Source organism: Capra hircus, chromosome 2, assembly GCF_001704415.2.
Source record: "Capra hircus breed San Clemente chromosome 2, ASM170441v1, whole genome shotgun sequence".
NCBI lineage: Eukaryota > Metazoa > Chordata > Mammalia > Artiodactyla > Bovidae > Capra > Capra hircus.
Window position 1 is genome coordinate 118,558,062 of NC_030809.1, and position 1,153,433 is coordinate 119,711,494.

Below are 1,153,433 nucleotides of genomic sequence, written 5' to 3' on the forward strand. Positions count from 1 at the left end.
CCCAGGGATCAAACCTGTTGTCTCCTGTGGTTCCTGCATCACAGGCAGATTCTTTATTGCTGAGCCACTGGGGAAGCCCGAGTTGTAGCCTATATTGTACCAATTAAAAATGATGGTTCTTTCTCTATTTGCAGGCCAATGTTAATTTATGATTTACAAAGAACTTGTCTTTTCAAACATACTGAAGTCACTTCCTTCACAGGTATTCTAGTGAACTATGATCCTATGAAGAAAAATCACATTAGGGCATTGTTGGTTTTCATTCATAACTATGTCTATGGGTATTTGGATACACACATAGAAAGCAGGAGCAAAGTTACAAATGAAAAGCAACAATATTTACTGTGTGTTGAAAGCATAATCTTCACTTGAAATACTCAAACCACAAATATTTCCAAATGTGCCTTACTTCACTCTTGCTGTAGGCAGGACAGATTAAGGCACATAAAATTAACTCATTTGACAGTAAGTAGGGGAGTTGATGGTAGAATTAGAGAGTCTCTTTACTTACAATCCAGTTCCTTTCTGGCAAAGTCTTAATAAAAAATAAAAAATTCTGTGAAATTCAGTATGAGAAATAGATATTGGGTACAGCTATCTCAATTACCTAAGTATCTAAAACTATCAAATGACTTCCTGATGAGTAGATTCTCTCAGTCAGTTCTAACTTTAGGAAATCTGAAACAAACATACTTCAGACTACAAGAGGAATTATTACTAACCCTTACAATAGACATCCAGGGGAACTGAGCAACTATTATTGTTCAGTTGCTACGGCATGTCTGATTCTTTGTGACCCCACAGACTGCAGCATGCCAGGCTTCCCTGTCCTTCATTATCTCCCAGAGTTTGCTCAAACTCATGTTCATTGAGTTAGTGATGCCATCCAACCATCTCATCCTCTGTCACGTTCTCCTCCTGCCCTCAATCTTTCCCAGCATCAGGGGCTTTTCCAGAGTAACTATTATGCCATGAGCAAAATGCCGGGAATAGGAGGAGTCAGGCCCACAAGTTTCCTTCCCTCAAAAGAGCTCCTAGTGTAGCAGGTACAGATATAAACAACTGTGGCATGTGGTTAGCACCGTCATGAAGACTGAAATGAAGAATCACAGACGTTCATACTCATAGAAGTTAAACCCTAAAAGACTAAGGATTAACAAATAAAGAAAAAGCCTTTCTGGATGTTCTCAGAAGCAGTGGCAGCATAAAAGGGAGCAGCTGAATGTAGCCCCCAGATTTCCTGGCATGTCCATTAAAAAGGACTGTATCTCAAACCAAAATTACTCTGAGAAAAGGGAAAAAAATATGATAAATAACTTCACCCAAGTTGAAAATGTCAAGCAGGTAGCTGGAAGTACAGGTTGAGAAGTCCGGACCAGATACATAACACAGGACACTGGGATAAATAAGATACCCTAAGGACAGGATACATCCAGAATCATTCTGAAGACAGAATCTGAGAGAGCACATTTTAGTAGATGCATTTTAAGTAACAGTTATGTGACTAGACTGAGTTACAACAGAAGGTAACAGCGTCAAGGGAGGAAACACCGTAGGAGAGGCTGCTCCATGGTAGGAATGCTGCAGAGGCAGAGGAGGAGAGAGGAATGCAAACTGGAAAAAAAAATCATTCAATTCAGTAACTGGAGCCCACTGCAAACCACTACACTGCAGAGTTCTGTAAAGCCAGACTGCAAAGTGCTGAGCAGGGAGTGCTGAGGATGCAGGGGCAATGCATATGGGTTTCTGCAAGAAGTCTGGCAGTGAAGAAGGCTGGAAAAACCAGCAGGCTCAGAAGGAGCTTTTTCCACTGGAAGATACATGGACATTTCAGTAGACAATGGAAAGAAAAGAGCATGCTTTGCATAATTTTGTATTGATCACAGACTATAAAATTGCTTTTAATCTTTCTTAAAAACATTTTCTGAAACAAAGAACACAAAATTATATGTATTTTACCATTTAAACTTAATATAAACTTAAAACCATTAACATTTTATATATTTAATTTCTAAAAGATGTGTACAATTTTTGTTATTATTCTACACCAGAATCTTGCATCTAGTCTACCATGACAAATTAAATGTTATTAACAATTGGTATTTTAGTTCCTGAAAGATTACTCTGAGATAAAGGATGACATTTAAGTAACTATGTGTATGCCTTTCCCAGCCCTCCTCTCCCAAAGACAAAATATTTTCAGAACAGTTAGTAATTTAGATAACATTTTTCAAGTTGAAGAAGAGAAAAATGAGAGTGTTCCACTAAGATCTAAACTTTTCTTCACAATAATTTTTTTGATAAAACATGCTTATTTATTATATATACATGCTTACATATGAATTTCCTGGCTAAAATACATGCAACCAACATGAAAAAACAAATATTAAACCATCCTCATAAGCCTAAGAATGCCCTTTTAATTAAGGCACTCATGTTTGGAAACAGGATATAACCACCAAATTAAATAAGGTGTTTAAAAGAAGCCTTTTATTAAGCACAAACAACTTTTAATACATTATCAATACAAATAGGAAAATGTCTTTTAATGAATATGATATATCAAAAATCTGAAGGTTTTTCTTCATACTGACACAATAAAAATAATCAAATTTGAAGGAGAATTACAAAGCAAAATTTTGAGGACACCACTGTCTACTAGTAACAGTTGAGCTATAGCCTAAATTTACTACATCACCTGGGGAGGAAGGGCAACCATTTTTTATAGAGAGAATTTCTAAACTCTTATTAGCACCATTCAAAGCTTATTATCAGTTGTTCATCTACAAACTGACAGGTCAGGTAAAGCTTTAAAGCAGGTTTTCAGTGCAATGTTTACAGTTCCTTCTTTTAAGATACTTGGAGTCTATGATCTCAAAGCATGTTAAACAATTCTGCCTTGGTAATTACAAGGTGTTAACATGTGGAGAGAAATGTGTAATGGAAAGAAATGAGGCTTATCCTGGCTGTGAAATGCATCTTAACGTATTGTAGCTAACGCTGGAGTATGCTGACGACATGCGGTATTACGAACAGCAGGTCTCTGGGAAGAAGGCAGCTATTAGCTCTCTGTAGTCATCATTTCTGGATGTCTCAGCTGCTGCCTTTTGAGACTAACTAGTTTCATCCTGTCTCTGATGTGTTCTGCAGTAGATGCCATGTCACTTGGGCTCCCAAAATATTGTTCAGTTCTAAAAATCAAAACAGAAAAAGCTCCATCAGATTAATACAAACCCATTGACTGTGCAGTGAATGAAAAAGGAAGCAAAAATTACCATAAAGATTACCTACGTGGTATGCCGTTAGTTCATTTGCAGACCATACTGTTTATCTTTGAGTAGCAATTCGGTAGGAGAAACATTTTTTAAAATGGCATAAAACATTTTTTAAAATGGAAAGATATATATTAATGGTATAAATATCCTATCACGTATACTTATGATAATCTCATTAAACCAAACAATGCAACAAATAAACAAACAGTGCAACAGCAACAACGTTCTGCTTTCAGCTTGGCAGCCACAGATACACAAATATAAAGTCTGTATGAGTACTTCAGTGCCAAGGACTACGGTCATCAGATGTTTAATACAGCTGGCAAGTAAAATATCCGTTCAATGGTAAGCCATCATTTGGGACATTAATAGGCAAAATCATTTAATTTTATCCTATTTGCAAAGACACAGTATTCCGAGTCATAGAATCTTTTAGAGCTCAAAGAGTTGCTGGAAATAATCTGGGTTAGCTCTTTGTCTTTTCAGATCGGAAAGCTAAGACCTAGAAAAACAAATGACTGAACTACAATCACACAGTGGAAAAAACAGAATCTGAAAGTGGGTCTTCAAGCAGGGAATCCAGAGAGACCACCTTATTCCTTTTATTGGTCTAGGAGAATGGTACAAAAGATAAACGTGACTAAGCTCACTGTCAAATTTTACACAGTATAAGCAAATTACCACATAAAAGGGAATGGAATAATAACTGCAAATATTAAAGTTGTGAAATCTGAATATACAGCACTAACTGACTCTTCCATTCTAAAAATGAAAATGACCCATGAACTATTTGTAGAACGTGGGAGAAGCAGCCCATGCAAAAGTACCAGGGGGAGATGCTCCTGGGAGGACTTGAGTAGAATGAGACTGACTTTGTGACAACTGGCTGTGAAACACAGAAATGAGGTTTTGGTGGAGTGATGTCCTGCAATGGACCAACCAGAAGCACCCTACTAACACTGTTACCAGCTGGATTTAGAAAACTTTTAGATTTTTTTCTCTTTTACACACTGGAGATATACATGACTTTAAAAGCTACTTCTGATTATTGAGGTTTAGGTATGACTAGAGATTATCTATGTATAGATGATGAATAACATTATATCTTCTCAATATCAATTCCAAATAAACCTTTGAAGTTCATGACACATTAGCTGTGGCACTTATCATGTGTGAGATAATCATTTTAAGTAGTTTATATACATTTAGCTCATTTAACTCCCTCACACATAACCCAAGGAGGTATGGAAAATACATTCCTATTTTTAGATGAGGGAATGAGGCACAGGAAAGGTTAAGTGGCTTGCCCAAGATGTCACAGCTAGTAAGTGGTGGAGCTGAGATTTAAACCCAACAAATCTGGTTCCAGAGTCCACAATCACACCTACTACACTATATTACAGTGTTGGCATTTTTGTTTAGTTGCTCAGTTGTGTCTGACTCTTTGTGACCCCATGGACTAGCCCACCAGGCTCCTCTGTCCATGGGATTTCCCAGGCAAGAATACTGAAGTGGGTTGCCACTTCCTTCTCCAGGGGATCTTCCCGACCCAGGGACTGAACACATGTCTCTTGCCCTGGCAGGCGGATTCTTTGCCACTGAACTACCAGGAAAGCCCTATATTACAATGTAAGGATAATTATATTCAGTGGTTTGGTTTCTCTATTGTTTGAGTTAAATATCCTCTGAATTACCACCAAACTGTTTTCACTGAGAAGATCTAGCTCCCTAGGGATAAAGCTACTATGATTCTTAATTCCTATTTTTATCATCAACTATGTGAAATGGAAAGGAATGTGGAAATCATGACCCCATCATTTTACAAATGAAGAAATTAGGACTCTACATAGCACAGTGGAAATGAGAATGGATTTGGTGCAAGACAGACCTGAAACTATGTTCTAATTTCACTTAGAAGCTGTGATATCCTGACAACTTACTTAATCTTTCTGAGCTTCAGTTTCTTCATCTGTAAATCACAATAACTGTATTGGCCTAGCACTGTTTGGTCAAAAGCCTATAGGTGAAATGTTTAGCTTTGCGCTGGGTATATAAGGTACATATTTTGAGCACACTAAACAGTCCCCTCCCCATCCATTCCCTGAATGAAGTTCAAAGTTACCTGACTCCTTATCATCACAGTCAAGGCTAGAACCCAGTATGTCAACCTAGTCAATGATCTTTCTTCTACAATAAGCTATCGAGGGCAATACATTTGATAGCAGCAAGTACCAACTGCTGCCACTGTTAAAAACCCAGTAGGAATTTCTTTTCATTTTAAACTAATTTGTTCCAGATACTGAAGATGTGAACCAAAGCTAATTTACTAGGACTTTTTAGAAACAGATTTTCTTCTCTTGATATTACTTTAAGACCTTACTGATAAAAGCACAAATTGTAAGAACATGCAGCATACCCATCAGGATAAACTACAGGAACAGTGAGTCTATCTAAAAGTGATTTCCCGACTGCTTCAACTTCATCAAACTGCTCCTCATCATTAATAGCTTCAGGCTCTTCTGGACAGTCTTGTAAAATCTGCAACAAATAAAAGTGCAACATCAATCAAGAGACACAGAAAGGCAACCAAGTTCATTAAAATTTAGTAGATTGAAGGTGTTTCTATTCTGTTCTTAGAATCTTCATGTATGTTATAGAAGACTGATTACTGACAAAGCGGACTCAAGAAATTCAAATAAAATCAAACACATAAGCCACACTAATAATATTATAATTGGAATAAGAAGAGTTCTATAATGATTTCCAAAAAAACCCACTGGACTATTATTTGGAATTAAACTGAAACTGTGCTTAAGAAGTAGTATTCTTTCATACATTAATTAACTATTTGTTGAATACTCACTTTATGTAGTGGCTTGGGATGTGAATGAGAAACGGATTTTGACCTCAAAGAGCTTACAAACTTCACAAATGAAAAAAATATATATAAATACATAACAACATATACTCAGAGTACAAACACATAACAATGTGATTCCCTAGCTAGAAACTTTACAGTTATTTTTAAAACAGATCTGCTGACTTGAGTTACATGATATAAACTAAAAAACAAAATATAAATAGATATGGTTTTAATTCAAATTTGGAATTTCTACAGTCCTTGATATTATTTTTTCCTTAATTATCACTATTTAAATTTAAATGGTACAAAAGAAAGAAAAAATTGCTGTGATTTGTAATAGTTAAGGCTGTAAGTACAGACCCACATAGTAGGCACTAGGTACATATGGTTAGTGAGCTCTTGAAGTGTGTCTAGCCTCAAATGCAAATGTGCTATCAGTCTAAGATACACTTTAGATTTAAAACAATACTACTAATTTTAAAAATTTACCTCCAAGAAAAAAATCTGCAAAATTTGAGACAGAATAAAAATAATTTATTTTTGCAACTTTGTCTGCATACTTTTCTGAATCCAATTATGTTTATTTTGGCATTACTCATAAAGGATATTTTCATATAATAAAATTCCAGATTTAATTTAAATATTTTCCTAATCACTATAATTTGCTATGCAGTTTGCTTATAGTTGTGGCTTGCTGGTATGAAATAGAACCCACCCAAGAGAAAAATAACATCTAATAACAAAAGGTTTTACGTAAGTTGACATAATAAAATAACCTTAAGCAGAGTTTATTATAAGCATGATAAAAGCCATGTACCAGAAAAAAATAGGAATATTAATATTCTATGAAAAAATTCTCAATCATATTCATTCTTGGGCTTCCCTGGTGGCTCAGTTGGTAAACAGTCCACTTGCAATGCAGGAGACCCAGGTTCGATCCCTGGGTTGGGAAGATTCCCTAGAGAAAGCATTGGCTACCCACTCTGGTATTCTTGCCTGGATAATTCCATGGACAGAGGAGCCTGGCAGGCTACAGTCCATGGGGTTGCAAAGACTTGGACACAACCGAGCAACTAATATATATTCATTCTTCCATAACTTCTTAAAGAGATCTAGATTTTTAAATGTCTTTGCAGATACATTTTAAGAGTAGTATCCTAAAAAATTATCAGTGGTGTTAAGAGATTGGGCCAGTGGTCACTTTGGGAAGGCCAGCAGAAGCATTGTGATTAAAAGAGGATGGAGAACAACCTCTGGGGTGCTGGTAACATTCTCTTATTTGAATAGTGCGCTGATTACACAGGCATCCTCACTCTGAAAATTCAGTGAGTAGAACATTTGAGCTGCACATTTTTCTATGTTAGTAGTATAGTTCAATAAAAAGTTTTCACTGAAACAATCAATACATAAATAAGTCAAGCCATTTGGATACTTTCATTCATCAACAGTCAGCCCATCTTACAATAAAAAAACGACCTGTTGAGTCTAGTAACTGGCTCAGTAAGAGTTAATGTGGACATTTCCCAACAGATGTACTGCATAACACAAACAGAAACTGCTTAATTCCTGAGGCTCCTGGCAGTATCTCTTCTGTCCTACAGACCAAGGCTATCTTAGGTTTCTCATATCTTAACTTGCATTGAATATCCCCTACATATAAACTTTCATCGTTAAGAAATCAAAACAAAGTTAACTACTTAGTAAGGCTCCTCTTTGGAATGGAAATATAAGACTTGGATGCTATCAATTTTCACTGTGCAGTTGAGAAAAAGGTTCTATTGAAAATTTGCCCAAATAAAATATCGCATATTAACTTTTAGTTTCTGGGATTAATGAATTCATTAAATAATAAATTCTAGAATGATTCTTTAAAGATAACACATGAAAAAAAAAGGTTTCATTTTTATCCTTACTCTTGTAATTTTACCTGGAGAGTCTCAAAAGATTATAAAAATCACAAGGAGACCTTTTGAAAAATTTATGACAACTGGTAGTGTTTGTGAAGCAAAGCTTCCTTTCTTGGCATAATGGCACAGTGGGAGTCATGACACCTGAAAGGACGGACAGTGCATTCTGGGCATCAGGTCTGGTGGGGAGAGACACGGTGCTGAGCAGAGACTGCTGCATGGCTTCAATTCCTCTAACCACCGTACTCCAACCCTGGTACAGCTTACCAAGAATCTGATTTGATCTTTCTAAGACGTTATACCTAAACAAACTTTGAACAATGGAATGCATATAAATTCCTAAAGAACAGAATAATCATAAAATTACAAGGTAAACACATTGTAAACATACATAACGAACACGACTGAAACTACATTTTTTAAGAAAGCGAACCTTTTCGGCATTTGAGTGAAAGGCAATAGCCATCTCCAGCCTATGCACCCTCTCTTCAGATGCGATCGTAAACTGTTTCCACACTCTGTTCAGCCGGGGAAGCGTATCCCCAGATGATCGAGAGGTGCAGCGCAAAGACTGGCACAGCACCACCGTGGCCTGCAGCAACTGTCTTCCGTAGTCGTAAGTGCTCTGAAGGAGAGAGAGTGGACACAAAGTTACAACAACAGAACCCTAAAGAGAGGGGCAGGAAAGTGAACAGAAGGACTGCAGCTGCAAGCAAGCAATACTACTAGAAGTCAGTGATGAATGAGCCCACTGGCACTCACTACTGCAGGTCGGCGGCCTGCAGAAGTAATTAAGCGGAAGCAATACTTCCAGTTAATTTTTATTACGTTTATTTCTTGTTAGGCTTTCCTCTCTTACTCTGCTTTCCTCTCAGTCTGCTCAATTTCACCAGCCCAAAAAATAAAAAGAAAAAAAAAAAGAAAGAAATCAATTAAAAAAAATCTGCTCACCCATTAATTAAAACAAATGGGTGGAAAGGGGCACTTAATATTCCACATAGGAAACCACACTGTTAACAACATGAACTCAGTAATTAGGGAAAATAAATTAAGATACTATTCACATGAAAAAAAAATCATGCTGTTATAACACTGGCACTGTTGAGATGCAGAAACTAGGGTTTCCAATTTACTGATATTAACTTATACTTCATAGTAACTTTTACAAATGAACGATTACTGCCTTAAAATTACCATAATATATTAATATATCACAAATCAGAGGGAGCTGCATAACCTGTATTCAGGAAAACTTACACCCTCTCAGATTTATACAGGCTAGTTTTGATTCACCAGCTGACATTTCTTAGTTCTATCTCTCTGGATTAATACAACTAACCTTCTTGGACTTGGAGGGCTAAGTTACATTACAAGCATGTAGAAAACTATTTTAACACTGAGCTTGTAGAAAAGGAAGATAACCAGTTCTGCACCTGTGCAACATCAACAAATTTTCTATGCTTCTCCAGCAGAACTTTCGTTTCCTGAGCGTCATCCCCCAATCTGGTGTGTGTCTTAAGAAGAGCATCCAGAAGTTCACTGAGCCATTCTACTGCCTGAATGAAAATAAGTCACAGTCAACCTGGAGTCATAACTTTTTACCGTGTATATCAAAATACCATATTAATAAAAAGAAAGATTACTATCATGTGATTAACCTATTTGTTATAACCATAATAGCTTATTTCAGTGCCAAGCTACATGAGTTAATGATCTCTCCTCTTCCTTAAAATTTTTAAAATCTAAAGACAAGACCTATTAAAGACAAGTACTGGTTTAAAATTAACATCACATGATTTATATTAATAAAATCCATGTGTTTATGTAATATAGATCTTACTGGAATTGCATTACAGACTTAATGTTACAACTGAAAATTCTAAGTTTCTTCTATGTTAAGTTGTAACTATGTTTTTTGATATTGACTATGCAAAATAGCAAACTGTTTATCTAGCTACAAAACCCTCTTGTGGGTTAAAAGGCAATAAACTATACCAGCCTTCATCCTGGGATATAACTGACAACCAAATCATAATAATAAATAATTCCAATTTCTAGCTCAATAGAGCATTTCATTGAAAAGTAAGTCAAACGAGACCAGTAAGATTACTGGAAATATAAAACTTTATTACTTCAACAGGATAAATGAGAATCTGATTTAATGAATTTACTTAGGACCATGAAAAGAACACTTCTGTTTACAGTTAGGTGAAATCAATTTTCTAAGTAAAGAGAAGTACATAATATGCTTGACTGATCTTTACCTGGGCAGCATCTTCTTCACATTTAAACAACTGTACCATCTGAAGCATCTTTAATCTTCGCACATCTACCATGTCTTCACATCTAATAAACCCAAACACGAATTTAGGGAAACATTTCAGTCTTGTGGATAACTAGTATAACACCACCAATCTGCACAACATATTTTACAGTGTATTAAAATACTTAGTCTTACACTATGGAGACTGTAACTATTCTGTATTGGTTTGCAAGAATTTTAAGGATATCTGTATCTGCGTTCCATTAAAACCTCAAAATACCTGAAAGATACTGAATCACAAACCCTCTTGACTATCATATGGATTGTACAAAATATTGAAGCAAAGCACAAACACACGAGTACACTAAATTAGCATTAAACAAATTTTGAAGACAAAAAACATAAAGTTTCTAAAATACTAGTTTAGAGAATGATACCCCAAGGAAATAAAAAAAATTAAAACTTTTCATTATATTACATTACCAGAGTAATATCTAATTTTGAATTTAAAAAAAACAATAACTTCCATCTATGCTTCTAAGAAAGAAAAAAAAATTCTGTTGATCTCTGGATAGAAAGAAACACAATTCAGAGTATTTTTAGATTTTAATGGGGTCTCCCTGGATAACATACAGATTAGAATTTTAAGCTGACTTGATCAATTAAGCTCTGATCCATCCCCTTCGTGTCCATGCAATTCCGTGTACTTCAGATGGGAAGGAGAGAATCTCATGGCAGTACTGAATACCACTAACAAGCCACCCAGGAGACACTGGGCTCCACTAGAGCTGATATTCTTAAGGAAGCTTGATAACGATAGCTAAGTCATTGCCACAGGCTACTTTTTTCTTTTTTCCACAAGAATGCCATCAACACAATCTATAACATATTTTTAAAGGGCAATTTGGTTAAATAATCCTACAAGGAACTGAAGAGAAGTGATTATATATATTTTTAAAATCGGAAGCGAAAAGACAAGGTAAGACACATCAATGATGAATATCATATTTAACATATATTTTCAGGTGCTGGACAGTGTGCTTGAAAATACAAGACATGGTTTCTACTTATTAAGATGGTCCCACTTGGGAAGATGGACTTTTAAAAAAACAGTGTGATAAATACTGATGTGGAGCTATACGAGAATAGGGAGGAATAAGTAAAAACTTGCCTAAGAAATCTAAAAAGGCTTCCAAGGATAAGTACCCCAGAGTCTTGAATAATAAGTAGGAATACACTAGGCAGAAAATGAGGGAAGAAGTATTCTAAGTACTTTGGATGCTTGAAACCGCATGATACATTCAGGAAAGTGAAAATAAGTGTGTGGTTTTGTAGGAAAGTTAAAGGAGGTAAGATTGTACAGGACTGGATTATGAAGGGTCTCCTACACTGTTCCAAGGAGACTGAACTTCATCTGAGGAAACTGGAAGTAACTGAGAGGGGTTCCCACAAGAAGTTGGGTAGCTGGATGAGCGATTTACAAAGACGGCGCTCACATACAACAGACTGCAGGGGAGCAAGGAGGGAAGCAGGCAGAGCTAAGACCATGAAAAAAGGGTTCAGAGGCAGCAGAACTCGGGCATCCGAGAAGGCTGTAAGAGACGAGAAAGAGAACGATTTGGGTAAACCCTTTGGATAAATCCCAAGTTTGGTAGCTGATGGTATTTTTAACTGGGACAGGAAGCTAAAGGAGAAGAGCCAGTTTTGGAGGACAATGATTCCAATCCATACAAGGGAGTTTTAAGTATCGACTGGGGCACCCGGGTGGATGTGCTCAGTAGGTAAGAGGAATTACAGGTCCCAAGTATAGGGGAGGGATCTGGGTCACAGCCATAACTACCCAATCATGGTCATACTGAAGAAAGTCATTAAAGCAGTGAGACTGTCTGGGGAGACGACAATGAGTGAGAAGAGGATTTGGCCTCAAAACAAACCCTGAAAGCAGTGAAATTAGCTAGAGGAAGAGAAATCAGTGGAGAAAACCAAGAAGAAACAGAGTGCCCAGGAGAATCATAAAAGTGTTTTTAAAGTATATAAAGTTGTCAGGGAGTTTCAAACAGAAAAAAAAAAAAAGTCAGTTGTCCCTAATGCTATTCAGAGTGGTCAAGCAATGTCAGAACCAGAAGTATTCCCTGGATTTTGAGCAAGAGGAAGGGTTTATTGACATGTGGCAATTACGGTCACTGATGACATCAGTAAGAGCAAGTTCAGTGAAGTGGTGAGGGGAGAGGTCAGACAAAGAAGGGCTGAAAAGTAAACTTGAGACAGTGAGGAAGTATGAACGCAGATTAGATCTTCAATGACAGCTGTCAAGGAGGAGAGCTCAAGGGAGAGAAAGAACGGTTTGAAGAGGAGGTGGTAATTTCATGCAAAGATGAGCACCAGAAAGGACAGAAATGATATGGACCTAACACAAGCAGAGGTATTAAGAAGAGGTGGCAAGAATACACAAAAGAACGATACAAAAAAGATCTTTATGACCCAGACAAACACAATGGTGTGATCACTCATCTAGAGCCATACATCCTGGAGTGCGAAGTCAAACGGGCCTTAGCAAGCATCACTATGAACAAAGCTAGCAGAAGTGATGGAATTCCAGCTGAACTAGTCCAATTCCTAAAAGATGATGCTATGAAAGTGCTGCACTCAATATGCCAGCAAATTTGGAAAACTCAGCAGTGGCCACAGGATTGGACGCAATCAGTTTTCATTCAAATCCCAAAGAAGGGCAATGCCAAAGAATGTCCAAACCACCACACAACTGCACTCATTTCACATGCAAGCAAGGTCATGCTCAAAACCCTCCAAGCAAAGCTTCAACAGTACATGAACCAAGAACTTTCAGATGTACAAGCTGGATTTAGAAAAGGCAGAGGAACCAGATATCAAACTGCCAACACCCACTGGATCATAGAAAAAGCAACCAAAAAAACGCTACTTCTGCTTCATTGACTATGCTAAATCCTTTACTGTGCACATCACAACAAACTGTGGAAAATTCTTAAAGTGAATACCAGACTACCTTACCTGTCTCCTGAGAAACCTGTATGCAGGCCAAGAAGCAACAGTTAGAACCAGACACAGAACAACAGACTGGTTTAAAATTGGAAAAGGAGTGCATCAAGGCTGCATACTGTCACCCTGATTATTTAACTTATATACAGAGTACATCATGCAAAATATCAGGCTGGATGAAGCATAAGCTGGAATCAAGACTGCCGGGATAAATATTTATAACCTCAAATACACAGATGGCACCACTCTTGTGGCAGAAAGCAAAAAGAAACTAAAGAGCCCCATGATGAAGGTAAAAAAGGAGAGTGAAAAAGCTGGCTTAAAACTCAACATTCAAAAAATGAAGGTCATGGCATCTGGTCCCATCACTTCATGGCAAAAAGATGGGGAAACAGTGGAAACAGTGACAGACTTTATTTTCTTGGGCTCCAAAATCACTCCAGACGGTGACTGTAGCCATGAAATTAAAAGACAGTTGCTCCTCAGAAGAAAAGCTATGACAAACCTAGACATTATATTAAAAAGCAGAGACATGACTTTGCCCACAAAGGTCGGTCTAGTCAAAGCTATGGTGTTTCCAGTAGTCATGTATGAATGCGAGAGTTGGACCATAAAGAAAGCTGAGCGCCGAACAAGTGATGCTGTTGGAGGAGACTCTTCAGAGTCCCTTGGACAAAGCAAGAAGATCAAACCAGTCAATCTTAAAAGGAAATCAACCATGAATGTTCATAGGAATGACTGATGTTGAAGCTGAAACTCCAATACTTTGGCCACCTGACTGACTCTAAGAGCCAACTCACTGGAAAAGGCCCTGATGCTGGGAAAGATACAAGGAGAAGGGGATGACAGAGGTAGAGATGGCTGGACGGCATCACCAGTTCAATGGGCATGAGTTTGAGCAAGCTCTGGGAGATGGTGAAGGACAGGGAAGCCTGGCGTGCTGTAGTCCACGGGATCGCAGAGCTGGACACGACTGGGGACTGAACAATAACAAAGCATTTGAATGAAAGGCAGGGATTAAAGAGCGGGAACTGACTTAGTGAGGAGACATGGGAATACACAGTTTTGATAAGAGCAGAGCTTTTTCATCCTTCTGATGAAAATAATGAAATGGATAAAGTTTACAGCTATGAGGATAGAAGGAATTTCTATCTAATGACTGTTTTGTCTGTGATGCAGAGGGAAGTTTCTGTGAGGTTTTGTTGATGCCCTTGAAATTTCTAAGTGTACAAAAATTTCATCCAACCATGGTAGCCTGTATGTACTAGCATATATTAATTTAATCCTTTATTTTGGAATATTCTGCAACTGCTATTGCAAGTTTTCAAAGAACCCTTTACATTTCTAGTTCTACCATATAACAAATGAAGCTAAACATTACCTTACCCAGAATTTACTGTCTAATCCTTCTACAGCAAATATGAGAAAAATGGATGAGCGACAATTTGTGTGAGGTTTAGATGAAGAAACAGATCAACGTATGATAAATTTAATAGCAACTCTAAACTAAATGCAAATGGAAACGCCAGATTCTCCAGAGTCTTAAAATACAGACAAGTCACAGGCTATACTGGGGATAAAGAATGTGATGCGCTTGAATGGAAATGAAATTTTTATCACTGAGTAAAAAGGCGAAAGGTACGCATCACATGAATGGTCATTATTTGTTAGTACAATTATACACAATAACCATTACATTTACCAAAAACTTACTACATGCCTACTATGTAAAAGGTAAGAATTTCTACTTCGTATGGAAAATAAATCAATTTTCATTTTAATAAATATTATGTTGTCTCAGCAAAAATTAACATGAACAGTCAAACTTTGCCTTTGTTTTCTAAGCTGCATGTCTTCCATCACTCCTTGTATGTGGTCCACATTTTCCTTATTCTCAATGGTTACATCCTTTCCATAGGCCCAGGATGCCTGATTGGAGATCTGGTCCAGAAGACCTTGACCTTTTTCACGCAAACCTTGCAATCCTACATCTAAAACAAAAGTTACCAGATTTAATCTCTTAAACAAGAGAAGCTTTCCCTCCCTTAATTAAATCCTCTCAGCAGATACTGTACTTGAATTGCTAGGATAACAGCTTTGTACATTAAACTACTTTGGTCTGGAGCCCTTTGGATATTTCAATCAATAAAACCCATTTAAACGTGGCTCAAATGGGAGCTCCCTCTCATTCAAATTCTCTCTAAAGAGAATTTCTAAAAGGTGAACTTCCGTAGATAACTAATTACTTTTCAAAATTGCAAGTAGAAAGGGTGAGAATTCCTGTCTTGATGAGTAAGATTTTCAATTCTTTCCTTTCTGTTTTTACATAGTTCAGTTTTTAGGAGAACATAAGAGAAGGCAAATGCTTTGTTCAAAAAATATATCAGAGCCACAAGACATTGAAACAGTCAAGCACTGTGTTCTCACTGAAAAGGACACTGAACATTTTGAATATAGGTGCTGTCAGCTTATACTCAACAAGAAGCAACACTTAGGATGTATTTATAAGACTTTAAATGAGGTATGTATATTGGAATTCCTTTACCATTTTTAAAGGAAAAACACTGCTCAAGAAAACTTGTGACATTTTTGAAATAAATTTCATTTGGCAAATTAGATACTAAACATGTAATTATATCATCCATTAAAATAACAAAGACTATAAGCAAGTTAAATGGCAATACAAGCATGATTTTTCAAACCCATTCCCTCAAGTCCTTTTCAAAATTAATTAAATTGGTTCTACCACATGCCACCATTTTCCACTAAATCGCTGCCTTAAGTTTCTGCTTCCTCTACTCCATTTCCCTTCGCCCAATGTCCCACTCGGTACACACACCCTCCACCCCCCATCTTCACAGCCACTATTCACTTCTCCCAGTCATGACCTGGGAAACCTCTCTATATTTTCCACCTGTAGTAAAAGTCTGGGCTATGGTGTCAAGTAAGGGTACTAGCTTAATAAAACTGAACCATCCTCTCCTTGGAGAATATGTAACCTTGGCAATATTCCCTGTTTGGAGAGACAAATGCACAGAACCAAACCGACTATTCTTTTCACAAGGTTAGGATATAGCAACAACAAAGATCATTGCATAAAACACAGTGTGGGGCATACAGGGTTTACCACAGAACACTCCACAGCTAAATACAGCCATGCATGCACTACAGGTAACCGTTGCTAGGGTATGCAAGACACAGCGCTTGTAGATTCAGCTGGGCAAACCAGAGAGGCCGAAGGCCTTATGCCGGAAGGTGACGGACCACCAACGAAAGGTAGTAACTGTGGCATAAATTACACCCTTTAAGGGGATTAAAATCTTTTATACTAATTTTTCCTGTGTTCCCTGTAAATGATTATAATTAGATCAGTATAAGTTGACTTGTCTAACCATGGTAATGATATTTTTAAAAAAGAACCCTTATGTTTCAGCATTTTTAAAATCTGCTTACCAACACTTTTCAGCTTCTCTTCAAGCAGTTTTAAAGTTTGCTGAATCGATGCTCCATCAGCTGGTGCTACATCTACGCACAACATCCCTAATAAGCCATCCAACTGCTGAGACAACTAAAGCAGAGGGACACCAAAGAGATAACCCTGATATAATCAGCATCTACAGTGTTTAATGATTAATGAGGTTTATAGCTAATGAAGTTACCACGATTATACTTGAAAAAACTCTGCTGTTAAAAGACAAGGACACATAATTAGAATTCACGTTATCTGAAAGACAGAACACACAGATGCATGCACCAGGAAGACAGTAAGTCCAGGTCAGCAGAATGCAGAGAAGTGTTGAAACTTTCATTTCAATCTATGTTATAACACATGAACATCAAAAAACTATCCAAATGAAATCTATCAATTACATTGGGACACTCTATTTAGACAAAAAAAAAAGTTTAGTTGCATGCAGAATAATGTAACATAAAATAAAATAAAAAAAAAATCAAAAGTCTATCTTGTTTCCCCCACCAGTAAATTTTACTGTTCCAGAAAAATAATTAAGAGACATGCAAACCTGAAAAAATGATGTGCAGATAAGTACTCAGATAATCTGAAGCAAAGAAAAGCAATCAGAGTAGTCACTTACATCTTGGGCAACACCATGAAATTCAAGAGCTGCTTGTAGCAGATTCTGCCTAAATTCCAGCTGACTGGCCTGTCGATAACAAACATCACTAAGTTGTTGCTGGAGCGACTTCAGTTCCACAAGATCTTCCTCGTCCCCAGCATTTAAGAGTGCTGCAATTTGCTGATTAAGTTCCACGTAAACTGCAAACCATTCCTGTAATAGAGACGTTGCAAAGTAAATTAAGGATCAAATCAGCTCCTGAAGAATACACTACATTTTCCAGTATCTCCAGATATACTAAGTAACATGTATGAGTTTTTTTAAATCAAAATAATTCGAGGACAAAAAGTCCCAGCATTCAAATGCTTTCACTGAGATCCCTGGAATAACTCCTGCCAACAGCAAAATCTGTCTCCTCATGGCTGGCCTCTCAATGCTTCCCTCTCTCTCCTGTTCTCTGTGAAACCCATCATGCTCAGGGAGAGCAGTGAGCCCTGCTGACTGCTGACTGCTGCTGCTGTGTCCGCAGGTGGCCGACCACAAGCCTGGAGGTGAGGGAGATGGCTGCCTCACTGCTCACTCCTATTTCCAAACCGTTTCTTCCATCCTCTCAAAAACCACACCTCCTGCGAAGTGCATGTTGTCGGACTCCATTCTGCCAACCTTTCCTGCTGCGCGCCCTCATCTCAGTCGGCAGACTTCTCAGCCTTCCTGTCAGCGTCAGCCTTCTTCCTGACTTTCACCGTGCAAACATCCGACCAACACTGCACTCTTAGTTCCCTGACGCCCTCCCTCACTTCCACCTATCCTGCCCTCAGCTACACCTCAGCTACCTACTCCAGCAAACACAAAATCTGTTATTAATATCATGTACTATGTACAGCCCCCTCTCTGACCACCAGTTACTGACTCTCCCATTCACACCCTTTAGTATGCCGGCTCCTGCAGCCCCATGCGGCTCACCCATCCACTGACCTCAGCATGTTCTCAGCTCATGAGTCTAGCACTCAAGAGCCTCCTGTCCTCACTTCTGCACTGTGTCAGGGGCTATAACCACTCCCAGGGCACAGCCTATGCTCATGCCATACTCTGCTTCCTCTATCAGATTCACCTGTCAGAAATGAAGGCCACATGCAAGAAAACCTTTGGATAAAATTCAGCATCCATTCATGAGAAAGTTTCCAGAAACTCTACTAAACTCTATAATGGTCTGCATGGGAAAATAAACTTAAAAAGAGTAGATATATGTATATGTATAACTGATTCAATTTGTTGTACAGCAGAAACTAACACATTGTAAATCAAGTACAATAAAAATATTTTTAAAGACCTACTTTTGAAACAAGCCAAAAAAAAAAACCCTCAACAAATTACTAGCAAGCCAAATCCAATACTTTAAGCAGATCGTACACTGTTATCAAGTGGCATTTATCCCAGGGGTGCAAGGATTTTTCAGTATCCACAAATCAATCAGCACGATTCATCACATCAACAAATTAAAAAATAAAAACTGTATGATCACCTCAATTAATGCATAAAATTCTTCTGACCAAAGTTCAATATCCATTTATGATTAAAAAAAAAAATAACTCTCTAGGAACTAGGCATACAGGGGACAAACCTCAACATAATAAAGACCACAAAGGAAAAACCCAGAGCTAACATCATATTCAATGGCGAAAAGCTGAAAGCACTTCCTCTAAGATCAAGAACAAGACAAGGATGCTCATTCTCACTGCTCTTATTCAGCAAAGTTTTGGAAGTCCTAGCCATAGCAATCAGAGAAGAAAAAAAAAAAAAAAAAGAATCCAGATTGGAAAAGAAGTAGTAAAAGTGTCACATTTTGCAGATGACATGATACTCTACAAAAAATATCCTAAAGACACCACCAGAAAACCACTAGAGCTCATCACCAAATTTGGTAAAGTTGAAAGATATGAAACTGTTTGCACTTGGGTATAGGTCAAGGCTGAAGATACTAATTTGCAAAGTATTAGCCAACAGATGTTATTTAAAGCCATGGGACTAGATGAAATTATCCAAACACAAAGAGTATTAGTTCAGAAGAAAAGAGCCTTTGGAAAGCTGAACCCTGGGTCACTCCTAAATTCAGAGGGCAATGAGAGGAAAGAGATTGAGCAGAAGAGGCCAAAAAGGAGCTGTGTGTTTCAGGAAAGAAGTAGAAAAGGAGGGAGAAGTGGTCACCTTTACTAAAATTTACTGAGAGGTCCAATAGGATAAGGACTGAAATTCTGAGAGAGTGGGAAGGACGTAAATCCTGATCAGAGTTAGTTAAAAAAAGAATGGGAATTGAGAAGATAAAGTATGGCCAAAGGGAAGATTTTTTAAAATGTTAATTTATATTAATTTATATATTATTTATTATATTAATTTATATTAAAATGCACATATCTTGAGCATATATTTTGTTTTCAATGTAAAATACAGTATTTGTACACTGACAGAAATACTCCAGCTGCTAACAGAGAAGATCATTGCAAAAGCGAAGCCTTGCACAAGCAACACAGTCTGTAGACTGCAGTGGAGTGGTTCAGACATAGTTCCTTCATTATTTTGTAGGGAAGGCAAAGCAACAAAGATTTATCAATAAATAAATCAATAATGCCAAGGTCGAGAAAACCTGCTCCATATGGCTGTCGCTTGTATCTGTGGGGGACTAGTGCAGGGGTTCCAAAATCTATGGATGCTCAAGCCTCATTCTTGGCTCTCCATATCTGAGAATGTGGCACCCGTGGATACAGAGAAATAACTATATATATCCATATATATAAACACAAATATAAATAAATATATACACACACATAAACATATGTAAATATTTATCACACATATACTTTATTCAAAATGCTCCTTCCTAGGAAATAAGGGAACATAAAATTCCTGCAACCTTAGATGAACAGGCTACATTCAGTTCAGTTATGGTCATTCTCTGGTCTATCTCTCAAAAACATTTAACTGCATAGAAAATGATTATTTCATAGCCCTTCCACCCCCAAACAAATATATACATGAAACAAAAACAAACCACCACCAAGATATGGGATTTGGAATAAGACAGTAGGTAAGAATCGATCTTGGGGGTTCAAATACTAGAAGAGAGGTAATCATCAGGATGAAAAGCTAAAATTAGGTTTAAGATTGGAATGAAATACTTTAAAATTATTTTAAATCATTATTATCATACACTCATTTCCTACACTTCAATATTTTTCAGTTGTGCTTACCTAGTATTCAAAAAATCAAGAAAACCTGTTATTGACAGTCCTTGATAAAGAACTACATATTCAGTTCAGTCGCTCAGTCATGTCCGACTCTTTGCAACACTATGTTGCACCACCAAGGCCTCACTGTCATCCATCACCAACTCCCGGAGTTCACCCAAACTCATGTCCATTGAGTCGGTGATGCCATCCAGCCATCTCATCCTCTGTTGTCCCCTTCTCCTCCTGCCCCCAATCCCTCCCACCATCAGAGTCTTTTTCAATGAGTCAACTCTTTGCATGACATGGCCAAAGTATCGGAGTATCAGCTTTAGCATCATTCCTTCCAATGAACATGCAGGAGTGATCTCCTTTAAAATGGACTGGTTGGATCTCCTTGCAGTCCAAAGAACTCTCAAGAGTCTTCTCCAATAACACAGTTCAAAAGCATCAATTCTTCAGTGCTCAGCTTTCATCACAGTCCAACTCTCACATCCATACATGACCACAGGAAAAACCATAGCCTTGACTAGATGGACCCTGTCAGCAAAGTAATGTCTTTGCTTTTGAATATACTATCTAGGTTGGTCATAACTTTCCTTCGAAGGAGTAAGAGTCTTTTAATTTCATGGCTGCAATCACCATCTGCAGTGATTCTGAAGCCCTAAAAAATAAAGTCTGACACTGTTTCCACTGTTTCCCCATCTATTTCCCATGAAGTGATGGGACCAGATAACATGATCTTAGTTTTCTGAATGCTGAGCTTTAAGCCAACTTTTTCACTCTCCTCTTTCACTTTCATCAAGAGGCTTTTGAGTTTCTCTTCACTTTCTGCCATAAGGGTGGTGTCATCTGCATATTTGAGGTTACTGATAGTTCTCCCGTCAATCTTGATTCCAGCTTGTGTTTCTTCCAGTCCAGCATTTCTCATGATGTACTCTGCACAGAAGTTAAACAAGCAGGGTGACAATATATAGCCTTGACATACTCCTTTTCCTATTTGGAACCAGTCTGTTGCTCCATGTCCAGTTCTAACTGCTGCTTTCTGACCTGCAGGTTTCTCAAGAGGAAGGTCAGGTGATCCGGTATTCTCATCTCTTTCAGAATTTTCCATAGTTTCTTGTGATCCACACAGTCAAAGGCTTTGGCATAGTCAATAAAGCAGAAGATGTTTTTCTGGAACTCTCTTGCTTTTCCCATGATCCAGCGGATGTTGGCAACTTGATCTCTGGTTCCTCTGCCTTTCCAAAACTAGCTTGAACATCTGGAAGTTCCAGTTCACAGACTGTTGAAGCCTGATTTGGAGAATTTTGAGCATTACTTTGCTAGCGTGTGAGATGAGTGCAATTGTGCGGTAGTTTGAGAATTCTTTGGCCTTGCCTTTCTTTGAGATTGGAATGAAAACTGACCTTTTCCAGTCCTGTGGCCACTGCTGACTTTTCCAAATTTGCTGGCATATTGAGTGCAGCACTTTCACAGCATCATCTTTCAGGATTTGAAAGAGCTCAACTGGAATTCCAATCACCTCCACTAGCTTTGTTCATAGTGATGCTTTCTAAGGCCCACCTGACTTCACATTCCAGATGTCTGGCTTAGGTGAGTGATCACACCATCGTGATTATCTTGGTCGTGAAGATCTTTTTTGTACAATTCTTCTGTGTATTGTTGCCACCTCTTCTTAATATCTTCTGCTTCTGTTAGGTCCAGACCATTTCTGTCCTTTATCAAGCCCATCTTTGCATGAAATGTTCCCTTAGTATCTCTAATTTTCTTGAAGAGATCTCTAGTCTTTCCCATTCTGTTCTCTTCCTCTATTTCTTTGCATTGATCGTTGAGGAAGGCTTTCTTATCTCTTCTTGCTATTCTTTGGAACTCTGCATTCAGACGCTTCTATCTTTCCTTTTTTCCTTTGCTTTTTACTTCTCTTCTTTTCACAGCTATTTGTAAGGCCTCCCAGACAGCCATTTTGCTTTTTTGCATTTCTTTTCCATGGGGATGGTCTTGATCCCGGTCTCCTGTACAATGTCACAAACCTCCGTCCATAGTTTATCAGGCACTCTGTCTATCAGATCTAGTTCCTTAAATCTATTTCTCACTTTTACTGTATAACCATAGGAATTTGATTTAGGTCATACCTGAATGGTTTAGTGGTTTTCCCTACTTTCTTCAATTTAAGTCTGCATTTGGCAATAAGGAGTTCATGATCTGAGCCACAGTCAGCTCCCAGTCTTGCTTTTGCTGATTGTATAGAGCGCCTCCATCTTTGGCAGCAAAGAATATAATCAATCTGATTTCAGTGTTGACCATCTGGTGATGTCCATGTGTAGAGTCTTCTCTTGTGTTGTTGGAAGAGGGTGTTTGCTATGACCAGTGCGTTCTCTTCGCAAAACTCTATTAGCCTTTGCCCTCCTTCATTCTGTATTCCAAGGCCAAATTTGCCTGTTACTCCAGGTGTTTCTTGACTTCGTACTTTTGCATTCCAGTCCCCTATAATGAAAAGGACATCTTTTTTGGGTGTTAGTTCTAAAGGTCTTGTAGGTCTTCATAAAACCGTTCAACTTCAGCTTCTTCAGTGTTACTGGTTGGGGCATAGACTTGGATTACTGTGATATTGAATGGTTTGCCTTGGAGACGAACAGAGATCATTCTGTTATTTTTGAGATTGCATCTAAGTACTGCATTTTGGACTCTTTTGTTGACCATGATGGCTACTCCATGTCTTCTAAGGGATTCCTGCCCATAGTAGTAGATATAATGGTCATCTGAGTGTAACTCAGCCATTCCAGTCCATTTTAGTCGCTGATCCTAGAATGTCGATGTTCACTCTTGCCATCTCCTGTTTGACCACTTTCAATTTGCCTTGATTCATGGACCTAACATTCCAGGTTCCTATGGATATTGCTCTTTACAGCACTGGATCTTGCTTCTATCACCAGTCACATTCACAGCTGGGTATTGTTTTTTCTTTGGCTTCATCCCTTCATTCTTTCTGGAGTTATGTCTCCGCTGATCACCCGTAGCAATACTGGGCACCTACTGACCTGGGGAGTTCATCTTTCAGTGTCCTAACTTTTTGCCTTTTCATACTGTTCATGGGGTTCTCAAGGTAAAAATACTGAAGTGGTTTGCCATTCCCTTCTCCACTGGACCACTTTCTGTCATATTAGTAGGATTTTACTACTAATATTAGTAGTTATTTAATATTTACTACTAATAAGATTGAACTACATATTAGCAGGATTTTGATTTTCCATATATTAGTACTGAAAATTCTTATTGATTTGGGATTGTTTTAGTTTATTTCTGAATTATGTTTTTATAAAGAATCTAAAATTTAGTATTTAACAGATTGCTTGAACCCAAACTGGCGTATTAAAAGTTTCTCCAATTTTTACCCATATTAAGCAATCAATATACTAGAAATCTGTCAGTTTCAGAAGACCTGAACAATTCCAATATAAGCTTTAATGTGCTGACTTTTATTTACCAAGAGAAAAGAAAATTTTTAATATTAGAACGTCTTAAACGTCATAAGCTAATGTGTGCATCTTGCATCAACCAACCTGTTCTCAAGGTGACAATGCAGTGCCACCTATTGGTTAAAACACTGCAATTCAAGTTTTGCTCTTTATCTAAGGATTTTTTTTCCTTAGTATTTTCAATCTCTGGTTGGTTGACTCCTCAGAAGCATGTGGAACCTGTGAATACGGAAGGGCCCACAGTATATATATTGTCTTTGCAATGTTCCTAATTAGCACATGAAAGCGATGTAAAAATGAAATTCTATAATTGAAAAATCTAAATATTTGCAGATGAAACCACCCTTACGGCAGAAAGTGAAGAAGAACTGAAGTGAAAGCGAAAGACAAGAGGGAAAAAGTTGGCCTAAAGCTCAACATTCAGAAAACAAAGATCCTGACATCTGGTCCCATCACTTCATGGCATATAGATGGGGAAGTGGTGGAAACTTGGCTGACTTTATTTTTGGGGGCTCCAACATCACTGCAGACGGTGACTGCAGCCATGAAATTAAAAGACGCTTACTCCTTGGAAGGAAAGTTATGACCAACCTAGATAGCATATTCAAAAGCAGAGACTTTGCCAACAAAGGTCCGTCTAGTCAAGGCTATGGTTTTTCCAGTAGTCATGTATGGATGTGAGTTGTGGACTGTAAAGAAATCTGAGCACCAAAGAATTGATGCTTTTGAACTGTGGTGTTGGAGAAGACTCTTGAGAGTCCCTTGGACTGCAAGGAGATCCAACCAGTCCATCCTAAAGGAGATCAGTCCTGGGTGTTCAATGGAGGACTGATGTTGAAGCTGAAACTCCAATACTTTGGCTACCTGATGCAAAGAGTTGACTCATTTGCAAAGACCCTGATGCTGGGAAAGATTGAGGACAGGAGGAGAAGGGGATGACAGAGGATGAGATGGTTGGATGGCATCACTGACTCAACTCCAGGAGTTGGTGATGGACAGGGAGGCCCAGTGTGCTGCGGTTCATGGGGTTGCAAACAGTTGGACACGACTGTGCAACTGAACTGAATGGAACTATTTTATGCATTTCATAGGTTCCAACATGATTTTTTTCCTTTTATGCTGAAGAAAAAATGTTCAATGATTTGTATTTAACTTACAGCTCCTATTCCTGAGATAATACTTTTAAAATTCAAGACTACAGATAAAGGTTTTATTTATGTTCTATCACTCTTTCTTCTGTTACTATAGTTTTTACAATTTCACATGAACTGTGTTTCTAAACTGAAAACCAAAACCAAACATCTAATGAATAGGAATAGAGTGGTCAAGTGCTATCAATGTACTTGATAACCATACTGTACTTTATGACCACAAACCAAAGCATATAGCAACCTGTCACTCAGGACCACACAGGCTATAAATCATCATTGACGACAACGCTGCAACTTGCAGAGGAAAGAGCATCTCACACTGTGCTGGCTCTCGATCTCTTCATGCTTCTGCTGTAGGGCTTGGGAAGCCCGGATGGAGTCTCCAATTCCCCACTGGGCTCTCAGCTGCTCTGATCCAGGCCCTTCAAGCCAATTCACAACCTATGAATGGAAGTTGAGATGAAATTTTAAAATGATCAAAAACTTTTCAAGCTTTCATTCTAACTGGTTTATCCCTCCCAAAGTTTCTCAAGTAATTTTAATTCAAATTCTTTACATTGTTTTATTGAAAATTGTATTTTATTGCATATAGTAAATGTTTCTTTTGGAACTGTAAAGCTATAATGGGACAACTTTCCCAAACTTAAATTTGATAAAATATACACTAGAGCATCTTAGGCTTTCAGCTACCTGATTATCTGCCAGGTTAAAAAAATCTGGGATGCTCCCATAAGATAGGATTAAAAACTAACTTATGATGGTAAGAAAATCAGAGAACTACAGGATTTAAAATTGGAAGGGCCATCAATAATGACATTTGTGAAATTTTAAGATTAAGTGACTTGTTCAAGGTACTAGAACTCATTATTTAGTAACTAAGAGTCACATGTCTTCTTGACTCATCATCTAGTTCTTTCCAAAGTACTAAAAAAACAGAATGAACTGATAAAAAGTAAAATATTTTTCTCACTTTGAAAATTAAAAACAGTAGAATTATACTACTGCAATACACTCTAGGGGTCTGAAAGACCATCTAAAGTCCCATGGGCACCAAGTCTACTCAGAAAGATGTAGGGAGGGGACCACAGTTTGCCAAAAGAGCAGCGTTGGGTGTTTCTCTTTTGCTAAGTCCTTGAAACAGTCCATCAGTTCAGGAGACGAGCTCCATATGGGATAGATATGGGAGACACTCTATTAAAACCTCACACCACACAAGTGTCATGCCCATTATAAAAGTCACTGAGATCAAAGATGTGCAAAGTTATGCCTTCCATCAAGCTATTAACAGATCTTCCAATCCAGATCCAGAATAATTTTTATTACAAGCGATGTTGCTGACATAATAACACAGCTGACATTGTAATTTTCATCAAGTTTTCAAGAGAATAGAGGTAGACAGTTAAGATCAAAATCTCATGCAGAAGAAGATGATCAAATTTGCATGCAGAAGAAAACTGGGTTTTGCTTACTCTACCCACAAACATATATACTCTAAAACTACACAGACACAGTGAAGTAATTCTAACAGAAAAAAATAGTACCCAGCTCTACCAAGCTAAATTATTACTTAGTAAGCTAAATTCAAAACAGAAATTCAACAAGATATATGGTTATGTCCTAAATCTTAACTTAGCATAGCTCCGCAGAAATGAATACGGATATCTCTGCAAAGAGTCAAACATGCTTAAGAGCTAAGCAGGCACGCACACACGCACGCACATACACACACACACAGCAAAGTAATACTAGAGACTCAGTGAGACAGGCTTATCTTAGCACAGACCTATAGTGCATTCCATAGCTACTACCAGGTTAATATGTATTTATTTTAAAATCTAAGAATTTATGTAGTTTTAATAATTATATAAAAGCACTGCATCATACCTGCCTCCTGAGAAACCTGTATGCAGGTCAAGAAGCAACAGTCAGACCAGACATGGAACAACGGACTGGTTCAAAATTGGGAAAGGAGTAACGTCAAGGCTGTATATTGTCACCCTACTTATTTAACTTATATGCAGAGTACATCATGTGAAATGCCAAGCTAGATGAAGCTCAAGTTGAAATCAAGACCAGTAACCTCAGATATGCAGATGACACCACCCTTGCGGCAGAACATGAAGAGGAACTAAAGCGACCCTTGATGAAGGTGAAAGAGGAGAGTGAAAAAGCTGGCTTACAACTCAACATTCACCAAACAAAGATCATGGCATCCGGTCCCATCACTTCATGGGAAAGAGATAGAGAAAAATGGAAAACAGTGACAGATTTTATTTTCTTGGGACTCCAAAATCACTGAGGATGGTGACTGAAGCCATGAAATTAAAAGACACTTGCTCCTTGCAAGAAAAGCTGCGGCAAATCTAGACAGGGTATTAAAAGGCAGAGACATCATTTTGCCCAATAGGTCCATGCAGTTAAAGCTATGCTTTTTCCAGTAGTCAGATGCATATGTGAGAGTTGGACCATAAAGAAGGCTGAGTGCCGAAGAAGTGACGCTTCTGAACTGTGGTCCTAGAGAAGACTCTTGAGAGTCCCCTGGACAGCATGGAGATCAAACCAGTCAATCCTAAAGGAACTCAGTCCTGAATATTCATTGGAAGGACTGATGCTGAAGCTCCAATACTCTGACCACCTGATGTGAAGAGCTGATTCATTGGAAAAGCCCCTGACACTGGGAAAGACTGAAGGCAGGAAAAGAGGATGAGATGGTTGGATGGCATCACCGACTCAATGGACATGAGTTTAAACAAACTCCAGGATATAGTGAAAGACAGGGAAACCTGGCGTGCTGCAGTCCATGGGATTGCACAGAGTCAGACACAACTGAGCGACTGAACAGTAACGACAACCTCAACCTGACGAATAATCATGTGTATTTCCTTTCATTAATTTTTCACATGCATTTCATTTTCATGTGTTACTCCAGATTTAAGTGCTGTAGTTGATTCTCATAGAATACAAGTAATTTCTCTCTTGGGTTCTTCACTTTCATGTGGCTATAGTTGTTATAATTTTCAGTGTCTCTAAACCTCTTTCTTAAGGAGGCCAACCTCCTTGCCTGCCTCACCCTCTTGCTCTCTCATTTGTCCAACCAAACCATCCAATCAACCAACAAACAGTAAGAGCTAAGCAGGTAATGTCCTACATCAAATAACTATTACACCTGTTTTCACAGCTCCAGTTCTCTGTTGAGCATCTAAGTAATTTAAACATGAATATTATATAGCAGATATACAACAGAATTTTTCTCCAATCCTCTATTGTTTTCTTAGAAAATGTTTTCAATGACATCCTGGGTCCAATGATCTTATAATGTTAATGGCTAATATATATTATAAAATTATTTTCTAAAACACTTCTGTATGAAACATTCAAGTCATGAAAGTTTAATTGAAAATAAACCTTCACAACATATATATACTATTGCTTTAATTTGTTTATAATTTTTATTTTCTGAGATTCTTAGTGCAATTTATTGAGAAACATCTACACAGGAGCTCTGGGAGAAATAGTATCTAACAACCAAAATATTTTTTGCCATTTCGAAAAAACTCTTGCAATGGGGTTCTTGCCCTCAGTCTACTTCAACTTTATTGGAAGAGATGAGATGGGCAAATAGTCAAGCAAAATAATGTAGCAATGATTACATTTAATTTGAAATCATTTATGTTTATTACAAAACTGGGTTAGAGATTGTAACTAAGAAAAAAACTAGTTAAGAGCATAAAAATGTTGGTAAGTTCCTAGGTGTATGATACTAAGTTGACTAAAATTAGGGGAAAGTTTTCTGGAAGCAAAGTAGATGTGATTTACTTTTTGATTTTATATTTTTCTAACATAGATTGGTTTAAAAAAAAAAGAGTAAGATTTACTGTTTGTTAACAACCAGAGGGGAAAAGCAGAACAACATACTAAATAAAAATCTTTTCACGTGGACTGAATACTCATCTTTGTTGAAATCTCTCTCCCAGTGTGGTTCTGAGTAGCATTCGGGATGCAATGTGGCTAGCTGGCATGTCTTACGATGTCATACGATGCCATGGAGAGTGGGCCCTTGCCTATGCGTCACCATTCCCTCCTTTAACCGAGCCCACCCTGTACATTCAGTGCTCTAGGGTGCCATGCTCTCTCACTGCTGCTGCTGCTGCTAAGTCACTTCAGTTGTGTCCGACTCTGTGCAAACCCACAGACTCCGCCGTCCCTGGGATTCTCCAGGCAAGAACACTGGAGTGGGTTGCCATTTCCTTCTCCAATGCATGAAAGTGAAAAGTGAAAGTGAAGTCACTCAGTCGTGTCCGACTCTTTGCGATCCCATGGACTGCAGCCCACCAGGCTCCTCCGTCCTTGGGATTTTCCAGGCAAGAGCACTGGAGTGGGGTGCCACTGCCTTCTCCAATGCTCTGTCACTAGTCTTGCTTTAATATGGGCTGTCCTGCTGCCTGAAATCTTTGAGCCCCTTCTCTTCCTGACCTCTTTTTCATCTTTCAAGATTCACCTCATGCTGATGATTTTGGTCTTACATTTTCTACTGAATGGTTTATTTTTCTTTTGATCTATTTTTTTAAATGAGTTGTTTTTCATTTCCAAGGGCCTGGATGCTTCTGATTTGTCTGAACTTGCACTGTTAATTTCTGGATGTCAAACAACTCCAAATAAAAACAACATTCTTGTGATTACTCTTGTTATTTCTTTTTAATTTTGAAACTTCCTACATAATAAGAATATTTTAAAAGCATTATTATAAATTACACATTTTAAAGTTATAATTTGGAGCAATATTCTCAAGCCAAAATCCCTGAGTCATTTTTTTGCTCCTTTTTTTTCTCTTACATCCTGCGTATCTTGATACCCTTAGAATCCTGTTGTTTTGACTTTCAAAATAAAACTGCATCTAAGCCTGCTTCAGGCCTTACTGATATCCCTGTGGTAACCTCCCAGCCAGGCTTTCTGTTTCTGGTTTTGAACTCTACATAGCTGACTACTGCTTTTAAAATACTTCCACCAAGTTCAAAACAGAAACCTGTTCAGGTGTGTTTCTAAATATCAGAATAAATAAGTTGTGAATGCCATTCTTTCGGGATTTATCTTTTGGTGCCTATCCCCTTTTTTGTCCTAGTATCTTAAATATTAATATATTCATAGCTTCCACCTTTTCTACAAGGTTTTAGTACCAGAGAGCAAAAACTCAAAAACAAAAGAGGTTTGAGTATTATTTTTGACTCACTGGAATAACTCACTGCCATGATTTTCTTTGTTAAATTCATGCTTTCAGAGTCCTAAATTCATCTGCAAACCCCTGGCAGTAGATGCTCTTTAGAATACAATGTTCCTCAACATCTCCACTTTCTCTGCTTCAGTCTTTTGTATGAGCTGGTTTTGAAGGGGCAGGGGACTAGGTTCCTGTTTGTGTCTACCAGCCTATGCAAAGTATCACTCTTTCATGAGAGACAGATAAGCAGTTTGGCCTGGAGAAAGCACTGAACATGACTCTGAAATCTGAAGTCTGGCTCTGCCCCTAAGAAGTAAAAGGCTCTGGGCCATCACATTTAAGATGTGTCAACGCTACCTACTGTACAGGACTCTTGTCCCGATTACAGTCGTTATACATAAGATACTTGAGCACAGAGGGTGGTATGAATAGTGTTAGTCTCTGTGCTTTTCTCACTTGTTCTGAAGGAAGAAGTTCCTTCTGTTTATCACTCTTCATAAACATTGTCTCACATCTACATTTTTACAATAAAATCCATGTATTTCTTAAGCAAATCCCTGAACTGTTTTATTCTATGCTTTTATTTTTTTTCCCCATTTATTTAGGTCTTCTTTATTTTTTCGTGGTTTTTTTTTTTTTTTTTTTTTTTTTTTTTACTTTACAATACTGTATTGGTTTTGCCATACACTGACATGAATCCACCACAGGCGTACATGAGTTCCCAACCCTGAACCCCGCCTCCCACCACCCTCCCCATATCATCTCTCTGGGTCATCCCAGAGCACCAGCCCCAAGCAACATGTATCCTGTATCGAACCTAGACTAGACTAGCGATTCGTTTCTTACATGATAGTATACATGTTTCAATGCCAGTCTCCCAAATCATCCAACCCTCTCCCTCTCCCACAGAGTCCAAAAGTCTGTGCTTTACATCTGTGTCTCTTTTGCTGTCTCGCATACAGGGTTATCATTTATTCTATGCTTTTAAAAACTGGAGAGAAGAAGAGAAAGTTTTGGGCTTCCTTGGTGGTTCAGTGGTTAAAAATCTGCCTTGCAATGCAAGGGACACCAGTCCGATCTCTGGTCCGGGAAGCCCTCACATGCCGCAAAGCAACTAAGCCTGAGCGCCACAACTACTAACTCCACACTCTAGAGCCTGTGAGCTCACATGCTGCGACTGCTGAAGCATCTGCACCCAGACCTTGCCTGCAACAAGAGCAGCCACTGCAATGAGCAGCCACTGCAATGAGCAGCTTGCACTTGGCAAGCTCCCTGCAACTAGAGGAAGACCGACTGCAGCAATGAAGCCTCTCCTTAACACCCTCCCCCTACATAAGTAAATCTAAAAAAAAAGAGTAAGTTTGAAGTAAGAGCATTTAAGTAAGTTTTAAGTAAGTGCATGTAAGCACTTTGAAATAAGTTTCCATTTGCTTGAGGGGACTCATCTGCTTCTCATTTATTACGATGTATTATGAATATAAAAGCTATATAATAGCATTTGTGTATTTTAAACAAGTGATCAATTATTTCACTGAAAATATCTAAATTCTAAAAATAAGGATGGAATGAAAATAACTCAAAAATTTTAACTAATGTTAAAATGTACATTATTTTTAAAAACCTAAGACAATATTATTTAAACATTTAAACTTTAAAACTCTAGAAAACATGTAAACTCTAGAAACAAAATAAGCAGGTTAAAATAAATCATGATAACTGGGGAAAAACAACTTATCAGCAGAGACTTTCAAAGGGCCATAAATTTAAAAATAAACTTTAAGTAGAGCAAAGACATCTCTTTGGCATGCACACACACACAAACTCAGTTACACAGTCACAGGTACATATAGTTTTAGTGTATGCTGAAAGTAATTTCCCTTAGAATGCACCATCAGTAACAAGCACACCATAAATGTTTGACTATTTCTAATAAAAATGATGCAAACGGAGGTTGATGTCCCAGTACCCAAGTGTATTTAAATGTATTAATGATGGTGGTTTCCCAAAATGGGTTTATGAAACATAACTTCAATCAGGACCTAGTGCTCAGTTGATATGAATATTAAAGCAAACACAGTTTCATGGACAATCCTTATCAATGCGACCTCTCAAATGGTTACGTTTATATGCAGAGTATAACCTTGGAGATGTGCTCTTAAAATCCACCACGATAAGTGTCTGAAGAGGCCAAAAATGCATGTGACTATTTAACACTTATTCCCAACCAGGCTGACTTCCAAAAACTACATGAGAGAATTTCTGGACGTATGTGAGGTCAAACCAGGCAGAAGAGCGTATCAAGTAAATGTGAAGCATCAGTTCAGTTCAGTTCAGTTGCTCAGTCATGTCCGACTCTTTGCGACCCAATGAATCACAGCACGCCAGGCCTCCCTGTCCATCACCATCTCCCGAAGTTCACTCAGACTCACGCCCATCGAGTCCGTGATGCCATCCAGCCATCTCATCCTGAGTCGTCCCCTTCTCCTCCTGCCCCCAATCCCTCCCAGCATCAGAGTTTTTTCCAATGAGTCAACTCTTCGCATGAGGTGGCCAAAGTACTGGAGTTTCAGCTTTAGCATCATTCCTTCCAAAGAAATCCCAGGGTTAATCTCCTTCAGAATGGACTGGTTGGATCTCCTTGCAGTCCAAGGGACTCTCAAGAGTCTTCTCCAACACCACAGTTCAAAAGCATCAATTCTTCAGCGCTCAGCCTTCTTCACAGTCCAACTCTCACATCCATACATGACCACAGGAAAAACCATAGCCTTGACTAGAAGGACCTTAGTCAGCAAAGTAATGTCTCTGCTTTTGAATATACTATCTAGGTTGGTCATAACTTTCCTTCGAAGGAGTAAGAGTCTTTTCATTTCATGGCTGCAATCACCATCTGCAGTGATTTTGGAGCCCTAAAAAATAAAGTCTGACACTGTTTCCACTGTTTCCCCATCTATTTGCCATGAAGTGATGGGACCGGATGCCATGATCTTCGTTTTCTGAGATTTAAGCCAACTTTGTCTCTCTCCTCTTTCCCTTTCATCAAGAGGCTTCTTAGTTCCTCTTCACTTTCTGCCATAAGGGTGGTGTCATCTGCATATCTGAGGTTACTGATAGTTCTCCCGGCAATCTTGATTCCAGCTTGTGTTTCTTCCAGTCCAGCATTTCTCATGATGTACTCTGCATAGAAGTTAAATAAGCAGGGTGACAATATACAGCCTTGACATACTCCTTTTCCTATTTGGAACCAGTCTGTTGTTCCAGGTCCAGTTCTAACTGTTGCTTCCTGACCTGCATACAGGTTTCTCAAGAGGCAGGTCAAATGGTCTGGTATTCCCATCTCTGGAAGAATTTTCCACAGTTTCTTGTGATCCACACAGTCAAAGGCTTTGGCTTAGTCAATAGAGCAGAAATAGATGTTTTTCTGGAACTCTCTTGCTTTTTCCATGATCCAGCGGATGTTGGCAATTTGATCTCTGGTTCCTCTGCCTTTTCTAAAACCAGCTTGAACATCTGGAAGTTCACGGTTCACATATTGCTGAAGCCTGGCTTGGAGAATTTTGAGCATTACTTTACTAGCATGTGAGATGAGTGCAATTGTGCGGTAGTTTGAGCATTCTTTGGCATTGCCTTTCTTTGGGATTGGAATGAAAACTGACCTTTTCCAGTCCTGTGGCCACTGCTGAGTTTTCCAAATTTGCTGGCATATTGAGTGCAGCACTTTCACAGCATCATCTTTCAAGATTTGAAACAGCTCAACTGGAATTCCATCACCTCCACTAGCTTTGTTCATAGTGATGCTTTCTAAGGCCCACCTGACTTCACTTTCCAAGATGTCTGGCTCTAGATTAGTGATCACATCATCATGATTATCGGGGTCGTGAAGATCTGTTTTGCACAGTTCTTCCATGAATTCTTGCCACCTCTTCTTAATATCTTCTGCTTCTGTTAGGTCCATACCATTTCTATCCTTTATCGAGCCCATCTTTGACGTTGATGGTCAGGAACGGCGGTGGTAAGGAGATACCCCTCGTCCAAGGTAAGGAGCAGTGGCTGTGCTTTGCTGGAGCAGCCGTTAAGAGATACCCCCACGTCCAAGGTAAGAGAAACCCAAGTAAGATGGTAGGTGTTGCAAGAGGGCATCACAGGTCAGACACACTGAAACCATACTCACAGAAAACTAGTCAATCTAATCACACTAGGACCACAGTCTTGTCTAACCCAATGAAACCAAGCCATGCCTGCGAGGCAACACAAGACGGGCGGGTCATGGTGGAAAGGTCTGACAGAGGGTGGTCCACTGGAGAAGGGAATGGCAAGCCACTTCAGTATTCTTGCCTTGAGAACCCCATGAACAGTATGAAAAGGCAAAATGATAGGATACCAAAAGAGAAACTCCCCAGGTCATTAGGTGTCCAATATGCTACTGGAGATCAGTGGAAAAATAACTCCAGAAAGAATGAAGGGATGGAGCCAAAGCAAAAACAATACCCAGCTGTGGATGTGACTGGTGATAAAAGCAAGATCCAATGCTGTAAAGAGCAATACTGCATAGGAACCTGGAATGTCAGGTCCATGAATCAAGGCAAATTGAAAGTGGTCAAACAAGAGATGGCAAGGGTGAATGTCGACATTCTAGGAATCAGCGAACTAAAATGGACTGGAATGGGTGAATTTAACTCAGATGACCATTATATCTACTACTGCGGGCAGGAATCCCTCAGATGAAATGGAGTAGCCATTATAGGCAACAAAAGAGTCCCAAATGCAGTACTTGTGTGCAGTCTCAAAAACGACAGAATGATCTCTGTTCGTCTCCAAGGCAAACCATTCAATATCACAGTTATCCAAGTCTATGCCCTGACCAGTAACGCTGAAGAGGCTGAAGTTGAATGGTTCTATGAAGACCTACAAGACCTTTTAGAACTAACACCCAAAAAAGATGTCCTTTTCATTACAGGGGACTGGAATGCAAAAGTAGGAAGTCAAGAAACACCTGGAGTAACAGGCAAATTTGGTCTTGGAATGTGGAATGAAGCAGGGCAAAGACTAATAGAGTTTTGCCAAGAAAATGCACTGGTCATAGCAAACACCCTCTTCCAACAACACAAGAGAAGACTCTACACATGGACATCACCAGATGGTCAACACCAAAATCAGATTGATTATATTCTCTGCAGCCAAAGATGGAGAAGCTCTATACAGTCAACAAAAACAAGACCAGGAGCTGACTGTGGCTCAGATCATGAACTCCTTATTACCAAATTCAGACTTAAACTGAAGAAAGTAGGGAAAACTGCTAGACCATTCAGGTATGACCTAAATCAAATCCCTTATGATTATACAGTGGAAGTGAGAAATAGACTTAAGGGCCTAGATCTGATAGAGTGCCTGATGAACTATGGAACGAGGTTCGTGACACTGTACAGGAGACAGGGATCAAGACCATCCCCATGGAAAAGTAATGCAAAAAAGCAAAATGGCTGTCTGGGGAGGCCTTACAAATAGCTGTGAAAAGAAGAAAGGCGAAAAGCAAAGGAGAAAAGGAAAGATATAAGCATCTCAATGCAGAGTTCCAAAGAATACCCAGAAGAGATAAGAAAGCCTTCTTCAGCGATCAATGCAAAGAAATAGAGGAAAACAACAGAATGGGAAAGACTAGAGATCTCTTCAAGAAAATTAGAGATACCAAGGGAACATTTCATGCAAAGATGGGCTCGATAAAGGACAGAAACGGTGTGAAGCATCAGGCCAGAAGAAAGAATGTGGAGAACTGGGATCACAGCCTCCAGCTGCATACTTATGCACCTGAGAGTGTATCCGATTTGCATCTGTGGTTCCTTTCTACAAAGGAAGAAAATCACACAGATGATTCTAGAAATATTTGCAATGCTAGTCAAAATTGCTGCCGTAATTAATAGCCAGAATAACAATAGCTTATTTCAGTGATGTGGTATCACCTCCTATCCAGAAGCATGTGAAATCTCATTTTAAAATGCAGTGGCAGCAACACAGAGTACTTCTGCATTCCATATGAAGTCTAACGCTACCAATCTCAACTGTGGAGAATAAGCGACGGATAACTGCAATGGATACTACTTATCATATAGTTCATCTATTAGAGCTGCTGGTTTCTTTTCATTATGTCCTGTTTTCAGTGATAAGTCACTAAAAAAAGAAAACAGGAAAATGTCAACTTTCATTAATTCTACATCAGCAGAGGTAGTCAACTCTATGATTATTTTTACATAAACAAGAAATTTCATCTCCCCAAATTGGCAAGGTTAAAGATGATAGTTTATTCTGTGTGTGCTGACATGATATGTTACTAAATAGCTCAACTTAAGTAATCATTTTGGCAAGAAAAATAGATCTTTCCCTGAAATGTGACCTGTGAAAAACAAAGTGTAGAAAACATCACATGATGAATATTAATTTTCTAATTTACCTGTAATGCTCATAAAGAAAATGGAATTGAAATGAGGTTGTTTTTAACAACAATCTCATTGCCATCATCACCATCATTTTAAGAATCCTCATCTCTTTTCTCTAGTTTCTTTACTCTTTATCCATTTGAGCTGGTCCATCATTTCAAAAATGCACTAACACCTTTGCTCCTGATCCCACAGAGCAAAGCATAAATGCTGGAGGAATCCCATCACCCACATTCTCTGGTGCCTGCATGTTAACAGCCAGCCATGTATTCATAGGAACAGGCCAGAAAGTTTCCACCATAAAGTTAAGGCCAACACTACCTAAAAACACATCTATACAACCATGGTAATTTCACTCTTACAATCTCCAAGAAAAAAAAATTCTGAATCATTTCCACTCCATTTAAACCTCTAATCATCTTTAACCACTGTCCTTTCCAACCCTGCTCTGTCTCCAAACCTCTACCAGAAAGCAGATCACATTTGTCTCTTACCTTACAAAACACACCTCATCACTCAGGAACTCAGTCATCTTCTTAATGCCTGACATACACAGAGGCAACTCTGAATTCATCCCACCCACTTCCCTCCTGTTAAAATGGAGTTCTCTCTCTTCCATTCTAAAGCTAATCCCTTCAGTTCTGCTTTGGAGTCCATTCACTTCCACCTTGTCACAAACTTGATAGTATTAATTATTCTTTTTCTCTTGCACATTCAACCCCTCCCTCCAAACAGAAACATTCCTCCTCCAAACTAAGCCTCTTAGTTTTCCATATTACAAAAACAGACAAACAAACCAACCACACTTGATTCCAGTTGGGGGCTGAACTGTGCCCTCAAGCCCCCCACCGCCACCAATACGTTAACGTCCTAAGCCCCAGTACTTCAGGATGTAACGAATATTCATTTGAAGGCAGGGTTCTTTAAAGAGGCAGTTAAATTAAAATGAGGTTATTAAAGTGGGCCTTAATCTGACTGGTGTTCTTAAAAGGAGACAAAGTTCAAACAGAGACAGGTATAGAGGGAAGATGATGAGAGGAAACAGGGAGAAGGCCAAGGAGAGAGGCCTGGCACAGATCATCCCCTCATGGTCCTCAGGTAGAATCAGCCCTGCCAACTCCCTGATCTTGCTTGGGCTTTTAGCCTCTAGAGCAAAGAGAAAACAACTTTCTCAAGTCCGCTAGTCTGCAGTACAGCACACCTAGCAAATTAACACACTCCCACTTCTAGTCACTGCTCTATTTCCCATCTTTCCTGCAGAGAGAACATTCTCAACGAGTTCTCTACACTCCACCACATTCCACTCGCATCCCTGAGTTCACTCCGACGTGCTCCTGGCCCTGCCACTGCCGGCCCTGCCATGAGCAGCAACCTGGATCTTAGGGATTCTTGGTGGATGCGTTAAGTCTTCCTCTTATCCCACCTTTCAGCAGCATTTGAGAGGGTTCCCAGCTCCTTCCCTGACATGTTTTCTTCTTTGGGCTTTCACGATACACAGCTCTTTATACTTTTCTTCTTCATCTCTGACCAATCCTTCACTGCCTTCTCTTCAGGAAAATGCTCCTCTATCTTGTCATTAAATGCTGGAGTTTCTCAAAGCTCAGTTAAAAAGCCCTCCTCTCATCTACTCTCAGCTCCTTTCCTGGGCAACTCTCACCCCATGAAGGTTTTAATTAAAATTCATACACAGATGACACACAAGCCCAGATTTCTCATTTCTGGACCTGTTTGGGACTACCTTTATGTATCTTTTCTTAGGTGTCTCCAAGTCTCCTGAAATGTCTCAGTTCAGCTCAGTTCAGTTTCTCGGTCACGTGTCCGACTCTTTGCGACCCCATGAATTGCTGCACACCAGGCCTCCCTGTCCATCACTAACTCCCGGAGTTCACCCAAACTCACATCCATCAAGTTGGTGATGCTATCCAGCAGTCTCATCTTCTGTCATCCCCTTCTCCTCCTGCCCCCAATCCCTCCCAGCGTCAGAGTCTTTTCCAATGAGTCAACTCTTCGCATGAGGCGGCCAAAGTACTGGAGTTTCAGCTTTAGCATCAGTCCTTCCAAAGAACACCCAGGGCCTATCTCCTTTAGGATGGACTGGTTGGATCTTCTTGCAGTCCAAGGGACTCTCAAGAGTCTTCTCCAACACCACAGTTCAAAAGCATCAATTCTTTGGCGCTCAGCCTTCTTCATGTCTAAAATCAAACTCATGATTTTCCACCCCTTTTCCCTCTGCACATAAACCCAAGCCCTGTCCAATGTTCCTTAACTAGAGAACACCACCATCCATTAAGTCTTGCAAGTCAGAAATGCTTCATCTCTGATACTGTCTTCTTTCTCAACCTTCCTCCCTTCAGTGTCCTTGGGACTTGGCATGGTTGCAATTTTACAACTATTGCTGTAATTATGTAACCATGTTCCAAAAAGTGGGACCTTGTTTGTTTTTACTCACCATTATATTCCACTGGGCACAATGTCACACTACTGTATAATAGACACTCATTTTCTTTTAATAGGTGAGAAAATGCTATTATTAATAAAAACTCATTATGTGCCAAGCACTGAACATTTATTAAATTAAATGTTCTTAATCTCTGTTAACAGCCCTATTAAGCAGGTATTATTATTACTGTTGCTGTTTTCCTTAGTTTACTGAGGAGGAAGCGAGGGCGCTGAGAAGTACATGTCCTTCCCAAGATCAAACAACCTGGATGTGGTAGAAGGCAGACCCAGGTGACCAGGGCACTTTATACCACTATGCTATTCCATCTTTATGGTTTTCAAAGCTGCTCTCAAGCTACTTAGCTAAAGTTTACCTGAGTTTAATAAAAGCTATCTTTAATTTATGAATATGTCACATAGAAAAAGTTATATATAATTAACACATGCTTAGAAATCTTCAGTTTGTATGTAGTTATCGTGAGATAAAGCCTAAATCGTTTTGCCTGGAATTCAAGATCGTCCATGATCCAATGCCGTCCTTCCTCTCAAGCCTTCTTCCCCGTGATTCCCTAACACTCTAGTCAGGGGTTAGAAAACTGCTGCCTGCAGGACAATTCTAGCCGGCCACTTCTTTTCACTTTTTAATAATCTACTTTTACTTTCTATTTACTTTTTACCTTGGCCGCACCCATGACATGCAGGATCTTAGACCTCCGACCAGGGATCAACCCGGTGCCCTGGGCACTAGAAGCACAGAGTCTTAACCACTGGACTGTCAAGCAAGTCCCCACTTGTTTTATAAATAAAGTTTTACTGGAGCACAGCCAAACACACTTGTTTACATAATGAATATGCATTATAACAGCAGTTAAACAGCCATAGCTGCAAGAAAACTGTATGAACCAAACAGCCTAAACATTTACTATTTGGCCCTTCACAGAACAAGTTTTCCAACAGGTGAACGAGAATTCTAGACTAGAATCTAATTCACTGGGAATAAATACAATGGCTACCATTTGCTGAGTGCTGGGTTCTTTCAACAAAACCTTTCAAAAGAGGTCCTGTTATCCCTGTTTTATATGTGAAAGACAGAAGGAAGAGAAAGAAAGAGAGGAAGAGGAAAAAGAAAGAAGGAAGTGAAACAGGTTTAGGTCGTAAAAATGTGACCAGGATCACACAGCAAATACATGGAGGAACAGGGGTTCAGCTCAAGCTCACGGACCATGCTTCATGATTACGGGCCGAACACTTCCTGGGACCTACGGCTGCCTTTTTCTTCAGCAGATTCTGGGATTTAATGCTGTTATTATTTACTAATGCAATCCTTTCTCCTCCACAGGATGCCAATTCTCCTTTAAAACCTAAAGTAGAGGTTACCCATTCTCGGGGATAAGCTCACGCATTGCCTTTCCCACTAAGTCTTACCAGATCTCCTGCTGCCAGAGGGATGATCCACCTATGAACACCCACAGCACTGCGGTCATTGCCTCGGGACACCCAACACTCTCTCCGCTCTTAAGCTTAGTATAGCAAAACCCAAATTCATGTCCTTCAGAAAAACCACAGGCGTTTTATATAGTAAATACTTAACAAATACTTATCTAATGAATGAATCTATATTAAAAACACTGGGACACTTCTAATCTGGATTTGCAAAGTGAAAAATGTAAGATTCACTTCTTAATAATTCAGCAGATGAAAATCCAAAACGTAGCCTAAATATAGAAATATCTTCCTAAGTACTGATTTTTAGTGTTTTTAGCCTACCTACAAAAATCAATTTTAAAAAGAAATAAAACTAAGTATTAAATATATTTCATGTTTTCTATCAGTACCATACAGTAACGAAATAATATTACAGTTAACATATCACATGTCATCATTTCAGTAGGATAGAAAATCTCTTCATAACGTCCAAATTAACAGCAACAACAAAAAAAAACGTTATTGGAAATTTAAAATAAATTCATGGTGAACAATAAAATGTTATTTATTACAAGACTACAAAGACCACAACAGAGGTTCCCAATAACTAGTTATTTTTGAAGCTCATTCCGATACAGTAAGCTGAGAGCTCAACATCATCACTGTAGAAATAATTTAAATGTCAATACTAATTGACCACATGGTCAATGTCAGACTGATTATATGCTTTGCAGCCAAAGATGGAGAAGCTCTATACAGTCAGCAAAAACAAGACCAGGAGCTGACAGTGCACAGATCATGAATTCCTTATTGCCAAATTCAGACTTAAATTGAAGAAACTAGGGAAAACCACTACACCATTCAGTGGTCTAAACCAAACCCCGAAGTGACAGATAGATTCAAGGGATTAGATGTGATAGACAGAGTGCCTGAAGAACTATGGACGGAGGTTCATGACACTGTACAGGAGGCAGGGATCAAGACCATCCCCAAGGAAAAGAAATGCCAAAAGGGAAAATGGTTGTCTGAGGAGGCCTTACAAATAGCTGTGAACAGAAGCAAAGTGAAAGGCAAAGGAGAAAAGGAAAGACATACCCATTTGAATGCAGAGTTCCAAAGAATAACAAGGAAAAAGAAAGCCTTCCTCAGCAATCAAGGCAAAGAAATAGAGGAAAACAATAGAATGGGAAAGTCTAGAGATCTCTTCAAGAAAATTAGAGACACCAAGGGAACATTTCATGCAAAGATGGGCTCATTAAAGGACAGAAATGGTATGGACCTAACAGAAACAGAAGATATTAAGAAGAGGTGGCACGAATACACCAAAGAAAATACACAAAAAAGATCTTCATGACCCAGATAATCACAATGGTGTGATCAGCAAGCCAGAGTCAGACATTCTGGAATGCGAAGTCAATTAGGCCTTAGGAAGCATCACTATGAACAAAGCTAGTGGAGGTGATGGAGTTCCAGTTGAGCTGTTTCAAATCCTAAAAGATGATGTGGTGAAAGTGCTGAACTCTATATGCCAGCAAATGTGGAAAACTCAGCAGTGGCCACAGGACTGGAAAAGGTCAGTGTTCATTCCAATCCCAAAAAAAGGCAATGCCAAAGAATGCTCAAACTACTGCACAATTGCAGTCATGGGAAATAGATGGGGAAACAGTGGAAACAGTGTCAGACTTTATTTTTTGGGCTCCAAAATCACTGCAGATGGTGATTGCAGCCATGAAATTAAAAGACACTTACTCCTTGGAAGAAAAGTTATGACCAACTTAGCATATTCAAAAGCAGACACATCACTGTGCCAACTAAGGTCCGTCTAGTCAAGGCTATGGTTTTTCCTGTGGTCATGTATGGATGTGAGAGTTGGACTGTGAAGAAGGCTGAGCACCAAAGAATTGATGCTTTTGAACTATGGTGTTGGAGAAGACTCTTGAGAGTCCCTTGGACTGCAAGGAGATCCAACCAGTCCATTCTGAAGGAGATCAGCCCTGGGTGTTCTTTGGAAGGAATGATGCTAAAGCTGAAACTCCAGTACTTTGGCCACCTCATGCGAAGAGTTGACTCATTGGAAAAAACTCTGATGCTGGGAGGGATTGGGGGCAGGAGGAGAAGGGGACGACCGAGGATGAGATGGCTGGATGGCATCACGGACTCGATAGATGTGAGTCTGAGTGAATTCCGGGAGATGGTGATGAACAGGGAGGCCTGGGGTGCTATGATTCATGGGGTTGCAAAGAGTCGGACACAACTGAGCAACTGAACTGAACAAATGCTAGCAAAGTAATGCTCAAAATTCTCCAAGCCAGGCTTCAACAGTATGGAACCATGAAATTCCAGATGTTCAAGCTGGAATTGGAAAAGGAAGAGGAACCAGAGAACAAATTGTCAACATCTGTTGGGTCATCGAAAAAGCAAGAGAGTTCTAGAAAAACATCTACTTCTGGTTTATTGACTATGCCAAAACCTTTGACTTGTGTGGATCACAACAAACTATGGAAAATTCTTGAGATGGTAAAAGCAGACCATCTGAAATGCCTCTTGAGAAATCTGTATGCAGGTCAAGAAGCAACAGTTAGAACTGGACATGGAACAACAGACTAGTTCCAAATAGGGAAAAGAGTACGTCAAGGCTGTATATTGTCACCCTGCTTATTTAACTTATATGCAGAGTACATGATGAGAAATGCTGGGCTGGAAGAAGCACAAGCTGGAATCAAGATTAATGGGAGAAATATCAATAACCTGAGATATGCAGATGACCCGACCCTTATGGCAGAAAGTGAAGAACTAAAGAGCCTCTTGATAAAAGTGAAAGAGGAGAGTGAAAAAGTTTTTATTTTTTGGAAAACCCCATCACTGCAGATGGTGACTGCAGCTATGAAATTAAAAGACACTTGCTGCTTGGAAGAAAAGCTATGACCAATATAGATAGCATATTAAAGAGCAGAGACATTACTTTGCCAACAAAGGTCCGTCTAGTCAAAGCTATGGTTTTTCCAGTAGTCATGTATGGACGTGAGTGCTGAAGAATTGATGCTTTTGAACTGTGGTATTGGAGAAGACTCTTGAGAGTCCCTTGGACTGCAAGGAGATCCAACCAGTCCATCCTAAAGGAGATCAGTCCTGGGTGTTCACTGGAAGGACTGATGCTGAAGCTGAAACTCCAATACTTCCTGATGCGAAGAACTGACTCATTGGAATAGATCCTGATGCTAACTAAGAAAGATTGAAGGCAAGAGGAGAAGGGGACGACGGAAGATGAGATGGCTGGTTGGACATGAGTTTGAGTGAACGGGAGTTGGCGATGGACAGGGAGGCCTGCAGTGCTGCAGGCCATGGGGTCGCAAAGAGTTAGACACAGTGACTAATTCAGTTCAGTGACTGAACTGAATTAAACTGAACTAATTGTAAAAATAGTTTGAATGTCTGGTTTGACATATCTAAAGCTCTCTATATACTGTAAATAAGGCTTAGTATAAAATCAGGTACAGAGTAGGAATTACAAAAAAAAATTAGATTTTAAAAAGAATTTAATATATTCAAAACAGACACCTACCTGCATCACCTTCTGCTGAATCTCTTCTAACTGTGTACGCTTACTTCGTTGCCTACAAACTTCCTGGTAGCGGGTATATTGCTCTCGCAGTGAATCTAATAATTTCATAACCTGTGGCTGTGCAAGCAGTTCATCATCCATAGGAGACCATGAGACCCCTCCATCTGAGCCATTAAATCGACGCTGCTGTAATTCGGATAACAATTCATGCCCTTTACAAATGAAAGATACTTACAATTAATATCCATAAAGAAATCCAAATCTTATTTCTCAATCTTCTCAACTTTAGTCCCTTAGTTTTAGAACATACCTGCCTATGCCTACCTAACAGGTCTTAAGTACTAAAAAGCAATTTTTCAGTTTATATAGAAATAAACAGGAAAGCTGCATGCATACATACACATATGGATGCACACTGTTTATCTGTACACTATGTTCTGTATCATAACTGTATCACATACAGACAGTCCTTGACTTAGTGATGGTCTGACTTACAATTTTATGACTTTACAATGTTGCATTCAGTTGAATCCATATTTCAAAATTGAATTTTTTCTTTTTCTGGGCTGGCAACATGCAGTATAACACTTCTGTGATGCTGGGCAGCAGCAGTGAGACACAGCTTGCAGTCGGCTACACAACCATGAGGTACAACCATTCTGTAATCGCACAGCTATTCTGTTTCTCACTTTCAGTACATTATTCAGTAAATTATATGAGATACTAAACACTGTATTATAAAACAGGCTTTGCTTTAGATGATGCCACCCCACTGTAGGGTAATGTAAGTATTTTGAACATGTTTAAGGTAGGCTAGACTAAGCTATGAGGCTTGGTACTTTAGGTGTATTAAATGCATTTCAACATGATATTTTCAACTTATTATGGGTTTATCAGGATGAAACCATGCTGTAACTCGGGGAAGACCAGTGTCATAAATACATACATACCATATACGTCATACTACATAGTAAGCATATAGTATACATATGGCATATATATTTTCTAGATCTAACTATCTTTCTATCACATTCTTGTTATTATTGGATTCACTGCTCAGGATACTGTGCCATCCAACACTCTTTCCCTTCAGAGCACAATTACAATCTGGGACTTCCTGTCTGATGGTACCAATTAGCATGTTTGTCTGATGGTACTAAACAATACTAAGCAATATGTTGTAGGATTTCAGTATTAATTCATACCCTTAAACCATAGCACCTTAGAGAAATGTTGGTGTGTAACAAATGAATGATTAAAGGGATAAAGTCTTCACTACTGGTACAAAATAATATTCAAATAATCTCTATATAAATCTCTACAACATATTAACTGTTGTGAATCACGGGGGGCTATACTAGTATAAAAATTACATTCAGTGTTCTTTGATTACAGCAACCTCGTAGAGAAAAATAACTCATGCAAAAGAAATTAAAATTATAGAATGTGCAACATCTAAAGCTCTATGTATAATATTAACAATTTTAAAAGTGAATAAACTGTACATTCTAGGATAATACAACTATAATTATTATTAAGGAGTCAAAAATACAGACGTTTAAATTCTTTCCTCTTCAATTTTATTAAAGTGTCCTAAATTTAAATGGCTTTAAATAATATAAACATTTTTTCTTATGATTTAGAGGTATTTCCAATTTCTGAAAAACATCCAAGATTGTTTTAAATGTCTCCATTTTATATTTTCTATCTTTGATTTATGAGCCAATAACAAACAAAAAGGATTCAGTGACATATAAAAATAATTCTAAAATACAAATGTAACAAGTTTCTTAATTCAATGGCTTTAGCAACTTTAAAAATGTTAAATATAAACATCATATTAGATGTTTTTAATCTAAAGCAATATTTTTACTGACAGTCTATTTTACTGTCTAAACATGCAGTTACTCAGATTACAATTATTTCTTTGTTCTTTCAGGAAGTAAGACCCAAATCATACTGAAAAACTCAAGAAAACTGAATCTATACAATAAAGATATTCAGAATTTATTTCTTTACTCTTCATCATAATTTATAATTGGAAAAACATGTGTTAAAGACTTACACAAAGTCTTTCTATATATTTATATATATATATATACACACACATATATATACACACACATGCATTCTTTACATATATATACCCATAAAAGTCATTAAGTTCAGAATACATATTATTTTTTCTATTTTGATGACTGCTACCTTTAATCTTTTCCTTGTGGATATCAATTCCATTACAGAAGCAGCACTATATAATGGTTTCAAAGAGCACAGTTAGAGACCAAACTGCCTCAGCTCGAGTACCAAATTCAGCACTGTCAGTTCTGTAATCTGCGTAAGTTACTAATCCTATTGCCTCAGTTTCCCCACCTTAACACTGGGATGACAAGAGTACCTACTTCACTGGGCTGTAGTGAAGGATAAATGAGTTAGCGCACTTAAAGTGCTTAAAACATTACCTGCTAGAGGACTAGAATTATGCCCTATTACTAGAAAAATACATTATAAATAAAATTAAGGTATTTTCATTGGAAAAAATTCCAATGCATTCCAGAATGTGTGGAACTACTATTTGGGCTGGAATATACCCATCACGCAGCTCTGTGCAAGCGAACGCACACCGTGCACAAGGCCATTGCTGGTGCTACATGTTTTCACACAGACGACTGTACAGCACAAGCGGCTCTGGATCTATACCTTGTCTTTAGTGTTATGGTGACAGAACTCAATAATCATTTCATCTTGAGCAAGATTCTTAATATCTGTAAGCCCTGGCTTCCTCAAATACAAATGGAGAAGATAATACTTATTTTTTCTAGGAGTTGTTATGGGAATGAAATATAAAAATGTACACAAATACAATGTTAGCAACATAATCCATATTCAGTAATCCTCATAGCAACCCAATGAAACAGAAGTTTTTATCTTCAAGTCACAGACAAATAAATTCAAATATTTCAAGATAATTGATCATTATTAATAATTTTTAATATTATAGAGTATATTAATATACTTTTAAACCAAAGAGTAGTTTGAAAAATTTCTTGAGTTTCTACAACATAGTATGTACTCAATTCATGTTTGTCTTATTGATTAATATATGGCTGATTAAATGGATTATGATTATCAGTAATGAATACATTGTCTCATCTTACCTGTCTGAAGAACAGTTTCAGGATCAACTGATGGAAGAAAGTTTAAATCCACAGACCTGGCAAGCACCAAAAGAGTAATTTTTTAAAACTACATGTATTTCTATTTATTAATATATAACTTAAGGAAATCCTTTATATATACTTACCAAAACAGGGACATGTAAGTATGAAAATGTGAAGTATATTGGCCTACCAGGCTAATTTCTCTTAAACATCAGGAAGCCCACTAGAGATTAATTAAACAGTAGCAGCCAAAGAAACATCTATGTGATAAATAATAAAATACAATACTTGGAAACTACAATTTATTGCTATTAACTACAGTATTATTTCAAGTATATCAGAGGAATCCATCTTGCTATTTTCCACTGGATACACGCTTTAAACTGAAATTTGTCACTATACAGCAACCCAGGAACATTAACACTAAAAACATGCATGTAGCCATCCTCCAATCAAAAGTTTCTTAGCTACAGCAATCCTTGAGAGTTGCAAATAGCCTCTGATAATCGTATGTGTGTCCCCTAGCACATGTGCTCTCTTCCCTGTACTAATCACATTTTATTTGCAGCTGAACTATGGCCTTCATTTTCTTAAACATATACAGTAAGTGGAGATGATAAAGGAAAGATACATGACAAAGCAAAGCCTGGGGCCTAGCTACTCTAACAGGTCTAGCTCTGTACCTTTCACTTTTGTCAGCTGATCTAGGGCTTCCCCTCTTGTATAGCCCAGGTGCTTCCTAAGGACTGAAATAAGGGATGAAAATTTCCAAGAGGGATTTTGTTGTATGGAGTTTAAAAGAGACTATGTAATAACACTTTAGTTCCTTGGGAAGAGATTGGCAAATACAAGATTTCACCGGACACTTCCTGCAGTCACAAGCCATGGTTTCCTAGTGTTTCCCAAAACACTGAACGAGATTACAATTAGGTAGGAAAAAAAACCAGGGTTCCAGTGGCATGTAAGTACAGGAAATTTTAAGAAAGCAATTAAACAGGTTTCTTTACTGCAACACTTTCTCAGAACCGATGTGTGCATGCTAGGTTGCTTCAGCTGTGTCCTACTCTTTGTGACTGCCAGGCTCCTCTGTCCATGGAATTTTTCAAGCAAGGGTACTGGAGTAGGTTGCCATTCCCTTCTCCAGAGGATCTTTCCCACCCAGGGATCGAAACCACATCTCCTTTACTGGTTCTTCACCACTAGCACTACCTGGGAAGCCTGTATTCTGTCAATATTCACGGTGATTCTACCAGTGCCCTCTTAGGATGTCTTACCTAAAGAACATGTTTCCGAGAAACACCAGACTAACTGTTAGACTATTCAGAAATAAAGAGGTTTGGCAAATTTTTGTCAAGTAACTTGCATGATATTTTCGATTACACAGCGCGCGCATGTGTGTGATATCTATACGCATACTCGCATGTTTACATATACGTAAAATTTTTACACTTACATTTTTATATGGTCTCTAAGGTAGGAATGTTACTAAATGTTAGTTCCAACTTTAGACTTAATCTTCAAACCACTTGTTTTACTTTGTTTTAAATCAAGATTTGGCATTAAACTATGACCTTTTGATAGCTGTCCTACCTTATCTCACTTAATCAGTCTGGACTATTTTGGATTAACAGAGTAACAATGCATTTTGTCAAAGTTTCATTGTATTTATAAGGTCAGATTCAAAAGAGACAGACAAGGTAAGTGTTGATCCTTTCAAATTTCCTAATGAAAAATTACTGTCTAGTGACTACTTTATTACTGAGGATTAATTTGCTTCCTACAGTGCTTTTCACCTGGGGAAAGGAAACTGGTCTGCAAATTGTTAAGGCTGAAAAGTTCAATGGAAATCTCTTAAAATGATACATCTAGGTAGTTACATTTAGATAATACAAATGAACAATTACTTCATCCAGTGTCATAAAACACTATAAATTCCCCAAGCTGAACTCATGAATATCACATATTTTACAAGGACACAGGAGTTCTACAAGATAGACATTTAAGTGCTAATGTATTTAAATAAGGTTATAATGATTTTATTTCAAGCTGCAAGCTTTTCTGTACTCTTTACAAGCAAAGTAAAACTCTAAAAAGGACGGTAAGTCTTTCAGTTTGAAAATATTTCTTGTAAATTATTATACACAGGGTCAGAAAAAAGTAAGTATATTCAACAAAAAACTCTTTTGTAAAGAAACCTGGATTCAAATCAATAAATTTTACATGTAATCAAATTCTCAAGAATTAAAAAATAAATTTAACACAACTTTTGTATGCTAAGTTTGATGGAGACGTGCTTACCTTAGTTCTCTTGGCTTGCATTAACAGAGGTTAACAGAGGTTATCTTTTAACAGATAACTTATAGCTTTGTGAAAATAAAGTAATTGCATGAATAGATTCAAGAATTTGATCTGACAGAGTGACTGAAGAACTATGCATGGAGGTTTGTAACACTATACAGAAGGTGGTGACCGAAACCTTCCCCCAAAACACAAATACAAGAAGGCAAAGTGGTTGTCTGCAGAGACCTTACAGATAGCTGAGAAAAGAAGAGAGGTGAAAGGCAGAGGAGAAAGGGAAAGCTATACCAAACTGAATGCAGAGTTCCAGAGAATAGCAAGGAGAGATAAGAAATCCTTAGTGAACAATGCAAAGAAAGAGAGGAAAACTGTAGAATAAGAAAGACTAGAGTTCTCTTTTAAAAAACTGGAAATATCAAAGGAGCATTTCATGCAAAGATGGGCATAATAAAGGACAGAAATCATATGCACCTAACAGAAGCAAAAGAGTTTAAGAAGAAGTGGCAAGAATACAGAGAACTATACTAAAAAGGTCTAAATGACCCAGGTAGCCATGATAGTGTGATCACTCATCTAGAACCAGACATCCTGGAGTGTGAAGTCAAGTGGGCCTTAAGAGGAATCACTACAAACAAAGCTAACAGAGGTGATGGAATTCTAACTGGGCTATTTCAAATCCTAAAAGATTATACAGTTACAGTGCTGCACTCAATATGTCAGAAAATTTGTAAAAAATCAGCAGTGGCTACAGGACTAGAAAAGGTCAGCTTTCATTTCAATCCCAAAGAAAGGCAATGCCAAAGAATGTTCAAACTACCGTATAATTGAGCTCATTTCACATGCTAGCAAGGTAATGCTCAAAATCTTTCAAGCTAAGCTTCAACGGTACATGAACCAAGAACTTCCAGATGTACAAGCTGGATTTTAAAAAGGCAGAGGAATCAGAGATCAAATTGCCAACATCTACTGGCTCCCTGGTGGCTCAGATGGTAAAGCATCTGTCTACAGTGCAGGAGACCCGGGTTCAAGCCCTGGGTTGGGAAGATCCCCTGGAGAAGGAAGTGGCAATCCACCCCAGTACTATTGCCTAGAAAATCCCATGGACAGAGGAGCCTGGTAGGCCCCAGTCTATGGGGTCGCCAAGAGTCGGACACGACTGAGCGACTTCACTTTCACTGGCTCCCTGGTTCCCTGGTGGCTCAGACGGTAAAGCGTCTGCCTGCAATGCGGGAGACCCAGGTTCGATTCCTGGGTCGGGAAGATCCCCTGGAGAAGGAAAGGGCAACCTACTCCCGTACTCTTGCCTAGAAAATTCCATGGATGGAAGGAGCCTGGTGGGCTACAGTCCATGGGGTTGCAAAGAGTCAGAAATGACTGAGTGACTTCACTTTCACTGGATCACAGAAAAAGCAAGTAATTCCAGAAAAAACACTTACTTTTGTTTTCTTGACTATGGCAAAGCTTTGACTATGTGGATCACAACAAACTGGAAAATTCTTAAAGAGATGGGAATACCAGACCACCTTACCTGTCTCCTGAGAAACCTGTATGCAGGACAAGAAGCAACAGTTACAACTGGACATGGAACAATGGACTGGTTCAAAGCTGAGAAAGGAGTATGTCAAGGCTGTATACTGTCACCCTGCTTATTTAACTTATGTGCAGAATACATCATATGAAATGCAGACTGGATTAAGCACAAGTTGGAATTAAGACTGCCAGGAGAAATACCAATAACCTCAGATATACAGATGATACCACTCTAATGGCGGAAAGTGAACAGGAACTAAAGAGCCTCTTGATGAGGGTGAAAGACCAAAGTGAAAAGACTCGTGTAAAATCCAACATTCAAAAAATTAAGATCATGGCATCCAGTTCCATCACTTCATGGCAAACAGGTGAGTGAAAAGTGGAAACAAGTGACAGATTTTATATTCTTGGGCTCCAAAATCACTGCAGATGGTGACTGCAGCCATGAAATTAAAACATGTTAGCTCCTTGGAAGAGAAGCTATAATAAATCTAGACAGGGTATTAAAAAGCTGAGACATCACTTTGCCAACAAAGGCCCGTACAATCAGAGCCATGCTTTTCCCAGTAGCCAGGTACAGATTTAAAAGCTGGACCATAATGAAGGCTGAGCACCGAAGAATTGATGCTTTTGAATAGTGGTGCTGAAGAAGACTCGTGAGAGTCCCTTGGACAGCAAAGAGATCAAACCAGTCAATCCTAAAGGAAATCAACCTTGAATATTCATTGGAAGGACTGATGTTGAAGCTCCAATACTTTGGCCACCTGATGCAAAGGGCTGACTCACTAGAAAAGACCCTGATGCTGGGAAAGATTGAGGGCAGGAGAAGGGGCAACAGAGGATGGGACTGTTAGATGGCATCACCAACTCAATGGACATGCATCTGAGCAAACTCCCAGAGATCCTGAAGGAAAGGAAAGCCTGGTGCGGTGCAGTTCATGGGGTCAGAGAGTCAGACAAGACTCAGTGACTAAAAAACAAACAAACAAATAAAAACAACAGCTTACTGACTGAACAACAAGAAGCCACTTACCTTTCTTTCTCTTGCTGATTTCCTTTATCACTTCCATTGTTAATCAATGCAAGTTCATCTAATAATGATGTAGATTCCTTTGTAAACTTCTCAAAAACCTACAGTATAAGATTTTATTAACATATTAAGAATAACCTTAGAAGTTCATATGAACACAAAGATTTCCAACAAAGAGCAACATAATTAGCCAGGCGGGATTCTGGTTCCAGCTCTGGATATCAGAGTTCACAAGTCAATCACTACAGCCCAGCAATGTAAAAGACAAAAACCACCTGCTTTTTACAACTGAGAAACAACACTGCTTTCTAAAACAGTGAATAGTTTTAATGGATAAGGAATTTTTATAATTTAAATACATTAAGAAATTATTTTACTTCTCAATCAGATCAGTTTATATTTATTCCTGTTTCCTTAAGAAACATCTGCACCAACAATCATTTTCACTATATGAACATTATTTAGACCAGTTCTAAGCCTCTAATTTCAGTTAAAAGAATATTTCTTTATGTTATTCTATTAATCATTCTGACTATATGTAATAGTTTAAAAGTTTTATATACAAGCATGTAGCAGAAGAATAAATTAGTTATAATCTTAACATGATTTATTAAAATATTTCTAAAAAGGGATTTGGGCAAGTCTGTTTATAACAAAATAGACACTTATTTGTCTAATATCATTATTCAAAATACGGTGAAAAAAGAACTGGTTATCCATTCTGAAATATCCATTAACTCATTGTTCTCCAAAACATTAGCATATAGTCTAAACTACGTTAACTTAAATCTGTTCTTTTAGTCCCCAGCTGTTCAATTAAACAATAATGCATTCGTGTACAGAATAGCAGATTTCCAAAGTCTGTCCTGAGAAAGAAGATATATTTTCAGAAATAAAAACTTTAACCTTGCTTTTCAACTCAAATTGACGTCTAAATATTTCTCTGAAAATGGTGCATCAACTAGATTATCTCTCATAAAATTATGCTATTATTCAACTCAAAAGATTTACAACTTTAATACTGCTACTAATGACACCAGTAATAGTTAGCACGTGTGAGTCTGTCTCCAGAGTACCTGCTTTCAAGCATAATGCTATCACGTACATGTTATATTTCTTTGGTTTTGTACAATGAAAAACAATCTACATTTTAGTGGATTAAAATGAAATAGCTATCAAAATATGTCTTATTTATATGTAATAACATGTTATCTCATTGTAATATACCAACCAGCCTCTTATTTAACCAATCCATGTGGTCATAGGTGAGACTCCCACCAAAATCTTCTGTTAACTGGCATGGTTCTATATAACGAGTCAATTTATTGGCAGATACTAAAATAACCTATAAAGGTAAAAAAAAAAAAGAAAGAAATAAAAACCACTTAATGAACCACTATTAATGTCAAGAAAAGTGATGCGGTGTTAATATCCAATACTGTTTCCAACATAATTAAATATTATATAAATATTTAATAATATAACAGCATTTAAAAGCAATTCAATAAACTATCAATATCTTTTAAGAAAAGAGCTACCATAATCCATTTCTAAAATCTCATTTTAAAAAAAGAGACTAGCAGCTCAGTTTAAATCTTTTCAAAATCTTATCAATGTGAGTAATTTCTTGGTATAAAAGTCAGTCCCTTTAGCTGTTGTTGTTCAGTCACCAAGCCGTGTCTGACTCTGTGTGACCCCAAGAACTACATCACACCACGTTTCCCTGCCCTCCACTGTCTCCCGGAGCTTGCTCAAACTCATGTCCATCGAGTTGGTGATGCCATCCAACCAGCTCATCCTCTGTCGCCCCTTCTCCTCCTGCCCTCAGTCTTCCCTTATTTGGCACAATATTCAAACAGTGAAAACATATCTCCTGAGAAACTGGTATCATGTAGCCCTTATAACTTAACATTTTAATGATATGTTATTCATTTTTTCAACATTCACTGTTTTGTGCCTGACTCTCTGCGACCCCATGGACTGTAGCCCGCCAGGCTCCTCCGCCCACAGCATTTTCGAGGCAAGAATACTGGAGTGGGTTGCCATTTCCTTCTCCATAGTGGATGCTACATTTATTTATTAGAAGTATTATTTATTAGAAGTGACATGTTCCAGAGCTGGGAATATAAGGATGAATAAGATGCTTCTACAAAGTAAATGAGCTTTTTTTTTTTAATTTATTTTTTTATTGAAGGAAAATTGCTTTATAGAATTTTGTTGCTTTCTGTCAAACCTCAACACGAATCAGCCATAGGTTATTACTTCTATAATATTCCAGAGAGTTTTGCACGTTTTTATAAAAAGAAGTATATTACAAGTTTTCCAGTTTGTTTCTAAAACCTTTACTGAAAATACTCTAAATCTAAATGTTTTCTCTTTGGTCATGGTAGCACAGAGGGCCAAAAGCTTTACCAGGATACCCCAAATGATTTCAAATCCCTTTCCTAGGTTAAACATTATTATACGATAACTGGAAGGATACTAAGCCAGGAGCCAATTATTCCAGGTTTCTGTCCTAGCTCTGCCACAAGTTCACTGACTTGCAGAAGACAACCTATAGGAATTCACTCCAGGCTTATCCATGTGCCAAAGAAGGCAGCTGCGTTAAATTATCTATGATGTCTTTTAAGCTCTAAGAGGTCATAATTCTAATGAGTTGTCATCCTATACATTTAATTTGGGTCATTTTTTCTAATAAATAACCTATCTTGCGCAGTGAAGACAGCAGTTGTCATCTTCTATCCACTCTGGTTCATCTCACTATATACACCTAAATACATTAAGTTCATTTGCAGTTGTAGTTCCTAAATACCTTAAAGTTCATTAGCAACAGATTTCAAGTTTAGTAAGCCAAAGGGAGGGACTTCCTTGGTGGCTGAGTGGTAAAGAATCTGCCTGCTGATGCAGGAGATGCGGGTTTGACCCCTGGGTCAGGAAGATTCCCTGAAGAAGGAAATAGCAACCCACTTCAATATTCTTGCCTGGGAAATCCTCCTGAGAGGAGCGTAGTGGGCTATATAGTCCATGGCGTCTCAAAGAGTAGGACACAACTTAGCAATTATCAACAACAAAAGCCAAAGGGAAAATTCACAGTTATTTTCTGCGAATTTATAAGTTCTGAATATTTCTTTTTTTTCCTAAAAATCAATTTAAATGTAATGAGTACAGATTCACTTTCTTCCATGATGCAAAATATATTTGAGAATATGCTGCTGCTGCTGCTGCTGCTGCTGCCAAGTCGCTTCAGTCGTGTCCAACTCTGTGCGACCCCACAGACGGCAGCCCACCAGGCTCCCCCATCCCTGTGATTCTCCAGGCAAGAACACTGGAGTGGGTTGCCATTTCCTTCTCCATGAGAATATACTACCTCTTACTAAATATAATTTTTTAAATAATTGGCTAAGATTACTGCTATTATAATATTTTTATTTATGCAAAACAAATGTAAACAAAAGAACACGATAATTATGGAAATTTGCATAAAACAAATTTTCTCCATCACTACAAAAAAGTTTATAGTATTCATATTCTTTTAAAATTCACTGCTGGCTGTTCAAAGTGAAAACAGTCAATCTGCTATATAGATATACCAAATTGTATCAACAGCAAAGGCATCTCAAAGCGAAACAAAGTCAAGAAAAAAAACAAAGGTTTAAACAGTCAGGTGATCTGACTCAAAACCACCATCACTTCAAATTAACAGTTTAGAGAACTATCTACCGTGGTGAAATATCTCCATTTCCGCTGCAATAATCTCATTTTTATTGAGATGGCGAGAGTGAGGAGACAGTGCAGAGGAGGCTGGCAAAAAAGCCACAACTGTTTTTATTTTATTGCATAACATATGTTTCAAAGAGCATGAGGGAAACAACATTTTAGGAGAAGTCTGCAACAGTAGGAAAGAATCTTATTGTATGAAAATGGTTGTATCTAAGAATCTTCTTTTCAAGTGAGTCAGGAGTGTCATCCTAAGAAGAAAGGAGAAGCCTTCCTCTCAGCACACAGTTGGTGTTGTTTTCAACTGCCTTTGGAAAATGACACCACTTGCCAGAATGCAACACATAAACTATACAGACAACTGCTTCCAAGAGGACAAATCACCTTTAAACAGACAGCAAACTGAACTCTAAGTGACAGCAACCATCACAGAAGAATGTGACTTCACAAACACAGTAACTTCAAATACACAAGCAAAAATATGATGGTACATTTTTCAGGGCTGAGCATGGGGAAGTGAGGCTTAAGGTCTGAGGTGAAATTAGAATGCTAATTCTAACCCTAACCCTAATTTTAAAAAAGGAAATTATTTAGAGAAAGATCTCTGGACCTTAGTAAATTACAGAAACAGATTAGAAAGTAAATAATCTATATATTAAAAAAAAAAAAAACAACCTAACACATTTCCAAATCAATGTGGTAAAACAAATTTGGATTCCCATGCTAGGTTACTTTCTCTAAGACCATTCATTGCAGCTTCTTACATTTCAAAAATTTATACTAGGAAAATTTCCTATATTCCCTTTCCTTAACAGTTCTTAAAGCAATCACTAATACACCAAACCTGCACACAAGTTAAAATATAAAACAGTGCAAATCAGGGATTCATTTTATCTTATGGGAGATGTTTTATTACCTGGCAAAGAGGAAAATAAAAATAATTAAATAAAAATTTAGTCCTCCAAAGCAATGATCACCAAAATTAAAAAGAAAATTAGAAAATAAGAGTTCAAAACATATTGAGGTCACATGCATTATGTGTGACCCCCTTTTTACCCTAAGATTCAAAATATGAAAACACATAAATAATGACACAACTGCTGAAAATTCTAATACAAAGTACAGAAGACACAAAAAGACAGACTTTCCTAGCAGCTCAGATAGTAAAGAATACACTTGCAATGCAGGAGACGTGGGTTCAGTCTCTGAGTTAGGAAGGAGAATGGAAGGCTACCCACTCCAGTATTCCTGCCTGGATAATCCCATGGACACAGGAGCCTGGCAGGTTTATAGCCCATGGGGTCACAAGAAAGTCAGACACGACTGAGTGATTAACACACAGAAAGATACAAGTGCATAACAGTATTAAAACATTCATTTAGACATACTATTATCAGTTCTTTATTATCTATAAAGTTTATAATCTATTATCTTATTATCTATTAAGTTCTTTATATTATCTATAAAACTTTCATATCTATTGACATTTTCATCTACTCTAAAATGGTTAATTAATAAAAAGTCCCATTTTGCTAGCTCAAAAGCAAATCTTCTTAAAAATCAAACAATGTCTACTTGTGGAGAAGATGGAACCATGAATTTAACATTTCATTTTTCAAAAAATACTTAATACCACTCTTAGAGGAATGGAACATCTCAGAAAATAACCCACTGTATCACTCTAAAGCAGCACTTCCCAGTTACAAAAACCTTGTATCATTATACAGCAATTTTATTGCTTTGTCCAGAATATAATATAGAAATAATATGCAATGAGTTTAAATTTTAAAAAGAAATTCACTAAACTATTACTATTATAAAATACTGCATCAAAGTGAACTTCATAATACTATCTTAACATATACCAAAGTAAAAAGACCAATTTTGACTTATCTACAAATGGAATTCATAATCTTTAATTTTAAAATAGTTATGTAAGACAGAATGAATCGTAAATCATCTTTAAAATTATCTATTTTCATGTTGGATAAAATCACACATAAATTAGGATGAAAAGTGGTATTATGCCAGCACAAACAGAGGGGGGAAATTATTTTTATAACCTGATCTTTGAAATTTTACTTTTATACTAAAAAAAAAATTTAGCTGGTTTACTTTTATACTTTTTTATATTTCCTTTTAAGCAATTATATGAGTACAGGTTTGTCGAAGCTGGTAGACAACTCTTTGTGTAGAAGGTCTTTCAGTCCCCATAATGAAGATCCAAATTTGCTCTAATCACATTATATACTATCCTCTTTTACCATAATTTTTAGAGTACTAAAGACATTATGATAAATAATAATTTTGGTGAAATGAGTACAATTTATTCATCAGGATAATTGCTCTGAGTTAAATTTTTAGGATTATTACCATTCTTATGCTCCTTATTAAGTTGTTATATAACAACTAGCAGTGAATTTTACAGTTTCTGTTATTGACAAGTGTTTCTTTTAAGTAAAACCACCGTATCATTTATAATTTCCAGCTTAGTAATAAATCTTAAATGACTGATAGATTTCCAAATGATTGATAGATTTCCACCTAACTAGTCAATTGATAATATTAGAAAGATTTTAAACTCAGTTAAGCTTAAGTTAACTCAAAATAGCTCAATTTTGAGCATAAGACCTGGAACCTTAAAACTCCTAGAAGAAAATACAGGCTGTAAACTCCCTGACAGAGGTCTTGGCACTGATTTTTTTAAATCTGACACCAAAAGTAAAAGCAATAAAAATAAATAAGCAGGACTGCATCATACTAAAAAGCTTCTGCACAGCAAAAGGAACCATCAACAAAATGAAACGGCAAACAAACTCAATGGAAGACAGTACTTGGAAATCATATATCTGGTAAGGAGCCAATATCCAAAAACGTATAAAGAACTCAGAACTCAACAGCAAAAAACAGACATCCAATTCAAAAACGGGCAGACAGCAAACACGTGCAAATGTGTCCAACATCACTAATTAGTAGAGAGATGCAAACCAGAGCAGTGAGGGATCGCCTCACACCAGTCAGAATGGCCATCATCAGAAACCCTACAAGCAATAAATGCAGGAGAGGAGGTGGAGAAAAGGGACCCCCTCCTACACTGTTGGTGGGAATGTAACTGATATAGCCATTATGGACAACAGTACGGAGATTCCTTAAAAAATGAGGAATAAATCTGCCATATGACCCAGCAACTGCACTAGTGGGCGTATACTCTGAGAAAGCCGTAAACAAAGAAGAGACATGTATTCCCATGTTCACAGCTGCACTGTTTACAGCAGCCAGGACATGGAAGCAACCTAGATGTTCATCAGCTGATGAATGGATAAAGAAGATCTGGTACGTATATACAGTGAAATATTACTCAACCATAGAAAGAACGAATCTGAGTCAATTCTAGTGAGGCGGATGAACCTAGAGCCTGTTATCATAGTGAAGTAGGTCAGAAAGAGAAAAACAAATATACTATACTAACATATATATACCACCTAGAAAAATGATATTCCTGAACCTATTTTCAAGGAAGGAAAGGCGATGCACAGGCAGAGAATGGACTTGTGGACACAGCAGGGGAGGAAGAGAGTGGGACAAATGGAGAAAGTGGCATCAATATACACAGACTATTGGGTGTAAGGTGGACAGCGAGTGAGAAGCTGCTGTGTAGCACAGGGAGCCCAGTCTGAAGCTCTGTGATGACTTGGAGGGAGGGAAGGTGGGAGAGAAGGAGAGGAAATGGAAAGAATGTATGTTTAATTATGGCTGATTTGCATTACTGTATGGCAAAAACCAACCCAACATGAAATTTTTTTAAATCTAAATAAAAACAGCATGGAAGTTTCTCCAAAACCTCTTTACCTTCTGGCTAAGTCAGAAGGAGAAAGATAAATAGCATCTCATATGGGGAATCTAAGTTGGCAAACAAAAACAAGCTCATAAATACAGAGAACTACTAGGTGGGGTGGGGTGTGAAGAAATGTGTTAAGGGGATCAAAAGGTATAAAGAAAACAAAAGCTAATGTATTACTGGGAAAGGTGTACATCAAAGCTGTATATTGTCACTCTGCTTATTTAACACATACGCAGGGTACATCATGCGAAATTCTGGGCTGGATGAAGCTCAAGCTGGAATCAAGATGGCCAGAAGAAATATCAATAACCTCACATATACAGATGACATCATCCTAATGGTAGAAAGCAAAGAAGAACTACAGAGTCTTTGATGAAGGTGAAAGAGAAGAGTGAAAAAGCTGGCTTAGAACTCAACATTCTAAAACCTAAGTTCATGGCATCTAGTCCCATCATTTCAAGGCAAATAAATGGGGAGAAAAATACAAACAGTGACAGACTTTATTTTCTTGGGCTTTAAAATCACTGTGGATGGTGACTGCAGCCATGAAATTAAAAGATGATTGCTCCTTGGAAAAAAAGCTGTGACAAACCTAGACAGGCATTACAAAGCAGAGACATCACTTTGCCAACAAAGGTCCGTATGGTTTTCCAGTAGTCAGGTACAGATGTGAGAGTTGGCCATAGAGAAGGCTGAGTGCCGCAGAATTGATGCTTTCAAACTATGGTGCTGAAGAAGACTCTAGAGAGTCTTGGACAGCAAAAGAGATCAAGCCCGTCATCCTAAAGGAAATTAACCCTGAATATTCACTGGAAGGATGGATGTTAAAGCTGAAGCTCCAATACTCTGGCCCCTTGATGCAAAGAGCTGACTCATTTGAAAAGACCCTGTTGCTGGGAGAGACTGAGGGCAGGAGAAGAAGGGGGTGACAGAGGATGAGATGGTTGGATGGCATCACAAACTCAATGGACATGAGTTTGAACAAACTCAGGGAGATAGCGAAGGACAGGGAAGCCTGGCATGATGCCATTCATGGGGTTGCAAAGAGTCATATACAACTGAGCAACTGGACAGCAGCAACACTTTAAATGAAAAAGAAATTGCTTATATTTTTGAAAAGGGGAAATTTTAAAAAGTGAATTCTTCCTTTAAGCATTTAATAATTTGGAAAATAATATGGGAAAACATTGAAAAAAAAAACCCCACTAGTCTTGGTTAGGAATACAAAGCTTAAAGAGAGATTGATACTAACTCAATGGACATGGGTTTGGGTAGACTCCGGCAGTTCGTGATGGACAGGGGAGGCCTGGCATGCTGCGGTTCATGGGGTTGCAGAGAGTCGGACACGGCTGAGTGACTGAACTAAACTGAACTGATGTCACTAATGTTCAAATTCAAATTTTACAAAATATAATTCTATTAAAAATATACTTCACATATCAGAAACACTATCTAAATCTTAGGGAATGGGCAAAAGATATTCTTGGGCGTTCGTTCACGCAGAGCTAGACTTGTGACTTTAACCGACTTTCTCTTTCAATAGGTACTAATCTCGGTAGGAACAAGGGGTAAATCTTAGATTTTGTTCAAGAGAAATGCAAATGATGTATCATCGGTGGATTTTTAAAAATTTTATTTATGCTAAAATAATTTTATTTATGTGTGCAAGATCTAAAATGAAAATGTGTCTCTGTATGCTTAGTACAATTCATGCGGATACTATATGTTATACACATACTATTTCAATAGCATAAATTTATGTTCAGTAGGGTAACAGAATCTTAAAGTTTAGAATTTATGGATTAGGACATTAGCTAATATTGTGTCTACTTTGGCAATCTTATCTGTCTATGAAAGCCCTAAATTCCTCAAGTGCTCTTTGAACCACACCTCACAGTTACCGATGACTTCATTAGGTAATGAGTTGCAGGATGTGTCTCACTTACGGTTATTTTATAGTCACACGGGTGTCCTGACTTTAGCCTTATGAAAATCACTCTTTAGCATATGCTTTATCTTACCTATTCAGGGATGTGGTGGGGATCATATCCTGATTTTTAACATCCCCTGGAGGAGGAAATGGCAACCCACTACAGTATTCTTACCAAGACAATCCCCATGAACAGAGCAGCCTGGAGGGCTACAGTCTATGGGATTGCAAAGAGGCAGGCATTACTGAGCGGTTGAGTAAGCACAACCAATGTTAATTATCCTCAAATATTCATCGCCATGAATATCTTAGTATGTACAGATATAATTAAAATCTTAAAGAAAAGGGTTATTGGTTATATTTAAAGTAGTTATCACTTTAATAAGCAGAAATTTAAACTTTAGATATATCTCCAGGGAAATCTGACACCTGGTAACAAGTGCAAAGTGAACCAGAGTAAAATGGAAGAACTATAAGATGGAGGGAAAAATACTACCTACGAGAGTTTTTCAAACTTTTGCCAAGTCCTTTCAAAGGAAATAAAAACATAACATTTTTAAAATAGTAATGTCCTACATAAATATTTTTTCCTTTATTTTACATATGTTAGAGAGAGGTTAAGACAAGACAAATGAAACAACTAAACCACAATATTTTGCTAACTAGTACATACCACTGTTCAACAAGTTTGAGGAAAAAGGTATTTATCATATAGTTTTTAATCAAAGATTTATGAAGGTTTACTGGAATCTAATTTACAGAAAGACCCAAAACTTATTTCTCCTTTACTCCCACTCTTCCATCTATAACTAAAATACTTATCCTTCCCTAATAAAAAATTCTCAAAGAATCTAACACTGAAACTTTCACTCTGTAGGCACTCAGATGCTGTTACTTTTTAAATTTGATTCATGCTAAAAATGTGTGTGCAAGATCTAAAATCAAAGTGTGTCTCTGAGTGTTTAATACAGATTCACGTGTATGTTATCTGTTATACTATTTCAATGTGTGTATTTGGTTGTATCTGTTGGCTGGGGAATATTTTTCTCACTGAAGAAAATAATTTTCTGCAAAAACTAGAAAGAAGTCAGAAGTGATGGTACCACAGGTATTCTTGACAGAAACATGAAGGAAGTCTGGTCCGGGATCCTAACACTGGTATGGCCTCAAAAAGAAAAAAGGATCAGATGACGTAATAGAAGAAATAAGACAAGAAGACAACTTAGAACTGTGGTTAACATTACTGGTGGTTAACATTACTGCTCTTACTGGTTAACATTACCAGTAAAATTTAAAAAAAAATTTTTACCTTCATGAATGACAATAAAGAATGAGAAAATAAGATCCTTTTGATTATTAGTTTCTCAATTTAAGATTAATGCCAGCACTACTTCAATTCTACCTTGTCATTAGACTATATAGATACTATCAACTAACCAGCAAAAGGTACCAAAGCACCAGGTATAATGCTACTGAAGGTCAGAAAGCCCTGGAATATCTGAGTTGCTAACAAGGAAAATGAACAGGTAGGTATCTATTTCAGAGACAGGAAGAATATGTAAAGAAATATTTAGATGACCAATGAGATGTCCTGAGATGAGGAATATTCAATGGCTGATGAAAAACACTAGGAAATTGGACAAGAGGAAGGTCATCCAGAGGGGGGAAAAAAAAATAGAAAGGATAATAGGCAGGAAAATATGAAATCACGGTAACAAGCCGTCATTAAAACGACAACTGGATATTTATTTGATGAATACTGTGGACAGCTGGTAATAAATTTTTGTGATGAATAATTCAATAAGGTAAAACATAAACTTTTGCTTATAGGAATATCAGTACTCATAACAGTTATTCTTTTAAAAATATTTAGAATATATACAAAAACATAAGCTCAATTATGACAACTCAAATGATCCAAAATAACATCAAGGAAAGTAACTGTTAATCAAACAAACATCTATAATGATATGTAGTTCTAAGTATCATTTAATGACTGGTTTTGAATTGCCCCTTAGAGCAGATTATGTTTGGTGGTATATTAGCCAGCATTTGAAATTACTCTCATCTCATTAAGACATCAGGCTTTTAAATAAGTGTCTAGTGCTTATTTACTTATCTAGCTAGAAAAATAGCTGGATCTCTTCAATATGTGAAAGAAATATACTGATACAATAAGCTGTAAAACCATAGTTTTAAAACTAAGTTAAAACTAAACTATCTACGATATCAGTTCAAGGCAGATAGGAATTCTCTGTCTTCCATTTTACCCTCTAAGATGCAAGGTATTTAGCCATTACAAATTCATATAGCATGAAACCCAACTAGGCATACCATTTCTGAGCAGATGCCTCACTTAAGCAGGATGTGACAAGCTCCTCACGAAAGGGATCTCTGCTCTTACTTGGTGTTCACAGTGTTAGCGTCTAAACTACTGGCCTCTGTCCACTCTGCATTCCATCAGAGCAACACTGCCTGCATGGCCCTGGCATATAAGGCAGCCCTCCCCGCCTGGATGAAATACTCGCTCACCAGGGCTCCACGCAGGCCTCTTGCGTCCAGCGTTTACTGCCTTCCCTCAGTCCGCTTCTGACTCTCCTCCATGGGACGCAGTTTTCCATCTGGCAATTAGGCTAACACCTTTCCTATCCAACAGCCAGGGCTGCCTTCCCTTGCACTGCTGGCGAACAGCTTCTAGTAAGTCTACATCACGGTCAAATCAGCCCACGACAGAAGTTTGCCAGATGACACTGGCAAACAAAACATCTGTCTTCTGCTTAGGATATGTAGAAAGATGGAAAGAACATTGCTCCAATCCTTACAAGAACAACAAAGTAATGCAAATTAGTCTGAAACATGAAATTTTTTTAACACATCACAGAGTTAAGTCCACAGGAAAACCAGTAAAGACCCTCCTTCAAGGACAAATGGAGCTGGAACACTTGCTTACCTGGGGAAAATACCAGGTATGATACAAGTCAGATTAAGAATCCAGCCAAATTTTCCAATGAATTGCTAAAGGCCAAATGTGGTTTGTTATAAAGGTACTGAACCTGTTGGAAACAAAGATACAAGAAGAATTCAAAAGTACCTGCAGATTCTTCTCCACAGACCTCTCAGAGACTCATGAGAAAGATTGTGGATAGGGAGGTAAGAAATCACAAAAAAGACCTAGGGTAAGGGGACAGCAACCACCAAGGGAAAGGCAGGAAGCTGAAGCACAGCCCAGATTCCTCAACTCTGTCATCCCTAAGGGACAAGAACTTTCAGGCGCTGAGGGAAGCCAGTGAGACAGGATGACCTGTGCTGTTTTGTTTTTTAATCACTCGATTGTGTCAGATTCTCTGCAACCCCACAGACAATAGCCCGCCAGGCTCCTCTGTCCATGGGATTTCCCAGGCAAGAATACCGGAGTGGATTGCCATTTCCTTCTTCAGGGGACCTTTCTGATCCAGGGATCAAACCCACCTCTCCTTCTTGGCAGGTGGATTCTTTAGCACTGAACCACCTGGGAAGCCCTTTGAACGCAAAACCCCACTGCAGCTGGAGGAAGGGGAAAGAAAGGCCCTCTATCCTAGTAGAGGCAGGGATATATTATGAACCCAGACTGCTAGTCTTCCTAAAGCTGGGAAAGCGGGTCCTAGACCCTCTAGACCCTGGGTCCCAAAGCATTCCTAGGACCGAAGCTGAATCAGAACAAGAAAAAAATGAACCACTGACAAACACTGAGTAACAAGTAACAGTAGTCTAGTGCTGAGCGGCGTGCAAAGAGAAACCTTTTCTGAGACACACAGGCACAAAAGAAAGATCTACAGCTGAGGGTGAAACAAACACCCACTCTGGAGGAGTCTGAAGCCTGTCATGCCCCGAGGAAAAGGAGAGCAACAGCCAGAGCCAGTTCAACTCCTGTCTAGACTAAATCAAGCCCGTCCCTGTCCCACCAAGAGCCCAGCAAAAACAAGAGGGGCTCCCGTACAGGCACAAATACAGTTTATCTCAGTCTTTACTGTCCTAACAAGATGTCCAACATGCAACATACAAAAAGCAAGAGTGGAAACAACATACTGCCAAGACCAAAAACCAAACAATATAACTGGAGTAAGAGAGACCCAGATACTGAAACTACTGGCTAAGGAACTAAGATAACTATTATTTATGCCTGAAGTTCTCATGGAAGATCTGGAAGACAACAGGCAAAACACACAAGGATTACAGCAAAGAGACAGAAACCATCAGAAAGAATCCAGAAGAAATGCTACAAACCAAAAACATGATAAAAAGAGATAAAGTCCATCTACAAATGGCTCATCAACAGACTCAACACAGCTAAGGAAGCAGGCAGTGAACTTGAAAACAGATCAACAGGAAAATATCCAAACTGAAACACAAAAAGAAAAAAATAAAATAGAACACCAACCTAGAACGGTGAGAAAATTTCACATCGTCTAACATACATGCAATAGGAGGTCTAGAAAGAGTAGAAAAATAAAATGAGGTGAAGGAAATATTTGAAAAGAAAATGTCTTAAGAATTTTCCAAAACTGATGACAGAAGTCAAATCAGAGGTCCAAGAAGTGAAGCAAACAACTAATAAAATTAACACCAAATAAAACTGCTAAAAATTAAAAATGAAGCAAAAATTTTAAAGGTGGCTAAGGAGATTTAAAAAAGATATATAACCTATAGAAGACCAAAGATACAAGTGAAAGCAGAGTTCTCAGACACCAAGGAGGTGAGAAGGCAATGATACAGATATGATTTAGAAGGTGTGATACAGTTAACATGCTAAAAGAAAAAAAAGTCAAATAATGGGAAAAAAAAAAAAAACGATACCAACTGAAAATAATTTTCAGACCTGAAACAGAAACATTTTTTTCAGGCAAACAAAATCTAAGAAAATTCAAAGCCAACAGACCTGCAATGCTAGATATGTTTAAAGGAAGTTCTTTAGGCAGAAGGACTATACCAGCCAAAAAGCTGAAATGAGTAATACTGGAAATATCATAAGTGAAGACATATGAAATTAATTTTTATTTTAATTTCTATACAGATATTACAGCAAAAATAGTAGCAGTATATTCTGTGCTTCCAGTATAGTGAAAGTAAAATGCATGAAAACAATGGAGGAAAGTATTAGAGACATACTGTACTAAGGGGTACCAGTGTTAAATGGTGTATTATTTGAAGATAAGACTCCATTAATTAAAGATGTATATGATAAACCCAGGGCAACCACTGGAAAAATTAAGAGATATAAATTACCAGTCAATAATGAAGACAGTCATAAGGGATTTGATTTAGGTCATACCTGAATGGTCTAGTGGCTTTCCCTACTTTCTTCAATTTAAATCTGAATTTGGCAATAAGGAGCTCATGATCTGAGCCACAGTCAGCTCCCAGTCTTGTTTTTGCTGACTGTATAGAGCTTCTTCATCTTTGGCCGCAAAGAATATAATCAATCTGATTTCTGTGTTGACCATCTTGTGATGTCCATGTGTAGAGTCTTCTCTTGTGTTGTTGGAAGAGGGTGTTTGCTATGACCAGTGCGTTCTCTTGGCAAAATTCTATTAGCCTTTGCCCTGCATCTATTTCTGCCTTATTGACTATGCCAAAGCCTTTGACTGTGTGGACCACAATAAACCGTGGAAATTCTGAAAGAGATGGGAATACCAGACCACCTGACCTGCCTCTTGAGAAACCTATATGCAGGTCAGGAAGCAACAGTTAGAACTGGACATGGAACAACAGACTGGTTCCAAATAGGAAAAGGAGTACGTCAAGGCTGTGTATTGTCACCTGGCTTATTTAACTTCTATGCAGAGTACATCATGGGAAATCCTGGGCTGGAAGAAGCACAAGCTGGAATCAAGATTGCCAGGAGAAATATCAGTAACCTCAGATATGCAGATAGCACCACCCTTATGGCAGAAAGTGAAGAGGAACTAAAAAGCCTCTTGATGAAAAGTGAAAGAGGAGAGTGAAAAAGTTGGCTTAAAGCTCAACATTCAGAAAACAAAGATCATGTTATCTGGTTCCATCACTTCATGGGAAATAGATTGGGAAACAGTGGAAACAGTGTCAGACTTTATTTTGGGGGGCTCCAAAATCACTGCAGATGGTGACTGCAGCCATGAAATTAAAAGACGCTTACTCCTTGGAAGGAAAGTTATGACCAACCTAGGTAGCATATTCAAAAGCAGAGATATTACTTTGCCAGCAAAGGTCCGTCTAGTCAAAGCTATGGTTTTTCCTGTGGTCATGTATGGATGTTGGACTGTGTAGAAGGCTGAGCGCCAGAGAATTGATGCTTTTGAATTGTGGTATTGGAGAAGACTCTTGAGAGTCCCTAGGACTGCAAGGAGATCCAACCAGTCCATTCTAAAGACAGTCCTGGGTGTTCTTTGGAAGGAATGATGCTAAAGCTGAAACTCCAGTACTTTGGCCACCTCATGCGAAGAGTTGACTCATTGGAAAAGACTCATGCTGGGAGGGATTGGGGACAGGAGGAGAAGGGGATGACTGAGGATGAGATGGCTGGATGGCATCACTGACGTGATGGACGTGAGTCTGAGTGAACTCTGGGAGATGGTGATGGACAGAGAGGCCTGGCATGCTGCGTGCGATTCATGGGGTAACAGAGAGTCGGACACGACTGAGTGACTGAACTGAACTGAACTAAATGAAGATAAAATGCAATTATAAAAATAATTCAAAAGCAGGCAGAAAAAGAAAAACTACATAAAATCTAGCAAGATAGAAGATTTTAATCCAAACATACTAACGATTAATTAAATATAATTGGTCTTACAAATCACTAAAAAGACAGAGACTGTCAGATTGGATATGAAAATAAGACCCAACTATACTAAATCTATTAAAAAAAAAAAACCCACTGTAAATGTAAAAGAAGCTGGGACAGCTACAGTAGTATCAGACAACATGTACCTCAGAACCAGATGTATCATCATGGATTAAAAAAAGGACATTTAATAATGAAATCTTAAGTAAGAACTGAGTAAGAACTCTAAAATACATTAAGCAAAAACCAATAGAAATGACAGGACAAAAAAACACACAATTATAGCTGAAAGAGCATAATATTCCTCTTTCAGTAACTGGTAGAATAAGCAGACAGAACACTACAAAGCCCATGAACACCACCATGAACAACCTTGATGGCTGCAGATCACGCCACCCCCGAAGCAGAATACACACGCGCAGTACATGGAGAATACACGCGCGTGAGGAAGTCAGCAAGTAGAGCATCTACTGGCTCAAAAACCAAATCTTAACAAACATAAAATAACTGAAGTCATTAAATATATACTGTCAGACAATAATTCACACAAGTATTAACTCAAAATAGATCACCGATCTAAATATAAAACCTAAAATTACACAACATCTAAAACAAAACATGAAATCTTCGTGACCTTGGCTGAGGCAAAGACATCTCAGCTATGACACCAAAAGCCTGATTCATAAAAGAAAAAATTTAAAATCCAGATTTCATCAGAATTAAAAATCTTCTCTAAAAACGCTGTTGAGAATGAGAAGGCAAACAACAAATTGAGATGCAGGTTTTGCATATGGCATATCTGACAAAGGACTTCTATCCAAAACACATGCATAATTCTCAAAAACCTTAATTACTTTTTAAAAAATGAGTAGAGTTGAACAGACATCATGAAAGAAAGTATATGGATGGCTAACGAATACTTGAAAATATACTAACATCATTAACCACTGGGGAAACACAAAGTAAAACAATACTGATAAACATCTACACACCTACTAGGGTAACTATAATTTTGAAACAAAATCTGATAATACTAAGTGCCGCCAAGATGCAACTGGAACTTCACACAATTTATGGGAATGCAAGGTGATACAGCCACCTTGAAACTGTTGGTTTGGAAGTTTCTTACAAAGTAAATAAACATACACTTACCATACGACCCAATAATCCCACTCCTAGATATTTTATCTCTTAAAAAAAATTTCACGCAAAATCTATACACGAATATTTACAGTGACTACTTGTAATTACCAAAACCTGAAAACAATCCCAAATGTCCTTCAATCAGGGAATGAATAAACAGACTGTGGTCCATCTAAATAGTGGATTACTACCTGCCAATAAGAAAGGAACCACCAGAACACCCAACAACACAGATGAATCCCAAATGCAAATATGTATATGAAAGAAGTAAACGTAAAATGCTACATACTTTCTCATTTTACTTATATGGGATTCTGAAAAAGGCAAAAAACACACAACATAAAACAGATCGGTGGTTGTCAGGCCTAAAGATGGAAGAAGGAGCTGACTAAAGAACATGATAGAATTTTTGGAGTGACGTAATATTCCCTGGATTTCTTCACTGTGGTGATTACAGACCAGTCTGCGTTTATCAGAACTCTCAGAACTGTACACTAAAATAGATGAATATTATACTTAACTTCAAAGTGCAGGAAAAATGTTACACATTTTTAAGATATTTCATGCAAAAAATACATTGATTTTTCATTGCCCAACTCTTGGAAACATTCCAAGGCTCTAGGTTTTACAGGGCTGGGTTAGGCGCTGGCACCCTTCAGTGCTTCCACACTCTAGCTAACGTAAAGGTTAACATCTATGGACTCTCCAACTAGGAAGCTGGGATTAATAGGCTGTGGAAGGAAATGTGAGAGAATTGTTTAAATTTGCATTCTACCTTGAGACTTCTTTCTGACCCACAATAATAATATGTAAGCCTCCCCTCAATGTCCACAGGAGACTGGTTCTAGGACACTCCACTGACACCAAAATCCACGGTGCTCAAGTCCCTTACACAAAATGGCAAAGTACAATGAATGGCCCTCTCTATCTGTGCACGTTAAACCTGCAAATACGGAGGGTTAACATGTACTTATTGAAAAACTCCACTTGTAAACAGACCTGTGCAGTTCAAACCCATGTTGTTCAAAGGTCAACTGAAGTTTCACACAAGAAAAGTAAGAGGGAGAGCATACTGTAAACAGGGAAGGATGAATAACTTTTTATATATCAAAACCAAACCAGATACTAAGAAATAATTATGACATCATACCAAATAGACTCTGACTTTAATTTCTAAATGTCTAGGATTTCCTGCTGCTGCTGCTAAGTCGCGTCAGTCGTGTCCAACTCTGCGACCCCACAGATGGCAGCCCACCAGGCTCCCCTGTCCCTGGGATTCTCCAGGCAAGAACACTGGAGTGGGGTTGCCATTTCCTTCTCCAATGCATGAAAGTGAAAAGTGAAAGTGAAGTCGCTCAGTCGTGTCCGACTCTTAGCGACCCCATGGACTGCAGCCCACCAGGCTCCTCCGTCCATGGGATTTTCCAGGCAAGAGCACTGGAGTGGGGTACCACTGCCTTCTCCCTAGGATTCCTAGTATTAGCTAAATGCCTTCTTGGTAATGTTATATATATATATATATATTTTTTTTTTTTGCCATGTTGCACAGCCCATGGTATCTCAGTTCCCCAACCAGGGATCAAAAAGCACAAAGTCTTAACCACTGGAACAACAGGAAAGTCCCCAAAAATGTTTTTAATGGAAAGGTTCTACTTATTCAAAAGAATTCACAAAGATTAATAAAAATGAAAACAAGAAAGCATCTGTGGCCTTGACAAAGAGTAATTCATTCAACAAGAATGCTGACTAAATATTAATCATTACTTAGGCTGAGCATTGTGTAAGCACTGCATAGTATCCAATGCTGAACAAACAGAATAATACCAGCAAAATGCTGTTTTTAAAGATACAGCACACTTCTGCTTTTTCATAGAGTATATTTACCTCAAAGCCAAGTCTATCCTTTTCTTTCCAAAAACAAAAATGTGTTACTTTCTTATCCCAGAATTCATCTGGCTTCACTACACAAACAAGGGACACTTCAGCTGGAACAACATTCTATAAAATACAAAAAAAAAAAGAAAAAATTATACATGTAAAGTTAGTAATTTACTGAAGTTGTAAATTATTAGGTATTCATGATTGAGCAGAGTAAGAGACCTCTGGAAAATAATTGAAGTGATAAAACACAAGAAACGCTGCAAACTGCAAAACATACAAGGCAATAAAGAAATATTTGAAAGACAAGCTGATTCAGAAAATAATGTTTAAAGACAGCACATGTGAATTATTTTTGTGTTTTACTGAATCTCTAATAGGAATATATTTAAACTGCAAGATAATTTTTAGTTCAGAAATTATTAAATTTGGCTTTTCTATGATATGAAAAAAATTTTGTCTAACACAATCATCTTTGAGAATTTCTCCCAATAATGTAAATCAATTTTCTAACAAAATAAGCTTCTTATTCCATTATATAAAGAAGCCAAGATTCTACATGATTATTAACTTGAAGAAGACGACAAAGCTAAACCTCCACAAATACAATTTCACATTTGCTAGATACGGTTATTCACATCATCACCTAAAGAATGGAAATTAACATTTACTGAGCTAATATATATTCCATATGTATCTTATCAGTAAGTCCCATAGAGTCTATTTTTAAAATATATCTTAATTAAACCTACCCGTTTCTACCACCTACATTGCTGATATCGCCAAATAAGTCAGCTTTTTGAAACCCTCTTAGCAGGCCTCCCAGTTTTGCATTTTTTCATACTCAGAATAAAAAACCCCTAGCAAAGCCAGGAAGCCTGCCCAGCTCAAGGCCCCATGACCTCAGACCTCATCACACGCCTCTCCCCTCTTAGCTCACTCCTCTACCACAGCCACGCTGGCCTTCTTGCTGCGCCTGGAAAGTGACAGGTCTGTTCCCAGCTCAAGACTACGCCCTTGATGTTTCCTCTGCCTGGAATGTTCTTTGCCCTATACCTAGGAGCACTTTCTCAGTTTATTTAGGATTCTACTCAAATAGTCCCTCCTCTTTAGAGAGACTTTCTCTGACCATCCTATGTAAAGCAGCAACATTTGACTCAGACCCCTTTCATCAATTTACTTTTCTAAATAGCATTTATCAGTATATGATGTTACATTACTTAGTAATGTAACTAACTGCTTATAGCCTGACTCCTCAGACAGAACCTAGGCTTCCCAATGGCAGGTACCTCATCTATCACGGCATTCCTGTATCTCCAGGGCCTATGACAGTGCCTGGCACACAGAAGATACTCCATGAATCTCTGCTGCATAAATGAATGCACATGAACAAGTGGATCTCATCCTTCCAAGTCTACAGAAGCATAAACTGAGCTTGAGAGAACTAAAGTAACTTGTCTAAAGGAACAGAGTTTGAAGGAACAGTACTAGAACAAAAACCATGTCGGTCTGACTTTCAAGTTTTACCATAACATTCCAAACATTCTAGACCAGGGGTCAGTAAATTCTTTCTCTAGGTCCAGATAAAAAATATTTTAGGTTTTAAAGCCTATACAGTCTCTGTTGCAACTATTTTTATTCTGTCCACATAGTGTGAAAGCCGCCATGAACAATATGTAAACAAAACTCTGTTTACAAACTCTAGGGGTCAACCACTGTTCTAGACCATAAACAGCACTACTGAATAATAATAATGCTATATGATAATAAGTATTATTATTATTGATCAGGGGAAAATAGAAAGCCTTTCAATTTAAATATCCCACTGGACATGTCACAAATCTAGTGCCCCCTGCAATGACTGGGTTATGAATAAAGTTAAAAAAGAAAACTCAGTGCTATCAAAACTTTATCAGAAGGGGTGGGAAATTTAGAGTAGAATGAGGTTTATTTACATAATGATTATGGGAATCAAATATTCAAAATCACTGAGTATTAAAGCTGTTAGGAACAAAAGAAAACAAGCCAGTCATGTATAGGCAGAGCTAGCACTTAAACTCTGGGCTCCCAAACAGCTGGTTCCAGCACCTTCTGAAATAAAAGCTACATAACTAACTCTGTATGCAGAAACTATTTGAGGAGGAGTGAACAACACGCCATTGCAATTTCTGAAAATATAACTATTAACAAAATCCAAAAGTTGTTAAAACACCTATCAGAATAGAAATCAAACACACACACACACACAAAAAAAACAAGAGGGGATTTAATCATCCATTGATTGTTCTTCAAAACTGCCACTGATCCCGAACAGCTCACTGGTGACACAGTTGAATGGAAGAACACAAGGCTGTAATTAACGGGTTTCTAACAATTTGTACAAAGAAGAGTTTATCTTCAGGGTTTAGAATATAAAGGCGCTGGGAATATATTTAACAGAAAGAGTTATTAATGGGACACCAATCTGTGTTCCCTTAAAAACTGATCCACTGGAGCCAAAGGAGGGAGTCTAATGATGAAGGTTTAGGCCAACCAATCAAGAATAAGGTACTGGGCAGAAAATTTGGGAACCATCTCAGATACATCCCATTGCTAAACATACACTTTTAAAGGGGCTTAGGCTGTTCCAGGTTCCAACTGTGATTTTCTCCCATGTTCACCACAAGAACATAGGTTGTTATTTAAAATCCTTGAAGACTTTTGAGGATAACAGCACTTGTTTCCCAAGCTTGTGAGGATGAAATTAAATGAGATCATTTATGTAACAAGCTTAGAACATAGCACCCGAACCATACTAAGCATTAAAACTAAAATGATGGTACCCATTCCTTGGGATTCTTTTTCTGATTATCTTAAACAAAAAATAACCCATTAATCATTCTCCCTCGTTGTCATTTAAAATTTTAAATTATATGCCTTTCCACAGAACCCTAAAGTACCTACTAATCATTTTCCAGGTCATTTGAAATTCTTGATCTTTCTTTCAATATCACTGATACTTAATCGAATGTTCACCTTCCCCAAACTAGCCTGCCATCAGCTCCTTTTACTGTATTCACTTAATTTTTGAGCTATCATTAAATCAGCCAGGAACGCCCTTTCCACTTTCTTTATTTTAGATTCAATGATCTCTTTAACTCACTTAACCTTAACTTTCTACACAAGCCCTTCTAAGGAAACCCAGGTACATGAGGGCAATCTGTCCCCTTTCACTCACTCAGTTGCTGTATTTTTCTCAATATCCTCAATACTCTCATAATAAATCAGCAAGTATCTACTAGGTACCTACTACATGCAAGGGAATACAGAAACATTCTGTGAGGAACACAAGGAAATATAAGCAAAAGACTATGACCCACCCAGACCAGGGATTCTGTAGCCATAGCTGTTTATGAAATGCTTGTCTGTGAGCTGCTAAAGTCCCCAAGGACACAGCTAAAGTTGAGTACATTTCTTCTAGATTAGAAACAGATATGACTATCACAAATCCGGATAATTTTTGGAGGAAAGAGGGAAACAGAAGGGAGAAACCTATCAGAATTCTCAGCTTAGACTTACCCAGTCCTATTCCCTCCTGGAGGTGGGATGATGCAAATACTACAGCGTGCCAGAGTGCCAGGATGAGTCTGGTAACCTCTGCCCTCACATTTTGAGACTCACTGGCTTTAATGCTTAAATTACTTAAACATGACATGTTATTTTTGGTAATTTACATACCTTTAGAATAGGGCCGAAATTTATTTTACTACTCAAGCAAAACCTATAAAGATCAAATCTGAACAATTCAACACTCATCTGTGCATTTCAGAACTCGGTCACTGCTTAGAAGCCTGGGCACAGTCCAATAAATGAAATGCATTTGCCACTATCATCTAATCTGTTGCTGTAAAATAAAACCGCTTCCTGATAGCCAAAAATAAAATTACCTGTAGCATTAAGACTACTGTTTTCACCACATTCCACTGGGATTTTCTGCCATCCACAATCACGGTAAATCCTCTAGCCTTACACTTCTCACTGAAACAAAACAAAATTACAGAGTATATTAAAATAAGCTTCCTATTTTATTCTTCAAAACCCTAAATAAAGCTTACAGCTGAATCATATATGGCACAGCATTAATGTCACTTGATTTGGTTTGCACTATCAACCGAATTCTTCAGGATGTCCTTTCAGTTTTCTCAAGCAATTTACTTTTCTCACTTCAGGAAACATCGACAATTTATATGCTAATTTGGTGAGAAAATTACTCTAAAAGCATGTAAATTCAACATCTTAATATGAGAAAAAAATTAAACCAACATTCAAATAGCCTCACTGGCCCCTCAACCTCCTCATCTGTAAAATGGGATCACAGTGATAGGTAACTCATGACTGCCAAGTGTGGATGTACTTCTTATCTCTCCTTCCTGCCAAGAGTATAAGGTTGTGAAGTGATATTTCAAAATCAGGTGGAAAACAAAGTAAGCTATTATTAAACCTTTAAAAAACAGAAACATTACTTTGCCGACAAAGGTCCGTCTAGTCAAAGCTATGCTTTTTCCAGGAGTCATGTGTGGATGTGAGAGTTGGACCATAAGGAAAGCTGAGTGCCAAAGAATTGATGCTTTTAAACTGGTTTTGGAGAAGACTCTTGAGAGTCCCTCGGACTGCAAGGAGCTACAACCAGTCAATCCTAAAGGAAATCAACACCGAATATTCATTGAAAGGACTGATGCTAAAGCTCCAATACTTTGGCCACCTGATGAGAAGAACTGACTCACTGGAAAAGACCTGATGCTGAGAAAGATTGAGGAGGAGAAGGGGCTGACAGAGGACGAGATGACTGGATGGCATCACCGACTCAATGGACGCAAGTTTGAGCAAGCTCCAGGAATTGCTGAAGGACAAGGAAGCCTGGCGTGCTGCAGTCCATGGAGCTGCAAAGAGTCGGACACGACTGAGCTACTGAACTGAACTGATTATTAAACCATTGGAAATGAGGTTCTTGTGTCTTTGGGAGAAACTTAAAGAGGTGAAAATTTGGTGTATATAATAATTCAAGGCTCGAATACACCATATCGGACCCACCTCTGTTCTCACTTTTGCCTCTTAGTCACTGACCAGAAAATCCTGAGTGGTGGAAAATATGTTATTGCTTATATATCATATTCAATTATTCAAGTACCAACTAAACACCTCCCAGAAGCCTGCCCTAATAAAATGCAACAACTACATGGAAAAACTCTATCATAAGTGGAAAACTACATAGCTTTATTATTATTACTATTTGTATTACTATAAAATCAACTTAATGCAAGGATCTCAACTGCCCTCCCTCTAATATAGTGGAAGAAACTGCAGATGTGCCTAGCAGAGCAAGGATTTGGTAGTAAAAATTCTCCCCAAAGTTATTCCAATTGCCTACATTATAGGAAAGGTTAATAGGAGACCTCTCCTGAGATTGAAATCCAACAGTCTATGGAATTTTACTAATTCTCCTTACTTTCTCCAAGCACTCATACTAACCTCTAGAGGATTACTGGAGAAGTGACATCCAATTCTACTGAGAAACAGTAAGGCAACAAGAATGAGGACAATATTGCTAAAGACCTGGAAGAATAGGTGCTTCAGTAAGTGGGGACAGAAGCTGAGCTTTAAAGAGAAGAGAGAGGCACCTCAAGAGGTGAGGCAAATGGAAGCACATGTCCATACAGAACACTTGCCCTCAGATGTTCCCACAGTACAATTCATAAGAGCCAAAATCCGAAACAACTCAAATCTTCAAAAACTGATGAATGCAATGGTAAACCATTCAACAGAGTATTATTCAAATCATAAAAAGAAATGAAGTGCTGATATGTACTACAACATGGATAAACCTTGAAAACATGCTAAGTGAAAAGAAAGCCAGGTCAAAAGTCCATGTACTCGATGATTCCATTTATATGAAATTTCCAGAATAGGTAAATCCATAGAGACAGAAAGCAGATTAGTGGGTACCAAGGGCTGGGAGGAGGGGAGAACAGGATGAGGAGTGACTGCCAATGGGTACAGCTTTTCTTCTGGGGTTGATGGCTATGTTCTAGTATTAGAGTGATGGTTATGCAATCTTGTGAAAATACCGAAAACCACTGAAATAAACACTTTAAAAAAGTGATGGGTATGTGACTTGGATTTTGCATTATAAAATAAAAGACCCACTAACGACTCTTGAAGGGTAGGGGTAAGGGAATAGAATGATCACTTTCATATTGGCAACATAAAGACTTGCTGGGGAACCAACTCTGATTATCTAACTGCTAGGTGTGGGACCAGGCAGGAAGAAAGACCGCTGTGACTGAGGGGGGATGCAAGCGTTAGAAGGACCAGCCTAACAGAGTAACTGTCAGCAAGGGGTCACCAGAGGAGTGGCAGGGACTCTACCAGTGCAGAATGGAAGTTTGCAAGAAGGGGAGCTATGACACATGGCGGTTCCCAGTGAAGCACCTTCCCTGGGTGGGACTGGAGCCAAGAAAAATGTGTCATCCCCACAATTTGGCACTTTCTTGTCACTGGTATCTGTATCTCTGAGGCACAGGTTGCACAATCAATTTGTTGAACAAGCAAGTTTTATACAAACACATTTATATTTCAAAGCACAATAAATTAATCTGTATACTAAGACAAAGAAAGTAATGAAGCTTGCAAATACCATCTGTAGGAACTTAAGGGCATAAAATACTCTAAATTTATCTTTTAGAGTACTTAAAAACAGCCTTAATCATAATTTTCTCACATTTTACTAAGATAGATAAAGAAAATAGACACAGTGCTAAGATACTTCATATTTGAAAACTGCAAGACCAACTGATACTACAAACTACTTGAAAGGAATTCTTTTTTTTTAATTTCAGTCCTACAAGTGGACTCACAGTTTAAACTGTGTTTAATGAGAATATACTTAGATTTAGAAGCACATCATGTCCCTTACAAATGGTGTATTGGAGTAGCTGAAGTGCTGTATTAGTAAACTCCTATACTACTATTAACATGTTCATAGTTTTAAGACCAATATACCAAAAAATATATATATATATCCATTAAGACCCTACCTTGTTGTTCATACTCCATTAGAGCCTTTCAAGGGTCTGGTGGCTGAATTAAAACAGCTTTTAAAAAAGAAGTGGCTCCTAAACTAGTTCATTCACTTTGGCAAGAAAGAGACGATCAGTGGATTTTCTGGGTTCAGTATTCTGTAGCTCTTTACTAATTTCTTTGATTACAACTAAAGGCTCCATTTTTTCCCACTCAAAGAGCTCTCCTTATACTTCCACCATGGCACGAATTTCATTTATGCTTTTCTTACAATTGCTTGTTTATAATTCATCTTCATTAGATAGCATGCTTCCAGAAAGCAAGGATATTATTGTCCTACTGGCATCTGGGAAGCTTCCAGCTCAATGCTTTAAATACAGAAGGCCCCTAAAAATGTCAGAAGCCACACATCACACCACTCCTTGGTCAGAACATAACAGTGGCTTTCTTTCTCATCAGGCCCTCTAAGGTCTGACTCCAGCCCCTCTGGAGGTTCCCCCCGCACTCTATCCCTCTCTCAAACTGCTCCACCCACACTACCCTCCTTACTGACCCCACAACACACTGAGCCAGTACTGCCTCGGCGTCTTTCTTTCCACTTGCTGCTCCTTCTGTCTAAAATAGTCTTTCTTAAATGCTCTTTCATCAGCTATCTATACAGCCTGGCCTTCACTTCGCTCATCTCTGGTAAAATGTTATCTTATCATTTTGTACAGTGTTGCCACACACTCCTTCCCACTCCATCCCTCCCTCAACTCCTTCCGTGCTCTGCTCTACAGTACTTATGGACAGCCAATGTACTGTGTATAATACTCATTTCATCATTAGCATATAAGGCCCATGAACGCTAGGACTCGGCCTTTGTTCACCCACTACCTCAGCATCTAGAAAGATGAGGAACTCATTACAGGATCCCATGTATTTACTGAGTGACTGAAGACTTATGAGCTTAATTTCTGTGTGACTCTTGACAAGTCATTCATTAAACCCTTGTATGATGAAGCTTTTTTCTGTAATACAAATGAGTTTTTCTACAATTAGGAAGAATAGACCTGAAACTCAATTTCAAAAAAAAACACACAAAACTTGAGAGAAATAGAAAGGTAACTTTTATAAATGGTGACTCTACAGAATTAGATTAATCTGGGCAATTACTTGGCAGCACTTTCTATAAAGAGGATTTAAGCATGGGTAGTGTTAGTCTAGATGATAGAAGATGTTGGTCTAGATTACTGTTAAGGTACCTTCCAATCTTGACATTCCATGATTCTGTAACTGGATGACCAACAATTTCCCTGAGACCTAGAAAAATGCTATGATTTTAAATGTACCTTGAATACATGGTTGAAAGAAAAAGTTAAAACGAAAACGATCTGAAAGATTTACATTATGTTCCACTAGGTTCACCAGTTATCTTTCTATGTCAACCCTGAGTTGTAACAGATGCAGGTTAAATGTAAATGATTATTAGAGTTGTCAATCGCAATGGCATTGTGATTGTAACAGAGGTGAGCACAACAGTGACTAGAAACACAGGCTTTAGTTAGGCTACCAGGTCCAAATCCTAACATGCCCCAGGTTCTTAATCAAGATACTTAAATTCCACACACTTTCTAAGCCTCCGTTCCCTTATATGTAAGACAGGGCCAGCCAAGGATAACAGTGATCGTCTACTAGGGCTGTTATGAGAATTAAATGACTTACCGTTACCTATTTTTTCTTTAAGTACAGAATATTCTTTTCACATATGCATCCCAATCATCCATAAGTAAACTAATGCACTTTATCATCCATAAGTAAATTCTCAGGTCCATTTCAAATTTAGTGCTCTCAAAGGAAAGCAGGACGAGCCTAGACAGTGTTGTTTCCATCAAAATGGCTTCTACTGAGCTGCAACTTCTACATGTTTGATTTTTCCAACAAAACTGAGAATGCTCAGTCAGCCTGAGTACACAGAGCTCTGAAGAAAGTGAAGCAGTCAGATAAGAGCAGAAACCCACATCCACTGGCTATGGATCACTAAGTATGAGGTACTGCACAGGGCTATGAAAAAATACATAAGACAGTTTCTCCCATTAAGAAGCTTAAGATCATTTAGAAAGATGAGAAGGTCGGGAGCAGGTATTTTAATTAGTGTCCAATCTCTTACCTTTTTAATATTACAAGGGAAGCAACATACGTCTTTGAAATTTTTTAAAATATAAGACAAATAAATGGAAAATTTCAAGAATTATCACTAAACACATTCTGACTGAATGCCTAAAGAGTCAGAAACAGCAAGGGCTGTAAGTCTGAAGAAATGCTGGCAGATTCTGGGAAATACCTATATAAGCAGCTAAGGAAAATTAACATAAAAGGAAACAGAGCAAGAGGAATATAAGCAAAGGAACCTCATCAATTTGGGAAAATTTCTTAATTTCTCTGCCCTCAATTTTTTCATGCACGAAATAGAGATAATATCATTATTTTGAAGACTGAGTTAATGCAAGTGCTATAAAAGTGTCTTGCATGATAAGTAAGCACTCAAGAAATAGGAACTGAAAGAGCCGGTTAAACCACACAAAGTCTCAGCAAAGCAGTTGAGAAGACTGTAAGACCCTCATCGAGAGTGCAGACATAGTCTTTTTGTCTTCAAAGCATGGTGAACAATGTCTGCACTTTGTATCAACAAAATAAACAGACTATTGCATTAAAGTTCACTGTGTGAAAGAGGAGGTCTATAAAACTGAGGATGACAGAACTGTTGTTTTGGCGAAATTAATTTTGTTCTTATGTACAAATCGGGGAGAGATTGGAGATAGAGAAATTAGCCTGGATACTGCTGTACTAGCCCAGCCTGACAACTAAGCCATTCCTCGACGTGAACTTAAGCATAAGGGAACAGAAAAAAAAACAAATTTAAAAATTCATGGCAAAGAAAGGAAATACTAACTTAGCTCTCACATTTTAAAATGGGACAATATAAGTTTTCAATAGTCATTGAACGAATGAAATTAATCTTAAAAAAGCACTCATCAACAGCATAAAGCATGTCCAGAGCACTTAACTATAGTAGGTCAACACAATTATACTTCATTTGCCAGAAGTGCTTTTGCTAAGGAGGAAAGGAAGGCACTGGCTCAAACTTTCTTAGAAGCATGCCCCATAAAAAACAGAAATAGAGAAGAGCCATCCAAGGCACCCTCGCAGACTATACTGAGCTTTCTAAAGTCTAAGACAAACCAATGACCAATCAGTGTTGCATACATATTCAAATCATCCTCTAAGTGCTCTGTAAGGGGCCGCTGCAGCAGAAGTGGAGTCTGAGAAGGCAGGGGTGAGCAGAAAAGCCTGTGGGCCTGACTTCTAACTCTTTCATAAATTTAGATTCTCTGTAAGGTCTTCTTTGAATAAAAATGCCCAAAGATATTTTTTCATTCTGAATGCATAGAATATGTAGCCCATAGAATTCTGGCAATTATGAAACTACCTATATGGGATTCAAATTAAAATTTCACTATTCTAAATAAGAACTACACAGCTGTTATAGCTTCTTTCATGATGTATTTTGGGTAGTTTCCATGACTTCATTCTGGTTGGTTCCTTCAGTATCCGTATAAGAAACACCTAAGGTATCCAAATCATTTTTATTGGCATTGTGGACATGGGGATAAAGAAGACATAACTTTATAATCTAATAACTAACTGATTAAACAGTGAACTCTATGACATCAAGCAGAAGTGAATAGGAAAAACTGTTTAAAAGGGCTCTTCACAAAGATAACAATAACAAAAAAAATGGCTGAGAAACACTGATGTAATGTTTTGTCACACGTTTCTAAAACATGTGCACGCGTGCTCAGTGGCTTTGTCACGTCTGACTCTTTGTGACCCCATGGACTGTAGCCCTCCAGGCTCCTCTGCCTATGGAATTTCCTAGGCAAAAATACTGGGGTGGGTTGCCATTTTCTTCTCCAGGAGATCTTTCCCAGCCAGGGATTGAACCTAGGTCTCCTGTATTACAGGTGGATTGTTTATCACTAAGTCACCTGGGAAACCCTTTTAAAAAGCAGGCAGTCTCAATATCTATTATCATACTTTGTGTAATAGTACTGACACAAATTTCATTTTATACTTTGAAGGTAAACATGCTTCTGATGTAACATTTTGAAATATAAAAAGAAATAAAATAAAGCTAATCTCAGTATTTACTTTTACAAATTAATTTATATGTCTTATCTTTACCTCTGTAAGGGAATCTTGAATTTGATTATGCTTTCTGAATCATGGATGCAATTTCTGACCATGTTGTTTATTTTTAAAACGTACAGCAATTGCTGGAAAAACAAGTGAAAAACTCCATTTACCTTTCCTAAAACTCAGCACTCAGGTTGGTCCAACGGTTTCAGTCTAGATTATTTTTCATTAAAAATCTTTTCTAGAAAATGGGGCAGTAAGGGTTAGCCTTGAACTTCGCGCAGACCTGGCCATAAACTTATATTCAGATCATGACTATGCTCAGTCGCTAGGTTGTGTTCAACTCTTTGCAAGCCTGTGGACTGAAGCCTGACAGGCTCCTCTACCCATGGAATTTCCCAGGCAAGAACACTGGAGTAGGCTGCCATGACCTCCTCAGGGCACCTTCCCAGCCCAGGGATCAATCCACATCTCCTGTGTCTCCTACCCCGGCAGGTGGATTCTTTATCACTGTGCCACCTGGGAAGTCAGTGATTAACCTGAACCTCTCCTTTCTTCTCAGCCCCTCTGATCAAGAGTCTGGAACAAAAACACAAGCTTAGGGCCAAACTGTGTGTGACAAAGAATCAGGAGATGTTCTCATTTTCAGCAGTGCTGGGTTACCCATTTGAAACAGGTAGGTATCACACCCTGCCCCTGGTCATTAAAATAAGCATAAAATATGGATAAGAAGGGCTTCCCTTGTGGCTCAGCTGGTAAAGAATCTACCTGCAATGCAGGAAACCTGGGTTCAATCCCTGGCTTGGGAAGATCCTCTGGAGAAGGGAAAGGCTACCCACTTTAGTATTCTGGCCTGGAGAATTCCATGGACTGTATAGTCCATGGGGTCACAAGGAGTTGGACACAACTGAGCGACTTTAACTTTCAAGATAAGAAACTGAATAGTTCCTTTCCATTTTTAAATAACTTTTAGTAATATTCAAAATGCTAACATTTTCACTGCAAAGACAGACTCCTTTTGGACATCTCGTATAAAGAAGAGGCCACATTAGCTAGTTACATTGCTGAAGCTGTCCAGAGACATCAGCAACTAAAAGGAGCTAAACTTTAACAGCAGGGGCTTGGAGAAACAAGCAAGTCACACACATAAAAATGCAGATATAAGGCAGTTCTATTTCCAGTTTTCTAAGGAATCTCCACACTGTTCTCCATAGTGGCTGTACTAATTTGCATTCCCACCAACAGTGTAAGAACTGCCTTGCTGCTGTTGCTGCTGCTGCTAAGTTGCTTCAGTCGTGTCCGACTCTGTGCGACCCCATAGATGGCAGCCCACCAGGCTCCCCTGTCCCTGGGATTCTCCAGGCAAGAACACTGGAGTGGGTTGCCATTTCCTTCTCCAATGCATGAAAGTGAAAAGTGAAAGTGAAGTCGCTCAGTCGTGCCCAACTTCGCGACCCCATGGACTGCAGCCCACCAGGCTTCTCCATCCATGGGATTTTCCAGGCAAGCGTACTAGAGTGGGTTGCCATTGCATGACCCAGTAATCCCACTGGTGGGTGCACACACCGAGGAAACCAGAATTGAAAGAGACACGTGTACCCCAATGTTCATCACAGCACTGTTTATAACAGCCAGGACATGGAAGCAACCTAGATGTCCATCAGCAGGTGAGTGGATAAGAAAGCTGTGGTACATATATACAATGGAGTGTTACTCAGCCATTAAAAAGAATATATTTGAATCAGTTCTAATGAGGTGGATTAAACTGGAGCCGATTATACAGAGTGAAGTAAGCTAGAAAGAAAAACACCAATACAGTATACTAATGCATATATATGGAATTTAGAGAGACAGTAACGATAACCCTGTATGTGAGACAGCAAAAGAGACACAGATGTATAGAACAGTCTTTTGGACTCTGTTGGAGAGGGAGAGGGAGAATGGCATTGAAACATGGATAATATCATATAAGAAACGAATCGCCAGTCTAAGTTCAATGCAGGATACAGGATGCCGGGGGCTGGTGCACTGTGATGACCCAAAGGGATGGTATGGGGAGAGAGGTGGGAGGGGGGTTCAGGATTGGGAACACGTGTACACCTGTGGCAGATTCATGCTGATGTATGGCAAAACCAATACAGTATTGTAAAGTAAAAAATAAATAAATAAAATAAAAATCAAATCAAAATTGGAAAAAAATATAAACCTATAAATAAAGTTATACATATACTTATAAAAATATAAATATAAAATATTTAAAAGTGCAGATATACTAAAAAAAGGAAAACCCTTCTAGACTGAGGCTGAGCCTGATCTGATAGGGTAAACTTAAAAACAGTTCTGGGACGGATAAACACATAGATACGTGATAAAGTCTCACAACACTGGGTGCAGGCTTCTAAGTGATGGGCGTAATGATGTTTACTGCACAGTTCCTTCAACTTTTCTGAATATTTGAAACTTCTCATAACACAATTTAAAAGTAGTTTTGAATAGTAGGCATTCTGAAGGAGAAAAACCACTTTTTAGGATTACACCTAATAAATTACTCTTCAGGCTTGCAAAGAAGACCTCAAAAACACGTGAGCTCACTAATGAAATAGCAAGTACTGATTAAAGTTGTCAACTATGTTTTTAAAAGCCAAAGTTACAGGAGGTTGGTCCAGAAAAGCAGAAGGCTAAAAATTCAGAGCCATTTGCAAATATTTGAGAAGGTCAAAATTTAGCAGAACAGTTATCAAAAATAAAGTATCCAGATCTCTATTTTGTCTTGCTAAATTAAATTCTTTCACCTTATTTCAACTGTATTTTCTCTATTAGCTGGCAGGTAGGTATGTGTTATGTATGTAGAAACTGATTCATAATTTACACTGCAACAGTATTATACATGGGCTTCCCAGGCAGAGCTAGTGGTAAAGAACCCATCTGCCAATTCAAGAGACTAAGACACACGGGTTTGATCCCTGGGTCAGAAAGATGCCGTGGAGGAGGGCAGGGCAACCCACTCCAATATTCTTGCCTGGAGAACCACATGGACAGAGAAGCATGGCAGGTTACAATCTATAGGGTCACAAAGAGTTGGACACAACTAAAGGGCCTCAGCATGCACAGTATTATACGTATTGTTGTTTAGTTGCAAAGTCATGTCTGACTCTATGTGACCCCATAAATGGTAGGCTGCCAGGCTCCTCTGTCTATGGGATTTCCCAGGCAAGAATACTGGACTGGGTTACTATTTCCTTTTCCAGGGGATCTTCTCGACCCAGGGATCAAACCTGGGTGTCTTGCACTGGCAGGTGGATTCTTGACCGCTGAGCCACCATACCTATACAACAATGAAAGAGAGAAAGAGAACATTTAAATAGTGTAGGCTATTTTGCCCTCTACTGTACTTCTTGTTTGCACACCCAGAGTGAACAGACAGGAGACATGAGTGAAACCCCTCATCCCTTAGCCTCAGTTACCCAGTGCCTCATATAGTATGAGCATCCTGGGAGGCTGAGTGTGATCCTAGTATATACCAGCATGCACTTTTTTATCACAGACCCAACCACAAGACAACTGTGTCTTCTGGAACTTAGTCTTCATGACATGTTCTAATGCTGGAAGAAAACCTAGCATGCTCACAAAATAATAGTTCATCTAAGTCTCTAATTCTTCCTTAGGCATTTTTCAAGGGTGATTTTGACTATCAGTCATTTTTGCATTACATTCTATACTTTGGAACCTCACCTCAGGTAAGATCCAACTACACTGTATTCTATTCATTTGAAGTATGAAGATCTCTGGCTTGCTGTCAGGAACTGCGGATTCTAACCCCAGCTCTACTGCTAATTGACTGTGTAATCCTGGGCAAGTAACTAACTTCTGAGTCTCAACTCCCTCAACTAGAAAATAAGGCAGTTGGTTCAGATGGTCTCTAATTCCCTCAGCACTTTTAACCACCTATGAAACCATGAATTCTTTTTGATAATTTGCCAGTTATATGTTTAACCAGTGTTGTTTACCTAAAAAGCAGTTCACAATCTAATAAAGAATAATACAAATTAGCAGTCAGCAGCTCAGAGAATTAGCAAGGTTATTTAGTACTAATCCATTGTGAGGTCTGATAACTTTCCTTTCCAGAAAGCAAAAACAAAAAAATTGAAAATTTTTACCTGGAGACCTCTGTTCCCCTAATATTGAAAAAAACATTCAGCAATAGAATTATTACATTATAGACCAATATTGGAAGCAGATGGGATTAAAGTCAGCTGTTCCAAAACACAATTTTAACCTTGTATTCTGCAACGTGGTTTAAAATTAAATAATTTATTATGTCAATAATTCAAGTACAGGAAAAAGATATAAAAAATTGTCTGCTTTGACTAAAGTGTTTAAAATGCATCTGAAGCTTACCAGCATTATTTAAGAGATAACTTTGTTCCTTTTACCACCTCTACATTCTACAAACACACATAAAAATTCTGCCCTCATTACTGCAATGATTTGCAACTCTGACTGCATATAAGAATTGTCTGGGAAACTTAAAAGAATTTTTTTTCTGATAAGCAGGATTCCCAGGAACAACTGGATCAGACTCTCTGGAGGTGGATGCTCAGGCATAAAAATTTTGAAAAAAATCTCCAGATGAGTCTAATGTGCAGTCCGACTTCAGCCCCCAAATATCACATGTGGGAAGGGAAGCTGGGGAGGGGTTTGTCTGTTGCTGTTGTAGTGATGGGTAGGTTCGAGCATATACAAAGGGTTAAGGTTGGTCTTCACCCAAGAAATACAAAAATTAAAAATCCAACCTGTTTGGATTAAAATATAAACATTCTCACATTTTAAAAAATGTTTTAACTTCAAACAGCCTTCATCCAATATATTAAAAACACAGATATATTTATATCTATATAGTTATATCTAAAGAAAGTGAAAGTGAAGTTGCTCAATCGTGTCTGACCCTTTGCAACCCCATGTCCATGGGATTCTCCAGGTAAGAATACTGGAGTGGGCTGCCATTTCCTTCTCCAGAGGATCTTCCTGATGCAGGGATCAAACCCAGGTCTCCCAGCACTGCAGGCAGACGCTTTACTGTCTGAGCCACCAGAGGCTCAGTTATGTCTAAATGGCTTCCTAAATACAAGATTCAAGTTTTCTCAGCTTACATGGTATACAGACAGATGCTCAATCTCTGTATTCCTTAAAAGGTGACAGCACATACATTTTAGAAATCTGTTATCATTCAGTGTCCCAGGAATATAAAATGTCTTTATTTCATCTGCTATGGCATTATATATTATTGATTCTCGTGTTCTGACTATAATTTCACTGATAATAAAAGCAAATAAGACAACAAACTATAGCTTAACAATGGCAGGAATCGCTAGTAAGTAAATGAAAACATACTGAAATTTAAGAAAAGACACCTTTAGAGTCACCTTGGAATGCTGAGCAGGTAGTCTAAGGTGACACTCAGCTCATCCATATTTGTCTGTTCTAGGCATAATGGAATTGTCAGAATGAGGCCACTTCGTCTGTCCTTTCCTCCTATTAAAGAAAAAAATGTGTAAATTTAACATGTAAGAGATACTGAAGCACTAAATGAATAATATATACTTGAGTCCAAAGTTGCAGAAACAATTTCAAGGTTAAGACATAAGTAAAAAACAATATAATGGCTGTTTATTTTATATATTATAAATGTTTATAGTAGTGCAGTAAAATTGTACAAAATTTAGAAAAAAATAGGAGGAAAAAAATTCACCCATGAACTCTTCACTTAAACATAGCAATTACCATTTCGTTTAATTTCTTCCATTCAACCTGCTCCTGATTGTAATCAATTCATCAAACACCTATTGTGTGCCCAGCACAGTAAGCATTTACAAGTAAAACAAAATAAATTTCTAATCAATCTAGGAAGAAAAACTTTAAGTCACAAGAAATAATAGTATGAAATATGACAGGTTGCTAGGCTGTGCTGTACAACATATAAAATATTATAAATAAGGATTTAGAAACTGGAGAACATAAGAGCCATAATATATGTATAATGGTTTATAGAAAAGTTAAAAACTTAAGAAAAATGGATAGAATTTAGAGCCAAAAGAGCATTCTGTGACAAGGAATGATCTGAGGTAACTCACAAAGGTCATATAGGATTCTCTGTTCAGGAGGCAATAAAGGGAAAGCGCTGTCCAGCTAAGAAGAGTGTATGGGCCCTCATATAGAAGCCTGAAAGCCAGGAAGTGGAATGTATGTGTATTTCATAGACGTTCAAGTCCTCATTGATTTTCCATAAACATGAAAATATTACTAGTACTTTATATACACATAGCTTCTTTCAAAGCTTCCCACATGACTGGTTTTCACACTGAAGTCCATTTTTTAACCCAACCGACATTTACGGCAATTTTAGAAATGTAAAAGCCCGTAAATACTAAAGGAAACAATTTTATATGACCTCTTTCACTAAAAACTGAACAAAGTGAAATGAAAAAAGAAAAAAAGATTCCTATGAATAAAATGTAGTGTTAGTCGCTCAGACATGTCTGACTCTTTGCGACCCGGTGGACTGTAGTCTGCCAGGCTCCCCTGACCATGGAATTCTCCAGCAAGAATACTGGAGTGGGCTGCCATTTCCTTCTCCATCCTATGAATAACATGGATACAATTTACCAAGTACAAACCATAAATGATCCTTTATCAGGTTAAACATAAATAATTACTGATATTCAAGCACTTTGTTTAATCTCAATAAATGGCAATTTCAAATGGTTAACTTAATAATCAATAGTGCCTTACTGCAAATGTTTTTTGTTTAGAATACAAGTTTTTTTCTTTTCTTTTTTTTTTTAAAGAACTGCACCCATAGTTTTCAAACTGTATTCCCTGAAGGACTTGGTTGGTTTGAAAAGTTTTTGTCTGTTATTCAAAAAGCTTGAATATTACTGACTGAAATAATTAACAGTCAGTAGAGAAAGTCAAGAGGGATTGGATTCAGAAAAGTTTCATCTGCTCCTCAAAAACCGCAAAGCTTTCTTCCTGCATTAAACCAAATCTGCAACAAGGTTCATATCTGAAGCGTAGCACTCTGAACCACTGTGAAATTGCCTGCAGACGACAGGTCTAACATTTAGCACTAGGTTTAACCTTATGCCCTTAGCTTTCAGTAAGGGACAATAAAATAATCACCAGCGTGAATGCAAAAGAAGGCAGATGCCAAGAAGGAACATCCTTTCAAGCTGGGTACGGTGAACAAGGTCAAAGGCTGCAGAGACAAGTGTAATAAGAATGCAAAAACATCACTGATAAAGATTTCTTTTTTGCAACAGTATGGGCAAATAAGAGGTTTGTTTTTTTTTAATTTAAGTATAGTTGATATACAGTGTTTTAGACACACAGCCAAGTGATTTAGTTATACACATATATATCTCTTCTCTTTCAGATTATTTTCTCTTATAGGTTATTTTAAAATATTGAATATAGTTCACTGGACTACACATTAGGAGTTTGTTTTTATGTATTTCATATATAGTAGTGTGTATCTTTTAATTCCAAATTTCAAACTATCCCTTCCCTTTCTCTTTTGGTTGGTAACTGCAAATTTGTTTTTTACACCTGTGAGTCTATTTTTTACGTCTGTGGGTCTATTTTCATACACTGATGGGAGAAAAGAAATAACAATTGAAACAATATTCTTGAAGGGCAATCTGACGAGATGTAACACAAATTTGAATGTAAATTCTCTTTAACACTTCCACTTGGAGGAATTTATACTGCTGAACTTGCACAAAACTCACAAACTGTTAACAATGCTTCCTACAACACCATTCATATCATTAAAAAAAATAGAGAAAACATCTAAGTGTCAATTGATAAGGAAGGAAGTTTATTTTTTAAAAAAAGAAACACATATTAGAGAAGCAATATTACTAATGAAATTCAATATCTTTGTCCTTTATAACATACACTAAAAAAGCATGCCAATCACAGAGATATATACATTGTACATTGTATACATCTAGTGCTAATATACATTGAAAAAGGACATGATAGTCTCAATATCAAGACAATTCTGATAGAACCTAAAGAGAATAAGAGAAAAAAACAAAACAATTTAACTAATTTTCAACAGGGGGGCCACAGTACCTATTCTACAGCATGTGCAAACTTACTCAGTGATCCAAAATTCTATAAAGTTGCTACACCCAGTGTTACCACTGCTTTCACACTAGTAAAACATCTCAAAGCTTCTCTTTGTCTCTTCCTTGTTGATGCAGCCTTTGGGTTAATAACTGAAGGTAAATTCAAGCCTGTATAAACCAAGTTCAAGTAGTAAAAAGAGAAAATCATGTAACACATTTCATAACTCTTCTTCTTAGAAAGATGGAAGACAAAAGCTACAACAGGGGATATGACAAAAATGAATTATTCTGTATTTCAGAAATAGTACGTTAGATGCTGGCGAGTCAATTATTCTCAGCCTGTAATCATTATTTCATTTTTCATATGAGAAGTGAGCCATCATGATATCTACCTTATGGAGGTCATTTTAATCAAATTACAGAACAGAATAAAAATTGGCCTGCCAAGCACCAAAAGTGACAGAGTTGGCTTGCACTGCTATCCATTCTGAGTAAAAGGTATCTCAGAAATACCTTTAAAACAGAACCTTCCTAGAAAAAGGAAATGGATTTCTGCATTATCAAAGAAAAAAAGATTAAGCAAGTTTGTACATCAAACACTTCCAATTTCAAGAAGAAACATACCTGAAAGAAAAGCTAGTTTTTTCTTCAGAATGGGTAATATTACTGAGGCCTCCATTTTACTCCAGTAAACTTCCTCCAGTAAATTTTCCTCTCTGAAAACACAGAAAGTTAAGTGTCAACTGCATAGCAATAATTACTCTATGAAATATATACAGGCATACATTTTTATTATGCTTCACTTTATTGTATTTTTTTTTTTTACAAATCGAAGGCTTGTGGTAACCCTGTATTAAGCAAGTCTATTGATGCCATTTTTCCATAAGCATTTGCTTATTCCCTGATTGCTGTGTCACATTTTCGCAATTCCCGCAACTTTTCAAAGTTTCTCACTATTACTAAGTATTCTCACCATTATTATTATTTCTCACTATTACTAATTTATAATGATGGTCTGTGATCAGTGATCTTTGATGTTATCGCTGCAAAAAGATTAAATTCGCTGAAGGCTCAGATGATGGTTAGCCATTTTCAGCAATAAAATATTTTTAATTAAGATACACACCTTGTTTTTCTGGACATGTTACTGCACACTTAACAGACTATAATATTGTGTAAGTATAACTTTTATAAGTACTGGAAAACCAAAACATTACTTATTCAGCAAATACTTGCTATAAACCTATTCCATTTCAAGCTCTGTGCTTTCAGCTAAAGCTAAAATCTCAAGTTACAGCCTTGCCCTGAAAAAAAATGTAGTCTTTTGAAAAGAAATCCGAGATTATTTGGAGGAAGAAATGTAATCTTAACACTTGTCAGATAATGACTATTTAAGCATGACTACCTAAAAGAAGCATATTATTTTACAGCTTTTGCATATACAACTAAAAAAAAAAAATCACTACTGTTGGCACCCGTCTACAAAAGAAAACACATTGTCAAAGTAACATGATAGGTTCTCTTTAAGTTTTATCCTTGAATATTTGCTTGCGATTTGGTCATTCATTTTTGTTCTACATCAGCCCAGGCTAACATACAAACAGTAGGAAGAATGAGGGAAAGGTTCATGTTTTACATTTTTAACCTAAAATAGTAGCACTTCATGTTTCTAGATCAGTATCTTGATCTGATGAGGCTTTTCTTCAGCTCTACAAGAACCAGACAGCTCAGGCTCTTGTCTAAGCTCCTTTCTCTTGTGACCAGCTTGTCAAAGATCAGATGTGAACGCTGGATAATGATGATTATGAATGCTAACATTCAGCAAGGGATTATTACAAGGCATACACTGATTTACCTGTATTAACTTGGTTACTGCTCACAACATTTCCATAAGGTAAGTACTATTATTAATCCCATTTTACAGAAAAGTAAACTGGAGTTGAGAGAAGTTAAATGTGGCCCAACATCTCAAACCTAGTAAGTGGAGACGTTAGGACTCACACCCTGGGAATCTGGTTCCAGTAACACTGTTCTTATATCACATCATCACCTTACCAATAAAACAGGCCTGAAAATATCCAGTGACGTTTGGCCAAGTGAACAAGATGGAGTCTAGCTTTTGTATCATCAGTGCAAATGTCAATGGAGTGAAAGCCCACTACTAAGACGTACTAAAAATTATTTAAAAAAGAATTTTGAACTCACAGACACCCTGAAACCTAGAAAAAAGAGAACTGCTGATCGAGGCCGTCAGTGGGATGCCCTCACAAAGGAATTTCAAACATGAGGGAGTAATGAAGATACAGGAGCAACTTAGTCATAGAAGCATCAACAGAACTGGCTTCCTCACCACACTTCTCCTATGGTATAAGCACAGACAACTTCTCAGCTGCCTTTGGGTCATTCCTACTTTTCTGAGCCTCATAAATTCTGTGAGCTATTCTCCTAATAAATCCATTTCTGCTTAAGTTCCCAGAGCAGACTTCTCTTTTAGTCAGTGGAGAAACTTGACCGGTACAGGAAGCAAAACTGCAGTTTAGAGTTTGGTAGGTCATATATACAATCACTCAATGCCACTGATTGCTCTTTGTGGGTCCCCCCCCCAACCGGCTGTTATCTATTCTAAATGAACACTGACGTTTTAAGCCTTGTCACAATAAAGCCCAACAAATCAGGGCCTCCCTGGCGGCTCAGTGGTAAAGAATCTGCCTGTCAATGCAGGGGACACGGGTTCAGTCCGCGGTCCAGGAAGATCCCACATGCCGTGGGGCAACCAAGCCCATGTACCACAGCGCAGGAGCCAGCACTCTAGAGCCCACGAGCCACAACTACTGAGCCCACATGCCCAAAGCCCATTTACTGCAACAAGAGAAACCACGGCACTGGGAAGCCTGCCTGCAACAACTAGAGAATTGGCCCCTCTCACCCCAACTAGAGAAACCCCACATGCAGCAACGAAGACCCAGCACAGCCATAAAAAAATTTAAAAATCTTAAAAATAACAATTAATCAGTACCTAAGAAAATAGAAGATCAGGAATTCTTAAGGCATAAGAAATAATAGCTGAAGGTGACCCTTTGAGTAAATCTGTGTTATGTGAGCTTTGCAAGTCAGGTTATCAATTTTATGCCAACAAGTGCCAAATTCTTCACCACTGTGTTCTCCACATACTTAAAGCACAAAAGGGAGTTCAATTTCTGGTATAGATTTATCTTGGAAAACTGTAATATCCAGAAGCAAGAGTACATTTCATCACTCTCCTGAGACATAGATGCAGCATCTAAACTTTCCATGACTTCACAAAACCATCTCAGCATGACAAAATACTGATTTTCGTTTAATCCAATAGCCCTTTTCTTTAAATAACATCTTGAAAGTGATGAAAAAGTAATCTAAAGTAATGAGAAATGTAGGTTTTGGATGTGTGGGCCAAGATCAAACTGATGAATAAAATGTGAAGCAGTCAACGAGATGAAAGCTGTAATGTTTACTTTTTATATCTTCCTCCCTTCTAGAGTCTCCCTTCCATCAATCTCTTTCATTGTTATCATAAAAGAGGTGGGTAATGAAAAGTCATGATTTCTGTACTACTAGTTCCAATTAAATTTAATTTTACAGAAGTCATTTAAGATTTTTCAAGTCCTTAGCACAGTCATCAGAAACAAACAAAAAAAGCAAATCTGCCTATCTGTAGTTATCTTATATGTAATTTATAAAATAGTTAACATATTGGGTTGGCCAAAAAGATTCTTCAGGTTATTCCGCAAGACATCTTCACAGCTAATACAACACAAAACAAAATAAAGAGAAAATCCTGCAAAATATCACTGTCCACTGCTATCACCACAATAAGTGTTAAATATGGGGTATCTGCTCATACTTTTCTCCAGTGGGTAGATCCAGATCACTGATTTTTCACTAGAAACTTACTGAACCTAAACATATCTGAGTGAAATATTTCTTGAACAAGGAGACAGGCATATACCTGATATGAGTTAATGGAAAGTGGCAAGGAAAGTAAGTTTTTTTAAAAAACTTGCCAAATGAAGCAAGCTAAAAAAAACTAGCAGAAAATTCAACAAGTCACAAAGTGCTTAACACAAACATGTCATATTTCATATATGGTCTTTAAAACAATCTGGATAAATTAAGTCACAATTTATTATTCATAAAAGAAGCAGAAAGCCAGGTCATAGCAGGTGAGATGCCTTGGAGAGTGGTGAATATATAGGAAAATGTGCAACCATGACTGCATATTGCCACCAACCAAAAGCAAGAAACTTCGAAGTAAATTCTCATTCCTGGGTGCAAAATAAATCCTATCTGAAAATAGCCCGTCTACAGTTAGAGATGATGAATTCTGAGAAATTCTGAAAAATATAAAGAGACTAGGTTTCAATGGAAACTTGTATCTGTCTTCTAGTTTGAACATCTTTCTCAAGATCTTGAAGAGGTAAAAAAAGGAAAGCTGGGGCAACTAAGTAGTTAAAGTGATATTTTGCCTCCCCAAAGGAAAGACTTGTCCTATTTATTTTCGTATTTATTTATTCATTCATTCATTCATTTAACAAATCTACAATAAGCATCTACTAGATTGAAACAAGGCAAGATGCTCTGGATGTCCTTGGCATTCACAATATATTTCATTGATGAAAGGATAAACCAGTGAACAAATGAACAAACACGTGAGAAACAGCAAAGTGAAACACACAGCCTAGGAGTCCCAACATCATCACAACTACCTGACCAGCAGCGCCCCGTGGTGTGCTCCCAGGTCACGTGAGCTGATCTTCCTTCAGAGCAGCTCCTTCCAGCTTCTACTGGGACAGTTTCCCAGGGATCCAGCAGCTCCATAATCACCAGATGCTAGAGAAAGGCAGGTCTATGGTGATGGTAAGGGGGACCTCGATGGGTTCTAGCAATGGGCAGCCGTTAGAGGGCAGCAGAGGATGTGTTAAGCAGCAGGAAAAGAGAATTTCGGGCCTTTTAATCAAGAGTGGGCAAATTACACTTCTTAAGAGACTGTAATTGATGATATGAATGGGTGCACTGGAACTCCTCTTTCACTGAGTATAAATCAACCAGTTTATTTGGAAAATTTAGTTATTCTTCGAAGAGCATTTTTAACAACCAGTGAAAACCCATTAGGATAGCCGAAGGCTAACTAAATCATCTCTAATGAGTCTACATCACGCAGACACATAATGGCAATGAACAGAGCCAGAATGCACGCTCGCTCCCTTAGCTTTCTATTTCCGAAGAAATACTACAGTTGTCCTTGAATTCAGATTACAAATACTTTCAACTATTGTTACAAAGCAAGAGCAACCTTAGATAAAAACAAATAAGCACATGCAGAGGTACTAAGTATTAATAACCTAGCTGGGCACATCACCTACATATCCATAGGTAAAATTAGGCAGAAATAAACATTACTCAACTTTACAAAAATATATCAATAAAGCAGATCAACAGTTAAAAACGTGTCATTTTTGTCACTGTAGGTGCCAATGTATGATTATTAATCTGGGTTTACAATAACATTGACAATTCTGAAAGAAAACCAAGCTTTTGGGATAGACTTCAAATGAAAATGATAAAATGCTTAACTTTCACAACAATACAGATCTATCCAAAACAGTAATTCTTCTAAATAAAATGGAAACCTGAAGTATCCTCGTTTGACACCATTTTTACAGATGGGTCAAGACCTAGTTTATTCCGTGAGGGAGGGAGAAAAGAAGAAAGGGATGAAGCAAACAGAGAAAGTTCCAAGTTTTCTATGAAAACATAACCTACTTTGAAAGACAGGAAAATTCTACAGTAAAGGTCCAATGCATGAAAAGTCCTACACTGTATTTACATGTCAAAAGATTTAAAGCTAATATTAATGATAGCCTGCCACTTCAAAACCCTTCTCAAAAACAATACAAGCAGTACCCTACATCATCCTTGCTGCCCCTTCTCCTCAGGAGCCAGACACGAGGGAACTCAGTTCTTTATGGACCTCCTCACCTCTTGAGCTAGTCTACCAAGTCCTTAGCAACTGCAAACCTGCATTTTTTGAAGGTTCAGCTTCAGAAGGTCCTTTATTGTATGACTTTTTCAAATTTTTGGCTTTTCCTATCTGTGTTAATTTATAAGTAAATCCTTCCTCGCCAAAACTGGAATACCGCAAAAGGAATACCGCTTTAGAGAAGTGAATGAGGCTGATGGAATTCCAGTAAAGACATTTCTGGCATCCCCAGCTCTAGAGTACCCCATGGCTAGAGAGTCTTTACCTGATACGAGAGCTCTCTGAAGTGGACTCTCTTCATGCACAGCTTTTGCATCTGAGTATCACACTGAGCTCCAAGAAGCCTGGACCACTTCCTTCCCCAGGGCAACAGATGTGTCCACTGAGGTCACTTGCTGCGGAATAGGTCTGTCTCATTCATCAGGGGAAGCACGTGATAACAAACTCATGAGTGTATTTCTAGCTCCCATCCTCTCTTTATCTCAAAATTTCTCTGGGTCATCATTAAATCTGTGCTCTATTGACCTTTATCCCAGAAAGAAGTGTTCCTACTCTATACTCTGCAAAGACATACATACCTTTCATTGAGATAATCTCAGGCTTTTAAATCTAACTCAGACATATAATCGTCTAACAGACTGAACAAAAGTATCATTAGGTTCCTAATTTTTGTTTATATGATGAAAATATTTGGTACATCAAACAGCACACTGGAAAAAAAGTTAAAAAGGTATAATAGTACAAAACAAAAGTTTAAAAAACAAGTTAACTAAAGATATGGAAAACTGTTCACAAAATGGAAATTATTATGGCATTACCCAAGTAGAAAGAAGCCAGTGGAACACGTGAAAGTTGTTTTCCATCAGACAAAAAGTCCATTAAAAACACACACACACAACAATGTATGTTACAATGTATTTTGGGGCCAAAAACCCAAAAACAATACTGATCATACTGCAAATCCCTTATCTTGTTCAGTAACTAAACAGTCACATCACAGTTGTACAGGCAGCCAAGGAATATAAGACATATGGAAAGCTATGTGCAACACGAGTATCTCTTTGCCCTCAGAAGGCCTGCTAGCAATACTAGGAATCTTTCCCAAGCAAAGTCCTCCCCAACTGAACACCTTTCTGCCCTGGGACTCTGTCCCGGGGAGGTGGGGAGGTGTTCTCCCAGAAAGGTGGTTTGGTGCAGCGTTAAGCATCATGGCCTAGGGCAAGGGTGTGACTAGGACGCAGCCACTTACTAGCTAGGTGGTTTGGACAGTTCCTTAACTTTTCTTTTATGGGCATAGTCACTGAATCTAACTCATCAGACCCAGGATTAGGTGAACTAATACATGTGCAGGGTTCAGTACACTCTACAATGGCAAGCACTCAACGGCATCTATTATTAGCAGCTCAGTTTTCCTTCCTCCACCAGCTACTATTTAGCTTTCCACCACTGATTCTCCACAGAGGCCACAGCCAAAGCATTCCCACTGAGGCCTTCTTGGTACAACACACTAAAACGGGAACAAACATACTACAAGTAGCTTAACAAATCTTGGCATTCATTTCAAGTTTCCAGAATATAATTTCCCCCCTCGAAACAACATAATTATATGCATTGCGGGTAGATTCTTTACTGCCTGAGCCACCAGGGAAGCCAGAATTACATTAATATCCCCATTTTTTCTGATGAGGAGACTGAGGCACAGAGAAATTAAGTAATTTGTCCAAGGTCAGACAAAAGCTAATAGATTCAGAACCAGTGATTAGAACCATAGAGGGCATCTACTTCAACTTTTTCACGTTACTGATAAGGAAACTGTCTTAGTACATGCGGGCTGTTATAATAGAAATATCATAGAAATTTATTTTTCACAGTTTCATTCAGGCTGCTAAAACAAAAATACCATAAAGGGGTGCTTATAAATAAATTTATCTCCCATGGTTCTGGAGTCTGAGAAGTCCAAGATCAAGGCACAGACAGATGCAGTGTCTGATGAGGGCCTCTTCCTGGTTCTTGCGGGGCCATCCTCTACATCCTTACTTGGTAGGAGGGCAAGGGAGCTCCCTGGGGTTTCTCTTAGAGTGTACTAATAACCTTCTAAAAAGTAAAGTGAAGTGAAGCCGCTCAGTCGTGTCCGACTCTTAGCGACCCCATGGACTGCAGCCCAGCAGGCTCCTCCGTCCATGGGATTTTCCAGGCCTACCCAAATACTATCACACTGGCAATTAGGTTTCAACATATGAATTTTGGGAAGGATAAAAAGATTCAATCTAGAGCAGAAACTGAGATCTATAAACACAGATTCACTGTTCTAACATTGAGTAATAACACTGAACGCTGAGACTCCTAAAACCCTGCACAGGGCTTCTCTCCACTATACTGTCACATAATAAAATCAAAATTAAAAATACATGAATTAACAGAGAACCATTATTTCTACATATGTGAATAATTTCTTAAAATAAATGTCCCCACAAAAACTTACTCACAAATGTTCACAGCAGTATTATTCATAACACTAAAGACATGAAAACAACTCAAATGTCCATCAATTCTGAATGAATAAACAAAATAAGGTACATCCATACAATAGAACATTACTCAGCAATTAAAAAAGGATTGAAATATAGATACATGATACAACATGGATGAACCATAGAACATTATGCTAAAAAAAATTATGCTAAGTGAAAGAAGCCAGACACAAAAGGTCACAAATTGTATGATTCCATTTAAATGAAATATCCAAAACAGGCAAATCCATAGAAACAAAGCAAATTAATGGTTGCCTAGATCTGGGTTAGGTATGGGGAATGACTGGCAATGGGCACAAGGATTCTTTCTTGGGGTGATGGAAATGTGAAATCAAATTGCAGCGATGATTCTCTAACTCTATTAACATATTATTGATCAGAGATGTATTACTATATCTTTTGTTACCCAAATGTTATTGACCACAGACATTTCAATATTCACTTTCATAACAAATCACCAGCCACAGGCATTAGTTTCTGCAAAAAGCCTCTAGTCAAAAAATGTGTTAAAGAATCACTGAATTGCAACCTTAGAATGGGTGAATTTTATGACCATAAATTTTACTTTAATAAAGCTATCAAAAAATAATTAAAAAACCAGAATTGAACATTTTGTAAATCAGGAAAATCTGAATGAAAATGATGTGCACTTCAAGTATTAAAAATTAAAACTAAAAATATGTAAGCAATTTGTTCCAGAAAGTCTATAAACTGAACTGTTTATGCTGAACAATTTATCCCCAACTTTTACTACAATTAGAATACCCTCGGAGAAGGCAATGGCACCCCACTCCAGTACTCTTGCCTGGAAAATCCCATGGACGGAGGAGCCTGGTGGGCTGCAGTCCATGAGATCGCTAAGAGTCAGGCATGACTCAGAGACTGCAGTTTCGCTTTTCACTTTCATACATTGGAAAAGGAAATGGCAACCCACTCCAGTGTTCTTGCCTGGAGAATCCCAGGGACGGGGGAGCCTGGTGGGCTGCCATCTATGGGGTCGCACAGAGTCAGACACGACTGAAGCGACTTAGCAGCAGCAGCAGAATACCCTGCTATGAAAGAACTTCAGCTACAAAGACAAATTTCTTTCAACATTGTACCTTCTGGATGGTGTAAAATAAGAAAAGATTAAATGGATTAAATAGAGGGGAGAAAGGAGAGTGTAAGCAATAATACTGATACCACTTTTACTTTACAGTTGCCCAAACTATCACTTTAAGGAAACTGGCACTACAGAAGGGCATTTAGATCTGCTTTTTATTTTTAAGCTATGGGGAGAGTTATAAATAATGGGCTCTTGGACTTCCCTGGTGGCACAGTGGATAAGAATCCACCTGCCAGTGCAGGGAACATAAGTTCAGTCCCTGGTCCGGGAAGATCCCTCACACGATGAAGCAACTAAGTCCCTGTGTCGCGACTCCTGAGCCTGTGCTCTCCAGCCCACAAGCCACAGATACTGAGCCACACGATGCAAGTGCTGAAGCCCGTGTGCCTAAAGCCTGCGCTCTGCAGCACGAGAGGCCGCAGCAATGAGAAGCCTGAGCACTGCAGTGAAGAGGGGCGCCTGTCCGCTGCGACTGCAGAAAACAATGAAGATACAGTGTAACCGAAATAAATACATGAACACAATTTTAAAAATAAAGAATGGTCTCTTAGGGTATCTCAAAGCTTTCATACAAATATACATAAAGACATCCAAGACTAGACATCCAAGACTAGAGTAAAGATTAAACACTTATTCCTTTCAACAGCATCATATGTCCTAAAACAAATCATCTGCTTTTGAGAAAAGTGTAAAATATGCCTCTGAATTAAAACAACACTAAGACTTTTCAGCATCCCATAAAAATCAGAGGCTTAGAGGATCACTGAATGCAAATCACCTTAAAACATCACCTACACTTGAAAGGTGGAATGTGAAATTAGTTATCTGTGTATTTCCTTATGCATGCTCTGTCGTGTCCAGCTCTCTGCAACCCCATGGACTGCAGTCTGCCAGGTTCCTCTGTCCATGGGACTCTACAGGCACAAATACTGGAGTGGGTTGCCACTTACTACTCCAGGGATCTTCCCAACCCAGGGACTGATCCCATAACTCCTGCGTCTCCCTCACTGGCAGGCAGATTCTTTACCACTGAGCCACCTGGGGAGCCTAGGTATATAAGGTCCATTTCCTTATATCTCCAAATAAAATGACTAGTATTACTGAAAATGTTCTATGTGTAATAATAAAACAATATTCTAGTCACTTCACCTTCACTGCCTCATTTGAAACTCAGAACTCTGAGGCCAGAATTACTGTTATTTCCATTTAACAGCTAAGGAAACTGAGGCTCAGTGAGATGAAGAGAGCTTAACCAGCCCAAGCTCATGCAGTTAACAAACAGCAAAACTGGCATCTAAACCTAATGCTGAATCCAAGGCCTAAGTGCCATTACGTCTCATGCTCTTGTTTAACACAGTGACCTATATTATGATGTGAATAAGGAGGGTCTTCAACATTTCTCAAATAGAACTGCTCATTTTTTTTAGATGTAATGACAGTAAATTTATGTTTATTAAAAACAGTGCCTTATCTTTTATTGATGACACTTTAACATTCACAAACACAATATGACTGGGATCTGCATCAATGATGGGGAGGGGGATATGCATGGAGTAGGACTGATCACATTGACAACTATTGGCAGTCAACAGATGACGGGTAAACAGTGGTTCATTTTACTACTCTCTCTGCTCTTACATCTTTGAAAATGTCCAAGATACAATTAAGAAAACTAAGTCATTAAACATATCAATACTGTAAAAGAGGAAGCCACAATCCTTAACAACCTTTTTTGACATTTAGCAATATTTTCCTTATTTCAAAGTCAAGAGACAGGAAACAGGCTACCCATAATTTAAAAAAATTTTCACATATTGACCATCATATCCTAAAATTCTTTATGTAGAAAGATCTAAGTATTTGGTCTCCAACTAAGACTGCTGAGGAGGAAGAGACCAATTCTGACACAAGCAATAACCGAAGATAAAGAAGGTAGGCAGGCAGAATGCCTCCTTTCACCAGGGTTGGCAGTGCAGACTTACTTCCTATCCCTATACGTGTCTCACTTTGTGACTGGAGGCATTTTTTTCAGAAGTCTCCCTCTCACTGTATCATACTCTTTTATAAGTAATTAAATTATTAAGAAAAGCAAAATTTATGTCCACAATAGGCATTCACTGTGATGGATGAACAGAATGGCTGGTCAGAAGACAGGAAGAGCTCTTTGGTGGAGACTCAATTAAGTACCATATTGTTTGACTCAGAAAAGAATGAGAGTCCAAAGGTTTTGTGTATAACATATTAACACATAAGAGCATGTTTCAAATTTAATAACAATTTGTTCTGCCTATACAGTCAATAGAGCCAAAAAACTTACTTCTGAAATCTAAAGTAGGTGTTAGCTCGGCCATTTGAATGTGTCTACTTGTTTGCCCAGGACAAAGCCTGGCACATGACCAACGCACAATAAATAACCGTTGAATAAACTCCCTTCTTACAATCCTGCCAGCTTTCTCATTTAGGTGTCACTGGGCAGAATAATTAGGAAGGAGAAGCAGCAGCAAGGGAAAAACAAGCTTAATAATTTTACCTGACAAAGCACTATGAATAGAGCATGCATTTACTCTGTAGAGAATATTAAATTACCTAGTTCAGGGATCCTTACTGAAACATCTTGGGGCCTGGCCCATCGGGATCATGAATGAAGAGAGGCATTTTATAAAGCCTTCTTTATGCTGAGCCAACTCTTAATTTTGGCTTTTAGAAATGGCTTGTTTAACTTTACCACATTTATAGTCCAAGTGAGTTTTCATTATCTATTTTCAACACTTGGGAAAAATCACTATTTAACATGAACACTTTTTCATTCTCAGAAGTTGCATCTCCACTTTAATCACAGCATTCATCATCAGCCCCTCCTCCACCTCACTTTCTCCCTTTAACATCTATAAAATACTTCCCAGTTCCTAGTTCTTTCTTGCTATATTTAAATGGCTCCTGACTTGGCACCCACATCTCACCTGGCAGATCATCTGATCTGTAGAATCCACAAAACAACCACAGAAGAAACTTCAGACTCCTCTGGATAGCCAAAGAAGAAGCTTTTGACAGTAAGTATCTCTGATAATTGAAACAATATCATGTCTGCCATCAACTAATACTATATTCTGGAAGGGAGATGATGGCAACAGCAATTAGAAAGAATACTATTTTTCTGTTGGGACACACAACATACAAAATTAATTTTTTTAAGTGAGAAGGCATATCAATTATTCACTTTACAGAAAAAAGATGTAAGTTTAAAAGGGCTTTCTTAAACTGGCCGCTGCTTCTAGTACAAAGTTAGGCAGGAGGCAATAAAGCAGCCACTTCCCATTTTTAATGACTTCTGCACTGTGTGTGTGGAAGCCCTGAAAACAAGCAGAGGCAGCAGGGTATCATGAGCAAGAACCAGAGTCAGACTGAGCTGGGGTCAAATCCTAACTCTGCTCCTTATTAGCTGCGTGACCTTAAGCAGGTGGTTTCACCACTCACTCTGGCTTCATACCTCAAGAAGGCCCAGCTGCCATTCTGTATAGGGCGAAATCCCAGAATTCTTTCAATAAATCCCTTTTTAGCTTACATTCATTACAATGGCTTCAATCCTTACAATTACAGGGACTAACACTAAGACAATCACCCTCCTGAACTCCCTCCTAAGAGCCTCCCCACTCCCAGGAATCTCCCTTGATACCCATCAACCGAACACCAAGGCAAACTGAGGGATGCACAATCCTTTCCCCTACAAGAGGGAATACAGACAGAGAAAAAAAGTGCACTTTGCGACAGTAACAGAGGGAGTATTCTTAAATTAGTATTCTCATAAGTCCCTGAGACAATCAGCCTTGCTCACAGAAATGCAGAACCATGAGCAATCGTCATTTATATAAAACTAATACAAAATTAAATCAGAACAATTATGCTGATGAAAAATACCTCTCCAAATCAAAAACAAAGCAAAAAATGTTAATAAACATTCCAGGCTCAACTCTATCTCCTTAAACACCAATTTGATATACAACAACAACAAAAACCACTTTGGATCACAAATTTAAAGCTCAAAAACAGAATGAACAAAAGCTAACAGAAATGAAAAAAGGTGAAGAAGATAAAATTCTATCAAAATTGAAGGTCAAATCACAAGATGCTCAAGAATAAATACAAATAAAACCTATAAAAGGCATTGAAGAAAATAGTAAAAGAAGAGGACGAAAATGACACGATGAAGCAAAAAATAGAAAGCTTTTGAAATGAAAGACAAAGATATAATTATGTGTAACTAGAGTACCAACAGAAGAAAAAACATTAGAATATTTAAGACTATAATCCAAATGAAAGTGTCTCAGAAACAAAAGGCCCAATTATATATATTAAAAGAATCCAGTAGGTAGAAGACTGACCTGCTATAGGGAACTCCAAGACATCAATCACAATGAAACTATTCAGACTGTAAAAATAAAAGGGAAAATAAAACCAGGAATTTCAAACAAAAGGATCAAATGACTTGTAAGTGCAAGAAAATTAAGAATGGGATCAGATTTCTCAAAAAAAATGACATGAAGAACAAGGCCACATTTGTAAGTAAGTAAACAGTGTGAACCAAGCTGTCCTTCCAGTATCAAGGCTACCGAAAAACAACTTTAAATATGTAAAAACTCAGGGAAATTGTGTTCACAAGCTCTTCTTTAAAAATATACTAAAAATTGAGATAGATCTAACCAGTAGGTGAGTGGGAAACTTCAGCCAAAGACTGATAGTGAGGATTTAACAAAGTTAACTGTAAACCTAAGTGCAAAAACAAATCTGCAGTTAGGTTTGAAGGCAAAGTAGGTATAATTCAACTAAAAACAAGGGAGAAGAGAAAAAAAAGAAAAGCACAGAATAAACTCATTGATTATTGAAACAGCATATAAGATAAGGATCAAAGCACACCATTAAAAACTAAAATAAAGGACAGTAGAAAGTTAAACATGAGAACAAGGAAGAGGGTGGTTTTTACAAGGCGTAAGCACACAAGTCGCTTCTATAACAAAAACAAAAAATCCAAATGTCTGAAGACATGTTTAAAATGGAAATGCAAGTAAAGCACATCACAAAGAAATAAAGAAAATACAACAAGGCCTGTGAAACGCGCTCGGTGGTATACGAGTCTTTGTGACCCCATGCCAGGCTCAACGCATACAGGAGCACATAACATGCAGTGACAAAACTGAGATCGAATTCCACAACCATTAACAGAAAATAATTTTTTAATACAGCTCATAAAAAGGAACTAATGCTGTACGCAAGAGATAACCTAAGAAAGGTGGGGCAAAATAACGGTGGAGGATGAAAAGGTACAAACTACTAGGTATAAAATAAGCTACGAGGATATACTGTATAGCATGGAGACTATACCATTATTTTTGAACAACCATAAATGGAATGTAATCTTTAAAAATTGTGAATCACTGTTCTACATTTTAAATTTACATAATATTGTACATCAAGTATACCTCAATTAAAAAAAAAAAAAGATAACCTAAAACAAAGTAAATCAAAAAGACTAAAAATTAAAGAGACAGGCCATGGCATATTAAAAAAAATAGAGTAAGAAAGAGAAAAAAAAGCAAAAGTAGTGATCCTGATACTGAAGATTTCAAGTCGAAAAAGCAGCTGAAACATGGCAAAAAGAAACGTCTAATGTTAGCAGCCATATTATACAATTAAAATATAAAATTAAGAATGCTTATGCATCAAATGCCACAGTAACTACCTTCAAAGGCAAAAGGTACAACTACAAGCAATAAAACTCAGAAAAATAACTTGAGTAATATGTAAAACTAACACTCCTGAATTTAGCTGAGAATGCAAACAACTGACATAAAAAGATAAATCTTCTATATTACACTTTGTTGTTGTTGTTTAGTTGCTAAGTCATTTCTGACTCTCTGCAACTCCATGGACTGTAGCCCTGCAGGCTCCTCTGTCCCTGGGATTTCCCAAGCCAAGAATACTGGAGTGGGTTACCATTTCCTTCTCCAGGGGGTCTTCCCAACGCAGGGATGGAACCCGTGTCTCCTGCATTGGCAGGCAGATTCTTTACCAGTGAGCCACCAGGAAAGCCCATCAACCTTTATACCTTGGTAGTAAACTCATCCTCAGGTGGATCTGAATAATGACCAAAAGCACAGGGCGAGGGAATCATATACTCTTCTCAAAGAATGCGGAAGAAATGATGCAAAGGCAGACCACAAGTCTGATAAAATCAAACATTACCAACAGAATCGAAAAACAAAAGGGGCCTTCCACTCCAAAAATGTTTAGTTGTCTACTCTTAAAACCTTTGAGTGACACAGGAAAGTACAAACCAAAATTACAATTTTCTAAAAAATGACACATTTAATTCACTGAAAAGAGGAAAACCTATTACATTTAAAATAAACACTCACAATAATAAAAATAAATTCCTCATTTGATAAGAACAATAAACCAAAGCAAAACAGAAGGATGGAAATGGGTAATTTCTAAATAAATCAAAACCTTAGACTTCTTCAAATTAAGGACACAGACAAAAGGAAGAAAGGAGAAAACATAAACATACCAAATAACTGGGATGATACATTTTCAACACGTTTTGCAAGATTATTCATTTCAGTATTACTTGTTATTAGAAAATACAGTTAGAAATAACATGAATTTCCACAGTGTAAGAACTGAGTAAACAGTTGGTAAAGCCATACAACAGTCACACTCTAAAAATGAATGGAGATCTCCATGAAATAATACAGTCTAAGTGGAAAAAACAAAGTGCAAAAGAATAACTGCAGTGTGCTACTTTTTGTATAGAGAGAAAAGAAGAATATATACACGTACATGCTCATCTTGTGCAAAGACAAATTTAGACTAACTGCCTGTGGGAAGGAAGGGAGAATGAGTAGAAACGGTGGGGGACTGGAAAAGGAGCAGAAGAGAATGGAGGGAAAACTGACACTCCTCTTTCTGTATAGTTCTCAGTGGGTATAAGCTCTAAATCTGCATACTCAAATAACAAAATTAATCACAATGACAGAAAAGAAAAAAAAAAAACAACCCTAAAAGAGAAACTGAACAAAAAGAGATGTCTCTAATGGCATTTGAATTGACAAACATCACAGTACAGAGGAAAGGGGGCGGGGGGAGGTGGGGGGGAACTAATCCAAGTAACTTTAAACACTCTCAGCTTATAAAGAAAACAAATAAAAAACCTAAATGAACACTGAATTCCAATAAATGCTTTTTCACTGTGTTAAAGAGAAGCAGTTCTGGGGATTTCTCTGGTGGTCCAGTCATTAGGGATCTGCCTTGCAGTGCAAAGGATGTGGTCCATTCCCTGGTCAGAGAACTACCACAAGCCTCTGAGCAACTAGGGAGTCCACGGGCCGCAACAAAAAACCCCGCAAGTGGCAAGGAAGACCCTGTGTGCTGCAACTGAGACGCAACAACTCACCCTAATCTTAAACCTCACACAGCCAAATGAATATTAAAAAAAAAAAAAAAAAAAAAGATCAACAATTCTGAATTGCTCAATGTGTATTCCAGGATGGAACAAATAAGTAAGTAAATTGTGGGTAACAGGACCTAGAATTTTCACTGTCAAAGAGGGGAGTTACAAATATGGAAACTAGGGAGGGAGATTACAATGAAGCCCATAATGATGGCTGGAAAAAAGCAGTATGTACTCAGAGTGTTCACTTAATATAGGGGATGTGTATGTGTGTCCCCTAGCTCTGCCCACTGAGAAGGCTCAGACAGTTGACTTTATGTGTCAACTGGCCCAGAGTGGCCAGATGTTTGATGAAACATTATTTTGTTTCTGCAAGGATGTTTTTAGATGTGATTAACATTTCAATCAATAGTGTAAAGCAGACTGCCCTTCATATTGCCCTTCATATCACCAGTGGGCCTCATGCAACCAGCTGAAGGCCTGAACAGAACAAAGAGACGGACTCTCTCCTAACATGAAAGAATTCTCCAATTAGCCTGCCTTTGGACTTAAGCTGCAATATCATCTCTTCTTGCCTAATGGCTTTGGAACATTAGTTCAGTGGACCAGCAAACATCAGTTCTCCCTGGGTCTCTCAGCCTGCCAGCTCACCCTACAGATTAGATTTGCCAATTTAATCACATGAACCAATTCCTGGTGATAAATCTCCTTATACCTCTTTCCTATGAGTTCTGTTCCTCTGGAAGATCCTAACAGGAGCCTAAAATCTATGACCTCTCAGTAGCAATGAGCACAAATGTCTAGATCATGATTTCTATTTACTACTGCTACTATAAAGAATCAAGCCTCCTTGAAAAATGGCAAATTCCAGGGCAGGAATCTGTACAGAGTACAAAAGAACCCTGAAACATCTTGATTTATGAGTACACATCAAAGGACACAGAACGATTCAGGTAAAAAATATTATCATCTGTTAAAATTATTAGATAAGATTTTATGAGACACAGGGTATTTACAGAGTCTCAAAGTATCTCCCCAAAGGATGCCTATTAATTACAAAGAAAAAAACTGATTTTTTAGTGGAAGAACCTGGAGGACATCACACCAGGTGATAAAAAATTACACTACCAGGAATGAAACAATAGTATGGACCTTCAGATACTGTTCGCTGATACACTTGTGTAGCACATGCTCAATTGCTCAGTCGTGTTCGACTCTTTGCAAACCCATGGACTGTGTAGCCCACCAGGCTCCTCTGTATATGGACTTTTCCAGGCAAGAATACTCCAGCGGGTTGCCATTTCCTACTCCAGGGGATCTTCTCAACTGGAGGTCAAATCTGCATCTCCTGCATTAGCAGGCGAATTCTTTACCACCGAGCCATCTGCGAAGCCCTCACTTGTGTAGCGTTCCAGTCAAAAATGCACAGCCTAAATCTAATCAGGAGGAGACACCAGACACATCCAAATGGCGGAATATTTTTACAAAATAATTAATCTGTATTCTTCAAAAATTTATTACCAAGAAATAAAGACCAAGGAAGTGTTCTAGATTAAAAGGAGATTAGAGATATGGCAATTAAAAGCAACAAATGATCCTAGACTGAACCATTTACCCAGAAAACAAGCTTTTTTCTCTTTTAATCAAAAGGACATTATACCAGTGTCAATTTCCCAATTTTGATGATGGTACTGTGATTACATAAGAAAATATCCTTGTTTTTTGTAAAGTGTAAATTGAAGGATTTAGGGGCAAAGGGCCATAAAGTTAGCAAATTGCTCTCAAATGGTTCAGGGAAAAAAGACCAACTATTTATTGCTTTATGAAAAGCAACTGTGGCAAAAAGTTAACACTTGGGGAATCTATGGTGAAGAAAGAGTACATGGCAATTCTTTGAATTATTTTTGCAACTTTTCTCCAAGTTTGAAAATAAATAAATATTTTTATTTGGGTAAAAATACAGTAGTATTTGATAATAATGCCTTTTTACATTATTCCCCAACCATATGTGTGCACCCACACACACATATTAAAGCCAAAGCCAAAAACCTGAGAGGTTTTTCTCTTCTTATAACCTCTATCCAAATGGCCACATAATCTGCTGAATCCATCTCTTCTTTTCAACAGCACTATTGATTGAATTATCATATAACCTCTAAATGATTCCCTGATCTCTGCACTCTCCACTTTCACAAACTTGTGAAATAAACCACCTCACTGCTGCTGCTGCTGCTGCTAAGTCGCGTCAGGCGTGTCCGACTCCGTGCGACCCCATAGACAGCAGCCCACCAGGCTCCGCCGTCCCAGGGATTCTCCCGACAAGAGTACTTGAGTGGGTTGCCATTGCCTTCTCCAATACATGAAAGTGAAAAGTGAAAGTGAAGTTGCTCAGTCGTGTCTGACTCAGCGACCCCATGGACTGCAGCCTACCAGGCTCCTCCGTCCATGGGATTTTCCAGGCGAGAGTACTGGAGTGGGGTGCCATTGCCTTCTCTGTCTCACTGCTACTGCTAAGTCACTTCAGTTGTGTCTGACTCTGTGCGACTCCATAGACAGCAGCCCACCAGGCTCCCCCGCCCATGGGATTCTCCAGGCAAGAACACTGGAGTGGGGTATCACTGCCTTCTCTGTCTCTCTACTTTAAAATCTTAAATGGTCTCCATGGCAACCCTTCTACATAGACTTAAGTTTTCTCCAGATCATGCCCTTGCCTCTCTATTTTGTGCCCTTCTCACCTGGAAGAAAGCAAATGCAGTTCTTTGAACCTGCAATGCACTTGCACTGTTTGTGCTTTGGTATCTATGCTGAAATATCCTTTTCTATCCAATCAAAGAAATTTCTATTTATTCTGTAAATCTTATCTTAGCTTCCCTTCCCTGTGAAACCTTCCCTGACACAATACACAGTGTGAAGATGTAACCACTCTCTGGTTCCTTAGTGCTAATATTTAATCTTATACTATAATATCTCTATTACTAATAGCTCCACTAAGAATTCACTTTATTGGGCTCCAGAATCACTGCGGAAGGTGACTGAAGCCATGAAATTCAAAGACATTTGCTTGCTCCTTGGAAGGAAAACTATGACAAATCTAGACAGCATATTAAAAAGCAGAGACATCACTTTGCTGACAAACGTGCATACAGTCAAAACTATGATTTTCCCAGTAGTCATGTATGGATGTAAGAGTTGGACCACAAAGAAAGCTGAGCACCAAAGACTTGATGCTTTCGAACTGTGGTGCTGGAGAAGACTCTTGAGAGTCCCTTGGACTGCAAGATCAAACCGGTCAATTCTAAAGGAGATCAACTCTGAATATTCATCAGAAGGACTGATGCTGAAGCTGCAGTTTTAATCTCTGGCCACCTGAAGCTAAGAGCTGACTCACTGGAAAAGATCCTGATGCTGGGAAAGACTGAAGGCAAAAGGAGAAGGTGGCAGCAGAGGATGGGATGGTTAGATAGAATCACCAACTCAATGGACATGAATTTGAGCAAACTGAGGACAGAGCAGCCTGGTGTGCTGAAGTCTGTGGGGTCTGCAAAACACTGCACACTACTTATGACTGAACAACAACACATCTCTATTACACTTATCACACAGTATAACTCCCATTCTGGGGATTCCCTGACAGAAGGACCAAGTCATATTTATTTCCTGAACTACTTAGACTAGACTAGGTCCTCAAGAGTAGGAAATGTTAAGAAAGTCTCTATCTACATGTTGAAAAGTAAAAGCTAAAAAAAAATGAAAATGAAATTTTAAGACTAATATACCTTTCACAGGGAGATGACATATGCTTTTGCTTGTTATATAACTTAGAACAAGCCCTAGACTTAACTTTTTTTTTTATTCCTAGACTTAACTTTTATGCAGTTATCTCTAGAAAACAAATAATCTGACACAATTTTCCAATTTTTTATTTTCTGTAGTTTGATTATAAAGAACACACTGTTGTTCACAGCCTTTTAAGTTATGAACTGTGACTAAAATAAAGTTATAGATATGAAACAGTACAAAACCAAAAATAGTTTCCCTTTATAATACTTATGTACAAGAAACATCGTTTTGGACAAAGTGCTTTAAATGCAGTAGTTTTTATTTAAACTGAATTCTATAAAAAATCTAATCACTGCTTAATCTTACTTTTCCTGATATGAAACTAAGCCAATTACGTAATTTTCTATCAGAAAGTTTAAAGGAAAATATTACAGAAGATTGGTTCATTCGTCCTTCTTTCCAATATAAACATTACAGGGATAAATAACTTTCTTAAGAAATGGATCCTTAATCATATAATAATACATGTGAAAGCATCCATGAAGAAAACACTATCATGTACAAATATGCAAAATCATGACTGTTACTGATGTCTTCAATACCTCACCCTCCTGGTTTTCCTAACAGCTTTCTAATGATCACTTTGTCTTAGACTGTCTTGGAGACCTAGCATGGGACCAATTCCTGTTTGCCTTGCCGTTCCGACATGTTTCTATCATAGCCTGCATTTCCAAATATAAAATTTAACATCTACTAAAAGTACATATTCCAGAATGTCAGGGACTGAGGCGGTTTAACTTTCTATTATGCAACCACCCCTTTCCTACAAGTACCAAGTACAGCATCCAGAGCACAAAGGAACTCAGTAAATGGAAGACAAATGGCTGAGTTAGTCTGGAAGGATAGCAAGTGCTGGTAACCAGACATGTATGCCAAAAATGGAAACGGGCTATAGGGAATCAATCCTCACTCTTCCCCAGGGTTTGGGAGTACAAAGATGTCCCCCAGGCCTGCTCACCAGACAAAAGTGCCCACGGGAGTTGGCATCTTTATTTCCTACCAGAAAGAACCAAGACACAACCATGGTAAATAGATTTTGAAATGAATCTATATGTATAATGATATTAACAAGCCTCTAGAAAACTGTTGGCATAATGATAAAAACTAGTATCTTCTCTTGATTTTCCCTTAGATATCCTAGAATCCTTCATTATTTTCCTTCAAAATTCTTAGACTCCATTAAAATATACATTAAGTAAGACATTACATTTACAGAATAAACTACATTTAGAAAAACAGACCTGACAAGCAGTAATCTGAAAATGAATCAATAACTTTGTCACCATCATTCATTAAAATGTAAAGTATCAGTTCTTTTGCAGCAGTCCCCTCAGCCACACCAGTTCCTATATGAAACTGCAACCTTATTACTCAATAAATTACTAACTGTACGAGAAAAGTCAGTGTTATTTTATAATTCTTTCTATATTCTTCTTATAGAGGTCATACATAATAAGCCAAACTGAGTATGTGTCCTTAAAATAAAGAATGAACTAGACCGCCTAATTTCTTCTTCCTCAGAGAAAAGGCTTTGTTGTCACAAGTTAATTGAATTCCTGTCTTTGATCCTATTTTTTCCCTCTGTATTTTCTATTAACTGACCTCTTTTTTTTTTCCTTCGAGTTGCTTTTCTTTTCCTTAGTTGTAACCGCTTTTATTATTGAAATTAAAAGCCCTGTTAACCATTTTAGTCAAGCAAACTAACTACCTAAATGTCAAATGTCTACATCAATTTTAACACAGGACATTCAAGAGTGCTATGCTTCCCAATCACTACCAATGTCTGATTTGTCAGTTTTAGTACAAATTCCTTGTTTACAATCAGGCTAAGATACTATATTCTTTCTATGTATCTTAGTTTGACCCCCCTCCCTTAAAAAAAAAAAAACTCAAAGTCAGATTAATACTATTAATTTAACTTTGGAAGGAATGATGCTAAAGCTAAAACTCCAGTACTTTGGCCACCTCATGTGAAGAGTTGACTCATTAGAAAAGACTCTGATGCTGGGAGGGATTGGGGACAGGAGGAGAAGGGGACAACAGAGGATGAGATGGCTGGATGGCATCACTGACTCGATGGACATGAGTCTGAGTGAACTCCGGGAGATGGTGATGGACAGGGAGGCCTGGCGTGTTGCGATTCATGGGGTCGCAAAGACTCGGACACGATGGAGCGACTGAACTGAACTGAACTGAACTAGTTTAAATGGACTGTATAACAGGATGCTACATTATGTCACTGTTCTAAAAACAATCCTTTGTTTAAAAAAAAAAGTGAATTAAATCTTCAAAAACATCTTAGACCTAGTAATTCTAAGCGACTTAAGGAAATATTTTCACAAAGTGTCATCTGCTCTTTGTAAACTAGATCCTATTTCATGTAATGTTTTATCCTGTACTCACATGCATGAGTCATCTGCAGGATGTACAACAAGCTTTTTGAAACTCTGCTAAGGTAAAACCACTGAAAGACAAAGTTCAAAGCTATGTAACTGAAAAGATCCCAGGACAAAACCTGAACAGTGACTGAAATCACTGATGCCCACTTATATTTTTGATAATCTAATTCTAGACCAGACCAGTGGTTCTCAACACAGCTATGTATTAGGACCACTATGGGACCTTTTAAAAAATATCCACTCCAAGCTAACTGAATCAGAATCTCTAGATTTTGGTCCTAGGAAAAAGGTTTCAAACCTCCGCAGCTGACCATAATATGCAGCTAAGATTCAAAACCATTGGCCAGGTCTTTATAATTATTAACACAGACTAAAATACTAAAGTATCATTTAGCACTAATAATATTGTATTTTAAAAGAAACATCATTCAAAATACCAACATTTAAGTCCACTATTCAACAGAGTAAGTCTCTCACAATCATTTGCTGGTGATGCAGATATTTTAACAATTAAAATTATAACTTACTTTACTTTAGAAGGAATACATAATTAGTATAACAAAGAACATATAATGTTTTATAATCATTCCAGCTTCAAATCCTCTGAAAGAACTGATGATGCAGTCAACCACTAGCAAAGTTCGCAAGTTACAAAGTAGCCATGAGATGAAAGATTGGGGCATTTCAGGCCGACGAACAAACTAATGAAGACCGTGGTATAAGCCATTGCTGGTGGCTCAGATGGTAAAGAATCTGCCTGCAATGTCGGAGACTGGGGTTTGATCCCTGGGTCAGGAAGATCCCCTGGAAAAGGGAATGGCTACTCACTCCAGTATTCTTGCCTGGAAAATTCCATGGACAGAGGAGCCTGGCTACAGTCCAAGGGGTCACTAAGTGTCGAGACAGGACTGAGTGACTAACACTTTCACTTTCCTGGCATAAAGACAGTAGGTACAGAATCTGTTTATAACAGAGGGGAGAATTCAATATGATGTGTGCTGGAGACAAACAGGAGTGGTTGGAAATGGAAAGAAAAGCTATGATTGTTTATGGACTGGAGAGGTCTCTGACCAACTAAAAAACTTAGATATTCATCTAAAAGGCAATGGAGTCACTGGAAGTTTTTAAAAAGAAACGACAGGATGTTTCACTTCCAAGAAGATGGAATAAAGTACTTTCCCCTATTCTTCTAGGGCAACTGAAAGCCCTAAGACATTACAAACATTACACATAAAACTAATATTAGAAATCTGTAAAAGGCAGAGAGAAGAAGGAAGACTGCCTAGGAACCTCAAGACCTGAGGAACAAGTCATATGGGGAGACCCCTGAGTTTTCTCTATGCCTCATGTATCTCAGACTCACACTGAAAATCCGACAATTTAGAAACATCAACAGGCAGAGACGAAAAGAAACCCAAAAAAAGCTTGTTCTCTTTAGCCAAAAGACCAGGTAGGGACAGTCTAGTAAGACAAGAAATTTTTAGGCAGTAACAGTACCACTCAGCTAACCACTGTGCAAAAACCCATGACCCCATCCCCACTCATGCCCGCGAAGGCTGAATGGGAAGCCTAGGCTCCCACCCTCACCAGGCTGTGATGAGGCACATTCAGCACTAGCGCCATGGAAGGTCAAGGAGGGATTCAAGACCATCACCTCATGATGAGCCCCCGTATTCCAGTACTCCCATCCTTGCTGGGTCAGTGGAGGCCACGTGGAAAGCTGCCAGAATCATCTGACAAAGACCTTAAAGCAGCCATGGTGAAAAGGCTTCAACGAGCAACTATGCACAAAAGTAATGGAAAAACAGAAAGCCTCGGAAAAAGAAACAGAAGAGCTCAGCAAAGAAATAGAAGACATAAAGAACCGACCAGAAATTTTAGAACAGAAAAATACAATAACTGAATAAAAAAGCTAAGTATATGGACTCAAAGCAGAATGGTGGGGACAGAAGGAAGACTCAATAAACTAGGAGAGAGTGGAAATGACCCAATCTTAACAACAGAAATAAAACAGAATGTACAATAAATGAAGGGATCCTCAGGGATATGTGGGACTACAACAAAAGATATTTGTGTCACTGGAATCCCAGAAGTGAAGGAAAAAAGGGACAAGAGGTGACTGAAATAGTACTGGGTTGCCCAAAAAGTATGTTCACGTTTTTCCATAAAATATGGAAGTACTTTTACATTAAGTACTTTTTTTTTTTTAACATTAAGTACTTTTTCCAAAAGTATGTTTGGGTTTTTCCATAATCTTATGGAAATTTATGGAAATCTTATGGAAGATTGGAAATCTCATGGTAAGGTATGGAAAAACCCAAACAAAATTTTCGCCTAACCAATCTTTGAAGAAATATGGCAAGAGACAGAAACCTACAGGTTCAAGAAGCTGAGTGAACCCTAAGGTGGATAAACCTGAAGAAATGTACACCAAGTCACAAGTCCTTCAGTCATGAGGAAGAAATCAAGACCTTTTGATATGAAAAAACTAAGCCAATTCATCCCCCACAAATGAACCCTAAAATAACAACTACAGTAAGTTCTCTGAAGAGAAGAAACTAATAAAAGAAGGAAGGTCCAAATATTAGGAAAGGGAAAACAGTAAGCAAAAATATGGTAGTGGATTTCCCTGGCAGTCCAGTTGTTAAGACTCTATGCTTCCACTGCACGGGGCAAAGGTTTGACCCCTTGTCAGTGAGATCCCACATGCCATGCAGCAGGGCAAAAAGAAAAAATAACACACACACACACACACACACACACACATATGTATATGTGGGTAGATACAACAGGCTTTCCTTGTCCTCTTGAGTTTCCTAAATGATGCTTGATAGTTGAAAGAAAAGTTATAACTGTCTGATGTTGTTCTAAATGAACATACAGGAAACACTTTAAGACAATTATATAATAAAAGGGAGGGTGTACAGGGATACAAAGGAATTTAAGGTTTTAATACTTCACTGGTAAAATGATAACAGCAGAATGTAATAAGTTATGCATATATAATACCTACAAAAAACACCAAACATTCAATATATGAAGAGATAAATCCAAAACACAACAGATAAATCAAAATGCAATTCTAAAATATGGCCAAGTTAACCCGCTGAAAGCGAATAAAAGAGAGAAAGGAAAAATACGGAGATAAAGAGAAAACAAAAAATAAAATGGCATATGCTGGTCATAACTTTTCTTCCAAAGAGTAAGTGTCTTTTAATTTCATGGCTGCAGTCACCATCTGCAGTGATTTTGGAGCCCAAACAAATCTAAAGCTACATAAAATATAAAAGCCTAAATATATTAAGACATATTAGCAAAGTGAATAAAAAACATGATCCAACTATATAATGTCTACAAGGAACTATGTATGTCTATAGGAAACTCACTTCAAATATAACTATAAAGGCAGACTGAAAGTAAAAGGACTGAAAAAGATAAATCATATAAACATTAATCAAAGGAAAACAGAAATTGCTGTATTAGCATCAGATAAAGTAGACTTTGGAGCAAAGAAAATGACCAGAGAAGGACAAGCATGTTACTGAATGACAAAAGAGTCAATCCATCAAGAGGACACAGTAATCCTAAATGTACCAACTGCAGAATTAAAAAATATGTGGAGCAAAAACTGGAAGAACTGAAAAGACAGAGAACTCTACCATCTTAGTTGGAGACCAACATCCGTCTCTCAACGACTGGCAGAACTAGAGGGAAATCAGCAAGGCTACAGAACTCAGCAGCACTATCAGCCGACAGGACTCGGTGACATGTACAGAACATGCCATCAGACAATAACAGAATTCATAGTTCTTTCCAAAACCGCATGGAACGTGTACCAAGATAAACCATATTACTGTAGATCCTGGGCCACAGAATACATCCCAACAAATTAAAAAGTAACCGAAATCACACAAAGTATTAGGTTGGTGCAAAAGTAACTGCAATTTGGCATTGCTGAATTTTGCTGTTTGATTCAAATACATTCTTAAATAGATGTGGTTATGTCATACATCATTTTAATGTGCATTTCTCGCTTTATTTTTTTTGCTAATGATTTACTACTTGATGTCTATTTTGTATTTATTTTAGGCTAGGGAAATGATGCTAACAAAAAGCAAATTCCAGGAATTTTCTTATTCAAGTTCAAAATTGGCTGTAAGCAGCAGAGACAACTTACAGCATCAGTAACACCTTTGGTCCAGGAATTGCTAAAGAACATATAGTGCAGTGTTGGTTCAAGAAGTTTTGCAAAGACGACGAGAGCCTTAAAGGTAAGGAGCACAGAGGTCAGCCTTAGGAAGTTGACAACAACCCAGAGGATCATCAAAGCTGGTCCTCTTCCAACTACATGAGAAGTTGCCAAAGAACTCAACATTGACCATTCTACAGACATTCAGCATGTGAAGCAGACTAGAAAAGTGAAAAGGCTTGAAAAGTGGGTGCCCAATGAGCTGACTGCAAATCAAAAAATCGTTTTGAAGAGTTGTCTTCTCTTATTTTATGCAATAACGAACTATTTCTCGATCAGATTGTGACCTGAGATTTTATACAACAATTGGGGACAACAAGCTTGGTGGCTAGACCAAGAAGCTCCAAAGCACTTCCCGAAGCCTAACTTGCACCAAAAAGAGATCACGGTTACTGTTTGGTGGTCTGGTGCCACTCTGATCCACTACAGCTTTCTGAATCCCAGCGAAACCACAACATCTGAGGAGTATGCTCAGCAAATCAATGAGACGCACCCAAAACTGCAACACCTGCTGCCAATATTGGTGAAGAGAACGGACCCAATTCTTCTCAACAAGAACTTCTGACAGCACATCACACAACCAATGTTTCAAAAGTTGAATAAATTTAGCTAGGAAGTTTTGCATCATTCACCATATTAACCTGACCTCTAGCCAATTGACTACCACTTCTTGAAGCATCTCAACAACTTCTGCAGGGAAAAATGCTTCCACAGCCAGCAGGAGGCAGAAAATACTTTCCAAGAGTTCGTGGAATCCTGAAGCACAGATTTTTACGCTACAAGAATAAACAAACTTATTTCTCATTGGCAACAATGTGTTGATTATAATGGCTCCTACTTTGATTAATAAAGATGCATTTGCACCTAATTAAAAGGATTTAAAATTCACAGGTGGAAACTGCAATTACTTTTTTGACAACCTAATATCTTCTCTGACCAAAACAGACATCAAACTAGAAATAACAGATAAAAGGAAAACTCTTGACTACTTGGAAACTACACAACACATTTCTAAATAACTCATGGGGTTAATAGGAAGTCTCAAGGGGAGAAAAAAATACACTGAACTAAATGAAAACAAAAATACAATGTATCAAAAATGCTGAACATCACTAAAGAAGTGAAGGGAAAATTATTAAATGCATACATTAGAAGAGGAAAAATCTCAGATCAACAATCTAAGCTTCCATTATCTCAAAAGAAGAGCAAAAAACTTTAAAAAATAGTAAAAATGAGCAAAAACAGAAAAATTACAAATTACCTGTGTCAGGAGTGAATCAGGGATATCACTATAGACTGTACAGAGCAAAAAGAATAAGGGAATACCATGAACACATCACAGAATCATACCAATTGTTGTAAGAAACACAACTGGCAAATTTCAATACTGATACATGATAAAACTCTTTAAAAACTATGAAAAGAGTAAAACACACTCAATTTGATAAAGAGCTTATACAAAAAACTTACAGCTAACATACTTATGGAGAAAGACTAAGTAAGTTCTTCCCTAAGATAAAGAAGAAGGCAAGTATGACTATTCTCACCAATCTTATTCAATATTGCACTGAAAGCTCTAATCAGTCCAAGACAAGAAAAAGAAAGATAAAGCATACAGATCAAAAAGGAAAAAAGATTGCCCCTCTCTGCAGATGATATCTATGTAGGAAATTCCAAGGAATCTACTGAAAATTCCTAGAACTAATAAATGAGTCCAGCAAGGTTGTGGGGTATAAGATTAACACACAAAAACCAACTATATTCTATATACTAGCAGGAACATGGAACACTGAAGAACACCACCATTTATAATCACCCCAAAATGGAACAGTGTATAGTACAAAAGTCGCTCAGTCATGTCTGACTCAGCAACCCCATGGACTGTAGCCTACCAGGCTCCTCCGTTCATGGGATTCTCCAGGCAAGAGTACTGGAGTGGGGTGCCACTGCCTTCTCTGAACAAAGATATCAATTCTCCCCAAATTGATACTGTGCCTGTGCATGCTCAGTCATGTCCAACTCTTTGTGACCTCATGATCTATAGCCTGCCAGGCTCCTCTGTCCATGGAACGTGCCAGACAAGAATACTGGAGTGGCTTCCATTCCCTTCTCCAGGGGATCTTCCCGACCCAGGGATGAAGCCAGCCTCTTTGTGTCTCCTGCATCGGCAGGTGGGTTCTTTACCAGTTCAGCCATGGGGGAAGCCAACTGATACTGGGCTTCATGCACTTTCCAAAAAAATCCTTCCCATTAAGACTCTTTGTAGATAGAGATTATTCTAACATTTATATAGAAAGGCAGACGAACTAGAATAGCTAAAATAATCTTAGAAAGAATAAAACAAAAGGAATCAATCGACCAGATTTCGAGACATTATACACCTATAGCAGCCAAAGATGGAGAAGCTCTATACAGTCAGCAAAAACAAGACCGGGAGCTGACTGTGGCTCAGATCACGAACTCCTTATTGCCAAATTCAGACTTAAATTGAAGAAAGTAGGGAAAACCACTAGGCCATTCAGGTATGACCGAAATCAAATCCCTTATGATTATACAGTGGAAGTGAGAAATAGATTTAAGGGCCTAGATCTGTTAGATAGAGTGCCTGATGAACTATGGACTCAGGTTCGTGACATTGTACAGGAGACAGGGATCAAGACCATCCCCATGGAAAAGAAATGCAAAAGAGCAAAATGGCTGTCTGGGGAGGCCTTACAAATAGCTGTGAAAAGAAGAGAAGTGAAAAGCCAAGGAGAAAAGGAAAGATATAAGCATCTGAATGCAGAGATCCAAAGAATACCAAGAAGAGATCAGAAAGCCGTCCTCAACGATCAATGCAAAGATATAGAGGAAAAGAACAAAATGGGAAAGCCTAGAGATCTCTGCAAGAAAATTAGAGATACCAAGGGAACATTTCATGCAAAGATGGACTTGATAAAGGACAAAAATGGTATGGACCTAAACAGAAGCGGAAGATATTAAGAAGAGGTGGCAAGAATACACAGAAGAACTGTACAAAAAAGATCTTCACGATCCAGATAATCACGATGGTGTGATCACTCACCTAGAGCCAGACATCCTGGAATGTGAAGTCAAGTGGGCCTCAGAAAGCATCACTACGAACAACACTAGTGGAGGTGATGAAATTCCAGTTGAGCTATTTCATACCCTGAAAGACGATGCTGTGAAAGTGCTGATCTCAATATGGCAGCAAATTTGGAAAACTCAGCAGTGGCCACAGGACTGGGAAAGGTCAGTTTTCGTTCCAATCTCAAAGAAAGGCAATGCCAAAGAATGCTCAAACTACCACACAATTGCACTCATCTCATATGCTAGTAAAGTAATGCTCAAAATTCTCCGAGCCAGGCTTCAGCAATACATGAACGGTGAACTTCCAGATGTTCAAGCTGGTTTTAGAAAAGGCAGAGGAACCAGAGATCAAATTGCCAACATCTGCTGGATCATGGAAAAAGAAAGTTCCAGAAAAACATCTATTTCTGCTTTATCGACTAAGCCAAAGCCTTTGACTGTGTGGATCACAATAAACTGTGGAAAATTCTGAAAGAGATGGGAATAACAGACCACCTGACCTGCCTCTTGAGAAATCTGTATGCAGGTCAGGTAGCAACAGTTAGAACTGGACATGGAACAACAGACTTGTTCCAAATAGGAAAAGGAGTACGTCAAGGATGTCTATTGTCACCCTGCTTATTTAACTTCTATGCAGAGTACATCATGAGAAACGCTGAGCTGGAGGAAGCACAGGCTGGAATCAAGATTGCTGGGAGAAATATCAATAACCTCAGATATGCAGATGGCACCACCCTTATGGCAAAGTGAAGAGGAACTAAAAAGCCTCTTGGTGAAAGTGAAAGAGGAGAGCGAAAAAGTTGGCTTAAAGCTCAACACTCAGAAAACAAAGATCATGGCATCTGGTCCCATCATTTCATGGCAAACAGTGGAAACAGTGGCAGACTTTATTTTGGGGGGTTCCAAAATCACTGCCGATGGTGACTGCAGCCATGAAATTAAAAGACGCTTACTCCTTGGAAGGAAAGTTATGACCAACCTAGATAGCATATTCAAAAGCAGAGACATTACTTTGCCAACAAACGTCCATCTAGTCAAGGTTATGGTTTTTCCAGTGGTCATGTATGGATGTGAGAGTTGGACTGTGAAGAAAGCTGAGCTCCAAAGAACTGATGCTTTTTATGGTGATTTTTATTTTTTATTTTTTATTTTTATTTTTTTAATTTTAAAATCTTTAATTCTTACATGCGTTCCCAAACATGAACCCCACTCCCACCTCCCTCCCCATAACATCTCTCTAGGTCATCCCCATGCACCAGCCCCAAGCATGCTGTATCCTGCGTTGGACATAGACTGGCGATTCGATTCTTACATGATAGTATACATGTTACAATGCCGTTCTCCCAAATCATCCCACCCTCTCCCTCTCCCTCTGAGTCCAAAAGTCCGTTATACACATCTGTGTCTTTTTTGCTGTCTTGGATACAGGGTCGTCATTGCCATCTTTCTAAATTCCATATATATGTGTTAGTATACTGTATTGGTGTTTTTCTTTCTGGCTTATTTCACTCTGTATAATCAGCTGCAGTTTCATCCATCTCATTAGAACTGATTCAAATGAATTCTTTTTAATGGCTGAGTAATACTCCATTGTGTATATGTACCACAGCTTTCTTATCCATTCATCTGCTGATGGACATCTAGGTTGTTTCCATGTCCTGGCTATTATAAACAGTGCTGCAATGAACATTGGGGTACATGTGTCTCTTTCAATTCTGGTTTCCTCGGTGTGTATGCCCAGCAGTGGGATTGCTGGGTCATAAGGTAGTTCTATTTGCAATTTTTTAAGGAATCTCCACACTGTTCTCCATAGTGGCTGTACTAGTTTGCATTCCCACCAACAGTGCAGGAGGGTTCCCTTTTCTCCACACCCTCTCCAGCATTTATTGCTTGCAGATTTTTGGATCGCAGCCATTCTGACTGGTGTGAAGTGGTACCTCATTGGGGTTTTGATTTGCATTTCTCTAATAATGAGTGATGTTGAGCATCTTTTCATGTGTTTGTTAGCCATCCGTATGTCTCCTTTGGAGAAATGTCTATTTAGTTCTTTGGCCCATTTTTTGATTGGGTCGTTTATTTTTCTGGAATTCAGCTGCATAAGTTGCTTGTATATTTTTGAGATTAGTTATTTGTCAGTTGCTTCATTTGCTATTATTTTCTCCCATTCAGAAGGCTGTCTTTTCACCTTGCTTATATTTTCCTTTGTCGTGCAGAAGCTTTTAATTTTAATTAGATCCCATTTGTTTATTTTTGCTTTTAGTTCCAGAATTCTGGGAGGTGGATCATAGAGGATCCTGCTGTGATTTATGTCAGAGAGTGTTTTGCCTATATTCTCCTCTAGGAGTTTTATAGTTTCTGGTCTTACATTTAGATCTTTAATCCATTTTGAGTTTATTTTTGTGTGCGGTGTTAGAAAGTGATCTAGTTTCATTCTTTTACAAGTGGTTGACCAGTTTTCCCAGCAACACTTGTTAAAGAGATTGTCTTTTCTCCATTGTATATTCTTGCCTCCTTTGTCAAAGATAAGGTGTCCATATGTGTGTGGATTTATCTCTGGGCTTTCTATTTTGTTCCATTGATCTACAAGTCTGTCTTTGTGCCAGTACCATACTGTTTTGATGACTGTGGCTTTGTAGTAGAGCCTGAAGTCAGGCAAGTTGATTCCTCCAGTTCCATTCTTATTTCTCAAGATTGCTTTGGCAATTCGAGGTTTTTTGTATTTCCATACAAATCTTGAAATTATTTGTTCTAGCTCTGTGAAAAATATGGCTGGTAGCTTGATAGGGATTGCATTGAATTTGTAAATTGCTTTGGGTAGTATACTCATTTTCACTATATTGATTCTTCCGATCCATGAACATGGTATATTTCTCCATCTATTAGTGTCCTCTTTGATTTCTTTCATCAGTGTTTTATAGTTTTCTATATATAGGTCTTTAGTTTCTTTAGGTAGATATATTCCTAAGTATTTTATTCTTTTCATTGCAATGGTGAATGGAATTGTTTCCTTAATTTCTTTTTCTACTTTCTCATTATTCGTGTATAGGAATGCAAGGGATTTCTGTGTGTCGAGGGTGCCCACTTTCACCACTACTATTCAACATAGTTCTGGAAGTTTTGGCCACAGCAATCAGAGCAGAAAAAGAAATAAAAGGAATCCAAATTGGAAAAGAAGAAGTAAAACTTCCACTGTTTGCAGATGACATGATCCTCTACATAGAAAACCCTAAAGACTCCACCAGAAAATTACTAGAGCTAATCAATGAATATAGTAAAGTTGCAGGATAAAATCAACACACAGAACTGATGCTTTTGAAATGTGGTGCTGGAGAAGACTCTTGAGAGTCCCTTGGACTGCAAGGAGATCCAACCAATCCATTCTAAAGGAGATCAGTCCTAGGTGTTCATTGGAAGGACTGATGCTAAAGCTGTAACTTCAATACTTTGGCCACATCATGCGAAGAGTTGACTCATTGGAAAAGACTCTGATGCTGGGAGGGATTGGGGGCAGGAGGAGAAGGGGACAACAGAGGATGAGATGGCTGGATGGCATCACCGACATGAGTTTGAGTGAACTCCAGGAGTTGGTGATGGACAGGGAGGCCTGGCGTGCTGAGATTCATGGGGTTGCAAACAGCTGGACATGACTGAGCGACTGAACTAAACTGAACTGTTAGCAGCCATTCTGTGATCTTGGCAGAGGGATAAACACATAGCTCAATGAACAGAACAGAGAACCTAGAAATATAATACAAATATGCTCAATTGTTTGTTGACAAAGGTTCAAAAATAATTCAATGAAGACTGCCTTTCCCACAAATGTTGCTGGAACAACTGGGTATGCACAGTTAAAAGTAACAAACCTTGATTACATCTTATACAAAAATCAACAAAAATGGATCATGGACTTATATAAGTAGAAAACTGTAAAACTTTTCTCTTCAAAAAGTTTTCTAAAACTGAATCAATTTTCAAGATCTAGAGGTAGGCTAGATTTGATGCCAAAACCACATATCTGACAAAGGATTTGTATATGAAATATATGAAAGAATGCTTGAAATTCAACAGTAAAATGACAATAACACAGACAATTCAAACGGAAAATGAACAGAAAACATGAACATACATTTCCCAAAAAGAACCTACAGATAATGAGTAAGTACATGTAAAATTTTTCAGTATTGTGGGCCATTAGGAAAACGCAAATTAAAACCACTATGCAGCATCACTGTAGAACAATTAAAATTCAAAAAGCAAATGCTGACCAGGATGCAAAAAAGGAAAAGAACTAGACCACTCACTGAATTAGTCTGCTAGGGCCATAACAGTTTGGAGGCTGGAAGTCCAAAACCAAAATTTCTCTTTCTTATACGGACATCAGTCAAACTGGACTAGGGCCTCCTCTGCTGCTGCTGCTGCTAAGTCTCTCCAGTCGTGTCCGACTCTGTGTGACCCCATAGACGGCAGCCCACCAGGTCCCGCCGTCCCTGGGATTCTCCAGGCAAGAACACTGGAGTGGGTTGCCATTTCCTTCTCCAATGCGTGAAAGTAAAAGGTGAAAGTGAAGTCGCTCAGTCGCAACCCCATGGACTGCAGCCCACACAGGCTCCTCCATCCATGGATTTTCCAGGCAAGAGTACTGGAGTGGGGTGCCATTGCCTTCTCCAGGGCCTCCTCTAGAGAATCAGCTCTTTAAAGGTGTACCTCCAAATACAGTCACCTTGTGTTGTGTTTGGGAGTTAAGCTTTCAACCTATGAATTGAGGGGGCGACAAAATTCAGCCTGTAACGCTCACGCCTTCTACTGGCAATGTAAAATAGCACTACCACTCTGGAAAACATTCTGGAAATTTATTTTAAAAAGTAAACAAGCAACCCAGCAATTATATTTTTCTCAGAAAAACGAAGACTTGTGTTCACACACACACAAAAAACTATCCACAGATGTTTATAGCAGCTTTAGTCAGAGCAACCTATAACTAGGAACAACCTAGATGTCCTTCAACGGGCGAATGTTTAAACAAACTGTGGCACATCCATACAATGGAATACTACTCAGCAATTAAAAGCAAACTATTTAAATATGGAATAATGCAAATGATTACCCACAAAATTTAATGGAAAAATTTTTGAATGTTGAATGAAAAAAAAAAAGTCAATCCCAAAAGGTTACATATTGGTAGATTCCATTTATACAACACTCTTGAAATGATAAAATTACAGAAATGGAGACTGGATTAATGGTTGCCGGGTGTTAAGGAGAAAGGGGGTAGGTGGGATGGAAGTAGTAGGTATGACTACAAAAGGGAACTCTTTATGTCTTGCTACAGATGGGTAAGAAACAACACTGAAACTTTTTCCACTTTCTAATATCTGAATGATGTGCTCCAAAATAAATTAGACAACAATCAAATGGGTTGGATGGGGAGATACTAGTTACCATATGTGGAATGATTAAGGAGTGCCAGGCTCTGTGCTAATTCAGACTTAGGCTGGCTCCAACACTGTGCTTGACTTCATCAAGCTACACTCAACTGTTATATGTCACCCAAAGATAACAACTGTCCAGCATGATCCAGGACAAAAGATGTAAATTATAAAATTACCTCTCCTACCAGCACTCTTATTTTCTATCTGATCTCAGTCAAGTATTAATGAGAAAAGCAATAATCATCTGCTTAAATGTTTCACACTTAAGGTATAAGTAACTGATAGATTTAAGTATCATCACAATGTACAAAACAAGGTTAACTCAAATGAGATTTTAACAAAAATTGTATGTTTAAGACAGAATTAAACTGTAGACCAAGTGTTGTCATCTGTTTAATTCAGATGCCCTAAAGCATCACTCCCCATCCTAATCATGGCGTTTTCAGGTATTCTGGAGGTTAACTGGATACAAATTCTAGGTCGTAGTAATAGTTTCCATCTTACTACAACTCACGATGCCTGTCTGTTGGGTGCTTGGCCTAGAAGGAGAAAATATTTCTAACAGCTTTTCTTGTCTTTGAGTAAAGATAATCCAGGACCAGTGAAACTTGGAAAAATCCACATCTGTCTTCACAGCTGCCTCTAAGTGTTCCTTTCTCCTGCCTTCCAACTTCTCTACATTCCCGAGTATCCTTCCTTCCAGAGGCCACCTCTTCCAGCTGCCCCAACATGGTGAAGGCCTTCAGCAAGCACTGAGCTCAGCCTTTCAAGAGCCTTGTTTGCAGCTTAAGGCAGTCAGGAGGAATGCTCACCTTTCGGTTGACCTGGGCTGACTGAGGGCTGGAGAGCTTTGTTTTTATTTTGCAGAGGCCACTAGGAAGACTGCTCGAGTTTTCCTGACTGATATCATGGTATCAAGGCTGATACCATGCCTGGGAGAACCGGGTCAAAAGAGTTAACAGGTCACTTGAGCTCTCCTTCGCCCTGTTCACTCTATTAACCTTAATTATTCAGAGTCCAAGAATCTCAAATTCCAAGGATTCAGATTCCATTTTCAAGGTGTCCACTACTTCCTTCTCCTGGTTTAATATCCCTTCTTTCTTTCAGAACAGTGGTCATTTTCTCCTGCCCGCAACCTCCCAGCAATCTGCTCTCACCCCAGAGTTCTAGCAGCATAAGAGGTAAAGAAATTATTAATCTGGAGTGGGTAGGCTGAGTTGATGGACTCCAAAACAGGAAACTCAAACTAAGGAAAACAGCTAAGGACCATCACGGCACTACCATCCCCTATCCAGCTCACATAAGGGCTTCTCCGGTGGCTCAGACAGTAAAGAATCCGTCTGCAACGCAGGAGACCTGGGTTCGATCCCTGGGTTGGGAAGATACCCTGGAGGAGGGCATGGCAACCCAATCCAGGGTTCTTGCCTGGTCAATCCCATGGACAGAGGAGCCTGGCAGGCTACACCCCATGGGGTTGCAAAGTCGGACACAACTGAGCAACTAAGCATCACACAGCACATCCAGCTCATGTGAAGTAAGATTTAACACTTCTGTTTTTAACACTGCAGTTGTGGGGGAAGGGGAAGCATTTTAATAGCAACAACAAGAGTACACAATACATGATATTACGGAAAAACTACCAACAAGCAATGACTACATACTGGAGAATAGACTGAGAAAGAAAAGCCTCTAAAACATGATGCTAATTACAATTTTATGCGTGACCTGCTTTTAATTTCTGCCTGATCATTATACAATAAGCATCCATATCACAAAACAATGTGTCAGATTAACTTTCAATTTTATTTTAATGCAACTATAGTCTTTCCTTCCAACCTCCACCCTTGCACCTTCATTCATCACTGGCTACAAATGTAAGATGGTGATTCCTTCCACAACAATTATCAAGACACCATGCTGTCACACCAGAAGAGAGGCCAGCAGTTTGGTATTCCACTTCACAGACTGTCCACCTTTCAACAGCAGTACTTCCTCTAGTCTCTCCCAGGGCCAAACTACTCCTTTTCTAGTTACTATAATTATTTCCTCCAAACAACTTTTGTCACTTCCTAGTCGATGGAGCACAAGTTGTTTCACAACAAAAAGATGGTCAAATGAATTCATAATATGTGATATACATGGACTGGCAAAGATCAAATAATCTGGTAAAAGGGAGATCGAAACAGATGTTTTCATATATTCTGGGTGAATGTGCAGAATGCTACAACCTCTATGGAGAGAAATTTGGCAATATCTATCAAAACTGCAAATACAAGTCCTCATTTCTAGGGATTTATCTTATAGTATACTTGCCTATCCCACCACTGCATTGAAATAACAAGTTACTCGTTGCAGTATTATTATAAGGACAAAAAAAATTAATAATGATGATAGCAAAAATTTATCTAGCACTTAGCACAGCACCAAACACTGTTCCAAGCACTTAATACATATGCTCTTTAATCTTCGGAACAATCCTGAGGCAGGTGCTATTAACATTCACACTGTACAGGTGGAAAAACTAAGAAGCCAAATAAAAGCAGCCCAAGACCACATAGCTAGTGTGAGCCAAGGCCTGAACCTAGGCAGTGTAGCTCCAGAGCCTGTTCTCTTAACTATTACAATATACTAAATCATCTAAATACTGGGCTGGGCAAAAAGTTTGTTTTCACTGTCCCATAAGATGCTATGGGAAAACCCAAACAAACTTTTTGGCCAACCTAAAACATCAACAAGGAGAATAGCTGACTATAGGACACATCCATTTGTTAGGTAGTTAGGAAAAAGAGTAGGAAAAAGGAGTCCAAAATGGTGGTGGCTAAAAGACAAAGGGAAAAGCCCAGAAAAGGGAACAAAGGAAAAATCCGTGGATCTGAGTGAGAACCTCAGGTGAAACAAACACAACCCCTTCCTGGCTAGCCCTAATTTGCACAGGACAGGCTCAGGGGGAAGGAGACAAAACGTTAAACAAGAGGGAGCCAAGATGAGTTGGGGCCTCTCCTTTGGGGTCGGCCTGCCCTCACACCTCAAGGGTATACTATCCTTTGTTTACTGAATAAAACTCTGAGCTCTAACATTGCTGTTAACACTGGTCCACCGTTTCAAATCTTTGTTGCAGTGAGACAGTGCCGAGGAAATTACACACTCTCTCAACACATCTAAAGGAATATTACATTTTTTTAAAAATGTTCCTTTAATTCCCCCTCCCACTTTGAGGGTAGGCTAAGCTTAGTAATTCACCTATAATGGAAAGGGAAAAACAGCAATTTTACAATGCAGAAATCTGGCAAACACTACGATATACAAAGGATCTAAGTTAAACACCACCAGCGATGTCTTGTAAATATCATGTAGTACTCCCTCACGGAGATATGAGTAAGACAGCTCAACTCTGCAGTATTTCAAAAGTCCGTAGCCCCATGCTACTGAGGAAAGCATCAGACAAACCCATGCTGAGAGACAGTCTATAGACCAGTACTCCCAAAAACTGTCAAGGTCATAAGAAGCCTTCAAAACCTGTGAGAGGAGACCAAGGAGAGATGACAACTAAATGCAATTATAGTATTCTGGATGGGCTCACGGAACAGAACGCAAAAACTGGTGATATCTAATAAACTCTGTTAACAGTAACCAACCGTCAGTTTCTTAGTTTTGACTGTGTACCACAGTAAGATGACAACATTAAAGGGAAATGAAACTGGGTGAGGTGTACATGGAAACTTTTTTGCAATTTTTCTGTAAGTCTAAAATTATGCCAAAGTAAAAAGTTTATTTAAAACAGAAAAGGAACAAAAGACTTCCCAGGCAGTCTAAGACTGCACTTCCACAGCAGGGGGCACAAATTCCACCCCTGGGCAGGCAACTAAGATCCCACATACCACGCCGAGTAGTGGGGCCAAAACAATAAATATAAAAAATTTTTTAAAAGAAGGAAGAAAGCTCTTTGTGCACTGCTATTTAAAAAACCCTCTAAGAAGTGAAAGATTAAGGTAAAGAATAGAGTGTCTGGTATGGAAGAAGCAGTATATGCATAGGTATAGAAATATCATTTGTGTGAAACATTTGGGAAAGCTCATATACATACAAAAACTATTTCTGGAAGGATACATAAAAATCTAATAACAATGGTTGACTTTGTAGAGAGAACTCAGTAGCTGAGGAACAGAAATAAGACTTTTTCCTGTGTTCTCTTACACTTTTTAAATTTTGAAACGAGTGAATTACCTACTCAATTAACTTTTTTTTCCAATTAACTTTTAAATTTATAAGTATGACATGGACCTGAACTCAGGCAAAGCCCTGGAAATAACATAGGGCAATAATTAGAATTTTAGAAGATTTAAACGAACCTAATCTCACCCATCTACCAGTTAAAGCTTCCCACATCCCCATCCTCGCTCTTCCCACCAGCCTCGTTTCTCCTTTACGCAGTGCAAACATTGTATTCTAACCAAACCAACCCCAACAAGTCAGCTTCCTCCCCAGTTTCGCGCGTCCCTCCTAGCAAAACTGACTATAAACTTCACACCCACCCAGCACCCGGTACACTTTGTAACACGGCACTCGGGCCCCCACTACTCCTGCTCCGCCCACGGCAGTGCTCCGCGGCCACAGCAGCCTTTCCCACTGAATTCACACTGCCTCCAACTACCTCTTTGTAAATTTTTGGTTATAAGATCATGAACGTACTTTATATTCTAAGTATTTAAAATTTTTGGTTGCATTTGTAAATGCTTTTTGTTTGTTCGGGGCTTCTTCACTTATTTTATACTGTAGTAGAGTTGATTAACAATGTTAGGTTAGTTTCAGGTGTACAGCAAAGTGATTCAGTTATACTTGTATCTATTATTTTTTCCAAATTATTTTCCCATTTAGGTTGTTACGTAATATTTCAGCAGTTTCCCATGCTATACAGTACGTATAGTTGGTTATCCATTTTTAAACAGAGCAATCTGAACATGTCAATCCCAAACTCCCTATCTTTCTCTCCCCCACCTCACAACCATTAAGTTGGTTCTCTAATTATTGTGCGCTTAGTTGCTCAGTCGTGTCCAACTCTAGCCTGCCAGACTCTTCTGCCTATGGAATTTCCCAGGCAAGAATACTGGAGTGGGGGTACCATATCCTACTCCAGGGGATCTTCTGGACTCAGGAAATAAGCCTGCACCTCTTGCGTCTCCTGCATTGACAGACGGATTCTTTAGCACTGCGCCACCTAGGAATCCCCAAATCTAATTATTAAAGAAATGCAAATCAGAACTACAAGGAGTTATCATCTCACACCTTCAGGATGGCCATCATCAAAAATCTGCAAACAATAAATGCTGGAGAGTGTGTAGAGATAAGGCAACCCTCCTACACTGTTGGTGGGAATGCAAATTGGTACACCCACTATGGAGAACAGTATGGAGGTTCCTTAAAAAAAAACAAAAACAACTAAAAATAGAGCTACCATATAGTTCTGCAATCCCTAGGCATATATCCAAAGGAAAAACATCGTCTGAAAGGATACACACACCCCAGTGTTCACGCAGCACTGTTTACAGTAACCCTGGAGAAGGAAATGGCACCCCACTCCAGTATTCTTGCCTGGAAAATCCCATGGATGGAGGAGCATGGTGGGCTATATAGTCCATGAGGTCGCAAAGAGTCGGACACGACTGAGCGACTTCACTCTTCACTTAACAGTAATCAGGACATGGAATGGACCTAAACGACCATCAACGGATGACTGGATAAAGAATATGTGGTACACGTATACAATGGGCTATTACTCAGCCATTAAAAACAATGAAATAATGCCATCTGCAGCAACACTGATGGACCTAGAGATTGTTATACTGAGCGAAGTCAGAGAAAGAGAAATGTCGCTGATGTGGGGAATCTAAAAAGAAATGATACAAATGCACTATTTACAAGACAGAAACAGACTCCAGCTATTGATACTTCTTAATGCAGGGCTCCAGGCAGCCATCATTACCAATCTCAGCAGGCCCGGAAACAAAACCTATTTGTCATATTGATTTGGTTGCCTTGATAAGTTCCTCCATGAATTTCACATGTATTTATTTACATTTACTCCTACTTTGTTCTGAAAGGATTAATGAAACTTATAGGAATACATGAACTACAAAAAATTAACAGATATAAAATAATAGAAAAGAATAAGGAAAACACCAAAAATGATGCCAAGAAAAAAGTTGAAAAAATATACAGCATAAAATCTGTAACGTTGCTCTGGGGTAGGCTACAAATCTGGTCTGGCTTTCTAACAGCCATCACCTAAGGGAAAATCCAGTTCACAGTTCAGGAGATAAACAAAAAAGTACTCAGAAGGGGAACTATTCTTGGTACTAAGATCAAACAGTAATTTTTACAAAGCAAAGAGAACACTATACAGAGAAAGAACAAGATACACAACTCAGTTTTCAAGGGTTGGGATGTTTCTTACAGGATCCATTAGGAGAATCTATGTCTCACCAAAGTTCACTGCAGCAAAACTGATTTTACAAGGAGCAGATACAAGCTTTAAGAACTCTGTGTCCTTTTGCTTGGTTTCCTCCTTCATTGCCTCCCTGATGAAATATAAACTCTTTGAAGACAAGAACCATGTTCGGTAACTCTTACACAACGTATTCTGCAAAACAGCAAGCATTCAGTAACAGTGAGATTTACCAAGAGCATTTCAAGCCTACTCTGAAAAATTCTCTAATCTAAACATAGGAATTCCCACTCCTACCAAACAGAATAAAAATGATATCTGAAGCCTCAAGAGATAATCTCTAAAACCTTCTATACTATTACTGAATCACAACTTATTTGTGATGTTCCAACAGCATTTTTTGTTTTGCATATCCCTGGCACAAGGCTTACAGAAATGCCAAATCAATATCACTGAATCTATCAAATAAAATGGCAACTCCTATAAAAGGAAAGACATTACTATCTTTCAAGAATATAATCAATAGCTCTTTACAAACCAGCTGAGAAAGGCAGGTTCATATTTTAAATGACTCTGCAAGTCCTCTAGCAGACAATGAATTATAATGCAGATTCTCTCTACTTCTTTTCAAGAACCTGTAGTTTCTGTAAATGCCAAACTGTCAGGGAACTTTCCCAATTCTTCCTTACATGCATACATACATAAATACAGACACACACACCACTATCAAACACCGAAATTAAGCTTATCTTTTCCTTTACAACTACTCCCTACCCCCTCTTCTTTACCTGGTCAAATTGGAAATGAATGAAGCCTAATAAATTATTTAGGTAAAGCGATTATGAGCAACACAGTATTATAAAACTTAAATTACTATTCTTAGGCAGAGGCATTAGGACACATTAACAATTCTGTTTGTATTTTATTAATGGAAATCATTAATAAATAAGTAGTTTCATCCTACACTGGCCTAGCTTTTTAATACATGTAGTATTTCAGTTTGCAGAAAGTTCCTCATTTGGTATTCCCTGTATGCAGGGGAACACCCTACCACCCCAGGAGGAAATAGCTGTAATGAGTGAAAGAACGTGGACAGGACTGGGGGTAGGAGTTGGGAGTCTACCAAGTGGACCTCAGAAAGTCTAATTCCTGTGCCTTTGTTTCTTCACCTATAAAACTTGAGAAATAACAATAATCTCTATAAGATTATTAGGAGGATTAAATATGATTTGTAATCTATTTAGTAAACTGTAAGCCCTTGTGGCTCAGAGGATAAAGAATCTGCCTGCAGTGCGGGAGACCTAGGTTTGATCCCTGGGTTGGGAAGATCCCCTGGAGAAGGGAAAGGCTACCCACTCCAGTATTCTGGCCTGGAGAATTCCATGGACTATACAGTCCATGGGGTTGCAAAGAGTTGGACACGACTGAGCGACTTTCACTTTAGTAAACTGTATGTAAAGCAGATCCTCAGTAAGTGTCAGTTTCCTTGCTCTTTTCTTATAGGTAAGGAAACAGAAGCTTAGCAGGTGCCTTGTCCAAGGTCAATGCCTAGTCACTGTGATATACAGGCTAAATTTAGGGACCGAGGCTCTAATTTAGGGACTAAGGTTCTTGCCACTACTTCAAGCAGTCTTAAAATAGCAGAACCCAACACTTCATGTTCATCACTGTTGGGCACTCATTACATGCAAAGAAAAAACTAACCAGTTGTACATCTATTAGACGCCAAGCACTATCTTAACCTCTTTCCTCCTGACTACCCTGCAAAGTAGGTACATTCATTCAGTTTTACTGAGAGAAATTAATTTATCAAAGTCACATGTGATAATACAAAATTGACCCACGTCTATTTAGCCTACTACTATCTCCTACTACCTTGCCTCAAAAGCATACAAGTGTTTAGAAATAACTGTCTACCAAAAGTAAATTCTAAATGGCCTGGAAATTTTTATAGATCCTTCCAATGTATTAGTAGAAACTGTCTCTAACACCACCATCTACTCTCCTTAAATTTATCTGTATTAGGCTAAAACAATTTATAATGGCCACAGTGACAAATGTACCTTTGTATAGCATGCTATAGGTTAGTAGTATAGATTTTTTCATTCTTATTGGATCCAACCACTGAAATTTCTCACGTATTAGCTCACATTTCATTTAATACTTCTAAGATTTCTGTGATATAGGGATTATCACCATTTTACAGATAAAGAAACAAGCTTTAAAAAGGTAAGTAACTTGCTTAGGCTGTACAATGACTAACAGCAGGACTCTACCTTGGATCTTCCTAAGAGAAAAGCACCCATACCTGCATGCAATGACCCACGTAATCACTGGCGCTTGCCTTTGTCAATTTACTCATCAGAGCTGGGGGGAAAGGGTCGGTTGGGGAGAAGGACTTTAACCAAAAAGGGAACAGAAAATAAGGGTCAAAACCTGATAAAACAATAAAAACAGAAAAATATCACAGAAAGGTTGTCCTAGAGTTCTCTTCCCTCCCTGCAAGATTGTTAGGTGACTGTCAATAAACGTTTATAGGGCAAATATTCCAGAGCATAGAGGAATAAAAAAGTTTCCCAATTCATGCTCAGAGACTAGCTTAATCTTGATACCAAATAAGTCAAGAAAAGCAAACACAAAGTGAAACATAAATATTATGTTTATCTTTTGGGATCACATATGCAAATGTCTTTAATAGGTTGAGTGAAAAACAAATATGTGTAGTATGAACTCTTTTGTATAAGAAAAACCACTGAATATACATGTATGTACTAAGTATGGCTGGGTATGTAAATGTCTATTTGCATATACATATACTCATCTCACACGCTAGTAAAGAAATGCTCAAAATTCTCCAAGCCAGGCTTCAGCAATACATGAACTGTGAACTTCCAAATATTCAAGCTCGTTTTAGAAAAGGTAGAGGAACCAGAGATCAAATTGCCAACATCTGCTGGATCATGGAAAAAGCAAGAGAGTTCCAGAAAAATATCTATTTCTGCTTCATTGACTAAGCCTTTGACTGTGTGGATCACAATAAACTGTGGAAAATTCTGAAAGAGATGGGAATAACAGACCACCTGACCTGCCTCTTGAGAAACCTATATGCAGGTCAGGAAGCAACAGTTAAAACTGGACATGGAACAACAGACTGGTTCCAAATAGGAAAAGGAGTACGTCAAGGCTGTACATTGTCACCCTGCTTATTTAACTTCTACGCAGAATACATCATGAGAAACGCTGGACTGGAAGAAACACAAGCTGGAATAAAGACTGCCGGGAGAAATATCAATAACCTCAGATATGCAGATGACACCATCCTTATGACAGAAAGTGAAGAGGAACTAAAAAGCCTCTTGGTGAAAGTGAAAGAGGAGAGTGAAAAAGTTGGCTTAAAGCCCAACATTCAGGAAACAAAGAACAAGGCATCTGGTCCCATCACTCCATGGGAAATAGATGGGGAAACAGTGGCAGACTTTATTTTGAGGGGCTCCAAAATCACTGCACATGGTGATTGCAGCCATGAAATTAAAAGACGCTTACTCCTTGGACGAAAAGTTATGACCAACCTAGACAGCATATTCAAAGGGAGAGACATTACGTTGCTAACAAAGGTCCATCTAGTCAAGGCTATGGTTTTTCCAGTAGTCATGTATGGATGTGAGAGTTGGACTGTGAAGAAGCCTGAGCGCCAAAGAATTGATGCTTTTCAACTGTGGTGTTGGAGAAGCCTCTTGAGAGTCCCTTGGACTGCAAGGAGATCCAACCAGTCCATTCTGAAGGAGATCAGTCCTGGGTGTTCTTTGGAAGGAATGATGCTAAAGCTGAAACTCCAATACTTTGGCCACGTCATGCGAAGAGTTGACTCATTCTGATGCTGGGAGAGATTGGAGGCAGGCGGAGAAAGGGACAACAGAGGATGAGATGGCTGGATGGCATCACCGACTCGATGGACAAGAGTTTGGGTGAACTCCGGGAGTTGGTGATGGACAAAGAGGCCTGGCGTGCTGCGCTTCATGGGGTCACAGAGTCAGACACGACTGAGCGACTGAACTGAACTGATACACATAAATGCAAACATGTACATTTGGAAATATAAACCCCAAACTGCTAACAAAGTGACCTGTGACAGGAGTAGTCTTGAGGGTGAAGGAAGGGATGTGGACAAATAGTGAAGTGACATTTTTGCCTTTTATTCTACATGTGCTTAGTTGCTCAGTCAGGTCCGACTCTTTGTGATCGCATGGACTGACTATAGCCCACCAGGCTCCTCTGTCCATGAGGATTCTCCAGGCAAGATTACTGGAGCAGGTTGTCATGCCCGCCTCCAGGGGATCTTCCCCAGCCAGGAATTGAACCCAGGTCTCCCACACTGCAGGTGGATTCTTTACCATCTGAGCCACCAGGAAAAGCTTTTACTCTATACTCCTGTATATTATTTTAATTTTTTATAATTAACATGTATCATATTTGACAATTAATATATACAAATGAAAAGCAGGACCTGATAGCCATTTGACGTTATCTCCTCTAGCTATCACAGTCAAAATTAATTACTTTATTCACTCATTGGGCATTCATTTATCTAACACACACTCAAAGTATAACCCTATGTGTGGGCACCGAGCATTTGTGCCAGCCTCCAGATACCTGCAGCCAATTTTTTTAAAGCCAGCATTGAACATTTAGTTTCTTCCATCAGATAGTGCTGTTTTAAGTCAAGTTTTAATTATCATTTACTATTTTTCAGGTCATATGCAAGGGATAAGAAATTCTTTATCTAGAATTTGTACTGCCTTTATTCTAAAAATGACTTTTATTAGATTTTTTTTTTTTTTGGAGGGGCAAGTGGAAAAAATGTATTTGTATTCATTCATCCAACAAAGGTTAGAGTCCTTCTTACATGTCTGGGCACAATGGTGGACAATGGATATGAACGACAAATAAATAACATATGGCCTCTACCTGCTCTCTAGGGAGATGAGAATTTCAGAGTAAGTAACACATAACAACCAAAATACACACCTCAGTAATCCTACACTGTAAAGTGAATCTGGCAAACTGCCCTGTCCAAAAATAAAAATTAATTTCAGTGTAACCTAGAAATAACTTAATGTTTATGAAAACTGTGAAATTATTCAATTACTCTCTGGTTAAAGGGTATAAATTAGTGGGAAAATAGAAATAGAGAACATGGAAGCTCCAGGGGAACAGAAAGTGCAATGTCTCAGTGAACAAGTTTTAGGTTTAGCATTGCCACTAAGAAGCTGTTTTTAGGTTTGTTTCCCCAAAGAAAATATGGAAATGATATCTACCTTATTAGGATAAGAGAAATCAAAGAATTTATTTGAAAAAGCATAACAAAATTGGAGAACATGAGGCAGTGTGGACACGACACCTGCTTTTTGTTGTTTGGTTTCATTGATTTATTTATTTTACCCCTACTCTTGTCGATGATTAACCAAGCAAAGCTGCAAACACAATTTAACTTCTGTATGCCTCATAAAGTGGAAAGAATGCAGGAAGCAGAGTCAGAAGATCTGAATTTACATTCAGACCTTGACTCTTATTAACTCCATAAGATTAAAAAATGAACAAATTATTTAACCTCTTTAAACCTCAGTGTCCTAGCAGCAAAACAGGAGTAAACCTATTTAACCGGGTTATTTCAAAGACTAAATGAGAAAAATACATGTAAAAACATAAACTGAAAAATTATAAATCAAACTTTTTTCCCAAAGATATATAAATGGCCAATAAGAATTTAAAGACGCTCAACATCATTAGCCATTACCGAAATGCAAACAAAAACCGTAAGATACCACCTCACACATACTGGAATAGCTATCATCAAAAAGACACCCTTAATAAGGCTGGAGAAAGTGTAACTCTCATACTTTAATGATGGGAATGTAAAATGCAGTCACTACAGAAAATAATTTGGCAGTTCCTCAGAGTTACCTTAGGACTAGGCAACTCCACATCTAAATATATACTCAAGATCACTGAAAACATAAGGCCACACAAAAACCTGTAAATGAACAGCCATAGCCGCATTACTCATAACAGCCAAAAAGCAGAAACCTAAAGTTTCATCAACTGATGAACAGATAAACAAAACGTGGCATATCCATACAGTGGAATATTACTGAGCCATAAAAAGGAAGTTATCTTAATACATGCATAATATGCATGAAATCTGGAAACACTACACTTAGTGAAAGACACAAAAGGCCACATATTATGTGATTCCATTTATAGGAAATGTCCTAAATCAGCAAATCCACAGAGACAGAAAGTAGACTGGTGCCTGCCAAGTGTCAATGAGGGAGAATGGCAGCGGCAGTTAATGGTATGAGGGCCTCCTTTTAGGATGTGGAAAATACTCCTTGAATTAGTGATGATGTTTGCAGTACCTTATGAATAAACTAAAACCACTGAATTGTACATGTTAAAAGAGTGAATTCTACAGTATATGAGTTATATTTTAATAAAACTATTGTAGAAATTTAAGTTTCTCCTACTTTTTAATGGTAAAGACATTACTTTTTTTCAGGAGGTTATTCCTGTTGCTTGTAACAGCTATGAAAGCTCTTTGAAGTTAGATGTTACACAGATGAGTGCTATTTTTAGTAAAGTGAAACTACTAATTATGTCAGAAAAACTTTCTACAGATTAATTTGATATTAGTTTATTTCTTCAAAAGAAAATCCTTATTAGTATCATTTGTTTTCAGGGAGTAGAGAGAGTGTCAAGGAATCTTTAGAGAGTTCATTTTAAAAACTAGGTCAAAATCCAGTATTTTGTTTTTAAATTAGTGGACTTTTAGTTTTCAGATATACCCATGAATCAACTAAAACCCAAGTAGATGGAACTTCGAAAGCTTGATCTACCTGTTTCCATGTTCTGCATTTTGCAGTCGTATTTCTATGTCCATCACCAGGTCCTTCCAACTATTATACACAGAAATCAAAACGCTTGGTAAATTCTTTAAATGCAGCCAGTTCATTCCCTAATACTAGGGAATTTACGGAGTAGTCCCAATTTTTAAGGTTAAATTTAGTCTAGCTTGTTTGAATAAACATACAACAAAATGATTTCCTGGAATTTGGAATATAAAAACAATCTATAGAGCTGGGTAATGCTTTCTAAGTCCTTTGGGTATTTTTCATGATTGGGTATTTTTTCATGTATTTGGTCACGGGGTAAAGACAAGTCGCTAACTTTCGGCCTCACAAAGTATTATGTATAAAAGCTTCCTGGTTCTAGAACAAAGAAGTATTTTATTGCTCAAAGCAAAAGGAAGATATTTTCCTTCCATTTAGTATTGTTATACTAAAATAGCCTACCAATGAGCATACCAATGAAACCAGCTAGGTAACAGCCCGACCCAAGGTATGTAAACAAAGATAAATTGTTCTTTACTTTGCATTCTTTTTTGGGGGGTAAAAAAATAAAAAGTTTCTCACAACTAAGAAAATAAGGTTCATCAAGCCAAAGTAAACCACACAGGTTAATATTCCCCAATATGGGGGTATTTTTGAGCGGTGATCTTAATTTGAGGGTTTGCCAACCAATGCTAGCATACACGGTGGGTTTACTTGGCACAGACAAAACGTGAAGAGACGGAAGACCTGTCAAACACTCAACAGCATTTCCAACTTCTCAGGTGATGTCTGTTTAAGAAAGATGTCAAAGCACCAAGAGGAGAACCACGGGGGCGTAGCAGCAGCTGCCATGTCCAAATGGTGCATCGCGGGGTGAAATGCCACAGAAACCCTCAAGAGCCTGCCAGACTGCGGTTCCTTTCCAATACATGTCTACCCCGCATATAAAAATAAATACACATCCAGATATCCCTGCCAACCCGCTCTCCCGTCCCTTTGTGACTCCTGCAAAGGCTGGAGGGATGTTACCGGCCCGCATACCCGGGGTAAGCCAAGCCCCCACGCCTCAAGGGAGCCGTCCAGAAGGCTCCTGCAGTCCGGGGGTCTCTGGCCGGCGTCCCCCACCCGCCGGCCAGGGCCGGTCACCGGCCACACAAAGGAGCCAGCCGCGGGCGCTGGACGCGGGGACTCGCCCCGGAGCCGGCCGCCACATCTGGTCCCCGCACGCCGGGCGGACCGGACCCGCCGGAAAATAATGATCACCGCCCGTACCTGTTGCACGTTTCGGGTCCCTTTCACCCAGAAATGAACAAGGGCGCCCGGGAGGGGAGACGCGGGCCGCCCAGGCTCGGAGGGCCGCGGCCGCACCCGGCTGGCGGCGCGGAGGCAGGGGCTGCCCGCGGGACTCCCACCTCGGGCGCTTTGTCTGCGGTGGCGGCGGGGGCTGCGGCGGGAGCCAGGGGCGGGGGCCCCCCTCCCGCAGTCGCGCGGCCGCGCGGGGGTTAGCGAGCTGGGCCCGCCGCCGCCTCCTCCCGCCCACGCTCCCCGCCTGGCCCCGGGGCCTGCGCGGTCGTCCCGCCCGGGCAGCCCGGGCCGCGCGGCGGCCACACTCACCTGGCTGGCGCTGGGGGCCGGCGGCTCCGGGGCGGTGGGAAGGACGCGGGGACGCGAGTGAGGCGCGGGCGCAGGCGGAGGGCGAGGCGGGAGGAAGGCGGGCTGGGGGCGGAGCGGGCCCGGGCGGCGGTGGCTCCGGTCGCCCGTGGCAAACTGCGTCCCGGCCCCTCTGTGCGTCAGGCCAGGGGCTGCGGCGCGGGCGGCCTGGCGAGACCTCCCGGAACCCTCGGCCCGACCCGAGTCCGCGCTGCCCAGCGCGCGCCCGGGGAGCGGCGGCGCGGCGACCCCGCCCGGCACGGGAAGGGGGCGGGGCTGGGAGTCCCGCTGGGGCTGGGGCTGGGGGGTTGGGGGCTGGGCGAGGCGGGGGCCTCCGAAGCCACCAGGCCCACCCGGGGATCCTTAGCAGGCGCGGAGCTCCCGCCTCCCAAGCCCACAGGCACCGTGGGGTGGTGGAAGGACGACTGGGCCTAGAGTCGGGAAGCCTGGGCTTAAGGAAAGACACCCCCACGACCACTTGACGCCTCGCAAGTCATTTGTTGTCTCTGCCCTCATACGGAAATATGTATATGGTATCCAAGATTTTCAAAATTCTGACACTGTCATCCTAGGTTGGTTGGGATTCCTTTAGTTCCAAGTACCCACTGCCAGGAGACGACTCTCCCACACAGAGGTGTGTGATGGAGCTGAAGGATAAGGCAGTTGGAAGGGAATGGCTTGCAGAGGGAAAGGGCTGGATTCAGGACATTTGTTTTCCTTTGGGCAGCTTTCCTTTGGGCAGTCCAGAATTTATCCACAAATGGCCCTCTGACAATGGCTACTTGCCCATCCTCACTACCCCTAGTTATTTTTCTCCAAATGTAATGACTTCAGAGTCCTTGTTCTTCCAGTTTTCTTGCGCAAATTGTTTTTATGTCATTTCCTGAATTCAGTTCAAAAGAGTCATCAGCTAATACAAGCTCAGGGCAGCCATGTGGTCCCAATCTCAGGCCTTACTTATTACTCACTGTGCCACTCACTTCAGTATCACCTAATTCCCCTGAAAAAAAAAAAAAAAAAAGTACCATTTCAACAACTAGGCAACTAAATCTCTCTACTAAAGTTCTCTGATTGAAAGTCCCAAGGATTAATATTTCCTCTTACTTCTGTGACTGATAATCTGTCTGTGACTTTAGCCTCTTTGCAACCCTTTAGGTCAAGCCTTGTCAACTGTTTCTGCTTCTGTTCCTAAGGACTACTAGGAATGCTTCAAAAACAGTAAACTTCCCGCTTTAAAGTCTTTCAAAGGCTTGTCACGTGGATAATCAGGCTCAAGCAATTACTGTGATATCCAAGGTCATTTATGATCTGATCCCCAGACCTTTTCCAACTCCAGCTTTAATTCCCACCACATCTCACGTTCAGGCTGTTTTTGTGCCTTTGTATGCTTTCCTCCATCTGAAATTCATCCCTCATTTAACCAGTGAACGTCTACTGTCCTTCAAGATAATAAAGATAATGCACCTTTTCCTCTTGGAATCTTCTCTGACATCCTGTCCTTTTTCCACAACCACATCCTCACCCGACACACTTACACTGAATTACTCTTTCCTTTCTGCTTTCATGCAAATTTTGATCTATTTTCTACAATAATCCTTAGCGCTTTCATTTTTCCTATTGCTTTGATTGGTGGTCTTTTCTTACTAGACTGGGAATTCCTTAAAAGGGTAGAGATTTTTGTCTAGTTCTTTTTTGGCTCTTGGACAGAGCATAATACTCAGCAGTAGGAAAGTTCTCTTTAAATATTTATTCAAGTACTGATGCTACTATTCATTTCAATAAATACATGTTGAGCATCTACTCAACAAGCGGGAAATACAGTGCAATCTGCAGTCCCTGCCTTCCTTACTTAACCTTCCACAGTATTCTTTCCTTTACCATATGGCATTCTCTGATTATCATTTTAAACCCTCTCCTACTACCACTCGCATTCTTTGCTTGTTTTAATAAAGCAGGATCATGCCAAACAATCTATTATAGTAAGTCACCAAACATCCCTGCCCTTCCTTTTTCCATACCCACTAGTTCCACAACAGTGAGGACCCAGTTCTTACATAAAGGACAACTATTGCAACAGGAAACACATTAGGCTATAAATGCTGGTGTTTGGGTGCTGTATTTTCCAATGACAACAGATTGAACATAGCTCAATCACTTAAATCCACTAGGCCTCACCTCTGGAGTTCCTTTGGCTCTATTCATTTTTAGTATTTTGTTAATAAGGTAAACATATCCTTCTTTATATATTTATAAAGTGAAGGGACAGCCAGATCCTTCCAAAGCAGCTGTCCAGCATATGCTTGAACTCTGAATGATAGGGAACCACTCCTATCTCACAATAGTGTTCATCTTTGAACAGCCCTGCTAGTCCCTGCTTTGAACTGAAATGTGTCTCCCTGTAAACTTGGTAGGTAACAATGGTATTAGTAGAAAATGCCACTGGATTTAAACTCCATAGTAGTGTGGTCAGGTCCTAGTTCTATAACTTCCATCTGTTAGGTAGGTAGAATAGGGAAAAGGAGTCTAAAATGGTGGTGGCTAAAAGACAAGGAAGGGAAAAGCCCGCAAAAATAGAACAAAAGGTCCGAGGACCAGAGTGAAGACTTCAGGTAGAAAAAACAGCATTCCTGGCTAAGCACAATTTGCACAGGGCAGGCCCAGGTGGAAGAAAACATATAAAAGGAGGAGCCCGAGCGCGCTCTCTCCCTTCCTCTCCCGCGTGCTTGCGCTCTTTCTCTCTCTCTCCCTCTCTCTCTCCCCCTCTCCCACGCGCTCCTCCACTCTCTTCCCTTCAAATCTTTGGGTTGGCATGCCCTCACGCTTCGAGGATGGATTCTCCTGCTATCTTCTAAATAAAATAGAGCTGTAACACTGATTTGCCTAAGAGCTATAACACGGTTTGTCCAAGAGCCAAGAACTGTGACGCGCTGAGGGCTTTAATGTCCATTGCTCCAAATCTTTGTCGTGACGAGACAAAGAACCGAAGAACATACACTCACGTGACACAATTATATGACCTTGGACCAGCACAAAACAGCTCCAAGTATTAGTTTGCTTGACTTTAAAAGAGGAAAATAATAACATGTTAGATCATTAGCATTAATAGGAATACAACTGAATTAAAACATCCAGTGAACGTAAATGTAGTACTTAGATGTACTGAGAACAGAAGTGTCCAAGCCCCCTTCCATACATAGCCTTTTATACCGCCTAAGTCAGCAAACAGGGCGTGTGCCTTCTCACACAGCCTTGACACACATGCCCTATGCATCTCCCCCACACACTCACCTCTAAACATACTCTAGTGCCTCTTAAAAGGTGGCATCTAGAATTGAGTCCAGCCTTCCAGGGATAAAGAGAAAAGAGAGAAATACAACTTTATACATTCTTATGATGATGTTTTAAAATTCAGCTTGATATCACATTTATATTTTTCTACCAACCTGCACTATTCATAAATGTCATGTTCTTTTTTGCCAACTAAAAACAAAAACTCAAACCTTTCCTAGGACCTTAACACATACATACCTATTTAAGCATATTCCTCCAAACTGAATTTGTGCAAGTTGTTTTTGGAGACTGAGTGTGCACTTTTGCATGTATTCATCTTAAATATCACTTTGGAACTTATGTATCAGGATCCCCTGCCAAACAGAGAATAATGTGAAATAAGAATAACATTTGAAAGGCATTCAGGAGTGGAGGGGCAGGGAGAATCCCCAAAGCACTTTAAGCAACTTCTTCCTAAATTCCTAAGTTCTCCCCTACAACTTAATTATAAATTATATAACTTCTCCCCTAAAATTATATAACGTCTCACATTCATTTTGCTTCATTATAACCTAGTATTTTATGTACAAATGTTTCCCAAACATCATTCTCTGGAACTTCTGAAGAACGCACTGAGATAAGGTAGACCTACACTGAAGCTCAGCTGAGTCAGGTAATTTGCTGAACACTCACTGCCCCAAAATAGGCTTCTCAGAGAAACTGCTCCACCCACAGGCCCTGTTGAAGGGATGGCCCCAGGCAGTACTCTTTCCTGCCCTGTAATCCCTGAATCACTGTGGATTACCCCTGGGAGGGTACCTGACCTGTAAACAGTCAATGCACACTCATTCGAAATGACCTGGGAAAAAACTCAATCCAAAAAACCAGCCCAATCAGACAATCAACTGGGGAAGCTGGATCCAAAAAGAGGCACAGAGGGTGGCCACCTGTGAGACGGGCACTGACACATCTCCAGTGAGCAGAAGCTAACATTAGCCAAATGACTACACAGAAAACATCCATTTGCACATCCATTCACTCATTTGCACAATGAATACTTATCAAGAGTTTCCTATTTTAGGTGCTGGGAATACTGTATGTAGGGAGAAAATACACAAAAATTTTGCAAGGATCATGCATCTTGGTGGATGGGACAAGCAATTAAAAAAAATTAACATACCAAACAGTATTAGAAGGTGGTAAATGTTGGATAAACATTATGCTGGGGAGACAACTAGAAAGTGCCAGAGGCTGGGGGGCAACTTTCTATCACAGGAATAGAGAAAGTCTCAGTAGAAGGTTATTTTGGAGCTAAGGCTTGAAGGAAGTGCGGCGCTGAGCCCTTAGTAAAGAAGCTGGAGGAGTCAACAGGTAGTGTGCTAATCAGAAAGCAGACACCAAGTACAGGGCAAAACTAGGCAAGCTGGAGAGCAGGGCATTCAAAATCTTCTTCTTGTTCTGTCACTAAGTCATGTTTGACTCTTTGCGACCCCATGGACTTCAGCAGGCCAGGCTTCCCTGTCCTTCAGTAACTCCCAGAGTTTGCTCAAACGCATGTCCATTGAGTTAGTGATGCCTTCCAACCATCTTATCGTCAGTTGCCCCCTCCTCCTCCTGCTCCCAGTCTTTCTCAGCATCATGGTCTTTTCCATTGAGTCCGCTCTTTGTATCAAGTGGTCAAAGTATTGGGGCTTCAGTATCAGACCTTACCATGAATATCAAGGTTGATTTCCTTTAGGATAGACTGCTGTCCATGGAACTGTCAAGAGTCTTCTCCAGCACCACAATCCAAAGCATTAATTCTTTGTTAGTCAGCTTTCTTTATGGTCCAACTCACGTACATGACCACTGGAAAAACCATAGCTTTGACTATATGGACCTTTGTGGGCAAAGTGATGTCTCTGCTTTTTAATGCACTGTCTAGGTTTGCCATAGACACTGTCTAGGTTTGCCTTTCTTTCCGAGGAGCAAGAGTATTAATTTCATGGCTACAGTCATCATCCACAGTGATCTGGACCCCAAGAAAATACAATCTGTCATGGTTTCCACTTTTTCTCCATCTATTTGCCATGAAGTGATGGGACTGGATGCCATGATCTTAGTTTTTTGAGTGTTGAGTTTTAAACCAGCTTTTTCACTCTCCTCTTTCACCTTCATCAAGAAGCTCTTTAGTTCCTCTTCACTTTCTGCCATTACAGTGGTATCATCTGCATTTTGAGATTGTTGATATTTCTCCCAGCAATCTTGATTCCAGCTTCCAGCTTCATCTAGCCTGGCATTTCACATAATGTACTCTACATAGAAGTTAATAGGTAGGGTGACAATATGCAGTCTTGACAAACTCCTTTCCCAATTTTGAATCAGTCCATTGTTCCATGTCCAATTCTAACTGTTCCTTCTTGACCCACATACAATTTTCTGAGGAGACAGGTAAAGTGGTCTGGTATTCCCATCTCTAAGAATTTTCCACAGTTTGTTGTGATACCCACAGTCAAAGGCTTTAGTGTAGTCAATGAAGCAGACGTTTTTCTGCAATTCCTTTGCTTTTTCTGTGTTGGCAATTTGATCTCTGATTCCTCTGACATTTCTAAATCCAGCTTGTACATCTGGAAGTTCTTGGTTCACATTCTGTTGAAGCCTAACTTGAAGGATTTTGAGTATTACCTTGCTAGCATGTGAGATGAGTGCAACTGTATAGTAGTTTGAACATTCTTTGGAGACGCCTTTCTTTGGGACTGGAATGAAAACTGATGTTTTTCCAGTCCTGTGGCCAACACTGAGTTAGTAATGCTTCCTAAGACCCACTTGACTTCACATTCCGGGATGTCTGGTTCTAAGTGAGTGATCACACCACTGTGGTTATCCAGGTCATTAAGACCTTTCTTGTACAGTTCTTCCGTGTATTCTTGCTACCTCGTATTAATATCTTCTGCTTTTATTAGGTCCTTTCCATTTCTGTCCTTTATTAGGCCCATCCTTGCATGAAACGTTCCCTTAATATTGTCAGTTTTCTTAAGGAGATCTCTAGTTTTTCCTGTTCTATTGTTTTCCTCTACTTCTTTGCACTGTTCACTTAGGAAGGCCTTCTTATCTCTCCTTGCTGTTGTCTGGAATGATGCATTCAATTGGCTATATCTTTCCTTTTCTCCTTTACTTCTCTTCCTTTCTCAGCTATTTCTAGCTGGGTCTTTTTAAAAACAAAACATTCCCAGCACATTCCCAGGTGTATTGGACCAGATCTTGGCAGAGGGGGCCTCTAAATCTGTATTTTTAAATCAGTCCTCAGGTGATTGGGATGTTCCAGCAGGATGAGAACTCTGCTCTTAAAATATACAAAATTCCTACTGATACACTGGCTTCTGAATCTCCTTCACATTCTGTGTTCCGTAAAGCTCAACTCAGTCTGCACCCCTCTCCTCCTAAGAGGCTTTGTTGTTGAACTTTCCTGTTATTCCTAGGAAGGAAAGCTAATATCATGGCTGAGATTTCAGTTTTTCTGATTAACATGTGTATTCTTCACAAACCCAACCGACAAGAACCAAACCCTATTCCCTGAGGTCACATGTTTGAGTTTCCATATCTTGCAAGTAGAATTGCCTAACAAACCACAGTCACAAAGCTGTGATATGGTGCCAAAGCTGCAGCACTGAGCAACCCTTTGGGAGTATTTAGCATTTCAAAATCAATATTAGAAAAATTATCAAGGTATTGTATTTTTAAATCTAAAGGAATATAACATTTATTTTTAATAATGTACATTTAATACATTAGTGAATTTTTAGGAAAGATCTTTAATAATTTTCTTTTAAAATTACTGCCAAGTCAAGTCGAGTCAGTTGTGTCCGACTCTGTGCGACCGCACAGACGGCAGCCCACCAGGCTCCCCCATCCCTGGGATTCTCCAGGCAAGAACACTGGAGTGGGTTGCCATTTCCTTCTCCAATGCATGAAAGTGAAAAGTGAAAGTGAAGTCGCTCAGTCATGTCCGACTCTTAAAATTACTACGAGTACTTATTTCATGAGTTTTTGACAGTTTAATTCCAAGCGCAAGACTTCTGTCTTTTATTGAGGAAGTTAAAAAGATAACGGTTTTTGAAAAATGTACTTTCATGTTTCTGAAATTATAAAAATAACACTTTAAAGAGTGGAGTTGTTTTTGTTGTTGTTTGTTTGTTTTGGTTTGTAGCTTTGTTGTGCCTCCTATTCATCCATGATCTAGGCCAATGTATTTCGAGTCCTTTAGACAACAGAACTTTTTCCAAGGTCAGCATAGTTTGTATTCATTTGTATCAGGTAGGATTTTTTTTCCCCCAAAGACACTTTCATACAATGTTTTTAGTAAACAGGCCAAAGGAAAGAGTAAAAAATAATGTTTTATTTTTTATGAAATCAGCAGGTTTTTTCTTTCTAATAGGACTGATTCTTCTTCTAGTGAGATCTTAGGATTTTAAAGCTGGAAGACAACCCCACCGCACCCCCACCCCATCTGTCCCAGCATCCTCATTTTCCCATGACCTGGACAAATTAAGCAACATACCTAATACTAGACTTAGCTAACGAAACATCTAGAGTCCAGGCCTCTGGGCTGCTGCTGCTGCTAAGTCACATCAGTTGTGTCTGACTCTGTGCGACCCCATAGACGGCAGCCCACCAGGCTCCCCCGTCCCTGGGATTCTCCAGGCAAGAACATTGGAGTGGGTTGCCATTTCCTTCTCCAATGCATGAAAGTGAAAAGTGAAAGTGAAGTCGCTCAGTCATGTCTGACTCAGCGACCCCATGGACTGCAGCCTACCAGGCTCCTCCGTCCCTGGGATTTTCCAGGCAAGAGTACTGGAGTGGGGTGCCATTGCCTTCTCCTACTAGCTGCTATAAGCTAAAAGTGGATGAAGATTTGCAGTACCATCTGTATGTGTGTAAATAGATGTGGTGCATAATTTAGGCATGATACAAGTTTATTTCTTGAATATCAATAGTGCTTTAAAAGTATTCTGAGTAATAGAAAATGAAATAAAATTTCAGACTAAGGAAAAGTCCCTAATTTTAGCAATCAATTTACTATCAATCCTAATTAATATAAACTTTGTAATAGAGATTAACAAAGGAGGTCAGGTTAAAGGCCAATTGTTTTAAATGCTTCTGGCAATATACAATACATTCCATAATAGAGTACAGTAAACTGGCTATGAAATTTTTATAGTTCTGTCCAATAAATTTTCTTCCAATCAGTACCATTAAATGTCAGTACAGTATACGCTCCAATAGCTGTCAGAACTCTTTGGTTGCAGGTATCAGAGCCAACCTGAACTGGACTGGGCTGGAGGCATGATGGATTTTCTGGATGTAGCTTAAGGGCACGGACAGAAGAACAGCATTTCTGAGGACTTCTGAGCCAGAACCAGAAACCAAATCAAAGTCAACATCTTTCTCAGAGCCCCTTCTCCCAATCCAGTTTCTTTCTGGCCTGTCTTCAGTCTGTAGAGCTTCAAACTAGTTTGTTTTAGGTTATAAGGAGAAGAGCTACTGTTTGCACTGAGTGGGTATCCTTCATCTGATAGATTGTTCATGTAGAATAACATCAGGGGAGTGAAAATTTGGGGTCATATGAATGGTCAAACACTGAACGGTAGAACAACCTCCTAGAGGGTGGAGGGCTGGGTATCATCACAGGCAGCTCCCATCATGGGAGGAAGTCTCCTTCAAAAAAGGTGAGGCATGGCCAGTAAAAGAGGAGAATGGGGAACCGGACTGACAAAAAAGAATAGTCACTGCAGTATGTGTGCCTCTCTAAACCTCAGACTAAAAGGGCAGTTTTTGTGAAATATCTTATTACGCACCCAAATACTAAAATTATGTTAATCACAGTATATTAAAAACATACATTCAAGTACCTTATTTTCTGGTTTGTTGACGCACCTTTAAAACCCTACCCTGCAATAATTCTTCAGTTTATTCATGATTCAGTTCAGTTCAGTTGCTCAGTCATGTCTGACTCTGCAACCCACCCCATGGACTGCAGCATGCCAGGTTTCCCTGTCCATCACCAACTCCCGGAGCTTGCTCAAACTCATGTCCATCAAGTCAGTGATGCCATCCAACCATCTCATCCTCTGCTGTGGCCTTCGCCTCCTGCCTTCAATCTTTCCCAGCATCAGGGTCTTTTTCAATGAATCAGTTCTTCACATGGCCAAAGTATTAGCCAGGTGGCCAAAGTATTGGCGCTTCAGCATTAGTCCTTCCAATGAATTCAGGACTGATTTCCTGTAGGATTGACTAATTTAATCCAAGGGACTCTCAAGAGTCTTCTCTAGCACCACAGTTCCAAACCATCAATTCTTCAGCGCTCAGCTTTCTTTATGGTCCAGCTCTCACAACCATACATGACTACTGGAAAAACCATAGCTTTGGCTAGATGGACCTTTGTTGGCAAAGTAATGTCTCTGCTTTTGAATATGCTGTCTAGGTTGGTCATAGCTTTTCTTTCAAGGAGTAAGCGTCTTTTAATTTCATGGCTGTAGTCACCATCTGCAGTGATTGTGGAGCCCAAGAAAAGAAAGTCTGTCACTGTTTCCCTTGTTTCCCCATCTATTTGCCATGAAGTGATGGGACCGGATGCCATGATCTTAGTGTTTTGAATGTTTAGGATTCATGATTATTCATGATTAGGATAGAAAAATACAATTTTGCTTGATCAGAATATTTTTACTTATTATGAGCATTATAAGGTCTAAAAAAATTACATCTAAAAATATTTTATTCAAAGCTGAAGAGGTAAAAGCACTTGATTGTCAAGTTTAATCTGCATAGTGAAAGAATCAGATCTCATTTAGATGACATTATTATTTAAGTTATGGAGAAAGTTCTCTAGTTTCTGTTACATGGTATTTCAGTATGGGGCTAGGTCCTACTATTAGTAAGACAGAAAAGAATGTTAAAAACAAGCTGGGTCCAAGTCATAAGATTTACTTTTGTTTTTCAGTGTGTTTCAGTCATCAGCCTGACTACAAGCGTCAACGTTTACCTCAGCAATCAAGTAATGTGTTTTGCTCTGGACTCTCAAACTCTGAGGCCAGAGACCAGAGTGTTCCCTCCTAGCTTCAGTTCTTCCATGATCAGAAAAGGCTCTCTTGCCTGTGTGTTTGCTTCTTGTGTATGTGTGTGTTTAAATTCTGTGTTCTTGAACAAAATAGGGACAAACCACATTTAAAAATAATCTCCAGCCATTGTCCAGGATCCTTCCACTCTGTCACTGTCCAGTTGGTCTGGAGAGGTGGAGAAACTCGGCTGTGACTGTAGCAGCTGAATGGCAGCTTGGGAGAAGGCCCATTGCATAAAGTTGGAGGAGGCACTAACAATACTAAAGCAAAGGATTGATTTGCTTGTGGGATAAAGTGGGAAATGGAAAGAATTGCCTTTTGTAGCAATCCAACTTTTCCTCTCCTTCTGGCTCTCCTTCTGAATAAAACATTATCATATAACAAAGGGCCTTTAAACAATTTCTTTCTTTTTTTTTTTTAATTGGCAAGTTGACAAATACAGATTGTGTCATCCTGGGTTACAGCCACTTCTTAGGGTGTGGAGTTACTTGATTCCCGCACTGTGGATCAGTGCTCAAAACATGTTACGCAATCTAGGTTCGTGCCTCACTAATATTATCTTAGATTCAGAAGAACAGAATAAAAGGCATGTTTCCCTTTGGGGACTTGAAGAAAGGAAGTCACACAATTCTAGTTGACCACTGTATTCTGAAACCTTAACTTTTATATATAAAAATGTGCAAATAAGCAAATAAATCTGATTACTGTAAGATACTGCTAAAATATCTTATCAGTATCTTATCACTGTTCTTAAGATGAAAACAATTACAGTTTACACTTTTTCAATTAAAGTGTGGCAGCAAATCTGGCACAAGAGCTGTTGCTGGCACTCAGCTTACCCTTCTGGGAAACAACCCTAGGTATCTGATCTGTATTGAAATTATGCTAAGATGCTTCTGTGGTCATTTTAATGTCCCACGAGCAACTTTCAAGCATTTTAGGTGGAAAAAAAGGTGGGCATGAACAGAAACAAGGGAAAAGACATTCAATGATGTTTTTTCAGGCAACCAAATCTGTAGTGCCAACCCCAGGGAAGGACAGGGAAGCCTGGTTTGCTGTAGCCCATGGAGTCACAAAAATTCAGACGAGACTTAGCGACTGAACAACAGCAACAACCCTGCTTTAGAGTCCTGGGGACAAGGTTGAAGACATTATAAGTTTGTGCTCAGTCCATGGGAAGACACAACCTAACCAAACACTCAATGCAATACAACACACGCTAGAGTTATCATTAAATTCTACGCAAACGTTATATGGATCCAGAAAAGAGCCACTGCCAAGGTGTCTAGTGATACTTTAGGAGGCTTTGACACCTGAACTAAGTCTAGAAGAAAGAGTGGGCAGTGTCTAGGCTGGAAACAGAAGAAAAAAGCAGAAGAAACAACAAATTCAGTGACTCATGCTCAGTCGTGTCTGATTCTTTGCAACCCTCAGTTCAGTTCAGTTCAGTTCAGTCGCTCAGTCGTGTCCGACTCTTTGCGACCCCATGAATCGCAGCACGCCAGGCCTTCCTGTCCATCACCAACTCCTGGAGTTCACTCAGACTCATGTCCATCAAGTCGGTGATGCCATCCAGCCGTCTCATCCTCTGTCGTCCCCTTCTCCTCCTGCCCCCAATCCCTCCCAGCATCAGAGTCTTTTCCAATGAGTCAACTCGTCACATGAGGTGGCCAAAGTACTGGAGTTTCAGCTTTAGCATCATTCCTTCCAAAGAACACCCAGGACTGATCTCCTTCAGAATGGACTGGTTGGATCTCCTTGCAGTCCAAGGGACTCTTGCATCTTCTCCAACACCACAGTTCAAAAGCATCAATTCTTCGGTGCTCAGCCTTCTTCACAGACCAACTCTCACATCCATACATGACCGCTGGAAAAACCATAGCCTTGACTAGACGGACCTTTGTTGGCAACGTAATGTCTCTGCTTTTGAATATGCTATCTACGTTGGTCATAACTTTCTTTCCAAGGAGTAAGCGTCTTTTAATTTCATGGCTGCAATCACCATCTGCAGTGATTTTGGAGCCCCCAAAAATAAAGTCTGCCACTGTTTCCACTGTTTCCCCATCTATTTCTCATGAAGTGATGGGACCAGATGCCATCTTTGTTTTCTGCATGTTGAGCTTTAAGCCAACTTTTTCACTCTCCACTTTCACTTTCACCAACAGGCTTTTGAGTTCCTCTTCACTTTCTGCCATAAGGGTGGTGTCATAGGGTTGCAAAAGCTGACTGTAACCTGCCAGCTCCTTTGTCCATGAGATTTCCCAGGCAAGAATACTGGAGTGGGCTGCTGTTTCCTTCTCCAAAAGATCTTCTGGATGCAGAGATCAAACCTGTGTCTCCTGCATTGCAGGTGGATTCTTTACTACTGAGCCACTGAGGAAGCCCCATGCTGCTGCTGCTGCTGCTACTGCTCCTAAGTCTCTTCAGTCACGTCCGACTCTGTGCGACCCCATAGACGGCAGCCCACCAGGCTCCCCCGTCCCTGGGATTCTCCAGGCGAGAGTACTGGAGTGGGGTGCCATTGCCTCCTCTGAGGAAGCCCCATATACAGTGGCTAAGAAGCACTAAAGAGCATGCTACTTGAAGAATTCTGAGTATTCTTACTGTGGCTACATGAGCAGCGAGAGGGTCAATTAAGGGAGGATGGAAGTGAGAAACAACTGTGGGACAAGGGTGGAAAATTTAACAACTGCACAGGCCAGGCAAGTAATGAAAATGATAGAAGCTGAGCAGGTCTAGGTGCAAATGTATTCACTGTGAGTGAATGGCTCACTGCAGAATGAAAACCTCTAAAAATACGGCACCAAATTAGACTTACCTCCCCAAATATGACAGATTGCATCTTTCCCCATACCTTTGCCAAGAATGGGTATTTATGGTACTATTTTTCATTCATTCAACAAATATTTATTGAGTGCCTCCTATTGTGAGGGATGGTATTTTTAGAAACTAAGGATACTGCAGTGAATAAAGCAAAATTTTTATCCTCATTGAACTGATACACTAGTTGAAGGGCAGACAGACAAAATAAAGTAAAATGTGTAGCTGCTAGATGAATGCTATGGAGAAAAATAAAGGCAGGACGACAAATAGGGGATGGGAGATATGTTGGATTTTAGATAGATAACCAGGAAGGTGTGTTACCAAGGAGGCAGCCATGAAAGAAAGACTGGAAAAGTTGAAAGAGGGCAGAATTCTGCAGGAGAAGTGTTTCAAGCAGCAGAAACAACAAACAAAACACCTGCCAGAGCAGAGAGGGAAGGGAATAATGTGAGAGGGAGAGAGATTGTGCTGGGTCTTTTAGGGAATTGATTGCGGTTCTTCCTCTAAGCAAACTGCAAAAGCTTCAGAGTTTTGAGCAGAGGAGTGATAGGTGGGGTTTGTACTTTTAAAGACTCATTCTGGCTGCTGAGTGTAGAGTGCCTTGAAGGGAAGGATATAGACCCAGAGACCAGCTGAGAGAGGAGAACTACTAGGTTGGTCAAAAATTTCCTTTGGGGGAGCAGGGAGGAGAGGAAAGGAAAGATATAATGTATCAAGCTAGAAGGTATTCCTTTACTGGGGAGTTTTTTGTTGTTGTTGTGTGTTATTAAAAAGTTGATTTTTCCGGCTTCCCTGGTGGCCCAGTGGTTAAGAATCTACCTGCAATGCCAGGGACATGGCTTCCATCCCTGGTCTGGGAAGATCCCACATGCTATGGGGCAATTAAGTCTGTGTGCCACAACTACTGAAGCCTGCACCTAGAGTCCTGGAGAAGGCGATGGCACCCCACTCCAGTACTCTCACCTGGAAAGTCCCATGGGTGGAGGAGCCTGGTAGGCTGCAGTCCATGGGGTTGCTAACAGTTGGACACAACTGAGCGACTTGACTTTCACTTTTCACTTTCATGCATTGGAGAAGGAAATGGCAACCCAATCCAGTGTTCTTGCCTGGAGAATCTCAGGGACAGGGGAGCCTGGAGGGCTGCCGTCTATGGGGTCGCACAGAGTTGGACATGACTGAAGTGACTTAGCAGCAGCAGCAGCAGCAGCAGCAGCAGCACGTAGAGTCCACGCTCTGCAACAAGAGAATCACCGCAATGAGAAGCCTGCACACAGCAACCAAAAGTAGCCCCTGCTCACTGAAACTGCAGAAATCCCACAGCAACAAAGATCCAGCACAGCCAAAAATAAATACAAATAAATAAATCTTAAAAAAGAAAAAAAAAAAGAAGAGTTCCTTTGGGTTTTTTGGTAATATCTGATGGAAAAACCCAAGCGAACTTTTTTGGCCTACCCGATACTCAGGACTGATGTGACTGTGGCTTGTCACAGTGTGGGGAAAGCAGGTGAGGTGGTAAGTAGTGATTAGATTCTGGTTATAAGATAAAAGCAGGGCACCAGGATTCCACACCAGATTAGATGTAGGGGTTTAGGAAGAAAGGAATCCAGTGATAACTCTTGGGTTTGGGGCCTGAGCAACTAGAACAGTAATACTCTATATTTACTATGTGGAAATTGTAGGGAGGAGCACTTTGGCTTGAGGGGGATGGAAAGGGAGGAGTGCTTAATAATTTGGTTTTGAAAATGTTAACTTTGAGATACATATCAGATAATAAGCATAAATTTAGAGTAAAGCAGCTGGAAATATGAGTTGAGAGGTCTGGACTAGAAACATACATTTGGAATATGTTGGTATATCAGTGTAAAGGTAATGTCACAACTATGAGACTTGGTGAGATTAATGAGAACAAATGTAGAGAAGAGATCTAAAGCCTCCGCTATCCATTCTGGAGCATCCAACATTTAGAGACTGGGAAGATGAGCCAGAATCAACAAAGGAAACTTAACTACCACGAGGCTGTAAAAAAAAAAAAAAAAATATATATATATATATATGTATCAGGAGCATGTATTATTATGGAAATCAAGTAAAGAAATATTTTTAAAAGAGGAGAATGACCAACTCAATCTAATACTACTAATAGGGTGAGTGTATTAGCTGGGGTTTTCAGAGAATGAGAACTCATAGGTAGGATAGATGTATGTATTGTGTTTGTTTTTTTAAAAAATTGGCTTAAACAATTACAGAGTTTGGCATGTCCACAATTTGCAGAGGGAACTGGTAACTTAGAGGCCCAAGCAGCCTTGATGCTGCAGTTCAAGTCCCAGGACCTTCTGCTATGGAATCCCTCTTGTTGGGGGAAATGTCTGTCTTTTGTTCTGGTCAGGGGTTCAGCTGAATGGATGAAGCCCACCCACATTATGGAGGGCAATCTGCTTTACTCAACGTCCACCAATTTAAGTGTAAACCTTTTCCCAATACACTTTCACCAAAACATCCAAATAAATGTCTGACCAAATATCTGGGTACCATGACCCAGAGAAGGCGACACGTAAAATTGTCACTGCAACAAAGATGAGGCTGAGAAATGGCAGGTGTAATTAGCAATAACCAGGCTATTGGCAACCCAAGGAAGAGCAGGTTTGATAGAATGATGGGAGAAAGCTTGATTGGAAGGAGTCTACAAGAAAATAGGAGGGGGAATGCCATGTACTTCTGGGTTCATTGGACATGGGGGAAAGAAAACACAGCAGTGTTAAGCCACCAAGGCAGACTGACCTGGTGCCGGTTGCCAGCACCCAGAGAAGCAATTTAGGGACAAGACAGGGACCTAAAGGAGATCAGCTCTCTCCTGAAGCTGGAGACCTGAAAAGAAGTCCCAGTGGTCCCAGGTGAGTGGTACATGTGGTTTCACACAGAAGAGGGGTTTTGGAGAAACACATCTTTTGTTTAAAACTTTGAGAATCCCACAAATTAATATCAACTAAATCAATCAGTATAAGAAATATATAAGCAAAAAATGCATGAGAGAATCAGAAGCAGCAAACATCTGATCTAGTCTCCCAAAAGTTTCAAATATTCATGTTACCAAACAAACAAAAATTTACTATAACATGTTGAAAAATTAAAAAATGATAAATAAGGTGAGTAAGTAATAAGAAGCTTCACGTCTAAAACCAGAAACATTTTGGGGAAAAAAAAACAGACAAAACTTTACGAAATAGAAATAGAACTCTACTCAATGCTCTGTAATAACCTATGTGGGAAAAGAATCTAAAAAATAGTACATGTCTACATACAACTGAGTCACTTTGCTCTGCAGCAGAAACTAACACAACATTATAGTTCAGCTATATGCCAATAAAATTTTTTTAAAATACAACCGTTAAAAAAATCTCAGTTGATTAGTTAAAACACATATTATGCACAGTGGAACAAAAATATTGGTAAATTTAAAGGACAGATCTGAAGAAATTTTACAGAAGATGAGCAGATGGAGGAGAAGGCAATGGCACCCCACTCCAGTACTCTTGCCTGGAAAATCCTATGAACGAAGGAGCCTGGTAGGCTGCAGTCCATGGGGTCGCTGAGTTGGATACGACTGAGCGAATTCCCTTTTACTTTTCACTTTCATGCATTGGAGAAGGAAATGGCAACCCACTCCAGTGTTCTTGCCTGAAGAATCCCAGAGACGGGGGAGCCTGGTGGGCTGCCATCTATGGGGTCGCACAGAGTCGGACACGACTGAAGCGACTTAGCAGAGCAGATGGAAAATATAAAAGGTTAACAGATATAGAAATAGTCATATGATATTGCTAGGAAGAAAGGAAGAAAAAGCCTGTTTGTGCCACATACCTAGCACCAAGTAGGCAAGAAGGTACATAAAACCCGCAGAGTTCATAATCACTGACTCTGAACCTGACTGGTACCATCAAATGTTAAACTGATCTGATTAGTATTTCTTCCTTTGGGGGAGGCTGGGCAAAGGGTTGGGAAAATGACAGAGCCAACAAAAGTTCCTCATCCTAGTTACCAATAATAAATGTAATGCATAAACTATGGAGTCACTCATTATACTCATATTTTAATATCAGACTAATCTTGCCATGCGACAGAACTTTCATTTGGGTGTAGTTTCTTCTTTGCCTGCAAACATGCTTAAGTTTCTATTTATTTATAAAAAACAAAATTCAAATAATTCTTTTAAGTTATTATCTTTCTTTCCCCTTCCATTCAATAATAAATTTCTTGGGAAAAAATGAAATCATCTAGACTTGAAATGATTATTTGTTCTCTATTCATTCACTACTTGCTGCCTCCCAGCTAATCAACTGAAACAGTTCTTTCAGAGTTAACAATGACTGCTTATCATAGTCAACGAATTTTCTTCCTCTTTTCCCTCTATGTAGTATTTGATAACTCATTCCCTTCTTTTTAAAAAATCTACAAATATTTATTAAAATTTTGCTAGTCTCTAAACTAGGTCCTGAAAATAAAAAGAGAATTCTCTGACATCAAGTGGTTTACAGTTTACTTATCAGAGAAGACATGTGCACAACAAAATGAAATAAAACACTGATGAGGGAGTGATCACTTCTCTCTGGTGGGGCTGGGGGAGGGGTTAGGGGAAGGAGAAGGGGAATCAGGGAAGACTTTCCACTTGAGTTTTTGAAAGACAGTGTGTATTGATTAGGTGAATGTGTGCAGACTCAGGCATCATTCAAAGCAGAGTAAACACATGAGCATTAAACATCCAAGTGAGTCGAGTTTATTCTTGATTTATGCAAACAGGACAGTTTGCATGGGACAGAAGACACAAGTTGACCATTAAGGCCAAAATGAAAAGCAATACAAAATCACAGAAGACTTTAAACTTTCCAAGGAGTCTGGACTATTACCAGCATTCAACAAAGTGCTGAAGGGATTCTCCTCCTTCTTTTTTCTTCTTTTTACTATGTGTATAATTTAGAAATAACACCCTAGCAGGAAGAAGGAGTCTTAACTGGAAGGCTCTAAAACTGGAGAAAGGAGACATTGAGAACATTGACCCACTGATGAACATGGAGATTAACTTCCGTTTGCCATCAGATATAATGTTGTAAAATAACATTAGTGTTATATCACTCTGATTATTTCCTTGGTAGAAATTCCTGGAAGTAGAAATTGCAGTATCAAATTTGTTAACAATTACAAAGTTGCTTGATACATATTGACAAACCGCTTTCCAAATAACTGTCTCAGTAGATGTTTCCATTAGCACCAAGAATTGCATTAAATTTAAGAAAAATTTTCTAAGTGTATAGTCAAACATTTCCTCTATGTTTAATTTGCATTTCCAGAATTACAAGTTAATACATTTACTGGAAATTTGTATTTTCTTATTTTGGGAATTATCCATTCATGTTCTTTGATCATTTTTTCCATTAGAATGTTGTTTTTTCTTGATTTATGTTAAGTATACTGATCTTTTCTAATACGCCATCCTTTTTTGCATATATTAATATACAAAGTATTATAGCTATTTTATAGCCAAATATATAGATCTTTTCCTTTTTAAACACTTTTCTTTCATTGTCTGTGACACTGTTTTATTGTTTTCTATTTCTTAGTCCATTTTGCTATAGTGTCTAGCTGATACATCTCCCTCCTTCAAATAGATATTTGTCACGGCCTTTTGCTTTCTTATGTTAATGTCGTTACACTCAGAGATCTAACCTATTTCAAATCTTTTACTGGTTTTAAATATTGACCCTCTTAATCTAAATTTTTTTTTCCTGAGTAATGTTCAGTTCAGTTCAGTCGCTCAGTCGTGTCCGACCCTTTGTGACCCCATGAATCACAGCACGCCAGGCCTCCCGGTCCATCAACAACTCCTGAAGTTCACTCAGACTCACGTCCATCGAGTCGGTGATGCCATCCAGCCATCTCATCCTCTGTCGTCCCCTTCTCCTCCTGCCCCCAATCCCTCCCAGCATCAGAGTCTTTTCCAATGAGTCAACCCTTCGCATGAGGTGGCCAAAGTACTGGAGTTTCAGCTTTAGCATCATTCCTTCCAAAGAACACCCAGGGCTGATCTCCTTCAGAATGGACTGGTGGATCTCCTTACAGTCCAAGGGACTCTCAAGAGTCTTCTCCAGCACTGCAATTCAAAAGCATCAATTCTTCGGTGCTCAGCTTTCTTCACAGTCCAACTCTCACATCCATACATGACCACAGGAAAAACCATAGCCTTGACTAGACAGACCTTAGTCGGCAAAGTAATGTCTCTGCTTTTGAATATGCTATCTACGTTGGTCATAACTTTTCTTCCAAGGAGTAAATGTCTTTTAATCTCATGGCTGCAATCACCATCTGCAGTGATTTTGGAGCCCCCAAAAATAAAGTCTGACACTGTTTCCACTGTTTCTCCATCTATTTCCCATGGAGTGGTGGGACCGGATGCCATGATCTTTGTTTTCTGAATATTGAGCTTTAAGCCAACTTTTTCACTCTCCTCTTTCATCCTCATCAAGAGGCTCTTTAGCTTCTCTTTGCTTTCTGCCATAAGGGTGGTATCATCTGCATCTCTGAGGTTATTGATATTTCTCCCAGCAATCTAGATTCCAGCTTGGGGTTCATCCAGCCTGGCATTTTGCATGATGTACTCTGCATATAAGTTAAATAAACAGGGTGACAATATATAGCTTTGATTTTCCCAATTTTGAACCAGTCCATTGTTCCATGTCCAGTTCTAACAGTTGCTTCAAGATCTGCATACAGATTTCTCAGGAGACAGGTAAGGTGGTCTGGGATTTCTATCTCCTTTTTAATTTTCCAGTTTATTGTGATCCATACAGTCAAAGGCTTTAGTGTATTTAATGAAGCCAAAGTAGAGGATTTTCTGGAATTCCCTCGCTTTGTCTATGAAGAGTAAGAGTATGTGCATTTGTTATTTTGACTGACTCCTGTGAAATTGCCTTTTATTGAGGTTATTCCAATTACAACCTCTCCAGCAATGCCTGGTAATTCTATTATTATTATTATTATTATTATTTTTGCCAGTCTGATAAGTGAAATGTAGCTTCTAATGTAGTATATAACCGGGTAAGGATTGGTATCTTTTCTATACATTTAAGAGTAATTTGTATTTCCTTCTTAATAAACTACTTTTTCATTCCTTTTCCCCCCTTACTCCTATTTTGTATGAATAGTTGGCCCTTTTTCCTAAGAATTATAGGAATTTGCTTCTAATACATGTTGTATATATTCTCAAATTTTAGTTTGTGCTAGCAATGTTGTGTTTTGTTTCCTATAAAATTTCTGATTATTATGGAAACAAATTCACCAATCATTGCTTTATGGCTTCTGTGTTTTATGTTATACTCGTAAAACCCTTCCCATGCTGATATTTAAAGCAAAATTTGCCAAGTTTTACATTTGTACCTTTATGGGTTTATTTTTACGTCTAGATCTTTGATCTATTTGGAACTCATTTACATGCAAAGTGTAAGGTAGGAATCCAAGTTTTATTTTTTCCCAACTGCTATCCACTCATTGCAAAACCATTTGTTGAATAATTTTACTTTCCTCCTTAATTTGAAATGCTGTTTTTTAAAAATAACTTCCTTGCATTTTTTGGTCTATTTCTGGATATTCTATTGTGTTTTACTGATGAACATGCTCCAACCTAGTTTAATTATTGTACTTTAAACAGAGAGTACTTTTATGTAATAGGGAATCTACTCTCATTTTCCTTGTTTTCTGAAAATTTCCTCTTTATTCTTGCTTATGTATTTTTACATATAAACTTTAGAATCAGCTTGTCTAGTTCTAAAATTTAAGCATTCTTATTGTTATACAGATTGGGATCAGGTTTAATTTACAGATTAATTTAGGAAGATTTAACACTTTTATCATGCTGATTATTTCCATCAAGAACATAGAATGTTTTTGATTTAAAGTCTTCTTTTGTGTCTTTCAGTAGTGTTTTTCATGTAAATGGTACACAGGTATCTTAAAGTTTATCCTTACATATTTCATCTTTTCACTGTTATTATAACATCTATTGTTACTATGAAAATGACTTTCAAATTGATACGTTTACCTTCATATCTTTTAAAAACACCACACATACATGGCCAGTTGTTTTTTAGACTGTTTTCACCTGAAGGTTCTCCTATTATTTCAAACTCAGTTCAGTTCAGTTCAGTCGCTCAGTTGTGTCTGACTCTTTGCGACCCCACGAATCGCAGCACGCCAGGCCTCCCTGTCCATCACCAACTCCCGGAGTTCACTCAGACTCACGTCCATCGAGTCAGTGATGCCATCCACCCATCTCATCCTCTGTTGTCCCCTTCTCCTCCTGCCCCCAATCCCTCCCAGCATCAGAGTCTTTTCCAATGAGTCAACTTTTCGCATGAGGTGGCCAAAGTACTGGAGTTTCAGCTTTAGCATCATTCCTTCCAAAGAACACCCAGGGCTGATCTCCTTCAGAGTGGACTGGTTAGATCTCCTTGCAGTCCGAGGGACTCTCAAGAGTCTTATCCAACACCACAGTTCAAAAGCATCAATTATTTGGCACTCAGCCTTCTTCACAGCCCAACTCTCACATCCATACGTGACCACAGGAAAAACCATAGCCTTGACTAGGCAGACCTTTTTGGTAAAGGAATGTCTCTGCTTTTGAATATGCTATCTAGGTTGGTCATAACTTTTCTTCCAAGGAGTAAGCGTCTTTTAATTTCAGCAAGTGTCAAATTTGGTTCATCACTCTTCAGCAGCCAAATGTAGTCTGTGTTCTTCACTTCTGCATCAGAGCCTAATACAGGGACACATACCTGGCATATAGTAGGTTTATATACAGCTTCTGAGTGGACACACTTGCGTATGTGCTTCCTCTCTTTATCTTTCCCTACTTCTCTTTCTCTTTGTCATACAGACACACACATACTGAAAGCCAGCTACATAATTTGTGGGGCCTAGTGCAAAATGAAAAGGAAGAGCTCTTTGTTGGAAAGCGGGAAAAAAGTACTATTGAAGTTGCTAAAGTATAACCCTAACCCTTGCTCTCTCTTTTAATTTGTATGTTTTTGTTTGACATGTAACATCATCCAACAGAAAGAAAAATCAAAACTTTTAATAATTGCTGTGCATTTTACCATTCATCTTTATTTTGTGCAATGTCAGTTTCAAACAGAAATAGAGCATTTAACGTATGCAGAATCACAAAAATGACACAATTTGCACATTCTGTTCTTAAGAGGACAGTGGAAATACTGCATAAAACTAACTCAACTGTTTTTATTTCACTTCTTGGTACTCATGCATCTACCCCCACTGTATACTTTGGGCATACTGATATGTAAGGAAGGAGTACAAAGGAAAGCAACTATGGATTACCCTATCTTCACCTTTCCTTCTACATCATCATTTTCAGCTGAGATAGTTGGTTAATAAGGCAAGTAATGAGAATAAGAATGGTTTTCAAGTCATGCTCACATCTATGAATACGTGTACCCAGTTCTGAGACAGATAGCAGGCATACGTGCTAAGTCGCTTCAGTCGTTACCTGACTCTTTGAGACCCTATGGACTGTAGCCCACCAGCCTCCTCGGTCCATGGGACTCTCCAGGCAAGAATACTGGAGTGGGGAGTCATGTTCTCCTCCAGGGGATCTTCCTGACCCAGGGATAGAACCTCCATCTCTTAGGGTTCTCTCTTAGAGACAGACAGAGTAGGAATCAGCCCTAATAAATTGATAAGGTAGCCAAGGCTCTGAAGGATTAAGGGATATACTAGAGGCTGTAGATCTGTTTAGTGAGCCCCAGAATTCGCAGTTGGGTCCCCACCACCATCTACTTTTTAAATTCAGTTCATGTGGAAGAGGGGATTCCCTGGTCACTCAGTGTAAAGAGTCTGCCTACCAATGCAGGAGACACAAGTTCAATCCCTCATCCAGGAGGCTCCCACTTGCTGCAGAGCAACTAAGCCCCAGAGCCATAACTGATGAAACTCATGCACCATAAAGCTCCCGCTCTGCAACAAGAAGCCCCATAGTGAGAAGCCCATGCAGCGCAAGAAAGTGGTCCTCGCTTGTCCAAACTAGAGGAAAGCCCGCACAGCAATGACAATGCAGCACAGTCAGAAACAAATAAATAAATGCAAATTTTTTTTTTAATTCATGTGAAAGATTCATTCAAAACCTGCTTGATTTTTTTAGAACCTCGTTGTATTACAGGACCTCTCCCCTCTAAGGTCTGTCACACCTGAAGCAGTTTTAGAGTCAGGAATAAATTCAGATCCACTTTCAAAGAACTGTACTTTTCACAGCTTTATAAATGTTTTATCAAGCAAAACATCCTTTTTTTTTTCATTTCTGAATCTGAATAGCTAAGACTGTACACACAGACCATAAACACAATTAACCATAGTCCATCTCTAAAAAATTTTAATCATATAGAAAATTCACACATCCTCAGGAAAAATTCATATGTCAGGGAGACTTTTACACTGAACAAGTTTTTTAAATACCACATTTGAACTGTGGGACAAAGGGCCTCTTCAAACACAAGATGAAGAATGGAGCTACCACCTACTTAATATTTTCCTAGTCATTGTTTTCCTGAATTTGGAGCCTATTGTTGGCCTAGAAACTCTACAGTGAAGCCTGAAATATGAAAATGCTGGACATAATAAATACACCTAATACGTGTCCTGGGTAGCTGGACACTTAAGTGGCTGTGTGTGACTAGAAAGGAGGTCATTGTTTTCCCATCTGCTATTTCCTCGTCTCCCCAACCACTACCTACTACTTCTGGCTCCACAGGAAATTAAGGTCCTGAGGTACGCTGGAGTAAGCCATTTATTATTCAACAGTTTCAATAAAATGGATCAGAGAGAGTAGAATCAAATCCTTGAGGGCAAAGATTTCCCTTCTGCTTGTTTCACTTTGGTGTACCTACTTTATTTAAAACAACCACCACAGTCCCAATAACACAATGGAATTCAACGTATGATGTAACTCATCTAGAAATATATGGGTTCTCTGCATCAACTGAGGAGTTGGTCCTCCCACTGCTCACATGTCGAAACAAAGGGGGAAATGCCAACCATTCAGCAAATCTACAATTTCCAGTTGGGTTATAGCCCAGTTCTCTCACCCTCTGCAATAACCACAACAAAATTCAGAAGAATAATCTGAAATAGGCAACTAAGAAAGTTCTGTAGTCTTTTACGACTAATGAGAGAGAGAGAAGAGAAACCATTTCTGGTTTCAGTTTCTTTCAAAAGCCTTCAGAGGTTTTACTTGTCTCTCAAAATCACTTTCAAGTCCTGTCTTAGCTTGGGTTTGTTCGACACAGATTCTACAATGGAGACGCAGCTGGAAAGCTTACTGAGGAGTGCTCTCAGGAAACCCACCTGTAAGGAACTGAAAAGAAAAGTGAAATTGTTAGTCGTGTCCGACTCTTTGTGACCCCACGGACTGTAGCCATGGGACTGTAGCCACCAGACTCCTCTGTCCATGGGATTCCTCAGGCAAGAATACCGGAGGGGTAGCCATTTTCCTCTCCAGGGCATCTTCCTGACTCAGGGATCGAACACACATCTACTGCACTGTAGACAGATTCTTCAGCATCTGAGGCACCAGCGTAAGGAACTGAGGTGGAGGGAAAAGCTGAATTGCAGTAGGTTACAGATGAGGTCTCGATCAATTTTAGGGGGAGGTCCAGGCTGAGTTGAGCCAGGTTGAGGACAGGGGGCCAGGCCATTGTAGTCCCATCTTAGCCAGTCATTAGTCACGGGCTGCTTCCTCAAAGAAACACCAACTTGGAGGAGGCAAGTCTCTACAGCTGACGGCAAGACCCCTGGAAAGAACATGGGCAAGCTTATCAGCAGCACCTGGGGTTGAGCGCATCAAGGCTGAGGAGTGGGTTCAGGCTGCATGGCATCCACGGCCAGGCCCTGAATGACGAGATCCCTTCCCACGACAGGACTTATCTCCTCTCTAGCCACACTGGCCTCCTTGCTAGTCGCTGAAACCGCCAGACATGCTCTCCTCTCAGAACCTCTGTCTTCTTCCTCTACTTGAAACACACCTCAGGCGGTCTGTCGTCTGGTTTGCCTATGCTGGGACGGCCCTGGTTTTAGCAACAGGATGCATCCTGGGAAACCATTAGTCCCAGACAAGTCAGGATGGTAGGTCAGCTGCACCTCCTCCAGAAGCCCACATGTCTCACTCATCTTTTCTAAACATCCTACTTATAATTGCACCCTTTAAATCTCACATACATATTCCCAGCTCCCCTTTCCTACTTTTATTATTTTCTGCACCACCTAATACCTTCTAATAAATCATCTATTTCTTTCATTTAGCTTAGGAAAATAAACTTGAGCACAATTCTGTGCCAATTTTGGCACATAATAGACATTTCAAAAGTGTGCACTGAATGGGTGAAATAAGTGTTTCTAATATTTTGTAGAAAACAGTTCCTGGCTTGTACCAACTGCATGCCATCCTTTAATGATTAGTTAAGATTTTCAAATGGTAATCATTTATCATTGTTAATTACTTGGCAATTAGGCTGGTGAAAGGTCAAATTGATCACAGAATCATTTCTTCAGTAAATGAATAGAGAAGGGATTTAAAATTAAATCATTCTACTTTTGGTGGTTGATGGTAATAACATGCTATTTTTAAATTATGTGAAATAATTTAACAGACTACTTATTTAGAATTTGCAACTTGAAAAAAATAGACTGGAAAAAAATAGGGCAGTCTAACTGACTGACAGCTTTGCCCACTGTGAAGTTAACACATGGTAGCAGCCATTTCTTTAACACATCTTTATAAACAAGTGTTTAAACAGGCACACAGCATAGCTATGAGACTGAAATTCCAACAGCTGTAAAGTCAAAGCTTCAGATTTTGCAGTGAGCCATAGGTTTCTTCAAAGAGAAGGGCAAAGGAAAATTAACAGTACCTTTTGGAGAGATAAATATCTATTTGTACTTGAAAGAAGAAATTTTAGAAAATATAACAGATACTCAAACACACATTTCCATTTCCATAAAATGTAATAAATGTTTTGACTTCTATTCCTAAGAACTTAGCCCAAATTATAATTCCCTCTGCTTCACAAAAAAATGAAATATGATAAGAAATATGAACTGGTTTCACACAGTATTTTAAATGAGCTCTTTTTTTTTTACTTTTGGTTTTAGTAAAGAATTAAGATCCCTCCAAATTAGTTTATCAGCCTAGACATAATTATTATTCTCAATCTGTGAAGAATTTTCAAAACCAAATATGTAGAAAATTCCCTTGTAATTTTATTTCTGAAACATTTTAAGACCACATAATAAATGAGATCTAACTGAACACACTATATCACGATAGGAATTATTTATGCATTTAGTTTCCCATGATTTATACATGTATTCACATACGATATTATAGATTTAAAGTATATTCTGTATCTTTGATCTGTTTACAGTACTGTTTACCTAAGTACTTTACTTGAAAAACCTATGGTTATAACACATGGCCTGAATCAGGCTCATTTTGCTAATCAAACTTTTGTTTCCTAATGATGAAAAGGTAGTAAGTTCACATAATGTTTATTGTATATTTGTTGCAACTGTACTAAAGACTACAGTATTTTACCCTATCCTTCATTAATAAGCTTTGCTGGTGGTGTTCAGTCGCTGCCGTGTCCAGCTGTTTGCAACCCCACGGACTGCAGCACGCTAGGCTCCTCTGTCCTTCACTATCTCCGGGAGTTTGTTCAAATTCACGTCCACTGGGTCAACGATGTTATCTAACCATCTCATTCTCTGCATTCTTTTAAAGTTTTAAACTCCAATACGGATTAAAGGAATATACAAATAATTTTTAAAATATTAAATGAAATTGCATAAGTACTGTCATGGATTGAGTTGTGTCTTCATAAGAAGAGGCAGTTTTGACACACAGAAGGCAACGACAGACGCTTGAGTCAGAGGAAATGCCACGTGAGGATGCAGCAAGACAGTCACTTGCAAGCCGAAGAGCAAAGCCCGGAAGTCAGCCTGGCCAACCTCTTGATCTTAAGACTTCCAGCCTCCAGAACTGAGAGAAAATAAATTTCTCTTGTTTAACTGTATAGTCTCTGGTGCTTTGTAATGGCTGTCCTAGCAAATTAATACATTATACTTTTAAAGTGTGGTAGTTGGTAACCCTGATTGTAACAGCTACGTCCCTTTTCATTTAGTTCCTGACTAAATGCAATTTGAAGTTAGTGTTTGTTTGCTTGTTTGTGGACCCTGGCATGAGGGCTGGATGAGTTTTGTTTGCCCATCTCCTTCACCAAACCTCCCTCTTCCCTCCTTTTCATCTTGCCCTTTGTTTCACATCAGTGCTTCCCCTTCAGTGCCTTAAAAATGGCCCACATGCTGCAACCAGATGTCTGGATTATGAAAAGGGGAAATGTCAAGTTTTATTTTACATGGAATGTAGAGACAAGCTGAAAGGTAAGGGGAAATAGATAGTACGAGAGCTTAAATGAACTGGGATGGCATTCTGCACCATCTTATACACAAATTTCTTGATATTGAATAGAATAGACATTTAATTAAAAGACCTTTTTAATAACCACTTAATGATTTTACATTTTACTATCTTTATAAGCATTTCTGTCTCTTATTTCCTTCTCTTTGAAGAAGGCAATGCAGTTTTTCCTTTCATACCTCATTTTTTTCTATGAATCTTTCTAAACACATTTCTGACCATTTCTGCCCCATTGGCAGCCATGCAAATAGAAGACACTCAATGCGTGCTTGATAAATGAATATGCAAATATCAAAACGCATCCTGACATTCTCCACCATCCGTTCTGCTGTACTTCTGCTCTGAGCCTCATCATCTCTCTTCTGGCTCATGGCAGAGTCTTTCAGCTGGTCACCCTTCTCCTCTTATTCCTGATGGTACGTTTTCAACATAGCAGCCGGTGACTTGGAATATAAAGTAAACAGACATAGAGAATAGGCTTATGGATATGGAGAGAGGGGAGGAGAGGGTGAGATGTATGGAGAGAGTAACATGGAAACTTACATTACCATGTGTAAAATAGATAGCCAACGGGAATTTGCTGTATGGCTCAGGAAACTCAAACAGGGGCTCTGTATCAACCTAGAGGGGTGGAATGGGGAGGGAGACGGGAGGGAGGTTCAAAAGGGAGGGGATATATGTATACCTATGGCTGATTCATGTTGAGGTTTGACAGAAAACAACAAAATTCTGTAAAGCAATTATCCTTCAATTTAAAACTAAATTAATTTTAAAAATAAAGTAAATGTGTCACTATCTCACTGAAAGTGCGGTCACGATTTTCCATTTCACTCAGAGTAACACGCAACGGTCTTAAAATGGTGTGCAACGCCCCACGCAAACTGCCTTTCCCTCAACCCTCACCCATTCCACTCCATGCTTGTCCCTGCTGTTCCTCGAGGACCTCTTGTAAATCCCTACTTTAGAGCCTGTGAACTAGCTGTTTCCTTTGTGGAATATCCCTCCTGTGGACTGAGTCTGTGTCTCTCTCAAATCCATGTGTTAAGTTCTAAGCCCCTGTGCACGCCTGCATGCTAAGCCGCTTCAGTCATGTCTGACTCGGTGCGACCCTCTGGACTGTAGCCCAAGGGATTCTCCAGGCAAGAATACTGGGGTGGGTTTCCATGCCCTCCTCCAGGGGATCTTCCCAACCCAGGGGTTGGACCCGCCTCTCTTAGGTCTCCTGCATTGGCAAGTGGGTTCTTTACTACTAGTGCCACCTGGGAAGCCTCCTAGCCCCCTAAAGTACCTCAAAATGTGACTGGAGATAGGACCTTTCAAGATGTGATTAAGCTAAAATGAGGCAAATAAGGTGGACTCTAATCCACCAAAGAGAGGACATTTGGACGCAGGCATGCGGTTTGAAGGCCATGTGGGAGCGTGGGGGGAACACGGCCATCTATAAGCCGAGATGAGAGGCCCAGAAAAAACAACTCTTCAGACACTTTGATCTTGGACTTCTAAACTCCTGAATTGTGAGAAAGTAAATTTCTGTAGTTTAAGTGGCTTAGTCTGTGGTACTTTGTTATGGCACTGCTAGCAACCTATATAATCCCCAAGGGTCACTTTCTCATGGTTTTTTTTTTTTTTAATGTTACCATTTCAATAAGACATACTCTGATTACTTAATTTTTTTGAAAAAGCTACATAGAGCTTAGTTTTTGGTATCTTAAAAATTGAATAAAGTGGATATTTGATATTATTTAGTTTCAGGTATACTCCATAATGATTCGACATTTGCATACAATCATTATGAAATGGAGTTTCCTAGTGGCTCAGTGGTAAAGAATCTGCCTGCCAATGCAGGAGCCACAGGAGACCCAGGTTTGATCCCTGAGTCAGGAAGACCCCCTGGAGAAGGAAATGGCAACCCACTCCAGTATTCTTGCCTGGGAAATTCCATGGACAGAGGAGCCTGGTGGGCTACAGTCCATGCGATCGCAGAGTCAGAGACGACTGAAGTGACTGAGAATGTACATACACATTATGAAGCGATCACTGTAGCAAGTTTAGACCATACACATTACTTATGCTTATATTACATCCCCATGAGTTATTTATTATGCAACTGGAAGTTTGTACAACTTAATCTCCTTGACCTACTTTGCCCACTCTCCAATTCCCCTCTCTTCTGGCAACTACCTATTTGTTCTCTGTATCTATGAGTCTATTTTCATTTTGGTTTATGTTTTGTTTTTAGATTCCACTGATAAGTGAGATCATACAATATTCGTCTTTCTCTATCTGACTTATTTTCCTTAACCTAATACCCTCTAGATCCATCGGTATTGTCCCAAACAGCAAATTTTATTTTTTTTATAGCTGAGTAATATTCCTCTGTGTGTGTGTGTGTGTGTGTGTGTGTGCACGCGCAAGCGTGCTGCACATCTTCTCTATCCATTCACCTATGGATGGACACTTGGGTTGGCTATTGTAATAATGCTGCAGATATGTGCTAAAGGGCAAATATCGTTTAGTGTTAGTGTTTTTGGTGCTTTGGGGGGTAAATACCCAGAAGTGAAATTGCTAGATCATATGGCAGTTCTATTTTTAATCTTTCAGGGACCCTCCACACTGTTTTCCGTATAGTGGATGCAACAACTTACAACCCCACCAATACTGCATGAAGCTTTCCTTTCCTCCACATCCTTTCAACATATATCTCCTGTCTTTTTGATGATAGTCATCCTGATAAGTGTGAGGCAGTATCTTACTGTGGTCTTAATTTGCATTTCCTTGATGATTAGTGATGCTGAGCAACTTTTCATGGCTGCTTGCTGTTTGTGTCTTCTTCAGAAAAATATTCAGTTCCTCTGCCCATTTTTTAATCACAATGATCTTACTTGAAATTACAACTTTCCTTTGTTCCCTGTCCATTCTCAATCTTCCAATCGCCACTCATAATCCCCTATACATTTCATTTTATTTTACTTTAATAATATTAATCACCTTCCAACACACTCTAAAATTACTCATTTACTGTGTTTATTTTTTATTTACTATCTCTCCCTGATAGAATTTAAGCTCCATAACAACACGGGTATTTGGAGGGTTTTTTTGTTGTTGTTATTCTCTGATTTATCCTCTGTGCCAAACATCTGGAATATATTTGATTCATAATAGCTAGTCAATGGCTAGCAAAATGGCTGTCTGGAGAGGCCTTACAAATAGTTGTGAAAAGAAGAGAAGCGAAAAGCAAAGGAGAAAAGGAAAGATATAGGCATCTGAATGCAGAGTTCCACAGAATAGCAAGAAGAGATAAGAAAGCCTTCTTCAGCGATCAATGCAAAGAAATAGAGGAAAACAACAGAATGGAAAAGACTAGAGATCTCTTCAAGAAAATTAGAGATACCAAGGGAACATTTCATGCAAAGATGGGCTCAATAAAGGACAGAAATGGTATGGATCTAACAGAAGCAGAAGATATTAAGAAGAGGTGGCAAGAATACACAGAAGAACTGTACAAAAAAGATCTTCAAGACCCAGATACTCATGATGGTGTGATCACTCACCTAGAGCCAGACATCCTGGAATGTGAAGTCAAGTGGGCCTTAGAAAGCATCACTACGAACAAGCTAGTGGAGGTGATGGCATTCCAGGTGAGCTCTTTCAAATCCTGGAAGATGATGCTGTGAAAGTGCTGCACTTAATATGCCAGCAAATTTGGAAAACTCAGCAGCGGCCACAGGACTGGAAAAGGTCACTTTTCATTCCAATCCCAAAGAAAAGCAATGCCAAAGAATGCTCAAACTACCACACAATTGCACTCATCTCACACGCTAGTAAAGTAATGCTCAAAATTCTCCAAGCCCCAGGCTTCAACAATACATGAACTGTGAACTTCCTGATGTTCAAGCTGGTTTTAGAAAAGGCAGAGGAACCAGAGATCAAATTGCCAACATCCGCTGGATCGTGGAAAAAGCAAGAGAGTTCCAGAAAAACATCTATTTCTGCTTTGTTGACTATGCCAAAGCCTTTGACTGTGTGGATCACAAGAAACTGTGGAAAATTCTAAAAGAGATGGGAATACCAGACCACCTGACCTGCCTCTTGAGAAATCTGTATGCAGGTCAGGAAGCAACAGTTAGAACTGGACATGGAACAACAGACTTGTTCCAAATAGGAAAAGGAGTACGTCAAGGCTGTATATTGTCACCCTGCTTATTTAACTTATATGCAGAGCACATCATGAGAAACGCTGGACTGGAAGAAACACAAGCTGGAATCAAGATTGCTGGGAGAAATATCAATAACCTCAGATATGCAGATGACACCACCCTTATGGCAGAAAGTGAAGAGGAACTAAAAAGCCTCTTGATGAAAGTGAAAGAGGAGAGTGAACAAGTTGGCTTAAAGCTCAACATTCAGAAAACAAAGATCATGGCATCCGGTCCCATCACTTCATGGGGAATAGATGCGGAAACAGTGGAAACAGTGTCAGACTTTATTTTTGGGGGCTCCAAAGTCACTGCAGATGGTGAATGCAGCCATGAAATTAAGAGACGCTTACTCCTTGGAAGAAAAGTTATGACCAGTTCAAAAGCAGAGACATTACTTTGCCACCTGAAGTCCGTCTAGTCAAGGCTATGGTTTTTCCTGTGGTCATGTATGGATGTGAGAGACGGTGAAGAAGGCTGAGAGCCAAAGAATTGATGCTTTTGAACTGTGGTGTTGGAGAAGACTCTTGAGAGTCCCTTGGACTGCAAGGAGATCCAACCAGTCCATTCTGAAGGAGATCAGCCCTGGGATATCTTTGGAAGGAATGATGCTAAAGCTGAAACTCCAGTACTTTGGCCACCTCATGCGAAGAGCTGACTCATTGGAAAAGACTCTGATGCTGGGAGGGATTGGGGGCAGGAGGAAAAGGGGACGACAGAGGATGAGATGGCTGGATGGCATCACTGACTTGATGGACGTGAGTCTGAGTGAACTCCGGGAGTTGGTGATGGACAGGGAGGCCTGGCATGCAGCGATTCATGGGGTCGCAAAGAGTCGGACACGACTGAGCGACTGAACTGAACTGAGCTAGTCAATAAATATTTGTTGAATATTGAGTGACTAAATGAAACAGGATTTTTGCCTCTCATTGATAGCTGACAGTATATTTTTTAAATAAACAATGTATGTTCTAAAATTTTATGTTTGAAAATGTATCTCCTATCCCATGAGACTATCTGTATTGTTTAGTCCAGAAATTGGAAAAAAATTCAAAAGTTTATTCTAGCATTTTATCAAGTACTTATAAAATATCATGGATTATCTTATTTCCATAAAACCCAATGAGATATATACTATTTAAATTTCATTTTACCCATTAGAAAACAGAATGACAGAGAAATTAAATAACTTGTTCAAGGATCTTGTTCTAGAAATGATGAATAGAATGTGAACCCAGGCAATCTGAGCCCACAGCCTGTTCTCATAACTGCTATCTTATACAGTCTTTTAGATGAATATTGATTTTCAAGCCACTGTGTTACAGCCCCATAAGCAACTGGCCTCTCAACTTTTTTAAGATCCCCAAAGTTGCAATAGGATGTATATCTATATATACATTGTTTATTTAAATAATAAACAATAGATTCTGATTTTAATGGGAGTATAATTAATGCCTTATTTGAAAATTTCTTTCATTTAGTCTCCAGTTTCCCCCTTAAGTGGACTTTCTTATTCTTTATTGCTTAAATTCCCTCACAAACGTGATCATGTCTAAAAGCTTTAATACATTCTTTAATGTTTCCATTTTATATTTTGGCGTCTAGTTACAGCTAAAGAAACAAAACAAGCCTTCTTATCAGAAAAGAATTTTCACATGATTAACTTTTAGGTTTATAGTATTCAACAAAGAAGGTAAAAATATCAATCATCTGATCAGGTAATGTCACAATCCAGTGAAATATATTATCCTGAGATTATGACCCTTGGCTAACTTTGATCTCCAAGTTCACAGGATTTAGCCTACATACTTCGTGCTCTGCACTCAGACCACAGTTCAGGTAACAGGAGTATCAAGTGAAGAGCGCTGTTTTGAGTTATCCCGGCTTACCTGTGATGTGGGTAATTAACCAAAAGGAAGACTAGTCCAGAAGCTCATCAGTTCTCTATAAAAATGAGCTCTTTTCCTAAATGCCAGTGTTTGTCTCTTACATATTTGAAAAGAATGAACCAGTAAGAATCCACCTGTCAATGCAGGGGACACAGGTCCAATCCCTGGTCTGGAAAGATGCGATATGCTGTGGGGCAACTAAGCCTGTGTGCCACATCTGGAAAGAAACTCATGACCCTCAGGGAGGATCCCGTGTGCTGCAGCTAGGTCCCGACAGCCAAATGGATAAATAAATAAGAGAATGAATCAGTGCCCCCTTAGCATCTTGGAGTTTCATTTTAGCTGGACCATTAATGATGTGCACCAATCATTCCATGAGACCACTCCCTCATTCATTCCCCACATTTATCTGTAACTCTTCCCTAGTCTAGTTAAATCCTCTCAAGTACAATACCCCCTCTTTGTTTCAGAAAATAAACTTGCTTCTATTCTATAGAGGAAAAAAAATACAATTTTCAGGGGGAAAAATTCCTCAATTTCCTGTCCTCTCAAGTCAGCTTTATGTGTGACCCTACCACTTCGAATCTTTCCCTATTTCCCAGCCAACTCCAGAATTGAACCTTTCCCCTGCACTTCCTAAATCTCTGTTCCTAAAGCTCAGTTCCAGAGCTTTTAGTTTATACATCCACAGACCTTTCAGCTCTCATCCTATATCACCGTCGTCTCTTGGAACATTCTTAGGTCTCCTCGGTTGGTGCCTTCTTCTTTTCCTGCCCTCCATATTCTGTATCTTGAACTTACTCTTTTTTTGGTGCATGTTCTCTGGAAAGAATCTCATCCATTTAATAACCTTAAGCACAGTATCTATACTATATGCTTAGGGTTTCCAGATTAATATCTCTAGGCCAAACCTCTCCTCTGCATCCAACACACATATATCCCATTGTCAACTTGCCACACTCTTAAATGTCTTACTTAACATGTCCAAACATTTTCTCCTAATCCTGCTTGTCTCCTGTTTCTGTAACTCAGATCAGGGCCATTCTACTTAGATGTTTAAGCCAGCACTGTCAGTTATCTTCAAGTCCCCCTTCTCTGGGTCCACGCCCACATCATCTAGTCCAATAACAATCCTGGGATATTATCTCCAAAACAAGTTGCACACCAATCCACTCTCCGTTTGCACTTTCGTCTCCTAGTTCCAGGCCACATTCATTCTCTTGAGAGGAGAGGCTCCCTTTCTATTCTTACTTGCATGTCATATTTCAGGCTCTCATCACTTTTTCCTTGGACCACTGCCATAGCCTCTTGCCTTCTTTCTCTCTAATCCTTTCTCTTCATTGCTGCCAGCTGGATCTTTTTAACATGTGAGATCCAGATCATTAGCATTGGATACAAGGCCTTCCATGATCCGGTGTTTCTCTGTGTGTCCAAACTTATTTCCCTGCTACACTCCTGTCAGCAGACACACTGGACACTTTCCCTGCTTTAGCTGTACTGCTCTCAGCACAGCCATCCATTATTTATCCACCTTACACCTATCTGCCCCCAGAGAGATTCAGTTAAGGTGTCGTCCCTTCTAGAAAATCTCTCTTTACTTCTCACAATTCAAGAAATGTGGTCCTTAAGTTTTTATCTAGCTTCTGTCATGGCGCTTATCATAAAATGTTCTATCTCTCACACTAGATTGAGCAATCTGAGAGCAGAAATGCCAACTGTGTATGGCTGGAACAGAGTGTGTGCTCACTGAATGTTTACTGAATAAATTTACAGATGAGCAATGTACTTCTGAATAAATTAGAGAAGTACAGAAACCTGCACACAAAATAAAAAGGCAACAGAACTATTAACTCTGGAGAGAGCTGTGGAATAAAGGACTGAGTAAAGAAAGCATTCTTGATGAAAGTGAAAGAGGAGAGTGAAAAAGCTAGTGTAAAACTTAACATTCAAAAAACTAAGATCATGGCATCTGGTCCCATCACTTCATGGCCAACAGGTGAGGAAATAATGGGAACAGTGACAGATTTTATTTTCTTGAGCTCCAAAATCACTGCAGATGGTGACTGCAGCCATGAAATTGAAAGATGCTTGCTCCTTGGAAGAAAAGCTATGACCAACATAGACAGCATATTAAAAAGCAGAGACATTACTTTGCCAACAAAGGTCTGTATAGTCAACGTTTTGCTTTTTCTAGTAGTCATGTGCAGGTGTGAGAGTTGGACCATAAAGAAAGCTGAGCACTGAAGAATTGATGGTTTTGAACTGTGGTGTTGGAGAAGACTCTTGAGAGTCCCTTGGACTGCAAGGATATCTGACCAGTCAATCCCAAAGGAAATTAGTCCTGAATATTCACTGGAAGGACTGATGCTGAAGCTGAAACTGCAATACTTTGGCCACCTTATTCAAGAACTGATTCCTTGGAAAAAATCCTGATGCTGGGAAAGACTGAAGGCAGGAGAAGGGGATGATAGAGGATGAGATGGTGGGAAGGCATCACTGACTCAGTGGACATGAGTTTGAGCAAGCTCTAGGAGTTGGTGATGGACAGGGAAGCCTGGTGTTCTGCAGTCCATGGGGTCGCAAAAAGTCAGACATGACTGAGAGACTGAACTGACCTGAACTGAAAGGAAGAATTTAAATTTTTCTCTTCATGTATTTTAATTAAAACAAACAAACAAACAAACAAAAAAACCCAAAGAGAACATGAAATGAGTGCAATCAAAACCAAGCTCTCATCCCACACTAGAGTTCAAACTAACTGAATAATCCTGGACAAACCACTTTACTGATCTGGGCCTCAATTTCCTCATCTGTAAAATTAGACAATTGGCTAAATGAGGTGTTATTTTAAGATCTCTCTGAGGTTTAAAATTCAATTTTACAAATGGAAAGAATGAACTACTTTATAATGGAAACCTGAGTTCCCTTCTTCTGTTTTAATTTTTATATGCTCTTTGGATATTATAAATTTATTCCACAATTTCCTAGAATCAGGGTCCTCAAATTTCTGTCTGCAAGGTATCAAAGTTTTCTTTTGTTCTCTTGGCACGCTTGATGTTTTTGGGGAAAATGTCTGAATGACTACATGTTTCTTTTTAGATTCATTCTCCAAACCAGTGTTCCAGGAGATTGAAATAGGTCACCTCAGTAGAGATCAAGTTTGAGAAATTGTTGCCTCCTAAAACCCTTTTTGAGGTGCACAATCTATCATGGTTTATTGAAGGCTCAGAGGAGTCCTGCAATATAGCTATGTGCTTAGCAATATAAATAGGCACTTAGGGCTTCCCTGCTGGCTCAAACGGTAAAGCGTCTGCCTGCAATGCAGGAGACTCAGGTTTGATCCCTGGGTTGGGAAGATCCCCTGGAGAAGGAAATGGCAACCCACTCCAGTACTCTTGCCTGGAAAATCCCATTGCCAGAGGAGGCTGGTAGATTACAGTCCATGGGGTCGCAAAGAGTCGGACATGACTGAGCAGCTTCACTTTCTTTCACTTTAGCGTTTCTCTAGATACGTTAGCATGAAACACTTTTTTCATGTCACATGTGCTCATATCCTGTGGCAATTTGTTCTGATGGAACCAACTTGGGAAACTGACTTAGAGCAACCTTTCTACTGCTTTTTTTTTTTTTTTCCCCATAAAGTTCCTGTGACTTTATAATATAAGCACAGGACTAAGCATATACGATATGCATAAATATATTGACATTAAGTATATTAAACAGCTTGACTTAAGCTACAACTATTTCATGGCTCAAAGAATGCCCTTGATGATTCCTTTCCAATCTGATTGTTATCCCCACATAATCCATTTTTCTGTTTGGATCTGCCTCAATGTAAAAGTTAATTTCTATGGAATTTCTTAAAGTTAGCTACACAACACTTCTTAAGTCTTCCATTTTACTTTCTTGCTACTGATTAGAGTGGCTGTAACTTTACAACATTTTAAAACATTTTTATAGATGTATAGTTATGGAACATTTCCAAGCTAATCTAGTTGGCACTTAAGCTTTTCTAAAAAATACATGATCTTAGAAATTGCTTGAATTTCTTGCCTTATCACACTTGAACCATATCTTATTGGTAGTTAAAGCACTTAAAGTATGGAATATATTCTTTCCATATCTCTTTGCACATAACAGATGCTATTCTGAGAAGTCCACTGAACTCTGAGTATGGTATATCATCCTGATGTCAGCAGTACAGACTGAAAATCTTTTAAAACGTCTCTCTCATGTTTTATTATTCAAACAACAGCTTTTCACTTCTTTTCTAAGCAGATCTACTAATGCTTCATCAACTTAAGATCAGATTCGAGTCCCCAAGTAGAAAAATTGCAAAACATCAATTACTTGTTCTACTTTATAGGGATTTATTTTTAAAGCAGGCGGAGAACAGCTTTTTGATGGTCTGTGCTGCTGGACCTCACATGCTCAGCGTGACTGCAGACAGCTGCAACCAAAGTTAGCAAGAGGCTCACAGGCTCTGACCTGACTGCAGAACGCCATCAATAATCTGCAGCAAACACTGCAGGCTGCAGCCAAAGGAGTTGACAGCTGTCTCCTCAGGAGCATTTCAGAAAATTTTCAGACAGCCTGATTGTAACCTCTTTTTAAAAATCCTCTGGTTTCAAATTTTTGGAGACAGTAGTTGAATGTGATTAATCTGAATAATGAATGTCATAATAGTTCTATTTAGAACTCAACTGAAACAATACATTTGAAGGAGCTGAGAAATAAATACTGTTTCAAAGCAAGGTATCACTATTACTAGTATTTTTTTTGAATAACAGACTCAGCTCTAAAAAGAATATCATGGTTATAAGACACATGGGTAAAAATAGACTGACCCAAGTGAAAAAAGAAAGTCATAAGTATTTTAACATATTATTTGTAGTTAGGTTGCTTTATAGGTATGATAATTAACATAGAGCATTGGCCCAAGGATATATAGATTAACAGAACAGAATAAATAAAACAGAAATGAATGAAATGAGAATTTAATATCAGATACCAGCAGCATAGACTTCCCTGGTGGCTCAGACGGTAAAGTGTCTTGCTTACAATGCAGGTGACCTGGATTCGATTCCTGGGTCGGGAATATCCTCTGGAGAAGGAAGTGGCAACCCACTTCAGTACTCTTGCCTGGAAAATCCCATGGACAGAGGAGCATGGTGGGCTACAGTCCACGGGGTCGCAAAGAGTCGGACACGACTGAGCGACTTCACTTCACTTCGCCAGCAGCAGCACAAATCTAAATGGGATGGGAAATAAATTAAATAATTCGTATCATGGTCACTGGATAGCCACAAAATTAATTATCCTCATCTTGTTCTATATAGTAGTGTTTCTAGTATGGATGACTGAATTAAAACTAGGGAGTTTTAAGAGCTAAATATATAAATTAATTAATGGCAACTTAAACATTTAATAAGGGGGAATTGCTTACATAAACTGTGGCACATTTATGAGATGAAATTATAAACAGTCATCAAAAATTATGATTACTATCTTAATCTGTTCAGGCTGCTATAACAAAATACTATAGATTGAATGGTTTATAAACTTCAGAAATTTATTTCTCACAATTCCAGACGCTGCCAAGGTCAATGATGGAAGTGGTGAAGGCACTCTCTGGGGTCCCTTTTATAATGGCACTAATCCCATTCATGAGAATTGCTTGTGACCTAATCACATCCCCAAAGCCCCACCTTTTAATGCATCACACTGGGGTTAGGATTTCAGCATGAGTTGTGGGGGACACAGCCATTCAGTCTGTAGCAGTTACAAACAATATTGGCATTAAAAATGTATGATACATTGTTAAGTGAAAAGGGTGGATTATAGCAAAATCTATGCAAGTACATTACTTAAGTACAAATGTATGTGAAGAAACTTCTAAATACCATGGGTTAAAGTAAGTAGAAGCCGATTTTTCTGTTAAATGAAAGTCTATTTGCCTGTCTAAGGCTGGTACGGCACAATATATAATATTTTAGTATATAATACATGAGACTACACAGATATTACTGCTGTTGTTCCTCTACGCATGGACTCAACTTCAAAGCTGAAGGTGGAAATATCTCTATCTCAGGCAGTAGGATGAAGGTGGAAATGTCTCTATCTCAGGCAGTAGGATGAAGAAAGAGATGAAGGGGAAAAAAGCAAAGGGCACTCATGCTGTCTCTGAGGCATGATTCCCAGAAGTTATCACATGACCCTTCCTCCTGCTTAGATCCCTCCGTCCTGAACTCTCCGTCAAATGACCCCTCCTCACTGCAAGGAAAGGTGGGAAGTGTTGTTTCTAATCTAGATGGCTATATGTGCAGCCAAAAGTCAGGGGCTCAATCACCATAGAAGAAAGAAAAGAGACTTTGGAGGACAACAAAAAGTCTACATTTTAACACCATCTTATAAAAATGTAAAAAAGCAGAGTGAAAAGAATGGAAGGAAATGAACCAATAGAAGACAGTATGTCACTGACAAAAACAAGACACTCAGTTCGTACTTTTGCTCTTTTTGTTTGTTGACTTTGAAGTTCCTTCCTTGGTTGTGCTGCCAAGAGGAGTTCCTCTTTCCTGCATCCTTCTCTTCACATTGTGCTTACCTGCTCTAGTCCCTGCCTTCTGGGTTTCCCTCCCCAGACACTCAAATCCTGTGTGCCTTCTCCTCTCTTTTATTTGGCACAGAAGTTAAGCTCTGCCTTGGGATTGGCCTTCAGTATGTGTACAGGAGCTGAACAACAGAAAGAGCTAGACGGAAAGGGAATTCACAAGGGAATTCATGTAACTGTCTTCACAAGGCAATGGTTTTTGTTATTTCAGTCCACAGACAGTATTTTCCCTAAAAGGAAGCTATGGCAAGTCACAGGGATGGCATGACACCCATTACTCACTGTGCCCAGTTTACCTACAAACTCTGTTTGAGGAAACTGTCCTATTGCTCACCTGGAGCTGAGGCAGCAGTTTACAGGTCTTGGACCCCATTTCTTCCAAGTCGCAACCAGTTGGACCAGAGATAAGCATCTGATCTAAGAAAAGCCTGGAGATAACAGTGCAGCCCAAAGAGGTGATAATCAATGTGAGCTGGGCCAGTTGGAAAACACTGTGAAGGCAAGCAGAAAGCCCTAAGTCAGGAAGCTATGAGGTCCAATAAGGATGCATCAATAGAAAGAGGAAGGTTGGCTGCTTTCATATTCCCTTCTGGAAATTCCTACCCAGCCTTTCTGAGGAAATCTGTATTTTTCTTAATGCTGAATCCCAAGAAAAGTCACCTGAGAAACGGAGAAAACAGGGACAGGCACTACAGTTGTGCTGCGAGAATTAAAGCAGAGAAATCAACCTGGAAACATCACCGGATCCGTACAAGCCACTGAGGTCACAGTGGACAAAAGGAACAGGAAATGCCTACATGAGGAAACAAAGGTTTAGGTTAGCATTAGGATAGGACAGGAACACACAGCAGTAGCCAGGTTACAATCCAGCCAGTCACTTCTGCTTGCTGCTGGGGCTATGCTGTAAGTTATTTCTGTGACCCCATTTCTTGTTCATGATGAGTTATTATTGCAAATAGAAAGAAATTAAGAAGTTTACGTGTATAGTACAGTTAATAAAAATTCTGTGAATAGCGTTCCAAAAAACAAGTTTTGGAAGCAAAATGAGTCCTAAAATTGGCAATTTTCATGCATAATCCAATGAAGTGTTATGAACTTTGCTAGGAAATCTGAATGCTAAGTTATTTAAATGTGCTGTTGTGCTCAGTCGCTCAGTCATATCCAACTCTTGCGACCCTTTGGACTGTAGTCCACCAGGCTCCTCTGTCCATCGGATTTTCCAGGCAAGAATACTGGAGTGGGTTGCATTTCCTCCTCCAGGGGATCTTCCTGACCCAGGGATCAAAACTGAATCTCCCATGTCTCCTGCATTATAGGCAGATTCTTTTACCACTGAGCCATCAGGAAGCCTCAAATTATTTGCTCATTGGTGTTGGAATATTTACCATAAGCTACAGGGGCTTCCCTGGTAGCTCAGTTGGTAAATAATTCACCTGCAATCCTGGAGACCCCAGTTTGATATCTGGGTTGGGAAGATCCGCTGGAGAAAGGATAGGTTACCTACTCCAGTATTCTTAGGCTACCCTGGTGGCTCAGCTGGTAAAGAATCCACCTGCAAAGTGGGAGACCTGTGTTCAGTCACTGGATTGGGAAGATCCCCTGGAGAAGGGAAAGGCTACCCACTCCAGTATTCTGGCCTGGAGAATTCCATGGATTGTACAGTCCATGAGGTCTCAAAGAGTCAGACACGACTAAGCAAATTTCACAGATCTTTGCAAATTCTATAATAGAAAAATACAGCGAGAAAAAGATGCATATGTTGTGGAATACTAGTATGAAATTAGAAAAATATCTAAGATCTGAATTATCAAAAGCAATATTGATTTCAACAGCAAAGCCAAAACCAAGGCAAGAAGATATAATATTATCACCATTAAACAAATTTTATGAAACAGAAGTACCCAATTTGAAGAAACTTTTGAACACACTTTTAGCAATTTGACAATAGCAATGTAAAATAAATGAAAGATTTCTACATTGAGCAAGCAATTAATTCTAGGTGCATTTTGAAGTTTTAAGAATAATCATTTCAAATATTAGATATTTATATTGTTCTATATTAATTTTCAAAATTACTTTGACATTTATTTTGCTTTTGCTTTCTTTTAGTGTCTTTTTATTATATAATCAGGTAGAGATTATTTTAACATGCTTAATATATTTACATATTTATATATATATTGATATTTTATATACTTACATATTATATATTTGCCTGTTAGCAAATATTTATGTTATTTATTTATATCAAATATTTATATATATTTATTATTTATTTTAATTCATTTTATTTATCATTATATATTATTTATTATATATATTTATTTATATTTATATATTTATATCAAATATTTACATGTTATTTAATTATATATTAGTATATTTGCTGTTTATTAGCATATTAGTTACTGTGGGTGTTCTGGTTAGCCAAGCCTCTCTTGTCTCCTTGAGGCCCTCCTGTGATGCCACTCTTATTTCTTCAGTGCGAGTCCTGTTCTCTTTATTGCCATATGTTACTTTACTGTAAATTATTGGAGGTAATCTGAATATGTCTGAAGATCAGAAAAGGTCAGTTTTCATTTCAATCCCAGAGAAGGGCGGTGTAAAAAATGTTCAAACTGCCGGACAGGTGCTCTCATTTCCCATGCTAGTGAGGTTATGCTTAAAATCCTTCAAGCTAGGTTTCAGCAGTATGTATTCCAAGAACTTCCAGATGTACAGGCTGGGTTTAGAAAAGGCAGAGGAACCAGAGACAAAATTGCCAACATTTGTTGGATTATACAGAAAGCAAGGGAGTTCCAGAAAAATGTCTACTTCTGCTTCACTGACTACAAGAAAGCCTTTGACTGTGTGGATCACAGCAATCTGTGGAGAATTCTTAAAGAGACAGGAATACCAGACCACATTACCTGTCTCCTGAGAAAGCTGCATGCAGGTCAAAAAGCAACAGTTTGAACCTTACATGGAATAATGGACTGGCTCCAAATTGGGAAAGGAGTACATCAAGGATATACATTGTCACCCTGCTTATTTAAAGTGTATGAGGAGTACATCATGCAAAATACCAGGCTGGATGAATCACAAGCCGGAATCAAGATTGCCAGGAGAAACATCGACAACTTCAGATGTGCAGATGGCACCACTGTAATGGCAGACGGCAAAAGGAAACTAAAGAGCCTCTTGATGAGGGTGAAAGAGAAGAGTGAAAAGGCTGGCTTAAAACTCGACATTCAAAAAACTAAGTTCATGGCATCTGGCCCCATCACTTCATGGCATATAAGAGGGGGAAAGAGTTGAAACAGTGACAGATTTTATTTTTCTTGGGCTCCAAAATCACTGCACATGGTGACTGCAGCCATGAAATTAAAAGATGTTTGCTCCTTGGATGGAAAGCTATGACAAACCTAGGCTGCATATTAAAAAGCAGAGATATCACTTGTTTGACAAAGGTCTGTATAGTCAAAGGTATGGTTTTTTTTGCCAGTAGTCATGTACGGATGTGAGAATTGGGCCATAAAGAAAGCTAAGTGCCAAAGAACTGATGCTTTTGAACTGTGCTGGAGAAGACTCCTGAGAGTCCCTTGGACTGCAAGGAGATCAAACCCGTCAATCCTAAAGGAAATCAACCCTGAATATTCATTGGAAGGACTGATGCTGAAGCTGAAGCTCCAATCCTTTGGCCACCTGATGCAAAGAGCTGGCTCATTGGAAAAGACCCTGATGCAGGGAAAGACTGAAGGCAAAAGGAGAAGAGGTGGCAGAGGATGAGATAGTTAGATAGCCTCATTGGCTCAACGGACATGAACTTGAGCCAACTCCAGGAGATAGTAGAGGACAGGGAAGCCCGGCATGACACAGTCTGTTGGGTGGCAAAGAGTCAGACACCACTTAGCCACTGAACAAAAGACCAGAACACGCACAAGACATCTAGAATTAAACGATCAGTTCGGGTGTGATTGACGAAATATTAACATTTATTTTCAAGTAAGTATAGTCAATGAACAAGAAGTGACCTTATTTCCCCTCCTGATTCACTAACCTTCCTTGCATTAAAATACATATAATTCTAAACTCTGTTATCTCAGAATACTGCTCTAACTCAGAAGCCCAAGTATGGCTGCAGCCTAATGTCAGTCTCATTAAATAGGCTAAGGAATCACACCAGTTATCCAGGTAGCACTGTCAAATCCCTCTACACTTAGCAGAATACAAAATTATTTCTTTAGTCTGTAGTCGTCAAAAAGAATGCCCACACTTCCAAAATAGAACCAAACAATGAAAAACTGTGTAGATGAATGAAATTCAGGAGGCATTTAATAACAACTAAACATGTTTCCTCTACTATGACTCACTAATTGGGTTTCTGATTGTATTATCATTTCTCTCTCCATATTTTGGAGTTATTTATTTACTGATTTTTTTCTGTCCTTTGCTTGAGTTACAGCTAAAAGAAATTTGTATCATAAATTAAAGTGTTCCAAAATGAAAATGATGTATAGATTCAATCCACATCTATTTATAAACTATTTTTATTTTATTAAAAGGTGAATTAACTTCATTTTAAATCACCTACTATCTCAACATGTATCTTTTCTCTTTAGAATATTAGATTTTCTACATCTACATAATTTAAACATATTTCAATGTCAGACAACTTTGTTATATTTTATATTTTATTTTAATCAAACATGAACACTTTTTCATTGTTGGACTATTTATCATTGGGATGCAAATCATCTCATATATTATATATAAGGTTTCAGCAAACATTTTTGGTAAAGGGTCAGCTGGTAAATATTTTAGGTTTTACGAGTCATACAGTTTCTGTCAAAATTATTCGTTTCTACTTTTGTGGCAAGAAAGCAGCCTTGGAAACATTATATAAACAAGGACTATGGCTCTATGCCAATAAAATATTTTTATGGACAATTAAATTTAAATTTCATATAATTTTTATGTGTGACAAAATATTACTCTTCTGTCAAAGTTTCTCAAGCATTAAAAAGAGTATGGACACATTTGTGAGCCATACAGAAACAAATGATGGGCTGGATTTGACCGGTGGGCCATGGTTTTGACAACTCATGTATTAATACTATGATATACATACATACTCTAAATATTTTCAACATAATGTTCCTATTCATTTCTATTGGAAAAGAATGAACTTTACAGTGTTAGCAGACAGAAATCTCATTTCATAGGTAAGCTTTTGACAGTTTTTAATTCACCTATTTATAGTTCCAACACCATGTATCAGGATGATAGAGAGAAAATAACTATCTTTCATTTGAGTCAAAGTGGTTTATGTTAATCATATATAGAAACAAAATTGGATTAATAATGCTTCTATCTCAACCTCAAAGGAGAACTGGAAGAAGTAATTAGTGATTTTCCATCAAAGAAGTACAATTTCTACACAAATGCGGAATTTAATAAGGCACATGGACCTAGCTTTAATCAAACCCAATTGGGAATGTCTAGATTCCCACAAAGGAGACTGCAGGGTGATTGCTGACTTCACTGGAGAATACATGCTTGTATCTCTTTGTTCAGCACGCTCAGTGAGTGCATTTAAAATATAATTTGGTTTGCACACAGCTTTCCCACAATTTATCACATAAAATAAAGAACTGTAAGATGATACAAAAGCATCTATAAAATTTTCATCCACCCACTCTCGACCATGCACTCTGAAAAGCACAAGTTGAAACTAAAAGAATATTATCATCTGGTTCTTACTTGAAAACCATCAGTGGAACCCTAAAAGGCCTCTAGCTATCACCTTACAAAGATATTTCTCCAAGTGCCTGAGAAGCCATTGGTGTACCCGAAGCAGAGCTGACCTTTCACCAGCATAGGGGTTAGGGGAGCAGACTCTCTGCCCACTCGGAAATCCAAGTGCAATTTATAGTCTGCCCTCCTTATCTGTAGGTTCAATCAACTGTGAATTATATAATAGTACCTACTAATGGTAAATGTAGTACCTACTAATGGAAAAAAGAACCCTCATATAAGTGGACCCATGCAGTCCAAACTGTTGTTGTTCAAGGCTCAATTGTAGGTTGAATTTTCAAATTTAGAAAATTTCAAAATGTCAGAAAACAACCTTTTTAGTCATTACTCTGGAGTCTGTCTTCTTGACCAGCCTTTCCTCTCTTCTGTACTCTGCTTTAGCCATTGTTTAACTCAAAAACCTCTTGAGCATGGTTTGAACTACAAACCAGGGGCTGAACTCCAAACCGTGGATGATTTAGTTGCTCCCTCTACCTTTGGGAACTTAAGGTTTGCAGCAGCCTCTAGACACCACATGCGGGTGCTTGCTAAGAACCAGCACCCACCAACTCTTCTCAGTGGTGGCACCCACCAAACTAGCACCCACCAACTAGCACCCACCTACTCTTCTCAGTGGTGGAAAAAATCTTGGCTCCTCTTTTATGATTTTACCATGAATTGTAAAGTGGAAACTCCTATACATATTAAGTGTGAGCATAAAGTGACTAGTCTGAATTGGGGCTGGGCTCCACAGGTTCCTATGTGGTAAAGGAGCCGTTAGGTGTGACTTGGTGGTTTTGGAGTCAAACTCTGCCACAAATCTTGAGTTTCACTCTAGTGGAAAAATCTCAAACATCATAAATTTCCTTGCATGCTTCCAGTTAGGCATTTTGTATTTGCTTTGTTGAGTCTAATTATTTCAGCTCTCTTCGTTTCTGGCTTAGCTATGACTAGGATGATGCCAATAAAATCTGATCTAGTCTCCAGTGGGATATTAATTTCCTTTCTAAAGGAAAATTAGATTTTAAAATGCCAGATTTCCATAGTTTTCCACAGAACACTTTATCGGACACTGAAGCTTACCTTTATTAAAATCCTTACTGGCAAATAATTTTACAGATGTGCAATGTGTCACAGGAAAATAAAGTAACTTTCCTAAAAGTTGTCAGGGAAACATAGGTTCCTTGAATTTGAATATTTTGCTTATTCCTTTGAGTTTTTCCCCATTTAGATTTTAAAAATCACTTTAAATTATTGTTAAGTTAAATAGATTTTCCTTAAGGCTGAGTCTAATCTCTCTGGACATTACAGAACATTTCAAAAACACTGTTAGAAATTTTTTTCCTCTTTAAAGTTTTATACTAAATTTTCATCTTTTACCTCAAAGAATATTCTCTTAAGTACAGTTTCCTCAATTGGAATTTGACTATTTTTCTCTTATCTTCTATTCAAAATTATATTTCAGATGGTTTTGGAAATGTTCACCATTACATCAACTATTCAACAGGAGTCACTTTTCATTTTTCAGATGAAATCAGTTCTACAGCATGAGCTTCAGAAACAGACTTAAAAGTCAGTTCTTGTACTCAAAGCTTAGATCACTGAACTAAATAGTTCTGCAAAGAATATAGCAAATGATGTACATAGTAAAACAGTTTCCTTAAATACTTCTGATGTTTCTCTAATGCCTGTAAAAAAGACAAAGTTCTCAATTTTTAATTCACAAATTAGGACTAGTATTAATATTCAAATATATCTTCAGATTCAAAAAATGATTAGATATTAAGCCACGTACTAGATCAAGGATAAGAGAAGGTGATACACAGATACCTAACTTTACAAAACAGGGAAGAGAGGAAACTGTTGTTATGTAGAGCTAACCAAAGAAAGGTGGAGATGAACAACATGACCTAAAATATCACTGTTAATCTAAAGACTAAACCAGCGAAAGGCAGCCAGGAACCAGATTTGTGAGCCCTAATGCAGTGTGTGTTTTTCTAAGTAGCAAACTGCACAGCAACGATTCAATGCATTCTTTCCATCAGGAAACAAGGGTTTCTTGGACATCTACCCTGAGTGAGGCACTGGAAGTTCAGAGTCACATGCTGCCCTTCATGGACTCAGGACTGAACAAGAGCTCCTAATCTGTAAGAACAAGGCATCTCCTACCGTTTGTAATGAAAGACCTCTTATTGCCCAATTCAAAGTTTCGAAAGATTTCTTAACTACATTAACAAAAAACTATCAAGTGTTCATAGCAGTTGCTTTGGGTGTGGTAGAAAATGACCGCTTTCCAGTCTCAGTGGTTAAGGGTAAGATGCTTTACAGCACTCAGATGTGCCAGTTACTGCACCTGGGACTATAATACTGCTTAGATGTATTTAGATGTAAATTCAGATGTAAATTCAAGGAGGAGAAATGTATGTCTTACCTGACAATAAAAACATTGGTTATTATTTCTGGATCCATCACTGAAGCATTCTACTTGGGCTCTTGGTGCTTCAGTTTCCTCATCTCTACACAAAACAATTGGATTAAACATTTAAAATCTCTCTCTAGAATTTAATTCAAGAATTTTAAAATGGGAAGAAGTTGGTTTATTCACCTGCCTGCTATGAACTGAATAACAACAAGTTCTAGGGTGAAAATAATCAAGGAACTATGATAAGCAGAAAGAAAGGAAATGACATAGAAGCCAGACAGAAGACATAAATAGCAATTCACAGCAACTTGGCTGAACAATGCTTGAGTTGAGTTTGTAGGACATGCATTTTAACCAAACAAAACCAAACTAAACTCTTGACTATATAATTCCTTCCTGCCTAATGTTTCATCTAGTCCTGTCAGTTCTACCTCCAAAATATAGCCCAAATTCATTGATGTCCCTTCATTTCCACTGTGACCATACTATTAATGTTCAAGCAACCTCATCTTTCACATGGGATAAGGAATAACCCAACTGGTCTTCCTGCTTCTATACTTATCAACCCAAGTAATTGTTTTTTTCATTGAAAAGTTCAAATTTTTATTAGTTTCTTGAACTGTGGGTCATACTCAACATATTTTAATTCCTCCATGTCTTATTGGCAAGAAACAAGTTATTAATATATCAACTTAAAAATTTATTTTGAAATACTTTTTTATTTACAGATGAGTTGCAAAAAGAGTAGACAGAGTTCCTCTACACTCTTCACTCAGCATTTCCTAATGTCAGCATCTTATACATAACCCTAATACATTTATCAAAACTGAGAAATTAACCTTGATGCAAGACTATTTTACTAAACTACAGACTCAGATTTCACCGGTTTCTATTCCAGGTTCCTATCCAGAATATCACCTTGTATTTAGTCATCACATCACCTCAGTCTCCTCAAATCTCTGACATATATCTGAGAAATATTTTCACAATCTTGTCTTATTTTTAATGACTTTGACACTTTTGAAGAATGCTAGTCAGGCGTTGGATCATTGAAAAACCGAGAGAGTTCCAGAAAAACATCTACTTCTTCTTTATTGACTATGCCAAAGCCTTTGACTTGTGTGGATCACAACAGACTGTGGAAAATTCTAAAGAAATGGGAATACCAGACCCTCTGACCTGCCTCCTGAGAAATCTGTATGCAGGTCAAGAGGCAACAGTTAGTACTGGACATGGAACAACAGACTGGTTCCAAATAGGAAAAAGAGTACATCAAGGCTGTATATTGTCACCTGATTATTTAACTTATATGCAGAGTACATCATGAGAAACGCTGGACTGGATAAAGCACAAGCGGAATCAAGATTGCCTTAGAAAGCATCACTACGAAAGAAACTAGTGGAGGTGATGGAATTCCAGTTGAGCTATTTCAAATCCTGAAAGATGATTCTGTGAAAGTGCTGATCTCAATATGCCAGCAAATTTGAATATTCAGCAATGGCCACCGGACTCGAAAAGGTCAGTTTTCATTCCAATCCCAAAGAAAGGCAATGCCAAAGAATGCTCAAACTACCGCACAATTGCACTCATCTCACATGCTAGTAAAGTAATGCTCAAAATTCTCTAAGCCAGACTTCAGCAATACGTGAACTGTGAACTTCCAGATGTTCAAGCTGGTTTTAGAAAAGGCAGAGGAACCAGAGATCAAATTGCCAACATCTGCTGGATCGTGGAAAAAGCAAGAGAGTTCCAGAAAAACATCTATTTCTGCTTTATTGACTATGCCAAAGCCTTTGACTGTGTGCATCACAAGAAACTGTGGAAAATTCTGAAATAGATGGGACTATCAGACCACCTGACCTGCCTCCTGAGAAAGCTATATGCAGGTCAGGAAGCAACAGTTAGAACTGGACATGGAAAAACAGACTGGTTCCAAATAGGAAAAGGACGTCAAGGCTGTATATTGTCACCCTGCTTATTTAACTTATATGCAGAGTACATCATGAGAAACGCTGGACTGGAAGAATCACAAGCTGGAATCAAGTTTGCTGGGAGAAATATCAATAACTTCAGATATGCAGATGACACCACCCTTATGGCAGAAAGCAAAGAGGAACTAAAAAGCCTCTTGATGAAAGTGAAGGTAGAGAGTGAAAAAGTTGGCTTAAAGCTCAACATTCAGAAAACGAAGATCATGGCATCTGGTCCCATCACTTCATGGCAAATAGATGGGGAAACAGTGGAAACAGTGTCAGGCTTTATTTTTGGGCACTCCAAAATCACTGCAGATGGTGACTGCAGCCATGAAATTAAAAGAAGCTTACTCCTTGGAAAAAAAGTTATGACCAACCTAGAACGCATATTAACAAGCATTGCTATGTCAACAAAATCTGTCTAGTCAAAGCTATGGTTTTTCTAGTAGTCATATATGGATGTGAGAGTTGGACCATAAAGAAAACTGAGCACCGAAGAATTGATGCTTTTGCACTGTTGTTTTGGAGAAGACTCTTGAAGCAAGGAGATCCAACCAGTCCATCCTAAAGGAGATCAGTCCTGAATATTCATTGGAAGGACTGATGCTGAAGCTGAAACTCCAATACTTTGGCCACCTGATGTGAAGAACTGACTCATTTGAAAAGACCCTGATGCTGGGAAAGATTGAAGGCAGGAAGAGAAGGGGACAACAGACAATAAGATGTTTGGATGGCATAACCAACTCAATGGACATGAGTTTGAGTAAATTCCGTGAGTGGGTGATGGACAGGGAGGCCTGGTGTGCTGCACTCCATGGGGTTGCAAACAGTCAGATACGACTGAGCAACGGAACTGAGTCAGCTGTTTGGTGAAATGTCCCATGCCCCTCAATTTGAATGTTTCATATTTCTCATGATTAGACTGGAGGTATATGAATTTGGAGGAAGGATATCACAGAAGTGAGGCACACTTGGTCTTCTTATTCTCCAAATATACTAAGCTCAGTTCTACTCAGGGCTTATGTACTAGCTGCTTGCTCAGCCTAGAGTGTTTATTCCCTCAAGTACTTGTATGGCTGACCCTTGTCATTGGTATAACTGCTCAAATGTCATTGCCTGTATAGTTTACCCCTTATTTCTCTCAGATTACCTTCCATTCACCTTGCAATTAACAACAGGGGTTTAAACTGTGAGTTCTCACTTACACAGAGGTTTTTTTCGATAGTAAATAGAACAGTACCACACAATCCCTGGTTGGTTGAATCTGCAGATGCAGAGGAACCCAGGATACAAAGAACTATGGATCCAGAGGGCCAACTATAAGTTATACACAGATTTTCAACTGTGTGGAGGGTCAGCACTTCTAACCCACAGGTTGTTCAAGGGTCAGCTGTATTTTCTTTTTCTTTTCCTTTCATCTTACCTGTTACTATTTTCAATTACATATATTTAACTTGTTAATTGTTGATTTCTCCTTCTAGAATGTAACTCAACAACTTGTTCATTATTATAATCCATATTTTAAACAGTGTTTGGCACATATTGATAATTAATAGTTGTTAAGTAAATAAATGAATATCACAAAGACTCATAGATCTCAGACTTTAGAGTTTTAAGAGACTTTAATCATTTCTGCTTTTGCATATTATAAATGGGTTAAGTTCCAGAAAGGTCTTTTAAGCTAGTCAGTCACATAGCTAGTTAGTGGCAGAGTCAGTGATACAATCTAGGTTATTTGCCTTATAGTTTAAAGTATACTCCGTACTTCTTTGATATTTTTGAATCGAATTTTAGTTCTGACTCTGGCTGTTACTGGTTTCCAATCCATTTTATTTTTAGTATTTTTTATTTAATTTGGCTGCGCGGGTTTTGTTGCTGCAGGAACGGAGCTTCTCTTTCGTTGGTGGACGGGCTTCTCTCATTGCCCTGCTTTCTCTTGCTGCCGACCTGGGCGCTCGGGCACACGGGCTTCAGGAGCTCTAGTTTCTGGGCTCTAGAGCACAGGCTCTGCAGTTACGGAGCATGGGCTTAGTGGCTCTGCGGCGCGCGGGATCTTCCCGGACTAGGGACTGAGCCCGTGTCTGCTACACTGGCAGGCAGCTTCTTTGCCACGGGGCCATCAGGGAAGCCCCTTCAATCCGTTTCTTGAAGTCAGTGTGTTATAAGTAAGGATGAATTCATTCTAATCTTTCCCTGTTGTTGTGTGTTTCGAGCTGTTAGAGAAGCTAGTATAGCAACATAATTGGTGCCACTGCCATTTGTCTCCAGCCTTACCTGGAGGGTTTCAAAGCTCTCTAAAATATTTCTGTTTATTCCTGCTTGTCTCTTTTTTTCCATCTGCATTGCAGCTGTCCCAAACTCTCATAATTCACCCCAAGAATATTTATTAAATGACTTTACCTTCAATTTCTCATGAAAATGGAAGCATTGCAATAAATCATTTCTCAGCTTCCCACAATTCTAACTGTAAGTGTCTCTCTTTTCTTTGGTACTTCCTTTCTTTATAGCCTCAATTGGAGCCTGTTATACATTACGTTTTCTATTAAAAAGACGTTTTTATAGGGTGAGTCCCTTTCTCCTTCTTGGAACTCTTTTTGCCTTAAGTTCCCTTTCTCCATTACCTACTGCTTTTTTTCTTAACCTCTCAGACCACTTTTCAGACTCTTTCTCTGAGCTAATCTACCAATGAAAACGTTTCACTCTGAGATGACGATGTGGCCATTTCCCAATGTTTAACATACATACACCCTCTCTCTCTTCCATCTTACTCACTCTACATCTTTGCATAATACTTATAGGTATGGTCCATACCTCCTGCAGGGATGTGATGGTGATCCAGCTATATTTTCAGCTCTCATATTTCTATCTGAACTTCGTATTTAGATTTCCAACCACATAGTTACAGGACAGGTCTGCTTATCACATGGTAATTAGCCACTCAAAGCACTATTTTGACCACATCTTGCTGAAATTTGCCTGGAAATACATCTTCTACTTAAATAAAAGCTACAGGATATATTATACAATATAAAGAATATAGTCAACATATACTACAAAACTATACATGAAGTATAACCTTTAAAAATTGTGAATCACTATGTTGTACACTTGAAACTTATATAATATTATAAATCAACCATACCCCAATAAAAATAAGAAAGAAAGAAAGGAAGGAAACAAGGAAGAAAGGAGGAGAGAAGGGAAGAAAAGAATCGGCAACAATTCCAGTAGGATCTGCTGGACTTTGCCAAATTTAATACAACTAGTTGGAACTTTGATAAAATTGATGTAGAGGAAAAGAACACATATAAAACTCCAAATTAAGTGCTGGAAATATTTGTCCTTTTCCCACCACAATTTGTTATGAGTGAAAATTGACATGGTTTGCGTAATTGCTAAATGAACTCTGAAGAAGTTTCCATCTCTGACCTGAGCAAATGAACACATTATAAGAACATCAGAGGGACAGTGATTCAACTGATTTCAAAATGTTCTAAGAATGCATGAATCAAGTATATACCAAAGATAGAAAGACCTAAGACTGCATGTTTACCTTGTATTCTGATTCCATGTTTTCACTTACAAAATTCTTAGATTAAAATTTTGCCCATTCCTTTCAAAGTGTAAAACAAACCACCAGACTGGAATTTCTACTGGAAATTCCATGAAGGAATCCTCTTTGTCCTAGTGAATGAATATTACTTTGTAATTCAGGAGAAAATATATTAAGGCAGGAGACACTGGATCAGGTAGAGAAGGAATACTAAAACAATTTAGTTAAGAAGACAGTACTTAGAAACATTAAAGAAAAGGAAGGGGATAGATTAATGTCTAGTATAGACTGGCAAACAGATTTATGCTGAGATTGCTTTAGCAGCAGATGTCTGTTTTGCGGCATTGAATTCCAAGTTTAAAAACAGGCTGAACAGGAAGGATCAATGAGTGATGCTTGCTTTGGGTGTGGAGTTGAGGATTGATACACCCACCCAGGTATTTACCAACCAGAGTTTAAGGACATCATCATGCTGAAAGGGAGTGTGGCACTTGTGATGTAAACATGATTCCTGAAAATGGAAGGAAAAATTACAACCCCCACAAAATGGGTAAAACATTGATTAGATAAAAGACAATGTCTGCCATGGGAAGAGATAATTCATAGCCCTTGAAGGAAATTCTGCATCTTAGTAATGGCTGGAATTTGTGAACATTGATACTGTCGAAATAGCGTGATATAAGAGGTAAATTATCAAATAAGGAACAGAGAATCTAGGTATCAAAACAAGGAAAATGCACATTCCTATCATCCAGAGATGCATGACCTAAACATCACTGATTCGTTCCACCAAACCTAACATTCAAAACTATGAGTGAAATATAAGCCCAAACTTTAAACAAATATTTGATGTTCAGTCTTAGATTGTCTTTATTTTAATGCTGATTCAAAGTAGAGCTTTTCTCCCAACTTGTCAATCAGCCCATCTCTCTACTTTTCTCTTTCAGTTTAATTAGGTTTATTTTATATACAACTCTGAGATGAAATGTAATAGAAAACAAAGAAAAGACAAAGGAGATTAAATGACTAATCACCTATTTAAATTAAAGGCTTATCTCCTATCTCTTTCCTTCTAGTAGGCTGGCACCTTTGCAAAACAATAATGCCACAATTAAGCTATTCTGTTTGTTTCACTGCTGGCTAAGTAGAAGCATCTAGGAAATAGATGTCTCCTACCACATTTTATGTGGCTTAATTTATGCATTTGAACTGGCCATTTTCTTAAAATGGGGAAAAGAAAATGTCTATTTTCTTAAAAAGTTTAATGTGCCATCTTTGATAAATAAAATTTCAACTCTTTTCTAGAACTCAGACATAATCTGTTCTTTTCATTACATGAAACTTTTTAAAAAGTCAATTTACTAAAGAGTCAAGCTTAGTAAAATTAACTCTGTGCTCAACCTTTCTCTACATCATTGATTTGTGCCTTCTCTCTTCTTTAAGGAAGAAGGTAGAAATCCAACTTTTGAGAAGGCAGGTTTGCTTCAGAAAGGGCAGGGTCTTTGCCTCTTGAAGCAAATCCTCAAGGGACAAGTGAAAACACAGCTCTGAGGTGATACTGCTTATGGAAGAAATGGAAAGGTCTTCCCAAATTACTTGATTAGTTCTCATAATACCAGCATGCTGTGATTAACCATTTGGGGAAAAGAAGTGTATTAACAAATGTGATTAAATAAATATTTATTGAACACCCACTTCAGTATGTGCAAGATACCATAGAGAAATACCTGGATAAATAAAAGAAAGACTTTGTTTTCAAAGAAGTCATGGCTAGGGGGAGACTTAACCATTCACATAGATTTATCTATCTCTATCAAAAATTTGATAAGGATAAACAAAATATACCCAGAGACATAAGGTCAGAGAATTATCTTCCTTAAGGTGATTTTTTTTTGCGTGTGGTAGAGGTGGGTGTTCTTGCCTGGAGAATCCCAGGGATGGAGGAGCCTGGTGGGCTGCCGTCTATGGGGTCACACAGAGTCAGACATGGCTAAAGCGACTTAGCAGCAGCAGCAGCAGCAGAGGTGGGTGTTGACTCCAGATTTACTCATTGTAAAGGCACCTCTTCACAACTTAAAAAATACTCATTAGGCATGCATGTATTGGAAAGAACCCCATTAAATGGTAGCAGGGAGATGGGAGCTGGGGTGTGGGGAAGGGAAACAATGAAATTAGATGGCACTGTTATGTGATTTACTTGGAACAATAATTAGGGGAAAACAATTCCAGTTTGTAAGCAAGAGAATGGTAGTACACTATACACGTGTGTACATTTACTATGTGTGCTAAGTGGCTTCAGTAGTGTCTGACTCTTTGCGACCCTATGGACAGCAGCCCGCCAGGCTCTTCTGTCCATGGGATTCTGCAGGCAAGAACACTGGAGTGGGTTGCCATGTCCTAGTCCAGGGATATATACATGTGTATATACATATATATATGTGTATATATATACACGCATATATATATATATTTGGCTTTCCTGGTGGCTCAGACAGAAAAGAATCTGTGTGCAATGTGGGAGACCTGGGTTCTTTCCCTGAGTTGGAAAGATCCCCTGGAAGAGGGCATGGCAATCCACTCCAGTACTCTTGCCTGGAGAATCCCAATGGACAGAGGAGCCTGGCGGGCTACAGTCCGTGGGGTCGCAAAGAGTCAGACACAACTGAGTGATTAAGTACACACATATGTGTAGTATTTTCTTGGTTCTAATGTGCACGTTTTTCCAGTTTAATATTTCTGAATGCAAGATTCATCTTCCAGTTATCATCTATACTTAAGCTGTTATTAAGTTGATGTTACTTCTCATAATCAACAACATCGTCAATTAAGAAACCTTGGTTCTGCTACCCACTAAGCGTATGATCTGGGCTCTCTGAGTTTCATCTCAGCTTCCTCATGTACACCATGGGAGTGATAGTATCTCATAGAGTTTATGGAGATTTACCAGATAATGTATATCAATCACTGAGCAGTGCCTGGCACACAATAGGCCCACAGCTGAAGTCAGAGTTATTGTTGTTTTTATTATTGCTGATGTATATCAATTCACAGACTGAGCATCATTCATGGTGAAGCATCTACAAAATAACTTCACTTTCTGTCAGAATGTAATCATTGTGGACAAAACATGACCATACTCTAGCCACAAACCTACTTCTGGAAAGAAAGGGATTATGATAGGGGTTGTAAAGAGGAGGCAAATTAGAGAGGGAGGGTTGCCAAGTGCTGAAAGCCTTCTTTCGGAATGTGACCTCTAAAAGAGGAACTCTTTCTCTGAAAGCACACAGATGCATCATAAGAACATGTCAATTTTCTATTCTGTGGAAGGATGAGCAAATTGTGGCTTCTCATCACTGAATTCAATAGTGAGAATAATAGGATGACAGTTATCCGATGACAATGGCAGCCAGGAATGGGAAAAAAGTTTCAGAAGAAAAGCAATTATATTCTGACCACAAGAAGGAAGCCGGAAGAATGATGAAAGTAGAGGGCCACATACAAAATCGCCACGGTTGCCTAGTAACAGAGTAACATTTTGTTGTTCTTGTTAGAAAATGGCAAAATAGAATAGCAAGAATAGGATGTGACACTGATCTCAGGAGGGCTAAAATGCATGACTATTATCAATACGTTTATAATTACATCAATATAAAATGGTGCTTTGTGGCACACACTTCAGGGGATTGGTTGCATGAACAGGTGTGTGCAAATGTGTGTTAAAATTTTACAGGCACGTCTATAGGAAGGAGTGAAAGTGAAAGTTGTTCAGTCATGTCCAACTCTTTGCAACCCCATGGACTATACAGTCCATAGAATTCTCCAGGCTAGAATACTGGAGTGGGTTGCCATGCCTTCCTCCAGGGGATCTTCCCAACCCAGGGACTGAACCCAGATCTCCCATATTGCAGGGAGATTCTTTACCAGCTGAGCCACAAGGAAGCCCATAGGAAGGAGGAGCAACTCAAATATAAAGAATTCAAATAGAATGGGGGAAAAAAAAATCTTAGGTACCACCCCCAGATGGAATGTGTAAGACAACAAATTAGAACTTGAGACATTCTATATAAACCAGATGTGAGCTGGCTAAATATAAGAATTTTGCCAGTAGTATTTGCATTTTAGAAGGCAACTCTTAGAAGTTGCCTTCATTTTCTGAAAAGAAAATTAATTCTTCTAAGCTGTGAGGTATGCTGCTGCTAAGTCGCTTCAGTCGTGTCTGACACTGTGCGACCCCATAGATGGCAGCCCATCAGGCTCCCCCGTCCCTGGGATTCTCCAGGCAAGAACACTGGAGTGGGTTGCCATTACCTTCCCCAGTGCATGAAAGTGAAAAGTGAAAGTGAAGTTGCTCAGTCGTGTCTGACTCTTAGGGACCCCCTGGACTGCAGCCTACCAGGCTCCTTGTCCATGGGATTTTCCAGGCAAGAGTACTGGAGTGGGGTGCCATTGCCTTCTCTGAAGCTGCGAGGCATATGGGTAGTGATTTTAGCACCTGCAAGGCAGGAATTTTTGAGGTAGAGAATCTGTGCAACAGCTGAGATGAGTTTACAGCCCAGTCTATTCTGTCAAAGGTCAGGGTGTCAGGCGAAAAACTAACTTCTTTCAGAAAAGGCTGCTGCTGCTGCTGCTGCTAAGTCGCTTCAGTCATGTCTGACTCTGTGCGACCCCATGGACAGCAGCCCACCAGGCTCCTCTGTCCACAGGATTTTCTAGGCAAGAATACTGGAGTGGGTTGCCGTTTCCTTCTCCATCAGAAAAGGCTAATACAGTTTAAAGCGGCAGCTACAGAATAGCATGTGTTATCTGTCAATCTGAACCAGCATGATGATTATTCAAATCAATCAATTAAAAACAAACTCACATACATAATGCGTTTGCCACCCAACTTTGTCCTGTTTTTCTGGCTGAGTTCATAATCAAGGGAGTTAACATTCTTTAAAATGCAAAAACTCATGTCTTTGGAGACTTGCTAAATAGACAATAAATTTCTACCAGGTGTAGTTCACAAGAAGACTTTAGAAGGAGAGCATTGGCCAGACAGATTTCAGTGTAAGTCAAAAGGAGATCTTTCACGAAAGTGAAATATTCTCCATCTCCCCCTGTTAGTGAGTCCAGGGTCTCCTGGGTCTTAAAAACTTCACCTTTACTATTCTTTAGTTTTCTTCACTGTGCTAAAGCAAATACAAACCAAATCCTCTCACTGACTTCTAGAAGGGCTCCAGCCACATACGTATGCTCTTTCGTGAGCAGCAATAGACAGCTGCTCTATAGTTCCCATGTAGATCTCTAAGCACACTGAGTCTCTACATCTGGAAAATATTGCTTGCTGCTTGAAGCATCACTCCAGCTGTGCACTGCTGGTAGGCTTCCTGCTGCTCTGACTTTTGCTGTTTCATTGGGAGAGCCCCATGTGTGGGTGCAAGGATGCCCAGAGGGAGTCCTGGAAAATCCTTTGCAGCTCCCAGCTGGGCTTTCTTTTCAGGCTGCACAGCTGGTATATGTGGGCAGTGTGCCGTAGCTTCTGTCTGTGGGGATGAGAAGCCAGCGCCCCGTGCTGTCCCAAGACTGTCAAACTCTTCAGTACCCACCTGCCATCTTCATGAGAATTCTTGAGTTTACTGATTCTTAAATGCTTTCAAATTGCTCATTAACACTTAGCTCTTAGGTTTCACTTAGGTTTCACCTAAGTGAAACACTTAGGTTTCACAAAAAAAAAAAAAAAAAAAAAAAAAAACCACAAAAAAACTATAGCTTAAATGGGTATTATTTAACTCCAAGAAAATGGAATTGTTAAATTTAACATGATTTTACTATATACCAGCTATGGAAAGAGAATTAAAACTAAATTTTCTTGACTAGTCACTGAAATTTGAGTGGACCTGAAATTCATTCTTTGGAGGGAATGATGCTGAAGCTGAAACTCCTGTACTTTGGCCACCTCATGAGAAGAGTTGACTCATTGGAAAAGATTCTGACGCTGGGAGGGATTGGGGGCAGGAGGAGAAGGGGACGACAGAGGATGAGATGGCTGGATGGCACCACTGACTTGATGGACGTGAGTCTGAGTGAACTCCGGGAGTTGGTGATGGACAGGGATGCCTGGTGTGCTGTGATTCATTGGGTCGCAAAGAGTGGGACACGACTGAGCGACTGAAATGAACTGAACTGAACTGAAAATTCATTCCTGAAACTCTTCCAGAAGGCAAAGTTCAGGAAGCTTGTTAGATCTTATAAAGAATACCAAAGTTGTCTTCCAAACATCCTCCCTGGCTCCCTTAATACTATTCTGCCTCAGTAGGCTTGACTCCTGTGTTTCCCTGTTGGCTCAGATGGTAAAGAATCTGCCTACAATGCAAAAGACCAGGTTCAATCCCTGGGTCAGGAAGATCCCCTGGAAAAGAGGATGGCTACCCACTCCAGTATTCCTGCCTGGAGAATTCCATGGACAGAGGAGTCTGGCGGGCTACAGTCCATGGAGTTGCAAAGAGTCAGATACAGTTGAGCAACTTTCTTTTTCAGGCTTGACTCCATTTCCAGGTACAGGGCTTAGACCTGATATAGCTAAAACAATTGGAGTGATCCTGTTCCCTTGACACCTTTATTAGCTCAGGTAACACTCTTATGGCAGAAAGTGAAGAGGAACTAAAAAGCCTCTAGTTGAAAGTGAAAGAGGAAAGTGAAAACGTTGGCTTAAAGCTCAACATTCAGAAAACAAAGATCATGGCATCCGGTCCCATCACTTCATGGGAAATAGATGGGGAAACAGTAGAAACAGCATCAGACTTTATTTTTTCGGGCTCCAAAATCACTGCAGATGGTGAATGCAGCCATGAAATTAAAATACGCTTACTCCTTGGAAGAAAAGTTATGACCAACCTAGATAGCATATTCAAAAGCAGAGACATTACTTTGCCGACTAAGGTCCATCTAGTCAAGGCTATGGTTTTTCCAGTGGTCATGTATGGATGTGAGAGACTGTGAAGAAGGCTGAGTGCCAAAGAATTGATGCTTTTGAACTGTGGTGTTGGAGAAGACTCTTGAGAGTCCCTTGGACTGCAAGGAGATCCAACCAGTCCATTCTGAGATCAGCCCTGGGATTTCTTTGGAAGGAATGATGCTAAAGCTGAAACTCCAGTACTTTGGCCACCTCGATGGACGTGAGTCTGAGTGAACTCTGGGAGATGGTGATGGACAGGGAGGCGTGCTGCAATTCATGGAGTTGCAAAGAGTTGGACACGACTGAGCGACTGAACTGAACCGAACTGAACTCAGGCCTAGGTGATCAGCACATGACCCTTGTCTTGTTAAGTGCCTGGGGAAGCCTGCCTATTCCCTTACCTTGGGTGTGAATGAGGAGTAGCAGCTGAGACTGACAGCCAACCTGAGGGAAGGCAGGAACTTGAAGAACCATCTCTCGAAGGTTCCTATACCCTGAAGCTTGCCTCAACCCCCACACAATCTCTGGATGAAGATTTAGCCTTTTGAGCCCCGAATTCCCATTTACTGTTTAATTCAGTTTGGCTTGAGGTTTTTTGCTGTCTCCATCCAAAAGCATTTCAGCTGACACAATTTTGGGTGCAATCTGAGTGCACACCAACTTCTCCTACCTTCTGGAATCATTCTTTCCTTTAATACCGTAATCTGGCCCTCACCCCAGGAGAATGCTAGCAGCGCCGTGCGGTTTCCGAATGCTCTGAGGATGGCTAGGAAATAGTTCTCTGTGGGGTGTTCTCTTGTCACTGTGTCTCTCATGGCTGGGGCCCCTCTCATTAGCTAAGTTTTCTCTTTCCCTCTTCAGTTTCACGATGACAACTCTGTTTCTAGGACAATTACAACCCCAGCCAGGAAGTTCCAAATTAGTTACTATAACAATCTTTACATTTGTGGAAGACAGACTTTTATTTAATTACAGAGAGAATTACTGTCTCTCCGTAATACCTCATTACCTGAATATGCCCACGACCTCAAAATTACCACATTAGCACCAAGTTTGGGGCCTTATCTTGCATAACCAGATATCCATTAAAATATTTCTCTAAAGAAATGGACAATTTTCCCCAAAGAAGTTGCACTCACCCTCATTAATATAGAATACACTTCATTTTTTTATGCTATTACATACATTAAAATTATGCAAAAAATAGTGATTATGGCAGAACATTTTCTAATGCCTAAAACTGCTCAGCTATTTTATATTAAAATGAATAAAATTTGCAAAAACTAATAGAGGGTATGACCTATGTCTTGTTAACTAACTTACAGAACAGTGCAATGAAATGCAGAAATTTAATAAATATTACTTAATGTTTAGATATAAAATGAGCAAAACAACTTATTTTACTGTGATGGTCTTTTGAATGTAATTTAGTAGGTACAATTATTTCTGTACTTTCTATTACATTATTTTTTCATTAAGAAAGGCTTTTGTTAAATCTCCCTACTCACCAAAATGCCTTTATCCAATTTTATTTTTGCATTTCATCAGCTAAGTCCTAGACAAGTAAACATCATTGAGGACGTATTTGAGTCTGGAAGATAGCCTTATGATTAATATTATGCTTTAATTAAGTTACATTGACATTCATAATAGATTTTTATCTGGCTAACAAAAACTAATATTTTCTTGGATAAAGAGCAATGCAAATTACAGATAGACAGTGATCAACTACTTGTGTTTGATTTTAGCACTTCAGATAAAATGGATCATATTCTATGGGGAAATTATAGAACTAATTATGAAGAGTAATGATGCTCTGAAAAAATACAGATTTTCAGCAGGAGCTAATTATAACAGTTACTGATAGGTCTCAAAAATTTAATATCCAAAACTTTTCATGGGTGGGTTGGAATTTTATATTGCAGTTTTCTCTTTAAGAGCCACCATGATTGAGCAGCTTCCAAAATAACTCAGTGTGCAAAGTAACAACATAAATTGATAGGATAAGACATCAGTGCGGCTCATGATGAAGACTGTTCCAATAGGTCCACTTCTGAGCATCAACAAAACTCAAGTCAACGCAGCCCCAATAATGCAAAGCATCTTTCTTTCTCTACAGCCACCAATTAAACACAGGTAGTATGAACAAGTAGAATCACAGCAGAGCCTGGGCTTTCCGGGCTCATTGCACTGTGCTATCAAGTATCTCCACATTCCCTATACCCTCCACTACACATAAATGTATCTGTTCATTGAACTTTCGTGAGTATATTTTTATACATACCACTTCACCTTAATCGATTTGATACAGACATAGCTTGATATTCTTTTTGTTCCTCAAACATGCTGAACACGATATTCTTGCCTTGGGAATTTTTTGTAGCTGATCTCTGCTAGAAGACTCTTCCAGCAAGGCTTGCTCTGCTAACTCCCGTTCGAGTCTTGGAGCAAATGTCACATTCTCAGAATCTTTGCCGGTTGGTTCATTCTAAGTCTGCACATGTTCCACGTGCACAGTCGCATCACCCAGCTTTTCCTTCTTCTGTAGCTAACAGAATTAATCTTTGCTTCTTTGGCTGTTGTCTCTCTCCTCTTTCACATGCTAGATGTCAGTTTCCCCAGAGCAGAGACTTTGTCTTTTTTGTTCTATATCCCTAGCATTTAGCAGGGACTCAAAAATATTTGTTGAATGAATGAGTGGATGAATGCAAAAATGAAATGAAAGAAATATCACAGGGTTGCAGCTTTAGAAAGGAGGAAGGGGTATCTCATTACTTAGGCTTTAATAGTAGGGAGAGTTTTATGCACTGGTTTTATGGTTGGGGTTATGAAAACCTCTTTCTTGAGTTGCTGACCAGTTACTCTGTAAAGTTTCAAGGATGGAGCTTGGGAGATTCACCTCAGCCCAGGAATATCCCCATCAATTAGACTTCTCTTTCCTCTCAATATATTCCAGCACCAGACCTAATGGAGAAACCATTCAACTGTAAATTGATTTGTAGTGGGTGAATGATTGGAAAACACGCAAAGCCTACAGAGGCAAGAGGCCTTATATTTTGGACTTTTTGAAGCATTCTACTGCTTTTTCAATATCCTGCACTTGTACCTATTAAAAGGGAAAATACTGAAAGTATTCTTTTAGTATTTTACTAAAAGCTCTACCCCCCAAAGTATACAAGTCATTTTTAATATTTTTCTGGAATAACCTATTGATTTTTAGGCAAGGAAACACAAGTAGGTTTTATTCTTTTACTTCAATTTCCCTAAGGCCTAGACGGTCTGAAACCTATAACATGATCAGACTGTGAACCCTTTCTTTCAAACTCTACTTGTCTCAACCTGTACGTGGCTTGCATACCCACGGTCTTATATTAGAAGGAGCAGATATCAGAATATGGAGGAAAGCCCTGGGAAAGCTCACCCAAATGTGCCAGAAACCTCTGAACAGATATGTATTCATGTGGGAACATTTACTTCCTGTCTTGTTGCAAAAAGATTTAAAGCAGTTGATACTATAAGACACAAATAAACCCTCATCTTCCATCAAACTGACAAAATAAAGGATGGCAGGAACACAGAAACACTGTTAGGAAATAGGATTTCTCTGTGTCTGAATGGTTTATTCATTTATCCATCCATTTGTTGAGCATCTGTTCTTTAAAGAAATGTTATAAGTATTGGAAATGCAGTTTTTCACCCAAATGCTACTGTGAGAGGAGGAACTGAGACTCGAACATAAGTAATCTGACAACATCATAGTAGACTCCGTGGCAAATGTATTTCTTTAAAATTATAACCAGGTCAGCCCTGTTCCACAGCAGGAAGAGTAGCCAAAAGAGACCCAAAACTCTGAGCCCAAAGTCAGTACTTTTCCAACTCTAATGTGCATAAAGAAGGCTGAGCGCCAAAAAATCCATGCTTTTGAACTGTGGCGTTGGAGAAGACTCTTGAGAGTCCCTTGAACTGCAAGGAGATCAAACAAGGCAATTTTAAAGGAAATCAACCCTGAATATTCTTTGGAAGGACTGATGTCGAAGCTGAAGCTCCAATACGTTGGCCACTTGATGTGAAGAGCTGACTCATTGGAAAAGACTCTGATGCTGGGAAAGACTGAAGGCAGAAGAGGGGGATGACAGAGGAAGAGATGGTTGAATGGCATCATCAATTCGATGGACACGAATTTGAACAAGCTCCAGGAGTTGGTGACGGACAGGGAAGTCTGGCATGCTGCAGCCCATGGGGTTGCAGAGTTGGGCACAACAGAGCAACTGAACTGAACTGAATGTGCGTAAGAATTAAGTAGGAATCTCCTTAGAATGCATATCTGATTCAGTAGCCCAGGGATGAGGCCAGAGACACTATCTTTCCAATAAGCTCTCAGGTGATGTTTATGCTGCTGGTCTGTGGACCACACTTTTGAGGAACAAGGGCTTGGGTAAGGAAGACACACTGACCAAACTGGCTTTACAGCCACTGATCCACTGCCCTCTTGTGGCTCCTGAAGTAATTACCCTGTGTGCTAGCAATTTCTTTAGTCTTAAATTTAAATTATTCTTGCAATTGTTCTCTAGTTACTCCAGGTAAGTGCCTTTCAAGCTTTAGTTTTCTCAAAACACTTTCATATTTTTTCCTTATTCATATACCACTACATATTGCCTCATAATTTTTAACATCCATGCATAACCCTTTCTCAAAACTACTCTTTGGCTTGACTTTGTTTTCCTTAACTAGATTTGCTTTCAAAGGAAATTTCATATTATTTCCTAATTATCATCATCTCAAATGGAAAGACCAATTTTTAAAAAATCAATTAGTTCATTTTTGGCTGTGCTGGGTCTCCATTGCTGCACAGGATTTTCTTTAGTTTTTGAAAGCAGGGGTTACTCTCTAGTTTCAGTGAATGGGCTTTTCATTGCAGAGGCTTCTCTTGTTGCAGAGCATAGGCTTTAGGACTTCAGCAATTGCAGCACGTGGGCTCAGTAGTTGCGACTCCCAGACTCGAGAGCACAAGTTCAATAGTTGTGGTGCATGGGTTTAGTTGCTTCATGGCATGGGGGATCTTAAACGAACCCCAGATCAGGAATGAACCCCTGTCTCCTGAATTGGCAGGTGGTTTCTTTACCCCTGAGCCACCAGGGAAGCCCCAGGACCAATACTGTTTATCACAAATACAAAGTAACTGAAAAGCTATTTGAAAGGAAGACAAAACAATGTTTAAAAGCCCAGGTGATGTCCTTCAAAGCTCTAAGCCTGTCTTTGTTAAAGGGAGATTTACACCTGTTAGAAAGAGTTGCAGACTCAGAGCATTAAACCGGCTTTTGCTCTGATAGTATCAGCAGGATTCAGTTATCTGTAATTCAATGTTATTTAAGGCGGTAAATGTGTACCACCTAAATCATCTTGTGGGGAACCAGCTATAGATAATGTGTTAAGGGTATTGTTTTTCTTCTGTGTGTCTGTGTCATCTGTCCTTGAGAAGTATATTTAGAGATCTTAATCAGTGTCACAACAGAATTGATCTAAAGCAAAAATGTCTTAAAGGGCTTACTCTTACCACTCCTTTCTGCATAACCAATGGCATGGAGGCATTTTGGGCTCTGAAATCAAACAGACAGTTTATTTCTGTGAAAATTCACCATCTCTTTTCTGGATATTACTAGAGTTTCCACCTGTACTCATAAATAAGCTTGTTCTCTCAATCATTGAGATTTACAGTATAAAACTTTGGGGAGGGTAGTGGACAAATTCTACTTCCCTTCAGATGATGAATCAAATCAATCCTGAAAATTCACCTCCCTTTCCCAGTGAATGGTTCTGCAAGGAAAGATTAGCTGATTGACGGCTGTAGAACCATAGTGAGATAGCCTTTCTTTCCTCACAGATATAAATGAAATGTGATTACTTCTGGGTACTATAGGCAACCAGAGGCCTTTTCACCAGGGAGGGTAACAAACCTTAGGGTGAAGCAGATTCTGTCCATCATGGGGCAGAAAGATTCTAGCTCCTTAATGACACTGTCAACTGTTGAATCAGCCACCCCTCAAGCCCGCCCTGACCATCCTCCTATGTGAGGTAATTGATTTCCTTCCTGTTTAACTCAGCATAAATTTAGTTTCCAGAACATGTAATCAATAGCATGCTGACACAAGGAGGTTATAAAGGAATATGAACCATAGATTTTTTTTGGTGGGGGAACTAGAACACATATAAAGAATTTTAATACTGGAGAATTTTGGTGTAAGTAAAGGATGGTATGGCCATATTCTGATACTTATTAAGCAACTAGTATGAGCCAGACATGGCCCATGTTTTAAATATATTATCTCATTTAATGGTTTTAACATTAGGGAGGCATTGTCATCCATATTTAAGACCTGAGGAAATTAAAGCCTGGACAGCTGTGTACCATTACCAGTTATACAGTGAATGATTAAAGAATACAGCTCCAAACTTCACACCTTTTCCATAGAATGACTGCAGGTAGGAAGTTAGATAGAAATCAGCGTAGCAGATTAGCCAGCCAAACAGTGGAAATAGAGTGGCTTTGAGTTCAACCAGGCCAGACATCCGTTTCTACTGTCTCATAATTTTAGACAAATTACCTAACTTTTATGAGACTCAGTTTTCTGATTGGAAATATGGGATAATTATACCTACCTCATATGTTTCTAACCAGGATGGGTAAGATAATATATTTATAATGAGACCATGCTACTCAAATGGTAGCTGTGTGATGATTTGGATACGGGAAGGGTTTGAAAAGGAGGCTGTGGAAATATCACACACATTACTGTATGGGAGCCACTCTGAGTTTGGGTAGAGCTAATAATCATTTTTAAACTGTTTTTATTTTGCGATACTTTTGAATCACAAGAAGTTGCCACTAGTCTCCATTTTAAAAGCTTATAGTGTTAGAATCTTCCTGTATATCCTGCCCACTTCATTCTTTATCTTAAAAAGTTTAATTCAGTAGCCTTTGAGAAATACAAAATAAAAAGTTCAAAAAAAGACTGATTTGGAAGCAGTGGATATTTGAAGATCAACAGTCAAATCCAGGTGTCCAAAAACTCAGAACTCCCACACACTCATTCTGTCAGTACCCTCCTCTTACAGTAGGAGCAGAGGTCATCTTCCCATTGAACTGGTGAAAAACTGAAAGGAAGGGGCCAGAAAGAAACGCTAAGAACTCAAGAGAACTCTCTGCAATCCCAGCCCAGGGCTGATGCACTGCCCTCCTGCTGCAGAATAAAGGAATTTTCCACTCATACCTTTTTCATTTATGAAAGATGATCTTCCACAGACTATGTGAAAAGGACTTTGTACCTTTCACCCTGAACGGACTTCTTGCCCACTTTTTGAATTTGCTCACTCTTAAAAGTACCCTTTTAAGTCCTGGGAAACGATTCTGTTTTCTCAGTTGACTACTGCTGCCCACAGAATGTCTCTTCCTCCCTTCAGTGACTCAGCACTTTAGAGGGAAAAATTGTTCTGGAGAGAATGTTAAGACAGGCCACACTGCTGTTTACAGGAAAGAAAGAGATCAAGTGCTGCCTCCAGGGGAAGGTGAAACACCTTACTTAAAGACTGAGTGGAAAAAAACAACAGATGGTGGAAGTCCTGCAAGGACAAGGTGGTGGGGAAAGCAACTGCAGAAGCTCTGTCACATGTGAGCAGGTAAATTTATTGGTACCGGGAGCAAGAGGGCTCTGCTCAAGTGATCAGACTGTTGTTGTGGGGAAGGCAGAGCCTGCACGCCTTTGTTCTCATTTGGGGCTTTGTGTTCACTTTTCTGAAGTTGAAAGTTTGTAAGTTCAGGAGCTTGTGAAACAACTGGATGGAATGTAGAATTTGAGCTTGTAAAATTACAGAGAAGCAAGTCACTCCTAGCTGCCTTTCTGATTTGTCTGCTTGAGATCAAAGCAGTTGGCCTGTTTCCTGAGAAAACAGTTCATGTTAGGGTGTTCCCAGTGTTACAGTGGATCTTGTCAGAGCAGTACATGAACCCGGGACTTGAACTCTGTCATTTTTCTTTAAAACAAATAGCAGTGGGGAAAATCTTCCATTTGTCTTGTCATCATCATGTCACCAACTCTTGAATCTCTGTAAATTGTTCTAGAAAAACAGATCAAGGAAGAACACTCTCATGCTCATTGTGTTGATTTGAAATCATAGCCATAAGTTCCCAACACAAATTTGCTTTTATTCATGTATCTATCCATTTATTTCTTCTCTCCTCTTCCTCATATGCTTTGAAGGAGCACATTAAAATGAAAAAAAAAAAAAAAGAAAAAGAGAAAGTCAATGACAGAAGGAAATCAGAGATCGGTTCAACAAACAGATCTGGACATTTGCTGGAGGACCACCAGGTATCTGGCCCAGGGCTTTACAGCAGCTAAGACAGAGGGTTATTTGTGGTCTGTAATTTTTAAGCTGATGATACAAATTGTAGTGTCCATAAGATTAAAACAAATCTATTGCTTAGAAAGATCATGATGACTTTTGACTTGGGAAAAATTCCCTTTTATAGTCTAATGATATGGTGAACAACTGTTTCAACAGTTCTTCTACATTTAATGCAATAGGGCTCTTACTTATAAGATTCTTCACTGCCAAGCTCATGGTTTTGGGGCTAAACTCAGCTCAGCAAACGTAATTTTGTGAGGAGCTCGGCAAGGTGGTTGTAGGATACAGATGTAAGGATCAATGATAAAATGTGAAGTCCCAGAGAAATAGACAATATGGGCATCTGGGAGTTTTATCTGAATATATAATGTATATTCAGATATAATAATACACATGAATATAATATATAAACACATTTAGAGCAATCAAGCTCTCTGTTTGGGACAGCAGAGTTCAAGGTTATCCTCTGTGCAGAGATGCTCGAGTATAGATAATCTATGAGGACAATGAAGGACACATCTATCAGTGTCAGCTCAGCTGGTGGTAGAATTGACATTTTCTTATGAAAATTAAGGAGTCTAATCCAGACAGAGGTCTGGATAAGAGGCCACATACCTCTGGGTAGAGGTGGACATCACCGTCTCAGACAAAACAGAAACAGACTCCTTTTTCTTGAACGCTAGAAATTAGCAGAAGCGAATTTCAGACATTTTTATGCTTCACTATACCTTAATTTTTGGAATTTAAGGTAATATATGGCCACTTGCACAGGGTTGGGAAGATCCCCCAGAGAAGGGAGCGGCTACCCACTCCAGTTTCTGGTATGGAGAATTCCATGGACTGTATAGTCCATGGGGTTGCAAAGAGTCAGACATGACTGAGCTCACTTTCCTGATGATGGCCACTTCCAAAATTTGGAAGATACAGAGAAGCATAAAGAAAAAACTAAAATCACCTTTCATCTAGTTTCTAGAGATAATCAACATTGGCATTCTATTATCTATTTTTCTTAAGTACAAAATTGAGATTTTACTGTGCAGCACTTTTTCATTTAATATTACATTTTAACATTTTCTCATACCATTACATATTCATAAAACTATTATTTTGTTTTATTATTACCTGATATTTCATCGCATGGGTAAACCATAATTTATTCAGTCATCCTACTACTTGGAGCGTTTAATTTTTTTCCCAGACATTGTGGTCAGGAGATTACACCTTACTTGACTTTTACAGAGATACAGTTTCTGCAGTTGCACTGCTTGGGTTCAAGTCTCAGTTCAACCACTGTGTGACCTTGGGATAGTAACTTAATCTCTCTGATTCTGTTTAACCATCTGTATATAGGGCTAATTTTAGTGCCTATCTCCCAGAATTTCTGTGACAGATGATGTCTGTAAAAGAGCTACCACATAGGAAGAGTTCAGCAAATGCTAGTTATTATCATGATCATCTTCCAGAGGAGTCTACCAAGAGTTGTGACATCAAAAATCTAAGTTCAGGTTGCAATGTAACTAATGGAACTACAAATTAAATTGGTTGATCTATTCTGAAAATAGATCACGTAAAGGATTCAAATGTTTCAGGAATATAAAGAGCTGAGGGTTGAGGGCCATGGACGTCCAATGGATCAGCAACAACTGACAAATATCCTTGGGAGACTCCACTTTACTGAGTCTATCCTATTCGTAGTCATTCTTCTTAACTACCAAGTAAGAGAGTCATGATTCAGGTTAAATCATCCATGGATTTACAGAACTGCAGAATCTAAAGGGGTGTTCATTAATTGTGGAAAGAGCAAGCAAAGAACTACTGAAAACGCGCTAACTCAGAGTTGAGTTCTCGCATCTTTAAAGATGGTTCGAAGTTTCTGATAGGAGTTAGGCCCTCAGCCTCTAGTGTTCTTGCTTTAATTCCCAGTCTCAAAGCTCACGGACTCTGGGACAATGACAGACCTAGAAGCTGCTCCTGCGGATCAGATTCCTGACTTCACTTGCAGCCGTTGTCCGCAGGCTAGTGTCTAGGCTCTCCCTGGTCTGGGCAAGAATTCAGCATGGAGCAGTAGTCGTGGAAGCATTCTGCCTGAAACAGTGGCCAGCAGTCTCCAGAAGCAGACTGAAAAACTGAAGTACTTGCAGAAAGCACAGGAAACTGGAAGCAGGACAGCACTTGAGAGCATGTTTGTCTCAGCGGCTTTTGGTGTGTTGTCAGATGTTGTGGAAATTTCCAGTTTGAGCAGTTTTAATGTTTTCTAGCCTCTTTAGTTGAAATATAGTTTCCTCCTTTTTTAAACATCAAAGGATGAGGTCACCAGCCTTCTAAGCCATTTAAGATCAAGGCTGAGAAGTAAGTTTTCAGTAATGTTTCACCCAGAGTTTGATATAAATGGATGGCAGCAAATTGTAGTTCTTCCTGAGAAATGTTTGCTTTTGTATTTGGCTTCCAAACTGCCATGAATTCTGATGTATGCAAACATGGAGGCTGTTGGAGAATCATATTACTTCTAAAACAAACTTCTTCTTGGTTTAGTATAAGCCAAATACACAGATATCATCTCCTAGCCTTTGAAATGATATTTATATACACATCATGGTTTATCTCAAATGAAAAAAAAATTAGTAGATGGGCAATTTAAATTTCCTCACCAGAAGACTTAAATGCAGAGGAATCTACTCGAATTTTAGTTTCACGTCTGTGACAGAAACACACACAGAAGGCTATATAAACAAATGGGCATGAGTAATTCCATGCCATAAATATTTTATTCTCACATTTATATTTCTCTCTCCATCACATATACTTGTGGTATATGGCTGAAATATGTTCAGATGCATGGACACGACTTAGCAACTGAATAGCAACAAATGCATCTGTACAAACCCTTCTAGCAGGTGCTTGATCTGAGTAGTGAAAATAGCTTGCTGAGTTAGTTTAGTTTTTTTTTTTTTTTGGTAAGGTATCAAAAAAAACTAATTAAAATAATTAGTTTGAACACAAAAAGATTCAGACTTTGATTACTGAAAAATCAGTCACTGCATTCTTAATATATTTAAGGAAAAGAATAAGTTAGCTATTGCCTCTTGCTTGAAAATCAACTTTACAATGTCTTTCCCCTAGTAATTTGTATCATCCTATGATGATGTATCATCCTAAATAGTATTTTCTAATAATATTAATAAAGAACTGACCTACTTCCTCTTTTTAACCAAGAGATAAAAGGTAACTGACTTTCCAATTACTGAGTACTGCTCTTGCTATCAGCTTGTCTTGTTTCATAAATATGTAGAAAGAATTTACATTCTAAATCTAGGGGGAAGAACAGGTAGAATTAAAATTCCCTGGCTTTCTTATCAGGATGAGCAGGAAAGTATGCCTACTACTATAACCGGCTCCTTGGCATTATAGCGCCAGAGGAAATATGTGGATGTTTTCAATTAAAACCTAACAAAAAATAAATTGCAGCATAAATGACAGAGAAAATCAAATACCAGTTTTATTAGAAGGATCCTATTACGGAGATCCATCAAAACTAGGAACTTCTGGCAACTTATGGTTCTAGGGAGACAGGAAGTATGTCTATTGTCACTCAGAAAATATTTCACAGCCATATAAAATTAATTTGACAAGTACAGATAATGCAATTAGACATCTCAGTTCTTTGGGTTGCTAGTGAAACAAGCTGTACCGATCAGTTTTATCACACTGGGGTTCATACCTTCGTTCTGTGCACTGTGAGCTCCCCAAGGGCAAGAGGCAGATTTCTGAAGTTCCAGAGGAAAGAGATATATCCTTTTTTTGTGCAAATTTAAGAACAGGACAGAAAGCCTGGAAGTACACCCACACACTCACCATCAATTAATCTATGACGAAGGAGGTGGAAAAAAAAGTCTCTGGTTCAGATGGTAAAGAATCTGCCTGCAATGAACAAGACCTGGGTTTGATACCTGGGTCAGGAAGACCTTTGGAGAAGGGAATGGCTACCCACTCCAGTATTCTTGCCTGGAGAATTCCATGGACAGAGGAGCCTGGCAGGCAATACAGTCCATAGGGTCAAAAAGAGTCAGATGTGACTGAGCGACTAACACTAACTTTGAATAAGTGGTGCTGGAAAAGCTGGATAACCACATGTAAGAGAATGAAATCTGAACATTCTCTGACACCATACACAAAAATAAACTCAAAATGGATTAAAGGCCTAAATGTAAGACCTGATACTATAAAGCCATTAGAGAAAAACATGGGCAGCATCCTCTTTGACATTAATTGCAGCGATATTTTTTGAATCCGCCTCCTAGAGTAATGAAAATAAAAGCAAAAATAAACAAATGGGACCTAATTAAGCTTAGAAGCTTTTACAGGGCAAAGGAAATCATAAACAAAACAAAAGTATAACCCACAGAATGGGAAAAAATATCTGCAAATGAGGCAATTGACAAGGGATTAATCTCTAATATACACAAACAGCTCATGCCGCTCAATATCAAAAAAGCAAACAACTCAATCAACAAATGGATACAAGAGCTAAATAAACATTTCTCCAGAGAAGACATATAGATGGCCAAAAATCACATGAAAAGATGCCTAAGACCTTAATCAATGACTGAGTTGAAAGGTGAACCCTTAAAGTGATTGGCCAAGATGTGATACACAGAGAATAGGGAAGAACTGCTCTGTGTGAGACAAGGAGAGGAGTTCTTTTTTCATTTAAACATTGGCAGAGGGAAGTGTGGAGAAGAAATAATCAGGGGGAAATACAGGGGTGGGGGAGGAGAAAGGAGACTGTGAGAATGTACGAGGAGGAGTTAAGAGAATCCACAGTGCTGAGGTATCAAGAAGCACAGAGACCAGGGTCTCTCTTGGGGGCTTCATGTCATCTGTAGGCAGTAGTGATGCCACCTCTTCCATGACCCCCAGTGGTGTAGTAAAGATTGTTAGATCCACAGAATGCTTGGTGTGAATCAGCTTTCCTTGTGAGAATGGGTCCTGGGGCTGAGTGTCAAAGCCATGTTGAGGCTGGGTAGAGGGAGTCCAGTGGCAAGCCACTCCAGCATTCTTGCCTAGAAAATCTCATGGACGGAGGAGCCTGGTGGGCTGCAGTCCATGGGGTTGTGAAGAGTCAGACACGACTGAACGACTCTACTCTCACTTTTCACTTTCATGCATTGGAGAAGGACATGGCAACCCACTCCAGTGTTCTTGCCCGGAGAATCCCAGGGACGGGGGAGCCTGGTGGGCTGCCGTCTATGGGGTCGCACAGAATCAGACATGACTGAAGCGACTTAGCCGCAGCAGCAGAGGGAGTCCACACTAGACGGAGCCATGAGTTGTAAGTCCCCTCTTTCCTGCCTTATCCCCTTGAATTCACAGAACTCTTGGGAAAGTTTTGAAATCTACTGGACTTGACATCGAAGCTGGGTGTTGAACCATCTTTAAAGGTCAGAAAGACCCAAGATAATATCTGGATTAAAATTATTCTAATCCAAACCATGATGGTGGGACCTCTCCCCAAGCTTCTCAATGATAAAGAAGAATCCCCTGCAAAGACTGTTTCTCACATGTTTCTAATGGTTTTCAGTACCTGACATCTGCTAAGGAACATGTCCCCTTCCCTTCTGGTTCTCTCTTCCTGTTAAACTGCCCCTCTTTGCTCTGGAGATGAAACTCACCATCTTTGCTCCACAGGACATGGGAGTTCTTTGGCAGTTACCACTGTCCACTAGCATGGACACAGCCTCTCCAGTAAGTTTTCTTCAGCCTGCTGACCTTACAGAAGGACAGGGACAAACGGAAGGGAAGTCCGATATGAAAAATAAATTGCTGCTACAGCTCATGTCCAGCCTACTTTGGGTCCTCTATGGGTTGAACCACCTTCCTAAGTGAAGTGAAGTGAAGTGAAGTTGCTCAGCTGTGTCTGACTCTTTGTGATCCCATGGACTGTAGCCTACCAGGCTTCTCTGTCCATGGGATTTTCCAGGCAAGAGTACCGGAGTGGGTTGCCATTTCCTTCTCCAGGGGATCTTCCCGACCCAGGGATCGAACCCAGGTCTCCCACATTGCAGGCAGATGCTTTACCCTCTGAGGCACCAGAGAAGAAACCTTCCTAACTTGTCATTAGATTGTCTCCATATGAAAGAGCACAGGGCAGGGCTCCTAGTGTGACAATTCTCAAGCCCAGAGAAAGGGGGAAAATCTTTTCCTTATTTCAGTCTAATTAATTTTTGCTCACTATGTCCCCATTTTCTGTCCCTGGATGAATCAAGCTCTTCCTACTATGATTGACAGCAGAGAATATTCATTGCTTACAGGAAACCCAACTCATAGGTACAAAAGTGAGATCCGACTCTGTATTTCCAAGAAGACAACCACAAAGGTGATTTTTCTATCATATAGGTTAGATAGATGTACCCTTGGTTAACTGGGTGTAACATTATTTTTATAAAACAAATATATAAAACAACTATAATGCAATTTCTGCTTCCATTTCTTAATTTCACTTCACAATGCATTTTGTACATCATTCCAAGTATCAACACTCTATGCAGTCAGAAATCCATGTGTAACTTATATTTGGCCCTCCATATCCAAGTTTCCTCCATATTGTCATTCACACCCACTGACCGCAGATTTAACCAACCACAGATCATGCAGTACTGCAGTACTGACTGAAAAAAATTCATGTATGAATGGACCCAGGCAATTCAAATCTGTGTTGTTCAGGGTCAAACTGTAATATATTTTATTTATCCATTCACAGATGGACACTTGGATTGTCTTTACCTTTGGCAATTGAGAATAATGCTTGAACATGGACGTACAAGTATCTGAATCCCTGCTTTCATGTTTTTTTGGGTATATGCCCAGAAGTGGAATTGCTAGATCTTGTGAAGCTACTATGTTATATTAAGTTACTATGTTTATTTATATATTTATCTTTAGGACGGCATGCCGTACTTTCTTCCACAGTGGTATTTGGGTCATTTTTAATAATATAAAGACAGCTTTATACATATATCTCTGAATATTCATGTGAAGTATTTCTGTAGAATAAAGTCCTAAAATTGTAGAAGTGAAATAACTGAGTTAGAAACACAAATATTGCCAACTTTATCCCCCAAAATATTAATTTACATTCCTACCTACAGTGCTGAAATTCACTACTTTAAATTCTGTATTACCAACTCTTTTCATCTTTTCCAAGTTGATCAGATGAGATTTTTAAGCTTATTTAGATTTGTGTTTCTGTATTCATTAGTGAGGTGGTACAAGATTTTTCACTGTTTTCTGTTCATTTATATTTGTTCATCTGTGGTTTTCTGATTTACATACTTTGCCAATTTTTCTATTGGGTTTTCTTTCTCTTACTGACAAAAGAGAGCTCTCTGTAAATTAGAAAATTAGCACTTTGTCTTCACACACATGAATGTTTCTCCAGTTTTGGACTTCTGACCATAATTATGAAATATTTTTATGAACAATTCCAACATTTAAAATATATGCAGTCGTCTATTTACAGATATTTTTCTTTATGGTCTCTGGTTTCACATGCTCATAAATGCCTTCCTAACTCCAAGACTTACTAAAATACTAATTCTTATTTATTTCTTGTATTTTGTCTTTCAAAATTAACTCATAGATCTAACAGGAATATATTTTGATGTGAAGAGAAAAGGAGGAAGATTTTGTAGTTTTTCTCCAAATAGTTGTTTTAATCCTTCTTTGTTCACCAATTCAAAATGTCAGTATTAGCATTTACTAAAATATCACTGTTTGTTTTCCTATCCCACTGATACACGTCTCTTTTAGAAGGCTCATAACATGCTGTTTTTTATTACAGCTTCATATCATATTCAAACACATTAAATCTAGTCCTTCCCTCTAGTATCCTTATTTTAATTTTGCTCTTCTTGGCTATTTTCATTTGCATATTCTTTCAGATAAACTTTAGAAACATACATAAATACTTTGGTCAAAATATACTTTGATCGAAGTATATTAACCTTCTACTGGGGTTGTCAATGAATATGTGAATTAATCTAGGAAAATTGATATCTCAAAATACTGAGTCTTTTTTATCCGGAAACAAGACATTTTTGCCTGTTTATTAAAGTCATTTTAATTTATGGTTATCTCTTGATCACTCTCAGTTGCAGACAACCCTTAATTTCAAGTTTTTGTTGAGAACCACCTGTTCTGCTTGATTGTCTCCTTTATGTTTCTTAACTGTCTTTATTCCGATCATCTATATACAAACTGTAACTGATTAGGACTTTGAAAGCAAGAAGTTTAGAAGAAAATACCTAATTAAATTTTTACCTGAGAAGAATGTAGCCAGAGACATAGCAACAATCTTGGCAGATGTTCTTTCAAAATGTGTATTTCTCCTCAATTTAAAAAATGTTCTCTTGTCCTTCTTGGGGTGGAGAAGGCAGACTGAAAAAGGAAGGAGTCAAAAATTCCTATTTCCTGTAGAATCAGAAGTTCCATGGATGGCTACCTTATTTTATTTCAAATGTTGTGAATTCTTAGAAAATGAGATGTACTCATGACTAAGTATGAGTAAAGAAGGACTCTAAACCAAAATATAATGACATTTTGGGATATGTAGAAGCCTATGTATACTTCCTCCAGTGGTGTGAATAACCGCTTACTGACAGTATTCCAAATTGAAGAGAAGAATAAGACATATTTTTAAAATTGGAATAAAATTGGAGTATATGAAATGTGAGGAAAATGGATCAATCTATAAACCTGTTTTTGATGTATTTATAAACACTAAGTGTAATGCAAATGATTTACATTTTTTGTATTTTGATGAAGGAGCCTGGTGGGCTGCTGTCTATGGGGTTGCACAGAACCGGACACGACTGAAGTGACTTAGCAACAGCAGCAGCATAGACTGATAAATGTCTTTTATACTGTACAATTTACAGTATAAAGTCAAAGAATGATATACATATATTTTAAAGTAAATGTATAGTAAGTTTATAGGAAAAGGCCAAAGAATGTAATAAAAATATTTTTAAGAATGTCACAATCACCACTAGAGGGTATAATAAGCAACCTTTCTTCCACACAGAGAGGCAGAAGACTATTACCAAGAAATAAAAGGCAATTTAGAATCTCAGTACTGGAAGCAAGCTCCATAGGTCATTTGAAAGAGAAATGGCTTTTAGAAATGTTCATCAGATTTGACATCTAACCAAGGGCAAAAGGTATCAAGTGATTTTCAAGGGCAGTGTTTATCTTAGGTAAAAGTGAAGTCAGTTTATCAAGGCATACAGAACTATTTCTAAGGTAATTAAACAGGAAAAAAAAAAGGCCTTTTATATTTACATGTAACTGAGCATCCATCTTACTTGGCAAGCCTGTTGATTAAAGCTTCTTCTAGAATGATATTACCTTGAAAAAATACTCTATGAGGACTTAGAAAACAAAACAATTACACAGACTTTCAGAACCTCAGCAAGATCCACGTTGTCAATAAAAGAAAGGAGAGGCAGCATTTTCAAACTAGCTAGTGATGACTGGCATGAGCCAGATGCAGAGCATGAATCCCTTACTTCAGATAGTTCACCAGGCTAGTAGAGCCTGTGTTGTGAAAGATAATCACATTCCTCCTTGGAACTCCAAGTGCAGTTTTTTAAGTTGGACCATCTCATCCAGTAAACCACCTAATCTGCTGTAATGGGTCTTTGAAAAAACAATCTCTTCTTTAATATAAGATTTCCCTATCTCCCATTGTAAACATGTCCCCAACCTTAAATTTTTTACAAATTTATTTTTACTTGGAGAATAATTCTTTTACAATATTGTGTTGGCTTCTTGCATACAACAACGAGAATCAGCCGTAATACATATATTTCCTCTCTCTTGAACCTCCCCCCACCCCTCACCACAGCCCACTCCATCAGGCTGTTACAAACTTCCCACTAGCTATCTACTTTGCTGTTGTTTAGTTGCTGAGTCATGTCCAACTCTTTGCAACCCTGTGGACTGCAGCGTGCCAGGCTTCTTTGCCCTTCAATATCTCCTGGGGTTTGCTCAAATTCATGTCCATTGAATCGGTGATGCCATCCAACCATCTTATCCTCTGTTGTCCCCTTCTCCTCATGCCCTCAATCATTCTAAGCAACAGGGTCTTTTCTAATGAGTCAGCTTTTCCCATCAGGTGGCCAAAGTTTTGGAGCTTCAGCATCAGTCATTCCAATAAGTATTCAGGACTGATTTCCTTTAGGACTGACTGTTTTGATTTCCTTGCAGTCCAAGGGACTCTCAAGTCTTTTACAGTAACACAATTCAAAATCATCCGTTCCTCAGTGCTTAGCCTTCTTTACGGTCCAACTCTCACATCTATACATGACTACTAGAAAAACCATAGCTTTGACTACATGGACCTTTGTCAGTAAAGTGATGTCTTTGCTTTTCAATGTGTTGTCTAGGTTTGTCATAGTTTTCTTTTCAAGGAGCAACCATCTTTTAATTTCATGGCTGCAGTCACCGCAGTGGTGATTTTGGAAACCAAGTAACTAAAATCTCTGTTTCTACTTTTTCCCCTTCTGCTTTTCCATGACATGATGTCATGGACCAGATGCCATGATCTTAGTTTTTCAAATGCTGAGTTTTAAACCAGCTTTTTCACTCTCCTCTTTCACCCTCATCAAGAGGCTCTTTAGTTTCTCTTTGCTTTCTGCCACTAGAGTGGTATCATCTGCATATCTGAGGTTGTTGGTATTTTTCCTGGCAATCTTGATTCCAGCCTGTAATTCATCCAGTCTGGCCTTTCATATGATGTACTCTGCATATAAGTTAAATCAACAGGGTGACAATATACAGCCTTGTCTTACTCCTTTCCCAATTTTGAACCAGTCTTCTGTTCCATGTCTGGTTCTGTTGCTTTTTGACCAGCATACAGGTTTCTCAGTTCAGTTCAGTTCAGTCACTCATTCGTGTCCTACTCTTTGTGACCCCATGGACTGCAGCATGCCAGACTTCCCTGTCTATCACCAACTCCCGGAGCTTACTCAAACTCATGTACACTGAGTTGGTGATGCCATCCAGCCGTCTCACCCTCTATTGTCCCTTTCTCCTCCTGCGCTCAATCTTTCCCAGCATCAGGGTCTTTTCCAGTGAGTCAGTTCTTCACATCAGGTGGCCAAAGTATTGGAGTTTCAGCTTCAGCACCAGTTCTTCCAATGAATGTTCAGGACTAACTTCCTTTAGGATGGACTGGTTGGATTTCCTTGCAGTCCAAGGGACTGTCAAGAGTCTTCTCCATCACCACAGTTCAAAAGCATCAATTCTTTGGCGCTCAGCTTTAGGAGACATGTAAGATGGTGTGGTATTCCCATCACTTTAACAATGTTCCACAGTTTGTTATGATCTACACAGTCAAAAGCTTTTGCTTACTTTACATATGCATGTATAAGTTTCAATGCTACTCTCTCCCAACTTTCAAATTTTGAATGCTATCCTGTGTTCCAGAATAATTGCCCTTCTTAAAAGAAATACACCAATAGGAGAAAGTAAGGCAAGTAAAGCTCATTATAAGGAAGAAAATGTAAGCCTTCTTTTAAACTATTTTTCTAAGCATAATGTTGCTTAGCAGGTAGCACATCACAATGTAAAATGGACCTTAACAATAATCTTTTGACCTAAGCATGTAGATATTTTTATTCACGGCTTCTGACACAATGAAATGGAGACTTTGGATGATGAAAGCCTTACCCAAAGACTCTCAAAAGAGGATGGAACTGGGAGAATAGAACCAGGACTGCTTCTTAATCAGGTCCTATGCCACCATACTCTGGCCCCCACGCATCTATAAGGGTTCAGTGTCAGAAATTCCCTTAATGGCACATTTCAGTCTGAAGGATATTCAGACTTAATATGAGAAGGATATTCTATTTGGCTGAGAATGTTCCTGTGGTTTGTGTTCAGAGTGTTCGGTAACTAACCATTTTGATTTCTTGGTCATTTTAGTTTCCCAGATCCATTTCATCATTTGAGTATGACACACCAGGCATATCACTGAAGGATTATTATATTTCTTTAGAAGTTGAAGTCCCTTACCTTCATTATAACATTACCCTGTCTTATCATTTACCTGGAAACCATTCTCAAAATGTTTAGTTGTTGAGTGTATGTTTAAGTCTTTTTAATATCTGCTAAAACTTTAGAACAGTTTATAGTGTTTGTTTATATTATTACTCAAAAATTTAGATGCACATGTATTCGATGCAGAGAAATATTGTATTTTTATATTTTAATATCTTCAATAGCAATGACACTAGTGAAATTCAGAAAAAAATGCAGCAATGCTTTCTATACATGAACCATTTCAACATAATATGCAGACAGACTTCTTTCCTAACATATTTAGTTTACATCCAAATCTGAATTTAATATGGCCACTGGATCACTTTTGAACAGATTTTCAAGATGTTTATAATTTCACAGGAACTTGATATGAACTTGATGAAAGTTTGAAATTTCAATCATCTCTTTGATTTTTGTCATATCTACATGCCATCTGTACTATTATTTACTATATACATGTATATACATATATTCACTAAGATCTGATTCTAATTATTTTTCTAATATATTAAAATAAATGTGTAATTTTATAAACTATTTCTTCATAATATATTTAAAATAATCTTGGATAACATATTTAATCAACATACTGTATTTTGTGAGTCACTTGTCTAGTTGAAAAAGTTTTGAACTAAGAAATAGAGACATAGATTACATGTAAACATGAACATTTTTTAACTTGGATCATTGAACAAGCCAATGGACCTCCCTGAATCTGAACCTCACAAAGTCATGAGGACTAAAGAACTAATGATGTAGAGATCTTTGCACATGCAATTGTACTTAAATGTTAGTTTCCATTCCTTAAAGGGAGTTCAACTGATTAAAGACAATATTTGCTCAAGTTAAAACAGTGTGATTTGAGTTCAAACACCTTCTTCTCTGTGTAATTCTTATCCACAAGAAAAGCAACAAAATGTGGATATGTACCCCAATGTTCATTGCAGCACTGTTTATAATAGCCAGGACATGGAAACAACCTAGATGTCCATCAGCAGATGAATGGATAAGAAAGCTGTGGTACATATACACAATGGAGTGTTACTCAGCCATTAAAAAGAATACATTTGAATCAGTTCTAATGAGATGGATGAAACTGGAGCTGATTATACAGAGTGAAGTAAGCCAGAAAGAAAAACACCAATACAGTATACTGACACATATATACGGAATTTAGAAAGATGGTAATGATGACCCTGTATGCAAGACAGCAAAAGAGACACAGATGTATAGAACGGACTTTTGGACTCTGAGGGAGAGGGAGAGGGTGGGATGATTTGGGAGAATGGCATTGAAACATGTATGCTATTGTGTAAGAAACGAAGCGCCAGTCTATGTTCAATACAAGATACAGGATGCTTGGGGCTGGTGCACGGGAATGATCCAGAGAGATGATATGGGGTGGGAGGTGGGAGGGGGATTCAGGATTGGGAGCTCGTATACACCCGTGGCGGATTCATGTCAATGTATGGCAAAACCAATACAGTATTGTAAAGTAAAATAAAGTAAAAATAAAATTAAAAAAAAAAAAAAAGGCCCAGGAGATAGGTCAGAGAGGCCAGGCTATTCATGAAACAGAATAAAGTGGCAGATTCCCACTGTAAATAGTTTGTAACACAATTATTCATCATATTCTATAAGGGACCCTAGTTTTCTTTTCCAGGTTGTAAGAACAGAGGCCCAATAAATAGCTCACATCAAAGGAACAAAAGGGGAATGGGGCTCTCAGAGGTCTCATGGAATATAAGAACACCTACCTGCGTTCAGCTGGGCCTCACGTCAACTAGTGCTAGAAAAGCAACCTAAGTCTTCCAGAGGCTTTGCGGCCTCTTCTCTGTCTCCATCTCATGTCTGCTCTCTTGGGGCTTTTTCTCATTGCAGTTTCCTCTGCTCACTCATTTTTCTCATGACCCCAAATTGGCAGTATGTAAAATCAAGCTTATGTATATCCATGAAGCCAGAGATTTTTGGCTAACCAATGGATCAACACTTCTGGGAATCCACTTCAGTTTGGGAGGGAAGAGAAATCTACTTCGTTTATTCAGTCATGAATATATAAATTCCTTTCACTACGTACCCCTGCTGCCTAAAGAATTAATAACGTCTTGCTAGGAGTCATGGGGTGTGATGAAAGACCTATAGGGGAGCATGACTTTTAAGATTGGTGTTTTTATATGATACCTCACATGTCTGGAAAAATATCCTGTCAGTATATCATACTTTACTCTTTTTATGATGTTACCCCAGGTTGTTTTGGATAAGTTAAATCAAGAATCCTTTCCTGGGTCAGGACACATTCCTACTTTAAAAGGAAAAAAAATGTTTTCCAGAGGAACCATATTTGTGAATCAGATTTCTCTGTCTAGAGAAACACACCCCCGGCCAAACTCTTCTAAAGGGAACTGAGGAAATAGTATTAAAACCCACCATGATGGCTCCTGGCTTTGCCAAATGTTACAATTATATATTTTATTTCTTAAGCAAAGAGTCAGTAGTTGTTTCCCTCTGCCAAATGTTGATGTTCCATCATGTAAACGTAGCTAATAACACACAATACTGTTACCAAACCGAGGTCTGGCTGCCTGTTGCTCGAAAATCAATATCTGAGAGGCAAGCGCTAGTGAAAACGGAAAACACTGCTCTTAATCATAAAGGCTGCTGCTGCTGCTGCTAAGTTGCTTCAGTCGTGTCCGACTCTGTGCGACCCCATAGACGGCAGCCCACTAGGCTCCTCTGTCTCTGGGATTCTCCAGGCAAGAATACTAGAGTGGGTTGCCATTTCCTTCTCCAATGCATGAAAGTGAAAAGTCAAAGTGAAGTTGCTCAGTCATGTCCGACTCTTCGTGACCCCATGGACTACAGCCCACCAGGATCTTCCATCCATAGGATTTTCCAGGCAAGAGTACTGGAGTGGGGTGCCATTGCGTTCTCCAATCATAAAGGCAGAAATCATAAAGGCAGCAGTCTGGAAAGAAGGTGTTTCAGAGAAGGAGGAACTCTGTGTTCCTCAAAATGAACTCCAGATAATCTGTTCAGTCATGAAAGTTTGTAAAGAGAAAAGAGAAGCAATCTCAGTTAATCGTTGCAATGAGGGGTCAGAGTCCCTGCCATCCTTTACCGCATGCAAGCTTGTCAGTCTCTTATGATGTTTCTTTAGCTGCCATCTTCACACAATTTGTGAGGTAACTGAAGGGGAAGCTAGGGAAGAGATCCGATTATCTGTTCACTACTTATTCTTCATTTCCACCTCTTTGAACAATGAAAAGTCAGGCAAGGTATTGTATGACCGAAAGATTTGGAAGATGTACTTGGGTCTTGCCTGGAAAATCCCATGGACAGAGGAGCCTGGTAGGCTGCAGTCCATGGGATCGCGAAGAACAAAGGACTGAGTGACTTCACTTTCACTTTTCACTTTCATGCACTGGAGAAGGAAACGGCAACCCACTCCAGTGTTCTTGCCTGGAGAATCCCGGGACGGGGGAGCCTGGTGGGCTGCCGTCTATGGGGTCGCACAGAGTCGGACACGACTGAAGCGACTTAGCAGCAGCAGCAGCAGCTTGGGTCAGAGATGGGTGAAACATGGGGATGCCTGTAACGAAGCTGAAGGTTAGTTACAATACAGCATTGCTAAAGTCACAAAACAAATGGTTCTCCTGCAGAGAACTCTTTCCCATTAAGAGCTCTTTCCTGCTAAATGCTGCTTACAAGGGGCTTCCCAGGTGGTGCTAGTGGTGAAGAATCTGCAAGAGACCTAAGAGACTCAGGTTTGATCCTGGGTTGAGAAGACCCCTTGGAGTAGGAAATGGGAATCCACTCCTCCAGCATTCTTGCCTGGAAAATCCCATGGACAGAGCAGTCTGTCAGGCTACAGTCCATGGGGTTGCAAACACGACTGAGCTCGCGCACACATACTGGTTACAAATCCCCACTTGTCAGCACCATTCCATTACTATGGGGCTACGGACAAAGATTCATCTTCCATAATTTCTTCATGCTGACATATGGCGCCATACTCTTAGACTGGAAGATGCTGTGATATGGGTCTGTAGGATCTCTTTGCTGGCAGTTTTAGTTGCCCGTTTACATACACAGGCAGAACAACTTAGAGTTATTTTGATGCTCAACAAAGACAGAAATTATTATGGGCAGTAGTGTTAATCTCATTCTGTAAAACCCAGTTCTTGGAACTGTTCTAGCCTGTAGATTCAGTAACGCTCAAGATGGAGCAGCTGATGTCATGGCTGCAGGCTGGTCATCATGCAGTTATTTTTCTCCCTCTGGTGGCAGTTATAATATCTGTAAAACAACTCAGGAATGTACATCAGACAGTGAGTCTGTGACTCTATTATCCTAATTATTAATTGCTTGAGTCTACTCTTTTGTGACTCAGGAGGCCTGGGAAACTTCAGCTTTTCTACAAACAAGAGGCAGGGGACACAAAGGGCCTTTGTACAAGGTGGGGGTTGAGGGGGTGGGAGCAGTGCGCTGCAGGGTTCTAATACCATTAGTTAAAGAAGCAAATATTCATTTTTTTCAGTATTATTTTATATATACTGAGTAAATTCAATGGAAAATAAGTAACTTTCTTATGCAACTTTTTGCTGGACTTTTGACATTAAGATATGGGTCTTAAACTCCAGCATGCCTAAGAGTCAACTTAAAGATATCTATCTCCTGAGACAGCACAAAAGAAACTTTTAATAAAGTCTTGCACCCAGATTTTATGGGTGCAAGTGGTCTGCAAACCACACTTTGAGAAACATTTTTGAAGAATCGTGATGAACTCCTTGGCGCATGATCTGGTTTCTGCTTCCTGCAGAGATCATCACACCATGTACTTTGTATTTGGGACACTCATGTACTAGTTTTATTTGTATAAGTCCCACTTACCTACTTTGAAATCATTATATAACAACTGATTTATCAAAAACAGGGTTTCTTGGTGCCTAGGGAGAGATCCTGGATCCTACTAGTTAAGCATAACCAGGCCAACTTCGTGCAGTTGGTTTCTGGTGATGGTTTTGTGTTAGTCCACAACCCTTTATCATATACCACTTCAGTGATATTCCATGCTTTCAGAATATGCTGTGAAGAAAGACGCTTTGTTCCACTTTGAAACAGGTATTTTGCCAAGGGAAATGTGTCTTTTGAAATCAAATACACTTTCTTGGGTGTTAGAATACATCATTGCAGCAAATGATTATAAAAATGTGATGATAGTCTTTGGGCCTATTTAAAAATGTCATACCATATGATTTTTGAATCATAAAAATGTACTAGTGATACCACTTCAAATTGAATATTGTAGGACTAAAGTCCTTAAGATATTCCGAAGTCCACAGGGGTTTTTTTGTGTCTCTAAAGGGAAAATGTGAGAAAATTGAAGGCATGTGATAGGATAAGAGATTTTAGGTTGTTTATCATAAAGATCCCCTGGGTTCTAAATGGAATTTTAAAAATGATTGTTCCAACCTGAAAAAGAATTTAACAACAACAAAGGCAAACTTATTTTCCAGAGTTAAACCTGTGCTTTTACATCTAATGCTACCTACATGCTGATTGCAATGCTCCTTTATTCTTCACCCTTACATTTAATGCTGGTTTGGGGTCCTTAAAAAGATTTAAAGCTTTTTAATGCAATGCTTTAAATCTCTTCTTAGCCATATCCAAAATTGTTTTCATGCTTTTTATTTCTCTATACCATGAAGAAAGTTCGATTCTGAATTTCTTTTCCTTGATTTTCTCCTTGGAGATATATATTGTCAGCCATACTTTTCCCAAACAAAATTTCAGAAGCCTGTAATGACTTTAGATATGATTTAAGTCCTAATTGTTCCATATATTATTAAAGGATATCACAATTTATTTTCCAAAACTAATTAATTTGTACACCAACTATGCTTTTTCATGGTGTCCCTGCTATGAAGTCTGTTACTCTCCAGCATCCAGTCTCAAATATTTCTACTTAGCCATAGTTTCATCCCGGAGCTCTTCTCTTTTAAAAATTCTCTCCTGTGACTGAATTTTAAATTCTTTGCTGACTTTGGTGTTCCTTGTCCTGTTTTCAAGTATCTAGTCCTACAATTATCCTATGGTAATGTGATTGTTGACCAGTCGATCTCCAAGTTAGATAGTAGCTCGGAGAAGGCAGTGAACTTACTCTGACATCCCCAGTGCTGAAGGCATTGCCTATTGCATATAAAATGCCAAATAAATACATGAAAAAAATGTATCTTAATGAATCAGACTCAAACCCACCCGTTCCAATAGACATAAACGTTTAAACTTTTATTTTGGACAAGAAACATTTCTCTTCAAAGGTCAGTTCAGTTCTGTAGCTCAGTCAAGTCTGACTCTTTGCGACCGCATGAATTGCAGCACGCCAGGCCTCCCTGTCCATCACCATCTCCTGGAGTTCACTCAGACTCACGTCCATCGAGTCCGTGTAAGAAGTTAAATTTGCTTGAGAAGCGTGTTGCCAACCACTTTTTCAACTGTAATCGCCTGTGGTATCTTAGAACACAGTTCTTGAGCTCTGGGACTATTGACAATTTGGGCTCAAAAATTCTGTTACAGGGGACTGGTTCTGTGCATTTAAGATGTTTAGTACCATCCCTAGCCTCTACCCACTAGAAGCCAATAGCACCCCTAAGCCCAGTTGTGACAAACCTATCTCTAGACATGGCCAAATGTCCTCTGGAGGGCAAAATTTCCCTTAGTTGAGATGTACCACCCTAGAATGATGAGTTTACCAACTTCAGAGACTTCAAATATTATTGGAAATGTAACCCTATAATCCTATTAATGTTGAAAAATATTCATTTTTAAGTTTTAACTGCCCCTTTAAACTTCCAACTCACAATGTAAACAATGGTTCCTTAGCTTGTATACCTGGTGTATGGGCTGGTATAGAGAAGAAAATGGCAACCCACTCCAGTATTCTTGTCTGGAGAATCCCATGGACAGAAGAGCCCGGCAAGCCCTAATCCATGGGGTTGCAAAGAGTCAGACACAACTGAGCAACTAACACTTCATGGGCTGGTATGGCTGGACATCTATCTCTACATGAGGCCAGTTTGTGCTTCCTTACAGCATGAGAATCTTGGTGTAGCCAGACTTTTTACATTTTCCCCAGAGCAGGTATTTCAAGAGACCTGAACAGAAGCTGTAACACTTATTATGACCTAGTCTTAGAAGTACTGCAATGTCACTTTTGTGGCATTTTTCTTTTTTTATATATTTTTAAAACTTATTTTGTATTGGGGTATAGCCAATTCACAATGTTGTAAAATTTCAAGTGAATAGCAAAGCGACTCAGCCATACATACACAATTATTTATTTATTTGGCTGTGTCAGGTCTTAGGTGAAGCATTTGGGATCTAGTTCCCTGACCTGGGATTAAACTTCATCCCCCTGCTTTGGGAGTCCAGAGTCTTAGCCACTGGAAACCAGGGAGACCCCTGTTGCATTTTTCTATAAAAGAATTCAGTAAGTTCAGCTCAGATTCAAGGGGGAGGGTAGAAAAAAAAGAATAGACACTACTTCTCTTGAGAGCAGTGAATACATATACAGGGAGGGAAGAAATTGATGGCAGCCATCTTAGAAACAAGTTTACAAACTCTACCCAGGTTAAAGCAAAATGCTCTCTCTTCCTTTTCCATCCTTCCAGGATAGGTTTTTCTACTCTTCATAGGTTTGTGGCAATTTGATTTTGTGAAAAGACAAATGTTCCATTTGGATTCCTAGGATATTCCTCCACTTTGGACAACGGTTCATTCTTTTCCCTCTGCCTTTTGATGACACATAAAATTTGGGGTCCTACTGTAAAGACATCTCACTTAGGGAAGCCATGCTAAATTCATTTTAAAAGTTTTGGTTTAGTTCTCCTGAGGTATCTTTCAGGAAATAATGTTTGTCATCCTGGGGAACATGGTAAGCCGATAGAAATTTTCCTCTGGAAGAATTCAATCATGATTTTTGGCTTGTCATAAACATTGTCAATAAACAGGCATGGGTCCTGGGAGTGGTTTGATGGGGAGAAGGCATGGAAGGAGTCAGGTTTAGGTATAAATTCCAACTGTACCACTGTGGGGCCTCGTGTGAATTCTTTCGCTTCTTTGACCCTGATTTTAATTCTCTGGAAAGTGAATGAAATGTGCCTATCTTGAAGGTTTGTTTTTTAGTCAAGTACTGATTATTGGTCCACAGTCTGCTATGGGTTCCATGTTTTTATACATCTTTGTACATCTGGGATAGTAAGACAATGTTTATCTCCTGGGTGAAGGTCAGACAGGTTCCCTGTCCATTATAAAGGATTCAGGTTTCCTAAGCTTGGAAGTGCAGTCAACTACATTGCTGGAGTGAGGTGGCCATTCCTGTCACACCGTGGGCATTCAGGCTTGAGGTGTTTCTGCAAACACTGACATTTTGGTTAATGCTATTGCTGTGATTAATAAAGCCCTTTTCTTCTAACCTAGGAGTCTGTGAGGCAGGGAGGGTGTCAGGCTTGGTGCTTCTCTTGCTCCCTCTACTTCTTCCTACTGTCTTCAGTACTTCTGATGAGCCAGGCCTAGAATGGGTTTGTTTCCTCTGTCTTCCTCTCCTTGTGTTGATGGCAACTCCATTATACAAAACACCATGACTAGGATTATCAATCCCGGCTTTCTAAAGGAGATAAAGCAGTGTAGAGACTGTGCTAAAAAACACTTGCTGAATTTTGGTGTCAAAAACTGAATAGTAACACTATTTTTTCCTCTTTCCATTTCTGTTTTAACAATTCTAAATCTCCCCTAGGCGGATTTTTGGCAGAATGGAAGCAAGATTAGGACAAGAAAATGCAAAACAGAAAATCTCATGAATATTTTTTGTAAGTTCCCATTATTACTAGCTCTCAAGAATTGCAATGGAGTGAATCCCACTTCCTAGTAACAGAGTCATTCAGTACATCGTGGTTAAATTTGGTAGCACCCCATATACTTTTTTTTTTGGCAGTTGGCTATTTCAAATCTTACATTTCTACCCTTTAAAAAATCTCAGTGTCTTCCATGCCATATAAAGGAACTCAACTTGTAGAAATGTATTGAGCATTACAAAGGCATTCCACATAGGTGCTCTCTCCTGCTATATCTGAGAGCTGGAAGATAAATCTTACCTAAATTCTCAATGCCATGGTAAGTTTCCTTAAGCACAGCTTAGACTGGTTGAAAAGCAGTTGAAAGAGAAAGGAAACTCTCTGGCAAAGTGATAAAGTACATTTTATTTCTATTTTCGGAAAGGTATCACCTCAGATTTTCACCAGGATGAAGTTAGATTCATTCTCCCCATTTAATGTGTATCATTCAAGCTAGAAGTCACATCACCGGGGACTGAAATGTTTTTTATGGTTTCCACACTGCATCCTTTTCCTAGACCTAAAGCAAATCAATTCATTTTTTCACAAGGTGAAAATAAGGGAGGTCAGTCAGTATGTCTACCAATAACATTGAATCACCTTCTCCCTTTTTCTCTCAGGTGCTTACTGAAAGTCATTTGAGTAGTTATTATTGTTCTCAATTTATCTCAGTTCAAAATATTGATCATTTACTAGCCAATTAGCATGGGTCTGAGCATGGTGTAGAATATTAAATAAATACCTGGAGCTTATAACCTTGTTGTGTCAACTTGACACTTGAATGGAACACAATACAAATTAACAATTGTGGTGAAATATATAGTAAACCAAAAGAATGAAATATATATATATATATCTGGAGGAGGAAAATGGCAACTTACTTCAGTATTCTTGCCCAGATAATCCCGTGGACAGAGGAGCCAGGAGGGCTATAGTTTATGGAGTCGCAAAGAGACACACGACAGCACAAGCGCACATATGTATGTATATACACACACAAATGCTTCTATACAAATATTCATAGCAGCTTTACTTGCAGTAGCCCTAAGGCTAAAACAACTTATACTGGTTTCCTGTTGCTATGTAACAGAGGACCCATAATTTTAGTGACTTCAAACAACAAACATTCACTGTCTCACAGTTTCTGTGGATCAGGAATTTGGGAGCAGCTTCACCAGGTAGTTCTGGTTCTGGGTCACCCATGAGGTTGCAGTCAAAGTGTCAAGGGGATTACAGTCATCTGAAGTCTGGGCTGAAACTGGATTAGCTTCCAACATGGCTTACTTATGGCTGTTGTCAGGAGACTGCAGTTTCTTATTCCATAGGTTTCTCTATAGGGCTGCTTGAGTTGCTTCACAGCATGGCAGCTGGCTTCCCCCAGAGCAGGTGATCCAAGAGAGAGGAAGGTGGAAGTCCAAAATTCTTATAAAATCCAGTTTCAAAAGCTATAGGCCATCACTTCTGCTTTGTTCTATTAAATAGAAACGAGTCACTAAATTCAGTTCACGTTGGAAAGGAGAGTGAAATTAGGCTCTATGTCCTGAAGATAGCAGTGTCAAAGAATTTGTGGACATATTTTAAAACCATCACACAACCTGTGTCCATCAAGAGAATCTATAAGTTGTGTGTATATCACACAATGAAATACTGCACGGCAATAAAAATAAGTGGTTTTGATACATGCAACATGGGTAAATGTCAAAGAAGTAAGACACGAAAGAAGACATACTGTAGGATTTCATTTACATAAAATTCTGAAAGCTGCACTGAATTCTAAAAGTTGCTATATATAGAGAAGGTAAATCAGTGGTTGCCTGGGGACTGGGTTTGGGGGGATGGAGTGATGAAGTGGGGGAGGAAGGGATTTCAAAGGAACCAAAGAAACTTTTGGAGGAAAAGGGTATACTCATATTATTTGTGGTGACAATTTTACAGATGTATAAATATCTCTAAAGACATCAAATTGTAGATTTTAAAGTTGTGCAATTTATTGTATGCCAATTAAACCTTAATAAAGCTGAAAAAAATCTATTGTAAAGATAAGAAAAAATCTTCATTCATATGCCAGTTATATTTTCCATTACTTTTCAGTTCTGACTCTTTAGTAACCAAATATAATAAATAAGTCTAGAACTTTTATCTACTGTAAGATAGTTCTTAGCAAGGAAGGAAATTTTTAACTTCTTTTAACATACAGTAATACTTTTGGGACTCTGGGTTCTTATTTGGCTAATCAACACACTTCAGGTTATTTTCATTTAAAAAATACTCCTTGAAGAATTTTTATAAAGCCAACAGTAAATATTTTGCTTTGTGCGTTTGTCCAAAATCAAACTAATTTCTTCCTCCAAAAATATGCTCCTTTAGCTCAGTTTATTAAATCACCATTTACCCAACACCATGACCTAGAAGTATCTGCTTCTCCTTCATTGAAATCCTCCCCAACCCATTTCTCACAATTTGTTTATTCACTCAAGTAACGTTCATTGAGGAACTACCACATGCCAGATATTGTACTAGTATACAGTGGCGGGTAGTTACACCTGACTCCTTGCCTTATGCATCCTCCATATTTTAGTGGAGGATACAGTCTCTGAGTCTGGTCGTTCTATACTGGACACGTATCTTGTGTCCCTTATGTCTTCCATTCTCATTGCTACTGATTCAGTTTACGCAGTCATCATTTCTTGCTCAAACTGATGTTCTAATTGGTCTCTGTCCTTTTCTTTCCTCAGACTAGTTTGTTCTCCATATGGCTGCCAAAATCTCCCTTTTGAAACTCAGATCTGATTATGGTATTCTCTGACTCAAGTAATTTTTGATGGATCCATAGTACCAGCTGCATAAGTCCAGGTTTCTTCATGACTTGACTGCTGCCATCTGACAACCTCAATTTCACCAACTCAGTTCATTCTAGCATACTGCAGTACTCAAAGTTCCCTATCATGTTGTGTGTGCCCACATCTGCCTGCACATTTTGCTTCTGCTTGGAAATGACCTTTGACCTCTCTTTTACCAAGTAAATTCCTCTGCATCCTTCAAGACACTGTTCACATTAACCACTTTTCTCAAGAACATCCATTTGCAAGCAGAATTTATCAGTCTCTTAAACTCCCACATCTGTATATTCTTAGCACCTATTGAGGCATAGTGTAAGTTAGTAATGAGAAAGAAAAAAGCAGCCTTATCCCCCAGCAGGCCATGGTGTTTTCCTGCTGAACATAACTTTTGCACAGAAAACCAAGATCATTTGAGGTTATTTTGTGGCGAATCCACTTAATGGGTTGAAACAAAAACAAGAACCCTCCATAAGCACATCTAAGCACAAACAAAAACACCACCACCATGTTAACCACAAAAATGGCCACATCTCTCTCTTGCCCAGCTACTGTGACTTGCTGCTGCTTCTTAACTAATGATAGGTTTAACCTCATTCCATTCCTCTCTGCTCTTAAAGAGTATTAAGATAACCAACCATAGAATTGGTCCCTATTTTGGCAGCATGCAATCCAGAACAATCACCTGATTCCTTGAGCCTTCCACAATGAACATGGCCAACATCCTATATCGAGTCTCCCTAACGTCCTCTAAGACTCCCCTTTGTTACACATGGTATGAGGTTGAGATCTCCCTTGCTGCAGTAAATAATACACCCCATTTTGTTTAAATGTAGGTATATTCCTGGTAGTGTTTTGCATGTAGATTTGTGATTATGAAATGAAGTAGCATATAAAAATCTTTCTTGGCACATAAAATTTTAGCTCAAAAAGTATAGTTGTAAATGTAAAGATCATTTACATATTTGATCTTTATTCTAGACTCTAAAGACTTAAAAGATCTGAGACTTTTATCTATGTCTTTCTAGGCATCCTTGTACAAAGTATAGTACCTATCTAGATACTAAGTGGAGAAGGCAATGGCATCGACTCCAGTACTCTTGCCTGGAAAATCTCATGGATGGAGGAGCCTGGTGGGCTGCAGTCCATGGGGTCGTGAAGAGTCGGACATGACTGAGCGACTTCACTTCACTTTCACTTTCATGCATTGGAGAAGGAAATGGCAACCCACTCCAGTGTTCTTGCCTGGAGAATCCCAGGGACGGGGGATCCTGGTGGGCTGCCGTCTATGGGGTTGCACAGAGTCGGACACGACTGAAGCGATTTAGCAGCAGCAGCAGCAGATACTAAGTACATGTTTATAGGCTAAACAAATGAATGTGTATCTTATGGTTGAAGGCATATATTTTAACAAACAGAAGAAGCTGCTTTAATAAAACATACTATTTCTCATCAAAGTACACTGCTAGTCTGCTACTGACTGAGTTTGCTTTTACATGTGAAGGCGCTCCTGTGGTTTTGATGTTATTGCCTTTGGTTAGTTCCCACCATCAGAAGACCTGATGTCTTCGTTTTGAAGTGATGATGGCTTGTGTTCTACCTCCAGAGTTCCTCATGATCCTTACTATTCCCAGCATGCACAGCTACACAGCCCACTAGGTGTGAGGATGCTGTTATTCCAACTGTACATTACCAGAAATAAGTCACAGTAGGAAAGCAGATTATACTTTAAACTATGGGGAAAGAGAAACTATGAAAAACTAGAAAGAAAATTGATTTCTAACTACAGTTAGCCCTCATACTTGTTTTGACTTCATGGATGATTCAAGGTACAGTTTAGTTGTCCTCTCTCTCCAGGATATATTTCTATCTATAGATTTCTAGAACTCTCTCAACCTTAATCTTACAGGTCTCTCTATTTTGTGCTTTAGTAACATATTTTTCAAAATGGAATAAAAAGTACTAGTTCTCTTCAAGGTATTTACCTCATTTTTGTCCCATATAGCAGAGTGTTTAAGAACTCAGGTTTTTGCATCAGAAAGATACAGATTGGAATCCAGGGTCACCAGCTTCCTGAATATGTGAACTCATGTCACTTACCCTTTCTCAACCTTAATTTTCTCATCTATAAAATAGAGATATCAATAGTAAGTAACATGCAGTATTGTGGTGATTATGAAATGAGATAGCATATAAACATCTTTCTGGGCACATAAAATTTTGGCTCAAAAAGTATAGCTGTAAGTATACAGCTTATGACTAAGTAATAATGAGTAAGTAACTCGTTATTTTTCATTAGCAGAGTTTGCATTTATAAATCCAAGGCAGAAGTTGGATACTTAACACCATGCAAAGTTAAATTATATAGTACACTATTCTTTTACATATTATTGATATGTAATATATTATGAATATTAAATAACAAACTAAAATAGAGCAGTTTATATTTCAGGGTTTAGTCAAACACATTAATCAGTAAAAAAGAAAACAACCACAAAACTGACCTGTGTATATATCTTGCCTGAAATAAACTTATAAATTTAGAAAAATAAAATAAGCTCTTTATAATACCTATCACAACGGGAATTTTAGTGATTGAACTGGATGACTTTTAAGGCTCCCTGTTGTCAGAGAGAAAACAGTAAATTTGATAAACAGCAGGACAGACTAAACCAAGTAGGAAAAAAAGCAGAAACTAGACTGGCCTTTGGGAAGGATAAGCATTATTATCATATCTAGCTGCAAATGACAAAAGGAAGTTCAATCAAGCTGGAGGTGTTGGTGAGAATGATGATAGGTAATTGGTTGGTCTAAGTAGGCAGATAGTAGCTAAGAAATCAAGAGAGTTGGAACACAGCAAAGCAACTGGGTGAAATATGTAAATAAGATATATTATGTTGTCGGGGGGAAGAAATTTTCCTCTACTTTTCTAGGTTCTTATAGATGGATGAAGAATTAAATTGACCTGAGACAGATTAACAGGGAAAAAACAGGTTTAATAATATGTATACATGGGAAGGACCCAGGAAAACGGAGAAACTTGCCCTTGCCAACATGGCCAAAGGCCTCACCTTAAAGACCATCTTCAGCTAAAGACAAAAAACGCTGGGGTAGTGGTTTACGACTTTAAAGGTGAGGAAGGTAATTCACATGCAGGTGGAAGAGCGAATGTTTGGTAAACAAATGTTCACCATGCCATGTAGAGACAATGGGACACAGAGTGGACCTTGCCAAGTTTTTCTCGCAACCACATCTAGTACGTATCTTTCATAGCTCTCTCTGATGATAGCCCTATTCCTAGAAGAGACTCCTTAAATTCTTTCAGGCAGTTAAGGGGGAGGTAACAAGAAAAACTTCCTGAGTCTTCTGTTTTTAAAAACAATCAGTCTAAATGAATCCTCATGCCAGAGAGAAACACTGTGAGGTGGCAAAGTTTGCTCCCCTACACTATTATTAGTAGCTAATATTAATGAGTTATTTTTAGATGGGAAGGGTTGCTTTGAGCTACATTTATTAGCTCACTTAATCATTAAAACACTCAATACAGTGGATACTACTAGTGGGCACATTATAAGGAAATGGAGTTAATGTGGATAATGATGGAAGCTGATTCCATATAAAGGTATTATTTGTCACATTACTTTGGATTGCAGTTTCTTTCAGGTATGTTTAATCTCTGACGCTGTACTGTTTATATCCAAAAGATCAGTTTGGCTCATTGTAATATCTTTCATGTTTTTCCTTAACATATTTATGTTTTCTCTACATTTGTGACAGCATATTAAAAAGCAGAGACATTACTTTGTCAACAAAGGTCCATCTAGTCAAGGCTATGGTTTTTCCAGCCATGGAACAACCATATAGATGGTTGTGAGGTTGTGAGAGTTGGACTATAAAGAAAGCTGAGCGCCAAAGAATTGATGCTTTTGAACTGTGGCATTGGAGTCCCTTAGACTGCAAGGAGATCCAACCAGTCCATATGGACTGGACATTCATTGGTAGGACTGATGTTGAAGCTGAAACTCCAATACTTTGCCACCTGATGTGAAGAGCTGATTCATTTGAAAAGACCCTGATGCTGGGAAAGATTGAGGGCAGGAGGAAAAGGGAATGACAGAGGATAAGATGGTTAGATGGCATCACTAACTCAATGGACACAGGTTTGGGTGGACTCCGGGAGCCGGTGATGGACAGGGAGTCTGGAGTGCTGCAGCTCATGGGGTCGCAAAGAGTCGGAGACAACTGAGCGACTGAACTGAACTACATTTGTGAACAAATGGAATATAGCTGTGATGTGCTCTGCTTAGTCAACAGTTGTGTCTGACTCTCTGTGATCCTTTGGACTGTAGCCCACAAGGCTCCTCTGTCCGTGGGATTTTCCAGGCAAGAATACTGGTGTGGCAATACTGGCCATTCCCTTCTCCAGGGTGTCTTCCCAACCCAGGAACTGAACCTGTGTCTCTTGTCTCCTGCATTGCAGATGGATTCTTTACCCACTGAGCCATCAGGGAAGCTCAGAGATGTGATAGTCATTTTCATGTTCATGTTTACTAATTCTATCAACTGTGACATTTCTGTTTCCATCATATTTCTTGATTTTCTATTTATTAAAGGTCCTATTCCTGTTTCTCTGAATAAAATTTTACTTTGCTGGATGCTGAATATTCATATATATAGTTAAAAATATTCTTGATTTTCCTGGGTCAGATAAATTTTTAATAGATGAACTTTGTAACAGTGTCATCTTCAGAAGCTTGCTTTAAACTCTATTCAGTTCAGTTCAGTTGCTCAGTCGTGTCCGACTCTTTGCGACCCCATGAATCGCAGCACGCCAGGCCTCCCTGTCCATCACCAACTCCCAGAGTTCACTCAGACTCACATCCATCGAGTCAGTGATGCCATCCAGCCATCTCATCCTCAGTTGTCCCCTTCTCCTCCTGCCCCCAATCCCTCCCAGCATCAAACTTTTTCCAATGAGTCAACTCTTCACATGAGGTGGCCAAAGTACTGGAGTTTCAGCTTTAGCATCATTCCTTCCAAAGAAATCCCAGGGCTGATCTCCTTCAGAATGGACTGGTTGGATCTCCTTGCAGTCCAAGGGACTCTCAAGAGTCTTATCCAACACCACAGTTCAAAAACATCAATTCATCAGCACTCAGCTTTCTTCACAGTCCAACTCTCACATCCATACATGACCACTGGAAAAACCATAGCCTTGACTAGACGGACCTTTGTTGGCAAAGTAATGTCTCTGCTTTTGAATATGCTCTCTAGGTTGGTCATAACTTTTCTTCCAAGGAGTAAGCGTCTTTTAATTTCATGGCTGCAGTCACCATCTGCAGTGATTTTGGAGCCCCCCAAATTAAAGTCTGACACTGTTTCCATTGTTTCCCCATCTATTTCCCATGAAGTTCTGGGACCAGATGCCATGATCTTCATTTTCTGATTGTTCAGCTTTAAGTCAACTTTTTCACTCTCCACATTCACTTTCATCAAGAGGCTTTTTAGTTCCTCTTCACTTTCTGCCATAAGGGTGGTGTCATCTGCATATCTGAGGTTATTGATATTTCTCCCAGCAATCTTGATTCCAGCTAGTGCTTCTTCCAGCCCAGCGTTTCTCATGATGTACTCTGCATAGAAGTTAAATAAGCAGGGTGACAATATACAGCCTTGACGTCCTCCTTTTCCTATTTGGAACAAGTCTATTGTTCTATGCCCAGTTCTAACTGTTGCTTCCTGACCTGCATATAGGTTTCTCAAGAGGCAGGTCAGGTATTCCCATCTCTTGAAGAATTTTGCACAGTTTCCTGTGATCCACACAGTCAAAGGCTTTGGCATAGTCAATAAAGCAGAAATAGATGTTTTTCTGGAACTCTCTTGCTTTTTCCATGATCCAGCAGATGTTGGCAATTTGATCTCTGGTTCCTCTGCCTTTTCTAAAACCAGCTTGAACATCTGCAAGTTCACGGTTCACATATTGCTGAAGCCTGGCTTGGAGAATTTTGAGCATTACTTTACTAGCATGTGAGATGAGTGCAATTGTGCGGTAGTTTGAGCATTCTTTGGCATTGGCTTTCTTTGGGATTGGAATGAAAACTGACCTTTTCCAGTCCTGTGGCCACTGCTGAGTTTTCCAAATTTGCTGGCATATTGAGTGCAGCACTTTCACAGCATCATCTTCCAGGATTTGAAAGAGCTCAGCTGGAATGCCATCACCTCCACTAGCTTTGTTCATAGTGATGCTTTCTAAGGCCCACTTGACTTCACATTCCAGGATGTCTGGCTCTAGGTGAGTGATCACACCATCGTGATTATCTGGGTCATGAAGATCTTTTTTGTACAGTTCTTCTGTGTATTCTTGCCACCCCTTCTTAATATCTTCTGATTCTGTTAGGTCCAGACCATTTCTGTCCTTTATCGAGCCCATCTTTGCATGAAATATTCCCTTGGTATCTCTAATTTTCTTGAACAGATCTCTAGTCTTTCCCATTCTGTTGTTTTCCTCTATTTCTTTGCATTGGTCACTGAGGAAGGCTTTCTTTTCTCTTCTTGCTCTTCTCTGGAACTCTGCATTCAGATGCTTATATCTTTCCTTTTCTCCTTTGCTTTTCACTTCTCTTCTTTTCACAGCTATTTGTAAGGCCTCCCCAGACAGCCATTTTGCTTTTTTGCATTTCTTTTCCATGGGGATGGTCTTGATCCCTGTCTCCTGTACAGTGTCATGAACCTCTGTCCATAGTTCATCAGGCACTCTATCAGATCTAGGCCCTTAAATCTATTTACTTCCACTGTATAATCATAAGGGATTTGACTGAGGTCATACCTGAATGGTCTAGTGGTTTTCCCCACTTTCTTCAATTTGTCTGAATTTGGCAATAAGGAGTTCATGATCTGAGCCACAGTCAGCTCCTGGGCTTGTTTTTGTTGACTGTATAGAGCTTCTCCATCTTTGGCTGCAAAGAATATAATCAATCTGATTTCTCTGTTGACCATCTCGTAATGTCCATGTGTAGAGTCTTCTCTTGTGTTGTTGGGAGAGGGTGTTTGCTATGACCAGTGCATTTTCTTGGCAAAACTCTATTAGTCTTCACCTTGCTTCATTCCGCATTCCAAGGCCAAATTTGCCTGTTACTCCAGGTGTTTCTTGACTTCCTACTTTTGCATTCCAGTTCCCTACAATGAAAAGGACATCTTTTTTGGGTGTTAGTTCTGAAAGGTGTTGTAGGTCTTCATAGAACCTTTCAACTTCAGCTTCTTCAGTATTACTGGTTGGGGCATAGACTTGGATTACAGTGATATTGAATGGTTTGCCTTGGAAATGAACAGAGATCATTCTGTCGTTTTTGAGACTGCATCCAAGTACTGCATTTCGGACTCTTCTGTTGACCATGATGGCTACTCCATTTCTTTTAAGGGATTCCTGCCTGCAGTAGTAGACATAATGGTCATCTGAGTTAAATTCACCCATTCCAGTCCATTTTAGTTCGCTGATTCCTAGAATGTCGACAGTCACTCTTGCCATCTCCTGTTTGACCACTTCCAATTTGCCTTGATTCATGGACCTGACGTTCCAGGTTCCTATGCAATATTGCTCTTTACAGCATCTGACCTTGCTTCTATCACCAGTCACATCAACAACTGGGTATTGCTTTTGCTTTGGCTCTATCCCTTCATTCCTTCTGGAGTTATTTCTCCACTGATCTCCAATAGCATATTGGGCACCTACTGACCTAGGGAGTTCCTCTTTCAGTATCCTATCATTTTGCCCTTTCATACTGTTCATGGGGTTCTCAATGCAAGAATACTGAAGCAGTTTGCCATTCCCATCTCCAGTGGACCACATTCTGTCAGAAGGTTAAACTCTATTAGGTAGAAACAAATTAGCATTTAATTTAGGGCTAATTTTCTCCCACTAGTGGGTCAGTGTTTTTTTTGAGTATTATGTCTGATGCCCCATGCATTTTGCCATTTGTCTACTCTGACTGGAGGAGACACCAACTATTCTTGGTGCAAGGTCCTATGACTGGGTCTACTTGCTCCCTTCAGGTATTTTTTTTTTTTCAGGACATTAGGGAATTTCCTCATATACATGCAATGATCAGGACTCAGGTGAAGTTTTTATATGGGGGGGAGCTCTTTTTAAATTGCAGTTCTCTTAATATCCAATGCTCTGCCAAAACTCTAGCTTCCTTGGCCTCTGTGAACCCTGTTTTGTGTTTCTTACTCAGGAGAATGCTGGGTTCTTCTCCCTCTCCACAGTGCACCCTGGAAACTCTCTCTAGGCAGTATGCCACAGCAGTCTTTCATTTTACTTTGTTGAGTTTTTTTTCTTTTGGAATTACTATCCTGTGTTGCCTGGTGTTCAATGTATGAAAAGTATTGCTTCTTTTCTTTTTGTTCTTATTTTTCAGTTATATGAGGCAAGAGGACAATTCTAGTCTATGGTATATCATTGTGGCCAGAAGCAGAAGTCCCAGGTATCTTTTTCACAAAGGTCCCAAAAGCTACAGGCTGGGTAAGCACATGATTTATATCCCTAAACAAAATGCACACAAGTTTAATCAACTGTTTCACGACCACATATCATTCCACCTGGACTCAGTCAACTCCTCAATTTAAGGCCTATTGCCTGCCACATTCCATTTTCATGTACAAATTTATGTATTAGCCATGGCTGTTTCAGTGAAAGTAAAAGAGATTTCACTCAAACCATAGAAGGAAAAAATTCTTATAGGTTATTTAGCTAAAAGTCCACAGAACAGGAATAACTTTAGGCATGATAAGATAGGAAATTTCAATGATATTATAAAGGTTCTATATTTTTAGTTCTTGGAAATTTTCTCTCAAATGACTCTCAAAGGCAGGCAGAATGTCTGTTAGCATTAGAAAACTTATATCCTAGCTGTTAACTACTTCACAACACATATCTTATGAGTTTAAAACTTCTCAAAGAAAGACAATATCTTTTTTTCGGTAGCACTTTTATTAATAGAAAAGCCTTCATGTTGGGTTAGATTAACCAATCTTGGGTCACTTAATCATTTTTGATCCAATCACTTTTTCCTGGGGCAAGAGTATTTTCATTGGCCAGGACAAGTCATGTAGCCTCTGGTTATCATATAAAATGGGTTATCCATAGGATAGTAGGTTCTATTTTCAGAAGAAAGAGATGAGAACATGTGTAAGACAAGGATGCCGATGAGTTGGGGGATAAAACAGGAGTTTCATTTTGGGAATGATGTAGAAACCCAATACTACATCTAATACACAACATAGAGATTTGCCTCAAGGTGAATGTATCAACTGAACTATTGAATTAAAGCCTAAATCTCTTGGTAAAGATGGAGAAACTCTAGACAGTCAACAAAAACAAGAGCAGGAGCTGACTGTGGCTCAGATCATGAACTCCTTATTGCCAAATTCAGACTTAAATTGAAGAAAATAGGGAAAACCACTAGACCATTCAGGTATGACCTAAATTAAATCCCTTATGATTATACAGTGGAAGTAAGAAATAGATTTAAGGGCCTAGATCTGATAGATAGAGTGCCTGATGAACTATTGAATGAGGTTCATGACATTGTACAGGAGACAGGGATCAAGACCATCCCCATGGAAAAGAAATGCAAAAAAGCAAAATGGCTGTCTGGGGAGGACTTACAAATAGCTGTGAAATGAAGAGAGGCAAAAAACAAAGGGGAAAAGGAAAGATATAAGCATCTGAATGCAGAGTTCCAGAGAAGAGCAAGAAGAGAAAAGAAAGCCTTCCTCAGTGATCAATGCAAAGAAATAGAGGAAAACACAGAAAGGGAAAGACTAGAGATCTGTTCAAGAAAATTAGAGATACCAAGGGAACATTTCACACAAACATGGGCTCGGTAAAGGACAGAAATGGTCTGGACCTAACAGAATCAGAAGATATTAAGAAGGGGTGGCAAGAATACACAGAAGAACTGTACAAAAAAGATCTTCATGACCCAGATAATCACGATGGTGTGATCACTCACCTAGAGCCAGACATCCTGGAATGTGAAGTCAAGTGGGCCTTAGAAAGCATCAATACGAACAAAGCTAGTGGAGGTGATGGCATTCCAGCTGAGCTCTTTCAAATCCTGGAAGATGATGCTGTGAAAGTGCTGCACTCAATATGCCAGCAAATTTGGAAAACTCAGCAGTGGCCACAGGACTGGAAAAGGTCAGTTTTCATTCCAATCGCAAAGAAAGCCAATGCCAAAGAATGCTCAAACTACCGCACAATTGCACTCATCTCACATGCTAGTAAAGTAATGCTCAAAATTCTCCAAGCCAGCCTTCAGCAATATGTGAACGGTGAACTTGCAGATGTTCAAGCTGGTTTTAGAAAAGGCAGAGGAACCAGAGATCAAATTGCCAACATCTGCTGGATCATGGAAAAACCAAGAGAGTTCCAGGAAAACATCTATTTCTGCTTTATTGACTACGCCAAAGCCTTTGACTGTGTGGATCACAAGAAACTGGAAAATTCTTCAAGAGATGGGAATACCAGACCACCTAATCTGCCTCTTGAGAAACCTATATGCAGGTCAAGAAGCAACAGTTAGGACTGGACATGGAACGATAGACTGGTTTCAAATAGGAAAAGGAGTACGTCAAGGCTGTATATTGTCACCCTGCTTATTTAACTTCTATGCAGAATACATCATGAGAAACGCTGGGCTGGAAGAAGCACTAGCTGGAATCAAGATTGCTGGGAGAAATATCAATCACCTCAGATATGCTGATGACACCACCCTTATGGCAGAAAGTGAAGAGGAACTAAAAAGCCTCTTGATGAAAGTGAAAGAGGAGAGTGAAAAAGTTGGCTTAAAGCTCAACATTCAGAAAATGAAGATCATGGCATCTGGTCCCAGAACTTCATGGGAAATAGACGGGGAAACAGTGGAAACAGTGTCAGACTTTATTTTGGGGGGCTCCAAAATCACTGCCGATGGTGATTGCAGCCATGAAATTAAAAGACACTTACTCCTTGGAAGAAAAGTTATGACCAACCTAGACAGCATATTCAAAAGCAGAGACATTACTTTTCCAACAAAGGTCCATCTAGTCAAGGCTATGGTTTTTCCAGTGGTCATGCATGGATGTGAGAGTTGGACTGTGAAGAAGGCTGAGCGCCGAAGAATTGATGTTTTTGAACTGTGGTGTTGGAGAAGACTCTTGAGAGTCCCTTGGACTGCAAGGAGATCCAACCAGTCCGTTCTGAAGGAGATCAGCCCTGGGATTTCTTTGGAAGGAATGACGCTAAAGCTGAAGCTCCAGTACTTTGGCCACCTCATGTGAAGAGTTGACTCATTGGAAAAGACTCTGATGCTGGGAGGGATTGGGGGCAGCAGAAGGGGACGACCGAGGATGAGATGGCTGGATGGCATCACTGACTTGATGGATGTGAGTCTGAGTGAACTCTGGGAGTTGGTGATGGACAGGGAGGCCTGGCGTGCTACGATTCACAGGGTCACAAAGAGTTGGATACGACTGAGTGACTGAACTGAACTGAACTCTTGGAATAATAGATAGGTCAAAGAATCTTGGGTGTGGTGAAGTCTACTAATTGAAGTCAGGAAATCTCATGTATGAAAAGAAGATATTATCAGAGCAGGAATAGCATATTTTCACTTTTAATACTGAGACTCTACAATTCTGTTACAACAAAATACAGAATACTACTTTCATTAGCAAACTATGGCATACAAATTCTCATAGGTGAAATGTTATTACTGATTTTCAAATGAGAGAAAGACATCACTCTCGTCTTGCAATATGAGTTGATTTACATCAAATAAATAGGTTATTAAAAATAATTTTCAATATTAAAATGAGTTAGAAATCTCACTCTTAGGAATGGGGTTAATAATTGTATTCCTTATTATTCGACAGAACTTTCTGATCAAATATAGCAATTTCTTTAAAAACTCTAAGAAATTAGTAGTGAATGCCTGATGTATTGAGTAAAAGGATTCTGAGGTTGCATTTGGACTAGGCTGGAAAGAATGACTCTTCCACCATGACTTTTTGTTGTAGTACTAGCTTTTTTGAGTATTAACATGACATGTTCTGAATTGAATTTCTCTGGTAGCTCACTGCTAAAGAATCTGCCTGTAATGCAGGAGACACAGGAAACACAGCTTTGATCCCTGGGTCGGGAAGATCCTCTGGAGGAGGGCATGACAAGTCATTCCAATAATCTTGCCTGGAGAATCCCCTATACAGAGGAGCCTGAGGAACTATGGTCCATAGGGTGGCAAAGAGCTGGACACAATTGAAGCGACTGAGCACATGTGTACACATGTTCTGAGTCAAGAAATAGTAACTATATTTGGCTCTGGTTTCAGTTGGTTTTCTTGGCCTTGGGTAAATCATACAGTCATCTACGTTGCTATTTCTACAAAGGAAAATGGCTTATAACACTCCCACATCCCACAGATATCAACTAAAGATTAAATAATATGTTGTTTAGGGATATATATGTATATTATAAAACTAGTTTTTTAATCAAGGGAAAAATTAAATTTGAGATAGTAATCATCAGTAGGGAAAGGATGAGTCAGGATAATAACAGAGGGGGGATCTCATAGTTATTATAGATGCAAAAATATTAATAACCATATAGTTCTTAAACTGGGTGGAGGACACATGAGTATTTCCTTTCTTCATAAATTATAACATATAAATAATACAATTACACATACCTTTTGATTGAATCAAGTATTGAATAAAAACAAAATAATAATGAAATAAATTTGGAAAAAGCACTCCAGCACTTTGAATAAAGGACACTCACAAGAGAAACACAATTCCATTCAATTTCCAAATCCTATATATTTGAACTCTAAACAAGACTCTTTTCCAGTTTAATATCTACTAAAGAGGTTGCACAAGGTATCATTCCAGATGGCTGGCATAAGCTGACTCTGACTTTCTTGTGGACACAGTTTATTTAAAACACAAAATGTACATATGTCTATATCTTCAAGTAAAGGGATATGAAAGCCAGAGAAAACATAGGATTTCTATACTTACTGTTTCTGCTTACTGTTCCGTTCTAACTTCTTAGACTGAATTCCCTACCACTCCACTGAGTAACTCATATCAAGATCACAATTTCCATCTTGCCAAGTTCAATGGTTGTTTCTCTGAGTTCATGGTATTTGATCTCTCAGTGGCTCTTGCCACAGATGAATACCACTTCTTTCTGGAAATACTTTGTTCTTGGAGTTTTTCTTCCACCTTAATTGTTGCTATTTCTGAATGTCTTTTGCTGGCCCAGCTTCTTCTCTTGATTTCTTTTTGTGTGTGTTTTTAAATATAAATTTATTTAATTGGAGGCTAATTACTTTACAATATTGTATTGGTTTTGCCATACATCAACATGAATCCACCATGGGTGTACATGTGTTCCCCATCCTGAACCCCCTCCCGCCTCCCTCCCTATACCATCCTTCTGCGTCATCCCAGTGCACCAGCCCCAAGCATCCTGTATCCTGCATTGAACCTGGATTGGTGATTTGTTTCATATATGATATTATACATGTTTCAATGACATTCTCCCAAATCATCCCATCCTCTCGCTCTCCCACAGAATCCAAAACACTGTTCTATACATCTGTGTCTCTTTTGCTGTCTTGCATACAGGGTTATCATTACCATCTTTCTAAATTCCATATATATGCATTAGTATACTGTATTGGTGTTTTTCTTTCTTGCTTACTTCCCTCTGTATAATAGGCTTCAGTTTCATCCACCTCATTAGAACTGATTCAATTGTATTCTTTTTAATGGCTGATTAATACTTCATTGTGTATATGTACCATTCATCTGCTGATGGGCATCTAGGTTGCTTCCATGTCCTGGCTATTATAAACAGTGCTGCAATGAACACTGGGCTACACATGTCTCTTTCAATTCTGGTTTCCTTGGTGTGTATGCCCAGAAGTGGGATTGCTGGGTCATATGGCAGTTCTATTTCCAGTTTTTTAAGGAATCTCCACACTGTTCTCCAAAGTGGTTGTACTAGTTTGCATTCCCACCAACAGTGTAAGAGGGTTCCCTTTTCTCCACACCCTCTCCAGCATTTATTACTTTTAGACTTTTGGATAGCAGCCATTCTGACTGGCATGAAATGGTACCTCATTGTGGTTTTGATTTGCATTTCTTTGATAATGAGTGATGTTGAGCATCTTTTCATGTGTTTGTTAGCCATCTGTATGTCTTCTTTGGAGAAATGTCTGTTTAGTTCTTTGGCCCATTTTTTGATTGGGTCATTTATTTTTCTGGAATGAGCTGCAGGAGTTGCTTGTATATTTTTGAGATTAGTTCTTTGTCAGTTGCTTCATTTGGTATTATTTTCTCCCATTCTGAAGGCTATCTTTTCACCTTGTTATAGTTTCCTTTGTCGTTCAGAAGCTTTTAATTTTACTTACGTCCCATTTGTTTATTTTTGCTTTTATTTCCAATATTCTGGGAGGTGGGTCATAGAGGATCCTGCTGTGAAAGAAGAAGTAAAACTCTCACTGTTTGCAGATGACATAATCCTATACATAGAAAACCCTAAAGACTCCACCAGAAAATTACTAGAGCTAATCAGTGAATATAGTAAAGTTGCAGGATATAAAAATCAACACACAGAAATCCCTTGCATTCCTATACACTAACAATGAGTAAACAGAAAGAGAAATTAAGGAAACAATTCCATTCACCATTGTAACGAAAAGAATAAAATACTTAGGAATATATCTACCTAAAGAAACTAAAGAAAGATTTAACTTTAAATCTCTAATGCTAAGTGATGGGTCTGGCTTTCTGGAGAAAGACTATAAAGTAATTAGGCTGATTTTAAGGACCCAAGCAAACCAACCTCTAGAAGTGATAGTTTCGGATGACTACCCTTCCTACGTAAACAAACACTTCATTGGAAAAAAAAAAATATATATATATATATATGAAAGTATATATTAGAAAATATCTATTTGGAATGATCAATTCACGGGCTGCTAAACTTATATCTTCCCTTGACCAAAAGTATAACCCAGTTTCATCATCTAAATTATATTACTTGCCTCAGAATGATACCTGCTTGTGTTTCTCAAAATGAATCTACTTGAGAAGGTAAAGAGACTATTTTAAAGAGTTAGTTAAAGGATAAGAAAACAATTTCAAAAGCAGACATTTTTAACTTTGATAGCCTTGCATACAGTGAACTTTCTGAAGTCATTGCCTTGAGAATTGTTTTTGGATGTATAAACTTGTTTGTGTTTCAGACATGTAGGGTTTTGGAATTAGATCTGGATTTGAACATTAGTTTAGTTGTTTAACAACTAAATAATCTTGAGCAAGTTGTCAAACCTTTTGGAACTTTGGTTTCCTTTTCTGTAAAATCGGGATAATAATGTTTACCTCTTAGAATCTTTGGTGGTAAATTGTCTTACAAAGTAAGTATCCAGGGAGGTTATTTAGGGGAAGTCATATTTTAATCACTGATGCTAGCAGATAACAGAGAAGGTAATGGCACCCCACTCCAGTACTCTTGCCCGGAAAATCCCATGGATGGAGGAGCCTGTAGGCTGCAGTCCATGGGGTCGTGAAGAGTCGGGCATGACTAAGCAACCTCACTTTCACTTTTCACTTTCATGCACTGGAGAAGGAAATGGCAACCACTCCAGTGTTCTTGCCTGGAGAATCCCAGGGACAGGGGAGCCTGTTGGGCTGTCGTCTATGGGGTTGCACAGAGTCAGACACGACTGAAGTGACCTAGCAGCAAAGAAACTAAAGACCTATATATAGAAAACTATAAAACACTGGTGAAAGAAATCAAAGAGGACACTAATAGATGGAGAAATATACCATGTTCATGGATTGGAAGAATCAATATAGTGAAAATGAGTATACTACCCAAAGCAATCTATAGATTCAATGCAATCCCTATCAAGCTACCAATGGTATTTTTCACAGAGTTAGAACAAATAATTTCACAATTTGTATGGAAATACAAAAAACTTCAAATAGCCAAAGCAGTCTTGAGAAAGAAGGATGGAACTGGAGGAATCAACCTGCCTGAGTTCAGGCTCTACTTCAAAGCCACAATCATCATGGTACTGGCACAAAGACAGAAATATAGATCAATGGAACAAAACAGAAAGCCCAGAGATAAATTCACACACCTATGGACACCTTATCTTTGACAAAGGAGGCAAGAATATACAATGGAGAAAAGACAATCTCTTTAACAAGTGGTGTTGGGAAAATTGGTCAACCACTTGTAAAAGAATGAAACTAGAACACTTTCTAACACCATACACAAAAATAAACTCAAAATGAATTAAAGATCTAAACCTAAGACTAGAAACTATAAAACTCCTAGAGGAGAACATAGGCAAAACACTCTCCTCTTGATTTCTAAAAGTGGAGTGACTTAAGCCTTATCCTCAGTTCTCTTCTTTTTACATAGTTTTTCAGTAGGCAATCTCCAAATGTGCTGGTTATCCTAAATCTCTCTCTCTCTAACTGGGGTCTCTCTCATCAGCTCCAAACTTGTGTATCCAACTACTAAACTGATATACTCATTTGGGCATTGGGCAACCTCTAAAAGGATGCTCATCCACCAGATTTTCCCCACTCAGAAAATGCTACCTCCATCATGCCGGTATGTCAGGCCACAAACATTTCTGAATCCTGGTTTTCTTTCATGTCTCACAACCCATCTTTTACCATGTACTATAAGCTATATCTGTAAAATATATTCTAAACATGATCACTTCTCATCTATTCCAATGATACAATTGTGGTCTAGGCTTCCATCATATCTCACTTGGACCCTGCCAGTCCCACACAGCAGCCAGAGTTGACTTTTAAAAGACTAAATCTGATTATACCACATTTTTCTTCTGGCTTCCTGTTGGAATGACAGTAATTTTCAAGTGCCTTGCCATGGCCAAAGAGGCCTCCTTGCTAGCTCTTAGACCTCATCTCATACCACTCTTCCTCTCTTCCCCTGCCACCTACCACACTGGCTTTTTCTATACCCCACAAATGCACATGGCTCTATCCCCTCCTGGGGTTTCTGCATTTGCTCTTCTCTTTGTTTGGAATATCTCCCTTATCTCTAACCCATTCCACACTGTCACATGGTTTTTCCTTTGGTATTTCAAGTCTAAACTCAAATGCCAACTCTTCAGAGGGAACTTCCCTGGGGAGTCAGCCAAAGAAGAACTTCCTCTCGTCCCTACCACCAGTCACTTTCTGTCTCACTGCACTATTTCATCTTCTTCATGGCACTTAACACTATCTACAGTGATCTTATTTGTTTCCCTATGTGAGTATTTTCTGCATATCTCCTCATTATTATGTCAACTACATGAAGAGAAAGAATCTGACAGCCTGTTTTCTTTTGCCTTATTCCCAGGACTTTGAGTAGGGCCCAGCATATGCTAGGTGATCAATAAATACTTATTGATTTGATTATTGGTTGTTGAATGAATACATGAGTAAATAGCTTCAAGTCACATAGGCCTTGACTGTCACCCAGACCCAGATTATATTATGTATTATATAATTTGATAAAATAAGTCTCAGAGTATGATTATTTTAAATAAACACTGACTGAAAGTGAAAGTTGCTCAGCTGTATCTGACTTTTTGCGACCCCATAGACTATACAGTCCATGGAATTTTCCAGGCCAGAATACTGGAGTGAGTAGCCTTTCCTTTCTCCAAGGGATCTTCCCAACCCAGGGATCGAACCCAGTTTTCCGCACTGCGGGTGGATTCTTTACCAGCTGAGCCACCAAGGAAGCCCTGAGTACATGCATAATTTTTATTTCATGTAGAACAGGTAGGTTTCACCAGAAATTTACCATTCTTTGTCCTTCACTTTTCCATGCTATTTAATCTTCACTTTGTTGAGATTTCCTACAAGATATTTAGTGAAGTGAAAGTCACTCAGTCATGTCTGACTATTTGTGACTGCATGGACTGTAGCCTGCCAGGCTCCTCTGTCCATGGGGATTTTCCAGGCAAGAATACTGGAGTGGGCTGCCATGCCCTCTTCCAGGAGCTCTTCCCAACCCAGGGATCGAACCCAGGTCTCTCGCATTGCAGGCGGATTCTTTACCGTCTGAGCCACCAGGGAAGCTCAAGAATATTGGAGTGGGTAGCCTATCCCTTCTCCAGGGGATCTTCCTGACCCAGGGATCAAACCAGAGTCTCCTGCATTGCGGGTGGATTCTTTACCAGCTGAGCTACCAAGGAAGCCTCAACCAAAAGAAGGAATTCTGCTTCCAGCCAGATTTATTCTCTGTTTGAAACAACTAAAAAAAAGGGGGTGGGGTGGGGTGGGGTGGGGGTGGGGGGAATAAAGGAAGAAAAAACAAATCAAAGAAAAATAGACAATCAATATATAAAAAACAGGTTTCAGTTTTCAAGATGTTAGAGATGAGGCATTGAAACTCAGTGATCCCTGAGACAGAAAATAAAAGTTGTCCAGCCCTTTGACCACCCAGTTTCTGTCCTGAGAATTCTAGGCTAGGGCACAGAGAGGCAGAATCTGGTAGATTCCCTGAGTAATGCCAGATTACTCCTTAGAAATATTTTGGTTTATCTGTATAACAACTGGGTTATGCTGAAGATTTAATGGGAATAATCTACTGATTAGATAAAGTGTGTCTTTTTTTTTTTTTTAAATAAGAAGATCCCTTTTTCTGACCTTGGGCAGAGAGGATGAGTACATGGAAGGGTAGGAATGATTTACCCATGAGGAATGTAAAGTGTACCCCATCACTAACACTAGTTAAGCAGGGGTTTATACTTTTAAACTTCGGACTCTTCCTGAGAGCTGCTGGGTAGGAACAGTTAGAAAGAGCCAAACAGTTGAAGGTAAAAAGATAACAAGTTTCAGTCTCATAACCTTTTTGGCTAAATCTTTTTGGTCTGGTTTTTCTACCCAAGGCAACTGGATATTTTTGCAGAGGCTTTGGAGGAGCCTTGCAAGGGGCCAGGGTAATGGAAAGGAATCAGCAATTTTGTGTTTTCCCAGAGATATAATGTATCATAGATGGACTTGCTCTCCCCAGGAGGGTAGCATCATGGCAGGAATTTGCCAAGCTAATATACTTTTGCCATGTAATTCTCAGATTTAAATACATCACCTCTCTTCAGACCCTCCAAGGAAACCTAAAAGATTTACAGCTTTTTCTGTCTGAGGGATTTGGAGTATTTTCTGACCTAAATTCCTGGTCTATGGGAGATTACTTTGACAATTTCTTAAATTTAGGATTTGTGAGTCTAAAAACCCATAAGACTTCAAGGAGCTAACAAATTCTCAGGGCCTCGTAACTGCGGGGTACCAAGTGCTTTGCTAACAGAGTCAGCAGCTGTACAAATCTTATATTACAATCCTGTCATAGAAACTCAGTAAAAGACCAGAGGAAATTAAGTGAGACATAGAGAGATTACACTGATGGAATCAACAGAAGTATCTTTGAAAGTGAAAGTGAAGTCGCTCAGTGTCTGACTCTTTGCCACCCCATAGACTGTAGCTTACCAGGTTCCTCTGTCCATGGGATTTTCCAGGCAACAGTACTGGAGTGGCTTGCCATTTCCTTCTCCAGGCGATCTTCCCAACCCAGGGCTCGAACCCAGGTCTCCCGCATGTAGACAGACACTTTACTGTCTGAGCCACTGCTTAGCCATAAACCAAAGGAGTCCAACAACATGGCTCATCTTCAGAGCACTAGTAAACAAATGAAGCTCAGGTTAGCAAGATAGGTATCAAAAGATCTGGGCATTATTTTGCTTTAAAACCTTGTTATTTTAAAAATATTTACTGAGAAAGTCAAAATCAATAATATATACAGTTGGTGGAAAAGTAAAAAAGTACCATTAAACTTAAAATGAAAACTAAGACCCTGACCAACATTCATTATTTGCTACTCAAATACAATCTTTTGACTTTTTAAGCTGTTTCTTCTATTCTTAAGTTCATATTTCTATATGACACACTTATGCTACTGTTTCTTCGAGTCATTAATTTTAGGCATCCTGTTGTGACAGATGTTATACTACCTTCCTCCTACCCATCTTCTCTTACAAGCTACTATTTTAAATTAAATCAATATTTAGTGTAAAATCATTATAACCTTATAAATACCATTTACTGTAGAGCTAAAACATATGCTGTGATTCACTTTCCCATTTTGCAGCAATTTTATACCCTGTCAAATTTTTTCACTTGTAGCACTTGCTACCTATGTATCTGCCCCAAACCAAAATGCTCCATTGTAAAAACTAAGCTATTGAATAGTTTTTTCCAGAAGACACCTGATTGAAGTCTCTGTTCTCTCACTCCAGTATGTGCTGCAGGGTCAGTTACCTGGGAGTCCTCTTTGATGCTTTATTGATTGTTTCCATTTCCCTGCATATTTCATATATTTTTCTTTTTCATTTTGTCCCCCAACCTCTTTTTTGTTGGCTGGATGTCGTTCTTCAGTGACTCATTTTTGAGAGAGAGCATGGAAGGTAAAATGCCTTGTCCTCTGTATATCTGAATTTGTCTTTATTCTTATTCTGATCTTTGAATGATAATTTGAGACTGAAAATTATTTTGCTTCATCACTGAAGGTGTTGCTCCATTGTCTTTTAATTTAGGATGCTGTTTATTGAGAAGCCAAGGCCACTCTCAGCCCCAGTCTTTTATATGTGACTCAAAGTTTGTACATTGAAAACTTTTACTATCTTCTCTATTCCTGGTGCATTGTTGTGAGTCATTTTCCATTTAATGTGCCATGCATTTGGTGACCTCTTTAAAATGAAGACTCATATCCTTTCATTGCAGGAAATGTTCTTATATTGTTTCTTAGAGTATTTCTTTCACAATTTCCTCTGGTCTCTCAGGAATTCATCTCAGTTGGATATAGGCATTTTTAGCTTGAACCACTATATTTACTTTTTTTTGGACATTTTTATTTATAATATAAATTTATTTATTTTAATTGGAGGTTAATTACTTGATGGGGAACACTTATATACCTGCGGCAGATTCATGTTGATGTATGGCAAAAGCAATACAATATTTACTTCTTTTTAAAATGTTTTCAATGTTTTTGCTTCTTTAAGGTTCTGAAAGTTTTCAATTACTTTATCTTTCTTGTCCTTAAATTTTGATAATAATATCTATAATTTCCAGTATTTTTGTCTTTGTTCTTATGATTCTTTGTTGTTTTATGTGCATCTTGATTTATTTTTGGAAGATTCTAATTACAGGGTTTTTTTTTTGTTATTGTTCTCTGCACACTGTTTTCTTTATACAATTTTAACAAATGTTTTAAATTTTTTTTTTTTTTACTTTGGAGATGTCTTAACCATCTTTCAGTTTACATTTCTATTTAAGAGTGAAGCATTACAAAATCTGACTAAAAGATTCTAAAATTGTGGGCATTATCTTTTGGCAGGTTTTTATCAAACAATCCAATCAAAAATGGGCCAAACACCTAAACAGACATGGATCCAAAGAAGGCATATAGAAGAACAAAAGCACATGAAAAGATACTCAGCATCACTAATTACTAGAGAAATGCAAGCCAAAACTACAATGATGGTTGCCACACACCAGTGAGAATGGCCATCATCAAAAATTGTACAAGCAGTAAATGCTAGAGAGGGTGTGGAGAAAAGTGAACCCTCTTATGCGGTTGATGGTAATGTAAATTGGTACAATCATAGTAGAGAATATCATGGAGTTTCCTTACAAAACTAAAAATAGAACTACCTTATGATCCAGCAGTCCTACTCTCGGGCATATATTCAGAGAAAACTATAATTCAAAAATATACATGTACCCCAATGTTTATTGCAGCATTATTTACAATAGCCAAGACATGGATGCAACTTAAACATCCATTGACAGAGGAATGGGTAAGGAAGATGTGATACATATATACAATGGAATATTACCCAGCCATAAGAAGAATGACATAATGTCATTTTCAGCACCATGCCTGGACCTAGAGATATTATACTAAGTGAAATAAGTCATATGGAGAAAGACAAATATCATGTGATTGGTGGAATCTAAAGAAAATTATATGAATGAACAAAACAGAAAAAGACTGACAGACTAAGGAAACAAATTTATGTTTACCAAAGGGGAAAAGTGAGGAGGAGGGGTAATTTAGGAATTTGGGTTAACACAGACACACTACTATATATAAAACAGATAATTACCAAGGACCTACCATATAGAATAGTGAACTCCATTCAGTACTATGTATTAACCTACAAGGGAAAAGACTGAAAAAGAATGGGTGTGTGTGTGTGTGTGTGTGTGTGTGGATATATATATATGTATATATACACACACATATATATATATAACTGAGTTACTTTGCTGTACACTTGAACTAACACAGCACCGTAAATCAACTATGCATGGGTGCCTGCTTAGTCACTCAGTCGTTCCAACTCTCCGTGACCCCATGGACTATAGTCCACCAGGCTTCTCTGTCCATGGGATTCTCCAGGCAACGACACTGGACTGGGTTGCCATGCCTTCCTCCCAAGGATCTTCCCAACCCAGGGATCGAAACAGCATCTCCTGTGGCTGCTGCATTGGCAGTTGGATTCTTTTCACCCCTGAGTCACCTTGGAAGCCCTACTTCAATACAAAATAAAAATTAAACAACAGCAAAAAAGAAAGTATTGATAAAGTAGTAGAAAGAAGAAAGCAATGGCAAAAAGTAGAAATGCTGGGCCAATGGAACTTTTATGCTGAAGGAAAATGAATTTTGAGTAGAGAATAAAGATAGATCCATTCTTTCTTGGACTTGTGTCTAGGCCATATTTTGAATGTAGACAATGCTTTGATTCAGGTTAATTTCTTTTATAAGATGCTTCTCTTACCTGTTAAGAGATGAATAGTGAGGGGAATTTTTATTTGCTGGTCTATCCAAGGGGCATACACAAGAATGATGGCTACCCAGGGAATTGAGATCTAAACCACACTTTATTTGTAATAGAGAAAGGAAATATATTCTTTGAAAGAAAAGGGTGAATATTTTCAGTGCTCTGGAAATAGAGTTCTAATTAATTTATAGATTTAAAAGGCCACTCTGACTTAGCCTCATAATTTGAGCAATAAAACTCTTCTAATGGCTTTACAACAGATTTATAAAATAAAAGAGCAAATTTAATCAAGCCACAGCGTTTGGCCAATACAAACGTTTCTGTCGTCAGCAACTTACTCTATCAGTTGAGAGATTTAGCCATGAATTTGGGTGGCTACATGCCTTATATTCCATGAACATGCTTGCTAGATCTTTATAAATGCATTCTCTATAGTAAGTTGAAAGGCATACACTTAGTAATCAGCTGAAGTTTAAAAAATTATTTTTCTATAATATTAAATAATTCATTTGAAATCCCATATATATACATATATATATATAAATTATTTAAAAAAGAAACTCTAAGGGGACTTCCCTGGTGGTCCAGTGGTTAAGACTCTATACTCCAGTGCAGGGGTTTGATCCCTGGTCATTTTACATGCCACAGTGAAGATCCCACATGCAGCAATGAAGATCCCACATGCCACAGCTAAGACCTGGGGCAGCAGAACAATAAATTGACTTAAAAAGTTTTTAAAAAAATCTCCAGAATATTATATTTAAAGGAGTTAATGTTTCACCATTTATAATCATGTCAATTGACTAGAGGAAGCATACAGAAGTGTCCATTTATTAGATACTTTATGTATTTGTGGTTTTTACCAGAAAACTGACAAAGGCAGACAAGGTTATTGATTTATAATTTACATTTAAAATTATAGAGCACAAATATGTTTCATTTATGTCCTATAGTTGTTCTATAGTGTTTCCTTGAGTAAATAGATGCAGACTATGCAAGGGGGCTCTACTGTGAGGGAGAGGTATTAAGTAACCGCTCCAGCCCATCCAGGTCCACTGGAGCTGACCTAATCCATATGTACCTGACATTTATCCCATAAGCAAAAGTTGGTTATATGATTATTAAAGGGTCATGGACTTCTCTGAGAATCTAATGGACATCACAGACAGTCCATCTAGTATAATACACATATGCATATACACACATCAGGTCAGTTCAGTTGCTCAGTCATGTCTGACTCTTTGCAACCCCATGGACTGCAGCATGCCAGGCTACCCTGTCCATCACCAACTCCCGAAGCTTGCTCAAACTCATGTCCATTGAGTCAGTGATGCCATCATATATACACACATGGCATATATAATTTCTGAAATTCAGCTATGAGGCCCAGAATTTTTGGATTAGACTAAATTTTTTCATGTACAGAACCCAAAAATAGATATTTCCTTTAGAATATGTGTTGAAATGAACATGTAAAATAGACCAAAGAGGACACATAGATTAAGATACCTGTTTTATTTGGGAAGTCACTTATATAAAAATTGAAATAATTTTATTCACAAGAGAATTCCCTTTAATAAAAAGAGCTAGAAAGGAGGGGTGGGGGAAGCCACATTTATTTGGTGGTTGTGACATTTTCCACCACTGAGTCAAGGGAAAATTGGAGGGAGCAGAGCTGACCAAGTACCCCTCCTACCCTAGACAGTTCCAGCCTGGAGAAGTAGAAGACTTAGAGGATGGTGACTTAGAGGCTGTGTGGAGATTTAGGGGTTGGGGGCTCGAGAGTAGGAGAGATTATTTGGGGAAAGTCTGCAGCCCATGTGGAAACTACTGAGAGGGAAGCAAAGGAGAGAGAGAATTGGTGTTTACTGTGCATAAAGGATGCACTACGTGTAAATTTTATATAACTTTGAAAATTGTTTTCAATGTTTAAAATGTAAGGATTCTAAGGATTCCTTGGTGGTTCAGCAGTAAAGAATCACTTGCCAATGCAGGAGACACAGGAGACATGGGTTAGGTCCCCGGGTCAGGGAGATCCCCTGGAGAGTCCAATATTCTTGCCTGGAAAATCCCATGAACGGGGGAGCTTGGTGGGCTACAGTCCATGGGGTCACAGAGAGTCAGACAAGACTGAGCGACTGAACAACAAAGGCTCTATAGCTTAGCACAGCTACTCCTATGGAAAGTCTTGTGAACATACACAGAAAATGTTTAGAACAACATTGTCGATAGCAGCAAAAAAGTGGAAAGATAAACATCCATCAATATCAGTGAGCATAAATCAAATTGTGATGGTCATAGAAAGGAACACTACATACCAGTAAAAATTAATAAAATTTAACTATATATATATATAAACATGACACAATCTGAAAACAAAGAATTGAGCAAATAAAGCAACTTAATATACATATACACATATATTAAGTTTAAAATTCACACAACTGTCATTAGGGATACTTAAGTATGTAGTAAAGGAAAAAACAATGGGGAAACAATGGAAACAGTGAGAGACTTTATTTTTTGGGGCTCCAAAATCACTTCAGATTCTGACTTCTGCCATGAAATTAAAAGACACTTTCTCCTTGGAAGAAAAGCTATGACCAATCTAGACAGGATATTAAAAAGCAGAGACACTACTTTGCCAACAACTGTCCATCTAGTCAAAGCTATTGTTTTTCCAGCAGTCATGTATGGATGTGAGAGTTGGACTATAAAGAAAGCCAAAAGCCAAAGAATTGACGGTTTTGAACTGTGGTGTTGGAGAAGACTCTTGAGATCCCCTTGGACTGCAAGGAGATCCAACCAGTTCATCCCAAAGGAAATCAGTCCTGAGAGTTCATTGGAAGGATTGATGTGGAAGCTGAAACTCCAATACTTTGGCCACCTGATGTGAAGAACTGACTCATTGGAAAAGATCCCGATGCTAGGAAAGATTGAGGGCATGAGGAGAAGGGGACAATAGAGGATGAGATGGTTGGATGGCCTCACCGACTTGATGGACATGAGTTTGAGTAAACTCCGGGAGTTGGTGATGGACAGGGAAGCCTGGCGTGCTGTAGTCCATGAGGTCGCAAAGAGTTGTACGCAACTGAGTGACTGAACTTAATTTAAACGAAAAAAGAAAAGAATGTGAACAGTCAGCATAAATTCATGAAAGGGGTTACTTCTGGGAGGGAGGAAGGGTATTCCATCAGTGATAAGTGCTCAGGTAGCTTCAGCTTTATTAGTAGTTTTTTCTTAAGATGAGGAGTGGGTACATTTGGGTTTGTTGTATCAGTCTCTGTTCCTTTATGTATTCATTACTTATTTTATAAGGAAAACTAAAGATAAACTAGCAGCACCATAAGATTGAATGAGAATTAAAAAGGAAAAAAAGAAAAAACAAGGAATTCTTTGGTGATACTTTTAACAACTTTGTGAACTAAGTCAGCATAGACAAGTCACCATAATAAAACTCACAAAAAGGTACATTTTAAGAATCAAGCTCAACAAAAAGAAAAGGAAGTCTTCAGGGGCAAGACATGAAGGAAAAAAAATAAAATTTAAAGCAGTGAGCAAAGGCTGAAGTGAAACTGGAGCTGTCAGCTGGGCTTCTAGTAACCTGTTGGAACACAAGCGGCCTCAGTTCTGAGCACATACAGCAAATGCAACTGACACTACTGGGTAAAGTTTGGATCTTGGATAAACAGATCCACTTGTTAAAAGAAGATCAAACTGCTGCCCACTGATTGAGGTGAAATAGTAAAGATGTTTCTATTTGTCCAGTACCTCAAGTGGAAAAGAAAAGGGATACATGAGAAATTATAATTCTAAGCTTGTACCACATCCAGACATGGAATATAAATTTATAATACTTCATGGTTCAGGAACTCACAAACAGAAATGCCATAAAATTGTACCTAGGATCTTTGAAACCCATTGTATTTCAGGAAAAACACATACAAAACTATTTTGTAAGATAATTTTATGACAAAAGAAACTCCAAAATAACAATAAAAATTTCTCTGGAAATTAATTCACAATAAGAAATGCACATCACACAGAAAATAAGCTGAATAAACATCAACAAATGAGAACTGCAGACAACATAGAACAATCTAAAAAGTTAAAATAGAATTATTCAAATTGTATAAAGAGATTTAAAAAAAAGGAATTGGAACTATCATGAATAAGGATATCATGAAAAAGAGAAGAGGTTGTAATTTAAAAAAAAGAACCAATTAGGACATCTAGAAATTAAAAATATAGCCATGTAAATGGAAAACTCAAAACATGGAATAAAATATCAGGTTAGACACAAGTGAAGTGATAATGGTAATCTGGAGATGAAACATAAGGAAAATTTTCAAATAGAAGCAGAAAGGGGGAAAAACATCAAATGGAAAGTAAGGTAAGTAGAGAATAGAATAAAGTACAACTATATTAAATTTTGGGCTTCTCTTGTGGCTCAGCTGGTAAAGAATCCGCCTGCAATGTGGGAGACCTGGGTTCGATCCCTGGGTTGGGAAGATCCCCTGGAGAAGGGAAAGGCTACCCACTCCAGTATTCTGGTCTGGAGAATTCCATGGACTGTAAAGTCCATGGGGTTGCAAAGAGTCGGACATGACTGAGCAACTTTCACTTCACTTTCATATTGAATATTAAAAATTATTCTGAAGTGATAAAAAACATGACATCCCAAGATTAAATATACCCAGGTTGTGAGCAGAATAGAACAAATTCATTTAAGCACATCTTGAAACTATAGAACACAAAGAGAAAATTCACCTGAGAGAAAACAGATCATTCATAAAGAGATAAAAAGCTGACAGCAGGTCCTCATCAGCAATAAGAAATGATAGAAGGTGAAACAATACTTTCAAAGTTCTGAGGAGAACCGTCAGCCTAGAATTCCACACTCAGCTAAACTACCATTCAAGAGAAATAAATACATAGAAAATGTATTTCAAGAGAAAGAAATTAAACTCAAAAAGGAGTGGAATGAAGAAGCAATGGTTAGCAAATACAGTAGTAATTCTAAAACATCTTCAACTAGAAATCAACAATAAAAAGAATAATTTAGACTAAAATACTAGATAACAACAAAATGGAGGGGCAGTTATCAGTGTGACAGTATTTCTTTTCTTTGCAAGAAAGAAATTTTGAGAGCAAGAAGAAACAAACAAACAAAAAGAAACACCAAAAAACAAAAAACATGAGTAACAGAAAAAATAAGACGGCAGAAGTAAATTCAAATGTATCTGTTGATGCAACAACTGTATAGCATAACCTTTAAGAAGCTAGAGCTCTTTATTTAGTTTTAAAATGTATGTTCTTATGAGAGACATATCTGAGGCAAAATAAAACAGGGAAGTTGAAAGTAACCGGATGGAAAAAAATACACCAAATAAATTCAGAAGGAAAGGACACTAGTGATATCAGTATCACACTCTGTTGTCGTCCAGTTGCTAAATCATGGCCGACTCTGTGCCACCCCATGGACTGCAGCACGTCAGGCTTCCCTGTCCTTCACTGTCTCCCAGAGTTTACCCAGACTCGTGTCCATTGAGTCAGTGATGCCATCCAACCAGCTCATCCTCTGTCGTCCCCTTCTCCTCCTGCCGTCAATCTTTCCCAGCATCAGGGTCTTTTCCAATAACTCAGCTCTTTACATCAGGTGGCCAAAGGATTGGAGTTTCAGCACCAGTCCTTGCAGTGACTATTCAGGGTTGATTTTCTTTAGCATTGCCTGGTTTGATCTCCTTGCAGTGCAAGGAACTCCAAAGACTCCAAGAGTCTTCTCCAGCACCACAGTTCAAAAGTATCAATTCTTCGGTGCTCAGTCTTCTTTATGGTCCAACTGTCACATCCGTACACGACTACTGGAAAAACCATAGCTTTGACTAGATGGACCTTTATTGGCAAAGTGATGTCCCTGCTTTTTGATTTACTGTCTAGGTTTGTCATAGCTTTTCTTCCAAGGAGCAAGTGTCTTTTAATTCCATATCTGCAGTCACTGTCCACAGTGATTTTGGAGCCTAAGAAAATAAAATCTGCCACCCATTCACTTTTTTCCCATCTCTTTGCTGTGAAGTACTGGGGTCACACTAAATAAACCAAGACCAAAACATTTTCTTAGGGCCAATAGGGTTACTGGTTTTTTAAAAAATAATTTTATCTATGCATTTGGTTGTACAATATGATTTTTAAAGGTATAAAATGTGATGATTTAATATGCATATACAATGTGAAGTGATTACCATGAATTAGCACACTTATCACCTCACAGAGTGTCATTTTGTATGTGTGTTTTCATGTTTGGGAGCGCATGTAAGAATTAAAGATTTTAAAATTAAAAAAATAAAAAACTAAAAACAAACAAAAAAAGATTCGTAAAGAAAGTTACTCTTTTAAAATAAAAGGAACATTTTCCCAAGAAGTTATAAGATACCTACGAAGACTGTGTGGACCTAGGAATGCCACTGCACTTTGGTATACTTTTCACAGATTTAATGATTTAGTATGCTAACTATTACTTGAATGGGCTCCTTGATTTATTTGTACTACATTTTAAAAGCTCTCATCTGAGATTTTGGACTTAGGCTGCCCTTTGGATTAAAATCATTACCGAATCCCAAACCAAGAATAAAATTTCACTGTGTCTATCTTAATTACCTTTCACATTCAAGTCTTTAATTCATTTTAATGGATTTTTGTGTGCACTGTGAGGCAGAGATAAAATTTTTTTTATCTTAAAGTGGATATCCAGTCATCCCAGTACCACTTACTGAATGGTTTATTCTTTCCCCAGTCATCTGCAGGACTGACTCTGTCACATCGCTTTCAAATATATGTTAGAGGTCTCTTTCTGGGCTCTTCTCTGTTACATTGTCAATCTGCCAATCATTCTTTGGCTTCCTAACAAATTTTGAAATGGCAAGTCTTCTATCACCTCCCTTTCTCCTCCTTTCCTTAGAACATCTAGGTGATCCCCGGCTTTTGGCTTATCCTAGAAATTTTAATATTTGAAAATTTTCTAGAAAAATCCTTAGGGAAATTTGATAGTAATTCATGGAATCTATACATTAGTTAGATATTGTTGGGACTCTAGGATTTGAGTTTTCCTATCTACTATCTTCTTTACTTAATGTTCTTTAATGATTTTTAATAAAGTTTTATAATTTTCTCCATAAAGTTTTAAACATACTTTATTAATTACTAGGTACTTAATTGTTTAAAGGTCTAATATGTTTGAAAGACTAATTGCTACAAAAATTAGTCTCTTCTAAAAATGCATGCTTTCTATAATTTTGGTTTTGTTGGCATGCAGAAAAACAATTGATTCTATATCCAGTCATTTTGCTATATTCTCATTAATTTGAATGATTTAAGAACTTCTTATATTTTAATATCATCTGTGAATAAATAGGTTTCTTCTTTTGCAGTCCTTATCTTTTAATTTTTATTTTTACCTTTACTTGCTAACTGGGATAAACAAAATACATGTGGGCTAGGATAGGGTATGCCAATGTACAAGAACAGAAGTACCACGTTGAATGTAAGTAGCTATAGTTGTCTTTTTCCCAGTGCTGATTTTTCAAGTAAAATTTCTAAAATTTCTCTATTAAGAATGACATTATTGTAGTTTTGGGTAGATACCCTGTATCAGATAGGGGAGAACAATTTTTTAAATAAGAATTTTCTAGTATCTGGTTTATTCTAGTGGTGTAGAGGGTGGGTTTTAGTCAAAACACTTGGATATTCATTTTATTACCCAAACACCACCATCTAGTTCTTAAGGGAGTCATTCCTGTAAGGGTTAAGGAGGTCAGCGACTGAACTGCTCTTGTAATTTGAAGTCTCTGACCAGTCTCACTGCTGAGGACTGGATCCTCTAGACCCTCAGTGGTTGCTGTTGTCCCCAGTAATTGCTGCTCAGAAATTTTTGCAAGTAGCTTGCCAGGGACTAGAGAATTGGACTTTCTGTGGGCAATAGAAACATCAATAAAAAACATGGTGGTGGAAAACCCTGATGATTAAGATATATTGACAGCTAAGTGAGAGTCTAAACTGCCCAATTTACAGCAAAATACTTTACTGCTCTAGAGAGAGTATATATGTTAGGGTGGTCATTTACTGGGATTCGTATATCAAATGAATATCCAAGCTCAGAGAAATACTCCACCTAGGTGTTAGCAAGGAGAAACTGTTACATCGTCATCCACCAGGGGGCAATAGTGTGATGTTTGGAGTTCTGAAGTTTCTGAATGCCTATGAGGGAAACTGGAATTGGGATCCAAGCAACAGTGGCACTCTGGAGCACAAATAAGGCTGGTTTTCCTTCCCTCCACTTGACATGACAAGAAAGCCTGGCGTGCTGAAGTGCATGGGGTCGCAAAGAGTCGAACACGATGAGCGACTGAAAAACAACACTTGACATGGGGCTCCCAGAAAATAGTGTCAGCCTTCATCAGGCTGACAGCGGGGCAAGATGGGTCACTGGGGGATTGTAAATTTCCTCACCGCTCCTTACCAGGCATCTTTCAAACCCTCCTAAGGGTGGAACTGATTCATTAATCACTCAGGCTGCCCGGAACTTTGGAGATGGGAATACAGTCCCACGCTGGTTTTAACTGTGAAGAGACACATGACCTACAAGTGTTAGCTGTTCAGTCGTGTCCTACTCTTTGTAACCCCATGAACTGCAGCCCGCCAGGCTCCTCTGTCCATGGGGTTCTCCAGGCAAGAATACTGGACTGGGTAGCCATTCCCTTCTCTAGGGGATCTTCCTGACCCAGGGATTGAACCTGGGTCTGCCACATTGCAGGCAGATTCTCCACAGTCTGAGCCACCAGAGAAGCACAACAACTATAAGGAAACCACCAAATAACTTTCTAGACAGGGCTTGTAGGGTGCCAGGACTGCTTCCTGAAGTTCCTTTTCTCCCAGATCCAAAGTTTGTGAGTTGGTGGGGTGTACTGGAGAATCCTAAAAGAATTCAAGAAACCTGAGGAAGAAAAAAAGAGAGGAACACAAACATATAGGTTGAACGTCCCTTTCTGAAAAGAACCGCAATTTAACTGGGACACAGTATTTAATTCACCAGATGTTAGTTTTAGACTGAGAGTTCTGAAGGTGGTTTCTCTATTAGTCCCTGCACTAGGTGTGAGGCAGGACACACCTGCAGGTGGGATGGAGCACCCCAAAGGGCAGAAACAGAAGCATCCCAAGTATTTTATCTTTCAAGTGTACTATGAGTATGAGATCAAAGGGTCTGTTCATATTCTTCTTAGAATAATCCTAAAATGTAAATGTGAAGTCATTTAACAAACTCATTCTTTAAAACATGTCAATTACTTTACCATTTTGACATTAATTTTGTGTTATAATGTCTACTCCAGTATTCTGGCCTGGAGAATTCCATGGACTGTATAGTCCATGGGGTCGCAAAGAGTGGGACACAACTGAGTGACTTTCACTGTCGCTTGGTTATAAATATTCCTTCCATCATTTTCAGTTCCTCAGTAACAAGTTGAAACTAGATGATTGTGGAAGGATAAAAAACAGTGGATTAGTACATAAAGAAAGAAAAAAGGTTAGTGCAACATGAAAATCTAGATCCTGTTGTTCATAAAGGAGGAAAAAAGTGTTGTAAGAAAGTACTGATAGAAAAGCTTTCCCTTTTAAAAAGTATTTTATTACTTATTTGACATAATAGGGATAATTATTCTAAAAATAGAAATTTTTATTAGCATGAATTTTATCATTCATCATTATATTATACAGTGCCAATTTTTATGTTTTAAACTTATATGTGGAATCATCAATATTTTATAGTTCATACTTACATATGTATTTTGTTCTTTCCTGAACAACTGAAATCACAAACTGCTTTATTTATTTCTTATTACCCACACATTATACCAATACTCACTGTCTTTCGTTCACTAATTAGTAAGGAAGAATTGAAAGGAAAAGGGACTCTGGGTTGTCTTAGACTTTCTTTTCTTGTCTGTTGTAGCTTTTAGTTAAGTGGCATGAATAAGAAAGAATGTAATAGGTCTTAAAAAAATATATATATATATATATATATATTTGTGTCTCCTAGAATCCCATTACTTTCTTTCTCTGAACCAAGTTCTGGTTCAAATGAAAAACATGAACTCTTGGGGCTGTCAAGGTACCCACTTATTCAGTCTTGGATGTATGAAGATAAAACAAGCATACAGTTCTGGTGGACTTAGGATGCATGGGAGTTGAGTGAGACCCAAAGTCAGTGCATGTTAAATCTGTTGTGAAAGGTTAATAAGTTATTAATACTATATGGAAATGTTTGGCAAAGTTCTGTGGACCCATTTGCATCTGTCTCCTTTGCTCCAGTATCTCTTTGAACTTCACTCGCAAAGTGCAAGTTCAAAGATAAAATTGCTAAAAATTCAGAGCTTTCCAGCAAGTGCAGGGCACTTCTGAGAGTGGGGCTTTGTGTAACTGCATTTGTTGCATGTCTGTGAACTGGCCCTGGAAGCTACAGATCCAGGCCCTATGTCGTCCTTTCCTTATCTGATGCCTATAGACTCCATCCTGGCTGTTACTACGTATGCATGCCAAGTCATTTCAGTTGAGTCTAACTATTTGCAACTCTATGGACTGTAGCCCTCCAGGCTCCTCTATCCATGAAATTCTCCAGGCAAGAATACTGGAGTGGGTTGCCATTTCCTGCTCCAGGGCCTCTTCCCAGGTTTCAAACCCACGTCTCTTTGTCTCCTGCATTGGCAGGTGGTTCTTTACCAGTAGTTGCACCACCTGGGAAGTTCCTATGTATATGGGCTACTAAAAGTTAAGCTGCTTTCAGACCTGGCTCTTGGCATTGGTGTCCTTAGGGTGAGCACAGATGACGAAAGCCAGTAGACCAGATTCTGCCTGGAATTTGGGGGATGCTCCACTTAGGGGTGTCTTGCTTCACTCAGCCCAGAAAAAGGTCTGAAACATCGAAGAGGTCTTGTAGATGACCCATTGTCCCCTGTGCACAACTGATGTCCTCCACTTATCAGGAACTGCCTGCCAATGAGACAGAGCTGAACTTTTCTGGAATATCATACAAGTCTTACCAAAGATTTGGAACTTTCATGACCTTGACTATCATTTTTATGACGACTTCTAATTTTGTATCTCAAGCCCAGGGACTTTCTGTTTGAAGTTCAAACCCACAATTCTAACCACATACGTGACTCTCCATTGGCATGCTTCACTGACACCTCAGACTCAAAATATCCACCTCAGTTTATTGTGTGTGCGTGTGCGTGTTCAGTCACCAAGTCGTGTCTGACTCTCTGTGACCCCATGGACTGTAGCCCGCCAGGCTTCTCTGTCCATGGGATTTCCCAGGCAAGAATATTGGAGTGGTTGTCATTTCCTTCTCCTGAACCAGGGGGGGATCTTTCTGAACCAGGGATCCAACCCACATCTCCTGCACTGGTAGGCAGATTCTTTACCACTGAGCCACTAGGGAAGCCCAATTTATTGCACTATTCCCCAAATGTCCTCCTGCTCCTTCTTCAGAAATTCCCATTTTGGTAGCAGCTACACGTAAATCCCAAGCTATGGTGGAGGTAATGAAAACAATGGTGACCTCCCTCAAAAGATCCCATGCATGTCCTGCTACAGACCATGCCCCCAACCCTGCAGCAGGCCACCACTGACCCACACCCTCACCAGAGACTCCCGGACACCCACAGGCAAGTCTCCTGTGGGGTCACTGTCCTTGGTCCTAGTGCACAAGGTTCTGTTGTGCCCTCCAAGAGTCTATTTCCCAGGCCTATGTAAGTTCTGGCAGCTCTATGGTGGGGTTAATGGTGACCTCCTCCAAGAGGACTTATGCCATACCCACACTCAGAGCCCCTGTCCCTGCGGCAGACCACTGCTGACCCGTACCAGATGGAGAAACAGTGGAAACAGTGGCTGACTTTATTTTTTTTGGCTCCAAAATCACTGCAGATGGTGACTGAAGCCATGAAATTAAAAGATGCATACTCCTTGGAAGGAAAGTTATGACCAACACAGACAGCATATTAAAAAGCAGCCAACAGTCTAGTCAAGGCTATGGTTTTTCCAGTGGTCATGTATGGATGTGAGAGTTGGACTATAAAGAAAGCTGAGCACTGAAGAATTGATACTTTTGAACTGTGGTGTTGCAGAAGACTGCTGATAGTCCCTTGGACTGCAAGGAGATCCAACCAGTCCATCCTAAAGGCGATCAGTTCTGAATGTTCACTGGAAGGACTGACGCTGAAGCTGAAACTCCAATACTTAGGCCACCTGATGTGAAGAGCTAACTCATTTGAAAAGATCCTGATGCTAGGAAAGATTGAGGGCAGGAGGAGAAGGGGACGACAGAGGATGAGATGGCTGGATGGCGTTACTGACTCAAGGGACAGGAGTTTGAGTAAACTCTGGGAGTTGGTGATGGTCAGGGAAGCCTGGCATGCTGCAGTCCATGGGGTCACAAAGAGTCAGACACAACTGAGCAACTGAACACAATCCCAGTATCCCCTCTGTCTTTACAACTCTCATATTCAGTTGGTCACCAAGTATATTGTAACCAGCTTAAAAACTTTTTAATTGAAGGATAATTGCTTTACAAAATTTTGTTTTTTGTCAAACCTCAACATGAATCATCCATAAATATATATCCCCTCCCTTTTGAACCTCCCTCCCATTTCCCTCCCCATTCCACCCTTCTAGGTTGATACAAAGCCCCTGTTTGAGTTTCCTGAGCCATATAACAAGTTGCTGTTGGCTATTTTAAATATGATAATATAAGTTTCCATGTTACTCTTTCCATACATCTCACTGTCTCCTCCCCTCTCCCCAGGTCCATAAGTCTATTCTTTATGTCTTTTTCTCCATTGCTGCCCTGTAAATAAATTTTTTAGTACCATTTTTCTAAACTCCATATATACGCATTAGAATATGATATTTACCTTTCTCTTTCTGACTTACTTCACTCTGTATAATAGGTTCTAGGTTCACCCACCTCATTAGAACCGACTTGAATGAGTTCCTTTTTATGGCCGAGTAATATTCCATTATGTATATGTACCACGAGTTCTTTATCCATTCATCTGTTGATGGTCATCTAGGTTGCTTCTACGTTCTAGCTATTGTAAATAGGGCTGCAATGGACAATTTTGGTGAGACCAGCTTTTAATCGTCTCTTGCATCCAGGATCTGCTCTCCATTTTCAATGCCGTAGCATAATTCAGTTCTTCCTTAGCTTTCTCCCTGCCTCCAGACTCATCCCTTCCCAAATATCCCCTAGACTGCCAGACAAATTTATCTTAGAACAATATAAAATTTATGATTCAGTTCAAACATTGAAGAATTCTAAAGTAGTTTATAGTATGACCTATATACCCATCAAGCTTTGCTAAATCTTGACTTGTCAAATTTGCTATTTTTTAAAAAGAAATAAAGCTTTGCAAATACGGTAGTAGTCACTTGTGTACTTCCGTCTACCCTAGTCCTGTCCATTCCACCCGCTCCCCCCACCCCCGCCAATGATCACTACATTTGGTGCTTATCCTTTCTGTTTCGCTTTTCATATGTTTATTGTAAATGGATTTTATCTATAACACATTATTGTTGTTCAGTTGCTCAGTCGTGTCCACAGTCCATGTGGCCCCATGGACTACAGCATGCCAGGCTTCCCTGACCTTCACTATCTCTTGGAGCTTGCTCAAACTTATGTCCGTGGAGTCGATGACCCTAGCCAACCATCTCATCCTGTCACCTCCTTCTCCTGATGCCCTCATTCTTTCCAAGAATCAAGGTCTTTTCCAATGAGTCGACTCTTTGCATCAAGTGGCCAAAACATAAGTTTAAAAAATTATTCATAGATGTTATCATACTGTTCATATTCAACTTTCATATTTCATTGACTACTGTATTTTTAATTTAATCATGTCAAAGCTTCCCTTTCAGTCATTTATTTCAGCATTTCAATTTCAATTTTTGTCACTTAGCATTTCATTATCTGAATGTACCAAAATTTGGTTATCCAGAATTTATGGTCATATTCAGGTTTTCACTTTTACTAGTGATATGACAAGTCTTATATTCTGACCCATATTTTCTTGTGCAAATTTAAGAATTTTTCTAAAGCATAGTCCTAAAAATGGAACTGAATGTTTCACTTTACCCCATGTTGCCAAATTGCTCTCTAAAGTAATTGCACTGCAAAGTAATTGCACTGATACACATTTTTCCCTAGCACTTTTCACTCCTTTCCTCAACATTTCTGTTTATAAGCAGAACTGTCGAGTTACATTTCTTTTTGTCAAAGTGTACATTACTGTCATTTTAATTATTTTCTCTGATTATTAAGAAATATCTTTTCTTACACTGATGGATCATTCAAGTGTTATTTTCTCTAAACTACCTGTTCGGTGGCATTGCTTTTTTTAAACTTATTGGTTTGTAGAAATTTATAAGGTTTTTTGGTTAGGTGTATGCAGCGCAAGTATCTGTCTTTTCATTTTGTTTGAGGCTTTGAGTTACTCCACATCCTTGTCAATATTTGATATTGTCAGTCTTTTCAATTTTAGCCATTCTAAGGACTGCAATCAAGTGGGTTTTATATTTACTTTGTCTTATTCAGAACTTGCTGGGATTTTTCAATCTGAAGACAAACTTTTCATCAATTCTGCAAATTCTGTCCTTAGTTCTTCAAATATTGTTTCTTTCCTATCTCCCACAGCTTTCCTTCGGAACCCTTCTTAGATGCATGTTGACATTTTTCATCCTATTCCACAAGTATAAATGTTTTTTCACATTTTCAAATTCTTTATATCTCTATACTATGTTCTAGGAAATGCCCCGAAATCTATCTTCTAGTTAACTAGTTTTTCATTCATCTAATTTGTTATGTAACTTATCCATTCAGTTTTCTCTTATTTTCACTCCTTTTCTTCTGTTTTCTGTATTCAAAAAGTCTATCCTTCTAGGGGTGTCTATTTTTAAGTCTCTACCTATCCTTTCATTTGTTTGCTGAATCTCACTCAGGGTCTGTTACTCTGTTTATAAATTTGGATCGTGATCTATACCACAAAACCTTAACTACAAGAATTCTATACAACTTGGTTTATTTACTTTTCCTTTTATAGAGGTTTTATAACTTTTAATGCCAGATTCCTCAGGATATTACTGGGTAGGGACCACTTTTTTTTCAAACTCCTTTTCTGGGTGTCTGAACTTTACAGAGAATATGTGTTTAACCCCAAATTCATATTAGGGCTGGGCTGAAGTTAAAAACTCTTGGGAGAGATTTCATTCCTTAGAGATACTGGGAAGAGACAATAAACCCATTTTGCCATCCTCTTGGATGGGTATCTTCCAGTCTATCCTGAGAGTGAAGCCCTTCAGGAATCACAGCTTTCTGTGGGATCTCACCTGCAACGCCCTACCTTGATGAAACTCAAACATTATCTCCTATGTTCATGTTGTTGTCAGATCCAAGCTCCATGTTGCTGGGACTAATTATTCCTTTCCCCTATGGCACTAGAATCATTACAGTACTTTTCAGTACCTTCCTTATTTTTGGCCTCTAGGGTTTCAATACTTTGTAGAGAGCTCAGATCATTATTTAATAGATGTTTCTTATATATTACTATGTATTTCTAGGTATTTATAGTAATTAAGAGAGTTTTAAAAATGTTATTGTGGCACACAGCCTCCAAATACAGCAGGCTACAATCCCTCCCATTCTTGTATGCTCATGCTGCCTCTTACATCAAGAAGCTGAGTTTATTTTCCCTCTCTTGAATCTTACCAGTAGGATGTTGTAGGAAGAATATTCTGGGACTTCTGAGCCAAGGTCTTAAGTGTTCTGGCAACTTTTACTTTCTTTTTCTTGGAGTCCGGCCACCATGTCACAAGGACATCCAGGCTAGACTAATGAATGACTAGTGACCACAGTCAGAGAAGCCCTGGGGAAGGAGAGCGCATCTCTGGATGTTCCAACTCTGGCCCAGTTTCCAGCTAAATGCAGGTACATTAGTAACCCTAACTGACATCATGTGAAGCAGAACAAAACAGCTAAGCCATGCCAAATTCTTGACTCACAGGATCGTGAAAAATAAATTCTTGCTTTAAGCCATTAAATTTTAAGGTCATTTGTTCCACAACAATGGATAATGAGACAGAGCTACTTACCAGAAAATATGAAGGGTCATTCTAACATTTAAATCTAACATATTATGTTTTGATGCATTTCATACCCATAGTATAGTGGAAAAGACAGACATGAGCACATGTAATTTAAATATGAGTCAATAAATACTATAATAAAAGCATACACAATAATACTATGAGGCTCACCTAAGCCAGCCCTGGCAGAGGGGGAAAAGGGGTCATTTATATATAGAGTTATTAACAATCTCATGTTAGACTAATTTTCCTGTTCTTTTTGGACAAATTACTATGTTGCATCATTTTTGAATGTCTATAGCCTATTATAGTTTTGGTCACATAGTTGGCATATAATTGGTGAGTGAACTAAATGTGGTGTAATTTGGAAAAGCATGTAAATCACATTGTTCCTAATCTCAATTTACTAAGGGTATACAATTGATACAGCATTAAAAGAAATTTTCCATGACTCAGAGCCTGACCAGCCATAACTGAATAGTGACATGGTGTGATGTCAAGTGTCTTATGAAATTAAACCCCTTGCACTCATTCTCATCCTCTGGCTGGAGGCTCAGATTACAATATAAGTATGCTATTCCTTTAGCTAAATTCTTTCAGGCTAGCTGAAATCTACCCCTCTATTGCCAGGGGGAGAGTGTCACTCACATTAAGCTATGGTGAGTGATTTTCCCCTACTATGAATGGGTTTTATATCTTTCCAGAGAGGTTCTTTGAATGGAAAAAAAGAGGCAAAGGAAATTTTAGGATCTAAAGGGAACTACTAAAATGATCACTGCCCACTTACCATTAAGCTGAGGAAATGGTCTGGTCCTCTTTTTAAAAATAAAACAGAAAAATAATAGAAAGGCAATGTATATTCTCACACTGTGTATATACCCACACATTTGTCCAAACAAAGGACAGAATACTCATTTCTCCTAGATGTTAAAATCTACTATTTTGTTAAAAAGTACTCCCTGTACTCTTTCATAGTTCTTGGTAGGCTAATTTTTCAAAAAATTATTTTAAATGAATGTTTTAAAGAAATTGTGATAAAATATATAACATAAAATTCACCATTTTAAGTGTACAGTTTGGTGGCATTAAGCGCATTCACGTTACTGTGCAACCATCAACACTGTTCATTTCCAGAACATTTTTCATCTTGCAGAACTGAGACTCTGCACCATTTATATAATGATTCCTGGTTTTTCCTCTCCTAGTCCCTTCCAACCACCATTCCAATTTCTGTCCCTGAAATTTACTACTCTAAATACCTTATGAGTAGCATCATACAGTATTTGTCATTTTATGACATATGACAGGTCTGAAAAAGCAGGAAGTCAAGAGACACCTGGAGTTAACAGGCCAAGTTTGGCCTTGGAGTAAAAAATAAAGCAGGGCAAAGGCGAACAGAGTTGTGCCAAGAGAATGCAAGGGTCATAGCAAACATTCTCTTCCAATAACACAAGAGATGACTCTACACATGGACATCACCAGATGGTCAATACTGAAATCAGTATGATTATATATTTTTTGCAGCTGAAGATGGAGAAGCTCTATAGAGTCAGCAAAAACAAGACCGGGAGATGACTGGCTCAGATCATGAACTCGTTATTGCTAAATTCAGACTTAAACTGAAGAAAGTAGGTAAATCCACCAGACAATTAGTTCAGTTCAGTTAGTCGTGTAGTCCGACTCTTTGGGACCCCATGAACTGCAGCACACCAGGCCTCCCTGTCCATCATCTACTCCCAGAGTTTACCCAAACTCATGTCCATTGAGTTGGTGATGTCATCCAACTATCTCATCCTCTGTCGTCCCCTTCTCCTCCTGCTCTCAATCTTTCCCAGCATCAGGGTCTTTTCCAATGAGTCAGCTCTTCGCATCAGGTGGTCAAAGTATTGGAGTTTCAGCTTCAACATCAGTCCTTCCCATGAACACCCGGACTGATCTCCTTTATGATGGACTGGTTAGGTCTCCTTGCAGTCCAAGGGACTCTCAAGAGTCTTCTCCAACACCACAGTTCAAAAGCTTCAATTCTTTGGCACTCAGCTTTCTTTATAGTCCAACTCTCACATCCATACATGACCACTGGAAAACCCATAGCCTTGACTAGATGGACCTTTGTTGGCAAAGTAATGTCTCTGCTTTTTAATATGCAGTGTAGGTTGGTCATAACTTTGCTTTCAAGGAGTAAGCGTCTTTTAATTTCATGGCTGCAATCACCATCTGCAGTGATTTTGGAGCCCTCCAAAATAAAGTCAGCCACAGTTTCCACTGTTTCCCCATCTATTTGTCATGAAGTGATGGGACCAGATGCCATAATCTTAGTTTTCTGGATGTTGAGCTTTAAGCCAACTTTTTCACTCTCCTCTTTCACTTTCATCAAGAGGCTCTTTAGTTCCTCTTCACTTTCTGCCATAAGGGTGGGGTCATCTGCATATCTGAGGTTACTGATATTTCTCCTGGCAATCCTGATTCCAGCTTGTGCTTCATCCAGCCCAGCGTTTCTCAAGATGTACTCTGCATAGAAGTTAAATAAATAGGGTGACAATATACAGCCTTGACATACTCCTTTTCCTATTTGGAACCAGTCTGTTGTTCCATGTCCAGTTCTAACTGTTGCTTTCTGATCTGCATATAGGTTTCTCAAGAGGTAGGTCAGGTGGTCTGGTATTCCCATCTCTTTCAGAATTTTCCACAGTTTATTGTGATCCACCCAGTCAAATGCTTTGGCATAGTCAATAAAGCAGAAATAGATATTTTTTTGAAACTCTCTTGGTTTTTCCATGATCCAGCAGATGTTGGCAATTTGATCTGTGGTTCCTCTGCCTTTTCTAAAACCAGCTTGAACATCTGGAAGTTCATGGTTCACGTATTGCTGAAGTCTGCTTTGGAGAATTTTGAGCATTACTTTACTAGTGTGTGAGAGCATTACTTTACTACTGTGCAATTGTGCGGTAGTTTGAGTATTCTTTGGCAATGCCTTTCTTTGGGATTGGAATGAAAACTGACCTTTACCAGTTCTGTGGCCACTGCTGAGTTTTCCAAATTCACTGGCATATTGAGTGCAGCACTTTCACAGCATCATCTTTCAGGATTTGAAATAGCACAGCTGGAATTCCATCACCTCCACTAGCTTTGTTCGTAGTGATGCTTCCTAAGGCCCACTTGACTTCAGGTATGAACCTATTCAGGTATGACCTAAATCAAATCCCTTACAATTATACACTGGAAGTGACAAACAGATTCAAGGGATTAAATCTAATAGACAGAGTGCCTGAAGAACTATGGACAGAGCTTCATGACATTATACAGGAGGCAGTGATCAAGACCATCCCCAAGATAAAGAAATGCAAAAAAGGCAAAATGGTTGTCTGAGGGTGCTAAGTCACTTCAGTCGTGTCCGACTCTGTGCGACCCCATAGACGGTAGCCCACCAGGTTCCCCCGTCCCTGGGATTCTCCAGGCAAGAACACTGGAGTGGGTTGCCATTTCCTTCTCCAATGCATGAAAGTGAAAAGTGAAAGTGAAGTCGCTCAGTCGTGTCCTGCTCTAGACAACCTCATGGACTGCAGCCTACCAGGCTCCTCCGCCCATGGGATTTCCCAGGCAGGAGTACTGGAGTGGGGTGCCATTGCCTTCTCCGGGTTGTCTGAGAAGGCTTTGCAAATAGCTGAGAAAAGAAGAGAAACTAAAGGCAAAGGAGAAAAGAAAAGATGTATCCATCTGAAAGCAGAATTCCAAAGAACAGCAAGGAGACTTAAGAAAGCCTTCCTCAGTGATCAATGCAAGGAAATAGAGGAAAACAATAGAATGGGAAAGACTAGAGATCTCTTCAAGAAACTTAGTGATACCAAGGGAACATTTCATGCAGAGATGGGCATAATAAAGGACAGAAAACATATGGATCTAACAGAAGCAGAAGATACTAAGAAGAGGTGACAAGAATACACAGAAAAGAAGAAAGAAAAAGTTAAGTCACTCAGTCGTGTCCAACTCTTTGCGACCCCACAGACTTTAGCCTGCCAGGCTCCTCAGTCCATGGAATTTTCCAGGCAAGGATACTGGAGTGGGTTGCCATTTCTTTCTCCAGGGGATCTTCCCAACCCAGGGATCGAACCCAGGTCTCCCACACTGCAAGCTGACTCTTTACCATCAGGGAATACACAGAAGAACTATACAAAAAAAGATCATGAGCCAGATAACCAAGATGGTGTGATCACTCACCTAGAGCCAGACAACCTGGAATGTGAAGTCAAGTGGGCCTAAGGAAGCATCACTACGAACAAAGCTAGTGGAGGTGATGAAATTCCAGTTAAGCTATTGCAAATCCTAAAAGATGATACTGTGAAAGTGCTGCACTCAATATGCCAGTGAATTTGGAAAACTCAGCAGTGACCACAGGACTGGAAAAGGTCAGTTTTCATTCCAATCCCAAAGAAAGGCAATGCCAAAGAATGTTCAAACTACCGCACAATGGCACTCATTTCACACGCTAGCAAAGTAATGCTCAAAATTCTCCAAGCCAGGCTTCAACAATCTGTGAACCAAGAACATCAAGATGTGCAAGCTGGATTTAGAAAAGGCAGAGGAACCAGAGATCAAATTTCCAACATCCATGGATCATAGAAAAAGCAAGAGAATTCCAGAAAAATATCTTCTTCTACTTTATTAACTACACCAGATTCCCTGACTGTGTGGATCATAACCAACTGTGGAAAATTCTTGAAGAGATGAGAATACCAGACCATCTTACCTGCCTCCTGAGAAATCTGTATGCCGGTCAAAAAAAAACAGAACCAGACATGCAACAACAGACTAGTTCCAAATTGAGAAAGGAGTACGTTAAGGCTGTATAGTGTCAATCTGCTTTTTTAACTTATATGCAGAGTACATCACACAAAATGCCCAGCTGGATGAAGCACAAGCTGGAATCAAGATTGCTGGGAGAAATATCAGTAGCCTCAGATACACAGGTGACACCACCCTTAAGGTAGAAAGTGAAGAAGAACTAAAGAGCCTCTTGATGAAAGTGAAAAGGGAGAATGAAAAAGCTGGCTTAAAATTCAACATTCAAAAAATGAAGGTCATGTCATCCGGTCCTATCACTTCATCACAAATAGATGGGCAAACAGAAACAGTGACAGACTTTATTTTGGGGGGCTCCAAAATCACTGCAGATGGTGATTGCAGCCATGAAATTAAAAGACGCCTGATACTTGGAAGAAAAGCTATGACCAATCTAGACAGCATATTAAAAAGCAGAGACATTACTTTGCCAACAAAGGTCCGTTAGTCAAAGCCGTTGTTTTTCCAGTAGTCATGTATGGATGTGAGTTGGACTATAAAGAAAGCTGAGTGCTGAAGAATTGGTACTTTTGAACTGTGGAGTTGGAGAAGACTCTTGAGAGTCCCTTGGACAGCAAGGAGATCCAACCAGTCCATCCTAAAGTAAGTTAGTCCTGAATATCCATTGGAAGGACTGATGCTGAAGCTGAAACTTCAATACTTTGGCCACCTGATGCAAAGAGCTAACTCACTGGAAAAGATTGTGATGCTGGGAAAGATTGAAGGCAGGAGGAGAAGGGGACAACAAAGGATGAGATGGCTGGATGGTATCACCAACTTAATGGACATGATTTTGAACAAGCTCCAGGATTTGGTGATGGACAGGGAAGCCTGGCGTGCTGCAGTCCATGGGGTCACAAAGAGTCAGACACGACTGTGACTGAACTGAATGACTGGTTTGTTTCACACTTTGCATGTCTCTAAGTTTCTCCATGCTGTAGCATGTGTCAGAATTGCCTATATTTTGGGGGAGAGAACAAGATGGTGAAGGAGCAGGTGGATGTGGAGTCCATCTTTCTCCATGGATACGTCAGGAATACACCTTCAGACAAAGAAGTGCATGCAGAACACCAGCTGAGAGCAGACAGGAGTACCTGACCAGTAGAAAAGAATATATAGAATCACTCAAAACTTGTAGGATGAAGGAACTAGGGGGAAAAACAGGAGTGTTAGGACTGGACCTGCCCTTGGAGGGTGGGGGAACTGAATCAGGGGGTACGATCCCCACATCAGGGCAGTTGTCTGAGTCAGAGGAGAAACATTTAAGGCTGCGAGTGAAACAGCTGATCTGTGGCAGTCTAAATGTAATGAGAATCAGGCAGTCCTTGCCACAGCCATACATACCTGGGACAGGAGTGCTGGTCCCCTGGAAGGCACAGTGTCTGGGAGCTGGGGTTTAGGGATAGTGGAGCAATCCCAGAGCGAGGGCTGCTGTTCACTGCAGAGAGAGGGGTCGAGGGGATGTTGGGAGGAGATTCTGGGGGGAAATGCCTGTGGAGGAACGCCAGGCAGCCATGGAAGCAAGGCAATACTGCTGAGTCATGCACAGGGGTGGAAGCATCACCATAGCCTCTCTCCCCACGTCAGCATAGACAGCTGAACAATAGAGAGGCTGGCCCATCAAATGCCTGACGCACTGAACTACAGAGTAGGACCCCACCCAGGGTTCTCCTTTAAGTGACCGACACACTGAACTACAGAATAGGGTCCCACCCAGGGTGCCCCTTTAAATGTCTGATGTGCCGATCTACACAGTAGGACCCCAGCCAGGGGGCCCCTCTGTGTGCCTGATGCACTGAACAATAGAGAAGGACCCCAGGCAAGAGAACCCTCTAAGTGCCTGAATGGGTGGGGCTAAAGAGAAAGACTGGCCCAAGAGGCCTTCTGCTTGCCAGGCACAAGAGGCTGGAAAAGACTCTGATAGGGCCATAATTCCTGCAGTGGAGGCAGTCCATGTCCCTGCACACTTGGTGCCGCCAGGGTCCCCACATGCCAAGCAGCTGTGCTACCTTCATGCTCAAATTTCACTGGGGCAGAGCTGCCACAGCAAAAAATGTGTTGTGTCTATGTGTGCAGGGTCACTTTGGTCGTGTCCAACTCTCTGCGACCCTGTAGACTGTGGCCTGCCAGGCTTCTCTGTTGGGGAAGGGGTTCTCCAGGCAGATATTGGAGCATATTGGCCAATACTGGTTGCCATACCCTTATAGAGCACTATACTTCCTGCTTCCCCAGCTGCCAACTCCCCTGAGTACCTGGTGCTGTCAGAACCCCTGTGACCCAAGCAGCTGCACCACCTCCACACCTGGCCCTCACACAGGCAAATCCAAGTCCTCCAGGGCAGCCTCAGGGGCAAACCCCAGTGGATGACCCATATGTAGAGATGGAAATAAAACCACAATTGAAACCCAGGGGCAGTGTGGCTAAGGAATAAGACCCAAAACCTTTCCACCAGCTGTATAAGTTGCAGATTAGATCCACAAAATCAACTAGGCAGACTCTGTGTCTGTGGAATATATAAAAAGGTCATTGAGAACTCTCACAAAAGAAAATGCACTAGTTCTGATAGCTGCGGACATTGGGGGCAAGAACATACACGAGTAGGACCAGATTAGAATCTGAGCTGCCTCCACAGCAGGTCCAGAGATCAGCATATTGGAGGGCATCCTAGAGAAGTGAGGTGGACTGTGACTCCCAGCAAGGGAAAGGACTCTGACAGCAGTGACTCCAGAAAAACATTTACTATTCCTATTTTTTGACTTGTCCTGTAGAATCTTTTGGATTTTTCTTTTCTTTCTCCCTTTCCCCTCCTCTAGTTGTTGATTTTATTGGCACTATGAAATCCAATTAAGCTTTTGAGCTTTTTTTTTTCCCTCAGTCACATTTTTTATTTTTATTATAAACCTATCTCTACATTGGGCTTTGGCAATTATGTGGAGTTTTCCTTTCTTTCTCTCTTTTAATTTTTAAAACCTATTATTTTTTTCTAGATTTATTCCTTTGTTTGCTTTTCATTTTGTTCTTTCCCCTTGCAGTTAATCTTTAATGTATATAAATCTTCTGTATCTACCTCAAATATTTGACTTTGCATACCTATTTGTTCTTTCTTGTCTTTCTCTCCTTTCCTCTCAACATACTTGTTAGTTTTATTTTCATTGCTTTATTTCCCAATTGACACTTTGCTTTAGTTTTGTTTTCCAGTTTGTGCTTTAGTTTTGTTCTGGTAGATATTAATTTTCGGTTTCCTTTGTTTGCCAGGTCAATCCATTGTACTTTATTTTTGTTGGACTGTTTTGATTTTGCTTATGGGTGTATATGTATACGTGTATATTCCATTATTTTAATTATTTGCCTGATGTTGCAACTGCCACTTGTCTGGGATTCATCTTTGGTTTCTCATTTTTGGATATTTGTTTAAATCTCACTTAATGCCATAACAAACCACTTGTGGAATCTTTGTTCCTGACCAGAGATCAAGCCCCAAGGCTTTGGAGTGGAAGCACTGACTCCAAGACCCTAGACTACCAGAGAACTAACCCTAGGGAGTATCAAATAGTAAGAACTCACACAAACAAAACCATCTGAATATAAGACCAAGCCACATCCAACTACCAGTAGCACCCTGGTGCAACCAGAAAACAAAAATACAAACTCATCATCAGCAGGCAGGTTTACCACCTCATTCAGCCTTGCCCATCAGAGGAAAAACAAACAAACAAAAACTCAGCACAAATCTCACCCTATATGATGCTTAAACAGAACACTTGACCAACCTTAGGAGGACAGAAACCAGAAAGAAGAAATAGTTCAACCTGCTTCACAGAAAGAATTCAATCTTTCCTTGAAGGCTGGAAAAATGAGAACTCAAACACAATAAGTTAAAAAAAATAATGAAAAGGCAGAGAAATACTACACAAATGAAGGAACAAACTAGAAACACAGAAGTCCAAATAAATGAAGAGGAAATATACAAACTACCTGAAAAAGAGTTCAGAATAATGATAGTAAAGATGATTAAAAAAAAAAAAAACCTTGAAAACATAATGGAGAAAATGTAAGAATCAACTTAAAAAGACCTAAAAAAATTAAAGAATAAACATACAGAGACAGACAACACAATTACTGAAGTTAAAAATACTCTAGAAGGAATCAATAGCAGAATATCTGAAGCAGAGGAATGAATCAGTGAACTGGAAGATAAAATTGTGGAAATAACTTCTGAAGAACAAAATAAAGTAAAAAGAATGAAAAGAACTCAGGACAGTCTCAGAGACCTCTGGGACGATATCAAATGTACCAACATTCAAATTATAGGGGTCCCAAAAGAAGAGAAAAAGAAAGGGTATGAAAAAAATTTTGAAGATATTGTATGTGAAAATTTCTCCAACATGGAAAAGGAAATAGTCAATCAAGTGCAAGAAGCACAAAGAGTCCCATACAAAATGCGAGACACATACCAATCAAATTGACAAAGACTAAACAGAAAGAATATTAAAAGCAGCAAGGGAGAAGCAACAAGTAACATACAAGGGAAAACCCATATGCTTAACAGCTGATCTTTCAGCAGATACTCTGCAGGCCAGAAGGGAATGGCAGGATATATTTAAAGTACTGAAAAGGAAAAATCTACAACCAAGATTACTGTACCTGGCAGGGATCTCATTCAAAATTGATAGAGAAATAAAAAGCTTTTCAGACAAGCAAAACTTAAGAGAATTCAGTACTACTAAATCAGCTTTACAACAAATGTTAAAAGGACTTATATAGTCAAGAAATACAACAGAAAAAAAAAAAAGATCTACAAAGTCAACCCCAAACAGTTACGAAAATGGCAATAGGAACATATATATCAATAATTACTTTAAATGTAAATAGATTGAATGCTCCAACCAAAAGACAGAGACTGGCTGAATGGATACAAAAACAAGACCCATATATATGCTGTCTACAAGAAACCCACTTCAGACCTCAAGACACATATAGACTGAAAGTGAGAGGATCGAAAAACATATTCCATGCAAATGGGAAGCAAAAGAAAGCTGGAGTAGCAATCCTCATATCAGACAAAAGAGACCTTAAAATAAAGAAAATGACAAGAGATAAGGAAGGACACTACATAATGATCAAGGGATCAATCCAAGAGGAAGACATAACAATTGTAATATCTATGCACCCAACATAGGAGCACCTCAATACATAAGACAAACACTAACATACATGAAAGGAGAAATTGACAGTAACACAATAATAGTAGGAAACTTTAACACCCCACTCACACCAATGGACAGATCATCAAAACAGAAAATTAATAAGGAAACACAAGTCTTAAGTGATACATTAGATGAGGTGGATCTCATTGATATCTTCAAGAAATTTCATCCAAATGCAGAAGAGTACACTTTCTTCTCAAGTGCACATGCAACATTCTCCAGGAGAGACCCCATTTGGGGTCACAAATCAAACCTCAGTAAATTTAAGAAAACTGAAATTGTATCAAGCATCTTCTTTAACCACAATGCTATGAGATGAGATATCAATTGAAGGGAAAAAACTGTAAGAAACACAAACACATGGAGATTAAATAACACATTTCTAAATAACCAACAGGTTCCTGAAGAAATCAAAAAATTTCTAGAAACAAATGACAATCAAAACCTATGGGATGCAGAAAAAGCAATTCTAAGAGGGAAGTTTATAGCAATACAATCCTACCTCATGAAACAAGAAAAACATCGAATAGACAACCTAACTTTACACCTAAAACAGCTGGAAAAAGGACAAAAAAACCCCAAAATTAGTAGAAGGAAAGAAATCATAATGATCCAAGCAGAAATAACTGAAAAAGAAAGAAACAATAGTAAACATTAATAAAACTAAAAGCTGGTTCTTTGAGAAGATAAACAAAGTTGACAAACCTTTAGCCAGACTCATCAAGAAAAAAAGAAAGAAGAATCAAATCAACAAAATTAGAAATGAAAAAGGAGATGTTACAACAGTCATGCAGAAATACAAAGGGTTGTATGAGATTATTATGAACAACTATATGGCAATAAAATAGATAACCTGGAAGAAATGGCCAGATTCTTAGAAAAGTTCAATCTTCCAAGACTGAAACAGGAATAAATAGAAATTATGACCAACCCAATTACAAGCACTGAATGTAAAGCTATGATAAAAAATCTCCCAAAAAACAAAAGCCTGGGACCAGACGGCTTCACAGGAGAATTCTATCAAACATTTAAAGAAGAGCTAATGTCTATCCTTCTAAAACACTTTCAAAAAATTTCAGAGGAAGGAACAATCCAAACTCATTCTACGAGGCCACCATCACCCTGATACCAAAACCAGACAAAGACAACACACAAAAAGAAAACTACAGGTCAATATCACTGATGAATATAGATGCACAAATCCTCAACAAAATTTTAGCAAACGTAATTCAGCAACACATCAAAAAGCTCATACACCATGATCAAGTTGGGTTTATTCCAGGGATGCAAGGATTCTTCAGTATATGCACATCAATCAATGTGATACTCCATATTAACAAATTGATAGATAAAAACCATATGATAATCTTATTAGATGCAGAAAAAGACTTTGACAAAATTCAGCACCCATTTATGATGAAAACACTTCAAAAAATGGGCATATAAGGAATCTACCTCAACATAGTAAAGGCCAGGTATGATAAGCCTACAGCAAACATTATTCTCAATGGTGAAAAACTGAAAGCATTCCCTCTAAGATCAGGAGCAAGACAAGGGTGTCCATTTTCACCACTATTATGCAACATAGTTCTGGAAATCCTAGCTATAGCAATCAGAGAAGAAAAAGAAATAAAAGGAATCCAGACCAGAAAAGAACTAAAGCTGTCACTGTTTGCAGACAACATGATACTTTACATATAAAACCCTAAAGATAGTATCAAAAAATTACTAGAGCTAATTAGCAAATTTAGCAAAGCTGCAGGATACAAAATCAATACACAGAAATCACTTGCATTTCTATATACTAACAATGAAAAATCAGAAAGAGAAATTAAGGAATTAATCCAATTCACCATTGCAACAAAAAGAATTAGATATCTAGGAATAAACCTACCCACGGAGACAAAAGAACTGTACACAGAAAACTGTAAGACACTAATGAAAGAATTGATGCTTTTGAACTGTGGTGTTGAAGACTCTTGAGAGTCCTTTGGACTGCAAGGAGATCCAACCAGTCCATCCTAAAGGAAATCAGTCCTGGGTGTTCTTTGGAAGGACTGATGTTGAAGCTGAAATTCCAATACTTTGGCCACCTGATGCGAAGAGCTGACTCATTTGAAATGACCCTGATGCTGGGAAAGACTGAAGGCAAGAGGAGAAGAGGATGAGATAGTTGGATGGCATCACCGACCGACTGAATGGACATGAGTTTGAGAAAACTCTGGGAGTCAGTGATGGACAGGGAGGCCTGGAGTGCTGTGGTCCATGGGGTCACAAAGAGTTGGACATGATTGAGCAACTGAACTGAATTGAATCAAAGAAATCAAAGACAACATAAACAGATGGAGAGATATTCCATGTTCCTGGGTAGGAAGAATCAATATTGTAAAAATGACTATACTACCAAAGGCAATCTACAGATTCAATGTGATCCCTATCAAATTACCAACGGCATTTTTCACAGAACTAGATAAAAAATTTAACAATTCATATGGAAACACAGAAGACTCCGAATAGCTAAAGGAGTCTTGAGAAAGAAGAATGGAGCTGGAGGAATCAACCTTCCCGACTTCAGATTATACTACAAAGCTACAGTCATTAAGACCAGATGTTACTGGCACAAAAACAGAAATATAGACCAATGGAACAAGATAGAAAGCCCAGAAATAAACCCATGCACCTTATTTTTGACAAACGAGGCAAGAACATACAATGGGGCAAAGACAGCCTCTTCAATAAATGGTGCTGTGAAAACTGGACAGTTATATGTAAAAGAATGAAATTAGAACACTTACTAACACCAAACACAAAGATAAACTCAAAATGGATTAAAGACCTAAATGGAAGACCAGAAACTATAAAACTTAGAGGAAAACATAGGCAGAACACTTGATGACATAAATCAAAGCAAGATCCACTATGACCCATCTCCTAGAGTAACGGAAATAAAAACAAAAGTAAACAAGTGGGACCTGATTAAACTTAAGAGTTTATGCACAGCAAAGGAAAGTATAAGCAAGGTGAAATGACAACCCTCAGAACGGGAGAAAATAACAGCAAGTGAAACAACTGACAAAGCATTAATTTCCAAAATATATAAGCAGCTCATACAACTCAATACCAGAGAACCAAACAACTTAATCAAAAAGTGGGAAAAAAAGACCTAACCAGACATTTCTCCAAAGAAGACATACAGATGGCTAACAAACACATGAAAATATGCTCAACATTGCTCATTATTAGAGAAATGCAAATTAAAACTACAATGAGATATCACCCCACACCGGTCAGAACAGGCATCATCGAAAAGTCTACAAACAATAAATGCTGGAGAGGGTGTGGAGAAAAGGGAACATTCTAGCATTGTTGGTGGGAATGTAAATTGATACAGTCTTTATGGAAGACGGTATGGAGATTCTTTGAAAAACTAGAAATAAAACCACAACATGACCCAGGAATCCCACTCCTAGGCATATACCCTGAGAAAACCAAAACTGAAAGACACGTGTATCCCATTGTTCATTGCAGCCCTATTTACCATAGCTAGAACATAGAAGCAACCTAGATGACCAACAATGGATGAATGGATAAAGAACTTGTGGTATGTGTACATAATGGAATATTACTCAGCCATAAAAGGGAACTCATTCAATTCAGTTCTAATGAGGTGGATGAACCTAGAATATACAGAGTGAAGTAAGTGAGAAAGATAAATATTGTATTCTAACACATATATACGGAATCTAGAAAAATGGTACTGAAGAATTTATTTACAGGGCAACAATGGAGAAACAGACATAGAGAATAGACTTATGGACATGGGGTGAGGGGAGGAGAGGGTGAGATGTATAGAAAGAGTAACATGGAAACCTATATTACCATATGTAAAATAGATAGCCAACGAGAATTTGCTGTATGGCTCAGGAAACTCAAAAAGGGCTCTATATCAAACTAGAGGGCTGGGATGGGGAGGGAGATGGGAGGGAGGTTCAAAAGGAAGGGGTTATATGTATACCTATGGCTGATTCATGTTGAGGATTATATTATATACTACACTTACTGATTTACTCATTGATGGACACTTGGGTTGTTTCAACCTTTTGGCTATTGTTAATAATGCTGCTATATAAGCATGGGTGTACAGATATTTTTTCAAGTTCCTGCTTTCAGTTCTTTGGGTATATACCCAGAAGTATAATTGCTGGATCACATGATAATGCTATATGCAATTGTTTGAAGAAAAACCATTTTACATAGTGGCTGCACCCTTTTACATTCTTACCAGCAATGCACCAGGGTTCCAATTTCTCCATATCCTTACCAACGCTAGTTATTCTGTATTTTTTTTTTTTAATATAGTAGCCTGGAAAATGCCATGGACGGAGGAGCCTGGCGGGCTGTAGTCCATGGGGTTACTGGGGGTTGGACACGACTGAGCGATTTCACTTTCATGCATTGGAGAAGGAAATGGCAACCCACTCCAGTGTTCTAGACTGGAGAATCCCAGGGATGGGGGAGCCTGGTGGGCTGCCATCTGTGGGGTCGCACAGACTCAGACACGACTGAAGTGACTTAGCAGCAGCAGCAGCCATCCTAAAGGGCTTCCCTGGTAGCTCAGCTGGTAAAGAATCTGCCTGCAACGCAGGAGACCCCAGTTCAATTCCTGGGTCAGCAAGATCCCTGGAGAAGGGGTAGACTACCCAATTCAGAATTCTTGGGCTTCCCTGGTGGATCAGATGGTAAAGAATCCGCCTGCAATGTGGGAGACCTGGGTTACATCCCAAGGTTGAGAAGATCCCCTGGAGGAGGGTATGGCAGCCCACTCCCATATTCCTGCCTGGATAATTTCATGGACAGAGGAGCCTGGTGGGCTACAGTCCACAGAGTTGCAAAGACTTGGACATGCCTGAGTGACTAAGTATGCATACATGCCATCCTAGAAATCTGAAGTGTTAACTTGTGATTCTGATTTGCATTTCCCTGGTAGTTGGTTTTTATGATCTTATTTCTAATATTTATCATTATTCTTTTAAAGGAGTAAGACATCTCAAGACAGAGAAAGTTAATGAGCATAGGAAGATAATGCCTCTATATGAGAAAAGCAAAATGGATATTGGTGTCTGATGGCGAACACTTGACACACACACACATATATATATATCTAACACAAGTAAGAGCGAGGCTCTGAGTGTCCCTTTAGGGCCCTTCAGAAATTAAAGATCCTTGCATGAAGAGGTATGCTACTGGCGGCCTCCAGGGAACACCAGAAGGCTGTGTGTTTGCTTGGCTCAGGCCCTGGTCTGCAATCCTTAGCAGTGGGTTCAGGAATAGTAGGCTATCTGGGTTCTGCTTTTGGTCCCATTGATTCTCATTACTACATTAAATTCTAAGCTGGGGAATTTGAGTTAAAAAACAGTTTCAGAGAATCCTGTTAATTCTGCTAGGATGTTTGGGGGCAGCAACCAAAATTATAACTCTCATATTATGTGAACACAGTTTAACCCTCAAGAAAATGACGTGAAAAACTGAGGACTCTTGGATCACGTCAAAGTTACTTGATTTTTCACCACAGGGCCATAGGAGAAGAAATATTTAATATGTGCTAGGCATTGGGTGGAGAAGGCAATGGCAACCCACTCCAGTACTCTTGCCTGGAAAATCTCATGGATGAAGGAGCCTGGTAGACTGCAGTCCATGGAGTCGCTATGAGTCGGGTACGACTGAGCGTCTTCACTTTCATGCACTGGAGAAGGAAATAGCAACCCACTCCAGTGTTCTTGCCTGGAGAATCCCAGAGATGGGGGAGCCTCGTGGGCTGCCATCCATGGGGTCACGCAGAGTCAGACACGACTGAAGTGACTTAGCAGCAGCAGCAGGCATTGGGTTAGATTCTTTTCACATAGTAGCTTATAAATTGTATATTACTGTATTTTACAAGCAAACAAACAAAAACCAAAAAACAGGTTAGTGATTTGCCAAGGTCACATGCTTAATAAGTGCTAGAAACTAGAACTAAAATCCAGGTGTATTCTAAACCATGCTACCTCTGGAAATATCTATTACACACTGGGCATAATATGGTTATTTTTATATTTCCTTTAGTGACTAAAAGTAGGTTATCTTTGCAATTCACAGATTAGGTTTGGTATCCTTGGAAGTATTATGGAATTTTGGAAAGTGAAAGTAAAAGTGTTAGTTGCTCAGTCGTGTCTGACTCTTTGAGACCCCATGGACTTTAGCCCACCAGGCTCATTTGTCCATGGGATTTTCTAGGCAAGAATACTAGAGTGACTAGCCACTCCTTTCTCTAAAGGACCATCACAACCCAGGGACTGAACTCAGGTCTCCTGTATTGCAGGCAGTTTCTTTATTGTCTGAGCCACCAGGGAAACCCATGGAATTCTGAAATACTCTAAAAATGGCTCAGTTGAGAAAAGATGCTGATTCTAGCTTGATGCTTATTAAAAAGTGAACAGCTGTGAATAGATATTCTATGATTTACTTACAAATGGTTGAGCTTATCCAAGTCACAGAAAAGACTTGGCATGGCCTTGTTTATCAGAGTCAGATTCCAGAAAGTGTAAACCCCAGAAAAATTAGGTTTTTTATCTTTCAAACTCTTCGGACAGTGAATTGCATATAAAGAGGTAATGCAAGCCAAGAGGTGATTATACCACTGTTTCTGAGTTTCTGTTCTAACACCATTTTGTTTACCTCACTCCTGTTGACCAAAAAACCATTTAAAATATACTAAAAATATAAAACCTGCCCTATAATAACACTCAATTGCCTGCCATGTGATAGCAATGCTCAGGGGTACCTTTTATCTAAGGACTTCACAGGGCTTTATAGACTCATCAACTCACAACCCATCTGTTTTACTTCATTTTATAGCAGAGAAACAGAGGCATCATGGAAATCACACAATATGTTGTACAGCAGCTTAAAAAGGAATTCTTCAGATTCTGCGTCTTTGGCCTGTTCATTCCTGACTTAATAAGAATTCCCCAGAGATGGAGAGCAAGAAACATCATAGCTAGTATTATTGAGAGTTTATTAAGTTCTCAACTCTGTACTAAATGCTTTGTATGTATCAGTTTGAATGTAAGTTTCACCTTACAAATTCTATGAGGTGGAAGCTGTTATCAGGGAGAACAACTGAGGACCAGAGAGGTTGTTATTGCCGTCAATTTATAGTAAATGATGGAAACAGGATTTAAACCAGCCAGAGCCCATGTGCTAGGTCCTTGCATGACATTGCCTCTCAACATAAGAGAAGGTCTTGTGTTTTAAACATATTAAAGCTTAGTGGTTTCAGAGAAAGCAGCCATTTTGCTCTGAAACATACAAAGGTGTGTATCAGTGTATTAATTGATATTCTGCAGAGAAACAGAACCAACAGGATGTGCATGACTATAAATCTATAAATATTAATAAAAATTTTTAAAAATATATAAAGAGATTGGTTTTAAGGAAATTGGCTTACATGATTGTGGAGGCTTTCGGTTTTTGGTAAGTCCCATATCTTTAATCTGGCAGGCTGGAGACCAGGAAGAAGCTGCAATCTGAGTCCAAAGGCAGTGTTTTGGCAGAATTCCTTCTTGGTGAGGGAGGTCAGTCTTTGATCTACTAAGGCCTTCAACTCACCAGACGAGGTTGACCTACTTTAGGGAGCGTAATCTGCTTTAACAAAATCCACCAATTTAAATGTTGCTGTTGTCCAAAAAACACATTCACTGAAACATCCAGAGGGTTTGATCAAGTATCTGGGTACCGTGATCTAGCCAAGTCAACATGCAAGACTAATCATGACAACCAGACAGTATCAGGGAAGTTTTTCTGGTGACTAATAAGCCATTATCTGATCCTCTAGTCAGAAGGGGACAGAGATTTCAGTTTCTGTATAAATCAGTACCTAGAACCTGCTTTTATAACGTCATGGGCTGTGTGAGATACAGGGCAGGTGCCAGGACACACTGTCTGCTATTGGCTTTGCTATCTTGAGTGCACTGGGGATCTGACCCTGAAGTCAGGGTCCACCCTCCCTCACCTCCTCTTCTGTCATAGCTCTGGGTTACTGAAGACCTTCATTGTGGACTATCTTCATCATCAGAATCATGTATTGATACCCTTCTTCATCTGAACTCCCCTCTGAAACTCACCTGGGTTTGGTTTCCTGATCTCCATAGTTGGTTCTCTACTTTTCAAGGTAACTAACGCAACACATCTTGAAATTCTAAATGCAATTCCTAACTTCCAAGGAAGCAAAGCTAAACTGTTAGCTCTTTTAAATTTAGGTCTTCTATTTTAAGTCCCTCTGGAGATCATACTGGGTACTTATAGGTTGCTCAGCAAATTGACGGCAAACTTTTTTAGCTTCTCTCTCTGTTTCCACCTTTGTAACATTGTGATAATACTACCATGTTCTTCAAGCTTATTGGGAGATACACATGAGAACATTTATATTAAAATGCCTTGAAAAGTAAACTTACAGTGTGTGTGAGATATTTGTAACTTCCAGAAGCAGTTCTTTTCTTATAGCTCCAAAGAGTGACTTATACCTTGTTCATCAAAACAGCCACAATAGGTATTTCAGACCATGCAGAAGGAAACACTGACTCTGGCAAGAGGATGAGTTGGTTAGAGGTTATAGGTAGTTAGTTATTTTCAGGTAGGACTCTTAGTACCTCTTAAATGTCACTTTACAAGTGCTCAGCAATTTCATTTTCACGGAAAAGTGACTTTGTTCTATGTATATGCTGATCTATTGGCTGGATTCTATTTATGAGCAAAATAAACTACTTAAGATATTATGGACATTTGAGTGGTATACATGGGACAAAAGAACAGTTGCAAATGATATCACAGTATCAGCTTCAAATTATCTCTCAGCCCTTAAAGATGCAATTAAGTTGGCTATTACAAACTCAAATTTGTTAGCCATATTAAATAATTACACAAATGATAAAATAGAGCCCTCAAGAGATGGATAATAAAACAGTAAAGAAATAAAATGAAAAATTAAAAGGAGGCACTTACCTAGTTATGGATTAAATTTAAAACTAAATACAATTAACACTATATTCATTGAGCAGTTATGCTATACCAAACAAATATGGTTTTAAGCTTATTATATGGGACAAGTCATTAATCATCATAGCAATCATATGAAGAATTATCATTTCCATTTTACAGATGAGGAAAGATGCGCAGAGAGGTTACTACTTTGCCCTAGGTCACACAGCTGGTAAAAGGTACAGCCAAAAGTTGAACCCAAGCAGGCAGTCTGATTCCAGAGCCTGTGTTCTTATTGAGCAGGCTAGATTAAATGAAAGTGATTATCAAAGATCTGTACAAAGTGACTATCAAAGATCCATATAAAATTCAAAGTATTATAGTCATGACTATGGTTAGAAGTTTCATTTAAGACAATCTATCAGAGCCCCTCCTCTTGCATCTGAGGGAACAGGACTGGTTAACTACTCTGTTCAAGTTCACAGGTGAACTCAAGCAGAAGCTAAATTTGCTCTATTTCAGACATCAATACTGTCAGCACCCTGCATCACCCTCCCCCCATTATATTGAGAGTGTGGATTCTAGTAATTGGGTTGCAATTCTGGCTTTTGCCAATGCTATCTTAAGACAGTTCAGTGCACTGAAAGGAAAAACAAATGATGGCAAACTGGAGAAGAGAGTTAAATACATTAAAATAGTAGCAAAAAGACAATAACATCTTAATTACTGAGACTCTTTTAGGGGCAGATTTATTAAGATTCAGCAAGTCCCCATGACTTCCTAACACTTGAATGAATATCTGCATATTAAGTGATTGCTTCTCCAACGTTCCCCACTTACTCACCTATGTGTTCAGTCCCACACAGCATTCTGGAGTTGAAAACATTCATCTATCTCACCACAGATCTCCTTCCTGAGAGTTGTGTTCAAAGATGTCTTCTTCAAAGACTGCCTTCAATACTTATTTTAATCATTTTGACAGTATTAAATATGCAAGTGCTAAAAACAAATTAGTTCAATAAAGTGGAGTTTTGAAAGCTTCCCTTTACTCCAGAAATGTTCCTGTCTTTTAGACTCACATTTTCCAGTAACAAACCCCAAATAATAATTTAAGGAATGTAATTATTAGGTATAACTTGATGGTTCCCAGCCTCACCAGCCTGTGGGAACAAATGAGATCACTGAAGTGTTTATACCCACTTTTCACTGGTGTGGTGCTTGAGTCCCAGCTCCTAAGGCTTTTGGCACCAGAAAAACCTATTAACAATATTCAAGGAATAAAGATAAAGTCTACCTTTTTTTCCTTTATGCTTAGTCTAGTTTCACTTGCTCCTAGGGTGCTGCGTGCAGAGGTCATGCACACAGCACCACTTCAGACCAGAGTTCTTAGTGGGAAATGATTGTGCCTGACACTTCAGCTTAGTGGACCATGTGGAGAAGGGCTGCACCAATTCAAGATGGCGGTGGCATACTGTGTGTATTCAGCTTAGGGGTTCCCTGGGGATGGCCGAGTTTCTCTGCATCTGGATCTGTAGCTGTGATCTAATAGTTAGGCCTCTATATGAAAAGTTGAAAGGAAAGATGATGATCCTTTTGAATAGAATTCAAAATGCAGAGGAGTCTTTTAAGAATTGAAAAAGCAATTACTTCAGGTCCCTGCCCTGGCTTTTCCAGATTTAACTAAACCCTTTGACCTTTATATTTAAGAGAGAAGGGTAATCGCCCTTGAGGTATTAGCTCAAAAACTGGGGCTGCTTACTTGAGTGCTGCTTATTTCTTTAAACACTTAGGTCAAACTGCTAAAGGATGGCCTCCTTGCCTATGACAAGTAGCTGCTACTATAGCCCTGATAAAAGAGGCTGAAAAGTTAACACCTGGTTAGCCAGTCACTATATGGATTCCCCACCAGGTTCAGGCTTTAATGAGTTCTAAGGGAGCAGGATGGCTATTTTCCATAAGGTTGACTCAAGTTCAGGTTATGCCTTTAGACAACCTAGAGGCTACTATAAACACCTGTCACAAGATAAATCTTGTCACCCCACTGCCCACAGAAATGGGGGCCCCAAGAGTGTGATTGTATAGAAACCACTGACGTGATTTATTCCAATTGCCCCAGCCTAAGAAATGAGCCTCTCCTAAATGCTGAAGAGGAATGATTCACAGATGGGACCAATTTTGTGAGAGCTAAAAAGGCTGGCAGGATATACAGTCACCTCCCAGGCCCAAGTCACTGAAGCATGCAACCTAATCCCAGGGACTTCTGTTCAAAAGGCCAAGCTTATAGCCCTCAACCAAGCCTTGTCGCTGATTGCAGGGAAGATCCTAAATGTTTATAAAGACTCCTGGTATGCCATTCTACATATACACAGGGCTATTTGAAAGGACAGAGGTATGCTTACTGTGAAAATAAACACATGAAACATGGCTTGAGCATATTGAAGTTCTTAGAAGCAGCACAGCTTCCCAAAAAGGTGGCAGTGATTAATTGTAGGGATCACCAAAAGGGGGATGGCAGAGTTAATAAAGGGAAACAAGGCAGAAGCAACTGCCAAAAAGGACAGCCCTAGAATGACTAACCTGGCAACTACCCCTCATACCTTGAAGGCTAGATCCATCCAGTTGTTCAAAGTCCCCAAAGGGGCTTCAGTAGAGATCTAGGAGGCCACATGTACTAGTTAGTGAACATGAGCCATGCTTCTTTCCCCAAACTGTGGCTTATCAAGCCATCAGGAAAACTCATCAAGGAGCTCACTAAGGGAGTGAAGCCCTACATAATTGGTTAGTTGATGTCATGGTAACTCCTGGCATGAAAAGTATCATCAGTCAGAGAACTGAGACAGTTCCCATCTACACAATGAATAACCCTAACACCAGGCCCCCAGAAGCCCCCAGAAGCCCCCAGATAAGGCCCAACAGTACCAGAGGGACATATATCGGGGAAGATAGGCTGATTTCATTGTCACGCCTGGATCATCAGGCAGCTTCAGGTAGAAAGATGCTGCCCTTGCATATGTTTCAGGTTGAAAACATTGGGAGGGAGGCTCAAGAGAGAGGGGACATATGTATACCTATGGCTCATCCATGTTGATATACGGCAGAAACCAACACAATATTGTAATTATCCTTCAATTAAAAATAAATTAAGAAAAAACTATAAAAGCTAAAAGTGTAGGGGGTAACGCAGAAGCATTAGGCCTCTAAAAATCACATAAAATACTGCCTTGCTCAATGTGGGAATGCAGGTAATAATTTGCATAGTTTTGATTTCTAAAAAAAATATCAAAAGTTAAGTGTATATGAACTTATGTATGGTAGACTCATGCCACAAGCAGAAAACCAATAAAAGTGTGACCAGGGATATTTAAGGATGGAACTTAACTGATTATTGGATCTATCACTTTCAACCTGAAACAGGAAAGGACCATTAGAAGAACAGTATTTAAGAGGAACCTCAAAAACTGAAAATAAAGCACTAAATACCACTCTCCTAACAGGCAATCCGAATATAAACCCAGCCACGGCAGTGAGCCTCAGCATCAGGGCACACTTTTGCTTATTAGGCAAAAGACCTAGATACCTTCATTTTTAGGAAAAATTTGCAGGTCTTTAAAGCCACTCAACAATTGTTGCATACCCTGGTGTCAATCCTACCTGATAGGCAACGTTTCCCTTACAAACTGGACAGTAAAACTTGCAACCTGCAATGGAAAACCATGTCTGAGTTCCAAATTGTAAATAGACTGATGTCAAAACTGGCCCCAGTTATGACACTTAGACAGTCCAAAAGAGAAAAACACAGCTAAGTAGGATATCTAGATGTCCCAGTAAGACCCCAGATATACCTATGTAGTTAGAATGCCAGGGTACCAGTCCTTCAAGAACTCAAGTTAATGGCACAGGGTTGGTGGGTTTATAAGGTGGGTTCTTAGGTAAGCACCCAAACTAAACAGGAGGCTGGGCATCCCAGTGCTTGGACAATATCAAGGAAAGGAGCTATATCACCACTGGAACAGTGGGGCCAGATCCGAGGCTGATTCAAGTTTACAATCAGACCATTAACAAAAAGGGGAAGCCACAATGTTCCAAAGGGGCAGCAGTACTACTACTTTCAGGAAACATTGTACTCATAGGCATGCCAGTGACCCTGGCCCAGGAAAACAAATAAAACACTTGTCACCATAAAAAGGTAACAGCCCCCATGGAGACAATGGCCAATTAGTCTTGATTTTAATCCGTTATAAAAATCTGTTGACTCACTGTTCAGAATTGTCATGGAAAACAAAATTGCCCTAGATTAGCTGACCAGATAAGGGTCTATACATTAGCCAATACGAAGTGCTGTTTGTACTTCAATGAAACTGGCCAGTCTTGCTGTATCTCACTGTTGGCAGAACCCAGGATAGGCAAGGCAAGAGTGTGGAAGTTGGAAGAAGATGCAAGGAAACATAGAAACTGCAGATACTCTTTATTCACAGCAGCAAGGCAGACATGCCTTACTCTCTAATGGCTGACGAAGAAACAACACTTAAGCAACTGGACTCAAGGCGACTTGCCTAAACTTGATTACAAGAGCTTTTCAGGTGGTGCTTATATAGGTTATGCGCAGTGCTACAAATGATCTCAGCTGTTACATAATCATTATTTACAAAACATGGGTCAAGAGCTGAGCGGATAGGGACCCAGAGAGCCTGACCACTGCCATCTTGGCTAATTTGCTCTTTCCTTACATGGCCTAATTAAGTAAAGTGCAAGCCACTTGTCTAACAGAAATCCAGCAGCCTAATCTGGCTGGATAAATCTAGGGCAAAACAGGCCCTCCCTAACATCACTTTGTTTCTACTCTTCTGGACCCCTTAATGACCATTATTCTCTTGCTAATATTTGGGCCATGCATGCTAAATGGTCTCCAAAAGCTTAGAATCCATAAAACTCCAAATGGTGGTTGCTCAGGGATGTGAACATTTAGGGCTGAGGCCTGATGACAATCAAACACATCTAATGGAAGCTGGGGAGAAGTTCTGCTCCTCTACCGGGGGTTATTCCCCCCAAATCAGCAAGGAGTAGTTACTTAAGAAGGACCTGTGCCCCTCAGAGCCCCTCAAAACTCAGGAGCAAGACAAGATAACCAGTAAAGCAGCATTAACAATTCCCAGGGAACAAAAATAGAATCTGGATAATAAAGTAAGAGTCCAAGCTTTTTTCCCTTTGTGCTTGATTTAGTTTCAGTTGCTCACGAGGTGCTGCATGCAGAGGCCTTGCCCTAAGAACTTTGAGCTAAAGTTCCCAGTGTGAAAAACACACCCACTATACCTCAATTCACGATGTCGGTGGCGGGCCCTCTGCCGAGACCTGGACTCAACTGCACAGCTGTGCCTGTCCTTTGAGAACTCTGCTAGCCCCGCGAGAACTCCACTAGCCCCGCGAGAACTCTGCTAGCCCCGCGAGAACTCTGCTAGCCCCGCGAGAACTCTGCTAGCTCTGCGAAAACTCTTCCCACTGGCTGCCCAGATCCCGATAAAGCAGCACTATCCGTGTCTTGTCAGAAAAACCTGTGCTCGTACCTTTCGATTCTTTGATTAATGAGTAAATCTGTCCTTTGGTTCTGAACCAAATTGTATCTCGTTCTATTGATGAAAGTGACACTGACGGGGAGGACCCTTTTTAGGCGTGAACTCGGGAGGGCCAATAACCCTTTGGTAGGCACTCTCATGGGTGGCACTTCTGTGGCATCTATGCTCTGCTGGGCACAGAGTCCAGTGCTTGTGGCTGTCCTTTAAGTGCCTAGGGTGGAGTGGGTGAAACACTTTCCCCTTGGAATGAGATACAGACACAGGAAGTCAAAGCAGGGTCACTTGGTGGCCAGCATGTTACAGAATTGAGGATGGTTAGCCTCCTCTGCCCAAGAGGAGCCCTGCATCCGGTGTATAGGGTGTTGGGTGCAGTGCCATTCTTGGTCAATTCTCAAGAAGTAGGAATTTTAAGGAATGCCTCCCTGAATCCATGAAATCATAGATAGGTTTTCAGGACTCTGAGAATGCCTCTGGAATGTTGTAAGAAATTGAGTGTTGTAGGGGCAAATGGAAATTTTTCTATGGAGAGGGTCTAGTACTTTCAGCAGATCCTCAAAGGGGTCCAGAGCTGAAAGACTGTCTCCCTCGTCCAAACTTTGTTATGAGGTTATATTCCTTACCCCATTGCTCTGTCCTCTTTCCCAGAAGACTTTTTTCTTTTCCTTTATTTTTTTTAATTGAAGGATAATTGCTTTACAGGATTTTGTGGGGTTTTTGTCATACATCAACAAGAATCAGCCATAGGTACACCAATGTCCCCTCCCTTCTGAACCTTCCTCCCATCTCCCTCCCCATCTCACCCTTCTAGATTGTCGTAGAGCCTCCCAGGGAACTCTTTAGGCCCCTCCACTTGAGGCAGGCTTCAGGGAGAGAAGTCTGTTTGCTCTGCTCTGCAAATAGACTTTTCTCACGCCTCACCCCCTGCAAAACTCTCTAAGCATGCTCAAATATGAGATATGACTATGTTCAAGACTATGGTTCTGAAAGACATCCTTGCTACATGAGTTTAATTAAATTTAGAAAAGGTAAGTTTGCACATCTTATTGCCAGTCCTCCTGCATTTGTAGTAGAGGTTGTATTAACATTTTAAAACAGCCTTGGGGGTGAAAAAACCTCTTAGAGAGAGTGACAACTTATTCTGGGGAAATAGTAGGAGTGGTAACGGAGAGTGTTGATTTAATTAATTTTACTGCCTATCTGCATTGTTCAGGAAGAGGTAAAATAACCAAATAAAATGGCAACAATTCATTTTCATGATCCCTGCAGTTCAGGGGGAACTTACTAAACTGCAGAAGCTGCTGTGGAAGGCACAATTCAAAGAATACAAATGAGATGGGGAGGTCCCAGCATTCAGAGGCAATTTGAGTCTCCTAAAACTGAGCTCAAGTGGGATTGTGGGCACTGGCTTAAAGCAAGGGTATGGCCCTCACCTAGGAGAGGGTACTCTCAGGTTAAGCATGGTGGCGGGAGGGGACCAGGTAGCCAGTAGGGTATTTGGGAGGAGGTTTTATCTCCAGGGGAGCCTCATGCTTCTTTAACTTGTGTTGATTCATACTTTATTCCATACTTTTCCTTTTTTTTTTCTTTTTGCTCCAAAATGGTTCAATTAATTAACAAGTGGCCTGTATATCTTTCCTAGAACATTCCATTTTCTTCTAAGCGTCTTTGGGGATAGCAGGAAGCTGCTCCGCTTTCTTCTTCCTTTGCATCAGTTTGTTGTCATGGTTCCCCTCTGCTCCCCAGAGAAGGAAACGGAAAAACTGCGCTGCACTGGGCACACGATGGGTCAAAGTTTCCCACATGCACTTGTGAATGGAGCTGAGCACGTCTGCAGTCACTCCAGACGGCTCCCTTTCTTGACAGAACTGTCCTGAAGATGGGGCTGTGCGGACTGGGCAGGCTTCCCAGCCTTGGAGCCCTTGCAGCTGAAGCAGCATTTGCTCCTCAGACTTCACATCTGGCCCCCCTAAATGCCAGATTGCTCCTGTCCTTAAGGGTTCTGACTCATTCTAAACTATCAAGTTCCCACATTGCCTAAAAGCTTGACTCCACTCGCTCTGTTTGCTTGTAACAAGCAGCATTTTACCTACTTTCTGAGATGCTGAGAATGGGTAAGCAGGCCATGAGAATCAAACTCCAAGTGCGGAGGGCTGTGGGCCACTACTTCAGGCCTCAGAAAGTCAGTCCCAGAGCTGCAGCTCCACCCAGCTGGTCACACCCACTGATCTTATTGTGCAAACCCGGTTCACCTCCTCCACACTCACAGATGGCAGGGCTTAGCTTCCAGGTGTGCAACAATGAAAACATGAGCAGGAGGCCTTCCATTACCTGCTGGTTTCTCTCTTCAATGGCTAATTGTGACAGAGCTATGCAATGGGAAATTTGGTGAACACGATTGCTTTTCTGCCTGTAATGGAAGTTTTCCAGCTTTGCTCTGTTAAGTGTTGTAAAAGATGCAGAAAAGGGAGCTACGCTTTTCTTCTCTGAGATGTTCATGGTTGGAACACATGCTAGTATTCATCAATGGCAGCCCTAAATAAAGCCACACCGCTAACAAAGTGGCTAGCAAAGTGGGCAAAGTTCAAAAGGAGGAAAGAGAAATTAGGGAGCGCCTCCCTTCTTTTCTCTCTGTCATGGAATATGATTCTGGTTCTGTTGCCGTCTTCAGCTGTAGCAGGAGCATTTGATTCTGTGAGGATTGCCCTCTGGCTCAGTTTATAGATTCTGATCATAATGGCATATGAGATCTCAGAGGGGAAATTAGATGACAGTACACAGAAGAGCCTGGTGGGCTGCCCTTTATGGGGTCGCACAGAGTCAAATGCTCAAATGCTCCGTAGGTCCATACCTAAGTGGGTTAGATGATGGTTTGACTGAGAAAAAAAAAATACATCACTTAACCAAATATTCTTCCGTTCCCCACTTAGAAAGCTGGTTTTTTTTTGTTTGTTTGTTGTTCCTCAGACTTACAAAATACATTTGCCTTCAGTAGTGATCAGGACACTAAATTCCTCTCACAGTCATAGGTGTGGTCCCTCTTTAGCTTTAAATAATTAGTAATCAATTAATGTATCTAATAATAACAAGTAATTAATAATACTGTAGCTACATCTGGCTTCTCATTCAGGTCACCTAGAGAGTTTGTTTTCCTGTCAATGCCCAGGGCTCATCACCTACATTTTGCTTCAGTTGATGTAATATTGAGGTCATGGCTTTGCTATTTTTTGAAAGCTCCTCAGGTGATCCTCGGAGAAGGCAATGGCACCCCACTCCATCACTCTTGCCTGGAAAATCCCATGGATGGAGGAGCCTGGAAGGCTGCAGTCCATGGGGTCACTGAATGCTGGACACGACTGAGTGACTTCGCTTTCACTTTTCACTTTGATGCATTGGAGAAGGAAATGGCAACCCACTCCAGTGTTCTTGCCTGGAGAATCCCAGGGACAGGGGAGCCTGGTGGGGTGCCATCTATGGGGTCGCACAGAGTCGGACACGACTGAAGCGACTTAGCAGCAGCAGTAGGTGATCCTTAGCCTGATTCATTTCAGTATTATCAGAAACAAAACAAATCAAGTTAAAACAAATAGACACACGTGAAAAGGAATCTACTGCCCAATTTTTACTTTCTTTGAAGGTCTTAATAAGCTCCTTTAGGGCCCAGTGAGAGTCCCTTTATTTTAGTATTCTTAGCACTAGTGTCTGGCACCTCATAGCTTGTAGAATGAAGATGATTATTTATTCCTATTGTGCAATAGTGGTTTATATGTTTCAGAAGTCATTTCTTGACAACCTCAACTCATAAACACTATGGAACATCTGAAAGTAAAAAAAAAAAGAAAAATGAAAAAAATGCCACAGTTGAGCAGCTAAAACATATATCAAAAAACTAAAAATGGTTCTAATACACTTTATTCCTGGGAGCATCCTTCAGGCTGCTCGGTGAGCTCTGTTCTTATTTTACACACGGTTCTACTGGTCTTGCTTCTCTGGTTTTTCATTCACAGAAACTTAGAGTGACTAGGGAAAATGACACATCACAAAAGTAAACAATGGAATTCAGAGAATGTGATAGTTGGGGGACTATTTAGGATGAAGGCAAATAGCTTTACATATCCAGCAGCCCGTCATTCATGTATTTATTGGGATTCATGGGTACAAGGAACCATGCTGGATGTATGGGGATGACAAAGGTGAGCCCTTTCATTGAGTAGGAGTGAGTGAGTACCTTGGCTGCAGCTTCATTATTCTTGCTCTCGAGTTGCTTAAAACACAGTAGTGTCAAGTTGCCGCTGCTTAGTTTTCACATAACATTTTTTGCTGTCCAGAGCATTTCATAATTTTTTATTACTGAGGCCCTAGTTCAGGTCATCCTGTGGCTGCATAACTGTCTCTCTGGTCTACATAGCCTTCTCTAACCCGTACTTTATATTTCTACCAAAAAGCTCTCTCTAAATGCAAATCTGATCATATGACTCCCAGTTAAAATCCTGTAATGATACCACAGGCCACACGACTTCACTCAGACTTCTGCATGAGGTTCTTCATGACTGATCCACAACTGTTTCCCAGCTGACTACTACCCTATTTTTAGTATTAGTAATAGTATTATTATTACCATGTTTCCCATGTTCAGGTTCTATGACCTGCTCACGATTCCCTCCATACACTGTATTTCCTATTTCTGTGCCTTTGCTCACACCCTTCCTTCTTTTCAGAAAGCTTTTTCTTTCCCCCACTTTAACTATCCTGTTCTCCAGAAAGTCTTCCTTGACATCTACTCACTGTGCATATGTGCCACCCCCACCCACTGGGCTCACTGTCTTTCATTTGCTTTTATCATACACTGAAATAAGGTTCACGAGTGTTGTCTTCAAAACGAACTCCTCCCTTTACCGTCCCCTGGCTTCCCAGCATTTTAAGTAACCTGAAGTCAGGAACTGTTCTTTTAATTTCACTGTCTTTCCAGAGTCTTACATCAACAATAAATGACTGCTACAGGAGAGTAAACTGAAAGCTCTTTCCCATCCATTTTCCCATTTTTATTACTCGGCTATCATGTCTCAGCAGGAACTTCTGTAAGTAGTTCACAAGCCCTGCATTGCTACAAATGGTTCCCAGGATTTAGATGAGAAGTCTAAAGCTCTGAAAGTAGTGAGCAATCTTAGAGGCTGTCTGGGATGAATGTGTGAGTTACTTCATCTCTGGAGCTTTGTTTCCTCATCTGTTTCCTGGGTGTGTGCAGTGCTTATCATGCCAACAATATATTAGCTAAAAATTTATTATTTATTGTTTTTATCAGATCTTCACAATATATTTTGATATTTGCAGGGCAAGTAGTATCATCCTCATTGTATAGATGAAGTTATTGAGTCTCACAGTTGCTTAAGATAAAGTGCCAGTAAGGGTAGGCTCTGGGGACTGGAATTTGGAGATTCTGATTTTTGTTCATTTTTCTTTCCATAACTATATGACATCTTCTGCATATGTGCCACAAATGATGGCTTTAATGATGAGCTTGAATCATCAAGGAAATATTACAGACAATATATCATGTTTAAGAAGGCAGGACAATAGATTATAACTTTTAGAAAAGGTTCTCAGTGCACTAGCCCCAAGCATCCAGTATCATGCGTTGAACCTGGACTGGTGATTCATTTCATATGTGATATTATACATGTTTCAATGCCATTCTCCCAAATCATCCCACCCTCTCCCTCTCCCACAGAGTCCAAAAGACTGTTCTATACATCTGTGTCTCTTTTGCTGTCTCGCATACAGGGTTATCGTTACCATCTTTCTAAATTCCATATATATGTGTTAGTATACTGTATTGGTGCTTTTCTTTCTGGCTTACTTCACTCTGTATAATACATTCTAGTTTCATCCACCTCATTAGAACTGATTCAAATGTATTCTTTTTAATGGCTAAGTAATACTCCATTGTGTATATGTACCACAGCTTTCTTATCCATTCATCTGCTGATGGACATTTAGGTTGCTTCCATGTCCTGGCTATTATAAACAGTGCTGCAATGAACATTGGGGTACACGTGTCTCTTTCAATTCTGGTTTCTTCCATGTGTATGCTCAGCAGTGGGATTGCTGGGTCACAGGGGAGTTCTATTTCCAGTTTTTTAAGGAATCTCCACACTGTTCTCCATAGTGGCTGTACTAGTTTGCATTCCCACCAACAGTGTAAGAGGGTTCCCTTTTCTCCACACCCTCTCCAGCATTTATTGCTTGTAGACTTTTGGATAGCAGCCATTCTGACTGGCGTGAGATGGTACCTCATTGTGGTTTTGATTTGCATTTCTCTGATAATGAGTAATGTTGAGCATCTTTTCATGTGTTTGTTAGCCATCTGTATGTCTTCTTTGGAGAAATGTCTATTTAGTTCTTTGGCCCATTTTTTGATTGGGTCATTTATTTTTCTGGAATTGAGCTGCATAAGTTGCTTGTATATTTTTGAGATTAGTTGTTTGTCAGTTGCTTCATTTGGTATTATTTTCTCCCATTCTGAAGGCTGTCTTTTCACCTTGCTTATAGTTTCCTTTGTTGTGCAGAAGCTTTTAAGTTTAATTAGGTCCCATTTGTTTATTTTTGCTTTTATTTCCAATATTCTGGGAGGTGGGTCACAGAGGATCCTGCTGTGATTTGTGTCAGAGAGTGTTTTGCCTATGTTCTCTTCTAGGAGTTTTATAGTTTCTGGTCTTACATTTAGATCTTTAATCCATTTTGAGTTTATTTTTGTGTATGGTGTTAGAAAATGTTCTAGTTTCATTCTTTTACAAGTGGTTGACCAGTTTTCCCAGCAACACTTGTTAAAGAGATTGTCTTTTCTCCATTGTATATTCTTGCCTCCTTTGTCAAAGATAAGGTGTCCATATGTGTGTGGATTTATCTCTGGGCTTTCTATTTTGTTCCATTGATCTATATTACTGTCTTTGTGCCAGTACCATGATGATTGTGGCTTTGTAGTAGAGCCTGAAGTCAGGCAGGTTGATTCCTCCAGTTCCATTCTTCTTTCTCAAGATTGCGTTGGCTATTCGAGGTTTTTTGTATTTCCATACAAATTGTGAAATTATTTGTTCTAGCTCTGTGAAAAATACCATTGGTAGCTTGATAGGGATTGCATTGAATCTATAGATTGCTTTGGGTAGTATACTCATTTTCACTATATTGATTCTTCTGATCCATGAACATGGTATATTTCTCCATCTATTAGTGTCCTCTTTGATTTCTTTCACCAGTGTTTTATAGTTTTCTATATATAGGTCTTTAGTTTCTTTAGGTAGATATATTCCTAAGTATTTTATTCTTTTTGTTGCAATGGTGAATGGAATTGTTTCCTTAATTTCTCTTTCTGTTTTCTCATTGTTAGTATATAGGAATGCAAGGGATTTCTGTGTGTTGATTTTATATCCTGCAACTTTACTGTATTCATTAATTAGCTCTAATAATTTTCTGGTGGAGTCTTTAGGGTTTTCTATGTAGAGGATCATGTCATCTGCACACAGTGAGAGTTCTACTTCTTCTTTTCCAATTTGGATTCCTTTTATTTCTTTTTCTGCTCTGATTGCTGTGGTGCAAATGAATCACCAGTTCAGGTTCAATGCATGATACTGGATGCTTGGGGCTGGTGCACTGAGACGACCTAGAGGATGGTATGGGGAGGGAGGAGGGAAGGGGGTTCAGGATGGGGAACATGTGCATACCTGTGGCAGATACATGTTGATGTATGGCAAAACCAATACAATATGGTAAAGTAATTAACCTCCAATTAAAATAAATAAATTTATATTAAAAATCACTTAAAATTTAGTGAAAATAAGTTTGCAATTTTCTTGCAAAATGTGGTCTATAAAAGATGTTATAGGAAAGAGAATATAAGCCTGATCATGAAGTACTTTAGACTGAAAGAAATTTGAACTTTTGGGTGGGCAATGGGTATCATGCAGGTTTTGACTCAGTATTTAAAGTCTGTGTTATTTGTTGTGTTTTTCTCCTAAATTAATAAAGTGTGAGACTGAAAAAAAAAAAGGTTATATGCAAAAGTTCAAATAAAACCAAGAAAATGTGGTTCTGAAGGGACTAAGATTTGCATATGTGAAAAATAAACTTATTTGGACATCATATCCCCTGGTTTATAAGTCAAGCATTATATTAGCTAAATTTTAATATCGAGGGATAGAGTTTCCTTGAGATGTATCCTAGAGTATTCCCCTATGTTTGCTTAAAGCTATGCTTTTCCTAGTCCGTGACAATAATGGGTAAAATTTAGAGATATTGCTTTAAAAGCCACCTTAAAATATCCTCTTACTTTTCTAGAATTGCTACTGAAGAACTAGGAACAATCTTCCATAAACACCTAAAACCTCTTTTCTTTTATTTCTTTTCTTAAATCAGAAGTAACTTGGTTCCTTTATTTGTCTTGAATCACTAGGTCCTCTTCCATATTACAGATGACTTCTGTTTTGTTTTGCTTTTGTGTTTGCAAGGAGAAAGACAAGTGAATTGATTCCTAGGGCATTTAAAATACTTGTTTCACTAAAAGTATTTGATTGTTTGAAGATGGATCTCTTGGAGTCTTAATCTGAAGTCTGGTCTGAAAAGAAGTGGAAGTGTTAGTCACTCAGTCATGTTCAACTCTTTGTAACCCTATGGGCTGTAGCCCACCAGACTCCTCTGGTCCATGGGATTCTCCAGACAATACTGGAGTGGGTAGCCATTTCCTTCTCTAGGGTATCTACCCAACCTAAGGATCAAATCCAGGTCTCCTGTATTGCAGACAGATTCTTTACCATCCGAGCCACAAGGGAAGCCACAGGTCTGGTCTACTTGGTGTAATCTTTGGAAATATTTATTGCTTTAATCTGGCTCAGATGATAAAGAATCACCTGTGATGCAGGAGACCCAGGTTCAAACTCTGGGTTGGGAAGATCCCCTGGAGAAGGAAATAGCAACCCACTCCAGTATTCCTTCCATGGACAGAGGAGGCTGGCGAGCTGAAGTCCAAGGAGTTGCAAAGAGTTGGACAAGACCGAGTGACTAACACTCAATTTTCTGGACTTGATATGCAACACTGCCTAGAACCATGAGTCATATACATATCCTGAGGCCAATAATGCTTTTTTCAGTGTTATGAACCTGTCTGTCTTCTATCTTCTCCATGTTACTCTGGGGAGGGGGGTGGCAGGAGTGCGTACCTGTTAAGATGTAGATTACTGGGCATCACTCCTGCCCTCTGGAATAATAATCTCTAGAGAGAGGGGTGTGGTGCCCAGGAATATGCATTTTAACAAACTTTCCAGGTGATTCTTCTAATATTACCCTTTGAGGATCCATGATCCAGGTTGTCCTTTGCACCTCAGTGAAGACTCAGCAGTCAGTTCAAATTTTTCTCCTACAGACAAAGCAAAATGGCCATGAAATTAAAAGACACTTGCTTTTTGGAAGAAAGGTTTGACAAACCTAGACAGTGTATTAAAAAGTGGAGACATCACTTTGCCGGCAAAGGTCCGTCTAGTCAAAGCTATGGTCTTTCCAGTAGTCATGTACAGATGTGACAGTTGGACCATAAAGCTTAGTACTAAAGAATTGATGCTTTTGAATTTTGGTGTTGGCAAAGACTCTTGAGAGTCCCTTGGACTGCAAGGAGATCAAACAAGTCAATCCTAAAGGAAGTCAACCCTGAATAGTCATTGGAAGAACTGATGCTGAAGCTCCAATACTTTGGTCACCTGATGCAAAGAGCTGACCCACTGGAAAAGACCCTGATGCTGGGAAAGATTGAAGGCAGGAGGAGAAGGGGATGACAAAGAATGAGATGGTTGGATGACATCACCGACTCAATGGACATGGGTGTGAGCAACAGCCGGGAGATGGTGAAGGACAGGGAAGCCTGGCGTTCACGGGGTTGCAAAGAGTCGGACACGACTGAGTGATTGAACAACAAAAGCAAAACAACCACCCTATTACAAAAGCATTGCTTTCTGGCTTGAGACCAGTGCTACTTTCCTACTTTTGCTTGGTGTTCTGTCTTCAAGCCAATTTCAGTGCTTAACTGCTCAATATATTGATTTAAAATGGGCTCAGCCATGTTGTGAATTGTGAGTGAGAATTAAAGCCAGCCTTTTGTTTTAAAGAAGGTGTGAACTTGACTGCGAGCTATCTGTAATGACAATGCACCTCAGGAGAGCCTCCTATTACCTGGAGCTACACAGAGAAGCCTACTGATCTTTATTTTAGAAAGACAGAAATCAAAGTGCAATGTGTTCCTTCACTACATGGTCTTCCTATTTATCATGCAAGCTTTGATTTTAACGTTTAGTCCCATATGTGCCATGAGTTTATAGGCAGTGGAAAGTGAAATGGTTTTGGCATCCAAATAATGAATTATCTTAAGGGAAGTATCTGCATGGGATTCCCACTGCCTGACAGGAAGGAGAGTTTGTGTTTTACATTATCCTTTTATCATTTGAAACTTCTGGGTTTTGTAGGTTAAATGCTGTCAGCTGCTCTTCAAAGAAATTTTGCTAGCTCTTCGCTCTTAGTTCTTACATAGTTTGCACATTTCATGCATTTGATTCTTCCCCTCTGCCTAAATTATAGAGGATGAAACATCAGATGATATGCGTAAAATGGCTGTCATCTCAGAGAAGGAAAAAGGGGACTGCCTTTTTTCAGTTGGTGGCCTATTGATTAGATTATGTATTTTATTATAAAAATGCACTTCCAGTCAACAGTGAAAGGTGAATTCATTTTGATCTTATAATAATGTCATGGAGTTGTATGAATCTAGGCATTGGTTATGCAATTGCCATAGAATTGGTGTTTAGTAATAAAAGACAGAATTGGTTGAACAACAGAACTTAGAACATGAGATAGATGAAAAGAATCTATATGAGAGGCATTGAGAATCATAGATCTGAAGAGGCTATTTACGTTATTTAAATTATTGAGTGTTTCCTTTTTTAAAGTAATCTTATTACAATTTCTCAGTATGTCAGCAAAATCGTCTTTCTCAAGGCAGAAAAGAAATCTGAAGTAACGGTAAAACTCCTTTTTTGGTTTTTATCATTATTTTTATTTGACATTTATTATGCATTTATTCTCCAATTATAATTTCTTGGGGTCTTTTAAAATTGTCCCTCTGTCATTATATAGTGGAGGTCATCTATTTTGGTTGTAACAGGGTAACTAACTATATTGACATGATCCTGAAATAGCAACATGTTTTCCTTGTAAAAAAATGCAAAAATTTACCAAAAATTATGAATAAAATATAAATTCACATGAAAATCTACAACTCAGGGGTAACATCTATCAGTCTGGATAACTCTTGTATCAGACATTTCTCCAAGTATATATACAAATGAACAGATAGTTTTAAACTTTAATGCAGATGTGACCAAACTCAACATGTTGTTCTAACCTTTTATTTCCCCCATTAGGACACATATCATCAACATCTTTTCATAATTACAGAATTATGTCATTATGCGGTTTCCTACTCTGTAAGTTCTATAATTTATTTACTCATCTCTATAAATGAACTTTTTTCCACTATTTTGAAACATACTTCCAGTCTCATAGCATCACTCTCTATATATCAGGTAGCTGAAAAAAGAATTTCAATGCTATTAAGAACTCTGCATCAGATTTATATGTAAGCCTTAACCAACAGTTACAGTAACATTAAGCACTATGACACATGCTATCTCTTCAGCTACTTTTAATAGTCTTCTATTTTCAGCCTTGATAAATAAGGTTGTAAATTTGTGTTGAACCAGACTTAAACTATCATTATCCCATTATTTTTCATCTGAGTGAAATTATTGAGGCAGATATTTTGAGGAGATGAAGAAGGTTGGTATCTTTCAGAGCTCAAAGTGATTTTGGAATGTAAAGAGTTTCCTTGGAGTTTCACTGAAGTTTGTAACTTACCCATGTTCCTGAACTATGAAACTATGAATATCTGGGCTAAGGAATAGTTTCTCTTGATAAACAAACAATTAAGAAACACTGTAGACACAAATCTTCTTAAATTTACAGAGTTAATGTCCTAAAATAAAGCCTTGGACATGGAATTCCTGGGCCCAAGATTATGGATAATTGACATAATGATACATATAATTCCAGAAAAATCAAAGCAATTTTCATTAATACAAACAGTGCATGAATGTGTCTGTTTCCCCACTCTCACTGACATGAGGTTTAGAGAATTTATAATTTGTCAATATGCCAGATCAAAAAAATGTTGATTTAATTTGTATTTTTTAATGATGATAAACATCTCTTCATATTTAATAAGCATTGGTATATATTTTGCCTTTTCTGGGTTGCCTTGTTGCCTGTTTTGCTATTGAACTTCTTATCTTTCTTCTCTGAAAGAGTTTCCTCACTTCATTTTATGACTTCTCTGTATAATAAATATATGAAATTATATGTCACATTTATTATAAATATTTTCTTAATTTGTCTTGCATGTTTAAATCTTCCTTATAGGGTCTTTTAATTTTCTATATCAGAAAGAAGCTTATTTTTGTAACAGTAGTAATTTTTTAATAACTCAAAGAAGATTTTTATTTTCTACAACTTGAAATTCTGTTTTTGTTATACAGAATACAAGATTTATAAACTTCAAGCAACTCTGTGATATATAAACACTTTGCATTTATTTTGGCTCTATTATTTTAGTACTATTTCTATTTGCATTATACTCTTGTAAATAAAAGCATCAACTTACAATGAATGGATTTGCTATTCTCCATTACAGACGTATTTTCCTGAGTCTAGGTTAACACTAAAATCTCAAAAATTGGCTAATCTGAGAAAATCTTAATTACAATTTAGAAATTTAAAATAAAAAATTAATTTCATTTATCTACTTACTATGAAACCTTGTTTAGCAAACTGTAATTTACAGAAACATTTTTCCATGTTTAATTTTATTTGCTTCTCAGAATTACCCTATCAGTTGGGTATCATTATGTCTGTTTTATATATGTGAAATACTGAGGTGTTGGGAAATTACATAAGATCATTTTCTGACATAAGGCCATAGAACTAACGAGTGTATGAAATGACCAGAGCTTCAGTTCAGGTCTTTTGAGTGCAGAATATGTATTCTTTTTAATTCTCCTCTAGTCTAACTTTATTTTTCTACTATAATAAAAATGAAAAACAGGTGCTTAATGACAAACTTGTCCAATCATCTGTAGATAAATGACTTCTTTAAAATGAATAATGTGACATAAAGATATTTTCATTGCATCCACAGAAGGGATTGATCTGACAACCTGAGGTTTGATATAGTCTGAGCATTTAGTGAAGAGTAGAGGAACACATTATATTGTCATTGTGGCTTTAGAAATTTTAGCCAAAGAAATCAGGGCAGTTCCCGACAGTCCCTTTTCATAGTTGCTGAAAACCTGCATATCCCTGATGAATTCTCCTGGGGAGATAATTACCTGGAGGAAGGAAGGAGGCAAAGATGAGCATCCCCTGTGGACTTTTCTCTTGCAATACTCATTTTCTCCTCAACCCACCAAGGTATCAGAAACTGGCATTTTCTCAGAGAGGTCATGTCACCTGTAATACTAATTGAGGGCCGACAGATTAACAAAACAAATATCTGGTAGAAAGAAAACTATCAGCAGAGACCAGAATCCACACAGCAGACCTAGAGAGGTGAAATAAAGCTCTTCTGCCTGTTACCTGAGGATGCTTGTGCTTATCAAGGGTGCATATCTTTATGTGAGTGTTTTTAGTTGTTGTTTGTTTTGGGGGCCACGCCATGTGCCATGTAGGATCCTAGTTCTCCAACCAGGGATCGAATCCATGTCCCTGCTTTGGAAGCTCAGAAAGTCTCAACTACTGGACGACCAGGAAGTCCCAAATGTGTATGGCTTGATGCTGACTTATCTATCAAGGAGTTCCTGCTCATCTTCCCCCTCTTGCCATGACCCCTGTCTCTGATGGCAGCTCAGGCAGTGGGCCCCCATTCCTCAAAACACTCCCAAACTCATTCTCCTCAGTTAATCTCTTTAGACTCCCAAAAGGAGACAGTACAACAGGATTTTTACCTGATGTTCTATCAGTTCTTTCTCCTTTTTTTTTTCCCCACAACGAGAATCCCTTGGTTCTCTGTCTCAGCTACATTAACTGTAGTGTAATTTGCCTTAAAGCACTTTCTGAGAGAAAAATTTGCACAACCACAACCGTTTCTGCTCCAGAAAATAGGAATTCTCTTAGGGCAGAGAAGGAACAACTCAAGGGTGATAATATTTTGTGCATAATATAAAAGGATTTTTTTTTTTGCTTTCATAATACTTTAATTTTGTTAAACAGGTATCAAAACAGCTTTAAGTTAGAGGCATCTGCAGCTACATATTTCCCTGACCTGGTCCTATCAATGTCAATCTATCACTGACATTTACTTATCGCAAATTCCTTCCTCTATTTGTGACTGCGTTTCAGTGTGCCTTTAAAAATCTCACCATTTAGCTTTTAACACCCAGGAGGTCACTTCTCTCCTGAACAATTACGGTACTTGAGAAGAAGAGGAATACTCCTGAGACAAGTGTTGCCAGATTTAGCAAATAAAAATACAAGCTGTCCACTTAAATATGAATTTCAGATAGACAACAAATATTGTTTGGTATACATATGTTCCAGGTACTTATTTATGGAACATACTCATCTATGTGTAATGTTATAATAAAAATAAAAATGTTATGCTAAAAATTATTCATTACCTATCTGAAAATTTAATGAGGTATTTTTATATTTTATCTGGCAATCCTATGTGAGACCAGTTTTTAGATTCTATAGAGACCAGAGGTGGACTATGTCAGCGTAAGCAGCACATTTTTTAACTTTCTGAATAAGTAATGGCATAGGAAGGGGTACTAGTTCAAATTAATATACCCCTCAGGATTGATCCATTCTGCCACCTCAGAATCAGGGTGGATGATAAGATATATCTGCTTGATAGTGTTTTATAAATCATTGCTTGAAGCTATTCTTGGCTTCTTTTGCATTTTAATTATTATTCTTTCATACTTCCTCCCTGAGGTGATTTTTAAAAACTTAGACTCTATAATAATCAGTAAATTCCTAGGTCTATTTGTATGTAGATATTTAAAATTTTTTGAGGATTGGTAAAATTTAATGAGATTTAGAATGATACAAGAGAAATGAAATGTAATTGTCAATGGTGTCTATTAAAAAAAAGCTTCTCTAGAGTTGAACTAAAACACAGTTCCTTCAAAAAATGTCTGAAGGTCCAACAAAGGTTCAATAACTACCAGTGGTGAGAATTCGAAAGAGTCATATTGAAAATCCCCCTCAAATTCTGAGGGCTTCCCTTGTGGCTCAGCGGGTAAAGAATCTGCCTGCAATGTGGGAGACCTGGGTTCGATCCCTGGGTTGGATAGATTGCCTGGAGAAGGGAAAGGCTACCCACTCCAGTATTCTGAACTAGAGAATTCCAGGGACTGTATAGTCCATGTGATAGTAAAGAGTCCGACACGACTGAGCAACTTTCACTTTCACTTTCAAATTCTGACTATAAAACTGAAATCTTAATAGACACTAACACTGACCTGAATATTGAGGTCAACAATTTTCAAACAGTTGGAGTAACTCTTTGATAGAGGAAGTCTGTTGCCACATTTCACAGCTGCACAGACATCCACTGGCCTTAATATTTTAGAAATGAGAATTTAGCTCCTACTTCAACCCCTATTTTGAAGGGGTTGTGAAAAAAACTGACATAGTCTGGACTTAAGATGGAGGAAAACAGATTCTATAATAGCCACAAGGAGGCATTAGTGGTAAAGAATCCGTCAATGCAGAAGGCACATGAGATGTGGTTTCAATCCCTGGGTTGGGAAGACCCCTTGGTAGGAAGTGGCAACCCACTCCAGTATTCTTGCCTGGAAAATTTCATGGACAGAGGAGCCTGGTGGGTTACAGTCCATGGGGCCACAGAGAGTCGGACATGACTGAGCACAATAGCTATAAAGCTACTACCAGTTCAGTTCAGTCGCTCAGTTGTGTCCGACTCTTTGTGACTCCATAAACCTCAGCAGCCAGGCCTCCCTGTCCATCACCAACTCCCGGAGTTTACCCAAACTCATGTCCATTGAGTTGGTGATGCCATCTAACCATTGCATCCTCTGTCGTTCCCTTCTCCTGCCTTCAATCTTTCCCAACATCAGGGTCTTTTCAAATGAGTCAGCTCTTCGCATCAGGTGGCCAAATTATTGGAGTTTCAGCTTCAACATCAGTCCTTCCAATGAACATCCAGGACTGATCTCCTTTAGAATGGACTGGTTGGATCACCATGCTACTACCACTTCCCTCAAAATTCTATAACAGAATAGTAGATTAAAGATGGCCAAAAATTCTTTTCTCAAAGTGAATAATCTCCTTCCCTTTGAATCTAGATTGATCTCAGGGACTTGCTTGATCAATAGAATGCAGCATAAGTGACATGCTGGGAGTTTTGAGACAATTTTATAGGAAGCCTTTTGACTTCCACCTAAAACTTCTTCAAATGCTCTCTCTGGGAGCCCTGAATTACTAGATAACTACCTGAGACCACTTAGCTGGGAAGACCACCCAAAGGCCCTTGAACTGTTCCAGTAGAGTCTAGCTTCCCAGTCCCTCCATCTAGGCAGGCATACGAGCAAAGCTATTTTGGCATCCATACCAGCCCATCTACCAGCCAAATACTACTCAGGGATCTTTTATGGAGGACTCAGGAACAGAACAGCCCAGCTGAGCCTTGATAGAATTACTGACCCCCGAGATTGTGATGTGATAAAATGGTTTTATCTTAAGCCACTATGTATTAGAGCAGCTCATTAAGCAGATAACCAGAAAAAAACAAGGATGTATTGCTCTTTACACTTAAAAACAGAATGAAGTGGAAGAAAAGAAGGGTTGGCTGATTAGAGAAGGTCAAAGGAGAGAGTGGAATCAGTTTCTCCAAGAGGAGATCATTACTGTGTTGGACTTGAATAAAAGATGAGTTCGGGATTTAGAAGACTCAGGTAATGTTTAAAAACTATGTCAAAATTTTTGGCAGACTGCTACTGTGATTTTGGGTCACACTTACAACTCTGGTCCAACTTCTTAGAGATTCAGAGGGAAAACAGCAGTAAAGTCTCACTTCATGCAGATGCTGTGAACAGTAATGAATAAACATGACAAATAAATATGCTGAAAATAAGAAGTGAAAATGCTAAAGACGTTAGAAGCAATCTTTACACCTACTGAAAATCCTTCATCAGATGAGTTCAAATTGGAGGTGTCTCAGGAGAAGATAACTTTGAAAATACAAACAGATTTTATTTTTTGTACTTTTATTGAAAAGGTACATTTAAAAAAATACACAGACATTTTACCATTTACAGATTGCAGATACAGATGCTCTAAAAGAGTTCATTTTATTTTGCTGTCTTATACCTCTTGCCCCTGATATCACAAACATTCCAGTCTTGTTGATATCAGCTTAGAAACGGGGGCATGGAAGCATGACCTGCAACAGATTCAGTGAACAGAAACACAGATTGTTCAATTATAAATTTTTTTTTATCTTCTGTACATTATTGCATTGGGGAGCCACAAAATTATGTAGCATCATTACAAATGAAAACAGGTTAAAAATGAAGATAATGACATAGAAATACATAGATTCATTGTCTTCTTGCAGAGTGCACGAGAGGTGCAAAAATGTGCAATTTAGGAAGCTCTTTTTCTGTTTGTATACATTTGCTTAGCAACTCAAAACTGGTGAGGAAGCTCCAAAATAAGTTAAACAAAAATAGCAGACAGGTAGTAATCAGAGCTATGTTATATGGCTTTCTATTTTGTTTAAATATCACCAAATAAAATGTAAAACAAAGAAAATACATTATTTTATCTTTTGTTCTCTCAAAGAGAAAATTCAAAGCTACTTTGCTTCCTAACATTTACACAGCAACTAAAAGTGTTAATTCAGACAAGAAATACAGATCTAGTACTACACAGGATACACAGCACTTGGGTCTAAAACAGTACACGATCCCTGTCAACAAGAGTACACCAGAAAGAAAACGCGGTGATCCGTTGGTAAGATGGTATCCACAAGCAAGCACTTGTGTTCATCTATTTTTGTTCCACACTAAAATGTGCCCAGTTGGATTCCAGGATTATTTACAGACGTGTGAGGAAGACCCTAGTTTTTCAAGTCTGTCAGGAAAATATTCCATATTGTTTCTAAGCCAGATCACACCCATGGAAAAATTGTCAGAGAATGATATATATGCACATATATATTTTTTTCTGACAAACACATTTGCAAGAAACTCAGTATTTCAGATACACAAATTGAATGGGTTCGGGCAGGGGGAGGAAAGAGGGAGACAAAGCTTGTGCTGCTCAGATTCCGGAATTACAGGAGCGCCCCCCGAAAAACACTCTTGAATCTCAGTGGCTTTCTCTTTGGAGTCAGGGCTCAGGGTGGTATGCTGCATTCTGCAGCTGGGTGCGGCACCGCAACTCAAAATGCTCCAATTGCTGAATCCCTTTTTGGCTTTCCTGCTCTACTTCCCTATTGCCTCGACCGTCTGGGGGCTTGCGGAACATCAGTACGGGGCGAAGAGGATGGAGGCGGGGGTCGCGCGGATGGGGCCGTGGCCCGGCCTCAGCAGAGCGGGAGGGATGGCTGCAGCCTGGAAGAGCGAGGCCGACGGCCGGGGAGGCAGAGACAGCGCAGAGGACACGGCCGCCGCCGCCGCCAGGGGCGAGGACAGGAAGGCCGGGGCCAGAGGCTTCATCATATCCTTCTGGAATGCAAGTTTTGCCTAGGAGAGGGAGAAAACCAGGAGTGGGGTGGGGAGAGAGTTTTGAATGATGGCAGCACTGATATATTTTCGTAAGTAAAAGCCAACATTCAGAAGTCAAAATTTAAAAATCTTGACCCGTCTAGATTATTTTCACAAAGCTGGTTTCAGTCTCTTGGCATATCTTAACTATAATTTGTTTCCATTTCAACTCTTGTCTGGTGGTCCTTGCCCCTGGGCACTAGGTTGGGGGAAAGCCTCTATGAATAGATACTGAAGCTATTTTATGCTGCTGCTCACAAGGAAAAACCAAACATGCCCAGAAGGTTTCTGTGTAGATTGTGGAGGCGCTCCATTCAAAATTCTGGCTTGTCTTAACCCACAATGAGGCTTTTAAGAGAATGTGCCTTACCCTTCACCTCACATTAAAAAAGCTGCACTGGGTTAGGTAACTGGAGTTCGGGACACTGGGGACCCATGAGGAGTCAAGAAGATACAGTTAGTTTATACCTCTCTGGCCACTTAAAAACTATTCCCTGAAAATCTGCAGCTAACTCAGAGTTGTCATTGGTAATGATTGTAAGTGGGCTAGAAACTATCTATTTAAAAGGAATCCCAGGTGGAATCTTCCTGTGAAGTAAGAAATCAATCCTTAATCCCTCTCTTTTGCAATCAGGAGGAGCTTTGCAAGCTGGATTTGCTTAATGCTCGTAACACCTGCTTGCAGCATCCATGGAGCTTTGGAAAAGCTGGGGGTAATGTCAGTATCACCTCCAGCTGGCCAATCCCAGCTTTCAGCCTCAGACAGAACACCACATTGGGCTAAGCCCCGGGGAGATTAGGAAATCCTTCCATCTGGGTATTTATATGACATCTATTGGTGGAACCCATTGATATTTTTGCAAAGAAACTGAAAATAGCACATATTGAGAGCAGGTAAGAGGCTGACTCTCAACATGCCTGCTAGACAGGGAAAGAGAGAGGAATATACACAACCCATGTGCTTTCTGGAAAAAGAGAAAAACATCCCAGAAAGGAGGAGGATATTAAATAGATGCACTTTGTTTTTGGAAAGCAGTCCCTTTCCCCAAGTGTAACGTGCTCCAAGATTCCTCAGGCATCACTGCCCTTCTTCCCAAGACTTGACTTTTCTGTATATGCTAAAGAAGGGAATCTTCAGAAAATGTCCTGTGAACAGTAAGGTAATGGCCCTTAAAGAGGTTCAGTTTCTTTCTTCTAAGCAATCTATCTTCAAGGTGTCCTAAGAAGGGACTGAATTCCTTCTAAATTTCCTCTCTATGAGGGCTATTTAAAGTCAAAACTCTTTCAGGACTAATTAGTGCTTAGACCCTCCTTGCCCACAGTCTCTGCCCCAGCCAGCAAGGCTGCCCCACAAGACAGGTGAGCAGGCAAGGTGAACTTACTGCTAAAATGCTTGGGCTCCGCTGCAGTTTGTTGTAAGGGCTGTATTTCGGCTTTAATGGCTTCCCAGCAACTCGATCCTTATGCCTTCGGCTAGAAATGTGCTGAAAAAAGTTTGATGCATTAGCTGAATCGGTGAGTTTTATGCTATGTAAAATGTATTTCCTAGACAGAAAAATATGTCTGGTTCCTGAAAATAGGACATGCTGAGATCAGGTGAAGAGCTGGTTTCTCCATTCCCAGTTCCAGGTCCCTGGTTCTGTGGTGGTGCGGGTAAGATCACCACACTCTCTGAATTAAGATTTGCTCCCCATTATATTGTAATGCCTCTCTCCCCTTCCTTTCTCTATGGCACTCCTTGAACTTTGCCTGGTTTTACCACTGTGACTAGGGGTTTCCCAGGTGGCACTAGTGGTAAAGAATACGCCTGCCAAAGTAGGAGATGTAAGAGACACAGGTTTGATCCCTGGGTTGGGAAGATCCCCTGGAGGAGGGCATGGCAACCCATTCCAGTGTTCTTGCCTGGAGAATCCCATGGACAGAGGAGCCTGAGGGGCTACAGTCCATGGGGCACAGAGTCGGATGGGACTAAACAGGCATGCGTGCACCACAGTGACTGATGGATCTGTCTCCCTAAGCAGATTTTGGGTCCTTGGAAGACAGACTGAAGCTCTACTATCTTAGAAGTCCCTGTTCAGCTGTAAGCTCCAAGTGACCACGGTGCTCCTTGGTCTCTAACACCAAGCCTGGAATCTGATATGTAGTAATAGTAAGTGAAAAGTAAAAGCATTAGTTGCTCAGTCGTGTCCGACTCTTTGTGATCCCATGGACTGGAATGGGTTGCCATGCCCTCCTCCAGGGGATCTTTCCAACAGAGAGATCAAACTCGAGTCTCCCTCATTGCAGGCAGATTCTTTACCATCTGAGTCACCAGGGAAGCCTGTAGTAATAGTAGGTGCACAGATATTTAGTACTAACTTTTTCTTTCACATAGCACTTGCATGTTGTATATCGTAGGCATCCTATAAGGTCAGGAAATTTAACTATGAGCACAGTGAGAACCATTAACGTAGACTAGGGATACGGTCAAAAGGATACCCAAGCAACAGTGACTACTAATTCAGGGTACATTACCTGTTTGAGCTGAATTTCTGAATTAACGTGAACATCACAGATTTCACAATGAAATGTCTTGTTTTGTAGTCCTGACCCCTTACTGCCATTCTGCATCTTTAATCTTGATCCAGGTCTTGGATAGGACTTAATTGGACCAGCCCCATTACGAGCTTCAACCATAGTCTTGTGTTTAGATCCTAAGACAGAAAGAAACATATAGTAAATAGCTATTTAAGAACTATATGAAGCTCTTGAAAAGTTTATCTTTAGGTTGAATTTCCCAAAACTTTTTGAAATGACCTTTTTAATGCTAATCTGGTGCTTCCCAGGTGGTGCTAGTGGTGAAGAAACTGCCTGCCGAAGCAGGAGACGCAGGTTCCAGCCCTGGGCTGGGAAGATCCCCTGGAGGAGGGCATGGCAACCCACTCCAGTGTTCTTGCCTGGAGAATCCCATGGACAGAGAGGCCTCATGGGCTAGGTCCCCACGGTCGCAAAGAGTTGGACACGACTGAAGCGACTTAGCATGCACATAGATTTAACATATTTTCATTGAAAAGAAAAGAGTAAACCATGAGTATATAATAAAGAAAATAGGAAAATATAGAGAAGCATAAGAAAATAAACATTATGTCTATTTTTACCACCCGGAGATAACCACTGGTATCAGTTTAGTGTATTTCTTTTCAGTTTCTTTTTTTAGTATACTAAAAAAATATATTTTCAAAATTGGGATCATGCAAATTAAATATCCTGAAAATTTCACACATCAAATCATATTTTCTTGTAATTTTACTGTAATGGCTGATAATATATTCTATCATCCTGGGTTACTATAATTCATTCAACATTTCCCTGCTGAGGGACTTTTAGGTTGCTTCCATTTTTTTTTTTTCTCTTAGGAGTGTGTGGCAGTGAATGTTGTGTATAGAGAGATATTTGTCTTCATTTCTGTCATTTCATCATAATGAGTTTGGGGAAGTACTAGATGCTTTTGAGAAAATAAAGAACAGAACAAATTTTATCTCCAAGCTGCTTCTGCCTTGCTGTTTCTAAAGTTGTTATACCATACTTTCTTAAAATCACTCCTTTGAATCAAAAAAGTAGAGAAGACTGAACAAACCTAATGTCTGAACCACAAAGGATAAGGTATTCTGATGGGAAAACTCGATCTTGTTATAAACATTATTTAAATTCAAACAGTAGCTGCTAACCTGTGTTGTGTGCCTCTAGCTGTGACAGGGAGTTCACAGCCACTTTGCATAGTGAACAATAAAGCAGTTTTTTGGCTTTTTCTTCTTCTGATTCAGAAACAGTACCAGGCGCTCCATTCGTGCTCTTGGAGGGAGAAGTGGCTGCTGCAGGTGGCAGGGCTGTTGTGCCAGGTTTGGGAAGAAATGAGCCACCTTCAGAACTTGATACTTGATTGGAAACGCTGCCTTTTACCTTCCCTTTTTCTTCTGAGAGAGACACACAGAGACAATGTTAAGGCCTCATACCATAAAGACAGACAAATTGACATAAAGGAATTAAAAATAGAAATCTGATTTCTGCATGTAGTTTTTGAAAAAATTTTATTTTATGTTGGAGTATAGTTGATTTACAATGTTGTTTTAGTTTCAAGTATACAGCAAGTGGCACCCCACTCCAGTACTCTTGCCTGGAAAATCCCATGGACAGAGGAGCCTGGTAGGTTGCAGTCCATGGGGTCATGAAGAGAGGATACAACTGAGCGACTTCACTTTCACTTTTCGCTTTCATGCATTGGAGAAGGAAATGGCAACCCACTCCAGTGTTCTTGCCTGGAGAATCCCAGGGATGGGGGAGCCTGGTGGGCTGCCGTCTATGGGGTCGCACAGAGTCGGACACGCCTGAAGTGACTTAGCAGCAGCAGCAGCAGCATACACCAAAGTGATTCAGTTATACATACACATAAATCCATTCTTTTTCAGGTTCTTATCATATAGGTTATTACAGAATACTGAGTAGAGTTTCCTGTGCTATACAGTAGAAGATCCTTGTTGTTCATCTCTTTTATATATGGTATATAAAAGAGACATATATGGTATATATATATGGTAGTTTGTGTATATGTTAATCTCAAACTCCTAATTTATTATTCCCTACCCCCTACCTTTCCCTTTGGCAGGCAGAAGTTTGTTTTCTGTATGTAGTTTGTGTGTGTGTGTGTGGTGCGGATTTTAATTGAGATTGATTGAAGAAAGAACTCCATGGCTTCAGTTCCCAGATCAGATCACTGCAAGGTCATGATGACTCCTGAAACATGACTTTACCACTTGCAGCAGGTAACTTTCTGTCTGATAGCCCTGAGTTATAAATTTTGTCCCTTTAATATATAGGGAAACCAGCTACCTTCCAATCTGATTAAATGCTATGATGGCAACATGAAATAAGGCATGCAATGCCAGTTTCATTTGACTACTGATGTTTTAATTATGACATGGAGAACATAAAGTTAAAATTCAGTTTTTATACCAAGTTAAAATTTTAACCTTGGGGAATAGGGCCGAGGCGAGGGAAGAAACATAGTTAATTTTGGTTATGATTGGTTAAGTTTTGGCTCCTCTTTGAATAGCCATGCAGTTTACCCAAAATAAAAGACTCAAAGATTCTACTCATTATACTTATTAATTACTGCCAGTCTGAATCATAAGTTTTAAATAATGACATTAACCACAAGCACAGTATGAGGATTAGCCAAATCATTTACAGATGTCTTGGCATTTTGATCATGTAGCTACTAAATGTTTATAATCCTCAAGGCCCATGTGCAGGCTACAAGAGGGGTCAAAGTGACTTTAACAGAGTCTAACACTTTGGAGTTCATTTGCTATTCAAGACAGACTCTGTTCAGTGGCTCCTTTGCGAAAGAAGCTGGAGCTTCTAAGGCAAATACAAAATTCATCACAAGTTTAATCCTAGTAGAGCCTTGCTCTTAGAAAATGTCTGTAGATATGCTGATAAATGCTCATTAAGAGAGAAAGGGAATTAAAACTGAAAATTTATTTATCTGCCCTAACCATGTACCATGGACTTGGATGACCAAGAAGGAAGGAAGGATGAAGGAATGATAAGCTTCTGGGTGTCTCTTCTGTATTTGGGGCAAACCAACACTTCCACACACATCAAAAATGACCGGAGATGCTATTTCTGCTTAATTGATTTAGGGATCAGCAGTTGATTTCCATCCCTTTTCCTGAGTTGGATTCATCAAGGTCAAGACTAGACACAGCAGGGATACTGTAGATAAATTTCAGCACCTGGGTGGTGTTGGAATAAAGGAAAGCTCAGATCCCTTTAATCCTTGGTTTCCACAATCTCTAGTCCTTTTTAGAAAGTTTATTAAAACTTCAGGATACCATGAAGTATGATGGAAAACATCTCAGGCTTTTACTACACTGACCTCAAATAGTATGAGTGAAGGAAGTAAATCAGTCTTCCTAAATGGTAATAGTAAGTAAGTTAGATTGAAGATTACTTCAGGCCTGGTATTCTCTTGTCTATAAGGATCCCTCAGATTGAATTTGCAATTTTCTAGAACTCACAAAGCAGTTATGCAGATGATAATGGCAGAGAGTGAAGAGGAACTAAAAAGCCTCTTGATGAAAGTAAAAGAGGAGAATGAAAAAGCTGCCTTAAAACGCAACATTCGAAAAACTAAGATCATGGCATCCAGTCCCATCACTTCATGGCAAATGGATGGGGAAACAGTGACAGACTTTATTTTCCTGGACTCCAAAATCACTGTGGATGGTTACTGCAGCCATGAAATTAAAAGATGCTTGCTCTTTGGAAGAAAAGCAATGACAAACCTTGACAGCATATGAAAAAGCAGAGACATTACTTTGCCAACAAAGGTCCATAGCGTCCAAGCTATCCTTTTTCCAGTAGTCATGTATTTATGTGAGAGTTGGGGCATAAAGAAGGCTGAGTGCCAAAGAATCAATGCTTTTGAACTGTGGTATTGGAGAAGATTCTTGAGAGTCCCTTGGACAACAAGGAGATCAACCAGTCAATCCTAAAGGAAATCAACACTAAATATTCACTGGAAGGACTGATGCTGAAGCTCCAATACTTTGGTCATCTGATGTGAAGAGCAAAGTCACTGGAAAAAGACACTGATGCTGGGAAAGACTGAAGGCAGGAGGAGAAGGGGGCAACAAAGGATGAGATGGTTGGCTGGCTTCATTAACTCAATGGACATCAGCTGGAGCAAACTCCAGGAGATAGTGAAGGACAGGGAAGCCTGGTGTGCTGCAGTCCATGGGGCTGCATAGAGTTAGACATGACTTAGTGACTGAATGATACAAAGCAGTGAAATAATTCAGTAATCTTTTAAGATTTGTTTCTATGGTATTCTCAGTTTCTTGTGATGGGAGCTTAAGTTATTGTTTAGCAAAATCCTTCTTGGCTTCAAGCAATCCATAAAATATTTTATATAAATTCCTAAGGAATCTGACATGTTTTAGTCATTTAGTCATCACTCATTCTGTCTTTTATTTATATTATTTTAATTTCCCTTATGTTGACCTCCCTCCTATACTCTTACATAGAACTTTATAATTTACTAAGTGCTATCACTTACATTATCTTTTAATCTCTTACAACAAACTTGTGAAAAACATAAGGCTGAAGATTGTTTCTACCTTAAAAATGTGGAAATGGGGGCTCATTAATATTCAAAAAAGCCCCACAGATTAGTAGGTAGCATCAATGAGCATGATATTATCTGTAACTATTCACCATGTAATGTATTAATCTTCCTGCACAGAGAGGACTTCACGTGGCATTAACATTATAAGAGGCATACATTAATCACCTGGAGATGTGAAAAAGCTATTTCTTTGTTTTACAATTATAGCTTAGTTTTAAAGCATATTTACCTTTAAAATATTTATGGTATTCAATAATCATCTGATTCAGGGTACATTGAGAAGATGGACAAAATTATATCTTTTTCCTCTGTGTCCCTATTTCTTTAAGAAAAAGTACACAGATTTCCTTTTTACATCTCCTTTTCAAAAGAGGTCATTTACTCATTAACAAGGGCATATTAATAATATGCTAACTGCTGACAATGTGCTAGATACTGAAGAGCATAGTTCTGATAAATAAAGTAGGTATAGAGTTTAAAAAGGGCTTCCCTGGTAGCTCAGCTGGTAAAGAATCTGCCTGCAATGCGGGAGACCTGGGTTCGATCCCTGGGTTGGGAAGATCCCCTGGAGGAGGTCATGGCAACCCACTCCGGTATTCTTGCCTGGAGAATCCCCATGGACAGCGGAGCCTGATGGGCTACAGTCCATGGGGTCACAAACAGTCAGACCTGACTGAGCCACTGAACTTCAAGCATAGCACAGACTTTAAAAAAGTAATAGCTTAGCAGAAGATATAAGAAATTCACTCAGAGATCTCTAATTTATGACAGAAACTGGCAAGAGGCATGAGAATCTAGAATTGAAAGTAATTATGCTTGGTTAGGAAGGAATTTTTCATTAAGGAAGTGGCATCTGTCTAGGTTTTGAAGATGAGTTTTGAAGGTCAGATTTAGAAAAGTATGGAATGGAGTGGAAAGGAGCAGGAAGTGAATGGTTAGAAGTGGAAATGTGAGGGAATGTTTAGGTGCTGGAAAGCCTGGGGTTTCCTGGTGAGTACCTGGTAGGTCAGCACAGAAAAGGGCAACAGGTGTAATGGGAGACACGAGGGTGGATTGAGTCAGAAGGCAGAGAATAGTTTAAAACTATTAAAGTAGATACTGTTGCTAAGTTGCTTCAGTCGTGCCTGACTGTGGGACCCCACAGACAGCAGCCCCCCAGGCTTCCCTGTCCCTGGGATTCTCCAGGCAAGAACACTGGAGTGGGTTGCCATTTCCTTCTCCAGTGCATGAGAATGAAAGTGAAGTCGCTCAGTCGTGTCCGACTCTTTGCGACCCCATGGACTGCAGCCCACCAGGCTCCTCCATCCATGGGATTCTCCAGGCTAGAGTACTGGAGTGGGATGCCATCACCTTCTCCAAAAGTAGATACTAAGGACAGCTGTTTCCCTTTTAAAAAGTTATGGAGTGTTTAAGATTTACACGGTTTCACATTTAGATAATTTATGTTTAGTTTGCATGCCCTAGATAGATCAGAGTCTTAAACTTTGAGAATATTAGGACATATTGACTTTGGAAATGTGTAAATGGTTTCATCATATTCAGGGGATTATGCTGCTGGATTGATACTAGCTAGTCAATAAGACAGATCCTAAAATCGGGAAAGTCTCTGATGCAATAGTTTGTTTAAATTCTGACTTTCCTTCTGGATATGTATACTTATAAGCATCAAAGCCTAATTTTAATTGTTAGATATTTTTATCAAAGTCTGTTATTTCTCTTCCCTTACTGACATTTTTATAGCCTTCTTATTTTGTGTATTTGAAAGTTTAATTAATGAACTGTTTACTTCTGTTTCTTTTAATAAAGATGCATGTCATCTGGAACTTCTGGTTAATATGAATTCCAGTTTCAAGTATTCCCTCACCTAATGTTAATTAGCAGGTTTTCTGACTGTCTTAATTATTTCCTGATTACTCAGACTCCTTTCTTAAGGTTTTATCCTGCAGGATTTTGAAGCAAAATTTGCTAAGCTACATCAGAATTGCCCTTTATAACAAATATCCATAATTTATGCATCCAAATGAATTTAGTTTTTCAAAGTAGCTTTCTTGAAAGGTCCCATTCTGGTTCACTTATTTTCCAAAGCTCAAAACATTTTGAAAATCTCTTTTTGGAACATTTTCATTTCCAGTTGATAAACCATTGAAAGAAATCAGTTTTCAATATTTGTGTATCACTTTTTTTTTAACTCCAAAAATTTTACTTGAATTGACCCAGCTTAACACTATTTTACTTATATACAGCCTCAGAGCACAAAAACTCTGACATGGAAGGTGAAAAGAACATGTAAGAATTCTGAAATCAGTTTTTAGAAACTAATACTGTTGGTAATTAGAAGAGTCATGTCCATTTACAGGTCTTGATTTTAAAAACAAAATAATATTCTAACTATATCATAGATCTTATTTTGAAGTAGAACTTTGGAAGCTATAATCAACTTTTGATTTCACATGAGGTTTACTCTTGAGTTTAATGTTATAAATAGAAGTTTTTTTCTAATCAGGTGTCAATGGCTTCAATAACAGATATCAATAATAGATACATGCAGTATTTTATATGATAAATGCTTGATATAGAAAATAAAGTTAGACAAACATTAAAAAAAAAATTAAAATCGCCCATGATTCTATCATCTAAAATAAAAGTCAACAAACTTTTTTCTGTAAAGCACCGGATAATAAACATAGTGGGCTTTTAGGCCACACAGTCTCTGTTTCAACTTGTGCTAAATTTGCTGTAATAGCAGGAAAGTAGCCATCTGTACACGTGATTATGGCAACCCACTCCAGTGTTCTTGCCTGGAGAATCCCAGGGACAGGGGAGCCTGGTGGGCTGCCGTCAATGGGGTCGCACAGAGTCAGACACGACTGAAGCGACTTAGCAGCAGCAGCTGCAGCACATGTGATTGAAAAAACTCAGAAAAAGAGGCAGCAGGCTAGATTTAGCCTGCAGGTATCAGTTTGCTGATCCTTGATTTGGATGGTTATGCTTTGATATCTATTACTCCACATTATTATATATAATAGTGTATATGAATAGACAGAAACATAATGTTCTATTATTAACATTTGTTGCTTAGCAATGTATCAAGAATATCTTTCCATTTCAATAAATATAGATAGAACTGGATCATGATTTATAACACCAAATGATATATACTTACATGGATATACTATATTTAACAAATCTTTTGATATTTAGGTTATTTCTGGTTTGCACTTTCACTATTGTTAAAAAGATACTGAGTAGGAATTCTTTTACCTGGGAATGAAGCCCACAACCCCAAACTGAAAGCAGTTGGTATCAAGTAATTCAGTACCTTGGAGACAGTCCTCAAAGAACCCCCAGACACATACTGGTAGCATTTAAAAATAAGGTAGTAGACTTATCCTGTTACCAACACCCTATCACCTACCACTTGGACTGTATAGGGATTGGAGGACTTGCTGGCATTGTAAGTTTCTTGTCTGGTTGGAGGCTTCTGAATCCAGACAAATAAGTAAAGCTAGATAAGCGTGTAACAAGGGGACAATGGTATTTCATTCCCCCATCATACGACTTTAGGCCCTGGTGATCTGTCCCTCATGCCAGGTGAGGTAGAGGAAAGGAAGACTGGACAGAGATGAGGCTGAGAAAAGGTGGCCAGGCTTGAGCCCTGCATTGGTACAGACACAAGAGGGCTGATCATCAGGACCCCGGCAGTAGGAGCCTGCGGAGTGGACCTTTGGTGGCCAGGACTGAGGAAGAATTGAACCACGTGGAGCCCTTACACATGGTCTTTGAGAAGCATCTGGATACCTGCCATGCAGAAGGCATCAATAATTGTCCTTAAGTACCAAAGTATTTGCCCTCCCTTCCATTCCTTCTCCCATCCCTAAAGACTGGAAAGGGCAAGAATCAGAAATGATATGATGGGGAAGAAGGAAAGGGCAAGCTATGCCTCTTCCCGTGGTCCAGTCTGAGCCAGGATGAAGGCAGTGTTCAGCTGGATAAGAGCCTAAAGTTGCAGATAAGACCAGACTTTCTTCTGATATCTGACAATGCCTTTGAGGAATGAGAAAGGAAGAGTCAACAGAGTATATAGGCTTCATGTTTGTATGCCACTGAACTCACATATACTCGATAAACAGCACTGTGTACAGACAGCTCTGTATACTTGTATTATAGTTTCCTCAGGAACTAAACTTTGAAGAGAAATTTTGAGACAAAAAGCTTGTGATGCACATTGCCAAATTGCCCTCCAGATGGTTATACAAATTAATACTCTTAGAGCTTTGTAAGAGATTGCTGGCTTCCCTGTACCTTTACCAGCCTCAGCATCCATTGTTTTTTGCCAATATGACAGATGAAATACAGTACCTCATTGTCAATTTGATTTTCATTTCTTTTTATACTAAACAGGTTGAATATGTTTTAATAAAACTAATGATTTGCATTTCAAAGTAATTTTTTAAAAAATTCTTAATTCTAAAAGGGAACAAAACTCTTGAGCTAAATGCATTTTTAGGAGTTAAAAATTTTACACTAAATATGTAAACTTTACCATAATAACAAGCCTCCTCTTATATACAAGCAATATATATACATATCTGCGTGCGCAGTCACTGATTCATGTCCAACTCTTTGCAACGCTATGGACTATAGCCTGCCAGGCTCCACTGTCCTGGAATTTTCCAGGCAAGAATACTGAAGTGGGTTGTCATTTCCTACTCCAGGGGATCTTCCTGACCCAGGGATCAAACCCAGGCCTCCTAGGTCTCCTGCACTGGCAGGTGGATTCTATTACCTCTGTGCCATCTGGGTAGCCTATATATATATATATATATATATTTTTTTTTTTTTAATTGAAGCTTGTTGATTTACAAGGTTGTGTTAGTTTCAGGTGTATAGCAAAGTGATTTAGTTATACTTACGTATATATCTATTCTTTTTCAGATTCTTTTCCCTTATAGGATATTATAAAATATTGAGCATAGTCCTCTGTGTTAGACAGTAGGTCCTTGTTGGTTGTCTATTTTACATGTAGTAGTGTGTATATGTTAATCTCAAACTCCTCATTTATCCCCCCACCTTTCTTTCCACTTTGGTAACCATTAGTTTGTTTCCTATGTCTGTATACGTAACTAATATTGTTATGTTGGTTGAAGCAGTGTTCTTAGAAGCTGAATTCAGAGGCTCAATCCTTATTTCAAGAAGTTTACTTTCATGTAAAACAAACAAAAAATGACCTAGTAGATGTTCCTGGCAGTTATAGCTTAGAGTGATAGCAAAAGCAGCCGTAATAATCACAAATTAAAAGCCAGTAGTAGTTGAATACTCTCTATAGACCAAGCAGTATGGTAAGAACTTATGGTCATTATCGCATTTATTTTTCATATCCTCTAATAAGGTACTGTTAACTATCTGTACCTTTTTATTTCTTTTTTATTGAGGTATAACTTTTATACTATAAAGTACACACAGTTTAATGAATTTATACCTATGTATATATTTGTGTCCCCTTCATGGATCACAGCCATATCATGGTGAAGGGGCTTGCATAACTCAGTGAAGCTATGAGCCATGCTGTGCAGGGCCACCTAAGACAGATGGGTCATAGTGGAGAGTTCTGACAAAACGTGGTCCACTGGGGGAGGGAATGGCAAACCACTCCAGTTTTCTTGCCATGAGAACCCCATCAACTGTATAAAAAAGCAAAAAGATATGACACAGAAAGATGAGCCCCCGGGTTGGCAGGTGTCCAATATACTACTGGGGAAGAGCAGAGGACAGCTACTAATAGCTCCAGAAAGAGTAAAAGAAGAGGGTGGCAGAGGATGAGATGGTTGGATAGCACCACCGACGCAGTGGACATGAATCTGGGAAAACTTTGGGAGTTAGTGAAGGACAGGGAGGTCTGGTGTACTGCAGTCCATGGGGTCACATATTCGGACATGACTTAGTGACTGAACAACAACAAATACATTTATGTTAATCTAAGATATACAGAAGATATAAGATATTAATATATAAGATATAGAGATATAGAATGTTTCCACCACCCTGGAAAGGTCCATTGGATCCCCAATCAGTTGATACTCCCCTTCCCTTCAAAGATAACCACCATTCTCATCTCTATCAACTTAGATCTGTTTTGCCTATTTTTGAACTTCATATAAATGGAATTGCCCATATATATTATTTTATACTTGTCTGCTTTCATACAACATTATGTCTGAGATTCATCCATATTGTTGCACATATTATAGAAGTTTGTACTTTTCCTGATGGTTGGATAGTATTCATTGTATGACTGTGCCATAGTTTATTTATCTACATTAGTATTAATGAGCATTTGAAATGTTTCAATTTTTGGCTATTTTGAGTAATGATACTATAAACATTATTAGACATGTTTTTGGTAGACATAAATACTCATTTATGTTTCCTATCTCTCTACATATATATTTATCTTTAGTAGATTCTGAAGAATTTTCCAAAATGGCAGTACTGATTTATATTTCTACCAGCAATGTATGAGAATTCCAATTGTTCTACAGTCTCTCTAATAAACAGTATCACTGTTTTGACTTTAGCTGTTCTGGTGGGTGACTCATGATATGGAACATCTTTGCATATTATAGGCTAATTGTATATCTTCTTTTGTGAATTGCTTGGTCAAATATTTCCCTCATTTAAAAAAAATAGATTGTAAGCTTTTTTCTTAATGATTTATAGGAACAGGAGTCCTTTTTCAGATACATGTATTATAGATTATCTCCTCAGAGAGTGGTATGCTTTCCTCTCTCTAATGTTGTGTTATAATTACAATTGTTCATAAATAAAAAATAACCAAGTCTTAGACAGACTAAATAACTTCCCACATTCATTCAGTTACTAAAATGGTAGAGCATGGATTCAACTACAGGCTTCTGAATCCTAAGCCAGTGCTTCTTATTGCTCTTCTGTTTTGAGGGAGTAGGGATTAAGAATGTTCAGTCTCAGTAATACTCTTTTGAAGGCCTGACATTGTTGAATAAAGGTAAGTGAGTGGATGGAAATGTCTTTATATATCTTAGTTACATGATGCCATATAAACATAGCACATTATAGGCAAAATTTGCTGAGAACCAGACAAATAAGTCTGTTTTAATAAAGTTTCTTTAAGGTTGCAAATTTGCGTGAAACCTAGGAAACCTTCTTAAAGGCATATCTTTTGCTTCTGTGTTTTCTTCTCTGAGTTCTCACTTCTTGGCTAATTTCCTAGAAGGGTTAATGGACTTCCACAAGAAAGTTATGATGCTCTATGTGAAGTAAAAATGTCCTTGCATTTTTGTTTTTGATAACACATGTGTTAGTTTATCAAGTTATACAAATAACAACTAAAAATATTTTCTGCCACTGAGAAATGGCAAAGATTTAAAGATTATCAGAGAGGGAAAGATAAGGTATAGTATCTGCTTGATTGAAATGTGAAGCAGCAGAACCATTCTGAGACACATGTGAAGTTCACACCACTCTACCAAGTAATAAGTCCCACCTAAGAATACATCATAAGGAAATAACCATCTACCTAGCCAACTAATTTAATAATTATTGAGTACCTGTGACATTATCCTAGGCACTAAAGTTAGAGGTGAAAAGACCAGATCTTTGAATCAATGAAATTAATTATCTAGTGGTGGAGCCAGAAAAGTGTATATATATATATATATATATATATACACACACACACAAATACACATATACTTTTATTACATGTGTACACATTTATAAAATGTATGTTAAATACATAGAAGCAGGTATAAAACATGTTTATATTATATATATAAGCACATATAAAAATGTATATAATATATACATATATGTATATACATGCATATATATGTATAATGTGTGTATATATATATAGATAGTCTCATAGTATTAAGGGTACTAAGAAAAATAAAGCATGGCATGGTAATAGTCATTTCAAGCCTGTCTAAAGAGGTAATATTGACAGACCCTTGAATAAAATAGCAGGAATTCTGGGAAGAAGAGCATTCCAGGAAGAAAGAGTAGCAAGGACAAAAACCTTAAAATGAAATGAGCAAGATCAAGGTGAGGGAGAAGAGCGAATGCAGACTGTGAGGCAAAGGAGCTGATCAGAGGCCATATAGTCTGGCAGAACATGAGAGAAATTTGGATGTGATCAAAGTGTGATTTCTGAGTCTCCCGAGGGGTGATCTGAGCCATGTTTTCCTAAGATCATTCTCACTGGTATGCGGAGAACTTGTGAAAGGATAACAGGGAGATGGGTTAGGAGACGACTGTAGTTGTCCAAAAGGGAGCTGATGGTTGCTCGGACCAGGGTGGTAGTAGAGAATCTAGCAGTATGTTTAGGATATATTTATCGGTAGAAACAACCAGACTTACTGGCTGATTAGATGTAGGTATCGGAGAAAGGAATCAGGGATTACTACCAAGATTTCAGCATGAACGTTTGGCGAATGGTGGGTGGTATCATTCACTGAGATTAGAGATAATGGTATTTAGGAGAGTGACCAAACTTCCTGGTCTCTCAGCCAGGAAAACTTCGGTATTTTTAGTTCTGTTTACTGATGAATAAACCTAAAGCAAGTGACTTAAGTGATTGGTGCCTTAATCTGAACATGTGCAAAATACCATCATTTTCTCCTTGGGCTCTAAGAAACAATAAGATTGTAAAGGTAAGGCAAGGACTTCAGGCAGAAGACACAATGAAAAGTTAATAGTTTTGGGGCCTATGCTCAAGTGATTCACAGTTAATGAGATCAAGGTCATGCTCTGTTTCACATTTAAGGGCTGTGGATATCTAAATCTGTGTCTTGTGTTGAGTACTGAAAAAAAATGTGAACCAGTCTTTAGAAGTAAATCACCGCAAGTGGACAATGCCAGCTCACACCCCAGGCCCCAAAGCAATGAGTTTCTAGGAGCAATAGTATTCATTCAGTTACATATTATTTTTATCATTATGCCTTCAAAATACTTAAATTTTGGATAGAATTTTAATATATGAATTTTGCTTTCAGTGAAAATGCAATAGGTCCTCTGTTTATTGTGTAGTCATTTACCATTTGTCAGAGAGTTTTTGAAAAACTATGAGCCTTGCTCACTCACACCTATCAATGTCTTTCCAAGCCAAGTTTCCAGAATAGCAAAGGAGTTCCAAATTCAGAAAGGTGCTCAGGAAACAAGACTACAATTTCAATAGAATCGTACTTTGTGCTTTCTGAGGTCACTGAAGGATACTGCTTGTCAGTTTTTGCAATAATTTCCCTTTTTACACTTGATACTGCACAAAAAAGATTAGGCACCAGAAGCATGCAGTGTAAGGATGGCTGGTCATACTCTTTCCTGTTTTCACAAGTGCATTGTCCAACAACTCATTTTTATTTCAAAAAAACAAAAGAAATGCCCGGATTATAGCTTAACAATCATGAAAGCAAGTTAGTTTACTTTGAAACAGAATTCTGAAATCATTCTCTTCATTTTATCCATTTCTCAATGATGAGAAAAGAATGGGTGTCAGTCAAAGGACCTACGTTCTTTGTGTGGTCTTGTGAGGAATGAAACTGAAAAGCCCAAGGGACTCTGCACCAGACAAAGAAACATGGCGGACCTGTATGTATATCAACTCGTGTGCTGCAGAAGACTTCTTAAGCCTCTGCCTCACTTGTCTACTTCTTATCTATGCTCTGACACAGTACAGATGATAGAAACCACCAACTGATGACACGTTTTAAAGTTTAAGATAGAATTCCATTAAGACAGTTAATGGATGTGTGAGGGAGGGGAGGAAACAGCAGCATACGAACTGCAAGATGAAGTCAATTTGGTACCTTGGAGTTCTTTGCAAAACAAAATGTAATTAGAGATGTACAGATGCTGGAGCATCATCACTGTATCGGTAGATGCACAAAGAAATGAGGATTCATTTGTAGTCTAACAGGACTGCAGCTGTTAAAAGAGCAGGAAGAGAAGACCTACACTGCAGATAATGTTTGGATATAACAGTTTGCCTCTCTTTATTTATTAGATGTTTTCTTAGAAGGTGATATGCAAAAAGATCTTGGAAAATCTAGTAATAATTTGAATGCACTATTTAAAAGAATTTTTTTTTGGAAAGTAGAGCTCTTTTGGTAATGGAATAACAACATACACATTTTTAAATTCTGTAAACTTACAGATTAGATTTGCTTAATTAGAAATATATATAGTAGCAAAGTTATATACCTGGAGAAAATGTCAATAAATCAGACAAATGGGAAAACAAGTGTTTCTATAAAGGAAATATACACAACCAGTCAGCTTGCCCAAGGCAGGTTTACCCTTTTTCTTAAGTCCTCTATTATAAACACTGCAAGTCTCTCATGAGCAAATGTCTGGCCTTCCATTCCTGAGAAAAATGGCCCAGCTGGATGAATTTCCCACTGATGTTACAGTTTCTTCCCTCTGCACCTATTGTTTGCATCTCTGAGGAAAGGTAAGTGCTTCCACCTGGACTATCTATCTTTTAAATCTCTTCTCTCTTTCCTGTAGCTCTATTTTGTTTCTATTAGGTTCTTTCTGTTTACAAAATGCTAACATTTTCATGTTCCAAAGCCTCTGACTTGGTTCTCTCATGGAGCTTTCCATTTATCTTTTCTTTGGCACTGAACTTGCAGTGGTCCTGTGCAGTGGCCCTTTCCCATTCCTCTCTCCCTGTCCATCCGTACCCATCTGCAGAAGCCAATGGTCTCTCTTTAGTCTTCTCTTGCACTGGGCATACAAGTTCCTTCCTGAAATGCTCTACCCACTTGATGTCCACTACCCTGCCCTTGCCTGGTTCTCCTTCAGCCTCAATAAAAGCTCATCCAGGACTTGTTCATCAGTTCCTATTCTTCTGCCTGCCTCTAGGTGTTGGCATCCCTCAAGGTCATTTGTTGTCCTCTTTGTGCATTATGTGATCTAATTCACTCCAGTGACTTCCTCTACCACACTGACAGAGACTCCTAAAATCACAGGTCAAAGTTCTACAGGTTCATAAACCACCCTCCCTCCATTTCCCTAACAGTCTGTGGACATATATTTCTGGGTATTTCCAACTCAACATGCCAGATACTGAATGAATGAGCTGCTCCACATAGGAATACTTCCAAGAAGTGCCCGTCAATTGATGACCTTCCAGTTGTATCAGAATTGTCAGCAAACACTCCTGAATTCTTTCCTCTTTTATCCTCTACATTTAATGAATGACCAAAATTTATTGATACTACCTCCTAAATACCTCTTCTGTAGCCTTATTCACCTTTTCATCCCATAGACATTTATTCAGCATCTACCATCTGCCCCTGCCTCATTTCAGGCCCCCATTTTATCCTCCTTGGATCATCATAAAACTTCTTTAGAGATATTGTTACTTCCAGTCTACTCTCCAAGTCTTTCCCTCTCAACCCCTGCTCTATGTTCTCATAATCCTCTTCATATAATTATATTTTGATCTCACACTAACTACAATGTTTCACACTTAAATGTATTACCAGGATAGAGATATTCTTATGCTCTAGAACAATGTTTTAATTCACTTTTGTGTCCAATATTCAGAAAACCATAGGTGGACAATAAGTTTGCTGAAGTAAGGAATATGTAACTCACTGCAGTGTTTTCTAGCCTCACAAGTAAAAATACTAGAAAAATCCACTGTTAACAGCCAAATCATAACTAGTGAAATGAATATAGATAGAATGGATAAATACATTTCAGCCATTGATTATGTATAGTACTTGAATAATTATTTCCAAAGGTTTTATATATATGTTTATATATGCATATCAAATATCAATGCATATATATCTTTAGGAATCCTACACAAACTTACATATAAATAATAAGCGTGTACCTTTGCCAGAAAATTTAAAGTACATGTGAAAACACAAATATCACAAAAATATAGCCAGACCTCTTTGCAACTTAACTGGTGTCTGGGTCTCAGGAAGATTTCTCATGGGCTCTTTGTGTTTGGAAACTCATCAGAGGTTTGTAGCCCAACAACCCACCTGACCAATCAGTAACCGTAAGCAGTCAGTAACAAATTACATCATACTATACTCATCTGAGTCTAACTCAATAGAGGAACTAAAAAGCCTCTTGATGAAAGTGAAAGAGGAGAGTGAAAAAGTTGGCCTAAAGCTCAACATTCAGAAAATGAAGATCATGGCATCCAGTCCCATCACTTCATGGCAAATATATGGGGAAACAGTGGAAACAGTGTCAGACTTTATTTTTTAGGGCTCCAAAATCACTGCAGATGGTGATTGCATCCATGAAATTAAAAGACGCTCACTCCTTGGAAGCAAAGTTATGACCAACCTAGATACACCTAGATAGTGTATTGAAAAGCAGAGACATTGCCAACAAAGGTCTGTCTAGTCAAGGTTATGGTTTTTCCAGTGGTCATGTATGGATGTGAGAGTTGGACTGTGAAGAGAGCTGAGTGCTAAAGAATTGATGCTTTTGAACTGTGGTGTTGGAGAAGACTCTTGAGAGTCCTTTGGACTGCAAGGAGATCCAACCAGTCCATCCTGAAGGAATCAGTCCTGGGTGTTCATTGGAAGGACTGATGTTGAAGCTGAAACTCCAATACTTCGGCCACCTGATGCGAAGAGCTAACCCACTTGAAAAGACCCTGATGCTGGGAAAGATTGAGGGCGGGAGAAGAAGGGGATGACAAAGGATGAGAGGGCATCACTGACTTGATGGACATGAGTTTGGGTGGACTCCAGGAGTTGGTGATGGATGGGGAGGCCTGGCGTGCTGCGGTTCATGGGGTTGCAAAGAGTCGGACATGACTGAGTGACTGAACTGACCTGATACTCATCTGAGTTATCAACAATTACATGATTGATAAACTTACGCAACAATGCTCTTTAAGAAATTCCAAGTACTATGTCTTGTGGTATTATTTAACTTTCCTCACCCTTTTAGATATCAGATGCAGGTTTTGTATCCTAGTGATGATACCACTCATGACCAACCCAAATCCTAATACACATAATCGTTAGCAGGTGGCCTGAGACTGACCCAGTATACTCTGAGTCCTATAATCGCCCATCTAGGTCTCCTCCACCTAGGAGCCTCATTTGGACTTGATCTAATTCCAAATGTCCACAAGGGTTACCCATGTAGTATAGTCTTGTCCGACTTATTTCACAACACCTGCTAGTTAGCTCACCTGCTTTGATAGTCACAAGACTTCTCATTGGAAAATGTTGATCTCAGTGCCCCACTTGAGGGTGAATTGTTGGACCAGTTTGAAAGTGGAAAGAATAAGCCATATAGAATTCTCCATATGGCTTATGATATGTAAAACGAAGCAAAGGACTTGCATGACAAGCTCAAAAACACCAAAAAGCTAAGTACCGACATGGAAATGAAAGCTAGTTTATGAAATTCTCATAGCACTAAAATATTATACATTGGGTCAATATGATGCTTGCGGGCTCTTTTCATCTCATGCCACGTTACCATGGCTCTAGCTAAATTCCAGAAATCCTGTCTCTTCAAGCATGGTTTATCACTGTGAAGCTTGCTAATTCCTAATTAACTATGTTTATGTCTAATTTTCATATCTTGGCCTTTAGACTAATCCTGGAAGCATGGGAAATTATCTATAAATAAAAGTGACTCTACTGAATCGGAATGTGCATGCACTTACGATTAAAAAAATAAAGCGTATTTAAGTAACTTAGGATCCATCAGTCAGGTGACTAGTTTTATAAGTTCAAAACAGGTCCTGTGCTGTAATTTTCTGCCAGGCTCAGTAGTGACTGAGGACATCCCTGCCCTTTCCATTTGAAAGCCTGTGTCAATCAGGTTCTGGCCAATGGGCTACACCCCCCTCAGTGATTTTGTGACCCAATGAAATGATTGTCACTGCCCTCCTTGTCTGAGCACCACATGACACCTGCTCCATTGTCCCTTGTGCCACTTTATGGGAGAGTAGAAGCTGCCAGTCTTGCACTCAGATAAAACAGTGGCATCTCCAAATATCTCCATGCTGGAAGTTGGCAGCTTATACTCTGTATCAGTGAGCTGGCACTGATATAGTGAACTTGTCACTTCTAAGTGAGCACAAAAGAGGGCTTATTTGCTAGACCTTGAATCTAATGAACAGCTTTCTCCTATTTTGTATAGTTTTCCAGTCATTTGACTTATACAATAGAGAAATCATATTTCGACTTCTTCAGGTTAAAAAATTGCCCCTTTTCTGATTTGTCATCAAGAGGTGTGACACAGTTATTTCTGAGGCAGCTTTATTATGGAAAACAGAATAAGTAACTCATGTCACTCAAATCAAATCCCTCGGGGAGTAGGTCCAGTAGCGATTCAAAAGCCAGGAATAAGATTAAAAACCAATTTTCTAGGTGGAATGAGGAACAGGTTCTTTTTCTTCTAAACTAATGGCCCTTCACAGAGGAAACATTCACAAGGTACAAGGGGGACATTTGAATTCTCTCCCTCCCACCTTCTTCCTTTCTTTAGGAATGCAGACTTTAGGCTTAGCTTTGAGGCTCCAGGCAGGGTGAGGAGCACACTGATGATGGAAAGGTCAGCCTGAGAGGTACTGAGGAAACTGAGTCCTCACCTACAATGTCTATCTTTACCTAATAGAGAATGTATAAAACATTGTCAGCCAACAAGTTTAGTGCCTTAGGCTGTTCCAAGGAGACAGGTACAGGCTTTTATTCTGCATGGACTTAGCTGGGTACTGCCTGCCCTAAGGAGACTGTGTAGATTTTCAGGGGCTGGACTGCCCAGGTTTAAGGAAACTACCAACCCCTCAAAAATATATCACTAAAAGGCAATCATACTTCTCCATTTCAAATCTAGCATTTGTACCTAAATTCAATCTGCTGCTTTACTGCAAAGTTGTCAAAACCAGCTTTATATTTAAGACATACAGGTTGCAGGAAAAAGTCTGTCGACCAGAGAAAGTCTCCTTTAAAAAGGTGAGATTGATTTAAGAAGCCTGATCTCTAAAGGGGTTTGTCTAGGGTGTCTCATCATGGTTAGGGGTACTGCAACATGGGGGCTTATGACTGTGACCACGATGAAATTGAGCAAGAAAGAGATATGACATTGTACTGCAGACTGTGAGCTTCCCAACTATAATACAAAAAAAATGGCTAAGAGTTTCTTTCCTGCCCACCTGTGCCCCAAGGTATATAAACCTCATTAAGTCATTGGTTGTGGTGGTGGTTTAGCTCTAAGTTGCATCCTACTCTTGCGACCCCATGGACTATAGTCCACCAGGCTCCTCTCTCTATGGGATTTCCCAAGCAAGAATAGTGGAATGGGTTGCCATTTCCTTCTCCAGAGCATCTTCCCCATCCAGGGTTTGAACCAGCATCTTAAACCCACGTCTCCTGCACTGCAGGCAGATTCTTTACTACTGGGCCACCAGTAGGACGCTAGAAAAGACGTCATAGAAAGGACGCTCCATCAACTCATTAGAAGAAGTTCTTTTGCAAGTAATATGGTATGTGGAGAATAGAGAGAAAAAAAAAAAACAACAACAACAAACCCACAATCCTCTTAAACACTAAACAGGAGTTTTTAACCTGGGGTCTGTGGACTTCCAAGGGGTCCATGAGTTCTCAGGATCCATGAACTTGGATGACAAAAAGATATATTTTCATGTATCTCTAACTGAAATTCACCATATCCTTCAATTATAAATGAAGGCAACAAACTACAGCAGTCTGGGTAATATATTTGCCTTTGTCACCCATACATGTCAGATATTTTCAAATGAGATATCACAGTTGTCATAGAAAGGTTAAATACTGTTTAGCAACACTTCAAAATTATGGCAGATATTAGACCAGCTGTTAGATCTTATTTAACCCATTATTGGTATAATACTGTATCATAACAAACATTGACAATGGTATTTTAATACAATTGGCTTCCTTTGTAAAACTATAAATTTCATTTTATGGGTTTAAAAACACCATTCAGAGAACAGGCTTCACTAGTCAGCCACAGGAACACAGTGGCTAAGACTCCGCACTCCCAGTGCAGGGAGCCTGGGTTCAGTCCCTGATAAGGGAACTAGATCCCACATGCTACAACTAAGAGTTTGCATACTGCAAATAAAGATCCCGCATGCCACAACTAAACCTGAAAGCAGCCAAATAAATAATAACAGAATAAAAACTTAAAAGTTTAGAAAAAGAACCACTGTGTTTAGGCCCATCACTTTATTGTGCCCATACTACCTTCATTTCTGTGCCTCACCATCATTTCAACTACTTTCTCACCAACATCCTGAATTCCTTCTCTTGTCCCCAAGTGTTCTTTCATTGTCTCAGATGTTTAAATAGGGCAGTCTTTCACATCTTCTGTTGTCGGCAGTACTGGTCCTTTTTCTGAGAATCCTCTTCCCTCCACCCCTAACCAGAGCCTCTGTGTCTCTCCCAACAGACAGAGACAGCTTCAGTCTCCTGCCTAAGCTCTTCCTTCGTTCCCAGACTAGGTCAGCATCCCTTTCTTTCTGTCAACCTTGTCATCATCTGTTCAGTAGTACCCTTCCAGCTGGATGCTCTAATGAGGGCAAAGCCCACACTGGCCTGGTTCACTATCATGTATCCAGTGTGTAGTGTCAGGCTGGATACCTATGGGAACTCAATAAATATGTGTAAATACATGCACCAAAAAACCATTCTCTAACTTATGCTTTAATATATTTTGTAACTTTTTGATTTAATGTATTGTTCTCTTGTTTCATGTTGTTACTTTTATTTGCTTTAAAGCGGCATAATATTCTATGGGGTATAAGTACTTTTAAAAAATAATTTCCCTAGCTGATCATCTTGTTTTCAGTTTTTACTAATGCTGTGATGAATGTCTTCATGTATATCATTTTATTTTTCTTGCTTTGTATTTAGGATTATTTCCTTAGTATAAATTACAGGAAGAGGAGTTAATTCATCTATGGGAATGAACATTTTTATGGTTCTTGATTTATTCTGTGACATTGCTTTCCAAAAGGAGTCTCTCAATTTAAAATGCCATAAATAACATAAATAGAACATTTGCTAATGATTTTTCAAAGTACTTAAAATGACATCTGCTAGACAGTCATCGCTGGATTGGTCAGTAATGGGGTAACATTTTTGTTGAAAAGGATAACATAAAAAACTTCTCTTTAACTCAAAATGTAGTACACTAATTTCCACATGGAGGAAAATATTTTATTTGTTAACAGAGAACTAAGGACAAAGATATTGTGCCAGGGAAGACAAATTGTTTTACCTTAGATATAGTCATTTTGTTAGTTAAATGGGCAAAATTCATTGAAGACTCTATCTGAAATTCAAATATTTGAAAGCAAGGAATAAAATAATCTCTATTATGATATGAATTATGTCATTTCATATTGAAAGGACAAAGAACATACTTTCTAGAGCCTAAGTAATTAATATATTAATAGCATACAAGAAACAAAAATTTAAATACTAAGAATTTTTTGCAAGATGTTAGAAATAAAATGTATGGGCTGACAGATTTCTCCTTATTTAAAGACATACATGCCAGCAGGGACTTGTCAGGCAGGGCTGTGTTTCTCCTTCTAATTCCATGTTCCCTCCTGCTCCTTTCGTCTCAGTAGCCAACCTGGGCTTCAGGTGAGGCTGCTTCTTCATGAGTAGTACTCAATTTTCTCCCTCAATACATGAAGTTGTTTTGGGTTGCCCCTTGTTTTAATACCCTAGCTACACATAGAACAGATTGTTGAGTTAGGAGGTGGGGTGTCCATCTTATTGAATATGAAGAAACAGAGCTAACCAGTGTCTTGTTGGAGAAGGCAATGGCACCCCACTCCAATACTCTTGCCTGGAAAATCCCATGGGCGGAGGAGCCTGGAAGGCTGCAGTCCATGGGGTCGCTGAGTGTTGGACACGACTGAGCGACTTCACTTTCACTTTTCACTTTCACGCACTGGAGAAGGAAATGGCAACCCACTCCAGTGTTCTTGCCTAGAGAATCCCAGGGACGGGGGAGCCTGGTGGGCTGCTGTCTATGGGGTCAGACACGCTTGAAGCGACTTAGCAGCAGCAGCAGCAGCAGCAGCAGTGTCTTGTTGCCCTGTTCATATTCTGGGGGGGGGGGTACCAGAGCTTACCCCGTTAAATTCTTCTTAATGATAGTAGTCTAATATATGCTGACTATGTGACTGCTGTGTGCAGGATGCAATACCAGCATCTGCAGGGGACATAATGGATGATACGTTAACCAGTGGGAGACAGGTAGAAAGATATTTCCTGCATTACACAAATATGCACAGAAGAGCAAGAAGGGTCCTTCCACATCTTTAAATGTCCCACTGGGAGAGCTCAGGTTCATCAGACCCTAATGTCCTGGAATGAAGACAAAAATGCAAATAATTGAACTGAGCTAATAAATCAAGTGCTTCACTATGGCTTAGTGGTAAAGAATCTGCCTTCAGTGAGACTCGGGTTTGATCCCTGGGTTGGGAAGATACCCTGGAGAAGGAAATGGCAAGCCACTCCAGTATTCTTGCTTGGGAAATCCCATGGACAGAGGAGCCTGGTGGGCTACAGTACATGGGGTTGCAAAAGAGTCAGACTAAACAATAACAGCAATAAAACAAGCACATAAAGGGATGTAAGAGTAGGTCGCTGTTGCATGGCATGAAATGGTCATAAACTCAAAAGGACAGTGTCTTCAGTGAGCCAGGCACATTTATTCACTCATTATTCCTGACAACAACTGTGGGAGGTAGATATCAGCTCCCCCATTTTATGGATGGGGAAAGAGAAGGTCAATGAACATTACTTAGTCAGAGTAAAACATTCAGTGAGAGGTGGAAATAAACAAGTTTATGCTCTTTCTACTACATGCTAGGTAGGTAAAGGTACTCAAGAATCATACCCTGGTTACTATATCTTTATCCAAAGCTACTCAAAAATTGATTTTTAAAAAACAGTTGTAAAGTAGAATGGGGAAAGAAACAACCCACATTTCTGAGATGTCAGACCCAGTGAAAAAGAATCTCAAACAGTCTTCAAAAAGCATGTACAGTAAAGTTCATGAACCTTCATCTAAAGGCAGTGTATCATGGTAGCAAATTTGAGGGATCACCTGGGTGAGACCTTGAAACTACTTTTCATCTGAATGACTCTGAGCCATTATTTCCCCTCTCTGGGTCTCATGTTCTAGTATCCCTCAAAGGATTTTTATAATTAAATAAGATAATCTATATAAAATGTTTAGACGTTGGTACTTTGTGCAGATTACAACAAACTGTGGGAAATTCTTAAAGAGATGAAAAAGTTGGCTTAAAACTCAACATTCAGAAAACTGAGATCATGGCATCTGGTCCCATCACTTCATGGCAAATAGATGGGCAAGCAATTGAAACAGTGAGAGACTTTTTTTTTTGGCTCCAAAATTACTGCAGATGGTGACTTCAGCCATGAAATTAAAAAACGCTTGCTCCTTGGAAGAAAAGCTATGACCAACCTAGACAGCATATTAAAAAGCAGAGACACTACTTTGCCGAGCAAGGGCCATCTAGTCAAAGCTATGCTTTTTCCAGTAGTCTTATATGCATGTGAGAGTTCGACTATAAAGAAAGCTGAGCACTGAAGAATTGATACTTTTGAACTGTGGAGTTGGAGAAGACTCTTGAGAGTCCCTTGGACAGCAAGGAGATCCAACCAGTCAATCCTAAAGGAAGTTAGTCCTGAATATTCATTGGAAGGACTGATGCTAAAGCTGAAACTCCAATACTTTGGCCACCTGATGTGAAGAACTGATTCATTGGAAAAGACCCTGATGCTGGGAAAGATTGAGAGTGGGAGAAGGGGACGACAGAGGATGAGATGGTTGAATGGCATAACTGACTCAATGGACATGAGTTTAGCAGGCTCTGGGAATTGGTGATGGACAGAGAAGCCTGGTGTGCTGTAGTCCATGGGGTTGCAAAGAGTCAGAGATGACTGAGTGGCTGAACTGAAATGAACCAGGCATATAATGATATACATTAATTATCAGTTGTACTGCTGTTAAAGTAATTTTTTTTGCATATAAGTCTAATAAGCTTGGATCTGTTTTATCTGTTTTCTAGAATATACTATATTAGGTGCAGCATAATAAAAGATAATGATAGCTGACTACCACAAGGGGCAGCTGTCACCTCTCATTGAAAGTAGCTGAAATAAGACCCCACAGGAGGACCAAAAACAACCTCCCTCTCCAAAACTGTAAGAACATTAATAATAGTTGTTTTAATTATGCTTTACACTTTGCAAAGTCCTTTTGCAATCATTTCATTTGATTCAAGCAACATTACTGTTTTGTAGGGAGGGCATTACTCCCACTTTACCAATGAGAAAAGAGAGTCTCAGAGAAGGGAATGCCTTCTCTAGAATCATAGCTAGTCAAAAGAGCAAAGAGTACCACAGTCTATACATGTGCTGTGCAGTATGGTAGCCATATGTGGCTACCTAAATAGAATTAAACATGCAGCTCCCCAGGAGCACAAACCACATTTTAAGAGCTGAAGAGTTCATGGCACTCGTGTTGGACAACCCAGATTACAGATCACTTTCTTCACCATAGAAGGTTTTATTGTTATGCTGGTCTATAGAAATGAGAGCACCAAACCATTACTGCATAATACTATGCCCAGTGTCCACGACAGCGAGCCTGATTCTCAGAGAGAGATGTCAGGGAAAAGGAAAATACTTTAGAAATGTTTTTATGAAAAACACTAAACTTTTAGCTCTAATTATAGAGTTAAATTTGTGCGGCACTAGGCTATAAGCATCATCAGAACTGCCCAGAATCCCCCAAAGTACCTAGAACCAGTGCTCTGCAAACAGAATCTACAAATATTTATTTAGTTGTTCTATTTCATGATTGACTCATTTCAGGAAAATATGTCAGTATACGAGAATTCTTCCTGAAGCAAATAAATTGAATGTCATAAAAATGTAATAATCTTTGTTAAAATCTCAAGGGAATTTATGTTTGTACATTTATAAAATTTAGTGTACATACAAAGTCTTTTTATATTTCAATATCTATTTGATGCAGAAAAATTGTAAATAAATATAATCAAAAAGATGAATGCTAGTTAAAATAAATATGTTTGAAGATGAGAAATATTTTTAATAATGATATAAGCCTTAAAATAATGGTTTATAGCATATCCCCAGTAAGTCATAAGTTAACAGATCCTCAGTAAATCATACGTTGGTCTTAACTTTTGGTTCATTTTCTTAGAGCAACACTAGGAAATAACTTTTAGAAGTGGAGAGCCTGACAATAAGTGCTCGGTATTACTTTAAAGCGATACAAAATGCTCAGAAGTTTCAGAAGTTAGTTTCCAGAGGATGACAAATACTTGACTACACAAGAGTCATCAGCCTTGCCTGGCAGGATGGTGCTGTCAAATTCAAGGTGCACGGACATAGATGGAGGCAGTTTCATTTTTTAAATTGACTTTGAAAGTCTTAATGATATATGTACATTTCATGGAAATATGAGCTTTACTATAATGGTCTGTTCTCTTTAGACAGATGGGACTCAATTTATGTTCTACATGATTGTATCCCAGAATTTCAGCCTTAAGATGTTTGTCATAATATAGTTAATCTATTATTTTATGAGGGCTACTAAATCTTGGCCTCTTGAATTTGGGTAGATGCATGCCGAATTTATGGCGGCGCTTGTCTAAAAATGACAGATGCTGCCAAAGCAGAAAACTATCATTTTCTTCTACTCAACAGCACAAGGTCTTGGTGCGAGAGACAGAAATGGGGGAAAGAGGCATTTACAAAGGCCTTGCTGGCTAATCAATGGAGTCCTGCAGCAGTCTGTGGAAATGAGAAGCTGTCAGATGGGAAACTTAGCCCCATTTGTAACAACACATAAAAACTGTGAAACACACAGGGGAACCCATAAAAATGACGAGGCGAGGGTCTCCATTTGTATCTTTGGCAGAAAAACTCTTCGACAAAATTGAAAAATGCAGTTTCATAAAGTAATGGGATGACCATAAAAAGCTGAACTGTAGCCTTTCCAGGCAAATCGTACTGATGTACTAGTTGATAACTGCTCTGGGTTCACACCTGAGGAATTCCCACCATGCAAAAGCACATTATGCTGAAAACTAAAACAGGTTTTGAGATGTCCTCACTTCTTTCCTTCCTTCTTAGGTATTTTCTGGGGCTGTCATCTCTATCTCCATGTTATGGTCATGGGTATAGGATAAACAGGGCTTCTTAGGTGGCGCTGGTGGTAAGGAATCTGCCTGCTAATGCAGGAGACACAAGAGACGTGGGTTCAGTCCCTGAGTCAGGAAGATCCCATGGAGGAGGGCATGGCAACCCACTCCAGTATTCTTGCCTGGAGAATCCCGTGGACAGAGGAGGCTGGTGGGCTATAGTCCATAGGATCACAAAGAGTCAGACAAGATTGAAGTGACTTGCACACACACATACACATAAGGGATAAAAAAAACACTGTTTCTGTGCCCAGTGGAAATCTTTTAGAGGGGTGGTCCAAATGCTACTGCAATTGTGGACAATATTCAGGAAAATCCACTGGACCCCTAAGGAGGCAGCCAAGGCTCTGCCATATTGGTGATGCTCTTGTGCTCTGCTGACCTCTATCTCAAGGAGTGTGTCTGCCTCCAGTTACATAAAGTCAACAGCTGTCAAGCAGGAGCTTTGAGAACACTTGCCATGTACCTAAAATGAGTGTTTTCATTCAAACTTGTCCTTGAAAAAATCTCTAAAACTCCTAGAGCTTTGGTCTCTTGCAGTTAAATGAAACAGACAACATATTGCACAGAAACGAAGGATTATCAATAAAACAAAGCCTTAATGGCCCTTTCACTGCCACCTCTCCTGCTGAAAAATACCAAGAGACAGCAAACAATTTAAAAGTAATACGTAGTCCTACTCAATAGTCCTTAAAAAAGTGGGTTAGTGGTTTCTGACTTTGCCCACTGGGACACTTGAATTAATTTTTCCAAGTCAGGAAAGTTTAGAAGTAATGGGAACAGTGGAATCTGCATGGGACAAGAAGCCCCAAGTTCCTACTCTGACTCTACTGGGATATGAGTGGTGCAAGCTCACAAAGCCATTTCATTTTTCTAAGACCCAGCTCCTTCAATGTTGCCATATTTTTGGGAGCAGCTTGAAGATGGCTACTGTATGTTATTTTTCTTTGTAGCCCTAGGAGACAATACGGTAAAAGGAACAAAACCCCACTACTTCGGAAGCTCCTTGGGAGCAAGAAAGTGTCTTTCTGTTGATTGTTGTACCCTAGAAATGGCAAATGCTATAAATGCACTACACTACTTAGCTGGGAGGGATTGGGGGCAGGAGGAGAAGGGGACGACAGAGGATGAGATGGCTGGATGGCATCACTGACTCGATGGACGTGAGTCTGAGTGAACTCTGGGAGTTGGTGATGGACAGGGAGGCCTGGTGTGCTGCGATTCATGGGGTTGCAAAGAGTCGGACACGACTGAGCGACTGAACTGAACTGAACTTAGCATAGATAATAAATACTTGCTGAGTGAATAAATGGATATAGAGTTTATTGTGTGCATGTATGAAAGAGGGATACTAGTCTCAGCCTGACCAGTCACCGAGTTGTTGAGAGGGTCATACGAAAATAGTTACACGACTGGATTTTATAAACAGAAAAAACCCAAGGTATTCCTATTGTTACATTTTAAGCAGAACATGTTGGTTCCATCATTTTTTGCTCTTAATTGCATTTATAAATATATTTATAGCATTTTGAATCATTCCATCTGCTTTCATCTTTTTAGACAGCAACTGATTAAAAGCTGTTTAGTTTTAAATAGCTTTATATACTTTGAGCTAGACGTGTATTTTCCCCATCTTGATACCTAATTAATTAAAAAAAATCTTGTGCTAAAGACTAGACATATGGACCATTAGGTTGAATTGTCACAATATTTTATCTCTAGGTTGATTATCAAAATATTTCATTATTTTCACAAAAAAAGGTTTTCCAAAGGCTCTGTTTTTTGAGTCTGCTATGAGTGGTTAAATGCTGTCACAAAGAGCATTCAACTTGATATATGGGGCATATTATCACAGGGAAGTGTACTGTCATATGGCATTATGACACTTGAACTCCAGGGAGAAATTTGGGTAGAGTGTCTGGCCAATATGTTCTAGCCATCTTCCTGAAGCTGCCTAATGCTTGCTGTGTCTTGACCCCAATTTTCCCAAAGCACATTTATCCTCCCTCCTACAAAGTTTTGAACTCCCACTGATACAGCATGAAAAGTGGGGATAGATCCCAGAAGACTAGAAAGCTATTTCTTTGGATTTCATGTTTAATTCTATTCTAACTTCTAAAAAGTGAATAGGACAGCTATCCTTGCCTGAAATAAAACATATTTAGCTTTTTTCAATCATGTGGTCAGAGCTTCTTATAGTAAATGAAATCCCTGTTACTGTAGTTTAAACTCATTTTCTTTACAGATTTGAAAGAAAAAAAGAGAGAAAGCTTCCAATAATACCCTGAACTTTTTTTATCTGATAGTTTCATTATAACAAATCTCAGATCCAGACACAACATGATCAAATTATGTCTCCAAATGCATCGTAAAAAATGTTGCCCCAGTTGCTAAAATAGCAGGTAATAAGGCTTTTCTAGCTCTTAGAAGATTGTTAGGTCACTTCTTAGAATAAATAATCGGTGTTCTCAGGGAGTAAAGTGAGATCATCTGTCAGTCCCATACTTCTTGTCAGATTCTTTGAGATGATATTTTTTTCTTGACTGATTTTCAGTGAATCCCCAGATGCTGTACTCCCAGAAGCTCCCTCTCTTAAAAGTTGGCTATTCCCTCTTCCTCAGAATTTGCCCTCATTGAACAATACTCTATTGCTAAGTTATTGATGCTTAAATGTGAGAAAGGAAATTGAATCACTAAATCCTTTGGATGCTTTGAATGCCTGGATTTTGAAATCTGGTAGCTGAGACATCATGTTACTAGCATATTCCCTTTTTACTCAGATATCTCAGATTCACATAGACACTGCTTAAACTCACTTGATAGGAACTCTTCATTCAAAAGAAAAAAATCAATGCTAGTGAATTTCAGTCTTGTAAGAATTATCAGTCAACCACGACTTCTCACTGTGACTGTTACTCTACTTTTTGGCTGACTCCTTACAGGCAGAGTTGTCTGAAATAAAACACTTCAGTTAATTAAGTACCACACTCCTTCCTATTCCCTCCCCCTTCCCTCTGTGGCCCACCTAGACTGTTTATGAAGGTGTGGTCCCTGGGTCTCCTATTCTCCTAAAATGGGGTTTTAAAATCAAAACCAGTTACCAAAATGTCATGACTGTCTCTCATAATAATGTTATGACAAAGGGAACTTTTTAAGGATTTAGAACTAGGTGGTCAACAATAGGTTTTGTATTACATTATTTAGACCAGATTTCCCATCTGGGCAAACTTTATAATTTTTAACTTGAATATTGTACAAGACACATGTGTAAATTCTTGCTTAGAAGCCAACATTTAGTTGAAGGAGAAAAAAAACCCCATATATCTATTTAGCAAATATAACCCACTTTATTTTTAAATAGTGGCATTTTTCAACAGCTTTGGTATTGCTTTTTAGATATAATAGGACAAATTAAATGTTTCACCAGTATTAATATTTAAAACATGAAGAAACAAAAAAGTAATTTGAATGACCTAACCAATGACTTGCCTAATAATTTATCAAGATTTTGAGTACGAAAAACATGGAAAAGTGAGGTAACCCTCAAATACATATAGCTTCCATGACTTTTAATCCAAGTCTGGACAATGACATGGTGAGTGAGGTCAATACTGTTGGACAACAGGTATTTTGGGGGATACATAGGGGAGTGGCAGAAGAAGCAGAGGATGTGGGATTAAAGCCCACCACACAGCTACTGGAGAAGAGACTCTGGGCTTAAGATGTTTTTCTCTCCCCACTGTCATCTCCTAGGGTTCTTCTAGATCTCAGTTCTCTTTCCTTGTTTATACCACTACTGTGCTTGATCTTGGTGTGTTCCTATTACCTGCTAGGCAAACATGATTATTTGTAAAGTCTTAAATAAGCTGAAGGAATGGAGTGACAATAACCTCCACTGTTTTTATCAGTTTGCTTATAAGGACTACTGTGGATAAATAGCACAATTCAGGTAAGAAAACCTTTCTCAGAATATTATTTCATAGAGGCAACAATATCCTGTAGAAAATGAAATCAGGCAGGAAGTCAGAGATGATGGATCCTGGTCTTCCAAACACTGGGTAACGCTGGGCAAATAGCGGATACAATGTGGACCTCACCGTGGCTTGCTGTTTTATAAACTGGAGATAATATTTGACTCTAATAACTGATAAGTCTGGGTTAAAGATTTATTTGCTAATATGCAAAAAAAGGTTTTGTTCTTTAGAAGGGGAGAAGTATGATGTAATAATTTAGCATTTATTATCTGTTCATCAGGTATCATGATTTAGTGATCCTATCACACAGAGAATAAAAGTCTTTTATCACCAAGTTTGAATCAGCTCATTCATTCCAGGCTTCAGAGCTTTGGGCACCAGCATCTATGGGACCTCACCAATAATGGTCCCTTTTTACATAGTTTCTTTGTCCGATGAGGGTTTTCTGAATCCTCCTCTTACAAATGGATTTGTTTTTCTCTCAAGCCCCTAGGAAACCACAGGAAAGCATTCTTAAGTCTCCTCCTGAAATTCTATAATGATTTGGAGAGCAGAAGAAAATCAGAAGGGCAGTGTGTGTCTGTGTGCTTCCAACAACAGAGACGTGCCTAAAGAGAGAGTCAAACATAGGAGAAAAGGACCATTCTCTCAGTTTTCCTTCATAGGCAGTCACTGCAACGACTCCTCCATCTTAGGTGCTGACAGGTGGCTGTGAACATGTGAAAGCCTATTAAACATCCAATTTCATGGCATACCCACTAGAAATACAATTTTTTTCTCTTCTTCCTGAGTCATTCAGTTTGAACCTACTCAGAAAAACTGCTGATTCACTGGGACTATGAATTAGAGACTCTTCTTAAGCAGGCCATGAATAGCCCATTTCCGATTATATAAAGTTGTTTTAGTCAGTTCATAACTGTGAAAAGTTCCTTTAAAATCTTTGAGTTCATTTATAACTCTGAGGGGAAGTCTACAAAGACCTTAAAAAATCAATATCTTTTATTATTAGACACATTTCTAGATTCACTTAATAGTGTTACTCTCTCTAAAAACTTTACTCTGTTGCCCTTCAACTCCCCTTTACTGGGGTAAGAAAAAATAAAAAATGTCTGTTAATAAACAAGTTTGAGAATTTCTTGACTGAAAAAGTCCATTGCAAAAACCAAACATAAAATGAATAAAGGGGAATAATAAACTCAGTATTTTAGACCCATTTCTTGATTTTTGTCTGAACACAATGTGACCAAGAAGCTTCCACTTGTTTTCATGCATATATTATATATATATATATATATTTACACACACACATATATACTTAAAGGTATATATTTAACAACATGGAATGGTAACATATCAAATGCTCAGATTCCGTGCAAACACACAACCTTTCCTGTGAAGGAAATATATTCATATTATAAAAACAAATCATGGAGAGTAACATGCAACAGTGGAGGGGAAGAGAACGGGGTAGGGACAGAGGACCAGGAGGAACACAAAGAATGTAAAGAACAAAAAGTGTCATTGACCTGATTTGTCAGAGTTGTTGCCTGTGATGGGAGTGATGGAGCAGCTGGGATTAGCCTTTGCGCTGTCCTTGGAAGAAACCATTTTGGGTTTATTTTTCGTTGCCTCTAGTGCTTTGACCTTCTTGGCATGTTTACTTCCTTTGTAGTGGGCCTCGGCCTGGCTCTACAAAGGAGAACAAATCAGGCTCATTGTTTTGCTACTTACAAACACCACAATGGATGATCATGCAGGAAAAAATACATTCAGTCATAGGCACCACAGACATTTATAGCTCAGCACTCAACTACGTTTTTGGCATTCAATGAGTAGCAGACCAGTATCTAAGAGATTTTTGCATACTGAGACCTTCTATTACAACACAGAGGATCTGTGTCTTTCAAAACCAGACATTATACAAGTGGACAAAAGGGTTAGGGCAAAACTGGGATGAAGGTGAACTTTGTCATTAATGTCTTCCCACCACTGCCCATCGGGGTTGCTTGTCAAATGTTTGGCTGACAACAAGCACCTTGAGTGTCCTACCCGGGTAAGACCTTACACGACCACTCCATTTAGTTTCCCTTTAGCTACAAATCTGTCTTCCCTGCACCTATATTCCTCTTGGCTCTGCTCTGAGAGCAAGTGATGTAACAAAGCAACCAGCTAGTGAGTGGAAATGGCACTGCATTGTGGAGTCATCTCTGCGTGCTTAACATGTCATTCTGATGACTCCAGTTCTAAGAACAGACAATATAAGTCACAAAGGAAATAAGGAAAATGCTTGTTTTTGACCTCAGATGTGATTCGGAAGTCAAAGCAGTTAGTATTACATTCATGTATACACAAAGCATAGGTGAAACTATGACTTCAATACTAAATAAAAAAAAAAAAAGAAGAGTGATCAAGGCAGGTGAATATTAAAAATTTTCAAAAGACAAAAACAAGTTATGGAAAAACAAGAAAACATTTAGTCAATTTGCTGATTTCTGGAAAGTTTTCCTCTACCTAAAGAACAAGGATTTTACCTTTTTGACATCTAGTATAATGCACATATTAACTGAAGAATTAAGTATATTTGCTCCAGTTTCGGAGAAGGCAATGGCACCCCAAATCCAGTACTCTTGCCTGGAAAATCCCATGGATGGAGGAGCCTGGTAGGCTGCAGTCCATGGGGTCCCTAGGAGTCGGACACAACTGAGTGACTTCCCTTTCACTTTTCACTTTCATGCATTGGAGAAGGAAATGGCAACCTACTCCAGTGTTCTTGCCTGGAGAATCCCAGGGACGGGGGAGCCTGGTGGGCTGCCATCTATGGGGTCGCACAGAGTTGGACACGACTGAAGCGACTTAGCAGCAGCAGCAGCAGCTCCAATTTCATTTAAAACAGACCCCAAACATATAAACAAACTAAAACATATATGTAAAAAAACAAACATACATTATATGGTATATTAGCTTTGTTAGAAAGGTAAAGATGCTGATAAGCCTGTTATATAAAATAAGCGAAAGCGAAAGTTTCTGTTCGAAGATTCCTAAAATAATAACTTTTTAAATTTCAGTTTTCCTTATATACACTTGTGTGTGTTTGAAGGCGGTAATATTCATGTTTTCATCCATTTTCCTCAGCAAGCAGAATACAGGTAGTGTGTGTGTGTGTGTGTGTGTGTGTGTGTGCACATGTGTGTAGGTAGATGTGGCAATGGACAGAAGGAGCAGGTTTTACTTCTACATTTCAATTAAATATGTGATTTTCCTAGCACATAACCTGGATCCCCCAAGGTTAACAGATTTGAATTGACTATACTTAGTCCCTAACTTTCTGAATATTTTTTCATAAATATCACTGTAGACTGTCACTGACTTATCATTGTTCTTAGTTGGTTTGCTCAAGGACTTCTCATGCTGTTCTCTGTCAAGGTAAAAAAAATCCAATCCTAAGGGAGGAAAAAGTGTAATAAAAGTTTTATTAACATCTGAGAATGGTAAACTCCAGCAAATACTGTTGGGTAGGCATAAATTAAGAAAATACACAAATAAAAATTTAAAAATTGATAATATGAAGAAATAACAACAATGACCAATATTATTGAGCCTCTGCCAAGAACGGTTTTAAGCGTATTATATGTGTTCGCTCATATAATTATCATAATACCCTGTAAGGTAGGTACAAATATTGGTCAACACTTTACAAATAGAACAGTGGGCATGAGAAGTTACATACTTTATCAATAGTCACACAGGTAGGTGTAGAAGCCACTTTGCAGATCTGAAATGCTTCCACGTGTAACCCTATTTAACTACATGTTACTGTTGTTGCTTCAGTCACTAAGTCTTGTAGAACTCCTTTGCACACCAGGCGCCTCTGCCATGGGATTTGCTAGGCAAGAATACTGGAATGGGTTGCCATTTTCTTCTCCAGGGGATCTTCCTGACCCAAGGGATCGAACCCACATCTCCTGGTTGGCAGGTAGATTCTTTAACAGTGAGCCACTAAAGGAGCCCATTTAACTATGTGTCCTCACTTTAAACATATACATAGACTAAATTCATAATATAATTTTATTAGAAGTAAAAAATTACATGCAAAGCACACTGTTTTTAATGACTAAGTGAAGGATTATACTTCAGTAGAAGTTTCTGTGAGTAGGGAATATCTTCTTAATTCATGGAAATAAATTTATTGGATTGAAAAAGTTCATTTGGACTTTTATGTATGATGTTATGGAAAAACTCAAACGAACTTTTTGGCCAAACCAACACTAAAATAGTATGTTAGGCCTGAACCTTCTGTTGAGTAGCCAAGAAAGGCCCGCTTCTTTGGTATATAACAACTTCTGCAAGACATCAGGAGACCGCCTAGTAATTTATCTTACCAAGTATACTAAATAGTGAGATGTTACTTTAGTGTCCTTGGGCTAAAGAAACAAGTTCTCTAAAAAAAAAACCCTCCTAGCACAAGATAAGTGGAATGTCACTTCCTCATTATTATTTCCTGGCATCCTTGCAGAAAGCTAACAGCATCAATTAGCCCTTGGGATAAAGAGCCAGATAAGTGACACCTCACTGGATGCCAAGATGGAAAGAGCTCTCTTGAGCGGTGATTCACTTTCCTTTTGAGTTCTGGGGCCTTGAGAAAAGCGAAACAAGCCTTCTTCACCTCTGCTTGCTGCTGTTTGTGAAAGATCCCGAGTTAAGACAGTGGCAGACACCACTCACTCATGCTTGGCATCTTCCCAGTTCCCTGTGGTATTCTCGGTAGCAGCACTTTGCTATCTTCAGTACTGTATCTGAGGTGTCAACAGCTTCTAAATCCTGGGCAGATCTTCAAGTGAAACTGAGACATTGCTAAATAGCAACAAGATTAACCTGACTTCATTATCTGGGAATCTCCTTAATTGAGGAATGAAAGCAACAAGGACAAGAGCCAGAGAACCTATGAATGAGGCAAGACGATGAAGCCTGATCAGCGATGGTTCTTGTATCATTTCTGAGTGACTTGGCTAACCAAATGGACTTATTTTATACCTCAGCGACTAATCAGCAGACACCTATTTGTCTGGCACTAATGGTTTGTTTTCTGATTCCCTTCCCAAAGTACTTCTATACACCCTAAACTGGCAGTAATCAAACAAAGCCCTTGCCAAGAATTGTCAAAATCAGAGAGTTACCCAAAGCATCATACTGACTTTCACACAGGAATTCATTCTTACAGAGGTCACTCCAGTAGCTACCTGACCACCCAATAGTAGAGGAATAGCTTGGACAGGAGATGACATCCTGGGATTTTATTTTTTCCTTCCATTCATCTCTATTACTAAGGCCCCTCACTTTCTGAAGTCCTCCACTTCTCTTAGGACCCTACTGGTCCAAAGAAAAAAGATAAATAATGAGATAATGCATTACTTTACAAATAAAAATGCAATAATGAGAAATTCGATAATTCACTGAGCTCCCATATCTGTTTTTTACCTTATTTCTATTTTGGACTGCAGAGAGGTAGATAGGATCTTGAAAGAAGACACTGAACTAAGTTTTCTTTGCATAGAAAGAACAGCCCAAACACACACTGGCAAGTGGCTGGAGTAAAGTCACTGGAGGAAGTCCTCAACTATTTATTTACTAAGAGACCCAATTGTTTTGCATCTCAAAATGTCATTGGAACTGTTCCCTTAATTACAGAAAGTGTATCATTAAAACTGTTGGCATCCGATTTTTCTCAGACCTTAGATTTCAACGTGTTAAGCAGTGTTAGATGGGAAGTAGCAGAGGCCAGTTACTTTTCAGAAAAAAAAAAAATGTATATACTCTATATACTAAAATGCCAAATCAAACAGATGTCAAACAAACTACTATAAAACAGCCTAAACTAACAAGGGGAAAAAAACCCTGATTATTTCACAGGGAGTTACGTAGCACCTGCCATATGCTAGACATAGTGAAAGATGAAAAACAAAGGCCCCTTGCTCACAAGAATGGTAGTTGGAAGAAAAGACGAACGTATAAATAACTATAACCCAACAGAGAGTGACACTATAAAATGGAAGATAAAGTGGAACAAAGAAGTATGGGAGCCAGAGGAGAGGTAAACCTCTTTGGATTGGAGGAGGACCGCGGAAGCTTCATGGAAAAGGAATATCAGAGCTGTGCCCCACTTCTAGGCTGGAGTTCTGAAGAGGCAGTGTGGAGGCAGAGGCAGAGCATGTGCTGGGGGAGTGAAGTCCTGTGAACTGTGCAGCATTTCCTGGGCATAGCTGCTTTTCAGTATCACTACAACACAGACATATAAAAGAAACAATGGGGAAAGGCTGCCGCATCCAGCATTATTATCCAGTGTAAAACAGAAAATATAGCATAGTGTTCCACAAGTAAAAACAATGTTCTACTTGTAGGCATCTTTAATATAGATGGCTATAAGAACGTTGTTGCTTTTACATCACAGATTTTATCCTCTGCTGCAAACTATAATCTTATCCTCATAGCACAACTAAATTATTTATATGGAAGATTTAATAATTTGAAATAAAAGCATGACACTTAAAATACCATAGTTAGATATACTAGAGTTTACTTGAGTAGTAGCTAAATAATTTGGAGAAGGCAATGGCACCCCACTCCAGTACTCTTGCCTGGAAAATCCCATGGACGGAGGAGCCTGGTAGGCTGCAGTCCATGGGGTCGCTAAGAGTCGGACACGCTGAGCGACTTCACTTTGACTTTTCATTTTGACTTTTCACTTTCATGCACTGGAGCAGGAAATGGCAACTCACTCTAGTTCTTGCCTGGAGAATCCCAGGGACAGGGGAGCCTTGTGGGCTTCCATCTATGGGCTTGCAAAGAGTTGGATACGACTGAAGAGACTTAGCAGCAGCAACTGAATAATTACTTGAATCTTTGCTTTAACATATAGGCTACATTCAACTCTAAAAATACTTTTTTTGGCACATATGTTGCATTGATAAGATCACATACTCTCAGAGACAATGCTACAACATAAGAAACATAAAATACACCCAAGAGACAGGCTTACTTAATCCAAAGATAAGTCTTTCTGCTGATAGTTGCAATTTTAAGGCCTACAATATCAGTAACGACATACTACTGGCTTTGATATTCACTTTGTTTAGTCCTCATCTACTGGGATCTGTTGAAAACAAAGTCCAAACAAAATTATAACCGTTAGGAGATTTTCAGCTTAAAAAGATGCAGTGACTTTGCTAATTCACAATTTATGGCTAAGCGAAACACTCCAGGTGGCTATAGCCTGTCCAGGGTTGCCACGCTATACACTGTGCGTGCTGGTGGGATGAGGGGGGCTACCGGTCACATAGACTTTAATGTGAATAGGGTCCTCTGGATTCCTTCAAGGCCAGAACTCTGGCTATGGTGTTTCATATTTACTGGCTTTGTAGTATACATGTATAAAGGCCATCAACTCCACATATTTCTATATTATTAAAGAGAAAAGTGGTTACTCCAGGAAGAAAATAATGTACGCTCTAGACTGCTGATTCCCTTTGGGCCTAATTCAGATTTTATCAAAGTATCATGAAACAGAAGTAGAGCTGTTGGATTATAGCTGCTTTAAAATGCCACTATGTGAATATATGAGCATTACACATGTATGTGTCTATGTTTTCCAAACTTTTGCATATAGGCAAACTAAGCCATTTCTTGAAATGCTAAGATTTTTGGTGGGCTTCAAGGTAGTTTTTAAAATGCACTCTTAGTCAGCTAAGAGTATTGATGTTCAGGCTTCTGGTGCGTAATTCACTGGTGGAATTACTTTACACATTGAAATATGGAGAAACTATGCGGCGGCTGGCGCACTAAGCACAGGCGGCGGCGGTAGCCGAGAGCTACCCCACGTCCGAGGTCAGGGACAGTGGCCTAGAATGCCAGGCTGCGACGGCGCAGGAACGGCCGAGAGGAGCTACCCCGCGTCTGAGGTCAGGGGCGACGGCTGGGAGGAGCGACCCCGTGTCCGAGGTCAGGGGCGACAGCAGAGAGGAGCCACCCCGCGTCCAAGGAGTGGTGGCTGCCCGGGTGCAGGAGGGCCTAGAGGAGCCATCCCACGCTGAAGGTCAGGAAGGGCAGCGGGAGGAGATACCCCTCATCCAAGGTAAGGAGCAGCAGCTGTGTTCTGCTGGAGCAGCCGTGAAGAGATACCCCACGCCCAAGGTAAGAGAAACCCAAGTAAAATGGTAGGTGTTGCAAGAGGGCATCAAATACTCACAGAAATCTAGTCAGTCTAATGACACTAGGACCACAGCCTTGTCTAACTCAATGAAACTAAGCCATGCCCGTGGGGCAACCCAAGATGGGCGGGTCATGGTGGAGAGGTCTGACAGAATGTGGTCCACTGGAGAAGGGAATGGCAAACCACTTCAGTATTCTTGCCTTGAGAACCCCATGAACAGTATGAAAAGACAAAATGATAGGGTACTGAAAGAGGAACTCCCCAGGTCAGTAGGTGCCCAATATGCTACTGGAGGTCAGTGGAGAAATAACTCCAGAAAGAATGAAGGGATGGAGCCAAAGCAAACAATACCCAGCTGTGGATGTGACTGGTGATAGAAGCAAGGTCCAATGCTGTAAAGAGCAATATTGCATAGGAACCTAGAATGTCAGGTCCATGAATCAAGGCAAATTGGAAGTGGTCAAACAGGAGATGGCAAGAGTGAACGTCGACATTCTAGGAATCAGCGAACTAAAATGGACTGATGGGTGAATTTAACTCAGATGACCATTATATCTACTACTGCAGGCAGGAATCCCTCAGATGAAATAGAATAGCCATCATGGTCAACAAAAGAGTCTGAAATGCAGTACTTGGATGCAGTCTCAAAAATGACAGAACGATCTCTGTTTGTCTCCAAGGCAAACCATTCAATATCACTGTAATCCAAGCCTATGCCCCAACCAGCAATGCTGAAGAAGCTGAAGTTGAATGGTTCTATGAAGACCTACAAGACCTTTTAGAATTAACACCCCCAAAAAGATGTCCTTTTCATTATAGGGGACTGGAATGCAAAAGTAGGAAATCAAGAAACACCTGGAGTAACAGGCAAATTTGGCCTTGGAATATGGAATGAAGCAGGGCAAGGACTAATAGAGTTTTGCCAAGAAAATGCACTGGTCATAGCAAACACCCTCTTCCAACAACACAAGAGGAGACTCTACAAATGGACATCACCAGTTGGTCAACACTGAAATCAGACTGATTATATTCTCTGCAGCCAAAGATGGAGAAGCTCTATACAGTCAACAAAAACAAGACCAGCAGCTGACTGTGGCTCAGATCATGAACTCCTTATTACCAAATTCAGACAAATTGAAGAAAGCAGGGAAAACCACTAGACCATTCAGGTATGACCTTAATCAAATCCCTTATGATTATACAGCGGAAGTGAGAAATAGATTTAAGGGCCTAGATCTGATAGATAGAGCGCCTGATGAACTATGGACTGAGGTTCGTGACATTGTACAGGAGACAGGGATCAAGACCATCCCCATGGAAAAGAAATGCAAAAAAGCAAAATGGCTGTCTGGGGAGGCCTTACAAATAGCTGTGAAAAGAAGAGAAGTGAAAAGCCAAGGAGAAAAGGAAAGATATAAGCATCTGAATGCAGAGTTCCAAAGAATAGCAAGAAGAGATAAGAAAGCCTTCCTCAGCGATCAATGCAAAGAAATAGAGGCAAACAACAGAATGGGAAAGACTAGAGATCTCTTCAAGAAAATTAGAGATACCAAGGGAACATTTCATGCAAAGGTGGGCTTGATAAAGGACAGGAATGGTCTGGACCTAACAGAAGCAGAAGATATTAAGAGATGGCAAGAATACACAGAAGAACTGTACAAAAAGGATCTTCACAACCCAGATAATCACGATGGTGTGATCACTCATCTAGAACAAGACATCTTGGAATGTAAAGTCAAGTGGGCCTTAGAAAGCATCACTACGAACAAAGCCAGTGGAGGTGATAGAATTCCAGTAAAGCTATTTCAAATCTTGAAAGATGATGCTGTGAAAGTGCTGTACTCAATATGCCAGCAAATTTGGAAAACTCAGCAGTGGCCACAGGACTGGAAAAGGTCAGTTTTCATTCCAATCCCAAAGAAAGGCAATGCCAAAGAATGCTCAAACTACCGCACAGTTGCACTCATCTCACGTGCTAGTAAAGTAATGCTCAAAATTCTCCGAGCCAGGCTTCAGCAATACATGAACCGTGAACTTCCTGATGTTCAAGCTGGTTTTAGAAAAGGCAGAGGAACCAGAGATCAAATTGCCAACATCTGCTGGATCATGGAAAAAGCAAGAGAGTTTCAGAAAAACATCTATTTCTGCTTTATTGACTATGTCAAAGCCTTTGACGGTGTGGATCACAAGAAACTGTGGAAAATTCTGAAAGAGATGGGAATACCAGACCACCTGACCTGACTCTTGAGAAATCTGTATGCCAGTCAGGAAGCAACAGTTAGAACTGGACATGGAACCACAGACTGGTTCCAAATAGGAAAAGGAGTATGTCAAGGCTGTATATTGTCACCCTGCTTATTTAACTTCTATGCAGAGTACATCATGAGAAACGCTGGACTGGAAGAAACACAAGCTGGAATCAAGATTACTGGGAGAAAATCAATAACCTCAGATATGCAGATGACAGCACCCTTATGGCAGGAAGTGAAGAGGAACTAAAAAGCCTCTTGATGAAAGTGAAAGAGGAGAGTGAAAAAGTTGGCTTAAAGCTCAACATTCAGAACACGAAGATCATGGCATCCAGTCCCATCACTCCATGTGAAATAGATGGGGAAACAGTGGAAACAGTGTCAGACTTTATTTTTCTGGGCTCCAAAATCACTGCAGATGGTGACTGCAGCCATGAAATTAAAAGACGCTTACTCCTTGGAAGAAAAGTTAAGACCAACCTAGATAGCATATTCAAAAGCAGAGACATTACTTTGCCAACTAAGGTCCGTCTAGTCAAGGCTATGGTTTTTCCAGAAGTCATGTATGGATGTGAGAGTTGGACTGTGAAGAAGGCTGAGTGCCAAAGAATTGATGCTTTTGAACTGTGGTGTTGGAGAAGACTCTTGAGAGCCCCTTGGACTGCAAGGAGATCCAACCAGTCCATTCTGAAGGAGATCAGCCCTGGGATTTCTTTGGAAGGAATGATGGTAAAGCTGAAACTCCAGTACTTTGGCCACCTCATGCGAAGAGTTGACTCATTGGAAAAGACTTTGATGCTGGGAGGGATTGGGGGCAGGAGAAGAAGGGGACGACAGAGGATGAGATGGCTGGATGGCATCACTGAATTGATGGATGCGAGTCTGAATTAACTCCGGGAGTTGGTGATGGACAGGGAGGCCTGGAGTGCTGCGATTCATGGGTCGCAAAGAGTCGGACACGACTGAGCGACTGAACTGAGCTGTTAAATGGACCTAAGGGCCACAACAGAATTTATATGGTGAATTAAAAAATACTGCTATTTGAGTTTAAAATTACCTAGAATATAGCGAAAAGTGGCTTTTTAAAGAAGGGGCTTTAATCTTTTAAACAAACTTGTTTATGTACAGTTCCAAGTAAACAGAAATTGGCCTCATCTTTCCATTAAGTTTTATATTTCAACTATGTGAATGTAGATTATTAAGTTTAGATGATTCCCAGCAATCTAAAGTTGCCCCTGATTATCCAGCTATACTGTATATTTCCAGTTTAGAGTTGAGTAGAATGGGGCATAAAAGAGAGAGTTATTGGAGACTGATTGTGATCTGAGCTCCAAATCCTTTCATTTGCTGAATTCTGCTCTCTCCTCCTGTTATTCACTTTCTTTCAAATTAGGCCAAAATTAAAAATAATCTCCATTTGAAAACAAATTAATCATATATATGGGTCAAGGTGAAGTTTATCCCAGAATATTAATTTCTTAAGTCTATCATGAATACTGTAGATTATAGAGGCTATTTTTAAAATTTATTTATTTATTTTAATTGGAGGCTACTTTATTTTTTTATTTTTATTTTTGGCTAATTACTTTATAACATTGTGGTGATTTTTGCCATACATTCATACGAATCAGGCATGGGTGTACACATGTTCCCCATCCTGAACCTCCCTCCCACCTCCCTCCCCATCCCATCCCTCTGGGTCATCCCAGTGCACCAGCCCTGAGCACCCTGTCTCATGCATCAAACCTACATTGGCGATCTATTTCACATATGATAATATACATGTTTCAATGCTAGTCTCTCAAATCATCCCACCCTCGCCTTCTCCCACAGAGCCCAAAAGTCTGTTCTTTACATCTGTGTCTCTTTCATTGTCTCGCATATAGGGTCATCATTACCATCTTTCTAAATTCCATATATATGCGTTAATATACTGTATTGTATTTCTTTCTGGCTTACTTCACTCTGTATAATAGGCTCCAGTTTAATCCACCTCATCAGAACTGATTCAAATGCATTCTTTTTAATAGCTGAGTAATATTCCATTGTGTATATGTACCACAGCTTTCTTGTCCATTTGTCTGCAGATGGACAGCTAGGTTGCTTCCATGTCCTGGCTATTGTAAACGGTGCTGTGATGAACATTGGGATACACGTGTAGAGACTGTATTTTGAAAAAGATTTTTTTCAAAAAAAATAAAAAAGAAAAAAAAAAGAAAAAGATTTTTTTCCCCTCCATCAACCTAATGGAAATAGGTTTTAAGTGAAAATGAAAGTGTTAGTTGCTCAGTCATGTCTGACTTTTTCCGACCCCAATGGACTGTAGTCTGCCAGGCTCCTGTGTCCATGGGATTCTCCAGGCAATAATACTGGAGTGGGTTGCCATTTCCTTCTCCTGGAATCTTCCCAACCCAGGGACTGAACCCAGGTCTCCTGCACTGCAGGTGGATTCTTTACTGTCTGAGACACCAGGAAGCCCTGGAAGTAGGTTTAGGTAATTTTTTTTCAATATATATAATGGATAATAAAATGAGTCTTATTTAATGTCAGAATTTCTTTAACATCATCACAATTTAGTTAAGAATTAAGCAAAAAGTATCTGAGATGTTTACCCTAAGAAAATTAGACTGCTTACCTCTCTGACTCATTTACATTACAATTTTTGAAAGGTTTATTTACTTCGTATTTTGGGCTGGGGGGGTCAATATTTGAGTCAATTTAATGATAAGGTGTGTGCCAACTCCTAGTATGTGCACTAGGGTTTAACTGAGGCAAGATGGAAGTAAATGAACACAGGCAAAATATGCCTTTAACCTCTCTTCCAAATCGTAAGGGGAGTGAATCGTGAACTTCACACCGAATACTGATGAAGCATATTCTCTAAGTTATTATACTCAAATGGGAAAATTAGCTCTCTGTATATGAACATAATCTTGAATATGTAATAATGGAAACATTTATAATTTATGAAAATACCTAATTGTCTCAAAGACTTTTGCACAGGGGACCTCATCTGTTAGAACTTCTAAATCTTAGAATTTTTATGAAATACATGGATATCATCTTCTATCTTTATGATACAATATAAAGCATTAAGGATTTACTAATAATTATTTAATATTCTTGAGTATCTTATTTTATGATTTACCCCAAAGCTCTCAAAATTATCCACTTCTCTCAAACTAATTTCAAATTCTATATTAAACTGGCACATTTTAGTTAATAATTTTCTACTACCTTGAAATATAAAGAAGAGTTTCCAGTGATTTCAGAGTCACATCCCAAGTTCCTAAAGGGTTTGAGAGTGCTGCTATCTTTCAGTGGGGAAATGGATTGCCATTGTGTGCTTTCTAAGAGTGATTTTTGTTACTCAGTGATAAGTAATGCAATATAATTCAAGTCTCTGCATTAAAGCTGTGACTCTACAGCTAACTAATTCAAGTCTTCTGATGGTCCTTTAAATTAGGCTCCCAGGCTTCCACACATTAATTTTTAATCAGTCTAGAAGGTATTACATTTACTTCCATTTCCATATTAAAGAAATTTACATAAATGATACAAAATAAGTCTAAAATTAGGATTTGCAACGTGTCTCCTTATATTTGGTATATAATATCCTTAATGTAGACAAAAGTGGAAAAATAAGTTTGAAAGTGGTATGCTCAGAAAATTGGCTGAAGAATGGCTTTAGTAATGTTTTATAATATATTTGATATTTATTTAGCAAGCATTAGTCATTGGAAAACCTCTTTTACAAAATAGGTTTTTGCAAAACTCCTACCCCAGAGCACTAAACCAATTTTTAAAGCCCAGTAGACATTTTATAATTTAAAATTAAGTAAAATATGTAAACAAGAAAATTAATACCATACCCTTTTCAAAACCTATGAATACAAGTAAGAGAAAATAATAAAACTGTACATCTTTAGTAGTCACTTAGCTAACCTGAGTCATGTTAATGCTATCTTTGCATTAAAGTATCAGACTGAGCTAGAAGTTTCCACTCTAGATTAAGCTGGTCAACCTTCCTCGCATATAAGAAACTGGTTTGCCAGAGGAAAAACTAAAATAAAAATGCCCATACTTTTGATTCATTGATAAATACCAAAATATTTCAATATAATCAATGAATGCTAAGTGGCCTTTCAATTTCCGATACCATGCAATATTGTTTTAAAAGTTCTGCTCAACAATAAGAATCATAAAAAAGTCGTTCATATATGATAAGATCAATGTGAATTGTGTCTTAGTCATCTTTGAATCTTCTGAAGCACCTATTACATGGTATCAGTTCAGTTCAGTTCAGTCGCTCAGTCATGTCCAACTCTTTGTGACCCCATGAACTGCAGCACGCCAGGCCTCCCGGTCCATCACCAACTCCCGGAGTTCACCCAAACCCATGTCCACTGAGTCAGTGATGCCATTCAACCATCTCATCCTCTGTCGTCCCCTTCTCCTCCTGCCCTCAATCTTTCCCTGCATCAGGGTCTTTTCAAATGAGTCAGCTCTTTGCATCAGATGGCCAAAATACTGGAGTTTCAGCTTCAACATCAGTCCTTCCAATGAACACCAAGGACCGATTTCCCTTAGGATGGACTGGTTGGATCTCCTTGCAGTCCAAGGGATTCTCAAGAGTCTTCTCCAACAGCACAGTTCAAAAGCATCATTTCTTCTGCTTTCAGCCCTCTTTATAGTAGTCCAACTCTCACATCCACACATGACCACTGGAAAAACCATAGCCTTGACTAGATGTACCTTTGTTGACAAAGCAATGTCTCTGCTTTTTAATATATATTGTATCAGAAAGGCTTTAAAAGGATGAGTTTCTATTCTTTTCAACTAAAGGTTATAATATTTTGGAATATCTGCAGTCTTTGAACTTGAATCAGCCATGATTTCTACTGAATTTCATTTTTGTCCAATTAGCTATTACTTTAGTTTTTAAAATTCAAACTGTATCTATGTTTTAATCCAAGTAATATAATCACACAGTGGAAAAGTATAAAACAAAAGAACATACACAGTGAAAAGTCTACCTTTCAGACTTAGCAATTAATTGCTGTCACTTTGTGTATCCTGCCAGAGATAACTGACATGCCTATCAAGAAAATATGTATGTATGTATTTTTCCTTTCTTCCATTTTTAGACAAATGCCTACACACCACATATGTTGTTTTGCATTTTGTTTTTTTTTCTATTTAGCAATAGATCTTAGAGATTTTTTAAAAAGTCATTAATTAGAAAGTTTTCTAATTTTTAAAATAAGTATGTGTATTTACCCCATTGCATGAATGAACCATAATATATCTCAATTGATATTTGACCTTCCCTTTCTTTGGGATTGGGATGAAAACTGACCTTTTCCAGTCCTGTGGCCACTGTTGAGTTTTCTAAATTTGCCGGCATATTGAGTGTAGCACTTTCACAGCATCATCTTTTAGGATTTGAAATAGCTCAGCTGAAATTCCATCACCTCCACTAGCTTTGTTCGTAGTGATGCTTCCTAATGCCTACTCAACTTCACATTCCAGGATATCTGTCTCTAAGTGAGTGATCCCACCATCGTGGTTATCTGGGTCATGAAGATCTTTTTTTTTTTTTTAAGTTTTTTATTTTTTTAATTTTAAAATCTTTAATTCTTACATGCGTTCCCAAACATGAACCCCCCTCCCACCTCCCTCCCCATAACATCTCTCTGGGTCATCCCCATGCACCAGCCCCAAGCATGCTGTATCCTGCATCAGACATAGACTGGCGATTCAATTCTTACATGATAGTATACATGTTAGAATACCATTCTCCCAAATCATCCCACCCTCTCCCTCTCCCTCTGAGTCCAAAAGTCCGTTATACACAGCTGTGTCTTTTTTCCTGTCTTGCATACAGGGTCGTCATTGCCATCTTTCTAAATTCCATATATATGTGTTAGTATACGGTATTGGTGTTTTTCTTTCTGGCTTACTTCACTCTGTATAATTGGCTCCAGTTTCATCCATCTCATCAGAACTGATTCAAATGAATTCTTTTTAACGGCTGAGTAATACTCCATTGTGTATATGTACCACAGCTTTCTTATCCATTCATCTGCTGATGGACATCTAGGTTGTTTCCATGTCCTGGCTATTATAAACAGTGCTGCGATGAACATTGGGGTACATGTGTCTCTTTCAATTCTGGTTTCCTCGGTGTGTATGCCCAGCAGTGGGATTGCTGGGTCATAAGGTAGTTCTATTTGCAATTTTTTTAAGGAATCTCCACACTATTCTCCATAGTGGCTGTACTAGTTTGCATTCCCACCAACAGTGTAGGAAGGTTCCCTTTTCTCCACACCCTCTCTAGCATTTATTGCTTGCAGATTTTTGGATCGCAGCCATTCTGACTGGTGTGAAGTGGTACCTCATTGTGGTTTTGATTTGCATTTCTCTAATAATGAGTGATGTTGAGCATCTTTTCATGTGTTTGTTAGCCATCCGTATGTCTTCTTTGGAGAAATGTCTATTTAGTTCTTTGGCCCATTTTTTGATTGGGTTGTTTATTTTTCTGGAATTGAGCTGCATAAGTTGCTTGTATATTTTTGAGATTAGTTGTTTGTCAGTTGCTTCATTTGCTATTATTTTCTCCCATTCAGAAGGCTGTCTTTTCACCTTGCTTATATTTTCCTTTGTTGTGCAGAAGCTTTTAATTTTAATTAGATCCCATTTGTTTATTTTTGCTTTTATTTCCAGAATTCTGGGAGGTGGATCATAGAGGATCCTGCTGTGAAGATCTTTTTTGTATAGTTCTTCTGTGTATTCTTGCCACCTCGTCTTAATAACCCTGCTTCTGTTAGGTCCATATCATTTCTGTCCTTCATTGTGCCCATCTTTGCATGAAATGTTCCCTTGGCATCATTAATTTTCTCAAAGAGATCTCTAGTCTATCCCATTCTATTGTTTTCTTCTATTTCTTTGCATTGATCACTGAGGAAGTCTTTCTTATCTCTCCTGGCTATTCTTTGGAACTCTGCATTCAGATGGGTATATCTTTCCTTTTTTCCTTTGCCTCTCACTTCTCTTCTTTCCACAGCTATTTGTAAGGCCTTCTCAGACAACCATTTTGCCTTTTTGAATTTCTTTATCTTGGGAATGGTCTTGATCACTTCCTCCTGTGCAAAATCAAGAATCTCTGTCCATAATTCTTCAGGCACTCTGTCTATCAGATCTAATCCTTTGAATCTACTTGTCACTTCCACTGTATAATCATAGGGGATTTGACTTAGGTCATACAAGAATGGTCTAGTGGTTTTCCCCACTTTCTTAAATTTAAGTCTGAATTTGGCAATAATGAGTTCATGATCTGAGCCACAGTCATCTCCAGGTCTTGTTCAATCTGATTTCAGTGTTGACCATCTGGTGGTGTCCATATGTAGAGTCTTCTCTTGTGTTGTTGCAACAGGGTGTTTGCTATGACCAGTGCATTCTCTTTGCAAAACTCTGTTAGGCTTTGCCATGCTTCATTTTGTACTCCAAGGCCAAATTTGCCTGTTACTCCAGGTATCTCTTGATTTCCTACTTTTGCATTCTGGTCCCCTATAATGAAAAGGACATCTTTTTGGTGTTCTACAAGGTCTGTAGGTCTTCAAGAACCATTCAACTTCAGCTTCTCCAGCATTAGGGGACGACAGAGTATGAGATGGCTGGATGGCATCACCAACTCAATGGACATGAGTTTGAGTAAACTCCGGGAGTTGGTGATGGACAGGGAAGCCTGGCATGCTGCGATTTGTGGGGTCACAAAGAGTTGGACATGACTGAGCAACTGAACTGAACTGAACTGTGATACTGAATGGCTTGCCTTGGAAACAAACAGAGATCATTCTGTTGTTTTTTTGCGACTGCATGCAAGTATTGCATTTTGGACTCTTTTGTTGACTATGAAGGCTACTCCATTTCTCTAAGGGATTCCTGCACACAGTAGTAGATATAATGGTCATCTGAGTTAAATCTGCCCATGCTAGTTCATTTTAGTTCACTGATTGCTAAAGAAAGGCAAAGCCAAAGAATGTTCAAACTACCTCACAATCGCATTCATCTCAATTGAATGCATCTCAGTTGAATTCATCTCAATGTTAGCGAAGTAATGCTCAAAATTCTCCGAGCCAGGCTTCAACAGTACGTGAATCATGAACTTCCAAATGTTCAAGCTGGATTTAGAAAAGGCAGAGGAACCAGAGATCAAATTGCCAACATCGGATGGATCATCAAAAAAGCAAGAGAGTTCCAAAAAAACATCTACTTCTGCTTTATTGACTACACCAAGGCCTTTGACTGTGTAGATCACAACAACTGCGGGAAGTGATAGGAATACCAGACCACGTTACCTGCCTCCTGAGAAATATGTATGTGGGTCAAGAAGCAACAGTTAGAACTGGACATGGAACAACAGTGTGGTTCCAAATCAGGAAAGGAGTACGTCAAGCCTGTATATTGTCACCCTGCTTATTTAACTTATATGCAGAGTATATCATGTGAAATGCTGGGCCAGATGAAGCCCAAGCTGGAATCAAGACTGCCAGAAGAAATATCAATAACCTCAGATATGCAGATGACACCACCCTTATGACAGAAAGCGAAGAGGAACTAAAGTGCTTCTTGATGAAAGTGAAAGAAGAAAGTGAAAAAGCTGGCTTAAAACTCAACATTCAGAAAACTAAAATCATGGCATCTGGTCCTGTCACTTTATGGCAAATGATGGGGACACAATGGAAACAGTGACAAACTTTATGTTTTGGGGTTCCAAAATCACTGCAGATGGTAACTATAGCCATGAAATTAAAAGACGCTTGCTCCTTGGAAGAAAAATTATGATCAACTTAGACAGCATATTAAAGGTTCATCTAGTCAAAGCTATGGTTTTTCCAGTAGTCATGTATGGGTGTGATAGTTGGACTATAAAGAAAGCTGAGCACTGAAGAACTGATGCTTTTGAACTGTGGTGTTGGACAAGACTCTTGAGAGTCCCTTGGACTGCAAGGAGATCCAATCAGTCCATCCTAAAGGAAATCAGTCCAAATACTGATGCTGAAGCTGAAGCTACAATACTTTGGCTACCGGAAGCAAAGAACTGACTCATTGGTAAAGACCCTGATGCTGGGAAATATTGAAGGTGGGAGGAGAAGGGGACGGCAGAGGGCAAGATGGTTGGATGGCATCACCGAATCAATGGACATGAGTTTAGCAGGCTCTAGGAATTGATATTGGACAGAGAGGCCTGGTGTGCTGCCGTCCATGGAGTTGCAAAGAGTTGGACATGACTGAGTGGCTGAACTGAACTGAACTTACTTCAAATTCCTGACCGACTTCTGCCTATGGTGAGAAACCATGGACTGAAGCAGGGGTTACCAGTTGGTATGATTTTGGAGATCTGGCTGCTTGATCCACCTCATTGTGGGATGAACAGATTCCTAACAGACTAATGCCACAATTACTGGAAAGACAATTCTTATATACAGTGGCTCACTCACTTATCTACCAAGATTGCCCCAGGTCAGAACACAAAATCAGTGACTTATGGATTATTTAGTCAATTTGATCAGTGCAGGAAACTAAACTGGATAAGTCATCCTTCAAAACAATGCTTGTTTGGTCTGAACTATAAAACCTAGATACCATTTAAGTTCAAACACTTGACTCAAAAGAGTTCCTGGGAAAATACTAACCAAGTCATAAAAATATCATTTGCTTTTTAAAAAAGAGAATGGGATTAGGTATTACTAGATGATTATAATTTCAGAAAAATCTCAACAATGTGGAATAATCTGGGTAAAGGGCATAATGAATGATAAAAAAAAAAATAGAAAAGTTGAACATTTTGGAAGAAATGCTGTTAGCTACCAGAGATTCTTAGGTGACGTGTTAAAGTATATAAGAATTATTTTAACTTATATCATTGTTTGCATTTTAATCAGTGCCCTTAAAGTGCTTACATAATCACGAAAGAATTGGTTCTGTTGGTATTCTAAATCTCTATGCTTCATCCTTCTTTGTAATACTCATTTGCATTATCTTTAAAGAACAAATTTGGACCAAACAAAAGTATAATTTAGCCCATACCTGAATTACCACAAATCCCTAATTAGTGTTGTCCAAATTAATAAGAATTTACTGCATTTATAAAAATGGAAATTCATGCAAGAAACAATTATTCAATGTCTAGATCTTCAGAAAACTAGCTTGAAGAGAATGCCTTTCAGTTATTCAAATTTTGTATTTTTTAATCTATATCTGCACATTCAGTAATTCTTTTTGACATTTTACAAATAGAGACATCCATCATTTACCCAACATTTACAGATGTTTGTGAATACCCCTTTCTATGACCATCTGTGTAAATGTATAAATTAGATCTTTAAAAGAGATTGTTGGTATTTTTAGTTTAAAAGTGCATATATGGTATTTTTTTGGCTTACATGATTCAATTTACAAAACTAATGAATAACCTAAGTCCCCTTTAATAAATCTAATCTTTCCCATTCCTCTTAAATGGTATAAGAAAAAGCCAAAAATTCATGACAGGAACAAATAAATCATCACACAAAAAAAGGATTCCATAGCTGTCTCCCAAATAATATAGAATGTTATTTCTTTCCAGAGCAAAAACCAGGTCACTTCAAGTTCACAGGTCAGAGATAATGAAAGCTACATTTCAGAGAATATGCAGCGGGCACTGTTAAAGATAAAAAAGGAAACTATTTGGAGATTACAAGTATACATCAGCACAACTGTATCTCCATGCTAAGTTTAACTAGAGTCTGTGCTTCCCAGGTGGCGCCAGTGGTAAAGAATCTGCCTGCCAACACAGGAGACTTTTATAAAAGACACTGGTTTGATCCCTGGGTTGGGCATGGCAACCCTCTCCATATTCTCGCCTGGAGAATCCCATGGACAGAGGAGCCTGGTGGCTATGGTCCCTGGGGTGCAAAAAGTCAGACATGACTGAAGCAACTTAGCACACGGGCACACATGGCATCCTGGAGGGGAGAGAGGAGATGCCCACTTCAGCACAGGAAATAAGGAGTTGAACTGTGTGCAGATAATTTGAAAACAGTAATAAACCTAACTGAAAACAGGTCAGCTTTTTATTATCATTACAGGTGGTAATTCTAAACAGTAATAAAATACTATACCCTGAAAAAAAAAAAAAACTGTCGGTCTGTTTTAAACAATTGTTGTGATTATAGCTGAATTATAGTAATATGTATGTAAACTTGAAAGTAGCATATATTTTTACTTGTCTTTTAATTAACTGCATGGAGTTAATATACAGAACTTGTAGTTATGTTATCAAACACCCAATTCACAATGGCTCTGCTATACTTACTCATTTTGAAAGTAAATTCCTAATGCTTAAGAATCAAGTTTGCAAGCTCTGTGCCACTCATATTTTAGCATTTCAATAACTGGTTTCAAATAAACAATGATAGCACAGTGATTACTAAAGACAAAGAAAACAGAACTTGAAATTCTTCAATTCTCTCATTTTCCATGACTGATTAGAATTTTTATTTGTGTTTGAACTTTAAGGATGAGACAGTGCTAACTATGACATGTATTATTTTTGCTTAGTAAATAAAAATTTGTGCTTATATGTGATGGATTTTACTGACTTTTGTTAATATCTTTGAAATAAAAATTTATGCTTCTTTTTAGGTTCTTCTGTGCTTTAAAACTAAGGAATGAAGAAGAAAATATCAGTGGTACAAGTTAGTGGGTACACAAATTGTACTTTTTATATAATTTTGATTTTCTTAAAATTTACTTGTTACTTAATGTTATGATCATTTCTGTGATAGAATGATATATAGGCTTATGTTTCTCTCATTTAAAAACACATGAATATACTTAAAAAGGATCAATCCTTTACTTTTTTTCCCTTTTTATACTGTTATATTAGTGGTATAGTAATATACTGAAACTTTAATAAAAAGTCTCTGAGTTTCTTTCCTGGTTTTTCTTACTATTTATGTAATTTCACAATTATTTCTGAAAATGACTTTGTCATATAGATGAGATGTTAAAAATGATCTGCTCTTGGTGTCAGAAATATTAGGTATGCCACTGATAAGAGCTGAAATACATTATACCTGAAGGAAATACACATTAATAAAAGCTGAATCATATTCTCAGTCCCCCCAAATCAGAACCTAAACAGAATGAAGAATTCTTGGGAGTTCTTGTTCATGAGATCTACTTTCTGAGTAGTGAATACCACATTTGTTTCCCATGTGCCCTAGAAGACAGAACTAAAGTGAGGGGGAAAAAAGACCAAGGTTCCTTTTCTCTTTCTTTTTTTTAAATAAAGATTTAGGTAAGATGAAATACTAAAAATGATTAAATGCTAGAACATGTTGCCAAAAGAAGCTGTGGTACATTTCTCTCAGGAAATGGAAGATTCAATCACTTCAACATCTTTCTAAGTGACTACGGTTTCAGATACACAGACAGACAAAATTGTGCATAATATTACACAGTTCGTGGACCCCCTGCAGCCTACCCATAGACCACATCCTCAAGAAGCCCCATCTGTTTCAGCTCTAGTACTTAATAATTCTTCAATTCTCTCCTTTTCAAATGCTAACCATCTCTCAAGCCTTTCACAGTTTCATTTCCTCTTTGAACCTCACTCGGTACAAATACAGAAATAACGTATGTGGAAAGAATCTATATAGAGCCTGGTGGAAGAAGAGGCATCTGTCAAATGCTAGCTTTCTGCTCATGATACTTCTAGCCTATGTGCTGTCTGCTTTCCTAAATTTATATTAATATCACCTTACAGCAGTTAACACCGCACAGTTCAACAAGGTTTCTAAGTATATTTGTTTTGTTTCCCTAGCTAATCAGGTCTATGAGGGTAGGGAACCTGTATTATATTTCTTGAATTTTCCTTTCCAGGCATGAACTATTTTGACCCTCTTCTGTCTCTGGCTAATTTGACAGCTTCTTTACTCTCCCTGAAGAACTAAATTGAGCAGCAATACTATTTTTTCAACAAAAGTTCCTAGCTTGAAATCTTAGACATTGGCTAGAGCAAAACTTCTTCATATGCTATCTTCTCCCCAGGGACTAGCCATGCCTCATAAAGCTCCTTATAGCTGGTCAGGCACTCCTGCCTACCCCACCCTCTCACCCTTCAAAAAATTATCTTAATGCTGACCTATCATATCTAAACGGCTTCCCTTGTGGCTCAGCTGGTAAAGAATCCATCTGTGATGTGGAAGACCTAGGTTTGATCCCTGGTTGGGAAGATCCCCTGGAGAAGGGAAAGGCTACCCACTTCAGTAGTCTGGCCTGGAGAATTCCATGGACCGTATAGTCCATGGGGTCGCAAAGAGTCGGACACAACTAAGCGACTTTCACTTTCACCATATTTAAAATTCTCTAGCCTCCAGGGCAAATGTTGTCACTTTATTTAAAAAGTTGCTTGAGAAGTAAAAGTAGTTAAAAGTTATCCCTTTCGCACAATGCTTTGAACTGTATTAATTTATCCACTTGCTTGAAAGCAATAGAGTAGGCAAGATTACTTCTTGTTGTATCCAGCTTTTCTGCTTCTGTCTTACATAAGTAATGCTTTTTTCCTTGTTGTAAAGACTGTGAAAATTATAGCCAATTGCCCACTCAAGCATACAAACAATAAGGTATGGGAAATCAAACACATACTAAATAACACCTGAATATAAACTTTAAGCCAGGAACTAATCATTCAGGAATCCTACAGGTATTCAGCCAAGAAATTCTATCTGATTTTCAATTGTATGCTGCGTATATTTTTTAGCTTAAGAATCTAAACAACAAAAATTGAGTGAAACATTATCCTATTGTTAAGGATTCCACACCCAATCTTAACTAAAGAAATCTGTACCAAAAAAAGAGAAAAATACACAAGCCTTTAAAGTCTTCCCCAACCCCAAAGTGGGAAGATGACAAAAGTCAGCAATAAAATGCTTTGGAAATTGTTTCAGAAATCTTTTACTTTTGTCAAAATAGTTATTAACACAGGAATTTTACACAGGGAGAAAAGAAGACCCATAATATTTTTTTTAAAAGGTGTTATTAATGTTTGATCAGCAAAGCAACATTTAATGAATCCCTTAGAAAAAATGGAGTAGCCCTGAAAGTCAACAAAAGAGTCCAAAATGCAGCACTGGGTGCAATTTCTAAAATGACAGAAGATCTCTGTTCGTTTCCAAGGCAAGCCATTCAGTATCACAATAATACAAGTCTACGCCCTAACCACTAACGCCAAAGAAGGTAAAGTTGAACAGTTCTATGAAGACCTACAGGATCTTCTAGAACTAATGCCAAAAAAGATGTCGTTTTCACCATAGGGGACTGAAATGCAAAAGTAGGAAATCAAGAGATACCTGGAGTCCAGGAAAGTCTGGCCTTGAGTACAAAATGAAGCAGGGCAAAGGCTCACAGAGTTTTGCCAAGAGAACACACTGGTCATAGTAAATACCCTCTTCCAACAACACAAGAGAAGACTCTACACATGGACATCACCAGATGGTCAATACTGAAATCAGACTGATTATATTCTTTGCAGCCAAAGATGGAGAAACTCCACATAGTCAGCAAAGACAAGACCGGGAGCTGACTGTGGCTTAGATCATGAACTTATTGCAAAGTTCAGACTTAAACTGAAGAAAGTAGGGAAAACAACTAGGCCATTCAGGTATAACCTGAATCAAATCCCTTAAAATTATACAGTAGAAGTAATAAATAGATTCAAGGGAATAGATCTGATAGAGTGACTGAAGAACTATAACAGGTTTGTAATATTGTACAGGAGGTGGTGATCAAAACCATCCCCCCCCCTCAAAAAAAATGCAAAAAGGCAAAATGGTTATCTGAGGAGGGCTAAGAACAGAAGCGAAAGGCAGAGGAGAAAAGGAAAGATATACCCTTCTGAATGCATATTTCCAAAGAATAGCAAAGAGCTAAGAAAGCCTTCCTAAGTGATCAATGCAAAGAAATAGAGGAAACAATAGAATGGGAAAGACAAGAGATCTCTTCAATAAAATCCGAGATACCAAGGGACCATTTCATGCAAAGACAGGCATAATAAAGGATAGAAATGGTATAGACCTAACAGAAGCAGGGTTATTAAGAAGAGGTGGCAAGAATACACAGAAGAACTATACAAAAAAGATCTGAATGACCCAGATAACTATGATGGTGTGATCACTCACCTAGAGACAGACATCCAGAATGCGAAGTCAAGTGGGCCTTAGGAAGCATCCCTACGAACAAAGCTAGTGGATGTTTGGAGGTGATGGAATTCCAGTTGAGCTATTTCAAATCCTAAAAGATAATGCTGTGAAAGTGCTGCACTTAATATGCCAGAAAATTTGGAAAACTCAGCAATGGCCACAGGACTGGAAAAGATCAGTTTTCATTCCAATCCCAGAGAAGGGCAATGCTAGATAATGTGGAAACTACTGCACAATTGTACTCAGTTCACATGCTAGCAAAGTAATGCTCAAAATTCTCTAAGCTAGGCTTCAGTAGTACGTGAACTGAGAACCTGCAGATGCTCAAACTGGATTTAGAAAAGGCAGAGGAACCAGAGATCAAATTGCCAACATCCATTGGATCATAGAGAAAGAAAAAGAATTCCAGAAAAACTTCTGCTTCATTGACTACGTTAAAGCCTTTGACTGTGTGGATCACAACAAACTGTGGAAAATTCTTAAAGAGATGCGACTACCAGACCACCCGTATGCTGGTGGTCTGAGAAACCCATATGCTGGTCAAGAAGCAACAGTTAGAACCAGACATGGAATAATGAACTGGTTCCAAATATGCTGGTCAAGAAGCAACAGTTAGAACCAGACATGGAATAATGAACTGGTTCCAAATTGGGAAAGGAGTACGTCAAGGCTGTATATTGTCACTCTGCATATTTAACTTATATACAAAATACATCATGCAAAATGCCAGGCTGGATGAAGCACAAGTTGGAATCAAGATTGTCAGGAGAAATATCAATAACCTCAGATATGCAGATGACACCACCCTTATGGCAGAAAGTGAAGAAGAACTAAAGAGCCTCTTGATGAAAGTGAAAGAGGAGAATGAAAAAGCTGGCTTAAAATTTAACATTCAGAAAACTAAGATCATGACTCTGGTCTCATCACTTCATGGCAAATAGACGGGGAAACGATGGAAACAGTGACAGACTTTACTTTCTTGGGCTCCAAAATCACTGCAGATGGTGACTGTAGCCATGAAATTAAAAGATGCTTGCTCCCTGGAAGAAAAACTATGACAAACCTAGACAGTATTCAAAAAATTGAGACATACTTTTCTGGAAAAGGTCTGTACACTCAAAACTGTGGTTTTTCCAGTAGTCATATATGGATGTGAGAGTTGGACTATGAAAAAGGCTGAGTGCTAAAGAATTGAAGATTTTGAGCTTTGATGCTAGAAAAGACTCATGAGGGTCCCTTGGACAGCATGAGATTAAACCAGTCAATCCTAAAGGAAATCAATCCTGATTTTTCACTGGAAGGTATAATGCTGAAACTGAAGCTCCAATACTTTGGTGCATCTGATGTGAAGAGCCGACTCATGGGAAAAGACCCTGATTCTGGGAATGACTGAAGGCAGGATAAGGGGATGACAGAGGATGAGATGGTTGCATGGCATCACTGACTCAATGGACTTGAGGTTGAGCAATCTCTGGGAGATGGTGAAGGACAGGGAAGGCTGGCATGTTGCAGTCCATGGGGTTGCAAAGAGTTGGACACCACTGAGAGACTGAACAACAAAACCACCAAAGCTTGAAGGAATTAAGCAACAGAAGCTTAATGTTTTTCTGTTGAAAACTTATTTTCATATGGGACAGTGAGTTTTGGTGCTTTCCTTGTCCAAACTTTCATATTTTCTGTTCTTCACATCACATTAAGTAGGTCATCAGAACTTTGAATATTATTAAACACAACAAATATCTAAAGTAACAGGTCATACAAGGCACCTATGTGTTCTTAGAGCACCCCAAATGATTATTTGTTATATAATTTCCTATTAGTTAAATATATGTTTTGATGAGTCTTTATAAGTCATAATGCTCACTTAATGGAGTATTACTCAGCCATTAAAAAGAATACATTTGAATCAGTTCTAATGAGGTGGATGAAACTGGAGCCTATTATACAGAGTGAAGTAAGCCAGAAAGAAAAACACCAATGCAGTATACTAATGCATATATATGGAATTTAGAAGGATGGTTAACGATAACCCTGTATATAAGACAGCAAAAGAGACACAGATGTATAGAACAGTCTTTTGGACTCTGTGGGAGAAGGTGAAGGTGGGATGATTTGGGAGAATGGCATTGAAACATGTATAATATCATATGTGAAACGAATCGCCAGTCCAAGTTCGATGCAGGATACAGGATGCTTGGGGCTGGTGCACTGGGATGACCCAGAGGGATGGTACGGGGAGGGAGGAGGGAGTGGGGTTCAGGATGGGGAACACGTGTCTACCCGTAGTGGATTCATGTTGATGTATGGTAAAACCAATATAATATTATAAAGTAATTAGCCTCCAATTAAAATAAATAAATTTACAATAAAAAAAGAACCAGAAAAAAAAAATAAAAGATTCTCTTTATCCTGATCTTCCTTTTATTTTCAGTGATGAATTAAAAATAAGTTCTAAATGATCAAATGCCTATTTATAATAAGGTAGTTCTGAGAAAGGCTATAACATTTTGGTAATGTTACAGTGCTAATTTAAGGCAATTAAAAAAAAAAGTAACTACTATATGCCTTCAAAAGGCTGACTAAATTTCTTAAAGAGCTTTCTTAAGCAGCAGCTATTGAAGCAAAGTTTTAGTTCACTATGTTCCTTCTCCCTGTAACCACACTATATTTCTGTCATGTTGAAGCAAAAAATGTTCATCATTTTGGCAGCTCTGCCTGCAAAGCGAGAATTACCTTCCCAAGCTCCTGAGATTTATGCTTTTAATTACCTACTATCTGCTTCACTACCCTCCGCACCTTAGAATCAATATAAATAGTCTTATTTATGGGAAAAATGTAAAATGTTTGACAGAAGCAGGCTATCATTTTCTAGACTTCCATTTGATGCTATTGATTCTTTGCATCGTCAGTACCTTCCTTCTTGACAGAATCACTTGGTTTTTCAAACTTATAAAATTATCATTTATCTAATAATTTGTACTGTTTAGCAGCAGATATAAACTTTGCAACTAGCTTTCACTTTCCAACTCAGCAATGATATTATCATTTCCTTATTTAATGACCAACTGCAGAGTTTAGTTTGAGTGTGACTTTCTCCAAATCCCTTCATCATAAACTCACTTTTTATGAGGACCAACTTCCATGGCTTATTTAATTTCTGAATGGAAGGCCACTATTAGCATAGGGGAAACTTAGCAGGCTAAGTTCCAGTATTCTTAAAACTCTGCTGCCCACATTTTATCAGCATCAATTCTTAAAAAAACACAAGTTATACATATATACTTACACATAATTGTGTATACTCAGTTTATATGTGACTATATAAATATAGTATAAATTAATAGACTAAAGAAGCTGTTGTCCATTTCAAGGGCTTCAAGAGAAATGGAGTAGGTCTGCATGGGGAACAGGCAGTGACTGTATATGTATGGATGAGGGGGGGAAGAGTTAAGTTGATCTGTGGACCTAACATATGTAGATATTTGTTGGACATATCTGATGGTGGTGATGTCTGTGTTAGTTGCTCAGTTGTGTCTGACTCTGTGACCTCATGGACTGTAGCCTGCCAGGCTAATCTGTCCATGAAATTCTCCAGGCAAGAATACTGGAGTGGGTAGTCATTCCCTTCTCCAGGGGATCTTTCCAACCCAGGGATTGAACCCAGGTCTCCTGCACTGTAGGCGGATTCTTTACTGTCTGAGCTATCAGGGAAGTCCAGTGATGATGAAGAGGGCCAGATATTAGAAAATGACTGTTTAAGGTTTTCCTTGACATATCAGTTATCAAAGGGCCTGAAAGTTCAGGAAATATAGGAAAAATTGTTTTAAACACTAGACTGGTTGGAATTTAAATACTGTGTTCAGTTCAGTTCAGTTCAGTCGCTCAGTCGTGTCTGACTCTTTGCGACCCCATGAATCGCAGCACGTCAGGCCTCCCTGTCCATCACCAACTCCCAGAGTTCACTCAGACTCATGTCCATCGAGTCCGTGATGCCATCCAGCCATCTCATCCTCTGTCGTCCCCTTTTCCTCCTGCCCCCAATCCCTCCCAGCATCAAAGTCTTTTCCAATGAGTCAACTCTTCGCATGAGGTGGCCAAAGTACTGAAGTTTCAACTTCAGCATCATTCCCTCCAAAGAAATCCCAGGGCTGATCTCCTTCAGAATGGACTGGTTGGATCTCCTTGCAGTCCAAGGGACTCTCAAGAGTCTTCTTCAACACCACAGTTCAAAAGCATCAATTCTTCAGTGCTCAGCTTTCTTCACAGTCCAACTTACATCCATACATGACTACTGGAAAAACCATAGCCTTGATTAGATGGACCTTTGTTGGCAAAGTAATGTCTCTGCTCTTCAACATGCTATCTAGATTGGGTCATAACTTTTCTTCCAAGGAGTAAGCGTCTTTTAATTTCATGGCTGCAATCACCATCTTCAGTGATTTTGGAGCCCAAAAAATAAAGTCTGACACTGTTTCCACTGTTTCCCCATCTATTTCCCATGAAGTCATGGGACCGGATGCCATGATCTTCATTTTCTGAATGTTGAGCTTTAAGCCAAATTTTTCACTCTCCACTTTCACTTTCATCAAGAGGTTTTTTTAGTTCCTCTTCACTTTCTGCCATAAGGGTGGTGCCATCTACATATCTGAGGTTATTGATATTTCTCCCGGCAATCTTGATTCCAGCTTGTGCTTTTTCTAGCCCAGCGTTTCTCATGATGTACTCTGCATAGAAGTTAAATAAGCAGGGTCACAATATACAGCCTTGATATACTCCTTTTCCTATTTGAAACCAGTCTGTGGTTCCATGTCCAGTTCTAACTGTTGCTTCCTGACCTGCATATAAGTTTCTCAAGAGGCAGGTTAGGTGGTCTGGTATTCCCATCTCTTGAAGAATTTTCCACAGTTTCTTGTGATCCACACAGTCAAAGGCTTTGGCATAGTCAATGAAGGAGAAATAGATGTTTTTCTGGAACTCTTTTGCTTTTTGGATGATCCAGCAGATGTTGGCAATTCAATCTCTGGTTCCTCTCCTTACTATGTTCAACATACTGTAAACAAAACTATCTGCTAGGCAGAAACCAACACAATTCTGTAAAGCAATTATCCTTCAATTAAAAAATAAATGAAAAAATGTACATTTTAGGGGCTTTCCAAGTGAAAAGTGCCTCAGAATTTAAAGCAATGAATCCAGTTATTAAACTTGAAAAAGCTTAATAAAGACATTATGTCCAGGAGAGAAGGAAAGAATAGTGCCTTTGTTGTACCTTTGTGCCAGAGAAGAGCTAGAGGAGAGGGAGAAAGGGATAAAAGAGAGAACACAGGAAGGAGGAACGTGATGTGAAGAGAACATGTTCTGACGGGGAAAGACAAACATGAATGACTGCGCACAGAATTTCTAGAGTTAAAACCAGAGCTAGGCAGCCAAGAGCGAAATGCAAGTTCCCTAGGAGAGTATTTTTCAAACAAAAAGCTTGATCCTTCAGAAAATTTAAGCATTTGCCCTTGCAGTTGGGTGCTTATTCCGCTTTTGCTTCAAGGAAGGTCTTCCAAGAAGGTGTGTAAGGGGTTCCTATTTCCCTGCTGCTCTGACCTCCCAGGGAAGGAACCACAGCTGCTGTAGGGACTTGCTGCCTCCTGGCAGCTGGTGGAGAGATGCAGTAAGGCCTGGGGGCCAAAGGAGACGGAGGGTCAGCCAAGAGCACATGGAAAGGGCATTTATGTGGGACCCGAAATTGTTGCTTTCTCCCTAATCTCATGACTGCTGAGATCCCTGCTGGATGACAGGGAATGCCAGGGCCTCCAGCAAAAAAATACACTAAAGCCTCTTGAGTGGCAGATGGTGGATGGGGGCAGTTTGTTTATACAAGACAGAGAATCTGTACTGTATTACATAAACTGCGAAAGAAATCAGGAAGTGGGCATAAGATTAAAATTACAAAAAGAGATACAGGCAGAAAGGCCCAGGAGAGCATATTTAAATAACCTTGTCCAAATGAGAACTGCTAAACTGACAAAGATGCAAAATGCAGAGCAAAGAAGCATTGCAGATGTATCAATTACACATGAACTGAGGGTGATTGTTGGATGATTGCACTTCCTAAAATTGCAGAGATATTTATAGTAAAGAATAAGAGACTTAGGTCACTTACAGAAACGTCACACAAACAGTTGGTCACTTTGCCATTTTAACTTCTGAGCAAATCCTTAATTTTCTGTCCATTTGTACCATATCAGTCTAATATAAATCAATGAAATGGCATGAGGTCATCTATCTCCTCATCACTTGAGGAGAGACATGAGGAAATAGAACATAGCAAGGGAAAAGAACAGTGGGCTAAAATGAGAGCGAGGAGATACTAGATAATCGAAATCCAAAACGAAGAGAAAAACAACACGACAAAAGTAAAACCTTAGAGGAGCCACAAGGTAAAATTTGTATAAAAATGAATGATAGATGATTTGATTTATAATTCTATTCAAAAAGTAATGCTGTAAATTAAAAAAGTCAAATGAGTTAGCTCCAAATGAGTGGGGTTAGCAGTTAGGGACCCTGCGTCTCATGCTTAATCAATTGTGATATTAATGCTGAGTACCAAAATTTCAGGGTCAATTCCTGAATTAGAGTATATAAAACTTGATTAAAAAGATCATTATGCTCTCATTTCGATTTGCCCATGAAGTATAAAGGGCTCAGTCATATGTTTAGGGTATTTATGATTAACTCTGCTCTGAGATAACAACAATAAAAGAAGATCACCTCTATTTTTAAGCATTCAAGAGTATTAAGTTGCCCTGATTTTATGTAAAAATCTCTTTAAGGGTCAGTTTTCTTTATCCTTCTGCTACTATTCTCTAAGAAGTTAAAATTAATATGAAAATTAGAAATTATTTGGGATCTGCCAGCTTTCAACCTAGCCAAGAAAAGAAATGTTAGCCTCAAAAATATTTTAAAAGCTTTTGTTAAAAGTGCCAGTTTCTTGCTTTTTGTATGAAAACCGAAAGTCCAATAATTTTGAGAGTCTTTTTAAAAACTAACTATGGAACATATGGAAGACCTATTTCCCCGGCAAGGCTTAACTCTAGAAACATATTTCCCAGCTAATAGGAATGATTCAGATTTAAGCTTATCAATTTATAGCCACCCTAGAGTTGCAGTGTACTTGTTCACTGGAGAAGAAGGGGGCATTCAAGCCCAGGACAATTTCATTCAGTGCTTAGCCTAAACCATGTTATTCAGGAAAAAGGGTGGTCAAGAAGAAATAGGGATATGGGTGATGCACACATTTGAGCAAATGTCTAGGACTCAGTTGGAAAGACATATTATTCCTGGACTGCAACGCCTGCCCCTTGGCAAAGTTAATGGTGTCAATTTGCAAAGGTTCACTTGGGAAATGTTTGTGATTAATGCTTGTTCATTTGCATAATGCTGTATTGTGTAAATAAAGCTGTAGCATTTTGCTTTCCAACAGTGGAGTTCTACTGAGATGATAAAAGCTGAACAAAGGGGGTTACTGGACACTTAAACTAGGTCACATTGAATTTTTATGCCTGAAGTCTGCCCTGGTACAGTTTATATGGGTAATGGAGAATGGCAGAATGCAGTCTGTTTAACTGTGCAAATCTGCCTTCCAGATTCTTCAATAAACATATTTTCTACACTGAAGAGGAAAGCCAATTCAGTCTTAGGCTGATTTAAAAATGTTATTAAAGAAAATAAAGATGAGCATCTTCTTAATTCTTACATTAAAATGTAAATAGGGTAATTATAAAATAATAAACTCTCCCCCAAATAAAGAACACTCAGTTTCAGAGCTCAGTTATGCAGATTATAGCACCATTATTAAACACTGAGAACATGTATATGTCACACTTGTGAATTTGCCATCCAAACTTTGTGGCTTTCCTGCCCAGAGTCTAAGCATGACTCAGAAATTTACTTTCTTTCTCCATTATCAACAGAGCTTTAGCAATGACAAGAAAGCCAGTGGTCACGTGCTCATGGGTACATCTGTCCATGTCTCTGTTAGTAAATTCAAAGAAAATTACTGACACTGAATGAAGCTCATGTTAAAGACGAATCTGCTCCCAGAGCAATTCTAGGCTGTAGCAAGAAGACTGACATACCTCCCCTCACTCAACCCATGATACAAATAACAAATAAAATGCATAGTCATTCTTTCTAGGTCTTAGCTATTCCACCTGTAAGGTGGAAGTGTTTAAATCCCATCCTTCTAAAGAAATACCACGAAATGATTTTTAATCATAATGCTGGAATGATCCTCTCAAAGACTATGTAGTCCATTTTAGGTTATGTTACAGAGGAGGAAACTGAGGCCCACAGTGGTGAAATGGTTTATCAAAGTTCAAAATTAGGGGTTAAATCACATTCAAGGACCCTTAATTCCATGTTTTACACTGTGCAGCATTTCTATGTATAGAATAATGAACATATGGAACTGAAAACTCAGAATATGTTCTGAGAGGATCCAATAAGGTTAATCCTTGAAAGCTTTCATGCACCCTGTTTACTAGTAAAAGTTGCTGTTGGATTCTGGGGTCTAGTATGTATGCTATGCTGTGCTTAGTCACACATAGCATAGTGTAAGCACTTTGCAACCCCACTGACTGTAGCCCACCAGGCTCCTCTGTCCATGGGGATTCTCCAGGTAAGAATACTGGAGTGGATAGCCATATCCTCCTCCAGGGATTCTTCCCAACCCAGGGATCGAACGCAGGTCTCCTGCATTGCAGGCAATTCTTTACCATCTGATTTACCAGGGAAGCCCAAGAATATTGGATTGGGTAGCCTATCCCTTATCCAGGGGATCTTCCCAACCCAGGAGTCAAACTGGGGTCTCCTGAATCACAGCCAGATTCTTTACCAGCTGAGCTACCAGGGAAGCCCCTAGTATGTATAGTGCTTGGCATAAAATAAAATAGGAGCACAGTAAGTGCTAAGAAAATGAGTTAATTTTTAAGGCAACATAAGATAATGGGAGAGTTGTGGATCCATAGGCAAGAGACCCAAATTTATGTACTAGCATGCTATGCTAAATTGCTTCAGTCGTGTCCAACTCTTTGTGTCCCCATGGACTGTAGTCTGCCAGGCTCCTCTGTCCATGAGATTCTCCAGGCAAGAAAACTGGACTGTGTTGCCATTTTCTTCTTCAGGGTATCTTCCTGACCCAGGGATCGAACTCATGTCTCTTTTGAAGATCTGTCATTTATTGGTTATGAAAATCGATGTTAACTCCAAAGATAAGAAAAAACCTAAGTGTCCACCAATAAGGGACTAGTTAAAGAAACCATGGGACATCTACACATAGACTACTGTATCAGTATTCTATTGCTGTTGTAGCAAGTTACCACAAACTCAGTGACTTAAACAACACATATTTATTATCTTACAGTTCTCGAGGCTGGAAGTCCAACATGGGTTTCACTGGGCTGAAACCTAGGTGTCAGCAGGACTGCATTCTCTTCTGAGGGCTCTAAGTCAATTTCCTTGACTTTTCACTTCTAGAAACTTTCCATATTCCTTGGCATGTGGTCCCTTTTTTCACCTTCAAACAAATGATGGCCACTCAATTTGTTCTTATATCCTGTCACTCTAACCTTTCATTTTGCCTCCCTCTTTTACCTTTAAGGGCCTTTGGGCCTGTGGGATAATCCAGGACAGTTATTTTCAGGTCACTGATTAGTGCTCTGAATTCCAATTACTACCTTAATTTTCCTTTGCCTTACAAGGTAATATAGTAAAAGAGTCCAGAGACTAGGATGTGGACATCTTTGTCTATCACACCTATGATAAAACAGTGAGGGGGCTTGCTAGGTTCTGGAAGGGAAAATTCTCTAGGATATATTGGTACGTTAAAAAAATGCAAGGTAAAAGTAAAGCATAAATAGTATACTACCTTGTATGTAGAAAAGGAAGGAGATTGAGTATATATTCATACTTGGTTATATCTGTATAAACAAACCCAGGAAAGATAGGCAAGAAATATTAATGTAGTTATGATAGACAGAGAAAGGCATGGAGAGTAGGAGGATGGGAATAGGATGAAACAATATTCTTCAATGATTCTTTTAAAATTAATTTTCTTTTTGGACCATGTAAATAAATGTTTTCTTTTTTTTTTAATTCAAGGGATTCATAATTGCAAAAGTTTTTATTATTCACTTGATAGTTAAAACATTTTACTTTGAGCAGCCTATCATCAACCTTTTAATTTTTCTCTTGTTAAATTAATACTTCTAACAGGCAGATCCTCATTTGTCAGTGACTTGTGTTAAACAGGTCTCCAACATGACAATCATGACTTCATGAAAGTCTGCATCTTTTGCAAGATTTTTGCAATTTTACTTTGCAGTCTCTTTGCTTTGTATTATGAGATGCTTCAGCATCTGGCACCACTGCAGTGGGAATGCTAGAATTAAATATGGAGCATGTCTTCACCTGTGCACTCATTTTGCCAGTGGCCAGTTAGGTAGTGAACATTTTCATTTTATATTCATAAAGTTACAAAGATGTTAATTTCCCTACATGGCTACATAAATTTGGATAATAACTGGGCAAAAATGTTAAATATACTTGGATCTATTTTCGGTATTTATTATTCCATCTTTTCTTTAAAAAATTCCTTTAATTATTATACCTTAAATCTAGTAGCAATATTGTAGTTTTATATTAGGTAGGTATGTTTCTATAATTAGTCTTCAATTTACAAAATATTTCATGATTCCTATCACATTGATTTTATTTTCCTAGTCAGGTTTACTGAGGTATACTTTACATACAGTAAAATTCTTTTTAGGTATTGAGTTCTATGAGTTTTGAAGGAAAAAACAAAACAAAACAGTTGTGTAACTACCACAGCAACGAAGATTTAGAGTATTTCCATCACCCAAAAAAGTTCTCTCATGCCCCTTGGTGATGAACTTCTCAACTCCAAATTCAGTCCCTATTAACTATGGGTCTGATTTCTGTCCCCACAGTTTTGTCTTCTGCAAAAGTTACATAAGTGTAACCATACAGTGTATAGCTTTTGTGTGCAACTTATTTTATTTAGCACACTGCCTTTGAAATTCATCCATATTGTGAGAGGCATTGGTATATCACTTCTTTTACCGCTGAGTCCATTGTAGGGCTATATTTCAGTTTATTTCATCATCAGTTGTTAGACATTAGGACTAATTTCAGTTTTGGGCAATTATGAATAAGCTCCTATAAAGACATGTAAATATGGCAAATGTTTTCATTTCTCTTGAATAAATAAATACCCTGAAGTGGGATTGATGGGCTGTATGAGAAATGAATCTACCACTTCATAAAAATTCTTATAAATAGCCATCAAACTGTTTTCTAAAGGATCTGTACTACCTTTTATTTCCAACAACAGTTAATGAGAGTTCCAGTTGGTCCTTATTTTTGCATTTGGTAATATCAATTGGTTTAATTTTTATCATTTTAATAGATATAGTGGTGTCTGATTGTGGTTTGCTTCCTTACCAGCTAATGATGTTGAGAACTGTTGGTAAAGTGCTTATTTAAGTCTTTTGCCCATTTATTATTTATTATTGAATTGTAAGTTATTTAAATATTCTGCATACAAGGCATGTGTCTTATAAATATTGTCTCTCAGTCTGTAGTTTTTCTTTTCAATTTCTTAACAGTTTAATAGTGTCATTTGAAGAGGAGACATTTTTAATTTTGATGAAGTCCAATAATGAGCACTTTTATAATTCACATTTTTTATTTCATATTTTTTTAGACAAAGAAATCTTTGTCTAACTCAAGGTCACATAAATTTTCTCTTATGTTTTTTTCTAGTTTTATAGTTTCAAGTTTATAGTTATGCATACGATCTATTTGAATTAATTTTTGTATTTTGTGGGAAATAGCACACAAAGTTCTTTTTAAAAAATTTACATGTAGATATCCAATTGCACTATTTGTTGCAAAGACTGACCTTTCTCCATTGAACTATCTGCAACTTTGTTGAAGATCAACTGACTGTACAGGTGTGGGTCTATTTTGTTCTACTGATCAATGTGTCTACTACTCTTTCACCAATAATATGGTCTTGATTACTATAGATTTTATAGTAAGTATTAAAATAAAAAAATATAAGTACTCAAACTTTGTTCTTTCCTGAAAAACATTTTGACTATCATAGGCCTTTTCTATTACATTTAAGAAATGTCTTGGTATTTTCTACGAAAAAAGCCTTCTAGGATTTTTATCAAAGTTGTGTTAGACGTATGGATCAATTGGGGAAGAAATGACATCTTAACAATACTGAGATTTCTAGTGAATTGGTACTATATATCTCTCAATTTATTTGGGAACATTTTAATTCTTGAATATGGAATTGGAGAGAGATTTTATCAGGTACCAAAAAAATTCATTGGATTTTTGGTTGAAATTGCATTAAATATACTTTTATAAGTCATGATAAGCATATCTTCTCTTTTCCAATGACTATAATTTTCATTATGTTTCCTAAATAGAATTATGAAAATATCATTTACTGGTATACACAAAGAAAGGTATTTACTATTTTAGTATTTCTGAAACTCATGAATCTTATAACATACTCTTTGCAAAATGACGTTGATGGTAAAATATCTTGGGAAATACCAAATATACAGTTGCCAGATTCAGATTTGCATTGGTCATTGGCTTTACTTGATAATTGAATATTATAAACATTCTAATATTATTTAATATGATATTGTTATCTTCTTTCTATATTCTAAAATTGACTTTCAAAAAATACTAATGTGTATCCTTTTCTTATTATCATTTTTTTTAAACAGGATGGTTATGCTTGCCAGATAAGATAATTTACAAAGCCTTCCCTGTATTTCTATCTTCTGGGAAAATATAAACTGTGCAATAAATTATTCTTCAGGTGTTTAATATGATTTGGCACACACACTTAAATGTGATACTTGCTATCAAGAATAATAACAATGGTTTTCTTCAACATTCATTGCATTTTTTCATATTTTCATTGCATTTTAAACTTTAAAAAATATTTTCTGCTATTCAAGTATTTCTGAAAAGTAAATATAACAGTAGAATTAAGTATAAAATGATACAGATGAGTCTGATTACACAGAGAAATCCTTGATTTTTGATATTAGCCACTCTGTGGTTCAAGTTTCTAATGTTGAATCTGAAGCCCTTTAAAATCTAGCACACTGAAATAAATGGGCCACCAACAGCCCACAATAAATGTGCTTCTAGAGAATATGTAATATGAAGAGATGTACATGTTCAGAACAATCAGACTCCAAGCTGACAGACTACAGAGAGCAATGGAAAGGTGATACTCACATCCGAGTTAAAGCGAAGCTGACAGACATTACAAGAAATAACTTGTTTCTTCTTTGGGGGAATGGACACTCCAAATGTGTGGTTAATGACTGCTTTTTGCACAGGATCCATCTGAGGAGCAAATGACAAAACAGTCAATTTATAGCTTCAAAGGACGGACAATAGTGTGTACAAGTAAAAGTAGCTGTATTATTCCTTGAAGTTTTTAACTTTTAGTTCCCAAACAAGGATCATAAAGAATCTCATTCTCATAAAGAATTTCATCCATTAGTAATATACTTATTTCCAAGAATTAAAAGCAAAAGAAAAATCTTTTAAAAATAACACACACAAAACAATCACAGGAGAATCACAACATTTCAAGATATCTTATATTTATATAAGAAACCTTGAAAAAATCTTAAAAGATTAATAGAACAAGAAAACTTAAGATCCAAATATCAGGGTTAAAATTAACTTGTTAATGTTTTCTCTGTGTGAGGTAATAATACTTAAGATGGTCTGAAATGACCTCAGTGATGACTGTTACAGATATATTTAAATTTCTTAATTTTCTATCTGTGGTAAAGTCATAAATGATAGACTTATATTACAGTACAGTTAGACAAATATTGATCTTTATTTTAAAATAATTTATTATTGTTTATGGACTCTAGATATTCATTTTATTGGAAATGCATGCTACTCAAATGTCCATAACAGAATGGTTAAGATGCAACACTTGTTTAAATATTCAAGGAAAGTTTTGACATATAGCCTGTGACTTTCCTCTCTTTGGTTTGCATGTACCATACACAGATAGAGAAATATGCAATGATAGTGTAGAAAAAGCATGGCACAAAGCCATGAAAATACTTGGAAAAAGAAAGAACACTGTCTGCAGAGCCTATAAAAAGAAATGCAGCAGTGATTCTCCTGTGTACTTCAGATAATAATCCAGCATTAACGTCAGACAACTGGCAGTTCAAAAAACAATGCGGATGATGAACAAAGCATAACTTATCAACAGATGTAACGTGAACAAAGACAGATCTACTGATATCATCGTCTAGGAAATCTCCAGAGGCTAGAGCTTAGGACTGGATTAGTTGATGATATTTGGTAGAAAGGAAAAATGAATGCTATTTCTGATGAGGACCATAAATCAACCAAGTGTACAATTAGCAATTAGAAGAACCTAAATTCATTAGAAAGGAGAGTGGAGCACAGATTTATCGAACAGTACAGCAAAGTAGTTTTTTTTTTTTTGCTACAAGTTTAGGACAATGTATTCCTACTATAGAGACAAGTTATATGGTTTGGAACACTTAGAAATTCAAAGAAGAGAGTAATAGAATTACTTTATACCTTGACTGAAGCGATGGTTACACAAACTTATACATGTATGGAAATTTACAGGACTGTGGGCATTCTCCAAAAGTCAATTTTATTTATGATAACTTAAAAAGTGAAAGAGGAAAAAAAAACTGTTAAAAGTATTACATTTAACTATTTAATATAAAATATCATGACTGGAAAATCTGGGGATTTGTTTTGCTCAAGGTTGTAGCTGATTGTATTAAAATTCATTTAACAAGAATTAAAAAAAAAAAACCTCTATGGGCAAAAATCTCGAAATATCAGAAAATTAAACCCTAGTCCACTTCCTTAGTATACTCACAGTGTAAATACTTAAGTCTCATCAATTTGCATAACATGAACCTGTAACTTTCTCATTGTTACTAGAGATGGCAAAACAGTTTAGACAGGCTTAAAAATAAAACAGCCAAACTTTATTGGCAGGATGGGAAACTTTGCACTATTTTGCAAAGCTAAAAAAATAAGAGAATTTTATTGAGATATTTTTTGTTGTAAGGTTCTAAAAAATACATCTGCTGCTGCTGCTGCTGCTGCTGCTGCTAAGTCGCTTCAGTCGTGTCCGACTCTGTGCGACCCCATAGACGGCAGCCCACCAGGCCCCCCCGTCCCTGGGATTCTCCAGGCAAGAACACTGGAGTGTGTTGCCATTCCCTTCTCCAATGCATGAAAGTGAAAAGTGAAAGTAAAGTGGCTCAGTCGTGTCTGACTCTTAGCGACCCCATGGACTGCAGCCTACCAGGCTCCTCCGTCCATGGGATTTTCCAGGCAAGAGTACTGGAGTGGGGTGCCATTGTCTTCTAGCGACAATCTAGTGTCTATCTAGAATAAAACAATGTGAATATTTCCTAAACACATTTCCTTTCATCATTTTTGTAATATGCCTATACTATTATATATATTATTATTCTAACATTTTTCTTTAAATCATATTAAAATAGACTTTTTAAGAATGCAGCAATGATACTTATGAAATCATAGTTTCACTTCAAAAAATATATTGAAAGTTAAAGATTAAAACTTCCATCATCTAAAATAAATCTGCACATCCTAGTGGTTCTTATACTTCAATATAGAAACATAGACAAAGATACATCTACAAAAACCTAGTTCCAAATTTTTAGTAAAACAAGATATCTGTTGAGATTTCCAATACAACCTTGGATATAAACATTCCCTTTGAATTTTTGAAACTGTTAGCTGCCTACATAATTTTTCAAGTAACTCCTAATACAAATGCATTCTACTCAAATCTCATATTTATACCCTATAACCTGAAAATACTGTTTATGTTCCCAAGCTGAGTGCTCTCTTCCTGAAAGGTGAGTTGTGGCTAAGCACCTCCATATAAAGGCGGGTGAGTTCCCACCCATCTGTTTCATGAGAAGCAAACTAAAGAGGTTCCTTCAAGAAATTCTTAGCTAGAATCGACTTCTCTACTTTATACATATAATCCTACTTATCCTCATAAGACAGTCCTTTTACTCTATTCCTTTGCATCTGTCATTAACTCTGGCTTCTTTTCATCCTTTGAATGGCTTAACTGCTAATCACATGAAAATTTTATCTTTCATATTTCTCACTTGGAACAAATTTTCTCTATTTTCCACTTGATTCTCTATTTTGTTATAGGTATTTCAAGAAAAGGTCCACTTTTTTTTTTCCTGTCTCAATCTTGTTTCTTTCCCCCTGTTTATCATAGAATTCTATAATTATATTTCTTATTCATATGTCACTGGGGAGGACATAATTTAGTTGAAAGAAGACTTTAAATGGTATAAGAAAGAAACTTGTCAATTTATCCAATATTTTGAAACAGACACTGCCTATCTGATATTTTCAGTATTTGCCATCAGAAGGGCTATCGGTTGTGCTGGTAGTAAAGAATCTGTCTGCCAATGCAGGAGACATAAGAGGTGCAGGTTTGATCCCTGAGTAGAGAAGATCCCCTGGAGAAGGAAATGGCAACCCACTCCAGCATTCTTGCCTGGAAAATCCCACAGAGAGGAGCGTGGCGGGCTACAGTCCATGGGTTTGCAAAGAGTCAGACACAGCTGAAGTGACTTAGCACACAGTAACTACAAATATCTGGGTCATTTCAGCAGGATCCAGACTTAGCAACAATATAGAAAACTTTTATATCTTTCTCTTTTTTTAAAGTATACAGTAGTAAAATCCTGAATTTTTTCTTGTAGTATTCCTAAAATACTTTAAAATTTAGATAAAAATAATAACTATAATGTTAATTTATATCAACTTAAATTTTTTTCTTCCTCTAATGCAAATTCTTTTCTCTCTAATCATAATGATTTGTTCTTAGTCCCAGTCATGTTCGACTTGTTGTGACCCCATGGACTGTAGCCCAACAGGCTCCTCTGTCCTTGGGGATTCTCCAGGCAAGAATACTGGAGTGGGTTGCCATGCCCTCCTCCAGGGGATCTTCCCAACCCAGGGATAGAACCCAGATCTCCCGCATTGCAGGCGGATTCTTAACTGTCTTAGCCACCAGAGATATTTCATATTTCATAAAGAAATATTACATATTTCATATGTATAACTAAATCAATGGCAAGTCTTTTATTCACCAATTTTCAAGATGAATAAAACAACCAGGCTGAATAAAAACGTTCTCATAAATCATAAAATGTGATAAATGAAAATTATTCAATTTAGTATAGTCAATACTATATATCAATATCATATCATTTTATATGTAGAGTACTCAGGAAAATTATTTAAGGTACTGCAATTATACAACAAACTCTTGTTTTTAAAGATTCTATTGGATTTCATACACATTTGATTATTAAAAATGCACAAATGTTTTCAAACATCTTTATTAAAATGTTTACATCACTTTTAAATGAACAAATGCCTTGTTAAATACTCATTAAATTAGCTCATGTTAGTTCACATTGCACAGGAAACCTGTCTGTGAATTGAGAAGACTGATTCACTGGTAAACAGTACTAAAAAGAGCTTTTCTAGAGAAAAAAAAACAAAAACAAACACTACCACATAGCTCTAGCTACCAATATTCCTTACCTGGCAGAATTTATTGGTCCCAAATAAGCCTCTTCTTTTCTAAAAGAGTAAAAGTCAGAAGTAGTCATCTGGAATTTTGAGGCTAGCAAGCATATTCACATGAAATTAAAAAAAATCCATTTGCTTTGCTCATCTCTGATTAAAAAGTCTGAAATATGTACTAACTAAAAAGCAGCAAGAGTTAGCACTTGCCATTTTTTATAATGAAAGTCATGCAGAAATGAAAAGTAAAACCTATTAGTGCAATTAACTGGTAGGCAATAAAAAGGAAAGATGGGGTTGTGGCTGTTGCCAGGAATTGAGGAGATAATTGGAGGGTATGTATGGACAAATTAACCATTTTATTACAGTACTTATAAAAGGAATTCATGAAGCTAATGTTATCATACCATCTATTATATTTTCAATATCAAAATAAGAATAAACAGGTATCTTTGGGGGTATTCACAAAGTTTATGGAACTACAAATCTGTATTTGTATGAGTTCTTTTTCACTGATTATTCCAAAAAGTAATTTATATCCACACAGTGTAAGCAATCATATAAAAACACATGCAGTTGCAAATAAAACCTAGCCAAGGGGAAAAAAACACACTGCAACACTTCACTAAAGGCAGGATGACGTCTAGGGGAGGGCAGAGAATCCAGGGGTAGGGAAGACATGAACAAAGAACTTAGTACTAGACGACATTTACATTTGAGATAATTTTCCTGGGTGGAATTTTAGGCAAATAAAATAAAATTACAAACCTTTCACCTATCTCAATAATTTTCAAGGGGATGAAGTTCAAATTGTATGAACTTACAATGAGTCTTACAATGACTTCACCGGCCATCACATGGGGCTGGGTAGGGGAGCAAACCATGCACTACTTAATTAAATAGCAAAAAAGACTGCTCCAGAATTATACCAGGGTTTCTCATATGTGGCTGGGTATCCACACTATTCTGGAAAATGAGGACATTTCATCTTAAACGTAGCTATCTGCTTTAACCGATGTTCTACGCAGCATTTGGCAACCACTTATTATAAGTCTAGCAAGCACTATTAGCTTTTCTACTAAACAGGAGCAGAAATCAGGTTTTTGACTTTAAAAAGTTAAAGATCAGTCATTCAACAAACATTTCTGGAGGTCTAATATGTTCCAGATGTTGTCCCAAATTAGATGGGGTAAGATGAGTCAAACACAAGAAAGGACATTGTAAAAATGAAAAAGAGTGATGATTAAGCAAATCAGTGAGGCAAGAGAAGGCCCATGAAGGTCTGTCCCCTCTTGCCCCACCCTTACTTTGAACTTTTCCCCCCTTTTCTGATTTTCTCACACTTTAAGCATCCAGGATCCTTCCTTTAACAGTGACATCAATGTGTTTGTACTCCTGCTGTATTTGCCTTTTAATTTTTTTCTCTAAGCTGTAATCTTGGAGAAGGGAATGGCAGCCCACTTCATCCCATGGATAGAGGAGCCTGGCGGGCTTCAGTCCATGAGGTCACAAAGAGTGGGACACGACTGCATGGCTAATACTTTAAGCTGTAATAATAAGAATAAACATCTTAATAAGAGCAGCTTAGATTTACAGAACTCTTCGCATGTGCCAGGAACTCTACTAAGGGATTATCTCGTGCAGCCTCCACCATCATGTGAGACAGATACCACTGTTACCCTCCTTTTACAAATGAGGAATCTGAAGCTTTGAGAAGCTTAAGAACTGGTCACCCTTGAGTCTGTAGGTTCGAAGTCAGGATTCAAACTCAGGCAGCAGTCTTTCCCCCCACTCTTCCCCGCTAACAGACCACCAAGCAGGGTTATGGATATCGTGTGTAGCACTGCTGTAAGAGGTAAGAATTGTGAAGAAAGGAGGAGTGTTTCTAGAATTTCCTGCAGCCTGAAGGGCAGCTGCCCAGTCAAGCTACACAGAAGTCCTGTTTGGTGTTTGAGTAAGTTTCCTGGAGAAGTGAGTCTCAGCTTTTTTTTTCTTTCTGACCAATATATGCCTTTCTAAGGATAAACCCATTTCTTCTTGGGCTACTTCAGGAAATCCACAAATAAAAATTGGGGCTGCCCTCTTCTCTTTCCCCATTGTAACTGTTGGGCTTGCATACAGAAAAAAAAATAATAAAGCTCCAGAAATAGTTAGAGATTACACAGAGCAGGTGATGGCCATTATTTGCACCTGTCCTTGATTTACTACAAAACAGACCTCAGCTACTAAATCCTTGTGACTTACAGCTTTCCAGAAGTTTGGCAAAGGATCAGTTTTTTAATCACAATCTTGTCAAATTACAGGAGTACAAAAAGAATGACTATTTTTCATCCTTTCCTTTTCCATGATTGGATTTATGGAAAAGAATGAGACAATAGGGTCTCATTAGAACTTCAAATATTCAGGAACTGACATGTCTAAAAGTGATAGCTTATGTCACTGAAGAGCCATTTATTTCTATGAAGTTACTACAAAAAAGGTTTTGCCTTTTATATTTAAATACTCTGACCATATGCCTTTATTATTACTGTTTTACTTGTTTCAAATCCTTACAAACGTAAATAGAAACAAAGCAGACACAACTATTGCAAGACAAATTCCTTTTCTCAAAGATCAGGAAATACATATCACTGGCAGTCTTATTTCAACTACACAACTCAGTACTGCTTTGGAGTTCAAATCAGAAGTCTCAATAAAAATAAGCCACATGGAACGTTACCCTGGCACAGCATGCTGTGAGGCCTGCATTTTTGCATCTGGAATGGATAGAAGTTGAGACTTGCCGTCCTGTCACTGCTTCTCCTACCCAGAGCATCCTGACAGGGGTCCACCTGAATGCCATCAGTGTCACTGAAAGGAAGACAAATGACACACCGCACTCTCCCCAGACTGTTGATTCAACCAAGTGCCGTATTTAGCTCTTTGCTAAAACCACACACTGTGACTGGCAAACAAAATCAGCTGTGCTCTTGTACCACAGGGATACCATTACTCCACCAGAAAGTCAACCAGAATTGGTACAAAGGCTAAAATAACACACTTAAGAAAATAACAGGTCACACTGATCTACGTCTCAGACCCACTAAAGCTATTACTATGACTACTAGTACTACTACTACTATTTTATCAAAATGTTGTAGAAGTTTACATATTTTGAGACTGGTGACAATTAGCAGTGTTTTGATAGCTGCAGAAATTAAGTGGGAACCCAGGCCCTTTCTAGAGCCTCCCTAGTGGTGGTCAACATTCCTTGTAGAAAACGTAAGTGGAGCCAGTCCAGTGACTGGAAGCATCCAGAGTACAGATCAGAATACATTTTTTTCCTTTTCTTTCTTTTCTTTTTTCCCTTAAAATGAATTGAGAAAGTCTGACATCTTTCACTTAAATTCCATATTGTTAGGCCCTCTTTGAAAATCTCTGCTGCTGCTGCTGCTAAGTCGCTACAGTCGTGTCTGACTCTGTGCAACCCCATAGACGGCAGCCCACAAGGCTCCCCTGTCCCTGGGATTCTCCAGGCAAGAACACTGGAGAGGGTTGCCATTTCCTTCTCCAATGCATGAAAGTGAAAACTGAAAGTGAAGTTGCTCAGTCGTGTCGGACTTTTAGCAACCCCATGGACTGCAGCCTACCAGGCTCCTCCATCCATGGAATTTTCCAGGCAAAAGTACTGGAGTGGGGTGCCATTGCCTTCTCCATTTGAAAAGCTCTGGAATTCATCAAATAAGAATTATCTATTCCATAACACAATTTGGTTTTAAACTGTGGTGCTGGAGAAGACTCTTGAGAGTGGCTTGAACCGCAAGGAGATCAAACCAGTCTATCCTAAAGGAAATCAGTCCTGAATATTCATTAGAAGGACTGATGCTGAAGCTGAAGCTCTAATACTTTGGCCCCCTGATGTGAAAAGTTGACTTATTAGAAAAGACCCTGATGCTGGGAAAGATTGAGGGCAGGAGGAGAAGGAGGCGCAGAAGATAAGATGGTTGGATGGCATCACTGACTCAATGGACATGAGTTCGAGCAAACTCAGGGAGACAGTGAAGAATAGAGAAGCCTGACGCTGTAGTTCATGGGGTTGCAAAGAGTCGGTCATGACTGAGTGACTGAACAACATTCCATGACAAAAAGAATGGCTAGGGTAAGGAAAAAACACCCTGGGATCTATTTTGAAAGGAAACTAAACTGCATTTTTGAGTACTTTTTTTTTTTTTAATAAATTCCACCTTGGTTTCATTTCTAGAAGATTAAAAAAAGAAACATATATAGAATGTTAGAGATGTATATTTCTGCCATAAAATAATGTCCTCTTTCTAGAGCACTGATAACAAAAAAATGCAACCTTTTCAGAGATTAAGTGTTTCATATCAACCTAGACAGTTCTGTCCCTTGGGAATTTTTGCTCCTTTCCAACACACTACACTTTTATAAATGTATAATTTTAGTTTGCACACACACTGTATTTCTTGAAAATTGATTCATTTAACAATAGTTTATTAAATGACCATCATGCACTGTTTTGGGAGCTGGACATACAGTAGAGAACAGCCTTCAAAAATACAACATTCTAGCTGGGGAGGCCCATACAGGTACTCCCTGCTTTATGAAAGTTTGCTTTGCACCATTTGGTTTTAAGAAAGACCTGTATTAGTACCTGTTTTCACTAACTCAAAGAAATCCCAACAGGATTTTTGCTTTTATGATAAAAGCTGAAATTTGAAAATAGTGTTTAGCATTTCTTTTGAAATGCTTTTACAAAGTATTACCTTTATAGAGAGAGGCAGTGGGCATCTCAAGCAGTGACAGTAGCACCACTAAGCGCCTTCCCCAGGAACTACACTCAGCATCTCCGCGCTCAGCTGCCATAGCTTTGACTTGCGTCTGGGCTTCTGTGCTTTATCTGGATTTATTTTGTGCATCCATTAACAAGATGTGTCCTATGGAAACTGCTTCTTCACTTTACAACATTTCAATTTAGGGAAGATTTTATAGTAATTCTCTACTTTCAAATAGGGGAACAAGTATTCCTAAAGTTATAAATATGGTACTTTCAGAGTGTTTTACTATGAAAAAAATAAAACAGGTGAATTGGAAAGAAACACAATTTTACCATGGATAATTCCTAAATACATTTTCACTGCCTTGATACAACTGTGATTCTGATAATTTCACATGTAAAATCATACTAAATATGTAAGGATAAGGACATTATCCCATGATTTAGGGAAGTTCATACAGAATTCAGAATCATACAACTGTTGAAAACTGCAGAGTGCATGCTCTTTGGCCTTCACAGCCATCTGTGAGATCTCCACAGAGAATTTTCTTCAGCTCCCAAGTCCCATCACAACAGTTGGATCTCAGAGCCACCACTGTCATCATACACTCAAAGAGAAAGGGAAACTACAGTGATCTGCTTTCAGAGTTCTCTAAGGATGAGAGCTAAGTGATAGATGCATCTCATTTGGAGACCTTCCTAGTGGGTTTCTGGTACAGTGTAGTTGGCCTGGTACTTTTTAGTGAATAACAAAATGACCACGAGTTACTCCTAATCACTGCAGATGGTAACTGCAGCCATGAAATTAAAAGATGCTTGCTCCTTGGAAGAAAAGCTATGTCAAACCTAGACAGCATATTCAAAAGCAGAGACATTACTTTGCCAACAAAGGTCCATAGAGTCAAAGCTATGGTTTTTCCAGTAGTCATGTACAGATGTGAGAGATGAGAGTCCCTTACAGCAAGGAGATCAAACCAGTCAATCCTAAAGGAAATCAGTCCTGAATATTCATTAGAAGGACTGATGTTGAAGCTGAAGATCCAATACTTTGGCCACCTGATGGGAACAACTGACTCCTTGGAAAAGACCCTGATGCTGGGAAAGATTGAAGGCAGGAAGAAAAGGTGACGGCAGAGGATGAGATGGTTGGATGGCATCACTGACTCAATGGACATGAGTTTGAGCAAGCCCTGGGAGATGGTGGAGGACAGAGAAGCCTGATGTGCTGCAGTTCATGGGATCGCAGAGTCAGGCATAACTGAGTGACTGAACAACAACACATATTTTGGCTAAACTCTAACAGTTTTTTTGTGAAGGTATTACAAGAAAATGATGTTTTACATTGTTAACACTTTTAGAACTTTGGAGTTTCCAAACGGTACAAGTGAACAAGCTAAAAGGAAAGGAATGGGTAGTTTCACCATCTCCCTCTCTTTAGTGGTAAACCAGCTTAACACTCTGGTGGATAATTTTTAAATGGTTCTAGGTTGAAGGAATAAATTTTGAGTTCTTTTCCAGACAGTAGTTATTTTGTTAATGGGAGATGCCCTAAGGTTAGACCTGTGCACCCTACTGAAGCTGAATGTCTAACTCGGACAGTAGATCCTTGTATGCAATCATATGGTCAGTGCAAATATACAATGTTCCCTTTTCCTGGCTGGCTCCACATGCCTGGTGATTTTCCACACTGCCAGGGATCAAGAGAGTTGCAGCAAAGCTGTAGTTATGCTGCTGGGTAATTTAAGAAGCTGCTGCAAAGAGCATTTCAAAAAGTTCAGTTTAACAAATAAGATTTTCAATTTACATCTGCAATGGGTACGAGATTTAATTGAAGGTTTACTCATACCTCATTGCATGGACACATACATGCCCAGCAATGCTTCAGGTGCTGACGTTTCTATTCAAACATTAGATGAGTAAACTTAAGAACTGAAATTCAATGGCGTATGTACCCATATTCAGATTAAAACTGCATTTTGGAAATTCTAATTGACTAATATGATGGATTAAGGAAGCCCAGACCATGCTCAATTCCAATTCAGCTGCTCCTTTCAATGTAGGGAAAAGGCATTTAGGTAATGATCTAAATTATGTCTCTTAAGGACATCCAGTGTTTTTCTTTGTTTGTTTTCATTCTTGAACAAATGAATGCTTAGACATGACTGGAAACCATGAGAAGAGAGAGGTATTTTTCCATCAAGACACAAAGAAAGTTCTTGAAAGGCTTTCATTTTATCCTTATTATCTGATGTTCCTATAACTAAAATAATTTTTGGCCAATGCATGCATACAGATTTGAAAGTTCAGTAACAACTGTCAAAGACAAGGTAACAAAAAGTTTCCATGAAATTATTAGATGCACTGTTGAGAGAATTTATGAGAAAAGTTATAAAATATTTAAGAAAAAGGAAAAACTACCTTTTGGAGTATGAATAAGAATTTAGCTCTATTCTGAATTTTATAATAGCACAGAAGAAGAAATGAAATGATGACAAATGCTATTAATATTTTCTATGGAAAAGTTACTACCTTCAGAATATTATACTTTATATTTCTCAATAAGGTATATTCATATTTCAAACAACAACAGCAAAGAGCCCAAGGTGTACATAATTGACAATGAACTATCTTATCCAAAGAAAAACACTATTCAGAGTGATGGGAACAGCAACTGGATCCACCAAGAGAAACTAAAATAAATGAGTCACCTGTTAACCTGTTTTATTTAGTATTTTGTCTCCTCAGGGTAAAACAAAACAAGAAATAAACTTTCAGGAATATGGGCTGAAGAATAGGTTTTCAATAGATGCTAAAGTACTAAACAAGATAGGGATTCACTTGAGGATAGCTTATGAGAAGTGATTCTTCTACAGGACATTTGTTTGGAAGAACAGGTTAGTATCTGAGATAGAAGATGGTCACCTGCCTTCTGGCCTTTCCTGCTTTTCTTTTTAAAATAGTGGCTTGAGAACACTCCAAACTTGGCTCTAGGATTAAGCTTCTGTAACACAAAATTCAGAGCCAAAAATAAGTCTGAGAAATATGTTTTTTTAAAAATAGTACTTAAAAAATCCCAAACAAGCAGAACTTTTTATTCTTAGGAAAAAAAGGCATACAAATAACCAAACAGTACTTGCTGATGATTATAAATGCAATTAAAAAAAATTATTGGTGTTAAGTCTCTGAATCTAAGTAATACTGATATATTTGCCTATTTTTCTGGTAAATGGGCTAAAAAAATGTCACAGGGCCTTTCTCAGTGACTAGTGAGGTAATGGGAGAAGGTAATGGCAACCCACTCCAGTACTCTTGCCTGGAAAATCCCATGGACAGAGGAGCCTGGTGGGCTGCAGTCTATGGGGTTGCACAGAGTCAGACACGACTGAGTGACTTCACTTTTACCTTTCACTTTCATGCATTGGAGAAGGAAATGGCAACCCACTCCAGTGTTCTTGCCTGGAGAATCCCAGGGATAGGGGAGCCTGGTGGGCTGCCGTCTGTGGGGTCGCACAGAGTCAGACACGACTGAAGCGACTTAGCAGCAGCAGCAGTGAGGTAATGAGCTTTCTTGATTTAAAAACCAATATCCCTCCTCAACAGCCAAACACACTGACTGACATCCTTTCAAAACCCTTCTGTCAAAGCTAAGCTTGAAAGGATGTTCAGTAACTATCAGACACCTCCTGACACTGAGGCAAAACAGGTCCGTGACACAAATTAAGAGGGCTTAAGATGAAAAGGAAACCACACCAGGCTGGAAGAATTGTAAAACTGGAAATCTGGACCTGTTTGAATGTATTCTTCATTCTGTAAAGCAAAGTGGAAATGAAGTGCTTTCGCTCTCCAAATAGAGGACAACACATTCCTTACTCTTGCACTCAGGAGCCTGACAGGTGAGGACTGCAAGGCTCAGTGCAAGGCAGCGTATCTGGAGCGTTCCAATCCTAAGCATCATTGTGGGCTGTCCCATGTCACACTCTCACAGGACAGCAATAAAATGTCAGGAAGCATCTATACTTTCAAACTTTAAATTTGCTTTGAGTTTTAGGACCTTCCCCCAACTCTACCCCCAAACAGAATCCTAACTGGAAACTCAGTATAATAAAACATTGAAAACAGGTCTGGTTAAAGCATGTAGGTCAAGTCCCAGTCTCACCAGTATTATTTTACTCCGACTTTCTCACTTGAAAATGAGAAAAGATTTGGAGAATTTTAGTAACTTGCTTGAACCTCTACAGCTAAGACCAGAACCCAGATCTCCTGCTCTGGTTACCAAGTTTGAAATAAAAATCCCTTTTAAAAAATATAAATGATGTACCAAATATTACATAGGATATTCTTCTATTAAAAATGCTTTGTTGTTTACCTGGAAATCAAATTTAACTGGGCATCTTGCATTTTTATTTATCTGTTCCCTTCTCCCATTCCCTTCCAAGGATGTCATGGCTATAGCAGTGTTGATTCTACTGGTCCTTCTTCTTCATGCAGGCTTACCTGCCACATTTAACACCTTAGGACTTTAGTTAGGAAAGTGGCTTCCCTGGTGGCTCAGAAGTTAAAGCGTCTGCCTGCAATGCAGGAGACGTGGGTTTGATCCCTGGGTTGGGAAGATCCCCTGGGGAAGGAAATGGCAACCCACTCCAGTATTCTTGCCTGGAGAATCCCATGGACAGAAGAGCCTGGTGGGCTACAGTCCACGGGATCGCAAAGAGTCGGACACGACTGAGCGTTAGGAAAGTGGTCCCTGAGTGGTTTTGTGGATGGGCAACATAAAAACTATTATATATTATATAGTCATCTTGCTATTACCTTTTTGTATGGATGGATATGTATATACATATTTACTCTTCTCAGCAAAAAAAATTTTTGATTCAACTCTGTATTTATATGATACAAAATATACCATAGTTGCAAACTAAAATAAAGAATTTTAATACAGTGCCTTCCTCTGCTTTCTGGGGTGATAATTGCTTTATTAAATAAAGCTTTATTCAATAAGTATAGCTTGATATTATTTATTAATTTGATTTATAATTATTTTTATGAGATGCAAGGAGGCTACATTTAACACCAAAAGTAGTTTAAACTGAACTGCTTTCCTTTCTTTTGAATTTGTAAGGAAATGTAGTATTTTGAATTTGTAACAAAGGAACATTTACTTCTAGGTAAAACTATTTTATCCACCAACTTTATTTCAAATATAAACAAAGTCCTTTCTGTCCCCATGTGTTCAGAGTAAGAGCATCATATATAAGAGAAAAATGAATATGCAAATAAAATAAAATCATCCATTTAAAACGTGTCAATTTCCTTACATTTTGACCATGGACATGGCATCAAGATTTCCTAATCAAGCAAAGGAGAAAGACCTATATGAATTACAGAGCAAGTTGTCATGAATCACAAAGTCCCTTAGTAATGTTCATGAAGAGTCTTAATATCATGAAGCAAAAATCACTGGTGTTTTTAATCTATCTCTGAAGACTTTCACAAACATTTCTGAATTACTCTGTTTTCCATTCTGAAATTCGGTCTTTAAGGATGCTGGCTTCAAAATCTTCACAACACTCATTTGAAAATTTTTATTTACCCTTCTGTCTCCCTCAACTTCTAACACTTACTAAAATGGAAAAAAATAACGATATCCAATAGCGTGAGAAGTTGATATGTCACTTTATTTAAAAGGATTCTTATAATTAGTCAGGAATCAGTGAATCTCTGCCTCACATCAGAACCATATCACACTAACAATTGTTGGCAGTTATCAAACCACTGCAGTCCAAGTGGCCTCCTGAAGCTGGGGTTAAAAGCTGGCCTCTGGAAATCAACTGTTCTCAGCAGAGAAGAATATTTCAGTGATATGGAAGCCGAAATGGAGACTATAATCTTTTGTGATTACCCTTGAGGCTGAAGCAAATGCAAAAAGGAAAGTCTATGAATTGCTGATAATTTCCTGTGATGATTGATTCCCAGGAAATTCTGATATTACTCTTGCTTGTAACCAAAATGATGGTTCCCCAGAAAGTGTAGCTTCAAAGAACTCCACATCTGGCTATCACAATTCTTCTTCAGAGGCTACTCATCCATTAAAGGGGCTGGTCTTGTGAAGTGGCAGCTCTCTCAGAAGACAATGGAGGGTCTGATTGCACAAGGAGAGATGAACTATGTGCCACAGGCTCTTTCTAGAAAGTTCTTTTATGAAGGAACTGATTTAAAATGTATCTGTTTTAATCCCTCCCTTCCTGCCCTAGAAGTCTACAGATGGATACATTTTTCTGCTATTCCTGACAGCTATGGAGCTAGAATATCTTGGCTTGTATATTTTTAAAGTTTTAATTAGGCTATTGTTTATATTCTAAGAAAGAACAGTTTACATACATATGTTTAAGGGATAGAGTATAAATCTACTAGTCGTTTTTGAGGAAGCGTTGAGTTTACAGGTAGATGTCACACTGAATTTACAATTAGGTATTACAATTAGGTTGCATGGGTTTTTCTCATATGGCTGGCAAATTTAATTCAAATTAAATTGGCAAATTAAATAAAAAAAGAAGGCAGTATGGTGAAAAGATTTCTGTAACAGTCAAAGATTCAAAGAATTTTTAGAATATACCTCCTTTATCAATACAAGAAAGATAAATGAACATGTGGACTATTTTGAGTTTAAAATGCTTTTAATTTCCATTTTAACTAATATCAATTTGATTAATAAATAATGTGAGAATAAAGGTTCTATATTTGGAAGTCAACAGTAGTTTGAAAATATAACAGAAAACATCTTTGTGTCTTTGGTGTCAATGACCGTGTGTCACAGGTGCAAAGCTTTGGGGCTCAAAATATCTTTATACATGGCCTTTAAAATCTAAATATTATTGAAGATAAATGGAGGAAAAAGGAATCCAGCCAAACTAGTTGTGGTTATTCCCAACCTCCACTCAATATACCTTCTCCCCAGCACTGCTCAAAATTCATTATTCCTCTTCATTGTGTTCAGGCAGTCAGGTGACTCTGGTCTTTAGGTATGCCACTACTGTTATATCATTCAAGCTAATGTAAATTGAGCGCCTGCTTAGTGCCAGACAGGACTTCTTCAAGCTGACTGTAAATTTAAAACTCACGATGAGGTCTTAGCCATATTCTTAGCATCAACCTTAGTTAGGATTGCTCTAATGCATAATTCTAGCTGCAGGGATAAACATATCTTGATTTATTTAAGGTAACTGGTTAAGAAGATGAGATCAAAGAGATAGAAATATTGATAAAAATATTTATATTATTTATAAGAATATAGCTTTTCTGTTTGGGAATCACCTCATAAACATCTCATTTGAAACTGATGGGTATTTTAAATTACTAAAAATAGGATGGTGGTATGTTATATTGTTTCGATTTTTTCACATTCACTAAATTCCAGAAATTTTCTAAATTGTCAGTCATATCCTCAATACTCCATAAATATAATAACTCAAATTTGCATGATGTCATGATATAGACTAGGAAGGTATTAATCATCACCTAGTTTTAGATTGAGGAAAAGTAGAACCAAGTTGCTTTTCTCAAGATCACAGAAAACAAGTCCATTGTGGTGTTCTGACTCTTGTCAAGTGCTCCTTCCCTATGTAATGAAATAGACCGCTCTTGCTTTTGCTCCCCTCCACTCTGGTTCCTGCTCCCCAGGGCGGCACGAAGTAGAGTCCAAGGCCAGGTAGGACTGTTAGAAGACTCACTTTGGAACATGTCAAGCAGCCTTATTTCTCAGATCAGAGGGGATGTTCCAAGTGGTTTGGGGGAGGAAGTGGGATATAAATGCTGAATGACTGACTGACTAAATGAATGAATGCCGCTGTCGCCTTTAGAAGGTATGTCAAAGTTGAATCGTAAGTATGTGTCATGTGATGATGGCTATTAGTAATCATTTTAACATCTAATAGCTTCAGCTCATTTTGGAAATGGAAATTTTGTGGACTTGATTATCATGACAACGAATCCTTTTACATATTATGGAAATTTGATGTCTACATAAGGAAAACAAAGAAATTAGACCCAGATACAAGTTTTGAATTGTTGGAGACTTTCTGTATATATCTAATTATTTGTAAATCACCAGCCTGTGAAAGAGAACACATAAATTTCCCGCTCTACCTCTCAGATCTTCACTTGGCTCTAGAAACGGTCCCTAATAAGAGAAAACAAGGATGAGACTGACAAGACAAATTCATCTTCTGAATGGAATATACTGCAAAGTTTGATGTTAGGAGCCACGAGGATTTATTGGATACTTTAAATAATATGCCCCACATGAACAACCTGTGAGAAATACACACATTTAAATTCAGGATACTGTAAGGGTGGAGAATCAGCTCTTGCCTGTCTGATAGTTTTTACTGCCCTCTTTTCATTGGCAGAGATGTCTATGGGAAGAAATGAGAAGACTAGATTATATTCTACAACCTTCTGCTCCACAAAAAGGATACCACAAAGACACATGTATGTGTTAAAAAAAATTTCATTGTAGAATGCCTTTAAAATGCACTAAAGCCCTCTGATACTAGAATTCCATGAAAATAAGGTATTATTCACATAATTTATATTCTTTCACGTTGTCTCAAGCATCAGAACATAAAAAGGAAGGTAAGAAAACTTAAATTGACAGCTAAACCTGGTGAAAAAAAAGTATTTTTCCAAGATCCCTACTGAGCTCTGCAAAGATGTTGAAACTTCACAGATTGCTAAATAGCACTCCAATTCATCTTTAGCACCCTCAAGAGCCACTATAAAAATACAGGGATTAGAATATTCCGAAACATGTTTTTCCCTTCCTCAAAGAGATTTGAGATCTAATTCTGAACATAAGAATCTAGAGAGAAGAAAAAAAAGTCTGTGCTATTGATGGGTTCCCAAGCTTTTGATAAAGGTTTCTCAAAGGAACACCACCATCAGTGATTGTTCATAGAGCAACTGACTTAGAAATACTGTTTCTGGGCTGGAAGCAATGTTTTGTACAATAATATTCTGCCACATTTTATATTTATTAAGTTCTCCTACTTTACCACAGGCATTAAAAAGGCTTGGTCACTGCAAGAACCTAGGAACAAGGTTGTTGTTGGTTTCTTCTTTCAATTAGCTGGAGATTTGTTAAGAATAAGATATATTTTTTAAAAAGAGGGCCTGACACAGACACTTTTGCCAAGTTGACTCTACTCTAAAAAATGCTGACCTGGGACAGCTCCAAGACTGAAGATCTGTCTTGCCAGAAAATCTCATGTGCCCTCCAAGTACACATAATCCTTGAAACTCTAGCACTGAAGATGAGGCTCCAGAGCCATGTGAGGTTGAGGCTAGGATAATGAAAGGGACACGAAAGAGGACACAGCATGGTGGAACTATGGGTTCCTCTTTTCACATGCTCCTGAAACCTTGTGATTCCTGACCCTATAAAGGTCCACCAAGGTCTTAACCTGATGTTTCTTGGCAGCTTTTATCAACTGACTTCACTATTCATTGTAAGCAGAATCCTCTGTTATCTGATGACAAATTAAACAAGAGGAAGAAGTAATATCTATCAGATAGTGAAAGCAGCTTCTGTCTTATTCACTATTACTCCTCCTTAGCACAAAGACTGGCACGTGTAGACATTCTACAAGTGGTTGTGAATGCTTGTTTTTTCCTGGATGCCTTGAACAAATAATTTCATTAAGGACAGAGCACATATATGGCCACATATTATGTAAGCATACATGCATATATACATACCATATCAATAATATCTATATATTCTAAAAGGATTTCAAGAGTGAAAAGAGAAATGGGATATTTGAACACAATCTAAGGACTTCACTAAATTGATATCGATTTTAAAGGCAGGTAAAAATGGAATGTTCTAGATTACTTCAGGTTTCCTTACAGTAACATCTCATGAGAAGCATGGCATGAATTCACAGCAAAGTAAATGTGAGTTTGATTCCTGATTTCTTTGTTTTGTTTTGTTTTTTGATTTTTTTTGATTTATTTTGGACGTCCTTGATAAATATATGATTATTTCTACTAAAAGAAAGAAAAAATTTAAATAGTCATTGAAATCACAAACTATGAACTATCCAGAATCTCAAAGAATTTAGAACAATAAAATAAATGGTAAACATATTCTCATTCTACAACTTGTTATGGATGATTCAAAGAATCATATAGCAATTGGGGGCTTTATACAATAGAAATAATCTTTATTCTTCTCCACATATTTGTTCATGAGTCAGGAATAAAAATAATTTCAGGGTAGGTAATAAAAATCCATTTTTTTTTCACAAAAATAAGATCATTGTGCTTCTTGCAATAAAGTATCAGTGATCTTCATTGTGCATATCCTTTCCTGGAGGAGATGCAAAAACATGGCAGGACTCACAAAGACATCTGAAATAAACAGGCATGGAAAATACTGCCAGTCAGCAGAGAAACTGACAGATGACTGTGGTCTTAGGGGGGCTCTTGATTATAGCTATAGCTCTGGAGCATCACACAAATATATCTGTGCATTATCTAATACGTGACTGTCAAAAAGAAACTTGAAAAAGTTGGACATGATTTAGCAAATGAATAATAACAAAAACAATATATAGGCTGTACATGTGTCTTAGTCTGCTTGAGCTGCCATAACAAAATACCATGGACTAGGTGGCTGAAATAAGAGAAATAAATTTCTCACAATCTTGGAGGCTAAAAGCCCAAGATCAAGGGCACCAGCACAGTCAGGATATGATAAGAGCTGTCTTTCTGCTTGCAGATGGCTTCCTTTACACTATGTTCTCACACGGTAGATAAAGGAATAGCTTTCTGGTGTCTCTACTTAAAAGGGCACTAATCCCATTATGAGGGCACCACCCTCATGACCTCATCTAACTAAGTATCTCTCAAAGGCCCCATTTCTAAGTATTATCAGGTGTTAGAGCTTCAATACGTGAATTTGGGGAGGAGGACATATTCAGTCGATAGCAGCATGTATGTAGGTACGCCTACAAAATGGACCTGCTTTATCATATTAAGTTGACATGATCCATCATGGTAAGTATGCAACTTATTTAAAATTTGAAGATGTCTCTTATTAAGGATAACCGTGTATTATCCAGGTATAGAATACCAAGTATTAAATACCAGGTATTATCCAGGTAAGAGAAAGAGAAAAATGGAATCTACAATAAATGATTGGAAGATTCCAATTCTAATAGGAAGAAATAATTATATACATTTGGCAGCTAAAAATAATCATGCACAAAAATTAAAGGATGGCCATGAAGTACTTTGCAAATTGAAGTAAAGTGAATAACAAAATAAAGAAAATAGTTCTATTGGGATGAAAAAATTCATTCTTTTGGGCCTTTCTTGAACACTATGAAGTTCAGTAACTATTTTCACTTTATCTATTTGTGGGGGGGTGGTGGTTATTATATTATCTTGCCTTTTCTTACTTATTAATTCTATTTCTTATAAGTTTCTTGGGCACTATGATACTCTTGTTTTAATTTTTTATTTATTTCCTTCCCCAAACCCAGTACTCTTTAGTTCATATATTATGTTTTCATATGGAATGTTAATTCCATAACTAATGACCTTGATTTTAAACTAAATGCTCCTAAGACTAGGACCTAGGACAAAGAATGCAGTTGATATTTGTAGAGTTTCCATAACATCCACACAGAGAAAGCCAGAACTGTAGCTAGAGAAAAGTTTATATCTAATTACTCCTTTTAAACTAAAAAAGGGTGACAATTCTCAGGAAAATAAAAGTAAACACCTACTCTTATCACCTTGTCCTTAGGGCTCAGAAATGCTGAAATTCTCTTTGATAGATGGGGTACCAGGGACATTGAAAACTGAGGAACTAGAGCCCTTTCCTCCATCCTTCCTTCAAAAAAGTTTTATTGAGCGCCTGTGCCAGACACCAAGCATACAAAGATAAACAAAATATAGCCCCTGTACTCAAGAGTCTGACATTCCAGTGAAGATTGATGGTTAATCAGGGAGAATATGGTGCAATTGGGAGTTACTCTGGGAATACAGAGGATGGGCACTTAAGTCAGACTGGAAGAATCATAGCAAGTTTCCTGTGAAGGAGGTGCTATCTATGTTGGGCCCTGAATGACAAATAAATGGAGGCTGGGTAGCATGGTGGAAGTGAGCCTCAGTGACTTGCCTGGCAGGAAAGCCTATCAAATTTTAGATAAAAAGGTCAAGATCTTTAAAAATTTACATTTTGGTTTGCTCAGTCGTTCACCCGTAAGAGGCTCAAATAGTGTCTCTGTGAAGTACAACTCCTTAAGAGCAGAGTTAACATCCTCATTCTCCAGACACGCACCCTTGACATACAGTCCACCACAAAACATCAGTGAGCCAAACCCCATCTTCCCTAGTATGTCTCCTCAGAACTCTCCTTCAAAAGTGTTCTTGAATTTTTTGCTCATTCTCACCTATAAACACCGGGAGAGATTTCTGTCAGTTGTAAGGGAAGATGGCCACTATATGAATCCTGTGAAGCATGTATCTTCTTTGCATACAATTTAGTATAGAATAGCCACCTATTCTGCTTTCAGATATGACAGAATCCCAATTCACTCTTGCTGTGTTTATTGTGTAACAGTATCATACTCCACTATAAAAACAGGAGGAAATCATTACTTCACATGTGTATTTTAAATCCACTTAGAGAAAACAGCAAAACTTGGAACTTAAAAAGCTTTCAGCTATGGTCTCAGAGTACAGTGTTCATTCTTCTGATAACAGTTATGAGTTAAAATATATTTCTTATATTTACTAATATTATTCTTGATTTAAAAATGAAGTGATTATGGTAGCATTCATGCTGGTTCTCAAAGAGCGCATAGACTACTGAGTAGAATCTACTTTTAAAATTTGCTAATAAGAAATTATAACTTTAAAAAATACATGCTGCTTCATAGATATTGTTTGCAGAGGTATGTTTTACACATTCAAAAACTCCTTTCCTTTTTCTGCTTAATGATTCTGCTGAAAATTGTCTACCAAGCTGCCAAAAAGAGCGCAGAAGATTTCTGATTGAGCATTGTTCACACTGAATGAGGTGGGAGGTGACATGGAGCAAAAGAGCCAAGGACACGGAAGAGCCAGAACATCTGTTGTGAAGTTAGAAGATTCTAATTCAAGACTCAGTTCTTCCTTCACTCATGCCTTTGCCTGATGTAGACAGTATGAATAATAATCATGATTGATTAAAATGTTCTAAGGTCTGAGTCCTTTGAAGAATGTAAAACATCTCAAAATACAATAATCCAGTATAATTATTAGTAGTGATGTAAAACTATTTTCCTAGGAAAGTGTGGACAGTGACTTCTGTGAAATTGCCCTGGGAAGTCTGTTGGGTGAATTAGACATTGGAATGGAAAAGATGATAGGAAAAGGATTAGAGTAATTGAAACTTCAAATCTGTGAAAAATCATAGGTAACCCAATGATCCCATAAATTCAGGGTTTTTTTTGCAAGATGATAGAGGATCTCACTTAAAAATTAAATGACTTAATTTTTAATACATTACCAGAAGAACTCTCTATCCAATAAATGCCTTGGATATAATATACAGAGAATAAAAATGATTATATCAGGCAGTTCTTTGCTATATTCTTCACTTTCATGAAAAAATATTTTCATTTGAAAGTTACAAGTTTATTTGCCTCTAAGAAGAAAAAAACAATGAAATTTTACTAGTAGAATTATTCCTCAGATTTTCTCAAATATTAACATGCTGCTGCTAAGTCACTTCAGTCGTGTCCAACTCTGTGCGACCCCATGGACTGCAGCCTACCAGGCTCCTTTGTCCATGGGATTTTCCAGGCAAGAGTACTGGAGTGGGGTGCCATTGCCTCCTCCCAAATATTAATATATCATATGGTTAATTGATGTGGTGGCTCAGACGGTAAAGAATCTGCCTGCAATGCAGGAGACCTGAATTTGATCCCTGGGTCGGGAAGATTCTCCTGGAGGAGGGCATGGCAATCCACTCAGTATTCTTGCCTGAAGAATCCCATGGACAGAGAAGCCTGGTGGGATCTATGGGGCTGCAAAGAGCTGGGCATGACTGTGACTAACATCAGTGCATCTGTAAGCCCTATACAACATTAACAAGCCACTATAAGGCTGTTTCTTGTTTGAACTTATAAAATATTCTTTCCACTGTTGGTTCACAGCCATTAAAAACAGAGAAGTATATGTAAGACATTTAGAAGTTCTCTAAAAGTGACTTAGAGAACAGCACTAATCAGATGGTAGGTTCCTGTTATATATGTACATAACATGCTTCTAGAAGGGGCTGGAAGAACGCATGCCGGCTGCTGAGAGCACTTTTCTCTAGTGAAGGGAGTGTGTCTACAGCAGTAAGGAACGGTGACTTTGACATTTTGCTTTGAACGTTAATGTTTTATTTGAATTTTTGAAATAAGTACTACTTGTGGTTAAAAAAAAAAAAAACAAAAACAGAGAGGTAAACCACCATAGGAGATATTTATGCTTACTCACATTTTCAGTTCTGCTTTCTGACAGTGACTGGACTTCTGCAGTGGTTATAAATGCTGTCTTTCAAAAGTACATTAATCAAAACATGAATATCTAATAAATGTTTTCAGAAGTATAGCTTAATTATGTCTGGAATGCATCACCTATGTGTAGACAGAGGATAGAACAGGCATGCTTCAGTTCATTCTCTAAAATGCCACAATGTGTTGCTTTGGCATGGCCACTCCTGATGGATTAATGTGAGCAGGGCAGGTGTGATTTATCTTACTGAGCTGCTCCACTTCACTAGAAACAGTGTTCACCATTTTAGGCCTTTAAAAAAACATTGTGTGACTTGTGTCTGAAAAACCCCAAGAAGATGAAAACATTCAACCGTTTACTTGCTAAGTCAAGGCCAGTGCTCTTTAAAAAGCTGGCTGACCAATGACCCTTTAATTACCTTACAAGGCCTAAGTTACGACAGAAGGCCTGTCAGCAGATTTTATTTACAATCCTTGAGGAAAAGTCCTGTTGCTGTTTTCACTTCATACAGAAGATAAATCTGCAGAAGGAAATATTTGGCAGTGCTTCAGATGTCCCCTGTCTGGTGATGCTGATAATGCAGTCCTTTTTCTTGATTATGGTAGCTTCTATTCTATAATGTTGGATCATTCATGTAGACCATCATGCCCCAACCGGCGGTATTCATTGACTGAACAGACATAATTTATGCAATTATCTGAACTGGTTAAACTTTTCTTTTACTGTAAGCTTAGAAGTTGGGTATGGACAGATTTTGGGCAGAATTCTATTGTTGAAGGGTGTCATGCTCCACGTGGCATACCTATAAAAACTGTCTTTCATTCAGATAAAAGGTTAGCTGCCCTGAATAAAGAACATTGGCAATTACAGGTAATTCACTGATATTTATCATGTTTTAAAAGGAATGTCAAAGTATCATGTGGACAACTAACATGTAGATCTGAAGTGAATTTTTTCTTTTTACTAATAGCATCAGATTCACATAATCTACAATAGCTTCCAAATAAAATTTCTGTTTGTGTAAGAGTCTTTATCTAAAAAAATCTTCCAAATAAAAATGTCCCCAGAGAGCTGAAAAACACACTTTTTCTTTTCTTTCTAGTAGCAAGGAAAAATCAATGTGACTTGAGATCTCTAAATTGTGCTCCTGAGCATGGGAACAGCATCCCAGAAATAACATAGGTTCTGAAGTCCCTGAAAAGTCTATCAAAATTACACAAAGCAACAGGTGAAAGTTGCCTGTGTAAATATTTGTAAAGTAAATATGCTGGCTTTGTTTGGACTAATTCTCATGAGTGAAGCATTATCTTGCATAATACAGCTGAGTTGCATAACCAATATATGGTATAAAATTACACACTTGGGCACAGGTCACATCTACTGCCTATTCACAACTGCAATGAAAGAGATTGAGGAGGAGATTAATAAAATAAAAATGCATATACTCACTGTGTTAAAATTTGGAAAGAGCCCAACAGCAGAATTACTGTCCACTGGAAATGACATAAACGGTTTGATATCCAGTGAAGGCTGCATCATCAGGGTAGGTGCGCGCACAAGAGCAGGAAGGGTAGTAGTATGGCATGTACTGCCTGCCAAGAACAAAACAAAAATGAATGTAACCTCTTGCTCACATCCATCTCCCTCCCCAGCTTAAAGCACATAAACAAGACTGCTGAGCTGCAACCTGCAAGCAAGAGTTATGCTAAGTCGCTGGACATGACTTTGTAACTAAACCACCACAGAGTTATGCTGGCAGTCAGCAAATGGCACAGGAGGAGAAAATACTGTTAAAAAGGGTCTTCTTGCTCAATGTCTAAGACAGTGATACAGGATGCTTCCCTATGGCAAAGGCCAGGGCTGCTCAGACTCTGCTGAGACACACAGTACACAGACCCTGCTGGCATGTGGGGCAGAATAGCATCCTCTTGTTCAACTCTTGCCTCCAACTGGCCAAAAAATGTAGGAGAGAGGAGGGGAGGAGCCTCTTGAAGCCAGATGCTCTTTATTATTCATAATTATTGACTGGTCAGTAGGAGCATTTTATGCAAATCAGAGATAGGCATAGGGTTTTCACCCAAGGAAGAAACCTTGGATTCATAGTTATGGTCTACTTCCAAGAAAGTTATCACTTGGACAATTTGTTCTCTAAAAAAAAAAAATTAGAAGGTTGTCCTTAGTCTAGACACTGGAGAGTTAGAGAATCCAAACAGAGGGATGATGTGGCAGGGTTTTGGAGGGACACAGAGGAGGTGGAGCTAAATTTTTTATTTCACCTTTTATTTCTAATGAGCCTTGCATTAGTTTAGTAACTAGCCCTTTAACAAGTCTATTAGTTGTCTTTATACATCCGGTATAAGCTGTCTGTAGGAGATTTAAAACACTGCCATCCACCATAACACATGTTTTTCTTTAGTCTGCAGTCTCCACATACTGCAGATCAGTGACTGCTAGTGCAGATGGCTCTCTGGGACACAGGCTCTGATATGCCCTTTTGAAACAAAATATGACAGGCAGATAAAGATGAAATTCACACACTTAGAGTGTACAACTAAATGATTTTCAGATATTCAGAGTCCTGTGCAACCAGGACCATAATCGATATTCGATTTTCATGATCCCTAAAAGAAACTCCATACTTATTAGCAGTTACTCTCACTTTCTCCCAACACCTCCAGCTCTTGGTAGCCACTGACCTACTTTCTGTCTACAGATTTGTCTTTTCTGGACATTTTACATAAATGAAATCACATAACATGAGGTCTTTTGTGACTGTTTTCTTTTACTTGGCATGCTTTTAAGATGCATTCATGTTGTAGCATGTATCAGAATGTCAGTCCTTTTAAATGATTAATAATATTCCATTGTAGATGTACCATTTTTTTATTACTTATTCATCAGTTGATGGATATTTGGGCTGTTTCCACTTTGGGGCCATTATGAATAATGCTGATATGAACATTTGTTTATAAATTTTTGTGTGGCAATGTTTTTAGTTCACTTAGATATACACCTAAAAGTGGAACTGGGGATTGTTGGGTCATATGATAGTCAAATGGTTTAACCTTTTGAGAACTTTCAGGCTGTCTTGCAAAATGGCTAAACCATTTTATACTACCACTGGCAGTATATGAAGGTTCCAGTTTTCTCTGACATGCTGATAATGTGCTGTGCTTAGTCACTCAGTAGTGTCTGACTCTTTGGAACTCCATGGATTGTAGCCCACCAGGCTCCTCTGTCCATGGAGTTTCTCCAGGCAAGAACACTGGGTGGGCTGCCATGCCCTCTTCCAGGGACTCTTCCCAACCCAGGGATTGAACCTAGGTATCTCGCATTGTGGGCAGATTCTTTACCATCTGAGCCACCAGGGAAGCCCAAGAATACTGGACTGGATAGCCTATCCCTTCTCCAGGGCATCTTCCCAACCCAGGCATTGCACTGGGGTCTCCTGCATCGCAGGCAGATTCTTTATCAGCTGAGCTACCAGGGAAGTCCTGCTGCTGCTTCTGCTGCTAAGTAGCTTCAGTCGTGTCCAACTCTGTGCGACCCCATAGGTGGCAGCCCACCAAGCTCCCCCGTCCCTGGGATTCTCCAGGCAAGAACACTGGAGTGGGTTGCCATTTCCTTCTCCAGTGCATGGAAGTGAAAAGTGAAAGTGAAGTCGCTCAGTCATGTCGGACTCTTAGCGACCCCATGGACTGCAGACTACCAGGCTCCTCCATCCATGGGATTTTCCAGGCAAGAGTACTGGAGTGGGGAAGTCCTATAGGACCACAAATACTTACATGCCTAAAATCTGTTGACTTCAAGGAGAAATGAACAACATGGGAAAATGCTCCGACTATTAAAATTTCCATCAGTCTTTTTTCAGAGTGTCTCAGAATAGCTAAAATTTTTATTTCAGTGATTTTTTTGGTAATGAATTTCCTTAATAGACTCTGCATCATTTTTCAATTCATTTCAGAACATTATTGGCAATAGTGTTAAAAGACTGTCATACCTTATTTACATTGATCCTAAAAACAGGAAAAATGAGAAGAGCATCTAAAGCATTTATCTCTAATGGCAAGTCTTTAGGTCAATCCATGCATTAGGGAATATAGAGTAGGACTCAGCAAAAAGAGAATCAGCTAAAAGTATAGATCAAACAGAGATGTTCTTTTTTTCCCCTAACGTCAAAGTAAATACTCTATATATTTTTTCACTTGAAAAAAAAGTTCCTTCTTTATTTGATATATATTTGACTGTCTGTGATGTGCAAGGCCCTACAAAGTAAATACTTTGATCTCAACCGGGCATTCACATAACTACCTTGCATTTAATTACACATCATTCTTCTGATTAGGTATGTTAGATTCCTTGCTAACTTCAGAGCTTGTAGATCCAAGATGATGTATTACATCAATGTGTCAAATGCTACAGAGGCATTTACTAAAATATTTATCTTAAAAGCTTTGCTTCAAAATCTTAGCTAAGTTGAAAGACAGATATTTCTTATATTAGATCAATGGCCTTTTAAAATTTATAGCTATTATAGGTGTCAAAAGTCTAAAGTATAAAAGTATACAGTATACTTACAGCTGCCTGTTAAAAAAGAAAAGACCTAAAATGGAGTCACTTCTGCTAGTACCTAACCTAACTGCAGTTATAACCTAGGAATGTAAACCCAAGAATGTAATCCTAACTAGTTAAGGTGGAATCTTCTGGTGAGCGCCAATGAGGCGACTGGTCATGTGGGCCCTCTCCATCAACCAAAGGAAGATGCGGTAATCCTTCACACAGACCCCTTCTGTCCCCCATAGATAGGTTATTAAGGTTTGAAATAATCCCTTTTGTTTATGATTTTCTTGCCACGCCTTTAAAAATCATCAACTACAAATCGTCATTTGCCACTGGCACTTGCCATCCTCCTCTACAAGGATTAAATCAGGTGTTGCTGTCGCTGCTGACTTGCAGCATCCCCCTGAAAGGAGCTCAGAGTAGAGAGTAGAAGTGACATGCTCTGTGCTCTGAGAAAATCTGCCAGAACAGGTCTTCAGACAGATATTTTCAGGATCTGATTTTTCATAAGGACAATTCTTGCATCTCCTCATATCTAGAAAAGAACTAAAATCCTTTATGGTGATGCTGATTCCTCATGACTAGCAGAAACCTTCTGCAAAAAATATTTATTTGACTGCATGTACTCCCCCTTCACCAAAAGGACATACACACTGACTTTCCCCCATACCTCACTGAAGTAGTTTCTCAGAGCTATCTGAATTGCTATCTCTCGGGCTATAGTCTTCATTTTGCCCCCAATAAAACTTAACTCACAACTCTCATGTTGTGCATTTTTTTTTAGGTTGGCAAAATCTTCCCTTTCTGTAGCCTGTTCACTGCGGGGATGCTGTCTGATGCGTGAATCATTCAATAAAACCAATCAGATCTTCAACATTTACTCAGTCGACTTCTGTCTTTAACATGCCCAATGAACAAATGTATAATTATTTTGCCACTGTGGGTCTCACAAAGGGAAGCAAAATTCTTTCTCTAAGCCCACTGTGGTGGCTCTGATAACACAGTAATACATGGCCCCTGAGAGCCTGCAAGAGTCACTTTGTACTAACAAACTCAAATCAAATAGACTGCAGCATGGAACGTGACAAACAGATTGCTCCATCCACAAAGGTCAGAATGCACAATGATCCCCCTTATCCAATCAAATCTCTGTGCTAATAAAGACAGGGCTTGAGAACTACTTAGCTGCCACCATTCATTAGCATAGAAAACTTAGCAGTTGTTTACCATTTCATTAGCATTTTAATGACAGACAATTTGCCACGTTAAACACAGATTGTTTTAAAGTACTGGTAGATCTTCTGAATAAATATTAACTATGCTTTCATCAATTCCCTCACCTCAACCCTGCTGTTTTCACTTTTAAAACCTGCTCCTTAATATCACTTTACCAAAACTGATTGCTTCAAAGGATGTTTCTGCAAGTGGAAAATGAGTAGAATAAACTGCACATTTTCCACAAGTTAGTTTGAGCTTTGACCCCTCTGTCATCTTATTCCAGATTCTGCTGCTGCTGCTGTTGCTGGGGAACATTTCTCCTCACCTCAGGATGCCCAAAAGTCAGTGGGAGACACAAGCAGCAGTTGGGCCAAACAGCATTGCACCCTGCAAGAAAATGCTTAATTTTTCTAAAACTCAAGGACTCACGGAGGAACAAAAAGACTGAAAATATAATGAGCAGGTATTTCAACACAAAGGGTGGTACAATGTTCCTATTATGATGCTATTCTCATGGGACAGAGCCAATACTGTCTTTTATACCAAGGATTTGGCAATATTATGTAAAATACTTCCCGTGTGTATTTCTGTCTCAAAGCTTAGGATATTATCTTATATACATCATAATAAATCGAGACATAATAGGGATCCACCTTATTTTATATCACTATAAATATACATTCATTTATTTATATAAAATTCCTTTGAACAACTCAAAGATCTAACAGTCACCACTCTCACTGTAGAAATTCTGCACATCCATATATTCTCCCATAAGAATGCAATTAGCTCTCTCTCATAAGTTTCATTTTCATGGCAAAAGCCAAGTTGTATTCATCATACTGTGAAACCAATAATACGTGAAAATCAACTCACTTACTGCCTCTGTAACATAATAGGTGCCTTATTATGTCAATGGATTATGCTATAATCCAGCACAACAAAACCTCAGTTGAGGACCAGGTAATACTGGAAGTGACTGCTGTAGTCTCTGACCTTTAGAAACAGACCACTGAAGGTCTATTTAGGTTTTAGCTAGAGGTTCTTCGTTATATAACAAAATACAAACAAACAACACACCTCATTAAGAGGGTATGCCACAGTCAAAGAAAATCTGCATGGAGAAGCATTTACAGAATGAAATCAAATCTACATCTGTAGCCTGTAGCAGGAGTTCCTTCTGATGCCATTGTTATCAATATGTATGTTTGCTTTAGTGAGTACTGAAATAAAAGAGTTCACATACTATAAAAATCTATTAGGTAGAGACAATGTTGATTATAGAATTCACAAAGATTTCCTTAAAGAAATTAAAATGAGTGGCATTTCAGATTTTCCACTAAACTCAGATTTTTCTTTTCATTTCCTTTCTAGTTTTGTTGCCCGTTATGTTGAGTAATTTTCCCTTTTGCCAAGACAATCACCAATCAACAGCTCCTCCTCTCCTTCCCTCATCATTTCCATTCTTTTATCAGTCTGTTATGTGAGAAAAACGAGAAACAAAGGGTGGAGGAGGGAACAATGTGAACAGTGTATGTGACTGATAAACGATTATGCTTCTGAAAAGGCCACACAGCGTAGTAACAGAGATCACATTTTTACAGTGTATATACTAGGCACTATCCTTAACACATTACATATGTGTGTATACATGTCTACACACATATAAGTATATACCATATCCATATATACTCATTTACATATAAAATTATGTACTTATATAATTTTATCACATATCACTTGTATATTAATATTATTAAATATATACTTAATGTATATTAAATGAATATATGCACAACTATGTATACAAAGGTACGTACAATAATCCAATGAACAAACTATTACTAAGCCCTATTTTATAGATGAGAAGCTGAGGCACAAAGAGGTTAAGACCAATTTCACATAGTTTGTATAAAAAGGAGCCAGGATTCAGATCCAGGAAATCTGACTACTTAATTCTGTTTTTACTTCTATGCTATGGTAACAGAATTGAATATCTGAGGATATCTCAGTTGTATAGACACATTCTCTAGTTGTAGATAGAAACATCTTATCAGCAAACTATGAGATTTAAAATCTAGGATTTCCTTTGCATCTAGGAATGATTTAAAACTTTTATTTGAGCTCAATGTAGTACTAATACTGAAATAACAAAAATATATAAGATTTTTTAATGCTTTATCAGTTCAGTTCAGTCACTCAATCGTGTCCAATTCTTTGCAACCCCATGGACTGCAGCATGCTAGGCTTCCCTGTCCATCACACATTTATCTAAAAATAATTTCCCCCAAATAACAGCATTATTTAATTCAGTAAATACTTATAGAAGATCAACTGTACAGGCATAGTGCTGATAGGGAGTACAAATTGAGTCAGACAGAATTTATTTTACTTGCTAACAGATAATAAAAAAATAATAACTACCATTTAATGAGATTCTGCTCTATGCTGGGTACTGTGCTAGTGATTTGTGGCCCTTATTTTATGAAATTATAACACAACTCTATGAGGTTGGCATTATTATCTCCATTATACAGTTGAGAAAGGTAAGGCTTAGAGCGATTAAGATCATTTAATATGTGGTAGGGCCAGAGTCTAAACTCTTTGTTTAACTCTAAAGCCCATGCCGTTATTCCAAAAAGTAGGCTATTTATAAAGTTATGTGGAAAAGATTCTTGTCATCAAATATTTAGAGTAGATGCTGGTTTCAACAAAGTCTGAAATGGTTCTTTGCTAGAAAACATTTTGGAGTTTTTAATACACCAATAGGTACTATGAATGTCTAGGGAGATATAGCTTCTCCCCTCAATTTGAGAATGAATCAATCCTTTTTATTTTCACAGGGGTCTGGGATAACCACGATACTATGGCAAATCCTTTAGGCAATGCTGTTTTGTATACATTAAAAGCACCTATTCAGGAGAACACTGATGACTTTCAGGTCTACCATTTTCTTGCTGTATGACCGTAGACAAATGACTTTACTTCTGTATACCTCTGTACCTGCATTGAAGGACTGGTAGGAGAACTAATGGAGACTGTTCTATGCAAGGTACTTAACCCTGTGCCTAACACCTGTCAAGTGTTCATTAGCCTTCAGTTACTGTAGTTAGGAACCATTGCTATTCCTCTGCTGCTGCTGCTGCTGCTAAGTCGCTTCAGTCGTGCCCGACTCTGTGCGACCCCACAGACGGCAGCCCACCAGGCTCCCCCGTCCCTGGCATTCTCCAGGCAAGAACAATGGAGTGGGTTGCCATTTCCTTCTCCAATGCATGAAAGTGAAAAGTGAAAGTGAAGTCGCCCAGTCGTGTCCGACTCTTCGCGACCCCATAGACTGCAGCCTACCAGGCTCCTCCGTCCATGGGATTTTCCAGGCAAGAATACTGGAGTGGGGTGCCATCGCCTTCTCCCCTATTCCTCTGACACTATGCCATATCTCTGGAGAGCATAAATAGTTAAATCCATCAGTACTTATAAAAGGCATATGTCAGTGGTCATATATTATTAACAAAATTTTAAGGAGGCTCCAGTGAGAAAGAAATTATATCTGGTTAGGAGCTGGGATCATAAATATTTCCATAGATGAACTATCTCTTAAGATAAACCTGAGGAATGGTTAATATTTTGAGAGGTGGGTATGGGAGAATGGTGAAAGGGACTGCATAAACAAAAAGCATAGAAATATGTGTTAAAATTTAAAACTTGCTTAGGCACTCAGGAATTCTTACTGTTTCTGGATCAGAAGGTCAACAGTAAAGAGAAAAGCAGAACATCTTTGTGACCTCGGAGTAACCAAAAGTTTCTTAAACAGTAAACAAAAAAGTGATACTTATAAAAGAAAAAAGTGAAAAATATACTTTATTAAGAATAAGAACGTAAGGATAAGACACAATCAAGGGAATGGGAAGACTATTCAGAGAGTGTGAGATAATACTGACAATATACACATTTTGACAAAGGACTTGAATCTAGAATGAAGAACTCCTACAGATCAGTAAGAAAAAGAACACAGGAGGAAAGCTGGGCGTAAGACTTGAATGGACACTTCACAAAAGTAGACACTAAAACGTCCTATAAACATATGAAAGGCACCTGACTTTATTAGTTATTAGGGATATTCATTAAACTATGAGATATTTCTTCATACCTCTTTGTAACCATGGTTACAATGCTTGTTGTAACCATTGTTTCAATGGTTACAATGAAGAAAGAAGATTGTCAAGTTCTGAGGAGGATATGGTACAACTTGAACTCTTATCTGATGTGTAAGTTGTTATAATTATGTTGAAAAATGATTTAGCAATGTCTGCTAAAACTGAATACACCCTTACACTATGACTCAGCAATTCTAAGTATATACCTAATAGAAATGATCTGTTCAAGAATATTCATAGCAATACTGTATATAACAGTCCCAAACTGAAAGCTCACCAATTAACCCATTAACAATAAAAAGAATGATTCTGGTATCTTCACATAACCTAACATTCACATAATGGAATATAGCAATAGGAAAAAATGGTATATGGTGATATGAAACAACAAATAAACCTTGTAAATGTCATGCTGAGAAAAAACTAAAATAAAGAAGCATATCAACAAGCTGTATGGTAGCATTTATTTAAAGTACACAATCAGGCAACACTAATCTATGCTGTTTGTTCGAGTCCTGGCTATTCTTGCAGGAAGAGTAGGATGAGGTTAGGGAAGGAGCATGAAAGGGACTTCTGGGGTGCTGGAGATGTTCGGTTTGTAGTTCTGTTTCTCAGCTGTGCATGTCTGTATACATTCATTCAACTGTGCATTTACAGTACGTGCACTTTTCTATATGTTACATTTCAATAGAAATTTTTAAAAAGTAATGTGTTCGATGTTATTAATTTTAGTAAACTACTTTGATACATATAGGAAAAATTCCTCAATAAGAACATCTTCAAATACTGTCAAAATACTTTACACTTTTAGGATAAATAAGTTTTTTAAAGTTATCTTTCCTACCACCAGCTTGATTTTACTCAAAATGATTTGTGAGAAAATAAAAGTTCCCTTTAATATCAATGCTTCCTTGATGAATTTCATAAGTGGATAGAGGAGACTGACATAGAATCCAGTGATGTCAAAGAGAAAAAAATGTGTTTCTTAGAACTCTGGGTCTTTAAAATCCTGACAATTGGCAGTTTTACACCTGAATTTCCCTTGGGGCAGCTCAGGGTTCCCTCCAAAGTGCTTCAGTAGTAGCAGCATCCTGGCAGAATGGTTGAATTTAAAAATAAATCCTTCTGAGTACCACCTTGAAGTTTATAAGCAATAATGAAGTGCTGCATCACAAAATAGCAGTGAAGCCACATCATGATAGATTTTCAGCCACAGTGTCCTTTGGGTTTAGTAGTAATGCGCCAGCTTCTACACAAGATGATGAATCTTGTACTAAGATGCAATGGATGACTTTTTGGATGTGTAGCAAAACAGTACATACAGCTCAGAGGTGGTTCATTTATATCTGAGTATTTTGTCCATGCACTGAACATCTTATATTTAAACACTGAAAAAAAATCAGTAAGATTTATGTACTACACAGTACAAAATATAATTTGATTAAATGTGTGACATACTTCATTAGCTGCAATCCTTTTTTAAAGCAGCATCAAAAAATCTGAGAATTATAGAATTTAAGTAAAGACGACAACTAATTCACAAAAAAGTCTTAAAAACCAATTGTCTTCTTTAAGCTAATTTAAATAATTTTTGCCCAGGTTATAGTGCTCTTCCATTGTAACCCACTATTATTAGCATGACCACGCAAAAAAGGCAACTCAAAGGATAACAGAGTCCTGACAGGTGCTTTGTCAAGGTTTTTGAAATAGTTTTTAATACACCTGACTTATCAAAAGGGAATGTCATATGCTTCATTCCTAAATTACTAAGTCTTTAGAGAAGCCAAAATTATCTCCAGACAGGGCTTTACTAAAATTGTCTGAGGTCGAGACTGGATTGGGAGGTCAGTAGCCTGACGAAATTTTCTGGCAAAAAAAGACGTAGGGAGATGGTCCTGAGCTCCGTTTGCCCAGTGACTCCTGTCTATGGTGTCAAGATGCTCTCATCAGGTCTGACGCCTTTTTTGGTTACAGGATACCAAGGAACTCCTTGCTCTCCCTTTATGGCATGCTAGGGACCTACTGGCAGTATGACTTATTTTAGAAACTTTCCTAAAAATACAAACTTTCCTAGGAAAGACAACTTACGTTTCTCAAACTGCTGAATATTTCTAGAGGAACTTTATTTCATAAATTCTTAGCAGGAAACATAATTTAGGAGTCTATCCTTCATTTTACATGAGGAAAATGGGATTAGGAGAAATTAATCCAGCACGGTAACTGTCTAATGGTAGAATTTAGAGTGCATTGCCCAGAGACATTGTTTCAAATATTTGTCTGTACAAAGATGTACAGGAATCATATACTGAAGTCTTTACATTTTTTTACAAATTAAAATAGATGAGTATTCAGGCTGTTTTGTTTCTGTATATAGACTGAAATGCAGAAGCACTCATTTTTAAATGAGATTTTAATTTTAATGGCTTTATGAGTATGAATAATGGAAGAAATTAAATGAAAGAGAAAAGCCAGTGTGGCCAAGAGCCAACATTTCTTCCCCTTTTAAAGAGCAGCAGAAGATTGGTTACAACACCTAATTTTAAATAATTCTTTTAATATTCCCAATGAGGGGGAAAGACGCGAACAACAAAACCCATTCAAACTATACTTTAAATCATACTGCTTGGATCAATATAACTAATTAAAACAGCTTCATATAGGAGGTACACACATTTCTGCTGGTGGTTTTTATAATGAATTTCTAGCAGAATTGCAACAAAGATTCTCTCTGAAAAGACACATTTTTCCAGACAGTGGTGGCAACTAACCTCTATTGGAACAGATCAAAGCAGCAGGGCCTTGTGGCCTCTGGCTCTATCTTTAGGCCTCTCCTCTGCAGCTCACAGGATGGGCCCACCTGAAGGGGCTGCAAACAGCAACTCAGGAGGTCAACACACCGGGCTGCTGCTACAAATTCTATACCTCCAGGACACAAAATGTTTTGCCCTCCAGGTTCAGAGAATTTCAGTTCTTGCATTCAGTGTTTAGGCTATCAACAGGTAAGAACCAAAGAGGCGAAAAGAAAAGAATAATGGTTTACTTAATTGCCCTTTTTAAAAGATATTTTTCTCCCAGAATCTTGCTCGATTTAAAGAAACAGAGTTAATATTTGCTCTGCCGGTATTCTCTACACACACCTTGGTAGAAAAAAAAAAGGTTTCCTTAGCTTAACTATTAACCAAACATTTCAAAGCTATTCAAAACCCGGTGTCCATATTAAAAAAAAAAAAAGTTAACAGGCTCCTAGAAAACACAATTTGAGAATAAAGAGAACAGTAAAAACTGCACTAAAATCTTGTTCCCTTTTTGCATGTATATATCATGACTGCCATAATTATAACGCACTGAAGAGAATTCAGAAAAAAAATTCTAGCGGAGTATTATAATCATGGTGACCATCACGGACGAGGCCACTCTTGGTCCTCTATCAGCTGGAAGCCATTTTTATCCAGGCGCAGAAGAGATGGCTTCCACTTGGCAGTATAAGTATTCCACCTGTGTAAGCAGTTATGAAAGCCACCGTTCTATCCCTGTGGGAACCGGTATGGGGTGACTAAACCTGGCCGTGCAAGGGATAGGATGAGCAGACACTGGGTAATGGGGCAACAGTGACGTTAGCATAGGGAAAAGGATGAGGGGTAAGTCTGGCTGAATTTTGCCAAGTGGACTAGAATTGACATCAATGCCTTATTTGGAATTTCCCAACATCTCACTCCTAAAATGATTTGCTTCTTTGTTATCTTCAATTATTTGGCAGAAATCTGTAAAGAATGAAGGAGAGTGAGGCAAAAACTGTGCGAGCAGGAACAACCTAATTAAGCAAGGCATCTAAGTCCTTCAAACAAAGGAGCTGGGCAACTGGGAGACACCCTTATCCTGAGAAACATAGGGAATCCTCTGACCCGGGGGATGCTCGCTCTCCAAAGCATCTCTAGTACTGAACAGAATGGCAAACCCCTGGCCTGATTTCTTGAAACTGTGCCACTGTCTGGACATCCTAGAGATTGATGCTACTTGCTTCAGTCACGCAGGCAGCTTCTGGGGCCCAAGTGATATGCAAAACAGCATCAGATAAGGTCCTCTGGTGAGAGCCCAAGGGGTTTCTGCACTGGCAGTGATTCATCATAAATGACTCTGACTGTCCCCGGGTGTTATGTTTATCCTTGTACCTTTATACTGCTTTCATTCTTTGGAATTTCTTTCTGGCTTCCCAAATGACTCCTCACTCCCCCAGTGAACACCGAAAGTCAAAGACATAACGCTCTGTTAATAAGGAGCCACACGGAAAGTAGGGAATTTAATCACAGGGCTCATCATTTTCCTTTTCGATGATTTGCTTTCTAAGGCAACAAAGGAATGGAAATATTTTCTTTTAGGAGAATATTTGTTTTGACTCCTGGTCTCTTCTGAACTTCAAACAGCCTTTTAAAGCTCCCTTTGCTCTAAAGGACACAAATGGAAAGTAAACCTTCCTAACAATGGATCTGGTGCTCTATGCATTTAATATGACAAAGCATGTTGAAATTTTAGTTAAAGAAAATGCAAAAGAATCCAAAGTTCCCGAATTGCACAATCTCTATTTCCAAACCTTGATTGACTTGAGTCTTTTTTCTCTAACACCCACTTCCTCTGTTGTTCTCTTATCTGACTTTGCTCTGTCTCTCACCCCCATCCCATCTGTTTATCTTTTCTGCCTCTCACGTCTCTCTTAGCTCTCTAATGTCTCTGAAATTTTCTGTCTCTGTCTCTGCGTGTGTATGTGCCTATCTCTCTCTTTCATATCTGTCTCTCTCTCTCTCACCGCAATACTGCTAGAAAACTAGAAAGAGCTCATAAAATTTGTCAATTGCCTTATTTTGTAGCTGAAGCATATTAATTTCATTTTCAATATTTGCTTCTATAAATCAAAAGATTAATAGCAAGATTTTGCCAATATCAGGATGAATTTGTCCCCATAACAAGACAAAACAATTAAGGCTGTATCTCCAACTATGTCAAAAGCCGTCATGTCAGTTGCAACAACTGAGGATTTTTTTATATGTGCGCACATGATGTTACCTGCCACCCACATGACAGAATGGGGCAAGTTAAGAACTTAAATCTAACACAGAATTTAATGATACATTTTTACAGAAATTCACCATGTGCCTTGGGTTATACAAATACTATAACTTTTCATTGAGAGGGACAAAGTACTTTTAAGTATATTAAGTAGACTTATAAACTGTTACATGGATTAAAGTATCCCATGTTTTCCTGATGAGAAAATGATCCTCAAGGATAAATAATTCCATGACAAAGCAAATATACAAAATGAAGCCAATTGTGGACCCAGAGTTAGAAAAAATTTTCTTCCTAAGTCAGGTACTAACATATTAGTAAAAGGGACACTGAGCAATAGAATCTACTAAGAGTTCCCATAACACAGGGTCTCTAGGACCTTGGAAAGATTAATGCACATTGGTCTTAATCTACTCATTCTTTAGCAAGAGTCTATCGAACCCTCAGTGTTTATCCCCCTAATCTACCAGTGAGGTAGAATAGAAGAAGCTGATGCTCTTTCACTATTTCCCAAACCACTTGAAATCCCACTGGGGACAATGAGATAAAAACACCTTCCTCCCACCAAATTCATGTTTAAAAAATGACGAAATTGAAAGAAAAAGGATTTTTTAGGTGAGGCGGAGTGAAGTGATAATATTAGAATAAAAAAGAGAATTTCACAAATGTCTACTGTATCCATACAAAATACATTTATTCTCATGACAGACAATAGTGCCTCTTGAGGAGTTAAACTTACCTGGTTTCCAGAGAGATTGCTATGCCCAATGGTCTAAATAAGCATGAAGCCATTGAGTTTATACTTAAACGAGATGGAACATTAAAAGTTTGAAATGTGCCTATCATAAAAATCATGTGACAACTGTACAAATCACTCACGTTACTCAATTTTATTACAGGCTACCAGACACTATTCTATCAACCTCAATGTGAATTCTTGAGCATGCACAATCATCTGCTTAAATATACTTCTTGAAGAGAATAGGAAAGAGAGAGAGAAAGGGTTCTAACATACTTATAATATGCATCATATTTTTACCTAGTAAAAATGTGAAACCAACTTCAAAAGAAAAAGCAAGCCTAGTTCATCAGCACAAAGGAAGTGTGGGAAGTCTGTCACATCTTTATTTTACTTATCAAAGTGACCCTGCACAATTTAAATACAACAAGTTAGATAAGCCAGGGTGATGTTGGTTGGAGGAGTAACAAAATTAGCACATTACTCTAATTCGGATACATTTTTCCTTTTCTAAAGTTGGTGTTAACTGTTTTACATTTTTTGGTCATACTTTTCATGAGAAAGTTCCCAAAGGTGGAAAGGCAGATCAGTCAGCAATGCTTACCTTGGTTTTTAAGATTACAATTCACGTTCACTTCTGCACTCGAGCACTGTACGAGGTAGTAGACTGAGAGATAAATAATTCCATCATTTCAACCTGTGCTCCCATGAAATATGGTGCTAGGAAACAGCCAACACACAGTGCGTCTGAACAAATCATACGTCCTGTAATTGCCGCTTAGCTCTAATTACTATTGAGGGTAGTGTTTGCAACTTGATTCCAGGGAGAGGGCAGACTATCTTCTGACGACACTGAACCAAATATATCCTAAAAGACTGACACTTACTTTCTTTCCTGTAATTTTTCTGAGTATCTCCCAGCTACTCAGTAACTACCGCTTTGCTATGGTAAAAATTAAACCAAATAATCTGACACCCACCTATCCTTTCCAACAAAGCAATTTAATTCTCTTAGAATATGTACTTATTGTAACAATTTGGAATTTTTAGTATCAGTCTGACTTGAAAGGACTGTTTTTTATTTTTCTTTTCTAGGTGGGCAACTAAATCTTTATTTTGAAATTGCTTTTTATTTAAAAAAGGTAAGTGTTCTCAAAATATGAACCTTATTTATATTCTGCCAGTCCTGAATAATTTATTTGCATACCATTAGACCTAGAAAATTTGTTTTCTTTTCTGTGGAATTTTAGGTTTAAATTAAATATTCACAATGTATAATTTAAAAAGACTAAAGCAGATAATTTGATGTGGGTGTCATTAATAGGGATATTTATGCATTTCAACTAAAAAATCTAATTTCACTTATATGGGAGAATTATTATAATGAAATTAACAGTTGTGTAGGCTTGGAAATAAAATGATATATTTATTCATATATCTAACTAATTCTATTCTCCCTCTAGTGACCTCTGACCACATGATCAGAAGAATAAGACCTCTGATACGTCCAGGTTACACACTTTGGCTATGACCAAATGGTTGTTTTGCCTCAGCACCCCACTCCAGTACTCTTGTCTGGAAAATCCCATGGACGAAGGAACCTGGTAGGCTGCAGTCCATGGGGTCGCTAAGAGTCGGACACGACTGAGCAACTTCACTTTGGCTTTTCACTTTCATGCATTGGAGAAGGAAATGGCAACCCACTCCAGTGTTCTTGCCTGGAGAATCCCAGGGACGGGGGAGCCTGGTAGGCTGCCGTCTATGGGGTCACACAGAGTCAGACACGACTGAAGCGACTTAGCAGCAGCAGCAGCAAGGTGATGGTCATTGATACTGTTTCGTTAGCTTAGTGAGCATTCGGCTGAATGAAAGAAACTAAAAATGACTGATGTTTGCAAACGTCAGGAAGGATTTTGCACCTTTCATTGTGCAACTTGTAGCACACTTGCCAACCATGGCGAACACTTTAGTAATGATGTACAGAACAAATTACACCTACCCAAATTCAGAGATCTGGTGGATCTGCTTAAGTCAGATTTGCACGGTAACTATCAGGGATAGGTAAACCCAAGGGAATAATTAGACACGGCAACCAAGTTGGTAATTATAAAACCAGCTCTTAGAAATGGCACATATCTCCTGGCCTCAGTTGTTATGAATAACAACAACATAGGACTCTAAATGGAACACAGTATGCTAGCTCTACACTTACTTTCCCCTAAATAATAATTGTGGACTTCTTACTCATATAATACTTAGTTCTTCATGATTAAAATAAAATTATAGTCACTGCTGTGGTTTTCACTTTATTTTTTATTTTATGATATACCTCTCCTAAGAAACCTCTTTACTTGTAGCAATTATGTTGATACTTCATTTAAATTATTTTTCTTTCATGAAGCTAGACAAAGTATTTCAATCTTTTTCTGCCTAGTCTTAAATCATGCCTGACAGTGTATTCAAAAGCAGAGACATCGCTTTGCCAACCAAGGTCCCTATAGCCAAAGCTAGGGTTTTTCCAGTCAGGTATGGATGTGAGAGTTGGACCATGAAGAAGGCTGAGCACTGAAGAACTGATACTTTTGAACTGTGGTGCTGGAGAAGACTCTTGAGAGTCCCTTGGACTGCAAGGAGATCAAACCAGTCAATCCTAGAGGAAATTAACCCTGAATATTCATTGGAAAGACTGATGCTGAAGCTGAAGCTCCAATACTTTGGCCACCTGATGAGAAGAGCTGACTCACTGGAAAAGACTCTGATGCTGGGAAAGATTGAGGGCAGGAGGAGAAGGGGGTGACAGAGGATGAGGTGGTTGGATGGCATTATTGACTCAGTGGACATGAGTTTGAGCAAACTCCAGGAGATAGTGAAGAACAGGGAAGCCTGGCGTGCTACAGTCCATGGGGGTCACAAAGAGTTAGACACGACTGAATGAGTGAACAACAACAAATCATACCTGATTCGTAAGAGTATTTTTCTAGATCTTGCACACTAGTCCACTGTAAGGTTCCCCAAATTCTTTATGTGTACCTCTCAGAGGTCCTTAATTTAGTTCAGTCGTAATACAAAATGTGGTCCCTAGATCAGCAACATCAGTATCATCTGAGAATTTGTAAACAGAGCAAATCCTGACTTCATCCCAGACCTGCAGAGTCACAAACTCTTGGTGTGGGATCTAGCAGTCTGTGTTCTAACTGGCCCTCCAAGTGATCTGGAAGCACTCTGACGTTTTAGATCCACTGATCCATGCAAGTAGGTACCAAAAGCAATAGGAGAAAGAGATAGGGAAAACTATAGGAGAGATTGCTGTTTAGTCACTGAGTAGTGTCCAACTCTTTTGTGACCCCTTGGACTGTGTCTGCCAGGCTCCTCTGTCCATGGAAATTTCCCAGATGAGAATACTTCGAGAGGCTGCCGTTTCCTTCTCCAGGGGATTGCCTCGGCCCAGGGATCAAACACACATCTCATGCTTGGCAGGCGGATTCTTTACCACTGAGCCACCAGGAAAGCCCATGGGAGACATACAGACTTATTTATTAACACAGAGATAGTGTTTCAGTGGTGATCTAAAGGACTGGAAGAGTCTGCATGAATCTGAAGGAGGCACCAAGGATCCCTCATCTGCTAACCCACTGTTTGTGCCCTAGAGTTAATGCAGCCTCAGCGATTCCAAGATCTTAGCTCATCAGTCGCCATTTTTCTTTAGTCATTCCATTCTTAAGAAAAACAAAGACATCCCTCGTTTCTTGTTAGCTGCTTAGTCTACCAACTACTCTCTTTCCCCTTAATTTTTAACTTCTTTTAGAGGAGCCTACACACTTCCATTTTCACTTTTTCTTTCTTGCTTGCTTTCTTTTTTTTTTTTTTACTATTCCTTCACTTCACAAATCCCCATTACCTCCCCAAGATATTTTTCTCCTTTTGTGGTCTTTATTTTACCGCCTGGCACCATGAGTCTTCCAGGTACCACAGATGCTAAAACTTGAGGCTGTATTTGACTTTTTCCTCTTCACTGCTCCTGAATTAAGTAGTTATCTTTATGACCTCTCTCACTTCCTTCCCCTTTTTATACCTATTACTTAATACCTCCATTTAGGTTTTTATAAGCTATTCACTAGTACAATCCTTTAATCATTGTGGTCCCACTGAGTCAACTGAATTCTTAAGAAGGGTAGTTCAAATCAATCATTTTTCTATTCAAATATCTTCCATGACTCAATTCAGTGAGTTATGGGCTTTGAAATCCAATACACCTGTTCAAATCCCTACTCTGCTACTTACCAGCTGGCAACATTAAAGGAATTAATTAACTGGCTAAGCCCCAGTTTTCTCAGCGGCCAAGTAGGAATAAAATAGTAATCATATCTCATGAGGAGACCAGAAGGAACTAATGCATGTAAATTCTTAAAGTGCAAAGAACCCTGAAGGACTTAGTGAATAATAAGCATTACTATCATCACCCATAAAGCCATTGCTGCAGAATACAGTCCCAGCACCTCAGTTCAGCATTCATCGGCATCCGCAAGCTTAACTGAAAACCAATTCCTTACTCACACTTTTAATGTTAAACTGAACTATTCTTTAAGGACAAACACTAAGTCTTAGTTTTCTTTCTATCTCTGGCTCCTCAGGCAGTGTCTTATACCTGGTAATTGCTCCAGAAGTATTCACTGTATGAAACACTGACCTGTTCTTGTACAAACACACTTTCTTAGTTCTGTTGTGTTGTTTATGCTGCCACGCTTCCCCAGATGCCCTTTCTTCACTGTCCCCTTTCAAATTCTCTCCATTTTCAAGTGGCATTTTAAATACTCTCTCTTTCAGGAAGTCTTCCCACTTCCATATAAGGAAATATCTTGCTCTCCTCTGAACCTGCAATACATTTCATCTACACTTTCCTAACGGTATTTAAGACATTCTATTGTACATGCGTCCTCTTCCCCAAGGAGCTATAAGCTCTTCTTGGTTAGAGAGCAGACTTGACTCACAGAAGCACTCAATAAATGTGTTAAATGAATGAATGAGGTGAAAGGAATACCTGCTGCTGCTGCTGCTAAGTCGCTTCAGTTGTGTCCGACTCTGTGCGACCCCATAGATGGCAGCCCATGAGGCTCCCCCGTCCCTGGGATTCTCCAGGCAAGAACACTGGAGTGGGTTGCCATTTCCTTCTCCAATGCATGAAAGTGAAAAGTGAAAGTGAAGTTGCTCAGTCGTGTCCGACTCTTAGCGACCCCATGGACTGCGACCCACCAGGCTCCTCCATCTATGGGATTTTCCAGGCGAGAGTGCTGGAGTGGGGTGCCACTGCCTTCTACATTCTCATTATAAGAACTGTGCTACTGTATACCACCTGATTAAAAGTTTTCTTTCTCACTGATAATTATGATGGTCTCCAAAGAGTAAATGGATTATGAAAATTGCAGAAATAAGAGGATTCCTAATAACTGGGGTGTGTTCCTGACCTTGGGTTTAGTTAGTATTCTAGAATGCAGAAGCATTTTTCATAGAAACAAAGTGATAAATGGTCACTGGATTCCTGGGATAGTCCTCAAAAGGTTGATTAACCCACAGAGGTGTTAGAATATTACACCAGCAATAGAAACTCAATGCCCTCAATATTATAAGGAGTTTTGAAAAACAGTTACTATCCTGTGTTTATGAAAATGCTCATTCTTCCATGCAAAATAGAAAACCATGAATTTTGTTTCATTCTTTTACTCAGAAAGCTGTAACCAAAAGCCAGTTTTCTTGTGTATTCAAATGATTAACCTTCATTGCTAGAATGAATGTGATCTGGTTAGAGATAATTTTTAACTGTCAATTATATACTGTATATTTAGAAAATGGAAGTCCTCTCTATAAATTCGCCTATACGTTTGAATTTTTAGAAATCAGAACGTATTTTCTTTTTTACTTACAGCTCTAAATTTCAGCTCCTTTGTCTTCATTTCACATAATTTAAAATTGACTGTGGCCCCTGATACTCTAGCTTCAGTTCCTTTACCACATCTCCTAACAAATACATAATGACCTGTTAACAAACTTTTAATTACATTCATTAGGGGAGTCAGTTATTTTAAGTTAACTCTTGAGTGAGTAAATAATTCCTTTTTAATGGAAAAATGATTGCTTTTCCAATTGTCTGAATGGCAATTTTGGATTTCCACAAATTTATTTAAAGTAGGCAGCTTATAAACAAGAAGTTGCCTATGAAAAAAGACACATTTTCACTCTTCCTTTTTGCTCCCTCCAGCACTGAGCTAGATGTTCTTGGGGTCCCTGGTCCTTAAGAAGTTGACTGTCTATTTGGAAAGCAAAGATAATGTATCTGAAATAATTAGACTAATGCAAAGACACAAAAAAATTTAGTGTTAATTACAGGCGCTGATAGAGAAGTAGTACAGAAGAGATACAGGGCACGGGTCTTTGTTCTGTTTACAAGGGGATCAAACTGGTCCATCCTAAATGAAGTCAACCCTGAATATTCATTGGAAGGACTGATGCTGAAGGTGAAGTTCCAACATTTTGGTCACCTGATGTGAAGAGCTGACTCATTGGGAAGGACACTGATGCTGGGAAAAACTGAAGGTAAAAGGAGAAGAGGCAGCAGAAGAAGAGATGGTTAGATAGCGTCACCAACTCAATAGACAGGAGTTTGAGCAAACTCCAGGAGACAGTGAAGGTCAGGGAAGACTGGTGTGCTGCAGTCCATGGGATCGCAAAGAGTTGGACAGGACTTAGTGACTGAACAACAATGTATCCTAAGCACCTGGAGCTGATTATGAGCTCAAAAAAACAACTCTGATACAGAAAGGAGAGACAAACAGGGGTTAGAATGGCTGCAGACAGTTTCATTGTGAAGACAGGACATTAGCAAGACCTTAAAATATAGCTGTCTCTTGGTACCTGCTCTGCTTGATACCAAAATCCATGGGTACTCTTTATAAAATGCTGTACTATTCTCATATAACCTGTGTGTACACCCTCCTGTAAACTTTGAATCATCTCTAGATTACTTATAAAATCTAATACAATGTAAATGCTATGTAAATAGTTGACAGCCCACAACAAATTCAAATTCTGCTTTTTGGAACTTTCTGTAATTTGTTTTTTTTTTAAGAATATTTCTGATCAGTGGTTGGTTGAATCCACAGATGTGGAACCCAGGGATATGGAGGGCTGACTGCATTTGATTTCTTGGTTCTTCCTTTTACTCACTAACTTCATCCAAACTATTAACAAGCTTTGTTATTCCTACCTCCAGCATGTACTGCAAATCTTTCTACATGTCACTGCCTCATTCTAGTCCAAGTCATCAACATCTATCTGGACTGCAACTAAGGGCTCTTAACAGATCTTTCTGAGACAACTTAGGTATGCCTGCACTTGGCTCTCTACGCAACAGCCACACAAACATTTAAAACTACAAACTGTGTTACTCTAGTGCATAATGGTTCCTCACTGCACTTTGAATAAAATAAACACCTTACCATGGCCTGTAGTTACTGTACGATTAAGCCCCAATTTATTTCTAAAACCAACCTGTATCACCTCTCTTTACCACCCCCTCCCCCATCTCTAAACTTCCGTTCTCTTTCCCAAACATGGCAAACTCATTCTTATCTCAGGCTTCTGCCTCTTCTGTTCTCTCAGTGTGGAGCCCTCTTCTCCCAACTCAATTATGTCTCAATGCAGCAGACACACAACTGAGGACTTCAGCAAGGCCTTCCCTCTATTACGCTGTTCTATTGACTCCACTCACTTATGTCTCTAAGATTATCTCATCCTATTTGTGTGCTGGTTCAGTGTCTCCTTTCACTAGAATATAGTCTCCATGAGAGCAACAGCTGTATTCTGGGTGCTCTATTCCCAGCTTCTAGAGCAGTGCCAGGCCTGCGGTAGGCATTCAATACATATCTTAAATGAATGAGCGGCTATATTTTTCTAGCCTTTTCAACTATGATCACTCTTTTCAAGAACCAAATGATTTGAAGAACTCCTCACATATTATTACCACATTTTCCCCTTAGTATTCATTGATTATATGCAATACTATCATGAAGTCAGTAACATTTAAATAAAGGCACAGACGTTCTTCAGAGATACAGCAGGTTGAACTCCAGGCTACCACAATAAAGCAAATTTCTCAATAAAGTGAGTCACATGATTTTTTTTGGGTTTCCCAATGCATATACAAGTTATGTTTACACTATATTTAGTCTATTAAGTGTGAAAGTCTTATGTCTGAAGAAGCAAATGTATATACCTTAATTAAAAATACTTTAGTCCTAAAAAATGCAAACCATCACCTGGGCCTTCAGTGAGTCACAGTGGTGACATCGAAGATCACTGATCACAGGTCATCATAATAACTTGTAATAATAATTTAAGAAGATTGACATATTGTGAGAAGTACCAAAATGTGGCACAGAGACACAAAGTAAGCAAATGCTATTGGGCAAATGGCATGGACAGACTTGCTTGACACAGGGCTGCCACAAACCTTCAATTTGTGAAAACAATATTATGTTTGAAGCACAATAAAGCCAAGTGCAATAAAACAAGGTCTGCCCATATTTCATTATCACCGCAGGGCTGACACACATTTGGCAAGAATATGTTGGATATGTGTGAGACATGGCATTTATTTAATCTACCAAATACTTGGTACACATTCCATTTATTGGTACACAAGGATCCTCAGTCCACAAATATTAGGGGACCCACTGATTGATATGGAGACTATGTAAGAGAGATGGATGGTAGCCATCCTAGTTAAAGGGTCTCGCTTAAGGTCACAAAGCAGGTGAGCAGCATAGCTGGGACTCAGACCGTCTGAGTCTGATTCCAGAGTTGGTATTTTAACCACTAAGCTATGTGGCCTCACTGATGTAAAGAGGAGGTACCTTCTTTACACTAGTAGAAAATCTCTTGTACCATACATGCCAAGTCAGAAAAATAACATATTAGATGTCGGCTACTTCTAACTATGCCCATTTCACTCCCAAACATTTTAAAGTATAGTTTTTTTTTTTCTCATTACTGCCAAATAAAGTTCTGAAATGCTTAGCAGCAAGCGATTTCATGAAGCAATTCCATATCATGTGGAAAATCATAAGGAAAATCTAAATAAATAAAATACCAAATCGCACTGTGCTTCTAGTATCACTGCGAGAACAGCATGATTTTCTAGGACATACTGTGAAGTCAGAGGTGATAAGACAGCCTATCTTAAAATGACTTGAAACCAAAAATGGATTTGCCAGTGTACTTTTTACCTTACCGAGAATGTTCTATTTTGACAGGTTAGAAATGAGGATATAGATCTCACCCTGATACATAAAGATTTTAAGTGTACAAATCTCAGTGATTTCTCCACAGTATAGGGTCAGGCTGTTTATGAAGAAAGTTCAACCCCAGGTTACAGAAACAAGGCAGGATTCCAATAAGCCTCAGGTTGTTTTGGCATTCATATAAGGCCTGTCATTTATTCCGCCATCTATGCCCTCTGCTTTAAAGAGATTAATTAGCTCTCTTGTGAAATGTGAATGAATCAAGGAGGAGTTGAGTCTACTCAGCATTGCACATGTTTTGCAACATGGCCCTTATGTAATAAATCTCTTGGAAAGCAGCTCTTCTTTTCCAAATGGGGCCTGTCTTCACTTTTCTCACGTGAGACTTGGCAAGTGGGACATTTTGAGTCTGACAGGCCACTTCTCTGCTCTTGGGCTGACAACTCTTTTACAGGATGTCAGCTGAAACCTTTGCTGGGGCACGTAGGGGATCAGAACTTTTGAGTCACATCCAGTCAAGAGAATGCCCAGCTCTTCACAGGCCCCACCCCTTCTCAATAGCAGCTCAGCACTCCTGCAAGTCAGCCTAGCTCCAATGAGCCAGCACAGAAGCATGGGAGAGGGAAGAATTGGCTGTCAACATGGAGCTGTTTTAGGGAGTTCCCTTCTAACACGTTCACCAAGGAAGACAAATCTCTGCATTTTTGTGATCTTCTCATTCACAAAGATTTAGGAGCTTGGGGAGAGATGTGAAGGAATTTAGGGCCTTATCATGGTGCTGGGCTTCCCTGATAGCTCAGTGGGTCAAGAATCCACGTGCGATGCACTGACACAGGAGACGCAGGTTTGATCTCTGGGTTGGGAAGATCCCCTGGAGGACCGCATAGCAACCCACTCCAGTATTCTTGTCAGGAAAATCCCATGGACAGCGGAGCCTGGCAGGCTACAGTCCATGGAGTTGCAAAGAGTCAGACAAGACTGAAGTGAATGAGCATACACAGTAGCTTTAGAGTCAGACTCCAGTTCAGATTTTGCTTCTGCTACTTACTAGCAATGTGACTTTGGAGAACTGCGTGTTATCTGAACCTCAATTTTCTCATCAGAAATAATACCTATCTTTTTTACATTTGGAAAGGGAAGAACAACATAACACACATAAAATGCTTAGCACAATGTCTGTCATGGAGGATGCCTTTAATAAATGTTAGTCCTCTCTTGCCCTCATCCTGGAAAGTGCCAGGTGTCTTTAGGTCCAATTTCAAAAGTTCTTCCAATGTCCTTAGCACATTCCATTTTGTTCTTATTTTGGCTTTATGCCAGAGATTCTTAAACTAGGATCCATGGATCCCCCTCTCCAAAAATTACATGCAAATATTTGTAACCATGCTCCTTTTTGGGAGAATGGAATCAGAGCTAATCAATTCTCAAAGGCTTCTGTGATTCAAAGAAATTTAAAATATCTGCATATGTTCCTGAAAAGTTACAGGGAAACTCAATGTCTCTTGTAAATCAAATGTGATTTTTAAAGAAGAGCCAGTGAATAAAGGAATGCTACAATGAGTCACAAGTATTTGTTTCACAACTATACACTGAATCCAGGGTTTTGCAGATTTTACAAAAGATTCACATTTTCAATATCAGGTTATTTAAAATAGATTATATCGCGATATTATATGCAGAATAGATAGCATCTGTTAACAATTTACAATGTAGCCTGGAGGTCAAGTTCAGGTTTAATGTAAACTGAAGAAGAAAGAACTCCAAAAAGTCCCTTGTCTTAACTGGACAGAACCTTAGGTATCCTCTGCTCCAAAGACCTCATTTTATGTATGAAGAAATTGACGTTCTGAGAGGTTACATGACTTGCCCAAGGTCATCTCAATAGTTACACACTGTGAGAAATAACAGCTGTAAAAATAATGACAGTGATTATGACGATGATGACAGCACTGTGATCTATTGAGCACTTACTTGATCTAAGCCTTTTAAAGACTTTAACCTTATGTACTTTCACTACAATCCTAGCGGAAGATTTTATTACCTCTACTCAGCAGATGAAGCATTCTGCCCAGGGCTCCACACCAGGAAAGGGACAACACAGGATTCAAACCAACGCACAACTCAGAGCCTTGTTTTAGCTTGAAAGACTACGCTCTTAGGCACTAAACTGCTTCCCAGAATATAACAGAACAGAGTCACGTGGTCTTATATAGACAATTAAAAGGTTACATAGGAAATATATATCTATGACCTTTAAAGTATGTTTATATACTTGAACGGAGTTTTAAGAATACAGGATTAGATAGTCCTTGCCAATGCTACCCCCTCACAGATGTATACAGCAGGAGTGTATATGTACTGGAATAAACCCAGGTCATCTCCTGCTTACATCAGCCTCAGACACAACCTCTCCGGCCAAGCTTCTCCCAAGTCTGTGAGGCAAGGAGACGAGCCCAGGTGGAGCCTACGCTCGCCCACTGCCTCTTCTAGGCCACATGCTGGGCACCTGGGATTCCATATGTCCACGCTCTGGCCTTGTGGAGGCCACCCCAAGAGGTGGCCTCTGGATGGCTGCTTTCAGGACATGGAGATTCATTTTCAGGAAATGCAGATGGAGCTTGGCCATGGAAACTGTGGTGTGAACACTCCAGAGCCACTTCACGCTCCCATGTTCTGGTAAAGAACTTTGGCACGTCGGGAATTCTAAAATAATACCTGGTCTTCTCAGGTTTTTATGCATATACATTTGTGAAGGTAGGAGGACAGAATATACTTCATTTAGCAGCTCAGTGGCTTGATCTTTAACTTTATGATAGACATAGGTGGGCCTCAATCTATATTCTTATCTGAGGCCTCACGAATGGGAGGCCAGGGCAGGCTTGCCTGATCCCCTCCTTGCCGCTGCTGCTCCCTCTCAGCTTTCCTGGTCCTTCTTTCCCCTTTGTGTGATTCCATACCTGCTTTCCTTCCTATTTTCCCTTGCCTGTCTTTACTGGTGATCTGGTATGACCTATGTGAACATCATCTGGTATCCAATTATGGCATGAGAAAGGAGATTCTTCAATGAGGCTCTCATTTATATTTCCTCTGCCAAAGATAATCATTTGTCTAAAACAGCCATCATAAAATTTCCCAGGACAGCTCAGTAAATGACAGTGTGTCTGAATTTCTAAAATTATATTTGACTTGGGGTTGTCTCAAATATTATAGCAAGGATTTAGATTTAGTCAATATTTCAAGGTTTTGCCCTCAAACATTGATGTTAACCCAGTAAGTGTTGATCCTTTATAGACAAAGAAAATGTGACTAATTCATATTCTTTTCTAATATATCTTCTCAGACTTTACACATGCAACTTATAGTATATCTATACCAGAAATTAATACTTATCACTATATTTGAGTTAAAGTCTTTTATCAATCTTCAAGTTTCTATGTGGGCTATAAATACCAGGAGTAAAAATTTTAAGCAATAGCACTCAGATAAAAAATATAATTTTTATTTTTTATTTTTGCAAGGATAAATGTCAAATTGATATGCCAACCTTTGTAAAGGTAGCAGCTACCAGGAAAAATATAAACAAAAACAAACAACCTCTAAAGGATGGGTTCAGTTCTTGAAAAAAAAAAAAAAAGAAAACTTAAAAGTAAATTATATCAGTTTTCTCAGTACTAATGGATATCACTCTTCATTACTCATTAGCTGTATCATATGCTATATAGCTGGGTCCTTTTTAAAAATTCAAAATTTAGGTTTAAAGCCAAATTTAAGAAAGCTAATTTTGAACTTTTTCACAACTGTGCTGTGTGAATATTTGAAGTTACAAAAATAGAACTCAATACTATGTAAGGAAAAAAAGAAATACAAATGAGAAAGCTTTCAAGGGCTCCATCAATATTTTAAATAAGCTTGGAGGAAAACCAAGTTGTGTCAGCAGTACCAAGGTCACCCAGAGCTAATGTCTATATGACTTTGAATAAAATATTTAATTTCTTTATGTTTCAGTTTCTTCAGACAGAAAAGAAACAGTCAAAACAAACTCACCAAATGCCATAGAAAAGAAAGTTTATAATGAAATCTAACATTCACTTGATAAAAAGTATAGCATTGTTATCAGATCCATCTTACCTACTTTTTACTTATATCTGTGTCCTTATAAACCCAAAGGAATGATTTTAAAAATCACTTAATGATCTTTAAGATTGATAACAAAGCCTTTCCCCAGGGTAAATGTGCAAATTTGTTGTTTAGTTGCTCAATCGTGTCTGACTCTTTTGTGACCTCAAGGACTGAGCCCGCCAGGCTCCTCTGTCCGTGGGATTCTCCCTTCAAGCATACTGAAGTGGGTTGCCATTTTCTTCTCCAGGGGATCTTCCTGACCCAGGGATTGAACCTGCCTCTCCTCCACTGGCAGGCAGATTCTTTACCACTGTACCACGAGGGAAGCCCCAAATGCACAAAATACAAATTAATAAAATGAAGGTCCTTTATAGAAATACTACCCTTGCCTAGGTTAAGGGGTTTGACTTTTACATATAAACTGTATTAGGCAGTGGATAGAACACAGCTACACCACAATCTACTCAGGGAAAAAAGCACTGCACCTTTTTGTGGATTAAATATAGACCAAAGCTGATACAAATTGGACACGCAGCATTGTCCTTGCTCAGAATGCGGTACAATAAAAATGAACTTCTCTGTTTATCCTTCTAAAATTGTTAGGAGTTCTCTTAGTGCAAACAACAAAGCAGAAATTTCATAGAAGCAGAATCTAAACTATTTCTATTTGTCTCTGAGCAAGGTATTTATTCATCCTGCACAAGGAGCAGAGTGGACTGAAAAATATCCCTTAGTAAACAATGGTAAAATCTGCTGGATAACCACAAAAATAAGAACCATTGCAACACTCGCATTAGAGTCAAATTAATTATATAGCTGCTTACAGGAAAATACCATTAAAAGCCACAAAACCTATAAACAAAATAGATGGAAGTGATACTAAAAGGAGCTAATATAGAGTTATACTTGCACATAGTGGAAATTTTCTTTTTGAATGGCAGAAATCATTAACACTTATATGGACAGAAACAAAGAACCATCATCTTCTCTTATGGTGCAGAAGAGCTGGGTAAGAACGGAGGATGGGCAGGAAGCAGGTTAAGGAGGCAGGTTGATAAGAGAGACAAACGCGTTTTGCCCAGGAGCTCTTTGCTTTCTTGCTCTCTCCCTCTTTCCTTCTTTAACTTCTCTTTAGCTCTGCCTTCTGGGACATGACTCTCCTGGCCTCCGCTGGTCTCTCGATTCGAGTTGCCCTTTCTCTGAGGCTTCCTCTTCCTCTTCTGATTCTGTGGGTGTGGATGTTTGTGTTCTACCATTGGTTTTCTGCTGGTGGCCCTCTACACCCTCTCACTGGGTCACCCTCGCCTCTCAGGGCACTGCCTCTGCCAATAACTGCTACTCAGAGCCCCACCTCTGCCCAAGCCTCAGCTCTTCAGAGCCAGATATCCACTGGCTATTGCCAACTGGATACCCCTTAACCATGTCTAGAACCAAACTTATTTGGGCTGAGAGATATTACTCTGAAATAGGAGAGGATGAAGTTACTCATCCTAAAGGAATGTGCGAGTGTATGCTCAGTCCAGTCCAACTCTTGACGACCCCATGGACTGCAGCCCACCAAGCTCCTCTGTCCATGGGATTTTCCAGGCAAGAATACTGGAGTGGATTGCCATTTCCTCCTCCAGGGGATCTTCCCGACCCAGGGATTGAACCTGCGTCTCTTATGTCTTCTGCATTCACAGGCAAGTTCTTTAACACTAGTGCCACCTGGGAAGCCCCCTGAAGGAATATCCTGAGATAATAAAAGACCTGTTTAGAAGAGGAAGAGAGCTAGGGCCAAAGAGTAAGAAAAAGAATTAATATTTCTTACAAACCTTCACTGAACAAGAATTATATATTTTAACAATACCTTTAACCATATGAGTTCAAGTTAAACTCAACGTTATTTGAACTTTAAGTTCAAATGAAGGATGGTTCTTTGTTCTGGTGAGTTTGTTTTGCTCCTCATCAAATGTTAAAATCCGATTGAGAAACAGAAGTAGAAATACTGTTCATTTGGAATTTTCCCTGGCCTCCAAGCATTGCTCCTTTTCTATGCAAAGTGGAGAAGTTTTCAAAGGCTACTTGTCTGGGAGTGAGGCTCCAAGGTGGCAGCTGATTCCACCCCCAACTTCAATGGGGTCAGCCCAGGGGAATAATGCCAAACAAACAAACAAAAAAAGAGGACAGAATTAACATATTTCTCTACCAGAATTTCTGTATGAAAAATAAGTAGAAATTAGTTATGTCAAAATACTTCGGTGTCATTAAAATAAAAAAGAAAATTTTAAAGGTGAAGTGTTCATGTTTTCAGATTATGTTTTCCATGTAATGCTAATGTAATGTCCACAGGATATTTAAAAATGTTTAAGTGCTATAATATTGTCATTGAAAACATGTAAGAATTTCATCCTGGGTTCATTTTTAAAGTAAAAGTTGAAACAACTGAATTATGATAGGTTAGCAGAAAAACTTGAACTTGATTCCTCCCCTAGACAACTCCTCTCCTTATATTCTTCAAGTTAAATGATGGCATCTCTATGGTAACACTTGCCTCTTATCTCTCCTTTTCTTCCCACAGCCAGACAACCACCAGCTCCTAGATGTTCAGCCCTCCAATATGAATCCACCAAATTCATCTCTGACTCTAGTTCAGACTCTCACCTCTTCCCATCATTACCAGTCACCTTCATTCCACTTTTATTCTTCTTAGATCCATCTCCAAGGCTGCTGCCAGAACAATATAAACTGAAACACACAACTCTTCTGCTTAAAATCTTTTTACGTTCATGTATTTAACAAATGCTTGCTGAGGACCAGGACCTGTGTGTCAGATCAATGCACAATGTTGGGACTGTGGCATGAACAATACCAACCGGTCTCTATGCCCACAGACCTTTACCTTCGCATGTGATTTACACTAATAGGGCTTAAATGGTCCTCCATAGTGAGACTTCTATCATCTGAGCTTCATTTTGTACCATGCCTGTCTCAAACATTACATCAGCAACACACATCTGTTTCTCATCCTTTGTATCCATCATGCTAAATATTTCTCACCTGTGTGATTGTCTCCCGCTGACCCTTTGCTCTCTTTCTCCACTTTAATCTGCATATTTCTATCCATTTTTGAGAAAGGAAATCCCTCTTTGAACAAGAAAGGCTGGGTGAAGTGTCCTTCCACTGTGTTCCTGTAACACTTCATTCCACATCACCGTACCTACCACATCGTGTTGAACGTGCCTCTATCTATCTGTCCATCCACAATCGTGGTAGGTACACCTAGCTCTGTACAAATATTTATTTAACAACCACCAAACTCAAATATAACAATTTCAGAGAAAATCAGTGGCAAAGAAATGTTAGTAATACATAGAGTTATAATTTGGAGAAGAGAGCAGAAGGTGTTTGGATCTCAGCTCCAATCCCATATCCGTGATGGGTTACAAAATTCTGGCAGTTCAACAAATACAGATTAAATCCCACTGACTGGATCCAGTAATCTCTGCTATACTAGCATGTTTGCCTTTTTGATGAAGGTATTAAGACTTAAGCTTGTGGTAATAAAGACTTGTCCTTTTGCCAGAGAAAAAGAAATTGAGGAAGAACTCTGTTAAAGATAACTTCAAGCATTCTTCATATGGGATATAAGAAGTCCATATGAAAATATATTGGGGCAGTAGAAACTAATCATTACCTATAAATGCACAAATATGACATGAAGAAATCTTATACCATTGGGCTACTAAAATAAAATTAAGACTTTGTTTGAGGCCTTCAGAACATTCCATGAGACAATGAGCAGGCTATTCACTCCCTGTTGGATCAAGGGGATCCTGTTTTTTAAGGTCAGGATTAGTAAGCCAAAGCTCTCTCCTCAAATGAGATTTTAGAATATTTTTTTTTTTTCCATTTAAGCTACTTCTAGTTCTAATTTGGGGAGAAGGCAATGGCACCCCACTCCAGTACTCTTGCCTGGAAAATCCCATGGACGGAGGAGCCTGGTGGGCTGCAGTCCATGGGGTCGCTAAGAGTCGGACACGACTGAGCAACTTCACTTTCACTTTTCACTCTCGTGCATTGGAGAAGGAAATGGCACCCCACTCCAGTGTTCTTGCCTGGAGAACCCCAGGGACGGGGGAGCCTGGTGGGCTGCCATCTATGGGTTCGCACAGAGTCAGACATGACTGAAGCGACTTAGCAGCAGCAGCAGCAGTTCTAATTTGAGTAGATAATATAAAGTTAATTCTATATAAGACACACAATTTCACAGTGAAACACAGAGTTTTTCTAATAATATACCACAAAGTATACATGAATATAGCTCTTTTTTCCATCTGTAAGACCTACAACTATGATTGTCTAATTACACAGAGCTGGTGTCTACTTTAAATAGTCTCTGCCCATGCTATGTCAGTATATTTCTAGTATAAAGTGTGGCAACTAGACCTGTACTCTTTTATAATACTAATCGTGAGGGGTGGGAATCAGGCTAATTTAAGAGTTTATTAAATCCTTATAAGTTGTATAACTTCATATTAGAAAAAAGCCATAACTGATTTTTAACAAATGTTTGGATAATTATATTTCAGTATTTCTCATAAATTACTAAAATGAATAGTATTTCTGTCCACAGTAAGGGAAACAATTAACAAAATAATTGCTTTGTGGTTTGAACTAAGTCTGTCTTTGTGCCAAAAACACCGCCAAAACTTGTGCCGTGAATAAATATGTCAGTGGGCTTGAATTTCTGGCAACTTTCTTGGGATGATATATTCAACATTCATAATGTTTTGCAACTGACATATGTCTATTGTTATCACATTAAGAAACTAGAAAGTTCAAATTTTTTTCCTGCTTCATTATTTAATTACATATTGATAGGTTGTAATTGCTGGCTAAACACCTTAGATATTAATTGCTTAACTAGTGACAGTACTTTGAATATGGTATAAGTTTACGCATGTATAAACATCCATACACACTAATACATTCTTCATTTTATGTTTTTATTTATGTATATTGCAAATTTAAGGACCATAACTTCCATTCACAAGCTCAAAGCCATTTATACATTCACTCAAACATTCTTTAAGCATCTACTATGAACCAGGCTGTGTGTTCATCCTGAGTAAGACATGGTCTCTGCTCTCAAGAAGCTAGTAGGGAAAATACAATGAGCATATGTTACAAGGGCAATGAGTGAGTTACATACATCCTTTCTGGGTACATACCACAGATTAAACCATATCTTAAAACTATGACAATTGAACACAAAAACAAGCTGATGTCATAGGTTTATCTATCTTGCTTTCTCAAATCAAAACCATGGGGGAATGTGTGGCTGTCTGTGTGTGTACAGTCACCCTGAGGTCATCTATGAGGCAAAGAAAGAAAATAATTTTATGCTCTCATCCACCTTACTCATCCATGTATTCATAGTTGCCCTGACCAGAACTGAGACCCATTTAGGAACAACTCAAGCATCAGTATTATTAATTCTCAATCAAGACGATTCAGAACTGACTAACCTCTGTACCCAAGGCGAACCAGTTCTTTTACATTTCAAAGTCATTTATTCTATTCCTGAAGCCTGAAAGTCACACTGGCCCTTCATTGTTTGTTCAGCTGATCACAAATCAGAGGTAATGACATTTACATTGCTAATTGACTTTGCTCCAACTGTTAACTGTGTTAACTCCTGGTTTGTTATAGTTTCTTCTTCTTGAGAAAAGCTTATTTGACCTGCTGCCCATGAAACTTTAACTAGAATTATCTGAATAAGAACATTCCCATACTCATACAACCACAAACATGCATACATATTAAATAGAGAAATGTATGAAATTCTCTAATTACCTATTCTGTATTCCTAGTCCATGAGAAACAGAACTAATGGGCAAAACAAATTAAAATTTGTGTTATTAATTTACCCATATTATATACATTAAATTACTTGAAAAATCGGGACATATTAGAGAAGTATCTTTCAGTCGATATGGTTGACCTAAGTCTATGTGATGATGACCTCTTACCTTAGGCTTGTAGAATCAAGACAAATAGAAAAAAGTGTATATTTCAATGGACGAAATCCTGGATAATGTGGAAAACAGTCACAAATAATCTGACTTTCCTGTACAGCAATTTCAAGCAACTAAATCTTTGCTTCTTGAATGTTTCTCTGATCTCAGTTATTAGACTATATTGACTATTTCTTGTGTGAAATGCAAAATGAGAATTCCAAACTCAGTTTCCTTTATTAATGAGCTCTAAATGACCTGAAACCAAAGTCAGATAACTAAAAACATCCCACTGGTTTGCTTAAAGTATAACTGGTAGAGTTTAAAATATCTGCTAATTGTTAACTGTTTTAATCTGTTGCTTGACCAGTCAAGAATAAGGACCAGTTCAGGTCAGTTGCTCAGTCATGTCCGACTCTTTGTGACCCCATGGACTGCAGCATGCCAGGTTTCCCTGTCCATCACCAGCTCCTGGAGCTTGCTCAAACTCATGTCCATCCAGTCGTCCCCTTACACACAGATATTGAGGTCAGATTCAGATGCTCAAATCTTAATAAAATCCTTATTATGAATTTTAACACTTATAAGTTTGTAAAGTGTTTTGAGATTAGTTAATAGCCTACATAGTTTGAATAACATTTTATTCTAAAGTCTAGTAAAATGTATAAATCTGGTTTGAGTTAAATTCAATGCAACAGGATTTAATATGTGCTTAAAAATAATAATCAACAATTTGGAACAATTTTCTATGCAGCAGGTGCTATGCTAAGTGATTTATGGGCATTACATAATTTAATTTTCATTAGAACCCTATGAGATGGACTCTCATTTCCATGTCACAGAGAAGACTGAGGTATTTTAGTGAGTTAAGTAACTTGCCAACTTACAGTTATTAAGTGACAAATCTTGGATTGAAACCAAATCTAAGTGATTCTAGAGCCAAATTCAAACTTTTATTTGGCCTACTGTGGACTATAAATGAGAAGGCCTGGAATAAAGTCTCAGTGTCAATTAATTATTAGCTCTGAGACCTTAGGAAAATCACTGAACTTCCCCAAACTTCTATTTTCTAGTATATAAGATAGAGTCAATAAAATGTTCCAAGCATTCTCACAGAGTTACTATGACAATTCAAGAACTAATGTAAGCAAGAAATTTGTGCCTTGTAGAGTGCTTTGTAAATATTTTATTACATTGCAATATCTTAGCATTTTATAACTCCTAAAACATTTTGTGGTGCCAAAAAATTTCGTAAAGATGCAGTCCCACATCTTTAAGTATAAATTATTCTTGAAAGTTTAAAAGTGAACCCATGCTAAAACTTTCTTATAATCACATATCTAGTAAGTGGTGAGGCCAGGATTTTAATTAAGTGCCTTACCCATTAGATATTTTTTATAGTAATAGAGATAAAATGACTAATCTATAGAAAATTAGTACTGTGCCACTTTCTAATACCTGATCTGTTAATCTCATAGGATTATAAAAAGGCTTCAGTTTCCTTGAATTAGAATCCATGGCACAAACCTCTATTTTTCTGATAAAGAACCTGACAGTTACCAATTCCTGGTTATCTCATTAGAGAGAGAGACTTAAGGAAGCCCCTGGAACAATCTTTATTCTGCTATAGGAAATTTTAGGTAGATTACCTAGGATGACACAAGACAAGTATTTGAAAAAACATTCACCCTTTGTATGTGTCATGATAAATAAAAGAGAGGTCAGTGTTATGGACTGATACTTGTATTCTCCCAAAATTCATATGTTGAAGCCTTAATTCTCAACGTGACTATAGTTGGAGACAGGGCCTATGGAGAGGTGATAGTTAAATGAGGGCATAAAGGTGGGGCCATAATACGATGGGGCTGATGCCCTTACGTGTGCTGTGCTAGGTTGCTTCAACTGTGTCCAACTCTTTGTGACCCCATGGACTGTAGCCTAACAGGCTCCTCTGTCCATGGGGATTCTCCAGGCAAGAATATTGGATGGGTTGCCACGCCCTCCTCCAGGGAGGGAGGGTTGCCACGCCCTCCTCCAGGGAGGGAGGGTTGCCACGCCCTCCTCCAGGGAGGGAGGGTTGCCACGCCCTCCTCCAGGGAGGGAGGGTTGCCACGCCCTCCTCCCAAGCAGGGATTGAACCCAAGTGTCTCTGTGTCCCCCGCACTGGCAGGCAGGTTCTTTCCCACCAGCGCCATCTAGGAAGCCCCGATCCCCTTCTAACAAAAGATAAACACCAGAGCACTATCTATCTGCCTTGTAAGGACACACGGAGAAGGCAACTACTTACAAGCCAGGAAGAGAGTTCTCACCAGAAAAAGAATCTGTGGGAACCTTGACCTTGGACTTTCTAGTCTGCAGAACTGTGGGAAATAAATGGCTGTTGTTTAAGTGGCTATAGCATTTTCTCATAGCAACCCAAGCTCATTAACACCGTCAGTATCATGTTCATCCTTCATACTGCTGATGTCAACTCAAGGGCAGGGCCAACCAAGCCGCGTCCAGCTACCAACTGGAGAGCAGTGTGGTCTGAGAGATCACATGAGGGTCTGACAACATACACTTGTAACCCATGAATGTAAGAATGTCCTAGGTAAGCTTAGCATGAATGGGCTCTGTATACACTGCTTTGTTTGGAACAAAACTGTCCAAGTTCAGCATGTTAAAGTAAATATCCTCAGGAAACCAATCAAACTAAATCAATAGAAAAATGGAAAAAAAATTTCTAAAGATGCAGTCCCACATCTTTAAGTATAAATTATTCTTAAAAGTTTAAAAGTGAACCCATGCTAAAAGTAGAAAGTAGAATTCCAATTAACAAAATTACAACTGAACAAATAAAAGAATTTCTATATAAAAATAAGTAACATAATTGTATCTTTCTTTTTCTACCAGGACACTGTTCCTAAATTAATCTATCAGTTTCCTAAGCTAGAGGAAAAGCTAGCTGAGGCCATTACATATAAAACAAGTACACTTTGAAATAATTCTGTAGCTTATTTTCCTTAGGATGAATATAAATCATTTCTTGGGAGCTGTGTCTTAATTTGAAGACGATAAACAAGTTTTCAAATGCAAACATAGCTTCCCAGAAAGGTCCATCCTAAATTCTGACTAACGGCAAAAGTCATAGTTGATAAAATGTTGCCACCTACCTTATCCTTTTACTCTCATCCTCTTTCAGATGAGTTAAATAGAATGTCATTTGGAGACATTCATTCCATGTAAGGCACTACTCCAAGTGCTTATGGCAGGCTCTGCTAATTTTCTTGTCAGTCTCCACAATATAAAAATACTAGTTTGGCCAAATAGCTTCCCAGCTAAAGAAAACATTTCCCAGCTTTCATTGCAGTTAGCTGGGGCCACATGACTAGGTTCTGCCCAATGAGACGTAAATGGAAGTGATAACTTCCGGGTCATACCCTCGGAAGGAAAGATGTGTTTCCTTCAGAGTTTCTCCTTCCTGTGACCTGGAATGTGGAAGTGAGGGTGAGTTGAACATGTGGGGAGAAAAAAAATGGAATGCAGATCAGAGGTAGCTAAGCAACAAGATGGAGTAGCCTGAGTTTCCAAAAAACTGTTATTCCATTCATGGGTTGTTAGGTAAGAAGAAACAAGCCTCTAGTTTGTGAGAGTCACTGTATTCTTGAGCATTTGTTATAGTAATCTATCTTGTATTTTCATTAGTAAAGGATTGTACATATACTTTGTGAGGTACACTACCTCACTTTTATTAGAGATTGAGGGTTAGAGAGATTTAAAAACTTTCTTATAATCACATATCTAGTAAGTGGTGAGGCCAGGATTTTAATCAAGTGCCTTACCCATTAGATATTTTTTATAGTAATAGAGATAAAATGACTAATCTATAGAAAATTAGTACGGTGCCACTTTCTAATACCTGATCTGTTAATCTCATAGGATTATAAAAAGGCTTCAGTTTCCTTGAATTAGAATCCGTGGCACAAACCTCCATTTTTCTGATAAAGAACCTGACAGTTACCAACTCCTCCAGGATCTTTTTCTCTTGTTTTCCTAATGGAACAAACTATTCCTGGACTGTCCAGTAGAGGGCTAATCAGAATGCCCTAATAATTTACAAAATAATACATCGGGAAATCACAGTGACTCAGAAACAGATGAGAGGGGTTTTTCATGTGCATTTTCTTCCCTAGTGTTATCCTTAGGTTAACATATAAATTTGTTCTCAGAAGGTAATATGCATGTATTCATTCAACATTTAACAAGCCTACTCTATGTCAGGTATTTTAGATATTGGGGAGACATCAGAAAACAAACTAGACAAAGTCTATGCAAGCTTGGAAAATATACTCAATCAAATATACTGGGAACAGTGTCCTATACAAGTGAATATAACAGCCTTTCAATATGTGTCAGAAATTTGTATTTTTAAAATAAACTACATTTTGGAATAAATTTGACTTTATAGAAAAATTATGAAGTTAATACAGAGAGTTCCTGTATATTCCTCACCCAGTTTTGTCTAATATGAACACCTTATATTAGCATGGTACATTTGTCAAAACTGAGAAATACATATTGGTACCTTTCCATTAACAGAAGTCCAGACTTCATTTATATTGCACTAATATTTTTTCCGCATCCAGAATACAATCCCCAAATACCATATCGTATTTACTTATCAAGCTTCCTTAGTCTCCTCTAGTCCCTGACAGTTTTCTCAGTTGTTCCTTTGTTTTAAATCTTGAACTTGAAAAGTTTGAGAAGTACTGGTATTTTGTACATTTCCCTCAATTTGGGTTTGTTTACTTGTTTCTTTCATTGTTGATATGGAATTATGAGTTTCTTGAAAGAATACCGCAGAGGTAAAGTATCCTTTTCATTACTTCATATCAAGGAATAGATGATAGTGATGACTTACTACTGGTGATGTTAGCCCTGATCTCCAAGGATGCCTACTTCTGTTTACTGCTGCTACGTCGCGTCAGTCATGTCCGACTCTGTGTGACCCCATAGACGGCAGTACACCAGGCTCCCCTGTCCCTGGGATTCTCCAGGCAAGAACACTGGAGTGGGTTGCCATTTCCTCCTCCAATGCATGAAAGTGAAAAGTGAAAGTGAAGTCGCTCAGTCGTGTCCAACTCTTAGCAACCCCATGGACTGCAGCCCACCAGGCTCTTCTGTCCATGGGATTTTCCAGGCAAGAGTACTGGAGGGTGGTGCCATTGCCTTCTTCTTCTTCTTCTTCTGTTTACTAGAGAAGGTATTTAGAAATTCAGATCTGGACACTAGGTGTGCTCAGTGCTACTGAGGTATCACTGTTTCTACCCTTTTCTTAGTGAACAATATGATTGTAAAAAATTAAATGTTTTGACTGTCAGAACTAATGATCTCCATTTGTATATGCCTGCATCAAAAATAGTAAACTTATTTGGGAATATATACATATGTATGTACACGCATTAATTTGGAGGTGGTAAAATAATGTTATAGAATGATAAATGCATTCTTTAAATGCTACATTTCTGTCCTTTAAATTCTAAGATACTAAGTCTTAAGGAATTTACACAAGAACACACTTACTCTTAGCAGAAATGTGTTTTGGAAGGCTCCTTAAAAGAAAGAGGGCATGACTTTCTTCAACCTACCCTTTAGACTGCTGCCTGGCGAACAGAAGTGGTAAGTGGGGCTCTAGTAGACATTCTAAGTACCAGGGCCATATTTAGGACTGGCAAAATGTTGAGCTAAAAAGAGCCTGGTTTCCTTAATGAATTTTTGCAGGCATAATACAAATGTTGCATTGTAGACCTCCAGACTTCTTTTGTGTGGGCGAAAAATAAACTACCTTCATAAGCCATTACTATCAGAGTCAAGTGTAATTCCTAACTAATATAGGCAGTTTTTAGAAGAGGCAGAAGGAAATGTTTTCCATAACAAGGACTTTAGTCCATGTAATTATCAAAACAACACTATGCTTATAACTGAGAAAATGCCACTATTACACTTGCTTAGGTATAGAAAACTCAGTATTGAAACTAAGCTATAATTTAAACCAAACCCTATTCTCCCATCACAACATGCTAAAACGTCTTGCTTACAGTAGGTACCTAGAACTATGTCAGTTACTAGTAATGGGCACAAACATTTTTTTATATCTCACTCAACAAGTAATATAGCACAATATTTAAATAAGTAAAATCAAATATATTTAAATATGCAACAAGACAGAAACATGAATCCATAGTTTGAGCCCTCCTACTGCTCTCCATGATCAGATTTCAAACAGTAGAAGTGGCATCAAGGCTATTTTTTTTTTAATTTTTATTTTTACTTTATTTTACTTTATAATACTGTATTGGTTTTGCCATACTATTTTCGAAGTATAACCTCAGAACCTATTGCCTCTGTCCACATATGTAGTTTTTCTCTCTGGGTCTGAATGTGACACCATTCAAACCATCCATCAATCTATCCCACCTGCTTATGCACTTATGTTTACTGAGCATTTACCATTTGCCAAGCAGCTTTTCCTTCCTGCATATAGCTTTTAGCTATTGTATGTACAATGTCGAATAAGACACAATTCCTCTTCTCCAAACCTTATAGTTTAGTGAGAGAAATCGAAAAAGAAATAGTATTCAGTTACAATACAATGGGTTTTCTCATCCTCAGCACTAGTGACATTTAGTACTGAATGATTCTTTGTTGTAGGGGCTTTACATTGTAGGCTACTTAGCAGCATCCTGGCTTCTACTCACCAGGTGCTGGGAGCACCCCAAGTCTTTATTACAACCAAGTATCTCTAGACATTGTCAAATGTCCCCTAAGGACAAAAATTACCCTCCTACCTCCCACTCCCACCCTTCTCCCTCCCACCCTAACTGAGAACTGCTCTAATAGAGTATAATCCACCATAAAACTACAAAAGATGGGTATTTAATAATGGAGGCCTGAGGTCAAAAATTTTTCTGGAATAAGTCAGTCTTGCACAGAGGTTTGAATGTTCAGTAAAACTCAGACAGGTAAAGTAAATGACTGTATGTATTTATTTATTCTTAGGTGTAACAAGAAGGTCTTCTAAGCATGTGCAAAGACTCAGAATTTATAGAGTACAATATATCTGCGAGAAAAAATGAGGTTTTACCTGCTTAGTGTGGCAAGCAGGTTAAATGCCAGCAGATAAATGCAGAGATGTAGTCATGACAAGATGAGAGATTGTAATCAGAAAAAGCAAACATTTGAGGAAGAAGGAGTTCACTTTGGGATGTGTTAAATTTGAGTTGCCTGAGGGACAAACAGGTGAAGATGTTTAGTAGAAAGTTAGATTTTTGTTTTTGGAACATAAGGACGTGACTCAGGCCCTAGAAGAGACACTAGCTACACACAGAAGTTGTATGTGTGGATGAATGGCCCAGGGAGAGTAGAGTTCCAGGAAGGAGGAGCCCATGAGCCGACAGTGGCAAAGTGGACAGAACTGAGTGACAACAAGGGTGATCATGATGTCACAGAGGGAAAATGAGAGAATTTCATAATCACGACATAAAGATCCAGTAGGCTGAGGAGGGAGACACGCGACTGGAGCTGGCAACAGAGAGGACACGGTAGCCTTTGTGAGAACCAAGTTATTGGTATGTTCTTACAGTGGCCTGGAGTGAATGGGGTGGGATCAAGGAGAGATACCCTCAAGAAATTTGCTAAGTGACAAACACAGCCAGAGTGAAAAAACAAAAGCAAATGGAAGGTAGGTGGGGATGGGTAGGAGGAATTTTTAGCATGAATTCAGGTTAGCTGTGGCTGCTGCTTACAGGCTCTGCTGTTGTTTCTGGCTTTCTGAGTCTCCTGGGTATTCATATTAAGCTATCTCATAGAATTTCTGAATGTGAGCACTTAACCGGACTGTTTTTGCCTCTTCACAATATGCCACATGATTCAGGGTGACTTAACAGTGCCCATTTACTTGTCTATGGTATGTCTTCTGAATAAACAATCAATTTTTTATACCCTACTTATTCGGCGCCAATATTATTAAGTTCCCTTCAAAGACACAATGATTCTAATAGTTTAAAAGCAAGACAATAAGCCATGTTATCAAGCTCTAAAATATATTTACATCAAGTATGTTTATGAAAATCTTCTCTTGAATCAAGAGGTTTTGACCTAGCAGTCTTGAATAACTGAATCATAGAAGGCAAAAGCTAACAGGGATTATAGAGACCTTCCTCTTCTTTCTTCATCCTCATCCATTCGGTGATTTTAGACAAATCCCTTTCCTCATGCCTTACAGTTTTTTCCCTTCCACTCCATAGCCGCTACTCTCACTTTCATCACCTCTTCCTTGTGCCTCTGTGAGAACCTTCTAGGTGGGTTTCTTGCATCTAAGCTTTGTCATATTTGAATAGAGTGGTCTTCCTAGAACACATTTATGAAGAGCTGACAAACTCTACTTGAAACGGCCATGGCTTCCCATAAAAATCCAAACTTCTGTGTCAAGTAAAGCCTTTTCCCCCGGTTCTAGCTATCCCTTGCATGTTTTAGCTCATGCTTGCATTCTGCCCACACAGGCTCTCTGTAGGTCTTGAGGCTTTATGCTGACTTAGCCCTATAGTCCTGTGCTCTTATACCGTCTGTATCTTGTTCATCTGGTGAATAACATCCAAATTCAGTTCAAATTTATATTGTGTATTATTCAGTTCAAATAATATTCAAATTCAAGTTCAGTTCAGTTCTTCTCTATAGAGTCTTTGTCAATCTCCTTTCTTTCACCTAAACCCAGACAGAACTAACTATTCTTTTTGTGGTAACCCACCCCAAGAACAAAACTTGTACCTTACATAAATATCTATTATTACTATCAAAACCACTTTACTGCAAGATACAGAAAAAGTATTTGGTAAAATTCAACATCCATTCATGATAAAAGTTCCTACCAAAGTAGGCATAGTGGGAACATATTTTAACTTTATGACAAACCTATGGCCTACATAATACTCAATGATGAAAAGCTGTAAGCCTTCAAACTAAAATCTGGAATAAGACAAGGATATTCACTCTCACCATGTCTATCAATATAGTATTGGAAGTCCTAGCCACAGCAGTCAGACAAGAAACAGAATTAAAAGGTATTCAAATTGGAAGGGAAGAGGTGGAACTTCTACCATATAGAGATGACATGATACTACATACAGAAAACCTTAAAGAATTCAACAAAACTGCTAAAACTGATTAACATTCAGCAAGTTAGCAGGATACAAGATTAACGTGCAGAAATCTGTTGCATTTCTTTACTTTAAAAGTAAAATATAAAAAAGGAAAGTAAAAAAGAAATCCCTTAAAAATTACATTAAAATACTTAGGAATAAATCTGACCAAGGAGGTGAAAGACTTCTATGCTGAGAACTATGAAACACTAATAAAGGAAATTGAAAATGATTCAAAGATATGGAAAGATATTCCATGCTCTTGGATTGGAAGAATCAATGTTACTAAAATGGCCATACTATGCAAAGCACTTCCAGATGTACAAGCTGGATTTAGAAAAGCCAGAGGAGCCAGAGATCAAATTGCCAACATCCTCTGGATCATAGAAAAAGCAATAGAATTCCAGAAAAACATTTACTTCTTCCTTGACTATGCTAAAGCCTTTGACTGCGTGGATCACAACAAACTGGAAAAGTCTTAGAGATAGGAATTCCAGACCACCTTACCTGCCTCCTGAGAAATCTGTATGCAGGTCAAGAAGCAACAGTTAGAACAGGACATGGAACAACAGACGGGTTCCAAATCAGGAAAGGGGTACGTCAAGGCTGTATATTGTCACCCTGCTTATTTAACCTATATGCAGAGCACATCATGCAAAATGCCGGGCTGGATGAAGCACAAGCTGGAATAAAGACGGCCAGGAGAAATATTAATAACTTCAGCTATGCAGATGATGCCACCCTTATGGTAGAAAGCAAAGAAGAATTAAGGAGCCTCTTGATGAAGGTGAAAGAGGAGAGTGAAAAAGTTAGCTTAAAACTCAACATTCAAAAAATGAAGATCATGGCATCTGGTCCTATCACTTCATGGCAAATAGATGGGGAAGCAATGGAAAGAGCAACAGACTTCCTTGGGCTCCAAAATCACTGTGGACAGTGACTGCAGCCATGAAATTAAAAGACACTTACTCCTTGGAAGAAAAGCAATGTCAAACCTTGACAGCACATTAAAAAGCAGAGATATTACTTTGCCAACAAAGGTCCGTCTAGTCAAGGCTATGGTTTTTCCAGTCGTCATGTATGGATGTGAGAGTTGGACTGTGAAGAAAGCTGAGCACCAAAGAACTGATGCTTTTGAACTGTGGTGTTGGAGAAGACTCTTGAGAGTCCCTTGGACTGCAAGGAGATCCAACCAGTCCATCCTAGAGGAGATCAGTCCTAGGTGTTCACTGGAAGGGCTGATGCTGAGGCTGAAACTCCAATACTTTGGCCACTTCATGTGAAGAGTTGACTCATTGGAAAAGACTCTGATGCTGGGAGGGATTGGGGGCAGGAGGAGAAGGGGACGACAGAGGATGAGATGGCTGAATGGCATCACCGACTCAATGCGCATGAGTTTGAGTGAACTCCGGGAGTTGGTGATGGACAGGGAGGCCTGGTGTGCTGCAATTCATAGGGTCGCAAAGAGTTAGATATGACTGAACGACTGAACTGAACTGAACTGAACTGAAACTAGAGCTCTCAGCATTATACCAGGACACCACCTCATCTGTTTAAAAAGTAGGTACCCAGGGCCCAACTTTATAGGTTACTACCTTGATTGAACAAAGTTTTAATACCAAATATTTGAGTAAATATTTGATGAGAAAATGGTACTCCGTTCAGATTGAGAGAGGAAAGTGAGATGAACAATTTTAAAGTGATGTATTTTTTCTTATTTTCTTTCCTACTCTCTGCCCCTTCTACCTGGTTGATCAGTTAACATCATTTACATATTTTAAAGTGTTCAAAATCCCTAAGTACATACCCGCTGAAGAAAAATTAAGGATTACCCCCATTCTTCTTGTTGACAGAAGAAAAATCTGTCTTAGATTAAGAATTTTCTGTAAGTACTTCATGCTAAAATAATCAAGTAGTTTGAAATTGTTTTGTTTGTATTCATTATTTAAAGGTATGCATCAAAAGGAGAGAGTAATAATTTCTAGACTTTCTTGGAATTATATGATTACATTGCTTTATCTGAGGAAACTAAGTTTGTATTAGATGACAACTTCTTTTTTCTAAATGGCCATGAAAATAACTAGCTTGTCCTTTTCATTCATGATCACAAACAAAACAGAACATTTAACTGGTGAATATGTTTTTTTTGGAATGCTTTAATAGTTCTTAGCGTGTAACATTAATATGTAAAGGCCCTAAAGAGTCCATTAAAACTCTGCACAACAAGCTGCATTTTAATAATGCAGAGATGATGTGAGATGAAAGCCAATTCCTGCCATTTAGGTAACATAAGCAAAAAAACAATTTCCTGAAAGAGCTGAAGCTTATAAGTAAGACACTTAAAATGAACATGTTCTACAGATGGCAGAACTTAACATTGGCCCCAAAAGCACAGGAAAAAGAGAAGATTAAAAAAGATTCCTTCCAAACCCAGCTTTTCTTTCAAGTCTTCTGCTCAAAAGAGGATCAAGGGTACTAATGAATATTCAACTTCTAGTTTCTTCTAATAATAAATTCCATTTCTAAATCTATTAATATGAAGTAAAACAAACTTGCCCTATATTTAGTTTCTCTCAAAAGATACAGTGGTCTTTCATATCCCTTTGGGAGCTGATGGGGCTTGAACACGATAAGACTTGACTTTCTGGTGGTGGCGGTTTAGTCGCTAAGTCGTGTCCAACTCTTGCCACCCCATGGACAGTAGCCTGCCAGGCTCCTCTGTCCTTGGGATTCTCCAGGCAAGAATATTGGAGTAGGCTGCCATTTCCTTCTCCAGGGGATCTTCCCGACCCAAGAATCGAACCTGGGTCTCCTGCATTGCAGGCAGATTCTTCACCAACTGAGCTATGAGGGAAGCCCTGACTTTCTGCAGTGAGGTCAAAAGCTGGGTGCCATTCTCTCAATGCCCATCTCTAACCACCATTGGAAAGGTGAGCACTTTGCAGGCCCTTTTCTTCGGTTCCACAATGCTTCTGATTTAAATCAGAAATCTTGTTCTGTTTGAGCAAATTTTCATTTCAAAGAGGCAGAATGAATAAGGGAGATGGTTTTTCTCATCTCTGTATTGAACATCCCACAAGTTGAGACCCAGTCCTGCCAACGTAAGAAGAGGGATCTGAGTTCTGTCAGACTTACCCACCATGATTGCTAAAATCATCTTCCAATTCAGTCACTCTCTCTCGGGAAGGAGCCTGAGGGCATGAACACCACTCATTCATCACCTGCCACACCACAGTGATTCTTTGAGCAGACATCCTGGGCTGGCATTATTTGCTTGACAGCTCTGAGTTCAGCATGCCTAGTGACTGAAGCCTCTTTTCTTTTCCATAAGAATGTTATAGCGCACTGTCCTTTCTGTACATGGATGATGTTCCTGACCCACCATCAATGGTGGTGAATCTGAACGGCAAAATGTGATGATACAGTAGGGCTGAGCTTGAGGGGTAGACAAAGAAGGAAAGTGTCACCAAATGACAGAAACTCTTGAAGAACCCTACCTAGCATCTCAGAGAAAGCTCTACGTTAGTCTGCACTTCAGGATTTTAGGACTCCTCACTTTCAGCCACTCTGGTATATTTTTCATATTTTGGTCTTAGCTTTAAGGCAAACTTCTGTTATCTAAAATGATTTTATATGTTGACTGGGACACCCTATATTTAAGGGACAAAGTAGCATTAAATAATAAGCATACTCAAACACTTTGGGGAAAATGAAGGAAGACATGTCAGCTCTAATTTTGAATTTTCTTGTTACTTGTTAGTTTGTTCTTCAGTCTTAATGCCAGGAGGAAATAAAAAAATCATCATTACTCTCGAGTTGCTCAATGGCTTACATGAAGTGAACAGGGGGCTTGCCTCTGCTCTAACTGTTTTAATTTCTACTTGTATTAGCAGACAGCCCAGCACTGAATGACCCAGCTTCCAGTTCATTTTCCCATCAAATCCAAACAAGTCAGAGCTGCCCAAATATACACATTCCACAGGGAAAAGAGACCAGTAAAGAAGAGAAGATTGAGGAAAGAGAGAGCATGTGTACATTTCTAAAGTGGGCTAAATGGGAGGCTGTATTGGCACTTCTTTAATCCATAGCAATTTCCTGCACTCCAGAAAAGGGGAGAGAAATAGCAGTTTTATTCCACCCCAATTAAAGTCCAGGTTATATGTCTATTTCCTATTTGTTTATTTCCATTGAAACTGAATCTTGATACATGAAGAATGTTTTCTATAGGGTCCAAGAATTTAGAAATAATTGACCAAGCCTTACTCTACCTTAGCAGCTCCATGAACAAAAAGGAAAATGTCACTGAGACACCATCAGTTTAATCACTGGAATGTAAACAAGTTTAGAATTGTGAGACTGTCCTGTGTCAGTGATAGGAATTGATTCCTATAGAAACCTATGTAATAGGCCAATTTGGAAAAAAACAACAACAAAAAAAAACAGATGTTACGGTGATATAAATATTTATTGCTAGTGTTGATCTGCTGATTTTTCTTTTGGGAGGCAGATAAAATATAGTCAGATATCTAATTCAAGATTCATTAAACTTTCACCATAAAGACAAAAGTTCTAAAAAGGGGAAATGTAGACTAGTATAGCAGAAAGCATATGTTTAAAAAGGGCTGGGTTAACTTCCTTGCTGTAGAATCTGTGTGTGACCCTAGAGAAGTCACCTAAACTTCCCCTAAACAGGGAAACGAATATCTACATCAGTAGATGATGCCCTATTCCAAGGTTGTCAGAACTGAGTGAGAGAGGGAACAGACTCTGAGGACAGACACCTGGGGTTTCAACACAAGCGTCACAGCCACAGTAGAGTCTGGCAAATGAATGGATCTGTGTTTTAGGTCTCTCATTTGTAAGATGGGGATCATGTTAGGATTTATTAATATTTCATGGTAGGATATGAGACAATGTATCCATGGGTGTTTAGTGCAAAGCCTGGCATCTGAGACTTTTTCCTGCATCCATTTACTTGTTTTATCTGTGACTGTTGTTACTGTTGTTGCTATTATTATTACAATTGTTTTTCCATCCAGAATGTGGTAGTGCTCAATAAATAGTAGCTTTTATTTCTCCTTTTAAAATCCTCTTTCTGTCCCCTTTGAAGAATTTTACATGGTTACCATTACATAAATATCATTTGATGGTTTCAGCTTTCACTTTAGATACATGCTTTATCTGACACACTTCTGATGACTGATGGTAACCACAACCCTAGAAAGTAAAGGTTTACTGAGACTTTGGAGAGTTTCTAATTATCCAGCTGCTTATTGCAAAGATAAAACATCTCAGTCCCAAAGTGGCTCATTCCTCACAAGAAACAATATATGAATATATACTTTATATATTTAATATTTCAAAATAAATTATACCTATATATAGACACATATATATCTATATATATTCAAACTCTTAGAAACTCTTTTTGTAATCATATGAATTTTTATGCTAGTATTTTTTATTCTTTTCACTGTATATTTCCTATTTGTTCCATATAATTAAAAATGCTCACTCAGTCCTCTCTGTATTATCTGTATACTATAGCTCCAAAATGAAATTTCTTCAGCTTCCCTGTAGTTCTTGGATTAAGGAAAAATGAGAACATTTCTATTAGAAGATGTTTTACTTTGAGTAGAACATACTTTTGTTGACTAGGAAAATACAGACTGCAATTAAAGTGCTTAGAGGGACATGACTTTAGAGCAAGCAGGTAGAACCCGGTGGGATACAGGGGATTGGGCTGGCTAATGCCTTTCCAACAAACCTTCTTAAAAGACTTTGTATAATGATCATCCTTAGAAAGTTGCTCCCCCAGTGTACCTTTAACTTAATCCCTTCTAAGCTGGGTTAATTTCTTAGAAGCACCTCAAGACTGTTCTACCCAATGGTGACCTCAGCACCTGCTATGGCTTCAGAGTAGAGAATAAAAGCAACTGGCTCTTCTCCTTCTGCTGTGACTTATCCGTTGTTCTGCATACTTTACACTAGGAACGTGTTCTCCTTGGGGTTCACATAGATTCTCTCTCTTGTCTTTGTAAATTGGACATGGTGGAATGCGTAGATTGTCCTTAATAGGTAAACTGAGGCACAGGCAGAGCCTTTCAGTGATTTATCAAGCATCAGAGCTGTTAGGCTGAAGCTGAGGATCTCCCTCCAGGTCTATTCCATAAGGCCACCTGGACCCCAAGGTCCCATCCACTCCAGCGACTCTAAGTGTCATACAGCTTCTTTTCTTTATCCTCAGTGGAAAACAAGTCCAAGAGCCTATCTCATGCTTCATAATGAGAAAATGTAGTCATGTTAGCCGCAGTGTGGTTAGTTATTTTGAGATTACAAATTGTGTAGGAACAGTATCTTTTCAAACATTAAATCCCTGAAATCTGAGCATACTCCATTTATGAAGAATAAAAAGTTATGAATGCTCTCAAAACTGAGGTAAATCTGAGGCTGGCAGATCTCTCTTTCTTTACCTGCTCTTCCTCCCTTTTTCTTTTCTTTTTTTCTGGAAAACACTTAGACCTTCCAGCAGTGATGTGGTTAAGAGCACTCTACATTCTCTAGTTGTTCACACAGGCAAACATAATGTCAACTTAGGGAAAAAAAAACTGTTTCCTTAAATAACTGCCATTTTATTAACTCATAAGTATAGTACTGGCCACTGTAATTTAATAGTCTCAGTAACTTGGATGGCTAAAACACACAATTCAATCACAACAATCATTACACCATCTCCACATTTTTATAGAATGCTTTACTTTGGCAATAAGTAGACCTCATTAAAAAGCTGAGAATGAAAGTATGACATTGCGATTAACTCCCTGTTACGCTTACAACAGCAGAACCCCACAGCAAATTTCGTCCTGTAAAAGTGCTACTATTTGGTAACTGGGGAAAAAAATACTGAATGAAAGTACACTGTAAGATTGTTGGACAATTTTTTTACATAAAAATATATTATAAAATTCTTTGGAATTATGTCTTATTATTTGATGGTCCAGTTGGGGTTGCTGCATTACATTAATTATTAACAAGGTAACAAAATGTTAAACTGAAAGTATGTTGGCTCTAGCTGAAAGTTGTATGTCTAAACTACTTATGGAAGGGTTTTGGCAGTTTAATCACCAGATATTTCACTCTGCTATGTCTTCATTTTTATTGGTAGCAGACTCTAATGCCCTCTCAAAACTCCCCCAAACCTTATACTAAGTATATTGTAAGTAAACATTGTGAATCTTCAAATGGGAATACTGTCTGTTGCAACCTACATGGGGATCCTAAAATCAGTTCTTTGCAGTAAGCTTTATTTATTCAACTCACCATAAATAGTTATTATTAGAAGGAGAGACAAAGGAAATAACTTGTCAGGGTTCAATTAAATTTCTCCAAAATGTTACTATAAATTATGATAAAAAATGAGTTATTTGCTATTAGTAGGAATGAAAACCCTGCCTGGGATAAGAAACAGTTTCTTTAAACTATAATAAACACTGAAACATAATAAAAACAGCCTTCAAATATTATATATGACAAAGAATATTAAACTATCTGAAAAAGACAGCACTCTATTAATTTTATTCTGTTTGCTGTAGCATTTTAAATATTTTGCATTTAAACACTTTTTCTTCATTCCAAATTATCAGCAACAATAGTGTCCTCTAAATTTTTTTTCAAATCCATTATTTCATTTTATTAAAACTCCATTTATATTTCTGAAATATAATTTCAATAAGAATTTTTGTTAGGAATATTTTTTAAATTATTGAATGGAAAAATATCCTCTTATTTATTATAATTCTATAAGGACCTGGGTAGTTCAATTTTCTTGTACATAAACAAGAAAAAAAATGCTTAAATACTTGAAAATACTCCTAAAAGATGACAAAGTTCTGTACAGTACACAGAGACCCCAGTGCCAAGAAAGGCAACTCTGTCCTCGCTATTATTAATAACTTGGTTCTACCAAAATTTCAACTATTAAGTTCAAACATTTTTATATACCATCATTTAGCCCAGCTTAGTTACAGCTAAGGTGACTATGTAATTTACCATTTAAACCAGGAGAGTTTTGAGAAGGAAAGGAGAGGCTATTAATAGGCATAGATTGGGACTGTCCTAAGCAAACTGGGATAAATGATCACCTTAGTTATAGCAATCTTCCTTCAAGATCTTTCTAATATCATTAAGTTAAAGAGCACATGTGTAGTTGTCATATTCTCCAAACATAATTTCCACCACCAGGTCATATAAGTGATGATGGGAAAGGGAGGGGTGGAAGTAAAACAACCAGATGTATTTCTTTCAACTTTGAAAAGAAAAAGCTGGCAAAAAAGGACAAAAAGACCAAAGAAAATAAGACCATTTACTAGAAGAAAGTAAAAGTTAACAAAAAAGTCACTTTGCTGCTTGAGTGACTTACTTCTTATTTTCTTTTGAGCCCTTTGCCTACTAACATAGGTTAGTAGTTTGTTTAATTTATTATTGTTAAGCAATTCTAATTTCAACTTCATTTGGCAGTAACACAAATAAATCTGAATAAATATTAGAATGAGAGGTGGTTAATTCTAACAGGTTTCATTAATGAACAGAGCTCAAAGCTGTAAAGGGTCCACTGCTCTCCAACGGCAGCTATGCTCATTTAGTCATTGTCATCTCATCAACATACGCTTTATCATACCTACTTTTTTTGTGTATGGTACAGCAGGGAAGATGGTTCACCACCACTGGCTTCTAGTCTTCTCTGTGACTGCCTACATCTAAGCCCCAATGTCCCGAGTGTAAGTCACAGAAGATAATATCCTAAAATATGATTTGAGCCAGCTACTGGCACTTGGCCTATGGTTGATTCAGTTACTAAAACTACCATCATTGCTGCAAGCCCATTGTAAGCTGATGTTATTTTTGACATTAGTATTTTTTGATGTTATTTTTGACAGTATTTTTTGATGTTATTTTTGACATTAGTATTTTGACATTATTTTGAGCTAGTGTAGATAAAGAGGAGGTGCGATGCCAAAACATGCTTGTTAAGTAGCGCTCTCATCTCAGGACAACAATATCTTATTCAAACTGTGATACAAAGCCCTTGTCTCAAGTGATAACGGTGCACTCTTACTATAAGTTAGAAATGACTCACAGACTGCAGATTTATGATATCACAATAAAACAAATTTTATACAAGCATAAAATAAATGTCAATGAAAAATAATAACCTGATTTTTATCTTTATTTAGTGTTAATCACTAAACAGAGAACTTATATTGTAAAAAGTAAAAACTATCATTTAAAAAATTATAAATCTGAAATTAGGACAATTCAAAGGAAAAATCATCCTTTAACTATCTGATCTTTGTTACTACTTTCAAAACAAAGAATTTGGCTTTTTTTAAGTAAAAAAGCTTTCCTCGGGCCTTTTTAGTTTAAATAGTTAGGCCTCTGTGTGGGAAACTGTGGGCTGTTTAACAGCTGTGTAAACTTCCTTTATTCTTTCCTGGAAAGCTTAAAAACTGCATTTCTATAGAATCCATATAGATAGTATAGCATTTAAAAGACATTTCCAGAGCAAATCTTTTATAAACAGTTTAGGAGTATACATAAAATCTCTAGGGACCATTTTTTCCTCTCTTTTGAACTATATGAGCTAAATTCTTTAGCATATTTTAGAGAATCTAGTGATTAATATCTGTATTAGGTTTCTATTGCTACATACCAAATTATCAACAAACTTATGGGCTTAGAACAACACTTATTTATTTTCTCATTGTTCCACAGGTAAGAAGCTTGAGTGAGCTTGGCTGGATTCTGTGCTTGGGATCTGACAAGGCCAGAATCAAGATGTAGTTCTTATCTAGAAGCTCTCAGTTCTGGTACCTGGATTACTGGTTCTGCCCTCTGAGTCATCCTCCCTTTTTCATGAACAGGAGCATACGTGTGCAACTGTAGTCTTATCAACCTACTTCCTATAGGTAGAACTTTGGAGTCCAATAGCCTCTTTTCATTTTGTACTCTCTTGTTTCTTTCCATGCAAATTGGTAGTGTCTCTGCTGATTAGACTTCCCTGGTGGCTCAGACAGTAAAGCGTCTGTCTACAATGTAAGAGACCTGGGTTCGATCCCTGGGTTGGGAAGATTCCATGGAGAAGGAAATGGCAACCCACTCCAGTACTCGTGCCTTGAAAATCCCATGGATGGAGGAGGTTGGTGCAGGGTACTATCCGTGGGGTTGCAAAGAGTCGGGCATGACTGAGCGACTTCACTTCACTGCTGATACAATTTTCTTAAGAACGTTGTGGATTTCTTGTGGATGGCACAGCAATACTCTCCATTACAAAGAAGCTACATCCACAACATTTTTTGAGATAATCCTTTCTCTATCTTTGGCTCTTGTTGAGATGACTGAGGGCCAAACAGATTTCTAGAAGATCTCTAATTTAATTGATGTATAACATTAATCTGTTATGACTGAACACTCATCTTTTAATCTTTCAAAGGTTACAGCAAAGATGGTTGTATATGGTGATATAGCCATACCTTTGGCCTTTTTTTAATATATGCCATACTTTCAGAGGTAATCTCTTAATTTTAGCATTTTTTTTCATCAAATAGGATGAGAATATCCCAAATATCAGGCCCTGGTTCCTTTTTGTCTAAGTTCTTCTTTCAACTTATATCTCTCTTCTTGCATTTTGCTTTAATCAGCAAGAAGCAGGGCACATCTTCAACATTTTGCTCGGAATTCTCCTTAATAAGATATACCCACTCACCTTTTACCAGTTTTTAATGTAACTGAAGGGCACAATTCCATTGAGCTTTGCCATTTTATAACAAAGATCTCCTGTCTTCTAGTTCCCAATAATATGTTCTCACTTCCTACTGTATCCCCACTAGCAACATCTTCAAAGTCCATATTTCTAAGAGTCTGTTCAAGGCAATCTAAGATTTTTCTACCATGTTCCTCAAAATTCTTCCAACTTCCAGCCACTTCCTTATTCCAATTCCATTTCTACATTTTCATTTAATTGTAATGGCAGTACCCCATTTCCAGGTATCTAATCTATCCCTTTGTACTAAGTCGCTTCAGTCGTGTCCGACTCTTTGCAGCCCCTATGGACTGTAGCCTGCCAGGTTCCTCTGTCCATGGGATTCTCCAGGCAAGAACACTGGAGTGGATTGTTATGCCCTCCTCCAGGGGATATTCCTGACCCAAGAGTTGAACTCATATCTCTTAAGTCTCCTGCATTGGCAGGCAGGTTCTTTATCACTAGCGCCACCCGGGAAACCCTAATCTATCCTTTCAGAAAGATCCTATTTCCCTTGGTTTTTGTTCTTGACTTTCCTTGGTTCTTGTGTTTTTAACCACATCTGGTGCTTAGTATTTTTATTGTGGGTTCAGTGCATCATCTTATCTTAAATGGCACAGCAACACTAACATAGTTCAGTAGTAGTATCTATAAAGTATGTGCTACTATGCTTGTATTTTACAGATAAAATGTATACATTAGCACCTACGTTGGATATGGGCATGGCTTAATATGATGCTGATGACAGAAAATGCAAAGTCGATCTGTATCCTTCACAGTTATCTTGCAAAAGTCAGTACTACACTCTTGAAAATAAGCTTCTATTAGCCTTTCATGTTTCCTCTGTTACTTTTCCTGTCGCCACTTCATCTCAGCTTTTCACACAATTAATATAAAGCTATTTTTGTGCCAGTCTTTCATGGGTTCTCTTGATAAAAACTAAATCCAAACAGCTTGGGCACACTGAAATTTTTCATTAAAAAACATGTTTATGATGTTTTTTAAAAATAAAATTTAAAAAATATTATGTTTGTGTTTTACAGTTAGGGGAAAAACTAGATAACTATTGCTTCATAAGCCTTTTAAAAAATATTTATGTATTTATTTGGCTGTGCTAGGTGTTAGCTGCGGCACTAAGGATCTTCATTGCAGCATGCGGGAGCTGTAGTTGTGGCGTGCGAACTCCAACTTGCAGCATGTACGACCCAGTTCCTGGACCAGGGATCAGACCTGGGCCTCCTGCATTGGGAGCCTGGAATCTTAGCCACTAGACTATCAGGGAAGTCCCCCATGAGCCTTTTTCTCTTGGTTTGACCAGCAAGTTCTAAATTTAAGTATCCTGATACAAAAAATTCAACATGTACAAAACCCTTTAAAAAATTAATTCAACTTTTCACAGTGTGAAAAGGTAAGAATCATCTTTACTGGAGCTCAAGCATTGAAAATGTCAGTATGAAGAGAGAATCTTAAAAGATCCAAGTTAGTAAAAGAAAGAGTTATAATGTAGTTGCTATGGTAACTGCAGTATTACCCTGTTGCAAACTAGTATGTGGTTAGTAAAGTGCCTCTGTATTAGACTGTATTAGATTCTTTGGGATGGAAGGTATTCTATAAATCTAAATTATAAGAACTCAATATTGGTAAATCTTAAAATGTTTTCAAGAAGATATCTTAAAAATACAACAAAATCTAAAATCCATTACAATGAGCTTGTTTTCTTGACATGCCTGCAACTAACTCAACCGCCTCCTTTACCATGGCTGACTCACCTGTTCCAGTGTGGTGATGCCACCTTGGGTGCAGTATTGGCTGATTTTTTTTCATGAGAGATGTCAATAGTTGTTATAATATGGAGCTCATGATATTACACATTACCAAAGTTTTGAATTTGGATTGTAAAAAAAGCATCAAGTTGTAATAAATGCCATAATGAATTCCACGTACTTAAAGCTCTGTCTGCATAACAACTGGTATCTTCTAATATTGAGCTGTTTGGCACTTTGAAAAATTAGGCTTAGAATTAGTGTTCATCCTTCTAAAAAGAGTTTATTAATTCTTATGGTTCACAATCTTTATTTTGGGGAAAAAAAGACATATAGATACAAGCAGGGCTTCCCTGATGGCTCAGCAATAAAGAATCTGCTAGCAATGCAGGAGACATAAGAGATACGGGTTCGATCCCTGGGTCTTGATGATCCCCTGGAGGAGGAAATGGCAACCCCTCCGATATTCTTGCCTCGAAAATTCCATGGATAGAGAAACCTGGAAGGCTATAGTCCAAAGGGTTGCAAAGAGTCAGACAAGAATGAGTGAGTGAGCACACATTGCTATATGAAACAGATTTTTATGTTAAATGCCTTTAGTATTCAGAGTGTAAAGAAGGAAATGATTCCTGAGGATACTGTTGTGAAAAATTCTAAAAGACATGAAGAATCGTTGTTTATCTGGATTATCAGGAAGCACATTATTTGACAAAAGGTAGAAAGTACGTGAGTAAAAGAATGTTTTAATAATTGTATTAGCAACTACTGTGTATGTGTGTATTGACAGATAACAAAACACCTCCATAGGAATGAACAGGTATTTAGACCTTTTGAGTAACAGATGGTATTTGACTTTTCCAACCAACCGCCTTGCTATTATATGTCTATCTTCTATAGAATCTCTTGAGTGATCTAATTACTGGTAAACTGGTTTGTAGTTCAAAAATACCCACTTTATAAATTGAGAAACTGAGCTCCAGGAAGGTTAAGGGACATGCTCAAAACTATGCTATTTCAAAGCTGAGACTAAACTCAGATTTTCTGATTTTAAAAAACCTAAGGTATTCATTCCTTTATATATCTTAGTGCCAAGTACATGTGGATGGAAAGTATTTAAAATAACAAAAATTAATAGCAATGAAATGAGAATTCCTGATAAGCTTATATTACATGCTGTCACATCAAAGACAGAACATCCAAATGTTTGATTTCAGCTAATAGCTAAAATGTCTTAGTCACAGCTAAAGTAATAGGCAGAACTTAGAGCAATTCTTTTTAAACTTCTCTACCTAGTATTTTCCCCAAATAATTAAAAAATAGGAATATTTTTACTCCTATTTTTTATGGAATGTATAGAACTGTTTTCTACATAAACTTTCTTTTCTGTTAAAATACCTCCATTAAAGGAGACTCTATATTATTTAAATATTATGGCATTACATGTCAGTATAGTATTTTCTCCAAACTGGGTATCCAATAACTACTTCGGATGACAAAATCAACTCAGTTATTAAACCACAAACAACTATCCAGGTAGTGATTAAATCAACCACAGGATTCAGCAAAGTGGCCTCTTTGGAAATTTAAATACCATCTTGAAGACTGATTTCAGCTGTTTGATGACTCAGTAAAAAAAAAAAGAGTAAATGATGGTGATTCAGGAAGAAATTCCTGCTATCATGATAGATAAACACCCTTCTCCTAGCCTCACAGCCTATGAGAGAAGTTCTGACCTGGTCTGTCTAAGCAGATTCCTCACGGTGTGTGGACTGCCCTGACCACTTTGAATAAAGGGAAGCATCAGAAAATGTCTCCACTGACCTGTATCTCAGTCTCACGTTTGTTGTTCTGTTTGCTGGTTCATTAGAAACCTTAAGTGAAAACAATTCTAAACAGAATCTGTCTTCATTTCTGCCAATCTTCCAGCCTAGACCAGATTTATTGCGAGACCCAGCCACTGTCACTAATGAATGCCTTCCAACCTAAGGGTCAAGGAATAACAGATCCAATCTGAACTCTAATACTGATCTCAAGAAAGAAACTAACTCCACATATCAGAAACCAAACACAGCACTTGAAAACCATGTGGCATTTCTTTAAAATACTATTTTAATATGAAATTAAAGAAAAGTCAACCAGAGGACATTTTAAAATGTTCTAATCAAAGAAGTATTGCATAACTTCCTTAGGTAGCTATTTCTGAATGAGAAAAATATTTATCTGAATATGGGAGTCTGGTGAATTATGTATCTATTTCTACATCTTTTAAATCAAACATTTTCTCTCTCAAATCTTTGCCAAGGAATACTCCTTTAAATTGAAAGCATCAGTAACATAATTTTTTATGTTGGGTCAACAAAGGGGCTGCTGCTGCTGCTGCTAAGTCACTTCAGTCGTGTCTGACTGTGTGCGACCCCATAGACAGCAGCCCAATAGGCTCCCCCATCCCTGGGATTCTCCAGGCAAGAACAATGGAGTGGGTTGCCATTTCCTTCTCCAGTGCATGAAAGTGAAAAGTGAAAGTGAAGTTGCTCAGTCATGTCCGACTCTTAGCGACCCCATGGACTGCGACCCACCAGGCTCCTCCATCCATGGGATTTTCCAGGCAAGAGTACTGGAGTGGGGTGCCATTGCTTTCTCCTACAAACAGGCAGAGCCATTTAAATTGCTTAACTAAAGCGACTATCTTGCATTTCTTGTTTTGTAGGATGCTGCTTGTTTTTATAGCAATCTTGATGACTACACCAGGAGGTACTTGAAGGCGAGAACCAATCTTGTATTATTTCTTTTTCTTCCTCCATCACTGAAACCAGCATGTGGAGAATGCCCAACAAAAATTTTCAGAATTATACCACTCTCACAGAAAAGACCCACATTCCATTTAGGGAAAATGTTTCCAACTTTCACTTTCCCTACATAATAACAGCATTTAAACTCCCACTGGAGAAGGAAATGGTGAAGTGCAGCTAAGTTTCTCAAAAGATTCATGACTGTATATGGATAGAAAGAAAACAAATAAATGACAAGGTGAAGGTAAATTATAAACACGGACATTCTTGGATGAATGAAGGCACATAACCCACTTGGGTATTCCAGTCAGCACCATTTTCTTTGAATACACAAGATGAAACAGCACAGTGTTACAGTCCTTTGAGAGCATTAGAGATTCTGGGTATAATCCTTTGGCAACATTTAGAAACCACATTTAGGTTTGGGGATGCTGCCAGTTCATTTGATAACTTTGTGCTGAGGAAGGGTTAGGTTTTAGTCTGGATAAAGCAAGAAAAAGATTTTGAAGTTCACTAAGTAAATTCTGAAACTATCCCAAAGCAATAATAAAATATTCATTTCATATATAAAATTCTTGGTTATTATCTAGGATTGCCATTTTTTAAGCCTTTATGAAACTAGATAACAGGTATGGAATAAACAATTTTCTGACTTCCAACGTAAGTTGTACATAAAGTTTCTAAATCCATGTATGATGACAGTTTTATATTGCTGATTCTGTTTTTTTTTAAAGCTCTGGCATTATGTAAAAAAAATAAAAAGAATCTGATGTAGAAATGTAATTTTGCCTTGTGTCTAAGTGATTTGAAGAATCTTATTTCAAACTTGCATTCACCACTTGAATTTAATGACACAGTTATGACAGATGTGAATAATTCTGAGTTACTTGAAATGTATTAATTGAAATACATCCATTACAAATGTTTCTTGGGATCAGTTGCTACAAGGTCCCTTAGAATCAACAGAGCCATCAATATTGTTATACTAAAATGTCATAATCAAAAGAAAGTTTTTAAACATCTTTTCTCCCAAATATGCTATTAGGAAAATTTGCTTTTTTATTATCTACTTCTCCATTTAAAGCTGTGAACTGCTATATATGTTATGATGACAAGGTCCAAGGAGTCAATGAGAAACAGATTGCAGGGCAGGATCAAAATGGTTCCCATTTTTACCACTTTTTTTTTTTAACCTGCAATTCTCATCACATTGATGAGAGGTATACATAAAGTCTATAGCAACCAATAAAACTAAATGTCTCTTTACAGTAAGTTCTAAAACAAAAAAGAAATATAACACAAGTATTGTACATAAGGGTTTATAGGATTGCTGACCACTGACATACTGCTTAGGCTCACTAGTAGTAGTCGTCATTTTATTTTGTAAACTGTCTGAGACTTCATTAGGAAACATCCTGAGAAGATGTTTATGCAATACTTAAAATAAAATGAGCAATTAGGATCACACCATTTTTATGTGCTTATTTTTAAGACATTGAACAGTTATGTATTCAGTCTCATTAGCCAAAATAAAACATGCAAGCTTTTAAATATTTTTTAAAAGTGTTACAATAATTATAAATATTCTACTTAGCAAATCACCTGGCTACCAACTTGGACTTGCAATTTTAAATGTTAGAATACATTTCTCTTTTAGCCCACCTAGTTGTAAATTAAATTTTTTGCCTTCTCTATAATGATAACTACTCTGCAATTTTTCAAGAGAAAATATCATACATATTGCCAATATATGAGAGTCTGGAAAACCAGAATGATTTTTCAACTGGAGTATTATTATTTTCTTAATGGAAGTTATCATAATACAAATGTTATATTAGAGAATGAAATCCTGATATTATGACATAAATTACATATTTGGAAAATTCATGTATTGCTAACAGGCATGTCTTAAGCAATAACTCATTAAATAAGTTTATTTTGCTATTTAATTTTCCTCATTATTATTTTAAAAACTCTTTATTTTAAAGATGCCAAAATTTTCCTTAACTACCTCTAAAGATACATGTGATTCCATAGATACCTTCAAATTAATTTGATATTAAATAATATAATTCTTACTATTTAATTTACTTCCTCATGGATTTGGATTGCTAGAAAATTGACTGGGCTTTAGCTAATAGCATTGCCAGGCCCAAAAAGAGCAAATGAGCATTGGTTCAGGAGTAAAACAATTGTGGATTCAGGTTTGGTTCTGCACCTTTTGATCTGTATAGCCTTAAACAAATTAGTCTATCTAAGCTACAATTTCCTCACCTACACATTGAATTCAATAATAATGCCCACCTTTATAGGGCAGTATTGAGGATTAAATGAGACAATGTGCCCTAAACTATCAACCCAGGGCTTAACAGAATGCACATACTCTGTATGTATTAGCTGATGTTAGCACAATCTTCCAAAGCAACCTCCTAAAACAATCTGGGTATGCTGCAGCCTAGTTCAAAGTTTGTTGTTCTTTAGTAGCTAAGTCGGAGAAGGCAATGGCAACCCACTGCAGTATTCTTGCCTAGAGAATCCCGTGGATAGAGGAGCCTGGTGGGCTGCTGTCTACGGGGTCACACAGAGTCAGACATGACTGAAGCGACTTAGCATGCATGCATTGGAGAAGGAAATGGCAACCCACTCCAGTGTTCTTGCTTGGAGAATCCTAGGGACAGAGGAGCCTTGGCGGGCTGCTGTCTATGGGGTCGCACAGAGTCGGACATGACTGAAGTGATGCAGCAGCATCAGCAGCAGCAGCTAAGTCATGTCCAACTCTTTTGCAACCCCATGGACTGCAGCTCACTAGGCTCGTCTGTCCATGGGATTTCCCAGGCAAGAATACTGGAGTGGGTTGCCTTTTCCTTCTTCAAGAGAGCTTCCTGACCCAAGGATCAAACTTGTCTCCTACATTGGCAGGTGAATTCTTTACCACTGAGCCACCAGGGAAGCCCACAGATCAAAGTTTAAACATTCGTGAATCCTAGATCTTTTACTTAAAAAAAATTTTTTTCTAGGGTCTCAATTTTTCTAAAGAAAAAAAATTTTCCATTCCAACATAATGCAATGGCCAAGGACCTTAGAACGACAATATTATTTTATAATGTTCAGTGTGCCATGGTTAAGACATAGCGTAATCATACTGCCTATTTTTATGGTACTTTTTAGTACTCAACGTGTTAGCTCATACATTATCTCATGCGACTGTAAGCAACAGTCCCATGAAGCAGGCCAAGTAAAGGCGGGGAGACAGCAGTTGGTCACTTGGGAAAGCTCACAGGACTATTTTCTGATGGAGCCTACTGGAGTTCAGTTCTTCTTAGCCCAGTACTTCTTCCTTACTCCTTCCCTATCTGAACCACAACAACTCTCTTTTAAACATTCTACAGTATACACCAATATTTATCAGAAGTTAAATGCGAGTCTTTCTTCAGAAAATGCCTCTTTGGTAATTTGTGATCCATTTTAAAGCTGAATCCATTCAGAACTCTTTTATTGAAAGCTTTCTCTAAGGATTGGCACCGTGGGAGATATCAATGTGAGCTCACAGAGACTTTCAAGTTTAAAAATCAACTGGAAAAATTGCCAAAAGACGCACACACAAAAAATCCTAAAGGTGTAGGGCAGATTATAAAAATGTAAATTAAAAAAGTGGATTTCTAAGAAGGGGTTAATTATGACTAGGAAACAGATGTAATCTAAATAAAAGGTGGAACTGAAAGAAATAATAAAAGTGATTCTATTCCAATAAAAGAACTGCCCTATTAGCTAGAAATTTTGAATCAATTGACAACAAATAACTAGTTAGAATCTACTTCCATCAACTCTTCCTATAACTAAAAAGTATTTCTGTTGGTAATAATTTTTGAATTCTGTTCATCATATAAATTCAAATGCAAATAATAAACCAGCTGTTGTTGTTGTTCATTCGCTCAGTTGGTCCAACTCTTTGTGACCCCAGGGACTGCAGTACACCAGGCTTCCTTGTCCTTCACTATCTCCCAGAGTTTGCTCAAACTCATGTCCACTGAGTCAGTGATGACATCCAATCATCTAATCCTCTGTTGCCCACTTCTCCTCCAGTAAATCATAGCATCCACAGAGTTTTTACAAAGTAAACATTATTATATGTGAAAATTATATATAGTAAAAAAATTATTACAGTAAAAATTTATTACTATAACTAGTCTATATATGAAAAATGTATAATTATTCTATAGGGTTTATTCTATACATATTTTAATTTGTTGCAAAGTAAAACAGCAAGATTGTTTCTGAGGAAACTTTTCCTGTCTGCTCTCCTTGTCAGAGTGGTTACTGGAGGGAATGTCTCAAAATTTCCAAAGAGTATTCTAACATTTAAAATTGTAAAATGTCACTGAGCCCGCACACATTTTAAAACTCAATCCAAAGCAGTTTATATTCTGCAGCAAAAGGGAAATAATATTTTCTTCTTGGACATGGTACATAATTGTGAGGTGATTTGTTTTCTACATTGCATATTTTAAGAAGTAATCATATTCTGTTTCTAACTCTGTATCTGTTGAAACAGTGTTCTTTATATCTTTTATATAACAAAGCCCCTTCCCAATGGCAAGTGCCTGATATAAGTATGTTTAAAGCACACAGTACGATTTTTTTAAAAAAATACAATCTATTTTGACATGGTAGACATAGTTATTTCAAATACGTAAATCTTTTAATTCCAGCACGTACCATTTTACTTACCACTCTCAGGCAGGCTAGAAATACTTTATGATTCTTAATTCTGCAGTCTACTTTCCTTTTATTTCTCTTTTTAATTCTGATTAAAATAGGACATCAAGACAGACTCTTCCTGTGCTTTTTCATCTGTCATAGTGCTTTGGTTTATAAACAACTCAAGTTAACTATCTATTGAAGAGATATTTTCGAAACATGAAACAACAGAAAATTTCATTAGAATCACCAATTGTTAGTGCTGTTCAGTTGCTAAGTAGTGTCTGACTCTTTATGACCTCATGGACTGCAGTGTACCAGGCTTCCCAGTCGTTCAGATCTCCTAGAGCTTGCTCTAACTCATGTGCACTGAGTCAGTGATGCCAACCAACCATCTCATCTTCTGTCATCCCCTTCTCCTGCCTTCAATCTTTCCCAGTATCAGGGTCTTTTCCAATAAGTCAGCTCTTTGCATCAACTGGCAAAAGTATTGGAGCTTCAGCTTCAGCATCAGTCCTTTCAATGAATATTCAGGGTTGATTTCCTTTAGGATTAACTCGTCTGATCTCCTTGCAGTTCAAGGGGCTCTCAAGAGTCTTCTCCAGCACTACAGTTCAAAAGCATCAATTCTTCGGCCCTCAACCATCTTTATGATCCAACTTTCACATCCATACATGACTATTAGAAAAACCATAGCTCTAACTAGATGGACCTCTGTTGGCAAAAAATGTCTGCTTTTTAATATGCTGTCTAGGTTTGACATTCCTTTTCTTCCAAGGAGCAAGCATCTTTTAATTTCATGGCTGCAGTCACCAACTGCAGTGATTTTGGAGCCCAAGAAAATAAAATCTGTCACTGTTTCCATTGTTTCCCCATCTATTTGCCATGAAGTGATGGGACTGGATGCCATGATCTAAGTTTTCTGAATGTTGAGTTTTAAGCCAACTTTCTCACTCTCCTCTTTCCCCTTCATCAAGAGGCTCTTTAGCTTTTTAGTTCCGCTTCATTTTCTGCCATTAGGGTGGTATCATCTGCATATCTGAAGTTACTGATATTTCTCCCAGTACTCTTTATTCCAGCTTGAGCCTCATCCAGCCTGGCATTTCACATGATGTACTCTGCATATAAGTTAAATAAGCAGGGTGACAATAAACAGCCTTGATGTACTCCTTTACCAATTTGGAACCAGTCTGTTGTTCTATGTCCGGTTCTAACTATTGCTTCTTGACCTGGATACAGATTTCTCAGGAGGCAGGTCAGGTGGTCTGGTATTCCCATCTCTCAGAATTTTCCACAGTTTGTTGTGATCTACACAGTCAAAGGCTTTAGCATAGTCAATGAAGCAGATGTTTTTCTGGAATTCTATTGCTTTTTCTATGATCCAGAGGATGTTGGCAATTTGATCTCTGGTTCCTCTGACTTTTCTAAATCCAGCTTGTACATTGGAAGTTCTTGGTTCATGTATTGTTAAAGCCTACCTTGAAAAATTTTGAGCATTTCCTTGCTAGCATGTGAAATGAGTGCAATTGCGTGGTGGTTTGAATATTCTTTGGCGTTGCCTTTCTTTAGAATTGGAATGAAAACTGACCTTTTCCAGTCCTGTGACCAGTGCTGAGTTTTCCAAATGTGCTGGCATATTGAGTGCAGCACTTTCACAGCATCATCTTTTAGGATTTGAAATAGCTCAGCTAGAATTCCATCTTCTCTGCTGGCTTTGTTCATAGTGATGCTTCTTAAGGCCCACTTGACTTCAGATTCCAGGATGTTTGGTGCTAGGTAAGTGATCACACCATTGTGGTTATCCGGGTTATTAAGATCTTTTTTGCATAGTTCTTCTGTGTGTTCTTGCCACCTCTTCTTAATATCTTCTGCTTCTGTTAGGTCCCTACCATTTCTGTCCTTTATTGTGCTCATCTTTGCATGAAATGTTCCCTTGGTATCTCTAATTTTCTTGAAGAGATCTCTAGTCCTTCCCATTCTATTGTTGTCCTGTTTCTTTGCATTGTTCACTTACGAAGATCTCTCCTTGAGATGTTATGGGGAGGGAGGTGGGAGGGGGGGTTCATGTTTGGGAACGCATGTAAGAATTAAAGATTTTAAAATTAAAAAATAAATAAAAATAAATAAAAAAGGAAGATCTCTCCTTGCTATCCTTTGGAACTCTGCATTCAGATGAGTATATCTCTCCTTTTCTCCTTTGTATTCACTTCTCAGCTATTTGTAAGGCCTCCTCAGACAACCTATTGTTAGTAAGTAGCTATTTTTTCTCCCCCAAATGGAAGAGACCAAGAAATGGTCTTGGATTTGAAGTGTATTTATGGGAAGTCAGGCATGAAGGTGGGATATCATGCTCCATTTTTTAACCAGGGTGACAGCTGGTCCCAATGCTTAAAAAATGTGTGCACTGGCCAGTACCTATATAAATACTTAGCGAGTGATTTGGTTCAATGTGAAAAATCGGGGATCTACTCCTTATCCCTTAAGATGCATTTATTTTCATACATTATTAAATGAGCTTAATTATTACAGGGAGTACAAATGGCCGTTACAAATTTATGTCCTTAAGTATAGTATTCTCAAGAGGAATAACTGTTTATACCTAGCAAACATCAACAGCATTAGAGGCCTGAAGCCTCTAGTGTCCCAGTAAACAAGGGCAGGAAAACAGTGAGAAAGTCAACTTTTCCTTCTTCTCCACAGGAATTTCAGCTCAAGATCTGTGAAATCTTCTAAAGAGAACACTGAGATTTGGGTCAGGAGGCTTTTTAGTACCAATGAATTTTGGACTGATTTGTAAATCCCCTTTACAAAATAAGGATCTATTATTTTGTTAAGTCTGAGTAGAGACGATAGTTTCTTTGTAATAGCATAAGAAGTATAGGTAGTAGCTGAGAGTCAATAAATTCTTAGAAATAAACTAGTATATCTGTTAAGGGCTTTGCTGATGACATAGTTGGTAAAGAATCTGCCTGCATTGTGGGAGACATGGGTTTGTTTGATCCTCAGGTTGGGAAGAGCCCCTGGAGAAGGAAATGGCAACTCACTCCAGTAGACTTGCCTGGAAAATCCCATGGACAGAGGAGCCTGGTGGACTGCAGTCCATGAGGTTTCAAGAGTTAGATACAGCTGAGTAATTAAGCACAATCATATTTGTTTACATTTATACAAAATTACTTCTGATGTGCTGATCAAAACTGATCAAATTTTCAACTAGTAGAAAGCATATTTCAGCTAACTGTGGAGCCTATAAGTTGAAGTTAGAGTGTGAAGCAGAAATTTGATAAGGACTCTTCTTGCTCAAAAAAAAAAAAAAAAAAACAAAAATCCACATCAAATAAAACAGTTAAGAGTATTCTGGCAAATAGATGGGGAAATAGTGGAAACACTGTCAGACTTTATTTTTGGGGGCTCCAGAATCACTACAGATGGTGACTGTAGCCATACAATTAAAAGCCGCTTACTCCTTGGAAGAAAAGTTGACCAACCTAGATTAGCATATTCAAAAGCAGAGACATTACTTTGCCAACAAAGGTCCATCTAGTCAAGGCTGTGGTTTTTCTAGAGGTCATGTATGGATGTGAGAGTTGGACTGTGAAGAAAGCTGAGCAACGAAGAATTGATGCTTTTGAACTGTGGTGTTGGAGAAGACTCTTGAGAGTCCCTTGGACTGCAAGGAGATCCAACCAGTCCATTCTGAAGGAGATCAGCCTTGGCTGTTCTTTGGAGGGAATGATGCTAAAGCTGAAACTCCAGTACTTTGGCCACCCCATGCCAAGAGCTGACTCAGTGGAAAAGACTCTGATGCTGGGAGGGATTGGAGGTAGGAGGAGAAGGGGACGACAGAGGATGAGATGGCTAGATGGCATCACGGACTCGATGGACGTGAGTTTGAGTGAACTCCAGGAGTTGGTGATGGACAGGGAGGCCTGGTGTGCTGCGATTCATGGGGTCGCACAGAGTCGGATATGACTGAGCGACTGAACTGAACTGAACTGAAGAGTATCCTGTGGCACTGGCACGTCCTTAAAAGGTGTTTGGACTTTAGTGCTGACCACCATCACACCCTGACTTTTTTTTAAGGCTCTTCTCCTTACTGCAGGACTGGGAAGTATTTTCACCAGTACATGAGAATCACAGATATTTAAGAAATGCTTCATTCATCATTTAGCATTTCAGTATTGCCTTCAGAAAGGATAATTTCTGCTCTCTGAGTCTTCATCTATTTCTTCTTTTTTGTGGTGAGAAAAAGACATTCCTCCTTTGGATTTTGAGAGCTGTGGAATCTAGATTGCTTTAAACTCTAGACTGGAGTTTAGGAGATTTACTGAATGTCTATAAAATATGCAAATAATTTAAAATTTAATGGCTGCTGTGTCATTCTGGTTTTTCGTTAATGTGTTCTTAAAAGAGTTGCCTTGACAAAATAGATTAATTTATAAAAATAATTGAAGGGTTTCTTTCTTATTATAACAGCAATACAACTTTATCAGAGAAAATTTGAAAAGCAGAAGAAATGATAAAAATGAAAACTTGTATTTCCATTATTTGGGGATAACTACCTATGGCATTTAGGTATTGGCCATGTTTTCACAGTTTCCATAGGTTCCAGACGGAGTAGAATCTGGTTGACCTGGATGAAAGCTTCCCATACTGGAAGCACTCACGGAAGGCACACACCTATCAGAGCATGTACACCAGGCTCCCGGGTGTCTTATGGGTCTTGGGTCTGTCTTACTTTGGGGTCTGTGGTTTCTCCTTTGATACCTATTCTAGATTTACTGGCCCAGATTATTTGGTTCTATCTGGATTTGGTTTATATAGCTTGTTCAAGGATGAGGATATGGGCACAATGATATCAAACAGACATGTTTGTGGTGTGGGCCAATATGCCGGATGAGAACCAATAGACTTGAATATTTGAGACCCAGAAGGTATTGATAAACAAACCACAAGGATCAAAAAAAGTGGAGAATGACCAAAAATCCAGGGAGAGGAAGGAACTAATAACATAACAGGTATGTGGAGATCCTGAGTGCCGGCAGAGCAATAGAAGGTCACAAAACAGGGAAGCAGAGCGTGACTAGTAAACGTTAAAATAGACTGCAGTAACTGTTACTCATGATGACAAAATCTGACATTCAGACTTCCAACGTTCAAGTTTCTGTGTTTCTCCTGACTGACAATGTCACTTCTATTCTCTTCTATTACTGAATTTTCCAAATGCATTGTCTTAAGACACCAACCTCATGTCTTTTTTTTTTTTTCCCAAGTGCTTACATGTATTTCTTTTCTTCTACACATTGCAAGACAGGATAGGAACTTTAATGGGAGGTAGAGGATTTAGGCGCAGTCAACCCCACAATCACATCACTAGAATACTGTGAAGGAAGAGTCATGTCTTATTAAAACTCAACAGCTCCTTTTTTTCTCTTTCTGGGTCTGTGCCCATGCCTTCACTTTCAGGCTTGTACACTGTAACCAAGAAGTACAGGTGTGGCACCTGTCGGGGGTGAATGCCTGCTAAATCACTTCAGTCGTGTCTGACTCTTTGGGACCCTATGGACCATAGCCCACCAAGCTCCTCTGTCCATGGGATTCTCCAGGCAAGAATACTGGAGTGGGTTGTGATGCCCTCCTCTAGGGGATCTTCCCGTTGCTGGCAGGTGGGTCCTTTACCACTAGCACCACCTGGGAAACCCAGTAGCGTGAACCTCAATCAGAAGAAAGCAAGAGTCATGAGGGATCCTGGTGTGAATCTTTCTGGAGAAGAAATTCCACATGCACATGCCCAGTAAACCTAGAATACCTGCTGCCTGGGCTGCTGTGCCCCTTCCAGACTCAGCAGCCAGCCCAGCATCCCATAGCTTTGCAGCCACCCTTGCCTGTCTTCCCTTTCCCCTGGGCTTGAACTCTCAAATAAAATCAGAACTTTAATGCTTGCCTCAGGCTCTGTTTTCTAAAGCAGCGATTCTCAAATTTTAATGTGGATACAAATCACCTGGGGATCTTGTAAAATACAATACAGATTCCGTGTTGGGAGATTTGGGGTGTAGACTGAGAAGCAGCGCTTCCCAGCACGTCTCGAGTGACCCCTGCACTGTTGGTCCTTGACACAGCAAGCTTCTAGAGGATGTAGAGTAAGACGAAACTCATCACAACTATAAAGGACACTCCTTGATGGTCAAAGCTGTGTCTCTCTGTCTCTTTCTTTTCATTGTTTTATCCCCTGAACCTATGATAATGCCTGGGATATAGGAAGTGCTCAATAGGTATCTATTGACTGAGTAATAAATGAATGAATTCTCCCAGGTGACTTTAGTAATTCCCAGTTATGGTAAAAATTTCTAATTTTAACATGCAAAATTCTAGGGTAGTTTACATTGTCTGTCAGTGGTTTTCTGCATTTCTTGTTACTGACAAATGAATTTTTATATACTCTCGAATCCAGGTAATAGTGTTAGGAGATGGGGCCTTTGGGAGGTGAACAGGTCATGAGGGTAAAGCCCTCATAAATGGACTTAGTACCCTTATCAAAGGGACCCCAGGGACATTCCTTGCTCCTTCAACCATGTGAGATTATAACAAAAAGACAGCCATGTAGGACACGGCTCTTACCAAACACCAAATCTGCAAGCACCTTGATCCTGAACTTCCTGGCTTCTAGAACTGTGAGAAATAAATTTGTCTTACTGCTAAAAGTTACATGGTGTTCTAACAGCTCAAATGGACCAAGACAATGTTGAATGCCAAATATAGATATACACTTTTACTGCCCCAGCATCAAGGGGTTAAAGCTAAAAGTCATGAAATCTACGAGGTACGTGTCAGAAACTGGTTTCTGATTTGGAAGCCTGGATGGACAGTGCTGAGGTATCCAGTTCAGGAAAGCTGCTCTTGCCTTCCTTTTAAAGCTTCATTGTCTTCTGTCAGGTGCTAGAGTGCAAAGAGAAGTGTGCTTAAGATCCATTATATTGGTTGCCTCTCATGGTTACTCACCCAGCACTTCACTTTCATACAATGCTTTCTATTAGAGAGGGTAAATGGCAGTTTTCCACCGAATTTTAAAATGGTGCATCATGTATAATTCATAAAAACTGCCAGTAGCATCGACATCCTCCTCTGATATCTGTCCTACTTAAGAAATGTCAGACATTAGCCTTCAGTAATAGGTGTGATGCCTATTATTGGATGTAACTGTCCTTGTCTGACTGTCCTTTCTGTGGCTACCAACGGTCATTTAGACATTTAAGATTTTTTAGCTGACAACCTCAGCAATTATTATTTTCATGTTACACTTGTACTGTTGTCATAGAGGCACAGAAACAGCTGAATACTTTTCATATATGGAATTCCTGATGGGGTGATGCTAAGCAGACTACTATATGTCACTCAGTTTGTTTCTAAACAGGCAAGGTTAGATGTTTGCCCTTGAATTTTAAGGAATTTCCAGAGCCCACGAGAGTTTTGCTGTTTTTTTTTAACCAGGAACTCTTGTTTGGAAGTACTCTCTATTACAGTAGTTCTCAAAGTGTGGTCCTGAACCAGTGGCATTTGCATCACGCTTGAATCTGTTAGAAAATTTTGGAGCCCTGTAATGTTTCACCAGCCCAGTCAGCTGGCAAAACATTATTTTGAGGTGTATCTGTGAGCGTATTTCCGCAAGAGATTAGCATTTGAATCAGCAGACTGAGTAAAGAAAATCTGCCTTCACCAATATGGGCAGGCATCATCCAATCTGTTGAGAGCCTACACAGAACGAAAGCTGGAGGGAGGGAGCATTCTCTCTTCCTGAGCTGGGACATTCATCCTCTCCTACCCTCGGACACTAGAGCTCCTGGTTCTCAGGTTTTCAGACGTGGACTGAATTATATCACCAGCTGTCCTGGTTTTCCAGCTTGAAGATGGCAGATTGTGGGACTTCTTAGTCTCCATAACTCTGTGAGCCAATTCCTATAATAAATCTCCTCAAATAGATCCATATATATCCTATTGGTTCTATTTTGGGGGGAGAACCCTGACTAATAGAAGCCCCATCCCAGGCGCATTACATCAGAAACTGTTTTAACAAACACTTCAGATGTTTACAACGCATGCTGAGGTTTGAGAACCATTTCTCTACTAGCTATCTTCCTGTCTCTAAAAGATAGTTTTGATGAGAAATACAAAGGTACTCAAGAATTCAGAGGTAAACAGAATAAATGATGTTCTACTTAGGGGTATTTTAAAATAGAAGGTATAGAATAGTATTTTTAGAAGTGAGATTATACTATATACAATACCTTGGGAGAAGATTTCTTAAAAGTAGGCAAGTCTTAACCCTACCCAGATCTTTAGCTCACTGCCTTTTACAGGGCCCTTGAGATAGTTCTTTGGCTCCAGGTATGATAAACACAAGAACCAAGTATAGCTTATGCTAACGTCAGTAATCTCTAGGTGATGGGACCAAAACTAATATATATTTTCAAATACTTTTTAAAGTTTTTGAGTTGGATGCAATGATTATATTTTACTTTTATAATCATAAAATTGCAAGACAATTATTTAAAAAGGATGGACGCAAACAGAATAGCACTGAGTCATCTTGAAGACCCAAGAACTTGGGGAATGTATGTATTCTCCTTGCATTACACACATCAGAGTAGTGAAGAGCTCAGATTCTGAATTAGAACTTTCCGAGTTCAAATCCTAGAGGCTTAGTTATTAGCTGTGCAATCTTGGCCCAAAGCCTTAGCTTCCTCATCTCTTGTGCTGAGATAGTAATAGCAGTGTCTCTTTCCTAGGTGTGTTGTGAAAATCAAATGAGAATACTTAGTACAGTGCTTAGCACATAATGAAAACTCCAACTGTTAGCTATTAGTAATGCAAGGATGTCTATGTTTCATAGTTATTCTTAGCTCTATTTTCTCTAAGAGTCACATGTTAACCAATCAATCAATCAATTAATCAATTTTTATCATAATGCTTAAATTAAAAAACTGACCATGACTTCCAGTGGAAGATGTCCCTCTTCCGCCTCACCCTGGACTCCCCCTCCTCTCATCCGACTCTTGTCCATTGCCATGACTCTCATCTCTCATGCTCCAGCCTCTTGACAAAAAGCTGTATCTTAGTTCTTCTCCCATCCACTGCCAAACATCTTCATGTTTCTATTTTTCCCTTTTCAGCACGGTGTCTGTTACCTTTACTGTCAAATTTATTTGACCCCTAAAGGTTGTAATTGCCAATTATCTCCATGCATTTAATAAATGTTTACTACATTTTATTTAAGTTCAGCATCACTAGTTTTTTTTTTTTTTTTTTTTTCTTTTTTCATTCTGGACGTAATGATTTCGGTGTCTGAAACTCTGTCAAATAGAACATTTCTGAGCCTTGGATTAAGAATTGATTTTTAAAAAATCATTCCTGAGTTTGTACGTCCAGGGCAGGGGCTGATGTGGTGCTGACGCAGCCCAGCTGGGCATTCCTGCGGCTGCTGTTCTGTAAGGCCAAAGCCACACTTCTCTTTTTCAAACAGAGATTCTTATGTGTCAAAGGCATAGCACCTGATTGGGACATTTTCTCCCAGAGTTCATCAGAGAATTGTAAATCATTGAGAAAGGGAGTTTAGGAGAGAAATCTACCAACATTCTCCTTTCTGGAGTTCTTTTCATATTCAAAACAAATACTTTAAGGCAGTAGTTTCCAAACTTTGGGGAATCACCTGGAGGGTTGCTATATATTAGATGCTGTGTCCTCCCTTTCCCCAAATTCATCTTTTGAAATCTTAGCCTCTAAGGTGAGGGTGTAAGGAGGTAGGGCCTTTGGGTGGTTAGGTCATGAAGGTAGAGCCCTCCTGGCTGGGATTAGTGCCGTTATAAGAGAGACCCCCCCCCCCCGAAGCTCCCCAGTCCTTTCTGCCTTGTGAGGCTCCAGTCTGTGAGGAAGTGAACCCTCACCAGCAACTGAGTCTACCAGGGATCCTAGACTTCTCAGCCTCCAGAATTATGAGAAATACATTCCTCTTGTTTGAAAGCCACCTAACTAATGGTACTTTTGTTATAGCGGACCTAATAGACTAAGACAAGGACTTAATAAAACATTATTCTGTTTCTCTTTTTCTTTTTTTCCTTCTGTTGTGTGTGTTAGTCACTTGGTCATGTCTGACCCTTCATGACCCCACGGACTGTAGCCCGCCAGGCTCCTCTGTCCATGGGATTCTCCAGGCAAGAGTACTAGAGTAGGTTGCCATTCCCTTTTCCAGGGGGATCTTCCTGACCCAAGAATCAAACCCAGGTCTCCTGCATTGCAGGCAGATTATTGTCTGAGCCACCAGAAATAGCCAACATATTTCTTCCTCTTGCTTACTGAATATTCCTCAGATTTAGCCACTCCAACCTGCAAAAGTGAACAGTCCTATCGATACGCAGTAAACTCCAGAGGACCTTACCAAAGAAGAATCACAGAAACTTTTACCCTTTGCCTTAGAAAGTTGATGCCAGTTTCAGTAAGTGTAAATGTTGGTCGCTCAGTTGAGTCCAGCTTTCTGCCACGCCATGCACTGTAGTCTCTGTCCACGGAATCCTCCAGGTAAGCATACTGGGGTGGGTAGCCATTTCTGTCTCCAGGGAATCTTTCTGACCCAGGGATCAAACCCAGTTCTGCTGCATTGAAGTCAAGTTCTTTATCGTCTGAGCCACCAGGGAAGCCAAGTGATTTTTTGTTTCAGGTGTGTGCGTGCTTACTTATATCTGATTTTTTTGTGATCCTTTGGACTGTAACCCACCAAGCTCCTCTGTCTATGGGATTTTTCAGGCAAGAATACTGGAGTGGGTTGCTATTTTCCTCCTCCAGAGGATCTTCTCAACCCAGGGGTCAAACCTGAATCTCCTGTGTCTCCTGGATCACACATAAATTCTTTACCAGCTGAGCCATCTGGGAAGCCTGATACCAGCTTACCAATGATTATAATTTTAATAGCAAAATGTAAAATTTAGCTCTCCTGATGCCAGCCTCTGTACCTTTGCCTACATATTTATCATCTGAGCATTCCTTTCTATAGTCAATATCTGTGGTTCATTCCTACCTTAAGCTTTTGTACATGGAGCTTCCACTGACCTGAGTGTCACGTCACTTCCTGTCTCTCCATGTCCACAACTTCTTTTAAACCAGTTCCCTAAGATTCAATGCCGCCAAAATACCTTTCTTTAGAAATTTTGACTCACACAAATAATTCACTTGCTTTCCAGGGGATAAATACAGTTCATAGCTCCTATATGTATTTTCTATTATTTTCCAGTATCTTCTGGCCAATTTGTCTCCTTATTTTTTATTTTGCTATCTTCCTCTGACCATGGCACTCTTCCCCGAAACCCAGGAGATGACAGGGAATCAAAACTAATGATAGTAGCTCCTTTCATTGCCTGAGCTGCTCTGCAAATGGCTCGGGGGGCAGGGGACAGCCAGATTATGCTGGAATGGGAGAGGGGTGGGTGGGGCACAGGAAAGCACTAGGCTTGGGTTTCTTGCCTCTAAGTCACAAAGTCCACACTCCCACTGCCAGCCATGGCAAGCCCCCAAAATATGCTGGCTTCATTGGTCCCCAGACCCTAAAAGTAACCTGTTCATTCTTCACTTCCACTTAGAGTGGTCACAATAACCATGCTCATGAAGGCCGGGCAGCCAGAAGGGCAGTGGCTTTTGTTTTATGCTTAATTTTTGCTTCGCTGTTCAGAGAATATATCATGCAGCTACTGGGAAATAGCACCTGGTTTGTTTATTAACAAGATATTATGAAAGTAAAACATCATTTAAAAAATAGAAAAAAAAAAAGAAGAAGAACTGAATGGCTGGGCCCCAGGACAAAACTCAACCACAAATTATCACATCACACTCATAATTACTACAATGATCTGAGTGTGGAATAGATGCCAAATGATTCAAGCCAGCTAGGTTAGATTCCCCTGCTGCGCCAGCAATGTTTCAGGTGCATCTTAACATTGCATTGCTGTGGGTCTCAAAAGCACAGCGAGGGTCCCAGGAAGCTGGCAACAGCCAGTAAACTCAGAGACCCATAGGTTTCCAGCAACAGCATATATTTAGCATTTGTTTTAGAGAAGTAATTTATTCTATTAGGTCAGTTGGTTTTCACATTTTAACTACATTCTTTAGTGACCTTTATTCTGATGTTCAATGTGTGTAACCCAAAGGGAACTCTGGCAGAAGCTGGGTAACCAAGCTTTACCTCATTTCTGTCCTGACTGTCAAGAACACTGTGAGGCTCTTGAAGCACCTCCTTCAAACTGTTCAGTTCAGTTCAGTCGCTCAGTCGTGTCTGACGCTTTGTGACCCCATGAATCGCAGCATGCCAGGCCTCCCTGTCCATTACCGACTCCAAGAGTTCACTCAGATTCACGTCCAGCGAGTCAGTGCTGCTATCCAGCCATCTCATCCTGTGTCATCCTCTTCTCCTCCTGTCCCCAACCCCTCCCAGCATCAGAGTCTTTTCCAATGAGTCAACTCTTCACATGAGGTGGCCAAAGTACTGGAGTTTCAGCTTTAGCATCATTCCTTCCAAAGAAATCCCAGGGCTGATCTCCTTCAGAATGGACTGGTTGGATCTCCTTGCAGTCCAAGGGACTCTCAAGAGTCTTCTCCAACACCACAGTTCAAAAGCATCAATTCTTTGGCACTCTGCCTTCTTCACAGTCCAACTCTCACATCCATACATGACCACAGGAGAAACCATAGCCTTGACTAGATGGACCTTAGTCAGCAAAGTAATCTCTCTGCTTTTCAATATGCTATCTAGGTTGGTCATAACTTTTCTTCCAAAGAGTAAGCTTCTTTTAATTTCATGGCTGCAGTCACCATCTGCAGTCATTTTGGAGCCGAATGGCCCCACAAAGCAGAAGTGAAAAAACAACAATAACCTTATTGATTCACAGCAAGTGAAAGTGTCTGTCACTCAGTCATGTCTGACTCTTTGAGGCCCCATGGACTATAGTCCACCAGGCTCCTCTGTCCATGGGATTTTCGAGGCAAGAATCCTAGAGTAGGTTGCCATTTCCTTCTCCAGGGGATCTCTCCAACCCAAGGATCAAAACTGGGTCTCCTGCACTGCAGGCAGATTCTTTACCATCTGAGCCACCAGATATAATCTCAAATTTTTCTCTACTCATTCACCTGAAAGGTAGATTTATTTATAGGGAAGGAGGCACACTCTTATTATGAATCACTTTGAACAGATTTTTTAATCAATTCTAAACATTTAGACCTGGTTCTTTGAATGCTATTCTCTACAAATTTTAAATAGTACATATGAAAATATAGGAAAAAAGTGAAAGTTCCATTAACCTTAGAAATTACTGTTAAAGCATTTATTGAGTACAATGTGTGTTGAAGCATAATAAAAGGAAAGTCAAAATAAAACTATGGAATGAAATTCTGGTTCTTTATTTACCAGATATGTAGCCTTGGCAAGTCACTCAACCTCTCTGAATGTCAGTTTTGATATTTTTAAGAAGAATTTTAAAAATGCTGATAATAGTGTATTTCAGAATAGTAAACTATGAGGTTTTGGCTAGTCAATTTCTTGTTCTACATCTTATGAATGATAAGCTAAGATTAGAGTTGCTTTCCCCTGGACTCTGGCTAGACACAGAGAAAAACATTCCTCTGACTAAGATTCTGAGATTTTCCCTGGCTGCAGATCCCAATGGTCTGCCCCTGCCCCCATCTCTCACTCGTCCGTTCCTTCCTATAAAGACTAAGTGAAAACCCCTCTGCAGAGACATATTCTGATCTGGAGTCCTCTCCCTACTGCAATAGCCTGAATAAAATCAGTTTTCTTACTTTTCTGGTTTTTGTCTTTGGTGATATCATACATGTTAAAGTGCCAGACATGTAACTGGTCCTCATAACTGGCAGTTTTTATTAAGGACCTTCTATAAACAGTGCTCTGCATATAACCTATGGAGGGCATACAGATAACCAGAATGAGTCTTCTGTATTGGCATTGGCTAAATCTAGTAACAATTCCATACATCTATGTCATTAAAATCTTATTTTTAAGTTTCCCTGACTCCCATGACAGTAAGCTAATTTTGGCAGATTGGTAAACAACATGAACTAACTTACAAATTACTTTTGTCTGAACATTATAGTCATCTGCTCATAAAAGCTATAAATAGAGCTGAGCTTTAAAATGCATATCAGTTCTTTAAGACATGGTTTAAAAAGTCTCTGTCTCCATGAAGCCTTCTCTAATTTCTGCAGTCAGAAATAATCTCTAGTCTCTGTGGTCTGGCTTGCATTCTTTGCTTTTTCTAATATCATCTTTACCATTATTCTCTACAGTAGTCTAAACTGTATATATATACATATATATATCTGATTTTCTCCCTAGATTTTATATGTGTGAAACTAGGTACTGTGCCTTATTTTCTCTGATAATGTCTAAGACATCTGTGATGTTTTAGGCAAAGGAGATATTCAATTAGTGATTGCTAATTGAGTCTATAATACTCTTTGCTTGGATCATACTAACTAGGCACTGTGCATCTGAATACTTCATAAAATTTCTATGCTGAGAAGACTAAATAATCAAGGCAGGATAATAGAAAATAGAGTAAAAAAAGATGAGTAGGTGTGCAGAGATAACTTACAACATATTGAGACATTCAACGAGGTAACAACATAGGAAACAGATCCATCCTAACTAATTTTAAATGGAACACTTTATTCCAGTCCTACATATCTCTAGTGCCCAAAGGTCTGGGTAAGACAGACTATAGTCAAGGTTGTTAGAAATATCAGGTACACAGACAAGTCAGAATCAGGAAGTGATCATAATCGTAAGGTTGAGATGAATAATGTTCCCTTCAACAGCAGGTCACCAGAGGAAAGCTAGTAAATGTTAACAAGCTCTTCCTGGGGGAGACGGAGCCCTGATTGGCAGCATTGCCAGCTTCTTTGGCTTAAATATCCCCACCATGGCTGATTTTAAGCTATCAACATATTACTTTAATGTAAGTTTGGGAAGAGATGCACACAATTGGCTCTTCCAAGCAAGTCATCACACTACTGCCAGCTCCCTTTCTCTTCCCCTTCCTTCTTTCACTTCCTTCTAATGATGGGGAAAAGAAGTTACAACAGATGTAGCGGGAAGAACAGCCAAGGAACAGAGCTCCACGTGGAGTTTTGCTCCTTGGTTTCCTCTTTGGGATTCTGTTTTGCATCACCTCCAGTTCATACCCTCTATCTCACTTTTCAGTGGAACCTGGAATTCCAAGAATCTCTTCAGAAATAAAATGAAAAGCTATCATCTTATTTTAGGCCATAGATGAAAATGTTAGAAAGCCTTGCTTCATGACAAATGTTACTCTCAATTTGACAAAATGTGTATTTAGTTTTTCTGTCTCTTACAGAAGCTATAAGATTATACATGAAAAAGATTTAAATCACTGAATTATCAGATTTTTTGCTTCTCCACTTACACTAAGCTGTAACTTTCTAGCTACAAGCTACAGCTCATCAGTTGAGCCAACATTTGCTTATCAAAAATCTATGTGCTTGTTTTCTCTTAACACACACACACAAAATGCTGAAATAAAATTAGCATGGTTCTGAGCACATATGCAAATAAGTAGAAGCTCAAAGACCCACAGATAGGAATGAATCAGATCTCAAGATGTGCAACTACTAATAAAAATGTAATATACAAACCCTTCATGGAACTTATTCAGGGTCATCACTATCAGATGTATCATCACCCGGACGGACATCTTTCAGCCTAGCTTGGGATGATTGAAAAAATAAGCCCACAGAGTTTCCTGGACTTATCATCAAGGATATGCAGAGGAAATCCAGCTTTTTGCAGCACATACTTTGTGGCATTAATGATGCTGAAACATCCCTTAAAAAAAAAATCCTGGAATAACTTAGAGAGGCACCAAAGTCAAATATAAGTCTTACTTTCTAAATTTAGGCTAGAAAGACATGGGAGGGCATGCTCCTAAGAAGGAATAAAGAAGTTATTTTGGCCCCAACTCCAAATTATAGAATTTTACAGGAGTTATTTATGTTCCTATTCTGCATTTTCAGAACCTTGTATCATTTTAAACTACATATACAGGAATAAGAATTTTTGAAAACAACTGGTCGGATAATCTTTCCATGTCCTTGCTTGTATAACTGTCACACCAGAGTGTGGCCTGGCATGACTGTCTGTAACTAGCATGTCAACTAACAGGAGACAGAAGGAAGACGGTCTAGAAGAGCAGCAGCAGTACAAAGGACTGGGTGGCTGGCAGAGCACCCATGAAGAGCGATCTGCCTATGCAGTTGGCACCTGCAAGGGCCAGTTTACGTGCTAGCATCACTGTCGAGGCTGCCCTGGGAGTCCGCAGACGGGCATACACATGGGAAACCCCCAAACATCTAGATTTATTTTCAACTATTCCATTTAAAATACAGTCACCAGCAACAGAATGAATTTGATGTCAAAATTTAAAACATTGGCACTCAACACCAAGAAGTTGTGATGCATGAGGCTTAACTAGATCCTCAAATTGGCAACAGTTCTGGGAAGGTCTGAATCTCATTTTTCTAATTGGACCAGAAAATTAAGACTCATTGGGTTGTCTTTTCTAGGGTGACCTGAAGAATTTAGCTTTAAAAACCATTCCAGAACTCAAGAATATACGAGGGTTTGAAAGATTTAGTACAGTTGTCTTCTCTAGGGGGATAAGGGAGCCCAGAATCTAAACCTTATGTCTCTTTGAGGAGTTCACAACTTACTAGTCTTGGCTGGAGGCAAAGTTTGCTCCTCCCTATAAGCACTTGCTATGGATTCAATGTTTATGTAACTCCAAAAGTCATATGTTGAAACTGTACCATTTAATGCAATGATATCAGTAGGTATCATATAGTCAAATGTTGGTATAGTCAAAGCTATAGTTTTTTTAGTAGTCATGTATGGATGTGAGAGCTGGATCATAAAGAAAGCTGAGCACTAAAGAATTGATGCTTTTGAACTCTGGTGTTGGAGAAGACTTTTGAGAGTCCCTTGGACTGTGAGGAGATCAAACCAGTCAAACCTAAAGGAAATCAGTCCTGAATATTCATTGGAAGGACTGATGCTAAAGTGGAAGCTTCAATACTTTGGCCACCTGATGCAAAGAATTGACTCACTGGAAAAGACCCTGATGCTGGGAAAGATTGAAGGCAGGAGGAGAAGAGGACGATAGAGGAGAGATGGTTGGATGGCCTCATCAACTTGATGAACATGAGTTTGAGCAAGCTCCAAGAATTGCTGATGGACTTGGAAGCCTGGTGTGCTGCAGTCCATGGGGTCACAAAGAGTCAGACATGACTGAGCAACTGAACTGAACTGAACTGATCAGTAGGTAAGATCTTTGGGAAGTAATTAGGATTAGATGAAGTCATGGCAGTAGAGTCCTCATGAACAGGTCTGGAGGTTTTATAAGGGTCACAGGAGAGCTTGCTTCCTCTCTCTTGTCTCTGCCATGTGAAGATACAGGGAGAAATCTACAGTCTGCAGCCCAGAAGAGGTCTCTCACCAGAGTCTTACTATGCTTGCACTCTGATCTCAGACTTCCAGCCTCTAACTATGAGAAAGGAGTGTCTGCAGTATTTCTGTTATAGTAGCCCAAATGGACTAAGAGCACCAAAGGTCAGATTTTCATTTTCTTAGCCTTCCTTGAGGCTAAGACCATGCAGATTCTGTGGCATGAAACCAAGCTCTGTTTCTAGCTTCTTCCATTTGTCCTGAACCTGGTTCTGCAGAATTTGTGGCAAGCCTGTGAGCTCCACAATGCTTTTCCAATAGGTTTCTTTTCCACTGAAAACAGTCAGTTTCATGACTAGCAACTAAGCCCCCTATTATAAAACAAATTAGAGTCAAAAACTTAATTTTTCAAAACAGTTGTCTGTTAGACTTCCCCTCCCCCATACACAATTAAACAACTTTTATTTCCTTCCAAATGATTCACATGCACCAATATTTAAAAAAATAAAATGGCAGTCTGGTAACTGTTTCAGGTTTTCCTGAAAATGACCTTTCCTTAGGTTCAGTAGAACCAGCCCAAAATATTCTATTTCATCATCTCTTCCTTTCTCTTCCCACCTCTCATTTTTAAGAGCCTACTTTCCCTCCAAGTAAATGAGGAGTAACATTTACCTTATCATTCCTAGATATCTTCTTTCATTCCTATTTGCCATTCTTTTGCTTCCCCAAACTGCTCTGAAGCCCCAGTCCAACTTCCTCTCTTCCATCCCCTGTGTTTAATCACAGGTTTCATATGAGTCCTCCCAGAGCTGCCTGAACTCTTCCTTGTTACTCCCATATTGTGGCCTACCTCTACTTGAGATAATGTTTATTATGGACTTTAAGTGGTAGAAATGATTCTTCTACCACTGTATGAAGCAGATGACTCATAAATATCTGAACATTCTAACAATCCTATTTGGTGCCCCCAAACACTAGGTCCTTAGTGTTTCAAATTCACTTCCAGATTTCTTGTCCACTTTAGTATGAAAACTAATAGCACTCCATGACATACACAAAGCCTAACAAGATAATATTACTACTAGATTGAACAAAAGCTGGTGGTTAGCAGCGCCATAAAGAAAAAACAAGCAAAGCATAGACAAAAACTATTCCCACACATTTTGAAACTGCTTTGGAATGATACTGTGGATTTCAGCCTTGAAAACGTTGCACAGAACAGCCCATTATTGTGTGGAGATGAAGTGCGTGACTTGAGATAAGAACCTTGGTAAAGTTACCAATTTCCATCAAAGAATATTGATTTGATCTCTTAATCATAACTTTTTCTAAAGCAGATGGATTTTTTTCAGCCAACAACCCTAACTGCCTATGAGCTCCATGTTTGCCAGAAAATGTAATTGTACACTCTCTACGATCCCATCTAGTTAAAAAAATGTTTGGGGTAAATGATACTCAGGGAGACTGCTTAAATAATCTTCTTATAAATAAATATTATAAATATGTTTAGAACAGAAAAAAGATTAACTTATTGGACCACACTTTCCTATCTTTTTACAGATTTAACTTTTGCTGGGTTTTATCACTGAGCCCTCCATCTTTATGGTGGAGCAGAAGTAACAGAAATAAAATCTATTGCCACAATTTCTTTAGGAGTGGTGGTGTGGATATTTTCTAGCCTGCACTTATTGTCTCCTATATGCAACTTCATGTGAGGAATGCCTTCTAGTCATGTTCTTGTGTATACAAAGAGACCTTTGTCTCCTCTGAGGGTGTCTCTTTTTCTTTAATAATAAAAATTAAGTAACTGACATAGTGCTTCCCAGGTTGCACAGAGGTAAAGAATCTGCCTGACAATGCAGATGTGGGTTTGATAACTGGGTTGAAAAGATCCCCTGGAGGGGGAAATGGCAACCCACTCCAGTACTCTCACCTGGAGAATCCCATGGACAGAGGAGCCTGGGGTCACAGAGTCAGACAGACTGAGCATGCATGCAACTGACATACATTCTTTTTCACTTCACCAACTGGGTAGTTCAGATGCAAGAATGAGGCTCAAAGAGAGAATTATGAAGGAACTTGGAGAGTCTGATTATTTACATTTTTCTTCTGACTTTACTTTTATTTATGATCATAAGAATGCATATGTATGTGTGTGTATAAACATGTATTTACAAATGTGTATATGGTATATAATTTTTAATTTATAATTCAGCTACTATTTTTCTGTTCATGCCATAAATTGCAGTAAATTTTGTGGAAGATACACTATGAATAAATATATAAACATATAAATAAATATGGTCAAATACCATGTTAGGATGAACTTTAGCCATTTCCACTATTAACAGTAATTACTTAGGAAGCATCTGCTACTGTGTATGCAAGACACATGCTGGGTGAGAAGATAAAGCTTAAGGCAAAACTCCTGACCTTTTAAATCTAATTGAGATAATAGGGCTGGTACACAGACTATAATATAATAAATGTACTCTACTATAGTAAATTACATATACATATATACATGCGTGTGTGTATATATGGACAGGCCAGGTAATTGTATCCTTCCTGCTTAAGAGAGAAAGAAATGAAAGCAGACAGAAGGTTCATCTCTATAAGCACTTCCCCCATAAGAGCACAACTCCCCTCTCCTTACTGATCTGTGTTGTTCCCAGTGAGACCAGGGCAGAACTGGGAGACTCACAACTGCCCCAGACCCCACTAAATCCAGGGTGATTCTATTTAAAGCAACAACAACATTCCAAGAAGATCTGTTAATCTAGATACAGTTTGATATGTACTATAAGAGGAAGTTATTTTATTTTCAGGATTTTTTTATTGTACATTTTAAAACATTTAAAAATGTTCTTTTTTACCACAGCTCACTGAAAAAGAACTTTTACTTCATGACTTGGAATGTACGCACACATACATACACAATGGAATCCTCAGTTTCAGAAAGTACTATTTACACTCTATTTTCTACTCTATTTTGTTTCATTTTATTTCTAAAAGCATTCTTATTATGATCTATTAAATTAAATTTAGTATAAATAGCATTATTTTAAACAAAGAGGAAGTTCAAATTTCCAAGGGGCAAAGGTTTTCATTTACTGGAAGAAAACTATTCTTTTAAAGATCAAAGGAGATTGAGTCCATTTCAGATGGATAATACAACATACTGCTTCTTATCTCATAAGTATTTGCTCAGAAATCTGAAAAATGTAAAGTTATGATTCATGCAACTCTCCTTCAGAGGGGAAAACATACCCCCAAGTTGTATTCCCATTAGAAACACATCACCCTACCCACATAAATCTCATTTCAAATGCCTTTGGTATTCTTGTCTCCACATTCTAAATGTGGTCTTGATTCATAATTCAGCTTCTCTCTAGCCTTTGTTATAATGAACTCAAAAAAGATTTTTATATATGCATATAATTCACGAATTCTGAAAACTGCATCATTGCTGTCTAATCAGTGATGACCTTAACCTTAGGTTTCCACACACACAAAAATGAGGATTTTAGGAAACAATGGAAAAATTCCTCTTTCAGTAACTGATACCATGGTTAATCACCAATTTAAATGAAGATTTTGGAAAGTAAAATGCTACTATTATTAATAACAAACAGTCATCAAAATTGTGAATGGAAACGTTTCCAATTGGCCAACATAACCCTCATGCGTATTCATGCCAAAACATCTCAGGATGTCTTAACATTCCCTAAGAGAAGATTAAGCAGGTTATAGACTTTTTACCATGCCAGTTCTAAGATAATACTTAATTCTTCCCATGCGTCTGCAGTGCCAGATTACAGTGGACAGAACTACCTATAACGGATAGTTCTATTCTAGTCACGATCATCTCACATCAGCTTGCCAGCCTACCTAATAATATTCCACCAAATTAGAGCTTGGTGAACTTCTGACAGGTTTGCGACACTGCACCTGAAATCTGCAATTTTGACTAATTATAGAAATTCTGGGCAGGAAGCCCTCTGCAAAGATGATCCGCTTCATTCCTTTCTTTGGAAACTTTGAAACTACCCCACGTCAGGAGTCCTCTGTTCTATTTTAGCTTGAAGAGAAGAAAGGATAATAACATGAAGGATCTCTCACTGTGTAACTGGAACTGCACCAGGTCCATTACATGTGTGATCGCTTTTCTGAATGCAGCAGGAATTACCATCTTCATTTAACAAACGGGAAACCAAGGCTCAGATAGACTAGTAAGATACCCACAGACAGCGCATGTTCATGTTGGCATCTGACCGAGAGCCTGACTCCAGAAACTAATGCTTTTCTGGCACCTATCCTAGTAGTGGGCTGCATGCAGCTGGCCACAGAGACAACTTATCTCTTTCAAAGTCCACATTCAGTGATGTTACACAATAGCTTGAAATCAGCCACGGTGGGCAGATTTACATTGTGCAAACTGGCAAACACTACAAATCAGGGTTTTCTTCTTTAGAAGAAAGCCATTTACCAGCACACCACTACCTGCAACACATTTCATATTTCACAAATGTCATTCTATTGGTCAGTTTTTTCATTTTCTGAAACAGTTAATAAGAGTATAGGTATAATATCTTCCAGTATGTACTTCCCACATTTGTTTCCTGTGTACATTTTCCTACCATTAAGGAAAAACTTCAGGGAAAGGTTTAAAAAATATAATAAATCCCCAAATCTCCACATCCAGATTTAACAACAATCAACATATATCAACTTTGTATCATTTATACTCTCCACTTTTTCCCCCCAGCTATATTATTTTTAAAGAAATCTCAGATATGATATACGTTTTAAATTTTATTTATTTTAATTGGAGGCTAATTACTTTACAATATTGTAGTGGTTTTTGCTATACGTTGACATGAATCAGCCATGGGTGTACATGTGTTCTGCATCCTGAACCCCCTCCCACCTCCTTCCCCATCCCATGCCTCTGGGTCATCCCAGAGCACCAGCCCTGAGCACCCTCTCATGCATGGAACCTGGACTGGCGATCTGTTTCACATATGATAATATACATGTTTCAATGTTATTCTCTCAAATCATCCCACTTTCACTTTCTCTCAGAGTCTAAAAGTCTGTTCTTTACATCTGTGTCTCTTTTGCTGTCTCATATATAGGGTTGTCATTACCATTTTTCTAAATTCCATATATATGCGTTAATGTACTATACTGGTGTTTTTCTTTCTGACCTATTTTACTCTGTATAATAGGCTTCAGTGTCATCCACCTCATTAGAATTGATTCGAATGCATTCTTATTAATAGCTGGGAAATATTCCATTGTGTGTATGTATCACAGCTTTCTTATCCAATTGTCTGCCGATAGACATCTAGGTTGCTTCCATGTCCTGGCTATTGTAAACGGTGCTGCGACGAACATTGGGGTACACGTGCCTCTTTCACTTCTGGTTTCCTCAGTGTGTATGCCTAGAACTGGGATTGCTGGGCCGTATATTTATAAACACATCATTTGTATCTCTGAGAAACAAGCTCATTTTAATAATGCCATGCTCATACATTAAAATTGTATGTAATTCCTTAATATCATCCAATACTCTTGTCCACGTTCAAGATTCTCCAATTGCCTCAAAGCTGTATTTTACAAAGTTGCTTTGTTCAAATCAAGAACCAAAGTTGACATATTACATATGGATGAAATGTCTCCCCAAAATTAATTCACCACCATATGTTAAATAATTTAATTTTTACAGTTTTATCTGCCTTTTTTCTCTTGATGTTTGTTTATAATAAAAACTGAGTAATTTGTTCTATAGAATATCTTACATTTTGGAATTTGCTTATTGATTCCATGGTTTCTTATAACATGTTCCTCTTCTATATTTCTTAAAAATTGGTAGTTAGGTTTAAAGGCTTGAACAGATTCATTTTCTACATTTTGGCAAGTATATTTCATGGGTAGGATAGTGTACTTCCTATGTACCATTAGCAGGTACATAATATCTACTATCTCTATTTTTATAATCAGTGGGTTTTGGTGTTCCCAGTCTAATCCATCTCTTAGGAAGATCCTCTATCAATCCTTCACCAAATGTTTTAGGCAGTGTTGATAATTCCCTAGATTCATTATTTCAGTAGGGGTTGCCAAACAGTGATGGCTTAGTTCTTTATTTCTTTCTGCATTTATTGACTGAAATGCATCTATAAAGCAGACATTTTTCTCATTAGCTATTCAGTTCAGTTCAGTTACTCAGTCATGTCCAACTCTTTGTGACCCCATGAACTGCAGCATGCCAGGCCTCCCTGTCCATCACCAGTTCCTAGAGTCCACCCAAACCCATGTCCATTGAGTTGGTGATGCCATCCAGCCATCTCATCCTCTATCATCCCCTATCCTCCTGCCCTCAGTCTTTCCCAGCATCAGAGTCTTTTCAAATGAGTCAGCTCTTCGCATGAGGTGGCCAAAGTATTGGAGTTTCAGCTTCAACATTAGTCCTTCCAATGAACACCCAGGACTGATCTCCTTTAGGATGGACTGGTTGGATCTCCTTGCAGTCCAAGGGACTCTCAAGAGTCTTCTCCAACGCCACAGTTCAAAAGCATCAATTCTTCGGCACTCCGCTTTCTTTATATTCCAACTCTCACATCCATACGTGACCACTGGAAAAACCATAGCCTTAACTAGATGGACCTTTTATGGCAAAGTAATGTCTTTGCTTTTTAATACGCTTTTAGGTTGGTCATGGAGAAGGCAATGGTGACCCACTCCAGTACTCTTGTCTGGAAAATCCTATGGGTGGAGGAGCCTGATAGGCTGTAGTCCATGGGTTGCTAAGAGTCGGACACGACTGAGCGTCTTCACTTTTACTCTTCAATTTCATGCACTGGAGAAGGACATGGCAACCCACTCCCGTGTTCTTGACTGGAGAATCCCAGGGATGGAGGAGACTGGTGGGCTGCCATCTATGGGGTCGCACAGAGTTGGACACGACTAAAGTGACTTAGCAGCAGTAGCAGCAGGTTGGTCATAACTTTCCTTCCAAGGAGTAAGCGTCTTTTAATTTCATGGCTGCAATCACCATCTGCAGTGATTTTGGAGCCCAGAAAAATAAAGTCAACCACTGTTTCCACTCTTTACCCATCTATTTCCCATGAAGTGATGGGACTAGATGCCATGATCTGTTTTCTGAATGTTGAGCTTTCAGCCAACTTTTTCACTCTCCTCTTTGACTTTCATCAAGAGGCTCTTTAGTCCTTCTTCACTTTCTGCCATAAAGGTGGTCATCTGCATATCTGAGGTTATTGATATTTCTCCCGGCAATCTTGATTCCAGCTTGTGCTTCTTCCAGCCCAGCTTTTCTCATGATGTACTCTGCATAGAAGTTAAATAAGCAGGGTGACAATATACATCCTTGACGTACTCCTTTTCCTATTTGGAACCAGTCTGTTGTTCCATGTCCAGTTCTAACTGTTGCTTCCTGACCTGCATATAGGTTTCTCAAGAGGCAGGTCAGGTGGTCTGGTATTCCCATCTCTTTCAGAATTTTCCACAGTTCATTGTGATCCACACAGTCAAAGGCTTTGGCATAGTCAATAAAGCAGAAATAGATATTTTTCTGGAACTCTCTTGCTTTTTCAAGGATCCAGTGAAAGTTCGCGATTTGATCTCTGGTTCCTCTGCCTTTTCTAACACCAGCTTAAACATCTGGAAGTTCACAGTTCATGTATTGCTGAAGCCTGGCTTGGAGAATTTTGAGCATTACTTTACTAGCAAGTGAGATGAGTGCAATTGTGCAGTTGTTTGAGCATTCTTTGGCATTGCCTTTCTTTGGGATTGGAATGAAAACTGACCTTTTCCAGTCCTGTGGCCACTGCTGAGTTTTCCAAATTTGCTGGCATATTGAGTGCAGCACTTTCAAGCATCATCTTTCAGGATTTGAGATAGCTCAAATGGAAATCCATCACTATGGATTTCCTAAGTCTGCTAGCTTTGTTCATAGTGATATTAGTCTGAATTACAGTTTGTCAGGAAAGGCAGGATAGTTTGTTTCTTTCTGTTTTTCAATTAATGTTTAGAATGAGTTTATGCCCTCATATCCTTCAAAAGTGACCAAGCTTTTTGGATTTTACTTTTTCCTATTGTTAATGCACTCATGGTTTTAATATATTTTACATGTTATAATAATTTCAGTCGACTTTAAAAAATCCATCCAAATTAGCTATTAAATCTTTTTTTAAATATCGCCCCATAGATTTTTGATTGCTTCCTTGCTTTCTGGTATATTCCAGGCTCTTGTACATTTCCTGCACCAGTCATAGAAACAGACAGTTTTCTGAGGGGCTTGATTATTTATTGTGGGAAATGGTTCTGCCTGCCATATAAACTGATTCTGTCTCATTCAAGAGAGATTCTGAACCAGAATACTCTGAGCACTCATGGGATACAGAAGAAGTACAAAACAACTGGCAGACAGCATAAAAAATTTTACTTCTTAGAGAAAAAGTTGCCACGTTATTATAGGATCTATTAGGTTAAATGTATACAATTTTATCTTTACCATAACCTAATCATTGATTGAATAATGAGTTAAGAATGTGAATGAGAATATTTATAAGCCCTTTATTTAGGGCTTCCCTGTTGGCTCAGTCGGTAAAGAATCTGCTTGCAGTGCAGGAGGCCCGGGGTCAATTCCTGGGTCAGGAAGATCTCTTGGAGAAGGGAATGGCAACCCACTCTAGTATTCTTGCCTGGAGAATTTCATGGACAGAGGAGCCTGGTGGGCTACAGTCCATGGAATCACAAGAGTCAGACATCACTTAGTAACTAAACTACCACCATCACGCTATATATTAGTAGAGATTATATATTATCAGCTTTTGTAGAACCTGAAGTCTAAACAATTGGGAGGGATCTCTTTTTTAGAAGATGAGTATGCAATTATAGAAACAAAATTCGATGAGAATGTGAACATTTATCATTTTCTGTTATCCAAACTCTTTACTGATGGAATCAGTAGTTTATACAAATCTTTAGTTTATAAGAAGCTGTTTGCAGATTAAAAATACAGGTCATTTACAGAAATATATCTAGCCACTGTTGGCAGTAACCAAGAGTACTACAAGTAGAACGTAAGAAGTCATAACAAATGATTTCTAGTTATTATTTTGGTTCCTACTACAGTGTATCTACTAGCAAGAGTAGAAACAATACACTCGCTTTAGTTACAGTATGCGGCACTTCTCAAGCCAGGGAGTTGCCTGCAGGCATTTCATAAAAATTTCCAGAGCTATTATTAGATATAATACAGAAGACTTTCCTCCTAGTTTTTAGCCCTGAGTTCTCTGGCAGATGCCTTGGTGATTATAGTGGCAGTAATGCTTGGCATCCCGACAGACATTCTGCCCCAGGACTAGCAGCAGCAACTGACTAGGGTTTTGCAGGAGGAATTTTTATTTTTATTTTTCAGATACTTCAAAACAAGGACAAGGTCATTCCCAATGCCAGAACTTCTAGCTAAGTCATAACTTTTCCTTGTGTGTCAAAAGTACTGAGAGAAAGGAATAAAATTAAAAAAAAAAGAAAGAAAAAGAAAAACTCACAAAAACCCATTACCAAGAACATAAGTCTTTAAATTTAGTATTAGGAACTCTGGATATCCAGAATGCACTGTTTCAAATTCAACACCAGCATCACCATCAGCACCAGAAAAATCATAGGTAATATTCATTTTTGCACTATTCATCAGGCACTGAGCTAAGTGCCTTGTATTACACTTGGCAGAATCCTGATTTTATACAAAACAGGGAAAGAACCTGGTTATAACCCGTAAGTGTGGGGTGGGGACCAGGATTTGTCCCCAGACAATCTAATTCCGGAGACAATTTCTTAATTCTGCTCAATACTGCCTTGCAGTTTCCTCTACTTGAAAAAAACTTCTCTTGATCCTGAACTTTAAGATGTAATAAAAATTTAAATCTTATTATTACAAGAAAGAAAAATATTAATGCTTTTCCTCTTTTAGTTTCTAAACTGATCTTATATATGATGACCGATCCCAGGGATGGGGGAGCCTGGTGGGCTGCCGTCTATGGGGTCACACAGAGTCAGACACGACTGAAGCGACCTAGCAGCAGCAGTAACATTTGGGTTTAGTGTTTAAAACACCAGCTGCTGTATATTCAAAAATGCATTAACAAGACTGGAAAATAAATTCTTAAATCTATTATAGTAACAAAAAGAAGTAAACCTAAACTTCTACTGACTTTATTTCTCCAAAGAAGACATACGGATGGCTAACAAACACATGAAAAGATGCTCAACATCACTCATTATTAGAGAAATGCAAATCAAAACCACAATGAGGTACCACTTCACACCAGTCAGAATGTCTGCGATCCAAAAATCTGCAAGCAATAAATGCTAGAGAGGGTGTGGAGAAAAGGGAACCCTCCTACACTGTTGGTGGGAATGCAAACTAGTACAGCCACTATGGAAAACAGTGTGCAGATTCCTTGAAAAATTGCAAACAGAACTGCCATATGACCCAGCAATCCCACTGCTGGGCATACACACTGAGGAAACCAGAATTGAAAGAAACACATGTATCCCAATGTTCATCGCAGCACTGTTTATAATAGCCAGGACATGGAAACAACCTAGATGTCCATCAGCAGATGAATGGATAAGAAAGCGGTGGTACATATACACAATGGAATATTACTCGGCCGTTAAAAAGAATACATTTGAATCAGTTCTGATGAGATGGATGAAACTGGAGCCGATTATACAGAGTGAAGTAAGCCAGAAAGAAAAACACCAATACAGTATACTAACACATATATATGGAATTTAGAAAGATGGCAATGATGACCCTGTATGCAAGACAGCAAAAAAGACACAGATGTGTATAGCGGATTTTTGGACTCAGAGGGAGAGGGAGAGGGTGGGATGATTTGGGAGAATGGCATTGAAACATGTATACTATCATGTAAAAATCGAATCACCAGTCTATATCTGATGCAGGAGACAGCATGCTTGGGGCTGGTGCATGGTGATGACCCAGAGGGATGTTATGGGGAGAGAGGTGGGAGGGGGGTTCATGTTTGGGAACACATGTACACCCGTGGTGGATTCATGTCAATGTTTGGCAAAACCAATACAGTACTGTAAAGTAAAATAAAGTAAAAATAAAAATTAAAAAAAAAAGTTTTATCAACTTTTATCAAGTTGATAAGAAAAAATAAAACTAATCTACATAAAAGCTGACTTGTAAAAATATTCTGACTATATAGAGAGACATATATTATAAGGACAAAAAGAGCTGTAGGGAATTTTGAACATGCCACAGGAAGTGTGTTGTTGGTTAGAGGTGCTGATGCAGCAGATCTGAAACAATTTTGGGCATTGTGGGGCTGAAGAAAGAAGCACACAAATACACAGGTATTGTGGGGTGCGAGGATTCTCACTTGGGAAAAGAGAAACAGAAACATACAATGGGGGAAGGAGAGGAAGAACCCAATGATGTTGGAATGGAATTAATGGTAGTAGTAGTAGTACAGCAGTATTATACTGCATAGCTATGGCAATACCATATACATATAAGGGTGTGTGTGTGTGTGCGCACACGCACATGAGCATGGATGTGAATGTTGGTAAACATTCTAGCATCTACTGAAAAGGCCTAGAAGTAAGGATACTCCTGTACTGATGAGAAAACCTAATGACCAGATCTAGGGTTTAGAACTAGATCGAGTTCTAAAAAGAAATAAAACTCTCAGAACAGGAAAACACAAGCCTGAAGTGTCTGGATGTGCCATTGAGAATGAGTTCATAGTGATGAGGACACATCAAAAAGAAACAGCACCCAACCCTGAAGAGGTCCCATTAGTCAAATTTGGAACAATCTGAGTATCAAAGGAATGGTAAGAAGAATAGATGATAATAATACTGAACTGAAAGAATATGTTCATAAGTACATAGTGATGCTTAAAATTGTTTTCACACAAAGGAGACGAAAAAGAAAATCAACTTCTAAATGTAAAAGTTTTGATAGAAATGGAAAACCAGAATTTCACACCATATAGCAATAATGAATTCAGGTAACAATCATCAGTGGATACTAAAACCACTAGGTTAAAAAGTCAGTAGTGAACTATTCATGCAATCTCAAAGTATCCCCGTGCAGACTGTATTTGGGTTAAAAAGGGGAAAGGTTGCTTTATAATAGAAAAATCATGCAGACACTACCTTTACCTTAACATAGGCAGTAATAGCAGAGAAGGCAATGGCACCCCACTCCAGTACTCTTGCCTGGAAAATCCCATGGATGGAGGAGCCTGGTGGGCTACAGTCCATGGGGTCGTGAAGAGTCGGACACAACTGAGCGAGATCACTTTCACTTTTCACTTTCATGCATTGGAGAAGGAAATGGCAACCCACTCCAGTGTTCTTGCCTGGAGAATCCCAGGGACGGCAGAGCCTGGTGGGCTGCCGTCTACGGGGTCACACAGAGTCGGACACGACTGAAGCAACCTAGCAGCAGCAGCAGCAGCAGGCAGTAATAGAGTAGACTGAGATCCTAGTTCTCCTGAGGACACTGGGAAGGACACCTAGGAAGATAGTCTTCCAAAATTCTTAATCTGAATCTAATCACAAGGAAACAATCAAATCCAAAATGAAGGGCATTCTGTAAAACATCGAGACTGATGAACTTTTCCAAAACATCAGCACGATGTAGAACAGCAAACACCACCAAATAAAGTCGGATATCTGCTTCATTTAAAGAAGAATAAGGAGATAGGAACACTAACACAGTGTATAATCCTGGGTTGGATCTTGGATTGAAAAAGAGAAGAAAATGACTATAAGTGATATTAGCAGGACAACTGAGGAAATGTGAATGGACTGTGTGTGATATAATAGTACCCTATCAATACTGCTCTGCTAGCCCTCCCAGGGCAAGGAATGTTCTGGTTCTTCGCAGTTGGTGAGCCAAGTGAAGGCCAAGACTTTCATCCCAGGAGCCACAAGTAGAATGGATAGTGATCAGAGGCCATCCTTGCCTTAGATGCTTTTAACATAGGTGAGAAAAGGCATAACTGTCAATGACTACTGGTCTCCATTCATCCTGGGCATGAGCAACATCTGGCTCCCTTAGCAGCACTGACAGTCTTAAAGAATTTGATTCAATTCTAACCTGCAGTACTAAGAACAGCATCTTGCAAGAAGCTCTCTAAGAAACCACATGAAACTGAAGACTGATTTAGAATGAACTTGAGTTTTCAGAGGTATGAAAAACTTTAGTCTGAAAAAAGCTACACATTCTTTGGGACCACAAAATCATAACATTTAATTTGGAGGAACATCAAGAAATCATTTGATCTGGCCATCCACCTTCAGATATGTGAAACCAGAGAAGTTTTAAGAGAGAAAATAGGATCTGTTTTGAAGATCTCTAGGGCACATGAGACCCATTATCCTCCCTTCCAAAGGTCAGTAAGTTTCTTCCCTGTCACCCAGGTCTTTTTGTGCCTAAGCCAATGCTATCCCTCTTTTTTTCTCCTCATAGAAACTGTATTCCATAATGACCTCAGTTATTCTTCTTTGAACCAATATGAAGTATAATTTAACTGGCAACTCTCCAAGTGTAGTCTATAGACAGTATGGGTCCCAAGATACATTTAGGAGGTCTGTGAGGTCAGAACTATTTTCATAATAACATTAAGACTTCTCTTTTTCCTGCCTTTTTCACTTCATTGACATTTGTACTGATGGTACTAAAGCAAATAGTGTGTAAATTTGCTGATGAGTAAAGACAGTGACACTAAACTCTACGAGGGGTTCTTAACTTCACCAGCACACATTCAAGGTTTAAAAAAATGAAAGAAAGAAAAAGAAAAAATTATCTTGAGAATGTCATGTGCCTATTGACCTCCTGTATATCTTCTTGGGAAAATTATCTATGTAGGTCTTCTGCCCATTTTTTGACTGGGTTGTTTGGTATTTTTGTTATTGAGTTGTATGAGCTGTTTGCATATTTTGGAAATTAAATCCTTGTTAGTCTCATCATTTGCCTATTTTCTCCCAGCCTTTGTTTTGTTTATGGTTTCCTCTACTGTACAGAAACTTGTAGGCTGATAATTAGGGAGTTTGGGATGGACAAGTACACACTGCTATGTTTAAGATGGATAACCAACAAGGAACTACTGTATAGTGTAGGGGACTCTGCTCAGTGCTATGTGACTGCCTGGATGGGAGGGGAGAATGGATATATGTATATATGTATGGCTAAGCCCCTTTGCTGTTCATCTGAAACTGTCACATCATTGTTAATCAGCTATACCCCAATACAAAATAAAAAGTAAATAAAAAAAACTACATTGAGGAATGACCTCACACATGTCAGAATGGCCATCATTAAACAGTCTATAAATAATCAATGTTGGAGAGGGTATGGAGAAAAGGGAACCCTCTTACACTGTTGATGGGAATGTAAATTGGTGCAGCCATTATGAAAAACAGTATAGAGTGTCTTCAAAAAATCTAAAAATAGAGTTGCCATATGATCTATCAATCCTACTCTTGGGCAGATATAATAAACTATAATTTGAAAAGATACATGCACCCCTATGTTCAGCGCAGAGCTATTTACATGAGCCAAGACATGGAAACAACCTAAATGTCCTTGACAGATGAACAGATAAAGATGTGGTTTGGAATCACAGTGGAATATCACTCAGCCATAAAAAGAATAAAATAATGCCAGTTGCAGCAACATGGATGGGCCTAGAGATTATCATACTAAACGAAGGAAGTCAGAAAGAGAAAGACAAATACTGTATGATATCACTTATACATGGAATCTAAAACACAAACAAACATATCTAAAAAACAGAAATAGACTCACGGACATAGAGAACATTCCTGTGACTGCCAAGGGGAAGAGGGGATGGAAAAAGAATGAACTGGGAGTTTGGATTAACATATCCAAATCAGTATACATAGGATGAATAAACAATATCCTACTGTACAGCACAGGGGGCTATACTCAGTATTATGTGATAAACCATAGTGGAAAATAATATGAAAAATAACATATATATGTATGACAATGTCGCTTTTCTATATAGCAGAAATTAAATACAACATTATAAATCAACTCTACATAAATAAAAGAAACAAGTGCAATACTCAAAAAAATGAAGGAAAAAAATCTTACAGTACAAGCAATGTTAGTTCACAGAAGACAATAAATGTTAGCCTTATATATTTATAAAACTCAGAATCCTGAAACCACTTTCTACCTGCTTATATAATTTGATTCTTTGAAAAGATTCTACAAACTCCCAAATATTTCTCCTGACGATACTCATGCTCCTATGAAAATAATATGAAAGCCAAAATCCGGGAGCTTGCTCCCAGTTCTCCTTCTAATTATAGATCTTCCTGGACTTACAATGAAGTTATGTCCCAATAAACCCTTTATAAGTTGAATTTATTGTATGTTGAAATGCATTTAATTCACCGTACCTACTGAATATCATAGCTTGGCTTAGCCTAGCTTAAACGTGTTCAGAACACTATACTAGCCTAAGGTTGGGCAAAATCATCTAACACAAAGCCTGTTTTATAATAAAGAATTGAATATCTCATGTAATCTGTGGACTGATGAACTGAAAGTGAAGAACAAAATGGTTGTATGGGTACAGAGTGGCAGTAAGTGAATTGGCAGTGTACCCTTGGGATTGTGTAGCTGACGGGGAGCTGGGGCTTGCTACTGCTGCCCAGCATCACAAGAGAACCCTGTGTCACATATCACTGGCCTGGGAAAAGATCGAAATTCCAAGTACAGTTTCTACTGAATGCCTATTGCTTTTGCACCCCCATAAAGTCAAAATCATAAACTGAACCATAGTAAGTCAGGGACCATCTGTATAGGAAAGGAGACATAATCCATTCTTTTACCACTGCCCTAGATACTGTGAAGATCTATTTGCTAGTGTTGCCAACATTGGATGAAGGTAACAATAACTGTTAACTTTTATTGAGTGATTGCTATCTTTAGGACCTGTGTAGAGATTTATACTCAGTTCTCTCACTTAAATCTCAGAACAGTCCTACCAGTTAGGTGGTATCGTTGCATGATCATGGAGCTCACAGTCAGATCACAAAATGTAGACATGTAGCCACTGTGCAGAGGAACCTCTACATCTAAGTTATCAAGGCCCAATATTTACCAAATAGGGATGTAACAGGAAAACTGACATTTGTCCTATATCCTAAAAGTCATAAATGTTTCAAAACTTAAAAGAGATTTCTATTCCAAATAATTTCTGGAGAAAGATTTACTTCCATTATGAAAATTCAAATCAAGGTGCCAAATTATCCAAAGATAATTTTGATAACTTTGTATTCCTATCATTTCCTGGATTATGAGTGATAGGGTTGGAACACTGGACTAAAATAAAACATGAAGAAAGTCCAAGCCCATCATCTGCTCAAACAAATTCACTCATTACCAATGGACTCAATCATCCTCTACATCTCTTGTCTTATTTTTCTAAAAGTTACGCATTTTGGCAACTTTCTCATAGTGTGTTTGAAATGGTAATTTAGAACCTCACTATCTAAACTTCCTGACTTAAAGTCTCAATTTGTATATAATTCTACAGCTTATATAGACCACAGATTTTTTTAAACTGCGATTTTTAAAAAATGTAATAAATATAGCATGACTTCCCATGATTATTTACTGTCAAGAGAATGGTTTCATCTGAAACAATGTCATCTTTCTGTATAACTATTGTCAGAGAACGAGATGTCATAATTTTAATCATGTAATTGAGTAGTTTGTGAAAAATGTTACAACACTATGGATTGCATTCAACATTATCACTTTATTAAATCTACAAAAAGCAAAGGAGAAAAGGAAAGATATATGCATTTGAATGCAGAGTTCCAAAGAATAGCAAGGAGAGATAAGAAAGCCTTCCTCAGTGATCACTGCAAAGAAATAGAGGAAAACAATAGAATGGGAAAGACCAGAGATCTCCTCAAGAATATCAGAGACACCAAGGGAACATTTCATGCAAAGATGGGCTCAGAAAAGGACAGAAATGGTATGCACCTAACAGAAGCAGAAGATATTAAGAAGTGGCAAGAATACACAGACGAGCTGTACAAAAAAGATCTTCATGACCCAGATAACCATGATGGCATGATCACCAACCTAGAGCCAGACATCCTGGAATGTGAAGTCAAGTGGGCCTTAGGAAGCATCACTTCGAACAAAGCTAGTGGAGGTGATGGAATTCCAATTGAGCTATTTCAAATCCTGAAAGATGATGCTGTGAAAGTGCTGCACTCAATATGCCAGCAAATATGGAAAACTCAGCACTGGCCACAGGACTGGAAAAGATCAGTTTTCATTCCAATCCCAAAGGCAATGCCAGTGATTGATCAAACCACCACACAATTGCACTCATCTCACACGCTAGTAAAGTAATGCTCAAAATTTTCCAAGCCAGGCTTCAACAGTACGTGAACCGTGAACTTCTAGATGTTCAAGCTGGTTTTAGAAAAGGCAGAGGAACCAGAGATCAAATTGTTAACATCCGCTGGATCATTGAAAAAGCAGAGTTCCAGAAAAGCATCTACTTCTGCTTTACTGACTATGCCAAAGCCTTTGACTGTGTGGATCACCACAAACTGTGGAAAATTCTTAAAGAGATGGGAATACCAGACCACCTGACCTGCCTCCTGAGAAATCTGTATACAGGTTAGGAAGCAACAGTTAGAACTGGACATGGAACAACAGACTGGTTCCAAATCGGGAAGGAGGATGTCAAAGCTCTATACTATCACCCTGCTTATTTAACTTATATGCAGAGTTCAGCATGAGGAATACTGGGCTGGATGAAGCACAAGCTAGAATCAAGATTGCCAGGAGAAATATCAATAACCTCAGATATGCAGATGACCTCACCCTTATGGCAGAAAGTGAAGAAGAACTAAAGAAGCTCTTCATGAACGTGAAAGAGCAGAGTGCAAAAGTAGGCTTAAAGCTCAACATTCAGAAAACTAAGATCATGGCATCTGGTCCCATTACTTCATGGCAAATAGATGGAGAAACAGTGGAAACAGTATCAGACTTCATTTCTGGGGGCTCCATAATCACTGCAGATAGTGACTGCAGCCATAAAATTAAAAGACGCTTACTCCTTGGAAGAAAAGTTATGACCAAACTAGACAACATATTAAAAAGCAGAGATATTACTTTGACATAAAAGGTCCATCTAGTAAAAGCTATGGTTTTTCCAGCAGTCATGTATGGATGTGAGCGTTGGACTATAAAGAAAGCTGAGTGCCAAAGAATTGATTCTTTTGAACTGTGGTGTTGGAGAAGACTCTTGAGAGTCCCTTGGACTGCAAGGAGATCCAACCAGTCCATCCTAAAGGAAATCAATCCTGAATATTCATTGGAAGGACTGATGCTGAAACCGAAACTCCAATATGGCCATCTGATGTGAAGGGCTGACTCATCTGAAAAGACCCTGATACTGGCAAAGATTGAAGGTGGGAGAAGATGGGGATGACAGAGGGTAAGATGGTTGGATGGCATCACCGACTCAATGGGAATGAGTTTGAGTATACTCTGGGAGTTGGTGATGGATGGGGAGGATTGGTATCCTGCAGTACATGGGCTTGCAAAGAATCGGACACAACTGAGTTTCTGAACTGAACTGAAATCTACAAAATAAGTGGGAGGACTCTCCAATTTTATTGCGGCTCAGCATGGCAGCTGAAATGATTTCTGCTACTTCTAGGAGATGTGTACTGTGACACCAAATCTTTCTATGGAAAAACTGACTGTAAGAAATGCTACTTTTAAAGGCTGGCTCTTAAACAGATTTTAGTCCGGAATCTTACACTGGTAATACCAGTAAGCTATACTACCAAATGACCATCTAACAATCTGGGGAAATATTAACACATCTCATTGCCTTTTATATATTTTGTTGTACTTAATAATAGAAACAACTTATATTGACTGAGGTCTAGGTATCAAACAGGCAAAATGCTAAGGGTTTCATATGCACCATCTGTTGTGTATTTGTTTGCTGTGAGCTGTGATTTCAAATCCACTTTTTTTTTCACTTTGACCTAAGAATGAGACTGTTTTAAGAGTGAAGTTGTTTACCTTGAGGAAGCTGTGTGAGGATGCTGTCGTTAGCATCTGTTGTTGTAGAAAAGGATTCAGAGGCTCAATAGAGCGGGGATAGATAAATAAATAAATAAATTATATATATATATATATATATATATATATAAAATTATGGCTGATCTGAGTTGCTGTATAGCAGAAACCAACACAACATTGTAAAGCAATTACTCTCCAAGTAAAAATAAATTTTAAAAAAGCTCAGCTATTGGCAAGTACTGCTGGGGGCTTATCGATAAGAATGAGTGGAGGAAGGACCCTAGCTAGGGGTCAGGGGACTTTTAAGCTTTCAACACCAAGAGGTTTGACCTGCAACTCAAGAGTGTTTGGTCTGGGCAAGGTGGCTCTTAGCCCAGCAGTTGTAGAAACCATGTAGTAGCTCCAAGAAGGAAATACTTTGCCTGCCAGTGTCTTCATTCCCCAGTAATGTGCTCTAGCAACCAGAGACTTTCATTTTCTTGCTAGGCTGCTGGACATTAGCTCAGGGTTGGCTAAGCCCACTCTTCTGAAAATGAACTTGTAGAAATATCTACCTCCAGTAAGTCTGGATTTTATTCTGTTAAAGAGAAAAACACCACAGGCCCAAAATGGTGTCACTTGTGCTAAAGCCCGTGACACCAAACCTAGATTTAATACCTAACCTACTTGCAGTTTCAACCTTCACCAGAAATGTAATCTTAATGAACCAGTCTGAAATTTTCTGGTCAACACCAATGAGTTGCCACGTGAGTCCTCTCTATCCCCCAGGAAGAAGAGGCAGTCTGCATGATAAAACCCTTGCTGCACCCAGTCCTCCCAAGAGAAAATGTCCTGACCTGAAAGTAATCCTTTCTTTTCTTGGATAATAGTTCAGTCGCCCAGTTTTCTTCCTATAAAAACCTTCCATTTTGCACAACCCCTCAAAGCATCCTTCTAGTTGCTAGATGGATACGGCCCAATTCATGAATCACCTGGTATAGGCAATTAGATCTTCACATTTACTTGACTTAATTTTCTTTTTCTCACTATTCCTTTCATCTTCCCCTTGCCTGGAACAACAGAGTGATTAATCTCTTACTGTTTTGGAGTATGTTAATTCTTTGTTGGTTTCTTAAGGGACATTATCCTGCATGTTATTGGCTTGTGAAATTACAATTCCCACAGTGAACCTGAGCTAAATAAATTATTGGCAAAGACAATCTGAGTCTCTGAGCATAATTTGCCCCCAAACAGAAGATCATTACATAAGAGGAAGAGTTTTTAGATAGCTCCTGAGTACTAGTCACTTTTGAGACTCAAGTCTTAATAGTTCCCCAAACACAGTTCATGAAGACCCATTAAGTGCTAAAAGCCTGGAGACTGTTTATGCCATCTGCTTATTCCCCACCCTCCCCTGTCGAAACTCCCTCTTCCTTTCAGATCATAACAAATCACAATATAATGTGACTATATTGATCATTCAGATGACCAAAATATATTTCTCACATATTAGGTTGGCCAAAAAGTTTGATCGATTTTTTCCATAACATTCTACAAACTTTTTGGCTAACCCAATATTTGGTTTTCATCCACTGCTTCTGATTCACAGCTCTCAAATCCCATGGAATTTCCTGAGCTATGAGAACAAGACGAGCATCTTTGCATAACAATGATTTGGGAGAAATGTGTATATTATCATATGTGAAATGAATCATTAGTCCAGGTTCGATGCATGAGACAGGGTGCTCAGGGCTGATGCACTGGGATGACCCTGAGGGATGGGATGGGGAGGGAGGTGGGAGAGGGGTTCAGGATGGGGAACACATGTACACCCGTGGCGGATTCATGTCAATGTATGGCAAAACCACTATAATACTGTAAAGTAATTAACCTCCAATTAAAATAAATAAATTTATATTTTTAAAAAGTTGATTGCATGCAGTACCAAGAGCATTATATGTCCAGTTATCTATTGGGAAGAGCAAACCTGTATTGACACCATGCATGAATTGATACTATCAAATTAATACAGCTCTGTAAATTAAAAAAAGAAAATTGCTCTCTTGTCCTTTGAAAATACTTCCGAGCCCATAAAGGTGAAATGGGTGTCTGTGATTAATTCCCAGTAAGCTCCTTTCCAGTGCAACTGGGTCATTGTTAAGAAGGTGACCTTTGAAAAGCACCCATAGGTGGGGGCTGGGTGCCAGGGGATTCAATCACGTGGCTCAGTTCAGTTGCTCAGTCGTGTCTGACTCTTTGTGACCCCATGGACTGCAGCACACCAGGCCTCTCTGTCCATCACCAACTCCCAGAGTTTACTCAAACTCATTGAGTCAGTGATGCCATCCAACCATCTCATCCTCTGGCCCATTCTCCTTCTACCTTAAATCTTACCCAGCATCAAAGTCTTTTCAGATGAGTCAGTTCTTCACATCAGGTGGCCAAAGTATTGGAGTTTCAGCTTCAGCATCAATCATTCCAATGAATATTCAGGACTGATTTTCTTTAGGATGGACTGGTTAGATCGCCTTGCAGTCCAAGGTACTCTCAAGAGTCTTCTCCAACACCACAGTTCAAAAGAATCAATTCTTTGGTGCTCAACTTTCTTTATAGTCCAACACTCACATACATATATGACTAATGGAAAAATCATAGCCTTGACTAGACGGACCTTAGTCGGCAAAGCAATGTCTCTGCTTTTTAATGCACCATCTAAGTTGGTCATAAACTTTTCTTCCAAGGAGCAAGTGTCTTTTAATTTCATGGCTACAGACACCATCTGCAGTGATTTTGGAGACCCCCAAAATAAATCTGTCACCATTTTCACTTTTCCCCCATCTACTTGCCATGAACTTATGGGACCTGATGCCATGATCTTAGTTTTCTGAATGTTGAGTTTTAAGCCAACATTTTCACTCTCCTCTTTCACTTTCATCAAGAGCCACTTTAGTTCTTCTTTGCTTTCTGCCATAAGGGTGGTGTCATCGGTATATCTGGTTATTGGTATTTCTCCTGGCAATCTTGATTCCAGCTTGTGCTTCATCCAGCCCAGCATTTTTCGTGATGTACTCTGCATATAAGTTAAATAAGCACGATGACAATATACAGCCTTCACATCCTCCTTTCCTGATTTGGAACCAGGTCTGTTGTTCCATGTCCAGTGATAGATTCAAACTTTAGACCCTTTCCCTTCTCCAAAAATCAAGGAGTGGGACTGAAATTTCCAAACCTCTAACCACATGATTGAAGAAAGTAGGGAAAACCACTAGACTATTCAGGTATGACCTAAGCCAAACCCATAAGATTATAAAGCGAAGTGAGAAATAGATTCAAGGGATTAGATCTGATAGACAGAGCACCTGAAGAACTATGGACAGAGGTTCCTGACCTTGTACAGGAGAAGGTATCAAGACCATCCCCAAGAAAAAGAAATGCAAAAAAAGCAAAACGGCTGTCTGAGGAGGGCTTATAAATAGCTGTGAAAAGAAGAGAAGCAAAAAGCAAAGGAGAAAAAGAAAGATATACCCACTTGAATGCAGAGTTCCAAAGAATAGCAAGGAGAGATAAGAAAGCCTTCCTTAGTGATCAATGCAAAGAAACAGAGGAAAAAAATAGAATGGTAAAGAAAAAAGGTCTCTTCAAGAAAATTAGAGATACTGAGGAAACATTTCATGCAAAGATGGGCTCAGAAAAGGACAGAAATGGTATGCACCTAACAAAAGCAGAAGATATTAAGAAGAGGTGGCAAGAATACACAGAAGAGCTATACAGAAAAAGATCTTTATGACCAAGATAATCACAATGGTATGATCACTCACCTAGAGTCAGACATCCTGGAATGTGAAGTCAAGTGGGACTTAGGAAGACTCACTATGAACAAAACTAGTAGAGGTGATGGAATTCCAGTTGAGCTATTTCAAATCCTGAAAGATAATGCTGTGAAAGTGTTGCACTCAATATGCCAGCAAATTTGGAAAACTCAGCAGTGGCCACAGGACTGGAAAAGGGCATTTTTCATTCCAATTCCAAAGAAAGGCAATTCCAAAGAATGCTCAAACTACCGCACAATTGCACTCATCTCACATGCTAGTAAAGTAATGCTCAAAATTCTCCAGGCCAACTTCAACAGTACGTGAACTGTGAACTTCTATATGTTCAAGCTGGTTTTAGAAAAGGCAGAGGAACCAGAGATCAAATCACCAACATCAGTTGGATCATCGAAAAAGCAAGAGATTTCCAGAAAAGCATCTACTTCTGCTTAACTGACTATGCCAAAGCCTTTGACTCTGGGTATCACCACAAACTGTGGAAAATTCTTAAAAAAGATGGGAATACCAGACAATCTGACCTATTTCTTGAGAAATCTGTATGCAGGCCAGGAAGCAACAGTTAGAACTGGACATGAAACAACAGACCTCCTTTCCAAATCAGGAAAGGAGGACGTGAAGGCTGTATATTGTCATCGTGCTTATTTAACTTATATGCAGAGTACATCACGAGAAATGCTGGGCTGGATGAAGCACAAGCTGGAATCAAGATTGCCAAGAGAAATATCAATAACCAGATATACCAATGACACCACCCTTATGGCAGAAAGCAAAGAAGAACTAAAGTGGCTCTTGATGAAAGTGAAAGAGGAGAGTGAAAATGTTGGCTTAAAACTCAACATTCAGAAAACTAAGATCATGGCATCTGGTCCCATAAGTTCATGGCAAATAGATGGGGAAAAAGTGAAAACGGTGACAGAATTTATTTGGGGGGGCTCCAAAATCATTGCAGATGGTGGCTGTAGCCATGAAATTAAAAGACACTTGCTCCTTGGAAGAAAAGTTATGACCAACCTTGACAGCATATTGAAAAGCAGAGACGTTACTTTGCCAAAAAATGTCTGTCTAGTCAAAGCCATGGTTTTCTAGTAGTCATGTATAGATGTGAGCATTGGAATATAGAGAAAGCTGAGTGCAAAAGAATTGATTCTTCTGAACTATGGCATTGGAGAAGACTTTGAGATTCTCTTGGACTGCAAGGAGATCAAACCAGTCAATCCTAAAGGAAATCAGTGCTGAATATTCATTGGAAGGACTGATGCCGAAGCTGAAACTGCAATACTTTGGCCACCTGATGCGAAGAACTGACTCATTTGAAAAGACCCTGATCCTGGGAAAGATTGAAGGTGGGAGGAGAAGGGTATGACAGAAGATGAGATGGATGGATGGCATCACAGACTCAATGGACATGAGTTTGAATAAGCTCTGGGAGTTGGTGATGGACAGGGAGGCCTGGCATGCTGCAGCTCATGGGGTCGCAAAGAGTCAGTCACCACTGAGTGACTGAACAGAACAGAACTGAACTTGTCCTATGTATCTCTTCATGTGGATTTTGATTTACATCCTTTAATTTTTGTGTGTGTGTAATACATTGGTAATCTAGTGAATAAATGAGTTTTCTGAGTTATGTCAGCCATTCTACCAAATTAATCGTACTCAAAGAGGGGACTGTGGGAACCTCCAGTTTATAGCGAGCTGGTCAGAAGTACAGGTAACAACCTAGGTTTGTGATTAGTATCTGAAGTGGGGGGTGGTCTTGTGGGACTGAGCCCGTATCCAGTGGGATCTGATGCTCTCTCTGGGTAGACAGTGTCAGAATGAGGTGTCCTGAATTAAGTTGCAGGACATTCTGCTGGTGTCTTTGAATTGTTTGTGAGGGATGCCTCCATGCACACACTTTGGAATTGGGTGCAGGAGCCCAGAAGGCATAGGTTTTCCCTTGCTGAAGATCCTTTTAGCAGGAGTGCTGCACAAGTATCTCCTGAGAACTCTAAGGCCCCAGGCCTGCAGCCCGCCTTCCTGAAGACCATGTGACAGCCTGTATTCACGCCCATGTACATTCCTCTCTCTGTGAAGACGAGCAAAGGTTTTCATTTCTTGATAAAGGGATCACAGTTCTGATGTTTAAGAACTACATTGGGTCTCATCTATCCCTCTTTCCACGCCACTGCCTCCACCCCATGTCAGCACCTTCCCACTGATTACTGTGGTTTTCTCTGGTCTGCTTTCCTGCCTTTTTCTCCCTGTCCTGTATTCCATCTTCCACAAAGCTGCCAGCAATCTAAAAACATAAGCTTGATGTCATATTCAACTTTGTATCTGTTGGGGAAACACACTGACTGAAACTGCCTGCTCTGGCTAGGCACCATAGTAACTACTTGCAGGACTAATTTTACAACAGGAGGTCATAGTAAGGAACATAGAACTAACATGCCACCAACAACAGAAGAATTTGGGAAAGGTCAAAAAGAGATACTGTGTGTCCTACTACCTCCCAGAATCCTTCTCGTCTACTACCTCCCAGAATCCTTCTCGCTGGCGTCCATCTTGGCTGAGCAATGCATGAGCCACCAGGAAGGACTCTGAGTCAGAATGATTGGCCAAAGAAAGCCTGAGAACTAATCCCATCACCATAAAATCTGAGACTGCAAGCCACGTGGCAGAGCAGTTCTCCTGGGTCCCCTTACCCTGCTGCTCTCTGCCCGGGTGCCCCTTCCCAACAAAGTCTCTCGCTTTGTCAGCTCATGTGTCTCCTCACACAATTCATTTCCAAGTGTTAGACAAAAGCCCAGACCCTGGAAAAGGGGTTCCACTTCCTATAACATATCCTTTTAAACATACTTAACAGTAGGTCGAATACAGGAGGTGTTCAATAAATATCCATTGAATAAATGCATTGATAAATGAGCTCCTGCTGACAGCCCACATCCTCATCCTAGGACCCCAAAATAAACCCTGACTTGCTTCATGCAACACCCTAGGACCTTTGAGCCTAAGGGTCTGGCACTGTATTAGGTATAATAAAACATACTCTAACTTGCAAAATTAAAATTACAATCTCCAATTTGTGAAATGAGTACATTACAAAAATATGCTCTTAATGCACAGTCAGGTGAGTAGATATGTGTATGTGTATGAGCTCAAAATCAACAAGAGGTGATCAAAGAGGACTACAATCTACTTTAGTGGCTGTGGTACTGAAGTGAGGTTTCCTTCAATATACCGGAGACAAGAAAGGACCTGTCATTGAGGAGATGCCAGGGATGGGGGAAACCAGAAGAAGATATTCAGGTATATGAGTGTTTATATAAAGCTTGTACGTTAAGGACTACCTACATTAAAGAGACAAAATAAGGGATAAGAGCATCAGTAATCACAGATGTGGTGGGGGAGGAGCAAGGATAGACTCAGAGAAGAGAGGTGACATAGTCTATAATATTAACTAAAATATTTAGTGATCACATTTTTTTATTCCTCCTTTATAGTCATTTAAGTTTAAATATTGGCAGATAATTTTTTAAAAATTTACTCTTCCACCTTCTTGAATATTTTTTTTTGAACTTTATTAGATGGGGCAGGGCAAGGTAGAGTCTGCATCAGAGTGGGACTGGGAGAAATTTGGCAACTCAGAACAGGGTGTCAGAACAGAACAGGTGAGCAAAGCTCCTGTGGCTGGGGATTATCCAGTATGGGAAGTCAAGCCCCAGTAGAGTAATGAAGGTTCCCATATGGCTGCCTCCCAGCACCAAGTGTTGTAGCCTGAGTGGGCGAGGATGGTATCTATACTGGTGCATGAACCCCAGCCTGCTGGGAGGAGGGGGCGGGTCATGGGGAGTGACTGGGGTGAGGAGGGCTTTCACATGGGCAGGAAGAGTAGGGGTGGGATGATTGGCAGCCCCTTGTGGTAGGCTAGAGCCCAGGTGGGTTGAGGAAGGCATCTGCGTGAGGGAAAGGTGGGCGCAGCGATGGGAGAGGGATTACACACAGAGCAAGTGATCAGATATGTAAATACAGCAAGAATGATGACAGCCAATTTCTCACTGGAGAAGTGAGCTACAAATAGGGAAGGGGCGATATAAACATAAATGGAAATGTACGTGTGTGTGTGTGTGTGTGTGTGTGTACACTTATATGGTCCTTAGAACTGTCCACTGAGAGGGCCTGATGGCAGAAACATCCCCAAAGGCAGTGCTAATTTAGTACCCAGATCTTGGTTTCTAATACCATTCTCCACTGGAAAGGACCAGAACTCCTTGAGAAAAGACTAACATAAGGGATAGAGTAAGGAATATATGAAGAGCCCAAAATATTCTACTGCACCAGGGAGCAAGGAGGTGTTAAAAAAATGGCAAGTCTCCTAAGTCAAAAGGACACAGGAGTCAGCTTGAAAGAGCACCTCTGGCCTGATTTGGGATAATCTGAGCATCAAAATAAATGATTGAAGGGCTGTAACTCATTAGATAAAATAGGAAACCATGACCTATATGGATACCTAAGAGTACATGGTGAATCTGATAAGAAATGAACTTTTTATGGTTTTTAAGCACCTCCCCCACAAAAGGCTTGTTAGTTGGAAAGGGTGCAAGAGTACTTTATGGAAGGAAAGTCTAGACAGTACCAATTTTATCAAGAGCATCATTGCTGATGCAAGAAATTAAAATTATCTGAGACTTGTCGGGACTTGATTAGAGGAAGATAGCATTGATTTCATGATATTCCTATACAAGACCTAGAACCTGAAGTTAATCAAGAGGAAGCATCAGAAAATCCAAAGTGGCCAGTACTCTTCAAAAAATAAACAAATGGGATCTAATTAAAATTAAAAGCTTCTGCACAACAAAGGAAAATATAAGCAAGGTGAAAAGACAGCCTTCTGAATGGGAGAAAATAATAGCAAATGAAGCAACTGACAAACAACTAATCTCAAAAATATACAAACAACTTCTGCAGCTCAATTCCAGAAAAATAAACGACCCAATCAAAAAATGGGCCAAAGAACTAAATAGACATTTCTCCAAAGAAGACATACGGATGGCTAACAAACACATGAAAAGATGCTCAACATCACTCATTATTAGAGAAATGCAAATCAAAACCACAATGAGGTACCACTTCACACCAGTCAGAATGGCTATGATCCAAAAATCTGCAAGCAATAAATGCTGGAGAGGGTGTGGAGAAAAGGGAACCCTCCTACACTGTTGGTGGGAATGCAAACTAGTACAGCCACTATGGAGAACAGTGTGGAGATTCCTTAAAAAATTGCAAATAGAACTACCTTATGACCTAGCAATCCCACTGCTGGGCATACACACCGAGGAAACCAGAATTGAAAGAGACACATGTACCCCAATGTTCATCGCAGCACTGTTTATAATAGCTAGGACATGGAAACAACCTAGATGTCCATCAGCAGATGAATGGATAAGAAAGCGGTGGTACATATACACAATGGAGTATTACTCAGCCATTAAAAAGAATTCATTTGAATCAGTTCTGATGAGATGGATGAAACTGGAGCCGATTATACAGAGTGAAGTAAGCCAGAAAGAAAAACACCAATACAGTATACTAACACATATATATGGAATTTAGGAAGATGGCAATGACGACCCTGTATGCAAGACAGGGAAAGAGACACAGATGTGTATAATGGACTTTTGGACTCAGAGGGAGAGGGAGAGGGTGGGATGATTTGGGAGAATGACATTCTAACATGTATACTATCATGTAAGAATTGAATAGCCAGTCTATGTCTGATGCAGGATACAGCATGCTTGGAGCTGGTGCATGGGGATGACCCAGAGAGATGTTATGGGGAGGGAGGTGGGAGGGGGGTTCATGTTTGGGAATGCATGTAAGAATTAAAGATTTTAAAATTTAAAAAAAAAATAAAAAAATAAAAAAAATAAAATTTAAGATATCAAAAAAAATTAGGCTAAAACACATAAAAATAAATATGAACAAAGAATTAAAAAAAAAAAAGGATCAGATCTTGAAAATTAAAAAAAAACAAAAAAACAAAAAAACACCAAGCAACTATTTCAGACAGGAGACCAAATCTACATGGCAACTAAATTAAGTAAAAAAGGTTGAAATAAAGCACAATAGTAGGACAACTGCCAAAACCTGAATGGTATATAAGGAGGAGACACAGGAATACGTCTATTTGAGTTTCCCAGTCACTCAGTCATGCCTGGCTATTTGTGACCCTATGGACTGTATGTGGCTTGCCAAACTTCTCTGTCCCTGGAATTCTCTAGGCAAGAATACTGGAGTCGGTAGACATTCCCTTCTCCAGGGGATCTTCCAGAACCAGTGACTGAACCTGGGTCTCCTCCACTGCAGGTGGATTCTTTACCATCTGAGCACCAGAGAAGCCAAGATAGTAGCAGTATTTCACAGTAAATAAACAGTAAGATATTCTAGGGAAATCGGATAAAAAATGTTCTTGGTACTACATTGTAAATTTTTGTAAATTTGATTTTGTTTAAAAATTTTTTAATGTCTTTAAAGAAAGAAAGAGGTAAATATATAAATTCTTCTATGGAAAAACCACAAGACATACTAGATATAACACTAAGTAAAAGTATTAAGGTATAGAAAGTATCATATGATACTATTTGTGTTCACGCAGACATAAATATATATGTGTTTGTGTGTATGTATGCTTTATTTTATTTTTTTGCTTTGTTTTACTCTGAAACAAAGCACAAAATCCCTTAGCAAAGTTTGTTTGAAGGAATAAGGATTAGGGATTTGGGGAATTTTTTTTTTAAACTTTTTATTGGATACTTTTCTATATTCTTGTTTTGCCATGTTTTACTTTAAAAAATCTCAATGTTCAGCTTAATTAAGTAAAATCAGTACCAAATAAATTTAAAAACATAATTCTTATCATAATACCTGTTTGCATTTCTGGATACCGTTATCCTTTCTTTCCAGTTTGCAAGGCTAAGAGAAAAGAAATGGCACCACTGGAGACTTAGTATGTAGCACAAATCCTGGTACATAGCAGACAATTATTAGCATGTGTGTGTGTGTGTGTGTGTGTGTCAGTCACTCGGTCATGTCTGACTCTGCGACCCCATGAACTGTAGCCTACCAGGCTCCTCTGTCCAAGGGATTCTCTTTGGACAAGAGTACTGGAGTGGGTTGCCTTTCCTTCTCCAAATTATTAGCATATTGTTGAATAAATGCATGAGGCAGAAACTCAAATACATAGGCATTTCACTAATAGACAATTTCATCATATTTTGAGGTATAGGTCTGTGTTTACTGTTATGTCTGTAATATGTAGACTACACTTAGAGTAACAATGCTCCTCTTTATGAAGACTTCAGAAAACCAAAGACGTAGCAGAGAAATCTTACTCAGAGAGATGTGTATGTAATATGTTTGGGAAAAAAGGAGTGTGTTTTAAGTATTAGAAAAGAATTAAGTTCTGATCCACATTGTGCTCCATTAATCCAAAGCTCCAAGTTCAGGACACTTGTCTTTAGAAAAGTTTTGCTTGACAAAGAACAAAACATACTCAGGGCACTCACAAAGAATAACATATATGAGAGAAGGTGACATACATTATTCAAAATAAGGGATGCTTGAAGACAAATGAAAGCCCACCTAATAGATACTGCTAGGAGATCCAACCAGTCCATTCTAAAGGAGATCAGTCCTGGGATTTCTCTGGAAGGAATGATGCTAAAGCTGAAACTCCAGTACTTTGGCCACCTCATGTGAAGAGTTGACTCATTGGAAAAGACTCTGATGCTGGGAGGGATTGGGGGCAGGAGGAGAAGGGGATGACAGAGGATGAGATGGCTGGATGGCATCACCAACTCAATGGACGTGAGTTTGAGTGAACTCTGGGAGTTGGTGATGGACAGGGAGGCCTGGCATGCTGCAATACATGGGGTCGCAAAGAGTCGGACACAACTGAGCGACTGAACTGAACTGAACTGAACTGAACTGCTGAAAGCACAACATGATAACCTTCCTGCTTGAGCTTGGTGCAAAGGCTTTGGGGTTTTGCTGTTGAAAGAGGAATCCTGTAACAAGCTGTCATTCTGAGAGTGACATTGTGCTTCTTTCAGTCTTTTGGCTCTATCAGTAACTCACATTTATTCCACACGCGGTAGCTATTTCATTGCCTTTATCAGAAGTAGAAGAAAAACAAATCAATAAGGTAGAGAGGTGAGAAATCAAGACACAAAAAGCTCTGTGGTTATCTATATAACGTTACGAATTTTCTTTGACTTGATGAGTCATCACAGCACAAGACTTGGCTGACTGATAGTTAAACCTTTCCCTGTCTTACTAGAGAGTTAAGAGGCATTAAATCCACTAGACAACTGATACAGTCATACCTAGAAACGAGGAAGAATTGATTAAAGCAAACTAGCAGCATAACAGTTATCTTCAGCATCAAAATGGCAAACATTTGGAAACAATGCCTATTGATCCCCTTTGCCACTGACATTACTCAAGGATGAAAACACAAATATACACACAGTGATTTAGCTGCATAATATACAACAAAGACATAGACTTGCTTAAATTATTTTGACTTTAATATTTTTAGAGTACATGTTTTATCCTACGATTTTTTTTTTTTTTTTTTTTTACCATTTGAGGAAAATCTGGCAAAAGGGTCAAATTATACAGGTTTCCTGCAAAGTTAGGTAACTAACACAGGATAAAATTATTTACTATTATTATTAATTTATTGCAATATAATTGACATCTATTATCATTTTAGTTTTCAGTATACAACATCATGATTCAATATTTGTAAGTATCAACTTAAAAAAATTTATGTAAGTTATATTTCGAAACACTATGTTCATTAACGTGTTTTTAGGTGAAGGAGACCTCCATCTATTAATAAATGGAAAGCAATGCAATAGTTAATCTTTAAAGAAAAAAGCTACTCAACAAACACACTAACAAAAGTCCAAAATAGTTTATAAACAGAGAAAATGAAATATTTGTACTTTTTTGATTAATAATTGGGCATATTGTTCTCCATTATAGGTACATTGCCTTAAATGTGGCTGAAGAAAAGTGCACGGAGTGTAATATTTCAAAATGTAGCTAATGTATACTATAAAAATAAGTTTATACTCTTTCCTAAACTCATGGACACACTATATTATACAATCCACATACACCACTCAACCCCTTTCGTCACACATGAGTACAAAAACAAAACTAAAATCCCAATAAGACAGCCCTTGAGACTGCTCTTTATAAGAACTTCAAATATGGTCTTTAAATCTATAGGCTAATAAAGGAAGATGTGAATGCTGCTCTGTAAGGGCCTCCTAGATCTTCGAGTGCGAAAGCATCAGCAGGGTACCTCCTGGATAGGTTGGTGTTAGAGCAGTAACTGAGATATGAACCCACCCCGTGAATACTGTGGGGAACCTGAAGACTGTCCTCTTCGTGGGAAGAGGCTAACATTGGTTTCTCTTCTCTTTATCAGGGACATTAAAAAAATATATATGGGAAAACAGAGTTAGGAAGCAACAAAAACCATGTTTCATAGGAGTGTTTCTTTCAATCATTTAGAAAAAAAGGAAGCGCCTCACTGGGCATGCCAAACTGTACTGCCAGGAAAAAGTTTCAGTCTTAGATTAAAACTAGAATTTTGAGCTTCTTTCTTTCAACATGTTAGAGTATCAGCTAACTTTGGCTTAGACCAAGCATTTTAAGGTATGGATTTGGAAACAGGACAAAGGCTATGACCAATATTGCTAGAGAGTCCAAGGTTAAACTGGTAAAATATAAAAATAACACCAACCATTATTAGGACATTAAAAAAAATTATGTGGTTTCATTTTTCAATTTCAATGAGTATTTTTCCAGAGTGCAGGTATATGCTATTCATATAAAATACATGTTCAGTGATCTCTAAAACTGTACTTTCTACCGAGCCTCCTAATTCAGAGTCATGTGGTTTATCCTAAAACAGAGTTAACACTGTGCCTGGACCTGTTTCATGTGTGTTTCAAAGAGTTGAACAGTTTGTGCCCATGGATTCTGGGAAATGCTGCTTTTACAAGTGAGTGCTATGGGACTGCTATTAAATAAAAGCACAAGTTACTAACAGAGAGGCTTTAGAGGACTTGCCTGAGCAGTCAGGAAACTAGACGTTATGGTTATTATGGCAACTCTCACAGACACTCTCATCCAAAACAGTACAACCGTTTGCTAGGCCCACAGCCCTTGACACTGTACCATTTGCAGGTATTTGCATATTTGCTCCCCACTAGATGAGCAGTACTCTGAACACTAAGATATTTTCTTAATTTCTCAGTTGCTACATATACTAGCATGTAGTAGATACACAGAAACTATTTTTTAAATGTATGAACAACACCACTAAATAGTGTACCATAAACACCTCACTTATTTATTGGGTAAACTCAACAGTTCAGAGTTCAGCAAAGCACCAGAAACTGTCTCCCATCACCACCTCCAAAAGTATCAGAAGATTAACAATTCTTAAGAGAATTCCTAAGGTCTCAAATAGTTAGTTTAGAAAAATAACTGAGGTATACACTCCTTTAGGGCAGGAACCTTTTTTCCTTTGCTTACCCTGATATCCTCAGGGCCTTTAAGGAGCATAATAAATGCTCAATAAAAATGTATTGGGTGAATGACTACAGTAATGGTTATCTCTTTCCTAAATACACAGAAGAATGAAAATAATAGAATTCAGAACAAGGATCTGGAGCTGCTATGAACATGGACTGCTGTGATACATGCCTCCTGACACTGAAGAATACCAGTAGGCCATAAAAAAGCATGATCAGGAATGAAAAAGCATGACAAGTCGGGATTATTTCTTTTTAGGGCAAACAGATCTCAGTCCCTCACCAGCCCTGTGTACCACTGCTGCACAGCACAATAATGTACATGTGCATTAAGGATCCCAAGTTAACATAAAATTTTAACAGCCAATCAATGTCTAGAACATCAAAGAAAGCACAGAGGAATATGATACATTAAAGGAAAATTCCCATAAATTGCTGTTTAAATTAAATACTGGGTGGGGGAGATGTTCCGAAATGAGTTCAGAAGACCATATGTACCACTTGTTCTGTGCTTGCAGATCTTTTTTCTATTTGTTGCCCATTCTGTGTGGGAAAAAGACAGTCAGACACTGGAGACACTGGAGTATGCCTTCCTTGCATGCCTTCTAGCAGCAGCTTCCTTCTATGCTAACCACTCTGAGCAGTCTCCGTTTCTCTCTCCAACTTAGCCCACCAAATTTAGACACCTCCATTACCTCCCCTTCCTCTTCAGGAATGCAGACACTTACAGTTGGTCAGCAGGAACCCTGACATCTACTGTTGACTCCTTAAACCTTTACCACTCCTGTGCAAACAGGTCCTTGCTCAATTCTTTTTGAAAATACCAATTGATTACACTTTCAGTGTTCAATCAGAATTTCTTGATACACTATGGTCCGTCTTCCTTTGCATGAGACTTAGATCAAATATATTAGGCACAAGTCAATTATCAAAGCAAATTGTCTCTATTTCCACCTACCACATGAAAGTACCCCAAAAGGCTCAAGAGAGAACATGCGATCAGCAAGACAAGCATTAGGTCATTTCAACAATATCCCTGCTAGTGAACAAATCCAGACTGGCCTGTGTGACTTCCCCACATTGGCAAAGGCCACTTTAACCTTCCTGAAGGGATGGAAAATAATTGATGATGATTCTCCAAGTTATTTTGAAATATTTCCATGGAAAGAAACAGAGAAATGAACATGAGTAAGAGGAAACAAAGACAGTTTTAACAGAGAAATATAATGGATCTGGTTCAGCTAAATTTCAAGCAGATTACAGAGGAAGACCTTCGATTTGGTGAGGTAAGGGATGAAGTAAGGGGCATTTCATGACCTCGCACCACAGGTGGACTGAAGCCTTGGGTGAGGGCTCATACCTGCCCTACCTGGAACATAGTTAATAGTAAGCATAGAAAGTGGATGGGAAGAAGAACTGGATTGAGCTCTAATTACAACTTTCTTGGATGAAACATCTTGGTTAAGTCACTTTGGCTGTCTTATCTGAAACAGAGATCATGAAAAAGCCTTATTAATTCCTCATGTGGTTCCAAATATGTAAAGATTTTTCTAACTTCTTGGGGATGACACGTTTAGAAGTCTAGGTTTGGGGAAATTTCACTAGTCACTCCTCAAAAGGGCTATATTAAGATCTCACCATTTCTGCCAAAATATTTGCCTCCTACTGTCTTGATATCTCTCAGACTCTTCCAATGGAATGGCAGTAAGTAGACTTAAGATAATCCTCCATGGATTAGAGAATATCTGTTGGGCACCAGAACTTCCATGCTGTTACATATGTATTCTTAAATCAACTTTGAAGCCTAATGGCTTTTTTAAATCAAAGCTTCTTCCAAAATCCTCCTGGGAATATGATTTTTAAAGCATCAGAATCTGACCCAAGATATTTTAAATAAGGCTCTTTGATTTGTCATATGCTTTTGAAATATGGTGTTTGCCTACCTGTTCTCTCTAGCTCCCTGCAACGCTAGGAAGACTTAAATAATTGTATCCTCAGTCTTCTCTGAATTCCACTGCTAGTGGACTATCTCTGTCAGATAAACATGATGTCTACCTAAAGCATTCTCTGATCCTCACATTTGTGTTTTCTGCTGTCAAAGCCAAGAATTACAAAGCCAGTCTGGAATGGAAAACATTGCTGCATGACTGCTCTGTATCAGAGGACTTCTCTCACAGAAAAGTGGAAACATGCGTGACAAGATCAATCACCTTAAAAGAAAGTGAAAGTGAAAGTTGCTCAGTCGTGTCTGACTTTTTGCGACCCCATGGGCTATACATTCATGGAATTCTTCAGGCCAGAATACTGGTGTGGGTAGCCTTTCCCTTCTCCAGGGGATCTTCCCAACCCAGGGATCGAACCCAGGTCTCCCACACTGCAGGCAGATTCTTTACCAGCTGAGCCATAGGGAAGCCCAAGAATACTGGAGTGTGTAGCATACCCCTTCTCCAGGGGATCTTTGATCCAGCCCCACCTGAAGAGAAGTTAACCTGAAAGGCAAGGGGGACTGTACATGCATTTCCAAATTGCTCATATAGCCTATCTCACCACATCACAATCTGTACAATGATAGCCTTCTTCCTTCTCCATCAGCTGTCCATCTGTAGAGGTGAGTATTAGTCTTGCAACATAAAAGCAAGGTAACCTGGGAATAAGGTCAGCAGGTGAAATTTTAACAGATCACAAAAGCAGGGCAACTCCACTTTGGAAAGAGAGAACAGAGAGAAGAGAGAAAGGACAAAGAATGGATTGTAGGTCCTCCTTTAAAGGAAACAAAAATCTTCCACGGAGACACCAATGCAGAAATTCTCCCAACACTGCATGAATTCTCAACTTGATTCTCACTGGCTGCTTCTATATCCTTTCAACTAACTACTCTATCCTAGAATTCCATACATGTTAATGAATACTTAAAAGCAAACACCACACAGAGAAAGGGAATGATGATATTCCATGTAAAAATGAAATCACAAACAGACCTGAATTCCAAATATACTGAGTTCTACTGGTATGAGTGGAAATAAAACAATGGCTTTACATCTGAGTAAGTCCAATGTAGTATTTAAAAAGAAAACATATTTCAACAGAACTGACAGAGCAGTGAATCATTCTACATTTAATAGACTATATTAGTATCTAGAGATGTTAACGTTTAGTTTAGCAAAGGACTGCCTCTGAGTAAAACAGAAAAACAGTTTAATTTAGATTTTATTTCATTTGGATTTATGTCAATGGGTGTGGTCACTGGTTTAAAGGAAAACCAGAAGTTTAGTTTTTGGGGATTTTTTTTTGCTTGAAGAATTCTTCATCTCATAGATTTTACTTTTTTTCTTTTTTTTAACGTTAAATTTATTTATTTTAATTGGAGGCTAATTACTTTACAATATTGTATTGGTTTTGCCATACATCAACATGAATCCGCCACGGGTGTACGCGTGTTCCCCTGAACCCCCCACCCACCTCCCTCCCCGTACCATCCCTCTGGGTCATCGCAGTGCACCAGCCCCAAGCATCCTGTATCCTGCATCGAACCTGGAGTGGCAATTCATTTCTTATACGGTATTATACATGTTTCAATGCCATTCTCCCAAATCATCCCACCCTCTCCCTCTCCCACAGAGTCCAAAAGACTGTTCTATACATCTGTGTCTCTTTTGCTGTCTCGCATACAGGGTTATTGTTACCATCTTTCTAAATTCCATATATATAGATAGTATTAACATTTGTCCGAGAAAGACAAATGTTAAAAGACAAATGATAAAAATATCATTTTATGGATGATGATACTTCTATCTCCCAAATTTAAAAATTGCTTTTTATAATAATTTTAAGACAGTCATTGACATAAAAAGGCACAACACATAAAGTTATGGCTACTAGTTGGCATGCATTTATTCCCTAGGCAATGTGCTGAAGGTTTTATGTACATTAATTCGATTAATTCTTATGATACTGGAATTCCACAAGGTGGGCATTGTACTTCAAGTTAGCTAAAGACAAAGGAAGTGAGAGTGTCAGTCGCTCAGTCATGTCTGACTCATTGCGACCCCATGGACTGGAGCCCACCAGGCTCCTCTGTCCATGGGATTCTCCAGGCAAGAGTACTAGAGTGGGTAGCCATTCCCTTCTCCAGGGGATCTTCCCAAACCAGGGATCTTTTCAATCCAGGAATTGAACCCAGGTCTCTCGCATTCCAGGCAGGTTCTTTGCAGTTTGAGCCACCAAGGAAGCTCAAAGACAAGGAAACTGAGGCTTAAGAGGGTATGCGATTTGCCAAGGATCACAGAACAAAGAAGAGATGGAGCTGGAATTCAAATCCAAGCAAATTTTGTTCTTTTCTTTTCCTCTTCATTTTTTTGGTCATAATTAAAAAGAATAAAAGCTACAACAAATAACCATGTTTGACTTACTAGAACATAAATACTAGTTTCAAATATAAGTACTAAGCCAGACTTTGCCAACAAAGGTCCATATAGTCAAAGCTATGATTTTTCCAGTAGTCATGTATGGATGTGAGAGCTGGACCATAAAGAAAGCTGGTCACTGAAGAATTGATGCTTTTGAACTGCAGTGTTGGAAAAGACTCTTGAGAGTCCCTTGAACTTCAAGGAGATCCAACCAGTTAATTCTAAAGAAAATCAATCTCATCAGAACTGATTCAAATGAATTCTTTTTAACGGCTGAGTAATACTCCATTGTGTATATGTACCACAGCTTTCTTATCCATTCATCTGCTGATGGACATCTATACTAACACATATATATGGAATTTAGGAAGATGGCAATGACGACCCTGTATGCAAGACAGGGAAAGAGACACAGATGTGTATAATGGACTTTTGGACTCAGAGGGAGAGGGAGAGGGTGGGATGATTTGGGAGAATGACATTCTAACATGTATACTATCATGCAAGAATTGAATCGCCAGTCTATGTCTGATGCAGGATACAGCATGCTTGGAGCTGGTGCATGGGGATGTCCCAGAGAGATGTTATGGGGAGGGAGGTGGGAGGGGGGTTCATGTTTGGGAACGCGTGTAAGAATTAAAGATTTTAAAATTTAAAAAAATAAAAAATAAAAAATAAAACATTTTAAATCTTAAAAAAAATAAAAAAATAAAGAAAATCAATCCTGAATATTCATTGGAAGGCCTGATGCTGAAGCTGAAGCTCCGATACTACGACCACTTTACACAAACAGCTGAGTCATTAGAAAATACTCTGATGCTGGAAAAGATTGAAGGTGGGAAGAGAAGGGGATGACAGAGGATGAGATTGGATAGCATCACTGATGCCATGGCATGAGTTTGAGTAAGCTCTGGGAGTTGGTGATGGACAGGGAGGCCTGGAGTGCGGTAGTCCATGGGGTTGCAAAGAGTGGAATACGACTGAGCAACTAAACTGAACTAAGCCAGACATAAGTTACATTATACTAAAAAAAAAAAAAAAAGAAAGTAAAAACCATACAGTAAAATTCACACTCTACAGGCTTATGGAGTCCTTTGAGATCTTCACCTAGAGCACTGTTTCTCAAGACTTTTTTTTTTTTCATTTTCCCCCTATTTAATGAGTTTTCTTTACAATGTTGTCTTTAATGGGATGCTTCATGAAATTTTAATGCCACAGATATACTGCATGTCTGTTTATATACTATATTAATACCTCATAAAAGTAGCACAATTTTTTTTTAACTTTTTTGCTTCTGAGAATGAATTTTTGCCCCTTGGCGAGCAATGAGAATGCTTAATCTAGAGGTTATATCTGTTTATCCCAAATCTTTCAACCCACTAGCTATTACTTAGCATTGGATGGGATTAGGGTTTTAAATTTTTAGCTTGAAGTTTTTCAGTGAGTTAAAATGCAAACTCATAGACTATGTTGAGCCATTTGTACCTTAATGTGAATAGAAGAACAGAAAGCCAAAATATACAATGGAGAAAAGACAATCCCTTAAACAAGTGTTGCTGGTCAACCACCTGGAAAAGAATGAAACTAGAAAACTTTCTAACACCATACACAAAAACAAACTCAAAATGGATTAAAGGTCTAAATGTAAGACCAGAAACTATAAAATTTAGAGGAAAACATAGGCAGAACACTCTCTGACATAAATAACAGCAAGATCCTCTATGACTCACCTCCCAGAGTAATGTTGAACTGAACACAAAAATAAACAAATGGGACCTAATTCAACTTAAAACCTTTTGCAAGATGAAGGAAGGTGCAAAGCAAGGTGTAAAGGCAGCCTTCAGAATGGGAGAAAATAATAGCAAATGAAACAACTGACGAAGAATTAATCTCCAAAATACACAAGCAGCAGCTTAATACAAGAAAAAGAAATGACCCAATCAAAGAATGGGCCAAAGAACTAAACAGACATTTCTCCAAAGAACACATACAGATGGCCAACAAACATGAAAAGATGCTCAACGTCACTCATTAACAAAGAAATGCAAATCAAAACTACAATATGGTACCATCTCAGGCAGGTCAGAATGGCTACCTTCAAAAAGTCTACAAACAATAAATGCTGGAGAGGGTGTGGAGAAAAGGGAACCCTCCTACACTGTTGGTGGGAATGCAAACTAATAGAGCCACTATGGAGAACAGTGTGGAGATTCCTTAAAACACTGGAAATAGAACTGCCATACAACCCAGTAAATTCCACTGCTGGGCGTACACACTGAGGAAACCAGAATTGAAAGAGACACATGTACCTCAATGTTCATCGCAGCACTGTTTACAATAGCTAGAACATGGAGGCAACCTAGATGTCCACCGGGAGACAAATGGATAAAGAAGTTGTCGTAAATATACACAATGAAATATTACTTAGCTATAAAAAAGAATACATTTGAGTCAGTTCCAATGAGGTGGATGAAACTGAAGCCGATTATACAGAGTGAAGTAAGTCAGAAAGAGAAACACCAATGCAGTATATCAACACATATATATGGAATTTAGAAAGATGGTAATGATGACTGTATATGCAAGACAGCAAAAGAGACACAGATGTAAAGAACAGACTTTTTGACTATGTGGGAAAAGGCAAGGGTGTGACGATATGAGAGAATAGCACTGAAACGTGTATATTACCGTATGTAAAATGGATGACCAGTCAGGTTTGATGCATGAAGCAGGGCACTCAAAGCTGATGGCTCTGGGACAACCCAGAGGGATGGGGTAGGGAGGGCTGTGGGTGGGGGATTCAGGATTGGGGAACACCTGTACACCTGTGGCTGATTCATGTCGATGCACGGGGGAAACCACCACCATACTGTAAAGTAATTAGCCTCCAACTAAAAAAAATTTAAAAAAAAGAAAAGAAAAGCAGAAAGCCAGTCTGATAGGGGAAAGGTGAATGTAAGGGTCCTCCCTACTGGAGCAGGGGGGCGGGGGTGGGAAGTCGGGGAGAGGGGGGCAGATAGACAGCCTCTGGTGCCAGAATGCCTGTGTCACCAGTGAGCTTCAATGTAGTCCTGTTGGACATGTTAACATGAAGTAAGGACCTTAAGCAGAGATGCGAGCTTCCATTCATGATGAACAAGAAATCTTAGTCATAGCCACCTTGGTGACCGTCACCTTATTGATTAATGTGTAAACATTAGGTTTCCTGCCTGACAAGAATTTTCTCTTTGGTCCCATTCAGGCCTGTTTGCATATTCCCAACTGCTACGTGTCCAGGAACAAGAAAGTTTGTGTAACGTTCCAAAGAAACCACTCGACACCATGGCTCATTTTAACCCAGGTATGAATAGAAGACAGAGATGAATTCACAAATACTTCTTTCACATGCACCATCAAATATAACTTTTCACTCCCAGAGGCCAAAATGGTCTTAACCATTGAAGTAATTATAGCTCACAACTATAATTTAGAGTGAGTCCTGGTTGACTCTACATTCACACAGGAAAATAATTCACTCGTCTTGTTGGAACACTGCAGTAAATAACTATATAAAACCTATATAGTCAGCAACCCTAGACAGTATGGGGAATCTAAATAGAAATCAATGGTTGGTAATTTAATAAGACAATAATAATAATTATCTACCATTTATTGGTTGCCAAATTAAATGCTTAAATGTTATACTCGATCTTTTATAAATACTACCGATTTCATTCTTCCAGCAATCCTATGAGATAAACATTTGTATTGTCATTTACAGAGGAAATGAGTTCAGAAAGGATGGATGATTTTCCTTGAACTACTTACCAAGTGAGGGAAGAAGTCAAACTTCTGCCATCTGAAGCTCATGCTTTGCTACTTTAGCCACAGTGAAATTATCTCAGTGAAATGATAGAAAGATTCATGTCTGCAAACTTAATTCCAATCAAAAGGAGGAGTCTTGGGCACGTGAAGAGGTAATAAATATGCTGTATAATATGTTTTGAGATTTTGCATGTGGGTAGCTACTCATGCAGATGATTTCAAATGAAGTATCATTTTTCAAAAAAATAAAACTAAGATAGGTATTGGTTAGAATTTTCTGACTTTGAGGGTCATAAAACATATACTTGTGTATGTGTTTACCCTTGCAAATGACAAACAAAACGGCAGCTATTTCACAGAAGCACAGGTACACTTGCCAGAGGCTGGGACTATTGTCCTAAATTGTCTGTATTCCCTATTCCCTCTTCATGGCATGGGACCTTATGATTCGAAAGAACTGGCCATGTGAAAGGATGGTCCTTGTTTAAATTTTTCAGCATACTTTACATTTTGTATTAGAGTCTCTGACAAGACAGGATAATGAAAACTAGGAAGGCAAAAGTGGAATTGCAAAAAAACAGTCAGGCTCTAAGAAATTATTTTATGGAGGAGGATACACAGTGATTAGGAGCCATGTTAATGAACCAGAACTCAAACTCAGGTCTCCTAATTCCTAGACCAGTAATTTTTTATAACAGTACACTGTTACCAAGTAGAATAATAAATAGGCTTGCAATTATAGCAAAAATTGACCTAAATATACATCATCAATTATAAACTTCTCCATGCAGACTGATCTAATTAAATTATTTAAACACATGGACAACAAAGGAGAAATATAATTCATCTTTTAAACTACTAACATGATTATGCTTACTATGTACCAAATGGATAATCAAACATCCCTATATAGTGATAATATGAGTAGCTCCAAAACAAAGGCTGAAATTGTTCTCACATGTGAAGTAATGTGTGCAACTGGTCAAAGTATAACCACTGCAATAAAAGATGTTTTTGCTTAATTTCCTGGAGATTTCAGATGTTTGTTTAGCCTTTATTAACTGGAAAATTCCTCTACTCATTGTACACTTACTGACATATTCTATTAGGAAAATGTTTGTTTTCCAAAGAAATAATCCAAGCCACAAAATTCAGCCAGTATTTCACAATATTAACTTGACAATAAAGTATTTTATCAATAAAACATTTTTTAAATGTTTATGTAGCCACCAATGAAATTCTTACTAATTTAGAGGTTAGAAATTCTTACTAACTTAATTATGCTCCTCTGAGAAAGCTTCCTATATCAGATCTTTGATTTTACTAGATTTCTCTTAAACTAATGCATGCAAATGCTATATTTTACAATATATTATATAAGACATAATTATGAACACTACTAAAGAGATACAGCATACTAACTTTATCTTTTCAATGTTCTATTACTTAAAACTAATTTTACAGCAGAGAATCTAGGCATTTTCCATATATTTTAAATATTAATAAAATAATCATGTAGAATCATCCCTTTCTAGAAGACTCATCATAGCATTTTAACAACATATGGAAGTCCAGTATATTTTTAAACCAGAAGTCATGTTAGCACTTAGTTCATGAAGACTCTGTTGTCTATAACAACTACTGATTAAACCCCCAAATGTTGTGCTTATCTTAATAGAAGGAAAAACATACAGTTACGTGAGTCACGCTGCTTCCTTAACTTAGACACACATTTACAACAGTATTCTAAATTGCCAAACCTCATCATCCCAAACCCTAGGATGACAGATAATACTAATCACGGCATTGCTCAGCATTATATTAAACCTGTACAAATCTGGAAAATTACAGCTAAAACCAAGTATACCTCCATACATATTTCCTATCACTTTCAAACAAAAACACCATTTGTAAGTCTTGTTACTTACCTAGAAGCATGTTTCTTGGCAGTAGTCAATTCAGCCAGCCTGAAAACTTTGTATAATAAAGGTATCAAGAGCTGAGAAGGATGTTAATCTGCCACAGGTTTTATTACAGTGAGCGTGGGAGCCCTCACAAACTCTTCCTTGTATCCTAAGCCTCCTGGAGTACTGGACTGACTCCACTCACTCGCTGTGGACCTTGGTTGAAACTAACAAACAATACAGAGACTGTCAGTAGATGCTGCCTCCTCAGCCCACAGAGCCAAAAAAAATTATGGAAAAGTAGGTTATTTCACTGGAGTTGGAGATATAAATTTTGAATTGATCATGCTGTTTCTTTAAAATTCCGAGTAGCATTTTCTACTAAATTAACAAATAAAACAAGTGAAACTCATGCAAACAAGCTTATAAAATCATATTTAAAAAATCTAACTACCTAATTTCCCCCCAATGCTTTTTTAAAAATTTAAAATACATTTAACTCTAAACTAAAAAGAAATCCTGCAAAATAAGCTCTGCATAATATACATGTTTTTAGGGAAGACTGTATATTAAAGTTATATCACTCATCAAGAATCAGTGAATGCAAATATTTTTATTATTTGGTGTTATGAGCTTGAGCCTCCAATGAGATTTTAGTTTCACAAAGGATTGTTTGTTTGATTCCAATACAAAGATAATTATTTCTGAAATAGGTTTCTCTTGAGAGAACAAACCTTACAGTTTTGAAAGCAATAAGGATATTGCAGTGCATATTTAACAAAGGAATATCTCATTTCTTTGTATGTTTCTACTGGCTGTGAATTAACAATTTAAAAAGAGAAAAATCTATCTGACCTCAAAGGAAGAATACATAGCATGCCAGCTAACACTAGAGCCAGTAAGTTGAATGTGATTTCTAAGGCTATGTATTTTGAAGTAGAAAATAAAATGATAAATCCAAATATTACATATTTTAGCAATTGTTTTTAAATTATGCACAGCAGATATTTCTTTTTACATGTTATAAGGACAGTGGACAGAAATTAAAGTATGTATACCTCCCTGGGATCCAGATCCTTGAGCAGTAAAGTTTTCCTGGTATTCATTCATGTTTCTTTATTTCCTTATTAAAGATAATTTTGGGATTCAACTTTTACATGATTAGCTACTTTTATTTTTATTAAAATAGGCTGAAAAGTTTAGGAAAAAGGAGAGTCTGAGAAAGAGGTAAATGGGAAACAAATCTAGGAACAAAGAGAACAAAAGGAGAGGTGGTCAAGGATGATGATGACGCAACAGACCAACATCTGGGGTTCTTCAGTCATTGTAAAATGTAGGCCTTGCATATATCAAATCTATATATTTGGATGTAGTGACCTGAAGGATTATGCATATAAATTCTCATGGGATAAACCAAGTTTCAAGAGGGACAGGTGTATGCATGTGCGTATGTTTATACTAATAAACATTTTTCTATAAATGTGGAAGGAAGCCTCTCTCCCTGCCCTTGACACCCCGTTCACTTTTACCTAGTGGCTGTCACACTTGAGCGACATCAGAATCCCCTGAAGGGCTTGTTAAAACAGATTGCTGGGCCCAAGCCCTAGAGTTTCTGATTTAGTCTGTCTAGGGTGGGGCCTGAGAATTTATATTATAGCAAATTCTCAGGCGAAGCTGAAGTTTCTGGTCCTGGGACCACACTTTGAGAACCACTGCTTTAGCTCATTATGCTATCCTATAATCTAGCATGAAGACATTTCCAGTGTAAATTGTTTATTACTATATTACCTAGATTCTAAAGGCTTCTTCACCCGCACATTTTCACAGCTCTGAATCAGGATGTGCCTATAATTAATCACAACTTACAGAAGCTATGTAGAGGGCAGCGCCCACAACATGCATGTCAATGTCTGCATGGACTTGGTCACAGCTGTTCATATTGTCTCTTCAGTTGAGTGATATCATTTTTGAATGATATCAAATGTTGTTTGCCATTTAAAAATAATTTTTTAAACCAATGCTTTAAAAAGCACACTATGATTTTAAAAATAAGTCATTGCATACAAAGATGAATACAAACAGGTGTGGTGTGTGTACTTGTTGGTGAATCAGATGTTAATTACTGGAGAAATGACAGCAACTTAAGACTTTCTTGGAAAGTGGCATTCCATTCCATTAGAGGATATAAGAATAGTAATCACTAGTGGAAGAAACTATGGTACATGTAAAGTTTTGCCTATCACAGGCCCAGAAATGCAGCTGAAGCTAGACAGAATCACCAGACCCCTCTGAACAGAAATTTAAATGTGATTTGCTAGTGTGAATAATTCACAGGTCCCTAGGGAATCTCTTTAAAGCTCTGCATCATAGTTTATTGACAGTTGCTGTTGCTGGGGGCCTACTCTTCAGACATGCACATTTCCACTCAGCCACACTCCTGTGGGACCAAGCTACGGAAGCTGATCCTCTCAGATGGGCTGAAGCATACTCACCAAAAGAGGGAGCTGCCCTCCTTCAGCCCAGTCTCTGACACGGGGCTGTCTCCCTCTAAAAGGACCCACCAGCACTCTAAGTCAGATGCCACCACCAGCATAAGTCTCAGCAGCAACCTGAAACGAACAGCCAGCCACCCTAAAGTGGAGAATGAGGATGAGGAGCTCTCCTCCAGCACCGAGAGTATTGATAATTCATTCAGTTCCCCCGTCAGACTGGCTCCTGAGCGAGAATTCATCAAGTCGCTGATGGCGATTGGCAAGCGGCTGGCCAGCTCCCCACCAAGGAGCAGAAGCCACAGCGGCAGATCTCAGAGCTCTCCCTGCTCAACCACAAACTCCCTGCCCGAGTCTGGCTGCCCCCTGCTGGCTTTGACCATCACATGGTCCGCGTGCCCCACACCCAGGCTGTCGTCCTCAACTCTAAGGACAAGGCTCCCTACCTGATCTATGCGGAGGTCCTTGAATGTGAAAACTTCGACACCACTAGGGTCCCCGCCCAGTTTCCCGAGAACCAAATTCGAAGCACCCAGTCTGTAGAGAACCTGCCCGAATGCAGCATCACCCACGAACAGCAGGCAGGCAGCTTCAGCCCTGTGCCCAATTATGACAACGATGATGAGGCCTGGCTGGTGGATGACATAGGTGAGCTGCAGGTGGAGCTCCCTGAAGTGCACACCAATAGCTGTGACAACATCTCCCAGCTCTCCGTGGACAGCATCACCAGCCAGGAAAGCAGGGAGTCTGTGTTCATTGCAGCAGGTGACATCCAACGGCGCCTTTCGGAGCAGCTGGCTCACACCCCCACAGCCTTCAAATGAGACACAGAAGACTCTTCTGCAGTTGATCTCAAAGAGCCCTGGCAGGAGAAAGTGTGGTGCATTAGAGGGGGATCCCCGTATGGCCATCTCCCCAACTGGAGGCTCCCGTCAGTCATTGTCAAGTGTGGGGACGACCTTCGGCAGGAGCTGTTGGCCTTCCAGGTGTTAGAAGCATTTGGGAACAGGAGTGAGTACCCCTGTGGATCAAGCCATGTAAGATTCTCGTGATTTCGGCTGACAGCAGCTTGACTGAACCAGTGGTCAACGCTGTACGCATACACCAGCTGAAGAAGCAGTCACAGCTCTCCCTGCTCGATTACTTCCTACAGGAGCATGGCAGCTACACCACAGAGGCATTCCTCAGATCCCAGCCCAACTGTGTGCAGAGCTGAACTGGCTCCTGCGCGGTCTGCTACCTGCTGCAGGTCAAGGACAGACACCATGGGAACATCCTGTTGGACCAGAAGGCCACATCATCCACGGCAACTTTGGCTTCATCCTATCCAGCTCACTCTGAAACCTGGGCTTTGAGACATCGGCCTTTAAGCTGACCACAGAGCTTGTGGATGTGACGGGCAGCCTGGATGGCGACGTGTTCAACTGTTACAGGATGTTGGTGCTGCAGAGGCTGATCACGGCTCGGAAACACAGGGCTAAGGTGGTGCGGATCACAGAGACCATGCAGCAAGGCTCTCAGCTTCCTTGCTTCCATGGCTCCAGCACCATCCAGCATCAAGGAGAGGTTCCACGTGAGCATGGCCGAGGAGCAGCTGCAGCTGCTGGTGGAGAAGATGCTGGACGGCGGCATGCGGTCTATCACCGCCAAACTCTATGACGGCTTCCAGTGCCTCACCAACGGCATCATGTGACACCCTGCTCCTCAGGCCCCAGCGCGATGGGGGTCTCAGGGGACCCTCCCTGGGAAGGCCCTTGGAGAAACCCTACGCCGGGAATGCCCACCCACACGGCCATCCACCAAGGGAAATGGAAGGCAAGACATACAAAGGCTCATGTGGTAACCGTAGAGCTTGCCAGGGCGGGTGGGGAGAGCCAGCTGCAGGGTCCAGACTGACTGAGGCTTCCTTGCCGCCACCCCAGCTGTGTCAGTATTACCACCTGATAGACTCCAGGACTCACCGCCCTCAAGAGGACAGAAGTGATAAATGTGAGGAACGTTGGGGCCTCGCTTCTCCCCACCAGGGTCCGAGAGGATCTTTCCACAGGCCATCTCTGCATGTATTCTGGGTCCCAGGAAGAAAAGAGTAGGTTCTTGGTACTTAGGACTTGATCCTGTGGCTGGCCTTTAGCCATGCTGTTGCCTGACTGTCCCCTCCCTGGGACTGAGCCCTAGCCTGAGTTCCCCTGGGTAGGTGGGCTTTGGCATAGGGTCCTGCACTTGCTGAGGTCCCCCATCCCAGAAGTGAGGAAGGGAATGATCATGGTCCCTCCAGTCTGAGGGTACTGGCCTAGCCTTGATCCCTTGCCCTGATCCCTTCCCCACACCCAGGGAGATAGCTCTCAATTTTTCATTTTTGTTTGAAATAAAGTCCTTAGTTATAAATTTTTTTTTCCTTTCCTAGTGATATGTAAATAACGATGTGAAGGGACAATCTAGACTTCCGTGGTGGTCCAGTAGGTAAGACTCCACACTCCCACTGCAGGAGACACAGGTTCCATTTGCGGTTGGGGAAATTCCACATGCCAACGAGTACAGTCAAAAAAAATTAAGAAAATCTGAGGTTTGGTAAAATGTGATATTATCTGGAAATAAAGCAATCACTCTTGGGAGAAGCTATTTACAAATTAATGAATAATAAGTTGATTTAAAGCAGGTTTTTGTTGTTGTTATTAAAAATGTGGTGTGGAAAAACCTAAAGAACCACCCAGTATGTCTGCTAAAAACACATATATCTGGGACTACCAGAAATCCACTGACTCAAGTATCTTTGGTCTAAAGACTGACCATTTCACATCTAAGTAAATGGCAATTTAATAAGAATAGCAATACTGGAGGACTCTTAAATGTTTGTGGTAATAATGTATTTCTGTAAAGCAAGCAAGCTAGCTTTGATTCCAAATCAATTACAATAAACCTTGGGTATTGTCTAAATGAGTAAAGCTACATATGGATGCCTCTGTGATAGTTTATCCCCACAGGAACTTTTAAAAACTGAAACACCAAATTGCATACATATCTCAATGGCCCTTTGTGAAGGCAGAAGAGAAAAAGCCAGAAGCAAAGGTGTGTGCTCATCTGACCAGACGCAAAGCAAGTAATGCTTGATAGGAGGGCATGATACTAAGAAGGATAAATACACAGCAGCACCACATCTCCAATAAGACTCCAACCTCTAGCCCAGTACTGAGCGGGGTCTCTATAAGCCTCCAGTGGTGCGAAGGATTTGAAAGAAATGATAAAATAACCAGGATGAAACTGACCAGCTGTTAAGTTGCCAGTTGTAAAGCTGGCCACTAGTTGTAAAGCTGGCCACTAGTTGTAAAACTAGTCACTGTAAAGTGACCAGTTGTAAAAGTAATGGAGGTGATGGAATCCCAGTTGAGCTATATCAAATTCTAAAAGATGATGCTGTGAAAGTGCTGCACTCAATATGCCATCAAATTTGGAAAACTCAGCAATGGTCTCAGGACTGGAAAAGGTCAGTTTTCATTTCAATCTCAAAAAAAGGCAATGCCAAAGAATGTTCAAACTACTGCACAATTGTACTCATCTCACATGCTAGCAAAGTAAAGCTCAAAATTCTCCAAGTCAGGCTTCAATAGTACATGAACAGAGAACCTCCAGATGTTTAAGCTGAATTAAGAAAAGACAGAGGAGCCAGAGATCAATTTAACATCGGTTGGATCATTGAAAAAGCAAGAGAGTTCAGATAAATGTCTATTTCTGACTTATTGATTAGGCTAAAGCCTTTATGTGGATCACAACAAACTGTGGAAAATTCTTAAAGAGATGGGAATACCAGACCACCTTACCTGCCTCCTGAGAAATTTGTATGCAGGTCAAGAAGCAACAATTAGAGCCGGACATGGAAGAACAGACTGGTTCCAAATTGGGAAAGGATACATCAAGGCTGTATGTTGTCACCCTGTTTATTTAACTTATATGCAGAGTATATCATGCAAAATGCCAGGCTGGATGAAGCACAAGCTGGAATTAAGATTTCCAGGAGAAATATTAATAACCTCCGATATTCAGATGACACCACCTTTATAGCAGAAAGTAAAGAGGAACTAAAGAGCCTCTTGATGGTGAAAGAGGAGAGTGAAAAAGTTGGCTTAAAACTCAACATTCAGAAAACTAAGGTCATGGTATCTGGTCCCATCACTTCATGGGAAATAGATGGGAAAACAATGGAAATGGTGAGAGACTTTATTTGGGGGGGCTCCAAAATCACTTCAGACGGTGACGATAGCCATGAAATTAAAAGATGCTTGCTCCTTGGAAGAAAAGCTAGGACAAACCTAGACAGCATATTCAAAAGCAGAGACATTACTTTGCTGACAAAGGTCCATCTAGTCAAAGCTATGGTTTTTCCAGTAGTCATGTATGGATGTGAGAATTGGACTATAAAGAAAGCTGAGCACTGAAAAGTTGCTTTTGAACTGTGTTGTTGAAGACTCTTGAGAGTCCCTTGGACAGCAAGAAGATCCAACCAGTCCATCCTAAAGGAAATCAGTCCTGAATATTCATTGGAAGGACTGATGCTAAGGCTGAAAGTCCAATATTTTGGCTACCTGATACAAAGAACTGACTCATTGGAAAAGACCCTGATGCTGGGAAAGATTTCAGACAGGAGGAGAAGGGGACAACAGAAGATGAGATGGTTGGATGGCATCACCGACTCGATGGAGATGAGTTTGAGCAAGCTCCAGGAGTTGGTGATGGACAGGGTAGCCTGTCATGCTGCAGTCCATGGAGTCACAATGAGTTGGACATGACTGAGCAACTGATCTGAACTGAATTAAAAGTTGCCCAATATCAGTGCATCTGTTTCCTTAATAAAAGAATAAAGGTATGGTTAGAGTAGATTTCTATTGTCCATCCTAGCTCTAAAACTACATAATGTTTAAAAGCATTTAAAAGGCTGTGGCTCTTTCATAGTTTTATTAGGAAAAAAACCTTATAAAAGTGAATGACTTTCATGTTTGGGAACGCATGTAAGAATTAAAGATTTTAAAATTTAAAAAACAAAAAACTAAAAAAAAAAAAAAAAGAAGTTGAGCATAGGAAAAAAAAAAAAAGTGAATGACTGATGAATCCAAGATAAAAGACATTTGTGATGGTTTGAATTATGTCTCTTCCCAGTCCTCCATTCATATTTTGAAGATACTAATGCCCAGTTTCTCAAAATCAGATCTTATTTGGAGGCAGATTCTTTCCAGAGGTAATCAAGTTAAGATGAGGTTGCTAGGGTGGGCGTTCATCCAATATGTCAGGTGTCTTTATAAAAACTGAGAAATTTGGATGCAGACTGGTACAGAGGGAGATTTTGCAGAGACACAGGGAAAAGGCATCTGTCTGCTAGCCAAGGAGAGGTGCCTGAAACAGATCCTTTCCTCTGAGCTCTCAGAAGGTAACCCACTCTTCTGACACCTTGGATTCAGAATTCTAGCCTCCAAGACTGTGACAGGATACATTTTTGTTGTTTAAGCCATCTAGTTTGTAGTACTTGTACACCAGACCTAGCAAAACAAATTGGCACTGTTACTAGGTCCTGTTACTAGGTACTTAGTATGCTAAGTACATGCTAACTTTTCAGAAGTTGAGTAGTAGCTGGGGTGCTATTTTTGAAAGTTAGAACTCAGATGTTCTATATTTGTTCTTGTTTAATGTTTCTTTAATCAGGTTGGCTGTGCATTTGTCTATTTAAGTAGATTTTAAGTAGCTGCTTTGTCTTTTTTTATATATACTTGCTTTACTCTATTCCACTAATATTTGCTTCTGTCTTTATTACTGTCTGCTTCCTAACATCTTTTGACTAATTTTGATATTTTCTATATACTTGCTTTACTCTATTCCACTAATATTTGCTTCTGTCTTTATTAATGTCTGCTTCCTAACATCTTTTGACTAATTTTGATATTTTCTAGTTTTTAAGATGTATAATGCCTCATTTATTTTCAATTTTTGTTTTTTAATATGAAATCCCATTTAGGAGTACAATTTTTAATATTTTCCCTTCCATTAACTTTTAGATAATCTATCACTTTTAGTTTAGATTTTTCTCTTCTCTCTTTACCTGATGGTTAATAGGACTGAGAAATAGAAACAACATGTTATCTTTATTCTAGCTTTATTATTAATTAATTTAGCTTGGCCTTGGGCCAGTCACTCACCTTCCATGGGCTTCTGTGATATTGCCTGTGTGAGAATCAAACCAACTAAATATAATATTTGAGACCATAAATTGCTATACAAACTTAAGTCATTTAAGTCAATGTTTTAATTATTTTTGACCAACTCACTATTCACAAAGAAATTAGGATAACCCCGGGGATATCAGAATTGCTTAACTTTATAGTTTTAACTTCATTTCTGCTTGTTATATTAGTAATCATCTCTCAAATTGCCTGTAAGTTTATAATTTTATGGAAAAATAGCAATAATTCACCTATTAGCTCTGTTTTATTTATTTTTTATATGTTAGTTGATGAATTTATTTAAAGGAGAGAAATCATTTTAAAAACTCACCTCCTGAAATAATCTGTCATTATCATTTAAGAGTGGGAACAAAACGAACTAGCATCATCTGAATTCAGTGACGTGTCAAGCACTTTTTTAGGTGTTTCGCATTCAATTCTTTTCACAACCATTGCACAGATGAAGATGCTAAGAAAGCATAAGCGAACTGCCGAAAGTTATAAACCTCCTGGTCCAGTCCTTCCCAGCTCCCTCCCTATAAAATGAGTCAATAGAGACAGCAGGGTTAAACTAAAGTTTTTATCTAACAATTTTCAGAGAATGTAAATTAGTTCTTTTTTAAGAAATTGAAAATATAAACCATGATTAAGTAAAAGTAAATGTGGTTTTAAAAAGCAATGGTCCTTTTGTTTCTCTTTGAGTCTTTTTTTTCTTCAGAAGAGACTTTTATTTTTCCTTTCTGTTTCTTTTAGGGGAGAATGAACGTATCTGAGAGCAATCATTTACTTTGAACTACACCATTGCTTCAGAATTTTCTATCGTGCTAAATATTAAGTTCATCTTCGGTATTAATTCAAGAGTTCTTATATGTAGTATCTAAAATACATGTAAAATTCTTCAGTAGCATTCATTTGTAATATTTAGTTTTTTGCTTAAAACTACCTAAAGGCATTAACTACAATTATTTCTGATGAGATTATGCTTAACCGAGGAAAAATTGTAGCCTAATCAGCTTTGCAATTTTCTACAAGTACAGCTCTCTGTAGATGAAAGATCATTACTACTAACCAGACTGGCACTTATTTGAAAAGAGTGAACATTTACAGAATTATGAGAGTTCTGAGTATCAGAATCCAGAATGTTCCCAGAAAAGAGAAACAGAGAGTAAGAAGAAATGATTAAAACTGCTATATTAATGAAGATGCTTATTACATTATATATAATCACAAACATATAGAAACAGTCTTAAAGCTCAATAGCAGAGGAATGGTTGTATTGATAGTGTGAAATATTACAAAATATATTCAGTGACATAGGAAAATGTTCACTATATAACAAGTGGGAGAAAATACATAGAACTGGATGTACAGTAGATGTCACACATGTAAATAAAAAGGCATATTGCATATGCATGTGAACGCATATGTGCATATCTACAGAAACACGTCTAGACGAAAATACTGAAAATTCTACTTTTTTTTTTCTATATTGTTACATTTTTGTACTAAACTGAAAGAAAAAAGAAAAAACCCTTCATCTTAAACATTATAGTGGGAGGGATTTCACTACAAAAAAGAAAATTTATATAATTTCTAAAAATAGGGAGGCAGAACTAGCTAACTTAGATAATCTCTCTTTAAAAATTTTTAGTAAGTTAATGTCAAGAACTAGTTACGTTCTCAAGTTTCTTTCGGGTCTTAACGAGCCTCCGATTCAACTGGAGTAAGGGCAAGCATAGGACTAAACACGTGCAGGAGGCTCACCTTGATCACTGTTATAGTGCAAATGCATAGTAATTGGAGTGAAATAAATAAGAGAAAAGGGAATGAGGGTAATGGTAATACAATATTTATAAGAGGCTTGAGCCATCAATTCCCAGAACTCCCCAGTGATTTAATCTCTTGGTCTGTATTATCTGCATCCATATAGATGAGTGTCAAGAGCCTGCAGAGAGGTGATGGCAGGAATCCAGCCCACGGATAGTGTGTAAGAATCTCTTACATACATGATTTTTTCCAAAGCATTAAATCTTTTTAACTACTATAGTAGCATTGCTATTTTCACTCCAGTGTTTAACTTAAATGAAGGGAATGATTTATATGCCCTTAGATAACATGGCTCTCATTAAACTATTTATTCTCTATCAATGTCACCAGAAGACTTCCATGACAAAATAGTGACATACAATAATTAACATGGTTCAGACATATCAGATCTCTGCACAACTGGACACATCAAAAGAATTATGATATCATCAATGATGCTACCAGACAGAGCGCCTGCTCCCCTCTCACACTAGACAGCAGATGTTCAAATAATACCACAGAGATTTTCTTAAGCTGTATCCTGAGATCTGTCAAGGTTTTCACCATGGTTAAATCAGAAATGGCACAACCTTTTCTTTTCGTTAAAAAAAATTCTCTACCTACCTAATAGGTGCCCATGCTACATAGCTTATTTTTATGTAAAGGCAGTTTGTCCTCTTAGAGGTGCGGTTTGCCTGCTGCTGCTGCTGCTGCTATGTCACTTCAGTCATGTCTGACTCTGTGTGACCCCATTGATGGCAGCCCACCAGGTTCCCCGGTCCCTGGGATTTTCCAGGCAAGAACACTGGAGTGGGTTGCCATTTCCTTCTCCAATGCATGAAAGTGAAAAGTGAAAGTGAAGTCGCTCAGTCGTGTCCGACTCTTCGCGACCCCATGGACTTCAGCCTACCAGGCTCCTCCGTAACATGGGGTTTGCCTAGGGCAACAAAATGCTCTGTGACTGTTGAGCCCATGTGAGTGATCACCAGCTGGGAGCAATGCACTTTTTCTAGTGTGCCTACAGCATATATTTGGAAAGAGATGGACAAGACCATAAAACTTTGGACAAGTTGGACAATTTTGAAATGAGATGATTGTTCAGAAAACAAAAAATGTTTGGGTACATCTAACTTCAGGAGATGAAACCCAAAGGGATTTTAAGGTCTGTTCTCCGTGAACATAGAATATAAATAAATAAATATCACCAATGTGCTTTGCTCTCTTTCAAGAGTTGCTTACAGTTAGTGTTTGGAAGACAGTGAAGTCGCTCAGTGAAAGAAAGTGAGGTCACTCAGTCGTGTCCAACTCTTTGCAACCCCATGGACTGTAGCCTACCGGGCTCCTCAGTCCATGGAATTTTCCAGGCAAGAGTACTGGAGTGGGTTGCCATTTCCTTCTCCAAGGGATCTTCCCAACCCAGGGATTGAACCCAGGTCTCCTATCGTCTGAGCCTCCAGGGAAGCCCTTGGAAACAAAATTGAAAACCATTTAGAACATTCTGTAAAATGTGAATTCACTGAAATCAAAATGGCCAAAATATAGTTTTAGAGACAAATGAGTATGGCTTCCCCACATCTGATCTGTTATTAGATTAGCTGTAGAAATATACTCTTCCAATATAATTTACATATATAAACTCTAAACCATTTTAATGAGAAAAAGATAAAGGATTCTGCTTTGTCCAGGGGCTGAGTCCACTTGCTTTAAAATATAAAACAGTATGGAGGTTCCTCAGATCAACTACCGTATGATCCAGTAATCTCATTCCTGAGCATATATCCAGGCAAAACTATAATTCAAAAACCTACATGCACCTCTGTGTTCAAAGCAGCACTAGGTCACAATAGCCAAGACGTGGAGACAACCTAAACATCCATCAACAGATGAACTGATGAGAAGATGTGGTGCATAAATACACTGGAATACTACTCAGCAATGAAAGAGAAAGAGATACTGCCATTTGCAGCAACATGGATGAAGCTAGATATTATCATACTTAATGAGTTAAGTCAAAAAGAGAAAGACAAATATTACATCATATCTCTTACATATGGAATCTGAAAAATGACACAAATGAATCCATCTGTGAGGCAAAAACAGACTCAAAGACACAGAAAAGAGGCTTCCCCTGGTTGTCAAAGGGGAAGGAGGATGAGAGAGGGAACGGACTGGGAATTTGGGGTTAGAAATGGCAACTCATTCCAGTGTTCTTGCCTGGAGAATCCCAGGGACGGCGGAGCCTGGTGGGCTGCTGTCTATGGGGTAGCACAGAGTCGGACACGACTGAAGCGACTTAGCAGCAGCAGCAGCAGCAGACACAGACACAAACTATTACCTATAGAATGGATGGACAATAAGGTCCTACTGCATAGCACAGGGAATTATATTCATTGTCCTGGGATAAACCATAATGGAAAAGAATATAAAGAAGAATGTATGTATGTGTATAACCGAGTCACTTTGCTATACAATAGAAATCAACACAACATTGTAAATCAACTATGCTTCAATTTTAAAAAGTAAAAAAAATATAAAAGCAGTTTTAGGAGGAAAAATAAAATGTAGTTTTAAGGAAAGATTTAACATATGTTTTGAAATTTTGTATACAGGTCAGATAGCTTGTGGAGAGAAAAATCACAAGAATATGTATTAATCCTCCAAACCTTTGTTGAGTTCCCTTCTGCCCAAAGCACTGTTCTGAGTGCACACTATAGGAGCCCTGCTCTCAGAGAACTTATGTTAGACTAATGTTCCTGATCCTGATCTCAAAGCTCTTTTTCATTTGATCACATATTTCTCTCATCAAACAGGCTAATCTGCACAATTTACAAAGAGATTCTCATGTCTGATAAAAATGCCTGTTTTTTCCCCCACCTAAATTCATCTATCATCTATAATCTTTCTTAAAGGTTTGTCCATATTAAAACTTTATTCATATTACAAAGAAAACCAGTAGATCTTTATGTGTCTTTCAGTGGGCAACTTGCATAATAAGATTTGTTTTATGTTTTTTATTGTATAAATGTAACACATTTGAGGCATAGTTGTATAACTGGCAGTATTTCAATTTTTTTCCTTGGGTCCTCCAGAAAGAGAACAGTTCTGAGATTCAGAGATGATACGCTAGATCTTTTTCAATTTAATTTTAGGCATTTCTATTAACGTTCAGCATTTATCATAGTATGATTCAAGTGAATGATTTAGAAAAATACCTATATAATATCGAACAAGCTGATATTAGTCTACAACTACAGGGTAAAACAGGAAGAATTCTAAATTCTCATTTTATCCACTAGGATTCTGCAGAAATTATGTGCTGCACATGCACTGCAACCTTTAGCAGGAAAAGCCTTAGATAACCCATTTCGTAATTAAGGCTGAATACAAAACATGTTTCCATGTTTCCAAAGCATGCTTGCCAGAGTCCAGCCTCTTCTGCCTAATATGAACCCTGTTAGTGTCACATGACTGTATCCTATTCCAGACACAGCTGACAAACCAGGACCAGATAACTGATTTAGGGGCAGCTAATCATCAAAGACATTCTTGGAGGTCTGGTTCAAAATATGACAATCCATCGTTCAGGAGTTGGGAAGATGAGAGACTAACGACATGAGTGTGGGAGACCAGGTTTGCTGGGGTCATACTCAAGCCTAAGTTTGTGACAAAGGACAGATCACTAAAGAGAAAAAGAAGACAGCACAAAGAGCTGAAAAGGCAGAAGCCAGTGGGACGTAGAGATTGCCTCTGAGAGAAAAGATGGTTCCCTATCTTTTCCAATTGACACCCATTTTCATGAGCTCCAACTTGTTCCAGTGATTGGCTTTGTGTTTCCTGAGACTGGCTGCTGAACCCTCACAACAAATTTCCTCTTTCCTAAGTTAGCCTGAGTCTCGCTTGCAACCAAATAAATCCTGACCAAGAGAAACAGCCTTTCATGGATCTGCACTTAGTTTTTACCACAACAGGAAAAGAAAAAGTCAGTCACAGGTGACAGACTCAATTCCACTTACATCTCTGAAGGATCATCCTAACCGTAAGTCAATTTGGGGCAGTGGTTCCTATGTCATTAATTTTTAATGGCATGGTGGTGTTTAGCAATTTCTACAACTTTCTAAATATAAAATCATATGAGGGCTAACATAGTACTGAACTGATCTTTTCCAATTTTCAACTTCCAAATAGTTTTTGATGATGCTCATAATATCTACTTACCTCACCTCTTCCCTGTTCTCTATCAAAGACATTGGAAAAAAGCACCCAAGGAAACCACAGTAAGAGGAGTCTGGTTTGCCATGGTTTTGATTCTCTTCTGTATCAAAATGTTGCTTTCTGGCTGTTTTTCCTAGTGCATTTTGCTCCTAAAGTAGCATATTCAGGAGGACTTTTTCCTTTATTCTCCATCTAATTAGTCATTGATTCTCCTTAAGCTGAATGGATGAGAAAACATATTTTGTCCTGTGTTTTACTTTTAAAGATTTGATCAAAGCATTTTTCACTGCTTGTTCATCTTTATCACACAGTTCCTATAGCAAATACAAGACTTCTCTTCTGTATTTGTTCTGTTCTTGCTGGGAATGGGGTCTATAACAATTATTGTTACCACCTCAAAGCTTTATTCTTTATAATGTAAAGAAAATATCATTTTCAGCCAACGCAAATGCTTTAATTCAAAAGATTTATTAAAATGACAGAGCAGCTATTGTTCAGCTATGGCTTTGAGCCATCTAAAGCACTTTACTTTGGGGTTTGCCAATTTCAGGAAAAATGAAAAATTTTGGACAGTTAGAAGCGGAAATACCGATACGATTAAAAGCTAGAGAAGAATAGAAAAGACAAAAAGTATAGGAGAAAGAACATACAGCCTGCAAGTATTGGGTTGCTCAATAAGTTCATTCGGGTTTTTCCATAGGCTATAACTTCCCAGGTGGCTCAGAATACAACCTTCCCAGTGGGTAAAGAATCCACTTGCAATGCAGGAGACATAGGTGATATGGGTTTAATCCCTGGGTCAGGAAGATCCCCTGGAGGAGGAAATGGCAACCCACTCCAGTATTCTTGCCTGGAGAATCCCACGGACAGAGGAGCCTGCCCAGCTAGGGCCTATGGGGTCACAAAGAGTTGGACACAGCTGAAGCAACTGAGCATGCATGCGTGTAATGGAAAAACCCAAATGAGCTTTTTGGTCAACCCAATATATAAATGGCTATACATTACCAAGCATGGAAATGACAAATAGAACTACTAAGAAAGTGTTCTTTGTAGGAACAATACCAGCAACAAACATTTCAGTGCCAAATCCTTTTCTAAATGTTTACCTGCATTTACTAATGTAATATTACTCTAATTTTATACAAGATGGAATTGAGGCATGGAGACAGAAAGTCACTTATTTGAGGTTACACAGCTGGGACATTGAAGAGACGGAATTTGAAAGTGACTCTGGCCCTGCAACCAGAACCCATGATCACAGGCAGTTTGCCCTCTCTGTAAATATTCTGACCAGCTTTTAAATCAGTTGTACATTACAACCATCTCAAGAGCATCTCAAAGCATACTAACACCTAGGCTTCACCCCTAAAGATTTTCACACGATAGTTCTGTGTGGTAGACATTTTAAAAATACATTTTAAAAATGTATTTTTTAAAGTGCCTGGCTAGTCAAGGCTATGGTTTTTCCTGTGATCATGCATGGATGTGAGAGTTGGACTGTGAAGAAGGCTGAATGCTGAAGAATTGATGCTTTTGAACTGGGGTGTTGGAGAAGACTCTTGAGAGTCCCTTGGATTGCAAGGAGATCCAACCAGTCCATTCTAAAGGAGATCAGCCCTGGGATTTCTTTGGAAGGAGTGATGCTAAAGCTGAAACTCCAGTACTTTGGCCACCTCATGTGAAGAGTTGACTCATTGGAAAAGACTCTGGGAGGGATTGGGGGCAGGAGGAGAAGGGGACGACAGAGGATGAGATGGCTGGATGGCATCACTGATTTGATGGACACGAGTAGTGAACTCCGGGAGATGGTGATGGACAGGGAGGCCTGGCGTGCTGCGATCCATGGGGTTGCAAAGAGTCGGACACGACTGAGCAACTGAACTGAGCTGAACTGAGGTGATTTCAGATGCAGAGAGGCAAGACCACTAAGCCCCGGTCACCTTTTTTAGTGGTTGAGACAGGAGCGGAATCCAAGTGTCTTAACTTTTTCCTGTATGTTACAGTAGCTCCTATCTTCAGCAAATTGAGAGAGAAAATAGGTTTTTACTCTGGAGTGACAAATTTGAATTTGATAAACCAAAAATCATTGGTTCAGTGGAGATCATGAAACACAAGGATGGTATTTCTTTTAGTGGTTATTAAAATGAAGATGGATTCTCAAATTTCTGAAATAATAAATATGTTAATGAGAAACTGATGAACATTTTCAAAGTTCCTTTATTAGGCATTGCAACACTGACATAATTTAGACACCAGAGATCTTTGCTATTCAATTTAAACGCTCAGTATAATACAGAGTCTTCCTCAGAATCAACTCAAGGCAAAAAAGTTTTTAAAGAAACGATAAAGGGGATGGCGTAGTAAATGCTAAATAACTAGATCTCTGGGGAAGAAAGCTTTATCTGTAGTGTTTACCAAATCACGATGCCAACAACCCACCATTGCTAGTTTCAAGCTACCAATGTAATGGGCATTACTGAATGTAGAACCGGAAAGAATGCTCAGCAGCATACCGTTACATAGCACTTCCTTCATATACACACACAGATGTAAAAACCCTCAAGAGCACAGGTAATAGGAAAATGGAGTTAAAGAAATTATAAAGTAGTGAATTTTGAGTATTTATTAACTTTGTCTTAAACAGAATTCATGTGGTGTATGTTTCTATAATTTAAATTTTAGCGATGCTATATTTAATAACTGGCTTGCCAAATTCCTGAAAATGTAACCACCACCTCTTGCAAGCACACCACCGAAAAGGCATCCATTCAATCACACATTTTTCTTGGAGAAAGGCAATATTTAATTTGAAAAATTGAATAAAGGGGAGGAAAAAAGCATTCTTAATTTATTCAGCTTTCTCAGGAATGAAAATTTCTGATTACTCCTCCAGCATAAATCCAACCTTCATTTTGAGCAACAAAACACAGGGGTTAAGAATGTGGGCCCTCCTGGAGAAGGGAAGGGCAACCTACTCCAGTATTCTCACCTGGGAAATCCCAAGGAGAGAAGAAGCCAGTCCATGTGGACTGTAATTAGTTGCTATACTCATTGAAAAATTCAAAGTTTAGGGAAAGAATAGCCTTGGTGTCTGCTGTTAGTTGAATATTGTTTGTATAATGAAGGAAGCCACGTGACTATAAAGACTCTTTTTCTTCTAAGAGTAGATGTGCAATTTTATTTAAATTATCAATTATCTTATATAGACAAATGGAATGATGAAGGAACAAATGAAGAAAGAAAGGGACAGAGGGAGTGCAGAAGATAAAAGGAAAAAAGGAAAGGAGGGAGGGGTGGGAAATTCTTTCCTTTTTTTTAGGGAAGCATCTCTTTAAATATAGAATTATAATTGACATTGCTCTTAGCTCTGCTTTTGTGGATGTGCTCCAAAGGCAAGGGAAACAAAAGGAAAATTAAACAAATGGGCATTTACCAAACTAATACAACAAAGGAAAACATCATCAAAAGAAAAAAGCAACCTGCTGAATGGGAGACCATATTTGCAAATCGTATATCCAATAAGGGGTTATCTCCCTGGTGGCTCAGACGGTAAAGCGTCTACCTGCTGTGCAGGAGACCCAGGTTTGATCCCTGGGTTGGGAAGATCCGCTGGAGAAGGAAATGGCAACCCACTCCAGTAATCTTGCCTGGAAAATTCCATGGACTGAGGAGCCTGGTGGGCTACAGTCCATGGGGTCGCAAAGAGTCGGACACGACTGAGCAACTTCACTTCACATCCAAAATATACAAAGCACTCATACAAATCAACGATAACAAAAACAACCCAGCTAGAAAATAGGTAGAGGATTTTCCAGCAGTGAAGGAGATGAAGAGCAGTGGTCCTCAACTGGGCATGATTTTGCTCCTTAGAGGCTATTTAGCTATATCTAGACATTTTTAGATGTTCAAGCTGGCTTTAGAAAAGGCAGAGGAACCAGAGATCAAATTGCCAACATCTGCCTGGATCATCGAAAAAGCAAGAGAGTTCCAGAAAAACATCTACTTCTGCTCTATTGACTATGCGAAAGCCTTTGACTGTGTGGATCACAATAAACTGTGGAAAATTCTTCAAGAGATGGGACTACCAGACCACCTGACCTCCCTCCTGCAAAACCTGTATGCAGGTCAGGAAGCAACAGTTAGAACTGGACATGGACCAACAGACTGGTTCCAAAACAGGAAAGGAGTACATCAAGGCTGTATATTGTCACCCTGCTTATTTAACTTACATGCAGAGTACATCATGAGAAATGCTGGGCTGGAAGAAGCACAGGCTGGAATCAAGATTGCTGGGAGAAATATCAATAACCTCAGATATGCAGATAACACCACCCTTATGGCAGAAAGTGAAGAGGAACTAAAAAGCCGCTTGATGAAAGTGAAAGATGACAGTGAAAAAGTTGGCTTAAAGCTCAACATTCAGAAAATGAAGATCATGGCATCTGATCCCATCACTTCATGGGAAATAGATGGGGAAACAGTGGAAACAGTGTCAGACCTTATGTTTTTGGGCTCCAAAATCACTGCAGATGGTGACTGCAGCCATGAAATTAAAAGACACTTACTCCTTGGAAGGAAAGTTATGACCAAACTAAATAGCATATTCAAAAGCAGAGGCATTACTTTGCCAACAAAGGTCCATCTAGTCAAGGCTATGGTTTTTCCTGTGGTCACGTATGGATGTGAGAGTTGGACTGTAAAGAAGGCTGAGCACCAAAGAATTGATGTTCTTGAACTGTGGTGTTGGAGAAGACTCTTGAGAGTCCCTTGGACTGCAAGGAGATTCAACCCATTCATCCCAAAGGAGATCAGCCCTGGGTGTTCTTTTCAAGGAATGATGCTAAAGCTGAAACTCCAGTACTTTGGCCACCTCATGCGAAGAGTTGACTCATTGGAAAAGACTCTGATGCTGGGAGGGGTTGGGGCAGGAGGAGAAGGGGATGACAGAGGATGAGATGGCTGGATGGCATCACCAACTCAATGGACATGAGTTTGGGTGAACTCCGGGAGTTGGTGATGGACAGGGAGGCCTGGAGTGCTGCGATTTATGGGTTTGCAAAGAGTTGGACATGACTGAGCGACTGAACCGAACTGAACTGAGACATTTTTAGTCGTCACAGCTTGGATGGAGGAAAGAACTACCAGCATGTAATATGTACATGTCAGAGACGCTGCTAAACATCCTAGGATATACAGGATAGTCCCCCATAAGAGAATTATCGGACTCAAAATGTCAATGGTGCCCAGGCTGAGAAACTATAGACTACAGAAATATTTAGGAAGCAACATGGACTTCACTTTAGATATTAACTTTAAGTTCAATGCCAGATTTATTCAAATAAAATGACATGACCACCAGAAAAACAACATAAGTGTCAGTAACTGCTTTAGAGATCACAAAATTGAAATAAACAGGTGCAAATCAAAGCAGTCATTAAATATTTATGTATATTTACTAAAGTGTTTAGAAGGGATGAGAGCTGTAAACTACATTCTCAGCTTGACAGAAATACACAGTGACTAAATCGAGCATTGTCTGTAAAAGAGGTATGCACTTCACTCCGGTAATAGTCAGCAGGATCTAAATTTAGGTTATATTCTTAGTGCATTAAAATAGCATCAAGAAGCTCAGGAAGTCTAAAACCATCACACTCCAAGTTTCTGTCTATACGGTTAATAGCTACTTGCCAGAGATCCCTGTTGCCTGTTTGATTACTGTCTATTAAAAACATATTCTTTGCAAACTTCTCCCATAAGCCAGGAAATGGAGTTGAAGGACTGATTCTACATAAAATAATTGGAACACAAACATCATGATGTAAAGCATTCATAGAGAATATACCTTAATTTTCAAAGTTTTGTGAGAAACTTTGTGAGGCTTTTTTACTGGTTACCATGAAAGTAAAAATGCTTTCCTTCAGAGTTCCAGTGTCACAACGGGAAATGAGTAAAGCAAACGAACATTTTTAGTTGAACAGAAGGTCTATAATATTAATTGCCTATAATCGGATTTGGATAAAATTTGAACTGGGGAAAGGCTGAGACAAGCCTACTATTGAAAATGGGAAGCGATTAAGATTGTGTCTTGGTACCTTAATTTATCTGTTTACTCTCTCTTCAACTGAAACAAACAAAAACCAGATGGACTAACTCAAAGATATTTCTTTTTTTTTTTTTCACTCCACTTTAGAGGACCTTCTAAAATGTAGTTTGCTATTTTTAAAAAATTGCTTCATTTTCTGAGATTGTAGCTCAAAATATATTCCTTGTAGTAGAGTACTCTCAACTGTTGCAATCTAGAATCACCTAAGCAGATGCATACCACTAGAAGAACAAACCTAGAAAGTGTTCAGAATTAATGTCCTACAGCAAGGAAGGTGAAGATTTTTTTTCTTCTAAGGGGCTATGAGTCAAGAATAAAAAGAAATCAGCTGTTTCACAAAGTAAAATTAAATAATGCTAGATTTCTCTCTTAAGCAAAGTATATATAATGCCCCCTCTTGTGGCAGGTTCTTTCCCCATGTTAGATACATGAGATACAAAAGTATCTGCTTGAATCACTCTCTTGACAATTACGCTACCCTCTTCATGATTACACACTCATCCCTATGACTATGTAAACTTTTTAAGCTAAGTACATGGCTACCTGGAAAAAAAGTCTACCTTCCCTAGCCTCTCTTGCAGCTGGGTGTGGCCATGGTACAAAAGTCCAGACCAAGTGAGATTTCTGGGTATTTCCATAACGGGAGAGGAAGTCACTCTGCTTCTCTCCTCCCGCTGTCTGGGATATAGATATACCGACTGATGCCCCAGTGGCCACAGAGGACATCAAGGTGAAAGCTATGTGTTGGGGATGTCAGAGTAAAAGAAAGGAGGAGCCTGGTTCCTTGACACTATGGATACTGTACCAGATATGGATGACCTACAAGCTACGTTTAAGTTAACAAGAAATATATTTCTATTTTTTTTAACCACTGCTATTTTGTCTAAAACATGATTTTAATTTAAACTAATACAGTGTTTTCAAAACCTTTCTTTTCTGACCAGCTGTATTCTCTCTCTTAAAGTAGTTTAGGGTATGTGTTTTTAAGGAACACTTTCAATTGCACATTCTTATAGAAACTGTTCTCTACATTAAACTAGGACTTGTCTGCACATTTCCATGTGATCTTGAGCTTTTATAATATTGCGTATAAAAAGTTACCAATTTGAATATACCCTACACCCCCACAACTGTATGATAAATTATTTAAGGTTAGAAATTGTTCTTTCTATCTCTTTTTATTTTCAATACATTGAAAGATTTAATAGATGCTCACATATTGATCTTCCATAGTTAAATATATAGGACGTGGAAGAAATGGAACAAAAAGAACAGGAAAGGAAGCAGAGACAGAAAAGGAGAAAGGGAGAGAAAGGACCAAAATCAGAGAAGGTATTTTCTTTCACCAAAACAATATGAAACTAGAAATCAGTCACAGACGGAAAAACAGGAAAAGAACAAACACATGGAGACTAAACAACAATCTACTAAAAAACCCAATAAGTAACAATGAAACCAAACAAAGGTATCAGAAAATAACTTGAGGTAAATTAAAACGAAAAGACAACCTTTCAAAATCTATGGTATGCAGCAAAAGTAATTCTAAAAGGGAAATTCACAGTGATGAAGTCCTTCTACAAGAAACAAGAAAATCTCACAGAATCTAAACTACCATCTGAAAGAATTAGAAAAAGAAGAAGGATGGAAACAATAAAGACCATAGAGAAGATAATTAAAATAGAGATAGAAAATAGAAAAGATCAATAAAACCAAGAGCTGCTTTTTTGAAAAGATAAACAAAACTGAGCGAAGCCTCACCAAGAAGTTTAGAGGAGGGCCCAAATAAACAAAACAAGAAATGAAAGAGGAGAAATAATCACTGATATCACAGAAATACAAAAAATTACAAGAGAATACTATGAACAGATATACGCCAACAAACTGGACAACCTAGAAGATATGGACAAGTTTCTAGAAACATTCAGGCTGCCAAAACTGAATCAAGAAGAAACAGAAAATTTGAACAGACTGATTTACTAGAAGTGAAATAAAATCTGTAAAAAACCTCCCTGCAAACAAAAGTTCATGACTGATTGACTAACAGGTTCACTGGTGAATTCTATCAAACATACAAATAACTTATATTTATTCCAAAACACCTGAAGAGGAAGGAACACTCTCAAATTGATTCTATGAAGCTACCATCACCTTGATACTGAAATCAAAGACTACCAAAATAAATTATATGTCAAGATCTTTGATAAATGTAGATGCAAAAATCCTCAATAAAACCTTAGCGAACTGAATCCAACAATACATAAAAAGGATCATATACCATGATCAAGTTGGGAGTCATTCCAGGGTCACAGAAGGATGATTCAACATACAGAAATCAATCATTGTGATACATCACATTAATAAAAGGAAAGACAAAACCGCATGAACATCTCAAAAGATGCAGAAAGGAACATTTGACAAAATTCAATGTCCATTCATGATAAAAACTCTCATCAAAGTGGATATAGAGGGAACATATCTCAACATAATAAAAGTCATGTACAACAAGTCCATAGCCAATATAATATTCATATAAGCATTTGAAAAAATAAAACATCCATTCTTGACAAAAATCTTAGTAAACTATAGATAGATGAAAGTTCCTTAACTTGAAAAAAGATTATAATTAAAACAGTATGGTACTAGCATAAAAAGACACACACAGACCAATAAACCAGAGTAGAAAGGCCAGAAATAAAACCACACATATAAAGGCAAATAATCTATGACAAAGGCACCAAGAATACACAATGGGAAAAGAATAGTCTCTTTAATAAACAGTATTGAGAAAACTAAAAATCTACACATGCAAAAAATGAAGTTGGACCTTTACACAGTATATAAAAATCAACTCAAAAAGAATTAAAGATTTAAACATAAGACTTGAAACCATAAAACTCCAAGAAGAAAATGAAAAGCTACTTGATATAGGCCTTGACAATGATTTTTCTGGATGACATCAAAAGCATAGGCACCAAAAAGTAAAATAAGTAAGTGGGACTATATCAAAATGAAATGCTACTGCACACCAAAGAAAATAACAAAATGGAAAAGGTAACCTACAGAAAGGAAGAAAATATTTGCAAACCATATATCTGATAAGAGGTTAATATTAAAAATATATAAGGAACTTCTATAACTCAATAGCAAAGGAACAAATAACCTGAGTTAAACATGAGTAAAAAGTTGAATAGATACTAAAGAAAAAAATACAAATGGCCAACAGGTACATGAAAAGGAGCTCAACAGCATTAGCCATCAGGGAATGCAAATTAAAACCACAATTACATTAGCTAATATCTATTAGAATGGTTATTTTCAAAAAGATAAGAAGTAAATATTGGTGAGGATGTGGAGAAAAGGGAACCCTTGTACACTGATGGTGGGAAGGTAAACTGGTATAACCATTATGGAAATTAATATAGAGATTTCTCAAAAAGTTAAAAATAAAACATGATTCAGCAGTCCCATTTCTGGGTATATAACCAGGGAAATTAAACCAGTGAGTATCTTAAACAGACATTTGCACTCCCATTTTATTTCAGCATTATTCACAAAAGCCAAGATATAGAAACTACTTAAGTGTCCATCAATGGCTGGATGGATAAAGAAAATGTGGTATGTGTGTGCACTAAGTCGCTTCAGTCGTGTCTGACTCTTTGTGACCTGATGGACTGTAGCCCACCAGGCTCCCTTGTCCATGGGATTCTCCAGGCAAGAATACTGGAGTGGGTTGCCATGCCCTCCTCCAGGGGATCTTCCTGACCCTGGGATCGAACCCACATTTCTTAAGTCTCCTGCAATAGCAGGTGGGTTCTTTATCACTAGCAGCACCTAGGAAACCCCATAGGTATATATATACATATACACAATGGAAAATCATTCAACAAATAAAGAAGGAAATCCTGCTCTTTGTGACAACATGGATGAACCTGGAGGACATGTTGCTAAGTGAAATAAACAGAGAATGCAAATACTGCATGGTCTCACTTATACATGGAATCTAAAGAAGTCTATCTCATAGAACCAGAGAATAGAATCGTGACTGCCAAGGGCTGGGCAGTGGGAAAAATAGGGATACATTGGTCAAAATATACAAACTTTCAGTGAAAAGATGAATAAGTTCTGGGAATCTAATATATAATGTGGTGACCAGCATGCTCTATAAAAGTCTAGCAGTACCAAATGTTGGTAAGGATGTAGAAAAACTAGGATTCTCAAACACTAAATTGTTTGATTTGGGAACTTTTTAGGAAATCTTGTATTGTGGAACTATGCATACCTTTTTTTTTTCTTTTCTTTTTTCTATGTGTGTCTTTTTTATTTTTTTTATTTTTTTAATTTTAAAATCTTTAATTCTTACATGCTTTCCCAAACATGAACCCCACTCCCACCTCCCTCCCCATAACATCTCTCTGGGTCATCCCCATGCACCAGCCCCAAGCATGCTGTATCCTGCGTCAGACATAGACTGGCGATTCAATTCTTACATGATAGTATACATGTTAGAATGCCATTCTCCCAAATCATCCCACCCTCTCCCTCTCCCTCTGAGTCCAAAAGTCCGTTATATACATCTGTGTCTTTTTTGCTGTCTTGCATACAGGGTCATCATTGCCATCTTTCTAAATTCCATATATATATATGTTAGTATACTGTATTGGTGTTTTTCTTTCTGGCTTACTTCACTCTGTATAATCAGCTCCAGTTTCATCCATCTCATCAGAACTGATTCAAATGAATTCTTTTTAATGGCTGAGTAATACTCCATTATGTATATGTACCACCGCTTTCTTATCCATTCATCTGCTGATGGACATCTAGGTTGTTTCCATGTCCTGGCTATTATAAACAGTGCTGCAATGAACATTGGGGTACATGTGTCTCTTTCAATTCTGGTTTCCTCGGTGTGTATGCCCAGCAGTGGGATTGCTGGGTCATAAGGTAGTTCTATTTGCAATTTTTAAAGGAATCTCCACACTGTTCTCCATAGTGGCTGTACTAGTTTGCATTCCCACCAACAGTGTAGGAGGGTTCCCTTTTCTCCACACCCTCTCCAGCATTTATTGCTTGCAGATTTTTACCTTTTGATCAAGTAATTCTACTCTGAGGGTATGTGCATGTATTAAGATATAAGTCTGTGTGTATATATGCATGTGTATATATCAATCTAATAGAGACTTTTTTTCTTTATAGTGGTATTATTTCTAATAGTTTCAACCTGGAAACAACTCAAATATTTCTAAAAAGATAAATTTTGGTATATATGGAATGTGGAATACTCTTCAGAAACAAAGATGACTATATAACTATATACAACATCAATTATAACTATATACAACATCTCAAAAAAGTCTGATATTAAAAATATGATTCTATTTATAAAATTAAAAAACAGGCATCACTGAACTATATTATTAGACGTCATATGGCAGTTATCTTTGGGAAGGAGGGGGTGGTTATTGGTTCAAGATGAGCACAAGGAGGCCTTCTGGGTGCTGATAACGTTCTATTTCTTGGTCTGGGGAACAGTTACTTAAGTGTATTAACTGTTGTAATTCATTAAGATAAACACTTTTTGAACTCTTCTGAGCTATGTGATACCTCAATAATTTTTATTTTAAATATTCCTCTTTTGTTAATATTCTTCCTTTGTTTCCCTTCATCTATCCTGCTTTTTATTTTAGAGTGTTAAATATTAAAACCTTAGGTCTTGAGGTCCTGAGAGAAGACAAACTGCTATAATTATTAAAAGTAGTAAGTAATGTTACAAGTATGTAGCAGTGCAGACATTTTCATATCTAGTAGCTCAACAATAATCAGAACCCTATGAGAGATAAGAAGCAATAAATGCTTTTTTTAAATTGATAGATAAACTGTGACTCAGAGGTGGTTAAATTTTGTTCCCTAGTTCACATATTTAGCAGGTGGCAGAGTTCAGTGTAAGACTTCAGTTCCTAATCACAAGATTTTTGCTCTTTCTACTCCACATGTAGTCATTTAAAATAATATATAACATGAATAAATAATCTATGATTCAAATAACTGTATTTTTTATTTGAATCTCACTAGACTCATTTTAAGTCTTCAAAACTACCATTGCTATTCTCTCCCATACCTCTTTTTTTTAAAATGCATTTATTGAGGTCAATAACAGAAGGATAACATCTTCTACTTATTTATATTTTTCCACATCAATTAATGTACATGAAATATGTTATACTTTCTTAAACATAGATATTTCAAATGTGGATAGGTTTGTTTTAGATACTCTTTTAAAACTCAACTGTAGTTATATGTCTGATCTGTTCAGGGGCTTCATGTTCTAAAGTTCTCCACTTGATTTTTCTAGTCTTCAGGAAAGGAAGAACTACTCGTCTCCTATCTAGTGGTTATACAAATAGAAGAATGAAAGACAAAGAAATATTTTCAATTATGGTTAGATAAGTAGATTAGAATATTTTGCTAATACAACAATGAATATGATCACTCTGTATAGTTTAAATATTCTTTGATCACCAAATAATACTGCTCTAACTTCCAGCAAGTATTTTAAAATTGCATACCTTTGATCAAAATGAGTATCAGGGAAACGAGTTCATATGACTTAATTGAATTCACATACACTATTGGAAAAAACATAATCAGGAGGTTTATAAAACTGATGATGTGTTAAGAGTCTCACCCTTGAATGTGGGAAATGGTTGCTGTTCCATTTTTGCTGGTAGTGTACAGTGCTACAAACTTTATGGAAGAAAGTTTGGCAAGTGTTATTAACAGCCTAACATGGACATTCCCTAAGGCCTTAACTCAATTTACAGCAGTTATACAAGGAAAGTAACTAGTGACACACAAAGCTTTACCTACAAGGATATTTGCTGTAGCATAATTTATAATGGTGAAAAATTTAGTGTAACATAAATGCCAAATAATAAAAGAATATTAAATCACTCATAGTATATTAACAAAATGGTACACTCTGGAGCTGTTAAAAATAACATTGTAAATGAAGAACTGCTGTGAAATGATACTTGGCTGAGCAAATTTAGTAACATTCAAATGTCAACCTCAACCAGTCACCTTTTACCTGTGATGCTATCAAAGGACATAGATGCGTACGTGACAAGGTCAAACAAATGCATCATGGTAAAGTTCCTGGAACTTTTAGAACTTCAATGACAGCAGAAAGGGTTCTGACATGTTTTTCCTGCACTAGCAGGAGCTGACTTGACCCCCCTCTCTTCCCTCTTGTGGCCCCACTCCCTATAAGCAGATTCAGAACAGAATTTCTCAATGTCTGCCCCGCTTTATTGGATGATTTTTTCCCCCTCTATTTCCACATACAAGGCTAATATGATTTGTTAGATCTTTGTGTCCTTCTCCTGGTTTCTTTCTATTTCCTACTATTCTTGTAACTACAAAGTAAACATCCTTTACTTTTTAAAAACTGGATCTCTTTTATCCCTTACTTCTGATTCCTTGTATTCTGACTCCAAATCCAAGCAATAGTTTTCATGTTCCTTTACCACATTCTGAAGCATTCCTGTTTCCTCACTGTGGTTTAACTCTATGTCTGAACAAGCCTATTTATTAGAATTTAGATGGATTACAGAACAGACCTGTATAGTCTCTTTTTTAGCCCTTAATATTAGTGATAATTTCACTGAGTTTTTATTCCTCCTCAACTCAAGAAGAAAATATACCCACATTTGGAAGAGGTCCCCAGTCCCATTACCTATTTTTTTCATATCATTAACTCCACTGCCCCCATGAGGTTGAATCAATGCTTTGGGTCTCTGAAGTTCATAGCCAAGGTCAGAGCTCATGTGCTGGAGCCTATGGGCCCGTGATCAGGAAGGAAAGTCCTCCCTACAGTGGCAGAGAGCAACCAGCTGCTGGAGAAGCAGGCTTCAGTGCAGAGTCTCAGCTGCCTTCTCTCACATTCTCTCTTTGGAATGTCTTTCAATGACTTAAAATGCAAAACAAAAAATGACAAATAATTGAGACTAAAGGTACCTTCCAAATAGTAAGTGCAAAAATATCCCATTTTCGTCTTAAAAAAAAAAGTCACCCACAGCACACACAGAATGAGATGGGAAGCACCAGTGGCTAATGGCAGCCACCTGTGAGCGGTAGAAGCCACATGGCTGGAGTAGTTGCTTCAGTTTAATTTTTCTTATCTTTTCATTTCTCTATTTCTCACACGGTTTGTTTAAAAAAAACACACAAATATTTATTACTTTACCATTAAAGAACAGTAATGTTCATTTATTTTTTTAATGCCCTTATCTTGAATGCCCTGAATAAACCATGTTAAGGGTCTAAGTACTTTATTGGTTTCCAGTTTTCCCCGATTCCCCAACTTCTTCATCTTCTACTACCATTCTCATATGACATTTCTTATTTTTAATTTTAAAACAAGAAATGTTATAGATTTTAGAGTAGCATTGAGATACACACACACACACACACACACACACACATATACATGCTACTGTGTGTAAAATAGATGGCTAGCAGAAGCTGCTGAATAGCACAGGGAATACACGTCGGGGCTCTGTGGTGACCTAGAAGGGTGGGATGGAGGGTAGGGGGGAGGCTCAGGAGGGAGGGGATATATGTATACTTATAGCTGAGTCACATTGTTGTACAGCAGAAACCAACGCAATATTGTAAAGCAGTTATCCACCACTTCAGTTCAGTTCAGTCGCTCAGTTGTGTCCCACTCTTTGCAACCCCATGAATCGCAGCACTCCAGGCCTCCCTGTCCATCACCAACTCCCGGAGTTCATTCAGACTCAAGTCCATCGAGTCAGTGATGCCATCAAGCCATCTCATCCTCTGTCGTCCCCTTCTCCTCCTGCCCCCAATCCCTCCCAGCATCAGAGTCTTTTCCAATGAGTCAACTCTTCGCATCAGGTGGCCAAAGTACTGGAGTTTCAGCTTTAGCATCATTCCTTCCAAAGAAATCCCAGGGCTGATCTCCTTCAGAATGGACTGGTTGGATCTCCTTGCAGTCCAAGGGACTCTCAAGAGTCTTCTCCAACACCACAGTTCAAAAGCATCAATTCTTCAGCGCTCGGCTTTCTTCACAGTCCAACTCTCACATCCATACATGACCACAGGAAAAACCATAGCTTTGACTAGATATAGCTTAGTTGGCAAAGTAATGTCTCTGCTTTTGAATATGCTATCTAGGTTGGTCATAACTTTTCTTCCAAGGAGTAAGTATCCACCACTTACAAATAAAAATAAATAAATGTTCGAGATTTTGGAGAGAATAGTTTTTTATGTTTCATGAGGCAGGACCTTATGACCTTCTAATAATAATGATAAGGTACGTATACTCTGGTTTTCAAGCCATTCACTTTCACTGTCTGCTAACAGGAGTCCCCATTAGCAGACTGAAACCATGCACAGGGCCAGGGACTCTTTCTAACCATCCCAATTGCTCTGTATCACCTCTGTGCTCAGACTAGAAATAAGTCCTGGACAGATCCATACTCAGAGTTCAGCAAGTTGGTGGACCATGGTTGCAGAGCTGCTTCCACTTACCCTGTTGAGGTAACAGTTACATCTTCACTCTCCGCTTAGCAGAAAATCACAAGAAGTACTATGCCACAAACAAATGAGAGTCTGAGGTCACTTCAATTCACCTTCTAAGCTTCTCCCACTTTAAAATGGTAAAATAAAATATTCATGTGTTACCATTATGTGGTTGAACAAAGAAGGAGGCATTTCCTCTTACTTAAATTAATCCATGCCTGCCTACAATCGTTTATACCTACATCCATCCACCCCATACATGAATGAGGAAGGCAGAAAAAAATAACGGCCATGAAAATAATGCTTGTCAAATCACATTAGAATCGACAAGTGAGACAACTAATCGATCTTCCTAACAACATGGACAAATAGACTGAATCACATTTCAAAGATTCAATGGCACTTTGAACAAAAAACACACTACCTACTTCAACACAGAATGACCTATTTTTCCAAAGGATGCCCAAGGATGCCCAGGGCAACCTATCCTATCTTCCCTGAGAATTTAGAAAACATAAATGAATACTGGATGCAAGTTTATTTTCTGAAGTAAAATTTCAAGCACTATAAATGGAATGGTAATACTGAAAGTAATTTAACATCTTTTAAGACAATTCAAACTGCTTAACTCATTTAATATAATTATCTCTTAACATTGTGATATAGTCTCTATTTTCCTAGTGCTCTTTAGAAAGGATAAAATACCCTCCCTTTTACCATAATTTCCCCCTTGTCTATATCTAATTGAAGAGCTTTCTATCAGAAAACTTGAAAAATGGATAATTACTGCTCTGGGGCCTCTCATCAACTATGAACTTGGGAATTAGAGTTTTTGGCCTTGCTTAATGAAAAGTGGCTGAATTAAATTTTCTTCATCTAACAAGTATCTTTCTTTTTCCTTTTGGTAAAAAGTTTCCCAGAGAATCTCTCTTAATAGCTACTGGCCAAGCCCATAATTCTACAATTGAAACAATGAGATCTATTTTCCAGATCATCAATCTTCATTCTCCAGACAGATACAATTGTTTGAAGAGTTGCAATTACATTATCCCTCGGCGCTTCTTCAGCCTCCACATTTGACTGATTCCACAGTTAACAATTAAAAGGCCAAAGGAATTCAGGATTAATTTTTATCTCTAATAATAAAACGTTCATTGCATTGAATTTCTTGGTATCAGCATCATTGCCTTCCTAATTAAAAGTGCAATGGTTATATAATCCTGCAAAAGGAGAAATGGAAGTCAATACCCATTCATGGACGATATACTTCAAGTGAAGTAACTGCAATCATCCTGACTCTGTGGACAGCACAATCTTTCACTACCTACAAATGAGTTAATTTACAGTGCTAGGCTTAGCCTATATTGCTTAAATTTCATCTATCCTCTGATGTTAAACATAACACGTTTTTGAACAGCAATCCATATTTATCAAGAAATAGGTCTGGCAGACAACAAACCAAATGTAGATAACCAGTATGAACTGCACACAGCATCATCATGGGTATTGTTAAGCTGTTTGTCATCAGAGGTCAACAGGATGCTGCGCCTAGTTGCCTTCTAATAATCAGAAGGGAGCAGAGAGTTCTTCCTCTTCACATCGCCTTCTCCTCCTCTTCAGCACTACTGTTCCCACATCTCACTGCATCACCATCGGTTCTGTTCACGTTGGCGTTTCCTTCAGTGGCTCCAGTGAGAGACGCCTCTCCTCCCCTGCCAGCCTCCGAGGTTTCTGATCCCGCAGGCCCCCTCTGGGACCAAGGAAGCTGAACTTTTCACCCGTAGCCAGAGCACCAATAAGGTATGGTCTTAGGGTGAAACACTGCCCCACGTTGTGAGCTTCTAGGGTACTTCCTGGTCTCTGGGTTCTGAGTGGTTGGCATGGAACCTCAGATGTAATAAAAATTCATAACACTGAAGAAACTTAAGCCTGGAAAAAGCAGGATTTACATTAGGAACTAACTTGGGGAAAGGAAGGCTCAAGATTTGGTTCCTGTTAAGTTCCCTTTTACACACATCTACCCCTGAGTCTCAGTTTTTTCACCTGTAGAGTCTGGCTGTAGGAGAAGAGGTGGTTGGTACACAGGACATTAAGTTGAATGTATAATGTAGGACAACTTTCTTTGATCTCAAAAGCACAATCTCCTCAACTTGCCCTCCCCTAAAGACAGGAAAGAAAAAAATACTCCACTAAATCATATCAGAATTCACCCAACAGATAGAACGTTTATATTCTAACATTAAAACTCATCTAAATTTGCTAAAAACTGGATGGCTTTCACCCAACACAATTGATGGATATTTTGTTTGAAAACATACAACACAAAAAATTACCTGAAGCCTGTAGAACAGTTAATCTGTGGGCTTCTGAGAATTACTTCACATTACTTCACTATTTTTTGCCAATTTTCATGAGACAACTAACTAGTCATGCCAAAATTTGTTTAATTTTATCAAAACATCTCCACATTTTTATTCATTTCAGATGAATCAACACAAAAACTAGCAAAGCCCTATTTTAAACTAGTTCCAGTACACATTTCCTTCATTTCCCATTCCAATATAATGTGGCATAATTAAGAGCTATCAAGAGTATCCATGATTGCTTGAGTTGAGTCCTACAGTAAGTGGGAACCAATCACAAAGGAAAGAATCCAAACCATTGGGAGTCCCTTCAGGAAAGATGACTATTACAGGATTACCTTTTAAGGGCTAACTAATAAACATTAATTTAAGACATCTGAATATTGTAATCTGTCCCTTGGTTCCTGTTTCATAGGGTCAGTCGCTATTTGTATTCTCCAGACTCACCTCATGAACTCTAAACTTCTCTGTTTCAAGATGGCCGGCAATGCTGTTCTGCCCCAGCATTGAGTGACTGTCCTGCACTGCTTCAAGCCATATCCCAGCAGGTCCTACCAAGTTGATTCTTTCTCGCCTCTTAAAAATATCGCCCTGTCTTTCCACCTAACTCTCCAGAAATTTGCTAAGAAGCTATTATATTAATATAGAATATGTTCCTGCCATACAATGTTATAAAACAGGCATCATGGGACTATAGACCAGTGATAAAAAGAACACATCTCGAGTCTGATGGACCTGGATTCAAATCGTGACTCTGATGAATACTAGCTGTGAAGACAATAAGGTGCCTTAGACTCTATGGCCCTCATTCATTGTTTCTGTTTAGTCACTAAGTCGTGTCCGACTCTCTTGTGACTCCACGGACGGTAGCCTGCTGGGCTCCTCTGTCCATGGGATTTCCCAGGTGAGAATATTGGAGCAGGTTGCCATTTCCTTCTCCAGGGGATCTTCCCAACACAGGGATCAAACCCATGTCTCCTGCATTGCAGGTGGATTCTTCACCACTGAGCTAGCGGGGAAGCCCATCCTCATCCACAGAGTGGTGCTAACAACACTACTGCTCATCAGGTGTATGTGAAGACTGAAAATGCTGCGTGTATCATAGTACAGGACTGGTCGAATCATCCGTCCAACTGCTGGGCGCTTAGTACGATTATTAATGGAAAGGATACATGCTTTAGAGTCATCATTAGTTCAAACCATGGCTCTGCATTTCAGCTCCATTTGTAAAGTGGGGCTGATACTGACTCGCATACAGATTTGGTGTGAACATTACAGATAAATATATTAAAATCCTTGGTAAAATGCCTGGTGAAGAGCAAGTGTTCCACGGATGGCAGCCATTGCAAAAATTACACGTAGAGAGTGACTTTGGTTGTGAGACATATGCCGCAAGTATCAAGTTGTTAAAAGTTTTAAAGACTTTTGACACCTTTCCGTGCTGCTGTTCTCACGCCGACACGATCTGAGAGCTGTGGAGGAGAATTTAGTCAAGAGTGCACGCAGCCTCTCTCATCCTCCATCTTCTAACAAGGCTCTGCCTCTATCAGCTCAGTTCTTTTCCCTTCTCTGTCTCAGAGCAGGGTTCTGTTGCCAGGCAAGTTCTCGGGGACTTTTGTAGTCCAGAAATGAAAGAAAGAAGGAAGATGCATGAGGTACAGTTGGGGGAGGGGTCTGGGGAAGACTTTAGAGAAAACATACTCGAGGAGCTGAGGGATGGTGGGGAAGGAGATGAAGTGGGGAGAGAATTTCCTGAAATAATGTTTTATGTATCATCTTCTGAATACTCACAGAAAGTAACCACCTCAATTGAAAAAGAAGAACGGGAAGAAAAAGAAGGAGAAAAGAAGACTCTCCCATTGTTGGACCATGCCCTCTGAGTGCCAGAGCTCTGAGGCTAGGCCAAATGAGTTGTGGCTTCTGTGTGCATGCAGGCTAGGCCCCTCCAGTTGTGTCTAACCCTTTGTGTCCCCCTGGACTGTAGCCCACCAGGCTCCTCTGTCCATGGGATTCTCCAGGCAAGAACACTGGAGTGGGCTGCCATGCTCTCCTCCATGGGATCTTCCAGACCCAGAGATGGAACCCGTGTCTCCTGCGGCTCCTGCACTGCAGGCGAATTCTTTACTGCTGAGTCGTGGGCTTCTACTGGGCAATAAATACTAGGGACTGAAAACTCCCCCTGCTCCTAAGGGCAGAAATGCCAGGGGAAATCAGGCTCAGCATAGAGACAGGGGCTACTTGATCTGCTAAGTGGGTGGCCATCTGAGGGAAATAACTTTAGAACTCAACACTCTGGAGCAACCAGAGGCAGGCAACTAGTTTGCCAATGGGTGTGACAAGGAAGAAAGGCCTCACAAGTAAAATCAGAAAACCAAGGAATCAAGTAACCAGGAAGGGACCTTTTAGTGGGTTGGGCCTCAGAATACATGTTCCTTGGTGCACCTGGAGAGACTTGGGAAGCACCAGGAGCTTCATGGCTACTGGACCCAGTGCCAGGATAACGTGAGCTGAATACAGGAAGTAGCACTAGCCGCCCCGGTGCAGAGCAGTGCACGGAGCGAATGACTGCAGGAGACAAAACTTGGGAGAGCAAAGGAAGCCATGTGGAAGAGGGCAGAAGGGAAGTCAGCTTACTGAGCTGTGTCACCAAGGCAGGAGAAGGCTGTGCAATGGATATTTTCCATCTGCCCTTCCAGAGCCAACATGCTCCATTCTCCACCCTGTTCTGTGTCCTGGGAGTCTGTGGGCTACATCGGTGGCTCTCTTGTCCCCAGGCTTCTGGTTGAGTTGAGTTAATGCTGGCTACCAGCAAGAGCTTGGGCTGCAAGGAGAGAGGGAGGGCAGCGGTTTGCTCCTTTGTCTATTCTGACCTTAGACTATGTTTGGTTTTGCTCCCCTCTGGTGGCAACAGGTTGGCTGTGTCCTTCCTGGAAGACAGCAGCACCTTACCTGTTGGCTGTCCCCTTCCTGCTGCTGCTTCTGGTACCTGCTGCCTTCCCTGCTGCTTCAGGGCCCAGGGACAGTAAGAGATGCTAGTTGTTGCTGTTTCCTGGTCCTTCATGCTCTCCCGTTTGTTTTCTTAAGCCTGCCCATACGTTTGAAGATACACTGTTAATTAAACTCTTTTCAATTACTTGGCTAGAGTATACCATCTGCTCCCTTCCCGGACTCCATCTGACAGACCCAGGTAAGATAATAGTAAGATAACTGCACAGTGAGAAAATGCAGAGGGAGTGTATCAACCTCCTGCAGAAGGCAGAGCAGGAGAGAAAATATGAAAGAAGAGAAACACTGGACCAATGACCTTGGGTTAGAGGGTGTTTATTAACTTCATGTTAATACAATTAGATTCATGCTAATATGATCTATTTGTAATTATTGTCAGTGATGAATTTTTCTTTTGTAAAATAAGCCAGTATTATAGTTCACAGGATTCTTCATTCTTCAAATGAGTTGATATGCATGATCGCACCAAAGAGAGAGACTTAGGTTCAAACCCCTTTTCACCACTTATTACGCTAAGTTACTTTACTTTTTAATGCCTCAATTTTCACCTCTGAAAAATGGGGGTCATAGTATCTTCTTCACAGTCAATTATTTTTATTTTAGATTAATTAATTTTAATTGGAGAATAATTACTTTACAGTAGTTTGATGGTTTTGCCATATATCAACATGAATTGACCACAGGTATACATGTGCCCCTCCATCCTGAACCCTCCTCCTAACACCCTCCCCACCCTGTTCCTCTGGGTTGTCACCGAGCACCAGCTTTGGGTCCCCTGCGTCATGCACTGAACTTGCACTGGTCATATTTTAGATATGGTAATGTACATGTTTCAGGGGTGTTCTCTCAAATCATCGCACCCTCGCCTTCTCCTGCTGAGTCCAAAGGCTGTTCTTTACATCTGTGAATCCTTTGCTGCCCTGGATGTAGGATGATCACTAGCATTTTTCTAAATTCTATATATAGGTATTAATATATAGTATCTGTCTTTCTCTTTCTGACTTCACTCTGTATAATAGGTTCCAAGAAATGACCGTTGTTCTTCTTATTCTTATATGTCATCAGTTCCTTTTCTACTGCAAGTCTCAGTTGAAGAAATCTAACAAGACTGTGGTTTGATCAAAGGTGCTTAAATCTGGGCAAACCCAATCAGTCCCTTCTGCTCTGATTTAGACCGAGATGAAGATGATTCTGCTCAACTCCACCTATACGCACATTGCTGGCACAGATGCTGTGGCAGAGACCCAGCAATCAGTGCCTCCGTCACACTGCTCTTTGGAGGAAGTATTTATTTTTTTCAGAAATACATTCCAAATCAGATCTGTTTATGTCACACCCCACACTTTAAATCTTTAAATTAGCCAAAGTCCTGGGAATTACTCTTGAAAATTCTAATGAACTAGTGATACAGAACTTTCAAACCCTAATATGACTCAAAAATTCAGTTTCACAAGCTTATCTTTCTTTCATACCATGTTCTCCATAGTGAACATTCTTGAGACATTTGCTCAAGATCTGCTCTGCTAGAAAAGTGAAATATTGGCCACAGAGAATATCCTAATCTGAGTTCTGTTCTTTTGCGAAGCATCCTACAAGCCATAATATTTGGAACATTCCCATACTTTTATTCACTCATTCAATAAATATTTGCTGAGCCCCATGCACTGACCTAGTCTCTCGGGGATCTCCAGGAAATAAAACACACAGAAACTCACACTCTGACGAAGTTTATGCTCTAAACACAAGACTAATTTATTTTCCTCATCTTTCCTATATCTCGGTTTACCAAAATGTACTGAATTTTCAATGAATCTAGTGTTTCCAGATAAAATATAGGATATCCAGTTAACTTTGGATATCAGATCAACAATAATTTTTTTTAATTATAAGAATGTCACAAATATTATACCTGACCTAAGGTACTGCTTGGACATATTTATATGAAAAATTATTTTTGTTGATCTGAAATCTAAATTTAGCTAAGTCTGGCAGCCCCCAAAGGGCCTCTGCTCTGCTTACTAAGTGACTTTTGTGCACTTTTGTTTCTAGACCTAGGTTTGCTTGTATATTAAATGAAGGAGCTGATCCAAGGGACATTTAAGGTCCCTTTCAACTCCCTGACTCCAGTTCTTCTTTAAGCAAGAGATACTGTTATCACATACAAACACCCCCTCTCCTCCATTCATCCACTTTAAAATTGGCTGTCCAGTCTCTGGCACTACCACAACAATCTCTTCTTTCCTCAGTACCCCTTGAAATCCCCAGTTCCATGCTGGTTGACTCAACTAAGAACTAATGCCAAATGCCTTAATATTTTACATTCCACAAAGTATTTTCATACATAGTACTGTATTTTTGATAAACCAATTTCTCTCCTATATCCCATCCAAAAAGTTTTGCTGAAGTTGTCTTTCATGCCACTGTATAAATAATCTTTCTTATCCACCTCTGCAGGCATTAGCAACCTTCTGAGAGACTTTCTCTCAAATAAGTCTGCTTCACCTTTGAAGATCTTTCCAGGGTTCCTGGCTGTATCAACGCTGTATGTTCAGTGGCTCTCCCTCGACAGTCACTGGAGCTTCCTCTTTAGCTCTTTCTGTTCACAGGAGGGACTTCTTGCCTCCTTCCATGACAGGCCCTATTCTTTCTCCTTCAACTCCAGTCCCCTGAGGGGCCCCCTGTAAGCCTTGACCACTGAGGACCTGGCCACTCAGAGGGGTTCCTGCATCAGCAGCATCCCACTTCTCGTAAGCTTGTTAGTAAACACACTCTTGGACCCTGCCTGAGAGTGCTGAAGCAGTATTTGCCTTTTTAGGTTTGAGAAGCACTGGATCAGAACACCTCTACTCAGGCGTGATCTTTCCATATCTTCCTGGGAGATCTAAATAAGATAATTTGGTCTCTATTTATTAGACTAAACCAAGAGCAATGGTTCCTAACCTTGTTTCTTCCAAGGTATATCCACAGAATGACACAAACTGCCGGAAAGAAGAGAGGCTCACCTCTGCAGTGATTCCCACCCTGCCCACCCCACACATGTCTTTTGCAAGTCACTCTTTAGCATCAGCTACTATGTACACAGAATGACTGCTGCGGGGTGGCAGGAAGAAACAAGCCCTCCCGTCTGAGTAACTGTAACACTGTCGCCTCTGTACACGCGCAATAGGAACATATGAATTATGATCTTCCATCCTTTACAGGCTGCTGATATGACCAAATAAATTGACTCATTTTGAAAATGGGGAGAGTAATGCAGTAATGAATTATTTCTGATACAGAGATGCTTAATGAATAATTTAAAAGCACTTTACAACTTCAGAGTCCTCAGAGCTTGATAACTAATAAAAATGATCCAGAGTTCCAATGGCATTATTTTTACATTCATGTTCTGCTCTGCAGAGCTATTCTTGGAACTGATAAACATATAACATCATTCCAAATACTTTTTATGAAATAATCACAAGGTACAGAAAGATTGACAGGACCAACAAAGCAATAACTGCCTGCCTTGGTAAACAGACATTTGGTCGTTATAGTTTCTTCTACTACAAGGAACAAAGCCAAACAAATGTAGAGAAACCAGTTTTTTATCTGACTGTAGTGTTAGTCTTGGGGTAATAAGATACCAAAAGGCAGAAAAAGAATTCTTCTATATGCTGAATTCTCAAATAACTCAATTTTATGGAATCAAAAGTTAAAATACATTCTAGAATTGAGCTGCAGAAGTTGCTTGTATATTTTTGAGATTAGTTGTTTGTCAGTTGTTTCAGTTGCTATTATTTTCTCCCATTCAGAAGGCTGTCTTTTCACCTTGCTTATATTTTCCTTTGTTGTACAGAAGCTTTTAATTTTAATTAGATCCCATTTGTTTATTTTTGCTTTTATTTCCAGAATTCTGGGAGGTGGATCATAGAGGATCCTGCTGTGATTTATGTCTGAGAGTGTTTTGCCTATGTTCTCCTCTAGGAATTTTATAGTTTCTGATCTTACATTTAGATCTTTAATCCATTTTGAGTTTATTTTTGTGTACGGTGATAGAAAGTGATCTAGTTTCATTCTTTTACAAGTGGTTGACCAGTTTTCCCAGCACCACTTGTTAAAGAGATTGTCTTTACTCCATTGTATATTCTTGCCTCCTTTGTCAAAGATAAAATAATAGCAACTGAAACAACTGACAAACAACTAATCTCAAAAATATACAAGCAACTTCTGCAGCTCAATTCCAGAAAAATAAACGACCCAATCAAAAAATGGGCCAAAGAACTAAGTAGACATTTCTCCAAAGAAGACATACGGATGGCTAACAAACACATGAAAAGATGCTCAACATCACTCATTATTAGAGAAATGCAAATCAAAACCACAATGAGGTACCACTTCACACCAGTCAGAATGGCTGTGATCCAAAAATCTGCAAGCAATAAATGCTAGAGAGGGTGTGGAGAAAAGGGAACCCTCCTACACTGTTGGTGGGAATGCAAACTAGTACAGCCACTATGGAGAACAGTGTGGAGATTCCTTAAAAAATTGCAAATAGAACTACCTTATGACCCAGCAATCCCACTTCTGGGCATACACACCGAGGAAACCAGAATTGAAAGAGACACATGTACCCCAATGTTCATCGCAGCACTGTTTACAATAGCCAGGACATGGAAACAACCTAGATGTCCATCAGCAGATGAATGGATAAGAAAGCTGTGGTACATATACACAATGGAGTATTACTCAGCCGTTAAAAAGAATTCATTTGAATCAGTTCTGATGAGATGGGTGAAACTGGAGCCAATTATACAGAGTGAAGTAAGCCAGAAAGAAAAACACCAATACAGTATACTAACACATATATATGGAATTTAGGAAGATGGCAATGACGACCCTGTATGCAAGACAGGAAAAAAGACACAGATGTGTATACCAGACTTTTGGACTCAGAGGGAGAGGGAGAGGGTGGGATGATTTGGGAGAATGGGAATTCTAACATGTATACTGTCATGTAAGAATTGAATCGCCAGTCCATGTCTGAAATAGGGTGCAGCTTGCTTGGGGCTGGTGCATGGGGATGACCCAGAGAGATGTTGTGGGGAGGGAGGTGGGAGGGGGGTTCATGTTTGGGAACGCATGTAAGAATTAAAGATTTTAAAATTTAAAAAAAAATAAAAAATTTAATAAAAAAAAAATACATTCTATTTTTTCCCTATAAAAGCAATGTCAAGAAAAGAAGTATCAGTGGCCCAAGTATACATGGAGGCTAAAAAATCAGGATAATGATTAATAGACACATTTACATTAAAATATAGAAGTTTACTTTAGTGTTACACTCAAGGATTGAAACTCAAAGAAATAGCTAATTGTTAAGAGAGATACAAGAGAAAATAATTTCTTAAGGTTCAAATTCAGTATTATTAGTATTAAATTTTACACAAGAGTTTACTATGAATCTTTGTGAACTCATAGCCATGCAGATCTTTATCAGGTTTAAAGTTCATTACTCTCAGGATAATTAAAGTGGTATCCTTAAAATGACAAACCTATGACAAACCTAGACAGCATATTAAAAAGCAAAGCCATCACTTTGCTGCCAGAGGTGCATATAGTCAAAGCTCTTGCCTTTCCAGTAGTCATGTAGACAGTTGGACCATAAAGAAGCAGAGCACTGAAGAACTGATGCTTTCAAGCTGTGGTGCTGGAGAAGACTCTTGAGAGTCCCTTTGGACAGCAAGATCAAATCAGTCCATCCTAAAGGAAATCAACCCTGAATACTCAATGGAAGGAGTGATGCTCAAGATGAAGCACCAATAGTTTGGCCACCTGATGCTAAGAGCCGGCTCACTGAAAGAGACCCTGATGCTGGGCAAGATTGAAGGTAAAAGTAGAAGAGGATGAAAGAGCATGAGATGGTTGGATGGTATCACCGATTCAATGAACATAAACTTGGGCAGATTCTAGGAGGTAGTAAGGGACAGGGAGGCCTGGCATGCTGCAGTCCTTGGGGTTGCAAAGAGTCAGACACGATTTAGCGACTGAACAACAACAACCACCCCTTAAAACTGGTAAAGAGATGACAGATTCATTGCTGGACTATAAAGAGAGTGGAACAGCCCTCAGCTTAGTTTCAGTAACGCTTTTTTTAAAACCCTGGATTTATATCACTGAAGTGGCTGTGCAAATACTAGTCACAAATTCCAGTAAGTTATAAAATTCACTTGTAAAATATGTATTTAATTTGAGAGAAAATACAAAATCGAATTGATATTTTAAAGTTAAGAGACACCCTACTGAGCATGTTGGCATATAGCCACAGTGTTTCCACAGCAGGAATTGAATAAAATATTTTAGGAATGGAAAAGAAATTGGAGTTCAGAGCTTTTAAAGTACAGTAGTTATAGACTTTTGAAAGAAGACATTTGTGAGCTTTTAGCTTATCTTCTTAGCCCTTGACTCATTCTATCTTTTTTTAAAAATTGCTTTTTTCTGTACTTCTTGAAGGCCATATGGTTCTTGCTTTTGTATGTGGACAATCTGGGTTGGCTGACTGTGCTAGGGAATGATGAGATCACAGCTAGAGTGACAATAGTCTCATAGGACAGGGAGCTTTACTCTGTTTCATTGACTGCACCTCTGACTAGGGTGACCATATAATTTTCATCCAACTAGGGACATTTTGAGAGTGGAAGGAAGTGCAATTAGTAGTTGAATTGGCAAAACTTAAAAAAAAACTATTAAAAGAAAATAGGCCTAAGTCTTCATGATTTTGAGATAATTTCCAGATAATTAGAAAAAACTGACCCATTTAGAAATATTATGCACAATGGTTTCTGTACTACTTTTCAATAAGCCTGAATCAGCAGCACTGTGTTTTATAGTAGGTTAAGCATGTGCTTAGGGCACACACAAATCCAAGGCCCTCCCTTCAGATAAGTTCAGCTACAATGAACCTTTCAAGAACTTTCAATTTAGAAACTATAGAAAGAAGCTGTTTTCATTACAGCATACAAACGATGCATATAATGCCTGAAATCCAATGGAATTCAATATCCACATACAGGCTTTGAAAGTTTAGTGTGACTTTTATTAGTAATGATAATATCAGTGCTGGAACTATCTACAGGTCCTAATATAACCTCAGAGAGATGAAACTGTGGCCAGCAATAGTCAAAGAACAACGTGAAGTTCCATTGATCTACATACAGATGACCAAGAGGCACATGAAAAGATGCTCATCATTAATTATTAGAGAAATGCAAATCAAAACTACAATGAGACATCACCAGACACCAGTCAGAACTGCCATCCTTAAAAACTCTACAATAGATGCTGGAGAAGGTGTAGAGAAAAGGGAACCTGGGAATGCAAATTGGTTAAAACCACTATGGAGAACAATATAAAGGTTAATTATAAAAACTAAAAACAGAGTTACCATATGATCCAGCAGTTCCACACTTGGGCATGTATCTGGAGAAACTTAGTTCAAAAGGATACATACACCCCAGTGTTCATTACAGCAGTATTTACAGTAGCTAAGACAAGGATCAACCGAAATGTCCATCAACAGATAAATGGATAAAGAAAATGTGGCACATGTATAATGGACTATGACTCAGCCATTACAAAGAATGAAAGAATGCCATGTGTAGCACCATGTATGGACCTGGATATTGTCATAATAAGTGAAGGAAGTCAGACAGAGAGAGACAAATATCATATGATATTGTTTATATGGGGAATCTAAAAGAAATGAAACAGATGAACTTATTTACAAAAGGAAAAGGCTCCTAGTCTTAGAGAATCAACCATAAGGTTACCAGAGGGAAAGAGGGAGAGGGAGGGATACAGAGGGAGTTTGGGGTTGACATGCATACACTGCTATATTTAAAGTAGATAACCAACAAGGACCTACTGTATAATGCAGGGAACTCTGCTCAATATTCTGTAATAACCTAAATGGGAAAAGAATTTGGAAAAAGAGTAAGTATATGTATAACTGAATCACTTTGCTATCCACTTGAAACTAACATAACATTGTCAATCAACTATGCTCCAATAAAAAAAAAAATTGTTTTTTTTAAAGGACAACATCCAAGCTTAACATAGCCACAGACAGGAGGGCTACAGCAAGGACCAGTGGAAACCAAAGACCAAAGCAGCACCCCCATCCCTCACCATTCTGGTCATGAAAGAACTTCGTATTGTCAGATGACCCTTGGGGTGGGGGGTGCCCAATTAACTGAGATTAAATGTGCCACTATCTTGGAATGAGATTTAATTTTTCTTACAAAAATAAACACATAAGCCTTTTTTTTTTTTTTTGCACAACTGATTTTGTAGGGTAAAAGTCATGCTCACCTCACTACTTATGTCCATTAACAACTGTGAGTTAAGCCTTTGGTTTCTCTACAGTTCAGCTGGCAATTACAATGCAAGACCTCTACCAGTGCTAAGGTTTTAAGATGATGCTAATCACAAAAATTTATGTGCTCTTTTCCTTTTTCAGTAAATTGAAACAATATTTGTGTGTAGTCAAATATGTGTACAGCTGAATTCTGCAAGAAATTAAATCATTAAAAAGAACTTGCTAACTAGAAACCATTTATATATGTGAAGAGAGCTTTCTGTTAATATTTTAATAAGGAAACATAGTTATTAGGAGACATAGATATCTTTTAATAAATCATGGCTATAGCAATAGATACGGTAAAAATTATTTATGTCACAAAGATTTTAAACTGGATATTAAAATAACCATAATATGTATTAAAAATTCTTGAAGGCAATGATTATTTATCCAACTTTGGCATCACAGAAAAGCAATTCACAATCTGAGAGGACAGGATAACTTAGAGTAACACATAACTTCCAGGATCATTTATTCAAATCAAATATCCATTTTTACATCAAGGGCAACTACCTCTTCATAAAATAATAGTGTCATATATTACCTAGAAATGAATGTTACATATTTATAACTCTGGCTGGTAAATCCCAGCCATACTATTATTATGCCATTAAACTGGAAATATAGAGTTGAAAAGAGGAGTGATCATAATAAACACACTTTATTCTGCACATAATACCTGAAATTCAATCTACTACAATTTCCAAATACCAGAAGTTTAATGTTTATGGTCTTCACTGAATAATCTTCTTTTCCTTTGACTAAAGTCAATAAAAAGTCATCTTTAAACTTTTCATTGAAGCTAGAAACCATTTCACTAAACTACAAGGTCATAAAGATTAGAATAAAATCAAGATCATCCTTATGCTCTCTGCAAGCTAATGCTTTAATGTGCTTCTTCTCCACCCCAAAACCAGTTTATTTAAATAATTTTACCATATTGAACTTGATAAATGTCCCATGTTCATGCATTTTTACTTGCATGTTCATATTCATTTTAGAGTTATTTTAAGGAAAATAATGCTGTCAAGCAACATTATAAGTATGCTGGAAAGCCCTTTAGTTTTGGAAAAGACACCTTTAAAAACTTTTAATGTGGTTGCTGCTGCTAAGTCGCTTCAGTCGTGTCCAACTCTATGTGACCCCGTGGACTGCAGCCTACCAGGTTCCTCCATCCATGGGATTTTCCAGGCAAGAGTACTGGAGTGGGGTGCCATTAATGTGGTGAGTATATATAAAAGTTACCATTTTAAAATGTACAGTTCAGTGGCATTGAGTACATTCACACTGTTGTACAGTCGTCACTACCATCACTCTTTAGAACTTGTTTATCTTCCCAAATGGAAACTCAATATCCATTAAACTTCTATTTCCCCTACCCCTCTATGGAGCAAACAATTTTAAATAATATGTTTTTCAAAAACATACATTTGTAAGTTGGACTTACGCTCTTAAGCAGAGACTTAAATTAAAAAGCTCTAGATTATGTCCCACTCTTTAGAAACAACGGAACACTGTCATCTGTTGGAATATGGCTGGCATTAGTACCTATGCCTTTGCAGTCACATCTGCTGATGTTACGTAAGAGTCATATATTTTGGATTTGGGCTATGCAATTATTTTAAAACATCAGTGGAAAGACTACAAATGTTATAGAATAGTAAGTTCTTACATGACTGAATAATTCCTGCTTTTAACAGAAGATTCAGAATACATATGGGAAACATGGATATCAAACAGCATGTCGCATTTATATACCCACATGATAATCCTGATCTACTTAACAGGGAAGTGTTTTCTGTAATTGTCCTAAGGATGGCTATGGATTTATAAGGATCCATCTGTGCTTTCATATACTATGTCCTCTATGGGCAGGTGATGACACACATTTGTGAACAGGGAAATACATAAAATGGTGTGTAAGTTGGGAAATTCTAGAATTAGCATTGAGATTAACTTAAAAATCAATGAGGTAGAAAGAATTGCTTTTAAAATTCAATGAGTCCTAGGCATATACCCTGAGGAAACCAAAATTGAAAAAGACACGTGCATCCCATTGCTCATTGCAGCACTATTTCCAACAGCTAGAACATGGAAGCAACCTAGATGTCCACTGATAGATGAATGGATAAAGAAGTGTGGTACATATACACAATGGAATATTACTCAGCCATATAAAGGAACACATTTGAGTCAGTTCTGATGAGGTGGATGAACCCAGAGCCTATTATACTGAGTGAAGTAAGTCAAAAAGATAAATATTGTATTCTAACACACACATATATATAGAATCTAGAAGAAGGGCACTGAAGAATTTATTTGCAGGGCAGCAGTGGAGAAACAGACAGAGACAACAGACTTACGGACACGGGGAGAGGGGAGGAGAGGGTGAGACGTATGGGGAAAGCAACATGGAAACTTACATCACCATATGTAAAATCAACAGCCAATGGGAATAGACAGCCAATGGGAATTTGCTGTATGTCTCAGGAAACCCTAACAGGGGCTCTGAATCAACCTAGAGGGGTGGCATGGGGAGGGAGATGGGAGGGAGGTTCAGAAGGGAGGGGATATATGTATACCTATAGCTGATTCATGTTGAGGTTTGACAGAACACAACAAAATTCTGTAAAGCAATTATGCTTCAATTAAAAAATAAATTTAATTTTTAAAAATGAAAGAAAAAAAAGTCAATGAGTAGAAAATAAACTAGGTCTCACACACACAAAAAGTTACCATTTTAGGCAAAGAAACTTTGAAAAGGCCCCTGATTCTGATGACCTGACCTAACTGGAAGGAAGCATATAACTGTCTGCTGTAAGTGACCCTTCTGCTTTCACTTACTCTTCAAGTTCTACAGCCCATGACTATAGAATGTAGCTTTGTATAATAAACAAATATTGGCTGACTGCATCCTCACAGGCCATATTAGTTCCACCCAGTCCACATCCCATTGCTGGCATGTTACAGATCCCTTTCCACCAAAACTTTTCTATGCCTGAGGTTACTACACTCATTCACTCTGGCTTTTTCATCTTTACTTTCAAATTCAAACTGCCACATCAATATGCCACAGGCCGCAAACTCCCTGTCCCCACGCAAATTCTGCTCTTTTCTAGTGTGAGCTCTTGACCTTCAGGTTATATTTATATATTTGTGCCTACAAAACTCAGAAACCCTCAGTGATAATGGTAAATAGCAATCAGTTTTCATCGGATGCTGAATAAATTCAGTTTGAAGGATGGTGGGGCTGGGAAAGCAGATAGTTGTGGCCTGGGTGGGTTTTCATGGTGATCATGAATTGTTTCTCTTGGCATCATCTGATAGTGTATCATGTTTATCTCATTTATCATAACTAAAAATAATTGCAACACTGGCCACTTTCTTGCCTTTTGAATATCTTACTAATACTGACAAGACTGTATGGCTCAAACCCTTTGAAAATCTCACATGCAGTTTAGAAATTCTCCCCATTTGACTTCTGACAAGAATTTTACTCACTCACTGATGAAAATAACAGTACACCAATAAGAGCCAGAGTAAAGATTCCCCCGGAATTATTATTTTTTTTATCTCTCCATATGCAATTTATACGTAAACTCAAGAGTTCATTACATGCTTAGAAATAATAACAGTTAACATTTTTTGAAAGTTTATAATATGCTAGGAGTTGTCCTAAGAGTGAATAAACTATTCATTTAATAGTTGGAAAATTCTGAAAGAGATGGGAATACCAGACCACCTGACCTGCCTCTTGAGAAATCTATATGCAGGTCAGGAAGCAACAGTTAGAACTGGACATGGAACAACAGACTGGTTCCAAATAGGAAAAGGAGGCTGTATATTGTCACCCTGCTTATTTAACTTATATGCAGAGTACATCATAAGAAACGCTGGACTGGAAGAAACACAAGCTGGAATCAAGATTGCTGGGAGAAATATCAATAGCTTCAGGTATGCAGATGACACCACCCTTATGGCAGAAAGTGAAGAGGAACTAAAAAGCCGCTTAATGAAAGTGAAAGACGACAGTGAAAAAGTTGGCTTAAAGCTCAACATTCAGAAAAAGAAGATCATGGCATCTGGTCCCATCACTTCATGGCAAACAGATGGGGAAACAGTGGAAACAGTGTCAGACTTTATATTTTTGGGCTCCAAAATCACTGCAGATGGTGATTGCAGCCATGAAATTAAAAGACACTTACTCCTTGGAAGAAAAGTTATGACCAACCTAGATAGCATATTCAAAAGCAGAGACATTACTTTGCCAACAAAGGTCCGTCTAGTCAAGGCTATGGTTTTTCCAGTAGTCATGTAAGGATTTGAGAGTTGGACTGTGAAGAAAGATGAGTGCCAAAGAATTGATGCTTTTGAACTGTGGTATTGGAGAAGACTCTTGAGAGTCCCTTGGATTGCAAGGAGATCCAACCAGTCCATTCTAAAGATCAGTCCTGGATGTTCTTTGGAAGGACTGATGCTACAGCTGAAACTCCAATACTTTGGCCACTTCATGCGAAGAGTTGACTCATTGGAAAAGACTGATGCTGGGAGGGATTGGGGGCACGAGGAGAAGGGGACGACAGAGGATGAGATAGCTGGATAGCATCACCGACTCGATGGACATGAGTGAGTTTGGGTGAACGCCGGGAGATGGTGATAGACAGGGAGGCCTGGAGTGCTGCAATTCATGGGGTTGCAAATAGTCAGACAAGACTGAGTGACTGAACTGAACTGAACTAATTCATTTAATCTTCATAGCAATTGTATCAGGTAGCAACAAATTATTATCCCCATTTGATACACTGTGCAAAGAATGTAGAAGAAATTTGGCCAAAGTCACTCCGATCTCACCCAAGGTCACTAAAGATGCCAGATCATATTTAACCACCAGTTTTAGATGCCAATATTGGCATCTACAATTTTTCCACATGTAACTCATTTTCATTTCTAGTTTTATCTATTCATAAAAATATTTTAGAGGTATAAGGCAGTGCACATTGCTTCTCTCCAAGCTCTGGCATTTGTTAGACATGTCTGAGATTTCTGCCATCTTAGGGCCCTGTGGGGCACTGTGGACATTTCCACTGAGTAACCAGCAACTTAATTTTTTAGCATACATTTTTATAAGAAATTCACTGCTGAATTTCATATAAGTGTTTCTTAACTTGTATAGTTGCTAAGTCACAGTCCTACCTAAATGACTTCTCAAGGTTGAAAGCCAAAACTGAGAACAACCTGGAAAAATACAAGGTAGGTATTCTATCACCTAGAAAATGGGTGTATGTTTTACTCCTCCATGTATTGTTATAAAAGTGTCCCACGGAAAGGAACAGGCACTGCTCCAGATAAAAACAGATTCTTTCAACAACTAGTTGTTGTACATCCATTGACAGGAAGATGCTGGAAACGACCAAAAAAAAAAGGTACCCCATGTCCAAAGACAAAGAATAAGCTACAGCAAGACAGTAGGAGGGGAACAATCATGATAAAATCAAATCGCATACCCACTGGGTGGGTGACCCACAGGCTGGAGAACAATACCAAAGCAGTCTTGCACTGTTGTGAAGGTTCTGAATCCCTCATCAGGCTTCCCAGACTGGGGATCTGACAAAGGGACTAGGAATCCCCAGGGAATCTGACCTTGAAGGCCAGTGGGATTTGATGATAAGACTTCCACAAGACTGGGGGAAACAGAGACTCCAGTCTTGGAGGGCACAAACAAAACTTTGCATGCACCAAGACTCAGAGGAAAGGTGCAGTGACTCCACAGGAAACTGAACCAAAACTACCTGCTAGTGTTGGAGGGTTCCTGTAGAGGTGTGGGTCAGCAGGGGCCCACCACAGGGACAGGGGGACTGGCAGCAGCTGTCTGGGAAAGTCCCCTTGGGGTAAACCCTCTTGGAGGTCACCCTTAATCAGATCATAGAGCCCACAGACCCCAGGGCTGGTCGCCTCAGGCCAAACAACTACCAGGGAGTGCAACCCCATCCATGAGCAGTTAATTAAAGCTTTACTGAGCAAGGCCCTGCCCACCATAGAAAAACCCAGGTTTTCCCATTGCTAGTCCCTCCCATCGCAGAAGGCAATGGCACCCCACTCCAGTACTCTTGCCTGGAAAATCCCATGGAAGGAGACACCTGGTGGGCTGCAGTCCATGGGGTTGCTAAGAGTCGGGCACAACTGAGCGACTTCCCTTTCACTTTTCACTTTCATGCATTGGAGAAGGAAATGGCAACCCGCTCTAGTATTCTTGCCTGGAGAATTCCAGGGACAGAGGAGCCTGGTGGGCTACCGTCTATGGGGTCGCACAGAGTCGGACGCGACTGAAGTGACTTAGCAGCAGCAGCAGCAATCCCTCCCATCAGGAAGCTTATACAAGACTCTTAGCTTCCTCCATCAGAGGGCAGACAGAAGAAGCAAGATGAACCACAATCCCACAGCAAGTAAAACAAAACTTTCATTTCAGAAAGTTAATCAGCATGAAAAAGCAGAAAGTTACATACCAGATAAAGGGATAAGATAAAACCCCAAGAAAACAACTAAATGAAGTGGAGATAGGGAATCTCCAGAAAAAGAATTCAGAATAATGATAGTGAATATGATTCAGGAAAAAGAATGGAGACAGGATTGAGAAGATGCAGGAAATGTTTACGAAAGACCTACAAGGACTAAAGAACAAACAAACAGAGATGAATAATACACTAGAAGGAACCCATAGCAGAATAACTGAGGCAGAAGCATGGATAAATGACCTGGAGGATAGAATGGTGGAAATGACTGCCACAGAACAGAATACAGAAAAAAGAAAATACATATGAAATATATATTTAATGAATATAGAAATATAAATATATAATGACTATAGAAAAAAGAAATATATATGAAATATATAATATTTAATGAATATAGAAATATACATATAATGACTATTAAAAAAAGAAATACATATGAAAAGAAATGACAGCCTAAGAGACCTCTGTGACAACATTAAACGCATGAACATGCACATTATAGGGGTCCCAGAAGGAGAGGAGAGAGAGAAAGGACCTGAGAAAATATTTGAAGAGATAATAAATGAAAACTTCCCTAACAAGAGAAAGGAAATTATCAACCAAGTCCAGGAAGCACATAGTACCAGGCAGGATAAATTCAAGGAAGAAAACACTCAGACACATAGTAATCAAACAGGCAAAAATTAAAGACAGATAAAATATTAAAAGCAACAAAGGAAAAATGAAAAATAACATATAAGGGAACTCCCATCAGGCTATCAGCTGCTTTCTCAAGAGAACCTCTACAAGCCAGAAGGGAATGACATGATATATTTAAAGTGATGAAAGGGAAGAACCCATAACAAAGAATACTCTACCCAGCAAGACTCTCCTTCAGATTTGATGGAGAATCAAAAGCTTTCCAGACAAGCAAAAGTTAAGAGAATTCAGCACTGCCAAAGCAGCCTTACAACAAATGCTAAAGGAACTTCTCAAGGCAGGAAACACAAAAGAAAAAGAACTACACAAAGTAAACTCAAAACAATTAAGAAAACAGTAATAGTATCATGCGCTGTGTTTAGTCGTTTAGTCATGTCCGACTCTGCAACTCCATAGCTTGTAGCCCACCAGGCTCCTCAGTCCATGGGGATTCTCCAGGCAAGAATACTGGAGTGGGTTGCCATGCCCTCCTCCAGGGAATCTTCCCAACCCAGGAATTAAGCCCAGATCCCTGCACTGTAGGTGGATTCTTTACCATCTGAGCCACCAGGGAAGCCCAATAGGATCATCAGTTCAGTTCAGTCGCTCAGTCGTGTCCGACTCTTCACGACCCCATGAATTGCAGCATGCCAGGCCTCCCTGTCCATCATCAACTCCCAGAGTTCACTCAGATTCACGTCCATAGAGTCAGTGATGCCATCCAGCCATCTCATCCTCTGTCGTTCCCTTCTCCTCCTGCCCCCGATGCCTCCCAGCATCAGAGTCTTCCAATGAGTCAACTCTTTGCATCAGGTGGCCAAAGTTTTGGAGTTTCAGCTTTGGCACCAGTCCTTCCAAAGAACACCCAGGGCTGATCTCCTTTAGAATGGACTGGTTGGATCTCCTTGCAGTCCAAGGGACTCTCAAGAGTCTTCTCCAACACCACAGTTCAAAAGCATCAATTCTTTGGCGCTCAGCTTTCTTCACAGTCCAACTTTCACATCCATACATGACCACTGGAAAAACCATAGCCTTGACTAGACAGACCTTTGTTGGCAAAGTAATGTCTCTGCTTTTGAATATGCTATCTAGGTTGGTCATAACTTTTCTTCCAAGGAGTAAGCAACTTTTAATTTCATGGCTGCGATTACCATCTGCAGTGATTTTGGAGCCCCAAAAGATAGTCTGACACTGTTTTTGCTGTTTCCCCATCTATTTCCCATGAAGTGATAAGACCAGATGCCATGATCTTTGTTTTCTGAATATTGAGATTTAAGCCAACTTTTTCACTCTCCTCTTTCACTTTCATCAAGAGGCTTTTTAGTTCCTCTTCACTTTCTGCCATAAGGGTGGTGTCATCTATATATCTGAGGTTATTGATATTTCTCCTGGCAATCGTGATTTCAGCTTGTGCTTTTTCGAGCCCACCATTTCTCATGATGTACTCTGCATAGGAGTTAAATAAGCAGGGTGACAATATACAGCCTTGATGTACTCCTTTTCGTATTTGGAACCAGTCTGTTGTTCCATGTCCAGTTCTAACTGTTGCTTCCTGACCTGCATATAGGTTTCTTAAGAGGCAGGTTAGGTGGTCTGGTATTCCCATCTCTTTCAGAATTTTCCACAGTTTATTGTGATCCACACAATAAAGTCTTTAGCATAGTCAATAAAGCAGAAATAGATGTTTTTCTGGAACTCTCTTGCTTTTTCCATGATCCAGCAGATGTTGGCAATTTGATCTCTGCTTCCTCTGCCTTTTATAAAACCAGTTTGAACATCAGGAAGTTCATGCTTCACATGTTGCTGAAGCCTGGCTTGGAGAATTTTGAGCATTACTTTACTAGCACATGAGATGAGTGCAATTGTGCGGTAGTTTGAGCATTCTTTGGCATTGCCTTTCTTTGGGATTGGAATGAAAACTGATCTTTTCCAGTCCTATGGCCACTGCTGAGTTTTCCAAATTCACTGGCATATTGAGTGCAGCACTTTCACAGCATCATCTTTCAGGATTTGAAGTAGCTCCACTGGAATTCCATCACCTCCACTAGCTTTGTTTGTAGTGATGCTTTCTAAGGCCCACTTGATTTCACATTCCAGGATGTCTGGCTCTAGATTAGTGATCACACCATCGTGATTATCCGGGTCATGATGACTTTTTTGTACAGTTCTTCTGTGTATTCTTGCCACCTCTTCTTAATATCTTCTGCTTCTGTTAGGTCCATACCATTTCTGTCCTTTATTGCACCCATCTTTGCATGAAATGTTCCCATGGTATCTCTAATTTTCTTGAAGAGATCTCTAGTCTTTCCCATTCTGTTGTTTGCCTCTATTTCTTTGCATTGATCGCTGAAGAAGGCTATCTTATCTCTTCTTCCTATTCTCTGGAACTCTGCATTCAGATACTTATATCTTTCCTTTTCTCCTTTGTTTTTTGCTTCTCTTCTCTTCACAGCTATTTGTAAGGCCTCCCCAGACAGCTATTTTGCTTTTTTGCATTTCTTTTCCACGGGGATTGTCTTGATCCCTGTCTCCTGTACAATGTCACGAACCTCCATCCATAGTTCATCAGGCATTCTATCTATCAGATCTAGTCCTTTAAATCTATTTCTCACTCCCACTGTATAATCATAAGGGATTTGATTTAGGTCATACCTGAATAATCTAGCGGTTTTCCCTACTTTCTTCAATTTAAGTCTGAATTTGGTAATATGGGGTTCATGATCTGAGCACAGTCAGCTCCTGGTCTTGTTTTTGTTGACTGTATAGAGCTTCTCCATCTTTGGCTGCAAAGAATATAATCAATCTGATTTCGGTGTTGACCATCTGGTGATGTCCATGTGTAGAGTCTTCTCTTGTGTTGTTGGAAGAGGGTGTTTGCTATGATCAGTGCATTTTCTTGGCAAAACTCTATTAGTCTTTGCCCTGCTTCATTCCACATTCCAAGGCCAAATTTGCCTGTTACTCCAGGTGTTTCTTGACTTCCTACTTTTGCATTCCAGTCCCCTATAATGAAAGGGACATCTTTTTTGGGTGTTAGTTCTAAAAGGCCTTGTAGGTCTTCATAGAACCGTTGAACTTCAGCTTCTTCAGTGTTTCTGGTTGGGGCATAGACTTGGATTACCATGATATTGAATGGTTTGCCTTAGAGACGAACAGAGATCATTCTGTTGTTTTTGAGACTGCATCCAAGTACTGCATTTCGGACTCTTTTGTTGACCATGATGGCTAAGCCATTTCTGCTGAGGGATTCCTGCCCGCAGTAGTAGATATAATGGTCATCTGAGTTAAATTCACCCATTCCAGTCTATTTTAGTTCGCTGATTCCTAGAATGTCGATGTTCACTCTTGCCATCTCTTGTTTGACCACTTCCAATTTGCCTTGATTCATGGACCTGACATTCCAGGTTCCTATGCAATATTGCTCTTACAGCATTGGACCTTGCTTCCATCACCAGTTACATCCACAACTGGGTATTGTTTTTGCTTTGGCTCCATCCCTTCAGTCTTTCTAGAATTATTTCTCCACTGATCTCCAGTAACATATTGGGCACCTACTGACCTGGGGAGTTCCTCTTTTGGTATCCTATCATTATGCCTTTTCATACTGTTCATGGGGTTCTCAAGGCAAGAATACTGAAGTGGTTTGCCATTCCCTTCTCCAGTGGACCACATTTTGTCAGACCTCTCCACCATGACCCGCCTGTCTTTGGTTACCCCATGGGCATGGCTTAGTTTCATTGAGTTAGACAAGGCTATGGTCCTAGTGTGATTAGTTTGACTAGTTTTCTGTGAGTATGGTTTCAGTGTGTCTGCCCTCTGATGCCCTCTTGCAACACCTACCATCTTACTTGGGTTTCTCTTACCTTGGGCGTGGGGTATCTCTTCACAGCTGCTCCAGCAAAGCACAGCCGCTACTCCTTACCTTGGACGAGGGGTGTCTCCTCACTGCCGACCTTCCTGACCTTCAATGTGGGATGGCTCCTCTAGGCCCTCCTGTGCCCAGGGAGCCACCGCTCCTTGGGCATGGGGTTGATCCTCCCGGCTGCTGCCCTTGACCTCGGACGCGTGGTAGCTCCTCTCGGCCATTCCTGCGCCATCGCAGCTTGGCACTCTCAGCTTCTGCCCCTGACCTCGGACGTGTGGTAGCTCCTCTCGGCCGCACTTAGTACGCTGGCCAGTCGCAGCCACCTGCGCTTACAACCATAATCACAGAAAACTAGTCAATCTAATCACAGGGACCACAGCCTTGTCTAACTCAATGAAACTAAGCCATGCCCTGTGGGGCCACCCAAGATGGGTGGGTCACAGTGGAGAGGTCTGACAGAATGTGGTCCACTGGAGAAGGGAATGGTAAACTTCAGTATTCTTGCCTTGAGAACCCAATGAACAGTATGAATAGGCAAAATGATAGGATACTGAAAGAGGATCTCCCCAGGTCAGTAGGTACCCAATATGCTACTCGAGATCAGTGGAGAAATAACTCCAGGAAGAATGAAGGGATGGAGCCAAAGCAAAAACAACAGGATTATCAGCTCAGTTCAGTTGCTCAGTCATGTCCGACTATTTGCAACCCCACGAATCACAGCACGCCAGGCCTCCCTGTCCATCACCATCTCCTGGAGTTCAGTCAAAGTCACATCCATAGAGTCGGTGATGCCACCCAGCCATCTCATCCTCTATCGTCCCCTTTTCCTCCTGCCCCCAATCCCTCCCAGCATTCAGAGTCTTTTCCAACGAGTCAACTCTTCGCATGAGGTAGCCAAAGTACTGGAGCTTCAGCTTTAGCATCATTCCTTCCAAAGAACACCCAGGACTGACCTCCTTTAGAATGGACTGGTTGGATCTCCTTGCAGTCCAAGGGACTCTCAAGAGTCTCCTCCAACACCACAGTTGAAAAGCATCAATTCTTCGGCACTCAGCTTTCTTCACAGTCCAACTGTCACATCCATACATGACCACTGGAAAAACCATAGCCTTGACTAGATGGACCTTTGTTGGCAAAGTAATGTCTCTGCTTTTGAATATGCTATGTAGGTTGGTCATAACTTTTCTTCCAAGGAGTAAGCGTCTTGTAATATCATGGCTGTAGTCATCATCTGCAGTGATTTTGGAGCCCAAAAAAACAGGATCATACATACTGATAATTATCATAATTGTAATGGATTAAATGTACCAACCAAAAGACAACTGGCTGAGCAGATGAAAACATGTCCATGTATACACTTCTAGTTACCACATCAGTCTGCTTGACCCCCCAAATTGTATGCAATTATTTGAAATTCTTAGTTTAATCATATTCCCATTATTGCTTGTAATTGTAATTATCATTTTTTGTGGTCTGGCTATTGATTATGAAAAGTGATCAACATCTTTCACTACCACAATGATGTAATTATTACTCAATATCATTGTATAATGATCAGTCAACAGAAAAATTACAGAATTCTGTATCACCAAAACTACCATTTAATAGATAAATCTATAATCACTTTTTAAAATCCATTAAGCATATCAAAATTATCTTGGAATTTTTTGAAAAACACTGATGCCCTGGTATTGCTTTTTAATTTTTTTTTTTTTTTTTTGCCAGAGCTCCCGCTATATTTCTTGGAGAAGGAAATGGCAACCCACTCCAGTATTCTTGTCTGGAGAATCCCATGGACAGAGGAGCCTGTCAGGCTACAGTACAGGGCGTTGTAAAATAGTCGGACATGACTTAGCGACCAACACACATACCAGATGTATTTCTAATGGGCAGCTATGTTTAAAAACAACTGGACTATATGAGGATCTTTTACTTTTATCTAGTTTGTTTTACTCTTTCTATTTCATATTCAGTGCTCCCATCTCGTTTAGTTTATGCTTTCCAATTTCTCCATCTCTTCTTTTTTTCTTTTTGATGTTCTTTCTCAAGCCTTTATCAAGCATAGTAGAAAAGCTTCTGTATTCATATATATACATAATATATATACTTTAGAAAACTTATGAATTTTTGCCTAACTAAAACACTCATGACAGTTTGATTCCACTTGTTTGACTTAGTATGAATAGAATGCTAGATTTCTAATTTAAAAAATAGATATGCAACAAGCAACAAAGGTTTACTGTATAGCACAGAGAATGATAGTCAATATCTTATAATAACCTATAATGGAAAATAATTTTAAAAATAATATGTGCATTTGTATAATCACTCACACCTTCAAAAAAGAATTCTACTTTTTGAAATTTAGTAATGTTTATCTTTTTGTCAGTTTTTCTAAATGTCCTATGGACATCTACTAACAATGTACGGATACACAATTTTAAAAATATCTGTGTAGGATATGATTAATATAAATGAATTATATATAAAATCTGTTATAAATTATTGACATCATTCAAGATGCTCCTATCCTTATTTTTTCTGCACTTGATAAAATATTCTCAGAGAAGTATTAATATGTCTCACTATGATTATGTATTTTTTCTTTTCCCTTTTATTTCTTCTGATTTTTGCTTTATGAATATTTGCTTCTTTGTTGTTAATGTGTCTAGTGGTTTATGCTGTCTATCTTCTTTGTGAAATTGTACCTTTTATCATTAAAAATATTCATCTTTGTTTCATTTAAAATAAATAAATAAATAAAAAGAAGTTAGGCAGATTAAAAAAAAAAAATAGATTCTTTCATCAGCCTCCTAGAGATGCATTCTTAGTTTATAAACGAGAGCAGAAAGGATCAAATTCCAGGTGTATCTAACAGTCTCAAAGAGACCAGTCTTCTGCTTCAAGAGATGTTTTACATTTTTTACATTTTTATGAAAAAAGTGATATCTCCTGTATTAATAGACTTTTGTCATTATTTTGTACATATATCATACTCAAATATTTAAAAATTCATGCTAGTGCAAATCAACTGATAATAATATTTTAAGATTTGTAACTCTGTGACTGCTTTGAATAATTAAATCAAAATAGAAAACAATTGATTTATTGTAAGTACTTACTGCCATTTATAACTATTAACAAGGTCACTAGAAAATCTGTGAGTAAAAGGCAGGATTGCTTTATTTATTAATTCATTTAGAGTCATCTGGACTCATTTACTGAAGAGTGATCCAGGTGCTAAGAAAATGCATTTGCAAAATTCAGGGAAATTTTATTACCAGAGCACCATGCTCCAAGAAATTTTATGACCGATATTACAGCTGGATTTGGATATTGTATGTGATGTGCTTATTAAATTATGAGACTGGTTCCTGTAAGGCACACATATACAAATGGGTCTCCTTAATTTATAGTGACACCATGTAAATAAACACAAAAAAGTTCACATACAGAGAACTCTCTGAGACAATTTCAGTTAAACATAGCTAGGATGAGTTAAGTGTGAGTCTGAAATTAGGCCAATGGGACAAAATCAAATTTACTGGGTCAATAGAACAGAATTTTTATTGGTTTCATGTTTTGAGAGATTGAAAATCTTGGTGTTATCTGTGACTGTGCTCTTTCTTTCATATTCCATATCCTGTCCGTGAGCAAACCACATTCAAAAGAAATCCACAATTTAATCATTTACTGTTACACTCACTGCCACCATTCTGTCTAAACAATAATTTGTCTGAATTATTGCAGTAGCCACCTAACTGTTCACCTTCAGCCTGTTTTCAACACAGTAGGCAGAAAGTAAAACAAATTATATCACAAGGCCCTCCCATTCCCCCTATCTCATGGCTGCTTCTCTTTTCATTCAGGGCAAATTCCAAAGTTCAGACAATGCCATGACCATCTGCTTTGCTATTCCCACTCTTACCTCATCTATTTCCCTGTAGTTCTTCCTGACAGAATCACTGGCCTCCTTGCTCTTCCTCAAATATGTCTGATGTGTTCTTGCCTCAGGGCCTTTGCACTTGCTCCTTCCTTGGCTTAGAAGGCTCCTTCCCCCAGAAACAGTGTGACTAGCTCCTTCCCTTCTTAAGGAGACAGGTTCTCCCTCCCATCTGCTGCTGCTGCTAAGTTGCTTCAGTCGTGTCCGACTCTGTGTGACCCATAGACAGCAGCCCACCAGGCTGTGCCATCCTTGGGATTCTCCAGGCAAGAACCATGGAGTGGGTTGCCATTTCCTTCTCCAATGCATCAAGACTTCAAAAACCCCTCCCCTAGGTTATTTTTTCTTCTTAGCACTTATCACTCTAACACAGCATAGAATTGACTTATTTACCCTATTTTTTTGTGTGTTTCCTCATTGGAATGTAAATTCCAGGAGGTTTTGTTTACTACTTCCCATCACCTATAAGAGTAACTGGCATACAGCAGGCATTCAATCAGCTTTTGTGAAATGGAATGGATGAATCAATGTTATTCAAGATCAATAGAAATATAAACTGTGGCAAACGAGAATACTCACGAAAATACAGTGAAGAGGAGTGAAAAGGAAGAAAGGAAATACACAAGCGTGTGTGCTAGTCATTTAGTCTTTCAGGCAAACAAACAAGTATTGACTGCATACATTAACTCTACCCAGAAGGCAAAGCACACAGTGCCTCATGGAGTTTACACAACAACTGGGAAGATGAACAAGTCAATAACACACTAATAACACACCCAGGCAGGGCTGCATTGAAAAATCAGGATGGAGGGCAAGTTGGCTTAAACCGGATTAAAAATGACCCTCTTTTGTCATGCTAAACATTTGGATTTAATCCTAAATTAGGTCACAAGATGGAGAACTTCAAGCACAAAATTATGACATGATCAGATTTTTGTTTTATGAAAGCCACTCATGTAAGGATGTTCATTACATTGTTATACATAGTAACAAACAAATAGAAACCCTATCCAACAATATGGAATTGGATAATAAATCAGAGTAAATCCATATAACAGAATACTAAGTCTGCACTAAAAAATGACTTAGATAAGAATTTGATAGAAAAGTTCCAAGATAAATTGTTAGAAAGTAATATATTTTAAGAGAACACATGTTACATGGCCTCACTAAATTAAAAGTGTATCTGTGTAGAGAAAGTCTGTGAAGACATATAGCAAAATGTTAATAGTAGTAATTTTTAGGTTGTAGATTTAAGATAATTTTACATTCTTTATTATGCCTTCTAGGTTATCTGAATTAATGTTACAGTAAGTATGTATGGCTTTTTTATGAGGAAAAAAAGCTTTAAAAAATTTTGGAGGAATGAAAAAGGAGGGGGACCAGATTGGAGAGAGCATACCAGACTGGATGGCAGACACCCAGGGGAATGCGAGAAAGGAATGGAGAGAAGTGCACAAGATAGAATGCAGGTGGCCTCCAGGTTCTGGCTTCTTGAGCAGCCAAGAAGCCTTGACTCGGTAGAGTCATTGACTAATAAGCAGATGCCAGGGTCAAAGGTACTCTGAGGAAGCTTGAAATCTCTTATCCACCAGGGCCTGTAGTCAACTTGTAATACTTGGTTGGAATACTGGGCATTAACTAACACCACGGCCTGTGAGCTCATCTGGCTGGAATTTCAACATGGGGCCATCATTCCAGGTATTGAATATGGTATTTTCAGAGGAGCATTCTGTTCCTCTCTATCCACCAGAGGACACTTGGTGCCAATTATTTAAAATACTGATGGCCACCTAACCCCTGTTCACTCAACGAAGGAAACGCCCCCTGCCACCTGTTCTTTCCTTCACTCTCATTCCTGGACTACTGCGTTCCCCTTTTCTCTGACCTAAATCTACAGTTTATTTGCCTTGCTCTTCAATCGTTTTATTATTCTATTTTTCCTTCCAGAATTTCCATTCTATAGTTAGGAAGGGGGGCTGGCGGGGGAGAGAGAGAGAGAAGGGGAGGGAGGGAGGGAGGAAAGAAGGAAGTGTGCTGACCCCTGAAATGGATCATCATTCTCTTGTCTTTCTCATTTCCTTTTCTTCCCTCTCTTTATGTTGGTGCCCAGTCCTCCTTTTAGTCCCTAATGTCACCATTCTTTCACTGGGGCTTCCCTGATAGCTCAGTTGGTAAAGAATCTACCTGCAATGCAGGAGACCCTAGTTTGATTCCTGGGTCAGGAAGATCTGCTGGAGAAGGGATAGGCTACCCACTCCAGTATTCTTCACTTCCCTCGTAGCTCAGCTAGTAAATAATCTGCCCGCAATGTGGGAGACCTGGGTTCAATCCCTGGGTTGGGAAGATCCCCTGGAGAAGGGAAATGCTACCCACTTCAATATCCCGGCCTGGAGAATTCCATGGACTCTATAGTTCATGGGGTTGCAAAGAGTCGAACACGACTGAGTGACCTTGACTTCACTTCATTAACGTTGACACTTCCATTGATATACTGTTTCAGTTGTCTTTGCCAGAAAAACTCTAATCTTGGATTAATTCAACTATCTACATTCCCTACTCCTGGGTTGCTAAATGATTATAGAGAAAATCATTCTTCCTCCTGCTGATAATTAAAACCATAATTCTAAGTCTTCAATCCCCAACTTTCACACTTCCTAGTAAACTTTTACATTTGCTTAATAAGTGTTCTCTTTTATTCTCTCCATTAGCAACTTCAAGACTATTTTACTCTCCTCAAGAAATCTACCCCACTAGCATCCTAGTTTCCAGCATATATCATTTATTTTACTTCATAAAGAAAAGAGAACATGTCAAAAGAAAACTTAGACATTTCCCTCTCTGACCTGCACATGTTCAGTTCAGTTCAGTTACTTGGTCATGTCCAACTCTTTGAGACACTATGGTCTGCAGGATGCGAGGCTTCCCTGTCTATCACCAACTCCCGGAGCTTGCTCAAACTCACGTCCATCAGGCTGATGATGCCATCCAACAATCTCATCTGCTGCCATCCTCTTTGCCTCCTGCCTTCAATCTTGCCGAGCCTCAGAGTCTGTTCCAATGAGTCAGTTCTTCACATCAGGTGGCCAGAGTATTGGAGTTGTAGCATCAGTTTTCCTAATGAATATTCAGGGTTGATTTCCTTTAGGATTGACTGGTTTGATCTCCTCACAGTCCAAGGGATTTGCAAGAGTCTTGTCCAACACCACAGTTCAAGCATCAATTCTTCAGTGCTCAACTTTCTTTATGGCCTAATTCTCACATCCATACATGACTACTGAAAAAACCATAGCTCTAACTAGACAGACTTTTCTTGGCAAAGTAATATCTCTGCTTTTTAATATGCTATCTAGGTTGGTCATAGCTTTTCTTCCAAGGAGCAAGTATCTTTTAATTTCATGGCTACAGTCACCACCTGCAGTGATTTTGGAGCTCAAAAAAATAAAGTCTGTTACTGTTTCCATTATTTCCCTTTCTATTTGCCATGAAGTGATGGGACCAGATGCCATGATCTTAGTTTTCTGAATGTTGAATTTTAAGGCAGGTTTTTCATTCTCCTCTTACACTTTTATCAAGAGGCTCTTCAGTTCCTCTTCACTTTCTGCTGTAAGGGTGATATCATCTGCCTATCTGAGGTTATTGATATTTCTCCCAGCAATCTTGATTTCATCTTGTGCTTCATCCCGCCCAGCATTTTGCATGATGTAATCTGCATATAAGCAAAATAAGCAACTTGACAATATACAGCCTTGATGCACTCCTTTCCCAATTTGGAACCAGTCTGTTGTTCCATGTCGAGTTTAACTGTTGTATGCTTCTTGACCTGCATACAGGTTTCTCAGCAGGCAGGTAAGGTGTCTGGTATTCCCATCTCTTTAAGAATTTTCCACAGATTGTTGTGATCTACACAGTCAAAGGCTTTAGCCTAGTCAATGAAGCAGAACTAGATGTTTTTCTGGAACTCTCTTGCTTTTTCTATGATCCAATGGATGTTGTCAATTTGATCTCTGGCTCCTCTGCCTTTTCTAAATCCAGCTTGAACATCTGGAATTTCACAGTTCACATACTGTTGAAACCTTGCTTGGAGAATTTTGAGCATTTCTTTGCTACTGTGTGAGATGAGCAATTGTGCAGAAGTTTGAGCATTCTTTGGCATTGCCTTTCTTTGAGATTGGAATGAAAACTGACCTTTTCCAGTCCTGAAGCCACTGCTAAGCTTTTGAAATTTGCTGGCATCTTGAGTGCAGCATTTTCACAGCATCATCTTTTAGGATTTGAAATAGCTCAGCTGGAATTCTATCACCTCCATTAGCTTTGCTTATAGTGATTTTTCCTAAGGCCCACTTGACTTCACACTCCAGGATGTCTGGCTCTAGGTGAGTGATCACACCACTGTGGTTATCTGGGTCATTAAGATATTTTTGTACAGCTTTTCTGTGTATTCTTGCCACCTCTTAATATCTTTTGTTTCTGTTAGCTCCATATCATTTCTGTCCTTTATTGTGCCATCTTTGCATGAAATATTCCCTTGGTATCTCTAATTTTCTTGAAGAGGTCTCTAGTCTTTCCCATTTTATTGTTTTTTTCTATGTCTTTGCATTGATCACTGAGGAAGGCTTTCTTATCTCTTCTGCTATTTCTTTGAACTCTGCATTCTAAAGGGTATATTTCCTTTTCCCCTTTGCCTTTAGCCTCTCTTCTTTTCTCAGCCATTTGTAAGGCCTCTTCAGACAACCATTTTCTTTTTTTTGCATTTCTTTTCCTTGGGGATGGTCTTGATCACTGTCTCCTGTACAAGGTCATGAACCTCTGTCCATAGTTCCTCAGGCACTCTGTCTACCAGATCTAACCCCTTGAATCTATTTGTCACTTCCACTGTATAATCGTAAGGGATTTGACTTAGGTCATACCTGTATGGTCTAGTGGTTTTCCCTACTTTCTTCAATTTAAGTACAAATGTACTGCCATCCAAACCTATATTTCCTCCCTTCCTGTTTTATTGGAAGATGTTTGTTTCCTTCTACTTCCACCCCAGCTCCCTCCCATGCATCTGCTTTCTTCTTTGTCTGTTGTGGCTGCTTCCACCAGCATTTTAATGCTTAATGCTAATCAGATTTCTCAGAAAAGAAAAGATCGTGATAGGTGGGTGAACCAGAATTTCATGAAACAGTATTATATCACATTAATACATGTATTATACTTGATATTACCTATTCTATAATATTTCATTTTTTTCCTATATGTTGGCCAAGACTCCCTCTATTGATTTCACACTTAATTAATGCAACTATCTGAAAAAAAAAGTTCATATGGGCAAAAGGAGACATGCATAAGAATTCATATTGCCAGATTCGCTGCAGTAGCAAAAAGGAGAATAAATTGTCATCAAGACAAGAATGGATATATAAATTATTGTATGCACCTCATATGAAATACTACATAGCAAATAATAACTGCTGTTACCTGCATCAAGTGTGGTTACACCTCAAAGACAAAATACTGGTTGATTTAAAAAAATTACAGAAGTAAAACTATAATACTGTGTTCAGTTCAGTTCAGTTCAGTCACACAGTCATGTCCAACTCTTTACAACCCCATGAATCACAGCATGCCAGGCCTCCCTGTCCATCACCATCTCCCAGAGTTCACCCAAACCCATGTCCATCTAGTTGGTGATGCCATCCAGCCATCTCATTCTCTGTCATCCCCTTCTCCTCCTGCCTCCAATCCCTCCTAGCATCAGAGTCTTTTCCAGTGAGTCAACTCTTTGCATAAGGTGGCCAAAGTATTGGAGTTTCAGCTTTAGCATTAGTCCTTCCAATGAACAGCCAGGACTGATCTCCTTCATAATGGACTGGTTGGATTAACTTGCAGTCCGAGGGACTCTCAAGAGTCTTCTCCAACACCACAGTTCAAAAGCATCAATTCTTCAGCGCGCAGCTTTCTTCACAGTCCAAATTTCACATCCATACATGACCACTGGAAAAACCACAGCCTTGACTAGACAGACCTTTGTTGGCAAAGTAATGTCTCTGCTTTTCAATATGCTATCTAGGTGGGTCATAACTTTCCTTCCAAGGAGTAAGCGTCTTTTAATTTCATGGCTGCAGTCACCATCTGCAGTGATTTTGGAGCCCCCCAAAATAAAGGCTGACACTCTTTCCACTGTTTCCCCATCTATTTCCCATGAAGATATGGGACCAGATGCCATGATCTTCGTTTCCTAAATGTTGAGCTTTAAGCCAACTTTTTCACTCTCCTCTTTCACTTTCATCAAGAGGCTTTTTAGCTCCTCTTCACTTTCTGCCATAAGGGTGTCATCTGCATATCTGAGGTTATTGATATTTCTCCCGGCAATCTTGATTCCAGCTTGTGCTTTTTCCAGCCCAGTGTTTCTCATGATGTACTCTGCATAGAAGTTAAATAAGCAGGGTGACAATATACAGCCTTGATGTACTCCTTTTCCTATTTGGAACCAGTCTGTGTTAATACCTCCCAAAGGCCCGACTTCCAAATACCATCACATTAGGAGTTAAGGGCTTCAGTACATGAATTTTGAGGGTACACATTCAATCTATAACATTTTCCCCTGGTCTTCAGATACATGTCCTTCTTGCATGTGAAATACAGTCATTCCACCCCAATAGAACCAAGAGTTTTAACTAGTTTCAGCATCAATGTTGAAGCCTAAGTCTAAAGTCTCATCTAAATACCATTGAAATCAGATATGGGTGAGACTGGAGGGATGATTCAGCCCCTTGGAAATTTCCTCTCCAGCTCTGAACCTGTGAAACTAGACAAGTAAAGTGTTTCCTAAATATAATGACGGGACAGGCCTTTAATAGGTATTCACATTCCAAGTGTGAGAAACAGGAAAGAAAGAAGTGGTGTTGGACCGCAAGTAAGTCTGAAAGTGCTCAAGGTAAAAGCCATCAGATCTTAACGCTCAAGAATAATCCTCTTGGGCTTGATCCTCTGCCTTTTAGGCTTAATGGGGCAGCAGCTCTGCCTTCAGCACCCACCACAGTGAGAGCTGCACTGCACTCACGCCTCCCGTTGGCAGGGACTGCGCTCCCTGGGGGCTTGGCCAAGTGGCCCCTGCCTGGCCTGTTGTAACCAACGCGACAGCTTCCATTTTGAAACTAAAGAGGGAGCTCTGATGATCTCCAAATTGCCTTTGGCATTATTTTCCCCTTGTTTTGAAGAACAGTGAATGTTCACAACCAAGAGTTCTGTGATTTGGTCCTATAGCATCTAAACTGACAGGCTTCCTTATGTTCATCCTGCTTTCTCTGCCCCTTTTAGTTCAAACTGGCAGTGTCTTTGCTGGTGATTTATTTTCTATTCCTGGTCACTGTGGAAATGACTGATTTAGGCCATGTTTCACACCCCTGCTAATATCCTTATAAAAGGGTCACTCAGCCACAGCCTTGGTGTTCTCTTTCAAACGCACTTTCTCATTTTTTGCAATATGGGCAGGGTAAGAATTTTCCAGATCTTTAAATTCTGATTCCTTTTTGCTTAGCAATTTCTTCTTCAGTACATTTCTCTCTTCCCCCAGCAGTTAGGAGGAATCAAGCTGCTCCTTCAATACTTTTCTTAGGAATCTTCTCAGCTAAATAACCAATTTCATCACTTGTCTGTTCTCTGTACACAGGCACGTGTACGCCTGCATGTTCTCTGTAGGCTACTAACGCAATTCAGACAAGTTCTCTGCCAGTTTATAGCAAGTGTCACCTGTCTCCACTGTCCAATAACATGTTCCTGGTTTCCTTCTGAGACTTCATCAGAAGAAGTCAGACTTCATCACTGAATTTTCTAACAACATTCTGTTCATGGTTATTTAGGTATTTTCTAAGAAAATCTCTTCAGTTCTCCTTTCTTTCTGAGCTCTTATTCTGAGCTCTTACCAGAACTGCCTTTTGCAGTCCCTTCATGGCAACTTATGTTTTTCTTAGCATGCACCTGAAAACTCTTCCAGCCTCTATCCATTACCCAGTTTCAAAGCTGTTTCCACATTTTTTGGTATTTGTTACAGCAGCACCTCACTTCTTAGTGTCTCAGACAGCTCAGGCTGACTATACATAATACCACAGAGTGTGAGGCTTAAACAACATTTATTTCTCACAGTTCTGGAGGCAAGAAAGACCAAGATCAAGGTGTTACAGATGGAATTCTTGACTGTGCCATTCCTGGCTTGTAGCTGGCTGCCATCTTGCTGTGTACATGCCCTCTTCTTTGCATGTGCGTTGAGGGAGAACTCTGCTGTCTCTCAGTCTACTTTTAAGGATACTAATTCCGTTATAGCAGCTCTACCCTCATGATCTCATATAAAAATAAATGCCTTTCCCAGAGCCCCACCTCCTGTTACTATCACATTAGGGGTTAGAGCTTCAACATAAATTTGGGGTGGGAGGTGGGGGGCACACAAATATTCAATCCATGATGAATAACATTTAAAAAATTTGACAACATGCAAAGCAATGCTATATATTTCATGGTTGCATGGATAGATGGATACATGCTGTATCTGAAGTATAAAATATACATAAGATATCTGAAGTATAAAAATATACATAAAAGTAACAAAAAACAAATTCAAGATAGCGTCTGCCTCCAGGGTGAGGTCTACAAGTGGTGTCTTATTTCTTGAATATATGAATAAATATGGTGAATATTAATATACAAAAAAGCTGTGTGGTAGGTACATGGGGTTATTATATTATCCTATGTTATTTTAAACATTTAAACTATTTCATGAAGAATATGCTAATGGTATAGAAGAGAAACATATTAAACTAGCTAGTAAATGCTCATGCTCTTAAAAGCTCACATCCATGGCTCCTACTTTTTTTTCCACTCCATATCCCCTTTCTAGGGTATCTTCATACTGGGCTTAATTTATCATCTATGTGTTGGTGACTCAATTTTTTATTTCCAGTCCAGATCTCTTTACTGAGCTCTAGAATCACTTCTAGGTGACTTTTCCATGAGAAAGTTTCTAAAGCACTCCAGCTTCAAAGTGCCAAAGCAAAACTCCCACTTGATACTCCTCCAAGGTCTTTGTAGTTATTAACTAAATGGCTACCCACTCCAGTACTCCAGTATTCCTGCCTGGAGAATCCCATGGACAGAGGAGCCTGGCAGGTTACAGTGCATGGGGTCACAAAGAGTTGGACACAACTGAAGCAACTTAGCATGCACGCATATATATATATGTGTGTGTGTGTGTGTGTGTGTATATATATATATATATGTAGTGATTAGCAATATATGTGCATATATATATACACATATGTATATATATTTTTATCTAGGTCCTTACTACTCAAAGATTTCTGAACAAGAAGCACCAGCATCACTGGGAGTTTATTAGAAATGCATTCTCAACCCCAACCGGAAATAATGCATCAGATTGCATTTTAACAAGACCTTTCCAGGGGTTTACATGAACGTTAACATTTGGGAAACACTGTATTCCTAATGATCTCCCTATAAACACTTCTTGCCCTCCTTCTGATCCATTATATTTTCAGCAGTGGGAAACAGAATGACAGGGTTGGAAGCAACAGAAGTAGTTCTTCAACTGTATCTCCCTCTCCAGCACACTTTCTAACTCCTATAATGCTTCCTCTTGGCTCCAGCATCGTGGGCTTCTTTTAGCTCTTCAAATGCATCATTACACTCTCTGCCTTTGCTTAAATGCTCATTTCCTTCTTTAACCAGTCAACTCCTATTTAATTTTCCATCTCAGCCAACTTCTTCTCTGACCACCATAACGTCTCCCCAACTCCCAATTACAACCATTCTTCCTGCTATTTACTCTTATTTTTCCTTAAGCATTTCCTCCACAGTGAAAAAGTAAATGTTATTATTTAATTAATATTGATCTTACCCATTTCACTGTAAGCTCTATGAGGACAGAGTCTAAATTTGCTTTACTTATCAGGTAATTCAGTGCTTAACACAGAGAGCTTGACACAGAATAGGTGCTTGATAAATATTAATTACTTTCTAACCAAATAAATAAATATTATAAAAGAAATGCCTCCATTTGGGTGAGAGATGGGACTAGATGAGCTCTGCTGCTGCTGTTGCTTAGTTGCTTTAGTCGTGTCATCTCTGTGTGACTCTATGGACTGCAGCCCACCAGGCTCCTCTGTCCTTGGGATTATCTAGGCAAGAATACTGGAGAGGGTTGCCATGCCCTTTCTAAGGGTTACTAAAATCCTGAGTTGTGTGGCTGTTTCTTATTTGATTCACAAATGTTCACGTTGGCCCACTCAACGTATAAGAATCTTTTAAAATTCTAGTTGTTCCTAACTACATTAGGTAAGATTAAAATGTATTAATTTTCTTGACAATCTAGCCTCCAGAATAAACATTATAAAAATAACACACTTTGAAAAATATTTGTAATGTCAGGAAAGGTTCTAAGTCACAGGAATAGAGTGATAAATACATTGGTTGGTTGGTTGGTTAGGTTTAGTCGCTAAGTCGTGTCTGACTCTTGCAACCTCATGGACTGTTTCTGCCAAGCTCCTCTGTCCATGGAATTCTCCAGGGAAGAATACTGAAGTGCATTGCCATTTCCTTCTCCAGGGGATCTTCCCAACCTAGGAACTGAACCTGGGTCTCCTGCATTGCAGGCAGATGATTTACTGACTGAGCTAAACATGGAAAATCAAGTGAAATGGCAAGTCAGTTTATTCTGGCCTGCATGGAGCCACGGCTAGTCAAGCATACCTGCTGAGGTTTAAACATAGACAGATTAAGGAAAAGGAGAGGCTGGAGGCATCAGGAGGCTAGAGGAGGAAGTGAGTGGCTAAAGTAACAATAATAACAGTGATCATAATTAATATTTATTAAGCACATGTGCCAATGCGTGTTACTTTAGTAACATTATCTCAGCTGATTCCATGACAAGGTCATAAAGTAAAGACTATTTTACATTTTCCATATTAGCTACATATAAAAAGTGTTCCAATTTTATGTATAAGGAAACTGAAGCAAAGACCTTTTATGTCACTTACTCAAGGATGTCCAATAAGTAGATGATGGATCAAGGCTTTGAACACAGCAATCTATTTTATTCTCAAGCATGCAATAATGCCTCTTTAACAAAGGAAGTAAGTTAGGTAGAGATGATACAGGGTAAACCTTGTGCTGTGCTACAAGGTACAGCTGTGAGGGTCAAACTTTGTGGCTACTAAAGGGTTAGGGCAACAGCCAGAAGTATTACCCCTAGGAAGACTGAAGTGTAGAACAATATCCATGGTCCCCACGAATCTTAAAGCTTTGTGCACTTAGAAAAAAATAGAATCTGAATGTACAAAATCTAATACTGATAGTTCTCTTAATTTGCAACATTCGTTATAAGGTTCCTGCTTATCCCTACTGCCTTAAACCATGCACACCCAAGTTATCAGTTATCACTGCTGATGTAATCAACGCAAACACATGTGCGAACCACTGAGACAAATAACCTCACTCAAAAGAACAAGGATGACTGAGATAATACTTCATACCAACTCTCTGTACTTCTGTGCACCAACTGATCCCCTCCACAGCCTGGCCATGTCCCACCACTGTGGCTGATAACTTCCGAATTCATATTTCACTTCTAGTCACTGATAATACCAGAATCCCGACTCCACTTCTGATGCCCAGGTCTGCCCCTCCAGATTTACTCTTCTTTAGTCTAATATTTCATTCTTAGATGTCATATACAGAGTAAAGAACCACAAACATATAGATTTCTTCTCAATTGTAAGACTTAGAAAAGTGTTTGCAGGGGGACTGTAGATGGCTCTAAACAGGGAATTTCTTAAGAACACATTAGGACCAAAATCACATTTATAGCTGGTTCCTTGAGTTAAGAATGAAAACTAATGTATTCCTGGCACCTAGAACTCTCTGAAATAATTTAGTTCAGAGTCTATCACAGTTGCACATCATAAAAGCTAGAACACAGAAACAAAATTTCTCTGTTCTGCATGATAATGTACTAAATTGATGTTGATGTATGCAAAATCTTTTAGTTTATGATGGGTAAATAATGAGTTAATTATTACTGTTCTGCTTTTGTCTTGCCTTCACTAAAAATGTTGCAGTGGTGTGCGCATTTAAATAATTTATGCCCATATTTTGTCTGGGTTTCCCAGGTGGCACTAGTGGTAAAGAACCCATCTGCCAATGCAGGTAGATATGAGACTTGGGTTCGATCTCTAGGTGGGGAAGATCCCCTGAAGGAGGGCACGACCACCCACTCCGGTATTCTTGCCTGCAGAATCCCATGGACGGAGAAGCCTGGGGGGCTGGAGTCCATAGCGTTGCCCTACTCTGGTATTCCTGCCTGGAGAATCCCATGGACGGAGAAGCCTGGGGGGCTGGAGTCCATAGCGTTGCCCTACTCTGGTATTCCTGCCTGGAGAATCCCATGGACGGAGAAGCCTGGGGGGCTGGAGTCCATAGCGTTGCCCTACTCTGGTATTCCTGCCTGGAGAATCCCATGGACGGAGAAGCCTGGGGGGCTGGAGTCCATAGCGTTGCCCTACTCTGGTATTCCTGCCTGGAGAATCCCATGGACGGAGAAGCCTGGGGGGCTGGAGTCCATAGCGTTGCCCTACTCTGGTATTCCTGCCTGGAGAATCCCATGGACGGAGAAGCCTGGGGGGCTGGAGTCCATAGCGTTGCCCTACTCTGGTATTCCTGCCTGGAGAATCCCATGGACGGAGAAGCCTGGGGGCTGGAGTCCATAGCGTTGCCCTACTCTGGTATTCCTGCCTGGAGAATCCATGGACGGAGAAGCCTGGGGGGCTGCAGTCCATAGCGTTGCCCTACTCTGGTATTCCTGCCTGGAGAATCCCATGGACGGAGAAGCCTGGGGGGCTGCAGTCCATAGCGTTGCCCTACTCTGGTATTCCTGCCTGGAGAATCCCATGGACGGAGAAGCCTGGGGGGCTGCAGTCCATAGCGTTGCCCTACTCTGGTATTCCTGCCTGGAGAATCCCATGGACGGAGAAGCCTGGGGGGCTGGAGTCCACCGGGTTGCACAGAGTTGACGCAACTGAAGTGACTGGCGCACACACATTATGTCTGCTTTCCAATATTGGTGAATTCTGTGCCCCATACTTTATGATGCAATGCAAGGCCTAAGAATCAACTCGGAAACTTTGTCTGACACACTGCTCCATAAATCCTAATTACCTATGATTTTGCTAAGTTCAGTGGGTAATGTTTGTGAATGTATAGTTTAGTTCAGTTCAGTTGCTCAGACGTATCCAACTCTTTGTGACCCCATGGACTGCAGTACGCCAGGCTTTCCTGTCCATCACCAATTCCCAGAGCTTACTCAAACTCATGTCCATTGAGTCGGTGATGTCATCCAACCACCCCATCCTCTGTCGCCCCGTTCTCCTCCTGCCTTCAATCTTTCCCAGGATCAGGGTCTTTACTAATGAGTCAGTTCTTCGCATCAGGTGGCCAAAATATTGGAGTTCAGCTTCAGGATCAGTCCTTCCAATGAATATTTAGGACTGATTTCCTTTAGGATGGACTGGTTGGATCTCCCTGCAGTTCAAGGGACTCTCAAGAGTCTTCTCCAACACCACCATTCAAAAGCATCAATTCTTTGATGCTCAGCTTTCTTTATAGTCATTTAGAGAGAACAGTCACAATGTTATCTCTACAGAATTAATATAAAGAACTGCCCAGTCAGTGTTCTAGTGGCAACATACAAATAGGGAAGGTTTAGGTTTGGGGACAGGAATTCTGAGAGTATCATTTGGGCTTAAATAATGGTCTTAATAATTAAATAGGTCATATTTTTCCATTTGTAAAGTCTCAGTTATGAAGAAATATGCCTTCAATACATCTCACATGCTTATAAAGCTACATGTAATCCTTGATCGTTTTTCCATTTTATGTCATAATATAGTTCTATTGCAAGGTCATCTGGACAGTCTCGATATTTTGTTGAGAAAATGGGAGCATTAAGAATCTTTGAGTTAGACTATGCTTAAAATACTGCCTACAAATTATATATCTGACTTATATAAAAATGCATAGCAAATCACATATTCCAAAGATGTCTTTACTTCCATATGCTCTTCTAGGAACTTCCCATCCCCCCATCAAAAGCTAGAGCCTAATTCCCTTCCTTCTGATTCTGGGTGAGTTTGTGACTTGCTTTTAACCAATAGAACATAACAATTGACAATGAATACCTAAGTCATAAAAGGTGATACAGCTGAGATAAAAACTAAAACACTTAGACTTGGCCCCCTAAACCACAACATAAAGAGTGAGATTCCCCTAAGGCTGCCATGCAGTGAGGAAGCCCAAACTAGCCCTCCTGAAGAGACCATGCAGAGAATCCTTGAGACTACACTGATGGACACAAAAGGATGCTCAGCCCATGTCCAGTTGCTCCAGTTCCAGTTACTGCCTAATTGCAACCACATGAGAGTCTATGAGGCCAAACTGCCCAGCCAAGCTTTTCCCAAATTACTGAACCATAAAAATTCTGTGAAGTGAAAGTCACTCAGTTGTGTCCTACTCTTTGCGACCCCATGAATTCTCCAGGCCAGAATACTGGAGTGGGTAGGCTTTCCCTTCTCCAGGGGATCTTCCCAACCAAGGGATCGAACTGAGGTTTCCCACATTGCAGGTGGATTGTTTACCAGCTGAGCCACTAGGGAAGCCCAAGAATACTGGAGTGGGTAGCCTGCCCCTTCTCTAGCAGATCTTCCCGACTCAGGAATCGAAATGAGGTCTCCTGAGTTGCAGGCAGACTCTTTACCAACTGAGCTATAAGGGAAGCCCTTAAAAGCTCTAAGACAGAACTAAAATGACTACTGTATATTAAGCTACTAAGTTTTGGGGTAGTAGCAGCAGTAGTAATAGGTACAAACTGTTAAAAATGTTTAGGCTCTCAATATTAAAAAAAATAGACTAAAAGCATGAATATTTATATACAATTAGAAAAGATTACTTCCAAGTGATCTTTCACCTATTTCCTCAAAGCAAAGAAGTTCCCATTTTTGTCGCCATGAACGTGAATGGAGTTAAAGAAATATTTACAAAATTTAAAACTTTTGAGGGGATAATTACCAATTTTCTTTAAATTTTCCTTAAATATTATCCTTTGCCTAAGAACATCACTTTTATCTTATTCTGCCAAGACAAAGAAATAGATGGATTAGATGGATGGGAAGGGGTGGGTATTGAGAGAGGTGGGGAGAATAGGTAGGCAAATGACATAATTGATACAAACTTGAAAGGAATTGCATTATCTACCATGTCATGAAAAGGTTGTCTGCTTCACTTTTCCTGAATCATTTCTTAATTCTCATTATGCTTACAAAAATAATTTTGAGAGTAGGAAAGGGATGAGCATGGGACATTATGTATCTGTTGTTGTTTTTTAACACTTTATAATTTCAAATCACACCCTCTGGTGGAGTGCTGTAGCTATTATTGCAATCCAAGTTTTATGGAGACAGAAATTTATACAAAGTTGGAGATTCTCTTTAAGAAAAGGAATATAAAATTAAAAATATAAAATTAACTATGGAAATAAGTATTAGACTGAGAAGAGAAATTACAACAAAAAACAAATTTTGAAAAGCTAACAAATTCTACCATCACCAAAATCCAGAAAAAGTGTATTTATATTAATTAACCACCTGACACATATCTGTAATACTTCTAAATTATATATGGGGCTGTATTTATTCACTGATTGCTTCAAATGACAATGATTATTTTTTACAAATTAAAAAAAATGTCATTCCTCTAGCATGATTTGGTGAAATAAGTATTTTAATTATCAATAGCTTATACGTTGTATGATACAGTTAAAACCATATAGGCTGCTTTATTGAATATATACATACATGTTATGTTTGTGTATGTATGTATACAGTAAGAACCAAATTCTCCATTTGAAAGCTGCACTTCAGATGACTAAAGATTGTTCTACCAACCAGCTTCTACCTTTATACATTTAAAACTTAACCTTATATTTTACATATAATGTGTTGCTTTAAGAGATATTCATAGTGTAATATCACTCCACCAAACAATTTGGCCCAGTATGCAATATGAGTATTTTTAGAAGTCATGGCTATACCACGATAGCTAATTTACTTAAATCAATAATTTAGTTATGCAAGGAGGTGACTAAAAAACACATAAATATATCCCCCTAAACTATTGTTGAGTTGCATATCCCCAACTCAACTTCTCCTTACCTAGATCCCAAACATGCTGTGTGGCCACTCCTGGGCCACCTATCATAAGGGAAGATGGAAGGGGAGTTAAGAGATGAAGAAGACAGTGTTCCTAACTGACTGTGGTTAAGATATCCATAAAATATATGCTCATGTGACCATACTGAAAGGCTGTCCCAGAGTTTTGGAAGGAGTCCATGCACATAAAAGGCTTTAAAGCTGAGGTTTCACTGGGTTCATAGTAAATCTACTTTACCTATGAGTCTATATATTTTTCTACCCCCACTGGAGTATCTTAAGGTCACTTAGGGGATTTCCCCATTCTAGGTCAAGTCATAGGGGCTGTCATTCACGCCTGGCTATCCCTAAGCGAAGATCTAATCAATGTTGCTACTCAGAGTTACTGATTCTCAGACCTTATGTAACCCATGAAAGGCGAATGGAACCTAGTAAAAATCACATAATTCAAGAGAGGCCAATGAGAATTTCCTAGGATTGATATATGGCTGGAAAGGGAAAGAAATATTCTTTCTACTGGGGATGCTAAACAGAAAAGGAGTTTGAGGCTGCTGCGATCAGCTTTTTCCTACATGAAAAGACCTTGTTTGAGAATCAAACCAGCATTTAAAAACATTCCTGGGAGATAGAGGCTAAAAACATTATTTGATCCTCTTGAGCCAGCTGTGCACCCTGCCTAACTCCTCCCTGTTGTTAGATAATAAATTCCCTTCTTACTTACTGAATTGAATCTTTAGCATTTAGGGACTCAAACAGACTTGAGTAATACATTCTTTCTTTTGCTACATTAAAGCGTTTTGCTTCAGATTTTATGTAGCAACTATACAAAATGTGAATTTTAATAACAATGAATTCATAAACATCTCCATCATTTTGACAATTTCTCAGATCTGACAACATAATCAATATGAAAATACCATGCACTCAGGAGAGGGGGAAAAACACACACACACAAAAACTAGTAATTGTGTTAAACTAATAAGTTTTAAGTAAGACAAAATACAAAGAATAATTCATACTAAAATAGGCCTGGCAGAATTAAAATATAAATCTTATAAACCGCAAATCATTTCTATAGGGTATCTGTATTCTCTAACAAAAAATATCATAATTTTTTGTGATTTGTGAAATTCTGTGAAATATCATATGTGAATTATGTGAAAATATCATAATTTTCAAATGCATAATACCACCTATCACACAAGAGATCAAAGAAAAATAGTTGGAAGTCCCCCGAATAGAATCAAAAATATAAAATTAGAGGTAGAGGAAGTATTTAAGATCAATGAGAAAACCAAAGGTTACTTGAACAATTGTGCTGGGTGATTAAGTAAGAGTAAAAAGAGAAACCAAACTCATAGCCAAAGTAAAATTAAATTCCATGTGATTTAAAGCTTTACATGTAGAAAATAATGACTAGAAGAAAATATAGAGAGAGATTTATGTGGTCATTGAGTGGTAAAATATAACACCAGATATAGAATTTCATAAATGAAAAAATGGAATTCAATTTCATATGTCTTATATGAAATTGAAATATCAAAGCATAAATTTAAAATATATAAGACAGAAATATAAAATCAGAATGCAAACGACAAGCTGAAAGGTTATATTTTATATATGCTTGACAGAGTAAAGATAATATATAAAGAACTCTTGCAAATCAATAAGGAAAAAAAGTAAGTCCTCAAGTACAGATGTAGATAAAGGTCTTGAGATCGCCGCTCCAATACTAGAGAAGACACATGATATGCATCAATGTGTTGACAATAGCTAGATCTGAACAGTATAATTACAGGAAAATTTTATTTACTATTTTGTGTTTTTCAAGATGGAGCATGTGTCCCTTCTGTAATTAGAAAAGCCTGAAGAATTTATGCTTTTTGAACTGTGGTGTTGGAGAAGACTCTTGAGAGTCCCTTGGACTGCAAGGAGGTCCAACCAGTCCATCCTAAAGGAGATCAGTCCTGGGTGTTCTTTGGAAGAAGTGATGCTAAAGCTGAAACTTCAGTACTTTGGCCACCTCATGTGAAAAGATGACTCATTGGAGAAGACTCTGATGCTGGGAGGGATTGGGAGCAAAAGGAAAAGGGGATGACAGAGGATGAGATGGCTGGATGGCATCACCGACTCGATGGACATGAGTTTGAGTGAACTCCGGAAGTCAGTAATGGACAGGGAGGCCTGGCGTGCTGCAGTTCATGGGGTCACAAAAGGTCGGACACAACTGAGCAATTGAACTGAACTGAACTGAAGCAATGTCTATGTAACCTAAAACATTAAACTTTGGAGGAAAAATAATCTATAGAAAATTTACTGCAGAGGGTGAGGCCCAATCCTAACCAGGATGTCACTTTCCATGAAACCTTAGGCATTTGTTATTTGTTTCTGACTCACATTGTGCTTTAGAAACAAAACTAATCAAACATAAAAACCTTATAATCTTCACTATTTCATTACCTGCACCTAAGTCCTTTATCTGTGGTGTCATGGACTCCAGTCTGGACCATCATCTTAGTACTCCACACTGGGTTCAGATTATCAGTGTTGCCAACTATCAATGTTTCCCCCTATGAAGGTCGGTTGGTGCCTCAAGAGGGCATATTTTATCTCTGTAGGCCCAGGCCCTAGATCAGGGCCCAGTCACAGAAGTGCTCAATAGTTAATTAGTCCAACAGAATTGAACTATGCTGCTCTGACTGTGAACCCTGATCCAGCAAGGGGACGGTAAATCAGAGTCAATTAGTCACTGTGTGGCCCTTTACGTGGTTAGGTATTTCATGAAAGTTCATTTATTAATTTACTTTGAGTCACTTATGTTTCCTCATTAATTTTCATTTGGTTCACATACCCAAAAAAGAAACAAGCACACTGTGAGATTTTAGTCATTTACTATATGACTGCAGCCTACCAGGCTCCTCTGTCCATGGGATTCTCCAGGCAAGAATATTGGATTGGGTTGCCATTTCCTACTTCAGGGGATCTTCCTGATCTAGGGATCAAACCTTCATCTCTATGTCCCCTGCACTGAAAGGCTGGTTCTTTACCACCAGCGCCACCTGGGAAGCCCAATGTATGGAAACATATGATGTTTATGAAAAAAATTAGAAATTTTCTCAGATGGTTAATACAAAACCATGGTCAAGACTAATTTGTACATGCTAAGTCACTTCAGTCATGTCTGACTCTGCAATTCCATGGACTATAGCCCACTAGGCTCCTCTGTCCATGGACTTCTCCAGGCAAGAATACTAGGGTGGGTTGCCATTTCCACGACTAATTCAGACTAAAGGAATGTCCAAGTGAAACCAGTACTATCAAGAGAGGTTTGCATGCATGCTCAGTCATGTCCAACTCATTGCAACTCCATAGACTGTTGCCTCCCAGGCTCCTCTGTCCATGGGACTCTCCAGGCAAGAACACTGGAGTTAGGTTGCCATTTCCTACTCCAGAGGATCTTCCTGACCCAGGAATCAAACACACATCTTTTGCGTCTCCTGCATTGGCAGGTAGATTCTTTGCCACTGAGCCTGGGAAGGAGTACAATCAAATCTTTGATTATATTAAATTAGAAACTTTCACAACTATTCAGAACTTCCAGTTAAAGCAGTGTTCCTAAAAGGACGTTTACTGAATATGCTTTTAAACGTCTAATTTATCATGAGTTATTATTTGCATACATGTATCAAAATCCTTGAAAGCAACTTTTCATCACACAGATTAATACTGTCATCTGAAGACTTATTTTTTCTATTAAATTACTTGGCAAATAGGTTTCTTGATAGGTAGCCTAATGTTTATGCTATGCTAAGCCAGTGACATTCATAATGTCTTAATTAGTAAAGGCTGAATTAATGAGACTTCATTATTATAGCAATATTTTAAGTATAATATGATAGTAAGTGCAAGCATTTCTAAAAAACAATCTTTACTAACACAAAAGGTATTGTTTTTTAATGCAGAATGCATCTATCTAAATTTTTATTTATCCACAGCATGTTAACTCAAATAATAAGACTTTTAGCTTCACTTGTTTTGAACAGTAGGTTTTAGAAGTGTGTCCCTGACATTATGATCAAAAAATATATATTTCTTACATTACAGAACAATTCTAACATCTGTACTTTGAGTTATACTTAAGTATACTTTTACATTTCATTATACACTAAATCATCAAAATAAACACTGAGGGTTATGAATTTCTAACTCTTAAATAACTGTTTTGGTATATTGCTTCTTTATAAATCCTTGTTTTCATTTTAAAGATAATCAATCATAGAATCATACAATGGCACCCCACTCCAGGACTCCTGCCTGGAAAATTCCATGGATGGAGGAGCCTGGTAGGCTGCAGACCACGAGGTTGCTAAGAGTCGGACACGACTGAGCGACTTCACTTTCACTTTTCACTGTCATGCATTGGAGAAGGAAATGGGAACCCACTCCAGTGTTCTTGCCTGGAGAATCCCAGGGACAGGGGCAGCCTGGTGGGCTGCCGTCTATGGGGTCGCACAGAGTCGGACACGACTGAAGCGACTCAGCAGAAGCAGCAGCAGAATCACACAGTAACAGAACCAGGAGATGATGTAGGAAGGTTACAAATTTACTTACACTTTGCAAGTGAATGTGTTTTAAAAACTGTACCTTTTTAAAAACTGGTCTAATGTTCTTCAGGCATCGTCGTCACTAAGCAGCTTACCATGAACTTCCAAGTACTCCTGCCTGCATGGCTCTCACACGTAACCACACGGTCCGTCACTTCCGCTTTCTTGGGTTTCTACATGTTGCCCACATACAGTGTAGTCCAGTGGGTCTCCTCTTCCTGTTTCCATCCATGATCTGACCCCACGTTTCACAGGAAATCAAGATACAGGACCCTTGTTTTGACTTTGCCATTTACATATTTGAACACTATGACTCTGATTCCATGAGTCAACCAAGATAAGAAGGAGGCAACCATTATGCTCACAAACCCCTGACCTCCTCTAACTCTGCCTGCCTCTTCCAGGCCTTGCGTACGTGTGCTGCTCTTTGGATTGTAGCTCGCCAGGCTCTTCAGTCCATGGGATTCTCCAGGCGAGAATACTGGAGTGGGGTGCCATGCCATTCTCCAGGGGATCTTCCCCACCCAGGAACTGAACCCAGGTCTCTGTCTTCTGCATTGCAGGCAGATTCTTTACCCACAGAGCCATCAGGGAAGCCTCTTGCCAACCCTTACTGTACCCAAATAAAAGCGGCAGTCTTTCCTCCTCCTTTTTCATTATATATCCATTATAAATATATCACATCCTTTTCCTTAAGGTGGCATGTTGTATTGCCTTTTCTCCAGAGGTCATAATGGCAGATGAAGTACAATATTATCTTACTGTCATCTGAGCTTCAAGAAGAAGGGATGACCTAAGCTACTGATAAATGAGTTGCAATGCCAACTCTGTATGATCAGCTTGGGTTTAGACTGATGTTCACACTTACAGGACATAAAAGTCTTTAATACCACCAGGTTTACTTAGAAAGATACAGCAGAGGAAATACAGCATGTCCACATGATAGCATCAAATACATCTCCAGCAGAAGTTCGTAAAGCTGTCCAGGCACTCCTTCCCAGATCCCATTAAGATTATGCTTAACAGTTGAACAGAAGGCCAAATGGCCAAGACAGATATAATTCCTGAAGAAGAGAAGTAAGGAGGGATTTTTGGCAGCTGTAAATACATTTTAGAAGTCTGTAGATTTTAAGACAGTGTAGGATACGGGTAAGGACAGACAAATTAACTTGATTTTTAACACAATCTATATTAAAAACTAGTGGGGAAAAGGAAATATTCACTGAGAATTCTGGAACAATTGGTCATCTATATAGAAGAAAGAAAACTGCATAAAGTCGATTGTGCAAAAATAATTCCAGGTAGATAAAAGATTTAAAGCTAAATGTACATTTGCAGAAGATTAATATGCTTACAACCTATATGACCTTGGCATAGGGAAAGATTTTTTTTAAAAATTAATTAATTTATTAATTTTACTGTATTGGTTGGGAAAGATTTAAAAAGCACAAATCATACAGGCAAAGAAACACATGATTATATTAAAGTTAAGGATTAATTTTTTCAAGAGATAAAGCCAGTGAAAACTCAAGCTATAAACTGAAACTAGATCTGCAACATACAAAAATGAAAAGGAGTTAGTATCCATGTGTGTATGTTAGTCGCTCAGTTGTGTCCGACTCTTTGTGACCCCACAGACTGTAGCCCACCAGACTCCTCTGTCCATGGAATTCTCCAGGCAAGAATATTCGAGTGGACTGCCATTCCCTCCTCCAGAAGAACTTCCCAACCAAGGGACTGAACCCTGGTCTCCTGCAGCGCAGGCAGATTCTTTACTGTTGAGCTACAGGGAGTCCTAGTATCTACACCCCATGAATAACTATAACAAATAATTATTTAAATAACTCAAATGGTCATTGAATATTAATCGGCATTTCACAAAAGAGTAAACATAAATGGTCAATAAAGATGAATAGATGTTCAACCTCATTAGTTATCAGGGATATGCAGATTAAATCCCCAATGAGAGAGCATTTCGTAACCACCAGATTGTAAACAGTTTTAAAAAGTCAGTCTCAAGTGTTGCCAAGGATGTGACACAGTAGAATGCTCATTTCCTCTTGACTAGAGTATAAACTGATGTCTCAACTTAGGGAATTACTTTGGCATTCATTCATTCATTTAATGTAAGTAATTGACTACTATGCATGTGGTACTATTCTTGTGCTTCAGCATGAAAAAAAATAGATAAAAATGATCATTTTAAGTTGAGCATGCAAACTTCATATAACCTAAATTCCACTTCCTGGAGAGAATATTCCCTACAGAAGATAAATATATAACCCAGACAAATCTGTATATTTGTATATATGTAAATATTCAAGACAGTACTGCTTCTAAGTGAACTGAGAAAGATGGTAACCAAACGTGCATCATCAGTTGAATGGATAAACAAATTGGAGTGTTGAATATAAAAGAAGACAAAAAAAAAAGCACTGAAGGTGAACTAACTATGGACACATATCAAAACAATATGAAATTCAAAAACTATGTTAGTGGAAGATTATGTAACAATAGATTAAAAAATAAGCATTTTCTGAAGTCATATACATATTTAGTAGTAAATTATAAAGAAAAGCAAGGTAATAGCTAATACACAATTCCAGAGAAGAATTACCTCTGGGAAGTAAGAAAAAAGTAGGGGGCTTCTGAGATAGGGTTTTATTTTTTTTCTTTTTTTTTTTCTTTTTTCTTTTTTTTTTTAATTTTTTTTAAATTTTAAAATCTTTAATTCTTACATGCATTCCCAAACATGAACCCCCCTCCCACCTCCCTCCCCATAACATCTCTCTGGGTCATCCCCACGCACCAGCTCCAAGCATGCTGTATCCTGCATCAGACATAGACTGGCGATTCAATTCTTACATGATAGTATACATGTTAGAATGTCATTCTCGCAAGGTGATAGGTATATGGGAGTTTATTTTTTTTTTAACTACATCTATGTTTTACACATATTTTGAACATATTTTATAAATACTCTATGTCCTTAATTTATTAATTAAGCTAAGTTTCTTTGCTTGGTTATCAATTTAGACCAAAACAATAAAGTAGTAAAATCAAGGACTCACAAATGTCATTGTTTACATATTATGTGAAAAATTAGTATACTCTATGACCATTAGTATAATCTTGTCTCAGTGACAATTAAAAATGCAACTTTAAGTCATGAGAAAACTGAACAAAGGATATACATTAATCTAGTTATCATGAGATAAATTCTATAATATTATAAAGTTTTTTGAAGGTTCAATTGAATTAGCACTCAAAAATATATATATATCTAGATTACTTCATAGAAACACCTACCACAGTAGAATCACTCTGTAATTTTCTCCATTAAGTAATAGCCTTGAAAATAGTTAACAAATGTAGAAAATAATGTGTAAGACTTTATAAAATAGAAACACATTCATATAAATTGACTCATCATAATATTTATAATATTAGAGATCATACTTAGTGAACATTATTCAAACATATTTCAGCTTAAGACTAGCAGATGAGGCTAAGGCAATGCTTTTCCAAACAGAAATATTAAAGTGAAGGCTGTTTTTTAAAGGCCAATAATTATTTTGACCCTTTAAGCCAAATTCTAATAAATAACTAACTCTTCTCAAACGTAACTAGGATGTTAAGGGAGGAAGGGATGGTATCTATTGTCCTTAACACACAGAACAGTACTTGTGCATAAAAATGTATTATTTTTATGGAAAATTCTTAACCTGAGATTTTTGTACTCTAAATCATTAAAAAATTTAATATCTTTAACGGCCAACATATATCTTAAAAATGAATTCAAAATTTATGTCACTATTAGTAGGTATATATACCTATATAATTTGAGGAAATTTTCACAATATATGTAAGCAAATGAATATTACAATGAATTAATATTAATTATTTTAATAATTTTAAATTTAATGATATTAATATTAATTAATGAATTAATATCACTATTGTATACAGTAACCTATGCAACATTAATCAAACTTAAAGAATGAGTATTTAATTTTACCTATCATCACAAACTATACAAACATATTTTTCAAAATTTTGGTATGGTAAGGAAAAGGAGTTTCTATGACTAAAGGTTCAGTGCATACTGTTCAATCAAATAATCTAATTTCTAAACACCTAAGTATTTAGAAATGTCAAATGAAATTACTCTAGAGTTGTCAATTTTCAGTGAAAAGGTTACTCATAAATGAAAGACTGCTTTAACTACATTTTCCTAGGACATACTTTAGATAGTCCATATCAAAAGATTCAGTTACCTTAAAATTACCCACCATATATGTGAATGTCTGTGTGTATGTGTGCTTATATATATATATATGTGCACATATATGTATGCAAGCATATATATGTTTCCATTTTCCTTTGATACACATACATAAGAAGATGGTTTTAAACATTTTTCCTCCCCTGGTTGCTATAAATCAAGGTGCTGGCTTTTCACACAGTGTATTTTGGGTATGTAGTCATAATGTTCTCCATTTCTTTAGCTCTGTCAATTTCACACTGCAGAGCAGTGTGAAACTGACAAGAGATGGTGCAAAACAGACAACTGGGAGCACAGAAATTTAACACAAAATTACTGTGAACATTCTTTGAAAAAGGCTAAAACAAAATTTGATAGCAAGAACTATAATATGTTTCAATTTAACCAGATGTTTCAGATAAAGAACTCTAGATTTTTCTAAATGTATAAGTTTTTATCTATGTACAAATATTTGAAAATGAAAGAATAATCTAGACAGTAGCATACTACCTATAGGAAAAGACGTATCATGTTCTTAAAATGAAATCTTATGGTCATAATGCCTGCTTGTCTCCCTAGAATTAAATTAAATTCCCACTTTTGTATTCTTGTGGATAAGGCTGTGGTCATTTCAAACTCGCTCTCCACAGCAATCTTTTTAACATTTTTTACAACAAGCATGAAATAAGTTAAAGAAATGGTATTGAAAGTCAGCTTAAAATAATATTCTGTATCTTTCCTTTATTAAAATCTTTTGTCTGTTCATTGACCCAATGTTAGTTACCATCATTTGGGTTCTAAGAAGTAGAACACTATCTCTTTTCACCTTCTTAAAACATGCATTACACTCCTTCATATCAGAAAATTATGGGCTATTTCTATTTAATAATTGACTTGCAATTATGATTAGAAGGAAGAACAAATAATATTAATAAAATATTGTTTATGCTTTATAAATATCTTTTACAGACATAATTTTATGTAATAAACATAGCATCTCTAGGAGCTTTGTAAAGCAGATATCATTTTTATCACTTTAAGGGTGAAAAAATTAAACCACAGAGAGGTTGAATAAGTCAATTGAACACTGAACACTGAGATAGTTAATACAAAATAAAGACCAGAACATGCCCATGTACCCCACAATGTGTGATTTAAATAAGCATGCCATTCTACTTTGGAATATTAATCTTAGGTGGCCATAAAGTTTCATGTGTATGTTTCATGGAACACTCAGGCTATACTGATCAGTGCAAATGAAATGAACAAATATTCAACATTAAAAATAGATCACAGCTGTAAGATGGTGAGTATAGAACAAAATAAATTTTTCAGGTAATTCTTCAATTTCTATGATTTTATTTTTATAAATTCAAAATGTATTAAAATAAACTCTAACTTGATTTATCCTACTTAATATATTCATGACTATTATCCTTCCAAAATTAACATTCCAAACAATGTAAAACACAAAGGATTTACTTTCTGGTCCACAGAACTTTCAAGGAAAGTTGTGTTAGCTAAGCAATATTAGGATCCTACAGAATGAATCATTTTATAATAAAACTCTTGGGAAAGGTCCTATATAATTGGGAAAATAATATCTGAAAATATACGACTGCTACAGTTTTAAATAGTTATTTCTGGCCTTTTAAGGATTAATCATTTGTTGTTCAGTCGCTCAGTTGTGTCCAATTCTTTGCAGCCCCATGGACTGCAGCATGCCAGGCTTTCATGCCCTTTCCCATCTCCCGGAGTTTGCTCAAATTCATGTCCATTGAGTGATGTCATCCAACCATCTCATCCTCTGTTATACCCTTCTGTTTCTGCCTTCAATCTTTCCCAACACCAGGGTCTTTTCTAATGAGTCAGCTTTTCGTATCAGGTGGCCAAAGGATTGGAGTTTCAGCTTCAGCATCAGTCCTTCCAATGAATATTCAGGACTGATTTCCTTTAGGATGGACTGGTTGGATCTCCTTGCAGTCCAAGGGGCTCTCAAGAGTGTTCTCCAACACCACAATTCAAGAGCATCAATTCTTTGATGCTCAGCTTTCTTTATAGTCCAACTCTCACATCTGTTCATGACTACTGGAAAAACCATAGCTTTGACTAGATGGATGTTTGTCAGCAGAGTAATGTTAACAGAGAATGATCTCAGTTTGTTTCCAAGGCAAACCAATCAGTATCGTGGTAATCCAAGTCTAAGCCCCAATACTAAGGCTGAAGAAGCTGAAGTTGAATGGTTCTGTGATTACCTACAAGACCTTCTAGAACTAACACCAAAAACAGATGTCCTTTTCATCATAAAAGGGGACTGAAATGCAAAAATAGGAAGTCAAGAAATATCTGAAGTAACAGGCAAGTTTGGCCTTGCAGTACAAAATGAAGCAGGGCAAAGGCTAACAAAGTTTTGCCAAGGGAACACACTGGTCATAGCAAGCACCCTCTTCCAACAACACAAGAGATGACTCTACACATGGACATTACCAAATGGTCAATAACGAAATTAGACTGATTATATTCTTTGTAAATGAACATGGAGAAGCTCTATACAGTCAACAAAAACAAGACTGGGAGCTGACTGTGGCTCAGATCAAGAACTTTTTATTGCAAAATTCAAATTTAAATTAAAGAAAGTAGGGAAAACCACTTGGCCATTCAGGTGTGACCCAAATCAAATCACTTACGATTTTACAGTGGAAGTGACAGATAGATTCAAGGGATTATATCTGATAGACAGAGTGCCTGAAGAACTATGGATGGAGGTTCTTAACACTGTACAGGAGGTGGTGGTCAAAACCAACCCCAAGAGAAAGGAATGGGAAAAGGGAAAATGATTGTCTGGGGAGGCCTTACAAATAGCTGAGAGAAGAAGAAAAGCGAGAGGTCAAGGAGAAAAGGAAAGATATACTCCTCTGAAAGCAGAGTTCCAAAGAATAACAAGGAGAGATAAGAAAGCCTTTATAAGGGAACAATACAAAGAAATAAAGGAAAACAATAGAATGGGGAAGACTAGAGATCTCTTCAAGAAAATTAGCAATACCAAGGGAACATTTCATGCAAAGATGGGCTCAACAAAGGACAGAAACAATATGGACCTAACAGAGGCAGAAGGATTAATCATATTCACCACTCAAAAAATATTTATATCCTACCTAAGTAGACTATCATCATGTAGTCTTTCTGCATAGATATACTGTTTACATAAATTTATAATTACATGCAGAACAAGGATAAATTGGAATTATATGATTAAAAATGTAACCAATGAACACATCTAAATAAAAATTTCTTTGAATAACCACCACGGAAAAACATCATGTCACACCTAAATGTACGTATTTAAGCCATATGGAACATATCAGAGCTACCATAAAGTGACTAAAAAGATTTATTTTGAACACTGAGGAAATCTTACTTGTGAGCAGATGCTTAGTCTAGCTTAGAGGCAGCAGGTTTTCACTGGGTGACTGATCACATCACTGGGGCATTTTTTATGAAGTCTAGAATAGGATATTTAGTAGTAAAACGCCTGCATATTGATGACAACATACAACACAGGCACTTCAAGATATTTCTGAAGGACATCACAATCACAATGCTCTAGATCTTAAAACAAAGACTGTTTATCCCCATTTCTCAGAGAGCAAATGTTCTTTTGTCATGTTTAACTCTTTCAGAAAAAAATCAATGAGAGATCTGCCTGAACAAAATGCACATAATTAAACTCTTGCAGCTTAGCTCCCTCACTAATAATCTTTCACTTAATTATTCATATTTTTAGAGCAGCTAGACATATTGTATAGAGAAGGCAATGACAACCCACTCCAGTACTCTTGCCTGGAAAATCCCATAGACGGAGGAGCCTGGGAGGCTGCAGTCCATGGGGTTGCAGAGAGTAGGACATGACTGAGCGACTTCACTTTCACTTTTCACTTTCATGCATTGGAGAAGGAAATGGTAATCCACTCCAGGGTTCTTGCCTGGAGAATCCCAGGGACAGAGGAGCCTAGTGGGCTGCCGTCTATGGGGTCGCACAGAATCGGACACGACTGACGCTACTTAGCAGCAGCAGCAGACATATTGTGTGTATATGTGTGAGTCGTTCAGTCGTGTCAGACTCTTTGTGATCCCACAGACTATAGCTCACCAGACTCCTCTGTCCATGGAATTCTCCAGGCAAGAATACTGGAGTGGGTTGCCGTTTCCTTCTCCAGGGAATCTTCCCAACCCAGGGATTGAATCCTGGTCTCCTGCATTGCAGGCGGATGCTTTACCATCTGACCTATTAAGAGAAGCCCATTAGAGAAACTGAAAACACATTACACATTTTCTTCTCTTTTTTAAAACTACAATGCAGTCAATCTTTAGAAATCAATGAGAAGTGTAAAAAAATTGGCAATGAAATGTCACATGAAACATATCCTTAGGCTGTTCCAGCTTAAGTTCTTCTGTGTGTGTGTATGTGTGTGCACTCCATCACGCCTGACTCTTTGCCACCCCATGGATTATATAGCACACCAGGCTCCCCTGTCCATGGAATTTTCCAGGCAAGAATACTGGAGTGGGGTTGTCATTTCCTCCTGCAGGGGATCTTATCAAACCAGGGATCAAACCCACATCTCCTCTGTCTCCTGCATTGGCAGGAGGATTCTTTACCACTGAGCCGAAGGATATTAAAAATGTAGCCTGAACTTCTCATTGTTGAGAGAAAAACTTTGGAGCCCAGAGAGTTATACGACTTACCCAAGGTCTCACAGACAAGTGGTAGCAGCCTCAAGATAAGATTCCAAAAAACTCAACACTCATCTGTTTTCTTCTCACCACATGATGACCTCCTTCATACAGAAGGGAGCAATCAGTGTGAAAGAGCCACATTTATGAATTTTTCTTAAGACCAAAAATTTATCTTTATTATAGTCAATCATTTTTTTTGCACAAAATAGCATTATTTTATGTATAAATATTTTTAAAAATAACTTTTAAGTCTACTGTTACCTGGTCTCAAAATGTCATACTTTCTTTACCCAAAACTGATGTCATCAGAAATCCTTATTACTGGTTAGCAAATTGCAAAAGACAACATCTGCAAACTCAATTGGAAAGACTTTGGGATAACAACAACAACAAAAAAATCAACGATAATTTATTGCAAGACTGAAAGAAATCAATTGATATATACTCTTTAAAAATGGGTTTCCCCCATGGCTCAGTAAGTAACGAATTCGCCTCCAGTCCAGAAGACACAGGAGATGTGGGTTAGATCCCTGAGTCAGGAAGATGCTCTGGAGAAGGAAATGGCAACCCACTCTAGTATTCTTGCCTGGAAAATTCCATGGACAAAGGAGCCTGGTAGTTTACAGTCCATGGGGTTGCAAAGAGACAGACACACTGAGCAACTAAACACGCATGCTTCAAAAACAGTCATATCATTTTATGTATTTATATCTTTAAAACCCACTTACAAATTCCTGATAAAAGATCAAGTTAGAAAATTATTGAAGATCATTAAAACAAGGGTAGCACAGATAGTTTTCAAATTTTTCTTAAATCTAACTCTCAATGTCTTCTGAAAAGATTCAAATAGTTAACACTTTCAAGTATCAGACAGAGAATAGACTAAATCCTAAAAACACAGTGGAGTTAAAACATGTCCTCAAAAAGTGTAGTTCATATAAAATATATACACTGGGGTCAAAATTAGATTCAAGAAAACTAATGAGAATATTCTTCTCTACTCAAAAAAAAAGAAAAAAAAAAGGAAAATAACCTTCTTTTCAGTTCAAATTCACTGACAATCCCAAAGGAAACATTTAATTTTCTAGGACATGCTGAAAGACATAGGTAAAAAGGCAACACAGCTAGAACTGAATTAATCAAGCAGACATCATTGACAATCAATAGAACTTTCCTGGTGATTAAACTCAGTTTGAGATAGCTGGAGGTAGACCCAATCTAGTTGGAAATTCCATGGGAAAAGCATCTTAAAAGTGAAAAATGGTCTTAAAAAATGAAATGTGTAAACAGTTGTAAACTTTTCAGCATTTTTCAAGACTATAGGGACAACATCTGAATAAAAACCAAGAGGATAAGCCTTGTGTTTTCAAGTTAAGAGATATTAACCAATACAGATCCTTACCCAACTTCATTCTTATTTTTCAAGTTGCATTGTGTTTATATGAAAACTTGTTTTCCCTAATTTCCCAAGTATTTTAAAGGGTCACATAACTATTAGCAATCAGGAAGGCAGGAGACTGAATACTGAAGTGTTCCAAGGTTAAGACTGCTTAAATTGTTAATTCTAAACTGTTAAATCTAACTACATCCAGATTCTTGTTTCATCTATTTAAAATTATACTGGGAAAATTCTAAGTTGGCCACACTCTTATGAGAATGACCACACATCCCAGTATGAGGCAACCCAAGTTTATGCCTGGGTTCTGGCTTAATCATTAATAACTCTTAAAAGGGTTCCATTTTGATGATGTATCATATAAATATCATCTATAAAGAATTTTAAACAGCTTCTTCTCTTAGTTTCCTAGGCTCCAAGAGGACTTTCTTCCATGCAAACTCAATGTTGGAAAAGCAGTTAAATACTGGTCTTGCTATAACAGAAACCTTGCAGTATACACCTTGGCTTTTGGGACCCTACCTTCTGTCCCTCTTCCTTACTAGTTTCTATTACTAGTTTAAATTTCACTTCTTCCTGTGGACATCCTGTGTTATTCTTCTGATAATCTCCTCTCCCCTCTTACTCCCTTAGTGCTTAGCTGACTTGCAAGCATAGACCTAATTTGAAATATTAAATTCAATAAAAAAATATTTCAAAGCTACTAATTAATGTACAAATCAATTATTGCAACCCAGTTCATTTGTCAGTTGGATACACCCCTTATGCTGACAAAAGAATTTAGGTCAAAATTTATGCTTAAAAAATACTATTGAATAAATACTTGAATGAGTAAATGAATGTTTAGGAAAGTCATTTATAGACAAGATATTTGGTATGAAGTAATAGAAACAATTTATGCTACAAAAAGAAAGAGAATGATAACAAGATAAAAGGGAAGCAAATAAGTTCAAATGTGTAATTATGTTTGAAAGAATCCCTGCCACCCCATGGTTTCCCACAACAATCAGCATGTCCTAAGGCACCAATATTTATAACTCAGTCTACTGGGGCATTTCTCTTCTTTTTACTGTAAAAATGTAACTTGGATTTCAGGATGGAAATCATTACTATTTAAATTTTTAGAAATACATTTAGGAAACCAAAATACATCCATTTCTTCAAGAAAACATGCATACATTTGCTTTCAACCTATAATGTTCAGGCCTGGCTAATGCTGTTCCCATTTTGTACAAAAGAGGCAGTCAAGAGTAAAAACTTAGAAAGGTGTACCCCTGCTCTTATTTGTTTCACAATTACCACGTTTTCAAGCATTGTGCCCGGCTCTGAAGCATTTGTGACTTCATTTGACCATTAACTCCTGCCCAGTGAGGTACACTTTACAGATACAAAAACTGACTTTATATAGGTTATAGAACATTCCCACATAACTAATGAGAGTCAAAAGTCGGGTTTTGAACCTGTGACAGCCTGATGCCAAATCACAAACTTTAAATATTCCCTTCACATTTAACTCATTAGTGGTCATTGTTTAAAGACAGTCGAGCACAAACCCCATTAACAATTGATTCTTAAAGCTTTAGAAAAACAAACTGAAGAGCTTTTAAAAACACCCCCATACCAGTGATTCTGATTTAATCAAGGCAGCGCCTAGGGACTGGTACTATTTAAAAGCTCCCCAACTGATTCTTAGGGGTGCCTGAAGACCTGGACATCTGGCCCTCTGCAAATAGCTCGCTTGATTTCCAAAATGCTATTTCCTAAAAGTTATTCACAGCCACCCTAACCTCCAGATACCACAAGCAGGCCACCATTAGGCACTAATATTTACATAAGGAGATAATGCCTATTGAGGAATGAAACTTACTTATTTGGATTAAGATCTCTCTTTCCTTGTAAAAATACTCAGCTTTTGTGGTTTGGGTATTATCATCCCCGTGCTGATTCTTGGATATGTCTTTAAATTTCTTAAAACTGTCTAATGTGGAGTTTGGAACTCATCTTTCCCTGCTCTGTATCTGCTCTAATTTTTATGAGGCAGAGAAAGATGAAAATTCATAGAATATTACCATAGGTCAACCAGGATTGTGTCCAGCTAGTTCAGCCAATTAGAGCATGGACTAATGAGACTAATATCACGGCCTTCCTGTTGTCTAACTGGCTCTAATATAGATTCACAAACACAAACTTTACCCTTAATCTTGGGTAGGCAATGCATAAATGCCAGTCATTCCCTGTGGATCATTATATATATATATTATATATATATATAATATATATATATGATCAACATATTACAGCTCTGTGAAAATCCAGTAGTATTATCTTCAAATGAAAACAAGAGTATATTTTATTTTTTTAAGAGTATATTTTAGCAAGTAGCAGTACAGCCAGATTTAGGCCAGTTAGAAGACAGAAGGAAAATGTCTAGTTAATCAAGTCAGCTGATCACAATATTAATCAAGTCATGTCACATTTCTGCAAGCTGACATTGAATATAACATAAAATCACTCCCACTTTAGCTCAGCTGGGATTTTGAAAATGTGCTAAATTAACATTCAAATTCAGCATTAAACCCCTAGAAGCAAGGGAATTCATAACAAACTGCCCATCGTTTTATTATGACTTTGTACTCAACCCCAAAGGTAAGATCACCCAGAGTTATGAGTTTCTCAGAGAACAAAACGTACGACATTTAAAAACCAACCCATTACAAAACAGGGTTAGCTCAATGCAGCACTGAATACTGTTATTTGTGGATCTAAGGGTCTTTCTCTCTCTTCCAATCCTTTTAATAAGGTAGTGTGACTGGCATTGGGATATTTTTGAAGTTTTCATTTCACAAAGCTGAAATCCCCTAAGGCCCTGGTGTTGTAAATGAACACTCAGGAATAAGATGAGTGGAAGGAACTTATGAGAGGGACACTCAAGTGATTTGTGTTCAAGGGATGAATACTTGAGAAGTGTATTCTAGCAAGTTCTGGAAGGAAAAACAAACTGTCAATCAGGTACTAGGACTAATCACAGAGAGTCAGTGCAATACCTGCTCAGAACTTGACCAAATACCAATTTTTTACCTTGACTGGGGGGTAGGGGGAAGGGCAACATACTGGAACATCATCCAATTACTTGGTGAAATGGCTTCTGCTTTACATCTTTTCCCACACAATAACTGTAGCTAGAAACCATGAAGTCATCATCTTGCAGCCCTATAAGATTTTACTGTGATAATTTCTGATCACATCATATTGCTTCCATTTCCCCTTCACTTCTACCATCTTTTATTTTTGTATGACTAGATCTCTTATTCTCAAAAGTAAACTATGTATATGTTAAACAGTTCAAATGTACAAAAGGGTATAATACAGTCTACTTCAAACCATACAAAAGGGACTATTGGTAAAAGTAATCCCACTTTGAATTCAGTCTGCAGTCTCTCTATCCAATCATTTATCTTGTGAAATCATTTATCTCATCTTTCTTTTCTCTCTTCCTCTCCTTTTCCTCCTTTCCTCCCTCCCTCCTCCTTGCTCTGTCCTCCCACTCTCTGCAAGTATAAGTATGTATGTGTGTGCTCATTCAGTCACGCCTGACTCTCTGTGATCCCATGAACAATAGCCCACCAGACTCCTCTCTCCATGGAATTTTCCAGGCAAGAATACTGGAGTGGGTCTGCCATTTCATTCTTCCTGACTCAGGGATCAAACTGGTGCCTCTTGCATCTCCTTCCCTGGCAGGCAGATTCTTTACCACTAGTGTCATCTGGGAAGCACACATGTATCTTTTACACATATTGTTTGTTTTACTTATATTTGTACAATATTCCATATCAATGATTATTTTACTTTACTATGTACTTTATTCATTTAATTTTTAAAAATTGAAGTGTAGTTGGTTTACAATGTTGTGCTAATGTCTGCTGTATAGCAAACTGACTCTGTTATGCACATACATACATTCTTTTCCATTATGTTTTATCCCAGGAGATTAGATATAGTTCCCTAGGCTATACAGTAGGTAGAGGTGCCTTATTTTAAATTACTACATAATATCTGCTAAGCTTTGAATGTTTGTGTGATTCCAAAATTCATATGCTGAATCCTAACACCTAGTGTGATGGTATTCAAAGGTGAAACCTTTGGCAGGTGCTTAGGTCATGAGGGTAGAGTCCTCATGAATGGGATTCATGTTCTTATAAAAGAAACAGGGATCTCACCTTTTGGTCATATGAAGACACAATGAGAAATCTGGGATCTGGAAGAGGGCCCTCACTCAATCTTGTTGGCACACTTTTCTCAGACTTTGGGACTCCAAAACTGAGAAATAAATTTCTGTTCTTTATAAGCTAGCCAGTCTATATGGTACCCAGGCTAAGACAATATCAAACAACATGGATGAACCATAATTATCATCACCTACTACTGGTTTTTTTTCTAGATTTTATTATAAATAATGTTACAATAAAATCTGGTACTTGTATACATATACATGCAAAAAAATGTATTGCTCTATGTATCTTTGTATGCATATGCAAGCATATGTGCTGAACAAATCTGGGGTAGTAGAACTGATAGGTCAAAGATATGCATATTTTAAGTTTCAGTAGTTATGCCCTGCAAATACAGGAACCAACTTACACCTCAATCACCAATGCATGAGAATGCTCCCATGCCCTCATACTTGCTAATTCACTGTGATATTATAAAGTTTGATTTTGCCCATCTGAGAGGTAAGAAAAATAGTATCTCACTGTAATTTTAATTCAAGAATGAATATTTTTATGAGCAGCACTATCAAGTAATTTATAGAGTTCGCTGTGGGGCCCTACGTGGGAAACCTTAAAAAGGGGCTAGCTTTTGCGGTTGGAAGCCAAGATGGCGTCCAGCAGAAGAGATAGGGGCGTGGCCTATGGTAAAGATTTTGATTGGCTCGCTTGACTTCCCTACGTGGACAGTGTGTGATTACCATAGACTCCTGTTAAGCTCATGACGACTTGACCTTATATGCATATTATAATTCAACCTTTAACGTGATTGGTGCAACTATGGCATATTATAATTTGACCTTTAACGTGATTGGTGCAACTATGGCATATTATAATTTTACCTTTAACATGATTGGTGCAACTATGGGAGGTCCCTCGCAGAACCCCCTGGCTTATCTATATAAACCAAGAGTTTGTGGCAATAAAGCGGAACTGCTCAGACGAACCCCTGTCGCGTCTGATTGTCTCTCGCTCCAGGAGGGGCTGGGTTGGCGGACAGCAGGCTCACCTCTCCTCGGGACCCCTCGGCTTTGCTGAGGGAAGTTCCACTGCCTCTCTCTTTCTGCAGAGCGCCCCCCTCAGTTCGCCACAAGAATTCACAGATTCTGTATTCAATTATCCTATCCTTTAGTCAGTGTTGAAAGGATATTATTTACTATGTGCCAAGTGTTGCTCTGAGAGTCACTACTTAAATTAGGACATAGTTCCTATCCCCAAGGCAGTCCAGCAGAGGAGGAAGACATTAAAATAATAATTAATATATACTGGGGTAAGTACAACAATAGAACATGTATACTGTTTGTATTAAAATAATATACATTGTGGTAAGTACATTAATAGAACATGTATACTGTTTGGATTAAAATAATAATTAATACACATTGTAGTAAGTACATTAATAGAACATGTATACTGTTTGGATATAGAAATGTTTAACTCTGGGTAAAGAGCTTGTTTCTGAAATGTACCTTAACTATTTTTGCATTTTATAAACATATTCAATTGTGATAAGAATAATAAACATAACACCTTAGTCAGCAAGAAGCATAACTGTGGCAATTACAGCTAATAATTAAAGGTTCTGATTAGTTGAAAAATTATTTTAACTGGCACATCCATGCTTATAATCTACATACTGAAATAAGAGTATGCAGAATAATTTATAAAATTTTGTCTTGCTTGATACAACAATGTTTTGGGGACTTACAACATTGTCTAAAAAATGTCAGCATATTTTCTCTCTGTCCGTTTTACAGATATTGTTTAGCTCTTTTGAAATCAAAGCACAAACTTTAGTCTGCTACCTTTTCTCTCACGACTCACTGAACTATTAAACGTTTAATACATGGTGATTTCTATTAACTGTTGGATTTGTTATACCATGCTAAAGATGCTCACCTTTTAGTATGAGGTGTGTTAAGGATAGTTAATTATATTACACAGAAAGTCCTTTAAGTATTCAGATCCCATAAAATGTGATAATAATGTTAACATCATTGACTGGTAAAGCTACTACTTGAGTTTTTAATTATCATTCTAACCTTTAAAAGCTGTCTTCCAATCAACAGGAAAGCTTTAAAACTTTATCTCTGGACTAAATTCAGTTCACTGATCACATTCCCTTAATTTCCAAACCTCAACACACTGGTGATAGTCAATTGGTAAGTTCTCACTGAAATGTAAACGTTCAAGCTGGGCTGCACACAGAACTAGATAGGAGGAGTTGGTGTGGTGCACAGAAGCTGTGGAGTGAAGGTCAATGTTTGACTTTCAATTCTGTTCTCTTTAGCAAGCTACTTATCCTTTTGTTGATTCTGATTTATTATTAGTACGATGAGAAAATACTACTTCTGCTATCTAATTCCCAGAGTTATGGTAATGATCAAATGAAACAATGGATGGAAACAGATGAGGCGTCATAAACAATAAGGTTCTCTGATTCCCTTTTACAATAACCCTTTCTTTTCCACTCAACCCCAATTCTTCATGTAGCATCTACCTACCCAAAACCTTCTATGCTGTGCTACTCCATTTGGGTCTCCTCTACTCTCATCACTGTCTCCCACCGATATTCACCTTCTTTAGGTTTTATCTCTCAGACCTAATTTTTACTAGAAGACAGCTATAACACAGGAAAGAATAATTTGTAAATAATAAGGGACTACATTTATTAAAGCACTTGCTACAGGCCAATCATAAAGTCATCACTAGGCAACCTTTCAGCTTTTCCTACAATAACTTCTAATTCTCTCATATTTCTCCTATTTTCCTTCAACTTGTCATACAAAGAACTTTATATACATTATTCTCACTCAATCTGTACTACAAATCCATGTAGTGGAGTTTATTATTATTCTTGTTTTAATGATCAGGAAACTGAGGCTTGGAAAGTGAAGTAATTTACCCATAGTCATGCAGCTAAGCTGCGGTGAAACTGGGCTTTGAACCTCACAGGGATTCCTTCCATTATCACTGTGCTCTGCTGCTCTGCTTAGATGCAGAATTAATGCAATCAACAAATGGTCTCTCATATATATTAATTTAAACATGGTCATTGAACTATACAGTCTGAATTTGGAAGCTCATCTAAATTAACCATCTATCCAATCCTTATCCTCATTTGTCACACACCTGAGTCACATTCTGTGTTTCTTGCTTCAATATCACCAATGAGGAATGTATTCTATATACCCAAAAGGAATCCCTTCATATTCAGACAGCTCTGTTGTAAAGTTCTTTATATCAAGTGAAAATCTTCCTTCCTGAAAAGTCCATTTCACTGATCTTAATTTTATCTGAAAGCTTAATTTAAAAATTATAATTCATATGTTGTAATACAGTAAATCCTCTAATGCTCTCTTCTCCCTGATAAAGTATTCAGTGCACCTTGGCCTCTCAAATGAAAGCACCTAAACTCTTTGCATTTCTCTCAAACTCCAGGCATGCTCTGGCCAGTTGAGCAAACTTCATAGTTATAGATTCTCTAGTTCTTCTAGTCCCACCAAAGACACCATTAAGATTGGGGTGGGGGTAATCACATCATGGTTAAGATTGGGGTGGGGGTAATCACATCATGGTTAAGATTGGGGTGGGGGTAATCACATCATGGTTTTGACTTTTAAATGAGTTTGCATCTCCTACATCTTTTTTCACTCCCTTTTCCATGTACTGTAGTTGAAATTGATCATGTTGGGGTTGGTTCATCTTTCTAAAACAATGGTTCTAAGTAGGTCTGCACATTGTTAGAGTCACCTTGGGAGCTTTAAAAATACTGATTTCTGGGTTGCGGTCAGAGATTCTAATGTATATGGTATGGGACACGGCCTTGATATCAAGACTTATATTAACTGTATTCTCCTATGTTTTTATTATTATCAGTTTTATATCATCCATAAATGTAAAGACATGGTAACCAATGTTCTCAGCAAGTCATTGCAGAGTCCTGGAGCTTTACTTTAAGTTAATATTGGCCAGGTACACAGACAGAGGTGCCTGACAGGCTACAGTCCATAGAGTCTCAAAGAGTCAGACATGACTGAGCGACTAAGCACAGCACAGTTTGGTACAGGCATTCAAGCAGTTATACATCCACTAAAGTACACTATCATTCAGAAAACAGCTTTCTATTTTGTCCACAGAATGACGTCAAGAAAGATTTTGTTAAATATCTTATAGAAAAGCTAGTCTAGGACATGGTTAAAAGCATGGATTCTGGAGTCCAGCTTCCAGGGTTCAAATCCCAGCTGAGTTATTTGCATGACTTTGGGCAGGTAACCTAAGCTCTCCATACTTCAGTTTCTGTAGTTGTAAATAGGTATAATAGTACTTACTTAGAGGGTTGTTCGGAGAAGGCAATGGCACCCCACTCCAGTACTCTTGCCTGGAAAATCCCTTGGATGGAGGAGCCTGGTAGGCTGCAGTCCATGGGATCTCAAAGAGTGGGACATGACTGAGCGACTTCACTTTCACTTTTCACTTTCATGCGTTGGAGAAGGAAATGGCAACCCACTCCAGTGTTCTTGCCTGGAGAATCCCAGGGACGGGGGAGCCTGGTGGGCTGCCATCTATGGGGTTGTACAGAGTTGGACACGACTGAAGCGACTTAGCAGCAGCAGAGGGTTGTTATACGGATTAAAAGAGTATAAACATGTAAAGGTTCTAAAGCAAGAAATACGTATTAGAGATCATTTTCAAGCCATTCATGTTTCTCCTTACCCCAATTAAAGCATGATTCACAACCCAGTACAAGGTTTCTAACAATTGGGTACATAGAATGCCATCCACTGCTTGTTCTCCTTATTTGCATAAAGATGATTGTGTACCTCATACCAAGGAAATAATTTTAATGAGCCCTGACTCTCCCATCTTCCCATTCATAGAAAAGCACTAAATTCCTTGAGATGCTTCCTCCTAGGTTTGAGGTCCAATATTTCTAAGTCTACAGATGTAAAGTAGACACTTTCCAAATAGGAACAAAGGAAGAGAAATCTCACCATTTGGAACACTGGCACCAATAGAAGGCACTCCCAGAGAGATTCATTAGATGAACCAGCTGTCACCACAAGACTGTGGATTAGACACTGACAGCGGGGAACTGCTGCGTCACTGGTGCACCCGCGTGCTCCGTCCTGTGTGGCTCTTATACCCCATGGGCTTCTCCAGGGGATCTTCCTGACCCGGATTGAACTTCTACTGAACTGCAGGTGGGTTCTTTACTGACCGCGCCACCAGGGAAGCCCAAGTGGAAAACATTGGCTTGCAGATATCTCCTGGAATGACCAACCTCGGGGAGGGAATGTGTTAATCTCTTCAGGCAGAGGGGCAAGGTTCCCCGAGGCAGGTCACCATGCATCACTGTAATAACAAAAGTGAAATCTCTCAGTCGTGTCCAACTCTTTGCAACCCCATGGACTGTAGCCTACCGGGCTCCTCCTCCGTCCATGGGATTTTCCAGGTGAGAATACTGGAGTGGGGTGCCATTTCCTTCCCCAGGGGAAAACAAAGGCTAAAGTCAAAGAAACAAATCGATGAGTCAGAACTGGCTCATTCCTGCAACAATTCCCCGACAGTGGCGCTGGCCGCGCAGTGGTAAAGAATCTGCCTGCCCGTGCAGGAGACACAGAGGTGCACTTTGTATCCCTTGTTGGGAGGGTCCCCTATAGGAAACGGCACCTCACTCTACTCTTCTTGCCTAGAAAATTCCATGCACAGAGGAGCCTGGTGCGCTGCAGCCAATAGGGTCACAAGAGTCAGACACCAGACACGATACTTCCTCTCTATAAAAGAACCTGACATCCTGACCCCAATCAGATAGGTTTTTTGGACATATTAGTCTGCCATCTTCTTGGCCAATTGGCTTTCTGGATAAAGTAATATTCCTTGCCTTAAAAAAAAAAAAAAAGATGTACCTAAAGTGTACAAAATCCAAAAGCTCCAGTTAAGCAAGAGTTAACTAATTTATTATGGATGCAGTATTAGCCATTGTACAATAATAAAAGTACATAAAATGCACACAGATATCAGAAAAAGAAGCCCCCGTGGATTCATTTCTGAATTTGCTACCTCCTGAATATTTTGAAATTACTCAAAACCTCAGGCTCCCTTTCCCAGTGTCGCCCCCACCAAGAAAAAACTTCAGTGAAGAAACACCACTTTAACTTACTGAAATAAAGACAACATTTCTAGATATAAAGCTATTTCCTCTATCATCTTATAAAAAATCAACACTACCAAAGAATGAATCAGAGAAAAAAATAGAACTAGAATTACCATAGATCTCCAAGTGAAATTCACACACCAGTTCTGAAATGTCAGCAAAGAGATGTTCAGCTAAAGGCCCCAGTGGTATTGCAGAGTCCCTGGATGAAATAAGACAGAAGTCTCCTCACTCTGACAGAATAGGCATTCCCTGTGGGAGGCATGTATTTATTATGCAACTGCCATGTGCCAAGAAAATATAGCTATTGGATAATATCATCTTTTAGGAAATTAATAGATATGGAGTCTGCCAAACTACTGGCAACTTTTATTTAACCACCAGTGCCTTTTCAAATAATTTGAGAACAATTTCATAGAAAAAAAAAGTTTTTTGAAGGTATTTAGTGATAGAAATTTAGATTACTGATTCACATTTGCATTTTGGCAACAAAAATACCACACAGCCAAATAGGATTGACGTAAGTAGGAGGACATTGGAGCTGATATGGAGAAGAGAATAGAATGATATTTAAGGTAAGAAGGAATCAGAATCTTTTCCCAAATGGTACAGTTTAGATGCCAGAAAAGGTCACCAACATTATTTTAAACAATTAGAAGTAATGTGTAACATTACAATAACATTTGCGACTAGGCAAAAGTAGAAAAGAGATTGATGATGGAAGGCCAAAGATACTATCTTTTGATATCCAAAATAACAAAATTTTATAGTAGTATACCATTAATAGGCATGAAAAATTGGAAGTCAATTATAATTTGTCCTAGGACAGCAGACACTGAGAAATTAACTAGATCATGGGGCAAAGGAGTTAGCATTTAACTGAAAGAAGATATGATTTACTAAGCGGTTCTTTATTGGGCTGGTAGTGTTAATCCATTTCTAAACTTGCATTAATTGCTCTCACACTCAATTGATCCATCTGGGCTCAAAACAGGCTTCCTGGTCTGACATGCCATATGACTACAGAACTGAGGTGGCATCTTAGACTGGGTATAAAAAGTGTAGCTTGAAGAAATTACTCTGAACATTTGCCTCTACATTACTGACCAAGCAACTGGAAGATATTCTAACACAAAATTCTGTTACAGTATATAGGATTCAGTTCTCCACATATTTTCTCTCATTTTGAAAATCAAATTAGATACTGATGTCTAGTCACTCCTGTTGGGGAAATTTACAAAAATAGTGGTAGGGGGAGGAAGAGATTAAGAAGTGAAAAGAGAGAAGAAAAGTAATGGAAAAGGCTAAGTGAACAAAGAGAATTTTGCAGTACAGTCTTAGATGAGATATAAGAAGATGAGCCTTTATTCTCCTCTAGGGAGGTTGCCCAGCTGTGTAAGAGTGACATTCAGAGCTGAAATAGAGTAACTCTAGGCTGGGAGTAGGATTTTTGATAAATAGTTCAGCGTCTGTACAATGGATAGTGCTCTAATATAAAGTTGTAGTAAGAATTCAATAAAACCTGCCTATAAATACTTTGATATTATATAAGGCATATAGTAGGTAGACAATAAATATTATATTTATTCTATTTTACTCAGATTTGGTACATCGAATAATCCAAGGATCCTTCTAAGTCAAGTTTTCAAGATTCACTGCCTCTCTGAGAAACCTAGGACATAGCAGTCCAAAATATGAGCCTTAAAATCAAAAGGACAATTAATACAGACTAAAATTCAGATGGAGGGTAGAAGGGCCTTGAAGGAGGGACCTCTCATTATGCAACAAAATAAAATTAATTTGTAAGTATCTCAAACCTGTTGAGTGAGAAAAATCCTGAAAATGTCCTAGTTGGCAAAGGATTTCAACAATCAGAAATTAATGGTACAATTCTTGTGATTTATTTAAAATCTTACTGACAGCTATTATTCAATGTGCTGTCTTTATTATTTTATCTCAGTAATGACAAGGAAGCTTTCATAGCCTTACTCATGATTTCTGCTCAACAATCCTATTTTTTATACCATTTAAAGTTTCTCAAACAGAAACTTTATCATAGGAGTTTCCTGGCATAAACTCTAACTATTGAAACTGATTGCTTTTACAGAAAAGAGAAACCTCCACTTGAGCTTTGGTAGACCCAGTTTTCTGGGTAATAATTAGAAAGTCAACTTCTTAAATAGAAGGGTTCCCATATTAAATACAGGGCTGCTGCTGCTGCTAAGTCCCTTCAGTCGTGTCCAACTCCGTGCAGCCCCATAGATGGCAGCCCACCAGGCTCTGCCGTCCCTGGGATTCTCCAGGCAAGAACACTGGAGCAGGTTGCCATTTCCTTCTCCAGTAAATACAGGGCAGTAACTCAAATTTGCATTTCAGCAAAACAACAAATAATTTGTAGCACATGTATGTCCTAAATATTTTATGGGACATATTTATATTAAAAGTTATTCATCACCACAGCAACATACCTCAAAATAAACAACAGAGTATATAGATTTGTTGTTTAGTTGCTAAGCCATGTCTAACTCTTTTGTGACCCCATGGACCGTGGCCCACCAGGCTCCTCCTCCATCTGCGGGATTTCCCTAGCAAGAATACTGGGGTGGGTTGCCGTTTCCTCCTCCAGGGCTCTTCCCTGACCCAGGGATTGGACCCACATCTCCTGCACTGGCAGGTGGATTCTTTACCACTGAGCCACCAGGGAAATCAGAGTATACAGATGGGCCAAACTAATTCTGAATGTATACAACAGGAAAACTCAATGAACTTGAAGAGCACTTTGATTCTGTTTCTCAACTAACACAGGCTGACTTCCTCTGCTGCATTTCGTAACTAATCATTTTTAAAATCTGCTAAAGGAAGTTCCAGATTGCTATCTCTTGATAGAAAAGTGAAAAGATGCAGGTACATCACTGAGATTCATCATAATTCATCATAACTTTCTAAATCCTTCTTGTGAAGAGAAATTGCTGCTACGACTCCAGGCAGATATGCTAAATTATCCTTCACTTCCTCTAATGAATTTTCCATGATCTGTGTAATACGACAAGTTTCACTATTCTAAGAGAATTCTGATGTTCTAAAACTTCTTTAAAGGTTTTGTGTACTAAACACATTACATCATCAGGAATTTCAGAGAAAAATATCTCAATGCCCTTTTAACCTTCTTAATCTCAACTCACAAACCCAATTTGTTTCATGGGCTTTGGGGAAGTGAGAAATATAAGACACTTATTTGTAAGTCAAAATCTAAAATGAAATACCCTTGACTATCTGATGATGACTTGTGACATGACATTCCCAAAAGGACAAAAGAAAAATAGTTTAAAATTAGGCTTCATCTAAAAACAGAAAATCTTCTAACTGTAATGGCACATAATACGTCCCTGCATTTCAATAAACAACATTTTATCTTGAATGCTTAATCATGTGAGATCGCTTAACCTAGGCAATGATCCAAGGATTAACAAGAAAAAAAATCAGGAAGTGCAAGATTTTAAAAGCATTTGCAGTTCCACGGTCAAAATCAAATGAAATAAGAAGTATAATAGCACCATTTCAATGTATCTGAATTCACCTGTTTAGCTTTATTTCTACCATGCAAAGAATAAACCCAAGAATAAACATTTTATTAAATGTCTTAGTAGTTAATTTTGGTAACCTCTATTTCTAAATGCATTGTTACCAGCAAAACTTTCAACAAGGGTTATTTTCTGATGGAAAGAAAATGCTAAGGAAATCATTCTCACAACATTTGCTTATACATTTCACCTTTTATCCCTCTGTAAGGACGAAACCTATTTTTAATATTTCTATAATTTTAGCATCTGAAAACTTTTGCTTTTTAAGATGAGGCAGTTGTATGAAAGAAGATTTTTCTTTAACATTTTAATGTATCTTCAGACAAGGTAATTTTGTTCCTTAACTAAACCTCTTCATAGCACATATATGTATAATGACGTATGGGTAGTTTATATCAACTATAAAATATATAAAAGCCTTACCCTCTCCCACAGTGCTCTAGAATGTGTTAACAAACAAGCAGATAAGCCTAATGATGAATGACACAATATAGTCAGCACTAATAGACTGGTTTTCTACAAATGCATTGCGAAAAGAACAAATACTTTACATTTCAGAACATGGCCATTTGGATGTCACATGCCAAGTAAGATACAAAGTGGTAAATGTTAGCAACTTTACATCTGTAGGTCCTGGATCAAATAGCATAAAGGAACTTTGGAGGAATGACAATGCATTCTGGAAGGTAGACTGGGTTGAAGGTAAGAGTCTCTTCTTGAGAGTCTAATGAGGTCTTCCCCTCCCTCTGCTTCACAAAAATTTATCTCCTAGAGACACCTTAGCAGAAGCTATCAGCTTTGACAGAATACCGAAATCCTGGCAGTGAACCATAAATTGACCATTACCATAAAAAGAGCTGCTAAATGAGAAACCATGTGCTCAGTATAAAACTAATTTCATGCTTTCAAAAGCACACAGTGGCTTCAAGCAAGATAGTGGCCCTGGGACTTGCTGAGACAGATTGGCGAACACAAACGGTTTGCTCCTGATGTGTGTGCTTAGCCAAGCTTTACATGTACTGGCAGTAAATGGGGTTCTCGAATCTTCCGTCAAACAAATACATACTTATCTATAACTTTAGAGCTGAAAGCTATAAAACAGCTGTCTTGAATAAATTTAGCAGGAACACACACAGAGACACACATATATACATACCCCATGGGCCACGCTAGCTTCCAATCAAATAAAAATAGATTTCTCTGCAGACCTAACATACTAAACAGGCACTTAATAAGCATACTGCTATTGAATACATCATAACTGTCACAGTCCTTTCTTCTTTAGAAACAGCTTCTCATCATGTAGGAATTAGAGTTTAGAAGAGCCTAAGGAAGAGGACTCCATTTACTTGGAAGCTAACTTTGAGTTTGCCCTTATCAGGCTGGTGTTTAAATACTCTATACTGATAAAGCCACATCAGACTTGTCTCAGCGTGATTATCTACTCATTTAACTCCTCACATGAGTGTCAGTCCTTTATTTACATTTAAATGATAAAATCTGCTACATTTAAAATGTCACATCTAATTAAAACATGCTTTATGAAGAAATGCTAATTTTCTCCTCCTCTCATTTAATATAACATCTCTGAAAATCAACTACTTTAGATTGTCCAGTGCATGACAGGTCGTAACTTTTAATTATTAATAATGTCAAGCTTAACAAGGTGTCAACTCCAGTATGCAATCTATTTCACTTACTTTTTTAGTTATCTCATAAATATCCGTTGTTTCCTGCTATACATTTTTCACATCAAAGATTCTACAAAGAACATTTAGTTCATAGCCTTTATTATATACACCTGAAGTACATAATAACACTGCTAATTGCCTACTTTTAGTAATGACAGCAAATAACATAATATTACTGACTTGTTCCGAATGTTTAAAATGCAAAGGAAGTCACCTACTGGTAAGATGTCCTCGGCAAACAGCTAGCACAGAATAAAAAGAACACTGTTACATCCATTTAAGGAGTTACTTCCCCCAAAATTATAGAATCATGTATATGGCTCTTCACTGCTACCCCTCCAGATCTGTCAGCGCGATATGATAAACAACAATTGACAACTCCACAGGATTCAACACAGCATTCAAAAGAATCTGCTACTGACACCCCAGAGCCCAACGTCCAAGTTTTAGAATAAAAATGCTCACCTCTGCTAGGAAGTCCATTCCACATCTTGGCAGGGCTTTCACCAGCTTCAAGAACAACCAAGTTGGATAAACAAAACTTCCAGGATGTGACCAGTGTAACACACGGGGCTACGGAGACTTGGCTCCAGCCCCGATTATCTGTGTGACAGCACCACGCTATATCAGTGCAGCTCCAAACCTTCCCAGATGCTGGCTTATTGCACTGCTCATTGAAAATCCTTTACACGCTGGCAACATTTTAGGGAAGGACAAGCACACTCTGAGTCATTTGTAAAGAAAACAGAGCAATTTCAATTTTATATCTCCATGCATGCTGAAACCAGAAGCACTGTCAACCTACAAGTCTGAGGTGGGTTTATGCCGAGAAACAGGCAACCTAAGCCTTCATTATCAATGCATGAAATCAGCCACTGTGATCAAATTCAAGCAAACCACGAAAAGGATATGATTATGAAAGGCTCCACAGATTTAGCACCAAACCTTGTGGAATGAAGAAATCGTCTATTGAAATTGTGTAAATGTTAAAAATAGCTCTGGCTTTTCAACAATGAGCAAAATACAGAGAAGAAATCAGTAGTCTATATTATAAGGACCTATCATAAAAGCTACAAAAAAAACAAAATAGCTGTAGATCCCTGGGACTTTTCTACAGACAAATGAAATCACTAGAGGCTATTACAACTGTAACAAAAATTTTTTTTCATATATTTGACACAGATGTCGTTAAAAAGCAAGTGAAATATCCATTAACCCCCGAGTGCCTGTCCCTAAATTAAAATAATAATAGCAAAAATGTGCAAGGTTATGCCAGGGCAAAATACTATCAATTTTACTCTAAGATGAATTTTTAAACAATAAACATTTAAATATATTTGGTGTATGTAATGAGAAAATATACATACAAGATAGAGAATATTTTTAACCCCATAGTCTCTCATTGCTTATTATGTTTTTTAAATCTACAGCTCATTAAATCCATACAGCCGTAACCCAGCCACCCTCAAATTTATACCTTTACCTTTCACCAGCCTTCCTCTTTTATTAGTAAAATATAAGATGCAAGAGCCAGTTGACATAGTTTTAAAAAGGCACAAGGTGGCTAAATCCCAGAAAATAGCAGCGATGATTTGAGATAACAAAATATAGAGCTTTGACATGTGCATGCAAAGTACAAAGTAAAAGGGACATAAAACATTTACCAAAAAAATCATAAAAATAACTGGGAAAAATTCCTAGTAGGCACCACTGACAAAGCACGTATTTAAGGTTCTATTCAAATTTTTAAAAATGAGTTTTAGGTTCTCATTGAGACTCTAAGGCAGAGCAAATCAGGATCTAGTAAGTGCAATTCCTGATTTGCAGATCTTCTATAGATAACTGTATTCAACTGTTATAATACTCACAGCTTTTAGGTGTAGATATATTTAGTAGTATCTAATCTAAAACATCTGTATAAAAATAAAAACTACACCACAACACAAATTTACAGAACACAGCATACTGGAGCAACATTAAACATTGGCCTCGCATGAGTAGTCTCATGGCCCTGGGTGTGGAATTGACTCCTTACAGGACGCCAGCTGCATGTTCTTCCTTGAAGATAGTTACAGACATAAATAAGTGGAGGTGCACATATGTGTGTTGAAGGGGGAAGTGGTTACACACACTCAAGTCATAAGAGAATGGACTAAATCTTTATGATCACTTTTGCCGCCTGAATTCCATTCATTTAGTGCCTCATGAATTCCCCAGGACAACAACTGAATGGACTATGAGAAATGGCATTGGGTATCACTGATTCAGAAATTATTTCATGTCATCTCTCTCTGGTCTTCTGTACTTTTCTTGTCTTAGAAGATAGTCTATGAGATATTGTGTCCCTAGAACTCATATTATTATTATAATACATGCAACTCCCTGGTAATAAGAAAATTGCTTAAAATAAAAACCAAAATATTTAATTATAGGTCCTCAGTCCCTTATCTAAAACCCCTAGTGCCAGATGCATTTCAGAATTCAAATGCTTTCAGATTTTATAAAGATAACATTCTGCTTTACTGTGAATTATATAATACTTCCAGTAGAGTAGAGGGCAACAGACATAGTAACAATTCTGCAGCAAAATATGTACATATTAATACTAGACAGGATAAATCAAGACTACTGTTAACCTCACATGAGTTCAGGTCAGGATTTGCCATCAGTATAAATTACAAAACCTTCTAATTTTCAGAGTTTCTTAGTTTTGGGGAACTGCAGGTAAGAGATTAGGGATGTGTACAAATGTTCACCTAAACTATTATAAGGTTATGGGTTGGAAAGTGATACCTCAGCAGTGTTCTCTGGCTTAGGCAAGAGATTTGGAGATGAGTACTGCTTTAACAGGATAAGGAAAAAATACGAGACGGTGCTATTAAGACTGAGACACAAAGGAGAGCAGAAATGTCACTATAATGCAAGACAACAAAACTAGAACGTGGGAACAGAAGGCAAGAAGAAGCCATTCAGTATTACTGTGCCAAGAAATTACGAAATAAAACAATGATAACCAACCACTCATTGATTACCTACTCTTTACTCAGTAATGTGAAAGGGACTTGACATAAATACTTTTTTTTAGCAACCTATACTTTATAATTTTCAAAAGGAAATTTTAAAAGGAAAATGTGTTTTCAGAATGAAGCATAAAACGTTGGTTTATCTCACCCTTTTCTCATTGTACCCCAAAACAAAACATCCACAATATTAAACATCACATGTGAGAATGTCAGAAAAACAAACAAACAAACAAAAAAAAGCTTTATCTTCTGAAGTAAAGGTCCATATTTTATTTTATACACTATTTGGGATAGGAGTTCTTTAAAATCCCTTACAGAAAAGAAGTAACACTCTACAATCTATATTCAAATTGCACAACATTAAAGCCCATTTAAAAAGTATATTCTTAAGACACATGAATATTATGTTGTGTTTACTTGGAGTTTTCCTATGAATCCATTTCCCAAATAGATACTTTTTTATACTAAGTAAACTGAAGCATATTAATGCAGCAAAGCATTGACTCTAGACCTAAGACTTCAGACCTACAGAATATTCACCATCTTCTATGAGGTCTTTTCAAAAAATAAAAAGTTGCAGTTATAACACATACGAAGGACAAGTCTAGAGCTCTAATGTACAGCATGATGATGAAAATAATACTGTATTGAACTCAACTGACCCTTGAACATTGCCAGGGAGAGGGGTCTGACCCTCCTCACAGTGGAAAACCCGAACATAATTTATATAGTCGGTCTCCCTTAGCCGAAGCTCCTCCATATTCGAGACTCCATATACACAGTTTCTCTGTATCCATAGACTCAACTAATTGCAGATTGTCTAGTACTATAGGGTTTACTAGCGAAAAGAACCTGCGTATAAGTGGACTGCCAGGAGATCAAACCAGTCAATCCCAAAGGAAATCAATCCTGAATATTCATTGGAAGGCCTAAGGCTAAAGCTGAAGCTCCAATAATTTGGCCACCTGATGCAAAGAGCTGACTCACTGGAAAAGACCCTGATGCTAAGCTCAAAAGCAGGAGAAGGGGACGACAGAGGATGAGATGGTTGGATGGCATCACCGACTCAATGGACATGAGTTTGAGCAAGGTCTGGGAGTCGGTGATGGACAGGGAAGCCTGGCGTGCTGCAGTCCATAGGGTCACAAAGTCAGACACGACTGGGCAACTGAACAACATAAGTTCAGTTGCCTATGAACATAAGTTCATAATGCCTATGAAGTTCAGACCTATAGTGTTCAAGGGTCAAATGAACTGGAAATTTGCTGAAAACTAGATTTCAGGTGCTCTCACTCCACACAAAAGAAGTGATAAATGAAGAGACAAATATGTTTAATTAGCTTGACTGTAGTAATCACTTCACTATGTGTTTATCCAATCAATATGTTGAACACCTTAAATATATACAATTTTTATTGTTAAAAATTTAACAACTATAGGTGTGTGCTGCTAAGTCGCTTCAGTCGTGTCTTGACTTGTGACCATACGGACTGTAGCCCTCCAGGCTCCTCTGTCCATAGGAGTCTCAAGGCAAGAATAATGGAGTGGGTCGCCATACCCTCCTCCAGGGGATCTTCCTGACCCAGGGATCAAACCCGTATCTCTTATGTCTCCTGCATTGGTAGGCAGGGTTTTTTTTTTTTACCACTAGCACCACCTGGGAAGTCCTCCAAAACTATAGTTACCCTCTCAAATAAAGGCCTTTCCTGAGTGCCTTTTGGGAACCAGACTTGCAGTGGGGAGGAATCCTAAGGGTGTTTGGGAGAAAAATGGCCTTCCTATCCACTGTACAAAGTATAATGGAATATGTGGCTCTAATGTTAGTATCTAGAATATGATCCCAAGTCATGTTCCTGTGAAAAAAGGCAATAGCATTTATTCATTTCTGACAATACAGCGTAATTTGACCAAATCTTTCTTTAGCAACCAAAATAGTGCCCTGGTGGTATGATGAAATCCTTGCAATTTCTAAAAGTAACTGATTATTTGGAGCCAGTAACTGCCCAGGAATAAAATCAACATCTCTTTACATCATGTCCACATAAGAAAAGATAAACTTTATTTCTGTGGGCCAACATCTCTGAGCTTGCAGAACAGGCTCACCAGAGACAATCTCTTGAAATGAAGGGGGCCAACGTGATGGAAAATGCCATCATATGCAGCCCCTAAAAAATACTATACTCAGACCACGCAGTTCCTCCAGACTCCTCATGTGATCAGGAGTAGTGCAAACATGTTTCTCACCTTGCCTTAAGAACTGGATCCAGAAAACCTGTGATGACCGAGGAGGAACAGCACCCCCATGGTCAGCGGTACCATTGTACAAGGTTGTCTAACTTGCAACAATGTCCAACAGCCTCCTTGGCTATGATGCCAAAAGGTATGAAAGGAGAACATCTGTGTGAAGAAAGGCGGTCAGTCAGGGTGACCACACACTCATCCCCCAGTGAGAATCTGAACTCAATAATTTTAGTTCCTATTGAGCCAGCTACTGAAAGCCTTTCTCCTTAGATAAGCTTAAAATAGATCATAAATGTATTCTATTGAAAGACACCCATATTTAGGGTGCCTTTGATGATTCAGATCACTCAGCCACCCAGACTTAGCATGACAGTCTTTAAATTTCAAAATCTAAAAATTTTAAATCTTAATTATTTAAAGACTGAAACCCAAGATGATGTGAAACAAGTTGTCTGCTAATAAATATGATACATGTGAAAGGTCATAGTCCAAAGTATTCTTAAAGCGAAAGACTATCTGTCCTTTACTAAAGTAGACCCAATCACTCCTATTAATTCTTTTTTTTTAAGAAGTTCCACTCAAACTCCTTTACATGTCAGTTCCTTAGGGCTCTGTACTTATATAATCGACATCCTTCCTTAACGTTTTTATACCACATGTACAGAATATAGAACTGTTCTAACTGTTCTATAAGGACTTTTAAAGGTGACCTGAGGTATAGTTCTAGATTTCTGACACAATCTGTAATGGCTAGGTTCTATCTCAAAACATTTTGGAGGTCTGGAATTATACCTTGAGCCTTCATCCTATTCCAAATTGCCGTACTCTCATTCATAAGCAATTTCTACCTTAATAAGTCCTGCAATAGAAAACTCAACTGAATTTACCTGAGGAGTACAGATACGGGTCACTAACTCTATTCTTGTTTGGAAGAATTAAATTACAATTTTGCAAATGCTTAGAAACTTATAGTGATCAATACTGGATGAGACAAAGAGTCGGGAAAATGGATAAATATTCTCTCTAGTGTGTCGTCATTGGGTCTGAATTATTCCAAGAGACAATTCCTGTACTCTCTCATAAGGATCTGGGATTTATACCAAAGAAATCATATGCTCTATTTTCAATGATCTCATTTGTGATATTTTGACCAAGACTTTTTCCCCTTCCAAGTCTGTCCCTTCCTGCAAAACTACAGAAATCACACGGGCTCTATCTAATAAATGAGTTACACAGTAATTCCTCCATGAAAAGATTTTATGGACTTATAACTAAGAGGTCTAAGGAAATAGGTGCATTGAAAATAATTAACCCACCTACCTACACACCAAAGTGCTTTATCTACCTAGTGCATTTCCTGACAGAAACTCACTGATACTCACTGACACACTGATAATTTGATATACATTCACTATGGCACTTACATTTTGCAAAAGATTTCATAGTTAAGTTATAAATGGCACATTGATTCATCAAAAATGAAGAAAAGGAATGTATTCAAAACCATATGTTTCTACTGCAAAAGTAAAAGATATTATCATATTGATGAATCTAGGCCTATCTCTGCACCTGTCACACAACACTTTATGTTTGTAGTTAATATCTTTTAAAATAGACTAATTTTTTTTACAGACAAAGAGAGAGATTAAGATATTTAAGTAGTCTGTTTAATTTCTGAAAATTGGAGAAAAATCTCCCCTACCCCTTCTTCCATTTCTCTTTCTCTCTCACACACACATACCCTGATTCCTCCTACAGATTCTACCTAAAGCACAGAAGATGCTCAAAAAAAGTCTGTCAAGTGAGCAAATCCCGACCCACATACATTCTCATCTCTTTGTACTTTGCTTTCCATATTCATTGATAAGTTCCAGCAAATGAGGTGGGATGAGGACTAAGGCAAATATCTTATTTTCAGTATACTTGTGGCACCATCTTGTGGTAATTCTAGAGTGTTACAGTTTTGAGTTTAATTTCCAAAGTTCAACAATGTCTGAGAAAATGCTCTTGAGGACAAATTTTACATTTTAAACACATATGAGCTTCAGTGTAAGAAATGTGACTTATGCACTCTAAAAACCCACAAACACGTAGCAACAGTCATAATATCTATCCCAGTGCTCTGACCCTAGGAGCTGTTTCTTTAATGTAGATAGGAAAGAGAGTAAGGGATCATCAGTAACAAGCGCACAGGGCCTGTTTTACACTATCTTTGTTTAGTCATTCTTATATTTTATGGCTAAAATAACTTCCTCTTAGATTAAAAATAAATTCTCTTTGACTGGAAAAAAGAAGGAAAGAAAAAAAAAAAAAAAAACCAACTGAAGCTCCTGGCGGCATCAAAGAGAAGCACAGAATATGGAGCAAAGAAAAGAACACAGTATACAATGCTCCAGCTGACAACCCATTTTCAGATCTTGCCCTCCATTTCCACCTCCAAAGCATTACCTCCACTTCCTGTTATAAAATCCATCCTTACTTTCTCCCCTCGGCCCCCACAGCGTCCTCAACTTAAAATCTACTCAGTTCAGCCAGACGAAAGATGCCACCTCTCACACCAAGAGGCAGAGTCTCCCTTTCTACCAGTTGAATCTGCTGTGGTCTTGTGACTGGTTTTGACCAAAAGAGCCCTGTGGTTGCAGCTTCCACTCCAGCTATAAGGCAGTGTGACTCTGTGACCCACGTGTGATGAAGCCTAGCCTAACCTCCAAGAGAAGAGTCTGCTGATAAGAGGGACCCAGCCTGCAGCCAGCATCAACTGCTAGACATTTGCCTGAGGCTATCGGAGACCACCAAACCCAGGTGATATGTCAGCTGCCTGCAGCCTCCACTGAGTCTCAGATGAGAACCACCTGGCCAAAACCAGCCCCGGTCTCTAGCCCACAGAATCATGATTAAAATTATTTATTTTTATTTTTTTTATTTTTACTTTATTTTACTTTATAATACTGTATTGGTTTTGCCATATAATGACATGAATCCACCACGGGTGTACATGAGTTCCCAAACATGAACCCCCCTCCCACCTCTCACCCCATATCATCTCTCTGGATCATTCCGGTGCACCAGCCCCGAACATCCTGTATCCTGCATCGAACATAGGCTGGTGATTCGTTTCTTATATGACAGTATACATGTTTCAATGCCATTCTCCCAAATCATTCCACCCTCTCCCTCTCCCTCAGAGTCCAAAAGTCCGCTTGACACATCTGTGTCTCTTTTGCTGTCTCGCATACAGGGTCATCATTACCATCTTTCTAAATTCCATATATATGTGTTAGTATACTGTATTGGTGTTTTTCTTTCTGGCTTACTTCACTCTGTATAATCGGCTCCAATTTCATCCATCTCATTAGAACTGATTCAAATTTATTCTTTTTAATGGCTGAGTAATACTCCATTGTGTATATGTACCACAGCTTTCTTATCCATTCATCTGCTGATGGACATCTAGGTTGTTTCCATGTCCTGGCTATTATAAACAGTGCTGAGATAAACATTGGGGTACACGTGTCTCTTTCAATTCTGGTTTCCTCGGTGTGTATGGCCAGCAGTGGGATTGCTGGGTCATAAGGCAGTTCTATTTGCAAAAAAAAAAAAAAAAAAAATTATAAAGCCTTCTGCCAATCTTCTCCAAATCTCTGATTTTCTTTCTAATCCTCTCACTCAATTTCAGGCACGGCTGCTGCTGCTAAGTCGCTACGGTCGTGTCCGACTCTGCGCGACCCCATAGATGGCAGCCCAACAGGCTCCCCCGTCTCTGGGATTCTCCAGGCAAGAACACTGGAGTGGGTTGCCATTTCCTTCTCCAGTGTATGCAAGTGAAAAGTCTAAGTGAAGTCCCTCAGTCATGTCCGACTCTTAGCAACCCCATTTCAGGCACATCGCAGCTTTTTACACGTCAAGTTTTTTCTCAATTTATGATTCTAAACATTCTCTTTACTCCCTTTGAATCACTTCTCCCCACTCTCTTTGCTTGACTAACTCCTGTATAGTCTTAAAAGCTTAACCTTAAATGAGAGTATAAATTCTTTGGGACTTAATTGAAGGTGAGAGAGAAAATGGGCATTTTAGTTAGTAAATAATGGGGAAAAAGGAAACACTGATGATAAGAAAATAGTCCTGAATTCTTTTAATTTTTACTTTGTGAAAAATTTGTTGTAAAAAATTATGAGAGGTAATGTAGAGACAGAGATGGATCTTAGAGTCTGAAACTTTTTGTGTGGCCTTAGGAAAAGGCTCCAGATCTCTCTCCTTCTGGATTTGCTTATCTGTAACATGAGGATGTGGTCTGACAGAATGTGGTCCACTGGAGAAGGGAATGGCAAACCACTTCAGTATTCTTGCCTTGAGAACCCCATGAACAGTATGAAAAGGCAAAATGATAAGATACTGAAAGAGGAACTCCCCAGGTCCATAGGTGCCCAATATGCTACTGGAGATCAGTGGGAAATAACTCCAAAAAGAATGAAGGGATGGAGCCAAAGCAAAAACAATACCCAGCTGTGGATGTGACTGGTGATAGAAGCAAGGTCCAATGCTGTAAAGAGCAATATTGCATAGGAAACTGTAACGTTAGGTCCATGAATCAAGGCAAATTGGAAGTTCTAAAACAGGAGATGGGAAGAGTGAACGTCGACATTCTAGGAATCAGCAAACTAAAATGGACTGGAATGGGTGAATTTAACTCAGATGACCATTATATCTACTACTGTGCAGGAATCCCCTAGAAGAAATGGAATAACCATCATAGTCAACAAAAGAGTCCGAAATGAAGAACTTGGATGCAACCTCAAAAACGGCAGCATGATCTCTGTTCATCTCCAAGGCAAACTATTCAATATCACAGTAATCCAAGTCTATGCCCCAACCAGTAACACTGAAGAAGCTGAAGTTGAACAGTTCTATGAAGACCTACAAGACCTTTTAGAACAAACATCTAAAAAAGATGTCCTTTTCTTTATAGGGGACTGGAATGCAAAAGTAGGAAGTCAAGAAACACCTGGGGTAACAGGTAAATTTGGCCTTGGAGTACAGAATGAAGCAGGGCAAAGGCTCATAGAGTTCTGCCAAGAGAATGCATTGGTCATAGCAAACACCCTCTTCCAACAACACAAGAGATAACCCTACACATGGACATCACCAGATGGTCAACACCTGCCAGGGTCCAGCCCCGGTGGATCCAGGGTGATTTGAAGGGGAGACAGAGTAGGCGAGGAAAAAACTTGTTTATTTATTAATATAAGATTAGATTAGGAAGAAATAGTGTAGTAGGAAAATTAAGAAAAGAGGCTGAATAACTTGGTTTACGGGGAAAGCCAATAAAGTTCCAGACAAGGAGCTTGCACCATCTACGTTAGGCCACCTGTGTCCTCTTGAATAGTGGGGGGTGCCCCACCTTGGGCTCCCTCTCTCGTGGATCTTAGAAGCCAGGGCAAGTAAGTATACATGGTGAGCCTCCACGCCCCAGATGGGAATTCAGCCAGAAAATAGAGTAAAGAGGAGACACGGGGGAAACCAGTCCTGCCAATGACTGGCCCGGCCTCTATTGTCTAGAAAGGCCTTTTATACCTTTTTGATTGTACATAGAGGTCAATGGGTAATACAAAATTATGCAGCATTAGCAGCCCAGACTTTTATCAAAACCAGGCTTTTCTCTCTGCATACCTAGTTGTATACACAAGTCTTAGGTGATTTATATCATCTTCCGGCCAAAAGGGCCAATTAATATTTTACAGTCCTTTTCTGATAAGGTTTGTCAACCAGAAGACTTATTTGTGTTGTTCTTCTCAAAGTCTGGTGCCACTCTCAGAAAGCACTAAATAAAGTCACATTCTTACATAGCAAAGATACAGCAATTTATAACAAGTAAAAGGAGTACAGTGATTTATAACAAAAGTAATTAACTCAAAAGTCTAGTGTTGCTAACATCAAAACTATTATATATCTTTTTCCATATTCCGTTTACATTGATTAACATCCTCCCAGGTGCCTAAAAGATAAAGAATATGGAGGCCTGGCAGCAATCATTGAGTCAACAGTGAAAACCCATCACCAATATGATTTTTAGCTCTTTAGAAAAGGCTCTGTATCTTTAAGATGATTTTAAGCTTTGTGCCTCCGCGGTTGGGGGGCTGTGAGCAATTCACAAGCTGTAAGAGGTCCGGGGGAACCTGTTAGGCAAGCTAGAGAGTTATCAGAGGGGGTTTAACTGAAACATCCCTTTCAAATGTAGAAGACTAAAGCCCTGGGTTGACTTTTTCCAGAGCGTGTCAGAAGAGTGGAAAAGCAGAGTACAAAGGCCAGCAGATTTTTGGTTTTGGGGGTACATGCTCAGGAAATACCAGGGGGACACCCTGAGATCTGACTCCCCTTGCCCATCAGGCCTCTGCCGCATAACCTTGTCACAGGTGGGAGTCCTCACGCTGGCTCCCGGCAAACACCGAAATCAGATTGATTATATTCTTTGCAGCCAAAGATGGAGAAGCTCTATACAGTCAGCAAAAACAAGACTGGGATCATGAGCTCCTTATTGCCAAATTCAGACTTAAATTGAAGAAAGTAGAGAAAACTGCTAGACCATTCAGGTATGACCTAAATCAAATCCCTTATGATTATACAGTGGAAGTGAGAAATAGATTTAACAGACTAGATCTGATAGATAGAGTGCCTGATGAACTATGGAATAAGGTTCGTGACATTGTACAGGAGACAGGGATCAAGACCATCCCCATGGAAAAGAAATGCAAAAAAGCAAAATGGCTGTCTGGGGAGGCCTTAGATAGCTGTGAAAAGAAGGGAAGTGAAAAGCCAAGGAGAAAAGGAAAGATATAAGCATCTGAATGCAGAGTTCCAAAGAATAGCAAGGAGAGATAAGAAAGCCTTCCTCAGGGATCAATGCAAAGAAATAGAGGAAAACAATAGAATGGGAAAGACTAGAGATCTCTTCAAGAAAATTTAAGACACCAAGGGAACATTTCATGCAGACATGGGCTCTATAAAGGACAGAAATGGGATGGACCTAACAGAAGCAGAAGATATTAAGAAGAGGTGGCAAGAATACACGGAAGACCTGTACAAAAAAGATCTTCACGACCCAGATAATCATGATGATGTGATCACTCACCTAAAGCCAGACATCCTGGAATGTGAAGTCAAATGGGCCTTAGAAAGCATCACTATGAACAAAGCTAGTGAAGGTGATGGAATTCCAGTTGAGCTGTTTCAAATCCTGAAAGATGATGCTGTGAAAGTGCTGCACTCAATATGTCAGCAAATTTGGAAACCTCAGCAGTGGCCATAGGACTGGAAAAGGTCAGTTTTCATTCCAATTCCAAAGAAAGGCAATGCCAAAGAATGCTCAACCTACCGCACAACTGCACTCATCTCACATGCTAGTAAAGTAATGCTCAAAATTCTCCAAGCCAGGCTTCAGTAATATGTGAACCATGAGCTTGCAGGTGTTCAAGCTGGTTTTAGAAAAGGCAGAGGAACCAGAGATCAAATTGTCAACATCTACTGAATCACCAAAAAGCAAGAGAGTTCTAGAAAAACATCGATTCCTGCTTTATTGACTACGCCAAAGCCTTTGACTGTGTGGATCACAATAAACTGTGGAAAATTCTGAGAGAGATGGGAATACCAGACCACCTGACCTGCCACTTGAGAAACCTACATGCAGGTTGGGAAGCAACAGTTAGAACTGGACATGGAACAACAGACTGGTTCCAAATAGGAAAAGGAGTACGCCAAGGCTGTATATTGTCATCCTGCTTATTTAACTTCTATGCAGAGTACATCATGAGAAATGCTGGGCTGGAAGAAGCACAAGCTGGAATCAAGATTGCCAGGAGAAATATCAATAACCTCAGATATGCAGATGACACCATCCTTATGGCAGAAAGTGAAGAGGAACTAAAAAGCCTCTTGATGAAAGTGAAAGAGGAGAGTGAAAAAGTTGGCTTAAAGCTCAACATTCAGAAAACGAAGATCATGGCATCTGGTCCCATCACTTCATGGGAAATAGATGGGGAAACAGTGTCAGACTTTATTTTTGGGGGCTTCAAAGTCACTGCACATGGTGATTGCAGCCAGGAAATTAAAAGACATTTGCTTTTTGGAAGGAAAGTTATAACCAACCTAGATAGCATATTCAAAAGCAAAGATATTACTTTGCCAACAAAGGTCCGTCTAGTCAAGGCTATGGTTTTTCCAGTGGTCATGTATGAATGCGAGAGTTGGACTACAAAGAAAGCTGAGCGCCAAAGAATTGATGCTTTTAAACTGTGGTGTTGGAGAAGACTCTTGAGAGTCCCTTGGACTGCAAGGAGATCCAACCAGTCCATCCTAAAGGAGATCAGTCCTGGGTGTTCATTGGAAGGACTGATGCTGAAGCTGAAACTCCAGTACTTTGGCCACCTCCTGCGAAGAGCAGACTCATTTGAAAAGACTCTGATGCTGGGAGGGATTGGGGGCAGGAGGAGAAGAGGACGACAGAGGATGAGATGGTTAAATGGCATCACCAGCTTGATGGACGTGAGTTTAAGTGAACTCTGGGAGTTGGTGATGGACAGGGAGGCTTGGCATGTTGCGATTCATGGGGCCACAAAGAGTCGGACATGACTGAGCGACTGAACTGACTGACTGAACATGAGGATGTTCATATTTGTCTTGTTGGTTGTGAGGCCTAAAGCCATTATTTCAATCTTTTCATGATAACTCTATCTCCAGTGCACCTCAGATCAAGCACCGGTGTGTCTCTCTTCCCACAATTCAGCAGAACCTCCGTGCTCTTGGTCCGATCTCACAGGTACCATCCATTGTCAAAAGCAGGATCACAGGTCACCCCCTAAGAGAGAATCCCTTGCCATTCTGAGGAAATATGGATCCTTAAAGCCCCAGAATGAAATCAATCCTCCCCAACGTAATCCTTGGGGCAACTGGATTCTCCATGATAGACACACACCTTCCCCAAGGACACAAGGAGAATAGAATGTGAACTTAACATTTGTTACTCTATCTGGTGATTTACTTGCTTCTAATCTGACTGAACTCCGGGAGTTGGTGATGGACAGGGAGGCCTGGCGTGCTGCAATTCATGGGGTGGCGAAGAGTCGGGCACGACTGAGCGACTGAACTGAACTGAACTGAATTTGCAAATGGAGATGAGATGGTTGGATTGTATCACAGACTCAGTGGACATGAATTTGCGGAAACTCCAGGAGATGGTGAGGGAAAGCCTGGCATGCTGCAGTCCATAAGGTCGCCAAGAGTCGGACACAACTTAGTGACTAAACAGCAACTGGAAAGGGGAGAGTGTCAGAGTCTCATGTATCAGTGAATGAGAAGTGGGGAAGTCCTCTGAACAGTGAGACCCTTACCACACAGACAGGATGCAGCCAGACAGAACTTAGGGCCCCTATTTTCTGACTGAACTTGCACATCAGGTAAATTCTCTGAGCACGAGTAACCTAAGCACACGCTAGGCTAATTCTGTCCAGTTCAGCTGATCTCCATAGATGAGAGGCAGTAACACCATGGTGAAGAATCAGGCTACAGAATCAGGCTGCCTTGTTCTAAGTTCCAGCCTTGCTTCTTTTGGCTACTACCCAACCTCTTGTCCATTATAATAATAGTGTCTTCCTTGAAAATCTGTTGAGAGGCTTCAACTGACATAACCTCCTTAGCACAGTATCTGGCATAAGTATCTGACATAGATGCATTCACCCACCTAACTGCAGTCTTTCAGGCTGCTGTCACTGTTTTTATGATATTGGAGGAGGCACAGAGTTACTCAGACAACTCCCAGTGAGGGGTGGAGATTGGTTAAGGGGTTGGTGGGGCTACGTCACTCTATTTCCATGACATCATCCCTCTTTTTCCCATGGGTCAGTGGATGCCCCAGAGACAGACAAGGAATGAAGAGGCCACCTTTCTCTTTCCTGACCATTTCCCAATTACAAATTTATTTAAAGCAAGAAGCTGCATTTCTGGGTATAAATCCTCCTTGTTGGGTTAGTGTTCTCAGAGCGTGATTTTGGACTGGTAGCTTCCATATCATCTGGGAACTTGTTAGAAATGCAAGTTCTCAGGCTCCATCCCCAGCCTACTGAATCAGGAACTCTAAAGATGGAGCCCAGCATCCCGCATTAGAACACATTGTCCAGGTGATGCTGATGCATGCTAAAATTCGAGAATCACTGGGTTAAACGATCAGCTATCAATGCATCAACTTACTTATATTTCTTAAGTTCAGATTCACCTCAGAGGACGAGAATGGTGACTGGAATAGAGATGGTAGAGGAAGGATTACAGCGATGAGCACTCAGGATGAAGAACAGGCCTCAGTCTTGGACAGCAGAGGGCAGGATGAGGGTCACTAGCCACTCTGGACAGGAAATAAAGGTGGTCGATTTTGTCTGCCATTGGGAAGGTGTCTGTGCATTCAGCAGGGCCTGGGGACATGACACCTAAGCTAGGATATCTGCACTTGTTGGGAAAGCTTCTGGTTGATGTAAACCAGAGTGGGATAAAAAGAGAACTTCGAAGAGCTCTGAATTCTAGCAGTTGTGCCTGATTTCTGTACATGTGTGTTTGGGTAACTGTGTTTTTCCTATGCCTCTGACCCCACGGGACAAGGATGACTCTTCTCCCTGTTTCAACTCCTTCATACTTTGCCAGAGGGATGTTCCTTCCTTCCCCCTACACATACTTCATTCCAATACTAATAAACTATTTATAGTTCACCCAACTTGCACTCACATGGCTGCCCTCTCTACCTGGAATGTTGTTTTTCCTTCAATAACCTGAAACTCATTTTATAAAATTTACTGCAAATATCACATCCTCTAGGAAGCCTTCTCTGATTGTTACAAAGCTGACCATTCCTTTCTCTGCACCACACTCACATTATCTGTAGATCGTCATTGTTCTCAGCATATCACATTGTCATTCCCTTATCTGACCTCTCTTGACACTTCAGAAAAGGGATTGTATTTTATTAATCTCTGTAGCTACTTGATAATTTTTAAAAATCAAAACCCCCAAATCTGTGTTCATTATTAAATCTGATGATATTACTAGAATTGTAATATCTTTATTACAATTTTTAACTGAAATTTTTATTGAGATAATTAAAGACTCATATGTGGTTATGTGAAATAATGTAGTTATATGAAATAATACAGGGAGTTCCTTTGAGCACTTTGTCTCACTACCACTGAACGTAACATTTTATAAAACTATAGAATAACATCACAATCAGGATGCTGACATGGATATAATCTACCAATCCAAGGCAGATTTCCCCAGTTTTACTTCAAGTAAAAGTGGTTCCAAATTGGGAAAAGAGTACATCAAGGCTGTATATTGTCACTCTGCTTATTTAACTTACATGCAGACATGCGAAAGGCCAGGCTGGATGAAGCACAAGCTGGAATCAAGATTGCTGGGAGAAATATCAATAACCTCAGATATGCAGAAGACACCACCCTCATGGCAGAAAGCGAAGAGGAACTAAAGAGCCTCTTGATGAAAGTGAAAGAGAATGAAAAAGCTGGCTTAAAACTCAACATTCAAAAAATGAAGATCATGGCATCCAGTCCCATCACTTCATGGCAAATAGATGGGGAAACAATGGAAAGAGTGAGAATCTTTATTTTGGGGGGCTCCAAAATCACTGCACATGGTGACTACAGCCATGAAATTAAAAGACGCGTGCTCCTTGGAAGAAAAGCTATGACCAACCTAGACAGAATATTAAAAAGAAGAGACATTACTTTGCCCAGAAAGGTCTGTCTAATCAAAGCTATTATTTTTCCAGTAGTCACGTATGGATATGAGAATTGGACCATTAAGAAGGCTGAATGCTGAAGAATTAACGCTTTTGAACTGTGGTGTTAGAGAAGACTCTTGAGATCTGCAAGGAGATCCAACCAGTCCATCCTAAAGGAGATCAGTCCAGGGTGTTCATTGGAAGGACTGATACTAAAGCTGAAACTCCAGTACTTTGGCCACCTCATGCGGAACAGTTGACTCATTGGAAAAGATTCTGATGCTGGGAGGGATTGGGGGCAGGAGGAGAAGGGGACAACAGAGAATGAGATGACTGGATGGCATCACTGACTCGACGGACATGAGTTTGAGTAAACTACGGGAGTTGGTGATAGACAGGGAGGCCTAGCGTGCTGCGATTCATGGGGTCACAAAGAGTCGGGCACGACTGAGCGACTGGACTAAACTGAACTGAAAGGAAATCAACCCTGAATATTCATTGGAAGGACTGATATTGAAGCTGAAGCTCCAACACTTTGACCAACTGATACAAAGAGCTGACTCATTGGAAAAGACCCTGATGCTGGGAAAGATGGAAGGCAGAAGGGGACAACAGAGGGCAAGAGAGTTGGAAGGCATCACCGACTCAATGGACACGAGTCTGAGCAAGCTCCGGGAGATGGTAAAGGACAAGGAGGCCAGGCGTGCTGCAGTCCTTGGTGTCTTAGAGTCAGACATGGCTGAGGGACTGAGCAACAACAATGTGTATTCATGTGTATGTGTGTGTCTGTCACCTGTGTAGATTCCTGAATCCACCACCACAGGATCCCTCATGTTGACCTTTTATAATCATACCCATTTCCCTCCGTCAGGGAAGGGAAGCCATAACTCTCAGGAAGCATTAATTGTCCTTTAAACTTTTGTCATGTCAAGAATGTTATACAAATAAATGCATTCATCGTATGTACTGATAAATTTGTGCGATTGATTTTTTTTTCACTAGCGTAATTCCCTGGGGATTCATCCAAGTTGTTACAAGTATCAATAGTTTATTATTCATCTACTAGTTTTATTTTCACACTTCCCTTGATGACTAATGCTGTTGAACAGCTTTTCATGCTCTTATTTCTATCTGTGAATCTTCAGTGAAATTTGTCTTCCTATCTTTTGCCCATTTTCTTACTGGATTGCCCTTTTTCTCCCCCCACTGTTGTGTTTTGAGAGTTCCTCATGTGACTCGATCCTTTGTTGGATATGCAGTTTGTGAATATTTTCTACCATCTGTAGCTTATATTTTCACTATCTTCCCATGGTATTTTACCAAGCAAACGTTCTTAATTCTGAATGAAGTCTCATTTATCAATTTCCCTTTTTTGGATCATGCTTTTGGTGTCAAGTCACAACTCTTTGACTAACCCTAGGTCCCAGAGAATTTCTTCCATTTTTTTCTCTAAAAGTTTTGACATTTTTATGCTTTGCTTTAAATCTAGGATCCATTCTGGTTAATTTTTATATATGGTGTAAATGTTTGTCTCAGGAGTTGTTTTTGTTTTGCTTATAGATATGCTATTGCTCCAGCATCCATTTGTTGAAAAGACTATTTTTCCTTCACTGAATTGATTTTGAATTGTCAAGAGTCAATTGAGCATATCTGTGTGGATCTACAGTTCTGGGTTCTGTAGTTTGTTTGTTTTTTCCATTGATCTACATGTCTATAACTCCACAGTATGTGTATGTCTTAGTCGCTCAGTTCTGTCCGATTCTCTGCAACCCCCTGGACTGCAGCCCACCAGGCTCCTCTGTCCTGGGAATTCTCTAGGCAAGAATACTGGCGTGCACTGTCATCTACTTCTCCAGGGGAACTTCCCGACCCAGGGATCGAACCTGGGTCTCCTGCATCATAGGCATATTCTTTACCATCCGAGCCGCCAGGAAAGACCCTATTCCTCCGCAAAACAAAGCAAACAACCAAAAAACTCCACCACTCTTTTGATTACTTCAGCTATATAGTAAGCCTTGATACTGGACAGAGATTTTTTCCTACTTTATTTCATTGTTAAGATGGTTTTAGCTGTACAGCTGTGCTTTGCTATATCATTTTAGGTTAAGCTCTCCTGTGTCTACAATAAATCCTGCTGGGTTCTGACAGAAATTGCATGAAACATATAGATCAACTTAGGGAGAACTGCCATTTTAACTATGGTGAGTTTTCCAATTCATGAATATGGTAGATTTCTCTACTCATTTAGGTCTTTGATTTCTTTTCCTAATATTTTGTGATTTCCAGCACATGGATTCTGTACATGTTTTTTTTAAAGTATATATCTAAGTACTGATATTTTATTTGGGGGTGATTATAAATGATACTGTACTTTTAAGTTTTTATATGTTCATTTTTAGTGATATACAAAGACATGCAACTGGTTTTTATTAGTTGTCTATCATGTAAACTTTCATAGATTCTTTGGGATTTATATATAGACCATCATGTCATCTGCAAAGAGAGAAAATTTTATTTCTTCCTTTCCAATCTGTATGCCTTTTATTTATTTATTTATTTATTTATTTATTTATTTTTCAACCAAGAACTGACTTTTATATTGGCATTCTATAGACTGGGGAACATACGTATCAGTTAAATAATACAAAGAAATACATAATACAAAAATACATAATACAAAAAAATAAATTGCTTTCTTATACTGAACATGTCAGGATAGCACCAGACACTATTCATGGATAGTCAAAAATCTCTTTCGTTTCTGTGTAAGAGGAAGGTCCTGTCAAGCAGTGAATGTTTCATAACTTTAATTTATTAGGAAATGACCAAGCTATTCAATACACTGTCATCACTTAGTTTAGCACAACGATAGAAAGTCAGGTTTTTCTTGCCTTACTCTGGTGCCCAGAATTTCAGGTACTATGCTGAATAGGAGAAGGGTAAGTGGACATCATTACCTTGCTCTTGATCTCAGGGAACAAAACCATCTTTCACCATAAAAATGATGTTAGCTGAGACTTTTTGTAAATGTTATTTATTAAATTGAGGCAATTCCCCTCTGTTCTTAACTTGCTGAGAGTTTTATCAAAAATGAGTGTTGGGTTTTCTCAAATGCTTTTACTGCAACAATCAATATAACCACATGGTTTTCTTATTTAGCTGTTGATATGGCATTTCATATTTGTTGAGTTTCGAATGTTGAACCAGTCATGCATATCTAGAATAAATCTCACTTGGTTATGGTAAACAGTTATATTTCTGCATTGACAGATTCAGTTTGTTTATATTTGGTTGAGAATTTTTTAGTCTAAGTTCATGAGAGATACTAGTCTGTAGTTTTCTTTTTTTATATTTTATTTGTCTGGTTTTGATATCAGGGTCATTCTGCTCATAAAATAAATTGGGAAGTGTTTATTCCTCTTCTATTTTCTGAAAGAAACTGTGCATAATTGGTGTTTATTTAGAGGTATGATTTTGGTATGATTTTCCAGTAAAACCATGTGTATCTAGAACTTTCCTTTGAGGAGCTTTGTAATTATGAATCCTACAGCTGCAGATTTTGTAGTAATATCATCTATTCTGTGTCTTCCTTTTCATTTTTGTCAGTCTTAGTAGAGGCTTGCAAACTTCATTGATCTTTTTCAAAGAGCCAATTTTTTGTTTTATTGATTTTTCTCTGACGCTTTCTTATTTTCACTTCAGAGGTTTCTGCTCTTGATTTTTACCATTTCTTTCTACTTGCTTTGGATATCATTTCTCTTCTTTTCTAGTTCCTTACAATAGGGGCTTACTTATTGGAGACCTTCTCTCATTTTCTAAAATAAGCATTGAGTGCTATAAATTTCCCTCTTAATGCTATTTTATTAACATCCTAATATTTTTGATATTTAAAAATGTTTTTCATTTTCAAAAATTTTTATTATTTTAAAATTATTTTAAAATATTTTAAATAATTTTATTTCCTTTGGATCTTATTCTTTCACTCATGAATTACTTAAGAAATATGTTGTTTAATTTTCCTGTTGGTTTTCAATTATAGATTTCCAGTTTAATTTCATTATCGTCAGAGAACATACTGCTCATAATTACAATTCTTTTCAATATGTTAAGGTTTGTCTTATGGCCCAGAATATGGTGTCTCTTGGTGAATATTCCATGGGCATTTGAGATTAAAAAAATGTATTCTACTATTGTTGGGTAAAGTGCTATATAAATTAGATGCTGCTGGTTGGTCGAGTTGTTCAGATCTTGTATACCCTTGATGATTTTCTCTCTAGCAATTCTATCAGTTGTTGAGAGAGAGGTGTTAAAGTCTTCAGTTGAGGATATATGCATTTCTTCTTTCAGCTCTATAAGTTTTTGTTTCAAGTATCTTTGAAACTTTTGTTTGGTATATGAACATTTAGAATCATTATGTCTTCCTAGCAGATTGAGCCTTTTATCACCATGTAATGTCTACCTTTGTGGCTAGTAAATTTCTTTGCTCTAAAGTCTACCTTATCACATATTAATATAGGTAACTCTGCCTTTTAAAATTACTCTTTGCATGGCATATTCTTCTCCATTCTTTTACTTTTCAGCCTACTTACATCATTGGCTGTAAAGTGAGTTTCTTGTAGCAGCATATAGCTGGGTAACTTTTTTATTTTAATTTGTTCTGAAGCTCTCTGTCTTTTGACTGGTATATTTGGGCCACTTACATTTAAAGTTATTATTCATATGTTAGTGCAAAGTCTGACATTTTATTATTTGTTTTCTATTTATGTCCTCTGGTTTCATTTATGGTTTTTTTTTTTTTTTTTTGGTCATCCTATGGGTTATTTGAACATTTTTAGAACTCTACCTTAATTTATTTATATTCTGACTGTATTGCTGTCTAAAATTTTCATAGTGGTTGATTATATTACAACCCATCTTAAGTATAAAGTGAAAGTGAAAGTGAAGACACTCAGTCGTGTCCGACTCTTTGCGATCCCATGGGCTGTAGCCTGGTAGGGTACAGCCCTCCATGGGACTCTCTAGGCAAGAGTACTAGAGTGGGTTACCATTTCCTTTATGGGTATTTTAATACCTGTAATTAATACCTGACAATCTACCAGTATCACCATTTAACTAATCAAATGAAAGTATAGAAACTTTACTTCCATTAGGCTCCTTTAACTTACCCACTTTTAATTATTAATTTATTGAGCATCATGTTTTGTTTCAGTCATCAAACATGATTTAAGAAGCTTATGAGGAAAACAATAATGTGAGGATTAATTTTATGTGACTGGGTCACAGTATGCCCAGATATTTGGTCAAACGTTATTCTGGGTGTTTCTGTGAGTTTGTCTTTGGATGAATTTCACATTGCGTGTTAGGTAAGATGTAGATTTTATTCTGAAAGCAATGAAGGACACTGAAACTTTCTGAGCAAGAATTACATGAAGGAACTTGCATAACAGATTGTACTCCCTTGCATTGTGCAGTTAGTGTTCACCACGAAGACAGAGGAATCACAGTTAAAGTAGTAAAGAGGGCTTATGAAATATGTTGGAAAAAGCTACCAAGAAATTTTCATTATAGGAGTGTGTTTAGTTAGGATAAACATACATAGACTCATATATGTGTGCATATGTAACTGTATAAATTCTTATTGATTTGTTATATAAATGATTTAATAATCCTATATCTAACCAATTCCATCATGATTCCATCAGTAAAATATACTACCCACAAATCTATTGATTGATGAATTCTGAAGGATCATTAAACAAGCCCACATTTGCATTAATTTTAAGCAGAGAAAAGAGAACATAGGGAGTAGCTTAGAAAAAAATAATTCCCCAAATTAAAAAAAAAACAAACATGGAATTAGACTGAGATTTATCCAATGGATTCCTTTTGGGAACTTATGGAAAGACCTAGAAGTATGAAAAAAATGTGAAAGTAGTTCTCCAGGACTTTCTTTTGTCTAAAAAAGTTAAGGCGATCTCAAAATGTTGGAGAAATAAACATAAGAAACTTGAAGCTATCTATATATTTTTTAAAGGATCAGTTACTTTAAAATTAAGGCTGTACTGAATATAATTTTTAAATTTTTTTATTAAAGTATAGCTGATTATAATATCATGTAATCATGATAAAACATTACATGTTTAATATCATGTAAATTTCAGGTATCATGTAACAGCACAATTACCTGAAACTTTTAGATTGCTTCCATGTCTTGGCTGCTATAAACAATGCTGCAATGAACACTGAGGTACATGCATCTTTTCCAATTATGGTTTTCTCCAGATATATGTCCACGAGTGAGACTGCAGTATCATACGGTAGCTTTGTTTTTAGTGTTTTAAAGAAGCTCCATAATGTTCTCCATCATGGTTGTACTAATTCACATTTCCACCAACAGTATAAGAGGGTTCCTTTCTCTCCATGTCTTCTCCGCTATTTATTATTCACAAACTTTTTGATGATGGCCATCCTGACTGGTGCGAGGTAGTTTTGATTGACATTTCTCTAATGATCAGTGAGGTTTAGCACCTCTTCATGTGTCTTTTGGTCATCTGTATGTTTTCTTTAAGAAATGTCTATTTAGGTCTTCTGCCCATGTTTTGATTGGGTAATTTGTTTGTTTTTTTTTCAATTGAGCTGTATGAGCTATTTACATATTTTGGAAATTAATCCCTTATCAGTCACATCATTTGCAACCCATTCTATAGGTTGTCTTTTCGTTTTATTTATGGTTTTCTTTGCTATGCAAAAGTTTTTAAGTTTAATTAGGTCCCATTTGTTTATTTTTGTTTTTATTTCCATTACTCTAGGAGACAGATCTAAAATAATATTACTACAATTCATGTTGAATTTCACATTTGAATTTATAGACTGAGTAAAACAGATTCCTCCTTCTTTACGGATGGGTCTCATCCAGTCAGTTGTAGGCCTGAATAGGACAAAAGGCTGACTGTCCCCTGAGTAAGACGGAATCCTCCTGCCTGACTGCCTTCAACCTGGGCTATCAATTTTTTCTTGCTTTCCAATTTAAACTGAAACAGCAGTTTTTTCTGATCTCAACCCTGCCAGTTTTGGTACTGGAACTACACCATCAGACCTCTTGGGTCTCTTGCTTTTTGATTGCAGATCTTGGGACTTGTCAGCTTCCATGATCACTTGAGCCAATTCCTTTAATAAATATTCTTATATATGTATGTGTGCGCATGTGCGCACACACACACACACACACACACACCCTATTGATTCTGCTTCTCTGGAGAACCCTTGCTGCTGCTGCTGCTGCTGCTGCTAAGTCGCTTCAGTCGTGTCTCACTCTGTGCGACCCCAGAGACGGCAGCCCACTAGGCTCCCCTGTCCCTGGGATTCTCCAGGCAAGAACACTAGAGTGGGTTGCCATTTCCTTCTCCAATGCATGAAAGTGAAAAGTGAAAGTGAAGTCCCTCAGTCTTGTCTGACTCTTAGCGACCTCATGGACTCCAGCCTACCAGGCTCCTCCGCCCATGGGATTTTCCAGGCAAATGTACTGGAGTGGGGTGCCAAGCCTTCGCTGGAGAACCCTTACTGATACAGTTATTGCATGCACCTATATTTTTGCTTTTTCTGTTTAATTTTTATTGAAGTATAATTGCTTTACAATGTTTATTTCTGCTTTTTCAGTCATTTCTTCCTTTCTGAAGCTCTAAGGTGTATTCTTTTACCATGTCCTTTCTATTTGAAAAACTTCCTTTGGTCAACCTTTAAAGGTAAACCTGCTAATGATAAATTCCCTGGTGGCTCAGATGGTAAAGCGTCTGCCTACAATGCAGGAGACCCAGGTTAAATCCCTGGGTTGGGAAGATCCTTGGAGAAGGAAATGGCAACCCACTCCAGTACTCTTGCTTGGAAAATCCCATGGACGGAGGAGCCTGGTCCATGGGGTTTTCACTTTCTTACAAAACTTATCACATGTGGTAACAGAAACTGACTCTCAGGCAGTATGGGGTACCTCTTTCCTGGGAGTTCCATCTAGATTTGGAGTCGGGAACAGAGGGTGCTTATAGGATTACATAGTGCCAAGGCTCAGATAGGAGAGTTTACGGCCTGGTTGTCACTTCTGCACACAGGCATCTGCTGAGAGATTTTGCTTTCTGTCTGGTGTTTATCTTCTGGCACTGTGAGGGTGTTCCCTTGTTAACAGCTATGAGGGACCTTCAGGTAGCCCTGCACTTTGCTCATGGCACACGGGAAACATTGCACGGCCACTGCTCCAATCCCAGATGCTGGAAAAGCTGCTCCCTTGCTCCTCCCAGGAGCTCCTCTATGGTTCCCAGGCTCATCCAGCAGCCTCTGGGCCCACTAAGCTCAGAGGCAGTCAGAAGCCTGCTGCAGGTCCACCTGCTCACCTTGCTAGGGACCAGGAACACCAGTCTTTGTGGACCACTGGAGGGATAGAAGCCTGCAACTATTTTGTCCAAAACCAAGAGTTATCTGTGGTTCTCTCTTATTTCCACCTCTCCTTGGTTCTGGAAGGGGAAAGGCGTAGGGATCCTTCTCACACAAAGTTATTTAAGCTCTTTTTGCTTCCCCTCTAATTCTTCCTTCTGTAGCCCAGAGTGTTCTAAAATAGTTTTAGGTACACTCTAAGCATCTTCCTATTCTTCCAAAAGGAACATACTAAATTCTAAATTTAGTGAAAGAACTGCCAGTGGTGGAGGGTCAGTCACCTCTTATTCAGAAAAATGGCTCAAGTCCCAACTAGCCACCCTGTGCATCCCACACCTAACCTGCCAACCCCAAAAGCATAACAAGACTGACAGAGAGAAGGGGAAGTTCCCTCTGAAGTTACCAGTTGTTGGAAGGCTATGTCTACAACTCTCCTCTGGGGAGGAGACATGCTTCTGTTTTCCTCCCTGTGTTAATCTGCTCGGGCTGTTTTAACAAAGTACCACAGACTGGGTGGCTTACCAATACAGATTTATCATCTCACAGTTCTGGAGGCCAGGAGTCCAAAATGAAGGCACTGCGGGATGGGTTCTTGCTGACGGAAGGGCCGGTTCCAGGCCTCTCTCCTCAGTGCGAAGATGATTCCCTTCCCCCTGTGTTTTCACATCATCTTCCCTATGTGTGTACCTGTCGTTCAACCCAGATTTCCCTTTTTATAAGGACACCAGTCATACTGGATTAGAGTCAACACTAATGACCTTGTTTTAATTTAATTTCCTTTGTAAAGATTTCTGTCTCCAAATAAGGTCACATCCTGAAGTCCTGGGGATTAGGACTCCTGCATATCTTTTCTTTTTTGAGGGATAAGTGTAAGTCCCTAAAGCCAAGTGATGAGCACAAAGGGGAGATTGGCGTTTTGTTCCCTGATGAAGTACCTGATTTGTCAGTGGACTTGCCGGCCTCCCCTGTGCTGCCTGAGCAGGTAAGAGAAATGTGGAGGGAAGCCCCCCAGCTCCAGCTACTCCACCTCTACCTGCCTGGGCCCCAGTAGCTCTAGGTTTTCAAGAAGAATGTTAGTTGTCAGGTGGATTCTGCATATGACCTCAAACCCCAAGAACTGGCACACAGATGAGAGAGGAGGACACAACCTTGCCAGGGATAACTCTGTGGGAAAAAGAGGCACACACAGTGGGGGGATAGTCTTTGGCTACCAACTTAAGGTAAGCTGGAAGATACAGCTAAATCTCAGGGACTCCCCGTGTCTATGGGACCGAAGGGAACTCTTCATCCACAGGCTCTGTTAGGAGTAACTGTGACCCAAAACCAGAATAGCAATTACCTAGATGAGTAGCCTGGAGGGCTGCAGTCCAGGTGGTGACAAAGAGTCGGACACGACTGAGCACCTATGTACGCATGCACGCATGCACCAAGAATGGCCCACAACTTTGTCAAGGCTGTAGGGCAAGGCCACCTCCCCCACACCTCCATAATTCCAGGGGGGAATAGATAGGCAATTGGTCAAAACTGAGGAAAGGGCCTGGAAATAAATCAAACCATGCCAGGCTTGCTCTTCACTGAGTTGAGACTCTCAACGGTAACACGCACATGCCCACACAGCGGCACTAAGGTATATTCCCCTCTAGGGCCTGTTGTTTCCCTTAGCATGAGACCATGGGCAGTCTCCCCTTTCACTGGGTTACATTAAATATGACTTTTAATGACTATGGCTTCTATCAATCATCTTACAATGTAATAATATGTATTTAACCTTTCTTCTATTGGACATTCAGGATACAGTTTGTATTTTCAAATTATAGATCATCATAATCATCTTTGTACATACATCTATGTCCAATTTCTATTTCAAAGAGAAGACATTATTATCCTCAGTTTTTTTCAGATGGGAGGATTAATGCTAACCAATTTCAGATGTTAAGTGACTTGCCTTCATCACATGCTAAACCCAAGTCTTCTGAATCACTGACTATGTTATCAGTAAATGAAAACGCTCCTTTCTGCCTAATGTAAAACTTGAAAAGCTATCTCATTTTCTCACCCATTTTACTATATATTAATATACTGTGTTATACTAGATAATGAGCTATGTTTTATTTATAGAATATTATCCATAATATTCTGTATACATCTTAACTAAATGTATTTTATATCAGCTGGATAAGTTCATTAGCATGAGAGAAAGATGGAAAAATTCATGAATTGGAGCTTTAAATATCTGTTTTCAAAGCCCATTAGAGAGAGGTAGTTTACCATGATAGTAACCATTTGTGACCACATATATATTACAGCACATGGGTCTGAATTTAATCTGAGTTTATCACACAGTAAAAGACAGCAGCAAAGTAGCACTGAAGAATTATGGCCTCACTATTTCTTAAATATGGTTGGAACTCTGATCTGCCATTTCCATGCTGTAAAAACCTGAATAAATTTTATCTCTGCATCTCTGTTCCTATTCTATAAATTAGGAATAATCTTAGTACCTACCTCAGGGTTCATGAGAAGATTAAATGAGAAAATTCCTATAAGGTTCTTATTTTAGGGACAAAATATGCTCCACAGAAAATGTTCCATGAATGTTATCTACTAATATTACTTCTTTTAGAAACTGCAGGTTAACATAGATATTGGATTCAGGGTTATTTACCCTCTGATTTAGATACAAGAGACTCATCAGTTTTCACCCTCAGTTCAGCTCAGTTCAGTTGCTCAGTCATGTCCAACTCTTTGCCCCATGAACCGCAGCACACCAGGCCTCCTTGTCCGTCACCAACTCCTGGAGTTTACTCAAACTCATGTCTGTTGAGTTGGTGATGCCATCCAACCATCTCATCCTCTGTCGTCCCCTTCTCCTCCTGCCCCCAATCTTTCCCAGCATCAGGGTCTTTTCAAATGAGTCAGCTCTTCGCATCAGGTGGCCAAAGTATTAGAGTTTCAGCTTCAACAATACCAACTATATTTTTAATATGTAAATACAGACACACTAATGCATCTGCAAATATTTATAAAAATTATCATCATAATAAGTAAATAGAAAACAGAAAAGTAATCTTTCTCAATTATAACAAAGGGCTTCCCTGGTGGCTCAGATGGTAAAGGTTCCACCTGCAGTACGGGAGACCTGGGTTTGATCCCTGGGTTGAAAAGATCCCCTGGAGGAGGGCATGGCAACCCACTCTAATATTCTTGCCTGGAGAATCCCCATGGACAGAGGAGCCTGGTGGGCTACAGTCCATGGGGGTCACAAAGAGTCAGACATGACTGAGCAACTAAGCACAGCACATTATAATAAATGTGTAATCCTGTAAGTTCCTATAAGTTCTTTCACAATATGATAAATATTGACTGAGGAAAATGATGAAATTAAATCATATACTGGGTAAACAGAAGTTAGGTTTAGCTAGAAATACAAAATTGATTACAGCAAACACACACAAGCCCTTTTTGCTGGAGCTCAATATGGATCATGATATAACTTCATGAAATCAAGCAGTATGTAACAGCACCAAGTGAAACTCCAACAAAGGGCTGTTCCCCAACACATCTCTTCAAGTTGAAGACTCACTACCAAAGCAAACACTTGCTGGAGAAGAATTTGGAGTTTTCTCCCACTCTTAGGAGGAGGATTATTCTGGCCTCCCAGGTAAACCTGTGGAAGATACCTACTTTCTGTAGAAATCTTCACCATGGAAAATAGTACACTTCACATTTTCTTTAGTTATGTCACAGATGAGGTTACCCAAAGACCAGCAATGGGGAAGAGGCAGCCTTGCCCGAGGATAAAGGATTTGTAAGACTGTGAAGAAATCTGGGCCGTTTCAGGAATGAGAAAATCCCTAAGCCTCCACTTCTGCCCAGCCCACAGGAAAGGGTGAGAGGCAAGAGGCAGGGAAAGAGCTTGCCGCGGCGCTGGACCTCAGAGGTAAGCCTTGTTGGTTTTGGCAATGCCTGCTCCTGTTGTTAGAACACGGCCGGCATGCTGCTGCCAACTCCCAAAAAGAATATAAGGCTTGTAGCACACAAGAGGAATGCTCCTTTCCTGCATCACAGGGTGTTATAAATAAAGCTGGAGCTTTTTATATACAATCTAATAGTATGCTACTCAATGGGAAGCAGAGGAAGGAGATGAAAGAAAGCCTCATTTTGCAGAAAGGAGAAAAAATGGACATCACCATTCATCTGAAACACATTTCAAAATAAGTCAAGGAATGATTGCATGCTATGGAGATATAGAATTAAGCCTACAATCCAACATACAAATTGTATGTGTGTGTGTGTATATATGTGTGTGTGTGTGTGTGTGTATTTGTGCCTAGTATAATATAGATTAATAGCAATTTTTAAATGTATTCTGAGAAGTAACAAACAGCTCTTGGATTTTACCTGTAGGAAGAAGAATACACACTGTGGCAGTAGTTTTAAGGTGAAAGATAAGCCATGCTCTAAATCCTTCGTTCTCTAGAGCGGAAGCATTTCTCCCAGCAGGAAATGGGGCCCCAGGCCCCTACCTACCTGTGCTGGTGTGGGTACTGGGGCTGGCTGGGGGCGGCGGCCCGGAGCCCTGCGCTGGGGAGGAGGGCTGTCCATCACTCAGCTGCTTGACTCGCTTGCGGTGAGATTTGCCATTGTAATGGACCTGGGCCTGGGCTGCAGAGTTTAGCTGGATGTTGCACACCTCACAGAAGGAGAAGAGAATTTTCTTTTTCTCTTTACTCAGCTGGTCCTCAGGCCTGTCGTTCTTTATCCCCTTTTCTTCAAAGCCCCTTAGAAAAGTTGCCATATTCATAATTCCATCTTCAGAGTAGTTGTCAGGGCTTAAGGAATACTTCATACCTTAAAAAAAAGTACAAATGCTTGTAAAATATATGCCTTCTTATTTTCTAGTATGATTATGATTAGTGTTCATGGTATGGTTTAAGCTAAAGTCTCCCAGCTACTCAGCAGTCATGCTTGGAAAAAATCACCCAAAGTACTTACCTGAGCAGACATGATCTTTGCACATGTGCTCCCTCTGTCTGGAGCATTTTCCACTCCATCCTGTCGCCTTCTCCCACCACCTCTCAATTCTTTGGCCCTTTTAACTCCTGCCTACCCCGAGACCTTAGCTGGTGCATTACTCTCTCCGGGAAAGCTGTCTGACCCTGGAAATAAGCAGATTCCTGTCTACATGTGCTGTGGCCTCCCTCCAGAACACCTCTCACCCTGTGCACTTCCTATGTATGTGTGCACTTATTTGGTTTAAGTTTGTTTCCCCAACAGAGTGTGAACTCTGGGGGCGGCGGGGCATAAACCTCATTTCTGGATCTGTTTAAGGAAAGGATAACGGGTGCTATGAATCCATACTGTCAGAAAGGATATGTGTAGACACAGAGGTATATGTGTGTATGATATACACACACACCTCCACACCTGCCAACAAATATACGCTCTACCTAGGGGAGGAGGTGAGCAACAAAGACTAAAACACATTATGTCTGCAACTTACATTGGGTTGTATTCCAAAAGCCCCTTTATAAGTCAGCCAGTGAGAATCTCAACATATTTTCTTATAGATGAAGTGAAACAAATTGTTTTTAGGTGTCCACATTAGCCCATAAACATCAATTCAGTCTTTGATGAGGCTGAAATGCAGAACATCTGAAATACAAAATAATAGAAATACGATATATGGTAATCCAACAATTGAAAAATAGAAAAAAGTAAAACAGACTAAGATAACATTTGGTTTAAGTGCTGATTTTCATTTATCTAGACAAGGATAAAATGATAAATTACAATCTAAGTAAAGATTTTAAAGGAGTACCTTTAAAAGTACCTTCCAGTACCTGAAGAACCCTGAGTAATGAAGATAGCCTCGGCTTTTTATTTTGTTCAGTTCCACTTTAACATATACAATTTTTTTCATTTTAGTTAATACCAATATTACCCGTGTTTTGTACATATCAATGTGACTATTACCATGTTTTCGGTTCTCAACTAGAATAAAGAAAAAGATACTCTCATAGAGGAAAGAGGAGAACAATATTCAAGAATATTTGGGCAAAAACTAAGGGAAAGGGGGCATCCATGAAAAAGATTTGGCTGAGGTGGACCTTAGCGTGCTATGAGGGATGAAGTGTTCAAAGGGAGGATCATAGCTTGTGAGGGATTCTGCCTGTGGGAAAAACTCCAAGATCTTGGTCTGAGCAGTTGATTGATCCAATTAGGCTTGCAGCTCTAGGGAGAAGCAACTAAAGGATAGTCTGTATTTGGAGCAGTCACCAGTTAAATGTTTAAAATTCAGAAAATAAATTATAGTACAAGGTATGACCATAGAGATATTGATTCCATGTATACATATGCCAAGAACTGCTTCATGCTCACACACCTTTTTGCAAACTGCCATATGCCTCATACCATATGCGAAACCATAACCTTCAGAGAACTGTTAGAATGTTACTAATTTTGATGTGTCAAACCTCTTTGGTTCATAAATACTTTACCCTGACGCCACCAGTTTAAGGAACTCTTTATTTCACAAAACTTTCCAAATGAATCTATTCCTTTCAGCTCTCCAAATAGACAATTTTCTTCCTTAAAATCTATTCAGACTACACAAAAATCAGGTTTAAGCAATTCCTATAACTGAGTTACAAAAAATAATTCCGTTATAATTGAAATGTGATTTGAACTGCCCGTATATCAATATTTTTTGCTTTAGTCCCTAAATCAAAAGTGCTATGGCGTCACAAAGCCCTTTTCCACATAAAACTTGAGAAAATATTAGTGCCATGTAAAAGTTATGTTCAAACGTATTACTTTGTACCCTGCCCTAAAATATTAAAATTTATCATAATTACTGAACTAAATAATAAAAAGAATAATTTTGAAAATAAACTTGTCATTAAAATATTATGCCTTGCTTAGAAAACTAATCTATTGTAAAACATAAGGAAAACCAATAACTTTTTAACTTTGCAAAGTGAGGTCAGGCATCATCTCCTTGAATCATTGAAATCTAAGTGTTAAATTTCACCTCAAGCAATGAATATCCTTGACTCAGCTGGGTAATGATGATACTTCCATCTGAAAGTTTAACTTATCTGGAGGTCGGTGGACTTGCCCATGTTCCTAATTAACCCAAGGTATTTCACAGAAATAGGACATACGTCATATGCTCCCTTTTAAATTTGAAATCTAAAAAATGACTTCTTTGTATTATAAAAGATACAGTCAGCTTACCAATGCTTTCTGATTGTCATTTGTGCAAGAAATAAGTGGCTTTAAAATGAAATAAATGGCTACTCTAGAATTCCCTTGTAATCTCTGCATAATGCCAGAACCTTCATAACTTTGATCCCTATTTTGCTTTCTCATTTACAGATGATCTCCCAAGCCTCCAGCATCGGGTCTGTGGGCCACTCTAGGGAGGACACAATGCCTGGGGGTAGGGTGTGCATTCTGTCCATCAAGTCCCGGTTGATTAGTTCTGTGCTGGCTTCACCACACTTCTTCCCTCTTAGGAGAAAAATAAGTTCAGCCCCTGTTAATAGCCACTTGCAAGCAGAATATATTTAATTCCAGAGGTTTGGGGAAAAGGACCTAGAGGTAGTATTGAAGCAAGATATCAGAGTCTCAGCATCTACTTTTGGTCTGAGACGATATAATTTCTAAGCTACGTGTGGTGAAAACATTTATAATGTCATCCTTTGGGCTAAGCTAAATCACTTCAGCCATGTCCAACTCTGTGCGACCGCATAGACGGTAGCCCACCAGGCTCCCCCGTCCCTGGGATTCTCCAGGCAAGAACACTGGAGTGGGTTGCCATTTCCTTCTCCAATGCATGAAAGTGAAAAGTGAAAGTGAAGTCGCTCAGTCGTGTCCGACCCTCAGCAACCCCATGGACTGCAGCCTACCAAGGCTCCTCCATCCATGGGATTTTCCAGGCAAGAATACTGGAGTAGGGTGCCATTGGGTAATAGTTTAAGAGAAAGAAAAGAAAAATCCCACTTTCTATTTTAAAGTGTTTTTATCAGACTATCTTAAATTACATGTTTCACTTGCACAGGGGAGAAGGACCTTGAGAGGCATCGAATTTTAAACAGAGCTGTGAGCAGTGCTCTGCTCTGGATAGTTTGGTGGGCTTACATGGAAGGTAAGAGAGGTCAAGATAATCAGACCAAGTATTCTATGTCTTTTTTGTACTATTTTATCAGGTTATATGGCCAAGCATTTAACATCTATGACAGAATACGATATTTTGGTACCGGTCAAGGAATAAGAAAGTTGTTCCTTGAGTTACTGCTTTAGGGGAAAAGACAGGATGGGATAGTCGTGTGTGCATCATCAGTCACTTTGGTCGTGTCCGACTCTTTGCGACCTTGTGGACTGTAGCCCACCAGGCTCCTCTGTCCATGGAATTTCCAAGCAAGAATACTGGAGTGGGTTGTCATTTCTTCCTCCAGGGGATCTTCTCAACCCAGGGATCAAACCCATGCCTCTTGTGTCTCCTGCATGGCAGGCCGGTTCTTTGCTGCTCAGCCATCATGGAAGCCCTGATGGGGTAGTCAGTAACGATCTAAAAGTGAAGTGAAGTGAAGTGAAGTAAAGTGAAGGCGCTCAGTCGTGTCCAACTCCCTGCGACCTCATGGACTGTAGCCCACCAGGCTCCTCCGTCCATGGGATGTTCTAGGCAAGAATACTGGAGTGGGTTGCCATTAAAGAGTGATTTTTAAATAACCAAGATGCAACGTGTCAGGAAATTTTATATTTAACAACTTTCTCTAAAACTGGCCCTGACCTGTGTAGCTATCCAATTGTCTTTTGTAATAAATTTAAACAAAAAGCAGCTGATTCAGAGGTAAAGACTGGAAGCCACAGGAAGAATGTAAATACATCTTACCTTAGAAACAAGAATGGTCTGAGATCGCTGAATTTCAAATTGTACTATACTGTTACACTATACTGAACTGGGGATCATTTCAGGTTCATAAATTCATCTTTAGGGAAAGTACTACTCTTGTCATGAAGATTTTATGGAGAGACCACACTTATTTGGGAGGGTAGGGCTACCACAAAAGGAAAATATTGTTCCACTGTGAGTCTTACTACAAGATTGATGGGAGCAGGAAGTAGATACAGCCTGTGACTGCCTCTGGGCCTGGGGAACAGGGGACCTGTATGCAGGTATGAGAAACTTGTTCCAGATATTCCATTTGTGGGGAGGTAAACTGATCCCTGAGACAGAGACAAGCCTGAGACTGGGCAGAGAAGGCTGAACAAGAGAGAATGCCTATGGAGGGCTTTGGTCTGTGAACTCAGAGAATTTTAATATCCAGGAATAACTGTCAAATTCTCTCTGTGTTGCCTTTCTTTAAAAAAATTCTGAAGTCATCAGTGAAGTGATGCAAACATTACAGCTGATGAGGAAACTGTGTGAGAGTCTGGAATGACACCTGGGGTTAAAGACATCCATGGGAGAATAGCAGCAAGGGGCTTAAGTGACTAGCAAAAAAATGATGCATAGTCTAGAACCAGACAGCTAGTTAAGATGTACATTAACCACTAGCTTGGGATATCTCAGGGATTCAAAAAAAAATCATGCAAGAAGGGCAAGCTGGTAAAATACTGGAATTCTTACCCCAAGTAGAGTAGAAATTTGAACTATTTTGGATAAGCTAATGTGAAGGGTAAACAGACTGGGGCATTAGAGTTACCCAAAGATAAGTAAAACAAGGTTAGTTTATGCTCATTCATTATTTCTGTATCTTAAACCAGCTAGAAGCCTAGCACTTAGAAGATGCTCCATAAACCTTTAGTAAAACGAAATAGTTGCTATAATTAATTCAGCTGAAGTACAGCTTCAAACAAGACCTGCTAGTCAAACTGCTCTTGGCTTTCAAACGACCCAATAGCTGTATGTGTATGTAAATCAATGTCTTTGCTGACACCTTTAATCTTCTGAGTTGTTCAAGTTACCATTATGCACAAATAGTATCACAATGTCAATAATGAGAACAAGGAATGTATATTACTCTTAGTGCCAGAAGATCAATTCCAAATATATATATTTGCATTTCAAATGAAACTAGAATCGAAAATATCCTTATATGCCTAGTACACTGAGATTCTATCAGAAATAAAAAATGCATGTTTCTTATTGCAAGAATAAAACGTTACAATAATTAGTGTTAATTATGAAACTGTTAATTTTATACAAAAATAATTACTGAAATATTTCAATCAGTCAAATAGAGAAACTGACAACTAAATCCAGCACTAGTTCTACAACAATAGACAGAATAGGTACTTATTTTGATGTATAAATATTTATTATCTGATAAATCAAATTATGAAGATACTAGATTATATCATGATTCTAAACTATGTAGAATTATGTGCTATATTTGCTTTGACAATGTTAAACTAATCATCATTAAGCACAATATTTAGTTTTTATTTATTTACTTCCATTAGGGAATGAATCATTTTGGGAAAAGATCCTACTTTGGATTCTTCTCACTTTCTGAGAATAAAGCAAAAGGCCAGCATTGTTACCTCAAACTTATGACCTCAAGGAGATAATAATTAAATAATATTTAAATTTATTATATGATGGGCTTCCCTGATAGCTCAGTTGGGAAAGAATCCACCTGCAATGCAGGAGAACCTGGTTCAATTCCTGGGTTGGGAAGATTCCCTGAAGAAGGGATAGGCTACCTACTCCAGTATTCTTGGGCTTCCCTTGTGGCTCGGCTAGAAAAGACCTGCCTGTAATGCAGGAGACTTGAGTTCGAACTCTAGGCTGGAGAGATCAAAATTATTACCTCAAAGAGACAGTAGTTCAATAATACTTCAATTTATTATATGATACAATTTTCTGCTTCCATATCTCAAAAGTCATTTGAATGATGGTACTGGGCTTTAACCTTAGGCAAATACTGATTTTAACATTTGGTTTTTGGTGATGCACCAACACAAGAGAAGACTCTACACATGGACATCACCAGATAGCCAACACCAAAATCAGATTGATTATATTCTTTGCAGCCAAAGATGGAGAAGCTCTATACAGTCAGCAAAAACAAGACCGGGAGCTGACTGTGGTTCAGATCATGAACTCTTTATTGCCAAATTCAGACTTAAATTGAATAAAGTGGGGAAAACCACTAGAACATCCAGATATGACCTAAATCAAATCCCTTATGATTATACAGTGGAAGTGAAAAATAGATTTAAGGGACTAGATCTGACAGACAGAGTGCCTGATGAACTACAGATGGAGGTTCATGACACTGTACAGGAGACAGGGATCAAGACCATCCCCAAGAAAAAGAAATGAAAAAAGGCAAAATGGCTGTCTGAGGAGGGCTTAGATAGCTGTGAAAAGAAGGGAAGTGAAAAGCAAAGGAGAAAAGAAAAGATACAAGCATCTGAATGCAGAGTTCCAAAGAATAGCAAGGAGAGATGAGAAAGCCTTCCTCAGTGATCAATGCAAAGAAATAGAAGAAATCTGTTCAAGAAAATCAGAGACATCAGGGAACATTGCATGCAAAGATGGGCTCGATAAAGGACAGAAATGGTATGGACCGAACAGAAGCAGAAGATATTAAGAAGAGGTGGCAAGAATACACGGAAGAACTGTACAAAAAAGATCTTTACAACCCAGATAATCACGATGGTGTGATCACTCACCTAGAACCAGACATCCTGGAATGTGACGTCAAATGGGCCTTAAGAAACATCACTACAAACAAAGCTAGTGGAGGTGATGGAATTCCAGTTGAGCTGTTTCAAATCCTGAAAGGTGATGCTGTGATAGTGCTGCACTCAATATGTCAGCACAATTAGAAAACTCAGCAGGGGCCACAGGACTGGAAAAGGTCAGTTTTCACTCCAATTCCAAAGAAAGGCAATGCCAAAGAATGCGCAAACTACCGCACAATTGCACTCATCTCACACGCTAGTAAAGTAATGCTCAAAATTCTCCAAGCCAGGCTTCAGCAATACATGAACCGTGAACTTCCAGATGTTCAAGCTGGTTTTAGAAAAGGCAGAGGAACCAGAGATCAAATTGCAAACTTTCACTGGATCATTGAAAAAGCAAGAGAGTTCCAGAAAAACATCTATTTCTGCTTTATTGATTATGCCAAAGCCTTTGACTGTGTGGATCACAATAAACTGTGGAAAATTCTGAAAGAGATGGGACTACCAGACCACCTGACCTGCTTCTTGAGAAACCTGTATGCAGGTCAGGAAGCAACAGTTAGAACTGGACATGGAACAACATACTGGTTCCAAATAGGAAAAGGAGTACGTCAAGGCTGTATATTGTCACCCTGCTATTTAACATATGCAGAGTACATCATGAGAAACACTGGGCTGGATGAAGCACAAGCTGGAATCAAGATTGCCAGGAGAAATATCAATAACCTCAGATATGCAGATAACACCACCCTTATGGCAGAAAGTGAAGAAGTATAGAGCCTTTGATGAAAGTGAAAGAGGAGAGTGGAAAAAGCTGGCTTAAAGCTCAACATTCAGAAAACTAAGATCATGGCATCTGGTTCCATCGCTATATGACAAATAGATGGGGAAACATTGGCTCACTTTATTTTTTTGGACTCCAAAATCACTGCAGATGGTGACTGCAGCCATGAAATTAAAAGATGTCTACTCCTTGGAAGGAAAGTTATGACCAACCTAGATAGCATATTAAAAAGCAGAGACGTTACTTTGCCAACAAAGGTTTGTCTAATCAAGGCTATGGTTTTTCCAGTAGTCATGTATGGATGAGAGAGTTGGACTGTGAAGAAAGCTGAGCACCGAAGAATTGATGCTTTTGAACTGTGGTGCTGGAGAAGACTCTTGAGAGTCCCTTGGACTGCAAGGAGATCCAACCCGTCCATTCAAAAAGAGATCAGTCCTGGGTGTTCATTGGAAGGACTGATGTTGAAGCTGAAACTGCAATACTTTAGCCACCTAAGGCAAAAAGCTGACTCATTTGAAAACACTCATGCTGGGAAAGATTGAGGGCAGGAAGAGAACGGGACGACAGAGGATGAGATGGTTGGATGGCATCACCAACTCAATGGACATGAGTTTGGGTAAACTCCGGGAGTTGGTGATGGACAGGGAGACCTGGCGTGCTGCAGTTCATGGGGTCACAGGGAGTTGGACACAACTGAGTGACTGAACTGAACTGATGCACCAAAAGGTATAAATATCAAGCCCTAGAGAGAGAAATACTTATTGACTTGGCTACACAGTCTTTATAGTGAGAAATCCTGGATTTCTTTCTCCCTCTGCTTGGCCTAAGACAGCAACAGAACTCAGGAGAGGGAACTTCAAATCACGATGACCTGGGCAAAAGCAGACATTGCAGCCCCATTCCTCCCCTGAGACTGCCAGGGCAGAAATGCTACCTTAAACATTTACCTGAGCAGTCCTTGGAATCGTTCCAGCAGCTCAACATCTGAGTCTGTGCATGAAGCTGGAAGCAGCTCTCCTGGCTCCTTGAGATTCTTGCCAACATGCCATCCAGGCATGGAAGGGAACATAAGCAATTCAAGAGATGACCCCACATGGGTCAGACCTGCCCATCATGAGAGAAATATCTCCATTCATTGAACTCTCAGGTCATCTTATAAAGCTTACAAGCAAGAATGGTATTCTCTGGCTTTTGCCACATGGGAGGGTGTAGAGCAAAACTAAAGGGATCACATAACACACATATGCACACAGTCATAATCTCTGTATGTACTATCTAGACAGTTTTAAACTTATTGCACTTTTCACCCATTAAAAGTAAGTTACATCAATTCTAAAAATTTTGGAAAATACAAAGATCAGAAAAGACTGGGAGAAAGTCTTCCACATTCCTATCATTCAAAGTGAACTACCTTTGTTGTTTATTTCTAGCCTTTTAAAATGCATATATTGGTTTCAAAGAGCTATGGTTGGATAACAGACACTTATTAAGAGTTCAAATATGTAAACATGTCGGAAGCTGAGCTCTTAGATTGATTATATTTATGTACATATTGATTAACAAAGAGTTAAAATTTCCCCCTCTGGTACAGAGAAGAGAAAGGGTGCAGTTAACATCTTGAATAGGGAGATGCCCTGGTCCATGCAGTCTGAGAGGTAATGTCTGAGGTAAGAACTAAAGACAAACAGGAGTAAATGGAAGAACATTCCAGATAAAGGAGAAGCAAGAGCAAAGGTCCAGAAGGAGGAGGAAATTCGGCAGGTGTGACAAACTGAAGCAGCCCAGCCCATCTAGAGCAGAAGGAGCTAAAGAAATGCGCTAAGCTGGGGCCAGGTAATGAGAATCCTTGCACAGCAAACAGAGGTGCTGGTCTAGGGAAGGGGCAGAGCACTTTAAACTAGAGGACTGGGATGAACAGGTTTGCGTTGTGAAAAGATCACTTGGCTTTCAGAGCAGATAAAAGATGTGGTGCTAAGTAAGGACGTGGTTACATGAATATGGATACATTGAGAAATCATTCAAGCAAGAGAAAATTGTTGGTGGATACTGATGGTGACCCCAGAGAGGAAGAGTGGATAGATTCAAAAACCTTGAGAAAAAAAATCAGGAGGACCTGGGGACTGCTTGAATGGGACTGAGGAATGAGAGAGGGATTGGTGCCAAGGATAACTCCATGGTTCTAAACCCTGATCTGTATTAAAAATAGCTGGTTCAAAACAGCATTCTGTATTAAAAATATCTGGTTCAAAATAGCCTTCAGTTTACTTCAGTCACTCACTTGTGTCCAACTCTTTGAGACCCCATGGACTACAGCACACCAGCTTCCCTGTCCATCATCAACTCCTGGAGCTTGCTCAGACTCATGTCCATCAAGTCAGTGATGTCATCCAAACATCTCATCCTCTATCGTCCCCTTCTCCTCCTGCCTTCAATCTTTCCCAGCATCAGGGTCTTTTCCATGAGTCAGTACTTTGCATCAGGAAGCCAAAGTATTAGTTTCAGCATCAGTCCTTGTAATGAATATTCAAGACTGATTTCCTTTAGAATTGACTGGCTGGATGTCCAAGGGACTCTCAAGAGTCTTCTCCAATACCACAGTTCAAAAGCATCAATTCTTTGGTGCTCAGCTTTCTTTATAATCCAACTCTCACATCCATACATGACTACTGGAAAGATCATACCTTCGACTAGACGGACCTTTGTTGGCAAAGTAATGTCTCTGCTTTTTGATATGCTGTCTAGGTTGGTCATAACTTTTCTTCCAAGGAGCAAGTGTCTTTTAATTTCAGGGCTGCAGTCACCATCTGCAGTAATTTTGGAGCCCTAGAAAATAAAGTTTCTCACTGTTTCTGTTATTTCCCCATCTATTTCCCATGAAGTGATGGGACCAGATGCCATGATCTTCATTTTCTGAATGTTGAATTTTAAGCCAACATTTTTCACTCTCCTCTTTCACTTTCATCAAGAGGATCTTTAGCTCTTCTTCACTTTCTGCCATATGGGTGGTGTCATCTGCATATCTGAGGTTATTGTTATTTCTCCTGGCAATGCTGATTCCAGCTTGTGCTTCATCCAGCCCATCATTCTGCATGATGTACTCTGCATATAAGGTAAATAAGCAGGATGACAATATACAGCCTTGACGAACTCCTTTCCCTATTTGGAACCAGTCCATTGTTCCACGTCCAGTTCTAACTGTTGCTTCTGCATACAGATTTCTCAGGAGGCAGGTCAGGTGGTCTGGTATTCATATCTCTTGAAGAATTTTCCACAATTTGTTGTGATCCACACAGTCAAAGGCTTTGGCATAGTCAATAAAGCAGAAGTAGATATTTTTTTGGAACGCTCTTGCTTTTTCTATGATCCAATAGATGTTGGCAATTTGATATCTGGTTCCTCTGCCTTTTCTAAATCCAGCTTGACCATCTGGAAGTTCACAGTTCATGTACTGTTGAAGCCTGGCTTGGAGAATTTTGAGCATTCCTTTGCTATTGCTAGTGTGTGAGATGAGTGCAATTGTGTGGTAGTTTGAACATCCTTTGGCTTTGCCTTTCTTTGGGATTGGAGTGAAAACTGACCTTTTTCAGTCCTGTGGCCACGGCTGAGTCTTCCAAATTTGCTGGCATACTGAGTGCAGCACTTAATAGCATCATCTTTTAGGGAGATCCTTAAGTTACTTCTCCCATGGACAAACTGAATCTATAGCTACATATGGGACAATTCCCTCTGAAAATAATCTTATCAGCAGAGCAACCCCTTCACATTGGGCAAACAAGAGGAAAAGGACAAAAAATCAAGTAGAAACGGTAGAGATTCAATCTCATCACAGGCAGGTACAGCAACGTACGATGAAGAGTAAACTCAAAACCCAGAGCTCAGAGTGAAACATTCATACCCCATATCAGGCACTCCAACTTTTAGGATCAGCATTTGATAGACAAGCCTCCAAAACATCTGGCTTTGAAGACCAATGGGGCTCACACCCAAGAGACCTGAGGAGCTATGGCAAACTGAGGAACTTCTCCTAAAGGGTTCCCACAAAGGCTGGTACAATTACTTTGGAAAACTGCTAGTATCTACTAAAGCTGGGCATAAGCATAGTCTAAGATCTAGCAATTCTACTTGTAGGTATATACCCAACAGAAATATACAGATATGTTCACCAAATGTACAATATTCATTAAAATGTTCCTAGAAGCACTATTCATATAAGGCCCAAACTTAAAAAGTATACAAATGCTCATCAAGAGTAAAATGAGTAAATACATTGTATTACATCAATTCCCATGAAGGAATGTGCTGTGCTTAGTCGCTCAGTCACGTCTGACTCTTTGCAACCCCATGGATTGTAGCCCATCAGCCACCTCCACCCATGGGGATTCTCCAGGCAAGAATACTGGAGGGGGTTTCCATGCCCTCCTCCTCCAAGAGATCTTCCCAACCCAGGGATGGGACCCATGTCTCCCTCATTGCAGGTGGATTCTTTACCATCTGAGCCACCAGGGAAGCTTTGGGAATATATTAATTCCCACAAAGGAATAACATATGGCAATGAGAATTAATGATTTACAACTATATGCAACAAGAAGGATGTATCTCAATATGACAATAAGCAAAGGAAGCCAGATCAAAAGTCTAACTAGTATGATTTCATCTCTCTATACGAAGTACAAAACTATGTAGAACTAATCCATGCTGTCAGAAATCAAGGTAGTCATCACTTTGGAGGTGTTAGTGCTGCTGAGGACGGACGTGAATACAAAATGGAACAACGGTGTTCTATGTCTTTAGCTCAGCACTGGTTACACAGGTGTGTAACCAGCTGTATATATAAATTCATCAAGCTGTACATTTATAATATGCTCTGAGTTGTATATCTATTTCAATTAATGCTTTGAAAGGTAATGTGATCAACACAGAATTTTTGACAAATATCATAAAAAGATGGAAAATTAAAGTTCCCTCACATCCACCACCAGAGATTTGCATGTTAGAGCACACTACCCTAGATTTTTTAAAATGTAACTATATATTTAGAAAAACCTGATTACTGTACACAATTTATAACTTGCTTCTCCACTTAATACATCAGGAACATTTTTCTCTGCATTAAATACTTATCTTTATATTCAATCCTAATGACAGCAAAATATTCCCCCTACAGACATAATTCAGCCAAACTGGAGTCTCATTCCTGAGATAGGAGGACAAGAGTATGATCAGGGAATCTAAAGTACCCCTAAGACCTTTGTAGCCATTTCTTGCAAACACTTTCAAATTCTAGGGAATTAAGGATCTCTGGAACCATTTCATTTCCCCTGGAACCTATGGATGGTGGTATGACAGTGTTTTTTTCACTTTTTTCTTTTTTACATTAAACATGCCTAGAAAGGATTTTTTTTTAATATGTGTCTTTATGCATATGCATGGTTATTTCCTTAGGATAAATTCTAGGAAGCAGAGTTCCCAAGTCCATTTTTGATTCAGTTCAGTTTAGTTCAGTCGCTCAGTCAAGTCCGACTCTTTGCGACCCCATGAATTGCAGCACGCCAGGCCTCCCTGTCCATCACCAATTCCCAGAGTTCACTCAAACTCATGTCCATCGAGTCGGTGATGCCATCCAGGCATCTCATCCTCTGTTGTCCCCTTCTCTTCCTGCCCCCAATCCCTCCCAGCATCACAGTCTTTTCCAATGAGTCAGCTCTTCATATTAGGTGGCCAAAGTATTGGAGTTTCAGCTTTAGCATCAGTCCTTCCAAAGAACACTCAGGACTGATCTCCTTTAGAATGGACTGGTTGGATCAACTTGCAGTCCAAGGCACTCTCAGGAGTCTTCTCCAACACCACAGTTTAAAAGCATCAATTCTTTGGCGCTCAGCTTTCTTCACAGTCCGACTCTCACATCCATACATGACCACAGGAAAAACCATAGCCTTGACTAGACAGACCTTTGTTGGCAAAGCAATCTCTGCTTTTGAATATGCTATCTAGGTTGGTCATAACTTTCCTTCCAAGGAGTGTCTTTTAATTTCATGGCTGCAGTCACCATCTGCAGTGATTTTGGAGTCCAAAAAAATAAAGTCTGCCACTGTTTCCACTGTTTCCCCATCTATTTCCCATGAAGTGATGGGACCAGATGCCATGATCTTCGTTTTCTGAATGTTGAGCTTTAAGCCAACATTTTCACTTTCCCTCTTTCACTTGCATCAAGAGGCTTTTTAGTTCCTCTTCACTTTCTGCCATAAGGGTGCTGTCATCTGCATATCTGAGGTTATTGATATTTCTCCCAGCAATCTTGATTCCAGCCTGTGCTTCTTCTAGCCCAGCATTTCTCATGATGTACTCTGCATAGAAGTTAAATAAGCAGGGTGACAATATACAGCCTTAACGTACACCTTTTCCTATTTGGAACCAGTCTGTTGTTCCATGTCCAGTTCTAACTGTTGCTTCCTGACCTGCATACAGGTTTCTCAAGAAGCAGGTCAGGTGGTCTGGTAGTCCCACCTCTTGAAGAATTTTCCACAGTTTATTGTGATCTACACAGTCAAAGGCTTTGGCATAATCAATAAAGCAGAAATAGATGTTTTATGGAACTCTCTTGCTTTTTCAGTGATCCAGTGGATGTCGACAATTTGATCTCTGGTTCCTCTGCCATTTATAAAACCAGCTTGAAAATCTGGAAGTTCATGGTTCATGTACTGCTGAAGCCTGGCTTGGAGAATTTTGAGCATTACTTTACTAGTGTCTAAGATGAGTGCTATTGTGCAGTAGTTTGAGCATTCTTTGGCATTGCCTTTCTTTGGGATTGGAATGAAAACTAACATTTTCCAGTCCTGTGGCCACTGCTGAGTTTTCCAAATTTGCTGGCATATTGAGTACAGCACTTTCACAGCATCATCTTTCAGGATTTGAAAGATGATCCATCACCTCCAGTAGCTTTGTTCGTAGTGATGCTTTCTAAGGTCCACTTGACTTCACAGTCCAGGATGTCTGGCTCTAGGTGAGCAGTCACACCATCATGATTATTTTGGTTGTGAAGATCTTTTTTGTATGTTTCTTCTGTGTATTCTCGCCACCTCTTCTTAGTATCTTCTGCTTCTGTTAGGTCCAGACCATTTCTGTCCTTTATCGAGCCCATCCATCTTTGCATGAAATGTTACCATGGTATCTCTAATTTTCTTGAAGAGATCTCTAGTCTTTCCTATTCTGTTGTTTTCCTCTATTTCTTTCCATTGATTGCTGAGGAAGGCTTTCTTATCTCTCCTTGCTATTCTTTGGAACTCTGCATTCAGATGCCTATATCTTTCCTTTTCTCCTTTGCTTTTCACCTCTCTTCTTTTCACAACTATTTGTAAGGCCTCCCCAGACAGCCATTTTGCTTTTTTGCATTTCTTTTCCATGGGGATGGTCTTGATCCCTGTCTCCTGTACAATGTCATGAACCTCCATCCATAGTTCATCAGGCACTCTATCTATCAGATCTAGTCCCTTAAATCTATTTCTCACTTCCACTGTATAATCATAAGGGATTTGATTTAGGTCAAATCCACTACCTGAATGGTCTAGAGGTTTTCCCTACTTCCTTCAATTTAAGTCTGAATTTGGCAATAAGGATTCATGATCTGAGCCACAGTCAGCACCTGGTCTTGTTTTTGCTGACTGTATAGAGCTTCTCCATCTTTGGCTGCAAAGAATATAATCAATCTGACTTCAGTGTTGACCAACTGGTGATATCCATGTGTAGAGTCTTCTCTTGTGTTGTTGGAAGAGGGTGTTTGCTATGACCAGTGTGTTCTCTTGGCAAAACTCTATTAGCCTTTGCCCTGCTTCATTTTGTACTGCAAGGCCAAATTTGCCCGTTACTCCAGGTGTTTCTTGACTTTCTACTTTTGCATTCCAGTCCCCTATAATGAAAAGGACATCTTTTTTGGGTGTTAGTTCTAAAAGGTCCTGTAGGTCTTTATAGAACCATTCACCTTCAGCTTCTTCAGTGTTACTTGTTGGGGCATAGACTTGGATTACTCTAATATTGAATGGTTTGCCTTGGAAACAAACAGAGATCATTCTGTTGTTTTTGAGATTGCATCCAAGTACTTCATTTCAGACTCTTTTGTTGACCATGATGGCTACTCCATTTCTTCTAAGGGATTCCTGCTCACAGTAGCAGATATAACGGTCATCTGAGTTAAATTCACCCATTCCAGTCCATTATAGTTTGCTGATTCCTAGAATGTCGACGTTCACTCTTGCCATCTCTTGTTTGACCACTTCCAATTTGCCTTGATTCATGGACCTGACATTCCAGGTTCCTATGCAATATTGCTCTTTACAGCATTGGATCTTGCTGCTATCACCAGTCACATCCACAACTGGGTACTGTTTTTGCTTTGGCTTCATCTCTTCATTCTTTCTGGAGTTATTTCTCCACTGATCTCCAGTAGCACATTGGGCACCTATTGACCCGGGGAGTTCCTCTTTCAGTATCCTATCATTTTGCCTTTTCATACTGTTCATGGGGTTCTCAAGGCAAGAATACTGAAGTGGTTTGCCATTCCCTTCTCCAGTGGACCACATTCTGTCAGACCTCTCCACCATGACCCGTCCATCTTGTATGACATGGCATGGCCTAGTTTCAGTGAGTTAGACCAGGCTGTGGTCCTAGTGTGATTAGATTGACTAGTTTTCTGTGATTATGGTTTCAGTGTGTCTGCTCTCTGATGCTCTCTTGCAACACCTACTGTCTTACTTGGGTTTCTCTTACCTTGGATGTGGGGTATCTCTTCACAGCTGCTCCAGCAAAGTGCAGCCGCTGCTCCTTACCTTGTATGAGGAGTATCTCCTTGCTGGCCCCCCTCCTGACCTTGAACATGGAGGAGCTCCTCTCGGCCCTCCTGCCCCTCGTAGCCGCCGCTCCTTGGCCATGGGGTTGCTCCTCTTTGCCACCGCCCCGACCTCGGGCGTGGGGTAGCTCCTCTGTGCCGCAGCCCTTGACTTTGTGCGAGGGGTAGCTCCTCCCGGCCACACTTTTGCGTGGTCCATTGCAGTGGGTGCGCTTCTATGTATTGCCAATTTGACTTCTAAATAAGCTTTACCAATTCAAACTTCTCTCAGTATTGCATGAAAATGTCTATTTCCCTGCACCCTCAACAGCACTGAGAAAGCTGTTTAAACAACTCTTAGTCCATTTGATAAGCACAGCATGTTCTCAAATGCACTTATGTGATTACTAGCATAATTGGGCAGTTTTTCATACACATATTAACCTTGTATTATAGCTTTTATTTGTAAATTTCCTATTCATGATCTTTCCTTTTTTCTTTTTCAATGGAAGATATTAAAAGATATTCTTGTATATTAAACAAACTATCTCTCTGTCTCTCTCATATATTGCCAATACTTTTCCATTTAACTTATCTTTTCATTTGGTCTATGATGATTTTCCAATGTGCTTAAGTTTTTATTTTTCATGTCATCAAATCTACTCATCTTTTCATTTATGATCACTGTCTTTTGCTTAGAAAAACCCTTCCCAGGGCAATGTTACAGAAGTTCTTAATTTTTAAAAATGATTTTGTAGGTGTCATCATTTTAAGCAGGATACATAAAAGAGGAAAGAATAAAAGAAGCCTAAAAACCAGTACAATTTCTCTTACTATAGGTAAGGGCATATGTGACAATTGTGTCAATGGCTGTGGCCACTATTAGGTGGTCACACTGAAAGTCAAGGAAGAGGAGGAGGTCAAGCAAGAAAGGTTCTTGCTAAACATCAGTAACATTTGTTCCTAAAGACCTTGGTGATGAACCATCCTTCTCTTCAACTTGTTGAGCGGGACTGGGCTCTGTTTTGGAGGCCGCTTCAGTGTAATCTTACCAGAGGCAGGAGGGCAGAGCTGTCCAGCTTCTCATTCTTGCTCTGCCTCTAGAGAAGTAGAACACACATCCAGTAAACAATCTCCATCCAGCTTTACCAAACAATTCTCTTTGCAACTAAAAAATCTGGATACTAGAGATGTGTTCCAATGACTGTTCTGAAAGCCAAAAGATGAAACCCTGAACAACTGTCAGATAAAGGAATGGTGCTATAATTAATGCACTGAGTAAAGCTCAGGTATCATTTTTAATTTCAAAAAGTCAAAGAAGTTGTATAAATTGTGTAGCAGATGCAGCTTCCACATCTGTGAGTTAGAGAGAATATATACTTTAAGATTCCGACCCTGATGATTGCTTTTCAACATCAGAAAGTATAACTTTTGACAATAATGTGATTTTCATTTTTGTCTTCTGATACAATATTTTAAAATTTAGTCTGGAATATTTGAAAATTCAATTCTCTATGTGTGTATATACATACACACACACACACATAAGTAATAATTAATATGGAGACATTGGTGAGTTTGAAGCTAGTACTTTCCCTCAGTAATTGTATCTGGTCTTTTGACAGGTTCTTATCTTGCCCTTGTAGCTAACCTATTACAAGCTACTGCCACTAATAAGGAACAAAGATAGATTTAGACAAGGGATTGTGTTGTATCGGGACAAAGCACACAGCAAACATAACAGACTTCAGAGTAACATGAAAAGAAAATAGCAATCCCAAAGCTCCATTAAGAACCTAGAGCACCAGATCAAGATCCAAAGCTGATAGCTTCGGCGGGGGTGATATGGCCGCCAGGAAATGACCTTGCAAGCCCTGCTGGAGAAATTAATCCCAAAGGTACCAAAGGAAGAAGATGACCCAATTACTGAGAAGAAAGTCAGGTTTATAACAGACCACGATAAGAAGAACAGGCCACGAAGACTCAATACCAGAGCAATCAAGATCGTCAGATTTTGATTGCAAGAGCCTAAGCCAGAAACTGCTCGTAAATGAAAAGGAAAAAACGTCTTGTTCAAAAATCAGCATCCTGATGCTGCTGGGAGCAAGACCGACTCTTCAGGTTTTTTTTTTTTTTTTAATTTAATTGGAGGCTAATTACTTTACAATACTGTATTGGTTTTGCCATACATCAACAAGAATCCACCACGGGTGTACACGTGTTCCCCATCCTGAACCCCCCTGGTTCATAACGTTATCACCCCACTGCTAGTTGGAATTGATATAGAACAGAGAAGGCAGTTAAAGATGACCTAGAAAAGAAATGTGCAGAATAAGAGTCTGATGGCAAGAAAGTTGATTTTGCTTGAACTTTGTCACTTCTGACTACCTGTTCTTTCCATATTGATTTTCTTTTAAATGGTCTTTTGCCCTTTTAAAATTGATTTTTTACAGTGTTTCTTTGCCAAATATCTCCACTGCTTCTTATGTTACATTTGATGACATTTAAAATCTTTATATTTTCCCTTTCCCCCTGAAAGGGTAGCGTTGACTTAATTCTATTCTAAGAAAAAACTAGAAAAATAGTGAAAACCAAATTTATTAGTTGCCCCCAATAATAACTGCTAATTTTACTCTATAAAATGTTCATGCAGTACATTCCCCAAACTATTTTTAGATGGAGTTTTTAAATTGAAGGATAACTGCTTTACAATATTGTGTTGGTTTCCACCATACATCAACATGAATCAGCCAAAGGTATACACTTGTTCCCTCCCTCTTGACCCTCCCTCCCATCTCCCACCCCGTCCCACCCCTCTAGGTTGTCACAGAGTACTGGTTTGAGCTTCCTAAGTCATATAACAAATTCCCACTGGGTATCTATTTCACATATGGTAGTGTGTTTATTTCCATGCTACTCTCTCCATTCACCCCACCCTCTTCTTCCCCTTTCTGTGTCCACAAGCCTGTTCGCTATGTCTGTGTCTCCATTGCTGCTGCTGCTGCTGCTGCTGCTAAGTCGCTTCAGTTGTGTCCAACTCTGTGCGACCCCATAGACGGCAGCCCACCACGCTCCCCTGTCCCTGGGATTCTCCAGGCAAGAACACTGGAGTGGGTTGCCATTTCCTTCTCCAGTGCATGACAGTGAAAAGTTAAAGTGAAGTCGCCCAGTTGTGTCCGACTCTCAGCGACCTCATGGACTGCAGCCTCCCAGGCTCCTCTGCCCATCGGATTCTCCAGGCAAGAACCCTGGAGTGGGGTGCCATTGCCTTCTCCATCTGTCTCCATTGCTGTCCTCCAAATGGGCTCATTAGTACCATCTTTCTAGATTATGTACATATGTTTCAGATACGATGCCTGTTTCTCTTTTCCTGACTTACTTCACTCTGTATAATAGGTTCTAGGTTCATCCACCTCATCAAGTGCATTGCTTTTTTATGGCTGAGTAATATTCCATTGTATATATGTACCAAAGCTTCTTTTTCCATTCATCTCTCAATGGACATCTAGGTTGCTTCCATGTCCTAGCTATTGTAAATAGTTCTGCAGTGGACACTGGGGTACATGTGTCTTTTTCAATTACAGTTTCCCTCAGGTTATATGCCCAATAGTGGGAATGTGGGGTCACATGGTAGATTTATTCCTAGATTTTTAAGGAATCTCCATACAGTTCTCCACAGTGGCTGTATCAATTTACATTCCCACCAACGGTGCAAGAGGGTTCCCTTTTCTCCACATCCTCTCCAACATTTATTGTCTGTAGATTTTTAATGATGGTCATCCTGACTGGTGTGAGGTGGGATCTCATTCTAGTTTTGATTTGCATTTCTCTAATAATGGACGATGTTAAAGCATCTTTTCACGTGTTTGTTAGCCATCTGTACGTCGTCTTTGGAGAAATGTCTGTTTAGGTCTTCTGCCCACTTTTTGATTGGATTGTTTGTTTTTCTGGTATTGAGTTGCATGAGCTGCTTGCATATTTTGGAAATTATTCCTTTGTCAGTTGTTCCATTTGATATTATTTTCTCTCATTCTGAGGACTGCCTTTTCACCTTGTTTATGGTTTCCTTTGCTATGCAAAACCTTTAAGTTTAATTAGGTCCCATTTGTTTGTTTTTGCTTCATCTCAGGAGGTGGGTCATAGAGGATCTTGCTGTGATTTATGTCATGAAGTGTTCTGCTTATGTTTTCCTCTAAGAGTTCTATAGTTCTGGTCTTACATTTAGGTCTTTAATCCATTTTGAGTTTATCTTTGTGTATGGTGTTAGGAAGTGTTCTGATTTTATTCTTTCACCTGTAGCTGTCTAGTTTTCCCAGCACCCCTTATTTAAGAGAATATCTTTTCTTCATTGTATATTCTTGTCTCCTTTGTCAAAGATAAGATGCCCATAGGTGTGTGGATTTATCTCTGGGCTGTATTTCTTGTTTCATTGATCTATATTTTTGTTTCTGTGCTAGTATGATACTGTCTTGATGACTGTAGCAGGATGGATTCTTAATTTCAAAGTTATGAAGTTGTTAAAATCACTCTGATTGACAACCAGAAAAGACTCAAAAAATAACAGCCAGCGTACAATTTGTATAGCCACTCAAATACACTTTTATTTAGTGGTGACTACATAAGGCTGTAGACCAACTTCATGTTTTCAAATTACATACATGAGTACAAAGTATTTTTGATTCATCAGTATCTGGCAATCTGGGGCAATGCAGGGTAGGAACTAACCACCTGGGCTAGATGAGAATTGCTCATCTGAATTCTTGGAGCACTATGTTCACATCAACAAGTGAAATCCATATGGTATTACACAGAGAAGTATTAAGGGAGGAGTGTAAATATTTTGAAAGGCAGCATCCAACAATCCTCATAAATGTCTGTCTGTTGAAAGATGTATTGGAGCATCTAATAAGCTCTTTCTTCTTTCTTCCTTCTCTCACCTCAATGACCCAGTTGAGGAATGTAAGATATACTAAAACAGAAAGCATATTCATCGTATGATGGAACAGTTTTAAAAGGACACAGGCCAAACACACAAGAATGTATGCCTTTTTGGTGCTATGAAGAAGGGAAATGGAAACAAAAGAAATAAATACAAGAAAGGAGCCTCTCAGGATCCAGAGATAAATATTATATGCTGTGATTTGAGGGTGATTAATTCAATTCTCTACATCTGAGTTTGGAATAAAGATAAAAACTAATTTTTTTCTTGGAACCACTCCATAATGATAAAGTAGTATTATGCTTCATGACAATAAGATCATATAAATAAGATTCTCAAGTAGCTCAAAGTGGGGCATTCAAAAGCTTAGCCTGATTATGAACAGAGAAAGAAAGTTCCTTGTAGGACTGCTAATTATGGATCTAAGCTCCTCCCATTCTTACACTGACTGAACAAAATTGAAAAGTCAATATTGCTTTTGAAGAATTCCCCTCTTTTGCCTTCTATAAACTATTTTTCTAGGACTCTTATGCTTCATTTTGCATCCTCACTCAAGCCTTCCCTTGAATTAATTCTAAGTTGCTATTGGATGATAAAGATATATTTGTCAAAAAGAAATGAATCTCTAATGCCACTATGTTTAATGCGGCCTAACATCAAAAACACCTGGGGAGTGTATTTCAAAATCCCTGTGTCCAAGCTCTATCCCTGTAGACTCTAATTCAATAAATTTGGCATTTGTATAATTGGCAGAATGGGGAAGAAAGAAATAAAGTATTTCTTGGAATACTAAGAAACTTACATGTTCAGCGGTTCCCGAGCATTTATACAAGGATGTCTCCCCCACTTCAGAGTCCCATGATATCAGGTGGAAAGTCTTCTTTTTTTATAACTGTCTCTGTTTTTTTGGGGGGGAGGGGGGTTGGCTTTTTACTTTTTCTAATGTATTTTTTAATTGGAGTATAGTTGCTTTACAAGGTAGTATTAATTTCTGCTGTACAGTAATGTGAATCAGCTATCCGTTCAGTTCAGTCACTCAGTCATGTCCGACTATTTGCGACCCCATAAATTGCAGCACGCCAGGCCTCCCTGTCCATCACCAACTCCCAGAGTTTACACAAACTCACGTCCATCAAGTCAGTGATGCCATCCAACCATATCATCCTCTGTCGTCCCCTTTTTATCCTGCCCCCAATCCCTCGCAGCATCAGGGTCTTTTCCAATGGGTCAACTCTTCGCATGAGGTGGCCAAAGTACTGGAGTTTCAGCTTTAGCATCATTCCTTCCAACGAAATCCCAGGGCTGATCTCCTTTAGAATGGACTGGTTGGATGTCCTTGCAATCCAAGGGACTCTCAAAAGTCTTCTCCAACACCACAGTTCAAAAGCATCAATTCTTCGGCACTCAGCTTTCTTCACAGTCCAACTCTCACATCCATACATGACCACTGGAAAAACCATAGCCTTAACTAGATGGGCCTTTGTGGGCAAAGTAAGTCTCTGCTTTTGAATATGCTATGTAGGTTGGTCATAACTTTCCTTCCAAGGAGTAAGCGTCTTTTAATTTTATGGCTGCAATCACCATCTGGAGTGATTTTGGAGCCAAAAAATGTCTGACACTGTTTCCACTGTTTCCCCATCTATTTCCCATGAAGTGATGGGACCAGATGCCATGATCTTCGTTTTCGGGATGTTGAGCTTCAAGCCAACTTTTTCGCTCTCCTCTTTCACTTGCATCAAGAGGCTTTTTAGTTCCTCTTCACTTTCTGCCATAAGGGTGGTGTCATCTGCATATCTGAGGTTATTGATGTTTCTCCCAGCAATCTTGATTCCAGCTTGTGCTTCTTCCAGCCCAGCGTTTCTCATGATGTCCTCTGCATAGAAGTTAAATAAGCAGGGTGACAATATGCAGCCTTGACGTACTCCTTTTCCTATTTGGAACCAGTCTGTGGTTCCACGTCCAGTTCTGTTGCTTTCTGACCTGCTGTAAGTATACATATGTTCCCTCCCTCTTGAGCCTTGCTCCCACTCCACCCCACATCCTACCCGTGTATGTCATCACAGAACACGGAGCTGAACTCCCTGTATTTCAGCAGCTTCCCACTAGCTGTCTATCTCACACATGGTCATGCTACTCTCTTAATTCGTCGCACTCTCTCCTTCCACTCGTCCCCCATCGATTTCTAAGCCACTGATGCAAAAGGAACAGGAGACCAGTACCACTTTCGGTTGTACCATTCCCCTGTTTCCCAGCCTAACAATTGCTCCCAGCATCGTGTGGAAGAAAGTGACAGCTCCATCAGTCACTTGATAGTTGAGTGACCTTGAGAAACCACTCATCTGCCTGGGCATTAAATTCCTTTTCTGTAAAGGGAGGAGGATGAACTAGATGACCTCTAAAATTTCTCCCTCTTCTAAAATCCAGAACTTTACACAACTTCATTGTGGCTACTGCTATTTACTCTTCTTAAAATGGGAAATCATAATGTTCAACTGAATTTACTGGCAATACTGCACTGCCTTGGGGAAAATGATGTGCTCTGACCCTTCCAACCTGCAGCTCACCCTTCATGGAGAAGCCAAGTGCGGCTCTCAGTTCTGGGTTTCACAGAGAGATTATTCCTGCTCTTCTCACTTGGTGATTGAGTGTGAGGCAGCCGGCAATATTTCAAAATGCAAACTGACATTTAATTATACAAAAATCCCTTTTCACAATCCCTTGTTTGGCCAGGCCAACTCTGATATATTTGAACATTTTTCCTTTTTTGTTGAATCCTAGTTTTCTAGTGTTCATGTGAAGAACAAATGAGCCTCAAACACTAGATTTATAGTCTTGTTAATTCTTCTTCTACCTCTTAGAATCTTTAGGTGACACTGTTATTTACAAAATGAAGTTTCTTTCTGAGACTTACTAGAATCCCTGACATCTATAATGACATTTTCAAAATCTGGACATTTCCCAATATTTGTATCAACAATAGAGTATTTCTAAAAATGTCACTTAAAAGTTTAAATGGAGATTCTTGCAGAAAGTAGATAAAAATGGACTTTTCTGTTTTAATTAATTAAACATTGAAATGACTCAGCTTAGAGATAAGCCAGGGCCAAGACTACAGTGAGGTGGGATGAGGCACTTGCCTCAGAGGTTGAATTTAAGGAGGCATAAAAAAACTGAGTAATCAACATAAGCAGTGTTTTAATGCAATACTTTAGGTCAGTAACATTGCCATGGCAAGCCATATTAGACCCAGATGCAAAAGGAAATATCATGATACTGATCTTTATTTAAAATTTTGGTATTTTGTTAACTGTGTATTTTTTTAATTAACTTTGATTTTTTGGAAATGTTGAAATAAAATATTTATCTTGATTGCTGAACTTCTGGGTCCCCTTAAAACTTAAAGTCTCCATCCAAGGCAAGTGTCTTCACTTTACCCTTAGTCTTGCCCTAGAATAACTTACCTTCTGTTATAAGCCATACACCAACATTACTGCATCTTGATCTTAATAAAGAGGGAGTCCTACCACTCTAATTATTTCTGTCATAGTTACTATTTGTGTGTGTGCCTCTACCAAGTGGTTAATGCCATTTTGATAATTTATTTTAAGCAGTGAATGGAGAAGTAGGCAACTTTCTTTTTACATAAGAGAAAAATGAAACCCTGAAAGGTGCACATAACCTGACAAGGGATATAATGCAATTAATAGCTGAAAAATTTTACACCATATGCACACTGTCTTGTTAAATGAGATGGTGGGGGGAGGTAAAAATAATAAAAGAGGAAAAAATATAGGAAAGAAGATAGGAAGATGAAAACGTATCCCAGAAAGTTTCAAATTTCAGTTTCTGTAAGACTCATCTGGTATGTTTGCTTAAAATGTAGATTCTCTGGCTGATTCTCATTGACATAAATCAAATAAGGTCTGGGGCATGTCCCAGAATCGGCATTTTTAAGTGATTCTGATGCAGGTGTTCTAAGCACCACGTGTTGAGACACACTGATTGGGAGCTCCCATTTTAGCAGAAACTAGGCTATGTATCCCAAGAAGGCAATGGCAACCCACTTCAGTACTCTTGCCTGGCAAATCCCATGGATGGAGGAGCCTGGTAAGCTGCAGTCCATGGAGTTGCTAGAGTCAGACACGACTGAGTGACTTCACTTTCACTTTTCACTTTCATGCACTGGAGAAGGAAATGGCAACCCACTCCAGTGTTCTTGCCTGGAAAATCCCAGGGACAGGGAAACCTGTTGGGCTGCCATCTATGGGGTCGCACAGAGTTGGACACGACTGAAGCAGCTTAGCAGCAGCAGCAGCAGGCTATGTATCTGGAACACATTTTCTCAACTCCAACCCTCCTCCTCCACCAAAAATGAACAACCCAGGGACACTGAACTGTACCAAGGAATCCAGCTACAGCATAAGAGTTGGTGGTTCTGCACAACAAAGGAAACTATAAGCAAGGTGAAAAGACAGCCTTTGGAATGGGAGAAAATAATAGCAAATGAGGCAACTGACAGCTAATCTCAAAAGTATACAAGCAACTCCTGCAGCTCAATTCCAGAAAAATAAACGACCCAATCAAAAAATGGGCCAAAGAACTAAATAGACATTTCTCCAAAGAAGACATACAGATGGCTAACAAACACATGAAAAGATGCTCAACATCACTCATTATCAGAGAAATGCAAATCAAAACCACAATGAGGTACCATTTCACGCCAGTCAGAATGGCTGCGATCCAAAAGTCTACAAGCAATAAATGCTGGAGAGGGTGTGGAGAAAAGGGAACCCTCCTACACTGTTGGTGGGAATGCAAACTAGTACAGCCACTATGGAGAACAGTGTGGAGATTCATTAAAAAACTGGAAATAGAACTACCTTATGACCCAGCAATCCCACTGCTGGGCATACACACCAAGGAAACCAGAATTGAAAGAGACACATGTACCCCAATGTTCATCGCAGCACTGTTTATAATAGCCAGGACATGGAAGCAACCTAGATGTCCATCAGCAGATGAATGGATAAGAAAGCGGTGGTACATATACACAATGGAGTATTACTCAGCCACTAAAAAGAATACATTTGAATCAGTTCTAATGAGGTGGATGAAACTGGAGCCAGAAAGAAAAACACCAATACAATATACTAACGCAGGCTAGAGGGAAAGATGGCGGAGGAATAGGACGGGAAGACCACTTTCTCCCTCACAAATTCCTCAAAAGAACATTTCAACGCTGAGCAAACTTCACAAAACAACTTCTGTAGGCTGGCAGAGGACATCAGGCAACCAGAAAAGCAGATCATTGTCAAAAACAGATTTTTAATCTTTGCTCTTAGGTTTTTGTGGTCAATTTTGTACATTTAAAAACCCAAACTTCACTATCCCAGTTTACCTGAGAGCGAGATTACTGGCTTGACCACTCTCTCCTCCTCTGGACTCTCCTTTTTCTCCACCAGGTGGCCTCTGTCTCTTTTCTCCCCCATCTCTCCTCTATCCAACTCTGTGAATCTCTGTGTGTTCCAGACGGTGGAGAACACCTAAGGAACAGGTTACTGGCAGGATTTGTCTCTCTCCTACTCATTCCTCTCTCTGATCCTCCTGGTCACCTCTGTCTACTTCCTCCCTCTCCTCTTCCCTGTATAACTCTGTAAATACCTCTGAGCGGTCCAGACTATAGAGCGCACATAAGGAAGCGACTACTGGCTAGCTTGCTCTCTTCTCTTTTGATCTCACCGCATCTCATTCCAGTTACCTCTAACTACCCCCTCCATCTTCTCTTCTCCTTATAACTCAGTGAACCTCTCTGAGTGTCCCTCAATGTGGAGAAACTTTTCATCTTTAACCTAGATGTTTTATCATCAGTGCTGTATAGATGGAGAAGTCTAGAGGCTACTGTAAAAATAAAACTGAAAACCAGAAGCTGGAGGCTTAAATCCAAAGCCTGAAAACATTAGAGAACTCTTGAATTCAGGGAACATTAAGCAATAGGAGCCCATCTAATGCCTTCATACCTACACTGAAACCAAGCTCCACCCAAGGGCCAACAAATTCCAAAACAAGACATACCACGCAAATTCTCCAGCAACACAGGAACACTCCCCTGAGCTTCAATATACAGGCAGCTCAAAATTATCCCCAAACCTTTGATGTCTCGTAACCCATTACGGGTCACTCCATTGCACTCCAGAGAGAAGAAACCCAGCTCCACCCACCAAAACTCCAACACAAGCCTCCCTAACCAGGAAACCTTGACAAGCCACTGATAGAACCCCACCCAAAATGAGGAAGCTCCATAATAAAGAAAACTCCACAAATTCCCAGAATATAAAAAGGCCACCCCAAACGCAGCAATATAACCAAGATGAAGAGACAGAGGAATACACAGCAGGTAAAGGAACAGGAGAGTTGCCCACCAAACCAAACAAAAGTGGAAGAAGTAGGGAATCTACCGGAGAAGGAATTCTGAATATTGATAGTGAAAATGATCCAAAATCTTGAAATCAAAATGGAATCACAGATAAATAGGCTAGAGACAAGGATTGAGAAGATGCAAGAAAGGTTTAACAAGGACCTAGAAGAAATAAAAAAGAGTCTAAATATAATGAATAATGCAATAAATGAGATCAGAAACACTCTGGAGGCAACAATTAGTAGAATAACGGAGGCAGAAGATAGGATTAGTGAAATAGAAGATAGAATGGTAGAAATAAATGAATCAGAGAGGAAACAAGAAAAACGAATTAAAAGAAATGAGGACAATCTCAGAGACCTCCAGGACAATATGAAACGCTCCAACATTCGAATTACAGGAGTCCCAGAAGAAGAAGACAGAAAGAAAGATCATGAGAAAATCCTTGAGGAGATAATAGTTGAAAACTTCCCTAAAATGGGGAAGGAAATAATCACCCAAGTCCAAGAAACACAGAGAGTTCCAAATAGGATAAACCCAAGGCGAAACACCCCAAGACACATATTAATCAAATTAACAAAGATCAAACACAAAGAACAAATATTAAAAGCAGCAAGGGAAAAACAACAAATAACACACAAGGGGATTCCCATTAGGATAACAGCTGATCTTTCAATAGAAACTCTTCAGGCCAGGAGGGAATGGCAAGACATACTTAAAGTGATGAAAGACAATAACCTACAGCCCAGATTACTGTACCCAGCAAGGATCTCATTCAAATACGAAGGAGAAACCAAAAGCTTTACAGACAAGCAAAAGCTGAGAGAATTCAGCACCACCAAACCAGCTCTCCAACAAATTCTAAAGGATATTCTCTAGACAGGAAACACGAAAAGGGTGTATAAACCTGAACCCAAAACAATAAAGTAAATTGTAACGGGATCACACTTATCAATAATTACCTTAAACGTAAATGGGTTGAACGCCCCAACCAAAAGACAAAGACTGGCCAAATGGATACAAAAACAAGACCCCTCTATATGCTGCTTACAAGAGACCCACCTCAAAACAAGGGACACATACAGACTGAAAGTGAAGGGCTGGAAAAAGATATACCACGCAAATAGAGACCAAAAGAAAGCAGGAGTGGCAATACTCATATCCGATAAAATAGACTTTAAAACAAAGGCTGTGAAAAGAGACAAAGAAGGCCACTACATAATGATCAAAGGAACAATCCAAGAAGAAGATCTAACAATTATAAATATATATGCCCCCAATATAGGAGCACCGCAATATGTAAGACAAATGCTAACAAGTATGAAAGGGGAAATCAACAATAACACAATAATAGTGGGAGACTTTAATACCCCACTCACACCTATGGACAGATCAACTAAACAGAAAATTAACAAAGAAACGCAAACTTTAAATGATACATTAGATCAGTTAGACCTAATTGATATCTATAGGACATTTCACCCCAAAACAATGAATTTCACCTTTTTTTCAAGTGCTCATGGAACCTTCTCCAGGATAGATCACATCCTGGGCCATAAATCTAAACTTGATAAATTCAAAAAAATCGAAATCATTCCAAGCATCTTTTCTGACCATAATGCATTAAGATTAGATCTCAATTACAGGAGAAAAACTATTAAAAATTCCAACATATGGAGGTTGAACAATACACTTCTGAATAACCAACAAATCACAGAAGAAGTCAAAAAAGAAATCAAAATATGCATAGAAACTAATGAAAATGAAAACACAACAACCCAAAACCTGTGGGACACTATAAAAGCAGTGCTAAGAGGAAAGTTCATAGCAATACAGGCATACCTCAGCAAACAAGAAAAAAGTCAAATAAATAACCTAACTCTGCAACTAAAGCAACTAGAAAAGGAAGAGTTGGAGAACCCCAGAGTTAGTAGAAGGAAAGAAATCTTAAAAATTAGGGCAGAAATAAATGCAAAAGAAACAAAAGAGACCATAGCAAAAATCAACAAAGCCAAAAGCTGGTTCTTTGAAAGGATAAATAAAATTGACAAACCATTAGCCAGACTCATCAAGAAGCAAAGAGAGAAAAATCAAATCAATAAAATTAGAAATGAAAATGGAGAGATCACAACAGACAACACAGAAATACAAAGGATCATAAGAGACTACTATCAGCAGTTGTATGCCAATAAAATGGACAACATGGAAGAAATGGACAAATTCTTAGAAAAGTACAATTTTCCAAAACTGAACCAGGAAGAAATAGAAAATCTTAACAGACCCATCACAAGCACGGAAATTGAAACGGTAATCAGAAATCTTCCAGCAAACAAAAGCCCAGGTCCAGACGGCTTCACAGCTGAATTCTACCAAAATTTTCGAGAAGAGCTAACACCTATCCTCCTCAAACTCTTCCAGAAAATTGCAGAGGAAGGTAAACTTCCAAACTCATTCTATGAGGCCACCATCACCCTAATACCAAAACCTGACAAAGATGTCATAAAAAAGGAAAACTACAGGCCAGTATCACTGATGAACATAGATGCAAAAATCCTCAACAAAATTCTAGCAATCAGAATCCAACAACACATTAAAAAGATCATACACCATGACCAAGTGGGCTTTATCCCAGAGATGCAAGGATTCTTCAATATCCGCAAATCAATCAATGTAATTCACCACATTAACAAATTGAAAAATAAAAACCATATGATTATCTCAATAGATGCAGAGAAGGCCTTTGACAAAATTCAACACCCATTTATGATAAAAACTCTCCAGAAAGCAGGAATAGAAGGAACATACCTCAACATAATAAAAGCTATATATGACAAACCCACAGCAAACATTATCCTCAATGGTGAAAAATTGAAAGCATTTCCCCTAAAGTCAGGAACAAGACAAAGGTGTCCACTTTCACCGCTACTATTCAACATAGTTCTGGAAGTTTTGGCCACAGCAATCAGAGCAGAAAAAGAAATAAAAAGAATCCAAATTGGAAAAGAAGAAGTAAAACTCTCACTGTTTGCAGATGACATGATCCTCTACATGGAAAACCCTAAAGACTCCACCAGAAAATTACTAGAGCTCATCAATGAATATAGTAAAGTTGCAGGATATAAAATCAACACACAGAAATCCCTTGCATTCCTATACACGAATGATGAGAAAGTAGAAAAAGAAATTAAGGAAACAATTCCATTCACCATTGCAACGAAAAGAATAAAATACTTAGGAATATATCTACCTAAAGAAACTAAAGACCTATATATAGAAAACTATAAAACACTGATGAAAGAAATCAAAGAGGACACTAATAGATGGAGAAATATACCATGTTCATGGATCGGAAGAATCAATATAGTGAAAATGAGTATACTACCCAAAGCAATTTACAAATTCAATGCAATCCCTGTCAAGCTACCAGCCACATTTTTCACAGAACTAGAACAAATAATTTCAAGATTTGTATGGAAAGACAAAAAACCTCGAATAGCCAAAGCAATCTTGAGAAAGAAGAATGGAACTGGAGGAATCAACTTGCCTGACTTCAGGCTCTACTACAAAGCCACAGTCATCAAGACAGTATGGTACTGGCACAAAGACAGACATATAGATCAATGGAACAAAATAGAAAGCCCAGAGATAAATCCACACACATATGGACACCTTATCTTTGACAAAGGAGGCAAGAATATACAATGGAGTAAAGACAATCTCTTTAACAAGTGGTGCTGGGAAAACTGGTCAACCACTTGTAAAAGAATGAAACTAGATCACTTTCTAACACCGCACACAAAAATAAACTCAAAATGGATTAAAGATCTAAATGTAAGATCAGAAACTATAAAACTCCTAGAGGAGAACATAGGCAAAACACTCTCAGACATAAATCACAGCAGGATCCTCTATGATCCACCTCCCAGAATTCTGGAAATAAAAGCAAAAATAAACAAATGGGATCTAATTAAAATTAAAAGCTTCTGCACAACAAAGGAAAATATAAGCAAGGTGAAAAGACAGCCTTCTGAATGGGAGAAAATAATAGCAAATGAAGCAACTGACAAACAACTAATCTCAAAAATATACAAGCAACTTATGCAGCTCAATTCCAGAAAAATAAACGACCCAATCAAAAAATGGGCCAAAGAACTAAATAGACATTTCTCCAAAGAAGACATACGGATGGCTAACAAACACATGAAAAGATGCTCAACATCACTCATTATTAGAGAAATGCAAATCAAAACCACAATGAGGTACCACTTCACACCAGTCAGAATGGCTGCGATCCAAAAATCTGCAAGCAATAAATGCTGGAGAGGATGTGGAGAAAAGGGAACCCTCCTACACTGTTGGTGGGAATGCAAACTAGTACAGCCACTATGGAGAACAGTGTGGAGATTCCTTAAAAAATTGCAAATAGAACTACCTTATGACCCAGCAATCCCACTTCTGGGCATACACACCGAGGAAACCAGAATTGAAAGAGACACATGTACCCCAATGTTCATCGCAGCACTGTTTACAATAGCCAGGACATGGAAACAACCTAGATGTCCATCAGCAGATGAATGGATAAGAAAGCGGTGGTACATATACACAAAGGAGTATTACTCAGCCGTTAAAAAGAATTCATTTGAATCAGTTCTGATGAGATGGGTGAAACTGGAGCCAATTATACAGAGTGAAGTAAGCCAGAAAGAAAAACACCAATACAGTATACTAACACATATATATGGAATTTAGGAAGATGGCAATGACGACCCTGTATGCAAGACAGGAAAAAAGACACAGATGTGTATACCAGACTTTTGGACTCAGAGGGAGAGGGAGAGGGTGGGATGATTTGGGAGAATGGGAATTCTAACATGTATACTGTCATGTAAGAATTGAATCGCCAGTCCATGTCTGACGTAGGATGCAGCTTGCTTGGGGCTGGTGCATGGGGATGACCCAGAGAGATGTTGTGGGGAGGGAGGTGGGAGGGGGGTTCATGTTTGGGAACGCATGTAAGAATTAAAGATTTTAAAATTAAAAAAAAATAAAAAATTTAAAAAAAAAAAAAAAAGAACTACCTTATGACCCAGCAATCCCACTGCTGGGCATACACACTGAGGAAACCAGAATTGAAAGAGACACATGTACCCCAGTGTTCATCGCAGCACTGTTTATAATAGCCAGGACATGGAAACAACCTAGATGTCCATCAGCAGATGAATGGATAAGAAAGCTGTGGTACATATACACAATGGAGTATTACTCAGCCGTTAAAAAGAATTCATTTGAATCAGTTCTGATGAGATGGATGAAACTGGAGCCAATTATACAGAGTGAAGTAAGCCAGAAAGAAAAACACCAATACAGTATACTAACACATATATATGGAATTTAGGAAGATGGCAATGACGACCCTGTATGCAAGACAGGAAAAAAGACACAGATGTGTATAACGGACTTTTGGACTCAGAGGGAGAGGGAGAGGGTGGGATGATTTGGGAGAATGGGAATTCTAACATGTATACTGTCATGTAAGAATTGAATCGCCAGTCCATGTCTGACGTAGGGTGCAGCATGCTTGGGGCTGGTGCATGGGGATGACCCAGAGAGATGTTGTGGGGAGGGAGGTGGGAGGGGGGTTCATGTTTGGGAACGCATGTAAGAATTAAAGATTTTAAAATTTAAAAAATAAAAAAAAATTTTTTTAAAAATAAAATAAAAAAATAAAAAAAATACTAACGCATATATATGGAATTTAGAAAGATGGTAACGATAACCCTGTATGCGAGACAGCAAAAGAGACACAGAGGTATAGAACAGTCTTTTGGACTCTGTGGGAGAGGGAGAGGGTGGGATGATGTGGGAGAATGGCATTGAAACATGTATAATATCATATATGAAACAAATCACCAGTCCAGGTTTGATGAAGGATACAGGATGCTTGGGGCTGGTGCACTGGGATGACCCAGAGGGATGTTATAGGGAGGGAGGAGGGAGGGGGGTTCAGGATGGGGAACATGTGTATACCCATGGTGGATTCATGTTGATGTATGGCAAAACCAATACAATATTGTGAAGTAATTAGCCTCCAATTAAATAAATTTAAATTAAAAAAACAAAGAGTTGGTGGTCAATAGCCTCAATGGCAGGCAACTAGGGTGGATGATAAGATGAAAAGAAAGGGTGGCGGAAATGTTGGGGGTGGGGAGTGAGGGAGAGCAATTGAGAATATAGGAAGAAAGTAGTGTTTTGCACATGTGATGGTTTTACTTTCTATTTTAAAACCCAAAATGAGAAGTGTAACCATTATGTCAATGCTAGCTATCATACAAGCAAATCACATAATATATTTATAGATACAACAATAACTTAGTTTGATGAGGGAAGAACCAAATCTTGGATTGAACCTGTTTCCTAGTTTAAGCCTGCATCTCTGGATTTATCTTCACTCTGCCTTTCTGTGCCTTCTGTCTCTGATCCTGAGCTCAAGCTGTTCTTACTGGGCCAGTCTTCAGTTTGTATAATTGTAAGTCAGAAGAAACTTGAAATCATCTCCCCAGAGAAATCACTCTGGTTAACTCAATTATTGTTGTCAGTCGCTCAGTCGTGTCTGACTCTTTGTCATCCCATGGACAGCAGCAAGCCAGGCTTCCCTGATCTTCATCATTTTCTGGAGCTTGCTCAACTCTATACCATCCTGTGAGTGACATCTCACTATCATGCCCACCCAATCTTCACTTGTGTTTACACAGTTAACTAGATGATACCTACTATTTATGCACCCATGCAGGTGTTGTTAGGTTTAAAAATGTATCTAGGCCATGGCTCAATTTGTAAACAGATTTTCAATTTCTGGAGGTGTCTAAAATTTATAAAACCTTATTACAAAAACTGTATTACCTAATAAAATTCTGTATACCATGAAAAGGGTCAATGAGCATATAATGAAGAGAAAGCTAATAAAATAGTTGCATATTCATAAGTCAATAGCTCTGAAATGCCGTCATTCACCTGCCACTGAAGTGAGTTTTTCTCCCCCAAATACAGCTCTAATATTTAATAACTATTAGACTCTCAGTATTTCTCTAGATCTGTTGGGTGTAGGAGTGGAGGAGAGAAGTATAAGTCATAGTCTTAAGAAACTTAAAATTGTATGGAGGGGAAAAATCCAACACATTTTGTCTACAATTTTAGGCCAAGATATTAATATTTTGAATCTGAAACCAGAATAGAGGAAAGAAGGATCAAGCTGACTTCAAGTTTTCTTGGATGACATGGAAATGTCACTGGTCAGGACCTGATCAGATGTAAAGGAGAGAAAAATGGCATAAAATGCAGAGAGAAGTGAAAGGTAAAGATATAGCCAAGATGAGAGTCATGAAAGCATGTAATGGAAAGATTACATGTGGAGAGGGCTTTTAAAAAGAAAATGAATGAGAGAATAAAGAATAAGAGGGAATAGTTATAGATCTCATATCAAAAGATTCTAAGAAAGGAGGAGGCCATTAGGGGCAATTCAAATCTGTTTTGTAGAAAGAAGAGACTTGAATGACTTTTAAGATAGAATAAATACAAAGAACCTATAGTTAACAAAGAGAACGGTAACTATGGCAGTGAGTTCCTAGAGGAAGGAGGTAGAGACGGGATGTAGACTATAGTGGATGAGAAAAGTACACGTGCATTCTCAGTTGCTCAGTCACGTCTGAATCTTTGCGACCCCACGGACTGTAGGCCACCAAGCTCCTCTGTCCATGGTATTCTCAGGCCAGAGTACTGGAGGGTTGCCATGCCCTTCTCCAGAGAAAGCTATAGAGAGAAGAAAAGGCCTTTGAAGGAAGATGTGGTTACAGAGAACGTGTGGAAAATGTTGAAGGCACAGGAGGGACTTCACCCCGGATGGTTTCCATCATTTTTCAATGTGTGGAAGGTAAGATCCAGTTCCTACAGGCAAAAAGGGAGTGGGGGTAGATAAGAACATTGTGATTAACTGTGATGGTGAGTTTTATAATGTGTTGGTGTATTTTCACTATCTATGATTGCACTATGGTGTGTGTGCTAAACCTTTTGTAGAGTATTCATACATAGGGAAAGTATAAATCTTGTATAAAGCTACAGCTTCTCTCTCAAGATTATAAAGTGCAACTAATTTTAAAAGTTTAGATATGTTTAAATATCTAGAAGAAAATTCCAGTTTTCCTTCTTTCATCATTTTTTATATCCTATGAGTTAACCAATTTCAATTTTTTTCTAATTTGTACTGTTATTACATAATGTTTTGAAATGAAAGAGCAGTGGTGATAGCAACTTGGATTGACAGAGTAAGTGGTACACAAATTTTGTAAATAATATCAAAAGAGCTAACATTAACTCCCCATTAAAAATAACCATAAAATGTGGGGCAATTCCTAATTTAACTGAAAATATCCATGACCTTCCATATATGAGGAAGCTATTCAGCAGCTATATAGTAAAGTCAGAAGTATCTCCAGGCGTAAAGGTAAATTTTAGATTTGAATCAGATAACAGTCTACCATAGACCATGCAGACTCATTTCCCTGTTTTCCCCATGAAACTGAAGCTATGAAGGGTCTAACTTAGCTATCCTTCCTGGTGGCATAAGGAAATCCACTCACAAAAAAAGCGGGGAAAACTAATTTTAAGTTTTGAAGGGCATGTACTCTTATACCAACCTTGAGGTAATTTGTAGTAAATTTCTAAATATTTATTGGTCAACTAGGAATCGAACTTCCTGGTATCTCTTTTACCATCCTTAAAGGATTGCTTTACTACATATTTCATATGTATTTTTCAGGAATAATGTCCAAGCTGCCTCCATTTCAGTGAAGTAAGAGATAAAGGATGCCTTGCTCATTATGTTTGGAATTAGTCATTGATCTGCTTGAAGCATAAAAACTTATTTTGTCATCGTGCTGGGCTGCTACTTTACCAATAAAGCTTCAATGATCACAAATTTTATAACTGCTCCAAGAAATGGAGAGGATTTTACTCACTTGAGGTTTTTAATTTACTCATCAAGAGATGACTTATGCAAAACCTTCGGACAATCTAGAGATGACCTGAGCATTCACCTTTCACAGAGATTTTAAAAGTTCCCCTGGATCCTAGATGAGGGAGCCACTGCCCCGGTGAACATCAGAGTTTTATCCGGGGGCTATTTCCATTTCTTAGAACTGAAAATGCCGCGTCTTCTCTGCCATTGGTCCCCTCTCCTTGGCATACATGCATGATAATGAGGTCTCACCTTTGGGCGCACTGTACCATCCTTCCCTTTCCTAACAGCAGCATACCTTTCATACCCCTAACCAGGGAAAAGTGCCTTGGAGCAACTAAGAACATTAAGCCAAAATTGTGCTTGTTCCCATCTTGTGGGGAAGGGAAACAGCTTGCCTCAATAATTGAATTACTTGAAGATTAATTAACTGAAGACTAATTAATTGAAGATTCATTTATTAATTAAAGATCCAAATAGTGGCTAGTATTGCCTTTGAGCAGGCTGACTAGCTTTTGGGTCTCTTATTTAGCCAAAATGCAAAAGATTTGAAATTGGGTAAAAAAAAAAAAAAATGCTGATCTAGAAAATGGAAAAAAAGATAACAGCAGACACTGTCATTCAAAATCTCCATTCAGTTATCTGCTCAGAATGAACAGAGTAGGGGGAGCATGCCGATATAGAAAGCCAAGAGATGCATTGCAAGCCTGGCTCTTTCCTCTACTAGCTGTGTCTTGGTTTAAAATATTTGATCTCTTAGCATGATCTGAAAAATGAATACAGTAAAATTTCCTCATAAAATTCTGGTAAATATGTAGAAAAAAAAAAACCATGGAAACTGACTGGAACAGCTATCTGTCACATAATTTGGTATTTAGGTTCTTGAGGTTGCAAAGTATCAGACACAACTGAAGCAACTTAGCAGAGCACAGCGTAAGTACCTTCTATCATGTGAATGTATGTACATTTTGGAGAATGGGGTAAAAAAATATCCCTAACCTGAGGCCCTTCTTAATAATCATTTCACAGGAATGACTGCTTATTATGACAATATGATTTCTGAGATTGATCTTAAATGACATTCCTTTTTTACCTTATTGTTAAAAAACTTTAAGCATACACAAAAATAGAGAGAATGTTATAGTTCATCCTCAGTTTTGACAATTATCATCTTGCATTTCATCTGTACCCACTGCCATTTCTCCCCCTCCCAGATTATTTTGAAGCAAATCTCTAAAGTAACATCATTTCATCCATAAATATTTCAGTATATCTCTAAAAAATGTGGATTAAAAAATACAACCACAATACTGTTATCACACTTTTAAAATTAATAATTCCCTAAATATCATCAAATATCCAGCCAACATTCAGAGTTCCCCAATTGCCATATGCATGTTTTTTCCCCCAACAGGTTTTTGCTGTTGTTGTTGAATCTGTATCTGAATAAGGTCCATACACTGCAACTGATTCTGAATTAGATTTGCCCATTCCAGTCCATTTTAGTTCACAGATTCTAGTTCACTGATTCCTAAAATGTTGATGTTTGCTCTCTCCATCTCCTGTTTAACCACTTCCAATTTACCTTGAATCATGGACCTAACACTCCTGGTTCCTATGAAATATTGTTCTTTAAAGCATCAAACTTTACTTCCACCACCAGTCATGTCCACAACTGGGCATTGTTTTTGCTTTGGCTCCATCTCTTCATTCTTTCTGGAGTTATTTCTCCACTCTCCTCCAGTAGCATATTGGGAACCTACCAAACTGGGGAGTTCATCTTTCAGTGGCATATCTTTTCGCCTTTTGATAATGTTCACGAGGTTCTCAAGGCGAGACTGCTGAAGTGGTTTGCCATATCCTTCTCCAGTGGACCACGTTCTATCAGAACTCTCCACCATGACCCGTCCTTCTTGGGTGGCCCTACACAGCATGGTTCATAGTTTCATTGAGTTAAACAAAGCTGTGGTCCATGTGATTAGTTTGATTCATTTTTTGTGATTGTGGTTTTCATTCTGTCTGCCCTCTGCTGAATAGGAATAAAAGGCTTATGGAAGCTTCCAAATAGAAGACACTGACTGTGGGGCAAACTGGGTCTTGTTCTGATGGGCAGGGCTGTGCTCAGTAAATCTTTAATCCAATTTTCTGTTGATGGGCGGGGCTGTGCTCCCTCCCTATTGTTTGACCTGAGACCAAACTATGATGGAGATAATGAAGATAATGGCAACCTCCTTCAAAAGCTCCCCCGACCCTGCAGCAGGCCACTGCCAACCCACACCTCCACAGGAGAATCATGAACACTCACAGGCAAGTCTGGGCCAGTCTCTCATGGGGTCACTGCCCCTTTCTCCTGGGTCCTTGTGTACACGAAGTTTTGTTTGTGCCCTCTAAGAGTCTGTTTCACCAGTCCTGTGTAAGTTCTATAATCAAAACCCACTGGCCTCCAAAGTTAAATTCCCTGGGGGTTCTTAGTTCCTTGGCTAGATCTGCAGGTTGGGAAATCTGTTTCGGGTCCTAGAACTTTCTCAATAGTGCAAGAATTTATTTATTATAATTGTTCTGCAGTTTGTGGGTCATCTGTTCAGTGGATCTATGGTAGGGTTAATGGTAGGGTCAAGATTTCCTCCCAGAGGGCTTATGCCACATGCTGTGTAACCCAGGTCTGCTGAACACAGAGTCCCTGCCCCTGTGGAAGGCCACTGCTGACCTGTATGTCTTCAGGAGACACTCAAACACTCAAAGGCAGATATGGCACAGTCTCTGTGGGGTCTCTGGGTCCTGGTGAGCACAAGTTTTGTTTGAGGCCTCTGAGCATCTCTGGCAGGTATTGGGTTTGATTCTACACGTGATTTCACCCCTTCTAATTGATGGACACAACTCTGAGTGAACTCCGGGAGTTGGTGATGGACAGGGAGGCCTGGCATGCTGCGATTCATGGGGTCTCAAAGAGTCGGACACGACTGAGCGACTGAACTGAATTGAAATCAGAAAAACATCTATTTCTGTTTTATTGACTATGCCAAAGCCTTTGACTGTGTGCATCACAACAAACTGTGGAAAATTCTTCAAGAGATGGGAATACCAGACCACCTGACCTGCCTCCTGAGAAATCTGTATACAGGTCAAGAAGCAACAGTTAGAACTGGACATGGAACAACAGACTGGTTCCAAATTGGAAAAGGAGTACATCAAAGGTGTATACTGTCACCCTGCTTATTTAACTTATATGCAGAGTACATTATGCAAAATGTTGGGCTGGATGAAGCACAAGCTGGAATTAAGATTGCCGAGAGAAAAATCAATAACCTCAGATATGCAGATGATACCATCCTTATGGCAGAAAGCAAAGAAGAACGAAAGAACCTCTTGACGAAATTGAAAAAGGAGTGTGAAGAAGTTGGCTTAAAATTCAACATACAGAAAAGTAAAATTATGGCATTTGTTCCCATCACTTCATTGCATATAGATAGGGAAACATGGAAACAATGAGAGACTTACTTTTTTTGACCTCCAAAATCACTGCAGATGGTGACTGCAGCCATGAAATTAAAAGATGCTTACTCCTTGGAAGAAAAGCTATGACCAACCTAGATAGCATATTAAAAAGCAGAGATATCACTTTGCCAACAAAGGTCCATCTAGTCAAAGCTATGGTTTTTCCAGTAGTCAGGTATGGATGTGAGTTTTGGACTATAAAGAAAGCTGAGTGCCGAAGAATTGATGCTTTTGAACTGTTGTGTTGGAGAAGACTCTTGAGAGTCCCTTGGGCTGCAAGAAGATCCAACCAGTCCATCCTAAAGGAGATCAGTCCAGGGTGTTCATTAGAAGGACTGATGTTGAAGCTTAAACTCCAGTAGTTTGGCTACCTGATGTGAAGAACTGACTCATTTGAAAAGACCCTGATGCTGGGAAAGATTGAGGCAGGAGAAGGGGACAACAGAGGATAATAAGGTTGGATGGCATCACCGACTCAATGAACATGAGTTTGATCAGGCTTTGGGAGTTGGTGATGAACAGGGAAGCCTGGCATGCTGCAGTTCATGGGGTTGCAAAGAGTCAGACACAACTGAGCAATTGAACTGAACTGAGCAATATATTCACAATAAATAATTTCTGCATGTATTTTGTTATTAGAATATATATATCTATAGGTATATATAGTGAAATTACTGTGGTTTAAAGTTTTAGGAAGTTCTTCTATGTGGCTATGCCACAAATTTGTTACAATTAGGGTATTTCACTTTGCTTTTGACTTCTAGGGATTGTTTCTTACATTTAATTGTGTTTTATAATTATTGAAAATATTTATATTGTTCCAAGATCATATCTATAAAAAATGTACATTCAGAAAATTTAAACCTATATACTTGTTACCTTCTTCCTTTATAGTAATATTTTATATTTAAGAATGTTTTCATTCTATTTTTAATATAAGCAAATATTGGTGTTGTGTTAGTTACTCCGTCGTGTCCGACTCTCTGCGACGCCATGGACTGCAAACTGCCAGGCTCTCCTGTCCATGGAATTCTCCAGGCAAGAATACTGGAGTGGGTTATCATTTCCTTCTCCAATAAACAAATACACCTCTTTCTTAGAAGAATGATAATGGTACTCTACTCGTGTGAGTGTGTGTTTGTGTGTGTGTACTCCATCGTGTCCAACTCTTTGTGACCCCCATGGACTGCAGCCCACCAGACTCCTCTCTCCATGAAATTTTCCAGGCAAGAATACTGGAGTGGGTTGTCATTTCCTACTCCAGATACTGTGTATACATCTATCCATCTTTATTTCACTCAACAGCTCCTGCATCTAATTATTTTCCTAACTTATGAGATTTAAACAACTGCATATGCTGCCTAAAAATAATGTAATGATTATTAGACGTTACTGTCACACACAGGATTCAGCATGGTAGTCTAGTGAAAAGGCATCCTGTTTCATGTTTAAAAGTTTATAAGCATACCTTACACCCTCACTTAAGGTGTCAATATTAAAAAGGAATAATTATAAAGCTATTTCTCTTAAAAGCTGGCTGTTTCTGTTTGAGCCAGTGTTGGATTTCTTTGTATAAAAATCTGCTGAAAATTAGTACATGAATTCGCTTCAGTCCTCTTGGCATTTGTAAGAAGATATATCCCATTAATAAAATCTTGAAATATTTATACGGAGCTCTAGAATCATGTAAGTGATTTTTTTAACCAGATTCTTGTTTGTAGACATTTTGAACAAGAATTTTATAATGGAAAAATTTGGAACCAGAACAAAATGCATAGAAGTTTTATTTAAGCTGCTAACTAGCTAGATGACTTAGGACAAGTCATTTCACCACTTAGAATTTCAATAGTATTATCAGTCAAGTGAATCAGTCAAGCGGAAATAGTAATACCAGTGTGGTAATGTTGTTGTGAGAAATAATTATTTGAATGCAATATATAAACCACACAGCACTCTGCAAATGTAAAAGCATAATAAAACAGGAAATTAAATGGCTGGTTTACTAAAATTCAATCTTAAAGCTTTAATTTGTTTGTTTAAAATGATTGCAAAATCCAATTGTGAATAAGAGCCTTATAATCATCCATGTTGCAGCCTGAAAACTGACTTTTTGCCTGAACAGAACACTGTTATAAATATCTGTCTTTGGATTTGACATTCAATTCTGAGAGGAATCAAACATGATTCAGAATTTTAATCTGACACCCAAGAGCTAAAATTCTGAAAGTAGATAAAATATTTTTTAAAAGGCAATCTGTTAATATCAAGTGACTGTTAATTCCAACTCTGATTATTCAATATAGGAAATACATCTTCAGATAGAAATTAACTTCTGAAAATTCATCTTCAAAGCTTTTACATTATCTAAGTTGGAAAGGAAATATATGTACATTTTTGTGTTAAGGGAAAATAAAACACTACAACAAATCAGTTTTTGTCTTAAACTTTTAAAACTTTTTTCATCAAATAAAGAAAATTATACGGTTTAACCTTTTGAATGTTATTCAGCAAGTGATAAAGCAACGGGAATAAATAGGAGATCTGTGATACTGTATTAAAAATCAACTATGTTTGTAGTTGCCTTTTTTGGTCATTTCAAATCATACTCACTGAAATCATTCATTTCTGCCAATGAACTCTGAGGATGGTTCCTATCGAAGTGGAAGAAATCTGCCTCTCTGCTTTCAAACAGCAATCTACCTTATGGGGTGCTCATTGAAGGGTTATGCCTAAGTTAATATGTTAACATTTTTAAAAAACAATATTGTATATAATTTTTTTTAGCTTAAACTTCCTGGTTAGACATTATTTTCCTCTTTTCACTTAAATCCTGCATGCTGCCGATCATGTCTAAACAATGAAGAGCTGATTAAGGAGGACAGTGGAATTAGTTATGAAATTTCCAAACACACACAACAGCAGTGGTAATAGGTCAATGACCCTCCACATTTCCATCAACCAGATTTAACAACATCAAGAACCTGCTATATTTATTGACTTCCCTGGTAGCTCAGATGGTAAAGCGTCTACCTACAATGTGGGGGACTCGGGTTCGATCCCTGGGTCAGGAAGATCCTCTGGAGAAGGAAATGGCAACCCACTCCAGTACTCTTGCCTAGAAAATCCCATGGACGGAGGAGTGTAGTAGGCTACAGTCCATGGGGTCGCTATATTTATAGCACTTCCCCTTCAGTTCTTTGTGGAATCTATTTAAAGCAAATCTCACTTCAGCATACATCTCTAAAAAGCATGGACATCTTCGCACATAACCACAGTAGCACTTCCACCCCAGCAAAACTGCCAAGTAGGCATTTTGATTTTTTATGCTACCTGGTTCTTAATCAACATTTTTCCCATTGCTTCATAACATTATTTTAGAGTTGCTATGTTAAAATTGGGGTTGAGTAAAATCTACAGATTACACCTGGTTGTTATAGCTCCAAAGCCTATATTAACTGAGAAATGTACCCCCTCTACTTTTCCCCCATACCACTGACAACGGGTCTCTCTTGCTGAAGAAACTCACTAAATATACATTTCTTAAGTGCCTATTTTTTGCTAGATGCGTTTGCATTTATCACCTAATTTAATCTCAAAATATCTTCGGGAAGTAAAGCGACAGACACAGGTACTAGTCTCCCCAAATTTGGACTTTCTCCTGCATGGTTGATAACTAGGAAGCAGCTGCCAACAGAGGAGTGATCACGTATCAAAGGAGTGGCCATTTGATCCCTGCAGATCAGGGCTAGTCTGACAATTTCCCAGTGACACACGCCCCAGGAACTTCCCCTCAAGACGCTCCCTGCAAGGTGCCTTACAGGTATATCTGTTGATAGACACATCTTCCCAAGGCAGAGCTCTTAACTCCTTTCTCTGTGTCATGTTTCTATTACGTCACTTCTTACATTTTAATTGGAGTTATGTCTGTCTTCAACCCCCTACACAGTAAATCCCAACAGGATAGAAATTATGCCTCATTCAACTTTGAACCTCTAGGATTCATACATAACAATTTGCGGAATAAAAAAAAAAAATGAGCATCGGTTACACATCCCACTTTCAGAAGCTATTTAGGAGGCAGGTATATTATTTATTCGAGAGGAAGCCATCTAACTCAGTCACAACAAAATCATAGAACTGTATAGGAACTAAGGCATGGAAATGGTGGTACACAAAATTATAGAGCATGTGAAAAATACAAAAGGTAAGAGTGGTGGGGGAAAAGAGTCCAAAAGAAGATTGCATACTTGAAATAAGAAACTTCTCTGAAATGCTAAAACAAACAAGTTGCAGCTAATAAGAAGTCCTGGGTCCACACTTTGTCTTTGCATGGGAACATCTCTGGATGATTAGCAGTTAAGCCACTTTCCGATATTACCAGGATTGAGATAACACAATTCAGATCAACGTTTAACAATCTGTATTGTTTAGAAAGTCAAACCAAAATCCCTTACATTTCAGCTTAAGCACATTTCTTCTTTTCTTTCATGAGAGGTGAGCAGCTGGCTGCCATGCTAAGCAGATCTCTTTATATACTCCAAGACCCTCCAAATATGTACCGCTTATTCCAGTCTCTAAAATATGCAGCTCTCTTCACACCCTTCCTTATGCATCCTGTTGGGAATGTTTCTTTATGTAATTCATCCTTTTAAATCATCCATTTTTTCTTTCATGCTACATTCCTCAACTTCACCTCTCCCTAAGCTCTTCTGTTAATGGCTCTAGTTCAATTTACTACATTAATTCCCTCCCCTCTCAAATTGGCATCCTGCTTTCTACATCTTAACAGAAGGACTTATTTTAGTTAATTTACCTTGCATTTCTCTCATTCTTTTGAAGTGGCCAATGATAAAATTAAAACAGTCCCAATCAGAATCATGAAACCAATCTTAAAACAGTCTCCATATGTCTTGGGAGGATTTGCCTTCCTGGAGATGTGTTGATGAATTTTTAGCACAAATTAAATCTCAAAAAATCAGTCCTCAAGTATTTCCACAAGTGTTCCATAGCGTGTTTTGCCATCATGTCACCTCTGACACTTTGGAGAGTAGAGCCGTTGTGAAGCGGAATCATATGGATTCAAACTACCCTGCTTACAACTTACAAATCTGACGAACATTTCTGGGAGGTGAAATGACCGGTCCCAGGCAAAGAGGCCAGAAATAGTGTTCTCTACTATACAACACTGCTTATTAGAAGGTTTGTGATTCTGCTTTTATTACTGCCACCCAAAAGTTCTGACAGATCTACTGTAAAAGAGAGCTAAAATAAAAATGCCTTTTTTAGACTTAAAAACTAAGAGTAACGGCAACACAGTATCTGAGTCTTGTGATTATGTGCTGGTACTGATATAAGGACTTCACATATATTAACTTATCCAATTTTTAGAATACTCTTGTGCAAGAGATACTTTCATCATCCTCATATTAAGAGGAAGAAACTGTGGTCACAAGAGTTTAAGTAACTTTCCCAAAGCCATGCATGATTTTCCTAGGATTTAAATTCAGGTTATCTGGCCCCAGAGTTTGTGTTGTTAATCAGGATCTATGATGTCAATGGTTCAGAATATCCATCTTTGTGACACAGGACATTTGTCAGCTAAGGTAATACATAGTAAGAAAGAACATTTTTGAAATAATGTTTTATCTTACTTAACAAAAAATAGAAAAACTAATCAATATGCTATTAATGTACTTTCAAAGTGGCTAGTCTTTCCACCTACAGTGGTGATAAGCTGTCAAGAACATTCTACCAGTACATATATGTGTCTGCCTGATACTTAAATACAGATCTCCCTAAATATAAAAAAAAGATTTCTTAATAAAAACATCAGCTGTTTATATGAAACTATTTTTAAAACTCAAATCGTGTTTAGACAAATGCTTTGTTCTAATGAATGGAACAGTTCAGAGAGGGAAGCATAAATCTCGCAAGTTTTATAAACTGTATATGATAATGTAGAGATCATCATGACCCCATGAACAACAAACATATTCAAAATCCCAATGGACAGAAAAAAGGATCAAGTATCAACTCTTTAGCATTTAATGTGTGCAAAGCTTTGGGCTGCGGCTGATGCTAAGTCGTCTCAGTCGTGTCTGACTCTGCCGCTACTGCTGCTAAGTCACTTCAGTCGTGTCTGACTCTGTGCGACCCCATAGACGGCAGCCCACCAGGCTCCCCTGTCCCTGGGATTCTCCAGGCAAGAACACTGGAGTGGGTTGCCATTTCCTTCTCCAATGCATGAAAGTGAAAAGTGAAAGGGAAGTTGCTCAGTCGTATCCGACTCTTAGCGACCCCATGGACTGCAGCCTACCAGGCTCCTCCGTCCATAGGATTTTCCAGGCAAGAGTACTGGAGTGGGGTGCCATTGCCTTCTCTGTCCAACTCTGCTAGATACTGTATAAAGGACAGTCCTGATGTAAATAGAGTCAGTCTCTATCCTCAAAAAAATAAATAAATAAATAACCAGTAACAGAGCATCTAATAAAAACTAAATATCCATGTTAGTTGGGCTCTTTTGATTATAAGAATAGAGTTTCACTTGGGTTGTGTCACATAATAGGGATTGACTATAGGCTGTATTTAGAAATTAGGAAGATAGGTGTTTTCCCACTATTCAGTTGAATGGTACAGAAACCTAGGAACCATTCAGCTCAAGCTTCATTTCAGTTCAGTCGCTCAGTCATGTCCAACTCTTTGTGACCCCACAGACTGCAGCATGCCAGGCCTTCCTGTCCGTCACCAACACCCAGAGCCTGCCCAAACTCATGTCCATTGAGTCAGTGATGCCATCCAGCCATCTCATCCTCTGTCATCCCCTTCTCCTCCTGCCTCAATCTTTCCCAGCTTCAGGGTCTTTTCCAATGAGTCAGTTCTTCATGTCAGGTGGTCAAAGTATTAGAGTTTCACTTCAGCATCAGTCCTTCCAACGAATATTCAGGAATGATGTCCAAGCTCAAGCTTGGAGGGACAAAAATGAGTTCAAAACTGGAAAGTCATTTGGGATTCGAAAGAGCAATGAAAACGAGATAATCACCCTGAGTCTGCTAATCCTTACTCCACTTGTTGCCAGCTCTGCTTCTCTCTGCCACTGGGTCTCTTTCTGTTTCCAACTTCTTCCTTCTCTCTGTGAATTTCATTCAAAGACTTCAAGGCTCTGATGACCATTGAGTGTGTCACCACTGCTTTGCTGGGCTCAGCTTCCCCACCAAGATCACCTTTGGTATTACCAAACGATGTACCTAAGATGAGAGAAGGCCTCTCTGCTTGACCTAGACCTCCTGAAACCATGGAGCCACTATCAACATCTGAGGGACTCCTAGACTCAACTGCTTCTGAGACACCTAGACCAGTGCTGGAAATGCAGCAATTTGAATACCAGTGGGATCACACTCCAGTTTATTACTTATAACCCAGTTCTCTTACTATGATGTATACAGTCTATGGGAGACAATATATAACATGTCACACGCATTTTAAAAAATAATTTACAGGTATAGTGGTTGAGAGGGTAATCTCTAATGACACCACCTGTGTTCAAATTTAGCTCTAATGTTTATAGGATATATGACAACGTGCAAGCTATCTTAAAATTAAGGTAGTAGTACTCCTGACTTCATAGGGTTGTCATGAGGATAAATAAGTCATTCAGAGATCCTTGAGATGTGCCTGGCACACCATAACCTCTTCATGAATTTTAGTTATTATTTTCTTATTTCTAACACACCTTACCAATTTTATCCCTTATAGCTCCACAGCACAAAAATTCCATCCATACTTATTATACTCTTTCATGTCTGTACTCTTACCTTCTGTGGATCTTCCTCTAACCCTCCCTGGTACGGGCTCCCTCCTCCCTCAAAATTCAGCATACATTTCCTTTGCTGAGCAAGGCCTGTCTGGTTGATAGTCTCCAGAGGGGGCCTCTGACAATTCCTCTGGCTTTATATGCTTATGCAACTTCTCACATTAAGGGTGGGCAACTCAATGCCCTACTTTTGAATCTGTGTTTACTCTAGGACTGGCTTGGAATCTAGAATACGGTAGAAGAACATACTGGAGCTCTCAGACCCAGGCCTTTTCCTCCTGCTCTGGGAACGCTGCCACCAGGTGATGAGAAGCCCGTGCCACACAGGGATGTTACAGAGGGGTACCAAGGCACACTGTGTATTATCCCAGCTTAGCTCCCAGCTGATGCCAGGTGAACCCTCAGCCATGCGACTGAGCCATGTTAGATGGTCCAGCCCAGTCAAGCCCTTGACTGCAGGCCTAGGCATCACCATGTTCCCAGCTGAGCTTAGTAAGCCCAGGGAAACATAAGAAATAATAAAATAACAAATTGTAGTGGCTTGAAATGATAATAAAATGGTTTTAAGCCACTGTGTTTTTGTTTTATTATATCAATAATACAGGTTGTTTATCATAGCAATAACAAAACATCATTCATTAAACTCCTAGACAGGTATTTCTTGGGTTAAGCTCTCATAATTCTATTCTGTAATTTAACAAATTGTCAAATTGTATTGTAATTATTTATTTTTATGTTGGTCTCCTCTATTGAGAGTCTCAAGACTAGTAACTATGGCCTTAAGGAAAAAAAAATTTTTTTTCAGAATTCCAAGAAAAGTAACAATTTATAATTTATCTTTCAGAATAAATTCCAAGAAAAGTAAAAGTAAAACAAAGGTGTAAATTCAAAAGTCAACCCCAGCCTGTCATTTTGGCCATCTCTAACCCTCTGTGTAGTTTATAGAAAGGTAGCATTATAACGCTACTTCCAAAATAATGATCAGATGATTTACTATTATAATTTCTACCTAGAACCCTGTGTACATACCATATTCTTCTGATAACTGAAAAAAAAAAAGAAAAGAAAAACAAAGGAAACAGAGAAAGTAGCCAAAGTCAGCCAAGACTTCACTTGTTTATTTTTTAAGAACAAGGAGGAGAGGGAACTTGTTTATCAGCCAACATGGTGTTTTGGAGGCTGGGCAAGAGAGTGGTTATAAATATGGAGTCTGAAGCAGGTGGTCTGGGTTTTGATTTCAGCTTCAGTGGGTCTGAATTCCACCTACACATTTTTGTGTCAAGTCACTTAAGTTGTCTGTGCCTCAGTTTCCTTAAAGATAAAACGGAGATCATGAGAGTCACTCACGGCATGGGGCTCTGTTAAGGATTAAATGAGTCAATACATGTAAAGCACATAGAATGGTAAGACTGGTTAACTGATGCTGCTGTTCCTTCTGCTTTTTTTCCTGCTCCCCCTCCTCTTATGTCTACTATTATAAATACACAGTAACCAAGAGACTACCATTGTAGGTCATGGCCAGACAGAGAGGCCACTGAAACTAGACATAGACAGTGATCGACAATTAGCTTTCCAACTCTCACTAGACACAGAAACAAATTCCAGAGAGAATTTTGTTCTGAAGGACAAAACCTCCATAACAGAAGAAAATACAGAGAATGTCCTTAACAATTGTTTATGGAGGAAAAAACCTTAAACTAGCTATAAAAATACAAATCATTTTTAATCACACCGAATCTTTAAAATTCTGTGTAAACAAACAAAAAATATATCATTAAGTTGACAGAAAAATCAGAGATTGGGAAAAGAAATTTGTCAGAATTAGTGTTCAAAATATAAAGAACTACTAATTAATGAGAAAAAGCAAATAACCCAATACAACATGGGAAAAATGATAAGCAGCTTGCATAAGGGAAACACAAATGGTCAACAACATAATCCAATAAAACTCCAAGATAACACACCCATCACTTTTTTAAAAAAATTGGATGTTATATGCTTGGTAATTGGCTCCTCATCCTCCATCTGGACTCTGAGCTAAAGTTATCTTCTGAAGAGGAAGAGGATAATGTGAGTGAATCAAGAAGATGAGAAGGGGATGTTCCCAAAGCTCCAGAATTTTTCCATTCCAATCTTTCCATCATCAGACTGATTAGAGCCATTAACCTTTCAATTATGCAACCTGACATTTAATGTAATCAAATTCTTTGAATTACACTTATCACGTCTCTGTGATGTTTTATTTCAACATCATCATCCTTATTTACGCTGGACACAGCTGTGAGAGATTCTCACCTATCAATCCAGAACAACCCCATGATGTGGGTATGGTTATTATCCCAACTGTACCAATAAGACACAAAATGGTAATGATCCCAAGGTCACCCAGAAGAGTTAGGACCCAAATCCAAGTCATCTGGACCTAACTACCAGCTCTTAACCATGTTATTACTGCCCCTAAACATGTGACATATGAAAAGGTGCTCAATCCATCTTGCTAGTCATCAGGGCCAAACAAACTTGCAACATACCATTTCACACTATATGCAGAAGAGCAACTATTTAAAAGTCCGACAACAGTAAGCACTATGAGGATATGGAGCAGTAGTGACTTAATCTCTGCTGCTGCTGCTGCTAAGTCGCTTCAGTCGTGTCCAACTCTGTGCGACCCCACAGACAGCAGCCCACCAGGCTCCCCCATCTCGGATTCTCCAGGCAAGAACATTTGAGTGGGTTGCCATTTCCTTCTCCAGACTTAATCTCTAGAGGGCTTATAAATTGGGGCAAACACTTTCGGGGCATTTGCCAATATCTACTAAAATGGAAGATGTGCATTTTCTATGATATAGCAGTTTCACTTCTAGATATATATGGCAGAGAAAATATTTGCCAAGGAAATAAGTAGAGAAATGTCCATTTTAATCATGTTTGTAACAGCAAATATATACACAGAGATAGATTTATCTCCATCCATAAAATTTGGGATGGTCATAAAATGGAATACTGTTCAGCAGTTGAGAGGAATAAATTAGAAGTACTAGCTTCATAAGAGAAAATCTGAAAATAATATTAAATTTAAAACTAAGTTGAAGAATGATGTGGTGAACTACTTTTATATAAATCAAGGTGGAGAGTTCTGACAAAACGTGGTCCACTGGAGAAGGGAAAGGCAAACTACTTCAGTATTACTGCCTTGAGAACCCCATGAACTATATGAAAAGGCAAAAAGATAGGACACTGAAAGATGAACTCCCCAGGTCGGTAGGCACTCAATATGCTATTGGAGAAGAGTGGAGAAACAGCTCCAGAAAGAATGAAGAGGCTAAGCCAAAGTGAAAACAACATCCAATTGTGGATGTGACTGGTGACGGAAGTAAAGCTCGATGCTGTAAAGAACAATACTGCCTAGGAACCTGGAATGTTAGGTCCATGAATAAAGGTAAAATGGAAGTGGTCAAACAGGAAATGGCAAGGGTGAATATCGACATTTTAGGAACTGGTGAATTAAAATGGACTGCAACGGGTGAATTTAATTCAGATGACCATTATATCTACTACTGTAGGCAAGAATCCCTTAAAAGAAATGGGGTAGCCCCCATAGTCAACAAAAGAGTCTGAAATGTAGTACTTGGGTGCAATCCCAAAAATGACAGAATGATCTCTGTTTGTTTCCATGGCAAACCATTCAATATCACAGTAATCCAAGTCATTGCCTCAACCACTAATGCTGATGAAGCTGAAGTTGAATGGTTCTATGAAGACCCTCAAGACCTTCTAAAGCTAACACCAAAAAAGATATCCTTTTCATCATAGGGAACTGAAATGCAAAAGTAGGTAGTCAAGAGATACCTGGAGTAACAAGCAAGTTTGACGTTGGAGTACAAAATGAAGCAGGGCAAAGGCTTAACAGAGTTTTGCCAGGAGAATGCACCGGTCATAGCAAACATCCTCTTCCAACAACACAAGAGATGACTCTATACATGGACATGACCAGATGGTCAACAGTGAAATCAGACTGATTATATGCTTTGCAGCTGAAGATGAAGAAGCTCTATATGGTCAGCAAAAACAAGACCAGGAGCTGACTATGACTCAAATCATGAACTTCTTATTGCATAATTCAGACTAAATTGAAGAAAGCAGGGAAAACCATTAGACCATTCAGGTATGACCTAAATCAAATTGGAAAATTGAGCAGTGGCCACAGGACTGGAAGAGGTCAGTTTTCATTCCAATCCCAAAGAAAGCCAATGCCAAAGAATCTCAAACTACCACACAATTGCATTCATCTTACATGCTAGCAAAGTAATGCTCAAAATTCTCCCAGCTATGATTCAACAGTATGTGAACCAAGAAATTCCAGATGTTCAAGCTGGATTTAGAATAGGCAGAACCAGGGAACAAATTGCAAACATCCATGGAATCATAGAAAAAGCAAAGGAATTTCAGAAAAACATCTTCATTGACTACACTAAAGCCTTTGACTGTGTGGATCATAAGAAACTGTGGAAACTTCTTCAAGAGATGAGAATACTAGACCACCTTACCTGCCTCCTGAGAAACCTGAATGCAGGTCAAGAAGCAACAGTTAAAACTGGACATGGAACAATGGACTGGTTCCAAATTGGGAAAGGAGTGCATCAAGGCTGTATATTGTCATGTTGCTTATTTAACTTATATGCAGAGTACATCATGAAAAATGCCAGACTGGATGAAGCAGAAGGTGGAATCAAGATTCTACCTGGGAGAAATATCAATAACATCAGATATGTAGTGACACCACCCTTATGGCAGAAAGCAAGAGGAACTAAAGAGCCTCTTGATGAAAGTGAAGGAGGAGAGTGAAAAACTCAACATACAAAAAACTAAGATCATGGCATCTGGTCCCATCACTTCATGGAAAATAGATGGGAAAACAATGGAAACAGTAACAGACTTTATTTTCTTGGGCTCCAAAATCACTGCCGACGGTGATTGCAGCCATGAAATTAAAAGACGCTTGCTCCTTGAAGAAAAGCTACAACAAATCTAGACAGCATATTAAAAAGCAGAGACATTACTTTGCCAACAAAGGTCCATCTAGTCAAAGCTATGGTTTTTCCAGTAGTCATGTGTGGACGTGAAAGCTGGACCATAAAGAAAGCTGAGCACTGAGGACTTGGTGCTTTTGAACTGTAGTGTCAGAGAAGACTCTTGACAGTCCCTTTTACTACAAGGAGATGAAACCAGTCTGTCCTAAAGGAAATCAATCCTGAATATTCATTGGAAGGACTGACTCTGCAGCTGAAGCTCCAATACTTTGGCCACCTTATGGGAAGAGCTGACTCATTGGAAAAGATCCTGATGCTGGGAAAGATTGAAGGCAGGTGGAGAGGGGGGTGACAGTGGATGAGATGGTTGGATGGCATCACTGACTCGATGCACATGAGTTTGAGCAAGTTCTGGGAGTTGGTGATGAACAGGAAAGCCTGGCATGGTGCAGTCTCTGGGGTCACAAGGAGTCAGACACAACTGAGAGACTGAATTGAACTGAACATGAAGAATATCATATATATTCTTGAATGAGGTATGAGTATTTAGTAAAATACACAATGATGAATGGAGATGACCAACGCTAAATTCCAAGGCATGGTTACCTCTGGGGAGAAAGGGATGAGTCAAGGGCACAGAGTAATTTCAACTATATCTGTAATGTAATGCTGGCTTTGAAACTAAGGCAAATGTGTTGAGGTTTAATAAAACTGGTGGCAGGTGCAGGGTGGTAAACTAGTTTTTCTACATTTAAAGTATCTCACAATAAAAATACAAAAACAAATGAAATGTGGCATAACAGAGACCATTCCAAAAATAAATAACAAAACAGGTGATTCACATATATTTCATCAAAGTCCTTTTCTGAAAAATGCATTGCTTTATAGGAGCAACTGTTGCTCTGAATCTAGGTCCTTAAACTTTCCTGGATTCTGCCTCCCTTTAGACATTTAACAAAATCAAGTGGTTCTATTATAGTAATAACATAATTTTCCACAAAACAACAAAGTAAGATATGTATTATAATTAACAGGAAAATAAAATGAGTGGCAAAATGTTTATGAAAATATCAGCAATGTCTTTGTCCTCACCTGGCAAAATATGACAGGACAGACAATAGCTGGTGAAATATTTACAAGAATAAAATATGTTTCACCATCTTTTTATGGTGTTGGTAGTTTTTCTTCCACACAGAAGAGAAAACATTTAGGGTTAATAATTCTGAATCAAGTAGATCAACTGTCAAACTATGTACTAAGGCCTCTGGAACACCAAAAGAAAAGAGCTCAGGGGTTTAAAAGGAAAAAAAAAAGGCACTTGTGTTCAGCTATGAGTTTACTGGCCTATTACTCTGCACGTTTCATTCCTACCATCTAAATTCCAGAATACACAGTGATCTAGTTACAAATTCTGAGACTGGGGTAGAGGGAACAACAGATTTAAAAATATGACACACACACAGATTCGTCTCAGGAAGATAACTCGAGATTTCAGAAAAACTCTTGTCTGTCTTTGTATTTCTTGTCACTGAGGTATCCCCATGCAAACACTGCAATACCACACTTACCAGCCATTAAAATAGCAATTTAAATTGCATGAAAACATGGTCAAGAAAGGAAACAAACATTAAAAAGTCCAAGAGTAAGAAAATACAAAGCAAAGAGGTCATTTAGTCTTATTATACTCAAGAGTGCTAAAAAAATTAATCATATGAAACCCCAGACTGCTACAGATGGGAGCTGTTTAAAAAGGCATAGATATAACATCTGGAAGTTTTATTAAAATGCGGGGGGAAACACAAATTTGTCATAGAAATTTTAGAAAACCTAATAATCAAGAGCTACTTACAACATGAGCAAAGAACCAGTCATGAAGGCTACAGTATTTATGATGATTCAGAGTCATCGCTTTGAATTTTTAAGAAAAAGAAGTCATTTATTAAGTATGCATTTGATTAAAAAGCATTGGAAATGAATTTTAAGCTCCTAGTATGTAGAGAATAAACTTATAGATCCTAAGGGAGGGAGTGGGACATGGGCTGGGGTGGGAGATTGGGATTGATATAAATATACTATTGACACCACGTATAAAATAGACAACTAACGAGAACCTACTGTAGAGCACAGCGAACTCTACTCAGTGTTCCGTGGTGACCTAAATGGGAAGGAAACCTAAAAAAGAGTGGACTGATGTATATTTATAACTGATCCACTTTGCGGTACAGCAGAAAACTAACAACATTGGAAAGCAACTATACTTCAATAAAAAAAAAATTTAAGATATAAAATACTAAGAGAAAAGAAAACAAAATAAAATAATCTGGTAAAACACATATGCAACAATGTTCTAGAAAAAAGCAGCAAGATGTGTCCTATCTGTATTAAGACACAGTGAATGTAATAATAATTAAAAGAGTGAGATAATATCACAAGAACAGCCAGCCAGATTAATGGATCAGAACTATCTCCAAATAGATAACACGGAATAGAAGTTAGTGATCTTTGATTAGGGGAGCATCAGCAAAATCAACAATTACCTAATACATGGTACTAAAACAGTTACTCAGCTATTTAGAACACTGGCTGCTTAGAAGGATTTATAGTGTCACCCCAATATATAAAATAAATTTCAGACAGCAAAAGTTAAAAAAAAATACTTCAAAGAAAGGTCTCTATTTATTTAAATTAAAAACAAAGTATAGAGAAAAATGACTAAAAACAGAAGGGCAGGTTTTTTCCAAAATGTAAATATCTTTATTTTATAATCATAAAAGTAATATGTGGGGAAATTCAGAAATACAAAAATGCATGAAAAACATAAACAAGAAAGCTTGCTGATTCTCCTCACCATCCAGGGAAAATGCTGCTACATTTTAGAGAATGTTTCTTATATTTTTAGTGAGATTCTATATTTTTATGTGAGATTTTCTTTTTTACTACTGTACAAGTGGGATCACAGCTGTTTTGTAATTTAAAGTTTTTCATTTTTGTATTGAACAGAATTTTCTGTGCCAATATTGATGCTTATTGTCGTCATCAACATTTAAAATGGTTTTAATATATCTTATTCCATTAAAAGGAAACTTTTGGAATTAAAAACAAACAAAATTTTCCTCTTTCAAATATCTGGCTTCAAAAGCCAACTTTGGAAATCTTTTTTTCTTCTACTGTTTTTATGTTATTTATTTTTTTATTTTTATTTTTTTATTTTTTTAATTTTAAAATCTTTAATTCTTACATGTGTTCCCAAACATGAACGCCCCTCCCACCTCCCTCCCCATAACATCTCTCTGGGTCATCCCCATGCACCAGCCCCAAGCATGCTGTATCCTGCATCAGACATAGACTGGCGATTCGATTCTTACATGATAGTATACATGTTAGAATGTCATTCTCCCAAATCATCCCACCCTCTCCCTCTCCCTCTGAGTCCAAAAGTCCGTTATACACAGCTGTGTCTTTTTTCCTGTCTTGCATACAGGGTCGTCATTGCCATCTTTCTAAATTTCATATATATGTGTTAGTATACTGTATTGGTGTTTTTCTTTCTGGCTTACTTCACTCTGTATAATCGGCTCCAGTTTCATCCATCTCATCAGAACTGATTCAAATGAATTCTTTTTAATGGCTGAGTAATACTCCATTGTGTATACGTACCACAGCTTTCTTTGATGTAAAAATTCTTTCGATTAATAGATGACTCTGGCTCAGAAGGTAACTCATATTCTGAAAGTACTAGAAAGCAAACTAAATTTATATATTTTCAAATATTATATCTATGCATTTATTTTACTTTCCTTGAAAATTAGTGGTTGGATTTTTTTTTTTAATATATCAGTCATGGTTTATCAGTATTTCTTCTTTTCTAAGTTATCCCTTTATGTTCTTTGATCAAGGCCCTACCTGGAATCTTTCTATTGATTTGTTACCAGAGCACTCCAAAAATATTTTAAAAATTAATAGTTTCAATATATGATATATATAATTTTGCCTGTTTGTCATTTGTGTTTTATCTTTGTTAATTTTTTTTTTGCCAAGTCCCAGGTTTCAAATTAGTCACATTTTAAAATGTTTATCCTAGTGGTTTCTATCTTTATTGTCATGCTTACATGGATCATCACTACTTCCTGATTATATAAATTTCAACTTTCACATGATCCTATGTGTTTTTAATTTTTGAATCTGTAGGTTACATGAAATTTATGAAGTATGAGAAAAATTCCAACAATGTTTGGCACCAAATTTAGATATTTATTCCCTATGAATTATCTACCTTGAACATAAACCAAATTCTTAAATCTACTTGGGTCTGTTTGGCTCTTATCTTCTGCCATTTATTTAACTAAATTAATTATTTAATTTAATTATGCATTTATTTTGCATTAAATCATAAATTATGATTTAATTTATGCACTTGAATAAATTCATACAAGTAAAAGGCAACAAATTAGAAAAAATACTACAGCAAATATGACAGGTAATTATAGCATCAATATGATATATCATACAAATCAACAAAAAACTACCAAAATTCCAAGGTTGGGAATGGAAATTAAGCAAAGAATATGAAAGAAAATGTCATAGAAGAAAAAAATCACTAATGTAAACATTAAAAAGTGATTTTCACATTACTAGTATTCAAAGTTTAAGAAATGAGATAACATTTATTAAGCTACTCAATTAGCAGATTGTTTCACAAATAAGTTGTTCAAATGTCCTGAAAGTTGAAAAGAATCTAAGGACACAGGCACTTAAACTTCCTAGTAGGCATATAAATGGACAGAATCATTTTTTAAAAACAATTTGGCAATATCTAACAAGAGTCATAAAACAGAGTATATCCTTTGATGCCGCAGTTTCTTTTACACTCTAGCCTAGAATATAATTTGAAATGCAGTAAAAAATTTATGTACAAAGATATTCACCTTTATTTTACTTTTATCAAAAACAGAAACTAGGTAAAAAATCCAAGAAAATAATGAATATATAAATCACAACATAACCATAGTATTGAATACTCTAGCTACTTAAAGTAGTTATCTCTCAAACTGGTTTAATGGTATATAGAAAGTCTTAAAATACATCACTGGGCAAATAAAAAGGAAGATTTTATATATTTTTGGGATTCTAATCAGCAAAAACACTTATAGAAAAACACAGAATGTAAACACACATGATGATCACCTCTGAGAAGTCAGATTACCAGTGATTATTATTTTCTTCATTTCCTTATTTCCAAAACACTTTATAACACATCTCCTGTTTTTATCAAGCGAGGTGAAACCATAAACTTGACAATGCCTGGTGTTTTTGAGATGGAGAAACTATGAACAAAGATTTATGAGCTGTAAGAAGGAGTAGAGAGGAGAGAATGAAGGCCTAAAAGAAGGGGGTGGGTGCTATAAGGATCCATATAGGGAGGGGCATACAGGTGAAGAGAACCCCCCAAGAGGAGCATCTTTGTACTGACGCTTGTGAGGACGCAGTACCCGACTGGAGCAAAGACAAATGGACTGACAAGCAGAGGACGGGGACAGAACATTCAGGGCCTGTGACCACCCAAGTCAAGCACAAGACAAGCTCATAAACTGAAACTGAAACGGATGGAAGGTGGCTAGGGAACTTGAGATGAATGATGCATGCATGTGTGTGTGCTAAGTCACTTCAGTCATGTCCAACTCTTTTCAGCCCAATGGACCAGGCTTCTCTGTCCATGGGATTCTCCAGGCAAGAATACTGCCATGGGTTGCCATGCCCTCCTTGAGAAGAATGATAAGGGTTATGAAAGCACAAGCGGAGAGGGAGCTAATTAAAAATAGTGAAAAGAACTGCCCTGGTATTTCTGTGAATACCTAAAGACATGTTGTGATCCTCAAATTATTTAGTTTTATTTATTCATCAGAAAAAAAAATCTATTAACATATCTATGCTATGTCTTCACTGATTGATTCTGATTTTGTTATCCATTTAATACCACTCAAAACTTTACATTCAAAAAACTAAGATTATGGCATCTGGTCCCATCACTTCATGGCAAACAGAGGGGAAGAAGTAGAAATAGATAGATAGTGATAGATTTTCTTTTCTTGGGCTCCAAAATCACTGCAGTGACTGCAGTCATGAAATTAAAAGGCACTTGCTCCTTGGAAGGAAAGCTGTGAAAAACCTAGATTGTGTATTAAAAAGCAGAGACATCACTTTTCCAACAAAGGTCCATATAGTCAAAGCAATCATTTTTCCAGTAGTCAGGTACAGATGTGAGAGCTTGACCATAAAGAAGGCTGAGCACTGAAGAAGTGATGCTTTCAAACTGTGGTGCTGGAGAAGACTCGAAAGTCCCTTGAACAGCAAAGAAATCAGCCCTGAATATTCACCAGAAGGACTGATGCTGAAGCTGAAGCTCCAATACTTTGGCCACCTGATGTAGATGGAGGGCAGGAGGAGAAGGGGGCAACAGAAGATGAGATGGTTAGGTAGCATCACCAACTCAATGGACAGAAGTTTGAGAAAACTCCAGGAAATAGTGAAGGACAGGGAAGCCTGGTGTGCTGCAGTCCATAGGGTCATAAAGAGTCAGACACGACTGAGCAACTGAACAACAACAATAAGCCCTTAACCAACCAAATCATGAATGCCCTACACATTTGCAAATTCAGTGATCAATTCACAGTCCTCAGGTTATTTGACATTTTATCAGTTTACAACACATCCAGGGGCTTCCCTAGTAGCTCAGCTGGTAAATAACCCACCTGCAATGCAGGAGACCCCGGTTTGATTCCTGGGTCAAGAAGATCTGCTGACGAAGGGATAGGCTACCCACTCCAGTGTTCTTAGGCTTTCCAGGTAGCTCAGACCTTAAAGAATCCACCTGTAATGTAGGAGACCTGGGTTCAATCCCTGGGTTGGAAAGATCCCCTGGAGAAGGGAACAGCTTCTCACTCCAGTATTCTGGCCTGGAGAATTCCATGGACAGAGGAGCCTGGGAGGCTACAGTCCATGGGGTTGCAAAGTGTTAGTCACTCAGTCATGTCTGACTCTTTGTGATGCTATGAACTATACAGCCCACTAGGCTCCTCTGTCCAAGTAATTCTCCAGGCAAAAATATTGGAGTGGGTAGCCATTCTCTTCTCCAGGGGATCTTCCCAACCCAGGGATTAAAACCAGGTCTCCCACACTGCAGGCAGATTCTTTCCCATCTGAGCACCAGGGAAGCCTATGACACATTTAGGAAATCCTCATTCTTAAAAATTATAATTCATTGGCTTGTAGGACACCACATTCTCTTATTTCTACTGTAAGGGTTAACCTTTCATAGACTTCTTTGAAAATATTTAAAGTCTCCAAGGCTCAAACTTTGTGCCTCTTCCCTTTATTCATTCATTTGCAGGATGATCTCATGCAGGTTCTTGGCTTTAAGCACTTTTCATACACCAACAACTTACCTATATATAAAATTATACACATAGACACAGTTCAGTTCAGTTCAGTTCAGTCGCTCAGTCGTGTCCAACTTTGCAACCCCATGAATCGCAGCACGCCAGGCCTCCCTATCTATCACCAACTCCCGGAGTTCACTCAGACTCACGTCCATCGAGTCAGTGATGCCATCCAGCCATCTGATCCTCTGTTGTCCCCTTCTCCTCCTGCCCCCAATCCCTCCCAGCATCAGAGTCTTTTCCAATGAGTCAACTCTTCTCATGAGGTGGCCAAAGTACTGGAGTTTCAGCTTTAGCATTATTCCTTCCAAAGAAATCCCAGGGTTGATCTCCTTCAGAATGGACTGGTTGGATCTCCTTGCAGTCCAAGGGACTCTCAAGAGTCTTCTCCAACACCACAGTTCAAACGCATCAATTCTTTGGCGCTCAGCCTTCTTCACAGTCCAACTCTCACATCCATACATGACCACAGGAAAAACCATAGCCTTGACTAGATGGACCTTAGTCGGCAAAGTAACGTCTCTGCTTTTGAATATACTATCTAGGTTGGTCATAAACACACACACACACACACACAAGCCGTTTCAATCTTTTACCTGAACTTCAAACTCATGCAGAGCTGCTTATTCTATATAAACCTCTATCAAATTGTCTACAAGCAAATTCCAAATTACTCTTTATCCCCAATTACTTACCCATTTAACTAAATGTAAATTCCATTCATCTAGCTGTTCAAGCTAAAAACTTAGGAGTCATCATTAGGGTCTCCTTCTCTTTTTGCCTTCTACTAATAGACCTATAAATCCTATTTACTCTATTTTCAAATCATTCCAGGATCTGATCATATCTCACCACCTTCATTCTAGTTCAAGCAAGTCTCTCACCTGAAATGCCTTGGTTTCCCAAGGAACATTCTCTCTCATATCCTAACCCCCTCTGTCTGTTCTCCCATAGTAACCAGAGTGATTCTTTGAAACATGAAAAACAGATCATACTTCTCCTCTGCTCACAATTCTCTGATGATTCCCCATGTCTTTCAAAGTAAAAACTAAAATCCTTATGACTAAGGCCATAAAGTCCAAGGTCTACCAAACCCCTGCAATGTCTACAGACCTTGAATCTTCCACATTTCTCCCCTTCACTCAACATGCCAAGCATCCTTCTGCTATTCAGCCTCTGAGTATTTGCATCTGCTATTCCTTCTATTTGGAGTACTCTTTTCCCAGGTTTTCCCAGGAGTCTCCACATCAGCCTCTGAGAAGGAAGGCCTCCTCAGAGAGGTCTTCCATGACTGCTATAGAAAAGCCTAGCAACCCATCCCCCATCCTGCTTTATTAACTTGAATGTATTTTTTCCATAGCACACAAACCCACCTAATATGCATTTGAGTATTCGTCCATTTTCACACTCAAATAAAGGCCTCAGAGCCAGATATATTTATTTACTATGATAATCTCAAGGCCTAGCATGTAGCAGGTGTTCATAAATATCTGAATATTTAGATGAAGCAGTGAATAAAGTATTTTTAAATACCAACTATGTGCCAGGTTACTGTACTGGGTGCTGAAATAGGAAATTAAGTATTTCACTCTGAAATTTTCTATGCAGCTCAGGGTTCTTAGTTGTAAATAACAGGAATCAAACTGCTGTATCTTTTTTTAAAAGGAAGTTATTGGCATGGTCAAGGAGAGTTTGCCAGTCTGAATGGAGAAAGAAGCAGAGAGCAAGAGGTACTTCCCTCTGCTTAGGTTTCTATATGGGAGATGAGTAATTTCTCAAAACACCATACTAAGTAAGAGCGTCCCCAAGTACAAGTTCAATGTCCAAGGCACATTTTCCCAAATGTTTCTTATCTAACTAGCAACACCAAGAAAGTGACCAAACAAAATATTAATATGTATCTAAATAAAAGTTCGTATTTTTTAAATATGAAATTTCAGAAATACTGATACCTTCCAGATACATGTGCTGTGCTGTACTTAGTCACTTAGTCACGTCCAACTCTTTGTGACCCCATGGACTGCAGCCTGCCAGTCTCCTCTGTCCATGAGGATTCTCCAGGCCAGAATACTGGAGTGGGTTGCCATGCCTTCCTTCACGGGATCTTCCAAACCGAGGGATGAACCCAGGTCTCCTGCACTGCACGCAGATTCTTTACCAACTTAGCCACTAGAGAAACCCAGATATAATATATTATGCTCCATTTGTCATTCTCGCATTTCAATTTTTACAAGAAATGGACCAGGTATAATTTATGGAAGATTTTCTTCTCCTTTCTCTTCTTCATTAGTAATGAAATCTCAGAAGTATAATTTCCAGATTCTCTTGGAGAAACATAAACATATGATGTGTCCCAGATGGCACCTTCCAATCTTTTACACACAAAAATGAAGCTTTCACTGTGAAGAACAGTGGGCATTTCCAACTCTGCTGAAAGCAGAATGACACACATCTGTCCTTCTAGATTCACAAACAGAAAGCTCTCAATTTCAAAATGACAAATCAACTGCCCACCTTTCCATTCAGTTTTCCATCAAAATACTAATTTTTTTTCCTATTTGTCTGCACATTATTTCATAATTGGTCAACTATCATGATCGCTGAAAGTAATAAAAAGTAGCACAAAGTGCACAGAACATGTCCCTTCAACACAGCAAAATAAAAAGCTGTTTCTTGAATTTCATGATATATTCTTTGCCAACTTCTCATCTGACCCTGTCAACTCAAGAAATATGTACAAAAAAAAAAGAAATATGTATGCAAGGGAATTTTTTCATCTACTTACATAATCTCCTCAATATTCACTTTTGCATGTGAAATCACAGTAAGTTCATAAAGTACCTTCTCTTAAACTTACATGCAAATAATAAAAATGAGCCCATATCAAAATCATCAGTCCCACTCCAAATGCAATTATGTGAAGTAATTGGTCTGAGTCACCTACATCTAAGTCAAAGATCAAGAGAATATAAACTGAATGCAGAAAAGTTAGACAGTAGCAGTGGAGAACTAGACAATGAGAGCTTAACTATATATATACAAGCATTACCCTGTATTTGTGTATGTATATATGTGCATGTGAATTTGAATGGGTCCATATGTCAGATGGTGATTGCAGCCATGAAATTAAAAGACGCTTACTCCTTAGAAGGAAAGTTATGACCAACCTAGACAGCATATTGGAAAGCAGAGACATTACTGTGTCAACAAAGGCCCATCTAGTCAAGGCTATGGTTTTTCCAGTAGTCATGTATGGATATGAGAGTTGGACTATAAAGAAAGCTGAGCACAGAAGAATTGATGCTTTTGGACTGCGGTGTTGGAGAAGACTCTTGAGAGTCCCTTGGACTGCGAGGAGATCCAACCAGTCCATCCTAACTAAGTGAGATCAGTCCTGGTGTTCATTGGAAGAACTGATGTTGAAGCTGAAACTCCAATACTTTGGCCACCAGATGCAAAGAGCTGACTCATTTGAAAAGAGCCTAATGCTGGGAAAGATTGAGGGCAGGAGGAGAAGGGGACGACAGAGGATGAGATGGTTGGATGGCATCACTGACTCAATGGACATGAGTTTGAGTAAACTCTGGGAGTTGGTGATGGACAGGGAGGTCTGGTGTGCTGTGGTTCATGGGGTCACAAGGAGTCGGACACGACTGAGTGACTGAACTGAACTGATATGTCTATGTGTCTTCTGGCCTGAGCAAAAAAAAGGAGACTATGTATACATGTGTCCACCAAGCAAAAGAAAGAAAAAATATGTGTTTAACTGCCTGAGCATGAATGTCGGTTTGTGCCCGAGGAAGCAAATGTATACGGGAGGCAGGTAGAAAATGGTATACAGGTGCGGCAGAATGAATGAATATGTGTGAGTATGTCAGTGTGTGTGATAGGCAGGAAGAACTAGAATCTTTTCATTTCCTTACACTGTGTAATAGAAATGTTTTCCCAAAATCATGAAAGCACAGACAGTTTTATTAAAACTTTTTTACATAAGGGCAGGTACCTTCAAATGTCTAAATTAAACTCAATAGATATTAGATATGAAAAATATCCTAAAACAATCCAGCAGAATGACATGAAAAATTTAGTCATTTTAAACATTACCACTTTATAAGCTAACGGAATGCTATTTTTCTTTCCGTTTAAAATAACCCGATATAATGAACTAATTTTTCCTTCACTTAATGGCTCTTTAAATCTGTATTACAATTGATTAATGTCTCTTGATTAAACATCACTTTATTTTAAATTAGGGTTTAATAGATAAATTATTTCTGAACGGTCACAATTAAATCCCTTGGTAGTATGTTAGTGTTTTATACATAAACATAAAATACACCCTTGCCAGAAATATTTCAACGTTTAAAACTGGGTACCATGTAGCACTGACACAGTATGCTGGATTATAACTGAATTTTGATTACCACAGCACACTTCAGGTCAGTTCACTCTGCCTTGCTCCCCAGGGCTGACTGGAAGGGGACATACACACACAGGCCAATGGAAAAGATAGAAATGTTTCATCTTCAATTCTGGCCTAATGTTTGTCAGGTCTTAAACATCCCAAGATAAACCTGGAAGACCATCAGACTCATCCAGGTGAACTGCTCTTCTCCAAAATTTCAGTTCTTCATTAAATGGGAGGTAACAAAAGTAGGTTTCCTTTTTAGAACTCAGCTACTATTTCAGTGCGTTTTCTGCCAGCATCTCATAGACACATGTACATAAATATATGCACATTTATAAATACATGCACACACGCAAAAATTGTCTCCATGATCTAATGTCATCTAATCCCACATTGTTTTATTTTTCTCAATCAAATAAAGCCTAGTTCCAAGTAGGTGTTTACTAACAATATTTGTTATTTCATACTGCATCCTGCCCTGGTCTTATAAGAGCACCAAGAAATTCAGCAAACTTAAGGATAGGCTTGCTCCTTGGAAGAAAAGTATGACCAACCTAGAGAGCATATTAAAAAGCAGAGACATTACTTTGCTAACAAAGGTCCGTCTAGTCAAGGCTATGGTTTTTCCAGTGGTCATGTATGGATGTGAGAGTTGGACCATAAAGAAAGCTGAGCACTGAAAAATTGATGCTTTTGAACTGTGGTGTTGGAGAAGACTCTTGAGAGTCCCTTGGACTGCAAGGATATCCAACCAGTCCATCCTAAAGATCAGTCCTAAGCGTTCATTGGAAGGACTGATGTTGAACTGAAACTCCAATACTTTGGCCACCTGATACGAAGAGCTGACTCATTTGAAAAGACCCTGATTCAGGGAAAGAGTGAAGACGGGAGGAGGAGGGGATGACAGAGGATGAGATGGTTGGATGGCATCACCGACTCGATGGACGTGAGTTTGAGTGAACTCCGGGAGTTGGTGATGGACAGGGAGGCCTAGTGTGCTGTGGTTCATGGGGTTGCAAAGAGTCAGACATGACTGAGTCACTGAACTGAACTGAAATGAAGGATAGGCTGTGGCTTTTAGTCTACGTGCACACTACTGAGATGCTGGTGTCTAAACTACAGACTCTCCTGTAGCTCTGTAGGTAAAGAACCTGCCTGCGATGCAGGAGACCACGGTTCGATCCCTGGGTCGGGAAGATCCTCTGGAGAAGGGAATGGCAACCCACTCTAGTATTCTTGCCTGGAGAATTCCATGGACAGAGAAGCCTGGTGGGCTTCAGTCCATGGGGTTGCAAAGAGTTGGCCACGACTGAGCGAATAACACACACACACACACACACACACACACACACACACACACATCTCAAAGACAGGTCAAAGGTAGGTGAGCTGCACTCCCTCCATGCCAGTGTAGATCCTGGCATCTCTAAGTGCCTAAAACACAATGGCCTCCCTCGTGATGCCACTTCCCCCTCCATCACATCATCTAGCCATCACCCAGAGAGGTCTTATCACCTCCGAGGATTTCCCCCATGGGAGCAAGAGTGGACCCCTGTCACTTTCCTTTCTGCTTCATAACCCATAACTCTAAGGTGGGACCCTGCAGATTCTTTCAAGTCTTAAAACCTCATTCTCTCTTGGGCAACCTAACTTTATGCTCTCTCTGAGGGTAAAATCCAAAGGTTCTTTAGTAGTCCCACTGGAAAGGAGAAATATGAGATGCTCAGATGCTTTTCAAAAAATAATTTTGGCCTCTCCTTCCTGGGGAAAAATGGAAAATAGGAATGTTTTGCCAACAGCAGCCACAATTTCTGAGATTCTATTAATATACTATTTTTGCATGTTTTTACAGATGTATGGATACCCTGTAGTATACTAATTGTACTGTTTTCAAATTAACAATTAGACATATTGCTTCAGGTACTTACCCTGAAAATGTATCTAGAAGTTCAGGAAAAATGTACTGAAAATATTTTTTTTAATGTAACTAGCATATTGTTGAAAACAAGTTTACTTCATGTCTGTAGACTTTTCAAACATCCTGGGAGAATAAATACCTGTGTATGTGTGTGAATTACATGTATGTGAATGTGTGTAAGTATGTTTATATATCAATCAAAATGTTCCATTAATGTGTTTTCCTGAGGTGCAAGAGGTATGTTATAAAACTTTGATATTTGTCTATATTATTCACTTAAAGTATCTTTTCCACTTTACTATGTACCTTTGATTTTGTTAATGAGAATTAAAATGCAGAAAGCTTCACCGAGATTTTCAAGTATATCTGTGTAAAGTTACACAGGGTATTGGCATAACTCTTAATCTCTTCAGACTGTAGTCACTGTCTTTTCATTATTCTTAAATGTATTTATTTGTGTTTTTCTCACTCACTCCTTTTTACTCCATTGACTAAACATTTATTTCATTATGTCTTAGATTCATCAATGCTACTATTTCCCTGTTTTCTAACATTAAATTCTATGTTTGTCTTTATTATTAATTTATTTTTATTGATTAATTTCAGTTTATTGTTGTCTCTGTTTCAGGACCTTTTTCCCTCCCAAATATCTAGAGTTAAATATTTCACTCATTTATTTTCAAAATCTCTTAGGTTTTATGAAATTATCTATAAATATGTTTTTGGCTCACAGCATAACTGATACACAGTTTTCTTTTTTAATTACTTTCTTAAAAGTCTGAGGTTGTATTTTTAATTTTGTCTTTGATACAGGGGAATGTTTTCCTATTCTGTGAATATTTTAAGTTTGGAAAAGAGTTTTGTGAATTGAGGGGGTGCTCCATCTAAAATATTAAAATCTTAATGATATGGTTAGCCATTGATAAGTCTCAATTTATTACTCCGTGTCTCTTTTCCATATTTCTAACCTAGAAATTGGTCTTCCCACATGGTGTTAGTGGTAAAGAACCTCCTGTCGATGCAGGAGATATAAGAGACTTGGGTTTGATCACTGGGTCAGGAAGATTCCCCTGAAGGAGGGAATGGCAACCCACTCCAGTCTTCTTGCCTGGAGAATCCCTTGGACAGAGGAGCCTGGCCTAGCAGGCTCCTCTGGGTGGCAAAGAGTCAGACACGACTGAAGCAACTTAGCAGGCACGCAACTTAGAAATAAATACAAAATTTCCTATTTGTGCACTTCAGTCCAATCTATCAAAACAATAAACAGAACTTTTAGCACAAGATTTCTACATTTTTTTTTTCTTTTTCACTCAAAGTACTTATTGAATGAAAGACTGTTCACCTTTGCTGGAAACTCCTGCATGGTACCATAACTGGCAAGTAGATCCAGCTCCAGCCGTCACAGCATAGCATTCTCTCTCCCTCTGGAACACCCTCCTTCTCTTTCCATCTGTTGCTTAAAGCAATGACCACAAGCTGAGTCATTTGGGATAATTAGTAAGATCCTCATGGGATAATTGGGATAATTGATAAGATTAATACAATTTGGGGTGATTTAATGCCATTTAATATTAGAAATCTTCATGTTAATCATTTAAAATATCCTGTTAGGTTTTTGGGTTTCCTCCACCAAAAGAAAAGTGGGGAGTTTAGGAGAGTGAACAGGGTCAGGACCACTGAGAAAATAAGCAAAGTCTCCAACTCAGCGGCCAGTTATTTTTACATCTTATACCCCTTGACTTAAAAACCACTCTAAAAACAATACTCTTGTCAAATGACTTCTGCTTTTTGTGAGAACATGTCACAGCTTCACACATGATTCTTCAGTCCCCTGACAGAGAGAGAAATAAAGAGCAATTTTAAGATGTCATTCCTTAACCAGGAATTTTATTAAGATATACTTTAGCTGAGATAGACTAAATGACAACTTGTTTTCCCCCTGGGTATGTGTCAGAAAAGCTAGCCTTCTCAGCTCAGCTCTAACTATAGTTCTTATAGAATATGATTAATGATATATTCCAAGCAGAAGTCCCCAAGGAAAACATCTTCTCTTAATTCTTACTATCCTAATGAAATAGCATAGTTCATAATTCATTAATCTGACTGGAGTGACAAAACAGACTGCAAGGAAAAAACAGTGCCTCTATTGTGTCCAAAGAGATGAAGCTAATTCATCACTGATAACATATGCTCTAAATTCACTATGTTCTGCTGAATAATACAGGTTTCCTGTAGAAAAATAACAGCAGTACACATATTAAATTCCTCTTTTTGAGGAAAATGGTCTCCTCCAAAGAAGTATATATGATTTTTTTAAGTAATTAATATTCTGGACGTCCATGAAAGAAAATTTCCCAAACAATGGATTTATGAAATGCATATTATATGCTTTCCCAATGACTAGGCAGCAAAGAATTCGCCTGCAATGCAAGAAATGTGGGTTCCATCCTTGAGTCGAGAAGATCCCCTGTAAAAAGGAAGTGGCAACCCACTCCAATATTCTTGCCTGGATAATCCCACGGACAGAGGAGCCTGAGGGCTATAATCCATGGGGTCGCAAAAGAGTTGGATATGACTGACTAAACAACAACAAGTGAGTTAAATGAAAACTGACCAAGCACAGTGATTCACTAAGGACAGTGTAGAAGGGTGGATCAATATGATTTTGTCTTTTTCCATCTTTCTTATGTCCCTTCTTCAAAGAGGATTGCCTGTCACTATTAACCATATATCTTCCAAGTGTGAGGCCATTGCATGATTTATAGTTATTAAATTAATGGAGATTTGGATACCAGTGTATTCAAAACTAGCTTTGCAATAAAGGCAACAGACTAACATGTAAAACCATTTTCTTTTGGCAACATACTTTAAAGTCCCAAAACAGCATAAAGATATTGATGGAACTCAAAATACTCTATCTCATTCAGGCAGACATATAGAACAGACTGACAGACATGGTGGGGAGCAGGGAGGAAGGAGAGGGAGGAGCAAATGGAGAGAGTGACATGGAAACATAAGCACTACCATATGGAAACGGGTAGCCAATGGGAATCTGCTGTATGGCTCAGGGAACTCATACCAGGCCTTCATGACAACCTAGAAGGGCAGGAGGAGGTGGGAGGTGGAAGGGGGGTTTTAAGAGAGAGAGGACATATATATATACCTATGGGCGATTCATGCTGATGGATGACAACACAGTATTGCAAAGCAATTATCCTTCAATTAAAAATAATTTTTAAAAAATTCTGTCTCAGTAGTGTAATCCTAATTAGCAGCAGCAGCAACGTTGACATTGGTGGAGTCCTATACTCATGGAAGGTACCCTTCTTAAGCCACAAAGAATATTTGTGTTCTGAATGTCATTTCTACCTACTGAACCCAACTTTTGTAGATTTTTTAACTTTAATCAATAACTGAAGCTCACAAGTGAATACCACATGGCTATAAAAATAGAACAGAGTGCTAGACACCTTCTCTTGAAGTAAAAGGCCAAAGATCCCAAATCATTAATCCTTAAAAAGATCAGGTCATTGGAATACCTTTTCCATTCTAAAGAATTATTCTCTTGCACACAAAAATGAACACATCAAAATAGGAATTCTAGACTTCTAGGAGAAAACCATCTATTATTTATAAAGCATGACACCTATCATAGACTTTTGGTAAAAATTTTCTAAGAAAAGGACCAGGAAGTTTTGTGGTTACATAATGTTAGAAGTTGTAAGAGGGAAAAGCAAGTTCTAGCCTGTATATGGAAATTTTCCTCTACAGATGGGTTCTCTCCATTTGGGAAGGGGAAAAAAAAAAGACAATGAAAATAATCTAGTGTTCAAGAGCTCAAAATTCACAGTGAATCAAAAGATAACCGTGCACTGGTCATAAAGCCCTACCCAAAGAAGTATTTCAATTTACTAACCTTGACTCCATAAGAGAGATAAAGTAGTTGAGGTAACGAGAGTAAAACCCATTCTTCTGCCTGGATCTTGTCCCCACAAATCAAATTCTTCAGCTACCACAGAATCCTGAATACAATTGCAATGCCCCACTGCACAGCTGCAGTGCAAGGCTCGCAAATAGGTGACTTGTAATTACAGATAAAAGGGGCTTCTCTGCCTAGCTCCAGCTGTAAAGAATCTGCCTGCAGTGCAGGAGACCCAGGTTAGAGCCCTTGGTTGGGGGGATCCCCTAGAGAAGGAAATGGCAAACCATTCCAGTATCCTTGCATGGAAAATCCCATGAACAGAGGAGCGTGGTGGGCTGCAGTCCATGGGGTCCCAAAGCATCAGGCATGACTGAGCGACTAACACTTCACAATTACAGATAAAAAGATGAGGGTACTTGCTATGACTAGGCCTTTTATATCTGGCTATCTTGTCTAGGCCACCCAAAGACACAAAGGTGAGTTCAATTTTTAACTCCTTCTTAGCTTTTTGTCAAAATTGGTTCACTATCAATATGTCTGTAATATTTTTCTTACTCCTTTCTCCATGTAACACACTTTTCTCTTTGTTCCCATTGTTTCTCTTTGTACTGAATTATCCTGACTAGGGCAATTTTTCTTGCATTTTTTTTTAAAATTTTTTATTTTTTTTTAATTTTAAAATCTTTAATTCTTACATGCGTTCCCAAACATGAACCCCCCTCCCACCTCCCTCCCCACAACATCTCTCTGGGTCATCCCCATGCACCAGCCCCAAGCAAGCTGCATCCTACGTCAGACATGGACTGGCGATTCAATTCTTACATGACAGTATACATGTTAGAATTCCCATTCTCCCAAATCATCCCACCCTCTCCCTCTCCCTCTGAGTCCAAAAGTCTGGTATACACATCTGTGTCTTTTTTCCTGTCTTGCATACAGGGTCGTCATTGCCATCTTCCTAAATTCCATATATATGTGTTAGTATACTGTATTGGTGTTTTTCTTTCTGGCTTACTTCACTCTGTATAATTGGCTCCAGTTTCACCCATCTCATCAGAACTGATTCAACTCTTCATCTTGTCTCTTCTTCCCTAAACCAATATGCAGACTCAAAGACCTTCCTGTATCTATCACAAAAAAAGCCTTCCAGTCCTCTTCTCAAATAATGGTCCGAAATATTTGCAAATTAAATAATTTTCAATTATCTTTAAATCTAGTATTAGTTAGGAAGTCTTTGGTTGCAAGTAACTGAAACTCCAACCCAAATCTTAAGCAACAGAAGTTATTAATAAAAGTTACTGCAGCAAGAATTATTTTCTAAAAAGGAAAGTTATTGCCTTCTGGAACCAAAAACCCCAGTGACAGAGTTTGGCTTTATCCAGAAGCTGAACAATATCACTAATACTATGTTTGCACCAGCACTTTAGGGTGTTGTACTCACTCTAAGGCTTGATCTGATATTCAGAGGATCTGCAGTACCTCCTAAAGCTACAGCTTCAATTATTTCCAGTAAGAAAGTCAGAGTCTGTTTCCAGTAGCTCAATTAAAATGCCAGTACCCAGTCCAGTTGTTCATGCCTGCACCATAAGAGTATCACTAATAAAAATAATGAGAATAATGTGGCTAATGGGATGGGAAACACTGATTGTTTAAGGTAATCAAGGCCCTTTGGAAGCTGAAGTAGAGCTCTACTTTGGTCTATGTTAATTAAACTTTATGGTTAGGGAACTGGGGGCACTGTTTGGAAGAGAGAAGAGTCAGCCAACAAATGTTGACTCTAAAATTAAATCTTTCATAGTTATCAAGTTTTTATTATCCTACGCAGAACAGCATGACAGTCTCTGTCAGTTCAGTTCAGTTGCTCAGTCGTGTCCGACTCTGCGACCCTATGGACTGCAGCACATCAGGCCTCTCTGTCCATCACCAATTCCCGGAGCTTACTCAAACTCATGTCCATTGAGTTGGCAATACCATCCAACCATCTCATCCTCTGTCATCCCCTTCTCCTCCTGTCTTCAATCTTTCCAAGCATCAGGGTCTTTTCAAATGAGTCAGCTCTTTGCATCAGGTGGCCAAAGTATTGGGGTTTCAGCTTCAGCATCATTTCTTCCAGTGACTATTCAGGACTGATTTCCTTTAGGATGGACTGGCTGGATATCCTTGCAGTCCAAGGGACTCTCGAAGTCTTCTCCAACACCACAGTGCAAAAGCATCAATTCTTCGGCACTCGGCTTTCTTTATAGTTCAACTCTGACATCTATACATGACTACTGGCAAAACCATAGCCTTGACTAGACGGACCTTTGTTGGCAAAGTAATGTCTCTGCTTTTCAATATTCTGTCTAGGTTGGTCGTAACTTTCCTTCCAAGGAGCAAAAATCTTTTAATTTCATGGCTGCAGTCACCATCTGCAGTGATTTTGGAGCCCCAAAAAATAAAGTCTGTCACTGTTTCCACTGTTTCCCCATCTATTTGCCATGAAGTGATGGGACCAGATGCCATGATCTTAGTTTTCTGAATGTTGAGTTTTAAGTCAACTATTTCATTCCCCTCTTTCACTTTCATTAAGAGGCTCTTTAGTTCTTCTTCACTTTCTGCCATAAGGGTGGTGTCATCTGTATATCTGAGGTTATTGATAGTTCTCCTTGATTCCAGCTTGTGCTTCTTCCAGCCCAGCATTTCTCATGATGTACTCTGCATATAAGTTAAATAAGCCGGGTGACAATATACAGTCTTGATGTACTCCTTTCCCTATTTGGAACCAGTCTGTTGTACCATAGACAGTCTCTGTACCATACGTGAACTATGAGTAATGATATCAGTGAAACACAAACATAGTATAAACGATGAGTACATGCTTGCTAAACAGTACACTTGAGAATCACAAGATGAGAAGAAAATAGTTTATGCATCAGATTTAAGCAAGTTTCACATTTAGAGAGCTGATTGTGACCACAGACCGATATTTTGCTGTTTGTTATTGTTTTTATACTCTTTTTTTTTCACTACTAAAGAACCATACATTTTGAATGACATTTGGAAAGGACATTTGGTTCTCTAATACCCTAATTGTGATTTTACAATTTTATTGGAGGATATAAAATAAAAGTTAAAAATATGAGTTTTAAGTAGGGTGGTCATCCATGCAGGTTTACCCAGAAGAATCCTGGTTTATGCCTTTTCCCTGGGTAACTACTAATAATACCCACTTTTATCCTCCATGTGTCCTACTCTGGATAATAAATTATATAGTCAGTTTAATTTTAAATAAATGTCAAACATCTATATTATATTCTAAAGAAATCTGGGACAAGAAAACTACCTAATTAAATAATGCTGCCGCTGCTGCTAAGTTGCTTCAGTCGTGTCCGACTCTGTGCGACCCCATAGATAATAGTAAAGTTAAATAGGCATTCTTTGTGGGAGTTAAAAAAAAAAAAAAGACTTGAATTTATCATGTTGTTAGAAATATAGCATCACGTCTAAAGTCTGAAAGGAAACTCATTTTCAGCCACACTGCTGTGCTTTAGGGATCTGGATTAAAACTCATCATTATCTATTAATACCCTTCCCCAGACCAATCAGTGGTCATATGGTGTTTACAGACGCTGGACACTGAGCTGTCTTGAATGGCCTTTGTATTGCAATACAATCAGATTATGCTTAATCTAAATGCTGTGTGTCCTTTATAGAACAGACAAATCCTAATCCCCCATTTACAAAAGCAAAGCCAGTCCAGTCTCTGATGGTTAGCTATTCATTTTTTCCTCTTTAAAAAAAAAAAAAACTTGAAGTGACAGAAGTTAAAATAAATTTTAAATTCACTAGTTTAAATTAGTCCAAAAATAAGTATTTGGAAGTTTTGAGCATTAGTTCAAGCGCTGTTTTGCTAGCCTAACATAGGTTATTACAAAAACACAATTCTTTTCCTTTAAAGAATATAGATTAAAAAAATAAACCACCCCTACTATTCTAAAACAATAAAGAAGCCTTAAAAAGCATCTCATTTCCTCTTCTAAACCACTTGAGAGTTAATCTTGAAGCTCAGATTAGTTAGGCATACTTTATCACTTAAGCGGTAATGATGGTTTTTTTTTTTTTTGAAGTTTTAGTTTTTTTTTATTTTTTTAATTTTAAAATCTTTAATTCTTACATGCGTTCCCAAACATGAACCCCCCTCCCACCTCCCTCCCCATAACATCTCTCTGGGTCATCCCCATGCACCAGCTCCAAGCATGCTGTATCCTGCGTCAGACATAGACTGGCGATTCAATTCTTACATGATAGTATACATGTTAGAATGCCATTCTCCCAAATCATCCCACCCTCTCCGTCTCCCTCTGAGACCAAAAGTCCGTTATACACAGCTGTGTCTCCTTTGCTGTCTTGCATACAGGGTCGTCATTGCCATCTTTCTAAATTCCATATATATGTGTTAGTACACTGTATTGGTGTTTTTCTTTCTGGCTTACTTCACTCTGTATAATCGGCTTTGAATCAGTTCTGGTAATGATGTTTTAAAGCAGAAGTCCCACAAGATGACTCACCAAACCATTCTGAAATGAGCCCTTTGCCATTTTATTACACTGTAGTCAAGTCCTGCCTTCCCATGAGCCTTTTGAGATTTGCTGTCATCTTCAAGGAAGTGCAGGGGAGTGGGGGACGAAGTGTAATTGAAGGCAACATTCCGTCCCTTCCTTTACTCACGGCTTTCACCATCTGCCAGCCCAACTTTCTTCTCTTTCACTGTCTTCCCCTTCCTCCCAGGATCCCAGAATTCACTGTCAAAATCCTGATGCCATCTCCTCTCACAGCTTTGTGAGACTTCAGTGAGACTAAATTTGGGGTAATGTTCCTTTCTAAATTTTACCTTGTTGCTGGGAGTCAGTCACATGACCTGGAAATAAGAGCCTAAATTTAGTAAAGGATAGGTAGATAAAGAAGTGACTGAAGTACAAAAACCAGCTATCCAAAAGGTAGCTACCATCCTCACCTATGTCAGTTTGGAGTTCGGAACTGTCTCACAGGAATAGAGTTCAATGTTTAAATTAATATGGGAATAATTTTTTCTAAAGGCATTAGGAAGGGAATGAGTGTTTCCACCAAGGCTGATAGCACACTATTTCTTAACGCAACTCTGTGAAGCCACAAATAAAACAACAAAACAGGCAAGGGTTTTGATGTCCTCATGGGTTTTCTTCAGGATTGGATGTGAAAGACAGGCTTGTTAACAACAACAAAAAGATGGCATTTCAACTAACTTGATGGCTTGATTTCACTCCTGCTAAAATACTCAGATATCCATTCCTCAGCCCCATCCATCTCTATGAAGCAAAGATTCTATGGAGAGCTCTGCTGAAAAGCAAAAATATTCTTGCAAAGTGCCTTTAAAATATGCAGCACCCTTCCTTAAAACAGAGGGTCAGCTGCAAAATATCTCTCCAATGCAAACAAGAGATCCGTATCTAAAATAGGCTGATGGCTAGTTTTGTTTTGTTTTAATCCACTTTAAAAGTTATTGAGAATAAAATCTCTGCCTTGATTCCTCTCACTGCCTAGCACCTACCCAAAAACTGTATACCAAAAATAAATATCAACTGCTCTTGGATCTATAAATAATGCAATAAGAAAGGTAAATTTTGAAGCTAGAAATTCATAAGATATACATCAAAGAAAATTTTAGTTGACTTCTGGTTTATGGATCAATTCAAAATGTTCAAATCCTTCATCCTTTCAACACTTATTATCCTGCCATCATGTTCTAAGTTCTACAGTGGACAAGACAAATTGGAAACTCACCCTACCTTTATTGATATTAAAACCTAATAGAGAGACATCTAATTAAGGTGATAAAATGATACAGCGTGAGGAACTCCACCCATGGCAAAGGTCATGAGGAAGGAAGCTTTGGCAATAAATGGGGCTTCCCAGGTGGCTCAGTGATAAAGAACCCACCGGCCAATGCAGGAAATGCAGTTTGACACTAGTGTTGGGAAGATGCTCTGGGACGGAAATGGCAACTTATTCCAGGATTCTTGCCTGGTAAACTCCATGGATAGAGGAGTCTAGAGGACTGGAGTCCATGGGGTCGCAGAGTCGAACACAGCCAAGCATGCATGCATACTGTGAGAGCCTGATAAATGCTTCAAGCCGTCCTTAATTTATTAACAGCCTGTTAGATGTGCCTGTTTTTAAGCTTCCTAAAAGTGAAATTATGCAGTATTTATTCTTTTGTGAGTTTTGTTGATTTTGTTGTGTGTATTTATAAATCATTCATTTCCATTGATCTATGGGATTCTATAAATACATGACAGCTTATTTATCTAGTCTACTATAAAGTGACATTTGAGTACTTTTCAGTTCACTCTACTACAAATGATGCTACAGTGAGGAGACAAAGGTACATATACTTGTGGAATTGCCAGGTCTGACTTATATATACTTATTGTTTATAACAAAGATACTTTCAAACAAAGCAGATTTAAGATAGGAATAGGTAGGAAATCACAAAAGAAGAAAGCGAGTAAAAATACATCCTATAAAGAACAGCTGGACCAAATGCAAACATTACTTATTAAATTGATTATTAATTCTTTCACTGTGAGTGCATCATACCATCATACCACATACCATTTAGGAACAAAGGCCTTCTCACTTAAAACTCTTTATTAAAAGTACAACATAAACCTATTTCTACTTTGCAGTTTGATTAAGTAAAATTTTAAAAAGAATAAACCGTTTATTTAATTTTATCTTTCAGATGATTTGCTTTAACATTAAGCAAACCATCATACTGTGAGTGGCTACAGTAAGGCTAAAAAGAAGGTAGAATAAAACCTAAGAGGAAACATTTGGAGAAGAAATGGCTGTTAGTTTTCATGAAGTCTGAGAGTTTGAAAAACACAAATCGCTTCAAGTACTTGAAAACCTATCCTTTAAATGGGCCGACATAACCAAATCACTGACAACTGTATTTCTGAAAATGTTTCACAAAGCTTGCATGATTTGAAATATATGGGTTTTATGGATTGTCTGGACTCTGCGCCTGGAATTTTTCCCAGTGATCATCTCATGTTTTTATTCCTAGGATCAGTAATGTCAGACGATGTTAAGGCTTGTTAGCCAAGTACGGTGACTTAGAAGGAAAGAAAGAGAAAGGAGGGGGAAGAGGGAGAAAGCGAAGGTGAGAGACAGGAAGGAAAGAAGAAAAGGGAGGGAGGGAGGCAAGTAGGAAGGAAGGGAAGGAGAGAGGGAGGGAGGGAGGCAAGCATTTCAACAATCCCCTAAACCAGTAACTCAAAGGATAAATAGATTTAAGTAAAAAAAAAAAAGAAGTTGCAAAAAAGTGAAAGCACTTGAACAATAACTATACAAAACATTCTATTGAATAACTAGGTTTTAGTTAAGAAATACGAACAGCTTTAAAACACATGCACCATTCCATTGTCTTTCCAAAGCATCCTAAAATATAATAAAAGACCAAGTACCAAAACACTTTGCTGATAAACAAGTCTGTATTGTTGATAATATTTCTCCAGATAGGTTAAGGAGACTGTTTGCTGAAAAGGAATGAAATATTCTTCCTGGTTTTCAGTGATTAAAATATCTTTCTTAGGAATAATGGTAATTCACTTACTAGAGAAAAATTAAACGAACTAGCAACTGGAAATCCACATTAAAAAAATAAATCTAGATAATACCTCTCACAAAAATTAACCCAAAAGCTATCATAGATGTAACTGCAAATCACAGAACAATGAGCCTTCTAGAAGATCAGAGAAAATCTCAGTGATCATGGATTTGATGGGAGTTTTTAGATGCAGCACCAAAAGCATGATTCACGAGGAAAAAACCTGATAAGTAGAACCTCACTGAACTGAAAAAAAAGTCTTCTCTGTGAAAATACTGTTAAGGGAATAAAAAGCAAGTCACAGACTGGGAGAAAATATTTGCAAAACACTTATCTAATAAAGAATTTGTATCTAAAATGTACTAAAAACTCTTAAAACTCAACAATAAGAAACAACACTATTTTTAAAAGGGTGAAAGATCTGAACAGACACTCTCAACCAAGAAGATATACAGATGGTAAATAAGAATAAGAAATGATGCTCCATAGCATATGTAATCAGGGAATTGCAAATTAAAACTACAAGATACCTATTAGAATGGCCAAATCTGGAACACTGGCAACACCAAATGCTGGTGTGGATGTGGAACAATAGGAACTCTCACTCATTGCCAGTAGGCATATAAAATGGTAAGCTGCTTAAAAACACAGACAGTTCTTGCAAAGGTAAACATAGTCTTAACATATGATGTGGTGTTTGTGCTTCTGGGTATTTGCCCAAAGAAGTTGAAAACTTATGTTCACCCCAAAAGCTGTATATAGATGATTATAGCAGCTTTATGCATAATTGCCAAAACTTGGAAGCAACTAAGATGTCTTTCAATTAGTGAATGGATAAAGAAACTGTGGCATATCCATACAATGGAGTATTATTTGGCAATAAAAAGAAATGAGCTACTAAGCCACAAAAAGACATGCAGGGATTTTAAATGAATACTGTCAAGTGAAAACAAACAAAAAAAAAACCAGTCTGAAAAGGCCACATACTCTATGATTCCAACTATAAGATATTCTAGAAAAGGCAAAACTATGGAGACAGTAAAAAATCAGTGGTTTTCAGTGGTTGGGAAAGGGAGAGAGAGATGAATTGGTACAGCTCAGAAGATTTTTAAGTCAGTTACTTTGCCAACTAAGGTCCATCTAGTCAAGGCTATAGTTTTTCCTGTGGTCATGTATGGATGTGAGAGTTGGACCGTGAAGAAGGCTGAGCACCGAAGAATTGATGCTTTTGAACTGTGGTGTTGGAGAAGACTCTTGAGAGTCCCTTGGACTGCAAGGAGATCCAACCAGTCCATCCTAAAGATCAGCTCTGGGATTTCTTTGGAAGGAATGATGCTAAAGCTGAAACTCCAGTACTTTGGCCACCTCATGAGAAGAGTTGACTCATTGGAAAAGACTCTGATGCTGGGAGGGATTGGGGGCAGGAGGAGAAGAGGAGGACAGAGGATGAGATGGCTGGATGGCATCACCAACTCGATGGACGTGAGTCTGAGTGAACTCCGGGAGTTGGTGATGGACAGGGAGGCCTGGCGTGCTGCGATTCATGGGGTCGCAAAGAGTCAGACACGACTGAGCGACTGAACTGAACTGAACTATTATATTTGATATGGCAAAGGTGCATAACGATATGCATTTGACAAAACCCTTGGACAGTACAGTACAAACTGTCAACCCTAATGTATACTAAGAACCTTAGTTAATAGTAATATACCAATACTGGTTTATCAATTGTAAGAAATATACCATACAAATGCAGGGTGGTAAGAATGCGGAAACTGAGGAGCGAAAGAGTATATATAGGGAACTCTAATTTCTCCTTGATTTTTCTATAAGCCTAAAACTTAAAAAAAAAAAATAGTCTGTTGATAGAAAAAAACTAAATGAACGGATTTAAGCTTTAATGCAGTTAAAATATCTGAAAATACAGTATGACATGATGAAATAGAAAACAAGAGAAATAGCACTTGAGTCCTGAATATAAGAGGCCTGGTCTGTACAGACTTTCTTTTCCAGGCAGTGTCAATAATAATAATAATAATGACAATGATGACGATGATGGTGGCGATAGTTAACCCTACTTCCATAAAATTAAACTATGATCTCTAATTTTCTACAAGCAGTCTTTCTTGAAAGCAGATACCAATGCTTTCGTGGCCCAGAAATGTGCTCAAATGTTCCTTTCAAGAGAAAAAGAGAGGTCAGTTCAGTTACAGTAAATCATAGGTGTGTGGGCAAAGGAGTAAGTAAGCCCTGGGCTGAGAGGGGAGAGACCTGAATTGTGGTCCAAGCCCTGTCACTCCTGTCTTTGACAGACATGTCAACCACGTCTGCCTCTTGGGAACTGGACTTAAAGAGACTAATAATGAAAATCTCTGGGTACCTTCTAGTGCTCTGATTCATGTATATGTGACCTTTAAGATTATTAATTCTTCTGATGGAAAAACTCAGTCATAAGGCATGAAGAAATTATGATAGAGTATAGAGTTTCACCTCAATTTAGGCAAGCCTGCCTTAGTGTAGCAGCATCCAGAGATGGATCTGAGGTTCAGTGGAATAGCCTCTTTCCATAGACAAATCTCAAAGAAGCAGAATAGTCAGATTAATTACACTGTGTTAGTATTAGGAAGATCAGTTCCTGCTGGATTCTGGATAACCAGGGCCCTATGCAAAACTGAAAACTAGAAAAAAAATTCTGGCCTGTGCTTTGTTTACAAAGGAATCTCCCTCCTGGTAACACTGCACTCTCCCCCTCCACTGCCAAATCCCTGCCCCTCTTCACTTCCACACCTCACGGGGCATTAAGGATGGTCCTTGAAGTTCCCTAGGCGCTACAAGACATTCCCCTCTTCTTTTAAAAATGCAGTCTTGCTGCAGCTCCTCTAGGATTTAGAAGGAAAGTAAACATTAAAATGAATCAGACTACAGTATAAATGGCTGAAAGGAGCTTAACCCCTCCAGAGTCAGTATTTGAATCTTTTAATATACGTAAACCTTTCAAAAGTGAAATTTGGATAAGTAAGAGGAAGTTTTGTGGGCTCTTAAAATTGATCAATTTTTAGGAGAGGAAATCATGCTATTCTGGGACCTCCTGTCTTTATTACCCATTCGACTTTAGATTAGCAAATCAGAAAAACAAAAGGAGACCCCAAGCAACCCAGCACTCCACTTCTGAAAGATTGCTAATTCAAACCCCATCCGCTTTGCAAGACGCCAGGAGGTACATGTTCTGTGGGCTAACACTGAAATTGCTCGCCTAAATTGTCAAATATACATTTTATGATACATCACACTCGACACTAATAATCAAGGCATCCAAGAATTACAGAGATGCTGAGAGAAAATACTCAAGACATAACTGCAATTAACTTTTGTTTCATGAGTAAACAAACCATGCCAAGAGTAGAAGTGATTTTGCTGCCATTACCTTCAACAAGAAACTTTTTATTCATTTGAAGTTTCTCTGGCTTGGGTTCCAAATAACAATGTTATATAAAAAGGTTTTCAAAGTTACTATATGGCTTCTCTAAAGTCTGTATGATCCATTATTTCACATTTCTCTAAGTATATCACACTGGACAAAAAAAAACTGAAATATACATGTATATTTACATGTATGTACAAAAATATTAAACAACCACTTTGTGTAATTTTAACTAATTTAGACCCAATTGAACATACCCTTTTCACTTTTTCACCCTTTTGTGTCCCCAAATGTGCCCATATTTTAACTATCTCAGAAGAACACAAAGGAAAATCATATAAACAAAATGATCTTTTTCTTTTTCTTTGAAACTATTTTAGACCTCACAAATAAGACACATGAAAACCACTGCTCTATAGAAGATGACTACCTAAAAAAACAATGAAAACACACACATCAATATTCTCTCTCTCTCTCTCTCTCACACACACACACACACACACACACAGTATCCTGCTAAAAAAATATATATATATAATTCTTAGGTATAAAGTTAGACGATTAACAAGAGGGGAAAGTACTAATGCTAAGATCAAAGCAAGAAGAATTATTATGGCATGGTCCTTTAAAGTTCTATGAGTGTATCAATACCCATCATGCCACACTGATGAAGCTGCCCTATTTACTAATGGTAAGTTCCTACCCTGCTGTCTCATTAGAGCTTAAAGTTAAAGATGACTAATGGTGTTTTTACAGCTTGGAAGTAATGAATACATCTTTCTATACAGTTCTGACTTTTAAACCATGTTATTGCTTTATATATTAATAATTTAAATTTAAATAAGGATGGAAGAAACTGAATTTGGTTTGAAACACAAACAAATCTAACTGTATGTCCGACAGACAAGATAAGCATACAGAAGAATGGAGGTAACTTCTGAATGCAGTATATGACTTACATCCTCAATGAAATATTTTCTATGGGCAGAAAGAAGAGTGGTGTGATCTTGGACTTAATGAGTTTATTGCTGGTACTGGGATTGACATCACAATTTTAAAATTTGGGGGAGGGGGTTAATGCAACTACAAATTAGCAAATATTAATATATTGATATTGTTGGGAGCCAGGGATTTCTCTGTGGGAGAAAGTAGATACAGAAATAAAATGGGAGAAGGAGAAAATATGCTGTCATGTTGGATTGGGAATTCAAGGTATTAGTAAGAACTTATGATTCTCTTCATGTACCTACTAGCTCTGTCCACTGAATACTTCCAGAAGCAAAAACACCCTCCCTCTGAAAAGAGTGATACGCTGGTAGCAATAAACATGTCTAGTTCCAAGATACTGGTTTCTAAATATCATTCTCCACTAAAATAAACCAGGACACTTGAGAGAAATCACTGATTCTTAGTCTAGGGAAGAAAAAGCACAAAGTATTGCCTAAAACCTGTTTCTATACTGGAGAAAAAAGAAAGTATTCAAAAATGGATCAAAATTGTTAGCTTGAAGTGGCTATCACTAGCTAAATTTGGGACAATTATGGAGAAGGCAATGGCGACCCACTCCAGTATTCTTGCCTGGAAAATCCCATGGTGGAGGAGCCTGGTGGGCTGCAGTCCATGGGGTCGCTAAGAGTCAGACATGCCTGAGAGACTTCACTTTCATGCATTGGAGAAGGACATGGCAACCCACTCCAGTGCTCTTGCCTGAAGAATCCCAGGGACAGAGGAGCCTGGTGGGCTGCCGTCTCTGGGGTCACACAGAGTCAGACATGACTGAAGCGACTTAGCAGCAGCAGCAGCATAGCATCAAGATGTCTAATGACATGACTGGATTGTAACGTGACTTTTTAAAAAAAAATCCTGGAATCCATACTGATTTTTTTTTTTAATGGGGATAGGAGGAGGAAAAGTTTTCTTTACAGAAGTAAGCCAACTAATGACTATAGAATGAACAAGAGAAAGTCATTATTTTCACAATCATCATAGTAACAACCAGTTGGAGAAAGATACATCTGAAGATGCTAATATCATTAAGTGAAAGGCAATTAGGAAACAAGATAGTCATGGAGTCTCAAAGTATCTTGCCAAAGATTACTTATTGATTGCAAAGAGAAAAGATACCTTTACAGTGCAGAAATCTGGCAGAGACACCTTTACCAGTGATAGAGTTTAATGTCATCAACATTAGGACAAACCACCATCATAAGCCACTTGATACACACCTATGGAGCATTCTTGACAAATATATTTAACGTGAATTTAATCATGAGGAAACACCAGACAAATCGAATTTAGAGAGATTCTGAAGAACTGGCTTATACTCTTCAAAAAGATCAATACTGTTCTAAAAAATCAGCTACAAAGGCCATGATTGGAACAATCTGAAAATTTTCAATATAGGCTATATAGTAGGTAAAAGTATTATATTGTTAAATTTCTTGGACATGATCAGATAGATGCTGAAGTATTTAAATTCATGGTGAAAAGTTATAATGTCTGCAACAAACATTGAAATGCTTCAGCAAAACCAAACAAAACCCAAGTGTGCACACAAAGAGAAAGGGATAAAGCGAAGGTGACAAATTATTGCCAACTGGTGACTCTACATGAGTGGTTTTGCAACTTTCCTGTATATTTGCAATTTTTCAAAATAAATTGTTGGGAAAGGGTGGGAATCCTTAATGTATTTAATGGGACACTTTCATACATGCTTTGACCCCAGAACTCTATACTCTCTGTTATTCAAGTAGGACCACATCTTCTTGGGGTATGCAGAAATAACAGGGGCACGAGAGTGCCTGTGGGGTGCTGGTGAGCACAGAGGCTGGGAGAACCTCAGAAAAAGGCTTCGGAGTGTGACATCTGCTGGAACACAGGGCCTTCCTTGCTGGGCCCTGCCGCGCCCTGCACCACCTGCCCCTTCGGTTCTCAGCTCCTACCTCTCCTGCTCGCGCCCACAGTCCTCATCCCTACTTCCCTTTTTCTGTTCCTCATGACTGCCGAGCTCCCTCCTCCGTGGACTTGTGTTCTCTGTGGCCCCCGCTCAGGAGCGCTGCCTCCAGACCCTCGTGCACTGTAAGCATCACATCAGGAGGTCTTGGCAGGAGCATCCTTCCCGCCACCACCAGCTCTAGAGTGACCCTGCACCCCCTGCATGCACTCTGAGAGCATCTTCTTAAAGTTGCTCTGCACTCACTCACCCCATGGCACAAGTTAGAAATGATCATATTTATGCATTTATTTCTTGGTTTGTCAGCCATCCTCCCATGAAGCAGCCTCATCTCTCTTGGCCACTGCTGTAACCCAGGGCCTCGATCAGTACCTAGTGTACTCCATAAACACTTAGGGACTTAATGGACCAGTGGTGCTAACACACTGCACAGCCCTGTGGATTAAACACTGTATTGCCTTCCCCAAAGTATCTGCATTTAGAGCAATAAAATAAAAATGCAAAATGAAGAGAATTTGAGTCGATAGCCTCTCTTAAGACTAATTCTCTTAAGACTAATTCAAGATCCCTGAATCAATGCTCTTGTTTTCTATGAAACAAAAGAATATTTGCAAACAATCACATATCATAGCAAAAATGAACCTTGCAGTCCTTGCAAGGATAAATGAATGAGGGGATGTAACTGCTGCTTCGTCTGCCCACAGCACTCTAGTCACCAGCCAGAGGAGATCATTAAACAATTGAAGGTGGGAATCTATTCTGCCTTTTCACTTCATTAAATCATACATCATTTTTATATGTGAGCCACCAGGCTATAAATCATGTAAGACAGAATGAGAGCTAATTAAAGGGTCTGCTGAGCATATAATTTTGAATTCCTAGGTACCCAAAAACTGAGATTGACAATAAATATGATGAAACCCTGAATCATTTGCTAAGTAATAAAGCAAGGATTTTCAAGCTGCCAACTTCCTATAACAAATTTTCATATTTAAAAAACTCCATATTGAATGTAAGTCTTGTATGGTAATGAACTTTCATTTATCTGGAATACTTCATTAAAATATACTTAGATTTTGTTTATTTATTTTTTTGGTAAGGATTACAAGGTCAAAAAATACCGGTGAATTGCATTCTTATTTCAGATTGAAGTTCACTCTTGAGATAAGCAAAATTATTGTTAATTGGTATTTATACAACATCTTTCCTCTAAAGTATGTTCAGGGAAAGCAGGTTAGTATAAAGAAATTCCATGTGTCAAGAGGGAAAATGAAAATGGAGTTAGACCACGATGGCCAAGCTCACTAAACAAGTCAGAAGCCATTCTGAGAGCAGAACCTGAAGGGACACGTGACTTACAGTGGATTTTCCCTCCTCCAAATACACTGCTTCACCTAAATGGTGAGGGTGTTCAAGTTTTATGCATTTTACATTTGCATTCCTTGCAACAGCGAACTTTCACATTAGAAAAAAATCTCACTATCTTACTTAAACACTGTGATAAACATCAAGACTATTTTCCTACTTTTAAAGATCTTCATGGTTCTAAAATAGAGCTTGAGATCTAACACACTGAGACAGCACAGTCAGGTATAAATACTAGGCTACGGTTTTTAAAAGAAGAAAGGTACTAACCTTCTATCAGCACTATAATTTAAAACCTAAAAAAAAATTAGGGTATTTTTGACAGTCTTGCATTATGATTAGGACTTTGCCAACTTTTAAGTCTACTTCAGAATTACAGCTAAAAGAAACTAAAATGTTAAACAGACCAACAGTTTACTTACTAATTCTTTAAAAATATAACTCTCCAATATTTCCTATTCAAGTCCCAGAGTAGAAAAAAAGTTTCTCTCTGTGAATACAGAGGCAAACAAGGTGGGAACTGATGAGGTATACAGTTTGAGGTTTCACAGCTGTATCTGTTTTTCAATCCTCTTTCCAAATAACATGATACACATTTCTCTCTGTGATCAAATAAGCACCAAAAAGAAAGAAAAACATAGCTTGGACAACATATTTAAAAGATTGCTTGGATCTTTTCTAATCTTATGCTCCACCATGAACCACTAATTACAACAACGTTGGCATTTCACTATGTACAAAACAAGAAAAACTTCACAGCAAACCCTGCTTGCACAATAGTGCATCTTTTTTACCTCAGTCTTCAAGTATTTGGAGTACCTCACTTCTGATCACATGGAAAGTGTGGCAATTATTTTTTGCTACACCTCACCCCAGCATCACTGTTATAATTCATAGGGTCCCACCCCCTCCACAACTACAAAGGAAATGCTTATTGCTCTGCCATTTCCAAAAGAAGATTCCTCAGGAAAAGAAAAGCACATGTTTCCATGGGATGTAAAGTTATATATAGACAGATGTATAAATATCTATATGGCTAGATCTACAAGCAAAAAATAGCAAACAAGAATACTGGGAGCTTCATGATATCTCTAGTCTATCACATTTGAGCACTAGTCACTCTTTCCCAACAAAGAATCAGCAATTTGATTTTTTTTTTTCATGGCTATATTATGGAAGCTAAAATTAACTTATATAAACCTACCTTTAAAGTATATATATATATATATATATAAACACACATTTATGTATACATGTTTTTGCTTCAAAGAATATTAACCGGAAAGAAACAGACTGAGCTAAATATCAGCTATTATTGTAAATAGAAAAAAAAATAGCACTTTGCTGTTCTTTGCAAAATTCACACTGAAGTCCTTTTTAGCTTCAGTGCAACATATTCTGCCCTCATTTAAAGAACACAGTGTACTATAAACCAACTGGAGGAGAAAGGCTATCTAGAAATGACATTTCTACCTGGATTCTTCATGGAGAATTCCTCTCCTAGAGAAGATTCTCCCCTGACTCTAGAAGAGAACTGCTTACCTTGCAGTCAGTTAAAAGATTCTTTTACTTGAAAATTTGGGGGGGAGGGGGCAGTGCATTAAAGACCAGCTGCAAAAGCTATAGTCACTGAGCCATCTAAAGATTCTTACCTCTGTTGCCACCATTAACCTTTCAACACACCTAACCCCGTGGACCTCACCAGAGAGCACTGTGTGTAGATGGAGTTTTTCCCACCACCCAAACCAACTCAAAGCTCTTGTCCATTAACTTTCATGGAAAATCATTAGCCAATGAAATGGAAATTTTTCCAGACAATGAGTCACAAAAGAAATGGCCTTTCTTGAGGAAGTCTGAAGATGGGAGGTTCAAAAGGAATGAAACAATAACAGCTTCAGAAAAATCGCTGTCTTTGAGGAGAGCAGAGAATGAGACAGGAAAAGTCTTCAACTAGATCAAGCCCTGAGCCTTTGGAGTGGGCGTGCTGATTCCAAGAGCCTAGACTACCAGAGAACTAACCTGAGGGAGTATCACATATGAGAACTTACATAAAAGAAACCACTGGAATACAAGACCCAGCATCACCCAACCACCAGGAGCACCCTGTGCAGGACGCCTCATCTAAACAACAAACAAAACAAAAACACAGCCCGAACCATCAGGGTTTGTAGACAGGATGACCACGTCACTCAGCCTTGCCCGTCAGAGGAAAAACAAACAAACAAACAAACGAAAACTCAGCACAAATCTCACCCTATAGGAAGCTCACACAAACCACTGGACCAACGTTAGGAAGGCAGAAACCAAATGGAAGAAAGAATTCAACCTTCTTCAAGGAAAGAATTCAACTTTCCTTGAAGCCTGGGAAAAGGAGACATCAAACAATAAGCTAAAAAAAAAAAAAAAAAATGAAAAGCCAGAGAAATACTGCACAAATGAAGGAACAAATGAGAAACACAGAAGTCCAAATAAATGAAGAGGAAAGAGGCAAACTACCTGCAAAAGAATTCACAATAATGATAGTAAAGATGATCAAAACCATTGAAAACAAATTGGAGGAAATGCAAGAATCAATTAACAAAGACCAAGAAGAGTTAAAGAATAAACATGCAGAAAAAAACACAATTACTGAAATTAAAAGTACTCTAGAAGGAATCAATAGCAGAATATCTGAAGCAGAAGAAAGAATCTGAGCTGGAAGATAAAATGGTGGAAATAACTTCTGAAGAGCAGAAGTACTTTTTACGTTTTGTAAAAAGAATGAAAAGAACTGAGGACAGCCTCAGAGACCTCTGGGAGAATATCAAACACACCAACATTCGAATTATAGGGGTCCCAGAAGAATAAGAGAAAAAGAAAGGGTATGAGAAAATTTTGGAAGAGATTATAGGTGAAAATTTCCCCAACGTGGAAAAGGAAACAGTCAATCAAGTCCAAGAGGCACAAAGAGTCCCATACAGGATAAACCCAAGGAGAAACACACCAAGACACATACTAATCAAACTAACAAAGACTAACCAGTCCATCCTAAAGGAAATCAGTTCTGAATGTTCACTGGAAGGACTGATGCTGAAGCTGAAACTCCAATACTTTGACCACCTGATGCGAAGAACTGACTCATTTAAAAAGACCCTTATGCGGGGAAAGATTTAAGGCAGGAGGAGAAGGGGACAACAGAGGATGAGATGGTTGGATGGCATCACCGACTCAATGGACATGAGTTTGAGTAAACTCTAGGAGTTGGTGATCGACAGGGAAGCTTGGCGTGCTGCAGTCCATGTGGTCACAAAGAGTCAGACACAACTGAGTGACTGAACTGAAATGAACTGAAACACAAAGAATTGTTAAAAGCAGCAAGGGAGAAACAACAAGTGACATACAAGGAAAACCCCATACACTTAACAGCTGATCTTTCAGCAGAAACTCTGCAGGCCAGAAGGGAATGGTAGGATATATTTAAAGTATGGAAAGGGAAAAATCTACAACCAAGATTACTGTACCCTGGAAGGATCTCATTCAACACACAAGCAAAAGTTAAGAGAATTCAGTACAACCAAACCAGCTTTACAACAAATGTTAAAGGGACTTATATAGTCAAGAAATACAAGAGAAGAAAACAGATCTACAAAATCAATCCCAAACAATTAAGAAAATGGCAATAGGAATACATATATCAATAATTACTTTAAATGTCAATAAATTAAATGCTCCAACCAAAAGACACAGACTGGCTGAATGGATACAAAAACAAAACCCATATATATGCTGTCTACAAGAAACCCACTTCATAAGCCAGAAAGAAAAACACCAATACAGTATACTAACACATATATATGGAATTTAGAAAGATGGTAACAATAACCCTGTATGTGAGACAGCAAAAGAGACGCAGCTGTACAGAACAGACTTTTGGACTCTGTGGGAGAGGGAGAGGGTGGGATGATTTGGGAAAATGGCATTGAAACATGTATAATATCATATAAGAAACAAATCTCCAGTCTAGGTTCAATGCAGGATACAGGATGCTTGGGGCTGGTGCACTGGGATAACCCAGAGGGATGGTATGGGGAGAGAGGTGGGAGGGGGGTTCAGGAGTGAGAACTTATGTACACCCGTGGTGGATTCATGTTGATGTATGGCAAAACCAATACAGTACTGTAAAGTAAAAAATAAATAAATAAATAAAAGAGAAAGAAAAAAAAGATACCCACTTCAGACCTCAAGACACATACAAACTGAAAGTGAGAGGATGGGAAAATATATTCCATGCAAATGGGAAGCAAAAGAAAGCTGGAGTAGCAATCCTCATATCAGACAAAATAGACCTTAAAGATTATAAGAGATAAGAAGGACATTCCATAATGATCAAGGGATCAACCCAAGAGGAAGACATAACAGCTGTAAACATATATGCACCCAACATAGGAGCACCTCAATACATAAGACAAACACTGCTGCTGCTGCTAAGTCGCTTCCGTCGTGTCCAACTCTGTGCAACCCTAGAGATGGCAGCCCACCAGGCTCCCCCACCCCTGGAATTCTCCAGGCAAGAACACTGGAGTGGGTTGCCATTTCCTTCTCCAATGCATGAAAGTGAAAAGTGAAAGTGAATTCGCTCAGTCGTGTGTGACTCCTAGCGACCCCATGGACTGCAGCCTACCAGGCTCCTCCGTCCATGGGATTTTCCAGGCAAGAGTACTGGAGTGGGGTGCCATTGCCTTCTCCAGGACAAACACTGACAGACATAAAAGGAGAAACTGACAGCAACACAATAATAGCAGGAGACTTTAACACCCCACTCACACCAATGGACAGATCATCAAAACAGAAAAGTAATAAGGAAACACAAGTCTTAAATGATACATGAGATGAGATCGATTTTATTGATATCTTCAGAACATTCCATCCAAATGCAGAAGAGTACACCTTCTACATGGAACATTCTCCAGGACAGACCACATCTTGGGTCACAAATCAAACCTCAGTAAATTTAAGAAAACTGAAATCATATCAAACATCTTCTCTGATCATAATGCTATGAGAGGAGATATCAATTATAAGAAAAAAAAGTGCAAGAAACACAAATACATGGAGACTGAACAACACATTTCTAAATAACCAACAGGTGACTGAAGAAATCAAAAGGGAAATCAAAACATCTCTAGAAACAAATGACAGTGAAAAAAATGACAACTCAAAACCTATGGGGTGCAGTCCTAAGAGGGAATCTATAGCAATACAATCCTACCTCAAGAAACAAGAGAAACATTGAATAGACAACCTAACTTTACACCTAAAACAACTGGAAAAAGAAGAACAGAAAGAACCCAAAGTCTGTAGAAGGAAAGAAATCATAAAGATCCAAGTAGAAAGAAATGAAGGAAACAATAGTAAAGATTAATAAAACTAAAAGCTGGTTCTTGGAGAAGATAAACAAAATTGACAAGCCTTTAGCGAGACTCATCAAGAAAATAGAGAAAAGTCAAATCAACAAAATTAGAAATGAAAAAGGAAAGGTTATAACAGACAATGCAGAAATACAAAGGATTTTAAGAGACTATTATGAACAACTATATGGCAATAAAAGGGATAGCCTGGAAGAAATGGACAGATTCTTAGAAAAGTTCACTCTTTCAAGACTGAACCAGGAAGAAAAAAGAATTATGAACAACCCAATTACAAGCACTGAAACTGAAGCTGTGATAAAAAAAATCTCCGAAAAAAGAAAAGCCCAGGGCCAGATGGCCTCACAGGAGAATTCTATCAAACATTTAGAAAGGAGCTAATGCCTATCCTTCTAAAACGCTTTCAAAAAATTTCAGATGAAGGAGCACTTCCAAACTCATTCTATGAGGTCACCATCACCCTGTCACCAAAACCAGACAAAGACCACACACAAAAAAGAAAACTACAGGCCAATATCACTGATGAACATAGATGCAAAAGTCCTCAACAAAATTTTAGCAAACAGAATTCAACAACACATCAAAAAGCACACACACCATGATCAAGTTGGCTTTATTCCACAGATGCAAGGATTCTTCAATATACAGAAATCAATCAATGTGATACACCATATTAACAAATCAAAAGATAAAAACCATATGATAATCTCAATAGATGCAGAAAAAGCCTTTGACAAAATTCAAATTCATTTAATTTATGATTAAAACTTCAAAAAATGGGCATAAAAGGAACCTACCTCAACATAGTAAAGGCCATATATGATAAGCCTACAGCAAACATTTGGAGAAGGAAATGGCAACCCATTCCAGTATTCTTGCCTGGAGAATTCCATGGACAGAGGAGCCTAGCAGGCTATACAGTCCATGGGGTCACAAAGAGTCAAACACAACTGAGTGACTATCACACACACACACACACACACACACACACACACACACAGCAAACATTATTCTCAAATGTGAGAAATTGAAAGCATTCCCTCTAAGATCAGAAATAAGATGAGGGTGTCTGTTTTCACCACTATTATTCAACATAGTTCTGGAAGTCCTAGCTGCAGCAATCAGAGAAGAAAAAGAAATAAAAGGAATCTAGACTGGAAAAGAAGAAGTAAAGCTCTCACTGTTTACAGATGACATGATACTGTACACAGAAAACCCTAAAGATAGTATCAGAAAATTACTAGAGCTAATCAGTGAATTTCACAAAGTTGCAGGATACAAAATCAATACACAGAAATCACTTGCATTTCTATATACTAACAATGAAAAATTAGAAAGGGAAATTAAGGAATCAATCCCATTCGACATTGTAACAAAAAAGAACTAAATATCTAGGAATAAACTTACTTAAGGAGGCAAAAGAACTGTACACTGAAAAGTGTAAGACGCTAATGAAAGAAATCAAAGATGTAAACAGATGGAGAGATATTCCATGTTCCTGGGTAGGAAGAATCAATATTGTGAAAATGACTATACTACCAAATGCAATCTACAGATTCAATATGATCCCTATCAAATTCCCCATAGCCTTTTTCACAGAACTAGAACAAAAAAATTCACAATTCATATGGAAACACAAAAGACCCCGAATAGCCAAAGCAGTCTTGAAAAAGAAGAATGGAGCTGGAGGAATCAACCTTCCTGACTCCAGATTATACTACAAATCTACAGTCATCAAGACAGTATGGTACTGGCACAAAAACAGAAATATAGACCAATGGAACAAGATAGAAAGCCCAGAAATAAACCCATGCACCTGTGAGTACCTTATTTTTGACAAAGGAGGCAAGAATATATGATGGGGCAAAGACAGTCTCTTCAATAAGTGGTGCTGGGAAAACTGGACAGCTACATGTAAAAGAATGAAATTAGAACAGCTCCTAACACCAGACACAAAGATAAACTCAAAATGGATTAAAAACCTAAATGGAAGACCAGAAACTATAAAACTCTTAGAGGAAAACATAGGCAGAATACCCGATGACATAAATCAAAGCCAAGATCCTGTATAACCCACCTCCTAGAGTAACGGAAATAAAAACAGAAGTAAATTTCAAGTGGGACCTGATTAAACCTAAAAGCTTTTGCACAGCAAAGGAAACTAGAAGCAAGGTGAAAAGACAACCCTCGGAATGGGAGAAAATAATAGCAACTGAAAACTGACAAAGCATTAATTTCCAAAATATACAAGCATCTCAACAACTCAATACCAGAAGAAAAAAAACAACCCAATCAAAAAGTGGGAAAAAGACCTAAACAGACATTTTTCCAAAGAAGACATACAGATGGCTAACAAACACATGAAAGATGCTCAACATCACTCATTATCAGAGAAATGCAAATCAAAACCACAATGAGATATCGCCTCACACTGGTCAGAATGGTCAAAAAGTCTACAAACAATAAATGCTGGGGAGGGTGTGGAGAAAAGGGAATGCTCTTGCACTGTTAGTGGGAATGTAAATTGATACAGCCACTATGGAAGACAGTATGGAGATTCCTTAAAAAACTAAGAATAAAACCACCATATGACCCAGCAATCCCACTCCTAGGCATATACCCTGAGGAAACCAAAATTGAAAAAGACACATGCATCCCATTGTTCACTGCAGCACTATTTACAACAGCTAGAACATGGAAGCAACCTAGATGACCATCAACAGATGAATGGATAAAGAAGTTGTGTACATATACACAATGGAATATTACTCAGCCATAAAAAGGAATGCATTCGAGTCAGAGGTGGATGAATCTAGAACCTATTAAACACAGTGAAGTGAGTCAGAAAGAGAAAAATAAACACTGTATTCTAATGCATATATACGGAATCTAGAAAAATGGAACTGAAGAATTTATTTACAGGGCAATAACGGAGAAACAGACATAGAAAATAAACTCATGGACATGGGAAGAGAGTAAGATGTATGGAGAGAGTGACATGGAAACTTACATTACCATGCGTAAAATAGATAGCCAATGGGAATTTGCTGTGTGGCTCAGGAAACTCAAACAGGGGCTCTGTATCAACTGAGAGGGGTGGGATGGGGAGGGAGACGGGAGGGAGGTTCAAAAGGGAGGGGATATATGTATACCTATGGCTGATTCATGCTGAGGTTTGACAGAAAACAGCAAAATTCTGTAAAGCAATTATCCTTCAATAAAAAATAAATAAATTTTAAAGAAATGGCCTTCTTTGACCAGAAAAAGAATATTATCCTTATTGAAAGTTACTTTTAAATTTAATATTGCATTTTATAATTTATGGTACCATTTGAAATGATGAGGTAAAATACCAAAAAAAATGGACATTTTATGATGTGCCTTTGTATAATTCTTTACCACGTAAATCCTTACCATTCACATACACTCAAAAATCTAAGTGTTTCAGATGCTCAACTGCATCAGTTAGGGTCCCAGTGGGAAAGAAATGCACCTTTCAGCTTGGGAAAATATTTGAAGAAGATTTATTTTTAAGGGACTATTTATAAGTATACAATCTGGGCATAGTGGAACCATAAGGATATGCCGGAAGCAGGAGTTAAAGCAGAAGGGATGTTACCCCGACCAGAGAGAGAGCAGTTACCCCAGCCTGGAGAGGAAGACCATGGGGGAGACTGCCTGGAGGGAAGCACTGGCCGGCACAGGACACAGCCAGACTGTGGGACCCTTGCAGAGAGGGATCCAGGGGATATGCACTCTGATGTCACTCTACTCCCTCTCTCCTATCTCCTGTTGGTATTTTCCACTAACCACACCCAACTGTAAGACAGAGGCCAAGGGATACCATAGGTTCAGTCCACTCAGGTCAGCCCCCCAGTATAGAGAAACAAGTGGACATGGGTGAAAGTGGATGTGGAGGGACAAAGAGAAGACCTCTACACGGGCAGAGACAGAAACACACATGCTCCCACTCTGAGATTACAGTAAATTATGATGTGTTTATAGGGCTTCCCTGATAGCACAGTTGGTAAAGAATGTGCCTGCAATGCAGGAGACCTGGGTACAATCTCTGGGTTGGGAAGATCCCCTGGAAAAGGAAAGGCTACCCACTCCCGTATTCTGGCCTGCCTGGAGAATTCCATGGACTGTAGAGTCCACGGGGTCGCAAAGAGTCAGACACAACTGAACAACTCTCACTTTCACTTTTCATGTTATATTTATAAAGTGAGGCATCCGCATGAGGCAGGAGCAGCTGCAAGGGCCCCAGCACAGCCCGTCTTGTTCCCCCAGAGTCCCTAAAGCACACAGCACATAGGTACTGGCTGTGCAAGGCAAGATCTGCTTAATAGGAGCTGCTGCTCATTTCTCACCACCCCATGGTAAATCCATATTCAAGAAGATTTTAACAAGAGCCTCTGGACACTATGAAAAGGAATCTGGGTTGTCTTTGTGCAAAACTGAGTCATAGAGGTTTTTTGATCAGAGCAATGCCATGATTGCATCTGTGTTTAGAAAGGTTCCTTTGGTCACTTTGTGATGTTGAGATTAGAAGATGCACTGAAGGAAATGTAGGCGACCATTTAGAAAGCCATTACAGTAGTTCAGGAGGGAGATAAGTCCAGGACTGTCATTTTGTGTTTTGCACTTTTTAAAATCTCTGGTGCCTAGTACTTGGCGATATATAAAGAATGATACAAAGAGATGGTATGGGGAGGGAAGTGGGAGGGGGGTTCAGGATGGGGAACACGTGTACACCTGTGGCAGATTCATGTTGATGTGTGGCAAAACCAAGACAGTATTGTAAAGTAAAATTAAAAAAAAAAGAATGACACAAAATTTGTTCCTTCAATCTTGAAATTTCTATCATTCTCTCAATGATTTCTCCTGCTTCTTTACCTCCCAGGACCATTCATTCATCAAGTCTTGTAGAGTCTAACTTCTAACATCTCTAGGACTGTCCTCTTTTCTCCTCCAATGCTTTGAGATAAAGGTCACACTTATTACACAGACTAGCATTTCTCAAAATTATGTACAAGCCGTTCTTGGGGACTTCATGAAAAAGAAAAGCTTTCTGGTCAAATGCTTTGTGGAAGTCGTGGAATACACAAATGTAAATGGTTTGTTTATACCCACGTGTGGATTCTTAGAGAGGAGGGAACACATGCATTAGTTTTTCCTTTTCATAGAAAATCTAGTGACTTCTCCAGGGACAGTGGGATACCTCAGAATAGAGACTGCAAAATGCTGACATGGACAAACGAAGGTTTTCCTTGCATTTCTGTAAAACTTCCTTCAGTGTGCTGACTTTTCTCTATTTATTGCCCCCAGGACAGAGATTATATAGCATAAAGCAGAAGAAAAGGTAATCAATTCTTACAGTTTGTTTCAAATGTTAGGGGAACTCATGGGCAACAGATTTGGAAAAATATGATGAATAAGAGCAAAACTTCTTACATTCAGACTAGATAAAAGGAAGGGAGAGGGAAACAGCCAAAAGGTAAGCAGAGTGTTTCAACTTCAGTGGGTACCTGAAAAGGGGGCCAGGTCCCAGCCCACTTAATAGCCCGAAACTGACACATGATGGAGAGGAAAGTCACAACAAACACAGAAGGTCTGGTGGACCTAAGAACCAAGGGAATCTATGCCTTCCTGGGAAGATGCAAGGCTGGGAATAAAGCAAGACTTTGTAAATGAAATGGCTGAAATGTAATTTCACGTCTATGCTGGAGTTTCCCAACCTTGGCACTATGAACATTTTGTCAACAATAATTCTTTGTTGTGGGGACTGTCCTGTGTATGGTAGGGTGTTTATTAGCATCCCTGGCCTCTACTCACTAGATTTCAGTAATGTAATCCCCACCCTCAGTTTGGGCAACCAACATTTCCAGGCCCTGCCAAATGTCCCTGGGGGCAAAACTGCAGTTGAGACCACTGCTCTAGGTCCTAGACAGCCTCAACAAGTTTCTTGCAAGTGTGGTATAGATTGTGAATAGCTGAATGAATCCTTCCGGAAGATTCAGAGCAACCTGCATGAATGATGTCCGAGAACCATTTGGAATGAAGAAAAAAAATGCAATGGCAAGAGTTGCCAGAGAGGACTGATCATACTCAAGGACGAAATGGCACCCTCCCCATGGATGCTTCCACATCATAACTTCACTGGTTAAGAACAAAGATACTGGCACATACTATGAGGTATGCTATCTGGGTTCCAATCCCAGCTCTAATCATTAAGAGCTATTTGACTCTGGCAAAGTACTCAATGTTATAGACCTAATACATAAGATCACTGAGCTACATGGATCACTCTAGTGGCTCAGACGGTAAAGCATCTGTCTGCTATGTAGAAGACCCAGGTTTGATCCCTGGGACGGGAACATCCCCTGGAGAAAGAAATGGCAGCCCACTCCAGTATTCTTGCCTGGAAAATCCTATGGATCTCACAGCCTGGTAGGCTACCGTCCATGGGTTGCAAAGAGTCAGACACGGCTGAGCAACTTCACTTTCACTTTCAATACATAAGATAGAGATAATAATAGTACAGGTTATACAGGATTACTACAGTAATTAAATGTGTGAAATGATTAAAAGTCTTGCTCTCTTCATAATTAAGCATTGAGTAAGAAGTGGTTTTTATTATGTATAAAAACACTCCCCTGAAATTTGATCTAATTCAGAGTAGGAGAGTAACCATGAATTAAAACTAAATTTCAACCAGCAAATCAAATAAGGTTCACAATAAAAACTGAAATTCATAGGTAAATGAAGTTATTTTTACATTTCCAATTTGTTTTTTTTTTTTAATTATTATACTTCGGTTGATTTTATTTATTTTATTTTTTGTGTGCTCTTTTTTATTTTATTTTATTTTTTACTCTACAATACTGTATTGGTTTTGCCATACATTGACATGATTTCATTTTTATTTACTTATTTGGCTGTGCCAGGTCTCAGTTGCAACATGTGGGATCTAATTCCTCGACAAAGGATCAAACCCTGGCCCCCTGCTTCAAGAGCACAGAGTCTTAACCACAGGACCTACCGATCTGTATTCACAAATTTCTTCTCACTACCTTGGTCTGTTTGCATCCAGTCTGACATTCTCCATCTCTACCCCTCGATGTATGTTCATACCACCATTATGGTCATCATTTTAAATCCCAAATCTGATCAAATACTGGGTTCCCTATCATCCATAGTCACGGTCACATAGAGACACCTAAAGAGCTCAAGGCTATGTAGGTGAGGGCATGGCATGAGAGTTCATGGTTTATGGGCAAGATTGTTATTATTTTAAAAATTATGTATGCTCCTAAGAAAACATTTGAAAACATTGGCCTAAGGAGACTCCACCAGATGGCAGTCAAGGCCACCCATGAAGGCCCTTGCCCATCCCTGCAGCTGCTCATCAACAACCTTGCCATCCAGATGAAGAAAGTCCCTTGTGCAGAGTACATATACCATGAACTTCATAGTTTTACACAGGCAATTTTGACTGCCTGGAATACTTTTCTGCGTCTCCTCAGATAGGAAGTCACTGAAGGAACTTTTTTCTGGGAAACATGTTTAGATTTGCATTTTTGAAAGAAGTCTCATGGACCCTGGTGCTGGGGGACCTGCTTCACATACTGCAAGATTTCTTACAAGGCTGGTAAGGAAAATACCTTGGGCTTCCCTGGTGGCTCAGGCAGTAAAGAATTTGCCTACAATGCAAAAGACTGGGGTTCGATCCCCGGGTTGGGAAGATCCCTTGGAGGAGGGCATGGCAACCCACTCCAGTATTCTTGCCTGGAGAATCCCCATGGACAGAGAAGCCTGGTAGGCTACAGTCTAAGGGGTCTCAAAGAGCTGGACATGACTGAGCAACTAAATAGAGCACACAGCAAGGAAAATACCTAGCTTTCCAATGATCAAATTCTACTACAAAGTCCTGGAGTGCTCAAAAAAAAAAAAAAAAAAAAAACAGAGCACTGAATCCACTAACCTCAGAAATCAACCTCTCTTTTTCTGTTCTTTTACACTGTCCTGCTTATCCTTCCCCAAGGTCCCTACGCTCTTCCCTTAGAGGACCGAGCCCTTCTAAGAGCTTTTAGAACACCAGAGCCAGTCTCTCCTCTAGTTTGGGCAACTTCTGCTTTCATCTCTACTGTACAACTGTGCCCTGAGGCAAAGACAGCACAGAGGCCTGGAAAGGGAAGCGAAATGCATGTCCAGAGTAAAACACAGCTGTATCAAGTGAACCACCATTCCATCTACAAGTGTGTCTCAGTGAATCGCAGCTTCTTTCCTCATACTTTCCTTGAACCAGTTTAGTTTTGTGGTCAGAAAAATAAACTATTAAAAATAAGTCCAATTGGGACACCCATCTATGCTGAAGATCCTGCTACAAGTTAAATCATGATCTAGAAAGCAATACCTTACCCAGTAGCTGTCTTTTCCCTTTTCCAAACCTTCAAGATGGTTCTTTCAGTAGTGAAAAAGAAAATCACTCTTTCCTCAGGAGGGTCACCATTCACTGCCTTCATTTGTGCATCGATGTTCTACACTTTCAGTTTAATGCCACAACCCATCAGATCACTGCCTCCTCTGTCCCATTTGGCAGCCAGTCTCAGGACTGCTGCTGGTTTTCCATCTGTCAAACTCAATCTACCTTCAGCCTAGAGGCAGGGCATGGAGAGTGGGCTGAGCAAAGAACAACGAAGGCAGATTGGTTTCCTCCTGGACCTGATCTGCTTTGAATGGAGAAGCACGCGTGCTAAGTCACTTCAGTCATGTCCGACTGCTCGTGACCCTATAGATGGTAACCTGCCAGGCTCCTCTGTCCATGTGATTCTCCAGGCAAGAATTCTAGAGTGGGTTGCCATTTCCTCCTCAAGGGGATCTTTCCAACCCAAGGATCAAATTAGCGTCCCATTATGTCTCTTATATTGGCAGGAAGGTTCTTTAGCACTAGCACCACCTAGGAAGCCCAGAATAGAGAATGGAGGGTCCTAATAACATAGAATATTCCTTAGTAGGGACTTGCTTCGGAGAAGGCAATGGCACCCTACTCCAGTACTCTTGCCTGGAAAATCCCATGGATGGAGGAGCCTCGTGGGCTGCAGTCCATGGGGTCGCTAAGAGTTGGACACGACTGAAGCAACTTAGCAGCAGCAGCAGCAAGGACTTGCTTCCTGACTTTAAGAGAATCTGGCTAGAAACAGGCTTACTTACAGCCTAGAAGACAACATAAACAGTGATACTAGTTATGTATCTTCTCAGCTATAAGGACTCCTCTTAAGCCCCAGCAAGAGCAGCATGAGGGAGCAACCACGTTGAACCATCCTGTACAGTGAGCCCATACTCCTTGCTACCGTGCATTGGTCCAGAGCAGACGTGGTCCAAGCTATGCTATCAGACAGAGTGGAATATGCTTACATAACCTCCTTGAAAATGAACACCAGTTGAAGTTGCCTCTTTCACTTGCTAGCTGTATGACCTAGCATGGGGCATGAAACCTCTCTTGACCTATTTCTTCATCTGCGAAAATAATAATTTTCTAGAACTAGATGATGTTTCGATTTCCTTTCTGCTCTTGCATTATGGTTGTCATAAAGAAGGTAGATTCTAGAGTCACTGAGGCCTGGATTCAAGACCATGTTCTATCAGTCATGAGTCTTATGACCTAGAAAAGTTCCTGGAATTCTAAGCATGAGCTTCATCATCTGTAAAATGGGGATGATGCTAGTGCCTTCCTTGGTGTTAAGCAAAACAGTGCATGTAAAGTGCTTAAACGCTATCACACAAGGTAAAGCAGACTATGGCCTCTGGTTGCTATGGCTATTGTTATTCCTACATGTAATTATAAAGTGAATTTCTTAAAAAAAAAAAAGGAGGGAAAGAAGAAAAATAAAGCAAACCAAGGTGAAAACATCATAATTATTCAGTTAAAGGAATGGTTTGAATAAGAAGATCAAACTATATGGCTTAATATCAGTGCAAAGAGGAGAAGGAAACAGCAACCCACTCCAGTATTCATGCCTGGAGAATCCCAGGGACAGAGGATCCTGGTAGGCTACAGTCCATAGGGTCACAAAGAGTTAGACATGACTAAAGTGACTTAGCAGCAAGAGTACAAAGAAGTGAGGGGAGAAAGGACAAAGAATCAATATGACTTTACAGGCATGTAAACACATACAGCCCTGGCCGAGGGCATGGTACCCACTCCAGTAATTTTGCCTGGAGAATCCCATGGACAGAAGAGCCTGGCAGGCTATAGTCCAAAGGGTTGCAAAGAGTTAGACACGACTGAAGCAACTTAGCATGCAAACATGTAAAGGATGTTCAATTACAGTCTTAAAAAATGTAACACTATTTATGTCAAGCCCTATCACTCTCAGAATTTAAATAAAAATGTGATAACAAAGAATACTCCAAATATAAACAGCATCAGGTAAAATTATAACTCTCATGAATGACAGTCTGTAAACTATTCAACTTGAAGAACCATATTGAAGACATATATTCCATAGTCTTTCTTTATAACCTTGTTTTAGTGACTTGTACAATATCTACACACCTGAGATATTCCTTTTTTATGTCAAAAGTATACTGACTACTCCAACACCACACAAGATTGATTATCTCTACTCTGATTATCTCAATCTAGAAACCACCCTAACACCCTTAAAAGTGGTAATATTTTGAAACTCTTAAGGAATAAACTCGGATGTCTATTATAGAATATTTTTGTCTACATAAATGGTATGCTCTGGCAGCCACTGACTGACATAGAGTCTATTTCTTTGGGGAGTCACATTATCTGACTGGGTACCATGCAATCTAAAGAACGGTGAGAGAGAATATAAGACAGGTAAGAGAGGAAAAACAAAAATAATAAAGGAACCAGGGCTGCACACTGTGGCATAATATAATGCCAGCCTCAAGAGATGGGAAATCTCAGCAGGGGAGGGGCTGCAGTCAGTGAAGGCTGTCAACCCAGCGTACTCCAGCCAAAACAATGTCATTCTACCTGTAAAGCTGAGAGCAAGTGCCACAAAAAATGATGGGGACAGGAATCAAAGACAGAGCCATCACACAAAGGGCACGTCACATCTGCCTCTCACATGAAAGAACTCTATAGATCACACACACCGTATATTTCACATCAGATTTGTAAAGATTTACAGCCTCTGTTCCATTTCCTAGGCTTCCATGAATGATGTAACATGTGCACAAGTGACCCTTTCAGATGGTCACACTAGGGAACTGGCAAGAGTTTCCCTGTGGGGGGGATCCTAGAGACCTCCTGAGGAGCACAAGAACTAAAGCATCCATTATCCCATATTTATGATGGTGCCCTAGAATTCAAAAAATGTTTAAGGTGGTTGGTCCTGGATATCTCAGAACAAATGACTCACTCTCATCTGTCCCATTCAATTATCTTGGCACTATCAAGAGTTGTCATGTCGTGCGCCTGGCAGGACTTTTTCAAAGTCAGCGGTTCTTTTGCAAGATGGTGAAAGACAAAGAGAACAGCTCAAAGATTTTCCTCTTAGACAGTATCTTTTCCATTGACATGGAACTAAATACATTCTTTTACTTGACTGTGGAAAGTCATCTTCTTGGATGAGTTAATGACTTGCTAACTACCAAAACAGTAATGAGAACATGTTTATTTCCCAAATTTAGTGTTAATCAACTACTCTGATGTTTGCATTTTAAAGCCATATTCTTGTAAAACATCTAGAATGGCTATTTCCAGAATTTGGAAATTAGGCGGTCTAACAGCTTTAGAATCCTATAGTCATTTTAGAGACAGAGATACAAGATTTAACTTAAATCACTCTAATCACTCAGATGTCTAACCAGGTATGTTGCTTACTTGTCCTGTTCTATTTACATACTTTCACATGGGACTCTGCAGATATAAGGTATTAGAAGGGAGTTTGCTCAGGAGCCAACTTAGAAAGCCTTAAACTGAAATATAAGTATTTCATATCCTGCTTATCTATTTATATTTGTCTAAATAAGCCCTCAAAATGATGGTGAGGGCTAAATACCTCTACCTTATTTCACGTATAAAATCCAGGAAGCCATCCCATGGTACTTGGGCACGCTTCTCCCTTCATCTATTGGCTTCTCCATGAACCCAGAGGGCCTGCGCCAGGTTCAGAAGCGTGGAGCTAAAAAGGAACTTTCGGTAGACGGGGAGATTACACTTCATGACTGTCCTTCTCCAGCTTTCATGTGCAAATGCAGCAAACCAGAGGTTTAAGATGGAGATTCAGGTTCAGCAGATCTGAGTGATGCTGCTGGTCCACGGCCCAACCTGAAGCCGCTGGGAGCCCTGTCCTTGCTGAGTGCCCTGTGCTGCTACTCCTCTACAGGGCTGGACCACTTTGTGCTCTTCTCAGGGCTTCAGCTTCCTCCCCTGTAAAACTAGACAAGAAATAAATAAACAACAGAATTTACTGTATAACACAAGGAACAGTGTTCAATATCTTATAATAACCTATAATGGAAAATAACCTGGAAATATATATATATATATATATATATATATATATGTTTGTAACTGAAAAAAAGAAAGAAATAGAGGCTATTAGCAAATTCAGGAGTTGAAGAGAAGGTGAATGAATACATTCGGGTGAAAGCATTCTGCAAAAAAGTTAAAGGAGCTCCTTGATGAACTGTCTTTAAAAATCACTGAAGGACATGACGATAACTCTTCCCCTAAAACTAACAAACTGGATGCCACTGACGTCGCCACTTTCCTGTCCCGCTGAGCATTCGCTTTTTGTATTCTGCATCAAACTGCTGCTCTAGATCCCTGCTCCTTGTCCGGGCTGTTACAACTGTTAATCAGCCTTCTATACAACCTCACTTCTGAGTGATGCTTGACCTACATCCTGCGGGGTGGCATAATGCCCTTGATAACTCTTCTTCCAAAGTCCCAGGTCCATTAACATAATCTTGTGACAATAAGTTGTTAAATTGTAGGGACGGAGAGAAGACAATTTTCCATGTCTGTATAATTTATAATTCATAGTATTTTCTCTCCTAAAAGGTGCCATTGCTACTGCTTGTTTTATACATGACAAAAGTGAGGCCCAATGAAAATAAATCCCTTGGTCAATATCACAAAAATAATTAAGAGTGGAATCGGGACTGGAAATGATACGTTTAATCCGCAGTTCAGTCTGATAACCTCGACTCTACCTTGGAGGAAATGTTCCTACACTTTCCCCCACCCCCAAGCTCCTTAAAAGTTACCTGCAGCCACTCTTGGTTTTGCGGCAGCATTTGATGGTGGTGCCACTAAACCAATACAATGCTGAAGTGAAGGAAAGAGAGACACCCTGGGAGTGATGGAGAGGCATTCCTCATAGATGAAGTGGAAGGGACCGCAATAAAGAAACCAGCTGTGTTAGCGGCAGCTCCTCCGTCCCCTCGGAGAAGACTCAGGAAAGCCCAACTGAAATACTCACTGGACCCACAGGACCCATCTCTGAGGTGACCTCAGAGATGCTGTTATCTATTTTAATCTATTTTAAACAGAATACCTTTTTGAGAGTGAATTGCAGCAGGGCTTCCCTGGTGGCTCAGTGGGAAAGAATCGGCCTGACAATGCAGGAGACACAGGTTTGATCCCTGATCTGGGAAGATCCCACACACTACGGAGCAACTAAGCCCATGTGCCCCAACTTCTGAGCCTGTAGGAACCCAGGAGCCACACCACTGAAGCCCTTGCACCCTAGAGCTCACGCTTTGCAACAAGAGAAGTTGCTCTCCTGAGAACCCCACATAGAGCAACCAGACAGTAGCCCCTGCTTGCGACAACTCGAGAAAAGTCCAACAGCGATGCAGACCCAGCACAGCCAAAAATGCTAGAAGAATACAATTAAAAAGTACACTGTAAACAAACAGGCCACCTTAGAGCCAGAGCATGATTAGGAACATCTTGGGCCCCTGATGGCACACGGCTCTCGAAAAACACACAGAAGTGGTACAGCTTGCCAAGAGAGAGATGCAGTCTGGATGGACGAGGAGGTATTGGACTTGAGGTGGCGCTAGTGGGAAAGAACCCACCTCCCAGTGCAGGAGATATAAGAGATACGGGTTTGATCCCCGAGTTGGAAAGATCCCCTAGGAGGACATGGCAACCCGCGCCAGTTTCTTGCCTGGAGAACCCCATGGACAGCAGAGCCTGGCGGGCTACAGTCCACGGAGCCGCAAAGAATCGGACACGACCGAAGCAACAGCATGCACGCACCTTGCACTTGAGAGAAGCCAGCCTGAATACAGACTGATTAGCCGTGAAAAAGTCGTCATGGGTACCAAGCAGAGAATGAATTACGGGGCTGTGCGGAGAGAAATGGGCTCAGGGCAGATTTATTACACTCCATTTCCACTCTGCTAGCAGGCTGCACAGAGTCTCTGAGGTACAGATTTACTCAGGATTGAAATTTTACATCCTGGGACACTATCTCAAATAATCTAATTTGGTGAGATGAGAAAATCATATCTCATAAAACTATCATCCCTTTTCAAAAGCCCATATAAAAGTTTACAGGCTGTTGAGGTATCTAGCCATGCCACAAGCTTCTATTACAGGCGACATGAAGACACGAACTTAAAATCATTTTAATAAGAAATGCTGTTACTCGCTGTGTGTGGTTTGTTTTTTACAACCTGAACTTCATAAATTTTTATAAGGTGTCTCTTTATTGTCAGACTTGGGAGCTGCTGTGTCACTGTTGCTCAGGCAAAGCTTTTTAAAATAAAAGACTCTCAATCTGAGTGTGATATTATACATGATATTAAGAGAGCTGACCCCACACCTACTTCCAGCAACATTTCTGTCTTCTATGCAAATGTTAAAATAAAATATATCCCCCATCACTGTGAAATGGGTTATTCATTTGGCCATTATACACGTAGGAGCAGGCTGCCCCAGCAGGAAGGGACCTTGACTGTCCTCTACTAATTCTAGATGGAAGAGAAATGATGCTCAGGACTACACACACACACACGCACACACGCACGCACGCACGCACGCACACACGCACACACACACAAAACCCATGCCCAGTAAGGTCTTTAGGACTTGTGTGTGGGTATCTTTCAGGGGTTGGACAGAAGAGGAAGAAAGAGAGGGGGCTACTTCTGAATAAGAACTACTATCATCTTCCAAGAGCTCATTATGTTTGTGGTATAGAATCAGCACTCCATATCCACTACTTCACTGAGTCCTGCAATCCCAGGAAATGTAGAATAGCATGCCTACTTTACAGGACACGAATCTTCGGCTTGGAGATGATTATAATTTGCCCAAAGCCATACAGCAGGGACTCAATTTAGATGTGTTAGATCACAAACACAGTTTTATTCCACTGTCACCTCTCAATATTGTTTCTCATCAATATCATTCTGCATTCCTGATTATTCAGGAGAATACTACGAAGAGGAAAAGAACTGCAGAAAACCTTGGAAGGGAAAAGATATTATGATTTACAGTGTACTGGAGCGGAATAGCAGCTTCCCCGGCGGCACTAGTGGTCGAGAACCACCTGCAATGCAGGAGACAGGGGTTCAAGCCCTGGGTAGGGAGGATCCCTGGAGGACAGCATGGCACCCCACTCCAGCATTCTTGCCTGGAGAATCCCACGGACAGCAGAGCCTGGCGGGCTACAGGCCACTGGGTCTCAGAATCAGACCACAGCTGAAGCAACTCTGCATGCACGCATGGACCAGAATGAGCCCCTGAAAACTGCCTGGGCAAACTCTTCATTTTACTGAGAAGAAATAGCAAGGTGGTCACAGGACTAGTGCTGGGTCACACAGCTAGTTAACATCGGGAGCAGGATTTTCTCCTCATTCTACTAGTGCTGCTGAAGGCAATACATCTAATTAAGTTGATAAAGGAGCTACACAAAAAGTGATTTTCCCCTTCTCTAATATTGGGCATTTTTTTCTACCTCATTCTCTTTAGTACCTTCTGCTCTTCCCCTGGAACAGAATGAATGGGATAGGCACTTAGGATGTGATTAGAACGGGAAAGGCAGGGCCAGGAGAATAAAGCGTATTCCGGTATTTTTCCTCTTAGGGCCTTAACTTGAGGATAAAATTCCTCCTAGATATTTCTTTTGGGAACATGATGAAATAAGAGGAGTAATCAAATACTCAGACAACAGATACTAGAATTCACTATTTCTAGATACTCAGTCATTAATTGGATAACTAAGGATCTGCTTTCAAAGAGCTTACTGTCTAGTAAGGAAAAAATCAATACAATCAGTACAAACTGACTGTTAAAATCTAATGTTGCAAGCACCATGAGAGAAACAGAAAATACGATATGAGAACATGAAAAGATCATCAAGGAGTTTAGCTCAGATGTGATGAGAACTCAGGACAGCCTATGGAAAGTCACCAAGGATGACCACAGGGCTTGACCTTCATGTGAGGCACAGAAAAACAATTGCAGAGTTCTGGCTAAGAGGGGACACACAGGGATCTTGTGCCTTTTGGCTCTTAAATGATATAATGTACTGCCACATAGTGAAAGTCTCTCAGTAGAGTTTGACTCTTTGTGACCCCATGGACTACACAGTTCATGGAATTCTCCAAGTCAGAAAACCGAAGTAGGTAGCTGTTCCCTTCTCCAGGCGATCTTCCCAACCCAGGGGTCGAATGAAGGTCTCCAGCATTGCAGGTGGATTCTTTACCAGCTGAGCCACCAGGGAAGCCCTGGCACGTAGCAGATGCTCAATAAAAGCAATGTGCTTAATAATCTGGGGCAAAAAGACATCGTAACTATTCTTTCACGTCTCTTCTACCTTTTTTCTTATATGTCCCGCTCCACTGCCTATAGTTACATGGTTTATCAATAGCGCCAAGAAGGGCACTGATTGCCGTGATCAACCCAGTCAAGTTTCCGTGCAGAGCCAGATCTCCTTATTGTTGTTTCTTTTCTTTTTTTTTAATGATAGTTGCAGCTACCCTTAGGTATGTTTTTTATTTACTTATTTGGCTGTACTGGGTCTTAGCTGTAGCACATGAAATCTTCAGTGTTCATAATGGCAAATGGGATCCTTAGTGGCAGCATGTGGGATCTTTTTTTACTTGCTACATATGAACTCTTAGTTGAGGCATGTGAGACCTAGTTCCTTAACTAGGAATCAAACCCATGCCCCCTGCACTGGGGGCACAGAGTCTTAGCCACTGGACCACCAGAGAAATTCCCTTTTTTTGTTGTTGTTGTTTCTGGTGGCTGGTCTTCTCATCCACGCTGACAGCTGGAGCGAGCTTGAAACTTCAAGGCTATTACGGGACAGTTTGAATCATTAGAAAGTTCTTCCCGTGATGATTTCAAATCTGCCTCCTTACCATCCTGCCCACTGAATCTGGTCGGGGCTGCTGGAACCTTGGAAAAATGAATCTACTTTGTGCACGTCATCCCTTCAGGTGTTTGTAGACAGCCGCATGTCTGTTCAAAGCCACCTATTCTGGCAGCAGCCGGCATGCCTCGTCCTGTCGCTAAAGGAGGTTGGGAGACAGCAGTCATAGGGGTGGGGTGAGGGGCTCACAGAGATTCTGCTCTGGACCTTTCTTCATGCTGGGCTGCTGAGAGTGGCTTCAACCGGTGCTGAAATCATGCTTCTAGTGTCATCAGAAACAAAGATCTGGGCTAGTCTGAGAGGCCTCAGGTATGGCACCACCTTCCAACTAAGCACACACCCCAGAGATAGTTACAACTCCATCCTCTGGAGGAAGGGCCTCTCCAACAACCACCATTATTAGCCAGATGGGACAGTTCAGAGGTTGCCTTTTAATTGTTTTCCCCTTGTGTTAGAAAATGAACTGCCACAAGACCAATAATTACCTCTGGAGAAGACCTGTAACATGGCGCTCTCCCATACGCATAATTCCCTTTCTCATCTAATTTGACTGGTGATACATTTGCCAGGTAGGTATATCTTTTTGCCAATCACTCACCTTCAGCAAACCTTGCTCCCTTAAGTTGCCGGTGAGCTTTCCTTATCACTGGGGAGAGAAGTGGTCATCTAGGAGGGCTGCGTCAGGCTGGGTGCAGGGCTCCATCCTAACATGATCTTGCAATGAGAAGATGTTAACCCTAACCCTCAATCACTCCCTGGGGCTTTATAGATTTTGTTTTTCTAAAAAAAAAAAAGAAAGGTTGTTTGGGACTTCCCTGGTGGTCCAGCCATTAAGAATCTGCCTGCCAATGCAGAGGAGGTGGGTTTGATCCAGGAAGACCCCACAGGCTGAGTAGCAACTACGCCTGTATGTTGCAGCTACAGAACCCATGGGTCACAACCACCGAAGCCCCGGAGCCCAGAGCCCATGTTTCGCAGTAAGAGAACTTGTGTGGAACTCCAATGAGAAGCCCAGCCTGCACAAGGAGGAGCCCCTGCTCGCTGCAAACAGAGAAAGTCTGAAGCAACAAGGACCCAGCACAGCCAAAAATTAAATAAATAAGATTAAAATTAAAAATCTATTTAACAAGACAGAACACTATTGCTGGCTTTTCAAATAATCAGCAAGAGAGTTGTTAATCATCTTCAATGTCACTTTCTAAAAATGTATTTATTTTTAATTAGAGGATAGTTGCTTTACAATATGGTGCTGGTTTCTGTCATACAGCGATATGAATTAGCCATAGGTATACATATGCCCCCTCCTTCCTTTCACTATTTTATACAGTTTCTTTATTATTTTATACAGCAACACTAAAACATTCTATAATTTGCATTTTGAATTATTTGTACTATTGAAGTACACACACTGAAGACTCAAAACTATTACCCAAACACAGTAAACATTTTTCTTGCTTTAATTCTTGATAATTCAGAAACATTTCAAGAAATCAGATATTTATAAAGACCAGATTGCCTATCCCCCTGCCAGCCAAGGGTACGTTATACTGTTCCTTTGCCAATGCAGTGTCAGAAGACAGTAGATCCGAGAGCTTGTGAAATTCTCAACAAATTTAAACCTTGCTTAGGTAAGGTCTATACAAGGAGGCAAGAAAGACTTCAAGGGTATGAAGGGCTTACAGGGGTCCTTCTGCCAAGACAGTGGTAGTTTGAACATGTGCCATCACGTCCACATACTTGGCAAAGTCATCTGGCCTCTACTTGGCAGTTGTGGAAGAGGGTGGTGGACAAGAAGAGACCAGAGAGAAGGAGCTTCTGTTTCCCACCAGAAAACCACAAGGACAGGGGAAGTGGCATTCCCAGGAGGCAAAGAAGGGAGAGGCCTGGAGCCGTGCAAGGGGAGAGACACTGCTGACATTCAGCAGTCGTGGTGGTCTCTGTATCGACTACATGTCACTGCACTCCAGGTGGTTACCACAGCCCCTGGGGTTGCCTGGAGCGCCATAGAGACCGGGCTAGAGAACTCCACCAAAGCACGACTGTCATCTGCGGAACAGGGGAGAAATTCTGGCTCCAAGACCTTACCTCCCATCATTTCTTTTTAGACTTTGGAGGGTTACGTTTGGACCCTGGAATCTGAGTATTACAAGGGAGCTCACAGGGATACTGAGGTCGTGGCCAGTGGTCCATATCACCATGGAGAATCACAGTGGATGAAAACCTGTGGGTAAAGGCCAGTGGGTAGCCGATGAGAGAACACAGCCTGGTTCTCTAGAATTCACACATGACAGAGGCCACACGGATGGCTCACAGCAGTGGTTCATGCAGCGTGGAGGGACAGAGCTGAGCATATTTCACTGGACTTCACTTAGAGCCACAGTAATTCTGATATGCATCCCAGGTTGAAACTAGTGCTCCTCTGGAAAATTAATACTGATTTCCAAGTGTGGTCTGTGAATCAACTGTGATTCTTATAAAATATTTGGATAAAAAGTTTAGATTCCAGAGTTCGGGATTAATATATACACACTACTATATGTAAAACAGGTAAACAATAAGGATCTACTGTATAGCATAGGGAACTATACTCAATATCTTATATAAGACTCTGAAAAAAATGTGTGTATATATATATATATAAACTGAATCGCTTTGATGTAGACTTGAAATTAATATAACATTGTAAATTAACTGCACCTCAATTTAAAAAAATATTTGTATTCCTAGATCCTACTCTCAGACTTCTGAGTCAGAAACTTCAGGGGTGAATCCCAGGAATCTGCATTTTTTGCAAGTTCTCCAGGCTTTCTTTCATGCTAAAAGTCCAAGAGTCACTGCAATAGAGAGGTCTTAGGACCAGCCTGGTGGCCACATGTTGGGGACCCAAGAAGAAGGCTATGCAAAAGAGAAACAAGACTAAGATTTTACCTTCCACACTCTGAGTCTTGACACTTTTATTTCTGTGGAAGTGAGGGTGAGCACGAAGAATCATACATGTAGTAATTCAGTATATACAGACTCAAACTCTTTGGTAAGGCTGTATGTAGTTCACCAATTATGTCTTTTTCTTGATAATTATTTTGTTATCTAAATTCCAATACAGAAAATCCAATTCAGGAGTTAAAATAAATGTCTGTGAACCCAGGAGGATCCAGGTGACTATTCAACTACAACTCGGGTGCCTGAGAAGAGACTGTCCTTGAAAGAGTCCGCCCTGGTTACACAGACACTGGTTACATAACCTGGCTCCCATACCTGGATCTCTCTCTGATTTGGGTCACTTCCAAACATTCCAGGTTTACACGTGCGTACAGGGTTCACAAAGCACATTCATGCAGAAGCAACGTTTTAAGTCACTTGGTCTTTCCAAAAATCTAAAACCCAAGTTATATATTTTGCTGTTAAAAATCTGCCTGCGTTTCACACGGTTACACGTTTTCAAGAGTTCCTGTAGTGCTTACAATTCCACCTCTGTTCTCCTTTCCATTTCATTGTTCTCCTAAAGTCAACAAGGAAAAATAGACAAGTGAACAAAGACATATATAATTTTAAAAATAAGAAGTCAGTTTCAAACAGAAGGCTCAAAAATCAGAGTTGCAAAAATTCTCTTGGCAAAGAAATTAGTCTATCTATGAAGTAGTTGATATTAATTACTAAACTGTATAATTTACAATAATGGCTAGCTTTGTGAGTGCTGTAGAACTCCATGTCGTTCTGTAGCAAAGACCTTTGCTAAGTGTGTTATGTGTATTATCTCATTTTTACCTGACAATAATCCCTTTAAAGTTTCCTTTATTGTCTCCTAGACTTGTAAACTAAAGCACAGATAGGTTGATTAACTTGGTCAAAAATCACACAGCTAATGACTAGAGAAGCTGGAATTTGCGTTCACAAAGTCTGACTCCAAAAGCTGAACTTAACCATTAGGCTATCCTACTTCCCACCTTCAATAGAGTAACAAGTGTGGGAAGTTTTGTTTAATCATCAGCATCTCCAAATATTATTAAAGACCATGCATAACAAGGAACTGCTTAAGGTGAGATCATCTCATACATATATAATCAAAATATACTGGTGCTTATATACAGGTATATTTATGTGTACACAACCAATAGCATTTTATGCTATTCCTATTCTCAGCATCATAATTTTCACGACATACAAGGTAATACCTCTCTCTAAGATTGTGAGGGAGCTTTCCCACCTCTAAAGTATCAAATCACATTTATTCTGCCCTCCAAGAGGAGGAACAGGTAAGGATTATCCTACCTGATGCTTATTTAACTTATATTCTACGATGCTTATTTAACTTATATGCAGAGTACATCATGAGAAATGCTGGGCTGGATAAAGCACAAGGTGGAATCAAGATTGCTGGGAGAAATTTCAATAACCTCAGATATGCAGATGACACCATCCTTATGGCGGAAAGTGAACTAAAGAGGAGAGCGAAAAAGTTGGCTTAAAGCTCAACATTCAGAAAACTAAGATCATGGCATCTGGTCCCGTCACTTCATGGCAAATAGATAGGGAAACAATGGAAACAGTGAGACAGACTTTTTTTCCTTGGGCTCCAAAATTACTGCGGCTGGTGACTGCAGCCCTGAAATTAAAAAGACGCTTGCTCCTTGGAAGAAAAGCTACGACCAACCTAGACAGCATATTAAAAAGCAGAGACAGAGACGTTACTTTGCCAATAAAGGTCTGTCTAGTCAAAGCTATTTGAGTAAAGTCAATCAGTCATGTCCGACTCTTTTTGCGACCCCATGGACTGTAGCCTATCAGGCTCCTCCGTCCACGGGATTTTCCAGGCAAGAGTGCTGGAGTGGATTGCCATTTCCTTCTCCAGGGGATCCTCCCGACCTAGGAATCCAACCCAGGTCTCCCGCATTGCAGGCAGACGCTTTACCATCTGAGCCACCAGGGAATCTATGGTTTTTCCAGTAGTCATGTATGGATGTGAGAGTTGGACTATAAAGAAAGCTGAGTGCCAAATAATCGATGCTTTTGAACTGTGGTGTTGGAGAAGACTCTTGAGAGTCCCCTGGACTGCAAGGAGATCCAACCTGTCCATCCTAAAGGAAATCAGTCCTGGATATTCATTGGAAAGATGCTAAAGCTGAAACTCCAATACTTTAACCACCTGATGTGAAGAACTGACTCGTTAGAAAAGACCTTGATGCTGGGAAAGATTGAAGGCAGGAGGAGAAGGGGATGACAAAGGATGAGATGGTTGGATGGCATCACCAACTCGATGGACATGAGTTTTAAGTAAGCTCCAGGAGTTGGTGATGAACAGAGAAGCCTGGCGTGCTGCAGTCCATAGGGTCGCTCAGGGTTGGACACGACTAAGCAACTGAACTGAAAGTATCAAATTGAAGCACAGTATAGAGTCCACACAATTTCTGGGTGAAATTTAAATTCTAGCGTTAATATCAGCAGAAGTTTTCTACCTTTATTTGTAACCTTTACCTTTCCTAGGCTCAGATTTTAAATTTCCTAGATTCTATACGGGTCTCACTTCTCTAATTTACGAAGGATAAATATTGCAAAAAAATTCCTTTTAACCCAAGACACACAATAACTTTCTCTGACTGAATAGTAGTCATTTCCACATCCCTAATATTTCACAGAAATAGCAATGTATTAAGCCTGAGGTGAATCTGAACTAGAATCTGAACTCTAATGATTAGTTTAGTGAACAGTTTAAGCTAATCAAGAGTCCAGGTCTGTAGATTCTGAATACCATACATGATAGACCAAATACTTTAACTAACATACATCAAAAATCACAACTCTATGTAGAATTTTATACAATTTTAACATGAGTATATTAAAACAAAGATTTAAAAGAATTAGCTAATCATTTCTCACAATGGTCCTTTCCCTAGCATGACTCAAAAGTTCTTTTAAAAATTTCATAGTATCTTCTAACTTGTGTTATTTTCTAAAATACAATGACAATATGGAGAATAAACATTAGTGAAGATTTCATTGAAAAATACTCTTACTGATCAAAAGCAAATAATGCAGAGATAAAACATTCTATTCTAAGAGAAAAAGATGAAAAATAGTACCCATCTGCATTTCTTTCAAACCCAAAGTTCATTAGCCTAACAACTCCTGATATTCATGATGGAGTCCTTATGCCAGGCCCACTGGAACTAGTGAATACCCCTTTTATTTATTTTCAGATGTGTCCAGAAAAAAAGGGGGGATATAGGTTCTCAATTAATATTGGTTATGTCCAATTTTGACTGGCTAATGACATCACAGTATAATGGCTATTTCAGAATCTCAGCCAAAAAGAGAAGAAAAAGTTGACTAGCTTTAGCTTGCATAAGATAGGCTCTCTCTGTGTGTGCTTTTCTTATTTTTAAATTTCATTTCGCATTATAAACTTAGACATGTAAATGTTTAGCACATTCATATTTATTTCTAAAATAAAATGCTCTCTAAGACTCATGATATTCAGTCCTTTCTATTTGTTGATGATAGAACTGTCTTTATTAAAGGGCTAAGTCATTTTTCAGGAAGTATGTATGAAAGCCTGGTCATCTTTTTGTATCAGTTTGTATGTATTTTAATTCATCTATACTGTTTATGAGACCATACAGTTGATGTGGCATACCAAATGCGTCAAATACAAAAAAGTGATTGGTTTTATTAATACGTATGCCTTCTGCTGTATTTTTTCCACTTCTGAAAAATATGCTCATAAATTTCCTTTCAAAGTGATTATACTGTGCTGAATATGTTAAAGTTGAGCAGAGGGTGACAGTATTAACTGTTAAGGCAAGATGACTGACCCTTTAGTGATTCAACAGATATAAAATGTAATAGAATAGTTGTCATGATAAACCACAATGCACACAGTACTGCACCTCTGGCTCTCACATATTCCTTACAACAACCAAGTCAACCCACTTCACAGATCAAGAAATCAAGGCCCTAAGTTTAAGTAACATCCCTAAGCTCTCAAGGCTGGTGAGGAACAAAGCCAGGGTTTGACTCAGCACGACGCTATGTTCTTGAGTGCCACTCCTCACTGCCCTCAGATCCTGTAGTTCTCCACCCAGGCTGCAGATTGGAATCACTTGGGGAGACTTAAAAAAATACTGATAAATTAAATCATTCCCTTGAGGTAGGCTAAGAATGCCAGTATTTTTTTTTTTCAAGGACTCCTCAGTTTAGTGTGAAGCCACAGTTGAAAACAACTGGATTAGCAAAGGCCAAAAAATAGTTATTTTCTTAATATGAGTCTTTCTCTGAGTAGTAAGAGAACAACACAAGTTCAAATTGTTTACCTGGAACAGAAACACTGGCTGGGAGGAGGCACCAACACCAGCGTCATCAGAATATCCTTATTTCCTCCCTCAACCTGCGCTTCTGCCCCACGTGAGGATCCCACATGGCATCTGGTGCTGAAGCAGACCCAGGAAGCCGTGTAACCCACACAGTCCATCCACAGGGAGGAGTCCAGAAAAGAAAGAGCTTTGCCAACGTCTCATGTGAGCAGTAAAGACAGACCGAGAGCTGGAATCTGCATCCCCAGGTCAGTGCTCCTTTCATAGAAAAAAAAAAAATTGGAAGCAGTTGGAAAACAGTTGGGGCAGGGAGTCAGCCAAGGCATCCAAAGAGAATTTCAAGAACCAGAGAGAGCAAAGGAACAACAAAAATCATAGCAGAATGAGAAAGGAGAACAGGCATAATCTGAAAACAATGGGAAATGAGAAGAAACATATAACAAAGCAAAGGAACTGGCCGGAAAAAAATGAAATAGGGAGAACTAGCCATCGTGATACTTTATCAACACAATAAGGGGGATACACAAGGGAATAGTGGCACCTTCCATTCAGCTTTGGGGAGCATGGCGAGACCTGAAGTATCTTCAAAATCATCTAATATCAAAGCAAACAGTAGCTGTAGCAAAATCCCTAGGCAGGGAGGAAGGGCCAGAAACCCTCAAGCCGAGGAAGCATGAACTACTACCTTGCTACTCAAAGTGTGGTTTGAGGATCAGCTCTTTCAATATCATCGAGAAACGTGTCGATATGCAGCCTCTCGGCCCTGCCAGATCTGCTGAACCAAAAGCTGCATTTTAATTAGATCCTCTCATGATTTAGATGCATATTCAAGTTTGCAAAGCACTGGCTCTACTGTAAGAAGCAAACTAACGCATAAAAAACAAACAACTGTTACAGGCAGAAGGTGGACTAAAGAACTAAGTGGCCAAGTAGACATCAATCTGACTAAATTATTTGTTGCGGCCCCATGAGAAGCCAGGCCCTGAGCTGGGTTTTTCTGGAAATGAAGGATTGAGGCCAGGCATGGTTAGCCTGATGCCCTTAGGGCAGAAAATAAAAAGGGCACGCACCTAAGGAAGACCTGGACTTGTGCTCCAAGGGGAGACCAAGCAAAGTGTAACCAGGTTTGGAAGAGCAGAAGCTGAAGTTGAGAGGGAGATCAGGAACCGTGTAGCAATTGCACGGACTCTCAGACAGACGGAAATGGTAATGGGGAAGCAGAAAGGTCCGCTCCAGGCAGAAAAACGGCACAAGCGGAAGACTGCTGTGTACAGAGGGAACACTGCCTTCATCTAGGGCAGTGATTCTCCAGTCACTTCACAGAGACTCATGAGTCTGTGATGATGCCTCAGAGACTAAGGGAAGGGAGGCCAGTGGGATTACCGGGGCCCCTTATCAACCACATAACATATTCTTACAGTGGACCCCACCAGTGAAAAAGAAAATTTGAAGCATATCACTGAGCAATATATGAGGTATATTGTATTGCTTCTAGAATTATTACCTATAGCTCTGCCTGGCATGTAGTCAGTACTCAAATATCTACTGAATAAATTAAATATTGAATGAATCTATGAGATCAAAGTAAAAAATGTGGAGCTACTCTGGGGCTGGATTGCAAATAGCCTGAAATGTCAGACAAGAGAGAGGTTTATATATCACTTGGTAGAGCACTGAGAAGAAGTTTATCAGCCAGTGACTGAGCTTGGCTCTGCTTTAAGGAGCTTATTCTGCAAACTGAGTGTAAAATGGATTGAAAATGAGCGAGGCTGGAGATGGGAAACTAGTCAGGAAGACATCCTGGTAGTCTCTAGAAGGAGATAAGTGGAGTCTGAACAAAGAGAGTCACAGTGGCAATAAAAAGATAGAGAAGTTGGCATTGTGAGGCATCGTGGAGACAGCATTTGTCTGTGAATTATGTGTGGGAACAAAATAAATTGGAAAGGTTCTAGGTGACTGAGAAGTATAGAAATTGACAGAGAGTCACCCTTGTTCATGTAAGGAGAACAATATTGATTAGAGCTACACCTGTTAGATTTGAAGCACCTGAAAATAATATAAAGGCCCCTCATGGGTGGTTCAAATGTCAAAATGAAATTTAGGAGAGAAAGTGGAAATAACCTAGCACCAATAAGAGGACACCACTGAATAAAAAGTCACATGCAAAAGAGTAAAAAGAGGTCATCTATATGGAAAAAAAGAAGATCAAGAAAAATCTGCAGAAGAAAAAAACAGAAAAAGGAGGATAAGAAGTCTGTATGAGACACTCAGGAACAGAGATGGAGTCGGGAAGGTGGTAAAATATAGTGAAATAGTGAGGTGGTGGTGGGGTCACAATAAAAACCCAAAAGCAAATAAAAAGCAGTGGGACAAACTCTCCTCACTCTTCAGCTCTTCGAAGACATGGGATTTTATACGCACAGCAGAAAGCCAATTTTGCTGTTTATTTCTGTGAACAAAGATTTTCACAAATAAAGCAGTCACTCCAGTGAGAAGTAAACTCATTGGTCGTTTTTTTAAAATATAAATTGTTCCTGTTTAAAACTGAGCAATGATATCTTCAAACTCAGCTGGAAGGAAAAAAAAATCTACAGCTGGGGAGGTAGTCCATGGATTTTAGATTCTTCCATGGTAGGAGCTCTACAAAGCATTATCTATGTAGACATTTCACCTTTTGGAATTGTGTTTGTTTTGGAGGATTTTTTTGGTTTTCTTGTCTCTGAGCCAGGTCACCAGCCTGAGGGAAAAAATGCTGAGAACACTTTAATGAATCCTCACATAATAGTTGCACTTTATAAAGTTACCCTCCAACTGCTGACAGGTCTCACTAATTGGCCATGTTTGGGTGACAAGTACTAATGACAGTTCCTTCTCTCGTTTGACTGTAGAGGAGACCCCTCCCTTGATTGCCTCAATCCAAGAAGAACACATAAAATTCACTTTTTTTTTTTTTTGCTATGTGAATCTATATATTGGTAAAATACTGCAAAATATCAACATTATTTTAATATAGATGCTATTTAATGGTTATTAAATTCCTTTAAAGAGATCATCACTTACATAATGTAAAACAATACAATGTAAATGGAATACTTAACAAATTATACTGCAAAACATTTATATCACAAGGATGACTCCAGAAAGAACAGTAATTTTTCCTTTATTAGGAGAATTCACCTTCTCAAACGCATTTTTACTACAAATGTATCCAAGGGAGGTCAAGCAGATCTATAAGAACAGCTTTTTGATTTGTGGTTTTCATTCCAAGCTTCCTCAAATCACTTCTGGAAACAAGTAGGAGTGTAAATTATAAATCTATGAATACTTGATTTTATAAGAATATAAAATTTGAACTACAACCAACACTTTAGTCAAATATTTTTTCCACCTTAAGAACCTAAGGTAACAACGTAACTTTCAATGCGTATTTGCATTCAAAGGGCATTTATCTGTTACAGGGAAGAGAAGAGATAGCACATACACTCATTGCACATATGGCATCAAAATAAGATGAAAAGACTCTGAAAACCCGAGAAATTGGGCCCTGAAATACTTAAGGGAGTTCTTTCCAGCCAAATCCTTTATCTAACACATAGTTTACTTTGTGAAAAACCCTTCTTTTTAATTTGACAAATGCCTTTTTTTTTTTTTTACAGCTTCATGCACTATCCTGTAGCTGCCAGTTTCTACGCTTTAAGCTGGGCCCTGCAACACAAATGTTTTATTTCTTCTGTTTGAGCATCTTTTGCCACATCTTAACTAAGTTTGCGTTCACCTTGGTGAGATGCTCTTGAGCAAAGCAAAACCAAAGAGAACTGCAAATCACATTTCTGCATGAAAATGAGGAAAACGAAGACGCGTTCCCCAATCCAAGAACTTTTGAGGGCATTCCAAAACTGTTTATTTTTTACTTATGGCTGTAGGGGCATGAAGGCAATTTATTTTCCTTGAAGGACCACAGCATCCCCCCCACGCCCAGGTTCTCCATAAAAACTATATGTCCTCCAGAGCCTGTGGAAGGATCCAGGGAATCAGCGTCCTGCCAGCTCTCCTTCCCACGGGCCCCCGCAAACAACCGTGGCAAAGCAGATGGTCCTCCCCCTCCCCTTCTCCTTGTCCCTTCCGCAGTCCCACAATGTCCTCCCATCCCGTGCTGACACCTTCACCTGCAGCTTGGTAACCGAACCTCCCCACCCCCACTCTTCCTAGGGCTCCCCGCAAGTACAAACTTTGGAGACCTTCTTTCTGCTTCGGCGCCCCCATTTCACCTTCAATCATCTGGAGAACTCTTTCTGGATCCCAAGCTTCAGTTGCTATCTTCCTCCCACACCTCTGTCCCCAAACTACCCATTTCCCTGTACTAAAGGGAGAGGCGTCCAGCCCAGGTGGCGGAGGCACTGCGGCTAACCACAGACGGGTGCTCTCCTCTGCCCTGCTCCATCCTCCCTCGGTCTGGGTGCACTGGAGCCCAAGAGCCCACACTGGGGACGCCTCCACTCCTCCGGCTTCCACGACCCAGTCCTAACTCCAGAAGCTCACTGGAGCCTCAGCCCACAGCCCGGGCAAGCGGCGGCCGGGCATCCTCCTCTACAAGTGGGACCGCGGGACAAAGTGCAAACTCCATCGGGAGGGGGGCTCGCGGCGGCCCTTCCCCCGGGCGGCGCGCCCAGGTGCCGGCTCGCCCAGTGCAGGCGGGCGGGGGCCCGTGGGAAGGCGGCGCCCGCTCGGGGGGCGGCCGGCCCGGCCGGGCTGGGCGCCCGGAGCTTACCTTCGCGCGCGGGCCGCTGGTGCGTGGGGGCAGTGGCTCTTCCAGCCCAGAAGCTGTTGCTCGCTCTCGGGCGGCGGCGGCGGTCCCGCCGGGGCTGCGCTGGGGCTTCGCGCAGACGCTCTCCCGCGGTCTGCGGCAGCCCAGGCGGCGGCGGCGACAGCTCGGCCGGGTGCGGCCCCGGAACTGTCCAACTCGGGCGGGCGCGGGGCTGAGGCTCCCGCCGCGGCCCCCGCGCTGAGCGCCTGCGCGCCCTGCCTCGCCCAGGTGAGGGGCGTGTGCCCGGAGCCCGCGGGACGCGCCGGCCCGGGGCTGGGCTCGGGCCTGGCTCGGCAGACGCCCGGCGTCCGGCCTGGCCGCGGACCCCCGGGGTCGGACCCGCCAACGCCTCTCCCGCGCACGGGAGCTGGCGACGGTTCACCAGGCGGGGACTTGCGAGGCACACACCCTGGGGCGAATAAGGCGGGACCGTTCGGGGCTTCGTTGACACTGCAGAGTCTCCCGCAGCATCGCCGCCTTTAAATCCCGCCTTTCCAGGCGTGCGCGCACCGCGAGGGAGCGGAGTCCCGGTCCCGATGAGGGGGTCCTCGCGGTCTTCGGCCTCGGGGCCCTGGTCCCTGAAAAAAATTTCTTGACAACTACAGAGGTCCCAAACCCGGGGTATCCAGCGGCGCGGGGGGAGTAGGGGGCGGGATCTTTCAAATACTACCAGAGTGAAACTCTCTTTTTGGAGATCATCAGAACAACTATTTGTTTTTCCTCTTTGACCTGCTCTCGGCTCTAAGACACACCAAGCAGCCTCCTCGTTTTTGGAGGAGCCGGGAAGGCCCGCAGCGCTAAAGGCATCGCAGGCTCGCCGCGGATCTAAAGGGCTCTTTTCTTAAAAGGGGGGCTCTTGCTCCTCTGTATTTCTCTTCCGTGCTTGAGTTATCAAAACTATACCGTATCATCGGTTCCCCTGATGTAGGGCATCTTACGAAAATAATGCAGACACAGCGAGTGCTGGGTTCTGAAAGGGAGAGCGCTCGGACAGAAAACGTTTACCGATAGGAAAAATAATTTTAGAAGAGAGGTTTTGTGAGATTACTCCTTTGGCTGGAGAAGTTCAAGAGGAATAAATGACAAGAGAATTGTCTTTTACGACAGATTTTTTTTCTTTTTTGGACCAGATGATTTTAAAATATTATTCCTTAATTCTCTTCTCAGATGATTGACACTAACTCCATCAATAATTAAGCCAGCAGCTGTTAATGCCTTGGCGTAACTGTACAGGGTAAATATGTGAACGTCCAGTCAAAGCCAGTGCTATTCTCCAGGGTGGGTTTGGGATTTGACGAACACACATGCGCATCATACTTGAGCTTTAAAGGAGCGGTTTTTGCCTGCCTCAGAATTAAGGGTTATTGCAGGCACCTCAGGTACCAGTGTAAGAAGGAGCATGATCGGACAGAAGTTTTTATATTTTTAGAATTCTAAATGTCTTCAAGTCCAGGGTAGGCATTGTCACTTCCTCATTACTAAGAGCAGGCACTTATTTGGTATGTTTATTCTGAACATTTTACCCTATTTGAAATTGCAACAGGAAGCCAGCACCAAAATTAAACCATTGTAACCCAGAAGACGGTGAGCTATTTTAATTCCTTAAACTGATTCTTACAAAATCATGGATGTAAGGTCTCTCCCTGTAGTGTAGGATATATAGAAAATGAGTCTTTCGTGAGTCCCTGAAGGTCAGTGAGGTGGGGTTCTGGCAACCCGGGACTGGCAGGAAATTCCAGAGGCAAAAGCCTTCCATGAGGAAAACACCCAGTTTCCAAGGCCCTGCACTTCAGAGCCCGGAACAGTGTGGTTTCTACTGAGCCTAGATAAGTATTGGGTCTCCAGGTACCTCAAACATAGGGCAAGGGGGAGGGGGCCTTTGAAACCTTAAGCCAACACCTTAGATTGCACTTGGAGGCAAATGAGTAACCTCTGCAGAGTGGAACACCTGTGAGAAGTGTTCCCTGCGGTTTGTGCAATTTAGCAGCATGTGCCTTTTTTATGTCCTGCAAACTGCAATGATATCCTTCTCTCCTCCCTGTCTATTTTTAATCACCTAGAGCAAAGACTTATGGTGGAGAACAGTTTGAGGACTGCATTTCCTAACAACAGCTGAAAGAAGCATAAAATAGGTACAGAAAATTCAATTTTTCACCTGCGACATAACTGACTAAAAGCTGTGCCTTTATGTCCTTAGCCAGAGCAGGATTTAGGCCTCTGGCCTAAATATTTGCAATGCCTCCTTTCGAAATGTACTTCAACTGGAAACAATAGTAAACTAAAAACACAAGATTTAAATACACAAAACAACAGTTCTCTAGAGATTTTCTGATCGCATCTTTGTGCCTACTGCATGTCTTGGCATTGCCTGTGCCTTTCCGGTGAGATCTGATGTAGGGGGTCTTGCTGTCCTCAAACTCTCTCACCATCATTTTCCTAGAACCATTATTGCTCATTCCTGGCAGCAGTGAAGTAAACCAACTCAGAGAGTGTTAGCCCTAGGATAGCTGCAACACAGAGAGATTGTGCAGCAAGAATTGGTCCCTAGACCTTGAGAAGAAATGTAGCAGAAAGGGATTAATTTGAGCCTTTGTGTCTCAAAGGCTCAATGTACTATTTGTGTCAATGAGGTGTGTGATGCGTTGCTTCCTATACATTGATGAACTTATGCAGACAAACTCCTTTTAACTGTTTATAAATCTATACTTTCCAGTGGATAAAGAACTTGGTATTAGCAAGAAAAGTATCAACATATTTGAAGACTTCATCAGTCACATAGTTTTACTTTCTAAGAAATGAATAGAGCCTATACATAAGAAATGGATAAATAAGATGTTATAAAACAAGGCCCTACAGACATCTTTATTTAGATTGCTTTGCAGCCATCAGCAATTTTCTGGTCTCAGAACTGGGGGCTGTATTTTGAAAACCACAGGATGGACACACAAGAAAACTGAAGGAAGAGTGTGTGTGTCTATTAGTCTCTCAGTCATATCCGACTCTTTGCGACCCCATGGACTATAGCCACCCAGGCTCCTCTGTCCGTAGGAATCTCCAGGCAAGAATACTAGAGTGAGTTGCCATTCCCTTTTCCAAGAGATCTTCCCAACCCAGGGATTGAACCCAGGTGTCCCGTATGGTGGGCAGATTATTTTACCATCTGAGCCACCAGGGAAGCCCAGAAGTTTCACATTCCAAATACAGCTCTCACTTTCAAACCTAGAAACCTTAGTTTCTTCATCCATAAGACAGGGCTTCCCAGGTGGTGCTAGGGGTAAAAAAGCTACCTGCCAATGCTGGAGATGTGGGTTCAATCCCTGGATCAGGAAGATCCCCTGGAGTGGGAGATGGCAATCTGCTCCAATACTCTTTTTTTCTTCTTTAATAATGTTATCTATTTAGTTTGGCTGTGCTGGGTCTTCCCTGCTGCTCCGACCTTTCTCTGTTGCCGTGAGTGGGGGCTGCTCTCTGTTGCAGGGCCTTTCCTGCTGCAGAGCATAGGCTCTCGCCCGTGTGGGCTTCAGGAGCTGTAGCACATGGGCGCAGCAGTTGTGGCTTTCAGGCTTTAGAGCACAGGCTCAGTAGTTGTGGCACCTGGGCTTAGTTGTTCTGTGGCATGTGGGACCTTCCTGGATCAGGATCGAACCTGTAGGTCCTGCATTGGCAGGCAGATTCTTTACCACTGACCACCGGGGAAGCCTCTACTCCAGGATTCTTGCCTGGGAAATTTCATGAACAGAGGAGCCTGGCGAGCTACCATCATCCATGGGGCTGCAAAGAGTCAGACATGATTGAGCACACAAGACGGGGCTAGTTATAACAGCCTTGTCTCAATGGGTTGCTGTAAAGATGTAATGTATATGAAATGCTCTGAAAACTACACGGGTACCATTGGTTGAGAACTGTCTTCCTCACAGTTTGCTTTTCCTCTACTGCTTTTGAGGTGTTCTGCAAACTTTCCCTCAAAGTGCCTTATAACTCCTGTTGAGCTCCTCAATAATCTTCACTATGAATCTTTCCTGATAACTCTACTTGAAGGTGGCTCCAGGGTCATATAATGGGGATAGCACAAGTTCTAGGGCTAAATGAGTGTGACTTGAGCTCTGGCTTAGTACTGACCCGCTAGCCACCTGATATTCTTCATTCCGTCTAACCTTCTGTTTCCTCATCTGTAACATGGGAAAATAAATATATCTTCATCATAGGAGTTATCCTGAGGATCAAAGCAAACAGGAAAGTATTTTTCAAACTATAAAAACACCTGAAAAATGTTCATTGTGATTTATTTTAACAGCTATTTGGGAATTAAATAGATTTATCTCCATATTAGGCAATAAGATCTAAAATGTCTTAGAAATACCAGAAAAATTATATATATATATTTTGTGTGTATGGCTCAGACAGTAAAGCGTCTGTCTACAATTCAGGAGACCCGGGTTTGATTCCTAGGTCGGGAAGATCCCCTGGAGAAGGAAATGGCAATCCACTCCAGCACTCTTGCCTGGAAAATCCCATAGATGGAGGAGCCTGATAGGCTACAGTCCATGGGGTCGCAAAGAGTCGGACACGACTGAGCGACTTCACTTCATATATATGGGATTTTCAGAGCAACTTACAACTAGATTGAAGATTATGCAATTTTAAAAAAAAAAGGCTGCTAAATTATATGTATATACAAGGGTACATGAATGTTGCAAATACCATAAAATCTTTCAGCTTCCATATATTTCAGAAATTAATGGAACGAATGTGACATTTGTTCTTAAAAGCTCCAACTCAAGTTCAACAAAAAATTCTGTTTTTGTTCAAAACCACTGATGTTACTTACCTTAAGATGTCTGCCTACTCAAGATGGATGACAGTGAGTTGAAACACAAAATGTTGAGTTTTTTTTTAATCAGATAATTTTCATTCTCATTTTCTCAAACATTTGATGAAACATGAGATGGGACAGATAGCTCTTTAAGGCTAACGAATTGGTTTCATGCAGAAATCCCAAATTTGACCCAGACATTTATATCTAAAAAAAATGAGTATAAAAAAGTGGAGGAAGTTGTTTTAAATGAAAATCTTAAGGCTATTTCTGAATTGTCGATTTGTGTTTTACATTTATCCCATTTCTAAACCTAACTGTATTATCTTTTAAATCTAATTGAAGTATCTGCCTTTAGAAGAAGGGAAATAAAACTCATTGCTAAATCTCAGACATCCTTGAGGAGATATGCCAGCCTTTTCTTTTCCCTCTTCTAAGGAATTGTTTTTATGTGACTCACTAGTGTTCTATTCTGTGAGAAAGAATTGTCTTTTTAGCCTACAATTATTTTTTAATTAAAGATTGAGTTCCCTTTCATCTTTCTTTTCTACCTAAATATTCTTAGCAGAGAATAGCCATGTATTGAAATTCCTTTCTTGCTAATATGTGTCCTCCCTTTTCACATTGAGCACATTATGATTTACTGATATTTTAAAATTAATTGTTTTTCCTATGTGTGACCAAGATCTGTCTGTTTTTACCTTTTCCTCATAAAAGCTTATTTTCTTGAAATCTAGTGGGATTGGTGCTTTGCTGTGGCACTGTGCCCCCTTCTCTGAGGAAATAACATTTTTATGTCCAGAAGTGATTGATACTGTAGAAGTGTTCCTCCTGTGCCCTAACCCCAGATTTGAGGAAGTAACTGTGACTCTTCTTATGCGTCTGTCCCTTTGAAACTTAATCCAGCACTGCCTTGGGACCCAGGATGAAGGTTGCATGACTTCACATTACTCCCAAATCCTTCCCTGATGACATTGCAAGGTTATTACCTCAGTTAACACGTATTCCCCTTTGACTCTTTGCTCTGAAATGGATATAAAATAATTAATCTTCTTTGGACTGCACTGCAATTATAATTTCCCTCCACTTTTTATAAATCTGAAGATGTGGTGATACTCCTTTCAAAAACATTGATCTATTTCTTAGTTTTAGCTTTTCATCCATGCCCTTGTGCATTTAACTCATAACCACCTGATAACCGGGGAAGCTCTCTGATGATTAAAACTTTTTGATTTAAAGTTGCATGGTTTCACGAGTTTCTCACTTTAACCTATGTCATAATTTTAGGTAAATTATGAGTGTTTTACTTACTGTGTAGAATAATTTTCAAAAGCCTTCAGTGTCTAAATAGCCAACACAGAGCTTACAGAGAAATACTGTGTCTCATGTACTATAAATGCATTGTCCCATTTATTGTAGTAAGAATCCTATAAGGGGGAAATATTGATATCATTTTACAGATCGGAAAAGCAATAAACCATACGTTTGCAATATACACAAGGTCACAAATTGGCAGAGCTAAAGTTCTAGTTCAAGTTTTTCTTATCTTTAAAAAGCTCTTTATATGCTACTTCTTGAGGTTAATCAAAAGTATTGATTAGATTGTAAGCTCCACTGAGAGCAGAAATCATATCCTACTTGCTCTGTAGTCCCTTATAAGACCTAACATATAGTTCCTTACAAAGAGAAGCTCAAAATCTGTGTGCAGAGTAAATGGTTTCTCATTTCTGCTTTTCACTGACTACAACTGCCATCTCTCCATCTTCTGAAGCCATTTTCAGCTTAGAAAACTTAAGGCAGGAAAATTTTCAGGAAAAGAATTGAGAGCGCTGAGGAGAGATATCCTATTTCTTCACAAATTCCAAATACGTTGTAGCCTTTGAGCTCTCAATATCCTTCTGTTTTGGACAACCATCTGAACCTCTCTAAACAAACTCCTTGCAAATGGTTGCTCCCTCTTATCTTTTCAGTACTATTGTCTGATCCTTAGAGCCCAAGACTGTTTCCTACATTTTGCATTCACCCCCTCCCCCACCCCAACCTGCGATGCCTAGGACTGAATCAAACCAGTTGTAGGCACTCTATTCAAGCTTGAGTGCAGCCAGTGATTTTCCATTCTAGCAGTCACAGTGCAAAGAGCAAGACCTGACTCTGCTGCACAGAGGAAGTGATGCTCAAGAAACCAGATTCAGATTCTCACTCAATCATTTCAGTAAGTGAAAGTGAAAGTCACTCAGTTGTGTCAGACTCTTTGTGACCCCATGGACTGTACAGCCCATGGAATTCTCCTGGCCAGAATACTGAAGTGGGTAGCCTTTCCCTTCTCCAGGGGATCTTCCCAACCCAGGAGTCAAACCCAGGTCTCCCACGTTGTAGGCAGATTGTTTAGCCCCTGAGCCATAAGGGAAAGCCAAGAATACTGGAGTGGATAGTCCATCCCTTCTCCACTGTATCTTCCTGACCCAGGAATCGAACTGGGATCTCCTGCATTGCAGGCAGATTCTTTACCAACTGAGCTATCAGGGAAGCCCATATTACGTGTTTAATGCACAAGTCTGCATCAGGCTTTAGCACTGCTTGGCCAGTTTAAGGTAAGGGGCCATGTTAATTCATACAAAATAATTCAAGATGCTATTGAAGCTCTCTAGTTAATAGTGTTTTGTGAGTGTCCTTTGTGATCACAGCCCTCTATCCAAGTACTCTCCAAGAATTTTTAAACTATTGGGATCAAGCCTGGAGTTCAAGTGACAACCATTTAAGCATCAAATGTTAACTGAAGAACCCCATGCCATTAAAGTCATGTCTTAGGGGATATGTAGCTCAGGTAGATTTCCTGAAAAAGTTTCCTTGAACAAAACAGACCCAGTAGGATTATAATGGAGAGCAGGGATGGCATGCAAGGTAGTGTGGAATTAAGAAAAGACCTAAGGCTTTGGTTGGGGGTGGGGCAGTGGGGGCATGGACATTGTGAGTAGGAGCAGAAAGACTTGAATTCTTTCATATAATATTGTACCTCAACTATACTTTAGCTTGAAAAAACAGACTTGAATTCTATTATAGTCCCAGTTACTTGGAAAGCAAGCTTGGGCAGTTGAATTAAATTCCCTGAGCTGCTTCTGTTTCCCTATCTGTTCTGCTTTAGCACTATCTTGAAATCTTCTAAACTGACCTTCACGAGCCTATTAACACTTCGCTCTCTAGCCTGAACTCATTGCACTTACTTCATATTTTTGAGTGAAGATTTCTCACTTTAGATACAAACATCTGGACTTCCAAAACAGATCAACTAAATAGGCAGTTTACTACATTATTGAACATTTATTTGCTAAAAATAAGATTCTTCAGAAGGGCTGATTTTTTCCCAATTATATGATTCACAGTGCCTGGAGACATTTTTAGTTGTTATGAGTTAGGGGTTTGCCGGCATCTAGTATGTAGAGGACAGGAATGCTGCTAGTGTGTGCTTAGGTCACGTCTTAGTTGCTCGGTCACGTCTGACTCTTTGCAGCCCCACGTACTGTAGCCTGCCAGGCTCCTCTGTCCATAGAATTTGCCAGACAAGAATACTGGAACAGGTTGTCATTTCCTATTTCAGGGAATGTTCCCAACCCAGGGATTGAACGCACGTCTCTTGCATCTCCTGCATTGGCAGCTGGGTTCTTTATCACTAATGCCACCTGGGAAGCCTGGAATGCTGCTAAACAATCTATAATTCACAGGTCATAGTCCACAGCAAAGGTTTATCCAACAATAACCAAGTTTGGTAAATTAAAGGACAATTTTTGTGTGGACAAAGGGCAAGGATATGCGATGTTCATGCTCACTAAAAATTAAAAACATTTATTTAAAACAGCATCCCATAACATCAAATTACTTGTTTTTCAGAGGTTATAAAAAGGTAAAGCAATATGGCAAAGGTATGGTGAAATGGATGTCTTATTCATTGGTGCAACTTTTTCTACAAGAAGTGTTTTGTCATATTTATCAAACTCTTAAAATGATTATTCCTGTTGGTTTGGTAATTTTAATCTAGAACTATAGCTTAATGAAATAATGCTAAACATGAAGAAAATGAGCCACAAAAACATGTTTATCAGGGCCTTACTAATGATAAGAAGAACTGAAGACAACCTAAAGGGAGTAAACATATCCCATTAAAGGAATATTATGCAGTTATTTTTAATGATATTTGTTAGGACTTTGTATTAGTAATGTGAGAAATTATTGATTGCTATATAAAGAGGAAAGGAGAAAAGAACTGTAACATACCATGATCACGACTAAGCAAGATAAGTCAATGCATGGCAAGATTGAAGGAAATGCAAAACCCATCCATATCAATTGATTTACAAAAGTTATGGTTGACACAACAGTTCAAGCACATTATATGTCAACAATATATACTTGGACATATCTTCATTATTGTATTTTGCTGTTTGTACCGTCTGATTTTCCTTTCAATGTGTTAAGTTTTCCTTGCTTGGACGCCTGAGTCAAAGAGTTTGCTTTTTATTCTCTACATCATACTGAAGATGTGGTTATGTGTTATATGAGACTATCAAACAGTCATGCTTGCTCTCATGCACTATTGATGGTGCTGTAAGTTGATATAACCTCTCAGGAAGTTACCTTATTTGTGTGCACATCCTTCAACACAGAGGTCCCTCATTATCCTAGAGACATAACCAAGCAAAGCAGCATGTACAAAGATGTTTGTTACGTTGTACTCTGAATAAGAAAAAATTGGAAATGGCAACCCACTCCAGTATTCTTGCCTGGGAAATCCCATGGATGGAGGAGCCTGGCAGGCTACAGTCCATGGGGTCACAAAGAATCAGACATGACTGAGTAACCAAAACTAATAACAGAGGAATCTAAAATAAATTGCTGTATTATACATTCATGAAACATTTTATAAGCATAAAGTATTCACATATTAACTCATTATAAAAGTAATAAGTGCTTTTCAAAAATTAGTTGGCTGGGCATGAAGTAGTGTACACTCATTTTTAGCAGTGATAATGCTCATGAATGCCATTCAAGCTTATCCCAAGAATCATAAAGTTAAATTTCATCTGTTTTAATCCAAACCAATCACTGCATCCTTTGACCTAGATGAGCTTCTGTACTGCTGGGAACTCGTTCTTTTCAAAACAACCCTGCCACCTCTGGAGGTCCAATTATGAAATATTTCTTCTTTAGCACAATTCTGAATTTATATAACATTTCCTCATTTCTATTTCAAAAGCTTACTTCTAAGCAAGTTTTAAATTGCATACAGGTTTCCTGCTTATCCTCTTCCATTGAAAGAAAAAAATAACGTTCGGGTTGGTCCATTCAAGGTGAAAATTGGGCAAGGCACTAGCATACCACTCTTGCCTTGCATATACACCAATAATAACAACTAAATATCCAGTCACTAAGCCCTCCCAGTCCATTTTTGCTAATCTGTAATTCACACTCAGTCTTCCTTTTCATCACTCCTGATATACTGATACCCTTACGGCAGGTCCTTTTCAACTATCCATTACTTATCTCATACTAAATTCTTAGGGAACATTCAACCATTTCAAATCCCACTCTCTTATCCAGAAGGAGAAGCTTAACTCTTGCATTCCTGGAAGGGAGAAACCGTCTGACTTGAGTGTGTCAACTTTCTTCCTCACCAGAGGGAACACTTCAGAATTTCCCTAAATTTATCTCTCTGGGGTCAGGCCTCCTCCACGCACACTTGATGCCAACCTCTCTTCCTTTCTTCAGTACAATCCCCTCTAGAGTCTTCATCTCATTTCCTTCCTCCTGTCTCCATCACTGGAGATAATATGTGCATCTCTGAAAAATCTTTGATCTTTCCTACTTTATTCACAATTAATGTATTCAGGGGGTTCCTGTTTTCAAAATCAAAAGAACTAAAAAACAGAAAGGCTTTTCTTGACTTTGTTTCTCCCAAAGCTATTGTCTTCTTTCATTTTTACTTTTCCATCAACATATATTAAATAATTTTAGTGACTATGTGTACAAGATACCCTGCTACTTAGCTCTGTTTAGAGTTAGGGATATAGAAATGAATAAGATACAAATCTCTGATTTCAAAATCTAATCTATTTCAGGAGGCAAATACACAAAAACCTCCTTGGAAAACATAGAGTCCAGTTGCTGTTTAAACTTTCTTACCTTCTCCTCAGTCAGATCCATTATCTCCTCAAAGTTCCACTTCCAATAAAATCAGTGGTTTATGGCTTCCCAGATCTCAAGGATTTCCAGTTCTCATGTGCTTCGATTTTTCTCATTTAAGATGATGCTAATGACTGCAAACATATTTTCACAGGCATGTTCAAAGTTAATTCTCACAATAACCCTATAGGAAAGATATTCCAGCACAACCCCAAACTCCCACCCTCATTCATCAGATGAAGCTCAGGAAGAGAAAGCCACCAGTCCAGGATCACCCAGCAAGTACATGACAGAGCCTGGACTTGACCCCATATTGTTAGATTCTAAAGCTGGCATGCTTCTTTAACCTCGTACCTTCTGTGGATGACTAAATGGATGACTGGAAGCATCTATATTAATCAACTGTGTGCCGTAGAGAATGCAGAATGTTTGAAAACCTTTTTCTTTCTCTAACTGTCTTAACCTGACAGCTTGTCATGCAGCTCTAGGCATAGAATTACTGCCCAGTAATTGTTGCTGTCTAGGTTTCAACACAAAATACATGCTGACCTTAGGTACCTGGATGGGAAAGACGTTGCCTGGTTTTACTGAAATGCTGTCCTCAGGATTCCTGTCACGGAAGTGCCTTATACGTGAACCAGTTTTCCAATAACATCTTTTGGTGCCTAACTCAACAGCCCTAGGCTGAAGAACAGATGAACTCCCCTTTTATTATATTTCACTACTAAAAGATAATGCTTTAGTAAAGTTTCAATTTACAAATAATCACCTTCATTCAAATATTTTTGAGTAATCAAAGAAATTGGAACATCTTAAATACTCAAACTAATTTCATTGTTGATTTCTCAACCTATAAAGTGTTAGTCACTCAGTCATGTCACTCTTTGCAACCTCATGGACTGTAAACTTCCAAGCTCCTCTGTCCATGGAACTCTTCCCCAGGCAAGAATACCAGAGTGGGTTGCCATTTCCTTCTCCAGGAGATTTTCCTGACCTGGGGATCGAACCCCATTCTTCTGCACTGCAGGCAGATACTTTACTGCCTGCCACCAGGGACGCCCCCCTTCTCAACCTATATGATCTTTAATTAATGGATTCATTCCCACATTGTTATATTCTAATCATTCTGAAACTGTTATGATCCTGGTACCATCTAAAAATATCTAAATGAATGATTCATCACTTTCTTCTTTTCTTACAAAAAATTATGAACACAGCCTATCTAGAATTGCTGCTGCTGCTGCTGCTGCTAAGTCGCTTCAGTCATGTCCGCCTCTGTGCGACCCCATAGACGGCAGCCCACCAGGCTCCCCAGTCCCTGGGATTCTCCAGGCAAGAACACTGGAGTGGGTTGCCATTCCCTTCTCCAATGCATGAAAGTGAAAAGTGAAAGTGAAGTCGCTCAGTCGTGTCTGACCCTCAGCGACCCCATGGACTGCAGCCTTCCAGGCTCCTCCATCCATGGGATTTTCCAGGCAAGAGTACTGGAATGGGGTGCCATTGCCTTCTCCCTAGAATTGCTGCCTCATCTAATTTGTTTGCAGGTAACTTTTTAAAAACTGCCTACATCTGTTGTCCCAGGTGAAAAAATTGTTGTCTGATAAAGGTAGCTCTCCACCTGCTTTTCTAAAGTAAGAGATATAAACACATCTGGGTTTTTATCTTCTAAACAATCGCTTGCTTATAGTCCTAATTAGCCTAGTCATTTACTTTTATCTGTTGCTATCCTATTTGAAAGTTTGTTTGCCATTCGAAGTGTTTTCTGAAACTTGCTGCTTATTTTCTTTCTCTACTCCAATATGTAATTTTTCCTTAATTTAGCTTGCTTACATTGTTTTATTCCTCCTTCACAATTTTTTCATAAATGGGTATTTTAAAATCTCTTCCATATGTCTCTATAACTGGTTTAAGATCCCTGTTAGGCTTTTATTTGTGTGAACTGCTGTCTTTTCTTTTTATTTCCTTGGATAAAACCACCTTAATTTTGTTCTTTTTTTGGAAGGGCTTATGATGAAATTGAGTAAAATCTTTATGTTTTCAATCAGCCAGCCACTGGCTGGGTACCCATCACGTGCACAGCATTCTGCTAAGCTGTGGGATGGAAAAGCCAGGCAGAAGGAAGGCCATGAAGAGTGGAAGACAAGAGTTCTTAAATTCAGGGAAAGTATAAAGGTATAAACTTTAACAGGATAAAAGTACCTCAAAAAATAAAAAAGGTGCATTTAAATATGGCAACCAAGTATAAATGGACTCTGAATTCTGAAGGCATAAGTGATGGTGAGCTGGAATCATCAAGGAAGGTTCTTGGGAGTGATGGACTTTGCTCGGGGAAGTGTGCAGGCTGTCAGTGGTCCAGCTGGTGGCAGCTGTATTCCAGCTGAAGGAAATGGCTCTGAGGTAGAAATGAACAACTCATTCAGACAACATCTAGTTGTTGCTGGCTGGATGAGGGAATCAGAGTCAGGGGAAAATAGATAGCAGCGGAAAGCTGGAAAGACTACAAGGAAAGGGGCATGTTTATCACTTTTAATTAGAAGGACTGCTTCACATGATTTTGATTCTAATCTTTGTCAGTTATGTGAGCTGCAAATATTTCCACCCAGTTCCCTAGCTTGTCTTCTGTCGTTTTTAAAGATGACTTGATGAGCACACGTTCTTAATTTTAGAGTAGTCAAATTTATCAGTCTCCTCCTTTATGGTTATTACATCTATACCTTGTTTAAGAAATATTTCTCTACCTGAGGTTAGAAAAAGACCTACCTATGTTTTCTTCAAAAAGTTTTTAAGTTGGCTTTTGACATTTAAGTTCTTAATCCATGTGCAGTTAACATTGGTGATGCTCATTTTTTCCTAGCTCAATTGATTAGATTGTCTTTCCTTTCCCCAGTGATCCACCATATCCATTCTGATACACAAAAAGTTGTACTAGTCTGTTTCAGTTTTTCTGCTCTATTCCTCTGATCAGTTAACAAGTAATTTCCCTCACCATAGACATTTTTAAATGCTGCCTCAATTACAATAACTTTGCAATTGATGTTTTCTATTTGGTACAATATTCAGTCTATAGATCAACCGGGATATAGTAGATAGGTAAATAGATGGGTGAGTCTTCAATGGGCCAGTGATGACAGTTTTCATGAACCCAGAATTATGATTAATTCTATGCACTTGAGGTCCAAAGGTTGCCTTCGGTGGGGAATAAATGAGATGCCACTAATTGCATTTTGGGTATTTTTTTTTAAAGTTAGGTCATACTATAGATTGTATAATGAATGACACTGAAGAAAACAAAGTATACCCAAGAACTCTGTATCAGTAAAATCAAAATTACACAATTTGACTATTGGTTTAGAGAAATCCATTATCTTTCTTGTGTGTGTGTGTGTGTGTGTGTATTTGTGTGTGCGTGTATTTGTGTGTGCGTGCATGCGTGCGTGCGTGTGCTCAATCACTCAGCCATGTCAGACTCTTGCAGCCCCATGGACTGTAGTCTGCCGGACTCCTCTGTCCGTGGGATTCTGCAGGCAAAAATACTGGAGGAGGTTGCTAGTCCCCCCTCCAGGAGATCTTCCTGACCCAAGAATCAAACCCACATTTCCTGTGTCTTCTGCATTGGCCAAGTGGGTTCTGGGAAGCCCTATCTTTCTTACAGCCCACATTTTTTGAGGGCATGGACTATGTACATCCAGCACCTAAAATAATGTTTTACAAATAGTAGCCACTTGAGAAATGTTTGAGGCATGGATGGATAAACAAATGAATAGTGGAGAATGTCATAAAGTTTATACATTTTTCATTCCAAATTTTACTGAGATACTGCGTAAGTTTAAGGTATACAGCATTATTTGACTGACATGCAAGAAATGAATTGTACACACAAAGTGAATACCACAATTACCACAATAAATTTAGTGAACAACCATCATATAGACACAAATTCAGAGAAAAAAAAACACATTTTTCCTTGTGATGAGAACTCTTAGCATTTATCCTCTTAATTTTCTTATATAACATACAACAATGTTAATTATATTTTTAATTTGAATCTTTAGTTCAACCAGTTTTATAGAGTATAACTCTTCAGTTAGGAAAAAGAGCCTACATTTACAATTCCATGCAGCTAATCAAATTCTATTCCTCCTCCACGGTCCTGCCATTGTATTAACAGTCAGCAACATTCATCAGCCGGCCAGTGAAATGGACACACCAGACTAGATTTGGGACGAGCTATGGAAGGAAATGCATGAGTCAAGCGTTATGGCCCCTGTTGTACGAGTTTTTATTCAAGCTAAGAATACAAAATGGACCAAAGAAAAAATGTCAGAATGCTTAGAGTGAAAAGTGTAAGTTAACTCTGTGCAAACTGTGTGCATCGGTGTTGAGAAAATGCAGGCAAAGCAGCGAGTGCCCCTTGGGAAGGTGAAAGACACTGGAGCTCACAAGAGCTCTTTCTCCTACTATAGAAGGATTAAATGTCACTGTGGTCACAGACTCCCAGTGAGTTATGATTCACATTTATTTAAACAGAAAATAGACGTATTATCTATATTTATCTCTACATAGATAGATAATACATGTCTTTGATTTATTTATAATTTATAGATAGATTTCTTATAGATTTCTTTATTACCTATGGACAAATAGAAAAGAATAATTTCATAAGCTATACTTTCAAAAAGAATAATTTCAAATAGAGTACATCCATGGCATATGCTGAAAATAGAAAATAAGTGTCAGGTTATTAAACTTTTATTTCAGTGACTCTCATGGTTTTTAAGTGTAGGTGAGTGTGTGTTTGTGTATGTGTGTGCAAGTGCTCAGTTGCTTCCGTTGTGTCCTATCCTTTGGGACCCTATAGACTGCAGCCTGCCAGGATCCTCAGTCCATAGTATTGTCCAGGCGAGAATACCGGAGTGGGTTGCCACTCCCTTCTCTATAGGATCTTCCCAACCCAAAGATCAAACCCACATCTCCCACATCTGCTGCATTGAAGGTGGATTCTTTCACCCCTGAGCCACCAGGGAAGCCCATATAGGTGAGTGCTGGGTCATAATTTTTTACCCAGAAAATGAATCAGCAAAAGTGTCTGTGCAGCCAGCTGAAAAGCCAGTTTAAGAAAAACCGCTGGCTTTTGTCCTGTCCACACACAGTAATGACTCTTCAAGGCGAGGCACTAGTCACTCACTCTCTGATAGGCATCAATTTTGTTACCTTGTCTTCTCAGATTTGCAACCAGGCAGCAATCTTTGTTTGAAAGAACTTACCCCATTTCTTCCAGGTACTTGCAAGGCTAGGAATCCTGGTAATGCTTCCCTGATATTTATAGCTTTGTCATCAGTTTAGAGAGTCTTCCCAGTGGCTCAGAGGTAAAGAATTGCCTGCCAATGCAAGAGACATAGGAGACATGTGTTAGATCCCTGGGTTGGGAAAATCGCCTGGAGGAGGAACTTGCAATCTACTCCAGGATTCTTGCAATTGTTGCAATCTACTCCAGAGGAGCCTGTGGGCTACAGTCCATGGGGTTGCAAACAGCTGAACACAACTTAGTAACAGCGCATGTGCATTGGTTTAGAAGTTGTCACATCTTCCAAATCTTTGTCTACCTAGGCAACAGGGCAACGCTCTTCAGGAGTAATGTGGGGATCCTGTTGCCCCAGCCAGTTCATTTATTCCCAGTCTAGCAAAGCAGTGTCAAGATGAGCCTACAGACAAGTGAATCTCATACTATAAGTTCCAAACAGCATATGGTTTGCCTTAACTATATTATATAGAAGGAGTTAATATTAATTTAATGTAACGAGTGGGCAATTTGCTATCCTTTTCCTAAGAGTAAATCTGTAATTATGTTATTATTCTGTAACAACTGCCTTGCATCATTTATTTTCCAGATAAGCTCTATAAGTTTTTGAAACTGAGAAAATAACATTTGAACTAATAAAGCTGAAATTGTCAGCACTTTTCCTCTAGCACTCATTTGTCAAAAGTTCTTGAAACAATGAAAACTACATCTTGAAAGGAACAGGATAAATGGATTCTATCTATGGAGACCAATTGTGTTAGCTTTTTGTTTTGTTTTTTTTTTAGTGTCATTTTTTTCGAGACAATCCAAGAATGAAAAAAAGGTCAGTTTTACAGCTCAATCCTGAATACATCAAATGAGCATATATAACAGGTACCTACCCAGTGAAGAATAGCCTAGGAATGAATCAGAGTTAGAAAACAGCCAACAAAAAGTAGTAGGCCAATAGGTTATAGACTGAGTTCCCAATTTTTGCTATTGCTGAATGTCTTCTAACATCACTGTGAATTTTAAGTACCAATAGATTTCATGTGCTCCCATATGAGAAAAAAACTGCCCCTGTAGGTGACAAGCACAACTTGAAGCTACAGTTATGTCTTATCTGTTATAGTGACACTGCCAGAAGCAAATAGAACAAAAGATAATAGCTCTTAACTAAGGCTAATACTCCTGAGTAGCAAACACGTGCTTTTCAATTTGATTTATTTCTCACAGAAAGAAAGGTAGAAAATCGGGAGGCTCTGAAAATATTATGTTTATTTTAGCCAGATCAAATGGATTCACTGCATCGAAAGGTAACATTTTGAAGTTCAAAACAGAGACTGCTTCTTTCTAAGCATACATTTCACCCATGGAGGTTGGGTCCTGTCCTTTCCTTTGGTGGGTGAAGCCTATGAACGTTCCCGACAGAAGGTATTTCATAATTCTTTTTTATTGTTTTCCATGCTCATCAGACATTTCATCATACTGTGATTTTCAAAGAGAGGTGCCCCTGGAAGTCCTCCAAATTGCCTTGGGATGGTCTCAAAATACCAATATTTGTAACTACATTTACACTTTCGTTTCTGGAGAAATTTAACTTGTCAGCAATCTCTCAAAGGACATACCCCCTGAGCCTTTTATTATGTTAAGACGCACTGTGGCCGATCTGAATTTGAGAAGTGTGGGATGCCTAGCAAAAACGCAAATTCAGTTCTCCACAAAATGAAGTAGGTTTGGTAAATTTGTTATTGGCACTAAATGTATAATGGCTTAAAGAAAGGACAACCTTCCCTATATGTGGTTTGTTGGTCTTACAGAGTATCTTCTCTTATTATGTGGAGATTATTGTATAGTTAAGAATTAAAATTATGTAGTTTTAAAATATGCCTTATCTCCTTCAGTCTACCTTATACCCTTTTCTCTGAAGCTTTTGAATTCCATGATGATGTTTCATAGGAAACACAGGCTATCCTAATTTGGGATTTACCGTATTAAGTGCATAAGGATGTAAAGAAATGTAACACCTAGCATGAAAAAATTCATCTGGTGTTGCCATTAGTGCTGGAGGGTGTCATGACCTCTGCGCTCAGAATCCAAAGGGGAAAGGAGCAGTGCCTAGCAGTGCAGTTTTAGAAATAAACTGGCAACTGACAGGCAGGTTAGCTCCTTGTTAATTAAGAGCCACTCAAGAATGGGTTCTTCACTTTCTATAGAGTGTTGTAAATCTTCCTTATTTAGAGTGCAGGATTGTTATTTGTAAAGAAAACACACATCTGTGTTTATACCAGATGGCACGTAGAAATTTCCTATTATTATTCACTCTTCTGTCCATTGCTACAGATGTTACAAGTATCTCCTACACGTCTCCCCTCTCTTAAGGCTAAAAACGGAAACTAGCATTAAACATAACAGTAATAAAGAGGCAAAGAAAAGCTGAAATGAAAACCAGGTGCATAATTAGATTAATTTTGTTCTCGGTCACCTCAACTTCCAAAAATTAAACTTTATATGATAATGTATGCATACAGAATTGCCCTTGGGTTAAAAATCCTAGTTGTTGACTTCTAACCTGTGATGGACAGGGAGGCCTGGCGTGCTGCGATTCAGCTGGACACGACTGAGTGACTGAACTGAACTGAGCTGAACTGAACCTGTTTGTCTAGTTCTAACTTAATTCTCTTTACAGCTTAGCACCTGTACTAACCTTGTCATGAACAAACATTTGACATATTTCTGAAGCCACAACATGCAATCTTTATTTAAATGACATTATTTGGAGTCAAGTCAGAGGGTGCATATTCTGTTATCAGAGAATACACTGATGATATGCTATGCAGAAATAAGCTGTAAAAAAATGGCCCTGTGTTAATCTAGCTACACAATAGTTCTAATCAGGATGTCTTGTGGCCTTACCTGAGTATCCCCTGCTCCTTAACCATCCTCTTCTTTCTGGGCATGCTCTTTCTGAGCATGTCCCATCCTCAACTCCACTGATTCACTGAACAGTATTTACGGACGGTCTACCATATACACAGTTTCTCCTAAGAACTTTAATATCTTGAGGACTTTATTGTAACCATCCCTTTCTTTAGATGGTCTTAAGACTCTGAAGAACTTTAAAAAATTTTTTCATCACAAGAAAATTCCAGCAACCTAGATATGAGACTATATCTTAATCCATTCTCCAGAAAATTCTTTACAATAAAAAGGGACTCCTGTTTCTCTCTAGTTAGTAGGCCAAACCTACAGATTCCTGAGGAAAATAGGAGCCAAGTAGACTTTTGTTGAGCTGAACTTTCATCTGCTTGGCCAGTGGAAAAGTAAAGATTAATTTTAAAACGATTTTATGTAACTAACATTTTCTAAGTTTTATTCTAAGAGGAGGAAAGGCAAATGACAGTACATCAGATCACAGAATAAAGGACTTGTGTCATTGGGGGACTGTTCTTGGGAAATTAAAAGGTTCCAAAAATCAAGCAAGATGATTAATACTGGCTTACATTTGATCTATAAACCACAATGACAAGCACAGCATGACCCTGACTTAGCCTGGCATTGTGATTTAATGAAAAAAGAAAGCTTAGAAGAAGACTATGAAGGAAAAAATAAAGCCTTCTGCACTGGGTCAGAAACTTCTTGATTGATATACCCATCTTCTGATTCCTAAATTTTGATCATGGGGGTTCTGTATATGGTAGATAGTTTCTTTATCAAGAGAGCCAGGTAAAAAAGTACTAGCTTCTTAAATACAAGTAACAATTTTATAGAAAGAAAGTGATACAGCCTCATACTTTCATAAAGGAAATGTCATTTGCAAAGCTATTGCTGAGGAAAGTCAGGGAAAGTAAATGTGCTAATTGTGGCTGTGCTTTTCTAATAGAATCACCATGAAATTTTGGTTAGATCAAATCGGTTTTGGAGGGCTGCAAGGCTGAATTAGAAGGTGGTCGAGGCCATAGAGTAAACTGGTTTGAGAGAATGTGCCAACCAGGCTCTATCAGGTCACAGTGGTTTCAACTGGGGTTGAAAAATGACTGTGTAGCTGAGAAAGCCAGCATATCCAAACCCCGATGCAAAAGCCTGAAGCCACTGTGTGAACCTGGGGCTGTCAGAACACCAACCTGGAGTCACTCTCACTGTTTTTCCTAAGACTCTGACCCTAGTTGTTGCTTCCCATAACTCAGCACTCTGCTTCAAGATGCTCTGCACTCGCCACATGCCTGAACTTTCCTCCCACCTGTCACTCTGGCCCCTGTAATGACGCTGCCCCACTCTGTTACCTGGGCACGTCTGTCTGCACTTGATACGACGCAGCTTACTTTCCCTGCTTAATTTTGCTTCCAGAGATATCTTTAGAGACTTCTTTCCTACCCTGCACGTCACTCTCTGGAGGATTTCTTAAACAAAATTTCTTGAATAATAACACATACATCTTCACAAAGAAATTCTTTATTCTGTGATTGGCTATTCGCATCTGCCTTAATAGCTGGTTTTAGGGTTTTTGTATTTTCTTTCATTCACTCATTGTTCTCCACATTTACTGAGTATCTGTATATGCCCCAGGCCTCATCTCTGAGTTAAAGACATAATCCTCATTCCCCTTGCAGAGTTTAACCCGGTGAAGAGAACAGTCAACTTATAAATAGATTATGGTATAGAGATGACAAGTGCTTTGATAGATGTAAACACAGGGGCTATTGGGCCACTTAAACCAGCTTGCCTGACTGGTTTGGCTGCTTGATCTTTGGGAAGTGTCTGGTGTGTCTAAAAACAGTAAGGAAGCCCTTGTGGCTTGAGATCAGAGAATGGATTGGTGAGGAATGCCTCTCCTTTTAAAGAAGAGAAGATGAGCTCGCTCCCCAGCCCAATTTCAGGACTTCATGAAAAGACGCAGCATTTGGAGGAGCAAATTAATTATCGAGGGCATCAGCGCAGAAGAACAGAGTCCTGTTTCCCAGGCCTGGAGTCACCCTTGTGATCTTCAGTCCTCCTCACTCCTTGCTCTCGGCAGAGCATTTGATGTCACACTTCTTCCAGGGAAGATACATGGGGGCAGTTCATGGGAAATAGATGGGGAAACAGTGAAAACAGTGTCAGACTTTATTTTGGGGGGCTCCAAAATCACTGCAAATAGTGATTGCAGCCATGAAATTAAAAGAGGCTTACTCCTTGGAAGAAAATTTATGACCAACCTAGATAGCATATTCAAAAGCAGAGACATTACTTTGCCGACTAAGGTCCGTCTAGTCAAGGCTATGGTTTTTCCAGTGGTCATGTATGGATGTGAGAGTTGGACTGTGAAGAAGGCTGAGCACCAGAGAATTGATGCTTTTGAACTGTGGTGTTGGAGAAGACTCTTGAGAGTGCCTTGGACTGCAAGGAGATCCAACCAGTCCATTCTGAAGGAGATCAGCCCTGGGATTTCTTTGGAAGGAATGATGCTAAAGCTGAAGCTCCAGTACTTTGGCCACCTCATTCGAAGAGTTGCCTCATTGGAAATGCCTCTGATGCTGGGAGGGATTGGGGACAGGAGGAGAAGGGGACGACAGAGGATGAGATGGCTGGATGGCATCACGGACTCTATGGACGTGAGTCTGAGTAAACTCTGGGAGTTGGTGATGGACAGGGAGGCCTACGTGCTGTGATTCATGGGGTCACAAAGAGTTAGACATGACTGAGTGACTGAACTGAACTGAACTGAACTGAATCTTAACGGACAAGAATGGACTCAGTCACCTCAGGTGTATTTAAGGAAAAGTACAAAAGTCATGGTTCATCCCAAGTATTTGGTTTCCTTCCTCCCCATGTGCATCTGCGCCCCCATCCGCCCCCACCACACGGCCACCTCCTGCCAAGGACCTTTCTCAGCCTGACATCATCTGACACAGAGAGTTACCGTTGAATTCGAATGGAAAAACTTTCTATAAGACCTAAATAAATTACAGTTAAGCGTTGAATCTCCAGAGATCTTTCAACCCCAAATTGGCTCACCATCTAGGAATACATATCATATAAACTATCTGGCCTCAGAATATTCAATATCAAAACACCCACACATCCAGCAAAAGACAAGTCAAAATTCTAGACAATACAAAGAAACAGCACCTTCATGACTGCCTCTGAAACAGTGCTTTTTAACCTTGCATCAATTATGGATCTTCTAGAATTTGGATGAAAGATAGAGTTTGTCTCAGGAAAATGGATACACATTCAGTTGTAAGGGGGGGAAGCCTATCATGGATGACTCTATAGAGCTGGGATTCAGAATATCTGCTTTGAAAGGAAAAATTCTTTCTTTCTCGAAAAACATTTTGCATCTTTAGATTCATTAACATTCCTTAAAACTTGAGAGTTCAGGCTCCACCATCTCCATTTACTATAAACACACTGTAGTTTTCTAGTCAGTAATCAGAATCTAATCTCCCTCCTGGCATGAGAGCAGACAAGACTGGAGCTGGGAAACACAGCGAGCAACAGAATTCAGTATTAGGGAGCGGGTTCATCCTGTTCAACCATCTGCCTTTGGGGATGCCACAAACAGCTACAGGGGGCATCCTCTGGGCACGGGCCCCATGACCCCACAGCAGCCTCTCTGTGACCCAGCAATGAGCTCTAGCTCCCGGAGAAGCATTGAGTTATACAAACAGATTTAGCAGTGTTGGAAAGAAGGGTTCCCCCCGACCCTTTGTATCAGTGGGTGTTGCTCTGTTCTACCGTTTATTCACTGCACTCACCTGGAATGGCCTCTCAAATCTCTTTGTAAGCACGAAGGTCTGTTTCAGCATATAAAGGAGGATATTAAGGAGAGAGGAGGAGAAATATATCAGCCTGCTTGCTGATATTTTTCTCATCTGTATACCTGCAAACCTACCAACAGCCCTATGAATTCGAGTATAAACACTGAGGTTAAAGAAAAACAAAACTATAACATGATACATCTTTGCTGCTAGGAAATGGTCCAGAAGAAGGAAGAGTTTAAGCAGGCATATATGCATTGCTTTTTGTTTTTCTATGAAAAAAGAGGTGCTGAGATCTTTATTTTAATAAAGTGTAAAATGCTTCTCCCACTCTTTTCCTGTTCCCACACACTCCTCTCTAACTCGATTGGTTTATGAACTTGTTGTTCTCACCAAAGGAGTTAGCTCAGAAAGAACTGGATAATTTGTGGAGGATGACTGAAATCAACACCGCTTTAACAAAGTCACATCCCCCCCCAAAAAAAACAAAGCCATATCCCTAACCCTAACTCATTCAGCATGAGACACGTTTATTACCCATGGCACCGGGGTGTGGGGACACTGTGCCTTCTGGGAGGGAAGTGTCATCAGCAGGCAGCCCCTGCTAATCAGAGGCTAGGCTCTTAGGCAAAAAGAAGCCTACCTCTCCTTTAATGAGGAGCCAGGGCTCAGCCTTGTAGAAAAGTGCTCGCCAGTGGCGAGAGAGCAGGGGATCCTCTGAGAAGGGCAACCAGGGCTCCAGTCTTCCCTACTCCCCAGCTCTACGGAGAATCTGCTTGTATTTAATAAGGGCATCTTCATTCAAAAAAATTCTAAGCACACTACAGGAAAATGCAGCAACCACAGCGACCAGGATAGGAACTTGTTAAGCTCTGTACCGTGCATACGGAGAGGGTCTGGCGTTGCTGCAGACCTCTGTAAGGCATAGCACAGGTTAGGACCTTAGTACCTGAGGATGGGATAGGACCAGCAGACACTATAGATGGTACAGTCAGCCCCTGCCCTCAGAATAATCACCCTGGAGCAATGGGTCTGGAGTGGGGGCCATGTGTGGAGCCAGTTTGCACTAGTATGACTCAGATAGGGGGTGCATCTAGAGGGAGAGGCCAGGAATGCCACTGAATATCCTCTAATGCTCAGGACAGCCCCACCGCCCCCCTCACCCCCAACAGAGACTGGCTTGGCCCAAGGAGTCTGTCCATAGTGCCGAGGCTGAGAAACACCGTGCTAGTGAGAATGGGGGTGTGCAGCTTTGGGAGACAGGAGAGGTGAACACAGCAGAGGGCCCTATAGCTGGCAGAAATTTGGACTTCTCAATCAAACCTCAAAGGCTTCCAAAACTTCAAAATTGGGTGGAATATTTTTGGCTGGATATTTCACTTCGGAATCAGACAAGAGTATCAAATAGGAGTATTCTCCTGCTTGAAGTTAACAGCCTCACCCTCCTGGTGAAGCCTTCCTTTTCTGTGTGTATGCATGTGTGTAAGGAGCAGGACAACACAGACGCAGACACGCACACCTAGAAGGAGGCAGGAGGCATGAATGCCACCTAGGTCCCTTGTGCATCTCTTCTCTGCATCTGACACATTATTGACAACCGTGGGCTTAAGATAAATGAACTGTCTCCTGTCCCTCAAGACTGAAACACTGGACCTGAAAAAATGCCTCAGGGATTTCTCAGGAGTGACTTTTCGAAGATGGGTGCAGGTCCGTGTAAAGAACTCTCCCCTCTACGAACAGACACTTACGCTGTGGTCATACTGTGGCTGTTGTGAATAATGCTGCAACGAGCGTGACAATGCAGATATCTCTCTAAGTGATTTTATTTCTTTTGTATATATACCCAAATGTTGGATTGCTGGATCATATGGTAGTTATATTTTTAACTTTTTGAGGAAACTCCATACTATTTTCCACAATGACTGTACCAATTTATATCTCTACTAACAGTCTATAAAGTTTTCTTTTTCTCTCATCCTTACCAAAAATAATATTCTCTGGTACATATATACAGAGAAGATTATTGATGCTTTTGAACTATGGTGATGGAGAAGACTTTTGAAAGTCCCATGGATTGCAAGGAGATTAAACCAATCAATCCTAAAGGAAATCAGTCCTGAATGTTCATTGGAATGGATGCTGAAGTTGAAGCTTCAATACTTTGGCCACCTGATATGAAGAGCTGGCTCATTGGAAAAGACCCAGTGGGTCTGATCCTGGAAAAAATTGAAGATAGGAGAAGGAGATGACAGAAGATGAGATAGCTGGATGGCTAGGAAATGGTGAAGGGCAGGGAAACCTGGCATGTTGCAGTCCATAGGGTTGCAAAGAGTCAGACACGACTGAGCTACAGAACAATAACAACAACATATATCCTTGGAAGGAAAGTTATGACCAACCTAGACAACATATTCAAACGCAGAGACATTACTTTGCCGACTAAGGTCCGTCTAGGCAAGGCTATGGTTTTTCCAGTGGTCATGTATGGATGTGAGAGTTGGACTGTGAAGAAGGCTGAGCACCAAATAATTGATGCTTTTGAACTGTGGTGTTGGAGAAGACTCTTGAGAGTGACTTGGACTGCAAGGAGATCCAACCAGTCCATTCTGAAGGAGATCAGCCCTGGGATTTCTTTGGAAGGAATGATGCTAAAGCTGAAACTCCAGTACTTTGGCCACCTCACGCGAAGAGTTGACTCATTGGAAAAGACTGTGATGCTGGGAGGGATTGGGGGCAGGAGGAGAAGGGAACAACCGAGGATGAGATGGCTGGATGGCATCACGGACTCGATGGACGTGAGTCTGAGTGAACTCCGGGAGTTGGTGGACAGAGAGGCCTGGCGTGCTGTGATTCATGGGGTTGCAAAGAGTCAGACACAACTGAGCGACTGAACTGAACTGATATACAAGAAAACATTATTTACCCTTAAGAAAGAAGGAAATCATGTCATTTGGTGACAACACGGACGAACCTGGAGGACATTACACTAACTGAAATATGCTTAACAAAAATAGACAAATATTTTGTGATCTCACTTATATGTGAAATATAAACAAGTCAAACTCAGAAAGAGAGAGTAGAAGAGTGGTTACTTGGGTAGGGGTTAAGAAATGAAAAATTCCCCCCAATCAAAGGATATAGACTTTCAGTTATAGGATGAATAAGGTCTATGGACCTAACAGACAGGATAGTGACTGTGGTTAATAATATAGTGAGTACTTGGAACTTGCGAATACACCTTTATATTCTCATCACACACACACAGAAAAGTAACTATGTGAGCTAATGGACATGTTAAATAGCTTGACTGTAATCATTTCACAACATATCCATATATCAAAACATCATGTTGTACACCTGAAACATATATACAATTTTTGTCAATCAGACTTTGATGAAGCTGGGAAAAAATAACATAAAATAAAATACAAAAATAAAGAGAAGAGCTCCCTCTTCTCCTGATGAGACGATCACCCTGGGAGAATTTACTGAGGACAGAGGGCCAGCAGTGTGTGAGCATGCGGGTGAGTGTGTGTGTGTGTGTGTGTGTGTGTGTGTGTGTGTGTGCACGCCTTTGAATCAGTACTGAGTGTGTCATCTCCCCTTTGGACCTCAGCTTCCTCACAAAGAGAGTTGGATTCAGTGATCTCTAAGGCCCCTTTCCAGCTCCAACATTTCTGGATTCAGTGTCAACATTCATTCCATGCCTGCAGAAGGCTGCCAAATGCCTGCACCCTCTGCTGTCTTCAGCGGCCTTGTGCAAACTCATTACCGCAGCAGGCTGCTCTGTGGGTGGCGAGCCCTGAGTGCCCTGGACATTCATTCCTCACCTCTCATTCGTGCTCTCAAGAAACGCTTTATATTCCTCCTCAAGATTATGTGAGAGGGACTTTAATGGGGCTGATTTTATGTGAGGATCCAATGATAGAAAAACAGATTCTAGTCACTGCTTTACTCAGAGGATCATTCCACAGAAGCTGAGCTGTTTCTAAAATAGTCCCCAAAGTAGCTTAAAAAATAATAGCAATTCTAAAACCAGATCATTTCCTGATGAAAACTCTAGGCCTGTTCAATTTTTAATCCTTTCTGAAATCAGCATGGTTTTTCTTTTTCTCAGAAAGGTATTTAGAATGAAGTTCTTGAATCTGCCCCTTGGACACATTTACATGCTGTGTCTAATTTCTTAATTCTTTTAATCAAGGCTTTCCTAGTTTTAAATTGTAGCTAAGTGTTTTGGGGGGAATTGGAGTGCTTACTCCTATTTGCCTGACAAATATACAGCATCAAATATTCATCATTTAAATGCAATTAAAATACAGAATCACAAAAACATCAGTGCAATGATTTAAATTGCTCCAGTTTTAATTACAGGATTAAGGCAATTTGGGATTAGAAATGTAATACAATACACAATCAAGAGGTCATATTCCTATAGGTTTTAAATAATTAAAACTCTTATGACTTTAAAGAGGAGAAGTATGTGGATGTATTTGCCAACAGTGAGTAATAATGACACTGGAGAAGAATAGGAAGATGCGCATTAAAAATAAGAAAACTCAGCTGTGCTGAGAAATTTTAAAATCTATCTGCCTGGTAAAATGTTCAACAGTCCTGAATTCTTCCAGGTTAAAAGCAGTAAGTCCAAATAAAACTTCGTGTGTAAGTAGAATGTGTAATTCAGTAAAGTTCTTAGGAACCATATCTTCATTAAAAGAAATTCTTACATTTTATATTCCTATTTCAGTAGGATCATCTTAATTTCTTTATTGCTGTGGGACTTGTGGGACCGTCTTAATCTGAATGCTTGGAATTGATCTAAAATGTGGTCTATGGATGATAAAACCTAGACACGTGGTTGAAAACTTTAAAATTAATTGACATTCTCATTATTCAGCAGGCCTCCAAACTGACTCCATATAAATTATATTGCCATATATAAATCGTTTGAACGTTAGCTGCCACATTTTCCATATAAACCAACAGCAGCTATAAACAGTGTGAACTGAAGCGAAAAGTGGTTTCCCTATGGAGGCAGGAAATGTGAAGTCTCTCATGATTTTTAGCCTCCTATGCTTTCATGATCAACATTTTGTCACGTTTTTAATTAAAGTGGTATCAGTGTTTAATGCAATACCCAAGCTTGTTGGCTACCGAGGCATAGACACAGACCTCACATTCCAAGGCAGCAAGCTTTTTAGTTCTCACTTGGACAGACCTCAAATTGCTGATGGGACTTGAGCATCCATGTACTGGTTCCAATGGGCACTTGAACCTTTGGAAATTTTATGAACAAAAAAACTTGGAAAAGCACTTGGTCCAACATCTGACTTCAGGCAGAAAAGTAATGAAGCTATCTGTGTAAGACAGTGATCTGGATCTCTATAGCCCAATAACAATATAATAAAAGGCATCCATGGAATTTAAGTTTTTCTAAAAGCCACATTTTTAAAAGTAAAAGAAAGCAGAATTAATTCTAATAGTATATTTCATTCAGTCAAACAAGTAATCAATACTTCAACAAATAATCAATATTTCAACAAGTAATCAATATTTCAACAAGTAATCAATATAAAATTATTGAAATATTTTAAATTATTTTTCATGCCAAATCTTTGAAATTTCATAGGTATTTTAGACATAAAACATGTCTCAATTTGTTAGTCAGTTCAGTCACTCAGTCGTGTGTGACAATTTGCGACCCCAAGGACTGCAACACGCCAGGCTTCCCTGTCCATCACCAACTTCCAGAGTTTGCTTAAATTCATGTCCATTGAGTCAGTGATGCCATCCAACCATCTCATCCTCTGTCACCCCTTTCTCCTCCTGCCTTCAATCTTTCCCAGCATCAGGGTCTTTTTCAATGAGTCAGTTCTTCACATCAGGTGGCCAAAGCATAGGAGCTTTTCCAATATTCAGGACTGATTTCCTTTAGGATTGACTGGTTTGATCTCCTTGTAGTCCAAGGAACTCTCAAGAGTCTTCTCTAACACCACAGTTCAAAAGCATCAATTCTTTGGTGCTTAGCTTTCTTTATGGTCCAATTCTCACATCCATACATGACTACTGGAAAAAACCATAGCTTTGACTAGACAGAACTTTGTCAGCAAAGTAATGTCTCTGCTTTTTAATATGTTGTCTAGGTTGGTCATAGCTTTTTTTCCAAGGAGCAAGTGTCTTTTAATTTTATGACTGTAGTCACCATCTGCAGTAATTTGGGAGCCCAAGAAAATAAAGTTAGCCAGTGTTTCCATTGTTTCCCCATCTATTTGCCATGATGTGATAGGACTGGATGCCATGATCTTAGTTTTTTGAATGTTGATATTTAAGCCAGCTTTTTCACTCTCCTCTTTCACTTTTCATCAAGAGGCTCTTTAGTTCTTCTTCACTTTCTGCCATAAGGGTGGTTCCATCTGCATATCTGAGGTTATTGATATTTCTCCCAGCAGTTTTGATTCTAGCTTGTGCTTCATCCAACCCAACATTTCACATGATGTACTCTGCATATATGTTAAATAAGCAGGGTGACAGTATGCAGCCTTGACATACTCCTTTCCCAATTTGTTCCATGTTCAGTTCTAAATGTTGCTTCTTGACCTGCATACAGATTCCTTAGGAGGCAGGTAAGGGGGTCTGGTATTCCCATCTCTTTCAGAATTTTGTACAATTTGTTGTGATCCACACAGACAAAGGCTTTAGCATAGTCAGTGAAGCAGAAGTAGATGTTTTTCTCAATTTGTACCAGCCACATTTCAAATATTCAGTAGTCACATGTCTGCTAGGAGCTACTGTGTTAACAGTGTAGCTCTGTGCTATCAAGGTGGGCCAGGATGGCTTTTTGGCATTGAAGGGATGCAAAGCCTGGGAAAAGGTAACCTCTCCCTTCAGAAAGCACTGTTTGGCCCCAGTTTTTGTTGTGTAGTCGCTAAGCCCTGTATCACTCTTTGTGACCCCATGGACTGCAATTTGCCAGGCTCCTCTGTTCTCCCTGCTTCTCCTTTTCCCTTCAATCTTTCCCAGCATCAGAGTCTTTTCTAGTGAGTTGGCTCTTTGCATCAGGTGGCCAAAGTACTGGAGCTTCAGCTTCAGCATCGGTCCTTCCAAAGAACATTCAGGGTTGATTTCCTTTGGGACTGACTAGCTTGATCTCCTTGCTGTCCAAGGGACTCTCAAGAGTGTTCTCCAGCACTGTAGTTTGAAAGCATCAATTCTTTGGCACTCAGTCTTCTTTATGGTCCAGCTCTCACATCTGTACATAACTACTGGCCCTAGAGATTCAGACAAAGCAATGGAAGTTAGATTTTTACTGGTTACAGTAACAGTGCTTCCAAAAGAATTATGTGCAAGTTGTGAAATATTCCTACAATGGAATGCTATGCAAAAAGAATGAAAGGCTTACAAATACTTGCAACAGTAAGGATAAATCATACAAATAAAACATATAGTAAAAGAAACCAGATACAAAAGTTATATAGCTATGCATCCAATTACATGTACTACAAAAAAGCAGGAAAACCCAAGCAGTACAAAGTTGAGAAGTAAGGATCCTTGATAGACAGCAGTGACTGGAAAAGGAGGCAGAGGAATCTTCTGAGCACTGGCTTTGTTCTGTTTCTTTACCTGGTTGTGTTTCACTTTATCAAAACTCTGTAAAGAAGTATGGTGCCTGGAGTAGACTAAAGGGGGAGAAATGAAACAAAAAACATCTGACTCCCCTTTAGAGGAATAGGGGGCAGGAAGGCTGGGAACAAGCATATGTTGGCAATTTGCCAACACAGTGTTGCTATCAGATGAGCCTCATCTTAGACTGGATTCCTGGAGAAAGAGACTCGAAGACAGAGATGTGACTGGACGAGGTTTACTGAGGAGAGCTCTTTGGAAGAACCCCTGTTAGAGGAGGAGGAAAGCAGGGTAACAGAACAGAGTGAGAAGCAACGTGAATGGGGGCCCCCTATTGTCCTCCAGTGGAGCTTTGAAAGTGTGATGGTCCTTCAGAGTCGTCCTGAATTGGGGCTAGCAGCCCAGGCCTTTGTACCCACTAACGGACAGTCAGTAGATACAGGTTGCGTCGGGAAGGGAGCATGACCTGGAGAAAGACAGCTTTCTTAGCAGCGGGTTAGGTAATCAGCTATAAGCTAACAGCAGCCAGTGTCCCCCACAGCTGAGGGAAAGAACACCTCAGCCCTGAAGAGGGCATCAAGGTGGCAAATAGCAGTAGCGACTGCGAGCATTATATGAAAAGCTGTGTTTTCATATCAGGTAACAGGAAATATCTGTCTCCCTGTGGCTTTCTATGACCATCATTCTTTTCATTATGATCTTTGGGACATCTTGTTCCTAATTATTGTTTTGGAAGGCCTCATGTGAAATGAGTTTCCTTAGTCTGTTGTTTCAAACCAGGTAATGGCAATCCCTTACATGGAAATCGTTCTGTCAAATGTCTTTGGGAAGTTCTTTATGCTCAAGCCTCCTCCTATAAATGTTTCCCTTTAGCTTTTTGCACAGCAGTTCAGATCTCTTTTTGCCGTTTACCCTCTGCACATTTTCAAGCCAAAAAAAGTTCATTTTCAGCAGTAAAACTGCAGTGTCGTTATGCAAGTTTGATGTTGGTGATGGTAAGTAGCTGGCACAAATGAAACAGCTCTAGAATTTAACTGCTCAATACTATATGCCAAAGTCTCCAGGGCCTTTAGAAAATTTGGTTTTCAACACATCTCCATTCTGGCTTGAATTTCCCTGGTTATGTTGATGCCAATCCTGTTTCCAAGCCATAGATTTGTTTGATTCTATTTTCTCCTTCCCAATCTATTTAGCATGTAGTTTAACTGGGAGAGCAAAAATGTATTTTTGTTTCAGTTGAAATACTTATTTTACTTGTCCATGGTACATACCACAGACTATAACCTCAATTTCCTTCAGCCTGATATTCATTTAACTTAGTAGTGAGTCCATGCTTGTCCTAAAATGTATTAACTTCCAGCATATAGGTATGAACATAAAGGAGTCCTAAATTTCTTCCCAGCTAATGATTGAAAGAACTTAGATCTTAGATCTTCTAACTTAGATCTGCTAACTTAGATCTTCTCACTGAATGTCTGGAACTTTATTTAGCAGCCCTGATATGACAACCCACATTATCTTATCATATTTTAAAGGGCCTGTTTGAAATTTTCTGGTGAACAAACCTATTTTAGTAGCTGTTAGAATTACCTGAATGCCATTGGGTAACCTCTGGTCGACCATAACACTAGGCATTGCCTGGCACAGGTCAATGGATATTGCATCTTGGCAAGTTCTTTTCTTATTGTGCAGGCACATTCTAGTCCGTGGGAGGGATGTCAAAGTGTGAAACTCCAGGCCCACTGATTGCAGTGTGTCACTGAGTCAGGCTGAACTGCTAGAACTGAGAGAAATGACGCAATTAGGTCCTGGCACAAAAATAAGTAGGATCAGAAGTTCAAAGTCAGCCATGAATTTGAGGCTTAGGGGAATGAGAGGTCAGGGAAGAGGGAATCTCTGGGGGGTCAAAGCAAGCTGAGGGACCAAGTGGAAGCAACCAGACTTTATGGCACGTCATCAACTCCTTTTTAGCGTCTCAACATCATTGGCTCATTTAGCTTTGGCTTCTACAACCAACCTTCTTCCAAATTCCTCCAGTGGTTTACCTTTTGTATAAGGAGTTACAAAGAAGAGTCACTCTGTACAATTCAAGGATATAAGAACTAATTTTTTTTTTTCTTTTTGCCATCACAGAGAGCTTTAAAAACTGACTAATTAAGCTTTACAGTATCTGTCAGTCAAGTAATAGCTTAAAAGAAAGTACAGCCCCCTACTGAAATAAAGTCCCATTTGTTTTTTGGTTTTTTGAGCTATAACTAGACAGCAGTTTAAGACAGAGTGCTGAGGACAACATATGGGACAGGAATCCAAATGGATGGAAGCATGAAAATAGGCCAGGAAGCTAAAACAGATGCGTACTCCATTTCTTTCGTATAAATAGCATCATCTGTAATTTCAGGTATATGATTCAGCAATTGTTAATGAAATCATTTCCGGTATTGCAAATGGAAATATCATTTGCAGCAGGTCCATGGATTCTTTTATAAAAGTGGGGAGGGGCTCTAAAAGATTTGAAAACACTTGAAACAAATTCTAGTGTTTTTTTTTCCATTTGTTTATAATTATTGTAAACAAATAAAGAAAATTTCCATTTGTTTTCAATTAGCATCCAAAATCTTCTAAAGTAAATAAACTTCCACCCACCTAGACAGTATGCTTTTTGATTGCTGATGCAAGACAATCTCAGTAAGGGTGGGTACAAAATACCACAAACCTCTTGGCCTCATTACAAGCTCATGTCCACCACACTCATCAGGGCACCCATAGGTCTGCCCCTGGTCTGCTCCTCCCAGGATAAATCTTGTTCCCACTTGCAGTGAAACTTTTTCTCCCCCTCTTTAACTCTCAGCCCCCTCATTCAGTCCTCATTCTCAACATGATACCTCACTGTCTAACTTGAATTGGTCCCATTTCCTTCCCATCTATGTCAAACTTTCATTTTACCCATCCTTTCCTCAACTCTTTCTGCCTCAAAAAAGCAATGTCTTCATTCACTTCCAAGACCAATTCTTCCACTTGATCCTGTCTCCCTTCATCTTCTTTAGGGCCTTATTCCATCTCTCAAACCTCTCTAACGTTAAGGGGGAAAAAAAAAGCCACGTGTTCCTGACAGCTATTGTTGCATAATAATCACTCACAAACTTTAGTGGCTTAAAATAGCCAGTCGTTTACTTATGCACAAGTCTAGTTTGAGTAGAGCAGGGGTACTCAGTGATCCTTGTGGCATCTTCTGGGGCAGAAAATCCCCAAATGGCTTCTACAGTTATGCCTGGTGCCTCAGCTGGCTGGACATCTCTCTCTGTCCTTTTGACATTTTCATGTGGATAGTGTGGGTTTCCCGCCCAGCAGGATGGTTTCAGGTTCAGACCTCCAGTGTCTAAAAGCAGAAGCTGCCATGTCTTCTTAATTCCTGGACTTGGAAGCCTGTCCAAGGACATCACATTCTGTTGGTCACAAGGCCATCCCAGGTTTGAGGAGAGACCACCCAAGGACGTGAATACTGAGAGACATAGCTCATTGGGCCTCACTGATTCTCCTTAGAATCAGCTTTCCTTATTCTAATATAATTTCCTTTCCAGTCTTATTCTCCTCAAAGAGATACTCCTCTCTCCTTTACATTCATCACCTCTTCTCAAAAAATAATTCTCTACTCTTGTTTCCTCCAAGATAACAACTCTCCTTTATTGGCTTCCAATTTCATCACCTTAATAAAAACTAACAGCAACTTTCTGATTGTTAAATCAACATACTTCTTCTTTATCTCAGTCTTAACTGTATTTCCCTGAATCATTTGTTACTGTTGTCCTCCTTCTTGAAATGCTCCCTCATCTGGTTTCTGACATACTGTGGAGCTTTCCTCCAAACTTGCTCCTTATCATTTTTCTTTCTCTTCCTCTGCATAAATGTAGGAGGTTTCTGCATCACCCCTACTCCCATGCTACCCCGTCTGTCATCAGGTTATCACAATCCTACCCTGGTAAAATCTAGAAACCACCCTCTCTTTCCATTCCCATTGCTCCTACACAATTCAGAGCCTCATTTGCTTCTCATTAGGCAAGTGAGAGAGTCTTCTGTTTGATCTCCAACACTCCAGTTTCTGCCCCTTCTCATCCCACAAACCGGTCTAAGAGTTACCTTCCTTAAACAGAACCATCTATGTTTAAAACCTTTCCCCAGCTACTTACAGCCAATTAGGAAGGTTCAGTTGTGTCTTATGTTGCCAAACCCTATAATTCTGGTCCCAGATCATATTTCCAAATACCACGTTCCCATAGCCTAGGTTTTAGTCCCACAGGACATTTCACAATTCTCCGAGGATGTCTTCTATTTTCCTGCCTCTGTATTCTTTCTTCAGAAAATTAACCTCCAACATCTTTGCCTATTGAAAAACCTCCTCATCCTTTAAGGCTAGCCTTAAAAGCTACATTTCCCACAAAGACTTCTCAGAGCAAATCACTCTACTTGCTTTATACCCATGGAATTTTGTTTAGACATTACTTTTAGAGTATGTCACATTATAAGTTATATTATTTTAGTGTTCCTCACTAGATCATAAACTCCATGAAACTAGAGACTCAGTAATCTCTGTATCTAGCAGAGATGCTAAGAACTCAATATTTTTGAGTTGAATTGAATAAGCATTATGAAGTAGTTACTGGCTTTCAACCTTTAGCCAAAGAGTCATGTAAAATGAGAGAGGCTTCCTTCAATACATGTGATTTAATTGCCAGTTTAGAACAAAAGCAGTCATGGATAGGGTTGCTAAAATTCAGCCCCACTCCAATGACTCAGTGGTATAAAACTGAAATCAAATTCTAGAGGGACATTTTAAAACTATCTAGAAGCATTAAGTGAAGTAAGTCTGCATTTTCCCAAATTGCCTAGATGATTGCCTTACTTTACCATCTTATTTTATGCTATGGCTATAAGATTTATCACTAACTGAAGCTCATTAAAGGTTAATAACTCTCTGGGATATATTTGACAGTGACACCGCATTTTCACAAGCAACATGCAGATATATAAACATTCCAATTAAGTATGTCAAATAGTATGCAGATAAATCCATAGACTGGAAGAAGGAAACAATGGTAAGTATTGCCATTGTTGAAAGGGGGACACACTTGATTACCCCCTGTAACAACACAACAAAACTATACAATGTGCATGGTGAGCAGCAGTTAAGGCTCTATCTCACTTTCATAAATAGATGTATTCCTAAAATGCATAGGTCAGTAAATCAATTCTATTTTCCTATCTCCCTATAATTTATTTAACATTCTTTTCTCATCTATCTTTGTCTAACAATCTCCACCTTTTGTACATTAGGCTGCTTAACCCACTCATAGATTCTCTGTCCAGTAGTTAATGGTCTGGAAACAAACAGTAAAAAAGTTCCTATTTTAAAGGAATCCTAGAGTAAATACTTCTGCAAACTGAGTCACTGGATGCTAATTTGTACTTTGAAAAACAGCTCATAAGATAGTTTGATAGTTTGAAAGGCAGTGTGAAAATTAATAAAAAATTAGAATAAAATCTTATCCTCTAATCATTTTAGTTAAATTCGCCAAAAAGATACTTTTGAACTCTGGTGCTGGTGACCTGTAGCACATTGGCACAACTCATAAGTAGTTCAATTTCAGGATTCTGGTGCCAGAGAGCATAGAATGTTATAGAAAGAAAGGGGAGAACGGAGAATTTCTTCTTTCACTCCTTGTTCAAAGCACTATTTCAAACCTGCAAGCTTTGTTATGCGTACTCGTTCACATCTAATTTTTTTTTCTTATCTATTTCTACCCTCAGGGTCTTGCTCTAAGGTTTTCTTTTTGTAGTCTCTTGCTTGAATGGCATTAAAATGCATATTTCAGGTTTCAAAATGACAGACTCATCATATCTCTTCCAAACTGCTCCCAATCCAGGTGAACCAAAAATGTACGCAGAAGGCATGATGGTGGGGAGGAGAGAGAGTGGCAGTCTCATGCGGCCCATTTATAGCAAGGCTAAAGGTGACAGAAGTGATTTGCATTTTAATATAAATTTATTTATTTTAATTGGAGGTTAATTATTTTACAATATTGTATTGGTTTTGCCATACGTCAACATGAATCTGCCACAGGTATACACGTGTTCCCCATCCTGAACCCCCCTCCCTCCTCCCTCCCCATACCATCCCTCTGGGTTGTCCCAGTGCACAAGCCCCAAGCATCCAGTATCATGCATTGAACCTGGACTGCCGACTCATTTTATATATGATATTATACATGTTTCAATGCCATTCTCCCAAATCATCCCACCCTCGCCCTTTCCCACAGAGTCCAAAAGACTGTTCTATATATCTGTGTCTCTTTTGCTGTCTCACATACAGGGTTATCGTTACCATCTTTCTAAATTCCATATATATGTGTTAGTAAACTGTATTGGTGTTTTTCTTTCTGGCTTACTTCACTCTGTATAATCGGCTCCAATTTCATCCATCACATTAGAACTGACTCAAATGTATTCTTTTGAATGGCTGAGTAATACTCCATTGTGTATATGTACCACCGCTTTCTTATCCATTCATCTGCTGATGGACATCTAGGTTGCTTCCATGTCCTGGCTATTATAAACAGTGCTGCAATGAACACTGGGGTACATGTGTCTCTTTCTATTCTGGTTTCCTCAGTGTGTATGCCCAGTAGCGGGATTGCTGGGTCATAAGGCAGTTCTATTTCCAGTTTTTTAAGGAATCTCCACACTGTTCTCCATAGTGGCTGTACTAGTTTGCATTCCCACCAACAGTGTAAGAGGGTTCCCTTTTCTCCACACCCTCTCCAGCATTTATTGCTTGTAGACTTGGATCGCAGCCATTCTGACTGGCGTGAAATGGTACCTCATTGTGGTTTTGATTTGCATTTCTCTGATAATGAGTGATGTTGAGCATCTTTTCATGTGTTTGTTAGCCATCTGTATGTCTTCTTTGGAGAAATGTCTATTTAGTTCTATCCGGACATTCCTTGACACCTTCCTTTAAAACATAGTGAAACAAACATGAGAAGGAAATGGGGAGAAGAGATCACATCACAGTCCTTGCAGAGAACGGAATGGTGTAGATCTACCAGCAGCAATGAGTATGAAGGAAAAGTGGGTGTCATGGGAGGGCTCTTCAGTCAAGTCAGACATGAGAGAAGAGCTATTTGTATGCCAGAGACAGTCACTGGTGAAAACTTCGTGACTTTTAACAGATCCTCCTATTGGCAGCAAAAGCAAAGAAACCACCAGATCAATATTTTTCAATTTTTCAAATATATTACAGTAAATATTATAAATACCCAGGTTGGAAATTAAGAGAAAAATATTGAGGAATAAACAATTTTAAAACCTTGAGAGTTAAGTATTTTTCTTTAGAGTTTGAAATAATTGTTAACAATCTATGGAATATCCCCAAAGTTTAGTGTATTGCTAGTCAAATATCTTGTGATTTCTTGATTGTGGAAGTTATTTATAGAAAAACAAAAGTGTTCAACATATTTGCTGATCAAGGAAATGACTAGCTGAACTTTATACCTTTGAGTGTAGAATTTATAAGTGGGAAATGTGGCACTTAACCCAGAATCGTGAAGGCAGAGTTTTATTTTCTAATCATCCATATGGCTCCTACATTTTCACAGAATTTTGCTTTGCCCAATGTACCATCACAGTGAATTATGTGTTCCACTCGAAAACCAACCTTTCCACCCACCCCATCCCTTCTTACCTACTTAATGATCGTGCTTCTACAGTCGTCTCCTCTAATCTGGATTATTCCCATTCATGTACAAATTAACTTCAATATGTCAAATTTAAAATAAAAATTCTTCTCTTTGAAGAAATGGCTGATTCCAATGTAAGTTAGAAACTACAAGATGAGCCTAGAATACCACGTTATACCAGAAAGTAGGGAACTGTAAGACACAGAACAGACAAAACTAGCGGGGTGTGGCAGAAGCACTCCGGGGACAACTGAAGAACCTCCCCTCAGGCACAAATGGCAGTGATCTGAGCATCAGTAGGGATAAAAACTACAATGTACTGACATGCGTTGCTGCTAAGTCGCTTCATTCGTGTCCGATTCTGTGCGACAGAGACGGCAGCCCAACAGGCTCCCCTGTCCCTGGGATTCTCCAGGCAAGAACACTGGAGTGGGTTGCCATTTCCTTCTCCATGAAATGCATTAAATATATTTAAATCCATGAGTTCATATTATTTTCAAAATTTTTCACTGTTCAGTTCAGTTCAGTTCAGTTCAGTCGCTCAGTCGTGTCTGACTCTTTGCGACCCCATGAATCACAGCACACCAGGCCTCCCTGTCCATCACCAACTCCCGGAGTTCACTCAGACTCACGTCCATCGAGTCAGTGATGCCATCCAGCCATCTCATCCTCTGTCGTCCCCTTCTCCTCCTGCCCCAAATTCCTCCCAGCATCAGAGTCTTTTCCAATGAGTCAACTCTTCGCATGAGGTGGCCAAAGTACTGGAGTTTCAGCTTTAGCATCATTCCTTCCAAAGAAATCCCAGGGCTAATCTCCTTTAGAATTTCACTGTTAGAGGATACTAGCTAATAACTAACTCATTTTTAAAAACTATTAAAAAGAAAGAATCAAACATTTATTCTATCTTTCCTAGACAAATTGTAACAGTAGGTAACAAATAAGGAATGAAGGATGTATTCCAGCCAATAAATATAGAAACAAGGATAGAAGTAGAATGCCACCATTTTTGCAATCTCTTATGAATTAAAAATTCTAGGTAGAGAGTGCCAACTGATGTTAACATCACAAAAAGAGACAGCAAAGGATTCTATTCTTTATGGATCACCACATTATGAAATAATCTTGCCAAAAATTTAAACCTGAATCTGATAAATCTTTTGGGTCTATCAGTTTTTACAAAATACAAAAGAAGAATATGTTTAACAAAGCTACAGAAGTTCAGTCGAACTGTAGGTAACTCTACAGGACAAACAACCCAGTTTCTTTGAAAATAAATAACAAGAGGTATCAAAGATGGAAAGAGAATCTTTATTTTTTTTGTAGTGGTATTTTTTTATTGCACATAATTGCTTTACAATGTTGTGTTACTTTCTGCTCTACAACAAAGTGAATTAGCTATATGTATACATTTATCCCCTCCCTCTTGGAGAGAATTAAAGCTATAACAATGCTGAACCAAAAGAAACTGCAAAGTATGAATATTGTTTGTAAATTATTTCAAACAAATTATTCACAAATATGACATTCATGAGATAATTAGAACTTTGGACGCTGGATATTTGATATTAAGGGATAAGGACCAGTTTTTTTAGGTCTCATAAAGATATTTAGATTATATTTCTTTGCAAACAGTCCTTACCTTTTAGAGCTACACTCTCAAATATTATAGATGAAATAATGATATCTAGAATTTGCTTACAAACAATAGGGATAGATAAGCACAGAGCAGTACATATTAACAAGATTCAGTTCAGTTCAGTTCAGTCGCTAAGTCGTGTCCAACTCTTTGCGACCCCATGAATCGCAGTACGCCAGGCCTCCCTGTACATCACCATCTCCCGGAGTTCACTCAAACTCATGTCCATCGAGTCGGTGATGCCATCCAGCCATCTCATCCTCTGTCATCCCCTTCTCCTCCTGCCCCCAATCCCTCCCAGCATCAGAGTCTTTTCCAATGAGGCAACCCTTTGCATAAGGTGGCCAAAGTATTGGAGTTTTAGCTTCAGCATCTGTCCTTCCAATGAACACCCAGGACTGATCTCCTTTAGAATGGACTGGTTGGATCTCCTTGCAGTCCAAGAACTCTCAAGAGTCTTCTTCAACACCACAGTTCAAAAGCATCAATTCTTCGGCACTCAGCTTTCTTCACAGTCCAACTCTCACATCCATACATGACCACTGGAAAAACCATAGCCTTGACTTGATGACATTCATTGGTAATGTCTGCTTTTTAATATGCTGTCTAGGTTGGTCATAACTTTCCTTCCAAGGACTGTCTTTTAATTTCATGGCTGAAATCATCATCTGCAGTGATTTTGGAGCACCCCAAAATAAAGTTTGACCCTGTTTCCACTGTTTCCCCATCTATTTCCCATGAAGTGATGGGACCAGATGCCATGATCTTTGTTTTCTGAATGTTGAGCTTTAAGCCAACTTTTTCACTCTCCTTTTTCACTTTCATCAAAAGGCTTTTTAGTTCCTCTTCACTTTCTGCCATAAGGGTGGTGTCATCTGCATATCTGAGGTTATCAATATTTCTCCCCAGTAATCTTGATTCCAGCTTATGCTTCTTCCAGCCCAGCGTTTCTCATGATGTACTCTGCATAGAAGTTAAATAACAAGATTACTAATTCTTAAAGCCGTTGATGGGTACTGGAAGTCTATCATACTGTTGGGTCTACCATTTTATGTTTTAAAAACCATAAAAATATTTTTAAAAGTTGTCTCAAGGTTGCCAGGGGGAAGGGATAACTAGGGAGTTTGGGATGGACTTGTATGTACTGCTATATTCAAAATGGATAACCAATAAGGTATAGCACATGGAACTCTGCTCAATGTTATGTGGCCTGGATGAGGGGGGAGTCTGGAGGAGAATGGATACATATATATGTATAGCTGAGTCCCTTCACTGTTCACTTGAAACTATCACAACATTGTTAACTGGCTATACCACAATACAAAATAAAAAGTTAAAAAAAAAAGTCTCTTGAGCCTGCATCTCTCTGTAAGTCCATACACATTCTTCTGCTCCTAATTTGAGCAAAATTCCACATAAGACTCATCTTTACTTTTTTACCTCTCATTCTTCTTTAGCCTTTTATCTTTTTACTTTCCACTATTTTACTGAAACTCCTGTCATCTAGACGCCCTATGACCTCCATCTGCTGATCCAACCTTCAACCTCTGTTTTAATCTCACTTAACCTCTTGGCAGCACTTGGCAGTAACCTGACCATTCTTGATTTCTGGTGCTCTCCTTGTCGGTTTCTCTGTCTTTGATTCTTCTCAGACTGTTGCAATGCCTCCAGGCTCCCAGCAACAGATTTTGCTACATCATCTCACTCCATTCCACAGCTTTCAACCCAATATAAATGCTGGTGACATCCAACTTAGCATTTCCATCCCTGGGCCCCAACTTGGATGTCGAACTCTATCACAATGTCTAACAGGCAGAAATATTAAAATGAATAAGTATACAGTGAAATCCTGATCCTTCTTCCTCCCCCTCATGTACTCTCCTGACCCCACTCTTATTCTCATCTTAGATAATATATCACCATTCTCCCAGTCACTCAGGTGAAGAGCTTCAGTGTTATCTTTGATCCTTTTCCCTCTACTCTGTACATTCAACTTCTCAGGAAGTCCTGTATGCTCCAATTTAAACTGATCTTAAACCTGATCATAGTCAGCTTGGGATGCCATAACAAAATACTATAGCTAAGTGACTTAAATGACAGAAATTTATCTTTTCATAAACCTGGAGGCTGGAGACATCAAGGTGCTGCCCAGTTTGGTTTCTGATGAGAACTCTTTTCCTGGGTTACAGAAAACCACCTTCTCACATAGCTAGGAAAGAGACAGAACACATTAGGGCACTAATCCCAGCCTACTGGGGCCTCCCCTTAGGAGTTCACTTAAACCTAACTACCTCTTTGTAGGCACTGTCCCCAAATTTACAGCCGCTCAGTCGTGTCCGACTCTTTGCGACCCCATGAATTGCAGCACGCCAGGCCTCCCTGTCCATCACCAACTCCCAGAGTTCACTCAAACTCATGTCCATCGAGTCGGTGATGCCATCCAGCCATCTCATCCTCTGTTGTCCCCTTCTCCTCCTGCCCCCAATCCCTCCCAGCATCAGGGTCTTTTCCAATGAGTCAACTCTTTGCATGAAGTGGCCAAAGTACTGGAGTTTCAGCTTTAGCATCAGTCCTTCCAATGAACACTCAGGACTGGTCTCCTTTAGGATGGACTGGTTGGATCTCCTTGCAGTCCAAGGGACTCTCAAGAGTCTTCTCCAACACCACAGTTCAAAAGCATCAATTCTTCGGCGCTCAGCTTTCTTCACAGTCCAACTCTCATGTCCATACATGACCACTGGAAAAACCATAGCCTTGACTAGATGGACCTTTGTTGGCAAAGTGATATCTCTGGTTTTTAATGAGCTATCTAGGTTAGGGCTTCAAATATGAATTGAGGGGAGGGAGGGAATAAAATTCTGTCCATATCATCTGACCACACAATTTGGGGGCTCTTACGTTTTTCCTTCTGCCTCGAATGTTCTCTCCAAACTTCTCAGGGCTAGCAGTTTCCAAGAAGTCCTCCTCTCCCTAAAATACTCATTTTTTCCTCCCTTTCTAATGACTGTATAACTTTCAGCTTTCTAGATCTCAATGATTCTAAAGATGATTTTTAAAGTAAGTAAACTTATATTAAAAGAAAACATATGTCCCAGGGATGGCAGAGCCTGGTGGGCTGCTGTCTATGGGGTCGCACAGAGTCGGACACAACTGAAGCGACTTAGCAGCAGCAGCAGCAGCAGCAGCATTCTAATAATCACTCTATCAAGTTAAGCCATATGCTCTGAATTATTTCTATTTCTCTATTTAAAAAGTGTAAGTTTAACAAAATAAAAATTGAAGGGAGTTTAACTATCCAAATCTTACACTGCTTTTCATCTTTATACCTATACTCTTACACACATAGACACATATACTTACACCCATATATATATATATATATATATATATATAAAACCCACTTTTAAAATAATAAAAACAGTATTATTCTACACACATATTGTTTCATAACTAATTTTCTCACATAGAAATATACCCTGACCACCCTCTGGGCTATGTAGATCTAGTTTGTTCTTTTTAAAAGTTGCATTATATGCCATTGTCTGAACCACAGTTTCCTTATCCATGCTTCTACAGATGGCATTGAGATTGTTTAAAATTATTCATTAATACAAAGTTCTTTGTGCAAGTGTACTTACAGATTTGTGCAATTATTTTTGTAGGCTAGATTCCCAGTATTGAGATGACTCTCTTAAGTGAAATGAACATTTTCATTCTTGAATTCATATACCTATTTCAATTCTCATCAACAATGTATGGCATTGCTCTCATCAGCTCAAAATGCTCAAAATGTTACCAGACTTTTACATGTGTGCCAAACAGACAAAATTATGTTACAGTTTTAATTTGCATTTATCTCATCGTCAGCGAGACAGAACATCTTTACATGTATCTATTGGCCTTTTGTACACTACAACTTTTATATTCATGTTGTTTTGTGTGTATATAACAAAAATACCCTACTAAGATTTGAGAATGCTTACAATAAAACACAAATAGAACTATTAAAAATGGATAAAATGAAATTTTGGGGGAGATTAAACTTATGTGTTGTATATAAGGCACAAACCCACTTTGCATATGTGCATTTCAATAAACAGTTGTGGGATGCTTACTATGAAGCAGGCACTCCTCTAAGCACTTGGAAGCAAAGATTAATACAGTCTTCCCCTGAACTTGTACTATTTCTGTATAATTAACCAAACATCCTAACAGGTGAAACTAAAATATAAAAATGACCAGTTTTAGATATTTCAATTAAAAAATTGTAAATTTACAAGTCCTTTAGGATACAGACCCACAAATTAGATCATCAACAGATATGCTAAGGGAAAACTTCTAAAGAGGAAAAAATATATACTGCAAGGTATTCACCACCATGAGTAAACTGATTGCAGGTTAGCATTAAATACATATTAGGTCTATATTATAAACATGCTCTGAGGTTTCAGGAGGTGAAAACAAATTTAATTTCCTTGGCAGTCAGAAGAATATGCATGAAGAGTTGATGAAATGCTTCTCTCACTTCTTAAAACCTCTGCCTGTAGAATCCCTGACAGTTTTACAAATGGCTGCATCCACTGGGAGACTGCGTTTGGATTCTCAGATGTATTCACTCATAAAGGAGTCATAGCTTGTAATAAAATCATTCCAGTCATTAAAAGAAAATGAGTGAGAACAATGAGTACAATTCTCTGTAAAGCTGAGAAACAAAATGCTCTCACTTAAGACACCTTATCAAAGGAGTCAAAACTGAAAATAATTCAGCTCAGGATTTTACGCTCAGCATACCAGATGCCCATGCAGTTGGAAAAGTGGGGCTGCCCTGATTCTGGCATGTTGTGGAGGCATTTATGAGTCAAAATGTAAATTCCTTCCCCCCAAACTGCTGAAAGATTATACAGGGTCTGGAGGGATGGACCTTTAGGGATGGATCTTTCCAGTCCAAACAGGACAGTAAGTTAGCTGAAGGGTGAGACAGTCTGGTAAGGAGCCCTCCCATCTCACCACAGGCCCCAGCCTGTTCTATGAAAAGGAGGTTTATTTTGTTGTTGTCATTTCCTTTCCAAGAAGAGTCAAAATCATCATGGGGGCAGTGTGGACACCAAAGATTAGATGAGGTAAGTTTGAGTAAGGAGACAGGGAGCGATCCAAGGAGACTTGGGTCTCTAACTGGGAGGCAATAAATGCTATCAGTAGAGCTGCTCCCAGGGATTGGTGCTTTCTGCCCCAGACACTTTCATCCTAGAGCAGCCTCAGTGCCTTGTTGCTCTGGAAGATCCTTTTATCATGGGAGAGAAAATACGCATGTGCTCTACTCCGGACGTTTCTGTGGTATCCTGCAGGGTCTTCGCACTACTTCATTAGCACCTGAGAGTGACAGTGAAAGTTAGTCACACAGTCGTGTCCGACTCTTTGCGATCCCATGGACTGTAGCCCACCAGGCTCCTCCGTCCATGGATTTCACCAGACAAGAGTACTGGAGTGGGTTGCCGTTTCTAGACAGCCTCAAATCTACGTTAGGGACTACACTTTGTTCCAGAGACCCTTCAGGTCAGTTCAGCTCAGTCGCCCAGTCATGTCCAACTCTTTGTGACCCTATGAATCGCAATACGCCAGGCCTCCCTGTCCATCACCAACTCCCAGAGTTCACCAAACTCACGTGCATCGAGTCAGTGATGCCATTCAGCCATCTCATCCTCTGTCATCCCCCTCTCCTCTTGCCCCCAATCCCTCCCAGCATCAGGGTCTTTTCCAGTGAGTCAACTCTTTGCATGAGGTGGCCAATGTATTGGAGTTTCAGCCTCAGCATCAGTCCTTTCAATGAACACCCATGACTGATCTCCTTCAGAATGGACTGGTTGGATCTCCTTGCAGTCCAAGGGACTCTCAAGAGTCTTCTCCAACACCACAGTTCAAAAGCATCAATTCGTCAGCACTCAGCTTTCTTTATAGTCCAACCCTCACATCCATATGTGACCACTGGAAAAACCATATGGTTGACTAGATGGACCTTTGTCGGCAAAGTAATGTCTCTGCTTTTTAGTATTCTGTCTGGGTTGGTCGTAACTTTCCTTCTGAAGTAAGCGTCTTTTAATTTCATGGCTGCAGTCACCATCTGCAGTGATTTTGGAGCCCCCCAAAATAAAGTCTGACACTGTTTCCACTGTTTCCCCATCTATTTCCCATGAAGTGATGGATTTTTTTCACCAGAGACCCTTACAGACAGATTATAAAGTCAGGCAGTCAACTCTTGCCTCCTTGGCTTGAGGCAAGGATTAGGTGGCCACATTGGGAATCTGATTCCAGTTCTAGCCTTGATCCTAACAGAATGAGTTTTGGCATATGCTGAATTTATTTAACTTACATGAAGAGTACATCATGAGAAATGCTGGGCTGGAGGAAGCACAAGCTCAAATCAAGATTGCCAGGAGAAATATCAATAACCTCAGATATGCAGATGACACCACTCTTATGGCAGAAAGTGAAGAGGAACTAAAGAGCCTCTTGATGAAAGTGAAAGAGGAGAGTGAAAAAGTTGGCTTAAAGCTCAACATTCAGAAAACTAAGATCATGGCATCTGGTCCCATTACTTCATGGCAAATAGATGGGGAAACAGTGGAAACAGTGGCTGACTTTATTTTTTGGGGCTCCAAAATCACTGCAGATGACTGCAGCCATGAAATTAAAAGATGCTTACTCCTTGGAAGGAAAGTTAGACCAACCTAGACAGCATATTAAAAAGCAGAGACATTACTTTGCCAACAAAGATCCGTCTAGTCAAGGATATGGTTTTATCAGTGGTCGTGTATGGATATGAGAGTTGGACTATAAAGAAAGCTGAGTGCCAACAAATTGATGCTTTTGAACTGTGGTGTTGGAGAAGACTCTTGAGAGTCCCTTGGACTGCAAGGAGATCCAACCAGTTCATTCTGAAAGAGATCAGTCCTGGGTGTTCATTGGAAGAACTGATGTTGAAGCTGAAACTCCAATACTTTGGCCACCTGATGTGGAGAGCTGACTCATTGGAAAAGACCCTGATGCTGGGAAAGATTGAGGGCAGGGGGAGAAGGAGACGACAGAGGATGAGATGGTTGGATGGCATCACCCACTCAATGGACATGGGTTTGGGTGGACTCTGGGAGTTGGGGGGTGGACTCTGGGAGTTGGTGATGGACGGGGAGGCCTGGCGTGCTGTGGTTCATGGGGTCGCAAAGAGTCCAACAGAGCTGAGTGACTGAACTGAACTGAACTCTTGACTCAATGGAATTGATTACAATTAGAAGAGAAACAGGAAACTCCTTGTAATGAGATGTCTGTGCCCCTGCCTGCCTTCCCATGCATGCTATGTCGCTTTAGTTGTGTCCAACGCTTTGTGACCCTATGGACTGTAGCCTGCCAGGCTCCTTTATCCATGGGCTTTTCCAGGCAAGAATACTGGAATGGATTGCTGTGCCCTCCTCCAGAAGATCTTTCCAACCCAGGGATCAAAACTGCGTCTCCTGTGTCTCCTAAATTGGCAGGCAGGTTCTTTACCACTAGCACTACTTAAGAAGCCTGCCTACCTTCACAACCCCTGCCAAATATGTCCAACCCCTAACTCTAGGTAGCTGCGACTGTGACCTTATTTGAACAAAGGATCGTTGCAGTTATAAAATAGTTATTCTCAAGATCAAATTATCCTGGATTCTGAGCAGGCCTGAAAGCAAATGACCAGTATACTTATAGGAGACAGAGGAGAAGACAGAAAGACCAGAGGGAAAGCCAGGTGAAGATGGATGCAGACTGGAGTGATGAGCCAAGCAATGCCAAGCGTTGCCAGCTGCCACCAGAAACGAAAACAGAGCCATGGAAGGAGTTCTCAGAGTCTTCCGGATGAGTTAACTCTGTGAATGCCTTGATTTTAGATCTCTGTCCTCTAGAAATGTGAGAAACTAAGTTTCTATAGTTTTAAGCCATACAGCTTATGGTAATTTGTTATGGTAGCCCTAGAAACTAACATACCACACAATCCACATCCAGTGAGTTAGTGTGATCTGGCAGACTGCACTGGGAATCCTGTGTCACCCTTTAGGGCACAGTTGGGATACAGTGGACAGAACACAGGGTTTGGAGTTGGACAGACCTTTGTCAATTACCCACTGTGTGTACTTGGCACGTCCCTCTAGGCTTTTGTATCTTCATGTGAGATCAGGAAGGCAGCCTGGGAATATGAGACAGAAGTCAGGTAACAAGCCAAGAACACATTGGAGGTTATCAACCCTGACTGCATGCTAATATCACCTGGGGAAGTTCTAAAAAATATTATTTACAAGGCCTCACCTCAATTAAATCAGAGTCTCCAGGACTGATCCATAGGATACAGTAATTTTAAAACTCCCTGGGTGTTGGGGGCCAGTGTGAGGAACTCCACCCATGACAAAGGTTATGAGGAAGGAGGCTTGGCATACGCAAAGGCGTGATCAAGCCTCAGGAAACCCCCTGTTCCCGAGCATCTACCCCAAAACCAGAGTCTGTTTTATGCTCTCCCCCATAACCGTTTTTCTCGGAGAAGGAGTAAACGTGCAGCTCCAAGGCAATAAAAATTCCTGGGCATGACAAGAGTGTTTCAGCTTATGGACTCCTCTGAAGGTTATCTAGCCCACCTGTATAGGTTCGTCTGGCCACATGTGATTGTTTACAGCCTCCCAACCCGAGAGGCATGAGATGTTTTAGACTTACTAAAGGCAAATTCTTTTGGGGAGTTAGAAATTATTAGTATAATGGGTTGGCTAGGAATTATATTGGTGAAGGGTTTTTCATTTGTTGTGCCAATAATTGCTGCTAATTCCTTGCCCTGGGTGTGACAAGGGTGTCTTAGGTCAAATCTCTCTGCTGACAGACTACCTTGTGTGACAGGACCTGGGCACCACTTTATATCCACTAGCATAACTATTGTCAAAAAAAAAAACCCAGAAAAGAACAAATGTTGGCAAGGATATAGAGAAACTAGACTGGAACCCTTGTGCATTGCTGGTGGCAATGTAAAATGATGCAGCTGCTGTGTGAGACAGTAGGGCACTTCTTAAATCTGCAACACAGAATTACCACATGACCTAGTGATTCCACTTCTAGCTATAGACACCAAGGATCGAAAGCAGGAACTCAAAAAGATACCTGTACAGCCACGTACACAGCCACGTCATTCACAACAACCAAAAAGTGGAAACAAGGCAAATGTCCCTCAGTGGGTGAGCAGATAAGCAAAGTGTGATATACACATAGAATGGAATATTATTCAGCCTTTAAAGGAGATTCTGACACATGCTACAACATGGATGGAACTTGAAGACATTATGCTAAGTAACAGAACATCAGACACAAAAGGACAAATATCGTATGACTCCACTTCTATGAAGTACCTACAGTAATCAAATACATAGAGACAGAAAGTAAAAGAGTGGTTTCCAGGGGCTGGGGAGAGGAGAGAAAGAAGAGTCTGTGTTTAGTGGGCACAGAATTTCAGTTTGGGAAGACGAAAAAACTCTGAAGATAGATGCTAGTGGTGGTTTCACAACACTGTATTTGATGCCACTGAATTGTACAGTTAAAAGTGGTTAAAATGGTAAATCTTACATTATGTAAACTGTCATCATAAAAAAAAGAAAAAAGAATGTTAATTACACCTACTGTGGTAAGTCATTTCACAATGTATGTAAATCAAGCCATCGTGCTGTACACCTTAAATTTATGCAGTGATATATGTCAATTCTTTCTCAATAAAACGTGGAAAAGTATAAAAAGAACAAAAGCAAAAGCCCTTCCTGGGCAACACTGATGAGCAACAGAGTTGAGAAACAGGATAAGCAATGCCCAAGTTCAAGAGGCTGAGGCAGGTGAGCAAGTCTTGGCGGAGATCACCTGGTCAGCGGCCAGGTAGGAGAACTGGGACAGAACCTACAACACAGAATCACCTGGGCTCTAACTCCGGGAGACCTGGGACAGAGACTCACACCTAGGACTGAGATGCTGAGACTCCGTGGCAAGATCGCAGTCACGGCAAGCCTGGCTCACCAAACTCAGCTAAGGATCAACAGCATCGGGGCTTCCCTTGAGCAGTGGTAAAGAACCTGCCTGCCGATGCAGGAGTCACGGCTTCAATCCCTGTTCTGGAAAGATCCCGTATGCCATGGCGCAACCAAGTCTGCGCGCCACACTACTGAGCCTGCGCTCTACAACGAGAGGCCAGCGCAATGGGAAGCCTGCACACTGCAACGAAGAGCAGCCCCTGCTCACAGCTAGAGAAAGCCAGCGTGGCAGCAAAGATGCAGCACGGCCAAAAATTAATAAAGAAATAAAATGTTTTTAGAAAGGACCAACAGCATCAGAGACTGGTATGAATCAGCATTATTTAAACGGGGTTCCTCCCCAGCATTCTATATAGGACAAAAGGGGAGTCACCTGTGGGACAAAGCTTGTGGGGGGCTGGGAGGGCAGACAGGGAACAGACCTGACCCGGAACTCAGGAAACGGAAAACCCAAAGACTGTTACAGACCCAAACCTGCTTTGTTTTGTTAAGATCTCAACCCCACACATTCCTTCGTGCATGGAGAAACCCTGTGAAACCTCAACTCTTAACCCCTTGGGCAAACTCCCACTCTGCACATCAGTCTGAGAGAGGTTTGAGCGCCTGTCAGCCTTGCCTAAGTCTGACGGAGCAGTCTGTCGATCTATTTCCAGCACAGAGTGGGCTGCAGGTAAGAGCTGAGCAAGGGTGCGTGGGTGTGGGGCGAGGGCGTATATGAATAGATGTTGATTCTGTTCAGTTCAAACTCAGAGGCAGCCTCTTCTGACCGGGTCTCCAGGGCTGGGCATGTGCTCTCTTAGCACTGCTTTGGGACACTGTTCTTTCAAAAAGTGATAATAATACTGTCAAAACCAAATTTCAACCCTTTCATGTGAAACATTTTCCAGTCTTGAGCAGAGCTTTGGTTTTAGCTGTCGTACCGTTTACGGTAGCCTGGGCCCTCTTCTTGCTAGCATAATGGCTGTGTTTGTGTTCTCTCTGACTTTGTCTCTGCTCAGCTATGCTGCCTCTGTGAGGAGATGTAGCCCTTAGCACATCTCAGGAAGAAAGTGTATGAGTGGAAAGTGGGGTTTCACCTGTCAAATGCCATCCCTGCCAGCTGCTAACAGTAGCTCCTGTGTGGAGGGAAAGGACTCCACCTCTTCTCTATTTTAATGGAGTTATGCAGAACAACTCTAAACACTTTCTTCAAATAAGAGAAAACAAAAGGATAATATGTAGCCTTCCATGTTTCCAAGAACCTTTACAGTTCTGTTTGAACATAAATGGGTTTAATTTAGTTAGTGCTGTGCTCAGGGGTGGGGAGAGGGCAGCCACAACAGCTGGTGCAGGAGCAAGGGCCGGGGGAAGGCTGACTCAGGCCCCATTAAGACTGCTTTCCTCTGGTTCTAATAAGCAAACAGGACGGGCAAGATGAAGGATACACAATGGTGTGAGTAGATTAGGCTCCCAGGGCTCCTTTGTTCCCCAAATTTGGGGTCCTGGCAGAGAGAAATCCACCAGGTCCCAAGATCCCATAGGTGTGCTCACTGCCTTTTATACTCTCATAAAAGGGGATGGCTGTGTGGGGGCTGCAGGGCCTAGCTGCCTTCAGCACTCAGGCCTCCTACCCAGGCTCCAGGTTCAGGATTTCCAGGTGCGCTGCAACTGCCTGATGGCAGGTATGCCATAACTTTGCTTCTTTGCTTCTTGTTGAACCATAGGGTTACTTGGGACTTCAGTTCAACTGGCCTGGCCAGTGACGAAGGTTGTGAAGAACAAATGATATGATAAATAACTGACTCCAAATTCTTTGCCATTTCCACCAAAGACATTCTAAGGTGAAGAATAGCAATATGTCACAGTAAACATGCTGTGTCCCCGGTGACAACATTCAGAGGCCAGACTTGTTTGGCGAATTCAGAGATGGAGTTCAGAGATCTGATTTGATCATCTAAACTCTCTGGGTGTTCTGCAGTCTATTTCACCCCACCACTCCCTCATTTATACCACAAGGGGGACTTTGTGAGTGACTGGAAGAATCATGTCTGCCAGGGAGAGCCTTGGCTAGCCTGGACGACACCTGCAATTCTAATTATCCACCTTACCTTCTCTTCTAGATTCAGTGCAGAGCCCAGCTCACTTCTGTAGCTTCTCACATTCTCCTGAATCAAGACTTTACCCTGCGGTTTTGATATTTTAAATTTATCTTTTGGATCATATTCATTCAAATATTCACTAATTCACTTCTTCAAGAAACACATATGAAATGTTTATAATTTTCCAAGCAGTGTTCTAGATACTGAAGAAAACAACACAGGAAAAAAAGACACCATTTTTACTCTAAAGGTATCCACATTAACTAGTGGGGAAGGTAGACAGAGAAATCCCCGATAGATATCTACAAATGAGTCCAAAACCAACTATGTGGAACATAATTTTTATTATTTTTAAAATTATTTTTGAATCACATATCTGTGTATCAGCTGATTTTGCAGATTGTTATATATTATTTTAAAATCATCCTCATTGTGGGTAGTCTTGTATCAATCTCCAAGATGGTTTCCAATGTCCTTACCTCCCGATCTCTATCCTCTTATAAGGCTCCTTCCCACATTAAATGACTGCTAGTCTGTGTGGCCAGGTGAAGGCAATGGCACCCCACTCCAGTACTCTTGCCTGGAAAATCCCATGGACGGAGAAGCCTGGTAGGCTGCAGTCCACGTGGTTGCTAGGAGTTGGACACGACTGAGCGACTTCACTTTCACTTTTCAATTTCCTGCATTGGAGAAGGAAATGGCAACCCACTCCAGTGTTCTTGCCTGGAGAATCCCAGGGACGGGGGAGCCTGGTGGGCTGCCATCTATGGGGTCGCACAGAGTCAGACACAACTGAAGCAACTTAGCAGCAGCAGCAGCAGTCTGTGTGGCCAATAAAATACAGCAGAGTGACTTCTGAGGTTAGAAACATTATTACTGCTTCCACTTTAGTCTCTTGGATTTCTCACTAGATAGCCACATACTATGAGGACACTCGAGTGGCCCATGGAAAGACTAGTTGAAAATGAATTAAGAACCCCGGCCATAGCTAGTATCAACCTACTAGTCACATGATTTGATCATCTTACAAGCATATATGTCAACCTTAGTCAAACCTTCAGGTGAGTGCAACCCTGGTCAGGATGTGAATACAACCTTACGAGAGATCCCAAAGCAGAACCAGCCAGCTGAGCCAGTCCCAAATTCTTCATCCATAAATACCATGGGATATAACAAATGATTACAATAGTTTTAAGCAAGTAAGTTATGGGGAAATTTGTTACACAGCAGCAGATGACTAACACAGATAGGCTATACTTGTGTCTTTTGTTCTGAGCTTTCCTTCTGTGTGGACTTGCTTTGTACATGTTCTCCCATTGCAGCTTCCTCACCTTTTAAGGCACAGCACAAATATCACCTATTCTAACGCTTTTCTTAGTTGTATCCATCTCAGTCTGTCCAGTTACTTGGTACATTGCAAGTATTATAACTACTTGTCTACTTTCCTGAATTATTCCTAGGTTATGAGCAATATAAGGCCACGCTGCGGTATATTCCAAGCTTACAACATCATAGCACTATCCTAGGGTCTTATACATCATATTGTACAATAACTACTTGTTAAATGAATGATGGAGCGTGGTACATACACAAAATGCGCTACATTAATTTTTACATTTTAATGTTTCATTTCAAGAGCTCTTTTGTCTTTTACATTTATTTTTCCTGTATTGAAATTAGACCAGGGAATGAACCTCACCTATTATATCTTTTCTGCCTGTCTACAACATTTAATATAGTGCTGGATACTCAATGTGTGCTCAATAAAGGTTGACTGACTAAGCATTTAATACCTTAAAACAGAAATTCAATAAATGTAGTTGCAGTGACCTGAAAGAGTAATGTTTCTCCTTGTGTGTCTAATGGATTACCAAGGAGTAACTTAGAGCTATGATTTTAGAAACAATTGTCAATGCCAAACTCAAGGACACAACTATTGCTGGAAAGGACCTGCCTCAGAGATAGATATTTCCCAAAGAATAATAAAAAGCTTAAGAAATCAGCTTGCACTTGGTCCATAGAAACTTAGATTCCTTAGATGTAAAAGATTTCCTCTGACTTTTACACCCACACAGAAATCAAAGATTTCCTTTTAGGAGAGTGAACATCCCATCCTGTGTGCTGTGCTAAGTTGCTTCAGTCGTGTCCGACTCTCTGTGACCCTATGGGCTGTAGCCCGCCAGGCTTCTCTGCCTATGGGATTCTCTAGGCAAGAATACTGCAGTGGGTCGGCATGCCCTCCTCCATGGCTAGGTCAGCCTAAAAGTCAGCATTAATGATGAGGCTACCTAAGAAGTATCTGGACTGCCACAGTGAAAGGGGAGATCTCCACTGTGAATTCCTGTCAAAGCAGCACTTGCAAGGTCCAGTTATGGTGGCCAGTGCCGACTCTGCTCACTAAGACGGCTCCTTGCATTCTGCTGCTTGTCTGCACATGTCCTGAAGAGTCACCTTTACTCTCTAGCACACAAAGCTCTTAGTGCCATTCCTTCCCACGACTGACTTAATTTTCTTCATTTTCCTTTATCCATGCTGTGTCTTAACCCTGACTGATTGGTTTCTGTCTCCTGGATGAATTTCCTTTCATCCACATAAAGTACCACTAATGAACTTGTGATTAATTAATTACTTCTCAGTTTCCAAAGTTTTATTAGTAGGAAAGTAAACGCTGATATTATCCAAACTTTTAAAAGAGTAATCCAGATTTTTTTTTTTTTAAAGAAAGGAGCTAAAGTTCTGATGATGAAATTATCCTTTAAAATGGCTTCTTTATGATATTAGGTACAGCCAGGGTTATGGAAATGATAAGAATTTTTTTTCAAATGACAGAAAAATCCAAAAGTGGAAGGAATATAATGAGTATTCAAGCCTTATATTATACTAATATTTACCATTGGATTTTCACTAATTTAATAGAACACCAATGAAGGTTTTTATTATTCAACATATTTGCCCATGGATTATCCATCAGAGATGTAAATACCTCTAATTCAATCATGTTTATCTTGTAGGCATATTAATAACTGCACTGTTGATGGCTTTTGTGTTTTGTATTCAACTGTGTAGGTTATTATGAGAATAATAAATATAATTTTAGAAAAAAGAAAAAATTATATAAAATGGAATTATATCTAAAGGGAAAGGAATAAAGTAAAAACTATTAATAGAAACAGAGCTTTAGGAAATAAATTGATTTTAAAATTAACACTATGGTACAGAAGGTTTTTAAAAATTTGTGCACCCTACAAAGAATGAAAATGATTCATGGACGGCTTTTGGCTCTGCAACTTATTTAAATTTAATAATTTAGCCTAAAAAACCCTTGGTATTTTATTAAAAAGTTCAAAAAGAATAACAAAGTATGATCATCACAATCTTTATTAAACTCCCATCTTCTTCTTTTAAAATCACACCAAGTACATAAATAACAAAATAGAGGCTTGTTAAAAATTGATCTTTGTGTAGCTGCTGTGTTCATTCTCCTTAACAGTTTTCATTTATAGCATTTTCTATATCATCACCACATTCATAAAGCACCCAGCACAGGTCAAGAACTGCACTCCTCATTCTAATGCACAATCTTGCTAAACATTCCAGACAACCCTAAGGCTACTCCTCCTCATGCCACAGACAGGGGAACTGAGGAATGAAGAAGCTAAATAATTTGTTAGATGTGGCAGAGCCAGAATTCAAATCATTCCTATTTGACACTGAAGCCTCAGCTCTTCTCATTAAGAGTAACAGTTGAGTTATTAAGAGTGTTAAATCTCCTTCAAAAGACCTGCCTACTTCTCTAGCCCACACAAATTTCACTCCCTTTTCTAAATCAGAGATTTTCCCATGTATATCATGTTTAATTATATACTGCTTTATATTGTCAAGTACATGCTTAAAGTGTGTAAAACTTGTTCTTCAACTAGACTGTAGACTTCACGAAGGTAGGCTTATGACTAGTATCTCTCATATTAAAATCAAAAAAACAAAAGATAACAAGTTATCAGTGAGGATATACAGAGAAGAGAACTCTTGTACAGTGTTGGTGGGGATAAAAATGGGTAAAGCTTCTAAGGAAAAAGTATGGAAGTTCTCTAAGAAACTAAATATAGATCTGTCAAAAGATTCAGCAATCCTTTCTCTGGGTATACAGGAAATGAAATCAAATAAAGGAAATGAAATCAGTGCCTCAAAGAGATATCTGCACTCCCATGTTCATTACAGCGTAAGTCACATAGGCCAGATATGGAAACAACCCAAGTATCCAGCAGTGAATGAATGGATAAAAAATTTGAGATTATCTGTGTATCTCCTACCTACCTAATGAATATTACTCAGCTTAAAAAGAGAGAGCGAGCCTGCCATTTGCAATGAACCTGGAAAGTTTTATGCTAAGTGAAATAAGCCAGACGTTTACTAATAGGCACTCTTAAAAAGTCAAATATACAGAAGCAGCAAATAGGATGGTGTTTACAGGGACTGTGGAATGGAGAAATAGGGGAATGCTAGTCTGTGAGTACAGAGTTGTAGTTATTTAGAATAGACATGTTTAGAGATCTAATGTACAACATGATGAGGATAGTTAATAATAAGGTACTGAGCAATGCCAATTTGCTAAGACAGTAGATTTCAGGTACTCTGATGACACACACACACAAAAGAATAACTATGTGAGGAGAATGTATGTTAATTAGTTTGACTACAGTAATCATTTCACTATATATATATGTATATCATCCTGTTGTAAATCTTAAGTGTATACAACTTTTATTAAAAATAAATATATTAAAAATATGCCCTATCCTCTTCTAGTTTACCAAACCACTATCTCATAACTAAGTACTCAGTAAGTACTAGATAAATTCAGTTGAGTGTGACCATTTAAAATAGACGCTGATGGTCAATAAGGTATTTAGCTCATTTATCTTAGTATTGTACTAGGTACTTTACAGATGTTATCTCATTTAATCCTGGAGGTAACCTGGAAAGTAGAGTTCATCATGCCCATGTTACAAAGAAAGAAATGGAAGAAACAATCAAATGATTTGGCCAAGGTCACAAAGATAACTAGTGACAGTGTAGCATTCAAATCTAAATCGTCTAAAGAAAAATCTACGTTCTTCTCATCTACTGCAATGTTACATCAGTACTTGGCTAGTGAGAGTGATACTAACAAATTATTTTTGCTTCTGGATAAAGGGTGAACAAGAATTGACTGAATAGACTATATATATCACTTTTATATATTATGTGTCCGAGTACATGGGGTTGAATATCAGCAATATGACTTACTAATATTTAATACTCACTATGGAAGAGGGGAGAAAGAGTTGGGTAGAAGAGAGCTTTTCTAGGTATCTCATTCACTTTGGAGAATGCAAAATTGAATTTAGTCAAAAACATTATCTGCAATCCTTCTAGAACTAAAGTCTGACATTTAATAGCTTCTGATTTTACATGAGATTGCTAACTATTTCTATCAGAGAAGTGAGTCTGCTTTTATTTTATTTCCACAACTTGATTTTTTAGATGAATTAGCTTTAATACAAAATATATTCCAAAATCCATTATTATTGAGTTATTATAAATAACAGTCTCGAATGTCCTTTTGACCACAAATCTCTTGGGAAATACGACCTTCTCTTCCCACTTCAAGTCTGTGTTATATTAACTATTTTGTTTTCTTTCCAGGGGTCAATATGGAATCATTCCCTCACTTCCTCTTGCTTTGTCCTTTCCTGATAGATGATTTATCCCAAAAGAGAATCAGTGAAAACAAGCATCAGGGCAGCAGGAGAAATGAAGAGTGTTTAGTAAACAAGGACTGACCTCCACTGTAATTTCTCATAAAGTGATGACTCACTTCTTTTGTGAACACTGGCATCACTGGCTGCTTCTGCTCTGCTGTCTCTGTACCTTTGCCAAACTGGCCACAATAGGCTGGCAATAGTTTTATTTGCTGAGAAGGAATACTTTTGATAGTTTACAGGGTGGCCATATCAATAGTTAATAGCACTGTCAATATCCAGGAGCAAAACTGATTTTAGCGAACATAGAAATGGAAAAGATTTAGCAGATTTTTCCTTCAGCCTTCTAAAAAACTGCATTTAACTATATATCCCTTCATGGTACCATTTTTTTAAATGGTTAATATGCTTGGTTGACAAAGCAAAAATACAGATCTATAAAGAATTATTAATGATGAAGAATTAGAGATATAGCAGGAAAAAGTAAGCTGCTGCGGAATGAGGCAGGGCTGAGCAAGGCAGAAATAAGAAAAGAAAAAAATGGTCTAATATGATAGAGGAAGAATGTCTCAGTTCCAAGATGGGAAAAAAAAAAGTGTTGCCTAGCGGAAAATGGAACTGACCAGAAACATACTTCTTACTTTCCCTTCAGTATTATTTATACTGTAAAGACTTAGAAGCAATATAAATCCCCTGCCATCATGGTTCACTCTCATGTGAGAGAACACTATGCAGTCATAAAAATGGGCTGCAGAGAGATATTTAATGACACAAAATTCATTAAATATTAAGAAATAAAAATGAGCTTATAAAATGGTAGATACGGCATGATGGAAATTAGATGGAAATAAACAGAGGTATGCACATGTACATTCATCACAGAGGGACAGGAAAGATAAGTACCAAAAAGTACTTAGCTCTGGATCATGAACTTGTGGATGGTTTTAATATTTTTTTCTGCACTTTTGCTTACTAATCAAATTCTCGATAATTAACATGTATTATCTTTACAATTTCAGAATAAGACCAATACATCACATTTTTATAAAGGGGAGAATATAGAATTTTATTTTTGGCAATAAAGCTGAACATGTACCTTAAATATCCCTTTTATTGAAAAGAAATTCTGGGCTAAAATAAAAATAAAACCTCCCCTTTTAAAACACATTGCCAAACATGGAACTCTGCTCAATGTTATGTGGCAGCCTGGATGGAAGGGGAGTCTGGGGGGAGAATGGATACATGCATATTTATGGCTGAGTGCATTTACTTGAAACTATCACAACATTGTTAATCAGCTATATTCTAATATAAAATAAAAAGTTATATAAACAAAACATATTGCCAAGCTGGTAGAGATACACAGAAGCCTAAAACAAATTCAAAGAACTCCAAGGAGGTGAGTAATTACTCAAATGTCTTCCACTTTGAGGGATATGCCAAACACTAGTGAACTAAGCTTGTTTTCAGAGCCATGTAGCAGTGGAGTGATGCCGCTGGCTACTATGCAACTCCAATTCAATAATTCCAACTTGGTAACTTGAAATCAGCCATGAGAGTATTTATAATACAGAAACCAGGAAATGCTATAAATCAAGGAACTCTTTCTCAGAGAGCCAGTTCCTAGGCAGTTACCAAAACATTACTGAGCATAAAGTTTAGGAGACAAATCCTAGGGTCTATCGGACAGTCAGTTCAGTCGCTCAGTCGTGTCCGACTCTTTGCGACCCCACGAATCGCATCACGCCAGGCCTCCCTGTCCATCACCATCTCCCGGAGTTCACTCAAACTCACGTCCATCGAGTCCATGATGCCATCCAGCCATCTCATCCTCAGTCGTCCCCCTCTCCTCCTGCCCCCAATCCCTCCCAGCATCAGAGTTTTTTCCAATGAGTCAACTCTGCATGAGGTGGCCAAAGTACTGGAGTCTCAGCTTTAGCATCACTCCTTCCAAAGAACACCCAGGACTGATCTCCTTCAGAATGGACTGGTTGGATCTCCTTGCAGTTCAAGAGACTCTCAAGAGTCTTCTCTAACACCACAGTTCAAAAGCATCAATTCTTCAGCACTCAGCTTTCTTCACAGTCCAACTCTCACATCCATACATGACTTCAGGAAAAACCATAGCCTTGACTAGACGGACCTTAGTCAGCAAAGTAATGTCTCTGCTTTTGAATATGCTGTCTAGGTTGGTCATAACTTTTCTTCCAAGAAGTGTCTTTTAATTTCATGGCTGCTGCAGTCACCATCTGCAGTGATTTTGGAGCCCCAAAAAATAAAGTCTGACACTGTTTCCACTGTTTCCCCATCTATTTCCCATGAAGTAATGGGACCAGATGCCATGATCTTCGTTTTCTGAATGTTGAGCTTTAAGCCAACATTTTCACTCTCCTTTTTCACTTTCATCAAGAGGCTTTTTAGTTCCTCTTCACTTTCTGCCATAAGGGTGGTGTTATCTGCATATCTGAGGTTATTGACATTTCTCCTAGCAATCTTGATGCCAGCTTGTGTTTCTTCCAGTCCAGCATTTCTCATGATGTACTCTGCATAGAAGTTAAATAAGCAGGGTGACAATATACAGCCTTGACGTACTCCTTTTCCTATATGGAACCAGTCTGTTGTTCCATGTCCAGTTCTAACTGTTGCTTCCTGACCTGCATACAGATTTCTCAAGAGGCAGGTTAGGTGGTCTGGTATTCTCATCTCTTTCAGAATTTTCCATAGGGAGTCTAATTTTAGACCCCATGTAAAGCTGGGTTCCAGAGAACAGCATATTTAGTGTAAAAGAGAGCAGAAATAAGCCTATTCCATAGTAGGAATCATCAAGAAAACAAACTTGGGACTTCTCTGGTGGACAAGTGGTTAGGAATTCACCTGCAAGTGCAGGAGATACGGGTTCAATCCCTGGTCCAGTAAGATTCCACATGCTGCTGGGCAGCTAAGCCCACATGCCGCAGCTACCGAAGCCCGCGACTTAGAGCTGGTGCTCGGATGAAAGAAGCCGCTGTAGTGAGCCCTCCCCTCGCCAAAACTAGAGAAGGCCATCACACGGCAACGAAGACCCGGTGTAACCAAAAATAAACAAGATATGTACTAGAGAAGGCCATCACACAGCAACGAAGACCCGGTATAACCAAATATAAACAAGATATATAAAATTTTTTCAAAAGAAAGAAAACAAATTTCATACTAGGTCGGGGATAAAATATCTTCCCTGAAAATTTAACTGCAAGCTTATCCTTATGAAAATGTTAGGACCTGAAACTCATACTACCTATATTGAACTGAAGTTCAAAAGTGGCCCCAGTTGGTAGCATTCCCAGACTTTTGGTTGATTCAAATGCAAACCCTTTCTGTAGAAATACACTGACATCTAAGACTCAAAAATTAGCACAAGGAAAAAAATATTAGCCTACATTTTAAATATCCAAGAAAACGAGACAGTAAAAAACAACAGCAAAAACAGATTTGCAAAAATTTAAAATATATGAATTGGGCACAAAATAGAAAACAAGTTTAAATATTTAAAGACATTAAATGGAGAACTATAAATATGAGAACAGAGTGAAGGTCTATTAAAATAGAAGAAAGAAACAGATTTGAGGAAAACAAATAGTATTTCTAGAAATAAAATAAGTAATGGAAATGAAAAACCCATTGAACAAGTTAAATAGAATATTACACACAGCTGAAAAAAGCATTAGAAAAATCAAAAGGCAGCTCTAAAGCAAGTATCAAAGTTGCAGCAAGAAGTGTCAGAAGGAGTGGCAAATACGCGAGAGAGGTTAAGCAGTGCGGCAGAATGTCGGGGAGGGGAGACACACATGGGGAATCCATAAAGGCAGGGGAATGAGAAATATTAAATTCAGAATAATGGTTATCAGAGGGATGGAGAGAAGCATTGGCTCGTGTGGGGCACATAGGGCTTTAAAAATACAATTGATCCTTGAACAATGAGAGGTTAATTTATAATAGTCTACCCTCCATATCCCAAGTTCCTTTGCATCCAGAGATTCAACCAACCACCAACTTGTGTATAAGTGGATTCCATGCAGTTTAAACCCACGTTGTTCATGGGATAATTGTACTAGTAACATTCTATTTCTTAACGTTGGCAGTGGATACACAGGTATTCCTTTTTATTGTTACTCTTTATGCCTTAAAATGCATTTTAAGTGTTCCTTTTTATATTGTCAATATTTAATAAAATATTTTATTAATCTATTTTTAAAGTAGCCTAAAAAGAAATACTCCATAGTGTTAACTATAGTTGCATTTGGATCATGCAACTACAAGTATTTTTATTTTCCCATAGTTTCTGATACTTTCACTTTTTTTCTTGAAACTATATTAAATTTATAGTAAAACTATAATGATGAACATACTTAATACAGGAAAAGAAGCGTATGGTTTCACAACATGATGAATCTCTTTGCATACAATACCAAACTCAGACAATCCTATTACCTAGAATTTTCTCTCTTATTTACAGATAAATAGATAATGTTCTAAAATATTACAGAGTGGGAAGACTCCTTTGGGTTCTGTTTTTTCTCTGGTGAATAAAAACATAATATCAAATTTCCAATGAATTAAGGAAGCTTTTAAATTACTTTGGAACTTATGAAGATTCTTAAACTGAATTACTTCAGTTTCTTAATTATATTTAATGACAAATTAACTAGAGATCTGAGACTGATAAAATTGTAAGACTGCTGAGAATTAAACTTGCTGCAAACAGAGTCTGTGGCAAAAATAAGATTGATTTAATTTTGAATTAATGTGTTTATAGAGAGAAAAGGTTAGAATATGGCCCATCGTTAAGAGAAATGCTGACAGTGGTATGTTTCTAGATAGAGAATTTTTAATAACTAGTTGAATAATCAGATCCTAAAGAGAAGGGAAAAAGACTTCTTTAATGTGCTGAATTCAACTTACTGTAAAAATTGGTCTTCCCTGTGGCTCAGCTGGTAAAGAATCTGCTCGCAATGTGGGAGACCTAGGTTCGATCCCTGGGTTGGGAAGACACCCTGGAGAAGGGAAAGGCTACCCACTCCAGTATTCTGACCAGGAGAATTCCATGGACTGTACAGTCCATGGGGTGGCAAAGGGTCAGACACCAACGAGTGACTTTTCACTTCATAAAAATTACAGTTTGCAAAATCATGCAAGGAGACAATGAGATTTTAAAGATCTCTTTGAAAGGTGCTTCAGTTTTTCTAACATTAAAAAAATAAGCTAACTGATTCTTAAGGGTGAATACTGTTTCTTATTTGAACATTTTAATTTAGCTTGCGACTTTTAAGTGGCCTAAATTGCTTCTAAGTTTTCTTTTAATTTGCAGTCATATTTATTAAAGTATAATCGTATACAATGAAATGCACAGACATTGAATATACACTTCAATCCAATCTAAACAAATGAATATGCCTGAGTAACCTGAACACCTATAAAGCTATAAACCACTATCATTAGCTGAGAAATTTCCTTTGTGTCCAGACCTTCTCAACTTGTAACCTCATGCAACCACTGCCCTGATTTCTATTATCATTGATCGGATTTTATTTTTCAAGAATCATTCTTTTGTGTCTGGCTTCTTTTGTTCAGCAAAATTAAAACCTGTTTCATGCTTTTTATTCTATTGTATACCACGGACTGTTTATCCATTTTCTTATTGGCCACCTGGACTGTTTCCAGACTTTAGTTATTACTGTTCAAATAAAGCTGCTATGAATACTTTTGCATAAAGTATTGGCGAACAACATCTTTTAATTTCTTTTAGATTAAATACTTAGATGTAGGACAGCTAGATTACAAAACAAATGTATATTTTTTGTCTGTTTTTAACTGCCAAAGAGTTCTCCAAAGTACCATTTTACACTCCCACCATGAATGTATGTGGATTTTGTTTGATCCACTCTTTAACAACATCGGTGTTGTCAGTCACTTTCATTTTAGCCATTTTAGTGAGTGTGGACTGGAAGAGTCTTGTCTGGTCTTGACTGACATTAGGGAAATCTGGCCTTATAAAACAAGATGGGAAGTGTTTCCTCTTTCTGTATTTCCTGAAACTTTGGGAATTTTCATACAGAGGTTTTGAGTTCTTTAACAGGAGTAAGTCTATCAAGATTTTCTACATATTGTCATGTTAGTTTTTGTAATTTGTATCTATATTGAATTTGCTTGTTTTATCTAAGTTTTAACTTACTGGCATAAGGCTGTGTATAATATCCCTTTTCATCTTTAATACATGCAGAATTTGTAATGATATCCCCTCCATCATTCCTAGTAATGGCTATTTGCACTTTCTCTCTTTTCTTGATCAGTTCTGTTAGATATTTAACAATTTTTATTAATCTTTTCAAAGAACCAAATTTTGAAATCATTCTTTTTTTTTGTTTTTGTCCATTTTCTGTTTCAATGATTTCAACTCCTATTAGATCTTTTACTTACACTGGGCTAAATTTGCTCTGATTTTTCAAGTTCCTTATTAAGTTAAAAACATAGGTCACTTAATCTACATCTATTACACAATTGTGCTCATCTCACACGCTAGTAAAGTAATGCTTAAAATTCTTCAAGCCAGGCTTCAGCAATATGTGAACTGTGAACTTCCAGATGTTCAAGCTGGTTTTAGAAAAGGCAGAGGAACCAGAGTTAAATTGCCAACATATGCTGGATCATGGAAAAAGCAAGAGAGTTCCAGAAAAACATCTATTTCTGCTTTATTGACTATGCCAAAGCCTTTGACTGTGGATAATAATAAACTGTGGAAAATTCTGAAAGAGATGGGAATACCAGACCACCTGACCTGCCTCTTGAGAAATCTGTATGCAGGTCAGGAAGCAACAGTTAGAACTGAACATGGAACAACAGACTGGTTTCAAATATGAAAAGAAGTATGTCAAGGCTGTATATTGTTACCTTGCTTATTTAACCTCTATGCAGAGTACATCATGAGAAACACTGGGCTGGAGGAAGCACAAACTGGAATCAAGATTGCCAAGAGAAATATCAATAACCTCAGATATGCAGATGACACCACACTTATGGCAGAAAGTGAAGAAGAACTAAAGAGCCTCTTGATGAAAGTAAAGGAGGTGAGTGAAAAAGTTGGCTTAAAGTTCAACATTCAGAAAACTAAGATAATGGCATCTAGTCCCATCATTTCATGGCAAATAGATGGGGAAACAGTGGCTGACTTTTTTTTCTGAGCTCCAAAATCACTGCAGATGGTGACTGCAGCCATGAAATTAAAAGATGTTTACTCCTTGGAAAGAAAGTTATGACCAGCCTAGACAGCATTATTAAAAAGCAGAGGCATTACTTTGCCAACAAAGGTCTGTCTAGTCAGGGATATGGTTTTTCCAGTGGTCCTAAATGGATGTGAGAGCTGGACTATAAAGAAAGCTGAGCGCCAAAGAATTGATGCTTTTGAACTGCGGTGTTGGAGAAGACTCTTGAGAGTCTCTTGGAATGCAAGGAGATCCAACCAGTCCATCCTAAAGGAGATCAGTCCTGGGTGTTCTTTGGAAGGACTGATGTTGAAGCTGAACTTCAATACTTTGGCCACCTGACACGGAGAGCTGACTCATTTGAAAAGACCCTGATGTTGAGAAAGATTGGGGGCAGGAGGAGAAGGGGACAACAGAGGATGAGATGGTTGGATGGCATCACTGACTCAATGGACACAGGTTTGCATGGACTCTGGGAGTTGGTGATGGACAGGGAGGCCTGGTGTGCTGTGGTTCATGGGGCTGCAAAGAGTTGGACATGACTGAGTGACTGAACTGAACTGAAATCTACATCTTTTTTTTTCCCCTAACATAACTTTTAGTGAAGCTTATATTATCGGAGAAGGCAATGGCACCCCGCTCCAGTACTCTTGCCTGGAAAATTCCATGGACAGAGGAGCCTGGTGGGCTGCAGTCCATGGGGTCACTAAGAGTCGGACACGACTGAGAGACTTTACTGTCACTTTTCACTTTCATGCATTGGAGAAGGAAATGGCAACCCACTCCTAAAATATAAAAAGTAAAGAAATAAAATGCAAGCTTATAATATAAAGAAGGCTTTTTATAAATTATTTTTTCTAATATAAGCATTTCTATTTGAAGTAGAAATTTACCTCTAGGCACAGCTTCAGCTACATGCGACATATTTTAGTTTTCTACTTCTCTTGTGATTTCTTCCTTGGTTCATAAGTTACTTAGAAATAAGTTGTTTATTTTCCAAATATTTGAGGATATTCTAGACATCTTAATGTTATTAATTTCTAATTTAATTCTATTGTGAAATAATAAATGTTGGCAAGAATCTGAAGAAAAGGGAACCCTTGAAATGTTGATGGAAATGTAAATTGGCACAGCCACTGTGGAAAACAGTACGGAGGTTCCTTAACAAGCTAAAAATAGAACTACCAAAAATTCTACTCCTCAGTATATACCTGAAAAAAAAGAAAACATTAATTCAAAAAAATACATGAACCCCTATTTTCATAGCAGCACTATTTATAATAGCCAAGTTATGAAGCAAACTAGGCTTCAAACAAAATATGGGTGGATATAGCATATGTGGTGTACATACACAATAGAATACTACTCGGCCATGAAAAATGACATTCTGCCATTTGCAACAACACGGATGCACCTAGAGGGTATTATATTAAGTGAACTAAGTCAGACAGAGAAAGTCTAATACTCTGTTATCACTCCTATGTGGAATCTAAAAAAAATAAAACATATATAAAGAAAGATAAACAGACTCACAGACATAGAGAGGACAAACTATTGGTTATCAGTGGGGAAAACGGAGAGGGGCAAGATAGGAGATTAAGAGATACAGACTACTATGTATAAAACAAATAAGCAAAGAAGATATATTACACAGCACTGGGAAATATAGCTATTATTTTATAATAATTTTAAATGGAATATAATCTATAAAATATTAAATTACTATATTCTACAGCTGAAACTAATACAATATTGTAAATCAACTATAATAATAATAAAAAATACTATTGTGGTCAGAAAATATACTCCAAAGATTTCAGTCTTTGGAATTATTGAGACTTGCTTTAGGGTACATGTACAGTCTATCTTGACAAGTTTCCCATATGCAATTGAAAAGAATTTGCATTCTCCTGTTTTTGGTGGTACTATTTTGAAAGGGATGTGTAAATCCAGTTAGTTGATACCATTTTTCCAGTCTTCTATATCTTTACTAATTATTTTTTTCTACTTGCTCTGTCATTTACTGAAGTGCTAACATCTCTCACTAAATTTGTCTCCTATCATACTAATAACTTCAAGCACTTAAGAGCTTAATTAGGAGCCTGCATATTGTTTTCTGGTTCATTATTATGAAATGTCCCACTCCCATCTATAAATACTCTTTTTCTTGAAGAGTTGGATATTTTAAACAGTCCCACTCTGATGGGTTGAGAGCAAATTGTCTTTGTGTATGGAGACCTCACGCTTTCTGAATCATCACACTGGCCTTTACTCAGACTTTAAAAATGTGTTAAAAAACCCAACCATACTCTTCTTACACACTTTTGTATCAGCTTCCTCCTCCTCCAGCTATTCCACCAAGAATGAGGCATCTGTGGATCTCTTCTCTCATTGTAGTTTATTAGGTTCTTTGCCCTCCAAACAAAAAAACTATGAATCTGTACATTATCTAGATTGTTCTTGTTATGTAGGACTTTCTATAGCCTACATCATAACTAGGTGTGAAAGGCCAGCACCAGTCTTTAAATAAGACTCTTAAATCCTGGGCTTCCCAGGTGGCACTAGTGGTAAAGAACCTGCCTACCAAAGCAGGAGACATAAGACTCAGGTTGGATCCCTGGGTTGGGAAGATTCCCTGGAGGAGGGCATGGCAACCCACTCAAGTATTAGCATTAATTTTTTTAGATTTGCAATTAAAGGTTTATTATAAAGGACACATATAGGTGAGGACCGAGGGGAGGGGGGAGGCAGAGCTCCCGTGTACTTTCCCCATGGTGTCAGGAAGCTTCACCTTTCTGGGAAGTCAACGTACTCACCAACCAGGAAGCCCTTGGTTGGTGCTCACTAACACCAAGCCTCATGTCCAGAGTTTTTACTGGGGTTTCACAACCTAGATATGATTCATGAAGTCACTGGCCACATGACTGAACTCAATCTCCAGCTCCCTCCCCTGTACCAACGTTGGGCTTGGTAATTTCAATTAATTTATTTTAATTGGAGAATAATTCAGTTCAGTTGCTCAGTTGTGTCTGACTCTTTGCCACCCCATGGACTGCAGCACGCCAGGCTTCCCTATCCATCACCAACTCCCGAAGCTTACTCAAATTCATGTCCATAGACTCGGTGATGCCATCCAACCATCTCATCCTCTGTCGTCCCCTTCTCCTCCTGCCTTCAATCTTTCCCAGCATCAGGGTCTTTTCCAATGAGTCAGTTCTTCGCATCAGGTGGCTAAAGTATTGGAGTTTTAGCTTCAGCATGTCCTTCCAATGAATATTCAGGACTTATTTCCTTTAGGATGGACTGGTTGGATCTCCTTGCAGTCCAAGGGACTCTCAAGAATCTTCTCCAACACCACAGTTCAAAAGTATCAATTCTTTGGCACTCAGCTTTTTTTATAGTCCAACTTCCACCTCCATACATGACTATGGAGAAACCATAGCTTTGACTAGACAGACCTTTGTTGCCAAAGTAATGTCTCTGTTTTTTAATATGCTGTCTAGATTGGTCATAACTTTACAATAATTACTTTACAATATTGTGATGGTTTTTGCCATATGTCAACATGAATTGGCCACAGGTGTACATGTGTCCCCCCATGCTGAACCCCCCTCTCACCTCCCTCCCCACCCCATCCCCCAGGGTTGTCCCAGAGCACCAGATTTGGGAGTCTTGCTTCACGCATTGAACTTGAACTTGTCGTTTATTTTACATATGGTAATGTACTTGCTTCAGTGGTGTTCTCTCAAACCATTCCACCCTTGCCTTCTCCTGCTGAGTCCAAAATCTGTTCTTTACATGCGTCTCCTTTGCTGCCCTGCATGTTGGATCATTGGTATCATCTTTCTAAGTTCCTTATATATGTGTTAATATACAGTATTTGTCTTTCTCTTTCTGACTTACTTCACTGTGTATAATAGGCTCCAGGTTCATCCACCTCATTAGAATTGATTCAAACACATTTCTTTCTAAAACTGAGTAATATTCCTTTGTGTGCGTGTACCACAACTCCCTTGTCCATTCATCTGCCAATGAACATCTAAGTTGCTTTCATGTCCTAGCTATTGTAAATAGCACTGCAATGAACACTGGGGTACAAGTATCTCTTTCAATTCTGGTTTCTTCAGGGTGTATGCTCAGCAGTGGGTTAGCTGGGTCATATGGTAGTTCTATTCCCAGTTTTTTAAGCAATCTCCACACTGTCTCCATAGCCACTCCAGGATTCTTGCCTGGCGAAGCCCATGGACAGAGGAGCCTGGTGGGCTACAGTTCATAGCGTCGCAAAGAGTCAGACGTGACTGAAGTGACTCAGCACTAGTACCCTCTTAAATCTTATACAATATTAAGTTCTTGGTATAAGTTTATTACTTCCCCTTTCCCTAGGCAGGACCATGATCACATTAACTTAGACTTTACGCCAGAGGTCCTCAATCTTTTCTTGTATGATGTTACTTTCAATATAATTGAAGTTTCATGTACCATCCTGGAGATGATATCTAGCACAAGTGAACCGCTCCCTAATCAAGCCTCTCAACAATGGAGTCTCCTCTTCTGGTGCCTCTCCACCATCCTACTGGGTCACCAAAGCTCCTTCCTCTAACCTTGCTTATTCTCCAGTGTGCTGTGTACGCTGCTGAGAGATAATTCCTAAGACACAGAGCTGATTCTGTAGCCAACTTCGAAGCCCTTCAGTGGCTCCCGCAGCACAGATGACAGTGTTCCTTACGATCTGGTGCTGCCTGATACCTACAGCCTCATTTCACATCACAGGATGTGCAGTTTTATTCTCATCTAACAACCCTCAGTTTTGAACTCTATTTTATTTAGTGACAGAAAAGTTAACATAGCCAATTTAGGGTAAACCCAATGAAGTCATGGTTTTCTTGCTCCCCGTTTTCTCCCCTGCATTGAGTCTCTCATTCTTTAGTGTTACGGATCCACCTTGGAACACTGTAGTGATCACCACTCTTCTACACTGGCGAATCCTGCGATGGCTCAGTGCTCATATACCTTCTACCACAAATTCCACACTGAATATGCTGCTCTGCCTTCTCCCTCTTATAAGGCCCCAAACCACCAGTCCACAGGTTCTCAGTGTCATATTCATAGAAAAATACGGTAAAGAATCTGCCTACAATGCAGGAGACCTGGGTTTGATCCCTGGGTCAGGAAGATCCCCTGGAAAAGGAAATGGCTACACACTCCCGTATTCTTGACTGGAAAACTCCATGAACAGAGGAACCTGGAGGGGTACAGTCCATTCCGCAGAGTCTCAGAGTCGGACACAACTGAGCGACTAACACTTCACTTTCACTTCCCTTTGCAGGTTGCGTTTCATGAGGAATCTGTAAGGCTTCCTAAGATCTTTTTGTCTCTTCTTTGTATTTAGACATTTCTAATGTATTCTCCAGTGCTATGATGATACAAAGAATTCTTCAGGGTTTGTGACCTTCCCAGGAAACCCAAAAGGGCAGCAGGTTACAGGACTCTGAGTTATCAGAATTTCAGATTTACATGGTGTTGTCTGTTCTCCCTTCAAATTCAGAGAATCTTGAACTTAGAAGGCAGTGATAAAATATCAAGTCTTCCTCATCACGAATTCTTCCAAATGTCTTGGCTTTACTCTTTTGAAACTCAAAAGCCAAGACCTGACATCTTTGTTCTCTGATTCTACTGCGGCAACTCCCACTGAGGACGCTAGGTCACCTGCCTAATGATTTAAATTCTGAAAAGGGTAAACTGGGTAACAGAAAGTGATGGGAGGGAGATGAGAGCGAAAACATACCAGTTAATATTTCAAAACATCTGCCACATAAACTTGTTATTATCCGCTTTTAAACTTAAAGTAGTGGGGACCAGTAGAAACATCAAGAAAAGAGATAGAATTCTCTGCAATGCTCCCTAATAGCTGTTTAATGATGGTGCCTCTCTCAGTAGCACATATACTTGGGTGAGTTTTCTTATCGTAGCCATACAATTGTGTTAATTATTCACCAGAGTTTCCCTCATCCCACACCTCTGATTAGCAATACATATCAGAAAGATAGCAGCTAAGAGATAGGGAACTACCATGCACAGCTAAGAGAAATCATTTATTATATAGAAGCCTCCTAAATACCCAAATTATAAGCAACAAGTCTCAAAGTTAGGACCATTATAAAAATTATCAGCAGTCCCACTACACTGCACAGAGATACAAGCCAACTTTCCTGGGCTTGCTTCTTTATGTTGCATCTGTGGCATAAACTAAAATCAGGAGGTTGGAAAGGATCAAAAGATTACCTTTAGATATGTACCAAAAGGAGAGAAGTCTTTCCTTCAAAAGTTTACAGTAGATCCCACAACCCTCCATAGAAAATTTGTCCAACATTTCTCTGACAGGAAACACATTCCTTAAAAAAAAAAAAAAAATCATCCAGTTGCTAAAAAACAGCTTTGATTATTATTTTCTAAACAGAGAAAAAACAGTGATTAGCATGGTTTAAGGGAAAAACCTTACCATATATTAAGATCATTCCTGGAGCTTTCAAGAAGGCTGGTCTAGTAAAACAAAACAAAATGATGATGAAAACAATGCAATAGACATTTAAAATATTTTAACATTTCTAAAGCTAAACATTGGGGCGTTTATGTTGTAAAATCAACCACTTAGGAGAAAGGTTAGAAGAACAAGAGGAAACTGTCCTCATTATTAGAACATTTGTTAAGTGTGTAATCGTAAGGGACGGAGAAGGCAATGGCACCCCACTCCAGTACTCTTGCCTGGAAAACCCCATGGATGGAGGAGCCTGGTGGGCTGTAGTCCACGGGGTCTCTGGGAGTTGGACATGACTCAGCCACTTCACTTTCACTTTTCACTTTCATGCATTGGAAAAGCAAATGGCAACCCACTCCAGTGTTCTTGCCTGGAGAATCCCAGGGACGGGGGAGCCTGGTGGGCTGCCGTCTATGGGGTCGCACAGAGTCGGACACGACTGAAGCGACTTAGCAGCAGCAGCAGCAGCAGCAGCAGTGTGTGAAATGTATTTATTATACTAGCTGCTGAGCAAAAAGTTCAGATCATTGTTGAAGTATCTGTTTGCTTTTGTTGCAAAGCAAAATACTCTTGAACCAGTGTTTAAAAGAATAAACATTTATTAGTTCTTAAAGTTCTGAGGGGTTGCTGGGTGGTTCTTCTGGTCTGTGACAGCCAGGGCAGGGCTCACTGGAGGCTAGGGGTGTGGTCATGGCTTCTCATTACCCAGCAAACTAGCCTGGACTCATGTACTTGGTGGAAAAAGGATTTCCAGGATCATGAGACTCTAAGCCCCAATGATAAGACTTTTCACGCCTTTTAAGCTAATGCATTCTCACCTTCTACTTTCTCTTGCTCTACCAAATGAAATACTTACATTTGGACTCCAAAATAGGTTAACAGTAGCTGATCTTGCTTTAAAATTTCATAAAAACCTGAGAATCCCAAAGCATATCAAATCATTCTGCCTAGCAATAAGTCAAAATAATCTGTCCATTCACTCATCAAATGCCTATTGAGTAACAATAAGAGATAGTTTTGATATAGAGATCAAATTGCCAACATCCACTGGATCATTGAAAAAGCAAGAGAGTTCCAGAAAAACATCTACTTCTGCTCTATTGATTATGCCAAAGCCTTTGACTGTGTGGATCACAATAAACTGTGGAAAATTCTGAAAGAGATGGGAATACCAGATCACCTGACCTGCCTCTTGAAAAATCTGTATGCAGGTCAGGAAGCAACAGTTAGAACTGGACATGGAACAACAGAATGGTTCCATACAGGAAAAGGAGTACGTCAAGGCTGTATATTGTCACCCTGCTTATTTAACTTCTATGCAGAGTACATCATGAGAAATGCTGGGCTGGAAGAAGCACAAGCTGGAATCAGTATTGCCAGGAGAAATATCAATAACCTCAGATATGCAGATGACACCACCCTTATGGCAGAAAGGGAAGAGGAACTGAAAAGCCTCTTGATGAAAGTAAAAGAGGAGAGTTAAAAAGTTGGCTTAAAGCTCAACATTCAAAAAAAGAAAATCATGGCATCTGGTCCCATCACTTCATGGGAAATAGATGGGGAAACAGTGGAAACAGTGTCAGACTTTTTTATTTTTGGGGCTCCAAAATCACTGCAGATGGTGACTGCAGCCATGAAATTAAAAGACACTTACTTCTTGGAAGAAAAGTTATGACCAACCTAGATAGTATGTTGAAAAGCAAAGACATTATTTTGACAACAAAGGTCCATCTAGTCAAGGCTATGGTTTTTCCTGTGGTCATGTATGGATGTGAGAATTGAACTGTGAAGAAAGCTGAGCACCAACGAATTGATGCGTTTGAACTGTGGTATTGGAGAAGACCCTTGAGAGTCCCTTGAACTGCAAGGAGATCCAACCAGTCCATTCTGAAGGAGATCAGCCCTGGGATTTCTTTGGAAGGAATGATGCTAAAGCTGAAACTCCAGTACTTTGGCCACCTCATGCGAAGAGTTGACTCATTGGAAAAGACTCTGATGCTGGGAGGGATTGGGGGCAGGAGGAGAAGGGGACGACAGAGGATGAGATGGCTGGATGGCATCACTGACTCGATGGACGTGAGTCTGATGAAACTCCAGGTGACGGTGATGGACAGGGAGGCCTGGCATGCTGCGATTCACGGGGTTGCAAAGAGTCGGACACGACTGAGCGACTCAACTGAACTGAATATAGTTATAATACATAGAGAGACCTGGGGTTACAAAGGAATGTAGAAATGAACTCCTGACCTCCAGAAAGTGTCTACACTAGTAGAAGACTCTTATTCATTAGTTCTTGTTCTTCTCCAGTGCCTCCCACGTCTCCTAGAGACTCTCCAATACTTGTCTCCAGCCCAGGTGAGCAATACAGCACCATTCATTAACCTCAAGCACAAATTCCCCTCCTCTCTTTCCTCTCTTTGGATGACTATCCTTAAGAACTTCACTTTCTCATTTTTGGACAGAAAATAATATTAAGAACATAAGCAAAACTGTTCTCAAACTTGCAGAATGGAAATCTTTATTTTCTACATTTTTTCCTGTATTTCGAGGAAGTGTATCTGCATGTATTTATGTATAATGGGATTCTCAGGCTGCATTTATATTTTTTGAGAAGACTGCAAACCTTTGAGGTCTTACTATTCAGTATTTCATTTTGTAAAATGATCGGGAGAATACATTAGTTGTAAAGGTGATATGCTCAAGTATCTTTGTGGTTTAAAGGAGGCATTACAACTCCCAAAATAGCTGCAGTTAGTCCTTTTCACTAGTAATATGAAACCAATTTTCATTTGTGAATTGAGTTGTTACATCTGTGCAATACATTTCAAAGCCCAAGATGAGTGCTATAGCAAAAGTGAGGTTCTGTTATAAAAATAGAGCACTAGTAATAAAATTAATGTCATTTTAAATTAACCTCATTTAAAATCACTCATTTAAATATTTCCGTAAAGGTCCTTTGTTATATTTTTTTTCACAGGTTATCATTATTGAGTGTATATTTATTTCCATCTATACTCAGAAGGAGAGGATATGCAGCAGAAGTACGTAAGCAAAAGTATGGTGGGAAGAGCTGTCCTTATTAAGCCTGCCCATCAACAGCAGTCAACCTGAATTAATAGATGCTTTCAGTGCAGGTGGCGCTAGTGGTAAAGAACCCACCTGCAATGCAGGAGACGTAAGAGACTAAAAGGATCGACCCCTGGTTCAGGAAGATGCCCTGGAGGAGGGCGCAGCAAGCCACTCCAGTATTCTCCCCTGGAGAATCCCTTGGCCAGAGGAGCCTGGCAGGCTATGGTCCATGGGGTCGCAGTCAGACTCGACCAAAGCTATTTGGCACACTTTTAGCGCAAGTGGTACACATCTAAATCAAAGTAGCTAAAGTAGAAAAGGGAATTTTTTGGCTCATGTAACTGGGAGGTCTTGTGTCCGCCACAGTTAAATTTAAGGACTCAAACTTGTTAGGACTCCTCTTCCGTCTGTGCGCTGCTTGCTTTTGAGCTGTACTCATCCTCTATTGCAGGGTGGCTTCTTCCATAGGGCAGTGGACGCTCCAGCTTCAGGAGACACCTTCCTTGTTCTGTGTGCCCTTCCAAGCTGAAAAACCATTGGAGAATGCTCTGAGTGGCCCAGCTTAGGTCACATATTCACTTGTGAACCAATGGTGTTGCCCAGGGCTTCAGTTATTCTGTATGACTGGGCCAGGGAGTTCTCTTGTTGGCCGTTCACCAGAATTATCTGATCAGAGAGAAGGAATAACCCTTGTACAGCAGCATATGTTCAGTAGAGCCCTCAAAGGGGCTTCTCATGCGTCGGCCATGAAAACAGTGTTCGAGAGGGGCGCATCTCTGACTGAGCAAACAGGCTGCTATGTAAAGTATGGAACTCAGAAGGACTGACTCATAGCAAGTTTTCTCACTGCAGGATTTTTTCCAGGAAGGAAGCTAATGCACAGGAGATTCAACTTCAATTTGCTCAGTCTTTTAGGTCTTATAGTGCATGAAATGACTGATTAAATAACTAGTTAATTCACTTTAAACAACCATTTGACTGTCACTGAAATGCCTGATCAAAAATTGAGGTGTTTGGATTTTGGATAATCTTCCCAGTTTGCGCTAGTGGTAAAGAACCCGCCTGCCAAAGCAGGAGACATAAGAGTTGCAGGTTTGATCCCTGAGTCAGGCAGATCCCCTGGAGGAAGTCACAGCAATTGACTCCAGTATTGCCTAGAGAATCCCAAGGACTTGAGAGCTTGGCGGGCTATGGTCCAAAGGGTCACAAACAGTCAGACACAATTGAAGCAACTTAGCATGCACAATTCTCTAATATGGGATTAGAAATAATACAATATTAACAGCTGACTGCTTTCCATTTCTAAAATGTGTTGGTTAATAATAAATAGCTACAGTTCATGTTTGGGAACGCATGTAAGAATTAAAGATTTTAAAATAAAAAAAAAAGAATCTATATGAGATAACTATATTAACAGGCTAATCATGCTTCCATTTGCAGAAAATCTGCCTTTTAAAATGTCAACCAGATGTGTTCGCTAGAATGATATCAGAATATTTTGCCAAACAAAAACAGAATATTGCTGCCTACCACTTTATTAGTGGTGAGTTCCCCATTTAAAACAAATCTTGCCCTCATAAAAATAAGAGGGCAGTATAAGTACACACAGCTTTAAATAAGAGGAAGATGGTGAGGTTCCCAGAATAAGGACTATCACTGTGATCCATTGAAGACTGTGTGGATCACAATAAACTGTGGAAAATTCTGAAAGAGATGGGAATACCAGACCACCTGACCTGCCTCTTGAGATATCTGTATGCAGGTCAGGAAGCAACAGTTAGAACTGGACATGGAACAACAGACTGGTTCCAAATAGGAAAAGGAGTACGTCAAGGCTGTATATTGTTACCCTGCTTATTTAACTTCTATGCAGAGTACATAATGAGAGACGCTGGGCTGGAAGAAGCACAGGCTAGAATCAAGATTGCCGGGAGAAATATCAATAACCTCAGATATGCAGATGACACCACCCTTATGGCAGAAAGTGAAGAGGAACTAAAAAGCCTCTTGATGAAAGTGAAAGAGGAGAGTGAAAAAGTTGGCTTAAAGCTCAACATTCAAAAAACTTAAGATCATAGCATCTGGTCCCATCACTTCATGGCAAATAGAAGGGGAAACATGGAAACTGTGGCTGACTTTATTTTTCTGGGCTGCAAAATCACTGAAGATGGTGATTGCAGCCATGGAATTAAAAGACACTTGCTCCTAGGAAGAGAAGTTACGACCAACCTAGACAGCATTATTAAAAAGCATTACTTTGCCAACAAAGGTCCGTCTAGTCAAGGCTATGGTTTTTCCAGTGGTCATGTATGGATGTGAGAGTTGAACTGTGAAGAAAGCTGAGCACCGAATTGATGCTTTTGAACTGTGGTGTTGGAGAAGACTCTTGAGAGTCCCTTGGACTGCAAGGAGATCCAACCAGTCCATCCTAAAGGAGATCAGTCCTGGGTGTTCATTGGAAGGATTGATGTTGAAGCTGAAACTCCAATCTTTGGCCACCTGATGTGGAGAGCTGACTCATTTGAAAAGACCCTGATGCGGGGAAAGATTGAAGGCAGAAGGAGAAGGGGACAACAGAGGCTGAGATGGTTGGATGGCATCACCAACTCCATGAATACGGGTTTGGGTGGACTGTGGGAGATGGTGATGGACAGGGAGGCCTGGCGTGCTGCAGTTCATGGGGTCGCAAAGAGTTGGACACAGCTGAGCGACTGAACTGAACTGAGCTGAAGATTATTTCTTTAAGTGATATGTCTATGGCAGTGGTAGTCAGCTAGAGATGATCTTGCCTCCAAGGGCCTATTTGGCAATGTCTGAAAATATTTTTCACTGTCAGGACTGGGAGTTTGTGCTTCTGGAATCTAACAGATAAGGCCAGGATGCAGCTAAATGCTTTACAATGTATAGGACAGGCCCCCACAAGTAACTAACTAATTAACTAACCCAAAAAGCCAATAGTACTGAGGTTAAGAAACACTGGTCTATAGCAAGGTTCAGGCAAAAAGGCAATGCTTAAGACAAAATATCTGTCACTGACAAACATACAATCTACTTAGGTGAGATAAGACAAAAAATATAAATGATCTCATTCTATAATACATAAATGCTAATTATAAGCCCTTTACTATGTGTGCCTGAATTGTATCAGGCTGTACAGAAGGAAAAGCCATTGTTGGGTTCTTTATCAGAGCAACCTTCGTTTTAGTAGCGAAGTAGATGTATGCTGAATCTTGAAAAATTTGAATGGACTGACAGGGATAATTTAGGTGGAGGGTAGGAGGGAGGCAGAAGTCTAGAGAGGAGAAAGGGTAGTATTTTAAAATAACCAGCTTGGCTACAGCAGGGTTTTTGTGGCAGGGTAACCTTAAGGAAACAATTATTTCATCTGGTGTGTGTGATCACGTGGTAGATGGAGTCCTGGCTTTGTGGTGTCTCAGCTGAGTGTGTGAACTATAAAACTGTCATAGCCCTTACCTTACGGTTGTCAAAATTAGGCCTGGCCTGCCACATGGTAGTGCTCAAGTGATGGTCAGCTCCTAAAGCAAACGTTGAGGAAGACTGAACTGTACCGAAATATTAGAAGAGTCATTGGACTTTAGTGCCTTAGGGGAGGACAGGACAAAAATAATGCTTTAGATTAATCTGAATCTAGGTAGGTGGTATGTAAGTGGTCACCATACTATTCTTTTGACTTTTCTGATAGCTAACAGTTTTCTATGCACAAGTCTCTACTTTCAAACTTTATCTTTGGTTTCTGTTGCAAGAATTTAGGCTCAATTGAAAACAGGTCCCCTGTTTGTTTGCTCTTCACTATATCCTCAGGACCGAGGAGTCTGCGGGTTACCATCCATGGGGTGGTAGAGCTGGATATGACCTAGAGACCAAACAAAAACAAATATCCTCAGAATAGTACCTGGCACACAGTAGATGATCAGTAAACTATTTTCCAAGTCCAGCCACAAAGTTAAAAGGGCCAGGACTACAGTGGTGGCAGTTTGGGTGTGATATTGGCAAAGATTTCCAAAAGTGATACTGATAAAATTTGGGTGATTTGAGGATAGGAGAACCGCTTTGAAAATGTAAAGGTGATGGGAGATGGGTGAAATCATTTGCAGTTAAGTTAGAAAAGATGTAGATCTGAGGAAAACTGAACTGTATTTTGGATCCATGACATTGTGGGCAGTAGGCCAGTGATGTGCGGAACTGAAACTTAACAAAAATTTTATCTAGAGGAGATTGATGAGGCTAGCAAAGCAGATGAGGTTTCTCAAGGAAGATGAAGGGCCTATTCTCCCAACATTATTGACAGCAAAAACGGAAACAATGATCTTTTTTGTACAGTAAGTAGTGTCTTTTCAAAATCAAGTAACACATTGTTATTGAGGGACTGCAGTAGAATCACAAACCAGACACTCAAAAGCTTTGTTTGGACTTTCAAAAATCTGGGCTATTTTAAATTTACATGAGGTCACCATCAACAATTAACACTCAAGAGCTACATACACAATTCTTATTCTCTTCAAAACCAGGGAGACGTGTCAATCTTTGGTCTTCCTTTCCACTGGCACACTGGAGCTAAGTACCTGCTGTGCCTTTAAATGACTTGTTTCCCACATTTGATTGTGACCCTCCTGGCCCCTGTAGGTTCTTGATTTTGCAGTTCCTGGTCAACTGCTACTATGTCAGCTTTAGTGACAATAACAATACAAACAGTAACCGTGAGCACTTAGTTCCAGGTCCTATTCTAAGTATGCCACAGAGATCATTCACTATTTGAGGGAGTTACTATTATGAATCCATTTTACAGGGGAGAAAACTGGGACACAGAGGTTAAAGGATCTGTCTGAAAGTCAACAACCAGCAAGTGGCAGAGGTGAAATAAATGTCAGATTTAAATTTGCCAAAGAGTACTTAATTTAAATGGTAATAGATTACTCTTTATGAACCGGAATCTTTTTCTAAGGCAAGCCTGTGCTCCTCTGTACATACACAACAGACACGCACACCCTACATGACTTTGGGCAGCTATCCCCTTTCTTCGTCTACCTGTGTAAAGCTGGCCAAAGGTGAACCAAGTTTCATTTCACACCACAAAGCATGGTAAGGAGGGCAAGTCACAGTGGTAGAGAGATGTCCTCACGTTTATCTCTAGAAAACACAGAATGCACAGGTAGGACCATCTTCAAGAAATCATGTTCTAAATGGAGATACGCAATGCACTCAAAAGTTTTAAAGGACATTTAAACAGAAACATGAGGGTGGGTATAAATACAAGTTGTAGAGCAGATCCAGAGACAAAAGGCTGGAGTAGGGGACACAAGAGATGAGAATTAGGAGAGCCAGGAAAACCATTTGGAAGTATTTCAGTGAATCGACAGTGGTTTCTTAAAGGTCTCACAGGCACTCTGGGTTCTCTCCTAAAATATCAGCCGACATTAAAGTTTGCCTGATATAAGAAACATTCAGTGGAATAAACATGGAACAGAATGAAAGAATCTGAAAGATGAGAAAGGACATCCGATTATTACACTGGAAAAAGTGAGAAAAGGATTAGGAAAAAAAATCAGGATTCTAAAAGATCTTGGTGCATGAAAGCATACAATTATAAGGCAGACATGAATTAGGGAAAAAAATACATCAGTTGAATAAAAATAACAAAGTGACAATGGCATAAACAAAATATTAAAGTCAAGAACAAAAATTTCACTCATTAAAAAAAGTCACTTGTAATTACCCAGAGATAACCAAAACTTTCCCCCCTCTTTCTGACAACATGTTTGGGAAATGTGCAATCAGGGGTAATAGAAGCTGGTTGCTTAAAGTAAAAGAATATATACATCTGGGAAAGAAGTACTACAGCAGGAGAAAAGCGACAGAGAATTGCTCTTTGTCGCACTTTGACTCTAGAAAAATCCATTAATTTCCTGTGTTGCTATTCTAACACAACCCCTCCTCCTTTTTTTATGGATTCCCTAGAGGCTCAGATGGTAAAGAATTAGTCTGCAAAGTGGGAGACCTCCCTGGGTTGGGAAGATTCCCCTGGAGGGTATGCATCCCACTCCGGCATTCTTGACAGAGAATCCCCAGGGACAGAGGAGCCTGGCAGACTACAGTCTATGGGGTCTCAAAGAGTCAGACACAACTGAGCAACTAAGAACACACATTACAGTGATATAACAGAGCAATCACAAGTCAATCAATGAACCTTAATTTTCTAAGTCTCTGCTAGATGCTGGGGAAAAAGAAAACCAGTATTTGCTGAATGCCCACTTTGCACTATATATTACTATATAACTTTGACTGCTTATTTCATTTAATCATGACTACAGCTGTATAACGTGGGCACAATAAGCATTTTAAAGATGAATGTGAAGGTTTGAGAGATGAAATAACTTGCCCAAGTCCACACAGCTGTTAGGTGGCAGAGCTGGTACTCAAACACTTCTTTCAAACTAGAATGAAGCTGATCTGGGTTAAACTCTGGCCTTCCACTTCCTAGCTTTCTGGCTCAAACCTAATTAACCTCTCTGGACTTCACTCTTCTGTAATATGGGGAGACAAAACCAATTCTCACAGGGTTATTTTGTGAAAATCGGTTTATTCATTACTTCATCCATCAAATGATGGACTACAGAACAAGGAAGTGAAGAAATGAGGGAGTGGGATAACACGATACCAAAGTCAGTAACTCGAATGCTGTGATAAAGTGAAAAGATTGCTAGGAGAGCAGCATTAGAGTAGAGGAGCTGGATGGGCAGTGGTCAAAGTGTGAGGCTTGAAGGAGAGATTTCAGAGGTTATGTGGATTTTGAAGTCAACATGAAGGAGATGACCATGGGAGTGGGTGGCTAGGGATGTGAAAGGCAGGGATGGATGAGAAGCAAGGAAGCTGAGAAACTGAAAAACAATGAGCAATGCATGTGAAATACCTGTAACTCAGCTGGTCCTTACAAAATACGAATCCTAAGAAATAAAAAATTAGGAATAACAAACAAATTTCTCATCTGCATGTTAAAAAGGATGAAGGCGAGAAATCTGCCTCAGTGGCAGGCAGTGGATGGGAACAAATATCTGATGCTACAGAAATGCATCCAGAAGGCAGACAGTGTATTCTTCACCTAGGCTCTTATTCACTATGTCCTGATGGGACTCCCTTCCTCTTAAAAACCTCTGCTTGAAGGCAGTTAGGTGTTTCATTAATTGCTTTTGTAAGAGTAAATATTAATAAAATACTGAGGAGCAAAAAAAAGCTGAACTAAGTAGAACAGGAAATGTTAACAAAAATTTCCAGGCAATGTTTACTATAAATAAACATCTATACCTCAGCAGTTCCTTCTGCCTCAGTTAAATGCCACCTTGAGAGATCTTCTCCGACCTTCCTAGGTAGAATCATTACCCTCTGTCCCCCTCCATTATCACACTTTCTCCTTTCCTTTTTCCTTCATAGCATTTATTACCACCGGGTACACTTACATATCTTTGTTCATTGTCTTTCGCCGGTCTCTTTCCCAACCATACTATCTAAGAGTTGAGACTTTGTTTTCTTCATGGTTTTATCTCTAATTCCTAGAATAGACTTGGCAACACAGAAGTTCAATAAAAGTTACAGTAAAAAAAAAAATCTACTTTAAAAACTCTTTAACGTCTAAAGTACTCAATAAAAAGGTCTTCCATTTTTACATTTAGAAATTATGAAATAATGTTGAGAAAATAAAATTTCTAGTACATTTTTCTTGTTAACACCTCTAAAGATGAATGTTAATTAGATAATAATTAGATAATAAAGTTAAAAGAATTAACTCATTTATTTCCCTTAGGGCTTACAGCCTGTATGTTCCTTAAATTCTATTTGCTGAGCTTCACAGTTCTGTGAAACGTACTACATCTGCGATGGTCTAATCATAACTTACCACCTTCTAACCACCACAGTTCATTTTTCCAAACTGCCATATTCAATTAATACTCGGGGGATAGGGGGAGAAGAGGAAGAAAACCTAGTATGCCTTTATCGACATGGACTGTGTTATAGTTATGCTCAAGTTTTTTTAAATATGTAACCTTATCTATTTTGGCTGTGCGGGTCTCGGCTGCGGCACAGGCTCTTCTCCAGCCGTGGTGCGGGGGCCGCTGACTGCATGGCTCCGAGCACTGTGCCCTGGCACGCAGGCTTCAGCAGCTGCGGCGCGTGGGCTCAGTCGTTGCCGCTCTTTGGCTCCACATCACAGGCTCAGTAGCTGTGGGCTCTAGAACTCGGGCTTAACTGCTCCGTGGCACGTGAGATCTTCCTGGACCAGGGACCAAACCCCTATCTTCTGCATTGGCAGGCGGATTCTTTACCCCTGAGCCACCAGTGAAGCCCTATACTCAAGTTCTTACATAAATCAGAGTGTGCCCAAAAGCCAAACTTTAAAATGGTTTGATTTTTTAAAAATGGTTTAAGATTATTCTTGAATCTGGACACTGCCTAAAATGGATTTTATATGCTCTTAAGGTGAGCAAGTACAAATGGCTCATTTAGTAAATGCGGTTTAATGTCAGCAAATCTAAAATTTCAGAGGCAATATTTTATTTCAAAAGTAATAAATAATATGGTCACATAGTAACTGGTGAGAGTTACAAGGATAGCAACCCTTAAAATTCTTATAAAAAAACTAAAATTATTTCACAGTTGGTCTTGCATATATTTCTCATGATTGCATGTTTTTCAATAACCTATTAATCTACATTAAAACTTAAATACATAGTAACTTACCAACAGTGATAGAACTTCAAGGCTGAGAAAAAGCACTAATCACAAAGAATTTCAATTAAAAGTTAACCTAACAGTCCAGAAAGAAATGTTGTCAATGAGAGAAGTCCTAATTATTAAATAAGATAGCTGTGTATTTGTTTAAAGACTAACATACACCTAGCTTCACTGAAACACTTCTGAAAAAAAATTATACATACATATTTTGTTAAAAACATAAAATAAAACTTAAAATAATTCCTCTACTTAAAAAAAAGCAAGACTCCTAAGAAAAGTTTATAATATCTCATTAACAAAGCAAAAACCTTAAAAAGGTTCATCCATTTTGGTCTTCAGTTACAAATAAAAGTCACTAACAATTCATTATAATAATCCTATAAACAATCAGAAACATTATCAGAAAAAAAATTGTTGATAAAAAAATCATCAATTCAATGAACATTTTGATTGTTTTATTAACAAAATATAGGCAAGAATTATAACCCTCTCTGGTGAAACTTCTCAAATAATTTTTTGTAGAAGGCCTTGAGATGTATCAGTTATAAAACATATTAAAAAGAAAACATTTTTAATGTACAAATACAAACCAGTACTTTATACAACAATTCTCTACAAAGTTTGTCAATCGATGTAAAAAATAATTTGTTTCAACTGAATATAAGGCATGTTCAGTTTCTATGATTTTGCAGAATTATTTTTTTTGCTTTGTTGGAGACTTTTCTCTTCGCCGGTCCTGATTTTTCTTTGATTCTCCGGATTGTTCAGAGTATCGGCTAGATTTTTCCCATTGCCTCTCAGCACCGTTCTGATACCTATCTTCATCACTTCTCGAACCTGAATGTTTTTTATTTTTTTCTCTTGACTTGGATCTGTCCTTCCTTCTAAAATTCTCACTGTCCCTATTTCGATGTCTGTGCTCATTTTCAGAGAAAGAATTTCTCCTCTCCCGTTTCTTTCTGGGATCTCCATGAGTATGTTCCAAACCCATGCGTGCTTCTTGGTCTCTGTCACGCACGGGTCTGCTGTGGCTGTTTCTCTCAGGAAGAATCCCTCTGTCTGAAGTGTATTTTGTTCCAGAGCCTCTTGAATCTCTCTCTCTGGGTTTCTCTGACCTCCTTTCTCTCTCAGTCCTTGTCTCCTGGTGCCGATGCTCTGGCCTCCTTTCTTCTTGTTTTCTATCATTCATTTCTTGTTTCCTGATCAGTTTATCTACTTCTTTACTTCTGTGGTTCCCATGCCCCTTCTTTCTTACATTTTTAGCTGCATGTGTAAAATGGAATATAGTTAGTCAGCTTATATTTTAATCTTAATTTCACAACTGAAAAAAAATCTTATTTATTTATACATTATAGGTTTGTTTACTAATTCAGACAAACTGGATAAAGAGTCAAATTGACTGAATGCAAAATCTGGTGACAGAACCGTATACAAAAAATGTAATTTTTAAGAATATACAATATATTAGTTACTGAAGTAACTGCTTTGATCCTTAAACAAATGTTTTAAATAAGGTATATAGCAAATGTAAAAGTTTTAATGAAGTGACTAAAGTGGTACATTTCCACTTACAAATTTTATCCAAAACATAAATTTCAGCCCATATCTATTATGTCATATGAAACAGAATGCCAGAGATGATACATAATTAAAATACAATGATCCTACGTGCCAGCAACATTACTTTCTAAAAGGTGGGTTGAATGGGATGACTGGGTTTGTGTAAAAACAGGAATACATATTTTTCAAATACAAACCTCTGTCTACAAAAATAACAGTCCTGCTACCAGAGAAGTAGTAACTATGCAAAGAGAAGCTATGTTGAAATCTAATCATAGGCTTTATGAGAGCTGCAAAGGCTTGATTGCTAAGAAAACTCTTCTAAGGCCTCGAAACTTTTCTTTTATCAGTTTGTCCACAAATATAAATATTACTTAGAATGAAATATCTTACCCATTTTAAGCTATAAGACACACTTAACCACTTTGTATTATCTGCTTTGGGTACATAATCAAAAGTACTGAGATGACCACAATTTCTGTCAAAGTTGGAAAGTTGCCTATCTTTGTCCTACCTCCACTCAAATGTACCAGCATCTATTTCTCCTGCCAAATGCCTACCCATGGCAAACCCACGGGTCCTGGTTTGCCACAAAGGACCCGTTTCTCTGGTTCCTATCAAACAGTCCAGCTGAACTACAGCCACCCAAGCAGAAACCATCTGGCTCTGTGCAGAATCAACGCCTCTCTGACCCTTCTGTATCCCACACTTGGTGCTTCCTGACACCAAAACCTGAGCCTGACAATAATATGCACTTTCCTCTCTCTTTGGTGTTTGCTTTACAATTTTCTAATTTGGTATAAGTTCATACTGCTTTTATGCTATTTAATATGTTATTAATAAAACTGAAAGGTCTCTACTGAAATTGTATGATGAGGCAAATTAATTTTGAATCAGCAAGCTTCCTTACTGCAGCAGTTCATGCTGTGTTATCATCTGTTCTCAAAACAGATACCATGAAATAAATTCTTTAGAGGTGAATGGTAAATGAACAATGTTAGTATATTTCAACTTAAGAATAAAACTTCCTGTGAGTAAATGGAGTCTCGCTCTAACAATATAAATCACTGAGTCCCCTAATTCTGGATGCCACATAGTATGTAAAACACTCTGAAGAGAAACAAGTGTGTAAAGACTAGCCTCACCAACCTACTAAAAAGGCTGTGAAGAGAAGTGCTGCCTCTCTGAAATACACACTAAAAAACAAGAAATGACATGCATTTTGGGCAATCAGACTCTCTTTTATTTAAATTAAGATATTATGGTGAAAGAAGGCAGAGTTGGCCCTGGGGAAAACAACATAGACCTTTTCAGAAAATGGCATATTTGAAAAAATACTTTACTACAGCACTTCCTCTTCCAAGGAAGATGAAGAAGATTGTGAAAGACTAGTAATGTTGCTAAAACAACTAGAAATGCCTGATAAAAGCTTAACATCTGCTATTTAAAGGCACTAAAGATCTGATACAACTTGACATGCTCTAAGGAAGGAAGTGCTCAAGAAAAAAACGATGGGAGTGTGTCAAAAGAACACAGGAGTCAACTTGAAGGAATTTCTAATTGCCAAAGCTGAAATGATCTGAACAAGAAAATAAATGACAGCACTGGACTTTAACCCATAGGATAAGATAAATATCCATGAGTCTACACTGATATATATAACACGATTAATAAATAAATGCAGGGGGCACAACTCTTTTTTTACAAGAGAAATTTCATTATCAAATGTAGAAAAAAAGAGACAAACAGAAAAACCACCATTTGGCAAACATTATAGTAACAAGTATTGCAGATAAGATCCAAAGATGGGTGCAAAAACAGAAGACTGAAAGAGGAGAAGGAAGAGATCTGCATAGTACTGAATTACCGGCCTATAACGCTCTTCAGAGGGCCCCGGACTGCAAGGAGATCCAACCAGTCTATCCTGAAGGAGAGCAGCCCTGGGATTTCTTTGGGAGGAATGATGCTAAAGCTGAAACTCCAGTACTTTGGCCGCCTCATGCGAAGAGTTGACTCATTGGAAAAGACTCTGATACTGCGTGGGATTGGGGGCAGGAGGAGAAGGGGACGACAGAGGATGAGATGGCTGGATGCCATCACTGACTCGATGGACGTGAGTCTGAGTGAACTCCAGGAGTTGGTGATGGACAGGGAGGCCTGGCATGCTGCGATTCATGGGGTCGCAAAGAGTTGGACATGACTGAGCGACTGAACTGAACTGAACAGTAATTTATAGAGAAAAACAGTTTCCATGAAAAAATCCAGCAAATAACACCATAACCAAGTGATTAAAGTTAATATCACCTATAAGACATATCAATATTATCAACTCCTCAGTAAGGCACAGTAAGAATAACACATCATCTCTATGGTATCCTGGCCAAAAATGAATAATCTCCTTCTAATCATGAGAAAACAGACAGATATTCACACTGAGTGACATTGTGCACAGTAAGTGACCAAAGACTTAAAAAGTGTCAAAGCCATTCAAACCAACAAAAGCCTGAGAGAAGCTATCGTGGGTTATATAGAAGGCTAAAGAGAAATACAATTAAAGGCAAGAAGGATCCTGAACAAGAAAAGGGACATCAGTGGAAAAACAGGTGAAATTCAGTCTTTTCCCAATGTTAACTTCCTGATCTTGATAACTAAACTATGGAAGATACTAATATTAGGGAAAATTGGGTGAAAGCTATATGGAAATTCTCTGTACTATTTTTGTAATCTTCTTATAAGTCAAAATTATTTTAAAATAAAACGTACAGAAGACCCCAGTGAGCTGGCAAAAACAAACTGAGGATTAGAAGGGCCAAGATTCAAGAGAAGGCAGAACCACAGAGAAGTGAGCTGATGGCACCTTCTTCCTGCAAGCATCTGCTGACTCAGGGCTGCTGCTGAGGGAAGAAACCAGCATAGTTCTGGTTGCCTCGCAGGGCTTAAGAGACAAGAACGGGGCTAGTTATTTGCAATGTATACATGTGACAAAAGAGACATATCCAAAATGCATAAAGGCACTTTAAATAAACAGAAAAGACAACATAATTTTAAAAGGGTGGGGGGAGGGAAAAAGCTTGGAACAGCCACTTAACAAAAAGAAAATATTCAAATGGCCAACAATACACAAAATGATGCTCAGCCTCACTAGTGACCAAGGAAATGCAAACTAAAATCACAATGCAACGCCACTGCATGCCCACCAAAATTGCTAAAATGAAAATGATGGCGAAAACGTTAGTGAAGATGGAAGCTACTCTACCGTAACTCTTACACATGGCTGCCTGCATGTTAAGTTGCTTCAGTCGTGTCCAATTCTTTTTGACCCTACAGATTGTAGCCTGCCAGGCTCCTCTGTATATGGGATTTTCCAGGCAAGAATACTGGAGTGGGTTGCCATGTCCTCCTCCAGGGGATCTTCCCAACCCAGGGATCAAACCCACTTCTGCAGCTCCTGCACTGCACGTAAATTTTTTACTCCTGAGCCACTGGGGAAGCCTCATCCATGGCTGGTGGGAGTGTGAACTGTAATAACCACTTGGAAAGCTGTTTAGCAGTCTCTACACACACCCTACAACCCAGGGATTCCACCTCTAGGAACATATTCAACAGAAATGTGCGTACACATACACACATATGTCACTAAAAGATATGTATTGTAGCATTCATGGAAACGCTATTTATAAATTTAAATTTCCACTGAGTGAAAAGGATAAATGTTAAATACACTATGAAATACTTATACATACTGAAAAACTATACAGCAATGAGAATGAATGAAAAATAACTAAATGCAATAGTATGGCTGCATCTCACAAACACAAAGTTGAAAGATAAACCAGACATAAAGGAGTTCATAACACATAATTCCAAAGTTTAAAACAGGCAAAACTCATTTAGAGAATTACAAATCAGAACAGGAGCTGCCATGAGCCAGTGGATGGGAGGAGTGGTACTTAGCAGGGGAGAGAACAAGGGAAGGCTTCTGGGGTACTGGCTGCTCTTGTTCTGGGTCTTGGATACATGGATATGGTTTATGAAAATTTACACAGCTGAATGCCATAAGACATGCACTGAATATGTGGTATGTGTCAATTACTAACATAAGGGCTTCACTGTTAATACTAAAAAATTAAAATTTCTTTAAAATACAACCATCAGGAAAGCTCCTCCAAAGCAGATGACAGACATTATGAAAGGCATTTCAGTCAGCACTCAAACAAATATTTGCCAACAGAGTATCTTCATTTTGATGAAGAGGATTCCAAAAGATAATCCTAACATTATAAATATTGAATTCAGTATAGACTGCAACAGTGATAGATGATCATTTATATTATTAATTGTGGCTTTTAAACAAGCGAACTCTAAAATAAATAAGCAATCAAATTTTCTCTTCGCTTATAAACACCACCAGCAACATACTTGTTAGAAAAAAGCATGATCAATTATAAACGAGTTTCAGTACCTGAGGCTGAGCTCTGACTACTGGTGGATGAAGAATCGCTTTCTTCACTAGAAGACTCTGAACTGCTGTCACTGCTGTCTGAATCAGAGGCAGAGGAGTCAGACTCTGAGGACGAGGACTCGGAAGAGCTTGAAGAGGAGGAGGATTTATTTGGCTCAACATCTGGTTTTTGTGCCACAATGACCTTTGGTGTATTTTTGAGATGCTCACGCAATTCATCCCTAATTAAAAACATAACCCACTGTTAGATTCTGTCTCGAAGGAACTGTGAGGTAAGTTTGAGATAAGTTGAATAAAACTCTGATAATAATTCTTACGTTAAACCTCCAAGACCAATAGAAGTAAAGAAATTGATGGCAAATCGAGTGTTTCTTGGGTTATCTCGGGGTAATAATCCTTCAAAGAATGGCTGTAGAGTTCTGAAAAAGAAAATGAACAAAAGAGAACAGAATGCTTGGAGATAAAAAGGCAAAACCCTCATACAGTCATTTTTCAGAATTTCTATACATTAAATTAGTAAATGAAATATAAGCAAGTGATTTAAAAATCACTGATTAGGGCAGGCTACATGCTATCTAGTGACATGAGTAGGGTCACGTGGTAGTTTACTAAAATTGACTTCCAGGAATTTCCCTGATGGTCCACTGGTTAGGACTCAGTGCTTTCACTGCCATGGGCCCTGGTTCAATTCCCAATAGGGGAACTAAGATAACACAAGCCACGAGGTGTGGCCCAAAATAAAGAAATTAAATTGGTTTCTATAATTATATGAGAGGAGGTTTTTTTAAAAAAACTTTCATATACAGTCAGAATAGATATACTTATGTAACACATATAAATCTATGGATACATATGTGTATTTATATTTGAGTGTATGTACAGAAAAGTAAAAAAAAAAGCCCTCTTTTGTTGTACATACACACACGCATGTCTACACAGTACTGTGCAAGGCACTGGCGGAAGGGGAAAAGCAGTCAAGAGGTATCAAGGGTGAAGACTGTATGGAATCGCTACTTCTCGGGAGGGGAACAGATAGGAAAAAGGCAACATCATGCGGTTTTGAGTGACACACTCAGTGGACTAAGCAGCAGAGTTAGAAAAAACCGTCTTTCACAGGAAAAGGTGACAATATAGGAAGAATGATTAAGAGTTTGCTGGACAGAACAGAAGGAATTCCCAGCTCTGGAAACAGAGGTAAGGGGGCATGAATCAGCTTACTATTATTGTTTAATAAGCTGGGCAATGTTTGAGCGGCCAGAATGCATCCTGCTGGAGAAGGAGTCCCACAGCCTGGCAAGCAGACAAGGGCCAATAAGTAAGTATATGAAGCTAAGAGAAGCAAATGGATTGGCCCAGAGCATGCAGATTTCAGGACAGACCTCTGGCGAACATAAGCGAGGCAGGCCGAAGAACAGAGAGCGGGAGGAGCAAGGCAGAATGAGAATAAAGTGAGGAGTCAGTGAGCAAGTGGTCAATAGTGTAAGTGAGACCAAGAGGTCAAGAGGCATGAGGACTGTGCAAGACTGGGGGATTTGGCAGATGATCACTGAGAAAACTTTGAAAGGATTTCAGGAGTATGAATGGAGTAGAAGTCAATGTAAGTGGTAATGGGCAATCTGAATACATGCAAAGAAAGAGAGCCGGGATAGGGATTACAAAATAGTCCTGGAACAAAGCCCGAGTTCAGCATAATAATCTAAACAGTTATATGACTTATAGGACTGACCTTCACCAGTATATGTTTACAATTATCCCCTGATAATACAACATTATCATTTTAAGCCTCCACCTTAGGGTAAAAATGAAATAAAACTACAAATACTTATTACTGGAAAATTCCAGTCAGCATGGGAAAATAATTTTGCATGTTCTAACTAAAGTAAAAGAGGCATGAAATCTGCATTCTGTCTACTTGAACTAAATGACCATTAAAAGTTTCATGTTGTCCCCTGTCACAAAGAACATGAGAGTCAAGAGGAGTGACTAATAGATAAAGAATGTCCTAAGGACTTAACACATATTTTTACAACTAAGAGTGGACTTATGGTTGCTAAAGTAGGAGAATAAGAGTAAGAATAAAAAGTGTTTAATTTAAAATAGTAAACTTACTCATCCTTTAATCTTGCATTAAGTTTAGGAAGACCCATGTATTCACACAGTTCTTGGAAAAATATTTTCACAAAAATTCTACTGGATGACGTAGTAGTTTCTTCACTCAGTTTTATACATTCAAGAACCTGAAAATTAGAATTTAAAACAGACATTATTATTTTGGTATTCAAATGGTAAGACAAAGTGACCAATATCTCTAACTTTCAGTGTCCTCTGAAATTATGGTTTGTTATCTTCAGTAAGAATTATCTGTAAATATCTTTCATTATGCTGATATACATTAGTACCTGGGAAAGTTTAAGACTGCTTTTCTATACAAATTTTCAAAATGTTAAGATGCTACAGAGGTTAAATTCATTCTCTTTCCTGAGTAATGTGCTTTTTATAGCAGGGAGGAATATTGTCTCTAGCATATAATGCTAAGATTACTAGCTCCTAAAACCTAGTTAGCAAAACAGATGTTATCATATTGTATGTCCAGTGCATACAATACGTGAGAAGGGTAAAGACCAAGAACGATGGCTTCTTCTGAATAGTAAGACTAAGGCTTAAAAACTGAAGCTCATAGAGAGATATTTTAGAGTGAAAAAAAGTAAAAGCAACCTCCAGTTTTTAATGGATCATGTGTTTCAGGAGCTTACTATTTCAATTGTTTAAAACTTTGGTTTCATTTTCCCAGAGAAGGAAGAAAAAAGCAAAGTAAAAAAGTTTAATAGCCTGCTGGGTTAGCTTATAAATGCCCATGAAAGTAGTGGGACACACTTAGTACTTAGAGTATTACAAAAATCTATCCAACGTTTATAAGCTCAACAATGTTGTTTCATTCTACCATTGGGTTGTGGTATTCTACAATACGATCCTCTTTCTTCTTAGATATAATTTCTTTCGAATTTTTCAATTCCTTCAGCCTAACCTATCACTTTTATTCTGTATTATTACCATGGGCATCTTACCTCTTCTGTTATATGGTATTAAACTCCTTGAAAGCAGGGACCATATATAATTCATTTTGGAAGCCCAGTGTCTCTTTCTGGGCACAGAGTTGGGGACCAAACAAATGGTTGTTGAATGAACAGCAGTTGTACAATTAAGTGGCAGCTTAAGGAATGCAGTTCAAATTCCAGCCCAGTCTAATTTCCCCGTCGAGAGTATCTTTCCCTGTTCTAACTATGACTACAGGAACTCCTCCCAAACACTTATCCAACTTCAGTGTTGCCTAAGAAACATACATCCTGCCAGAACAGTCATTTCTCTCATGTTCTTACCAGGGGAACTTCTGATGGTTACTCCATCAGGAAACAGGCAGTAACTCAGAGGATCATGTGCCACCAAACTCTGCTATACATGGATAAGCGTGTGCACACACATGAATGCACACAGAGAAGATAAAAAACTATGTTCTGAAAACATTCCTAGGTATCGCCTTCAAAAGGCACTGTAACATTTAGACTATTAATATCATTCAACATGTTATTTCTTATATTCATTCACTAAGTTAGCTTCTTGATTCCACGTTATATGAATATAACCTCAAAGAGTGCCATTATAGTGGACGTTTGCTCCACATGTCACTTTAAAGTACACTGCCTACATTGGAAGAGTATGGCTATGTTATACTTAATAATATTTATTTCAGAATAACAGGGGATTAGGAAAGAAGTACAAATATTGACTCATCTACTTACGCTCCATGGAAGTGAATCAGTGTATAAAAGGTGAGCAAACATCTTAGCAACATTTCTCAATTTGTTTGTTTCCAAGCGATGGATGGTATCATATTGTTCTTTGAATATACTTTCAAAGGATTCCATGTATTCTTTTTTTAGCATGCAAAATCGCTAATAAATAAAAAATAAAAATGTCAACACCATATTAAATCCTAATTTTATTCAATCAAAAGTTAATAAATATTTGTATGTCATATCACTCTTCTTTGTTGTATAATGGGATGCTTAAAAAAGAAGTCAATTTATACCACCCCTGGGATTTATATGCTAAAACAAAGTTATACACATGGCTAACCACAGATACACATATTTATATAAGATAAATAAATATACTTCTCTATGGATTAAGTTTGGATTCAAAAAATGATTTAGCTCATGCTTTATTTATGTTGTCTGAACATGTACTTGACCAGAAATTGCTGTGAAAGTTTGAAAAGACAGCATTTAATTGTTCTCTTTGGGAAACTGTTATGGAATGCCTCAAAGTTCTGGAAGAATGATATGTAATATCAAAGAACTACAAACAGGAAGTGGGAAGGGAGGAAGCTACAGAGATTGGGAAAACTGTGGAAGGGAAGAATGATTTGTTTTTCAGCAAAGATATGCTAGTACATTAGACCAGGCAACAAAGCAGACACATTAATTCACAATACTCATGTTCAGAATTACCCTTGTGATTTCATCAAAATCCAACAAGAAAAATGAGGTCGGAACTCACCCCAGCTAACAAGCCAAAAAATTTCTCATATGTCCTTTGTTGGGCACAGCAATCAAGTATCATGTTGCAGAGTTCTTTCTATTTGGAAAAAAATTACATTAATGATTCAAAACACAATGAATCTATGCTGTGTGATAATTTATCAATATGACAAAGATAGCCTGAATTTTTAAATAAGGTTTTAAAAACATAAAACTTTGTGAAGTTGAGTTATGAAGACAAAACAAAAAATTCAATCTCTGTCAAGACTATAGTTTTTTAAAGTCTTCTGTTTGGCTAATAGAAATTCCATGTCATTTATGCTAATTAGATTGCTTATAAAATTCTAAACTCATGTAAGTATGAGCCACTTCAAGAAAACCTGCTGTGAAATTTTGAAAAGACAGCATTTAATTGTTCTCTTTGGGAAACTGTTATGGAATGCCTCAAAGTTCTGGAAGAATGATACATAATATCAAAGAACTATCAAGGAAACAGATACATCAACAAAAAGAAACTAAATATATCACATTCTAAAAGATTCTATACAGAAATCTTTTAAATACAGACCACCAATACAACACTTAAACTGAGTTATCAAGAATATATTTTGTTAGTATGGAAAAGGCAAAACGTGGTGAGTCTTTACAGAGCATAAAGTAGGCACAACTTCAGTGCTAACATAATGACTGCCTTGTTTATAAGAAAATATATCTAAAAGAACAACAACAAAAAAGACCTTTGTGGCCAAGATTTTTAGCCTCAAAATAAATGCTACTCATATAGATCTGTCCACAGATGAATCTAAATAAATAGATGGAATCATTCCATAACTGTTCTTTCCACACACTGTCCAATCAGTTATTTTTGTGTCTTGAAAACTCCTCTGTGAAAATTCTGTTGGGCTATGAAACGCAAGAGTTAATCCAAGATCGGGAAATATCAACATCACAAATTACTTATAATGAATAAATATTATTTAATTCCTGAAATAACCCTAATGAAATATATATCAATTACAGCAATTTCATAGATCAAGAAACTCAGGAAATAAGGACAAATCAATGGAGACAAAATGAAAAAGAGAATAATCCTAACCCTAACTCTGAGTACTGCTAAACTGACTAAAGATCTTTTTCTACAAAACATTTCTTATTAGAAAGTTAAAAAGTAATTTTTAATAAAATACATTAACTGCAATGTATTCGTGTTCTATAAACAGAAAGCAATGCTATAAAATATACTATATACTCTTTCAGTTCACTTTTATTTTGTACCTTTATATCTTCAATTAGGAATTCTGACATTTTTGTCCTCTGATAACATGAGATACAATCTATTAATAGGTAGTTATTATATATATTTAAAAAAATTAGGTCAATATGCATTTACTGGAAATCTCCACGTGCACCACCAGATGACACCATCCAGATGACATCCAGATGGCACCACCCTTATGGTGAAATCGATGAACTAAAGAGCCTCTTGATGAAAGTGAAAGACGAGAGTAAAAAAGTTGGCTTAAAACTCAACATTTAGAAAACTAAGATCATGGCATCTGGTCCCATCACTTTGTGGCAAATAGTTGGGGAAACAATGGAAACAGTGACAGACTTTATTTTCTTGGGCTCCAAAATCCCTGCAGATGGTGACTGCAGTCATGAAATTAAAAGACACTTGCTCCTTGGAAGAAAAGCTATGATCAACCTAGGCAGCATATTAAAAAGCAGAGACATTACTTTTCCAACAAAGGTCCATCTAGTCGAAGCTATGGTTTTTCCAATAGTCACATATGGATGTGAGAAAGCTGAGCACCAAAGAACTGATGTTTTTGCACTGTGGTGTTGGAGAAGACTCTTGAGAGTCCCATGGACTGCAAGGAGATCCAACCAGTCAGTCCTGACGGAAATCAGTCCTGAGTGTTCATTGGAAGAACTGATGTTGAAGCTGAAACTCCAATACTTTGGCCACCCGATGCAGAGAACTGACTCTTTGGAAAAGACCCTGATGCTGGGAAAGACTGAAGGCAGGAGGAGAAGGGGGCAACAGAGGATGAGATGGTAGAATGGCATCACCGACTTGATGGACATGAGTTTGAGCAAGCTCTGGGAGTTGGTGATGGACCGGGAAGCCTGGCAAGCTACAATCCATGGTGTCGCAAAGAGTTGGACATGACTGAGTAACTGAATTGAACTGAACTGACTGATCCATGAGCAAGAAGGAAGGGGGACCCTGAAGAAGCATAGAACACTTCACAACTGTGCTGTCCCGTGTGCTGGCCCCTAGCAACACATAGCCATTCACATTTAAATTATTCAACATTATGTAAAATTCAAATTTTAGTTTTTTAGTCATACGTCACATTTTAAGTACTCAGAAGCCACATGTGACCAGTATAGTGGCCACTGTACTAAAAAGGGAAGAATATGAATATTTTCTTCAATGCAAAATGTTCTATGGGGCAGTGTTATTCAAGAAGCTGATAATCTGCTTATAAAACTATCTAATGAAAGGCTTCTCTTCACAAAACAAGGTTATTTTTAGATGTAATTATACTGTTAGATTATTATTTTTTTTAAAGGTTAGTCACAAGTTGCCTCAATTAAAATGTTTATAAATGTCTAAGTTCTGAAGAGATGTACTTCGTCAAAATTTAATATAGGACCAAGAAAACCTAAATGACCTTTTCTGAGTTCTGCCACACAACATTAATTCAATATATTAAAATGTATTTTCAACTTCTACCAACACTTCATCTTATAATAACCTAATACTTAATCAGGTTTTAAACAATATAACAAGGTAATATGCTGACAGCATTGCTAATAAAGTCAGAACAACATGCAAAAACAAATTAATTTCTTTCTGAGACTAAATGCAATTATAAGAGTTATTCCCTGTGGCATAAAATAATTAAATATTTTAATATTTTAATTAAATATCATAGTGATTTTAGGAGATTCTTTTGAGTGCATGAAAACAGACACACTAAGATACTCTTCCAAATGTTATCAAAGCATGTTGAAGTTCTCAGGGCAAATGCTACAGGCCAGAAGGGAGTGAAAAGCCATATTCGACATGAAATAAAAAAAAAAAATTTCTAGCAAGAATGATCTTATGCAGCAAATAATCCTTCAGATATGAGGGAAAAATAAATATTCTGGTCTGCGGTTTCAAGGGAAAAAAACAGTGAAGTTAAGTTCTAGAACAACTATCCTCTGGATTAATAACATTTTTAATAACAATTATATTCAGCAAATAATGTGACAAGATCATACCATAACTTTAGTTTTACTTATAATTTTAAAGGTTAATTCACTAATTTATTCCCTTCCAATTACAATAATATCAAGTATACCCATAATACATATAAAGACACTATTATTAGTATATCAATAAATAAATTTTAAGAGGGAAAAAATATTTTTTAATTTGCAAAGAATAATCTCAAAATTCCATACCATGGCATTTCAAGAACTAATCTACATTCTTAAAGATTAGGACACTTTTTCTGGAAAAGACCAGACAGCAAATATTTCAGGATGTTAGTGGCCATTTACTCTCTGCTGCAACTAGTCAATTCTGCTGCTATAGGGCAAAATCAATCACACACAATACATCAACCAATGGTATAAGGCTGTACTCCAATAAACCTTTATTAACAAAAATGGGCAGTGGGCCTGGGCCACAGTATGCCAATCCCTGTAACAGAACATATTTAAGGCCTTAAGTCAAAGGACTTCCTTGTAATGTTAACTTAGCTCAGACAGTCAAGATCTTTTAGAAGAACCAGAAATCAAACAGCCTATTAGAGCTGATACATTCACTCTGGACCTGTGCTGAGTCTACTACATGTACATTAAGATGTGAAAAACCAAACCCTGAAAGCCTTTGCTTCAGATTTCAAGCATCCAAAATATAGATGGGCACAGGGCAAAATACATAAGGAAAGAATTAGGAAAAAAAAAAAAAAAAAAAAAACCTAAGATAATCTTTTCAACCTAACCTTTATTATCCTCTTGGTATTAGGGTTCCATGATATTTTGAACAGTTAAGTATATGTACTGAGTTATAAGACTATGAGTCCCATGGGCTAAGAGGAAGCAAAAATGTACTTTACGGATACCTGAATCCCTGACACCTTATAGAATGCCTGCCATATAGTATATGCTGAATGTGCTCAGTTGCTAAGTCATGTCCGACTCGTTGCAACTCCATGGATTGTAGCCCACCAGGCTCAGACTCTGTCAATGGGATTTCCTAGGCAAGAATACACAGTAGGTTGCCATTTCCTTCTCCATATATGCTGAATACGTTTTGTTAAATGAATTAATGAGTGGAAAAAAATGGAACAGGTTCATCTATATCTAATTCAAGTAATGTAACAACAAGTATGGTGATCTTTCCAGCTTCTATGACAAAAGAATGCTTTAGTGCATAAAGTAGATGGACCAGGTACTTTACTAAAGAACAAACTTCCTATTGTATTTAAGGCACCATTTGATTTATAGGCAACCACTCAGAAACCTGTGTAAAGTGTGGTGGTTCAGAGAAACTTCCTCCTTTTCTCACACCTCAAATAAGCAGCTGATTGAAATCACTGGAATGAGCAGCATATATGAAGCACTGAGTTACTGATTCATTTCATGAAACCTATTAACTATCTTAAACATTTTTATAACATACATACATATTTTTTATAACACATATGCATATTTCCTAATAGAAAAAAAGTACTAACTTACTGTTTGACTCTCAGGAAACTCCATTTTTAGCAACTTGTGAGCACATTCTTCAAAATCTAAACTGTAGGGATAAAATGGTCACAATAGTTAGGTTAAAAATAGCAGCATATTTAAGTTGTAGCACTCTTTCATATATAAGAATCTTACCCTAATAATTGCTAAAAATTTTCTTCTATATTTTCATATTACTGTATTGTAAATATAAAAAAGAAAAGGTTTTTAACTCTTCAAAGAATGAAGTACTGATACATCCTATGACATGGGGGACCGTGACTGATGCTAAGTGAAAGAAGTGAGACATAAAGACCACATATAACATAATTCCATTTATATAAAAAGTCCAGAATGTACAAATTCATAGACATAGAAAGCAGACAAATCTTTATTATATTGCTAAATATTTCCACTTCTCCCTGATCCAAGTGAGGAAGAGGTAAAAGATGTTTCAAGAGCCCAGCATGACATCCAGAGCTTAATCACCACACTTACAAGTTATCTTGAGTCATACCCAAACATAGGGCTCTTACACTATATAAAAAGTTAGTATAAAATCAGTAAATAACTAAAATCAATTACAAAGAAAAGAATTTATTTTTGTACAACATTCATATAAATTGCATGAAAAATATCTTCAATATGCTTTGCTTAGAGAATTATCAAACTCAGTGTGAACTTGATTCAGGAATAATACCAGTATCATTTGATAACAGCAATATAAAATAATCACCCACTGAAATATAATGATAATGAATTTAGCTTTATAGTTCATCAGTAATCCTCAGCTTCTATTACTGATTGGGTTTCAAAAGCACAAAAAATAATTCAGGGAGGTAGAATGGAATTAAAAAAAAAAACTTTAAGAAATCAAGAAAGAGCTTTCATAACACACAATATTAAATAATAACTGGCACTAAGATTAAAATAGCTAACTGTAGTTGATAAACTTCAATAATACAGCAATACCAAAAAGTATTTTTAAAAATGTGACATTTTCTAGTTTTTATTTTTGAAAAAACAGAGTTAGTATTTAGGAAAAAAATCCTATAATTTCTGAAAAACAAGTCAAGTAGTTCATGGAAAATTTTTACAACTTTCCTTTTGTCTAATTAAGTGAAGAATCAAAGAGAAAGTATGACAGAATTTTCCTTGTTTTTGTTTTACTTGAAAAGTATTTGGTGACTCCCTACCATGATTGTTTTGAAGTTGACCTAAATGTAAATATTAAAGAAATTATTAACTTTGCTTGCTATTTTACACCAAACATATTCTAGAATTAAAAGTGATTGAGGGAAGGGTAAAGAAAATAGATTTTACATAATGCCAGTTTTCAATAGTTTGTTGATGTCTCCAATCTAAGAAACTTCAAATTGTTAAGGACATTACTCCAGTAATATAACATCAGACTGGAACATCACTTAAAACCAAAAACAACCCGGACTGTCCAACTTTTAATAGCAAAGTTAACTGTGTAGTTCAGTGTTTGCATAAATAAAAGAAGACTATTTAAGGAGTCAGAACAGTAAAAAGATCAGAGTATTGGTGAGGTCAGTCAATAAGTATAAAAGGAAAGAAAATTTAAAAAATAAAATCCCCAAATAGTTCAGTCACCAGAACTGGGTTTTGTTCACAAGAGTTCCAAAAGTGAGCAGTTTATATAAATAATCCAACCTCCTCTCAAAATAATCACTGTTGATACGTTAGTGTATTATTTCTAGAACCTGCACACCTACTTATACAATTAAGACAATGCTATCAGCATGGTGCCATACATTCTATATTATTAGTTTTTTATCCCCAACTAACATTAAATCAGACCACTTGCCCACTAATTCTCCATTAACCTAATTTTTAAAAGAGGCATTAAACATGAAAACACTTTGATTATATTGAGCAATATGATTTTTCTCTCTTTTTCGCACTGAACAATTCTCTGTATAATTCTCTGCCAATATGTATTTCTTTAAGAAATATAATGAAAAAGAAGGGTCAAATGGCAATCAAACTAAGCCACTGATTCATGCTACTCATTCAAGGCTTTCTAAAAAGAGTGCACCAATTTAAATTTCCACCAAAAATCTTTTTGTGTATCTAATTGAAATCATCATTACTACTGAGTACTGTTACTTAAAAAAAAAAAAAAACACTTTAGCTGTTTTAATGACCAACAATGTTACTTATTCATCTAGAATATTTGTTTGATAACATTTTTATGTTTTATAATCCCATTACCTGAGTCTCCAAACCATGTCCTTTAAATACCTTTTTATCAAAGTTGTGTTTACTTCCTAAAATTATTTTTACCAGGCATTTTGGGGCTGAGAACATTTGACAAATAACATATAAGACGGATTTATTATACTATTACTAGAATTGGTACCACTATATATCAGTGTCGGTCACTTGTCTAGTGTTTTAGTTTTGCAAACATTTTTGTGTGATTCAGAGATTATTATCAAGGTTAGATCACCTAAAAAATAAAGTTTCTTTACAATAATCATGCAAAGAGCTCCACTGTGACTCTTCAAAGTTAATGTTAACAGCAATATTAAAACAATGAATCTGCTCTTTACAACTGATTACCATTGAATTTCTTAAAAAAGGACAAAAGGTCAAACTCTAAAACTCTAAGAATAGCTACTTATAACAAAAATTTTTCATTATCTACTTTTCAGTTTGTATAAGAAAATATTAGTTTTTTTCTTTCATGTGAAAGGCCAAGAAACACATAAGGGTAAAGCAAAAAAATTTCTAACTAACGTTTTGCTGTTTAACATTTCTGTTTTTGAAGATGAACCTAAGCCAAAAACTTTTCAGACAGACTGAAAACAAGATGACTCCTACTTATGAATCATTTTTGCTATTACATCATAGTAAATGGAAATATACAAAACCTAGTAACAAAACAAAACAGGGAAAATATTCCTTCTCCACTGTAAAATATAAACACGGTGCCCACTAAATCAATAGGTTGATTCCCATTGAAAATAGATGTACTCAGCATTTAATGTTTTCATTTATTTCTCTTTAAAACTAACCTCACAGCCTTCAAAGGGAAAAGGTTGTTTTCATGACATCATAGCAGTTCTTGCTTAATATTATTTCAGAGTCCTTAAAACCTTCCTAAGTCTATTTCCTACTTCCATTCACATTCATTTCCATCTGCACAACATATCAGTGTCCAAATATCACACGAGTTTCTCTGCTTAGAGCCAGAGTTAGAAAGCAAATTAGAAAAAAATAAAAACATTAAACTTCCACTACACAATACTGTGCTAACTCTGTAATACAGAAATGTTTTAAGATTGCTAGTGATATTTAATTATAAGAAACGATATAACTTAAAAAAATTTTAATTAGGAAACAGTTAAAAGTAAAGACAAATTGTTCCTGTAGATTCCTAAAAACAGTAGTAATCTACAATCTGGGACTTGGGATAGTGGAGGAGAGGCAAGCAGTTGGAGAATCCCTGAAACAATATCTAGTTTTCTGTTACCAGATTCTAATAATCCCATCTTCTTGCCCATCCCCTGTCAAAAATTAGGATCAACTGAGCTACTGTACTGTATCTTACCTTGACTGAATAGCAAGATAAATGGTACGGCGAAATGAGACTAGATTAATTTCTGTTTTGTCATGAATAGTCACCTTTTGTCCTGAAATTAAACATAACAAAATTACAAGACTATAAAAATAAATGAAGAACTGAAAATGTATCCCTTTATAGTAATGTTTTCATAATCTTTTTAGAATCTATGGGTTTAATATAAGATTCTCTTCTACAGTATAAGTTAGCATTGACATTTATAGAGTTCAACATAACTATTTCCAGTCTTTTGCCATATCTTAGAGTATTTTGATAAGTTTTGTCAGCTCAAAGATGTCCAGAGCCAAACCAAGAAAACTATTTTTGTTTCTGGGTCACCTGCTCATGTAGACATTATAAAAGGCCGCACTTAAGCTGGTGTTAGGGAAAACATTATTTCTATGTTTATAAACAATTATCTTGATAATTTGGAAGAACTATAAATTATGGATAGAAATTCAGGAATCATCATGACACGTTGGATGGGTCCAGAAGAAATATGAATATTTGTTAAAGTTTTATCTTATCTAATGCATGAAAACTTTATAAACATTTAATAGTTTTTATTTGAACTGTATTTTCACATAAGACAAATTCTAAAGTTAAATGTTAACTTGGTTAGGAGACATTTTAAATGAAAAGGACACTGGAAAAAATTAAACATATTTTAATAAATTATGTGGTAGAAGATCTACTATACTCTAAGACAGAACTAAAATATATTATGCCTTAGAAGGGAAAGTTATACTTTTAATATTTTCAAATATGTAACATAAGCAAATAGTGACCAGGGTATATATATTCTGATGTTTTAATGAAGACTTAACCAAAGTAAAGTTCTGAGCTTATTTTCCTATGAAATAATATAATCAAAGCTGAAAAGGAAGGACATCATGCCTGCTTCTGTACAAATATAGTTTTTGGCTTCCCCAATCTATTTTTCCAAAATGAAGAGCAAATATCTAGTCACTCGCATCTGTCACATTCATGCCACAGCAACATAAATCACATGTGCTCAACATGAATGCAGCTTTTTCATAGTTCGTAATCAAAGTCATAAAACATAAAATTTAAATTATGCTGGTATTAAAAAATGAATTTCCTTGTTTCATACTTTTAAGCAGGCTCTTTCAACCTTGCCAGTGCTGATATTTTCGGCTGGATAATACTTTGCTGTGAGGGGCAATCTTGTGACTCATAGGATGTTTATAAGCCCTTGCTTTCCCCCACTAGCTAACAGCAGCATCTCTCCCAGTACTCCACAGATTAAGAATCACTGTTTAGAGGATTACATGAGATTATTCTGGGAGTATATTGTGCAATTTTATCTGCAGCTACACTTGTACCTTCTTCATCTTCTTCACCGTCCTCCTCCTCTTCTTCCTCCTCCTCTTCACTACTTCCAGCATCTTGGTCTGTGTTTGAGTCACTATCTCCTTCATCAAGAATTTCTAAAAGAACAAAGTTAAGTTTAGGAAAACATGAATGAGCAAGGGATATAAATGTATCTCATTCTGGGAAGATAATTCTCAGTTCACTACAACCCACAGTGGTGTAAGAGTTTACCAACCAACAAAGATGACCACACAGGTCTCATGTTATTACCTAGGTATTCAGAGAGCATTATAACTAATTAGACTAGAGAAAACCATATGTATAATTCTTCTGCCAGATAGAAAGCAGCCATGAAATAAGCAAGGGATGAGAAGAACAAAGAAAAAGTAGATGAAAGTTTTCCAAAGGAGCAGGAGCACTGGAACGATAAATTAGGAAGAGAAACTAGCATAATGGATAATGTCGTCAAAATATTACTAGTTCATCACCAAGAAGATAAGCCTACTATAAAAAGCTAAGATGAGCAATAGAAAATAAGAATTTAGCCTAAGAAAGTTTTCTGAAAGACAAAAAAGACAGAAGAAAAAAAAAATGCATAATTTAGAATCCACTCCCTGATGGCTAAGATGGTAAAGAATCTGCCTGCAATGAGAGAGACCTAGGTTCGATCCCTGGGTTGGGAAGATTCCCTGAAGAAGGTAATGGCAACCCACTCTAGTATTCTTGCCTGGAGAATCTCATGGACAAAGGAGCCTGGTGGGCTACAGTCCATAGGGTCATAAAGAGTTGGACACGACTGAGTGACTAACATATTTAGGTAGTGAATGAAATTTAAATAGTAGTGAGATTTTTATTAAAATGTATACCTATTAAGTAGAACATTATAATTAATCGATAGAATTTTCATATGTGCAATAGAAATGGAAGTCTAAAGACCTTTAAAAAAAAACAGAAAAATAAGGGCTTCATTGGACTGTCATTTCTTAAAATACAACTCACATTCAGAACTATTCAAATTGTGATGTAAAAGACTACATGAGGTCTATCATCATGTTAACAGTAATAAACAAATGACAAAAACTAGAATCATATTTTGTCCAGTGGTATGTGTTCCATCAGTCTGACAAAAGATTTTACAAATCTGGCCAACAATCCCCCTTTGCATTTTTATTATAATCAGACAGATTTTAATATAGTTTTGGGACCAACTAACTTTTAGGAAAATTCTAATTTCCTTATATTTAACTAAATAGTATAAATCAGGAGCCAAAAGTGGAGAGTTGTCATTCAGCCCCTAGCTGACATACAAATCTCTTCAAGAATATTTCTAACCAATGTGACTTCCAGAAATGATCTGCAGTGTCTAGTTTATTATTACATAATGCGGTTCAGAAAGACCTTTAAGAGGGGAAACTATTTAGTATTCAACAGGAGGAAGATCGGCACTCCTGCTGTTTTCCCAAATGCTGTAAGACCTAAAACACAAGTACACCTGGGTCACTCTAAGGTGCTAATTACTAAAGCTGTGCCCACTTCCTGCTGCGGTCATTTTTTTTAATGCCGACTATAGAAGAACATTTTACGAAAGAATGAAGGTCATATGGATTGTTTAGCTGTTTACCTCATCCTCTCCTATCCCTTCACTTTAGGATCTACTTACTAAAATCATTTAGGGAATGACAACTGGATTTTCTTAACTAAATAGAGCAGTGGTTTCCAAGTATGGTCTGTGAATCCTGGAGGAAATCACTGAGACCTGCCAGGTGGTCTGCAGGTCAAACTATTTTCATAGTAATACCGAAATATTATCTGCCTTTTCACTGTGCTGACACCTGAAATAAAGACGCAAAAGCAACAGGAGTTAAAACCTGCTGCACCCTGAGCACAATCAAGGGAACAAGCTGCACAAGCACTCTGCACCTTTTACCGCCACGCTAATGCAGTAGGAAACAAGTTTCATTTAAGAACGCCCTTGAAGAAAAAACATAAAATTATTAATTTTGTTAAGTCTTAGCCCTTGAGTATAGGCATTTATAGTAGTTTGAGTAAGAAAATACGAAGTTTATAAATAGCACTTCTGTTAAAAGACGAATGCACAATGGTGATGGTTATTTCAAGGAAAAACACTTGTGTGACGGAGGTGCAAGATGAATTACTTTTATTTTTAATTTTTACTTGAAAGAATGGCAAACAAACTAGTTATTAGGTATTTACCAGCTATTTTCTAAAATATAAACAAAGTAATACTGTTATTTCAAGTAAAATAACCAATAGTTATTTTCAGATATTTGCCATAATGATCAAATGAGTTTTCAAGAGAAAATCAGAATTGTGGAAAACACATATCTATTCCTATGAGCCTTACAGCTTCCAAAAACATTAAGATTTTTCTGATAAAGACAGGTGGTAATATGAATAAACGTGATTTTTTGAGAATATATTAATGTGTCAATTTAACTTTGATAACGTTAACATGTTAATACTTGGATGATGTGAATAACTTGGTGCATCAGTATTCTCCAAATGACTGAGGAAACATGTTACAAAATCATGCTTGGGTAAAAGATCCATTCAAACTGACAGGCCAACAGATTTTAATGTTAACAAAATAGGAAAATTAATGGATATAATTTCAGGTTTCACAGTGCAATTAAATCATTAAGAAACTACTAGCTATTAAATATTTAATTGGAATAATGTCAAACAGAAATATACACAATTATAATTCTGAAAAGGCTGTACTCTTCCCTTTCCAACTACAGGTGTATGGTGAGGTTAAATTTCCTTTATATATGTCAATCAAAACAGCCTACTGCAACAGACTGAAATCAGAAGCAATATGAGAATTCAAATGTTTCCGATTAAGCCAGACATTAAATTGCACAAAATATTTAAAACATACCATTCTTTTTCTTAAATTTCTTTGTTCATAGTTATTTTTATAAAAACATGTAATTTTCGCAAATATGTACTAGGTTTATTATTGTTATTTTGAAATGACCTAGTATTTTTTTATAGTCTCCATTTAAATTTCTAGTAAGTAAATGTCAATAGATATAACCCACATAAATGAAAGCTCTTTGGAATTCTCAATAATTTTTGAGAGTATAAAGGGATCTTGGGACTACAGAGTTTAAGGACTGCTATAGTAAAGAAGCCAATGGCAACCCACTCCAGTACTCTTGCCTGGAAAATCCCATGGATGGAGGAACCTGGGTGGCTGCAGTCCATGGGGTCACACAGAGTCGGACACGACTGAAGTGACTTAGCATAGTAAAGAAAAGCACTACTTTCTTGGCCAACTGCCAAGAATCTAATAAAGAAATGGATGGGGAATTCCCAAGTATAAAAAAAGGGAAAAAAAAACCAACCCCTCTATATCAGGTATAATAAGAATTCACAAAATTATTGGTATCTTCTAGGGAGACTATGGAGAAGGAAATGGCAACCCTCTCCAGTATTCTTGCCTGGAGAATCCTGTGGACAGAGGAGCCTGGTGGGCTGCTGTCCATAGGGTCACACAGAGTCAGACACGACTGAAGTGACTTAGCATGCTTGCATAGCAGGGAGGCTATAGAAAAAGAAATTCATACGAAAAGAAGGAAATAGACTGAAGGGGTTTCTCTATGTTTGGAAACTAAATTTATTAGAGAAAAAGGAATCTGGCTATTGCAGTGAAATGTCCCTATTGTACCAGATTTTAGGATAATGTATAAAATGGGAAGCTTCTTACACTTTTACTTCCCCTTCAACATTCTACTTCTAAGCATGATTAAAGCACAGAATGCAGCAATAATAGAGCTCTACAACTCTGCTCTCTCTTCCAAGGAGCTTTCAGAGCTGTCAGTATTTGTTAGGTAAAATCACAACTCAAGGGAAATAAACTTATAAAATTATTATAGAACTATAATATGTAAAATAATATAAATATATATTAGAATGATGTAAGTAGCTCTGAATATTAGCTTTAGAAGAAAAATAATGACACACATATTAAAGAAAAACCTGGTACCAGTGTCTAAATACACACTCTGTGGTAAGATAAAGTACTGTATTTTATTTATCCTTATACAAACATTTACTCTTATATCAAACAAGTAACTTATTCTAGGTGACTTAGCTAGTAATGGCATAAACAAAATACAAACCAATATCTAAAGAAACAGTGCTTATGGTATACTAATGCTGTACAAATGGGAATAATCAATTTATCCATTAAGTATATTAAGCTACCATGATTGATTTTATCAGAAAGATAAAATCCTGCCCTCAAGAAATATGAAGTACAGAACTTTATAATACAGTATAGCACTTAATCAAATACTAAACTGGTGGCAATTTAAGCAGCAACTCTTAACTGGAAGTGAGGTTAAATAACGGCCATTGTAATACATGGATATTTCTTAAGAGGGATGAAGCTGAAGAGCTGCATAATTAAATAAAGAGAAAGAGGAGAAGGAAAATGAGTTAAATATTTAAAATGAAGTAGTACCATGGATAGGATTTCCCTGGTGGGCTATAGTCCATAGGGCTGCGAAAGATTCTGACATGACTTAGAGACTAAACAACAGCAACAATACCGTGGATAAGCACTAGAAAGAAAAATAACGCATGGGCAAACGGTGAAAAGAGAATGGCTTCATACAGCAAAGATCTCAGTAGGCAGGGGTCAGAGTGATCTATACCATTCTATCAGTATCATACAATTAAGTAAACTTCTTTTAAAAGGAAATTATTTTTTAAAGTTCTACATACCCTTCTTTATAGCTCTGTACTTCTCTTCATTCTCCATAAAATTAGGATCCATCTTGAAAACATCTCAAAAATAAATAAACACAAGTTAAGTTAGTGTTTATTTTCGATACTGACATTTGTTTGTATGCCACTTCCCAATGCCCGCCCCTGACTTACTAAGAACATCTTCTGGATTATAGTCATCTTCCAGAGGAAGCATGTGGGTGAACTGATCATCTTCTTCCACTAAATCAAGTCCTTCTAGGATAACAGGGTGGTCCTTGAATCCATCCTTCCTTACAGCAAACATCACTTCAATCATATATTGAACCCTTTTGTCAATTTCAGACTCATGGAGAATGTTTCGAAGGCGTTCAAATATAGCTAAAGTTAAACACAAAGAAAATAACATAAGCACTACATATAATAATACTCAAACAAAAGCTCAATCTCAAACCAAGGGTATATATTTACCATTGATCCCTCTTGGTGACACTTGTGTTAATTTGAGACCACATTCCTTAAGAAAACCAATAGCTACTTCAACACTGTCATCTGTTGGTCTTTCCAGAAGCAAAGTGAGCATTTCTAAGCATAAAACTTCATGAGCCTTGAATAGAAAGAAGACACACAAAATGCTTTCACATGTATTAATCTACTACTGATGGTAATTTTAAAAATTAGTACATCTAATTTTTACAGTGGTGATATTGTACATATGATGAGCAAAGTTTCATTATGTACATAAAAATACTCCAAATATGGGATACAATTTTTCTTTCACTTCCATTATGCATCTGCTAAGAATTTCCTGATGATTTTTCCAAAACTCTTAATTTACTACACGGATAGAACTAGATGATTTATCTCTAGCAGAAATATTCCTCTTATATTCTCTATATAGAAAGATACATTATCTTTAGGAAATGTCGTAATTAACCTCAAAATAGAAGTTAAAGTCATTTACTAATTTTTAATCTGAGATATTTTCATAACTACTATATGAAGAAAAGTAACATGATTCTTTTTATAATATCCTTCTCCATGATCACAATTCTATATCCATTTCCCAATTCATTCTCTCAGCAATTCTGTTAGGAAATGGTTCTTAAATTACATGAATACTAATTTTCTCAGAAAATTTCTTTCTATAGTTTATAGCACACAATGACAGTTTTGAATACTTCTATTTTTATTTAAATCACTCTACACTGGCCATGGTCAAAGTTTAGAATTTTATAAACACCACCAAGTAGAGAAGGAATAAAAGTACATTGAGAAGCTTTGCTGTAAAAGAAAATGGACTTAGGAAGCATGTTTAAAAGACCATACATAGGCCTTTTAAAAACTAGACTCTTACTTGTGATGGAGAGACAACTTAGGAAAATATTCTCTTCACATCTAGCACAATATCAAAAATACACATTGCTTTTATTTTGGGAAGACAGGCGAGGTTGAACAAGAAAATAGGGACAAGAAAATACCGCCCTGTACCACAGTTTGAAGATGCAAAATACTTATCATTTTAACTGGTTTATGTAAATGCCAAAAATATCTCCAAGTATAATATATATTCAAAAACTGAAACATATCTGTGCTACTGTAGTCTGTGAAATTAGGTTTACAGACATGTAAAATTATGTTGCTGTGATCTTAAGTAGAAAATTATCATTGTAATTTTATGACTAGGTTAAAATCTGAAAGGTTTCTTAACGTGAGTACCAGAATTTCATGTAGCAAAGAATTAAAATATTATGAAATGTTAGAGAAATAAGATTAAGTGTGTCTTCAAAATTCTGCCTCTTATTTATAGATATAATTTTTAAAAATAATACATATCTGAAGGAAAACTGTGAGTATGGACAAGAGCAATCTTACTGTTTTCATTTTTTAAATGTGGCTCAGCTGGTAAAGAATCCGCCTGCAATGCAGGAGACTTGAGTTCAATCCCTGGGTTGGGAAGATCCCCTGGAGAAGGGAAAGGCTACTCACTCCAGTATCCTGGCCTGGGGAATTCCATGGACTGTACAGTCCACAGGATTGCAAAGAGTCAGACACGACTGAGCAACTGTCACTTCCTCCTGGAGAAGGGAATGGCAACCTGCTCCAATATTCTTGCCTGGAGAATCCCAGGGAGAGAGGAGCCTGGTGGGCTACAGTCCATGGGATTGCCAAGAGTCAGACGGTAGTGAGCAACTGACACATAACTTAACATAACAAATCAAAACTCTTGAACAGTGGATAAATAAAAAAATAAACACAAAAACTAAATAATAAAATGATAAATTTTTGCATTTAAAAAAGATTAAAATTATTTAGTACATAATATTTTATAAAATGATTCTAAGAATATATGAGTATATACATATACCATGTAGTTATACATATGAATATACACGTATATATGCAGTTGTGGGGAATAGCATTTTTTAAAGAATATCAGCTGTTAGGTTTTCTTGAACATTAGGTACAGGGTAAAGAGAAGAAATAGTAACTTTTAAATAAAAACACATTATAGATTTAGAAGGAAAAAATATGCAGTTAAGTAACCATGTAGAATATTAAGAGTTTGATTAATTTACTAACACTTGTCCTGGGTTCCTCTTTACATTAAAAAATGCATTCATTATAGTTCTAAAATTAAAATATCATTCAAGACACTTTTCTGAAGGACTGTAAGTCAAAACAAAGATGTCACTGAAGTGGCATCAAGCCTGTGGTATAATGCCACTGAATGGCACCAAATTTTGAAAATAATTACTTACCACATTTTGATTAATAAGATGTGCCACAAATTTTGAAGCTGTCAGACAAAGTGGCTGAAAAGGGAAATTAGAGACAAAGTTAATCTATAAACTTAAACCAATTTTCATTTTTCTACAGAGTCTACAGTTTACTTACACACTCTCCTTAAAATATGCAACATGCAAGGTAATTTTAATGTGTTATAAAATAAAAATTATTATATGTGGAAACATGTCATTTCTGGATGAACAGAAATCAACATCGCTTACTAAGGTTGATACTTATGGTTTATTAGCCTGTTATCTGTAGCAGTCTACTTACAAGTCCATCACATATACCTTATCATTTCTCCGATAGCCTTTTCGAAAATTAAGAATTAATCTTTTGAGGATTAACTCTCCAATTTGTGGAAATTTTGAGTTGATAATTGCCACTAATGCTGCATAAACATGGGTGAAGATTGGAGAAGCACTCTGTGCTTGCAAAACAGATCTGGATAGCAGGCCTCTGGTTAAAAAAGAAAAGAAAAGGAGTCAACAATACTCACTGATTTCATCAGAAGGAAAAAAATTCACCTAAAATCCAGCTATATTCAGTTCAGTTCAGTTCAGTCGCTCAGTCATGTTCGACTCCGCGACCCCATGAACTGCAGTACGCCAGGACTCCCTGTTGGCATCACCAACTCCCGGAGTTCACCCAAACTCATGTGCATCGAGTCGATGATGCCATCCAGCCATCTCATCCTCTCATCCCTTTCTCCTCCTACCCCCAATCCCTTCCAGCATCAGGGTCTTTTCCAATGAGTCAACTCTTCCCATGAGGTGGCCAAAGTATTGGAGTTTGAGCCTCATCATCAGTCCTTCCAAAGAACACTCAGGACTTGTCTCCTTCAGGATGGACTGGCTAGATCTCCTTGCAGTCCATGGGACTCTCAAGAGTCTTCTCCAACACCACAGTTCAAAAGCATCAATTCTTGGCATTCAGCTTTCTTCACAGTCCAACTCTCACATCCATACATGACCACTGGAAAAACCATAGCCTTGACTAGATGGACCTTTGTTGGCAAAGTAATATCTCTGCTTTTTAATATGCTATCTAGATTGGTCATAACTTTCCTTCCAAGGAGTAAGCGTCTTTTAATTTCATGGCTGCAATCACCATCTTCAGTGATTTTGGAGCCCAGAAAAATAAAGTCAGCCACTGTTTCCACTGTTTCCTCATCTATTTGCCATGAAGTGATGAGACCATATGCTATGATCTTAGTTTTCTGAATGTTGAGCTTTAAGCCAACTTTTTCACTCTCCTCTTTCACTTTCATCAAGAGGCTTCTTAGTTCCTCTTCCCTTTCTGCCATAAGGGTGGTGTCATCTACATATCTGAGGTTAGTGATATTTCTCCCAGCAATCTTGATTCCAGCTATATTCAGTTCAGTTCAGTTCAGTTGCTCAGTTGTGTCTGACTCTTTGCGACCCCGTGAATCGCAGCACGCCACGCCTCCCTGTTCATCACCAACTCCCGGAGTTCACTCAGACGTCCATCAAGTCAGTGATGCCATCCAGCCATCTCATCCTCTGTCCTCCCCTTCTCCTCCTGCCCCCAATCCCTCTCAGCATCAGAGTCTTTTCCAATGAGTCAACTCTTCACATGAGGTGGCCAAAGTACTGGAGTTTCAGCTTTAGCATCACTCCTTCCAAAGAACACCCAGGGCTGATCTCCTTGCAGTCCAAGGGACTCTCAAGAGTCTTCTCCAACACCACAATTCAAAAGCATCAATTCTTTGGCGCTCAGCTTTCTTCACAGTCCAACTCTCACATCCATACATGACCACAGGAAAAAACATAGCCTTGACTAGACGGACCTTAGTCGGCAAAGTAATGTCTCTGCTTTTGAATATTCTATCTAGGTTGGTCATAACTTTTCTTCCAAGGAGTAAGCGTCTTTTAATTACTTCTCTGTAAATCATCATAAAAGCTAAATAAGAACTAAATTTTCACCACCCTTATCTAAAGGAAGAAATTGTCTAATAAAACTGATTTTGAGGAAATAAAATTTCAATCTGTACTTATATAAAATAGATTTAATATAATATTTTTCAAAAAATTTTTTCTCTAAATATAAATCTTCTTTTCCAGTTGCTGTTCATTATATCTATTTATGAATTTAAGTTCTTAACTTCTTATATTAATTCACTTAGCATTATCAAAAGTGAAGGGAGAAAAGACCTGCTTCAAAAGTACTGAACTTTGACTTAAAGTAAAATTTCCATTATAAGCCCATCATTCATATAAATTAATTCTGTGATTAAAGACAAATCTGGGTGGTTTCCACCTAAAAGACAGGCTTAAATCTATTGTTCATGAAAATAAAAGTGAAAACAATATTCCTAAGAGAGATAAAGACATAACGTAAGCACTTCAGAAATAATGCTAAAACAAGGACAGGAATATGAAAGGTCCTACCTTCCAACTCATTTTGAAATGGACATGTTTCTATCAATGTATACATTTGATAAGAAGAGAGATACAAAATAGGCTAACTGTAGAGTTATTTTTGCCAATGTAATAACAGATAGTTATTCAATTGTCAAAAGGCAGAAAAACTATGTCTTCATAGTTACCAGGTTTAGGCATGACATCTGAATCACTAGAGTAGAAAATGAAAAAAGAGAACTCAGCTTATAAACTGTAACATCTTAAATTACCCTTGTAACTTTTGAGTCTGCTCCTTCCTGAATAAAATGAGAGTGCTTTCCTGTGGCTGCCTCTCGGTCACCTTACTAACCCCCACAACGTGCTACATTTTACGTTACATATATATCCCATACTTCTGCACTGATGATCTAGGTCATATGGGAAAATAGTCCTCAGATTTTAAAATAAATAGAACATAGAATATTTCTATTTCCTGATGAGTTAAAATATCACAACTACTTAAAAACCACACAGAAAATGGTTGTTATTCCCTTCTGCTTTTGTAAAATTCATTACTTATCTTTCTCATTTCTTTCACATTCCCACTTTGCTTTCATTAGAAATTAAACTGGTGTGAGGAGCAATTTGTGTATATATAAAGAAATTAAATATTTATTTTTCTTCATGAGTTTAAATTATTGGAAGTATTCAGTCAATAAATAACTGTGCCAAAATCATTATGTGACATCAAAGCTTCTCAAACAGTAAAAACGCCATATAAGCTCTAACAGTTGAGTTTAAGTTATTTGTTAGTAGCTTACATATTTATAACAACTGCATTTTAAATACTCCTTGAAATTTTCTTTGAAATGAAGTAGCATAATAAATGATTATTTTTCATGTAGATATTATTTTCCATTGAAAAAGTGCTATGAAATATTACAAATAAAACAGCCAAGGCTTACCTTCCTCTAACTATATTTTCTTGAAGAAGTTCTTGAATAATAATACTGATATTGGAAATGTTGACTTTGTTGATCAGGCCATTGATAGATTTCTTCAAGGCTTCCCAGCTCATCCTCTGGTATGCTAAGCTAAAAAGAAGTGATTTTAATAAAGATGAAATCTCAGTCAACAATTACAGAGGTTATAAGAACACAAAAAATACTTAGTGTTCCTTTATTTTTGAAAGAATTTTCACAAAACGACCCAAAAGAACAATAAAATATATGACCATATGGATATAGAGATTATACCTAAACCATATCTTATTCTCCATACACGATACTCATGTACAAATTCCTTTTAATAACATAATAAAATAAAACAAGGATATGTAAGGATAACATTGTTCTTATGTTCATGTATATGTGTGTTAGTTCCTTGGGAGTGTCTGACTCTTTGCAAACCCATAGACTGTAGCCCACCAGGCTCCTCCATTCATGGAATTTTCCAGGCAAGAGTACTGGAATGGGTTGCCATTTCCTTCTCCAGTCCATATATATTGTAATTTAAAACATTTATTAGTTAGATTCAGTACATGTTTATTTTATAACACTTAATTTCCTAAACTTGCCTTTAAAGGAAATGTTTTAAAGTAAAAGCAACAATTTTTTATTTAAATTACAATATATAATACCTAAATACAAGCTGTAAAAAGGAAATTTGGTATTATGTTCCTTCTCATAAAAGCATGACAGAAGAAAAAAATTAAGTTTTAAACTATAAAGAAATAGTATTAATTATAGAAAAATGGAAAGTCATACAAAATCATGAATTGAAAGACTGTACTAAGTATATTAAAGAACATCACTATATTTATGCAGTAGTCCCACAGGCTTATTAGCTGAATGGTAGACGGCTACACTGTTGGTTTTTTTTAACTTAGAGCCCAGGTAAATTATTTAGTCTAAATGGGTTCCTTTAGGTTGAACTGGTAATATCTAAGGTCTTTTAAAGCTCAAATTCTACAGTTTTTATAATTATTTCTCTGTGGAATACGATTTCAGGTTCAAAAAGTTTCAACCTTTCATTCCTCTGGCAGTTTGGTGAAGGTAATGAACTTCTTAGAATAATGTGTGTAAACATATAGGATAACAAAGGATACCAATCATACTAAAATAGAGCTTTCAAAGGATGAAAAGAACAAAAGTTTGATATTCCAAGTGCTTTTTAACACATTATATAGCAAGAAGTGGTAGTAGGCATAACAGCTTCTTTAATTCACAAGTAGCATAAACGGTATTTTGAGGTATTTGTAACAAACAGTCTGTTAATACTATGGTCTGCTGCCTACATTCCTGATAGAAATGTTAAACTACATCAATTTTAAAAGATGCAATTATTTCCAATTTACATTCATGGACTGCCTGAATTTTATCCAATGATCTCTTGAAAGTCTATAGGTTAAGATTCCCTGTTTTGAACCCTCCTACACTGTTGATGATTGACTATGCCAAGGCCTTTGACTGTGTGGATCACAATAAACTGTGGAAAATTCTGAAAGGGATGGGAATACCAGACCACCTGACCTGCCTCTTGAGAAACCTATATGCAGGTCTGTAAGCAACAGTTAGAACTGGACATGGAACAGACTGGTTCCAAACAGGAAAAGGAGTACGTCAAGGCTGTATATTGTCACCCTGCTTATTTAACATCTATGCAGAGTACATCATGGGAAATCCTGGGCTGGAAGAAGCACAAGCTGGAATCAAGGCTGCCAGGAGAAATATCACTAACCTCAGATATGCAGATGACACCACCCTTATGGCAGAAAGTGAAGAGGAACTAAAAAGCCTCTTGATGAAAGTGAAAGAGGAGAGTGGAAAAAGTTGACTTAAAGCTCAACATTCAGAAAACTAAGATCATGGCATCCGGTCCCATCACTTCATGGCAAATAGATGGGGAAACAGTGGAAACAGTGGCTGACTTTATTTTTCTGGGCTCCAAAATCACTGCAGATGGTGACTGCAGCCATGAAATTAAAAGATGCTTCTCCTTGGAAGGAAAGTTACGACCAACTTAGATAGCATATTCAAAAGCAGAGACATTACTTTGCCAACAAAGGTCCGTCTAGTCAAGGCTATGGTTTTTCCTGTGGTCATGTATGGATGTGAGAGTTGGACTGTGAAGAAAGCTGAGCGCTGAAGAATTGATGCTTTTGAACTGTGGTGTTGGAGAAGACTCTTGAGAGTCCCTTGGACTGCAAGGAGATCCAACCAGTCCATCCTAAAGGAGATCAGTCCAGAGTGTTCATTGGAGGGACTGATGCTGAGGCTGAAACTCCAATACTTTGGCCACCTGATGCAAAGAGTTGACTCACTGGAAAGGACCCTGATGCTAGGAGGGATTGTGGGCAGGAGGATAATGGGACAATAAAGGATGAGATGGCTGGATGGCATCACCAACTCGATGGACATGAGTTTGGGTAAACTCCAGGAGTTGAAAAGGGAGGCCTGGCGTGCTGAGATTCATGGGGTCGCAAAGAGCTGGACACGACTGAGCGACTGAACTGACTGACTGACACTGTTGATGGGAATGTAAACTGGAGCAGCCACTATAGTGAACAGTATGGAGGTTCCTTAAATAGAGTTACCATATGATCCAGCAAGCCTACTTCTGGACATATATCCAGAAAAGACAAAAACTGTAATTTGCAAAGATACATGCACCCCAATGTTCATAGTGGCACTATTTATTAACACAGTAGTTAAAACATGGAAGCTAAGTGTCCATCAACAGATGAACGTATAAAAAAGATGCAGTATGTCTACACCATGGAATATTACTCATCCATAAAAAAGAATGGAATATTGCCATTTGTAGCAACATGCATGAACCAAGAGATTATTATACTAAGTGAAGTAAGTCAGAGAAAGACAAATATTCTATCGCTTACACGTGAAATATAAAAAAAATAATACAAATAAACTTATCTACAAAAGAGAAACAGATTCACAGATACAGAAAACAAATCTATGGTTACCAAGTGGAAGCCAAGGGAGGGATAAATTAGGATTATGGGATTAACTGATACACATAACATAAACAACAAGAATTTACTCTGTAGCACAGGGAACTATATTCAATATCTTGTAATACATAAAAGAAAAGAATCTGAAAAAGAATATGTAACTGGGTCACTTTGCTATATAACTGAAACTAACACAATATTATAAATTAACTATGGTGGTGGTGGTTTAGTCGTTAAATTGTGTCCGACTCTTGCGACCCCATGTCTGTAGCCTGCCAGGCTCCTCTGTCCATGGGATTCTCCAGGCAAGACTACTGGAGTGGGTTGCCATTTTCTTTTCCAGGGGATCTTCCCAACTCAGAGATCAAACCTGGATCTCCTGCATTACAGGCAGACTCTTTACCAACTGAGCTACAAGGGAAGTCCCAAAATACTTTAATGAAATCAAAAACAGAAAAAAAAAAAAAAAAGAACTCCTGTTTTAGACTGCTATACCAGGTTTATCAGGGAGGTGGTGGTTAGAGCTGTCTACACTGGTGAGAAACCTGATTTTATCACTGACACTGTCATCAGCAAACACTGAAGATAAAAAGCAGACTGCAGTTAATTTCATTACTGTTTCTAAATTCTCTATAGATTGCACATTCCCTTTCTGCCTGCATCTGAGGTGGAACTCCTGGCCTCAACCCAACCCTTTGGTATGCTACTATATAGAGTAGTAAGATTTATGGATTAACAACTAGCCTGATCAATAAGATACTGCTGATACATAATCACAAACTCTTCCATTAAACTCTGATCAACAGACAATAATCAAGTACAACTGTACTTCTTAATTAGGAAACCTACAATGAACCTGATTTAGTATCTACTGAGGAAAGACTACACTTCTACTTCTGTTTCCTTTATAGCCTATAGGCAGAGTTCAACTGTATATAAAATTATCTTCTAAGAATCTGCTTAAAATTGCATATATTATGGATTCTGACCACATTACAAAGAAGACTCGGAGATTAATGACAATGCTTTCAATCTTTTACCGTTAGGATTGCTTTGAATGGGGTCAGAGACAGTAAATAGTTTTCACTAATACTTCCACTACTGCCTCCTATAAGAGCAGCATGCCTGCATCATCATGAAGCTCCCAAAACCCACACAAGCAACTTCCAAATCCCTTCTCTACATAACACTGCAGGCATCACTGCCAAGTGCTAGTCTATGAAACATTAAGAAAAACTTATTGTTTTAATGTCATTTAAATGTCCCCTTTTAGCTCATAAATTTTTAATATTTTATTTCAAATATTTATAACTTATTTTATAAAAATGACATTTCTACCTCAAGCTAATACTTACAACAAATTTATATTTAATTTCTATAAGGTTCTCAAGTACTCTCAAGTTGCATGAAAATACATAAGAAAGATATAGAAGACTTTCTTGACTCACCTGGAATCTGCTTTTCTTATAAGTATACCTACCTTCTATCACAATCTTTTTCTTGACTACCTGGCAACTGAGTGACCATTTCAATCTTGGGCCATAGTTTTCCTGGTTATTATCTCATTTCACTAGAGAAAAAGGCCTTGAAAACAGCTGCACTTTTCTACATAGTTTCTCGTCATTTCAATTATTTTGAAAAGGGAAGGAAAGGTACTTAAAGAGAGAATGGTCACATATGAATTTTGATTATTTGCCTCAATGCGGCAAAAACTATAAGATGTTATGTTCTAAAAAAAGTAGGGAAAAGAGAAAGCGTCAACTGCTTCACAGGTTATTACAAGGGCTGACAAACTACATCCAAGAGCCAAATTTAGCCTATAGCCTGTTTTTGCAAGTAAAGCTTTATTGGAACACAGCCATTCTCATTTGTGTACATGTTTTATCTATGGCTATGTTCAATATAATAGTGAAGCATGCATCCTCAAGTTACGTCCAACTCTTTGAGATCCCATGAACTGTAACCCGCCAGGCTCCTCTGTCCTTAGCATTTCCCAGACAAGAACAGTAGAGTGGGTTGCCCCTTCCTCCTCCGGGAAGTCTTCCCGACCCAGGGACTGAACGCACGTCTCTTGCATCTCTTGCACTGGCAGGTGGATTCTTTACCACCGCGCCACCTGGGCAGCCCTGTAATGGTGAAGGGGAGTAGCTGCAACAGACAGGATACTGCACAAAGCCTAAAATATTTACTATCTGCTCTTTTGTAGAAAAAGTTTCCCGATTCCTGGTTTGGTATAACTAGAAAGATCCATTTTAGTTCTAAAATATCAATAGTACTCTTGATTATCAATGAAAAATGGACACCACTAATAAGCATACAACTACAAAAGGAATGGTTTGATAACAGTAAAAACAAAAAAAAGATAAGTGACCTTTCCTCAGACTTTTCCACTCATTCATGCAAAAATTAAAGACGTTAAGAGCTACTATCAGGGAAAATATTAAGCACCGCTCCAATGGAGCTTCTGAAGGCAGGAAGGAAAGAAGTATAATTTGCGGTCTCTATCATTAGGCACCCTGCATGTAAATTCTCAAGAGTCAAGGTTAATTGGAACACAGATGACTTTTCTCAGTGAGAGTGTCACCGCCTTATATATTTAGTGATATTGACATGCCTGTTTTTATCTGTAATCTGTTCCTGCATCATTCTGAGTTTGGCAGGAGGAATATACGCTCCACCAGTGCGAGTAAGAAGAGGATCCAGCTCCTCTTTCTTCTTCTTTGCAGTAGGTTCATCCTGAGCAGAGGAACTCTGGGTTACCGATGGTTCTGGGCTTCTTCTCCCAGGAGATGGTGACTTCCGGGACCTCTTCCGATCCACATCTCTTTCTCTGCGTTTCTCTCGGTCTCTACCTCTGTAACACATTTTTTTGATGGAGAAAAGATGACACAAAATACATTCTTAAATGAACTGCATACCAAATGAGTAAGACCATTTGGGGGCCACAGATTCAGATAAGGAAAAGGGGTTTGGCAGTGCCTCACAGAGAAAATGTAACTTAAACTAGGTCATCAAGGTTCAAGAGGATTTACATTGGGGGCAAGGTGGCGAGGGGGTGGGGAGAAGGGAGGATGGCATTCTGTAACTAGTAGAAGACAGAATAACTACTAAAAAACTGAGCAAGGTTATTTAGGCCAGAATAAGTCGAAATAATAAAGAATAATGTATAACAGCAGTTGGAAAGATAAGTTCGAGTCAGACTATAAAATCATAAAAGACAAGCAACAGGCTAAGATTTTTATCCTGCAAGTGATAAGAAATCATTAATAATTTCTGAGTGGGATAGCAACATGAAAATAGTGTTTTCCAAAGACAAATTGGCCTGTGATGTATGTAGTGAGTTGTATAAAGGAGAAACCAGAGTTAACCTCCAATAATAGCAATTTAGGAGTGAGACTGTTATCATAAATTGTAATTTGAAATTGTTTCCTGATAGAACTGACAATTTATTATAAATCTCAAAATATCAGAAGCTTCTGATTATTTTAGACAATGTGAAAAAATAAACCATTTTCTAGCCATAAAAACTCTTCCCTACTAATGCAGGTGACTATCCTTTGTAAAATGATTATTTAATGTTTTCAAACTATTAAGAAATAGCAAGAAAGAATGAATCTTTGCTGTCTGCTCTCTTTCCCCAGTGAGAGTTTGTCCACTTGGCTGCTTGCTACATACATCTGCCTAGAAGCTCAGATTATTCTGCTCATGCTTTGTGCAACCATGAGTGATATGAATAACTATCACTGTACTACCAGGAAAGCACTTAGTAGATTTTACCTAAATCTAGAGGGTATATTTGAAATAATATGTTTTAATACATGGAAAAGAATGCTTCTAGTCACCTTCCCAGGTAGCCATGGAGAAACTGTCTTCCAGCTAAAGCACCTGAGTGACTGCCCCATGAAGACACAGTCTGTACCTACCAACACAATGTGAACAGTGGTAGCGGGGAAAGTGGTTCCAAATAGAAACCCTAACTAGTCAAAGAGGTGCTCTGAAATCTAGCCACTGCTTTGTAAATGAGTTGAACATTTTATATCTACAGGAAGAAGCAACTCATTTTATAGCTATTCTCTGTAGAGAACAGCTACAGAAGGAATTTACTGACACTGGTTATGATTCTTCTGAGAAACACCAGGTAAGACTGCTTGTTGGCTGGTAAAATTGTGTCCTTATACAATTATAGTGTTTCTCCTTCAGAGTGCAGAAGTAATAGTCTTCTCAGTCTAAACAGAAATATTTCTCTTCCAGTGGTTTTGTACTGTTAGCCTTTATAGTCTACATAATAAACAATGTGCTTACTTCACAGTGTGTGTGGATCAAATCAAACTTTGTATACATACACTGGGCTAGACAAAGAATTACAGTGATGTAATACAGTCATGGGTACGGATATAGACATAGGCTCTGGAGTCAGAATTGAGCTCAAATCTCAGTTTCATTATCTATTAGACAGGTAACAGCAACCTGAGGTAACAATCAGTTCTAACCCACTTCTTTATATGTAAATTGTGAGATATAGTATCTAGTATATAAGAATTTTGACAGCATTTGAGAAGGTATGAGAATGCCTAGCTCACCAATTATGGTGGTAGCAGTTGCTCTTTTTAAAGGTGACTGCAGATAAACCTGTCTTTTGGAGATTAATTTAATCTGACATTTATAAGGACAGGTTACATGTTAGAAAGTAAGCAGTGAAAAGGAAATTTTGGCTGCAGATATCAAATAATGTGTTTGGTTCCAAACTATGGAGAAATCTGATTAAAATTCTAGTGTGGTATAGTCTGGGTAGTCACGGAATAGACAATATGAGAGAGATGTCAAAAAGGATATCGAACTAAGTGAGCAACAGTACATGGTAGGCAAGTTTTAGAAACCAGATGACTAATAAAGTGGGCAGTCAAGTTCTCTAAGACTCAAGTAAGAATAATTTATACTTAGAAAATGGTAACTTCATTCTCAATGTCCCTCTGCCATTATGTAAATTAAGATCACTCAATATCATAAATGACTTTCATTCAGTAAAAAATCTCAGAAACTCATATAAGCCAGTTCCTCATATAGCACAGTATGATGAATAAAAGCTTGAGACCTAGAGTCAGACAGACGAGGACTTGTCACTGACACACTTTTAAAACATGAACAAATGAATTAACTTCTCTAAGCTTCATTCTCTTCATCTATAAAAGTCATATATTTATTGCAATAAGAAGTTAATTCACATTAAGTCCTTATTAGAAAGCCTGGCACATAAAAACATCCACTTAATGCTAGCTGTGATTATTATTATGCACAAAGAAAATTTAAACAAGTATGTTTCTATAGTTAAAATATCCAATACTAACCGTGACTCCATGCTACTATCATAAGAACGTTCTCTCCTTGAACGCTCATAGTCTGACCTGCTGGAATCAAAGTAGCCTCTATCCCGAGGAGATCTTTCTTGTTCTATGTACCTAACACATAAAATAAGAAAACCAAAGTTACAAGTTGAAAACAATGATGTTATACTTAGAAAAGTCATATATTGGTAATGGTGATATAACTCTGTGACTGTACAAAGTCCTATCAAGTGGATCTTAACAGATTATTTTGTTGACATCTATGCAGTTCGTCATGATTATAAAAGCTTCCCGCTGGTAGGCAACAAATCAACTCCTGGAATTCACTTAACCAAGCTTGACATCCTGGGCATACTGTCCTTAGCAGAAGATACATATTTGCATATCATATACAGTTTAGTGGGGACAAAGCTATCCTCCTGCTGTCTAGCTGGCTCATTTTATCAAAGTACTGAATAGTGTCATTGGTTGTCCTCCACTGGTTGTCAACCACTAGTGTCATTGGTTGGCCTCCGTAAAATCCAGTTATTCCACTCCAAAAGGCTATCTTTATCAGCTCCTATTCTTAAAATCATATTATTAGATATCTGTGACAATGGACTGAATGATCAGCAAACAGGGATAGTTAGTATAAGATCTGCCTTTTGAATCTCAAAAGTCAATAAAATCAGAGAACCTTAACAGAAGTTAATATATACACACATGATAAATATACACAGTAACATAATCTATGTCTCATATGCATATCTACAATTTATTTGCATATACACATATGTATGCGTACGTCTACAGAGAGATTTTCTAAAATATATATATAGGGAGGAGGTGATCCATGAAAGACGCTAAGTAGGTGCAGAACACAGTAATTAACTTGTGTATAAAGCAAAGGTTTTTTGAGACAGCAGAATGGAATATGAACAAAGTACATAGGGAATAAGAGATCAGACAACTGAAAGAAAATTTAGAGGATGCCTCTCCTTTCATAAACTCTTTTTCAAGGTTATAGCTTACTAAGTGAAATAACTGAAGTCATACTATGAAGGCATGATGAACATTAATGGTAACATTTCTGAGCCTTTGAACTTAACACAATTACGATAAGATACATATAAAAACATTTTGAAAACTATAAAGAGCTGTGTAAATATAAAGGATTAGTATTAACAGTAAAAGCACTTCAAAATAATGTGATTCAACTAAACTTTCCAATTTATAAACTTCTATGCAGTATTTGACATATTAAAATTATTCTCCTTCACCTAAAAAATTTCAAAAAAATCTAGAATTATTTACTAGAAATTCCTAGAATAGTCATTCAAGGATGATCTGTTCTCAACCCCACTCAAGTAATATTTCCTGTAAAACCATCAAAGAAAGTTATTAACCCTAAAATTAGAAATCTAAGAGCTAAATAATTTCTTAAACTTGTCATTAAAATCTTGAGTGGTATTTAGAACATATAAAATTGTTTACCTGTCTTCTGGAGAGGAGGTCCTTTGATATGAATTATAATTTTCCCGTCTGTCATGACCAGAAGAATGCTTTCAATGGGAAAAAAGAGGGGAAGGGAAATTTTAAAATTCTGTTAAAAAAACATACAGACAACAACATATGTATCTTGGAAACGAGAAGTGCTTTAAAAATTATTTCAAAATATGCTTTTAAACATAAAAATAATTTATACTACCTAAATAGTATATAAGATAAAACAAAATTTTCAGGCCATCCCAGGTAAATGTCTGTTGCAGTTATCTGTTTACTATAGATCAAATACTGTCTTTAAACAACAATAAAAACAAAAAAAACTCAAGGTTTAATAGGAGAAAATAATTCTCAAATTTTCGATGCCACTTAGCGAATATTTTATTTCTATGAAATGAGATTCGGATAGCAAGAATCTGCCTGTAATGCGGGAGACCCAGGTTCAATCCCTGGGTTGGGAAAATCCCCCGAAGAAAGGAATGGCTACCCACTCCAGTATTTTTATCTGGAGAACTTCACGGACAGAGGAGCCTGGCAGGCTACAGTCCACCGGTTGCAAAGAGTCAGACACCACCGAGCTACTAACACTTTTACTTTCAATAAGATTTAAATTTATAGAACACCATTTTTATAAAGGCCTTTCCTGGTGAAAACCATGACCAAAGGATGGAGGTTTTATTGCAAGAACTCACTTCTGTGGTTATGCCCACGTCTTTCATAACATTGCACTTATGTTATTATCTCCTTTGGCTTAAGAAAACCACATTAGTCCAGGTTACCAAATCTGGACAAAACAAAAGAGACTGACTAACATATTTATGAAAATTCATTTTGGTTTTCAGCAAACATATTTAAGTGTCTGATACAGCATGTATGACACTATGGTAGGCTGTAAAGATTTAAAAAATATGACTTGTAAGATATAGCTCCTAAGCTAAATCCTTTGAAAAATAACATACAAAAAGATAACTTCAATGTAATATGAGGCTGAAGATACACGTCACAATGAGAGAGAGATACGAATTATCCAGTTTAAGAACATATTCTAATTTAAAAATCCAAATACACTTAAGATGCCAAAATATTTATAAACAGGTAAATTTTTAAACCAGCTATAAAAATATTCATATTGACAAACTTATTTTTAAGAATTAAAATGATTTTAATTAACTGAAAGGAAATACAGTATGTTTTCAAAGAATCTTAATCTTGAAATCTAAGAAAAAAATAACTCAAATAATGAGTAATTTGTTCCACATACTGACATGCTTGCCTCCTTAAAGGGAAAAATATACATTCAAAAATTGAAAATTATACTGCAAAGAAATGTAAACAAGCTCCAACATCCTCTTATGTTACTGCTGTCAGTGGCTCAGTCATGTCCAACTCTTTGACCCCACTGACTATAGCCAAACTTCTCTGTCCAGTCAAGAATACTGGTTGCCATTCCCTGCTCCAGCGGATCTTCCTGACCCAGGGACTGAACCTGGTCTCCTGTATTGCAGGTGGATTCTTTACTGTCCGAGTCACCAGGGCAGCCTCGCTCTTAGGTTATGACTAATTAGCAGCAGTTTGAGTCTATTATCACAAGTAAATTAATTGCTAATACAATCTCCTTAAGTATTGAATTTTTTGACTAATATATGCTAATTAGACTAATGGGTGCTGGTGAACAAACATGTGATCAAAATTTATAATTTAAGGTAGTCAGTCTGGCTATATTTTATACTGAATGCAAACATCTTAAAATCTGGTTTCTAATATGTTTAACTTTGAAAAATTCTTTCACTGGGCAGGCAGCAAAATTAAGTAGAATTGTTCAATACATATGACACAGGCTTCCATAAAACTTGACATCAAGATACTAAACCAAATATGGAGCACAAGATTCATGCAATTCATGGTAATGTCAAACACAGTATTTACTTATTTTTTATAAGACACACCCGTTCCTCCAGCCTAGATACTCTGGGGGATACAAAAGATAGGAAAAACCTTCAAGGAGATTAGGATGTTAGAGGAGAGATGATTAGAAAGATTTCTACAGTTAAAAACATCAGATTATAAGGAGACAGATAGAGAATGGGGAGGAGAAGAGGGAGAAGCGGGGAGAGAGAGAAAACAATAAAACTGCACTCTCTATTTTTCTTTTACAGGACATGTAAATTATTTTGATTACATTAGGGAGAAGGCCTCAATTCTGTGCTAATGATTTTTAACACATCTCCACAACATCTGTTGTGAGCAAGAGGGAGAAATCAAAAACACTGAAGTCGTGACTCAGGATTTCATAAATGCGATCAAGTTAACCAATGTGGCACATATAGTCAGTGCTAACAGGAGATCTTAAGTCGGAACAAGCACTGGGGTACACGGTACCAAGAGTGACAGTGAGCTAAGGGGAACTTGAACTGGGTTTCAGTACGTTTTACTTAGTGAAAAATTTCAGAGTTTGACCCAAATAATAAGAACCTGAATTTCCCTCTTTCCCTTATTATAGAGGTCAGATTTGAAGTCAGAGCAGTAGTTGATGGCAATATATCATTGAAATTACCTTTTAAAATTCTCTAAATCTTTCCTTAAGCAAAGCAAATAATGGTACACTGAGCAGTCGTCTGTGACAATGTAGATAGCAGTGTGAGGAGGTAATAGGAGTAGGAAGCCTGTGACCAGAGGCTCTGAACATCCCTTAGGCTCAGGCTTAGAGCAAAAAGTGAGGAGAGGCTCGAAGAGTTAGGGAGCTTGCCTCTAACTGGCTAAGGAAGCTACGTAAAGTCAGTGGAAAAATAAGGGATCCTCAGCTGAAGCCTCCTGAACCTTACAGACGAGGCCTCAGAACATGAAGAGAGGATCTGAGATAAGAATGGGCCCAACCCAGCTAGTGGCCAACAAGATGGAGAGAGGAAGGCAAACGAAACTGAAAACTGGCTGAAGAGGGCTGAGCCACTAAGTGCGAACACCTTGCTGGGGACATTTCCCAGGCTAGGGTGATGCCCCAGAAGACCCATGTGGACAACAAAAGGAACACGTGGAGAGGCCCAGTCTGAGAGAAACAGAAGAGGACTCAGAAAGACTGAACACTTCTCGCTCTGTGTTAAAGGCAGAGACTGAGCTGACTGCTCTTGTCTAACATGGCTCAGTCAAGAGCCAGTTCTGCACAAGGTCTCCTTTCTCCTTAGGTCCCCAGCTCCTATCACAGTCTGCCACCTACTACGCCACAATTAAATGTTTAACTGTCAGTGGAGCAATGAATACAAGATCCAAAGAGGCATGTTTCAGAACACTATATGCAGGTATCTACTGACAGACGGTGCCAGCTTCCGGGACAGCGAACTCCCTGCCAAAGGAAATATGTAAGCACAGGCTGGATGTCTACCTAGGACGGAGGCCTGGAGAGTGTCTTCTCATACTCAAAAGAGGTTTGAAGAGATGGCAACAGAGCCTGTCTCGGTCCGTAAGCACATCAATTCATTTTATTAAGCATTTACCACACCTCAAGCGTGGTACCTGGTGCCTGCTGTTAAGGAGCTCCTATCTCACACTAAAGTCGGTTTAGGGGTGCAGAGGTGGTGGAGGGGAAAGGAGATGTGTCTGTCTTTATAATCAAATAAAAATCCACCTTCCCCTTTACTGACTCCAAGATACAGGAAGTAATGTGCCTGCTTGTAGATCTACGGACTACACACATTGGCAAGTAGATCTGTGCAGCTGAAATGAAAAGGAAGGATAATGGTCTGCTCTTCTGCCAAGCCCACTCAGGCAGAGGAACAGGTCTGAAGAAGATGGGGTCACAATCCTTGCGACCACTCTGACTACCTCTACTGTCCTACTCTTCTCACAACCTGCTCCAGCCACACTGGGCTCTTCAGTTTTGCCTCTGCTGTTCCCTTTGCCTAGCACACTCCTCTCCTAGACATCTACTGGGCTAACTCCCTCATTTCCTTCAAGTGTGTGCTCAAAAAGGCCCCCTTTCACTGGGCCCTCCCTATTAAAAGCTGCACCATCCAACTGCTACCGATCAACCTTACCCTACTTCCTTTCTCCATAACACAATCTAGCATTTAACACTGAAAATACTATATAATCCACTTACATATTAAGTTTATGGTCTATTTGCTTTCTCCACCACTAGAATGCAAACTGTAAGACCAAGGAATCCTGTTTTGTTCACCATTTTACCCAAAGTGCTCAGAACAATCACAGGGACATAGTAAGAATTCAGTGACTAGTTGGTGAATAAATGAATGTATAATGTCTATAAACTACAGCACAAAATAAGCAGCCCATTTATGCATCTGCAATATGCAACAAGAGGCTCACTTGTAGACAGGCATGCAAAAACTGTGACCAGCTGAGAAAGAAGACAATCATCTTCCATTTTAGACTCATGCAGGAAATAAAGCTCTTTAAGAAGAATGGCGCAATTTCCTGCTGTTTGTTATTCTTCTTTTATACACACATGCTCACTCACATATACTTTCTTGATTTACACACACATGCACACACTCATATACATGCGTGTGCACACACACACACACACCCTCCTCCACCCCTGTATGTTCTCTCAACCTACCACGTGGCCATCTGGCCAAATACCTAGAGTTGAAATTGTGTTAAGTTCAATGTGTGTACGACACAACTCTACTGTCTCGTCCTACCGTCCTAATTATATAAACGCATTTTTGTTTAAAGGGTAGATAAACGACTACAAGTTTATGTTCTTTATTATAGGCTCAAACACTTACCTTTATTTGTGCCACACTACTTTTCATTTTCTTTTGCCAGTTGATCTGATACGTCAAAGACTCCTTAAGCCAGCCCAAATAAATACCAAACAGGATGAATTCCTTGACAGTTTACCTTTCTGTCTGCAAATGTCACCTATAAAATATACCAAAATAAACTTTTGTTAACACTAATAAGAAGTGCGTAAAATGGCGATATGTCATTATTTTGGTAATTTTTGAAAAATGCTGAACTCATAGTTACGTTCATATACGACTGCCGTTCAAGTATTTTATAAGAACTGCGTATCAATAGTTTATAATTTATGGTATGGTGTAAGGTAATGAAATCACAAAAGTGAAATAGAAAAAAAAATCAAAAGAGGTAGAGAATATAGAGTAAAAACTGTGCTCAGCACCAAAATAATTGAAAACAATTTTAAATAAATCTAGTTTGAATTGGAGAAAAGATGATACAGATTATCTCATCCAATCCTTCATTTTAAGGCTAAGAACACTGTCAGATAAGTCATTTCAATGTTCTAAGTTATAACAGTGTTCTAAGCTATAAAACAAGCTGGCAGCGGACTAGAAACCTAGCTTAAGGACACCTGATTAGGTATTGTTTTCACTGAACCACACATACAAATAATCTAGGTGCTATAAAGTACAATGATACAGAGTTGCCATCATTTAATGCAGTTGGGGAGGTATATAAATCACTAAGTAAAGAAAAGTTTCCTTTACCATGGTTATCATGCTATCTAGATTAGTAAAAACAAAATATAGCTGATTCTTCACAAACATGTCAATCTACAAAGTATAACTGCAATCTAAAGCATATCATCGCTCAGGGACTCCCAGAGCAGAGAGAGCCAGAGAAGGGAAGTCCCATGTGCTCAATATACTCTCTCAAATTTCTGACTACACCTGCACCCACACACATACTAAACCGACAAACATACCGAACAGAGTCCCGCTCAGGATCACAGAACTGAACAGACATGTGAACAACTCAAGAGACAGATGGGTTCAAGAGAGAATTTGCAACTTAAGCCTTATTAAATAATCACCTAAAGGGTCACCATTCCTCAGAGGAATACAACAGAATCCAAAGTCTTAACAGAATAGCAAAATGTCCAGGATATAATTAAAAAATAACTTATCAGATAACTGTGGCCCAATCTTGAGAAAAAAGACAATCAAAGAAAGCCAATACTGAGACACCAACCCAGATGCTGAAATTAGCATAAGAGGTTTTCAAAGCGTAGTCAAAAGTGAAAAGGAAAACATGCTTGTAAGGAATAAAAACATAGAAAATTTCAGGGAAAAAAAAACCCAAAACAAAAAATGAACCAAACTGAAATCCAAGGACTGAAAAATACATGAAGCAAAAAAATTCACTGGACATACTTAAGAGCAAAATGGAGATAAAGGAAAGCCAATAAGTTTGATGTAAAATCATTAGAAATTATCCAATCTAAAGAATAGAGAGAGGAATTTTAATGAACTATATCAGGGATATGTGGGACAATATTAATGGGCATTGTGTAATTAAAGTACAAGATGGAAAGAGAGAAAGAATGGGACAGAAGAAATATTTCAAGAAATAACAGCCAAGATATCCCCAAATTTGACGAAAGACACAAATTTACAGATTCAAGAAGCATGAACACTCGCCAACAGGATTAAGAAAACCACACTTACACAAATAGTTAAATACGCTGCTGCTGCTAAGTTGCTTCAGTCGTGTCTGACTCTTGTGCAACCCCATAGACAGCAGCTCACCAAGCTCCCCCGTCCCTGGGATTCTCCAGGCAAGAACACTGGAGTGGGTTGCCATTTCCTTCTCCAGTGCATGAAAGTGCAAAGTGAAAGTGAAGTCACTCAGTCGTGTCCGACTCCTAGCGACCCCATGTATTGCAGACCTCCAGGCTCCTCCATCCATGGGATTTTCCAGGCAAGAGTACTGGAGTGGGGTGCCATCGCCTTCTCCGAGTTATATATAGTAGCCAGTAATCAAACTGCTGAAAACTAAAGATAAAGAGAAAATCCTGAGAGCAGCAAGAAGAGAAAACAACACACTATATAAGGGGAATACTTCAAATTATCTCTGACTTTTCTTTAGAAACTAAGGAGACCGAAAGACAGTAGAATAATCTTTAAAGTACTGAAAGATTAAGAAACTGTTAGCTTCCAGCAAAAACAATCTTAAGAATGAAGATGAAATAAAGACATGTTTTCTGACTGAACAAAGCAAACAAAAACAACTAAGAGAAACCAAGAGAATGCATCAGCAGCCGACCTGCAAGAAATGCTAAGGGAAATAATACCAGAGAGAAGTATGGATTTTCAAAAAGGAAAGAATAACACTGGAAATGGTAACTTTCTCAAGAAAAATAAAAATTACTTTTTCCTTTATCTAAAATACACAGATCTGTTTAAAGCTGAAACTATGTTGGAGAAGACTCTTGAGAGGCCCTTGGACTGCAAGGAGGTCCAACCAGTCCATCCTAAAGGAGATCAGTCCTGAATATTTATTGGAAGGATTGATGTTGAAGCTGAAACTCCAATAACTTGGCCACCTGATGCGAAGAACTGACTCATCTGAAAAGACCCTGATGCTGGGAAAGACTGAAGGCAGGAGGAGAAGGGGACAACAGAGGATGAGACAGGTTGGATGGCATCACTGACTCTATAGACATGAGTTTGAGTAAACTCCTGGAGTTGGTGATGGACAAGGAGGCCTGGCGTGCTGCAGTCCACAGAGTCACAAAGAGTTGGACACAACTGAGCGACTGAACTGAACTATAACGTCTTGAGAGGGCATAGTGTATGTATGCAGATATATGTGGACTAAAATGGACCTACATGAGGCAAGGTTTCTGATTTTTTCCTGAGGCAGTACAATGTGAACTCTAAGAAGCCTGTGAAAAGTTAAGGATAGACATTATGTTCTCTAGAGAAAATGACCAAAAAAAAATGTAAATAAATATAACTAAAATGTCTACAGATAAATTAAAATGGAATTAAAAAAATTATTTATAAAGGCAGGAGAGAAAGAACAGAAGAACAAAAAACAGAGAGGACAAAAAGAAAAAAATAAGATGGCAAACTTAACTAACTCTATGAATTATGTCAAATATTAATGAACAAACATTTCTAATTAAAACACAGAAGCTGCTCCTCCCTCACCTCAGGTGATACAGCCTTGAAGGTATATCCTAGACTATAACCTAGTCTTGTCTAGATTGTAGGTCCCACCTGCCTCCTCAAAATGACTTACACAATGTGTATTTGCCATATACAAATCACATGATTCTTTTCAGATCCTGTTTTTACAGCTATAAAAAAAAAATTTTATTCGGCAAACTTTTGCCCAAAGGTAATGGTATTTTTTTTAACCTCTACTAGCACCATCATTATATTCTAGTATATCCTTATCATCTAGTATTATTTATATATACATTTATTCAATAACAACAAACATTTATTGCACTTGTATTTTGCCAGGCATCCTTCTAACAACTGGGTAGACAGCAATAAACAATCTTAACAAAATTCCCTGCCCACGTGGAGCTTACTTATAAATTTATTTATAGATTAACTTATAAAAAGTAAAGTTACTTTATTTACAAAAAGTAAATCTATAATGATAAGCAAAGCACTCAGCTGCTAATAAAGCAAAGTGGCTGGCTGGGTTTTTATATATGTCATTTCAGATCATTACTTAATACTGTAAAACAATATCCCGAAGTCACTATGTTTAAAAAAAACAAAGTGGAATATGAAAACCTGCATGGCTGGAGAATTACTTATACATATATTGGGGCCCACCTGACTTACTTAGAAGATCCACTACAGGGGTGGAGGTGGAGGGCGGGATACCTAGGCACACTGGTTTTACAAAGGCATCCCCAAGGTAATTCCAACATCCAACTCTCAAGATTTCTCAGCTTTCCAATTCTGGACGAGAAACTGGTTATCAATTTGTCTTAAATCATGAGTCAAATACAGGACTCCACAGCTTATCTACTTTGTAGTGAAGAACTTAAGACATAAACCGTTTGAAAAGGGAAACATAAATTTCAAACATTAATCCTTAACTCACTGATAAAAAGCACATACATGTATGCAAAAGACAAAAACCAGTATCAGTGCTTTTTAAATATGAGAAATTCCGGCACAATTCATAGGGAGAAAATTCTCACTCATAATGCACTGATGGCCAGAGCACAGGCTTTTTGGAGCTTAGGACATCAGCCATGATAATTAAAGTAACAGTATCTACTATAACGGGCTTCCTAGGTGGTGCTTTTGGTAAAGAACTTGCTGCCAATCCAGGAGATATAAGAGATGGGGGCTTTGATCCGCGAGTCAGGAAGATCAACCCCCTTCAGTATTCAGAATCCCATAGACAGAGGAGCCTGCCAGGCTGCAGTCCACAGCGTCGCAGAGTCGGACCCGACTGAAATGACTTTAGCATGCACGTATCTGCTATAACATGATCACAAACACAAATTTAAGCACTGAACTGGAGTCATCCAGATGACAAAATATGTTCATGAAACACTTTTATTACCCTTAAAATGAAAATGAAACATGAAAAATTGAGACAGGGCAAGAAAAAAACCTGCATCAAAATTCAGTCTTCCTGTGTAAACTAGATATGTATCTGATAACAGTAATTGTTTCAATGATTATGTACCTCTCAAGTTAAAAACCGCATAGACATACACTGGAGTAAACAGTAAAAATCTTCTTGCCCGTAGGCTTAAATATGCTTATTAACTGTGAGAGCTGGAACATATTTAATGTAAAAATTAAAAGCCTAGAGAACTGTTAATGTCCCTACATTCATAATTTGTCCCTACTCCCGGGATGATACTATATGATACCTCAATAGAGCATTCCATTCTCTTCTATTTTAATAATGTTGTTGTACAAATTAATTGGGGCTTCCCCAGTGGCACAGTAGTAAAGAATCTGCCTGCCAATGTGGGAGACACAAGAGATGCGAACTGGACTGCTAGGTCGGGAAGACCCCCTGGAGTAGGAAATGGCAACCCACTCCAGTATTCTTGCCTGGAAAATTCCATAGACAGAGGAGCCTGGAGAGCGACAGTCCATGGGGTACGACTGGGCACTCGCACACAGACACCCCGCCACCACCACAAATTAACTGAGTCACTTTTTGTCCACAGGAGCTTTTGCTCTTTCCTTACATTCACCAAGACTCCCTCTATGAACTAGGTTCAAGAACTGAACTGTCCAAAATGAACCTCAAAAGAATCTAATCTAAGTAAAAGACACTGCCCGGTACTCTTTACTTTTTGCAGGGAATATGCTGGTGGATACTGCTGCCATCAATCACCTGTGACTAATTTTCAGGACTTCTCTGATCCAGAAGGAGAAAACACAGAAGACAGAACGAGGCCCTCCTTCAACAGACGCTAGACACCAGTGACTGTCACAGACTCATTTGCATTATTTTTGTCCTTGATTCTCTTATCTTTTTTTTTCCCCTCTCTGCTAGCTGACACTTCTAAATCAGCACTATACAATAGAACTTTCTGCACTGATGGGAAGGTTCTTTTTCTGTACTGTCAGTAGCCACTATACCAATACAATGCGTGCTCACTGGCCACATGTGGCTATTGAGAACTTCAAATATACCTAGTGGAAATGAGAAAATTAATTTTATATTATTTTAATTAAGTTTATATTTAAACATGAATAGCCACACTTTCACTTTTCACTTTCTTGCAGTGGAGAAGGAAATGGCACCCTACTCCAGTGTTCTTGCCTGGAGAATCCCAGGGACAGCAGAGCTTGGTGGGCTGCCGTCTATGGGGTCGCACAGAGTCGGACACGACTGAAGTGACTTAGCAGCAGCAGCAGCAGCAACCACATGTGGCTACTGGTTACCATACTAAACAACACAATTCTAAATGATTAGCAGACACTGGAGGCTTTTAGTTAGGGCATTCTGAATCCTTGTTTTGACAATCTCCAGATACGATACTCAAATTTCTCCAAGCCAGCCTTCAATAATACATGAACTGCGAACTTCCAGACGTTCAAGCTGGTTTTAGAAAAGGCACAGGAAACAGAGATCAAATTGCCAGCATCCTCTGGATCATCAAAAAAGCAAGAGAGTTCAGGAGAAATATCTATTTCTGCTTTACTGACCATGCCAAAGCCTTTGCCTGTGTGGATCACAACACACTGTGGAAAATCCTCAAAGAGGTGGGAATACCAGACCACCTGACATGCCTCTTGAGAAATATGTATGCAGGTCAGGAAGCAACAGTTAGAACTGGACATAGAACAGACTGGTTCCAAATAGGAAAAGGAGTACATCAAGGCTGTGTATTGTCACCCTGCTTATCTAACTTCTATGCAGAGTACATCATGAGAAACGCTGGGCTGGATGAAGCACAAGGTGGAATCAAGGCTGCCAGGAGAAATATCACTAACCTCAGATATGCAGATGACACTACCTGTATGGCAGAAAGAGACGAAGAACTAAAGAGCCTCTTGATGAAAGTCAAAGAGGAGAGTGAAAAAGTTGGCTTAAAGCTCCACATTCAGAAAACGAAGATCATGGCATCCGGTCCCATCACTTCATGGGAAATAGATGGGGAAACAGTGGTTGACTTTATTTTGGGGGGCTTCAAAGTCACTGCAGATGGTGACTGCAGCCATGAAATTAAAAGACGCTTACCCCTTGGAAGGAAAGCTATGACCAACCTAGACAGAATATTCAAAAGCAGAGACATTATTTTGCAATAAAGGTCCATCTAGTCAAGGTTATGGTTTTTCCAGTGGTCATGTATGGATGTGAGAGTTGGACTATAAAGAAAGCTGAGCACCGAAGAATTGATGCTTTTGAACTGTGATGTTGGATAGGACTCTTGAGAGTCCCTTGGACTGCAAGGAGATCCAACCAGTCCATCCTAAGGGAAATCAGTCCCGAGTGTTCACTGGAAGAACCGATGTTGAAGCTGAAACTTCAATACTTTGGCCACTTGATGTGAAGAACTGATTCATTTGAAAAGACCCTGATGTTGGGAAAGACTGAAGGTGGGAGGAGAAGGGGACGACAGAGGATGAGATGGTTGGATGGCATCCCTGACTCAACGGACATGAGTTTAAGCAAATTCCTGGAGTTGTTGATGGACAGGGAGGCCTGGCGTGCTGTAGTCCATGGGGTTGCAAAGAGGTGGATACGACTGAGCGACTGAGTGACTGAACTGAACTGAACTGAACTGAACTGAAGATATGATACTAATTAATTCTTCAGATACTGGCAAAAGTTAAAAAAAAAAAAAACTCATATCCAAATTAACAGGAAAAGTCAATTTGGTTATTTTCCATGACAGATTCAGATTATGAGAAATAAGGAATATAATAATCCTCGTCCTAGAGTTTGTCTATGTTTTAATCATCAATGTGTGATCTCCACAGTCTTAAACGCTGCTTTGCAGCTGCTATGATGACAAATAATCATTTTACATAAACAACAAGAAAAGCCTGGCATTAGAGATATTATTACCATCACAAACTTCATATACCATCCTGGGCCACTGAACAACAGTGCAGAAAGCGACTGAACACATCTCCACAAGATAAATGATCTATCCTTTAGCTTAGACTGAGTAACCAGAAGGGGTATTGACAAAATGGAAGAAAACAAAAACACCTGCTAACAGCCAAGAATTGACACTGACACAGAAACCACAACTTCTAGAATGGATTTCCACCAATTTGCCAAAGGGAAAAATTATGCCACTCTCAGCTGCAGCTCATGGGGTCACAAAGAGTCAGACACGACTGAGTGACTGAACTGAACTGAACTGAAGTCATCATACAGAACATGGATTATCTGAGGTCAAATTCTGTTCAGTCCCATCTGACCCGCACAGAATGATGTGGGCATGCACTCATGTGTTCTTAAGATATGCCCACTTACTGTTCCACCAACTCTTTAGTTTACAAATTCTGTCTTGTCTACAAATGCCTGCCAAGACCAGATATCTGATGAGCACTAAGTACATTATTGGGGGTTTTTTATTGATGGGCTTTAACATACAAGACAAATGAAACACTTTCTTCAACAATTTGATGACATGGGGGACAAAAAAAGAAAGAAATGGGTGGTACAACTGTTAAAAGGCTTAACAGACTGCACACATGTAATATGTGGACTGTATTTAGATCCAAACTTGAACAATTTGCCCTACTCTATAATGGGGTGTGTTTATATAGTAGGATTCATGCTAACTTGAAATGAACACTAACTCAATTGACTAATATCCTCTATGCAGTCTTTCTTCCAAATAAAAGAGGCAGACTGGAGGTCTCTTCCCTTAATGGGGGACAAAATAATGGAAGAGAACACTTTCTAGTCCAGTTTAATACTATGAACTTGCTGAAACGTATTATATGCACATCATGGTTTTCTGGGTAGAAGAATGAGAACAGAGTGGGATCTGGACTTTCAGAAATACTTAAATCCATACAGATAAACATACTTTCAACCCAAGAGTACTTACCTTACATGTACCTAAAATAAAATGTATTTCAAAATCAGCCTTAACCTATATACCTATATAGTGTATACTATATACCTATATAGCCTTTACCTATATAGTTCTAGTTCCAGTTCAGCCGCTCAGTCGTGTCCGACTCCTTGCGACCCCATGAATCGCAGCACGCCAGGCCTCCCTGTCCATCACCAACTCCTGGAGTTCACTCAGACTCACGTCCATCGAGTCCATGATGCCATCCAGCCATCTCATCCTCTGTCGTCCCCTTCTCCTCCTGCCCCCAATCCCTCCCACCATCAGAGTCTTTTCCAATGAGTCAACTCTTCGCATGAGGTGGCCAAAGTACTGGAGTTTCAGCTTTAGCATCATTCCCTCCAAAGAAATCCCAGGGCTGATCTCCTTCAGAATGGACTGGTTGGCTCTGCTTGCAGTCCAAGGGACTCTCAAGAGTCTTCTCCAACACCACAGTTCAAAAGCATCAATTCTTCGGCGCTCAGCCTTCTTCACAGTCCAACTCTCACATCCATACATGACCACAGGAAAAACCATAGCCTTGACTAGACGGACCTAGGTCGGCAAAGTAATGTCTCTGCTTTTCAATATACTATCTAGGTTGGTCATAACTCTTCTTCCAAGGAGTAAACGTCTTTTAATTTCATGGCTGCAGTCACCATCTGCAGTGATTTTGGAGCCCAAAAAAATAAAGTCTGACACTGTTTCTACTGTTTCGCCATCTATTTCCCATGAAGTGATGGGACCAGATGCCATGATCTTCGTTTTCTGAATGTTGAGCTTTAAGCCAACTTTTTCACTCTCCTCTTTCACTTTCATCAAGAGGCTCTTTAGCTCCTCTTCACTTTCTGCCATAAGGGTGGTGTCATCTGCATATCTGAGGTTATTGATATTTTTACCTATATAGTGTACCCAAATTGATAACAAAAGAGATAGTCTAAGCTCTGGTATCAATAATTTATAAATATTCAAAAAGCATTTTTCTCAACTGTAAAACATGTTTTCCAATGAGGTAAGTCATTTTAAAATAATGTGATGGTTAGTGACCCATGGCTGACAGGAATGATACAATGGTGAACACAGCTTGCCCAATGCTGTTCAAAACCAGCCAAAGGGAAGAATGCCACTGTGTGTAGTAGCTCCGCAACACACTAATTTGCCATCTACACTAACAATTCTACAGCACATTACAGTGATGTTTCTGACATATATGCTGCTGCTGCTGCTGCTAAGTCACTTCAGTCGTGTCCGACTCTGTATGACCCCATAGACGGCAGCCCACCAGGCTCCCCTGTCCCTGGGATTCTCCCGGCAAGAACACTGGAGTGGGTTGCCATTTCCTTCTCTAATGCATGAAAGTGAAAAGTGAAAGGGAAGTTGCTCAGTCATGTCCCACTCTTCGCGACCCCATGGACTGCAGCCTACTAGGCTCCTCTGTCTATGGGATTTTCCAGGCAAGAGTACTGGAGTGGGGTGCCATCGCCTTCTCTGCTGAGACATATGAGATGAACTAATTACATTCCCTGTGTCAGAAGTCAGAAACATCTAATTTAGAGTCAGATAACAATAGCAACAGCAACAAATAAAATTGTTATAGTCACAAAGACACTATACCAGGCACTTCATTTCTATATTCTTATTCAACCTTCATGGTCACCCTGCTTTTGTGATTTTTTTAAGCCTTATTTTTCAATGGGAAAACTGAGGTACAGAGAGTTGAAGCGATGCGTATAAATAAATCACTGCTAGTAAGTGACAGCGGAGAAGGCAACGGCACCCCACTCCAATACTCTTGCCTGGAAAATCCCATGGACGGAGGAGACTGGTAGGCTGCAGTCCATGGGGTTGCGAAGTCGGGCACGACTAAGCAACTTCACTTTCATTCTTCACTTTCATGCATTGGAGAAGGAAATGGCAACCCACTCCAGTGTTCTTGCCTGGAGAATCCCAGGGACGGGGGAGCCTGGCAGGCTGCCACCTCTGGGGTCACACAGAGTCGGACACGACTGAAGCGACTTAGCAGCAGCAGCAGTAAGTGATAGAGCTAAAATTCAAGAAAGTTTATCTGATGCCAAACCATCTGATACTGCATCCCAAGGAAAACACCAACATTAGTAAGCTGATGCCAAATTGGTAAATTATAAAATGTAAAAAGACACAATCTATATATACTATGCATAAAATTTTCCTAAACTCATCTATTAAAAGTTCCAGATAGTAATGGTTTTGATGTTAATATAATGAGGCCCTTTTTTTTAAACATGAATAATAATGTTAAGGGTTCCTTTATTTAATTTGCATACCAAGAATTCACTGTGACCAGGTTCAATATGAGCAAATAAATCACTTGACTATTGTGCAATATCTGGTACTTTCCTTGATGATCCCTCTTGGGTCTAAAACCTGGTTCCTCTTCTCATCACACACACACACACACACACACACACACACACACAAAACCTGGTTTCTCTTCTCATCCTACAAATGCCTTTAATTTCAAATTATCTCACCCATTTAAGTTTAGTGAGTTTTCTTTCTGATCAGTGTCATCTTTTACCTTTCTACCCTTCAACCATCATCACCAAATACTTTTCTGGCAATCAAGTACAATCTGTTATATTTCTATGTCCCAAAACAGAGTGAACTTGATAATACTGTAGACTGCTATCCCAGTTCTAACAAAAAATGCATAAAGTACTATCATCGTCCAGATTTATACAGAATATGCCTGCAGGGAAATTCTGAAGTTCAATATGTGCATGCTTGATACATAGACTAATTGGAAATTCCTGCAACGAGAGTAATTTATTTTGAGTTTATAGCTCTCACTGCTCTTCTTAGCATCACTGTGTGGATTTCACGATGAATTATTACATTTCTCTCTCCTTGTCACAAGTAAGTCACTCAGCAAAACCACACCTGCTCTCCTGAGCAAGAAGAATATTTTATAAGATGCTGTTTCAGCAAGCATCAGGAAGCAAAATACTTAATAAGATCTGTAAGAATATTGCTTTAGACTAGTAACTGGAAACTATAAAACTATACATTCTGCAATTATCTCAAAAGTTAAAAAAAACAGGAAAATATTCAATTAATTAATGCACTACTTTCTCAATTATTTCAAAATAAAACATCTACCACTGTCCCTTAGGTATCTTCAACCCATGTTCGAGGAACTTGTGGAAATATACTATCATAAAATTGTTAATAGAAAGTCAAAGAAGTCGATTTCCTATAGTTTGCTCTTTTGCATTCTACATAGTAACAGTAAGCATGGCAAACTCCAAACATTATAACAGAGTTTAAAACAAAAAAAAAAACAACAAAATAAAATGGAATAGTGAATAGCATTCAACTTAAAAGCTAGTGCAAATCTGTTCTTAATACAAAAATGTAATGGAAAGGTGGTGTTGATGGAATCCTTGGAAAAACTTCCAAATAGGACACAAACCGATGACCCTTCCAAATAGTTTTTTTCCTTTTCAGGGAACAGATAGGAATAACAGACTGGCCACAGTTCTTAAGCATGAATAACAAGATTGCCATGGCCTTTCCCTATTTGTACTAAAGGAAAAAAAAATTAAGAAAACTGCTTCCTTATTTTTTCTTGCTATTTTTTTGAATACATACATATTAGCAAGAAATCTGCTCCATGATATACCACATAAGAAAAAATGTGATATTGTAATTTGACTTCAGCACAGGTTCACAGTATCAAGAAAATTAAAGGGCCAAAACTTTTCAAGAAAAGTCACAAGAGTGACAATCCCTTACCTGAAATTCTGAAATCCAAAATGTCTTAAAAATACAGATTTTTGGTAAACTCATTTGACAGCAAAATTTGACATGCACTGACTTGAGACTTCATGTGACTCTTCACATGATGTACTATAGAAATATTACATGTATTTGATTAGATGATGTTGCCCTGGGATCCCAAAAGGGGGGTTACTGAATAAATATATCTGCACTGTATTCCCTCTGTAAAATCTGAACAAATTCTGAATGTCAAATCAGAATTATCGATACAAATGCAGAAATGCAGATCTGTCCTCCCTATTTGCTTTCTGGTACACTACAGTATACCAAGTGTGTGCTTTGTCGCATAACCATTTGAATGACTAAAGGTTACCACGTAGAAATAACAGGGTTAGAAGCTGTGTAGATAGTATTAGATATTGTTTGGGTTTTTAAGTGATGAGGAATAAACAACATAAACACTTCTGACTGGTCTTTGACTCTATGTAGGGAAGACAGCACCAACTTAGGGACTTCTTAAGACAGTGAGACTCAGAGGAGTAGAAAAAAAAAAGACAAAATCTAAAAGTTCCTGTCATTTTTTAAGAACTCAGTGACAATGTGTGTTGTGTGTTAAGTTGCTTCAGTCGTGTCTGACTCTTTGCGACACCATAGAATGTAGCCCCCCAGGCTCCTCTGTCCATGGAATTCTCCAGGCAAAAATACTGGAGTGGACCGCCATTTCCTTTTCTAAGACCAATATTCATACCCCAAATCACTCATTATAAACTGAGAGAAAGCGTTAACCCCCACTCACTTCCCACATCATGAAGCCAATCCATGTTAGTCTCTATTTAAGTTACCAAAGAAATTAAAATGATAATGATCATATGAATATGCTACCTCAACTTTTTAAAAAAGTCTTCTTTGGTACATAGAAAGATCCAGCCTTTTCACTAGAATGCAGGCTCTATGAGAGCAGGAAGTTGTTGATTTTTGTTTCAAAATCTCTATCAGCTACTTCTGGATTTACAGCATTGATTTCCTAATGAGTTAGTTTTAAAGAAAAATTCTATATGTTGAACTTATTTACTGATTCACTTAAATATAAATTATGACATATATGGGGCAAATTCCCTTTATGCTGCCCCCTCTCTAATTCCATCTCTTTCTCTACACAACCAAGCTTTTTCTGGTAGATGAGTTCACATGAAGTGCCTCTAATTCTTAATCTCCCATTAACCCCTCTACCACAATTTGGTTTCCACTCAGGATTCCACCAGAGAAGGAGATGACACCCTACTCCAGTACTCTTGCCTGGAAAATCCCATGGACGGAGGAGCCTGGTGGGCTGCAGTCCATGGGGTCGCTAAGAGTCGGGCTCGACTGAGCGACTTCACTTTCATTTTTCACTTTCATGCATTGGAGAAGGACATGGCAACCCACTCCAGTGTTCTTGCCTGGAGAATCCCAGGGACAGCGGAGCCTGGTGGGCTGCCGTCTATGGGGCTGCACAGAGTCGGACACGACTGAAGCGACTTAGCAGCTGCAGCAGCAGCAGGATTCCACAGAACTTATCAAGGTTACATAATGACTTTCTTGTTGCTAAATCCAGGGGCCACTTCCTTAATTTATGACATTGCGTCTAGCACTTGGTACTGCTAACCACCTTCTTGAAGTTCTCATTTCTCAACTTACAACAAAGACACCAAGTTCATCTGGTTTTGCTTCTGTCTCTTCTTCTGTCCAATCCTTTAAAATTTTACCATTCCACAGAGGTTAATCTTTGATCAGCGAGTTTTGTCTGTTTTGTTCATTATTATAATCCAAGAAGTCTCTCAATACTTGTTAAATGAACAAACGAATAGTCCTTATCTTTTCTTTCTCCACATTCTCTCTGGAAGACCATCTCCACTTCCACGTCTTAGGCTACTATTCATAAGAACGATTTTACTTCATCCAGTCTTTTCTACAGTGTTCCAAACCTTTATCTCCAAATGCCTATAGAAACCTCCGTGTGGATGCACCAAAAGCCCGCTGAACTACAGAAGTCCAAGCTGGAACTCATTTCCTCCTCTCCTCAAATCAACACTTCCTCTAAAATATTACCTGTAAAACTAGCCAAGTGACAATTTCCTCATTCCCAGTCAGTCATCAAATCTAACTGATCCTACTTTCTCAGTTAACAGGAGACAGAATCAAATCTGCCCATTTCCTACCATTCTCTCAGCCATTGTATGCAGAAGAAGAGTAGGGGGAAGGCTCCATTTAGGAAAGATCCTATAAGATAATCCCCTGGTTTCATTTTAGAAGGCAAAATCTTTTTCACCTCTCTAATAAGATTTCTCATAAGTCTTCTTTATCTCCAGACTATAAGGACTTTCCCAACTTGCTTCTAAAAAACATACTGCTAACCTGAAGGGCGCCACTGCATTCTGTCTACACAGAGCAGAAGGATTCTGTAAATACCTGCCATGCTGCCTGCAGAGAAAGCCAGGCCTTAAATTAAAAGCACATCCCTCTACATTATAACTGCATTATTTCACACTTTGGAAATTTTCTTCTAAGTTTTTAAAATGAAAATTCTGTCTCAATGCCTACTGTATCTACCATCAGCCTCCTTGCATTATTCTTTAATAGAAAAGAGTTCTTTGGTAGCAGTTCTTCTCGTTAACTGAATAAAAATAAATCTCTGGGGCTTCCCAGGTGGTGCAGTGGTCAGGAATCCGCCTGCCAATACAGGCCATGCAAGAGATATGAGTTTGATCCCTGGGTCAAGAAGATACTCCTAGAGCAGGAAACGGCAACCCCACTCCAGTATTCTTACCTGGAAAATTTCATGGACAGAAGAGCCTGGTGGACTACAGTCCAGGGAGTCACAAACTGTCAGACACGACTGAGCACACACAGGGACATCTCCACTGCTTCTATACCTGTAATCACCTGCACTCAAACCCTGTTAAGCCCACCTCATCTTGCCTTCTAGTTTCCCACACTTGGTTCACGGCTCAAGTGGCCGGCAGCAGAATTCAACTTTCCTCACTAATCCCAGCACCTGATTCACTGAACAAATATTATCAGTATGGGTTTTACTGATCTGTGATTAAGTTAAATTTATACCCATTGTCACGACAATAAAGAAAAGACAAAAAACCTTACAAGTAAAACCTACATAACCCTCACCGCTTAATATATACCTGTGTGGCAAAGCAGCAGCTCCAGCGCTTCTAACTACCCACTGAACAGTACTTTTTTCATTTTGTCTTTAAAGTTTGCATTTGTGAGGAAAGTCTCCTTTGTGAGGTATTTTTATAACTGAAAAATTTTGTATGGGAGAAAGAGGAAAACAGAATGAAAAGAACTGATATTTATATTAAAAAGTGGTTCAGAAAAGCACTTAGACAAAGTAAAAGGTTGAGAAAAGGCAGGATGGTCATGGTCTTTTTCTTTTTACTTTACCCCTAATTCTCTGGAAGCAAGTTAAGAACAGAGGGTCAAAGGCAGTGTCTGTATCTTGTGAGGGGGGACATATGTTAAGCTGCACACAAGGCTCTGAGGTATGAGACAGAGTTCCTATTATCAGGCAGAGCAGAGAAATCTAAGTGTTACAGCAATGTTATAAACACGATACTACTAGAAAAGTGGAAGGGCAAGTAAGTGGGTCTGGGGAACACAGAAAGAAATCAGTCTAGAAGCTGGCTTTTGAAGGACAAGTAGGTCATTCAGGCAATGAGATAGCACATATAAGGACTCAGAGGCACGAAAGACCTTGTAGAACAATGGATCCTGGAAGTTCTTGGTCACTGCTATATATCCAGAACTTAGGACAGTGCGTGCTACTTAATAGGCTCCAATTCTAAAATCAAATATAAAAGCAGGTGTGTAAGCTTTTGATGACTGTTTCTAATTCTTCCTATGAAGAACTCCCTATAATGATATCTGACAACTTCTTTACCATGGAATATCACAACAGTCTTGTCCCACATATCAACCCCTACTTCTACGAATGGCCAAGCTGTTGTCATCTACTGTATCAAGACAGAACCATGAGGGGCCAAACCTTACCTGTCTTCGCCGCCACCCTCCCTCAGTTAACCTGGAGAGTAGCTTTAATATACTTCCCTATTGAGATGAAAAAAGTATCAGTTCCTTTCCTACCAGTTCCAATCGAAGGGGAAATCTGACCCTCAAGGTGTAGTTACTTCAACCTACTAAAACAGGTCTAATTGCTGACGCTGCACACCTTCATTCATACCACTTTGCTCCCCCCTCCCCAAAATGCGTTCATCAGCTTGCCTTACTTAAGCATAAGGGCCAAATATTTCTCTCAACTCTCACAGTACAGCTCTGAAGGTGGGCTTGCTGATGATTAATTGATAGAGCCACTTAGTACATCATATTCTAAATTTTAAAGACAATTTGAGGGGGTGGCCTCTACAGAGAAGTTTATAAAGTAGCCCCTGAATACAGCACCACATTCTAGACCAGAGGCTCCTATCATGTCTAGAATAAACCTGTCCTGATAAACTAATTCAGGAAAGGACTCACAGGGTAGCTTTCAAGGTGAAAGGACTGAACTCTAGTCTGATCCACTTATGAGTTAAGCTCAAAGTCAAATTAAAGATGAACCTCCACAGGGTCCCACCCTCCCATTAGCCAAACTATTTCATAATCAAGGAACCCTTAGGTCCCCCGGCTGAGGCAGCCCACACTATTTTTTTGGGTATCTGTTCACTGGGAAACGATTTAGCTTAGCTACAAATGGCAAAGGCTTGCTTTAATCACTGCTTCCTTCTCTGGTATATTACTCATGAAGAAAAGGCTTTGAAAGTATGAACTTCCTTGTAAGCCTTGAAATGTCTCTTTCAATGTCCGCCTGGGAAATGAATATACTGAGAAAAAATATTTAGGCTGCAGGCTTATTAAAGCCTGGAGGTTGTTGAAACTAATCGGCCAAGAGGCCTTTTTGTTCCATTACTCTCGCATGCTAGGATTCTCAGATTTAAACAGAGAAGTAGAGAATGCAACAAGGAAGCCCTCAAAGTCACTAGTGGGATCAGCTATATTAGCAAAATCCACTTCTTTCTTAAACTAGCTGTAGGCTAGCAGTGACTTACATCAAGTTAGGGATATAGCTAACTTGATGATAGTGTGATCACTCACCTAGAGCCAGACATCCTGAAATGTGAAGTCAAGTAGGCCTTAGGAAGCATCACTACAAACAAAGCTAGTGGAGGTGATGGAATTCCAGCCGAGCTATTTCAAGTCCTAAAATATGATGCTGTTAAAGTGCTGCATTCAATATGCCAACAAATTTGGAAAACTCAGCACTGGCCACAGGTCTGCAAAAGGTCAGTTTTCATTCCAATCCCTAAGAAAGGCAATGCCAAAGAATGATCAAACTACCACACAATTACACTCATCTCACATGATAGCAAAGTAATGCTCAAAATTCTCCAAGCCAGGCTTCAACAGTACATGAACTGAGAACTTCAAGATGTTCAAGCTGGATTTAGAAAAGGTAGAGGAACCAGAGATTAAATTGCTGGATGATAGAAAAAGCAAGAGAGTTCCAGAAAAACATCTACTTCTGCTTTACTGATGACACCAAAGCCTTTGACAGTGTGGATCACAACAAACTGGAAAATTCTGAAAGAGATGAGAATACTAGACACTTTACCTGCCTCCTGAGTAACCTGTAGGCAGGTCAAGAAGCAAGTTAGAACCAGACATGGAACAACAGATTGGTTCCAAATTGGGAAAGGAGTATCTCAAGGCTATATAAACTACTCTGCTTATTTAACTTATATGCAGAGTACATCATGCTAAATGGAGGGCTGGATTAAACACAAGCTGAAATCAAGACTGCTGGGAGAAATATCAATAACCTCAGATATGCAGAAAGTGAGGAAGAACTAAAGAGCCTCTTGATGAAAGAGGAGAGTGAAAAAGTTGGCTTAAAATTCAACGTTCAAAAAACAGATCATGGCATCCAGTCCCATCACTTCATGGCAAAGAGATGGTAGAACAAAGGAACCAGTGACACATTTTATTTTGGGGGGCTCCAAAATCACTGCAGCTGGTGACTGCAGCCATGAACTTAAAAGACGCTTGCTTCTTAGAAAAAAAGCTATGAAAAACCTAGACAGCATATTTAAAGCAGAGACGTTACTTTGGCAACAAAGGTCAGTCTACTCAAAGCTATGGTTTTTCCAGTAGTCAGGTATGGATGTGAGAACTGGACCATTAAGAAAGCTAAGCCCAAAGAATTGATGTTTCTAAACTGTGGTGTTGGAGAAGACTTTAGAGAATCCCTTGGCCAGCAAAGAGATCCAACCAGTCAATCCTAAAGGAAATCAGTCCTGAACATTCACTGGAAGGACTGACCTTGAAGCAGAAACTCTTAGTATTTTGGCCACCTGATGCGAAGAGACGACTCAATGGAAAAGACCCTAATGCTGGGAAAGACTGAAATCAGGAGGAGAAAGGAACGAGGACGAGATGGCTGGATGGCATCACTGACTCAATGGACACCAGTCTGAACAAACTCCGGGAATGGTGAAGGACAGGGAAGCCCGGCGTGCTGCAGTCCATCGGGTCGCAAAGAGTAGGCAGGACACGACGGAAGGACTGAAAAACAAGTTATGTAGGGATAAAGGATAACAAGAGGAAGAACACGAGTAATAATGAATGAACAGTCCGCGGAACTACGTGGTAAATGATGAAAAAGAAACGACTCATGAAATTTTGAACGAGTCACAAAAATACTTCGCCGGAAAGAGGAATGAGAGAACATCCACAGCTTTTTAATAAACCAGGGTTTATTAATCTCACACCTATGGTTCGGGGCCCAGGCACTAAGAAAGGGGCCTGGGCCCCAGAACCAAGGACTCGAGAGGCTCCAAGCGATCCGCGCCAAAAAACACACCCCACACTAAAGGAAAGGGGACCCGCGCTGGTGCTGGATTCCACAATAAAAGCCACCGCGGAGAGACAGCTCCAGGAACCTCCCCGGTCCGCGCAGGCACTCTCCATCCCACCGCGCACTCCCCATCCCACTCACTGGGGCTCTTCGGCCTCACCGACACTCACAGTCCAACCTCGCGGGCCACCGCGCGGCGGGAGACCCCAAAGCACCCGAAAACCTACCACGGCCGTACCAGCGAGCCCGCACCTACTCCTGGGGCCCCTTCATTTCCCACCCGGCCTGGCAGCCTGCAGCCCCAACTCCAGCTCGCTGCCTGCAGCGAGTCTACGGACTTCGGTAATTACCTGGAGCTCCACCGCGCCGCCATTACACCGGAAGCACGTCACTTCCCCTTCCCGGCCAGGCAGTAGGAAGAAGACGGACGTGAAACACATTAATAACCTGACGCTAAACTGACTCTGATACGTTGTTGTATTAACTTATTTTAAACACTGTTTGGTAATACCAGATTCAGAGCCGTCGATTCGGCCACACGTTTTCCTTCCCAAGACGGCGACAAAAGAGACAATAAACTACAAAACCCAGAACCCACCGCCAATGCGGGCGGAAATAGCGCGCTCAGTTGTAGGCTGAGAAGGCAGCAATGCACGACGGGAATTATAGTTCTTTTGGATAAGGAGCATAGAGTTCGCTCTAGAAGCTCCACCGGCAACCTCGGTTCAGTTCAGTTCAGTCGCTCAGTCGTGTCCGACTCTTTGCGACCCCATGAATCGCAGCACGCCAGGCCTCCCTGTCCATCACTAACTCCCGAAGTTCACTCAGACTCACGTCCTTCGAGTCACCCATCTCATCTTCTGTCGTCCCCTTCTCCTCCTGTCCCAATCTCTCCCAGCATCAGTCTTTTCCAATGAGTCAGCTCTTCGCATGAGGTGGCCAAAGTACTGGAGTTTCACCTTTAGCATCGTTCCTTCCAAAGAAATCCCAGGGCTGATCTCCTTTAGAACGGACTGGTTGGATCTCCTTGCAGTCCAAGAACTCTCAAGAGTCTTCTCCAACACCACAGTTCAAAAGCACCAATTCTTCAGTGCTCAGCTTTCTTCACAGTCCAACTCTCACATTCGTACATGACCACAGGAAAAACCATAGCCTTGACTAGACGGACCTTTGTTGGCAAAGCAATGTCTCTGCTTTTCAATATGCTATCTAGGTTGGTCATAACTTTTCTTCCAAGGAGTAAGCTTTTTTTAATTTCCCTGGCAACCTGTTTCTGGCCTAAGATTTTTTTAAATTTACTGTAAACTTATTTCTCTGCAGTTGACAAAAAAAGGAGACCTTAGTGTAGCCACTTTTCTGTGAAAATCTTAAGGAAACCAGACACCTTTTAGACTTTTTACAATAGTTAAACCAAGAATCAAAACAAAAATGTTACCAACTGTAACAAATATTAAGTGCCTACCAGGTTCCAAGATTGCAAACCTAAGTCAATAGGAAAATACTGGACCACCAACAGAGTGACGGAGAAGGCAATGGCACCCCACTCCAGTACTCTTGCCTGGAAACTCCCATGGAGGGAGGAGCCTGGCAGGCTGCAGTCCATGGGGTCGGGAAGAGTTGGACATAACTGAGCGACTTCACTTTCACTTTTCACTTTCCTGCATTGGAGAAGGAAATGGCAACCCACTCCAGTATTCTTGCCTGGAGAATCCCAGGGACGGGGGAGCCTGGTGGGCTGCCGCCTATGGGGTTGCACAGAGTTGTACATGACTGAAGTGACTTAGCAGCAGCAGCAGCGACAACAGAGTGAAGTAATGAGGAGAAACTAACTCTGTAGATAAGATGATGCCTCTATTTTAGGTAAAGATACCAACCAGCTGGTGAGACACAGGAGAAAATTTTCTGACTGACGTGGAAATAGAAGTCTGCAGTAGTCAGTGGAAGCATTTTCTTAATCATGACTTTTCAAAAGATACAAAACATAAATGTTAAACTACTTGTTACTGTTTTGGAAATTTCAGTTCAGTCACTCAGTCCTATTGGACTCTTTTCGACCCCATGGACTGCAGCACACCAGGCCTCCCTGTCAATCTCCAGCTCCAGGAGTTCACTCAAACTCATCTCCATTGAGTCGGTGATGCCATCCAACCATCTCATGCTCTGTCATCTCCTTCTCCTCCCACTTTCAATCTTTCTCAACATCAGGGTCTTTTCCAATGAGTCAGTTCTTCGCATTAGGTGTCCAAAGTATTGGAGTTTCAGCTTCAACATCAGTCCTTCCAATGAACACCCAGGACTGATCTCCTTTAGGATGGACTGGTTGGATCTCCTTGCAGTCCAAGGGACTCTCAAGGGTCTTCTCCAACACCACAGTTCAATTCTTTGGTGCTCAGCTTTCTTTATAGTCCAACTCTTATACCCACACATGACTACTTGAAAAACCTTAGCCTTGACTAGATGATGTTTGTTGGCAAAGTAATGTCTGCTTTTTAATATGCTGTCTAGTTTGGTCATAACTTTCCTTCCAAAGAGTAAGCGTCTTTTAATTTCATGGCTGCAGTCTCCATCTGCAATGACTTTAGAGCCCCCCAAAATAAAGTCAACCACTGTTTCCTCATCTATTTCCCATGAAGTGATGGGACCAGATGCGAAGATCTTAGTTTTCTGAATGTTGATTTTTAAGCCAACTTTTTCACTCTTGTCTTTCACTTTCATCAAGAAGCTCTTTAGTTCTTCGTCACTTTCTGTCATAAGGATGGTGTCATCTGCGTATCTGAGGTTACTGATATCTCTCCCAGCAATCTTGATTCCAGCTTGTGCTTCATCCAGCCCAGCATTTCTCATGATATACTCTGCATATACATTAAATAAGCAAGGTGACAATATACAGCTTTGACATACTCCTTTTCCTATTTGGAACCAGTCTGTTCCATGTTCAGTTCGAACTGTTGCTTCCTGACCTGCATACAGATTTCTCAAGAGGCAGGTAAAGTGGTCTGGTATTCCCACCTCTTTTAGGATTTTCCATAGTGTGTTGTGACCCACACAGTCAAAGGCTTTGGCATAATCAACAAAGCAGAAATAGATGTTTCTCTGGAACTCTCTTGCTTTTTTGATGATCGAGTGGATGCTGGCAATTTGATCTCTGGTTCCTCTGCCTCTTCTAAAACCAGCTGGAACATCTGGAAGTTCACGGTTCACGTATTGCTGAAGCCTGGCTTGGAGAATTTTGAGCATTACTTTACTAGCTGTGCTGCTGCTGCTAAGTCGCTTCAGTCGTGTACAACTCTGTGCGACCCCACAGATGGCAGCCCATCATGCTCTCCCGTCCCTGGGATTCTCTAGGCAAGAACACTGGAGCAGGTTGCCATTTCCTTCTCCAATGCATGAAAGTGAAAAGTGAAGGTGAAGTCACCAGTCGTGTCCAACTCTTTGCGACCCCATGGACTGCAGCCTACCAGGCTCCTCTGTCCGTGGGAGTTTCCAGGCAAGAGTACTGGAGTGGGATGCCATTGCCTTCTCCGTTACTAGTGTGTGAGATGAGTGCAATTGTGCAGTAGTTTGAGCATTCTTTGGCATTTCCTTTCTTTGGGATTGGAATGAAAACTGACCTTTTCCCGTCCTGTGGCCACTGCTGAGTTTTCCAAATTTGCTGACATATTGAATGCAGCAGTTTCACAGCATCATCTTTCAGGATTTGAAATAGCTCAACTGGAATTCCATCACCTCCACTAGCTTTGTTTGTAGTGATGCTTCCTAAGGCCCACTTGACTTCACATTCCAGGACGTCTGGCTCTAGGTGAGTGATCACACCATCGCGATTATCTGGGTCATGAAGATCTTTTTAGTACAGTTCTTCTGTATATTGTTGCCACCTCTTCTTAATATCTTCTGCTTCTGTTAGGTCCAGACCATTTCTGTCCTATATTGAGCCCATCTTTGCATGAAATGTTCCCTTGGTATCTCTAAATTTCTTGAAGAGATCTCTAGTCTTTCCTATTCTATTGTTTTTCTCTATTTCTTTGCACTGATCACTAAGGAAGGCTTTCTTATCTCTCTTTGCTATTCTTTGGAACTCTGCATTCAAATGGATATATCTTTCCTTTTCTCCTTTCCTTTTCACTTGTCTTCTAGTCACAGCTATTTGTAAGGCCTCCTCACACAGCCATTTTGCTTTTTTGCATATTTTTTTTTGAGGCAGGGCCGGGGGAAACTTACCTCTCTTAAAACAACTGTATCTTTAAGTTCCTCAACCATGTATAAGCCAGGCCTGGTTTCTCCAAGACTGAACTGTTATAATTTTAGAGTTCTGGTACTCCTCAAGCCTTTCTAGAAGTAGAAAAGTAAAATGATTTTGGATGAAGACTGGGGAGCAGAACAGCTTCTGTTTCCATCATGAATCAGTTGATATACTCATGGACGATTGCCCTTAGGCACATTACTTCACACTGTGTGCCCATTTCCTGATCAGTTAGATTGGCATGATACTAGTCCCCACCCCCTAGAATAGTTCTAAGGGTTGTATTAATTGATACCTTTGATGCATTTGTGATAATTCCTACTATATAATAGTATTATCTATCCTTTTTTATATTTAAGATATTTGGCATAAAAAAGACTCTGATGCTGGGAGGGGTTGGGGGCAGGAGGAGAAGGGGACGACAGAGGATGAGATGGATGGATGACATCACTGACTCAGGATGTGAGTCTCAGTGAACTCCGAGAGTTGGTGATGGACAGGGAGGCCTGGCGTGCTGCGATTCATGGGGTCACAAAGAGTCGGACACGACTGAGCGACTGAACTGAACTGAACTGAAAGTACATTTTGGTGTCTTAAAATATTTAAGTGGATAGATTTCAGTTCTCCTAATACGTGGCATAGGAGAATGGTAAACATTTGTATCCGTATCTGAAAAAAGCACAATACCATCCCTACAATTATTGATAGAAATAGGAAAGAACCAAGGGGAGCTGGATGGAACTGGGAAAGATTAGGTTTGTCATTTGTATCCTCAAGGAAGCAAACAGTGATAGAATTAAGAATGTTAAAAAAAAAAAAAAGATAAAAGGAGAAAACTATCAATAGATGGGATAGAGGTACCTCAGAGCAAAGAGGCCCTCCTTGGAACAAAAATGGCAAGGCCTTTGCAGCACAGTCTTGCTTAGTCTTTGGCTGGAGTCTCCCTAAGAAGCCTGGGACCTCAACTCAAAAACTGAGGCTGTCATTCAACCACACTCTTTGTACACAGGCAAAAGGCCTTTTACTTAAAAGATATCTGAGCAGCACATTTCTGCATTCGTACAGTCCACCCCTTGCATGTAGATTCACTCTCCATACACATTCACAGAACTGTTTTCTTCCTGAACAGAAACTTCAATAACAGAAATGTGTGGGACAAACTGCAGTTTCCATCTTTGCAGCTGGTCTGTGCAGGAGCCACAGCTGAACTCATTACTTAATTCTCTTCTCTACTATTTATTCTAAATTCCCCTCTCTCTTATCTACCACCTCCGCTGGTCTCGATGATTAAATTGGTAGTGTGAAAACCTTAAGTGCTAAGAAACTTGAGCCTCAGGTAACAATCCCTTTCTCAGGCAGATGTTGTTGTTCTTGTCCATTTATAGTCACTGTTGGGCCAAGTAGAGGTTCCCAAGTGGGTCACCTTAGTACCACACATATTCTTACTTGCCCTCATTGAAGCCTACTTACTCCTGTTGATCAGAATTAGCTTCTTCTGCCAGGGTGTTGACTCTTCTTCCTGCCAACTTGTCCCTGAACTCAAAAAGGCCAAAGTTCCCTGGCAGCAGATGAAGCTTAGTTCAGTGGGACCTTTGCTCTGCCCCCTTAGCAGGAAGACGCCACCTCTGGGGACTAGGCCTTCCAATTCCACAAATTTAGAACTACAGAAATGGGAAACACTATGTCCACTAGTGGATAGTTGGGAAGATGATAAATGGGGTTCTTCCTGCTTTAATCCATTGCTTTCTGGCCCCGTGTATTGTTTCTTTTTGGGACCCTGAGCCATATCAAGGTCTAGTGCATCCTGCGCGATAGCATCTCCTCTTTCCAGAGTATTGTCTCTTAGCAACTGCTTGAACTTCACTCTCAGCAGGCCATTCCAGTGTTTTATTAGGCCACCAGCTTCTGGGACATGCAGTATGTGGTGCAACCAGTGGAGCCATCGTCACAGGCACCCTCGTACACCAAGTATAATACTTTCATCTGATGACCAATTGTGACTGGGTCTCCAGAATTTATGACATAGTATGTTCAGCAAGATATATTTCACTTTGTACCACTAAGTGTCTCAGCGAGGTTCCCCTGTGGCTCAGTGGGTAAAGAATCTGCCTGCAATGCAGGAGACAACAGGAGATGCAAGGGTTGCAAAAAGTTGAACACGACTGACTAAGCACAGAGCAGGTGTCATAATCAAGCGCTCCCTCTTTAGCAGAGCATCCCAGGACCTATTTTTCAAAAGTTGTACAACCTTGATCCAGAACCCCAGAAGCCTGAACCATGACTTTCCTACTAAGGTTCCTATAAACTTCATACTGCATCTTTTCTGGAAACTGACAATTCTAATGCCATAGGATCTGCCAGATCCTATAGTCAAATTTAGGCTACCTGCACTAGAACTCGTAACTGCTGCAAAGCCCTTCCTTGTGCCAAGTTGCACCAGGTATTATGGGCCAAGAATGTAGTCTGAGGTCTGGAGTACATTGTTTGCAGAACCCAAAGCAGCCTCCTAGGTCTTGTGCCTTCTTCTTTATTGTAGGGGATGCAAGAGATGTTAGTTTATCTTTTACTTTGAAAAGGATGTTCTAGCACTTCCCAGAATACTGCACTCTTAAAACCTCTAATAAATAAGAGGTTTAAATAAAGAAATAAATAAGGACAGGGCCCTGATTCTTCATAGGGTTAATTTCCTACTCTCTATAGCACAAACCTCCAGCACACTAGCCACCTCTTGCTCAGTCTGTTATATCAGCATGATTTCATTGTTATAATGGCTCTTAAGGACTTATCCAGAATCTCCAGATGAGCTAGATCTCTTTGGACTGTATATGAAAGAGGAGAGCTAATAGGGCTAGACTGTCTGTACATGCTACTGTCAGTTTATTTCATGTGGACATTAATAATTAACAATTTCATATGGACAATTATTTCTAATTGTCTTTCTTGACCAAGGTAGAAAAGAAAGCCTTCTCCAAATCAATGGCCACATACCATGTGAAAGTGAAAGTCTCTCAATTGTGTCTCTGTGCGAGCCCATGAACTATAAAGTCCATGGAATTCTCCAGGCCAGAAAACTAGAGTGGGTAGCCTTTCCCTTCTCCAGGGGATCTTCCCAATTCAGAGGTTGAACCCAGGTCTCCTGCATTTCAGGTGAATTCTTCAGCAGCTGAGCCACAAGGGAAGCCCACATACCATCTGAAGTCTACCTAATTATCCGCTTTAGCAGTACTACTGTGCTTGGCATAGCAGTTGCAACTGGGCTGCTCCTTGGTTGAACTTGTGGTGGTCTATAGTTTTTCTGCTAGTTCATCTGGTTTCTGAAGGTGCCAGATTGTCAAGTGAAATGGAGATGTGATGGAAGCTATTGTGCCTGTATCTTTTATTGCCACCATCTCCTAGCATTGTGATTTATTGTTTTAGATTTACTCTCTTGGGCGGAAGAGGCAGTTTTGAACACTTATACTTGACTTTCCCCAAATATGATAGCTCTTACTCCACAGGTCAAGAACAATATGTGAAAATTACTCCAAAGTATATAATTGGGGTTGAAAAGCCATGATGTTGCTTCAAATCAGCAGGTATCAGTGTCAACTCTCACTTGTATCTAATAATCCTCAAAATATATGGCTATTTCCCTTGTGCACAGTCATTCAAATAAGTGCAAGTGAGTCCCTTTGAGAAAAGGTCAAAGGACTCTCTACAATATATACAAGATATGGTATTGCAGGGTGCTTCTTCATGAGACCCAGCTAAGTCTTCAGCCAGTGGTTTGAAAACTGGTACAGGTACAGGAATTTGGCAAGAAAGTGTGACAAAGTGTTTATTGGGACAACCACCCTCAGCCTTGAGCAACACTCACAATGGCTGCCCAAATATTTTGCCCCTCGTGGTGGTGGTTTTGTTGCTAAACTGTGTCTGACTGTTTTGACTCCCTGGATTGTAGCCCACCAGGCTCCTCTATCCATGGGATTTCCCAGGCAAGAATACTGGACTGGGTTGCCATCTCCTTCTCTAAGGGATCTTGCCAACCCAGAAATTGAACCCACCATCTCAAACCCATGTCTCCTGCATTGCAGCCAGATTCTTTACCACTGAGGCACCAGGGAAGCCCATATTTTGCCCTTACTATCACCATATTCTATTAACCATATTCACAATTCCTTCTGGGCGGCTGCCTTCACATTCTTGTCACTATAATTGTGACTTCCTAGCTTCTGAGGGCTAAGTGTTGCTCATCCTCTATTGCTTCAGGGCCCCATTATCCTCATTGCTACTAATTAACCAAGTTCCATGGAAGGCTTTCCTATAGGCAACCCTGCACTGTAAATAGAAGTCCGCTTCGGATGTCTTTCTTTGTGATTCTGGTGTCTCTCTTACTAGCACCATCCTGTTGGCATTTTGGATTGATGTGTCCTCTGGGTCCTCCTGTGCAAAATAATTTTCTGGCGGGTTTTCTGGCCTCACATAATACATTCATTCCAGCATTTCCGCTTCCCTGAGTATTTTTATGTCTTTCCTCCGGAGTCAGCTCCGGCAGGTCAGGCATCTCCTTTTCTCGCCATGAGCCATTACTTTCTCCAGCTGTCTGGGAGTCATCCTAGCAGCACATTTGCTCCATTCAGAATAGAGAGTGTTCAGTTCTATATTTCAAGAGGATGTCCCCAAGTCCACAAACTCTCCCCCTCTAGTATTATATTCCAGTGCTCTTTACCAGTGAAAAGTTTTAGCTCTCACCCTGCCATGTTGTGCCAAGTACTAAGTGTTCCCCATATACCGCCTGGAATGGACTCTTCTTTTTCTTTTTTTTCCAGTCAGGAAGTTAGGGGTCTGGTTTCAAATTCTCAATTTACCACCTGCTTTTTGGGGTCCTTCCTGCTACTAATGCGCCAGTTGGGTCCTCTAAGAAGTGGAAAGGAGAATAAAAGGTGTGTTGGGGGAGTAACACCTGGGAAAAGAAAGGGCAGGAAAAAAGACTGAACCGAAGGGTCAACAGATCACAGTATAGATCTGACGAAGTCTCTGAAAGCCCAACAGTAAAGGCCAAAGTGAAGATTAGCTCTTAGAAGAGTGTTGCATTGGGTGAAAGCCTAGGCCTTTATAGCACATTTTGCTTGGTCATTGGCTGAGGCCGCCCAAAGAAGGGCATGACCTGAGCTCCAAAGCTGAGGCCAAACCTGAAGGAGTTAATAGCTAGAGGCGACGAGTCCTTTCTTGAAGAGGGATCTGAACATCTTAAAGATGCAATATCTGCTACATTAAGTACTAACACTAGGAATAATTAAGTTTGTTTGGTGTGTTCTGTATTTCTTAATTAGCTCACCGCTATTGTAAAAATTGGGGCTCCCCAGGTGGCTTGGTGGTAAAGAATCTGCCTACCAAAATCGGAGACGCAGGAGACACAGGTTTGATCTCTGGGTCAGGAAGACCCCTTGGAGGAGGAAAGGTAACCTATTCTAGCATTCTTGCTTAAAAAACCCCTTGGACAGAGGGGCCTGGTGGGCTACAGCCCAGGGGTTGCAGAGTTGGACACATCTGAGCAACTGAGCGCAGCATTGCAAGCACTGCATGGGAAGAACGGGCAGGTCAGAAGAGGTCTCATCCTTCCCTGGGTTACGTTCATACAAGAATTCAGAGATTGTAAGGAAAAATCTGGAAATTTGTCATTGCCCTCACATCCATAATAGATTCATGGGAAACACTGACTGAACTCTTATGAAATACATAATAGAGAATTTTTCTCTCTTTTGTTTTGATGTTATTGGTACTATAGTAAATTCCACAGCAATGCAGTCTCATTATCAAACAGGTTTCTGCTTCTCTCTGAAGTTTGCCTGAAACTCTGTTTTAGACAACAGGCTAGTGATTCTGTCATTAACAAAATGTAATCTCAGTGAAAAACATTGCACTAAGTAGTCTGAACTACAGGTATTTCAAAGAAGAGTCTTGGGCACACTCTTCCAAGGTAAAATGGCTTAGGAAACTTTTGGACTGTACCAGTGTACCAAGTCAGAATTCCCAGGACTCTTTTCTGTCCAAAAGCAGACGTATTTCATCAAAGCTAACTACTTGATCCAAGGCCCAACAAAATACGAGTTATTTCAGAAGACTTAATAAATTATTAAGGGCAATATTAATTTAGTAATTTATTCACAATATTTTGGCATTATTTTAACATTTTATTTCTTATAGATATATGAAAGAGCCATTTCCTTTTCTTCTAAAGCTATTTCAGATCTTCAGTATAGTAAACTCTGCCTTTGGGATTTGATTCCCACTGATACATAAGCATTGAGAAAGAGATATTTTTACTGAGGCTCCTTACTTTCAGTTTTTCTTTCTTTTTCATTAAGAGCATTTCCTCCTTTTTACATGAGTATAATTGGGCAAATCAACTGTGCAACTATGTCATGTTTTGAAAAGTGTTATGTTTGAGAATAATTCTCATTCCATTGTGTGTCAGGGTTAACTTTACCAGGGTTAAGGTTACTGGGGTTAACTTTGCTTGTCCAGATCAACTCATGAATAACACTAGCTATTGACTTTAAAAGCGGTGAAGGCCAACCAGCTGACTAATAACCATTGCCATGGAGACCAGAGGGCCTGGGAACACTGTACTGATCTGAGAATCCTTGCTAATCCCTTTTTCTGTAAAGCCCAGGTGCCGTCTTGGAGAGGAGGTGGGGGAGGGATAGATCTAATATGTTAAAAAGGTAAGTTTTAGTCACTCAGTCATGTCCGACTGTTTGTGACTACATGGATTGCAGTCCTCGGGGCTCCTCTGTCCATGGGATTCTCCAGGCAAGAATACTGAAATGGGTTGCCATGCCTCCTCCGGGGATCTTCCTGACCCAGGGATCAAACTCTGGTCCCCTGCATTGCAGGCAAATTCTTTACTGTCTGAGTCACCAGGGAAGGTTTACCTAAGTACCAGAGCATACTTAGGTTGCTTTTTTTTTTTTTAGTGGAGTGGGAAATACTAACCTTCAAGGAGGTGTTTAGAACTATGTAAGGGCAGTGAAGGTTGTCATCATGCTAATTAAAGCTACTCTTGGCATTTTAGTAGGTAGGGGTGAGGAGGGGCGGGGGTGCTAAATGTCTGCAGAGCTCTAGCACTATCTCCTTAGCATACCATTTGAATTATCATGAGAAATACAGAAATGGGGATGTTTAAATCCATCTGTTTGGGTTTACAGAAGTGGAGATTCCTTAAAAAATTTCAAAAAGAACTGCCTTATGACCCAGCAATCCCACTGCTGGGTGTAAACACCGAGGAAACCAGAATTGAAAGAGACACATGTACCCCAATGTTCATCGCAGCACTGTTTATAATAGCCAGGACATGGAGGCAACCTAGATGTCCATCAGCAGATGAATGGATAAGAAAGCAGTGGTACATATACACAATGGAGTATTACGCAGCCATTAAAAAGAATACATTTGAATCAGTTCTAATGAGGTGGATGAAACTGGAGCCTATTATACAGAGTGAAGTAAACCAGAAAGAAAAACACCAATACAGTGTACTAACACATATATATGGAATTTAGAAAGATGGTAATGATGACCCTGTATGTGAGACAGCAAAAGAGACACAGATGTGTAGAATGGACTTTTGGACTCTGTGGGAGAGGGAGAGGGTAGGATGATTTGGGAGAATGGCATTGAAACATGTATACTATCATATAAGAAACGAATCGCCAGTCTATGTTCGATACAGGATACAGGATGCTTGGGGCTGGTGCATGGGGATGATCCAGAGAGATGGTATGGGGAGAGAGGTGGGAGGGGGGTTCAGGATTGGGAACTCATGTACACCCATGGCAGATTCATGTCAATGTATGACCAAACCAATACAGTATTGTAAAGCAAAATAAAGTAAAAATAAAAATTAAAAAAAAGAAGTGTCTTAATAGGTTTTTTTGTTTTGTTTTGTTTCCCCACAGAACCCAGTGGGGAGGAATCTTGAGGAAGGTAAGATTAATTTAAACCAAATAAAGAATTAGTTTTTCATCCCCTAACCAGTCTGTAATGTGACTGGTACTGTTATAGCTATCCTTAACAACAGTTAATCTAAATGCAAAGTAATTATAGCAATATTTTGAAAAGCTGGGAGTACAAATTCTTGGCAGGAAAAAAAGATATTCTTTAATTGATTTTCTTTAAGCTATGTCTTTGTCCAGAATGCCTGATTCTCAGATGATCCTGTTAGTCACACTGGAAAGCCAAAGCTTTGACCGACTGTTGTGTGACTCAATTCATATCATATTTTGAACATTTTAAGAAGCTGCCTGTGCTTATGTAACCCACATGTAATAAGTTAAAAGTGCTCTTGGAACTATTTCTGACAGTTTCTATGAAAACATTTTAATTGGGGTGGCCAACAGCTTTTAACTGCCATCAGGGATGTTTTGATATGGGAAGTGGGGAGGAGCAGAAACCCACTGAAGAAGAGGGTTTGCCCAAGAGGGTTTGCCCACCCCCTCCACCTGTGTTTTTTTTTCCTAACGATATTTCCAGAAAGCTGTCCTTTTCAGACAAATGTTAAAGTTTCCAGAAGTTACATAGTGGCTTTTTCTGTAAATGAAAGCAGAGGCAGAAGAAAACCGTTTACAGGAGAAAGTGGAGATGAAAAGAAAAATGGGGTCTAATAGCAAAGGAAAGCAAAAAAAGAAACATAGAAGCACTTAAAAAACACAAAGTAGAGACACAGAGAGAATAAATGAAATGATAACAAGAGCAGGAATTTCCGAGTCATAATCCAACAGGAGGGATCAATAATGACCTTGTGGTATAAGCGAGCAGACAGGAACTCTTCCTTTAGTACAAGAGAAGGAGATGGTCTGTGCTCTCTTCTGGAATCTCAACACTACCTGGGCCATTGGGAAGCAGGAGGGAGAGCACTGAGCTTGGTTGCAAATGCTGGCCTTTGAGAGAGAGGCTGAGAGGATGATGCCAAGTACCAGGGAGTGGTAGAGCACACTGGCTGGACCACGATGCCCAGAGCCAGCCTGTCTAAGTTTAAATTTACCACATATATAGTTTGTCACATAACAAATTACTCTAATGCTAATGCTTAAAACTACATTTATTATCTCACATTTTCTGGGAGTCAGGACTCAAGTGCAGCTTAGCCTTGTCCCAGGTTCAGGATCCCTCACAAGGCTGTAGTCAAGATACTAGCTGGGGCTGCAGTCATCTCAGAGCCCACTGAGAGAAGATGCACTTCCACATTCCTCACATGGCTGTTGGCAGCCTCAGGTCCTTGCTGCCCCTTATGGAGACATTAGTTACTTGCCACCGATGCGGGCCTCTCCACTGGGCAGCTCACAGTATGACTGTTGGCTTCCATCAGAGCGAACAACTGGGAAAGCATCAGAGAGGGCACATCTAATCTTGAAGATGACATCTCACCATCTTGTCTATCCCTTTTGTTAGAATCAAGTCACTAGGATAGGGAATGATGGTGTGAAGACCAGAAGGTCATCTGAGAAGCTTGTTTATCATACCCACTAAGTAACCCAATCTGCCTTCACATTCCTTCACTCTAAAACGAGGATGGATAATAGCATTAACAACATTAAACAATAAAATAAAGACTTTTTTTAGTCCATGTTGTTTGAAGATGAACTAAAATAATCTATGTAAAATGCCAAACATGATGCCTTACACACTTACTTTTGAAATAGTGACCATTTTTTTTTTCCTCCCAGGGAATTTCCCTTTCTTTTCTCCCATACAAGAGAGTTTCCTTTGCTTATTCCTCAGGAGGGATATATGGCTGAATGGGAAGTTGAAGTCCTGCTGGTCTTCCCAGTTTGGTTTCCAAAAGCCTAGAACCTCTTGGAACAGAAAGTTTAGGAATGGATATCAAATAAATGGGGCAATCCCTAGGGAAAGAGCAGGTCCTGGGAAGGAATAGTGGATCCAGTGCTGAGCTATCCCCTTCTTCACTCAGGCACCACATATTAGAAATATCTTTGTTTTCTATTTCTTTTGAATAAGCAATTTGATGAGAATTAAGGACAGTTGAATAAGCAATTCAGTGAAGGAAAATGACCAGACTACATTGTGCAGAGGGAAGATCTCCACAGTCTTACTGAACCCTGCAGCTTGTGTTCTGTAATTCTTGGATTAAGTAAAATGACAGTATCCTGAAAAAGCAATAAAGGGGATTTCACTGCCTAGAGTTTAGGTTTAGATTTAGTTAGTATTTAATATCATTTGGTAGTATTTTAAAAGCTGTGTACCTGAAATCAGCAAATTAGTTAACATTAGCTTTGAATACTATTAGTATTCTATCATACAATCAAAGCTGTGCTAAGAAAATTGCTGACTGGATGGCTTAAAAGTCAGTGTTCAACATGTTGAGACATTTAGGGATAAAAAGAAATGAAGGACATCTCTCATATTTATGTGTTTGATCAATAAATAGGAAATATTTCCAAGCACAGGTCATAATAAGAGGTATATGAGGAATATGAAGTTTATGAAATGTGTTCTCTGCTTTCAAACTTTCTATCTAGTTGAGAGCTTTTGTCAAAGCTGATTTTTAAAAAGCTAAGTGAGAGCCTCTGCAAACAGCCTTACATACGGTGTCTTTTATCAGGTTTCCCATCTGACTTTGGAAAATCTCCAGGGAACAGGTCGTTGATCCACAAACCTGTCACAAGAGACAGGATATTACACTGGTTAAGCTGACTGGCCCTGAAGCGTAAGTGACTGCCAGGATTTGTACCTTGGCTCTGCCACTTGGTAGCTGTTTGATCTTGATCAAGTTACTTAAGCATCTCTGTATCTCAGTTTTCCTACCCATAAAGCAGTGATAATATGACTCATGTCGTATGGTTATCATGAGAACAAAATGAGCTAATCCACAAAAATACTTAGAACATGTTAGTTCAGATGTGTCTGGCTCAATAAACATGAGCATATTCTTACTATTAATAGCTGATTGTTGATTACGTTTTCCCTTGAAATAACTGCTTCAGGTTTTTCTGCTCACCGGCTATTTCCATCTTACAAGCACTTCGTCTAGTTGCTATTTTCTTCCCCTTCTAGTTATGCCCCAAAGACATTAGACATGGCTCCTAATCTTTAACTATTCAAAGCACAGCTGTGGCATTTTGTAAAACTTTACTAATGCATGCATGAATAGGATTATCTAAAGGAAAACCTAAGACGAAACATTAGGTGCCATTTTTCCTGGAATCCATTAGTCATGCCCTTCCAAGGGGGCTCCTTGGCAGGTCAACTCTGTCCTTTTCTGACTTGATATCATAATCTGAGGCTTGACTCATATTCTCCAGGTGGATAATCCCCTCCCTCCTGTCCTTCTTCTCAGGGTCCAGGGCCCACACCTCACTTTATCTCTAGCTGTCTCAAAATAAAGCAAAACCAGCTACACCATAATAATTTATTCAGAGAGAACATATGCTCACACACACACACACACAAATAGAGTTGATCCTTCTCGATGTCTTGAGTATGTCCCTTCTCATTTTCTCCTTTGCTTCGTAAAACCCCAAGTCTATAAAAATGCATGTAACCGAAGACCTGCCTTTTCCCAAATACAAATTTTCTGCTACCCCTAGAACAAAAGGCACAAATTTCAATATGATTTCACCTACACCAAACTCCATCAAAAAAAAAAAAAATCTGTTTAGAATCCCACAATTCCCAAATTAATGTTTTCAGGAAAGGGGAAAATATTGAATCAAAATGATCAGGTTGTTAGGGTGGGCAATTGTAGCTCATTTCTGCTGGAGAACCTTTAATAAACTGCATACAATGTTGTCCAACAGAAATGTAATGCAAACCACATATGTAATTTTAAATTTTCTAATAAGTGAAGTTTTAAAAGTTAGGTAAAATTAATTTTGATGTTATATTTTACTTATATGCCCCAAATATTATAATAATATATAATCAATAAATACATTATGAGATAGTGTATCTTTTTTTCATACTATGTTTTTGACGTCCAGTGCATATTTTACATGTAAGTTGCATATCTGTTATGCAACAGCTACTTTCATTTGGTAGAGACATTACTTTGCTGACTAAGGTCCGTCTAGTCAAGGCTATGGTTTTTCCTGTGGTCACGTATGGATGTGAGAGTTGGACTGTGAAGAAGGCTGAGCGCCGAAGAATTGATGCTTTTGAACTGTGGTGTTGGAGAAGACTCTTGAGAGTCCCTTGGACTGCAAGGAGATCCAACCAGTCCATTCTGAAGGAGATCAGCCCTGGGATTTCTTTGGAAGGAATGATGCTGAAGCTGAAACTCCAGTACTTTGGCCACCTCATGCGAAGAGTTGACTCATTGGAAAAGACTGTGATGCTGGGAGGGATTGGGGGCAGGAGGAGAAGGGGAAGACCGAGGATGAGATGGCAGGATGGCATCACTGACTTGATGGACATGAGTCTGAGTGAACTCCGGGAGTTGGTGATGGACAGGGAGGCCTGGCGTGCTGCGATTCATGGGGTCGCAAAGAGTCGGACACGACTGAGCGACTGAACTGAACTGAACTTTCAATTGGTCAATAGTTACCTTTGCTAGTAATCATATTGGACTGCATGGAGAACATACCTCAGAAGTGCCCCTAACAGGACAATGGCGCTTCATGCTCTTGCAGCCAGAGAAAGTGTTCAGGCAAAGAATTCTATGCTGAAGAACCATTAGGGCAGCTGCCCATCAAGCTGGAGGTGACCTCTGCAGAGGCTATGGGAGAATCAAATCCAGGTCTCACACATTGCAGGGGGATTATTTACTGTCTGAGCTGCAAGGGAAGCCCAAGGATACTGGAGTAGGTAACCTGTCCTTCTCCAGGGGAATTTCTAACCCAGGAATTGAACTGGGGTCTCCTGCATTGCAGGTGGATTCTGTACCAGCTGAGCTACCAGGGAAGCCCACAGTGCTCACTACAACCACCTAAAGCAGTAGCTGCTACCGTTCCATTCCAGAGGTAAATAACAATGACCAACTGGTTATGAAATGAGGGTATTGTACTGGGAAAATTACTAAACAAATGTTCCTTTTTTTTTCTCTTCAAAAGAGATTCTTCTCTTGTGAATGTGAAATTATGTCTCATTTGTTTTTTTCCCCCTATATCTTCCATTGATATTTCCTCTGTTTCAAGCCTGCAGTTATTAATAGATAGAGACCACTCTTGCCTCAGGGAAGATTTGTGATAAATCTGAAAATGGAAACAACTTACTCCCAGTCTTCCCTGCCTTTCGTCTTCTGAAGTCAGGCACCTCTGGAATGGGGTATATTGTAGCGGAGGGGAAGAAAGAATCACTCGGTGAGAGAGACTAACAGAGCTGAGTAAGTCTACAAGTAGGGGGAACTTGGGCCTCATTCAATGGCAATACCTTAGCATGGGGTGGGGGGGTGGTAAATGGCAAAAATGACTACCCAAGGTGATAGAACCCCAGAAAAAGTTTAGCCGAAATTTCTTAGACTTGAAGCCTATCATGGAAGTGGTGGTCATTGTAAGTCATGTACCAATGGGCATCTTGGCAGTGATCAATGTGGACCAAAGATTTGATGGGGCCTCCCTGGAGATACGCTCTGGGTGAGACTCTTCCACTTTTGCAGGGTCCAGGGTTCTAGCAAATTTGCAGGGTGTTTTTTGTTTTGGTTGATTTCTTAAGTGTCAACATTATCTCTAAAGAGTTTTCAGTTGATTTTCTGGAAGAATGGGTGGACTTTTTAAAGAATTTCAGATTTCATGAAATGAGCACAAAATTTTCACTTTTCACACTGGATTGTGTTTATGTATCTGTTTTTTTGGCTTCCTGAAAAAACAAAGAACGTTTATATCTTAAATAGTTGATTTTCTTCTTACATGCACATATTTATGATCATGCATTCAAAAAATAAGAATTAAACCTTGAGACAGTAGCCAAAAACTGGCATCTGTATTTTAACCAAATTGGGTGAATATTTTAATAGAAACATCCTCATTTTTGCTATTTATGGATTCTGAAATTTTAATTTAGTTTCAGTTCAGTTCAGTCGCTCAGTCGTGTCCGACTCTTTGCAACCCCATGAATTGCAGCATGCCAGGCCTCCTTGTCCATCACTAACTCCCAGAGTTCACTCAGACTCACGTCCATCGAGTCAGTGATGCCATCCAGCCATCTCATCCTCTGTCATCCCCTTCTCCTCCTGCCCCCAATCCCTCCCAGCATCAGAGTCTTTTCCAATGAGTCAACTTTATTTTAGTTTAATTTTAAGTAAATATACTTTCAGGCCTACAGAAAAACAGTAAGAATAGCACAATGAATCTTATATCTTTAAGCAAGATTTCCTGAACTTAATGTTCTACGACATCTGCTTTATCATTTTCTCTCTCTCTCTCTTTGTCTCTGTCTCTCTTCTTCTCCCTCCATTCCCCTCCCGCATACACTCTCATATACACACACGTACATACAAGTTTGTAAGGAAGTTGTAAAAATGTCTCTTTACCTTTAAATATTTTAGCACTTCTTTTCAAAAACAAGGACATTCTCTTACATAACCACAACACAGTTAAAATCAGGAAATTGTCATTGACAGAATACTGTTACCTAATCTACAGACCTTATGCAAATGTAGTATATTTTTATATTGTTATTAGTTGATAACAATTCATGCACTGACACTTTCAGTAGCAACCTTACAGTGTACATTTTTTGACTATATTCCCGGTGTTCATTTCTCAACTTGTCCCCTTCACAACAGCCTTTAATCTCCACTTTAAGGTTGCATCTCAACCTGGGGAAATCCACTTCAGCCCCTCCCTCTACCAGAGCAGCATGTGATTAATGTTAAGCCAATAAAAGCATTGCGTCTCTCTGGATTCGGTATTATTTCAGTATGGGATGTGACCAAAACAGTCTAATTACAGTGGGATCTGGGGACTTTTGGTGGGAGTACTAGGGTAAGGATTGTGTTTCATTCTGGAAAATGTTCTGGGAATGTGAAATCTGGAACTGCAGGAGCCATTGTTTCTATAGGGGCCAATGTGAGACCAGAGCTGGCTGGTGGAGGAAACAGTGGAACAAACTGAAGGGAACAGATACACTGTTGACTTTATAAATGTCTAGATTAAGCCTGACCTGACATTTACTTTTGAGCTGTGTAGCTGCAGTTCTACACCGAGACTTGTACCATCCACTGTGGGAAGAAACAGATGATATTGTCATTAGGTTGTAAGAGAGGATTTTGTTAGTAGGCTATGACTACTGGCATTTCCTAAAGCCAAGGATGATAAGCATTTTGTGAGATAAAGAATAATTGATAATAATAATAATGAGGAATTGTCCCAGCCAAAATGCCAATAGCAGTGCCATCCCTCCAACTGAGAAACATTTTTAGTTTTTTAGGTTTGGATTGAAATGTTTACTTATTTTGAACTGAAGATATTCTGCCTTGAAGGGGTACTATTAAGGGGTATGCACGGGTACCTCTGATCAGCGTGTTTATAACTACATCTGTTTTGAGTGTCAGGGCTCATTCCTTCCTAGCCATTAAATGTTTTTCATATTACCCTTGCTACTTGACCCAGAATTCTCTGCACTAAGTCTGGAGTGAGTCTGCTGAACTACAGTACTTTCCAATGTCTCCATCTCCTAATTGTATCTGCCAAGTCCACATGAGGAGACTTCTATCTTGATTTTTTGGTTTCATACTCTAGCTTCTCTTCTTTCTGCCTTGAACTCTATGCCCTTGGCTGGGAATCCCAAGCTCTTCCTAAGCCCACGTGGCAATACCTTCTTCCCAGAAACTGAAGGCCACTTACCGACAGGAAGCCAATAATTGGAGAACTGTTTTGACTAGGCCTCTCATGAGTACTGCATTTTGACGGTCTCTCAAAAATGTTCACAGAAGACATTGCTGTAGCTATGCCAAACCACCAGTAGAGCTCCCTTGAGTAATGATGCCATCCTTGACTTACTGAGAGCTTGTCAACTGCTCCGAGTACTGGGATTTGGCCTCAAGCAGGAGGGCTGGCGTCACCAACTCAAAGGACATGAGTTTGAGCAAACTCTGGGAGATAGTGAAGGACAGGGAAGCCTGGCGTTCTGCAGTCCATGGGGTCGCGGGGGGTTGGACACGAACTAGCAACTGAACAGGAGAGCTACCTCCTACCAGGAAGCCTGGTCCAGCAGCACGTTTCATTCCTTTTCAGTTCAGTTTCATCCTGCTTCTTCCATCTCTGTTCCACCAGGCCTCATGTCTAAACCTCATGAGTGATGACCAGTTTCTTGAGGAATTAACTAGGGCTCTCCTCCTGCTCTAAGCTATACTCATCCTTCCTCAGTGAGAAGAGAAGCAGAGAGATTCTTGAGTGGTAAGGGATAGTGATAGTATATTAAACTATAGAATGGAGATTAAGATAGTTATCCAGGTAGAGAAATTTTTATTCAAAATCGGAGAGAAAAAAAGAGATGATGTTTACTTGGTTGCCTGTTACTAAAATTAGCTTCGTATGTTGTTTTTGTCGCTGGATGAAGGATTGCTCAGTATTTGGTAAGGAAGGATTGCTTTTATTCTAATTTTTTTTCAACTTTATTGAGTTATAATTGACAAAATTATAAGATGTTTAGAATATACTATTTGATAATTTGATATAAATATATACTCATCAATGGATTTCTCCCATCAAATTTATTAACATAACCATCACCTCATTTTTTTGGTGACATCATTTAAATTATACTCTCATAGAAAATTTCAGTTGTATAATATAGTGTTACACATAGGCACCATTTTTTACTTTAGAGCCTCAGATTATTTTTGTTTGTTTGTCTTTCTAGAACCTCAGATTTTATTCACCTTGTAACTCAAAGTTTGTACTTTTTGCCAACCTCTGTTTCTTCCATCTTTCAGTAACTTTTCTACTTTGTTTTGATGACCTTTTTTTTTTTTTAAATTTCCACTTGTAAGTGATACTATGTCTTTCTCTGCAATATTTCAGTTACTATAATGCCCTTCAGGTTCATCTATGTTATTGCAAGTGACAGGATCTCCTTTTAAGCCTATATTTTACTCCACTGTATACCTATGGCACATTTTCCTTATCCGTTCATCCGTCAATGGATAGTTTGGTTGTTTCATACCTTGGCTGTTGTAGATAATGCTGTAATGAACACCGGAGTAAAGCTTTTTGAGATAATGTTGTTTTTCCTTTGGATGTATACCCAGGGATGGAATGACTGGGTCATATGGTAATTCTATTTTTAACTTATTGAGGAAACTCCACACTGTTCCCACAGTGGCAATATTTTCCCACCAACAATGTCCTGGGTTTCCCTTTTCACCATGTCCCTGCTTGCATTTGTTATCTCTTATCTTTTTGATAATAGCCACGCTGACAGGTATGAAGTGATAGCTCACTGTGGTTTTGATTTGCATTTCCCTGGTGATTAGTGGTGTTCAGCACATTTGCATGTACCTGTTGGGCATTTGTATGTGTTTTTTGAAAAACAAATATGTCTAGTCAGGTCATTTGCCCGCTTTTAAATTGTTTGTTTGTTTATTTATTTTGCTGTTAGGTTGTATGACTTCCTTGTATATTTTGGATATCAATTATTTATCAGATATATGGTTTATAGATATTTTCTTCCATTCCATAGATTGCCTTTTAATTGGTTAATGGTCTCCTTTGCTGTGCAGAAGTTTTTTAGCTTCATGTAGTCTCATTAGCTTATTTTTCCTTTTGTCACCTTTGCTTTTGGTGTCAAAGCCAAAAAACCTTTGCCAGGGGCAAAGTCAAGGAGTTTATCTCAACATTTTCTTCTAGAAGCTTTATGATTTTAGGTCTTATTTTGAGTTGATTTTGGGGTATGATGTAAGAGAGGGGTCCACTTTATCATTTGTATGTGGCAGTCCCGTTTACCAAACATCTTTTATTGAAGAAAATGTCTTTTTTTCCATTGTATATTCTTGGCTTTCTCCTAAATTAATTGACCATATATGTGAGGTTTATTTTTAGATTCCCTGTTCTGTTCCATTGATCTATATATTGGTTTTTATGCCTGTACCATCCTGTTTTGATTACTACAGTTTTGTAATGTAGTTTGAAATCAGTAGGTGTGATGCTGGAGGCCTTTTTTTTCCCAAAGGTATTTTGTCTATTCAGGGATTTTTGTGGTTCCAAAACAAATTTTAAGATTGTTTTTTTTTCTACTGCTATGAAAAAATGTCATTAAAATTTTTATAGGGATTGCATTGATCCTCTAGATTGCTTTGGGTAGTATCAACATTTTAACACTCTTAATCCTTCCAACCAGGAAATGGCAACCCACTCCAGTGTTCTTGCCTGGAGAATCCCAGGGACGCGGGAGCCTGGTGGGCTGCCGTCTATGGGTTTGCACAGAGTTGGACACGACTGAAGTGACTTAGCAATAACAATCCTTCCAGTCAGAGATATAAAATATCTTTCCAATTTTGTATGATTTCTTCAATATCTTTCATCAAAGTCTTAAGAGTTTTCAGTGTATAGAACTTTTACCTCCTTAGTTAAACTTGTTCCTAAATATTTTACTCTTTTTTATGCTATTATTAATGGGATTAAAAAAATTTTTTTTCCTCTTTGATAGTTCATTATTGGTGTATGGAAAAAAAAAACCTTATCTTTATATTGATTTTGTAGCCTGAAATTTTATTGAGTTTTTTAATTTTCTCTGGAGTCTTTAGGATTTTCTATACATAATATGATATCATCTGCAAATAGAGATAATTTTATATCTTCCTTTCCAATTTGCTTTTGTTTTTTCTTGCTTAAATTGTTCTGGCTAGTACTTCCACTACTGTTGAATAAAAATGGTGGAAGTGGACATCCTTGTTTTTTTCCTGATATTAGAGGAAAAGCTTCAGCCTTTCTCTGTTGAATATAATGTTAACTGTGGGCTTGTTATATAGGTTTTTATCATACTGACATATGATCCTTCTGCTGCTGCTGCTAAGTCGCTTCAGTCGTGTCCGACTCTATGTAACCCCATAGGCAGCAGCCCACCAGGCTCCTCTGTCCCTGGGATTCTCCAGGCAGGAATACTGGAGTGGGTTGCCATGTCCTTCTCCAATGCATGCATGCATGCTAAGTCACTTCAGTTGTGCCCGACTCTGTGCGACCCTATGGACAGCAGCCCACCAGGCTCCTCTGTCCACGGGATTCTCTAGGCAAGAATACTGGAGTATGATCCCTCTATGTCCAGTTTATTGAGAATTTTTATCAGAAAAGTATTTGAATTTTATCAAATAAGTTTTCTGCGTTTATTGAGATAATTGCAGATATATCCAAGAAGACAAGGGGTAGTTCTGTGCCCGTTAAGAACTATTTCTTTGTTTGCTAGTGTGGGACTTGTGAATTCAAGCTCCACTGGCTATGAGACCCAAGCAATCTGGAGGCCTGTCTCCCTGGTGGCAGATGCAAAAGCTTGGGTTTCTTATGTGTATACAAACTCTTTCCAGAGCGATGCTGGTAACTTGGTTTTATTGTCAAAGCAGAATGAAGGGAGAAGGCTAGAGAGGTCTGCCAGTTTCCTCAGTTTCTGAGGATGATGCAGCCAAGCCTAAGATCTGTACTAAAGTTAGAAGCCTGACTCTCAGGCATCTGCTTCTAAGTTATGTGAGTAAATCCCTTTCAGGGAAAGACAGGAGATGAGCTGAGTTACTTCCTTTTCAATCCGTATGTCTTTTATTTATTTATTTTTTGCCTAATCATCTGGGCTTAAACCTCTATTATAATCTTGAACGTTCTAGAAGTTGTGAAAGAGGCCATTTTTGTCTAATTCCTGATCTTAGGGGGAAGGATCTAGTCTTTTACCATTATGTGAAATGGCACAAGCTGAAAGATCTTCACTGATAAGGTCTGATTGTCTCAGCAGTTATAAATTTATTTTTGTGAAGATTATTTGGGACCAAAACCTCTGGATTTCCAGTGATCTGATTTCCAATGGTCAAAAATTGCTGGGAGAGCTGAATTCTGGTTGCAAAAAGAAGAGAGGTAGAAAGTTTTTTTTAGCTTATCTAAAAAGCTAAAATAAGGAGAAATTTAATTTGTGAACTGGGGGTTCGAAGAGAGGCTGATTTCTTGTTTAGGTATTCTGTGTGAAAGCAACAAAATAAGAAAGGAGTAAGAAATAGTTACAGAATGATGTAATTTATTGTTAGGGAAAAAACTGGGTAATTCACTCAAAAACCTCATTTGCTTCCATCAAACTTAGTCACTGTTGCTGTAATTAGATTCTCAAGAGATACAATAATGAAGACAGTTCTGGTTGAATGCAACCTTTATTCCTAGCCAAGGCTTCCATCTGAGATCTTCTCCCACTTTTCTCCCAGGATGAGAGATCTAGGTATCTTTTTTATGAAAATCCTTTAAAATTACCACAAGAACTGGGTCTTGGCATCCAGATTGGTCTTCTCTGTCTTTGGGGTAGAACCCTGGTCCCCTTAGCTAATGATAGAGGTACCCTGAAATAAAAGGCTGCATCACCAAAAGTTTCCCAAAAGAGAAGGAAACAATGCAGGATGTAATATTATTTTTCTATGATCCTTTAATTTCATCCATAAAATGTTCTATCTGTTTATACTGACAAAACACAGGGGAATTCAGAGGATCATTTTGTGGTGGCCTTACTGTTCACTCTTATCATGGCATCATGCCTTGACTCATAACAGAAGCTTTGAGGCATCTGAAGTAGGGATACTGCTGAAGACTGCTTTGACACTAATTCTCGCAAAGGGAAGTCGTGTGCTTAGTCGTGTCTAACTCTTTGTGACCCCATGGACCATAGCCTGCCAGGCTCCTTTGTCCATGGAATTTTCCAGGCAAGAATCCTGGAGTGGGTTGCCATTTTCTACTCCAAATTCTTGCAAAGCATTTTGTGAAAAAATAATGCGGATTTTATGAATTTACTTTTAATATAGTAATACTTAATAATGTAACCAGATCTAATGACTAATAATACCTAATGAACTTTAACTTCTTAGTAATACACAGTTTTTAAAGCTAAAAGAATGTACTAAGAGTAGAATATATGACAAGCTAAGTTTTGATTAGAAGCTAGTGTGAAGTAAGGACTTGATGAGGCCCTGCTTGGGGTGGGCCGGTCAGAGGAGGACACTGCATGGGAGTACCCAGCCCACTGGGAGACACTGAGGGAAATTTGAGTGCTGAGGGGCCTTCATAACAGACAGAGTGCAGAATGAAAAATGATATTTGGAGGGTGCCAAAGGAAACTTTCACTTTTTCATAAATTTGCCTGCAGCTAATTCTGCCCTGTTGACATCAAACTGGGCATCACCAATTTCTGAATCTTAAAACATATAAAAGTCAAAATGTTATATATTAGCTAATTAATTTTTAAATAACACCATTTATTATTTTGGGACACTTTCTCAGATTGCATCAATCCATTACAGCAAGAAATGGAGCACATTTATCACTTTTAATGATCCAAATGAACACTCCCTGTACCTCCCATACCGGTCCCCAGAGTTATTCAGAATAAGTGCTTGGGAATGAGATATTCTAAGGAACCCTCACTTTAAGTTGCTCATAGGACATCTTGGTTTGAGAAATAAGTCTTTAGAAATGTAGGATCTTTATAAAACAATTTCAGTGCTCCAACTGAAACAATGATTCCTGGAGATAGTATCCTTTTGGGGGCTCTAAGTGCATCAAAGAAGTGACATTGATCATGGACGTAAACATCATCCTTAGAGCTCTGTTCCTGAAGCCCCAGACTCTAACTGGATCAGGTTGTCATATATCTGAAGGCCCCAAAGAGTGAAAGACCCTGCTCCTGAACCTTGCTCCCGAAGTCCGAACTTACATTAAGACTGAAGGAGTTAAAGATTATCACAGGAAATATATGTGGAAATGTATGTGCATATGTTTTGGAAGCAAGAAGCAAGGAGGGAAGAAAAATGGGAAAGTTTCTAGGTCTTGCATGACTTCAGAGCTTGAATCTTTTTTTTTAAAGCAAGTTAGAGCCAAATCTTCAACCTGTATTTCTCACATGCCCTTTGAGTCACTTGGGATCATGCTTAGGACATCAAGAACAAGTCATGGCAAATTTTCTACCCCTGCACGTGATTGTCCTTCATTCCTATTTCCCTGTACCCAAGATCAGAGGGTCATTTTTGTGCTACATTAAGATAAAGGACTGAGCCTGAGCTTTCCTCCGTCTCCCACTCTCGGATTTCCCATTGTCATTCTTGATTTTGTGCCTCCAGGGGCAGTAAAGAGAGACCTGATTCATCTGGCTTGATTTATAATCCTTTGTTTCTCCTGCTCCTTGTAAAGTTCAAATGGAGGGGATAGAACTTGGGTGCCCTTTAAAAATCATACCTTTTTCCCTCTCTCAACCCTCTTTTCCCTCCCAGTGCTTCCCCACAGTGGTAGCAATGTTGAATACTGGAGGATTTGATTTTGGCACTGATCCATAGATGGTCTTTCCCACCTTAGACTAAGAAGATGTCAAGATAAGCCTCTGCAAGGCCATATCTCTATTACCATAGATACTGGGAGAAGAAAACTGTTTCAGAAATTGAAACAGCAATTTGGGGGTGATATATTTTCCCTGAATTATGAAGCAAGTCATAGTAGTCTTATGCTTTACAGATGAGAAAATTGGAGTCTTGGCCATGTTAAGAGACTTGCTTGAGGTCTCAAAATGGCACAGCTCAGGCTTCCTGACTGGATTAGTTCTCTTTCCACTATGCCATGGCTGCTACTTAGCAGTTTATTATTTTATGCCTTATTTATTTTTTCAAAAGGTTGTGACTAAGAGAATTTCCCCACCATAATTTATGAAGTTAGCTTGGTTCAGGTTAAATATATGAAGTCTTGGAAACATTTTTCAACAGAAAAAGAAAAGAGAAAGGAAAAAAAGTGTAGATTAAGTATTATATATCAAAGACTATTTACAGTATTCAATAGAAGCCACATGGTTGTTTTTATTAAATATAGGTTCAACTTAAAGATCTATAGGGATTTACTGAAAGAAATGTGCTGTCTATCATTGGATTAGAAAAGAGCACTTCCGTAAATATGCAGTGAAATTTTGTATCCAGTTTATTTTGATCTTATCTTGGTTTGTCAAGTATAATACCTAAATGAACAACTTCCAGTAAATGCCTTGCAAAGAGTCACTCAGTCGTGTCCGACTCTCTGCGACCCCATGGACTGTAGCCTACCACACTCCTCCATCCATGGGATTTTCCAGGCAAGAATACTGGAGTGGGTTGCCATTTCCTTCTCCAGAGGATCTTCCCAACCCAGGGATCGAACCCGGCTGTCCTGCATTGTAGGCAGATGCTTTACCGTCTGAGCCACCAGGGAGGCCTTTTCAAAGAGTAGAGTGTAACAGATGAAGGTGATGATTTAAAAAGTCCTCAGTGAGGTGGTTTTGGTACATTGCACCTGTGTATTTTGCCTCTCTTTACTCCTACAACTCACTTCTGCCTTCACTTACAGTTGCTTTCCAGAGAAGCAGAACCAATAAACATTCCCACTAATTGGGTATGTGTGCACCACTTTCTTTACTCTCTTGCCAACACTATGTACCACCAATTCCATTACAGAATTTTGCCACCCTAATAAGGCAAAATAAAATCTTATTTCAATTGGTGGCTTCCTGTTTACTAACAGTGTGAGTTTATTTCTTGATAATAGTAATAATAGCCAATACTTATGAAGTATATACACCATGGTAATTATTTGCTAAATCCCTTAAGTGAGTTCTCTTCTGTGCTCCTGACAGTATCCCTGTGGGGTATGTTATCTGATTACATTTACAGATGAAACTAAGGCATGGATCAGTGACTTCCCAAGGTCACAGCTAGGAATAACAGTCTAGACTTAAATGTAGGTAACCTTAGTCTAGAGCCCCATGCTCTTAAGGGCTATGGGTTAAGCTGTCTTTTTCCCATATGTTTATTGTCCATTTGCACTTCTTCTTATGTGAGCAATCTACACATTTCATTTTGTTTCTTTTATTTACATAGCTACTAGATGCAATTTTATTTAATTTAAATCAGATTGATGTTTCTTGATTCTTTCTACTGACTTGGGCTTGCAGCAGATCAAAAGACCAGCTTGTAGTAAAGCAACAGGAATAGCTTGAATGACTCAGAAATTCTCAGGCTTATGAAAGTATTATGCAACAAAATATTACTAACTATTTAATACGTTTCATGCTTTGATAATGGAGAAATTTCTGGGTCTTCATTCTCAACATCCCCAAATAGTAATTTAGAAAATAATTATGATATTAAAAAAATGAATATTTAGTGGCAAGCCCTTCTTAAAATGTTCTTAAATTAAGAACTTAAAAAACCCAACTATTTTTTTTCCCAAGAAGATGTAGTTGCTGAGAATATATTAGTCTCTGAGAATATTGCACAACATTAATTGGCAAAAAACATTTGTACCAACCAAGTTAAACATCGTAAGAGAGACTTCCAAGCAGAATTGTCTATTAGTGATGCTGACTTCTTTTTTCTGTGTGGAAATAGTGAAGGTCACAGGTTTCAGTTAACATGATTTTGTTGTTTTACAAAAATGAATGCTAGAAACCAACTTCTATCCTCTCTTTCTCTTCTTTTTTTTCTGGATTCATTTGTTTATTGGTTAACAGAGTTTGCCTTTTAGTTAATCGTTTTTTGTTTTTTTTTTTCCTTAAAGAACACAAAAAAGTTCTCCTCTTGATTTCAGTAACATAAACCAACCAGAAATCACACACACACACACATAACCTTGTATTTGAAACCAAGTGAGTATTTAAAATATTTTCTCAGTTGTTTGAGTCTAGTATTACATGACACTGAACTTATGTAACAAAGGCAGGAAGTAGGATGAAACCATCATTAAAATAGTGGCTAACCATGGATATTTCTTTGGAAATGCTTAGTTCACATCACTGCTATGATATTTACAGAGTAACCTCCATGAACACAGGTGATAGACCATGGAGTTGCTTGGCTGACACTTGGCCCCAACAGGTAATGGATCTCCCTTTCATCAGAATGATCATACAGAGAGTTCCCTGGCCTCAGGCTGCACCCTTCCTTTTATCTATTCCAGCCCAGGATCTTCTCACCAGTGCGCTTCCTTTTCTCTTGCTTTCTCAAAACCTTCTCCTCCATTGCTCATTCTTTCACCATCTCTTAATACAGATTCTATGGGAATAGGAGGGTAACGATTGAAGAGAGGTGGAGAGAGAGAGTAAGGCTATATGCTTCAGAGGGAGCTCCCCTTCTCTTTCTTACCCTTGTCATCTCTCAGCCTCAGGGCTTATCTCAGATTGTTTGAATATTTCCCACCATTTCCCCAAACATACCCCTTTTTCTGTTCAGCTTCCTACCAAAAGACTGTGCCCCATAGGCTCTTATGCAATGCGTCAGAGTTCTTTTGAATACAAGGCAAATTTTACTTCGTAAATCTGCCTCTATCACTTATATCATCTGTATCTTTTCTTCTTTCTTTTAAAAATTCATTTTATTGAAATATAGTTGCTTTACAATGTTGTATTAATTTCTTCGGTACAGCAAAGTGATTCAGCCATGCGTGCACACACACACACTTTTTTCTCATATTCTTCTTTACTATGGTTTATAACAGGGTGTTGAATAGAGTTCCCTGTGCGATATAGTAGGACTTTGTTTATCGATTCTATATACAATATTTTGCAACTGCTGATCCCAAACTCTCAGCCCACTCCTCCCCGCCACCCCCACCTTGGCAACCACAAGTCTGTTCCCTATGTCTGTGCGTCTGTCCCTGTTTCATAGGTAAGTTCACTGGTGTCGTGTTTTAGACTCTATGTGTAGGTGACATCCTGTGCTGTTTGTCCTTATCTCTATAACTGAGTGTTTCAGTGTTTCACCTTTGCCTTTACACTGGAAGGCTTTCAAATGGGGATCTTCAGTTTGCTACTGTTGCCACCACTCCTGGTTACTGAATGCACACAGTTTCAGTTATTCACATGGCTACTCAAGCTTGAAGTCATTTATGATCTTGATTACAATTCCATAGCTGGAAATGGAGCATGCAGAGGTGTGTTCTTACTTCTTCCCAGGACTTAGGGCCTTCTTAAGGTCTTTTATGGCCAGATCTTGGGTTGCTCTGAAGCTCTGTAATGGTTTTGTTTATTTGTTTTATTTTTAATTTTTTTAAACTTCACTTTTAAAGCTAGCCCCGCAGACTTGCCTTCCCCACCACTGTTTACCTTCTTTCACACATAAACCTCCATTCTGCTCTGTACTGACAGTGTTCATGCTGAAATACTGAACAGTTCCCTGCAGCAATATAAATGTATGTGTATATATTCTTTGTTCTCTTGACAAATCAATAACAACAAAATAGAGCAAAATTCTGATACATGTACCCATATACCCTTGACTTTGGTAATTTTTCTCTCCAGCAAAAATAGCTCAATTGAGATGAAATTCATTTGTTGAAAGTTATTGTTTTAAATTTAATTTAAATGAAAAGATAATGTTTATTAATTAGGAATCAGATACATATGGCTTATCTTAATGCATAGCCAATAATTTTTGATATAAAGAAATAGAAAAGTATTATTGTAAGGAATTTCAAACCTTGACCTCATTCTTGTAACTGGCAATGAAATCCATTTTCTTTTTACTGCTGGTTTTTACTGGTAGGTTCTGTGGGTAGTTTGACTCTCTGGCTATAAAGAATCAAAAACTGAAAGAAAAAAAAAGATCTTAGAAAAGTTTAAAAAGAAGACTTTCTTCTTTCTTTGTAATTTCCCTGCAGAATCAACCAAGCAGGGAACTGTCTTAACTTCACCTCCAGGGAGGAGTGGGGAAGAGCTGGACACAGTGTGAAGAAAAATGTCAGATAAAAATATATCAACAGGTTTTTTTTATTTGAGGTAAAAATGAAATCTAATGGAAAAATAGTGTATTTTTTAATACTTATGAGTGATGTCCTATAATGGATTTTTTACCACTGCACCACCTGGAAAGCCATAGTAAGAACTGTAAGAAGCCACCAGTAAGAACTGAAAAGTGGTCAAGATATTAAAATTTACATTATTGTATTTACTGCAATAAAAAAAATAGTGGAAGAAAAAAAAGGAATCAGTAAAAAAATGAGACAAGCCAGGAACTGTGATTTGATAAGAGAGTTTTAATTTCAGAAGATCACAAAGTCAGTATGAGAGGATGTTCAAATGAAGAAACTAATTAGTATGTGTTTAAGTTCTTCAATGTCAACTGTGAATAAGTTTGGATAATACCCCTTTAGACCATGATAGCTTAATCAAAACAACAGGAACAGTCAAGCAAAGGAAAAAAAAAAAAACATAAAACTTGTGGCAGAGAATAGTCTTGGAAATTGATACCCTCCACTGGCATCTTGTGCAATTTGAACAAATGTTTTAATTGGATGAAAATCAATTAAATATCCATTAAGAAGTTGTCTTATAATGTTGTATCATTAAGTAATAGAAGTTGCTGATTTTGCTTAACCACAAATGGGATATGTGAAGAAGAAATTGGAGTAAAGAGGACATTTTGTAATGCTGTAGTTGACTTATAAAACTGCTCTGAAGTAGTTATAATTCTGTCTGGCTCATTCATTGTACTTTTCAGGATTTCAGTGACACTCATCAGTAGGGCGGAGAAGGCAACGGCAACCCACTCCAGTACTCTTGCCTGGAAAATCCCATGGACGGAGGAGCCTGGTGGGCTACAGTCCGTGGGGTCACAAAGTCGGACACGACTGAGCGACTTCACTTTCACTTTTCACTTTCATGCATTGGAGAAGGAAATGGCAACCCACTCCAGTGTTCTTGCCTGGAGAATCCCGGGGACGGGGGAGCCTGGCGGGCTGCCGTCTATGGGGTTGCACAGAGTCAGACATGACTGAAGTGACTTAGCAGCAGCAGCAGCATCAGTAGGGAGCAGAAAGAAACTAAAACTATGAGGGACCAGAACAGGAAGAATGGGCTTCTCTTCTGGATGGTGGATATTAAACTTCTGGGCTATGGAGCCTTTGAAACTTTGGAGAAAATTCATTTGCATATATCCAAAACTATCTATACATAAAACTAGTGTTGAGGGTTCATAGACTGTCAGAACCTCATCCATGTGTTACCCAGAGTTCTGTGGGCATAGAGATAAGAGCCTTGTCTATAAGGTTTTCCTTCAAGTTGGGTAATTAGCAGTAATGCCCAGAACCAACTGTGGCCTGATGGTGGCCCAATCTGGAAGATGGTAGGTAGAAGTAAGGTAATTTAGGCAAGACTGACATGCAAACTAGGGGTAACAAATTCTCCAGATCATCACATTACTCCAAATCAGACTCCAGACTACAACTGAGACTACAGGAGAGAGGGCTCCATCTCTCCATAAATGAGCAGTTTCAAATAATTAACAAGGATCACAATCCTTATTAAACAAAACAGCCATAATTTCAGACTAGAGTACTGAACAAGAAATTGAGGCACATCTGGAGAAGACTCTTGAGAGTCTCTTGGATAACAAGGAGATCAAGCTAGTCAATTCTAATGCAAATCAACCCTGAATATTTGCTGGAAGGATTGATGCTGAAGTTGAAGCTCCAATACTTTGGCCACCTGATGCGAAGAGCTGACTCATTGGAAAAGACCTGGATGCTGCGAAAGACTGAGGGCAAGAAGAGAAGGGGGCGACAGAAGATGAGATGGTTAGATGGCATCATTAATTCAGTGGACATGGGTTTAAGCAAACTCCAGGAGATAACGAAGGACAAGGAAGCCTGGTGTGCTACAGTTTATTGGGCTGCAAAGACTCAGCAACTGAACAACAACTTCTAGCCTGGGCTAGCTATCCCAGTAGGGGTTTGGAGAGTATATGCTACTCGGAGGGCCTACTGGAGCTAAGAGCTCATGCTTGTCAAACACCATACCTTTAGCATCAAACTAAATTTATAACCATCAAGGAGATTCTTTTTTGTAGTTAATACCCTGGCTATAACTGTCTTAGAAACTTCTGAACACAAACTTGTGTATAAAGAGACTGTAGTTAGGTATGGCTAAAAATGTGAAGAGTTATCTGCGCCTGTACATTTTATTTCTGGACATGAATTTGGACAGAAGTATGTAGAAGGTGTGGCAATAGCAATTACCATTTATACCGAAGACCACACAAAAGCCTCTTCATATAGAAACGGTACCTTAAGCACTGCTGTTCTTCAGTGAAGGGCAGATTAGATCTCATTATATTATGCTGTTTCCTAGTGGACTTTTTGTGTCAACCCAGTTCTTAAGCATTATTTTATTTTCTCCCTTCTAAATCAGTAAATGAGGTTCTGCTTTAAGGAGAACATATTTATTATTTGGTATTTCTTCCTCCCTCTAAATAGTTTGCATCATCAGACTCATCCCCCTGAGCACAGTCTGACTCAGTGTGTCATCTGGCCTATTCACACCTGCCACATTTCAGCCCTGCTCTGTCATGCATAAAAATCCAAGCAACATGCTGTTTAAATGGAGCCATGCTGACAGTTTCCGTTCATTCGAATAATGTCTATGAGATTTGCATGGATTAACATTCAGAGGACAGAATTCTAATTCTTATTCAAATAAAGAGATAGGATTGGTTTATTGAGGCTGAGCACCAAAGAATTAATGCTTTCAAATTGTGGTAATGGAGAAAACTCTTGAGAGTCCCTTAGATAGCAAGGAGATCAAACCAGTCAATCCTAAAGGAAATCAACCCTGAATATTCACTCAAAGGACTGATGCTGAAGCTCCAATACTTTGGCCACCTGATGTGAAGAGCTGACTCATTGGAAAAGACTCTGATGCTGGGAAAAACTGAGGGCAAGAGAAGGGGGCGACAGAGGATGAGATGGTTAGATGATATCACTGACTCAATGGACATGAGCTTGGGCAAACTCAATGAGTTAGTGAAAGACAGGGAAGCCTGGTGTGCTGCAGTTCATGGGGTTGCAAAAAGTCAGACATGACTTGGTGACTGAGAAACAGTTTTAACCATGAGCAGGCACTAGAAAAGATTCACATCTCATTGGAATGAATCAGTGACTTATTATACAAAAGGTTTTCCATCTAACCTACCATATATTCAGGCCAGCGTCCTAGTACCTTTATAAGGAAAACATCACTGGACGTGCAAATTATACTGTTTCTTATTATTGGGATAATAATGAAAAACTTCAGTAAGTGTCTCCTCTGCTCTCTGCACTGGAAAAATCTCTTTGAAAATCACAAAGTTTGCCTAAATTCATCCACATAGCTGCTTCATTCCTCAAGAGATGTAAAAGATTATGTAGGTTAGAAGGACAGACATCCTTCAGGGATTGACTCTGGTCAGTCAGCTAACTATTAGGTGCTCTGTGACTTGAATGAGACTGAAGAGGATGATGGGAGGAATGGTGGGGAATTGGGATATCCAACACAGGTGTTCCTGTAGATTCTGTCTGTTGTGGGAGCTGATGCCCTTATCTCCATGTTGGAGTTCTAATGCTTTGCAGCGAGCTGCCCATCAGCAAGTATAGACTTAAGGATAGTTTATAGAACACAAGTTGTAAGAAGATGGCTTTATGTAAGCTTCTTATTTGTGTATCATAGGCTCAGCTCAGTTCAGTTCAGTCGCTCAGTCGTGTCTGACTCTTTGCAACCCCATGAATCGCAGCATGCCAGGCCTCCCTGTCCATCACCAGCTCCCGGAGTTCACTCAGACTCACGTCCATTGAGTCCGTGATGCCATCCAGCCATCTCATCCTTGGTCATCCCCTTCTCCTCCTGCCCCCAATCCCTCCCAGCATCAGAGTCTTTTCCAATGAGTCAACTCTTCGCATGAGGTGGCCAAAGTACTGGAGTTTCAGCTTCAGCATCATTCCTTCCAAAGAAATCCCAGGGCTGATCTCCTTCAGAATGGACTGGTTGGATCTCCTTGCAGTCCAAGGGGCTCTCAAGAGTCTTCTCCAACACCACACTTCAAAAACATCAATTCTTCACCGCTCAGCTTTCTTCACAGTCCAACTCTCACATCCATACATGACTACTGGAAAAACCATAGCCTTGGCTAGATGGATCTTTGTTGGCAAAGTAATGTCTCTGCTTTTCAATATGCTATCTAGGTTAGTCATAACTTTTCTTCCAAAGAGTAAGCGTCTTTTAATTTCATGGCTGCAGTCACCATCTGCAGTGATTTGGGAGCCCCCAAAAATAAAGTCTGACACTGTTTCCACTGTTTCCCCATCTATTTCCCATGAAGTGATGGGACCAGATGCCATGATCTTCATTTTCTGAATGTTGAGCTTTAAGCCAACTTTTTCACTCTCCACTTTCACTTTCATCAAGAGGCTTTTTAGCTCCTCTTCACTTTCTGCCATAAGGGTGGTGTCATCTGCATAGCTGAGGTTATTGATATTTCTCCTGGCAATCTTGATTCCAGCTTGTGCTTCTTCCAGCCCAGCGTTTCTCATGATGTACTCTGCATAGAAGTTAGATAAGCAGGGTGACAATATACAGCCTTGACGTACTCCTTTTCCTATTTGGAACCATTCTGTTGTTCCATGTCCAGTTCTAACTGTTGCTTCCTGGCCTGCATACAGACTTCTCAAGAATCATAAATATCATAGGCTAGGTCACCTTAAAGAGCAAAGAATTGCCTCTTTATTGTTGTAAATGCTGAATCATAAATATAAGCCTAGACACAGCACTGGGATCTAGAGTTTCTTGGACTCTTCTCTCAGGTCATCCCTAGGACACATTGGAAGGTAGAGTAGGGTTAGCGTCTGATGCCTTTCTGTTCTTGGTTCCCACCCCTCGTGCCCTCTCCCCCTCAGACACTCCCTCAGGTCACTTTTCTTTCTTATACCCATCAAAGTCTGTATCTTGATTTTAAAAAGGTCAGAATCATACTCACCTCCACACTAAGCTTAAAAAAACCCCTGAATATTGACTTTTGCTTTGCCTGAAACAAACCAAAAAGTGGACAAAATACATGAAACAGTAGTTTTCAAAATATCAGACAGTGAAGGACACTAATCCTCAAGAAACAGGGAATAAATGAGATGAGCCCTGCTATGGCCCCAGCTGACTATACTGAGAGAGCTCCCAGACCATGGTGTGCTGGCAGGCGGAACCCAAGAGCAGGCTGGTGGACGGTCTAAGCTGAGAAAAATGAGGATGTTTTTATTGTCTCTATGGGCTTCCCTCGTGGCTCAGTGGTGGAGAATCTGCCTGCAATGCAGGAGACGCAGGCTCAGTCCCTGGGTTGGGCAGATCCCCTGGAAAAGGACATAGCAACCTACCCCAGTATTTTTGCCTGAAAAATTCCATGGACAGAGGAACCTGGTGGGCTACAGACCATGGAGTCACAGTAGAGTTGGACACGATTTAGTGACAAAACAGCAACAAATGGCCAGGGATGCTGTAGAAATCTAAAGGACAGCAGTGGATGAGAAATTCCTGAAGAACAAAGACTCTTCCCAGCCAATGTGTGCAAGTGGCACTGAGGAGGAATATTGGCGGGTGATCTCTGCCAAGAATGGGCGAGGGAATATTCATGACTCTCCACTGGAAGGACACTGGGATGCTGATGATACAACAATTCCTGAAAACATGAGCAGCATACCATCAATTCTTTTTTTTTTTTAACATTTTAAATTTTTATTTACTTATTTTTCAATTAATTCTTTAGTTTAAGGATTATTTGGAGAAGAAAGTATTATGACATGGTATGTATTTCAACCTGTCTGAAGGCTTCAGGGAGAGTTTTCTTTGTTTAGGATGTTGTCAAAACTCATGATCCTGAAGAATCCTTTCATTAGTCATACATTCTGATCTCCTTTGAATTTCAGCATTATCCCGGCATAGCCTCTGGTGAACAGTTGTCTTTAAATAAAGAAACATATGGTTTTTATGTGGCTTTATGGACCGAGAGTCTCATTACTGCAGATGAAACGGCACTTTAGGCAAAGTGCAGGCTGCCCACTTCAGAACATCAATTACAAGGAAACATCTTGCCCTCTTGGTGAGAAATGAAAAGAATCAACTCTTCTTATTTAATGACTATATTCATTGTGAAAGCAAAACATAATTATGCTGGAAGAACAAATCTTTGGTTTCAAAGGATAATATTTTGTCACAGAGCTCACAGGAAGAAATCATAGGTAGAAATGAATACTTGTGTGTTAATGGATGATTGATATATTCAACAAAATTACTTTTATAAGTGCTGTAGCTTGTCTTTGCTGAGGAGAGGTGGAGATAACTGTTGACTGATGTGTTTCCCATTCTTCCCTAGCTCAATGCTCCTGGAGAGGGCTAGTGCTGGGTGCTGAGACACAGGTGAACGAGACAGACACTGCCTTGGTGCTATTGCTTCTGTATGTTGCTATCAGTTCATGAAAGTGAAGGGGTTGGGGCTGGAGACGGTGCTTCTCAGGTGGGTTTGGAGTGGAAAGGATATAGGGAAAGAATTACTCCAAGGGGAAAGGGGAACAGCTCTGGCACCAAGACACGACCCTGAGCAAATGATATGAGCCACCGGGCCTCATTTTCTTCTGTGGAATGAAGGTATTGCTCTTTGATTGCAATTCAGCTTTAATTTGTAAATGAAGGAGACCTGCTCTTTTCCCTAAGGGTTGAGTTTTCCTCCCCAAACAAAGTTTCTGTGCCAAGCAGAGGTCTTACCTGACCCTCCCCTGATAATTCTCTCCCTGCCACCCCCAGTTATCCAGAGCAAGATGACAGAGTGATTGGAATCATGGAGCATTCCTTTTTTTCTCCTGACCTTTCTTTCCCGTAGGTGAGAGTCACGGTTGTCTCAGACCCCTTAGGAGACTTTTCAGAAGGCCAAAGGCTTTTCAATTCCAGTGATTATTCAGTACAATGCATGGGCAGGCCCAATGTTCTCACGTATGTGATCCACCTTAATAGCCCCCGACAGGCTGTCCTGCCCTGTCTTGATGCATGTGCAGCTCTGTTGGCTATCTTTCCTGTTATTCTGGTTCAGCATTGATGCCCCATAATTGTTACTGTAAAAGCTTGGAAAGTTACTTTCAGATTTTTATCTGGAAATGTGAAGAATAATAGCATTATTTATTTGTCATGGCAATACTTTAAATGATGCCTAAGACACTGTAAACCCACTCCAGTGTTCTTGCCTGGAGAGTCCCAGCGACAGCGGAGCCTGGTGGGCTGCCGTCTCTGGGGTCGCACAGTCAGACACAACTGAAGCGACTCAGCAGCAGCAGCAGCAGCAGCAGCAGCAAGACACTGTAAGCATGCTATTCTTTTTCTGATTATTAAAGTCTAGAGATGCTTTAGTGTTTGGTAGGCCAAGTATCCCCTCATTTAAAAAAATTTTTAAAAATTATCTATTATCCCTGAATATTTATGAAGATGACCTTAATATGCTTTTGTTAAGGCCCAAAGGGTATAAGGAAAAGAGAATAACACTATCATGTTTACAGTATAAGTCACCCCTCTGTCTCAGTTACCTGTTGCTGGGCAACATGTGTGCCCAGTCACTCAGCTGTGTCTGACTCTTTGGGACCCCATGGACTGTAGCCTGCCAGGCTCCCCTGTCCCTGGGATTTTTCCAGCAAGAATACCGGAGTGGGTTGCCATATCCTCCTCCAGGGGATCCTCCTGACTCAGGGATCAGACACATATCTCCTGAATCTCCTGCCTTGGCTGGTGGATTCTTTACCACTGAGCCACCTGGGAAGCCCACTGCTGTGCACCAGACTTCCATAAAACTTGATGTTTGAAACAGAAACAGTTAATTATTTCTCACAATTCTGTAGGTCAATTAGGTTGAGTAGGACTGTTCTTCTGCTCCATGTAGTATTGGCTGAGGTTGCTTATGTCATCCTATTCACCTGCGAGTTCTGTGGCAACTGGGCTAGAAAGTCCGAGAAGGTCTCTCATGTTTGAGACCTTAGTGCTCACTGTTGTCTGGATGCCTCGGGTCTTCTCCACATTGCCTTTCTCTCCAGGTAGAAAGCTTGGCCTTCTTTCCAGCATGGAAGCATGCTTCCAAGACTGCAGAGGTGGAAGCCACCTCCACTGCATTGTTAGTCAACTCACAAGTCTAGCTTAGTGTCAAGGGGAGGAGAAACATATTCCACCTTTTGATGGAAGGGGCAACATCTACACCCAGGGAGGGGAGGATTTGAGTGTCTGGTAATGGGCTAGAACCAGTGTTGGTTAGCATGGGTTAGCAGTCAGGAAAAAGCACTAGACATGGAGCAAAAGAGGAGGAGGACAAATTGGAGCTCATTACACCTCTGTATCTGTCACTGAAAACTTGAAGAGGATATATTGATACCAATATGATTTCTATTCATTTAATTCATTCAACAGTTACAGGAAGCATCCTATATGCAACGTAGGTAACTTGATTTCTCCTGCTTGAGTGTTTATAATTTTGACTGTTGAAATTTCAATTCATTTTCACTTACTACGTTTACCTCTTTATCCTTTTCTTCTGAATTTGAGGAGAATTTCTTGAGCTGTTCTCATTCACGTTTGTGATATTTCTGCAGTATGCGGTCTGCTATTTGTTATCAACTTAATGTTTGTAATTCATCTCCTTCCTTTCACATAAAGGCAGTATTTCCTGCTAGCAGGTAGTTTTCCCTCTTTATAAATACAATGTTCTCTTAAAGATCTTTGACAATATAGGTTGATATTTTAGTTATTTAAAAAAATCCATCTCTCAGGACATTTGCTTTATCCCTCATTCATTCAGCAAGTATTAACTGAATGCCCACTATGCAACAGGCCTTGTTCTGGGCACTGGGCATATGTTAGTGAGCTAAAGAGATTGTGTATATATAAATGATACATCAGTGAGCTAAAGGGACTTTTAAATCCCTTGCCTTGGGGAGCTTACATTCTAGGGGAAGGAAATATGATCAACAACAAACATAGTATTTTGAAGGTCACATGATCATTCATGTTTGGTGACTTGCTGGGAATACTCATTGGACTCAGAGGAGTTTGTACTCACAGGTCTGGCCACACAACAGGATCTGCAGGGAAAAGACTCCTCAGGCAGAGTCTGGAGGGCTCCAGGCACAGCCTTTGAAGTTTTCTCATCCCAGGGATTGGCACGTTGCAGAGAACTGGCTGCTTTTTCCAGTGATCAAATGAAGCAACATGTGTGCTATGCCACGGATTCTGCCCAGGGAAGTCCACTCGAGACTTCATCCAGAATTATAACTAGGGGCCAGTCACATAGGCATTCTGTGCCTCTGAAACCAGCATCATATTACCAAATTCCATACTCCCAGAAGAAAAGCAGGTGTTCATTGTAAATCACGCTGTTTTCCACAAATACAGGCAGACCTTGTTTAATTGCGCTTCACTTTATTGCTCTTTGCAGATAATCGTGTTTTACAGATTGAAGATCTGTGGCAACCTCGTGTGGAATAAGCCTGTTAGCCTCATTTTCCCAATAGTGATTTGCTTGGTTTATGTCTCTGTGTCACATTTTGGTAATTATCCAATATATCAAACTTTTTCATTATTATACTTATTATGGTGACCTGTGGTCAATAATCTTATCACAAAAAGATTATAACTTGCTTGAAGGCTTAGGGAATGGTTAGCATTTTTAGCAATAAGGAATTTTTAAAGTATGTACTTTTCTTTAGACAATGCTGTTACACACATAATTTGACCACAGTATCGTGTGAACACAACTTTTATATTCACTGAGAAACCAAAATGTTCTTGTAACTCACTGTTTTGATAATACTTTATTGTTGTGGTCTGGAAATGAATTGGCAATATCTCTGAGGTTTGCCTGTAGCCTTGGCAACCAACCTTATTAGTAAGTAAAACGGAAGATTCTAAACATCTCAGGCCCAGCCAAGGACCGCCCCCTAAGCAGGCCTCTTTAAAGACCAACATCAGACCTTCTATGTGAACAATTTCTTGTACATGAGTAAACAAATAAATCTCATAGTTTAATATAACATGATAAATACCATCAACAAATAGAGCAGTGTAGGGGGACTCTGGGTGCCAGGTGGGGAAGCAATTGGCAAATAGATTATGATTTTAAATAGCTTTTTCTTTGGGAAGGTGATATATTTGAGCAAAGGCAGAAAGGAGGTGAGGCAGTGGGCCATGTGAATACCTGGAGAGAGAGTTGGCTTAAGAGGAACACTCAGAGTGCAAAGGCCTCTGGCAGGAAGGTTTCTATTATTTTCAAAGAACAAGGAGAACAATGTTGCTGGAGCAAACGGTAAGGAGGAAAGATTAAGAGAGAAAATCAAAACAGCAACTTGAATTTTCATTTACTGAAGATTTTCATATGCTATTTTGTTCTTTGCTTATCCTTATGTGGAGATTTCTATTAGTGGGAATTGCAATTGGTTCTGCAAAAATATCATGACTTTCTAATCAAAATTTTAGTCCCAAAGGAGAAATTTTACATTTTTAACATTTTTATATTGATGGATTAAAGTTTTTATTGCCTGTAAAGCAGGGTGGAATTGGGGGTAGGTGGTAACTGTTTACAACGCATTGCCTACTTTTTATGGCAAATGAGATTTTTCTTTGCTTTCCAAAAGCGGGGACACTGTTTCTTGTAATGGCTCCCAATGTGCTCACTGGAATTTGTTCTAAGGTTGATCTTTGCCTCCACCCATCCAAAGTTGCCCCAGGATCAGTTTTCACATCAGAGACTTCTTACTCTTAATTGGCAACAGAATTGATTGGAATCTACCACAGCATATTTTGAATTTAGATATTTGAATTTTAAGGGAACTTTTTCAGCCAGGACCAGTAAGTAGGTGGTACCCAGAGACAGTCTCTAGAATAAGGGTATGCCTGCCAGCCTCTTTCAGTACATGGGCCGTAATGCTATTTTTGGGAAACACCCAAAGATGGTGGAGAGATATTCTGATTGACAATTGAGACCTGGTGGCTCAGATGAAAAAGAATCCTCCGGCAATGTAGGAGACCTGGATTCGATCCCCGAGTCAGGAAAGTCCCCTGGTGGAGGGCATGGCAACCCACTCTGGTATTCTTGCTTGAAGAATCCCCATGGATAGAGGAGCCTGGCAGGCTACAGTCCATGGGGTCACAAAGAGTCAGACATGGTTGAGTGACCAAGAGCAACACATCACACAAGAGAAACAAGTAGGCACACATCTTGGGGGTATCTCTGCTCTGTATGGTGAAAGAATGATTATGACTGCAGTTGCAAGCGCTGTTAAAAGCAAATAAAGGAGCTCTTTAGGGAACTGGAAAGAAACTGATTCTGGTACATTCAAATGGTACCATAGAGTCAAAATTACATGTAATCTCCACACTGTGTGTAGTACCATCAGCAGCACAAGCCTTCTTGCAGTTAGTCTGGAAAGTCTAGGTTTCTTATAACTGGATCCTGCCAACATGTAATTGGGTTAAGAGGTCCAAAATGTGCTATTAAAGAATAATACCATGCTCAAAGAGAAGCTGCTTCATGTGGGAATGTAAGACATCTAGTTATTGTCATCAAAGACCAGAAGCATGGCAGGGATTTGTCTGAGTTACCTATATTTACAAGGCACTTGGGAAAAGTTTGGGTTAGAAAGAGAATGGGACCAGATTTTTATGGAAACCCAAGTAAGTGTTTGGCTCTTAAGTAACTCTATAGATGCCCTAAGTTTTCAGTCCTTTAAAGGCAGGTCCCAGCCATGGCCTCCGTAGGCCCTCACTATACATTTGTTGAATGGTCAGCTCTTGCCTGCCAATCCTGTGTCTTCTAAACTTCAAATTAATCACTGAGTTCAAGTATTTTTCCACATAAAGAGATTAGAAGCATGCTATGGAAAGACTGTTGCTCCCAAGTCAGTCATTTTGTGCACATTGATAAATAGCATAGTATCATTATTTTCAAGTCTGAAGGCCCTCAGCTGAATTCTCTAGAAAATAATGTATTCCTTCCAGAGAGGTTATGAAGGTTAAATTAGATAATTCACAGTTTCTAAAGGCATTTTACTGTAACATAATAAATGGTAGTTTCCTTTTCTCCTTTCAAACATGGCAGCTTAAGAAAAAAATATAATAATAATCTACAGATTGAGAATAAGGTAATAAACTTCAAAATCGCTTTTGAAGTTTATTGAAGTTGAGTACTCTTGACTGGATATAGTTTTGGGTGGTTTTTTTGTTGTTTAAACGTAGCTTAAATCAAGTTAATAATCAATCCAAACAACTGTTAAAATTAACTTTGGCATAGGTAGAGCTGGTTTGCTCATTATGTTATTACTGTCTGAATTCCTGTATTCTGTTTATGACTCTGGAAGAAGTTTTTTGGTTTGATCTAATGTGCCTTTTGAGAATTATTAGATTTGAGTGGATTTCAAGGAAGAATTCTATGAAAGTCTGGACTATTATTTTAGCTCTCTATTACTCTGAAAAATACGCTGATATATATGTAAGTCTTTAAGATAATTAGAATTATGTTCACTATCTTTAACGTTTGTAGGATTACCACAAGATTATAATGGTAATGATATATATGATATAATGACCAGTTTTGATGCTATAGATACCATGCTAACTTGCTTACTTCCGGGTAGGAAAATACAAAATAGGCTGAATAGCAAAACTTTTTTTTTTTTTTGCAAAATATCAAGTAGATTTAATTCATACAACTGTAAAGTATTATGGCAAAATTCTATAAAAAAATTAAAAGAAAACAGCAAGATGGGCAAACTATATATGACAAATGTTATGAGCAAAATGTTGGTGGTAGGCGAGAAATAAAAGTAATATGATAGTGAGATATCATTTCTCATCTATCTGATTAGAAAAAAGTATTTTTTAATTATAATAACTAATGTGAATGGCAAATTTCTATCAGCAATGTGTAGCCTCTGAAATAATAATTTTAGTCCTTCAACTTATCAGGAACTGATTTGTGTAGGTACTAGATAACAAGAAATGAATTATTAAGAAAAGAAGTGTTCTTTAGCTTTTGTTGTTCACTAACTAAGTCGTGTCTGACTCTTTGAGGTCCTATGGACTGCAGCACACCAGGCTTCCCTGTCATTCACCATCTCCTGGAGTCTGCTCAAACTCATGTCCAGAGTCAATGATGCCATCCAACCGGCTCATCCTCTGCCATCTGCTTCTCCTCCTGCCCTCAATCTTTCCCAGCAGTGGGGTCTTTTCCAGTGAGTGGCTCTTCACATCAGGTGGCCAAAGTATAGGAGTTTCAGTTTCAGCATCAGTCCCTCCAGTAAATATTCAGGGTTGATTTCCTTCAGGCTTGACTGGCTTGATTTCCTTGCAGTCCAAGGGACTCTAAAGAGTCTTCTCCAGAAACACAGTTTCAAAGTATCAGTGCTGTGATGCTTAGTCTTTATGGTCCAACTCTCACATCTGTACATGACTACTGAAAAACCTCACTTTGACTAGATAGATCTTTGTTGGCAAAGTGACGTCTCTGCTTTTTAATATGCTGTCTAGGCTGGTCGTAGCTTTTCTTCCAAGGAGCAAGCATTTTATAATTTCATGGCTGCAGTCTCTGTCCACAGTGATTTTGGAGCCCAAGAAAATAAAATCTGTCACTGCTTCCACTTTTTCCCCATCTATTTGCCGTGATCTTAGTGTTTGGAATGTTGAATTTTAAGCCAGCTCTTTCACTCTCCTCTTTCACCATCATCGAGAGCCTCTTCACTGTCGACCATTGGGATGGTATCGTCTGCATATCTGAGGATATTGATATTTCTCCCAGCAGTCTTGATTCTAGCTTGTGATTCATCCAGCTCAGCATTTCACATGATGCGCTCAGCATATAGGTCTTCCCAAGCGGCACAGCGGTAAAGGATCTGTCAGCCAACGCAAGAGACACAAGCCAGTCACGGAGATGCAAGAGACGTGGATTTGATTCCTGGGTGGGGTAGATCCCCTGGAGTAGGAAATGGCAACCCACTCCAGTATTATTGCCTGGAAAATTCCATGGACAGAGGAGTCTGGTGGGCTACAGTCCATGGGGTAGCAAAGAGTCGGACACAACTGAGCGCACACACACACACAACACCCTGCATGTAAGTTAAATAAGCAGGGTGACAATATACAGCCTTGATGTGCTCCTTTTCCAATTTTGAACCAGCTTCTTGTTGCATGTTCAGTTCTGTTACTTCTTGACCTGAGTACAGGTTTCTCAGGAGGCAGGTAAGGTGATCTGGTATTTCCATCTCTTAAAGAATTTCCCACAGTTTGTTGTGATCCACACAGTCAGCTTTAATGAAGCTTATTCTCAAATTTATAGATGTCTCTGTATCACTTACCTTATGGGAGAAAAGGGCAGAATTAATTCATGAATCAAGAATTATAAAATCTCCAAGGATGATATTGCTGTTTAATAAACAGGCTACTAAGTACAATGCATTTTAAATTTGATTAGAAAACTACTCTCTGAATTTTTTAGCTTCTGGCATTTTTTTTTTTCAAATCTGAAAATTTAGCAGTTTTGATATTTAGTTGAGTTCTAATTTTTTTATATTTAAAAATAATAACTTTTTTTCCCCAATAAGTCTCTGGCAACATCAGCCTGAGAATACAGCAGAAATAAATTGACTTCATGTCTGAAAATTTCAAAGTATTTAAAATACTCACAGCCAAAATGCTTTAAAAGAAATATTTCCTTCAGTTTATAAGAATGGCCAGTTTGAAATTATGCTTTTAAGAAGTGATTTTAATATTCATGATGAGTGTGAAACAGTATAATTGAATGCTGAATTGATATTCTATCAGAATATCTAAAGACCTCTTAAAATGATTGTAAGATTACCTAATAGGACCTTGGTGTCTTGCATTAAATTTCTGGGAATATTAATGAAAAGTTCAGCAATTGCAGTCAGAGGATCTTTAAAGCTCATATAATTTCTGTTATGTTATGCTTAGCTCCTCAAAGCTGCCAATTGTTTAATTCTCAGTGGAAGGATTATAGCCAGCTATAGTCGGTGTTTTGAAGTATAGTGGGTGAAATTCATATTTATTGCCCAGAACTTCCATATTCAGTGTCCTTTTTATATTCTTGAGGTGAGTACCCCTCAGTTGTCATTTAATTATAGATATACAGTGTTCATATATTGTACACTGTTCATATATAGTCTTTTGTGTCAAAACTTGTTTATAGAAAAAGAGTAGATAAGAGATAGCCATAAGTTTCTCAGACAGGTAAACTGGGCCTGTATGCTTTTGAATGAAAAGTTAGGAAAACAAATTTTCTTTGCTGCTATCAAAGCTCACAGAAGGCAGGTCAATGCAGGAGATACAAGAAACATGGGTTTGATTCCTGGGTGGGGTAGATCCCCCGGAGTAGGAAATGGCAACCCACTCCAGTATTATTGCCTGGAAAATTCCATGGACAGAGGAGCCCGGTGGGCTGCAGTCCTTGGGGTTGCAGAGTCAGACACGACTGAGCGCACATATGCACAACACTCTGCATATAAGTTAAATAAGCAAGGTGACAATATACAGCCTTGATGTACTCCTTTTCCAATTCTGAACCAGTTCATCGTGCCATGTCCAGTTCGTTGCTTCTCGACCTGCACATAGGTTTCTAAAAATATAAGATCTCACATTTTGCATCAACTTAATAGCTGCTTTCATAATATCATCATGAATTATGAGTCGAAGAAAAACCTTGTACATTACCTAGCCCAGTTCCTTTATTTATGGATGTGATGGTAGTGGGTGGTTGGTGGGCAGGGATGACTGAGGCCCAGAAATGATGCAGTTTTCCCAGCATTACAGGTGTAGTGTCAGTGGAAGATTGAAGTCCAGACTGCCTGAAAGCTAGTGCAGAACTCAGCCTGGTGAAAAGCAGTGTATCATGCGTTGATTAAGTGCACAGGCTCTGGAGTTAGTCCTTCTGGGTTTAATCTTGGCTTCAACCCAGCCCTCACTATTTACTTAACCTCTGTACCAGTACCCATCTCAAACAGTGTTGATTAAAAGATTAAATAAATTAAATGAAGTTTAAGATAGCCTGGCTTGTGAATACTCCACAGATATTATTAACACCTCTGGCCTTGAGGAGGCTGGTCTCCTCTGCCACCTGACCTATATTTAGAATTATTTCGGCCATTAGGAGTTTCAGCCCATGTTGTAGTGTTATGTTTTAGTTTTTCAGACCATTAGGGAGGTTATTCCTGTTGACCTTTGACTTGACCCGTGAGTAAAAAGCCATTAGACCCACAGTGAAAAGAAACACTGGCCTGTATATCTCTGGTAGTTTGTATGTATTAAACTGAAGTTCATATAAGTCAGTCCTTTAAGCACAGAGTAGAGAATTCTTTGGGATGATTCTTGCTGTCTGTTTCCAGGGAAACAGCCATTTCATTTATTTGATCTTTCCCAAATGCACCCTATTGGAGGGGAAAAGTAACTTTACCTTGTTTCTCTTGCACCTACTAATTGCTGCTACTGCCAGAACCGCAGTGTGATCGCTGATCTGCTTCTAGTATGAAGGCAGCTTGAGTGGCTGGGATTGGAACGCAGTATCTGTTCTTTCTATTCTGGTTGGCAGACACTTCATCTCATCTGTTAACCCACGAGCTTATTGATTTAGGAATTATTCAAGTATTTCCAGAAATGTAATACTATGATGTTTTCCCCAATGGCTATGAGTTACAATTGACATGGATGCTAAATTATTTTAATCTTAACGCTTTATTACAAAATATTCCGTTGCACCACCTCAGTGAATCATAAAGTATGCATTTGACAAAGGGATTTTTAAAAAGAAATACTGCCCCCTGGTGTTGTAATGTGGTACAACAGTAATTTTAAAAATTAAATTTTAGTAATTTTACAACAGTACTTTTAGGCAGAAAATCTTGTAAATTCTCTGAACTCTCTTTAAACATAACAGATCCTTTTTAGAGACAACACAAAATAGTAGATTCTGTATAATACTTCTCTTTACACATTAGCAACTGTTAACAGAAAAATACAGACAGTATTACTGTTTCTTTCATCTAGTATTATAAGGAGCAACACAAATTTTGCATTTTAGAAAGGTTTCAGTCTGTCTTTAGTGAAAAGCTCTTTGTGTCTTTGTTTTGGTCTTTGCAAACCATTTACCTGGAAGAAATGCTACTATAATATTAATAGATCCATGGTAGTGCTTTAAAGATGACGATGGGACTTCATTCAGTCCTCAGATTAACTGTGTAAGAAGACGTATTATTGTTATTCTTCCCATTTTATAGAAGAAAAAAAAAGGAATGTAAGAAATAGTGAATAACTTACCCAAGTTAATACAATTAGAAAGTACAATTGGTAAGAACATAAAGAAAGCTAAGTAATGTACACAAAAACTCGTACAATTAAGCTCTTCTGAGCTTAAATGCTGAGCCCTTTCTACTATATAGTACTGACTAGTAAGATGTTCAAAAGTCAGTACAGCAGTCACACTACCAAAATTGTAGAACTATAATTTTCAAATCAGTAATCAAACTGGGCTTTGTGGCAACTTCATACCTCCAAGTTCTATATTTATATCTTTGTATTATGAAACATGTTCAGTTCAGTTTAGTTGCTCAGTCGTGTCCAACTTTTTGCGACCCCATGAATCTCAGCACGCCAGGCCTCCCTGTCCATCACCAACTCCCGGAGTCCACCCAAACTCATGTCCATCGAATTGGTGATGCCGTCAAGCCATCTCATCCTCTGTCGTCCCCTTCTCCTCCTGCCCTCAATCTTTCCCAGCATCAGGGTCTTTTCAAATGAGTCAGCTCTTCGCATGAGGTGGCCAAAGTACTGGAGTTTCAGCTTCAACATCAGTCCTTCCAATGAACACCCAGGACTGATCTCCTCTAGGATGGACTGGTTGGATCTCCTTGCAGTTCAAGGGACTCTCAAGAGTCTTGTCCAACACCACAGTTCAAAAGCATCAATTCTTTGGTGCTCAGCTTTCTTCACAGTCCAACTCTCACATCCATACGTGACCACTGGAAAAACCATAGCCTTGACTAGACGGACCTTTGTTGGCAAAGTAATGTCTCTGCTTTTGAATATGCTGTCTAGGTTGGTCATAACTTTCCTTCCAAGGAGTAAGCATCTTTTAGTTTCATGGCTGCAATCACCATCTGCAGATTTTGGAGCCCCTCAAAATAAAGTCTGACACTGTTTCCACTCTTTCCCCATCTATTTCCCTATGTTATACTGATATTCATTTAAGTTGGTAAATTTAATTTGTGAGTTAGAATTGTGCATGCATGCTAAGTTGCTTCAGTTGTACCCAACTCTTTGTGACCTATGGACTGTAGACCTCCAGGCTCCTCTGTTCATGGGATTTTCCAGGCAAGAATACTGCAGTGGGTTGCCATGCTCTCCTTCAGGGGATCTTCCCAACTTAGGAATCAAACCCAAGTCTTTTACATCTCCTGCAGTGGCAGGTGGGTTCTTTACCACTAGGGTTACCAGGGAAGCATTGTGCAAGAGTCCCCAAAAAGAAAAAAGTCAAATGAGTTTTCTTGCACTCTGTACTTGGAAGTACATGAGCTGAAGAAGTTACTCAGAGGGCAATGTAAGTATAAAGTATGCTAAATATGACACAAATCAAGCGTTACATAGTTAAGATTTTTTTTAACTTGAGCAGTAAATAAATAAATTTCCATCATTAATTTTTTTCAACCGTATGAGAAATTAAGAGGTTAGAGGTATTTTTCCCAAATCAAATCCCATTTTCTCTCCAGAAATAAATAGTTAACAGTGTGTTATATATACATTTATTCTAGTTTCTATTGATTTACACATATTTGTATGCATATTGACCAATAGATTTGTAAGTATTTTGTTGACTGCTTCTTTTCACTTAAAGGTATATTGAAAATCTTTCCAGATAAGCGTGTATAGATTTTCCTTACATCTTCTTAGTTGTTGCAAAGCCACTCATGATATTATTTAATACTATGATTAATTCTTGCATTATTGGTGTTACTTTAGGATACTTCTTCTTTTTCACTGTGACAATGGATACAAGGATGATTTATTTCTATATAACTCTTATAGCACATTCATGACTATTTTGTCTAAGATAGGTGCCTAAAATTTGGAACCACTGTATGAAAAGGTATGCATATATATATAGCGTTGATAGATGCAATTTACATCACCTCCTAAAAGCTGTTGCTGCTGCTGCTGCTGCTACTAAGTCGCTTCAGTCGTGTCCGACTCTGTGCAACCCCATAGACGGCAGGCCAACAGGCTCCCCCGTCCCTGGGATTCTCCAGGCAAGAACACTGGAGTGGGTTGCCATTTCCTTCTCCAATGCATGAAAGTGAAAAGTGAAAGTGAAGTCGCCCAGCCATGTCTGACTCTTTGTGACCCCATGGACTGCAGCCTACCAGGCTCCTCCGTCCATGGGATTTTCCAGGCAAGAGTATTAGAGTGGGGTGCCATTGCCTTCTCCACCTAAAAGCTGTCACATGTTTGTATTTTGACAAAGCATGTCCATTCCCAATACTCTCCTCAAAGTCAAATCATATTAATATTATGCTGCTGCTGCTGCTAAGTCGCTTCAGTCGTGTCTGACTCTGTGCAACCCCATAGACGGCAGCCCACCAGGCTTCCCTGTCCCTGGGATTCTCCAGGCAAGAACACTGGAGTGGGGTTGCCATTTCCCTCTCCAGTGCATGAAAGTGAAGAGTGAAAGTGAAGTCTCTCAGTCGTGTCCGACTCTTCACGATCCCATGGACTACTGCCTACCAGGCTCCTCCATCCATGGGATTTTCCAGGCAAGAGTCCTGGAGTGGGGTGCCATTGCCTTCTCCGTATTAATATTATACTTCATGCCAATTTGTTGGATGAAAAATTTTATTTCCTTGTAATTTTAATATATATTTTCCTGATTACTGGAGAGGTCCAGAAACTTAACATCCAATTATCTTTTATGTTTTTTCCTCTACAAATTGCTTATTCCTATAGCTTTGTCCCTTTATATATTGAGCTTTCTTGTCTTTTACTTTTGATTTTGAATTCTTTTTATACTTAAATTTTAATTTTTTTGTGTTTTATACATAGTAAATATTTTCTTTGTCTACTTAAAAAGGATTTTTGTGGTCTTTATTAGACTGCCTGCAATGCTGGAGACCTGGGTTTGATTCCTGGACTGGGAAGATCCCCAGGAGAAGGGAAAAGGCTACCCACTCCTGTATTCTGAGGAGACTTCCATCCACTTCCATTCATGGAGACTTCCATCCACTGTATAGCTCCTGGGGTTACAGAGTCAAACACAATTAAATGAGTTTTAGGGACTTCCCTGGTGGCTCAGACAGTAAAGCATCTGTCTACAATGCAGGAGATCCGGGTTCAATCCCCGGGTTGGGAAGATCCCCTGGAGAAGGAAATGGCAATCCACTTCAGTACTATTGCCTGGAAAATCTCATGGACTGAGGAGCCTGGTAGGCTACAGTCCATGGGGCTGCAAAGAGTCGGACACGACTGAGCGACTTCAGTTTCACATATTTTTATATTTTAAAATGTTAATCTTTCCCTTTATTAAAGCTGTCTTCCTCAAAGAAGTCCTCCCCATTCCCTTGCTATAGAATTATTATCCGGCGTTTTTATATTTTATGGTTTTATTTGCTTCCTCTCCCCTCTAATGAAAGGCTAATGGGCCAAATATTTGCTAAATAGCTTACCTTTCCCACACTGACTTGAATATGGTACCATTGTCTCAAGATCTAAATTATCGTAGTTTTAAAATAGATTTTTATATCTGGCACATCTGTATTATCTGCTCTTTTTCAAAAGTGTATTATGTTTTCAAAAGCTTATTACCTTTTTCTTTCAACATGAATCTTGCATTTAGACTATTTGGTTTTATAAAGTATCTTATTGAAATTTTTCTGCTATTGTGTCAATTGTTATGTCAATTTGGTGAGACATTACATATTTAAGACATTATGAGTTGTTCCATTTAAAAATTTTGCATATTTCCATCCATTTATGTTTCTGATGTAACTGAATATCCAATTGTAAAGAAATGTTAGGTATTAACCTCATGTCACACTAAAAATTAAATTTTAGATATAATAGAGAAGTAAATATATATGTGATACGTCTTTGTGTTTCTTATTAGAATCTTTTTAGATATCTTATTTTTGTCTTATTATTAGTGGAATCTACTTTTCTATGTTATTTTATAACTGATCATTTTTGTGTTTAGAGATCAATTAGTGTTTTTATTTTGATTTATATTGACCCCCTACAGACCTCTTATTACTGCTAATTATTTCTCAGTTGATATTCTGAGAATCAATATTTCTTCCATAAACAATGATGCTTGTCTCTTTTTCACAATGTCTTTTTAAAAGAAAAAATTATTGCACTTACAGCTTCCACTACAGTCTATAAAGCAGAGTTGCTAGATGACATTCATGTATTATTGTTGACTTTAATAAGAATGCTTCTAATGATTATCATTACATTTCCATGTATATACATATATGTTATATATAATATATTCATATGTAATTCACCTTGTTAAGGACTTTCAATTTATATTTTACTAAGAGTTTTTACAGGCTTCCCTGGTTACCTAGTGGTAATGAAGCCGCCTGCCAATGCAAGAGACTCAGATTCGATCCCAGGGTCAGGAAGATCTCCTGGAAAAGGAAATGGCAAGCCACTCCAGTATCCTTGTTGGGAAAATTCCATGGACAGAGGAGCCTGGTGGGCTTAGTCCATGGGGTCTCAAAAGAGTTGGACATGAATTAGAGACTAAGCAATAGCAAGAGTTTTTCTGAGACCTTTTGTTTAGGTCTTTCCTTGATTTGATTACAAGATTCATGATTGTATTTTGGATCCTATAATATGATAACATAAAGGATTATAATAATATACTTGTTAAGCTGAATCACCCTAGCATTAAGGGATAAAACCCAAATGATCAAGATTAAATTTTTTTAATCTATACTTTTGGTTTTAATTTGCTAATAATTTATCACATTTGCAGGGAGGTCAATTAAAGCAGTTTCTCTTTTTCTATCTTATTCAATCTTAGCATCATAGTAATTGTTCCTTTCTTGTTGTTCAGCCTCTTGGTTGTGACTAACCCTTTGCAACCCCAGGGACTGCAGCATGCCAGGCTTCCCTGTCCTTCACAATCTCCCGGAGTTGTTCAAACTGATGTCCATTGAATCAGTGATGCCATCCAACCACCTTATCCTCTGTTGCCCCCTTCTCCTGCCTTCAATCTTTCCCAGCATCAGTCTTTCCCAATGAGTCAGCTCTTTGCATCAGGTGGCCAAAGTACTGGAGTTTCAGCTTCAACATCAGTCCTTCCAATGAACACCCAGGACTGATCTCCTTTAGGATGGACCAACTGGATCTCCTTGTAGTCCAAGGGACTCTCAAGAATCTCCTCCAACACCACAGTTCAAAAGCATCAATTCTTTTGCAGTCAGCTTTCTTTATAGTCCAACTCTCACATCCATACGTGACTACTGGAGAGACTATAGCTTTAACTAGATGGACTTTTGTTGGCAAAGTAATGTCTCTGCTTTTTAATATGCTGTCTGAGTTGATCTTAGCTTTTCTGCCAAGGAGCAAGTGTCTTTTAATTTCATGGCTGCAGTCACCATCTGCAGTGATTTCGGAACCCAAGAGAAAAAAGGTCTGTCACTGTTTTCATTGTTTCCCATCTATTTGCCACAAAGTGATGGAATTGGATGCCATAATCTAAGTTTTTTTAATGTTGAGTTTTAAGCCAGCTTTTTTACTCTTCATCAAGAGGCTCTTTTCTTCCTCTTTGCTTTCTGCCGTAGGGTGGTATCATTTGCATATCTGAAGTTATTGATAGTTCTTCTGACAATCTTGATTCCAGCTTTTGCTTCATTCACTCTTGTGTTTTGCATGATGTAGTCTGCATATAAGTGAAACAAGCAGGGTGACAATATACAGTCTTGGTGTACTCCTTTCCCAATTTGGAACCAGTCCATTGTTCCATGTCCAGTTCTAACTGTTGCTTCTTGACCTGCATACAAGTTTCTCAGGAGGCAAGTAAGGTGGTCTGCTGCTGCTGCTGCTGGTAAGTCGCTTCAGTCGTGTCCGACTCTGTGCGACCCCATAGACGGCAGGCCAACAGGCTCCCCCGTCCCTGGGATTCTCCAGGCAAGAACACTGGAGTGGGTTGCCATTTCCTTCTCCGAAGGTGGTCTGGTATTCCCATTTCTTGAAGAATTTCCCACAGTTTGTTGTGATCCACACAAAGGCTTTAGCATAGTCAGTGAAACAGAAGAAGATGTTTTTCTGGAATTCTCTTGCTTTTTCTATGATCCAGCAGATGTTGGCAATTTGATCTCTGGTTCCTCTGTCTTTTCTAAATCCAGCTTGAACATCTGGGAGTTCTCAGTTCACATGCTGTTGAAGCCTAGCTTGAAGAATTTTGAGCATGATCTTTCTAGCATATGAAATATGTGCAATTGTGTGGTAGTTTGAGCATTCTTTGGCGTTGTCTTTCTTTGTGATTGGAATGAAAACTGACTTTTTCCAGTCCTGTGGCCAGTGCTGAGTTTTCCAAATTTGCTGGCATTTTGAGTGCGGCACTTTCACAGCATCATCTTTTAGGATTTGAAATAGCTCAACTGGAATTCCATCACCTCCACTAGCTTTGTTCATAGTGATGCCTCCTAAAGCCCACTTGACTTCCCACTCCAAGATGGCTGGCTTTAGGTGAGTGATCACATCACTATGGTTATCTGGATTGTGAAGATCTTTTTTGTATAGTTCTTCTGTGTATTCTTGCCACCTCTTCTTAGTATCTTCTGCTTATGTTAGGTCCATACCATTTCTGTCCTTTATTGAGCCCATTTTTGCATGAAATGTTCCCTTGATATCTCTAATTTTCTTGAAGAGATCTCTAGTCTTTCTCATTCTATTGTTTTCCTCTATTTCTTTGCTTTGTTATTTAGGAAGGCTTTCTTTTTTTAAAATGTAAATTTATTTATTTTAATTGGAGGCTAATTACTTTACAATATTGCATTGGTTTTGCCATACATCAACATGAATCCACCATGGGTTAGGAAAGCTTTCTTATTTCTCCTTGCTCTTCTTTGGAACTCTGCATTCAGATGGGAATATCTTTCCTTTTCTCCTTGCCTTTCACTTCTCTTCTTTTCTCAGCTATTTGTAAGGCCTCTTATAACCATTTTTCCTTTTTACATTTCTTTTTCTTGAAGATGGTTTTGATCACCACCTCCTATACAATGTCATGAACCTCTGTCCATAGTTCTTCATGCACTCTGGCTATCAGATCTAAGCCCTTGAATCTATATGTCACTTCCACTGTATAATAGTAAGGGATTTGATTTAGGTCATATCTGAAAGGTCTAGTGGTTTCCCCTACATTCTTCAATTTAAATCTGAATTTTGAAACAAGGAGTTCAATATCTGAGCCACAGTCAGCTCCCAGTCTTTTTTTGCTGACTTTTTTAAGCTTCTTCATCTTCAGCTGCAAAGAACATAATCAATCTGATGTCGGTATTGATCATCTGGTGATGTCCATGTGTAGAATCGTCTCTTGTGTTGTTGGAGGAGGGTGTTTTCTATGACCAGTGCGTTCTCTTGGCAGAACTCTGTTAGCATTTCCCCTGCTTCATTTTCTATTCCAAGGCCAAACTTGCCTCTTACTCCAGGTATCTCTTGACTTCCTACTTTTCTGTTTCAGTCCCCTATGATGAAAAAACTTTTTTTTTTTTTTTTTTGATGTTAGTTCTAGAAGGTCTGTAGGTCTTCATGGAACTGTTCAATATCAGTTTCTTCTGCATTAGTGGTTGGGGCATAGACTTGAATTATTGTGATAGTGAATGGTTTTGCTTTGGAAGCAAATTGAGATCATTCTGTTGCTTTTAAGCTGTACCCAAATACTGCATTTCAGACTCTTTTATTGACTATGTGAGCTACTCCATTTCTTCTAAGGGATTCTTACCCGCAGCAGTATATATAATGGTCATCTGTAAATTTGTCCATTCCAGTCCATTTCAGTTCACTGATTCCTAAAATGTCAAGGTTTATTCTTGCCATTTCCTGTTTAACCATTCCAATTAGGTATTGGAATTTTAATCTTAATTCACAGTTTTTATTTTCTTGAATTCCAATAAGTACAATTAATTATCTCCTCGTATTATTACTTTTCTTTACATCTCAGAGATTTCGATATGCAGTGCTCTTATTTTCCTTCTTTTCTAAATAATTTACGATTTCTATTTCCTTCCTTCCTCTCTCCTTACTCCCTCCCTTTCTCTGTCTCTTTCTTTTCCTCTCTTCCTCTTCCCCTCCCTCCCTTTCTTTCATCCTTCCTTCCCTCCTTCTTCCCTTAGAGTGAAGGGTGCTCATTAGCAAGCACCCTCAGGTCCATCACCTAGACGGGAGGGAGGGAAAGGAAACAAGAAGGCCTAGAGGGACTGGAGGCTCAATGGCCTGCCAGGATTGTCCCAGGTTTGTCCAAAATGGCTAAGCCTCTATGTCCCTACCTAGGCTTGCCATCAGATGTGGGCTGCTCTTTGACCTTGAATAAGGTGCTTCTGGGCTTCCCTCATAGCTCAGTTGGTGAAGAATCTGCCTGCTATGCAGGAGACCCTGGTTTGCTTCCTGGGTTGAGAAGACCTCCTGGAGAAGGGATAGGCTACCCACTCTAGTATTCTGGCCTGGAGAATTCCATGGAATGTGTAGTCCACCTTTCGCTTTCACTTTCACTAAGGTGCTTCTCTTAACTTGGGGCCCTCCTTGGAGGGGCCAGTAGATGAAGGCTATCTGCTGACAGCTCTCCAGCTAGTGGAGCAACCAGCCCTTTTCTGAAAGAGGCTCTGCATGGCTCTTCACCATGGTCATCACATTCTCCCCACACTCAGCACTTTCTTGGCTCACCGTTTCTTTCATATCTTCTTCAGGGAACATTTTTCTTCTGGAAGTGCATCTTTTCAAAATTTTCTTTAGTAAAGGTACGCTAATTTCTCAGAGAAGGCAATGACACCCCACTCCAGTACTCTTGCCTGGAAAATCCCATGGATGGAGGAGCCTGGTAGGCTGCAGTCCATGGGGTCGCTAAGATTCGGACACGACTGAGCGGCTTCACTTCACTTTTCACTTTCATGCATTGGAGAAGGAAATGACAACCCACTCCAGCGTTCTTGCCTGGAGAATTCCAGGGACAGGGGGACCTGGTGGGCTGCCGCCTATGGGGTCGCAAAGGGTCGGACACGACTGAAGCGACTTAGCAGCAGCAGCAGTGTTTTATGGCTTTTTTTCTTTTTTCCTCCAACACTTTGAAGATATGACTTCATTATCTCTGACTTCGATTGCTACTGTTTAGTAACCTCTGTCAGTTTAATTGCCATTCCTTTCTGTATAATTGCTTTCCTTTTTGGCTGCTTTTAAGGCTTTTATCTTTAGTATTCTGCTGTTTTCCTCTAATATGTCAAGTAGATTTCTTTTTATTTATCTTGCTTACATTGTCCTTCTTGCATCAGTATCTTCTGCATTAAAAAAAAAAAAATTCCTGACCCGAGCTACATCTTTTCTTTCTATTGTTTATGCCTCTGTTTCTTCTCCCTGTGTCTCTTTTATCTCTCTCTGTTGCTTTTTCTCTCTCAATAACTTTAAATTCTGATATAAATTCAAATTTCTAGAAAGTTGCATAAACAGTAAAAATCACTCCCATATATGCTTTAGAAAGGTTCATTAATACTTTATATTTAAACCCATTTGCTTTCTTTTTATGTGCGTCTGTATATATTACTATAGCTACATAATACATTCCCCCTCTCCCCAATTTAGTGGCATCAAAACCACGATTTATTATACAAATGGGTTCTCTGGATCAGGAATTTGGATAGGGCACAGTGGACATGCTTGCGTCTGCTCATGGTGTCTGGAAGACTCAAAGGCTAAATGCTGGAAACATGTGCAGGCTTTTTCATTCACGTGTCTGCCAGCTGATGTCGACTACAGGCTGGTGGAGAGTCTGTTCGCATTTATGCGGGCCTCCCCGCATGGTCTCTCTCTCTTTTTCTAAGGAGTTGAGTTCTTTCCTCTAGGACTTATTAATGTTATCTTATTTTATGTATTTGATTTTCTTTTTTCCCTTTTATTTCTGTCTGCCTTTTGTGGCTTAATTGTGTTTTAATTACACCTTTTAGAAAAGTTTCCTCTAGCTCTTTGAAAGTCACTTGCTACATTTGTTTTCTTATGGAAGTTATCCTAAATTTTTTTCATACACATAACATCAATGCGTAAGCTGATGATCTTCTAACAAAGTCTAAAATGAATTTTAAGAAAAATACAAGCACTTACACTTTCCTGTTTCCTACTTACTATTACTAAGGTTAAGATTACCTATTATTATAGACCAGATTATAAATAATTCTATTTGTATTATGCCTAAAGAATCATTTTCATTAGGTTAGGAACATGTATTGCAAGTAATTTTAGAAGGATAAGTAAAATAGACAAGCAGCCTGAAATCCAGAACAGAGTTCTCAGTAGTCATTTCTGAGCCTGAGGTACCCTAGTGAATTAATGTCCTTCATGGATGAGATCCTGCGGGATGAAGCAGGAATTTGAACTTTTCCCAGTTACCTAAAATTAGTGCCTCACTGCTCCAGCCTCCTGTTTTCCTCTCAGAAATCTCTGTGGAGAATATTCTATTTAATAGAACATACAGTCTTTCATTCACATTTGTAAATGCCAATAGCCCTCATATTTCTATATCCTCTGATAAATTTGCCTTATTTCATACAGAGGCACACATTTTGGAGAGAATGTTCTTTTTTTAATGTTCTTCCTTTTTAAAATTTATTTATTAGTTGAAAGATAATTGCTTTATACAATTTTGTTGTGAGAGAAATGTCCTTTGTAAACAATTGATTTAAAGTAGAAAACTACACCAGTAATAGAAACTAAAAGTTATTTTCTTAACAATATGATAAGAGCTCAATGCATTTATGCCTGTGTCTTCAATACTATCTTAAGAAAACATATTAAAATCTATCATGCTTAGTTTTCTTATAGGTAAATTTGGAAAGCAAACAAACAAAAACCAACAAACCCTAGCTCTCAGGGTTGCTATAACGATTAGAAATAATGTTAAGTACCAAGCATGACACAGAGTAGATGTTCAATAAATGCTGTTTTTTAAAAGCATTTTCCTTTTTCTAGCACCGTTTTGCTTCCATGAAGTTCTTAGGGTTCTCTGCTGTTCGCACTTAGGTAACTCTTTGAGAGTCCATTTGTTGAAGAACACTGGCCTATGAAGTATGTATATATGTGAATGTAGTTTCTAGTCCCTTGGTTTAGAGATGAGCTGCTCTTCTATAGCCTGAGAATTTAAAAAGAATCATAGACTCATAAGACGGACTATGAATTCAAGAGAATGACAGCTAAATATCAGAGGTTTGTCTTATTTCTTTTCATTATCAGTCATTTTAACGCCATCTTCATGATTTTTGCTTTCTATACCCACCTAACAGTTATATTATTATGTAGTAATTTTAAAAATTGACTTTAATTCATCTCACTTATTTTATGTCACTTTATCTTAGTCAATGGTATATATAATCAATTATAAAGTACATAGTAATATAGTCAATAATAGAAAATACTTTTTATTTTAACAGCTGTTATGTATTATAATTGGTAATAAATGATTCCTTTGTGTATGCACTAAAATCACACTGCAGCATATTTGATCAGCACTATACTTATTTGGGACTTCCCTGATAGCTCAGAAGGAGACTGAAGGCAAGAGGAGAAGGGGAAGACAGAGGATGAGATGGTTGGATGCATCACTGACTTGATGGACATGAGTCTGAGCAAGCTTCCGGAGTTGGTGATTGACAGGGAAGCCTGGCGTGCAGCAGAACAAGGAGGGGTCGCAGAGTCAGACATGACTGAGTGGCTGAACTGAACTAGTAGCTCAGCAGTAAAGAATCTGCCTGCCAATGCAGCAGATGTGAGTTTGATCTCTGGATCATGAAGATCCCCGGGTTGGGAAGATCCCCTAGAGAAGGAAATGGCAACCCACTCCAGTACTCTTGCCCGGAGAATCCCATGGACAGGGAAGCCTGGAGGTCTACAGTCCATGGGGTCTCAAAGAGTGGAACAGACTTAGCGACTAAACAACAATAATAATGCTTATTTGAGAAAGTTCTGTTCTAAGGACTGCAATGGACACACTCTCCATTCTGTGATTTGTTATAGGCTTGAGGATTCAGCCAAGCAACTAGCTGACTTCCTCCCTTCTTTCCCGCTTGCTGTTCATTTGACCATCCATTTATCCTTTTATTTACAATTTAGTGCCCTGTACTGTGCTTGGCATACGGTAGGTACTCCATGAATATTTGTTTAATAAGAAAGTTTAAAAAATTGATTTGAGGCATCTAATTTTATTAAATTTGTCCTTTTCATTGTAATTTACATTTTTCCCAGCATTTAAAAATATGTCAAACAAGTAGAGATCACAATTGTGCCTTGTACACAATATATTCAGTTTATCTGAAAACAATGATAAAATTCCTGGATATGACAAAACTCAACCATATTATTATTTTTTATAGCTGAGAACCTTGTGTCTCAAAGATGTGAAATTATTTTTTCAGAGACCTCAGAGTGAATTAGTCCTAGAAATGATTTTGAACTGAGGCTAGTTGACTATTGAGTCAACTTCAAAACTCTTGGATATATTTCCCAACCACAGCTTAGAGATTAGAGAAGCAAAGTTTTATTTTCTGTTGTCCGTTTGCCATTCTCTCTCCTTTTCTCTCCTCAGCACAATTCTCCCTGCATGTACTCATACACATATCAGCATTAGATTTTCTTCATCACTCTTTGGGAATAGAAACTATATTTGTAATTACACTATGATTTAGAATATGCAAAAAAGTATACTATTGCTTATTTTTCTAATTTACAGTGAAAGTACATTGGATTATTTCGCAGTTTAGTGGGAAGATCATATATTTTGTACTTGTGTCGTCGTTTGTATTACAGAAACATGGCATCCATGAAGGCTACAGTGAGAAGTTGGGTTTCATAAGCAAATAAGGATTGCATTAAGACCTCCGGGGTAGGGGGAAACTCATTCACTTTGTATTCAAAAGCTCTTTTATGTAAGATAATTTATATCTGGCAAAGATGTGAGATTCTGATTAAAAAGCAATCAGATGAGAGCAGTATGCAGTTTGTAATACTGTGTAATCTGATAAGCTGCTCCCAGTTTACCCTCGCTGAGCACAGTGGACAGGAGTACAGTTCTAGGAAGAGATGAGCTGTAACATATTCTAATGCCAAGGACAAATTCATGCTGCATTTTCCAGTACAGAGAGTTTAACAAAAAGAACCATCTTTTATTTATTTATTTATTTATTTTTGTTTGTCAATGCACTTTTTATTTCAGGAGAGCTTTTAGACATAAAGTTGCAAGGATAACACAGAGAATCCCCATATATCCACTATTGTTAAGATCTTACATAACATGGTCCTTTCATCACAGCTAAGGAACCAACACTGATACATTGTCATTAACATAAGCCTATACTTTACTCAGGCTTCTTGTATTTTTCCTCCATGTCTTCTTTCTGTTCCAGGCTTCCACCCAAGATGCTAAAAAATAAAAGATTATTTTTTATTTTTATTTTTTTCATGTCAAGTTTAATGTTTCATGGCTTTCCATGGAACATAAGTTGAAATTTTTTAATTTTTTTATTATTAGTTTTTTAGATTATTATTATTATTTTTTACTTTACAATATTGTATTGGTTTTGCCATACATCAACATGAATCATCTTTAAAAAAAATTATGTGAAATTCCCTCTTTCCTTTCATTGATTAGCGTGATGCTCTTTTAGTTTTCACAAATATCTCCAACCACTGGAATTTAACTCTGTAAAAATTATGGCTTAGGGCTTTTCTCCAGAATATTCATGACAGATGCACAGAATAAGTTATTTCTGAAATTGAGAATCAAGGTTACCCGTCTATAAAACAGACGTTTGGCTTTTGCTGCCTTTGTTGCAGGCACACATGGATCTTCTCCTCGTCTCTCCATTTCTGTCGCCCTGTGCACGCCTTTGTGTGCACACCCTCATTCTCCATCCCTTCCTCCTTCTTTCCAGTTTACTGGTCCTTAGGCTTTGTTTTAGGTCCTTTCTGGGACCTGCCACTTACAAGCCATACAGGTCAGTGGAAATCTTTGGACAACCCAAGACTTTTGTGTAACAAGTCCCTTTCTCTGGAGTTCTGTGTTTTGGTTAAGCACATACTTTAATTATAGATTTATTTTGTAGTTCAGCTAAGAGTAGGTGCTTTCACTGGCAACTAATGGCAATTAGCTGATCTTCTAAAGGCATTATTAATTGACATGTCAAGGGATACAAAGCTGGAAGTGTATAACTTACTATTGGAAGTATGTTAACTTTTGTACATGACTTTAATTTCTGGAAATGGGCCATGTTAAGCAGAAAGGGAAAGGCTAGAGAAAGAGGTTACTTTGGACATTTGCATGGCCTGATAATATTCCATAAGACATGTGTTATATATATATATATATATATATATATATATATATATATATATATATATATATATATAAAACATCTGGTACCTATGGGGTGTATTGCACTGCCTACAGTAAAATTTCCCTAAGACACTGGGTCAAACATTCTTAAGGAGTCGCCTCTCCTCTTCTTTCTTTGCCCCTCTTTTCCTCCCTCCATCCCAACTCTCATTCTTGTGCAAACTGGTGCTTTTTCTTCTGTGTCATTGTTTTTGAGGAAAATTTTGTGTTTGTGAATAAAAAGAACCCAGGGGTCTCAATTTTCTTTCTTTCCACTGATCTCTTAGCTCTCTGTCATCCTCAGTGGGCTGCATTGGAATGATGCTGCCAAAGAAGAAATTAAAAAGGAAGTTTTATGCTGATGTAGAATTAATTCATAAAGCCTGGGGTAAAGACGTTAACCTCTGCATACAAGATTCCCTTCTGATTAACAGATGACTATGGATCCTACATCCCCGGAAGATTGGCTCCTACTATTGGAGGTGTAAAACCATCACTGCTCTGGGTGCCTCTCTATAAAGTTCAGGTCTTAAGTTTGCTATTCGCTTAAAATAAATCCTGTGGGTGCTCAGATTCCATGAAAGGATGGAATGAGCTCTTATATTACAAAGAATGTTTTGAATTATTTTAAAAACATAGTTTCCTTGAACGGTATGTTTGTTCCCTGTGAGGTTTTTACTGGGAGATGTTAGATACATTTTAAAAGGTTTGCAAGGTAACTGTAAATTACAACTTGTGAGGTAAATTTTTTATTTTCACAATGTAGTTTTCTTCAAATAGCATTAACTGTCAATACACTGTTTTTGTAATCTTTCCTATAACCAGACTTTTATGCACACAAACACAAAAGATATAAAATATAGTTCTATGAAATTTCAAGCTTTACTAATAATTTTCTAGATATATTTTTCTGTGTCCTTCCATATATACATATAGTTCTTGTGACAAATAATAAAACACTAGTATGGAATATTTATGTGATAGGATTTACCAGCTGAGACCAAGCTGAGTCTCTCTTAGAGCCTTACGAGGATTGTATCCCAGAGGTTTTCAGGATTTTCTGGACCAGAAATCTTGAATATGAGCATGTTTGAAGACCATGAAATAGACAACTAGTTTCATTCTTGATTTTCATAGGGGTTCAGGAGCTTTATATGAACAAACCTGGATCCTGGTCAAGAAAGAGATCCAGTAATCCACAGACATGTCCAATGAAAAGAGGCTAAGAGAACAGAAGACAGATTGCAGGGGAGGGCAAAGGAAACTCTGAAAGAAAAACTTACACCTGGGTCTAAGGAGCCTGCTCAAGCTTTATAAATTCTGAGGGTTAAGAAGCAGCTCTAATTCAGGGTAATTTGTGAAGCTGCTCTTGTGGTTTCTCTGACTCCAGTGCCCTGTGATTGCCTATTGAAAGCCTCTAAGTATCCTATGGAATGTGCTAGGTGACACAAAGAGGAAAGTGTGCTCTTGGAGGTACCCTGCAAGAGCTGGGCATTAGGAAGGGAGGGTTAGGGAGGGATCACCTTCTGTGCTGCAGAAGGTGGGTCTTTTTTGTTATTTTTTGGCATATGGAATCATAGTACCCTACCAGGGATTGAACTCATGCTCCCCTGCTGTGGAAGTGTGGAGTCTTAACTGCTGGACTGACAGGGAAGTTCCAGAAGGTGGGGGTTTAGACCAGTAGAAATGGAGAAGAAAAAATGCGGAGGGGACCCTTGAGACCAAGCTTGGGTTAGGACCATACTGAGGGTATCTATGTTAGTTCACAAGGCTGCCATAGCAAAACCCCACAGACTGGTTGACATAAACAGCTGAACTGTATTTCTCGTGATTCTGGAGGCTGGGCATCCAAGATCAAGGTGTGAGCTGACTTGTCTCCTGGCTCAGATGACTGTCTTCTCGCCGTGTCTCTATGTGGTCTTTCCTCTTTGTGCCTTTGGTGTCTGTATCCTAATCTCTGCTTTTTATAAGGATACCAGTCATATTAGGGTTCGCTCATATGGCCTCATTTTAGCTTGATTACCTCCTTAAAGGCCCTGTCTTCAAAACAGTCACATTCTGAGGTACCCATGGTGAGGACCTCAGCTCATGAATTTGAGAGGGATGCAGTTCCGCACATGACAGTGACCTTGGTATGACATCAGCAGCTGTGTCACCAGAGGTTTAGAATGGCAGTATGGACAGTACTGCAGAGGCAGGAAGAGCTGATAACTCCCTTTCAGCTCTCCTAGGAAGGCACAGGAGGGAGGGCTATAGTTCTGCTTTGTGACAGATAGAAAAAATGACCCAACAACTTGGAGGCAAACTATGAAAATGACCCTTCTCAGCATCTGCAATGGATGTGCTCTAAGGTTATTTGGATTACATATAAAATATCAATTATAAAATATTTAAATACATAATTTAACATCAGAATAAATGCTGCAAATGTAATGAAATTTTAAAAGTCAAATTATTTTAACATGACTCCTATTTGCATTGATTCGGAGTTGAAAATAGCTTTAGAAGACATTCTTTTCAATTTTCATAATGGTTTTCCTATACTTCATTTCTTTCTAAATAGTTTATGGGGAAGACAGAACAAGCATTCTCAGTTTTAAACAAATAAAAATATGAATCTGAAAAAAGTTAAGATGACTTATTCATGGTCCTAAAACCAGGAAACAAAAGAGCTGAGACTCAAAAGGGAATGTTTTGAAACATTACAATATAGAAATACATAATGTCTTAGTTCAGGCTATCATACGAAATACCATAGACTGGGTGACTTAAACAACAGAAATGTCTTTTATCACAGTTTTGGAGGCCAAAAATAAAGATTAGAGTGCTAGCATGGTCAAGTTCTGGTGAGGACCCTTCCTGGTTTGCAGATGGCTGCCTTGAAACGTATCCTCACATACAGGATTGGCAGAGGGAGAGAAAGACAGCGCACGTGAGCAGGCTCCTCGGTGTCTTCTTCTTATAGGGGCACTAATCTCACCATGAGAGCCCCACCCTTATGACTCTGTCTAAACCTAATTCCCAAAGACTCCATTCCCAATACCATTATACTGAGTGTTAGGGTTTCAACATATGAATTTGTGTGTGTGTGTGTGTGTGTGTGTGTGTGTGTGTGTGTGTGTGTGTGTTGGGGTGGAGGGTGAGGACACGATTCAGTCTAAAGCACAAAAGTAGAATACACAAAAGGGAAAAGAAAATAATCATAAGCAACTGTAGAATACTATCTAGGCTTTAAACTATTTTAGAATAATTCTGTTTGCTTTGCATTTATAAAATGCAAGTCATCAATTTTGGTGAAACAATACATATATTTTTAAACAAAAATTCTATATAAATGTGATATTGGTGAATACTGTAAGATGCTTTCTTCTCTCCTTTGTTATTCAGATCAGCAGGGAATGTATATTGTTGAGAGGTAGTTTTGGCCTACTCTGTTTGTGTGTTTTATTATTAATCGTGGATTTTCCCCAGACTCTGAAGGGCCTGGTAGGTGGTGCTTTACAAATAAGGTGGCTGTTGGCCTTATGGTTCCATGTAGAGATAACCAGTGGGAGCAATTAATTCAGCAGGCAACTCCATTGTGATGAATCTTGAAAAAGGCCTTTGTCACCAACTTCAGGGCTTGAACGAGATGCACTTCTTAGAGTTTTGTTAAGCCCTGTGTTTCAGAGGGAAATGCTTAAAGCAGTTTAGGATGTTTGCTAACTATGAATGAAGAGTAAAGTGTTTGGAAAGAAATCTTATTGTATTAGATTTGTTATGACATGTTGATGCTTTTGAACTGTGGTGTTGGAGAAGACTCTTGAGAGTCCCTTGGACTGCAAGGAGATCCAACCAGTCCATTCTAAAGGAGATCAGCCCTGGGTGTTCTTTGGAAGGAACGATGCTAAAGCTGAAACTCCAATACTTTGGCCACCTCATGCGAAGAGTTGACTTGTTGGAAAACACTCTGATGCTGGGAGGGATTGGGGGCAGGAGGAAAAGGAGACGATAGAGGATGAGATGGCTGGATGGCATCACAGACTCGATGGACGTGAGTTTGAGTGAACTCCTGGAGATGGTGATGGACAGGGAGGCCTGGCGTGCTGCGATTCATGGGGTTGCAAAGAGTTGGACATGACTGAGCGACTGAACTGAACTGAACTGAACTGAAGTAGTAAGAAGACATTAATATAAATAGAGGAGGTTTTAAAACTTTTATTGTGAATGTCTTATTCTCAATTTACATGCTTTATTAAAGTAGTCACAGGAAAGGGATCAGCAGTTTTATTTACTTATTTATTTAATATATATTGTACTTATATAACACTTACTTTTTGCTAGGTGCCTTTTTAAGTTATAGCAATCCTATGAAGCAAGAGCTATAATCCATGCTATACAGTGGATGAAATATCTTGCCAAGGTCACACTTAGCACTCGTATCTCACAAACCAAATGAAAAAACATTGTGTAGAATTAGAATAATTGTGCTTAAGAGAAAGGACAGATAATCTTTCCAATAATAACGTATTCCCACCTATCTTGAAAAGCTCTCAGGATGTCCTTGAGAAGAGGATTTTACTCCATGTTCAAATATTCTAGTCTCACACACATTTAGTTAATGTTAACTAAAACCATATGTGACGGGCTTCCCAGGTAGCTCAGTGGTAAAGAATTCACTTGCCAACTCAGGTGACTCAGGTTCCATCCCTGGGTCAGGAAGATCCCCTGGAGAAGGGAATGGCAACCTACTCCAGTATTCTTGCCCGGAAAATCCCATGAACAGAGAAGCCTGGCAGGCTACAGTTCATGGAGTCACAAGGAGTTGGACACTTAACAATTGAGCATGTGTACAAACCATATGCGCTAAGCTGGAGATTATTCCAGCGTGAGTACCTTATGTGAACTGCTAATCTGCTGTTCCTTCCTTCTAACCCAGTTCCTCCAGGCATCTTGCCTTGACAGTATCATTCTAATATCTAAAATTATGAATTTTTCATATACCATAATTCCCCACATAGTGGCCAATACATTCATCAAGTGCTCAGTTGAAGAAAGAACAATATGTTCCAATACTAGGAAAAAAACCTGACTGTTAGATTTAGAGAAGGCAGATGGGTCTTCAATGTTTCACCATTTTAAAGGATTATTAAGGGTAATTTTTAACAAAATGCAATTTTTCTGATATTAAAATTTTAAAAGCCATCACCCCCCTATTTTTTGGCCACACTGCATGGCACGTTGGATTTTAGTTCCTACACCAGGAATCAGGGATGGAATCTGTGCTCCCCTGCAGTGGAAGCACAGAGCCCTAACCACTGGACCACTAGGGAATTCCATAGATAGCTGTTTCATAAAGTTTTGGGGTCCATTTTCTTGTAATGAGTTGTGCCTTTGTATTATTGATTTAAATGAAGAGATACAGATTTAAGTATGGATACTGATAGAGATTCACACTTTGGAAAGAGTTTCTTCGTTAGAAATATGTATGGCAATTAACTCACCCTTCTGTGGTTTGCCCTTTCATTCTCTTTTGGTGTCCTAAGTGGAATGGAAGGTTTGCATTTTAATGTATAGAACTGTACCATTTTTTCACTCTATAGTTATCATTTAGGGGACCTGTTTAAGAAGTTTTTGTCCACTTTAAGTTTATGAAGAATTTCTTCTAGGCTTTATTCCAGAAGTTTTATAGCTTACCTTTCACATTTAAATCTAGAATTCATCTTTAGATTTTTGGATGTGGTGTGAGCAAGATATCGAATTCCTTTTTTTTGGAAGTACAGATGTAAAATTGTCCTAGTATCATTTTTGATGAAATTCTTATAGCATAATTTCAAAGTTTTACCTTTTTTTATGTTGTTGTTGGCATGTATAAAAATACAGTTGTTTTAAACAGTGACTTTATATTCTTGGACTTGAAAAATTAATTTATTCAATTTTCAAAGTTGGTAGAAATTTATGGATTTTTAGAGTGCACAATTATAACATTTTCAAGTGACAATGATTTTTCTTCATTTTCAAACCTTATTTATCTTCTGTTGCATTTTTTAGAACCTCTAGGATAAAAGTTAGGAGAAGTAGGGATAGGACTGCCTACTTCTCATTCTTGATCTTAGAGAAAAAATTTTCAGTAATTCACCGATAAAAGCAATGTTTGTTATAGGGTGTTTGAAGAGTCCTATTAACAGATTAAAGAGCTTCTCTCCTATAACAGAGCTTCTCTCCTATAAATGTATAATTTTTATACATTTATTTGTTTATTTTTATTGCTGATTGCAGTGAAAACACTGCATTTAATGATGCTGTTTAGTTACTAAGCCATGTCTGACTCCTTGCAACCCTGTGCAGTGTAGACCTCCAGGCTTCTCTGCTCTTGGGATTCTCCAGACAAGAATACTGGAGTGTGTTGCCATTCCCTTCTCCAGGGGATCTTTCCAACCCAGGGACTGAACATGTGTCTCCCGCATTGGCAAGTGATTCTTTTGCCAATGAGGCACTGAGGAAAACCTTTATGCATTTATTGAACCACTTGTTTGATTCTTCTCCTTTATTCAATCTCATCTTTCTGATGAGAGTTATGATATGTATTATCCTTTATATATATTTATATAATATCTAATTTATAATAATATTTATAATTTATATAAATATCTAATTTATATAATAGTATATATTATCCTTTGAACTATGGTGTTGGAGAAGACTCTTGAGAGTCCCTTGGACTGCAAGGAGATCCAACCAGTCCATTCTGAAGGAGATTAGCCCTGGGATTTCTTCGGAGGGAATGATGCTAAAGCTGAAACTCCAGTACTTTGGCCACCTCATGTGAAGAGTTGACTCATTGGAAAAGACTCTGATGCTGGGAGGGATTAGGGGCAGGAGAAGAAGGGGAAGACAGAGGATGAGATGGCTGGATGGCATCACTGACATGAGTTTGAGTGAACTCTGGGAGTTGGTGATGGACAGGGAGGCCTGGTGTGCTGCAATTCATGGGGTCACAAACAGTCGGACACGACTGAGCAACTGAAATGAACTGAACTGAACTGATTATCCTTTATTTATTGCTAAGTTAGATTTGACAGTATTTTGCTTATGGAACTTGCACTGAAGCTCAGTAGAGATTAGCTTTCCTAACTTGTATTGCCTATTAAATTTTGCTTTATAGTGAGTGACCTAAAGAAATGAGTTGAGAAGTGTTTCCTTGTTTTTTAACTGTTGGAAGATATCACTTTGCTGACAAAGGTCCATGCAGTCTAAAGCTATGGTTTTTCTAGGAGTTATGTATGGATATAAGAGTTGGACCATAACAAAGGCTGAGCACCAAAGAATAGATGTCTTTGAACTGTGGTGTTAGAGAAGACCCTTGAGAGCCCCTTGGACTGCAAGGAGATCAAACTAGTCAATCCTAAAGGAAATCGACCCTGAATATTCACTGGAAGGACTGTTGCTAAAGCTGAAAGGCCAACATTTTGGCCACGTGATACTAAGAGCTGACTTGTTGGAAAAGACCCTGATGCTGGGAAAGACTGAAACAAATGGAGAAGGGGGTGGCAGAGGAAGAGATGATTAGATAGTATCACTGACTCAATGGACATGAATTTGAGCAAACTCCTGGAGATAGGGAAGGACAGAAGAGCCTGGTGTGCTACAGTCCATGGGTTGCAAGAGAGTTGGACATGACTTCATGATTGAGCAACAACAAGAAGAAGCAGAAATGATGTGCTCAGTCATGTATCTATTCGTTTAAAAATGCATTGGCTGCTTAATCTTGCCAGATAATATTCCTTATTAGGTAAGTTAATGATGAATGAGATAAATGAGGTTTCTTAAATTCATATACTTTTGGAAATGGTTTGACTAGAGATAGACACAAGTAGTGTATGTGTAACATATATTAATGGGATCATTAACGGAATTATAAATACTATGAAAAAATAAAAGAAGGAGATGGGATACCTGGAGACTGGGACTGGGACGAGTCAGGCAGTTGTAGACAGAATATTGTATAGTTAGGAATGTTTCTGCAGAGGTTATATTTGAGCTGAAAAATAAATGAAAATAACTGGCCTTCTACAAACTTAGAAACAGAAAATTCCTATAAGATCAGCAAAATAAAAGGCCCTAAGATAGAAATTATCTTGGTATATTCAAGGAACATACAAAAATCTAGAGTGACTTAAACATAGAGAATTAGGGGCTAAGAGGTATGGCTCAGATCATGTGTGGACTTGGGGACTATGATTAGGGGGTTGAATTTTATTCTAATACAATAGAAATCCATTAGAGGGTTTAATATAAGGAAACACATATTATGTTTTAAAGGGTCCTTCTGGCTGTAATATTGAGAATGATTTATAAAACACTGGAGAGAAGTAGGGAGATCAAGTAAGGGGGATTATAGTACTAATTTCCAGCTAAATATCATAGATTTTACACTTATGTTTACCTTTTTTCCCTCCTGTAACTTCATTAAAATGATAGAGAAGGGACAAAAAGCAGTGAACTCAGAAAAACAACAATAACAGCAATCATGGAATAAGAGCTGGCATAGCTACACTATAAGTATTGAGCAGGAGAAGTGAAGTGAAGTGAAGTGAAGTCGCTCAGTCGTGTCCGACTCTTTGCAACCCCATGGACTGTAGCCCACCAGGCTCCTCCCTCCATGGGATTCTCCAGGCAAGAATACTGGAGTGGGGTGCCATTTCCTTCTCCAGGGGATCTTCCCTACCCAGGGATTGAACCTGGGTCTATGGACGCTTATTCTTTGGAGCTTTGAATGTCATCTTGAAGAACAGTGAGACTAAATGAAAATTTTTTTTTTTGAATGGTAAAGCTTCCAGCTCTCTCCCTTCCTCCCTCATCTGAGATTACTCCTAGACAGGTTTATTCTCTCCAGGCAGGAAATTGGAGCATTCATCTCTCAGAAATTTAGCAGCTCAAGATTTTGTGTTGATTAGATTTTAGTGAGAGGCACCATTTAGCATCTTCTTACACTTATTATCCAATTAAAAGAATTTACTGGGTGACCTGAGAACATTTAAACTACTCAGAGGTTTTGTTAATGGTTATTACAACTATATTCTTACTTTGATCCTCGCTTAAATTGAATTTCAATGAGCTTTCCTTATTTTAAGACTTTCTCAATTTTATATTTGTCTATGTTTGACAATCAGTTATCTCTCCTAATGTAACATGTCTTCAAATTTCTGGACTCATTATCTTTTTCATTCCTACTTGAAAGCTGGACAGTTCTCTTCTGATCTCAATTATTTCATGCAATAACATGTCAAATACTGCTCACAGAAGTCTATCACAAAATTCAATTCTCTTTTTTCTACTGCTGCCTTTGGAACGACAGGCATAGGTAGGAAAAATGCTATCAGTGATAACACAATCTGTCTCCCAGTTCGTAGTTGCACAAATATTTGCAACTTCATGGCAAGAATCTTTATTGCCTCTGAGATCAACTTCTTCACCCCCTGCTATCTAACTACTAAGCCAATGTACCATATTAGATGTTTGTTGTTATGGCATTGCCCCACAGTGGTACCGACTATATGCACTGTGGTAACAAACAATCCCCAAATCTGGGTGCCTAAATACAACTATGTTTTTTTTCATGCTCATGTAATATCTGCTGCAGGCCCACACTTTTCTCCAGGGTAGCTGTTTTCTACTTATTGGCCTACTATTTCAAGCTGCTTTGGTCTTCGTATCAGTACTTGCTTCCACTAGCAATACACATTTTACCATAATAAGGAAGAGAGTGGAGATTTGATCATGTTATTTAAATACTTTCATCTAGAAATGATGAGTCATTTTCTCCCAAGTTATTTGTCAAAGTAAGACCTACAGCTTGCTAACTTCAAGGGGCAGGAAAGAGCAGTCTTCCTTGTGTCTGCAACAAGGGAGGAATCAGGTATCACTCAGCTAGTAATGAATGCCGCAGAAGAGATGTCATCTCTTCAAAAAGAAAGGGATACTAGAAATAATAGTAATTTTGGAGAATAAAAAAGAGACCTTGGAAAAGAAATTGGAACAGAAGATTTTAAAAGTTATTATGAGTATTAGAAAGATTGAGAAATTTCTGGAAAGTAGAGCAAAAACAGAGACAGGACATTTCTTGAAATCCTATGTTCAGTTAAACTATCAATCAAGTGTGAAGGTAGAATAAAGATATTTCTGAAGGCAGGATCTCAAAAAAATTGCCTCTGATGCAGTTTTTCTTAGAAATTTACAAGGAAAATTTCAGCCAAACAAACAAAGGTATAAACTAGAAAGACGACATGGGGCCTGGAAACAAGGGTTCCAACATTCATAAGAGGCTACAAGAATTCCCTGAATGAAAGTGATAGAAAACCAGTGGGTCACAGATACATGTGCTGCCAGCCTAGAGAACAACCGATCTGGGTAAGTGCTAAGAAAAGGCTCCAGGAGTAATCTCTCCAAGAAAGACAAGAAGAAATGCGGAGACCACCTGATCACCACATTTGAATTTGTTGAAGGGAAATTCACATTTTGGGTTGTGGGTTTAGAGATTAATTAGTGCAGATATCCACTGATGATGAGTAAACTGGTTCAGGATAAATGAAGTATTCGTGAGCAGACACATCATCATAATTTACAATATTGCCAGTTATGGATAAGGTTTATAAAATCACAGTAGTATAAACACAGTATTTGTTTTGCCCCAAATTATATAAACATACATACATATATATAAATGTATATATAACGTGGCACGGCGAATAGAAATATGTGGCATTATAAAGGGTTAAAATAATTTTCTTCTAGCAAGTAAATAGATAATCTAAAGCTGACAAAGAAGAAGTACCTTGTTTTAAAATGTGGCAACAAATACCAGAAGAAAAAATTGGAAGGACCAAAAGCAATTGACTCTCTGGTATGGCAGTTAATAATTGGAATAGTAGACTTCTAGTTTTTATTGGGAGAAGGCAATGGCACCCCACTCCAGTACTCTTGCCTGGAAAGTCCCATGGAGGGAGGAACCTGGTAGGCTGCAGTCCATGGGGTTGCTAAGAGTCAGGCACAACTGAGCGACTTCGCTTTCACTTTTCACTTTCATGCATTGGAGAAGGAAATGGCAACCCACTCCAGTGTTCTTGCCTGGAGAATCCCAGGGACAGGGGAGCCTGGTGAGCTGCCATCTATGGGGTCGCACAGAGTCGGACACGACTGAAGCGACTTAGCAGCAGCAGCAGCAGCAGCAGCAGTTTTTATTGTGAGTCTAACCTAACATTTAAAAATGTGTACTATTAGGAGGATCATCAGTAATCAAGAAAAGATATTGGCTTGGCTTGGAATGATAATAATCAAGGTAGTAAAAAAAAAAAAAAACCAACAAAAAACCATGTCCCAGATTCTGGATATATTTTGAAAGTACATGACAGTTTACTGACAGTTTGGATGGCAAAGAGTTAAGGAGAGGAGCTAGTTTTCAAGGGAGTAGAAGGAGCTCAGTATTGAATGTGGAAAGCTTGGGATGCCTGAACTTCTAAGTGTGGAGGATGGGGAGAGAGATGGCTATATGAGGGGCATTTTCAGGGGAGAGGTCTGGACGGAAGATTTACATTTAGGAGGCATCAGGTGTTAAAACTGTGAGACTTAGGGAGTGAGGAAGCAGTCAGGGATTGAGTCCTGGGGTACTGTGAAGGTTAGGAAGCAGAGGAGGACACAGTAAAGAAGTGTGAGATGGGGCAGCCAGGGAAGTAAGGGGAAAATCAGGAAGACTTTGGTGGAGATCAAATGAAGAAAAATAGTTCAAGGACGAATGAGGGTCAAATGCTCACAGGAGATCAAATAAGATGAAACCTGAGAGCTGACCACTGTCTGGCAATGTGGAGCTCAGTTGTGACCTTGATAAGGACAGTATTGGTGAAGTGGTTAAGTGAAGGTGATATGAAAGTGCTCTTCCAGTGCTAAATCTGTATTTCATAATATATATTAGGTTTATATAATAAATATAAAGTCTATTAAATAATATATGTTCATGATATAAATTTAAACACCAACAACTAAGGAGAAAAAAAAATTGAAAAGAAGCACTGTTATTAGTCCAGTATAAGGGATGATAGTAACCGGAAATAGGGAAGAGGCAGTGGAGAGGGGGAGAAATGGGTACAGATGATACGGATTTAGGCAGAGAGCAGGCTTGCTAACGATTGGCTGATGGGTTTGTGAGGAGGTTATTGAGACTGACTCAAAGATGGGCTGTGTGAGTCTTTACTCAGCACCTCTCAGAAATAACTCAAAGAGTATTCTCCTTGCATATTCTTCAATGACAAGTTTAATTTTTCTTAATTAAGGGTACTATTTAAAATAAATTTGTTTTGAAGACAGGTTTACCACCAAAATGGCTGTCTTAAACATTTGTATCTTTTGTCTACGTGAAAATGGGTTGCTCTTATCCATTCTTCCTCTTGGTGATTGCACTTTCCATGGCGTAATTCTTGTTTTCTTTTCCCAGCATATTTCATTGCTGAGCCAATTATTCAGAAAACTTCAATGTATCTTGGAGTTTTTAAAAGAAGGGGAAACTTATTTGCCATTATACAAAAACTAAGATAGCCTAGCAATCTTTTGCCATCAGGTTTAGAATAAGAACAAAGCAGTAAAATATTTATTTTAAAAAGGTAATTCTTAAAACTCTTTCATTTAAATATCAAGGTCCTAAGTAAGGGGAAAAGGGATATTAACTTATGATATTATCTTATTAGCTTAATTCTATTTTAAATAGTTTGAAATTGGCTTTAACTGTCAGCTAGAATTTTTTTAGTGTCACAATGAGTCAAATTTTATAAAATAAAAGTAGCACCTTCCTTTTTTGATAATCATTTATATGTTATTCAATGAGGGTGAATGCAAGAAATGAGACCCGTATTCTGATACTAACCAGAAAATTAAGCAAACATGTTTGAAGCTTGATATATTTGATACTGTGTTTTGCAGACAGGAGCACTTCAATAATAAGAGGGCTGTCTCATAAGCAGGCTATGGACTTCCTAATTCATATCTGTTGAAAGGTCTCCAGCATTAATAAATTAGAAAACAGTCAAGGCTAAGTTTCTTCTGTTGATTCATTTTGGGATTAGTTGTTTGTGTTTAAGAATGGGGAAACACATTTGTTCTCTCAGGACTTCAGAGTGAAATCCTGTCATTCCAGTGAACAAGCTCACCCCCATTCCTTACCTGTTTGCCACGAGTTGGTATGCGGGTCACAATAGTGAGTAAGAAGGAATCTGAAGCCAATTGATTTCTCAGTTCTGCTGGGCTGTGGTTGTGTTTCCTTTAAGAAGAAAATCAATATATTTTGGTTGAATGTCTCTCTCAAGGAAGATACTGAGGTTGATGAGACATGTAGGAAGGACAGAGTGTAGTTCTCAGATAAATTTATAATCTTTATATAAGTAGAGATAAGTCAAGTGTGCATAAAAAACAGCCAGCAATGTAAAAAGTGATGGGACAGTAACTGCTATAAGAACTCACATCCAGGAGCAATTGTGATGAGTTAGCACGGTCAGGAAAATTGCCCTGGGTTGGAAAATTGCCCTAAGCAATAGGAAATGTCAGGGGATTGAGAGTGAGGAAGAGATGGCATGAATAAAGACCCCAGAGTGGTAACGGGAACAATAGTAGTGGTAATAAGTGAAGTGAAGTGACAGTTGCTCAGTTATGTCTGTCTCTTTGTGATCCCGTGAGCTATCCAGTCCATGGAATTCTCCAAGCCAGAATACTGAAGTGGGTAGCCTTTCCCTTCTCCAGGGGATCTTCCCAACAGAGGTTGAAGCCAGGTCTCCCGCATTGCAGGAGACCAGCTGAGCCACAAGGGAAGCCCATAGTAATAATAAAACCACACTAATAATTGTAATCAAAACCTAATAATTGTTAGCTAATCAGGACCCATTTCCTATCCTTGTCCCCAACACTGTATCCTGCCATACAGGATATTTGCTAGCAGAATATTAGGAAATTTTTACAGTTCTTTGCATTCCTCAAGCTGCAAGAATCAAGCATTGTCTTAAAAAGAGCTCTCTCAGAGAGAAAAACATTCCCAAGGATTATACATATCGCAAATTTCAATTACTTCCCCAGTACTCACAGGTCCTTTGACCTCCCAGTACCCCACAGAATCACCCATAACCCTGACAAGTACACTCGGTCTAGGGATGGAGGGACCGTTATCAGCAGGACTTGCGACCTCAAACCTCAAGAAGGTCTCTGATCTCACTTTGTGAGCCCTTGTCTCTTTTGATCATCAACAGTGAATTCTGGCAGCATAGCACATACATTTAAAACTTTGACTTTGACATCAGATTGAGTTAAAATTCTGATTCCATAGACACCAGCTGTATGAATTTGGGCAAATTACTAAGTGCTCTAAGCTTCATTTTCTTCATATGGAAAAGAGGATAATAATAGTCACTCTTCACTGTTTTCTGGAGATTTAATGAGATAGTTCATAAGCAGCAGTGTTAAGCACAAAGAAATACTTTGTCCCTGTTGACTATTTTTGACTTCTGTCTGATAAAATATTTAAATCAGATAGACGGTAGGTAAAGTATTCGGCATAGAGCCAAAGGCCTTAGCGCACACTCCACAGATAGTAACTGTTTTGCTTATTGTACTGTGGAAGTGTTCTTATCTGACTTACATTTACTAAATTTGTCAGATTGACCAATGCCCTCTATTTCCTTTGCAGAACATTTTGACTGATGATCATGAGATTCCATGGCTATGCCAAATCACATCAGCTCTCACCCGGGGTCCTGGTGTGTTGCATGCTTCTAGAAGATGAAATGTCTTGTTTTCTAACCTGTTTCTCAGTTATATTTATTATTATTATCATGTAATCTAAGTGAATTATTTTGTAAACCAATGAACCAGGAATGTAGGAAGAAAGAAAAACTTTTGCGCAAATCTAATTGAATGCTTTGGGTACATGTGATAAAGGCAAGTTGCTAAAAATTGTGTCAAATTAGTCGTGGGCAAGCAAGTGTAAAAAATAAAAAAAAAATCTTATAAAAACTTAAAACTATTCTACACTCATATCTCTTCCCAAAAGGTTTATAGTTCTTGGTTCACTTTAAAGACACATTGTATTGTGGTATACTTTATGATATGGAACTGGGGTAAATGTGGAGTTTATCTGGTCCTCCTATAAAAATAAAGAGATTGCTGTTCTTGTTTATTTAAAAATTGCTATAATATACATCAAATATTCTGTACTTGGTTTGCATTTCTGAAAATAGGAAACAAGAGATGGGATATTGTGCTTTTCTTTATGATAGTGACCTTTTTGTAAAGTGTTCCAGTCAGCTCCTGAAAGGAGATGAATGCACCGTGGTTATATAGAGTCTTCTATTCAATGCAGGGCTTCAGATTTAGAACTTTTCTGGTTTAGAAACCATAAATTATTTATGGCATATCAAGCTTTTTAAACCCTGTTTATGACAGGTTGGGATTTTTGCCAATCTCTGTTGAAACAGTCTAAATAATTTATCTTGTGTTCCTGCAGCCTACAATACATCCTGAAGCTCAAGAAATGTTAAATAAGTTTTATTTTCTTCTCTGCTATGCTGAGGTCAGGGAGGTTAAGCGCTTAGACATTCTTTGAACAATTTTTGGTCCCTTGTCTTCTCTCAGTGTGCTAGATTTCTTTTTTTATTTTCATATCGTGCCTTTCTTTTATATGACATTTCCACTTCATTGAACTTTTTTTTAAAAAAGAGTCTTTTATCTCCCATTAATTATCCATACTGAGTTTCTATACATTGTAATTCCAGTTATAAATAAGAGAATATCTTTGCAAGCAAAGAATTCAATTAGTTTTAAATCCCAGTATGTTCTGAGAGTATGAACAGTGCATTAATCTGATTTGATTTTACTGAAATGTATGAAACATTAATGATAAACATCAAAAGAGTTCAAGGTTTAGTTAAATCCCTGCAAATAGGGCATTTATTTGAATCTATTTCAACATGTTAAGCATGAGATAATGCAAATATAGATAGTTGTTTTTTTTTTTTTTTGGTATCTTCATTCAACAGTGTTTTCAAGATTTATTCATGATATACAAATAGACTCTTTTTTAATTTCAAAATCTATGTAATGAATATGCCACAATCTGTGTATTCTGTGGTTGGTGGAAATTTATATTGGTTTCCATTTTTTGCCTAAAAAATCCATGGGCATCTTTATTTATCATTAGCAATTCTCTTAGGCATATTCATATAGATGGAACTGCTGAGGCAGACTGTGTTTTCTTAAATTCTAATTTTTATTAAAGAATAATTGACATATGACATTATATTAGTTTCAAGTGTGTAACATAATGGAGACGGCAATGGCACCCCACTCCAGTACTCTCGCCTGGAAAATCCCATGGATGGAGGAGCCTGGTAGGCTGCAGTCCATGGGGTTGCTGAGGGTCAGACACGACTGAGCGACTTCCCTTTCACTTTTCACTTTCCTGCATTGGAGAAGGGAATGGCAACCCACTCCAGTGTTCTTGCCTGGAGAATCCCAGCAATGGCGGAGCCTGACGGGCTGCCGTCTATGGAGTTGCGCAGAGTCAGACACGACTGAAGTGACTTAGCAGTGTAACATAATGATTTGATATTTGTATACATTGCAAAATGATTAACACAATAACACTAGTTACCATCTGTCACCATATATGGTTGCATTTTTTTCTTGTGATAGGAGCCTTTAAGATTGACCTCTCTTGTGCTGTGATACGCTTATTCACTCAGTCTTGTCCGACTCTTTTTGACTCCATGGACTGTAACCTACCGGGCTCCTCTGTCCTTGGGAATTCTCCAGGCAAGAATACTGGAGTGGTTTGCCATGCCTTCATCCAAAGGATCTTTTCATCCCAGGGATCGAACCCAAGTCTCCCGCATTCCAGATGGATTCTTTTACCGTCTGAGCCACCAGGGAAGCCCTATCTACTCTCTTTAACAACTTTCAAATATGCAATACTGTATTATCAACTGTAGTCAACATGCTGTACTTTATATCCTTAAGACTTATTTATTTTTTATCTATAAGTTTATCTTTTGATCCCTTTCATCCATTTTGTCTACTTCCCACCCCCACCACTGACAGCCCGTAATCTGTTCTCTGTATCTATGAGCTTGTTTTTATTCGTTTGTTCATGTTTTATCTAAGATTCTGCATACAAGTGAGATCATATGGTATTTGTCTTTCTGTTTGACTTGCTAACTTATTTTACTTAGCATAACACTATCAAGATCCATCCATGTTATCACAAAAGATTTCATTATTTTTAATGGCTGAATAGTATTTTCTTGTGAATGTATAAATGCGTGTGTGTATCATGGTTTCTTTATCCATTCATCCATTGGTAGACACTTTCCATGTCTTGGCTATTCTAAATAATGCTGCAGTGAGCATGGGTGTGCATATATTTTCTTGAATCAGTGTTTTCATTTTCTATGGTTATATGTCCAGAAGTGGAATTGCTGGTTCATAGGATAGTTTGAGTTCCAATTTTTGTGGAGCCTCCATAAAGTTTTCCATGGTAGTTGCACCAATTTACATTTACATCAACAGTGAAGCCCGAGAAGGCGATGGCACCCTACTCCAGTACTCTTGCCTGGAAAATCCCATGGATGGAGGAGCCTGGTGGGCTGCGGTCCATGGGGTCGCAAAGAGTCAGACACAACTGAGAGACTTCACTTTCATGCATTGGAGAAGGAAATGGCAACCCACTCCAGTGTTCTTGCCTGGAGAATCCCAGGGACAGGGGAGCCTGGTGGGCTGCCATCTATGGGGTCGCACAGAGTCGGACACGACTGAAGTGACTTAGCAGCAGCAGCAGCAGCAGCAACAGTGAAGTTCCCTTTTCTCTCTCTATCCTTGCCAACACTTGTTTCTTGTCTTTTTGATAATAGCCATTATAACAAGTACAAGGTAATATCTCATTGTAGTTTTGATTTTCATTTCCCTAATAATTAGTGATGTGCACATATAGTTTTACTTCATGATGAATCCTAATAACCTAAAACTACCAGTTTCCAGTAACTGTATAATTTTTATTAATTTTTAAAATACAGAGACTTGAGAAAAAGGAAAGGCATGTTACCAGTATTTGATTTTGACAGCAAGTTCTATCAATTTTAATAGCCCTATTTTATTAAAAAAAGGAAGAATGAAAAGGATGGACATTAAACATGTAAATGTGAAATTCTTATATTCAGTAAAATGCACATGATATTCCTAGCGACATTTATTCTTTTTTTTTTTTTGCCATTTATTCAGCTGTTTTAGGTAATACTCTATTTTTAAACTTGGGATCCACACATCACTCATTCTCAGGAAATGGAGTTGGTGGAGGGTTAGGGGTAAGCTGTGAGTCAGGTGTGGCCGATCAGGTCCCACTTTTCCCTGCCCTCACTGATTAGTTCAGGGATGCCCAGGTGATGCCATCAGGGCCAAACTCTTGAGAATTTCTGGAGACTCTTGAGATAGAGGGATAGAGCTAAGATTATGTAAATTTCTGGTATCCTCCACGCTCTAGCTTTTATAACAGAGGAACTTGTCTGCAGATGGACCAGGAAGTAGAGATGGAAATTTCCGAGGTCTTGGTGACATGGTTTGAGCTTCTGCATGAAGACAGACCTATCCCTACAAGTTCCAATTTCATTGTCATTAAACTCTCTTTTGCTTAAGGCCTTTTGAATTAGATTTTCTTTACCTTGCCAGGAAAAAGTTCTAACTGATAAAAAATATACTCAAAGAACAAGAACATATTGTGAAATGCATTATGGGCTCACTATGCTTTCATTTATGGATTACTGATTAATAAATATGAAACTTTATGTCCACTTTCAAACCCAAAGCAATTCCATTTACACACACCTGTTAATTAAATGGAAGTAATAGTATTAACAGTATCTTCATTGTATTAAATTTAATACTAATGCTTATTCTTTTTAAAAAAGAACTGATTTTGTGTGCCTGGGGTCTTAATTTTTTATTTTAGATTGTATTAATTAGTTCCCAATGTCATTTTTATGAGAGATTGGGGTCACTTGAAAAATTGATGAGAACTATGCACTCGATACTGAGAAAAATGCTCATAAACACATGATACAGTGTCAAGAGATGCATAGATTTTCTGAAGCCCATATATAGATTCCTGAATTAAGGCCTTCAGCCCTATGGTCAGAAAATGAGCCCTTGAATTTTTTATTTCTGAGAATTTCTTTGTTATCTTCTGTATGATCAAATTTTAGTATGTTCTAAGGATGCTTGAGAATAATGTATGTTTGTTTTCTTTATGTGGGATTTTTTTTTTCCTTCTTAAGTCGCTAAGTCATGTCTGACTTTTTTGGGACCCCATGAATGGACTGTAGCCCTCCAGGTGCCTCTGTGCATGGGATTTCCCAGGCAGGAATACTGGTGTGGTTGCCATTTCCTTCTCCAGGGGATCTTCCTGACCCAGGGATCCAACCCACATGTCCTGCATTGCAGGTGGATTCTTTACCACTCAGCTGCCAGAGAAGTCCCTTATATAGGTTACTGTATCCTAAATAAATCAGTTTTATTCATAGTTCAATAATTTATAAATATCTGTTCTTTTATTTTCATGTATTTGTAATACTATTTATATATTTTGATGATGTTATGTAATAAGAATTCACAACAGTTTTATATTTATTATTGATTTATCTTCTCTAGAAAATAAAGAGACCACTTAAAGTTTGGGTCTTTGTTACATAATAATAATGCAATCCCTGATTTCTTTTTGTTTCTACTTACCTAGTAATTTTTTGACTATTTTATTTTGGACAATTCTCTATTGTATCATTTTAGGTATGTTTCTTGTTAGCCACATATAGTTAAATTTTGTTTTGAATCTAATGAGAGTATTTGCCTTTTACCTGAGGGATTTAACTCATTTATTTTTTATGTAATGAATGATATGCTTGATCCTCTGTCATCTGTTTTTGTCTTCTTTTTGACTTTACTCTCTTTATAATGACTATGATTCTCTTTCCTTTATCTCCTGAAGTAGGTATACTGTTCTTTTTTTTAACACTAGGACAATAGTATTACAATATACAATATATTATATAACAGTATAACAATAGTATTACAAATACACAAAAATCAAAGAACAAATATTCATAATTTATTGAACTATGAATAAAACTGATTTATTTAGGATACAGTAACCTATATAAGGGACTTCTCTGGCAGCTGAGTGGTAAAGAATCCACCTGCAATGCAGGACATGTGGGTTGGATCCCTGGGTCAGGAAGATCCCCTGGAAAAGGAAATGGCAACTACTCCAGTATTCCTGCCTGGGAAATCCCATGCACAGAGGAGCCTGGAGGGCTACAGGTTTTGTGTAACAAACCAGCTTAAAATTAAATGGCTCAAAACAACATTTATTTAACTCATAGTCAGGGAGTCATCAATGTAGAGTGAACTTCAGTGGCTCCACCGGACTCCTTCGCATATTCATAAGATAGCTCTTCTTCTGGGGATTGTCTGGATGTCACCTGTGGGGACAAGAGACTTCTAGGCCACATGTCATCAAGGAAGCTTATACTCATGGTGATGTGGCAGGATTAAAAAGAAAAGACATCTAGAGGCTAGAGTCATGGGTCATTTATTGAGAAACTACTTTCAAGGATCAGACTCGTGCCGTAATCAAGGAAGCTATCTCTGAGTGGGGGCACCTAGAAATACTTGCTTTGCTGCATTTCAGAATTTCTGTGGCCCGTGACTATGGCGTGCATCTTTTATCCTTCTCTTTTTTGAGTGGGAATGTCTTGTGGTTACCCTGGTATGTTTCACTATTGTGACTGGGTTTTTGGAGATAGATAATTTAGCTTTTTAGATTGGAGATCTCTAGGTCAAAAGGAATGGCATTCAGATCAGACGGCTATCTCAAGATTCGGAGCTTAGAGCATTCTGCAGGAATTTGACTTTGGGATGTCTCGGGAAAAGTGAGTATATTTTGCCTGTGAGAGGATTGTTAATAAGTATGGCCAGATGTCAGGCTATGGTAGACTGTGGCAGAATTGGTCATAATTATTTCTCTCCCATCTCCATTCTCTTAGCAGTGTAATTTTGCAAAATTCCCCATTAGGAGTTAGAGTCAAATTTTCCATCCCTCAAGTCTAGGCTGAATTTGTAATTTTGTTTGACTGAGAAAAAAAATGCAGTGGAAGTGTAATCATGTTCTGGGACTGGACCTCAAGGGGCCTTTCATACTTGGAATTGTTCTCTTAGAAACTTCCTCTTGCTTCCACGTGAAAATTCCTAGGCTTTCATGCTGGTGCAAGCATGATGACACGGAGAAAAGATGAGCTGTCCCAGCAGAGACCAGAGACTGTCCTAAACTAGTTAGTTTCCAGTCCATCTGGCAGCTTAACTTGGATGCATCAGTGAGGCCAGCTGAGAACAGAATAACTGCCTGGCTGAACACAATCTAAACTGCTTACTCACAGAATCATGAGCTAAATAAATTGCGGGGGCTTTAGCCCAGTAAGCATTAGGGTGGTTTGCTATACAGTAATTGATAAACTCTTCCATTGGTTGCTTTTCACTTTCCTAAAAGGTTCTAAAATATATCATGTATTCATCTCATTTATTAAAATTTATGTCACTTTTGAACCTTACTATGAATAAGTATCAGATATATATTATCACATTTTCATTTAGATTTTATTCCACATATTTAACTGATATCAGTGTTTTCCCATAGACCTCTTGTATCCTAGTTTTCTTAACAAATATTTTTATTGATCATTCGATTGTGTAGAGATTATCTCTGCATATTGGTTTTTGAGAAAAGCTGATGGGTTGTTGTTATAGCTTTTTAATGCCTCAGGATGCCTTCCAGTGTCTTTTGCAAATAAACAACCTGAGAACACAATCAGTTTTCTTCAAAACTTTATAGACAGCTTCACGCTTCTGGTGGCCAGTGTCTTGGAGGAGAACGAGTTTTTAAGCTTTCCTCGAATGTTGAAAAACTTTTGCCCCTCTGTCTCCCTGAAATTATTTTTTCCAGGTGATTTCTAAGCATGAGGCTCTATTCATCAATGTTGTATGCAACACACGGAGCCCTCTTTATAGTTTGGGAAAATGTTATTCTCTTTGTTAATTGTTACTTTGACTTCATTTGTTCTCATTCGTCCTGAAAGATACCTATTTCCTTAACTTGGACTTTTTTTTTTTTTTTGATCTATTGTGTTTGCAATAATACTTTTCTTACTTTTGCACATACTCTTTTCATTCCTGGACATCTTTGGTTTTCATTCTAAATCAATGAGTTAATTTTTAGTACACTAATCTTACAATCATTTGGTGATGTCCAGGTGTAAAGTTATCTCTTGTATTGTTGTAAAAGGGTATTTGTTATGACCAATGCAGTCTCTTGGAAGAATTCAGTTAGCCTTTGCCCTGTTTTATTTTGTTCTCCAAGGTCAAACTTGTCTGTTACTCCAGGTATCTCTTGACTTCCTATTTTTGTGTTCCAGTCCCCAGTGATGAATAAAATATATTTTTTGGTGTTAGTTCTAAGAGGTTTTTTAGGTCTTCATAGAACTGATCAACTTCATCTTCTTGGCATTGCTGGTAGAGGCATAGACTTGGATTACTGTGATGTTGAATGGCTTGCCTTGAAAATGAACCGAGATCATTCTGTCATTTTTGAGGTTGCACACGAGTACTACATTTTGGATTCTTTTGTTGATAACGAGGGCTACTCCATTTCTTCCGAGGTATTCTTGCCCACAGTAGTAGATATAACGGTCATCTGAATTAAATTTGCCCATTCCCACCCATTTTAGTTCACTGATTCCTAAGATGTCAATGTTTATTCTTACCATTTTCTACTTGACCATGTCCAATTTACCTTGATTAAGGGACTGAACATTCTAGATTCCTATGCAATACTATTCTTTGCAGCATCGGATTCTACTTTCATCATCAGACACATCCTCAACTGAGTGTCGTTTCTGCTTTGGCCTAGCTGCTTCCTTCTTTCTGTGGCTATTAGTAGTTCTCTGCTCTTCCCCAGTAGCATATTGGACACCTTCAGACCTGAGAGTCTCATCTTTGGTGTCATATCTTTTCGTCCTTTTAAAGAGTTTGTGAGGTTCTCACAGCAAGTATACTGGGGTGGTTTGCCATTCCCTCCTCCAGTGAATCACATTTTGTCAGAACTCGCTGCTATGACGCATCCGTCTTGGGTGGCCCTACATGGCTTGGCTCATAGCATCGTCAAGTTATGCCAGCCCCTTCACCAGGACAACGCAGTGATACATGAAGTAGTGACAGATTTCCTCTTCTTGGCTCTAAAATAACAGCAGATGGTGACTGCAGTCATGAAATCAGAAGACATTTGCCCTTGAATGAAAAGCTATGATAAAACTAGACAGTCCAGTTCAGTCGCTCATTCGTGTCCGACTCTTTGCGACCCCATGGACTGCAGCAAGCCAGACCTCCCTGTCCATCACCAACTCCCGGAGTTCACTCAGACTCACGTCCATTGGGTCGGTGATGCCATCCAGCCATCTCATCCTCTGCCATCCCCTTCTCTTTCCACCTTCAATCTTTCCCAACATCAGGATCTTTTCAAATGAGTCAGTTCTTCGCATCAGGTGGCCAAAGTACTGGAGTTTCAGCTTCAGCATCATTCCTTCCAATGAATATTCAGGACTGATTTCCTTTAGGATGGGCTGGTTGGATCTCCTTGAAGTCCAAGGCACTCTCAAGAGTCTTCTCCAACACCACAGTGCAAAAGTATCAGTTCCTCAGAGCTCAGGTTTCTTTACACTCCAACTCTCACATCCATATAGGACTAACTGGAAAACCCATAATTTTGACTAGACAGACCTTTGTTGGCAAAGTAATGTCTCTGATTTTTAATATGCTGTCTAGGTTGGTCATAACTTTTCTTCCAAGGAGTAAATGTCTTTTAATTTCATGGCTGCAGTCACCATCTGCAGTGACTTTGGAGACCCCAAAATAAAGCCTGTCACTGTTTCCACTTTTCCCCCATCTATTTGCAGTGAAGTGATGGGGCCAGATGCCATGATCTTAGTTTTCTTAATGTTGAGTTTTAAGCCAACTTTTTCAGTTTCATCAAGAGGCTCTTTAGTTCTTCTTTGCTTTCTGCCATAGGGTGGTGTCACCTGTATATCTGAGTTTATTGATATTTTTCCTGGAAATCTTGATTCCAGTCTGTGCTTCATCCAGCCCAGCATTTCTCATGATGTACCATGTATATGAGTTAAATAAGCAGGGTGATGACATACAACCTTGACATACTCCTTTCTCAATTTGGAACTAATCTGTTGTTCCATATCCAGTTCTAACTGTTGCTTCCTGACCTGTATACAGATTTCTCAAGAGGCAGGCAGTGTATTGAAAAGTAGAGACATTACTCTGCCAACAAAGGTCTGAATAGTCAAGGCTATTGAATTCCCATTGGCCATGTATGACTGTGAGAGCTGGACTGTAAAGAAGGCAGAGGACTGAAGAATTGATGTCTTCGATCTATGGTCCTGGAGAAGACTCCTGAGAGTCCCTTGGAAGGCAAGGAGATCAAACCAGTCAATCTTAAGGGAAATCAACTCTGAACACTTGTTGGAAGGACTGATGATGAAGTTTAAACTCCAGTATATTGGTCATCTGATGCAAACAACTGACTCATTGGAAAAGTCCGTGATACTTGGAAGGACTAAGAGCAGAAGAAGAAGAGGGCATCAGAGGATGAGATGGCGGGATGGCATCACTGATGCATTGGATGCAAACTTGGGCAAACTTCGGGAGACAGTGATGGACAGAGAGGACTGGCATGCTGCAGTCCATGGGGTCACAAAGAGTCAAACATGACTGGGTGACTGAACAAAAACAACAACAATCTTACAGTGGGTCAGAAATTCAGGCATGGCTTATCTAAGTCCTCCAACTCAGAGACTTGTTCAGTTGCTAAGTTGTGTCCAACTGTTTGCAACCCCGAGGACTGCTGCATGCTGAGCTTCCCTGTACTTCACCATCTCCTGGAGTTTGCTAAAACTTATGTCCATTGAGTCACCGATGCCGTCCAACCATCTCATCCTCTGCCACCCCCTTCTCTCCCTGCCCTCAATCTTTCCTAGCATTGAGGTCTTTTCTAATGAGTCGGCTCTTCACATCAGGTGGCCAAAATATTGGAACTTCAGCTTCAGCCTTAGTCCTTCCAATGAATATTCAGGGTTGATTTGCTTTAGGATCGACTGGTTTGATCTCTTTGTTGTCCAAGTGACTCTCAAGCATCTTCTCCAGAACCACAATTCAGAGCATCGATTGTTTGGTGCTCAGCTTTTTTATGGTCCAATTCTCACATCCGTACATGGCTACTGTAAAAACCATAGCTTTGACTACATGGATCATCAGTTTGTCGGCAAAGTGATGTCTCTGCTTTTTACTACACTCTCTGGGTTTGTCAGCTTTTCTTCCAAGGAGCAGGAGGACTTCTTATGCGATTGCAATCAAGGTGTCAGGTGGAACCTGAACTCTCAACTGAAGGATGATCTGTTTCCAAGCTCACTCACTTTGTTGTTGATAGGATTCAGCTCCTCAGCTAGAGACCACCATACCTCATTCCGTGTGATGTGAGCAACCACCAAGTGGCAACTATTTTTCCTCAGAACAAGTGAAAGTAGATCCCCTCAATGGAGCCAAAATCTCTTTGTAACCTAATCTAAGAAGTAATATCTTATCACTTTGTTGTGTTCTATTTATTAGAAGTGAATCACTAGGCCCAGCTACATCTTGGGATGGGATTACACAGAGGATTTGTAGTAGCGGGAGGCAGGGATCAGTGGGGGCCATCTTGGAGGTTGTCTGCCTCAGTAATTTTGTCAGGCACACAGCATTATCCTGCCCCTGTCTTTTCGGCCTCTCAATTTAGTCAGACATAAACTTATTTCTAGGGTTTCTCTTGGTTACTGTTAAATACTTTAAATAATATTCTCAAAATTTGTCTTATGGACTATTACCCTAAAACCGTTTCTCTTCCCTCTATGCCATTTAGTGTGAAGACAGCGGGGTTTTCATACTTCCATCAGATCTCTTTTCCATTAAACCCCAATGTACGTATTGTCAAGGCTCAGAAGATCTATGCTCAATTCTGTAATTAAAATGATATCTTCTGATACTGTCCATGGGTTTATTCTGTGAAATAAGAACCAATAAACAGAGATTACCTATCATAAAATAAATATGTAAATATTATTCACTGCAGAAACTACCTTGGGGAATTTTGCTATTTCTTTTGATAAATTTCATTCCTCTATTTTCTCTTCTCTTCTATTCTCTTCCTTTCCCTTTCCTTGCCTTCTCGCTCTGTCTTCCTGTCTCTCTTTCTCTTATTACTATGGTGCAAAAGTAATTATCATTTCAGGCCATGAATTTTAAATCATTATAGCTAGGCTCAAACACATCATTAGTAGTCAAAATAAGAACCATTACAGCCAACAAGTCACATTTTTGCCAACAAGAAATAAGTCTATTTATTTCTGTAGCATAAAAATCTTTGCTTTGGGATTTGACAAACTCTTGAAAAGCATTTATTTTCTGCCTCCAGGTGGTTGTGGAAGTGTTTTCCCTGCAAAAAGCTGTTGACATGCTTGAAGAAGTTGTAGAGATTGGTGAGGGTTGTGTGATATACAGTTGGGTGCTGTTCTGGAGGAGAATTGGGCTCTTTCTGTTGACCAGTGCTGGCTGCAGGCATTGCAGTTTTTGGTGCATCTCATCAACTTTCTGAGCATACGTCTCAGATGTAATGGTTTCTCTGGAATTCAGAAAGCTATAGTGGATCAGTGGACCACCAAACAGTGACCGTGACCTTTTTTTTTTCGTGCAATCTGGCTTTGGGAAGTGTTTTGGAGCTTCTTTTTGGTCTAAGCACTGAACTTGTCATTACCAGTTGTTGTATAAAATCCACTTTTCATCTCAGGTCACAATCTGATCGAGAAATGGTTCATTGTTGTTGCATTGAATATGCTATGCTATGTTTAGTTGCTTAGTTGTGTCTGACTCTTTGCGACCCCATGGACTGCAGCCTGCCAGGATTCTCTGTCCATGGGAATTCTTCAGGTAAGAATATTGGAGTGAGTTGCCATGCCCTCCTCCAGAGGATCTTCCCAACCCAGGGATGGAACACTAGTCTCCCACATTGCAGGTGGTTGTATAGAATAAGGGAAAACAACACCTCAAAGTGACTGTGTTTTTGGAGGGGGGAATATCTGGTCAGCTCATGAGGCATCCAGTTATTAATTTTTTTCACTTTTCCAACGTGCTTCACATACCTATTGACCATGAGGGGTCAAAACTGAGTTCCCATCATTTCTCTCTTATTGCCTACCTTTGGCGGTTTTTTTTTTTTTTTTGTTTTTTTTTTGTGATCCAAGATGTGGTCTATTCTGGAGAATGTTCCATGTATACTTAAGAAGGTGTATTCTGCATTTGTATGGAATGTCCTGAAGATATCAATGATCCATCTCGTCTAATGTATCATCTAAGATTTGTGTTTTCTTATTAATTTTCTGTTGTGATGATCTGTCCATTGGTGTGATTGGGGTGTTAGAATCTCCTACTATTATTGTTACTGTCAAGTTCTCCTTTTATGTCTGTTAGTGTTTGTCTTATGTATTGAGGTGCTCCTATGTTGGGTGCATAGATTTTTATATTTGTTGTGTCTTCCTCTTGGATTGATCCCTTGATCATTATGTAGTGTTCTTCCTTATCTCTTGTAATATTCTTTATTTTAATATCTATTTTGTCTGATATAAGAATTGCTACTCCAGCTTTCTTTTGCTTTCCATTTGCATGGAATATATTTTCTAATCCTCTCACTTTCAGTCTATATGTGTCTTTAGGCCTGAAGTGGGTTTTTTGTAGATAGCATATATGTGTGTGTATGTGTGTATATATATATATGTGTGTATATATATATATATAAAATGTATATATATATGGGTCTTGTTTTTGTATCCATTCAGCCAGTCTGTGTCTTTTGGTTGGAGCATTTAATCCATTTACATTAAAGTAATTATTGATATATATGTTCCTATTGCCATTTTCTTAATTGTTTGGGGTTGATTTTGTAGATCTTTTTCCTTCTCTTGTATTTCTTGACTATATAAGTTCCTTTAACATTTGTGGTAAAGCTGGTTTGGCGGTACTGAATTCTCTGAACTTTTGTTTGTCTGAAAAGTATTTGATTTCTCCATCAATTTTGAATGAGATCCTCGCTGGATACAATGATCTTGGTTGTAGATTTTTCCCTTTCAGTACTTTAAATATATCTTGCCATTCCCTTCTGGCCTGCAGAGTTTCTGCTGAAAGATCAAATGCTAAATGTATGAGTTTTTTTTTTGTTTGTTTGTTTTTCCTCTGATGGGCAAGGCTGAGTGAGGTGGTAATCTTGTCTGCTAATGATTTGGTTTGTATTTTTGTTGTTGTTTAGATGAGGCATCCTGCACAGGGTGCTACTGGTGGTTGGGTGATGCTGGGTCTTGGATTTAAGTGTTTTCCTTGTGTGAGTTCTCAATATCTGATACCCCCTAGGGTTAGTTTTCCAGTAGTCTAGGGTCTTGGAGTCAGACTCCAAAGGTTCAGGGCTTGATCTCTGGTCAGAAACAAAGCGTCCAAAAGTGGTTTGTTATGGCATTAAGTGAGATTAAAACAAATACCCAAAAACAAGAACCAAAGATGAACCTCAGACAAATGGAAGTTAGAAAATCAGGCAAACACTAATTAAAATAATGGAATATACACATATACATATACACCCATAAGCAAAGTCAAAACAGTCCAACAAAAAGAAAGTACAGTAGATTGACCTGGCAAACAAAGGAAATCAAAAATTGTATTTACCAGTTAAGAACAAAACTATCTAAAACACAAAGCAGAAAACAAAACTAAAGCAACGCACCAAGTGAGGAATAAAGTTATGAAAACAAGACTAACAAATATGTTGAGAGGAAAGGAAAGAAAGAAAAGAAAACAAGAATTGATACTCAAAGTTAAAACAGAGGTAGGTGAAGAAGATTTATATATGTTAAAGACTGGGATTTTTCTGTTTTGTTTTGTTTTTTATTCTGGGAAATTTTTTTTCAACCTTATCTTTCAGCCTTTGCCATATATTTCAGCAATCCACATTCTCATTTCTTTAAAAAAAGTAATTTTAGTTTTTTATTTTTGGCTGTCTTGGGTCTTTGTTACCATGCAGGCTCTTCTCTGGTTGCAGAGAGAGGGGGCTGCTCTCTAGCTGAGGTGCATGGGCTTCTCACTGCAGCGGCTTTTCTTGTTGTGGAGCATGGACTCCGGGGCACACTAGCTTCAGCTGTTGCAGCATGCAGGCTCAGGAGGTGAGGCTCCCGGCCTCCAGAGCACAGGCTCAATAGTTGTGGCACATGGGCTTAGTTGCTCTGAGGCCTGTGGATCTTCCTGGATCAGGAAGTGACTCCTCTCTCCTGCATTGGCAAGTGGTTTCTTTACCACTGAGCCACCAGGAAAGCCCCCACATTTTCATTTCTGAGACCTCTTTGTTCCATGGACCTCTAGTATTAAAAGGTATATACATATAATAGCTGAAAAAGTATTGGCCTACTACATTTTTATAATGTATTAAATCAAATAATGAAAAACACAATTAGCATCATAATCTCTTTAATATTTTAAATACCAAGCTTACTTTTATGTTCTATTGAAGTAATTCAGAGCTTTTACCTATGTGCTTTTCTCTTCACATTCACTTAGCTTAAATGATCGCCTTCATTCTAATGACTACTGAAGGGATCTATGTGCTGTGCTATTCTTTGTCGCTCAGTTGTTTCCAACCCTTTGCGACCCCATGGGCTGTAGCGCACCAGGATCCTCTGTCCATGGGGATTCTCCAAGCAAGAATACTGGAGTGGATGGCCATGCTCTCCTCCAGAGGATCCTTTCAACCCAAGGATCAAACCCAGGTCTCCCTCATTGCAGGCAGATTCTTTACTGAGCTACCAGGGAAACTCAAGAATATTGGAGTGGGTAGCCTATCCCTATGGGCTTCCCAGATTTTCTTTACTTTAATGAAAATGTAATCATATTTTCATCTCAAGCATCATTCTTCCTCAAAGTAACAAAACAACCCAATTATTTTTAGGAAAATGCAATTACTTTGATGATTTAATTATTAAATTCCTTCAAAATCAGTGCTTTCCCATTCATATTTAGTATATATATATGGTGCTAGTGGTAAAGAACCTACATGCCAGTGCAGGAGACATAAAAGATGTGGGTTCCATCCGTGGGTCTGGAAGATCCCCTGGAGAAGGAATGACTACCCACTTCAATATTCTTGCCTGGAAAATCCCATAGGCAGAGGAGCCTGGTGGGCTATCGTCCATGGGGTTGCAGAGACAGACATGACTGAAATGACTTAGCATGCATGCACATTTATATTATATATACGTTTACTTATTGTATTATATCCTTGATGTTGTCTTATTTTTCTCTTTGTTGCAGAGGTGTATTGTTGGTAGGAGGGATTCTGTCTCAGTCTTGCTCTGTCCCATACTGCCATTGGCTGACATGGATAATCCTCATGCCATCATCAGTGGGCATCAGCATCAATTCCTACTTTTGCTAAGATATCTTTAGCCGCCACCATGGTGTATGAATTTATGTATCGGGTTCAGCTGGTAAAGAATCTGCCTGCAATGCAGGTGACCTGGGTTTGATCCCTGGGTTGGGAAGATCCCCTGGAGAAGGGAAAGGCTACCCACTTCAGTATTCTGGCCTAGAGAATTCCATCGACTGTATAGTCCATGGGGTCACGAAGGGTCGGACACAACTGAGCGACTTTCACGTTCACTTTTCTGTTGCCATAATTCTTCATCATCACATCTGACACCTCTTCAGGCCAACGACTTTCAGGTAACTTGAATTGCCCTTCAGGTCTGCTCTCCAGAGATATGGGACCAATCATTAAGACTTGCACACCTGAGACATCCCAAGCCCAATGTCATTGTGGTGGGCAGAAAAGGATAGTCTTTCACTATATCTTTAGATCCTCAAGGATAAAGGAAGGTTGTGATTCTTCTGATTATTTTTGATCCATAAGACAGAAATGTGGAAGAGGCAGAGGAATGTGAGATAACAGTGTTCAAAGTTCTTACTCTAAGTGTCTAAGCTCTCTTCTTCCCATCTAATTATAGTCTTCCTTTGCAGGGAGAGTTTGCATGGAGGGAGGGCAGAGAAAAAGCTTTCTAAATAATTTTCCTTTAAAATAGTCTGTGCTATATGCATAATGTAGGATTATTATTTTAAATTAAATATTAATTTAAAGCAAACACCTTAGTGTCATTTTCTTTTATCCCTCTTTGACATCCCATATAGAGCAAAAGCTGCTTTGTGTCCTCCAGCCCAGCTGAAGGTGGGTCAGGGGGTTAACATACATGTGGAGAAAACACATCAGTTAATACTTCCTATTGCCTATTAAGTTTGGACTTATCTTTAATACCTTCCTTTTTTTGACTTCTATATCCAAGATCCCAGACCTTTCTTTCTTTAAAATACCTTTACTTATTTGTGCCTTCCTTTCAATTCTGACAGCTACTGCTCTAGTGAAGACCTTATCAAATACCAGGATTACTGAAATGGCCTCTTGGCAGAGCTCTGTGACTCCAGTCTCTTACAATTTGAATCTGTCTTCTTTATTGTTGCTGGAATACTTTTCTTTAAGCACTACTTTTATCATTTCATGCCTCTATTCAAAAATCTACAGTGGTTGCCCACTGGGTCAAGTTCAAAAATTTTGCTTGACTTCTGGACTGACTGTAATAAGAATTCACTCTTTCTGTAAAACCATATTTTTCACTCATCTCAGCAAGACCTTTTAAAGTTGGTTTCTTTATTTTCCTTTATTAGTCGTGCAAATTTTTGACTTTGAATTTATGTTGCATTTCTTGACAGCAATGTCTGCCTCTTATTTTTTGTTACCTCAATTTTAACCATCTTCCAAGGCCAGTTCAGCCTCACCCCTTTTCCTGATGTCTCTTCACCACTGAAAACAATTCACACTGGTCTTTCTTCCCTTGGATCGGTGGTTTCCAAATTTTCCTGAATATTAGAATCACCTGGAGGTGGGCGTGGCCTTAAAACATTCCAGAGCCCAGGTTATACTCCAAACCAAATAAGTCAGAATGCCTAGGGTTGGCATCAGTATAGTTTTGATCCTCGGGGTATTTGGATGTGCAGTAAAGTTTTGGAAACTGCTGCTTTTGGTTTACTATAATGTATGTAGGCTTACCAAAAGAACACGTGTACACCTGTGGCGGATTCATGTTGACGTATGGCAAAACCAATACAATATTGTATCATAATTAGCCTCCAATTAAAATAAATAAATTAAAAAAAACTTCACACTTGGCTATCTTTGATCTAATATTGGTCTCTAATTATCTTTCTGTTACTCATCTAGAATGTAAGAAAAGCAAGTTGGAAGCGCTGGAGCTCTGACCAGATGCTCTGTATCCCGTGCACTCATCTGTTTGTCCCTCCTGTAGTTTTGGCATGGTTTTGATTCCAGTGGCCAGCACTTGTGAACCTTCATCACCAGGCCGGTCTCAGGCTCCTTATCTCATGAACAATGTGCTTGGGAGTATGAAAGCCCAGTTCCCTTGCTTCTAGTTTGGATCAATGTCAGAGTTCCCTGTAGCATGGGATCAAGTCCACTTTCTGTGGGACTTAGTCTGAAACACATCTTTGCATGGGTTTCCTCCTTGTTCTGCTTTCCCCACTCCCTTCCTGATTTCTCCTGGGAGCAGCTTCTTAATAAATCACTTGCTTGTGAATCCTCATCTCAGAGTCTGCCTCTTGGGAACCCAGCCTAAGATACTTATCCTTCCTTCAAAGCAGAGTGCTGAGGACATATAAAATTCAATGAAGATTTATTAGATGAGGGATTCTTGATATGAGAAATAGAAATACAATTTAATAAAAACTTAGTTGAAGGTACTGAAATGTAATATATTCAGGATTTCTCTGTAGAAATAGAAATACTTTCTAATATGTAATTTAAAAATCCTTGACATATTGAAATCTCACCTAGGATAGGAACTACAGGCTAGGTAAAATTTTCTCAACAATATTTATAAAAATATCTGAGGAACAGAGTGAGACTGAGCGGTGTGCAGTATCAAGACAACTGCATTGATACCACAATCGAATAACAGAATGAGAGACCCTGCGCTTCATCCCAAATGACAGCTGTTCAGAGTGACTTCCTCTAGACTGGGGCCTGACAATTTGCACTTTAAACAAGTTCCAAGGTTGGCCTCATGATGTTGGATTCAGAGGAGGAGGGTCAGGCTAGACCCCTGTGGGTCACTAGTTTCAGTAGCCTGGGCTTGGTGAAACTTTATGATTTTTATGAATCATGATCATCAGACATCAATAGAGTCTGCCTGACATATTGCAAGCAGTAAAGAGGGAGTGCATCAGTCAGGTTTGGAACAGTGCTTAGAAAAATAAAATTGCTTCTTGCAAATGTTCAGCAAATGGTTACCTTTAAACTATCAGCTCACCTAGAACTGAGATTGCACATAATATTTTGTGGAAAGTGAAACAGTTTTTTACAATCTTGAATCGCTTCCTTTCTGACCCATTCTCGGGGCTGGTAGCAGTGATTTTGTACTTCTAGTTTCTGCCTTTCTCTGTCTTTCCTTGAGGTCCATGTTAGGGAAGAGAGAATTCAACTTATTCTACTGTTTTGTTTATAAGGACGTGTAGTTATATGGATTATTGTACATTTATTCAGAACATGAGCTTTTTTCTTTTCATATAATTATTTATCAGTTATCATGAGGAGGTTTGAGGCATTATATAAACACGGCACATGAAGATAACACTTTGCTCTCATTTCTCATTTTCAGTACCTATTCTTACCAGCCTACTCTGAGGAGACCATTTGTATATACTTCTCTGTATATGCAGTACCTCAGCTAATAGCTTTGCTCCATTTTAAAATAATATATATTGTATGATTGCAATAATGTCTTTGCTGAAGCCACAATTTACTGTTTTTGTTTACTTGCTCTTTTGGATTGTATCACAATTAGCAAATAATGTGGCTCTCTTCTGTAAAAAGCAAATCACTACCTCCCTTCTTTTCCCTACAAGAGAAGACTCTACACATGGACATTACCAGATGGTCAATACCAAAATCAGATTGATTATATTCTTTGCAGCCAAAGATGGAGAAGCTCTGTACAGTCAGCAAAAATAAGACTGGGAGCTGACTGTGGCTCAGATCATGAACTCCTTATTGGCAAATTCAGACTTAAACTGAAGAAAGTACGGAAAACCACTAGACCATTCAGGTATGACCTAAATCAAATCCCTTATGATTATACAGTGGAAGTGAGAAATAGATTCAAAGGATTAGATCTGATAGACAGAGTGCCTGAAGAACTGTGGATGGAGGTTTGTGACATTGTACAAGAGGCAGTGATCAAGACCATCCCCAAGAAAAAGAAATGCAAAAAGGCAAAATGGTTGTCTGAGGAGGCCTTACAAATAGCTGTGAAAAGAAGAGAAGTGAAAGGCAAGGAGTAAAGGAAAGATATACCCATCTGAATGCAGAGTTCCAAAGGAGAGCAAGAGAGATAAGAAAGCCTTCCTCAGCGATCAGTGCAAAGAAATAGAGGAAAATAATAGAGTGGGAATGACTAAAGATCTCTTCAAGAAAATTAGAGATACCAAGGGAACATTTCATGCAAAGATGGGCACAATAAAGGACAGAAACGGTATGGACCTAACAGAAGCAGAAGATATTAAGAAGAGGTGGCAAGAATACACAGAAGAACTACGCAAAAAAGATCTTCATGATCCAAATAACCATGACTGTCGGGAGGCGTGTTAGGCATTACTGACAAAATGGAGGCACGCCCCCCAACCCCCTCTCCTCATTCTGCAGGCAGGGACCTGGGATTAAGGAGTTAGGCCTTGTAATTCTGACTTGTTTTTTCCTCTCCTCGGCTGAGTTGACTGAAAAGGAATATTAAGGTGCTTATTGTTCTTGAGAGGAGCATGAGAAGGCACAAAGCCTTCTGCAGCTGTGCTCAGAGAATAATTCATAAAGTTAATCATTGGCATTAGTTTAAGGACTTTTACAAAAGAGTGTTCCAGGATGAGCACATAGGCTGCAGCTTGAGGCCATGGGAGGGATTGCTATCTGAAGCTTATTTGTGAGGAGAATGTTTATGGCAAAGGAGTTTACTGAATTTAGGGCTTAGAAATAATTAAAATAGTTAGAAGTTAAAGATTTAAGGAATGTTGTAAAGTTAGCATATTTTACCATAGCTTATAGAAGTTAGGAATTTTTAGAGACACTATAGCTAGAAGCCTTTTTAAGAGATACTGAGCTCAGGATGTTTGGGGCAAAAAGGATTTAGGGGAATAAGTAGTAAACTGAGGAATGTAGCATGAGTTACAGTGTAATCACAAGTCAACTATGGGACACATTAGAGGAAGTAGATAATAGATGATAAGGGGGCAGGAGGAGAAGGGGACGACCGAGGATGAGATGGCTGGATGGCATCACAGACTCGATGGACATGAGTCTGAGTGAACTCCGGGAGATGGTGATGGACAGGGAGGCCTGGCATGCTGCGATTCATGGGGTCGCAAAGAGTCGGACACGACTGAGTGACTGAACTGAACTGAAGGCTGATTTCCAGAGAATCACTGAAGCAGGAACTCTGTTTGAAGAGCAACAATGATTTATGGAGATAATAAATCTGGGAGAGGGTGATCTGAAAATGTCAAACCTCTGGCCTAATGTTTTTGTAAAAGTATAAAAGAGAATCTTAAACTTGAAATAAACAGGCAGTCCAAAGAAAATTGAGAGGCTGTCTCATTCGCTGACACCATCCATCTCTTCAGGTTGAATGCCTGGCTGCTGGAGCTGGACTCTGGCACATGATGGTGTGATCACTCATCTAGAGCCAGACATCCTGGAATGTGAAGTCAAGTGGGCCTTAGGAAGCATCACTATGAACAAAGCTAGTGGAGGTGATGGAATTCCAATTGAGCTATTTCAAATCCTGAAAGATGATGCTGTGAAAGTGCTGCACTCAATATGCCAACATATTTGGAAAACTCAGCAGTGGCCACAGGACTGGAAAAGGTCAGTTTTCATTCCAATCCCAAAGAAAGGCAATGCCAAAGATTGTTCAAAGTACCGCACAACTGCACTCATCTCACACACTAGCAAAGCAATGCTCAAAATTCTCCAAGCTAGGCTTCAACAGTACACGAACCGTGAACTTCCAGATGTTCAAGTTGGTTTTTAAAAATGCAGAGGAACCAGAGATCAAATCGCCAACATCTGCTGGATCATCAAAAAAGCAACAGAGTTCCAGAAAAACATTTGCTTCTGCTTTATTGATTACACCAAAGCCTTTGACTGTGTGGATCACAACAAACTATGGAAAATTCTTCAAGAGATGGGAATACCAGACCACCTGACCTACCTCCCGAGAAATCTTATGTAGATCAAGAAGCAAGAATTAGAACTGTACATGGAACAAAAGACTGGTTCCAAATCAGGAAAGGAGTATGTCAAGGCTGTATATTGTCACCCTGCTTATTTAACTTATATGCAGGGTACATCATGTGAAATGCCTGGCTGGATGAAGCACAAGCTGCAATTAAGATCCCTGGGAGAAATATCAATAACTTCAGATATGCAGATGAAACCAGCTTTATGGTAGAAAGTGAAGAACTAAAGAGCCTCTTGATGAAAGTGAAAGAGGAGAGTGAAAAAGTTGGCTTAAAACTCAACATTCAGAAAACTAAGATCATGAAATTGCCACTTCATGGCAAAGTGATGGGGATACAGTGGTAACAGTGAGAGACTTTATTTTCTTGGGCTTCAAAATCACTGTAGATGGTGACTGCAGCCAAGAAATTAAAAGATGCTTGCTGCTTGGAAGAAAAGTCATGACCAACCTAGACAGCATATTAAAAAGCCGAGACATTACTTTTCTAACAAAGGTCCATCTAGTCAAAGCTATTGCCAACAAAGGTCCATCTAGTCAAAGTTATGGTTTTTCCAGTGGTCATGTATGGATGTGAGAGTTGGACTATAAAGAAAGCTGAGCACTGAAGAATTGATGCTTTTGTACTGTGGTGTTGGAGAAGATTCTTAAGAGTCTCTTGGATTGCAAGGAGATCCAACCAGTATATCCTAAAGAAAATCAGTCCTGAATATTCATTGGAAGGACTGATGCTGAAGCTGAAATTCCAATCCTTTGGCCTCCTAATGAGAAGAACCGAGTCATTGGAAAAGACCTTTAAGCTGGGAAAGACTGAAGGCTGGAGGAGAAGGGGACGACAGAGGATGAGATGATTGGATGGCATCACTGACTCGATGCACAGGAGTCTGAGTAAGCTCCAGAAGTTGGTGATGGACAGGGAAGCCTGGCGTGCTGCAGTCCATGAGGTCGCAAAGAGTCGGACTGAACTGAACTAAACCTCGCTTTTAGTGTTAGATATAAAAGAAAAGTCCACTAGATGGCGGTATTTGAATGCAGTCTAATATGTCTCGTCATCTTATGCCTGTATAACACCCTCAGTTTGAAGTCTACTGTAGCTTGTCAATTTGGCTTTCAAATCAGGTCTGCTCCCCCTTGAACTAAATGGATTGGTATGATTTGGTATCTAGGTAATAGACCAGCGAATATTTTCAGAGACCCCCAGGGGACAGTGGGCAAAAACAATGGAGAGACATTTTTTGTCCAATTCTCATTTAGATCACTTCTTTGCCGGTATTTTTGGTTACTTATGCTATGCCACTGATATTTGGAACAGTCTCTTTTGACCCTGGTTGCTGCTCTAGGTTATGGGTACTTCACCCAGTTTGTCTCCTCAGCGGACTGCTGATTTTATTAGATTCCTAACTGTTAAGAATTAAGAGATCTTTGCCAGTTTGTCCAATGCTTCTTCAAGGATGGTCACCGGACCAACAGTATCACTTGGGAATTTGTTAGGAAGGCAGAATCTCAGTGTGCTGTGTGCTAAATTGCTTCAGTCCTGACCGGCTCTTTGCAACCCTATGGACTGTGTAGCCAGTCAGGCTTCTCTGTCCATCGGATACTCCAGGCAGGAATGCTGGAATAGGTTGCTGTTCCCTTCCCCAGGGGATCCTCCCAACACAGGGATCAAATCTGAGTCTCTTGATGTCTCCTGCATTGGCAGGAGGGTTCTTTACCACTAGCACCATCTGGGAAGAAGAGATTCTCAAGGCCAAAGCCAAATCTGCTGAATGGGATACTCAGACAGCAGGGCCCAAAGATTTGGACTTTTACAAGCCCTGCAGGTAATTCTAATGCACAGTGAGCTTCAAAAACGCTGGGCCAGGTTCTTCTTGGTAAGAAAACTCTCCATTTGGGCTAACCTCTTTCCTGAAAGTCCGTAAAGAACTTTTGAAGGCAGACAGGTGGATGAAGGGAAATTTTGAAGGCGAGCCTGTGTTTCATTTGGCTTACAGAAAGGGCTAGCTCTGCTGTCGCTTCGGGTTTTGCTGTCACTACAGAGCCCTTCCACCGCAGTAATATTTAAGCCTGTGTCTAGCTTGTCATTGATGTGGGAAAGTAGGATTTGCATTCTTTGAGTGACGCCGTAATAAGCCCAGGATGACCGCCAGATGGCAGCCTCGTTCCTACGCAGTCTGCTTTTCCGAAAGGCAAGCTCTGGCTCTTTAGTCAAAGAAAGGCGAAACGGTGGCAGCGGTCGTTTATTGGCGAGGCTGTTTGTCTCTTTCTCTATTGCAGCTGAAGTCAGAGCCCGCGGGGCGGGGCGGGGCGGGCGGTAGGAGGGTGGAGAGGAATTGTGTAGCGTGTCACGGAGCTACTACGTGAGACTGCGATCCACCATTGTCCCCATTTCACTGAGTAAATGCGGGGAAGGCTGCGAAGGTTCCGCAGGAGGTGAACCGTCGGGTGAAGCTCAGACAAGCGCAGTCAGCTCAGACGGGTGTCTGGAACAGCTCTGTCTTCTGTGCTTTGACGAACGCTCGGTACCTGCACATCCAAAGGACCCAGGGGGAGCTTTTAGATAGATTGATGCCCAGGCTGCACCCCAGACCAGTCCCGTCCCAAGCTCGGGGTAGCTCCCTGCCTTCAGTACAGTTTAAACCTTCCCGGATGATTCAATGTGTATCTAGGCCTGGGGATCACTATATTAAAGACACTGAGCTTAAATTTGTGGCAAAGTTGTTTCAACGGAGAAACCTTGGTTGTTGTCTCATGTCCTAGTATGAATTTAACAGTGGAGGGTTTTTTTTTTTTTTTTTTTTTTTTTTGTCTTGATGTTCTGTTATTCAAATGGAGAGATCTTGTTATACAACAGAAAGGCATCACTCCGTGCCCCATCCCCACCCCCGCCCCAATTTCTACTCCCTTTCTCCTTCCTTCTCCGGCTGAAAATCCATGCTTGTGGCTACAAGTTAGGGCCTATTACCGCTACATATAAGGAAAATTTTTACCAAAATTCTATAACCAGTGTTCTGAGTTTAAATTACTCTCATTTCCTTTCGCCGTTGGCCACGTTCTTAGGTGCCCTCAGGCTACAGTCCTTATTTTAAAGGCAATGATAGTAAAAGAAAATTACATCAGACTTGATTAAAGGCTGCTATTTTTATCTCATTAGCTAGTACTGAATAGATGGAATGAAGATATCCTATAATAATTGCTTGCAAAATTCTGTAGAAATACTCGAATATCAAACGCCTCTCGTTCTGAACAAGGTAAGCTTCGTGAAACTGTGTGAATATTTCTACTCTATTGTTGACTTAAAAAATATTCACAACCTAAAATATGACAATTCTTTTTTATTCGGTGGGAAGTTTTAGGACTTCAAACCCTGCAGACAGCATCTTAAGTGACCCTAAGAGAACTGCTCTGAGGAGGAGAGGGGAAAAGCCAGGTTATATAGAAATTTTACAACAAAGGGCAGGTAATCTGACCATCAAAAGATTATTGTTAATTACCAGTCAATCCTAAAGGAAATCAACGCTGAATATTCATTGGAAGGACTGATGCTGAAGCTGAAGCTCCAATACTTTTGCCACCTGCTGCGAAGAGCAAACTCATTGAATAAGACTCTGATGCTGGGAAAGACTGAAGGCAAAAAGGAGAAGGGGGTGGGCAGAAAGTGAGATGGTGGGATAGTTTCACTGACTCAGAGGACATGAATTTGAGCAAATTCCATGAGACAGTGAAGGACAGAGAAGACTGGCGTGCTACAGTCCATGAAGTTGCAAAGAACTGGACTGAACAACAAACAGCAGCCACAAATCAAGCCATATTTTGCAAGTTAAGGACTTTAGAGCTTTATTATATATGGGAAGATGCAAGAGTCTGGTCTCACTGAAATCATTCCTTTTAAATATATCTCAGCTATCTGGGGCCTGTATCCTGTGTTTTTCACATCCTGAGTGTGGTGACCCAAGGACGAAAGAGGAGATAAAACCAAGGAGGGTCTTGGAATGCAGGAACAGAAAAACCAGACCCTTATCATCCTTTCCTCCCACATGTTGTAGCTATTAATGGATTTCAGCTCCTTCTGAGCAGAATAACCTGTCTCCCCTCCTACCTTACACAGGGAGAAGGTATTTGCCTTACTCTTCCCCATCCAGTATACGTGACTCATCCAATCAGCGAATGACCATCAAGACCCCTATCCTGTTCCTTAGTGGACTAAGGACCCCTGTTCAACATCAATTCTCCCCTGAGCTGGCCCGCTGTTGTAAGTGTCTCCCATTCTAGTAAACTTTATTTCCCTCTCATTCTGTCTCATGTCTCGAAATTCTTTTCCAACCCGTGCCTGGACCACAACATTGAGCTCCACTGGGGCTCACTGAAGGGAGTGGATGCAGTCTGATATCTGCTAGATTGCAGCGATTTTTCTCCTTCCTGAGTGTCCTTAGGGTTCACCAGTTCACCTTGGAGGGCTGCAGTGGCTGATGACTGACATCCTTGTTTACTGATATGGCAGGACATTTTTCATTTCTCACTATTTATGCTGGAAAATCTTGTGTGTTCCCGTTCAAAACTCTATTAATGGGTAGAAGGAACTTTGAAAGTTGTGGCCTGTGAACTAAGAAATACGGTTTAACTTGGTATGAAAGTGTAAAGGAAGGTAAGCTAAGTTGTTTGCCCCAAAGGGGACCTAAAAAGCATCTCCAGAAACTCCACTGTTAATGATACACTGTGATTCCCTGGGCATCACCTTTAGAAATGTACACGTTTACCAGAAGAAATAGCTTGTTAGGTTCTTCCTTGGCACAGGCTTATCGAGTTGTTCTCTATGAGTGGAGATTAAATGAGGACATTGGGAGGCTCCGAAAAAGGGAACTTAATGAAACAGAAGAACAGGCTAGGAAGAAAGCAGAACAAATTAAAGGATGATGAGTGAGGGGGTTTATTTTCTGTTTTGACTTGAGAAAAGGTCAGACCAACACTATGGAAATTTTGAAGTGGTTCATTGCAGGACTAACGCTCTGACTTTTTCAAAGTGACTTTTCCCAAGTGATAGTTCTTTGGTTTGTGTGTACCTTAAGGAACAAATAATTCGATGGCCTTTATAGTAAGGTGTCTTGCATTCCAGACGGAGGCTTTCTGGATCTAGACACCTCTCCCATAGGCAGTGAGACTTATTAATAATTTAATCAGTCTCTGCATTTGGATCAACATAAGTTAGGAAACGATGAACATTTGAAATCATTATTTAGATTCAGTTTACATTTAAAATTAATACACGCGGGCTCTCTGACAGATGGACATTAAGCACTTTTGTCTATGAGGGATTGGGAGACTCTTTGGTTTTGAACCTATTTTGCTGTTTAATTGGAAAACTTCTATTCCTCTGGTACTACACAAATTTTAGGCATCAGCGCTTTTCTGTCTAAAGACATAAACATATTCAATTAACGGAGAGCCAGATCATTTGTTTCAATAGCTGCTTTTATTTTCTGTTGTTGATATGTTAAAATAGTTAAACACTTGCATTCATCTCATCCTATTAAAGGAACTCCATCAGGGAACAATGAGGTAACATGTTTGGTGACAGCAGGCTTAGTCACCCTGCTGTGAGAAAGAGATGAATAATGTTTTTTAATCTTATGTCTATTGACTTTCTCCTTTCCAAATGTATACACCATTACTGAAGAAGCTACCACAGACTATATTTTGTTAACAGTTTATCTTTTTCATACCTTCATTATTAAATCAAATGGTACATTTACTTACATAGTTCTACATAAAATGAAATTGCTGCATGACATTTCTTATTGTTTATAATTCCCATTTAGAAAGATTGAGTCATGCATCCTTGAAATTCTATAAAAGCTTTCAATCTTCATACTAGTAGTTTTCATTTTTCTTTCCTGGCTATTTGGCTGCCAAATCCTCTCCCATTTTTAAGCATTATCTTGCTTGTGTTTTCTGATTTACCTGCTATTTGTCAAAACAATTTTTAGAATGATATTTTCTAGTTTCCCATTAGAGCACAGCATGAGGAAGAATTGGATATAAAATATCGCATTGGTGAATATTTTCAACCAAAGTCATTTTTTGTGAAAATTTAGAATTTCAACAAAAACAATTTGAGAAAATCAGTTACTTCATGAATTTAAGAAGAATAAACATTAGTCTAAGATATTACTATTTGGAAGCATATTATTTGCTTCAGAAAGACTATATCTAAAGTGTAATTTCTTCTTTATCCAGGCTGATTTCTTTTAGATTTTGTGGGTAATGATTAATACATGAATCATGCAAGTCAGAATTATTTCATTCCAGGATGTTCAACAATTTTTCTTGACACTGGTGTAGTCTTTGATAATCCATAGGGTTACAAGAACATTCTTGCTAAATAGTGGTTTACTAGATATTGCATTTACTCTTATTATTTCCTTGGTAGAAAAAGAAAAGATTTGATCAACTTTGTTATAACTCTCCCAAAAGTGAAAGTCACTCAGTTGTGTCTCTTTGTGACCCATGGACTATACAGTGCATGACATTCTCCAGGCCAGAATACTGGAGTGAGTAGCCATTACCTTCTCCAGGGGATCTTCCCAACCCAGGGATCAAACCCAGGCCTCCTGAATTGAAGGCAGATTCTTTACCAGCTGAGCCACCAGGGAAGTCCAAGAATACTGGAGTGAGTAGCCTATCCCTTCTCCAGGGGATCTTCCTGATCCAGGAATCGAGCTGGGGTCTCCCGCATTGCAGGTGGATTCTTTATCAGCTGAGCTACCAGAGAAACCCTGAATACTAGTAAATGTTCATTGATTCAGACTGATAATTCCTCCACTTCAAAATCTCTGAAATTGGGATATATATTAACAGTCAAATACTTCTTACACTTATAATTAGAAATATTTTGTTCTTTCTTAGTGACATAGGATAACATTGCGTTACACAGCTGATGGCATCATAGATTTAAATTACATACAGTTAAATTAAATTTAGAATTGACAGTGATTTAACAGTTCAGTGTTTCCAAGGGGATTTTAAAGCTTTTGCTTTTAAGTTTTATTGTGCAGCCAAGATTCTTATGTCATTCTTTACACACCAAAAGCCTCCAAAATTCCAGTGTTGAGGTAATAGAACTGTATAGTAGAATTTCATAATAGTTTGAATCAATCTAGGTGAACTGCTGCAGATATTGACTCTTTCTGGCTCTCACCTAATTTGTTTTGAACAAGGTTCTCAAGTTATTTTCTATTATTTGAACCTTAATTTTCTATAACCATGAGGTTATAATTCAGTGTTTATTTCTGGAGATCTATTTTTTAAACCATTAAAGATTAAAAGTAAATATGAAATACATGAAGAAAACTTTCATATATATATGTAGGCTCTTACAGATGTATTGAGTGTTAAACCTATTTTATAAATGACTTTGGGCTAGTTACTTAATATAGGGCTAGAATGGTAACTGAAACATGACATTCCTTCAGCACGCACACATATGTACATACATATGCCATTGAAGGGGAATTTTTCTGTAAGGGCAGATTGCCTGAAGCTTTGCCAAAGTGAAGTCCAGACTAAATACTCTTTTCCTTGTAGTATACACAGGCATTCATCATTGTTCCAAATACCTCTCTAAACTGCTTTCAAAATGAGGATCATTTCTTTTTCATTTTTTTTCCTAATAGTTTTTATTAGATCCCTGTGAAAATCTTTTATTATAAATGATGAGGAAGGAGCATTTGTAGCTTGATTTCTTCAGTACTCCCTTACCCTTTCATCCCAATAAGAAATTAAAATCTAATTTTGTTTCTGATCTCTATGAGCTTCTTATGAGCAGCTCCTATGTGCAAAGGTCATGATGGTTATAATTGTTTGATTGATCCACTTGTTCAACATTACTGAATGCATCCTAGGTGTCAGGCACTTCTTTGGGACTGAGGATACAGCAGAGAAAAACAGATAAAATCTTTGTCCTTATGAACTTACCTTCTAGTAGAATGAGGTCAACCCTAAGTTGAATGTGTGTGTGTGTGTGTGTGTGTGTGTGTGTGTGTGTGTGTGTGTTATAAGTACTGTGCAGAAAGCAAAACAGCATAAGAGGGACAGGAAGTGTTGGGTGATAAAGGCTCCAAATGTAAATGGGGTAGGTGGGTAGACATTACTGAAACTGGAGGCTTCCAGCAAAAAGACTTGAACCTTGAGTGAGGGTTTCATGACAAAGGAGCAGCGAGTGCGGTATGAAAGCCAAGGCAAGATACGGCTGCAAGTACCCAAAGAGGGGCATAGGGGGCCAGGGAGGTAAAAGATACCAGACTTTACAGGGACATTGGCTTTTACCCTGAAGAAAATTGAAGGGGCACTGTAGGATTTTAGCTGAGGAATTACATGATCAACTGACCTTTGAAAAGCATCACTCTAGCTGTAGCTGAGAACATGAGATTTTTTTTTTTGTCATATTAGCAGTATTATTTATGACAAATAAAGATTGCATTAGTGGAGGGGTCATAAGTTAGGTCAGCATTGTTTAATGAAACACACACAAAGCATTGTGGGATGAAATGTTCTGATCTTTGGTACACAGAATATTTTTACCCACTGACAGCCATCCTGCTTCAAGAAATATATTAATCTCCTTAGGAGAGGGGCTGTGAGTTCAGTTTTCATTGTATCCTCACACATCATGCCTGCGTGTGCTCAGTGATGGGCACTGCGAGCCTCTTTGCAGATTGACTGTGGCAAAGATAAGCAAAGGTTCTGTGTGTACAATGCCATGTGTCAAGGCCAAATCTTTCACTCTCAAGTTCGGTTGCTAAATAACTCAGCAAAATTATTCAACCCCTACGTTGGATCCTATGCTCAGGGGTGGGAATATAAAAATGAATGACTTCTTCATCAATGAGCTCATGACCTGAGGATGATGTCAGAGGGTTGTATGTTGGGATTTTTGTTGTTCTTGCTAGATAGGGAACAGAAATAAAACTTTACTCCATTAAATTTTCTTCAGAATCTTTTTTTTTTCTCTTGACTTCTGTTTCTTTTTATCTTTTAAACTGGGTATTTCATTTAAGACAAGATACTAATAGAATTTTCCTGGCTAAATGTGTAAATAGTAGGGTTAAGTTATTTAATATTTACATGGCCCCATTCCACCACTTTATGGCAAATAGAAGGGAGAAAAATGGAAACAGTGACATATTTTATTTTCCTGGGCTCCAAAATCACTGTGAATGGTGACTGCAGCCATGAAATTAAAAGACACGTGCTCATTGGAAGAAAAGCTATGACAAACCTAGACAGCTTATTAAAAAGCAGAGATATCACTTTGTTGACAAAGGTCTGTATAGTTGAAGCTTTGGTCTTTCCAGTAGTCATGTTCAGATGTGAGAGTTGGACCATGAGGAAGGCTGAGTGCTAAAGAACTGAAGCTTTCAAAATGTGGTGCTGGAGAAGACTCTCAAGAGTCCCTTCAACAGCAAGGAGATCAAGACAGTCAATGAGAAATGAAATCAACCCTGAATATTCATTGGAAGAACTGAGGTTGAAACTGAAGCTCCAGTACTTTGGGCTACCTGATGCAAAGAACCAACTCATTTCAAAAGACTCTGATGCTGGGAAGGATTGAGGGCAGGAGTAGAAGGGGGTACAGAGGATGAGACGGTTGGATGGCATCATCGACTCAATGGACCTGAGATTGAGCAAACTCCGGGAGACAATGAAGGACAGGGAAGCCTGGTGTGCTGCAGTCCATGGGGTTGCAAGATGTCATACAGGTCTTTGTGACTGAACAAGAACAATATTCCCTAGGAAGGCTAGACATTTACTATCCAGTCTGATATCTCTCCCTGTACCCCAGTGAAGTACTGTGTTTTATCTTCAAATAATTTCTTTGATTTTTTGGTAGAGTTGACTGAGAAATCAGTTTGTTTCCTAAAAATAAAAATGGGAACCATTAGAGTTTCTGCATGAGAATTATTTGGAAAACAATGGGAAAACTTGTTTTCAGGCAGTTAACCCTGCTCTGAATTGATTTCTTAGCTCTGTTACTGTCTTCAGTTCTGCCTAGGGTAACACAATATTTTTGCCACCTGGTAACCATTTAGTGGCTTGCTGTCTGTCAAATTGGAATCATTAATCTAAGATCCACAAAACACACTGACCTCATCAAGGACTATCAGCCACATTAATCACATGGTGAGCAGTAATTAATACCCTTGCCGTACATCTCAGCGGATGCCAAGTGGTAACCATGCACAGACACAGAGCCATTTGGTGGGTGGTCTGAAGGTGGTATTCTTTTAGGATGAATTGAAATGTGTTGGTAGGAAACTTGCCCAAGTGAAAGAGAAAATCAAGGACTCCCTTTCCTTATTTGTCTAGCAGTATTGACTCAAGCAAGCCCAATGGTTGTACAGATTTCCTTGATGGCTCTAGGTAAAGCTAGTTATCTTTACTCTGTGCTGTCAGAGTGCTTTTGTGATATTTCCCCCAACACGGTTATTATAGAGATTTCCCATTACACATTTTCTATCCCTTCTACTAGTCTATGAGCACCAAGGAGGCTGAAAATATTTTGTATTTATATTTTTAACTCTGGAATATATGTCCATATTTCTGTCACATTTCCTGGCACCTTATATCGTTACTGAGGTTTAGTTGGTAAGTCATGTCTGACTCTTTGTGACCCCATGGACTACAGCCCACCAGGTTTCTTTGTCCATAGGATTTCCCAGGCAAGACTACTAGAGTGGGTTGCCATTTCCTTCTCCAGGGATCTTCCTGACCCAGGGATCAAACCCACATCTCTGAGCCACCAGGGAAGCCCATACTATATCATTAGGTACCTCTTAAATGAATAATTGAATATTTGTATGAATATACAATATATAAAAATTATGATAAAAGCATGTTCTTCACAGGAATAGGCTAACTGGTGTCATATACCCTTTGTCTAGCCATTTCTGGGTATAGAGAAGGTGCTCAATAAATGCTTATTGAATGTGTGTACTTTTTGGCAAGACGTTAGTAGGCCACCTCTGCCCTTGGAATACTGCTGCTAAGGTGCATGGGATCAGCTGCCAAATGAATTTTTTAAATATATTTTTTATTGTAGTATAGCTGATTTATAGTGTCTCGGTTATACAGCAAAGCGATTCAGTTATACATATTAATACATAAAAATATATTCTTTTTTAGATTCTTTTCCTTTATACATTGTTATAAGATATTGAATATAGTCTCTTATGTTATACAGTAGGTTCTTGTTGTTTATCTATTTTATCTACAGTACTGTGTGTCTCTTAATCCTCAAATTCACCACCCCCCCTCCCATCCCCTTTGGTAACCATAAATTTGTCTCCTATGCCAAATGAATTTTTAAAAGCCATATTTATCTTAAAGTAAAAGAATTTTGTAGGAGGCTAGAAATCACACTTATGTAAATTCAACTAAAGGGAAGAATCAGTACAGGTTCCAGATATGTTTTCAGAGTTCTCTGAAAACTTCTGAAAAAGGAAGTACAGAGGATCCAAAATAGACTTCCTTCTCCAAAACAATTAAAAATCACACATGCACCCTTGACTCAGAAAAGTTTATTAGATGTTACAATCTCATTTTTACTGTAACCAATGATGATATCAAAGCAAGCATTATGATTTAGCTAAACAATGAGAAATAAATATAATTTTTATGTTAAAGGACTAATCAATTATACATTAAATACTTATTGATGAGTAAATGAATGTATTAAATAACAAAATGGAATTTCCCTTTTAGTTCTCAGAATGTACTGCCTACAAGGAAACTCTGAAATTCCCTTGTGATTTTACTGAGCTTTATTCTCAATAGGACAAGTATTCAGCATCGATCAGCATATATCTGGGGCTATGAGAGTGATAATCAATGAAGAAAATATCTCTAATTTAACCTACTGACTTAAAGCTTTCTAAAAATTCTAAACAAAAATGACAGGTAACTGTGGTGAGAAACAAATGAGGCAGATTTATCATTCAGAACTAGTCTTTCTCACTTAGTGTCATGTGTCTTCTGAACTGGTGCTTAATTCACTTGATATTCTTATCAATTATTCAAGCATTGGTCTCAGTCTGGCCCTCAATCTGATCATCCCATCATACAGGCAGCCTGTTGGGTGTCTCTCTAGAGGTCCTGGTCTCTACTCCCTTTTCACCTCTGTGAGAGGCCTGCTGCTTAAAAAAGTACCCAATTTAAGAAGAAAAGCATTACCCTTCCCCCATCATTTCCACTTCATTTGTTTCAATTTTGAGATGGAAATATATCTGAAATAATTAAGTGACATAATTTAATTTTGGCATTAAAATAGATACGTTCAAAACAGGTTAAAATCAATCGTTTCATCAGTTTTCAAATATTCTTTCACAACTTCCATTCCACCGTTTTTAACCTGTTTCTCTACATTCAAAGTTGCCCCCTCTGGCTTGTAACTCAAAGTACCCAGGATATGGGCTGATTTTATTCCTTCATTGACTTTAAAGAGTTTTTAAAAAGAGTGAAAGTAACGGCGCTTTAACTCATATAATCAGCATACAGAGAGCAGTTATACCTGTGCCTTTCTCCTGCGCCTAAGCGTTTTAATGTCAGAAACCTTGCATCATTTGTATTTGGCTTTAAAAAACACGCTGGAGACACTTAGCACACCCATTTATTAAGCAGAAATAATTTAATGATTCCAACCCTGAGAAGATGCTGTATCATAGCACGTGTATCTGAGAAATTTACGTTGGGTTCATCGTAAAGAAAATTTAAAATGATGAAACCTGTGGTTTATTTTTCAAGGGTTCTGATAAATGGTTTTGGCAAATACAGTTTCTCAAGTCGTGTTTCAACATCCTGCTGTTTATTTGCCTAGATTGAAACCTATCAATTTGAAATGTATTGGCACTACCACATGAAATGAGGTTTAGAGGATATTTGAGAAATGAGACCTAAAATTCAGTAGGGGAAATTGAGAGGATTATATCGAGTGAAGTCTAGTAAATGATAGTATTTGAACTAAGCTAATAGACAATGGAACAAGAAGTGTAAGCCTGAACAAATTACTATATAAAAGGTAGTAAAAATGCTGAGTTAGCAGAATTTGGTGCCGATAATATGTGAAGCAGCTAAAGAAAAAAATGAGTACATTTTTGTGTATTATTTTCCTAGTATTTCTCTAGGTTGGGTATAAGGTATTTTAATAACTGATCCAGTGCATTATAGGCACATAATTAAACTCTACTGGCACTAATGCAAAAATTCAAAGCAACTCATCAGATGGTAAAATAAGCACCGCGTAGCTGCAGAGAGTTGTGAATTTGTACATAAAAGAAGTCAAATCTGAAATGGATTATCTTTTTAAGATAGAAAGCAAAATAATTTATTCTGATTCCCTTTTACTCAACATTGCCAGGGCTTTGGCTTCAAGCTCCCAAGACAGTTGAGTGAAAAAAGTTAAAATGCATAGCACAATATTATGTCATGTTGTAGACAGAGAAATATAAGCATACCATCAAAAAAAAAAAAAACCCAACAACAACGAACTACATGGACATAGAACTTTTTGATTTTGTTGTTCTTAGAATAAAACCTCTGAAAGACAAGATCATGTTTTATGTCTTGTTTAGTCATTAGAGGAAACCACATAAAACAGATTGTGACAGATTTAAAAGGAAAACAATATTGAAAATATTTTTCTGCAAGTGCAGCGGCAGTTTGAATGCCAGCTGCAGCTTTAGCAAAATGAACAGGAGCGTTTGACCTTTGTCCCATAGTAGTTGTGGAAGAAACAATTTTGAAAGGAGGACAGGAAAAGGTGATGAATAGAGGGTGTGTGTGTATGTGTGAATTCTTGGGAAGGGTGGAAACTAGGAAGATAGGGAATAGAAGAAATAATTTCAGAGGTACTTCCCTTGATTGCTATGCTTTATGCCTAGATTCTTCAGGCAGGCTAAATAACCTCTAGCTTGCTGAAAAGAGAAGGAACAGAGAGATCTGTGGCAACTGAAGGTCAAGAAACCCCCTCCAAAGGGAAAAACAAACTCAAAAGCATGAGCAGACCAGCAAACTGTGAAGCTTGAGTGGGTGATATAGCTACTGGTGGTCCCAAAGTTCAGGAAAACATGTCCAGTCATGCCATGGAGACAAATGCCCTCTTGAGACAGGAGAGCTGCTTCTTGGATCAGTTTAAAGAGCAATCCATAGAAGTGTCTGCAGACAGCAACTGAAGAGACCTAGAGGGAGTAAAGAATGGGTCAAACAGTCCTCTCAGCCCGGTTGGATACTCTGTACCAGGTGCAAATTATAATGTATAAATGCAGAGTTTGTTTTTTGTGACTTGTCAGACAGTTTGTCTTGTACAGCAGTGCAGAATAATGCATGGATATGGAGACAGATGTATGATAACAAGGTAAGATTAGCAACAGTTGAGGCCTTACTCACTAGAAACTGTATTTATGTATGTAGAGATAGAATCCAAGAAAATTTACAGCTTGTTCTATTTAGAGTTTCCACCTCTTTCAGTAGAAGACCACCTTAATAAAAGTTGTTGTTCAGTTGCTAACTTGTGTCTAACTCTTTGCAGCCCTACGGACTGCAGTATGCCAGGCTGCCCTGGTTCCCCACTATCTCCCAGAATTTGTCCAAGTTCATGTCCATTGAGTTGGTGATGGTATCCAACCATCTCATCCTCTGCTGCTCTTTTTTTGCTTTCAATCTTTCCCAGCATCAGGGTCTTTTCCCATGAGTCAGCATTTCGCATCAGGTGGCCAAAGTATTTGAGCTTCAGCATTAGCATCAGTCCTTCCAATGAATATTCAGGGTAGATTTCCTTTGGGATTGACTGATTTGATTTCCCTGAAGTCCAAGGGGCTCTCAAGGGTCTTCTCTAACACCACAATTCAAAAGCATCTGTTCTTTGGCTCTCAGCCTTCTTTATGGTTCAACTCTCATATCCATACATGACTACTGGAAAGACCATAGCTTTGACTATATGGACATTGGTCAGCAAAGTGATGTCTTTGTTTTGATAACAGTAAGAAAGATAAAAACAGAACTAGCACCAGTACTAGGACTTTGTATGAAGAGAGACTGTTGATTAAAAGAGACTACCACTTGAAAAATGTGTTTTCATTAATTATGTACATGCCTACAGGGATCATTTTAGAAAATTCCCACAGATTTTACCCTTTATATATTTTTTTCTCTCAAAGTGTATTATTTCTTTTCTGTTACAATTTTAATTTATGGCCCAGATCCCAAGTTGGAAAAGTCCACTAATTTATCAGGCAGAAATAACTGAATGTGAGTGAATTCAAGCTGATCACATTATCAGTTGTTTATTCCATTCATTTATTTATCCATCCATCCATCCATCCATCCATCCATTTACCCAGCCAGCAAATAGTTATTGTAAACATACAGTGTACCTGACATGGAGATATAGGTATTAGCAAGATATCCTGCCTGCCCAGGGGCTACAATCTGTGGGTAAGAAAATCACAATTATTTAAAGCAGAGAAGTAAGTGTCTCAAGAGATGCCCCCACAGGGTGCTATGGGAAATCACAAAGGGCTCCTGAGTTTGTACACTAAGACTCAAAATGAATGAAATAATTTTTCTCATACCTGACATTCTGAGAACAGAATTGCAGGGCTGGTATAGTGCTTCCATAATATCAAAGCTCTAGATTCCTTCTATCTGGTTGCTTTGTTATCTTCGATGTGTTGCTTCATCCACATGGTCCACTATGGTCTCCACTCACATCCTTACTCTGGCCATCAGGAAAGGGAAAGAGGAGGAGTTGAAGTCACTGAGAATTCTCTTGAGGGCACAGCTCAGATGAGGAACATATCCTTTCAGCTCACCTATCACTAGCCAGAAATTAATTTTATGCTCATATTTAAAGGGAAGTCAAAAGTGTAAATGTATTCTTTCGTGGGGGTGGCCAGGCCTTCAACTAAAAATGGAGAGTTTTATTGCTTTCAGATCAGATCAGATCAGATCAGTTGCTCAGTCATGTCTGACTCTTTGTGACCCCATGAATCGCAGCACGCCAGGCCTCCCTGTCCATCACCAGCTCCCGGAGTTCACTCAAACTCATGTCCATTGAGTCGGTGATGCCATCCAGCCATCTCATCCTCTGTCATCCCCTTCTCCTCCTGCCCCCAATCCCTCCCAGCATCAGAGTCTTTTCCAATCAGTCAACTCTTCCCATGAGGTGGCCAAAGTATTGGAGTTTCAGCTTTAGCATCATTCCTTCCAAAGGACGCCCAGGGCCGATCTCCTTCAGAATGGACTGGTTGGATCTCCTTGCAGTCCAAGGGACTCTCAGGAGTCTTCTCCAGCGCCACAGTTCAAAAGCATCAATTCTTTGGTGCTCAGCTTTCTTCACAGTCCAACTCTCGCATCCATACATGACCACTGGAAAAACCATAGCCTTGACTAGATGGACCTTAGTTGGCAAAGTAATATCTCTGCTTTTGAATATGCTATCTAGGTTGGTCATAACTTTTCTTCCAAGGAGTAAGCATCTTTTCATTTCATGGCTGCAGTCACCATCTGCAGTGATTTTGGAGCCCCCCAAAATAAAGTCTGACACTGTTTCCACTGTTTCCCTATCTATTTCCCATGAAGTGATGGGACCAGATGCCATGATCTTAGTTTTCTGAATGTTGAGCTTTAAGTCAACTTTTTCACTCTTTTCTTTCACTCTCATCAAGAGGCTTTTTAGTTCCTTTTCACTTTCTGCCATAGGGGTGGTGTCATCTGCATATCTGAGGTTATTGATATTTCTCCTGGCAATCTTGATTCCAGCTTGTGCTTCTTCCAGTCCAGCATTTCTCATGATGTACTCTGCACATAAGTTAAATAAACAGGGTGACAATATATAGCCTTGACATACTCCTTTTCCTATTTCAAACCAGTCTAGTGTTCCATGTCCAGTTCTAACTATTGCTTCCTGACCTGCATATAGGTTTCTCAAAAGGCAGGTCAGGTGGTCTGGTATTCCCATCTCTCAGAATTTTCCACAGTTTATTGTGATCCACACAGTCAAAGGCTTTGGCATAGTCAATAAAGCAGAAAGAGATGTTTTCTTGGAACTCTCTTGCTTTATCCATTATCCAGCAGATGTTGGCAATTTGATCTCTGGTTCCTCTGCCTTTTCTAAAACCAGCTTGAGCACCAGGAAGTTCACGGTTCACATATTGCTGAAGCCTGGCTTGGAGAATTTTGAGCATTACTTACTAGTGTGTGAGATGAGTGCAATTGTGTGGTAGTTTGAGCATTCTTGGGCATTGCCTTTCTTAGGGATTGGAATGAAAACTGACCTTTTCCAGTCCTGTGGCTACTGCTGAGTTTTCCAAATTTGCTGGGATATTGAGTGCAGCACTTTCACAGCATCATCTTTCAGGATTTGAAAGAGCTCAACTGGAATTCCATCACCTCCACTAGCTTTGTTTGTAGTGATGCTTTCTAAGGCCCACTTGACTTCACATTCCAGGATGTCTGGCTGTAGCTGAGTGATCATGCCATTGTGATTATCTTGGTAGTGAAGATCTTTTTTGTATAGTTCTTCTGTGTATTTTTGCCACCTCTTCTTAATATCTTCTCCTTCTGTTAGATCCATACCATTTTTGTCCTTTATTGCGCCCATGTTTGCATGAAATGTTCCCTTGGTATCTCTAATTTTCTTGAAGAGATCTCTAGGCTTTCCCATTCTGTTCTTTTCCTCTATTTCTTTGCATTGATCGCTGAAGAAGGCTTTCTTATCTCTTCTTGCTATTCTTTGGAACTCTGCATTCAGATGCTTATATCTTTCCAGTTCTCCTTTGCTTTTTGCTTCTCTTCTTTTCACAGCTATTAGTAAGGCCTCCCCAGACAGCCATTTTGCTTTTCTTTTCCATGGGGATGGTCTTGATCCCTATCTCCTGTACAATGTTACGAACCTTAGTCCATAGTTCATCAGACACTCTATCTATCAGATCTAGTCCCTTAAATCTATTTCTCACTTCCAGTGTATAATCATAAGGGATTTGATTTAGGTCATACCTGAATGGGCTAGTGGTTTTCCCTACTTTCTTCAATTTAAGTCTGAATTTGGCAATAAGGAGTTCATGATCTGAGCCACAGTCAGCTCCCAGTCTTTTTTTACTGACTGTATAGAGCTTTTCCATCTTTGGCTGCAAAGAATATAATCAATCTGATTTTGGCGTTGACCATCTGGTGGTGTCCATGTGTAGAGTCTTCTCTTGTGTTGTTGGAAGAGGGTGTTTGCTAAGAGGGTGTTTATTGCTTTATAAACAAGCAAATCATGGCCTTAGGAGAGGGTAACCAGCAAATCTATGCCAGAGAACCCACTTCAGTGTGTGAGTTAACAGAAACCTCCAAGAGTGAGTGGGAGTTGGCCAGGCCAACTGTATGGGAAATGTTGCTCCCAATGATTGATTAAATCACCATGTACCTAGATCTGAGCATACCAGATCTGAGCATACCAGCACTCCTCATACCAGTCATTTGTACACTTGGGCCCCTTCAGATGGCTGAATATGAACCAGCCCTGATTGGGACAAAATGGTACTGAAACAGAGACTCTTCCTCTTTTTGGTAAATGTAATATTACTCTGTGCTAAAGGAGAAAAATTATTGCAGGATGCATACTCATAGTCTTTGAGCCCATCTTTATTTTTTAAGCAGAATTTTTGTTGTCATGGCCAGGTTATTGGGCGTCTGATGGACCAAATTAGGATGGTAGGTAGAAATGCAGCATAAAGAATTCTGCTCATGTCAGAAAATGCTCCACTTGGAGGTCAATAATGGAACAGAAGGCTGGGAGTGCTTTTGGAAACACAAAGATGGAAAATGTAGTGGATTGATTGCTTCAGTTCATGAGAGTTAAGAGAGAAATCTATCCAAAAAAGATTATTGAAAACATTTCTTTGTATTATGTGTCATACTCCCAGTCCCCCTTTTTGCAGCCTCTTCAAGACATTTCGGTAAACTCATATATTATTCTTTGGTACTTTGGGTCATCTGACTTTCATTTCTGTTGGATGAAACAACTCTACTGAGATAAGATTTGAGACCAGCATAAGAAGATCCCACTTTATTTAAAGGACTTAGGATTTTACTCATGTGCAAGTATTTTTTTACCTTTTAAAATCAATAAGCTGAGTAGCTGGCTGCCCATATAATGAAACCTTGGGTTCTAGAGAAAAAATTTTCCCCAAACTCTTTCCTTTGCCCAGTTTCCTAAAATCTATGTTTTTATATTCTACTTTTTGTATTAAATGGTGACTCATAATTCTCCAAAGATGTACCTGTTCCTCAGTGGAGTGAGTTATTTCATATCTAACATTTTAGTGTATATTTATTTAAATTTCAGTTGTCTGATAACTGGAGAAGTTAGGACCTTGGGACAGAAAGGAGAAAATGCCTAACTGAGGGAAGATGTTTGAAGTGTGAGTGGAGTAAAAGTTTTGAAGTAGGAAAAGACAAATTTCTACTAATTTTTTGCCTAAGGCTGACTCAGCCACATAAATTTAAAAATGCAAATGAAAATGTGTATTTCTTAAGGAATTCCTGCTTTATAGAAGTAAAAAGCAGCATTTCTGACCAGAAAGACTTTTTTTTCCCATGTAGTATTACTTCTTAAGGCAGAGTTTTCTCTAGAATAAAAAAAAGATATTTGACTGTGTTTTCTCTAGGTATACTTCTAAGTCTTTCAACAAACAACGAGAAAAACTAGAAAGGAATCTTCTTTCCATGGAAACCTATTTTTGTAAAATGGGATTTAAAAATTCATCATGTTTGTCAAAATACAATTATTTATCAAACTTGGTAGTCTTCAGGGCTCTTTGATGAACTTATTTCTTTATTTTCTGTAAGCGATCCCTCTTCTTCTTTTGACAAATGAATATAAACAACATTTACAGTCTGACATATTTTTCCCTGAGCAATCATCATTGGATTTCATGATCACCAGTGATGACTCTTTTTCTCTTCTTTAGCTCTAATTCCAGACAATAATGGAACACAAAAGCAAGTTTATGTGGCAAGCCCTATTTGAAGGATAGGTATGGTTTCAAAGCTCCAGGGAAATGTCTTGTTTATAAAGCTCTTTCTTCCATTAACACTACCTGACCTTCAGGGTGGTCTCACATGGCCCTCCACAGATAATAGGCCTTAGGATGACTAAGATTATATATGTCACAAATGCTTGATAGTAGAAAGCCCAAATTATCTTGTCACCATGTCACACAAGTGAGATAGAAGCCCAAAGTAAGGACAAGGACTGTTTTCCACAAGATGGCAGTGGTCTTTGTGCAAAGAACAGAAGCATAGCCTTCACTGGGTCTGACACCCACTGTCACAAAATTTTGCCCTTGTGAATTTAATACCTGTGAAAGCCATGTCATGGTTGCTTTCTCTACCACAGGCTGAGTTCTCAAGAACAATTAACCCTATTTTCATAGAGAGAAAAAAGATTATGCATATATAATATAATGTCTTATATAATGTGTTTTTCTATGGAGTCAAAAGTATTTTGCAGCTGTTATTTAATTAACCTCACACTATGCCTCTGAGTCAGGAAAAAGGAATTGCTGTGTATCCTATTTATCATAGTGAATTTAAATAATTTACTGATAGCATTCAGAGGGGGAAATGGTGGCAGAGGGAATAAAGCATGTGCTGAGTTCTAATGCATAGCCCTAATCATTAAGCCAAGCTGATTTCCTATAGAAGCAATGTTATATAGGGAAGAGGCCCTATTTAATGCATCTTGAAAAAATAAAATTTTCACAAATGCAGACTTCAAAACAGTGGTTTTCCCATTTTAATTTCGGTGCTTGAGTACATTAGCTTGTGAGTTTATTGGTTAAGAATATTGCTGAGCTTTTAAAATGCTAAATCTGAGTTCTGTCCCCAGACATTTTGCTTTCATAGAACTGGGATGGGGCTTAAGAATTTGCATATTTTAAATATGACTCAGGTGATTCTGAGACCTGTGTTCTTGCCCAGACTTTGAGACACTGCTCTGTGAGCCTCGAGTGGTATACTGGTAAGGTACAGAAATTGACCCAGTTTTCTGGAATTAAAAGGATCTAATTTCTTTGGAGAAAAATGTTCTGTTTTACATAAAAACTCGAAATATAACATTTCTCTCAATTTGAAGGGTAAATCCATAAGTGAAATTAGTATGCATTATTCATACGTTTTATTTAAAAATCAGTTAACAAAATTTTAAGCATAATTTTTTTAAACCATATTGTCAGAAGAGTAACTATAATGATGAAAAAAGTTAACACACTCCTTATCTTTCTCTTGAGTTGGATGGTCACATTTGAGTAGGTTTTAGATAACTGGGTCTAGTCTACTTAGAATCTTGTACTTTTAGAACTAGAAAGGACTCTAAAAATATTAGGATGCCAGGTGCGATACAAACATTAACCCACTCTGGTAGCATGAATCTCTTCTTCTGAGTTAGAAATCAGCACAAATCTTTGTACTTAGTTATATCTGCTCATTCAATGGGACTTATATAAGCATTTGCAATATTTAGTAAAGTGGTAAATTTGATTGAATCACTGATTCCACAGATGCCACATTCCTAGCGGTATGAGTCCCTGATGCATGATTTTCAAAGAAGATGGTGGGAGACTGCATGACAATGATTGTGGCTCGTCGTAGCCCTTGCCTGACACGGAGGCTGCCAATGGGTCACGTGTTGGAGTTTGAAGATGGGCTTCTCAGAGGGATACAGGTGTCCTGTGACTCTCACTCTCTCACACTGTTTCTGTCTTCCTTCAAGTCAAACGGGAAGTGGTTTAAAGAGAAAGCAATGACTTAATTTGGGTTCCAGGTGGTTTGGTGAATGTAATGATGGATGTGTATTTCCTACCTGGAAAGTCTTATGGGAAGAAAAGGGCTGTCAGGCTTCTTTGACAGCTAGGTTGCTCTCAGAATAGCTGCCTTCTTAAGTTATCATATTCCTGCCAGTTCTTGGCAGTGTCTGGCTTCCTAATGTGTGCCAGTTTACTAAAGGTAAGGGTATACCTTATTTTTGTTTAAATTTGCATTTTTCTGATAACCAGTGAACCTATGCATCTCATGAAATGCTGTTACATTTTGATGTTTATTCTTTACATTGCTTATTCATATTCTTTGTCCATTTTCCCACTAGCATTGCTATTTTTTCCTCTGTTGATTTGTATAGGTTCTGGGTAGATTTTAGTTTATGTTTATGTGTATTGGGTTGAATAGCATATAATTTTTAGATGCTTCAGAAATAATACATGTGTTCTCCCATTCTGTCAATTGTCTATTAATTTTGAGTCTGGTATACTTTATCAACTAGACTTCTTTAATTTGGATGCAATTAAATTCATTCTTTTTTTATTTTTTGCCTTTATGATTTTGTTTAAGCAGACCCATCTTGCTTAAGATATGAAGATGTTTGCCCATACTTTTCCTATTGGTTACAAGTTAATTACCATCTGAGCTTCGCTGGTGGCTCAGACGGTAAGGAGTCTGCCTGTAGTGAGGAGACCCGGCTTGATCCCTGGGTGGGGAAGATCCCCTGGAGAAGGAAATGGCAACCCACTCCAGTATTCTTGCCTGGAAAATCCCATGGATGGAGGAGCCTGGTAGGCCATGGGATCACAGAGTCAGACATGACTGAGCGACTTCACTCTCACTAATTACCATCTATATATGCTTGTATTTATGCAGAGATGGACAAATTATTATTTTTATTTGGCTTAGTTAAGAAAACAATTAAGATGATCTATAATAAAATAATTATATAATAAATCTACAGCTATAAAATAGATACATTTGAAGTATCAAAAAGAGGTGAGACAATTTAAAACTATCTGAGCTAATATTTCTCAATATGAGTTCTGTGATCCATTTGCATCATAAGTATTTTGGATACTCATTAAATAGGCAGACTTGAGGCCCTTATCCCAGACCTACTTACTCAGAAGCTCTTGGTGTAGATCCAGAAATTTTTATTTTTTGTATAACTTTTGAGATAAGATCTGCTTAATATCACTAGTCTAAAAGTACCAAGTTTCAGGTTTAAATTAAGATTTAAGCTTTTAGGCTGCACTGACTATGAGGAAAATATTATAAAATACAGATCATAACTATGTAACAAAAATTGAATTCATAAAGTCTTTAGGAGAAATAAACTTCTTCCTGATTCTGAAAGGATATTTCTCCATCCATACTGAATCAGCATGAATCCTTTTTCAGAGGACCCTAAACAATATAAGACAATCTCTGTATAAAGGTTTTTAAAGAATATTCAGTAATGTTTTTCACTTGGTCTTCGGTTTATTTAATCTTCAAGAGAAACTGAGAGCAAAACAGTAGAGTAACTGCATGAATATACTTTCATAACTGAGTCTGAATTTAATTTTACTCTGTAATGAGGTTAAGAGTGACTAGTTCAAATTATATTTCATTGTGAGGAATATTTAGGGGGAAAGAGGGCAAGGTAATGACACTCAGTTATCACAGGACTCCCATTTAGGGACATTCTGGTTCAAAATGTTTACTCAAGATGTAGTGTTGATATGAACCCTGGAAAAGTATTAATGTTGAGCTGAGGGTCATTGAAAGGCAGATTCTTTAATGTCTGAGCCACCAAGGAAGCCCTTTGTAGGTCAGAGAGGTTGTTACATAATGGGAGGGATATGGAAACGCAGTTGACTACTGGAAGCTGAATTGTTCAGAGTCCTGAAGTGCTCTTTCTTTCTACTCCAGAGCTTTCCAATGCTGATCAAGAGATGGAAGCTGAAGGAGTCCATGGTATTGACCTTGCTGTTAGATATACTACTTGAGGACTCACTTTTGATAATGTGTCCGTTACTATAATTTGATTAAAAATACTTAGCACTGGTTTATTGTACCAATAATTATATTTTACAGTTAGAAAGAAACTGAAAAGTTGTCTAACTAAATTTCTTATTTCTATGAGAAAATTGAGGCCCAAAGAAGGAGGCTTAGATTATTTATTTTTTGACAAAGTTGAGAGTAGAATTCAAGACTTCTGGGCCAAAATGCAACAGAAAATTGAGGATAGAGATTTATTCTGGAGAAAACTGGACTTGGAACAGTTTATGAGTTAGATATTCTCCATGTTTGCCAATTTCTAGAGAAGTACTAAGTTAGATTAAGAGAGTATATTAGAGGCATTTTAAAATTTTGAGATAATTGTTGATTGACACACTATCATAAGAAACAATATAGAGCATTACCTTCAATTAATGGAATAAAAGTACTATAAAAATAAGGCCATTTTGAGATGATAACCATATTAAATTCTGAAACTTTGGTTAGAATTTGGATATTAAACAGGTATTTAGGAAAAATACACATGAAATATATAATCTTAGGAATGTGATAAGAAAATATGGGGATATGAATTTGATCAACACAATTTTAATTAAAATTCTTGCAGGTACTTGACACCAATTGTTATTTTATAGGGAGTTCCTAAGCAACAGACACAAAGATTCAGCTAAGCAAAATTAATAAGCTCTAGAGTCCTCTATACAACTGATTGTACTGACAGTCAACAGTAATATGTAGTTCACTTAATTAGATCTCAAATGAAATCTTCTCAATACAATAAAATACACTGTGCTTTAGACAAAGCCAACAAACTATGTACAAAAGATAAGCAAAATTTTGAAAAACAATGAGACACCAAGCAATTCTTGCTGATAAAAATGAAGGGAATATTTCATTTATTAGAAATTTCAGTTAAAATTTCAATTTTTAATAGAAAAATATGGAAAATAACATTTCCAGATGGTGACAAATTAATTGCATCTAGATTTATCAGGATATTTTCAGTGAAGATATAGAGAAATTAAAATTTATGATTATCCATAATTGACAGTTAACAGGTATGAGACAGTTATTTCTAGAATTCCCATTGAACAGAAATAATATCAGCAGGGCCCATTGAACAGAAATATCAGCAGGGCCCATTCCATGTCTTGAATAGTTTTTATTAGTAGTGATAACTCAAGATAGCTCTTCTTAACTAAGTTAAGGAAGGTATCAGCAGACCAAAAGTATGTAATTTTTGAGTCAGATTTAGAGTGAATGAGACCCATTCTTATTTTTATACAAGCAAACGAACAAGTCAATAAGCGAAATACACGTTTAATGGATTCTGGTGGAGAGGACCAGGTCTGACCTTGTCCGGGATAAGGCTATCTTTTCACATGTCATTATTTTATTGCTTGCTCCGCTGCCTGACATCAAGGTTACTGGCAGCTTAATCCTAATTTCTAAAGCACTGTCAACAGCTATTTCTTTTCCTTCAAAATGGGATTGAAGTTCTGTGAAATGATTTAAAGTTATAAAAAAATGTTGTAATAAAACCAAACAAAAACTAAGAAATAAAATCTTTCCATCTTTCTTTGGCAATCTTAGAATGGCATAAATTTATTATTAGCCACATTAAACATTCAGGAAATATCCAGGGATGTCATAGAATTGGAATCTCATACAGCTCAGTGAATTTTTGCTAACTGAAGATTTTGGAAAAATATATTTTTTATTGATTTAGTCGTTTCCAGTTTTCTGACAATCAAGAATAGTAATTTTTCATATTCTGATTGCCTATACTGGATATTTTAAATTCTACCCTCCAAACACTCACACAAAGCCTTCGATATTTCACATGTTCATTACTCTCACTTTGTCATTGATTAAGAATAAAGGCTGAACCATCAAAACTTCATTAATTGCGTGAAAAATTTAGCTCTAGTCATTGAATTATTAATCAGAAAATCAAAGTGACAGATAAGTTGTTCAAGTTAGAACTACTCCCTGGGGGGCCAGGATGGAGAACTATTTAGATGGGTTAAGTAAATCCTGCATATGTGAGATCTAGCAGGACATTGACCCAGACATTCATTGCCTTAGACAATAAAGAGCAGCAGGCACAGGTAAAGATAGGCAGCTGATGAAGCAGAGGTTTAACTGTTATGACACATGACAACCTGGACCTTGAGAAGATGAGGTTGCCAGAAAACATTAGTTTTTTAAAATGAAATCCTTGGCCTGTCTATAATCAGGTAATCAGCCAGAAATCATAAAATACTATGTATTTCAAGTAGAGTGGTTTGAAAGTGTAGCCTTATTAGGGTAATTCCATGTTTCGTAATCCCCTTAATTGATAAGCCAAACTAAATTTTCTTTTTTTAAAAAAAAAATTATAGTTGATTTACAATGTTGCATTACTTTCAGGTGTACAATATAGTGATTTAATATTTTTATAGATTATACTACATCTAAAGTTATTTTAAACTATTGGCTATATTCCCAGTGCTGTAAAACACGTCTTTGAAACTTATTTATTTGAGATATTGTAGCTTATATCTCTTAATCTCCCATTCCTCTCTTGCCCCTCTGCTTTCCCTGCTCACCACTGGTAACCACAAGTTTCTTCTCTGTATCTATGTCTGTTTCTGTTTTATTATATTCATCTGTTTGTTTTACTTTTTCAATTCCTGATACAAGTGATAACAGAGTTTTTGTCTTTCTCTGCCTGACTTCACTTAGTATAATAATGTCTCAGTTCAGTCAGCTCAGTCACTCAGTCATGTCTGACTCTTTGCGACCCCATGAATCACAGCACGCCAGGCCTCCCTGTCCATCATCAACTCCCGGAGTTCACTCAGACTCATGTCCATCGAGTCCGTGATGCCATCCAGCCATCTCATTCTCGGTCGTCCCCTTCTCCTCCTGCCCCCAATCCCTCCCAGCATCAGAGTCTTTTCCAATGAGTCAACTCTTTGCATGAGGTGGCCAAAGTCCTGGAGATTCAGCTTTAGCATCATTGCTTCCAAAGAAATCCCAGGGCTGATCTCCTTCAGAATGGACTGGTTGGATCTCCTTGCAGTCCAAGGGACTCTCAAGAGTCTTCTCCAACACCACAGTTCAAAAGCATCAATTCTTTGGCGCTCAGCTTTCTTCACAGTCCAACTCTCACATCCATACATGACCACTGGAAGAACCATAACCTTGACTAGATGGACCTTTGTTGGCAAAGTAGTGTCTCTGTTTTTGAATATGCTATCCAGGTTGCTCATAACTTTTCTTCCAAGGAGTAAGCGTCTTTTAATTTCATGGCTGCAATCACCATCTGCAGTGATTTTGGAGCACCCCAAAATAAAGTCTGACACTGTTTCCACTGTTTCCTCATCTATTTCCCATGAAGTGATGGGACCGGATGCCATGATCTTCGTTTTTTAAATGTTGAGCTTTAAGCTAACTTTTTCACTCTCCTCTTTTACTTTCATCAAGAGGCTTTTTAGTTCCTCTTCACTTTCTGCCATAAAGGTGGTATCATCTGCATATCTGAGGTTATTAATATTTCTCCCGGCAATCTTGATTCCAGCTTGTGTTTCTTCCAGTCCAGCATTTCTCATGGTGTACTCTGGGCTTCCCTGGTGGTGCAGAGGTTAAAGCTTCTGCCTGTAATGTGGGAGACCTGAGTTCGATCCCTGGGTCGGGAAGATTCCCTGGAAAAGGAAATGGCAACCCACTCCAGTATTCTTGCCTGGAGAATCCCATGGACGGAGGAGCTTGGTGGGCTACAGTCCACGGGTTGCAAAGAGTCAGACACGACTGAGCCACTTCACTTCACTTCACTTCTTCACTCTTCATATAAGTTAAATAAGCAGGGTGACAATATACAGCCTTGACGTACTCCTTTTCCTACTTGGAACCAGTCTGTTGTTCCATGTCCAGTTCTAACTGTTGCTTCCTGGCCTGCATAATAATGTCTAGATTGACCCATATTGCTGCAAATGACAGAATTTCATTCTCTTTTATGGTTGAGTAATATTTCACTGTATAAATATATACCACATCTTCTTTGTCCATTCATCTGTTGATGGGTGCTTCGACTATTATAAATATTGCTACTATGAGTTTTGGGGTGCATTTTGCACTACTTTTTGAAGTAGTGTTTTTCAGTTTTTTTTTCCACTTCTGGATGTATACCCAGGAGTGAAACTGTTGGATCATATGATACTCTTATTTTAGCCTTTTGAGAAACCTCCATACTGTTTCCCAATTTGCATGCCCACCAACAGCACAATAGTGTCCTTTTTGCTCCATATCCTTGCCAGCATTTGTTATTTGTAGACTTTTAAACTATAGCCATTCTCTCTGACAATTTGCCATGTTAAGCATCTTTTCATATGCCTATTGGCTATCTGTATATCTTTTTTGGAAAAATGTCTATTCCGTTCTTCAGCCCATTTTTAAAATTGACTTGTTTGCTTTTTTAATAGAAACTAAATTTTCTTATGAAAGCCAAGAGTTTCTCATCCACTCTTTTTTCCCCAGAGGTAATAATCATCTAAAGTAATGCAATACAATCTGCTCACTGATGTGAATCACCTGTTCTGCCATTATGTGAGCCCAGGGGCTTGTCTTTGAGAAGTGGACTTCTTCTCCAGATCAAGGTTACCAACTGCTTCTCCAGATCAAGGTTACCAATTCTTCTATTTTAGCTTTTTTTCTCTGGGGGAATAATAGTAATAATTGAATATTTATGTTTTGCCATGTGAGGAAAGATAACATGTTTAAATTTACTTTCCTTTCATTAACTGTTCATAATTGTACTTTCTGAATTTGTACGCACATAAACACATACCCTCATGTAATCCTAGGTTGTATTTCTCTTATAGTCTGTGAACAGAAACCTTTAAAATTCTGTATCCATAATTTAGGGACTTAAATTTGTTATTCAAAACTCTTCACCACCTCTTTTTACTATTTTAGCTTATTACCATGGTAGCCATATGCTCTGAATGTTAACCTGAAAATGATACAAATTAAGAAGATATATTTTGCCTCCTTTTCTACTAGATCACTGGCTGGTTGATCAATGGTGGAAGTATAAGGCTGGATTATAGGCTCTCTGTTATTTAATATTAAACACATGGATTTGAGAAATTAAGTAAATTTTCCACTTTTTCCATCTGGTGCCTTGGTTACCAAGAAACCATGTGAAGGTAGTTTGAAGAACAAAGGGAATTTTGAGGTGAAAAATCACTCTTTAGTTCTCGATAACTTATCTCTGAGTGAAATGGAATTTTACACAGAAGTTATATGAGGATCATCAATTGCACAGTTTAAATGGTTCTTGTTGCCTTCTCTTGTTATTCCAGTCGGGATCATGAAAGATAATTTTAAATTGCATCTAATATGCACCTTTAACTAATTCATTATAGAAGCATTTAGGCAATAGATCTATTGTTTCAATAGAGTGACAATGTAATTCTAGTCCCTTTTCAATCTATATCATTTATAAAATTTGCCTGATGTTGTGAATGACCCATTTAGAATATGATGGTTCAAATCTAGTCATGACTGATTGTGACTTCTTGATGATTCAGAAAAAATAATAGCTTTACTCTCAGTTGAGAGCACAAGTTTGAAGCTATCTCATAGGCCAATGGTTCCCCAATTTTTTTGCCGAGTTCTTCTTGGGTTGGGACAAGTAAGCCCGTGACCTACCTACTCTATATGTCCATACTTTTGGTAGGGAAAACGTTGTAGTTTCAAAGCATATGTGTGCTTCCTTTGATATACTAGGATTTTATCTGCTTTATATCTAGAAAGATGGATAATCCTGTATTTGAGCTGTAACACCTATTAATCTTAAACTCTAAAATCTATTGATTGGAAAAGTATAGCTCATAAGTACCATTAACATTATGGGGTTAACCAATAACTCTAGACAAAGTTAATTGATAAAGATAGGCTAACACTAATTTCAAATTGAGATGTAGGAATGACAGGGACTAAAAATCTTAAGTGAATTAAAATGAATGATGCATGGAAAAGATAGTCTATCTGAAAATAGTGGGCAGTCCAGCCATATATTTGTATGCAAGCATATCAGAAAATTGAGTTTGGCCATTGCCTGGCAGCTAGGAAGTTCCAGATGTAGGATAGGCAGGGGAGGTCTTTCCTATCTCCCAGCACCCCATTGTGTGATTTCACGCTGAATTTCTTTTTCCTTGCTTGTTACACCACTCCGGAAGCTTGCTGTTTGACTTCTGCCTGACTTTGCCAAAGAGTTACCGTGTTTTTCTTATATTCCCCAGTACTTCACTTATATAAAGTACAGTTTAATTAAAGATCTGAAATCATGGTGGCAGTCTATAGCATAGCAGACAACAGAGAATAATCTAAAACCACTGTTCTTACAACTCCTTGCCATCTTTACCTTGGGGATTCCTTGTTTATGTCTTTCCTTGATCTGGGAGAATTAATAGAATCTCCCTTACTCTCAAAACCATTCCTTCCAATCACATTCAAAATTTTGCAGAGGTCTTAAAATAAGATTCAAAATTATATTTCATCACCATATTCTAGTTCAAATTCTTAGGCAGTCTTTGATTTCTCACTAACCAAAGAAAAATCTAAGCATTTCCTCCTTTTTTCCCTCTCTATTATACATAAGTAAAAATGAAAGTTATGGAATTACTTGGCAGTCACCCATGACCTCAGAAGAAACAACTTTGTTTTTGGCGTGTTCTTGGGAGTTCATCAGAAGGATTTTGTGTGTACTCCTGACTATTCTTTGTTAATAATTATTCTTGTATCTGTTATTTATATATTATTCAAGAGTAGTCAATACTATCTGTGCAAATTCAAACTATTTTTATCTGTATATAAATATCACTTTGATGTCATGGGATTGTCCTATTAAAATGTACTTTAGATTATATTTGAATGTAGAATTTCATAGTCAATGAGTAGCATTCTCTAATTTTTACTTTTAGAAATTCCAAATTTTCAGTGTCTTAATGGAGCAGTAAAAATAGGATAATTTTTTATCTTGATGGTACTGAAAGTTTGTTTATTTTTCCTGTGGATTCAGATTTCCTGCTATATAGTCTGATAAGTTTTTCTAAGGAAGGAAAACTTTATAACAGTATATAATTTAAAGAAATATATAAATTCTTTGAAATTCTATAGGACTTAATGAAATAAGAGAGAGTTGTAGTTTAAGCTTAAGAGTTTTAAAATGATGATCAAATTAATGCTCTTTGAACCTCTCCCATTTTATTAAAGAGGTACTAAGAAATTTTAATATTGCTTTTCCTTTGAAGGCAAAGTCTCTTCCTCCCATGCTTTATTCGTTTCTGATCTCTGATTTTTACTCCTGTCCTGCCTTCTTGGCTTTCTTCTCCAAAGAATATGTGCCTATATGTTCAGGCTCAGTTAACCTGGATATTTATTTAAGCCAATGTTAAGACACTTTGATATCATTCCTATATACAAGTTATATCTAATCTTTTTTTCTCAAATTGGGAATGTCAATGTCCCAAAGTTTGGTTTGCTTATTTGTTTATATATGTATTCTTTGGTTAATAAATGTCTTTGTATCACAGAAAGTTAAGGTTTGTATGCTATTATCTGGGGCTTCTCAGATAGTGCTAGTGGTGAAGAAGTTGCCTGCCAATGCTGGAGACATAAGAGATGTGGGTTTGATCCCTGGGTCAGGAAGATCCCCTGGAGGAGGGCATGGCAACCCACTCCAGTATTCTTGCCTGGAGGATCCTCATGGACAGAGGAGGCTGGTGGACTGCAGTCCATGGGATCGTAGAGTCAGACATGATTGAAGCGACTGAGCATAGACACACACACACACACACACACACACAGGCTGCTGCTGCTGCTGCTAAGTCCCTTCAGTCGTGTCCGACTCTGTGCGACCCCATAGACGGCAGCCCACCAGGCTCCCCCGTTCCTGGGATTCTCCAGGCAAGAATAGTGCAGTGGGTTGCCATTTCCTTCTCCAGTGCAGGAAAGTGAAAAGTAAAAGTGAATTTGCTCAGTCAGGACCGACTCTTCCCAAACCCATGGACTAGCCTACCAGGCTCCTCTGTCCGTAGGATTTCCCAGGCAAGAGCACTGGAGTGGGTTGCCATTGCCTTCTCCACGCGCAGAGGCTGCTGCTGCTGCTAAGTCCCTTCAGTCGTGTCTGACTCTGTGCGACCCCATAGACAGCACCCCCCACCAGGCTCCCCCGTCCCTGGGATTCTCCAGGCAAGAACACTGGAGTGGATTGCCATTTCCTTCTCCAGTGCATGAAAGTGAAAAGTGAAAGTGAAGTTGCTCAGTCATGTCTGACCCTTAGTGACCCCATGGACTGCAGCCCACCAGGCTTCTCCATCCATGGGATATTCCAGGCAAGAGTACTGGAGCGGGGTGCCAGAGGCTATAATCTCCCAAATCTTAGCTGTTATGTTTAATAGGTTTCAGTGCTACCTCCTTGGTTACGTGCTGTTGTGTCTATCAGACAGCTTCTAGTGAAGCATTATGGATGATGTGAAGACTATGCCTAAACCTAAAATTGCGTTGAACAGCCACTGTAAATCTCTTTCTTGTTTAATGCTGTGCCAATATCAACAGCAACAGCTAAAGCTGCTGCTCTTGAAGATATCTGTCAAACACATGATGATTAATCTCACTTTTCTCCCTCGCAGTTTGGATTCAGTAAAAAACAGTATACATGATTTGTATACAGAAGCATGATACTAGTTTGGTTTTTTTTCCTGGTAAAGCTGGACTGCAGATCTGCTACTATAATCAGGTTTCTTGAGACTTGCCCTTCTGCTGCTGCCGCTTGCATGTTTGGGGTGGCCATTTAAGCAGAGACTTAAAGCAGACATTTGGCTAGATGCACGGGGTATCAACATACCTTACTTTCCAAAGGAACAGGTAGGCTTCTGGTTTAATTTCTAGACAGCAAACCATGAGCTATGATCTCACTGTACTTCTTATAGAGCAGGGGAAAGAATGTATTTCTCCTTCCTGATGACAGGGTATTGCAAAAGGGAAATCTCGAGAGAGTGAGTCCTTCATGACTACTGATTTTCCAAACCTTACCAATGAGATAAATCACTCTTCTCATCTAATGGAAGGAAGTGAGGAGATGAGGCGAGGGAAGAGAAAGGAAAAGAAAGGTTGAGAGAGGAAAATGCCTTCTCGTTATTTCTGAACTTACAAGGTAGTCATTCTTGGCAATTCCGTGGTGGTCTGGGGGTTCAGATCCGTGCTTCCGCTGCAAGGGGCATGGGTTCATCGCTGGCTGTGGAACTAAGATCCCACACGCTGCATGGCATGGCCAAAAAGAAGTATTCTTACTTCACAGGCAAAAGTGGAAACATTTGGAATGGGAGAGAGAGCCCCCATCTTAGTAACCAACATTAAAAATGACCACTTCTTATGTACTAGGTACTGTGCTAAATACTTCGCATTTGTAGTCTTATTTAAAGCCTCATAGTGAACCAATAAGATACCTACTTAAAAAAAAAAAAACTGTCTAGCATTCCTATCTTATGCTAATAACTCAGTTTCCTTAGGAGAACTGATCTTACATGATCAACAGATTTCTAGTAGAGATTCTGAATATGTACCCACTGGAATAAGACATGTCCCGTTAGACAGAAACACAGATACATTCATGAAGGGTTGATAGGTTATTTGATAGATGGTTTAGCTATTCCCTGGTGGCTCAGCTGGTAAAGAATCTGCCTGCATTGTGGGAAACTCGGGTTCAATCCCTGGGTTGGGAGGATCCCCTGGAGAAAGGAAAGACTACCCAATCCAGTATTCTTGCCTGGAGAATTCCATGGACAAAGGAGACTGGCAGGCTACAGTCCATAGTGTTGCAAAGAGTCAGAAATGACTGAGCAACTTTCACTTTCACTTAGCTATTGTATGTGGAAATTAGTTATGACTGTGAAAGTGTGCTATAAACCTATTAATAAGAATAGAAACTCTCTTGAAAATCTTGGTCAAAGATTTTTCAGTTGCAAAGATGTTATGTTTTTACCTGAAGATCTAATGTTTCTTTATAATTAAATATTTTATTTCATTTTAATCATCATTGTCACTGTTACCACAGTTTAACATGTTTCTGGAAACCCTTAGTTCCCCTTTCTGATGATCCACCCATGTTCTGTTCTTTTATATAATTCCCATCGCATTACTCTTTACATTCAAACCATTAAAACTATATGAATGTGGCAGGTCTGGAATTTTATTTGCCTTTCAGTTCAGTTCAGTTCAGTCGCTCATTCATGACCGACTCTTTGCGACCCCATGAATTGCAGCATGCCAGGCCTCCCTGTCCATCACCAACTCCTGGAGTTCACCCAAACTCATGTCCATCATGTCGGTGATGCCATCCAGCCATCTTATCCTCTGTCGTTCCCTTCTCCTCCTACCCCCAATCCCTCCCAGCATCAGAGTCTGTTCTAATAAGTCAACTCTAATAAGTCTAATAAGTGGCCAAAGTATTGGAGTTTCAGTTTCAGCATCAGTCCTTCCAAAGAAATCCCAGGACTGATCTCCTTGCAGTCCAAGGGACTCTAAAGAGTCTTCTCCAACACCACAGTTCATAAGCATCAATTCTTCACCGCTCAGCTTTCTTCACAGTCCAACTCTCACATCCATACATGACCACTGGAAAAACCATAGCCTTGACTAGGCGGACCTTTGTGGGCAAAGTAATGTTCCTGCTTTTGAATATGCTATCTAGGTTGATCATAACTTTCCTTTCAAGGAGTAAGCATCTTTTAATTTCATGGCTGCAGTCACCATCTGCAGTGATTTTGGAGCTCCCCAAAATAAAGTCTGACACTGTTTCCACTGTTTCCCCATCTATTTTGCATGAAGTGATGGGACCAGATGCCATGATCTTCGTTTTCTGAGTGTTGAGCTTTAAGCCAAATTTTTCACTCTCTTTCACTTTCATCAAGGGGCTTTTTAGTTCCTCTTCACTTTCTGCCATAAGGGTGGTGTCATCTGCATATCTCAGGTTACTGATATTTCTCCTGGCAAACTTGATTCCAGCTTGTGCTTCTTTCAGCCCAGCGTTTCTCATGATGTACTCTGCATAGAAGTTAAATAAGCAGAAGTTAAATACAGCCTTGACTTACTCCTTTCCCTATATGGAACCAGTCTGTTGTTCCATGTCCAGCTGTAACTGTTGCTTCCTGACCTGCATATAGGTTTCTCAAGAGGCACATCAGGTGGTCTGGTATTCCCATCTCTTACAGAATTTCCACAGTTTATTATGATTGACACTGTCAAAGGCTTTGTCATAGTTAATAAAGCAGATGTTTTTCTGGAACTCTCTTGCTTTTTTGATGATCCAGCAGATGTTGACAATTTGATCTCTGGTTCCTCCACCTTTTCTAAAACTAGCTTGAACATCTGGAATTTCACGGTTCACGTACTGCTGAAGACTGGCTTGGAGAATTTTGAGCATTACTTTACTAGCGTGTGAGATGAGTGCAATTGTGCGGTAGTTTGAGCATTCTTCGGCATTGCCTTTCTTTGGGACTGGAATGAAAACTGACCTTTTCCAGTCCTGTGGCCCCTGCCTTTAGCATTTAGCATTCTTGTTTGTTTTTTCTCCTTTTAATCTGTCAGGTTTATTGAAATATAATTGACAAATGACATTGGGTAAACTAAGGTGTACAATGTGATCTGCATTCTTACCACCACTTCTCCACTGTAGTCTTCAGTAAGTTTACAGATACTTCATTTCAGCCCATTTAGTAGAGATCTCTTATCTCTACAGAGTAACTATAAATACATATAAAATTGACACTGGAAAATAAAGCTATCTTAATACAATTTACATGGAGTATTTAATCTCAGAATTTAGAGCGTAGATGGAAAATATAATCTTTTCATATCTTGGCATCCCTATAAAACTTGGCAACTATCATCATTTTTATTTTATGGAAGTGGGAAAGGCGGTTGAGAAGTAGACACCAATTAATTTATCTGAAGTTACATAGACTTTATCTATACTTGAGTGAGAGAGACACAAATACCTGGCTTTTCTTCTCCCTGTATCATCTTTCTTGATTTATTTTGGCTCGAGATATAATAGTACATCCAAGACTATCAGAGGTTAGTCATAGGTAAATGCCCATTACACAGTCACGTGTTTGATCTGTGTAGATTATTTCTATAAAATATTTTGCTATTTTATTAACCACAGTCTATGGCCATGTGATCCTGGATATCAAGATATAATGCCTTATAGACTGAGTGTACATTGTACAAAATAATTGTGCAGAATTCCTTTGGCTAATTTGGCTTCTGCTTTAACACTGCAACCACTGTGCCTAAATGCCCTTGAGTTTAAGAGAATTAGGAGCTGTACACTCCAATGTTCACTGCAGTACTGTTTACAATAGCCAAGACATGAAAGCAATCTAAATGCCCGTAGACAGAGGAATGGATAAAAAAGATATGGTACTTATATACAATGGAATATTGCTCAGCCATTAAAAAGAAAGAAATACTGCCGTTTGCTGCAACGTGGATGGACCTAGAGAGTGCCATATGGAGTGAAGTAAGTCAGATAGAGAAGAAGAAATATCATATGACGTCTCTTATATGTGGAGTCTAAAAAGAAATGATGCAAATGAACTTACAAAACAGAGAGACTCACAGACTTAGAAAACGAGCTTATGGCTGCTAGGAGGAAGGGATAGTTAGGGAGTTTGAGAAGGTCAGGTACACATAGTATATTCAAAATGGATAACCAGCACTATAGCGCATGGAACTCTACTCAATGTTATGTGGCAGCCTGGATGGGAGTGGGGATTTGGGGGAGAGGGGATACATGTATATGGATGGCTGAGTCCCTTTGCTGTTTTCCTGAAACTACCACAACATTGTTAATTGGCTATACCCCAATACAAGTAAAGTTTAAAGTTTGAAAAAAAATATTTTTAATAACAAAAAAAGAAAGTTAGGTGCTGTAGTTATTAGTTTGTGGGCCTCACATCTCATTAAGAGGTTCTATTAAAACTGTAAAAAACAAATACAATGTCAGTCTCTGTACTTAGATATCCTGGTCTCTCTTCAGTTAATTATATTGCTAGGCTGTCATAACATTTTCAGAAAAGAGAAAAAAAAAAACTTTGTGAGCAAATCTGTCTTCAGGTTGTTGGTCAATATTTTTATTTCAAAGGGATAAATGCTCTCTGTAATCACTGTGTGATCTCTGCCCATATTAAACAAGTTTCTTCTTTCTTTTAAGTAAGAACACTCTTGTTTTATTGAGTTTTCTATATACTAAATGATACAATGTCTTGGAAAGCACCTCATTGATTTTTGTTGAATGAGGTTGCTGGTTTAAACTTTGGAATGTAAGATGATTGCTGATGTTTACATGTTGAAATAGTCACTGTGAGGCAAGTTGAGGACAATTAAATAAAATTGCAATTGAAATTCAGGATGAATTGATATTTGCACAAGATATCAGTAATTCAGAGACAAATGTAACAAAACATTTGTATCCTGATTTTTTTCTTCAGTCATATTGAAAACAAGCATGTGCAATAGAAGGCATTGATTTTTGTCCCCAAAGAGCTCTTCCCCAAATCATAGCAACTCCAAGATAAAAAAGAAAAAAAAAACCCTTAAAGTATTTTTCATCAAGGGAACAAGTTTTCTTTTTTAGGCATCCAACTCCAACAGAATTAGATTATATGTAAAGATGTCAAAGAATTTTCCAAGTGTAAGATATTTTATATAGCTATAAAGCAGTAAAGTGGAAAATGAAAAATGAGACAAAATGAATTTATATATAAAATAGTTTATCATCAGTTATGTTAGCTGATATCTTGAAAATAGTGTTTGAAGTAATATTATATGATTTAGCTGCAGGTATGTGTGGCAATAAATTCAAGTCTAGAGTTATCCTTCAGTCATATAAAATATTGAACACAGCATATCATTTTAAAATGATGTGTAGCGCACCATGTAGAGAGCAAAATGACAATCTACGATAATACTTTCTGACCCCAGCTCTCTGACAAAGCCACAGTTTAACTGGTTTATTGACAGGGTAGATTATTATAGATTAGAGTGGTTCACAAAAGATGGCAGCTCCTATTCTTCTGTAATAGTCCAACTGAGCTGTTCTTGAAAACCTTTCATCCGCGGAGCTCAAAACATTGCTAGTACTCTTATGTCTAAGCATTTGTCTTTTAACTTTTTATTTGCCAGGAATTTGGAATCTTAATTAGTGTTCATCAGTTATTCCTATGAGACATTCTAGCATATTCAGATCATTTTAAAATGAGTCTCTAAGGCCTAGGAACTCTGATTAACCCCTCTAGAGAAACACTGTTAGACCACTTGGCCTTCAAAGCTCAACTCTGTCATTGCACAATTGATGCATATTTATGTCTAAAATAAAGGGAACACATCAGTTAGCCTTTTCAGAACATTTACTTGGTGAAGATTGCTTTACTTCCATTAGTTTCTTCCTTACATGATTATAAATAAGAATATCACTGATTTTCATCATTCCACTTGCTTTACAGAAGGCTTGATCTAATTCATGTATTTTTTTTTAAGAAAAGATCTATGTATATCAAAGATAATTAAGCACTTCTTTGTTATAAACACTTTGAAGAAAGGGTTTCATTGTGCTTACAGGATATTATATTTTCTTAGAAACCCAAACCTTTTGAATTCTCTTCATATGTTTCTGTGGAATATTTAGCAGCTGAAATCTCCTTTATTTTAAGTGTCATGAACAACAGATGGTGACCCTAAAAAGACTAGTTTCATATTCAAGTCATTTTGCAATAGCAACTGCCTTGAATTGTACTCAAAGTAAACTTACTGCTTGTGAGTATAGATCAGAAATCCAAATGCTTCAGAAGATAGGAATGGGAGAAAATAAATAGTTCTTTTACATTTAAATGCTTTCATTTTTCTGAAATATCGAAACCTGGTCAGAATTATAGTGGTGGAATTTTGATATCTGTAAATTCATCTCCTGCCCATAAACTCTGAGACTTGAATGAAAGCTTCCCTCTTCCCTGGTGGCTCAGATGGTAAAGTGTTTGTCTATAATGCGGGAGACGCGGGTTCGATCCCTGGGTCGGGAAGATCCACTGGAGAAGGAAATGGCAATCCACTCCAGTACTATTGCCTGGAAAATCCCATGAACAGGGGACCCTAGTAGGCTACAGTCCATGGGGTCGCAAAGAGTCGGACACGACTGAACAAATTCACTTTAAATTCACTTGTGACCTAAGGTAGATAGGTCTTTATGATCCTTGTGTGAGTTTCCCTTCACTCTGCTCACAGAGCAGATTTTGGACTTGCCAGCATCCACAAAGATCTGAGCCAATTCCTAATAACAAATTTCTTTCTATATATGAATACAGCCTATTGATTCTGTTTCTTGGGAAAACCCCAATTAAGACAAATTGACTCCTGGTTTGACTACAGAAGATGATGGATTATGAAATGTACAAAGTGGGGATTAGCAACAATGTAGTCAGAAGACTGTGGCTTTCCTTTAGATCTGCAGCTAACCCACCTGTGTGATTCTGGATGAGTCTCAATGAACTTAAAGCTTTTCCTGTATCAAAATGAGAAAGTTCAAACAGATAAACTCTGACATCCTTTCCAGTTTTAATATTGATGACTACATCCCGTATGATCTTGGCCTTGGAGAAGCCTAGTTTCTCTGATCCTTCTTTCATCACTACCATGGTATTAAGAATTATGGGAAAAAATGTACAAAATGGGATTTACTGAATATAAAGGGATGATTATCTACTATTAATGAATTAACATAAAATGGCAATGCTCATTCATCATGCCCGGTACTCAATCAAAATCAAAATAATCAAGTAATCCATTTGCAAAACAATCAAATTCTTATTACAAGCAATTTCTTGCCTGTGATAGACATCTGTTTTAATATCATTGATAGAGTTTAATAATTCTGAAAGAAAAAAGGACAAGACAAGAAGCAAACCAACCTTCAAGAATGATGTCTCCCAGGAATGTGAGCTGAGACTCCCTGAGGCATCAGATAGAATGTTAATGGAAAATGTGGATCTAATTGCTGTTGTATCAGTGCCTTAGGCATTTCCTGGTTCTTATTACATGTTTTACTGAATGGTTTTGTTAAGTGATTTCTTTCTTTGCTTCCTTTCCACCTTCCTTTTGGATTTTGCTTTTAAAAATTTGATAATTTTTTTTCTGTTAACTATTCTTCTTTTGTTCTCCTTGTTCCTAGATACTCTTTAATAATGAAATGGAAATTTTTTCAATTAGCTATGTATACTTTTTATCTACGTGTCATTCATTGTCATCAACGCTATCATTTCCATTACCTTTACAGATTTTTGTGCATTTGCCATGTGCTACTCTTGTAGACACCAAATAGTTTATGGAGAAGATGCAACTTATGAGTATTTTGAGATGAATATAGAGAACAAATAAATGAAGAATTATATTAAAATGAAGCAGGTCTTCCAGTTAATAAAATGGTATGTTGTTCTTTTATCATAGTTGTGTATGAGTTCAACTCAAGTTTCAAACATTGAAACTGCAAATTTAAAAACCACTGCTACATTTTATGAATTATCATTAAAATATTCTCAGACTATTGGCTGCAAACTGTGCTGCTTTGTCTAAAGGTATGTCGTTTGGTGATCCAAATTGGTATAATAAGCTCTGTCCCAGTCCTTTCACAGTGTTTTGAGCATTTGCATCTACCACCAGCTATGCAAATCTCTGTCTAGAGTAACTGTCCATTCCTGTAGGACCCAATTCATAGCCTCTCAGTATCACCAGTAGTGGTTTCACGTGGTCTTCTTTTCAGCTCTATTTGGGGTCTTTCCTCCCAGAGAAATTCTACAGTTGTCTGTGATTGTTCAGTAGAGAGATGGGTCTTGCCTCAGTTCAAACATGCTCCTCCATTCTGCAACATATAAAACCAAAAAACTGCACCTAAGTTTCTCACTCTCATTATCAATTTAGTAAATGTTTCCAGGAAGCTGATGGCATCACAGACTTGATGGACGTGAGTCTGAGTGAACTCCGGGAGATGGTGATGGACAGGGAGACCTGGCGTGCTGCAATTTATGGGGTCGCAAAGAGTCGGACACGACTGAGCGACTGAACTGAACTGAACTGATGACATTGATTCATAAAATGAGACAATGGCTCCTTCATATTACACTTTCTGATTTCAGTAGTCTTTTGTCCATCGCCCCCAACTATCTTTTTGGTAACCAGAGGTTGTGTGTGTGTGTGTGCGTGTGTGTGCTCAGTCATGTTCGATTCTTGAGGCCCCATGGACTGTAGCCCACCCGGCTCCTCTGTCCATGGAATTTTCCAGGCAAGAATACTGGAGTGGGATGCCATTTCCTTCTCCAGGGGATCTTCCAGGGATCAAACCAGTGCCTCTTGCATCTCCTGCTTGGGCAGCAGATTCTTTACCACTAGTGCCACCTGGAAAGTCCAACTAGATGTTGTAGAAGTGCTATTTGCTTTTCCAGCACAGATTTTTCCTTTTGATCATGGCCCTAAGGCTAGAGACTAAAATCTGTAGCACCAGAATTTACCTCAATACTTTGCTTTACTTTGATTTTAGCTATTGCAGACAAAGATAACCAAAAGGATTGTATATTTAGCTTGTCATGACTTTGCATTCTTTTTTAAATGTATTTAGGGAGCCAAGTCCTTGGGTATGGGGTCTGCCATTTCTGAATGGAATTCTTTACCTCCAATAACCGGTGGTGCGACTGCTGTCTCATGTTACAGGTAACTTGTTAGCTAACTCAGTGTTAAATGTTCATCAGTCCTTGTCCCTTCACCCTTTTCAGGATTGTTCTAGAGAATCTCACTTCTGATGCCAGTTAAATTACCTAAATTGATGCAAAAAAATGTGACAAAATTCAACCTCCATTTATGATAAAATGAACTCCCCACAAACCCCAAAGGATATTTCTTCACTGTTAAGACATCTAAAGAAAAAGAAAACAAACAAACAAACCCTTGTCTTTCCTCTCCTCCAACCTTGCAATTAGCTTCATGTTGTTGTTGTTTAGAACCTAAGTCATATCTGACTCTTTGTGACCCCATGGACTACTATAGTCCACTAGGATTCTCTGTCCATGGGATTTCCCAGGCAAGAATACTGGAGTATTCCTTCTCCGGGGGATCTTCTGACTAGGGATTGAACCCATGTCTCTTGCATTGGCAAGCAGACTCTTTACTGCTGAGCCACCAGAGATGCCCCAGTTAACTTCATTAATGCGCATGCGTACTTAGTCACTCAGTTGTGTCGACTCTTTGTGACCCCACGGGCTGTAGCCCACCAGACTCCTTTGTCCATGGGGATTCTCCAGGCAAGAATACTGGAGTGGGTTGCCATGCCTAATGGTTACTGCATTAACTTCATGAATGTTCTTCCTCTAAGATCAAGAATAAAGTGAGGATGTTTATTGTTATATATATCTAGTCAAAATTTCTGCTACTGTATTTTACATTTCTAGCACCCCTTTTTTTTCTGCTTGCAACTCAAGGCTGAAATTCTCTGTCTTTGTGCATGTTGTCCAAATTTCCCTTGGATCAGTTAATATTTTTATTAGATATGAAAGTCTCTGTCTAATAATTCCAACCTTTGAGCAGTCTCTGGGTCTCCTGTAGATCTTGTCTATCTTCATCGCAGGCCACATTTTCATGTCTTTTTTTGTGTGTCTCTGAATGTTTAATTGCATAGAAGGCATTGCGCATAAAAGGATACTAGACACTGAAGTTAATTTTACATCCTAAATGAGTAAGCTACTTCTTTGGCTATATTGCCAGAGTGTCACCAAAGTAAGTGTGGTCTTTTGTTGTTGTTGAGCTGATCTGTTACGAACTAATTTTTTTAGTTTTTGATTCAGTTCACCAGTGGCTTCAACATCTTAGAGTAGGATCAAGACTTTCCTTTCAAAAATGTTTGGAGATGAAGCACCGGCAAGAAATTCGTTAGTGCTTTATGGGTGAGCCACCAGTTTTCCAAACTCTTGATGATTTTTCTCTCCTTTATACTCTGAGTACCAGCTTTCTGAGTTACTGGGGAATTGTTTTTGTATCAAGAGAAGAACTGTGGGAAAAGGTTGGCATGTGGGTTTAGAGAGACCCTGTAGCAGAGGTGTGTTCCATGTGGAATTCCTCCTTACACACATCAGTGGTACGATTGTCCTCATTCTTGCCACTATGCTTGAGATAAGAGCAGCTGTGGTCTCCTTTCTCCTATGCAGAGATTTTTCATTAACTTATTTAGGTATCTTTATATCCTTAGATTTCTGATTGGCTTAAAAATTTTGATTTTTTTAGCTTACGTGGTTTGTTTTGGTTGTTAGGGTGACAGGATGGATTCTTTCAACTTTTTATAGTCTAACCCGACCTATTTTACTTATATTCTCTTTCATCTTTCTATCTGGAACTGAATATTTTGGATATTAATTTTAATATTTCCTATTTAATAATGAAATCATTTAAAACCATAGATTGACATCTGAGTTAAATTTTTCTGTATCCTGTATGTTTTTTATATGTAATGCTTTCATTGACACTAATTTATAAATATTATTAGTTGCAGTTTTGATTTCAGTTCTTCTCAGGAGTATTTAAAAAATGGTGTGTGTGTGTGTGTGTGTGTGTGTGTGTGTGTATTTAATTTTAGTTTTGTTACACTGTTATCAGACAGTGTAGTAAAAACAACTGTTGCTTTGGGGGAATCCTGGGGTTCTTTTATGACCAACACAATGGCATTATCTTTGGCTCAGGGTATCAGGGTTATCTTGCACATAGATTATAATTAGTACTTGTTGAATGAATAAAAAATCTTTTTCTGCTGGTAAATATTACCTATATAGCTAAGAAAACTATTTGTGGATCCAAAGTTTGGCCTATATTATTATTCTATTCAGATTTATTTTTTTCTAATTGATCAATCGAGACTAAGTTTGATGGTTGAACAATCTAATGGTATGTTGATTAAATAGCTAATGGTATGTTGCATGTGTGTGTGCTAAGCTGTGTCTGACTCTTTGCGACCCTATGGACTGTAGCCCTCCAGATTCCTCTGTCCATGGAATTCTTCAGGCAAGAATACTGGAGTGGATTGCCATTTCCTCCTCCAGGGGATCTTCCCAGTCCAGGGCTAGAACATGGTCTCTTGCATCGCCTGCATTGACAGGCAGGTTCTTTACCACTGAGCCACCTGGGAAGCCAAGAATCTTATACCACCTCCCATTTGATTGTGAGTTTTGTCAATTTCTCCTTGTATTTTCTAAAAAAAAAAAAAAAAAAAAAAAAAAAAAAAATTACTCTTGTGTTACTGAATCAAACTTGGGTCCCGTGTCCCATTCATAGTAAAGCCAATCTACTGATATGTGTTATGAAGGAAAATGCAGCATTTATTGTAGGTGTCAAACAAGGAATGCAGGCAGGAGTGCTCAACAACCACATACTCTGCAGTGGGTTTCGGGGAAGTTTTTAAGGGCAAGATGAGGGAGGAGACCGTGGGGTATGTGACCAGCCTTGCGCACAATTCTCTGCTTGGCTTATGGTAAGGTAACCGGCAGTGTCATGTGTTAACTTGATCAGTCCTTAGGCTTCAGCTGATCTGGGGTCTATGTGCTCATGGTCTCCATATGCATAACTTCTTCCACTTGTAAAATCACTCAGGAATGTGTGTCAGACACTGTTATTTGTGTATTTCAAGGAGAAATGAGAGATTCTATGACTGCTATATGGCTGATTTACTACTTAAATTGTTACCAGTTCTCCCCGCTGTTACTTTTGTTCACATCTTTTCAGTAATTAATTCTTGAGTCAAATTTTGTGATTCAGGGGAGGGCTGGGAGACTAGATTTTCTACCAAAAAAAAGTAGGCAGAAAACGTGGGATAGGGGTCTGTCTTGGGAAGGCCACATAGGGTCTTGCTCAGCTGCACTTGCACTTTTTCTTGCATTTAATGGATGCATAATGGTTCATGATAGTTATAATTTTTTCTTGTTTCTTAATATATCATTTCATTTGCTGATGATCTGTGTATTTGTATCACTTTGATATTAATTTTGTATCCTTTTGTGTTTGTTTGATAAACATTTCCATATATGTCTAAAATTTTCATGTCACATTTTCTTAAGTTTGATTCTTATAAACAATGTGTAGCTGTATCTTGTTTAAGGTTCATTACTGGAGACTTCGTTTTTAACCCATTTTTATTTATTGCCATAACTGAGTGTTTTACTTGCCTGTTATTCCCATATTGCTTTACATTTTCTGTTTCTGGTTCACTTTTTCTCTCCATCCCACCGCTCCTCTTTCTCCTTCTTTCTCTCCTTTTCCAACTACCTTTTGCTGTGTGGACAACTTTTTTATTGCTGCTATTTTTGTTCTCTTTGAATTATTTTCATATTTTGCATTGTCTTACACTTTACTAGTTTTTTTAAAAATTAATTTATTTCTTAAATTTTATTTTTTTACTTTGCAATACTGTATTGGTTTTGCCATACATTGACATGAATCCACCACAGGTGTACATGAGTTCCCAACCCTGAACCCCACTCCCATCACCCTCCCCATATCATCTCTCTGGGTCATCCCAGTGCACCAAGCATCCTATATCCTGTATTGAACCTAGACTAACGATTTGTTTCTTACATGGTAGTATACATGTTTCAATGCCATTCTCCCAAATCATCCCACCCTCTCCCTCTCCCACAGAGTCCAAAAGTCTGTTCTTTACATCTGTGTCTCTTTTGCTGTCTCGCATGCAGGGTTATCATTACCATCTTTCTAAATTCCATATATATGTGTTAGTATATTGTATTGGTGTTTTTCTTTCTGGCTTACTTCACTCTGTATAATCGGCTCCAGTTTCATCCACCTCATTAGAACTGATTCAAATGTAACTTTACTAGTTTTTAACCTTTAATTTAAAAATATGCCTGACCCTATATTTTTATAATTGTTTAAGGTAAAAAAAAATGAAGCACCATTGCTTGACTGCTATGAATAATGAACATATGCATATGACTTGGCCACAAATTATAATAGCCATTTGATCTCAAGTAATTAGTGCCAATTTTTTTCAGTTCCTACAGTAGTTTGGCCTATAGTCTTAATTTTCAGCATTGTTAAGACTGTTCATTTTTTTCTGAATTTTTGTACCTTTGGAAGCTGCACAAGGCTGATTCATGTGTTATTAGCCAGGTGTCATCTCTCTGATTTTGCTTCTATTAAAATGTCTAATGGTGGCTGACAAAATATAGAAAAGCTATTGGTTTTTATTTATCTTGTATTTAGCTAATTTACTGAACTGCTTTATCAATTAAAATGAGTTTCAATTGATTTTAACTATCTGATTACACAATTATATCATCTGGAAATAATGAAAAATTTGTATTCAGTTTTCCAGTTTTACTATTGCTAAATTATCTCTTCTGTCTTGTTTCACTGTTAGGTATGATTTGGCTGTTGGTTCAAAATATTACAATTGCTTTAGCAATCGCTGCATTGTTTATAGTGTTCACAAACTAGCTTTATAATAATCAGTTATTGAATAGATTCTGCTAAATACCCACATCTGTAGCTTCTGTATTCTTTCCTTTTTCTCTGATTGAACATTACCATTTCTAGCCACCTGGATTCTTTCTCTTTCAGTTCAGTTCAGTTGAGTTCCTCAGCTGTGTACAACTCCCTGAGACCCCATGAATCGCAGCACGCCAGGCCTCCCTGTCCATCATCAACTCCTGGAGTTCACTCAAACTCATGTCCATCGAGTCAGTGATGCCATCCAGGCATCTCATCCTGTGTCATCCCCTTCTCTTCTGCCCCCAATCCCTCCCAGCATCAGAGTCTTTTCCAATGAGTCAACTCTTCACATGAGGTGGTCAAAGTACTGGAGTTTCAGCTTTAGCATCATTCCTTCCAAGGAACACCCAGGGCTGATCTCCTTCAGAATGGACTGGTTGGATCTCCTTGCAGTCCAAGGGACTCTCAGGAGTCTTCTCCAACACCACAGTTCAAAAGCATAAATTCTTCAGCTCTCAGCTTTCTTCACAGTTCAACTCTTACGTCCATACATGACCACAGGAAAAACCATAGCCTTGACTAGACGGACCTTAGTCGGCAAAGTAATGTCTCTGCTTTTGAATATACTATCTGGGTTGGTCATAACTTTTCTTCCAAGGAGTAAGCATCTTTTAATTTCATGGCTGCAGTCACCATCTGCAGTGATTTTGGAGCCCCCCAAAATAAAGTCTGACACTGTTTCCACTGTTTCCCCCTTTATTTCCCATGATGTGATGGGACCGGATGCCATGATCTTCGTTTTCTGAATGTTGAGCTTTGAGCCAAGTTTTTCACTCGCCTCTTTCACTTTCATCAAGGGGCTTTCTCTTTCAAGATTTCCCTAAATCACTAACCAGGCTCTGAGACAATGTTAACATTTCTTAGTACCTCAAGAATTATTATGAATCTGGTATTTTATACTCATGTAGGGTAGCTACATGCTCCCTTCTTGTACAGTCTCATCTGACATGTTTCTGTTTTCTTTCCAAATTACTTGACCTACCCTGCTGTTTTGGAGGCTGAAACATATGAAGTTCTCCTTATATGAAAAAGGGTATCTATGAAGAATCTCCCTTAACCTCCACATAAGGGTTCAGTTCAGTTCAGTTCAGTTCAGTCGTTCAGTTGTGTCCGACTCTTTGTGACCCCATGAATCGCAGCACGCCAGGCCTCCCTGTCCATCACCATCTCCCGGAGTTCACTCAGACTCATGTCCATCGAGTCCATGATGCCATCCAGCCATCATTAATCTAATATAAACAGTCCTAATACATGGGCTTTTAAAAATGATTTCATGTATTGTGGGTACAACTGACAAACAGATAACTAGTAGAATCAATACTGGTCCCTGGGCATGATAGTCTTTTATGTTGGGCATTCTCCCTCGCATGGAGTTAGCCAGCATTAAATGTGATAGTGGTGACTCTTTGGATAATGGTTTGCTTGAGACCCAGTCTCAGAAGAAGCCGAAAACATCCATTGGGTTCTACAACACTGTAACAGTCACACCTATGACTAGGGTTTAGTTCTCTTTTAGTTTTGCCCGCACCATCCCTCTGCTCCACAAGCACTCTTCATTCGTTTATTTGCACCAATATTGCTCTGCTAAAAACTTGGATTAATTTTATCATTCCTACACCTAATTCCTTAGGAGATATAGTTACTTAGGTCTAGCTTTCCTCTCCCTTACTGATAGGAGCTAATATTTGCTTTCTAATGAGTCTCTTCTCTCACCAGCTTGTTCTTTCCTGTTGGTGAGAAAGCACTGTGATAGAGTCAGCTCTCACAGGAAGTCAACTTTCATTTTCTAATTCCAACTCTACTTCTCATATTTTGTCAACCTTTGACAAAAGCCAGCAGAAGATAAGATGGAGTAATGAAGTATGTTATAGAGGAATACCTGGGGAAATCAAGGACATAATAATTGAGCATCTAAGTAAGTATAAAAAGATAAATGTAAGTGGCCAAGTGGAGGAAAGGAAGCCTTAATCTTTCCATAGATCACAAATTCAATATTAATTTTAGGGATTTCAAGTATTTGGATTTCTGTTTCATCACCTCAGTTAAATAGCATCCAGTGCTAAATCCTTTACTTCTTTTCTTGATTATATAATTTTTCAAAAGTCAGAGTTAGAAACTTGGAAGCTACTACTCTGAGACTAATTTTAGGTCATGAAGAAGAATTGGCTGTTTGATTGGATTGTTCTAGGATTTGGGGCAGAAGGACTGCTGCCATCCAAGTCCTTGTGCAGTCCTGGAAAGGGCACTGTGGACAGAAGCATGTGTCTTGGTTTTAGGGGGACAGATTCCAAACAAGAGATAATGATGAACATACTCTTATAGCCTGAAAATATAGAAAGCAAAAAATCTTCAAAGCTTGAGTGCTATCAAAAACAGCTTTCAAAATATGAAAGAAAAAGATTCGTGCAAGTTAAAAAAGATGGAAACAAATGAAAGTGATGCTGCTGTTTTCAGAACCTTCTGATGAGATTTGAAATAGGTATAAAATGAGAGAGATACATAACTAAAGACTAATGTAAAAATCAGTATGGTCCTATTAGAAAATGATTAGGAAGGCTAGTAGCTGAAATTTGCAAACAGGGGAAAGAGGGTCAGAGGGCAAAGGGTCAAAGGCTCAGTTTTCTTTGTAAACATGCCCAGTATGTTGTCAGTTCCTATGCCATGGATGAGAGCTGTCCAAAGAATGTAAAGACCACTGGGTTATGTGCAAGCATCTCGGGGCATCACTCTAGGTCTTGTACTTTCTTTTCTGAATCTGTTTTCTCTGCCTATTTTTTGTGGCTTAGTTGAATTCTGTCCTTCTAGTGTAAACCCTTATATCAGTGTTCTGGTAAAGCTGCTATATGGCTTTCCCTTCCTTTGCCCAGAAAGACTTTTTTGTTTGTTCTTTTCAAAAGCCATTTTGTGGTAAATTTTTCAATAATACAGAAAAGTTGAATTAATACACATATAACTACTACTTGCATATAAATATAATATTGTTTCCTCTCTTATATAAAGCAAGGGCTAAACTAGTTTAAAGTAAATTATAGATCTGGAAGAATTTACCTAAACATTGTAGTATATATTTCTAAATTTAAATAAAGCACATTCTCATACATAACCACATATTCAAATTTCCCTCATTTTCTCCCAGAATATCTAGTTATATCTTAAAAATCAAGATATAATTAAGGACTAAACATTGCATGTAAATCTCTTAAATTATATCTCTTCAACTCCTTTTATTCTAAAATAGTTCTCTTCCTCCCCTCCACCCTGCCCCAATATTATCTTTTCCATGAGAGTCCAATTTCTTATAGAAAACTTTATATTCTGATTTTGTCAGACTTTTTCTCTTCATTATTCTCTCTTTCCTGTGTTTCTTCATAACTGAAAATTAGATGCTAAAAGTTTGCTTAGGGTTAGTTTAAACATTTTTGGCCGTGGCAAGTGCATCGTATCAGGAGGCATTTGATGCGTGGTTATCCCACCTGGGCATTGTTTTCTTGAAATCTCTTGACTCCTGGAGATTTTCTGCAGTTTGCGTTCTGTAGCTTGAGGTCACTTCTGCTTATCCCTGTCCAGGCCCCAGCTACTGGAGCTCAGACCCAGGTGTGATCCCATGAGACATGCATGTTCTATCCCCAGCCTGTCACTTTTCTTGGGTAATCACATCCACTCTTAGGCACTCAATAGCCAACTCTGAAAAGCTGTTGAATGATTGATTTTCTATAGAAGATAAAATCAGAATGTCATTCAGGGTAGATTAAATTCAGTCTAGTTTAGAGATGAAAGACTGCATTTTTTGTGTCTACGCTGCCGCGCTTGTGTCGTTTACCTTATGCTCAGATATGCCTTTTAGATGGAGAATGCAGGCTACAGTATCTTGCTAGCATCTATTTCTATAGTTAAAGAGAAATGTATACAGTCCCATGTTCCAGCTTCACTAGTCCCTAGTTAAAACTATAGTTTGTGGTTGAGCTACCTGTCAGCACATTGATCCTCTGCTAGTAATAGCCTAAAGAACAATGGAAGCTATGCTGCAAAGAGCACATGGCTTTTGAATAATTTACAGTGTGGTATTAAATAAATAAAAGAGTAAAATGGAAAAAACATCCTCAGCTTCATTCTCTCTGAACTTTCCTATCTGTGGCACACACACATTCACAAAAAATCTTATTATAGCCTCTGATTTGTAACCATGGAAAATTGAATAGTTAGTGAAGGTGTATGTTGGCATTTGCAGCTTTATATTAGCTGAGTGTCATAGATGTGCAGGGCAAATATTCCAGCAACATAGCTATAAAATCAGGAAAGAAAACTTTTATCTTCTGTCAACCAAAAAAAAAAAAAATGCAGAAGAGTGCAAATAAGAAAAAGAGTTTCATTTAGTCTTTCTTAAGAACTGCAATTCAAGAGACACAGATTCAAGTAAAACTGAAAATATCCTGAGAAAGAAAGAGTCAGTGACTTGTTAAGGCAAAACCATGAGCTTGTACTCTGAAACAAGAAGAGAAATGTTTGTGCTTAAGTGATGGTTATCATGAGTTGTTTTAGGCTAAGGGTCTGATAATTATCTCAAGTTTCTGTCAGTTGTTCTGGATGCTTCATTTGAACAACAGTAGTCAAAAGGTCAAATTCCATCTAGGCTATGTGCAGAAGTCACACTTCCTAAATGGCCTCCTGACTCCATACTAGGACATTCTCCTAGCAATATCAATTCCCTTTTGATTTTCCTTTCACAACTGCCGTTAGTTTACTAAAACATTGACAAACATCTTTATCAGCATTATAATGGATTCTGAGTGACCCTTTGTGTTTTATACTAAGAATAAAAACTGTACCTATCATCCCCATATTCTTACTCTGATTCTCATTTAGTCTCAATCAGGGCTGGTAAACTTCTGTAAAAAGTCAGATAGGAAATATTCTAAGTGGTATGGGTCACATGGTTTCTGACACATCTGCTTGACTTTGTTGTAGCACTAAAGCAGCCATAGGCAATTCGTAAATGAATGAACTTGGCTGTGCTTCAATAAAGCTTTATTTATAGACATTAAAATTTTAATTTCTGTAACAGGTCATTAAACATTATCTTTATATTAAAAAAATATTTTAAAATGCAAAAATCATTCTTAGCTCACTGCTGCTGGTGCTAAGTCGGTTCAGTCATGTCCGACTCTGTGCGACCCCATAGACTGCAGCCCACCAGGCTCCCCAGTCCCTGGGATTCTCCAGGCGAGAACACTGGAGTGGGTTGCCATTTCCTTCTCCAATGCATGAAAGTGAAAAGTGAAAGTGAAGTCACTCAGTTGGGTCCAACTCTGTGCGACCCCATAGATGGCAGCCCACCAGGCTCCTCCATCCATGGGATTCTCCAGGCCAGCGTCCTGGAGTGGGTGCCATTGCTCACAGGCCATACAAAAATATAAAAACAGGCAGACTGATTCGGTCTGTGTAGTTTGCCAATTCTTGGACCAAATCATTTTAATCTTTACATATTTCTCTCCTCACTTTTCTTTCCCTCCCTTCTTTTTCTCGCAGAAATATACAATGTTGAGCAATTAGTATCATGATTTATAGTAGCAAATGTGTGTTTAGTCTTCCTTTGTTCCTTGGCACATAGCTTCTATGGAATTTCTTACATGTCAAGAGCTGTCTTTTTTAAAGTTGATGAGGTGACTTTTGGAAGCCCCTAGGTAACCTAAGGATGTGGGCTGATTGCCAGGGAAACCAACCATATAACTATAGGCTTATGACTTGCAGTGCCACCCCCTCACTCCTGGGAGCCAAGAGGCACTGGGGATTGAATTAATCGCCAGTGGCTAATGCAATGAAGCCTCCATAAGAACCCCAAAAGGTCAGGGTTCAGAGAGCGTCCAGAGAGCACATGGAGATTTGGGGAGAGTGGCACTCAAGGAGAGGGCATGGAAGCTCTGAGCCTTTCTCCATACCTTGCCCTATGTATGTCTTCTACCCAGCTGTTCTGGCATCACATTCTTTTATAATAAAAGATAATCTAGGAAGTAAAATGTTTCTCTGCATTTTGTGAGCGTGCTTAGCAAATTAATTAAATCTGAGGAGGAGATCATTGGAACCTCTGATCTATAGCCAGTAGGTCAGAAGCTCAGGTGAAAACTTGGGCTTGAGACTGACATCTGAAGTGGGGTGGGGGTGAGGGTGTGGATAGGAGAAGCACAGGCTTGTAGAAGTGAACCCTTAATCTGTGGGAAATGATGCTATCTCTAGGTAGATAGTGTCAGAAATTAGTTGAATTGCAGAACACCCAGCTCCTGTCCTATCATTTCACTTGCTTAGTGGTATCTGGAAAAAAAACAAACTGGAATTGGGTGCAAAATTGTAAATGACAGCTCATTGAGATATTCATTTCCCCTCAGAAACACAAATACAACCTGCTAGCATAAAAAAAAAAATGATGAGTAAATGTAGTGATTGTCACTAATCTCTATACTAATGCAAATTTTACTGTTACTGATTTTATATTTCAATGTTGATTATAAAGATTTGACTCAAGGTTAAGTTGTTGTCCTCCATGATAAAAGTTTTTCTACATGCATGCATAAAAGTTCAGTTCAGTTCAGTTCAGTCACTCAGTCGTGTCTGACTCTTTGTGACCTCATGAACCACAGCACGCCAGGCCTCCCTGTCCATCACCAACTCCCAGAGTATACCGAAACCCATGTTCATCGAGTCGAAGATGCCATCTAACCAACTCATCCTCTGTCATCCCCTTCTCCTCCTGCCCTCACTCTTTCCCAGCATCAGGGTCTTTTCAAATGGGTCAGCTCTTTGTATCAGGTGGCCAAAGTATGAGTTTCAGCTTCAACATCAGTCCTTCCAATGAACAAACAGGACTGATCTCCTTTAGAATGGACTGGATATCCTTGTAGTCCAAGGGACTCTCAAGAGTCTTCTCCAACACCACAGTTCAAAAGCATCAGTTCTTTGGCACTCAACTTTCTTTACAGTCCAACTCTCACATCCATACATAACCACTGGAAAAATCATAGCCTTGACTAGACGGACCTTTGTTGGCAAAGTAATGTCTCTGCTTTTTAATATGCGGTCAAAATTGGCCATAACTTTCCTTCCAAGGAGTAAGCGTCTTTCAATTTCATGGTTGCAATCAACATCTGCAGTGATTTTGGAGCCCAGAAAAATAAAGTCAGCCACTGTTTCCACTGTTTCCCCGTCTATTTGCCATGAAGTGATGGGACCAGATGTCAGGATCTTAGTTTTCTGAATGTTGAGCTTTAAGCCAACTTTTTCACTCTCCTCTTTCACTTTCATCAAGAGGCTCTTTAGTTCTTCTTCACTTTCTGCCATAAGGGTGGTGTCTGCATATCTGAGGTTATTGATATTTCTCCCAGCAATTTTGATTCCAGCTTGTGCTTCCTCCAGCCCAGCATTTCGCATGATGTAGTCTGCATAGAAGTTAAATAAGCACGGTGACAATATACTGTCTTGATGTACTTCTTTCCTGATTTTGAACTAGTCTGTTGTTCCATGTCCAGTTCTAACTGTTGTTTTTTGACCTGGATACAGATTTCTCAGGAGGCAGGTCAAGTGGTCTGGTATTCTCATTCAGAATTTTCCACAGTTTGTAGTGATCCATACAGTCAAAGGATTTGGTGTAGTCAATAAAGCAGAAGTAGATGTTTTTCTGGAACTCTCTTGCTTTTTCAATGATCCAATGGATGTTGGCAATTTGATCTCTGGTTCCTCTGCCTTTTCTAAATCCAGCTCAAACCTTTGGAAGTTTGTGTTTCACACACTGTTGAAGCCTGGCTTGGAGAATTTTTTTATTAAAAAATTATAAATTTATAAAATTTAATATAAAATTTATAAATATGAAATTTATAAAAAAATTTATGTCAAGAATTATGAAATGGCTTACGTGGGGTGGATTGGCTTGGTGTCTCTAATGGGGTTACAGTCCAAATGTCAGCAGGGCTGTCAATCATTTGAATTCTGCTTGGGCTGAAGGATTTAGTTGTGAGGTCACTCATGTGCGTGTTAGCAGAAAACCTCAGCTGTTTACCATGTGGCCGTCTCATGACTTGGCAGCTTCTCCAGAGCAAGTGATCCCAGACAGATAGGCAGATCCACAATATTCCTATGACCTAATCTGGGAGGTACATGCCTGTTGTATTCTGTTGATCACACAGACCAATCATACAGTAAGAGCAGAGACTATATGGAGGCAAGAGTGCCAGGCAGGGAGGCTCACTGGGGGCCATCTCGGAGACTGGCTACTGCAGAGGTCACACTGTAACAGAACACTCTCAGTACGTGTGGAGATCTCTAAAACACTGTGCTACCCGCTGTGTAAAACTTCATCTTCAAAATTTGGGGCATGTATGAAATTCCCGGGCAGGCCAGTGATTAGGACTCTTCTGCTCTCACTGCTGGAGTTTGGTACCTGGTCTTGGAAATGAGTTAAGGTCTTGCAAGCCGAGCAATGCAGCCAATAACTAACTCAACAAAAATGTAAGGGAAAGTTGGGGTGTAAAAGTTAGCTGAAAATAAATAATTGGGGGTTTTGAAGGTGAATTGCTCAAAGGGATTTTTAAAACAATTAGTCAAGTGTCATTTTTCCCCCCTCTTCTCTATTCATAAGGAAGTAAACTACTACAGAACAGATTAATCTACTCACTCTTTAATTATATAAGTAGTGAGTAAGGGCTTTTGTTAAATTGTTAATGATTGGCCTATTTCCCTAGAGTTAGTGTCATTTAGAACTTCTTGTGAAAGTTCTATCACACTATGCAGTGTGTCTAAGATTCACCCACATTTTAGAGGAAAGCATAGAAGACTTGAAACTTTTAGTAGCCAAGTTTTTGTTAGTACTCCATACCAGTTATGTTTTCTTGTGTAATTTACCTAAACTCTTTGAGACTCCTGTGCCACAACTGTAAAATGGGGGAAAAAAAAAATCTAAACTGTAGCCTTGTTGTGAAGATTAAATGCGAAACCTAATAATCCTTCTACAAATATTGGTTCCATTTTCCCATTAAGAAGATACAGAAATGTGTTTCCAGGGATTGGAATGAAAAGAAAGAACTGTACAAGTGCAGGCCTTTATTAACAATAGATACTAGCCCAGAAACTCTCTTCTTGCTATTACAGGATATTTGATCATAAAATAGTTTGCCAAGAGGAATATTGTCCTTTTGACCTGAAAGATTTTGCTGTTAAGCAGCTGATTTGGGACAATTTCTTTGATACAGTAATGTACCCTGGCCAATCACATCTATAAATTGACTCAAGTTTAACCAGAAAGATAATTGAATTTTCATCTTAGCTCCACTGTTGGTTATTCCTTTGCCTCCGGTCTTCCCGTTTGCAAATCCATCCTATACTCTGCACCATCTTAACCTTCTCAAGACATCACTTACAGGCACTCTATTCCTAAATGTAAAAACTTTTAGAAGTCTTCCATTGTGTGCAGGATTAAATTATTTAGCATATAATTAAATGTCTTCCATTTTACCTTTCAGCTTATTTTCAACTTCTCCTTTATACAAATTTTCCCTTTAGTTGTCTCACTTCCTTATTCTTCTATTTTTTCTCTTACTATTAATATTCTCATTATCTACTTTGCCTACCCAAACTCAACCCACTCTTAACATCCTTTCTAAATCTACTTTAATACAGTCTTCTCTATAAAATATTTTATTAGCACACCGGCCCAAACTGTGACCTTATGTATACACATAACTATCTGTAAAAAAGAATGTGATTCCACATTTTATGCCACCAGCATAGTTCAAACTGCTAGGGTGAGAAGAGGGAGAAACCACTTTCAGCCTGGGGTTGGAGAAAGGATTCCCGGAAGTAGTTAACATTGAAAGAGTCCTTGAAAAATGGCTTAGAATTTCCCAGGAGATAAGGTGAGGTCACCCTTGATAGAGGAAATAGTATAAAAAATGAATCAAAGTTTGGAAAATATAGAGTATCCTCAAGGAATAATGAAAAATTCAACTTGGACAAAGCATAAAATACATATAGAAATATTTTGGATTACTTGGTGGGTTGGAATCTAACTTACAGGGCGTTACTAAATTAAGAAATCTGCACTTGAACTCTATTTCAAAAACATTAAACCAGCAGAAGAACTTCAGATAAAATGAGGAGGATGGTGTGCAGAGTGGAGTTGAGTAGACTGATTAGGAGACAATGGCAGTCAATTAAAGGAATTTAATTAGGGCTGATTTTAGGGTACTCAATAGCTCCTCCCTCCATGGGATTCTCCAGGCAAGAGTACTGGAGTGGGTTGCCATTTCCTTCTCCAGGGGATCTTCCCAACCCAGGGATCGAACCTGGGTCTCCTGCTTTCCAGGCTGAGACTTTAACCTCTGAGCCACCAGGGAAGTCCAAAGGAAAATAGAGATGTGAAATGAAAGAACAAATATGAAAGAGGCAGAATCAACATCAAACACTGAAAGAAGTGGAGAACAGACGTATGGATGCTATTCCTTGATGGATATTAAATGCTTATTTTGAGTATGAGCCTTGAATCAGCTTGGGTTTACGTACTGACCGTTTTCAGGCTGAAAGTCATAGGGAAGTTTCTTAAATTCTGTTTCATTTTCTTCATTTGTTTAATGGAAATAAAATATGAGAATTTAATGCCAATATCTGTAAAATACTCAGACAATACCTGACATATGTGAAGCTCTGTAAATGTGTTTGCTATTATTGCTATGTGGACTGAAATGGGAGGCCACTTAGTAGTTGGGGGTAGTGAGAGCCTGCAGGGTAGCTGCAGTGTAGTCAAGAGATGGGGTTAGAAAGTCTTTGTGGAAGTGCCAAGGCCAGAGTTTTCATGATGTCTTACTCATAAAAGCAGCATAATAAACATGTCATGATTTAATTATTACTGAATATTTTGGACCAAATAGTTTTTACTTAAATAAAAATAACATTCTCCTTTAATGGATAACTAAAACTATTAAAAGCATCTAAAATTTTCCAGGAGAGAGAAGTGTATAACATTTATTAAATGCATACTGTGGCCTAGGCCTGTTAACTGTATCATAATTTTAATCTCAGAACAACCATATGAGGGAAGCTTTTTAAATTTAATTTTAAGCTTATAGAATCTGAGAATCAAATGTTAGAATTTACCCATTCTCCTTTTCCTTCCCAGAATTAGGGTTTTATTTAGTGTTTTATAGAAGCACAAAGTAATGCAATTAAACAGGAAAATAGGGTAAATACTGAAAAGGAGACAAACATTATTATTTGTGGATGATGTGATTTTGGCTTGAATTACTTAAGAGAATCACCATAGAAATTATTATAAAATACAAAATTCAGCCAAGTGGTCATTCACAAAATCAGTATTTTCAAATCAATAAATTTTCAATCAACTAACTTTAATAGGAACAAATTGACAAAAAATATTTCAACTTATAATGCCAGTTAAAAATAATTACAAAGTATCTAGAAATAAATCTAAGAAGAAATAAGCAGTATCTTAAGAAAAATAATTTGGAGGGAAATTAAAAGATTTTTATATAGAATAGAATAATTTTTCTTATATAAGAAGATTTGGTATGGTAAGGATATACAATTTTCCAACAATGTATGTGTAGACATATATTTTGTGCTCATGCTCAGATGCATCTGACTCTTTAGCAACCCCATGGAATGTAGCCCACCAGCATTCTCGGTCCATGATCTTCCTGGCAAGAATACTGGAGTGGGTTGCCATTTCTTCCTCAGGGGATCTTCCTAACCCAGGGATTGAACCTGGGTCTCTTGTGTCTCCTGCATTGCAGCTTGATTCTCTACTGCTGAGCCACTGGGGAATAATTTATACAAATTTAGTGTGAACTCAATCATAATTAAAATGCTAATTTTTGTAAATTGAAGAGGGAGATGAGATGGGAAAGGGAAAATTGATCAATTGATTTTTTAAGTTTATGTGCAATAATACACTTATATAACATGTCCAAATATTCTTTATCATAGTTATAATGAAGAATGATGAATTCTATAATTATAAAGACAAAAATGAACTAGAAATAAGAATTCAGTAGAGTTCAGTTCAGTCGCTCAGTCGTATCTGACTCTTTGCGACCCCGTAAATCACAGCATGCCAGGCTTCCCTGTCCATCACCAACTCCTGGAGTTTACTCAAACTCATGCCCATTGAGTCGGTGATGCCATCCAGCCATCTCATCCTCTGTCATCCCCTTCTCCTCCTGCCCCCAATCTCTCCCAGTATCAGGGTCTTTTCCAATGAGTCAACTCTTTGCATGAGGTGGCCAAAGTATTGGAGTTTAAGCTTTAGCATCAGTCCTTCCAATGAACACCCAGGACTGATCTCCTTTAGAATGGACTGGCTGGATCTCCTTGCAGTCCAAGGGACTCTCAAGAGTCTTCTCCAACACCACAGTTCAAAAGCATCAATTCTTCGGCACTCAGCCTTCTTCACAGTCCAACTCTTACATCCACATACATGACCACTGGAAAAACCATAGCCTTGACTAGACGGACCTTTGTTGGCAAATAATGTCTCTGCTTTTGAATATGCTATCGAGGTTGGTCATAACTTTCCTTCTAAGGAGTAAGCGTCTTTTAATTTCACGGCTGCAATCACCATCTGCAGTGATTTTGGAGCCCCCAAAACTAAAGTCTGACACTGTTTCCACTGTTTCCCCATCTATTTCCCATGAAGTGATGGGACCAGATGCCATGATCTTCATTTTCTGAAATTTAAGCTTTAAGCCAAATTTTTCACTCTGTTTTACTTTCATCAAGAGGCTTTTTAGTTCCTCTTCACTTTCTGCCATAAGGGTGGTGTCATCTGCATACCTGAGGTTATTGATATTTCTCCCGGCTGTCTTGATTCCAGCTTGTGCTTCTTCCAGCCCAGTGTTTCTCATGATGTACTCTGCATAGAAGTTAAATAAGCAGGGTGACAATATACAGCCTTGATGTACTCCTTTTCTTATTTGGAACCAGTCTGCTGTTCCATGTCCAGTTCTAACTGTTGCTTCCTGACCTGAATATAGGTTTTTCAAGAGGCGGGTCAGGTGGTCTAATAGACAGATATAAATTAAAACAAAACAAAACAAAACAAAAATTGCAAATAGAACTACCTTATGACCCAGCAATCCCACTGCTGGACATACACACCGAGGAAACCAGAATTGAAAGAGATGCATGTACCCCAATGTTCATCGCAGCACTGTTTATAATAGCCAGGACATGGAAACAACCTAGATGTCCATCAACAGATGAATGGATAAGAAAGCTGTGGTACATATACACAATGGAGTATTACTCAGCCGTTAAAAAGAATTCATTTGAATCAGTTCTGATGAGATGGATGAAACTGGAGCTGATTATACAGAGTGAAGTGAGCCAGAAAGAAAAACACCAATACAGTATACTAACACATATATATGGAATTTAGAAAGATGGCAATGATGACCATGTATGCAAGACAGCAAAAAAGACACAGATGTGTATAATGGACTTTTGGACTCAGAGGGAGAGGAAGAGGGAGAGGGTGGGATGATTTGGGAGAATGGCATTCTAACATGTATACTATCATGTAAGAATCGAATCACCAGTCTATGTCTGACGCAGGATACAGCATGCTTGGGGCTGGTGCATGGGGATGACCCAGAGAGATGTTATGGGGAGGGAGGTGGGAGGGGGGTTCATGTATGGGAACGCATGTAAGAATTAAAGATTTTAAAATTAAAAAAATAATAAATTAAAAAAAAAAGAAAATCAAATGTAGAAAATGTACTAATCAGTGCATAGAACTGGGAAACATGTTTGCCATTTGGATAAGAATAATTTAGATTCCTACTCATACTGTGAATTCTTAACTTCTAGAGTTAAACCTTTAAAAATATTTGTAAAGACAGAATAAAATCATGGTTAAATATTAAAAAAAAAAAAAGGAAAAAAGAGTTCTTCCTGAAAAGCTTCCTCTTGCTACTTAACAATAAGCTTACAGAATCTAGAAAATGAATTTGTAGTGGAGTGGTTTTTCCTTGAAGCAGCTGCCTTTGCTTTATTTTTAGTATTATTTTATTGTTTTTGCATATCCTTAAAAAAAAAAAACAAACAGAAATTGACCCAAATATTCATCATATTTGGTCTTGTTTAAACATCATTAGAGAAACAATAGTTTATACATCAAATAGTATTTAGATCTGGATAACCATTAAGTAGAAATAAACAGATCCGATACTTCACTTACATTATGAAACACTTTTTGATAAAACAATTTCAGTGAATATATAAATCAAAATTTAAATGTAAAAAATAGAACTGTAAAGGTGGTTGTGTTTACTTTCAAATTAAAAGTACAAAGACATCTCCAAATAAGACACAAACTCCAAAAGCCTTATAGGAAATGTTTGACTAATTTGGCTAGGTAATAACATAAAATATTATAATAATATAAAAGAATTAGTATAAAGAGCTTTCATGAAATTAAAAGACAAATTAGAATCTGGGAATATATTTGTAACATATATAACAAACTGACAATTTCTTTTGTTTACAACAGTGTGTGCAAATCAATAATAAAAATGCTTAATTCAGTACAAAAATAGGCATAGAATATGAAGAAATACCTTAGGCAAAAAAAACACAACAAATTATGAAGGATGAATAATAATGTTATCAGATTCTCATGTTCACCCATAAAACAAATGTCAATCAAAACAATAACCTACTATATCACCTATAAATTTTTGTCCTTTTACTAGTCTACCTTTTATAGCATATAATTATTCACTAAGCAAATTATCATCAATACTTGTTGCATGCAAAATACTACACTAGGGTGTTGGGAGAGACATAAAAATGGAAAAGCTTGAGGGTAAGTGAAGAGATAGGGTAAATTAGGGGCAAATAAAAAATTAAACCAGACCAACTCATCTGTCTCCTGAGAATCATCTATGAAGGACAAGAAGCAACAGTTAGATTAAGACATGGAACAACAGACTGGTTCAAAAGTGGGAAAGGAGTACATCAAGGCTGTATATTATCACGCTGTTTATTTAACTTCTATGCAGAGTACATTATGAAAATGCTAGGCCAGATAAATCAAGATTGATGGGAGAAATATCAACAACCTCTTGATGAGAATGAAAGAGCAGAGTGAAAATGCTGGCTTAAAACTCAACATGCAATAGTAAAGTTGCAGCATAATTTTAATAGTAAAATTAACACACAGATATCCCTTGCATTCCTATACACTAACAATGAGAAAACAGAAAGAGAAATTAAGGAAACAATTCCATTCACCATTGCGACAAAAAGAATAAAATACTTAGGAATATATCTACCAAAAGAAACAGAAGACCTATGTATGGAAAACTATAAAACACTGATGAAAGAAATAAAGAGGACACAAATAGATGGAGAAATATACCATGTTCATGAATTGGAAGATTCGATATAGTGAAAATGAATATACTACCCAAAGCAATCTATAGATTCAATGCAATCCCTATCAAGCTACCAATGGTATTTTTCACAGAGCTAGAACGAATAATTTCACAATTTGTATGAAAATACAAAAAACTTCGAATACCCAAAGCAATCTGGAGAAAGAAGAATGGAACTGGAGGAATCAACCAGCCTGACTTCAGGCTCTACTACAAACCTATAGTCATCAAGACAGTATGGTACTGGCACAAAGACAGAAATATAGATCAATGGAACAAAATAGAAAGCCCAGAGATAAATCCATGCACCTATGAAAACCTTATCTTTGATAAAGGAGGCAAGAATATACAATGGATTAAAGACAATCTCTTTAACAAGTGGTGCTGGGAAAACTTGTCAACCACTTGTAAAAGAATGAAACTAGAACACTTTATAACACCATACACAAAAATAAACTCATAATGGATTAAAGATCTAAACATAAGACCAGAAACTATGAAACTCCTAGAGGAAAACATAGGCAAAACACTCTCCCACATAAATCACAGCAGGATCCTTTATGACCCACCTCACAGAGTAATGGAAATAAAAGCAAAAATAAACTAATGGGACCTAATTAAACTTAAAAGCTTTTGCACAACGAAGGAAACTATAAGCAAGGTGAAAAGACAGCCTTCAGAATGGGAGAAAATAATAGCAAACGAAGAAACTGACAAAGAATTAATCTCAAAAATATACAAGCAACTCCTGCAGCTCAATTCCAGAAAAATAAATGACCCAATCAAAAAATGGGCCAAAGAACTAAATAGACATTTCTCCAAAGAAGACATACAGATGGCTAACAAACACATGAAAAGATGCTCAACATACTCATTGTCAGAGAAATGAAAATCAAAACTACATTGAGGTACCATCTCACACCGGTCAGAATGGCTGCTATCCAAAAATCTACAAACAATAAATGCTGGAGAGGGTGTAGAGAAAAGGGAGCCCTCTTACACTGTTGGTGGGAATGCAAACTAGTACAGCCACTATGGAGAACAGTGTGGAGATTCCTCAAAAAACTCAAAATAGAACTGCCATATGACCCAGCATCCCACTGCTGGGTATACACACCGAGGAAACCAGAATTGAAAGAGACACATGTACCCCAATGTTCATCACAGCACTGTTTATAATAGCCAGGACATGGAAGCAACCTAGATGTCCATCAGCAGATGAATGGATAAGAAAGCTGGGGTACATATACACAATGGAATATTAGTCAGCCATTAAAAAGAATACATTTGAATGAGGTGGATGAACCTGGAGCCTGTTATACAGAGTGAAGTAAGTCAGAAAGAAAAACACAAATACAGTACACTAACGCATATATATGGAATTTAGAAAGATGCAGCATGCTTGGGGCTGGTGCATGGGGATGACCCAGAGAGATGTTATGGGGAGGGAGGTGGGAGGGGGGTTCATGTTTGGGAACGCATGTAAGAATTAAAGATTTTAAAATTAAAAAAATAAAAAACTAAAAAAAAAAATAAATAAAATGGGAAGTTAAAAAAAAACAAAAAGATAAAAAAAAAAAGAAAGATGCTAACAATAACACTATATGCAGCACAGTGAAGGAGTCACAGGTGTATAGAACAGTCTATTGGACTCTGTGGGAGAAAGTGAGGGTGGGATGATTTGAGAGAATAGCATCAAAACATGTATATTATCATATGTGAAACAGATCGCCAGTCCAGGTTCGAAGCATGAGAGAAGGTGCTCAGAGCTGGTGCACTGGGATTATGCAGAGGGACAGGATGGGGAGGGAGGTGGGAGGGGGGTTCAGCATGGGGAACACATGTACACCCATGGCTGATTCATGTCAATGTATGGCAAAAACCACTACAATATTGTAAGGTGATTAGCCTCCAATTAAAATAAATAAATAAAAAAAAAATTTTAAAAGGCTATTATCATTAAAAAAAACCCAAAAAACAAAAAACTCAACATTCAAAAAATGAAGATCATGGCATCTGGTCCCATGACTTCATGGCAAATAGATGGGGTAAATTGGAAAGAGCAACAGATTTTATTTTCTTGGGCTCCAAAATTACTGTGGATGGTGACAGCACTGAAGAAATCAAAAGACATTTGCTCCTTGGAAGGAAAGTTATGACAAACCTAGACAGTGTATTAAAAAGCAAAGACATCACTTTGCCAACAAAGGCCCCTTTTCCAGTAGTCATGTATGGATGTGAGAGTTGGACCATAAAAAAGCTGAGTGCCAAGAATTGGTGCTTCGAATTGTGGTGCTGAAGAAGACTGCTATGAGTTCCTTGAAAAGCAAGGAGATCAAACCAGTCAATAGGTAATCAATCCTGAATATTCACTGGAAGGACTGATGCTGAAGTTCCAATACTTTGGCCATGTGATGCAAAGACCCAACTCTGGAAATGACCCTGATGCTGGGAAAATTGAGAGCAGGAGGAGAAGGAGATGACAGAGAATGAGATGGTTAAATGGCATCATTGACACAATGGACGTGAGTTTGAACAAACTCTGGAAGAAAGTGAAGAATAGGGAAGCCTTTTGTACTGTATTTCATGGGATCGCATCAGAGACGACTTAGTGACTGAACAACAACACCCAAGATACATTGAGTAAAAGTGCAAAGCACATGATAATTGTTTTGTATAATTCTTCAGTTGAAACATTTTTAAAGATTGGTGTAGCTGATATGTCAATTATTTTCGAGGATGGGCAGGAAACGGTTATCACTGTTCACCTCTGCAAAAAGAATTTAGAGATGGGAATGAGGAGACTTTTAGTTTTATACCTTTCAGTGGTATTTGAAATTTCTTCCTATTTGCATGTATTATTCATCTCTTTTGGAGAAGGCAATGGCACCCCACTCCAGTACTCTTGCCTGAAAAATCCCATGGATGGAGGAGCCTGGAAGGCTGCAGTCCATGGGGTCGCTGAGGGTCGGACACGACTGAGCGACTTCACTTTCACTTTTCACTTTCATGCATTGGAGAAGGAAATGGCAACTACTCCAGTGTTCTTGCCTGGAGAATCCCAGGGACTGGGGAGCCTGGTGGGCTGCCGTCTATGGGGTCGCACAAAGTCGGACACGACTGAAGTGACTTAGCATTCATCTTTTTATTTTTGTTTTAAATATCACCAGAGTTTATGTGTGTTATGGGATTGTGAACAATTTTATTTTTCTTTTCATATTTTCTGTATTAAAAAGGAATTAATGGAAATTATTTTAAAATTTTTATTTACTTATTCATTTTTAAGTTAATTAAGTTTTAATTGGAGGATAATTGCTTTACAATATTGTGCTGGCTTCTGCCATTCATCAACATGAATCAGCCGTAGGTATACATATGTCCCCTCCCTCTTGAACCTCCTTCCCACCTCCCACCCCATCCCACCCCTCTAGGTTGTCACTGAGCACTGGTCTGAGCTCCCTGCCATCATACAGCAAACTCCTACTGGTTATCTGTTTTACATTTGGTAATGTATATGTTTCCATGGTCTTCTCTCAATTCATCTCATCCTCTCCTTCTTATACTAAGTCCATAACTGTTCTCTGTATCTGCATCTCCATTGCTACCCTGCAAATAAGTTCATCAGTACCACCTTTCCAGATTCCATATATATGCATTAATATATGATATTCATTCTTCTCTTTCTGACTGACTTACTTCAGGCTCTAGGTTCATCCACTTCATTAGAACAGACTCAAAATTCCAAAAAGGAACTAATGAATGTTGAATCAAAATATAAAGGACTCCCCTCAACATACCACATGACATAGATTTTTTCCCTTGGGGAGAATTTTCTATGGAACCACATTCCCAAAGAAAGTTTAACACTTCCTGGAGAGTTATATCCCATTGTTTATGGGTGCGTGGCTCCATGACTATATTACTTCATTTTTAAGTATGGAAGAGGTAGGATTCTAGACACCTTCAGAACTCTATCCAGAAAACTACAGTTAGAAAGAGCAATGCATATTACTTATAGGGAAGCTGAAAAACAAGAAAACAATCGTATTTGTTTTAGGATGAAGTCCAAAGACTAAAAAACTGCAGTAATTTTTTTTTAAAGGTGCTTTCTTTTTCCAGAGGTTATATAGTCTGTTGTAGGATCTGCTTTTATTTGCTGTGACCTGGCAGAGTCAACCCATTTTATCAACTTCCTGTGGGAAAATCTGTTCATATGATCAGTCAGTTCATTTTTTTCCTGGATATGTTACTAAGGCTAGTTCAGACACGAGTGTTTTCTCTATTAACACACTGGAGGAAGTATTTTAAAGTAGCTTTACATTTTGAATAATTTTAAGATAATTGTGCCAAGCTCCTCTGAAGAAAAATTAAAAGAATGCAAAATATATGAAGTGTTTGGATGTAGGCCAAGGGCATATCTGCAGGGAAAAGAAAAATCTTTTACCCAGTCATGTGCCTTTAGCAGCATTCCTGGAGGTTACCAAGTTGAAAATCACTGGCGCTTTGTGAAATCACCTGGGGGGTTTCCTGTTTGTTGTAGGTCTCTTCATGTAATAGAGGATTTCATCATTCAAATAGCTTCCAATCTAAGCTTAGATCACGTTATATTTGAAGACTCATGTTTTCTTTTAGCACGGAGAATTTAGAAATTTTCGATTCATTTTTGGTTAGGTGCGTACAATAGGATTTGTTCCTTAAGCAGCCAGTTTTTTCAAATCTGTCAAAGTCCTTTTCTTGCACAGTCAGGTGATTCTGAACCAGCTGCATGGTCCGAGGGGGCCTGTGCAGGTGAAGTTTTGTAAAAGTGCATCTCATATTGTATCACTTTTGTTGAGCTTGTAATTTAATTTGCTTAAAATAGACCCATGGTATAAGGACGTTTATGTTCTTCCTATTTCTAAACATCAAAAAAATACTTGGTTAAATGCCAGATGGGTAAAGACTAGTGATGTCCTTTTCTGTAAACAGTTCCCATCATGGGTTAATCTGCTCATCCTCTAGCCTCCTCTTTTTTATTTTTGTTAATGGCACCACCACCACCGTTAAATATACATGTCTTCAAAACTTTCAACCTTGCCTCCTTTCCCCCTTACCTCTAAGTTTTAACCTCCCACAAGTTGTATACATTTTATAGTGTTTCTTGAAATTATTTCTCCTTCCTCTGCAATTTGATGGTGCTTTATTAGTTCTCTTCTTATGATGATCATAGTCACTATTACAGAGCAGATTCTTGGACCTTGACACTGAGCCACATCATGTACATGTTATTTCATTTAGTACCATAACAATTATAAACGGTGCACACTCATTCTACAGCAAAAAGGAAATTAAGCCAAATTGTTTAACTTGTCAAGAGTCACTGGCAGGGCTGAAAATCAGATCCAGTGTTGGTTCACTTTAATGGCAATACTTTTATTTGTATATCATCCTGCTTCATCTTTTTACATTCATCATCTTAAACTTTACAGTATGCATGAGTGTGTATGCATATCTTATTTCTGTTTGTAGGCTATAGGTTCTTTTAGGATAGGTCCATGCATGACTGTTTACATTTCTCCCCTAATTTCCCCTCATCTCTTATCTCTTCAGTTCAGTTAAATCGCTCAGCCATGTCTCTTTGTGACCCCGTGAATTGCAGCATGCCAGGAGTTGTCCATCACCAACTCCTGGAGTTCACTCAAACTCACATCCATTGGGTTGGTGATGCCATCCAGCCATCTCATCCTCTGTCATCCCCTTCTCCTCCTGCCCCCAATCCCTCCCAGCATCAGGGTCTTTTCCATTAGGTCAACTCTTCGCATGAGGTGGCCAAAGTATTGGAGTTTTAGCTTTAGCATCATTCCTTCCAAAGAACACCCAGGACTGATCTCCTTTAGAATGGACTGGTTGGATCTCCTTGCAATCCAAGGGACTCTCAAGAGTCTTCTCCAACACCACAGTTCAAAAGCCTCAGTTCTTCGGCGCTCAGCTTTCTTCACAGACCAACTCTCACATCCATACATGACCACTGGAAAAACCATAGCCTTGACTAGATGGAACTTTGTTGGCAAAGCAATGTCTCTGCTTTTGAATATGCTATCTAGGTTGGTCATAACTTTCCTTCCAAAGAGTAAGCATCTTTTAATTTCATGGCTGCAGTCACCATCTGCAGTGCTTTTGGAGGCCAGAAAAATAAAGTCTGACACTATTTCCACTGTTTCCCCATCTATTTCCCATGAAATGATGGGACCAGAGGCCATGATCTTAGTTTTCTGAATGTTGAGCTTTAAGCCAACCTTTTCATTCTCCTCTGACTTTCATCAAGAGGCTTTTCAGTTCCTCTTCACTTTCTGCCATAAGGTTGGTGTCATCTGCATATCTGAGGTTATTGATATTTCTCCCGGCAGTATTGATTCCAGCTTGTGCTTCTTCCAGACCGGCATTTCTCATGATGTACTCTGCATATAAATTAAATAAGCAGGGTGACAATATACAGCCTTGATGTACTCCTTTTCCTATTTGGAACCAGTCTGTTTTTCCATGTCCAGTTCTAACTGTTGCTCCTGACCCGCATATAGGTTTCTCAAGAGGCACATCAGGTGGTCTGGTATTCCCATCTCTCTCAGAATTTTCCAGTTTATTGTGATCCACATAGTCAAAGGTTTTGGCATAGTCAATAAAGCAGAAGCAGATGTTTTTCTGGAACTCTCTTGCTTTCTCGATGATCCAGCAGATCTTGGCAATTTGATCTCTGGTTCCTCTGCTTTTTCCAAAACCAGCTTGAACATCTGGAAGTTCATGGTTCATGTATTGCTGAAGCTTGGTTTGGAGAATTTTGGGCATTGCTTTACTAGCGTGTGAGATGAGTGTAATTGTGCGGTAGTTTGAGCATTCTTTGGCATTGGAATGAAAACTGACCTTTTCCAGTTCTATGGCTACTGCTGAGTTTTCCAAATTTGCAGGCATATTGAGTGTAGCACTTTCACAGCATCATCTTCCCAGATTTGAAATAGCTCAACTGAAATTCCATCACCTCCACTAGCTTTGTTTGTAGTGATGCTTTCTAAGGCCCACTTGACTTCACATTCCAGGATGTCTGGCTCTAGGTGAGTGATCATACCATCATGTTTATCTTGGTCATGAAGATCTTTTTTGTACAGTTCTTCTGTGTATTCTTGCCACCTCTTCTTAATATCTTCTGCTTCTGTTAGGTCCATATCATTTCTGTCCTTTATTGAGCTCATCTTTGCATGACATGTTCCCTTGGTATCTCTAATTTTCTTGAAGAGATCTCTAGTCTTTCCCATTCTGTTGTTTTCCTCTATTTCTTTGCATTGATCACTGAGGAAGGCTCTCTTCTCCCTCCTTGCTATTCTTTGGAACTCTGCATTCCAATGCTTATATCTTTCCGTTTCTCCTTTGCTTTTCACTTCTCTTCTTTTCACAGCTATTTGTAAGGCCTTCCCCAGGCAGCCATTTTGCTTTTTTGCATTTCTTTTCCATGGGGCTGGTCTTGATCCGTGTCTCCTGTGCAATGTCATGAATGTCATGAATGTCCATAGTTCAGGCACTCTATCAGATTTAGACCCTTAAATCTGTTTCTCACTTCCACTGTATAATCATAAAGAATTTGATTTAGGTCATATCTGAATGGTCTAGTGGTTTTCCCTACTTTCTTCAATTTAAGTCTGAATTTGGCACTAAAGATTTCATGATCTGAGCCACAGTCAGCTCCCGGTCTTGTTTTTGCTGACTGTATAGAGCTTTTCCATCTTTGGCTGCAAAGAATATAATCAATCTAATTTTGGTTTTGACCATCTGGTGATGTCCATGTGTGGCGTCTTCTCTTGTGTTGTTGGAAGAGGGTGTTTGCTATGACCAGTGCGTTCTCTTGGCAAAACTCTATTAAACTTTGCCCTGTCTCATTCTGTATTCCAAGGCCGAATTTGCCTGTTACTCCAGGTGTTTCTTGACTTCCTACTTTTGCATTCCAGTCCCCTATAATGAAAAGGACATCTTTTTTAGGTGTTAATTCTAAAAGGTCTTGTAGGTCTTCATAGATCTCTTAGGGCTGTGTATTTATAAACTACCTGGAGACATTTGGTAATATTTTACAATCAAATGAAAATTTTTCCTGGGTAACTTGTGAAACAAAATAAAGGCCTTTATCTTTACAAGGAATCTCTTTTGTAAGAATTAAGGAATGTGGATAGATTTGTGATCCATTTTATTCTCTAAAAACATAAAAAGAATCTGTGAACACATAGTATTCATCTCTTCAAACACATGAAATTCAAATGCAAGTGACTTGGCATTAAGTGTTTGAATTTATATGCAAGATGTCATAGTTATTTAATTTTTCTGTCAGAGATGGTTGGATATGCTCACTGAATTTTCAAATCCCCTCATGTATAAGTAGATGTACTTGTAGGGGCAAATATACTTCTAATATACGGAAAACTTTGTGAGTTCATTTTGAACAGAAAAATTACTTTCCTGTATCTGGACCATATATAGGAGAATGAATGTTGTATTGCCCAAATAGAGATGTAGACCAACTTGGAATAAGTTTGCCGGTGATCATAATGGTTTCTTCTTCAAGATTCCAAGCTTATATTCCAGGATTTACAGTGTATCAGAATAATGATGGAAATTACCAAATCCAATGCTGGCAACATCTGTTTTAATGTTCCTTTTAATCTGAAATAAAATTGTAATTGCTGCAATTGATAAGGATTTCACACCCTGCTCTTATCTGGGCTGATTTTTTCTGTCTAATGTTGTTTCATAAAATTCCAAAATTATTAGTTCTCTTCAGACTATTTTGGTCCCTCCCTTGGTGCTCATACTATCTTCATAGAGGATATCCCTCTGTCTATTAGATCTTATCCATCTTTTAGTGCCTATTTTAAGCCATTTATTCCACAAGGCACTTTCTGTTATTTCTACAACTTATGTCTCATGTGTACCTTATATATTTCTCTTTGATCCATTGCTTGAAATAGTTTTTCTACAGTTTCTTGGCTGTTTCTTTCTATTTACAAGTGGCTCTCATGACTGGATGGAGCTTGGGTCACTCCATCTGAAAGCATCTGAACTCACTTCCTATGTGCTTGCCTAGTGCTCCTTCTACTATTTGCAGATTTTATTGGGCAAGCCAAGTTGTTGAACATAAAATATGATTGTTTGGTAAATTGTCCCAAAGATTTTGCAAATGAATTAAGTTAATTTCGTTCAGAAAATCAGAAAGAAAAGAAGGAAAAAGGGAAACAAGGAAGGAGAAAGGGAAATCTTAGAGGCATTCTTTTTTCTCAGTTTCTAAGAATGACATAAAAATATAACTTTAAGCATTAGGACACACTAATTGAACACAAGGGTTTGGATTTATTAGAATCCACCACTAAAAGTTGCCTGCCTCACCACTGCGGCTTATAATATTCCCAACATGGTTTGGGTGGTAGTCTGCTTCAAGAAACAGATATAGTGCAAATAAGCCCACAGATCCCTTTAATATCTCAAGCTACCATGCAGTTATTAAGTCATGGCTCTCTTTTCTCCCCTAGGTTTTAAGGGTCTGGAACAAGGTTTCCTATTGTAGGAGAATCCACTCAATCTCTTTTGGATTTGATCGGTCTTCTTCCTGTCTTCAGGGAGAAGGGTAAGTCACACTGTTGATTTGATAGCAGCTACACAGAAAGTATATAACTGGAACACCTTTTCTTGTCCAATCAGGGAATATCAGCTTGGGAACTTCAAATACCAAAGATATTTTTCTTAATTAGAGCTACACTACTTGAACAGAAGTACAGAAACCTTAACTTTCCCTTCTTCTTCTTTTTAAATTGATACTTGTGTTCCTTACAAGAATAGCCTAAAGATAAATATGACAAAGTCTTCAGTAGATTTAAGGCAGGAGAAAGGTAAGGTATAAATAGTAATATTCATATTTCTTTTGCCGCAGCTTGCCTACCAACCCAAATCGCTGTTATCAGCACAATGTGAATGAGTGACTGCTGGCCTTTCTCCCTACGGCTCTGTGCCTGAAGTCACAGTGAGCATATGTGGAAATAGCCAGATTTAATACTAGCACAAATGTTTGCTCTAGCTGTGCCTAAGACTTGTTATAACAATCTTTGAAAAGTGAATTGTTTTGCCAAGTAAAGACTTAAACTGTAAACTGATAATTAATAATTCAGGCATGTTAGGTTTTCTTTCTTTCTTTTTAAAATCTTAGCTGTGACGCTTCATATTTGATAACCAAGTGAGTTTCCTTAAAGTAAACAAATTAAGCTATGAATTTTGATGTTCTGAATATGCCAGGGGCTTTTGAAGGTCTATGTGTGAGAGCTCAGACTAGATCATTCCCTCTCTGTGTTGACAGTCATGCCTGGAATTATGGAAAATGGCATAAACGCAGCTCTGAGCAATGGAGCTAGGAGGACAAAGCGCTCTTTATTTTTATTGCTTTTTGAGGGCGCGCATCACTCTTGCATCTTTATTGCAGTTGTCACCAGCTGCATTTATCGTGTGCGCATCCTCTGTGGTCTCAGGCATACACACAAGGTTAAACAGGAGTTTGTTTTCCTGTCCACTCTGAGTTTAAATTCTGAACCATGTGATGGTCTTGTGGATTTGAGTTTGATAAGTGGAATTTACAAATAAATAATGGGGCAAAAATTGGGGTGACTAATGAACAGAAAATTGTTAGAAAAATGTTAACTTCTAGTTATGTGTTACTGAAGTTTAGAGGTACTTTGTGTTAGAGATGAATTCGGGCAGTGTTCAGGATATTTGCAGAGTGCACAAAATAGTTTCTGCTATGTTGGATTCAAATCACGTATATATGAAATTATGTGTGAAAAATATATAAAATACATATAAAACATATTTACTGAATTTAAGAATTGTGTTCTGTGAGTAGGAAACATCATTAAAATGTATGCTTTTCTGTGTTTCTTAATATTGCTTTTGTTTTTTTAGAGAATCCAGTTCTAAAGTCAGTTACTCACTCGATTCAACAGTCTCCAAATACAAAATATCTTCTTAAAAAATATAATGAACACTTGCATAGGGAATGTCCCTTAGAAATAGATTTATAAAAGTTCAGAAACATAATTTGTAGTTACAGTCACATGTTATGTCACGTTTACACAATGATGTTTTTCTGTTATGTCTACTATTTGTGCGTGGTATTGTGACTCAGCTGGTAAAGAATCCACCTGCAATGCAGGAGACCTGGGTTTGATCCCTGGGTTGGGAAGATCCCCCGGAGAAGGGAAAGGCTACCCACTCCAGTGTTCTGGCCTGGAGGATTCTGGGGTTTCAAAGAGTTGGACATGACTGAGTGACTTCACTTTCACTTTTCTTTCATTGTATAAAGTATTGGAAATACAATAAAATTAAAAGTAGCAAATTTAGAAGAAAAATCATCTGTAATCCCACCATCCAGCATGGATAAAATGTTGATATATTTTCTTCCTGTTTCCTGTGCGTGTATTATACTCAAATACAGACACATAAGCTGTGCAAAGCTAAAAACATACACAGTGTATTGTATAAATGGAAATCTTTAGAATAGGGATGTTAATAGACCTACATAACTAAAATCCCCCTTTCCCACTCATCAAGATTCAACAGCATAGCTGCTGAAGCTGTGCCCTCATGGCTTCTCAGGTGGTGCTAGTGGGAAAGAACCACCAGCCAATGCAGGAGACATAAGAGCCATGGGTTTGATCCCTGGGTTGGGAAGATCCTCTGGAGGAGGGCATAGCAACCCACTCCAGTACTCTTGCCTGGAGAATCTCAGGGACAGAGGAGCCTGAAGGGCTACAGTCCATGGGGTTATAAAGAGTTGGACATGAGAAAATGTTGGCTTAAAACTCAACATTCAGAAAACGAAGATCGTGGCATCCGGTCCCATCACTTCATGGGAAATAGATGGGAAAACAGTGGAAATAGTGTCAGACTTTAGTTTTGGGGGCTCCAAAATCACTGCAGATGGTGATTGCAGCCATGAAATTAAAAGATGCTTACTCCTTGGAAGGAAAGTTATGACCAACCTAGATAGCATATTGAAAAGCAGAGACATTACTTTGCCAACAAAGGTCCATCTAGTCAAGGCTGTGGTTTTTCCAGTGGTCATGTATGGATGTGAGAGTTGGTCTGTGAAGAAAGCTGAGTGCCGAAGAATTGATGCTTTTGAACTGCGGTGTTGGAGAAGACTCTTGAGAGTCCCTTGGACTGCAAGGAGATCCAACCAGTTCATCCTGAAGGAGATCAGCCCTGGGATTTCTTTGGAAGGAATGATGCTGAAGCTGAAACTCCAGGACTTTGGCCACCTCATGCGAAGAGTTGACTCATTGGAAAAGACCCTGATGCTGGGAGGGATTGGGGGCAGGAGGAGAAGGGGATGACAGAGGATGAGATGGCTGGATGGCATCACTGACTTGATGGACATGAGTCTGAGTGAACTCCGGGAGTTGGTGATGGACAGGGAGGCCTGGCGTGCTGCGGTTCATGGGGTCACAAAGAGTCGGACACGACTGAGCAACTGAACTGAACTGAACTGAAGAGACTTAGCACGCACACACTGCACTCTCATTCAACAATTTCCTATCACAATAGTGCTTCTGCTGGACATAATCGCTTATGTTTCCAGAAGACAACATCCTTTCTTAACTCTGGGTCTATGTACAATTCTATTCCTTCTGCCTGAAACACTGTTTTCCGTGCCCTCAAACTTTTGTTTAACACACTTATGCTCATCTTTTCTGATCCCCCAGCCCTGGAATAGAGAACCCTATTTTATGCTCCCATGGGACTTCATATTGCTTCTAAAATGCATCACACTAAATGTAACTACTTGCATGTCTTTATTTACCATTAGACAGGAGGCTCTGTGTAAGCAGAGATTGCATCTTTTTTATTTTACATCGTGAAGTCGCTCAGTCATGTCTGACTCTTTGCAACCCCAGGGACTGTAGCCTACCAGTCTCCTCCATCCATGGGATTTTCCAGGCAAGTATACTGGAGTGGGTTGCCATTTCCTTCTCTAGGAGATCGTCCCGACACAGGGATTGAACCCAGGTCTCCCACATTATAGGCAGATGCTTTACCATCTGAGTCACGAGGGAAGTCATTTTACATTGTATACCCAGCCAAAGCTGGCACAGAAGTGCTCAGTAAATATGTATTGAATTAATCAATAAACCAAACCCTCTAGGTATCATTCATATCCTATGGAAACTGACCACCTCACTTGCAGAGGACTTTTCTGTGTGAAATTTTTGTCTTTCCAATCTCTGATCTGCAGATGAGAAAACTGTTCCTGAAATCATTCTGTCTTTAATTTAGAAACCTTTTATTGTTAAATATCCTTATGTCCATCCAGCAGTTTTATTTGGTTTAATCTCTTACTTAAAGAGATTACCTCAAGTAATCTCAAGTATACTTGAGGATACTGAAAGTATTATAAATGGAAACTTTGATGAGAGGTCATATTGGCTTATATTTCCAAAGATTCAAGAAAATAACACCAGAGGCCTCCAGCAGTATTTTATGCTTTCCTAGCTTTCTGAAACCCTGAAAAGGAGATCATATACTTTTATATTCCCAATGGCTAGCATATTTTAGTACCTTGATCAGCGTTTTTACACAAAAGAACTAGGCTGACTCTGTTTGATTTATTTGTAAAAAATATTTTGTGATTGACACTCATTAAACACTTATTAAATATAAAGTTACCTGTTAGTTACTCTAGTCAACTGGGAACATGATTGGTGTGGATAATTGAAAACTGGAGCTACTTTGAGTGAGATGGAGAGAGAGAAACACTGCCTGGCAGCTTCTCAGGCTATGCAAAGCTCAGGGCTTTGACCTTTTGGATGGTTGATTGGTTTTGACTAGATTGAGTAGATCATACGTGTAAACAAATTATAAATTTGCTTTCAATTTTCATTTTCTGCTTGGTTTCAAATCGTATTCCAGGGGAAAATGTTAACTGAAGAAGAAAAGGCTGGTGAAAATTGGAAGCAAAGTGAGGGAAAGACAATAAGTTTGAAAAAAGAGGATTAATTTTAGTGTTAAAGTTCATAAATGTCCATTAAAGATCACAGGCAGATTAATACATGAATTTTTAACATATAGTGTTACATGGGCTTTAGGCAGATTAATGTTTCGGAGAAACCAATTATTGTCTAGTAGTGACTGACGTGGTAAAGAATCTGCCTGCAGTGAGGGAGACCTGGATTCAAATCCTGTGTTGGGAAGATCTCCTGGAGAAGGGAATGGCTACCCACTCAAGTATTCTTGCCTGGGGAATTTCAAGGACAGAGGAGCCTGGTGGGTTACAGTCTATGGGATCACAAAGAGGTGGACATGACTGAGCAACTAACACCACTGCCACCATGATAATTAAGAAGTCTGAGAGTACTTCTGGTCTACTTTTTAAAACAGACTCTTGAAATCTGAATTTCAGTAGGTGTGTTAGGTAGTCTCCCTGCCTTTCTTCTATACTCCTGTTGTTCTACCAATCAAGAGGTAAAGTCCATTCCTCTTGAATTTGAGCTGGGCTTGTGATTTCCTTTGCCCAATAGAATGGAGCTCAAGTGATGCTATGCCAACGATAGGACTAGTGCTTAAGGAGACTGGCAGCTTCCACTTTATACCTCTTGAAGCGAGCTGCTGTGCAAAAGTCTGACTATCCTGAGACCACCGTGTTGTGAGGAAGTCCAAGCTAGACATGTGGAACAACCACGTAGAGAGCATCAACGTGCCAGACTTAAGAGTAAAAGCTTTCTTGAATCTTTCAGTCAAGCTCAGTCCTCAGCTGAATGCAGCTGAATGAGTGAACCCAGCCAATGCTACATGAAGCAGAAGAATGTCGCAGCTGAATCTGGTCAATTGAGAGACTTTAAAAATAATAAACTGTTGTTTTAAATTGCTAAGTTTTGAATGGATTATTTTGCTTTAATGGATAGTGGAACAGTAGATGACTCATTGCTCCTAATATTGACTTTAAAACTCTATTTTTTATAGTTGAAATTTGCTAAGAGAGTAGAATCTATTCTCTCTTACACACATGGAGATTAACATGTGAGGTGACGGATATGCTGATTTACTAGGTGGAAGGAATTTTTTCTTAATGTATATGTAAATCACCATAATGTACACTTTAACTACCTTACAATTTTATTTGTCAGTCAAACCTCAGTAAAACTGAAGAAAAGGAAACCTGGAAAAATTCTATTACCATAGTGCATATATATATGAATATTGTATCTAAGTAGTTACAGTAGTGAAGTTCACTCAATTGTGTCTGACTCTTTGCAACCCCATGGACTATATAGTCCGTGGAATTCTCCAGGCCAGAATACTGGAGTAGGTAGCCTTTCCCTTCTCCAGGGAATCTTCCCAACGCAGGGATTGAACCCAGGTCTCCTGCATTGCCAGCGATTCTTTACCAGCTGAACCACAAGGGAAGCCCCAAGTAGTTATATGTATAAAACTTTGTGTGTTAATATGCACAGATAAACCAGTTTAAAGTACACAGTTTTTCTTTTAGCATCAGTTATGACTAATTATAAAATGATCAATATCCACACATTTTCTAGGCTATGTATTTCTTTTGACTTGTATCATGACCAGGTGGCACTGGTGGTAAAGAACCTGCCCACCAACGCAGGTAGATGTATGAGACCTGGGTTTGATCCCTGGGTAGGGAAGATCCCCTGGAGGAGGGCATGGCACCCACTTCAGCATTCTTGCCTGGAGGATCCCCTGGACAGGAGAGCCTGGCAGGCTGCAGTCCATAGCGTCGCACAGAATTGGACACGACTGAAGCGACTTAGCATGCATGCACGTGTTGATCAAAATACGCTTCTGATTTAAATTTGCCTACAATTTTTTCTCAGTAGTTTGAAATATACAGATAAAAATTTCAGCAAATTCCATCAAGAAATAAAAAAATTCAAACTGATGCCAATTTCAGACTTGAGATTCTAAATCATCATTTGTTTTTAGAAGTGTGTTCTAAGATTAAACTAAGATGTGAGTTTAGTTGAACATCAATGGAGGAAAAGAGAAAGAATAAAATTTGAAATATGCAATTAATGCTTCCACTCATCTAAACCTTTCATCAAGTGATGACTAGCTTCAAAGAATGGTAAAACATTATCAGCACTCCACTAAGCTCATGGACCTCAAATCAAATTCAGAAATGAAAATCAAATAACAGCACTTTGTCCACTAATTTTGTTAGCTTCAAGCCCAGACATAGCAGGGACCCTCGAGGATTTCCAAGAGATTATTGCTTGCTGGCATCTGAGTCTCTGGTGAAGATTCAGTGAGAAAACAGATGTTATACTAGAGCTTTGCTTCGTGAAGAATAACAGATGAATAGATAGAGGCTTTCAATCTGAGAGCAAAACACAGGGTGATCAGAATTCCAATCACTCTGGAGAAGATGATAAAATAGAGCAGGGGAAGGATGAATTAAGATGACATGCTGTGTTTTATCAATAAAAGTAAAGGCAAGAAATATATTTCTTACAATTATTTAAACTGGAGAAAGCTCCCGAGAATGATGCATTTTGCTTATAAAGCAGTGTGAAGTGGGATCGATCACACTGTCAATTTAATGGCACAGTTTGCGGCATTTGTATTAGCAGCAAGATTATTTTTTGTATTCATTCAAAATGAATGAAAACACAAGAAACTGATTCTGACTATAAATCCGTTTCTGTTGGGAACCTTTTGTCATCTTATGCTGTCCTTATTTACTAGGCTGGAGCAGGTCAGACAATTGGACAAATGACTCTTTGTATTGGAGAGACTGTGGTCTTATGCCCTATAGATCAGCTTAAGCATGTAGAGTGGTTTTCCTCTGGAAATGAAAAGCACAGTTTCCATTTTGAATGAAGGATGTTAACACCTACTAGGTAAAACCATTACAACTCAGTTTAGGGTAATGTGAATGACAGTTCAGTGTGATAATATTCTGTGAAGGAAAGTTTTTAAAATTATTTATTCCCTTATAAGAGATGTCATGCACAGTGCATTTACTGTTCACTAGTACTAAAGTAAGAACACAAAGTTCATTCATCAATAATCAGTGGGCAAATACATTGCTACAAGTGTCAAATCTGCAAAAGTGTTTGCCTTGCACAAAATCAAATTAGAATTTTCTTCTTCAAAATGTGAACTCCCTTATAAATGGACATAAAAGAATATTCAAGGGTAAATGAGAACATTTTTTTTTCCTTTTAGATGATAACTATGTGACTATGTAATATGTCACGATTGGGAACACTGCGACCTGCAATTATGGTCAAGAGCCTGACTGCCTAGGTTCAAATCCCAGCTCTGCAACTCCCTAATTGTATGACAAAGACACATTCGCCAACTGTGCCTAATTGCATCAACTTTAAAGTTGAGATAATTATAGTATTTACTACACAGATTTAAAAATGAGGATTAAATAAGCTAATAGATAAAACATGTAAGGATGGTAAATTATATTTCCTTAATCAATATTAACTATTATTTTAATACAACATATTTTAGGTATTGAGTAGGATGAGGATGAAGACATGCATAGTAATATTTCTTTAGAATGTAAGCTATCTTCTCTTCTTTAAAATGAAGGATAATTTTTAATTTCAAGAGCTTCATAAAGAGATCTTTTCATCTACCTTTCAAAACCACTCTATTCCTATTAGGAAATTCTTCAGGGTATTTGTCCCAATCTTACTCTATTCTTAGAGAGTGTATTTATATATTTATCTTCTTTTCCACCTTTCAAGAGCATTGGTTATGTTCAACATCTTTTTAAAATAAAAATAATTTGATTCCCCAGCCCTCCCCCCTCAACTCTCTTACAGGGTTTGGAGGCATGGTCTATGCCCTCCTTTGCTTCCTTTCCCACCTTCCTTTTCATCCTCTCCCCAAAAAACACACATTCAATACACTTCAACTATTACAGGCTTTCCTCAGTTTCTCTAATAGGTCGTGTGTTTCCTTTCCTCCTAGGCTACTCCTCTCTACTTCCCTGGAGGTCTGACCTTAGACATTCTTTTCTGCAAAGTGCCATCTTTGAACCCTAAACTCTAAGGCATATACCCGGCTCATGCGTCCTCATAAGAGCCCTTATTATGTCCGCCGTAACACTTTTAATAATTTCTTATTTACCTATTTTTTGAAGCAAAATGTTCTACAGGTAGGGACCAGGTTTTCATCATCCACAGTTTCATCCCTATCACCTAGCAAAGTACATGTCACATAGTAAGCATTCAAAATTATGCTGAGTGACAGATCAAATATATTAATGAATGATTCTATTTCCACTGCCAGATAAATAAAAGATTATCAGAAGGGTCATCTCTATTTAAATCACATTTCCTGCTTTTAAAAACACAATAAGGAAAAAAACTTAATTTAAAGGAGGTAATTTAAAGGAGAGGCTTGCTCTCAGCTAGTTACAGAGCTAGAGGGGAACTTTATAATCACTGAACTAAATTTCACTTCTATGTCATTAATGTAGCCTAAAGAAGCATTTCTTTTTGCTGTTGTTGTTCTATTGGAAGAAATGAAACACACTTATCTAGGAAATAAGTAGTGAATTCTAAACTAACTATAAATATTTCAAATGAAAAATTGCCTTGAAACTGATAATATATTAAAGGCTTAATATGAATGATGACTATATGTGTAGTTCATAGCTAAAGAACATGCTTGTACTCTTTACTCCATATTATTGTGTCAATTTAGTAGCTTTATGATACCTTTTTATTGAAAATTGATTATAATATTGAATACTTAATAAATTCAATGGGAAAATTACAATAAAGTCCATTTTCTTCCAAAAAAAATCCTAGTGCTTTCCTAGAAACTTTGTTAATTCTTTTTAAAATGCTATATTTTAAATCTGAAGTTTTTTTCTTTATCTTAGGTTAACTGGGTTTTAACGTGCCAGTGAAATAATAAACACTCACAGATAGCCTTGCCTAACATGTAAACAGTTTTCACCAACTATGAACTTCAAGCAGCTCCATCTCAAACCTGATTTATGGCCTATGTGCTCTTTAACCTCAAGATAAATCTGACAGCCTGTCTTCAGATGAAATATTCATGAAGTTTCATAACATTCATTACCATTTTATGATTCTTTTAGTTGGTATAACAACAATCCTTTCTAGCACTCTATTAAATCAGGAAGCAAGTTCGTAAATCACTAGACCAAGTGCATGAAACCATCACTTGTTAATATCTTAGCTGTGCTGCAAAACGTGCTCAAGCATAGGGGCAATTCATGCTGCCATTTACATCATCCTCCAACATGCTAATTTGTTTGGGAAAATTCCTGTCTGATCTCTTCCAGCTCTGGGTTTTCTGAACCTGACAACTAAGTGAGAAGTCTCTGAAAGCCTTGGATAAAAATATGTTACTTTATGTAAAATGTGCAAAATATGTGGCAGCACAAAGCCTCTTCTGCAGGTTACTAGCAGATCATGTTTCCTAGGCAGGCAGGATAGGACTTTAAGGAGTAAGCTGGAAGGGGGAAAGTAAGCACCTTTTCTCAAATCCTATCTCACTTTGCTCTTTACTTTCAGCACAGCTGCTCAGACTTTGCTTCCAGCGCTTTGGAAAACTTTGATCTCTTATTATTGAACTGGAAATTGACAGAAGTCGAGGTCAATGGTACAGTTTATATATCTAGGTAAATGTGGATATTATAATAAATATCTTTGAATAATTTTAAAGAGATCAAAGATATAATTCCTCGTCTAAAAGAGCTATGTCTTTTCAGTCTCAAGAATCAAAACTTTCTTCTGTGTTTTGTTGTTTAAAACTGTCCTAATAAAATACCTAAAGTTTATCATATAAAGATTAGGCCCAGAAACTTAAAATTAAAAGCCAGTGATTCATATTATGTTGTTTTAAGAGTTTTACTCTGTTCTTTGGAATCAAGCCTTAGTCCTTTTCAAAAAAGAATAATATACATAACTGGGCATGTAGTAGATTTTAGTGGATTTTGTGGTTTGTCATGATTGGAGATGTTATGTGTAGGACAAAAGGAAAATCCAAGTGCAGAAATCTGGAAGAATCATGGTGGTAGAGGGAGATTGAGAAATAAGGAAATAATGGAGGTGTCAGACAAATTTTATCATGATGGGAAATGTGCTGACAAAGAATCAGCAATCCTTCCATTACCTGTTATATCTTTATCATGGGATAGTTCAGAAACTAATGGGAAAACCATTTTAAACCTCTTAATTGCTTGTTGCTTTTATATCTATCCTACTCAGAGGGTGCTACATGCAAGCCAGATGGCTGCAAATGTTATTCTGGTTAACAAGCATGGAGATTTTTGTATCACTGCCAAAGCCATTGTCAAAATGTCCTATATCAAAACAAAACAAAAAATAAAATTCTCTGTTTTCCAAACTTCTGAAAATTCTACAATAGCAGTGAAATACCAACCTCCTGCCCTGTGGGTTTTGGCAGCCAAGAGGAAAAATTATCCATCCCTAAGCAGCTTGTTGTCTGAACGAACCCAGCAATGGGGCAGCCAAAAAAGGAACTGCATCATTGAGAACCTCATGAATTTTCAAACAAGCAGCCTTTGGAATTTAGAACCTCTCATAAGGGTCCAAACTGAATGAGCCTGGCACAGAAATCAGCCACTCAGAAGGGTTGCATGGTGAATAGAGGGGTTTTGGAAAATGTTAACTATACTCACCCACAAGCAAAGGGGAGGCCTTTGCGTGGTTTTGGATCTAGATAAGGTATCTCCCAGATATTAGATACATTGGCTCAAAGAAAGTTTTACCTTGAACAATATAGGGAAATATCACAATGAGGGGAGTAAATAAATGATTACTAACAAGCTAACAGAAGGTGGTACAAACCAGCGGCAGAAATAATACCAAGTTCATTGTATCTTAGAAGTAAAAAAGGCCCACTCTATTCTACAATTGTTTTAAAACTGAAAGGCATTTAGTTGAAAGTAAAATTTTGACAAATGAATGTTGCTCATATAAGGATATCAAGATGGTGTTCTTATAAATTCTCTGGAACAGTACGTTTAGTTCTCCTATGTCCTGATTCAGAACCAAAACCATGTTTTGATCATCTCCAGAACTGATGGGTTTTCATTTTTTTTTTAGAACTTAAAAGAAAGGTTTATTTCTTTATTTAATCTTTGACTGCACCAGGCCTTTGTTGCTGTGTAAACTTTCTGTAGTTGCTTTGGAGGGTTGCTCTCTGATTGCGATTCATGGGCTTCTCCTTGTGGAGGCTTCTCTTGTTGCAAAGCACGCACGGTAGGGTCCTCGGGCTTTAGTAGTTGTGACATGCAGGCTTAGTTGCTTTGCTGTATGTGGAATCTTCCTAGGCTAGGGATCTAACTAGTGTCACCTGCATTGGCAGGCAGATTCTTAACCAGAGGACCACCAGAGAAGTCCTATTCTTATTATTATTTATTTTTTTTGTACAAGAATTATCAACCTAAAGGATTTTCTAGAGTGTGAGTTAGAAGAAAGTTTTGGCTCAAAGTCTTAAGAAAGCAAAGTAGCTTTCTTATATTATTAGCTGATGTTGAGAACGCATAATACAACAAGGACTCTTAGGTGTTACTAGCATGGTTTCAGTGGTAGATAAGTCTCTCATGTATAATATACTGCTCTCTGAGTAACACTCATATATGTTGTACTTCACTTTCTACCTCTCAACTTTCTTAATCTTGACATTTCTATTAGCTGAGAATGTTGGAGGTTGTTATTATTGGATTCTTCAGAAGTAGATATTGAGATCATGTGTAGAGACACATGATAATTATTAGAGATCAATGCTGATGAAGGAGGAAGAGGAGGGAGAAGAATTGGACAGAGGGAGAATTTGGCTTGTGATATACGCCTGGCAACACCTTGGCCAATCTGTAGGGAGTCTGGAGCAAGAACTTCTCCTTAGTGGGTCCATCACTGGGTCGTCATGAAGTACCTGCTGTCTCAGGGAAGCCTGTAACCCTGGGCAGATGGTCCTTTGCAGCTGAAGCAGTCCCTGATGGGGTTGGGAGTGGAGACTGCCTACTGCCTGCACTTGTCACAGCTGGTCAACAAGTATTCTGAGAAGGGGGATCTTTGGGATACACCTCTACATTTATCATTGCTGCTCAGTCTCCCAGTCGTGTCCAACTCTTTGTGACCCCATGGACTGCAGCACATCAGGCCTCTCTGTCCCTCAGTATCTCCTGAAGTTTTCTCAAGGTCATGTCCATTGCATCAGTGATGCTATCCAGCCATCTCATCCTCTGACACCCTCTTCTGCTCTCAGTCTTTTCCAGCATCAGGGACTTTTCCAATCAGTCAGGTGTTCACATCATATGACCAAAATACTGGAGTTTCAGCTTCAGCTTCAGTCTTTCCAACAAGTATTCAGGATTGATTTCCCTTGAGATTGACTGGTTTAATCTCCTTGCTGTCCATGGGACTCTGGGGAGTTTTCTGCAGCACCATAATCCAAAGGCACCAATTCTTTGCCCCCCTCTCCACCTTCTTTATGGTCCAACTCTCACAATCACACATACCACTGGGAAGACCATAGCCTTGACTATATGGATGTTTTCAGCAGAGTAATGTCTGCTTTTCAACACACTGCATAGGTTTGTCTAGCTTTCTTGCCAAGAAGCAAACATCTTCTGGTTTCATGCCTGCAGTCACCATCTGCAGTGATTTTAGAGCCCAAGAAGAGGAAATCTGTTAATACTTCTACCTTTCTGTCCTCATTTGCCATGAAGTAATGGGGACAGGGCTATGGTTTTTCCAGTGGTCATGTATAGATGTGAGAGTTGGACTGTGAAGAAAGCTGAGTGCCAAAGAATTGATGCTTTTGAACTGTGGTGTTGGAGAAGACTCTTGAGAGTCCCTTGGACTGCAAGGAGATCCAACCAGTCCATTCTAAAGGAGATCAACCCTGGGTGTTCTTTGGAAGGAATGATGCTAAAGCTGAAACTCCAATACTTTGGCCACTTCATGTGAAGAGTTGACTTATTGGAAAAGACTGATGCTGGGAAGGATTGGAGGCAGGAGGAAAAGGGGATGACAGAGGATGAGATGGCTGGATGGCATCACTGACTCGATGGACGTGAGTTTGAGTGAACTCCAGGAACTGGTGATGGACAGGGATGCCTGGCATGCTGCGATTCATGGGGTCGCAAAGAGTTGGACACTACTGAGCGACTGAACTGAACTGAATTGAATGGGGACATATGCCATGATCTTAGGTTTTTTGAAGATTTAGTTTTAAGCCAGCTCTTTCACTCTCCTCCTTCACCCTCATCATGAGGCTCTTTAGTTCCATTTCACTTTCTGCCATTGGGGTGGAATCATCTACATATCTGAGATTATTGATGTTTCTCCTGCCTATCTTTATTCCATCTTGTAACTCATCCAGCCTGGCATGTCTCATGATGTGCTCAGTTTATAGATTAAACAAACAAGATGACACAAACAGCCTTGGCATACTCCTTTCTCAATCTTGAACCAATCAGTTTTTCCCTACAGGGTCTAGACTATTGCTTTTTGACCCACATACAAGTTTCTCAGGAGACAGGTAACATGGTCTGTTATTTCCATCTGTTTAAGAACTTTCCACAGTTTATTATGATCCACACAGACTGTGATAGTCAGTGAAACAGAGGTAGATGTTTTACTAGAATTTCCTAGCTTTCTGTGTGATCCAGCGAATGTTGGCAATTTGATCTCTGGTTCTTCTTCCTTTTCTAAACCCAGCTTGGACATCTGGAAGTTCTTGATTCACATAATACTGAAGCCTAGCATGCAATATTTTAAGCATGACCTTATTAGTACAGGAGATGAGTTCGATGGTTAGCTCATTCTTTAGTACTACCCTTCTTGGGGATTGGGATGAAGATTGACCTTTTCCAGTCCCGTGGCCACTGCTGGGTCTTTCAGATTTGCTGACATATTGAATGTAACACCTTGACATCATCATCCTTTAGGGTTTAGTGTTTTGAATAGTTCTATTGGAATTCCATTGCATCCACTAGCTTTATTAACAGCGGTGCTTCCTAAGGCCCACTTTGCTCTCCAGAATGTTTGGTTCTGGGTGGCTGACCACACCATCATAGCAATCCAGTTCATTTGGATCTTTTTTATACAGTTCTTCTGTGCATTCTTTCCATCTCTTCTTGATCTCTTCACGGCCTACTAGGTCTCTACCATTTATGTCCTTCATTGTGCCTATCTTTGGGCAAAATGTTCACTTGATATTTCCAATTTTCCTGAAGAGATCTCTAGTCCTTGCCCTTCTGTTGTTTTCTTCTAGTTTTATACACTGTTCACTGAAGAAGGCCTTCTTATCTTTCCATGTTCTTTGGAAATCTGCATTTAGTTGGGTATATCTTTCCAATTCTCCCTTGCTTTTTGCTTCTCTTCTTTTTTTCAGCTATTTGTAAGGCCTCCTCTGATAACCACTTTGCCTTTTTGCTTTTCTTTTTCTTTGGGATAGCTTTGTTCACTGCCTCCTGTACAATATTACAGATTTCCATCCATAGTTCTTCAGGCACTCTGCCTACCCGATCTAATCCCTTGAATCTATTTGTTACCTCCACTGCACATGCATAGGTGATCTGATCTGAGTTGTACCTGGCTGGCCTAGAGGTTTTCCTTTAATTCTTTAGTTTAAGCCTGAATTTTGCTATGAGAAACTGGTGATCTGAGCCACAGTCAATTCCAGGTCTCATTTTTTTCTGACCATATACAGCTTCTCCATCTTTGGCTACAAAGAATGTAATCAATTTGATTTTGGTATTGGTCATTTGGTGATGTCTGTGTGTAATGTTATCCCTCGTGTTGTTGAAAAAGGGTGTTTGCTATAACCAATGCATTCTCTTGGCAGAATTCAGCTAGCCTTTGTCCTGCTTCAATTTGTTCTCCGAAGCCAAACTTGCCTGTTATTCCAGGTATCTCTTGACTTTCTACTTTTGCACTCCAATCCCCAATGATGAATAGAACATCTTTATTTGGTGTTAGTTCTAGAGGTCTTAGGTCTTCATATAACTGATCAGCTTCAGCATCTTCCTCAACAGTGGTAGAGGCATAGACTTGGATTACTGTGATGTTGAATAGCTTGCCTTGGGAACGAACCAAGATCATTCTGTTGTTTTTGAGGTGGCACCCAAGTATTGCATTTCAGATTCTTTTGTTGATTATAAGGGCTACTCTGTTTCTTTTATGGGATTCTTGCTCATAGTAGTAGAGATAATGCTCATCTGAATTAAATACTCCCATTCCAGTCCATTTTAGTTCACTGATTCCTAAGATGTCGATGTTAATTCTTACCATCTCCTGCTTGGCCATGTCCAGTTTACCTTGATTCATGGACCTAACATTCCAGGTTCCTATGCAATACTGTTCTTTGCAACATCAGATTTTACTTTCATCACCAGAAACATCCAAAACTGAGTGTCATTTTCGCTTTGGCCCAGCAACTTCTTTCTTTCTGGGGCCAGTAGTAGTTCTCTGCTCTTCCCCAGTAGCATATCGGACACCTTCAGATCTGGGAGACTCATCTTTTGGTGTCATATATTTTTGTCTTTTCATGTAGTTCATGAAGTTCTCAGGGCAAATATACTGGGGTGGCTTTCCACTCCCCCCTCCAGTAGATCACATTTTGTTAGAACTCTTCACTATGACCAGTCTGTTTTGTGTGGCTACAACATGGCTCATAGCTTCATCGGGTTATGCAAGCCCCTTCACCACAACAAGGCAGTGACTCATGAAGGGGATCTATATCACATAGGTCAAATTTTTGGAAAACCAGCTAAGATTCAAGGGACAAACTGAGAGTATGAGTGTACACAGTTAAAAAACCTAGAGAGCAAGGAGATTAGAAAGCAAGGACTAAAAAGCATCACTAGGAGACCAGGGAGTCTGAGTCAGAGTCATGGGCCATGGTCAAGGTCATGTTGTCAGGAAAAGCTTCAGATCCAGGAATGAGTTTGTCTAACTGACATATGCACTAAACAGCAGGAGAGAATTCTGATACTGAACCAAAGTTCTGGAGACAATTTTCTTACTGTAGGAACATTCTAGTTCCCATGTCTTTGCACCTGAGAGTGGACAACCATTGTGAGAGCAAAAGTGGGTTTGTTTTCCTAGATGAAGGCAATTAAAAAATGCTCTCCAAGTTTTCCTTTCACTTGCTAACTCAAATTAACCTGGAACCTTACAGCTTACCTTTAAGCTTTGAATATTGAAGGTCTTCCATATATCTTTTGGGGGATGGTGGTGGAGGGAAAGAGTCAATGAGTTTGAAATCAGAGCATGAAGTTTTTGATTATTCAATAATTGTGAATTACAAATACTTTGTTAACAATAAGTTTTTTTCTTCAATAAAAAGCAAATTTACCATAATCAATTTATTCAGCAAATTTAATGGAGTGTCTACCACACATATCCTCAGCGATCAATGCAAAGAAATAGAGGAAAACTGCAGAATGGGAAAGACTAGAGATCTCTTCGAGAAAATTAGAGATACCAAGGGAACATTTCATGCAAAGATGGGCTCAATAAAGGACAGAAATGGTATGGACCCAACAGAAGCAGAAGATATTAAGAAGAGGTGGCAAGAATACACAGAAAAACTGTACAAAAAAGATCTTCATGACCAAGATAATCACGATGGTATGATCACTCACCTAGAGCCAACTCCTGGAATGTGAAGTCAAGTGGGCCTTAGAAAGCATCACTATGAACAAAGCTAGTGGAGGTGATGGAATTCCAGTTGAGCTATTTCAAATCCTGAAAGATGATGCTGTGAAAGTGCTACACTCAATATGCCGGCAAATTTGGAAAACTCAGCAGGACTGGAAAAGATCTGTTTTCATTCCAATCCCAAAGAAAGGCAATGCCAAGGAATGCTCAAACTACCACACAATTGCACTCATCTCACATGCTAGTAAAGTAATGCTCAAAATTCTCCAAGCCAGGCTTCAGCAGTACGTGAACTGTGAACTTCCAGATGTTCAAGCTGGTTTTAGAAAAGGCAGAGGAACCAGAGATCAAATTGCCAAGATCTGCTGGATCATCGAGAAAGCAAGAGAGTTCCAGAAAAACATCTGCTTCTGCTTTATTGACCATGCCAAAGCCTTTGACTGTGGATCACAATAAACTGTGGAAAATTCTGAGAGAAATGGGAATACCAGACCACGTGACCTGCCTCTTGAGAAACCTATATGCAGGTCAGGAAGCAACAGTTAGAACTGGACATGGAACACCAGACTGGTTCAAAATAGGAAAAAGAGTATGTCAAGGCTGTATATTGTCACCCTGCTTATTTAACTTATATGCAGAGTACATCATGAGAAATGCTGGACTGGAAGAAGCACAAGCTGGAATCAAGATTGCCGGGAGAAATATCAATAACCTCAGATATGCAGATGACACTACCCTTATGGCAGAAAGTGAAGAGGAACTAAAAAGCCTCTTGATGAAAGTGAAAGAGAAGAGTGAAAAAGTTGGCTTAAAACTCAACATTCAGAAAACGAAGATCATGGCATCCGGTCCCATCACTTCATGGGAAATAGATGGCGAAACAGTGGAAACAGTGTCAGACTTTATTTTGGGGGGCTCCAAAATCACTGCAGATTGTGACTGCAGCCATGAAATTGAAAGATGCTTACTCCTTGGAAGGAAAGTTATGACCAGCCTACCTAGATAGCATATTCAAAAGCAGAGACATTACATTGCTAACAAAGGTCCATCTAGTCAATGCTATGGTTTTTCCAGTGGTAATGTATGGGTGTGAGAATTGGACTGTGAAGAAAGCTGAGTGCCAAAGAATTGATGCTTTTGAACTGTGGTGTTGGAGAAGACTCTTGAAAGTCCCTTGGACTGCAAGGAGATCCAACCAGTCCATTCTGAAGGAGATCAGCCCTGGGATTTCTTTGGGAGAAATGATGCTAAAGCTGAAACTCCAGTACTTTGGCCACCTCATGCAAAGAGTTGACTCATTGGAAAAGACCCTGATGCTGGGAGGGATTGGGGGCAGGAGGAGAAGGTGACGACCAAGGATGAGATGGCTGGATGGCATCACGGACTCAATGGACATGAGTCTGAGTGAACTCCGGGAGATGGTGATGGACAGAGAGGCCTGACATGATGCGATTCATGGGGTCACAAAGAGTCGGACATGACTGAGCAACTGAACTGACTGAATTGACTGACTACACATATGCCAGGCACTGTTTTAGGTAATTAGTTCAGTTTAGTCTCCCAGTCGTGTCCAGGACTGATCTTGTTTAAGATGGACTGGTTGGATCTCCTTGCTCTCCAACGGACTCTCAAGAGTCTCCTCCAACACCACAGTTCAAAAAAAATCAATTCTTTGGCACTCAGCTTTCTGTAGAGTCCAACTCTCACATCTATACTTGACTACTGGAAAAACCTTACCTTTGACTAGATGGAACTTTGTTGGCAAAGTAATGGCTCTGCTTTTAAATACGCTGCCTACGGTGGTCAAAACTTTTCTTCCAAGGAGTAAGTGTCTTTTAATTTCATGGTGTGGTCACCATCTACAGAGATTTTGAAGCCCAAGAAAATAAAGTCTGTCAATGTTTCCTTGTTTCCCCATCTATTTGCCATGAAGTGATGGGATCAGATTCCATGATCTTAGTTTTCTGAATGTTGAGTTTTAAGCCAACTTTTTCACTCTCTTTCACTTTCATTAAGAAAGAGGCTCTTTAGTTCTTCACTTTCTGCCACAAGGGTGGTGTCATCTGCATATCTGAGGTTATTGATATTTTTCCTGGCAATCTTGATTCCACTTGTGCTTCATCTAGCCTGCTGTTTCCTATGATGTACTCTACATATAAGTTAAATAAGCAGGGTGACAATATTCAGTTTTGACATACTCCTTTCCCAATTTTGAACTAGTCTGTTGTTCCATGTCCATTTCTAACTGTTCCCTCTTGACCTGCATCCAAATTTCTCAGGAGGCAGGTCTGATGGTCGGTATTCCCATCTCTTTAAGAATTTTCCATAGTTTTTTGTGATCACAGTCAAATGCTTTGACATAGTCAATAAAGCAGAAGTAGATGTTTTTCTGGAATTCTCTTGCCTTTTTGATGATCCAATGGATGTTGGCAATTTGATCTCTGGTTCCTCTGCCTTCCCTAAATCCAGTTTGAACATCTGGGAAGTTCACAGTTCACATATTGTTGAAGCCTGGCTTGGAGAATTTTGAGCATTACTTTCATGTGAGATGAGTGCAATTGTGTGGTAGTTTGATCATTATTTGGCATTGCCTTTCTTTGGGACTGAATGAAAACTGATATTTTCTGGTCCCATGGCCACTGCTGAGTTTCCCATATTTGATGGCATATTGAATGCAGCACTTTCACAGCATCATCTTTTAGGATTTAAAATATCTCAACTGGAATTCCATCACCTCCTCTAGCTTTGTTCATAGAGATGCTTCCTAAGGCCCACTGACTTTGCATTCCAGGATGTCTGGCTCTAGGTGAGTGATCACACCATCATGGTTATCTAGGTCATGATGATCTTCTTTGTATAGTTCTTCTGTGTATCCTTGCCACCTCTTCTTAATATCTTCTGCTTCTCTTAGACCCATACTGTTTCTGTCCTGTATTATGCCCATCTTTACATGAAATGTTCCCTTGTTATCTCTGATTTTCTTGGAGAGATCTATAGTCTTTCCCATTCTATTGTTTTCCTTTATTTCTTTGCTTTGATCACTGAGAAAGGCTTTCTCATCTCTCCTTGCCTTTCTTTGGAACTCTGCATTCAAATGGGTATAGCTTTCCTTTTCGCCTTTGCCTTTCACTTCTCTTCTTTTCTCAGATATTTGTAAGGCCTCCTCAGACAACCATTTTGCCTTTTTTCATTTCTTTTTCTTGGGGATGGTCTTGATCACTGCCTCCTGTACAATGTCACAAATCTCAGTTCATAGTTCTTTAGGCATTCTCTCTATTAGATCTAATCTCTTGAATCTATTTACCACTTACATTGTATAATCATAAAGGATTTGATTTAGATCATAGCTGAATGGTCTAAGGGTTTTCCCTAATTTTTTCAATTTATGTCTGAATTTGGCAATAAGGATTCATTATCTAAGCCATAGTCACCTCCTAGTCTTGTTTCACTGACTGTATAGAGCTCCATATTTTGATGTAAAGAATATAATCAATCTGATTTTGGTATTGACCATCTGGTGATGTCCATGTGTAGAGTCTTCTCTTGTGTTGTTGGAAGAGGATGTTTTCTATGACAGTGAGTGTTCTTGGCAAAACTCTGTTAGCCTTTGACCTGCTTTGTTTTGTACTCCAAGGCCAAATTTCCCTGTTACTCCAAATATCTCTTCACTTCCTACTTTTGCATTCCAGTTCCCTATAATGAAAAGGACATCTTTTTTAGGTGTTAGTTCTGGAAGGTCTTGTAGTTCTTCAGAGAACTGTTCAACTTCAGCTTCTTCAGCATTACTGGTCAGAGCATAGACTTGGATTACTGTGATATTGAACGGTTTGCCTTGAAAATGACAGAGATTATTCTGTGTTTTTGAGATTGCATCCAAGTACTGCAACTCAGACTCTTGTTGACTGTGATGGCTACTCCATTCCTTCTAAGGGATTCTCGCCCACAGTGGTAGATGTAATAGTCATCTGGGTTAAATTCACCCATTCCAGTCCATTTTAGTTCACTGTTCCTAAAACGTCTACATTCACTCTTGCCGTCTCCTGTTTGACCACTTCCAATTTGCCTTGATTCGTGAACTTAGCATTCGTGAACCAGGTTCTTATGTAATATTGTTCTTTACAGTATCAGACTTTACTTCCATCACCAGTCACACCCACAACTGGGTGTTGTTTTTGCTTTGGCTCTATCTCTTCTTTCTGGAGTTATTTCTCCACTGATCTCTAGTAGCATATTGGGCACCTAGTGACCTGGTGAGTTCATCTTTCAGTGTCCTATCTTTTTGCCTTTTCATACTGTTCAGGGGTTCTCAAAGGAAGAACATTGACGTGGTTTGCCATTCCCTTCTTCAATGGACCATATTTCATCAGAACTCTCCACCATGACTCGTCCATTTTGGGTGGCCCTGCATGGAATAGCTCATAGTTTCATTGAGGTAGACAAGGGTGTGGTCCATGTCATCAGTTTGATTAGTTTTCTGTGATTGTGGTTTTCATTCTGTTGGCTCTCTGATAGATAAGGATACAAGCTTATGGAAGATTCCTAATGGGAGAAACTGAGGGGGAAACTGGGTCTTGTTCTGATGGGGAGGGCCATGCTCAGTAAATCTTTAATCCAGTTTTCTGTTGATGGGTGGGGCTGTGTTCCCTCTCTGTGTAATGAAGATAATGGCGACCTCCTTCAAAATGTTCCATGCATGCACTGTTGCACTGAGGGCCCCTGACCCTGCAGCAGGCCACTGCTGACCCGCACCTCCACCAGAGACTCCTGGACACTCATGTTAAGTCTGGGTCAGTCTCTTTTGGGGTCACTGCTCCTTTCTCCTGGGTCTTTGTGAGTACAAGGTTTTGTTTGTGCCCTCCAAGAGTCTGTTTCCCACATCCAGTGTACCTTCTGGTGGCTCTATGGTGGGGTTAATGGTGACCTCCTCTAAGAGGGCTTATGCCATACCTTAGTCTGCTGCACCCAGAGTCCCTGTCCCTGTGGCAGGCTACTTCTGGCCCATACCTCTGCAGGAGACACGCACACACAGTTCTGTCTCAGTCTCTGTGGGGTCGCTGGGTCCTGGTACACACAAGTTTTGTTTGAGCCCTCTGAGTGTCTCTGGCGGGTATGGGGTTTGATTCTAAACATGATTTTGCTCCTCCTGCCATCTTGCTTGGGCTTCTCCTTTGCCCTTGGATGTGGGGTATCTTTTTTGTTGGGATCCAGCATTCTCCTGTCAATGGTTGTTCAGCAGCAAGTTGTAATTTTGGATTTCTCCCAGGAGAAAATGAGCACATGTCCTTCTACTCTGCCATTTATAATAAGTCTCTTAGGTGATTCAGTTCAGTCAGTCGTGTTCAACTCTTTACAACCCCATGAATCGCAGCACGCCAGGCCTCCCTGTCCATCACCAACTCCTGGAGTTCACTCAAACTCACATCCATCGAGTCCGTGATGCCATCCAGCCATCTCATCCTCTGTCATCCCCTTCTCCTCCTGCCCTCAATCCCTCCCAGCATCAGAGTCTTTTCCAATGAGTCAACTCTTCTCATGAGTTGGCCAGAGTACTGGAATTTCAGCCTTAGCATCATTCCTTTCAAAGAACACCCAGAGCCGATCTCCTTCAGAATGGACTGGCTGGATCTCCTTGCAGTCCAAGGGACTCTCAAGAGTCTTCTCCAACACCACAGTTCAAAAGCATCAATTCTTCGGTGCTCAGCTTCCTTCACAGTTCAACTCTCACATCCATACATGACCACTGGAAAAACCATAGCGTAGACAGACCTTTGTTGGCAAAGTAATGTCTCTGCTTTTGAATATGCTATCTAGGTTGGTCATAACTTTCCTTCTGACTTAGGTAATTAAGTGGGTGAATAAACAAAGATCCTAGCCTTTGTAGCCCTCCACTGTAAACAGATAGTATCCAAATGACATAATTAATGATATGGACAAATGAAAAGTAGATTAGGATTAAAGGAGTTGGAATGAATGAATGAATGAAGTCGCTCAGTTGTGTCCAACTCTTTGCGACCCCATGGACTGTAGCCTATCAGGCTCCTCTGTCCATGGGATTTTCCAGGCAAGAGTGCTGGAGTGGATTGCCATTTCCTTCTCCAGGGGATCTTCCCAACCCAGGAATCGAAAGGAGTTGGAGGTATAGTAGAAAAAAGAATTTTGATCTATTATAGCCTGGTTGAAGTCTGAGCCGGTCTCTCTGAGATGTTGATATATGAACAGTCTTGAAGGCCGTGATGTCTATGAGAAAGTAATTATGCAGAGGAGCCTCTAATGCAGATATCCTAGCACTAGAGACTACCTGGAATTTTCAAGGAAAGGCAGAGAGACTATCGAGGCTTTAGTAGGGTGGGGAGTATTGAGGGGGTAGTAAATGAGGTCAGCACAATGTTGATCCCATTTGAGGGTCAGAGCTGTTGAATTTGGAGTGGAAGACTCTGATGTTTTTTAAAGGCTCCACTTTGGCTGCTCTTGGAGAATAAACTGGAAGGGATGAGAGAAGCAAGGGCAGAAGTTGGGAACCAGTAAGAGGCTGGTCCAGTAATCCAGGTAAACAAGACATTGCTTTCTTTTGGCTATAGATTGAAAAAAATAAAAATTCCAAGTAATACCTTGCTATTGCTTTAGCTGGAGTTAGATCTAACACTCAGAGTCAGTAAAAGAGCTGCATTTGGAGAGAAATTGTCTGCTGTTTGGTAACCTTTTTTTCTTTCAGGACTAGAAGGTGACATAAAATAGCAGAGAGCATGTCTCTCTTCTTTGTACTGCTCTGCGCATTTCAGGATCTAAGAAGACTATCCTAGCATTGAGGTTTATGTACTGTCATGCCCAGAATTCTGGTCAACCATTCTCTATGCAAGTTGTGTCCTCAGAACTGATGTTTGAAACAGAAATACACAGTAGGGCATGGACCTTTTCTGTCTATCTTTAAAAAAATATGCTTTCATGAAAGCCAAATAACTCCTCCATCAATGGAGAAGAAAGTAAGGGATATGTCACATTTGGAGGAACAGGCAGGTGAAAGAATGCACTGAGTGTGCAGAAGTTAGATGCAGGTAAAGAAATAAGTTAAAGAAAATAAAGCTTCCTGGCAGGGAAGGTAGAACACATCTAGGTCAGATCAGGAAACAGTAAAGTGAGAACCGGGAGACCTTGAAAAGTCAGGAGCCCTGCCCAGGGCACATGCCCACAGCACCACAACTTAGCACCTTTCACTCTTGGTGCATGGGCATTTCTGAAACTAGTTTTTGATTCTGAGACTCTTTCTTTCCGTGGAACTGGACATTTTTAAAAGTATTTTTTTTAAAATGAAACTTCTTTAGGCCCCAGTTGTGCTAAACATTATCTTTTACCACCTGATTTAAAAGGTACTATATCTGATTGTCAAAAACCTTATATATGGCTCCTTAAATTTTTTTATTTGATACAAGCAAAGGAGTCATATGTGTGTATAGAGGGGTTCTTCATTGCATAAAGTTGTCTGAATTCTGGTAATGTTCTTTAAATACAAAATTATTTTTACAACTCAAAGCATCAGTGTCTGATGGGTAAATGGAAAGTTGAAGACTCTATATGCTTGAGGATTCCTTACTCTTCTCTGTTGTCAAATGCACTTGCCATGTGTTTAGTTAATCAACATGAGTTGTAGAGACCCAACGTCTGCCATAGGACCCCTACCATAGCTATTATGGATGCTGACTAATACCATAACATCTACATGAATTTGAAAGAAAGGAAAGGAACAAGTACGAGGCATTTTCCACATGTGTTGGTTGATAAATCCCATCTAAGGTTCCCTACAATGCACATTCCTACCAAGGCCACAGTTACATAAGATGTGATATGTGGAACACAGAAAGATTCTGTCGGATTTTTTTTTTTAAAATTTCTTTTTGACATTCAAAACAGTGAATGAAATGTTCAATCACTGCCTGTTAGGGAGCTCCTGAAGACTTGGGGAAACAAAAATGATATCAAAAATTGAAGAGGAAGGGGTCAGCTGAGGGGCTGGGAAGTTGTGGTAATGCTGATGGTAAGTCTGTAGAGCATAGGACTGAATAGATTTTCTGGTTCCCTTGTTCTCACTTTTCTTTTTGGCCAGGAATATGTTCAGTTATATTATTTGATACAGGACCTTGTGAACTATTTTTGAGCACATATTATATGATCCAAATGGTGGCAAGCAACACAGAGGACAGAAACAGGAAATCTAAGACTTGATGCTTTTTTTCAAGAAGGTTCCTATTATGTCAGGAGAAAAGACATATGTTCATAAATTAATTTAAACGAGACATATACTTGTATCCCTGAATATGTGGTAAAGACGATGTATTCCGCAATACAACTAGAACTTTCATAAATGTCCTCCCCTCAGAAATGGGCCATCATATTCAGGACTTAACAGAAAGGCATTGGTCTAATGGCTACCTTAATATCAAACTCAAACTGTAGCAAATGAGGTATTTCCTCAAGGTATTTTTATGGAAACAGCAATCTATAATGAGACATAAATGTAAGGTTTTTGGAAATTGAAATGCAGAGATGCAATGATAGAATTAATTCTTTTTGATGACTCATGTTTAAAGTACCAAAATAAAAAAAATAGAATAAATTCTACATAAGTTTTATTTGGACTACAGTTTTAAACTTCATAGTGTTTGTACATCAGAAGCAAATTAGTAAAGATATTTTGATTATTGGGAGATTTCATTAAAAAAGCCAGATTCGCAGCTTCTTTTGAAACTTCTGAAGACCAAGCTCCTCCAGGTCAGCATTCTCATAAGCAGCCATCTTCCAGAGCTGAGTGGCAGATGTCCTTTGGTTTTTCCATAGCCTCATCCTTTTTATTGCTCTTTCTTTCTTTTTTCCCTCACCATGCTTTAGTAGTTGATGTTTAAGTCCATGGGGTCGCTAAGAGTCAGGCACAACTGAGCGACTTGACTTTCACATTTCACTTTCATGCATTGGAGAAGGGAATGGCAACTTGGTCCCACTCCAGTGTTCTTGCCTGGAGAATCCCAGGGATGGCGGAGCCCTGTGGGCTGCCGTCTATGGGGTCGCACAGAGTCGGACACGACTGAAGTGACTTAGCAGCTTAGCAGCAGCTCCCTGTTGGTATTTCAATTTGGGACTCCCTGATGAGGCCCAGCCTCCACCAAATGTGGCCGGGCCATTCTTCCTCCTTAAATGTGCCACCTTGAATTTCACTTTCTCCAGGCAACCCATTTCAGTATTGGACACCCATTTGTTTACTGCAGAAAAGCTCTCTCCCTACATTAAGCCTTAATCTGTATTCTTCTAACCCTTATGATTTCCCCTAGTTTTATCCTTTAAATCAGGAGTCCCAACCTCCAGGCTGAGGGCTAAGGACTAGTACCTCCTGTCAAATTAGCAGCAACATTAGATTAGAAACAAAGTGCACAATAAATGTAATGCACTCGTATCGTTCTGGAACCATCCCCCACCCCTGGTCCATGGAAAAATTGTCTTCCACGAAATCAGTCCCTGGTACCCAAAAGACTTGAGACCACTGCCAGTTTAAAGCAAACATCTTTTCTTCCTCCTTCATAGGATATACCTTCAAATGCATATAACTATCAAACAATGCCAAGAAACTTCATTTCAAGAAAATTCCTTGCTGTCCACCCTGACCCTAAACATTCCTTACACTACTCTTTTTTTTTTTAAAGTTCTATGATTCTTTTCAATTCAGTCTACTATTTTGAGCTGATTGTAAATTCACATGAAATTATAAGAAATAAAACATAATGACCCAATGTACCCCTGACCCAGTTTCCCTCAATGGTAATATCTCATAAAACCACAGTATGATATCAAAACCAGGATATCAATACTGTCAAAACACAGAGTATTTCCAGCACCACAAGGCTATCTCATATTTCCTTTTTATAATCACACCTATACCCATTTCTTTCCTCTTCTCTCCCTCTCTAGTGTATTTTCTAATTCTATACTTTTGTGATTTCAATATAAATAGAATTATATATTATATAACCTTTTAGGATTTGTATTTTTCACTCAGCATATTATCTGGAGATTCATCTAGGTGGTTATGTATATCAACAATTCTTTATTATCATTGAGTAGTATTTTGTGGTATGTATATACCAGGGAGTTTAAGTATTTACCATTGAAGGACATTTGGATTGTTTCCAGTATTTTTTACTGTTGTGAATAACGTTACACACATTCTTGTACAGATTTGTCTGTGAATTTAACTCTTTGTTTCTTTGGGATAAATGGCCTGGAGTGCAACTGCTGATACTACGGTAGTGTAATATTTAGCCTTGTAAGAAATTGCCAAGTTCTTTACCAGAGTGACTATGTTATTTACATTGCCATGAGCAATGTGTGAGTGATCCAGGTATTTCTTATTCTTACCAGTTTTATTTATTTTACTCATTTTGATATGTGTAGTGATATCTCATTTCAGTTTTAATTTGCAATCCTCTAGTGGGTAATGATGTTGAACATCTTTTCATGTGTTTACTGACATCTCTATATTTTCTTTGGTGAAATGTCTCAATGTCTCTTGCATGTTCTCTAATTGGATTGTTTGCTTTTTTACTGTTGAACCTTGAGAGATTTTAAAAATATTCTAGGTAGAGGCATAACTTGGAGATATTGCCGGTTTGGTTCCAGATCACTGCAGGAAAGCAAATATTGCAATAAAGCTAGTCACATGAATTTGTTTGGTTTTGTGGTACATATAAAAATAATGCTCATATGATACTGTAGTCTATTAAGGGTGTAAAAAGCATTACGTCTAAAAATACAATGTACATAACTTCATTAAAAGCACTTTATTGCTAAAAAATGCTAACCATCATCTGAACCTTTGGTGAGTTGTAATCTTTTTACTGGTGGAAGGTCTTGCCTTGATGTTGATGGCTGCTGATTAATCAGGGTGGTGATTGCCGAAGGTTGGGATGACTGTGACAATTTTTAAAAAATGAGAAAACAATGAAATTTGCCATGAATCTGTTGGGCATGTTTGTGTGGGGTTTATTTCTGCCTTCTCTACTTTGTTTTATTGATCTTTTGTCTATCCTTCCACCTATACCACCTAGTCTTGAACACTGGATAAACTTATTTCTGGTACTTCATCTTTCTTTTACAAAATTATTGTAGTTAATCCAGTTCCTTTGTCTTTACAAATGAATTTTAGAATAATCTTGTCAGTATCTACAGAAAAATCTTGTTGAGATTTTAGCAGATGTGACAAGTTTGTATATCAATTTGGGGAAAACAGATAAATTTACTATGCTGACTTTCAAGATGTAAACATGGTACATCTTTTCATTTATTTATATCTTCTTTGATTTTTTCTTTAGTGTTGTGTCGATAAAGCATGTATGTTCTACACGTGTTTTGTTAGATTTACAGTTAACTATTTTACCTTTTGAGTATTATCTTTTACATTCTGGTGTCCATTTTTAGTATGTAAATATATAATTGATTTTTGTATGTTTATCTTGAATCCTACAACCTTGCTGAACTCACTTAGTTATGTGTGTTTCTTCCTTCCTTCCTTTCTTTTTTGTTGATTCCTTGGAATTTTCAATGTTGTCAATAAGGCCATCTGTAAATAAGGACAGTTGTATTTTTTCCTTTCATATCTGTGTGCCTTTAACTTTTTTTTTTTTTAACCTTAATGCACTGGCAAGAACTTCCAGCACTATGTTGATTAAGAGTTGTGAGAGCTGACTTCCTTACTTTGTCCCCAGTCTTGTGGGGGAAGTATTCAGCTTTTCACACTCAAGTATAATGTCTTTCCTTGTGGTTCAGGTGGTAAAGAATCTGCCTGCAAAGTAGGAGATCCAGGTTTGATGACTGGGTCAGGAAGATCCCTTGGAGAAGAGAATGACTACTCACTCCAGTATTCTCACCTGGAGAATTCCATGGACAGAGGGGAATGGCAGTCTATAGTCCACGGGGGTCACCAAAAGTTGGACATGACAGCGACTAATACTTCCTTACAATGTCAGCTGCAGGGTTTTTGGTAGATCTTTATCAAGGTGTTGAAGTTTCTTTCTATTCCTATTTTTCTTAGAGTTTTTATAGTTAATGAGTATTTAATTTTATCAAATGATTTTTCTGCATCAGTTTATATGGTCATGGGATTTTAATTCTTTAGCTCCCTAGCATGGTGGATTACACTGGATTTCAAAGATTGAACTTCTACAAGCCTGAAATAAACTCCATTGGTCATGGTGTATAATTTTTTAAAAATGTATTTCTGAATTCAGTTTGCTAGGAATTGCTCTATTCTTCCTTCCTTCTTCTCTCTGCCCTTCCTTTGTTCTTTTATTCCTTCTTTAATTTCTTCCTGTTTTCTTTTTTGCACTGTTTTTGTCTTTGGTATCAGCTTCATAAAATGGGTTGGGAACTATTTCCACCTCTTTTATTTCCTGAAAGAGATATTGTAGAATTGTGACAAAGATGTCCTCAAAAATGTGGGGTGTAGAAATTCTTCTTATGGAAGTTTTAAAAATACAAATTCAATTTCCTTGATATCAGTTCAGTCCAGTCACTCAGTTGTGTCCGACTTTTTGTGACCCCATGAATCGCAGCACGCCAGGCCTCCCTGTCCATCAACAACTCCCGGAGTTTACCCAAACTCATGTGCATTGAGTCGGTGATGCCATCCAGCCATCTCACCCTCTGTTGTCCCCTCCTCCTCCTGCCCCCAATCCCTCCCAGCATCAGGGTCTTTTCCAATGCATCAACTCTTCGCATGAGGTGGCCAAAGTATTGGAGTTTCAGCTTCAACATCAGTCCTTCCAATGAACACCCAGGACTGATCTTCTTTAGAATGGACTGGTTGAATCTCCTTGCAGTCCAAGGGATTCTCAAGAGTCTTCTCCAACACCACAGTTCAAAGGCATCAATACTTCAGCACTCAGCTTTCTTCACAGTCCAACGCTCACATCCATACATGACCACTAGATAAACCATAGCCTTGACTAGACGGACCTTTGTTGGCAAAGTAATGTCTCTGCTTTTGAATATGCTATCTAGGTTGGTCATAACTTTCCTTCCAAGGAGCAAGCATCTTTTAATTTCATGGCTGCAATCATCATCTGCAGTGATTTTGGAGCACCCCAAAATAAAGTCTGACACTGTTTCCATCTATTTCCCATGAGGTGATGGGACCAGATGCCATGATCTTCGTTTTCTGAATTTTGAGCTTTAAGCCAACTTTTTCACTCTCCTCTTTCACTTTCTTCAAGAGGCTTTTTAGTTCCTCTTCACTTTCTGCCATAAGGTGGTGTCATCTGCATATCTGAGGTTATTGATATTTCTCCCGGCAATCTTGATTCCAGCTTGTGCTTCTTCCAGCCCAGCATTTCTCATGATGTACTCTGCATATAAGTTAAATAAGCAGAGGACTACTTAAATTATTTCTTTCATATTGGATAAGTTGTGGCAGTTTGTGTTTTTCACAAATGGAATTTCCTATTTCATCTAAGTTGTCAAACTTAGGTATCAAGTTGTTTGTTTTATATCCTTATGGTCATTTCATCTACAAAGTCTGCTGTGACTTCATCCCTGCTACTGATTGTTTCTGTCATGTCTTTCTCTTTTTGTTCTTTGTTAGTCTCGCTAGAGGTTTGGATATTTTCATATTACAAGACTCTGGATCTTATTTGAACCTAATTGTATTGTATTTCTCTAACATTGTTCCGGCACGGGAAGGGAGGAAAGGACACTGCTTCATTACTGCCAAAAGGAGATAGGAGTCCAATTCCCCATTTGTCTGCATTGATACTGAGGTGAAGGTTACCAATTACTTCTAGGTGTCGCAGGGAGTTCTGGTCCCCGCAAGGTCTCCACCGTACTGTGTGGAGGTCTTGATACCACTGAGGAATCATGAATGTCCTGACTCTCCACTAGGCCTCTGTTGACACCACTCTGGAAGGAATGTGGAAAGGTACCTCAGAACTTCCAGATGGAGATGGAAGTACTGGTTCCCGTAGACTCTCCACCTGCACTGTGGGAAAGTTACCTGCTTGAGGTAAAAATGGTCCCAGATCTCTGTTTGGCCTTCCTTACGCCCCTCAGATAGGGGTCTGTGGACACCTTATTATAGTTCCATGAAGATAGAAGCCTAAACTTCTCACTTGGCCTCTGGAGCTCTGGATATGAAGGTAGGGGTGCAGTTTTTTTCTGTGGTGTTTGTCTAGATTAGATTAGTTATTGTTTAAAAGTCTTCTTGCTTGGTAAACTTGCCCTTTATTTGGCTAGACACAGGAGGCTTTGCTAAGGATTTTTCCTTCCTTTTTCCTGTGCACACTGGGGTTTCTAGATTGTCACCTTCTTAAGTTCCTCGTCAGGGATATAGGAGGCAAGAAGAAAACTCAGGGAATGCACCACCATGATATTCTTTGGGTCCTTAAGTCTGTAGCTCAGGGAATGCACCACCATGATATTCTTTTGGGTCCTTAAGTCTGTAGCTGATCTGGCTTCTTCTATCTTTCATTTAAAAATTTCATTTTAAATTTAAAAATTCAGTTCCTTTGTTGTCCTTGTCATATTTCAAGTGCTCAAAAGTCACATGTGGATAGGCTACCTTTTGGGTAGTGAATGGTGGAATTCTTCATTGCTGCAGAAAATTCGTTTGGACATTTTGGCTAGGGAATATTCTATTTTTCTTACTTCCTGCTCTCTTTCTGCCTTCTAGGCCTTTGACTTTTTGGATGGAATATTTTTTATTTTACAGTTTTCCTTTTATTTATTTATTTATTTTTAATTTTTTTAAAATTTATTTTTATTTTTTTTTATTTTTTTTTACTTTACAATACTGTATTGGTTTTGCCATATATTGACATGAATCCACCACAGGTGTACATGAGTTCCCAACCCTTAATCCCCCTCCCACCTTCCTCCCCATATCATCTCTCTGGGTCATCCCAGTGCACCAGCCCCAAGCATCCTGTATCCTGTATCAAACCTAGACTAGTGATGAAGATTCATCCCATTCACCCTTCATTCTTGACTCTGATACTTCCATCTGCTACTGCTAAGTCGCTTCAGTCATGTCCGACTCTGCAACCCCATAGACGGCAGCCCACCAGGCTCCCCTGTCCTTGGGATTGTCCAGGCAAGAACACTGGAGTGGGTTGCTATTTCCTTCTCCAATGCATGAAAGGAAAAAGTGAAAGTGAAGTCTCTCAGTTGTGTCCGACTCTTCCCGACCCTGTGGACTGCAGCCTACCAGGCTCTTCTGTCCACGGGATTTTCCAGGCAAGAGTACTCCCATCAGCCTTAGTTAAATAATTCCTGACAACCCTCACCAAAGAATTGACCTCTGACATCTTTTGACCTCTGACATTTGGGTTTGGGATTCGTTACTTAATACATAATGGCCTCAATCTGCTTACATCTGAGCTAAGACAGTTACCCCCTGACTTGGCATTAGCAACTAGTTTGTTTCCTAGCAAATAACACTCTGAGTGAAGTTACCCTAGAATATTAGTCCATAGCTTTCCTATTCTGTCTTTAACTAAATGATCCTCAGAGTACTGCTCTTACCTTTGATAATCTGAAATTGTAGGTAGTAATGTTTTATTACTCTGCTTTAATAGGACTTCATTTTAGAGTCAATATTGTGAAAAAAAGTTTTCAAAATGTGGTTAATGCTAAATGAACAATATTTTTTGATATTGCAAGAGAGAAAATCGAAGTGGAGGTTTGCACTAACAGTTACTTGGAAGAAAGTTGGAACATAAATTCCAGATAGATGATAAATTTGTGAAGCTATTTATGCTGTACCCAGATCAATGATGCATGCAATTGAAACCACCAACGGCTCTGCACTATTGCCCTAAATACTAACCGGTAGTGTTTCCATCCGCAGAAACTTGTCTTAACTAAAAAGCAGTAAATTCAGCTTCATAATTTTTTTTTTTAATTCAAAGTTCTACAATTAACTCCTTTTAAAACCTCCTGTGTGTGAGTCACCCAGTTGTGTCCAACTCTTTGAGACTCCATGGACTGTAGCTTGCCAGGCTCCTCTGTCCATGAAATTTTCCAGGCCAGAATACTGGAGTGGGTTGCCATTTCCTTCTCTAGAGGATCTTCGCAACCCAGGGATTGAACCTAGTCTCCTGCATTGGAAACAGAATCTTTACCGTCTGAGCCACCAGGGAAGCCATTTAAAGAAACAAGATCAATTAAAAATAACTTGTGATTAATTATGTATAAAAATGTTAAGATTTTTTCCTTGATGTTAACTTGTCATGCACAGAGAAAGATTGCTAAGGGAGGAATTCTGCAATAAAGTGAAGATAGAGGCAAAGGAGAACAAATTAAGGTTGGTAAATTATTAGGAAATGTAATCAATCTTCAAGTATCTAAGGATTTACTAGTTTGTCTATGTATTTCTTCATCTGTTAAGGAATTACAGGAAAAAAGAATAAAGTGGAAGCTTAACCACTGATTAAAACCAGTCTAAAACTTAATTGCATCATACAAAATGGGCACTTAATAAAACCATGGAATTGCAGATGAAGGAAAGATGGACCACCACAAATTAAAACCAGTTAGTGAATTTAAAAGGTCTTCTATGAGGAAAGTACACTTCTAAGAATTCCGCAGAAAAGAGAAAATAATTCATAGATTCTAAGTAATGAGAAGTGTATCTGTCATGAATGAAAAACAGTGCCTATGATATTTTCATATAATTTTGTAAGATAGTCTATGTAATATTATATATGTATATGTGTTTATAGTTGAATATTAGAAATATATTCCAAAGGCATATTTATATTAGAAATTTTGATTTTTAATTAATAACTAATATTTTATGAGTACATCTAATAAAACTCAATTTAAAATAAATCATATTAAACTATAAGGTTGTCTTTTTGTTTGACCACAATAGAAATCCTACTGTAAGGATACCATGAAAGTACTTATCAGACACATCTCCTTTTGAAAATATGCATGTTAAAACTGTTCTAAGTTTAGTTGTATTATTTAAAAAACCTTTGTTGTGTTTAAAAACCAACATCCCCAAATCTAAAGCATTGTTAAACATTTTTCTTCAACTTACAATAATCTAAAATGAAATTATTTTATTTTGTCCTATTTAAAAAGTAGAAGAAAAATTGACCAAATAAATTGGGGATGTCTCTTTAATTTTTGTATTTGGGCAGATCCCATATGCCACCATAACAATGTTCTCTTTTTTCTCACTTGAACTTTAATTATATACACTAAAGCCTGCATTTTATTGTTTCTGTTGCCCTTTTTGTAGTTGGAGGTAGCTGTATGCTTCAGTGTTTTTTTCTCTATCAAACTTTCTATTCCTTAAAATTAACTTTCATGTGGGCCCATGCCACAGTTGATGTGCTTTGGGATGGGCACCTGAACCAAGAGCTAACAATCCACAGCCGATGCAACTGGGACTCATGTTCATTCAGTGATAGATTGTTAATTTGCCATGTTGTTGTTTAGTTGCTCAGTCTTGTCCAACTCTTTTGAGACCTCACAAACAAGCTGCCAGGCTCTGCTGTCCTTGGGGTTTCCCAGGCAAGAATATTGGAGTGGGTTGCCATTTCATTCTTCAGGGGATCTTCCCAAACCCAATACAAAATAAAACATTTTCTTTTAAGATTCTGCCTCCAAAAAGAGAAAGAACAGAACAGCCTGAGATGGGAGCTGGGATAACACAGCCAAGTTGGTCATGTCCATGCCTAGGAAGCTGGTCACAGGGAGAGCAGAGACCTGGGTGTTATCTGAGAGTGACAGATGGTAAGACAAGCCTTAATTCTACATTTTTAGTTCCATTTCTGAAATGGTTGTGGTCTAGCTGTTCTTTATTTCTCTCTTTGAATGCCCATGACATATGCATGTTAACCTTTAAGTCCTGTTTCATTAAGCTAGGTTGAGAGAACCTCTGCTGCTTGTAATCAAATACAATGCTGCTAAGTCACTTCAGTCGTGTCTGACTCTATGACCCCATAGACGGCAGCCCACCAGGCTCCCTATCCCTGGGATTCTCCAGGCAAGAATACTGGGGTGGGATGCCATTTCCCTCTCCAACGCATGGAATTGAAAAGTGAAAGTGAAGTCGCTCAGTTCTGTCCGACTCTTAGCGACCCCATGGACTGCAGCCCACCAGGCTCCCCCATCCATGGGATTTTCCAGGCAAGAGTGCTGGAGTGGGGTGCCATTGCCTTCTCCGTCAAATATAATATGTTCTTACTAAACATAGGTTTTTATATTCTTCCCTGAATATTTTTCTTAACATATCTCCTTTTATTTAACCTACAATTCTTACTTAATCATGTTGGCTGTCATTGTTTTTATTAATTTATACCAAATTAAGATTAATACAACTATAACTTTGTTTATCATTTAGTAGTTACCTTAGGAGTTTTAAACTATATTTTGAAACAATATATAAATTCAATAATATTCTTTTAAATACTTTTTCTGTATGAATAATATAAAATAATATGAAACAAAGGCATTTTCTGATTCTTAAGCTTTTAAGTGTCACAGGTCATAATTTTGATAAATCCAATCAGCAGGTTTTATTAGTGTTGCTGACACTTTATTATATGAGCCAGAATCAAAGTCTGTATTCCAACAATGCAATAGACAGCAACAACTGTCAGTTTCATGTCATATAGATACGTAATTTATGCATTTTCTCCTCCTCTTTATGCAATTTAGTGTAAAGATAGCTGTTTTCCTTTCTTTTTTTTTCAAGATAGCTGTTTTCTATGTAGCCCTTTACCTTCCAGATTAAAGGTTCAGTTCAGTTCAGTTCGGTTGCTCAGTGTGCCTGACTCTTTGCGGCCCCATGGACTGCAGCACGCCAAGCCTCCCTGTACATCACCAACTCCCGGAGTTTACTCAAACTCATGTCCGTCGAGTCGGTGATGCCATCCAACCATCTCATCCTCTGTCGTCCCCTTCTCCTCCTGCCTTCAATCTTTCCCAGGATCAGGGTCTTTTCCAATGAGTCAGTTCTTCACATCAGGTGGCCACAGTTTTGGAGTTTCAGTTTCAGCATCAGTCCTTCCAATGAATATTCAGGACCGATTTCCTTTCGGATGGACTGGTTGGATCTCCTTGCTGTCCAAGGGACTCTAAGAGTCTTCTTCAACACCACAGTTCAAAAGCATCAATTCTTCAGCATTCAGCTTTCTTTATAGTCCAACCTCACATCTATACATGACCACTGGAAAAACCATAGCCTTGACTAGATGGACCTTTGTTGACATAGTAATGTCTCTGCTTTTTAATATACTGTCTAGGTTAGTCATAGCTTTTCTTCCAAGGAGTAGCCATTTTTTAATTTCATGGCTGCAGTCACCATCTGCAGTGATTTTGGAGCCCTAGAAAATAAAGTCAACCAGTTTCCACTGTTTCCCCATCTATTTGCCATGAAATAATGGGACCAGATGCCAAGATCTTAGTTTTCTGAATGTTGAGCTTTAAGCCAACATTTTTGCTCTCCTCTTTCACTTTCATTAAGAGGCTCTTTAGTTCTTCACTTTCTGCCATAAAGGTGGTGTCATCTGCATATCTGAGGTTATTGATATTTCTCCCGGAAATCTTGATTCCAGCTTGTGCTTCATCCAGTCCAGTGTTTCTCATGATGTACTCTGCATATAAGTTAAATAAGCAGGGTGACAATATACAGCCTTGACGTACTCCTTTTCCTATATGGAACAAGTCTGTTCTATGTCCGTTCTAACTGCTGCTTTCTGAACTGCATACAGATTTCTCAGGAGGCAGGTCAGGTAGCCTGGTATTCCCATCTCTTTAAGAATTTTCCACAGTTTGTTGTGATCCACAGAGTCAAAGGCTTTGGCATAGTTAGTAAAGCAGAAAT

The 1,153,433-nt window shown here is 38.8% G+C and overlaps 3 protein-coding genes and 1 pseudogene across 7 annotated transcripts; 1 reads left to right on the forward strand and 3 right to left on the reverse strand.

The window, feature by feature from the left end:
• Positions 2,469 to 142,328, reverse strand: SESTD1 (SEC14 and spectrin domain containing 1). 2 transcript variants are annotated; one of them, XM_018065247.1, is made up of 18 exons: positions 142,054 to 142,328; positions 91,632 to 91,723; positions 88,299 to 88,407; positions 75,570 to 75,660; positions 71,650 to 71,763; positions 53,567 to 53,680; positions 52,339 to 52,436; positions 47,475 to 47,530; positions 44,317 to 44,528; positions 25,569 to 25,691; positions 17,418 to 17,612; positions 16,777 to 16,891; positions 15,155 to 15,314; positions 10,310 to 10,391; positions 9,479 to 9,601; positions 8,479 to 8,670; positions 5,692 to 5,813; positions 2,469 to 3,191 (listed from the first exon to the last, which is right to left on the reverse strand). In XM_018065247.1, the coding sequence occupies exons 2-18, from the start codon at positions 91,684 to 91,686 to the stop codon at positions 3,062 to 3,064; spliced, it is 2,091 nt and encodes a 696-aa protein (XP_017920736.1). In that variant the 5' UTR covers positions 91,687 to 91,723; positions 142,054 to 142,328; the 3' UTR covers positions 2,469 to 3,061. The 2 variants fall into 2 exon arrangements, with proteins under 2 accessions (XP_017920736.1, XP_017920741.1); XM_018065252.1 differs by lacking the exon at positions 142,054 to 142,328 and adding an exon at positions 141,712 to 141,827.
• Positions 316,479 to 797,384, reverse strand: ZNF385B (zinc finger protein 385B). Of its 3 annotated transcripts, XM_018065260.1 has the most exons (11): positions 797,199 to 797,384; positions 676,784 to 676,935; positions 675,811 to 676,131; positions 415,638 to 415,780; positions 394,880 to 394,918; positions 390,479 to 390,589; positions 352,961 to 353,123; positions 321,706 to 321,951; positions 320,513 to 320,691; positions 319,381 to 319,482; positions 316,479 to 317,977 (listed from the first exon to the last, which is right to left on the reverse strand). In XM_018065260.1, exons 3-11 carry the CDS (start codon positions 676,127 to 676,129, stop codon positions 317,759 to 317,761), a joined length of 1,521 nt encoding a protein of 506 aa, XP_017920749.1. In that variant the 5' UTR covers positions 676,130 to 676,131; positions 676,784 to 676,935; positions 797,199 to 797,384; the 3' UTR covers positions 316,479 to 317,758. The 3 variants fall into 3 exon arrangements, with proteins under 3 accessions (XP_017920749.1, XP_017920752.1, XP_017920761.1); XM_018065263.1 differs by lacking the exon at positions 394,880 to 394,918; XM_018065272.1 differs by lacking the exons at positions 394,880 to 394,918; positions 675,811 to 676,131; positions 676,784 to 676,935; positions 797,199 to 797,384 and adding an exon at positions 430,525 to 430,713.
• LOC102172394 lies at positions 542,147 to 543,938 on the forward strand (annotated as a pseudogene).
• On the reverse strand, positions 880,491 to 945,996 carry CWC22 (CWC22 spliceosome associated protein homolog). 2 transcript variants are annotated; one of them, XM_005675898.2, is made up of 20 exons: positions 945,899 to 945,996; positions 926,346 to 926,481; positions 921,592 to 921,659; positions 920,122 to 920,232; positions 917,391 to 917,630; positions 911,769 to 911,897; positions 908,731 to 908,899; positions 908,413 to 908,466; positions 906,122 to 906,257; positions 905,825 to 906,031; positions 905,669 to 905,731; positions 900,925 to 901,029; positions 899,567 to 899,648; positions 895,996 to 896,056; positions 891,272 to 891,349; positions 890,512 to 890,664; positions 888,824 to 888,951; positions 887,032 to 887,133; positions 886,715 to 886,935; positions 880,491 to 881,955 (listed from the first exon to the last, which is right to left on the reverse strand). In XM_005675898.2, exons 2-20 carry the CDS (start codon positions 926,370 to 926,372, stop codon positions 881,387 to 881,389), a joined length of 2,703 nt encoding a protein of 900 aa, XP_005675955.2. In that variant the 5' UTR covers positions 926,373 to 926,481; positions 945,899 to 945,996; the 3' UTR covers positions 880,491 to 881,386. The 2 variants fall into 2 exon arrangements, with proteins under 2 accessions (XP_005675955.2, XP_005675956.2); XM_005675899.3 differs by lacking the exon at positions 945,899 to 945,996 and adding an exon at positions 945,776 to 945,883 and having other exon boundaries at positions 881,137 to 881,955.

Coding starts and splice junctions, on each gene's coding strand:
- SESTD1 (XM_018065247.1), bottom strand. CDS start 91,686: ATGGAGGCCTCAGTAATATTACCCATTCTGAAGAAAAAACTAGCTTTT. Junction 47,531..52,338: donor AATCAGCAAGAGAAAGAAAG/GTAAGTGGCTTC, acceptor GGTGCTTGCCAG/GTCTGTGGATTTAAACTTTC. Junction 3,192..5,691: donor CCTGTAGTTTATCCTGATGG/GTATGCTGCATG, acceptor TTTGATTTTTAG/AACTGAACAATATTTTGGGA.
- CWC22 (XM_005675898.2), bottom strand. CDS start 926,372: ATGAAAAGTAGTGTGGCACAAATAAAG. Junction 905,732..905,824: donor TAATCCAGAAGATGTTCTTA/GTAAGTCAGGGG, acceptor TTTATTTTTGAG/ATGTTTTCAAGATGGATCCT. Junction 890,665..891,271: donor TTTTTGGCTTGTTAGCTGGG/GTGAGTTCCGAC, acceptor TTTATTTATTAG/CGATTTTGCATGCTAAAAAA.
- ZNF385B (XM_018065260.1), bottom strand. CDS start 676,129: ATGAAGTATTCCTTAAGCCCTGACAACTACTCTGAAGATGGAATTATG. Junction 353,124..390,478: donor AGCTTCGCTTTAACTCGGAT/GTGAGTATCACC, acceptor TCTCCTTTGTAG/AGCCAGGCCGAGGCCCACTA. Junction 317,978..319,380: donor GGAGCCCAAGCATTTTAGCA/GTAAGTTCACCT, acceptor TCCCTCTCCTAG/GCAAAACTTGCATTCCAGAA.